Source organism: Diorhabda carinulata, chromosome 11 (genome assembly GCF_026250575.1).
Source record: "Diorhabda carinulata isolate Delta chromosome 11, icDioCari1.1, whole genome shotgun sequence".
Classification (NCBI taxonomy): Eukaryota; Metazoa; Arthropoda; class Insecta; order Coleoptera; family Chrysomelidae; genus Diorhabda; species Diorhabda carinulata.
Genome location: NC_079470.1, coordinates 7,138,446 through 8,169,237, shown reverse-complemented (window position 1 = coordinate 8,169,237; position 1,030,792 = coordinate 7,138,446). Strand labels below are relative to the sequence as shown.

The 1,030,792-nt window shown below is 31.4% G+C and overlaps 18 protein-coding genes across 42 annotated transcripts; 11 read left to right on the top strand and 7 right to left on the bottom strand.

Moving 5' to 3' along the window:
- The first annotated feature begins 60,953 nt into the window (after positions 1-60,953).
- On the top strand, positions 60,954-354,052 carry LOC130899640 (ecdysone-induced protein 74EF). Of its 3 annotated transcripts, XM_057809715.1 has the most exons (8): positions 60,954-61,405; positions 127,369-127,430; positions 128,113-128,328; positions 128,510-128,719; positions 129,478-129,703; positions 313,956-314,078; positions 325,730-325,954; positions 351,367-354,052. In XM_057809715.1, the coding sequence occupies exons 3-8, from the start codon at positions 128,239-128,241 to the stop codon at positions 351,936-351,938; spliced, it is 1,446 nt and encodes a 481-aa protein (XP_057665698.1). In that variant the 5' UTR covers positions 60,954-61,405; positions 127,369-127,430; positions 128,113-128,238; the 3' UTR covers positions 351,939-354,052. The 3 variants fall into 3 exon arrangements, with proteins under 3 accessions (XP_057665698.1, XP_057665699.1, XP_057665700.1); XM_057809716.1 differs by lacking the exon at positions 127,369-127,430; XM_057809717.1 differs by lacking the exons at positions 60,954-61,405; positions 127,369-127,430; positions 128,113-128,328; positions 128,510-128,719; positions 129,478-129,703 and adding an exon at positions 277,588-280,506.
- On the bottom strand, positions 94,590-122,942 carry LOC130899642 (U7 snRNA-associated Sm-like protein LSm11). Its single transcript, XM_057809718.1, has 4 exons — positions 122,600-122,942; positions 109,662-109,777; positions 95,247-95,385; positions 94,590-95,047 (listed from the first exon to the last, which is right to left on the bottom strand). Exons 1-4 carry the CDS (start codon positions 122,874-122,876, stop codon positions 94,767-94,769), a joined length of 813 nt encoding a protein of 270 aa, XP_057665701.1. The 5' UTR covers positions 122,877-122,942; the 3' UTR covers positions 94,590-94,766.
- Positions 354,053-358,668: 4,616 nt separating the features above from the next.
- Positions 358,669-370,519, bottom strand: LOC130899637 (splicing factor 3B subunit 3). 4 transcript variants are annotated; one of them, XM_057809709.1, is made up of 12 exons: positions 370,351-370,519; positions 368,633-369,704; positions 366,986-367,320; positions 366,081-366,232; positions 365,835-365,987; positions 364,416-364,822; positions 363,205-363,418; positions 361,252-361,608; positions 360,929-361,198; positions 360,570-360,713; positions 359,180-359,596; positions 358,669-358,891 (listed from the first exon to the last, which is right to left on the bottom strand). In XM_057809709.1, exons 2-12 carry the CDS (start codon positions 369,697-369,699, stop codon positions 358,751-358,753), a joined length of 3,657 nt encoding a protein of 1,218 aa, XP_057665692.1. In that variant the 5' UTR covers positions 369,700-369,704; positions 370,351-370,519; the 3' UTR covers positions 358,669-358,750. The 4 variants fall into 4 exon arrangements, 3 of the variants coding, with proteins under 3 accessions (XP_057665692.1, XP_057665693.1, XP_057665694.1); XM_057809710.1 differs by having other exon boundaries at positions 370,356-370,481; XR_009060047.1 differs by lacking the exons at positions 358,669-358,891; positions 359,180-359,596; positions 360,570-360,713; ... (2 more) ...; positions 363,205-363,418; positions 364,416-364,822 and adding an exon at positions 366,646-366,679 and having other exon boundaries at positions 365,899-365,987; positions 370,356-370,451.
- Positions 370,520-370,961: 442 nt separating this feature from the next.
- Positions 370,962-392,207, top strand: LOC130899635 (uncharacterized). Its single transcript, XM_057809705.1, has 7 exons — positions 370,962-371,208; positions 371,271-371,808; positions 371,863-372,401; positions 372,461-372,522; positions 373,058-373,117; positions 387,639-387,881; positions 387,935-392,207. Exons 1-7 carry the CDS (start codon positions 371,183-371,185, stop codon positions 388,852-388,854), a joined length of 2,388 nt encoding a protein of 795 aa, XP_057665688.1. The 5' UTR covers positions 370,962-371,182; the 3' UTR covers positions 388,855-392,207.
- Positions 392,208-394,519: 2,312 nt separating this feature from the next.
- LOC130899515 (probable helicase senataxin) lies at positions 394,520-406,234 on the top strand. 2 transcript variants are annotated; one of them, XM_057809506.1, is made up of 15 exons: positions 394,520-394,651; positions 395,516-395,734; positions 396,299-396,466; positions 396,684-397,004; positions 397,060-398,222; positions 399,417-399,484; positions 399,549-399,692; positions 400,246-400,460; positions 401,893-402,148; positions 402,222-402,525; positions 403,992-404,136; positions 404,556-404,818; positions 405,199-405,354; positions 405,408-405,597; positions 406,010-406,234. In XM_057809506.1, exons 2-15 carry the CDS (start codon positions 395,549-395,551, stop codon positions 406,151-406,153), a joined length of 3,723 nt encoding a protein of 1,240 aa, XP_057665489.1. In that variant the 5' UTR covers positions 394,520-394,651; positions 395,516-395,548; the 3' UTR covers positions 406,154-406,234. The 2 variants fall into 2 exon arrangements, with proteins under 2 accessions (XP_057665489.1, XP_057665488.1); XM_057809505.1 differs by having other exon boundaries at positions 394,520-394,797.
- An 11,601-nt stretch (positions 406,235-417,835) lies between these two features.
- On the top strand, positions 417,836-437,361 carry LOC130899535 (putative fatty acyl-CoA reductase CG5065). The gene is made up of 8 exons (XM_057809540.1): positions 417,836-417,922; positions 424,073-424,279; positions 426,647-426,955; positions 428,537-428,732; positions 428,793-428,991; positions 429,635-429,874; positions 431,040-431,294; positions 436,036-437,361. The coding sequence occupies exons 2-8, from the start codon at positions 424,079-424,081 to the stop codon at positions 436,190-436,192; spliced, it is 1,557 nt and encodes a 518-aa protein (XP_057665523.1). The 5' UTR covers positions 417,836-417,922; positions 424,073-424,078; the 3' UTR covers positions 436,193-437,361.
- Positions 437,362-439,707: 2,346 nt separating this feature from the next.
- Positions 439,708-477,893, top strand: LOC130899340 (protein furry). 4 transcript variants are annotated; one of them, XM_057809219.1, is made up of 41 exons: positions 439,708-439,880; positions 439,994-440,173; positions 440,257-440,459; positions 440,515-440,702; positions 442,054-442,263; positions 442,766-443,111; positions 443,167-443,401; positions 443,889-444,489; positions 444,571-444,896; positions 445,087-445,414; positions 446,337-446,579; positions 447,068-447,244; positions 447,907-448,080; positions 448,143-448,462; positions 450,154-450,419; positions 450,521-450,675; positions 450,756-450,913; positions 462,356-462,481; positions 462,733-462,863; positions 462,964-463,062; positions 463,131-463,265; positions 463,386-463,605; positions 463,669-463,829; positions 464,910-465,061; positions 465,141-465,430; positions 465,861-465,977; positions 466,036-466,476; positions 467,611-467,920; positions 468,017-468,308; positions 468,651-468,848; positions 469,702-470,173; positions 470,254-470,432; positions 470,748-470,822; positions 470,878-471,057; positions 471,111-471,269; positions 473,463-473,641; positions 473,699-473,894; positions 474,089-474,361; positions 475,649-475,837; positions 477,232-477,526; positions 477,584-477,893. In XM_057809219.1, the coding sequence occupies exons 1-41, from the start codon at positions 439,847-439,849 to the stop codon at positions 477,721-477,723; spliced, it is 9,153 nt and encodes a 3,050-aa protein (XP_057665202.1). In that variant the 5' UTR covers positions 439,708-439,846; the 3' UTR covers positions 477,724-477,893. The 4 variants fall into 4 exon arrangements, with proteins under 4 accessions (XP_057665202.1, XP_057665206.1, XP_057665205.1 ...); XM_057809223.1 differs by having other exon boundaries at positions 439,721-439,880; positions 468,044-468,308; positions 471,111-471,242; XM_057809222.1 differs by having other exon boundaries at positions 439,721-439,880; positions 468,044-468,308.
- LOC130899341 (uncharacterized) lies at positions 452,976-461,652 on the bottom strand. 3 transcript variants are annotated; one of them, XM_057809225.1, is made up of 7 exons: positions 461,557-461,652; positions 460,689-460,740; positions 459,775-460,051; positions 459,065-459,259; positions 458,216-458,621; positions 454,156-458,118; positions 452,976-453,057 (listed from the first exon to the last, which is right to left on the bottom strand). In XM_057809225.1, exons 2-6 carry the CDS (start codon positions 460,696-460,698, stop codon positions 454,156-454,158), a joined length of 4,851 nt encoding a protein of 1,616 aa, XP_057665208.1. In that variant the 5' UTR covers positions 460,699-460,740; positions 461,557-461,652; the 3' UTR covers positions 452,976-453,057. The 3 variants fall into 3 exon arrangements, with proteins under 3 accessions (XP_057665208.1, XP_057665209.1, XP_057665207.1); XM_057809226.1 differs by lacking the exon at positions 461,557-461,652 and having other exon boundaries at positions 452,976-453,371; positions 460,689-461,114; XM_057809224.1 differs by lacking the exon at positions 461,557-461,652 and having other exon boundaries at positions 460,689-461,076.
- An 8,432-nt stretch (positions 477,894-486,325) lies between the features above and the next one.
- On the top strand, positions 486,326-573,510 carry LOC130899420 (dual oxidase maturation factor 1-like). Of its 3 annotated transcripts, none has more exons than XM_057809346.1 (9): positions 486,326-487,118; positions 547,187-547,361; positions 556,027-556,084; positions 560,042-560,176; positions 563,070-563,283; positions 570,393-570,604; positions 571,157-571,358; positions 572,313-572,510; positions 573,309-573,500. In XM_057809346.1, exons 2-9 carry the CDS (start codon positions 547,197-547,199, stop codon positions 573,352-573,354), a joined length of 1,230 nt encoding a protein of 409 aa, XP_057665329.1. In that variant the 5' UTR covers positions 486,326-487,118; positions 547,187-547,196; the 3' UTR covers positions 573,355-573,500. The 3 variants fall into 3 exon arrangements, with proteins under 3 accessions (XP_057665329.1, XP_057665331.1, XP_057665330.1); XM_057809348.1 differs by lacking the exon at positions 486,326-487,118 and adding an exon at positions 530,672-530,973 and having other exon boundaries at positions 573,309-573,510; XM_057809347.1 differs by lacking the exon at positions 486,326-487,118 and adding an exon at positions 540,610-540,668.
- A 486-nt stretch (positions 573,511-573,996) lies between these two features.
- LOC130899419 (probable cationic amino acid transporter) lies at positions 573,997-593,839 on the bottom strand. Its single transcript, XM_057809345.1, has 12 exons — positions 593,682-593,839; positions 588,610-588,762; positions 587,248-587,531; positions 585,399-585,536; positions 585,189-585,343; positions 582,385-582,626; positions 581,703-581,849; positions 580,013-580,204; positions 576,919-577,094; positions 576,695-576,848; positions 576,379-576,564; positions 573,997-575,639 (listed from the first exon to the last, which is right to left on the bottom strand). The coding sequence occupies exons 2-12, from the start codon at positions 588,752-588,754 to the stop codon at positions 575,467-575,469; spliced, it is 1,992 nt and encodes a 663-aa protein (XP_057665328.1). The 5' UTR covers positions 588,755-588,762; positions 593,682-593,839; the 3' UTR covers positions 573,997-575,466.
- A 12,770-nt stretch (positions 593,840-606,609) lies between these two features.
- Positions 606,610-823,142, top strand: LOC130899455 (glutamate receptor ionotropic, NMDA 2B). Of its 4 annotated transcripts, none has more exons than XM_057809403.1 (17): positions 606,610-606,862; positions 616,154-616,461; positions 618,057-618,332; positions 733,469-733,733; positions 737,631-737,724; positions 754,289-754,529; positions 771,561-771,883; positions 774,092-774,321; positions 791,988-792,231; positions 797,238-797,450; positions 806,043-806,259; positions 808,611-808,947; positions 811,230-811,556; positions 811,672-811,803; positions 815,390-815,452; positions 817,750-817,833; positions 818,104-823,142. In XM_057809403.1, the coding sequence occupies exons 2-17, from the start codon at positions 616,320-616,322 to the stop codon at positions 818,141-818,143; spliced, it is 3,228 nt and encodes a 1,075-aa protein (XP_057665386.1). In that variant the 5' UTR covers positions 606,610-606,862; positions 616,154-616,319; the 3' UTR covers positions 818,144-823,142. The 4 variants fall into 4 exon arrangements, with proteins under 4 accessions (XP_057665386.1, XP_057665385.1, XP_057665388.1 ...); XM_057809402.1 differs by having other exon boundaries at positions 606,797-606,862; positions 618,042-618,332; XM_057809405.1 differs by lacking the exon at positions 815,390-815,452 and having other exon boundaries at positions 606,797-606,862; positions 618,042-618,332.
- Positions 823,143-825,859: 2,717 nt separating this feature from the next.
- LOC130899457 (UPF0389 protein CG9231) lies at positions 825,860-827,021 on the bottom strand. Its single transcript, XM_057809407.1, has 2 exons — positions 826,857-827,021; positions 825,860-826,561 (listed from the first exon to the last, which is right to left on the bottom strand). The coding sequence occupies exons 1-2, from the start codon at positions 826,875-826,877 to the stop codon at positions 826,190-826,192; spliced, it is 393 nt and encodes a 130-aa protein (XP_057665390.1). The 5' UTR covers positions 826,878-827,021; the 3' UTR covers positions 825,860-826,189.
- A 275-nt stretch (positions 827,022-827,296) lies between these two features.
- Positions 827,297-838,064, top strand: LOC130899454 (PHD finger protein 20-like). 8 transcript variants are annotated; one of them, XM_057809399.1, is made up of 11 exons: positions 827,297-828,954; positions 829,047-829,383; positions 831,446-831,613; positions 831,669-831,910; positions 831,968-832,177; positions 833,061-833,096; positions 833,818-834,207; positions 834,322-834,402; positions 834,619-835,015; positions 836,588-836,784; positions 837,584-838,064. In XM_057809399.1, exons 1-11 carry the CDS (start codon positions 828,090-828,092, stop codon positions 837,880-837,882), a joined length of 3,222 nt encoding a protein of 1,073 aa, XP_057665382.1. In that variant the 5' UTR covers positions 827,297-828,089; the 3' UTR covers positions 837,883-838,064. The 8 variants fall into 8 exon arrangements, with proteins under 8 accessions (XP_057665382.1, XP_057665381.1, XP_057665383.1 ...); XM_057809398.1 differs by having other exon boundaries at positions 834,313-834,402; XM_057809400.1 differs by lacking the exon at positions 833,061-833,096 and having other exon boundaries at positions 834,313-834,402.
- A 226-nt stretch (positions 838,065-838,290) lies between these two features.
- LOC130899453 (uncharacterized) lies at positions 838,291-844,852 on the bottom strand. Its single transcript, XM_057809393.1, has 4 exons — positions 844,681-844,852; positions 843,295-843,641; positions 840,391-840,582; positions 838,291-838,640 (listed from the first exon to the last, which is right to left on the bottom strand). The coding sequence occupies exons 1-4, from the start codon at positions 844,833-844,835 to the stop codon at positions 838,351-838,353; spliced, it is 984 nt and encodes a 327-aa protein (XP_057665376.1). The 5' UTR covers positions 844,836-844,852; the 3' UTR covers positions 838,291-838,350.
- Positions 844,853-862,561: 17,709 nt separating this feature from the next.
- On the top strand, positions 862,562-898,401 carry LOC130899621 (uncharacterized). The gene is made up of 14 exons (XM_057809689.1): positions 862,562-863,019; positions 873,449-873,689; positions 876,574-876,707; positions 877,241-877,390; positions 880,236-880,393; positions 885,161-885,387; positions 886,295-886,428; positions 886,979-887,128; positions 892,499-892,576; positions 894,940-895,032; positions 895,090-895,228; positions 895,285-895,418; positions 897,532-897,681; positions 898,177-898,401. The coding sequence occupies exons 1-14, from the start codon at positions 862,965-862,967 to the stop codon at positions 898,323-898,325; spliced, it is 1,992 nt and encodes a 663-aa protein (XP_057665672.1). The 5' UTR covers positions 862,562-862,964; the 3' UTR covers positions 898,326-898,401.
- On the top strand, positions 886,239-888,413 carry LOC130899452 (protein takeout). The gene is made up of 3 exons (XM_057809392.1): positions 886,239-886,428; positions 886,979-887,128; positions 888,196-888,413. Exons 1-3 carry the CDS (start codon positions 886,329-886,331, stop codon positions 888,342-888,344), a joined length of 399 nt encoding a protein of 132 aa, XP_057665375.1. The 5' UTR covers positions 886,239-886,328; the 3' UTR covers positions 888,345-888,413.
- Positions 898,398-962,711, bottom strand: LOC130899451 (protein Wnt-9a-like). Of its 2 annotated transcripts, none has more exons than XM_057809391.1 (5): positions 962,609-962,711; positions 902,156-902,371; positions 901,305-901,564; positions 900,497-900,595; positions 898,398-898,812 (listed from the first exon to the last, which is right to left on the bottom strand). In XM_057809391.1, the coding sequence occupies exons 2-5, from the start codon at positions 902,236-902,238 to the stop codon at positions 898,451-898,453; spliced, it is 804 nt and encodes a 267-aa protein (XP_057665374.1). In that variant the 5' UTR covers positions 902,239-902,371; positions 962,609-962,711; the 3' UTR covers positions 898,398-898,450. The 2 variants fall into 2 exon arrangements, with proteins under 2 accessions (XP_057665374.1, XP_057665373.1); XM_057809390.1 differs by lacking the exon at positions 962,609-962,711 and adding an exon at positions 903,010-903,091.
- A 5,060-nt stretch (positions 962,712-967,771) lies between these two features.
- LOC130899450 (protein Wnt-1) lies at positions 967,772-1,024,616 on the top strand. The gene is made up of 4 exons (XM_057809389.1): positions 967,772-967,881; positions 987,752-988,017; positions 1,010,576-1,010,883; positions 1,022,317-1,024,616. The coding sequence occupies exons 1-4, from the start codon at positions 967,772-967,774 to the stop codon at positions 1,022,899-1,022,901; spliced, it is 1,269 nt and encodes a 422-aa protein (XP_057665372.1). The 3' UTR covers positions 1,022,902-1,024,616.
- Positions 1,024,617-1,030,792: the final 6,176 nt, after the last annotated feature.

Sequence of the window (1,030,792 nt, the reverse complement as noted above, 5' to 3'; positions counted from 1 at the left end):
ATACATTGGTGCTAAGGGCATTTCTTTCTGTATCGGGACAACATTAATATGTCTAAGCGTGAAAAAGAAATAGCGTTTTGTGCATTTGTCGTGATGATTGCTACCAACTATATTTCGAATTTAATTCTGCAACAAAAATCAGAGTATATGCTTACTATTGATTAATTGACTGATGAGCCTAATTGAAAGATGTTTGATCAATTGTTATGAACTGTTGGATAATGTTTTCTTCGTCTTCAGGACATTATTTTTGGGGCTTTCATAATGATTGTAATTTCAATGAGGGTAACCAATTTCGGATCAAATTTCACAGACAAACCTTTAATAACCCCGAAAACAGTGAATTTCCCTTTTTAAAATGTTAAACATTTCCTAGTTCTATGCAATGCCACTGTACTGTTGACAACAATCCAAGAATATTTGTTTATTTTGTCGGTGAAAGGGAAAGTGTAGAGAGAACCACTTTGGGAGCAATAAGCTGCCAGCGTTTGTTGCACTTTCTTTACTTTCTATTTAATCATGCGGGAGACAGAGGGAACTCGATTTATCTATGAGCTTTTATTTTTTTTCTGTTAATGCCAACAACATTTTTGTTTGAAAAGAATTTTGTTCGGTTGTTATTAGATATAATTTCAATCAAATGAGATATGGACAATTTCTATTATAACTGTAACAGATTCATTTGAAACAATCACCCTAATTATAATTTAAATTCATCACTTGAGAACGGTAATTTGTCACAAAACTTAGAAAGTAACAATGAAGAAAATTTATTTATAACGAAAACAATTTGTTCAACTGCACGATTAGAAATTATTCTTCAAGAATGTATTGTTTCGTGAACTAAGATAATGAGGAAAACAGATATGATAAATTATGATAATGTTGAATAAAACAAACTTGTAATTATCTCATTTCAACCGTTATTCTAAATGAAAATAAATTTTGATATTGTCCTACGAATAATAGTTTCTTTTGAAAATATATTAATCATAAATAAATCTAAAAGGGTCAGTTTGGTATACCGATGGGTCAAAGTCGTAATTACGATCAGAGGAAGCTTTTTGTAGCGTTGTACCGAGAACGGAGTAGTCTCTTAAGCTTGGTTCCCTAGCCACAGATGGTCCCTAGACATTCTGGAATCGGAGAGAAGCTACCTCGTCAGAGGGCAGTTAAGTTACTGGGAATAGCCTTATCCAATCTGAAAGAATTCAACTGAATCTGATTCTGCAAATACGAATAACTTACTCAAAACATATTTGTATTTGTTATTAGTTAGTTGATGTCATCTGTTAGATATTAAATCGTCATAATTAAGTCGATTGTTGAAATTTGTTTACTAAGGTTGAATGAATTACTTCATTTCTATATGCTTTTCCCTGGTAGCTGCATTTGAAAATCTTGTAAATGATAGTGTCTCTAACACCTTTCGTATTGGTACATTTTAAAATAAAATGTGAATATTGTTTGAAATTTGTTGCAACGTATATTAAGTAAGTTTCCACACTATTGAATTTATTTATGCGTCCATTAAAGAATTTAATGAATTGCCAAAATTTAAAAATAACCGCCATGAGATAAATAAATGCTTTTGCCATAAGGCTCTGTATGCAGAATTATTTGCTTTGTGTAGTTATTTGGTAGTTTGAGACCTCATTGTTTCCACCTTTATTACGAAAGGCTTTCTTCAAGAATTGTTGTACTTAATGTCGGTGAGTGTTATAAAGAGTCTGAAAAAGCGAGTTTAAAACCTACATGATTTTAAATTTTCTGGATGATCACTACCGTAAAGCGGTAGTGAGAACTGGAAGAACTACCATATCTCTTAAAGATCACGCAAACTTTTAGTGATGATGAATTAATCCTTTGGGAATATTTATTCTGAGAAAAATATATTAAGCACTATACATTTCTAACGGAGAAAAATGTATTTATCTGACAGTGACTTTGGAAGTGATTACAAATTACAACTTGAGCTTTGGAATGCTTGAACTTGTGTCTGGGTGCGGAAACTAGTTTTTTATACCAAGTACGCGTCAATGTACATATTGGTAACTGATGGTAAATGAGCAGGATTCTATCCAAAGCTCTTTTCATCTCATGAAAAGGAGTCATCTTCTTCTTGTTCTTATATCTTTCAGCTGCCACTGGGTTATCACTCCAGCTCTGGATTTTTTTCTGTCTAAGATCTTCTTCCACAACTTCCCTTCGCCGTTTTTTTGGTCTACCTCTTTTCCTATTGCCCTCTGGTATCTGCCATGTAACTCATTTTAAGAGTCTGTCTTCGACCGTTCGTGCTAAGTGACCTTCTTGGTTATCACTTTAGGACCTTCATTATTCAGTAGTGTTTGATAAACCTATTGTCTAAACTTGAATACAATAGTGAAAAGTATTGTCCAATAAGTCATGTAACAATGATGTAACAAGTGCTGCAAATTTTGAAAACTTGCTTGTCGACTTACTAAAAAGTTTCACTATTAAGATCTATAAAGTATCTGTGGAGTCCCGTAGATCAGATGTTTCTGAGATTGACCAACATGTTCCGCTACTGGCCAAAGCCCTCTGCCGTTCCAATAAACTTTGGTGTGTGGATGACTCATTTTTTTTTGTTAAAGTTTAGAGTCAATACAAAAATAATTGTTCCTTTATTAAATGAGAGAGAGGGAAATCCTTTATTGTCAAAAAAATTGATACAATTTGTAGACAAAAGCTTGTAAAAACCAGAAAAAACAGACACAAGTAGAAGGCACTTTCCAGTAAATACGCCCTCAGATTATTGCGGAATGCGAGAAAAGATGATATCGATTTAATTTCAATTGGCAAGTGATTGTGCATTTTTTGCATTGTAAAATATTGAGCTTTTAACTATTTCTGAACGTGGAGTAGCTAGGTAAACGTTGTGCTCCGTGAAGTTTACTAATTCTTTATTGGACTTAATTGGACATTTAGACGTATTTTTATAAAAAATCTTGTTGATCTTGAGAGTTACCAAATATTTAGTTCTGAAATATATCTTAAAATCAAGATGTTACAGTATCGTCCACATTTCTATAGTTTCGTTATTGCCTTTGCCCTCGTCACAACTATCGAAATGTGCGTGGGTTCACACATGCGTTAGGAGCAATGAACTCGCGGTCGTATCATATAAATAATATATCTACTTCATATCCCAAAATTTCATAAAAATTTTTTATTAAAGCTTAGAATCAGATAAATGCATAAAATGTTTTATAAACGTAATCGATCTAGCAGTCTACCCACAAGAAGCAGAGAACAAGAACACACAATGAACTTATCTCATTTCTCGAATCTTTAAGAAAATTGTGTGTAGGCTGTTTCCACCAGTGGTAAGTCGGAGCTTGGTGTACTGGTATGTTGACGAGATATAACTTAAATAACACCATATAAAAATTAATTTTTCAAATATTCTTCTCTTTGAAGATGTCAGTTGAATAAATTAAATTCCTTTTTCACATTGTTAGACAATTTGTTGATGATTCAGTATAATTAAACAGAATAATTCTGGTCATGGTACAAAGAGAATTACTGTTTAAAGAATGATTCTGCTATTCACACTGGAATATTAGGTAATAAGTATGCAATTACATATAAATTATTTGCAGATTCTATATAAAAATTATCAACGCTCCCATTTTCGTCTTCAAAACAAAATTAATTAAATATAGTGGAGAAGAAAGATATCTAAGTAAAATTGATCCTTAACATGAAATGTCATATGTGAAAAGCTCAATATGAATCCTAAACATTATGTATTTATGCATTAAATATTAATTTTCAGGTGAAAATTGTGGCTTTTGTTTTAAACAATTGATGTGGCTCAATATATAATATTAGGTTCAAAGTCTATAAGTGTTTTAAATTTAGATGTTTGAGTAGTTTAAAATCCAATTAACAATATTGCGAATTCATACACAAAGAAATAACGAAGCAAAGTGAAGAGAATGCTATGAAAAGCTAGAAGAAATATTGACCGAATTCCAAAATAAACTTCAATAAAATATTTTCAATCATTACTTGACTTTTTATTTGTAGATATATATAGGAATTAGTAAATAAAAGTGGACATTTAAGTGCAAAATAACTAAACTTAATTTCGATAAAACTTACATAAATACAATCCTTTCATAAAGAATTGAAACCTGGGAGTCTTTGGGATATAAGAAAGCATAGCGTTTGTAGGACAAAAGCTATGAAAATGAGCATGTGCAAGTGGGACGTAGGACAAATTTTTGTTACCAGGGGGCCTCTGATGTACGAATTGTTGTTTACCAAATAAGATATTGATTTCAGGTAGAAACAAAAACGAAAAAGCAGAGCTTGTACACGATGGAACGCCAATCATAAAAGCTATAAAAAGTTGTACGTAGCACCTTTGTTTTTCAATGTTATGAAAACTTCAGTACCTTGATTGTCTAGTACCATGATTCCTAAAGTGGTCAAGGTGGATCACCATGGGTTCACGGGGGTCTACGTTGGGTGTGACAAAAAATGGGGGTCCACCATTGTAAGCGAGGGTCTTCCCCTATCAATATAGGCAGATAATATTTTGAGAAGCGACTGTTACTTGTGAAAAATTGCTGGTTTATAAAGATTTTATTTACTTTTTGACTCAGTTTTAGATTTTCCGGAAAGTAAACATTCTGATTTGTAAGAAAAACTGATCAATTTTAAAACAGATATCGCGTATTTGATAGATTTGTTCAAAAATTGTAGGACGTCAACTAACAATAAGAAGGGGACAGCCTTAGTTTAATAAAAATGAAGAGTGTAATTCAGCTTTTCTTAAATAAGTTGAAATTTATGATGGAAAATATTGGTCGGCGCGAATTTTCACTGTTTTTAAACTTGTCGCAGGTAGAATGCCTTGATGAAGATCTTCAGAGATACGTCCAACATTTGATTGATGATTTTAAACTCAGAATTGACGATATTCTGTCGATGGATCATGAATCCATTTGATGAAACGGAAGTGGTGAATGTGATATTACAAGAGGAGCTACTCGAGCTTAGCACCTAATGAGGAGGTCAAAGTGACATTTAAAATAGATTATCAACCACTGTGGTTGCAGGTAGAAATATCCAAAAGATATCCTAGACTATGGGGAACTGTGCAAAAGCTTCTGAGCTTCTGAAGCTTTTCATATCTTGTCGAAAAAAATTTTAGTGTCGTTAAAAACTTATTAACGAAAAAAGGAGAGAAAATTTGAGGTTATTCTTTACAAAAATCAAGGCAATTATTGATAATTTGCTGTCAATGTCATGTACATCATGTACTTGTACATTCAAATTATATATTTTTTTGTAATTACCATTGTAGAAGTTACATTACAAGTGTTTAATTTTAATTATACTACGACTGTTTTAAAAAAGTAAAGTTGAATGGAGTCACTTTTTCGATTGGCCAACTTTGCTTTTTTTATATGATCTTACAGCACAATCAATTGAGATTTAATTGAAAATTTCTTTAGTTGATTTTATTATCAAATAATTCACACTATCAAGCAATCAATTCTAACCTAAACTCAATCACAACGCAAGTTTCCATATATAAATGTAATCCTCGCTTTTTTCCGAGATTTGGGAATTGGTAGAAATGTAGCTGCAGGGGTCCACATGATCCAGTAAAATTTTGAAAGTGCGCTATGAAACAAAAAAGTTTGGGTCTACTACAACCTATGGCGTTGATAGAGACTATCTACATCTTATTAGTTTATAAATATTTATAAAAAATTTATAAAGAATCACCGCCCCCATTAGAAACTAACAATACTCGTTATTCACGATTCGAATTTTTGTCCTCATTTGACATACTTGTGCACAAAGACAATGCAAAACAAGTTTCAGATTTTTTGAAACTTGGCAATACAAAAAAAAACGTTCAAAAATGTTGTATTGTTAGAATTTATTAGATTAGAGAAGTGAAACATTGATATATATAGTTTTCAGGCTAGATTTCCATTTCTTGAGTTATTTTCATAGTTACAAGTATACAAGTACAAGAAACAAGAAATATAGGTACCTCAATAAGTGGAGTGGAATAGATTATAAGATATAAGCTCAAACCTTCGCGTCATCGAGAAAACCAGAAGAAATCGAATTAGGAACACACTAACGATATGAATTTGGCTCACGCACTTATTTTCGAATGAAAACTAGCAGTAAATAGAATACCTAGATGACCACCCAAAACACGGTAGGACAATTGGTAATTCACGTTTTTGCCTAACTTGCTTTTACTAGTTCTTTCATTTCTGGTCCTTTAATAAATTTTTGTTCACCTGCTAGTTTTAGATTGGGTGATTCTTACCAACAGAATCAACGTTCGTTTCTTTCTACCAGTTTAAGTTCCTTGAGGTGTCCATTGAGGCGACAATGTCCTTTTAGATCCTTAATCAAAGTCGTCAGTATATAATTTTCTAGTTGAAGCTCTTTTACGATATTTTCTAGTTATAATGTATCAGTCCTCAGCCATACTTTGTTGCCCCAGGACTTTTTTCGTTCCTTTTTTGTCCATTTCATTCAATATTGTACTTATTTCACAAAAAAGCTCTGGTTCTCTAAAACACGATATATTCCATTTTCACTAGATCATCTCTTATTTTCTTCTGCTCCAGTATGCCTTGGTGACTAAGTGAGGGCAAGGTAAATCCATCTCAAGATAGTTGTGTTTCAGTGCCAATTTTTCATTTTGTAATACCATAAAAGCAACTTTGGCTTCATGTGTTTTATCATTTTCATATTTAGTTCAAAGAAGGTCTATCCAGTGTAATACCGAAGTGCTTTCATCAATTTTAAAGGATTTTAACAATCAAGATACATTACTCCCCTCTGTGGATAAATGGATCTAAATACGATTAGAGGCGAACCTAATTTTCGAGACTTTTGATCTCGAATTTCTATGGACGCTCACTCGAGACCTAGTGAGACTCTTGAGAATACAAAGTCTTTCCATCTTTACGATATCTCATTTGATCTCATTGTTAAATAATTCATTTGGTAAATTCAGGAATTTTACAATGTTTCTAACCATCAATAATTGTTTTACCACCACGAAATTAATATAACAACGCTTTTAAATTGAAATATAATCTGAGATTGATAAGTTTGATATTGATAAAGATGCAAGAGTTTTTATTATTTAACATAAATTTGGTGAAGTATAAGAATGAACCCAAAAAACAAATTATTTACGCACTAGTCAACGCTAATCATCATTGTTTTAAATTTCAATCGATGTAGAAAAAGCAAGGTCGTTGATAAATAAGACCATCTTTTTTTAATTCACAATAATTCCTTTCTCCGTTTCTCTCGAGCATGGAAATTTCGTCTAAAATTCAGCAGCATCGACATTGACCCGCAATGGTGGTTTTTAGGCCAGTTAAATCTAATTATTATTTGGAATCACTGTTCTTAAAATAGAGTCAATATACCATCAAATTCAATTAATGAATCATTCATGAAGAAAAAACGAATAAGTGATAATCATCATAAAAATTAATTGTTTCTATTTTTTGATCATTAAGTCACCGAACAAATTTAGAATTTCAAAAACCTGAATTATAACGAAACTAAGCGGGAATTTTCAATCTAAATTAGGGTTATATTGGATAAAATTGAGTCTAAAGAATATTTAGGTTTTGAAAATTTGAAAATATATTATTTTAATTATATAATTAAATATTTGTAACTAAGAGCTCGAAGTTGAAACATAATAACTTTTAAATGTGTCTCCAACGACTATACCAAGAAGAATAAAATGGAGATATGGAGAAATTAGTTGTTCATTTATTTATTTAGAAAAATAATTTATAGAAAATCATATTAAAAATCAGAAAAATTAGAATAACCAGCAATATTTAAAATGCTTACATGTGAATGAATACAATAAAAAATACCAATAACAAGCATGCGTCCGTACTTACATACATTATAATATTTTACAATATTTTAAAAAAGCCTACTGCCGATAACAATTTTTCTTTTTTCTTTAATCAAGGCACTTTTATTTAGCTTTGGATAAGAAATAAATCAAATTATTGCACGCAATTAACAGTCTAAAACACGTGAAATGTTTATTTCTCTTTGGTATAAATCAAACCACACTAAAAGTACTTCAGAAAACACAAATTTATCCCAAATTTATCACAAAATAAAATCCCACAGGATTATACACAAACTGAATGTCAACAAACAATTCAGCACCGATGGTGACGTCAAATAACTTTTCAATGGTCCTCTATCCCCGGTTAAATAGAACTGAGCAATCCTTTGTGTCTATAATCATTGGATTTGAGAGAAATTTCTTTCGAATTCCTGCTATTACGTCGTTCAATCACAAACAGCATCTTAACCAGCTGTTCAAGGAACGTATAAATGATGGTTAGATGCTATAAAAAGTAGATTCAACTGAAGAAAAAGCTAGATATACTGAAGTGTGCTACAATCACTTTGTTTCAGGTACGTGAATATTATTGTTAAACTGTTAAGTACTTTACAGCAGCCTAAGAAAAGTACTCTCTCAAGTATGTTAGATACAACAGTCCAGCTTCCGTTCCTTTTATTTAATGGAAACCCGCACATCTGACGGATACATTTAACCCTGATTGGGTCCATAGTTTAAACATGGGACAAAGTGAAGCCTTCACATTTGCGAAAGAAAAGATTCGAAAGAGAAAAAAATATCAAAAAGGTACAAAACATGATGAACTTGAATGTAATTATTTTATATCACATTTGTAGTTTGTTGAGTAAGATACTTCATACAACAATTAATTCTGTCTTTGTGAAAAGTTACCGGGAAAAATGTTTCATGAAGCCTAATTATTTTCTGTCCATAGTCTCAACTCTAATTGGACAGAATTAAATTAAATATTATCTTTTTATAAAAGAATATCTTCAGGTTCTACCAGAAGATACTGAAATGCCAAGTATAGAAAATAGTCCAGAAGAATTTCCATATCGATATACTCAAGAAGTATAGACAGATTTATTATCAGAGGACATATTTGATGCTTTTACTTAGTTCGCTCGTATCATTACATTAATGAAACCAAACCTTTCTAGTGAAACTTTAAGAAGTTTTTGAAATTATTGTAGGTTTGTTGGAGTCATAGAGTACTGACAGGCAAAGAACAGATATTTATTAGGTTTAATAAAGTAATCTTTGAATCTGGATTACGAGGATTTGGGATATAGATTCGGAATATAACGTTATAACGAAACGATTAATTATGTCTTTTAAAAATAAATCTTAGGCAATGTAAGACAACGAAACGCACGATTACACCGAAAAAAGTAGCAAAGCCCAGTGGTCACAATAGCGTTCAACACGTTTTTTGTCGTCCAGCGGACATATTAGTGCGCAAGTCATGATTCTGGATTACCCTATAATATGTGAAAGACAGTAAAGAGAAATTAGATAAAAATTCTATCGTAACTTAAAACGGATTCGTTTTAAATAATTTCACTAGGATGGAATATTTTTTAATCAAATATCTTGAGAAAATATCTAGTTTAGCAAATCTATACGAATTTCACATACATTCTCACAGTTATTTCGAACTAAAATTGAGTATATTATCTAAGTTCAATAGCAATTACAATTAAAAATATCCACGATTACTAAGCAATATTTAAAAGTGTGTCTGTTTTCAAAAAATATTATTCCAATTTCAATCATATCTAATACGCAGGGCTTCATTTTTTTAAAATAAATCTGATACACGGATTGGCCTATCAGAGCAACCCGCTCAGTCGGTAAGTAGGTCACCTACATTCCAAGTATTTCATTGTCAAGAACTGAGAGAGATCGCAACGAACGTTGGTTGGCCATGGCCATAGCTACTTCATTCTTTTCTGTTAAAACTGCCTTAAATCTAGTTACTACATATACAACTTTGTTAAGGTGATATTGGCAGACAACACCTATGATATATATATATATTGTGTCCTTAAGTTTACACATTTATTCATCCACCTTCGGATTGATTGAATGTGACTTATGAGGTATATTCTAAAATTTAATAGACGGTTTTTGATGTAAAAGTTAATATTGAATGGTTGCCAGTGGCGTGCAAATATTAATTAATTTTCTATAATTATCGTTGAAGAACCGAAATACAATAAAATTCCGTAGTTTCTTAAATGGATTTATGTGAAACAATACATGATATTTTTATATGGATAATCATATGATATTACAGCGTTTCAAATTGAATTATTCACCTGACTGGTTCAGTACTTAGTTTTCAAGTAGTAGGTTGTGGCAAATCAACAAACTGCATTACAAAGAAACTGAAAATTTTCAAATATTTCTACTCTATATGAAGAACAATAAGAACAAAAAAGCTGAAGCTCCAAATCGTCAATCTGCAAATATAGAAAATACATCACGATATATGTATATATACAGAGTGTTCTGGGGTTTGAATCAAAAAATTTCTGAGTGAGTAAATGACGTGAAAATATTGCTATGGCATGAAAAAAATTTCTCATACGAGTCCTTATTTCTGATTTATAGGCATTTAAAGTTGCGAAATAAGAAGTTATACATGTAGTGGATAATAAATAAATAATTCTTCACTACTATCTAAATTTTACAATCGATTTGTTGCACTCTTTATTTAACTCGATAAAATTTATGGTTTAGGAGATTTATGTAGGTTTTTAGATCGTGGTACATGCCGAGGAAACAGTTCGCCATAAAAAGACATTCTTAAGAAAATTCTCATAAATTGTTATTATTTACTGAAAATATTTACAGGAGGTATACACAATTGAACATTTCTAATTGAACTACATACTGTCAGATATCGTATATCTTACATAAATAAAAAATTGAAATATCCTCCGTAGACTCCTGAAGTGTATAGAGTGCCCACTTCGACCATTTATTATATTTTTGTAGTTTTAATTTAATAAGTTGTTAGCTTCAACTAAATTTTTCTACATTTCAACCTTTTACTAATGTAAGGAACACGATGTTCGACTGTATCATAATCAGTTATCATACTTTTCTTCAGAATGTCTCTTTATAGCGAACGGTTCTCTTGGCAAAGATCTAAAAATCTACATATCTTCCAAACTATAAATTCTATCGTGTTAAGCAAAGAGTACCTTTTTGTTTGAAATTTGATTGAAAAATTCATTTTTGCTATCTTTAGATTGTACTGGTTGTCCCTTCAGATAGTAGTGTAGAATTATTTATTCCATGGACATACATAATCATCCATTAAAAATTCATAATGTTGGAGTGTATAATTTAGAAAATATACATAAGTATAAGTTAAGACCTACAACTCAAAAACGAGGGGTCGTATGAGTAAATTTTTATGTCATAGTATTATTTTCACGTCCTCTACTCACTCTCCTGCGTCAAGTCCCGGAACACTGACAATCACTGGTCATTATATAAGTTAAAAGAAAGATATAAAACTGCTGAACGCGTCCCACTGTATGGAATCTATGGGAATCTGTCCAGAAAAAAAGTTTACCAAAAAAGGCCTTGTTGTAAAACTGTTTATCAGTGACGAGCTTAATTCAAGATACGAAACTCATCTTATACACATGCTTTCGCAAGCTGAAGGTGATTATAAATTCCTCATGGTATATTAAGATTCCGTAACAAAATTCTTTCATCTGTGTTCTTTAGAAAGGGAGCAGAAGAGATAGCGTATCATTTACTAGACATTTATACTATTCGAAGCGCTTAGTATTTTGAACTCTTCTATAAAGAGAGTGCGATCCCAATGAGTGTCTAATAAATTAATGTGATTTCTTGCAGAAACCAAGCGTGCTCTACGATAATTTGTAATGAAGAAACGACGTCGGGCTGGAATGGGCGACGCTAAATTAGCGTCCAAGAGACATTGGTACAAATTACAAAAAAATCCGTCTTCTGAAATTGATTTATCATCAATATAGGTCTTAAATAGGAGATGGGACAGGATGTCTGCCTTACCCAAGAATTACTATCAGAATGAATATTATATGCGACATTTAATCTAGTGATTGTAATTATAACCGCTAAGACTTCGGATTAGTACAAATATCTGATTTCCATTCTAGTGCTCTGGACTGGTTTTGTAATGGGAAAAGAGATTCTGGGCCCCGAACTCTGTTTTCAGATTGACAATGGATGGAAATCGTAGAACAACTGGCACCTGTCCTCCACTAATGAAATAACTCTTTCGCGTGACCATTTAGGCATTCTCTGCGCTGTCTCTTCTCACCCTCGCCTGTATTTCATCGTGAGCTCATGGAAAATGCTTCTCCGATTGCACATAGTGTGTCATTAAAGGTATTTACTCACCACTCTTTGCATCATCGGCGCAAGAGTTATTCAACAAGATAGTCACTGAAATCTTTCTTCGGGATCCTTTCATCATCAATCTGAAAACTCTTTTTACAGTTCGGAGCCCAGAATCTCTTTTCCCATTACAAAACAAGTCCAGAGCACTATAATGGAAATCAGATATTTGTACTAATCGGAAGTCTTAGTGGTTATGAATACAATCACTAGATTAAATGTCGTATAATATTAAAGGTAAATCATTTTCAGAAGACGGTCACCTGTCGGTTTGGATTTGAGTCCCATATTTTTGTATCGATGAGGATCTCAACCGTTCTTTCCTTTTCGAGACAAACTTCGTTCCTCTCTTCAAGAGTACAAGGTGCCTTAATCTTCAAACCTTCCTATTGCAGTTAGACAAAGTTTCCGCAAGCTGAATTTTTTGTTGATTAGGTTCTTGGTAGTAGTCCGAAGATGATGATGATGATTTTTTTAAAACCGTCTTCGATTGCCAAACGACTGAATATAAGGAGAGAATAAAAACAAAAGTTTGGAATGTTGCAATATAAAAAAATATATAAAACTAGTTATTCAATATTTCAATTACAAAATTAATGAAACTAAAAAGTGAAACAAGGTAATATCATCCTAAAGATATGAACACAAAAAAACAACTGTCCACAGGTTAGGAATAATACATATTCCTACGAAAACAAAAAAAGGTTTTGTTAGATTAAACCTGAAATCAAAATCTTTTTAATAAAATGAAGGTCTAAGAATAAAAAAATTCAACAAACATATTTTATTTTCGGCGAACTTTTTGTCCAAGGTTCAGTTACCAAAGTCCAGCAGACTCCGTGGCGAATGTCGACTGAATTAATGTTTTCCGTCTGAATTCAATCAAACAATTTGTAATCAATTTATACTTAACGGTTTTTTTTAATAAACCGGTAATAAGTAATTTCAATTTAATTGTTATAATATTGCCATCGTCGTTTATTATATCAAACAGTATAATCTGCTTTATTTATCCCTTCGAATGAAATTGATTGGGATTTTTTTAGACTTGTAATTATCTTTGTATAAGGACAATTAAAGCACATATACCATTAGAAAGGTGATATTACAAACTGAGTGAGAAACATGAAAGAATAAAGTTTAAGATGGTGAAACTGGTAGCTAAAGTCATGGAATATTGTAACAGGTTAATAATTGTAGCTCTCTTATTCCAGAAATGCGCGATAGTCACTAATTCTCTATTCAAATATGGGGGTTTTTATAGCTCATTTTTGCTACAACTGCTGTCTATAGATCCACGGTACTTTGTACTATATTTAAACAAATATATGTTCTATCCTTCCTACGTAAAAAAGTTTAAATCATAGATATTTCAAGAAGAAACAAGTCTTAAGGACTACTGGAGATCAATTCATTTGCTTTTAAGGCCGGTAAAAAAATCAACAAGATACAATAAATTAGCTATATTATACAATACTTCTAGGTTAACAAAAATCTTTCTTCCTGTAATGCAAAAATAAGAGATAATGCAATTTCTTATTTGTAAAACCTACGTTATCAAAATTTAATTAATCAAGTTATTACAACTTCACGAACTTCACTTATTATAATCTAGTCAACAAGTTGAAAAACATGAGACATAGAAATAAAGTTCCTAAAAGTTTGAGCAATGGCTCAATCCAATGTAATTAAAGAATTTTACAATGTATAAAAGATCACTAAATAATTACTCAATAATCAAAATTATGAAAAAGAGATTATTATGGCAATCCTTCAAAGCCGTAGGCCTAGGCCCCTTTCACACCAAACGAATCCGAATCAATCTGGATCACTCCGAATCAAGTTGAATCTGATTCGTCATCTCCACTCTTTCATACCAGCTGAATCAACCTGAATAACTCTTACCTGGAATGTTTAATTCTTCGCCAATTTTCCCCCACACAGAAGACATGAGATTTCTGTTGCTGTGATTTTTATCACTGGCGTCATAAATCTCACTATTTTCTTTAACTTTTAAAATTAATAACTTCACGTCCATCTCGTATGGTTGTTGATTCAAGACTGACCGGACGAGGAATCTGACAGGTTGAATCAAGTGCGACCTCGAATCAAACCTGATTGAACCAGATTCGTCCGGTCTGAAGGCGGGAAAAGAGTCCCTTCACATTTAAACGGAGCGCTCGAAGCCGATTCTTGGTCAATCAGATTCAACTTGATTCGGAGTGATTCTGATTGATTCGGATTCGTTTGGTGTGAAAGGGCCCCTATGGGACCAGGTACCAAAGTTTTTAGATTTATTAAATATTGGTTCATTGTCACGCAGAGCTGATAAATTTGATTCCCCAATTATTTCGTCAGGTATTTCGATTTAGATGGCGAGAAAAGTATTTTGATTTCTTAGCATGTGCCTTGAGCTAACTGTCTGGTAAATGTAGGTTTGAAGGGATTTATGGCTATAGATATAGAGTCGACAAAAAAATTAAATGGATAAAGGCCAAGGGTAAAAACAAAAAGGACAAATGGATGGATATAGTGAGAATGGAAGCATGGAAAATCAGGACAATGCTGACAAAGGAAAAAATTGAGGAAAATGCAAAAGTAATGTTGCAATACAAAGTAGACATATTGGCAGTCCAAGAAATACGGCGTAAGGGAGAGGGACAATTAAATAAGGAAAAATATACTCTATTTTATGGCGGGAAAGACAAACAAGAAGAGGTTTTATGACCAGCAAAAGGATGATGAGATATGTGTCAGAATATGAAGTTATAAGTGGGAGAATATCAAAGCTAAGAAAAAAAAATAATTAATAATCACGCACCAACAGAAGTAGCATAATTTAATAACCGTATCTTTCAGGGTTTTGAACTTATTGACTAGACTATAAAAATCATAATAATCATTTAAATCCATAACACTCTTCAACTTCTTATTTTACCTATAGTTATTTGAAATGAATTATATTCTATTGAAATAAGTATAAAATATTTTTGAATGCATCAATTAGGTACAATCTGTTCTAAAAGACGTATAAGAAAAGAAGAATATGAATTAATAGCCCGTGTAGAATAAATACACACTCTGCATTCAGACACATACAATGTGCGTGTAAATGAACTATCAATTTCACATAAATATGTACTTTCTTTTAATCTGCATTCACAATATTATAAAGAAATTGACGTTTATTAAAAATGAAATTGTTTCCTATATAATTATAAAATGTATAATTCAAATATGACGTTGGGATTTTGTACCGAAGAATGCGTATTCGTTCCAAATCATTTACTTCGAATTTCTTTTTTTATTATTTGAAGTCAGTGAAAGTGTTTGTCATTTTTATGTATTTATATTATTATAATTTAAGTGAATATTTCTTTTGATAGATGTAGGTATTGGATGCCAGCTTGAAAAGATCTAATGTACGTCTTCCTGAGACAGTTTCATATTCTTACTACTATTTAACGATGATATGAACTCATCCATCTGTCTTAAAACAAAAATAACTCAAAATCAGTAGTGTACAAACATAAATTCATAATAAATAGAGAAAATAACTACAGAAATTACATGTTATTGTCTGATACCCTATAAAAATGCAGCAAAGCTTTAACTCCTGAGAGCGTAGGTGTTGATTTACTGGAGATGTAATCGAGAGAAAGTCAATTTCATTCAAAAGTGGATATTCATAAAAGTACTTCGTTATTCTGGAGCCTTCAGTATCACTGCAATAAAAGAATAAAGAACAAGTTGTAGATTAAATTCAGAGGCGGCTTTAGAAGAATACATAACTACTTATTACAGAAGAAATAGAAATTAATATTAATATTCCCAAACAGGTAAATATATATATATGAATATTTATGCTTGAAGAATTGGTACAATTCAGTTCGTTGCAATTTAATTAGAACATTAGAGGAAAAATTAAACATAGAGTAGACCATCAATTTTTGCACTTCTGAAATGTATACAACACATTGTATTCAATCAAATGTTGAAGAACATAAATTGGAAAATTATTTCTTAAAAATAATACCGTTCAAGAAACCAACATTTACCTATTGACATTCGTGTGTCCTGGCGCTTAAATTATCAAAAATTTGATGTGTGCGGGCCCTTTGAAACTATCACTTTAACAGAATGTAAACGTCTTTGGTGTTTTTTTCGGTTTTCTCCACTCAAAAATCTGCAATTTTGTTTGTTGCCTTGCATATTTAAGAAAAAGTGGGCTTTGTACGAGAAGAAAATTTTATTGAATATGTCAAAACGTTCGTACATCGTATCAATTAAGATTTTTCTCAAATAAAATTATTTCCTTTCTATTTTTGTACCAGATGCATCTTAAAGGGATGCAGTTTTATGTCCAACTTGAATACCCTCCGAAAAATTGTTCGGGGCGTCACCAAAGCATCTAAATATTGGCGCGTTGACAACCTTGAACCGTTATTATTAAATTTCTAGCCCATGATTTTATCACTTAAACCGTGACTAATCTTGAAATGAAATTTAAAAATACGATTGAAAAATATCATTGTTTTTGATGAATTATTCTACATAAAACGCGCTTTGTTCTCCCGTGGAGCGATCCGGTGAGACTAAATTTTCACGAAAAGCCGGGAGTTCATGGTGCTACATCTGATAAGTTAGATGAAGATAGACTGGACAAGTTTTAGCGTCAAAAAACAAATAATCTATCATAATGAAGAAGAAAACCATTAACCAGAATTGTTAATTCAATTGAAAAGGAACAAACAGGACGGTGGTATTGGGAATTATATTAATTGCGTATAAAATGTTTGGCTTCCGATGACAGAAAATATTTTAAAAACGAAATTGGGTAGGAAGCATAATTGAAAGGAAATACTTTTTTATCGATTGTGGTAAACAAATTATTCAAAGTAATTTTATCGAAAACAGTCACAAAATATTGGTACTAATCACAAATATTATTAATCTAAGTAGGTTATCATGTTATGATTTAATGTCGAATGTTTTTTACAAGTTTGAAATCAATAATTGGAATAATTCTTATAATAGAGACCGAATAGAAGATGTACGAGGATGTATTGATATCTAGTTAGCCTAGACCAGTTTCATGCATAAACAAAATATTGTGTTACCATAGCAACGAACAACTTATTAGAAGTGTCAGGGTAAAGTTTGACGACAAAAGAGTAAACCAGAGTTACGCAATTAATAAATAGAAAAAAGATGTCCACCGAAATTGTGAGATTCAGAAAATTGGACTGCCATCTTCAAAAGAGGTAAATTTTCCATTGAAGATGATGATCGATCGGGAAGGCCAGTTTCTGTGTCAGTCCCCGAAAATATCGATCCACTTCATGACATGATTTTATCAGACCGTCGAATTGGCTAAAACGGATATCTGAAGCACTAAATATTTCATACGAATGCGTTCATCATATAGTTCACGTCAATTTGGACACATTTGTTGGGTACATTTCTACGATCCAGAAACAAACATTTACGATATTTGGGGGACATTCAATAAACATTAAAGCAAATAATGCGAATCTAGCAGTAGCGTAGCTAGCCGTGGGAGAAGTACTCCCTAATTCACAGTCCCGCACTTAAAGTACCTCACAACGCCTCTTTAAATACGATTATGATTTCCGATTAGTCATTTAGGACAGAATATTGTGGGAGTTTACCTTCAGTCTCTGAAGACGATAACTTGGTTATCGAAACGCGCATCGGACAGTGCAATTGTGAGTGTTGGTGTAGTAGAAGTGTAAACAGTGTGTTGTTTAGTATGAATTTTGCCAACGGTTCTAGAAATTCCAACTTAATAAGTTAATATGGTCAAACAAAAGCGATTTCTTAAACACTCAATTTAAAGACCATTGGAGTGATCACTGAACATTAAACTGTGGGCACAAGACGCCCGAAAAAAGGGCTGAGAACAATAGAGCATATGCTCTGCTGGTTCCCAGCCTTGAAGGAGAAGAGACGTCAAATGTTTGGAAAAAATCGTAAAATTAGGAATGGAAAAAGTGAAATACTTTATGCTTTGTTGGAAATACAAAAAAGAGAAAGATAGGAAGGGGATAGGAAGGGGATTTTGTTTCCAAATCGTGGTAAATGAAGTGTAAAACAATTGACCTCAGGCATCCGAGTGAAATACAATCGATTTAGATCGAGGTTTATCGTACTAAGCTAACCTAACCTAGAATCCTTTTATTTTGGAAATCTGAAGCAAAACCTAAAATAAATTAGTAATGATATACTATATTATTGTTATAAAGGCAAAACAAAATTGAAAGTACAATCTTTCTGGAACATAGTTAATACAAAATATTACTTTTCGTACAAAGACACGATAGCCTCACAAATCCGCAGAACAAGTTAAAAAATTATAAAAAACTATATAAAAACACTGAAGCAGGACTTACTGCCTGCTTTAGCAAAACTCTACATCGAAGCAGATTACGTAGCAATAATTATTTTTAAAACCTTACTAGAAGAATTCAGTAAAGCTAAAAGCGAAAGAACATTTTGATAATTATAATTATTGGGTACATCTTTGAAGCGAAAAGAAAGTTCCATGCCTTTGTAAAAACTACAAACAAGGAGGGTGCAAGCTTCCAATATCTCCAAATGACATTTTTCGGAATCAGTGACTCGAAATTGGGAGAAAGAATTTGTGTAGGTCCGGAAATATGAGATTTATGAGGGGTGGAGCTTTTAATCCGACGTTAACCAAAGCAGAGGACGGTGTTTGGGCGTCCTCTATAGAACTGTGTAATTTTCTTTATGATATACAAGTTAAAAAATAATTATTTCTGCTTATATTACTTTAGAATAAATTATTTATTCATTCATATATTTTTTTTTCTTTCCTGATAGTCTCAATGCCGTACTAAATGAGCATGATAAAAGGTTCCAGCAGGACATTGAAAGTCATTGCCCCCTTTTTAGCAAGATTATCTGCTTCCTCATTGCCTGGATTAGTTTTACTTTGCTTCTGTTAGCTAATGCTTTTAGAGTTTATTTAGACTCTTACCCTAACTTGGACATGCACTTCAGGGCTTTCAAAGCCACTTGGCTTCTAGAGAGGTTTATATCGAAAGATTTTGGTCCGAAAAGGGCTCAGTCCAGCTCCGTGCTTTATCTATAGACAATATAACTTACAGATAAACATCGAGCTTATCGAAGATCTTTATTGAACTTTGACTAGCGGTCACTGATTATCATTGCAAATGTGTCCAACATGCTATGGTCCATTATATTGTCACTGCTTTCTAGCATTATCAATTCTAGAATCTTTAGGTAACTTGTCAAATTTCCTGACATTTTGGTCTGGATTGGATCGTAGGTGCCGCTAGACTCCCCTTCTATTATAATAATATTAAAGGAAGACAGGTTTAGCAACGCCTCTATGGCTGTAGTAGGACGTGTTTACACGGCCCCTGTGAGACCCAATTAATCCAGCCTCTATTTTTATCTAATTATGTCGATTTTCTATCAAATGAATATTATATTTATGTATTCATTTGCTCTTTTACTTACCGTGTTTTGCGTTCCAAATAAAATGTTATAATGTCGAATTCAATAAACAGAAACAAATTTGTTTGCTAACCATTATTCTGTTCCTATTTTTGTTTTATTTTATTATATACTGAAGTTTTTCTCCCATTTACAACTTGAACTTTATCAATCTCGGTGAAAATCATGTATAAAATGAAAGGAAAAATAACGAAACGTTTTTAGTTTGATTTATAACCATTCCATTAATGCATGGATGAATTTGAAAGAGCTTTTTTACGTCTAGTGTTTTTTTAAATAGACCTGTGTCTATATTCGTCTTTGTTTTCTTTATAGACACATCAACCCACAAACATTCCACTAGCAGCAACATCCAACGGCATCCAAGTCCAATCTATTTCGCTATTTAGTCAGTTAAATCTTTTTGTTTTTTTTTTCGTGGAGTCGTTAGGATTAGGATATATTATGAAATATTTTAAATGTACGTTTTAATTTGTTATTGTTTATTTATCTAGTTGACAAATTGGAGTCGCTTATAAATCCATCGGAATGCTGAAAATTTTTACTTTAGTTTAGGTCGCAAAAATAACTTATACATATAATTTTATTTCCGAGAAAATAACTAATGATTTGAAGACATTGATTTCTAATAACCTGACGATGACTATGTGGGAAAATTATTTGATTAATGTATTGTCATCGGTCCTTGAAAAGCATATAATATTGAATTCATCTGATCGTTTAAAATAAGTAAAATAGGTAGTAAAGTATCTGTAGCATACTATTCTAGTTATCCTGACAACGTTATGGTGCAAATTTATGAAATTATTGTATTTTCTTTAGTCCTCAATAAGTGAGCAAAATTTCAAATTGGTCGGACGTTTTAAAATGAAACAATCGAGTTCAAAGTGTATTAATAAAGATTCTATCTTCCTTTTCAATTCGAATAATTTTACATATTAACTAAAAAAATTAGTATTGAATTTACATTTCGTTATCTGATAGATGATAAATTTGTTTTTTAAAACGACGTAATGATTAAACTGAAAATATGTGTGCTTGAGACATATAAATCGAATTAATGAAACGAATTCTACTCCTCTTGTTTCGGATATAGATATATATCTCGCATTTCTCACTCGTTTAATGTTTGTTATTTTTGTTCTTACTTGATTTTCATTTGAAACTTCATAATGTTCAGTAAATATTGCATAGCCTAGGTATCAAATTTTTCCTTTTCCTTTTCGGCTTCGGCTTAAATGTTGAGGTTTTTCATTATTAAGGTCTCCTCATGTTTTAATCCAATTGGTTTGAATTATTAACTTTTATTTTCATGAATTTATGAATTTTTATGATAAAATGTATGTTTTTCCATTACATTCGAAAGCTGTTCTATTTTTTATTGTATTGATGGCTTTTTAATCTATTCCCCAAATATTACTATGTCTGTCCTATGTAACACACTTTTCTATAACAATAACATAATTCAGATAGACGTAAGGTTAAAGACGTTTATTCAAAAATTTATTTTATTATTTTCTAAACTGAAAAATCTCATCCTAAGATTCAAATACCAAAAATTAATAATAAATTCATTGATCATACAGTATGATAAGATTTAGGGGTGAAAAAGTGTTGTGAAGCAATCAAAATTGGCATACATTTTCATGAATGTTATTATTTGAAGAGAAAACATTTGTTTACTAAAAAAGAGGTAGTGGAAGGTAACAAAAAATTTGAGTTCAAAATAAGAAAATGCATTTTTTGATTAAACTCCAAATACTGAAACGACGATTCATGAAAAATTAGTCATGATTTGAAGCCAGGAGATTGATGACCTTATGCAGGATTGCTGCAGAAGGTAATCTTCATTCTCAAGACCTTCAGTTCATTCCCCAATCAAAGGTTTTTAGAAAATTTGATAATGGTTTCGGCGATGATTTTCAGCAAAGTTTATTTTCCCGTACGTACAGCAGCAATGGCAGTAAAATGAGAAAGTCATGTTAAAACCTGGCTCTTAATCACGTTTTAAGACTAATTATACGCAAAAATGGTAAGAGATCATTTTTGAAGGAAATTTAATAAGTTTATTTCTACTTTTTCAGTCTTCGAATTAAAAAATGCATTCTCTTATTCTGAATTCAAATTTTTTGCCTTTCGCCATCTGTTTTTCGGTAAACATTTTTCTTTCGGAATATATCAAAAAACTTTTTACACTGGTTATTTTTTGCCTTTGCTTCCTGTACTAACATCGTATTTTTTTATTTAAGTATGTACAATGATTTAATATTTTTTACCGGCATGTTTATTTGACGTTTTTATTGACGTTTCAAAATAGGTTTTTACATTTCAACCATGGTATCATTATTCTAAAGTGTATCCTCTTTAAAAGCTTCCAGTAAGCAGCGCCACTGTTGAAAACATTTTGAATTCTCAAACAATAACATTGCGTTCAGTGAACTTATTACTAGGAATACGAATCATAGTTCGAGTTTAAAAGCTTCGGTGCTTAAATTAACCGGTCTAGACTAGCTCCCGTGTGGTTTCTAGGATGTTTGGCCTACTTTTTGGCAGCTTGTTCGTAATCTATAGTGTATAACAGCTTGCTCTCTTGCAGATACTACAAACATATTATTGTCAAATCTATTGGATAAAAATATCAGTGGCGTTTATACAGGTGTTTAGAAATTTTAGAATGAGCTGTTTTGGAAAAGATTTATGTATTAAAAATACTTAATTTTTAAGCTCCTGTTATTTTCAAATCATGTTTCTAAAGACAGGAAGTTATAGATTGAATATAACTTGAAGATGAATAAATTAGTTAACGAAATCTTTGGGTGGAAAATACTATTATAGAAATTTCTTCAAAATATTTATTCTAGCTTACAAGTTCAAATTTGTTCATTTGACATACTGTTAAGCCGGTACCACACGATGCGCCCAATGTTTCCAACGTGTGCTTATCATTCGACGAATGTTTCGCTTCCAACGTTGGCAGTGGAAGGCTGGCATGGGAAGTCGGTTCATTTGATCCGCGTCAAAGTACTAACCAACATTGGACCGAAGTTGGATAAGAGTTTTTTAAATGAAAAACTGTTGTGAGTGAAATTCTCTGAAATAGGTTATTTCATTACTATAAGAGTTGAGCTACCTGAAGTAAAAATGTACTGCAAGTATTCAGTACTTTTTACTTTAAAAAGTTTACTACCAGTACTTTGTAGGTACTCAATACTTGTGCTCCCTGAACTTCACTTAAAATGTACTGTAAGTAATTTATTTACTCTAAATAATCGACCTACCTCCAGTACTTTCCATAAGTAGTAAGTAAAAGTTTATTGTAAGTAATTTGATATACTCCCAACACTTTAAATAGATAGTTAGCTGAATAATACACATTTAATCAAAAGTAATTCTTGTATACAATCACTACCCATTGATACCCACAGGTACAGGCTTATGAAGTTTTACTCGGTTGGTTTATTAATAACAGTTCACTGGTGTCTTCATTGAAATAGTTTAAAATATTCCGTGGTTTATGTTTTTTCATGTTTCAGCAAGTTATGGTAAGCGAACTCAATAATATTGCCAATACAGTATTGTCAGTACTGTCGTTTAATCTTGAGAGCCCACAAACAATATTATTAACAATTATATCAATAAATTATCTCAGTGCGTTCGTTTCCACCATTCAGATAAGGTCTTTCCCTTCGTGACATTCAGTTTTTGAACATGGACAATCGAAAGAAAGCTTGTGTAGCTCTGCAGTATTCGGTGAGTCAAAAAGGAATCGGTGGATGAAAAAATGGTTGATTAAGAGTGAACAATCAAATTGACACATGTGGAAGATTTTCACAAATATTCCAGAATTGAAAAGAGAACGTTAATAAAATTATTACAAATAGATGAGCCATTCTTGTGAAGGTAGACCACACCTATGAGAGAATGCATCCCTTTTAAAGAGATATTAGCCTCAACCCTAGGTACTTAGCTATAGGTAGAAATTTTAATAATTTGAAGTTCTCTCTCATCATGTCATATCGAATTATCAGGGTAGTTATAATTGAAATTGTAATTTCTGTAGGAAAGATAAAGCATAGAATGTCCAAACTGTAGTTTTGTACACCTCATCAAGGCTATTCCCAGAGCATTTCGACATGGCTATATTCTTCAATTGTTTCCTGACATTCGTTCGTAGGCTATGGTCTGAACAGTTCCAATGTTCTGGATACAATTCAAACTGCTCGTTTTTAATAAACTGTGCGTAGTCAATAAACCATAACACTTACTCAAAATTGACTAAGTAGTGGAGAAGATAGAAAAATCGCTAAAATTTGGCCAAACTAGATTATGGACCGTCGAATTAAATGTTCATATTATTATGGTTAGAATTCAGTGGACATTGTGCCCGCGCACGTACCCTTCGACCCTGTTGTTAAGGTAGATTAAGTTAGGTTGAGAATGTTGACCATGTTGTACAAGGGGTTTAAATTCAGTAGGTTAAGTTGTCTGTAAGGTAGGTTAGAAGTTAACAATATAAGTTAACAATTTATGAGTCTGTACTGATTTAAAAAAACGGGAAGCTCCGCTACCCCCTGCCGCCCTACATATATACAAATTTAAAGTTTCACCTTCACTTTTGGGTTTTAATGATGTTTAATTGAACCAATACAGGGAGGTAGGGCGGGTTGAAGCGGATACACTAAAATTTTCTTTTCTATCACCTTTCATTTATTTTTATTTTATTTATTATTAATAGATATAGTACTATTAGTACATCGGAATTGATAGGCCACGCTCAACGGAACAAAACCTGGAAGAAAAACAACAAATTATATGAAAAAGTAATTTAGAATGAATACGTGGATTGGTAACGGTTCTTTTAATAAATTTTCCTAGAGGTATTAAATAGTTTGTTTATCTTGCCCCACACAGTTTCAAATACTTTGGTGGTTACATGCTAGTGTAGCACAGTGCATCAAGCGTACTTGGTTAGATGTTAGATAATTTCATTCAGTTTTATTGTATGGTGGGGAACAGGTGATTATTGATCAAGCAGTAAGGGACAATGATAGATTCGTAGACAATCAATTTCCGAAAAATTGGAGTGCGAATTTATAGTTGTCCGGGTATGCTCTTTCGAAGATTAATCTCCTATGAACCGATAGTTGCCTTTCTCTGCCTAATCGCTCATTCCGTAGTCCATAAACGGTTTATTTCTAGTTGAATATACAGTAGAGCACATTCATTTCGAAGTAATTTATGTACTTAGTAGCTACAGAAAGTAGTTCTAAACGAAACACAGAGAAAAGTGGGAAATATTTATAAATTATGAACCGATCTTAGATTTTCATTTGGTTAAAAGAAGTAGCACTTTATTATTCCATGCAGTAAAAGCATGGAATTTATCATATTTTTTTTGAAGTCGGATCAGTGGGCAAAAATTCCTTTCTAGCTTTTCTTTAATATCCCAAGTTTCTTCAATGTGTGTACTTTCATTCATTTACTTCAAGTAATTTATGTACTGGAAGTAGTGTTACTTGAAGTACATTCATTTATTTTAAGTGACTAAAATGCTTAGAGTACCCAAACGAATAATTATTTTGTACTGTGTACTGGTATATTTAGTTTGAAATAAAATTACTTAATATTCCAAGTACTTATTACTTGGGGAGAATAATTTATAAGGCTACTTGTACTTGTTACTTGGAGTACTTTTTCTTAGTACTTAAAACAACTCTGACATGTGTACAATGAACAATCCAACAGTTTAATTTGCTTGTTTATCTATTTTTTTCATAACATTTTATGCGTTTTCTGGTATCAAGTAAAACGCACTAGGAAATCTAAAGCAGAATATATCTTATAAATAGACAAAGTTGACACAGTCTTTCATGAAGAAATAACGGATAGAAAAAGTACCAAATGTAGGGTCAAACACCCTGCGAACTCCTTCGATGCCGTTAGGTCGGTGTCCGTATGAATATTGAGAAAGGTCCGTCCCGTACACCCAGAAAGCAGAATGAAGAGGTATAGACAGAGAACAAGAGGGCATTAACCTTTCCGCTATTCCAACCCTTTAGTCTTGCCTTCACGGCCTTTCGGTTCGATCACTGATTATGGTCCATCTAATATTAGGCCGGTCTTTGGATATTAGAAACATAATAACTACATAAGAAAATGGTAGCTTAGAAATATTTTATTCTACATATTATATTGAAAGAGTAAACAATCTAACTGAGTGAAAAGTGATTAGTTTTCTGATTTCTAAATGTACAATATTATTAGCTAAATATCTAGTTTTAGATCATTATTTTGGGATGGATGAATCAAGGACAATAATTTTTACTTACTGGGCTTGTCATCTAAAAAATAGTGCACAAATTGGTGCAAGTATTTTATCACAGTTTATAAAATAGTTTAAAAAAATGTTCACTTATAATCTTCCTAGACATTTAATTATTTCCGAAAATTTTTTCGATGTGTGAATTTTTTCGTAAAATATTTACGATGTTTAATTCAAACTCTTGGGAGATTCTGTAAAATTGTATACTTTTATATAAATAATTACTGAAAAATACAATTTTTGACATATTAATAAGCGTTTATTTTGGTTTGATATTTGTTTACTTATTAAATTAAGATTGCTGTGACATGACCTTTTCTTTTAACGCTTGGCTCTTGAGAAGCGTCTTAAACTTTTATTTGTGAGAAAATGTTGCGTTTTAGGAAAGATAATTTTGAAGAAATAAAAATTGAGCAAATAAGTTAATAAAGTCCAATGCGAGGAAATAAAAATAAACAAAAAGGAAACAATTTTCGGGATTTTGTGGAGAAAGAAAGTGAAAAATTGAAGAAGGAACATCTGTAGTGGAGCTTGCTAAAATTTTAGAATATTGGGGATTAGATTGGATTTCAAAGTTATTATAAAATAAAAACACAATCTGTGTTGCTTTTGTACAGAAGTTGGACGTATTAAAATTTATAACAAAAATATTGAATATTTAACGCATTTGGTGAACTATTGTGGCATCAATCCCGAAAAAGGACATTTATTCAGAGGATATTCAGTATTGAAAGCAACAAAGTAAGATCGAAGTATTATTTTCATTTTATGAAGCACAGACATTTAGGTAAGTTAAGCTTGGAAAATTATCACTCATAAATTTTGCTGTTAGGTCACCCGACCGAAATATTCTTGAAAAAATTCAGTTTGTTGTTATAGCATTATGTTAGTCTTATTGGCTTAAATGACGAGTATAAAATTTTCAGTATAAGTTACTTTGAAGTCTCTGAGATAGATTTGTCAAGAATTTTGTGGAAGTATTCCACTGGTAAGGGTGAAAAAAATTCATAAAAATTGTTTCTACTGAATGTTGAAAAAAATGGTAAGACTTTCAATTGAAGTTCTGGATCTTCAAATTCACACAAAATAGTCCTACGAGTTTTTCTTTATACGTGGTTTCTAAACGAGTACGTGGAAAAAATTATGAATTCTTATTTCAGTATTTTTTTTAATTGCAAAATTGTAATTTAAAAATTTTATTTCCATCAACTGGCTCGAGCCACGTTAACTTTGTATAAATCACTTATAGAGAAAAACTTCAGAGGACCTTTTTTGTTTAAGTTCAAGATTTGTACAACTTTGATTTGAAATGTTTTATCTATCATTTATCGTTTGTCCAACATTCAGGTACTCACGAAGGATTCGTATTTGAGACCTATTTTTTTGAACTAAAAACACTAGACTATGAAAAATTATTTGGAAGCATGTTAAAGGGTATATATTCCTTTGATAAAGGTAGCTCTATTGTTAAAAATAAAAAAAATTAACTGACTTTTAATTAAGGAAACTATCAAAATTCAATTTTGACTGTAGTTTGGGAATATAATTATATAAAACAGTTTTAAAAATCGGATCTTTATCATAACAATTCACTGAAATCTTTTTGATTTAAACTTTTTGATCATAATAATAGTAAAAAAATAAATCTACTTCCCACAATGATCAAAATAACTTCTCTAATCTACAGGAGAATTACGTATTGACACAATTTGTTTCTTTTATATCCACAGTGACTGGTATACGATACACTTAATCGCAATACATTTCAAAGCACTGACCTATCGCAATAAAAATATCCACCCGGGATTACCTATCAATATTGAAGGTTTGTTTTTAGTAAAAATATAATAATTTTTTTTTTCGAGAGAAATACGAGGAACAGTAGTTATAGTTCTTATAATTTCATTGTCTTCATTCGCCAATTAATCTCACCGAGCCACGCCAATGCTTATCGCAAACTTTCTTGCAGGAATATTTCGAATAAATTGTTTACCATCGACTTCGGCCAATAGAAATGCATTTATATTTACAATTCGATGTTTTCATTGGTAAACAGTGGAGATGATGAGTCCACTGGGACTGACGGTTTGTTAGATATATACTGAATTTTATACGGGGAGTAAACATTATTTTTCATTTCTTAATTTGGTATGAGTGCGTGCGTAATTATGAAATATTGATTGATCCTCGCATAACTGTCTTCTGCAATTGATATTGGAAGAACTATACATACACATAAATTTTTAAACGAAAATTTTTATTTCTATCAAGGAAATATGCTGAGAGCATACAATCATCACTTTTAAAAGTTGCGTCACATGCGAAATTTTAAAAGCAAAACGATTTAATGAAATTTAGTTGCCCGTTTTCTTTTTTATGGAGATTACAAATTTTCAATTAGTGTTGAGTTGAGCCATAACTACACATGTAGTGAAGTTTTTCTGATATGCGCATTTGTCGAGAAATGGAACTTTTGAAATGTTCTAACAGTGATTTTGAAGCCTCTACAAAATGATTGCTCCAAAAGTCATTTGATTCCATGTTGTCCACACCGAGGTAAGATAAAAAAGTCAACTATTGGACGAATACTTTAGATGTCAACTATTTGTTTTCATCAGAATTTTTCTGTTTATAGAAATATCGCTGATTGTTGGGCCCTAAATTAAATAAGGACACAAATCTTTAACTATCATCTGATAAGCATAGAAGCGGTTGGAATGTGATCCATTTTGGCGTATTCTAAGTGGCCGCTCCACATTTATTCTCTGCTACTTTATCTATTCCTCTTTAAAAAACTGTGTAACAAGTTTTTTTTTGATTTCTACTTCTTTTATTACCATTATATCATCAATAGTTTACATTACTTGAATTCCATAGTATACATTGGGTAAAATATAAACCAATTAGGGTATAAATTAACGTAAAAAATGGCTAATTGATGTATATTAATAAACATCATAAATGAAAGAAAATATCTCGTTTATAAGCAAAAAATATACAGGTAATTACGAGAAATTAAATCATACAAGCATTTTTATTATCAGTTCGTTGAACTTTCTGTTTATTATGTTAACTTGAATTAGTCGAACTTAGTAATAAATAAATATTAAACTATATATATATAATCCCACGCAACATGACGTCAGGGAAATAAAAATTCAATATTTTCATAAATCCCCAAATTTTTTTTGTGTATACGTACCATGCGATAGACATGAATCAGAATATTTTTAGGAATGTTTTGTAATCTATAACCGTCCATATGTTTTTTTATGTCGTTGACCCCATTTTTATCTTTATTTTTATTTTTACTAAAACTTTTATTGTAGGTATCTACTGTATAATACACAAATATGCTTATTCTTAGATCCGTACGCATACTTATACAAAGTGGACGAGAAATGTTTGTATTTTTCAAAACCCAAACAATCATTAATGTTTTAAAGAGCTTTCTATTCTAGTCAATCAAATCAAGTAAAATTAGATCCGAAAATATATTATTTGATATAGCTTCTAAATGGATAGATGAATTGATAAAATGAATGTTACTTTCTCATTATAAAATATTAGAACCAGAAAAAGAGAAGTTTGAGCACCTAGAAAATGAGTTTTATGTCCTCAAAGCAAGATTTACGTTTGGAAAACTAATAATTCCATAAAAACGAGGATTTATTACAAGAACTAGTGGTGTTTTGGAGATTAGATACTAAACTGTAGGTAAAAATTGTAACTTGAAGAAACTCGTAAAGTTTGCATGATCTAAAGAAAGCTTATGACATAATTGATAGACGATAAAACTATTGGCAAAGAGAGAAGTATATACTGGGGACAACTGAATCCATCACAGCGCTCAAACTGATTAAATTATCGTCAAATCATACTCTAAATATAAATAAACACGTGAAAATTGAAAGAAATGGATATGTTGATATGGAATACCTAAAAGTGGGTAGCAAAATAAGAAAATAAAGGTGGTTAATATAAAATCAATAAAACAAAAATTCTCTATTTATAATTCTCTTATTTATTATTGAGAAAAAATAAGAACGAAATGGAAAGCAGTCGAACTGGACTTCCTTAGAAAAACTGCAATCGAAACTAAACAGATTTAGGAAAAAAACGAATTGAATCGGAATGGATATGAATCAAATGCATTGAAAAAGGTAACTGGCTACATTCAGATACGGCTTTAGAGAAAATTTTACTTGATAGCACTGGAACGAAGAGAAATGACTTTGGAGAGAGTGGGTAGACAATATAACCGAAATAATTCCTTTCAGAGACGGTGGAGAGGATACCTGATTCATTAAAAAATACGATAGTTCACCTGTTATACAGGCTGTTTTGTTACCATCAGTTGATGATGAGGTAATTGATACGTATCTCCATATGTCAGTGTTGAAGTATACAGGGTGTTTAAAACAACGACCCAGTCTCTAGGATAAGTAGAAAGCTGAAAAATAATTGTGGTTTGATCGGTAAAAAAATTTTCGTATCGCTATCCGTTTTCAAGATAGATACAGAGCGTTGAAGAAATTTAATACGATTATGTTTTAGAAGCCGATACATCCCATGAATATTTTTTTATATATGACTATAATAGAGGGCGGCAGTTATACGGCTCGTACCACATCAGTAACACTGTTCATATCGAATAGTATTGAACATAACTTTTTTTAGATTAGATTTTATCAAAAGTGAACTTGAACATTATTTAAAACAGATACATGTTTAAAAATTGGGATTGAGAGTTTTTTTTCTTGTGACGTTTCAGAAAAAATGATTAATCGATATATCTTAATTCTGTTTGCATCTATCACTTAGTGATAGTTACGACGACAACTTAACAATGATCAGATAATGTTAATCAAAATGTACTCAAATGTAGAATAAATACACCGATATGTTATTAACCTTAGGCGATTGTTCAGGAAACTCTAGTGCAGCGTTTACGCGCCATGCAATAAATTTTATAGAAAAAACTTACTCAGTAAAAATACATTTAGGGTCATCGAACGACATTGTCGAGAAGCTGGGGGTATGGGACCAAAAATACAATGAATTCTGAGAGGTCAAAAACAACAAGAACCATTAAACGACAATATTATTTGGAATTTAGTTGATCACGATCCAATAGGTAGTGTAAGGAATATGGCAAAACAAAAAAATGTGTACGTCTTCTTCAAGTGCTTGGAGATACTCAAAGAGCAGTTACATCCTAATCATTACAGATAATGCCAACAGTTAAGATCTCTATTTTTTTAAGCACGATGGAGCTCCACCGCACTTTGATAAAAGGTGTCATAATTGAGTAACGAATACAAAGGTTTGGTAGAGGTACAGGAGCTTCTATTCATATACCTCTGGGTCATACGATTCTAATCCTTTAACGAAATCATAGCTGATCCCCATCCATTTAGAAGATAAACAGATTCTTTATTGTATATTCGTCAAAACGGAGGACATTCTGAACTCTTTATAACAAAATTATCAAAAGAAGATATTTCGAAAATAGTACACGAGTAACTTTTTGGTGGGAAATTGATTGATGTTTAAGTTCACTTGAAATTTTGATTAATAAATCTAACATTAGAAAAGTTATAGTCAATACTAATTGGTATGAACCGTATTATTGACATCTTCTTTGAGAATCAGATATAGAAGCAAATTCAATGGATGCATCCTGTCCCAAAACATTATAATGTTGTTAGCAGTTTCTGCAAAATTCTAAAAAATAATTTTTTTTAACGGAATTTATCTTGAATACGAAGATATCAAGAAAATTCTCCACCAAGGAAACCCCAATTATTTATCAATTTACTGCTACCCTAAAGACAGTGTCATCTTTTTCGAAACACCCTGGGCTTCTGTATTATGCAGGTGACGGATGGTAGTGAGGATCGGTATGTAAGATGGGGATGGGGTCTCTTAATATGAAAGAAATATTGTGGTAGCAGCTGGGGGCGGAGCTATGCCAATGTGATTTTTTGATCATTGTGATGTACTCCGGGCTTAAAAAACCATCAAACCCAAACAAGAAAATACAATAATTTTTTATAAAGTTTATAAAGCCGAAAAATGTTTAAAAATTTTAATGAGCCTTTAACGCAATATCACTCAACACATACATAGATAAATTGTATCTGACATTGTGTAACCTAACGTTCTGGGTTCGAACCTAAAAAGATAAAAGAATTTTTTAAGTTAGGTTGGGTTGAGTTAGGTTAGGTTAAGCTGAGTCAGTTTAGACTCGTTCTAGGTGTCGCGAATTATTTCAAGCAATTTTTGTTTTAATTAAATGCAATTTTTGTCCAATTACAGCTGTAGAATTTTCATTACCCCGCTCTATTTTATTTCCACAATGAATGGTTGCATATTTTGAGTTCTCACCTCCAACGAAACCTATATACCAAACCCCATTAACTTCCGTCACAGACTTGTTATTCACACTGAATAAGGGCTGATTACCGATGAAGTTGCGTTTGTTTTTACGCAGATCCTCAAAAATATTATTGAGTTTCGAATAAAACAAAAAAATATAGTAGGAAATGGTTAGGAAAAGAAAGCATATATATATAAAAAATAGAAATTTCAGAAGAGTTGCCTAGAAGGAAAAATAAATTCACACAAACTTGTCCCAAATCACTTTCCAAGAGATTTTGTTTGTTCATAAAATACTATAAGAAGGCAAAGCAAACAAAACCACCTTAACCCGAAACAGACGCTTTTTTTTAAAAGTAATATTGGCTCTCCGTGTACTCGCGCAATTGGTGTAATCATGAGTTTGAAATGCCATTGACACTCGTAATACACAAAATACAAAAATAAAAATAGCAAACTACTGTCGACAATAACCCTGCCTAGGAAGACGAATGACTGCCAAAACAAAATTGATTTGTTAGGTCAATGAACTGCGAGTTCATTACGGTACATTCGGTTTCCTTATTTTTCAATGGAAAATTTTTTTTCTGCTACGATTTTCTCGCCTCGCTTAAGTAATCTAAGTTATTAAAAAAATCACCGTTCGAATGAAAAGGCTCGAAAAAGTGTCGAGGTATAATACTTAACAACCGTCAAAAGGTAAACTAAAATCGAGATGGTGAATATTTATTCCTGGTAATGGCAGGTGTATCTTAAAGTGTTATAATTCTCAATGAAGGTATATTGGCAGTGATACCAATATACATTCTGCCAAAAAGTGTCGCATCACTATGATTTCTGATCATTGCAATGAGAATAAATATACTCGTACTATTTATATAAATGTCTTCAGATAGACTTAACTGATTTCTGTATAAAAATTAATGCACGTCGCTTGACGTCTCTTGAACTGCATCACTAACAAAATATTTGATCGGCTTAAAAATGAAAATGCTTTTGGAGCCTGTTGGACAGGTTGGCAAAAGTAACTGGATTTTTCCTTAGAATTGCAGCTTGCACATAATAAAAATAGCACAAAATTAGTCATGTTGCAAGTGCCAGAAACAATCAGCTGAACTTCATCTGCGCATGATTTTTATTAAGAAATATTGTGTCTCGTATTGCATTGCACGTTGTATTGTTTCATGTCAAGCAGCCTCAATAGAAAGGGACATAAGGGCTCCGCGATCTTAGCACCCCATGTGTAGAATGTCGATTGACCAATTACACCATCTGAAAGGTCAGAAATTGGTCATAAAAGGTGAGTTTGTATTTTGAATTGGTCAGCGTTAAAAAATTTTTTATTAAGGGATAAAGTCTTTCAAGGTCATTAAGAAATTTTAGTACGTAATTCATGAAACAAAACAAAAATTCGTTTATGCGCGATCAAGAAAAGTCGTTGATAATTGGTCAGCTTATATAATTATTTGGTAAGTTTTATATATTACTTAAAAAAATACATAAGTTATCATTGTCGGAACGCGCAAGCTTTGGGTCTTTTAATTGTATCAGGGCAGTGAAGACGCACGGCTCTTTACTATGAGCCCGGCAAAGGAGGGTGGATATTCTTTAATAGAAAAGAATCTTAAGACATGTACTACTATCAAATATGTAACAGTGGACAGAAAAACGGGAAATGTTTTCAAAATACGTGAAGGTCAAAGTGCATGCATGGAATTTGGAGGATGATAGATAACTAGCTTATATAATAATTTTATATGAATACATTTTTTCAGATTAGGAATATTTTATATACCTCACAAACTACAATGAAAATTAATTTCTAAACTGACCAAATATTTATATAAGCTCACTCATTATCAGAGTTTCTTGATCGCGCATATGTGGAATCTTTTATTTTTTTCGTGAATTTCAGAATGACCTTAAAAACTTTAACACTTAATAATTTTCCAGCTCTGGCCAATTAATAAGACTAACTGACCTTTTATGACCAATTTCTGACCTTTCAGATAGTGCCATTGATCAATCGAAATTCCACACATGGTGGCTAAGATCGCGTCATTTAAAAGTAATGTATTGAATACATGTTGTTAAAGGGACTCAGATATAGAAAAATAATCAGTAAAAAATAATTCTTTCAAAAATAAATAAATTAAATTTAGTATGTTCCCTCCTCGAACTCTACTTATATCACGACAACGCCGTGGTATTCTTTTGATTAACTCCTCTAAGAAATTTTGGTCAAAATTTTCCCGCTCAGTCATACCTCTTGTAGTTTTTGAAGGTTAGCTGCTATCAAATCTGTAGATCTCTCCCTTTTGATAGTATTGTCCCACAATATATTCTCGCAAAACAACACTTTCTTGACATCTGAAAGCTTACCAAGGTCATATTGTCCCAAAAAAGGATCCCACATATAAACCATTGAACTGATTTAGTAAGTTTTTGGAAATATTAAATTAAAAGTACCCATGAAACCCAAACTGTATAGTCTCAAATTGTGTCAATTAAAAATTGAAGAAGAAGCCAAATCCAATTAACATTTCTTTTAGATTTTCTTCTGCAAATGTGCAAAAAATGTTGCCATTTTTATGGGCGGAATGTATTTGAATTGTTATATTCCAATAATTACGAACCTGAGTAAAGAAAACATAAAAAATTAGTTGAAAATACTTACGAACTGATTCAACAGAATATTTTGTTAGAAATGTAATAGCTTGTGAATTCACTTTCTAATGGTAAGCTTTTAATCGTGAATAAATTCTCTTTAGGATAAGAATTAACGTACCAGCAAGTACTAATAGTAATATTCCTCTAACAGAGATTCCAGAAATCGGCTCAAATAAGTCACCAAAAAACCTCTCATGTCTTCTATTGATTGGAAATGTGTATCCAGAGCTGGTAGAATTTTAGATAAAAATTGTCGACAATCATATATAGCCACATATCCAAACAATAAGCAACGAATATACTTTTCGATTTCTGACGACGAGTGCGAGCAGATTAAAATTAGGAAAGACCAGTTTTGCTGGATAGACATTAATGATGACTAGGTATCAAATAACAGCAGAGAACATTTTAAAACCAATATATTAAGACACATTAAACTTTTTTTCTATGTTGCTGCAGCCTTCTGCAGATCTTAATCTCCCTAAGTTTTCCCCACCAGTTAATTCTATTCAAAGCTGCCCTCTTCAATTGCGTTTCTTTAGTTTGATTGCGACTCTCCCTGTCACTTTTTTCAAGATCTTCAAATTGACTTACGCACTTTTTCTCCGTGTTTTCGTTTCCGTCCTTGCTATGTGAAATCTGTTACTCTTTCCAGATTATCATCTCCTATTGTAACGTTCTTGAGCATTCTGTTCGTACGGGCTTGTGTTAATAATTTCATTTTTTTCTATTTGAATTCCTAGTCCTACTTTCTTAGCATTATTGTGCAGTTTTAAACATAACTGTTAGTAGTGGTCTTTCCATTATATTGATGTCATCAGCTTAAGCTGCTATTTGCTATGACCGATAATTAATAATTTGGTGTATATTTACGCCATATGTCCAAGCCCTTTTCAAGGTTTCTTTGACTTTAAATATTTGGTTGATAGTCTGATGTATTTGGTCCGAATCCCGTTTGATACTCACCAATGATTTCTTCTGCATATGGAAGTAGTTTTTACTGTTTATGTATATGAAAACTTTATAAGCGGTGCATAAAAGAGATATACCGCGATAATGTGTGCATGTTAGCTTGTCCCATTTCGTGTAGGGACTACGATTCAGATATATAAAATACTGATTCTATTATTAGATTTAATACCAATATATTTGTCTTCGAATTAATTGACCTATCGATAGAGTATTTCCAGCTGTCTACATGAATATCGTTTATGGTTGTTCGAATTATGTTTACGACATTTTGTACTTCGGATATTAAATATATATTTGCAGCTATAATTTAAGAAATAACACGGTGTAGTACATATACAAAGTAAAACTAGGCTGCGCTTTCAATAAAATTGGTGTTCCAACATTAGAATGAGATGCAAAGAAAGTTGAGGTAGAGCTATCTCTTTCAAGTGTTCCTTTTTCTTTTCTTGTATCCTATTCCTTGATCTCGTTTCACCAATCACCAATCACAGTGGAACTGTGCTCTAGGTACCTTAAACCAGAGGCTGCTTTTTTCTAAAATTGGCACAATTCTTCAATATAGAAATTATATAATCAGTAACCTAGAATTACTTACTATCTCTATAGAGCACTAATGAGTAGATTGTCTATTCGTACACTCTTAGGTTAGAATTATACTTCACTTTTTAGTTTGATGAACTATAGTAGGCTTAAACTATAATTTGTTTCTTAAATAATATATAACTATCGGGTTAATTTATGAATTCTTCCAAAATCTAATTATTTCATATAATGTATCGCCCTTATATAAGGGCCTATCTAGTGATTTGTAGTATTCAAGGATTAAACGATGCTTAATTCTATTACATAAGTTTATCTTATCCAGCTGCAAACACTCAAAAACCTAGATATAGACAGTATAATCAACCGTTTTGCCTTGCATCTTGACGAATGTCCAACTCTAAATGATAATTTGCAATTAATAATCATTATATTAATTTGAGGCCACTGTTAAACCATATTAATAAGAAGTAAGGAATTAATGGTTTGAAATGGTTGAAAAGTGAGCAGAAATTTGTAATTTATTTGCTCTTGGCTCGGTTAATTGTACTCAATATGAAAGTTGGTACTAAAACCTTTAAAAAAAATATATATATATATATATATATATATATATATATATATATAAACATACAGTTTTTTCCAAATTTTTTAGGTTAATTCCTGCCTAATAAACCTAAGTAAATAGGTGACACTGCTGAACGTAACACCAAGAAATGTTTCATATCTTATATCATAGGATACTAGTGAAAGTTCAATTGGTTAAAAATCATAGTAATGATTCAGTTTGAGTTCATAGAAAACAGTGAAATATATTTATAATATTATATAATGTGAGATGTGCGTTAAAGTCAGGATCTAATATTTTTTAATCGTTTATGAGGTAATTTTGTTTCAATTCTGTTAATGCGTTGCCTGGTCTATAACATGATTTCTGTTAAAACCGTTTGATAGTCGTATTAGTAATGATATTAACTATTCGTAGAAAGTAAAAACAGTCGTCGATCTCGTTCAGTAACTTTCTCCCTGGGGTTAATGTCTTCTTCCACCATTAGCAATTATTTTAATGCTACATTATTCTACATACATTTACATTTTACAATCTAGTAAATTCTTACATATTTTAATGAATTTTTAAAAGAATGTTGTGTAATGTTTCAAATTATAATAGCAAATAAAAAAAATTACTTAGTGGATTTCCTCAGGATGGTTAGCCCGGGCTGTCCATGTGCCAAATTCTAAGTCTTTTTTAAAACTCTTCTTGAGATGATAAGCTCCAGCTATCACATGAATCTTTTTGTGGTCTATCTAATCAAGTCGTTGCGTTTAGTTTCTGGTTTGCTCATTTCGCTCAGCTGCTTTGTTACATTCAAACCTCATCTCTGTATCCCTGTTCACCCATCTCAACAAATTCTAATTTTCTTATATCCTAACTACTCATTATATCTCTGAATTCCACTTCCTTTATTGTTCGTATCGTTTTCATTTCAGTTTTAACTCCGTTGCATATGTGAGAACATGTATAAGACCCAATACATGTTTTGTAGATTCTCATTTCGTCATATTTTTTTCCAAATCGTTTTTCTCAAAGATAAGTTTATACTTGATGCTTTTATCGCTTGAGTTCATGTTTTCTCTCATTTGATAAGTCTACTTCAAGGTAGTTGGATTTATTGCTTATGGTATGTATTTGGTTTACATCTAATTGGGTCTCTGACTACGACCATTCATTGAGTCTTCTGCGTTAAAGTATATTTATCTGCCGTTGTCTGCATTCTGTATAGTTGGCCCTGTAGGCCATCTTTATTATCTGCCACTATTATTTCATCAATTATCGATCTCCCATTTTTGACTTTGTTGACTCTTTCTTTCACTCAGTCCATATTATGGAATAGTCACAAAACGTAGTGCGATCTATGAGTTCTTGGCCTTATATAGTAAATTAGACAAGTTTCAATAAGCTTTACACATAGTTTCAACTTGCCATTTCTATTCATTCTATAATTGTACAGCTTGAACGACCACTCAACGAAGTCGGTTTAAAAAATATCTTCAATAGAGTTTCGCCATGTTTCTGATTAAAGAAAGATTAACATCAACACACAAAACAGAATGGAAACTGTTCCCGGTGACTTCGGTGACTTGTGTCTATCATTTTCAACAATTAAAGTTGGTCGCTGGGGATAAGAATTATCAGAAGCTGACTCACATGCGGGGGGCCCTCTGACGTTGACTTCAACAGAAAACATTAAATGAATGCAAGAAATTGCTCTAAAAATCTTGGATCCTACATGATCATTCAAATTTACGAAAAAGCACAGTGCGAATATTGTGTATCAGTATAATATTGTGAGCGAGTTTTAGAGCGTTCCCGCGAGGACCAAGAAAGTATAATCCGATCAATTGTAACAGGTTATGAAACTGTTGTCTTTTACTATGTGACATCGGAAACGATAGCTCGTGCAAAAAAAGGTTACGTAAATCATCAAAAAAGTGATGGCTACAATATTTTGTCGCTTCAAGGACATCCGTTTGATTGACTTTTAGGAATAAAATACATGAACGCGGCACACTGACTAAAAATTTTAGAAAAAAACACAATGAATGTGGATTAGCAGAGATTAAATACCCACCATATAGCTCTGATCTAGCCCCTTATGAGTAAGGGGTAAAATATTTGATAGCGACGATGAAATGAAACTGTCGTATGAATATTTTGACTCTTATAGTGGCACAAAAGCTTTAGTCAGACATTTTGAAAAGTTTGTGGCATTAAAGGGAGAATATATTGAAAAATAATCACAGTTTCTTTTTCTTTATGATCTGCACTACATACGTATTTATTCAAACAGTATCGTTATGGATTGATGGCTTATATTTCCTGTGATTTTACTACTCGCCTTATAAGTTCAATTTAAAAGTACATCTACGTATATGATAGAATTGGGAACCATAACGGGATCCTAAAAAACTTCTTTTTAACGTAAATATCATATTTTCTTTCCAATAGTGGACGTAAGGTTTGATATGTGGATATATCAGTATAACTGAACATTTACCAACTACTTGAGTTTTTCTCGATTTCTGTTGACTCTCTAAATGAAGTAATTAGTCTAACCTGTTATGAGAAAGAAATTCGTTCCTTCTTAAAACAGTTGTAGAAAAATATCACTACTTCATGAGTTCATATGTTCAATAGTAATTGAATTCTCAATAAACTTATATCCAATTTAATACAAATTTTTCAGAATTTTTGAACACTATTTCAAGTCTATTTATTATTTCTACATCTTTGATAGTTCAGTTTTATTACTGTTAAATCTATTTTGCCAGTATTGGGTTGTTTACCCAATGTAAACAATATAATTATAATATTATTGATATTTTTCAGTATTTTGATTTTAGATTATTAAAATATTTTAATATTGTATTTTACTTTTACTGTATACAGTTCTTGAATTTTTTCTATATCAGTTTTGTGACAATTAAGCTCATGCTGTTTATCGATTCAAAAAAATTCCATACGACAAATGTAATAAATTATAATTGTAGCAAATTTGAAAATTGTGTGTATGATTCAAAAACTAATAATTATACACGTTAATATACATGAATAATAAAAGTCATTGGATTATTAAACTACTGAACAAAATATCGATTTAGTATGCAAATTCAACATTAATTTGAAGGTTCCGGAGCATTCTACAATTGCGAGGTCTCATAACACTATTTTAAATTTAAAGGCTGACGCTAGCTTTAAATTCGTTTTCAATTTCTATAACTACTACTTATATTATTTTGTATGATCTTTATTGTTTTGTTTTCGTTTAATAAATTACTCACAAACAGTATTTTAACGTTGAGTATTTCGCTGTCGTTAAGTATTTTCGTCTAACACGGTTAACATTATATTGTAGAAAAACAGGGACCTCAATATTTAAATAACACCAATAAATTCTGTTTGGTTCGTTTTTTTATATCCACAAGATTGTTAAAATATTCCACAACTCAAAATATTCACATTTTCTTGACTACTTATTAAATTAAAATAGAAAACTGTTATTTTTAGGAATTCAAATTACAAAATCACTTTCTGTGATTTCAATACTATTTTAAATTAAATTTTTTGAGACTTTGTATGGAGGTATTGAGAGTATTAAGAGATATTGTTAACACTTCTGGTATGTAAGAAACTGGGACCTTCTTAGGGACCTAGGATTGGAAATGGGGAACAAACGAAGCATTCACAACCATTTTGTAATAATATATCATATCATAATATAGTTAGCCGGTAATGAAGGACTATGCTCTAATTGTTATGTAATATTTAGACACACACAATGACATGCCTACATGTCATTTTTAGTTCGTTATTCATTAATTATGAACGGTCTGATCTTCATTGCATCGATTACACAGAGGATGTTTCATATGTGAAAATTCCTACGACTTAATTTCAAACATGTCGTAACATCAACATTGTTGAGACATTATTAAAAATAAACAGCCGTGGCGGGATGGACACTGTGTGGAATTAAAGGGAAAGACACAGTTAATGAGTAAACGGCACATAGTTGGTTTAATAATTTTAATAATGGACATTACACTCTTAAAGATCTATAAAAGTTGTGAAAGGACAGTGGCACACAAATAAATCGAGATTCAACCGAAAGCTGAGTAGCTTCTTACTCTGCTCAATGATGATCGTTTTATTAAATTAATTTATTTAAAAGGATTTATCTTAACAACCAGAATATGGAAAATGAGTGGTTAGGCAAAGGACAATTGCCAAAGCCTGTCGTAAAGAGAGGTCTATTCGAACGTCTTGTTGTGAGTCTGGTGCAGTGCGACAATTTTTTACATCTAAGTCCACAGAATAGTTTTCCCAAGGTCTCAAAGAGAATTATAACCATAGAATACGTACAAAAATTGTAGTATACGTCAGCGTTTTTTTTTCTCATTTTTTCAACGATGTACCTTGCTTAAGTTTATTTATGACCCAAGAGACATGTTTAAAACCTTACCATCAAATGACACAACTTGTTAAAAATTGCCTCCAAATTTTATCAGATTGCTTACAGCGCAGCGTAAGAGCGATTTTGTGTCCTTTTATTGAGTTTGCTAATACCAATGGGAGAATTTTTGTACCATATTCCAGTCTTCTTCCCATCGATTCATTTTGATATTCGGTTTTTAGTTGCTTTGAAAAGTTCTAGTAAGTAAGATTTCGTCAAAGTCTTCCTCAACCTTGATGATCTCTTCAGTTGTCAGAGCTGCAGAACTGAGCTTTATTTCCTCTGGGGCTTCTACTTCTTTTCTTTTGGCGTTATATTCATTTCTGGCTTCCCCAAGAGCTATGTCTTCGAATGTTTTTTCGATCCGTTAGAGTCTCCTCAAGAAATTCATGTTTTCGCTCTCCACAGAATGCCGAAAGCAACTTCGCTTATTTCTGAACTTGAAGCTATTCTGAAGCGATTCATTACGATTCTGAACTTCTCGCGAAACTTCATAATATGATTACACACATTGTTGGACCCACCGAAAATCGCTTATCTATTTATATTTATTCAATGGTTTTACCAACTCTCTGATGATTTTGCTATGCAATTCTTGCAATTTGTATCCCAACATTATCATGCATAAACATGAAATTTTTCCTAATAGATGGGTCAAATGAAGAGGCATGCTTTTCTAAAAGTCCGTAATCTACCTTTGTGCTGTAAGTGGACCAGTACCTATTCGATGGAACTCCAAATCAATCCCATTATTCACCATTACTGAACCGTCACTATACTACACAATTCCTATAGTTTCACTCTGTTGTTGGCGTTCTTCATGCCTTCTGTATACTCTGTTATATAATCAATCTTCATTAATCAAACCAAAATAAAATATTTGCCATCTTTCTTAATCAATACTCTATAATGGACCAGAGGATGCTCTACCATTTATAGCAAGTCTTTTCTTATCGCATTTTGGCTTATTACTAAGTTTTCATGGTACCAAAAATTTCTTTGTAAGCATACAAAGCTTTATATCATTATACGACTGGGTCAGGTCATTGGGTCAACCCTTCTACGTGAGTTATTTTTAGTAACAACAGAATGTGTGCAAAATCTTGAAATGGTTCACTGAGTGATTTTAAACCGTTCAGTGAGCTAAATTGATTTAAATGAAAAATTTTTTCAATCTTCATTGCAAAATATGATGAAAACTAATAGCATTTTTCAATTTTTAGCGATGTTTACAAACTTTTCAGTATACCAAGGACTATATATTTCACAAATTATGCATTAATTCTGCTGATGACTATATATTTGTTTCATATCTCGTTCATTTTTTCATAAAATTCAGTGATAGCCCAAAAACTACTTTCTCGTTTCTTTTTTACAAAACGTCGAAAGCAAAAAATCGCCACTTTTTGGATATATAGTGTCAAACACCTAAGAATTATAATATGATTTATAAATTTGTCTTAACTATAATTTTACGTAAGAATTTTTTAGAAAATGATCTCCTGCTTTCTTAAGAACTATATTCACCTGCGTTAAGTAATAAGTCAACATATTATTATCATTTTTTATTTTTATTCATCAACACTTTCATTTTGGTAGTCTGCCCTCAAATTTCTGCAAAAAACGTCATATCCAACAATACAAATAATATGTAAAGATCTGTATTTCAACGAAATTTATCCTTGTTATAACGTTGATGTTATGAATCAAAATTTTTATTAATAATTTACAAGATGAACTTTAATATAAAGGATAATTTTTCATAAAAAATATATCGCACACCAAATTAATGCATCGTATAAAACCTACTTATTGAAGACTCTAATCCCTTTACAAAAGATATTATTATTATTATTGAGAAAAATACTGGATACCTAACTGGGATAGTAACCAAATCTTAGTGAAATTAGTATTTTCACAGCCACACAATTTAAGTAAGAGCAATTCGGATATGTAGGCTGAAAGCAACCAATTATTAGAAAATATTTCCATACAATCGTAATAAAACAAGCATTATCCAAAAAATTTTTGTCTATAGATAAAAATACTAAATACACCACTGCCTTTGCGAATAAATTTATCGTGCAAGGTTATAAGTCAACATAATTTAAAAAAAAAGTTACACCGACTGAATTTCTCCATGGACAATCAATTATAGTTGAGAGGAGACAGCTGCATCAATGCATCAAAGCATTAGAAAAACATTACCATGCTATGGGTCGATTTTTTGACCTAATAATGGCTTGCTTTGCAATCGAGATAGTTAACATTGAAGATCATGATACTTTCTCCATTGGTTTCTTTCAACTCACGAAAATCGAATGAAGACGGGGGTCGAAAGTTCAAGCTCTCTTTAACTGCGTTTAGAATGTTATTGAAGACCGATGTCAAATCCAAAAAAAGCGTTTTACAATGAGAAAATAGTTTTCTCTAATTAAAAAGTACTTATTTGGATATGAGAACTTAAATTATCATTAAAATTAGTACCTGATGAAATAAACGTGGAAATCACAATTTTTCTTTGAAGGGTTACAAGGGATGTCTGAAAAGCTTCCGATCTACTAAAGAAACAAGATATTTTTTTCCATAATCATTTTTATTTTTCAATATCGTCTCCTTAAGTCTATATACTCAAAATAGATGTTTAAATATGCGATTACGTCATATATATCCTGCAAGTGAAACTCTAAAATTAGGAAACAGGTGAATGTGGTAGGTGGTTAACCAATTCGATATGCAGTTCGTGAATATTAGCCATGATGATCCCCGAATTGTGACAAGGTGCGCTGCCCTAATAGAAAAGCCCTTCTTTTTCTTTATATGTGGTCACTAATTTGCAGTTTCTTCCATTACCTTATCAAGCAATTATTCGTGATACTCTCCTGTTATTGGTTCACTTTTTTCAATTTAACTTGTAATCGATTATACCAAAAAACAGTCACTTTCCCGACCGATGAAATGGCTGGTGCGTTTTCGTTTCAGGAGTTTAGTGGTGGATCCAATATTTATTTACAGTTTTGAATCGACACAATTTTGCTTAAACCGCATCAATAAGGCCTAGGCTATGTTCATCCGAATGCGTTTTTGGTCACAAGTGAGCAAACGCGGCACCAAATGCATGGATAGTTTACTCCAGAATAATTCTCCGGTCAGTATATGGCAAATGCATTATTTTGATATGTCAATGGTCTCTTCTATCTTTCTAACCTTAATCTGATGATCTTTTTCGATGATGATATCACTAGTTGTCGCAGATTTCAACGACTCACTTATACGATTGTCAAACAGAAACTTTGTGCCCAATATCTGCTGACATCTTCAGGTGGAGGTAGGAAATTTTCCAGATAACCTTCGTATTTTCATTGAGGAATAATTATTATATTGATTGAATATTTTTGATGTGATTCCCATTCGATATTAAAAATTGGTAGTGATCCAAATATTTAAGAATATCGGCAAGGTGTTCCAATATTTAGGAGATATCAAAAATGTTAGTAAGAAAGTTAAATTAATTAGATAAATTTAAGATCGATATTTTGAAATTATTTCGAACTATACAGTATTTGATTAAATAATAATTTTGATCTTTACTATACAGAATTTATGGATACTGGACCTTTCTTCCTTATTTTGAATGGAATACCCAGTATTTTGGAAAAACACTATATTGAGTATGCAGAAAGGTACAAGGGCTCACCAGATGGAAAAAGAGGTGCAATTGGCGAAAGGACGTGACAATTTTGGTGTATATTTATTTCGTTTCGATTTAGGGGGAGCAAGAAATGAAGAATTTACGTGTGGAATGGTACGGACTGAGCTTTAAAGAACTATATGTGTGAATGAGAATGTTAAAGATGCAATATAAAAGTGCATGGGAATCAGGAGATAGGAGGGATTTCAATTTGAGAAAGTTAGGAAAATAGGGCTAAAAAAAGGTAAGGGAATTCAATGCCATTTCAGATATAATAGTTATTGATGATCAAAATTGGAAAAAATGCAGACCTTCAAGCATGACAATCACCAATCGAGCAAATACTTGATAGGGGAGTTAATAGGGCTTTCTATTGAAAGTGGCTCAACTGAATAAGGAGTTTCAAAATTTGCTAGAGCTTGAAAGATATAGAGGCAGGGCCTCAGGTCCAAATTTTAAATATTATTAATTTTAGTTATTTGTTTACAATACTTAATAATAAATTATCTTTTTTCTCTGATGGTTATAGATGAAATATAGTATTCAATTCGCTAGTAATGGCTATTATTCGCTCATTGAATAATATACTATTATTGCTTGATACGGAATAATTACGATTATTATCTTATTACTCACCGTCAGCTGATTTATTATCTGACGACTTTCTTGTTTCGTGAATGGAAATCAAAAATTTTTTTTTTCCTCCATAATCATACTTGATATTTTGATAAAATGGACCGACGATATTAATAACAATAATTATTTAATAGGCAAAAAATTCGTCATCGTAACACCCACTTTTTAAATTCAAATTTTACAATCGAGTGGTCGACCTCCAAAATGTTGTGAACAGTAGAGGCCGCTAATTCATTACGATCCCCAATCAACATTCGATAATCGTGACCGCCAAATCAGGGTCGATCGCCATGTACACATTATTCCGTCTAACAAATTAATAAGTTCAGTTTTATACGTAGTTCGATGGTTCTCGTTATATGTGCTAGAGGTAAACACAAAATTGGTTGGCTCACCGAATTTTTAATACACGTCAGATTACTACCAAATATTTAAAATGCTCTTTCTAAAGTCTATTTATCGAAGAAAAATAGTAAACTAAAACTGAGAATGTAACAGGACCGCACTCTACAATTAGCGGTTTCATACAATTATTATTATAAGAATATACAATATAAAAATCTTTTTAGAAACAAGCTTATCTATAGCCTTTGATCAAATAAGAAGAGAAGATATGATTACACACATACATATACAGATGGGTGACACTAAATAAAAGCTTGTAAAATAGTTTACCTACCTGATGGATTTTATAATCCGGTGAAAAGTCTATCCAAGAATGCTTGCCTTGAGTATTGTATGGAAGAGCTCAACCAAAACTTATCCTTAGTAGGCCTAGCGTTCACCCATGTTTGATCCTGGTAGTACATTTTTCTATTTTCTTCACGAAATTTCTTAATTTAGTATTCTCTCACTTCCACATAATTATATTTTATTTTTTCAACAATAAACTGTTCTTTCCTTGTTTTGTGTATTGAAAACCCATTTCTTTTAAAAAATTATAAAATGTTGATCTTGAAATCCGGCAAGTCCTTATCTTCGTTAACTACTCTCAGAGCTTTTAAAAGAAAAAATTGTACACGATTCTTCTGAGAGAGCTTCTGTCAAAATCATCAATTGAATCGTCAATTTTTTTATTGATGCATACTTTTTTGGGTCGGCCACTGTAATGGCGTAGTATTCAGTAGACACTTGAAGAAGATACTCCCGAAACATTTCCCGTGCTGAAAATAACGTCATCAACAGCCTTGTCGTTATTTTCTTGCATTCCATTTTTATAAATATTTAGCTCTCTTCTAAGACGGATTATAGCTAATGTCAACAACTTCATCAGCTGTTTCAGACATGTTTAAGAAATTTATGCAAAAGACAAATATAGACAATATTGCTGCAGTACGATAATACGATGCCGTCCTTGTACTACATCTGATCTAGCGGCTTCTGCATCGATGCTGCGTCGCCCCTCCCACGCGGCTTTTAGTTTATGGTGTATTATGGTGCCACTGATTTGAATCAATAACAACGCCGCGCTACGTTTCACCTGGGATGTTCACGTGCTAATCAATGTTTTGGTTTACTATTTTTCTTCATTATATAGCCTTTAAGCTAATATTTCGAAAATGTCAAATATATTCACGTGCATTAATGACGTAGTCACATAAAAAACAAAATATTTTTGTGCCTGATTGCTCCGTGTTTTGTATAAAAAATCAAAGTTGCTAGTACTGTCCAGTTTATTTTAGGAGAATTTATATCTATTGTATGTTGTTAATCACTTTTTGCCACGTTTTCATTTCTTTCGGTAAGTTTAGGTGAGGTTCCAGCCTTTGTCCAATGTTCAGTCAAAGTTTTGGAAGGTAAATGTTCGTACAAACGTTGGACGCGTTGTATAGTGTCAGTTTAACATAATATTTATGTAACAAATTAACTAAATATTCATTTGTCATCTATTTATATTTCGATTGCATCTCAAAAAATTTCGTGGCCGTGTATGTTCCTTGATCTCTAACAGAAGATTACATTTCGAGCCTTGTTGTCTAATAGCTACATTGAAGAGTCAAAAAGATACCGATTTGTGATTACACTTAATAAACAAATATCAAATTTCAATGATTTTTAAAAGTGCAATAGATCAAGGAAAGTTTTATTTGATGTACAGAATGGGACATTACTTGATTACATGGTACTGCAATCGTATTTCGAAGAACTTATTTTGAAATTTGATTGTTTTTTTTGTGTAGTCCCCATAACTGAACCCCATAGATCCATATATGTTTCAATATTTACTTATATTATAATAAATTATTATATACAGATAACTGTATGTAATAGAGAAGTCCATATTTTTTTTGTATTTAATATCTAGCCCCGTTCACTTTTTGTCCATGTGCAGTCGTCACGAGAACGCTGAGAAGGCCACGTCAGTCTGGTGAGGGAACTTCAGCAACCCTCTCTATCCGAACCCTACATTAGCCGTGTTCGGGTTGGATCCGACCCCACCTTACTGTTTAAGACACACTTATTAGTTTCTTTTGTGGGGAGGATTCAACCCCATTTTGATGTTTATATTACATCTGAGTTTTGTTTTCTTTTCTAATATCTAAAATGGCGCATCAACTCCTTAGAACTCCTGAGGAGGAGAAATACGAGTTTATCCGACAGGAGGCTGAGTCAGAGGATGGCGACAATATGGATTCAGAAGACTTTTCAGAAACCGAGGATGATGTATTAACTAATAATGATGACGAGGATGATGCATTTGATTGTACGGCAGGAGCCGCCGAGAGATGTTCTCATTTAGTTCCTACTTTTAGAATTTCTAAAGCACTCAAGTTCCTAGTTGATGACTGAATCTATTAATTTTTACTATGTTTTGTATAATTTTATAGAGAATATTTCTATTAAGGTATATATAACAAATATTATATGTGTTTAATTGATAATAAAACTTTTTCCCATTATTCATTTTTTATTTTACCACGAAAAATCGATATTTGAAAGATGGGGTCTGATTCAACCCCATCTTGCCGTTTATGTTAGGAAAATTCACATTACCGCTAGAGGATTAGGAGTTGATCGTTGTAGTTTTCCTATAATATTTTCAATATTAGTTCTCATCGCAATAATACCAATATCGTCTCAGAAAGTAGTTTTTTAATTCTCTACTTTTGGGATGTCGTAAAAATAGATCATGTACAGATCCCATCAAGCTACCTTTTTATATCTTTTAAGTCGAATATTCTACTGCCTGTTTTATACGAAACAGTCTCCCAGATAAGTAAGATTGCTTTGAAAATATCATTTGCATTTAACACGTTGAGCACCAACCAAAATTGATAAACTTTTCCCCGGGCCCGAAGACTTTTTTTGTGTTTACACGTTTTTTTATGCGGTTCATACGCCTGCTCTGGGCCCAAAGTAAAGTTTACCACTAAAGCTTTCTACAAAACATGCGGATAAGACAGTAAAGATTCACAGACGATCAGAAGTGGTTGTAAAGCTTCAAAACGTGGTCGACTATAACAAAGGCAAATCTTCTATATGTGAACAAATGGCAAATTATGTGAGGACGTTGATTTGGTATAGAAAAGTTGCTATTGAGCTGTTACTTAGTACAGCAATGGTAATTGACCATAGTCTTTATAAAAGAATACTATAAAAATTACTGATTTTTTAAATCAGTGTAGCAAAGAAGTTACTGAAGAAAGAAACTACGGATGCTGCTGATCAAGAGACGCCAAAACCAAAAAAACCCATTGCTTATTAAAAAAAGAAGGTTTAAGTCAAAAGATGAGAAGAGATGGCGTAGGGTACAATGGAAAAAATTATTGTAAAAAAGTGAAAAAGCGATTACTTATTGTGTTTGTTTTGGATAACCACATTATTGTATTCGGTGTTTTGCGGAAAACATAAATAATTAAGATTGTAACAACATTTTTTTAATATTTTATGTTTTTCATCTTGTTTCTTCTACCCTTAAAAACAAAATTAACAATAATAGGTACATGTAATGTAGAGGTAGTATAAGTTAACAGATTTAATCAAATATTATTTGAATTATTTCGAAGAAAACAAAAAAAAAATATAAAAATTAAAACAAAATCGAATGAACCAAGTGTAGGGTAATATTCCAAGGACCCAAGACGGTCCTTGGAATATTACCTAACCAAACTGTAAAATACATTTATACGCGGTCTCTTGGGCCTTGGAGGAAGTTTGTAATAAAATATGTCGCGCGGTATATAGGACCATTCTGGGTTGCGGGCCTATGATCCGTACCAGGGCTCAACGTGCTAGAGGATTAGTCCAATAGGTCTTTAACATAAGTGAAACTTTCAAATTATTAGAGTTGAAGGAAGAGTCGCTTTTGTCTATTATAAGAAGGAACTGCGGGGTACAATCTACATGCGACATTATAATACATACATAGAAATAAGGAAACCATGGACCAGGAACTAAATAAAGACTTCAATTGCATAACACGAATGAAGCTAAAAAATGTATTATATAATTTAAGGTGTACAATAGAGGAACAGAGGAATAGACCACAAGGTACCTAAGTGAAATCAATTAATTTACTTTTTGAGATGAGCCTAAATGTCCTTCTTAATCAGTCACCTGGTATACGGAATATATTTTTTGTATTCCAATCTTTATATTAGTTTATACTAAGTTGTTTTTTTGGGTTGGTGTTTTTAATTGAACGAAAATAATTAAATATCCAATCCAAGTGTAATAGACCTTGTCTAGTATTACGTAGATAACGACCTCAAATGACTAAACTGACCTTTAGTTTTCGAATCAATTCACCAAATGCTTGAAATTCACACACAAGATGAAGAATGCAATAATCTTTGTTTGGTCTTATCTAACGCGTTTATTAGTTATTTCAGATTAAAGATGAAGGTTTTGACCTATGATTTTTTTGTTAGTAGAATATAACAAAAAAATTTGATTCAATCATATAAATTTCATATATTTAAAGAGATATCTCACAATAATTATCAATAATTGTTACTAAAACTTCATATGTGAAAGAACACTTGTTATAAGTTATTTATTAATATAATTATATACAGTATGGTGTTGTAGAGATATTTAGATTTTTCATAAAAATTGGATGTTTGTGATCTTAAATGGTTTTTTCTTGATTCAACTGAAATATAAGAATCTCTTTTTATATTTATTTTTTTATTCTTTTCTTAACATTGCAATCCGCAATCTCGGGACACAGTTTTGAGATACTTGAATACCTCACAACCTATTCAAATTTAAAACACTTGCGTGTATTTTTTGTTATATATTGATTAAAAAAGTTCGTTAATAATAAACAATAATTAATCCAAATAGTTACTATAATTTCCACGTGAAAATGAAGTATTATGGTACAAATACATAGTTTTGAATGAAGTCTTTTTCTTCTAACTTCGAAAACGAAACTGATAATTTTTCCTATAGAGTGCGACAATTAATTTATATTTATCAATATATGGGAAAATTAATTCTTCACAACCTTCTCCAATTTACTTCAAAAAATTCTATTAGGAGAAAGTGGTGTGAAAATCTTTCGTCCCTCATGACAAAATACGGTAAATAGTACCACAGCGTATTTAAGCTACTGGAGGAGAAAGAAAATGAAAATAGATAAAGAACAATAAAAAACCGCCTTTATTATAAATTGTAGTGGAAATAGTAGCTATAGATTAGAAAAGGACAAACAAATCGAATATTTGAGAGTCACTCTCACAAATAAAGGAGAGGAAGAAAGAATAATAGAAAAAAGCAGTGAGGCAGAAAGAATGCTAAGCTGAAGACTTCGGCTAAATTGAAGAAGATAAAGTGTATAGAACAAACAAAAAATTATTAGATTCATAAGAACCCAAATATAACCCATATAAATAAAGCACAGAAAGCGAGATAGCTAGAAAATATACGAGGATGGTCCCAGAAGTACCTGTCATATCAAAGAAAACACTGAAAGTTTGCAAAAAAATATTTATATGTCATCGTAATCTTTTTTTAGCTCCATACACTTTTCCCAGCGATATTCAATATAGTAGATACCCTTTTCATAATAAGAATCGTCAAGCTCCTCAAAATAGCCATTAACTGCCGACTACTGAGTCATTCTTTCTAGTCTGGAAACAGAGAAAAATCCGAGGGGGCTAAATCTGTTGAATAGGGCACAATTCAAACTTCAATTCAATTATTTTGGCCATAGCAATAACGGATATTTGAGCTGGTGCATTGTCTTGATGAACACTTTGTTTTTAGCCAAATGCGGCCATTTTCTCTTGATTTCTTCACTCAAACGTAACAATAAGTTCGCATTATACTCGTCATTGCATAGTTTTTCCTTTTTCAAGATGCAAGATATAAAACCGACGCTATGACTTTGCCTCCTGATGAAACGGTCTTTGCCTGCTTTGGAGCCAGTTCCCTCTTTCGAGTCCATTGTTTTGATTGCTCTTTTGTTTCGAGTGTGAAGTCAAATGGTGCAAAAATTGGGTTCTATTTCTGTGAAACATTGTTAAACATCTTAACGACGCTATTTTTGTTCCATTTTGAACAAACGCGGCATCTATCGTATACACAGCTTTCTCATGTTTAAATATTCAGTTAATATGGGTTGTATTGCACTTTTTAAAATGCCTGCTAATTCGCGCACTTTTGCCGACCATCATCCAATACCGCTTTGTGGATTTTTATCAACATTTCTGAAGTCGTCACCTCATTTGGTCGACCACTGCGATGCTGGTCTTCGCCTCGTTTAAACTCTGCTACCCAATAGTTCACTGTTGATAACGAAGGAGTATTTTCACCCAGAGTAGTTTTTTTGGCTAGGCTAATTGACCAAATTTTTTTATGTTTACAAATTCTGAACTTACAAGTACTAAACAACGTGGCGTCTTCAAACTTGAAACATATGCTGAATATATTGTGTACTATCTAATACTGTGGTATTTTTCAAGCAACTGCATCTTAAGGACAATCCAGGTACTTCTGAGACCATCGTCGTAGATTGAGTCCCAGATTATAAAGGGGATTACACAAGATCTTAAAGGCTAATAGGGTGTGAGAAAAGAAAAGAAGACCAAGGTAAACAAGTAAAAATGAAACATAAAGAAAACATTTGAGAGCGAAGTTTGAGAGTACGTACTCTTAAAAAAACGGAAATAGAAAAATATACATTTTAAAATGGTGGTAGGGAACAATTTCCAATCTACTATTTTGTATAAAGGTCACCTCCGTACCTATCGATACACTGGTTGACTAAAGTACGTCATAATTATATGATGGGATGCAAGATTTATTATGTCATCCTGTAATTTATAAAATTCGAAGTAACCGAAGTAACCGCTGTACAGTTGTTAATTAATTAACAATAATTATTTATATTATCGAGAATTCAGTGTAGACAATAAATTATTAGTACTTATTCAATTATTCTAAAATTTGATTTTGAGAGTAATCGAAGCTATACGACAAGAAGAGACGAGAAATAGGTTAAGTACTGCAAAGTACTAGGATAAATAAACTCCTACATAAAATGGGTCATTAAATGATGACACTTTAGTCATTTTGACAAATATTAAGAAGAGTGCTCTATACCACTGACTAGAACGTCTGTTCGACTGACTACATCATTTGTCTACCCTATCAGTTATAACTATTTCCTGTTCATAATGACACATGCAATATGTTATGATGAACTTCCAACTTAAAATCAATAAAAAACTGTAGAAAAATAAATTTCTTCATCTACAATAATCAATAAATTTGATAAACTAGCTCAATATTCAAACTCACGGTTTTGTTAGTTTTTTCGTGAAAAATACTAATTTTGAAAAATAATCCGCTTCACAAAGAAATTATTTCCTATATTTAATATTGATCAAATATAAGTTATTATTATTATTATTATTATAAAAAATATATTTTTTGCTTAAATTGTTCAAAACATTTTATTGGAAGTTCTTGTTTTCATTCCATTATATTTTCAAGTATTTGCATACTGGATTCGACATTAATTATATTTCTCAATTAATTCTTTTGTAAATTGTTATTATTTATGTTGAACCTGGACAAATAATGAAACATATTGTTGTTAATAAAAAATAAGTGCTGCAAATAAACACCAAAGGTAGGGAAAAAATATGAAAAACAATCGAAAATATTTGTTACTACAACGATGCAAATAAAGATTAAAATTGACTATATGGGTTCGTTGTATTTTATATTTGATGTACTGTGAGAAATGAGTATAAAACACTTCAATTAATAAATATCAAAATATTATTAAAAAATTGGATACCGGAAATATAAATGCATTTTCTAAATTCTTATCAGAGGTTAAGCGGTTTATTAAACTTTACAATAACAGAAATCGATAGTTGCTATAATTGAAGACCTGGGACGGATTTAAGAATACCTTGCTGTGCCTGAACTTGATTTAGTGACGATTGATCTACATTTTAAATTTGCGAATTTTCGACTTGATTGTATCCTGTAGTGAACAGGATAACGATAGGTTTTACTTGTTTAGGCATGTATTATTAGATTTTATTGCTGGAGATATAAGCAAGATTTTCTTGGGTGCAGTATTTGCTCAAAAGCGTATTCGAATAAACATTTCCGTCTTATTGATGTTATTTCAGCAAAATAACATCGATTCATAACTATAGATGAAAACACTTCTATATGCTGAAACGAGAAAACAGTCAAGACAGTGGATTAAAAGGAAAAGTAAAAGGCGGTTCAAACGGAAAACAGCGACCGTTGTTTCAGATAGTCATGGAATTGTGTTCATTGGCTAAAAATGCTGGTTGAAAAAAATGTCCTGTTTTTTGTTGGGTCGGAACATTTTCAGACACCTCACGTATTGTCGTTAAGAGCGAGAAAATATGTGAAATTTCAAGTCAATAGGTTAATTCAAAGGTAGTGAAAATTCTATTGCAAAATTCCATCTAAAAAAACTAAAAAGTAGAAAGTGATTTGGTTAAATTATAAATTTAATATATATGTAATAGTTAAAAAATTAACGAGTGTGGTTACGTAACATCAACATCGAACACGGAGTGATCTATTAGAAATAACAAAGTTCGTTATGATTTTAGAAAATCTTAATATCTGACAATCTGAAATGTAGCCCTCACAATATTTAATTGAGAAAAATCACTGTGTATTGTATTATTCAAAAACTGATTAATATTTCAATTATTTTGTAGTTAAATTTTCAACATTACAATCAATATATTAGTATATTAGTGCCAAAAAAGATTTTTGAACGAAAACATTCTAATCAATTCTTATATAATTTCTGAATTTTGTAAAACTAACAAATGTGGTTACGTGACATCAAATACGGAGTGATCTATTTGAAATAACAAAGTTCGTTATGATTTTAGAAAATCTTAATATCTGACAATCTGAAATGTAGCCCTCACAATATTTAATTGAGAAAAATCACTGTGTATTGTATTATTCAAAAACTGATTAATATTTCAATTATTTTGTAGTTAAATTTTCAACATTACAATCAATATATTAGTATATTAGTGCCAAAAAAGATGTTTGAACGAAAACATTCTAATCAATTCTTATACAATTTCTGAATTTTGTAAAACTAACAAATGTGGTTACGTGACATCAAATACGGAGTGATCTATTTGAAATAACAAAGTTCGTTATGTTTTTAGAAAAACTTAATATCCGACAATCTCACTATAGCGAATGAAGCTAAGCCCTCACAATATTCAATTCATAAAAATCACTGTGTATTGTATTATTCAAAAACTGATTAATATTTCAATTATTTTGTAGTTGAATTTTCAACATTATAATCAATATATTAGTATGTTAGTACCAAAAAGGATTTTTGAACGAAAATATTCTAATCAATTCTTATATAATTTCTGAGTTTTGTGAAACACACTGGATAAACAAAAATTATATACCAGCCTAACAATGTATCTTTACAACTTTGTCAATCGTTTTACATAATAGAGACCACCTGCAGAAGTTACCCCTCAAATTATAATATGAATAAATAAATACATACATATTCTAAAATACTACTTGCTGAAAACTACAAATTACAATCAATCGAAGAATAAAAGAAGACTTTCTCTCCTTAAGAATATATTTATTGGCGAGCAACTATAATTTTCTTCATGCATTTCGCAGATGTCGACTATCTTTTGTAATGCCGACAAAATCAAAAGTAATTAATGACTAGTACACTTCAAACATAACAAATAATCGCAAAATACATCGTTTTATTCATAAAATATCTTTGATTATTTTGATATCAATCATTATTAGTTTAAAATGCGTTCAGCTAATTTGGAATTTCTGGAACCGTTGGTGATATTCATACTGAATCTTTACACTACCACAACTAACAATTACTTTGACGCCCATTTCGATAACCAAGTTATCGTCTTCAGAGACTGAGGATAAGTGAGTAACACTTCACCTTTAGTTGGTCAGGCGGTCCAAGTATTAAGATATTTGTTTTGTTACCAACCAATGACAATTTTTAAATCGCATATCTTTCAGGTCGATTCCAAAAATGTTCAATGTGTTATCTGGTTAACGTCCAACAACCTAGTTTTTATTCCTCTGTCTCTTTATTTACTTTACTTCCCACCTAAATATGAGAACATAGAAGAGTTGAAAAGGTAAGATTAAGACTGGAAAACACACAGAAGCAGTTTGGTATGAAAATAAATGTAGAAAAGACTGCAGTAATGACACTGGCGCAATAAATGATAAACATAGAAATAGAGAGACATAGGATTAAAACGGTGAGAACATTTAAATACAGGCAATGAAGACGAAGAGAATAAAAAATACCATAAACCCATATTGCAGCATAAACAACTGCCTAATAGATAACAGAGAAGTCTCAAGAAGTACAAAACTAAATGTTTATAAAGCAATTTACCTACCAATATTAACCTATGGCTGCGAAATATGGATTTTCACTAATAGACAAAAAAGTGCATTGCAAGCAGTAGAGATGAAACGTTTAAGGCTTGTGTGAGATGTAATAAAAAAGAATAGATTAATAATTGACACAATATTACAAGATCTGGGAGTTACGTCACTTATGGAATATATTAAGCCAAAACAGTTGAGTTGGTGGGGTATTTACAAAGAACGGAAGAGTCAAGACCAGTGAAGAGAGTATGGGAAGCGAAAGTAGACAAAAACAAAAAACAGGGTGACCTAAAGCGACATGTGACCAAGTAATACTTGAGAAAAGAGGCATAGCATGAAAAGAAGCGAAAATAAATTTAATATTTCGAAAATATATTCTGCCGTTCTTCAACGGAGAAAACAACTACTTTAATGGCTAATGCCTCGACGAACATTGAATGTGCTACGTGAACCAAACAGCGATACTCTTTGACGTTGTCATTGGGGATGTTAATATCTATAAAAAGGTCGATTGACATCATGCTCTTCAGAGGAGATGTAAATTCAATATTCGTCGATGCATTAGCCAGGAAAGTAGTTGTTTTCGGCAGAATATATTTTTGAAATATTAAATTTCGAAATTATTCCAGAGGTGATTAGTAAAAATCGTTTATTTTGATAGCCAAGTATACAACAGAGGAAGATATCAGTCGAAATAACCGGGGGAAGAACAAGATGAGGAATACTCTGCTATTTAATTTTATTACTTGCTGGGATTTCCTTTGCAATTGTTTACTGAAGTATTACAAAGCGACTGCGAAGTAAAAGAAATGTTCTTCTTAACAAGTAATAGAAAATGTATCACTATTTGAAATATATAATAATTTTGATAAACAAATAAACAAATATTGTTTGTGATTATTGTTTTTTGTAATTGCTATGCAAGAAAATAGTTAAAAAGGTGTTCAAAAGCTCAGTAATCAAACTCTATTTTCAGTAGTAAATACTTCGAAATATCTAATTCATTTCCTCATAAATTCTTTCCATGAAACCGAGTTGGTGAATCTTGAATTTCAATATTTCTCAAGAAGGTTTGTATATAATCTGTTTTGTTTTTTATATTTTAGGTACTTTCTAATAGTTATTTTTGCATTAAGTCGAAATGATTCATCAGCTGTCGCCTAAAGCATATTTCAACTCTGTAATTTGTTCGAATTTTATCAAAAACGATATTCATAAAAATAAATCACATCGTGACAATTATATATTTTTACGTTTCATAACAACAATAAATTAAGCGTTTTGTTAGTTCTACATTTTTCACGGCAAATATTTTACATATTTTTTGAAGTGTAGTTTGGTATATTTGTAGGTCAACCGGTAGCTGAATTTTATTACATATGTAAGAAATGAAATAATAATAAATGCTTAGATATTTACTAAATATTTGAATTAAAAATGAAGTTTCTTCGAAGACTATTTTTCAAATTAAAATTAGAAGATTTTCATTTTTGTTGTTATTTAAGAGTTTCTTGAATATTCATGCTCGATTTCTCTATGATGGTCCCATATTATATCACTAATTATTAAGTGAATTCAAATTGGCAAAAACATCTGCTCTTTCTAAAATTGAATTTTGAATGTTTATTCGTTAACGATTATTGACAATCATTCTGCCAATGATAATTTTTGGTAATTTTGAATTTTTCAATTACAAAACAATTTTTTTTCAAAATGATCGCACAAAATGAAATACGTGAATCATTCTTAACACACTTTATTCAACTTTGTTTGTTAGTTTATGTAGATAGAATTTTCACTTTTAATTTTTGGAACAAAAATTGAGTATAAAATTATTGATAATAAATCGCTAAATGAATGTCAAGGAACCAATCAAAATAGACGACGAACAAATACAAGATGATACTGATTATCTAGTTTGCGCCCCTTTTCAGTTTAACTGGTTAGAATATTCCAGGTAGTTAATTAGGGATTGGATCTGGATCGGAAATAGGAAATTTTTGGTGACACCACATGTCTAGACAGAACGGCACAAATCAAAATGCGAGAAGATGAACGATTCGAAAAAAATTCAAATACTAGTGAATCTCATTTAATAGCATCTTGACTTCTTATTCTATCCTTACATGCTAAGACTCGGATGCACTGAAATGCTCTACCACTTCACTTTCATTGTCTATATTTCAAACTTCCTGAACAACTTAAACAGTTTTAACAGTTCCAGTAACTTATCCATGTTGACTGTTCATTAAACTAAGGTTCGTTCTCGGAACTCTTATTCAGTCAAAAAATTTGTAAGTTCAAGTTCATGTTTTCATCATATCAGCCAAATCAAATGACCCATAGAACTTAATACAACTAATAATTTTTGCCAATATATCTTAGGCCTCTGAATATTTCACCAGTAAACTGAATCTAATTCAGCCAAAATATTGGTTGATCTTAATAACGCTCCATGCATATAAAGATAGATTTTGGAATTTTCATATCTCTTTTCTTCCATTAGAAAGTAAGCGGAGTAGACAACTTTCTTTTGGTTACAATTACAAATTCAATCATAAGTGCCATAAATATATTGAGTAATTTTTGTTATGTGAGTTTTTACTTTACGTACACGAGTTGGTTTCTATAATAATATTTGGCAATGACCTATTTTCTAAATACTAAGATAAGTACAGGCAGAACTACCAGATGGCATCAAAATCATGGAGAAGCCTTCAACAACATTAGACGACACAGTAATTATAGCAAATAACAATAGAGAGCTACATAATATTATGCAAAAAATATACGTAGCAAGTGAAGAATATGGACTTTTCTTGAATATATCAAATTCAAAACATATGATTATTAGCAAAAGTCAACATCCTCCAGTTAACGATAAACGGTGAAGACATAGATCAGGTGGAAACGTATACATATCTCGGAACCACAGTAATCGCGAAATGGGACCAAGGATCAGAAATACGATCACGGATAGATAGAGCTCGCGTTTAACAACATGAAGAAACTTTATATTAGTCAAGTGCTAAATATTTTCCGTTTTGTTCTATGGTATAGACTTGAATTACAACCGAGACTACTTTAAAAAAACTGGAGTCTTTCGAAATGTGGATATATCGGCGTATTTTAAAAACATCCTGGTCAGAGCATATTACCAACATGGAAGTTGGCTAAATACTAAGACAAATACCGTCTTTTGTAGTTGATTGTCCAAGGCCAAGTGGATAGTAAGAGGAGACCAGGGAGAAGACGGAATTCATGGTTGCACAATCTACGCGAATGGTTTGGAGTGTCATCTGTTGTTGATCTGTTTAGAAACGCAGTAAAAACAAGATAATAGCCGTCGTCCGCAACGGATAAGGTATTGAAAGAAGAAGAATGACCTATTATTTAAATTTTGTAATTATCATTGTTTTGCAGTTGTGCAGTACTGCAGCGCTTATGTACTAGCGACCCCTAAAAAAAGGGTACAGAAATGCTAATAACTAAGGCAAAGAACTTGATGTAACAACATTTTTCCTTTTTTTTAATACACTGCTAAAAAATTGTCGTCTAAGGCTTACCTATTTTATAGTGACATATTATTGGTAGTGGTTTTAACGGACGGTCATTACCTTGAATGATATTTACTTTGATTTTCCTTTTAGTGTATTTTTTATTAAAATCACACTAGACAATATTCGTTAAACTGCTTATTATTCAATGTTTTGCACTGTATTTTAAATTGTTGACGATCTTGTCCATAAAAACGAGTCAACGCATCCATTTCAGCTATCATGAATATTTTAATAAAGGTGTAATCAATTTATAATTTTCCAATAATAACCCGTAATCAATTATAGTGTAAGCCCATTAAATAAAATATATCAAGCAACTGAAGTCATGAACCTTCAATACGCGATCTATCAAATTTAACCTCCCGATGACTTGACAACATTGCGTACTACAGCAACCTTGCATTCGTCTCTGGTCGCGCGCTTTCGCGGAGTGTTTAGATCGACTTAGCTAAGCAAGCTTAGGAAACGCGAAACATAGCAACGCGCTCAGTTGTCTCACATCGCGTTTCATACACATACCCCGGTTGACCTGACTTACCGTTACTTCACATCCAAAACAAATGCAACTCGCGGTGCGTTAGGGCAACGAGATACCGGAACGCGTGTTCGAATGATGCGAATTTTTGACATTTTTGTAAACTTAAGAACATGAATTAAAGAATAATTTGTGTTATGACATGAAATTCACTTTTTCTTTGGTGATTGTTGAAATTCTCTTGGATATTTGTTACCAGTGAACAATAGAAATTATTTTCGTGACTAGTGTGGATAATTGGTGATTTTTTTGTGGTGTGAATTTTTTTGTGTGTTTTTCTATTTAATTTGGATTATTTTCATTGGATTTACTGTGTTTTTATTGGTTCCTGGGATGGAATTAGGGTTAGTACTTATACTTGTTTTAAAACGAATCGTTCAACATCAGCGATTTATAATTATATATACAAATTATAGTCACAATTAACCTATAGTAAGTAGAAGATCGACAATTATTTTTCAATTTAAATTCCAAAATTGGTGATTTTAAAATATATAAATCACGTATGAATTGAATCACATTGTTTTTAACGAGTTCTTAGATTTCAAGGCTCAAAAAATTTGTTATTAATATAGTGACGATCAAAAAAAGTCGTTAGAGAAAAAATATTTTTCTCCTGTTTAACATGTAGTAATGGCTCAAATTTGCGGCATTGTTGATAGATAGAGGATATATTAAAGGCATCTCCATAAATTGGAATCAGCTTGAAATTGAATTCAACTCAATAGCAAAAAAGTTTAAGAAAAGAAATTTCGAAAAACGTGAAGATCATGTAAAAATTTAGCAAACTTATATAAAAAAATTCAATGATATAGTTATTATGAATTGAGAAAAGCTATAATTAAACTATATAACACAGCAAAGTGTATGTAGTACATATTTTGTCAAAATTAGAGAAAAATTGTCAAATCAGTTCTAGTTTTAAAATGAGTCTTTAAAATTTGACGAATCAAATGAAAGTGAGAATCAAAAAAGCGGCATTTGATTATTTTAATTTCAAAAATAAGGTAATACAGAGTAATTTTGATGGTAATGCAAGTAAAATTGGATTATTTTTAGGATAATTAGGGTAGTTTCAATTAAATTTCATTGGTCATGAGAGCGATACGGTTTTTGTCATTAAAACTAGACCGATATGCTTCAAATCCCATGCTAGCCGAGCCAAGCAACAATGATATCACAAACTGAAATTTGAAAACTAACAAAAATGCGATATGTAGCTAAGTTAGCTTAAGGAATGTCTGTAAACAATGCTTAAAAGATCGTCTCTACAAGAGGTACTAACACAAACCCACACTAAACAGAATTACATTTAGTATCAATTTATATAGAATCAGAATGAGAATATTGTTTGGCCAAATATCAGTATAAGGGTGATTCCGTTCTAACTGTGATATTCAATGTCCTGTATTGTTTTTTTGTACTAGTCATTAATTAATAATCTTTTAATTGTTTAATATCTTAAGTTACCATGTCAGTACCGTGTCATGTCCATTCCTAGAATTTACCGATAAATTATTAATTTTTTTTGTCGTAACAAATGATTTAAACTAATTACCTTATAAATTCTAATGTTTATGATCAAACTGAGGAAAATTGATGCACTTGTTGTTTAATATCTTAAGTTACCATGTCAGTACCGTGGATAAATGAGTCAGTACCGTGGAACTCAAAATCCGACATTTGTGTCTTGCTCGTGATACTTTGAAGTTGTAGTAAATTCCTCTTAGAGTTTTATTTTTACAGTAAAATAGATGAATAATATGCATAAAAAAGTTAGAAAAGTTAAATTTTAAAATCTTGAAATTTTGAATACAAAAAATCACAGTTAGAACGGAATCACCCATAAACAAATCTCTGACAATTTAGAAAATAGTGTTCAAGTTTCATTTGAAATAGTAAAGGAAATATAGTTAGAAATGCAAATTAACACAATTTAGACTGTATACACTTTATTCAAAACAAGTTACATATGTTTGTTTTTTAGAAATTTATAATTTTTTCATGCATTTATAAAATCAATTTGGTTTTTTTCTATCAGAATTGTACACAGAGAATAATGTAAAGATGTCAATTACTTATTTCACTTAGCTTGGTACATTTGCCTGCCTGAACTCTACAAGTTATGTGTTGATAATTTATGAATTTTTCAATTTTTTTGTCAAAATTTGAAATATAAGAATTAACTTCGTTTATATAACAACTAATGAATTTTAATTATTTCTCGTCAGTCACTATTTTATTGCCAATCAATAGCAATGTTTGTCTACAATCAATAGTCCAAAAGTTTCTCAACTATATATCAGTTTTGAAACTTTTTAAATAATATTTTTTAAATACAATAAATTGGTTGTAGTTAATGTTCAAGGTGTTCGTTAAAAACTTCGAACTTTATTATATTTGTTCAAAAATCACAAGGCTCTTGTCGCCTATGAGTTATTTATAATAATGGAAAACAAAAATAAAACATACATTGGATTATTTTTGTATTTAAATTCGTAAACTATTCACCTTATCTATCAGGTGGTAATGAGAAAAAATACTATTAAAAATATGCGTGGATTTTATTATTTTTTAATGTTAATTTTGAGAAATATAATTACAAATTTAAAAGGACAGTTTGACAAAAGAATTAATTTTGAACCAAAAATTATTTGCCAAATAAGTTGAATATTTATTATTATATATTTGACCTAGTTCACTTTTCAAAATAATCATTATTATAAATAATTGAAAATAAAACATGGATATTTTCGAAGATTTATTAGACCTAGAACCTATTTAAAAAATACAGCAAATGCCAGAAGAACGAGCTCATTCGAATTGTTGTAAAATTTGATTTAAATCTTGAATATTTTGATTCTATAATGGCTCTTGTAAATTTTAAATTCAGTTATTACTAGTAGAATATACTTACATGTATATTTTCAAATATAATCCAAAAAAATGACAGCGACCCATAAAGGCTCCATTGAAATTAGTATTTCCTGCTGAATGTACATAATATACAAGGTGTTTCTAAATTCATGCAACCAAATTCAGAAAGTGGTTGCTCGTATGAACTTAAGATGGGTCTTTCCTATAGCAAAAGTTTCTCAACCTACCTCTGTCAGAAATATCACCCTTAAAAGGTGGTCACAAATTTATAATTTTTCTAATAAATTGAGTGGGGTATAGTAAAGATGTAAACGTAGTACGATTCATAATAAATGCTGGAAATAACCATCTCTAGCCAAAATACATGAACGTAGCCTACGTGTCATGGATTTCCGTACACGTTCAAATATTTGAGGTGTATTTCTTATGGTGTCACCGCTATTTCAATACGATTCTTCAAATCACAAGAATTCAACTCTGGAGATCAAGGAGGCCAATGTTAGGGACCTCCTCGGCCTGTCCAACGGTTGGGATATGCTGCATCTAATGTTGCCCAGCAGTCCGACTGAGGTGTACTGGAGCACCATCGTGAATGAACCTCGTGTTTTGTAAGATCTTAAGTGTCATGTCTTCAAGCAGTTCAGGCAGATCATTTTCGAAAAAACTGGTGTAAGAAATCCCATTAATTGGCTGAGGCAGAAAATTAGGTCCAATTAAGTTATCACCTACATTACCAAACCATTCGTTTACTGAAAAATCGTTTTGTAATTGTTACTCTATAATTTGATGGGGATTCTCATCTGCCCATCCGTGATTATTGTGAAAATATATGAATCTTGAATAATGTGTCTCGTCCGTAAATAATACATTATTTAAAAAGGAGGTAGCACCCGTTGGAATCGAATTACATTTTACATCTTTACTGTTCTCCACTTAATTTATTACAAAAAAATTATAAATCACGGTGTTTATTTTTCTTCTCTGCAGGTTTTATTTTACATAAAAAAAATTTATAAATAAAACAAGGATTTTAAGTTATAATTTTATTTTATGAAACTTCAACTTAATAAAAAGTTTTGATATGGAATAAACTAACTGTTGCTGATTTCACCCTCATATAATGTAACAGTAATATTGGGAAAAATACCCGTAATTAGTCGTTTGCGAGTGCACGAAATTACGAAATTTCAAGTTTTTTAGCATTGCTGAAATTTTAGAGAGAAAAAAAATTAAACTTAATTTTAGTCACCACTTTTTAAGGATGATATCTACGAAAGGGGTGGTCTGAGGAAAGTAATTTCATACGAACAATCACCTCCTCAATTTTGTGGCATGATTTTAGAAACACCTTGTATAACTCAATTTAAAGCACATATTATAGAAAAGCTGAATGCATCAATGTATTTGCTTCTACGTGAACAAGCTTCTGTTAAAAATTTCACTTTACAACAACTTTTCTCTTCTCCCAAAATAATAAAACTGTAGCTTCATTGTATATAATTTTAACCTAACCTACCCACTATATCCATAAGCATGTTAATTTCAAAGCGTTTGTTTTCTCTTTGTTATATGTGTTGTTGAAATTGAAAACAGTAATAAAGATGAAGCTGGATAATTTCAATATATATTATAAATTATAAACAAACTCAATTCTCGCGAGCTACGACTACTTTAACGTTACTTATAGAAGCACATGAAACACTAAAAAGAAATTATGCATATTTTTTATTCATCACATGGACAATAGCAATATAGACATATTCTATAATGTAGTCAATGGTAGACAAGTTAAGCATAAAATAATCTGTCTAATACTCATTGGTCTCTCCGGATTCAACTCAAATAGGGAGAAGAAACAGTGACCATTTTTTCTTCAATTAAAGGAATATTAGGAATTGAGGAAATCGGCTAGTTTCCAATTATCTCAAACCGTCCAATTTTTCCAATTTTCCTTTTCGCAAAATAACTTGTCATTTGTCTGTAATCGCTGTCCAACAAATTATTTTCAGATCGGGTGAATATGGTGAATGAGGGGAAAAATCTTAAAGCAGGTTTGCCGAATAAATATGACTCGAAATTATAATGATTTTAAAAAATATCGTCTATGAATAATTTCTCGTTAATAATATTTTATTTAATTTTAAAAATTATTTCAGACTAGTTTATGCAATATTTATTATGTAAAAAAATTTGTTGTCACTATTATTAGAATGTCTACATTCTTGAAAATACTGGAAATTACGGCACTAATCATATTTTCAATTTTTTTTATCATAAAATATTCCATGTGACAATATATTTCTGTATTTACCTATAGTTCGAAAACTAATACATGTCTTTACCTTCATATGTTAAAAATTTTCAGAATATCTGGATCGTAGTATTTATGGTTCTCTATTCGTGATTCAGACCAAATATCAATCACTTCTTTCCGCTTCTTCATTCCAATTATACGTCAATAATATTCACATTTAGCTTTGTAAATTAATTAAGACCCTTTATATTATTTTATTAAATCATTTATTCTCAAGATTTGTACTAATTTCTAATTATAAAATAGTTACAAATTATGTGAAAAATAAAATATAAACCAACAAGGTGTTATGGTGCAGGCGCAAACGAAATTAAATACGCAAGATGTGGTAACTATACTCAAACTCTTTACCTGAGATACCAGCAACAGAAAAACCCATATTTCCAGCAGCTTTGCTGGTAATTTGACCGTTTTTCTTTCCTCTCTTGGCTCTGCGCGTCGATGTTATGAATTTAGATTTCAGCAGTTTACTGCAGAAGAGTTTTACTGGAAATTTACCAACATCTTAACTCGTTCTTTGATTTGAAAAGAATTATAAGTATGATACGAATACACGACAGGATATTTTAAATTGATAATCTTCCAAAATTTATACTATTGATAGTATGGCACATAGATAGATAATTCAGAATTAAATACTTATCGAGGATTTGACGGTTCAAATTGAAAAGCTCTCAATTTGTTAAACTACCTACCTGACTTTGAATTCGAACCATTTAGAAACCTATTCAAGGATATTCAATGCAGGAACATTAAAACTTGTTGAGCTATGTAAACAAATATAAGAAATAATACCTACAGCAAGTGACAAACTTGATTCTTCCATATAAATGTGCTAGAAATTGTCAAATAAAAGTTTGTTTTGTTAGAAATTTACAACTAAATTCCTAGAAGCGGAATCAGCGGATAACTTTTTGTATGTCATTTGTCATAAGGCATACCAGTTACTTATTGTTTTGAAAAAGACACATTATATTTGTTACGAATCTTTAAAACATTGTGGAAATACATTAATATCGAGTCTTAGTATAAAAAAAATTGATTATTTTCGTTTACTTTATATGAATTATGTTGGAATTTGTTCTTTTCCACTAAATAACTTTTTATCAACAATTCCCGTTCTTATTTTTAACTTTTTTGATATTTTTTAATTGACTGCCTATAAGTATTTTTATTTATAAGATATGATAAAATTTTATCAATGAAATCATAATTTAGAATGGTTCCGTAGCCGTAGTCCATTTACTTTTACATAGAAGGACCAGTATACCTTTTGGCAATATACAGAATAAAAACTATATAAGTTTCTCATATTTTGAATACTCAGCTCCATCCAGCTTCTCGTTCATAACTGTTCATAACGAAAACAAAATAGTTAATGTACATGTTTTGAGCTTTTATTAACAGTAAATGATTACTTCACTTCATAAATTGCTGATGTGATTTGGACCTTTTTATAAATAAACGAAAAAATACATTACATTACAAATAAGTATAAAAAAACGATTCCATCATCCTTAAAATTTGATATTATTAGTCAGTAAATAATTAATGGTGATCACGTCTTAGAGTTATTATAATTATTCAACCTTCAAATATTGAAATATTCATTTTATTGATGGAATCTATACAATTAATAACATTTTATAGCTTCTTCGTCGAACAGATTTTACTAAAAACATTTCTAATTTACCTTCCAAATCAATGTTCTTTATAATAAAGATCATAAATTGATCGATAGATATAAAACTTTAGTTCAATAGATGCAGATCCAAAAGGTCACTCAGAAATCGAAGCGGCATTTCATTGAAACACATTTACAAAAAATTTAAGAAGCAAACAGCAAACTCTAATTTAAGTTACCTGAAACAAGCAGCGTCTGTACCGGAGATACGCTATTCTGTAGACACCCATTCACATAAAAACCAAAAATATTCAAAAATCCCTCATAATAACAGACTCTCTCAACTAAATCCATATATTTAGTCATCTTTATCCCACACACTAAATAGCATTCCAAATTAAATTCGAATTATCACAATTACAACAAATGAATAATTGTGTGGAAATTCTTTGGACTCCTTCTCATATTGACAATAACCTTAATAACACTATAGAACAAACATTTGACAAAAATTGTAATATCAAAAATCTTTTCAAATATTTAAACGATAATTCACTTCAATTCCTTTCGCTAACTACCCCTGTGGTAGATGCGATCTGCTTTCAAAAAAAAAAGAAATTATCGGTACAAAGTTCTAATTTATCACATTTTGGAAGAGGGTGTCGAAGCAAGGCGATTAATGTTTTCTTTAGGGAAGTTAATTTTACAAAATAGAATATTCATTTATTAATAATTTTTTCTGGCAAAACTATTTTTACCACAATAAGCAAGAAGGCAGTATATTTTATATATTCTACAAAAATTTGTTGACGAACTTCCTTTAAATATTAGATTCATATCTTTCAACATGACGGTTTCCCTGCTCTTTCTACTCAAAGGATTACTGATTGGATAAATAATTAATTTACAGAAAAGGTATTTTTTGATAAAAGGTACACTTGATTTTAAACAACTGCGTTAAGACAGCTTGAGAAGAAATTGCATGCAATTTTTTCCAAAGTCAAAATTCCATAAGTAAATTATACAAATTCCTAACGTCAAATTTCATTTAATTTCATTGTGACCCGCTTAGAAATAAACATAACAAAGTGGACATTAAGGTTGGAGCCTGATTAACATGTGGGTTGTTTCGCGAAAACTAACTTTTGCCTAGAAATGCAATTTGCACGTATTAAAAATGGCACCAAATCGATAATGCTGCAATTACCAGATTTTGAATGAAACAATTATCTGTGCATGCTTTTGATCAAGAAATATTGCGTCTTGCATTGTATTGCATCATGTCAAGCGGCCTTTAGAAATAATCTTTTACAAGCGGGTCTAATCCTCAAAAAATAAAAAAAGGAATCAAGAATTTGCCATCCCTTATATGAGTTATGTCACCTATTCGGTAACACATTGTAAATTTTCTGTCTATCTGTAAAATCAGATAAATTTCGAGAATTTATCAAAAAAAATCCAAAAAATTAATAAACCATTTATCAATCAATCAATCAACCCGTTTACAACCACATTTACTTCTTCTATACCACAATGCCTTTGAACTTTGAATTCATGTTGAGAAATGAATATTGGGATCATTGAGAGTTCGTTGTAATCATGTTCTTGGTTTTTAATAACCAAAGAAGTTTTGGGGTATCATGAATTCATACGAAAATATGATTAAAACTTTCCTTACTATCCTAGTTTCTCGCACGAATAATGGAATTAACTATGTACATTCCTATATATTCCTTTATTCCAGTCAATATAATTTTTGCCAATGGATGATAAAGATAGTAAATTATTTCAATCCATATTCTATTATGTTTCAGATACAATTGTCATTTATGTTTAATACTTCATATATTTTAAATCAGTTACATTTAAATTATTCATGTTTTGAAAACATCAAAATTCGTGTATGCAAACGATTACATAACTTAAAAAAAAGTTATCAACGCATATTACAAATATATTGATGATGATGATTGATGATTTTTGAATATTCTGGCAAATTAACGGTTTAATATTAATAAAATCAATTGTTCCCGCAATGATCATGTTTCTGCTCACTTTTTCACGCCTAGAAGCATCACATGATCTCCACTCTCAGATATCTAACCATGCAGAACAGCTGAGAAAGTTATTTGACAATATCGAAGTGCTTACACGTGAATCTGGGTAATTGTCATGTATTAATACTATGCTTCATTTACTAAATGTTCATTTTAATAATATATATTTATCTTGTCTTTCAAATTATAATTTCATCACTAAGAAAGTGTAAATGTGGTAAAAACAAAAAATATAATAGACCTTGTAAAGGAGACTTATGTTGAATATTTCGGTTTTTACTGTACAAGCTAGATAAACCTTGGGTGCCAAAGTTCTGTGTTACGTGACTTTGATATTCCTACAGAGCTCTAACTTACACTCTACAAAATGGCCTGTTTTAAAAAATAAAAACCTCTCTCGGCCTATTTACGTTTTAAAAGTATGTTATTCGTATGATGTGAGAAAAAATTATGTTGCCAAATTAACAAAAATCAGTACAATGCCAGTGTTCTAATAAAACTGGAATGTTTCATATGCATTCGACATTTTCCACTCTATTTAATTCGGCGAATCTAATTTTTCAAAAGAAAACCGACAAAAACATATCTCACAAAATCCTGGACAGTTTCATAAATTGTGGCCATATCCAAAATCAATCTTGAATCAAGATCAACACAACCACTTTTAACCAATGTTGTGTTTTGATAATTTTTCCTAATAAATACAAATTATCATTTCTCATATTGTCCAATAATTCTTCTAAATCGACCAACATATCAATTATTATCAAGATCCTATAATTTTCCACTTACTTCCAGCACATACTGACTAATATTGGAAACATATAAGAGAATATTTCGTATAATGTGAGGTTTGGTTCAAAATACCGATGCATATTTCTGTCTTTGCTAAGACATACATTGAAATGCTGCTCAGGTCGCTAATTATATATAATAATTGTGTGCATCTTCGTCCACGACAAGCTCTAAACAAATAATTGTTTCAAAAAATTATATACAAAATAAAAATTTTTCAATTGCTGTCTTTCTTTTTATTTCGATGTTCAATATGTAGTTTCGTCAACTTTTTATCTTACTTTTTCAATTGATTTGTTTGTGAGCAAGTATTGTACTATATTTGTTGCAGAAAATGATTTTGATTATCTATGATTTTCATTTTTCGATTGGAATAGATAATAGATCTCTTCGGTGATTTTAAAACAAGGTTGCTGAAATTAAACTGCATCAGTTGGTTTTTTTGTATTTTTTCTAGATGATCTTTTTTGTAGACAAAGTCAAAACAAGATATGATTATTTCTTATTCGATTGCACGAACAATAAGATAAAGAATTACTCTGAATAAATGCAAATATTTTGTTGTAATTATAGTAACATTTAATTGCAGTATAAATATAGATGCAAACCTATCTTTAATAAAAAATCTAAAAATAATACGCTTTTATTAATCGTTTACATAAATAAATTGTAAAAATGATATTCTATTTTAAAATTCTAATCCCCATTCAGTAATTCCGTAAATACGAAAAATTGTACAACTCTCGATGTTGTAATAAAGTTATGTTATAATTAAAAATTTATTTAATTTTTGCTTCGCCAATTAATACATGTTTTTATAAAATTAGAAAATTTTATAGCGCTCTCATTCAAATTTTGAAACGACCACGTATTTTAAGTTAATAAAAACTGGTAAAAACAAAAACCTATCAGGTAAAATCTGATGAAGTACAAAGACCGATGAGATTAAATGAAACGAGAAAATGCAAATAATGGGTACTTGCCTATCAATACTCGGGCGTAAATGAGAATTTATGGTCATTAACTGTGTCGACAGTTATTAGTTTATGTTAACAATATTTTCTTTCAACCATAACCAGCAAAACTTCTGAAACATTGTTGCATGTTGAAAATAAATCAATCAAAATGCAACTACAATTTCTATGCGTTAATTAAACGTCATGTATGTTATCCAACAAAATATTTTTAAGAAGCTAAGGACTAGACCTTCATCACAATAAATATTTTTCTCAAATATTTTCATATAGAGATATAGTTGGATGAGTATCGAACAAATCTTTGTATTATGTTTCAAACTTGTTTTATATGTTACGAAAATAAAACTTATTATCTATTACTCATAGATTTAACAAAAATTAATTAAATAATTAAAAGCCAAACTAGAGTATTTAGGTTATGAATCAACTTTGGGGAGGGATAAATGTTTATGAGAGAAAATGTGGACAAAAATGTTCTGTTAAATGGGAAATTTAAATAACCTTTAGAATACAAAAAATTAGTATCGATCGAAAACGAGAAATTTGTGAAAAAAATGCATCAAGGTCTCATGAAAAAAGTAGTATTCGTAAATTAAAACTTGATCCTTAATAAATAAGGACACAAAGTGTTTGTATTATTATGCAAATGAAAAAGGGGGATGTCAGTAGTATAATAAAATAATATTAATTCAGAACGAATATTCAAATTTATTGTATTATTAGAAAAAATATATAATTGCTTTTATTCATTCGTACGAGACAATTTCCAAAAAAATTCTGATTATTTCATCACGTTTGGGTTTGTTGCAGTTTTATTTTTTATAAAATTGATGTCTTTGTAATCAATTTTGATATGTTTGTCCTATAGAAACAGAATTTCAGTTATTAATAAAACCTATAGAATTAAATCTTCGATTTTTTGATATTTTAAATAGAAATGTATTCTTGTCAAAGTTTCTTTATTACCGGAAATTCTATAGCAATTTCATTTTCCTTTTCGATTTCTCATATAGAGTTTTTACTTAACTGCTTTACAAAATTTATAATTGTTTTACTTACATGCTTTGTTACGGACACAATGTCATATTCGTTAACACTAATCCGCATCCTACCTTTTCCAATTGAGTGGTTCCAGAGTGTGAGGTGCTATCGATGCAGGCTTTGATTTTATTCCATCTCCAATTTCCCTTTATTCCATTTAATCTCACTGGATAATACATTGTCTTCTTAGTTTACCTACCTCAATCGTTTTCATTTTATTTCAAATCGTTCACAATATAGTTCGAGACAAACAGACTGGAATTTATTATCTATTTCTAAAAATGTTCATAGCAAAAGGTTATGTGAAGAATATAGTGCCCGCTAGTGCATTCTAGAGATACAAGTTGTGTAGATGTCTATTGCTTCGTATATCATTGTAATGTCAGAATAATTGTTCATTGTCTCAGCTGTGTAATAATTTAACCGATATTAATTCTATTCAAACCAAGAAATTTCAAGAAAGAAATCGTCGTATAATCTTTTGTACGAATAGCTATGGTAAATAACTTATCCACTTCACATGATTCTCACTGTCATTAAAAGCTTATTCTTATTTCAACAATCTCCATTAATTTGGTAAAATTTACTATCCATAGTCAATTATAGTAATAAACTTGAAATTCTCTTGGCTGTACAGTTTTCAAATGATATTGCTGTTTGTTGCAATTTTTCGAACACTCGTCGTCAGTCAAGCTGATACACTACATTATATTTCAGCTGCCCAAAATTTTACGATCGTAAATGATGGTGCAGAATCTTCGTATAAAGTGTTTAACTTCTCTTTAATTTGCATAAGTGTATTGCCTTTGAAGAACAAATATTTAATGATACATTTAATCATACAATTGTCAAAACGGCTGAAATTTTGGTGAGAATCCCTCAACACATTCGTAGGTATATTTCCCAACTTATACTGAAAAAGGCTGACATCTCCAGGATGAGGTCGGAAACTTTTCAGATTATTTTTAACAAAACGTGCCTATATTTTGTACCGATCCATCAATATGTGTATCCACAGTTTATATGTTATGTATTAAAAATGATTAATTAATACTTAAAAGACATAACGTAGGTATTCTCAGAAAAAATTTAATAACGTGTTTGGGGATTTTCTGAATAAACTCCCGTACAACTTGACATTCTCCTCCACATCATATTCCACTCGTTTGATGTTCACTTGTACACGCCTTTTTGAATCATTAAAGTGATTTGTATCAAATCATCAACATAGTGGCGATCGACTACAATAAGCAATAGTCCTCTAAACCATTACACCAAAAGTCAACAGTAACTCAAGCTCTTAACTCCTACGATAGTAATGGGCATCTAAGTGATATATAACCTAGTATTGCCGTTCTTTGCAATAGCTGGTGACGTACACTGATACGTAGACAAAAGTGGTTGGTATGAAAAGAAAGAAAAAGCTCGAATGTTGCGATATAGTGTAAACAAAATAACAGATCTATCTGTTGACCAGTTAAGTCTTCTTAGTATTCCTCTACATTCTTCTTTCCCCACACACGCATGTCTGCCACTGCTGCTATTATAGTTAACATAGTGATAATTTTGAAGTCTTCAAATTCAGTTACTTTCAAAACAACTTGAAAAATAAGGTTGCATTTTATATACAACGTTACCTTATACGTCAATTTAAAAGAAAATGAAATTGATTGTATAAAATAATATATGTTGCCTTGAATGTCACTCCAAAGAGTACAATTCACAAAGTTCATAAAAATAAATTTCATCTTAATTGTCACTGCAACATTTAATGTGTAATGTGTCAGTATATCATCGTTGTTATTGAATTTTAATTGTCATTTTAAAAAGAATTTCATTAAAAAGATCTAGTTGACAAAAAAACTAGCTGGAAGACCTTATAGTGAAAGTCATTAATGATTAATACAACATTAAAACATTGTACGATTACGAAAGGAAGAATATATATGGAAAGATTGAAGAGAGTACGGTGGAATAATCATAGACAATGAGCAGATAGAAAGTTTTGGGTAAGGTAGAGTTTTGTGGAATACTCAGAAACCTACTCGATTAAAAAGAGATATGAATATCAGAAAGAGGAAGCGGAAATGTAGGAAAAAGAATAAAGAACAGCTTCTACGAGGTATCATATTTAAGTAATGAGATTGATTCTGTAAAAATAATAAAATTTTACAGTGACAACATGATTCCATTTGAAGTTATTCCTTTCCGCATTAAAACAGTCACCCTAAGGAGTTGTAATAATTCTGGAAATCTAACTCAAGCCTCAGGTACCAAAGTGGTAACAGTTGTCTGGATGTCTGGAATTGATTTAAAAACATTTCTCTCGCGACGTTTTTGATTTTGAAAAGAGGTCACAGGGCGATAGATCCGGCACTTTGACCCAAATCAATCTTATTATTCAATTGACAGACCTCTTCTCACAGACATTCTTTCATCCAGTTCTCTTCTTTTAACAAATAAATTTATTAAACTATATCCATTGTATTTATTATAAATCCTCATTGTGAGATTTAGACGTATATTTTTTTAAAGTGGAACACTCTCATTTATTAAGTTTTACTTTTTTATTTTATTAATTTTTCTTTTATTCATCGGTGCATGAAGCTGACTAACCTGAATTTTTGGTTATTTTTGACTTTCGCCTACTACGATTCGTTAGAGAAAGTACAATATGAGATGATTACGCGTCGAAGGAGTCGTTACTACTTTTGTTGATTCGACCATTTTTTTTTATTATACAAAAATTTCTTTTCAACAAAACAATTTTAATACATCAAAATATTCGTCCTAGATATGAAGATTTATTTAAAAAATTGTTTGCGTGGGTTGGAAAGTGATTATTTAAATCACAAGAATCAAGAGAAGATATTTATATTTAAAATAGAAAGGATTAAATTATAAGAACTGCGTTAATACTTTTAATCGTAGGTTCCCAAACTTTTTGTTTCATAGACCACTTTCAAAATTTTGCTGAATCCTGCAGCTACATTACTACAAATTTCCAAACCTCTAGTTCTATTTATAGAAACTTGTGTTGTGGATAAGTTTCAAGGAAGAATTTTCTAAAAAAAGGCTAGAATTGATTGCTTGCTATGGTTAATTATTTGATAATAGAATCAACTAAACAAATTTTCAATTAAACTTCAATTGATTGTGCTGTGAGTGGATATCAAAAAAGAAAAGTTGGTCAATCAAAAAAGTGACTACATTCAACTTTACTTTTTTGAAATCTACAGTGACTCACAGCACAAGAACCAATCAATTCTCAAAAATTTTGTTTAGAAAACGTCCCATTTGGAGTAGTAAAAAAGAAATATGATATATATTCTTGAATGTACTCATTCAAATATATAAATTATAACATTAATAATTATTATTGTTATAATGGTCGTAATATAATCAAAATTAAACACTTATAACGTAATGGCAATTACAAAGAAATATAATTCTAATAAAAGGGAAGTACTTGATGGATTGGAAGCAAATTATCAATATTTGACTGGAGCTTTGTAAGGAATAACCGCATATCTCCCAAGTTCTGTGATATTCAATCTGCTTTTTTGTTATTAAGTTTATAAGGGCATTAAAACTTTCTTCGACAAGATATGACGAAGCAACCGCGATCAGAAGCATTTGGACAATTCCCCACAGGATATTTTTCCGGTATTTCTACCTGCAGAAAAAATTTTTTATACTCTCCTTTAAATGTCACTTCCAGCTCCTCATTAGTGCTAATAGGCAGATAGGTATTTACTTTTCCGACACTGGCAATCACTAATATCGATTCACTTTACATTTCTTTTCGTAAGTCTGGAAACAAATAGCTTATTTGGTCGTAGAGGGATTGGAAGGAAACAAGCGTCTTGGTTGAAGAATATTAGAGAATGGACTGGGATAAGAGAAGCAGTTATTTAGACTAGCTCAAGTTAGAGAGGGTTTTTTGACATACTGATCGCCAGCGACAAGGAGACTTGATACGAAGAAAAAGGAAACAAATTCTGTCATTGGCTAACACTAATATCAATTTTATGAAATTACGTTTATGCTTGAAATTCGTATTGAGATATTGAGGTTCTATGAAGAAGTTCATGCTAGATTACAAACACATACACTAGAACTCGTATTCATTTGCACGTTGTGGACAGAACGACGGCCGGCGCGGCAACGGAAAGTCTCGACGCCTTATACTGAATATGAAATATGCAAGAAATGTATGTAAAAGAAAATTTACTATATATAAATATGTAGAATCTTGAATTGGGGAACAATTTTTTGTGAAAAGATTATGTACTTTATCAATTTTTACTTAGAAGATCACAATTAGTACCAAAGAGATTCCTTTAAATTTGTATGAAATCTAGAAAATATAAAACGAGGTGATATATTTTGCCACTTAAAAAAACACTCAATATATTTCATAGCCACTCATACATATAGGTGCTATACTTAGCTCTAAAAATTTCTTTACTACAATTCCCTTTTGAACAATTGTCATATTGTGATATCATTTTAGATCTAAATTAATTACTACTTTCTTCTTGAAATTTTAGTTTCCTTTTTTATTGTCATATATCGTCGAATATAATATGAAAATGATAAATAATACAAACCTGAAAACATGCTAATGTCTAAATTATACAAAGTAAAATGGACTTGTATCACTCATAAACAATGGAATTGGCCTTCAGATTTAACCTTGCGGTACCCATATCATGAACGAATTAAAAATGTCTAAGATATTGTCAAATAAAAAATTTACAGTGTTGTATACTTGGATATTTAATTAGGAAATAAAACTAGGAATCAATTTCAGAATAAGGCAATTTCAAAAGATAGGCAATTGATAATAAGTTGAGTGAATAAAAATTACGAATATTCTTGAGGATGAGATTAGAGCGCTCAAGATTTGCATTTCACTTAACGTTTACCTAGAATTTCCACGGCTTTTTGATCAGTTTACGATGCCTGTTTATTAGATTTGTCATTATCTAGGAAACTGAGATGTTTTAAAAACAGTTTTACAATTTTTGAAGATTCACTTTTAGTAATTAGTCTGTTTATTTCGTTGCTGTAGTTAAATTTGTATGTAATTCTTTAGAAACTAGTATTAGTTGCTTTGTTATTCTCAACTGATGAAATTCGGATTCAGTGATTGGCGAACGACTGGGAATATCGGCGTTAACGCGGAGTAGACCCAAGCAAAAAGAAGACCAAGATAACGCGAAATCGCGGCAGAAAATATCAGCTGTAACTCCAAGACCAAATACTTTCGCTCATCCCAGACCAACGACTGATATTCAAGGACCAGTAATGTGCTATTGGGTGTAATTTGACATATACCTTCAAAAGAACATTATCATGGAATGGAAGTCAGTAGTAACGGAAGTTAAAAACACGAATATGTGACTCAAATTCGTCAATAATAAATATCAAGTTTTGACAATATGAATTATTCGAATATCAACTAATATTTAATGAACGTTATGCTGAAAACTATTGAAAATTGAAAAAATGAAAGAATCACGCGAAGTACGTGCAGAATATACCATAAGGTTCCCATGGAACAAATTCACGCATCACTTCACATTCCACTACATAGATATCTATCAGTTTCAGAAGCTTCTCAGTTCTAAAGAATTTTACACATATTTGGAAAAGAGAAATAATATGCTTATATAGCACGCTATTACCCAAATCCATAGATACATTCATATCACCACCATTAATACCGATCTTGAAAACATTCTGAAATGGGATGAAAGCAATCTAATTGAGTTCAATGCAGCAAATATCACCGTCACCGTTAATTCGCTTGTTGGGTGTTGAAGTTGGAAGCTATAGGCCTGCAAGGCCCAGATTCGTCCATCTTTAGAATACTGCTCGTACATTTGGAGCTCGGCTTCTAAGCGTATCCTGAAGATGCTCAACTCAATACAGAAGAGAGCAGTTCGATAGACAGACGTGGCTCATACATACCGAATTCGCCAGCAGACGCCCAGAACTTGAATTTATTGGGATTCATTTCTTTGGAGAAGTCCAGACCTGAGGAATTAGCTACCAAGGCACGTATTTCCCGAGTACTACAACCTATAGAAAAAAAATGAGTAATAAATTTCACAATTTCATATGCTAACCGAGTGATAATGAATTGAAAAGGTCAAGCAAAGCAAACAAAATTGAAAGTAAAGTAATTACGAGACATAATGTATGGCAATTTACAACAATGGAATCATTCTAGCAAATTCCATATCATAATTAATAAAGAATCATGCTGTGTTAAAGCAACAACAATTCAAAAGGTAAGAGAAAATTGGTGTACCAGAAGAGATATAAAACAGAAGGAATAACTAATCATTTGAGCATCAATAAGTTAAATGCCTTCTATGGGATCGATTACGAACTCTTTGATTATTGTGAAAAGCAGGAGTCAGATGACCTACTAAAAAGAGCTTAAACGGTCCTAAAGATTCCGTTGAAATATTTGGTTAGTGTCGTTAGTCGTGTTAGTTGTGTTGGTTAGTCGTATAGTGATCTTCTAACTAATGTCATATTATTATTTCCTTTATTTCTTTTATATTTTTTGATTGCGATTTCTCTGTTTCTAGCAAAGTTTGTATTCATTGCTTCATAAATTGTCTATCCTATCTATTTTCTTAATCCTTTTTTCATTCTCCTCTCTCGTCTTACTATTCTCATTTATAACTACGTCAAAATTCATTTTCAGATCTTTATACAAATTCCCTTTGATCGTTTGTAAGTTTTCGTTAGCGATTAGAACGAAAATATACAAAAAAATTCAACGAAATTTGTATTAAGTAATCAATCTGAATGTTGACGTAATGATAAATGAGTAAGATGAGAAAAGAGAATATAAAAAGTCAGGTTAAAAAAATAAATTGTAGAGATATGGAATGTTGATTATCTAGAAGTAGAATAATTTTTGAATAAATGAATAACAAACTTTGTTAAACAGATAGGGAAATCACAATCATAGAATTATAAAAATAAAAAGAAAAAAATAATACGGAATAGAATGGTTGATCATTCTTTTCGCTGCAACAGAAAAAGCAATGAAGATACTTAATGAAAGTACTTACTGTTAATCATTTTTCCTAAATATATGAAGTTTTATACTTCATAAAATTCATAATCTATTTTCCTCTTATTGAATTTCTATCCATATATCATAATTTTGTTCCTATTTTTTATAATTAGGATTACACGCATACAAGGATTTGATCTCCGCTGTTCCATAAATTGCTTTTATTCACATTTTCTTTTTACCTGGTCCGGTAATAGAATAAATTCTTTTGCAGATTCGTCTCACTCGTTTATTAGTTGTGAATTTTTTAATTTCTCCTTTGACGCTTTATTCATAGCTATGGTGAATTATGTTTTCTATATTTCATTAGATATATTCATAAAAATGATGCCTTTGTAGTGTATATCCCCACATTTATTTTGGTAAATGAATATCCTCAATTTTTTTAAACCTGTCGATAAAAAATATGGGTAAGCCACTCTAATATCAACTTATACCGGTGAGTGTTTTTACCTTCTAAACTTAGGTAAACACGCGGAAGTTAACTCACAAAAGAAAAACGCAATTGGCACGTACTTTATGCCATTGACTGAATATCGTCCTTGTCTTGTTTATCAAAATCTCACACTCTAATGCAAATGTTTACTATAAATTTCAAGTTGAATCTACTCTAAATATTAACACTTACTAATAAATATGAAACCAATGACTTTTAACTGTATATTTTATTTGCGAAGGGTGATCCCATAAAATTTATTGCATTTTGAAATAGAATATGTGGACTTGTAATGTTTGTTTGACTAATTTTTACTAGTAGTTTGGCAATGAGTTGCGTTTTATGTAGAATGGTTATAAGAAGAAAGAATATTATTAGTAAAGAGAACAAGGATATACATATTTTTTATTTTCTTTTATATGTATAGTGTGATTCATATTTTCAATGTAGAACTTTGCGGGTCCAAGGGGAAAAGAAACAAGAAATCAACGACTCATAGGCGTGCAGCAATACGCCACTCCAAACCACTATTTATTCTTCAACATATAACACAGTTCCAGTGAAATGTGCTTGATGATAACGTTGTTTTCGATATCTACGCATTCTTTTCCTTCCATCACGAAATTCGCGCAAAAATAAATTATGACCCCGCTCATTTGTCCAATATCGGTAGTCCCGAGTGAATGCTAATCTTTCTACACGATAGCTACCTCGATTTTTGGTGCCTTCTTTGACCACGAAACGACAATCTAAGGTGTCCTAGTCCTAGGCTGCGCTCGTATGATTCAGTCTCCTTATAACGTCGGATGATACGGGTGGGTGTCCCTTCCTCATTATGTTTCAGAAAACTATTCAAATGTAAACAATAAAATCACTCTCAGTTTCCATTCTTGGGATCCACTAAAGTTCGTATCAGAATAAACAACAAACATCGAATAAGCAAATCTTGAGCAACCATTGTCAAAACAGGTATTAACACTTAAAAACAAAAACCACTTACCACAATATCAGAAATTGTGAAAAGTTGACATGAGAAGACTGATGTTTATGTTTGGAAAGTTTACGACTTCACCCTAAAGGTGTCAGTACTAATAAATGTTTGATTATCGTATAAGTGAGTCGTTGTCAATATTTTGCGGAAAATACAAAAAATTGAGTAACAAACCTATGCGAATGAAGTACGAGTTGAATACTGTGTAAGGAGTCTATATACCTTCATTTAGTTTGCCAAATAGTACTTTAGGACCATCGGATTAAGGTTAGAGATATATAAAAGGCTATAGGCATATCAAAAGTACGCATTCGCCACAAAATTACTGAAAAATAATGTATTAAGCTATTTGCTCATTAAGTATCATGTTTGCTCACTTTGGACCAAAAGTGCATTCGAATGAGGATTTCTCAGACCTTCTTGACACGGCTGAATTGAAAAAACAGTAAAGACAGTGAGTTGCTTGTTAGGTAAAAGAGGAAAATGTACAAACGCGACCGCATTTGAAGACAAATAAAGTTCTAGTACAGCACTACGTACCTTCCTGCATTTCGGTTATTGCTATAGCTAAAATTCAGGCATTGTACTTCGAATTGGTTGATCATCCACCGTATTCACCATATCTGGCCCCCAGAGAGAATTACTGTTTCAAGTAAAAAGGTAACAATATATAGACTTAAAAGAAAACTATGCAAATGATTTTGGAGAAAAATGTCTTGTTTTTTTACTATGACGGATGCTTTTGATACAATCCTCGTGGAGTCTTTATAGAATATCTAAGAATAATTGTTTCAAACTACCTGTAATCACTTAATTGAAATAACTGACAATTGTCTACGTTATAAGTCTATTATAATCAATTTCCTGCATTTGTCGATGAACCATAGAAACAAATTTTTTTCTCTTTCAAAACACGACATCTTTGAAGTCAATCTTCTTTCTGATTGTCAGTCAGAACTCTAGGAACAAACCTCGCAGCAAACCTTTTTGCTCCCAATTCTTGCGATAAATTCTCTTAATAGAGCTCCAAGATAACCAATTACTGACAGTTTATAATTTGTCATTCGACGATCTCGAATTTTTTCAATATTTTTGTCCATTCGGACACTTGAACGGCATCCGGAAAGAAGTTTGTGATCAATGGACAAGTTGTATTTTCAGTTAAGAAGCGAAAAATTTAAAATTTACCCGTTGTTATATTTTTTCTTTTTATAATTGCATCATAATATGTAATATTTTTGGGAATAAAAAATACTATAGTTTTAATGAGGCAAACAATAAAATATACCTACTTATAGATTGCAGTTAAATATTATTCGAGCATTAAACTCGCTTGTAAATATTCTATTTAAAAACTACAAAATAGCAAAAACTCAAGGTTACGCAAATTTGGCGCCGTTACAATCTATAATTTAGAATACTATTAAATAGTCGCTTCATTTCATATTCATGGTTATACTTGACTGGTTAGACATTTGAAGAAGGTCACTTAGTTGAATAAGATGTTTTTGGAGTGCCACTGTAATTTTTTCATAAATTTATACATTGTATCCGACTCGCTTATCAAATCAAACCGTTGGTGATATTAATTCTGAAGACACCGTTTACGTTACCACCACCAACACTCCGAATTATACTTTCTGACACGCGTTTCGATAACCAAATTTTCATCTTCAGAGATAAAAGGTAAACAACCTTGCCTTTATAATTGTGAGTGTTGGTGTAGTGGTATTGTAAACAGTGTGTTCAGTATAAATTTTATACTATTGGATACTTTTCGGTAACAATATTAAGCGGGATATCGACCAAGAGCTAAGGTATATCCCAGCTAATCTAAGCGAACCAAACTTAATTTACGGGAGCTAAGCTAGAAATAAGTTGGGTGTCTACCAATAATTGAGTCAATTACAATCAGTTGCTATGTATGTAGAGTTCAAAAAGGAAATATGAATGATGAAGAAAGGTCCGATGACGATTTCAATACTCAACACAGAAAAAGGTTGTTATTACTTATTATCCGAAATCCAAGTTTTTGACTGAATAAATAAATTCAAGGTAGACCAGAAAATGGAGAAATTTTTACCTTATTTGATAATTTCCAGTTATATTGTTCAAGATCACAGTATTATGAGCTGCTGTCAAAGGTCGCTTCTAATATTGCTAAACAAGACACTAATTGAAGCATCTAGCCGAATAGGGGTCACCCATACTCCAAGTGAATAAAAGGAGGCTAAAAAAATGCATTTCTATGTAAAAGTAAAAGTACGGCAAATTTATTTGAAAAAATGTTTGGTATACACAAAATGTATTAAATCCCTAATCAACAAACTATGTTTTCATAGGAAGCTTTGTATTCAACTGGAATGAACTCACACATATACATTAGATTTTCTTTTTTTTCTTTTGTTATGGGTAATGGAGCATGATATAATCTAGGGAGATCAGCAGCTGAAGGAAAGGGTAGAGATATGGAAACTGAAAACCAAAGAACTTTCAAATGCTTTCAAAATATTATGACTAGACCGACCTGAAATTGATCTAGAGTCCTTAATACTCTGCCTAATCCACATGACCTTGGTGATTTAAAAATTTGCCTTTCCTTTCTTGATTAGGTTCTCTTCGAATGTATGAAAATTTTTGAAGTCGCTCTGTTCCATCTCGAACATTTGAAATGGCTTATTTAGCCTTGAACCAGCTATTACTTCCTTCCATTGTGAAGGCACATATACGATTGCTGTTTTTTTACTTTTCTCAATAAGGGCGAAGTCTCGGTCACATGGTAACTGTGACCCACTTGATAGCAAATAATTATATAGACAAATATTAAGAAGGCAATACTGTAGAATATTTATTACATAAAATTCACCTACTACGGAAGGAATAGCCCTTGATGGTAGAACTATCTTTCGTTTTCTTGAATATTGTTGACCAGGATCTCGTTTTTTCACTCCGGACATTATTTAGAGAGAAAAAAGGGTAACTGCTACTATTTGAATTAAACTAAATAACCAAAACGAGCTAAAATGAGAAAAAGGAAACGCAGAAACCTAGAAAAGGTCAAATTTTGTTACCTTGTTTGTTATTGCTACATGTATCCTTATTCTCACACTTTGAACATCTGTTAGACTGTTAGAATCACATGTAATCCTATTCGAAATTATCTCCGGTCCCAGCTTTGCACTTACATACATTCTTGTTCCAACAAATATATTCCAGAATCAATCTATAAAATCACCTTTTTAGATATGAAGTATTAATTATTTTGGTTTGGCTAGTGGTAGGTTTATAATTATTCATATTCCAGAATAAAAAGAAATAGAAAAAATGTAACTAATCCACTTATTCGGCTAGAGGCTTCAATTATCGTAAAGCTGTAACTCGAAAGGAAACGTCGGCAATTTGTTTGAGGTAAGTAATAAAAAAATCGTTATTATTATTCTAATTATTTATTATAGTTATTCTGTTTAATATAATTACATTCTTTTTAATGACAAATTACAAGAATTGAATAAATAAACTTGATTAAAGGTGAGTAAAGTTCTCAGTTTGGTCCTGGGGCATCGAATGATAACTAACAAATTAGCTCAGTTAGAAACCGAAAGATTGCACAACTAGCCTATCTTGACATATTCACTTAGTTTAGCTCTTGGTCGACAACTTTCTTTATTTATAGATGTAAGCCTATTTGCTCTTCAGAACCTATTCTGGCTGATAAATTTGAGATTTTTATTTCAAACTGTAGACAATATTGTTTAAGTTATGTTTCCCTTTCTCGAGATTAAATAGAAGACAATTATATTTGAATAACGAGAACAATACGATGATTATAAACAGACGTCGGTTAGGTTTCCAAACATCTCTGTTTTTTCCAACTCGTCCGCTCTATTTATCACAAAATTACTGCAATTGGACTTCACCTTCTTCGCGACTCTATATTGTTATATACATAGACCGACCTTTCTCTACTAGGTACCATAACGTGGATAGACATCAAATACGTCAATATATATGGAGAGACATCAATAGACATCTCTCTGTTACTTTGATGTAATTTAGAAGTAAATAAATTTGATCGAATAAATTCTTTTCAAGTGTATGTGTTAAACAAATAAAAAAAGATTTGTTTTGCGAAAATCATAAATTAAAATTTTTATTTTACAAATGTCTATTTAATAACTTATGCAACCTTCAACGATTCAAGCGAGATAATAACCTTGCAATCGTCACATGATTTTAGAACGGATTTTTTAGGTGGTATTTATATTGATGGCCTTTAGTATAAAGTTGTAGGGTTTCTTTTAATCTATCAGAACAGTAAAACACTCTATTATATGTGGGTTTGAAGTAAGCGACATCGATTAAAAATAATTGATTTTAATTTATTTATTATTATATATTTGGAAATAGAACTTTGACTAAATGATGTTAATGATAACACATAATCACATAATGATAATTGAAGATTTGTAGTCTCATTACAAAATTTTGATGGCAATATAGTGACAGTATGCGATGACAAAAAATTTTAGGTGTTGAGAATAAAAAAACTTGCCTTGTGGAAATTTTTGTCAAATATCCATTGATTTCATCGGCTCCTTACTGAATTTATGTATTGTTATAACGGTTGCAAAACAAAAAAAAATATGAATAATCGAGCATTAGTGAAGTCTTTACCAAGGTTTATTAATTTTATTATATTTAAAGATAATTCGTAATGTTTCAATTCTTAAAAATGTCTTGAACAACTCATACCTGATCCAGACTAGGCTAGTAATTTAGTTATGTAGCAAGTGATTTAGTAGCCATTATCCACTAATCATTTTTCGTTCAAGCAAACAAATAGTAATATCAAAATGTACAGGTAGAGACGTCGTATGAAATTAAATAAAGCTATGGAAAATAGAATAAATATTATTTGAGAAGAGATTGGAGAAGATAGATCCGAGAAATCGAAACGCTTCTGGGTCAGAAAATGGATAAGTACAAGAGAATTTTTGGGCTTCAAATGGAATATTAGAAGAGAGATCTTTCAGAATACTTTAATGCACTCGAAATATGCAGCTTGCTTTGCATTTTAAACATTAACAAACTTAAATATTGTTTGCTCAATGCAGCGCGACATTTTTGTATTTTGTTGTTCAGAAAATGTCCACTAATTAAGGTATGATTCGTGACTCACTTATAGGAGCAATTATAAATCCCAGAAATATGCCTCGAGTATCCAAAGTATCACTTTAATCATGTCCGCGAGGAGTTCATCCAAATATTAATACAATTAATTTATTTGAGAGTTCTTCAGCACTGCAGCGCTTGTGAACCACCCTCCTCTGGCTACAAAGAACACAATGAGCATAAGTAGGGCTTTTCGGAAAATATGATCTGAGGTCAGGTAGATCAACTAACTAACCCAGATCGAGTTTTAGATCACAGTTTCCGAACGTGCCGTTAAATTTTCGGTAGATATTCCAAATTTAAAACCAGATCAACAAGAACTTTTGATTTTTATTACTTTTTTGTGCGGATTATCCAAAACAACTTTTATCTAGAAAATATGACATCGCTCTCATCGAATATAAAATGTAAAATAAAAAAATGAAACATTGAAAAATATTGTACATTCGCATATATTTAGATATATTTCTCAGAATTGGATATTTATTAACAAATTCATATTGTACGTGGTCAAATCGAACATTGGAAAATGAAGTAGACGAAGTTCATTAAAACCATAGGTCAGATCGTGACTTTAAATCGAATATCTACAATTATATATCACGCACTATTATTATTATTATTATTATTATATTTTTTTAATTCCTAAACTTTCCCCAAAATACTCGTATAACTTCAATACGTTAAGAAATTGTGGCCATACTTCAAACCTTTATACATTAACATCCGATGATTCATGTTTTAATTACAATACGCAGCCAATCAGAAACCAGTACGAGTTGCGATTGTATAATATTGGCAGTAAAATTAAATTTCAAGAACACTGGTCCAATCAATCACATTTTCAATTTTATTATTCTGTTTATTGTAATCGTACACCAATACACGAGGACGAAATCCGGGATCAGAAACGACCAACAATGAACAAAAATCAATTATTGATGTAGAATTTGTGTTATTACCAAACTTTATTCAACTTATTGTTAGTTTGTATGTTTTTATATAAGTTGCGAAATATATTTACGCGTGGGTCAATAAATTTCATCTATTTTGATAGCTTAGTTTCTGTTTACAATATGAGTCGTTGTGAATTGTGAATGAAATTTTTTTTAAATAGGCCTACGCAAATGCAAGAGAAGTTATATTTCTTCCAATATCAATTGCAGAAGACAGATATGCAAGGAACAATCAATATTTCATAAACACGCACGGAAAAAAATAATGCTTACTCCCCCTATAAAATTCGGTAAGCATCTAACAAACCGTCAGTTCACGTAGGCTCATCATCTCCATCGTTTCCCAATGAAAACATCGAATCGTAAACATAAATGCAAATGCACTATTGGCCGAAGCTGTCGGAAGGCTAGAGAGTCTGCGATAAGCAGTGACGTGGCTCGGTGAGATTTATTCAATTCAAAAATTTCTTTAAATAAATAGAATTATGGCGTTCTTTAGAACACAGCATGTTATTTTAAATATATTCAAATGTTTAAAAAAGGAGAATATTCAGCAATCTGATAATTCAATCATAATAAGAATTTTTGACTTAACTAGAGTAAATGAATTTTCCATTTATCGAGTAGTCACGAAAGGGGTTGCTGCTACTCAAGATTTTAAACGTAGGACAATTTATAGTTTATATGAGGAGAACAGGGTTGCGATATTAGAAGTAATGTAGGAATTGTTAGCAAATTATCCAGAAGACAATTATACCAGTTTAGAAACGTTGCGTTAAAATTTGTCAGCATGGGGTTTTAAAGACAAAAAAATGAATGAACGGAAGGCAATAACCGAATCGTTAAGGATAGTTCGATGGCGACAAGATTATTTGCGTCAGATAAAAGACTACCAAAGTTCTAATAAATGAATGGGGTACAACAAGGGCTCAGTTCCGGTCTAGTACCCTGTTTAAACCAAACTTCCTTACAGGCAGGTACATTTTACTCTTCTATTTACGTTTTATAATTTAATATTCAGTTGTAGCAAGTTAACAATGTCTAAAAATGATTTTTTTCTAAGTTCCAAGTAGGACTACAATTAAGTGCACCTGTCTTAATAACGTCATATAATGTCGTCCAATTAATAATGATTCGATTGCCTTTTAACGAATACTTTCTCGCATAAGATAATAAATTTATAAAATAAGGTATCTACGCTTATGGTAGATCAAACAAAATTGTCGGCAAGGGTTTTTATAATCTGCAATTGATATTGGAAGAATTATAAACACTACGTCCAAAGACTCTATACCAGTGGTACGCAAATACTTTTAAGCATGGGCCAAAATGAAATTTTCAAAATGTTTTAGTGAAATTTTTTCTCTACCCAACAAGTTTTTTGACAAAACCACTATAAGTATCATATTATCAACTATAATATATAATACTAATAAAAAATTATCTTACTTGGGTGTATATGGGAACAATGTCTGTCAAGTAAAATATGTCACGAAATCTCTCTATTGTTTGTAAATTTTATTATTCACTACGCACACTAATATTGTCGATTTCAACAGAATCGCATTAAAGATTAAAAAAATTGCATGCCGGATTTTTCTGATAAACTAAGTAAAACAAACAGATCCGGCCCACGGGTCGACTTTTGTCCACCCCTGATCTACATCATATTTTACGACCCTAAAATTTTGGGCAACTGAATTCATACGTGGCCCAGTTTGACTAACGATGGTCTTGGCGACAACCAGCGATATCTTAAAAAAAGATTATTAGAAGAGGCTATCGACATATCAAAAGACTATTAGATTATTATGAGACGAGGACGTTATTGCATATATATAAACATCTTCTTTGAGAAGAAAGAGCATCGCTAGTATATAGACTTGAATGTTTCTAAATCGTCTTGATTTTAGGTCTCTTCTGATTCGAAAGTAGTTTTTTTATTTTATAAAGACAGATAAAATTTGACGATTCGACCTTTGCGGTTCGTTACTACAGATTTATTTTTTCATCGTATTAATGACCTTTGAGTCTATTTTCTGAATGCTGAGATGTCTGCCCTATGTAGACAATGTCTCAATCATTAGAAGGTACTTGATATATAATATTAATTGTTTTTGATTTTAGTCTACCTAAATGTTTATTTCTCATATTATCGAATTAAAGAAAATATTTCTTATTCATTTGTCATAATATCTTGACAAATCTATTTTGATTATTCGATTAAAAATTTAGGAACTTGCTCAGAATTTTCATTTGAGGATCCATTTCCTTGTATTAAAAGTGACATGTTAAATTTCTATTTTAAATGCCACCACTGTGTTTTTGTTATTCAGTCAATTAATATAGGTATAAAAATAAAAAGGTATAAATAAATGATAACATAAATTATTTTCCATCGTAGATTAAAGTGTTGAATAGAGATTACGAACATTTAACAAATACCTTTTTGTTTGTTATGATAATAAACAAGTTCACAAGTTAAATAAAATTGTCATAACAAAATGAAAGTTTTATTTTTAAAAACACATAGGTAGAAAATGCAGTTACGAAAATGTCAGGGCATTCTCGAAAATATCTGTGATGCTTTTATTCTAGTTCATTAATGCACCAGACAGGGTCGGACTAACTGTAATGTTCAAAAGCAGCTCGTTTCTACTTGTTAAATGCCTGATCCAAAAAAAATTGTACTTTTTCTACCGTCTACAATTCGGCATAAAAATTCTCTATCTATTAGTAAAAGAGAGATATAAAATCATACAAAAAGAAAACTTCAATCTTTGAAGTTCGACGACCCATCGTACTCTATGGTTCAAACCCAACGTTCAGCAAGCTCTTTGAAACGTTGGCTTAGGTATATGCTAAAAATTGTCGCATTGCATTTTCAACATCTTCTTTGGATTATTCAATCTTATTCCGCGTAACTTTCGCATTATGTGGTTTAGGACTGTCTTATGTGTGTCCGATAAAACCTGATACATTCGCATCAATTATTCACTATATACCTCGACCGGGAGTTCGAAGTAGACTGCACCCTTATAATTACTTGCCACACAACAAGACTTTCCGCTCACATCCACCTCTCGTTGCAACGGGTTCTGGTAATTGTTCTTTCTTTGACCATCGATTTTTCATGTTACGGTTGTTTAGATGAATCAATTTTGCAATGCAAGTAATGATGCTTCTAATAATACGAGCTGCATACGCAGTTCTACTCGACGTTTTGCTTGAATATCGGTTCATTCTTGTAGCAATTTTCGACAACTTTTATAGATCTTACCTAATGATTCCAAATGGCGATATATACTATCTTTAGAATGTTCAAGGGAGTCCGATGATCGGCGAGTGCTGGTACCAGCTTATTTTGTTCTGCTTCCCTTGTAACCTCAATATCCCACACAGAGGGACGTCCTTAACGCAAACGATCTTTGAGCGGCAATTCTCCACTAATAAAACAGTATTACACACGCTGTTTCATTCGCTCATTTATCGTGTTTCCATCATTTTCGTAACAATACACGGATTCCCTATTTATCGCACTCCATACTATTTATCTTCAGTCTTATCTTCAATCAAGAATTGATGCGTGGGTATTTTCACTCATAAAAAACAACCTTACCTCTATATATTTTCCAATTACGCTGATTATTGTATGATTGTCAAATTTTTTTTTATATTGACTAGTCGTGTCACCTCCGGTGAGTGTTTTACTTTTTCTTCCTACAATCAGCTACAGTCGACCTTCATTAATTCTAAGCTCAAGGGACTTTGAGAATAGTACGAATTATCTAGAGTTTGAAATATCACATGTTCGAAATTTTCAAGAGGAATAATACTGAATACACTGTTTACACCACCACTCCCAAATACTGTCTGACGCGCGTTTCGATAACCAAGTTATCGTCTTCAAAGACTGAAGGTAAATTGAGTACCTATATTGCTAAAACTGATCAATAACATAGTGCCTGAAATGCCGTTTCTTCAGTTGTTGTGTAGACAGAAACATTGTAATGTGTCGAATGCGGTTCTCGCTACCTTCATTGACACCTTTACCAAGAAAGCAACATCTTCATCCACCTGAATAAAGACATAAAAACTCACACGCTGCATATCACCAATTGTGTTATTGCTTTTATTCATCTTCCGTATGTGATTTTCTCAATCTTCTTTAACAAAAACGTATTTTTTTAGCAGTTGAGAATCGTTGCTGATATCACAACTCTTCATACTTTGTCAACCAGTTATATAGCCACCAGGATCATATTATTTACAGTTAGATGAGTGTCCAGAGATTCTTAAACTAGCCAACAATTTATTTGTCATAGAACGCCTTAAAATTATGGAAGTATTATTCGGTAGGATTGTTGTGGTCAGTAAAATTGTCTAAGAATTTTCTGTTTTTGCCGTTTCATCTCCACGATAATCATTAAAAAGCTCCGTAGCTTTTTTATTAGCCCGATAATCAGTGGAAAACGATGTTAATCCTTTGAAATAGCACGGTTTAATTATGATGCAAATCAAAGTGCTAATCTCACTGCAATATGTTTTTCTCGCGACATTTTCCATTCGCATTCCTCAATTGACGCAAAGTTGTTGATGCTTTGAGTAAACGCGAATTCTCTTGCTTTTTCTTCCAACAAGTTTCTGTTAAGACACTTTTTGCCCTCTACACTGTCTTAGGCAGATAACCAGAGTTGCTTTAAGACTAGGATATTCACCTTTCCTAATTCTCTTCCTCACTCCAACCAACAGATTGAGTAGTGTCGTACATACGAACTTGATTTGTTTCAAAGTGTACGCATGGTATAAGGTATGCAATCTTTGAATTGTTGGAATTACCAAGTGCTGAAAAATTTGTACAGTTTTACCTAAATATGAAGGGATGTTTTAGGGAAATTATGTTATTTTCAAATTATAACTCCCATTATCTTTGGGTTATCTACGAAAGCATCAAGACAACGATTCATTTAAAACAATCTAGTTCAACAGCTCTTATTTTTTCCTCTACTGGTACTTAAAAATATAGATTCTTTTATTCTTTCATGTAATTATTTCGAATATATTGGTAAAATTGAAAAAGAACTATTAGATTCAACATCTTGAGAAAGTTTTTTCGATGTGTTCATAAAAACATTTTATAATGCATCTCTGCCTTATGTGATAAATTATTATTCATCAAACAAATATAACGATTTTGATGTGTCATAGTAGTAGTTTGGAGCCATTTATTTTATTTCTGTTTTAAATAATTGAAGCCTTGAATGTGATTTTGAGTTGAACTTTGGCTACAGCACAAAATTTTTCATATAAATTATTTAAATGCACATATTTTGATCATGTAGCTTTTTAAATTATTTTTATAGATATGTTTATACAAATTATTGATGAATTCACTATATATTTGAATTTAATTCTTTGATATTCATCTTTATACATCGTAACCTAAATTTCGTGCATATTCTAATAGGTCAACTTGAAATGCACCACCAATAATTGCACTGCAATGAGAGTATCAAAAATTCTTCAATGAATTACAGCGGAAATTATAATAAATAAGCATCGTGAAAAACTCTGCTACAATGTTGGGTAAGTAATTGGGAACAGTGTAGTGTCCAAACTTAATCAATAGTTTACAATCTCCAATAGAAGTTTTGACAGCAAATCTTGATTCACCGCTATAAACCTGATAAGTCAATGGTCAAACTTGAGAACTTCTTTATCTCTTTTATTCTGTTAGCTATGCTTTAGCTTGGAACTGTTCCAGAACCTATGCAAGCGCAGTTAATGTCAAGCTAGACGAAGATAACATCGATGTTGAGTTAGAGCTGGACCTTTAGATAAAAAGAGCAACAAAATAATTGATGATTGGTGAAAAATCAAAAGATGGAACTGACTCTCTATTCAACTATTCAACATCACAAAATTATACATTTTGATGTTTTAGACTGTGCGAGGATGAGAATCGAATAAAAATTTTGCGCAAACAAAGACTTTTACAAAGATTGCTTTTGGTTGGATGCCAAAAAGTTTGACTCTATCTTGAAACTCGGAACATTGCCAATAGAAACCCTCCACAATATTTCTAAACTGTCTAAAATGGAAAGAAATTAGTTGTTGATGGAGCTGCGACATTTTGCACAACAATACTGCAACTTCATAACAACAGAGTACACTGAGAACTACGGAGACAAATGCAGTGACGCAGAAGACTATTGAAACCCAACCAAATACTGACATGTACTGATCTGAAAATAGACAATGTTGCACAAGTGCTTTTTTCGGTTCTTATGAAGAGTTGCTTACAAAGAAGATATTAGGGATACGGAAGTGAAACGCCGAATCATCTCTGTTAATCCCTTCTTTTCTATTATAATATTAAAAACTATTCGTCGGTTAGTTATCATTTTTATTACACAAACAATTTTGAAAAATGTACTTTGAATAAAATATTGCATTTAAAATCCCTTTGTACTCATACGCAGTTCTGCTAATTTTTTTTATTGTTTGGTATCCTAAAAATACTGTGAATTCCTTATTTCAACAAGTTCTCAAAAATCGAAAACCATAATATGTATTCGTATATATACGTACCTCAAATTCTTCTTCTTTATAAGTTCCAAAAACGCGTTTTAACGCATTTAATTTTCAAAAAGTGTCTGGGGGAGGTACCTCACTTTTCTAGGAGTATTGCAACACCCCCAGACCCACGTTAGAGGTTTTATCTTAGGACTCCAAATGATTCTAGTCCGGACCTTATTTCACACTTTTATACTAAACTGAGAGCCACGAAGTCTCAGCGAGAGAGCTACGAAAGCGTATGGCATTGGCAAAATAACATCAGTCGATCTCTTTTTCTTCTGGGTATCAACTCAAGTCGTTTTTTGTGTGGAGAAATATTTTAAAGAGTTTCAAGAAGGATTCTCAAAAAATATAAGGTTCGAGGTTATTCAAAACAATAATTAAAATGATATCAAACGCTATCATATTTAAAGAGTCTCGTTGCAGATCTTTGTTAATATTATATAAATTATATTGGTGGCTATAGATGCCTCTACAGGAGCTGAAAAATGCCACACAACTAGACCGTTTGTTTGTTTACAAAGTCCATTTAGAAGCCATTGCACTAACGTTTTGATGAACTATAGTTTTTCCAAAAGTTGACTTGAATTGAATAAACAACAAGAAAATGTTGTTATTTATTAAAAAAATATAAGAGATATAACAGATTCAATAATTTATAATAACTTATATAAAATAACAACCATATATTACCAAAATCTTAGACGTGGTACAAAAAAATTATCATATAAAGTCACGTTGCGGCGCTGAATAGTTCACAATAAAGAATATCCTCCTACTTCTAGGGATCAATATCAAGTTTAGCTTGCATCTTTTTAAAAATATCAAAAAATTTCTCTTTCTTTGCACTAGGTTTATTTTCGACACCTTCCATTACCTTTTTTACATCATTTCTATCATCTATTATGTTTATTAATACTACATGTTCTCCTCGCATCATCAGTTGGCTGACGTACCTAGAGCAATTTTCTAATTTTTTGTCAGTTTCATGGGGAGTTACTTTTATTTCAGGAGGTCGGAATTGTCTTTGGAATTTCGTTTTTTTGATCGGTTCCACACTGTCTAAAATATATTGTAAATATTACTTTTCAAATTTTTATCACAATTTTCAATATAAATAAATAATAATAATAAAGATATTCACGGTAACAAAATGAGATATAATCAAAAATGTTTGGTTTGTGGTAATATTTGTTATTATTCCTATTTTGTTTCCCATATTATTTTTTCTCAAAACAGATGAATATTAAAATTTTCTTACCAAACGCTGGTGTTTTCTGCTTCTTTCGCCTAACCCATTTTTCTGTGACTTCTTTCAGTGCCATATTAAAATGTTTATCGAAAGCAATGACGTAAGCAATACAATATCCTCGAACTTCCCTATCATTTCTCGTATAAATCTACAAGAATTGTAAATCACATCGTTATTATAATACTTCTAACAGAGCAATATAAATAAATATAACAAATTATTATTCCAAAATTAAGAAAGAAATATTTTACATGTCGTGAATTATTTCTATTTTTAATTTAAACTCATCAACAAATTATAAACATAAAATGTGATCATGGATATGAAAAATGTTAAATCCTAGTGCCAATAGAATCTTTCTTTTAATTGAAAATTCGCATTTTAACTAACTTCTATTAATTACAAAGTATTCAATCTTAATGATCTTTTGAATGAAAGTGTCGCTACAAATTTAAAGATCTACGTCTACATAAAAAATAACTATGTTTCAATTCTATCGGAATATACTTTAATTTTTCCAAATGGCAGAAAATTCCAGATCTGCATACACATTTCTGGATTGAACAGATACAAAATATACGTCAATAAGACCTTATTCACTAGTCCATATTTCATCAGTGGTGTTGCAATTTAAACGTAGATTTCCGAGTCGTCCGACACTAATTGGTCAAATAGTACGACATTTAACAGATAGTCTAAATATGATATTAGGTCTCGATGACTCTGGAGCAGCTATTATAATAAAAATATTTTATCCGTGGCTAAAGAAGTATCGACCAATCAACGCGCCACGAAATTGTGCAACAATCTTTACAGAGAATTTATATCAGATCAGCTGCTAGCCGTTGACCACCGAAATCTAGTACTTTGGACCATGAGGAAAACAAGTTTTTATTGTAATGAACGATTAGGTTCTTTCCCACCTCTACCACTAGTTTATTTTTTTGACAAACGACTACTATGACGGCATGCGCTACAGAGAAGTGCTAAACGACTTTCTCATACCTGAAATTGGTAAATTGGGCATCGAGAGTATCGTTTTAACATGATTGAACACGAGCTACAACAGAAGTTTTGTGAATTGCATTTCTGGATCGGCTTATCTCTTAGCTCTGGACGGCAACATTGCCCGATTTAACCGTTCTAGACTTCTTTTTGTGGGATTTAATGAAGCATGAGACTCTCAAAAACAAAATACACTGGAAAACTGGAAGTTCTGGATAAGAGTTCTCTGGGTTCCTTATTGTTCTTAATTCTAGTGGTGGTCACTTATATAATATTTTATAATCAATGAAGACAATATTTTGATATAAAAAATCATTAATTTTTCATTTATGAATATGCGGATATATTACGAACTAAATAATGCATATCAGTAGATGTGAAAACAATAATAGAAAATTATGTTTTTCTCCTTTTTGCACATTTAAACTAGGTTTATTATATAAAATTATAATATACCTTTCAAGTTTGCATTCCGGAAATTTAATTAATATATTTGAATTATCAAAATTTTGTTTTGATGTTAAATTTATTAACAACCGCTCCCATATATATCTATATTGATATAGAATTTAACATATTAATTATCTATCGATAATTATCAGTTTATAAATTACCATTGAGGAAGTACTTGATTTAGAGAACTTTAGATACCGTGCTACAATTATTGGCCTCTGAAAATGAGTAGGTACTTTCTCGGTAACAACGATCGATCAATCGCTAAAGTGAGAGATAAATTATTGAAGAGATCCTTGAAAGAAGGTCCTGACGAGGCCGTTTGGAAAACAAGCAAGGTTACTACGCCTAAAGAACACTGCGGTCAACGGGTACTACCTTGTGTAATGTCGACGATAATATTATTCAAGACGATTATTCGATTTTAAGTATTCAAAATTTCATTTGCTAGGAATTAAATAGACACGTGGCTTATTAAACTTATATCAAATGAATATCTGGGTTTCAACGCTTTGTAATATTCATTACAATAAACTTACAGTTATAAATGATAACGTATGTCCCAATAATTTTGGTGCGGAATATTTGACCGTATATTTTTGTCATGAGTATATTAATTATTTCGTGTATTTTTCTAAAAATTTTACACCGTAATTGTTCCTCATTTGCCACCCTCCATCATACACGTTGCGACATAAAATGCCAAAAAATCTTAATTGCACGGGTCTGAGGTAAATTTTGATACAAAAGGTATATTATTTTTAAGTAGCCAATTATTAGCGAATTTTACTTTTTCTTCACATTTTACATTGTTAGGGTACTCTCCTATATTGTCCAAATAAAAAAACCATTTCTCCTTAGATTGCCGAATTGGTATTTTTCATTGTCCATAACATTGACTCTCTCATTCCCAAAATGTATTCACCTTCGTTGATGCCAACAACTTTGCATCTTTGCTAATTGATTTAGGATATATTTAGGGCACTTTCGATATATTTGACCATTTCTTGCTAAATTTCGCCTTACGGTTCTCTTTGAAGTATGGTATTCACGTGGAAAATTTCTTACAAAACTCCCGTCTCTGTCTTTTGCTCTATTTACTAGTCTTTCTGCTCTTTCTTGAGTTGAAATTCTTGGTTATACACTTCTTCAAATTCGGCTATAAGACGATAAATGTTTGTGTGGAAAATATTTTAGTTTTAAAAAATGCGAACTATATCAGGCTTAGGGATCTGTCCAACCAAATTTTAAATACTTTTATTACTTCCAATTTATAAGACATTTCAATGCAGCTGACATAGAAAAGAACTTGTATAACTAATGTCAAGAAAATAAAAAATTTTTAGTTACAAAGCCATTTTGATATTTTATTATTTTTAAATGCTCTTGTACCAAAACTATTACCCCATCCAGTGTGAGCACCATTAGTCACGCGGCACACATCAAACCGAGTTCTTCTCAAACTTTGACAAATTTTAGTAATCACGTGGCGTTAGATCTGGTGTAGGTCGTGCAAAGCAAACTCTGTCATTAGCACTTTTGCGACTAATCCAGCAATCGGCCAAAGATGTCGCCCATCATCTAACTGGAAAATCTAGTACCTAGGTGAGAAGTATCAGTAGCAGTTGCTTCATCCAAAAAGAAAAGCCCATAAACCTTCCATCGGTATGTGCTATGAAAACATTTTAGGAGATTCAGCTAGACCAACTCGTGAGGCGTTTCTTAGCCCCAATCCGCACATTTTAACTGTTGTCCACAAATGTAAAGAATCGATTCATAACTGACAACATGATCGATAAAATTTTTATCGTCTAACATTTCAGTAGAAAACTTGGCTGGTGTTACAGCTATTAACGGTAAGCACGTAGTTGTGAACATTTCGTCCAAATCATTCACACAGTCGATAGATTTGCGATTAGCTATCCAAGCCGATATGTATTCGAAGTGATACCACCTAAGGGTGTTATTATCTCTTAGAGAATCACAACCTACCGCACGTTGTACAGTAATTACAAATTAGATCTTTGCAACTGTTCACCAGTTGCCATCTTTGCTATTACTAGATACTAGCTCTGTAATTTATAAACAAACGTACTTCGGTAATATCGACAAGTTTTTTAAAAACTAGACCACTGTTAGAATTGGAGAGAGAATATAGGTAATACAAGGAGAAACGCGAAAGTAATGTCGCTTTCTTAAATTCCATACAGATGATGCTACACTCGTGGCAACAACATTTTGCATTCTAATGTGCAAATTTTCAATACCCAATCAATAAAAATCAATTGCTTTTTGAGTAAACTATCTCGAATGTGGACGAAAGTGTCCGCAGAGTTCCAAAAACTAATATGCTTTCAGCTTGATGGTGGAATTGAATACTCAATTCACACGAAATTACAACTTGAAGTACTATATTACTACTAGGTCCAAAAACTGTTTAAAATGTGTGATAATGTGCCAAAAACATACGAAAATCTACCTTAACCATTTATTTTATCTAATAAGGTCATTTCTGGTCACACCAAATACAATTGTTAGAGATATCACATTTTGAAACCAGTTCACTTTTTGGGTATGTACATAACAATCTTTTTTTTATCAAGGCGCTTTTCTATTTCAAAGTAGCATACCTTCGATGTGGATTTAAAAGTGATTACGATCAATTTCAGCAATCGAACTGTGACGTAATAATAACTTCTTGACATTTATCAGTTGGTCTGACCGTGAATGTCAGTTGGTCAGATACAATACTCGTCGATACGTGCGTTTATAACCTGTTTATTTTGTTTGCTTATCAACTACGTTAACAATTTTAATAACAAAATTACTAATTGATAAATATAGAAATAAAATACGAAACTCAATAGTGTATTCAATTAAATAATAATTACGTACTTATCAATGGAGAATACAAATGCATTTAGACAATATGGGTCGAATGTTGTATTGAATACGAATAATATAAGTTCTTTGTTGGACGGTATAAGTAAAACTATATTTCATTCATGAATGCAAAAAAGTGTTAAATATTTCTTGCAAATCCATATCCACACAAATCAACCAAGTTACCTATTAAAACATTTTTCCCTATATCCGTAAAGGACAAGTAGCTTTACTCCGTACCAAGACGAGTCTAGAATCTTTTTTATTGTCAAGAAATTGACTGCAACTAAAGTTACTCTGGTGACGAATACAATAAACGATTTGAATAATAATGATTATTATGATTTGAAAGTTATCGATTCCTTCTTCTTTAGCACAAAAAAATTTCATTTTCATATTTAAACTTTGTCCTCAGATAAACTGAAATGTAGAGGAATCACAAATTTTCAAATTGTAATAAGTAACAAAAAATTAACAACAGTCGCTTATGTCAGACTCGGTGAAAGAACAATTATTGACAGTAATTATAAATAGTTCATTATAAATATTACCAAACTTCCTCATAGTCTTTACTCAAGCTTTTCCATGTTTTCACACCGTTTTATAAGAGCAGATATATATATGAGTCAATTTTTGTTTTCGCTACGGCCATACTTCACAGTTTTGTGAACGGATTGATCGCGACTTGACTTGACTACTAGATAGCTATAAAAATCTTCTATACCTTGTTAGGAAAGAAAAGAGTCGTAGAAAATACAAAGGGTCGATACTCTTTATATCAAATCCTTGATTTGTTTGCATTCGTTCATATATATGCTTGACCTGATCATCAACTTCATTATCCACATCCTCTTCGTGCTTGCTCTTCATACCTTTCTCACTTTCTACTTTAGCTCGTAGAAACTTTTTTACCGCAGTGTTCAACCAACCTTCACGCCACTCCACGCCATGGTAATGAATAGAGTTTAAATGCAGTGTACTGATTTTAATAAATATAAATAGGAAGAGCAGAAGAAAAAGTCTTCAAGCATTAACTTAACCAACAAAGAAAAACTGATTAACACGTAAATCACCGCTGTTGTTTACACGGGGATTTACGAACGTCGAAAGCAACGTCTGTTATTTTCTTGTGGTCGAGCGGTAAAATATCACGTGTAAAGCACGCCATAAGCACAGAGTAAACTACAATTCAAAAGATCCTGAAACTTTTTTGGAATTACTACAATAATTCCACTTGGGATAATTTTATAGACCAGCTCCAGTAAAGATTTCATCATAGCGCCACTTTATCATCTCGCAAAGTTTTAATTCTACATGTGTGTGTCAAACAAGAAATTAATCTAAGATGTCGAGAAAACAACTTTATGAAAAATATTTAAATGATTTAAAAAAGAGCAGAAATGAGAGAACCATGCACACCAAAGTTGTATGAAGCAATGCAATACTTTGGAGTCCCAATGGAGATAATCAAATTAGTGCGCATGATTTTGAAGAAAACTACAAGAAAGGTAACAGTAGATTAAAAGCTTGTGCATAATATCATGAGCTTTCTATGTCACAGAGTGACCCACACAATACAGTTTTGAGGAGGTACCCCATTGATTATCTAGAGGTAACAATTACAATAAAAATATAGAAATTGAAGAGGTGGTGAAAAGATTTGAAACGGCAGCAGGAGATATAAAAGCATTGTTCCAAAAAATTATTAAAATCAGCGAAAAGCAGTGCTCTGCTGCTGCGAAATAGGATATTATTAAAAAAGCAAATAAACTAGAAGTCTTTCTTTGCATCTAATGAAGGGGTTTGAAGAAAAACAAATAAAGAAATAATGACCGTTTCTGATCTACCATTAACTACCAATGCAATAAGGGTACAATGGAGTTAGATGACTGGGGCACGTTTCACGAATGATTATTATAAAACCGACCAAAAAAGATCAAGAGAACGGAGGAAAAGTAGAATGAAATACCAAAGGAACAGATAGGAGTGAAGGCAGATATAATAAAGATTGGTATAGAAAGATGGGAAGAAGCGGCACAGAACAAAATCAAATGAATAAATTCAGTAAAGGAGATTTAGCTAACAATATGAAGAAAGCTCTATAGCCATGAGAGACGCGGATTGTTTGTATTATTATATGTATATTTTAAAATTAATTAAAGTCATTAAATTGATTTTCATATATTCCGGGGTATGTTAAGAAATTGAATGCGTTCTTTTCAGAATAAGTAATATGAATTCCCGTCTGGTCGAAAATTTGAAAAACAAAATCGTACTTTTTCACGATCCTTTTATATTTTCCGAATAATCGACAGCATTTCTTCTACTTTGAACCGCTCAAATTTTACCACCTTATAGTTCTAGTTTTCAATATCGAAATCTAATTAATAGTATCCACAAGTCGGCCATAATAAACGGTAAGTTCCAATCGGCTCGACCGCCAAACTGTAGCCATAGGAAGAATCATTAAAAGTCACATTTCTGTGTTTTAAGCCGCTTTAGTTCACTACAACGCGCAACGTAGCTTTATTCGTATATTTAACGTTCTCTTTTTACTTATATAATATTTAACTTGAATATATATTTTTGAATACGCCGTCGTAAAATTATACAGCAGAAAAAAGACTATTAAGAATTAGTAAATCAGATTTGAATTAGTAGATTAGATAAAAATAATTTTTGTTTAACAAACGTACTTTTAGAGTACACTCGGTAGTTAATATGTCGAATAAGAATCTGGTCGACTATTTGGTAAGAAATCCACTAACCTTCTGACTCTGTTTTCCTTGTTAAGCAATAACTATTTAAATTCTATCGACAAAGGTCATCCGAGATTTTTTCAATGCCCAGCACCGGTTGCCATTGACGAGGCTCTATTTGGTACTAGCGGGAATTTTTTTTATTATATTGATATTTTGTTTCTCTCTTGTTTGTTATGTATAAATATGTTAATAAGAGATGACTGATATATCTTTACGTTTTGAATCAGATGAGTAGTTTTATAACGGTAGTATTAAGATTTATATTTATTTGTTATGTCTAGTTTATTCACAGGTATTTCAATTTATGTGAAAACGTTTTATACAATGGGTTTTAAGAATTCGTCGCTTGTCGAAAAATATTTAATCGCTATTAAATACGTGGGCATCACTCTACGATTTAATTTTATAAGATCTAAAACTGTAATGAAATAAAATGAAACAAACAATGAGAATAACATAATCGGTATGAACTTCTTTTGGGCCTATATGGCATTTATAGTAGTTCATGATATGCACTGAGAATTTAGCTGTTTATACTTGGTATTTTTTTAATAATTATAACATATATTCCATCTTCTCCACAGCTTTTATCTTATACTCTATCAGGTGTTGGCTCACGATGATTTTAATCCCGCTCGTCTCCATTTCTTCTACTATTTTCTATTTTCTGCCACCTTTATAAATTCCTCCATTCTCTTTATTTCTTTCACCCATTCTCTCCCTTCGATACAATAACATATGGCCAAGGAGTAATGCAACGTTGGAAGTAGTACTCAACAATCAATACCACTCAAGAAGGTAGAGAATAAGGATATTTTGCAGAGCATAATGAGAGACTGGAAATAATAGAAGAGATTAAAGAATTGAAGAGAAGTGAAGATATAACCTGAAATGATAATATATCAAGGTAAAAATGGAGAAATGGAAATGGAGATTAAGAATACTTAATAAAACTGGAAAAACGGCCTTAATTGCATCAATTAAAGAGTCATTAATTAATCAAGCATTATATCAAAGTACACAAAAACATACTAGAAAAGAAGCACTGGTTGAAGATCAACATCAATCCATAATTGAATAATCAACAGAGAAAAGCAGTCTAAATGAAGTATACATTGCCTTCTTAGAAATTTGAAGGTTAATGTTGGAGAATACAATGCCCAAAAAACAGATGAACATAGCGATAGGAGAAGAAAAAATGGAAATGATTAGATATTTAGGGGAGACAGTACAGATTAAAGAAACCGATATAAATGAAACTATATCATAGACAAAATAGAAAATCCATCCAGCAGGAAAAACAAAATGATGATGTATGGGCCAAAATTAACATATGGAAAGCTGAGTACTAAAAAAACAGAATTAAAGAAGAATATAAACGATGGAATGAAGTAATTGAGGAGAGCGAAGACAGAATCAGAAACGAAGCAGAAGAAGAATTAATTATTGAATCAATAGATGGAATAAGAGAAAATAACAAGCTCAAATGATTTGGGCACATGGTTGGAATGACAAATAACAGACCAATTGGGGCTATATGAAAAGCACGATCAAAAAACAAAACGGAAGGGAAGTGGACCCAAAAAAACTTAGAATCAACAATAACAGAAATATTGGAAAAAAGAGAAAACATGGAACCAAGTAAGAACAATGACAAAAAATTAAAAAATGTGTTAAGTATATTCATGGCAAGAAAACATACGAGGATATATTGAAAAATTCTTAGCATACTATAGAACAAAATTTAAATGTCAAAATATTTTATTTATCAACATATTCTCCTCTTAATTGGACACATTTATTACAGTGAACCTGCAACGTCTCTAGACCTTTCAAAAAAAATGTTTCTTCTTGCTCTGCAAACCAGACCACCAGAGCTTTTATTATGTTCCTCGATGGAAGAAAATTTACGATCTTTTAAACTTTTTTTCAGTTGAGGAAAGAGATGATAGTCGGACGGAGCCAAATCTGGTGAATAAGGGGGGTGTTCTAGTAATTCAAACCCTAAATCACGAATTTTTTGAATAGCAACCTGAGATTTGTGTGCAGGGGCGTTCTCCTGCAAAAAAAAACAACTTTGGATAGCTTTTCGCGTCTTTTCTCTTTAATTTTTCCCGTAGAGTGGTCAGTAATGTCAAATAGTAATCTACAGTTATTTTTCTACCCTTATCCAAAAAATCAATCATTATTACTCCATGGCAATCTCAAAAAACTAAAACAAGAACTTTTCCAGAAGGTTTTTGGACACGAAACTTCTTAGGTCTTGGAGAACCAGAATGTCGCCCTTTCATCGATTGTTGCTTTGTTTTTGGATCGTAGAAATGTACCCAAGTCTCATCCATAGTAACAATTCGGTTTTGTTTTCAAATCGAGCACAGATCGAACGCGGTGCTTCTACCCTTGCACGCTTTTGGTCAACATTCAAACATTTGGGGACTGACACAGAAACTGGCCTTCCCGATCGGTCATCATCTTCAATCGAAAATTTACCTCTTTTGAAGCTTGCAGTCCAATTTTTCACGGTCGCATACGAATGAATTGATCACCAAGGGTATTAAACATATCTTCATAAATCTACTTACCTCTTAATCCTTTTAAATACAGGTACTTGATGATGTCTCGATACTCCAATTTTTCGATTTTGACAATTTCGGTGGACATTTTTTTTTCTTTTAATTTATTGCATAGCTCTGGTTTACTTTTTTGAAGTCAAACTTTACACTGACACTCCTAATAAGTTATTGTTCATTGCTATGTTAACGCAATATTTTGTTTATGCATGGAACTGGTCTAGGCTAACTAAATATCAATACATCCTCGTAAAAGGGACTCTATACCTTCGTTTAAAGGGGGCTTATGTTTATATGTATAAGTATTACAATACGTTTATACCAATTCAGTTATTTCTTGTTTATTTTTTCTATTATTGATTATTGCTTCATAACTTTCTCAAGCCTGCGTATCAATGATGAGCTACCTAATTGCATTCCAGTTCCATAACTTGTATTTTTATCCTTTGTTTCCGAATAGCGAGGTTATCTGCTACGAATGTTGGTTGGTACTGTCATTGCGTTTGAAAAATAATTATTGACTTAATGGACATGTGGAATGCATGGAAGGTATCTGCTACGATTGTGATGGTTGATATTGTTATTGCGTTTGAAAAATAAAACCCATGTAAACCCACGGAAGGTAGATTAGGAATTACTTGGGATATTGTGAACAGAAGCTGTAGAGAGAGCTAAAGTTTTTATTAATGTTACTTAGACTCTTTAACTTGATGTTATCGGGAATTCATTACTGACATTACATCATTGTATATGTGTAAAAAGTATATTATGAGCTATATTGGGTAATTCATTAGTATGGACGTGATAAATTTGAAATTATTTGAAAATAATTCATGTTATGCTTCTGCTCCAAAACATCCAACATATATCGAAATTTTTACTGAATGTTTTTGAATTTTATTTTCTTTTTAGTTCCATAGATTAAAAATAGTTTTAAACTAAAAATTTATTCTAGTTATACTGGGAAAAATTGACATTTGAAACCTTATTTTACCCTTTTTGTTTGTTTTCTATAGAGAATTGAAAGATTCATCTCTAGACAACTGATACAAAAAAAAACTTGAAATCGATTTATGTTTACAAATTTTCAAAAAAAAATATAAGTTTAGCGATATACAGGATGTTTCATCAAAAAGTAATTACGTCTGTAGGATAGATAGAAAACTGGAAAATAGTTGGGGTTCGCTCAGTAAAAAATATTCGTAAAGCCAAGGGTGTTGAAGAAAAAACATATATATACATATTTTACGATTTTGTCGTAACTACTGGTAATATTGGATTGAAATTTTATACGAATATGTTCTGGACGCTGATACATCCAATGAACTTGTTTTTATAACTCTCATAGAAGGCGCTAGTTACAAGGTTCGTACCAAGTAGTATTGAACATAAGTTTTCCAATATTAGATTTATTAAACAAATTTTCAAGTGAATTTGAACATCATTCAATTTTACACCAAAAAGGTACTCTTGATAAAACTGTTTACCGTTTTTAGAATATTTGAATTATGAAGTGATAACCAATGCTTCAGTAGCGCAAAATTGTGAAAAATATGTATATTTTTTTTCTTTAACTTCCTTTATCTTGAATACGCTTTACGAAAATTCTTTAATGAGCAAATCCCAAATATTATTTAGTTTTCTACCTATCCTAGAGACGTGTTCACCTTTTACGGTAGGCATGACTAGAAGAAAAATGGGGGGCACATCATTTTTCCCATGTTTTGAGACCTCCTGAACACGATTATGATGGTTTTTCGAATGTCTGTAGTTTATATATATATATATCTATATATCTGTTTAAGCTACAAATCTTATTTTCGTCTCTCGAGCAATTGCTATGGGTCCGATTTGGTTCAAAATTAGCATACATGGCTTTTTTGGCGGCGGATTGATGTTATTAGAGTTTGATTGAAAACAAATGAATATTTCGAGGGGTCGCAGTGCAAAAAAAGTGGTTTTTGGCCTTTGCTCACCTCTGCAGGTCAAACGAAAAGCGACTGAAAAATGAAATTTCACATGTAGGTTCAATTAGTTGCGAGATGATTCCATCTCCACCCCCCCTCTCCATTTTATGGTCATTTTTGTTATATTTTCTTATTTTTTGTCCAGAAAAAGTTTAACTAGAGGGTTCGAACTTCGCATGCAAGTAGGGGTGATGTTGAAGAATTGTCTTTCTCAAGTTCAAAGTTTTCTTCTTCAGTTCTTCTAGCACAAAACGCCCGAAATCATTTTGATCGTTGTAATTGTTGAACTGGACCGCCTCCTATTTAATGAATAATACGAGTATGATCGTTGCTAGGGTGATTTTTTTTACTTCCCATTTTCGAAATTTCTTGTCATTATGACAATTTTTTCTTTGTTGTCAATTGGAATTGTACAAGAGGGTTCGAGACCACCGGGTCTATTGAAATTATGAATTTTCATTCGAGAGAGAGGAGAATTAACTTGTGAAATGAAAAGTTATTGAGGAATAGCAAATTTTCCATATAAAGAAATAATATTGAGAATTGATATCATTTCCAAGAAATTCATTTTATGGAAGATGGAAAGCTCACGGCTTTTTTTTAAAACACGCTGTATAAAGAAGCACAGTTATTTGACTCTCCTGAATCATATATTCACACCCCAAAGATGAACTAAGAGAACAAGTTGAATACATCGTGACGAAATAATATTAAAAAAAGTATTAGAATAATTTGTCACAAATGGACCGAAATACACACCATCTACATAACACCTTTAAAATCAGTAAAAAGAAGATAGGAGGCAATTTTAAGAATGCTAATCCTTACCCAAAGTACATTTGCCATTTTGTTGTCATGTGTTGTAACGTCCTCATTAAAACCAACATATCTAATTGCATAAAAATATTAGAAACAACAAAAGTAACCTTTCGAATAATAATCATCGTCGACCTTGCCAATAACAAAGTTAAATGATGTTTGTTCTTATTCAAATATTCAGAAAAATATTGCATCTGATAGTTCGAACAAACACAATATTAAATGTCCTAGGTCACGTCTGATATTTTTTAAGTGGGTACTTTGAATATGAATAATCAGAAACAGCAGAAATTTTATTGGGAAATTTGGGAAAAGGTAGAAACAGAAAAAGCTACAATTATACATATACCAGGAACGTCTTCAATGAAAAAATCAATGAGGAAAGAAAACAATAAAGATGGCTACCAGAAATTAATATAAACCTAGGGTATATATACATGTATAAAGTAAAGTGTGTGAATAATGCTATTAAATTATCTTGTTCTTAGGTCTCTTTCAATCAAAATTGACTTTTGATATTGAAGTTTTGACCTACTTCGATCTTTATCAAAATATCTTGTTACACCAAATAAATTTTTATCAAAAGTCCCTGAATGGTCGTTTCGTTAATCTGTTTCGAAATGTCGTAATTATGATTTTAACAAACCCACGTTCTATTCGAAAACAGTACTATTAATAATATAAGTAGTACCACGGCCAATGTTAGTGGGTGATTGCCAAATTTTATAGCTGAAAACGAAACTGGGTGAATACCAAAAGGAAGCACAAACTTGACCTTTTTACGTTAACATATCCTAAAAGGTTGTTTCTCATGTTATTGATAACTTATATGATTGTTATACGATCGACAGAGTTTCGTAATACCTTAAATTGGTATTTCTATTGAGTATGACATTGTTGGTGTACCCACATTATGTAATAAAAAGAACTGGTTTTTATTTCGTGAATATACATACATGAATTTGTTTGTTTCAGAGTATAGATGTTGTCTAATAAATATCTATTTATAGTTAAGGGTCAAATATATTGTTTCATTATGATGGCTCACCAACAAGGGATTTGTAAACAATCCGAAAATACAACAGAAAGCCGGGCTACGTAGTAGCGATAGTTTTCTAGTTGAAAATATATGTATGTATGTATAATATTTACTAGTGATACCCAAACGTTCGTTGTTAATACCGAGATTTTTAACAGCATCAATAAATCGTGTCACCTACCTTGCACATAGCATATTCATACAAGGTGTGATCAAATTTGACTCCACTAGTGCATTAAAATTGCTCGCGGGAATCCTTAAAATTTTTTTTCTAAATTTGTATCTTCACGTGAAGTTTGACTGACATATCGCAATCTTTGTGTGTTTGTCATCTGATTTTTCACAATGAGAAATGTTTATCTGATAATGACAATGGAAAAAAATTTGAGCTAGGAGTGTACAATGGAATTAAAGCTACGGAATGGTAGTGAAGTCGTCGGGTCATCTTTTATGTATTTAATAACGTAGGTGAGGAGCCTCTTTGGTCGACCATCAAAACTTTCCAATAATCTAATGAATTGAATGCAGGTAATGCCCAGGGCATCCATGATTTGTATTAAAGTCCGATCCGGACTTTATTACAAGGTATGAAACCTTTCATGCAAAGTATTGCATACAATAAACTCACAAAATGTTTATATGGGTCAGTTAAGGACGAGTTGTGGTCGGGACGTCCCTCGACATTAAAAACAGATGAAAATGTACAAATAGTGGATAAAGTATGAACCATAAATCGTTGTAAAAAGAGCATAATCTTCCAGATATGCTTCTTGTTTTATATTTAACGTTAGGACAAGGGCAGTCTATTTTATCACAGAGTTAACACTAATTTAAACCCAAGAATAGCCTTAAACCCAAGAATTAATTTCTGGATCCATGTTTGATAAATTATCTATCTGTACAAAAATATACTAAATGAAACTTACCTTCACTTTAAATTCTTCATCCACGCACCTCTTTAACATTTCCAATGGTCCACATGCTTTTTCCATTTTGGTAAAAATATTTTTTACTTTTCTATTCTTAGTCGAAGGAATTGGTACTGCAACGAAAATTACGATTCATGTGAGGTCGTACTATGAGTTACTTGATGTATAGAATAAAGACTAGTACAGACCGGGATAAAAAATATTAACTAAGTTGGAATTCCTGGAACCGTTGGCGGTATTCATACTGAATACACTGTTTACACCACTACTACACCAACACTCACAATTACACTCTGTCGCGCGTTTCGATAACCAAGTTATCGTCTTCAGTGAATGAAGGTGAATTAAAATCTAATGATTTGACTTACCTATTTTATACTAAATTTTCCCATTAATAAAATTAATTCCAGCAGGAAAAAAATTTCTTTGCAGGAATTTCAATGCCTTCAAATGCAGCATTTGCTCTGATACCTTTCAATCCTATTTATACTAAAGGATTGGAAGGAATATTAAGCAGAGTGGGTTTAAAATTGGTTTATAAATCCAACAATACATTAAAACAATTGTTGGCCAATCCTAAGGATAAAATACCAAATTTGGAAAAGAGTGGTATATATGACATTATTGCCGATCATGCTTCCAGTCACAATCATGACATAAATATTAATAATGTAAAATTGTTAAAAAATGTATCCAATAATAAATTGTTGGATGCATTTGAGAGCATTGATATTGCTAGATGTAAGAGTAGCTTAAATAGGGACAAAGGGCCAATTCCTTTCAGCCCTCTCTTTAGTTTAGTAGTCAAGGAATGAATGTGAAGATTCCCACCAAGGAATTTTTTTCCCGCTGGAATTAATTTTCGTGGAAGGAGGTTTATTAGTAGGAAAATTTAGTATAAAACAGGTAAGTCGAGTCATTAGACTGTAGTTTACCTTCAGTCTCTGAAGACGATAACTTGGTTATCGAAACGCGCGTCAGGCAGGGTAATTGTGAGTGATGGTGTAGTGGTGATGTAAACAGTGTATTCAGTATAAAAAATATTGACAAATGTTGAAAACTAGCAAAAGTTGATGATCATTTAAATACTTTGAAATAGATATTTAAATTATTCTTGAAATTTTATTGAATGAAAAACAGTCCAATGACTTATCATTAATAAAAAAATGTCTGTTTAATGTACAGTTTGAAAAAAAAACCATTAATCTTTGTTACGTAAACCCATTTTACAATCAAAATAACAAAAGTCATGTAATTGTCGTAATTTTAGAAATTGTTAATAGAAAAATTTGCAAAAAATAAATTAGATAAAATGTTTCAGTAAAAAGCGACAAAAACAATAATATGTTGATAATAGCACCACTTTGAGTGTCTGTCCAAGGTTCCGGTAAGTGAGGTTATATAAGAATAATTATTTAATTTAAATGGGTATTATAGTGCTGTTAATGCATATGAGTTGGACGTAATATGCAGCATTTTAGCTAATTATATTTTTTTAATTATGTCTGGAAGTAGCATTAAAATGAGATTTTAAAAGTGTCAAAATACTTCCTACTTCCTTCATGTTTATTTTCGAGCGTAGAGGACTTCTAATATTCATTATAAATGTTTATGAATCATAAATTTATAATAATTTATTCATTCTGAACGATACGAAACCATTACAATTGATAATTTCATTGAAATATATTAGTAAATAACAAAATACCCGTAATTGGAATAGGTTACCATTTCTATCCCTGAGGTCTGCCAATTGCAATTTTATATCTGTCCTGGGAACTTGAATTTTGGGTTTGTCAGTCGAAATTTTCCCCATAAAATCGGGGAAAATACGAAAAACTGTCAAATTCTTTGTTTTCGCGTTTATCTCAAAAACGAAGAGAAATTTCGAAACTCTCTCAATTTTTGTTTCAGTTCGACGAAAACTCACATATTTCGATTTAGAAATTAACGATATACAACTTTTATTTTGGAACTTTGCTTGAAATTCCTCATCGCCTTCGAGATAAACGCAAAAGATAAAAAAATTTGATAGTTTTCACAATAGTCACGTCATTTCCGGAAAAATTTCACCTGGACAACCCGAAATTTGAGTTTGTGGATTCCATGTAAACAGTAATCCGCATAATTTATTAATATGGAAAGCTCATACTTTCTTAATAGACATCAGAAATTTTCAATCAACATGAAGTTACAATCGACCTCAATCGGCTTCAATAGATGTTAATCGACTATATCTGACAAAAGTAAACGCCAATACACCAAAATATATAAAAGTTGATATGATTAGACCTCAATTGGCGTCAATAGACATCAGAAATTATCAATCAACATGAAGTGACAATCGACCTCAATCGGCTTCGATGGATATTAATCAACAATATCTGACATTATTATACTTAAATTCACCCAAATATATAACAATAGACATCAGAAGTTATCAATTGAACTTGACTCAATAGAGGATTTTTCTACTAATTTAATTAAAAATTTTGTTAAAGAATAAAAAAAATGCAAACTAGAACAGTATTCATCAAAAGCGAGACAGTAGGCGGTCAATAGGTTGACTAAAGCTCAGTGAGAATTCAATCAAAAGAAACATTCAGACTAGGAGATTAGGTAAATAAATTGTGGAAATAACATAAACCAATTCTAATTAATAAGCATTATTAGAATCTGTTGAAAATGACTACTTTAAACAGTTTTGGTAGTCAAACGGTTTGGTTGACCACATCTCACAAGTAGAAGTTAACTTGATACCCACCGAGGAATTATAAAAATAAACACAAATTTATACACTAGAATGGTTTATTTTTGAAACATTAGTGCATGGAAAGCAATTACCACATATCATCCGTCGGTGACGAGACTCATATTTTAAACGTGTTTAAAATTGAAAAGTCTTCTCTATGAGGTGCTCTGTACTTAAAATTTAAACTCAAGTCCACTCAAAGTTGTTCAGTAATTTGTAATATTTATAAAGCTAGACAGTGACCTGTCAGAAGACTAACCAACACTTTAATGTCGTTTCTTTTTTGGCAAAGCTATCTGCTCACCGCTTCGAATTGGATATCTGAGTCTATCATGCTATGCATTTGGTCCATTGGTTTGTCACTGCATTCTTCCTTTATCAATTCTACAATTCTCACTTAACTTATCAGCACTGGCTCAACTTTTTCTCTCTGAAGGCGAGTTAGGTTTACCAGTGCCTCTAAGACTGTGGTGTGGCGTGTACCCCAATGATACTCAAGCATATCAGACTAGTGTTGTTTAACTGGGGTTATCTTCATCACCCCAGTTTTTCATGTTGTTTTTAGGACCAGATTATCAGTTTTGCCTAGAGAACCTAATGCTTGTCCCGTTGACGAAAGAGATGCTTTATTTGAAGAGAGCAAAAAACAAGAGATAAAGATTAAATCACTTTTGAACCAAGGTTTGAAGGTGACCGTCTTAGAAATACAGTACTGCACCAAGCATGAAGTTCAGAGACCCTAGATTTTCTGTCTGTAGAATCCTTATCAAGTTAAAATAAGTTCTATCTACCACCATTAATATCTAGAGTTCATTACAATATTTGAATTTTTTTTAAACTGTAATCAAATGAATACGGAATGATTTCTATACATTCAGTTTAATTTTATTATCACCTGTGAAACCTAACAGATAAATCGAAAAAGTTTCATTACATTTATTGTGCATTAATAAATGAAATCATATAAGGCGAAAGTGATAGAAAATAATGTTCATGAAGCAAGATTTGACTTGGAATTTCATATCGATTTTCCACAAATTGAATTAAGTTTTTATTTAAAATCTATTACGTTACATCCAAAGTTCTCACGTAATTTCCGATCCTTTTTATCTAGATTCGCAGTAATTTAATACTCCGAATGAACTTCAATTCAATCAATATTATTAGAAGATATTATACACCTTCTTCAATCAGAACATCAAACAATTGGTTTGTTGATTTGTGTACATATTTGGAATGTGTATGATTAAAACGCAATTTCATTATATTATAGAATTCCGCAGTAAAACAGGACATTGGAAAACTATCGACAGTTCATTTAAATTTAGATGTTTTAATAGCGATGTTAGTAGTGTTTGGTGTGGAGACGTCATCCGTGAGTGATAGAGAGCAACGCCCTGTGTTACTAGCAACCGTCTCATTGTCTACGGTCACTAATTTATGGGCAACGTTGCCAACAACTTAGCTCTATGTAACAGTTAGTGATTTATATATTTCAGGAAATTTATCTAATGTAAAGTACTTTTTAATTTATAAAAACTGGTAAAAATATCACCAAAAATCTTCTTTTCACTGTACAGTACACAATTTGGAGAATTATGAGTTCTTTTAAACGTATTATTAAAGAATTACATTAACCAGTCATCTTCTTGATTGATTAGCGTTTTGATTAATCTAAAAAATGACAAATTGACAAAAGTATGAATGTTCTAAGAGTCTTATTATCTCTACTGATTCAAAATAGGTGCTTTCATTTTATCTATTCTATCCTACACATAGTTATATACAAGGAGTTTCTAAATTCATGCGACGAAGTTCAGGAGTTGATTGCTTGTATGAAATTGTTATGGAATAAAAAATAAACTCAATTTTAGTCACACACAACTTTTAAAGAGTGATATCTTAGAAAGGGGTGGGCTGAGTAAATTTTGTTACAGGGAAGCAATCTTATGAGCAATCACCTCCTGAATATTGTTGCATGAATTTAGATACACCCTGTGTAAGAGGGGTATGGGGTATCAATACTGAATACACTGTTTGCACCACCAATTCACCAACCCTCACGATTACACTGTCTGACGCGCGTTTCGATAACCAAGTTATCGTCTTCAGTCTCTGTCAACTCGTTGCGTAAGATGTGTCCTATGTCAGATTTTAATAATTGTCAACAGCTTTCTTTGTACCTCGTCGTTGGTGATTCTGTCGGTTCAGGGTATCTTCAGGATGCGTCTATAAAGCCACATCTCAAATGCCTCAAGTTTTTTGGTCTTTTGACGTTTCAAGGTTCAAGTTTCCACTCTGGATAGCAGTACTGACCACACATAACATTCCATGAATCCTATTCTGACGTGGAGGTTTAGATTTCTGTTTGCAAACATAAAGGAATACTTGCACCCATTCTATTTGTTTTCCATTAAGTGGGATAATAGGTTGAGGGTGTTCAGCAAGGTGAAATTGTTGTACAGGAGATGAGACATGGTGTTTCATTACACCCCTGAAACAAAACAACAATCTTGTCTGTGGCATCACTTTGGTTCCCCGCCATCATAAAAAATTCAAACACGCGCAGTCGCAGAAGATGTTATGGCGACTGTGTTTTGGGAGGGGAAGGGGAGGGAATACTCGGTTTAATGTAATCTGGGACAACAACAACAACAACAACCTAACTCATGCAGATATTTTGAAACATCCATCAAACTCCAATGAGCAATTCAGAATCAATGAGGAGAACGATTGACGAGTGGAGTAGAGAAATTTGGGGAGCACTGTTATGCCCCATGCCCCGTTCACTCCGGATTCAACCCCCAGTGATTATCACCTCTTCCGCAAGCTAAAGGAACTCTTACGTGACAAACTCTTCTTAAACGATGATTTGGCTGAACACTTCTTCGACTAAAGCTAGAGCATCATCTTCAAAACCGATGAATAAGTTAATAAAAATAACCAATGTCTTTTTAAATATAGTATATTCTCAAAATAATAATTTGGACTTCTTGATATAAACTATTTTATTATAAAATTTGTTTTTATGTTAAAAGGCCTGGACTATTTTAAATATATTTCTGACTGAAGCCATTTAGATGAACGTCTCAACATCATACAACTTGGCACTCGATGAACTATTTCATTTTATAGCTTCGAGTCTTATGTAATTTCGGTATTTCTCTTTGGTCTTTTCTTCATAGTACTGTTCGGTGCATTATGTCATAATTTTAGAATTGTATTTAATTATTTTCACACGTTTTTGTTGATACTCGAAGCACCGATCAACTTACGAATCGCATAAATCTTTTCTTAGAAGTTGATTTTAATTTTATAAGTTTTTTAAATTTGGAATTCTGAAATAGACAATAATCTCAAAGGGATTCTGGCTACTAAAAAAGTTCATCCTGTTTTCCTAAATTCACATTTAGTAATTTGAGAATTATTTAAATAAATTAAATTACAAAAATGGTTCCATCCCTTTAGTATCAATTCGGCACCCAATATATAAAAACCAAGATTGGGAAAACAAAACCTAAAGTAAAGACTTGTCACCTTAATTTGAATTAACAAAACATTTTTTGAAACATGGATAGTACATAAACTAAGTCCGCTCAAGTTGTAGTACTGATCCAGACTGGTTCGAATCGGCGATCGTGGCTAGACGCCCTTATTTGAATCGATCAGCAGTAAGGTAGTAAAGTGAGTAAAGTAAAGTAAAGTAAAGGCTTTTTAGAACTGAGGAATGTATATGAGGAATGTATATGAATTTGGAAACAGCGATTCCGTAATACCAGTGAATCAGAAACTTGCAGTCCCTTAAAAACCCACCAAAGGTCCACAATTAACTCCAGCGCATCACCAAGCGCGACAATTTGCCTTAATTGAAATCGATGTAAACAAAAAAGTATACCGAATCAAAGAGATTTGTTCAGAATTTTTGAGCAGATTCGTGGACTTTGGCTTCTTTAGAAAGAAAAAATGATCCTCAATTCGTTCCGGAATATAAATGCATAACGATCCTTCCAGGTAGTGCCTGAATAACATCTGACACGCCATTATAAGAGACAACGTCCTACTACATACTTGTGGTAAACAAAGATCGAGTCGACCCGCAAAAAACTTTCCAGAAAATAACGGTGATTATTGAACAGGAGTGGGAAAGTTTATCACAACTATTCGTTAAAGATAGATGAAAAAAAAAAGAACAATTTACATCGACCAGTATTAACGAAAGAGTGACTTTTGGAGGGAATTTATTTAAAAGGAAAAACTGATCGTTAATTCGTATCGGGTCTCATCTAAACAATCCTAATTCACAACAATACGCCTCGGAAATGTTATAATAACACCCCAGGAACTAACGCTTGTTCTTAAAGAGGAATGAGAACATATATATCAATAGTTTGTGAAAACATTAACAAGATGGATGAAAAGGCAGATAGAATGATTTGCACAGGTCTATATAGAACAAATAGTGACTTTTGGAGAAAGTTCGTAAACGGTTTGAAGTGTTTTTCTCAAGTAAAAAATAATCTTCGATTCGTATCGGGTTTCATATGAATAATTTGATTTCATAATGATACGTCCAGAAGGTGCTAGAACAACTAGTTTTATAGGTAACAAAGTCCAACCACATATAGAAATGACTATTATGGAGTGGCCAACAATGTTCAAGATCAGAAGTCGAAGAAGTGGCTATTGAAGAGGAGTAGAAAGTTCAACAGTTCAACAAAGCAAAAAAGAATTAAACAAGAGCACGAGGTGGAGTAAATTCTTTTTAGAATCTTGTTGATTTTTTTCCAACTGACTTCATTTCAGTTTTCATAGTTTATACATAATTACACCGCCTCCACCCAGCAATAAATCCCAATACTCTGTGACCAAGGTCTGTTGGCTGTAAAAACTATTTACATTTATTCATAACGAGTGAGAGATGCTTAAGTGGTGTGGAGAGGAAAAAAACCTTTTCCACTTTTTCGGAAAATCACCCACTCGGCAATTCTCTATATAGTAAGTGAATCTATAACAAACTGATAAAAACTTGCTGCTCAAAAAGCGATGAAAAAAGTTATCAAGACTTAAGAATAAGTTTTAAGAATCTCATTTTCATTCACCAAGGCCCTTCTCACATTTGGTCACGAAACTTGGACAACAACAGAAAAATATACAAACTATAAAAAAAACTCAACTCCCCGTCTTACACCTCTAAGGTTGGAAAGACATAAGTAAAAAAGTGTAAATGAGTTATTCTATTATTTTCGATGGGTCTATAAAAACAAAATACTCCATTGTAAGGCTAGAATTCCATTTTAATAAAACGTATTTTACAAAATGGGAAAATGAAGAATAATATTCAACTGTAGACAAAAAGGGCCCCCAAATATGTAAATCCAACTCTGATCAGAAAACGAAACAAAATCCTAATAAATTCATTTCGTTTGTATTTAAAATTTGATTTGAAAATGAAAAAAATGACAATAGTAAAAAGAGATATTTTTTTTTTATACCTAATCAATTTTTATGTTTATTCTCTCATATTTTATAGATACCCATAGATAAAGGTCCTTATATATTATAAACATAATAAAACGTTTCTCTGTTGAAATATTACCGGCGAAACATCTAAAAATAGTCATTTTTCATTTGTTTAACGTTACGTCGTAAAATAAAATGCATAGTTGGGATGTCGGAGGTGAATTGTAACTTACTTAGTCTTCTAGGTAGACTACTAGCTTTTGGCTTTTGCTCTAGCCAAAGCCCCGACTAGATGAGAAAATCGAGAGAGACGGAGATATGTGCAAACTTAGCCTAGGAGGTTAACGACCTCCACGGCCAATGTTGCTAGCTTGCCCGATGTGTGTATGTGTTTGTTGTATATACACGTACCTACACAAATGAATAAACGATCATTTTACGGGGTGATTACGATAATTTGTAATTATATACTTATTTGCAATTTGAACAAATATTGGTCTAAGGAGATGTCAACAATATAAGTTGAGACATTTATTGAGAGATTTTTCACTAAACTTTCAGCAATTTTGGACGATTAATTTCTGTATGATAATCGTATAAGTTAGTCGTTCTGAAGATGTTTTTAAAAATTGAAAAAAGTTAAGTATCCGTCATTGAATATTTGTTTTTTGAAAGACAAGACGTCAAGGCAAATAAAGGAGAGTTAGATGCTGTGTACGGAGTCACTTCATAATCATTTACGACCATAAAATTTTGGGTAGCAGAGTTCAAACGTGACCGTATAAGCTTGACTGGTGAAGAGCGTTCGATACAACCAAAAAATCGATAAATCGTTGATCAAATGGTCTCGGACGCCCATCGGTTTAAGGTTAGTGAAATAGTAGAGGTTATCAGAATATAGAAAGAAGCCATTTGCCATAGAGTGACTGAAGAATTATCTATCCGCGCGTGGATTTGGATTTGTCGCGTCGATTCATAACTGTAATTGAAATCGACGACGACTAGACCCCTGAGATGTCTGGTACGAAAAACAAAATGAAGGTTTTATCTACTACTACACATCGTTGATTGCTAATGTCAAAGGATATATTGCAAAAAATCAGCCGCATTTGAATCAGAAGAAAATGCTTTTCCATCAGGACAACGCATCTTCTCACATTTCAGTGATCGCCTGTTTACCTTCAGCCTCTGAAGACGATAATATGGTTATCATAACACGCTTCAGATAGTGTTATTGTTAGTTTTGCTATAGTTGTAATTTAAAAATTTGTTTTTTCTTATTTTCAAACATCTTTGACTCAATATGAATTCAACAATCTATATTCTATATTAAAATTTCTTTATTTGCAATGGATAACTTCCAAATTATTATATAAAATTCGAATTGGTAATTCGAAACCATGAAAATGGTAATAGTATTTATTTCATTTTGAGCCTCTGACTCACGTATTAACCTCATTTCTTCATCTCGTAATGGTATAAAAGACCTCAAACTCGTTTTAATACAGGTTGCAACTTCCTGACGATCCTAGCCAGGATCTGAGTTAAAATTTACAAATTTATTGTATTGTCTACAACTACGCAAAGTTTCAAGGCTATCCAATATTTTTAAGTAGGTGATAATCGTTTCCGAACATTCCGTTACTTAGGAAAAGAGAGTGAAAACATTTTCTTTTTATTTCAGTTGCAAATATCGCATTTCTTGATTCAATTTTGTATAGTATATAAAACTGGTACAGAAAATGAATGTCTTGCTGTAACATAGAGCATACTAAAGTAGAAAAAACCTATCTAAGAACAACAATTGCACCAGTAATTACACAAATAGGTGTATTCCATCGCCCTTTGTACCGAATTTCCATTGTTTTCATACTTGACAACTCGCAAATTCTAAAGTCCTACTGAAATCATCACATATCTGCCACTTGTACTATTTGTTTATAGAAAAGGGGGCGCATATTTTCATAGTTTTCTTTCATTCTCACCAAATGAAACTGATAGATGATTTTAAATTTCTATTGTACGATAACACAACTTTTGAACTATATTTCTATGAGTCTATGGACAAGCGCCATTCATAAGTAAAATGCTTGATAATAGTTGACATCAAGTTGCTACATTAAACCACCGATATCAGTACAAACACACAACGAGTTGGCCATGAAAGAAAATGTAAAAAACACAGTATTTCTTTTCTAAAAGTTGTAATTTTCGGCAAGAAAGTTCCAGTCCTAAAGACGAGAAGTTCTATTTGTTGCTTCGACATCCTCAAATCACGTGCTAAATCGCTAACGATCCAATGTAGCTCACTAGACCTGGAACCAGGCATTAATATGGACTTAGAGAATATAAATCTAAAGACGCCGTCGGTACAAGGAAGTCAGCTTTGTGGTAGCAGTTCTTAGAACAGATTGCAGATTCGTGTATTCAATCTTACACTTTCTTCTTTGCAATAGCTTTCAGTCCTAGTTATATAAAAATATCAATTTTGTGGAATCTATTGGATAAAACTATTAGTTTCATATTTTTGTACGAGGCAAAAAGATTTGACGAGTTACTTTTCCAAAGAAGATGATTTCAAAGGTTGTAATGATGCTGCAGGGCTTCTTCAGGAACTTTCCAGAAGATTCTAGTGAATGGAGACTTTTTATTGTTACTTCAAAAATAAGATTGCACATGTTCGTAGCATGTGCAATGGGTAATAATAACTTGACCACTAAGAAAAAAAACTTTTGGGCTAAAAAATGTTTCTCAGAAATCTTTGGTGCCAAGTGAGAATATTTTTCTGCCACCCCTTCACATAAAGTTGAAACTCATAAAAAACTTTGTGAAAGTTATAAATAAACATGGTACAGGTTTTCAACATATAAAAGCAACATTTCTTCGAATCAATGACGTAAAATTGTAGAAAGGAATTTTTGTTGGTCTGCAGATACGTGAACTGATGAAAGACGAAGCTTTTGATTCGAATTTGGGCAAAGAAGAAAAAAGAACTTGTCCTTTCTGGAAGTTTATCATAATTTTCTTGGGAAAACAAAAGCTGAGAACTGCCGACAAATCATTAGGAACCTTATTTCTGCTAATAAAGCTTTAGGATGCAATATGCCGCTCAAGATTCATTTTTTGGACTCTCACATTTGGATTTCTTGCCTGAAAATCTGGGAACCGTATCAGATCAACATGGTAAAAGGTTTCATAAGAATATAATGCAAATTGAAAAACGCTACAGTAGGAAATTATCAACAGCAATGCTTGCTGATTTTTGTTGGTCAATTCGCCGAGAAATTCCAATAGAAACGATGAAAAGGAAAAAAAACCCACAAATTCACTTAAATTATCTCACCATATAATGAGATAATAAATATTATATTCGAAGTCTACGTGCGGTGCTTAATTGTATGTCAGATTCCGTGTTTAGAGAACAAAATTTGATGAAATCATGCATGAAAACAATAAGAATAAAAAAACAGTGTTATTCTGTTTATAAATATAGACGAATTTAATAACGCCTCAAAATTTACTACTTGCGAACAAAAAAAGATTTAAATAACATATACAAAATTAATAGGTATTAGGGCTTCATGAATATTTTTTGTTTTATTTAGAAGTTATTGACATATAATTGTTTTAATATTATAAGTTAGTGTAATTAAACTTATACATACAAAAGTTTTTTTATATACTAACTTTACCACACTTGATTGAAATATCTAAGTGATGATTTTATTTTATCCACCCGTAAAATGAATGCATGTGTGTTTTCATAATCTTAATGATCGTATTAGTGCACTCTGATTACAAGTCGACTGGCGTTGATGTTAATGAAAATAATAGCTGCCAACCCTACCCGCCAATAAATTAACTGAAAACATATGTAAAACTAGATTTCTATATATTATCAACTTCAGGAAGCGCTCAATTATAATATTTAAAAAAATTATTTTGGAAACTCTATTGTTTAAATGTTTTAAGTTGTTCTCAACATGATTAGACAAAATTTAGATATCGAAAAAAAGCACCAACACGTCACGAAAACATATTTGATAAATATAAAAAAAGAAGATGGTCGTTAGTCGAATAAAATTATCATGTAATATTATTAATCATCTTTAAAAAATATTATACATATTGATAAAGTGAAATATTGTTTCTCACAAGCGCATTCTCTCACAAAACTTACAATGGAAATACTATTAAATAGTTCAAAAGATTCTACAAACAATTATATTCTAAATATTTTCAACGCTTCACATTAAAAATGTTGATAACACACAATGTAATCTATACGTACGTACACAAAATTATTCTCCCCAAGTTACCGATCAACTTTTTGAACCACCCCTGTAGAGTAGAAAATTTAACTGCAGCTAAACACCTTCTATCTACTTACAATTCGCATCTCTATCGAAAATTTTTAATTGCGCCAAATACTAAGTTATCGCTTCAATTAATTCCATATAAAAATAAACAATATCACTAGCTGTTGATCAAACATTTTAAATGGTGTTAGCACATTCCTATGTACACTCGCAAAAAATCAAAGTCAATGACCCTAACTTTACTATTTTTCATTAAAACTTTTTCTTTGTAAATCGAATGTAACATTACAATAAAAATGAAACATTGGCAACGCCGACTGGATTGATTACATGAGTATTTGTGAGGTTACAATTTCTATTTACTTGCCAATAATTGGAAATTATATCAAATGAAGACTACTCACATTGATGCTCCTTCCATCGTCTCTCAATTATTACAGACTCTTGCTCAACGACTTTCTTTTTAGTGTAATTACCAGGATTTTTCTCTTTATCTATAGCAGATGTATATGCTGCTAAATTGTCGTATTTTTTAACTTTAAGTCCAGGTAATTTTATATTACGAGTTGATAAAGCTAGTAAAGGGTCAAATTTATTACTGAAGAAATCTAATTGAGGATTATATTCCCTATTTTCAGGTATTTCTTCACTATTATCACCACTGTTTACGCTGTTAGCCATTGCTTCACTAACCTAAAAATAAAACTAAAACCATACACTCATTTACAACGAAATGAATAAGTGGTGACAGCTAGTGGACGATTATAAAACTAATGAACCATATTACAGGTTTCTTTCTTTCCTTATGTTATATTATATATTTATGTGAACCATAGTTCATAATCATGAGCGTATTATTTTTAAAGGATACATATGGAAACTAAATTAAGTGATACAGTTAATACCCGATGGATTGAATAGAATTTGACGAAAGTACAAAAATTTCACTTTCCTTATTATTGTGTAATATTAAGAATGAATTTCAAATTAATTATTCAATAATGCAACGGATACTTCAAGCGAGAAAATGTGCATTATCGTGAAAGCCGTACTCGGAGAAATGATTCTGTTGATTACAACAATAATAAACTTTCTATTTCTAAATTGTTTAATAAAATACATCGTTTGTCTTCGCTCTGTGATTATTTATTTCGTGGAATTTTTTTCTTACATTATATTATACCTTGTTGCAGGAACCATATTTGACGTTAAATGTTTGTTATTATTCACAGCAAATGTGTTTTAGCATTTATATTGTAGTACAAAATTTCAAGAAAAACAGACGCGAGTAAGAGATGACGTACGTACAATGTTGCCAGAATTTAAATTAGTGTGGAGATTGAGGAAATTTTGAATATTGAACGGCCAACTGTAAACTTTTGACTTTGACTTTTGACGTTTTTTATAATCTCAATAATGTTCTAGTATGCATATTACATCACAAAAATGCGCCCAAGTTATTACGTTAATCGAAAAAGGACAGTCAGCGAACAGACAGAAGACGATTTACAATCGTTCAGTGACTATTAGTCAGTGGACAGTAATAGGGGGCAAGCACGCCTGTGTGCCGAAGACCAAGAGAGCGGTTTGTAGTTTGCTGCTTTGAAGAGCAAATTGCTTATGGAGTTGGTTCCTGCATGATTTGGGATAGATATATTGAGAAGATTTGAGCAATTCATATGGACTATTACGATTCTGTTATATAATAATAGAAAAGCTTAATTTGTTTAATGCATTAATGTCACTATGTTAAAAATAGTTTTCATAAATTTATACTCACATTAAACCATATTAAATTGTCTTCCAAACAGCATATTTTTTTTATCTGTTGAATAATTTAAAAAAGTATAGAGTTAAAGTTTAAAGTTTACAGATTACGAGCTGCTTTAGCTTTCTGTAAGCACAAAAATAGCACAATGAAGAATAAAAACATTATAAATAACAAAATATTATTACAAAAATGATAGTAATATGAACCTGATTTTCTCAAGATTCAAGCAGTATTTCATTAAATTAATCATGCCGATAAAGAATATGTTGCGTAGACGGAAGTGAATTTTTGTCAATTACTAAGATAAAAATGTTTAATAATTGTAAATTATTAGTCCATTAAAATAGAATCTTGACTCATTATCCTCGTTCCTTTGCATTTTGAATAACGTTATAAAATGATCCATTCATCCTCTAGATTACATCGCAGTATGTTGACCCAAGCCAATTACAATTGTTGTAATATTTATTTACGTAGTTTTCCATTTCGATGGATTTTCTCGGTTATGCGTTGTGCTTGACGGTAAAAACTTTCTCCGCTCTCGCGACCTCTATGAGAGAAATAAACTTTTAATTGGACTAATAGTGAAAGTGACATAACCAATGAATATTTTCAGTATACAGAATCGGAATTAGCCAAGAAGTCTAATACGTAATAATAACTATTACAAATAATAATGATAATATTAAATCGAAATAGATACGGGCAATTTAGACCAGGCAATCAAAACCTATACCACGCCTATTTCAACGTACCCTTTTCGAATTCTCAAATGGACAAAAACAGAGTTAGAAGATCGACCACTCGAAGTGATCCACTATCGAAACAACATAACTCCGAAAAGAGGGTGAAAAATATTTAATTAACATTGTCAACCTACAATTTCGATAGGTAATTAAACTACCTGAATTATTTAACTAAAAATCAAAAACCTTAGCATTACATCGGATTATATCCAAGGATTCTTTATCTAAAGCAATGGTTACAAAAGTCATTACACGGTAGGCATCATCACGACCTCAACCAGTCAAATATTGAGAACCAAACTTCAAACAGATGGCTTACGAATGAAAGACCCTTTCCAAATACTGAAGTCTTCATGGGGGATAAGTTGTCAGCACATATATAACATCTGCTTGTAGTACTAAGCATCGGCTTAATCAAGGGTGCAACATCATTTACCAGAAATTGGCCAACAAGTTCGATCTTCCCAATACCTATACACCATAGTACAAAATGACATCGTGGGGGTTCTAAGAAGAGTCAAGTCAGTCCTTCTCGTCGACATTCCATACTGAAAACTCTTAATATTCTTAACATCAGGAGAAACAGGCCAAGTACGCAAATCGTACAATTGAGATTAATTAAATGTGACCAAACTGGGATTATCAAAAAACATTTTCACTAAATCTTTACCACACAAGGCGCGTGTTTATCATGTGAACGGAGTTTAATCCTTTCAATATTTTGTATCTGATATAGGTAAATGATACTGGATCTAGGCTGACTAGGACATAAGTCTTTTGAATGTTGATAATAATCAGATAATGGCAAAGGAAGAGGATTCATAAGCAATGAACAATAATAAAAACTACATAACAGAGAGACAAAGGCAAAAACCTAATAAATGGAAAGAAATGCATCGATACTACGCCAAAGAAATCCACAAGGATGGTACTGAATACACTGTTTACACCACCACTAGACCAACATTCACAATTACATTGGGTTTCGATAACTAAGTTATCGTCTTCAGAGAAATTCCATCTTAGTCACAAGGATGATATAAAGAAAAAATAGACATTCAGTTTAATGACAACAGAAATTCATAAAAGTGAAACAATATGATTTATAATAGCGTCACAAGGCCAAGCCATTCAACCAAGTACAGAGAAGATTTTCAAAGACAAAGTAAACTCCAGTAGAATGAAACAATTGATCACTTATGGATGTCTATGATGAAATAAAGGATACTCAACTACAAATAGACAGTGGTGGCGAATAAACTGGATATGATAATCAAGGACTTCAAAAATACGACGTTTCTATTAATCGATATTGCCATCCTGTCAGAGGCTAAAGTGAAGTAGAAGTCCAGAGAATGTGTAAACTAAATAAAAAAACTGTCGGTCGAAATACGTTAAATAAGGGTGGCGCCACATTAGCATCAGGATAAATTTGTTTAATGTTATATGTACATTATTTTGTACAACTCAAGGCGATAAACTTCATAAAGAAATGATTGAGTTAAAAATAATATGAATGTCTATGACAGCATCATTCTGGAAGGTTTCTGAACTGTTATTTATAATCGTATACAGCTGGATACTTTTCTCCCATAACAGATATTCTTTTTTTTACTCTATCCTCCATGAAATCGAGTAATAAATACCATCTAGAAGTGACGTAAGTACATTGAAACCAATTGATTTAATAGAGAAAATACTTAATAACAGATTGTTGCTAACGAATATTCATTCATTCAGGATTGCTTCTATGACATCTCACATAAATTGTTTTATCCCGGACTATTTTTCCGAAGTTTAAAAGATCCCTATAAATGTCAGTTGTAGTGAGAAGTAAAAAAATAATAATAAATAAGAGCTCATAAGTAGCAAATCATTCATTTAATTAGTTGAAACTGAAAAGAAACACTAAGTCGCAACAGTGAAGAAATATAAATCAATAAAAACCGAATTTTATGGAGAAATTATCACTTCCATGGTATTATCTTGAAGCTGTTAGTGAAAGTCTTGAAATATATTAGATAATATTGAAGTTTATGTATTATTTATGATCCTTTATGGTAATGAATAAGTTCATTTACTTCCGTCTCACTACTATGGTGGTCAGATGTTATTACATTATCCTCGAGCCATTAGACAGTGTAATCAACTTAACACTATTATTCGACTTTTCGTGAGCGATAAGTCAAGTTTGGATACACGAGGTTTCGAAAGTATCGATTCTACCTCCATATCACCTCGTCAAAATGAACGAACAGGATCATAAAAGCACGTCAAAGTCGAATCAAAATGAATACAACTGTTACTGTTTTCTTTTACTCCTAGGAAAACAACGTTATAGTAGTGAAACGGATATAACTTTGGACAAGTGATTTATCACGACAATGCTTCAGCGTATTCATTGGTCTTTATTCTGCAGGATTTTTCTAAAAAAGCAAGTCGTATACTTTTTTCAACCTTCGTACAGCTTCTTGCGACTTTTGACGAGTTCCTAGGTTGATCAACTGAATTTAATGCGACGAATGCACTGAAGGCAAATGTTATCGAAATTTGGGAATTGTAGTTTGCAACTTTTATTTGGGTAGTTCCCAAACTATATTTGTTCTTAACTTTTTGTGGGAATCATTTGATTTAATTTACTATATTTTTGTTACAGATTAAAACAAAATCAAGGTTCATGTTTTGGAAAAGGTTCAAGATTCACAGGGACATTTCAAGGTATATGTATTGGTATTTTAAATGATTAGAATCGAAATTCTATTATAATTATAGATTTCCTACTTAAGAAATAATCTTCTTATAGGAAAATTACAAATTTCATTGTCTGTAAACTGAAGTGTGTTCATTATAACACATAACTTCTGCACTCGACTGTGCCCTTCATTATTAATTATATCTTTTGTTTTTGACCATACATGGTATGCTCCGCATTGAATTAATTGCCAGCGTCATCTCTTTCGAAATTATGGTCGTATAATGGCATGTGAGGTCCTTCAAACTAAGAAATACTCTTTCGATAGTTTATGTTTATGTCGCATTTGGGATATGTTTTTGTACTTAAAATGCTATTACAAATTTTTTAAATTGACGTCTCACAGATTTATCAGTCTTGAACACAAAATGTGAACCTCAATTATTCTTTATCACCCACCTGTGATTATGATCAGTTTTTTGGCACAATACAAATTTTCAATTAAGTTGATTTATTCCGTATTCCATCTATGTTGTGCCATTATTAACGATTCTGCCTATTTTTATAATTATTCTGGCAGCATCTTTTTAAGTGAAGTAGGCTTCTTTGGAATTGATTAAAAGCATATGTATATAACGTCTTTGTACTTTAACCATCATCTTCATTTAACTTTGTTTGATATTTTTAAGATATTTTCCAATTTTTCAGATCTCTTCTGATAATATATTGGGAGGCATCTAAGATAGGATAGACTGGAGACATTGTGAGTTTTTAATTGGGCAGGAGGTTAGCAACGTGGAGGGGGCGCAATCCCTCGGGGGCCACCAGTTGCCCATGTCGTTGGTGATGCCATTTATTGACAACGACTTACTATGGAGCTCCGATCATGACGGAAAGATGGTTGATATATCTTCCTGCCTCCAAGTAAGCAACCATATAATACATGTAGTTTATGATACTTCATTTTTAATATCGAATTTTGGAAATCTGATGATCACTTTATTACTCAAATTACAATAATTATTCGTTTAAACATTTCAATGAACTTCAGAATTCAATGTTTGAACAATTATAGCTCCTTATTTTCTTATCAATAATTTTTTAGGATGCCTCCGTTGCTGTTGGTCAACAAAACGTCGCCACTGGAGCCAATGGCTTGGGTGAATTATCTCAATCCGATCTCAACACCCTCGTTGAACCGCCCATGCAGGAACCTAATATAGCTGATGAAGATATATTTAAGCATTTGTCAGATACAACTGCCATTGAAATTGAAAGTATTTTAAGTGAATTTAGTCAAACGACTTATATTAAGGTAAGTATGAAATAATTTATAAATATTTTTTTAAAGCGTTTAGTAGTGCCACCTATGAATGAAGTAATAAAGCGATAACTTTAATATACGTTGAATAGAAGTGAGAGTGGTAAATGTTTATGCACGTCAGTTTCTTTTTGTTCGACTGCAACAGAAAGTTTCGACTTGAAAGAAGTTATTGAGACATAATGATTTAGTTGTCTTCTGTTTAGATACGATGTAATAAATTCACAATCGAGAGCTATTTTAATACCCAATTAATTTACTAAGTCCAGGTGAAGATGAGAATACTATATCTTGAATTCAATTTATTTGTTAACAAAAAATACTTTAATTATGTCGAAAATTCTGTAAAATTATAATTTTAACAAAAAGAGGACCAATAGATAAGAATAAATAAGAGTAGAATAACATATTAGCTTAATTTCTTCATATCTATTATTTCAAAAAAACGACCTCTAGCAGCAGTTATAAAAAAGAGACTAGTATCTATCAGCAAAATTACAGATTTCTTTCCTTTAGTTACTTTGGTTTTGAAGTAGGCAGGAACAAGTCAAAATATTATCTTTATTGATTTGAATTTGGATACTATAATTTATAGTTGACAGAAAAACAATCACTATTCTCACACTTTAGTGTAAATCAACAATATCAAACTGAGTTTTCAAAAGAAATATAATTCACATCATGTTAAAGTTGCTCTCGCCATCTATTGAAATAAGTTTGAATCCATACTAAAACGAAAGTTCTTATTTCAGCAAGAAGAAAACAATAATTCTCCTAATGATGACCCCGACAATAATTCTTCTTCCGACCAAAAGAGCGCGCAAGTGCTACTCGAAATGCGAAAATATACAATCGCGGCCGCGAATCCGATTCTCGCCGAGAAACTTTCTACACCAAGCGAACAGAATTTAACACAACTCGGACCAAGTTCGGGTAATAGATCACAGCTGGCGCCACTAATACCAAAAGTAGAAAAAGGTAAGTGAACATAAAAACATTGAGTTGCAGGAGGATGAGAATTTTGGAAAATACATTTTTAGAATGTCATTGAGAATTGTTGATTTATTACGTTATTTATGTGTTTGAGGATAAATAGTTGGACCTGTTCAGATATTAATTAGACGAAGGTGAACTTTATTTTAGATATTTGTGCATAATTGTAAAGGTTATGTAAATATTAAATGTTACAAAGTGTTTTATTATATTGGAACATTGTAGTCATGTAAACTGTAACTATTCATGACATAAATATATGTTGGTAATGTAATGTTGGTATGTGTTATGAGTAGAATTTTTTCCTTTTATTAATAATAAGTAGGAAACAAAAATACCAATAAAATTTTAATAAGGCAAAATTCTTTAATGAGAGTTGATGCGAATGCCATTTTTCGAAAATGAATAAGAAAAATGTAAAATCTTCATAAGAGATATACTCAATTAGGTAAAATAGATAATTTAGAGACTTGTAATTTCCGTAGTGGGAACCATAAGTGTGATAAAAAAGAGTTATCGTTGGTTATGATTTTAAGTAGGATCTATTTATTAACGGATTGAATTAGGAAATTTAAATTCATTTTGGCTCAAAAATGAAAAGTTTCGTATAGAAAATCTCATGCTGTAACTCTTTTTCTTCATTTTCCAATGTATTTGATATTAATAGGCTATTTTCGAACAAATATATTGTCATATATTGGTGCAGATTTTGCTATTAAACTAAGCGACACCAAGCTAATCATTTTAGTGAATCTTGTACTACAATTAATTAAACCAATTAGTATGAGGAATTACCTGGAATGTCTTTAACAAATTCTCAAATTCTTTTCAAACAAGACACTTTAATATTCTTTTGGATAGATTTCAATCCTAGTATCGAATATGACTTATAATTATATTTATACAGTTGTCTTTCCATACTTGAAATAGAAAAAAATATTGAATACAGAAAATTTATCGATTACAATAATATCAATGTAATTTGTTGAATCAATAAAAGTCTTACGCGCTGAACTTAATCTATTACTTTGTTTGTATGTAAATTGTTGGTTTCTTGAGTTCAACTTGCACCTATAATCATGAACATTTTTCCTTTCTAGCAACAGTATCTACGCCTGTTAGTTTTTGATACATCATCAGGTGTTTTCTGAAACAGCAAGGTAATCAGGAGGTGTAGCTTATTTTTGCTTTGATTATCAAAGTTCTGGAAGTACTTTTTGGAATGATACAGCTAAGGAAGGTACCTCTTTCCGTAACTCTTTCCTATAGGATCGTTTTCCTTCCCTACAAAAATCCAATTAAAGGTATGGCAACTCATTGGTAATAGTAGGTTTTTCCAATAAATAAACTGTATGAATCTCGCATACTCTTGGGTATTCTCACATTAGTTTTGAAGCGATGATATGAGAGCTCACTGTTCTGATAGATACATAACTATCAGAATTATTGATATAGGATTTTTCTCTAAAATTTTAAGTTGATCTTCATAGCAAGTATGTATGTGAGATTCTTGAACAGAATTCTAGTATTTGGTACTAACCCTAAACACTCCTGGAATGGTATTTATTTTATTAGGGTTATGTAATCCTCTTCCCAGTTCTCCTTCTTACATTCTTTCCGATATTTATTTTCTCGCTCTTAAGATGTACTTTGTTGAAGAGGATCAGATTAGCTAATTTTTTTATTGTTTCTCTGTTAGATTAGCTCTGAATGACACATGTATATAAACAGATGAATAGGTGTGAAAACTTTTAGTGTTTTTAGCTGGAAACTTTCTCGTAGCCCATTGAAAAAGGGTTTTCCTCGTACTGTTTGGTTTTCTGCTTTGGTATACCTGTTGTAAAATCTTTGAAATATTTCTCCATTTCTGAAATTCTGAACTTTTTGTATTTTTAAGGGACAAACCCTTCCTATTCTCAACATCAATTCTTAGCATTATTCCAGCAACTGTACAAAGAATTACTGGGAGGAATAATTCATTTTATAATGGTTAATACCTTCAATTTTGACATTGGCACAAGAGTACCAATAATTATGATCCGTATAACAAAAATATCTAGAAGAATATTCCAATTACACGTAGGCCAAGAGCCGGGTTTTTTTTTGTAAAAAACGTATGGGAACAGGTATTTTTTTTAATATGTTCAGGGGTGTCCCCAAAATTTAAATTCAAGTGGGCGTCATGGGGGGCTTCTTGAAAAACACGTTTCATTAAATATCTCGCGAACCGTGCATCATACGACAAAAATTGTAGAGATCATTATTGTAGATAATATTTTCCATATTTTTTATTTGAAACTTTTTTTTGTATAACGCATAGGTTTCCAATGAAATTTATCTTTGATCATTAACTAAATATATAGTAAAAACCATATTTAAAAAAGTTTGGAGCGCTGTTCATTTTTTTCAGAACCTAGTTTTTTGGTTGGGGCTCTTGGACTAACTCGTAAACTCAGGCAGTGCAATGTAAAGTTGTTGAAAATAAATACTAAACTTACTCACTCTGTAAACTGTAAAGATGAAACTCTTTATTAGTGTTCATCGTTTTTTATAGCCACATCAATTATTTATTTTATAACTATATACTAAATACAAACTGTGCTTCTGTGTGTGGTGTCTCGATCAGTCTCTTGAACGTTCAACATGTGTTTCTAGTTAAAACATCCTATAAACCCATAATTGTTAATGGTAAAGAGGGCAAAAGGGATGACCTTACTCGATTCAGATCACACGCTTTGAATATGTAAGAAGAGCAATAAAAAAACTGTAATTTACCGCTTTCTTTTAGGGTCTATAAATTTGTCGTCTACAAGGGGGTGAGTTAGGAAATTGGAAAATTAGAGGGTGTAAAAAGTGGGGTAGGTAAGAGAAGTGTATCTTCTACAGTTAATTTTATAATAATTTAATATCAGATTAAGAAACTGCCTTCACGTTTGATAAATGAAAATTATTTGATTCAAATTTGATATAATGAAATTTATTACGACCGTAATATTTCATGCTCGAGAAAAAGTTGAAAAAGTGACATGGAAACTTGAACATCCAGTAAAAATTGTATTTCGGTAGTACTTGGTATATATTGATAGTTTTAGAGCAAAGGGGCCTTAGCCACATCCCTCAAAACATCCAAAAAATGGAAAAAAACATTCTATGGTAGAAAAATTAGTAAGCTCTATAATTTATAGGTTACCTCTAAAAAGGAATAAAGTGTATTTGATGTTTCTATATTTTTTTCACGTGTATACATGTTAATTAAATGTTAAAAATAGTTAAGAAAATAAGGAAATGGGCTATCTACTATTATCGATAGAATGTCTACCACCCAAATAAGAATAAAACAGGAACTATTATCGTTTGGTTAGATTTTTTAATTATCATCATCGTTTCCTCGATTTGTAAATTGTCTGTAAATTTAGGTAAGTAGTAAGATCAACTGGTAGAACCGTAACTATTGGATTCTAATCCTACCTTTTCAACCATATATATATCATCATTCCAACCAATGAAATTTCTATTTTACATATCATTATAACCAATTACATCTTATCCTGTATTACTTATAACTTTCTAAATATTCTTACGACTTATCTACGCATGCTTCTTCAATAACTTCTTGCCATAAACCCTTACATACCTTTTCCCAACTCTCAATATTTGTATTACACTTGGGCTCTCTCTACGCAGCCTGCGCCTTAACAAATTAATCATTTAAACAATATTCATCCTAAGACAGATAGCATAGGAAAGCATCGAATTCGGCGGAACTAACGCAAGTTTTTGACTAGGTACGATTTGAAGACTTTCTGAAACACGACCAACGATTTATAAAATAAATTTAAAACCTGTACACCAACAACAATAAAAACAGTTAATAAAATATCAGAGGAAATACAAATAGAAGTGAAAACAGCTTTATGCCAATCCTCTTCTTGATCATGGACGCAATAACCTTTGAAATGGACAGTAGCATACGAGGATGCGAAAATTAACTGCTACATAAATGACGAGTAGTAAAGAGAATAAATCTAAATATATTTTTACAGAAGGAGTGAATATTACGAGTAGCAGAAATATAGTAAAAGAAGTGAAAAGTCAGTTGACAAAGACATCGACCATTTTAACAGAAATCCTCTGGAGAAATATGTATGCGTCAATTGAGTGTAAAGTGAGAATCTAAAAGTATTATGGAAGATCTTTTATGACAGATGCTGGAGAAGAAACAGCCGAAACTACTACTCCCATTATTAAATTAAGAATACTACGGGAAATATAGGGCTAAGACTACGACAAATTTGCGATGGGTCAGAGGTAGAAGAAGAGTTTGAAAAGATCAATTGGACCGAATATATGGGAAGAAAGCTGGTTTACGGCATTGCAGTAATGATGACGACGTAGCTCCCAGACAGGATTATCTCCTGAAATAATAAATGAGATAGAAATAAACATCTTTCACAATGAAGAAAATGTCAAGTAATATTGTTTGAGTAGACACTAGTTAGATGGATCAGAGGTAGGAGAAGAGACTAATAATATGATGCGGAAAAAAATAATTGATGATCGGATAGCCAAAATTAGTAAAGAATTTTTAGTTACTGAATGGCCAAAGATCACCGAAGACATGCTACACTTACGAAAATTGGTATCTGGCATACCAGGAATGAGGACGTAACTCCAAAACACGACTATGTATTGAAGAGAGAGGTAGAAGAAATCACTTAATACATATCATATGCTAAGGATTAATTTTAGTTATATACTTTCCTTTTCCTCTGAACTTTTTTTCAACATCAAAAAAATATTTCAAATAAACAATATTCCCTGATCGTTGTTGAAGGATTTTTCCTCAAAAGTTTAATTAATTATACTTAAACGTAAAAAAGAGAGGTAAATATCTGTGTTGATTAGTAAACATTTTAATAATACAGAATCATAAATCAATTTTCTAAAAGTATAAAGGACGAATTTAATGGATGAATGTTTAAAAACTCATGTTTATAATTCTGTTGATGTTAAGAACATTGATAAATATTGAATATTAAATATTCTTTATTAATATTTACTATCAATTGGTGGTTTTTAAATAATTTCACAAAGAAAAAAGCGAGACGTGATAAAAGAAAGTATTTTTTGATATTTAAGGAAAGTATAAAACGTGTCAATAGAATTTAGATTTCCTTTTCACTTCTGTGTGAATTCAAGTAGAATGCACCGGTGAAATGCACTTAATTATATATCAATAACAAAGAATTCTCACAATTTTCATGAACAAACTAAGTATGTGGTTTTGCTACACGACATCCTGCTGTAATTGCCAATCATAAATATAAATGATCGCGAAAAGAGAGAAAACTATAAATTACAGAAATATTTGAATAATGCACATCTCCAAAGCGCAGTCTATTTAATTTTTTGTTATATATTTTTAGTTCATTTAAAATAATTAGTTGTTAATTACAAAAGAGTGTCACATACCATAATCGAATCCTCTTTCCATTAACCTCCAGAGGATGAAGTGACATCATTTATATTTGATTCAGCTTTTGTTTCCATGCTTGCCTATCCTGTTCCAATTATCTAGTTGGGCGTTTGCCTTCTACTTTGCCTTCTATGATTAATAGTTCGATATTTCCTAATCTTATAGCTATATATCGCAAGAACTGCAGATACATGCGGTTTATTCTGGTTAGCAACCTTGTACTTGGACCAATTTCTTGTAATACGGATATGTTGGTTCGGTGTTCTGTCCATGATACTCGTAAGAGAAGTCTATAGACTCACATTTCGAAAGCCGCTATTCGGTTTTTATCTGCTTTGTTTAAAGTTCATGTTTCCGATGCGTACGTTGCAATGGGAAAGATAAGAGCATCAACTAAATGGAGTTTCATTATTTTCGTGATAGATTTGTCTTTCCATCTTTAGTATTAGTTATTAAGGAAGCAACTATCATTATATTCGTATTTACATTTCTGTCTAGCTCCTGCGGTCGTTCTGAATGTCCCCGAGTAAACACCGTCTATTCTAACTTTCGCGTTGTTTTTCTGATAGAGGTTGAGCACTAGATGAACTAGGTGTTTTTGCGTTCCCATTTCCTCCATTATGATCCAAAGATAAGCTCCAGTTAACTTTATCAAACGCGTGTTGATAATATAAAAACTAGATATACTGCGAGATACAGCGACTCTCTCCAATCTACAGGCCATTGTTCTGTTTTCCATATAAGGTTACAGATTTTGTGAAATATTTCTATTCCTTCCTTGCCCAGAGCCTTTAAGACCTCTGCCGTTATTTGATCCGAAGCTGGTGATTTTTTGTCTCGGAGAAGTTTCTAGGCATTTTCAACTTCCGATCTTAGTATATCAGACTATTGAGGGGTAGTTATTTCTTCTGGCAGTTGTTTATTTTATGAAATAAATTATCTTTATAAAGTTTTCCACAATATACTTTCCATTTAGTTTTGTATTTGGCTCATAGTAGTTTGTGGCGGGACTAACAGTATACCCCCGGCTTGGCTTTAATGTTTTAAGTTATACACGGTTCGAAATGTCAGAATCATTTATTTATAAATATAGAAATAATTTATAATTAATCTTTAGTTCAATTCATAAAGATAGTTAGCTTCGAGAGTGATATAATCTGTCCAACTTCTTCTCCATCAATTTCTATATTTTGTTCTTTTGCATTATAATTAGATTCTGTTCCAACAACGACTTCTCCTTCGATCAGAAGAATACACTAGATGCGAAAGCAATGATAATTACATGGTGCAATGCACTGGTGACACTAATGTTAAATGTTATTTAGATAATCTTCTCAATCCATTTTTGCATATTTTGATCTATTTTTTAAAGCTTTTGTAAAAATTAGGTAAAAAACTGTCGAAAATAATGCCAAATAAAAATTTCAAAATCGCCAAATTTTTGAATATTTAGCTTTAATATTGCTTCAGGTTAATATCAACTAGATGGTAAGAAATTTGTTTTCTATGTTTTTAATATCTAAAGTAATCAACAAAATTCTATAAACCTTGTTTAGAAATATTAAATAGATTTTTCGTAAAATCCCAAACAACCGAGAAGAGAAGAAAAAAATATTTTTTGCTCTTTTTTAAATAAGTATTTAAAAGTGCGAGATGAGGACGCGTTTTTATTTGGGCGAAATGGCAAGGATAAATTTTTTTTGGGAATGGATTTGTAGATAGAAATATAGAACATAAATTTAAGCAGTTGTTGGAATTTCATGATAAACATATTATTTATTACAGTTATTCAAACGTTTATTATAATTTAGGTTAATAATTTATTTCTATTATTGTATCTAATTTTATTTTCTAAAAATTATTCAAGTTGACCACCTCCGTATATTGATCACTTAGTCACAGTGTCTTAGGCCATCAACAGGTTCTACTGTATTTTTTTATATTTTCAAAATTTTCGAAATGGATATAAGAAATTGAAATATGGAAACTTTTCATAAAACTGTATAATTTTCTTACAAAACAACTATTTTGTATGACATTTTGACTTTCCTAGTATATTAACTTGAACACAAAATAAAGCGAATGATTTTCTTATGAACTATTGGCGTATCCTTTAAAAGGGTTGGTGGTAAATTGGGGTAAATAACATATTGCTGAGGATGAAATTACTCTAACGTTCTTTGATATTAGATACATGTATTCACCCGTACAATTTGTACATGTTTCAAACACGTTTGGTGATGAATCTAAATGTGATATCGTACCTTGGGAAATTTTATCTGAACTAAATAAAGATACTTAAATCTGTTTCTGAATCAACTGAAATATGCCACATGTTTTTTAATAATAAAGGTAATAACTTAACGAAATTAGGTTCACTTGATACAAAATTAAGTAAAATAATTAACTCATTCATTACTCATTCAAAAATTAACATTATTCTTATACATTCTATCTAGTTAAGAGTTTATTTTTGTTAAAAAATCTTTTGAAAATTTAATTTTTTAGCCCCGGAATCGTATAGTATTTATGGGAATTGAAAAACATTTTTTCACTCTATTTGTAAATAGAAGCAATGAAAATTTTAAAACGATGTCTTCTGATAACAGGCAAAAGTCACTGGGGTCAGATCTGGTGGATACGGAAATAATTTGTACCTCAATTCATGCAATTTTGCCATTGTTTTCATAAATTGATGACAAGGTGCATCTTGACGAATCAGTGCTTTTTCCTTTTCAAATGGAAACCTTTTTTTTTGTGACTTCGTCATTTGTACTCCGTTCATCACTGATCACAAAAGCTGATGTCACATGTTTAATACATATTTCTATCAATAGATTTGCAACAAGCAACATTTTATATACATAACGTCGAAGTAATTCATTTATATCTGGCGTTTGAATTTGAATGTTTTTATATGCCGATAATATAGCTGTTTAATTAAATTTTCAGTTTGTTATTCTGTAGTAAATACTCCTAAAATGAAGTCTTGAATTGCCATTTTCTAAGCGGTCAATCAACCAACCAAAAAAAGTTATGTCAATAGTTATTTTTCCAGTGTTCATCTTGTGTTTCCTTTTAATTTTCTTAAAAATTACTTTTTTTTATCTAGAAAGATAAACTGGAAAATTTTCACAATCACAGCGGTTTTTTGTTATTTCAAATTATCTTGTTATTTTTTATATCAGTGTAATTAACCTTATCCCAACTAGGATTTCCCTTTCTTCTTACCAACGTCTTAGTTGAGTCAAGTAGAGTCTTCCTTATGCAGAAAAGTGAAACTGACTCAACTAGGACTGAGAAAGATCCGAGTTAGCCATGACCTGCTTCTTCGGCGACTATATATACATACAAAACAATTATAGTCGGGGATCCCAGCCAGAAAAAAATATTTCTCGAATAAAAACTTTGAAAATTGTTGGAATAAGTTAGTCGAACGTTATTATAAAATTGGACTGGTGTAGTGAACCACCTGAATTTTTTCTTTTTGGCAAGAGGAATTTACGACCAAATTATATATATGAATAACAACAATAACTATATTCGTTGATACGACGACAGTTTAAATAAAGACGATAATGTGGATCAAAAGCTTTATTTAAAAATAATACGTAGAGGGTTGAACATTAATCTCCCACTATTTAACTAACCGAACTAACCATTGTTCATAGTTCATCAGTGGGAGGTCAAAGACTGTTGCGCACTCCTGATAGGCTCGTCGCCCCCCACTTAAAATAACCAAAGCTTGATTTTCTCTAAAAAGTTAATCAGGCTCCTTGGCATGAATCTTTCAACGTCACCAGGCGAATTGTAAGGCTTGTCCAAGTGTTTCAACTTCGCACGGGTGAGTACCAGGCATTCACCGATGGCTTGGTCTGCAATTTCTTCTTCTTTCATGCATCAGCGGTTTTCCCGATCGTCCGCTTCCGCAGAGTTTATTTTACGAGCAGATACTCCGGGATGTAATAGCTATACCAAGAATGCGCTCGTCGTCCCAGTGACCCCAATAAACTAGACCTTGCACTTGTCAGCCAGATTTTATGTGAATGTGAACAGAGCCACTGGTCGGTTCGTCATCATGGTAAAATTGCTTTCCTTTGAGATGTTTTTTTCTTTGCGATGCATATATAAGGAAATCACGGGACTGCAGAAATGCTAAAACAACTTCCACTTGATGTGCCAATACACTTTGTGTGACCGTGGACCTTGTGGGACTTGCTTATGCAGCGTCTGACGCTGCATGCCACTATACATTTTTTTCTGTGGTTGGCATTTGATGCGTATTGGGTAAAGTTGGTAAAGATGCCCCACATCTCTTTCCTAGCAATTTAACTTTGTTAATTTAAATAAAACAAAGACATGTATGAGGAAATCAAACTTTATATAGTAAGAACTAATATACATACAAATTTTCAGAAAAAAAACTATTCTTCGAAATATAAACAAAAAAAAATTCAGCTATCTGTACCTCTAGAGTTGGGTAAGATGCCTCTTACGTTGCAGTAGTGATGGCCTATATGTCATAATATGAAATTATTATTTCCTTTTTCTTACAAACCCTATGGAAAGTTCCAAATTTCTTCTATGGAAACATCGTAAGCAGTATTTTCCCGCAGCAACTTCTTTCGAGAGTTCTTGATGGTATTCCTTAAGAGTGCACTTCTACATTAGTACTTAGCTCGCCTTTTTCAAGTGCCTGGATGGCTGCCAATAAATTTTCCTCTGTCCAGATACCTCTTTGAGAACATATTCATATGACACCGAGGCATCTCTACCAAAAAGGTATAGCAGATGACCTATTGTGCAATGTGTATAAACCAATAGATAATTAATTTTTGAGGTTTGGATTGTACCTAGATGTACACCGATCAAATTGCAAATAAAACGATTAGAGATCAATACTGATACAAATTAGACATATTTGTAGTAAAAAAAGTTGCTTCTAGCTTAAAAAATATTATAAAGTTTTGTAAAAACAAAGGAATTTTCAAACATAACAACACACTTTGTGCTCAAATTATGGGTAACCAACTAACTCGGTTGGAACCGTCTGCACGATCGTACATATGTTTATTTTCCGATTTAAACTACTGGCTATCACTATCGCCAGGGCATCTCTATCAAGTTTACCTATTTGTAACTAGTAACATGGCAAAAATATTTTTATTTTTGATATATTTAAAAGACGGCATTGGGTTAGAGGTACCTAGTCCTACTGACCAATCAACTTTTACCAAAAATACATGTCAAAGTATTGAATAAATAAATTTATGAGGTATAGCCAAGATATTCAATCCTATATCGTGGAAGGTTTGGGATGTATACTATATCTTAGGAACGGATAGAGATTGGAGGTGATTTTTTATCAAACATTATCAGCTTTCTTTTTGTAAAGAATGAATATCGCTGGTCTAAAGTGGTTTTATTATCCTTGTTATAAGATTGATTTTGGATATATTAGTGATCTCAATTTATGAAACTATCAATGATTTTATAAGATTTGCCCTCGTTTCTTTTTTTAAATTTTTATTTACATTTTACTGCGCAAACATCGAAAAACATGAATTAAAATAACAAATTTGATTATGACAGTTTCGTTTTATACCAAGGAATTAAAGTTAGAAATTAAGTATGGAAGTATGTATAATTTTTTAAATTATTTGGATATCTATTTATATAATTACGAAAATACACATATTTGAAACTAGAATCTCAAAATTTATCAGCATATTTTGCACAATTTATACATCATCATCATCATCATCATCATCAGAAAAGATTAGCAAAACAAAACTTTTCCAAGCTTCAGTTTCCGAAACAGTTTTTGAACCCCCATCATTTTTAGCTTAGTGTCTAAGGTAGGAGACTCAGACTTAATATGCTCAGTTTGAAATTTTCCAAAGCTGAAAATATTTTCTCTAGATTTCTAGTTCAGGAATATCTGTGTACTGGACTATCGTAAAATTGAGAAGAACTAAATTATTAGATGATTAAAATAAACAATTTTTAGTTTTGATTGAGCGCGTCGACTATTTGAAGCAGGTACATCACGGTATGTTTTTCTGTTCTGTAGTAATTTCATGTATGATAAAAGAATGTTAAAGCTTCGAGTGAGTGTACCTCGATTATCGAGAGTGTCAATTCGTTATGGCATCGAGAATTCAGTTTTTGGGTACGAGGACTTCTGGTATTCGATGTTGAAGTCTGGCAGCATGTGGTTTTGCGCAATTCTTATCAAGAAGTCTTTATGGGTTTTCCGATTCCGAATACATATTTCTGTCAAGGACGTTTCATTTTTTTTATTTTGATTGTGATATATACCAAGTAGTTGAGGTTTTCACAGGACGTGTTTCGATTTGAATATTCAAATTAACAAAATTACGTTTCAGACAATCGTAATCATCTGTTTTGGTTTAAAAAGGTTTGTTTTTATAAAGTTGTAACATATGTTGTTGCTATAAATTTTATTTTTTATTCTATTTAACGTTTTTCTGACACATTTAAAAATTAATAATAATTCTGTTTAGTTACCTACCCATTTCGTGAACTGAATACTTTTAATTCAAACTTCTGTAGTAAAATAATTGCAGAACCTAATTCATCATTTCAAAAAACAGCAGAAGAAATAAATGATTTCATATTTGTTAAGTACTCTAGCAGATAATATAGCAGATTGCAAATTGAAAAATAAAAATTTTAAACATAGTAGATGGTATTTATGTGTCTGGGATAATAAAACTATTCTGGCATTGAAGTATACTGATTTGAAATACGTGAAAAGGAAGTTAGTGGCAGAATTAAGGAGATTAGGACTACTTAAACATAATTAAATATGAATTTGAGGAGATCAAAGGAAATGAAACTATTATTATTGTCATTAACGATGTTACATACCTTATCTTGCAGTGATTTGTACTACTCTCTTGTTGTTTTTTTTTATTTTTGAAGATAATTGATTAACACAATCCTATGATTATCCCAAACAACGAGCACTGTCACTTGAGACCGTCTTTCTATTTTTGGCAGTAGGTTTTTCATTTGCAATACACTTTCTTGGTACTTGATCCAGGTTTCATCTATAGTTATGAATCGACCCATCCAATAAGCGAATAGCATAATTTTTTGGTGAGTATACAGAAAATAGTCTCTTTTGATATTCCAATAGCCTTTTCTTTCTCTTTAATATTAATCCGATGGAAATCCCGTACCATTTGGTGAAATTTTTCGATGATACGCTGGTGGTCGCAGCTTTTAACCGTCGTCAGTCAACCTGCCACGTTTGCGGCTGCGTGACATTTTACGGCCGTAAGTGATGGTACGGAGTCTTGGAACAGAGTTTCTAGTTTCTCTTCCATTTACGAAGATGTATTGTATTCTAAAAACAGTCAATTTTTTCCATTTCCAGAAAAATATTTACAATGATTCACTTAGGCGAATGTTAAACAGATAGGAAGCGTCCAAAACGGCCGAAGCGCTTCCGTAGTGGGATTGTGGGGGGAATGATTAAAATAGAAGATGAAAATAATATGGTTACCATCAAGAACACTGTTAACATTAACACATTCACTGCTGGTCTTCAGCTAATTCAGAAGGTTTTCATTTCGGCGGTAAAATTCAAAGGAGTTGGCAGATTGAGTCCTTGGAATCAACCAAGCAACGGGGTGATAACATAACTTTTAGATATGTGTATGTTTCTAAATTGTCTTGACTTAAGGTCTCTTCTGTTATGAAATTGTTTTTTTTTCATAATTTTGACTCAGTCTTAATCAAAATATTTTGATATCAGATGATTATATAAAAACACTTGACTTTTGTGAACTACATATAATATGAACTACATTTACAATTTTTCTATTAATGCATTTGTCGAATTAAAAAAGATGCATAGTTAAGGAAAACAGGAGTAAAAAACATCTTGTATATTCAATATCTACGAGCTGTCTCCATAAACGATTGCCCATCATTAGAAAACAAAATAAAAAGCATCTTGAAGAGGCGTTCGGAATTTTTTCGACAGGAACTTGTAATTTTTAAAAAATTGTCGTTAATATGAACGGACGTATGAACACATTGTACAAATATAAAATAAGGTTCAGGGGCGAGTTGACTGGCAAAGGAAACAGGGTGATTTGTATGTTTTGGAATGTGATAGAAATAGGGGGAAACTTGAATGTAAAAAATTAGTTTGGATTCAGGGGTTATATTTTTTTCGTTATTTTTGTTGTAAATAAAAGTATACTTCAGAAGAAATGGATGTTTTACATTTTTACAGTTTTATATTTATTTCAACTTCCAATTTCAATATTTAATCGACTTTAATCCTTTCTTAGTTATTTAATGGCAACTGTGAGTATTTTAACAATATATTCAAACAATAGATAATGTTAATAAAATAGAAAAGAGATTCCGATGTATGGGGAAGAAAACCCGACAGAGTAAGAGAACGAACGATGTATTATTATCTTCTAAAATATTTACTTTCAATGATTCGAAACGAAATAGAAAGTGACTGTTAAGGGTTTGGGAAAGGTAAGAGATAGAGCGAATAACATCGATTTAGTCCACACAAAAATTTAATTAATAATTTTTGCTTAACGAACACACAGTTTTCTACCATTTCCATAAGTTGCCAGAGGCTGTTAAACAAATACTAAATAAGCGCAGCATGTTCAAATGTAGATAAAGGGCAATTAACAGAGGCTTATTGACAGGAAAAGGGTTGCTTTTTCAGATATGCGCCCGATGAAATTTATATAACTTTCTACGTGAGCTTTATCGTCTTTTTAATGAAACGAGGAAAGTTTAGGATGACAAGATGTCAAAATTTAATGATAGGATACGATTGAGGGATGTAACAACTCTACTTAAGACGGCCGGTATCAGACAAGGAAACAGCCTCAGCCCGATCTTGTTCAGCATCATAATGGATGAGATTATAAACGAGGTAAAGCAACCTGGAAGAGGATACCGGATGGGAAACAAAGAAATAAAAATAGTAATGCTGATGACGCAGTGATCATCTCAAAAGACGAAGATAACTTACAAAGGCTACTGTATAGGTTTGAACAAATATCGAAAGCTTTTAACATGCAAATATCCCTGAAAAAAAACCAAATCTTTTGCATTATCCAGAGAATAGCGACTTTTAAGAACTACTGAAACGCTGAGATCAATAGCGGGACACATATTATTTGACCGCAAGAGAAATGATGAATTGAGGGAGATATGTGATATCCAGGATGTAGTGAGATGGGCTAGAAATCAGCGAAGGGAATGGAGATACCACGTGGACAGAATGTCAGATGACAGATTGGCAAAGATTGCAAAGGAAGAAAAACCTAATACATCCCGACCACCTACAATATAGTATGAAAGCTGGTCTTCATCATCCCAGCTGCAGCTAGAAAGCAAAAGAAAAATCAAAATTGGAGACAAAATTTTTTTAAAAAAATGTGATTGTGTATTATTTTAAAAGAAAAATAAAGTTCTCACGGTTTGTTGACTTTACAAAAAGCGGTGAAATAAGTACCAGTACGGTGCTTATCTCACTGAATAAATTCTAATTGTTGATTACGAGGTTTCGATCTTTACGGATACAGTTTTTTTATTGGTACCTCTCTTCTTCGTTCTGTAAAGATCATATTGCCATACGAGGAGCCGTTAACGATTTGGCAAGAAGGACAACGTGAACTGCTTTAGTAAAAAGCTAATTGTCGGCTGTTTCTTAACACGTAAATGAGTTTCACATTACGACATTTCCAGTTGTAGATTCTGAGATTGCGAATCGTACATTTCAATAAATTGGTTTTTACTTGCGTGCAAGTCTATGTCTTTATTTAGTTATAAATAATTAATAACGTATAACTTAAATTATATCCAGATTAATTTTAAATAATATCAATACTTATTTATTCACATTGATTTCTCAATTGATATCTCTACAATATTCATTAAATGATTAATTTACATTGGAGAACTAATAGATTGTTAAGAAATATATAAGTAACGGTATATGCTTTAAGATACAAGAAAAATACAAGTCTATTAAGAAAAATTATTTTATTTGTATTCAAAATCACCAGTTACATCAATGAACTTGTGTAAACGAAGATCATAACTTAAAAGCTTGAATCTAATCATCTGTTGAAATTCACTCAAAAAATTTATGAAATCAATCACACTTGACAAAATTATATGATTAAATTGAACTTTTAATGACTTTTACATTATTTTCATGTAAAAATTCAAATGTCTATGTGACGATGCAGCATTAACCTGCAAAAATTGACTGACTCAACGACTGACGACTTGGATAAAATCATAAGAATCGCTATTCACTGGTTCTCCCGCAGGATCTAATTTCTGCCTCCCCTCTACTTGGATGCATCATTTCCCCAGCTCAGATTGAGATTATTTTACTCACTAATGAAGGTTTTGACTTGTTTACAACCATATGACTATTATAGCCAGGCCTGCTTACTTTTCTTCCTTTCGCACAGTTTAAGTTGTTCCATGAATAAGGAACCCCTTCTGCGGGCTCGGGTTCTGTCAGCGGTTCAGTAGCTCTATGCTCGACTAGGTCGATTTTGTTTCCTAAAATTATTTATAATACACCTCCGAACTCACTCAGTGTAACGATCGATCATTGTTTATTAATTGCCAACAAATATTAAATTATCATAAGTATGATTAATGATATAATGTTCTTTAATGACATGAAATCATCAACTGATATTTTTGAACTCTCTCCTCTCTCCATTATCCTCCTAAGGATGAAGTGATTCAGCAGTTGTTTCCATGATTGCCTATCCTGCGAAATTTTTTCGGCATGATGCAATCTTATATTTATTAAGGATTTTGTTTGGTCTACCCATCTAGCTGGAGATCTCCCTCTAGGGCGTTTGCCTTCTACTTTCCCTTCTATAATTAATCGTTCCGTTATTCCTGATCTTGTAGCAATATGGTAGGATCCTGCAGATACATGCGGTTTATTCTGGTTAGCAGTCTTGTACGTATACATATTTTATTTAACTTGGTAGTCGCTAACCTTGCCATAGTCAGACGACCGACGGTGTATTTCGCTTTCGCATTTCCCAGTGTTGGTAATTAAGGAACCAAGATAGTTAAAATTGTTTACCATTTCGTGTCCTGCAATTTCTGATGTTTTTGGAGAATTGTTGAATCTCTTGACCTCTAGGGATATTTCTTATAATGTGTCTGTGCGCTAGACTTTTTAGATTGGTCGAATATTAGAACTCCTCCTTAGGTATGGAAGGTAGTTCCATTCTCATAATTTGTTTTCGAAGTGCCATCGAGAAAAAGCAATAAAGCCACTTATTCAAGTTTAAAATATAAATCTTACATCTTTCCAAATTTCTCGTTAAAGTTTTTCTAGATTCATATACTATGAAATTAGAAAATTCTTTATTGTACACACTGAGGTTACCGACTATTTATTTCAGGGATCAAAATTTTACAGTTACATACTTGAATATTCAGTAACAGCCTAATGAGATACACAAAGGTCAGGTTCCAGGAAAAAGAAGAATAACCTTACTACCTTGTTTCAAAATTATCCACTAGGTTAATCCGTTTTGTGTTCGATCTAATTTAAAAAAATCAAATATATTTACAATTATATAGTCGATTATGCATTTTCTGTTGCGGCTACTTTTTCCCACAGATTCACTCCACAATGAAGATTTCGCCAGCAATCGTCAATTTCAACAAATTACTCGCAAGTAAACAATTTCCGCTGCTAGCTATCAACCTATCACATCATCCTTGACCGCCTGATCTCAATTTGCGATGTTGCAAATAATAAGCTTTAACTCCAATACGTTGTGTTGCCGATTGTTTGCTACTACTTAGGCCTCTGGGGTCTCGACAGAACCGGATTTAAAAAATAGTTGATTATATGAATCGTAATTAATTTATAAATAAGAATAATGTTATCTTCGATAATTGTTGTTAGCAGATATAATGAAAAAGTTTTCCTGGGAACCACCAAGTTCCAAATAAATTTTCTGAGGGAAATAAATAAAAATTACACGATATACAACTATCAGAAAGGTTTCTGGGAATTTATATGGCGATATAGAGAAAATGATGTAATAAAACGATTCATTTCAAATGGGAAATGACAAATTTTATATTGTTTCGTTAAGGTTTATGTTTTTTCTACAGTAATTGATGACTAGAGTATTTCCAAGCTCGTATTTATGATTGAAGAATAAAAGCACGCGATATAATAGTATATTAAAGTATAAGTGGATATTAAAGTCTTGAAAACTCGCGTGATTTTTCGAGCAACAACTATGTAAAATGATTACATTAGTAATCTGACAAGGAAAATTAATTCGCGTTTTGTCACTTACAAATGCAATTTGACTAAACAGAGATTTCTTAATGGGTGAGTTACTTTACTATAGAAAAAGATACATTTTTCAGCATAATAGTATTTTAACTCTAGTATTGACGTGATGAAACAGAACTTTTTTCTTGAATTCACTATTTAAACGTCTTAGCACCAACACACTTTTGGAACCAGAAAACGTTGTGCCTATAATCATAATGGTCGAAGAAATCGTTTTTACTTTTCTAAAAGCACATCCTATACCCAAGTTGCATCTTGTGACATATCAACGCAGGATTACGTTTGAAGATATCCATACATTCGTTTAAATTTTTAAAACGGAACATAACAGCTTTAGAAAGCGGCATCCACTGTTTTTTAACAATTTTTCTTTAGTATTCCTGGTATCAGTGGCCACTGAAGACTCAACACATATCTTCTTTGGCGTCATTAGAAGATTTGAGCTTTACCTTTACCAAATATTCGATAACTGCTTCATAAGTTTGACAAATATGAAATAGATAAAAAAATAACCTTACTAGCCTCATTTGAAACTTTGTAGTTATTCCATCAATTACTGTTATTGTCATTATAAATGAATACCTCTTCCTTTAACTTTGTCACAAATAGGGATGATTGAAATGTTCTATATAAACGTTGTACGAAAACATGTTACAAGGTGTTAAATGCGGACTATAAGATGGCCTTAAAATTGGTGTACCATAAGCAATTCGAAGACCAAATTGGCTATTCATACTTTTTGTGCAATTCCAACACTCATGGCTGAAAGAAAGGAAGAAAATATATCAAGAATAACAGAAAATAAAAATTTAAAGAATCATCTTAAATCAAAAGAAAATACACAAATATGGCAATAGTGAGGTAAACTTGATATAGTAAGTTGGAAGCTCAAGAAGAGATCGAAACGGAAACACAAATATGATAACAACAGAAAAAGAAAAAGATAATGGTACGTGCTCGAAAAACGTATTGTAAATAAACAAGCTGAACCTTAGACGGAAAACCAGCAAGAATGATGGATGTACACAGTTTACCCCGTGGTTAAAGAAATTATATTCCATAGCATCTCTGCAGCCCAGACCTATCCCCAGTTATTTCTTTTCCTGGGTTTTCCTTCAAACCAAGAAAACTAATTCAATTAAAATTCTTCAAGAAATGGGTAACACACTAAGTTTTCTAAGCTAGGCAGCTTCAGGGATTCAGCTTCAACATGGCTACAACTGGAACTTAATAATTTCTCTTTTTATATTATTTATTTAAAAGAAATTGTTTGAATGCATTTTTTCCATTGCAATTCCGAAAATGCAAAAAGTTTTGGCCCACCCGTTATTTGAATATTTGAATATCTTTAATATCTCTGAGTCACGAAATCATATCTTTTTACTAATAAAAAGTAAAAAAAAAAACATAAAACATATATTTTTGACTTTAGCCACAGCTCCGGTTCTGATTTGAAGACAACATTCCATTGAAAGTGAATTTTTTCACTCTTCTTTCTTAACATCACTTTTCGTGACAAGCTATATTTAAAATTTACATAAGTTTTATTATAGGTTTATTACAGTAATAATATCGATATTTACATAAATAAGAATATAAAAAATATCATATAATTATACATAAATGCAGTTTAAATAAATAAAAAACGGTATATTTTATACGTTGTTGATTTAAATTAACCTGCTAACACAACAGGCGGTGACAAATAATTACGAAACGTCTATCATGTCATTCCTTACCTAGTTAGACATGTATAAGTGTGGATGACAATGATTGAATCTAGAGTGCGTGTGCTTAGTATTTATATGTGTTGAAATGTCATCAACCTATTTCAAGGCTCAACTAGATCTGCTTCATTCAACTATAAGCTGTTTAGTTAATTGGAATTTGTCTAGGAAATAAATAAATCCACACGTGTTATACTCTGATTCGTATATTAATTAAATAATCATATGCGATCTATCTTGGAAATAGAGAAATAATTCACTTTTCCATATATTATACTGTTTTTTATAAAATCAATAAAAATTCATTATCAATAACTTTTCCATAAATTTTATTTACCTGTTATGATTAATACCTAGTGATCTTTCTTGAAATTGAAAAATGAAATTTCTGGAAACGTTGCGGTTATTCATACTGGTATAAGAAGATAAACGTCCCTCAGTCTCTGAAGACGTAAATTAGTTATCGAAACGTAAACTAGTGCGTAAAATGAGGAGTTAACCCAGGGAAGTGCCTCGTTTCACAACTAAGAAATATAGAACTAAAAATAATATCGAGACATTATTCATATGTTATAATACTTGGTTTGTAAATTGTTTTAAAGCTTTATTTCTAGTATTTGTGTCCAATTTTTATGATACAAATTGAAACTGACAAAATGAAACAATATTTTCACGTATTTACCAATTTTGTAATCGCTTATAAAATAGGCTTCTTTTGAGCCAATACGAGTATGCCAATGCTTAATCCAATTTTCCATATCTTGTTGTAAGCCTTGGCTAGGATGACCTCCAATACCTTAAGCCAATTATTTGAGAGAGCAAACTTTGTTTGACGGTTATCAAGGCACCACCAAACGGCCAAGTAAAACTCTATGGCATTAATTTATGATCCACCACACCACGGTAACCGAAGAAAACGATGAGCATCACCTTGATTTTCCAAACAATTTGACGTGGTGTTTTTATTTTTGGAGCGCCATTCACTAGGTTGTTTCGAAATTAAATTGATAAATCCACGTTTTGTCACCAGTACTGATACGATTCTTGAATGTAAGGCCCTCAACTACGTTGCTAAGCATCTCTTTCACGACCTCTACTCGACAAATCTTATGGTATGAGACTAGCATTGATATAAGTAAATTAACCAAAATAGTTGCGACGATCCATAAGAAATGCTGGAAGCCTCTACTATCTCTATTGTGATAAAGTAGGCTTCTTAAAACACTTCTACAACATTTTAATCGGTTTCATAGCCGTAATTTCATTGCAAGCACCAAATTTCAAGCAAACTCAATGATCAACACCAGTCCGGATCAAATTTGATTAGATTTTGTAATTAACAAAAATATTTTTGCCTGTATTTTTATTCAAATTAACTTTTCTTAGTAATTTAATAACGATTTTTTGTACAATAAATAATTCATATTAATAACTTAATTTTGTAATGCATCATAAAAATATTTTCACTTTACTTTTTTATTTTATTTTTATGTCCTGGACAAATTGTTCTCAACTGTTCATCGAATTTGACAAGTAGCCGAATAACTTCGCTTCAATCGAATTAGTTTACCCAACCTAAATAATTAATAGAATGTTATGTAAATACCAAAATTGTATTACCATTCTAGTAATTTTTATTTCGGTAACGAACCGGTACCGATTCATAACTTGTATGTATTCATACACACCTCTTTTGCCTCTTTCGTCTTGAGTGAATTGAGTTTATGGTATACCAGTTGAGTCACTATTATTGAAATACATAATTTGTATTAACTCGGTTCAGTTTAAGGATATAGATGATCGTAAATTCGACTAGTCTTTATGACTAGTCATATGAGAGAATAAGTAAAAACTGAATATTTCCTGATACGATCATAGATTTTAGTTTTTTTCACGAATAGCTCAAAATTAGATAAATTAGTCTTCCTCTCTTCCTGTTCTCTTGTAGGATCCAGATTCAGATTTTTGGCAATCTTTCCTCCCCATCCCCGTGCCCGAATCATATCAAATGCTTTCCCTCAATTGACATTTTACTTTCAAAATAGTAAATTTCACTTAATTTCATGGTTCCTTTGTGAGTGAATCTACACATCTCGCGACACATTTTTTATTTGATTCATGAGGTATTTAAACACCTCAAATCCTTTCCAAAATTAAAACACATCTTTATTTTTCACTAAATACAGTTATTTTTTTCTGACCACGAAAAAATATTTCGCTATAAATAATAATGACAATGAAGCTTTTTCCTGCATGTCCAATATGTTATCAGTTGTTACTTACTTATTTGAATATTCCGGGATTGTTACTTTTAAAAGTTTCTAGTAAACAACAGTCAAAATATTCTGGAATTCTTTCGTGTAAGCGTAATCAATCTGTAGGTAATTGCATACTTATCATCTAATATTTTGGTTTGGCAAGATTATTTTCTAAAACAGTTATTCTGTTTGTACTATGACCAGAATTATATTGTTCAACAATACAGTACTGAAAAAAAAATTATTTTTATATTGTGTTGTTTAACAATAAATAATTTTAGAAGTAAAATATTTATTTGAAATTTTAATTATGACCAATTATGGGGATACTTGCAGAAGTCAATCAGTTATCTAAAGTTTCGCAAGGGACTTGCCTTCATATTCTTTCAAAATTTAGAGAAATTTTTAGAATGAAAACCGAATGATTATGAAAGTGTATGTTCCATAAATTTTGTGTTCACGTCAAAAAAGGAAAGCTTCATCCATTTTAATTGGCTTTTGAGCAGGAGCTAACATATATAGACAATAGAATAGAATTCGGCAAAATATTGACGAATAGACCAAATTGAAATGGAATAGCTTCCGATACAATCCTATTTTCTTATAAATTATTATTCATGTTGAACGGGGAGGTAAAACTGTATGTATGTAAGTAAATGTTTGAACAAGCTTCACAGGTTATAATTAGTAATACATTTAAAGGTAAAAATCGGACATCTGAAAATTATTTAAGAATTATTAGAGAATGCTGAATGATGAAATGTCGAAGATGCAATATTAAGTGGACAGCTAGATTACTTTAATATTGCAAATCTCTAAATTTTACTGTAAAAAAGAGCTTGTTAAGCATTAAGAGTGGTGTGGTTCAATCACATGTTATCCCGTCATTATTTTATAGATCTTGTTTCAATATAGAGCCATGTAGTTTGTACGGTATGAATTATATGTATATATATGTATATTAGGCCAAAGTTTGAGCATCTAATAAAGTCTGCAAATGAATTGTTTCGAAATTGAGTTGAGGGCAAGAAAAGAAGTTTCCGATGTGAGATTCTTTTGGTATGTTGCGAACGAATCATAGTGATGATTTCTGCTTTGTTTATACAATGTATAAGGTATGATAATCCAAAAGAGAATCGGTCAATTTCATACCAATTTGCAATCAGCTATTCATTCTATCTCTCATAGGAGCGAAATACCAATGCCCAAAGCCCCTGCTACTTTGGAAGAGGTTCCAAGTTTTGCCATAAACCCGATAATAAGTCTAGTTTGGAAGATAACAGCATTCTGATATTTTGTTTCCACTACGAGCCAAATGATCTAAATCTTTCTAAAGACGCTAGTGACCTACTCGGAGCAAGGCTGCAAAACAGGAACTTACTTTTGCTAAGGGTGTCTTGTTTATTGTACTAATGTTTATAGTTATATTTAAGATTTACGATCCGTCACCATATGACGTATTTTCATAGATTTTACAGAAAAAGGATTCAAGCAATTCTCCCTTACAATGGTTCTTTTACGCTCCATTTATGTGGGTTATTCCGTACATCTCATGGCAACCTACAACATTTGCCAACCAACAAAGTATTTGCTTTCAAGGGATATCAAAGTTTGAGAAAAAAAGTAGTATAGTTGATTTTGGTGGCTCCTGCTTTTTTACCAGCGCTTCACACAAAGCTGGTATTGGTGAAGTAATTTGTCACTTCCGAGAGATGGAAATAGATTCAAATACTTAATATCAAAGATTACCTCTCGGAGGTAAAGATGAAGGAATGTGTTGTCGTTGGAACAAATATTAGACCGCATTTGGTTGAACTAAAATTTATCACAATTATGGAACAACCTCAAACAGAAAGGTGAATTGACTTTAAAGAGGTCATAGAAAATTTCTTAGCTAACTACCAATGCAACGTTGCAAGAATGTTTAAAGTATTTTAAGATTTAGGTTGACTAAAGAGTACATTCTCTTTACTCTCATCTGAACTACAGAAAATTTAGAAGAATCGAGTGATATGCAAGGTGACCGATTGCACCAGATCACTGATGGTCACTTCAGAAAGATGCTCCTCACAATCGAAAATGTACCAAAAGGAAAATCATTTGGAAAAAAGGTGTGTTAAGTGCTAACTAATGTAATTTAGATAGAACAAGTTTTTTCACACAATTACAATTTAAGAGAACTCTATTTGGGTTTTATCTATCTGATAAGATGATAACTTATTCAATACATACTTGCATTCTCAAAAATCGTGACGATTGACATTATATGACAAAACACATATAAAAACATGAGAATTACACAGAAAAACAAAACAGCTTTCGATTTTTTGTTGTTTTTATTCTGTTGTTTGATATGGGTGCTTCATGCAAAATTAATATTTAGAAAGCCCCAAAGGTAAATATAAATACAGAAAATTCATTTAATTAAGTCGAATTGACTACTAGTCTTATCCACGCACTGGGTCCACTAGGTCAAAGTGAAAGCCAGTCGGATATTAAAATGTATTGTACGTATGCAATATAATCAAAATACTCGATTACATAAGACCACAAACACCGACAATAGCGGGTACTATTTTAATATCCCACCAATTTCATTAATTTATTGTTTATTCACTGTCATACATCAATTTAAATTTTCACTTGAACAATCAATGATTGATACCTCAAACATATTTAACCTTTTTATTTTTTATTAAGGGTGATGAAATTTCTTGCAATTTGATTAATATTGCTTCTAAATACATCCATTTTGGAAATCATTCAATTGAGTTTATACCATATAGATATTTTTTGCACATTCTTTTCTTCCAATACGTCACTTAATTTATGGATGATTGTGTATTACTAAACAGAATAATTCTTGTCATAGTACAAACAGAATTGTAGTTCGAGTAACCAATTTCGTATTAAAACTAAAATATCAGGTGATAAGTATGAAAGACAATTTATTGCAACAGAAAAGAATAACAGAGCCAATATTGTAGGTTAGGTTAAGTTATATTAGGTTAGGTTAGATTAGGTTTGCATGCGATAAACATGGTCGTTGATGAATTGCGGCACGTTAAGATGTCTTATGATGAAGAAGACTGCTTTTTTTGATTGATTGATTATTGTCAGTACAGTGTCAGTGTTCAATCGCATTCTATACAAGAATTATAAGTTTGCTTCATTATTTACGTCTGCTGAGGCATCTAGCAAGAGTACCTTGAACATCAATCTAGCGATTTGTGTTCCAAAAATGAGTCGAAACCAAAGTTGATCCATAATCAATGTGTGGCCCATCATTTTTTTCGATTACCGCGATTTAGTTCACTATGAATTCATTCAATAGGATCAAACGTCCACATGAAGAAATTCGTAAATGAACAGATTTGAGTACAGACATTGAATGGATTTTTCACCACGGTAATGCGCCGTAACTCTTCAGCATTATTGTGACTGATTTTTTGACTAACCACGAAACAAGAGTCATCGCTCAGCCATCGTATTCGTCAGATGTAATATTTACCTTTTTTTGAAACTCAAAAATCTATTTTGGAAAACGCGCCACGAGTCTATTGAAGCTACAAGAATAACTAACTCAAGCTACTGAAAGTCATTCCAGCAGAGGCTTACAATAAGTGTGTGAAAAATTGCTTTAAGCGTTGGCATGCTTCTATTAGCTCGAAAGTTGTCTATTTTGAAAACTATAATGAAGATATGCAATAAAATACGTGAAAATTTTCTTAATCACTAAAATTAATAATAAAATTATGATATATAGTAAGTGTCAAATATGCAAGAAATTGTAGTGCTTATTTTAATAAATTATTGAGGTCAAATGCATTAATTTTAAATATGTATACTAAGAAAAACTATTTAGCTCAAGTTCCTCAAAATTCAAATCTGAATTGTGTCACAAGATTCCGGATTGAATCAATAACAAGCATAAATAAACAAACAAGAATGTAATTAACATATAGAAAGTTATTCCAAATCAATTTTTCCCTTTTTTTAATAATTTAATAACAATAATAATAATAATAACATAACTGGAATGTATTTAATGATTATAATACTTATTTTTAATATTTAAATCACAACATAAGCGATAATCACTTAATTCATTCATACTTTGAAACTGAGCAAGAATTTAATTTGACCTCAAGACTTTTAACCACATAAATTACATCTCGTATGAGTTCAAAACATAAATATATCGTATTCAAAGGTGAAGAATTGATCTTGACAATCATGCTCACTAGACGGTATAATTTGAACCCCGAAGTCGTTTGGGTGTCGACAATTTCCATTGGAACGTTGTGCTAATTTCTTCTTGTTTAGACCGTGTAGAGATAATTGTACAATATGCCGAGAATTTTCATGGTACGTTGAGCATAATATCAGACCTTCTATTCGAAAATAAAAATATTATGATATAAGTTTGAAACGTGTGCCATGGTGACCACATTCATTTTTCCAAATTTATCTATTTTCAGATATGTAGATAGATATTTGAGGAATTATTTTCTGCAATGGGATGGGAATATCTCTCAATATCAACCCTACACTATACACGCTTTGCTTCGCATAAATAGTAGTAGCATAGGATCATGACGCTTTAAGCTACATGACTCAAAATCTCATAGAAGTATACATAGGGTCTCGAAGTAAAAGCAAAAAAACTGGATGTATGTGTATCGGAGCAATAGCAGAAGAGATCGAAATAGAAAAGAAAACGGAATGATAATTATCGTTCATATCACCCAAGTAACACCAAAATTAAGTCAATTAAACACGTAAAAAATAGAGTTCTGAAAATTTCTTATTGAATATCTCATGAGAACCTAAAAACACCAACTTTTTTATGAAAACTAGTATCCTTCATATTTTTTTAAACGAATTTTATATAATACATCCGACACCTTTACTATATTATATAAAATCAGTTACTTCTAACCAGAGCTTACATAGTAACAATATAAGTGTGTATCTGCTTCTGCACATGCTATTTGCTGTTCGGATTCTCTAGAAACTTGGCAAATTTGTAATTGTTGTAGCTCATTAGGTCTATTGTAAACTGGAGCGAGTAGTACTTGGTAAATTGCTCTACTTCTCATTGTTCTAATCTTAGTTTATACTAAATTTGGGACTCTCCGTTCACTTAGTTTGTGATTCGAAAAGACCTGCCGCAACACCACAAAAAAACTATGGTGGATCCTTACAATTCTTCTTTGTCTAAGATGTTAGCCTCTTCATTTCCTACGTGGATGGTGTAATTAGATAATTTCACAAAACTTAATAAGTACAGTTATCATCTTCTCAAATCTATCCGCAAAAATATGAAAAAGCAGTTTCCAAGAACTATTTAAATCACTCAAGTTAATCTTGGTTTATGCAGCCAAAATTAAAACAACTTTCTTTATAGTAATTTTTTGGTTTATGTAGTGGATTGAGGATAATCATAAATTACTGGTAAACTAATAGAAGTTCGCTTTTTGTCATACAAATGTGGGAAGCTCCTGACACTATCTGTGTTCTATCATCTAAAGGACAGTGCTGACTTTCAGACAATGCGTTTTCCTATTTTTTATATCAGTTTCAAAAATAAAATCCACTGCGGAAATCGGCACAATAACGCGAATAATATAACCATAACCAAAGAACAAGGATGTGTTAACTGACCTAACGTATTCTGTGCTCATAACCTTACAAAATTGAGGAATTAAATTAAGAAGTTGAAAGTTAGCGAACTCTTAGTTTAAATTTAAATTTTCTGCATGAAGCACAAGTAGGATTTTAATGTCTTTCAACTAATAATTTAATTTGTTAGTTCAATGGTAACTTGGCTGCATAAACAAAGCTTTAAACTCTAAAATTTCCAGTAGGTATATTGAAATACAAATAAGAAATAATGTCATTAGAAAAAAAAGTTGCGGTAATCGTTAATTATTTATTCATAGTTAACCCAGATTAGGACAACATTGCCAATCTTGTCATTTACAAATTATCCTTTGCAAATTCTCGTACATATCACAGATATACGTGATCCGCTTAAAAAATATAGAAACAAATGACAGTATTGGCCGGATAAACAACACAACAATCCAGGACGAGGCTAACACCTCGACCAATCGATTGGGTAAGACTCATACACACATTGCATACACATAGATATATAAATACGTATGTATACCGCGTATTTTTTTATGCAGGTATTCTTAAATCAACCCACACGCGTTTTATATTGTTTATAAACAAAATAATATTATTGGCTCAATTTTATTTGGAAGTATACAGGGGCTATATTAATTTGTAGTTGGTTTTGACTAATGTGTTCAAATAACCCTGAGAGTGCTTAGAGTAATAAATCAGAATATTGTGAATCTTTTTTACTCAATCTTAAAATACTTAAATATTTCAAAAACTTAGGATTTCACAACCATAAGCGAAGTTTTTAGATATAAAAATGAAATTTTATAAAGAATTTAACTTAATTTGACAAGCTTCCCAGCTTAGATTTATTATAAATGTAAGGTTTAGATTCTTATTTAGGTATTGAACCATATTAAAACAGATTAAATTTATTTTTAGGAACATTTATTAATAAACAAAAATCGCTATCAATTGAATCATCCCACAATATTTTTTATAATATAGTTATCCCAAGTTTATTGTCCATGATCCCATCTAATTTTCTCATACTATTACATTCTTTTCATCTCTATTGCTTGTTTAGTGTTAATCTTCATAACATCTAGTATCATTTCTTGCCACAACACCCAGTATTTTAGTTCTATCAGGCTCAATTCACACTTTTAAGATGTAAGATATTCTTAATACTGTGAATTGTGTAAGTGAAGCCACTTCATCTACAACGTAGTTATTTCTCTACTGCCTCATTAGATTTAACTAAAATTAATAGTTCGGTTTTTGAAATTTCACATTGAATTATCCAAGTCAATGTAACCCATTTTATCCAACCAATCTTCAGAAACCTTCGCATTCATGTCGTGGTGGTAACCTCCAATCTGTTTTTATTCGAAGAGGAACAAAATCTTTGTTGGAATGATGTTTCAATCTAGTCGAAAGTCTTCTGAAATGGACTGCTATGGGAGTTGTAATGTACTTATCTACCCATACATCATTTATAGTTTAGCCTATCCTCATCTATTTAATAAATCTATGATTGCTCTGCCTTTTATTTCCAAGTTTACGTAAACATTTGGATCGCCAAGCTACGATATCATTTCTTTGTTTAGAAAACTGTTTCGATTTCTGCCTTCCAATCTAAATTATACAATAAGACTGGCAGTTTTTCAAGGATAACTATTTATTCACCTAAAATTTCATTCCTTCTCCAACAAGTATAAGGAGGTCTTTTTGGTATCTGTACCTTCTATTGTTGTTAATTTTCAATAGAATTTTGTATTTAATTCTTAACGTCGTAACAGAAACAGTTTTCACTTCTTCGGGAAAAATCTAAATATTTGCAACCAGCAATAATTTTTGGGGAATTCAGTAAGTAACACTTAGCTTCTGTAATAAATTTTACACATTTGGCTTTATCTTCTTTCTGTTGAAATTTAGAAAAATCCAAAAAAATCCCAATGAACGAAATAAATTTTCAAGAGATTTTCGTATAAAATTTTCTACAACTACAAATTTTTTCTTTTGTTAGTCCAGGTACTATAGAAATGTGTTCAATTTATAATCTATGTTTTAATTATTAAGTTACATATTCGTGCAAAATGTATGAACCAGATCAATTGGATAATGAATAATAATTGTGACGTGGTTGAAAATGTCTTCTAAATAAGGAAAGTTAATCCGTGTGTGTCCTCTTCTCTTGTTTTCTGCGGTATGGAGATACATTATTTAATCAATATTTTGTAGGAAATGATCAAGTTTCCAAATTCCGAATAGTACCTATGGGTACATTTATTAGAGAGAATTCATGATGAACTATTTTAGATAAGTTTTCACTCAATTTTTCTTTCAAGTATTTTGGTCCTATTTTTCTAGTGTCCAGACTTTTTTTGTCCAGTATGACTGACAAATTCTTTATAATTTTTTTATTTATTTCGCGAATAAGATGATCTAAACTATGAGTAACGATGGTAAGCACAAATTGACGTGGAACTAAGTCTACAGATGTTTTTGATTCTTCCACTTGTAATATGTAGTTTCTTAATTTCAGTAAACACTCTGACAAATCAGAATTTTTCGATTTTACATCTAGAAAATTCCATAAAAACTATCTAATTTTAAATCTCTGGTTCATGTTCACTTTTTTATTCTAATTTAAGTTTTCAATTTATGATCTAAAACTTGAAAGAATAAGCTTATATGTTGTGTTTAAAAAAATCATACCTTCATAATCAGTTTTTCGTAAGCAGTTTCATGATTTCCAAGTATGTGCATTAGCTCTTCAACAAACAATTTTGGTTCATCTCAATGGATGTTACTGCAATCATTAGGTTCTTTGCGATATTTGAACTTCTGTCAATAAGTTGATCAATATTTTTCAGTTTTGAAACTCCTTTTCCCAATAGCATATTCTGTAAACACAGGCCGTTAAAATTTGCGTGAGAAAAATTTCATTCAAATGATGTCGCCGTATCCACTGCAATGGACGCGGCGTCTGAAAGGATCATATAACAAGACATTCAAATATTACACAACTGGTACACCTAAGATATAACAAGTGTACCCAAAAGTAGCATATATAAGTTCCATTTTTGGTGCTAAATGTCACTGAAATGCTAATTTTCAATTATTACTTCTATCATTACCAATCAAAAATGTTAATTGTTCATATTACCAACAATAATGAAGATGAATACGATTATTTACAGTGATGATTGTGTAATAAAAGCAATCAATAGTTCTTAAATACTATAGAGGTATTTAGAAAATCGTTTGTAGACTTAATAAAGCTAGTACTATTAGGAAAAGAAAACAAATCATACGATTACATTGATTCAACACTATTACATAAATATACAGGGTGTTTATAAATGAATATTTGGGTTTTACATATAGTAGATATTATAGATAGAGAAAGCAAAGTATGAGAGCTTCATTCAAAAGAAGAACATCGGTACACTAGAATTTCTATATTAAAATATCAAAATCAATACATAATACACCAATCAGAAACTATTAGAAACAGATAAAGAGTGGTAAACCGATGATGCTCTTTTTGATGAATATTAACTCTATGGGCTTTATAATATTTATCACACTTAAATTACGCTTATAAATCAAAGTCAAATCAAAGAGCAACTCGGTTTTGTTAAAGTTCAACCAATCGCGTACATCATTATGCGAGTGAGAGATCGATCACCATCTTGTTAGAAAATGAAATTTTATAGTTATTGTTCTTTCAACTGGCGCGAGAGCTGTTGCTGTAGTATATAAGGTAAGAAGGACCAGTTGCTTCTCAAAGAAGAAAAGCTTTTCGGTAAGGACGTAGTTGTTAAAGTTTCTTTAAAAACATCCAAATAGTCCACATAGGAATTACTAATTGCCGCTAACCTTTCGAATTGATTTTTTAAGGCTACAAATAGATTAACTTCTCTTGTCTAACAGTCTCTTCACTAACTTTTGTCCTGTCCTGTGCTCTTTTCTTTACGAAGGCATCTGGTACTTTCAAACTGATGAATACCATCTATGTATGTTATAATCAGTTGGAGGATAACAATTTAATGTGGAACGCACGTTGCATAGTAGTTGGAGATTCAGTCTTGGCAAATTGTCGAACGCCTTATGTTCACCAGTCGCCATCTTTACTATTTTGGCCAGATCTTGGTAGACAAACGTTGCACGTGTGCCATGCTGCTTGCTTTAGGTTAGTCGTAGTAGGTCGAAAAGCCAGCGTCAGCTGGTTTGCTATTCGTCATCCAAGATTTGGACACAACCAAAAAAAAGTGGTTACCACACTGTTACAGCTGTTCGGAGATTGCAGCGGAAACATTGCGTGCACTCGTGACAACACATCAAACTCTTACTCTTTCATTTGACATATCACTTATAACTGTATGTTTTAAAAATCAAAAGCGTTAGCAAATTTATAAACATCCGGTATTTAAATGTTATTTTATGACAAAACCTGAATCTTCCTTTTAAGAAAAAATTAATTTGCTTGAAAGTAATGAAGAAATATAAATGCCACTTCTTCAATATATCTAGTCTTCTTCAATTTTGTTTTCTTTTCAGAATCTGTTCTTATCACAATCAAATATAGAAATTAATATTAAGTATATAACCTTATGAAAATCGATTTTACTCCTCCAATGTCTATTTTGAATGATAATTATTGCTGCCAAGGTGTTATTTTCACACGCCGACGGTCCCTTTGTTTTTAAACGGTCTGTTAAATGGATTTAATAGATACTACTTGAAAATGAAAGCAGGTGGTTACTACATGCCAAATCACTTATTTAGTATTAGTAGATTTTTGAAATTCCTCAAGGCACAAGTGGAAACATATTTAGTCACAACTTATGTTTTTTTTGTCGCTAGAAGCGTCAATACAGGCAGTTATTTATCATGATTCATACGAGTGGTATAATTGTTTAAGACACATTTCAGTCAAAGGACAACACTCATATTTTAAGAAATGTTACTTTTATTAACTAAACTGTCGGGATAAACTTCCTCCTAGTACTAATATTAAATAGTATTACTTCCCCTCATCCTGCTGTTTACTGTCGGGTTTTCAGATAATCTTTCATGCCTTAGTGTCCTTTATGCTGCTCTTCCGTTATATTTTGGAGGCTTTTTTTTTAAAAAATTGTCATAACGTAACGTATCTTTACAAAGTGCATATGCAAAATTGCATATCTCCAAGAATGTTTCATATCGGGCAGAGCTTCGTAAAACCCCTCGGGGTTGAAAGTTTTGTCTGTCACTCGCTCTCCATCGTACTGTACGAACAAACTTGCAAAATAGGCGGGCCCTGTCTAGCTTCAATGAAATTTTAAAATTCGGCGAATTCACGCAACGCCTTTAATCTGTTTTCTATAAATGGCAGACGCGCTTTTGATGAACTTTTTATTATAGAAGGCGGTTTATTACAGTATTTCTTTTAAATAATGTCTGGGAGAGTTTATTTATTCATTTCTTGTGTTTGTTTTTGTTGTAGAACTTTGTAGAATTCCATTTGTGGTGTATAAATAAGTTTAGATAGCACAGTAAGTTCAGTTTTAAATAAATAGTCGTAGTGAATAGAACGAATTGGTAAAGTATTCGCTGAAATTCTTTATAGTGATATTTATAAGTGAATTATTATAAGTTAAGTGTATTGTATAGTGTTTAAATAAATTAAGAACGTAGAACACAGATTGGATTGTTTTCCTCTGTACAATTCATTTATATCATTGTTTGATCTTCGTACCTATATCTCATTTTTTTTTCTTGACAGAGATTCTTCGCAGTATACCCGAAGTTTAGTTTCTTACTTGATATTCACACCCCAAGCTCTACAATATTGTATGTCTTAAAATTGTTTTGTGAATTCTCTCATTTCCTCGAGACTTCCGTTTTCAGTTCCAACTGTAACGATTGTATCAATTTTGCTTTTAAATTCATGTAGATATTGGCTTTTGTCTCAAAACCCATATTGAGTCTTGATGTTACTATTGGTTATTTTTCTACCCCATTTTAGTTCTTCAACCATTCTTTTTATTAACATTAACAGTAAACTATATCAGCTACCTGGATGTCTATGCACTACAATTTAGTTTGAAAATTATTTTTTTCTATGCCCCATCTTTAAAGTACCGTATTTAACACCGGTTTGAAGCACTTAATGCGTTTGTTTACGGTTAAAGAGAAAAAAAGTAAAAAAAGCGTTAAAAAAGAGCCATATTGTTAACTTTATTTCACGCTTTCCAAAAGCTAACACACTTGATTAGTGCAATTCATACACACCTTTATTGAAAAATATATCACCTTTGATTTTGACATGACAACTAATGAACTGATTGGACTTTATTCAGTAATTCGATTTGATTTAATTTAGTAATGGCGTTCTATCATTAATATTGTTAAGATGGAAGATGGAAAGTGAAGATTCCGAGTAGTCATAGAAAATCATAGAAAAGGCAAATGTGGCAACATAAAATTCGTTGCCGGAGAAATCCAAAGAAAACTTTTATGAGATTGCGGAACCAGAATCATATTCTTAGCTTAACAGAATGCGCGCTATTAATTTTCGTTTTCCAACCTTTTTCAGCCACGGATCCCTAGAAAATCAAGCACAGTTTTCACGGACCCCCTTAGTAAAATAAACAGCAAAAAAAATTCGGATCAGATATTTATTTTAGTTATTACAGATACAAAATAGGTACTTATAACTGTTGGTGTTGCATTTTTGCAACTAAATCAGTGATATTCGGGTTGATGTTTCTATTAAGTAGTAACCTCAAATCAGATTCTACTTGTAATCTGTTTCTGTATTTGTTTTTTGTATATACAAGAATAGAATACAAGAATGCCTTTTCACATAATATGTATGTGGTTGAAAAAAGCAGTATATGTTTCATTGCTTCGTCCGATATCTCCTTATAATCTGTTTTTAGATTCACCCAAAAACTTGATAATGAAGATTCTTTGAAATTGCATTTTAATGCTGAATCATAGAATAATTCTATTAATTGGTTTTCCTGTGCCACTGTCAAGCCAGTAATATCAGTAACATCCGTGTTGAAAGAGTCTGATATCCAATTTTTATTTTTGTCGGCTACTAGAAAATAATCCCAAAACGAAGATCTCAAAGCGCGGAGGTATGTAACCATTTCATCTTGTACATGTGCTGGCAATATTGCTTCACCAGAGGATTCAATTTTATCATCGACTTCGAAGATGTTGTCATCTCTCCCTTGTAAACACAAGGTTAGCTCGTTAAGGGCACTAAATATATCAACTAAATATGCTGCCATTCAAAGTGATCAACATGTTTGTTGACGCCGTGTACGGAATCCTTCAAAAAGAACATTTTGTTCTCATCTCTTAGCTCGAAAACACGCGACACAACTTTGCCACAAGACAATAAACGCACTTCTGCGTGCAATAACAACCGCTTGTGAATGCTTCCCTTTTCTTCGCAAATGATACCGAAAATACAGGAATTTAAAGGCGTAGCCTTAATAACATTCATCACTTGCACTATGTAATCTCACACTGTAAATTTTTCTGGTATATTTTTAGCTGCTAATGCCTCCCTATGAATGCAGCAATGATGCCAGATAATAGCTGGATTCACCTTGTTCACGCGCGCCCTATTCGTGTCCCGATTATAGCCCGAGCACCATCGGTGCTAACTGCCACAAATTGTTGAACACTTCAAATATTACTTCACCTGTAGTATGCAAAGGCAGAGGTAAACAAAATAAAAAATCATCACTTATGTTGTTGTTGTGTTCGTAACAAACATATGCAAGTTAGCATAATTGCTAATATCTGTGCTCTCATCTAATTGCAAAGCATAAAATCTGCTCACTTTAACGTTGAAAATCAGCTCCTCTTCATCATTTCCTGACATTTCATCAATTCTCTTCTTCACATTGTTTTTGATAACGATACAACGTCCAATTCTTTTGAAGTTTTATCGCCTAACATAGCGAAAAGCATAATTTTAGTGCACGGTAGAGCTTACCATTTTTTGCAACTAGCAAGGATACTTGCTTTTGGCTTTTGATTTCTAACGATATTAGGTCTGTCTTCCCCGTTTAAATTGGTACTTGTGAAACCGAAAGCTAAGTATTTCGTCGCAAAACTTGCGACGTTTAACCTATGAAGTCGAAGGTTTTTCATTTGCTTTTCATTTAGTCTCGCTCACCGCGCACGTTGGCGTACGTTTTCCGTGGTAAACAAGCGTAGCGATACGAGAAATTAGCATTTATGTATGGTTCAGAGATGACACCGCGGACCATAGGTTGTGAAACACTGCTCTACACTATAGTATAGCTATTCTAAACTAAAAGTAACTTTAATTATAAATGATAATGTAGATTTAAGTAAACATGCCAAATTAATAGCATTTCTACGACGAAAATCGATTGGGTACGAACTTAAAAAATCTAATATATTCTCAAGAGAGAAAATAAACAAGGTTTTATTGGATGCTCCAGACGATAAATATTTGATGTTTAAGGTGAAAATTTCAAATTTTCAATTAGTTTTTTGTTACTTTTTTTATTAATTCGTACGGTATATTAACACTGGAAATAGCTACAGCTACAGTTTGTCAAAGAGAAGAGGTGTATAAAATGAAAACTGATGACATTGAAAATACGAGGGAGTTTCTATTCATCACGATTCAAAAACGCATACAAGTCTGCGTTTAACAGTTATTGAAGAACGTAAATTTATTACATTTATATCAAAAATATTATATAATCTGAGACAGAAAAACACTACCAGCAACCACTTCTTCCTATCATATTGAAATGTTGAAATAAACACTTTTTCGAAAAGTTTACCGCATTCAGAAGAATAAACAGGTAATACGTTTCGACGAACTTGGCATCGCTTCTAGTTGATTCGGGTGGAGACATTCTTCAATTAAAACAACATGGAGGATGAAAATCCACTGCTGTTATCGAGGGTATCTGAGCAAGTCTCTCAATACAAAAATAAATTTTATAAGGAATTAATAACAGAAGTTTTTTAAACCACCTTCTACATCATATGAGAATCCAGAGACCGATTTGACTATTATAAATATTCCCTACTTAAATGAAGCTTTATCTGGTAAAAAAATATACACAAGCGTGACTCGATCGAAAATTCACGTGTCAACCCAACAATTGTATTTTCAATAATCACATTGCAAAGTGAAACCGAAATATATCATTTAGTTGTTAGTTTTTCTTAATATCGTTGTCTACAATCAACTTTCAATTCAATCATTATACATTCGTTATTCATTGTAATTTACCGAAGGAGTTTGGTTGAGATATCCCAAATTTCTATTTTTTTTTTTGTATAGGACTATAGAAAAAATAATTTATGCAAAATGTGTCTTTTTTCACTCATCGAATTGAATTCGTGAAATCGAAGGAATCGACTAGAAAACTTGAATGTTATAATAAAAAAATCAGACTATTGTGCCACAATACGTGATCAAAGAAATAAATATTTAAAGAAAAACGTCACTTTTTTCTTATTTATCGGAATTAAACTCGATTATATTATCGTTTATCACCTCTTACTGCATCTAATATCTAAAATCATTGTTCCTGATACTATAATTTTATTTTTATCATATTCTCATCTTATATAATAAAAAAATGGATGATTTCCATTCCGAGTCCATTCCGGCGTTCTACCCAACCGATTTGCTTAATTTTTTTTTTCAATGAAAGGTATTGATGCACAGATCAGCAATCAACCATCGGATTTCATCTAATTTTCACCATTCACAAGTGATACTCAAATGCGATTTCCCCCTGTACATTACTTATGGGAGTTTTTCACATACACACGTTTTATCCTCAATATCTCATGTTCTATTCAAGATAGAGACTTCGTTTTGATTTAAGAACACTCGCTGAAACACCTTCTTTCTTTTGAGTTTTTGAACACTTAAATCGGTTGAGTTGGAGAGGAGCTAGGCGCGGACATTCAATGTGGATTTTTGTAGGTTTTTGGCAATTTTTCTATATTCAAAGATCTATATCTCAGGTTCTAATTTTAAACAAACATAAAATTAATCTTTAACGTTTGACTCCTTTAGTCGTTGTTTTAGTTATCAGTTTTCAAACTAATGGGGTTTGTTGATTTGTCCATATTAACACTTCAATGCAGACAAAGGAACAGTTCTGCAGCATAAGTACTGTCTACAATAAGTGCAACGATAGTCAGTCTTCTATCATTAGAGACAAAGAACAGACAGGGAATACATCGTTTTCGTTTTTCTTGGGTAGTTCTTATTGACATAACGACCGAGAAAAGCTCAGGTTGTGTGTTCTTCTAACCAACTGGACCTGAATTAACTTCCCTTCAAGAGATAATCCTCGACTTTTAACCTAATTTTGCTTAGCGAAAAATATGATATGGAAATTAATTTCTTTAATGTAGAATATGACCATCGGCCATCTACTCATTTTGTCGGCACCGATCTTGTGCTCGTTGTTATAATTGATTATTTAGGGTTCATCCATGTCACCAGTAGTGTGGGTAGTGTGGTTGTTAGAGGTGGGAAGTCAGATAAATAGACGAGTGCTTACCCCAACTGTAAACTCCTTTCTTATGATGAGAAGTGTAACAGTTATTTTATGTTTATTTGATTTTCCGTTTCCGTGCTGCTAATGAGGGAAAAACAGACATTATTTAAATGAGGAATATGAGAACTTACAATATGTTATAATTATTTAAGTATCTATATTACAAGATAGTGATTTTAAAACGAATTATATGGTTAAATGGAGTTTTAAATAATTGGAACTACTGTTTCCTCGTTCTCACTTTGACACACTTTAGAGTAACATTTCAACAATGTTATTAGGTTTAGTAATAATTCATTAAAACAGATAGTTAATCGTAATTGACCCTGTAACATTTACTTTAGGGAATGCGAGATTTGGCGAGCAGCCAACGATGTCCCACTTTTACCGGAAATTGACACATCGATTAAACGTAGAATAATTGTAAACAGCTCACAAATCACAACATTGTGACACTAATATCTTGATTATATAAATAACGGATCTCTTTTTTACTACATTTGATGATCTTTAATGTGTAATTTAATACATATAGAAGACACTTCGTAGAGCGTCGTTACTGTCTATCATACTTAAATGATGGTCTCCTTTGCTATTATGTCGTCGACATTACTCAGAAAAAGGAGAGGAGAAGACATAGTAAGTACGTAAAAGCACAAATATTAAAATGGTTTGGACATATAAACAGGAAAAGATAACTGATGAAAGAAATCATAATGTGGAGACCACTAGAAAATAGACCAATGGGAAGACCAAATAAACTAAGAGCTAAAAGTGCGAATTGGAAGAAAATAGTGGGGAACAGAAGGTGGAGAAATATCGAACATAAAGTAAAAACCACGCCACTCCATAGAAGGAATAAGTAAGAAGAAAATGTGCATAAACTCATACTAAAAATCAGACTAGAAAAACTCTTTTAAAACTGATGATAATCCTTTTAAGGAGTTTGATGCCATACATATAATTTCATCTCTAGATCAATTGTGATTAAATTAAAATAAAAACAACTCTTTCTCTCTTTTTGTTTTTGGAGCTAATTTTATGTTTTGAGAGAACAACTCCAGAAATTTTAGTGGCTACATAGTTATATATGGCTAAGTTAAAGGAGAAACAAGAGTAACCGCAAAGGTCTTATGATATGGCCGGTATTATAGTGTTTTTCACATTGTTGTCATATCTTTCCTACTTCCCGAAAAATAATGAATGTTGTTATCTCAAATGGATCACCCTATATATTTTGTGTTTTTAGAAATCCTTAAGAAATACTGATTATTTGTCATGCAATATTCTCTATATCTAAATTCCATAATTTCGGAGTAAAAAGTAAAACTCACTCTGTATATAGTTCGTTATCGTTTGAAAATTGTACAGACGTTTCACCTGAAGTTTGCCGTTTATACAGTTGGAGCTAATACGTTTCACAGAGTATACAAATGCGTCGGATCGGTTCAAAATGATCTTTTTCAACTCATACGATCTGATTGATGAGAAAATTGATAGTAAATGGGGCCTCTTACTATCTTAGATGCGAGTTCAATATCGACTTACTATCAATTACGCAACAAGGCCATGTATAAACATTTTGTACTTGACATATGGAACAGTGAGATGTACATCAGCATACTTCCTCTTTTATTTAATTTCGAGCTAATGCTCTGCATTAGCCAGTATAATTAATTTCTTTAGCTAAAGTATAATTGACTATAATTTTTCATTTACTCTATTCATAAGAAATAAATGATTCATTCATTATCTCATTATTTGTCTGCGTAGTAGGTCACACTACTACATTCTACAGTGTAAATAGTAATTTTTTCTGGCAAATCGTATCTGATTTTATTTTTTGTGACCCAATTGTACGGATATCTCGCTTGCCAAGCCCACTTTTAATGCAGTTTTACTTTCATTGAATTCTTTTTTTAAGGTGTGATTTATGTAACTTTTAAATCAACGTATGTTGTGCGTTCGTAAATGGTTTAAAAAAAACTGCACGAGGGAAGTTTTATTGAACAGTAACTTATATAAGTTTCTTATATCATTTCTTAAAATTTTACATGAATCTGACACATAAATATGAAGAAAACTATGCTAATTAAACGTGCAGAAACCGAAGAAAAGTTATCTAAATGTTATATTGAATCTATCTCGTCTTATAGAATGATTTGTAAGTCGTCGTGTGGACTCAAAATATTCATGTGAACGCGGGTGTTGTTGAACATCCAGTACCGTCATTTACTGAAACTACTCCAGAAATTAATAACAAAAATTCGTGTACTTTTAATCAGTAATTTTCGAATGAAAGTGTGTGAGACAGTTGATGAAGTAAATATTTCAACTAAGATGCATGTATCGCATCTCGAAGTTCACGGTAAAAAATATTTTACATCAGAAGAAAAAGCTGCCGTTTTCCAAAATAATCTGTAAGCTCTCCTTACTCTAAACAACATTCCAAATTTCCTATGGGACTTTGCTATCGAAACTGATATTAATACCAGAAACTTAACCCGGAGCCTCCACAGAATCACCCATAAAAAATGAAAACAACCCACTTCATGCAACTTTCAGTATCAAAGTTTTCGTATAAAATAGAATATCTATTCAGGCACTAAAGACTTGGTGATTTTCTTAAACTCTGCAGCCTATCAAACGACCTATTATGGAATCGAAATTCCCAAGCCCGAGAAAGATGCTACAAAACTGAGTTTTACCACTCACATTTAAGAAATGGCTTGGTGGATCGCGGAAAAATGGAAAAGTTACGATAGATACAAACGTGTATTTTGTGTAATTTCCGAAAGACTAAGTGTATACTATTAAGAGGAGCTTATGTTGAAAAGATCTTTCTTGCTGTAACATAAAATGAATAATTAATGTTTCGTCAAACCATCCTCGTATATATAAATATATTTTGTTACTTGACCGTATCCTTTTTGAAAACACATTGAATATGTATTTTTTCATCTGTTATTTGCTCTCGCTGAAAATAATCATTCCATAATACTCAGATTATTCATTTAAAAGCAAGCACATGTGGGTTGAGAACTCCCTTTGAAACAAGTCATTCATTTCCTCTGCACGTAGTGTGTCGTTTTGTAAACATCTTTTTTCGGAAATATAAAAATTCTTCAGAAAAAAAACTCAACTGTTAAATACCCTTGTTCCGTGCGTGACTTTTGCATCAAGTCAATCGAAAGGGATGTTTAGGGATGTCTAGGGTGAAATTGAAAAAATATTGAGGACAGCAGGCGGCTTTTTTGTTTCATGCCAAAAAAACTAGGACACATGCCGAGAATTGGGGATATTTCACTAATGATATTATCTTGTATTACTTTTTTTTATCCTGTTTTGAAAACCGCGCAGAGATAGTTGTTTATTGCTTTTTGACACATTAGGATTGATTAGGATTGAGTACCGGCAAAACGTTTAAAGTGAAATTTATTGACCGATCGGGATAAATTATTGCGAATAGTAACAAACTTAATGGAAAATGAGAAAACTAGCTACGAGGCAATACAGGGACCGCTATTGTGAGCAGTAGCAGTAAAATGTTTCATAGGAATTTTCGTTGTACACTTAGAAAAAAGGTAATTCAAATGTATGATAGTAATGAGTTTGAATTGTACATTCAAGATAGACGAATAGGGAAGAATGATACTAGCTATGAAGCAATGAATAAAAAATTATTGATATTTCTGTTGATTGCTATATATTGCTACTTTGAATGTCTTACATATACGTTGGTCCGAAATAGTATATTATTTGCAGGGAGCGAGGTATATAATGGGGATAACTGAATCGATCACAACGCTTAACGTGGTAAAATAATCGTCACATCATGCTCTTAATACGAATAAACACGTGGGAAAATGGTTCATAATAGTTGTGATGTTGACTGTAAAAACCCATGTAGAAATAGTAATTGTGAATTACACTTGTGTCCAGAAGCTAAGTGGAAAGTGGTTAAAAGAAGTGAAAATACTATTATAGAAAGTGTCATGTAACTATTAAAATATTACTGTGTTTTATTAAAGTATATCGATGATATAAAATAATCAACATTCCACAATATCAATATCTTGATAAACTAATTTTAATAATATGAAGAACGTACCCATATTATTTCAAATTTAGTAAACTGAGTTAAAATCTGTTGCACTCTTCAGATTTGGAAACTTTCGTTTTACTCTAATAATTATTGCAAATTATTGATACTGTTGACTTGACATTAAATAATCGAATATGACTATTAGTTTTAATTTTTTCTTTGTTATAAACAGTATGAATTGCTGGTAAATAGTGATTGAAATAAAAATTTTCTCCACTTAGAATAACACCTAAGAATTCTCGCTGTTACACATTCCAGTTATGGTTGTTCCAATATCAATTGCAGACTGCGAGGAACAATCAATATTTCATAAATACGCACGGCACTCATACCAAATTAAGAAATGAAAAATAATGTTTACTCCCCGTATGAAATTCGGTAAACATCTAACAAACTGTCAGTCCACGTGGATTCATCATCTCCACTGTTTCCCAATGACAATATCGAACCGTAAACATAAATGCATTTCTATTGGCCGAAGCCATGATATATGTACAAAATTTCTTCGAAATATTCCTGTCAGATTTTAATTTAATTAATAAATTTCTTCAAATAAATAGAAATATAGCGTTCTTCAGACCATGGGTGAATGAAGAAAATGAAATTGCACAGTTTAGTTAGAATAAAGACGGGTATGAATTTACTAATAAAGATTTAGATATACAAACCTAAATAAACTAAGACTGGTTCAGTAGCTATCTCAAAGATCGATCTATATACTGGTTATTTTAATTAGCCACTACAATAAACTTGGCTAAAACTTAATCCATAGGTAACAACAAATCTCTAGGATCAATACCGATTTTAAAAAATATTTTGGAATGGAGTAGAAGAAAACTTAGATTAACGCAGTGAAGACGATTGTTTTCACAAAGAAGACCGGCGTTGCGGATTTGGTCCTGTTTGGATATAAAATATTAACATAATTGCAAATTCGCTGATTGGGTGTTGAGATTAAGAGTAAATCTGCTGGCGAAGTCATGTGGTAAAAGCAAATATAGAAGCTTTACAAAAACCTTGAGACTCCGAGCTGTCTGACATAATCCCACCCAGAGAAGTATTTGCCAGATCTATTCGATAGGCAGGTGTGCCTGCAGACGCCCAGAATTCTTTTAGAGAATGCAAACCTGTGGAATCAGCTATCAAGACAGATCTTTCCCGAACTCTAAATCCTACACGAGTTCAAGACTTCAAGTTTTTGCCTTCTTATGTTGTGAATGGTAGCGATTGAGGTTTCGTCATTTACCTAATTTTACGTTACCATCTTTATATTGTGTTGTATGATACTGCAGATTCCACATCTTCTTCGTGAGTTCGCATCGGGATTAATTGTTCTAAATGCAAGTAATTCGAGCTTCTATTGTAGGGCTTCAACAGTTTTAACCGTTTCTAGAGTAAGTCTATATAAAATGGTTTATTACAATGTGGTGATTTATAAATCGATGGTCGAATATTGATATCAAAAATTGAATTTGAATTTGTTTCTGCAACTAGAGTTATTATAAGATGATCCAATTTATAATCTTTCGCAACTGAGTTAAATAATAATTTTGTTGTTTGTGTCTGAATAAAAATAGTCGGGCATTTGGGTCAATTTTTCGCGATGTTCCTGTTTCGCGATGATAATTTTATAAATCTTACGCATTTCGTTGAAATTTTTGTTAATTTATATCCTCAGCCTTCTCTCATTTCTTATAAATAAAACGCTTAACGACTTAAACAATTACTGTTGATCGTAAATCTCATCAATGAACTCATTAAAAGAAAAAAACTAAACATATAAATTTTGTCAGAGCAATATCAATGACATGATTCTGGATCAACGTAAATTTACTTACTTTTGGCATTTAATTTGCGCAATATTTTTAAAAATAAACTGTATTTATCATTGTTATTGAATAATCTGTTCTTATTGATGGATATATTGTTAATTACAAAACAAAATGATCACCATAACAATCAATATATTGATTAATAAAGTTAATTATATCACTTTTTACATGAACCGTTCAATTTCACAATACGAGTGAGCTACATAAGCTAAAAATATTTTATTTTACATAATAACATAATTATCTTATTCCGATACTGATATTTATCAATGATGCATTTTTTTCCTAACATCACCTGCTATTTCCACGCTTACCTTCATTTTGAAGAAATTTCAAACTATAAATGTCGCTAAATCGGAAAAACTCGTTTTTTCCAAATTTTTCACTCTCTTTACTAAACCCACCACTCTAATACTCACAATTACGCTGCCTGACTAGCGATTGGATAAACAGTTCACATTCGGTCTCTGAAGACGATAACTTAGTTATCGAAACAGTGTATATGTGAGTGTTGATGAATTGGCAGTAAATTGAAACTTTATTGTTATCTATATCAATTATTTATTCGATTATTTTGATTATTTTGTCATACCACCCACATTTTCTAAATATACTTTTTTCGTAAAAGGTGTTATGTCTAGAATTTCAAATCAAATGACCTGGGATATCGCGTTACGAAAAAAGACACGTATACTCTCTCCCTTTATCTTGTAAAAACTAAAAAGGTTACTTTACATTTTAAAGGGAAACTGGTAGTGTCTGAGAGTACGCCTTTATGTTGCTTCGTTTCTGTTTGTTTGGTAAAAAATCATAAAATTACAGCCTATTGCAAACTAATAATTCAATATTCAATGTTTTTTACATTTAATTTAACGCAGCAAGTATTCAAATAAATGAATACAAATTTTTAATGTCGAAAGGTAGAAATTGGAAGGAGTATGTGTATATTCTGTCTGTCTGTTACTTTTGAATTTTACAAAAACATTATACTTTGTTCTGCAAACAAAAACATAGTAAACGAAAGAAAAAACATTAATTATATACAATGATGAGAATTTTGAAAAAAAATCAATGATTGCTGCATATTGTACGTATAAATCGGGAGCTTGATATCTTTTAGAGAGCAGTTTGGTTTTGATACATTCTATATAATAATCTTGGTCTTAACTAATGAATAGTTTAATTTATTCAATGTATATAACATCACTAAATATGTATCACACAGAACATTTTATATAAAAAATTGTAACCCATTAAGAGTGTAGTTTTGCTTCAAATATAATTTTCAGACACCCTGTATTATAATTTTTGTTTTAAACTACACAAATATATTTATATCATTAATGTATAAGCTGCGAAGTCACATAATAGATCATATAAAAATAGTTTACGCAGAATATTCTTTATAAAAAATTTTGAACCCATCTATCAGGGACACATATACTCGAACAAAGAAGTAACCACAAGTAGAAATGTTTGTTTTAGGGTATAAAATAACTGCAATTACAAAAGATCAAGTCATGGCCTTTGATTTGATCCATTTATACTTCTCAATGAACGTATAAATTTTAAATAGTCATTAACGAACTTGATCCTTGGTATTGCCCGTTTATTATGGTTTTCCTGCAACCAAATCACCAGCCAAATCGCCGACGATAGAGAATAACACAACTGGAGTTGTACTTTTACTCACAACCAGACATCTATCTCTAAAAGGCTGTTGGGTTCGTCTAGCCAGTTTTTTATATCCCTCACGGTTGTAAGCAGACGAACTAGCAATGAAGCGATATCACATCAAAAGAAAACCTTACTGGGAACAATCATAATCGCTGCCTTGCCTCTATATCAGTGCCATCCTAGAAATGAACCAACTCCCTCACAAAATGTATGCTGCTTCCCAAATAAAAACAGCCCAACGAGTCTCTCTAACGAACTGTAATAAAATACATTCCTTTTCAAGCTCATTATGTTGTACGTAATTTTTTATCAATACTTAATAAACATCAAATTTGAATATCAAATCAAAATACTTCTTTTCAAGTATAATATCAACTTCATACGAAAATTATAAATTATAACTGTTGATATAGTTTGTTCCGTTCATAAATTTATCTTTTAAAAAGTTGTACTCGTAGCCACTTCCTTGGTACTTATTTATTCATCCGTAGCGCCACCGTGTGAACCTGTTGCGTGTGCACATATGAGCTGGCCATTATACGAATCACTAAATCATAATGTCAACGTTGTATATGCTCGCCCTTTTCAAATTCCTTAAAGTGTCAAAGCTTCTAGTCAAACTTGACAGACCGGAACGGCAGAAAACAAGCCAAGAATCTGCGTAAAATTGGTCAATTATGGATTTCTTGATTGATATTTGCTATATATCACAGATATAGATGCCACGATAATTAAATGATTTATTTGGAATTGTGTGAGCTATAGAATTTGATTAATAGCTATTGATATTTTATAGTGTCAAGTTAACTTTGCTTCTTATTAAATTTGATCGTTTGCTTCCTCTGAAATTCTAAAATATTTTGGAGAATTTTATTAAAATCAGGTTATGAATAGTATAATTGGGTGATTCCATTATAACTGTGATATTCAATGTCCTGTATTGTTTTTTTGTACTAGTCATTAATTAATAATCAATTAATAAAAATTTTGTGTTAATTGAATAATTCTTAAGATATTTAAACATTATTTTTATACAATATAACTTGCCACTTAAAGAAAACTTATACTACATCACTTGAATGTCAGTACCGTGTCATGTCCATTCCTAGAATTTACCGATAAATTATTAATTTTTTTTGTCGTAACAAATGATTTAAACTAATTACCTTATAAATTCTAATGTTTATGATCAAACTGAGGAAAATTGATGCACTTGTTGTTTAATATCTTAAGTTACCATGTCAGTACCGTGGATAAATGAGTCAGTACCGTGGAACTCAAAATCCGACATTTGTGTCTTGCTCGTGATACTTTGAAGTTGTAGTAAATTCCTCTTAGAGTTTTATTTTTACAGTAAAATAGATGAATAATATGCATAAAAAAGTTAGAAAAGTTAAATTTTAAAATCTTGAAATTTTGAATACAAAAAATCACAGTTAGAACGGAATCACCCAATTATAGCTTTGGCATAAAAATCTTTAGTTTAGTTGATATATTTCAAACAGGAAACTCAATTTTATTTAGCTTATATTTATGTTCAATTTCATTATAAAGTAGTTCATATTACATTCAACCTAACTAGGTAATTAGAAAGAATTACGAAAAATTGTTAACTTTTCCGATTTTGCGTTTATCTTAAAATCGACGCGGAATTTAAAAAAAACTTTTTAAGTTCATCAGTTCCTTCAACCACCGTATACAAACTAATATTCAAAACACCCTTTGGTTTATTGTATTAAGAGAGAACTCGATTTTGCTAAGGAATGTATTAAAATTAGCCAATAAAATTATTTTACTGTCGTACTATTTTTGTAGCGTATACTTAGTTTTCGTTTAATAAAAACCAGTTGTAGAGACGACATTCAAGAAGACAGTAATTATTTTATACACATTATTATATGCTGCTATTTAAATTAATAAATATTATAAATTAACATCTAGTTTTTGTGAAAAGTTTTCGAAAAGTAAAAAGTCGTTGAAAGTTGACGTTACTACATTCGACCGGATATTTGACGGGACAGTGTGGAAATTTCAAGTTCAGGTAACACTATCTAGTCTAAAGGGGATTTTGATATTGCGGAAGGCATAGAACAAAGACCAATTCCTTTCAGTGAAATAAAGGAGTGGGAGGGTAAAGACATAAAGGCATAAAAAATCATCGTTCCAAGATTAGATGAGCAAGTTATTGAACTTGTAATGTCATACCAGACATCTTCTGAAATGTGGACTAAGTTAAAAATTATTTATGAACAGCAGTCGCAGGTTAGTGTTCATTTGTTGATTCAAAGATTTTTCAGTTTACAATTCAAAGATTGTTGTTGATTATTTGTCACAGTTAGAGATATTAGAGGCTCATTAAAGTCTTTGGGGGAAGGAATAAGTGACAAAATGGTTATGACAAAAGTGTTGATGTCTCTAGCAGAAAGTATGGATCATTTCGTGACAGCTGATATCGAGGTTATTGCTCGAGGAACATCGAACTGAGAATAGTGAGGAAGCAACAGCGATGTCAACTAATGATTTTGTAATGTTAGTTGTTAAAGTTTTATGAAAAGTGAGAATAATGAAAAGAACGGTATAAAATGGTTTGAGTGTGAAGGACCTCATTTAAGAAGAGACTGCTCACAAGTAGGAACAAATTTGAATATGAAGAAGTAAGAAAGTTTTTCTATAGAGATTGCTTTGCAAAAAAAAAGAGGAAACATCTCTAGATTTCAAGGAGGAAGAAACAATAAATGACAGTTCACCTGGTAGAGATAATAATAACGGATTTAATAATGAAAACCAATATTTAGATAATGCAACTGATTCAGATAGAGAGAAGAAAAAATTTGAGGTTGTTTGTTGACTATGAACTTAATTCAGACACTCAAGAAGATTCACCTTCTCTTAAAATGACTACGAGTTCGATACTGCCGAATGAAGAAATATGCAGACGTAGACGTTGTAGTAGGAGTAGGAGGAGACGTAGTAGACGGAAAGGAAGGAGGCAAAGTGATGCTTTGATTGATAATGAGATAACTGCTGAATTGATGGACCCAAGTAGACGGAGGCGCCGGAAGGTAGAACGTGAAAACCTCGCGCACGATGACGGGCATTGGATGATAAAGAAGGAAGCGCTGGGATTTCTCATTCTCGAAAAATTTCAAAGCGTGAGAGAGAGAGAGAGAGAGAGAGAAATGCTTTATTGTCAAAAAATTGTTACAATTTGTATACAAAAGCTTGTAAAAACTCAAAAATAAACATAAAAAATAACAAAAAAAAGATACAGATTAGAAGAGTGGAAATGATGGTAGAAATATCCTCCAGAAACGAGATATAGTTGCAGAACCTGAAGTAAATCGAGTCAACGAGAATGTAAAAGGCCATTGCGTTAACAGTTTTCTTCACAATTATTTTTAAAGATATTTTTGTAACGCATGTTTAGTTTTCGTATGGTAAAAAAGTCAGTTGATGTTCAAGAAGTTATCATTTTATACAGATTTTTGTACGCTGCTATTTAAATTAATATATTTTATAACCAAGGACTGTTTGTAAATCAATATACGAAATATATCGTTAAAATAATGAGATAATGATATCATCTTTCTATGGACCTCATCTCATATTAGTTTTGCTGTAAACAAAGAAGACAGAATTGCGTGTAATGCCATTACAGTTTAAAGTGTAGTGTTGTGTTGAAAAGTGATTAGTTAGGACTAAAAATGCGTTTTGAATAAAAATCAATGTAATTATGGCAGTCTCAATGAATAGGAAGTGAATGAAAACTACGTGAAATTGAACCTTTATATAAAAAGTGGTTCCCCTTTTCAAATAATTCACAACACTAATTCAACATTTTGAATGACAAATATGTTTTAATAGAAAAGAGTTTCCACGAAGAAGCCGTATTAGGAATTTCGGTTCACGGAGCCCTGTGCTCTTGGAATAATCATGATATTTCAAGAAATTGAACGTTCTATTAAGATTAGAGGAAAATACTTGTTATATATCAAACAATCTTGTAATGTCAACAATTTAACCTAAGCTTGAGTAATTACTTGCTATATAAACAATTTGAGAATTTATCACGAATATTGAGCACTCACCTCTTTATTTTTATAAAAAGTAGAGGAAGGTTAACAATAAGTTTTGATCATAATTTCAATTATATGCCTTTTGTTTCGACGATGCAAATAGTAGTAGGGGCATATATATTAAGGAAAATTTATTCAACATTGTTTGTCCACCTGACCTTATATGTACCAAACAACAACCTTCAATTATATAATTCAATTCAACTTTTTTTAAATATTCACAATAAACGACTTTTAATTTTTACAGAAAATAACTTAACAGAAAAATCACAAATCTACAAAACAAATAACAATGAACTCTAAAATTGCAATGAACTGAAATATTTGATCCATATTTTGGAATCCACTGACCATTGAATATTATTAATTATTCTTTGGAAACCGCTAAACGCGTGGCAGTGTCGTGGATCTTTCATATATCTATATAAATTGACGGTCTACAAGTTTAATTTCAAACTCTTTTTATATTGTTCGTCGTTTTCGAGATAAACGCGAAAAATGATTTTCCTGGCGCAAAAATACACTTAAAAGTACATGGGAGCCTTCGGGAAGATATACGTTTTAATAACTCAATCGACATTTCATGTCACTTGATTACATTTTGTATTTAATCTGCATCTTTTCACATTGATTCACAGCACGAGCCAACCAGTTCGGAAATCACTATTTTGTCCGGATACTTCTTGGAATTGAAATTACGGTAATATTCTTTCATAGATTTCGTCTGTATCCGGTTTTAAGAAGATTTCTTATGTACAATCTTACAATACTAACCATAAATGTGTAATTCTCGATAATTCTTTAAACTCTTTAACTAAGTGATAAGTAATTTTTGATTTCCGTTGATAAATCTTTTGTTTCATATCAGTTTAATCCATAATCACATCGCAAAAGCAGAAGCTAATACCTACCAACTATCTTTAGATCTGCTTTATATCACTAAATATTAATTCCAGATATTACACCCTTGCAATTTTTTAGTGCTACCCTAAAATAGATTATATATATAGTCCCTCAAATAAACGTAGCTTTTCTAATACCTATTATACATAAATCTATTAAATGGGAACTTTTACGTAGAGTTTTCATATCTCACTCTACTCCATCTCTCCTTCTCTCGACGCTTTTCAAGCTTTCCTCGTACGACCTTGGCGTTGCGATATTATCGAGCTACGGCCACATTGCCAGACCTTGAACTGCCAGCACTGGTAACGCGACAGTAGGGCCATCTATACCATTTCGTTGGAAGCGGCGTTGCCGTTTTTTGTTGACTTCTCAAAAATCTACTTAATGGAAAGTCTACTTATGAAGGAGTTCTTTTCTTATTTTACTTTTTAAATAGTCCTAAAATATGAAAATGATATTATATTAAATTTCATTGCGTGCAATGAAACTAATGGCTTTTTATCATTCTTCAATTCCCTCCCACATTGAGTTTATTAACGGTAATTCCAAAGAGCTTATTTGAACTTCATTGCTGTCTCAGATTTTACTACTTGGACATTCTTCTGCGTCTTTATTTGCATTTTTCACATTGTCCTACAGCACATAACATATTTGAGTTCAAACTTTCTTTCCGCTTTTTTTTTGATTGTATATTTTAGTGGACCTCACCACTGATCGTTTTAATCAGTTAATACATTTGTCTTTAGTACTAATAACAATTGTCATCGAATTATCATCATACCCGCGTCTTTCTTTTATATTCCATTCAATCATATGTTTTTATTTCTGTATACCTCAGAGAAGCTCCAACGCCCAATATTATATTTATTATCCATAGCACAGACAGTTGTATTAAGTCTTCAAGTCTTCATCATATGTATCCTTCAAAAAAAGTTTATAATATCCTATTAAATGGACTAATTTTCCTCTATTAACTCTTTAATATTTCTTTTACAACTTGTTTTTAATTATATTTGAAAAACATTTAATCAATATTCTCCTTCTAACAAAAGATCATAAACATAAAGGGTTTGTTAATGATTCGAATTTTATACGTATACTCGTCAAAAATAACATTGCACTAGCTTACGATATTGCGCCGTTTCTAGGGTGATAGAAAAGTGGGAGTGAAAGGAGAACCTTCCCCAACTTCTGGATGGGGTAGGTCGGGATAGAACGGCAGTCAAGGTCAAGGACGCCAGACATCGACTCTTTTAACCCAACCCTCTACCACCCCCCACCGACTTTCACTAGTCGCCGTCGAGACGACTAACATCGAACTTTAATGCTCGCCGTTTTCCATTTTCTAACACAATGACGGGATTTCTCTTTACATTGTAATTTATGGTTGGGTATTGAAACTTTGAGACAGAATTTGGAATGGGAAGGCTTTTCAGGTAGCAGACGATAGAAATCAGAACAAATTATGCAGATAGAACTGTGGCGTTCTATACAGTGTCGTATATTAGAGGGATTTTCTAAAATAAAAGCTGCAAATTGGAAAACAAAGTCCTCCGTAACGTGTATCTGTCTGTTAGGTATAAACTCAAAACTATGAAAGTGGTTTTCAAAAAGTTTTTATAAATAGATGGAGTTATTCATGAAAAAATCAACACGTTTAGTGATAAATTGTTATTATTATAAAGATATTTAGATGGATACAGTAATTATTATTATGAATTCAAACACATTCTTTAACTTAACCATTTCATGTGAATAATTATAATCTTTATACACTATACAGGGTATTCCGGGACTTTATGCAAAATTCGGAAGTGAGTAGATGATGTGAAAATAATACTGTGACAAAAATTACGACCCTTCGTTTCTCAGTTATACGCCGGAACTTACAATTAAATATATTAATGGATGATTACGTATGTACATGTTAGTGTATTTGACAGAATAAATAATTCCACACTACGATCTGAATGCCAGGGGCGGCTCAACAATCCGTAACTTTTACAGGGACAACCTGTACATTCTAAATAAAAATCGATTTTCTAAAAAAAAAGGTACTCTTTGTTTAACTCGATAAAAATTATGGTTTAGGAGATTTGTAGATTTTTGTATACGCCAAGAAATCATTCGTCATAAAGAGACATTCTGAAGAAAATGATCTCAAATTGTAATTATTTATTGAAAAAACTTACAGAATATCGTGATACTTTCATAAGGAAATAATTGAAATATAGAAAAATTTAGTGGGTTAGCCTAGAACTTATCAAATTAATCTTTGTTTGACTCGATAATCTTTATGGTTTACAAGATATGTGGATTTTTAGATCGTTTTATATGCCAAGGAAAGTGTTGGCCATAAAGAGACATTCTGAAGAAAATGATGATAAACTGTAATTATTTATTGAAAATCGGTCGGTGAGGTCCGTTTGTATGACCACCATGCTCCCCCTGAATTAAATACAATGGATTCTTTTTTAAGGGATATCCTAAAAATATCTGGGTATTCATAGAATGAACTTTCATTGTGACGTTATAAGGAAGAATTTTGGAATGCTCCAAATTCAAAGAAATATCCTCCGGAAGTCCACTTCGAACATTCATAGTTTTTTTTTGGTTTTATTTGATAAGTTTTAGTAAAGTATTTTAGTTAGTATTTTCAATGAATAATTACAATTTATGATAATTTTTATCAGAATATCTCTTTATAGCGAACAGTTTCCTTGGCATGTGCAACAATCTAAAAATCTACATATTTCCTAAACTATAAATCAACTCAAAGAATACCTTTTGGTTAAAAAATCGATTGAAAAATTCGTTTTTACTATCTTTGGATTGTACAGGTTGTCCCCATAAAAGTTAGGGATTATTTACCATTGGGCATGGTTGGTTTTCAGATAGTAATGTAGAATTATTTATGCCGTCAAACACTACATGGATATACGTAATCATCCAATAAAAATTCATAATTTTCAAATATACATAAATATAAGTTCTGATCTCGCAACTTATATATAATAATATAAAGCTCAGAAACGAGAGAATTTTTCTATGACTCATCATTATTTTCACGTCATCTACTCACTACCGAATTTTTTGCATCATGTCTCGGAACACACTGTATAATTTATATATAAATATCTTGAGTAATCGCAATAAGTTATTGCACGTGAATATAAATCGTATCCCTTGTACAGTGTATATTTAGATTGTGATTATATTTATAATATCAATATAAGTAATGAAATTCTCAAATTTAAATTCATAGATTCGATGCATTTAGCTGAGGCTTAACTACGACAAACAAAACTTGTAGATGTATTATTTTTCTACCCATACGAATCCATGGAGATGGAGATTGCTATTTTTAATGTAATATTATACAAAGATTAGTATGTATTGTATGGCGTCATTTCACCCACGAATGTACTTATTTTATCTGTAAAATGTATCGATAAAGGGAAAACATTTGAAATTTATAGGATTGTTAACAATTTCATTTCTGTGATACCAATGCTATGACCAGGAAATCTAACGAGTCTCACCGTGTGAACTCGGTATCGTTTATTCCTAAATGTCTCTAAATTATCGCACTATCCAGATTTACATATTTTATAGAACTTCATCAGAGTTATTCACAATCCGTTTTTCCATGTTTCCATTTCTTTATGAATTAGAAATAATCAAATTATTGGTATCTCTACCTACCGATCCAAACATATGACAAGAAAAGAAAAGATAAAACGTGATTTGCTAGAATAATCAAAAAGATATATATTATATATAACAAGCTTTCTGGGATCCTGAATTTATTTTAATCCAGGTGCAGAATCCTATATTATATCTTATAATGTAGGTGGCATTATCAACAAAATTTTATCTGAAACTAAAATTGCCGCTTTGAAACTTTTCAACCATGGTTATTGAATTTGTTTTTTTAACATTTATCAGCGTTAGATTTTTATTATAGAGGTGGTGATATGATATGGGTGATAGAAGGAACATGAATATTCGTTTCTACCACTGGATATACAAGCCCCTCTTAATCTTCACTACTCTCCATCTAACTTCACTGCAATTCAACATTCAGCTGAATGAAAGTCATTTTCACCCATTTTATTGCGTTTCACAGCATTGTATCAGGTAAATCTATACAGAATTGTCAGGATTCTTTCAAATTGCTCAAGCCTGATTAGAGACTACAGTTTCTTGCGAAGAAGAAGGTCCAGATCCAGTTTAATCCCTCAAATAGATCTGACCGGGATTAATTTTATTCTTTCCATAATTAAGTGTATTTAAATAACATGTTATACGCACAGTCCTGTGTTGGTGTACCACAAGTGAAAGTTTTTGGAACTTTGGGGTTGAATCTAAATTATTTATCAGTAATTTGAAATGGATTTCATCCTTTTATTGTTTAAAGGATTCGTGAATCTCCGATTGTGGTTAGTCCCAAAGTTTGGTTAATATTCATGAGATATGATAAATTATATCCCCTTATTTTGTATCTTTTGAATTATTTGTATATAATTAACTGTTATACCAGAGGTATTATAGTTCCTTTGAATTATATAATACAATATTGAAACTTAATGATGTTTAGTATAAAAAAGTACAAACAAATAACAAAAAGATGTAGGACTAAATAGGAACTAAACTAGAAAACCGTTTGTATAGCTTTTGAAATCGATGCTGAATTACGTGAAGATGACCACGACTAATCTAAATATATAAAAGAACTGAGAAAAGACTTTTTATTAATTGGACTCCTTAAGTGGCGAAAAAAGTACAAATTTATGAATGAAAAGTCCTTCGATTTCAATCCAAAAATCACCCAATTTATTTATAAGGCTCACAAGGTGATAACTATATGGTTAACCTTTTTTTCAAAAATAAATTTGTGTCATACGACAGTGATCAATAGCAGCTTTCTCATATTTAATTCAACCCTCTGTATATTAAGAGGAAAATTCCAGAAGTACCTGGACTGACCTAGAGATTGTGGTAGTTGCTTGAAAAATACCACTGTATTAGAAAGTACATAATCTATATACGTTGTTTAGTATTTGTTTGGCAGCAATCAGTAGTGAACGTTTTCATTGAATTTGTGAATTTGGAAAAAATTGGTCATAGTTATGTGATACGATATTCTGAGTGAGACTGATCCTTCGTTATCAATATTGGGTAGCAGAGGTTAAACAAGGCCATACGACCTGCGAAGACCAGCATCACAGTATTCGAATAAATGAGGTGACGAGTCCAGAAACGTTGATGAAAATCCACAAAGCGGTGGTCAAAAATTTGAGCTTGACGATTCTTATGATTAACAGGGTATCGAACATCACTAGGAAAAGTGTGTGGAGCTAAAACGAGATTGCGTTGAAAAATAAATATATTTTTTCCCAACATTTTTGTGTTCTCTTTGCTCGGCCAGATACTTCTGGAACCATCCTCATATTCATTTCTTCGATCCGATCGAAAACTCTAGACACAATTCATATACAATGTCATATCTTCACTGTTTCCAAAATATCAAGTGTTTTCAATTTTCAAATTCGCTACATACACCTAATTCATGTTCATGTTGATTTTAAAAACTTTTGCTTCTAATCTAGAATAGAAATGTCTTCTAACGTTTGTCAATATCTCAGTCGTGACTGATCTCATCGCTTTCGTGATTCGGTTTTTTAAGTCATCTAAGTGGAGGGTTTTAATTATGTATATAATACTTTTTTACTTTTGACATATCCCCACAAAAGGAGTCTAATGGCATCAGATCAGGACATCATGCCGTTCATTCTATCGATCGAGACTTAATCAAAGTTGGCACGACATTATTTTAGAGTAGTTCTAAATATTCATTTCCACTCAAATTGAATGAAAAAGAACCCACGATATGATTTCAAAAAATTCCTGCTCAAACAAAAAGCTTAAGTTATTCACTCATCCAGTGAGAATTCTCCTTAGACGTTAGACCAATTTTGACAATTAACATGACCGAGAAGTGTAAATGTCATCAGAAAACAAAACATCTTCTAATTTTATCACATTGTTATCTAACATCAGTTTCATTTTATTTTATTTCCGATAAGTTCGATAAATTGATGTGTGATTATCCTTGACTACTTTTCGATCCGAAAACTCAAGCATAATATCCAATTTCGTATCATAACTTACTGCATTGACAGTTTTTTTTTAATTGTTTTACATTACCAAGCTCGCGAACTGGTGTTAATTAGTTGGACGAAGATCAGTATAGTTCTTGCATATTTGGTGAAAACTATCAGTCACGATAAATTTCCAGTTTTTTGTTTTAATATTAGATATTGTAATTACTATTCAAGGTCTTGAATGCTTCTCGGAATGTCCTAAAAAAAATGTTTCAGTGTAACGCAACAAAATTCAACATAATATGATGAGTTTATTTATCATTTGTGAAGTAAATGTTTTGGATTTCTTCGGTTGATGGCCGTCTCCTTTTCTTCAAGAAAAAGACGCAGTTTTGAATATTGTATTATATTTATTTCATTATTCGGAAAATTTTGTAAAATAGACCAAGAGAACGTTATCAGAAACAAAACTTGATATTATATAAGTTCGATAGTAGTATTTTTTCGAGTAACAAATTGATATGTTCTTTTTGAAATTTCCACAATTTCCAGTGGCGTATTGATTTCATCATTATTATCACTTTACCTGCTATTTGAATTTATTAAAGACCCTGGATTATGAGGATATAAGTTTGTGATTTGCCGGAGAGAAGTAGACACAGAATTCATGGCGTATAGAATTAATATAATTCTTCAATTAAATATCTAATACGAATGTTTAAATCATTATATAGTCGTTGAGATATAATTATATAACCTACATTAACTCAGTTTCATATGTTTAAACTCGATTTTGCAATGAGACATTGTATAAACTGCGATTCAAATTTTCCTCTTTCCTTTATTTCCACTCGTCTTGTACCATCGATAGTTATAAATAGTAAAATTTTCAATTAAATATTGCGAAGACGGAAATAGAAAGTTAAATAAGGCGAGTTGGCGTAAAATCGGAAAGTAAGTGGATTTTTTTACCTACATTTCTATACTTATATTAATATATAATAGAAAATATCGAGGTGATTGTAATAAACATTGACTTAGAGGAAGCAACGTATTACATTCAAATGCTTATTTATTCATTACTTTCTATATAAATATAAATATAAATTTCCCAGCAATCGATTTAAACTTTATGAATTCATCAATTGGAAATCGGAAAAAAGAAATTACTCTATTTATTTAAATCTATTAAAAATGGCGAACGACGATTGAAGGTTGGAACAGGAATGTGATAAAGGTCGTTAATTTTTCATCCATATTAACTAAAAATATATAATAAAATAAATAAAAGAAGAAGAAAAACATCAGCAGAAACAATATATAATAAAGAAAGAAAAAAAACCGGATGGATCCGAAGAAAACGATATTGGAATAAACTGATCTGTTGTAATGGAAAATTTTCCTAAAAAACATTAAACGTGTTTAAAATTTTATTATTTATCTATGTTTTAATGAAATATTATTCACGTGTTTGCTAATATGATGACGACACTTACCAGGAAATAATCTAACTGACTGTAACACATCGAATGTGCTCAGCTTATTACATATCAAAAAAGATTGAACTTAATCTAATTTGATATTGAAATTAATCTGCAACCAAAAGCTGTGATCTATAAGCTTCATACTTTGTAATAACAAAAGTTTTCAAATTAGTAAGTAATTTAGGATCAAAAGGAAATTTTCGTAAAAGCAATTAACCATTTTCTTAACTTTACCTTTTACATTTTACGAAGAGTATTTTATCAAAACAGGTAACTTTCAATCATCCTTTTTCCCTTTACTTCTCTGAAAACCTAATCAGCTAGAAAAACAGTCGACAGCAAAGAAATAACTCTGAAGGATATAAACTTTGTTGGCGGTATTCGAAACACTAGATCCACTTCGATCTTTTTGTTTTCCACATTTTCTTTATTTCGTGCCCTGCAGGGTCTTAAACAATCTTATATAACTGTTTACTCTTCTTCAACTTATAACCAAAGCTTATAATTATTATTTCAAACAGAAATTTTGAGTCAGCCTTTCACGCTTTATAAATAAATAATCATTCAACTTCTCACATGGAAAAGGAACCTGAAAAATAAGGAAAAATATATCTAAAGAGAAGGAAAATTAATGTAAAACATGAAGTTAGGTGTTTTGGAATCTCTATGGAGAGCAAATACCTGTAAAATAAACATAGCATAAATATCTCAATTGAAGCTGCCAAGATTATCATGATAAAAAAAAAATAATAGGCAAAAGGTGGAGATGTAGTCTCCGCAAACAGCGACGGACATGATTTTGCTAACCTATTAAGCAATCGTCTGTCAGATAGAAATCAAGCAACTGTTGATGAGCCTTCAGATGGTCATAGAAAGAAATACGAATACGACTATGATCAAGATAGTCATAGGCGAAAGCCGAAAAGGGGGAATTAGAAATTGCAAATACGTCTTTCATTTAACTTCCAATAAAAAGTTTACAAAAAAGGTAACTTCGGGAAGAAGTATTCAATATTATTGATTGACAAAAAGAATTGGAACTCAATCCATAATAATACCATAGCAGGGTATACAGATGCCTAAAAATTCGGAACAAAGAGGGGTATAGGTGTATATGGATCAAAAACCAAATACTTCAAATCAATAAGAACCCATCCCTATTTTTCAAGAGAAATTTATAGAAGGGAAGGTGAGCACAATTCAATTTGATGAAGAAAAGAGATATAACCGTATTCTCTTACAGTCAGGCAGCTATAGAAGCGATTAATCAAATAAACAAATCTAAATTGATTAAGGATTGTCCAGAATTACTAAATGAACCAAGCAAATATGTACTAATTTGAGAGGTATGTCGGGAAGGAAACAGCAAATAATCTGGTGAAAAAGAGGACCCATCTCCCGGAGTTCTGTGATATTGACCTAATCATTTATTACCTACGCATTATAACTGGGTTGTTGTCGGATAGATGCTTTAATATTAATGAACACTGGCGACTGCAGGATTTTTCTAGAAGAGGGTGAAACACCAGAGCTCATAATTCATCAAAGCTCTGGCATCGTAGCAAAATAGATCTTTCAAGTCGCAGAGCACTACCAACCTACCTATTTTAGTCCAGTATAGTCTACAAGTTATAAAAAACTTTGAGACTTCATGTTAGTAAAAGCTTCGGGAAGAACAAGCGGTTGTTATGTGAATTTTTTTGAAACATTTGCGTTCTGTCTCTACTTTGAAAACTTTTTCTCCGCTTAATTTATCTAATTCATTCATAAAATTATGTATGACAAAAAGCTTCTTAATCCAAACCTCATTTGTTTGTGGAAGTTTGTGGAATCTGTGTTTAATCAAAAAGTTTTCCTTGAGTAACACAACTTCTAGTTCCCTTTAAAACCGAAAGAAAAAATGAATTTAAGTAGCAGTTAATTTTAATAAATGATACAAGAGAAATAGGTTGAAAGTTTAGTGAAACAAACAGCATACTTCAACAAACGGAACGGAAAGTCTGGGAAAACTGTAGGAAAATCGATACATCGTGTCTGCCTGCCGCCTGCCAACGGCTTTCACTTTCCAACCTCCAGGATTGGCTCGAACAGATATTTTTAATTCTATATTGATGGATTTTCTCTTCTAAATCATGAATATTTGCACTTGACTTTTAAAGCTAGTAGTAAATTTCATATTATTTGTATTTGATATTATTTGTATACATTATCAAAAATTGAGAACTATATTGAATTAAATATATGTTTCTTCTCAATAATTCACTCATTAGAATATCAAATGTTTTGTTTTCTTCTACAGGAAGCTCAAAATCTCTTCGGATACTTATCAACACCTTTAAACAATCAATCCCCAGTTTGTGTCTTATTCACTAGTAAGGCTGTAAACAAATATTCCTCCTTTAATGACATGATACGACAACTGCTATTATAATATGATATGAGTTGCCCAAAAAATCATTCAAAGCCATTACCGTAATGGTATGTTGGTGCCTTATCAGAAGCTACTCCATGTTGTTGAGCGCTCCATCTTATTTGTCAATATTATTTAAAATCGATACAAGCGACAACAATACGTCATAACATTTGACAATTAAACTATCAATCTAAGCAGTCTAGCTTTAATTTAACAAAATTTTCAATATCCGATTGATTTACCCCTTAGTGATAACCTGTATTATTCCATTTAAACAATCCGTCTCTTTTTGTCTCTTAGCTTTCTCTTTGTCAGTTGAACTTGTTAGCTCATGGCAGGTTAGTTCAAGGGAAAGCTTTTCCTTTCCCTTTTAGGTCATTTCGCAAGGGCAGGTCAAGTGTAGAGATTCTATTATGGCACTAAAAATCGAATTCTACGATTCCCTTTTTCTAGCCCTCCCGGAGTCGAATGAAAAACGAGGAAGTATTCCTCTCGATGTTCCCGCATTACGATATTTTCAATATCACCTGTTGAGATTTACCGAATAAGGGCGTGGTATACATATACATCAATCATTACAGATGGTTTTATAAAAAACAGACGTTTGTCTGTAGAGATGGTTTTTTAAACAACAGACATTTGTCTTTTAAAAAAAACAAACCGGCTATTTTCCTTAAAGACTCTCTTTTCAAAAACTAAAAATTTATGATTTGTTTTTGTGAAAGACAGGACTGAAAATAGTGCTACTTTTCGTAGAATAATTTTTCAAAATAGTAAAAGTGTGAAGTGAGAAGTATTTTACAAAATAAATATTTTTTTTTCAATTACTAAAACTAAGCAGCAATAATGTAATTGGAAACTCGTTCATCCAAGGTCTACGTTTCGACCCAAATAAATGTTGAGGAATCAGATATCTTGTACATTCATAATTTATTTAACAAGTATACACATGTATAAATAATGTTATACGGTATTTATTAACGTCGGTGAGGGATGAGCTGAGGGATTTCATTTTTTTTATTATAAATACCAGTTAAATAATGAATTGGAAAATATATATAAATACTTGAGGGTCGCACTTTAGTCATACCACTTTGGGATCGTAAATTATAAGAGGACTTTGATCGTTCATATGGGATCGACTGCATTTCGTCCATTAGAAACGATTTGTGGTTGATAAATCAGAAAAAAGTTAAATTTATTTTTTTGAGTATGTTTAAGTGGAGCTTTTGTGTTGAACTTTTCATTTTAATTGATACAAACAAACTGTAACTCACATTTTATTTGTTTCTCCACCGTCATACTGTCACGTTAATCGTTTATTTACGAATGGATTTCAGTTAGTGATTTCGTTCTGGACGGGTAATGTTATTCAAGTTGCTATACGATAGAAAATTAAATAAAAAGTTGGTGAATGTAATATTATAGTCGTGCAACATCTTAAAAGACGCTTCAACGTGTTGCAAGTTGGAGATAGAAGCTCACTTGTTAAATGTTAAATGTTAAGATCTATTTATGGTGGCATTTAGAAATGGTCTATAAACGGTCAGTACGTACTTCGACCACAAAACTGTTGTAAAAGTGCAAAAAATAGACAACTTTTTCCGTTTAAATAGGCAACTCACTATTCAAGCGAAATGATGTACGAAGAAATAGGCCTAAAGGGTTCAGGTTAAGTTAGTAGGAATTTTTGTTCGCTAAAAGTTTTCCTATTTATCCATTTAACGTTCATAGTTTGTATTTAACTAATTCCTTATAAATAGTTTCTAGTCATTTATATCTTATGCCAAATTTTCACTTCGGCCTTCTTTTTTAAGATTTTTTCTAGCGTGTTGTGTCATGCTGTTCGTGGTTCCCAAATTTTCTCAAGTGGCACTGTGCTATCCATCCTTTGTAGATGACCCCACGCTCTTAGTCACCTCTCACTAAGGTATTCCATCTTAGCTGCTTCAATTTTACTCTTGTCCCTTTCTGTCAATACCCTAAATTTACAGCTAGTGAAAATTAGCTTCTGATTAATTCATAAAACACAAAATATGCAAAAATGGAAACGTTTGGATACCCCTCCTAACAATGAGAGATCAGATGAAAGTCATTTTGAAAGAAGTGATCCAGAAATGTTTCACTTATATCCTAAACGTCCCGATGACTTCATAATAAATGACGATGTTCATTATCATCAGGTGTGATATTTTATGACACATTTATTACTAAACTATCACCGAACTTTTGAAATGAAATTTTTGTTAATTGGACAGGTCATATTTTCTTATATGATAATCAACTATTAACGCCAACAGTACACGCAATCAGAGAAACTGCATAAACTCTAAGAACATACAATAACTTTAATTTAATGGAAGAGTTGGCTGAAAAAATGAATCAATATTACAAAATACCATCTTATGATCGAGAAAAAGCTATTTTCTTTTTCTCTAACAAACATTGATATCTGTGTATATTTTCCTAACAAAAACACTAAAGATTTGTAGGTATTAATTTACAAATTATGATTTGATTTTTCTAAAAGCATTGTACACACTTTTTGTTTTCTTTTTGGAGTCATTAAATGTAGCCAAGACAATATAGATGCATAGTCATCATTTTGACGTTTTTTCTTTCATATTTTTGCTAGTTACTTGGCCAAAGTAGCAGTGCATGTAACTGATTATTCATTAATTTCATTTAGTGTACTATTGGTTGTAAATCATCACGATGATTTCGTCAAAAAGCTTCTTAAATTCTAATTAAACGAAGTTAAATTAGATAAAAAATAGTTTCAGGAGTTGTACATCTCGAAAATAGTGTACACCACCACGAGTTAAAAAATTATTGACGCCACTGGTAGACTTATTACTATCATGATATTATAGACATGGATGGGTGTATGAAACGTCATCGGCAAACTGTTGTGTTCCTTGACATCGATATTTTTTTCTCGTATTGATGTGGGTCCGGCTTCATATAATATACCAGGCGATTTAGAATTATTTTAGTGTGAATTATATAAGAACCTTTTAATTTGCACATTTCATTTTCGCCTAAGGAGCGTAATAAATTGATCAAAGGTAATTAAATTCTCTCAAATTATATGCTTAAGACATTGCCAGTTACAATATCCATAGAGATATTGGTTGATTAACGGTTCTGTTCATTTCAGAATTAAGAAAAGTTATGAAATCGGTAATAAAAATTTTTTGCGAAAACCTTATTTAATATATATATTTTCACACTATTTTAAGCATAGTAATAAATCTGATTAAAAATATTTTAATTTCACCTGTAGTTTGTTCGTAAATATATACCAAGTGTTGCTAAAAAGTTATCTGGCTTTATTTCGTTGCAGTATTTATCAATTCATATTGATTAACCATTTCTTCTAATAGAGATCCATATAATTTTTGTACCTATTTCCTTCTACCACCAAGACAAGTTTTTCTCAAACTTATTCTTTTCCTTATTATTATTATTTCCTGGTCTTCTAATTTCCAGTTTTCAAGAAATTAAGACAGAATTCTGTCATTAACTACTTCCATTTCTGTTATGATCCTTAAGATACGGTTCATGCTTTGCAGCTAGCTAATTAATTTTTAATTCTATAGCCTTTTTTACCTCTAAATAAAACCTCTAGGTAATTAGATATAACTAACTTTAGGCTATTAGTCTTCCGCGCCTCTTGATTTTAGTGGTGGATCAAGCACACCGTCCAATTTTCGCGTCAATTTCCTTTGAATCATGTTTATTTATTCTGAATACTTGTGTGAACTTTATCAAGTCACCATAAGATGATAGTTGACATTGAAAATGGAAGAAATGATGACGAAAAGCTAACCAGAAAAAAAAAATGATGATCTGTAGTAAAAATGAAGTAATGAAAAACAAAAAGGAAGTATGTTGATATGACTTTTAAATTCATCTTAGATAAATATCAACAGATTGAATTGATTATGATGCTTACAATTTGATGAAGCTCAACTTAAACCTACCTGATACCTTCAATTAAACTTCTAGGATTATTCATCAACATTTCTCTTCAAACTTTACAAACTTAAAATTGGATACTAGGTTTCGATATTCATTCTATCTGTCTAATCCTTATTCCCATTTCGAACGATGTAAAAACTTTCAACCTCCATCCCGACTAAGTCTCTTTTATGTCTACTATTATGTCTTATAAATGGAATTCGGATTCCGAGTTATTCGTAATTGTTACATTAAATTGCAAAAGTTGTGAAATTGTTGATATAAATCTTACGAGTAAAATTGCTCGTCTACAAACTTTTTTTATAGAACGTATAGTCTTCAAAATAATCAAATAAAATTGTAATAAAACACAGAATTAGATTAACTACCTGGTAACCACTCAATGTTTTCCCTTTTATCGCATTTCCAATCCAGAATGTTTATATTTCTAATTATGATATTTCTTCGAGACAATCTACTGTGTCTTCTTCAGTATCTGACGTCGTTTTCGACTCCTCATTTCTGGAGTCTGGTACCAAAAGTGTAACGGCGAGTGATCACTCCAATGATCTTGTGGATTGGGTGTTTCGTGAAACTCATTATCTCTTCTTTTTTGGATCATAGATCGTGGCCAAATGGCTCATGATATCGTACAATCACTTCTGTTTCACTATATATCCTGATTGATAATTTCATCAGTAGTAGCACTGTAACTGTTTCCTCAGAATCCTTTTTCTTCGTTCCATATTTTGCCTCATAGTGTCTAGACATGATTTTGTTGTTTTGTATGACATTTTTTTAAGGCTTCCTGGCTATCTGTATAGATTGTTGTGTTTCTGTTGTGTTTCCCCACTTTCTCTCAACAGTCTGGCAGCTTTCTATTGCGTCAATTTTGATTTGAAAGATATTTAATAAATATTGAAAGAAAGCTATCTGATTCAAAGTAAAACCATTTTTGCTACATTATAACAGCGTGTTTCCCAAATAGTCTTTCCAAATTATACTTCGGTTATTGTGTATATTGATTCTTAAAAGTCTGGTACTACGAAAACTCTGGGTCGAAATGTGTAATACAGTGAGTGTAGATCTGTATGATAATGGTTCTAGCAGGGCATCATTTTCCACACCGTCACTCATTATAGATAAAATAAGTATTGAACTTTTCATGAATATCGATTATTTGCTATTTAAATGTATTATGAAACAGTGGATGGGAAATTTCCATACTTTTCTTGATAGATGGATTATTCCTAAGAAAATAAATATAACAAGAAACTGAATAGTTTCTTCAATGAAATATTCTCTCTTTGTAAACGAACTGCTTTCAATTTGCATCAAAACTCACATTATAATTCAATGCACGTTTTTTTTTCTCACAATTATGTTTTTACCAGCAATATTTACAAGCTTGAGACCGTGTGCTTTAGTGAGTTTTGTGAGCTTGAGGTTGAGGACATCACGTTGTAAGATCTTGTCATCGAAATAAGCAAGGAAGTATACAATACTAAATGTGATTGATATAAATAAAATAATTTTAGTTATGTCGTTTACTTTCGCTGCGAGTAACAGTTGCTTGGATCACAAATGATAAACGTGAATTTTATGTGTTTATTGAAAATATGAACTCACATTGCGCGTTTCTTTTATTCTCTGAGCAGTGAGGTCTTTATCTGAGTATACTCACGTAACCGAGTGTCTTAATTCGCTTAAGTGTAAATGGAAAGCAACTATTATTACAGTTCTTCTATTAATATTATGCAGATTATCTTGTTTTGATTGATTATTTTGGCAAAAATGTACGTTCGCTACAAATCTAGATGTAAGATCCTTGGCAACTCTGCTTTGTTTTCATTGCCATCCCTGATGGAAAACTAAGATCTACGGCGCAAGCGTTCTCAGGCCTACCTCAACTATTAGACGCTTGTCGCCGGGGTGCTAGGCTCGCTGGGCCACGCTTTGGCGTCGGCGTCAGCTTTCCCTTTCCGGTAGCTCCGGCTATTCCGGAAAACTAGAATCGACTGAAATTTTCACTTTCATTGGAAAATTATCTGGAAATTTGCCAAGACAGAGAGACTTGGAATGCGTAAACTCTAACATAACGTTTAGATTGTTATTTGTTGAAAGAAATTAGATGGATTTTTACATCTGTTGGTAACAATTTTGCATTTGATGTGAAGTTCAATTTCCATTATATCATTGGATTACTTACTAATAATTTTAAATCAAGACCGTTCCAAATTCTAACTATTGTATAGAGTATATTTTTAGACAGACATATTTTATGATTTGGATGCACTTTTTATAAGAGTTTTAGACAATCGAAATAGTCGGTAAATTATATTTATATTCCAGCTTGAAAGCATTCCATTACGTATACCGCAATCTTTTATATACCTAATTTATGTCCTTTATTTTACTTATTTGGAATAAAACTCACAAAGAACTCTCTTTTATCGGATCCTCAATTAAGTTGTGTAACCACCATTCACTTGGAAAAAATTACTTTTGTGGCGATATTTTCACATATTTTTCCACAAAGTGGGTACAATTTGTACTTTTAGTTGTCGATATCATAATTATCATAAATTGTTTTTCGCAGTTTACAATTATTAACTTTTTTTACATTCTTTTTCTTTTCTGTTCTAGTATGTTTATAATACTAAACTACTTGCCTATGTCTATGATTGGAGCCGAGGGGTTCAAGCATATAATATCAATATAATTGAAAAATATAGTTTGAAAAAATAACAAAAAACATGCTAAATCTGAAAAGTTAAAAATCGTTTTTAAATAAGCTTCAAACAATAATGAATGGAAAATATGGAACAAAGTGCCCTGAGTTTTTTTCACAATAATATTAGTATTTTTTTATTCATTATTGCTTAGAGTTTATTTTAAAACTTAATTTTAACTTCAGTTTGATGTGCTTGAAAAGCGTGTTTTTTAGTTTTTTTTAAACTATATTTATTTTCCACATTCAAGGTGTTAAATTCTAAAGTAATAGCGAGGCAGGTAGTATAGTAAATCTCCAACAGAGGGCAGACAGTTGTAAACTTAGTTTCAATATACAGAGAAAATTTGCAGATTTAATTGATAAGATATTTTTTTTTACAACATGAATGGGATTTAAACCCACGACTGGCGAATCCGGAGGTTTGCGCCTTAGCCCGCTCAGCTAATGAACTCAATTAAAGTAGTGGGATATACTAAGAGTAAGCCACAAAGGACAGTTATAAACAGACAAGATTATATATAGGGGAAACTAATATAAGCTTGTTAAAAAAGAAATAAAATCGAATTCAATTTGATATTGAAAGAAGAAGTATAGTATGTACTATATGGAATAAGAGACCGCCAACTTCAACTATTAGTTAATACTCACAGGTAAAACCATATCACGGGACTCTCTTAAAAATTTTTGGGTATAGTAGAGACTCTATGTTCATCTTTTCCTTACTGTCCACCACATTTAAACTCACGACACCACATTTTCTCTAGGTCAAATGATTCTCCCAATTTTGTCCATCAAATCTCTGTGAATTTGCTTTGGGGTCAATTCTTCTACAAACTCCATGTTGATATATACATGAACTTTGTATTTGAATAAGTAGGTACTTTATATTATCCAATTCTATGGCAACATTTTACTTACTAAAAAATAAATTTAAATGAATGTATAGAAACTAGTGATTGAACTAGCCTCTTGTGAAAGGTTGCGCGTGAATCAATAATATGATTTATGGTTTAAGTGAAATTGGAGGGTATGGAAGGATTGAAATTGGGGTTGGAGTAGAAACGTTAGTCGCAAAGTAATTTATCAACACAAAATGAAATTTATTGTTAAGATGTCAGAGATAACTAAGAAATAATATATGATTAATTTTGTAATGTGTATAACGGAAAGTTTCATAAGAAATATTTTATGAATCCATAAAATTATTTTATCTGCTCTTATTGAATAATATATAAATTATTCATGGTATCTATAAACGAACATAATTTATAATAATTAACTACTATAACTCACTTATTCACAAATCGGATATCAAGCTAGGTAGTTCCTGAAATTTGTACAGAATAAACAAATATAAAAATTTAAATAAAAATTTTCAAGACTGGTGTAGTATTCAAATAAATTATAGAAAATGTACTTTTGGCCTCTGTGAACTTTCTACTCCATGCTATAAAGATCGTCTCATGTCAAATGTGGACAGCCCTTCATCTATTTAAGAGAAAGCTTAAAATGAGTATTACCGAAGTCATACTGGAGCACTCTGCTTATATGCAGTGCTTATCGCACCGTATCCGATCCAGCCGTTCAGACAATCGCCTGAACTGTCGCAATAGATCCTCTGGTAGAGCCACAAAAACAAAGATAAAATGCAAACTGCAATAGAGAAGAAAAAGGAAAGAGAACAAACATTTCGGAAGTGGCAGAATAGATGGAGAAGCGAAATCAGAGGAAGATCTATAACAAGATAATCAAGAGTTTAAAGGACTGGATAGAAACATAATTCCTAACAGGACACGGGTACTTTCGGTGCTTCCTAAAAAAGATTAAGAGGTGATCAATGTACGTCATGTTCAGAGAAGTAGATTCGGCCGAACACACCTTCTTTTGGTCTGCAGCTTCGGTTGATATCGCACAACAGATAGGGGATAATTGGAATAATGATTGGAAGAAAGCAGAAATTGGACCCTGGAAGCACCTTTGTACTGTTCGTACTCAAAGACAACGACACCAATAGGGAATGAGGAGGAGAAGACTAGAGAACACACAGGAAAAGGTGATGGTACTGAATATAATAGAGAAGCCTATCAAGAACCAAGGAAAGAGAAAATTCTTCAAGAAGGAAAGGAAAAGGGGCTATCCCAAAGTAATACTAAATGACTCACAATGAGTAAATGAGGTTATGGTGTTAGTTGATAAGTCCAGTATTGTAGCAATCACATATTCAACACTGTTTTGAGATACACCTCACAGTTTGTGTATTTGACCATTCACTGGTAATTAATTCATGATTTTATGTTCCTCTTTTCGTGGAAAAAACTGCAACCGTAATTCTACGCCAATACACGCATTTTATTATTTATTTTTTTTTTATTACAGGTATGTATCCCAACCGACCAGAAAAACATTCATGTTGGTGAGTAGTTTATCTCTACTGTATTCACTTCAAGTCTACTTATATTTTTAAACAAGACACGACATTCAGTAAGGTTGGAAATAAAGTTAAGCCATAAATGAAAGGACTATAATTATTATTCATTTATCTAATTAAATGCTAAAATTATGATACGGTATTTTACATTTCCAAATAGTACCGATTTTTGACATATTTACAACTTTTTTTTCATATTCCCAAGTTTCAGTAATATATAATTAATTATAAAAATGATTAATTTCTCAATTATTGATTATATTTAACAAAAAGTTAACAGTACCAATAATCAGCTCAGCAATAACTATGTTTTTAACGACAGAAATGACACGGATGTTTATATATTTGTGATAGTCTTTATACAACAATTCATAAATCCTTTCTCATCGAACTAGTTACAGTAGAAACTATTCTTGAACATTTTCACTTGAAATTGGAGAAGGAGAAGAAATATATACAACAACGATTCCCTACTTTACTAAACAGTATCTTTGAAAGTAATTTCCAAATTTCCAGTATGACCCACCCTATATGAAGATAATATAAACCTTAATTTACTGTTTTAGTCCAATAATAAAAATAATATATTAATATTATCAAAATGTAGGAGACAGTTCCACTAGTAAATCAAATCTCATAAAAATAACTGTCTAATCTTGTCAATTCAAACATATAATATAGACTTAACTATATATAAAAATTTTGAATGAAGGTAAACAATTTATTTCCATTGTTTCTTAATTTTTGACCTTGGTTGATACGTAAATTCATTTTAAGGTAGACCTATTTTAATTCTGGAAGTGAGCTAGACTTAAACTTACAGGAAATGAATAATTGCATCAAAGGAATTATTTTCCAGTTGGTGATTTCTTTCTCTTTAAGACATCCATTCGTCTGAAGACAGAGTAGGACTCATTGTATGTGAATAAAACAAAAACTGAATGGTGTAAATCTGAATTATTGAAAATAATATATTTGTTATCACGCAATAACCATACTTTTAATTAAAATAGTTAACTTTGAGTATCTACCACTACATCAGGTCTTCCATTTACATTAACCTTTGACAGTATGAGAAGTAGTTGAGGCAACCTCCAGATGGATCACACAACTACTAGCTAATGGAATAGTAAAAATAGAGTCATCACAACTAAGTTGAAATTTTTAAAACCATTGGAGATATTCACACTACCACTACACTGTTCACACATCAACGTAATTGTGATTGTTGGTAGAGTGGTAGTATAAACAGTATCTTCAGTAGAAATAATGGAAGATGGGAGAGACACATTTCTATTAATCCAAATAAGGGAATTACTATCAGAGCGAGTTGCATCTCTACCTTTGTGGATCCTGGTAGAAGACGAATTCCTATGCGGACTGATTGTCCTTGACGTACCTAGTTAGGGATACGTCGACGACATAGTACAAACAGAACTTTCCTATAAAGGTGGTATTTATCGGTAGGACTGAACGTCAATTCGAGCAAGACTTACGAGGTCTGGTTATTAAATAAAGAGACTGCGCACCTAGAGGGCGCCCTAGAGGTGCAGGGTAAAAAACGACTAGTGCGTTGGGTATCTAGATATCTTGTCTATGCACGTCCCAAAACACGTTTCCGTCACTATTATAGTATTTGTGCAGTAGCGGTTTGAAACGAACGTGTTTTTTTCTCGTGCCAAAAACCAGGAGCAGCGTATAAATATTAAATTTTTCGTTAAATTGAAAAAAACTCTGCATGGGTGCTATACATTGTTGCAAAATGCCTATGATGACAACTCTATATCTTGTGCGCGTGTTTTTGAGTGGTGCAAGCGCTTTAGTGAGAGCACTGAAATTGGCCGGCGCCCAGGTCGCCATGTAACTGTTTCAACTCCGGAAACACTGACCAAAATCAACCAGATGCAGTGCAGATCGTCGAATGAGCATCCAGATGATTGCCGATGCTGTATACGTCTATAAAGAAACGGTTTTACACAAGGAATTACAAATCACAAAAGTCTGTACGAAGTTGTTGCCAAAAATCTGACTTCTGAACAAAAGCTCTTGCTTCAACGGATCTGCTGAGATATCCTTGAAAGGTTAAAAGGTTATTAGAAAAAGATCTGCTTTGAAAGAGACCCGATTTGAGTCGATGGAAGCGGTAAAGCAAAAAACGGCAAAGCTCCTAAAGGCACTTACTATAGAAAACTTCCAGCACTGCATCGATCAATGGAAAAAACGTATGGAAAAGTGTGTAGCGAGGGGAGGGGAGTATATTGAAGGGGAGCATTCGAATGTAGAATAATTTTTATAATAAATCCCTTTTTCGTAACTAGTCTCGTTATTTAATAGCCAGACCTCGTATTTAACCCCTTTCACTATGAAGAAAAAGCTCTATATCAAGTCTATTAATTTGGAAACAGACAGGAATCTAATTTATCTAATAGAAACCATAATTGACTGTTAAAAATAAATGAAGTACGTCTCTGTATAACATGGTATGAAGAAATAGACAGGTTGATGCATATTATTTAACTGAAATCGTAAATTAATATTCTTCAAGACTATTTCCCATAACAATGGAAACTAACGACAATGAAGAACAAATAAATTATATTCAAATTTATTACACAAAAAACCCACAGAGCTCGGATTATACAGGGTGGTTTTTTGCAATATACACAATATGAGAAAGAATGTAGTGTTTTAAAATTAGTTTGTTTTATAATTTTTGGAAGAAAGATAAAATTTGACGGTTCGACTTTTCTTTAGGTCTTTATCAAAATATGATATTGACGCTAACAATTTGCGATTTTAATTTAATCAATAGATTCCCTACGAGACTTTTCTTAATTTGTTTGAATCCTGTCTCGACTTTTCAAGACTAATCGAAATGAGGCATTATTGAAAGCAGTTCTGACAATACCTATACTACATACTTGAAACCTGTGAGGTTCGTATTCGATCTCATTAACTTTTTAGTATTCGCACCAGAGAAATAAATTTGTAAGCGCTATTATAAGCACTTAGTTTTTCTTCATATAATTGCTTTTTATAAAATAATCAATCTGGTAATCATCTGCAATTATTTTCAACTTTTGATGATGATTGCAAAATGAAAGGGAAGTTTTACGGATCATAAAAAGTCATATTGTTATCTTCAAAAACTGATGTGTCGATTCATTAGGAAATAATATCATCATAATAGTTTATTATACAATTTTTAACCTTTCTGAATGAGCATCGGATGAGAACCTGGACAAATGAGTGTTTGTCTTGCCCTACGTTATTCAATGTACGAGTAAAGCCCTATTTAATCCCGATCTATATGGAATACCATTCAGTTCATATTATAATTTTGCTATTAAAAAATTTTACTTAACCAAATCTATTAGGCTTTCGAATGTATTCGTGACCTTTCAAACATATTCGTGTTTACAATCTTGTATTACTTGGTCTGACGACAGAATTAAAAACAAAATACAATTTTTTATATTTTCTTTCGAAGTAACTTCTTTCAAACGATAACTGTCAAATTTTGATTTCCTACTATAGTTTGTTGATTAGAACTGTGGAACAAGTTATTGGCTTGAGTGAGTACTGTTTGTAACCGAAAAAAATAACGTTAAGAGAAAGCCTTAAGTTGTAAAATATTATGGTGACTTTTCCGGCAAAATATACCAACATGGAACGTGGCTGTACAACCATCGATAAGTTCAACTTCCAAAAGATGCGGTTATACGAAAGAGTATAAAAGAATGCTGCAAATTGTAATGAAAAACCCGCAAAGTGTTTACACCTTCCACATGAAGATGTAAGTATACAAGAGCTTTCCAAATGGGTTCTAAGACTTTTTAAAATGGAACGAGTTGAATAATGAAGTGATTATTTTTTACATCTAAACGAGACCATATGTTTAATCTATATTTCACAACTATACTTATGAACAAGTATTTCAGGGGACTGGATTAAGCAAAAACCGTTTAAAGAGAGCAAAAACTCGACAAAAACTAACTTCTGAGGTTGTATCTTCTGTATAGTTAATATAAATTATTAACAGTGGTTTTAATGTAAAAAAGTATATTACTAATATCAATATTCGCTGCATATCCACATATTTGTTTTTGCATGAGAAATTGTTGTGGCATTTTGAATTGCATTGAACTTTACGTTTGACGCAGTTAGGTTAGGTTAGTTATATTAACTACTGACTATATGGATTCAAAACATATTATATAAAAAGGTTGTCTTTAACATTTATTCAAATAATGAGTGCTCTACTACTTTGTGACCAAATGATTATTAATTAGCAGCATTATGTTACGTGAGTTGAGGTCTTTCAAATATAAAATAATTTCATTCGGGTTCTGGCTATATCAGAACAACCACAACGCGTTCTGGCAAACGCAAGGCGCACACAACGCGTTGTGGCTGTTTTAAATGGCCACTGGCCGTCTTCGGTCTTTGAGCGTAACATATACACGGAATTTTAATCATCGACTATTTAGAAATGTTATAAAAACAATTAATATAATTATTAAAACAGAAACCTATTTAAGGTGAAAGAGAAATCGTTTTCTAAAAATTTCATGGAAAAGTTTAAAAAAACTTCAATCAAAAACATTCAAGAAGAAAGTGTCTGTAAAATACAAAATTTTGATAGAATATTAGATAGTTGAATTTTTGACCATAATTATATTGAATACTATTTGTAGTAATTTTAAATCTTTTCATCTAAATATTTCCTGTGTAGACACTTCCGTCTATAAAAAAATTATAATAATTTGACGATCAATGATATTAGCTACTGTAAATCCTTGAACGTTTTTATTTCCGGTGCATGTACAAAATAATAAAATGCATTTTATTTCTGCTCTATCGAGGTCAACATCACACCAAACGTTGTCTGTCTTATACGATGACCCATTTTGTTAAAATAGACCACTTGCTTGATTAGTCGAATCTCTGTTTTAATTTTACTTCCTTCAACACATCGTAACATACTAAGTGGCTCAAAATCAATAAGAAAAAATAGTGATTTGGTCAATTATCTAAAAAATTAAAAGTTATAACCGTGCCATTAGGTAGCAGACAGCGTTGTTTTTGATAAGTGCCAAAAACTTTTGTGAATGAAGAAAATGTAACATTGGAATTTATTTGGAAAGAAAACTACGATACACAGGAAAGTTCATGAATAAATTGGGGTGAAATTAGTTATAATTTATTTAGGAACAACTTTAGCGAAAAAATATAGGACAGAAACATCGAAAAACTCATGAGGAGTGCCATGAACGTGTAAATGAGAAAAACGGGGTCAACAAATTGGTTTAAATATAGAAACACAACACAATCAGGTAATTATAAAAAAGACACTACAGAAAAAGAAGGATGAAGTTATAAAAAATATAATCCAATTCATAAAACACTCCAAAGATTCAAGCATTTAAGTTATGATTATGTATTAAGTAAGCAACAATTATTGATTATTTTACTGTTTTTATGTGGTGTGTTAACAGAATAATTTTTACACTTTAATTAGTTTCAAGAATTATTTTTTTTATACTAAACCAAGATATCTTTCAAACAAACTGTTTCTGGACTTGGTTGTTTGCATAAAATAAACCAAACAATAAACAATCGATTACATTCAATTTATAGAAGTTAAATTGATACATCAATTTATGGTTTCTATAGTTATATCATCTTCAGTAATTAGCTTTTCACAACAATGATATGCTCTTCCTTACCAAACGTTGGTCAATGTTGTTATAGACAGGAGTATGATCGATTAAATAATTACGAAACAACTGGAACTGATTTTGATGAAAATGACATTAACAACTACTCAAAATCGGTTTTAATGAAATGAAAGAATCTGTGGAACGTAACAGATCATATACTGCCATAAAATAAAAATGTGCTCTAAACTGCACTTGTTATAAATTGAATATTTGGATAGGAATCAAGCGCTAAAGACTTTAAATAAGTATAAGAATATAAGCCAACAAAAACCGAAATGCATGAATAATTTCGTGATACAAAAATCAAGACAAATATTTTGCCAAGATTTCGTAATAAATTTTTCATTTGTCCAATACGTGAAAAAGCAACATTAAGTTGACCATGTGAAAAATGAGATGATCTATAACAATATTGTAAAACATTGAGTCAATGTTACAGATATTATCAATGTATCTATCGGATTCTACGAGGGTTATTCGAAATCCAAATATATAAGACATCGAAAATGAAAACTATTTTTCAACGTAATTTCCGTTTAAATCTATACAGTTTGTCCAACGAGCTGTAGACTTTTCAACACTTCCAAATAATAGTTGCCGTCTTTTCTCTCAAAAAAGTGATTTAAGACTGCGGGGAAATACTTGTCTGATAAAAATCTGTTTCCTGCAAATGAAACTTTGAGGTTGGCAAACAATAGATGTAGTTTCGGAGCAAGTTAATCCTTTGGAATCCATTATTTTGCCAGTTTATTTCATTTAAGGAGTGAAGTTGTGGATTTCGATTTCATCTACAGGTATGATTTGACGCAAAAACTCTGGTACAAAGTGAGGAAACGCGTACCCAATATGCGGATAGTGCATAATTCTTCAGTCAGTATATGGTATGCCTTCCTTTAATATGCCGATAGCCTCTCCTATATCTCTAACCTCAATTTGAAGGTCGTCGAATACCATTTTGTTTTTATTTATAACAGACTTTAATATCTGCTTATTGTTCAATATACTATTCTTTGCACGGGATATTACTTTGAATTCCTTCATTTCTAAGCTACATCATATGTTTCCATACTTAAATCTATGATTTATAAACGATATCTTCGTATTTTCCATTTACAACCATTATTAAGCACGATGGGATTCTTGGAGGTACCTGGAGGTACCACCGAATATAAACTTTATTCGTCTATGATGTACGAAGGTGACTTTTCTAAGGTTAACAATGCTTGAGATTGCTATAATACATTGTGTATATATTGTGTTGATTAAATATTATCTTAATAAAAGCGAATACATAAGCCGAGGAAAAGTATTGTAAACGCCTTGACCTATGGAATGATGTAAGTGGTTCTCTACCTTTAAAATTGGACATGCGAACACGTCAAGAACATCCAGAAATGGTTAATAAAATCAGTGCCCTTGTATTTAGCGATAAATAAAATTCCATTCCATACCTAATTATGTGTTTTTTTGGTTTTGCGAGTAATATTGCCCTTTTTTACCTTCAAACCGAGTCAATATTTTCTCATGAATATGTCGCAGTAGATAAAACTTCCATATAGTAAATACAGAACTCACTCGGAAGAAATTGCTGCCATTGTAGCTTGATTTGTCTTCCTCAGATTACTTTCTTAAAAAATGTCGTGAAAATCGATTTCCTACATAAGAAGAGGTGATTGCAGACACAGAGACAAACAAGTATTTTGCAGAATTACCGCAAGATTATTGTTTAGATGGTTTGAAAAACTTAAAAGTATGTTATGTAAAGCTTACTTACAGTAAAAAATCATTTTTCCTTCAAACCGCCTTCAAATGTCGTACTAACGTTAACTTGTCATCATACAAGAATAAATGATAGTGGACAATAGTGTTGTTAAATTATTTTAAATGAATTGCTTTACTTTGTCAAATTGTATTATGCCCACCACGTAAAAGACGTGAAAACATGCCAGAAAAACTGACAAATGAAAATTAGTTGCAGTTTACAGGATGTTAAGGTCAGTAAACATTATAATCTTGACACCAAATCATTTTTATTGGAGTTGGTAAGTGTGGAGTGGTAATTGATAAATGTTACAGGCCAAGGTGAGATAATACTTCACTTGTAACTTCTACGTACGAGGATAGTACCAGAAGTACCTGGCCCAGCAAAGAAAACACAAACATTTTGGGAAAAAATATATTTATTTTTCAGTTTAATCTCCTTTTAGCTCTATACACTTTTCACAGCGATATTCAATTAGTTCGATACCCTTTTCAAAATAAGAATCGTCAAGTTGTCAAGTTCCTCAAAATAGTCATGAACTACCAACATCATTGTTGGAAAATCTTTCATCACTTTCATTGTTGGAAACATGTTTTTATTCTATTGGGAGCAAATCTGGCACCCATCTTGCGCACAACTTTATTATGTACAATGTACAGTTAATATGCGATATACCGCAATATATATCTTGAAAACTATTTGATCTGTTGAAATTTGGTAGTTATAAAGTGTGGATAGTGTTGCACTTTTTGAGCAGGCTGTTATTAGCTATAAGAACCACACATTTCGGATCAGGTGGTAAATTTTTTATGAAAACACCTTATATATTGTTCTATTAATATTAATACTTCTTGTGCTGCTTGCATGGAAACAACAAACTAATGTTCATGAAGATTTTTTTATTTAGAAACAGAGATTTTAGAATAAAAACGAATTGAAATATGAAAACACTTTCACTAGTCAAAATCTCGTGGAATAGTTAATTTTAGGAAACGAAATATGTTGTAATTATTAATTCTCCTCATTACCATCAGTTATATAGATGCAAATAAACATTAAGATTGTTTTATAATTGTATATTCTGATTGAATATTTTTATAATTTCGCATATACGTATAATTGAAAAGATCGGTGAATCACTCACGTTCAAGAATCCTTACATACGTAAATGCGTCAAAGCGCCATATTGTAGACTGGAAGGCACTTCCTCGCAGGTCAATATACTGAAAAACATTCTTTCGGACGTTATGTGAATTCCATGACGTATAATTGTGACTAATAAATTGTTTAGTTATCAAAAACAAAACGTGTTCGGAAATAGTCATTTAGGTTTAAAGAAATACTTTCGATTGTTGATTATTTTGTGCACACTTTGTGTTAACGGAAAATAATATACGTCATAGTCAAAACATTTCGATATTCTGTGGCTGACATTTTCGAATGCACCATTATATACACTAGTGTTGTGTTAACCTCAAAAAGTTCATGAATTTTCTTCCAACAAATATGATCATTTCTGACGAATTGCTTCACGTAGTAGTACATTAGCCTATGTCACTCTGGAATGAATTCGTTGTAAATCATACCACGGTAATCGAGGAAAATGATCACCTTGATTTTTGACTGATTTTGATGTGTTTTTTTGCTTTGGCTCCTTTTGGGAACGCTCAAGAAGCGCTCAATGTTGTTGGAAAAGATTCAGATCTTTTTGGCGATAATCTAGCATTGGAACGCTTCATACCCAAAAATAAACCAAAATATGTTGAGTTGATCTATAATAGATTCAATTATTCATAAGAGATGACAATCTTAGTGTACTATTTTGTCATTTTTTTTTGTTGTAATCGTCGTTAACAGTGGATGGGGACTCGCCTGATACAATTTTTATAGAAGATTTGTATAATATACTGTATAAATACTGTTGGCGATAAAGTAGATTCTTCAAAATACTTTTGCAACACTTTCCATGGTTCCGTAGCCATAGAAAACACAACATTCGAAACAAACTGGTTGTTCAACCATTATTTGCATAGTGAATATTACTGAAATATAGCGTTCAAACTACAAAGAACGTCAATTGTACCAATTTTAATTCCACCACAAATTTGATCGACCATGTATATGCTAGCGATAAGTAATAAGTGTCTTATTGTAATTGTAAAATATTAATTTATTGTAAAACATGTATCGAGAGATATTATTTCTTCGAATTTATAATTGTGAAATTTAGCTTAGATTATTTTCTACTATTTTCATATATTCCAACATTTTCCTATCAAATGATGTCAGGTAATTTTGATTGAATGATTCATAATCAATAATATATGAAGTTCGGTAATTCCCACGCAATATCATATCAATAGTAGTCAATTCACGATAAAGTTATAATTATTATAAATACATTATTTTGTCAACAAATGTCATAAAAATCTTGAAAAACGTCAATTTTCAATTAAAAATGCCGATTTTTGAAATAATATGCGAATATGGTGACATCAATTTTGTAGTGGTTCCGTTGTTTGTTAATTTTTTAAACTTAAATATGTTATGTCATACTTGACCAATTATTATTTATATTTTATTTTATTATTTATATTTTATTTTTATTTTAATAATTTGCTACTATTCCCGTATTATTTGTATTCGATTTTCTCATTGTCAAGAGATTTTTGGATGGAATTTTGAGCATGCAATTTAATTGCGCTTTGATTGTACAATTCTCTAAATGAACCAAATTATTTTTATTATTAGTTTTATTTCCCCTATAAGAACACTTGTCAATGATGTATAAAAATGCTGAATACATTATTACAAGACATTTCAAATGAAGTTTTAGAAGACCCATATATTCATTTAATTTTTGAGAATACACGCCCGAATTCGTTCAGCTTTTTCATCAGAACTTGATGTCAACGAGTGTGCTAGGCGAGAGTCTCCTTTCACTTCTTCTCGGCCTTCTCGAAACCTTTTTAACCACTTGCTCACGGTTGGTACCTGAATCAGAGAATTGTCTCCGTAAACATGTTTCAAACACTAAAAAATATCACCGCTATTCTTACCTGGTTTACAAGAAACTTCGTGTCTATGCGCTATTCATCAATCAGAGGTAGGTAAAAAAGAATAACTTTCAACAAGCAGCCGCTTACTTCTACTTACACGCAGAATGCTTTGACTGGAACTCAATTGATTCCCTATTGTCTCCAAGATTCACCTCTAAAAGGATATTGGACAATAATTGCTAATTGTGTCCAATATTGTTCGTTGAATTCGCACTTAATACGTTGAAACGTTATAGTTGTGAAGTTATTTCGCACGATCCGAAATTTTGATACGCACTGTATGTTCGTAAACTTCCCCATGACTTGCGCGATTCCTATTGACTGCGCCAATTTTATTTTTCTTAAAAAAATTGAAAATATATTAATTGAATCAATTACAACTTTATCGTTACAGATCTGAACAGAGAATGATTGTATATATATTAATTTACCAGAATAATAAAAGTTATTTGCATTTCGAAGAATGTATAATATTTCTGCTGCGCTTTGATGTTTTCTTGATAAGCAGCGTACATAACTCCCCCCTCCTTAAGTCTCGAAAAGTATGTTTATAAAGTTTGCTTGACTTGTTCCTTTTGTGGGTTTTATTCATACCAAAATTTTTGTTTTGAATTTGAACAGACATATGCTATTAAAGTAATAAAATTTCGAATATTGAAGATCGCTTCCAAAATCAATTAGATGCTCGTATTTAATTCAACTGTATTACCGACCATGAATGCTGCTATACCTTCTAATTTCTGTTGAATACATTCTATAATGTGTGAATTTAATTCTATATCATAACATCTATATGACTCTATTAAATGACGCAATAAATTTACTCAAAATCCACTATCACCGTTAAAAGGTTTGATATTTGATAATTTGGATTTGAATTGGATCCCAATTCATTGCAGGAGGAGCTATTTTGTTAATACTAGTTTACTCTACGTTATTTACTCATCAATTAATAATTTCTTTTTACTAAATATTTTTTTTGTTTTGTCACTTAAAACTTATTAATTAATACTATTATCCCTAAATTCAGTGAAAGGTAGGAAAGGCGTGAGAGGACAATAAGGCACTCACGTTAATGAAAAACTGGCTTTTAAAATCTTCTTCCTTAGTTGATTCTCTGTTGTCTCCGATGTTCACCTCTAAAGGGCTATTGCTGAATAATTACTAGTCTAATACTGTTCGTTGAAATAGTTGAAACGTTAAAGTCGTGAAGTTACTAAGCTACACTACGATTCGAAGTTTTGCTACGCATTGTATGTTCGTAAACTTTTTAGTAATTTTAATTTCCCATGACTTGCGCGAATCCTACTGACTGCGCCAATTTTATTTAAAAAAAATTGTTTTTAAAAATACATTTATTAAATCAATTACAATTTTATTATTAGAGATTTGAACAGAAAATGAATGTATATAAATTAATTTAAAAGAATAATAAAATTTATTTGCATTTGTTGCGCTTTGATGTTTTCTTGATAAGCCGCGTATGTAACTTGCCTTGTGAGACTCTTCACAATGTAACTTTTTTTTTGGAATATCACGTGCGTTATGTTAGATAATGTTTTCGATCACTCAGTCGCTTGGATAGACGCAGTTACGATGGAATCGATCCGTTTATAATAACAAATGGTCGATGCAGCCCCAGGAAGCGAAAAGCAACGCAGTGGACAATATTGGTAGATGTTACTAAGAAGCTACTTCAACTAACAACCTTGTGTTTGATATAAAACGAATTAAAATGAATATTCAATGTTTTTATACATTTTGAAACACCCACTTGTTTCGCAATTTTCGTAAAATAACCACACTTTGTGGTTGTGAGTAGAGTAGGTAGTGTTTATTTGGGTATTTCTATTCTTACTGTTATTATGAAATTATTATATTGTATCATAATTTATTTTTAGTTTATTTTACATTATTATCGAAAATATCTGGCGTATTTTCTAAAACTAATTTAATTTGAAATAACCTACATTCAATGCGGTTTACCAATATCAGAATTAATATAATTATTAATATTATTACAAGGGCCATTTCGTCATTCTCGAGATAAGAATGTCACCTGATGTATTATTTGAGTAATCTGTGTTTTTATAAAAATGATAAAGAAAAAAAAATAACTTACTTCATGACAAAATAGTTATTCTGAATGAAAAACTAAAGTATGTCATTAGATAGGAAAATATAAGATATTAATAAGGAACTTCCAGCGAAATAAACGATTTATTGTAGTGAAACAGTTCACTGAAGGTGTAGAAAAGGCAACACAATATCATGCAACTAGGATGAGGCAAACCCGCTCTTTTATGACTGGATTCTCAATATACAAAGGGTGTCTCATAAATAATGTCGGTTTTCATATGTAAAAATTCCCAAGCCTCAATTTAAACATGTCTTAACTTATTAAAACTAGTCTCTAATTCTATGAAGAGTATAATTACTTCACTTTCTTTCAATCATTCTCTCTTTGTTTAATTGACGATGCACTACGATACTATAATGAAGTTGAGGACAGTGACGGATTAACAGATTTGCCGCCTACTTATATTTAGCCGCCTCTATTGACCTCTAAGACTAGATACCCTCAGTTCATAATTACTTTATAATTGTAAAACTTTGTCGCTGCTGTAAACAAAGCAATCCGAAGTGCTATAAAAAATTTTTGAGTAAAAGACCCCACTCAATTCTTTTGGACATTGGTTTTCGGTCTATTTCTCTGAGGCAGTGATAGTTCAAAGCCAGCTGATTGAAAGTCCCAATGGGCACGAAACCTCAATGCTCCTACAACCCCATCAAAACTACTCACTGAAAGGTACGAAGGTACCCTGGGAGGAAGGGAATTGATTTTGGCTCACAGTTCTGAACCTTGGCTCAATAGGCACAAAACCGCAAAACCCCCCAACCCCTTCCAAATTACCCCTGAGAAATGTCCCAAGAATGCCATAAGAGGAAGGTCTCCGCCAATGTTTCTCCCCTCCTTCCATAGTACCCTCGAGAAATGGGAGTGTTTGGGTTTCAAGGCAATAGAGACAATATATTAGTTTGCTTTGAACTATCAGTGTGCTAAGCTTCAGAACAAATAAGCGAATCCAATTACCTTCCTCCCAGGATATCTTCGGATACTTCAGGGGTAGTTTTGACAGGATTGGGGGGTTTTGGGGCTTCGTGCTCATCGATACTTTTATCATCTTGCTTCAAACTATAATTGTACCAAGTTTCAGCAATATAGGCCTCAAACGAATTTTCGTGAAGATTAAACGGGGTGTTAGGTTCTGAATTTTGATCTTGTAGGAACAACGATAAGCTTTTTAATGATCTAGAACTTGGTTGTAGCAAAATTTTTTCAGGTGAAATGTTTTAAAAGTATACGCTTTCCTGAACTAAGTCTGTTTCGATGATAACAACTCACTCATTTTTAAAATTTCTCGCTAAATATGTTATAGGCCTCTTGCCTTTTTGTTAACTCAGTACCTTTATAACAACGAGAAACGTGTTAACTCTGACGCTGTCACTCGCAGTAAATCCAATATCTTCATCAAATGTTTCATGAAATCATTTCTCTGGTATTTTCTTTCTATAAGCTTAGTTCCATTCTCAGAAATTCTCTTCTGTAAAAAACTTCATGATTGATTCAGTTCAGCAACAGTGATCAAATCTCATCAAAACTCATCTCCTCCATGTGAACAATAAATTATTTTTAATTTTGAATTAAAATAAAAAATTTTTGAAAAAAATTTGCCGCTTCTTAATTTGAGCGAACAGCACAGCGTTGGTTTTATCGTTTTAATAGTGACGGTTTGACGCTTGAGGATCGTTCGCACTCAGATCGTCCATTTTCGTTGGACCTTCTAAAGATACAATACGTCGCCATTTAAAATAATTAGGTAAGAGATGAAAGTTGTCGAATTCTGCCATAGGAATTAAAGCAAAACGTCGTAAAGAGAGGTTGATTCGAGCAGAAAGTCTTGTGTGTCTTGGGAGTTATGAACGTTTAGTACATTTCGAAATCATACCAGATGGTCGAGCTATCAATGCCGAGATATATATTGGAAAGTTAATGCGAATGTATCACTTTATAAGTTCGAACAACTTGGCGGTCCAAACCTTGCTCTGTCACTAACTAAAAGTTATTTCTAACTTCTCGAAAACAATATTTAAATTATAATTTTCAAACCTAACCATTTGAAGGTCTCCGCTGTTAGTTAGAAGCATGCATAATCAAACAATAGTTTACAGCTATTGCAATCTACTAAAAGTCCTATTTTATATTAAGCTTGAATCATGCTTTCCATTTTAATTAATATTTTGATATAAATAAGTATCGAATATTTATGTATATCTTTAATTTTCAATCTAACGTTTTAAATTAGTGTATACTTCGAGTCACCACGTTATTTCTGTAAAAACCGCAATTCATCTAGACTGTTCGATAACAGACGCAACCCTGACCCGGGCCACTGAGCTTCATATTGGAGCGTCGCGACGCATCTACGCACTTTTGTATTGCGATGTTGCCGGGGATACAGTCGAGGCTTGTCACAAAATACCGTCCCTTCCCCCCTGACAGGGAAAATATAGGCAAAACCCGCCAAATTTGTACCCTATGCCCCTCGTCTGGGTCATTTTTAGGTCGTTCACGGACGGAGGAAACGCTTGTGGGTAGGAGAAGGTCGTAGACGGTTAAAAACCTCGCCAATTTTTTTGGGAGGAGGAGATTATCTAGACAAATTTCAGCTGTATATGGATGTCTGGGGTTGTTGATAAATCGAATAGGGCTGTGATTTGAATTTTACCAACGGAAAAAGTCCTATACAAAATATTTCTCCAGAAACGATTAATCTCCAAATTACTATTGTTTTATAAAGTTGGTAAGAATAGAATTTTTCTGATAAAAACTTTTTCCACCTCAACCACAAAATGCGGTTGTTTTATGAATGATAGGAATCGTGAAGTGCGTGCCACTGATATTAGATAAGAAAATGGAAATCACGACTAAAATTGGATATTCATCATCAATTAATTTGTTATCAGATACAGAGCTTAGTTCGGAATGTGGTCTGAGATCGAAAAACCAAAATCACCTAACTTAATCACGATCTACATCAATGCATTTTTCTAACCTGAGCTTCCACAACTTTGAACAATTTTCTTCCGGAATGCTCTCAAAAAATTTAATTACTTTGATCTTTCATCGTGAGATGCCGACCATGTAAATGTTTCTGAAGTTAAGGAATAACTAGAAACTACACATGGTCAAATCAGGCGAACAGGACGGATGTTCAATCACTGTTACATTATTTTCACGTGAATACCCAACTGTCACTGTGTGTGACTATGCATTATCGTGATGCAACACTAACCCGCGAATATTGACTGCAGGTGAACATTTTGTGGTGTACCAGCTTGCTGTAACTAACTATACGCTATCTTTAAGACAATTGCTTTCACTATTCCTGTTCTACGAAAGAAAACTGATAACATAACTTTCTTGATATACTTTTCTTGTTCACAAAAATTTTTTTATACGACCCTGAATTAGAAGCCTTTAAAGTTGTGAAATCGGAGCTTATATTTAATATTTTCTAAATTATACATTCCAACATTATGAATTTTTAATGGGTGATTACATAAGTGCTGACGGAATTAATAATATCACACTACTATCTGAAGGCTAGGGGCGGCACATGCCCAATTCGTAACTTCTTCATGGACAACCTGTACATTCTAAAAATAGCAAAAATGACTTATTCAATCGATTTTTTAACAAAAAGGTATTCTTTTGTAGATTTTAAGATCATTGTACATGCCAAGAAACCATTAGCCATAAAGAGACATTCTGAATAAAATTATCATAAGTTGTAATTATTTATTGAAAATACTTACAGGATATATTGAAACAGAATCAAACATTTTCAATTAAACTGCATACTTTCGTACATTGTGCTACTTACATAAGGAAAGAATTGAATTGAAAAAAAATTACTTGGTTGGCCTAGAACTTATCAAAAAAAAAACTAAAACAAATGTTGTACCTTCCACTTTTAAGCCCAAAGTCTACGGAGGATCGTTCTTTGAAATTGGAAAAGCATTCCAAGATTCCGTCTTTTAGCGTCACAATGGAAGTTTATCATATCGATCATTTCGTTTACCGGTGTTGCATATAACAAGCTTAATGCTAAGGTTTCGTGGTTTTTTGTTGCAAGTCCATGAAGAACTTCCTCAGATCTTACGCTAATGTCTTTTTGTATGTACAATATAAATATACCAACAAGTCTTGTTTTTTTTTTATTGATTGTAACCAATCGCTGATATTGGTTGGACATGAACCGCACTTGGCCTTCAGATAGTAGTGCATAATTATTTATTCCATCAAATACACTATATATAAATCCATATATAAACGTAATAATCCATTAATTCAAAATTTATAATGTTCAAATGTAAAATTTAGAAAATATACTTAAATAATACAAGTTCTAGTTTCGCAACTTACAAGGCGTATAACTTTTGTGGTTGGATTTTTTATAGTAGCAAAATAATACAATAATTTTTTCGACGAATCTTTAGTATATCGAAATTATAATAAGTTCAGCGGAATGCAGGAGATTCCTTAGAATAGGCTTAGCCACATAATGATGATTTACATTATTCGTTATCGCGATAAAAAAATGAAATTCACGTTAAAAATTTCTTGTATTTAATGCTAATTGTACTATGATTATTAAATGATTATATTGTTGAAGTATTTACCATATTTTATTATATAAATGAAAATATCGTATCTTATATCCTCTCACTAGTTCTACGAACAAAGTTTGTAGACTTTCTATTCGTCACAACGCAGTTTTCTATCCCGACAGTTTTAGCCTATTAAGTTTAATACACTAGCCTGCCCGATTTTTGTAATACAATTCATACAATAATTTTTATAATGCTAATATCTTCCAAATAATAGTCCTAATACCACTTGTTAATACGTTTTATAAATCCTTTATTGTTCGCAATTAGTAAATTTTATTAGGTATTATTAAAATGGTTCGTATTTATGTACAGAAAGTGAGTTATTTATTATCTTATTAGTTTACATCTCAGTTTTGAAATTAATGGTTCTGGCAAGTTTTTGTTATATTTGTGGAGAGTTTATGATGCAGCCGTTTACAGAAAAACTGCAAAAAGCTTGTTTCAAATTTATTGTAATTTTTTCAGCTGTCTCAGTTGTAGCGTGGTTAAGAATATGTGAAAGTATGCCTTTTGCCATTATTTGGAACTTACTTGCTGAAGAAACTTAAATATCAACTTTCAGAAAACACAATCAGTAATAATAGAAGAAATTCACGAAAATAAACGCCTTGTTTTAGATAGAATAAACAACAATTGAAAGACGTGGCATATATGTATATGGTGTTTTGAAACCAATTTTAGTGGAATTTCAAGGAGGCCAGAAAAATCCGAATTTTAACCATCAACAGAGATCTCGAAATGATAAGCTTGTTTCTCTTGTAGAACCAAAAAAAAATCCTTATGCCTCCAATTCACATTGGATTTATGAAAACCTTTTGAAGGCACAAGTGCTGAATGATGTGAATACCTAAGTTAAGTCTTTCCCCAGATAAATGATACCAAGTTAAAGTTGATTTTTTCTGTATTTTTTCGTATTAGTGTTAGTTCTACTACAATATTTTGAATGAACAGAAATTTTTTGTCTCCCAGTGTTATATCTGTAGTAGTAAAGATTTTAAACAAGAAATTAATAGATAATTTAACTCTCATGCCCAATCGACCGTAGAAGACCTAGGCTCGTTATCCTAGATACGATTAGCGCAGTCATTTATCTTATAAAAAATAATTAGATCAAGTACAATACGTCAAGTTCAATAAATTTGTAATGATTTTTTACTGGTGTCGATACAAATTCAACAGTTGATTTTGTGGCCGAGAATAGTTGGAAATAAATCATTTGCATTTAATTTAATCGTCAATTGTTTTGTTTGTTGACATTGAACCTAAATGTGAATAATGAATAGGGAAATCAGTAGTGGTAGTTTTTATTGATCGTTTTTTACTGTCGTTGGTATAGCGTTAATTGAAAAGGACATGGTGAACAACATTTTCAAACAATTCTCTCTAAATAGTAGCTGGTAGAAAAACTATGCTATTCGTGAAAAAATAACCAATTTCTTCAATATAATTTTGGATAAATCTTAATATTCAGCATTTGATTGACTCGTTAACATCCTTCAAATAAATCCAATATTACGCAAATAGTAACATCACATTTTTTATTATTCCAAAAATATGTACTTTCACATTAAATTATTCATTTTTTGGTAATTCAACGATGAATTTCCTGTGGTAATCGTTATAATCGTATTACAAATAAATTATATCTATAGCAATTTTATTGAAGAAGAAACAGTTACGTTCCGAAACATTTGCTATAATTGGCAATCGAAAGAATAATCAAAATAATGGTTTTAAATTCATAGTACGGAATCAATACTCAACTATTCAATAAGCAGTTTGGTTTATTGCCATTTTAGTGATCATAAAGTATACCTAAATTGAAAACAACATTAATGTATTTCATAGGCTTGCCCAGTTATAGATAATAAAATATCTATTTTAACATATTTCATTTATAAAAGAAGATTTTGTTTATTAGGTTTCGATTTTATTATTTCCTATTTCCAGTACTCCCTCACCATGTGCATTTAATTATTTCTAAAACTTTCACTTACTTGTCTATTTCTAGTGATGCTATACAACCAAATAAAAAACTTGAAAGTTTATTTATTTCACAAGACAACTAGATATCTATCTGCAAAAATTCAGAAGAGGTTTACAAATTATCACAAAATAAAGTGTTGTCTTATAAATATGAGAATCTAGTCACAACTGGAGAAACTGTGTGTTGGTTGAGCGAAAATATGACAACGGAAAGGCTGCTAATTGTGGATTTTCTTAGTTATGATTATGATTAATCAATTTCTCAAATGATAATTCGCTATAGATCAGTTGAAAGAGGTTCAACTGATCTATAGTGAATTATCATTGAGGGGAGGTGCTTATAGGCGCGTGCAAATGAAGACTGTAGTGCAGTAAGGGGTATCAGCGACTCTCTACCATCCAAAACAGATATATATATATATATATATATATATATATATATATATATATATATATATATATATATATATATATATATATATATATATATATATATAAATAGTAATATTTTTATTGTGAATAAAAAAAATTTGATCGATCATTCGTTTTATTTTTATCGATAAATCCTAACATTTTTTATATTAGATTTGAAAAAATAAACTTGTCATACGAGTATTTCATTGTTCCTTATTCTATTATATTTTTGCTTATTTAAAAATGGAATCTAATATCTATATATATATACCCCTCAAAAATTATCACTGGTATTTTAGGATATTTTTAATACTTAATTTTAGTTTTTGGGACAATCTGTATATGTATCAACTTAATACATATTTCTTGTTTTTCTATCATAGGCAAAAAAATATCACAATTTCTTACAAATTTTTTTGGAAGCAAAAATGCTCGAGTAAATCATTTCTATCTTGGAGAATGCAGCATTGAAATCGAGAACTTTCTAAGCAAATTGTGTTATTGTATAGTGAAAATTTAAATTTATTTTGTTAATAATGGATGTGCCTCTACGTTTAACAAGACATGTGACTAATGAAGAAGCCGCTAGAATCATAGCGTTCATACAAGAAGGCCGAAGTCAAAGATACGTCGCCGGGGTAATTGGAGTTCAACAAAGCACCATATTCAGAGTTGTTATTCGCTTCCAAGAAACAGAGCAGCTAACCTGAAGAACCGGACAAGGCCGCGGAAGTGTAACTTCAGTAGTAGATGATCGTGATTTGACGTTAACGACGTTAAGAATTAGGCATACCACCGCTTGAAGGCTGCAAACAGATCTGTTGGCTGCTCGTAATGTCCGAATAAGCCTACAAACAGTTCGAAATAGGCTGAGAGAAGCAGGTTTACGAGCCAGAGTGCCAGCTAGAGGTCCACGTCTTACCAGAGAATATCGAGTAGTAAGATTGGAATTTGCTCACACACACGATCAGGTTAATTTTTGTCAAACTGAAAGCTTTGATGGTGGATCTATCTTGGTTTGGGGAGGAATTTCTTTCAAGGGTCGCACAGAGTTAGTACCAGTGAATGATGGAAGACTAAATGAAGACAAGTACATAACCAGTAGTGCCCTATATACCTCATATCGGTGACTCTGTGCTAATGCACGATAATGCTCGTCCACACGCTGCTAGAAGTGGTTCGGCAGTACTTAGAAGAGGTCGAGATACCCACCCTGAATTGGCCTGCACGTATCCCGCACCTTAACCCAATAGAGCATGTCTGGGACCATTTAAGATGGCAAATTCAGCAACATCCGGCACCAATAAGAGCACTAGATGATCTTCAAAATGTTTTTTTCAACTTCTGGAAAAACATCGCAAGGATACGTCCAGAACCTGTTTAGAAGCCTTCCAAGACGAATGGAAACTGTAATTAGAGCGAGGGGCGGCAACACACGCTATGAGAAATTCATTGGCTGGTTTTAGTTTAAGCACCGTTAATTTTTTTGTATAGATGTTTTGGAGTTGCGTACGCCGGGAGGACAACAAATTTTCTAACCTACCCTAATCTAACCTAACCTAACCTAACCTAGCCTAACCTAACCTAACCTAACCCACCCTAACCTCATATATAAAAATCTAATCTAAATATATTATATACTATATACATTTTGGCCAAATTCACTAGTTAATTTAATATGACCTTTTGTGAAACACTAGATCAGGGAATTAAGTTGGCCGAATTTACATTCTCCGATAAGTATACTGATGACATTATAAAAGTTTTCTGATGTATGTTACAAATTTAAATATATAAGTAACAATATTCTTGATAATATCACAACAATTATCTGGATTATTTTCAATATTTGTACTTTTATTTATTATTTGGATGGCGAATGAAAGGTGGAACAGATGAATCTTTTGAAATATTGAGTAAAAAAACTCTTCAAAGTAGGTAGAGCCTAATCCATTCTTTCTGTAGACTCATTCCACATATTTTTGAAATCGATAATTTTTCTCGAATAATATTTGGAATCAATAAACTAATTATAATTTTCTTGGTATATTTGCTAGGTATTCACCTACATTTTCTACATTGTAAACATACGTCAAATATACTTACCTGAGCTATCAATTTTTTTTAATCTAATGCTACAATTATTATTATATCAATTCTTGTAAGCATAACACAGTTTATTGAGCAAAAATTTTTGAAGTAAATTGTAAAAATTTCCCAGCTTCTATTCAGTAACTTTTCCGGGTTTTAAATTTAAACATACGAATAATTGAGCAATTTCTCAATAACTCACCTGTGAAATGATACATTGCACTATGAATAAAATACAATAAAATTGAAGAACAACGAACCATTTTTAGGTAGAAAACGGAATGATGAATGATGAACGATAGATGAGATCTAATACGTTCTTTTACACCTTATCATAAGTTAACCATACTTAGGCCTATCTCTAAGCTTCAAGTGCTTGTTACCTCCTCACATACTTCCATGGTTAAACTTTGGAGAAGACTCTCAAGCTGAAAGCCAGCTGTTGATTAATTGAAAATAGCTCTGACACGGCGATTTTGTTTATTTAGGTTTAATAAATGATTCATCAATTTTGCTAACATTCTCAACCTTTCTTGGAAAATATTATATCCAGTTTTAAGGTAACAAATTTCCAAGACAGCAATGATTAAAATCGATGTGTTCTTAATTGTCAATTGCAATATCTATAAGTGGTATATTGATAAATGATTTTCATTCATGTATCTACGTTCCAAATACAGAATTAGTTTTCTTGCTTTGTCATTGTTACTTTTAGAAACAATCTAAAACAAATTAGACATTATACAATAAATCTGTCTTAATAAGTTTTGATCGAAATTCTTGCAAATAAAATACTGATGTTACTACATTGAATTTCAGAATATTTTTGTTCCCAGTTCTCTTTTTTTTAATACTGACCGTATTAAATCGCTTCAATCGCAGTTCGATAACCACAAGATTTTTCAAAGATGATATATATAAAGAATATATGAGAAGTTTACGAGAAAAATATGCTCAATAAACAAATCAAACATATAATATGTTTCAAGTTTGAGGTTATTCTGTACTTTTTCGTTATATGTATCAACTAGATTTATTTTTTTCACAGTAGTACACATATAAACATAACAATGTTCATATACAAAATTAGACAAAGACACAGAAAGCATGAAAATCGAGGTAGATAGAACATTTACAAAAGTGATCTAATCCTAATTGTGATACGAATATCCTTGACAACAAATAAGGGATAAAAAAAATGATGAGGAAGGTAGGGTGGAAGGAATGGAATAAACAAAGAGAAACATAGAAAAAGTAAAACTAAATCGAGCCATTAGGCAGCTTATTGAATGTATCATGGAGCAAAAATATGTAAGAATTTATAAAAAATATTGCAGAAGCGAAAATGCTACTAAATTAACATTTCTGTCAGTGGTATAGTATAGTTAGTTTATAGTTCACAATGTGGAAGTGGGAGGTCATGAACGATTACGCAAATAAATCTGTCTCTCTACTAAAAACCACCAAAAGCCCTTGGAAAAGCCAATCAGAAATATAGATAGACTCGAACTCTGTGTCTATCTTCAGCAAGTATTATCGTCCTTGATGCATATAAGATGAAGAAGGCGTCCTAGATGATAGTGTCTGGTTACAAAACTAGTCACCACTCGTATTTTGCGCCTGTTTGAGTGGAGCAATTTGTTGCGAAGAGAAGGCTCATCTATGTGGTAATTAATAATTACTATGCCAGGTTTATACTGTCATGAGAGCAGACTTTACATTAAAAATGAGCGGATACTAGACCTTAACAGATAATAATGAAATTTCTGATACTTGGGAGAAAAATATACTTTTGTTTTAAACACACGAGCATAGGCAAATTTTATTTTTTATATCTGTATCTAAGAACAGAGTGAGATTTTGAGTGTTTTGAATAAAATTTTAGTCTTGGATGATTTCTTGGGTAGAATGGTCTAAGTATTTTGAAATTATTTTTTAAAAATTTTGTTAAATAAATGTCATCTCTTCCTTAGATCCTCCGTCTATGTTGGTATATATCAAACTTATAGCACACAAGGGTTAATTGAAAATTTATTGTCGAGACAAATAGTTCTTTTGAAGTAGGTAGCAATTTCATTAAAGAGAAGTATACCTTTCATTCTATAAACCTGTGCATTTATATCATAACAATAACAATACGATAGTTCTAAACGAATTAAACCAGTTAATAGAGTGCATAAAGCAGAAAGTTGAACAAAAAAGGAAAAGTGCTTTTAATAGTGTAGAAATTCCTATGAAAACTACTAAAAATTTATACAGTTATTTATATAAATATGCGGAGGGTATAATTTGAGACGCGACTATCGCTTCCAACTTTAAATGGTCTTAGTCCTATAGGACACACAAAAATGAGAATTATATATTATTTTAGATAGATACGAGACTAAACGAGGAAACGGGTATCTGACAAAAAGTTGTTCAAGTATTGAAAAAAAGAACCAAAATTATCATTATAAGAAATTAAGTGTTATTTATTGATATCCAATCAACAATGTGGTATATTTATGTATCTGTTTATAATTTCAATTTTTCGTTGTAATAGGAATGTGGATACTATTTAATTATATATAAGTTTGAATTTATACATATTAAAAACTATAGAATTGTGAATTGATATTGCTATGAAAGACTAATTTTAAATTTGTGGAACCGTTGATGATGTTCATACTGAAAACACTGTTAACATAACCACTACACCCTCAATTACACTGTCTGATGCGCGTTTCGACAAGTTATCGTCTTCAGAGACTGAAGGTTAACTCCTTCAGTGTTAGTGTAGTCGTAGTGTGAACAGTGTGCTCTGTATACTTCGAAAGAAATAGTTGTTTGTTACTCCTACAACAACCCCCCAATCGTAGTGAACAAGTTACGTTTTCTTATAAATCAGGTCCTACGTAATCTACAGCAAATTTCAGAATGTTTGTCTCTATTCCATTATACCTGCAATAGAGACTGGATTTTTCTATAATCAAATGAAACCCACGAATAATTATTTTGGGCCACAATTTTCTCGCTCTATTGAATGGCGATTTCAAAGTCGCTAACAATTTGAAATGGAGACATGTTTGACCTATATTATTAGAATAATCAATTAAGAGTATAAAGGCGGTAAAACATTTGCTTATTACGCAAAATCATAAAAACTAAAATAATAACTAACATCCCCTTCTTGCTTCGATGAATAGATTTCCTTATATTTTCCACATCTTTGGTGGTTGCATCTGAAGCACATTTTCCAACAAGTCCGCCATAATATATTTTTTTAGGTCTTGTAATGTTGTTCTTCTGTTTTAGTTCTTTTGAAGCTTCTGTGATAGTATAAATGATAATATGGACAAAATTTCAAAAAACCAGGCGCCAGATAGTCTACTATTAAAGTTGAGCATCTGTACATAATGCCACTAACTGTTGCTTCATGTTTGCAAAACGTTAGCTGTTATAAATTATGAACCTTTTTCTCATGGGTACAAAAACTAAATTCCATGATACCCGCACCAAAAATGTCTTCAACATATTACATCATTCAATAAGTCGTGTGACTGACACACTGATGGCGCTGCCATTGTTAAATCCCTATGACGTTTATGAAGTACCAACGTTTAAAAGAGAATATGTGAGATTTCATGGCATTTCGATTAGTCAGAAAAAAGTGACAGCCATTCAAATGAAGCTACTTTTGTTATTTTCGAAACAATTGATTCAAAACAATTTTTTCTGTAGATTTATCATTGCTTGTAATGAAAAAAAAATACAGTAGAAGATCAGCAATGGCTTCAAAAGTGTTATCCAGACTCTTCTCCATCGTAAAGAGCCATTTGTTATTGGTTTGCTGAATTTAAATGTAGTCGTACAGACACCTATGATGGAAGATTGTTTTGCAGAACAGATTCCATTTGTGTCTTTTTAATTTATTTCTCCAATATTACTGCCAATGGTGTAACAAACTTAAAGAACTTCCTTTTGCATATGGTTCACTGTCGCAAATATGCTATAAATACAAAATCCTTCTAAATGTTTCTCTAAGTTAATGAACAAACAGTTCACCTTTGACCAAATAAGATTTATAGGGTGGATGTTCAATGACTGATATCACGAAGAAATTATTTGCTGCGCAGTATGCGACGATGTATGATCGTGATACAACATTAACTCAATCCTCAAGAACTGCAGGTAAATATTTTGAGGTGTCCAGTTTAGTATAACTGTATGACCTATGAGTTCAGTTGCTTTCAGTTTTCCTGTAGTGCGTGCATAACTATCTTGATAGGCCTTTGCTGTTTTGCCATTGTTCGTATTGGGAAATCCCCATGAATCCACACACGGCTCTCCTGGAGGATAGAAATATTGTAATATGCATGTTTCATCACCTGTTAGAAATCTTATGTCATAGCCAACGAGTAACAATTTTTCACAATAATTGATCATGTACAACTGACTTTGACACTGACTCTGCAATAGCATCTACTCAAATGCAGTGAGAGCTTACTATTCAAACATGCTGGTATTTATGTAATTAGGTAGCGTGATCTAACTCCTCAAGTTTTACGGCATCTCATAACATGCCTCGTATAAGAAGATTTATTCAGTAAATTCCTTAAATTATTTTAATTGGATTCTGATTTCAGCATTTATATATATGTTTATATTTCTATTTTTAACTAGTATTATAGCTGTATCTCAAAAACTATTGAGAAAAATATATTTGTTGGAATTAAGGCATGATTTTGCTATAGAATCAATTAATCTTTTGTTTACACGATAATTACTATAATAATATTAAATTTACCACTGAAATTGAAAAAGGAAAAATACAAGTAATTAGAGTTAAACAGTCACAGATAACCTAAAAAAAAATAAGGCGAACGCTGTTTACTTATGTCATTTCCTTACAACTAAGCAGATTACGAATGAAATTACAACAAAAAATGTAAACATCATGGTATGTTTGTTGTATTCTGAATACCCTCTACACAATATCCCATTGTGTTAAGTTATGTGAATTCATCAGAGAAGATAAGAAAAATAGGTTGAGTTATTGCATGCGGAATTTAACCTTTCATTGACGATTATAGAAACATTAAGAAAATTTATTTGTTTTTTATATTTTGCAATTGAATTTAAATTAATAATGGAAGGAAGTTTTATTTATTTTTGTTCGAAATACTCATACAGGTAGAAAACAATTCGATGAGATCAGGGCCGGATTAAGCTAGAGGCTTGGGGGGCTATTGTCCTGGGACCCAGATCCAAGAGGGCCCCATCATTTGGAAATCATTCTGTATTTCGGGCCTTATAAATCTTAATCCAGCCCTGAATGAGATATAACGAGAGATAAAACTAATATGGTAATTTTAATATATCATACAAGGTGTCCAATACACGATGCGATGTTTCGGAATTCCAGCAGCTATGGAGTTAACAATGCAGTGTTTTTTTTGTGTGTTAGCAACATTCAATCGGCCACAGAGAACATAGAACATAGCAATTGACGTATATTTAATGATTGTTATAATGTTCACACGATTCAGAACTATGATCCCAGTTTCTAGAAGGTTCTGTGTTGAATAAACAATGACCAGGCAGACCAAAACTAAATTCCATGAATGAGATTAGGAACCGCTTTACTTCGTTTAACAACGTGTACCCTAAGACTAAAGTATATGAAAACTTGATGAACTGAAAGTGTCAAATATTACAAAGGTTACTTACCGCGCAATGATGAGAAACCTCAGTCTTCGTTTACATGCCAAGAACAACATGGAGCAATAGATATTAATTTAATCAAAAATACTATTATGTGTGTATATGAGTGCTAATAATGCAAAATTGAACTTTTTATGGTCAGATTTGAATACTTGATCATTGAAATATAATACGACAATGATAAAATTAATTATATTCATAAGATTGGCTTGATTCATTCTCTTAATAATCTTTTAGTGAAATTATGAATCCTATCTGCTTCTTGTAAGGCCATCTTTTAATTAATTTAATTTAACATTGTACCAGTTTACTAGAAAGTATGCAAAATCAATAGTCTGATTAAAAGTTGATGAAAAATTAGTAAAACAGACAAACAGATAGACGAAATGTGGTAACAATGTAAATTAATAATTATTATAATCTCCAATATTAATTCAACGCCAAAATAACATTCACACAAATATCTAATTTATAGATATAGTTATCAAAGTATGGGCGAATTTCATTTATGCTCATATGTCTACTGTATTGTAATTAATTCCATATATTAAATAATTAATCACGATATATGATCTGTTTCACCTTTAAGCTAATGCCTCTTAGCCGTTCACCTGCCCAACGAATAATTTTTAAATACAATTTTAAACATAACTCTACCTCACAAATATTCAAACAACTTGCGGAAAAAGCGAAGATACAAGCACTTGATAGTGGATTCTAACCCGTTCTTCTGGACAATTATCTACTAACGAAGATTTCTTCGTTTTTTCTTGTCTTCGGGCGACCAAAATCGAGCAATAGCGATTTTGCTTCGTGCGTCTCTTTTTACGAGAAAACAGGATATTTCATATAAGGAGAAACCAAACTGAAAGGTTGAATAGTAGAGGATAGATATTTATTAATACAGTGACGTCGATCGATAATTTAATAATAAAAACAATGCTACAACAAAAATTGAGTTTTGAAATATATTATTAACACTATGACAGTATATATTTATTTTACCAACCAATATATTTGCAGAGGATATTATTGTTGATGGAAACCAGTCTATGGAGTGAGCCCTGTTTAAATTAGTAGCTGTGCAATTAAAAGCAACGGGAAACAATTTAATCAAATAAAGCTTAGAGAAGCTAAATGGAATAGAAGTAATCTGTCGTTATCAAAATAACAAAGATGTTCATCTAAAATTATTATAAAATAGAATATATAGAATAGAATATAGGTTATGTGAAACATTCCAAAAAATAGAGCCCTGCGAAATTTTTCATTAAATTAATTTAATAATTCTGGAATAATTTTAGTCTTTGGAGCACACAGGTTTTTATAAAACTGAGCAATCAGCTTGATAATTGCGTCAATATTTCGTGTCATTTTTTGAAAGTTTTCTAGAATTCATACTAATGAGGTACAACAGTTTATTAACTGAAGACACTAGACTATTTCCTTTGAAAGTGTGCCTAAATGGTCAGTTCCAGAAGTTAGTTGTGTGGTTAATAACCAATCATTGAAGCATCATCATTGAAAATAATTTTACATATTATAAATCTAATTATAACCTGAAAACTATTCTGACTAATTAGCTCGATCCGGCCCTCATAATGACATATACAAACATATTTAACGAGCTACAATAAACACTAAAATAAAGCTTTGAACACCGTCCAACTCAATTAATAGTAATGAAGTGAATTAAAAGGTCTTTAATTTTAATGTTAAAATATAAAACGGTAGTTTTTCCATTCCAGTAACAAATATGAAAAATTATTTTCTCATAACTTTATTATTACCATTTAACATTCTTAGAAAAACAATGACATAGTAGAAACGCCATAATTTCAGAAACTAGCTGTTGATTAATACCTGATTCTAAGTTCATTTGGCATCTTGGGTATGGTTTGCCTTTCTGGAAGTCTTGTAGTTTGTACCTCTTCGATTCTATCTTCAAATTACAAAAAAGAGCTATTCGTAATATTTATGGTTTGAGTAGTAGAACAAATTGCGAATTCTATTTTAAAATTACAAAATTCTAACTCTCCCCGATCTCTTCACTTTAAAATCTGTTTGTTTGGTTCGCAAATTCTTCCACAACTCATCTGAGAGACCCATGCATACCATACCCTACTAGAAGAAAGAAGTTGGACATTTAGTTAACTATAACTACTTCTGATGTGGTGAAAAATTCCATTATCTTCAGTGCGAATCAAAATGGCAAAAAATTTTGATAAATTTCGAGGTTTGACAAAGGTATTTCTGCTTGAAAGACCTTAATATTCTGTGGCTGAATTCTACAATTTACCGTAGACTCTAGAAACTGTCATAATTCAATTTGTGATGTAAGATATTATATACATTATAATTGCTACTATTGAATTCAATCATTATTTTGTATTTTTATATTATCTAATATAACTTTTGACGCTTTGTCCATAAAATTGTAAAAATTTCCTAGTAACAATAAAGCTTATCTCTTAGCTTATCTTATCTTTTAGATCGCCTTAGGTTCGATTGGTATTCTGGCGCACAAGATTTCATTTTGTACATTCATTATGTACATGAAAACATTCTGCACTATTAACAAAAATAATTTAATAATATAGTTTACTTATAAAAGCAAGAAAAGTTGAATGAAATGAATTCTGCGATTTCCAACTAAGTTGGAAGAAATAATAGATGTTTGCAAATAATGTTACAACTTAGTAGATGCTAAAGAAATAAGTTATTTCAATATTAGGAAATTTGTAGATTATCGATCATTTGACTTGGATGTCATATTCGACTGATATACTCTCCCCTAGAATATTTACCAAGAATAAAAAATTTATATGTAAATGAGCACTGTCAACTTCTCGATTACTCGCGACATATACTGAAAATATCTACAGAATCTATAAATTGCCAATATTCATATACCTACATACTGTAATCGGGATGCTAATGGAAGATTTATGATATACCTATAGTAATAAGTCATGAAAATGGCAATCTTATTAAATCTTTTATAGAAGATCCATCTTTTATGAGAACTTTGTTCAGAAATGTTGTACTTGATTGCTCTAAAATGGTTAACAGGGAAACTACAATGTCACTGTCATAAAATTCATTCTACCTTTGTGGTTCCGCTCAATAATAGTTTAAATCTATATATTTTCCTATAGTATAAAATATTTTCTTTCGACTTTAACATATCACATAAAACTCCTGACCTGATATGGTATAATATTTTCTTTAGTTTTCCCCGAAGCACGTCATAGGAACGTTAAATGTCCGTATACGTTTCAGTGCAGCCTGTTTCCGCTATAAGCTGTAAGAAAACATGCAAGAAAAGAAGAGAAGAATGAAAAAAAAAGCAATCGGTAAAAGTGGTAGGGGTCGGACGACGGTCGATGATGGCGAATGGCAATAATAGCCAAGATTTTTCAAGGCCAGAGTTGACGACGTTGACCCCTAATGCGTCGTGGTGCGGGTCCAAAGGATACGGATCAACTACACTCATTGTTTGAATATCAAATCGATTTTTTAATATCTCGAGAATGTTCATTTACAAAATTAATTTTTATGAAAATTATTTGTAACGTATATTGAGAAAAAATCTTTGAAGTACAAATGTGACATATTATTTATAATCACTCTACTTTTATATTTTTTCTTTTCTTTCAGTTACATCCACATAAAATATTTTATATTAAATTTTTTATTTATTCGATTCATTTGATCTATCTAGTAAGTAAGTGAAAATATTTGGAAAAAAATTAAGGATGTCAAGGTTGGAAGGGGTCCAGAAACTGGGAGTGACCACTACCTACTCGTGATGAAAATTAAAAGCAATGCAAATAACAAACAGACAGAAAGACGCAAAAGAAAAATAAACTCAGAGAAACTGAAAATAAAATGAGATACCAAGAAATGATAAAAGATAAAATTAAACACATCAAGAGAGAAGACACGGTGGAAGAAATGTGGACAAAGCTTAGAAATAATAATATATGCAAGCGAAAAAATAGATGAAACGACAAAAATAGTCAGTGCGCAACACAAGAAAACAAAGTGGTGGTTGGAGACCATAAAAGATGCAATTAAAAGAAAAAACAAAGATGGAGGAAATACCTAACATACAGTGCACAAACATACTACGAAAAATACAAAATGAAAGGTAGAAACTAAGAGATTAGTTAAAGAACAAAAACCGAAATCAAGGCGAGAATTTGGAGAGAAGAAAAAGCCTACAAGGAAAATCAAAAACTTTTCTCTAGATCCATTAAAAACACCAAAAAAACAAGTAACATAAGAGAAACGTACTCATCAACATAAAAGATAATTAGGAGATATTATAACAAACGAAAATTATGTCACGGAAAGTTGGAGACAATATTTTAAAGATCTTTTAGAAGGAAAGAATATAAACAAAAGTAAAAAGACCACAGGACACGTAAGATTAACAGAAACCCAAACAATCAATGATGAAATAAGTTCAAAAGAAATACAACAGGCAATACAGAAACTGAAACTAAGGAAGGCACCAGAAATATACCAAATAACGACAAACAAGATAAAAGCGATAGCAAGAAAAATAACAGAGACACTAAAAGTCATTCTGACAAAATATATGACACAGGAGAAGCGCCAAAAGACTGGCAAGTGGGAATAATCATACCAATATACAAGAAAGGAGACACAAGAAACTGTAGTAACAATTATAGAAGAATCACTAAGTTCAGCAAGATATATAGGAGAATAATAGAAACAATCAAAGAAGCAACAGATGCAAACTTCGTAATTAGGCAAATGACAGAAAAAGCAAGAGAAGACAGAGATATACATCTATGTTTCATATATTTTGAAACAAAATTCGACAGTCAATAGGAATGACATTTAAATCCTAGAAAACGGAGGTCTAGAAGAGGTATAGAAGAAAAACTAATAAACGGAGTAAAGGCTTTATATAAATAGACGAAAAACCAAACCACCATAGTTTGGCAAGTTTAAATCATAATCTTGTTGCTAATTACCTCCAGTGCTAGATACCCAAATATAAAAAATCTCAATTGTATCGTGTACTGATTACTTGTAACAATATTCAACGGATTTTATGTAAATTTTATAAAATCGTTTATCAACAAAGAACCATATTGATTATATCCATAATATCAACAGTTATATTTAGTAACGTCAACGATATAATAAACTTCGATCCAATATTTACTCGTATGTTAAACATAAAGTGAACAAATATTTAAAACAATAACTTCTTCCGAGAAATCTTACCTGATACAGATATTATCGGAATGATTATTCGAGATACACATGGTGTAAATAAATTATGTAAATTCTTGCATTATATTCAAAAATCAAAGTTTTATTTCTGTTTAACTGTCTGTATAATTGTAAATACGAAAAAAGAGACAAAACGATTTGCATTACATGGCAACGGTACCGTTTTCTGTCCATTTAATATATATGTATAGAACACCGCAGCAGGCCTCATAAACCCCGGCTTAAAGTTTCTCTACTGCTTTTCTCCAATTCCTTTTGTTCACGGCTGCATTGCGCCAGATTGCTATCTCTAACTTCTGTAAGTCTTCCTTACATGCATCCAGCCATTTTCTACGTAGACGCTTTTCTTCGTATTGCGTCTCCTCCTCTAGTTAAATCTGCTTTTACCCTTCATTCTGGCTATATGTTCCAACCATTCTTTTTGCCCTTACTATATAACTGATCTCTCCCTGACCATATAACCTTTTAACCTATGCATTCGCTCTTCCTCTCCATTCATTTTGCTCCATTTAGCTTATTTTCCTCTTTCTTATTCATGACTCAGCATTCACTAACATATAACACCTTAGGTTGTATAACTGTCCTCTAAATTCTTAGCTTCGCTGTCCTTGAGGTATCTTTGGACCTTATTAGGTTATCTAGAGCTCCAAGTGTTTTATTCCCTATTGCCAATCTTTTGTCGAATTCTTCAATTTCGTCCCGTTAAGGGATCAAATAGGACAGTTCACATATTACAGGGCGCATCGGCGCTCGTAGTTTTCAGTACAACCACCGCGTTATCCGGGCGCGTCTAGCTAGTACGCATGATCATATATAAGCGTTCATTTTTCTTGACTGTCTATTTTACAAAAAAATTTCTATCAATTCTCTTTCAAAATGGAAGCCGAAGTTGAGTTATAGTTAAAATTGAAAAACGAAAAAAATGCATTTGGGATATAGAGAGTGCAGATTATGAAATTAGAGCATTGGAGAAGTGGCAGGATTAAAAATAATAGTTCATCAAAGTAGTTAAAAAATTTTGATGGGTACTCTCTCAGTTTTCGATACAACGTTTCAAATAAACCCATGGTTAGGTTAGTAATATATTAGGGGATGTACTCGCCACCTTCTCTGTCTTCTTCGCCTTTCTTTTTGTCTACGGTATAACAACCACACACAATAAATCTTCAAACACCATTGTTTGACTGATATTGATTGAGCAAAATCGATTTAAAACGTTCCAGGAGTTATTGCATGCGACTAACAAATACAAATACTTACGCTTGGTATAATTAGAAAATTATCGGAACGGCGATTTTAACAAAATCCACTTTATTTATGACATATCTGCCAAATAAACACGCACACGCGAATAAGGTGCCATTAACGAATTAAGTGTCGTCTTTTAATAAAGGAAGGCATTGGCTTCATTAAAATCGGCTTTATGGTCCTTTCTTTTTTAATCTTTCGCTAGTTGTCCATGTAATTCATGTGTTTCCAGAATTGAATATTAAAGAATATTGTTCAAAACCAAAAGATTTCGTTTTGCTATGAGGACACTCATAACTACAACAACTTTAAAAAAAAGACAAAATTGTTGGTTAAAACTAGCGGCCATGTATCTAATGCGACAATTCTCTGATAACTCCAATATTTTTAAATTCGACTTAATAAATTCTTTCAATAAGATTTTTTTATTTTTAATAATTCATGTAATATTTATATCACAAAATATTTTTTGCTAATTTAGTTTGAAGGGAAAAACAAATATTTAAATAACTGATAATATTATCTATTGAATCTAGCAAACTAATAATTGGGACATATTGTCCCAATAGTATTGGTGAATGGGTCGTACGTGTCCCAACAGTATTTTATGATAGTGAAATAGTGGAGCATATAAAATAAAAAAAAATAAAAGAAAAACATCATTGTAATTCAACATTTCGTTTTTATTGAGAGGTAATCAAGAATTATACTTAGCAAAACTATCATTGTAGTGCGCTACTTTACACATTTGGCAAGTGATCTTTGTCCTCTTTTCTTCTTTGGAACCAACACGTCCTACACATCGTTTTCCTTCCCAGAATAGGCAGATGATCCACAACATTATACATGAATTTGGTTCTATTTGAGGAGCGTCCTGACGACCTTTTTTCATTATTTTCTTCTTGCTCGGGGATTTGTTAAATTTTAAAACATTATTTCTAGTCTTTATGCACATTCCAACAGCAGCATATAATAGTGTATGTAAAAGATGGATTGAAGGGAAAAATCGGTCAAAATATAAAACTATGTTCGTATCTCGAATTGATCTGGTTAATTTCGTCACAACTCTTTCAGCAAGTGTGCCTTCCTTTCCGGAGAAAATAAATATACCCAGTTGTAAAATCACATCTTATCCATAGTTTTATACCACGTTTGATTGGGTTTCGAGGAACATATTGTTTCATTGATGATCTTCCTTTGAATTTTGTCATTGTTTCATCAATTGATTGATATATACTATTACTTCTGGCTGATAATAAAGCGTCTTTTCGTTTTTCGAGATTATTGAAGTACAGTTTTGATAGAAGTAACTTACATCAATCACTAAATAAAGCACAACCGAGCTCGATCATTATTTAAATATTTTTTTAGATGTTTTTTCTACAATTTCTAATCGTTGGTAATTCATACAAATAAGCTTTTAGGAAATAGTTTGAACCCAGCATCTACTTCTAAAGTTTGTTATGTTACACAGTACAATTGTTTGTTTTTCTTATGGAATATCATGTTTCGGTATAAAATATTCAGTTTTTCTAGTTCAGTGAAACGCAACTCCTTATTACTATTCGGAACTTAGTTTTCCTTTTCGCAGTTGAATTATTCATCTTCAGAAGTAAACGCATCATCCAAAATTTGTGTCATTGCAATATCATCAACTTCACTTGAACAATCATCGTCACTAGATGGTTGTATATAGTTTTTATCTATTAAATCAATCATCAAAATCAATGCTATCCACAATATCTTGGAGCTCTTTGTTTTACAAAGGTTTATCAATTCCAAAACGGAAATTTTAATATATAGGTAGTACTGATGGGACATAATATCCCAATAATTAACGCTATTGGGACATTTTTGAAAATAAACCATTGCTTCAAACTAAATAAGTAAAATAAGATTATAAATAGCTTACTTGGCAAATCCAAGCACAACTCATATAAAAACATTATTTTTTGTTTAATTTTTATTTTAGAAATTCTCTGGGACAATATGTTTCTACATTTTTGACAGGGTTTAAAGTAAAAGTAAGTCGGTTTTAATAAAATCGATAATATTCTGATAACTCCCTATTATCTTAAAATAAACATTTTTATTCGCGGGTTTGAATTGAAATAGACGGTCGAAAACTAGTGAAGTAAATTTTTTGGTGTATAATCACTACCTGCTTTTATTTTACATGCACTGCTAACTCCATGGCCGCTGTATTCATTTTCTCGGATGTTTTGTTCCATCTCGATAACTATTTGATGCATGCAATTTTCACATTTTAATTAAATTTACTTTAGAGGTTTGCGGAACTTACTCAGGTAAATGAGCTGACACTGTTAATATACAGTCGTTTACAAAATAAATATTCTTTTAAATAAAAAATTTATTATATTAGATCCTCAAATTTTAATAGCGTCACATTAAACTCATCTACGAAAACAATTTACACGACTGATAACTTATCCTTACATAAATCAAATCGAATATATATCGATCCATAATCATTATCCTGAATTTTTTAATAAATTCTATAGCACAGCTTAAAGCGCTAAAAATTTGAGTCTTTTATTCTGATATCCCTTTTATTTTTTCTCGTCCGAAAAACTGACAGGAAAATTGGAAGAAATTGTATGCCTTATATCTGTATTTCGAAAAAAAAGTTACAAAAACCCTAGTTTTTTTTTAAATATGAAAATTAGGCTGCAAGTATCGCTGTTTATTTCACGAATATTAACAATTTCTATTGCTTATATCGTTATTGAGGTCATCTACCTTTGGATATTAAATCTTATACATTACAAATAAATCAATGGGTCCTTCGTGATACATAGTATATACCCCGTTCGTAATTTATGTTCAAGAGAATTACTTAGATGAGAAAGAATGTGTAGAATAAAGGTCACTTCGACGATAAAATCTCGTGAACTAAACAAAAAATATATAATCCAATAGTTAAACCATATTTCACTGACACAATCATTCATTAATACATAGATTTTTCTGTTTGTATTAAATGTAGCAATGTACTAATTACTATCACTGTGATCAATTGTCACGATCAATGAACAATTTTGTTCTATCCTAAGTGCCTGTAAACTAATGGTCTTACTCAGAGTAACAGCTCATGTAATTATTATAACTACAATTATTATTGCCTACACTAATATGTAAAATTCGGAAATTTGCTATGCTTCTACACAAAGCCCTTAGATAACTAACTCAAAAGGCTTCGTCCTCGTCTGTCTTCTCTCTATGTTCGTGTTGTCGAGTAGTTGGATTGCCTCGATGCTCACATGATTCAAGAGCCGCTGTTCATGATTCTTTGCGAATTTAGTGGATACCTACCTTACTGTGTCTCTTTCCAGGTCCCGATGAAGATCGCTATTTCGAAAGTACCAAGGTGCATCAACGATACTCCTCAGCACTTTAAGTTGAAATCTTTGGATCATTTGGGTGTTGCTTTCACTGGCACATCCCCATAGTTGGATCCCGTAGGTCCATACCGGTTTCAGAATTTATTCATATACAAGTAGTCTATTTATAACTTGAGTGGATTATCTTCCCAGCAACCAATAAATTTTCTGATATCTTATACTTAGCTCTTCTTGTTTTTTTGTAGGCGTAACTCACATTTAGTGTTAGCTCCAGATAATTCGCTGTATTAGCAGATGGTACCTGTTCATCGTCTATTCGTATTGGGACACACGAGGTCTGGCTATTAAATAACGAGACTGCGCGCCTAGATGTTGGGATAAAAAAAGAGTAGTGCATTGGGTATCTAGATATCTTGTCTATGCACGTATCGTTTTCAAATTTCTCGTTAAATTGAAGAAAACTCCGACTGAGTGCTATAAATTGTTGCAAGAGGCCTACGATAACAACTCTCTATCTCGTGCGCGTGTTTTTGAGTGATGCAAGCGCTCTGGTGTGGGACGAGAGAGCATTGAAGATGACCAGCGCCCAGGTCGTCCTGTGGCTGTTTAAACTTCGGAAACAGTGACTAAAATCAACCAAATTGTGCGTGCAGATCGTGGAATGAGCATCCGGATGATTGCCGAGGCTATAAACGCCTGATATTTTCAATACTACACCAAAAGTTAGTTTTATTAGTGTCTTCCTTGGTATAAGTTCTTCAAAAGAGGTCACTCCCAGTTGTTTGTCTCCTTTCATATTTTGTCTTTATAACAAACATCTACTATAAGAAATAGGATGTCAAAAATAGTAATAATATACGAAATCACACTCTACTCTCGTCCAAAGTTTCTAAAAGCACGTTTATTATGCAATATGCGACTCAGACTTAAATTACTACTACTAATTGTTCAATAAATGTTTTGTTCGTCTTTACATATAGTAGTAACAAATATTTTGATCATATTAGGAACAAGTATCTTTTCATTACCTAATTATTCCTTGCCTAAATATCTTATTGGAAAATTATGAATGAAGCTCAAGCAACTGTATAAAACAGACATGAAATCCATGTGGATCATTCTTTACTGCTGCCGCATGTTGTGTATGCCAAATAAACTACAAGTACTTCCTTTGCCCCTTTTTTTATAAGACAAACAGGAAGGACGATTCCTTATCTGGAACGAATTAATTTTATATCTACAAGAATAATTGTTAAAAATAACGAATACAACAACTTTAATTTTCAGTCTTTTGCTCAACAAATAATTCCCATACCAGTAACACTGTGTAATTTTGTTGTTTAACAAAACGGAAAGACAACTATGTATAAAATTTTTGAGAACACTTTTTTCATGTAAATTAGAATAATTTCGTTATAATTTTAGAAAACGATTAATATGTTCTACAAGATATATGAATTTAAATGATTTAATACTGAAGAAGAACTATTTACTTTTTACGATATTTTTGAAAGTTGTAGAAAGCCGGTAACATTCCTTTGATAGTACTATGTTCAGTCCCTATATACTCACACATATTAAAACCATTTAGTGATAATTACATTGTACGTTGGCATCCATGATAATGAATGATGTCATCATCGGCACTATCATTCTTAAAGACCAATTGTACCAAAATTTTATACCAAAAATGACATGATTTTAAACAACTTTATTAATCAAACTCAGTTTAACAACTGAAGATAATTATTAGCTTTATTTTGTTTTAACTCAGTGGTGTCTATAATACAATAAATGATCCACTTCTCTAATAAAGAAATATTGTTTACTTTCTGTATACAATCGAAAGTTATCGACCCATATCAACTCGCATTATACGAGGTCTGGCTATTAAATAACGAGACTGTGCGCCTAGTGGGCGCCCTAGACGGGTAGGGTAAAAAACGAGTAGTGCGTTGGGTATCTCGATATCTTGTCTATGCACGTCCCAAAACACATTTGTTGCAAGATGCCTATGGCAATAATTATATATCTCGTACACGTGTTTTTGAGTGGGGTAAGCGCTTTAATGAGGGCCAAGAGAGCACTGAAGATGACTAGCGCTCAGGTCACCCTGTGACTAATTAAATTCCGGATACAGTGACGAAAATCTACCAAATTGTGTAAGCAGATCGTCGAATAAATATCCGGATGATAGCCGAGGCTGTAAACGCCGATAAAGAAACGGTTAGAAAAATTTTACACGAGAAATTACACATGACAAAAATCTGTGCGAAGTTGGTGACAAAAAATCTGACTGCTAACCAAAAGTATTAGGCCAGTAAGCGAACTTCAGTGCTCGAACACCCACCGTACTCACCAAATTTGACACCGTGTGACTTTTTTGTTTCCGAGGATAAATTATGCGTTTAGCCACCTCAAGGCCATTGAAAGGGGTCGTATGAGAAATATTTTTTATGTCACAGCATTATTTTTTCGACAAAGTTCTAACTAGGATGATTTTCGATGGGTATTCTAATCAAAGAATCAGTGACTTGGGTCTGGTGTGTGATGACTCGTTGGAATGAATCGCAGAAAACAAGTAAGTTTTGTGAACTTTCAGATATTGGGTTTGTAATTGGAACTGAGAGATTGATTGGAGTTTAGCAGGTTTTCAGAAGAACCGTATCCTGAATTTTGGACATCGTGTAAAAGAAAAAAGTAAATTATATTTCATAGTGTAATTCCGATTTTGTTATTACATAAATTCATTCGCAAATAAATCCAGTTTGTTTATCGAAAAAACTTGTCGGCAATCTAAAATATTTGACGTACAACTCACTATAAATCCAATTTCTTTTTCAAATTCCTGCCACGACGAACAAACATTGAAAAATTCATGATTCAATAACGGTAAAACGTACATGAAGTTGGGAAAGATCTTGTTTCTTCTTTAAGTACAGAAGATGTGGACGGGGAGCTTTTTAGATTTTTTAGATTTATCTACACGTTTTCTTTGACGAGGACAGACTTTGGTGTCTTCCGTTAGTCTTGCAATTGAATAAGGTTTTGGATCAACTGTACCAACGGGGTATGCTTTAATCGCTACAGAGAAATTTCGTTTATTCGGAAATAAATGAATGATAAAACATTTTAAAACTTATCTCGCAAAAATTTGTTCATCATTATTTATAAACAATAAGTATTATTCGAGATAAAATTATCTATTTGCACTTTTGTGACAAATATTTGATATAAGTATAATTACTTAAGATTATTGGTTACGTTATTGGAAAAATTGATAAAAAATATTTATTTTCAAACATAAACATATGCAGCACAATTAGGTACTCCTACAGATACATCGATACGATGAATGAGAAGTATTAAGTCAAAGGACAAAATTTGAAATATATGATAAGAACGAGGAAGATTATATTGTTTAATTGATTCTCTCACAAGTTAATTGAGTTTTTAAGATAAAAATTGTATAGTATAGGCTATTAAGGTTGGACGAAAAGGTATTGTGAGACTCGAATTAATTTTACAGGCTGTGTTATTGCCTTAAAATGGGCTCTGATATACCGTAAAACAGGGTTACCTAAAAAAATCGGGATTCCGTGGTAATCTGTGTCAAAACGAATGTATACGAATATTTCGCTGTGTCTTCGTATTAAATATTATTGGTAATGATAAAAATGTTATATTTAAAATAAAAAGCGGACAAAATATCATAATATGTAAGACATAATAACTCTAATGAGTCTAATAAATAAATGAAAATACAACGCTTAATAATTAAATCAATAATTGTTTTAAAATAGAATAAAATAAATAATATATAACTTACTATGAAGTTTCATTGTACCTATTCTGATACTGTTGACAACCGGTGTTTGGTTACAGAAAATTATCGGCAACTGTGCGTCTTTAAATTGCGACTTGAGTTTTAATTGAAAAACGTTGCAAATACAAGTACTGATACCTTTATTCCTGCCCTGGCAACACAATATTTTCCATTATTAAATAGTGAAAGAAAGATTGTTCAACTGCTGCACACCACTGATTCACCGTTCCCATCAGTTTATTATTCGAAGACAATGGTTTACCACGCAAGTCTTTTTAAGTTTTGGAAAGAGCCGGTAATCATTGGAGAATCTGGCGGATTGTGATAGTGATAGCCGTATTGATATAAAAAGAAGGTAAGAAGCAAGCTATCCCGAAATTACAGTGAAGATGCGCTAAATTACGTGAGGAACATAGTAAACCATAAAACATCTACTAAAAAAACTGGTAAATAAAACATACAAGCGTCGACATACAGTAAAAGCTCTTGTTCGTGTAATCTAATCTGAAGAAAACTAAATCAAAAATTTCTTGATTTGACCTAAGCAAAAACTGTTGAAAAGGTTTTCTTAATTTATAAAGACTGTGGCTTTTAAAAATTGTAGCAATGTTGAACTACCACAACAATTTTACAGATGAACCTGGGTATATCAAAAGTATAGAGAGTAATCAAAGAGTCGAAAAAATACCTCTACTACTAGATACTTCTACTTCTACATCTGCGACTGTAGTATCCCTATTTTCTATAATCCTATCCCTATAATCATTTTTGGATGGCCTGGACAGAGGATGGACCTACCATCACAACATATATTAGAAATCACTTGAGATGATTTTATTCCAATTAATTGAGGATTTAATATCAAAATTTCTTTTTAATCTTTATATTTACCTCCTGGTCGAACATTTTCAATAGGACATAACAGCCACATTTCCGTTGGACCTATTAACAAATGTAAAGAAAGCAATATTTGCTTTGTTTTACTCCCTCCTCATAGTACTTAAGCCAGTCTTTGTACAGACAAAATTAATAATAAATAGCGACAAATTCTGAAAATTTAAATAAAAATAATGAAGGATTTATAAGAAAAGGCCCTTTATGTAATGCCGGGAGAATGTAAATCAGGATTCGAAGTATAGTGCCTAATAACTTTCAAAAAGTCCTCAAAGTTATATCAGGATATTCAAAGGCCAGCACAAGTGGAAAACCTGTTAGGATAGACTAAAAAAGAAAATATTTGGACGGGCAGGAACCTCTATTTTGAGGCGAAATTTAAGGTAAAAGTAATGGAGTAGTCAAACTAAAAATAAAATTAGGATTTAAATCAAAGAGAAAGTAGCATTGATAAGTTCTGGAGATGTTTGTAAAAATGCAAAAATGTGGGAATCGGAAATGATTCTACTGATAATGAATGAAATATTTTCTAATCTAGCGTATCAAACTTTTACATGATGGAATCGTTGATGACGACTATGAGAATAACATACAGTGATTTGGTTTTTGCAGATTTGAAAACAGAAAATGGAACCTCCGAGAATTTGGAAGTTGAAATAATATTTACTAAAAAAATGAGTTACCAAATTATTGAGGCTTCTCAAGATAATAAAGTTTAACCATATCATTTTGATTCTGTTTTAGGAAAACATATCAAGTCCTACGATAGAATATTTCTCTCTGCGAGATGTGGATTGAGATGTATTTAGTTCCAATTTTGTACTAAAACGTGTGTCGATGTAGTTTTAAGTCTGAGAGAAGTGGGTGGTTTGGATGCATGCATCACATATAGAAATTCTGATTATTGACATAGTGATAAATTAGACAATAATAATGTGGCTGAACTCTTCGAAATACGATTAACTCCATAGTATCAATGCCCATCTTTATTTAGAAAGAGCTATAAACTACAAGACCTGGAAGCACAGGGCAAAGTCGTAAAGTTAGAAGAAACTGTGAGCTAAAGATCCAGATTGTTTCATATATAATCTCATTTTTCTGGTAAAAAGATTTTTTGTGGAAATTGTTATTATTTTTAAGTTATTCCGCGCATCTTAACGTTAAATTACCCACGACGAATGTTGTCAATTCATCGCCCTTCGTCTCTTGTTTTAACGCTTCTTCGTCCTGTATAAGAAGTGTGTCTACTTTATCACACTGATCGCAGTTAACGAAATGCTAATGTTACTTTTACTCCAGTAGAATTAATGCCATTGAATTCTCACTAAATTCTTCTTGACGTAAAAATAAAAATTTCATTAGCACTATCGTAACATAAAATAATAATAGAAGTAGAAAAGAAATCTAGATAATTAAGATAAATTGCACCGAAGCAAAGTAGAGCTTTATTATACATATGGTTAGACACTCCTTGTGTAGTTTAATCCCATAAGGTTTTCTATATCCTTTTTGCTGGATGGATCAATCCCTATTATATCTTTATTCCACTATAGTTTTTCTCCATGTTGTTCTGTCCTTGGTCTTTTCTTTCCAACGCTTGATTCCTATATTCTACTGTACATCTTTGATCTAGACCATTCCCTTCTTTTACTTAATGGATCTCATTAAAGCAATGAAGCTACTGTGTCTTTGTTCGGTTTCTACAGATTTCCTAGACATATTGTTCTTCGTATTTTTATTGTTTTAACTTGATGTTCCTCTTCACTTTTATTAATTATAATTGGTCCTAATATTATTCTTATTATTTGATCGTTACTGTTTTCTTCTATTATTTTCATTGCCATTGTTTCTGCGCCGAACATTAGTATCGATATTATCAAATTATCATGTTTTCCTATTCATTTCCGCCTTCTTATCTACTCCTTATTCGCACTGTTAATTGTTATTCCTAGTTATTTCAACTTATGCAATTATTCAAATTCTTCTTCTCTTCCTATTTTTATTAATTTCTTTTTGTACCGGTTGACACAACACATAATTTTTAGTTTATTATCTTTTATTCTCAAGCCCATTTCTTTTATTCTCTATCTGTTGTCAGTTTCTAACATTATGTTTCACGTTTTTGTAACTACGTCGTATTCGTATGCTATAATTTGACCTCTGCTCTTTCTTAAGTTTCGTTTATTTTTATTTCTTAGTACTTGCTATAGTGTAGATTAAATAGTGTTGCAAATAGTTAATCACCTGGAGTATTTTCTTTATTTACTGGCAATTCTTCACTTTCTACTTTGTTGCTCGGTACACTTGCTTTTGATTCCTCCAAAGTAATTGCGATAAGTCTTCCCAATATCGTTTCTATACCTTGATCTTTTAGAACCTTCATTATATTTTTTTATTGATTGAGTCAAATGCTTGTTGGAAATTTACAAGCATCTTTCCAATATCAATCTGGTCACAATGGTATTCTTCTGAAATATATTTTGTTTTAGTCGCCAGGCGCCTATTTGAATTATGTATTATGAATAACATTATTTTAGAAGCTACATTTAATAGATTGATTCCTTTTTTTGAGCTGTGTAGGTAGACTTACATTGGTAAATATTCTACAAGATGTGATTTTGTCAACAGTAGACTATTTACGAATTAAAAAGGTTTCTAATATTGGAAAATATTCAGTACAAACTTATTTTAAACTTAGTAAGCTTTATGAGTCGGTTAAAGAGGACTGTGATTGTAAAACTAAAATATAGAGCAGGAATTTACACGAAATGAATTAAAATTACAATGAGCATCAGATCATTATATAAACATTTAATTATTTGAGTGATTTAGTTGAGTATTACCTATTTAGTAAGATATGGGTACTAAAATAAGACATGTAACTTAATAAATCTATCCACATTATGTACTAGCAATAACATAATTCCAATCAATTAATCTTAGAAAGCTCTAGTTCCAAATAAAAGATTATTATTAGAATTAGAATTATCTAAACGAATTAGGAAATAATAGCAATTTGATATTCGATAAATGCCACCGCTGTGTCTTAGTGCTGTCCGTATCTGCATTGGACTAAAAGTTATTTTTCGCAGGCTAAGAAACGCTGAGGGGTGAGCGGGAGATGATTTGGGCTCGAGAGAGAGAATGATATGTCGTGGAGGGGAAAGGAGAAAAGGGAAGACAAATACAAGCGGGAAGTGCAAGTGCAGCGAACGGATTCAAGGCCAACTGCAAGCGAGAACCGCATACCACACGCCACCGCGCTCGCGATTCGCGACAAAAACGAAGAAAAGCTTTCGATTTTTATATGTTCGTCTCTCTTACTCTCGTCATGATTCCAGGTGATCTGATCTCTTGGTTGGCTGGTTACTTGGTTTCTGACGCGCTTTGTATGTTGCAGCTTTTAACCTAAAAACCCACTTGTAGTTTTCCTCGTCATTATAATATGTTTGATAAATTTAAATAACAAAAAACGCTATTCTACATACAAGAATATGAATTAAAAATACAATAAAAGTCATATTATTTTCGTTGTGAATGACGTGATGTTTTTAATGAAATAAATAGAAAAAATTAAAAGGACTTTTCTCCAGCGTGGTATTCTCGATAAATAACACTAGTTTATACATTTTGCCTTTTTTTTAAATCTTGAAATAAATTTTTATAAATGTGTCCATCTACCTACCATAAACCTATGGAGAGTAGAGAGAAGAAAAGTTTAGAAAGTGTCCAACCGTATACGATAAATAACTGTCCAAAAACCTTCCGTAATATCCCTGATGTAAGCAAAGGGTATTGTTTGAATGTAGCAATTGTATATGAATTGAAATAAACAGAGAAAAAAATAATAAACTTATAGAATTATTATGAGAAAATAAGCAACTAGAGCGAATAATATTTGGCGCTTTTTTTAACATTTACCCTATGCTAATGTGTTGCTACCCTTATTTAACACATAGATTGTGATTCTTCTCTCTACCCTCCATACATACACCTAAAAGTGTTGGCATACATATTATAGCACATCACATTCTTTTTCTCCAGCAACTCATTTTTTTCAATTATCCTACATGATAACGTAAGTTTAGTATTCGTCAATTCGTACTCAACGTCCAATATCTCGAGTGGAAAGTACAATTTTTGTACACAGTTTCTATTTTCTGAGAAGAGAAGACGCATCGTAGATTCTCTAAAAAGTGCATATCTTCATTTTGGTTTTCCTATAGCGAACTAAGATCAAAAGTGGGTACCATGTGTTTTGTGAAAGCTGTAGAATTGTGTTACTAAAATGGTCAGACGGAAATAACGTATTTTCTTTTTCATTTGATTTCCCAATGTTATTACTGTAATTTTTATATTACATTACATTAAGGCAAGTTTTGTATATGCCGATGTACCATTTGTTACTGAACCAATTTTACATTTCAAAATTCTCCCATATTAGATGCCAATGATGGTGATGTTGATTTCAAATCTATTTTTAGTGTTTCGAACTATTTATCCCTACAAGCAAATACTCCACATTTAATTAATTACCCTGAGTTTATTGATCTCATCAGAGATTTACATTTATCAAAATCTAAAGCACAACTTTTCGGGATTTCGCTTACAAAATAAAATTTGTTAACCCCAGATATGAAAATTGCCTTATCCTGGTTGGGTTGACTCAGAATTTTATAAAAGAGAAAGGGAATATTGTATTGCACTAATAGCCACGAACTTTTTGAGCAATAAAGTAAAACTTTAGTAAAACAGAATGGCGTTTACTCATTGATTCTACGAAATTCATTGCACAACAGGAATAAGAAACCATCTATAGGAATAGGATACGCAGTAAATTGTAAAGTATGAAACGAGTATATTATGGGCAAACGTAACATCAACTATAAGGCGCTGGAAGATACAAAAAAATAATGTTTTTGACCTTCAGTTCCGTAAAGTTATCAAAAATCCTTAGTTTGAAAGTCAGATTTTAAAAAAAGCTGCTGGAAAATTATTCAAAAGTTATCGGTTATCGAAGAGTTTTTGGGAAATTGGTAAAAATTATGACTATAAGGTGGCTGGATTGTTGGAAAAACCTAAATAAAAAAAGTGGACTCACATTTGATTATTTTCCCTAACAACTAAAGGAAGCGTTTCCATCAATATTCAAAAATTTTTGAAGAATGAAATAATGGATTATGGGATAAAAATATGTTAAAGAATCATTGTTAATATAAAATAAGAAAATGGCATGAAAAAACTAGAAAATTGTCATATTTGATTATTTTTCATATTATATTAATCAATTTTTATTAGTAATAACTCAAATATGAAGATGACGTATTTTATGATTTTCAGTCAAAATGTTTACATAAATACTTAATTAAATTAAAAAATGTTTCATCTTCTGCATCTACTTAGAATTTTTTGCAACACTGAAAGATTTTTTGATACATCATAAAATTTTAGTTAGCAAACCCTCTTAAAAAACATTTAATAACAGCTTGATACTTATTTTTTCCCAATTTCATAAAAATCTTTATAACGACCAATTATACAATGGTCGAACAGAAACCAAGCATCCAAAATGGCTGAAATTCTAGTGAGAATCTCTGAACGCATACGCAAATATTTTTCCCAATTAAAAAACAAACCAGAAACGAAACATCAAAACATAAAACATTTTTCCTTACCACATGTACAAGGACTTTTCCAACAATTAACAAATTATTTCAATAAATATGATATTAGTATAAGTTATAAAGGACATAATACATTACCCAAATATTTCACTAAATTGAAATTAAAAACGCCAAAAAACAAAGGAAGTAATATTATATATCAAGTGCCTTGTACTAATTGTGACGCTGTCTACATAGGGCAAACATCTCAGAATTTAGAAAATAGACTAAGAGGTCATCAATACGATAAAAAAATAGAACTGCATTAACGAACCTTGAAGTATAAAAAAAACATACAATTCAATTATAAAGATTCAAAAATTCTAGAAACGGAATCTAATACACGAAAAAGGGAATTTTTAGAAATTGTTCACATTCATAAGAACGAAAAAGCTATAAATAATAAAAAAGATCTAAATAATTTAAGTAAAATTTATTTGTAAATTCTAATAAAACTACAAATAATTTAATTGATTACTATTATATATTTGAGATGTAAGAACTAAGGAAAAATTAATTTTTATTATTAGAACAAAATTCTAGTTTGATTTAATTCTTATTTTGATATTCATGATGAAGGTGATCTATTGATCAATATAAATACGCACATTGTCAGTGTCAATATCATATTTTGATAAAGACTTAAAGAAAAGACGAAACGTCAATTTTTATCTATCTTTTTCAAATTATTAAAAAAAACTAATTTTGTAACAGAAGAAACCTAAAATAAAAAAAACATTTAGAAACATATCAAGAGGTCTAAGAAATAAGAAATGAAGAAGTTTTCCCAATATATCGAGAAGTCTTGTCAATTTCAAGTTGAGATCGATAACTTTCCATAAATCCCTCGTATTTTGAAATACTTTATATTCCATCCAAGTTTTCAAGGTGTACAATCCCAGTAACATAATTTGTTGTAATCAATAATATTTATTAACATGTAATAAATAACCTAAATAACAGAAAATGTTTACAAAGTGCTCCCATTTCTCTACAAGTTCAAGGAACACCTAACCTCTAATAACGAACGAAACCTGATTCGCCTTGTTCCCAGCACGATTCTTCGGAAATATTTGCGAGTTAAAGTTAATTTAAGACTGTTCTGGAATTGTAAGTTTCGCGTACACCAAAATAGATGTTCCATTAATAGCCCTTGTAACTCGTGTAATTTTTATTCGCGTTTCGAGTTGTGTAAAAATTACTTGCATTGCGCGTTTAAAATTGAAGTTCCTGTGTTCCTACTTGCATATTTTTGGATACGAACACGTTTATGACATTACCAACACAGTGGCGTGCTCAAAATTATAATAAAAACATTCAAGATTAGAAACCACAAGTTAATTTGGAACCGAAGTTTTTTTTTATTCAAGAACACGGTCAACTCTCATCTAGATATTACTAATCCACTTGAGAAAATCATATAGGAGTTTGTTTTTGTTCCTGTGGTAGCGAATACAGTAACAATTTGGCACAAATATTTCTGTAACACGAAACTTGGGCTAAAATATTGCTCACATTGCCTGATGAGATGTTTGAAGCACTTACTCTCCTCTGTTAATTTACGATACTACTTGCAAGAAGTATTATAAAACGAAGTCATCGGGGGACTCAGGGTATTATCGGTAAACTAAAGGTTTTATGTAAATTGTTTGAAATAGACTCCAGAGGTCCTACTCTCATCGGTTAATTGACGATCTTGATTAAAACTGTGTAGGTAAAGAATGAACAGGTGGTTTTGTTGACAATATCATACGACTTGTAGTGAAAGGGGGTTGTTTTAGTTAACTCTCTTTTTTGCCAGTTAATTGATTCACTTCAATATGGAAAAAGAAAAATTATTTTCTTTTTAACAGAGCTATTATTTTCTTATTTGTGAATCGTTTCTTCTACTATGGTCAAAAAATTTAATTGGGAAAAAAATTATGTTCAAATTTTGATGCAACTAAAAACTTTTTCCTATCTTACTATATCTTTACTATCTACAATAAGAATTCAATTTTACAATGAAAATATATGAAGAAAAATATGTTTTTAGATATATTGAGGAGATAACTTATTAAACTTGACTGAGTTCATATGGGAGGAATCGATTTGATCGACCAATTTATATCGAATCGGTTAGATCATTTAATTGTTATAAGATAAACTAAATATAAAGTATGTGTATCATGTAAAAATCTCAATTATGTAAGAAATACAATCTTTCACATCACCCGGAATGTTTTTGGGTAGCATCAACCATAAAATATAAATTGTTGACGTTTATAGAAACACTTTGAAAAATATATTAGTAGAAAAGAGCTTTGAATTCAAACTGTATATTAATAATTTTGTATTAATTTTTTTATTAACAAAAATAATTTCAAAACTATTTGATGTTATTATCCTAATTTAAATCCTGCATTATTTGGTAGAAATTACTCCTTAAAAGATCAGAAGTAACTTATTTCCTTGGGCTTAACTCTATTGATGATGATTTATTAATTATTGAGATTATCCTCAACATCAATTTAAAAACATTTGCAAATAAAGGTTTTGCGTATTAATGGATTATTTTCATTTTGTATTTTTGCTATGCTTTCTGGCGTTAGTGCACTTTTTCGACCACTTGTATGATCCTTTTAAGCTCAGCACCTCTGTGTTAATTGAAGGTTATGAGTCCTTTGAACCACTGAGGATATGCAAATGAGTTCTGTATTAAACATAAAGACGTATCACCACTTTAAGAAAACTAAGTCTACGAACCTTATAACGTCACCTCTTATTGAAGGGCCAGTTTTATAGAAGCTAATTTACCACATGATACTCATATGGAATCACTGAAACATTTTAATATGTTTGTCGAAGATAAAGATTTCGGGCATTAAACATTGTAGAAAAAATTTGTGTCCGTATTATCTCTACAAATATGTGAACGACAATATCCATCAATAAAATATAGTATATTTGATAAATTCATATCGAATAAAATAAAATAATGATGTCCTCTGCAATAGGGAAAAAGTTGTTTTCGTTAATAGCTCAAAGTGTAGAGAGCTGCTAGACCTTTCATATGGTGCCGTATTAAAAATGAAAGCAAGGTATTTGTAGCCCCCAATAACAAGTCGTAATTACTTGTGAACGCCAAGATGACCAAAAAAAAATATCATTTTCACATATAAAGAATCAGCTAATTAATCAATCCGAGAAAACTAGGGATCTTGAGAAGGATGATGACAAATAGCAGTATATGCAGACATCAATACACTGGGGAGATCACTACCAGCGGTTAATACATAATTCAGAGCTGTACGATAAAGCTGAGCAGGTAGAACTAGCAGTCAACATAGAAAAAACAAAAGTATTAACACAATCCTGTACAAACAGATGGCTCCAGAACGTTACAATCAGTAAGAGATTTCAGCTTATCAATCAATCATTCGGGCAAATAAGACAAATAAGTCAGAATATATAAGAGCCTAACAAGACCTATAATGAAGTACAGTTGTGAAACGTGGATCTTAAAATAAAAAAAAAGTATATTACATATACCTATGCTTTCGAAAGGATGATGCGAAGGAAATGTATAGCCCGAAATGGATCATGGGAATGCAGAAACAATCTTGAGTTACATCAAAAATACTAGGAATGTTCCATAGTATAGAGACTGCGATGAACAGGCGGTTGGATGAACAGAGAATGACGATTAGAGTACTTATATTTTGAAGAGCGTTGGACAATTGGAAGACCTCACAAAAGGTGGCAGGAAGAAGTCGCAATCAGTCTTTTAAAAATACGCAAATGAAAGAGAATACGGCAGATCTGGACTAGGGAATAATGTTGTGTGAGGTTAATGTCCAACACCGTAACACTATAGAAAAAGAACAACAACAAATCGTAGAAGAATCAAATTTGGACAGATTATGAAGCTTGAAGGCGGAGTTTCAAAATGGATGTACTCGTAACTATCTACAAAAGCAATGCTATAAATTTTACTTTAATATATAAATGGACAAGAAATAATTTTGATATGTCAGACGTACTTATTTTTCTCAAAAATATGATACAAAAACAAACAAACAAAAAATAAACATATGTTTCAACCGCTGATAAAATCTGTTCAAGGATATATTTAAACTTACAAGCGCACGTGCTTACATTGCCCCCCGGTAAGCACCACGACAGCTTTAAAAATGTTATTACTTGCCGTCAGAACCACATTTGCAGATATGTGGCGTGTTTTCGTTACCCCTATGGTGGCATAAAAATAATATGTCGATATTTTACATACAGGGAGTATCATGAAACAAAGTCCACGGGTGCCTCGAGTATTTCCGATGAACCAATAGTTTTGCGTGAATGGGTTGAAATGGGGGTTTTTTAGAGGTTCACGACAACACTGCTTTTTGTGTGATTCGGTTTGACATTTCATTATCGATAGACTCCAGAACAACGGTTGCAAATTTTTCTTCAAAATAATGATTATGTTCGTCAAATTTATAGTGCACTTTATATCGTACATTATCCTTCAAAGAAAGAGAAGTAGCAAATTCAAATAGTAATAGATCGGTTTTGGACCACGTTTACTCCTACTGATAATGTGTTTTCCTTAAGACACCGAACAAAGCGCAACGAAGAAGCTGTACAAGAAAACATCAAGAAGATCCAAATCAATCCACTCGTCGCTGTTCTCAGCAATTGGGATTGTGTCCTTCCAATTAATGGATAATTTCACGAAAGGATATTGGCTTCAAAGCTTTCAGGATTCAACTTTTACAGATATTAAAGGCAAATTACCATTATATTAGACTCATTTTGTATGGGGATAACCGATACGCTTTCCATCAACAAAACATTATAGTTCTATCGTTACTATTGATGGTGAACGATATAGGAATATGATTAAAAAAATTTCGCGCTTCAATAAGGTCGTATTAATCACTCCTGCTGATTGTACTTTCAATAGAACGGAGCCATAAGCCGTATATCCTACGCTATAATTGATTTAATGAAATATGAAAGAATAATTTAACGTTATGACTCAATTACTTGGTCACCAACATTTTGTGATTTAACCCCAATGGATTATTCTCTTTAGGGTTTGTACTGCTTGTTGATCAACCAAAGATAACTAAAAACCTAGTAATCAACATTCGAGAAGTCATTGGCAAAATACGGCAATATATACTGTTAAAATGGTGTGAAAATTGATTTATGTGGGATATATCATCCTATTAGAAATTTGTTCATTTTATTATAATATTAAAAAGATCTTTATCCGTTCACTTTCTTTGTCGATATCGATTCGAAGCTCCTTACATTCCAAATCCATCCTTCAATAGTATCGAGTAGTAAGCACCTTAGCCTCCCGTATATAGTTTTGACTCTCCTGAATCTCTTGGCTGGGTTACCCCTGACGAGTATCTGAACAACGGGGTTTCAGAAATCAGGAAGGAGTAAGTGAGTTTTCGAGAAGGCAAAGTAACTGCCATTGGTATTGTTTGATTTTAAAGATTTGATTTGAGTAGAATTTTACAATCCCGTCACACTCTCTTTCATGACAAACTTCTGCTTGGTTTGCGACTGAGTTATTCAAGAAAATCTTTTGCCAGGGCAAATAAATTCTCCATAGAAACTGAGCCCTTTTGTAGTATTAGCTTCAGAATTATAGAACAAAAACTGGGAAAGAAAGCCCATCGAGGTCAAATCAGTTTCTGGGGTGTATTCAGGCAAAGACACTCCTGGGAAACTATGACCAGAAAAAATCTGTCAAGAACAATCTACGAATACTAACAGGAATCCTAACGGGGCCTCATCCGCATGCTTTCAAAGTTTAAGAGACTACTGAACTCCAGAGTATTTTATCTGGGAGAGTATGGAATAGAAGATGAAGATTTCTTGCAGCTAGAGCCATTTCACACTATGAATTTCCTAAAAGGACTGGGATAATAGATCGGCTGTAAACACTGAGCATCTCATGTGCCACAGCAAGAAAAGTGGACATAAAAGATTCTTTGGACTGCAATGTGTCTTAGGTACTACTAAGACTAATCATTTACATTTATTTGTTGAAACAAAGCTGGCGATTTTTCTAAGTAACAAGTAGGTATTCTGTTTTAGACGCGTTTATAGTTAGTCAATTTTTAAACAAATATGGAAAGAGATTGTTGATCATGAATGAACGATTGCTGGAATGACCTGTTACGAGTGGTTTATACTGTTTCGTTTTGTAATCACATTATAGAAATTATAGAAAAATTCTTAAAAATATACATTAGGAAAATTACACCGTCGGTTGATAACACTGATTCATATTTGACTGTTGACTTTAGAAATATAAACTAAATTCAAAAGCTTCCTGCTATATGGACATTTTCTATATGTGGAAGTTTTTCCGACTTAGGAAGACAGAATAACAACGATTTCTCTATCCTCCGAGGTTTCGGCTCGTTTCTGCGCATTCTCAACCATGCGTACCGTAGAAAAAGTGTCTCGGATGAGAGAGAAAATGAATACTGTCACCACCGTAACGTAGAGACATTTTTTCCCATAAGAACTGTCCATATATAGCGGAATCTTAATATAGTGACATATAAGAATTTCAATATATTAAACCATTCATTCATTTTACGGTTAGGTCTATCCAAGACATTTCTTTACTTTGTCTAAAATCTCATTATAATTAATTCTAAATAATATCTTAAAATTGAAATAACTTCATTCATTCTCTCTCATGACCGAATAATGCATCGTCCAGTCCAGTTAAAAATCATTTAAGATTGGTGTCCATTCTTATACGAAAATATATACGAAAGTAACGTTATTCTAATACCGAAGCCGAGAAATTATATTTTAGCAATAGTTTGCGGGGAGTCAAATTCGACAACCTGGTATAGCATATTTAAGCTTCAGTAATAACAATTTTTCTTAAAATTTGTCACGAGTAGATAAATAATATTGAAGACGTGTCGTATCAGTTTTAAAAACAAATCAACAAAATTCTGTTTCCATTAACCTTTTAAAAATTTAAATCAATAACATATCGTAATTGTTAAATAATCTACTTGACATAAACTACTGATTCCGTGGAAAAATAATAATAGTAAATAAAAACAATTATCTTTAAAACGATTTCCTCATTTATTAAATTAACTACCTAGTTTCATATTTCAATGAAATTGTTTAACATTCAGGTTAAGGACGTTTAAAATATTAGTTTATATTATAAAATTATCATTTAATTCGTATTATCGTCTAAATATATAGTAATTTTTTTAATAATTTTACTATTAAACACAAATCCAGATAATGGTAAAAAGAGAAGTCTGTAATTTGTTATAAATAATGTGCGGGACAGTGTTCTGTTAAATTAAACTTCAACTTTTCTATTTGTAACTGCTCTCATATAACAAGAGGGCAGTAAGACGGAAGAGATTACACTACGGTGATTATGTTTTTAATTTGTACTATGTAGATTGCGCGATTCATATACTCGTAGTAATAGTAGTGTTTGGAATGGGTGGAATTAACATTTCATTATTCCATTAAAATAATTCCAAAAATTTCTAATATTTTAATAAGTTGCAAATATATTACTTACCATTTTTACCTGCGCAATGTTACATATTAAAATTTGGTTTCATTGATTTGTATGCGTCATATTTTTAGCCAGTTCTGAATCATGTTTAGGTTTGCTTGAAGATTTCTGGGAGCTGATAAAAGTCGATGTGGGATGACTGTATAGCAGTAACGCAACTACCTCTTGTTAGTAAGTCTACTATATTGCAATAGGAAGTGTCTATCAGATAGAATTTTAACATAAGAGAGTGGGGATCCGGCAGGTTACTTCTTTAGTTAGACTTGCAATTCTGTGTACCATACCTTGTCGAAACCTTGGGTAATATCGAGAAAAGCAGCTGAGCAATATCTCCTGACGTCTAAGTCTTTGTATATTTAGTTGACTAGTCTATGTATTTCCTCTATTGCTCGATGCTTGTTACGGAATTCGAACTCGCGATCTGGTGTTATTTTCTTCTCTTCTATTATTTTTTTCTCTCTCTTTTAACATACATTCCTCGTAAACTTCGTTGAGCATAGGCCGTAGACTTCTCAGCCAGCAGAAACCCACATTTTTTGGCTTTTTTTCAGGTCTGGGAATCATAATGATTTGAGCTACTTTCCAAGCACAGGGTGAGTAGTTCAGACGCCAAATTGCAAATATTAAGTCAAATTCAGGTGCTTTTCTGATATTAAGAGGCAGAGTCTATCAATTTGAAATTGTGTATTAAGACAGCCAGTTAGTTCTATATCTTTTCCTCGATAGTTCCGAAGGAAATAGCTTTATCATGTTGAAAAATGAAATATTTTTTTTACAGTAGAGTGATTTTTTTGACCTGTAGGAATTCGGAATCTTCTATCTAGTTATTTCTGAAAAACTTCCAAAATGAGAGGGGTTTCTTTCATATAAAACGCCAACAAGAGAATGATTGCAGTAAGTTACTTTTGAAAAACAGAGATTTCTATTTCGATAATCAACTTATTTTCTCCATAAACTGAGGGTAATTTTCGGAAGGTAACAAAGTTTACCCTCAGTCTCTTATGACGATAACTTATCAAAACGCGAAAGGGACACTGTATTCAGAATATGAAGACCATTAATGACGAACTCGGTCTAATAAAGTGCATATACCTTAAGAATTGCAACATTATATTAGTTGTTACACCTTGTATGTTAATCTTAATACTAAGCCTCAAGGCGGAATATTCATATTTTGTTGAACCACTAATTTTCTGTAATACGGGTAATATCGTTTATAATCGTTAATAAGGACAGTCTCGAGATGTACTTTTGCTTGTCTTACAGGATGTTCGCATTTTATTAGAAGTATAAATTAGCATTTTCCGGGAAACTGATTTTTTTTAAAATAAACTTGAACTAGTTAAACGTCTTTAATCTATAATCACCGACGTACTAAGCAGCCTAATAAATAATGCGGAATGTTTTTAATTAAATTTGATTGATGCACTATGCCAGAATATATATAAATGAAATTAAACTTACGTACTTTTTCAGAAATGATCTAATTATTAGATTGTAATGGTTACTCCAGGTGGGACAATTGGCCACTTGCTGGTTTATACTTACGAGGATGGTCCCAGAAGTAATTGGCCCAACAAAAGAATCACAAAAATTTTACGAAAAAATATATTCAACGTAATCTCATTTTAGCACCATACACTTTTCCAAATGATGTTCAATAAGCTCGATTCACTTTTTATAATATGAATGATCAAACTCAAAATAGCCATTAACTGCCAACATCACCTCTTCATTCTGGGAAAATATTTGACCACTGAGCCATTTTCTCAAATCTGAGAATAGAAATTAACCCGAGGGTAATAAACCTAGCGAATAGGCTGCATGAGGTAATAAATCAACCTTTAATTCGTTAATTTTAACCATTGCAATAATGTGTGAGCTGTTGCACTGTTTTTGTTTGATTTCTTCGCTCAAACGTTGCAAATAAGTTCGCATAATATTCGCCGTTGATAGTTTTCCCTTTTTCAATGTGAACAATGAAAATTATCACACGCGCATCCCAAAAAACTGGGGCCATGACCTTGCCTGTAGATGGAAAAAACCTTCTTTGGAGTCGGTTCTCCGTTTTCAATCCATTGTTTTGATTGTTGAAGTGATGGGCCAACGTTTCATCCATTGTTACGAAACGTCGGAAAAATTCGGCTTTATTTCTATGAAACATTGCTAAACACTGGATGGAAACATCTTCACGACGCTGTTTTTGTTCTATTGTGCGAAAACGCGGCACACATCTTGCGCATAATTTTCTTATGTCCAAATTTTCAATTAATATGCGATGTATAGCATTTTTTGAAATGCCTACTATGTCTGCTAGCTCGCACACTTTCAATCGATAATCATCAAGTATCGCTTTGTCTCATTTAAACTCATTTAAACTCTGCTACTCGATATTTTACTGTTGATAATGGTGCAGTATATTGGTTGAGCTACGGCGTTTCAAATAAAAGTTTTATATCACATAACGATGACCAACTTTTTCCAAGTGTACAAATTCATTAAAAACATTCACTATTGATAGCTGTCAAACAAATATTAAACAACGTGGCGTCTTCTAACTTATGCTGCCATCTCTAGGTCATACTTGGTAGGTCTGGGACCATCCTCGTACTGGCTACACGCTATTTCTTTGAAACAAAATAGATTCACTACCGAATATTAGAAACAAGTCTGCCCGATCTCTAGATTTAGAGTATTTCTTTTTATTATATGGCTTTTTTGTACAATCTCACGACATAAAGAAATTTGAAAATGAGATGAGATAACTTTTACAAAGCTAGCCAGTTGAATACATAATATTGAGAGATAGAAAACTCATCTGACACTACTTGATGAAGCTGGATGAAACTGATGGTTTCCAAATCATGTCAGTAATAACTTCAAATAGCTATAGTGAAGAACGAAGAGTAAACTATGGTGTTAAAGGGAGACAATGGTAGTATAAAAAACAAAAAGGTCTAAAATATACTAGAGGTATCAATGTCGTATGTCGTGGCCTGTGAGAAGTTTCGTTTTATATCATAAACTCACCTTTGAAAGTATGAAAATGTATGATTAATTGGACTATCGAATTATCTAAACGACTTTCAATAATCTACCAAACTGAAGTGACCACTGCTGGATATAGACCCACATTAAATACTCCATCTATTCTCGTGTAACAATTATTCCAGATCTTGTAGAAATGTGCTCAACCCAGTTTTTTGATAATAGTTTAGTTATGTTTAAAGTGTCAAGGTACTACTTCAGTATAAACCACGATCTTAAGAAGAAAGGTACTGAAACAAAAGGTTGTATTCCATGATTCTCCATAACATTATAAAATATTATTAATATCGTGATGTCAATGACCTTCTTGAATTATTTGACTTATTTGGAAAATAAAATGGGCAGTACTCTTTGTTATTATAAAACGAGTTTAGTTAATGGAAAATGTAAATGAACAAAGGGGAATGAATACATGAAGTTGGCGACTATATAATTTTTTTCTTATCATCTAAAGTTTAATGTAATTCTATATTTTATTGATCATTGTCCAAACTTCCACCCAGACAGACACTGACTCAAGTATTCTGAATAATAATTTACAATTTGCATAGTCTTTGTTAGCATTAAAATAATAAGTACATAAAATCATTAAACGCAAACATCTCATATTATACGAATAAATTGTTTGGAATAATGTAGATATTCGATAAAAAGATTTTGTGCATCGAGCTTACGTGAGGGATTCAGAGATAATCTATTTCAAAGTTCCTGAGAAAAACTAGTAGCACTAGACCTAAGGTACAAAATATTTTTGATTATCACACAGTAGATTAGATTAGATGAGCTACTGCGTTTACTGCCGAAAGTACTTTGGCCACAAATGGTGTTTCTTCTTCCCAAAACTGTCGATATTGGAGCGAAATACGTAATTAAAGCAAGAAGCAATCATGGATTTTTCTTTATTGAAGAAACATTGAATCAGCATATTTATTTACAAATTATGCTCAAATTTCTTGACGAACTTTCTCTTATAGACTCACAAACAATTACTGATTGGCTCATTTTGTTGTATGGGGAATGGTAGAATTAATAGTTTATCAAGAACATTTTCCGAATGATAGTAAAATATTGAAAAACAAAAAAGTTTTCTGCGGCATGTCTACTTGATTTTTGAAAACCTCAAAAAATAGAAATTGGAATCAACAATTTTTAATTTCTTACAAGTGTTGTTTCACCTATCCAGATATATGGGTGATTCCGTTCTAACTGTTATTTTTTGTATTCAAAATTTCAAGATTTTAAAATTTAACTTTTCTAACTTTTTTATGCATATTATTCATCTATTTTACTGTAAAAATAAAACTCTAAGAGGAATTTACTACAACTTCAAAGTATCACGAGCAAGACACAAATGTCGGATTTTGAGTTCCACGGTACTGACTCATTTATCCACGGTACTGACATGGTAACTTAAGATATTAAACAACAAGTGCATCAATTTTCCTCAGTTTGATCATAAACATTAGAATTTATAAGGTAATTAGTTTAAATCATTTGTTACGACAAAAAAAATTAATAATTTATCGGTAAATTCTAGGAATGGACATGACACGGTACTGACATTCAAGTGATGTAGTATAAGTTTTCTTTAAGTGGCAAGTTATATTGTATAAAAATAATGTTTAAATATCTTAAGAATTATTCAATTAACACAAAATTTTTATTAATTGATTATTAATTAATGACTAGTACAAAAAAACAATACAGGACATTGAATATCACAGTTATAATGGAATCACCCATATATAAAAGGAATGTATCAAATCTTTTCACTGAAACTATATTTCGATGGTTTAAAATAAGTCTCATTTTAGAAAATTTATCTATAACCATCGGCAATGACCTTTCTTGGGTCAACGTCGTTTATAATTGTACATAGATAAATATGGAAAATACCATTTTCTTACGTAAAATAAAATTTTCCTTGTAAATATATGTGCAAAACATATTTAATTTGATATACTTATTAAGAGATGGTGAAAATCAACCCATAGTTATTTCATTATTGTTCGTGTATGAAAATATTCTTTAACAAACTTGAAATACTTTGAATACGACACTGGACATTGCAGGTATTATAGTTTGTCTCCGAAAATCAATCAAATAAGTTAACTAAACAATTCGTTAGACTGCTCAATAAAAATGTGGATGCTGGTATTGTCCGATTTGGAGTTACCATTTATACTTCTCATTTTTGTTTTATGAGGTCAAGAAAATTGTTTTTTGTTTTTATTTATGGAGTCTAAAAGGCAAAAAGAGGTTCGACACCATATAACAATAAATGCTTGAACATTCTTATCTCATAGTTTTAGAATTAGTTATATAAAATTGTTAGGTTAGGTTAAGTTGAAAGATAAATATGTGGTACCAATATTTGCGGTTTCAATATTCCTCAATTTGTGTAAAACATTAATTTTAATTTGTCTTTGAGGAAAAAATATTTTTTCCAATTCTTTTATTTTGATACCATATGATGTCAGAAGAATTATTAGTATACTAAATAATAAATGAATACTTGATGTCACAATCTCGAAGTGCATTTATTTTATTTGACACCAGTTTCATTCCTAACTCTATGGACTCTACTGTAATGCCGACCAATCAGGGACAGTCATCGGACAGATGACAATTGTAAGTTTGTGATTTGATAGTTTTACTTCGATAGATTACAATCTACCGAAAAATAATGCATTCAATTGTAAGCAATATGTTACGATTCAGAATCTTTCGACAGTTCACAATCTCGCGAGATAGATTATAATCTAACGATATTTACAATTTTTCGGTGACATACCAGCCTACTATAGAACCAAATAAAATTTCAATGTCAAAATATTTTATTACTCAACATTGGATACATTTATTACAGCGAACCTGCAACGTTTCTAGACCTTTCAAAAAAAATGTTTCTTGTTGCTCTGCAAACCAAACCTCCACAGCTTTTATTACCCCCTCGTTGGAAGAAAATTTACGACCTTTTAAACTTTTTTTTCAATTGAGGAAAGAGATGATAGTCGGACGGAGCCAAATCTAGTGAATAAGGGGGGTGTTCTAGTAATTCAAACCCTGAATCAAGAATTTTTTGCATTGCAACATGAGATTTGCATGTAGGGGCGTTGTCCTACAAAAACAAAATACCTTTGCATAGCTCTCCGCGTCTTTTATCTTTAATTTTTTGCCGTAGAGTGGTCTGTAATGTCGAATAGTGATTATTGTTCTACCCTTATCCAAAAAATCAATCATGATTACTCCATGGCAATCCCAAAAAACTGAAGCAAGAACTTTTCCAGCAGAGTTTTGGACACGAAACTTCTTAGGTCTTGGAAAACCAGAGTGCCGCCATTCCATCGATTGTTGCTTTGTTTCTGGACCGTAGAAATGTACCCAAATCTTATCCATAGCAACAATTCGTTTTAAGAAGTCTACATCGTTTTCAAATAGACCACTGATCGAAGGCGAACCTTTCACCCTTACACGCTTTTGGTCCACATTCAATCATTTGGATATCCATTTTGCAGCAATTTTTCTCATGTCCAAATTGACGTGAACTATATGATGAACGCGTTAGTATGAAATATTCAGTGCTTCAGATATCCGTTTTAGCCCATATCGACGGTCTGATAAAATCATGTCATGAAGTGCATTGATATTTTCGGGGACTGACACAGAAACTGGCCTTTCCGATCGTTCATTACCTTCAATGGAAAATTTACCTCTTTTGAAGATGGCAGTTCAATTTTTCACGGTCGCATTCGAAGGACATTGATCACCAAGGGTATTAAGCATATCGTCGTAAATCTGCTTACCTCTTAACCCTTTTAAATACAGGAACTTGACGTTGGCCCGATACCCCAATTTTTCGATTTTCACAATTTCACAATCTTTTTTTTTAATTTATTGCGTAACTCTTAATGCTTAATGCTTTCTGTTGTACGACTACAATTTTAACAACTACATAGGTGGGTATTGGAAAAACCGCGCTACTTCTCTCTAGCGGAAACCACGTTAAAACTCCAGTATATGGTTTGGTAACATGGGATCCATAAATGAATAGCTACCTTTCTATAAATCGGATGTTCCGTTTTTAGACATCCCATATTTCATGTTGATAAATAATAATGAGATATTTGTGCTATAACTAATGGTAGATTTATCTCTGAGCTTGCCAAGTGGTTTTCAAAATTTTAAACTCTATAATTTTCTCAAAATAAGATACAGATCATCCATTTCCTGAAATAATTTTTAAAAAAATTGGTTTATTTTGGATGAGAAATTGTTTTGTAACTCTTATTAGGCAGAAAATATGGAGGTCTTTAGATGTCAATTTTCACGTCTAACTGTTCTGCATTTTACCTTCAATCTATTATCCTGAATTGACTTAATATAAAAATATAAGATATGCATAATAAACATAAGCCGGTACTGTCAATATTTATTTTGATATCATTGATAAATCTACACGTGTAATATTTTTACGAAAGTTTGTTTTTGAGGAAGAATTTTATCGCTTCCTGAACTATTTATCTTTTGTTTATTAAATTTTTTTGTAATACGTCAAAGGAATCTTAGTTGAGTCAGTATATCGTTTGCTTTTTTGCATATCTCAACAGTTCCTGCTTATATAACGGATTTTATTGCAATAGTTTATGTTTTCTGAAATAACTTTTATCCAAAATAAGATTGCTAACATTATTGCTCCAATAAATCAGTTAATGTAAATATTAGAGCTGGCAGTATAAACAAAAGAGTCGCGTAAAGCAGTCAGCAGACTAAACGGAGAGACGTTTTTGATCGGTTTTTAAATGCTTTTGGACTCAACGTCTATCTAACCCACGTTTGTAACATATTATTCAGTTTAACCAGATGAAAATAAGATCATTATAACAGTAATTAATAATGAAAATAATATAATAAAATAATAATAATAAAAGCTAAGAAACAATTATTTTAATTTGTATTTATATAGTTCAAAAACCAAACATATGACCTTTAAAAACATTTCCAAGAATTTTTATTGTCACTCACCCAAAAAATATGTCTTCAATTATTTTAGTTCTTCTTTATATGGAAAGGAAATGATTCAATAAGTATGATATTAATATAATTCATAGAAGAGACAAAATATATTATCGAAACATAATGACTAAACTAAAATTCATAATATCTAAAAGCAGTAATAAGTAAAATTATACATCAAGTAATGAGTGTGATGCTGTCTATTCAGGACATAGTACAGACATCTTAGTAGTTGGAAAATCGATTCAAAGGTCATAAATACGATAAAAAAATAAAACTGCATTCACGAACCATGCATTATATAAAAAGCACACATTCAATTATTTGAATTCAAAAATTCTTGAAACGAAAACAAATCCAAGGAAAAGAGAATTTTTAGAAATGATTCGCTTGCATAGAAAAAAGAAAGCTAATGATTAAAAAAGTAACTTAAAAAATTTAAGTAAAATTCATAGTAATATTTCATTTCAATACAACTACGAATAATTTGATTGATGGCTACAGCATATTTTTAAAACGTAACAACTATTGAAAAATTATTATTTGTGTAAACAGTTTTTTATTATTTTTTTTTTATAATCTTGTTGTAAGTGATCTATTGTTGCAAATTGTCCATGTCAAGCCGACTTTGACAGAGACCGAAATAGTTAATTTTCTACCAATTTTCCTAAACTAATATTCTTTCAAATCAGACCTAAAATCAAGTCAAATATGTCTTCACAGCCCTGTACACGTATAAATTTAGGCAAACAAAAGGAGGTGGTCGATATTTAAGGCACACATGGATTCTTCGCTACAATCCGTAGTCCAAATCTCTATATGTGCGATGAGATTTGAATGTCGCAATATGTAAATTATTGTCAGCTTTTTGAAAAAATATATAGTTCAAGGTAGGGAGTTGCAGGAAAGTAAAGCCCTTAGTCTCTACAAAATTTGGTTCCAACAAAATGCCATACAGCTCGTGAAAGCACGGCCTTACTGCGAGAGAAATTACATTACATATCACGCTTTGAACTAGTAAATTGGTTGGCTAGATCAAGTGGCAGCACACTTCTAGACTATTTTCTTTGAGACTATGTGAAGTCCAAAGTCTACATAGATTAGCCGGCTACATATGATGCATTGAAGGCTAATTACTCGACTCAAATACCACTCGAAATACCAGGTCTGGCTACTAAATAACGAGACTGATTACTAAAAAGGGTTTTATTATAGAAACTATTCTACATTCGAATGCTCCCCTTCAATATACTCCCCTCCCCTCGCCACACACCTTTCCATACGTTTTCTTATTCTTTGGTGAAGGCCTACCTAGCAGCTCTACCGTTTTTTGCTTTACCGCTTCCATCGACTCGTATCGGGTCCCTTTCAGCAGCAGATTTTTTTCTAACCTTTCAAGGAAATTTGAGCAGACCCGATGACGCAGTAACTTTTGATTTGGAGTCAGATTTTTTTGCACTTTCTTTCTTTCTGAACGTTTCTTTATCGGCGTTTACAGCCTCGGCAATCATCCGGATGCTCACTCGACGATCTGCACGCACAACTTTTAGTCACTGTTTCCGGAGTTGAAACAGCCATCACTAAAGCGCTTACACTGCCCAAAAATAAAAAATTTGAGATTGATACGTTGCTCCTGTTTTCCATCCCATATGATTTTCGGCACGAGAAAAATCCTGTTCGTTTTAAACCATTACTGCACAAATACTATAATAAAGACGGAAACGTGTTTTGGGACGTGCATAGACAAAATATCTAGATACCCAAAGCACTACTCGTTTTTCACCCCACCCGTCTAGGGCGCCCTCTAGGCGCGCAGTCTCGTTATTTAATAGCCTGACCTCGTACACGCATCATTGAAAATTAGAACTTTAGAATGGACCTTGTTAATAATAGTCGGTGACAACATTTGAAAAAAAATTATCTTTAAGAAATAATTATAACGAAAGGTTCTCTTGTACGATGATAAAGATTATAAAATAAAATTTTTTTCTTTCTCTAAATTCTGAAGAGAATAGGAGGAGTAGCAGTCCATATTATTGTATAGATTAAGGTTTCAACAGCAAACAGTGACTTTTTACCTTCCATAGCCGTTAGGTAAGCCTGAATGATGTCCTTATCTAAGCGAGCTTAAAGTTTGAAGACAGTTAAAGGAAACTTCTGAATTAATTTACAAAAAAAAAATAAATTGAGTGAATAAGAAAATTGTGATAACCACTGATAACTAAATAAGAATGCGAGTAAGTTACGTGTGAGTTATTATACTAGCCAATTGGCAATCAATATACATTGACAAACACTGATTTGCCAAAATCATTCACACATTGTTGCCGGGAGTGTTGTCTCAACAAAATACTCAATAGATGTAATTGAGCCTTAACGAATGTATTTCACTAATAATTATTAAGTATTAAACTCTTAAATGAACTACAATGAAACAAACTATTTTCTTTTTATAGCAAATATTTCAATTGAAATCATATAAAAGTCAAATAATACACATTTTTGGAATAGCAGTGAAATGTTAACAAACATTGAGTCAACTATTTATTTTATTATAATTTTTCTCGAGAACGTTAACCTACATATATACAGGTGCATATTCTATTCAAGCTAGATATCTGTGAGATGACGCATTTATTATTACCTACCTGTTCAGGTAAAAAAGATAAATTAATAAAAATATCAAGGAAATCTATGATCCAGTGCTATAGTATAATGTATAATGGCTCTGAAAATATCTGATAAGATAAATGATAAATTGAGTGTATGTTTTGATAAGAACTTCACACTACGATCAATTATAATACACATATAAAGAAATTTTTTTTAATTTTTATGGCATAATTTCTAAAGTTCAATAAAATTCACAAATTTCCTTAGATATACTCATTTATATGAAACACGGGTCTACAAAATTAGTTGATGATAGTTTTGTAAAGATTTCAAATTGTATCCAAAGTAAAGTATATTTCTGTCATCTTAAGTAACTAACCTCTATCTATAAATATCTCATTTATTGCTAAATATACATGGTCTGATCAAATTTGACTGATGAATTTAAATCGCGCGTAAATCAAAACTGTAATTTTTCCTCATAAATTGGTAGAACCTTTTGTTATCTTCATGTCTTCACACTATCTACTACGATAACATCAAAAAATCGGAGAACTTGTGTTTGAAAATCGTCGTGTGGCATCGCAGAAATAGTAGAGGTTCTCAACATCTTTTATGGATCGATTCAACATGTTTTTGGTATGAAGTGGGTCGATACTAGACTATTAACAAAGACCTGAATCTTTTGCGAAAACAACGTCGCAGCAGAGATATATAAGAACATAGATGAGGATTCTGAATTCATAAAACGCTTCCCTACTATGTGTTCTACGTTTTCTTTGATTACCGTGGTTTAGTACACTATGAATTCGTTCCAGAGGTTCAAAAGGTCATCACCTTGTCGTTTCAAGGCGTCTCCGTGAATAACAAGATTTGTAGGCAATTCATATTTTGTTCTACATGATAGATGCGCCATCACATTAGAGCATGATTGTGGTTGATTTTTTGTCAATCGTGACATGAATGCCATGGCTGAGACGCTGAACGGCTCCCTGTAATTTTTCGAAACTCAAAATCCGCGCCATGCATCCACTGAAGCCATAATAAGTAATTCGCATAAGGTCCTTCTGAAGATTATTCCAGACAAAACTCATACCAATCGTATGGATAAAGAAATTAAGTGTTGGTATGCTTATATTGGCTCAAAGGGACCCAATGTGGAGGCGATAATAAAGCTATTTTTTGTGCTTCCAGATTGATTCCTCTGTCTTTTGTAGTATTATATCTATCTTATTCACATATAAACAATATTATATGAGTTTTGGCCAAAATACGTCATATTTTACACACCCATACGGTATAATGACGTCCCAAAACATTGACGAAAAGCAATTTCTTGAATTCAACGAGAAAAACATTTTTTTAGAACGAATTTCATCAATAGATTGATAAATAAATTGATACTTTGTCACAAAGAATATTCTTGAATGTTTAGTTACTACAATTTATATAAAACAAACGCAATTTAACAACGATGCGTGAAATGAATGTGTACGCATATTTTCTTTCTTCATTAAAATTATCTTTATTTTGGTCCTAGATTTGAAGTTCATAATTTTGAATTCATTACCCAAACGAAGTATTTATTTTCTTATAAATGAATACGTTGTGAGTTTCAAATAATCCGTAGTCAATTAACCATGAATAAACACAATTCTAATTGAAATAGACTTCCGTTTAACATGTCTTTCGTGTACATAACTAATTATCTTCTCACTTTCTAATAAATCCTCAAACATATACAAGATGAAACTATCTAGATGTCTTCATAATTGTTCATAAGTTTACAAATGATGTACAGAGTGTTCCAGTTATATATTCTCGTCTCCACTACACAAAACAGAGGTTTATTGGAAATCACTCTGCAGCGATTGTTTTTGCTAGCGCTACTTTGTTCAAATTTGAGTTTCAGATTAAGTAAACAACGTGCAGTTGTGAAATTGTGTTTACTATTGGGTAAAAATACTATTTATCGGGACTACTTTTTTGGTGCAAGTGCAAGCCGGTGGAATCAGATACCAAGGTACGTGTTTCACTATCACCAGAACCTACAGAAGTTCAAGATCAACATCCACAGGCAAGCACCACTCGAGTTACTCGATTGTGCTTGATTTTTAAATAAAAAAAAATATTACGCTGCTCCACACCCATTACTCGCCTGGCGTGTGACTTTTCCTCATTTTCATGAGTCACGAACCGATTTCATAACATTGAAAAGTCAATAAAGAAATAAGGAATGGGCTAATCAGTCATTTCTACAAATAACGTATCAATCAGTAAAAGCACTGGTGGATATTTTGAAGAGGATGAAGTTATTTCAACTATATTCTTTATTATTCTTCAGATTATTCAACTGAAAATACTCTCACAGGTATAAAATGGTCTCGCAATCTTTTCTTCTTGATAAAACAAAGATCAAATAGAAAATGGGAGGTCTTCCTCTTGCTAGTTTTTATCAATTAAAACGAACCAAACTGTGTTCAAGTAAAACTTGTATTTACAATCAACTAGTTTTAGATTCGTTAAAAAAATGGACAGCACTGCGATCCGGAGCGACTAGTTACTATTTGAATACATCGTGCGTCGGTATCCATCTCATCGGTCTATTTACGGAAGTTAAAAAGAAAAGAAATGAAAACAAAACGTGAAACCGCTGCACCGGAACGGCAAGTAGCGGCCAATTGACGGCCAACTGCTCTCTACCACGGTATAATGCCACCGTTTGTAGTCGATGCTCGATATAATGTCGATATTGCTTGAACTTGACTCTCTTTTCTCTCATTCTATGCCCACTACTAGTCTGGTTCTAGTTTCTAATTATTAATCAGTGTATAATATCAACATGTTATGTATTATAGAGAAATAAGTTGTAACATTAGGTCTTCACTTAACTGCTAGTTAGTTCTCCCACAAATATAATAGTCATGATGACTTGTTTCATGAAAATGTTTATAAAATTATTTGCATTCACTATAAATAGTATATTTCCTTGACGATAAAAGACTTTTTTAGAAAAATACGCTTTTTGGTAACAATTACAATATTTAAAAATAGGAATAGAACCTCAAAACTTCGTGGCATTAATTTCCAAATTACGAGAAATTGTCAAGTTTGGTGTAAATGAGGAACATTAAATTTCAGAAACAATAGATTTATGACATAAAGACACATAATAGGAAATAAAATTGGGTATAACAAAACTGCTTGTGTTTAGTGGATTTCATGCAAGCTTTTGTCAGAGTTTGACTAAGAAACGTTCAGAATATAGTAAAGAAACGATATGCCTATCAGGAGCAAATGGTAAAAAGCAAGGAGACAGCTTTAGTCAAAACTGGCAAAAACGCCAACTAAAATATCTTAGCGTCGCAAATTGGCTGTATAAGATCAGCGTACCACTAGCAGAATCCAGAAGGATTGAAAACTCAGGTGGATAATATAAAGATATAAGCTCATGTCAATTATGAATAAAGTCAGAAACCAGAAAAACTATGTGATACCTTTCAGGCACTTGCTAGATAAACAAACAACAGTTACAAAAAAGGTGAGAGTAGCAAGCAATACCAAACCAAAATTTACGGGAAGAACCACGACATGAAACAACTCAGGAATTGGAAGATGTTGTCAAGATAGAAGAAGAAATAGAAGGTCTGTGAATGCACATCTAAAATTGTCAAAGAATTTTTATCAGTCAAAGGAAGACCTCTAGGAAGAGTACCGAAGATGTTATACGAAAACTGTATCCTATTTGATAACAAATTATCGAATATTCGTATTGGCTAAAAAAATATTAAATGATAAGAAAGGATAAAAAAATTTTATAAAAAAGTTATAAGCATTGATTTACGTGTGGAGTTGTTTTCAAGGAGTAACTAGAATGGCCAGCAAGAAAGCGAGTGACTTGTTTATGGCGCAGAAATTTGGGAAGGGAAGTTATAGACGTAATAATTAAGAAAATGGTGGTTACTACTTTAGATGGAATTTGAGGTGATAGGGTTTATACACTTCACAAGGATAACAGTATGTAGACTATATAATCAGCAGATAGTGAGGATGTTTTCAAGAAGAGCAGCAGGTACAAGAAGGACAATGGATGCATAAAGGACCGTGGAAGTGTTAATACTATATAGAGAATCGGAAACGGTAACATTATGGCCATTAGAGACGACCAGAGGCTTAGGAAGAACAACTATCACAATAGTTAAGAAACGACTTTCCTTTGGCGTGTTTATTATGCAGTTGAAAAGGTCTTCAGTTTAGATACCTGTGAAGATTTAGTTCATTAATAAGAAGAGGTTACCATGGACTTGCTGTTTTGTATAATAGAGAAGCGGCTAGTGATGGCTTTAGATTGGACACTTTTGTAGTTTGTGTTAAGTAGAGAGATGAGACAGAGGTGTCCGTGTGTATGTTAAATAGAAAGACGGGCATTAAGAATAGTTAAAAATATCATTTGACATTCAAAAGAATACATTACAACAAAACTTACTTGAACAGAACCAGGGTACAGATAAGAAGAATAAAACTCTTGATAGAAAGTGGAATCTATGTAATATTCCAATACAAGTAATTGTTTTGATTCCGTTATTGGTATTATTATTGGAGGTTAACAATCACATATCAAAATTATTATTTCTATGTTTTTAGCTTCAAATTGAGAATTCATATTGATGAAAATCTTTGCCACCATCTTATATCACACAAACTTAGTTTGTTCCAGTTTTTTCTTCACATATATTTAAAATCAACGGTAAATATAAATCAAAAACTTAGCTAAATTCAAAAACGATGCGTGTTACCTAACATTAAAGATTAAAAAAAAATTGAAAACAGTGAAATATTATTATCATCCAAATGATTTCCTTTTGTGCTTCTAAAAATTAGAGTGATTGTTTAAAAATCACAGCAATGTTAAACAATGTAAAGTAGGAGTTAAGATAACAGGAAAATTACTTGAAGTTAATCATCGTATTGATTGATCTTCTATAATTAGTTTTTATTTGGTGAATCACGATATTGACTGTAGGACGCTTAATTTAATTATGATTTCTTGGAGGTTTTCTTCTCTTATTCGACAGCTATGTTATTATTTTAATAATATTTGTCTTCGTATTTGAACATTAGGCATTTCTTACTATTTTGTCTGTTCCTACTGTATATCTAGCAGAATTTTGAGACGACATTATATTTACCAATTACATACTTCTTAATAATGTTTTGTCTATATATACTATTGTCTTCAACTAACAAATTTAGTTTCAATTCAATAATATACCTCAAAATTGTTGGGACCAGTTTTTAATTCGAAAACTTAGCCAATAAACCACAATTTGACTGTCTGAGTTTGTATACCGATTATATTTAGTTATTTTTTTCTACATTATATCTTATCAATAAGTATGAATTTCAAACAGACAACATTTTTGAGAATTGGAAATATTTAATATTTTAATTGTAAACAATCTTATAATCTGGCGTAAAAATGAATTTGTAAAGGCTGCTTATGCTGACGTATTTTAATAATGTAATATGGCCTTTATGACTTATATTGATTTTCAGGATTTGTTATTTAATTACAATAATAGTTCACCCTGCTTTTTAATATTTTATTGATAATTTTATTGCTTCATTGTTTGTCTGTGAGTGAATCACGCGACAGAATTTTGATTTAGATTTAGAAGCACTTGAATAACTCGAATATTTTCCAAAATTGCAACACTTACTTAAAATGGATTTATTTTTTGTAGTTAATATTCAATTTTGATTAAAGCTGTCTTAGACCAAAATAATTAATTAAAATGAATAAAAATTTTTTCACAAATACATATTTTTGAGACTTAATATTCGGCCTTTCTCACTTTACACCAAATCTATATCATATGTTTAGGATTAATTTTACTTAGCTACCTTTCTTTTCAACTAAATTTAATTTCTTCTAACTACTAAAACGAAACGAAGAAGACTGATTATTTTTAAAAAGTACGCACAATTGCATAATTATTACCTAATATTTTAGTTTGGAAAGGAGATCAATTCTTGGAACAGCAGGAATTCTATTGGGCGATTTTAATTTATTTAATAGACGTATTGAAAGAAAAGAATGTTCAAAAATTCATTTTTATATCTTTTTCCCACTTTATTTATTTCTTCTAGAAAATATAATCTGACTGGTTGACAAATTCATCATCACACAGCCGAAACTACTAAAGCAACAAGCAACTCACACTAGGAGAATTTTCCACTCCTAAGGGGAGATTTGAGAGGATGTGAATTTGAGTGAAATTTCCTCCAGTTAGGATCTTGCTATTAAAACAGATCCTAAACAACAAAGCCTATATACTACTCCTCTATTTAGTGTTTTATAAAATATAGTATACTTTTATTCAGAAACCTATATCGGGCATTTTCAACTTCAGTGAATACTGAAATTTTTGGAAAACATATTTTGATCGATAAGCAGCGATAAAACACATTTTAATGTGCTTGTATGTTGATATTAACTGATATTTGTTTTCCTCATTCAAATTTTACGATATTATTTTTTAATGTAGTATCGGCAACTTTCTTTTAGTATAGTATAAAGAACAAGAATAGGTTTTGGTAATTTTATACTTTCGCGGATCAAGAAAATGAAAAAATCATCTGATTTCGATGAATTTTTTTTAAAAATATTCATTTTTACGACGGATTTACAAAAAAATGAAAACTTTTTTTGGTTTCAGTGCTTTAAATGTTCATGAAAATGTACTCAATCACGTATAATTATTGATAACTTTTTTCCAAATAATCGAATGAAGTTTTTATAGTTTTTTTCATAATCTACACCAAAAAACAAACAAATTGAAAAAAATTTATACAAAAATGTTGATTCATCATGTTTTTGCAATCAAAAATAATAACAATTTCTCTTAAAATTGACCTTTTCTCACATATAAACGTTTGAACCTTTTTTATTGAGTAATCATTAAAGTTATATGAACAAAAACATTCTTAAAATTACTTATTGTATTCAATTGTACCGTATTAAAAGTTAACTTTGGAAAATTGAAAATTTTCACCATTAAAAAATGGCGTCTTACTAAGGTTGACTATTAAAGAGAATTTAAAATCATAAAACCATATAAAATCTTTAAGTGAGATATTTACTATATTTTTTTACATAAATTTAAAAAAAATAACGAAATCGGATAATTTTCTAGAGCGTTTATGATGATAACATTTAAAGTCAGAAAACCATATGAAATCTTCAAGTGAGTAAAAAAATAAATGAACAAACATTTTTTGATTTCCTTTCCAAAATGTTTGTTATTTTGTGTAAAATAACAAAAAAATATAAGAACTACGTTTGATGTTTTGTAAAAAAGTTATGAACGATTATATGCGATTATATTTTTTTCATAAATCCTCCGTAAAAACGAAGATTTAAGAAAAATTCATCGAAATTAAATGATTTTCTCATTTTCTAGAGCCAAAAAACGAGGAGACCGCGAAAGTATAAAATTACGAAAAACCAATTCTTGTTCTTTATACTATACTAAAAGAAAGTTGCCATAATACATTTAAAAATAATGTCGTAAAATTTGAATGAGGAAAACAAATATCAGTTAATACCAACATACAACCACATTAAAATTCATATTTATTTATATATCGCTGCTTATCGATCAAAATATTTAAAGTCATGAAATTTTCATTTTTTTATTCCCATAATTTTTTCGTAAATCCCCCGTTAAAACGAAGATTTTTAAAAAAATTCGTCGAAATCGGATGATTTTTCGATTTTCTAGAGCGAAGGGGATAAAATTACCATATTGTTATTATTTTTAATTGCAAAAACATGATGAATCAACATTTTTGTATAAATTTTTTTCAATTTGTTTGTTTTTTGGTGTAGATTATGAAAAAAACTATAAAAACTTCATTCGATTATTTGGAAAAAAGTTATCAACAATTATAATGATTGAGTACATTTTCATGAACATTTAAAGCACTGAAACCAAAAAAGTTTTCATTTTTTTGTAAATGCGTAAAAATGAATATTTTTAAAAAAAGTCATCGAAATCAGATGATTTTTTCATTTTCTAGAGCGAAGGGGATAAAATTACCATATCTTTTGTTCAATTGAATTCTCTTTATTTTTATTTACGTATCACACTTTGTGAGGTCTCATCATCATCCCACCATCCCATCCCAAAGGGTCTCTGCTGGCTCTGAGTACTTTTTTACCATAGAATAAGCGATTAGTATCGCCAGACTTATGCATTCATAATTTAAATATTCTAGGGTTTCCAGGTCACAACCTCATTGGTTGCTAAGGAATATGATTCGCTCTTTTTCTTTTTGATGTCTGGGAGATACTTTTTGATTGACTTCTATGATAAGCAATTCTTCTACTTGCTCCTTTCTATTTTTCAACGCCCTTTTTAATTTTTAGAATAGATACGATACTGCTGCCAGAATGCTGAACTTAGATTTTTGGTTTTCTAAATTATGTTTTCGAAACGGTTTTGAGCAACGCTCATTTATCATTTCAATCAACGTGTGACAATGTACTGACTTGTCAATGATATGTTTTCCATTATTATTAATTTAGGTTGCAGATATTCATAATTTTATCACCTTCCAACCATATTTCAATTTCATTCAGGACCGCCAATGCCAGTTTTCTTATCGTCTAATTTATGGTTTTTTAGACTTTTAAGATTTCTTTTATACAATTGTGAAATGAATTCCACCAATTTGGACAGGGGATTCACCAATTACTTCCAAGTTAATTTCAGAAAATTTCATTGATCTTCAAATAGCTTGACATTTAGCCATAGCCACATCGTGTAAATGAATGTATGGATTATTTTTAGGTCTGGCTTTATCAATGTCCCGTGCTGTGATCAAATGTAAGATATGAATTGCACATATCTCATGATTTGGCAGTTTGTATAATCATTTTAAAAATACAAAATATTTTTTATTGAAAATGTGAAATACACTTTTCCATTTCGAAGACAAGTATTCCATATAAATCGCACATCTCTTATTATACACATTAGAATATTTTTTTATTTCAATTGAAATTCCAATGAAAGTATGTTTTTCAGTTTTTACACATATTTAAATAATCGTTTTATATTTTAAAAATAAATTTTCATTTAAAATCTTGATAATTGTTTCAATATATAAACTACATATCAAATGATAATGCAATTCTGTTATTAAATCAGATAAGCTCTATCTAAAGATGATCTCGATAGATAAAGTTATAAATTAACGACGCCATTAAGTAAGGTGATTTTGCATTCAACTATGCAAAAGTATTGATTTTCGTAAAAATGACACTTTATAGACCTTTAAGACGTCAGTTATTAGCAAATTTATTGAGGATTTTGTATTATTAAACTGTATGATTCTATTCATAATACAAAGAGTGTCAGTGCTCAAAAAATGATCTTCTAAACTAAAATATCAATTACATAGAACTGAATTGCGCATTCTATATAAAAATTGTAGTTCTGTTTAGCTATTGACACCTGAAGAAGTACTAGCTGAAATACCTGGAATGAGAATCAGTATGTTAGTTGTACAAGCGCTCCACGCTTACACATTTAATATAAAAAATAATTTGATTATTGTTTCTTCTTCTCCTTTTTCTATGATTCTACAGCGTCTTAATTTATTGAATTTCCCCCTAGTAGTTCTTATCCACAGATGCCCTCTTCCAATTGCGTATCTTTAGACTGATTGCGACTTCTTCCTTCCACCTCTTCCGAGGTCTTCCATTTGGCCTACACCATTCAACATTGGATTCAAGTACTCTTCTCGGCTTTCTCTGTTTTTCCTTTCGATCTAAATACGTGCAATATGTGCATATTTGTAGACAAAGTATACATAGTATGCTTCATTTGCCTGGTTAATTCTTCTTTTGATCTCTTATTAATGATTTCCGCGTTATGTTGATGTTATCTACGTGTTTTGCTATGTGCTCTGATCTATGACTAAAGATGTTTAAGGAATTTATTGTCATCTTTCTTATAACGTATTCCATAGTTATATTCGATCGACGATCACCCTGTTTAAGGCCCTTAGTTATCTCGAAATGATTGCTCAGCTGTTTACGTATTTGATTGATGTCTGCTAGAAACTAAATTTAAATTCAATAATAACGACTTTATATTTTAATGTGAAATATTCATTTTCATGTGCCAATAAAATTGATAATTTCAATTAATTAAGATTAAGAGCTTTTTTAATCAAAATAGAGATATAGTAATAAAAATTCATCCGTCTTAAGTATGTATTTTAAGTTTGAAAAGGATTTGAGGTGTTTAAGAACCTCGAAATTCAAGTCAACATTGTGGATTCACTCACAAACAAACGACTAAGCAAAGTAAAGAAAAGAATGTAGTAAGTATGAAAATTTTTCTAACTGGAATCTGAATAGTTTTTGTTAACATGGTAATGTTTTCTATTTCGCATTTATTAGACCATTTAATAAAATATGAAACTGTAATTTTTTTATTTTTTACATGCACTATATTGTTGAATGGCACTGTTATTTTGAAAACTATTTTCTTAGTTTGTATAAAATTGTACATAACTGCTAAATATTAGAAAAATGATATTGGAAAATAAGATTTCACAAGTGGATAAAGAGATAGATAAGAACACAAACGGAAGTAAGCTTTGTATTAAGGGAAATTATTAGGCTATTAATAAATATACCAGAATGAATGTACTACCATCTATCAAGAGAATCCTAATATGTTGAATTGAACCAGTTATCAGTACGATGAACGTTTGAAGCATCCTTAAAATCCTCCAGGAATTACTGGAAGATGAGGCTGCTATAAAAGTTCAGTTTTGGGAATAAATTATGATTGAATTAGATACTACCATCGTTCTAATACAGAACGTTTTGGTTTTTGATTAATCTGGATCAAAGAAGGCCCCACCCAACGCTCTGAATTAGTAAATATTTGAACAAGAATTGAAGGAAATCGAGGACTAAATTTTCCCAACCACTCAATTGAGTAGGATGTTGCAAGAAGAATAAGTGCCGAAATTGGCAAATTTATTTTCTAGCCCAGTAATGATAATATCCCGTAAAGCGTAAAGTGCGTCTCATCGGTAACTCAATGCAGATTGATGATAGATAGAAAGTGACCAGTTAAATGGCTACTAAAGCACAGATCAAACCGACAAATATTTCTACACAAGTCGAGAGAAACATTTGAAACGATAGGATATTGTCAATTAGTCAATTACTTGATTTGAATAATTAAATTCAATTATTTTGTTACTAATGTTAATTACTATCATGGTGAATTTCCATTCCACTCTTTGAATACAATGAATTAATTAGAATCGATCAGTATTAAAATTAAATAATTTAAAATGGTAGACTGGAAGTTGGTTGAAGTATTAATATTTAAATTTGTAGGTTTAGCAAAATTGTTCAGTACTGTATATTCTTAAAGAATATTCTCAATTTTTGTTCTGTTATTGTTTGTTAGTCCAGAAATTTTCACAAAGCTGTTAAACTGTTGAAAATATACTTGAGTTTTTGAACCTACCCAAGAAAATACAGTGACATCTAGTAAAAATATAAGGAAATATTTTTTAAAACGTCAATAAAGTATTTTACCAGATTTAAAAGTATTTAGATCATTATTTTCCTACAAATCATCATAAACAAACTTTCGCAACTGATATTGGAACCGTTCATTTGAATGAAACCTCCTATTAAAGCCAAAATTTAACCAAATAAATGACTAGAATTTATAGGTAAATAATTATTATATCGTTATATATCTCTATAATCGTATACCACAGATAAGCGAATGAACAACGTTATGTCACGTACACATTTTAGAATACATATCAATTTAATCATTCATATTTTACAAATAGAAGGAAGTGAGTTGAGATCGTATCTGCTTTCTATTGGAAGAATATATTGTTACTTCTTTTTTAGACAATCATTATCAATTCAATATCAAGATGAACAATACCCAGAAACAATCTGCACTTTTGATATCTTCATTATTTTGTTGTTTATCTTCTCACACAGGCTGTCGTCAACTTATTAAATGTAGTATTGAGCAGGCCACCAGCTACAAAGCAACATACTGAACACACTATTCACACCACCATTACACCAACACTGATTGACTAACTGACTGACGCGCGTTCGATAACTAAGTCAGGAGTCTACCTTCAGTTTGTGAAGTTAAATTGTGAGTGTTGGTGTAGTGGTTGTGTAAATACTGTGTTCAGTATGAATATCACCAACGGTTCCAGAAATTCCAACTAGCAAAGCAACACAGAGCAAGTTTTTCGATTCTGTAGGCTACTTTTGATGACAAGATGTAGACCAGGAAGCAACATTTAAAAACAGTATCCTGCGTTGTAGATCATTGTAGAAAAATATGCCTTATAGCCTCAGCTAGCTAGCTAAAATCCACTTAAAGTTACGTCTTCATCTGAGACAAAACAGTCTCGAGAGTGGTTTCGAGACTGGGGTCACAGATGTATATGGGAGCGAGAGAAGTATCGGAGATAAGTCCGGACAAGTCTGCTAGAGCGCATCTATCACAGATGGACACGCATATCCCCACTCTCAAGGCTTAAGTATCCAGTCTTCCGTTCCTGTTGGCAAAGTTTCAGAAATCTCGGAGACTTGAGTGTTGTAATTTTAAAATTAAAACAAATTTGTTCTTAAAAATTAGTGATAGGGGATGGACGATGAAGTCATTGAGTTGATTCATCTTTATGAGGAGCATAAGTTTTAATGGTATGTATATGTATATATGTATATATAATGTATAAAAATCACGTTAAAAAATGCAAAATATTGACGAAAACGCAAAAAAATTCCAAAATTGTCAGGGAATGAAGAAATCGAAGTGTGAACATTAGTCTGTCTTGAGGAGGAATTGCTTTTAGAAATTTCGTGTGTTTATTAAATCCAGAAGGAGTTCAAATTGCACTGCAGACATCCGGATAAAATTTCTAAATATTTGTGGATCTTCTACCCTCAGCTCATTTACGAGTGTGGAACACGCTCCTAATTCATTTCTTCTATCCACACATTTCCTCACCCAACAATCCATTTTTTTAATCTCCGTTTTTGGGCAATTTTGTGTGCCACAAAAAAAGCAAACGCCTGACGTGAGACTTAGTCTCAGGTGGACATGAAATAATAGAGGTTTCGAGGCTGCAATGAATGTTGAGTCTCCGGAATCGGTTTCGAGAGCGAAAGTGATCGCAGATGGACAATAGCCTGTGACTAGTCTCAAGACTTAGTCTCAGGTGGACATGTACCTTTACTTCGGATTACAATAATCCCAGCACCTTCCTAACGGTATTTGTATACATTGGAATATATGCAACTACCGAAAAAGAGATATAGCAATCCTTTGGTAGTAAAACCGCTATAAAAGCGATACTCACAAATAATTAAGTCAAAGTTGGTCATGGAATATCTAGAAGCACTAAATTAAGTAAGCTAAGAAAACAATGTTGTTGTATCTGCGTGCTGGCACGCATAAATTAACAAGGGAACCAGAAAGCAAATAATCTGACAAAAAAAGGTGCAGACCAGCAAACCAGAGCTGATTTGTTTCTTGTTAAACTGAAGAAAATAGGAAACCGCAGCCGTGCACTCGAATGCGAGTCTATATCCGGTTTGAGACTGTTCCACGAAAGCTACAGCGCAGGAAGAACCTAAGCATTACCACAAGTCTGCTGACGGTCCACAGTAAATACCTTAAAAGAATAAAAAATATCGGTGAATGCAGATTTTGTGGAATTGAACGAAATACAGTAGCATATAATTTCTGAAAGCAGCGAGACGTATTGAATAAAATGCTTTAAAATTTATTCTCATATGATATTTTTTCTTTGTTACCACTCAAGAAAGTAGTATTCAAGCTAGAAGAAAATATTTACAATTTAAGTACAAAATTTAAGAACAATTTAAAAGGTCAATACCGTCGATATTAACCCTCTGTTTTTCGCTTTGTAGTTAACAGGCGATTTAGGAATCATTATATGACTGCATATTTATATTTCTTTTGCAGTTTATAATTCAAAGATTCTATCCACTTACTAATTTTATACGTTTAAATGACGATGTGTACCTACTGACTTTAAATGAAATTCCATTGAAGAATACAAACTATTATACAATTTATTTACATGCCCTTGTATTTAAAAAAAAATCTGACGCCCACCATATTTTTTATATTTAAATATAAACTCATACATAAGTAAAAATCAATCGTTTCAACAATCGAAAAGAGATAATTTAAATTAGATGTAATACCACCCACCCGGAAACCTGAGTCTAACATCTCCAGTCGCGTCAAGTTTTGTTTATACAATTTTCCAACATTATAAACGACACCGCAACGATTACAATTTTCTATTTAATCTAGCTACCGCCTATGCTCTAGCTGGAATTCATAACCTAACCCAACTTTTCTAACTCTGCGCATCATACACGGAATATCATTTCACTTTCAACCCGTAGCAAACGCGAGTCTAACCGAGATACTGACTTCGTATATTCGTGAGTCTCGTCGGACTTGCCTTGTTATATGAGTCAGTGGGCCAGTATTCACTACACTTCGTTCGTATGGTAAAGTCCATAACAGTGCGGCATATCAGTCACTTTCAAAAATACGCGCGGAGTGGTTTAATGAAAAAAACTTTGTGTCAAATGTTCTTATAATGACAATGATTCTTGTTAAACAACCAAAAATGCCGTTGGTCGGTGATTTATCTTTATTGAATTCTTTGGTGCAAGTTAAAGAAGAAAATATTAAGGAAGAGTGCGAGGACTATGTATGTAGCAGTAGTTCAAGTGTTGAGGATGAAGGTCCGCTGGACTTGAGGGTACATTGTGGCAGGGTCAGTCCTGCGAGAGATTCAGGAACTGAAAGTGACGATACCGAGGATAAGATGTTGGTCGAGGAAGGTGGTGATTATAAACCATTCAAAAAGAATTTAATTAAAAGATGTAAGTTAAGAATTATATCTGTATATTAAATAGAAAAAAAAATCTACATAAATTTTTTAAAAAATTTAAAATAATAATCAATTTATAGAATAATTATTTTTGTTATTTAAATACAGGATTTTAAATGAATTAATTTTTATATAATATATAAAGTTTTTATTCAAATAAAACATGTAATTGTTAGTTAATTATTTTAGGCGTACATAAAAAATAAGTCGAAATAAAAAAAAGACAATTTATTCATTGAGATTATATAAAAATATTTTATATCTTTAGACGAAACGAAATAATAAAACAAAAAAATAGAAAAATGAAAATAATATTCTACTTATTACTCAAGTAAAGTCTATTTAAAATATTTTATTTTTAATAACCTTTTTTTTATCGATAAACAATGCCTAAAAAAACATGTAACTACTATATTCACAGGCCCCTCTTCTCATCATGAGATAAAATTTTAATATTTTGATATGCCATGACCTTTAATGTGTTGTGTAAGGTCATAAATATGATAAAAAGGATATTGCAAAATTATCTAATATAAATATACGAAGATTAAGTTTTATTTTTTTTATCACAAAGTATTTTATAAATGTTTACTTAATTTTGAGCCAGTGCTAGAGGCTGCTATTATTAATACGGTGTAGCAAATATTTTCAACATATGCGAAAAATTTTTGGCAGCAAGTTGCAGACATATTTAATCTGAAGCATAATAAATTTATTTTATTACTATTTATCTGACCACGCCCTCTATATTTATACTTATAAATTTTTTTAGAAAGAAAGCACAAGCCCACTTTGTATAGAAAATAAATAGAAAAAATTCAAATTGGTTTTGCAAGAAAATATAGAATAAGTAAAAATAGTTTGGAAACGAAAATGTAATTTCATTTTACTAGTCATTAATTTAAAAATGTAGGACGGATCATAGGGTCGCACATTCATGTTTTATAGCCCTCTACACTATGAAAAATATTTTATTTAATTATTTCATTTTTAAAATAAAATTATATATAATTTTATTACAATCAATATTTTATAAAATAAAAACGTAATTTGTAGGACATATAAATATTTGTTTTATTTACTGACTATATTATAACATTGAATAATATTGTTTATTATTAGGTTACGTTATACAAAAACGATTTTTAATCCAAAGGAAGCACGCTTGATTGATTTTGTATAAAAACAAAATAAAAACTGCCGTCCTTAACAGAAATTTATAACAACTTCAATGTCATCACGATCTTTAGTAATTTAATGAAGAACTACTGTTATAGTCCATTCGTTTAGCGAGCGAAACAAATTACCTAATTGGAATAATTAACAACGCGCTACAAGTTAGCTCCCTCTAACATGTAATAATTGCGCCCAAAAAAGTTTTTTATTTATTTATTTTTCTAATCAACCAGTCCTCTACCGTTTATTTTAACATTAAATGCATTATCCAGAACTCTGACAGAATTTATAAGAATTAAATATAGAATTTAAGACACTCAATATAGAATTATTCTGTGTTAACTATTAAAAGCAATGGTTATGGTTTATGAAGATTAATCTGATGGATTTCAGTCAAGTAAAATTAGTTCGCAGCTAGTGCATAAACCCAGCAATCCTGCACAGCTCACAACAAATAAAAAAATAAAAAATATATAATGTCGTTAGTTAAATAATAATAATAATATAGACTAATCCATTTTCTATTATCTATTTAAACAGAAGAAGAATTTTAATAATTCACAGTCGCTTGGATAATACCTCAGTAATGCCATCCAATTGAATGATCCTCCTATCTCCGCTATTGTAATCTTATTATTCCGAAACATCAATGTGCTCCGCGCACCCTTTGCTTACCTACTTTATAATCCCGGTGTGTTTAATTGGAGAGTTTTGCTGCATTCAGTCCAGCGCAAGACGCAACACGGTGGCTAGATGCCGAGTAAACAGCTTTTGTCGCGACAATCAGAACTGTCTACCTCTTTAGGATGATTTGTATTGGATAACAATGTACTATAATAGAGAGATTTTGTACAGTGTGAAAGTTGTTTTTAACTTAATAAATAACGAGAGATTTTGTAAACATTCATACAAAGAATAGATGGAGGAAAATCGAAAAGTAGACCATTTGGGGTATTTGAGTTGGCTCTCCGCGGACAAGATGAAAACAATGCTTCTAATAATAGTAACATATTCCACGTACTTAGATATTTTTGGTCGCATTATCACGAGCCACCACTGCTTCGCAAGCTAAAAGGACTATAATGTTATTACTTGTTTGAAGGAACATGCAAAAATACACTTAATAATATCAATATGCTACTACTATTTACCAAATTTACTATATTCCATATCCCTATACCGGCATTTTCGATTAACCGGCTTTTCTTTACATAACCTTTAGAATTGCGAAGCTCCTTGAAAGGACGAAAGAGGGCAGGAACTTGAAAAGCGCTGTTTCCAGTCCTTCGGAAACCCTCGTTCTAGGTCACGGTCAAACCTGAATCGATACGAAAGGGAAACGAAGCGGTTCCTGAGTTCCAGCCAATTTCTTGCTCTGTATTCCCCGAAATTTGATGAATGTGTGGCGAAATTCTCGATAAATTCCCTGAAATTCTAATTCAGTCTATCATTAAAGTATGTTGATATAAATTAAGATATTCTATTGATGTTTGGGTCAAAATGGAATGAAATATTAATAATATCGTTTGACACGAACGTAACATTCAAGATTTGGTGTTTGGTTTTAATATCATTTCACCAAAATAATCTTTTTTACAACCAACGCGTTTTGCATTATCAATTACACGTGTATTTTCTATATATTTTTACGATTGAAAACTGGCCAAGTATTTTAAACCATGGCTATTACATTTCTAAAATCGTAGAATCTTTAAAAAATATATTTCTTTTGTATAACAAGCTAGAAAACTCACTAAAGGAATATTGTCTCAAGACTTATAGAAAAGAACATGAGATATTCGGACAGTCACCTTCACAGATTAGCTGTAAATAATGATAGCCGACAAGATTAACTTTCTTACTTCAAGAGAATTATAGAAATTGTTATTTTTATATTGGAAACAACTCATTGAAAATATTTGTATTTCATATAAATATGAGAATTCATTCAAGTAGAAAATATAGAAAATAGAAATACGAATTAGAGAGCTAAGTAAAGCTAATTATATCATTAACCACCCAATATTTATTATATGTTTTATATTAGAGTTGCCCAAACTTATTTTTCTCGTAAACCATTTTCTAAATATTGCTGGTTTCCTCCCTAAAACTCATTAAAAACTCCAACGATGGACATTTGCGTAGATCCTCATCGAGTCTTCCTTCATTACCGGAGGGTTCACTTGGACCACTTTGGAAATCACTGTCACTTGAGATATAAAATTATTAGGATTGTAAGAGCAAAATGGATACGATACGGCCCATTCTGTATCGGATTGATATACGCTGATGATGATACATTATAGTAGATTGAATTGAAAATCGGTTTACTTCAATGAAAATCGCTTTTGTGTACCTTCCAGTGGGAGATAATAAGAATTAAGTGCAATATCATTTCGTGGATGTAGATGCAGATATAATGTTAAGCAAGAACAAAGGGGCAGTATTCCTGAATAGGTATGAAATGAAACAACAAATAATGTTAAACACTCCTTTTAAATTATATATTAATTAATCAACTGCTTTTCAGCAATTAATAGTATTTATAATGAAACAACATGAGTTATAATAACTTAATATAATAAATCAGTATTCATTGCCCGAAAAATCTTGAAACAAACAAAAATCCTTATTTGTAAAAAAATCTTTGTGCCCCCCATTCAAAATCAATCTTGTAATAAGGGTTATTCTTAAAATTGTGTGAACTTCGATGTTTTGACATCAAATCACGTAATAATTGAAAAATTGATCCCCTTCCGTGGATTTAACCACTTGTGAGCTTTATAAGCTTTAAAGCTTTATAATATTTTTTTCCGATTACAATAAGATAACTCGGGGAATTTCGTGAATACTAGCAACATGTGTTTGAATGTTTATTTGTCTAAAAAATCTCATTCTTCTACTATCAGCGTTATGTTTTATGTTTTTTTCCTAGTTTCTTACCAAAATATTAATTATATAAAGCTGGAGTGGTCGCTTCCATAAATCCGACAAAAAAACTTGATTTTCTTGAAACCGGACAACATAACCTAACATTTTCTAACGGATAAATAAATATTGGTGGTAAAATATTCACTTCTGTTGGCATAATTTCGTGGACACAAAAAGTAATACAGGAATGGTTTAAAATTATTAAAATCTCTGAATTATTATGTTACATTAAATTGCTGATTTAAGGGCAAAGTGACAAAGAAAATCTAGATAAAGGCAAGAGCAAAAAAAGGATTGTTAATGGGTGCAAAAGCGAAAAGAAAGGAATTAAGCAAAACAGCGAAGAGTTATAGACAGAAAAATGAAAATAATCAGAATCTTTACTGTATGTTACAAATACATTTCCACCTTCGACTCTTAAACGAGTGATTTAATAATAGGGAAAATATTGTAGCTTTTAAAAAAAAAATCTGAACAAAGTGTCACTCTAATTGTGAGGAAAAAACTTTTGTTAGGTTATCAATAAACAAATTAAAGAAAATTTCAATGAGTGAATCTTTAGAAAGGAAACCAAAACTATATTTCAGAAAGTTTTGCAAGATGCTTTGATTAAAATGTTTCAATTGAATAAAATATTGCAAAATTAGTATCCTGTGGAATTTTAAGTCATAGAAGAGAAAAATTGGCCAACGGAAAAATTATTGCAGCAGAAAAAGCTGTAGTCGAATTTCTTGACGAACATTATAGCAGCAGAATTTCAGCTGGGGGAAAAGGGACAATTATTAGAAAAAAAAGTACAAAAACAAACAACTAACTGCCAATAGGCGACAGCATTACATTACTGGTTATAAAGAGTTACGTAATATTAAAAAATTTTTAATAAAACATTGTATCAATGGTTCGCTTTAGTGTTTATTTATATCTACGTACAATTATCTTTTAGTTTTGTCCATTCCATTGCCATTTATATCATTTCTATGGATTCTACCGTTTGATAATAAAAAACAACAAAATAAATAACTGCGCGTTTTTATTTTATCTTTCGAGGTATATATTCACTTCATACATTATATAGTAATTGAGACCTACATGTCCTCTAATGTTTTCAAATATATCACCGTAGATCTTTTCTGGAGACTATTTATTCAAGTTACAAAACCTTAAAATAATAAATCTCAGCCAAGCACAAAAGTCCTATTGAAAAAATTGATTAAAATAAAAAAGAAAATTTATTTTCCAGTTAATATATCCATATTTCACTAGTATCTTCTTGGTGTTTTGACTAGTTTTTTTGTATTTCATGTAAAGATGATATTTTATGAAATCATATGTAAAACAACATAATTATTTTCATTGAACGTTACCAAACAATAAATAATAATTACTATTGTTGAATTAAAAAACCACCTGACAATATATTATAGCACGACGATATTTATTAAATCATGCTTCACTATTTAGGTTAAGGCTACAGTTGTAGTGGAAAAATATTATTTATCTTATTAATAAATCGTTTATAATTGTGTTAATTTATTGAAAGTTGAATATAAATGAAACCATTACAGTTGTATTTAAAAAAAAAATGTAGGCATACAGTTCTGTGCGTACTATCACCATCAATGAATACGAGTTACATAAATTTCTTCATATATAACTGTTTTTAGTTATTATTAAATAAATTATAGTAGGTATTCATAGAAATTTTTCTAGTCGCTTTAAATTTGGACATCAATATACAGTATATATAAACTATAAATCAATCAGATTAAATCCGATGGAATTTTCTCCCTGAGCTTAAAAAATCGAAGCATCTAAGCGCTGTTGCCATATCTGATTTCAATATAAGAGGAAACATGATGGTCAACTATTGGAGATCATATAGTATATTATTTCTAATTACAGAAAGAATATCATCGCATTAATTTATCATTGACAATGTTGGACATTCAAATATAATAATCCTTTTCGATATATGTACTAATACTTTATGTTAATAAGAGGTAAAAAAGGATTTCTGATTTAATTCAGGCAATCTTCAATGGATTAGAACACCCTGTAAAAATTACCAGATTTCCATAATCTATTCTATTACTAATAAAACTGATTGTATAAATTAACATTTTATAGTTCTAAAATTACAGTTGTCTCAAATTAAAAAAATTTTATAGGATTTTTTATCACTCTATTTACTATAAGTTCACTTTTTGATAATACGTAAATACCAAAATTACAATTTTGAGTATAATTGGTTTATAAAATTTGATTATAACTAATCCAGAGATAAGATTAACAACCAATATTGTTATTAGAATTCTAAAAACTAAAGAGTTTTACCTAATTTGAGTAATTGTGGTTTTCTTAGTTTTGTACAACATGTACTGTACACTTCTATACCAATGGGCCTTAAGAATACTCCCCTAAGCCTTGGTTTGGAATCTTTGAATCATTTCAATATTGCTTCAACTGGCACAGTTTGCAGTATGATGAAATTTTTTGAAAAAGTAAGTCTTAAAATCACCCTAAAACTGATCGATCAAAAACCGTAATTAAAGATGAAATCCTAAGTTAGTGTGGGATCCGGCTGTAACATTATTGAGAAGAATAAGTTTATATCTATAAAGGTTCACTGAGTACAACAATCTTCTGCAGATGATAATGACCGTCGAATGGTGAAATAATAATACAAAAGATAATAGTGATATCACTCCTAAATGGGCTATTTTGGAGGAACGCTGCGGTCTGTATACTTCTAGTGTATCTATACAAATGACATGAATAGACATGCTTCATGGGAACCTATCTGTAATCGATACATCATCAAATTACGTTACTGTCAAAAATTCTCATATGAATTTTACACAATTTATTGTGTATATTAATAAATTATATATAATCTGGCAACGAGGCGTAACTTATACGTCAACTATCCGCGTCAGTGGATATTGTATCCATCTGAATTTTTTCCGTCATTATGTAAATTATTTTTCGGGGATTTTAGGAAGTATCTACTAAAAAGATTCAGACAGGGTACCAGACATTTTTTTATAGAAGTAGTACCGTAAGATCGTAGATTATAACAGGTAGGAACCCACAATAACCCTTTTGAGAAATTTGACCTACAAAATATCTTTCAACCCTTTAATGCGGTTGAGTACACTATTAGGATAGCGTTTTTACCAATATCCTTTTTGAAACATTTAAATATTTTCGTAATAAATTAAAAACTATAAGGCAGTGTCCGAAGAAAACTTGTTTACTGAAAGGGTATATTCCCTTTTTTTAATAGGTGAATAAAATGATAATCCATTATATTATAATGAGAATTGAAGTCAATAACACGAGGGACAATGTGCTTAAAGCGTCTAACCTTACTATTAACCTGAACAAGGGAAAAAATTCATATTTATTTAAATTACCAGGAAAGTGGTTTATCAACATCGAATGTTCAATAAAAATATGATACATATCGATTTCTTGTTCTGGGCATTACTAGATACTTTTATAATATGTAGGGGTTTTCGTTTACAAGTAGAGAAGCTTATATCATAATGAAAATATTTCAATATCAATAAAACGGATTTTATCAGTTTAAACATTTTATATTACGTTTAAATATGATTTCGACCCTGTTGCCTCCACGGCTGACACGTTCAAGTCATATCGTGTTTTGTCTGTTAAGATAAGCAGTGAATCCAAGTCATCTGAATGGTCCTGGGTTTAAACAAAAACGAAGAACTCTATTATTATCATATTTTATACTCTATCTAACTATCTTCATGACTATTTTTATTCCTTCTTGTTTTGTTCTATACTTTTTGCTTTCTTCCACGTTTTATTATTCTCTTCAGATTTTCGGATACTGTATTACCTCATTTTTTGTTTGGTCTCGCTTTTTTGGAATGAGCTCGCTTGCTATATCTCTTTTGTCTATCCTGCCATACCCTCTAATTGTTATCATTATCAGTTCTTCATCTATTACTTCGTTTCGTATTCTTACAAAACAACGGTACACAGTGATAAATACATTCTCCCTTTCAACAACGAACCAAATGAACGTTTTTTCAAAACTAACAACTTATGTAGTTCATTGACGTTTGCGTCCACATTTCCCCTAAATTTTTCTTTTCTATATTAGGTTTTTTAAACGACAAAAGCTTTTAGTTATTCCTCAAGTCGTATTACTCTAACTTATCCTTTCATAATTACCGATGCTAACAGCAACAGCAAGTAGATCCTATATTTTTTCTACAACTATCAGGCAAAAACACAATATTATTACTACCAAGTTTTTATTTTAATGGCGAGTAGAGTAGATATTATCCTTAAAGGGTTGTCGAAATAGGTGAAGAATTTTCTTAAGAAAGTGTAGTTTTTAATTATAAAAATTGACTACCGCATAATCATGTAGATACATAATTCTGATTCTCGCTGTATGAATAAATTCAACAATCAACTATTATTCCATTAAAATATACACAATATAGAAACTTTTTTGTAGTAATTGTGCCATAGAAAGGAAATTACTGACATTTCGACATACTTCCTTATTTGTCTTTGTTTAATTTTTTTTCCAATTTTTTTTTATAAATTTCGTTAGCAATAGTGGGTGCCTGACCTCATCCATGTTCTATCACAGTCATATCCGCTATAAAAAATATATATATACTTACTTTACGACCAAATACTTCCTCGAATTGAATCATTAAAATATTCCAACCATAGTTGGTGTATAAAACCACAAAATGCCTTACTACAAGTAAGCACAAAACTTTTTAAAATAATATACTCGTAAAGTTTAGAATTGTTGAGGCTATCAAATTGTAAGACTAATGAAATAAATTATCAAAAGAAGTCTGAAATAATGATAACTGATTTCCAAAATTATAACAGATATGACCTAAAGAAGATTAATAACATTATTACAGCGTATTTTTTCATATATCCACTGAAGAAGGTACAACATATACCTTTGCACTGTAAAGAGATTATTAAGAAGGTTGATGTTTTCAATGTAGATCAGAATTGTGTAGCCTAAAGGGAGAAGTTAAAATAAAAATTAAAATATTCTCCTGGTAAAAAACGTTGAGACTATATTAGACAAAGAACAAATTAATCTATTTTATTAGGATCGTCCCAGAAGTCCCTGATCCAACAAGAAAAAATTTTTAAAAAAATGTACTTATTTTTCAACGTAATCCATACACTTTTCTCAGCGATGTTCGATAAGTTCGATACCCTTTTTATAATAAGAATTAATTAACTGCCGACATCACCTTCTCATTGTTGGAAAATGTTTGGCTCCCAAGCCACTTTTTCAGAAAATAATCCGAGTGACCAAATCTAGCGAATATGGTGCATGAGGTAGCAATTCAAACTTTAATGCATTAATTTTGGACATCGCAATAACGGATATGTGAGCTGGGGAATTGCCTCGATGAAACAACACTTCTTAGCCATATGCGGCCGTTTTCGCTCGACTTCTTCGCTCAAACGTTGCAATAAGTTCTCCGATAATAGTTTTTTCTTTTTCAAGATAGACAATGGAAAATATCCCACGTGCATCCCAAAAAACCGACGCTATTGCCTTGCCTGCAGATGGAACGGTCTTTGCCTTCTTTGCAGCCAGTTGTTCCTTTCCTGTCCATTGTTTTGATCGTTCTTTTGTTTAGGGTGTGAAGTGATGGGCCCACGTTTCATCCATGGTTATGAAACGGCGTGAAAATTCGGCTTAATTTCTGTAAAACATTAACAAACACTCGATGGAAACATCTTCACGGCGCTGTTTTTGTTCCATCATGAGCAAACTCCGCACCCATCTTGCGCACAGCTTTCTTAAATCTAAATTTTGAGTTAATATGTGATGTACTGCACTTTTTACAAGGCCTAGCTCGCACATCTTCAATCGACAATCATCCTGTACCGCTTTGAGGATTTTCTTCAACATTTCTTGAATCGGCACCTCATTAGGTCGACCACTGCGATGCTGGTCTTCGCAAATCGTACGGCATCGTTTAAACTCTGCTACACAATATTTTACTGTTGATAACGAACGAGCAGTCTCACCCAGTGTAGAATCTGGTTCTGCTTTCATATAGTTTGCGCTAACGCCTTTCAAACAAAAGTATTGTATCACATAACAATGACCAATATTTTCCATGTTTACAAATTCACTGAAAACGTTCGCTATTGATGGCTGTTAAACAAATACTAAACATCGCGAAATTTTTTGATCATCTAGTAGAGGAAAAGAACTGGAAATAGAATGGAAGGAATATTGCCTTCAAGATACACAGGTATTAACCAATTTGGCTTTCCAAAGATCGGGAGACATCACGGAAATAACTTAGAAGATCAATACCTGTAACTAGTTATGACTGCTCAGTACACAGAAAGAAGTTTCGCATTTCGAGGTTTTGTTTTTGGCGTCATTTAATATGTCAATTGTATTTTGTTTAACTTTATAGTTTCCGATTGTTATTTACTTTGATGGTGTTTCCTGTACTTCTTACTTGTTTTTTCTATTTGGACCTGGGTTGGAACTTAATAATTTTTTCAAAATTTTCTGGTTTATTTAATGATTAAGTGTCGGTAAGTTTGTATCTTCGAATTCGTCATATGTATTGAGGAAAATATTTTAGCTAAATTGGTAATAATTTATAGAAATTTTCAAAGAAAAGTTATATATGACTATATGACAACTGATATAGGTTATATGAAAGTACCGAGCTCGCAAACAATCCCTACATTCAAGCCAATATAAACCCATTGTAGTACCTCAAGTAGTTCTCTATTGATCTAGTGTGTCGTCTTCAACTTAGGCCAGTATAGACCCATTGTGGTACCATTCTCTATTGAACTGGTGTAACTTCTTTCGTAAACCAACCAGAACATTCGATGAATTACTGATTCAATGTCTTTTTTTTACTTCAAAAGTCGTTTGAATGATTGCCTAAACGGGAAGCGTGTGCTGTCAATGGACAGTGTCCTGTGTTTAGATATATATTTTTTACCTATTGAAGTACGGAGGTACGTTTCATGTTGAAGAAAGGCCAAGTGACTTGTGTAGTCCTACAGGTAGCAGATGTTCCAAGTGTATTTTCCTTATTTATTAGTGTCATTTTGTGCACTTATGAACGATTAAAAATATCTGTCTTAATAGTAATAATAATAATAATAATAACAATTCAATATTCCAAATTAAAGGCAATAAGGAAAAAATTATAATCTCAAAAGCTTTTTCATAAATTTGAATCGAAAACTTTTTTAAAAGCGGAATTTAAATAAGCTAACTAGACTCTAATAGAACATAACCTAGAAATGTTAAACATTTTTACGTTAATTACTACTTATTATTATTATGTACATAGATAATTCTTAGTGATATCTATAAATAAATATTTTATTCCATTCATGTCGCCGTGTATTACTTTAAACATAACTAAAATGTAGTGACAAATCAAGAGAATTTGCAGGCAAAAATTAACCACAAATGTTGCCTTGTAAATATTTCGACCCATAAAAAATCTTTAAAAACAACTTCTATAAACATTCAACCCTTAGCTTAATATAACAGTCCCTTCTAAGAAATAATTCGCATTTTAGTACCCATTAAAATGTTTACAACTCATAACCCTGCCCTTGTATTGAAAAAGAAGAAGGTGGTAGTCTCTTCTCTCGACAATCCCGTTATTTTATAAGGGTTTATTATAAAAAGTTAGAATTACTGTAAAGTTGAAGACATTGTAAAGTTTATGGGGCTTTGATTTAGACGGTGAAAGATAAACAGATGTTCTAAAATATAAGAATAAGATGCATATATACATAAAATTAAATGGAAGTTTTAACGTTGAACATGATTTACTAGCGGAAAACGAACTGTATGTTCCATTGTTAACCTTTGTTTCCATATTTATTCTTCCTCTTAAAGTACCGTATATATTGCATCAAGTTAACCAGTTTACGTCTTTCGAAGAATCCTAATCCTTGGATAATGAGATGTTGTACGTAATAATTTCCTTCATGATTTTTTTCTTACATCATCAGAACTTAAAAAATGTATTTTACTTATTCTAAGTGCAGGTACTTACCTATAGTGTCTTAGCATTGAAATAATAAAATTGAGACTGTTTTTTCACGTGCCGCCGTGCGGGAACTACCTACCGCTGCATTAGAATAAAGTTGTTTTGCAAACCACATTTCCTTGGTTGCTTTCAACGATTCCAAAAGAATCGCAAAGCATTTTCTATAAGTTTATGGTTTGAAAATCTTTTACAAGGATCGAAAACAATTTTTCAATTTCTTTATCTACAAAAAGGAATCAGAGAGTAGTGTTTCTGTATTCTTCCGATAATTGAAATGCAAAAAGAATAGGATTGCATAAATTGAAATCGAATTTAAAAAATTATAAAGAAGCGAAACGAAAATCCTCACTAGTTATCGTTAGTTCTATTTGATGTTTTGCCACCACCTTCCTTTTACTTACTGGAAATATTAGGAGTAGCAGTTAATGTAACCGTATGATCTAAGCAGTAATTCCACAATTGTGTTACTCTAAATTTCTTCAATCAATATAATTGATTTTTGAAATTTGCCAATTTTTATTTTTATTTCGAAAGGTACTTCTAGAAATCCAGCGGTATTGCAAAGAGCTTGTTCAACAACCCCCTTTCCTGATTTCTAAAAAATGGCAATATAAAGAAGCGTTAATAACAGGTCTGAAAGGCATCGAATAACCCATATGGTCAACCTTTTATATCCCTTTTTTACACCCAACGGAACCTTTTGAGATATTCTAGGTAAGAATCTCCGATTTCTTATAAAATTTTAGCGAATGTACCGTTTTGTAATAAACCTTTTTTATATATCTGATGTGCAAAAAATGCTGGTGAACCTGCACCCAATAAAAATCTTAATACCACCCTCTGAAAAAAATTAAAATAACTATAGGGCAGGTATAGAAATATTCGATCGACAGACTACCTGTGGATCACAAAAAGAAAGGTGTAGTATGGTTGAGGGAGATTTATATAACGGTATTTAGCTCAGCAAATGGGTCAAATGTAACATATCTATTAAAAAAAAATAAAAAGAGGGTTGAAAATCGTATCACCTGGTGTATATTTTAGCGGGTGAATCATTTAATTTTATACCATAACTTATAAATGATATACATATGCACAATTCATTTTAAATCTAAATGAAAATCCAAATTTATTTCCTAAAAAATAGAACCATTCAACCATAAAACTGTTATCCAGACATAAATAATACCCGTTTATTTTTAAAATCCTAATATAATGGTCTACACACAGTAATATTTTTAAATTTGAATAGTCTTAAGATTCGACAGACATGGAATCGCCTAAAAGAAAGAGATCGGAAAACTCTCATTTTCTCAGTTGGCGTTGAATATGCGGACGTCACAGCGCGGCAGACATATTGATTTTTGACGTAACGGCTGTAAACGCTTCCGGCAGAGCTGAAAAATAACCTTCCCGTGATATGATTATAAAATTACAATATAAAATTAAAAACTGGAAATATCAAATGTGCTAAGTGCCGAAAATAAAAAATTTACAAAGAACAGATTACATTACAAAAAATTAAACGAATATTTCAACGTATTCTGATTACATAACTTGCGCCAAAAGTACACAAAATTAGTAATTCGAAAAACGAACAGAAAACGTGCCATAAGTTTAGCCAAAATATTAAGTACCTACCATGTAAAATTTAATAGATTTCTCTATCACTCCACATGGTTATTTTTTCTTATTGCTTGGATTTACATTACGTAAACATTACCGCCCCTTCCAGCTATACTATCATTTCATGAGCACATGTAAGAAACACCCATAGAAGCTATAAAGTTGCACATAGACAACTCAGTAGACTCATTTCTTACAAATCCGATTGTGTTAGAGAAGATAAAAGTAGTATTTGTTGCAGATCCACGCAGCTGAGGTATAGTAAAATTTTTGTATTTTTAGGCTTCAAATGATACAAATAAAGTTCTATTTTGTTCTCGGAACTTGTATTTCACATTGTAGTCCATCACACACCGACATGTAGTTACACGCGAACGCCTAAATGACAAATTAGAAAAATCAGATTAGAAAAATTGTATGATATTGATAATTTGTATGTAACCCGACTCTCTGGATATCCATTCAAAAAAGGCTCACGTATTCATCCGATAATTAAGTTACTGTTTATGTTATCTGCGTCATCTTTCCTCTATAAGAGTAGTTTGTACTTCGTCTTCGTAAGGGTGGAAACATCTCTTCCTGTCACATCTAAAGTTGCCATAAATTTTGATCTACACACATGGACAACATCTCCGGTACCATTGAGTATAGTCAATTGTAGCTGGCACTAGGATCCTCATGTTACCATGACTTCATCTTTTAACTCTACCAATATGCATGAGATTCATGAAATAAATCTCTGAGTTGGTTTGTCACTTGAATAAAATTGATCAGGTTTTTTCTTAATTCAATACATAAAAAACATACCTGGGTACAACGTTCTTATTTTGTTTCAATATTTTTTATTTCTATGATGAACAAAGCACCTGTTTTTGTTTGTAAAACAAACAAAACTTTAGAGTTTCTCTTTCACTTGTCTCAAAATAATTTAAGAGCATATTAGAGCAGTTGAATACTGGCATTTACTGCAAGTGCCATCTTTGAACGGGAGTGAACCGTTTGGGTTGAACTTGTACGGAAAAAAACGAATTTTTCTAAAATTGGCACATTAGACATTTTCTTTCATTATGAACCTGACTAGTAAGTATCACATCACAAATCAGTTTACAAGATGACAGTGAAAGAATGAATCTGCGATTTATATTAACAAAATGATATTCTCAATGATAAACTAGTTCATTGTTGTATACCACACGTAATTCGAAAATTTAAATCGACAGTGCCGACGTGAGTTGTTGAAGCACGGTCCGAATACCAATAAACACTTCAAGGAAAAAATATTATCGTATATAACATCGAAATTTTGTTAATGTTTCCGGGAAGACTTATAAGTGGTCTGGATAATGGTAGAATTACAAGTTTGGAATCCGTTATTACTAACCAGGAAGTCAATATGGATATGTCTGACTTAATTTTCACCGCAATTCCATTAATTTCTACATTTGAATGATATAAAAGTATTTACTGTCAGTGGCAGAACGTTCAATTCCTTTTATATACAACACCACAGCTGACTTTTGAAATAGATTTCAATTTATTTTTGCTAATTTTGTTTTGTGAGGATTTCACCCCTAATTTTAGGTACAAATAGGACTTTTGGAGTGCTTCAGCCCAGGAAAGCGATTTTTAGTAATACCTTGTGTTTTGAATTAAACTTCACGTCCAAGTGCTCTTCAATAACTGACTTCAAATACAGAAACAGTGAAGATAAAAACCTGAAATCAGGACCATCTGCATGTTTTTGCATCCGTTCAAACTTTGCCTATAGTGATCTACAGTTAATGAAGCACTGATAGAGGGTGGTATACAAACAAATTGTTTGATTGTGACGATCTAGTGTACGCCATTGGTCAGCCATTTGGTCTCAGAACTAATTTTCTGAAGCATACATCCTGACTCTCAGAGACCAATATTTTTATAACTTTCTGGACATAACACTTCTAATATCACACATTCTTTCGAAAATAACATATCGTATTGAAAATAGTATAGATTATAATGAATTTCTTTTTTTTATATATTTTAGATTGATACTTCGTTTAAAACAGATAAAATCTTGACGTTTCGACTTCATCGAAATATACTTAACTTTACCTAAATCAGAATGAGACCTAAAAATCAAGATAATTTATCAACAACATTATCATGAATATAACTATTAGTTTATTGTTCGTACCGAAAATTTATAATCGTTCAGATAATTTGCTTCTTTCCAACTAGTTCAACATTTTTTAATTGTGAATAATTAATAAACATCTAATTAAGGAAGAAATAGAATAATAGCGAACTAGATTCAAATTGTATGTAGTTTTCATTCGCGTGTATTACAACAAAACAGTAAGCATTAAACATGCTGCTCGAAAATTACCCAGCGTTGATCTGACTGATGTCAATCGCTCTCCATAAATGTGGAATCCTCCATAATTTGAAAAATTAATTATCTCCCTATTAATCGGAACCATTAAGTAATAAATTGTTTTTCTCCTAATTTCAAAATATTACTCTTAATGAAATTAATGTTACGTTTCATCGTTATCAATATTAATTTTATTTACAAACAAAAATTGCCATTTTTTTTTATAATTTTTGTCGATATATCGGCGTTCAATTAAAGATAACTGTTATGCAACAAAAATACATAGCTACAAAATTCATACTTTGTATACCACACGGATATTATTTAAAAAAATCGCCACGTGTTACTGGTATTTTTAATTGCAAATGTATTCGCTTCCAAAGATTCAAAAATAATCTTCCGGCTGTTGAAACTTGGCACCTTTTGCGTATTGTTTTTGTTCCGAAAATATATAGTTTGTCTCGGAAAAAAAATGATCTTTTAATCAGTATTTAAAGTTGATAGTCATTTCACTCGTTTGCTATTTCTTCCAGTAAATTGCCTTCATTTTACATTTTATAACTCCTGCCCTGCATAAGTTCTCTTCTACTTCTGCTAACCATTAAATCTGGGTATGCCAGTTGCCATTGTAACGTAGTCTGCTGGAACTTCTAGGCATTTCCTCCAGACATTTTGCAGCCATTTGATTCTTTGAGCTCACATTCGCTCTACTATCTCTTCCACATTTAGTTTTTTCTATTCTTTAACTAACTATTCATGATTAATTTATGCTATTTACAGTTATTACATAGTGACCGCTTCAATTTCCAAAGTTTTAATCTGCTACAGCATCTTTGATGATATCGAGGAGGTTAAATCGTCTTTTCTCATGTTATCTCTTGAGTATTCTAGGGATAGCGATGCATTTTAGAACTAGGTTATCCGAACCTGCTATACTTATTATCATTATTCACTTCCTGAGGCAACACCTATCTGCCAGGAAGCTAATGCGGTGATGTAACTTGTTGAGATGCAAATATTTTTCCGATCTAACGGTATTATATTTAGGCAAGAGCTATTTTATGTAATTACTACAAATTATATGAATCTAATCGTATCTATTAACTTTTAATTTATTTTCCCAAAATAAGTTTGAAAGTTGATTACAGATCTATTCCTATCCCACAAACCAAATAAAAAAAATGAATGTTGTTTGGCCTAAAAATTGTTTTAAAAATACTAATTGGTAAGAAAAAAGTCGTGTGTTTGACCTCAATTTGAGCAGATTGCAATTTTATTGCACAAAAAGATTTTTATTTAAAGTCGAGACACGTCCTTATAACACAGTGATTCTCATGACGAGTATTTCATCGAGCAAAAAATATTATTTTCTTAGATACATTAAGGTTGCGGTTACAGGTTTTTAGAGCGAAAAACGTTTTTCCTATATTTAGTTTTGCAATATCCTGAATTTGGGATCAAAACAAATCTGACAATAGGTCATAATATTCTTCATCAATAACGTATGCGATGTCAACTTTCGGTAGTTTCTCGTATATCCTGTATAATGTTTGTGCAATGGTACCAAATCACAAACATTCCAAGAAATGTGTATAATCGATTCACTTTTTTACATCCTGTATAACTAATCTTACTGTTTGTATCTTGGAAACGATTTCGACATGGTGGGTTGCACACTTCTCATTCTTGGCAACAACACGATTCGATTGTATCGTTCAACATCCTATTATTCAAAAGGGGAAGTTGTATAAGCATTTCCGGGTGAATAACAAAGAATTTTACTTAAATAAAATATACACAACCCTTTTGATACTTGACCTTTTAGGTTTTTTTATAGGCAAGGTCAACGACATTTAGTGTCTTATTAAATAAGTTTCTAGTTTTAGATTGAAAATAAAATTTTACGATATAATTGTGCTTAGGTCATTACCAGTGTACAGCATCTCAATTGAAATTAATCACAAACACCAATTGAGTCTTTTAATTCTCTAGTTCTAAACACGAAATTTTTTAGTACAGACGATTAGGCACCATTTTTCTTTTACTCCGACTGTAGCATAATATATTGAAACACATTGTTATTGGGTATTTGGTTAATACCTGGTATAATCTAAAAAGTAAAAAAGCAATTCATATACGTCTTTTGCCTAGGTGATGCACATACTTTATTCAAATCAGTCCGTTGTTTGTTTACAACGTTTTGGGATCTGTCGTTCGTTTCCACATTATACCTTTGCCTACCTTTTCTTTCACAACGAATATAATCATATTCATACTTCACAAATATAACCTTGCTGCATTCAAATTATCAAAAAAGAAGCAGAATCATTCGAAAATATAAAGAGTGTCTCATAAATAGTGTTTCTAATTAATTTATTCAAATTTCGTCGTGGATCTGAATAAATAGTAATTTTACGGTACAATGTCCGAACTAAATGCTGGATATGGTAGGTGTTCAAAAGTACCAAGCTCTTCGATCTTATTCGCAGTATGTGATTTAACATTGTCTTGTTGTAAGTGAACCCTTTTCGGTTAACTAAACCTGTATATTTCTCACATAAAACCTTATAGATTCTCATCAACTGTCCACTGTATACCTCGGCATTGATAGCTCGACTGGAACAATTCCGAAACACAATCAACTTTCATAATTCCACCAGACACACAACAAAACTTAATCGACCTCTCTTTGCGAATTGCGTAATTGTCCTTTGTCTAACCATCTTAATTGTAGTCGTTCCAAAGTCAGTTTGAATGGTTGATTACACCAGGAGCACGTAATATCTGAACTATTAGAGTTAATAGAAATGGTCAGATCCAAAAATCCAAATATCGGATAAAAATTTCCAGATTTTGGGATTTTAGGATGATTGTTGGGACAAATAAATACTCCAAATTGAAATATTATGTATTTGGTGTTCGATATCATGGCTACGTTCTCGAATCGTTCACCATCCACGTCGAGCGCGTTCAGTTTAATCAGTGTAATGAGTCAGTAAATTGATTTTGAAACCGCGCATTAATTTTGAATTTTACTATGGGCAAAAACTTTTCAAGAAACAGTTTTTCAGGTCATTTTGTATTTTGTGGGGAGTTTGATATCAAATGAAACAGCAATACAACGATACTGAAGAAGATATTGCTAATATAGTAAAAATACTAAATACATTGGAAACTTTTTTTCTTTATAAATCCTCTATTAATAGAAAATTAGTTTCAAAAAACAGGTAAAAATAGACATTTTGCGCTTATTAGACTGATATATGTATCCAACTATCAGATGCTTAGCTATTTAAAAGACAGAAACTGCAATAAAAGAAAATAATTATCCTGAATTATAGATAACATATATACAAGAAAAGGATAATATATAATCCATGACGGAACATAACAAAAACTGAAGATCAAAATATAAAACTTTTTTCCTTACCATATGTACAAAGACTTTCCCGACAACTATCAATTTATTTCAATAGATATTAGTGTAAGTCATAAAGGACATAATACATTATCCAAGTTTCATACTAAACTCAACTCTAAAACACCCAAAAACAAAAAAAGTAAAACTATACCTTGTGATGATTGTAACATAGGACATACATCTCATTCATTAGAAAAAAGATTAAAGGGTCAAGAATAAGTTAAAGAAATAAAACTGCATTAAAAATCATACATGCAATTATAAAAATTTGAAACGAAATCAAATACATACAAGGAAAAGAGAATTCTTAGAAATGGTTCACATACGTAGGAACGGGATAAAAAACACCTTAAACAATTTGAGTAAAATTTTTAGTTCCATTTTATATAATTCGATTGATGGCTGAAAAATTTTTGGAATGTAACAATCAAAAAAAAATATTTTTTTTGGTTAAACAACTCATTTTTATTTTGATATTCATGTTGTAGGTGATCAATTGATGCAAATTGTCAATGTCAAGTCATATTTTGATAAAGAATTAAAAAGGTCTAAGATGTTGAAAGCTGAAGAAATGTATACTGAAAACTTTGAAATTGGTAATTTTACACCTATAAATCGAATACTAAATTGAAGAAATATGTAAATTTGCGACGAATCGAAAATTTTCACAACATTAGCGAAAAAATTTTTGGATCTCATTGGGACCCCAAACAAGCTTTACATAGAAATACATGGCCGGTGTGTAAAAAATTTACCACCAAGTTATCGATTCATTGTTTTGGCGATTTTTTGGAAAAAGTTTTCTATTTTTTCTTAAATAAATGAAGAATTTTGAATATATTTTATTGCTTATGCTAAATTATGACTAATATATGAAACTACATATATATAGATATATATGTAAAAATATACATATTATGTCCCTCAAAATATATCCGACAAAAACTTTATAATATAATATCGAAAGGTTTTATTATATAAGATATTTTTTTTCGTATCCTACTTCGTCATAATGAAATGAATTTGGGTCAGCAACGGAGAGAACGAGAAGGAAAATAAATACACCTCCATGTCCTAGTCTACGCTTAGGTTACGACCTCCATATTATAAAACAATTGCCGGCTTGCCAAAATGCTCGTTTCAGTGAAAGTGACGAGCGGTCGTCGCTCCAAGGTTAACTCGATTAGGATTTCCGTAAAAAATAAGCGATCAATTGTTTCGTTACATCACTTAACGTATATTTCCTACACTTCCGGTTATTGTGCGTGCTGAATTACGCGTTATGAGTTGAGTTAAGATAAAGTGTGAATCATCCTTTAAGAATTGACGTCAAATGAAAACCAAAAACTATTTGGTTGATATAGTCTAGAGAGAAAAAAATTTGTTCGTTTATATCATATCTTTTATATCATACATAAATTCCTGGGTCGATACGGCTAGACTATCCTAGGTCAAAGTTTCCCTTTTTGAGGTTATGCACCTAATTTGCATGTTAGACTGCGTTTATTCAACCGCTGTGTTTTGTTTTTGTTCTGAGGCGTAAAACACACGAGACCGGTATTGCAATTTATCTTTTATCGTGGAAAAAGATATGGAATGAAATTTATTTTGATATTCCATGCATAAAATTATCTTGAAAACAAAGATTACGAAGAAGTGACTATATGTTAAATGCAAGAATACTGTTTTATTCGTAGATTGTAAGAAGAACTCCAATATTTTAGAATGTGTCAGTACAAGCCTATTTTTTATGCAATTAATATAAACGAACTACCAAATATCGCTAAGCTGTTAATTCGCGCGAAATAAATTAGTACCAATAAATTTTCCCCTGACGATTTCTATCCAAATATTAGTCTTTTAGGTGCGCTGGGTGTGTTTTGTCTGCATCCAGGAGTCCAGTAGTGATAATTAATTCGATTTACTATACCACTTGAAAAAATGTTGCGAAAATACTATACTATTAAGGATATTTGGAATTTCATTATAATGCTTCATGGAGATTTCGGTTTAACTTTGTATGGGTGAAGTTTTTCTTTCGATAAATACTTTACTACAAACGACTGACTTACATTTTATTGTAAGTCAATTTCTGTTGTAGTTGCGTGAGGATTGTCTCCTAATAACAGAAAAATATCTAAATTAGCATCATCATTGGTCTTCTCGATATTGGAGCATCCCTCGTGCTTCTAGGTTCACTAATTTCAACAATTCAGCTGTACTTGTTACAATTGAAGATCTTCTTCATGACTTCTACGTCTACATCTATCGCCATTACCTACCATCATTAGAAATTCTATCTTTTCCAGTGGCATGCCCAGAATTTTGCTCTGGGGAGGGTCAGGACATAAATCAACCTCCGGGGGTATGAAATAGAGTGTAGATCAGATTCTAGTTTTATCTTGCTAGATATAAATTATTTTATTTTTTTTTTATAGAACATTATTATATTTTTTGGCTCTGGGGGAATCGGTTCCGCTCGCCCCTTTTCTCCTTCAACACTCCACTAATCCTTTCTCACTCAGTTAAAGGAGCCATAAGGATAAAATTGGTATGAAGCTGATTGTGACAATGGCAAACAGTTGTTTTAATAAAACAATTGATAAAAATAGATGTTATCACTAGATAACTTTATTTTCTTTTCAGTTGTACGTTTTATAAATTTTGTGTATCATTTTATTATGAATCTGTTTTATAATTTTACTTATGAGCGAATTTCATTAATTTAACAAACGTATTGAAAAAGAAAATATTTTTTAACATGCTTATATGAGCTTGGTTTGTATGTATGTAACTGACACTTCAAACTGTCGGGTTTATTTGAAAGTTCGCACACTTATTGAGAACTGAAGGCACTACAAGAATTTCATGATTAAAGCTAGAGTGATTAATGAAAGGCTTTATTTTAATGTAAAGATGTGTAGAAGGCTAAACTATTAGTTATTATTTAGATTTATATATAAGTATTTCGTGTATAATAGATACTAATCTTAAAGTTAACGCTGGGAATTTTTTTATCTAGTAAAAATTTACTGAAACTATCTTTTTTGCGTAATTTTTATCTATTATTCTATTATTGTGGATATAAAGATGTTATTTACCCTTAGAATGTAGCAAACTTTATCATCATATTAATTACTTTTATAGCTATGTTTATTATTATCTAAGTGATATTCTTTGAGTTTTCCACCTTTTTTGAAAAAATATTTATATAAGAAAGTCAATGACTCTAGATTTTGTGAAATTGTAGCAAAACATTCAAGTATACGTCAATGCCAAATATTACGAAAAATTTTCAATCACAGTCTAATATCTATTGAATATGCTATTAAACTATCAGAACATAACGTTGTTCTTTATCTCTTATTAAAAATTCCTAGAATGTCTTTCTAGATATATTTTTAGTACATAAGCACGTGTTATTATTATTTTAATATTTTTAAAACATTAGTAGTTTAACTATATCAAAACGAAAACAACCGATTGATTCTAGACTAATTTATTAAAATAAATTATGTAATAATTTTAAATATTATTGTAGCAATAAATAAAAATGTTAAACAATGCTCATTGAATGTAAGATATTTACACGTGTCGATCGTTATTTTTGCACGAGTTTACAGTATAAACAAAAAATATTCAAATTGCATGCAACTCATTTTAGTTTCAAAATAGATATGTATTGATAATTGTCTGCCTCATTTTTTCTTCGGAAAAATCCTAATGCAAGCAAATGTAATCGAGGACACAAACTGAAAATAATAGGGTCCACACATTTAATCTCAGAACAGGCACTGATGGCGCTTCTAATGGCGCAGCACTTCAAAATAGAAATTTCACATTCGGTTGAATATGAATCGCAAAGGGTTAATTTAATTTGGTTTAATTTCGAAATGATACTGTAAAGCGATGCCTTTTGTATGAATGAAGGGAAGTAGAATGGGTAATTTCAATCGCCATCTGAAAGAAAGAGACGAAAATATTGCTTCTACTAACCACTTATTGGTGTTCGAGTAAAGTAGAAAAGATGGTTTCTAAAAACTACAAAGCCTTTTTCTGTACAATTAATAATAGAGCAGTATGGACTGATCTTTTCCGAAGAAATTGATAACAGAAAACATATTTAGTGATAATCGCCAATGTTTAGTGTTTGCTCGCAGACGACTTGAATCCAATTTTTTGCAAAGTTTGCAAAAAGAAGTTATTAACTTTGGACGAATCATTAAACAACTAGGACAAATAAAACAAATAAGAAACAGCAACATTACTAACTGTGATGTTAGATAATGATAAACATTCCTCCCCGTAATTATGTTTACCAAACGTCTGTTCGGATTATCTCCTGAGAGTTCGTGAACAAGTTAAACTTTGTATGGGTGCAGTTTTTTATTTATTGTAAGTAAAATTATATTGTAGTTGCGTGAAGATTGTTTCCTAATAACATTACTCCCCGTAATTATCCAAGAATTTTCACCTTTAGGAATAACATTAAACAAGAAAGGCTACGAAAAGCATATTAACCAAGATTGGATAAACAACGAAAAAATATTAATGAGACATGAAAATACCTACGCTCATAAAACATGAGTTCTGAGTCAAATATAGGAAGAGTAAATGAAAAGGAAAATACGAAGAAGTTAAAATAGAAGCAAGATGAAACAGAAGAACCAATAATGAAACGAAATATGTTTTGTGAGCCAGTCAGATATGGAACTTTAAGAAAAAGAGACTGTGCGGATAGAATAATTACCTCACTAAAATGACAGAAAAATATAGAATATTCTGCTTCATGATCATACTAAATATAATATAAGGTGATTATTTTTGCTTAACTAGAATTCGAATCGACGTGCTGAAAAATATTTATCCATATGTTTGAATATTTTTATTTATTTATTTGAGAAACAAAGGTGATTTTGAATGATGAAATTCTTAGTTGAGAAATAATGAAAAAACTTGAATCATTGAAAATATTTCTCAGTATGTAAAGTATCAAATGACGCTAAAAATTCAGTTCCTAAATTTTAATCATCTGTTTTGTAAATAGTTTTAACGGTAGGATCAAATTTATTTTTCTAAAGTGTTGTCCCAGTTATTTTGACATTTCCCACGATTTCGTAATTCGAAATCTCACACAAATTTCAAAATAATACGAGTCAACCTTGTAACACTCATCAAAGCTGCTTTTAAAAATCCATCAATTCACAACAACGTTGCCAAATTCATTAAAAGAATAAACATATGATACGGTTATTACGTGAAATTGATTCTTTGAAGATCTCAATTAAAAATATTAATTCTTGAAAATTAGTAGTCATCTTATTAATTTTAATTTAATAATAGTTTCTGCCTTTATACAGTCTGATTTGTTTTTATTAGTTTTATTTTATGTGGCAACATTGCATATCTACTAATTGTGTTATAATTTTTGTTAAACATAAAAATTTGTTATTTCAGCACGATTCAGCTTCCTACAATATATTCAAATATTAAAAATTAGAAAATGAGGTCGTGTAAAAATAGTAAATATGTAAATTAAATGTTTGTGTCTTTCCGAAAACATATTTCCATGAAAATTAAATAATTTTTACGCATCAATTTACAATTTTGATTGAATTGATCATTTGGACATTCTATACAATATGTAGTTTCTATATTATGAAAAAGAGACTATATTATAAAGTTAAATTTGTTTTCGAATGGATTCCTCTGAAATATTATTGTACGAGGTATATCCACAATGTAAGTTCCATTTCTATCAGTAGCAGTGCTGCGATTGCAGGTCCGCTCACGCGCGGTAGTTCTCTCATTCAAGCAGAAGAAATTAAGTCATTTTCAGATTACTGCCTCTGATGTGTTTCTTTTCTCGATGATATCAGCCTAAATGAATGCAAAGAAATTTAAATCAAGTGAAATTTATTGGCAAAGAGGAGATCAACCAAAACCGTGTGTTTACAATTAGTGCTCTTGCTATGGAATTTCTGCAAATCTCACGATCAATAATCCATGGAATTGTTACTGAAAAACTGAAATTTCGAAAACTTTGCTCTCATTTTGTACCCACATTCTCACTGTACAACACAAACAATAACGAATGGGCATTCCATTTCAACTTTTGACAGGCTACGGGTGATGAAGACGGTGTCGTTAAAAACTTTACTCACTCCAACAGGAATTTGGCTGGAAAGTGTTTGATCATCGTGTGTATAGCCCTGAACTCGTTCGTAGTGATTTTTATCGCTTTTTACAATAAAAATCTTTCCTTGGTGTTCAACAATTTAACAATGATGCCGAGTTGAAAGAACATGCTTGAAAACACAGGCGGTAACCCTCTATGAAGAAGGCATACGAAAACTTGTGCCACGCTATGACAAGTACCTTCATAGCTTCGATTCCGCAAGCTATGTAGAAAATTATTTCTAGATTTCTGTATAATATATCTGTATATGTTTTTTTATATAACTATACGGAACTTACTTTCTGGATATACCTCGTATTTGGCTTTGAGTTGATTATGTAAGATGTGAAATAATTTGTAATTCACAAAACAAAAGGTATACAGAATTTTTGTTTTCATAATGTGCCATTAACCTCAATTCACTTGTTATCTGTATTATTAGTAAATATAACAATAAGTTTTCCGTCGTTTTGAATATTTTTAATCGAGATGACATATTTTTGTGAAACAATTTTTGGTAATCGTCAAGGATCATAGAAATCGAATGTTATTCCAATTGATATATTAAAATGAAAGAAATATCAAGAATAAGTGGTCAACATCAACATGTTTTTGACGTTTGCATACGCATAAATTGTGTAAAATGAGGTTAAAAAATCTACCTTATAAAGGAAGTCGGTATTTCGTACTAGAATCGTATTATGTAAGTAAGACTTACTCAAAGTGGAATCGTATGTAGGTTAAGGCCAACAACTACTGAAAAAAAAACATAAAATACATACCTGTGTTGAACGCTATAGCAACAGCGGCGAACGTATGACGAATTTACACAACTAATGAATTATTTATTTACACAATTAACAAAAAAATCTATTTTTTAATTGTTAATAAAAGTTGCGCGAAAGTGATTTCTGCTTCATAAAATATTAGAAGAGAATTTCTCGAGCATCAAAATCTGACCGACAAAAAGCGGTAAACACACATATCTGTTGAACCAAGGTAACCAATTTTTGATGCTTCTTAATAAATATTTTCAGCTTCATTAGAAAAATTACGAGGAAAGCTAGATCAATAATAAATAATAAACTCGCGATGCCGTTTTATACATCTAGATTTGGCTACCTTCGTGAGAAAGCGCTGCTAAATTCTGCTGAGTATTCAACAGCCTACGACCAATCACAACCCAGATATGTTTAATTTGAAACCGATTGGACGATCTTGGTGGTTACAATAAACGGTTAATATGACGTTGATCCATGAAAGCTATATATTATCTATCCTTGGTTAATTTCACCCCAATACTTCCATAACATATTTGTAGTTTTGTTTTGATTATCGAAATTATTCCTAGTTTTCAATCTGCTCTGTTCTGCCTTGGTAAATAACCAACAGATGTATCCTTTTTATATTTCCATCAACTTTCCATTGCCATTGTACAAAAGGTAGTGCATATCATGCCATCTCAAATACCAACTGATTCCATTGCTGATCCTACTTTTTCTACCAGAGTAGACAGCTGTAAACGGTAACATTCAGTGTGGAAGATATATGATATATAACAATAATTCCATACTTGTGCCAAAAACCTCAGTGGACGATCTTGTCGTTCTGTAGTTTTCTCAGAGCTTGATCTTCTTGAACCCTTGTAATATAATGTATAAAGATCTTTGGTTCTATTGGAAACGTCTATTGACGATAGATCTCACTCAGATAGAAAACCTGACGAATTCTACGCAGCCTTTTGAAACATAATTCACTAATGTAAACATCCGATATTCGAATACTTTTTATCACAGAACCACATATTACGCAGTCACGAAAAATAACAGAAAATTTAATTATTTCCTATTCGTGGTCAAATAAGTGAAGTTGAAAAAAAATTGAATTTCTAAAGAACATATATGGGATTTTTGATGTTAGTCAGTATAGTTTGTTTAGGAACATTTTAAATTTAATTTTGATCTGACGTTTGAAGGATGTTGAACTTTCTACCATATACATATTAGCCTTAGGGAGAACGAAAATAGAATTTTCCGATAAGGAATATAACATTACCTCTAACTATCGATGATGGGAAATTCCGAAAAATATATAGAACGCATCCAAAGTTTTGAGTAATTTGATCGCATCCTTAATAAACATCTAGAAATTTATTGACAATTCTCAGTTACCTTCACATTTCACTTAGTACATTGCAAACCTTTTCGTCTATCAATACACCAAAACTTTCTTACGAATAGAAAATTTGGAGCTTCTAAGTACTACATCAAATGAGAATTTGTCTGTGATAAAAATTGTGGATAAATACGTAATTAATTATTATGAGATAAAAAGTTGCAAGTGTTATTATATAAACTAGGCTGTTGGCGTTATTCTCGACACGTGGTCGGTACGCTGCTGACTTTCAACAAATGCATTTTTTAATATATTATCATTGCTCAACTGTCACCACGATACCGCTGAACTAGCGTTTACATACGTTGTGTTTTATTGGCGATATTATTGATAATTTATTATTTGATTAACCCAATTAAATCGAACTTTTTCTGACAACTCACGCATGAAATTTTATAACAAAACCAGGTCAATATTACAGCGGCTAATAATTTTTTATTCAAATTAAAACGTGAAAAACTACCACCATTTTGCGTGTCTTCCAAGACATCCACTGGAGAGTAGAGTAATTACCATCTACTTACTCCAACAGGTTTATTTAAAAATTCATAAAGATAAAATAAAACATGTAATATATTTTTTTAAATATTAGATTCAAGCTTTCAAAAATGTTTTTTCTCATATATATTTTGTGTATTAGGATCAAATTGAGATTTCGGCAGTATTGGCGGTAAAGGCAGAAGCAAGAATCGAAGACTATGATTAAAAGGCCACTCTACAGGCTAAGTTCATCGATGACATGGCCACAGGATAAATGAAAGTAAACAGAGGGATATGCTAGAAGAATACAATGTCAGAAAACTATTAAAATATTTCTATGAGAAGCTGATCTGCAAGGTAGAGGCTTGCTAAAATCTGTGGAGTATACTGCAAATTTAATAGCCTGCGAATAATTATATACCACATATCAATTCAAGACTAATCGGAAGATCTTTATGATTAGAGTAAATAGTTAATGTGATATCAATCCAGGTTGTCTTGCTGAATGCCTTCTGTGATTTATGTACGACTTTCTCATAATAAGTGTTTCATGAAATTCTCTATAAACCTCTTTAAAACTAAAATGATGGTCGTAGCAGCTCAATGATATAGGTGATTGGCATAAAAATCCAGAACGTCTCGTAGCACGTATATCTGGGTCAAACTTGAAAAAAATAGACCGACCAGAAATAACAGTTGGTCGCTGTCAGAAAATTAGGATCAAGAATAAAAAAGAATTTATGAAACCGTGTCATATAAATGTTAGGAGAATATCTACAATGAAGTAACGTAACAAGAATCACCAACTCAAGATGGAAGATTCATATTCGGGTATCACCTGGCACCATAAATGTACTCGTCGGTGTACAGGTTTTCAGCGAAAACAATCCCAACCTAAAACCACGCACAGAAAAATTTTCTCACATCAGGTCATCTCCAATAAAGCCACTTCTTACAATAAATATCCCTTATCCAACCAAAAAACAAACCCAAGGATCTTACCTCTATTTTCTTCCGTTAAGATTCAAATTTAAAGTAATTCTTAATATTTATATAACATAGTATACCTTCGCATATAAATGGAAGAAGGGTTCCATTTACTTCCTTTATTATTTACGATAATATCTAGACGTTAAACAATTGAAAAAAAAGTTGCTGAAAGGAAGTAAAGTTTCCGTTTTTAAACTCAGTATGGGAAGATAGATCCTGATGTCTGATTTAATTCATAAAAGTTACTAAAATTTTTTCGTCTTAATCGTGTTTAAAATTTGTACAATAAAAAGTAAGTCTTATCTTTCAAACATTACACATTGTTTAATAGTAAATTTCTTAAATTATATACTATTTTTAAAAATATTTATGTTATTTGTATGTTTTTTATAACATTTATTTCCGTTGAAAACATATATTTTTTATTTTATTGGATACCTGCCACTATTACCTAGTTTGTTTTCAAATAATAATCAAGAAGTATTTATTGAAATTCAACCGGAAACTAACTAATTCCTTGACCTAAAAAAGTTTCCATTTCGTTCTAAGTCTATGGTCGGTACACGTTACCACATAATTTAAACAGAGGTGTACTAGACTATAAACCATTAAATAGTATATAGTTAAAAATTAATGTTTTATACATTAAAATCAGTTTTTAACAATTAGGTAAATATTAGTTAACTTTGACAGAATACGGGACGTGTTTATCGGTCTTTGACGTATATTATAATCACATGATAGTTTCAGGAAAACTTGAAAACTATTTTTCCATTGAAATTTTTTCATGAAATTATTATTTTCGCGTTTATGTCGAATGTATGAAATGATATCAATTTTTAAAATGAATCAACATCTTTCTTCTTAATTGAATACATTATTGATATATAATAAAAAAAACGATTCTACATGGTCAGGATATAAAAAAATGGGTCATTGGATTTAAAGAATATATTATTTAAATATTGTAACTTATTTTTATTCTATAAAGGCTATTACTCAATATTTATTTTTGTCTGTGGTTTCAAGGTACTTTGAGGTGTCAAAATAAAATTATTTACTCTGAGAAGTCAAACCTGCTGACACATTCATAATAATCTTCTAGTTAATTAAGCAATTAACTGATCAATTTGTTCCCATTTGATTAATTAAACTCACTGAAAATATATACATAAAGAGTAGACTACAAGGAAACTTATCAATAATAACTAAGGGCTCATTCAAGTTATGACGAACTTATTCAATATTTTTTGAGACGAAATAATAGCATATTACATGTACTTTACATAACCGTAAAAAATTGAAATAATAATTATAGTAGATATAACGAGAATCCTATTTCCAACAAGCAATAAGAGTACTGAGGGCCATGAAATATTTTTGAGTTAAATTATCATATGACTTTTGCATAGACGAGGGGTACTTGGAAACTATAGTTCATATTTTCAATCTTTTTGGGAATATATGATAACACAACGTTTCCTTATGTGGAATTTAGCCGCTCATTCAAGTTTTGTGTAGCCTTTTTGGGGAGGATCAGTCCCTATCTTCTTACACTTTCAGCTTGTTCAACAGCTCCATTTCTGTAAATCTTTGATAATAACTTTTCTTTTCTATGCGTATTGAATAATTGTACTTTTCATTGGCATACCTACATAATTTCTTCAGCAACAGACATAACTCTTCTGCACTACATTTTAATAATTTTACACTCATTTTATCAAATCCATCTTTCAGTTTTTGAACGCTTTTATGATCTCTTATATGGTAATTTATCATTTTCGAAACGTTCTTTCACTTTTAGTATTGTTTTGCGTTCTTATTCTTTTCTGCTTTGATTTTTGTTTTTGTTTATTCTTATTCATTCATTATTTCATCTGTCTGCTGTCGTATAACTCTTCTTATTTTTGTTTTGCATTCTTTTCTCACTTCTTTGCATTTCAGTATTACTTTTTTATTTGCTACTCTTTTCTATTGGACCTTTTTTTGACACTGCTCCTTCCACTATTCACTTATTTTTTGCTCTTCTCCTTTACCCAGCTTCTTATGTCCTGTTGCATTAACACACTCTTTTATTTTTGTACATCATTCTCCTTTATCTTTTATTGTCCTGCTTATTATCCAGATTTTTTAATAATTTAATTCTTATTGCTCCGTATACTTAAATATCATATACAAATTATTCTTGACGTTTTGATTTAGTTTCGGTCTTTATCAAAATTTTTTGTGAACTTGACTATTATGTATAAATCAATAGATTATCTACTACATGAAATACAAAAATTATCAAAATACAATACGATGGATTGAAATTTATGAAATAGAATTATAAATTTTACTCAAATTGCTTGGGTCTTTTTTATTTGAAGGTTTTTGTATTTCGTTGTATACGCATATTTTCCAAAAATACTCTTTTGTATATTTGACATTGTTTCGAATTTTTATTCGGAAATGTGTGTTTCTATTATTTTATGGTTTGCTAATGTATTTTTCTATTTTTTATCGTATTGATGATTCTTAAATCTATTCTCCAAATATTGATATGTATGCCCTACGTAAGCAGCATGTTTATTATTAAAAATAGTACAATAATTTACTGAATTATTGTACTAATTCTCATTCTAATTTAATATTTGTAATAAAGTTGATAACTGTTAGAAAAATCCGTGAACATTTGAAAAGGAAAAGTAATTTGATTATCCTTCCTTTGAATAAGTTATTTATCCTTTTTGTCAGGATAATTATTATCTGTTAATACAGTTTTGATTAGTTCAATATGAAACTAATAATCACTGATCTTTTTTGGTAGATGAATTGAAATATAAATATCTTGAGGATCAAGTTTTTTTTGTAGGCCATTCTGTTTCTATATTGAGTTTATATATTGTAGTGTCAAGAGAATTGATTGAAACAGTGTGTTTTTTGATATTTATATGGTAAGAATTAATTGTTATAGTTGTATATAATTATATTTAATAAATAATGAAATTAGCTCATAATAATTCTATAAAAAAATCATTATTTATTACATGCATCCAAAACACAATCAATAATATATATTATTCTACAAATAGACCTGATATTACTTATTCTGATACATAACACACTTAAAGATCTAGAAATGTCAAATAGAGACTTGAAATATCAGAAAAAACAACAAAACGTGGTACGAGGATAAAAAACAGTAAAGGAGATTGAAACAACCATTAATAGGACACTCAAAAAAGAAATGGAACGATGACATATTATAAAGAAAAAATAAGAGAAAAATATTGAGTCCGGTTCTGTATATATTCATCAACTAATTTAACATTAATGGATGATTATTTTCAAACTTTTGTGATAATTATACCACCTCTTTTTCATTAAATTTCCAAGCATTACGTGTAAAATTATAATCTCGAGACACAGTTGATTTGAATTTTTAGGTCTTAATCACCTCAAATCCTTTTCAAACTTGAAACACTTACTTGATATTGATGTATTTTCTGTTCTTAATATTTCATTGTGATTAAAAAAGCTACAATAATGAAAATAGCACTAAATTTCAACATGAAAATAGATATTTTTGCACAAATACATACTTTCCAGCTTTTTACATTTTACCCTCAATATATATTGTTTAAGTTCAATTTTACTCAGATACTTTTCTTTTGCACTAAATTGAAGAGAAATATCACTGCATATTTAGCTGTTGTTTTTATGAAAGAACTACAAAATATCCATTCATTATTTGGTTCTACAACAAATTTCCACCTGTGTTTAAGAAGTGAGTTCGAATTGGCGCGATTTTTACCAAAAGATGTAAAATTTCAACTCCGTTTATCTATTATTCATATAATCCAAAATAATATGTAGGATTTTGAATTAAGTGCTTAAAAGTCTATTAATGTTTTCAACGTACTAGTTTTATTTCATATGAGTAATTTCTAAACAAGGATTCAATCAACTACAATATTTTATAATTTTGTATTTTGACACGAACGCTGATTATTCAAGAAAAATTAATTATTGTTTTTTTTTTCAGTTGATAAAGAACAAAATAATTACAACCAACTTCATCAACTTCTTTCAAGACAAAGGACAGATCTACAACATCCAAGTTTATGTGAATATGGACGACGAAAATCTGTGTATCCAACAACCACTGGTACGTAAAATCTATAATAAATATTAATACTTAAAGTTTATAAAAACTAGCATGATGGTATTAGATAAAAATATTTTGATAAAGTCTACAAGAATTCGAAACGTTAATTTTTATCTGTCTTTCGAATATTATTAAAAAAACTAATTTTAAAACAGAAGAGACCTAAAATCAAGGACAATTAGAAACACAAACATATCTCAAGGTCTAAGAAATAAGAAATTAAATAAATTTAAAAATATTATCAGACCAGGCGTTGACAGAGTCATAAAATTCTTTATTCCCATAATATTTTTTAAAATGAATTTCTTATTATAACAATATAATTATCAAAATATTAAAGAACTGAACACCGCAAATATAATAAGGATCTAAACCGAAATGGGACTTTTCAAAGAAGGAAATGTTAAACCAAGATATAACTGGGAGCCCTACTCTATTTAATATTATAGACGGAACCATAGAAAGCGTTATGTGGATGATGGAGTACTACCTATAGCAAAAAATGAAGATGACCTACAGCGCTTACTACAAAGAATGAAGATAAAGGTAGATAAATATAGAGAGATTGAGATTCTTAACTAAGAAGACAACAACATAATACAACAAATAATGAAAGTCAACTATATTGCAATTTAAGTTTTAATTGAGGAAACACGAACTCAAGCGATAAATGCATCAAAGGTCAGCGAATATGTAATAATATAGAAAATACAATACGATGAGTACACAAATCCAGGTGATAATCTACGAAACATTCGTCTATCCTATATATAAATAATAAAAAGAATAATGACAACGACTGAAAGAACAATTAAAGGAGTTAGCTCAGATATACAAGGTAGACAAGATAATAGAGAAGAATCAGGAATGCAGTATGTGGTGAGATAGGCTAGAGAACGTGAACGAAGTCGGAATAACACCCAAAAAACAGAAATTAAACACCGGCGACCACTAGACAAACCACCAAAAAGATTATATCAGAACTAAAGCTTAGTGTGTGAAGAAAAGCACAGGACGAGGCTAAATATTCGGAATTGAACAGGACATAATGAAGAGGAATAATTACTTATAACATTTAATTTAGTGATGAAATGTGTCTAGAAATTTAATAACGTAATTTTTTGCTCGTATTTTCTGGCCATTGTCGAGGTTAAATTATATCCTGCAGCTTTACCAATTATTGATGTCACACGAAAAATATTAAGAAGACTTTACACGAAAAGGTACTTTCGGTCCAATTACAAGAAACAGTCCACAACGAGATATACTCTGTTGATAATTAAAAACACCTTAATATTTTAGACACGCCGATTTTTACAGACTAAAAGTTCAGATTTTTTACTAAAGAAAATATAAATTTTTTACGAGGCGTAGAATGAAAAATGTTTGCTATTGAAAATCTTAATGACAATACAAGGTCCGATTAAGAACTTTCTTCTCCTTTTTATTATATATTTCATTGTTATGAAGAGCCAGAAATCGCATAGTAAGAACTACATCTGGTGCTTAAGGCAGTTGTGGATAGACCTCAACAATTTTAGCAGTCGAAAGTCACGATTCGAAAGCAATTTGTAGTACGATGAGCTGTTGTGAAGATGAGAAAAGCTGTTTGCTTATTCTTCCATTCATCGATTAAGCTCTTCAATATTTTAAATGAACAATTTTTTTCATTTTTTGGACATTCTTATCTACTCTTATGTTGACGGACTTCCTTATCTAACTCATTTTCACTCAGATCATTTATAAATACGATTTATTTGACAGTAGGTAATGAAAATGCAAAAATATGTTTTGTATTCAATACTTGTACAAAATGATAGTGAAAAAGTTGAATGAACATATTTCCATTGGCCTAAATAATGCCCAAATATCTGGGTACCACTTTGACTACCGAACAAAGAAAAAAAATCATATTTAGATATGAAATGTAAAGAAATATATTAGCTATTCGGAATTATTCTGTGTCATATTCAATAAACCGCAGCAGATATCCTCCGTTGAGTCCTTATAATATTCCTTTTGGAGTATGTCATGACAATAGAAATAAGATTTATCAGAAATTCATTATGATATGTTGTAGTATTTCATTATGTAATAATTGTAAATGGAAATTATCATTTATAAGTAAAGGATGGAAAAGTTTGGCCTTTTAGTAAACTATCCAAAATGGTTAATCTCCTTAATTTATAAAGGTAGTTGTGTACATTGAAACCGTATATTTTGGTCATCGGGGTTTGAGAGTTGGCACAATACAGGGTAGTAGAATGTGTACAGCTGTCCTCAAAGCTTCAATTGAATCGAGACAACCCTTTTGAAGTTGCACAACAAAAATATTAAGTCGCACCTTTTTATTTGAATAAGGAAGAACGCCGCAAGATCAATATTGTTTCTTTGAATAATTTAACACCATCTTTCTGAAAGTGGGCCTCAAAAAAGTCTTTGAAATTTATAAAGTCGTTTGTGATGACTTTTACTACAGCTTATTTTGTATTTGTTGCCTCTTGAAATGAATAAAGAATTCTTTTTTCCTAATATTATTACGAATAGAGTTACTATTAACTAGTTGACAAACATATCTTTCGTAATTAAGTTTATACAAGGTTGTTCTGATAAGTACTCAAAAAAGAAAAGTTCGACACCCTAGATCCAGCGATTCTCCTACTTTGTCAAGGTCTGCCGCCAAGTAGATAACCTACTCAAATTGTCAAGTTTTGAAACAAATAGAAGTCGAACGAAGTCAAATTTGGAGAATATGCTAGATGGGGCATCAGTTCGTAGCACAATGCGACCGATCTGACCGTGGAGAGAGCGAACATGTGGGATGAGCGTTATTATGGAAAAAATGAACTTTTCCCTTCGCTAATATAGGAGTTTATTTCTCCTTCCATTCGTCGTATTGTCCTCCTCCAGTTAATCGATGGTCATAACTTGACAATCCCATAAAACGATGGCCATCACCTTTCTTTCGAGAACGTCGTAGCTGTTTTCGGGGCACCTGAACGTGGCTCATAAAAAATTGACTGACGAGCATACTGAATCACGTTAAATCAATTTTTAACGGTCTCCATCGCAGGAGAAGAGTTACGTCACAATATCCAGAATCCAAACGCTTTTTGATTTCACAGCGCAATTTCCCTTTCAAAAACAAGAATCGCGGTCAAAACAAAACTAATGTTCCAAACTGGCTGAAATTACGACAACGGCTGTCTACAAGAATGTACTACACGATAGGAAACGTTACTTGCGATACTAGCGCTATCGAGCTGTGAGCTAAGCACTCCTGTCATTCTTCTAGACACGTGTCGAGAGCCTCGCGAGAGTCTGGAGCGGTTATTATAAATAAACTTGCAAGCAAAAGGTGTGCTTAAAAAATGTTGTTATAGTAATTACAAGGATCCATGCCCACACTCACTCACAATCAATGGTTTAATTGAGAGATTTGAGGAATTTATACAAAAGCAAGACAAAACTGGAAAAAATTAAGAATCAATTTGCATTTGTCTTTTTCGAATTTGATTAACACTTTCTATTAATAATTTTACAAAATCAATCACAATCCTGTTAGGGGTTTACTTATTCTACAATAATCCCACAACGCAGGATATACAACCCGTTATTCGAAGTAATAATAATTAAAATGCCAATTTTTACCTGCAAAATCAAGTTTATCAAGTAATAACCGGTAACATATTGCAAATACATACCCATTTTTGTTGCTCGTCCCCCTATTCATAAAACACAATTCCAATAGCCGTTTTTAAACATTTTTAAGTGAAAAATTATACACAAAATGCACCCTTTGTACGCAGAGAAGGGATAGTCGTCTCCAAAAATTATAATACAAAGAAGCCCTATCGGAAAAATTACATCAAACCAAGACCAAAACTAGTTTTTAAATGACCGCTTATAAATTTCGAACAGGAACTTTTTTTAATATCCTAGTTGACCAGTGGTCAAGCTAAAGGGATGTCTGGTTTGATGATACAACCCTTAAAACTAGATAAATACCCTGTGGGAAAGTAGTTGAGTATCCGTTGTAAGAATTTTTGATAGACTTTGTGTAGAGTGAAATTTGATAATCCCTAAGAAACCGTTAAATTTATTATAAAACTAATTTCGTAATAAAATCCTGAAAAATTCCACTTTTTATGCGTTGAGGTAAACACAAATTGAATATTTAATGAAACACGTCAAATTTAACTCATAAATTGACATTTTTTTTCATGAATATATGCCTCTTCCGAACGACAGATAAAAGTATGGTGTGAAAGATCTCTTCTGTCTTTTACTAATCAAATTAATTGCTTATATTAACTACAGTATCCCCCAAAATTATCACAATATTCAGAAAATATCCCCTTTAAATCTTGTAGCACAAATCAGAACAATGTTTATTTATAAATGACAATAATGAAAATCCATTAAAACGTTTCCGTGGTTATATTAGTTTGTTTAATCTTAACTGACATTTTTTTAATGGAGAAATATGTAGAGTGTATGATTAGAATCAGTCGGATTAAGTCACAGAACCTATAAAATTTTTTCATCATTTTATTGCTACTAATGAATCATGAAAACTAAAACGATTTGCAACAGGGCTTCCATTATAGTTGCTATTAGTGAATAAAGTAAAAATTCTTTGGGAGCGGAACATCAAAGTTACTTGCTTTTTTATTCCTAAACTCTTCTTTAGCCCTTATGACAGGACTTCCACTATCACTAATGCACACTTCAAATTTTGCTTCATTACTCCAAGTAATGGTATCTCATTGTTGCGCAGGCCATTTTAGATTAGATGAGCTAAGGCGTGAAGGCTGTGAACACTTTAATGTATTAATCTATTTTTTGCCACAAGGTGTTCACTAATCGAGTAGTAACGACTTGACAAAATTTGGTTTCTATAGATTTACCGATTCTCGCTTTCAAGAATAGGGTACTGTAGCCTTAGTCTTTTCTTTGTTTCCTTGTAGAAATGAAAAGTGCTTCCAATAGTTTCTCCGTTTTTCTCTAGTGTCCAGTGAGGATATCAGTAACTCTTCTTAGCTGATCTTTTCCTAATGAAAGAACCTTTTGAATCTAGTTATTACAATAAGAAGGAAATCTTCTCGATTGTTTTAGACCCGGTGTCGTGATCATATTTCTGACATCCTCTTGCTTAAACAATCTATGAAAGGTTGTGGTCCTATAAAAGAAGTTGCCATTTCCATCACCTTGTTCATTCCTGAACACTCCGGTGTGGCAAACTCGGAGTAATTTTGTACTTGTTCCATAGTCCCATACTAGCTTCGACACAATTTTACAAAAATCATGGGATTGGAGGGCTGAATCAGCACTTAAAATAAATTAAAACTGTCAGCGATTAGGAAAGCAACATGAATGCACCGAAAATGTGGATATCGAGAACGTTAAATATTATTTGCTTTACAAACCCTACCTTAATTTTATCGCATCCGATAGACAGTCCATTCAAATTAAGTTGTCTCCCGCAAATATTTGGTAAAACACTAACCATTTTATAATGAAGATAATTTTAATATAATCTCTTTTCAAAAACAACCTCGATGATTTTGTTATTTTTCATCAAATATTTAAATTGCAATGATTTTAATTAATTAACCCCAGATTTCCTATTAGTTAAATTTGCTGTAGGGGTTAACACTGCACATGTAAAGTTCATTTAGATGCTGCTGATGCTTTTTGGTTATTAAAACAAAAAAGAAAATATATCCAAAATATTACTTTTGTACATTGGTTCAATGATCTTAATTTCTCCATGAAAGAGTCGATCTTTTTATAGAAGTTAACGCTGTATTATTTTCTTTGGAGACTTGCTTCACTTCATGTCTAACAAGTTTGTAAGCAAGATTACATTTGGCTTGGAAATGTCTTCTTTATGATCATCGTTTTTGAATAAAACACAATTACACCTCATGTCTTATCTGATACAATCTCTTAAGAACTGACATGGTTGTCTTATAATGTTGACTCAGTAATATTATTCGAATATATTCAAATATATTTTTCCACTTTCGTCTTATTTCGTATATTTCGTTGCACTGATTTAATATTAAACAGATTTTTAACTCCAAGATGTTTCCGCAGTAAACTGAGTAATAAAAATATCAATAACTATAGAATAGCAAATGAATATTCATCAACTTGATTTTATTATATTAATAAATAAAAGAAACCTTCCAATAGTAAATTTAGTAAAAACTTTCTGCATCCGTGTTATTTTACAGCTAGTTTTTGTTGATACATTCTCAACTGATTATTTATCACTTTCTAACAATAATTGCCAATTATCTCTTTAATTAATGACTGGAGTCTATAATAAACTAGTAAAGTAGAATTCTACTTCATGTAATAATTGAATTTAAAGTTCTAATTTCATGTATAGGGTTCCTATTGAAATGCAGAAGTCTTAGATCTGTCAAACTATAACTAGCTACTGAATATCTGGAAAATATGAAATAATATTGTCCAGAAACTCTACGAAATGTAAGCTTATATAATATACCGTATTTGAATTTGCTACGAAGTGGTTTTTCTGAAATAAGCTGGAAAAACTGACTCAACAGCATCATCTTAAAAGAAGAAACCCTTTTGGATATAAGTAATTTAGGCAAGCAGGACCTACAATCATATCTAGTTTACTTTTGGTAGAAGAGTTCATGAACACATTGTATATTTTATTTATAAATACGGGCTGTTACACATTTGCGGTTGCATCTATGTACACAATACCCCTAACAGATTATGCATTTTCGATGTTTTTCTGGAAAATAAACCCTTCGGACACGTGTTTGCCAAAGGGTTGCGCTGTTATTAGGCAAATCTGAAAGACCCTCGTAAACATCTGCTCAAGAAATACGTGTTATTGAAGAAAAATGTGCAATGTGTGAAAGTGTGGGTGCGTAATCACATTTTGTGAGGGTAAAAAGGGTGACATTTTTGATGAAATAATATAATATTTAGGAAGATCGACAGATGGTTTGATTTACATTGGAGAAAATAGACGTGAATATGTATTTTTCCACAATATTTCCAAATCTTTAGAATATTGAATAGTTATTATCAGTTAAAATATTGCAAATATTTTCCTGTTGTCTACCTTATTGGAGTCTTTTCGAGAAAATTTAATCTTTTAGTTTTCAATTTGAAATCAGTAGATATATTTGGAGAAAAAGTGATACCAACATATAAACAGGAATTAATTAGTTTTTGAAAAAGAAATATTTCTAATTAAACACGATTAAATTGATAGTTCTGAAACCGTTGGTCGGTATGCCTTTATACCGACATATACATTTAACACTGTTCGTCACGAGTTTCGACAAGCAAACGATCGTTTAAATTGTTTTATTCAAAGTAATTTCAACATTAGTTAGTGAACTTCTGCCCTTTTGCAATCAATTTCCTTAAAACTGACCTCAAAAGTAAAGTTTTTACTCATGGAATTGAATTTTTATCAGTCTGCAAACCTGAAAGCATTCCGAGTTTAATTAATGGAAAAACAACAAACCAATTGAGGTTACATGTGTTTTGACAGTCGGAGAAAAAAATATGTAAATCAAATTTGGGTATCTAAACTGACGCAAATTTTTTTCTTGAAACCCTGGGAAATCGCAATGATTCATTGAATAAATATTTCTATCACAGAAGTAATTGTAATATTTTTCATTTCATAATTATTACAGACTTAAGACTGAATTCAATTTATATTTATTTATAATTCAATATTTAAGTATGAGAATCACTTGGGTTACTGCCATAATATACTTCAAAAATTTTAATCGCTTTTAAATTGTCGGAATAGCCTACATTTCTTCAAATAGCTTTTTAATAATTCTTTGTATCTAAAAATAATTTACTGTCCAGTGTATTTCCTCAATTTTATTTATCCAACCAATAAAACTTAACAAAACTAATGTACCAATTCAATTTTCTGTTCCTAAAAATTTGTGGTACAAAATTATGACCAGTAATGTCCCCCTACTTAATATAAAAAACTAAATACCTCATTTTAATATTCTAAACCAATGAACCAAATCTTTTCACTACGATTTTATTCAAGGGATGTGACCAGAACAAGCACAAAAGGTATCTATTACATTATTTTGGTCAAAATGGACCAAGTATCATTGTTCCTTATCCTTATCAGGTGTTAGATCTTTTGTAAAGCTACTTGTAATTGCATTGTTGTGAAAATATTGCAGATCCTTATACCTGGAGTTGTGTCTCACACCTTTTTAATGCGATAAGCCATTTTACATACCTAAGAAGACTACCGTTCTTTGTATAATGTGATAAAAAAGTTAGATGAATAGTATTTCTACCTAGAGATCTTTCAGATTTTGACTTTCGATAAGGATAGAATTATTTCTATGAATATTTTAATACCAAAACATTATATGGATCTGTAGTCTGAACACGTTTATTTTATTTGGCAAAAATATAGGAATGTAACATACTCGGACCCCCTAGAATTTAAGATGACTTTTAAAATCGTAGTTATAAAACTTTTTTAATATTCCAGTTAAAGCGATGTTGACCGTTGAATTTATGTTTGCAATTAAATACATAGAAAATTAGTTAAACGGTTTCAGATAGTTCTAACAACAATATAAATAGCAGAATCTAATAATAGATATATCTATTATTGCTTTTTGAAATCGACGAATTTAATATTTTTTAAAAGAATCAACGAAATGAAAACGCGCCATTCAAAACTAATCGATTTCCAGACGATGAATACATAAGTTTTCCAAATCCCGGAATATATTAGAGTTAGTACACTTTGGTGTTTAATTTTGCCACAATCCTACTACGAAAACGCTTATATATACATTTAGTACTTGGAATGCGTGAACAGCTTATGAGCTTCAGTTATAAATCCTTGTGAATACAAGTTTTAGGTTGTAAAAATACACTTATAGAGCCATATAAAAACTTGGATAAATCCCTCTCTGTTTTGTGCAATTGAGTGAAATCTTTGTTGAGTTCAGCCTCTCACATTCTTCTGCCATGAATATTTTTTCCTGTCTTTGCCGCATCTATTTTGCGCTCCATTATTAGTTCTAAGCTCTAATACTTGAGGTATATTGATATTCATTGCCAGTAGTCTGTCTATGGACCAAGTATTTCATTATTTTTCTAAATTCCACACATATGACGGCAGCATCCAAAATAATCAAAATTTTTATTGTATGATCCCTTAATTGTATATAGTATTGTTTTTTCTGTTCTTTTAAAATATTGGTCAATATTTGGAGCCCTTATTCACTATTTAATATTATAGGTCTTTTCAATAACTTTTATAGATGACTACAATCTTGGTAATTGTGACCTGCCTTGACTTACTGTTCAATAATGCATTTTATACAGATTTGTCTTTCAAATCAAACCGCGCTACTCAAACGGTTCGGTTTAAAACTTACTAATCGATTGACTGTTAAAGTTATATGTAACTTATTTTATAACTTTTTTCTTAAAGTCGTTTTGACATAATTTTACAACTCACAAAATCAAAGCTTGTAAACTTAGAGGTTTTTCATTATTGTAATATGAAAGGACTGCATGTGTCCAATGCAAAGAATAGTTCACGTCAAGCAATTATTATTCATAACTTTCGACGTGTGCAGATTAATACTTTTGTATATATATGAAACTCCATCCTCTAGCACTGTGAAAGACTAGTGTAAGAATCCAAATGTAGCGGATGTTCATTCCAAAACAAAATCCACGAATACTGTCCAAAATATATGGTTGTGCCTGAAAACTTTGATGCTCTAATTGAACTGATTAATGATCATTATGTGACATTAAAAAAATGTCAGATTAGGATTATTTTATCGTAAAAAATATTTTCCTGGTGCATTGAGATTCATATCAAAGATTAGTTACATCTGCACTAATAATGGGTGTACGCAAATAAAGCAGCAATCAACTATATACATTTTTCAAGACGAGCCAAATCCGAAAGCAGTTCGCGATAGAAACGCATCCCTATTTCTTTGGTATTACAGATCATGTGGCAACAGTAGCTTCAGAGCAACATGAGATGCTCAATTGGAACACAAGCAGTTGTCTGGCAGAAGTCATTGGAGAAAATCTAAAAACTGCTACTGTTGAAACAATAAGATTCGGAATGCTCAAAGTATTTCGATTTAAGATGAGACAAAAAGTAATTTGCAGATGAAGCACATAGAAGCTGAGGCTGCTTTCTGTCGAAAAAAAAAGTATGTCGAAAATTGCTTCACACATAGAAAAGTGTATAGAGAATATTTTGTAAAATAATAAAATATTTTCGATTATAAATATAGTACGGTGGTAGTTTAGTATTTTAGGTAATGAACTAACTTTTTATTTAGAATTTCTTCACAATTTGTACTAATTTGTACTACTACTAAGTTTGGAGGCAGTTCACGTACACTTAACTAAAGCAATTAATGTGACGGTTACTCGGTGTTTTGACAACCACACCAAAAAATATGCAAATCAAATTTGGTGAAAAATCCGTTTGGCAATCAAAGTAACACGAATTTTTTATTTACTTATAACAAGAAATGGCGACGATCAAATAAATCAAAACACATTTCTTGGTGTTGAATTCGTATGCAAATTACGAAACAATTCTTGTGACACCCGAACTTCGAAAGGAGTAACTCGAAGTTCTCACGTAGGTTATATCTTTTTATCAAAAGCACTAACCAACGGTCAATGTAAGGTAACGACATAATCTGGATGCCTCCAATCGGTCAATTCATTCATCTAACAGTTTTAAAACGTTTAAAACGATGAAAACAGGTTTGGCCTACTAAAAAGAATGACCCTGTCTTGTATAATAGATATGATTAATGGGCAAAAAGGTCACGAAGGTCAGGCCGGACATAGAGGGATGGACCGGACATCTACGATGAATTTAAAACCTGTTCAATTGTAGGGTTTTTCCACATGCTATTGGGGTGTGTTGTTTATTTACTACCCTTGCTAACAAAGATTGCGTAACTAATGACAAGCGGCCTGGCGCTATACTTCTTATTCTTTCTACCCCTTCGTACACGTTCACCCTTACTCAATAAATAGGAATCCTTGAAGATATCTAGGAAATTAATTTGACCAACACAGTGACCCTCTGGGAACTGTAATTCTATTTAAAGGCAAAATAGAATCATTAATTTTGTTTTGGTTAAAAATCTAGTAATTAATTATCTTTTTATTACCATGAGAAATTTTGTTTAAGCATTCATAATTATTGTTGATAAGTTAAAAATAATTTTTGATTATATTCAATTATTTGTATTATTATTTTTTGTATTTATATCCATACTATTACTATTAACAGCATTAAACCGGGTAATCTCCACGTGAAGAAATAATTTTATTATTGAAATTAGTTTTAATACTCAACCTCACTTTTATTTTGAATAGCCAATCGTCTAAACCGTTTTCGTTTTTGATTTAAATTTCTACAAACATGAAACATCTATATCTGTTTGATCGATGTTTACATCTTATTTTAAATATTTAAGAAACAGAATTTCAAAAATTTGGATTTTATTTATTTATATGGATAATAACTTACAAATACCGAGTTCAGAATACATTGCGTTGCCTATTCGTACAGTTCTGTGCCGTTTTTTTTTCAGGTTCTCTCCCACCTAGTCCTGCAGATTCCGGTGTTTCCGATGTGGACAGTTCCTCCTCAGGTCACACATCAACCGATGAACTAAAAGCAAGGTTACAACCATCAATACACTCACCGGTAGGCACCCTGTTCCCAAGACACCCCTTTTCGTGGAATAACGCACCTCACCACGGACAAAGGCCGCCAAACCACATGTCCCAGCAATTCTATCAACCTTTTCCTACAAGTAAGTTGATTTTATTAATGGCAGTGTGGAAGTATAGGTCTTATACGTTTGCACATTGAGAAAATATAGAATAATTAGGTTATGTTCAATTCTAATTTTAGATATGCAAATATGTTTACACATATTCGGAATTATAAAGAATGCAAATTTGTCTTACAAGCGTATAGTCATAAAGAAATCGAACTGTAGAGAAAAATATTTCCTATATCAAAGTCATATTCCACTTGAAAATAAGTCCTCCAATAAAATAAAACAACGAGACTCTCTATCTCACACATACGTTTACAATATTGCCAACTCATAAATCTAGTAACTCCCAGCTGATGCATATAGAATTGAGATTGATACATATTAAAATTTGTATAATAAACTTATCCTTTGGCCTTAAAATTTCATTCTCCAGTCCTTCGAGTTTTGAACGTTAAAAACCCTGAAATGCATAGTTATTATTTCTAATTTTTAACCTAAAAAAACTAATTTCCATACAAACTTCACATCCTCTATTTAAAACCATTAGGGGTGGAAAATGCAAAACTCCTTTCTTAGTAGGATATAACGTTGTGATAGGCAACTACTGTCCAAATCCAATAATTGTAGATTTAATATTTTCGACTCTGCGATGATGGATTAGTCAGTCACCACACTGAGGACATCTTTGATACATTTAGACATAAAAAATTAAACTTATATTGAGCCGCAGGCAAACTGTAATGTGAACGAAATTATAATAAATAGTTTTGGAATTTGGATAAATTATTGATTTATTACTACGCTCCTGTCGACTTGAAATCACCGACTGTACAAATCTTATTTATCTGTCAATAGTCGTCATTGAATTTTTTAAAAATTGTTTAAAAAAAAATAAACTAATCTGTCTAATACTGAGAAAACACATGATTACCGAAATTGCGCACGACACTTTTTTTTTCTAAAAATGCACATTTGCAGATACACTTTAACATTCCGTAATACTTTATCAGCATTATTCAATAAACATACTTCAAGGATTTTCATTAATCCATCAAAAATATAAACGTCAAATTCATATAGATGGAACCTGAGAAGCGATAACGTTACAAGTGCAGTAAAATTGGCAACGCAGCATTTTATTATTTATACTTGACCTATCTTAACTCCTTACATGTTAATTAAACTTAACTACAGACTATATTTAAATTTATTCAAGCATTCACTGTATGTATATAAAATATTTGAGAATTATTCAAGGGTAAAAATGTCAGATTACAGAGAAAAACAAGTATTCAAATTATCTTTTAAATTGTATTAATTTAGTCGTGGATTTTAAGGATAACTACTTTGTCAAAACCCGTGGTACATCTAATTAATTTTTTAAATTATCTTCCATGAGAAATTTCGTTTATACTTTTTTATTTTTATAAGTAATTATAAATGCAAAATAATTAATATCGTATTCCTATTTAATTATTGATAGTATAAGTATGTAATTTGATTATATTTCAGATAAAAACTGAAAAATTGATATTTTCAATAGTTTTTTACTTCATTTTGTTCACTCTTTTAGCGCATATAAGATAAAAATGAGACCTAAGTTTAAATCCCAAAATTTCAAAATAAAAAAATCATATAATTAATCGTATTATTAATTTAATTAACAAAAAATAAATTTTTATACACTTATTACATCATTGTAAAATTCACGCAACGCAAATAAAGTATGGTAAGGGTATCGTATCCAAAATGAAAGTTTTTTAATAATTTGTTTAAATTATGATATTCAAAGAAATACCTATTGAAAATATTAATTGAATAAGATTAAGTACCTATTTTGGAAAAAATCAAGTGTGGCGTCTATTCATAACGTCGAACAATTGAATAAATTTCATATGTTGTTTTTGGGTTTCGTAAAACATCGCATTTCTCGTTCTATTCCGAATAATACAATAATATACAATAGACGTTCTAATTTGAATATTATTAGTAGCAGTAAGAAGTCTCTTCTAGTAATCAATCGTTCGAAAACAATATTAATATTTTGATCAAATAATCATCCATAATTATTTTGATCAACTAAATTACTTTCAAATGAAAAAACAACGTCTAAGTAGACAAATATTTAACCATCGGTATTCGTATTGCCGTTTCCTCGTAGAAACCGAAAGTCTAGGCAGCGGCGATCTATTTTTATACCGAGTAGTGACATTGACTAAGGTCAGTTTTACGTAATGTAAAAAAATTGCGCCGCGCTTTTGCTCGTCTGTTGTAATTTCATGGCATGGCTACTATAGGATACATGATTACTTATTAAATTCGTTAATAGCTGATACTGATATTCCGAATTTGTTGAAAAACACTTTAGTCTTTTAACAGTTAATATATACGATTGCTTGAAAGTTGTTTAATTATTTACCACATGAATATTGTTTATTATATTTATAAAAAAAAAGATTATGTATCCTACAGAACAGGTTAAACTAAAACAAACAACACGAATAAAAAGCGACTATTGTCAATCGCAGACATTAGGCAAACATTACATGTAAAAAAAAACTTATCAGTTACAAAAGATAAATAGCTTTTTCTTTTTTATTTATATAAAGAAAGCTGTATGAACATAACGGGCCACATGAAAGGAGATTTTTAAAACTGACCTGCCTTCTGTCATTTGTGATAACATCGTGATACGACAAAATTTAATATACGAATTGCGAATTGATTTTTCTAATAAACAACTCACATAGACGCGCGTTTATCAAATTGAATAATACATACTCTAAACAAGTATTATTGAACTTGAACTATATTACCGTAGTTATCACAAAAACGTCTCGTATATGATATTAAAAAAAATAAAAAAATATTAGAACTTTCATTAAATTGAAATTTAACTTTATTATATGTGGGTTTCTTGTATTTACACCAAGAAGACCAGATGGTCCACTTTTAACTACGTAGCAATTATATGGCAACTAGCTTTGCAGATCGTCTTCCTATTACTCTTAAAATTTCGAACCTTTGACTGTTGTCAACGTTTGATCGAGAGCTAAAATCAGCAACACTGAGATTCACAATGGCGCAGGAGCCGTTAGTACAAAACATCTACCATCTTCTTTTCCCGATACCTAGACGTGTGTAGTAGTGAATTCAACTAAACACTTTTTAATGTACATGTTATTAAAATTTCCTCTTACAAATAATTTCATTGTTGAGTGTACTTTCACGTAAACAGAAAAACCAATATCGATTCCTTTTGGGCGTGAAAATCTCAATAAGTATTTATTAATATTTCCGTCGAAGTGAACACAAAGCGAAGAAAATTTACTTGATAAAAAAAAGTTGAATTTGGTATTGAATTTAAACCAAAACCAATATAAATCATAATTTTTTCCCGTTGCCGATCCCCAAGGAGCCGCCACAGTATTTTAAGATTGCTTTAATAAATAGTATCATGCGAAAGATAAAAAAAATCAAAAACATTTTTTATCGAAGTTCAAACAGCGACTGCTAAATTTAGGTGTCACCTTCAAATTTTTCGAGAGACCACAGATTTACATTTACACATTAAGTAAGAAAAAAAATTATTCCTTATAAATAATGCATTGTACGACATATTTTTAATTTAAGCATGTAGTTTGATTTATTGTAAATTCTTTCTTTTATACTTTAGGTTTTATTTAATTTTTCCATTTTGATTTCAGTCTCCGTTTATTCCTCGTTCCTTCACAAATCTTACTAATTCCTCATTATTTCTACGATAATAAATTCCTTACGAAGTTCTAAGATCATATGTTATTCCGTATTTGGATTTGTTCAAATAAAAATTTTTATATAACTAGCAAAACTTGCTTCTTCTTCTTGTCCTATCTTTATGCCTTCTCAGGCGTTGTTGCAAAATTTACAATGTCTTACTTTTCTTTCCATTGCTAGAATACGGCTAGGATTCTCCCATTAAAGTTTTTACTTTCTTTTATAAGGAGATGTATACGTAGATATTTTTTTTTCATCATAGTTGTCTAATAAGTCTCTCGTTTTTAATAGGGGCGCCCAAGTGGGAATTACGAGATTTACTCAGGGCAATTCAATATATAAACTAAGTACTGGTTTTTTAACATTGTACTGGTTAGTTTTAAACGCATGAAACGTATTGATATGTATGTATAAATGTACGTTTTTCAATAATTAATCCTGGTTGTACTGGTTTAATATATAAAATAATATAAAAATGAAATAGTATAAATCAATTATTGGACAGTCATATCTTTGTATTAAGCGGTTAAACGTAGTTGTGAAGATTAGTATACTATTATTAGCCGGGAGCAGTGACTCGAGGCCCGATATACTGAATAATAGAGCCACCTAGTACACAGACGGCTCCAGAAGAAATGGCTTAGCCATAGCAGCTCCCTGCGAAGGACACCCCAAAATAAGCGAATCTTTTTCGTTTGGGGTACACGCTACTGTCTTCTAAGCCGAGATATTCGTTGTGTTTGAATGAGGACGCGCGATACTCAATTGACGCTAGACCTCAATCTGCTCATATAGCAGTGCTGCCATACAAGCCATAACGCCAAAAAAGTGTACTTTAGACTAGTGATAGAGTGCAAGATCACTCGGGCAGCAAAGTCAACGACGAAGCGGACTTACTCAGTGTTGCTATCGCGTCTCTTAACGGTCTACTTGCAAGGCGGACTCGGCAGAGATTAATAGAGACAGTTAGCATTAGAAAAGCAAAAGCACACATAGATGGACCTTGTGCGTCTAACACCAAGCATTTGCTTCAACTAAATAGGCGCGAAATCCGACTAGTAACCGCACTTTTAAACGGACACTGTCATCTAAGACCCCATCTTCATACCATAGCCATCATGGTCGATCTGTAGTGCCGCTGGTGCGTGGAGGAGGATAAAACCTCAGACCACGTCATCTGTATGTGCTCAGCACTCATACGAGCGCGGTTTAAACTCTTGGGCAAGCCTCAGAGCTTGCCTAATGACATCAAAGGCTTCTAGTGAAAGCACCTGATCGGCTTCTCAAAGGACATCGGCCTTTAGTATCGTCATGTGGGGCTCGACAGGCCTATCTGAAGGATTATGTGCTTAACGGCCCCTTGGGCGTCCATATTATTTGAAATACCTTAGAGATATACAATGATAGCTCTTATACATTTATAGTATCCCAAATAATTCGCAAATCAGCTTACATTAAATGTAAGCTAATTCGCGAATTATTTTTATGTATTATATCATATCATATAATTTATATGTGACGAATTTCTTTTTAATATAAGCATACATGTACATAGGAAAGTCCAAGTTTAAATTGCTGTTTAGTATTTACAGCATGTAAACGTCCTCTACAGAATAGTAGAAAAAAATATTCTAGTGCGTCTAATGTAAGCTATATTAAGTAGTTGTTGAAAAGTGTTTTATCTTATTGTTTAGATTTATTCAAATTGAAAATTTAATGATGATTCCGTGATAAAAATATGTCCTTACGGTAGGTCAAACGCAAGATTTATCAGTCTTAGTTTTTATATTACAATAACACTTACTGATTTCATGTTTAAGAATATTCCACGACCTGCATAATTAATTGAAAACTTGTTACATCATTTGTATATAATATCGATAGATTATATTAGGTTAGAGGTTTAAATAATAGATCGATTAACTCGTCTGTCGACAAAATATTTGTTTGGGTGAAGAAAAACGTTCTTAAATTGAGTAAATCTTTTCAGTTTTAAACCATGGACTATTTGTAATGAGAAAAATGTATAATTATCTATTATAAATACATAAGAAATACTCGTATAAACTTATCATTTCTATTATACAAAGTCTTGTTTGGAATACTAACGTTTTAATACATATTGGCTATACTCACTTTTGTCCTAGCGTCATATCTAACAAATACATGATATAAATCAAAAATTACTGCCACTTTGTTATGTACCGTATATTTTGTAGAATATGTGTTTTATTTCTTATTAATATCATCTCATCCTTGTGCCTTTTTGCATTCGTGTCTTCTTCCATCAATTTTCTGTCTCTGTCAAGTACTTCCATTTAGTTAATATTTTCATGCTCTCCTTCTTCACTTTTCTTGATCCCATGTCTTCAATTTGTATTATATTTTTTTGTTGGATCATTATAGTTCACTATATGATCGTCACTGATTCTGTTCCATTCCATTTCTCATCAATTACCTATTTGTCTCAAAGTACTGGGTCTAAATGATTCTAAATTTTCATACTCTACTAAAATATCTAGTTGTTCATCTTTCCAACTCTTTTCACTTTCGTACCTATGACTAAAATAAATAGCTCAAACTGTCTTGTTTTGTTTTCTCAGTTCCTCCAAGTTTTTATTCTATCTCCAGTGTTAAAAACTACCCCCATCTCTATATATATTAGATATATAACATTTTACTAATTTTTTATTTCATCTATCTTCTGAGTACCTTCCTCTTCTGTTTCTGTGAAAAGCTTCTTGCTCTCATTATAACCCGTTCTTTATTTATTGCGTCTTCGACTTTTATTATTTTATCATCATCTCTTCTCTTTGCTTTCCCTCTTTCTATGTAGTGATGTAGCTCTAGCATACTAATTTGCGATACAAAAAACGAATGTTATTAAGGCGTTCAAACGTACGGCTGAACATTGGACGAAAGCTGGCACCTCACTTAAATTTACCTAAAGAATTGAAAAAGTAGCAAAAAAGTGTCACGAACAGCATACAACAGATATAAATTCTTTTAAAATAAACTGGATGACACTGGCAACTTTGGTTTTTCATACAAAATACGCAGTATTCAGGCACTAGAGAACAAGAAGTGTATGTAGTTGCTTCCAATGTTGGGTACTCTGACGCGGGTCAAAAAAACCGACCTTCCATGGCCAACGTTGAAACCAAAACATTAGTCGAATGACTTGCGCGCTACGACGACCAATCATACCAGCGTCCAACTTTGGAAGCATCATGTGGTACCGCCATTACTTAACTTGTTTTTATGCGTCATCGTAACTACTAGTTTGATTGAGTTTTAAGAATTTTCAAATTACCCTGATAAGGATGAGAATTTTACATTTGGAATGTCTGAATGAGATATAAAAATAAACCATTTTATTTGTATTTAAATATTGGATTTTTTTTATTTGAGTATTATCATATTTAAAAAAAAACGCATTTGTTTTGACCAACATGCCAATTTTTTTTTTATTTTTAAATCGAGCTCACTACCCACGATGCATTTATATCTAGCCATTTCCTATTTTGTGGTTTTGGCATAGCAATACTTCTCAAGTTGAGATAGGTCACGTTCAAAAAATAAACATCTAGGAGCTACTTTTTTTTTTTAAATGTCAACTAAAAAATTTGTGAATGTTATAGATATGACTTTCAAACGTTCTTTGCATACATTTTTATATACAATATAAATTATACTAGTTTTGTGAATGGAGATACCGAATTCATCTTTTTTTCTATACTTACAAAATCAGCTACTATTTCTCAAAAAAGTTTGACTATTAGAACTGACTAATTATCAGATCCTGATTAAATGCACTATTAAAAAAAACCAAAAAATTGTTATCAAAGGAAATAATTATGTTCAAATTTCAGACAGACATCACAATATATGGAACATAGATTAAGACACAATATATGTTGAACAGAAGCATGCGCAAATAGAGCTCAAAACTGTAAAACTGGCCGTCTTCGTAGTTTTTGTTATTTAGAGGGTTAGTAGCAACGTAGAATTTGGAGTTAAATTTATGACTTTAGTCAACGTTTTTCGAACACCATTCACAAACTATTTAGGTTTGCAAAAATCTATTTCTAGTATGGAATGTTAAGCAGTTTAGCGACAAATTTAATAATACCATATCAAAATGAATTTTTAATGACTGTTTTCTTTCAATACCTCAATTGAATCAATTAAATTCGTCTTAAAGTAAAATTAACAAACTTACTATTTATATATTAAATGTCAAATGTGGAAGGTCAATACCAAACCTCAAAAGTATGTATTTGTGTAAAAAATATCCATTTTCACATAGAAATTGATTATTGTGATGATAGTGAAGTTTTTTAATCAAAATAGAATACTAGGAACAAAAACTATATCAGTTTTAAGTGAGTGGTTTAAGTTTGGAAAGAGTATTAAGTATCTGAAAATTCATATAAAAATTGTGTTGTGAAATTACGAATTCACTCACAAACAAGCGACGATGTAAAGCGAAGAAAAGTATTTAGAAATGATGTTTAAAATATTGATATATTTAAAATTACTTCCTGTGTATGGTCGCTCTTGTCGCCTTGATATTACCTAATAAAAACAGTTTGATATACTTCATTTTAATACAAAAAGGAGTGACATTTCCTCATTATGCTTTTAGAACATTCAAAAATCAAGCACATCCTGTTTGTTTACTGGAAAAATTTAAAGTTATTAACAAATATTACCATAACTGCAGATAATTATCCTGAAAATTAGCATTATGAAGTCAAAGTAGACGCCGTCGGGATCGTTTTTAACATCTAAACTTTTTTAAATGTACTATAAATAACTTATGACGCTAGAGTATTGAAAAAAATTGGGGCCTCCCAATAACCTACGACAACTTGTTGATTAACTATCAGAGTAGGTATAGAGTCCATTTAATAAAATCGTAGTTGGCGACAATGTTATAAAAAACTTGGCAAATTAACATATTTTTGTTCATCTCAACCTCTATTTTCAAAATTTAATAAAAAATCGTCACAGGAAATTGTAATTTTTTCAAATCATTTCGCAGAAACAAAAATTTTAAGTAATTATAGATTTTTTGTTCAAGCTTTTTATGAATCTATTTTTCTCAAATTATTTACGAAAAAAAGATTGGAAAATTGAAGAAAATTGATACTTAGTTTTGTGATTTTGAATGCCAAAAACCAACTTTCCATATAAATCCTTCATAACTGTTTTTGATGTCGTGAAATTGTGTTATTATTTTTTTTGGTAATCTACATGAAAGAATAAATAATTTGGATAAAATATAAATTCATAACAAATGTTTGAGGACTTTAACTAAGTTGGGAACTTTTGTAATATTCATACTGAACATAATGTTCACCACTAAGTACACCAATACTGTCTGATGCACGTTTCGATAATCAAGTTGAAGATGATAACTTGTTTATCGAAACGTGCATCAGACAGTGTAATCTTTTAGTGTAGTGGCTGTGTAAACAGTGTGTTTAGTATTACTGATTTTATTAAAAATTGTAAAAATTCCAAAAATCACGTTTTTTTTTGAAATTGTTTGTTATTTTATATGGAATACAAGAAAATATGAGAACTTCATTTGATAACGAGATAATTTTTGTAAAAGATTATTTCGAAAAAACGTTTTATCACTATTTAAAGCCACGAAACTATTATAAACCGTCAATTTAGCTATTTTTGAGTTTTTATTCATAAATGGAGACCAGAATCAAACATTCATCTATTTTTCTATTTTATTTGCTCAAAAAACTATAGTTGCGATATTAATTAGGGTACAAAATTTTTAAATACACAATAAAAACGATCTTGAAGTGTAATTAAGTGGTTCAGAATTATGTACATCAATTTCCGCAACTGCTAGTAGTAAAAAATAAGGTTATAGATAAGGATATATATTTTCTAAACTAAATATTAAGAAAAATAATCTCCATCCCATCTCATATGATTACAAGATATTTTTAAAGGGTGATCAAGACTTGTCACTTTTTGATATTATTCATATAAATTATAAAAGAATAGCGAAATCATGTTTAGAAAGAAATATTGAGCGTCTTTGCTTTTGTTGAATATATAATTTACTTTTTTATTTAGGCGATTACCCTCCATTTATGTGGAATAGGGCAGGTGGTAACGTGAAATTAATTATCTATCGTAAGTCTAACTAGGAACTTCGTAATCAAAATCGTTTGGCTGATATTCGAACAAATACAATATTTCGCAAAATATGTTTTAATTGATTCCTTTTACGCTTAGTCCATCATCTTATTCTTGCCAGGAAAATAAAAGTGGCTTAACGTGTATTAGAACTAACGTAGACTAGTGAGGATTTTCGATTCGCTTTCTTGGATCATTAGAAAAAATAGAAATCATTATTGTTTCCAATTCTCGTAAAAGAATCGAGAAAGTGGAGTCCATATGACATTTATCGATTTCGAAACAGCATTTGACTCAATAGACATCAAAATTATATCGAATAGTATGAGGAAAATAGATACTCGCGAAAAGTAATAGAGTTACCAAGGGGAATATATAAAAACTGATACCAGTACTCACTATATGAAAGTACCTGAGAATCGATCAAAAAAGCACAAAACAACTATAGAAAAGAGCAGGGAAAACGAAGATGAGCAAGATAAGAAATGAGTTCAAATAGGAAACAAAATAGCTGAAAGTTGTTTAAATTGGCACGGTATAAAATATCATAAAGCCTAAATAAAAGTGGTAGAAGCAAAAATAATCGAAATAAGACCTAGGAAAACTTGGATAGAATAAGTAGCAAAAGAAGAAGGGGAAAGCAAAGGACCGAAAAGAATGAGAGAAATGGATAAAAAGGAAGTGATATCTAAACTCTCAATACTTGAAAGGGTATAATGAGTTCTAGAGTTCTAAAATTTTTTTTCGAATCACAATAGCATTGAAAACACTTTTCGATTCTTTTGGAGCCATTAAAAAGAAGCTAAGGGATATAAATTCGTGCACAGTGCTTTCACGAATGCTTGTGTGTGTTGCGGATATGGCGTTAGCTTTTGTTATTTGCCACGTATTAATTTCAAATATAGGCTTTATTGGTTGTTTTTCTTGAATTCCATGGTCAAATCAATAACAGGTTAAATGTTTGTAGATAGTAAATATTTATAAATAGTTTATATCCATATTTCGTTATGTACTATCAGTTCATCATTATTCAAAACATGATTAGTTCATGGAAGCATAGATTATTTATTACTAAACAATGAGGATGCTTAATTCTCACTAAAAAATCAAAGATGAATCTGAAAATAAGTCAGAAATGTGTTTTTGATTGTTAGTGAACAATTTTGTACTTAGATTTTTCCATCTATTAAAAAACACAAACAATTTTTGCTTTCTTGCTAATTTGATTAACAAATTTTGATGAATTCTCTTAACGGACAACGTTCAATTACAATCAAAACGTTGGGACAGGTCAAAATTATCAATATGTCATTCGAAACTTGTTTTGAATCTTCAATAGATTTGCATAATTAATAGCCCCATATTTTTAATTTGAAACAAATTCAAATCTTTCACAATGGTTTTTGTCTTCAAATTATACGACAAGGTTAACACTGAATATATTTTGCATATAAATGTTTACAAGATTTCGCTTGACTGCTAAATTAATCGAATAAATTTTGGCAAGTAACAGTACAACAAACACTATTCATTTATGATACATTTTAACGATTACATCACATAATGTGATACAGAATATTGTAAATGCTTCAACATAGAACTGGATTTTTTTCTCTAAGAGTAATTTAATGCTTTACCGTGTTATAAATTTTACGAAAATAATCAAAATCGTTTATTTTATGCAAGTGAAACTACAAGTGATATATATATCGATAAAATTACCAAGGACAACCAGAGAGTAAGTTTGTTTCCCAATTTAGAAAAAAAAAATATAGAATTGTGAAACTTATATCATGGGATCAACTTTAATACCCTTCTGCAGCATGTGGATGGAATCAGCGACTGACAGACCTCTTCAGCTCTTCGTCGTTACGACAAGAATTTAACTCTAACTTTAACAAAGAACACAACAATTACAGTAAGCATTCCAAGCTTCTTGTTCTGAATGATACGCAATGTTTTGTATATTCAAAGCAAACATCAGAAAACTTACTTTTAGGATGTGTCTCATAGTTACATATCAGGGCCTGTGGCCTTTTTGTTATTTCGTACATTATTACTACTCATTAAATAATATGATGATGATGATATGAAGAGATTGTAAAAATTGAAAACTGGGATTTAAATGGAATCGAACTGAAGTGTGGGATTGACAAATGCATTTATTTCAGATTAGACTAACAGAAGTAACTATTCCACTACAATTAATGAATGAAATAGGACTAAATGACAAAAGGAGTCTTGTCATGAACTCGAATGAATAAAACTGTCAACCAAAAATTTGATTTCAATATTTTTGGAAACAAAAAAGTTTTTTCTCCTTTTTTCTTTCACGTTATTAATAATTTATCTCAATAAATCCCAAATATAATCTCCCATTATGTTTTCATTGTATTGGCCTCGATAATGTTGTTCAAACCGCATAATTTCCTGATGAAAACATTATAATTGCTCTTCTGAATACGCTATCGTGTATTCCATCTTTAATAAATGGACCACTTATATAATAAAATGTATCAGCATCATATTTAAAGTTCCGCAACGACATTAAAGTTTTTCTAGACTTGTACAAAACACCTGATTGTTGTTCATCACTTAAATGCCATCTAGTGGCACTATGTGAACGCGAAAATCCCACTCTGATCGAGCGGTATACAAATTTATGGACACTTTTTAAAATTTATGGGAAAAAAAGTTGAAAGAGTATTATTACTGGAACTATCACAAAAGCAAACTTTATACCAATCAAAGTAAGTATCGAAATGAAAATTGAATAATAAATATCATAAAAACTCTAGTACCGCCCTTAGAATGACAATAAGTTAAGAAAATGGTCGATGAAGTTTTAGAAAAAATTATAAAATGAAATATTTTTTATTTCTCTTGATAACCAAACACCCTATAATTCCATGAAAAAAAAAACGTTGAGACCTTTCATCCGGTAAGCATTTGAACCCTCAAAATTCTGTTGATATAATAACGATTTTCCGAAGAATGGTCACGACCACCGCTCAAGAAATCTTATAACGGCCGTCCGCTTTGACTTAACAAGTTGAGTTCGATACGCGTAAAATTCAATTAAAAACACACATCCTGAATTATTAGATCGTAACATGAATTTTAGCCACATCCTTGTTCGGCCGAAGGAAAACGGAAGTATAAATGTTATTGCGAATATAATATGTTTCAAGTGGTAAACACCAGAAATATATTTCTGTTTCTTGTCGAAAACCTTGAGACTATCATAAATTAGGCAATAACATTATTTGTAAACAATTTATCACGTGACATATTTGGTGATGTCAGTTGTTACGTGTCAAGAGAATAGCTGGAAAAAAGCGAGTAGTATGAACAAAAATTATCACTTACAGACGATTTTTAACGTATGTATCGTTACCAACATACGGTAGCTAATTATTTTTGTGTTATAAAATAACTATTTGCGATTAAAATTGTAACGCGAGTGACAATATTAAAAACAAGCGATAACTGCCCTGAATAAATTAAGGAAATAATAAATTAAATCGAAAATTGTAGATTTTGCAATTCTACAGAACTTTGCTCTGATATATTTTCCGACCTGAAATATTATCTTTGAGATTTTTGCATTTTTTAAGTATCCAATCCTAATTATTTTTTATTCTACTCCACCGTTAATTGTTTCCATGCGGTCCTGTCCTTGGTCTTTTTATATAATCTATTCAGATCCTCTTCTACTTCTTTTAACCATTTTGATCTGGGCCATATACGAGGTCAGGCTATTAAATAACAAGACTGGTTAGGAAAAACGGTTTTATTATAAAAATTATTCTACATTCGAATGCTCCCCTGCAATATACTTCTCTCCCCTCGCCACACACCTTTCCATACGTTTTTCCCATTGATCGAAGCAGTGCTGGAAAACTTCTTTGTTGAGGGCCTTTAAGAGCTCTGCCGTTTTTTGCTTTACCGCTTCCATCGACTCAAATAGGGTCCCTTTCAAAGCAGATCTTTTTCTAACCTTTCTTACTTTTTAAGGAAATCTGGGAGACCCGTTGACGCAAGAGCTTTTGGTCTGGAGTCAGATTTTTTGGCACCATCTTCGCACAGACTTTTGTCTGTATGTAATTCCTCGTTTAAAATTTTTCTAACCGTTTCTTCATCGGCGTTTACAGCCTCGGCAATCATCCGGATGCTTATTCGACGATCTGCACGCACAATTTGGTTCATTTTGGTCACTGTTTTCGGAGTTAAAACTGTCACAGGGCGGCCTGGGCGCTGGTCATCTTCAGTGCTCTCTCGGCCCTTACTAAAGCGCTTACACCACTCTTTCGAATCGTCGAAAGCGTCTGCATTCCTAGTTATTTTATTTTTTGTGTTTTTATCCTTTTAACTGAATCTGTCACTTGAATTTCATTATTCATACGCTGTCTGTATGTATTTTCATTAATCTTGAAGGGGCGTCATATTCTTATTATATTACTTTTTCCTTCAATTTCTGATTGTCTTTACTATATACTTGAAGATTTGTAAATCTTCAATTCATAAACTCCTATTTGTATTTTTTTCCTTTATGAATTGCTTTTTACCTCATAATTTTTGAATTATTTTTATTCTTTTAAAAGTTTTCTCTGTGTCAATACTCATTTCGTGTATTCCTGTTTATATTGAAGAGGTTGCAAACAGGGGCTCAGCACTATGATATTACTCATTCTAATTTTCTAAAAACGTTCAAAACAAACCTCGGTGAATCCGTTTTTTTTGGCATATTCAGAAGAAAAATAAAGAAAAGGAACTTGTCCTTTGTAGAAAAAGTTTTTTTTTTATTAGAAAAACTAAAGGTTATAGTTTAGTGAAGTTAAATTAGGCAATTGTTTGCGCAACGTTCCACGACTTGTAAGAAGTCAGAATTTTTTATTAAAAGAAAAAATGTGTCTGTGGTACATCGCCACAATGTTCTTTTTAACATATAAACCTACAAATATTGAACGATTACACTTTGTCATACTTTCACAGCGACTTATTGTTAGTTCTTCCGCTTGTGACAATGTCTTTCTCAAATATTTATAAATGTGACACACTGTCTCTTTGGATCTAAGTCCTAATTGTTTACGACCACATTTATATATATTTTTATCGTTTTGTGCTGGCTTGGGGTTCCATCTTTATTGGACAGATCCTGCGATATATTTGTATACTCTAACTATTACAATAATGTTGTTAATATAAGTATTTACTTTTTTCTAATATTTTTGATCTCATAAAGTCAGGTTTATATCTTATATATGAGTCTTATAGCTTATATATGAGAGTTATCTGATAAGATTCCTATATAAAAATGAAAATATAAGTTGGATAATATATTTAAGAATATACGTTAAAATATCAGCTATTTTGAATGCTTAGGATTGTTGGACAATCGTATAAGTGAGTCGTGAAGATTTTTGTGAAGATGTGGAAAATTGACCATCGATTTGTCATTTAATATTAGTTTTAAAAAGGCAGTAAGCCATGCAATTGAAATAGAGAATTAAAGCACTTTGTGCGAACCTGCTCCGAAAAAAACAAAGTCGGTTTCATCGACCGTAAAATGATAACGACCGTTTTTTGGTATGTTCATGGGACTGTGTTCATCCACTACTTTAAAATGGTGAAACAATGATAGAAAAGTATTACGCATCATTGCTTGATAAGGTAAAGGGAGATATTGCTAAAAAGAGACCGTATTTGAAGAAAAACAAAGTTCTTAACATCGGGACAATGTACCTTCTCACCCTTAAAAGATTCATAGCTAAAAATCACGAATTAAACTTCAAATTGATTAATTACTCTCCATATTCACCAGGTCCCACCTCTAGTGACTTTTAACTGTTTCCTAACCTTAAAGTTTCACTTGCGTGAGAAAGGTATTCATCAGAAAAAGACGTTATTACATACGTTTATGCTTATTTTAAGGAAAAAAACGGCAGTTAATATTGGGAAGGGAATACGCTAGGAAATAAAAATGATTATGGAAAAAAACTTTTTTTTCTTTAGTTTTTGTTGGAAACTTTTTAGGCAACCCTAATATGGTCTTTATTTTAGCCTTCTTTTAATATTTCTATGTGTAAATTTTTATTTTGCTGTTTAACTACGGTAAGTTCAGAAGGATTTTTTCTTTTTCGCGTATAAAACCTGAAATTCATTTACTCATACATTTTGTAGTTGAAATCATTCCCAAAAATGTTAACAAATCTGAAAATGTGTTACTTTTTTATTAAAAAATGTATTCATAAATTCAGTAATCTTTTGCATATTTTTCGTAAGTACAAACTATTTAATGATAGCTAAAATGAACTCATTCATATGGGAAATTATTTAAAGTACTCCAAAAACGTGTTCCAATAACGTCACAGCGAATATCTTATGTGGTAGTAGTTTATCTTACTTTAAAATATTTGTTCGATGTGGCAACATCGCTTAATATCCATAAAAAAATTATTAGTCGATTTCCTGACTAAAATAAAAATAGCTGGAGATGAACGCCTCTAGACGTGGCAATAAACTATTACCAGGGATTGCTAACCATGCAAAATCCTGCCATATTAAAAATTAAAAATATAATTTAAAGAATTATTTGTAATCTACATAGTATTTCTAATTTTTTAACCATCTCATATTTTTTCAATTATTTCAAAATAACGCTTACGGAACAACCACAAAAATTGTGGTTAAATTAGGTACAATCTCAAGTACAGAAATAAACGTTTTAATTATAACTATCATTAAACGAAAGTGCTACAAGTAAAACGGAAGCAACGAGAGTAGTAGGAACAAAATAACAAAACGAGAGTAAAATGCATCAAGCTAAGCGAGTGACCTTGAATTTGCGGAAAGTCGCTGTCGATGTCGATGAACTAGTGACCGTCCCAGCAAGCCATGCCAAAGCTAACACCAGCCAACTAGATATTGTTATTGCAGGTTTATGTTCTGCTAACTGCCGAGTTCCTTTTTTTATTTTTTTTTGTTGTAAATCGTCTATATCTATATACCAGTTATGATAAATCTTCCAGAATATTTCGAAAAACTAATAAAATATTCAGAAATATATTTGTATATTTTGAATAAGAAAATTCGCTATAACAATAAAAGTCCTCTTTTATGAAACTTTTACTTTTTTGATATCATGAGTGGTAGATTAGAGTTTTTTAAGAAAAATCATTTCTGGGAATGAAATCTTCGTAAGCAATTTTTCAAGAAAAAATAGAAACAAACAATATAGAAAAATATAAAAGTCGTAACATAAGATATGTTTCTTTGCATAACAAATTACCAAATTTACATAAATTATTATTTTTTGTCTCGTCTACGTAAACAACTTTTATAAACAAATAAATAGAATGTTTAAAATTTATTGTTAAATAAATAACAGTAGCTCATTATAGATGCCGATTAATTAATATTTTAACTAATATGGGTAGTGACACAATTTCACAAAATAGAAACAGAATCTTCGTATTTGTGCCGGATTCACGAGAGAATAGTAAATAATTTACAATCTCGTCTCGTTTATAACCATAATTTGCTCTTCTATTATGCCATTATTTATCAAATAATAAACGCAAATTATATTTAAAAAAAATGTTAGTATGACTAAGTCTTAAAAAAACCAGTTCCCGTTACAAAACTACAACTACTATTAGTTAAAAACTGACCTAACCTCTCTCTTTGTAAAGTGACGTCATAAATACTACGACTGTAACGTGGAATCTAGTCGACTGTGTCTTGCCTAGGCCACTAGATTACTGTTACGAGTCGTGCTCCGCCGTTACATGGTTTGTTTAATCGTTTAACAATAAACAATTACACGCTTATCATTGTTACACGGAGAAACAATTATTAATGAACAGGATGGAGATGTGTTTATCAAATTTTGAAAAAAAAATTCCAGACAATATTTTGATTAAATTCGATTTTATTTCATTCGTATTCTTGGTTTTGTAATAAATTTTAAAGTCCCCCTATTATTATTTGAAGATTAGAAAAAACCCTTAAAGGGGTCATGTAATATTAATTTGACAGTTAAAAAAAATTTCTTCTCGGTTATTTCTAATATTTGTGGTATCCAATAATAATAATAATTTTTACTGTCATTCAGTTTCCTCCTACAAGATGCAAATTAATATTTCATTCTAATGTTTTATTTACGTGGATCATACACATTTTCTTTAAATATATATTTTTAAGAGAAACATTAAAAAATAATCACTGTATGATGTTTCTATTAATTGGTCTTACAATTTTCATACTATTATGAAAAATAAACTTAACATTCCCAACATCTGCAGTGTTTTCGCAACAAATAAAAATGAATATTTCAGATATAGCAATTACACATAAAAACATGAATAAAAAGAATCAACTGACGAGGCAAGCGCCGTCATGATATAATTTATCCGGTAGGAGAGAAGATGGCGGGGAAAAACAAAACGCAATCGAGTCATTTCCGGTCGCCGTCACACGTAACGCTTTATAAGACAAAAAGAAAAGAAGAAAAATATGCGCGAAGATAGCAGCAATACAACGTTGCCAATTATAAATTTTATTGATACTTCCTTAAATAATTATTACATAGATTATCCAAAATATAACTGAGTTTATAAAATAATAGAATATTAATTAGTTATTTATCAACTTGTTGTTAAATTTTATACATATTTGCAATAAAAACATAATCTTAAAACAATCAAATTGACTACTAGAAAATAACAAACCCAGTTTCATAAGAAATAAGCTTTGATATTATTTAAATAAGCCAACAATTCAGTAAAGCGTCTAGACATAGAAGAATTGCATCTCGAACTATAAGATAAGAATCATATCCCGATTTTTTATCTAAAGTCTCTCTCTATCTGTCATTATTATAGGCTTCTTTTTTATCTAAAGTCTCTCTCTATCTGTCATTATTATAGGCTTCTTTTTTATCTATCTAATTTTTAAACGGCATTTTTTAATCAGATTGGAAAACACCATATTAAACAGAGAAAAATTTTTTCTGCAGATAAAACGAAAACATGTTTATATTAGTTACATAATAAATATTTTAAGAACTGTTTGACTTCATTAATAAAGAAATAAAAAGTGCGACATAATTTCTTTCAGTTTGCAATATTAGTGGATGAATAAATACTAAGTAACACTATTTTGTGATAACCTGGCAACTCAGTTTAACTAAGCGACTGAAGGACATCAAGTAGTGCGCATGCGAATTTCTATAATTATATCATTGCAAAAGTGCAAACGAGAAGCACGTCATTGGATGGGATGAGGGTACGAAAAGGGGGGAATAGGGGGATCCATCTGTTTGCCGGGGTGGACGGCCTATTCAAGGCCTACTATCTTCAATAATCGTTTTACTGCGAATCTCACAACGTAGTAACTCCTTATTATTTATTTTTTATTTCGATTCTTACTCTGGTAGGCATATGTAGGAAAAAAATAAATTCGTCAGTATATATGACATCTAATATATTTTTTTAATAATTTATAAAAGGCTAATATATTTTTTAACAAAGTTATAAATAAAAAATATGGCTTCTTACGTAATGAATTTTATTCGCGCTCAAAAATCTGACAACAACGCGTTTACATATATAAAATACCTAACCTTTAATTACATAAAAATATAACTTTCAATTTTATTTTAAGTGGAATTCTAATAAAATTTTCCTGTATTAGATTACAATAAAATATCAATATTATTATTCAATAATCTATTTAGTATATTCAAAACATCTATGCGGTACAAATAACATATAATTTTGTTGCTGACTAAGTTTACAACACATCGAGTTTTTATTTTTCAAATAAGATCCGAAAAGCTTATTACATTGGTCTTGGCTACTGCAAATATTTAACTATTCACACTTTTACAATCTTCTAAATTCTTTCATTTTGTACATTTTCTTTTTGCATTAATTGCTAAGGTTAAAGAAATTTTGAAATCAATAGAATTTATTGGATATTAGAATATAAAGTGGTTGGCTTTGAATCACGTTTTCGAATAATAAACAATACTAACCAATTAACTATGTAAATCCCAAGAGAAAAATATACCTCAAGTTTGATGAACCCATTGAAATAAATCTATTATTTAATAAACATTTATCATTGTTTGTAAGCCATTATGTACCAGACTTTCTTTTAAAAATATTCAAGGAATTTCCTCAAAATTGTAAACATCCGATAATAACATAACCCTGTGTGAGTGTGGCAATAATAAAACTACTTTTAGCGGTTCATGCTTTCGTCCATCGATGAGTGCTGCTAGTGTCTGGAGGTGTGGTAAAGGGTAAAGAGGGGCATCCAGTACCGAACATTGACCAGGAAACAACGTACATAACCTTCAAATCGCTGTATTGCTTTGCTTTGGTTCTCGGTGTGTCCTTGGTTTGAGAAATAGATGCAGTGGTGCGCAACGTTGAGGCCGAACTCGGCGTTAATCAATGTGTGTGAGCATCACGACGTTGTCGATAATATTTATAGGACTCTATCCAATATAAAAACAATAATAAAATGAATCATACTTAATAAAATAATTTAAATAATATAGAGAATTAATATAATTTAACAGAATACACTTCTTGAACTTGAAATAGAATCAACACCATTCATTTAATTAATGTTGTTTTTTATTTCTATTGGGAATATCTTACTTTTTATGATATTGGCAACAGTGTTTGTTAACTGAATGAAATAAAACAGTTCTACTGCACTCGTTTTTCCGATGATATGCGTTACGGATTGATGTACCTATTGACATCAAAATCAAGTATAAATCTTATAAATACTAAAATGAAATTGACAAAAAAGTTTTGTTTGCAGTTTGAATTTGTTCTATCATTTTTTAAATGCTATTTATTTATAATTGATAATTAATAATGGACACAACTTAACAGATTAATTACATAGTACGCCCCGTTTTTTCAATATTTAGTTTTTAAAATTTATTGGCTGACTTGTTGAAGGATTGACTCAAGATAATGTTATTTTTTGGCGAGTTATTTTATTTATTTTTGAGGTTGGGTTGAACGGACCGATGACTTTGTTTAACTTTACAGGTAACTTTTTTACGATTTCACAGGTACGAAAAATTAAGTGGTTCGGTAAATAATAAAAATTCCAAGTTCAAAAGACGTAAAGTGGAATTATTTAAAACTGCTTATCCAAACCATCGATGTATTAATTTGAAATTTTTTAAATTGCAAAACGATCCCAATTTGATAATTCAATCTAATAGTTGAATTAATTAGACGGAGATAAACTGTCATTAAACATTACAAAACTTGACGTCTCGGAAATTTGATTACAAGAAATGACATTTCCTACTTAAACTCATATTTACTTTAATGAAGATTAAACTTTTTTCACTGGTAACTACGCTCTCACTGTTGGGAGGTCAAAATACAGAAAGCATTGGCGTAATATATTTTTAAATTTAAATCCTTTCAACAGGTGGGCCTGAAAGTTTGTACGCTAGCATATAAGATGCATTATCTCGATAAAACAACACTTTCTTCTTCTTCTTAAAAAAGATCCGATAAATGTCAATGGACAAATTAATATTAGCGGTTCGACTTGGTCCTAACCTCAATGTTAAATCAATAACCTTGGATGGCAAGATGCAAAAACATCAATATGGTGGATGATTCTAGCACTTAAATAAGTCTTTAAGTTATATATGTATGTAGAAGTGATCAAAAACACATGCCAGAGACAAATAGAAGGAAGAAGATCAATGAATTTCTAATGATAAAGGAAATATCATATACACTGACGCAGTTAAATTGGTTGCTATTGATTTTGTTCATAGATTAGATAGTAAAAACACCAGCTAGACCTGGTATTCTGTCATGTACAGATGACATTGATTGCGATATAAAAAATACTTTTCTGAAATGAGTGGAATGTAGAGTTTGAAAATAAACATGAACGACTAATTCTTCCAATTAAAGGTCAAGAATATTATATTCAACTAACCGTTACTTAATAATTATGTATTTTGCGTAAAGGACCTATGCTAACTTAATATCATTATTATATTTTGTGTATCGATTTTTTTTGTGTTTATTGTTTGGGGACAAGACGTTGATGGCGTTGAGGAATTGGGCACAACGATAAGTATCAAGATGCCGATACGTTGTCTTTTGAGAACCGTACATTCAAGAAAGAACGAAAAAACCAAACATCATATAAAAACTACCAAAATTCGACAAAATGTTTCCAGCTTTCCGAGGCATATTCCGACCAACTACGAAATAAAATGTTTTGTTCTTGTTGATAATAAGATAGAATGAGTTACGTGAAATTCACAAATTAATCTTTCATTAGTAAACGACGATAACATCAAAAAAGTTGAGGAAATCGTATTGTCGGCATTCGAAAAACAGCAGAGACTCTCAACATCTCTTATGGATTAATTCATTCCAGAGGATCAAACGGTCAATAAGAAGTACTACTTGACTGTTTTAAAGCAATTCATGCGCAGATGATTCGCTTAAGAAATTGGAGACTATCCCAGCCGAGGTTCAAAAATGTATGGAAAATTGGATTAAGCATTGGAATGCTTGTGTTAGCTTGAAAAAAGCCTGTTTTGAATCTGATAATGAATATTCGTATTTAGACACGTTATAATGTTTTTTGGCTCATGCCGGTCAAATTTGATCACATGGTATATTACGGCAGAACTCGGCGCAACATAACGAAACAGTTTTAATTAAAGAGAGTTAAGAACAAAACTATTATATTTTCATATAAATTTAATGAAAAGCTTCTTGAAATTACAGAAACAATTTTATTTATCTGTACAGGTTATGTTGTTGTATTTTTTGTTTTGCGCACGCCTATGGTGAAGACCTCATCGTGTCGGACGTTATTATCTCAGTTTCTTTATTGTTTAAAAATATTCCGCTTTAAATAACAAATTTCTTTATACTTCCGGGAACGAGAATGAGATACAATTAAACATATCAGTAATAATGGAGTCATGGACATCACTATTTCAAATTGATAATACTTTTTTGATGTCATTCGAAAAATAGTATCAATTACAAAGGTTAACTTTCATTTATAAGAAACTTAGAGACGTAAAGAAGATAAATAGGATTTGTTACAGTCATGATCTTGGACCAAATAATTTCCAGGAATGTTTATAAAGACGTAGTGTGAATTTGATAGTGAGATTGATGTTTTTAATAGAATATTTGAATGTTTTCGAGCTAAACAAACAAATAGCACAGGCGAAGAAGAATAATATTTATTATTGTGTTTTAAATCCAGATCCTATCGATATTTTCATCGCCTTTTCGAGGTTTGTCTCCAATAGACTGTCTTACATGATGCATCTTTAGTCCAAATTTACACTCATTTTTAGAACGCAATAGAATTAACAGTTGTTATAGAAAATTAAATGATGTAAACAAAAACAAATTCAAAGTCTCAAATTTCCACATGTCACTCATCAAAGTCCGCGTCCTAAAGTTGGCAGTCCCAAAATGTGCCTTCAACCAACCAACATTCGAAGTAAAAAACTATGTGTTTTGTAAAGTACAATCTTTTATAAAAATATTTATAGCATCTGTCATCTATTAAATATCTAGACTCGATTGTATACAGTCTAATACTTATTTCTCTGTTTGTTGTGATAATTTTAATAAACTGAAAAACGTAAATTGAAATCAACTTTCTGACTAAGATTTAAACGTAATAAGAAGTAAATAGAGAAACTATCTAAAATGAAAGTGGATTTTCATATAGGAAACATTACGCGGTAACTAGCCCGTTTAAATAACAAATCTTACCCACATTTTCTTTGTGCTACATTCTCACAATAATCGTTCTTAGATATTTTATACGGTGTGTCGCATATTAGATGAAGACACGTCTATATTCACATCTTTTCTAAAGATTACACGATTGGTGATTCCTCGGTTTGTTTTGAATGGGATTAGGACTTTTTTTTGTACAGGATATGGTTAATTTCGGGAATGGCACTAATGTAAAAAAACTTTTCGTCTGCAGGGTGACAAGTTCACACTGTTTTTATATCCGTTTAGAAATACCCGTTGTTAGAAATACTTTATTACTCATAAAAGTTGATATGTTTAGTACGAATAATAGCAAAATAATTAAAAATTACAAATTTTCGTCTTTTCCTAAGTTGTCAGGGGGAAAATTTAAATGTCAGTCCCAGAAATAAATTTTTTAATGATATATTCACCGCTATCTGTTGAAAATTTGGTTATTTAATTCTAACCTTATTGTCCATTATAATACATTTTAATTTTTTTAATAATAAAACTGAAAGGCTGAAAGTGTCAGAATCCTTTCTTATTTTTCATTTTTACCATATTTGCTTTTTCTTAAAGTAAGAATAGAACTATTATAATAATAGATTGAAAAAAAAAGTATATATAATACTAACAGTTATCCCCAAATTTTGTAGTACTCAAATAAAAAAAAATATTAATTAATATGGTACTTTTCTCTTTTATTAATTAATGAAGGAATTCTAATATTCGTGAGAATACGATTAATTCAATCACCCTTTTGAGTTTTTATAGAGGGGACGATCCTATCACGAAAAGCCTATAATTTGATAAAATCCCAAGACAAATCACTCTACCGCTCAACTACCTGTTTACAACACCCTCTCTTTTAACATAATTGATTTCCGGATGTATTATTTCTATCTTTATTCCTCAAAATGGTTTCACATTTGAATCAGGGGTGTAGCAAGGACATATAATACTTAAATTTGAATAAATGAAATTATTAGAGAAATATTTCTTTTGCAATTTGTGATTTTCAAAAAATTTAAGCTCGATTACTAGGAAATGCACAAAACAATCATTTTATTCTTTTCCATTTTTGTTTAGCCTAGAGTTGCCAAGATGGCAATGTCTAGTACTAAGGAGGCGTATTAACACCGAACCCTATATATAACTTGTAAACTTTTTCCTGTTAATTGCAAGCAAAAACAATACAAAAACTGTCCAAACATTTAGCTATGCAAATATTTGTTATCCGTTTCTCAGAAATAGCCATTTCAAAATACTAGTGCTAGATATGTTCATAATTCAATTTAATGTCACTAACTCCAAAAAAAGATGCAGAAGAGAATATTAGACACTTATGTATAATTTACCTCACCGTTTCTAAAGAACAATTAAGTGACTCATTATATCATAATATATTTTATAACATTTTTCTGGTATTCTATTTTTACTAAATTTCTAATAATCGGAATAATCCATCTCTGCTTTTATAAACAGCCTGTTGATATCTACCTGTGCATGTGTTCTCATCAACCCCATATCTCGCCGCATTTATTTGACCTACTTTAGAAGTACCAACTACCTATAGCAGCCCTTCCTTCTTTGTCCTCATATATATATAAACAACCCATTTCCAATCCCACATACCTTTTTATATAATTTTAAAAATATGAATATTTAAATTTAAGAATATATTGACACTAATTATTATTTTTGTTTCAGATTTGGATCCCTACAATAGCTATATTTTACAGCAACACCAGGTTCAACAGAATCATCATATGCACCATCACAGTCAATCACCATTTACCACACCTTCTCCTCCTTCCCCACCTATAAGACACTCAATCCCGACATCTGTTATACAGGCAGCTACCAGCAGTATGTACGACGATCCTTACATGTTAGGATTTTCACCGAGGAAACTCAAAAAAGTAAAGAAACAAAAAATGGGCGAACCAGGCACCGTTAAGAGGAAATCAAGGGAAGGATCAACGACTTATTTATGGGAGTTTTTATTAAAATTGTTACAAGATAGGGAATACTGCCCAAGGTATATAAAGTGGACGAATAGAGAAAAGGGCGTCTTCAAATTGGTGGATTCGAAGGCTGTTTCGAGGTTATGGGGCATGCACAAAAACAAACCCGATATGAACTATGAAACTATGGGTAGAGCCCTAAGATATTATTACCAGAGAGGCATTTTAGCTAAAGTAGATGGACAGAGATTAGTCTATCAATTTGTAGAGGTACCTAAGGATATAGTCGAAATTGACTGCACAGGAGCTGCGTAAATTTCAATTATTTTTTCTCAAAACAGAGAAAAAAAACTGAACCAGCTGGTAGTGGAAACCGGCTGTGTCTCGAAAAGTACAACAAATCACAAATTATTTATTTAGAAATATTGAGTTTCTAGATTGTAAATATTAGCTATGACTCAAAAGTGTGGTAACAACGAATTTTTGCAGTTTGTAGCATTTCTGAAAGATCTCATAGTTGAAGTCATTTTGTAAAAATTGTCCAAGACAACCTAAAATAAAATACTATATGGTAGAACCATAATTATTGCTATTTATTCTTCAGATAGCGCATATCTCAAATGTAAAAAAAACCTAATTTAGTTAACCATTTTTGATTGTTTTTATTACCTGTTAATTGGATAAGAATGGAAACCTATTTATGTCCTATTATATATAAAGAAGTACCAATAGTGTACAAGTACAGGTCCTCCTCGAAAGAAATCATTCGATTATGACCACCATACCTTATCAAACATTGACTTCTCAATTTATCTCTGCACTTTTGTTTTTGTAAATCTACTACACTTTTCCTTAAAGATGTTATAGAATTTTCCACTTTTTTGCGTACAAAAGCGTATTCGACTATGCCTGACAAAGTTGAAATTGTCTGACGTGGATTTGCTTCAGCTTCTACCCTTAGCATGTCGTTTATTGTTCTTGGTTCTGAAATTAGAGAATCATCTTTAGATCATTGGCGACTGTTGAGTTCCTACCATTGAGAAACTCAAAAAGTATATGTTCTTATAATATTTGGCTGGCCATTTCACTCCAAATTTCTCTAATATGTATTTATTTAGAAGTGAACAAGTCATAATGACGTTAAATGTTTTTGACACGGCTTTGAAGCACCATAATGGACTGACAAATGACAAGCAAACATCTGGGCAGAGAAGTCGTTACTTATGGTTCACCTAAAAACATTATTAGACAATATATGGAAAAAATAGCTCTGGAAATATTCAAAAAAGCCACAGTGTTATTTCCAGATCAGTTTAAAGCCTGGATTTTCCAATCCGACTGCTGGGAATGGGAGTATATCATTTTGGTATATTTAGATAATTTATTAAGCTGTAAAAAGATGTGGTTTTAATTTCAAGACCACTGAAAAGCGTTGTCGTTGATTGGATAATTGATAATGCAAACCTGTTTTTTAAATTATTTCACATTATATAAAAGCATTAGTTTCGAAGAATAATCTTGTGGCTTAATTTTTTATTTTTAATTATTTGATAGTCATTAAATCGTTTCATTTGAAATAAAAAACACTGTAATATGGATATTTTATCAGTAATGGCTAATAAATAGCAACTATTTAGTGGTACTACTTATAAGTAATGAAATTTGTGAGCTAAACTCGTTTAATCTATATCCTTAGGTGACCTGAGATAATGGGAAAGGTTGTGATTTGAAAATAAACACTATAGTATGTTGTAAGATCCTAAAAAATATTGTATCCTACCCTCTACACTATTTCATACGATTGCAATGAAGCATTTATACGAACGTTTGAACTAATATTGAGAAAATTTAATATATTTATGGTCTGAAGAAAATGCCGTTTCCTTAAACATCCAGTGTTTCATAATAATCAAGTTCTTTCTTGTTTATTTCTTCAAAGATGGACCAAGTGTTCAAAAACTGCATTTATAAGTGCTTTTCAAAAAACAGTTGTACAAAAAAAATTGTTGGTGGGTCATTAAAGATTATTTTAAGCAGGTTGATCTGTACATACAAAGTTTAAAAAAAATATAAAATGTATCACTGTTGTTTACTGTATGGTATGGAATAGTGACAATTTTGTTATATAGGAAGATTTTTTATAAAAAATATATACCTAAAATGTTAAGAATATCAATTATAATAGTAATAAATGAAACATAGTTGTGGATGTGTGAGATTTGTGATACGGACGGGTTTCAGGGGGGGAACAGTTTTTTTCCAAATTTTTGTTGATAAAAGAGAACAAATCCGTTTTGTTTACGTAATCAATAATTTTGTTACGACATGCGGATCTGTTTCTCGTACATATTATTTAATTACAAAGGAAGGTGCTTTAAAATGGATTAGAAAAGACTGCGAGGTGCCTAGTGATTGACAGAAAAAATAAATTAATGTCAATGAATAGCTCTCTTTTTGTTTTTCTTTGAAGAGCGGAAAATCTTTTTGGATTTGATCTCAGTATGTACACAAAAATGATTTGTAGAAAAATATCGATTTGGATAGATAATAAAAACGATTGAATGTAATCAATACAAAAACTTTTTCGTTTTTATATTAAAAAATGAGTTTTTGATTTATCAGAACAAAAAATTTGTAAATATGGGAAAATTATTTCATAATTAAATTTCAAGAAGTTTCAATTATACAAAAAAAAAACAGTAAGTTTATAAGTGTACATTCTGTATAGTATTTATTTAATAACTTCGAAATATCACATTTAATTTTTTTTGTAAATTTTTTTGTAACTTTCTGTGATTTTTGTAATTTTAGTTGTTTTCTAAATTTATTGTTGAACATATGTACCTAATTGATATGTGTCTTGAAATATTATACAGCTCAGTGCAAATCAGGACAAGTTATATAACAAATACTTTAACAAATGTAGAAATTAGATAAAAAAAATTGAAACCTATCCCAGGATTTTTCTCAGCGAAAATTTGTACTATATTATAAGATTGTAGAAGAAAAAAAAACAGTTGTATGTGTAATTGTATAAATTTATGCACAAAAAAACCTGACAATCTGGCAAATAATTACAAATATATTTTAAACACAAAAATGAGAGAATATAAATAATGGTTGTGTGAAAATATATACTAAAATCATTTTTTCCATGCTTGGTAATATCGTTATTTTTTTTAAATTCAGGTTTTTGTTAATAAAATTACACTTTTTAAATAATAGAAGTCAAATTATAGCTTCATTTACTTGCTAACTTCTTCTTCTTCTTTAACCGGCGCTACTATCTTTTGAGAACCAGAGTCTTAACAATCGATTGCCAATTCTTTCTGTCCTGAGCCTCCAACGTCGCTGGATTGGATCTAGCCTCAATGTCCTCCAACCAGCAAAGGGGTGGTCTCTATACATGGCTCTGCGCGGGTATCGATCAGAAGGCATCCGCTCCCTGTGTTCCAGCCACCCCAAACGCGCTCCAGTATGAACGCCACTAAATCTGACTCGCCATACATCTGTCTCAGCTCAGCATTCTTCTGGATGCTCCATTTACTAACTTGTATTATTATATCATGAACAAGTTCCAGTGATTGAATTTGTCTTTTGCATCAATTTTAAAATTTTATTATATATGCTTGTTTAGGAAACTTGAATACAGTTTATAGTGTAATTGAAATAAGTATCTGACAAAGATGTACCACATTTTGGAAAAAATGTGTTTGTTAGTCAAAACTTTGGTGATTAACGAAATCGGAGGGGTGTAAACCAATCTAGATAATTACCAAATTCTCTACATTTGCTTGTTTCTTTAAGTTAAATATTCGCAGATCAAATTTTACGCATTTATTACAAAAATAAATAGAGAATGCCGCGGGTACTATCAATTTGAAAAGAACCTCGCCATTGTCAGATGTAGACTCGACGTAATCATCTTCGGTAGTATTTCATTTCTTCTGTTTTAATTGACACAACTGATTTCTCATTACTATTTGATGTAATTTTTATCGTGTATTTTTGGATATGCCCTATTTAAAAATATTTTTCTACACAATAAACCACTTACCTATATAAATAATGTTATGAAATAGAAACATCTAATAGTTTGCCAGATAGAGGGTACAAAATTTGTTGACTTTATCGTCCAGATACCATGTGATATGTTTGCATGATTGTTAATTGTCAACACGTTTAGCCAATATATATATTATATACACGTTATACATTTAAATGTTCTTAATTTTTTGTTTGTTACCTATTTAAACAATTCAATACTAAATGTGCAAAATCCTGTGTATTACTCATACTTGAACGTCATCAAAAATAATACTAGGGATGGAATTATTCTTATTTGTAAAAAACAATAATCTAAAAAAAGGTTTTTTTAATAAACCTTATCGATATAAAATTGGAGACGCTCATGTATTATTTATCTGATCTGCAGGTAATACATCACTAACAAATGTTTATATACATATAAATCTTATTTTTACAATAAATAACTGAAAAACTATGTAATTTTTTGGTGATATTGCAATAGAAATGTTACAGTTTTTGTATATATAGATAATTTTTATTCTATAACAGAAAGAAATTTACCTACCTTTAGATAATAAGGATTTTATTGATTTTAAAATAGAATATTGTATAGTTTTTATTTAGTTTAAGACAAGGTACTTCTTTATATATATATAGTTTATTGTAATATTTTCTCTTCGCAAAAATATAATATGATAAAAATATTTTAGTTTCAATTCCAATCCAATAAATCTTTCCTACGAATGTTTTGGATTTATCAACATATCCATTCAGTGTCAAGTTTAATACCCCACTATAAATAATATAGAAATATTCTTTTAAACTTTTTTGAAAATATTCTATTTAAAATAATGACATTAGTTTGTATAGAAATAAAAATTATGTAACAGTGTCGAGTACATTTTTATATGCTATTTGACAATGTTAAAAATATACTAAAAATTGTTACCATCCCAGTAGAGGCTAGTGCATAAGCGCGGTAGAGCTCTCAAAAAAAATTAAGAGCTAAAAAAATACATAATTTAATTGATAATAATCTTATCTAATACATTTTCTACTACTTATCCACAAGAAAATTTGCAATATTTCACAATACCTCCATAAACAATTCCATAAAGTCGACAGGTTGAATAATTCACATAACTTCCGATTCACGCTGTTGTAGTATTAATCTAGCGCAACTTTTTAACAAACTGGGTAGATGCCAATCATACAATTTTTTTCGCGAATTCTTTGGTTCCTTAGAACGATTTGACTGAATAACAATGTACTATAATAGAGTGTGTGGTATAGAAGTTGTTTTTAACCTAACAAATACAAAGAGATTTGAGAATTGAAAACGAAAGGCAGGTTATCAACAAATATAGAAAATCTGGTTTAAGAAGAGGAAAAAGCTACACAAAAAATGAACTGAAGATATTTGAGCCAAAAATTATTGGATTTGTGGTTGTAATAAAAAAAATAACACTAATTGTGCTAAATTTTATAGGCCATTCGAACTGGCTCCCCTAACAAGCGATACTTTCGATAATCGTGGCGTATTTCGTAAGTTACAATTTTTTAAGTGAATTACTCAAATTTTAGTCTAAGTGATTTCTGAATCATACCTTGGATTACTGAAAAATTTCTCAACATGGTTATGTAATTGAAGTATTTAATGCGTTGTTCATGACATTTTCATCATAAAATCAGTAGAAGTGTAGACCTTGATAAAGATGTAAAGCAGTGCTTGGAGATTTATATTTTTCTTATTGTGGAAATCGCTCCAACATGTCAGCATGGAAGCAGACAAAATCCGTTTTTGATGTAATTAATTTATTGTCCTCTTTCCACTCTATTCGAAAATTTCAATCAAATCCCTTTGTCGATTCTAAAACGTTCTCTACCTACATTCTATAACGTCTAATTATTTGAATTATCTTTAATAATTTCCTTTATTTCAAATAAATTTAGTAGGCTTATTTCTGTGTGAATTTTTTATTTAATTTTGGGAACAGAACAGATTCCTGTATAGATTTATGTTAAAAAATAAATAAAAAATTCAGTTTTTATTGATGTTAGAGCATAAGTTCCTTTTTATACAGATCTGTTCTACCAACTCGTTCATTCTTTAGTAATTTCCATCTGTTCTTGTTCCGTTTCCGATTTTATTTTTTACGTAGTTCTACAGCTGCAAAGTTGGAGTTAGTGACAACCAAGTAATCAGCCTATGCTGAATAGAACTACCTGAGGAAGTCTCCAACCAGGGAAGTAAGATTACACCCATACTGCTAATTTCATTAGTGTTTTCAAATCAAATACCAATCACACAGCTGATGGCAAGGTGAGTTTTTTTTAAAACATGCAGATCAGCTAATTTTTTTCATCTCAGCCGCTACTGAATTATCTTATAATAAAGAAAAAAACTTTTCTTAACAAAAACAAAAATATGAAATGTTACTTTAGAACCAATTAAACATCTTTCGGAGAATTTCGATCATCAAGACGTATTAGTATACTGTGTCACTACATTTTTTCATTTATCCAAAATAATTAAAAAATATAATAAACTCCTTTCAGTTGTCCTGATTTTCTTCTGGTTGTGTGATGAAAGTTCGTCTTACCATAAATATTTCTTGGTGCGGTTGTTACATTTACAAATGATACAGCAATATACTAGAATTACAATATAGTATTGTTACTAAGAAATGAAAAACCATTCCAACGTTACTGATACATTAGCCTAACCTAATAATTATCCTTTTCAGTTCAAATGAGATAACGGGACTTTATTACTCTCAAGTTCAAATATTTATGAACACAAATAGTACTCTTAAAGATCCTTTAAATAGCAAAAGCACTAGGACGATGGCTATTTTATTAAGTAAAACTCATATAAAACATATTTTTTATCAACACATCATTGCACTATTTAATGCTAATTTTAAAAACAAAGTTATCACCTGCAGACGGTCAACTGATTTTAGGTGTTACTTCGGCTTTCCTTAAGAACCTGCTTCTACGCAATAAAAATAAATTCAGATTTTACAATATATTTTTACAAAATTCTTATACTTATTGAAATTAAGGAAAATCCTAATACAAAATTTATTATAATCTTAGAAAGCGTAACGTGTTCTAATATCCTCGAGTTTCTTGGAAACTTCGGCGGGGGTTCTGTCTAATTCTGAAGCTATAAACTTCTGTTTAGATGGTTCTAAAGAGTTGTACTGTTCACACATATCTCCATCTATTACGTTCTGAAAAAAAGAGTTAATAAGAATAAATGCACAATAGTTGGCTAAAGTTTAATAGTCTACATAAAATATTAATCAGTTGATATAGTAAAATCATCGCTATCATAAGTCTAGCATGTGAATTAATGAATCATCATACTGTAAGGATAGAAGGAAAGTTTACAGATAAAATGTAGAAAAATCCATAAATTTATATTCTTTGCATAATACTTTCAAGTCATGTTTGAACTAAATACTTCCATGATTTTATAATCTCAAAACTGTCTCAATGAAAAACTGATATACAGTTACCTTTACAGGAAAATAGTAACTCCTAAATGAAAGATGATCTCTTCCACAAAGAGGTGGATTCTCGCTTCTCATGTGCATCTCTAAATGTTGAAAAAATTCATGATCTTCATGTGACGTAAATGGTACTAAAACTCCTACAGTTCCTGACAACGTTGTATAAATCAAAGATTCTGATCCTCCAGGAATAAGAGTAGCTTTCTGAAGCCACGTTACAGTCTCTCCAATGTGAAATGTTGCCACTGTGTCTGCTTTCTGTGATGCTCCATTCAAGAGCCCTCGATCCCACAATGCCTTGTGTCCAGTTGGATCTTCTTCAACATCATCGCTAACATTTGTCGGTAATCGCAAAATTGCGATATTACCGAATTTATCAGCAGTGGCAATAGTGTCATAATCCAAAACACTTGTACATGTAACCTACAACAATTATAAATATTTTTCTTAAGCTCAATGACTAATATATTCACCAGCAAAATTAACTCAAGTTGAAAAATATTGTAATTAATTGGAGTAAAAACTTATATGGAGGTAGAAATAAAACTTTAATTTCAATCACTATTTTAGGAGATGCAGACATAAAAGAAATTTGCAACATTATCTGGAATATAATGAAAGTTCCTATTTTAATAGCACTTAATAATTAATTATAAAATAATGAAATATGTATCGATCATTGTCAAATGTTCAAAATCTGTACTCGTCTGAGAATATTACCATTTCCCCACTGGTGGTCTTTCCAGACCAGATGATCTCTAGCAACCAACAATAATCATGCTCTTTAAATTAAACTAGGATTAACAGAAGACCAGTTGCAGATTGGCTGTTTCTCAAATCACCCTGTGAGCCTGTTTCTTATCGGATCATTGCTTATTTCTTTTTAATAGAGATATAAAAGTAACAAATCTTTGTCTTTGCTCAAAAATTGGTCATGTACTACAACGAGCACATTGCATATCTATACTCATTAAATTGATAACTATGCTATATGAAATCTTTGAATCACTTGTCAGTAGCCTTCTCTAATCAATATTATAACTACAGTACACATTTTGAACCTAAGATCACGATGTTGGCTACATTGGGGTTATTTTCATTATTAAAAAAACCATAACCATTTCATATTGGGCGACAATAAGTCAGCAAAAGAACATTTTCTTATAAAAAGTTTTAGCTAAATAACCTATTAAATTCGTTAGGGAACATTTTATCAACAAATGTTTCCTGTTTCAAAGCTAAAATACAAATTTGTGATAATTTGATTGCTGCCCGAAAACCATCAAGTGACATTGTATATTATTATACTGTATAATTTTTTATATTTTAGGAATAGTTAGCAGAATTGACTGTATTGGATTGACTTCCATTAATAATTGATTTATTGAATTCTTACCCATCTTGGATGCGTGTCGTCTGCAAAAATTATTAGTTGATTTTCAGCCCTCTTGTAACGGACCATAAATACAGATTCTTGCACATCTGAAACGAATATTCTTTTACCCATAGCTTGAATGTTTACTATTGTATTGGGTATATGCTGAAAATGAAATAAAATGTTAATTTCGTTAACATAGGTATAAAAGAATTATATATCAAGATGAATATCAGTACTGCAGGATTTCTACATAAACATTTAGAATTGTGAATTGTCATCATATATTCTCTGAATGGCAGGAGCAATAAATAAACATATATTATTATACTAATGACTTGAGAGATATGCATACATTTTTTCAAACTAGTGGTTCTTACCTTGTTTTCACATTTTCTCAACAATTTCTTCTTTCCTAAGTCATATAATCGTAACATTTTGCCAACTCCCGCTAATAATCTTCCATTATAACCACATAAAGCATTAGGAACTTCATCCACCACTGTTCTATGTACGAGTTCAATCTCTTTACCAGAAACATCAATTTTATATGTGTCCAAAAAACCTAGATTGCACTGTCTAGGAATAAGTTGGAAATCTTTGGCAATTCCTATAATAAGAAACAACTGATGCTCCGGCTGGCCATGAAACTAAAATACAACATGATTAAATTTCAAGTATATTACTATAGTTTCAATCTTACTTTAACTAGAGCTGCTGACATGGCAGCTTCATTTTGCTCTAATCTTAGCAATTTGTACGTGCTTCCCTGTACTGGATCCATCAATCTCATGGTGGATGCCCACATTCCATGGCCAGCTTTAGGCGCCGAAAATATATTTTCAGGCAAATCTTCATTAAGAAAAGCTTCCGCCATTTCTCTGGCGAGTTCTTGTTCATCTTCGCCAGCCGCTTCTCGCATTTCTTCAGCCATCTGAAAACGACGTTGTTTTTTTGTTTCCTCCGTATATGCATTGTGTTCTGTTTCTAATATTATCAAATTATTAGAATCCGGATGGATAATAAACTTTCTTGGTGTATATTCTAAAGGGAAAGAAACCTAAAATGAAATACAAAAACAGACATAACAACCACATAATTAAATAAAAATTTGAACAGACATGGAAGTATATATTTGTTTTGTGACTATGACATAGCCTAATAGTAATAGTAGCTTTCCAATTTATTAGGTACTTTGTGCACGAAATCCATGGGCTAGACGTTCATGAGCATGGCACACAAGAATCAATTGGATCAAACTTTGTTAAGTTTTAAAAAATGTCTCAAATCAATTGTTTATTTGTTGCCGTGTCAGAAATATAACAAGCACAATTTTATAGCTCATGGAACCCAATATTTATCCGGTATTTAAGGGGTATGGAGAAAACGAAACTGTGCTCGACGCCCAAATCTTAAAAACGACAATTTGGAGCGCGAGTTCAATGCATTGCGCACTCATGAGATCAATTGGTTGCTCACATTGAGTAATTGGGGAGCGACAAATACTTTAGATGTCACAAATAGAAAATAGTTTTAATAGAAGGCAATGTTAATAATAATTAGTTGAAAAAGGTCTGAACTGCTGAAGAGATCTTTTCCATGAGGCCAACAATAACTAATATTAATAACTCAACTCTATAAACTAATAAGCAGATAGTTTTTTGTGATGCATATAATAAATTACTGAACTCTCGACCTGAGTCAGGCTCTTAGATGGTTTCAGAAAGAGTTTTACCTAATTGTTACCTAAGTGGTAAATAGCCCAGGGTATACAATAGATCAAAGTGTAATCTAGGTATATTCAAGATCTTTACATCCTTGAACAAGGAGTTTAGAATTAAAGAAATTTTTATCTTAAGCAACTATCAAACCAGCCTTTTTACAGTTCTATTGTGACCTTTCTCGTTAAAACCTCCTTGTTTCTGTGATTAGTTTTTGAATTTGTTTGAAGTTAGCAAAATAGTGAATACAAACAACTTCAGACCAAATCATCCCACAAGTCAACTAGTGGTTTAAGGTTTTTTAAAATGCATACCCTGACACTGACACTAATTTACAGGTGGCTATAAAAACTTCTAGAACACTTATCCATTGGAAACATGAAAAGACCCTCAAACAGTAGCAAAAAACTTGAAGAATATCCCAACTCATATATTTTATATGCTTTCAGTAGCACTCAAAACAAGGTTCTGTGTATAAGAAAAAGATTATATTTCATTAACGGGTTTAGTATAGGGACATAACTAAAAATAATACCTTGTAAACTCGTGATTGTTGCCAATTGTTGTTTTATAAACCCTAATTAATAAGTAGAAGTGAACAAGTGATCCTGTCCCATATAAGAATAGGACATATTTGTATCACACATGATTACCTATTAGCAGGAAAGCAAAAACCAATGTGTGGAGTGTGTAATAGTGAGTTAACTGTGAAACACTTCTTAATGGACTGTTTAAAATATAGCAAGGAATAAAAAATGAATCAATTACCACATTCACTGGAAAAGCTAAGACCCAAAGAAACTCACGAACCACTTGACAGACTACAAACTACATAGTGAAATCAAATGTATTAAATCCTGAATTACTCGCTAATAATCCTGCATGGTGGATGCGTAAAAAATTAATAATTAAACACATATATCAATGATATGTACCTGGTTGAAAACTGCACCAAGCTTTTCCAGTGCCAAGATCCTCAAAGTATTAGTTGAAATGGCAACAATGCCTTCTGGACATTGTTCTGAACTAAATCCTGAAGCATATTCCAAACTTTCGTATGATAAAGGTGTTAAATAAAATCTGCTTTGATAGTAGTAGCTTAACCACGATCGACTGCTCATTGCTAATACTGCTTCTGATTGCTGCATTCTGAAACCATTTTCTATTTATTAATAATATAAAACATGAAATTTTAATTCAATTATATTAAAATCAGTTGTAAATAAATTAATCACTTGAATTCAGTTGAAACACGGATTACCAATAGCATCATTTTACCCAGAACATAGGAATTTCAATGTACAAGCCCCAACTTACTTGTAGTTTACTATTGCCAAGTTTCAATAGAAAGTCGAGATAAATTATGATGAACTGTTCCATTGGATTCTCCTCTTTTACTAAAATGTTGGGAGAATGTCTTTGCCTTCCGTTTGATTGTACTAATTTGTCATAAACTGAGATATATGTAATTCTAAAAACGTACATCAACAACAAAAAACTAAAGATATTGAAACTGTATTTTGGAAGGTCACTCAAATCAACAAATTACTTATTTATGTTTATGTAGATAGAGCCATTCCTATAAAATTCTTTATTAGTAGAATTATTAAACATCAAAGTTGTCTGAAATGCAAAAGTTGTTAGTGAAATTATGGAAAAAAGATCAAACATTTTTAAACTATTTTTCATAATCTTGATAACCCAATAAATCATTGTTTATTCATTTCAATGAAACCCCAAGTTTTTATTATGATAGTGATCGATTTCAATGCTAATGAAATTACAGAAAACCAAGGTGGGTATCTAACGGAACAGTTGAGATTTTAATTTTTTTTTCATGACATTATATTGAAACTTAAAACTACTAGATCGGAACAAAAGGGATATCAATTTTACATTCTTATGCTCTACAAAATTATTTTCCAATTTCCATTTTGATCAAAACCTCAAAAGGAACCTGTACATTTTATTTATATTTATACAAGAGTGTCAACAATATTAAATTTGATAAATAGACAATAAAACTACATTACTATGGATGATTTTTGAGAAATTTGCTTTGTAAAAAATAAAAATACTATTCTGCTACAGTTTTCAGTTGAAAGTTATTTATAATATTACAGTAAAATATTAATTCTCAACTCACCTTATTCTAAACAATTTAACCGGTCTTGATCCTAAGTACCTGGTTCTAGTATCAGTCAAATCCCCAGTAACAGGATCAAGAACTGTTCTTAACAACGCTCCATTTTGCAAACCTATATTTAAATACAAAGTGCTTGTAGTACTAGCAGCAGCAGCACTGTCGGGATCCCTTTCAGTACAACCCATTTCTACTATAGCAAGAGATTCGGCACAAACAGGTAAAGGTTGCATAGCTCTGGGTGCTAAACAATCGCTAGGATCTAAAGATATTATTCTTACAGTTCCATCTGCAAGTCCTACAGCTAAGAACCACGATCTTTGTTCGCCGGGTGGGACATTAGCTAACGCCATGCACAGAACGTCGGAATTCATCCGTTTTCTCTCTTTATATTCATGTAATTGGCCTGTCTACAACAAATAGAAAAGCCGTTATATAGAATTTAATAGATTAATTTTTATTAACCCTTTGCACTCCAGCCTAATAAGCAATAATAGGAGCTAGTAACTCCAGAGCTATATTAGTAAAAAGTGTATGCATTAATTTAATGCTTAAAATTCCTCCTCCTATCATATTTTTCAAAGCAATCACCCATATGCATTTGAGGTTTATAGGGAAAAGTATCGCAAAATTCCAGTTTTTTTCCCTGCCCTCGTTCTTGCCTGTTGGAACAAACTACACAATTCCTTTTTTTTCTATTATGCAAGATGTGAAGTCTTTGTCAAGCTTAGCTTCTTGATTTGAGGTGGATGGTTTTGATCGATCTTCTCGGAATTCCCAGAGTCGATAGACTAAGCGCTTGACAAACCTCAAATGGGACATGGGTTTTTCATTTTTGTTCTTTTTTATGCATTTACATAAAATATATGAATTTATTAAGGACATCTTCAAGTCCCAAAAAAACATTTTCCTCCACCATTTGAGGGATTTTATAAGAAAACAATAGGTTGATGCTTTTGTTGACCTGTAATCTTGCAAATTTGACAAAGCGATGGTATCCATATTCAAGATTCCTCCGATAAAGCCCAAAATTCCCCCATGTTAGGGTCGCGCCACGAATGCCAGATTGCATTTTGACTCAGTGTTCATTTGTAATTTGTTGGAGGTGTATATATTCATAACACTTACCATTGTATAAACATAAAATGCAGATCACACACATTGAAACGCAAAACAAGTGTGTTGCAAATGCGGCAGCATCAGATTTATTCCTAACATATAAAATGTCGCAAATGCGGCGACAACGGAGTGCAAAGGGTTAATAATGTTCAGTATTGATTCACTCCAGTATACCACAGAAATACACCGGAGGCGACAATACAGATTTACTCTAGCACAGTATACATACCACTAACAAATAATTATTATTAGCAGATATACAACTATGCAAAAACAATATAATATAGAAACAATTATACTTACGGGGTCCATTTCAAAATAAACCAATTCTCCACCAGATAGAGCTATCACTACTTGTCTTTGATTCACTGCACATTTTACAATACTCTTTTTACCAGCTTTCCATTCATTTACACGTTTATCTGCACAAATGTGTCTTATTCCATCTGGATAAACCTACAAGTTGATTTATTTTTAAAGCATGAGACAGTTCAATAAATCAATAAAAGTTCTTAGAAATAGTTGACAGAAACATTTCAATATTCTTACTTGTACTAAAGCATCGTCACTTAAAGCGGAACAACTTAAAGTTGGCGTTGTTCCCAAAAAACCACTATCAGTTACCTCTTCAACAGTCTCACCAATGGATAATACCAAAGTAGCATTAACGAACGAAACAATGATATATGCATCAAATTCATCTGCAACAACAAAAAATCGTTTGTTAGATTAAATTTACTAGGATTTAAGACACATTGCCTAACACTTGATATAATTTCAGTTTTAGAAGTTGTAATCACTAAGAATCAGGTGAAACACGGACTAAAAATTTCATCATGTTACCATATTTATCCAGATTGAAATTTTTCAAAATATTTAAATTTGAGTAAACAAAGTTTTATATGATTTTTTGAAAAATTTTTCATTAGCAAATCAAGAATTATTAATTAAAATCAACATATTACTATATATTAGTTTTTAACAGAAGAAATAACTGATAAATTTATAAAAGTTTCTACCAAGGTCAAGCTTTTCAATTATAGAAATCATCAAAATTCCATGTAATATTTATAATTGGTTATGATGAGAATCTATCACTCTCTTCACTACTTACCACTCTGGCCTAGTCCATTTTCTTAGAACAGGATCTGAAATAAAAAAGCACTGGTGTTGAAAATTGTTCAACAGCCAGGCATTATTAAAATAATGTTACAATTTTTTTTAATTAGATTTAATCAACACCCCATTTGTATAGGCGAATTTAAAATCAATTTCAATTTCAGCACTGGAGAAGTAAATATTGTGAATTACGTTAACTATTATTTTTGTATAAAAAATTGAATTTCAACAATTACCTTCCAAGTATGAAATGAATTACTCCAAATTTATTATTTAATAATTTGAACTTTTTTTATCTAATATGATACTTCACACTTAAAATAATAAAAACTCACCATCACTTCTCCTTTTTACAGTCCACACAGCATTTGGATTACCCGGCAACTCTGAAACAGCCATTTCAGAAACCTCTAAACCATGTCTCAATACTCTCAGTGATGACCTAGGTCCTCGGCCACATAACATATATAACTGAGGAGTATCTTCACCAGCTAAATCAGCTACACGACTAGACAAAATTGGTGATAAAGACTCCATTTCATCCACCAAAACAAGATTTCTTAAGGGACGAGGGGCGAAAAAGAAAGTATCACCTTCTTCTAAGGGCATCGCTGAACTGAATTCTAACTCATCATCATCATCTCCAAGGTGTGCAATTTGATATAGGTAGCTGAAAATATAAGTTCCGTTTAATCTAAATAACAATAGTGTAAGTAATTACAAAAAATAAGTACATTTTTGGAAAAATATTTTATGTAACAGTGTATATAATACTAGTCAAAAATATGATATAGAGTGGTGATGAGAAACATATGCAAGTAATTGTAAAATTCTATTCAAGGAAAATAGAAACTAAAATTTGTTACTAAATTGAATAAGTCAGTGATATAGTACTGGTAACAAGAGAAAAAAATCTTTTTTTTGTTGCATGTGACATGAAAATTTAAAGCCTGAGCGGTATGTGCAATTTTCTAAATAAACTGTGGAAAAAATAATAAATTACAAGAAAAATAATAAGTAGTGTATAAAAAATTTTATGGATTCATGAGAATATAATATGAAAATTAAATATAAACATTAATCCTATCCCTATAAAAATGAAATGACCAATTTTTACGAAAACTTAAACTTTGATACAGAAAGGACAAAAAGGCAAAGAAATTATATTTTTTTAAATCAAAAACATGAATGTTTCATTACTATTTAACACACTTTTACATAAAATGATTTTGGATTGGACGTTTTTTCACAAATTTTTTGTTCTTTTTATAGTTGTTCTTTATATTCAGAGGCAGGCTTTTGTGCCAATTAAAAATCTTGCCTTTTCATATTTTCTCCAGTGGTTTTGTTATATAAAATTCATGCATTTACATAAAAAATGTTGGAAAAACACTTGCAATAGCCACCGTCTACAGTTTGATATAACATAGTAACAAGTCTGTTACATTGTATAGACTAATTATCTTTTTTTTGTATTAATTTTCCAAATTTTTGGTTTTCCCTTTGACCCTCCTTTCTCAGAAAGCAAATCTTTGAAGTATTGACCAGACAGTAAATATAATCCTAATTTTAAGTAGATACTACTCATTGACAAGCTTAATTCTGATCTACCAGAGTGCGAGTTACAAACAGATTTAAATATATATAATATTATGCTTTTTTAGCCAAGTTAGAAATTTATCTTCAATCCCTATTGCCCTTAGGGTATCAATTACTTAAAAAGAATTGACTTATGTTTCCCTTGTTGACACCACTTAAGATTACGATTCAATTCCTGTTAAATGTTTTGTTTAAAAAATTGTCTCAAGATTGGAGGCCAACATACCATTAAAGAAATAAGTTGGTACTATGTACGAGAATTTGATTTAGGACAAATAGTATTCTTTTCATAATGAATTTTACATTGTGAAATGAATTGAATGTCCACCAAAACAGAACTAATTTCAAATGTAAATTTGAATGAAGCATATTTGTGTACTTACTGATTTCCAAATTCGGAGGCTACAAACAAGAATCCAGTCTTGAGAACACACATAGCAGTAGCTACTGGTACAGTATCAAAATACTTCAACTTAATTTCAGTCACCATATCTCCATTTGTTTCAAGAGTAATTTTAAAAATGTCTCCTTGTTCTGTCTGTGCCAAGAAAAAGAACATAGATTTGGTTTTGTGAGTGGCAGAACACACAAAAATCATTCCTCTTTCAGGATCATCAAGATCGTTTCTCCTTCTAGGTATGGGACATCGAATATCATGCTGTTCTCCTAAATTTTTATAAGTTAAGTAATTTTCAGAACAAATCAATACCCCAGAAGGACCATCATCTCCTCCAGGTACTGTTACCAAGAAATTGGCGTGTTCTTCTAAAGGTTCAGAATATTTTCTCACCACATGGTTTACAACTAAATCAATTTCATAAAAAGTTAAAGTTTGTTGTGTTTTCTGGGCAGCTTCCCCCGTTGGATCAGAGTCTGCTTCTTCATAATCTATCTCCAAACAGGCAAAGATTGGATTATCATATCCAACGTCCACTCCTACCATATGGTAAACTAAAGTATTACTCTTATGAGCTTCTAATGGAGAAGATATTGTTAATCTAGCTTGAGCATCCCTGTTCAAAATGTATGCTAATTTTTGCTTCTCTATGGCTCCAATCATAACAGCTCTTCCTCGAAGATCTGTAGCTAAATATTGACCAGGTACTATACGTCTACCACCCGATTTTCCAAATGTTTCTTGATGAACCTTTTCGAAAATATTCTTTTGAGATATGTACTCCAATATTACCAACCTTCCAGAATCTGATCCTACTACAATATAATCTTTAGTACCTCCTGTTAACCGAAATGGCATCAAGGATCTTATGATACCAAATATTTCTACAGTTAGAAGTGTATGTACTTTTCCTGTATTAGGATCAGGGCGGAGAAGCTCCAGAATCTTTCCTCTGGAGATGACAATTTCTTGGATCTTTGATCCTGAGAAATTTCCATGAATGGCATGGGTAATAGCTGTACCCCTTTGCAGGGTCAAATTATACAAAAACATTTTTACTGAAAAGAGAAAGTTGCAATTAGTTTTTGATAAATAGATATGGAAAAAATGAATATTAAAATGGATGTAAAACAATATTTAACAAATGAATAGTTGCTATGTAGATGACTTTTTATGGCCAATTCATAAACTTTACTTTTGGTTTGTCATTGAAGTTAGCTGTTAAAAAATTAAATACATAGAAATGCATGAGACCATTCTTAATTGCCTTTTGACGTCGCTGTTTGCGAATGGTCTGACTTTGGTTGAAAAAGAGTCAAACACATCCGTTTGCATTTGTCTCAATAAAAAACCTCTTCCTTAATTTCCATAATATCTTCCATAAATATCGTATTATAAACAAAAATATCATCAAAACGTAAAGTAGTACACACGTATTCGGCCATAATGCACAATACAACTAAAATTACATCTAAGATAACTGATTATTAAATTCTCAAACTTAATAATTTAAATATTCTACTATATTACAATACAAAGCAAAATTTTATTTTTCAAAAATAAAGATTTAAAAACTCATACTTTGTTAGGTATGGTATTACAAAATGGCGTGACGCCGTTACGTTACCTAACATAAAATCTCTTAATGAAAAAATATAACAATTTTCCGTAACTATTACTTATAAATAATAATATCAAACTTACTAAACTTTTCGATCAATTTAGCTCAGTCACATATTTGTAGATATAAATCTAAGCAACGCCGTCTAAACAGCTCATGACCGCATCCGTCATCTTCGAATGACAATACGCAAATGGAAATATTAAGAAAAAACGAGCATAACTGTGGCACACACAGATTAGGATATGTTCTGTGGTAGCACATCAGTCCCATAGAACGTGATTAGCGACGCAACTAGTGATGGTCGATATTTTAATATATGCATTTAACAAAAATCGAAGTACAAATAGTTTTTGAATATGAAAAATTAGTATTATTCTTACAATAAAAATATTTGTGATATATACGTAAAATAATAAGAGAAATCTGTAAATTATATATAATTATCAAATTTTTGAGGCAGCATTTATTCAAAAACATCACATCAAAACGTTTTTATTCGAATAGTTTTCAAGATTTTTGAAAATACTACTTTTGGAAATAATCTTCATAATAATATTGAAATTAATTTAGTATATACAATCTGATCTAAAGTTCAGATTCTGAACATAGCTCTATAAAATAATCACAGGGTTTACATATGAGACACGTCATGTATAAGAAACAAGCTTTCCGTGCTCTTAATGACAGGACTGACATGAAGATATTTGCTTAGCAAAATGGTGGTTAGTGTATTGTAATAAGTTCCTCAAAAGCTCTTTATTATACTACAATACATTGTAGGAAATAACCGGCTCCAATTGATTTATGTTTTTATAGAGAAACTGATAATTGTAGTTGCAGTTTTTATAACTGAATGTAAGTTTATTTTATTTAACAAGGACACACCTGAACCTTTAATCCATATTTCTAATAATGCGTGGAAGACCAGGAGGAAAAAGGTAAATAAGACTTGCTTATGAGCTATTATTAAGTTTGACTTATAATTGTTATTTGAATTAAGATCTCGAAGTAGGGATCGCCGCAGATCGCGTAGTCGTGACAGAGGCTATGGAGGAAGTGGTGGTGGCGGTGGCGGTGGTAGAAGAAATGCCGCTGGTTCAATGCTTCGTAAACCTAGATGGGATTTGAGCAGATTAGAACCCTTTAAAAAGGATTTTTATGTAGCTCAACCCTCTGTTCAGTATAGGCCTCAGTATGATTTAGATGAATGGAGAAGAAAACAAGAAATATCTCTTAAAGGAAAAAATATCCCCAACCCTGTTATGACATTTGAAGAAGCTGGCTTTCCAGAATACGTTTTAGAGGAACTAAAGAAGATGAATTTCAAAAATCCCACTGCTATTCAAGCGCAAGGCTGGCCAATAGCATTATCAGGAAGGGATATGGTTGGGATTGCTTCTACAGGATCTGGAAAAACTTTGAGTTACATTTTGCCTGCCATTGTACACATAAACCATCAATCTCGATTAATGAGAGGAGATGGTCCTATTGCATTGATCTTAGCTCCAACTAGAGAGCTTGCGCAACAAATACAACAGGTATGTTATTCTCTTTTATCTTATCATTAAATTTCATATTTATCATTTCTATAGGTGGCTGCTGATTTTGGTCAAACTTCACGAATTCGCAATACATGTGTTTTTGGTGGAGCCCCCAAAGGTCCTCAAGCTAATGATTTAATGGATGGAGTTGAAATAGTTATTGCAACTCCAGGTCGTCTCATTGACTTCCTAGAAAGCAATAGAACCAACTTGAAAAGATGCACTTATCTAGTTCTAGACGAAGCAGATAGAATGTTGGATATGGGATTTGAACCCCAAATTAGGAAAATTATTGAACAGATAAGACCTGATAGACAGACTTTAATGTGGTCTGCCACATGGCCAAAGGAAGTGCAGAATTTAGCACAGGAATTTCTAAAAGACTATATTCAAATTAACGTTGGATCCTTACAGTTATCTGCTAATCATAACATTCTACAAATTATTGATGTTTGCCAAGAACATGAAAAAGAGAGCAAGCTGAGTACCTTACTTAAAGAAATTATGGCAGAGAAGGAAAACAAGACTATTATTTTTATTGAAACTAAAAGAAAAGTAGATGATATTACAAGAAAGATGAAAAGAGACGGGTAATTATGAATTTTATAATGTGCTGATTAAGTTTAATATTCTTTTTGCTTTGTTTCAGTTGGCCAGCAGTATGCATACATGGAGATAAGTCTCAACAAGAGAGGGATTGGGTCTTACAAGGTGAATAGCTGACTAATTCATTTATTTAATGAAAAAATATAGTCCTAAAAACAATAAACAACTAAATGATTACATTACTAATTGTAACAACTACTTTACTCAAAATAACCACATACATATTATTAAGTTCTAAGATCAGGCCAACAATAAAGGAATCTTATAGTGATAACTGCCTACCATAATTTTTTGTAATCAAATTCCAACTACAGTTGTGAGCAAAAAAATCGACGGATCAAATCAAAGGATATCGGCTTTTGGTATATGTGGCATATGTGATCAACTGCCCATAGCCGCTTACAATTGATTATGAACTACATTGATAATATTTCTAAAAATGTATGAATCATATATTGTCACTCACTAACAATTATATATAACATTTTTAATTAAACATTTTGTCTCTGTATTGCTATGTCTCTACATAAAGTTATGTAATGATATTTAGAAATATTTACCCTGAATTTTTTTCTAATGACAAGATTGAATTACTTATTGTAAAGTTTAAAATTAATGATTTTTTTTTTCTATTTCAAAGATTTCCGAACTGGAAAAGCTCCAATATTAGTTGCCACTGATGTTGCAGCCAGAGGTTTAGGTAAGTCTTATAGCCAAATATTCATCCACATAAATTCATATATTATTGGCAGGCTAATAGTTATTTTTTTATTTTACTTGTTTATTTTGAACTGCTAGTAGATAGTTTAAAGATATATTGTATTATTAGCCTGTTTTGCCATCTTAAGGCAAAGCATCAGATTTGTTTCATGAGTAAAAATAATTAATTTAACTGAAACAGATGTTTGGTCTTAAGATGCTGCTAGCCAATTTGTAAAAATATCAGTTTTGTGAACAAAAAAGTAAAATTGTGACTACTCTCTTTTCCAGAGGCACTAGCGAGTTAATGACAGACAGAAAAGAAAGTTTTGTCATTGTGGCTGTGCCTCTCTCTTTTGGACGACCTTCGTTGTGTGGCTAATGCACAAAAAGTGGCCATGTTTGAGAAGTCATACTGTGGCCCTTCTGTGTTTAATGCTATCAACCGGGCCTGTTTTTGTAATTGGGCTGTGCTGTGCCCAAGCTGATGTGCACTGGCCTATCTACCACTTGCTCTGTCTAGTGTCATCGTGAGATGGTCGCTAAGTTACTGGACCAACTAAAGACGGCTGGCCAATGGCCCAGTACTGGTCGATTGTTAGTTGAATCCCGTTGGCCCGTCAAACACTTTTTTGGTATGCTTTATATTATTTTAACACCAGGTCAAAGGTCACAGTTAACAGTGAGCCTCTTTGGATGTAAATACGTTTTTCCATTCTCCCATTAAACTTTTTTTTATATATAACTACTTTATTCATTAAATTTTTCAGTATTCATGGATATTGGTATTATAAATTTAAATTAAAGTTGAAATCGATTTAGACGTTTACTTATGCAGAAATTCAACGATACTATAATTAGTGTCCATTTAAAATTGTGCTAAACTCAACTAGGATCTCATATAAAACTTTTATACTCTTTACTAAGTTGGAATTTCTTGAATCCTTGATGATAATCATACTAAACACACTGTTTACACTACCACTACACCAACACTCACAATTACAATGTCTGAGGCGCGTCTCAATAACCAAGTTATCGTCTTCAGAGACTGAATCTCAACAGTCCTGAAGACGATAACTTGGTTATCAAAACGCGCGTCAGACAGAGTAATTGTGAGTGTTGGTGTAGTGGTAGTAACAACAGTATGTTCAGTATTTACTCTTTATAACAAATGTAAGTAAACTATTTCTCAAGGTTTATTTTTTTTTAAATAAAAAGTACATTTGAAAATTTTATTTTCCCTATAATCCAATCACTTTGAGATTACAATTTTAGAATAGTTATATATATCAAAGATAATTTAAAATATGGATTGTAAAATCCCACTAAGACTTGCTTCTTCTATAATATAACTTTGCCTGTAACATTTGCACATGGTTAAAAATACCTAATAACTAATAATTTAATTATTGCATAACTATAGTCTAAACACTGAATCTTTTCTCATAGGTGATTTAGTTGACGATATTGTCCAACACATACTATGTTTGAACTGCCTTTTAATAACAGAATTTAAAAAACTCAATACAACCATTTGTCATTGCAACAATTGCAAGACATATGTAACAATTTCAAACTTTATAATTGACAGGTAGATACACAATAAGTTTGGCGTTGGATTATTTTGTGGATATGCGCATTTTTTTTATTATTGTACATTATTTAGTGAATGGTTTGGATTAAAGGCCTATTTATTATTAAAATTAGTTCTTTTTAGAGCTCTATTTTTTTACTTCATTTAATAATGGTAAGTATAGATTTAAGATATTCTCAACTTCTAACCATATGACCTATTATATGTATATATAGATTTGGAGTCTCATACACTGCGACCCAAAGGATCTATTGAGTCTCTCTCTCTTGCTGGGATACTGGAGAACCCAGTGTTTACAGCTGATCCATCAATCCTACTCAAACAAAACGAGCTTATGCTCTAATATATAAAAAAACTGAATTTATATTGTTTGACTACTGTGCCACAATAAGTGAACAAAAGAATATTCAAAATGTTTGAAGAAAAAACGTAACAAGCCGAATGGCATGTTACAATTTTTTGTATTTTATCGTAATTTACCAAAAAAAATTTGACAAAATTGAAAAGAAAAAGTAAAAGAACAAATGTTAATTTTACATATTTTTTAACAGTCACCATTTTTTTCCCAATTTTTCATTCAAAGGTAGTAAATTATGATATAAGGTACCTGCCTCTTTAAAAAGCTTTTTGAATTTGTGTTTCATATTTACTAAATTCGAGATTATCTCAGTGCAGTGGGTGGCTATCATTTTAAAAGTTTCAACTTTGGCGCCCTCCATAAAATGATGTTGAATAAAAAAAAATTTCATTATTAAAAAATTATAAACAAAAGGATTTATGTGGAATTATAATAAAGAAAACGTGAAAAAAATATTTAATTATTCGTCATTTTTTACCCTCATAATCGGTACTAGTCCCTTAAAATGCAAGATTAGCATTTTCATCGAAATTATTTTCCGCATATTATTATGGTAAAATGAATGGTGATTTATTTACAAAATGGACAAAGATAAATTTAAAAAATCTGGAATACTGAAAATTACAGAAATGAACCGAAAACAAAATCTTTATAACGATGAATTGTTTAAAAAACACAGACGCCCTACCATTGGACCAAAAATATATTACAATAAATATATTAGAAGAAACGGATATGGTATCATCATATTATAATTATATGGAAAGATGCATTAGAAAATTGCAGTGTACAGGTTTGGAATAATTAATGTGAGACATACAGAACAAATAATAGAAGACCAACATTTGGTCAATATAGATATTGAACCAATTATAATAAATACAATTGACTAAAGCAAAGATTAAAAAAGTGATTTGTGATTTTTTTGTAGTTTGTGTTTTAGTTATATAGTACTAATTGATGCTGTGTAATTTATTAATTATGTGTAAAGAATAATAAACATTTTTTGGAGATTTTACTCTGTTGTACTTTAGGAAATTATATAACAAAAGAATTCTTTTAAGATTCGGCACAAACGTCGCCTTTAGAAATATTAGTAATAACGTTTATTACTACTATTGTTTTGATTTTATGCAGATGCATATAGTTGTTGATGTATCAGTGTTGGAAAAGATCAGAGTTTAGACTATGACTTGGTGATTTATCATGGTTACATATGATGTTAGGTTCCAGAATACAGAATAATTTTTCATTATATTAAATAATAGGCCATTATCAAACAGTTAATAATGAATGTAAGTCTGGAAAAACGGAATTTGCAATATGGCGGGACGGTGTTGTTGATTAGATTATTTAACAACTCTTTATTCTCTGATAACAGAACTTTTTCTTATATTAGTTCCTGTAGATTTGAAAATCTTTAAGATACTTAACAAGCTTATTAGGTATTTTTGGTTTAGAATATAATACATTTTATAAAAGAAGTTTTTAGTTTACATTGCTTTGTTTGCATCCAAAGAGTCTTTCTGAAAATTAATATTCATTATCTTCTGGGGGAACCATCTCATAATTACAATTGGACTATATATTTAAACACAGAGTTCTCATTTTGAAATTCTGCTAGTATTAGGTGTGATTTTATTTTTACTAAAACGTAGTTCTTAAGTTTCTTGGTAAACAGGCATATTTTTTAGCATTTAAAATACAATTCGTTATTGAAATATTGAAAATATTTCCTTACGAAGAATTGATTTTGGTCAAGTGCAAAGAAATCCAAAAATACATATTTATTTTTTTATTTGAATACTACCGAAAATAATCTGAAAGCTTTTGATAATGTTCTACAAGAATTATTTTGATTTGATATGAAAAAATATTCCAATGATTTTGTGATACCACGAAATTTAATCAAAACAAAATTACAGTTTTTGAAAAAATGTTTGAGGCTACAAAAATATTCAACAATAAACTTCTTTGTTTTGATACGGTAATAAAAAATTTGAATTTAATAATTAATTAAAGCAAAGATCATTGAAATATTAATCTATGACTGCTTTGAAATTGAATTACTTGAATAATTTAGATACTTTTTATAATATTATAAATAATTAGCTACAAAACAAAATAATGAACTGCGATAAATCTTATTTTGAAATTCTTTCATATTTTTTACGGGTGTATCTTCTTTTTAACATCATTGTAGAATTTAACGACAAGAATATAAAAAATGAAAATAAAATATTTTTTTGATTCCTCAGAAATAACTGATTTTCAGATTTAAAATGATAAGTTATACCAGCTTTCTCTATCTCATGAAGCAGAGACAAATATTTATATGTGAATAAAAATTTTGCTTTAGAAATCGATTTAGTTGAAATTTTATCATATTTTCATCTTTCATTATAATTTGAATTTTTATTTTTGCCTTTGCATAATTCAATACTACTTGCTTTCTAATTCAAGAATATTTTTAGGTTGGAAATTTATTAATTTGTGTTCAAAATTTGACTGCATTTTATTTCACGGTATAAATATATACAGGGTGTTTTTAAATTCATGCGACAAAATTTAGAAAGTTGTTGCTCATATGAAATTAAGATGGGTCTTTCCTATAACATTATTTTCTCACGCTTCCCCTTTCCGAGATATCACTCTTAAAAGGTGGTAACTAATTTTTTTTTTCTAGATTTTCAGTAAGGCTAAAAAATTGAAATTCTGTAATTTTCATGCACTTGCGAAGGCCTAACTACGGGTATTTTTTCAATATTTTAGTTACATTATACGAGGGCGAAATTAGCAATTCTTACTTTATTTCATATGAAAACTATTTTTCAATATGAAGTGAAAGAAAGAAACTTTTTCAAGAGTGAGTGAGAAGCGAACAATGCGCGGAGGTCGTTTATTCTTATTCGAGTTCGATGGTTGTATCGGTTACATTATCTATCGACAGCGCAACATTGCGGAAGCTCCAAGCAATGCAACAATTTTAGCTCAGATCCAGACATCAGATCAATACTACTGGAAACACTATTGGCAAAATTCATCACGTCTCCAAGGACAGCAAGAACGGTTATAAATGGTTATAAAATTCAGATTGTGCAAGTTTTACATGAAAATGATTACGTTATAAGATTGAATTTTGTTAATGCAATGTTAGAGAGATTTAACAATTTCAACATGTTCTTCAGCGATAAGGCACATTTTCTTTTGGATGGATACATAAATCGCCAAAATTGTCGTTTTTGGGGAGAAAAGTATTCACAAACCTTACATAAACTCCCTTTGCATAGCTCAAAAGGCACCGTGTGTATCGCTATGTCGACGAACTACATTATTGGGCCCTGCTTTTATGAAGATAACAGAGGAAATGCAGTGACTCTAACTTCTGCATGCTATGTCGACGTAATACGCAATTTTTTCGGGACTGAACTGCAATAACGTGAGCATTATAACCGGCTGACATGGTTCCAACAGGATAGGGTCACATCGCACACCATTAACAACTCTTTAGCTGCGTTGCACGAGTTGTTCTGTTCCCAGAAAAGATGATTTCACGAGGAGATGATATTGAATAGCCACCTTGGAGCCTTGACTTGACCCCATCCGTTTTTTTCTTGTGGGGTTATCTTAAGAGCGTGGTCTACGAGAATATTCCACGAAATTTGACAGATTTAAGAAACGATATTGAAGAAATGACTTTTGTTTCTTATATTTTAATTCATACAAATGAATACATATAAAAATAAGTACAGGATGGCGCAAAAGAAAGTGAATTTATATAGTATAGTTTAGTATAGACTAAAGAAATAAATACATAAGGTATTGTTGAAATAAAAGCCATTTCCTGGCGGATATTTTTCTTTCGCTGACAGATGTCCCTCGAGAGAAGTCAAGTAAGGGCTACGTGGGGGCTAAGGAATATCACCTCTTTTGGAAATATCCTTCCAACATCGCTACATAGCGGTCGGTGTTAACGGTGATGTTTCGTCCTCGTGAATCTTCACAGAAGAAAGGGCCAATAATTCCTTTGCTTGAGATTACTGCCCATACCGTTAACTTTCGGACTATGTAGTGGTTTTTGATGTTTCATTTTTGGATTTTTTTTTTTCGATCTAATAACGACAATTTTGTCGGTTTACGAACCCATTTAAATGAAAATGAGCCTCATCTCAAAAAAAGATGTTGTCAAAAGTGGAAAATCGACTAAGCATTTCTACGTCGCGACAAGTTTAAAGCCGCCGATCGTTTCCAAGTAGACACATGCGGATTTTCTGACTCCTTCACCCTATCCATATTGCCTGTGGTCTTGGATTCTTGGACGACCTTTTGCTGGCGGTTTAAACGTGGAACCGGTCTCTTCAAAACGCTTAACCCATATTTCGATGAAATTTGCACTCAGAGCTTCATTAATGTGTCTTAATCCATATTCTGAACAATACAGGCGCCTTGGCAAGACGTATGAACGACCGTTCTCGTAAAACGTGCGAACACAAAAAGCGCCACGCTTTCCGTCGAAGTGACTCGTTACTTACTCGAACTGGCTACTAAAACTCCTGTATAAAGTATTTTGTTTTCAACTAAAGTAATTGGGTCGTTATGAGACATCCTGTAAAATTTAACTTAAAATCCTTGTTTTATTTGAAATTTTTTTTTATTTTCAATTCCCAAAACCAATAGCTGCAGAGAAAAAAAAATAAACACCATATTTTATAATTTTTTCATCAAATTGAGTGGAAAACAGTAAAGATGTAAAATATAATAAATACGATTTATAATAAATGCTGGAAGTAACCACCTCTAGCAAAAGTACATGAAAGTAGCCCATGTGTCATGCATTGCGGTACACGTTTAGAAAAAAAAACTTTTAGTCACCATCTTTTAAGCGTCATATCTCGGAAAGGGATGATTTTTGTCGCGTGGATTTAGAAACACCATTTATATAAAAAGGTCTTTATTATTTTGAACTTGTCGTTAAATTCTGGATTTTTTTAATTTTTTTTTTTTTGCTTTATTTTCAGTCAGTGTGTATTTTTGTTTGTTAGTTTTTGTTTAAATTTGTCAAAATCAGCATAATTTTTAAACAAAAGCCATCAACAATTTTTTATTTAACAATAGAATCAACATTTTAGCTTCTCTATTCCGTTTCTCACTTATTGTGTAAAACTATTATGCTCGATTTGAAACGACACTTTGGAGCCTTTGTGAACGAGAATATGGTATGCGAGAAATTTACAAGCCAAAGAATATGAATGGGTATAATAACATTATTTTTGAAAAGAAATTAGTGTTGATCTTTTAGTGTTTACTTGAAAAAAAATTAGGTTGGAAATTGCTATTTTTCAATATATGTTCAAACATGCTTATCAGAAACTCTACTAAAACTTCATGTTATTCATTCACGCCATATACATTTATAATATCTGGGATATATTTAACAACAATAAAGAAATAGAAACAAAGTGCATTATAATGATGATTTTTGAGAACTTTCTCAAAAAAAATGGCTTCGGCAACGAGAGGAATATACATTGTAATTGATAAAGGGTCGTCCATCTTACGCGATTTGATATCGAAAATAGGAAGTTCTGCAAAATATTCACTACCGACGGAAAGTTTCCGGACAAACTTTTTGATTACTTTTCAATTGAAATATGATACATAAACACGTTAACTTGATTTATAAAGGCCACTTGACATGAGGTAAAACAACGAGCAAGATATTACACGCTGATTAACATTACGCAATGCTCTTCCCATTGCATCATGATTACCACTAATCGAAATACCATAAAAAAGTAAACAATTTCTTAATCTCGAATTTTATTTGATATTTTGTAGTCAGTTTATAGGCTGCTGCTTACTTTTGGAGTCTGCTGGGCAGGTATGGTGGGCCAAGCCCTGGTCAGATAGAATAAAGAATAAATTCAGGAATAGAATTAGTGGAGAAAATTATATTTGAGGTTGGATGAAGAAACATTGAACAAATTCCCAAGAAAAATAAAACACAGATAACTAAGAAATCGTAGGCAAGAGTCGTAATATCAGCGGATCAGAAACTCATTTCTTCCTAGAATTGCAACATGAACGCAATAAAAATGGCACCAAACCGATAATTGCAAGCGCGAGATTTTGCATAAAACAATCAGCTGAACTTCATCTGCGTCTACTTGTCATCGAGAAATATTGCGTCTTGCATTGCATTGTGCGTTGTCTTACGTCATGTCTAGCGGCCTGAACGAAAATGCCATGTTAGTTTACGAAGTGTGTACGATCGTCTCTTCGACTTTCCTCCCTCTCCTCGCGCACTGTTTGTGAAAAACAAAATAAAATCCTCATCCGTACCTAGGGATATTCGTACGAAAAAAGTGTGTTATATCGATATTTTGCGATGTATCGATATTTTTGATATATCGTATGGGATTGTCAGACGATTCAACATTTTTTTGACATAGTTTACATAGGGTAGTTCTCGTTAATTTTTTCGTAATAATTCTAAACAATACTTTTTTTATTAGGCGTCATGTTGAAAACAATCGTAATTCCTAAAAAAAAAGAACAGTATGAGAAGTACAAATTGAAACAGACACAAAAAATAATGAAATAAATCCATCGAAATAATCTATATTAATCGACTATGTCCCATATCTAATACAAAATGGTAATTTACTACATAATAATTAAAACTACACATTGAAGAATTTCATTAGTCCATTTAAATGTTACAATGGACTAATGACCGGTTTTTCTGAGGGCGCAATTTTATTTTACTGATGTGTGGGGTCAAGGAAAGCTAGGCAACCCTGTATATCTCCAAAATTATCCTTATTTAGTTTCTGAAAAAATTCTGGTGCACAGTTGATCCCAAATGGCAATCTATTAAACTTATAAACGCCAAAAGTTGTACCAAATGCGCACAATTTGCTTGAATTCTCATCTAATTCAACCTTGTAAAAACCCTTCTTAAAATCTAAAACTGTAAATCAACTTTGACCTTGAAGCTTTGATCGTAATTCGTCTAATGTAGGAATAATACAAAATTCACGTTCTAGTCTCATTTAAATATTTTGGATCTAAACATAATCTTAAACTTTTGTCACTATTTTCTACTATTTTTAACTGTTTTACTTTGGTTCAGACTCTAAAAACACTTAAACACTAAAAATTTTGACTAAAACGTCTATACCTTAAACAACTAATACATTTTTTCCCATATGGCGAGCATTGGCGAGGTCCATGATCCTAACCACAACTTCTACACTAAAATTTTTCTGCTTTGTAACTTCCACTTTGTTATGATCCTTGTATTTCTGATGCTTGCTCTTAAAACTTCGTTGTTATCGTTTGACAGCATCCACTTTTGTTTTACTTGTACTTTTACGGTTATAAAATACAAATTTCTCGTTAGCTCCGTTCTTTTTAGGGTAAAATAAGTTTCTAGTTCCTCCATTGCATTTTAATACACTTTTCTCGTTGTGTCTGTTATCTTCAATGTATTAATTCTTCTCCAATTAAATTTAATAAAGTAAAAATCTTAATTTTATCATCCTCATCTTTGCCATTCGCAATCATATAAATCTCTAGGTGTTGTTTAATTAATGACATGGGAGGCCGCAGTCTGGCGTCTGACATTTTTACTGATTTTAATGTGGTCTCAAAATCTTTTTATTATCTATATTTAGCTTCCACACTACCGCGCCATGTCATGTTATAGTGAAATAAATAATAAATTTTCTTATACTAACTTGTATTTATTATAAGCAAGAGGAATTTACAAATTTTAAATCTCTTTATCGACAACTTCTAGTATCTTTGAAGCTGCTCCGTGTTGATATGCCATTAGTTCGGTGGGTTATATAACCAAACATAATTATTATTAGAACATACATATACAACTGAAAATTACCTTGAAATTTTAATCTAATCTATCTAAAGCCCGACTTACTGCCTAAAGTAACTTACTTGAAAAAATCAAGTTTTAGCAATTTTTGAATAAAATTAGTTTTGTTATTTTTTGTTTAATGGTAGAGGATTTTCCATGAATTTCATTATTCAACAATTCGGAATAATGGTGCATTCTACAAAAAGTATAAATAACTTCTCTAACAATTTCAATTTCATGTATTTCCTTTGCAAGAAATTAAATAAACGGATTTTGTCTGGAAAGTATTTTATAGCTCTATTACTAATATATTATTTACATTAATACCTTTTTTTAATATCTCTCCCCCATTTATCAATAATCTAAATTGTTTTTCTAACAAACTGATAATATTAAAAACAATGTTTGAAGCATGAAGCAAACCTCCCCGATTGATAAAACTTGTAAATTTTTCATGATTTTCAGCAGAAGAACTATAGTTATGATCCGTAAAATTTTTTTGATGTCTATGTAAAAAAATTAACGTTGCAATCAATAAATGGACCTTAGTAAAAATTGTTCAAAATATTACTCGTCCTGCTGGTTCCTTTCGAGATTCCGTGACGTGTTTGAAATTTTTTGGAAAATTAAACACACTCAGAATGGCATCAAGTTTTAAGACTTTTTGTTTGCTACCATGTATAACTTGGTAACCTGATGTTAGGAAATGTTCCCCACATAATCTACTTGTTCTCGACTGATTCCAATCTTCCCTGTGCATGGCTCTTATCCAAAGTTTTAAAATTTCTGTACATTTGAAAGGAAAACGACAAAAGCATTTTTAAGGTTAGAAAAATTTCGAATACAGACTTATATCATATCCAAAATGAATAGAAAGCTCACAGCACCGGAAATTCAAATAGGTTCAATTAAAGTCACAATAAACAGATATCAATAAGTGAAGTAAAGGAATGCTTACAAAAAACTGGCCTAAATGGCTTTTACAAAGAAACCACTCTTGCGACGTGTAAACAGAAAAAAAAAGACTAGATTGGGCCTTTGCACATAATGATTGGACAGTAGAAAACTGGAAACAAGTTCTGTAGACTGATTAGTCCAAATTCGAAATTTTTGGGCAAAAGCGAAGAATTTATGTTCGGATCTTCAGAAAAAATGCACCCCGATGTCATAACTCCAATTGTTGAATATGGAGGAGGCTCTATGATAGTATGGGGGTGTTTTTCATATGCTGATGTAGGGGTTTTCTACAGATTTAAAGGAACCCTAGACAAAAATGGTTACCATTAAATATTAAAAATGCATGCTAACTTTTCTGAGATACGCCTAATTGGTAGTGGATATGTGTTTCAGCAATATAATGACCTAAAGCGCACATCTAAGCCTCCTTTCAACTATTTAAAAAATGAAGAAGATAGTGGAGAGTTAGAAATGATGAAATAGCCCCCACAATCTCCGGATCTAAATCCAATAGAATTATTGTGGGATGAACCGGATCGTAAAGTTAGAAAATTGAATCCCACTTCTTTGGATGATCTTTAGAATTCTCTTCAAACGGCTTGAAATAATATACCACGAAGTATGTTGAAAAACCCTTAAAAATAATGTTACGTGTAGTTGAAAATTTATTGTAGCAGTATAAAAGAGACAATGTTCTCTTTTTATATTTTTAAAATAAAATTTCTTTTAACTTGATTTATTTTACTTGTAATAATTGTTTTAATTTTCATCTTGTTCGGAAACTTTCTATGGGCAGTATATATACTACCAAACAAAAGCCACTATTGTTGAAATATTCATCGTCATATAATGAAATTGTCAAGAAAATAGAATATATTGTTAAAAAGTAGGTTACTAGTTTGACATATATAGTCAGAAAAAATGCATATATAACTTCTTCATTTACTTAAGGGGGTATTCTGGTCTAGAAGCCTAAATGTTAGGCATTTTTGAAACTAACGTAAAAAAATGAAAAACATTTTTATTATCCATTTTATTACATGATATTTATCGACTTTTTAAGAATATAAAAAAAATAGAATTTGATTAAAATCAGGCCGGTAAAATGGGGGCTATAAAAAACGGAGCACTCTGGTTGACATTATTCCAGCACTTGTAGTGATTTATAACAAAAAAATTCGAAAAATCCTTAATCTTTCGCTATCGCATTGATCGCCAAAAAAAAATTCACAAATGGCGTCGACATGAAATATTAATTCTATTTTGACCTTTTCGAATTTTTAAAAAATTCTCCAAATTAAAATTTTTTTAAAATCTAAGGCAGACGCCTTAAATAAAAAAGATTTCCACAAACTTTCAAAGGAATCTGTCGGGTAGAACTTGAGATCCCAATAAACATTTTTTGTTATATAACAGTTGCCGTAAATATTATATCACCTCATTAAATAACTTAAATGTATATATGATAGTAACCGTGATATTTCTGTTACTCGTATAAACCCCTTAAAGAGCTTAAATGGGGTGTATATAAAGGTTACGGAAAACTTAGGTTAGTAACGCTATATAAACTTAGGTGTTTTAACCAAAAGTAACGGAAACATTTTGGCAACCACTATATAACTACTTAAAAATCCATGGTTGGAGCCTTTTAGTGGTCAAATGTAGCGTTATATATGTTACTGTTACCCTTATAAACATTGCCTATAATGGTTTTGATAATATTTCTGTTACCAATTTCTGTTACTGTTCTCCCTGTCAAATATATGTTTTCTCTCACTTGGACTTGTTAACTTTATTACATCGCTCTTTTTCTTATTGGGTTATTATCAGCAAAATAAAAATTTATAAGATGGCAGATAAATATATATTATATACACGTTACCTATAGGCGTTTTTAGCATTGCAGTGACTTAAATTTCATGAGGGAAACGGTTTTTACTACTAACATGGACAAGATGCCTTGAAAAAATGCACGGGCCTTTCAAATATCCAACAACAAATAATTTTATTTCATAAAAAAAAATTATTTTTTATTTTATTTTTAACATGGATGCTAAATAATGTGGCCAAAGATATTCGTATAACTACTATTTAACAGGGTGATATTAATTTTGGATTCCATGTCGTTCAAATAAGTTTCATTTTCGTTTTTTGAAGGCATAAATATCCTGTCAACCACTTCAAAAAATGTAGGCAATATTCTTAAGGGTCTAAGCTTTGGAAATATGCAAAAAAACCTAGACCAGAATACCACCCTAACTCGAATAATGGTAGATTTAAATTTTTTGCTTAATCTTATAGGGACTTTCTAGGTGATGAAATAAAAAATGTTGTATTTCGCGATATTGTATAAATGTCTTAGGTATCTCGCATACTATATCCCACAGAATTGCTCATTTTCTATCAATACTAATTATTATTATTGGATCAGGATTGATTTTGCTTATGTATTGCTTCTATTATGAGAGATTTGGTGGGTTTCCAAAATAAATATTCATGATTTTATAAAAGAAAAACATTTGTCGACAAGTATTTTTCGCCCTCAATTGTATATATATTTCGTAGTCATGTATATTTATTTAATACTGATTAGTAGCGCTTTTTCTTTCCAGTTATTAATATTGCTTAATTCATTGGCGTTAATATTGTATTTACTGTTTGGTAAAAACCAGAAGCTAACAAATGATAGTTAAATTTTTGTATACTGTTTCACAGCAAATCTATTTGTGGTACATTTTCATTACTCGATACCTAGCCAAGTCACTGTTAATTAATTTTTGTAAATCTTGAACATTCTAACATACAGTGGAGCATACAAAAATTTAAGGGTTTATACTTTAATCTATGGCTAGTCGATCCTGGTTATTAGTTACTTGTGAACGAGTATTTAGTAATATTGACCTTATCAAACCGCTTAGCGGTTGAATTATTAGGAATACATTTTATACTATTCTTCGTACATTTCCTTGTATTTGGGAACAATATATTTCATTGGAATTGTAGCATTTGTAAGTACTTAATTAGGTAGGAACACTTATCCAGAACTTCTATTCCCAGCTCTTGTAAACACTATGGGTATAAAGAAAACTCCTGGGTATATTGTAGATCTCTTTTATGATTTTTTTACAATGAATGAAGAGCAATCAGAATTTTGAATTCTGTAAGCTATTTTTTTACTCAAGACATTCTAGTCCCACTATCCGTTGAGATGGAGAAACCTCCTTACCTTATTTCATGTATGCCAGCCATTTTCAGTTTGCTACAGTGTGTTTTGTATCTCTTAATGCTCTTGGATATTCCTTTCTTCCTTAGATTTTAATTATTTGGAAGTGCACTAAGTATGGTTCTATACAACTGTAACTTTTGATGCCATAATAACCTTTAACTCGCTACAATACTGTTTTACAATTTTTTGTATGTATGTACTCACCTCAGTTATCAATTGTGAACACGTTTAAATCTTAGTGTTGATGAAAACATATTTTTAATATATTCTCAAGGATTAAGAAGAATTATTTAAGCCAACATATATTTTATTCCGAAACTTTGAAAGTGAAAAACTTTTGTAAACATATTCTAATTCAACTATTTTTAAAGCTTAACTCTTAATCATAAATTATCAAATTGGTGAAATATTTTTTGGTTTTATTTAATTCATGATAGTTTGGTTAATAAATTAATATTACACACATTTTTTTTTGTCAACATTGACACAAATATCAACCTTACAGATGTCGAAGATGTAAAATTCGTAATAAATTTCGATTATCCATCAAATTCTGAGGATTATGTTCATCGAATAGGAAGAACTGGAAGATCTCAAAAAACTGGTACAGCCTACACATTTTTCACTCCTAGCAATTACAACAAAGCTGCAGATCTCGTTGCTGTTCTAAAAGAAGCGAAACAAGTCATCAATCCCAAACTACAAGATATGGCCGAAAGAGCTTACAATTCGAACAATTCTGGTAGAGGTAAATTTATAAATTCTATTTCACAATATCATATGATCAAATATTGTTTGCAGGGCGAAGCAGATGGGGTCGAAATCCAAGAGTTCGCCGTTCTGTTTCACGATCAATATCTAGGTCCAGATCTAGGTCTAGATCCAGATCTAGATCTCGATCTCGTTCACCAAGACGCATGAGGCGTGACAGGAGTCGTTCACGAGATAGAATTAGAAGAAGAAGATCTGTAAGCAGAGAACGTTCACGAAGTCCGGTAAAATCTCGATCAAACGGATCTATATCTCCGAGATCTCTGTCACCTGATACCTCTAGGCCACCACCCACACATAACCGTCCCATGTCTCCACAAAATTTGCTTAAACCTCCGCCGCAAATGTTACAACACCCGCCACCTAGTGTAACGCAAAATCCTCCTAACGGCATGTCACAACCACAAATAACATTGCAAGAAACTCCTTATCAATCCTCACCACCGCCTCAAAATGCGTTTCAGAGTGTTTCATCGCAAAGATTACCGCCTCCACCTACTCCTTTAAGACAGCAAGCTCCATCCAACCCTACACTCCCTCAACAGAGACCACCTTCTAATCAAGCCCCTCCTCATATACAAGGAACAACTCTTCCACAAAGACCACCAGCTGTGCAACAAAGATCAATGCAGATTCCTCCTAATTTACATATACAAAATTTACAACAACCTCCCCCGCCTCCACCTCAACAACCGCCACTTCCTCAAGGACCACCGTTACACCAACCGCCCCCTCAAAGTCATTTAATGCAGCAAGCTCCTCCCCCGCAAAGACCTGTTTTGACATATCAAAATATAACTCATCAACCTCCTCCACAATCTAATCCTTTTGGTGGATACCACATTCCAAACGGTACATTATTTTTTAATACACCACCTCCTCCACCACCTGCGCAGCGTATGACTGGGATGTATTTCCAATATGCTCCTCCTCCTCCCGCGCCACGATGAAAGTCCAAGGATACTTGTAGTAAATTAATTACTTCGGTGTATACTAGTTAAGATTATTTGGTTCTTAATTTGTCACGAAAATTTGTTACTGGTTAGTAATAGATTGGAATTTATTTTAAATGCGCAATTCAATTACGGATTTACCGATTTCTTTAAATAACTTGTTTAAAACTAACATATATTATATCAAATCAAAATTATTCGAGTGGCCTAGGTATTTACTTAACGAATCTGTAAAATTAATGTATGTAAAAGGTTTATTGGTTCAGTTTCTTTTTCTTCCAAGTGCCATCTTCGTTGTCGAGGCTAGCAGTTGTAATCATATATTGGCGCAGATAGTTGTGATTCCTGTTCCCTGATTGGTGGCCTTAAAGGTACCAGCGCAAAATATACAACTTTCTGTACTACTTCGTAGAGAGTCGAAAGAAGCTTTAGTATAACGGGTTCTCACTTATAACAAAGTGACAGTATTACATCATATTGTAAAATTATATCCTACGCTAGTTCATAGAGCTATTAAGTATTCGAAATACTTAAGTCGTTGGAAAAATATAGTGTACAACACGTGTGGAAACTGAATAATTATACGATTAAGACTAGATTAACCACGAGCCACTCTACACAGTAACTGCCATTACGGTTTCAAATAGGAGATATTGCCACGCGCAGTATAAAAGCAGTTTGAAATAGGAGGTATTAGAATACAAAGATTATGTACATTTCTGAATTTTTTAGCATTTCGGTGCTATTTCTATTCGATCTGCAAGAAAATTTTACAGATTATGGTACATTAGTCTCATTTTCGCTTAAAATGCAGATAGGAGGTATTAGTAGCTCACCGACGACGTGTGATTCCAACAACTCTGAAAATACTTTTCACTTTCTCAAACTTTTCACAACACAGATTCACGAAAATAAAAAAACTGCGTAGAACTTGTATTACCACAATCCGTAGACTAAATGACCGTACCTATAACAAATCATTATCTGCGTTATCCGGGAATTCCCAACCCGAAATAATTCTTAGAAGATGGGACACAGCAGGCGTGTCGGTGGCACCTCATAGATAAGAGTACGGTCACGGCAGGCGTAAGCATTAATTTTTACGGAATAATTCCTCCTTTCAGATTTATTCAGAAAATAATAGGTATTTAATTTTTTTGTAAAAAATATTTATTCGTCCACCTCAATGTAGTCGCTTTCAAAATAAGCCTCATTGAACACTGAACGGTTTATTTTCTCTGCTTTTACGAATATAATATAGAATTTTGTCAACCTGGGTCACTAAACATGCGAACGTTTCTGAACGCTCAACGCGGAAAATAAGATACTCATTCGATTGTCACAAGTATGAAACGTACTAGTTTCTGCACATGTTATACACTAAACTTTTTCGGCGACCTACATGACGTAGTTATTAAATAATAATGTAGATCATCGAAAAAATGTTTTTCAATTTTTTTTTTGTTTGTTTAAAAAGAACAAAGTTATTTAACGAGTACAATATTGTTTACTCGGAACTATTTATATTTGAATTTATAATTTTATTTAATATCAAAATTACTATTTTTTTTTTTTGAAAAAAAACTTCAACAATTGAAATAACTTAGAGCATAACTCGTTGTATGAATCAAAACCTTTTTGTCTTGTATAATTTAGGTATATACCTAATTCTAGTTAGGTAGCTATGTATATTGAGTAAAACAATTTTTCATTTGTCGTAAATCTTACCGGTATATCAGGGTGTTATGTTGGCAATTTTTTCGTAGACGAAGTACTCTGAGAAGTACTGAACATACTGTTTCCTCTACCACTTTATCAACACTCACAATTACACTATCTGACGCGCGTTTTGACAACGTTATTGTCTTCAGAGATAAATCTTTGGCATGTCAGATAGTATAATTGTGAGTGTTGGTGTGGTGGTAACGTAAACAGTATGTTAAGTATGATTATCACAAACGGTTACAGAAATTCCAACCTAGTTCTGGGATGTGTTTCCTCAAAACAGCCATTGTTGCTCATGCAGTATGTGCCGTTAAATTATTGGAATTAATTGTCCTCCAAGCAAACTCATATAGTGGCGTAAAAAAATTTTCTGTAACATACTTGTTCGAATTTACTATCACTATGACTTCATTTTTAAACAAAACGAATTATTCGTCGTGAGAAAATTGTACACCACTCTGTGACTTTCAAATAATGTTAAGTACTTTGATGCAATTTTCAAAAGGGTTGATGTCGGCGTACAGTACATATTTTGTCGACGGTTACACACCAATGAAAATGAGTTCCATGACTGCTTGGCAACATCTCAACTGCAAATGGAACTAAACTGTGATGATTATTATGCTTCTACCCCCTTTACATAAACTTATTGACTATACTATATACTATATTCTAATTTTACAAAGTTTCAACAGATATGAGGCTTACACAAATAATTTTGACTAATCACATACATATATCAATGTCTTCATGTGTACGACTTGGGTATAATTAACTTATTATGGTATGTTTTCATTGAGGGCTACTGTGTTTGTACTTGCCACCAGATACACTGTAGAGTGAGGTCGCCGAAATATGTACAAAAGCGAACTAATCACAGCTTTAAGAAAGTTTTTTTTCAGCAACTTTTATCTAAACAGTTTTTAAATGATGGGCTGGGTTTTTACATTCGGTGTATCTTACTTGGAGAATTTATTTATTCAATAAACTATGCACTTATTACTTGACACTTATTTAATTTATGTAAATTTACCATTTGCTTACTACTTACTATCCTGATCTGTTCACTACGGTGCCTCTGGCAGCTTAACTATCGCTTATTTATATCTAATGGTTTTCTAGATAATTGGGATTTTAGAATGCCGTAAATAAACAAAAATGTCTTCTTAGAAATTGTTTATATAAAATTAATCACAACAGCTTATGAAAACCATACAAAGAATTGCCTTCGTGTGGGAAATATACCCGGCGCATCAGTTGAATTCTAGATGCTAATAATGTAATAGAATAGAACTGGTTTCACGATCTACATTAGTGAAAATTATTCATATTTTGGTAGCTATATTTCAAAACCTCACCGGCTGTTGGCGCTAAATGGTGAACGTTAAAACGGTAGCCTTCATTTTAAATGGTTTAAATATCAAATAGAAATTATGTTTAAAAATTATTTATTCTACATTTTGTATTTTTTATGTTGTATTGTTCTAAATACAAGAGAATGTTGCAATTAACTTTTGAAGAGTTGATCTTTTTATTTAAGGTTTACATAGAAGTTACATTTTGTAAATAAGTATTACCTATATAAGTTTATATGTTAACAGATCTGATTAAAAATATGACAAAAATTGACTTATTTCATTTATAGCATTGTTATACGACCCAGTTCGTTTCTGTAATCTTTTTATATATTTCCCTAATCTATCACAAGGGAGCAGAGTTTGGTGCGTTTCTGCTTTTTTTCACATTAAACTTGTTCCTAAATTTGCAGCAATACTCTTTCAAGGAATATATCAACACATTTATAGAGACTGTTCTATTTGTAATTCCATTATTTCAAATATATCAAAATCCTATTACATCAGTTCCAATTTTCCTAATATTAATTTTCTAATAAAAATTGATAATGAATTATTTCAAGAGTGCAGTGTGGCATGACGACGAAAGTATATTATGTCATATTACGGCATAAAGCTTACTTAATCAAAAAAATTCTTGGAGAATCAAACTTCCAAAAAATTGTTAATATTGACGGAAACTACGTGTCACTAGATGACGCAGAATTTTGCTTCTATAGCGGTTAACAACAATACATTATGAAAGGGTGTTTTTGGTAAGGTTTTCTCTATTTTTGTAATTTCCTAGACGTGTTTGTGTGCTTAGAAAAAAAATTGTGTTTAAACTGATTATTTTCGATTAATCGATTATTTTGAATTGATCGATTAATCGAATTGCTCGATAATTGCCCAGCCCCATTAATGGCCACTAAAATGGGATTTTAACAAGCACTTCATTTGTAACACTACAACTTTCACCACGTTTTCATTGTTTTTGAAGAGCAACTTATGGATGTGTGGTTGTCTTTATTTTAAAAAAGCACTTTTAAACAGGTATATTATTTTACTATTTAGACTAAAGTTTCAAATAACACTTTCTATTGATTATAAAACAACAAACCTAGTTCATATTCTCACTTTATTTCTATTGAAGTCTGCAAGAAAATAATTTTTTTTAAAAACAATAGTGAGTGTTACAAGTGCTTTTCTGAGATACTAACAACCACACATCTATAAGTTGCACTCAAAAACAATAAAAACGTGGTGAAAGTTGTAGTATTACAAATGTGATACTTGTTAAAATACTAGTGGTAAATAGAATTCTCTTGCACCTATTGGGTAGTTTCGTATAGGTATTCAAGTCTCTTCCTCCCGTACTTACATGAACAAATGTATTTTCAATCTCTAACTATATTATTCAGATTAATTGTTATCTCACGAGGCCGGGAAGTTAGACCTCACGTTTGTAGACATAAACTTTCATGGTTTTTGTTCCTTCTAGGCTATATAATACCGCTTTAAAAACGGCTTCGCATTCTTTTAGTGGTCTGCTTCTGACTAAATGATGTTGAAAGGAGTTACTTCAATTTTCGTAATTTTTAGACAAATACGGTGGTGCAAAATACTGTGGAAACACAAAAATATGCATATTTTGATGAGATAAATTAACCCGCAACATTAAAAGTAATTGTTTATTAAATAAAAACCTATAATCCAGAAAATTTATCAACAAAAAAATTTAGTTTCCCACATAAGAGCAGAGGCCTATAGAGAAGCTCATAATATGACGATAGGAGCAATTTACCTCTATACCAAGCTGCATCCCTAAGGATTTATAGGGCATCAAAGTAAAACTGAAGAATAATAAAGCTCAAATTATGGTTTTGAACTCTAGTTTAAACACAAGATTGCTTTATTTTAAAGGTCACAGTTTACCAAGACATTTTTCAGCCATTTGTCAGAGGCGTGGAATTATAAAATTTTTTTCCGATGTTTATTTTAAAGTAAGTTGTATAAACAAAGAACAAAAAAGATCTTGCAACTTCTATGAAGTAGAGATTTTATTTTACTTGAATATGAAGAAATATTCGAAAAAAAGTGATACAGTAAATTTGAAAGAAAAGGAAAAAGGTTGGGAGGAGTTGGCAAGGGAATGTAATTATGAAAATAACAAAAACGTTCATGTTTTCGATAGAACCACAGCAAATTGAAAAAATAAGTGGGACAATTTAAAGATTTGCTCTAAAACGAATAACTTTTTTGTTTTCCTGATTCGTCGATAAAAATCATTTCTTCATCGTCGAGTTTATTAAACTCAAAGTGCAAATCTTCAATCATTTTACCAAAACCCGTCATAACCCGTAAAAGTTAAGTTCGGATCCTCCGTTTCATGTTAACCTGAAGTTTAAACTACCCCCAGACCGTCGTTAACGTTTAAACCAAAGTGTCTTGATGAACTTTATCTTTAAAACGTAAAAAACTCGTAATCTGTGGCTTAAACTCACGTTTGAGTTTTTGTAAAATTGAGCCCAAAGTACCATTTATAAATTTCGATAAACAACCTTGATTTTGTTCTTTTTTGGATAATAAAAATATGATTGGACGCGAAAAATTACCTAACGTTTTAAACAGAGCACCAACCACACAAAATAAAAATGCACTCATCTGTCATTCTAATATGATAGGAAACTGTTTAAATTTAATATGTAGTTTGTTTTGAATGTAATATTTTTTCTGTGAGTATTTTCATGGAATTTATTTGTAATTTTGATTCAAACAATAAATGAAACGATTCAACTTATAGTATGATTTCTACTTAAAACAAGATATTTGTGTAGATATTCCAAGTTCTATTATTTCCAGTCGGTTTCCCGTGTTTTTAGTAAGTTTAACAAAGTTTTTTCAGAAAAATATATCCTAAAAGTGATGTATTGAAATCAGGACAGTAAGGTTGCTACTTTAAGATTTAATTACTATTACATTTAGTGAGGTTAGAAAGGTTACATTACCTAAAGCAAAAATAAATACATTCTTCATAAAATATGATAACAGCACATCATTTCATAATTTGTCATAAGCATCTGTAGATTTTAAACTTCTAATGTCCCTTATTTTTTTCAATACAAAAAATAAATATTAACTCACATCAAAATGAGATAAGATAAACAAACTATTTGAACTTTATTTAATTCAGAAATATAATTAATTAATTAGACTTTCAAAAATGTAATAGAAATGGAATTAATGATTCAATGCTACAAGGTATAAAATGAAGTAACAGCAATCATATCAAACCTTATAATAAAGTACTTTATACTTGAATACATTTTTAAAGCAATTAGTGATAAAATTAATATGAAAAGATAGCAAACTAGTTGAAACAATGAAAATCAAAAATGACTATAACATTCTATGAGAAACCAAGAATAAACTCATTAAATTTTATAATAAGACAATTTCTTACAATGAAAAATTGACAAACATTAAAACTTGAAGAATTAATTAACGAAAACTCAGATAAACTCAAAATAGATAAAATTCCAAGATTGAAATATGTATGAACAACTGACCATACTAAACTTTTGTTCTAAATTTTCTAGAATAATTTTTATAAAGTTAGTTAAACAAGAAATATGGCTGAAGGAATATGGAAATTACAAGGTTTATTGGATGATACTGAGTTTGTGATAAATAAAATGATCTTTAAAATTGGGAGACACTCTGCAGCTGATATAAAAACAGAAAGTACTCTAATTTCTAGAGAACACGCAGTTATTTCAACGTCAGCAAATGGAATGCTTCATTTGAAAGATTGCAAGGTAAGTGGTGATAATTGAGGAGTAATTAATATAATGCACATACCCTCCCAAACAAATTATTATTTGGCTAAAATTTTTAATGGAAGTATTTTTTGTTGGCTTCATAATGCTATCAGGTACATTTGTAATGGTTTAAATTCACAAACTATTCAGTTATACGAAAGCAAACTTATTTCTTAACACCATTACACTAACCTTATTTAATATGTTGATTCGGGTAATTCTTATGTTTAAGATAATCTTAAAAAATGTAAGCATATTTTTGAAAGCAATATCTAAGTACTGTAAACTAGTAGACAGAATTAGACATTATTAGAATCTAAGTAATGTGAAAAGGTCCTCATGTTTTTTTCGGTGATTCAGACATTACAAGTCTTTTCATATTAGATCCACAAGCTGTATCTTTCTCTCCCTTTGTAGGGGAAAATTTTCTCTTCATGGATGGCAGTACCTGTTTTAATTCCACCTTTGTGTAGTAATGTTATTACAATCATTTTTCAAAAAATTTGTTCTCAAATTGTTTTCAATTCTATTATATTTTCAAATACATTTTTACTTTTTCAGAGTTTAAATGGAACATTCATTAATAATGTAAGAATCACACCTTTTAATGAGCATCCTTTGAAAGAAGGCGATGTTATTGTTTTTGGTATTACTGAAACACTTTTAAATGATCCAGAATTCAATGGACCGAAGCTGAAATATAAGGTTGTTAAAATTGGGAAAGATGAAGTAAGTATAAAATTAAAAGACAAATCTATGAACAATATTGCATTTGGTTGTACAATTTTTATTTTATTGAAAATTATTTATTATATTATATATTTTACAGAAAATTCTATCAATTTTATTATGTAGATGAGTTACATAATTTATAATAATTATGTAAATTATTTTTGTATTGATAGAAATATTTGACTGGGACAAATTATATTACTTTGTATTCTAGGATCCTAAATCAGATAAAAAAGATGTGGACACAACTGATATTAGTACAAACCATATAAAACAAGAGAATAAATTATATACTACCATAGATGATTATGTAATAATATCTGATGAAGAAGAGGATAATTTCAATTGCAGCCAAATATTTCATATTTCTCAACAAATTAATAAAGTGTCTGAGGTACAAGATGAAGATCAAGATCCTTATAGAAATATTAAGGAAGAATTAAAGGAATTGGATTATTGTGATGTAATTCCTGCTGTGGATTTAACTGAAGAAAATGACCATTTTGATAGTACTAGTGAATTACTTAAAGTTTTGGTAAGTTTAAAAATTTTATTACCTCAATTGTTATAATTATAAATTCAATTTGTAGGAAAATGAAACTACTACAGCATGCACACAAAATTTAATTGATATTTTAGATGATACCCTTGTTCCTGAACATATTAATGAAAATTGTTCAAACTCTGAAAATGCTATAAAAAACTCAAGCTCCCCTTCTATTATGATTCTAGATGAAGTTAATCTAAATATATCTTCCTCTACTAAGACTCAAAAAGAAAACAGCAAAAACTCAGAAACTTTTCTTGCTACTGTCAATATAGGGGATAACAATTCTAGATCTTCATCTTCAAAAAAAGAGAGAAAAAGTAGAAACAAATCATCTAGTTTTGAAAAATCTCCTTTAAAAAAAGTAGATGTAGAATCTAATTTGAAAATCACGAAAAAATCTCCTAAGAAATCACATTCAGTGCAAAATCTTGAAGCAGTTCGAACATCAAAATCAAACTCTGTGACTCATGTAAAATCCCCCAGAACTGATGTACATTTAGAAGGAGAATCAATAAGTCATGGTAAACACTACAAACCGACCACAAAACGAAAAACTTTGGACAATAAGTCCCCAATGCCGCCAAAAAAATCAAGACGAGGCAGTTCAATGGAGACAATACATATTGATACAAATTTAAAGGTTAAAAACCAAGAAAAACAAAGAAAAAAATTGAAAGAAATTGCTAATAAATCAGTTCAGCCGAAGCCTCCAGTCAGTACTAAACTTCAGAAAGATCCAAGATTACAAAAATCAACAGAACAAAACTTAACTCGATCTAAAAATGAGAAAATTCAAGATGGCACTGTATCTAGTAATCTAAACAATGATAATGAAGTTCAGTGGATAGGCCCGTATAATGAACCAGCTCACTGTTCAAAATCTATTCCAGATTCTACTGTTAAAGAGGACAGATCCAGCTTGATCTGGAAAATATCAAATGTTCGTCGAGTACATGAAACTTATAAAAAACAGCAAGAATTAAATGAAGAAATTATTTTTAGAATACTCTCATGGAATGCTAACTGGTTGTTAGAACAGCAACAACTTGATATTAGTCCTCCTGTTTATGGCAATATACCCCTTGTGAAAATTCCTTCTAATTTTGATAATTATAAAACTTATTATTCAGTTATGTGTCCATTACTTATGTTAGAATTATGGCAGTTTGTGTTTCAGACTACTTTCAACAAAGAGGAGGAGAGGTTAGTACAAGTTTCCTTTTCTTTAAATATAGCAGATATTGGTAGTATTCCCTTAAAATGTTTTATACAGAGGAGAAATTGAAACAAACATAAGATTTCAATTGGGGCAGTATTGAACTCATCACAAAACTACAAATGTAAAGTTACAAAAACCTCTTTTGATTTAAATGAACCAAATGTAAAACCTTGTCAAGCATGGTACTAACGAAGTTTTACCTCTAGTCTCTGAAAAAGATAATTTAGTTATCAAAACGCGTAAAATTGTGAAGTAAACAGTATGCTCTGTATGAATATCACCAATGGTTCCGAAATTCCAATTTAGATGGGACTTATCGAATGATGCATGAATTTGAAACAAAATCTTAAATTTTTAATTGACAGTAGTTCTTCTGGCATCAATTACAGATTGGCATAGTGCAGGCAAAATTGAAATCCAATTTCTGAATTAATTTTGGTTGAGAGCATTCCATAATTTAATAAAGCTAAGATATAGTTTATTGAAATTGTGATATGATGCTTGGATTTTTTATGTATCAAGGTCCTTTCGACGATTATTGCGATCTGTGGACATGCATAAAGAGAAAACCCTGATTGGAATAGTATACATTTATTTCACAATGTAAATCAATAATGTATCCCTAATTTTTTTAGTATTATATCTCTGGAATTCTAATTCTAAAATGATATATTGAGTGGATCGTTTTTATACAAATCAAATAGTATCATAATAATTTGTGTCATATCTTATAAGTTTACCCCATTGAAGTGATTTATGCCATATTAACAAATTTTTATGATTTTCAATAATTGATAACTCAAAACATTTTCTAGGAAGTCAATAATCAATCAAATTTCCTAAAATTATAGCGCATTTTTGGACTTTTCAGCTATGATTTAAACTTTCTATATTTTCTTTTCTTGTGGGTTCTAAATGATTTTGTTACATTTTTATTTCTCTCCATTGCAGTTGTTAATGATAAATTATTCATAAATTCCAAAATTAGATAATCTCCATGAACTATATGTTTTAAGAATGCCCATTTAGAATATTTCTGATTATTTATTGAGAAGTTGAATATCAAAAATAGTATGTGATGCCCTGTGTTGTTAAAATTTTTGTTTCAATGTTAAATCTCCAAATCGAGTTTTCTTGAATAAGTTTCAAAAGAATGTAGTTTCATCTTTTACTTTTAGAGCTCCTGTGATTGTTGAGATGTTACATGAAAGAGTAATAGATTCCACAAGTAGTTTCGATTGTGTATGTGAGTATTAGATGAATTACAAATTACAAATATTTGAATATTTTCGACTCCAATTGTATTTTAGATAAAATACCCACCAAAAATGTAGGAGCAATGCCTATTAAGCAAGATGATCTCTGTTTATTAGAATTACGTTTAAAAGATGTCGACAACGTTTATGGGTTAACTTGTTTCGGATATATTAAATGTGCTACTAGATTACATTCTGGTAAGTCAAAATGTGGTATACATTGTAACAAAAACTTGAATGTATATCACAGATTACATAGTTCACTTGGATTTTTAAGGTTCAAGATGAATTTTTATACATTGATACAAAAGCATTCATTCAAATTATTTTTTAATAATAAAATCTCCAATTGTTGATAAATAAGGTTGAAATCTAAATAAAACTTCTTCAATTTTGTTTATGTAATGAGTTTACAGTCATGTAACCACATGTAAGACTTGGCAGTTACTGAGAATTTACATATAAAGTGCTCCATGGGAAAAAGCTACATTTTAGTACAAAAAATGTTATATATGGATAAAAAACAACAATTTAAAAAAAACGGTTAGTGGAGTGCCCAACTCCACTATCATGTCGTTTTACAAACCATATATGAGTTGTGAAGCATAGACTTTAATTTTTAAATAAGGGACATGTCAAAGCAAAATAAAAAATACCATTAAGACTGAGAACATGATAATATTTAAGAATTTAACTTATATCCTCAAAGTATATTAATACATATGCTCAATCTAGTTTCTTTCGTTTTCAGAAAACTCCATACACTTCACTGTAGTCGCCAAAAAATTGAACAAACCCATAAAACTGAGACAAATAGTTGTAAAAGTAGTAGCTAACATTTCGTGTTTCTTAAGACTCTTTAAAACGTTGAAAACTTTGAAGTACTCACCTTTGTGCCAATTTGTTCTGAATCCCATGCATTTATCATCTTTAATGCCAATACAAAGTCGCAGTGTGAGACATACAGTAAGTTTATATTGTTAGGGGTGGATAAGTAATGTGGAAAAAGGGAACACTTCCAGTTGGCCTATGTAAAATTTTCATATGGACCGAGGTGATCAGTTGTTGTTGGAAGTTGACCTCGTGACTTCTTGAAAAAAATAGAGTACAATTTTGTATATAATATATTGGAAATTAAACAAAATTTGTACGCCCTCCATGGGTGTATCGGATGGGCAACTAAGAATGGCCGTTAACCATATGTTAGGAACAGATTATATTACCTTTCAAGGGCAAAAAATTCTAACAAAAATGATCTTAGTTGTTCAGCCGGTTCGTGTATTAATAGTGAGTAGTAAAAAGGCATTTGCTAAATGTGGGAGCCTGTAACACATTTTCCTTATGAAATCACATTTTTACCCAAAAACTGTCATATATGGCAATTACTGATTTTCTATCGTACCTCATCTTTTTTGAGAATGTTTATCAAGTAATTTAAACAAAGCGTGATCCCAAACATCTAGTTATAAATTATGGAAAGTAACATGCTTCATGTGTTTTAAGAAATACTTTTTCTATTAACTACTTAATGCAAGGGTTTTTCTGTGGAATGAGGTCAAAAAAGCAGGTATCTCACGAATTGAAAGAAATTCATTTAACATAAAGAATCAACATTTGCGATATGCACCTTAAACGAAATGAAACCGACCTTTTCTTGAGAAGAATCATCACTGGTGATGAAAACTAGGTCCTGTACAGTAACACAGTTAGAAAACGATCATGGAGCAAACACGATGAACCAGCACAAACCACATCGAAAGCTGAAAAATAGCAAAAAAGTTCGTGTTGTCAGTTTTGTGGGATTACAAAGCTGCTTCCAAGGAACCAATTGATCAATTCTGATATTTACTGTCAACAATTAATGGAATAGGAGGAAGTATTCAAAGAAAAACGGCCAGAATTGTCAAATTGGAAAGGTTTAGTATTCCACCATAATTAAAAGGCCTTCCAGATCTCTGGCAACTCGTGGGAAATTATTGGAGCTTGGCTGGGAGGAAGTGATGCTGAATCTCCTATACAGCCCTAATCTGACACCACCTGATTACCATTTATTTTGAAGTTTGCAGAATTCTTTTAATGGACAAACTTCCACAAATGAGAATGACCTTCAATCGTACCTGGTTGTTTTTTGCCAATAAAGACCAGAAATTGATGAAAAACTATTCTTTGTTAAAATAAGTGTTTTATTTTATACTACAAAATTGAAATTACTTTGTCGGCAACATTTATTTTACTACCTTTAGAATGTTATTAGTAATTACCATCTTAAATGCAAAAATATTTTTATTTTAAATGCAAAAATTGTGTTATAAAACATTGAAATGTATTTCTATTGAAAATATTCATTAAATTATACCTAGAATCGTGAAAACTTATTCATATATTATATAATATTTAGCCTTTGTTAAATGCTATCCAAAAAAGAATCACTAGCGAAGCATCAGAAATGGCTTTGGAGAGGAAACCAGGATTTTACTTAATTAAAGGACCACCAGGTACTGGAAAATCGTCTGTGATAGTTAGCACGATTTTGGAGATACTGTACAAAGCTAAGAGCCAAGGCATATCTCCTCATTTATTAATAACAGCTCCTTCGAATGCAGCTATTGATGCCTTGATTTTAAAGTTAAATAAAGCCAGATGCGAGCTACCAGGTAAGAATAAATTTTAAATCATTTTATTCATTTCCACAATTGACCATAAAATTATTTTATTTAATAATTGCAGATTGTGAACGAAAAATGCTTAGAATTGTAAGAATAGGACCCGAATCTAGCATAAATGAGTTGGTAAATCGTTTCACTCTAAATTTCCAAACACAAAAAACAATGATAATAGAAAAGAACCTTAGAAAAGAGTATAGCAAAGTTGAAAAACATGAAGACATGACAACATTTTTAAAAAAAACATTGGGACACCAATTTTTTTACGAGCATAAAATTACAGAAGAAAGAATATTACTTGGTGCTAATTTGATATGTACTACTCTTAGCAGTTGTATGAGTTATATTTTGCAACAAACAAGTAAACGGTAAGTTCAATAGAATCTCTTTATGCTTATAAATAATTTATATAATTATTATTGTTTTTGTTCATCTGACCGTTCAACCCAATAGGCTATCTACTGAGGTTTCTTTTAAATATCATACTACAAAAATACATATTACATTGAAGAAAATAATTAAAATTTTAATACAGTATTTGAAGGGCCGCGACTTTTTCTATCAAAAATTACATTATACACATTTAAAAGGTCAAAAGTAAATTTTTGAATTGTTGCACTCTTGGTCTTTTGCAATAGGAACAAGGAGGAACAATTTCTCGAAGGTATAAAGGCAGCCTTGCATATGTGCAACAGGGGCCATGAGATCGTATCTAACAGCTGCACTAGAAGTGATTCTAAATCTTCTACCTCTCTATATAGTATTGGAAAGCGTTTCGAAAAAACGCCACTTTGACTATTCAGAGAAATTAACAAGGAAAAAATGTACTAAAAAAATTACCAAATCTGTGGCATGACTTAGGACAAAATACCAAAAACGTTTTGCTTTCAGATAAACATTACCTCAATACTAAGTTGTAGAAACAATTGAGATCACCATACAAGAAATAAACAGACATGTCATCAAATGCTCTACTACAAAACAGTAAACTGAATTGGAAGACGAATGTACGTGTCTAAAACCAAACACTCTGGAAGCCTGGACTCTGGCTTTAAGCCCCAATGTCATAAAATTGTAACTAGTTTGGAAATGCCTAGACAAGCTAAACAAAGAGAAAAAAAAGGTTATCCTGCAATGGATTCCAGGAGTAGAGGGAAAAAGAAGCTAGATAGAGTTAAACCAGTTACTGGGGCAATCCACAAGGGTCGAGACAGGGAAAGACACTCCTGGGAAGCAAGAATGAGGACACAATACACCTATTTCTACTGCCATGGTCCAATTTTTGCTATATCAGCTGTAATGACCATTTAATTTATTCTGGATCAGCCTATTGATCTTCTGCTAATATGTCTTTCAAAAAATACTGTTTTTGTGGTTTTCTGATTTTACTACTTGACCTTTCCAATTTATTTGTTCAACTGTTATATGTTTTCCTGTAGTTTAGCCTTCTTGGGATGGCTCTGTTTTAAATTGATGCCTTTTAAAATAATCTTCATAATTGTAATCCTGATAAATGTCTATGTTTGAGCTCGTTTATTCCCTCTCGGGATGGTTCTTATAAATAGTTCACTCAAATTGCAATTTAATTGAATTAATATGATCACCATTTTGATAGCTATAATTTTTAAAAATTGTAAACGCCGCTTGACATGATGCAATACAATGTGCAATGCAATGCAAGACGCAATTTTTTATTAAAAGCATGCCCAGATGAAGTTCGGCTGATTGTTCAATGCAAGATCTTGCGTTTGCCTTAAGGAGGTACCATATTTAATACATCAATTGAAAATTTAGTTTCAAAAGGTATTCTTTTTTAACAAAATGTTTCTTTTAGTAATCAACTTAAATTTACTGCTTGTATTGTGGATGAGGCAACACAATGTACTGAAATGGAATGTTTGTTACCCATTGAATTAAATGTTGAGAAATTTATTCTTGTCGGAGATCCACAACAACTGCCAGCTGTCATTTGTAATAAAGTAAGCAATAATATTTGTGTTTCATATATTTTTAAATTCATTTGGTTAGGTCATACAGCAGTACTTACATATTATTTTACAATGACAAATTTCTCCGATTATTTATATGCAGCATTTTATAGAACGGTAATAAATATTGTAAATTTGAAGAAGAAGCAAACTATCATTTCAAAAACAGACAGTTTTGGAAAAAAATTTCACAACCAAACCATCCTCTGTCTTTGTATACAGTTTTTTTTTTAAATCAGACCATCATTTGTCTTTGAAAACTCTTTTTCGCAAACAAAGCGCATTTAGAAAATACTCTTGTTCAAAACCAAACCGTCATTTCTCTCTCTAATAAAAAACTATCATTTGCTTCTAGAAACTGACTTTTCAGGTTAATTTTGTTAAAAATATGTTTTACTTTTATTTTTTAGGAAGCTTTACAACACGGTCTAGATCAATCATTATTTTCAAGAATGTTTCATAATTTTGAAGCAACAGATGGAAGTAATAGAGGGAGCTTTCCACTACAAATACTATGTGATCAATATCGTATGAAAAAGGAAATATGTGATTATCCTAATAGAACGTTTTACAATGGGAAATTGAATTCTTTTCCGAAATGCTTCAATCCCATACAACCGCAGATATTTCCTTATCTTGTATTTAATTTAAATTATTCCACTAGTGATGATAGGTAATACATATTTCTTGGTTTTTGTGCGAATATTAGTGAAAATAAAATTAGTCATTAACAGAACAAAAGAAAATAGATTCTGTATATTTATGTAAACCATATATTCAGTATGTCTAGAATTAGTCTTTGTATCTTTTTGACAACAATCTTAAATTGTCTGAGATTGCTGAGAAATATAAAAAATAGTGCAATAAATCAGTGCAATCAAGAGTAGTTGTTTTCCCATTTCTTTGTGTTTTGTTTCAAGTAACAGCAAAGCTATGAAAGATACATCTTCGAAATTGTAGAAATGCAATAGAATTTGCTAAATCTGCAGTGGTTTTTTTACCTAGGTCTTTAGAAATTAGAATATGTTCAAATATCTTTTGAATTATTTTTAGGTCAGATTATGTCAACTCCAACGAAGTTTACCTTATCTGTAACATACTAAAAACCTTGAATATAAACATCAAACCCAATTGTTCATATAGTATTGGAATTATCACACCATACAGAGCTCAGAAAGAAATGATAATGAAGGGAATAGCTGAAGCGATGTAAATGTCGTCTTTTATTTCTTTTATTAAAATTTGATAATATTTTATTTTAGGTTAAATTCGAAAGTTAGTATAACGGTGAACACAGTTGATAGTTTTCAAGGAATGGAAAATGACATAATCATTATATCTTGTGTAAGATACAGCTCTAATTGCTTTTTGGCAAATGAGCAAAGGTTAAACGTAGCCCTTACTAGAGCTAAACAGGCTCTTTACATTATTGGAAACTACAGTTTGTTTAAGGTAAGTTTTACATATTTGAATTATAGTGGAAGGCCGTAAGGCATGAAAATGATATATTCTCTGAACCCAGGGCCAGTCAATGAATCTGTATAGCAAGTATGTTACTGCATTATTAAAACTTCAAATAAAAGAAGAATTGGCCGATTTCAATTACAACAATTTACTGAAAAATGATAGGCGGAAGGTGGGAAAATGTTTAAAGAAAAAATTTTTTTATATAATAAATTATGTTTGCTGAATACTGATTCATTAACCTCATTTTTATTGTTTTATCGTCAAAAATATTGTCAATTGTTACAATACTTAATAATTTTTTGACATGACTATTTTACATCATCTACAAATTATATTTTGATGTTTTCAATAATTGAATATGGATGGGGTAATATTGTTCTGTTTTTATATTTTCTAGCAATGCCGGCCGCTTTACGACCTTAGAGAAGATGCCAAAAAGCGTAAACTTCTATTAGACATAAAGACCAATCCTCGACACATGCCATTACTGCATAAACAAATATTAATTAACGCAAATATTAGTACTCCATCGAATTCTTAAGCGTATTGTGATTATATTATATTTTTATGTGAATTTGTACAAATATCTAAATATAAAATAGTGCCATATTATGTACTACAACCATATAAGTCAATAAGTAGAAAGGAGAAACAAGTATACCACAATAAGCTGACTCAACATGTAATACAAAAACTACTTTTCTGAAAATTTATTTACGAGTTTCGCGAGAAGCTAGTACCAGTTGAAATATTTTCGGATTTCTGGATTCCAATTTTGTTTTCCTTACATTTTTAGAATGTACAATGGATTTCAATGTTTTAATGATTCAGCCTTCACTTATTAAAATACTTTTTATAACTATTTATAAAAAATTAAAGTTTGCCTAAATAACACCTAAATATTTATATATTTTTGAGAAGGTATTCAGACATATAGCTGAATTGGGATATCGAAAGTTATGTAGTAGATTCTACAATAAAATATAGGAATGTAGTTGATACTAATAGCCCTGTATCTAAATTTTACATTTGTGGATGATCTGCATAGTTTATTGACAATTCAGCATTTCCTTTTGTCCGTTTTTGCAAATAAGTCTGATGTCAATTTAAATATCTATCATAGTTTCCATAAAATCAGTTGAATTTTTTAACATAGCACCCATTGGCGTTGGGGTAAAAGAGGGTTGCAAATTTTGTTTATTGATAATTCAGCATTTTGTTTTGTCCATTTTTGCAAATAAGTCTAATGTTAATTCAAATATTTTATTATAGTTTTTTATAAGAACCGTTGAATTTTTCTAACATAGCACCCATCGGCATTGGGTTAAAAGAGGGCTGTCATTTGTAAAAAGAGAAATTTCGTGAAATTAAGAAAACTTCACGCATTATTTTGGCAAATTCTAATAATTTATAACCTCACAGTTTTTATTTCCAAAAAAATTCATTTTTTTGTGTTGGCTGAATAATTTGAAACTGGAATATACAAATAATCAATATTGAAATTCATTGTATATTCTAACAATGGAATGAATTACCCAAGCATTTTTTTAAAAAAATGTACAGAAAAATATTAAAAATAGTTTCCAATACACATGTCAACTTAGCTCATAGTGGAATACCCTGTACATAACGTATGTATGGTATATACATAACAGTAGATATATATTGTTTATCAACTAATGGTTTTTACATCACAAATTTATTTTTTAATAAACAAAATAATGAAAACCTATAGATATTTAATTCTATTTGAGTGAATTGTCATTTTTCTAACTTGTTATTGTCACTTATATATCCTTTTTTGTTCCTTTAAATAATCTCGAATGTTTGTATAATTTATCCTAAGTCAAGTAAAATTGGACATGAATACCGTTTATTTGTTATACTAAATTCAGTTAACTATAGTCTAGTCAACAAGTGCTTTTTAGGTCAAAACTTTTTTGCTGGCTCCCAAAAATATGGTTGAGGTATCATTCGTTTCGTTTAACTACTTTCTACATAATTTATTTTGTTTTTGGTAACTAAAAAAAATCGATTTTATTTAATCTCCTTTGTCAATTAAATAAACATTTGTTACACACTAATAATTTTTCAATCTATTTTTGTTTTTATATACAACAATAAAAACAACCACGTTTTTCTTTTTCATCAAAAAACTTTATTTCCTCTGTACTCTATCAGTCACTCTTGATTATTTATGTTTTAACTCATCATATCTTATAAATAAATTGAGATACAATGAAAGATGCTAAGAGAGTTTGTTGGGATTGGTCCATTGCAATTGTACCAAAGAATGTTCCAGTTTTTAGGAGCCGGCGAAAAAGTTTTGACCTAATAAGCACTTATTGATTAGACTACTACCACTGTATCAACATTCATAATAATAAATTGTCTGACACTTGTTTCAATAACCAACGACTGAAAGTAGACTATTTCTGGTAGTAAATGGTACGTTTAATATGAATTCTAACTGGTTTATCTGATTTTTTCAAATCCTCTCTAAACTAACTTTTAATTCACAGTATTATCTGGAAATGTAACATTTTCGAATTTTTTAATTTAATGAGAAAACTGGTAGTTTAAATCGATATGAGTTTCAAAATATTCGTTTTTTTTTTAAGTTGAAGAATTTTTTTTTAAAAATGATTCTTAAAGTATATATCGTCGGCTTGCGGGTACAAAGCATTAAGTAACAAAATCAAGTTTTTTCAGGAGAGAAAAAATAACGGTAATATGCTTATTAAAAACAAACAATTGATGCATCATAAGTTGGTGCTAGTGAAATAAAATATTATTTTCATAAATTATATATTTAATACATTTTCTAATTCGTTCATAGAAATAAGTATTTAAAAAATTAATAAACTATATCTTCCTCGCTCTAGTAACAGATAAGTATAGAATTAAAAAAAAAAGAAAAAATACAAAGAAATGAGAAACTTGGCACTCATAGGCAATCTGAAGGATAGGTCTTATTTCATGTCCCTCATAAATTGTAGGTTTTTGTACTATGTATTGAAATATGCAGTCGAGTTTTCATCGCGATAGAGCGTAAAATAACGCAACCACACGTAGGGATTGCGCCAATTATATATTTAACTTTCGAAAATTTATTAAAAAAACAGCTTTGAATTAACAAATGAATAAACTCAATTAGTTTCAACGATTTTGTAAAAATATGCTTTAATGATTAAGCCTTCAGTTACTAAAGTTCTTTTTATAATTCTTTACAAAAAAATTACCTCAAAGTTTGCCTGAATAACACCTAAATATTTAGATATTTAGACTTCTATTGTAACGATTTCTTTGGTACAAAGTTGAATCAAGTCTTTTTTGCTTTATTTAATTGTAATTGGGCACTATAGTTAGGGACGAGAGCTGAAAAGTAATTGTCATAACTTCGTGGTCTTTCACGAATCGATTAGCTATCTGTATACTTTAGCTCAGAGCTTTTTATTCATTTTCCTTTCTATAGTGGAATCAAATTCCATACAGGAGTTGCTGGATTCTAGAAATTTATATCAAAATAGCTTTAAATGGTTTGACTTTGTATAGCTATGAAGAAGAACAGTTGATATCCTGAGTAGGTGCCAGATAATATTTCTCTTATTCTAGGGAATATCATGGATAGAAATTTATAGCCTCTTCTTACATTTATTTCATTCCTTTTTGCTTTCTTTGTTGCTGCATTACTTTTCGCAAATCAAATGTAAAGATTTACAAGCTGCTATCAGATACTCTTCGCTGTTACTTTTGACTTGCTGGCAATCTGTTTTTCTTTTCATGAAATAACATAAAAAGGCTGATCGATGAAAATTCGTCAAATCTTCTAACCTATACAAATCATTAAGTGACTATGATAAACTTTACCTTTGATGAATTTTCTCAGATAGTTGAATGAATTTTCTAATTCTCTACCACTACTAATATACTAATATTCATTTGGTGATTTTTTATACTTATGGAAAATGATAATGACAACACACAATGACTTTTTTCTAGAATTTGGAAAAAATTATACTTAGTCACTTTTACCTTTAAGCTGACGATATAGAAGAGTTCTAAGTGAATATTAAAATATTTGGATATTTGAAGATCTTGAGAAATGTATATTAGTTGCTGCTTTTAAATAATTTTCTATAGTTTTCATATCTGATATATAGTAAATCCAATAAATACCTATAACAAATAGGTCTAAATTCAGTGTTCACAATTTATTATAGAATTTCATAGGTAAATTTATCGTTATTGTGAAATAATTTTTTTGTTTGAAATAATAAAAACTTTGAAATTTCTAGTTTTATATTTACCCATCCTCCTAATAAGCATCTGTAGACAAGTTACTTTCAAAGTAAAGACTATAGATTAGAAAATGATGAAGGGCCATTTTTTCCCATAAAGTTAGGCAAAGTTTGAATTGCATACACCTGGTAAAAACATTAGCATAACTGTTTTGAAGAAAAAAGATGAGAGTACACAGTTATAAGCATATAAAATAAAGATAAGCAGTGGATGAGGGTGCTAGATATAAGCTATAAGCAATCTGAAAAAAAAAGAATCCTTTGGTTGGATATAAGATGATGGCAAGAAAATTAGATAATTTGAGATTGGTATTGACTGTAAGTGTTTACGTCTCGAATGTTTAGAAAATTTACTGTAAGAACGAAAAGTGATTATTTTAAGATTCAAGGACATCTATTCATGATCAAAAATTTGTGTATCTGTGTAGCCTTATAAAGTATGAAAATGAAGCATATTTTCACGCTTATTTCTTATAAGATTGGAATAAAGACAAATGGTGGATTAAAAGAAGTTCCTGTGTGTTATGTAGCCTTTTTATCAGTACATGGAATTTCTACAAACTGCAAAATGCATCAAGAGATATGGGAGGAAGATATAACTTCGAGGCCTAATATACTTTCAGATGTAGTTATTAGTGTTATTCTTTCAAAAGAAGAAAATACTTACTAACCACCAATTTGGATTTTTAAGTAACACATGCATAAAATATTTTGTATTATCTCTCAGTCAGCTTGTAAGGGTTGATACAACAATGTCTTCTTGCAAGAATGTGGAGTGTCCTAAGGCTCAGTACTAGGCCCTATTTTGGTTCTTCTGTTTATAAACGACATCGTCTATCTTGACATCAGTGGTAATATATGTCTATTTGCAGTCGACACTAGTTTCTCTTGGAGCAACCTTGAATCACACTCCATAAGACCATATCTAGTGATCTAATCACCCTTAAATCATGGTGCGATTCGAATCTTCTCTGTCTCAACGTTTCTAAAACCAAAGTTTCATAATATAAAAATACATTGCAGCCTTTTTTATTGAATAGCACCACCATTGACGTCGTTGAATCTGTAAAATTATTAGGGCTTGTTGTGGACACTTCTTTGAAATGGGAGTTTCATATTGCAGCTTTATCTAAAAAATTAAATTTCTCCTGTTTTGCGCTGAGATCCACCTCCTTAATAGTATATTATGCCTTTATTGAGTCGCATCTCTGATATGTCCTTCCCTTCTGGGGTACGTGTGGTGCGACTCAATTTGAGCGAATCTTCAAACTACTAAAGAGAGCTGTTAGATATACTCGGACTAAACAGCAGGACTCATTGCAGGGATTTCTTTAAAAGATTAAATATTCTGACACTTCCTTTTTTATTCATGTTTGAATCCGTTTTTCCAATTTCAGAAAGGTCGTTGCTCGGCTATCCATTTAAGTACGCGGAACACTACCTGTACCTCCCTACTCCACGTTTAGAATTAGTTAAGGGCTCAATATTTTAAACTGCAAAAAATGCACAATCACTTGCCAATTGAAATCAAATCGATATCATCTTTTCCCGCATTCCGCAATAATTTGAGGGCGTATTTACTGGAAAGAGCCCTCTACTCTGTAAACGACTTCTATTCTAATAATAATATTTAATTCCGGGCAAGCTGCATACTGGGTTATTTTTTGTTATGGACTTATGTACTAATTAATACCTATTGCTATTACTTATACCTTCTTTATATTGACATTTTCTTTTAATTGTATCTTTATTTAGTTATTTTTATGTTTGTTTTTTAGTTTTTACAAGCTTTGTAACAATTTTTTGACAATAAAGCATTTCTCTCTCTCTCTCTTTAAAAAAAGGAAAAAATCTCATCACAGCCTCAAAAATTCCAAACAATTAGGCAAAACACTCTACTAAATAACCGTCGCAAATGAATTTAACAAGAAGGAAACGGTAATTTTATGATACATTTGATAAATATTGGTATAGGGTACTTGTATGGTTTGAGAAAAAAATATTTTGGATAGTTTATATACAATTTTTTTCAACTCTTTGATTAATATTTATAGAGAAAAATTTTTTTGAAAATTTTAAAATTTTGTAGGTAGTTTAAAGATTTCAGTAAGGTCGCCATATTGCGCGACGTCATAGGTATAAAATAAATCCTGAAAATATGATACAAAGTAAATACGATAGTTATTATCTCGATTATTCTAAAATAAGTGTTATTATTTAACTTTGATTAATCTGGAAAATGGTATATAAATCGTGTTTTGGGCCAGGATGTGAAAATACCACGACTAAAACAACTGATAAAGTTTTTTTATGACTCCAAGAAATTCGATTATACAACAAAAATGGTTTGAAAGTGTTTGAAAGTGGTTTTGACGATTCTACGAAATGTAATTATTTTTGTTTCCAGGATCATTTTAATGTAAGTAAGATTCAATATTTTATGGTAACTTAACCTAAAACCTATACCACTTCATTTTTATATATGGAAAAATGTTTTATTTAAACGTAAAATAATAAATACAAATTGTATTATAATAGCTCACGCTACGTTGCTGGCAACGATAACCTCGTGATCATCAAGCAGACAACTGCTCAATGTTTTTATTAAGCCTATGGCGTCACAACTGAAAACCAATGGAATCGTTTTCTTATATAGTTGAAAATTTGAAATTTTTGTGTGAGAGAGAGAGAGAGTGAGATATTTTACTTTCTGACATTCTTTTATATCAAAAACTTATAAAATCAATATCGTTTTTAAAAAATGCAAGTACCCAATTATACTCATTTCACATGTACTTAGGTGAATAGTGTTAATTACACGAGTGAAAAACGAGTATTATTCAACGATTTGATAATCTATTAGACTTATTTTATCAAAGTTAATAACTCTGATGTTTGACATTTCACTGTATATTTGTATGTATTGAGCAATTAGCTTCTAAGGTATTAAGTACCTGCAACCATAATTTGAAATTTGTGTCACCATTAGTTCAATGCATTTTTAATTAATATTTCTGCCTCTAAATTATACACTAACGTTGTACATCTAAGGTTATTATGTATATATTTAAAAACGATTGTATCTAATAAAATATTCATAAACAAGATTCCGTAACACGAATTTTTAATCCATCTAATAACAATTTGTTATTAATGAATGACCACCAGCTAATTTTCTAACTAAAAGTGATACAAAATATTCTTTAATAAAATTTATACGAAATCAACTAATTTTTTTTTTGGAATCGAAATATATACAGGATGAGCAACAATTAAAGACAACTTAATTTTGGCAAATTACACCTTTTGTATCATGGTATTTTTGGCTATACTTGAAGGACTTTATAGGCCAATCAAATTAGATGTTTACCCTCTATCAAAAAATATTCAGTATTAGCTAATAAACAAGAAAGTTTTCTTTTACTCACTCTCCAAAGACTATACGAGGATGGTCCCATAGTCTAAGATCCGACTGCAGGATTAAGGTCGATCCACATATATCCGTGCCGTGACGTACCATACTGTGACCTCCAGTGGAAAAAAATATCGGCTGATGAAATTCTTAGTAAACTAAAGGGTGAAATACGGTGCGTGTTCAAACATGAACGGCAACGTGACTCTTCGACACTTTCAGTGCCCTTCCGGAATCCACTGTAAAAATGAGAAATACGTCCTCGCTGATATTTTCTGGGATGTGAAAACAAGTTTAATCGATTCACTTTTCAATATTTTCTTTTCTGTGAGTACCTCGTTTTTGTAATATGAACGACGAGCTTCTCATCGAGTTGGTTCGGAAACGACCAGTTCTTTATAACATGAAGGACCCCATATATCTAAATGTCGATTGGAAAGGAAGAATTTAACAGGAAAGAACAACGCTTGGTGGATTTTCTTCAACATTTCTGGAGTCGTCACCTCATTTGGTGGACCACTGTGATGCTGGTCGTACGGCCTCGTTTAAACTCTGCTACCCAATATTTTATTAATGATAACGAAGGAGCAATTTCACCCAAAGTAGAATCTAGTTCAGCTTTTATATTTGTTGGGCTAAGGCTAATAGATAATATCATCAATGTTTTCGTAGATTAAAACGACGTGAGCAGGCGATTTGTATTTGAACGTTAACACTAAACAGTTTTATGGCAGGATAAGAATGACAGAGGGAAACAGATAATCAAAGCACTTAATGGAATTCTGTAGAGTACAGATCTAGGCAAAGAAAGAAAAATGAGAATATATGATACCCAATACACGTTAATATATGGATCAGAGAACAAATGAATAGGGAAATAGAAGCTACAGACATGTGTAGAAGAGACAGTTATAACATGTATAGAAGAGAAACAACTGCTATGGTACGGACATGTTCACAGAATAATAAAAGCAAAATTACCAAAGAAAGTAATGAGATGGATATCACCAGAATACCAAAAAAGAGGAAGACCAAGGAAAACATCTTCTTCCTTCTTCTTCTTATAGTGCCGAGTCCGTTATCGGACGTTGGCGTTCATGTTGGTCATGATAACTTTGTTCACTGCAGCTCGGAAGGGTGAACTAGTTGTCTGACCGAACCACTGAAGTAAATTTTTTAACCATGATGCTGTTCTTCTTCCAGGACTCCGTTTTCTCTCTATTTTCCCTGGATCATAAGATGCAATATACTATATGCTTCAGGATTGCGTATTACATGTGCGAAGTAAGATAATTTTCTTACAATCTCTCCCCTTTCTCATTTGCACCATAACGTCGTCATTACGCACTTTATCCTGCCAGCTGATTCGGAGCACATTTCAAAAGCTTGGAGATTTTTAAGAATTGCTTTCGTCAGTGTCCATGCTTCCACACCATACAAAATGAATAAAGACCTGAAAGCTGCAATACGGGAAGAAATCACAACTATTTCCAATGGAACATTGTCAAAAGTAAAGGAAAAATTCGAAGAAAGACTTTTGATGTGCATCGACGCGGAAGGACGCTATCTTCTAAAAGTGATCAGTTCACTGGAAATAGTGCATATCGATATTCCAATGGACAAATTCATAAATTGGTTAATCTAAACATTGTATTCATGTGAGTCCATTTTGTATGTAATCAAAATAAAGCAAATTATACTAGTTTGAATTTCTTGCGTTCTTTTTGCGCCATCTTGTATGATAGAAATAAGTGATTAATTGTATTTAATCATTTATTATTGTCACTATCATCTGAAAAGTCTATTACAGCTTTTAACAGGGATATACAAAAATATATTATACGTTTTAATATATCTAACTTAAAACTATGAACATATAAAACCAATTTAGTGATTTGAATTAATTTTTTTTCAAATCATATTAGAGGAAAAAAATTGAGATAACTAAAATTTGGTTTACTAGTTGGTAACGTCAATAACAAGAAGACCTAGCAATTATTACTGCCACAAGCCCATGTCTTCAATATTTCCTATCTACAATACTTTAAAAAAACATCTTGTAGGTTTGTCACCATTGTCAAGTTCCCATTGGTTTTATCCGCTTGCTTCACAAGAATAAGATCATTTTACATCAGTTTTTCCTATGATAATATTTGGTAATGACGTACCTTATTAAGTTGAAAACAACTTCCATATTGCATAAAATTGCTCTATTATATTATATTGTTATTAAGTCAAATCGTTCTATAGATTTAAACAGTTGGGAAAGAGTGTGCAGAACACGTTCGTGAATCTCAGATGAATGATAATACTGCAACAGCTTAGAAACGAAAAATAGATGGATTAGTCAACTGTTTGACTTACTGAGTGGTTTTGATAAGTAGTTTTTTTGAGAGCACCGCTGCGCTTATGCACTAGCCGCCCCTGTCACCCAATAAATAAGTTTCAAAGACTAATTTAATTGATTTTACAAATCAAACACAATTCTCAACATATTACGCGTTCAATATAGATTGCGGTACTTTGATTGTTTTGACATTGGTGTTTGTATATTTAAATCATCAACTTTCGTAATAATATGAATGTTATTGAAACTAATAATATAAGAAAATATAATTAAATATTCTTAGAAATGACTAACCACTTTTTTAATGTACATGTATACATCAGAGTAAAAAATAGTATATCATCGAAAATGAATTTTTAACATGAGTTGAGTTGTGAGAAAAATGCAAAAGACGCTGGCCGGGGCGGTAGGCCGTTTTTGGAGATATTATGATGTTAATTCCGCTCCTAACGTTTTGCTTATATAGTTTTGGTGAGGATTACGAGAAAGCCATCGATAATAAATTGAATTACGTGAAAGCCTATTGAAAGAAGAAGTATATAAAACAATAGGAAATTTTATTGTCCGAGCTATACTCCTGCGAGGTGCCTTCTTGAGGCTCTCCACACGAGTCTTGACGATCGGAGGTGGCAGAAGTGCTAATCATCGACACACTAGATTTATTCTATATTCACATCCCTTTCTTTCGTCCACAGTATAGATATTAAAGGAAACACCCGTTCCGTATGAGTGTTGTGGCCTAGAATTACGAAAAGATATTGGCACATTTTTTTTCTGTATTACTTTTTCAATCTATGTTTTGAATATTCTTCTAAATTTCTATCTTGTTAGATGTTGGACGAGGATTTCGGCTCATCCCGTACCTAAGTTTTCTGCTTTTCCCTATTTTCCTTCATTTGGGTTTTTTTTTCTATTTCTATTAACTTTCTCTTGGTGTACCTCTTCTGTACTTAATGTTATTTCCAGTTTCCTTAACTTTTCTTGAAGTTTGTCTGTTTTCATTTTGTAAATAATTCCGTATCAATTAACTGTCGTCCTTATGATTGTGTCGTTATTTGTCTCACCATTTCATTGCTACATTTGTCTTAGTTGGTTTTCCTACATATTCTTCTTTGGTGTTTCATTTCAATAGTTCATATAGGCTCAATCCGTTTTTCATTGTGCCCAAATTTTCAATTTCATTTTTTTTATGATTGTTGTTACTACAATGAGGATCTTGATGTTCATATCTCGTCAATATGTCGTATTCTCCTTAGTTATTATGTATGTCGATATAGTTCTAGTATATCGTCTTTGCCTTTGTACAAACTCAATTTTCGTCTCCATGAATTACTGACGAACATTTTTTTGTATGGTGCCGTGAACAATACTGAGCACTTGCTAAGATTAAGTTTGGTTAGGTTAGGTTTCCAATGAATCTTAACAATGGAAAACATGTTTATTGGCAGTGAATAATACATATTTGGAAAGATTAGACTTCCCCCTATTTTTCTACATAATTGCTGTTTAATCAATGCATTTTGAATGCAATGTACCATCTTCTTAATGCCGCAAATTCCAAAAATATCCAATATTTAATTATTTTCAAGAGAATAAGTTACAATAAGCTTCCCTTATAACCTCAATAATACGGGAAACTATTTTCAAGCGTCAAATTTCTACTATTAAAATTATTAAACTAACACTGTGTTCGCTTAAAGTTGAATCTTCCCCTTCAATTTCACATATTTTTCTTACTGCCACGGGTACTTTAAATTTTATTTCCAATAATGTTGAACAATATACAAATTTCATAATCGCAATCCACAGTATTTATGTTGAAACGTAATGCGTCGTCAATAAACAAAGAGAAAATGTCTTCAACAAGTTTCATATATGAAAACTTATGAAACATCCTCTGTATATTTATGCAATGCCTACTGTTTTTCTTCTCGAAATAATCCAAGTGTTAGTGTTATTGAATTGTGATAAATTGTAAATTGTGAATTTTATTCAAATAAACTTTTTATAATTATGCGGATCTAGTTATATGGAAAAGTGGTTAAATTTTAACTTATTTTGTGGAAAATAGAAGTTTAGACTTTATACTCGGCCCCTCTTCAATAAACTGCTTTCTCTTACTATAGAATAAGTGTAGTAATAAGCAGTAAAAGGTAAAGCAACAAATTCCGCAATTTAGATCGTAACTTAATTCATTCATTAAATCACTCGCGTCTTGAATAAACATAAACTGTTGTAGTTGCGAGGTTGGTAAGTACGCTCAAATTTATTTAGAAACTGAAAACAATTTCTAGCAGTATGAACGTGTTTTAAATATTTGCAGCAGACCATGAATAATTTTTTTATATCTTGTAATTATAGACATTTCTTAGATATTATTTAACACATTTTTTATTTTCGATATCAGAGAGTAATTTCTTTAATTTTAGTTTGTGCAATAAAAATCATTTATTTTGCCAGTCAGTTTATAAAAGATCGACAGTGACATAAAAAAGAGTGTAGTTATAAAAAAATATATATTAACACACAATATTAAAAATAAATAATTTTCAAACTTTAAAAAGATGCACCTATAGAGATTAAACATAATTTTCCATTAGTAAAATGAATTGTTTTTCTTTTATAAAATGACTAAAATACAAAACGTTTCAGTTATATACGATAATTAAAAATAAACTTGATTGTGCGTATATATTTTGGGTGTTTATTATTGACAGTTTTTTATTCCATTCGTCCCTAAGGCTTAGAATTACGGTTTCTCAATTTACTTTCTATGATGTATTCTATTCGGGCTAGTTATACTGAAATCAAATGAAAATCCAGATAAGGAGCCTATGTTATAAAAGAAATACAGGATTTAAGTTATTCGTATATTCTTATATTAATTCACGCATTACATCCAATAAATAAATCAGCTATAGATTATCACATCATTGCTATAAATCTACCTCACGGGCGTTCATTAAACGTTACTCACTACGCATTAGTTCCGTATGTACAATTTATTTTTTATAATTTAGAGGGTGTCGATAAGTAATGCCGGTTTTCAAATGTGACAACTTAAACATGTCGTTCTTTTGATCCTGACCTCTTTGTTTATTGACGTCTTAGTACGTTTTGCAAAAGTTCAAAGCAGCTGTGGCAGCAACGAAAATATGTGCAATTGAAGTGAAGGACACAGTTAATAAGCGAACAGCGCAGCGTTTTGATAGTAGAAATTTTACGCTTTAATATCGTTCGCTTACCTGAACGATACAATCTTATATATATATCGGGACCGAGACCAAATCCCGAATATACAAGGCTGTAATCCGGCCTATATTAAGCGGAAGCCACACCATAGACATCGAACACAAAGAGAATATTAGAAACCACCGAAATGAAAATAGCGCGCAGGATCGCTGGAAAAACACTTTTTGACAGGGAGAGAAGCGAGGACATTAGAAGAACATGTAATATTGATTGACGACAGAATAGTCAAAATAGCTAGAGACCAGTCGCCCCCCTACGGCGCCGAAGCGTTGGAAGACCGCTGGATCTAAACGGCAGAGGATATGAGGGAAAACAAGCATTTTGCTTACATTAAAGAAAAAAGAAGGATATTGTTCGCACTCAGGTCGCCCATCGTCACTAAAAATCATTAGGTGAGAGGGATTCGTATATGAAAGCGGTATAGTAAGATACTTATAATAAAATGGAAGAAAAAGTAGAGATATAGATAAAAACAATGCAAGACCTGAGAATGGAAAAAAAATTCCGACGTAACAAAGACACAAGACATTTTTATTTTTTAACCTCCTTTTAAGTCTATACATTTTCCCAGGATTGATTCAATATTTTTAAACTTTCCAAATAATAGTTGCTGTTTTCTGATTGAAAAATGACTTCTCTTTCTTCAAATTCTGTAACATTTTTTCAATTTTCCTTATTCCTTATCAATCAATGCTGTCTGATACTCTCATGTTATTATTTTACATTTTTGAAGATAATTGGTGAACATAATCATATCCCAAAAAACGGCCATCTACAGTTATGAATCGACGTTACAAATTCGACTCATTTTGCTTGAATCGCCTCAATAAAGCACGAGAAATGTCGAATGCGCTTTTGATCCAAAGTTGGCAATCGTGATACCTAAAGCGCTGATATTTTACACATGCATAATTCTTCAACAGTACGAGGCAAATGCGTTCTTTTCCTCCAGTACCATTTAATGAATTTTTTTGATGATTGTCGCAGTTTTTGATCGCCCCAAACACTCCTCGTCAGAAAAACTGATACAGCCACAGATGAATTAAGCTTTTACCCTTTAATATCGTGGGATACTGAAATTACAAGAAGAGCAGTTGAAAACCAACCTGGTACCAGCACAATGGAAGTAAATATCGAGGAATGAAAAAGGATAACTGTAAATCAAAAAAAGAGAACATGGGGAAGATTTAATAATGAAAGGTAAAAAGATTATATAGAGAGACCACTTTTGAATGCCTGGTAATCATTTTCACAGAAGACGGAAAAATAAAAATAGCGAACAAAAAAGAAAGCAAATAAAATATTCTATGCTCTTAATAAGACAATTTTTGAGAAAAAAGAAATATATTAAAACATAAAAATAAAAGTATTAAACTCGATAATTGTACCTATGTTAAAGTATGGAAGTGAAACGTGGGTGATGAATAAAAAAAATACAGAGTAGAATAGTAGCAGTGTGGATGAAGCAACTGAAGAAAATGGTAGGAAAAAAGGAGGTGGACAGGATAAGAAATGAGGTAATTCTAAAGAAGCTCAAACAAGAATCAATAGAAACAAAGTAGTTGAAAGAAGCTTAAGCAGAAAGCCTAATTAGAAAAATGACATAAGTAGAAAGACGTAAAAAAGAAGGAAAGTAAGAAGCAGGAAAATTTAGCTACAGCAAGTAGCACGGTAAGGAGAATTAAAACTAAAATCTCTGAGTAAGTATTATGGAAATGTCGACTAGTCGGACATAAATCAAACGAAACGTGTCGAGTAGAGGAGTGTAACCTTGTCCTACCGAAAGATATTTTATTAGACTCATTTTATTTGCGATGAAAAATGGATTTATTTAAATAATCCGAACATGGAAAACCCTACAGTACGTGTATAGAAATGACAGATTTATCAATGGCATTCATGCCCATAACGTAGCTTCGTCTATTATCTATCTTTGAAAGATATAAACTATAGCAACACCAGTATATTCAAATTGAATCATACACGCTGACGATGGTTCATTTTGCATCGAACCGTTTATCCTGCTCGAAAAGTAAAGACTAAAGATTTAAATTAGTAACAAAGGAAGAATCTGTGAATATAGCGATTTCCTCAACTTCTCTGAAACTACCTGAACATACCTATAGTCTTTATAGAGTGAATAAAAGATAAAGTTTTTTGTAAAGTAAAATATTAAACAGTTACTTTTTTATAAATCAATATTGAATCTTTCAATTTTTGTGGGTTTTCAAAAAAAAAAAAACAAAAATTTATAATATATATAATTTTATTGGCCTATGAAATCACTTTACGATTCAACTATAGTGAGTTATTATAATTTAATTCATCCATTTATAGATACCATTAATTGCTCAAATGCAATAAAATTTTGTATATCAAACAAAAATTGAACTGGTCTAATGATACCTAAAAAGAAATTTCCTCATTTTATCTTAGAAATCATTAGTATATCTGTTGCAAATAGGCATCGAGTTACATAACCTATGTCTATGGTAGAACTACTTTCTAAGCTGATGAGATATGTTTTTTTCGTTCAAATATTAATGAATAACTGGTGTGGGTAATATTATAGTTATGCAATTCTACTAAAATTTGGAAGAAATATTATCGAACGTTGACCTTTATTTAAGAGAACTCGTTTATGAAAACCATTTCATAGCGAAACTAATGATAGGCTATGTATAAAAAATAGCATTGTACATAAATAAGTGGCGTGAAAGTACTTGATGCATTTTTTGGGCGATTTCCTTCGACATTTAATAATCATTAAAACAATTTTTTTGTATTATTTTATTGTTAGCTCAAATTAGTTACTGAAGCTCTTCATTTGACAGTCTTTTAAAATTTATTTGATAATTAGCTTGTTCATAATCTCACCTCCAATTACGCGGTTACTTGATTATACCCAGTTAGCTGTTTTTAATGATATAGGTTTGCATGTTTTCCTATTATTTTCAAAATTCTGGTTACGTGCTTCTTAGAAATTTTACTTTCTGTTTTTTAAGTTCACAACAATTGTTGTTCTTGGAGTTGATATCAAGCAGTTCATCATAGGAAAGCTCGTCCTCTCAACTTCATTCTTTAGATGTAACAATATATTGAGATCAACAATTACAGACTGGACTTAGAGCTTTGGGCCACCCAGAACATCATTTGCTACAATTGGTGTGAAAAACCTAACGTCTAAAGAAGTTGAATTTTATATGACTGGCTTTCTACAATAACTCCGTTTTCTGTTGAGATACGATAATTTTGAATCATGCTCGATAATTTAGGTTCAAAATATTTTTACCTATTGTTCATTTCTAGTAACTTTTGTTAAAATTATGGGCAAGAATTTTCAAAATTATGGGACTTGAAAATTTTGAAATGCGAATAACTCGTAAACTATGAGGAATTCGAAAAAAAACAGCCCAAACAAAAAATGTAGAGTATAAAATTTTCTACAAAAAAGTATCGTAAGAATTTTTTCCTAACCTCAAAATTTTCACCGTAAAATGGGTTTAAACACTCAAAGATATTTTGAATCGTGAATAACTCGAATACTACAAGGAATTAGAAAAAACAGAACAAAAAATGTACAACAAAAAATTCTCTAAAGATTACATTTTTTCCTAACCTCAAAATTTCACCGTAAAATGAGTTCATATACTCAAAAACATTTTGAATTGCGGATAACTCGAAAACTATGAGGATTTCGACACAAACTGCCGACACAAAAAATGTGGAGCACAACATTCTGTACAAAAAAGGTTTCAATTTTTTCAATTTCCATTATATCATGGGTTTGAACGCTCAAAAATATTTTGAATCGCCAATAAACTCGTAGAATTAAAAATTTTAGCTGGAGCTAAAACTGTAAAACACAAAATTTGAGCGAAATCCTCTTAGTTTCCGAATTATTCGCGTTTCAAAATGTTTTTGAGTTACATAGAATTCGAAAAAAAGTGCCAGATCCAATACTGTATATGAGTATCCACATTTTTGTGAGAGAGAAACTATTAAGATGTCTATGAATATTGAAATAATAATCAACCGAGAACGAATCTAGTGGTCATGATCGCGTTTTTTTAAAGTTAGTTCATTTGAAACCAAGAAGTAGTTCATGTTTGTTATATACATAAAAATATTGATAATACCACGAACAAAAAATATCTCATTGGATTTGCTTGTTTATATGACGAGTGATGAAATATATGGATTTTGATTTTTTGAAAACGAAGTAGTTTTCCAAGAGTAAATTGGCTTGAATTCGCACTTTCGGAAATTCGCGAGTGGATGGATGCTCCGACTTTCGGCGTTGAGAGAGATTTACTCAGAAATAGTGGCTTTAACGAAAATATGACTCAAGACTTTTTCATAGAAAATTTTATGCTCTACATTTTTTGTTTGAACAGTTTTTTCGAATTTCTCTGAATATTCGAGTTATTCGCGTTTTTTTCAATTACAAGTTCCAAAATTTCTCCATTTGCGTAAGAGTATTGCTTTCAAAACAAAATATTTAATATCAACTTCAAACTCACTTTTTACTATTTTACAACAAATCTTCACAACAACCCACTAATACGATTGTCAAACAGAAACTGAGCATCCAAAATGGCTGAAATTCTAGTGAGGAACACATGCGAATTAATATACTATACCAATACACTTTTCATATAACCCTCGTAGCCTCTCACATGGTTGTATTCTGTTAAAACTGATAAAATATTTTTCGGAAATTAAACATGTGAAAATTATTGAAGCAATAATTTATTGCGTAACCAGAAATAATAATTGAGGACCATTTTGTATATATTTTAGTAATTTTGATGGTCCTGATTGAAAAAGTTGTTCCCTTGTTAACTCTTCGAGTTGTTCAGACTGTTTTTTAATGGTGATAAAAAATATGTTTATGATAAATATTGTATTAAAAGAATAACAACACCAAATAAAAAGTTTTACAAAAAGAAAAAGTATATTTTTCACATTTGTTAAACTTGGCTATGTCATAATCTGTTGTGTTAATAGAGATGCCTGAAAAGCTTAATAAAAACAAAACAAATAAAGATTTCCAATAAGATAAAACAACAAATATTGAGAACAAAAAATGTTATAAAGTTTAGTAGGGTATACGATCATATTTAAAAAAATTCAAATGATTTGCAGGTAATAATGCGGAAGGAGGACAGTCCAGTAACAGAATGGTACAAAAACAAAACCATTTTCATCACCGGAGGAAGTGGATTGATGGGAAAGGTCATGATTGAAAAACTGTTATATTCTTGTCCCGAAATCAAAAATATTTATATATTAATACGATCAAAGAGAGGCAAAACTCCAAAACAAAGAATAGACGATATGTGGAAATTACCGGTATGTTAAAGAGTACCAAAATAATAATATAATAATTAAAAATTTAAATTAGGTAGATTTGCAGGTATTCAAAAAGAAAAAAACTCCCAATCATTAGGGAGTTACAATTAAATGATTACTACGAAGCTTTCATTTGTTCTAAGCTTGCTTTACCTATATGACTTCTCCAAAATCTAATACTGATTTATAAAGCTCTGTTCACAATATTTCTCCCCTCTACCTTATTTCTTTTTATTATAGCTTCGTTGCCAGCTCCTATGTTGAAGCTAATAGCCATATACCTTTCTTGAAAACGTGCTCAAACCACTATATACATTAATATTTTTTAAAAACATTTAAGAGCATAAAAAAGATATGGCTACGTGGTTTTTATTACGCAGAGCCGGTTTTACTATTATTGAGAGAATGGTAGTAAAATACTGTAATCCTCTTATTTATTGAAACAGTTTTTAAGCAGTGGAATGAATTTATACACACTGTGTATTTTAGTTTCGCTTTTTATTTGTACATTAACACTAATTACTAAGTTATTCACTATTCTCAAAACGGTCTAAATTATCGACTAAAATTTTTACAAAATATTTATCTAAGTCTTAACATACTAATTTATATAAATACACAGTTCACTATTTACTATTTACTATACTACTATATTTCTATACAACGGATTTCTAGATAATTCGGGTCTAGAATGTAAACATACAAATGGCCTTTTCAGAAATTGACTCCTCAAAAACCCTCACAACACGATATAAATATTCTATAGAATGCCGTGTTTTAGGAATTTTACTCGGCGGGTCCACACAACATAGATTCTATTAACATAATCGAATAGGACCTGCTTCGTGGTCTAGGTCAGTTGACGAATTCGTAACAGTAAAAATGAGTTGTGGTTTTATGTCTTTAGTTTCTAGTTTTCGATTATAAAAATCTATGAGCAAATAAAACAATCAATGAATACAGTTCAATTAGAATGTCAGTGAACTATTTTCAAAGCAAAACGAGAATTTATTTTCTTTCCAATCCTCTTGACTTGAATATTCATACATTCTGTTTTGTACCTTTACCCAAAAATATAAACACTTCTCTCCACTATCACCTTATACTCTTCCATAGACCAAAACCATTCCTATAATCATGTACCTGACTATTTACAATAAACATACATTTCATAAAGGATTTGGAAAGAAAGTATTTCTAGAAATTCTACAAAAAAATCTATATTTTCTATTGGTGCATTCAAAACTGACTCTGAAGTTGATTTCCCAGTCAAATCAAACCTCATAGTTCTTTTCGGTCCTTCAACGTGTACACTGGTGAAGTTTTCGTGAGAAACAGCCTCGTTCGGCTGTTTCTATTTGGTAAATATTCAATTTGTGTGAGATATAGTTTATTTCTGGAATGGTCCTGATAGAGACAGGGCTGGGATTTTGTTGGTTTTTAGGAAGGGTTTCTTTTCGTTTCGTATAGCTTCAATGCGTGTCCGTCCGTCTACGATTGCGAGAGGGATTAGAAACTGTAAACAAAGTAGCCCGACGAACCAGTTTGCTTTTTGGAGAGTATCATAGATTTCTCATTGTAATAAAGTGCGGGTACAGCTGCTGCTGTATTGTTTCCTGTCGTCGGCGATTTGGCTGCTGATCGGGTTTACCCGGTTACAGGAAAACCGCAGTTACAGTATCCCTTAGGTTTTCAAATCTTCCACTTCATAAACATATTCATCCTTTTTCTACCATTCAATTTGTGAGCGACGGCGAAAAGAGGCAGGCTGTTGTTACATACGTTTTTCTTTATTGTTTGCGTTAGTGATTGAATATCTTCCACTTTTTCCAATTTCCAATTCCCAATTTTTCACCGTACATTAATTTTTACTTTGACGTTCTATTTAACTCGAACTCCAATTCTAGCTCGACATCAATGTCATTTTCATGTAAAGATTAACTGTACTTGCTTAGGTTTATTGCATACAACATTCCAAAATATGCGTCATTCGTATTGTTCTTAATTTGTTGGAGCAGTGTTTGTACTAAATACAAAGTTGAAGTCAAGCTAATGGTTTATCAAACAAAACAAACGACTCAAACCAGTTTTCAAATTTGAACCATACACTTATCAGATTTCTTACTGTGAATCTAGATCTACTGTCAAAACGTTATGTGCGGGGACTCCGCGATCGTTGACCTCGCGATCGGCCCTAGGTATTTATAGAGTTAAAACTTAGAATAATTGATGTCTTGGTAAATTGTGTTTTATTTATTCCTATGAGAATCATTCGTTTCAATTTGACTTTTGATAATAAATTTGAAATATTTGAATTTGAATATGCCAATATTATAATTATTTATCCAGAATTTCAATTAATTTCAGATGTTTGAGAGACTAAGAAAAGCTCAGCCGGACGCAATTAAAAAAATTATTCCTGTAACTGGCGACTTATATTCTGAAAATTTGGGATTAAGTTCGACAGACATCGAACTTTTAGTTAAAGAAGTTAATATTGTATTTCATATGGGAGCCACTTTAAAATTGGAAGCTAAACTAGATGACGCTGTTAAGCAGAATACGGCGGGAACTGCAAGAGTCCTAGATATTGCCAAACAAATGGAACACATCGAAGTTTTTATGCATTTTAGTACGGCGTTTTGTTCAGCGGATATTGAAGTTTTCGAAGAAAGAGTAAGTTGAATAAAAAATATAATAAAATGTTGATGTGATATATTGAAACACTTTTTTAAGACATTCGGAAGTAGCCTCCTTATATTTTTACAAAAATATCATAATGTTAAATTTATATTTTGAATTCCCTCCAAAATGCTTGCAGGTGTAACGGGGTCTTTTTGTGACGAAACGTTTTAATTGCGTATTAAATTATATAAAATTGTCTCTCAATGCATGTTACTACGAAAACATTAGGAAAATTGGTTTTGAAACACTGACATTATTTCACGCGAAGAATAACAAAATAATTAGAAAAAAATAATTTCTTATTTAAATTGTAAGACCATACATTGTTGATTGATTAGAATCCTTTTTCCGATTTTTATAATTTTACACCAAAATTTGGGTACCTCCTAGGCCAGCTATATTATGAGCGGTTTCGTAGTGCGATTGTGGCAAAATTAAGCACCAAAGTGTACTAACTAATAGAGAATCAATACGCTTAATATTACTATCAAGCGTCAATTTGAATATTCAATTTTGAAGTTAATGAATCTAATGGTTTTCAAAAGATATTACAAAATTTATCACATCGCATTTCTTGAATAATTAATTCCCAGCCGAGTATTCGAAAGCTCGGAATATATTAGAGTCAGTACACTTTGGTGCTCAATTTTGCTACAAATCCACTACGAAAACGCTTATATATATATATATATATATATATATATATATGTGTGTGTATATATATACATATATATACAAAAAAACATTAAACAAAATGTAAAACTAATTTAGCCTAGCCTCTAGTAGGAGCGTACATCCGCTGGAAGTGAAAGAAATCTGCTCGCTTCGCTATTCCGAGGAAGAGTGAGCTCTTGATTTAAGTTAAAAGGAGGGAGTATCATGAAATAGTGTAGAAGCTAGAACGAAGTTGGTTTTTCTTGAAACGTACTACCAGGTATATCAGAGAGAAGTTGTTTGGTTGAAGGGTGAAAAGAAAAGTGTACAATATATGAAACATCGACTGCAGGATAAAATTTCAATTTTTTCGAATTTTTAATATCGATTTGTTTTTGTTGAAATTTTTATTACTAACTATGATATTAATTTTTTTAACTTCGGATACTTCAAGTCATCTATTGCTACATACTATACCCTTTGTCTACACCAGCGCCATTCTTGAAGGCGTTTGAACTGTTATTTATCGTATTCAACTTTTCTCCCATATGAGATACTTTTACTCACCTTTACATACTAGTGAGGAACTTCACGAACCTTATACATTTTCCAAATTTGATCACATTATGTTTATTCCAAAGATAAAAGAAAATAAGGGATTTGAATAGCACTGGAGAATATTCATTTCCTCTTTAAAGAAATCCTTCTTTCGTTCTTTCGCCTTTCTTAACAAAGTTGGTATAATTGAACTCGTCATATAGGATTGATGGCGACGAACACGGGCCCAAGTAAAACGATGCAATTGGTGGTACAATCGTTGAAAAATATGTACCGATCGCTTTGCAAATATCTGACTACTTATGACATGTCATTATTTATAACATCAGATACCAATTTACGAAAATGAAAACATTTCAGGTTTACCCAAGTAAAGACTCGCCCAGAGACGTTATCGAAATAACAAAATGGCTCAATTCAGATGCACTAGAATCAGCAACTCCATCGATCATAGAACCACATCCAAATACTTACACATATAGTAAAAGATTAGCTGAAACTTTGGTGGCCGATGAAAAAGATCATTTGCCAGTTTGTATAGTTCGACCTGCAATCGGTAAATTGACAAATACTATATAATTAAGTAAAATTTTGTTATTTTTGTTTAATTTTTTAGTTATTCCTGCAGTAAACGAGCCGCTTCCTGGTTGGGTGGACAATTTAAATGGTCCGATAGGCCTTATGGTGGGAGCGGGAAAAGGCGTTATTCGATCTATGCATTGCAAAGGGGAAAATATAGGACAATTTATACCAGTCGATTATGCTATTAACGCTAGTATCTGTATCGCTTATTTCGTTGGAACTCAACAAACCGGGTGAGTAAAACAATTACTAATATATTTACAAATATCGAATATATTTACAAAATATATTCGATTTCAACTTTCTCTTTTTCTCATGTCCAAATTGACGTGAACTATATGATGATATAGGGCTTGAGATATCCGTTTTAGCTCAATTCGACGGTCTGATAAAATCATGTCATGAACTGCATTGATATTTTCGGGGACTGACACAGAAACTGGCCTTTCCGATCGGTTATTATCTTCAATGGAAAATTTACCTCTTTTGAAGTTTGCAGTCCAATTTTTCACGGTCGCATACGAAGGACATTGATCACCAAGGGTATTAAGCATATCTTCGTAAATCTGCTTACCTCTTAACCCTTTTAAATACAGGTACTTGATGATGGCTCGATACTCCAATTTTTCCATTTTCACAATTTCGGTTCTTTTTTCTTGCGTAACTCTGGTTTACTTTTTTGACGTCAACTTTACACTTACACTTCTAATAAGTTATTGTTTGTTGCTATGGTAACGTAATATTTTGTTTATGCATGGAACTGGTCTAGACTAACTTGATATCAATACATCCTCATAGGATAATGATCTATTATAAAATGGCCGATGAAGTGATAATGTACGTATTATAATAATCGTATAATTTTTTTGTTTTCAGATTAGATGATGTACCTGTATACAACTTAACTTCATCTTCAGTATTCAAATTAACTTACAGAGAAGTTCTGGATCAAGGTAGACATATAATATACGATTATCCATTTGAGATGCAAGTTTGGTATCCCGACGGCGATATAAGATCTTCAAAAATTGTCCATAATGCTTACAGTTTGTTCTTTCATTGGTTACCCGCTATACTAATTGATTTTTTGATGATAATTATCCGACAAAAACCATTGTGAGTTTTTTATTTTTTTTATTATTATTGTTATTTCAGATAACTTAAGCATGATTATAAAAAATGTGTAGACTTTACCAAACTTTTTCCTATTCACCACACGGCTGATGCGTAGGAGATCAAGATGGCCGTTTACATCTATTTGATCACAACGCGTTTCAGACACCACTTTTTTATCTACCATTCCTCTGCAAGTGTAACAAATGGCTTCTTCTGCAAGTGTAACAAATGGCACTTCTGCCCGGAACTTCTCATTAATGTGGGCTCTTATCTAGTGTGACAACGAGATATCTCTCTTCACTAGTAAAACTCAATTCTATCTTTAAGAAAAAGAGAACTCTTATAGAGATTTTTCTTCTTTGTAAATAGTATAATCTCAGTCTTAATGGGGTTAGATCTCAAGGATTTTAACGTGCACCACACCTCGATGATATTTACTTCTTATTATTTCAAAATTGTAGCCTTGGGCTAAAATTATAATGTAATCAGCGTAGCTTTCGGCATACACCCGTAACCTTTCCAACTCAACTTGTAGTAGCTTGTCAATAACCACCGCGAACGGCCACATACCCTGCTTTGTGGGCCAGCTTTCATCTAGTTTCAACTGTCCCGCTGTGTTTATAAATCTTGCAAGTTAAATTTGATTCACTTGCTGGTATCCGATTGAGCTGAAATTTTATATGATTGTTTAAATCGGATGACAACGTAATATTATTGACACCAATCTGATCTGAGGAAGGGGAAGATGAGCATAGAAACTTCGCAATTAAAAAATAACGCAATTTGATTCGATTTTATTTATAAAATTGGAACTATGATACAAACGGAAGAAATCAATAATAATGAGGGTAAAAAGTTTTAGTGTTAAAAATATATAATTATGAACTTACAAACTTTTTATTTCATTTTATTAACAAATAATAAAAGATTGCTTTTAAAAAAAGGTTTTTGCCCTAATTTTGTTTACGATAGCCTCTACATTACCACAAAGCTTAGAGGTTACCGTTCTATTTTCCACCTCTTGCTCTAAATGAAAAATGAACAAATAAAGTGACATTTAGTCGTCTACGTGAAAAGGTTGTTTTTGTGGTGGCGTCATCGTTTTTGTAAAATTCTGTAATTTTCCAGATATATATACAACTTGTCTTTTTTGTTTTTTTTTCAGTATGCTTAGAATTCAGAAAAAAATCTACGACGGTCTTGAGCTTCTACATTTTTTTTCAGTACGTCAATGGTTATTCAAATCCGAAAATTTCACTGGACTTGTTAATAAATTAACCGAAACGGATCGAAAAAAGTTTCCAATGTTAAATTTACCAATACTAGAAGAATATTTGAGAAACGCTATTCTCGGTACAAGACAGTATTGTGTAAAAGAAGATTTGTCTTCTTTACCAAGATGTAGAAGAAAACAAAAAGTGTAAGTTACGGAAAAAATATTATTATTTATTAATAGTTATACAATGTTTTGTTTCTCACTATAATCTATTTCTATGCGTGCGAGAGTATTTAAATATCAAAGTCTTCGTAATCCATGGGCTTATCGTTTTTTTTTTCAAGTTCTACCTTGAGTATATATCGGGTGTACACTTATAATATTACCTAATTAACCTGCTTTTAACTTCTAAAAAAGTGGAAATTGAAGTTTTGTTGAAATCGCAAAACGGAAAGCTATGGTAGTAGAAAATCGATGTTCTAAATAAGTTCGATTCTTTGGAAAAATTCTGTCTAATAAAGGTTGTCGTCAAGCGCGGTATTCCACAGTCGACTTTATGTGATTGTTATAACAAAGAATGTAATTTTCGAAGAAGTTTCCTCAAATGGAAATCTGAAGCTCAAACGTTAAAGAGATGTGAAAACGTAAGATGTAGAGGAAGTTCCTCTCAGAGGTTTTACCTTACAGGTGGGCTGAAAAGTTCGTAGGCTAGCATATAAAACCTTTTTTCAAGAAGTTGATTTTATTATTCAACTAGCTGACCCGACAGACTTCGTCCTGTCAAAAAGATTTGTAATGTGGCAGTTTTTGTGCCTACGTATTTTAAAAAATTCTCCTGAACAGAACCGTCACCCTGGTGATAGGGCGTTGTGAATAAAAAATAATTAAATAAAACATATATAAGGATTTAAAAGTAAGTACTCGCTTTATTGTTAATCATGTGAATCATAAATAATTATTATTATTATCATTGTAGTGCTTTGTGGTATACGATGTTTTTTGTTTGATTACCTGGCGCATAGATAAACAAATCTGATGGTTTTCCAACACGGGAACAGGCAACATACAATTGACCATGTGAGAAACATGGGTTTTCTAGATTAATACCACAAACACTTAATGATTGCCCCTGGGACTTGTTTATAGTCATAGCAAAAGCAAGCCGCACTGGAAACTGTAGTCGTTTAAACTCAAATGGCACATCAGTCGGAATCATTGGGATGCGCGGTATGAGAACATCTTCTCCTTTATACTTTCCTTTGAGTATAGTTGCTTCTATCACATTGTTTAGTAATTTTTTTATCGCTAACCGTGTACCGTTGCAAAGACGCGGTTGGTTGATATTTCGCAACATTATAACCACCGATCCGACCTTTAATTGAAGATTGTGAGGTGGCAATCCTGGCAAATCCAGGGAGTTTAAAAATTCCGGTGGATAGTTGACTACATCATCTTGATTAGTAGCCGAATCAACTGATTTATATATCCTCAATTCGCCTGTAATTTGTTCTTGAATTTTGAAATTTAATTCATTTACATCTATGTTTTTTGCAGCCAGTATAGCTCGTTCGCTCAACCAATCGTGGTTTCTGTAATTTTGAGAAACATCTGGAAACACCTTATGAATAAGTTCATCTTTTGATTGAGTTAACTGACAAAAACTTTGAGGAAAGTTAATGCAGCCAGTCAACATGTCTATAGGTAATTTGCCATTACCAATGTCAATGAGTTGTTTAGAGAATATGTTTCCAGATTGGTCATTTTGCAACTCGACACGCATATTCTTGCTTAAATGAAGTACTTTGACATGTTTCCACAAATTGGAGGACTTTAGACATGCATTGAGTTCATCAGCTGGCGTTGATCGTGGAATCACTGGCAATGTTTGACGAAAATCTCCTGCTAATAAAATCATTGCACCACCAAATCGGTTATTATTGCTCCGTAGATCTTTTAAGGTTCTGTCTAAAGCCTCCAAAGATTTTTTATGTGCCATCGTGCATTCATCCCAAACAATCAATTTACATTGCTGCAAAACCTTTGCCATTGCAGAGTTCTTCGAAACGTTGGAGTTTTATTGCTTTGCATATTTAATGGCAATTTTAGTGCTGAATGGGCTGTTCGACCACCTTCAAGCAAAGTTGCTGCGATTCCCGACGAAGCGAGTGCAAGTGCAATTTTATTTTGTGAGCGAATTGTTGCTAATATTAATGAAATCAAAAAAGTTTTTCCTGTACCACCAGGTGCATCTAAGAAGTAAATTCCTCCAGTTTCATCATTTGTTACTTTCATAAGAGTTTCAAATACATACTTCTGTTGTTCATTTAACAGTGGAAGATTTGTTTGAATTAATTCTTTCAAAGCGTTGAGATCATACAGTCTTTCTCGATGCAACTCTTGGTTAAAAGCGTCATGCATTGGACGATTGGGCGCGGTCAGGCCTAATTGAATTAATAGTTTGTTTGACATTATCAAGCACATGTCCTCAATTGAAATCAATGCTTCATTGTAAATTTCTTCACTGATTTGTATATTTGGATTTCCCATTCTATTCCGTATTTGATACAAAATATCATCACACATATAATCTTTGTACTTGATCCACAAATCAATTGGGTTTGATGGGAAGCATGTAGATATGATTATAGAAAACAATGTTCGTATTTGATGAGCGTGTGATGATATTACAGCATCATTGAGAGTTTGATCCCAATGAGCGTCATTTTCAAGTAAATACATACCTTGAAAGTTGGCATAAAATTTTCCCGAACTACATTTGTTGCCCCAAATGAAGTCATTTGAAAGCAATTGTTATATTGTTGGATATGTGTCAAAAAGTGTATAGAATCTGTTCCTATTCCTGAAACCAATGAGTACAATGGTTCTGGTGGTGGATCCAATGGTATCAATTTCACTTTACCATTTGCGCAACACAATCCATTGGCTTCGTTTTTGTATTTTAATGCCTTACAGTGTGAGCAAACCGAGTTCATAGAACCAATAACAACACATTGGTAGTTACTGTAGTCAATTGACACATCGTAACTGAAAGCAGCTCGATTCAAACTTGCGCGATTATTAGTTGAATGTCGCGCTCGCGCTTCACGCGTTTGTGATATCCGAATTCTTTCACGTTCATTTCCGTCGTCACGTTCTTGTGCAGTACGATTAGATCGGTAATTAGCTTGGTTTGTAGCATTTCTGGTTCTTCTACCTAAATTGCTTCGTCTTATAGGAGGCATATCAAATATACATTATTTTTTCACTAATCACGAACTAATCAAACACTAACTAACTAAACACTCTGCAAAAAACACGATATACGAATTTGTTTCGTGTATCAGTTGACAAAAGCAAACTCAGTAGATTAGGTAACAGACAACTTTTTTTTTTTTAATTTGATATGACTTGAAGTCAAAAAAATAATAAAACACTGTTGCTAACGCGATTTTTGTTTGACTGATGTAATGACGTGGAAACTGCTGCATTTTATCTCGCGTGCCGAAACTAATACAAAAGAAACGCGAGTTTCGGAACGCGACATTAAACTCCTCCAACTATGTATTCTGTGCTCCAACGCACACACACACATTGTTTTGATAGATATGATTTTTGACGTTAGGAACACACCTACATTGCTTAGACAACAGTGAGTGCTCAAATTGACTACGTTTTAGTTACAAATCATTTGTATGGGAAAAAGAAAAGAGCTATTTTTAGGTTTTTTCCAGCAATAATTCTAATTTTTCTCGCCGTAAAAATCATCCTTGAACTTTAACGAACATTTTAAAAAAAGATTTGGCCAAATTGGTCCAGGCGTTGTTGAGTTATGCGCTTACCAACACATTTTGCGATTCATTTTTATATTATAGAAGATATAGTTACCTTCGAGGGCGATACAACTATATAGCTGTCATACAATTTTTCGACATCATTTTGCAAGTACCATTTGTTTTTAGCGTCAAAATAGTTTTTTTCTTGATCATACTGAAGCAGTGGTTGGATCTTCTTTTTTTGAGTGCTAGTTTTATTTCTCCTATTTCTCTTCCTTGTTCTAATTTTTTAATATAGTCTAACAATGTAGTTTTGGCACATTGTAAACTTAAGGAAAATAGAGAAAATTTTTTTGACCTCAGATTACTACAATACGAGATCTGGCTATTGAATAACGAGACTGCTTACAAAAAATGGTTTTATTATAAAAATTATTATACATTCGAATGCTCCCCTTCAATATACTCCCCTCCCCTCGCCACTCACCTTTCCATACGTTTTTTCCATTGATCGAAACAGTCTTCTTTGGTGAATGCCTTTAGGAGCTCTGCCGTTTTTTGCTTTACAGCTTCCATCGACTCAAATCGGGTCCCTTTCAAAGCTGATTTTATCTACGGAAATAAAAAAGTCGCACGGTGCCAAATCTGATGAGTCCGTCGGGTGTTCGTAGCTCTGGAGTGCGCTTACTGGCCAAATACGGCTTCACAGATAGCGCGTCAAGGGCAGGTACGTTGTCCTGGTGCGAAATCCACGAGTTGCTCTTTCACAACTCGGGCCGTTTTTTACGAACTCGTTCTCGCAGTGTTGCCAAAACTGACAAATAATAAGTCTGGTTAACAGTCTGACCCTCTGGAGCTCATTCAGTCATCACGATACCGTTAGTGTCAAAAAAACGATCAACATTGCCTTGTATTTTGATTTGCTCTCTCGGCCCTCACACAACTCAAAAACACGCGCACGAGTTAGAGAATTGTCCCCATAGGCCTCTTGCAACAATTTATAGCAGTCAGTCGCAGCTTTTTTTCAATTTAACGAGGTCAGGTGTTAGGAGCTGTCCGGGCTTAAGGGACTTCCTCCAATACATGAATTAGTTTTTTTCAAGTAAATTTATTAATTAGAAGAAACAGTTAAATGTTTCAGGTATCATTTATAATTTAATGTCTATTTTCAGATTGTACGTAATTCACAAAACGGCCGTTTACGGATTTTACTATTACATCTTTTACCTCCTTAGCTGTTGGATACCGCCAGTTAAAATTTTGTTCAACGGAATGAAATCGATTCTCAGTTACATTCCAATAGTCGGTTACTATTTTGTGGAAAAATAGTTTTCTTCAAGGCTTATGCATAAATTTTTTTATGAAAACAAAAGTTTTGTTTACGAATATACTTACTAACAATAAAAAGTAAACGCCCATATTTGTTCATCGAATTTTAATCATTCGCGGTGGACGTACTTACTATGCACTCATTGAAGACTCTAAACTTGGTTCTTGGGGTATTCAATTCTAATATAGCTCAATTTTATGATATGTCGCTGCTAAAATCTGTGGAGGATGCTGTAAATTCAACACTCATATCCTATATTTATTCAATTGAAAATAGATATGGCGATATTAGTGATTAGTTAATGTGATGTTGATCTGTGAAGGCAATAAACTATTTGGTAGCATATAGACTTGTAGTATATCGCTGAAAATAGGGTCTTGCATCTTTGTAAGAAGGTTTTAAAAGACATATGATACAATTACTGTGCTGCTATTCAAATTCTAATTAAAACTAATGGTAATCTGCTACCATATCGAATAACACCATATGCTATAACGCCCACATTGTGGAGCACATAACGTTACTTAATTCTGGATCCCATCTTTCTCCACGTTGCATTCTCACTCTTACCCGACCATCATGTATAGACAAAAGCGAGATTCATCTCTAAAAATGATCTGATTCCATACCACTAAACCAAAGCAGATGGCTACGACCATATTTAGCTGCCGGGAGCAGTACCGAATACGGATAATAGGAAAGAAGACCTAAAAACGCGTACCAATGCTTTTCAAACCAGTGATATGATGTGAATGGGATGCTAAACCGGCTATATCGACGATCTTTTCAATTTGTGAATGTTTTCCAATGTTTGTTGGTCGAGAAAATTATCTTATTTTTTTACGTAACTTAACAATCGGACCTTTCAAAGTCACTTTACTGAGTCACCTGGTGAACTCTTTGCACTCTTGGTGTTTCGATTGGAGCTTTACATCAACATACATTAATTTTTAAGTTGAAGTATCGTCATAATTTCTTATAAATTGAATGCTACGAGTGAATAAACCACCAAATATTCAATCCTAAAAATTTTGTTATAATATAAAACATGATTAAGATCTGACGAACATTTATGGGCATCAGTCTGTAGGTAAATAGGTATACATAGTTATTTTGGTATCATTAAACCGTTGTAAATATAAAGACAATAAAATATTATATGCTCAAATGCTTTTTTTGACCGTTTTGCGTATTGCCTGGGCGTTACTTATTAAAAATTATTATACCACAAATGTTTCTGTTCACAATACCATCCCACAACCTACTAAAAGAATCTACATATAGAAGAAACAAATAATACATCAGAGTTCGCTCTCTCCCTGAGAAAAATACAAACAGGTGTCAAAATGGAAATGAACAAAACATCACCGCATTTCTTTAATATCAAATCCTGATATTAAAAGTAGGTTCGATTAATTTTTCAATTTGACCAGTAGGGACAGAAATGTATGGACCAGGAACCGAACTCGCTATCCTAATAGGCTCAGAACCGTCTATTTTAGGAAGCCATATCTTTGAACTCACTGGGAGCAACCAATAAAGTTACTCTAATATGGGTACTTGGCTACATCGGGGTGCATGGCAATGAACAAACTGATCACTTGGCGAAGAAAGTCGCGACAAATCTTTTCAAGGGTTTTTCAAAAAGCCATTTAAGTCAGGGGCATAAAAAAGTGGGAAATGAGAAGAAATTAGAAGCATGGGTTAAAACCCCATGTCTGAAGCAATCGAAGAGATTTGTTTCTTATTCTACTAACTGATTCCAAAAGGCCCTTCAATTAAGCAATGGTGTGCTCACTGAAAACTGTTCGGTGAACTACCATCTGAAGAACATCGGAGAAACTTCCGATAGCTCTTGTTGTTTCTGTAAAGAACCAAAGGAAACAACCGAACACAACCTCTGTGAGTGCGAGGCTGTTCAAGCTTTTTAATTCCAGAAAAGGTAAGCGGCTTAGCCACCAGACAGGTAGCTTACTTTACTACCTAACTGGTAAACAGTCCGGGGTACACAATAGCTCAAAGTGTTAAGGAGATAGAGTCACAGCCTTGAAATGAAGTACAAATAAAGAAAAAGCTTAAAATAACAGTTCTATGTTATATCTTTGACTTAATCTGTTAAATACTTCAATTTAAGAAGTCGATTCTATAAACATCAATATGTTTAAAATAACTCAAGGAGATTGGTAGAAGAATATAGTAAACAGTAAAGACTAGTTTGTTAAGCACTAACTAAATATTAAAAAATCTGTATGTACTCCTTTTACACAACATTGCCACAATTTAACTTATCAAATGTTGGCAACACAAATTCCCAAAACTGCCCATGTCCAATTATTCATCATAAACAATTGTCTATTCAACATCCGAAAATGGTATACTACGGGTGCGCATTCCACTAATCCAGTCATATCAAAGATAAGGCTCCCGTGCCGCTTTCGGCCCCTGGGCCGTATCAATAAGGCCCGCTATCGCAATGTGTCACAGAAAGAAGAATCATGCTTTTAGATTTCATTCGATTCCTCTACGGATGTTTTAAATACTCGTACTCGCACGTCTACGGCGTTGTAACTAAATTAAAACAGAAAACATCAGGGAATTTTGTGGGATTTCACTGTATAATTCATAGGAATCATTGGCATCCAAACATTTAAAAATGAACCATGTCATGCAACCTATAATTAAAATTGTAAATTTTATAAGGAGCAGAGGACTAAATCACCGACAGTTCAGTTCAGGCAAGATTTGGACAAAAAGTTTTCTGATGTCCCTTATTTCACCGAAGTTCGTTGGCTCAGTCGAGGAGTAGTTTTAGCAAGATTTTTGCCTTACGTGACACTATTCAAGCTTTCATGTTAAAAAAAGGCAAACCAATTGATTATGACAATGACTGTGCTTTTTGGTAGATATGAATAAACACTTGACTGCTCTGAATATACAGTTACAGGGTAAAAATCTGATCGTCACTCAAATGTACATAGTTATACAGCTACATAGTTTCCAACTTAAATTCCAATCAGTCCTTCTAGTTTAAAAACAGGGTATAAGATAGGAAAGTTTTACCACATTCCTATGGCCCCATCAGTTTTCGAACAACGTGATCCGGTTTATCTTCCAAACATTCAAATAATGAAAGTCAAGAGAACCTTTCAAATCATGAGAGTCCCAAAGTAATGATAATACATACCTCGTCCTTCCATAACAAAATTTGACAATTTTGAAATCTAGTGACATCTGAAAATTCACCCAAAACTATTTTTTGTAAATAGAAAGGTTCAGGCACTTACTCATCTATTATTATTTATGCTTAATTTAAATCGGTCGTAGGTTCTGGAATCTCAATCACTATTAGATAGGCAATATAGATTACAAGTACAAAACCAGATATTATAGAATTTATTACACAAGAAATTTTGAATATTTATATTAAATGACAAAACAAAACTATGAAATTCATTAGAAATATAATTATTAATCTGCAACCAGTATTTCAAAGTTGTCAAAGTTGTCTATACGGGTTAAATGACTTTATCTGATGTCAAACATACTGTTGACAATTTTTTGTAAACGCTGAAAAATAAATATTTTCAAATAAAATGAAAAATTCAATCGTAACTTAGACTATTAAATATGAATGTATAAGTTTAATTAAAAAAATGTCGGATTATCAAATCGACGTTCAAGAAACGGGTAAGTTTTGTCAAGAAGATTTTGAATTCATATTATATTTTTAAAATATAATTACTCTTATTAGATGATTCAACATTAAAGTTGTATATCTTTGCCATAATATTTTGTTCTAGATCTAATTTCCAATGACTCTGAAAATGAGTGTTCCCAAAGTGTATGCTCAGATACACATAGTGATACTACATCTGCCTCTGGATTTACAGATAAGAGCACATTATCAGAGTCAACAATTCATGCCCTTTCAGGAGGCAGTGAAGGTGAGAATTCGGCTAGTCACTCAGTTACTGCAATAGGTAAAGCATATTTTCATTGTACAAAAAATACTCATTATATTTACTTTATAAGTTGCAATTATTATTTAATGATACTTTTTTAGGTCTCGATGCTAAACCAAATTTTACAGTTGCGATAAATAGGGGTATAGTTTTACCATGGGGAGCTCAAAAAGAAAGAACTGTTTTATCTGGGCAACATTTGGAAATGGATTTGAGACCTGGAGAATTTGTAATGAGGAATCTCTTTGCAGATTTTACTGTTATTGCAGAGAAAAAAATTGAATTTGTAATGACTGAATCACATGTAAATAATTAAATAAATAAATTATGTGGAATACAATAATTTTTATGTATTTTAGGAAAAACCATTATCAAAGTCACTTCAACGGGGAGAAGATTCACAATTTGATCAACTTCTCAGTGCCTTTGGTTCAGTAGCTGAACACTGCTTGCCTTCTCTATTAAGAGCTCTATTTTCTTGGTATGAAAGGCAAATGTCAGAAGTATCTAATCCAGAACAAAAAAAATCAGATATTAAACAAAAAAGGTGAGCAAAAATGTTATCAATGATAATTTTTGATCTTTTATTTATTATTATATCGACTTTATAAACCATGTGGATTTATACTCGCCGGCCAGTAACTCGTTATTTTGCTAAAACTTCCCCTAAAAGAATAGTAGGCTTCTTTTACTATCTTTGTTTTTGCTGAATATGTATAAAGATTTTTTTGTTTATATTTCATTTATTAATACATCTAAATGTTCTTGATTTTAGGTGTATTCTGTTTCAAAATTAGTTTTTTTTGATAGTTTTTAAAAAAAAGATAAATTTTGACGTTTCGACTTTTCTTTAAGTCTTTATTAAAATATGATAAAATCAAGAACATTTAGATGCATTAATATATCATAAGGTCTAAGAAATAAAAAATTGAAGAAATTTATTTCATTTATTATATATTTTTCCATATGCCAATGAGTTGGCATAAGAGCTTTCAGCTCTGAGTAATTTGAACTTCTATTATGATAAGCTTCTTATAATGCATAGAGTACTGTATTTATATTATTCTCCAGTCTGCTGCTTTCTTCGATGACATTCTAAATAAATGTTTTTTTTTGGATCTTTGTGTATTATCTGGTTTGATATATTTCTAAAGTTTAATTTACTTACTTAAAACAGTGAACAACACGTTTGTGTAATTCAGCACACAATCAGGGTATGCATATGTGATCAGATCAGAATTTGACATGAAGTGACATCAAAATAAAGGGATATACCCTTATGGTGATTATTGAAATATGTATTATTGTGTGACGATTCTCAATTATTCCAAGAATTGTCTAAAATGGTCTAGAAGACATCGAAATCCAAATAAATTGTATAGCCAGCTAACAGCCTCTTTGGAATTTATTTGATAATTATTTGGATGTATTAAATTCGCCTCAAAATATACATTTGAGCAATTGCTTTAAATTCATTAGAGTGCTTATGACCAAAATGAAATCAGAATGCAGTTTCAAAGCATACCGAGATGCTGTCAAGCTGTAAATAATACTATAGCAATAAATATATGCTATTAAAATAGGCTATTTAATTTTTTTAAATTTTATTTAAAAATTTATTCTGAAATGATTTTTCCACTTTCTGCAAAAATGTTTGAAATAAAAAAATACACTAATTCAGAATTAGTTTTAATTCCACAATTTCAATATATTTTACAGTTAGAACATTGAAATCGTAGACCTTCGATGGGGATGTATAATAAACTATTTTGTTATGACCTTATTTTAGTGCCTTGGTACTAAATTAAACAGTGTCATTCAGAAAAATACCAAAAGTTTTAATTTTAATTATAGAACGTTTTTGTGATTTAGAATAATTTTCTGTTTTCCATTTATAGTATTATAAATATAGTGGCAGGCAATACAACAGAGACAGTGGAAAGATCAGAAGCTGATATACAAAAAGAAAAACGAGATCTTGCAGTGGAGTTTATTTTTTGTTTGGTATTGATAGAAGTACTAAAACAAATGGGTTTGCATCCTGGACATGAAGACTTGGTGCAATATATTGAAAATTTGGCTTTAAAACATTTCAAGCATCATGAAGGGTGAGTATTCATAGTGGTTTTACTTTATTTTGTATCACCTAATTGAATGGTTAGTGCACAATGTCGAAAAACACAAATTTGCTCAGAATCTCCCACATTATCTCTAAAAACTTCGCTTCAAGAGAATCATTCACAAAACTTCATTCATTACATTTATATCTAATGTGGAATTTTAAAAATGCTGTCCTGTCCTTTTGTGATTATACATAGGAAGAGGTAATATGTGAACTAATTGTCTATGACAAATACTTACATTGAAATAGTTTTTAATATTTGGACAAAATGTACTGTACTACTACACCAACAATCACAATTACATTGTCTGGCGCGTGTTTTGATAACCAAGTTATCATCTTCAGGTGTGTAGTGGTAGTAAATAGTATTTTAGTATGTACATGACGAGATCCCAATTTATTTTGAATTTATTATAATTATTATTATCCAAATTATTTTTAGATATAATAAGAATACAAATTCAACCTTCAAAATATTTATTTTTTAGGATACAAAATAACCCTAACAGTGCCAACATTCATATGATATCAGATTTATATGCTGAAGTTATTGGAGTTCTTGCTCAATCTCGTTTTATGTCTGTAAGAACTAGATTCATGGCAGAATTAAAAGAGCTTCGATCTAGAGAAACTAGTCCAAATACAACTCAAAGTATTATAAGCTTATTAATGGGAATGAAATTTTTTCGTGTAAAGATGGTTCCGATAGAAGAGTTTGAAGCTTCATTTCAGTTTATGCAAGAATGTGCCCAATATTTTTTAGAAGTCAAAGATAAGGACATCAAGCATGCACTTGCTGGGTTATTTGTAGAAATTTTGGTACCAGTAGCAGCAGTAAGTTCATTCTGATAGGAAAATTAATTTATTTTTCAATCATTACCATTTTCAGGCTGTTAAAAATGAAGTGAATGTTCCTTGCTTAAAAAACTTTGTTGAAATGCTGTATACACAAACTTTAGATGCCAGTACAAAATCGAAACATCGTTTGGCATTATTTCCCCTTGTCACATGTTTATTATGTGTGAGTCAGAAACAGTTCTTTTTACAAAATTGGCATTATTTCCTAGCTATGTGTTTGTCACATTTAAAGAATAGGGATCCTAAGATGTGCCGAGTAGCTTTAGGTAAGAATGAATAAGAATTATTTTGTACAACAGATTTTACTTCCATTTCATAACAATTAATAAATGTGAACCTCTTATGTGAAGATATAGTTTAAAAAGTTAACTGGCATCATCATTATCAAGTAAGTTCCCATAATTCCAATCATAAGCTTGAATTTCTTGAAACAATTATTATTTTTCTCATTGACTCAAATACAGTCAGTTTTTCCATTTAAATTAGAACTGAACATGATATTTAGTGCAATTTATTTAGATCTTTTAATTTATGACTTCTACTCTATTTTCAGATAAATTATTTGTTTCTTAATCATCCTTTCAATGAATTTCAGTGCTAGTGCCTTTTTAATATTTGTTTAAACATCCAGCTTTTATTTCCATATGTGTTATTGATCTGCTACTGTTTTTTCGTTCACTTGGTTTAATTTTCTATGTTGCAAAATTTAAAAACAAATTCTATTATGTTTAATAATTCGTATTTTATTTTTAGAATCACTTTATCGCCTTTTATGGGTATATATGATTAGAATAAAATGTGAAAGTAATTCGGCTACACAATCCCGTTTACAAAGCATAGTAAATTCCCTGTTTCCAAAAGGTTCAAAAGGCGTAGTGCCGAGAGAGACTCCGTTAAACATTTTTGTTAAAATCATACAATTCATAGCTCAAGAAAGATTGGATTTTGCTATGCGGGAAATAGTTTTTGACTTACTTTCAGTAGCCAGACCTTTTAAAGTGATTTTAACTCCAGAAAGGATGAGTATAGGTCTTAGAGCTTTTCTGGTGGTAGCTGATAGTCTTCAACAAAAAGAAGGAGATCCACCTATGCCTAGATCGGTAGGTGTATTACCCAGTGGTAATACTTTAAGAGTAAGGAAAACGTTTTTAAATAAAATGCTTACTGAAGATACGGCCAGAAGTATTGGAATGAATGCTTATTTTCCACATGTTAGAAGAGTTTTTGTTGATATTTTGAGGGCCTTAGATACTCAATATGGAAGACCCTTAATGATGACCAACACTCAAAATGTCAATAAAGAACCTGATGAAATGATTACTGGGGAAAGAAAACCTAGGATTGAATTATTCAGGTAATTAGAGTATATTTGTGTTATGTGATGGACACCTCTTATTCTTCACTATCCAAGATATAATTTGCCAAATGCTTCTAGGACTTGCGTAGCTGCTGTTCCAAGATTGATTCCTGATGGGATGACTAGTGGGGAGCTAGTTGATTTACTCAGTCGACTTACTGTTCACATGGACGAGGAATTAAGAGGACTATCCTACTGCAGTTTGCAAAGTTTGGTGGTAGATTTTCCTGATTGGAGACAAGACGTTTTATGGGGTTTAACACAATTTGTTGCCAAAGAAGTATTAGATACTTTTCCACAACTTATGGATCATGGATTAAAAATGATTTTGACTTTATTATGTGCTTGGAAGACTGCTGTTTCTGGTGCAAATATGAGTGCATTCAATTCCTCCACTTTGAGAGGTAATAATTTTATATTGTTTGTGTCAAAATAAATCAATAAAAACTTTTTGAATTCCCTCTTTGGGATGGTTATTTCTACATAAATATATGATGGAGCTGTACTAATCTTGTTTATCAAAAATATCAGTTTGGGTTGCAACTTATTTCATAATCACTTTAAATTGTTTAAAAACATGAACTGTATTTTTAGCTAAAGAATACAATGAATTGAAAGTAGGGCCACCAGATCCAAACCTCACAAAACGTACAGATACAAGCAAATCAGAACCTTTGGCATCAGTTCTTCATTATGTGGAAGCTCTTGCTCTTGTTATGCTTTGTACTTATCGTTTATCAACTCGAAGATTATCTGTAATGATTTTAAAAGAAGTTAAAAGTCTATTGAAGGTATTGAATTGTTCAGAAAATCCACCTGTTATTGATATTATGGATCAATATTGTCCTCAAGTAGTAGAGAAATGTTTGCCACTGTTACCACCAGCTGAGAAAACTGCTATTCAAGCCGTAGGATTAATAGGGTATGTCAATGAAATATTAAAAGACAATAGACTTTCAAATATATACCAATAATTTTTAGGAAAATTAATAAGTTTGATTTCTGTTGCCTAATAATAATATAAATTACTAGCATTATATCACCCATCAGTGTTTTATGAAATCCCGTTAAACTTATTTAAACATTCTATTTTCAAGGTATATTTCAGTACAGTAGTTCACTATCATTCAGTTTCATTTAAATTTTTCGAAATTGCGTCGATGAAATTCATGATATACAAAGTAGTACAAAAAACTACACACCTTGGTATGCCACGAAGATATTTTTCAAGTAATAAAATGGAACATGGCTAATTTATAATCATTATAAACTTCACTTAATAGAACAAAACTAATAATGTTTCACTGGAAAAATATGAACATATTTATTTTTGTTTGCTGTTAAATATACTGTAATTTTATTATTTAGTAGTAACAGTTTTTAGATGGTGGGTGAATTTATACACTTTTATACTTAAGTAATTTATTTACACACTGAACTATTCACTAACACTATCTAATTCTTAACACATTAATTTATTTAAAAACACCGTTTGTTTTACTTTTTATTATCCCAATGTGTTCACTAAAACATCAAATTATTTACTTATTCTAGATGCTAAAGTATCGCTCATTTATATCCAACGACTTTCTAGATAATTCAGATTTTTGAGCTCTCTAGAATGCCGTAAACAAATAAAAAGTCCACCTTAGGAATTTTCTTCATAAAAATAGTCACAATATAATGTAATCAGCTTATAAAAACAAGACGTAAAACCATGATTTAAATAGGAAAAATATAGGCGCATTTGCTTTATCATTAAATAACAGAACCCACTTCATGAGATCAAAACACAAAATTTTTTTTGTTGATCCTTATAATGAAATATTTATAACATATTTCAGCGCTGTAGACCTGCAGTGGCTTGCTGATAGGAGTTCCTCAGTTTGGACAGTTGGACTATTTGAGGATGGTTCAGTGAAGAATGCTGCTAATTACAATTTTTCTGTAACGGATCCATGGAGTATATGCTATTTTGGATTTTTAGAAACTGACAGGCTATTGAGTTCCTGCACTTTAATGGCAATGCATTCTTGGCCTATTGTTTTCACTAGATTGAATGCTCTATATTCTGTAGTTGATCCGACGTAAGTACTGAAAATATTTATGACTGTGATTTTTCAAAATTGTTATTGTATAATCCCCTAGATACTTTCATACTTAACACACTGTTTACACTACCACTATACCAACACTCACAATTACACTATCTGAAGCTAAACAGTTTTGCGTCAAATAGTGTAATTGTGAAAGTTGGTGTAGTGGTAGTGTAAACAGTGTGTTCACTATGAATATCACTATTGGTTCCAGAAATTCCAACTTAGTCCTAGGCACTTTATTAGAAAGGTGTAAATGTAGTCTAATAAAGTAGTATCATTAACCGATATTCTTCTTAGCTTCTATAATTTTTTTCATTTATCTCAATTTTTAAAAGAGATAAGAACTGTGAGACGTAGAGTCTCACAAAATTATTGTCTTGATTGTTAAAATATAAAATTTTGACCTACTTATATTAATTAGAAATCTGATGACCCTCAAGAACATTTTATACTTTAAATTTCTCTCTATATTTTAGACCATTAAACGATAATAGAGCGTCACTACTAAGAAGTGCAACAGCTGTGAAAAAACCTCCGACAGAAAGAGACGCTTATATGCATTTGTGGAAAAATTATATCACTTTTGCCTTCAGGGTGGTGCCATTAATTTCTAACCCTATTATTAGATGTGCCAGTCCAGATCTCAGTTTAAGGTAAATTATTCAATAAAATCACTTGTACAATATACAGGGTATGCCACGCTACGTTGACATGTTTCAGTTAAAATATTTTCAATTGTTTACTGAACATAGATACCAATACTATGTTCACTACATTTTTGGAATCTATGCTAAATTCAAATTTAAACGAAACATTATACGTATAAAGGGTTTCAGTTATTTCAATTTGAAAAAAAAAATAATTTTTTGCAAACAGGAAATATTGTACAATGCCATTTAATTAAGATAACTGCTCCCGCTTTGGAGCCATTATCAGGAGAAGGGAGGGGATGGTGTTTATTCGTTCATTGGTAAGAAGTGATCCGATTCTGTGATCTTAATCTGCCTACCCACGCAATGAATCACCCCTTTTCCTGGTTGATTCCCAGGCCTCAGTCTGCCTACTTCTAGAGAATACTGTTGACACTAACACAATTGCTGCTAGTCTTCAGCTAACTGGCGTGCGTGAGAAGTATATTATTGGCGGGAGGAGATCGGCTTCTTGGGGGTTTTAAAGGAATGGTTATTGTTGGCCAGAGTTGTATTGGAGCGAAGTGGTATACTTTTTGCTAATGGAGAAGTATATTGTTAAACTTGAGAACCATTCTAAAAGTTTTTTTATGTACATACTATAATACTAATAACTATCATTGCAGTTCCTCCCCAGATAGTTTGAATGCTGAAAAAAATGATAGCAGTAAATTGCCGGCTACAAATATTTCACCTTCATCTTTATACAAACTTGTTGTGCCACATCTACGGTGTGAAGTTGCCGATATAAGAGATGCAGCTGTTTTTGCTTTAGGAAATATTAACGGAACGGCTCTCAGGTAAATAAAAAATGTCAATTTTCAATTCGAATATATTTATAATGCATTTTTATCAATTTCAGAGATTTATTTGAAGAGCTGACTGTCTACATTCGCGAATCTATTGATAAAAAACAAGAAAACGTACGTCGCAGACGAAGAAGAGACGCGCTAAGGCTGCAACTAATGAGATTGCTAGAATACATTGGCGATAACGGAACGTTTGGAATAAGTAGTTGTGTTTTGGATAGGGATTCACAATCTCTTACTCCAATTCTAGTAGAATTCGTAGATGGCGTTAGGTATTATCTGGAAAACGAACCTGATAAAAATTCGAATGCTGTAAGAGATTTAACGCTGCATTTTTGCTATTTTATTAGGAAGCTGGTTAAGAATTTTACATGTGAGTATCTACAATCCTAGAATGATAAATATCAACGCATTTTCCGCATCTTTATCCAAAATAATTATATGTCCAGACATTTAATAGGTTTTTGTTTTCTTGTGGATTTTGCAAATGTAAAATATACCATGAATGGATAACAAAACCAACATACCCCGCCAATTATCCACCTTATATTACTTTTTTACTTTTCAAAACTCATTTTCATCTTGTCATACTCATTTTAAGTCAGAGGAAGGTTCCAGTGCTTTACTTTTGGATGTTGCTTATTTAATGTTGCTGATTCTTTCAATTTCCCGTTGCATTTTATGACAAAATTCCATTGAACATCTACTGGTTTCAACTTGATTGTTTCTCATTGATCATTTTCCTTCAGTGAGATCAACAACTGATCAAATCTTTACTATTCGCTGCTTAAGAACACAATATTTTCGTACACGAGCTCTTCATAGGTTACAAACAAGCTTAAGGCAGTGCTGATCGATCTTACCTCTACAGCACCCTGCATCTTTTTCGCATTCCTCCGAAATTTATTCGCCTGGAGCGGATGACGTTAGCTGAGACTAAGAGCTAAGTGAAGATAGCGGGGGAGACCTAACGAGAATTCCAAATAGGACGAGGTCTCAGGCAAAGACAGGCCCTCTCGTGTTCCCTCTTCTAGAATGAGTATTCAGAAATATAAAACTTAATAGAGGAGGCACTCTTGTTAACAGAATAGTGCAGTACCTGCCATGTGATGACATTGATCTTCTCAGTAGAAGGAAGCATAAATTAAAGGAAAGTTTTGAGCAGCTTGAGCTGGAGGAGGAATTCTGTATAGCGGGGCTCACCATTAACGATTCCAAAACAAAATACATGGTTATGTCAAGAAACAGAAAAACTCTCTCAGGGGCTTTCGAAGTAGGCCGGTATAAGTTTGAAAATGTGCCGTCATTTAAATACCTGGGATCACTAGTAACCGAAAATAAGAACTCGATGGAGATAAGAGAATTTATGAAATAGAGCATACTTCAGTCTCCAACGACTACTGAAGTCACGTTTACTGAATTGGAGAACAGAAAAACGGATCTATCGCACAATTCTCCACCCTGTTATCATGTACGCTAGTGAGACCGCGAGGAGTTGTACAAACACCGAACTCTACCGGCTCTACGAAAACCCCAGATAACTGGAGAAATGTGGTGGACGAGGCCAAGGCTCTTCGAGGGCCGTAATGCCAGTGGTAATAGTAGTATATTCGTTCATAAGGTATTTTTTTCTTTCAAAGTAACCTTTCATTTATTTTTTGTTTTCATCAGTTTGTTATATTGAACTGTATTTCTCTTATCCAGTTTTTAAAAGGTTTCACTATTTTCTTTTGTTTCTGGATGTTTTATTGCTCAAAGTTAACTTCATGGTGCCTTTTAATTGAGGTATTTTGCTTCTCTTTATCTTCTTACTTTCATCAAGTATACTTGATTTAAAACCTTATATTTTTCCCTTACTGTTAATATTATTGTTTTCTGTCCTCCTATTAATTTTGAGACTTGTATTTTCAGATTTCTCCTTTATTAGATTTTTATATACTTTTATCATTTACTTGTTGTTTCTCTATCCTCTTAATTTATTTCATTATTCTATAGTGTATGTATTGAATTTATATTACTAATCTTGACAAATTGATGATATATCTGCAATTAACTTTATTTCAGTGGACGCTTGTAGAAGTCTTCTGAAAAGAGATTTAAGATGTAGTTTATTCACTTTATTTGGAAATTGGGCTGGAAAATACGGTTTCCCTATTGGAAAGACTAACCTAGAAGGAGATGTAAATAATAAAAAACATCAAGAATTACAATTGATAGCATTACAAGCTATGAGTTCTTTACTTTGTTGTGGACCCTGTTTCGATTGCCTTACTGAAGAAAGTCCGTATTATTTATGGATTGATGGACTTCTTAATAGTCTAGATGAAAAAGTAAGAAATATTTTTTTTTCAAATTTCAATATTCGTGAAATCTTAATTTCAATATGTTCAATTATTTACCATATACTCAATTTTTTTTTCTTATGTTTCAGGTGTATAGCTTAGCACAAGAAACTGTTATCTTATTACTAGAATCCAATCCTGATGTATCTCCTTTATTGGATTGGGTGGTAGATAAATGTTATACAGGAACTTCTAAAGTAGCAGATAGCTGTTTCATAGCATTGGCAACTATATTCAGTGCAAGGTAAGTGTAGCATTTATTTAAATATATAAATATTTATTCAAACATGGGTAGTTTTTCTTAAATAATTTGTATAATTCTAGGGAATATCCATGTGATCATTATACAGCGATAATAAATGTTACTTTGATGAATACCGGGTGTCCCAGACAAGAAGTGCGAGATACTGCCTTGCAATTGCTCCAGTTATTAGACAAAAGATTTTTTGGTTGTATAGGGCCACTTGTCGAAAACGACTTAGGTGAGTTTATAGTTATTATTATCACTAAAAGATATGGTGTACAATTTTTTTTCATATTTTAATTGAAATATGGGGTATTTTTATTTTTAAATGAAACATTCATTTGTTAGAATTCATATTCATCAAATTATTGTTTTTCTTCTAATAAAAGTTAAGTTGTTTCAAAATTGAAATATCAATATATTTATTGTATTTGTTCTAATAAAAAAAGATTAGTTTCAAAAAATACAAATAATGTAAGCTGTGGATGAATCTGGTTACTCAAATATTTAGCAAAAATTAATCATGTATTTTAAAACAAATGAGCAACTAATTTTGCATGATAATAGGATATCTTTCTAAATTCCTGGACAAAATTAACGCACAACTTCAATTAATCTAAATATTTACAATATAAACACAAAATGAAACGAACTTACATTGAAATAATAATGAACACCTTCAAATTAGTCGAATATGAGCTTAACATAACTTTAATTTGCCTTATTTTTCCATAAAAGTTTGTTTTTGCTGGAAATGCATAGATAAGCTACCATACCTCCAAAATTCAACCCTAATACCACAACAAAAGCTTGCAGTATATTCTCCCATTCTTCAATAGAGACCTCTATGAGTTGGTTGTGATTAAAAGGGGGACTATGACACAGAATCCTCTTTTTGAGATAGTCCCATAGATTTTCTATAGGATTCATATCCGGATTGTTAGGTGGTCACTCTAATAAAGGGATATTGACATCATGTAAGTAGCCAATAACCTAATTATGCCTAAACGGAGAAAATGGCATTACATGTTTGACAATAATGTTGTCTTAGTAATATTGGACATTCATAGACCTCATACGTATAGGGACCAATTTCATACGAGCATTGAAGCAAATATTAACACAGTTTTAGTCTAAAACGAGGTTTAATACAAACTACTATGAAAATAAGATTATGTGATATTCTAGTTAACTTAAATAACAACTATCTCTGTCAAACAAGACCCATGTCCTACTTGTCGTACAATAAGTTATCAATAAATAAAGAATATCGAGAGAAATATGAGATGTGCGTTATTTTTGTCCAGGAGTTCATATTGTTACAAGGAACAACCTAGTTAATGATGTGTATTGAGTTATATGACTCATTGGAGTAAGAATCCTCCAATATTATATTAATGAAATCCAAATTAAAACACTAGAGCCTTTGAGGGATGTAATTGCTATGAAATATTCTTGGCCAAAAAGCCTAGAGGCTCTAAAGCGGTAATTTCATTATTGTGAAGTTCTAATTTTGCCTTAGTAAAGTAATTTTTTTCTCAAATTCATTGTAGTATTTTATATAAAATAATATAAATTATGCTATAATTTATAATGCTATCTAGAAGTACGAAACATATTTAATAGTTTGTGTTTGTGTTCTATTTCAAAAATATCATTAGCAACATGCTTTTTTATTTTTACTGTTTCAATTTTTTTTTCAATATCTGTCATGATAATTCATCATATTGTATCACTTGTGAAATTGTAAGGAAGTTGGTCGAGGATAAGATACTCAGATATTCCCATTAATTGTCTAATCTAAAATGAACAATTTTCGATTAGTTACTAATCTTTGGATTTCATAGTGAATTCTAAAACTCGGAATCCAATCACACCAAGAAAGGAGCCTCAAATTTAAAAATATCCTGTAAATTTTTAAATTTAAATTTCTGCTTTATTATTCTTTTATAAAAATACAAATGATGTTAAATGTTCTACATACAATCAAGCTTTATTAACAACAAAAACTGAGAATTCAAAATTTTGGTTATGCAATGTACTAGAAATTTGATATTGATCAATTAAGTATTGTCATAACATATATATATATATATATATATATATATATATATATATATATATATATATATATATATATATATATATATATATATATATATATATATATATTTCTCCATATATATATATATATATATATATATTTCTCCATATATATATATATATATATATATATATATATTTCTCCATATTGGAACTAAAAAAAGCATACAGAATCATCATACAGAATAAAACTCTTATTTGGTAACTTTTTAATTTATTAAAAAAAAAATAAATGAAATAAGTAAAATATCACAAACTCTTTCTTCATGCCTGAACTTCCTGAAACAAAAAGTATTTGTTCTAGTTATTATATTTGAATTGAATTGAGAAAATTAATAGTAATTGTAGCACATATTAATAACTGAGAAATGCACCTCGAAACAAAAAATACTTTCTAATCAAATCAAAGCTGATATGGGAGCCCCGAAGAAGAGATAGGCAAGAAGGAAAGAGTCTCTTCAATTTCGATTCCTATTCATATAGAAATCTAAAGAAATAAATAGGTCCGAAAAGGATTACAAATGCCTTTTATTGATACAACCTTTCTGGAAAGCTTTTCCGGGCTAGATCACCTTATAAAGTTTCTTTGGAACCTGGAAAGCAAAATAAGCTATTCTTCGTTACTGGCTTCTTTATAAGATGAGTTTAGGTCTAGCAAAAACTTAGTGTTGATTCTGTGGGGAGGAGGATGAAACTACAGTTTATCTAGTTTAAGAATGTGTAGCCATTCCAAGCAAACACAAAAAAATATTTGGATAAGAAACCCATAGTGGTGAAGATCTCGTCTCTTTGAAGCCAGAATTCCTGTATAATGTAACCCTCTCTATCCAAATCTATATCATAAACATTTTACATTATTTCAACATACTAAAAAGAATTGTTAAATTGGTTCGAATTTTGTTAATTAATTTGATTGTTTCAAACAAAGGATAAAAATTCATGTAGCATCAACTCTTGCAATAACCTAAATAATGATAAATATGTCACAATGGTGAGGTTACATAAAATAGATTTACTAGAAGCAAACTATGTTGATATTTAATCCATAAAATAAATTAATCATACCTTTATTAACGAAATACAAATGTTCAAGTAAAAGAGACTATTTCCAATAAATCTGCTATATGATCGCAATTTATATAAAAATAAACACAAAATACACTGAGGGGTAAGTGAGATAATAACTGAATCCTCCAATGTTATAAATGACTTTTAATATTCGACAAGCATGTATTACAAAGATGAAATAAATAACAAAATCAAATGTATCCAAATGTCTATAAATCACTGAAGCGTTTTTAACAATGGTAGAATATAAAGTTATGTGAATGTAAAATTTCAATCAATTTATCAAAACGTATGCATGAAAAGACTCACCTATTTATCCTTGAATTTGATCCCGATTTTCCTTAACCATTTTTTTATAGCTTCTCTGTCATATTGACTACCACATTTTTCTAATACTCGTAGATAAAAATCATCTAAAACGGGTGTCTTACGATTTTGATAAAATTCATGCTCCACATCTGTAAAAATGCTAACAACTAGGTCAGAATTGTTTACGTCTTTGCTCTTTGAGTATGACTGATTTGGTTTTCTAGGCGACTTGATTATTTTTTCGTGATCTATTGGATTTTCTACAAGTTTATTTATATCCACTACTTTAACTATTGGACGTTCTTTTTCTTGTTTTGTTTCTTTAGTTTTTTCAATATTTACATCCTGTTCAGACTTGCTATTATGTTTGCTAATTTCAATTGATTCATCAACCTCGTTAATGTTGATGACGTTGTTAAGATCTTCAGCGAGACTGTTTAAATTGTTTGCCGGAGTTGTTTTTAGTTGCTTTTTACCTTTATTTATATGCTTCGGATTTACTTTTGCTTTCTTCGGATTTAGAATGTCAATTTCGCCTTTACGTTTCTTATTTGTAGTTTCATTAGTGCCTGATATATCCATATCATTTATAGATTTATCTACAATTGATTCATTTTCTACAGTTGTCGTTTCAGTATTCAGTTCAACGTTTGTGTATTGTGATTTCCAGTTATCTTCTGGACGTTTAACTGAATATTCTTCTATTTCCTTTTTTACAGTAATGTTGCTCCTGCTATCAACGTTTGTCTTTTCATCAATGAATTTTATATCCATACTATTTAATAGTTTTTTAAGAGTCGATTCTCCAAAACATAAACCATTTTCTTTCAACACATATTGAATATATTCCAGAGATGGAGTTTTACCTTTGCTACTAAATTCGAGTTCGATGTTTCTGAAAAAGCTTTCATCTACGAAATTTGTTCGAGGTTTAAAAGACTCCTGAGTTTCAGGTAACGTTTCTTTGCTTGTACTTGCGATTATATTTTCAGAATTATTTTGAGATGTTACATTAAGAGGTACTGAATTGGGTTGTTCAATTATTGGCGAATTGCAACTCGAATTTAAAGATCTCACATCTGATATAACTATTTCTGGAAAGTTAGTTGTAGAGGGTAAGGTAATTTTTGGTAAATCAGACCATTTTACCAATAAAATATCTGGATTTTTAAAAACGTTTTCTTGTGGGGAATCCAACATTGAGGGTATTGTAATTTCTGTAGGTATTCCAGTAATTTTTGATGTAGTGTCTATAACTGTTTTTTCTTTATCATCATGATATTGGATTCCCATTTCCTGCAACCACTCCTTATAAACTTTTTTTCTTTTAATCGGACATTTAAACTGATCAAAAACATTGAATGACTCTATGATACGTACAAGGTGACTGTACTCAGGTTTTTGATTTTGTAACATAAATGACCATTCTATTCCTTTCAGCTGAAATTTAAGATTATTAAGTAGAATTTCTCGTTTTGCTCTTTTCAGTACATCAGCAATTTTTTCGGTTAGTTCTACGTAGGGCGTTGTTGCTTTCGACACATTTTGACTATTTGTTTTAAATTTTACACCAAGGGTATTAAGCCAAACTGCAATTTGATTTTCTTGACAAGTATTACCCGTTAATTCTGTGTATTTTTCATGAAATTCCTTCAATGTTGGAATGCTCGTATTACTTTGCTCTGCACATGTTGAGTTGTCATCACAAAATTCAATTTTAAGGACATTCAACCAGTGCCTAAGGACATCTTTTGAATAATATGAAGGATTTTCGTTAAAAAATAATCTGTAAGATTGTAGATAATTGTATATAAAATTCAATGTAGGAGTTTCACCCTTTTCAATAAATTTATTACTGATACATCTCAAGATGTTGGTTATACAAACACTAGATGACTGAATATAATCTCTATCGAGTTTTAACAAATAACTAGTCATCTGTGGTGTTAAATCCACTTCGTTTGTGACAAATTGCCCATCTTCAATAGTGCTAGGATAATATAAGATGCCTATTGAATCTAGCCATTTTTGGAGTTGTTTTCTTGAACAGGTAATATTCGTTGACGAAGTTATATTTACATAAAAGTAATCTAAATTAGGTATCCGACATTTATTTTTAATTGCAGTTGTTATATCACACACCAATGAAGAATACTGATAATTTTTCATAGTAAATCTTATATTGTTTGATGTTAAATAATCTTTTAAAGTTCCTTTTGTTATATATTTATTTTTTAGTTCTTCATATATATGTTGTAAAGATGGTGTCTGCACACCTGATTTTTCTACAATGCTGTTGATTATACCTATACTTTCATTGTCCAAACATGGTTGTTTGTTATTTGAATAAAATTCCCTATTAATTGTTTTCAATTTTGAAGCTACATAAGAAGGTAAAATCGCTGCATGATGTTCTATTGGTAGTAAAGTTGGCTCTTCTTTAAATTCAATTTTCAATAGATTCAACCAATACCTGATATTTTCTTTTGTATATTGTTTTGCAAATGTTCGACTCAACATTGTGAAAAAATAGTCTAAGGTTGGTTTATTATCCAATGGTTTCAAACAATTTTTGTCATTCCAAGAATATTCTATACCAAGTATGTTCAACCATTTGATAAGATTATTTTTTGAGCAAGTAATACCTGCATCACTAATAAGCCTTTGGTAATAATTGTCTACAGTTGCTGTCATATTTAAATTGTGGAAGCTACTTTCTATGTCTGTGAGTAATTGTACAATTGTAGAATCGACCCCTGACGTTGAACTTGCTTTATAAAATTCTTTATTTGATTGCACTAATAAATTTTGTAATTCGGCTGATAAATATTTAGGCTCTTCCAGCGTTTCTATAGAATCCTCTTCTTTAAAATGAATTTTTAAATGTTTCAACCAAGTAGAGAGCGTTTCTTTAGAGTAATGATGTTCTCTCAATATTAATTGACTTTCAAAGTATGCCAAAGAGGGCGGGGAAATTATCTCTTGGTTAATTTTGAATTTTAAAGAAAGTGATTGTAACCATCTCACTAAAGTTTCTTTTGAAAACTTAAGGCCATCCCTTCCTACCAATTTCTGTAAATTGTCATAGATACGTTCAAGAGAAGGTAGATTAGTTTGAACATTTTTTTTATAAAAAAAATTATATATAGTATGTATTGCCGATTTAGCTGCTAACGGCATTTCATTTGTTTGAACTTGTTCATCTTCATATTTGATATTCAATTGATCTAACCAAGTCTTCACGGTTTCTTTGTTAAAAACTTCTTTCGTTATTTCTGAGACTGTTGCATTATAATACTTGAGGGAAGGTATTTTGTCTTCAAATCTAAACGGTTCGTATATTTTTGGAAGTAGATGTAAGAGATTTACTTCTTTTATTGTGATAAACAATGGTAGCACATTTTTTTCTTGGTCTAATGTTTCCTGATCGACGATTAAGTTTTCAATTTCCATATTTTCATCTGTTTCAGGCTCCTTTTTAGGCTCAATCAAAGATTCAGATACATCTAATTCTATCTTCGGATGCTTCTCTATAGGTGTTTCTATTTCTTCTTTTAGTTTTGTTTCAACATTTTCATTTTCTTTATATTTTATGTCAAGCTGCTCTAACCAATGTTTCAATGTGTCTTTGCTAAAGAATTCATTTGTTTTTTCTAATACTTTTACGTAATAATAATCCAATGAAGGTATATTGCCTTCAATTTTGAAAGGTTCATATATTTCCGATAGTACATTTAATAGATTCGCTTCTTTTACAGTTACAAACAATGGTTGTACATTTTTCTCTTGTTCTAGTATGTCCTCATCAACAATTAATTTCTCAATTTCAGACTCTTCAATTTTCTCTGTGGCATTTACTTCAACTTCTCTTCCAATTGAAGGTTCAGTGCTGATCAAATCTAGGTTAGAATTTTCCACTGTTTCTACTTCATCATCTGACAGAATAATGATAGTATCTTTTTTCTGAAAATAGTAGTAAGAGTTTTATGTAAATTTAGTAGAATGATAAGAGAGGTGGAAATAATTTTCATTAAATTAAATAATGTTCAAATATTCTTACCCCTGAAACAGTTTCCGCCGCATTTTTCTTAAAAGTGACTCCAATCACCTTTAACCAATGCAGTAGTTCTTTTTTGGAACACCTTATACCTGGATAATTACTACGCAATTGTTTATAATAAAAATCTAAAGTAGGTACGACACGTCCACTTAGTTTTTCAATTTGTAAAATGGCAGTTACTAAAGATTTCTTTTTTGTTTTCCCTTCTTCTCGTGATTTTATTATTTTTTTCATGGTATGATATGAAATACCACATAGCAGCGCTGATTGCTGCAGTTTATTTTTGCCTGGAGGTATGTCAGTGGGTTCAAGTTTTTTATAAACAGTGAAACATACTCCTTGGGATTGTTCATCTAGTTCAAGTATGTCTTCAATTATTGAGATCTCATGTGGCGCTACTTTTACTCTGTAAACAATATCTAAGTTTTGACTTTTGAAATACAAACTTATCATTTAAAAATAGTTTAAGTTTTTAATGATTTAATTAATTTAAATGGTTCTAGGTTTTTCCCTATTGTGTAAAAATAGCAACAACTATATTTGTACAAAATTAGACATTACTGGAACTGTTTTATTTCAATTATTATTTTTTTCCCAAAACACATCACTAAACAATTTCTCAAAATTTTCAAAAAAGAATAAAACACGTAAAAATCCAAACCAGTGAGAATGAATTTCTAGTAATTGGTAACTCTTTGGAAAAGACAAAAGTTAATATAAGTTCAACTTGAAACTATCAAAAATATAAATTTAGTTCATAAACATGTTAAATGAAACTACTAAATCATAATGAGTTGTTTTACATTATATTAAAGAAACTTATACTAAAAAAGTGATAGAGTTACTTACATTGCAGCTTTACCAGGTATATTGAGTGAAGGAACAGCATCATCATTTATTTTTTGTAGCCTTCCTCTAAAATCACATTGTCGAAAATGTCTTTGACACACAAGATACTTGTATGGAATAGCAGGATCCAATTTGATTGTAGAAGGATCTTCTTCTAGAGCTTTTAGCCAAGAATCAAATCTCTGTTCTGTTAAACTATAAATAAAATATTATTATATTGAGTAACAAAAGATATGTCCATAATAATCATGAATCTAAATATATAATCCATCAATTTCTGGAAAAATAAGTTCTCTTGAAATATGCTGCTACTTATGTAATCTGTTTAGCTCATCAAGTTTTTAGGGCTGTGTAGCAAATTGTTCAAAGTGGTACAATCATTTTTTTGTTTTCTTATTAATCTGGAATACCTATTTATTTGGATAATCAAATTTAAGTATTATTCATAAAAGAAATAAAGAATGGGTGTTTGAAACCTTAAAAAATATGAAGCCATAACAAAATGCAAAACTATATTCATCATAAAATGTCAAATATAACTTTCAGATATCAGAATCAATATTAATCAGAAAATTTGTCTATGGTTTCATTAAGACAGAAAACAAGTGCACTGTTTCACTTGCACGACCCTGTCTATGGTCTTTTTTATATAATTTGAGCTCGAAAACATTTATTTACTGAATAGTTATTACTTTATGAAAATTGCTTACCAGAAATAATTTAAATCTGCACTTCTTCCTTTTGTCGGACATCCTTCTACCATACATTTAATTTCTGGTAAAGTTACTGATGGTTTTGGTTGTAAAATTTGTGGCTTTGTTTGTGAAATTATTGGTTTTTGTTTAAAGTTATTAAATGGCAAATTAACAGTGTTTGTTTGTTTAGGGTGTAAAACTGTAACTGGTTGATAATCCTCCTCAAAAACATCATCTATTTCAACATTATCTTCAAGAGATTCTTCCTTTATTTCTATAATTTCCTCTAAACCTGTAATATTTATCTCGCACATTATTTTATTTATATTACAAAAATCTTGTTATGAGAGGTATAAAAATAATACACTAAAATAGTGAGAGTGGATTGTTATACACCTATGAAACTTTTCATTAATCAAGAAATTTGAATAAAACAATCACAACCGAAATCTTATAGTGAACATTTTTCATTTGTATTACAATTTTATTTAAAATAAAACATTTTTTTATCGTACCTATTCCATGTCAAATTTATGAAAACTTATCTTTTCAAGAAAATCAGAATAATTATAATGCAATAATATCTTCAAATAATTTCAAATTTAATAAACATTTGATAACACAAAATATGTGGCAAATATTTTTATATCAATTGCTGATCATAAAATTTTTCTTTTTATAATTCTGAATGTTTACATTTTCTTTATACTCTTTATAGCTGTAAAAAACGAAATTTTCTCTCATTAATTTATTGTGCTTGGTATAGTTAACCTTGTTTATAGAGTAAAAGGGTTATTAATTTTATTTAATACATAAATCATTGATTAAATGTGAAATTTCAGTATAGTAAATAACATCTACCTTCATAACAATCAATGGCAAAGTGCGGTTAAGAAAACATTCTATACAAAATGCAGAAGTATACTCACAGTCGTCCATATCTATTTTATATGTCACCCAAGTAAAACATTACACCGAATACTGTAAAAAAATTGGTTTAGATGAGTGAATAAGATCTATAACCTAAATATTTTTATTAAATGCACCACAATAAACACATTCGGTAATGCCAATAGTCTAAATATTCCACACATTGGTTACTTTTCCATCATCGAATAACCGAAAATTCTCTCGACTACTCCTGGTTCTAAACTATCGTGTTTGTTCGCTTGTCGCCGTAACCACAGATGCCGTAACTATGTCTACTAAACCCATACTTATCTTTTCGTCAATAACAATGCTACATTGTCGGCATATGAAAAATTTATATAAAGAAAAAGGAGAGAATACTTTCTATTATGAAAAACTGTTTCTTGTAAATTTTGTCGAATCTGGAGAAAAATTAGGATCTTTACAACGTTGCCATTATTTATTTTTAGTAACCAAATACTCTGGGTTGTTTTCGATTATTGTCTAAGACTAATATAAGCTATAAAATTTCGTCTTAGAAAAAAATTTTTTTCGAATTTTTCACACTATTACTGGCGTTTTATCCGTCCGTCTGTTACGAAGGAAATTTTGGGAATTATTAGTTTTTTTTTAAAGACCAACAGACAGAGAAACGTCAAATTTTTATCTTTCTCTAAAAAAAAGTCTAAGAAATCATCCCATACATCTACATATATAAGATAAGGTTCTGCATTTTTTGTATTAGTTCACTGGAATCTGGAAAACTTAGTCTCTAAGTAAAAAATGCGACGAGAGGGCGACGACTTGTTTACTTGCTTAATCCAATAATTATATATCAATTTATAACTACCATATATAGTACTTGCAAATATATATTAGTCCACTTACATCAGTAAGTTTTTTACGAGATTTCGTCCTTTTTATGTCCAACATAAATATATTGTAAATATTACTCGTCTAAAAACATATTCGGCTCTTTATATTGGTTTTATGCAGTTTTCAGGAAATTTTATTTTAATCTCTATTAGCGTGTGTAGAGGTGGGTATAATATTTATGTCGTATCGTCGTATCGGTAACTTGAATAACGACATTTCCAAATAAGTATTAAATAAACATCTAATAAAATTATGTTGATAAAAATGATGTATGGGTCACAAAATATGAGGAAAATCATTTAATCAAAATCGAAATTTGCTTTGTGTGATATAAAACTTTATTATTAGCATTAGCAGAACTTCGAAGGTACAGACCCTCAAAAGTGGTCGAGATATGGAACATTTACCTTGCTCTGACAGACCATCGCGTATTCAAATTAACTTGATATTACTTATGTAAAACCGTAGTAACCGTGAATTTTTGTTTATTGAACCCATTCTTAAAATTTTAAATGATATAGTTAAACATTAATTTGACCTTAGTCATAATAATAAATGTCTCTGAGAACGTAAAGCTATCAATTTGTATATTTTTTCTGTTGAAAATATAAAGCATATTTATACTAGTTAACTATTTTGAAGCGTAACTGTTGATAGTGAAATTCACTATATATATAGTGAATCCCAACTCTACTTTTATTACTGCTTGTCCAGCGTTATACAACGTTGCCAGTTTGTTTTAAATATACCTGAGTTGTATACCATTACTTTGAATTTTGAACCTTTTGTGAACAATTTTAATTATTTTCAGCGGAAGGTGATAAGGGAAGGAGCACCTTGGATGTAATTTTAGCTACAACATATTGTAGATCACAAATTCATTTATCCCGACAATTAGCTTTACTCCATCCAGAATTAACCATGCCTATGTTTTCAGGTAATAGATGTAATTTCAAATTATAAATATTTTTTGTAGCTAAATTATGATATATGAACACGATTTTACAAAGGAATAAAGAAAACTTTGAATGAAAGATTAGAATAAAAAGTGATTATTTAAAAAAATCCATTCAATTAATTAACAAACGGACCAAAAATAGTTAAATTTAACATTTGTGAAGGGGTATCAAGGATTTTTATAATTATTAGTTTATAAAAGCGATTTTATTGCTACTTTGTTAATTTCAGAAATTACGTATAGATTTCAAACAGCTCGTCCTGAGGTGCGACAATTGTTATTACAATATTTATTGCCATGGCTACATAATATGGAATTGGTTGATCCAAATATACCTCCAACTAATACTCACATGTACCAGGTAAACTAAGCATGAAATATTTCGAGATAGGTGATGTGAATCTAAACTACAATGCTCTATAAATTAAAATATAATATTTTTTATTTTCCATGTTGTTCAGTTTTATACCGGAGAATTGAACGCTGAGAGAAAAGAGGGTTGGGGATCCGCAGAAGCTACCGAGATGGTCCTCAACAATATCTTTTACATCACAGCTAAGGTATTGCCAATAATAGATTAAAATTCAATATATTTAAATTACCTATTACTGTAATTGTATTATTCCAGTTTGGAGATAACCACCCAAAAGAAATAGAAGAAACTTGGGCGACACTTTGTACTTCATGGCCCAATAACATGAAAGTTATTATTCGTTACCTCATTATAGTCTCAGGAATGGCTCCTTGCGAACTCTTACCATATGTAAGTTTTCAATTGAACCTAAATGTTTTTTTTCTAGTATTATTCTATTAATCTATGATATTCATAGGCTGTTAAAACTTTATATGTCGATTGACTTTCATTTTTTATAATTTATTTTAGGCGAAAAGAGTAGTACTGTACTTGGCAAGAGTACAGTCTGCAAGATTGTTGGATGAGATGATGATAGAATTACAAACAGTCGAAACACTCAATTGTTTGATAGAACGAACGGAGACGCCCCCATTTTATAGACTGACTGTAATGAGGAAAGCCTCTAGTCATTCAGATGGAGCTAATGGGGTAGCAGGGCAGACCGATTCTAGCAGTAGAAATGATCTAAGTAAATCTTTCGTTTTGTTAACTTCCTCTTTTTAAAAAATAACAAGTATTAATTGTTTTTAAGGTATAGAGAAAGGCACTATACATACAAAACGACACAGTGGAGAAGATCCATCAAAAACATCAATAATGAAGTCTGATTCTGGATCGAATATATTCTCAGACTTTGCAATGACCCGTCCAGAGAAAAAGTGTCAGGAGGAAATGATAAGCTCCCTAGAAGAGGTTCGAACATAAAAAAGATTTTTATAACAATAATTTCGTGTACATTTAATAATGTATGCAATGGAAATTAACACGTTTACAGGCCTAAAGAGATTTTCCAGATCACTTTGACTCGATCTCCATTTAAAATCTTTCACCCCATATATAGTGTGTGAAATAAATTTTTGGAACTTTTGACAGTATTGCATAATTACCTAATTTTCTCCCCTACTACTCAGTAATAATTCGCAGACATGTAGATAATTCTGTATTATTTTTATTCGGTTATAATAACTCTATGTGCTAAAAAAACATTCATAGTTTTTCTAAAATGATGGTATTTTGAAAGCAGAGCAGTATCATCATAGTTGCTTGTCCAAAAAGGTACCCTCATTGGATATGGATATTGGATTGAAACTATAATTCCTTCTCGTTGGCTTTCCAAGCTGTGTTTGCCTAAATTATACAAAAATTATATGATGAACAACCCTTAACTACATGTTGAGCTCGGTTATTGCAATATAGAAGCATGTTAAAACAATTTTATAGATTTTAGATAAAATAGCATAACCGGCATGATGTTTATTACAATGTCCAAATGAAAATTTGTTATAAATAGACAAATGGAATAGATAAAACCGCTTGCTATAACATACTACAATATAGGAAAACTAATGATTTCTCTTGTCTAATATCTCTGGAAGTTTATTGATTGGTTCAAGAAACTCGTTGTGGGACATTCATCATCAAAACTAAAAAAAATTAAAGAGGTGTTATTGATGTGACATAAAACCAACAGTTACTTTAACATCAAAAGCATTCAAAAAAGGGTCAAGAAACTTGTTGATATGTGTTAATTCTCTGAGAATTTTGGACCCTCAAATAGTTTTTAAAATATATTTCTATTATTGACATATTGTTTCATAAAAATTATGATTCTTGATTGAAATTTTTTTACGTATTTCAAAGATGATTAGAAATAAAAAAAACTTTAATACAATTTAACTTTATACAATTATAATACATTGTATTTTTAAGTGCATAAGAAAGTATAAATAAAGAAATCAAACACAAGTAAAAACATTTAATAAACTTTTTTAGGTAGCTATAGAAGAAGATGTTTTACTTCGAGACAAAACCAATATGTCAGTTTCTCAGCCTCACCCTTTACCTATGCCAGAATTCGGTGGATACTTTGCACCTTTAACAGAATATTTACCTGATAGTTCACAACCAATTTCTGGATTTCATAGGTAATAACAAAATATGATGAAAAACATTTTTTTTTAACTAATATTTATATATAAGATGTATTAAAATGTATTATTATAGGTGCAACGTGGGAGTGATGCTGCTCTGCGACATAGTTGTAGATGGAATAGAGTTAGATTGGACTGTCCACGTACCATTGATGCTTCACATCTTATTCTTGGGTCTAGATCACACTCGCCCTTTGGTTCATCAACATTGCAAACAGCTGTTGTTGAATCTGTTAATCGTTTTGGCGGTTCATAATGACCATCTCACAGTTGCGCACATTTTACTAAATTGTAAGACGAAACAATTGGAGTTGGGATTAACAACGCCCACTTTGAATAATGTTGTTGAACATACTTTTACTGGTAAACCTGTACTAAAATTATTTTTAATGATTTATTGTTTATCAAAACAAATTATCTAGGAATTAAATTAAACCAGATACTCCAAGAAATGTCTAGTTCTATATCTAGCTTCATTTATTTATTATTCACCTTTTAGTTTTTCTTTTAGTCTTTCTAGAATAAGTCCAGCTTTGATTTCATTTGTAACATTCAAGTAATGAGATGATGTGTTCACCATTCTATAGTTTTTCTTTCATCTACTCAATCGTAATTGACAAAACTTGTCTATTGATAAACTTATATGTTTTTTTATTAATTCTACTGGAATATCTTTGATTTCATTTCTTGTTTGGTCGATAACTTGTGATATTTAATATTCCCTGCTAATTTTCTGCTTGCTTAAAAAGTTCATCTGCGTTGTTTATGGTTTATATATATTTTTTTGTTGTAGAGTCAAATCCAACCATTAACGAATTTTTATTACATCAAATTGGTCATGGTAATAACATTGAGGCTACTAATAAATCAATATCTCAAGCAGCTACCAACATAAAAACTGAAGAAATTCGTAAGTTTTTAGTACGCTTGATTATTCTTTTATCTTTTCAAATAATTCATATTTTTAGTTGAAGAAAAAGACATTTCAATACCGCAAGTGGTGGTAGTACCAGAAAATGTCGAACCGGTTCCTATGACAAAAGTAGAATTAACTGTGTCTGTGATAATAAAGTCTCTCATACAGTTTCTAGCGTCTCGTCAAAACTCTCCTCTCTGGAATTACGAAGATATAACAGCGAAAGTTTGGTCAATAAAAAGCGTCGAACAAATTGATATTTTCATGCAATATGTGCTCAAAGTTTTTAGAGAATCTTTACCGAACGCACATATTAACGAAAGATGGGCTCAAACAGCATTACAGTTAGGCTTAAGCTGTTCCTCGAGACATTATGCTGGAAGATCTCTACAAATTTTCAGGGCTTTGCGGGTTCCTATTACTTCAAGGATGTTATCTGACATATTAAGTCGTTTAGTCGAGACTGTAGCTGAGCAAGGTGAAGATATGCAAGGTAAGCTCATGTTCTAAGAGTAACAACTAATCAATTTAATGTGATCCAATGTATAATATAGTTATATAAAATAGTGAGGAATTGGAATTTTCTTTTTATGTTATCTGACATATTAAGTTGTTTAGTTGAAACTGTAGCTGAGCAAGGTAAGCGTACGTTCAAAGAATAGTTATATAATACAGTGAGGAATTGGAATTGTCTTCTTATATGTTATCTGACATATTAAGTCGTTTAATTGAGACCAATATTTTGATATTCAATATAAATAAGCAAATTGGTCAATATCATATTTTGATAAAGACTTAAAGAAAAGTCGAAACGTCAAAATTTATCTTTTTTTTAAAAACTATCAAAAAAAACTAATTTTAAAACATTTAGATGCATTAATATATCAGAAGGTCTAAGAAATAAGAAATTGTGAAAAAAATAGTGAAGCTTACCATAAATTAGAGACATTAAATCAAATTCAAGTAGACCGTATTAATGCAATGGAAATGAGATTTCTCAGGAAAATAGAAAATTAAGGAAAAACGATCGAATCCAAAATAGCAGGTAAAAATTATAGAGAAAAACCAAGAGAAAGATGAATTCAAAATGTGAAAGGAGGGCAAAGGGGATAAAATGGGAAGGAATAAAACAGCCAATGAAAGATAGAAAGGGATATGTCATGACCCCCGATCGAACCACACGATAATCTATCTTAGAATTTAATAAAAATAAAATATATATTCTTAGAAAATATAAAGTTGTCCATAAAATTGAGCATTTATCTTCACTTGGTAATGGTATAAATTAATCTCTAACTGTCTAAGCTAGTTTCAGTTAACCGTATTGTTGTTGGTGTAGAATTGACAGTTTTCCATCCAACAAGTAACTTCCAGTGTTTAGCTGGATGAATGTTAGTGGAATAAAGTACTTTTTGTAAACTCCACAACATTGCAATTATACAATTACAAACTAATCTGGTGTTCGAAGATAAATTTCAAACAACTATTCCTCAAGCACAATGAATTTTTAATTCTACTTCATAAAAAAGTGAAATTTCATAAAAAATAAAACCTCAAAAATTGTTACAAATTATTGTTTTCTACTATCAACTATATACATTCATGATTTAAATTTTATTTTTTATAGGTTATGTAACGGAACTTTTGCTTACACTTGAAGCGGCCGTCGAATCTCTGGAATCAGATTTTCGTCCCTTAGATTTTATGAAAGATTTCTTCAAATCGACCCCTAATTTAAACAACAAAGAAGCGATGCCCGTAAGGAGGAACGCAGAAGGTTCTCCAATTAATTTGGCTGCGACTCCTGTTTTCTATTCTCCGATTATAGGACATGCGAGGAGTACTAGTTATTCGGTCTCGTACGGTTTTAGGAAGAATACACAATCTACTACGGACGTTAAAGAGAGAAATCGACATAGCAACGATTTAGACCATAGGTGAGTTTGTTCCGATCTAATTAGTTTTATAGTCAATGTTCAGTTTTGAAACCCCTTTAAAAATTGTATAGTTAAGCCTTACACGTTAATTTTTAGGAAATTCTCTCCTAACAATCTTTCCAGATCTCGATCGGCTCAGAGTTTAAAGATGTTGGGAGATACAGCTACACAAGATGACAAACTTACAATACTGGCGCAACTTTTTTGGTTAGCAGTCTCTCTATTAGAGTCCGATTACGAACACGAGTTTCTTTTGGCCGTCCGACTGTTAGCTAGCGTTATGCATAGGTTACCATTAGATAGACCCGATGCAAGGGATAAAGTTGAAAAACTGCAATCACAGCTACGTTGGAATTCATTCCCAGGGGTACATGCTCTGCTATTAAAGGTTAGTACATCTTTCTATATTATGTATACCAACAGTTTCCTGTTTTATATTTTTTATCGTATTGATAATTTCTTAATCTATTTCTAACAGCATTACAGTTATTACAATAAATCTTATGTACAATATTACAACTTTTATTTTTGGATGTTTTAGATTGTAGTTTAGAGAGATAGTTTTTAACATTTTGATGATTTGATTACTTGTTTAAAATGATAATATGCTGTATTTAACATTAAATTACGATTTGTTTATCTTAGAACAGTTAAATAATTGATATATTATCCTTCTTTTCCCCCTCAATAAAACTGTTTAGTTTTTAATCGATTCTATTCCTTTTTTCAGGGCTGTACACATCAAAATATATATGAACCAGTGACTGCGCTTTTATCACATTTTACCCCTCTGTTAAACTTTGTCGTAGTGGATCCATCTCAAAGTATAGCTTTTCCTATGAATGTAATAGCTTTATTACCTTATATGCTTTTGAATTATGAAGATGCCAATGAATTGTGTATTAGAGCAGCAGAAAATATTGCACAGGTACATACTGGATTGATAAGTGCATTATTTATTATTATCACTTTTGTAACTGGGAATCGGTAATATGAGAATTATTAATTTGTACAATTAAGTTTATATATTTTCAGTAACTCCTATAGTGATGACTGTAATACTGGGGATTATAACATAATTTCTTTTAACCATCAGCTGTAGTACTCGAAAGGTTTGGTTGGTATATTGCGATAGTTTTATCCCACAGAAAATAGAAAGATACCTGCTCTATACTTTTTAAGAAAGTATTTTTTTTCTTTTTCATATTTATATGAACTCTTCTTTGAACTTGGATAACATTTATATATTTATAAACAGTTTAGTTGACATGATGAAACATTTTGATTTTGCATAAATCAGAAAGTTACTTGTTCAATAATTTTTGAGAAATTGTGAAAATGATCAAAAATTTGATTTTCTTACAAAATCATCACTTTTACCTTGACACAGGTTTATGATAAATTATTTATTATAATGCAAAATCTAGTTTATGGCGAGCAGGAATCACTAATTGAAAAGACCTGTAAATGACAACATTATTTAAATTTGTTTAAAAAGTTGTATTTTACCTTGTCAAAATCGACCAAATACTTTAAAATAAAATATAAATAATAGAAATAAATCAACAAAACTGCCATTTTATGTTTCGCTGCATTTACAATTTTGTTTAAAAAGAAATTAAAAAAAAAATATTTGAGATTATAAGATACAGTGAAGTAACTAGATACCAGTTAAAAAATGATAAATCACCTCCAATAAAATAGACATTCACCAAAATGGAAAACATAGCATAATTTGTTGAAAACTGTTATTTTTTTTTAACATTAAATTTATTATTTAGGTGAGCATTGAGAAAAGTAAGAAATTGGAAAATCTTGGTACTGTAATGAATCTCTACAGCAGAAGAACTTTCAGCAAAGAAAGTTTCCAATGGACCAAATGCGTAGTAAAATATCTCCATGACACTTACTCACACTTAAGTCTGAACATGCTTTCCTTCCTAATAGAAGTATTAGAAAAAGGACCTAATAACCTGCAGCTGCCCATTTTAAACATCATACATTGCATTTTGCACTACGTGGATTTAGCTTCAGCAGCTGCTCAACCAGTTAATGCCGATTTGTTAAAAATTATTGTAAAATATATTGAGGGAACCAATTGGAAAGAATCATTAAAAATTCTAAAATTAGTTGTGAGTAGATCGAGTTCTTTAGTAGCTCCACCAATTACAATCCATTCACATTGGGAAAGTTCACCAATGCCACACCCTTCTTTCAACGAAGATAGTATTTTCTCCAAAAAAGAGTTACCAGGTTAGCGTTTTATATTATTTTTTTAATTGTCCAATAATTTATACAAATAAAAAAAATTGTTAAAAAATTATTTTTTCTAGGAAGAACAATGGAGTTTACTTTCGACATGTCTCAAACTCCAGTTATTGGTAGAAGATTCTTAAGTAAATCCGAAGAACATTCTACTTCCAAAATCTCTTCAACCCCAAGAAGGTCATGTTCTATTAGTCCAGCTGATACTTCCCCTCCTTCAGGATGGAAGAGACCGTGGATGTCGCAGGTGAAACTATTTGAATATATCTACATAAATAGAGATATATTAAAATAACCTAAAACGAATCTTTATATATTAATTAACTCTGAAAACTGACACAAAAATAAAACTAAATTATTATATACCACCTAACAAATACTTAAAGAATCCTTTACCTTAGATGTTAGCTTTTTTTATCCAAACTATCAAAAGGGCTTAGTGAAGTACTGAAGTTGCAGTTGTTGCAGATACCTCAAGAACTCCATATATCATCGGATGCTGATACATAACCTAAAATGCTATTAAAGGAATCTATTAACAACAAATAATTCTTTTTTGCAGGGTAGAGTGAGAGAATGCTTGGTAAATCTTCTAACAACATGTGGACAACGGGTCGGATTACCAAAAAGTCCATCTGTAAGACAATTTATATTGATCAAAACGTTTTGATTAATTGATATTTGTGTTTTAGGTTATTTTCAGTCAAACTTCCGATATTATTGAAAGGCAATCGAGTATGGCATCGAGTACTGAAGAAGTTTCAGTCGGTAATAATGACATGAGCGGTGGTTCCCGAAGAGATGATGCTGCAACAGAATTTGGAGTTTTCAAAGATTTTGACTTTTTAGAATACGAAAGCGAAAGTATTGAGGTACTAATCGTACAGATTTTCGCTAATATTTTTCTGTAATGAATTGTTTTTAGGGTGAAAGTACAGATAACTTTAACTGGGGAGTGAGGAGAAGACCACTTAGCCAAGGTGAAGATGATCAAACTAATCTAAAGCAACTGGAAGACAGTGTTAGTGAAAAAACGCCAGTACTAACAGTAAGAAAGGTACACGTCTGTCCTTTTGACCATAATGTGAGTTGACGTTTTTATGTATAACTTGCAAATGTTGGTCAAACTTACAAATAGTTCATAAAAGAATAAGTAGATACTAACTGTTTGTCGTTTTAAGCTTTAAATGTGCTGCAACATCAATCAAAATTAGAACTTCGGTAATTGATAATTGGTATAGAGGAGCTACGTAGTAAAGTACTTTTTTATAAGGTTTTCAATTAGTGTTATTTCTATATCCAATACCAGTTTTATTATTGAAATATCATTTCTATTTTCCTCGATTTACTTGTAGAATTGAGAAGAAATCATATACCAAATAAAATGTTCGAATCATCTTTCTATATTTTCATTGTTGATTTAATAAATTACATTCAAATGCTGATATGATTCTAATTAAAGAGCTGTATGAAGTGCGTTGAAAAAGTATCTAGGTTATGTAATATAAACTGTTACTTTGAGTGTTTAGTTAGTCTTAGAAAAGAGGAATTGAATACAAGTCTTTAGTTAATAGTTAGACTAAACATACTTTGAAGTGACGTATTGTATAAACACATAAAAATATAGATGGAAATCGATGTAACGGAGTAGGAAAACAGATTTCAACAGTGTAAAAAATCAATTAGAAGGAAGTATCGATAGCGTAGGTGTTACAAGTTGTTTTTGATAACAGAGGTGTATCAATCGTTCAGTGTGTATAACTAAGAGGGTGACCATATACAACAGTAGTAAACATAAAAAAAATTATAATTCGAAAGCAGTACAGAATAATATGGGAGTAGGTAGTAAGGTAAAGTTACAACATTTACTTCTTTTTGAAAGTATTCAAGTTACTAATTACTTTTTTCAAAAAATGCTGTAATTTATTCGCTACCTCTCCTACTTTAGGTGTTGATGTAATCTTTCTTCTCCATTTGGTTCTATCCTTCGCTTCTTGTTTATCCTATTCCTAGTTCATTCATCTTTTCTGTTGTCTGATATTTCCGTATTCCATTTTCTTCTGGGTCTATTCTTTTTTTTTATTTTCCATATCATCTCAAGTCTTATGCACCACTTCATTCTCACTATGTGTTAAAACCATTTCAAATATTGTTCATTTAATACTGTCTCGTAAATTCTCAATTTTGTTAGTTTTGATACCCCCTTTTTTTTGACAAATACTCTGTGTAGCCGTTAATTCTTCTATATGGTTTTACAATTGTCCTTGGATACTTTAGCTTGTTAACACTTTTCTTCTTCTTCTGTTGTTATACTTGCACGTTCATCTCTTCTAGTATGTTTAATATTTTCATTATTTTTATCTTTTGTTTGTTTATCTCCCGACCGTATTGTTTCCTTTCATCACTCCACTTTTCTATTCTGTCTTGTAGCTTTTCCTTTGTGTTAATAAATATTTCTAGGTCGACCACATACATTAGTTCGTTTGTGTAAATTGGTCACAGTTTGTTGTATCCTATATGTGTTATCTTTTCTCTTTTTTCACTTGTTCATATATCTCATCTATGATTAATAGAAACTTTTCTATTTCCCATTATTCAATATTTTCTCTAAATCAACTAGTGCATCATAAATTCCATTGTCTTTCTGTTTTATTTGTGTCAAAGTTCCAATTTTGTGCTATCAGTTGAATCCAAAAGCTTCGTGTATATCGTTTAATGTGTTGTGTATCTTCTGTTTTCAATTCTACATTCATATAAATTGCTTGTACTATAATTTATGAAACAAAAAACATTATTGTCTAAATGAAACTTATATACTTTAACCTTACTAGGATATTGTGACAGCTCTAATAATGAAAATTGTCAATATTATAAATATATAATTTTTGCTTCCTATAAAAAAATTTGTTTTGACTTCTTTATATCATTTTCCAAGATTTTAACATTTGATTATTATAACTCCTAACTAGAATCTACTTTATTTGTTCAACTAGTTCATTATTGAACTTGATATTTATTATACTCTATCCTCTGCTTTATTTTTATTCATTGTCAGCATAAATTGGACCAGATAATATGGCAAAAATATATCATTTTTTTAAAGATTTGAAAAATGCTGCTTATAGGTCAATAAATCAATTATTTTAGATTTCTGGTAGAAATATAAAACATTTAAATGTGTAATAATCCTTCTCCTGTAGCTTAATAATATATGTTTGTTTCTATAAAATTCCTTCAGGTTAATTTATCATATTTTTTTTCATAAAATTATTTTTAGCGTTTATTGACAGAGGAATCATCAGACGAAGAAGTTGGCTCTGAGTCACCTTTAGATGAAATAGCAATCGCTCCAGAATTTGATAATAGTATCGAGAATGGCGCTATATTCCCTCCTTCTTCTCTAGCTTTGAGAGAGAATAACTCTCAGGTTCAGTCCAGTGCAAGATCAGATACAAGGTTTGTATATCTAATTACTATTTAAATTATTCCAAACTTAACTTTTATATGTTTTAGTGGTTCGAGTACTGGAGATTTGGGAGAGGTAACTCCTTGCAACGCATCACCGAATTTGTCATCTTTAATGAATTTGAGACCGATTATTTCGAAAAGTGATATTTTGGACAACTGGACTTCTTATATTCAGTTAAATATGCTACAAACACCTGCCAATGCTTTACAATTTTTTCATCAGTTCCAGAAGTTGCTTACAGTATGTATTAAATTGTTTCATTCTATTTCAAAATAAATAACCAAAGACGTAGCCATGCTTGTACAAGAATATTACATACACAAAGTGAAGCTCATTTAATTGTTTTTGGGTAGAGAAAGTCCATCTAATGTTTTTATTAGGATTGTTTTCTATTTAATGTTGGTTTCTTTAACCAATACAATTTTTTATTTTAGGATATTTGTTCATCTTCGATTGAAATAACGAAAGAATCTTGCTCGTATATGTCACAATCGGCTGTTAGCGGTCTTCCTACTATCAAATTGATTAGCTCGAGATTAATGTCTATGGTAGATATTGTCTCATATCGAGTAATGGTTACGAACTTAATATGGTTTAATACATCTGCTATAAGTAATTCTAGATTTATAGAAACTTTAAAATATGGGATGTTGGAGGTACAAGAACATCTCGAAACGTTCTGTGATAAAAGAGAACAAGCCAGTATGGTGAGTTTACTAGTTTTAATAATGATTAGGATTGTCCGTCAATAATACAGAAAATAAACACATTCTTGTACAAATGTTTCTCTTGGCAATAATATTTACGATTATTAAACAGTAAAATTGAATATTTTTAAAAGATGATGGATTATTTCTAAGCTTTGATTATGTTCTGAACACCTAAGAATAAGTTTTTCTAATATATTCCCCATTTCTGAATTGGTTAACTTCAACTTAAAATAATACAGAAACTCAATCTATACCACAAAATTTTTTTTATTAAAAAGAAAAAGGAAATCCCTTGTTTGACCTGTTTCAACAAGTATAAGTCAGCTTTTAGATGAAATTTCCTTTTTTATGAAACAATTCTTGTGGGTCTCAACCTAGTAATATGGTATATGATATGTGAATTAACTAAATAAACTGCAAATTCAACATTAAGCTCTCCCATGAAATTATATTGCATCATGAAATGTTTTTCTTGAAAAAAATCCCTTACAATTAGTGAGATTTTCTTGAGATCATACCATCTTTATTCAAATGAGCAAAATCTTGAGACTTAAGTCCACCAATTCTAAATTAAAACCTCAGACCATTATAAAATGAATGTACACTTCTTTGACAGTTGCCATTAGTTTCACGGGCTCATAAAAAGGCTCCTTTCAAAAAATCTAGAAAGTGGGATGGCTGTTATTACCAGATATCTGCGTCTTCTATTTTAAGCGCTCCCAGATAAAGTTCTCTGGTGTTCCTTAGTGTTTCACGCTTTGAGAGAATGTGGATAGAGGCTTCGTCCTCTGTGCAACAAAATCTGCACGCTGCTAAGTCTAGCGTCAGGTGTTTGTTGACGACAGTGCCTCGATAGGACTCCTGTTAGTATTCGTAGATTTTTCTTACTCAGGTTCATATATTCAGCAGATCTTCTGTGGTTATAGTTTCCCAGAAGAGTATTTGCCTTTCTCAGCCTCTTTAGGTTGTCCCAATAATTGGTTTTGTTATGGTGGTGGTGGTGGTTAAGTTGGAAACTTTTAACATATTTTCTGTAAAAAAGCATCGCTTTTATTATTTTTTTAAGTATACCTAAAATCAAGAACATATATTTATTTATTTCATCTATTTATTACCAGAGTTATATGACAATGAAATAGTTATCTTTTAAAATAACCAATTGTAACGCCGCAATTATCTAGAAGAAATTTAATTCCTATGCGCGGGTGTGGATTAACAAATATTTTCAACAAAAAATATTTTTTATTTATGTGAGTTATTAATTTGATCTAATTTATGTTTTAGTACTGCGATTCTGTTAAGACGACACTGAAATTAGAAAGACTGAGCGGTCAGCAATCCGACTTTCATCATGAACAATATTTATTAGATTTGGGAAAAGCTCTCTATAAATTATATTTTCAGCTTTTACTGTTAGTAGAAGCTGGAAATAAAATGATTTCAACTTTACACAATATTTTGAAGTCAGCAGACGTAAGTATATTAAGTTATTTAAAACGACGTCGGGAAGATAATATTGCGTTTTAAAATCAGAATTGTGTCGATAAAAAGTTGTGAAAAAACACTTTTTATAATTTATTACTATTTTGAGCTAATTATAATTCAAATTTTGTTAAATTTTTGTACTTATAAGCCAATAACAAAATATAATAGCTTCCTATGGATTTAATTTGAACAATTCTAGTTTATTGTAAACATCATTTGATAAATTACTGTTTAAAATATTAGTTTAAATAAATTACCATTTCTGGATCATTTCAATTTCTAATAATTGCAATCAAGATAGTACAGGTAAAATAGAATTACACTCGAAATTAAATTGGGCGCTTCTGATTTTCTAGATTCTGGAAGGTTTTGGGATATTGAATAAGTTTAGCTCTTAGCAAAATTACGGGCACGGGCTTTAGAAATTTTGGGACTTGAAACTCCAAAAAATTTTGAAACACAAATAACTCAAAAACTAAGAGAACTTCGAAAAACTACCAGAACAAAAATTGTAGAGCACAAACTTTTCTACAAAAAAGGTCTCAAGTCATTTTTTCGTCGTAGACACTATTTCTCTTTCACAAATGTGAGTACTCATTTTGTGCTCTACAGCTTTGGCTCCGGCACTTTATTTCGAATTCTACGTAGTTTTCGAGTTATTCGCGAACCAAAATATTTTTGAGCGTTCAAACCCATTTTATAATGGAAATTTTGAAGTTTTTTTTGTACAGAATGTACTCATAATTTTCGAGTTATCCGTAATTCAAAATGTTTTTGAGTACATGAACCCATTTTACGGTGAAAATTTTGAGGTTAGGAAAAAATGCTTGAAAACCAATATGTAGAGAATTTTCTGCTGTACATTTTTGCTCCAGCCCTTTCATGGACATGAAATTCAAATTTTTTTTGAGTTTCATGTCTCAAAATTTCGAAAATCCGTGCCCATTATTTTTGTTAAGAGCTGCTAGACTAGACAGTATCCCAAAACCTCCCAGAATTTAGAGCAACGGCTGTTCAACACGTGTGAGCGAGAGATCTTACGCAGAATATATGGATCAGTGTATGAGCAGAGCGTGTGACGCACCCGTACAGAGTTCTACCGGCTTTATGAGTGTCTATAAGAGCCTGGTGATAGAAGTCAAGAGGCTAAGTGGTAGACAAAATAAATGCGAGCATGACGCGCTCTAGATGTTAAAAAATGTCAAAGATAGTTCAAACTCAATGATCGTGCTTGTACATGCTCTTGACGTCGAAGTTAACCAACTTTCTACTTTTTACGCGCTGATCGTCATAAACATAACCTCACTTTTTTAGTGTAGTTTGTAATTACCAAAAATATTTTTTTACTATAAATAAACTGTATTTCCATGCTATTTTTTTAGTTTAAAGATGTAACACCTGATGTACTATCTATTAAACACGCCCTGACCCGTGCCTATGAAGACACTGATGCTGATGGTGGTATATCATCTGTAATAGTAGGTTGTGTTAGTTCTGAAAATTTGTTGTTGAACCTATGTAGACTGATAGAAAATGAAAAATGGACGTCAGTCATACTCTATTTTAAATGCAACAAAGAAGAGTTTGTCAAAGAGTTTTATGAATTGTGTGAAAAGGAAAATGACGTGATCTCCATTTTAAATATCTATTGTAGAAAGTTGGTACATGACAAACCTGGTGAGTTTTTAAATAAAATTGAATTTATAAAAATATTGTCTTATCAATTGTTTTTAGAATATTTTGTAATAAGTAATCAAGATTCTGACATGTCAGATGTATTCGGTAGACTGTTCCAAGTATCAGCAGCTGTTTCTGATCTTGAAGGAACTCTTAAGGAACAGCCTGGTAAATCAACTGATACAATTAGCAAATAAAGTAAAAATAAACGTAACAATTGATGTTTAGGTTAAGTAAAAAAGTCTGTGCCATCATTATTTGAATTTATAACAGTGTAACATGAAAAGTATTACCAAATACTGTGTATCTAGAAGTCAAACATATTTTGTAATTTCTGTTTGGGAATAAATCGATAAAACTTTGACAATAGTAGTTGATGTAATTTTTTTGAGATGGCAAATTCATACCAAAAATTCAATAAAAAATGTGTTATTTATGATTATTTAAGTTTATACCTTTTTTTAATTCCACTATATTTAGATGATAGTAAGAATCTAATATACATTAAAACGTATTATTGTTTGTTTTATTTAGATTGTTGATTTTGATTTATATATATATATATATATATATATATATATATATATATATATATATATATATATATATATATATGTATGTATGTATGTATGTATGTATGTATAAATACACAAACCACGATATATACTGTAATGTTTTTCTTATTTATTTATATAATTTCTATTCGTGGGGTAAATTAATAAACACTGTCTCTTACATTCTCAATTTATTCAAACACTATTCACAACACTAACTATTTAAATTCTTCGATTACTTTCTGTTTCAGTCTGTTCACTATGATTATTTATTATTAACCAATTAAACTGCGCTACACAAACTCCTTATATATCCCAAAAGGAATTCTAAAAAGTTCTAGAAACTAAAAAAACAAAAAAACGAAACAAATGAATAACAAGACCTTCCTAGGAATTAGTTTGAAGGAGGAAATGTAAATAAACCGCCTGCTATAATAAAAAGTTATATAAAAACGTTATGCATTAAGATAACCTCTGTATCACCCTAATTTTAATCCAGTTGTGCCAGCTAAAGTCGTATCTAGCACCAAAAAATATCACATTCAATAAAAATAATGCAAGAGAGTTATGTGAACATTTCTTTACAGCTTTCCCTCCTACTGAGGGAAGAAGAAAAAATAGAAAATAATACGAAAAACTTTGTTATCACTTTAAGAGACAGTAATTCCCAATGGAATGTTTCTGACGATGAACCTCTAGCCTCCCTTGGGCGAAAAAAGATCTTTTAAAGGAAAGTCTCTTAATTGTATTCTGATTATATCAGGTTAGGTTAGCCAATTTATTGAATTGACTATCAAGTGAATAAATAGTAGGAATTGTCATGTTATAGTGAAATAAATATTAAATTTTCTTATACTAACTTGTATTTATTATAAGCAGGAGGAATTTACCATAAGTCCAATCTCTTTGTTGACAACTTCTAATAATAATAATGCTTAATTATGTAACCATATATGTAATAATCATGTAATACTCCTTTATGGAAAGTTTCACTATAAGTGAAACAAATAGTGTATCGTTCTCTATCTTCTCCGGGCGCTTCAGTTAGTTCTGCGCATCTTTTGCGCGCATGAAGCATGCGTAGTATAAATAAAGTGTCTTGAACTAGAGAGAAAATGAATACTGCCGTCACCGTAACATAGAGACGTGTTTTCCCATAAGAACTGTCCATATAGGAGTACTGCATATATGGTAATACTCCTATATGGACAGTTGGTATGGGAAAAAACGTCCCTACGTTACGGTGCCGACAATATTCATTTTCTTTCTCGTTCGAGACACTTTACCTATACTGCGCATGCTTGAGAATGCGCAGAACCGAACTGGAAGTTCGGATGATAGAGAAATCGTTACCATTCTGTCTTACTTAGTCGGAACAGCTTCTACTTATAGAAACTGTCCAAATAGAATACATACATATATGTATGTAAAACAGTGAACGGAACAGTTTCAAAAATACTAGAAGTTATCAATAAAGAGATTGGACTTGAAGTTTGTAAATTCCTCCTGCTTATAATAAATACAAGTTAGTATCAGAAAATTTAATATTTATTTCACTATGACATGACATGGCCCAGTCGTGTGGAAACTAAATATAGATAATAAAAAGCTTTGTACAATATTTTGAGACTTCCCATGTCATTTGAGGGAAACCTTACGGAAAATTTTAAAAGATTTAAACAATACCTAGATATTTATATAATTGCGAATGAGAGTTAATGATAAAATTAAGATTGCTATTTTATCAAATTTAATTGGAGAAGAAGGAATTGAGGTGTATAATACATTGAAGTTAACGGACACAACGAGAAAAGTGTATTAAAATGTAATGGAAGAACTAGAAACTTATTTTACCCCAAAAAAGAATGTACTTTACGAGAGATTTTTATTTTTTAAGAGAAAATAGGAAGATGGTGAATATTTGGATCATTTTATAAGAAACTAATACGGAGTTGTGATTCAATGATAAGAGACAGAATTGTATTTGGTATTAACAATAAAGCTTCACAAGATACACTGTTACATTTAGATACCTTAGATTTAAAGAAGGCAACAGAACTATGTCGAGCAAACTAAAAAGCATCTGTTCAAGTAAAAAAGGTATGCAAGGTACAAGTGAAACAAAAGTGGATGCTGTTAAACCACAACAACAAAGTTTTAAGGGCAAGTATCAGAAATAAAAGGATAATAACAAGCAAAGTGTAAGTTACAAAGCAGAAAATTGAATGTAGAAGCTATGGTTACAATCATGGACCTCGCCAATGCCCGGCATATGGGAAAAATGTACTCGTTGTTTAAAGTATGGACAATTTAGTCAAGTGTGTCGAAACCAAAGTAAAACAGTTAAAAAACTACAAGAGAAGCATGGGGATGGTAGTCAAGATAATGATATTTCAGAAAAGAGCTGTTTGTATCAAGTATTACTGTAGATGAGATTAAAAACGGTAAGGAGTGCACTGAATAGCTACAAAAATATAAAGTAGTACCTGAAGCTAATGGAGGGTTTAAAATTTCACCCCTAGGTTCTATAGATACAGATTGTTTATTTAAAAAAAAACAAGCTTAATATCATTTTATTGTAGTTGAAGGAAGTTTGGCACCTATTTTAGGTCTTCCAAGTTGCATTAATCTAAATTTGATATCTGAAGTTGATTCGGTTTTGAGTTTAAACAAAGAATATTCTATTAAAGAAAATCAAGATGTATTTACGGGTCTAGGTAAATTTGGCAAAAATGTACATTATTATATATACGGTCAAAGCTTCAAGGTCAAAGTTGTTTTACAGTTTTATATTTTAAAGAGGGTTTTTACCAGGTTGAATTGAATGAGAATTGAAGCAAGTCTCAACTGCTCACCAGAATTTTTTCAGAAACTAAATAAAGATAATTTTGGAGATATACAAGGTAGCCTAGTTTATTTTGATGACCTGCTCATTTATGGAGATAGTCAGGAATCACATGATAGAGCTTTAAAGGATGTACTACAGCGAGATAGGGAACTGAAAGTAAAGTTTAATAGTAGTAAAATTCAATATAAAGTAAGTGATATAAAGCATCTTGGAAAATGTTATATAAATAGGTGTAATCGGTTCCGTATATACGTATTGATGTGTCATTAGTTCAGTGGGTTACATAACCAAACATTATTATTATTAGAAGTTGTCAACCAAGAGATTGGACTTGAATTTTAACAATTCCTTCTGCTTATAATAAATGAGTTTGATGAGTAGAACTTCTCTGCTGATAGAAAGGAAAAGAACATCTCTATATCAGCCTCTATATCTCTTTACTCTATTTTGTTTGGATCTTTGCATTAACACATAAAACACTCAGAAGCGAGTAGCGTCATGCAGAAACCTACAGATTTGTAATTTTAGATTTGAGCCATTACTTTTAATCAAAACTGTTCGCGCTACACCTTATATACATATTAAGAGTTTCATTCCAATTTCAAAAATTTTATAAAAAACTACCAGAAAAAGTTAGTTTCTTGAATCCAATTAGACCCTTAAAATCACGATTAAATTTGAAACGCTTTGCTATTGTTGTAACCTGAGATTCTCCTTTCGTAATGTGATGCTATCGTTTGCATTTTTTCTTGATTATTCAATCCATTCCTTTTTAATTTAATTTTGATTTTATCAAATATACCCACCTATAGATATAAATTAGTATCGTCTTCTGCTTTTTTCAAGAGAAAGTACTGATTAGAATAATGAGATTTTGCATTTAAAAATTATAAAAACTGAAATTATTTATAAAATGTATTAAAAAGTTTGAAAAATTATACATACATTTCCAAAAATTTATGACCCCCTTATGTTGTAGTAGAAAATACAATTAATTTGGTTATGTTTTTAATGCAAATTAAATTTTAACTCAATAGGAAAAAAGAATTGTGCATGGAAATAATAAAGGTGTCCATGAGGATGTTGTTCCATTCTTCTTGGGCAGCGAATGCAAGTTTCTGAAGGGTGAGTTGAGGATTAATTCTGTTTGAGACTGCTCGTCCCAGTGCCTCCTACATGTTCTCAAAAGGATTCATGTCAGGCAAATTTGTTGTCAGGATAGTATTTAATTATTCTGAATCTCTGTTCTATTCTTGTGGTGGGCATAGCATTGTTATCCATGACAATCAAATTTCATTTTGGAGAGAGTAAATAATAATAACTCAAACATATTTATCTCCAGTTCCTTCTTGGTATGGAACGACTTCTTGGCATAAGATAGGTATGGTCGCTCTGGCCAAACTCAGGGTCGCCGACTATCACTGACTAAACCAAATTTGGTTTTGTTCAAATAGAGAACACTGAATGAACTTAAAAGTTTTGTGCTCTTGTGCCCCGTGATGAGCGGCTATATCTAACAAGTAACACTGTAATGGTCTAGATCGTAAATTGGTTCCAGCAAGTCTCCGTCGTATCGTGGACGTGAAAATGAATTGACCATTTTTACGTCTTTCTCTTGCATTAGTTCTCATAGGAGACCCAGTTCCACGTCTCCATTCAACGATTTTAGTTTTCAGGTACAAACGCATTATTCGGATATCTGAAGCGGGAGGAATCAGTGATGGATTCACGACTAAGCCCGCAAGGACCATGTCTAAGACGGCGTGATTTGAGGGGCGGCAAAGTTTTGGAAATGCCAAAATTTCAGAGATGGAAAAATTAGAACCAATCAGATTAATTTTTGTAAAGAAGTTTCTATAATTATATCCATCCATCGTTTGGGAAATCTTGGTATAGAGTACAAATTTAAAAGTTGAGAGTGTTTCTCAAACTCGTTGGTTTGGTCGAGATGATGCCTTTGACGTGTTAGAAAAAGAATAGTCTGCGATAATTAATGCACTGGAATTTATTGCTGAAAGCAGAGATGAGAAACGGATTATACGATCTGAAGGTACGGAATTGAGGCGAAAGTTGCTGCATTTAGAAACAGCAATTCGAATCTTTGTTTGGAATGTCATTTTAGATCGATTTAATGATGCTAGTAAGAAGCTTCAAGAATCTCAAGTTGTTGTATCATGCGTTGTGCAGATCTCTAGTTCTCTGACTCTATTCATTGAGAACATGAGAGAAAGTTGCAGCATTTAGAAACAGCAATTCGAATCTTTGTTTGGAATGTCATTTTAGATCGATTTAATGATGTTGAAAAGAAGCTTCAAGAATCTCAAGCTGATTTATCATTCGTTAAGCAGATCTATAGTCGTCTTAGTTAATAGTGCTGAATTTATAATAATAAAGTTTGAGTCATAAAATATTTTAGTAGTACTTCTGCAGGAAAAATATTATATTTTATATGGGAAATAATTCTAAATATACTAATTTCCAAACCAATCCATAGATCATATCATTAGTAAGCAGAAAGCAGAAATTGAAATTAAAATCCCAATTAGTATTTTATAAAAAAAAAAAAATACAATTTTTATATAATTTTATGATAAAAGAGGAAATAAATTATTAGAAATAAGAGTTTATACTAAGCTTACATTTTTTACAATTTAATTTGATATTAAAAAAATAGTTTGATCTATTAGTATAAGTATAATTAGGGGGGAATGTAATGATTTCAAATTATTAATTCCATCAAAATTATAAAGAAAAGAAACAAATATTTTAATTACAATTAAAAAAAATATTTTAGTGTAGTATGATCAAAAGATCGGCATATGACTTACGGAGAGCTAAAGGCGTCTATTAGCATATCGCTGACTGCAATACAATCGATTTTGAAATCATCATCAGTCTCTATTACGACAATACCAGCTCACGTTCAGCATGTCAAACAAATGAATATTTGAAGGAGGAAATCATCGAATCAATGTCTTTTTCACGTGATTTATCAACTAATGACTTTTTCTTGTTCCCCATCGTCAAAACAAATGCCAATGATTATAAACCTATTCTCTAATCTATCCTGTTTAAAAACCTTGTTCACTTGCCATTTCTTCCGGTATGTTAATTCTAAACCTTCATTTAATACATTCTAAATCTTTTTTTTAAACAAATGTTTATAATTCGTTGCCGATTACCTTCATTCACGGCTATAAATTATGAATAAACCTCGTTTTATAAATTGTACTAATCCGTTATTTAAATGACTTTTTTTATCGTAATTTTATGTAGATCATGTGCGTATCAAATTTCATACATCAAGTGCTGAATTTAATTTTCGAAATTTAACTTGCTTATATCCACTTTTGAAATATCTTCATTAGGAAGATAAAATGAAGATAAAATAAAAATATTTGAAGAATATCCTTCATTATTTTATATAGGTACATACTCTGCAATTAATTTTATCTTTGACATACACTGTGTCGCAAATGCCTATTTAAATTATAATGTATTTCACTATACCCAGTAATATATTCTTTTAGAGGTGTTTTAACCTTGGATCTTTCGGTATAATTTAATATTTTCTCTAATACATGGTATTTATATACTTAAATTCTATTGGTTCATTGTACTACCTATACAGCTTCCTTATAAAACCTGCTTGTTGTACACTCGCCTACACTAAAGTGATCTCTTTATCTTAATAAAGTACTTCCTGGAGATCACACCTTAACATGAGCGTACGATTAATTTTGGAGATACGAAATTAAAATATTAAGTGATATAAATCATTATCAAGGTCTTAAAACATTCTGAATTAAATATTCTTTTGAATCTATAAATTAGAATTTAGTCCATGGCGCGGGCGTCCATATAAAAATAACTTTGCCCGTCGAATTAGAAAATATTCCTCAAGTTGTATGTCTTGATAGATATTCATTTATGAATACGTAAGAGGAAGAATGAATTTCTAATATTTTTAATTCGTTCGAATTTTTTTTTCCTCAGGTCTCCTCCTCCTTCTACAATTTTTCAATGGATAATCATCTTACTATTAGAAAATACGTCATAGAAGCAGGAAACATATTACATCACTCAATAAGTCGTGTGACTGACACACAGATGGCGCTGCCATTTCAAATCCATAAGACGTTTATGAAGTACCAGCTTTCCAGAAGACTATCCGTAAAATTTCGACATTTCGAATAGTGAGAAAAAAGTGATAGCCATTTAAATGAAGCTATTCTTGTTATTTCCAAAACATTTTCTAGTAAGCTGAACTTCTGGGAGCAGATTCGCTTTGCGGTGGACAAAGCCGCAAAAAGTCTGGCCGCACTAAGTTGATGGTAAATGTCGGTGGACCGGCGGCGAGGCGATTGTTGATGAACACAGTCCAGTCGATACTTTTGTATGGTACGTAAGTATGGGCCGATACAGAAGTATCAAAAAAGATATGTACAGGTGTAGAGAAGAGCGGTCTTGAGATTCGCCGCCATTATGGTGATTATGGTAATTATTCCGGTGGAAGTTCTTGCTTTGGAAAAAAGGGCAATATACCTGAGATACGCCGAGGTATTCGTACTTAGAATAGTTCAGGAAGATACGACTGGCATGTTAAAAGAATGGCGAAATACTTTGAAGCGACATGAAGGCAACATGGTAAAGTTGGTTGTTGTCTTCTACTTGCACACGACGGGCAAGAGGAGATTGGAGTCGCATATCGGCAACTTCTTAACATCTCGTGATAAAGATGTTAAGAGAAGGGAATAACCGGAATCTGATTTCTCAATCAATTGAAGTAGTTGTGTCCATAAAAAATGTTTTAATGTTAATGTTTTTAATCTAACACTCTACACTCTCCGCCGGAGAAAATGAACTAACTTACCTAAAACACCTAAATTGTCGAAAATACTAATGCAGATATCTGGTTTGCAGAGTAAGAAGAAACATTTTTTTTAAAGTCTAGAGACGTTGCAAGTTCGCTGTAATAAATGTATTACAATTAAGAGGAGAATATGTTGAGTAATAAAATATTTTGACTTTGAAATTTTGTTTGGTTCTATAGTAGACTAAGAATTTTTCAATATATCCTCGTACCTACGTGATAATAATTATTATAAAATGATGTTATATTATATACGTTATTATAAGTTTTCGTGATTTCTAATAATTTCATTTTTTATACGTATATACATCAAACAGATAATTAATTTAGTGTGTAAAGAAACAAAAATTGAAAATAACTTATTGTAAAAGAAATTGGTGTATCTTTGACTAATTTATGAGTACGTACATATTTTATTTTTAAATTCAATTAACATGGCAATTTCCTTTTGTGACGCTCATGCTCTATAAATAAATGCATAAATAATTTTTCAAGCATCACCTGTCACGCTTTAATTTTGATCTGATTCTTGAAAGTAACTTGCTTATCTCAATAAGTGTCTTCAACAGAGAGAATAGCAGCAACGATATACTGAAATTTCGTCTCGACTTTCGCCGAGCAGTTGAATCGTATTCAGTACCCTCTTGATTCCTGCTTCGTCAATCAACAATTTCACCTGCAACCGATAGCATAGGTTGCTTTCACTCTCTATTTATTTGGAGAAGTGTCAAACATATCGAGCTACTATGTTACCCAAACATTTCTAAATGAGAGTCGTTTACTGGTTTTTTATGAGTACTACTTATCATCGTCGCAAAATCTATACGCGACACAGTAGTAGCTAGCGGTACCTATAAGTGTCTTGCACGGATTATTACGTTTTTTTTTTGGAATTGCCGGATAGTCTACGTGCGGGTTAATAATACCTACGGGTAGTACTTGATGTGTCTTACAAGGTCCGGTAAGTGAGTGATCGATATCGTGATGGTGGGCACGTCCGGCAATTAGTATTCCATTCTATTCTCGGAAAAGTGATCTTGAACTACAAGGTCAAATCGTTATTATCATTTTTTAAAAATTCCTTTTTCCACGTTTTGAGTTCCTCGTTTATACCAGGTTCATCGTAAATATTTTAATCGATATTAGTGAAGTACTTTTGCTTTCGATAAAATAAACTTTATATATAAGTGTATGGATTTTGTTTCGGCAATATTAAGTGGGCCATTGTTGGTTGAAGAAAGCGAATATGTAAATAATTTCGTTTAAAGAAAGTTGGTGTACTAAGGATATTTCTTCAATGGATTAAAAGTAAACAAAGTAAGTGTGCTTTAAAACAATTATCATTTTTTTACCACACTTTATTCAACTCCTTTTGTTTGTATGCTACAAATTTTGTAATCATTATTACACTAACTTCAAGTTGATATTTCGCCTTGAAATTTTATATGTTCATTCACTCTTGATGACAATACGTGGATGAATTAAAAAATTTGCTAATTAATTTGTCGATAATAAGTAAATAATTTATTTAACTTAACATATTTCTAATCGTTCGTTTAATCTTCTGCCTGACTCATTTAAATGACCTTTCCCAATTACTTCATGTCAAGGCTGTTCATCTGGGTATTAAACATCCTTAAGAGGAAAATTTTATCTATATCAGGGCCGTTCCAAAAATATACCATATCCCACATGCAAATTCCCCTATACCACCTAATAAACAGGCCAACTAATCTCTCTCTTTCACTCTCGGCTGGGTATATATGCATTTTGAAGAGAAAGATATCTAATACTTTGGTCCCTTTTGGTCTAAAAGATATGTAAAGATTTAGAGTTCTTATATGATAACTGGTTCGAATTTTAATTTAAATGTCGCCATCAACAACATTCATTAGATAAGTATAATTTAAATTATTCGCATTAACATTTCAATTGACGCATTATATCTAATAAATAGAGAAATTATAAATTATCACTCCATTGCTTCAAATCTAGCTCGGAGGCTTTTATTAAACATCATATTGCGCATCAGTTTCGTTTGTATAATTCATTTTTTACAATTATATGAATCTCTATAAAATTATAAAAAGAAAAACTCACCAATGCCAATTGTTATTGGCGTTTTAATAAACGAAAAGCTAATAGATAGATAATAGATAAAAGATAATATGATATTAATTTTTTAACAAAATTTTTCCTCAAATTATTGTCAAATTCCCATAGAACTTGATGTATGTTTTCAATCAATATCCCACTTGAAGTAGGTAAACGATTACATTTGCGTAGTTTGTTTTTATTGTACTCCAAACCGCTTGTATAATATTGAGAAAAAAATAGTTATAACATCAGAAGAGCCCGCCATTAGATGTAAATTGGAACTAGAAAGTCAAATAGTACAACAGAACATGATATTCAGGTACCTTGGAATTGACATAACCAAGTTAGAAGACGATGAGGACGCGGTAAGAGGATAAGTAGCCTGAGCAAATAAGGTCGCGGATATTAGAAACAAGGCAAGAAACATCTAAAACGGAACAACTCTTAGACACTAAAGGAATGAAATGTCTCATGCAGACCTCTGGAAAAACATCACGAGACCGAGAAAAAAGCAAAAATATCAGACGATCCTGTGACGTACATAACATTAATAAATGCGTTTCACAGCGTAAGAAACAATGAAAACAAAACATAAGTCGAATGACAAATGATAGACTGTTTAAAAATAGAAGTGAATCTCCAATTAGAATAGAGTAGAGGTCTACCACAAAAGAGGAGGAGTGACAAACTAGAGCCAGGATGAAGAAAGATATAGAAGAAGGAGCAGGCGTTAGAATTATTATGGAGGGAAGAACAAGAAAAAAGAAAAAATTAAAAAGTGATGTTCACGAGTCTTGCAAATGCTGACAATAATTCACTCGTTTTTGAAAATACAACTTTCATTAATTTGATGAAATCTTTTCACGAAAATGTATGTTCTGAATTTTCATGAATATTAATATCTCATCTTGTTTTAAAACGGCGATTAGGATTTTTTTAATATTCAAGAATGATAAGATGCGTTATCTATAATAATGATTCAGAAGAAGCTTCTTCCAGATACACTATATTTCTGTTTAAGTCTCGTATTAATTGATGTTCTTATCTCAGACATATTTTATTAAGAAGGGTAGAGCTAGTTTTATTAGAAAAATATGTTTCTTTACATATACCATCGAACTTTCATATACCTTTCAGGTAATACTATACCACAATTATTTTCACCTTTAGTGAATAAAATCATCAATTTGCACATCTGACCACTCAAATTCTATTTTATTCTCCATATCCAAGACACAGAATTCACGCATGTAATTGTTCTATCATATTATAATTTTTTCCCACAAATAAAGGTGCTTTCCTCATATTTAATCGATATCAAGATTAATGCAATTTTTAGAAACAAATATTTTAATTGAATTTTATTTCATGTTCCAAATTGAAATATTTCGAAAACCGTACACAGTATCGAGTTTTACCAGGAGTATCTTTTTTGTGTAAAATTGAATGATGTTTAGGTTCACTTGAAATTTTGATTGAAAAATTAAACCATAAAAAAGTTATGTTATATACTGTTTAGTTCGAACATACCCAATTAGGTCAACTTGTATGTAAATTTTGGCAACACAAATTTAGTTCTGCTACTTACCAATCGTGCCGCTGGTGTAATAAAAATGTGTTATTACTGTCAGTTGTCAAGATACATAAATATTTTTTTTTTTAATTTTTTCAAACGCTTTCCTAATGTGTTTTCTAAAGGAAAGAATTTTGTAACATTCAAGGCTCAACATCAAATTATCGCTTGTGACCAAATCATTTTCTGTGATTTTACAAATTTTAATAGAAAACATTTGAAGTATAAAGCTATCCCATCTATTCCTACCTTCATTGTTTACTTCCATTTATGAAGATCACAGTTATACCAAAGCTCATGACTGTATAATAAACCAAGAACATTCTTATGCTGTAAATACAGCTATACTAGGGATTGATATGTTCGTATCGTATGTTTCTTATTGGGAACGTGGCTATAAAACACCAAAGTGGAGTAACTTTAATATATTTTCCGAGCTTTCGAATACTTATGTACTTATCGTGTGGGAAATAATTAATTAAGATTTTCGGTGGTTTTGAATTGTATTAATTCTTGTAAAAATTTTTCAAATTAAAAATTCAATATTCGAATTAATAATAATAGAAATATTGATCAATTGGAATATTGATTCTTGTTACTATTAATTAATATTTAATCAATATTTCTATCAACGTCAATACAATTAAAAACCCCCGAAAATCTTTATTTATTATTACAGAAGTATTCTAAAGCTCGGAAAATATATTAAAGTTAGTAGTTAGTCCAATTTGGTGTTTCATTGCCACGTTCCCAATAAGAAACCGCTCATAATATAGCTGGCAAAGACTTTGTTACAATTTGTAAATAAACGTGTCGCAGTTCTAAGATGTATTTTATCGTGAATTCAATATATTGCGAAATAAGAACCGGCTGGAAATGAATAACATAGAATACAGTAGATATTCTGTTTTGTGAACAAACCTCGAAAATAGATTAGTTCTGCCACGTACCATCGAGGGCACTGGCATCGAAAATCCGCCATGTTGTTTCCATTGAATAATACCTAAGTTGGCATTTCTTCTTAGGGAATGTTCTGTTATTCGTACCATGTAACTTCTACGAGTATGAGAGTCAGATATAAAAATAAATTATATAATTTGTATGCGTTTTTTCACTTTTCTATCTATTCTAGAAAGGGGTTTATCTCTTTTTTGAAACGCCATTCATTTGTAGCAAAAATTCGATTGTATTCCTTCCCTAGAAACAATATTTACCTACAGTATGTTCAATGTTTGATGCAATATGTGTAATAGTGGTCTAAGTTGTCCAGTGTTCTCTATAAAATAAATTTTTTCTATAAGAAAAAAATCAAAATTATACTTGGAAACTTATTTTTGACACACTTCTGGATGTATGTGAAGTAATTTACACCTTGTATCTGATCATTCTAGTGACATTTAGGATCAATTAGTTTGAAATGAAATGGAGCTGAACCCAAATGTTTAATGTTAAATATAAGTTTATCAACGATGTCCTTGAATAGTGATTTCTAATCGTCTCGTACAAACTCAGATGGTTTTTTATAGAGTCTTCTTGTTCAGTGTTTAATTGTAATTGTGAAATCGATCTTTTTCGCCTTAAGCAAATATTTTTACTCAACGGCAATTACCTGCACTCCCAAGATTCTATATAAATTTTTAATAATCACTATCCTTTTTTTGAATTCTCGTAGTAAAGTGAAAATCTATGTTAATTATACTGTTTTTAAAAATTCTTTTTGTATAGATCGACGTCCGATACAAATTTTGTAGAAATAGGATTTGACTTGTCTTTTGGTTACAATTTACATTTATAAAACGATTGATTCATAAACTTGATGTTGTCGATGCTGCATGTACTGCGCTCATCAGGGCTTTTGAGAAACTTTCATCATGGGTCAGACAGATTACCCATCAGCTAACTACGCATCCAAGTCCATAACGATATTTTTTGTGTTTATAGACATTTTCTCAATTATTCGGGGTAAAAGAGACTTTTATCCGCAATTAAACAAAATGCTATTATAGTGATAATATTCTAGAGGTGAACGCACGTAATTTTCAAGCTAATAAACATTTATTTACAGAGAAAAATAAATTTAAATTCGTATTTAAACGTTTGGAAATTATTCTATGTACTTTTTGCTATTTCATGAACAGAATTACAAATGTTCGAATTCGAATTAAAAACTGTGTAAACGAGAGAGCACAATTTAGATACTTCCATATTCAGTTTTTTGAGGGCTAAGAAATAAATCGGAACAAGAAAATTACCTGATTAAACAAAGGCAGGTATATGGCTATTTTGTTAGGGTGTATATTTCACTACAAATAAATCAATTTTGTAAATGTCGTATCTTAATAATTGGACAAATAAAATTTGTTTGAGGTTTAAAAATATCGATCAATAGCAATGTCAATTTAAAAAAAAATCGTTCAAATTTGCAACGAGGGCTGCTTGAAAACTTTCCACCTTCAACCTGAAGATGTCGGAACTTATCTCTATAAGTTGGGAAATGTATTTGCGTCTGCGTTGAGAGATGTTCTTTTAAAATTCCAGTCATTTTGGATGCTTCATTTTTGTTCAACAATAGTATAGAAGTTAGTCAATATTTATTTTTGGTAGACTATACATCTACGCAAATGAAAGTGGAATTAATCAATGTGTACGGGGACATTTACGACCGAAAACTGGGTAGCTAAATTCAAACTTGACTGTATCAGTTTGACTAAATGGCAGTAGACATCCATCGGATTGGGGTCAGTAAGACAGAAGAAGCTATCGGCATTCTAATGTACATTTCTCAGCAGGTCTTCTTGATGAAGTAGATTGAGTCGGATTTTTTGGGTCGATTCACAACTCTAGATGAAACCTGGATCTATGAGTATACTTCTGAAACGAAAAAAATAATCAAAACAGTGAAAAGTGGAAATCTTCGTCAAAAAAGCAAGGAAAGGCAGAAAAGGTGATTGCGGCCGTTTCTTAGGATAGCTATGAGATTATCTTTTAAAACGTAAAAAAACAACAGGAAATTATTTTGCATCATTGCTGGACGACGCAAAGAACTTGCAAAAAAGCGAATGCATTCGAAGAGAAAGTGTGGAGAGTGCTTCTCCACGAGGACAACGCACGCTCTCACACTTCCTTAGTGATTCCTTGGCTTAAAGTCACGAATCGCCCTTCTAATTAGTTGACCACCCACCGTAATTACTAGATCTGTCCTTTAGTGACATTTTCCTGTTTCTTAGCTTAGAAGTTGCGAGAAAGATTTTCCTCATGCAATGACGCTATTTCATAAGTAAATGTCTATTTTAAGGAGAAACACTGCAACTATTATTTCAAAGGAAAGGAGACTATTTTAATTATAATAAAAATGATTGTGGAAAAAATATCTTTAATCGGAAACTTTTCAGACAACCCTCGTAGAAGATAGAAATTTCACAATTTAATGGATATGGAATGAATATTTAGAGAAAAATATCAGAACCTGCTACCCTTATCATAAAGTGAAAACACAGTGACCGATTGTGTATTCAATCAATTCAAACCGTCATCTCTTAATTTGGTTATGTCTTTCATTTCAATGTAACGAATGAACAAAATTATATGCTGCTACTTTGTTAGTTGAAGCTTCACTTTTCGTATTTCTTTATTGTTTCCATAATTTCATTTGAATTTAAAGAAACCTTCAGTTATTCGCACTGCTCCAATACGGTTGCATATATGAAATTTATTATGAAGCAACTATATATTTTGTCTTTTTAAGTCTTTTAAAGAATGTGCTTGTATTTATGTTCACTTACATCAATGCACTTTTGTAACCAAAGCTTTGACATCTTAAAAAATTGAAGCCAGTCATATTTTGGAATGTTCTAAAAAATTTGATCTCTCTTACCCTCCATCTTGAAACATCGACCAGGTAATTGTCAGGTTAAAGAATAACAAGAAATTACAAAGGGCTAAATAGGTAGATAGAGTAGGTATTCGATGACTATTGCATTATTTTCACGTAAAAATTTATAACATGTCTGAGTTACATCTAGATGATACCACATACTCATCTTCTTCTTTGACACATGTTCAACACAGTTTTTCCAAAGGTCTGCTGCTCGAACTTTCTTTACCAATTCTTCAACCTCTTTACTCAGTTCTGGAGACTGATAATCAGCTGCACAGTTTTTAATTTTTTGAGCAGATATTAATAAAGTATTAGTCACGGAGCCGTCTTTGCTTCCAGAGTGTACTATTATAATGCGTTTTCCTGCCCATTCAAACAGCAATTTTCACTATTGTAAACCCAATCGTGACTGTCAAACCATGTTTCATCTAGATAAATTGTGTCTATTAGAACTTCGGTAGTTATTTATCTGATGCAAATAATCTTGTTGCCATCGAACGATCCTTGACGATTCGGTTATTGCCATCCGTTTATTTAGTTGTTGTATTTAAAACCACATGCTGAAAAAACTTGAAACAATGTTTGTAAACTCGTATAATTTTATTCTGGATAATCTCGTACCTTTTGCATGCCCATGGTCTAAAGAACGCCATATTTCTATTTATGTAAAGAAATATATTAATTAAATTTCGCCCAGCGACGCCATTTCTGCTAGGAATATTTCGAAGAAATTGTGTACATACAGCCTCGGCCAATAGAACTGCATTTATGTTTACGATTCGATGTTTTCATTGGTAAACAGTGGAGATGAGAGTCCACGTGGACTGACGGTTTTTTAGATATTTACTGAATTTTGTACGGGAAGTAAATATTATTTTCCAGTTCTTAATTTGTTATAAGTGCCGTGTAATTCATTCAATATTTGTGAATAAAGTTTTTAAATATACAATTTCAGGGGTGAAATCTAAAATTCTTGTCGCGTTTTTTTTTCAAATATTACCTATAATCCGGTGTTTAATTATTGTAGTTACTTCTGTTTTATTAATACGTCCAAGTTTTTTAACTAATTTATTGTTGACCTCCCAATCCATTCGAATAGTATAATAAAATCTCAATTCTAAAACGTCCTCTATCTACAACACCTAACAAATGTAAAACATCAAGTAAATTTAAAAAAGCATGTGACAATACTATATCATAGAAGATAGAAGAAACAATAAAAACATCCTTTTCGTTGTTTAAATTTTGTAAGCAAAGCTAAAAAGATATAAAAACTTACCTGTGAATATAAAGAATAGTGTCACCAAAAATTTACTCACATTTACTCTATGTCTTATCTTTGGTAGGCGTAGTAGATAGAGAACGTATCAGAATCAAAACTGGATTTTTTTTGAACAAAGTAATTTCTTTCAAAATTTGAAGTTGGTCAAAAAACAGGAATGATTGCTGAGCCAAAATAATTAAACAACAGATAGTATGTTACACACCGAGATGGGAAAAATTTCATTACTGTCGAGAGATTAGATATAGCTATGATCTCAAGACAAGAATGAAACTTCTTACCAAGGTTTGTATACTATTTTATTTAGAGCCATCATATTTCGATCAAATTTAATAAATCTTTGTTTCCTTCTGAACATACCTAAAATATTACATTTAACAAAAAACTACCAGGCATTTTCGCTGTATAATCAAGAAGGTACCTACATTGTTACTGTTACTATGTGGTGAACAACTGTCACCAATATAAATAAATGTTAGAAAAAGTAGGATGGATATTAAGTTATATAATAAATAATAAATTGAGAAAAATGTTCTCCGATGAAGAATTGAGGGATTCTACCCCTACAGAACACGACAGGCTGATAACGCAGCAGCACCACGCAATTATATAGGAAATGGGGCGAATAAAACAAGGTGAAGAATACCAGTTCCGAAAGTGTACTCTTAGCATATTTCGGAGAACAAACCAGACAAAAGAAGCCGACCACTTTGTGGGCAATGTACAGAATAATTCGAACGGTGCTACAAATTGAAGAAAAAACTGATATTTCGAAACATGGGCCTTCCTAAAACGACAGAATGTAGGCAATAAGTAGTTTGTTGTATTTTAGTTCATTAGTGGTTTTTATTGTTGCCATTAAAATAGGGATTATAATATTTGTAAATGTGTCATATTTCTAAATATAAAAAATATTCATCTAGAATAGATAAGAAAAATTTTAACGATCATAATATTACATGGCGGGAAGTGTAGGCGAGAAATGAGGGCGGTAAGTAGATGTGTGTAATATTACACTCTTTAACCTTCAATGATGTGAGTAATGACAGCATTGCATATATGGTGGTAAATAAATTGCTTTTACTAATTCGGTACTACGAAAGACAATTGTGATAACACACAGTTGAACTCTCACGAATGAATATCGTAAAATAGTAAGTTTTATCACCTGTTACTATTTTAAAAAGAATAGGGTAACATTTCTAACGTTGCCCGCGCGTTTATTACTCGCTCTGCCGTGGCACACACAATTGACAATGTTTTTCATATGAAGATGATTATGTGAAATTGAATGTACTATTTCGGATCCAACATCAAAGTTGCTTCAATCGCTTGATAGATTTATGTAATCTTATTCGATCGTACGTTTCACTCTAAGTGTAGAACAGGCTCTACCAGCACGTGTTTCATCTCCAAGTGATATCCGTCCTCTTTCAAATTCGCTATACTACCAAAACGCGATACAACCATTCAAGACTTCACTTGAACACCTTGAAATTATAGTGAAATAAAGCGTTAGAGTTTAGTACTAAAGGAAGGTGGTAGTTGAACAAGCAATGTTGCCAGTTTTACCTCCTTTAATTTCGTAGTATCTCAAAATATACAGAGTACCAGAAACAAACATGACTAGAAAATAAGCCTATAAAAATAAGCTTATAAGCGAATGCTTCAAATTATAATGTCAAATTTTGAATCGAACAAACAAACACGACTCGAAATTGAGCCTATAAAAATATGGTGAAAACCAGCTGTCATAGTTAATCAAACCAAAAAAGTAAAGGTAAATATTCTGTTACGTGCTATCTGATGCACCTGGGGAGGATAAAGTTACAAATTTATGAAATATATCGTAATAAAAATGCCAAATTTTAAATTCATCTTGTATAGTAAGGGAACATTGAACTCGAAGATTTCATGACACAGATAGATACTTAAAATACATAAGGCAAAACGTGTTAAAGAGTAAATTCAATTGACTTCATTGTGTAACACTCTGTTGTAGAGCATGAAAAATGAATTTTTCTATGCGACAATACAAAAAAAATATTAAATTCAACATTAAAAAGTCACGAAAACATTTAATCAGATATCAAATTGCACAAGAATTTACTAAAATGACGAAATTTGGAAACAAAAAGAACATTTCATTTTATACTTGCACGAATTGGTTAACGTTTGAATTGTTATCTCAAGGATTCAGGATTTGAAAAGATAATGACCACTTAGTGATTTTTAACAAATATATTAATTCAAATAGTTGGTGCATGAACTTCAGTTTCTATTATTAATCAACGTTATATTAAATCAGATAAAGTTGATTAGAATTGTTTTCAATTATGTGCATTTGGCCAGACATTTTTATCCTGCTTTCTAAATTGATGTGGGTGGGTTATAAATGAGGAACATATCTGAAATCATTTTGTAATTTTCAACTTTTGATTACCCAAATTGGTACAGAACTTAAAAGATTATCAGAGAGAAATAATGGGGTAAACATCAATAATCTATTAAATTTCAAACAAAAAGCAGTTGAATAAGTACAGGCATATGTACAACGGGACTCAATAACCGAAATAGAATTACAACTTTGTTCCTGGTTTTTTTATGATACTAACCTGTAGCTTCGAAATTTTGTTTCTTATGTGGAAAAAATAGAAAAGTCTTAATGTTGAAAACAACTTACAAAGCTGATGCTATGGGAAAAACTCAAGTGTACGAATGATTTGCAAATTTTGATATGTGTACTGATGACAAATCTCGACGCCTATCAAACTGGCTGAATTTACAAAAATGTTAAAAAAATTCGAGATTTTGTGCTCACAGGCTGACAACTGTCACAGAGTAGTGGATTGAGCTGGTTATTTGGAGTAAAAAAGGTAGCTGCAGACTATCACTGATAATTATAAAAAAGATCGATTGACACATGTCGTGCTTTGAAAGGGCACTTTGAAATTGGTCCAGATCTTTTACCAAAAGTCATTACTGGTTATTGAGTCATGGTGCTTCGGCTATGAACTAGGATCAAAACAACAAAATGTTGTCAAACCAAATCATTTTTTTATACGTAGTTTTGCTTCCCCTAGGTCAGAGCGTTAATAATTCTTTAATTTGGAAGTGTTAAGAATGTTGCGCAACAGTGTTAGTCAAAAGCTGATTTGTGGTAACCAGGAGATTACGTAAAATTATATAATCACGCTGCACCACGACCTTTATGCACCTAACCTCACCCAGTGTGACTTTTTTTATTTGCACGCGTTAAAAGAGGCTTAAAAGGACAATTTCATAGCATTGGATAGGTCAAAAAAAAAGAGAAAGCTCTTAGTCATTTCTACTGATGTACAAAACATGTTTCGAACAGTGGAAGCATTTGTGAGTGGAAAGTACTAGTTGCAATGGAGGGTATTTTGAATGGAATCACGATATTTAGTGAAAAATTTGAGATAAAAATTTATATACTTTCTTACTCGTTATGGAATAGAGCCAATAATATTGGTCATAGAAATAATGAAGGTAAGTGAATCAAGGAAAAAGCAAAAGAGAAGACCAAGAAGATAGTATGTTGACCTGATAGAGTAAATATGATAAAGTAGAAGGAAATAAAAGCACCTACCAGAGACAGAATTTCATGGGAGAGCAAAATGGAAGGGGAAACTAAGTCTCAACTCAATCCGACACCTATATAGACAAAGGTCACCAAAATACATGATACAACGATAAATAGACATAAAAAATGGCTGTTATTTTGTTACTATTACACACGTTAATGTCGTTTTTCCTTTTAGGTAAGCATTTTTAATTATTTTTAAAGGTACGCTAGGAAGTTTTGAGCGTTTTCCATTAAGTGACATTGTTTTTTTTTTAAATTGCGATTTTCCTCCTCCACGCTTATTTACTTTTGTGCAGTCAGTCCTACTACATAGACAACTAACAACCAAAAAGCGGCTTTGTGAAGCAAATTCAACAACTTGATACATAATACTTTTATTTATATCCAACTTGAGCTCATGGAATCTCTGTTTTTAATTCCATATTTTCATATTTTGCAACCTGATTCAAATAGTTGCGATATTTACTGGTAATACTTTCTGTTTGTGAATCCTCTACTTGCAAACTCAATACGTAATTCGTAATAAGGCTTCACCAATTTCAAAAACACCCCCTATATTCAAAACCCTAGAGAAAACTTTAATCCTCCACTTTCGTCTTCTAGTAACGGCCTACCAGAAGTTCGCTAACGATTCTCCATCGCCATAAGATGAAACCCATATTCCCAAGCCCCACCTCACCGATCGTCTCTGTTAAAGATTGTCTGTGGGTTCTATGTAACATGGTGGAATGGTGCATCAGCTAAATTGCCGACAAAAGGGAATGATACATCTGCCTCTTTGTCTATTCGCTAAACATAATTTGAACCAGTATGATATTTTATGCAGAAAGCAGACGTTTCCTATCTTCGCAGAGTCAGTTATAATAATCATAGTGATAATAAAGATGCTCGAAATGGTACAGTTTGAAGGTAATATTAACAATGAATATTTAAAAATTGAAGTTGAAGAAGACTGCCTACCAATGCTGTATATCAATAAGTGCTAACATAACAATAGGCATCAGAATTGTAAAATTCTACTTTTTGCCGACAAAAACTGTGAAAGTTTAACTTCTATATCCCCTTTATTAGAAAAAGAGGAATATAGAATTCAGCGGTAAGAAATGAAACTATAGATCAGACATTATACTGATTTGTGCTATTAGTAGCACGGAAACAGAATAAATAGTGTTACTTCGAAGTAACGTATTTAAACCATAATTTTCGAATTAATTCAAACCTGCTCCTTACATATATTATCTGATAAATATCGCTGCTTCTGCAAATTTATGTTTATCAGATTTTAATTTAATCGTTTTCTCGCAGCGTTAAATAAATTATGTGTCACAAATTAGCTTTCAGTTTTTGTGTAAGATTGAAGTATCTGTAATAATTTTAACCATAAAATTTGAAATTTTTCTTCAGAAAATATGTTACTTGTTCTATTCGACAAAATGTGATTTAAACTACAAAACGAATATACGGAAGTTTTGACACATCTAGAAATAATCGAGGAAAAAACCAAAAGAATTATTCTTTAATTAACGTATTATCGAAAAAATTTCGCACCTACATTCAGCAACTATTTACCTATTTGTTTGGTAACCTTGGAAAGCCAAAATATTTACATAAGTATTTATCCTTCGCGGTAATCAGTGTGGATCAACTACGAACACCGACGAATTGTACTTATTTTTGTAAATTGGATTTAAATTTTTTATAAAATGAAAAGTAATTTGTTTACACTGTCCATCATTGGTAGATATTTCAATAATATAAATGCAGTACTGCAGAACTGGTTCATTTTCTTTTCTTATTGGTTTTCAGCTTCTCTAACAACTACATGGTTTTTTTACCTCCTTTATTTTCTCCAATGGCCCTTTTAAGCGTAATAATTTTCCAGCATCCTTTTAATACACCGTAACTATCTCATTCTTTAAGCTGTTATGAAACTCCTGATGGGTATTAATAAAGATTCTTCAGTTTTTGGTTAGTTCTTCTTCTTTAAAGTCATTTGTTTTGTTTTTATTTTTCCAAAGATTTTTTTCACCACCTTTTTTTCCCATATAGCCAGTTTTGTTTCTTCTACCATTGCTAAAATTCATGTTTCTATTCCATGTTCCCTAAAGATGCAAATCGTCTGAAATCCATTTTGTACATGATCAAAGGCAAATATGATTTTTCGTTAACTTTGTAATATATTTTATTATATTTTTTATACTTTTCAATTAAAAATATGGTGTTTAGTGAACAAAATGTGTATCCATCAGCAATAACACCTTATAGAGTCAAGCTTTAAACTATATTTACTTTACTTTACAACAGTAATAATAGTTTATATAGATTTTTTTACTAAATATATTAACCTCAGATTAGTATTAGTGAGCAATTCGTCGCATAAAAGAAGAATTTTCCAAGTTTTTTACTTTTCTTGAAACTATAAGAATAGAACTGAGTTATTATAAATGTAAATCAAAGCCTTGAAAAGATGATGACTTGCAATTTAAAAAAATACAATCTTGTATTTAATTACATAAAAAAATTCTTACAAAAGAGTCTCACATTACATTTTAGCAAAATGTAAATTGTATAACCACGTAATGTCTTTGAAAATAATAGTTTTGTTATTGTATTTATCATGTTCGACTGCGTAAAGAACTGAGATCGCAGTAATTCCGACCCAGAATCATATGTAAAACAAGTTGCGAAACAGGACCACAAAAAAATTGAATATAATAGACGCTAGGGTAAAAAAAACTATTCGAAGAGCTGAGATACATCCAAACGGGAAATTAAGAGAGGTCATGAAATATTCCAAAGAGGACTTCCAAAGACAACTGGATCAAAGATTAAGTAAGGTTATTAAGAAATATCTAGAAATACAGAAAAAAATACAAATGCGTAGATCAAAAATTAATAGAAAATAAAAAAAACATACAGATTTACCGATAATTAAACAACCGTCATCACAAGGGTGTACAGCCACAGGAGCTAACCCTTGAGAAGAGAAGATTTCCCGGAATCATCAACAGAACTAGGAAAAGACTACACACGAAAAACGTGACGCGAAATACGATGAGGACTTGTCGAAATGATATGGCATGTTTATCATCTATTCGTGGACTTTGTCTAGGGGCTGCTACTTAATGAGACGGTTTTTCTCAAATGCGTTTGAGTATGAGTATCGAGGAGAAAGTTTACCGATCTCAATATTTGCATTACAGAAACGTCAAGGATAATATTAGAAAATATATTGGGAAATGTTATCCCGGTCAAGATTTATAATAATTTTGCTACATTCATCTTCATTTTATATTCGTTATATCGGATGTGTTTATAATTTCGAATCAGCTTATAATAGGTGAAGCTATATATTTTGACAACAAAGAAAAGAAAAGAAAAAAGGTCTTTTTTCTCTCGCCGGGATGAAAAGTTCGCTTTTCGTCTCTAGTATGCGCGACAAAAGTGGCCTATTCCTTTCCGGGAAGAACTTTCCTTTTGCTCCCGATATAGTAGCAACACTAGCAAACGACTTATTATCGAAATGCTTACTCTCGATGACAGTTACCTTAATACGACATTTAGTAATTATTATCGCGTGAAATACAGAATTGAAATTAAAAAAATGAATTTAGACGATTCTAGTGAAAGAAAAAATAGTATACGTACCCACAGGAGGAAAGTAGGGCATCCTCGCCCACGATTTTTGTTACCTTCGCCTTCGTGACAAAAATCGCGGGCGAAAATACCCTACTTTTACCAAGTTTAGTAAAAGCTTCTTTCCCGTAATTTTTTAATTGAGTGATGAGTTACTTCATCTACGTCAATCACATCGTTAGTTTATAGAATAACCAGAAATTACACATGGAACATCAGGCAAATAATATGAATTTGCCTCTTATATTATTTTCATGTAAAAATTTATCTGCCTGCTTCTTCAATGATTGTTATCAATTGAAAGCAAATGTTGAGGTATTAAAGCACAAGAGTGCTTATATGTACTGTAATTCCGTGAAAAAAAAATGATCCTTTGATTTTCCTTATTAAACAAGAACAATATTGGATACAGTAAGAAACTGTCGCTTGCAGATGCATAGGAGTGAAAAGTGATTCTCTCTAAAAGAGGTTTTTACACTCACATTCATAATGGTTTCTGCATCTAAAAAAGATAGAATAAGATTAGTTTTCGCTTATACAGGTTCTACTGTAGTAAATATGTCTACTGAAGAAATAGAAATAAACTATAACGATGTAAATTTCCTCTACTATTTGATTGTTAGATATATAAACTAATTGACATTTAAACCATAATATAAATACCGACTAATTGGTAAATTTAGTATCCTCTTGACAATGAATAGTTTCAAGAACTTTAGTACTTGCCCGTAAAAACTATTCATAAACATTGTTTGCTCTTTGATTATGTACTTTGCTTACTTACATATCTAATTAATAATAGCATTGAGTGTCATATGAATAATGAGTGTTTTTAATTTGATTATTCCTTCTTCAGGAAATCGTTCGAAATGTGACAAGGTTTACTGTTTGTTTATCATTAAGAATTAATACAGGTGACTTAATCATTGACCTATAATATCATATAAATAACTATATTAATATCATTGAATTATGTACGGTTTGAATAAGATAAATAACAATAATTATTAAAGTTGAAATACAGAACGAAAATAGTATATTTATTTCATTTTTTTAATAAATTTGTAGAAATTAATTTAACTATGACTTATTTAAGTCAACTTTAATTCTATTCCCTTATTTTCCACGTTTAGTAACATCAAAATACTAAAATGTGTCCTCATCTATTGTAGGAAAAAATATTTTATATATAACTATCACAGGATCTATAGATTACTGAAAGAATATTGAAAAGTAAGGACAGCTCTTACTTCTGTCAATTTGATGGAATATTATTCGTGTTAAAAGTTACGTCAAAATCAAATCGTAATGCCATATTTTGGCGCAAGTAAATTCAACAATATCTGTTTTCACAAAAATTAATTTTGCCATTTTATGCATTTTGTGAGTTCTATTTGTTTCTCGGTGAAAATAAATATTACGACTGGTGTGAGTACTTTTAATGCGTGTAGCAATTCTCGTCCTACTCGTCAGAAAATCTGCTACCTACAAAATCAAAGAGGAAGTATAATGCCGCATACAAAGATGTTATGTTTTGGCAGTCAACGCAAAAAACGATTTTTTGAGCATTGCAGCATATCTCACTTTTAATCCCAGGGCTTTGAAGGTTTGTACATGTTGAAATCCAACCAATAATTGTCATATAGCTCCCAGAAGATACCTGTCCCACAGCCTATCATTATGTTAAAACCATATTTATCTTGAAAGAGCATCCAATTGTAGTGTACTTCATTTGGATTCCCTTCGTTTATCTCTAGTATCTCTATTATAAAACCGGAGACAGATTTCTAAAAATCTGAAACATGTCTCCAAATGTTTGCCAAAATATTGGTGTATAACTGTCTCTATCAAATAGTTTTTTGATATATAATCCATTCATCTTCATTATTGGTATCTTTGGTATAGGAAGATCTACTCGACCTGAGCGCGAACGATCTTCGATGTCCACGGTTAAACCAACGGTATGCTGTGCGCTCATAAACAATACTTTATACTATTTATTATAAAAAACGTACTGCAAACTGCATTCAGTTAACGATACAAGGTAATCACACACAAAAAATCATCCAGATTCACATCCAAGCACTTCAATATTGTCAAATATCTGAGATATCAGCTGTTCTGGGGGATAAGTGAGCCGATAATTATTCAAAATATAAGATTTGCAAGAATCATAAAAATAGGAACACATGTAGCACTTTGATGGGCACATTTTTTTTACTGATTTGAGACATCTTTTTCTGCTACACAGTGGTGCACCTGTACCATAACTAGAAAAACGTATAGTCGTCACCAAGCTAACAGACGAACTAACGTGTCATTTGTCGTTCACTACCGCAACTCTATCTATTCGCTATTGGTGAGACATACAAAGAAGGCTGGAGAGCAAGTGTACCCCAAGTAGGATTTCAGAGTTAATGCTTGCTTTCAAATGTAATCAGTTATGACTTTTCGTGTTGATAATGTAAGAACTAAACTTGGAGAGTATAAGTGCGACAGTCCTAATAACAAAACAAGTCGTCGCAAGGTTAGAATGTATATTGTAAATATTTAGTGTAAATATATTTAACGTCAGCGTTAATGATTTGAAAAAATATCCTGATAAATTAAACCCGGACATTTGTTTACATCAGATCTATATATAAATGATGTATTCAGCGATTATGTGTAATTAGATGATTTTTTTTAAGATATCCATAGCTAAACTTTAATAAACCATTTCTCATTTATAATGATGTATTTGAACGTTCATATAAATAATTAAATTCCTTTTTTAGACTCCTAGCTGTGCCTATTTTTATTATTTAATTTATACCTATTATACATTACTCTCTCATAAGTAGTACCTGTCAATTCTGATTCGCCTACAATATATAATTTTCTATCGAGAAAGTCGATGGTTCAGAGGTGAGGATAACTGATGATCATTTCTTGATTATTTTACTTGAAATACACCGGCAATTTAAAGAATGTCTGCTTTATTATTACTGCTCGTACGATTTCTAAATACACAATAAGATTGTATCGTCTGTAATACAGCGTGACACAACCAAATTTAAGATAAAATAGTATTTAAGATTTGGATTCACCCCGTGAATCTTTTTTTATACTTACAGTACATCTATTTCAACTAGTATCTCTCATATCCACGAATAGTGATAAGGTTGAGATAAGGTAGAGTTTACAGTGTCTGATGTAAAACATGATCTTAAGCAACGTCTTGAAAAAAAAAATGAATAAGTCTAGGGTATGTCTGTCTATAGTGGTAATTTTATTGATGTTTACAAATAGTGTGACCAATTTGAAAGTGAATATTATTTAGTTGAGGAGAAGGAGCACTTCCTTGGATCTCAGAAACAAATAAAAATGTGTAAACTAAAAGTGAACAAACTTTAACATGCGATTAACTATTCGAGAGCTTTATGAAGAGCTCGTACAGGTCCGTGCAAATCATTCCAACATAATATATGCCAAAGTTATGAGCTAGTGCCAAATTTGTTCTATGGCTGATGATTGATCTTTTTCTGAAGGTAACAACTGTTAACTCTTAATTTGTACTAAAAAAACGCTCTTGATTTGCTAGGTTTTGGAAACTAAAAATCTTCTTGTCTGTTCACATCTATCTTTTAGCACCATGACATTTCCGTTATCAAATATTTACTAAAAGGAGAATTTTTTGATTCCAATAAACAATAAACTTTTCGAGTTACCATCGATCAGCTCTCACTTAACAAGAAATCGCCAAAAAATTGATTCATTTTTACGGATAACGCATCTAATCATACAAAATACCCAATACCAGTTTTAGACAAGACGAATTTTAGATTCGAAAAGTCTTAGTCTCCAGATTAGTTTGTTGCTAAGTTTTATTTTAATCTTTAGTGAAGATTTATATAATAAATTATATACAGTTGACACTCGAAATTCGGGGTTTTTTGTTTTTCAAGTTTTTTTTATGTGTGTTTCTGTATTCTAGCTGTAAATATAACAAATAATATTTTAACAAGAAATAATTCAGAGAAATGGAACGAAAATAGGCGACATATCGACGGCTGTTAGTCTGTTACACCTTTAATTTCTTGTTATGAATTTCCAATAGCTAACATTTGCGTTTATTTAGTTTTGAGAAGTGTTTCAGCTCGGTAGTTTCTTTTTAGTTTTTGTAATGTCGTGCAAAAGTGCTATCATAAAACGCAAAAAAAACTTAACTCTTCCTAAAAAATAGGAAATAATTGAGAGATATGATCGTAGCGAAGCTCCTAAAGCCATATTTGAAATTTATTACTACGATTTACGACATTTGAAAAATAAAGAAAAAATTGAAAATTTCAAGAAAACTGTTGAAAGTGATTCTAAAAGAAAAAATTTCAAAACAAGACAAAGTTCTCAAACTGAAGAAGCCCTTTATGCATGGCTCGAACAACATAGAAAGAGACAAGTTCCAATTTCCGGAGACATTCTAAAAGAAAAAGCTTCTTATCAACAAATTACGAAAAATGATGATTTTCGCGCTAGTGTTGGATGGTTTGAAAATTTTTAGAAGCGCCATGGTATTTGTTTCATACAGATAAGCGGTGAGAAATTATCTGCTGATGAGTCAGAAGTTTCCCGTTTTATTGAAAAAATGCAAAAATCAGTGAACTGGGCCACCTGAACAAGTGAACAACTGAACAACCATAATGTCATAAAGACATTGAAGATGCATTATAAAAAGCGTCTACTGATAGATATTGTGGGCCAGTTAGACGCAGACATCACGTCACATGTGAAGAAATTTAGCCTTAAATACGCGGTTATTAATGCAGGAATTGCATAGCACAAGTAAAACCGTCAATTCTAATTAAATCATCGAAAAATATTTGGTCAGAAAATCCAATACTCAAGCAAAATGATAAAGAAAAAGAGAATGCTCATGATAGAAACGAAGTTATAAAAGACACTTCACAAGAGATTGTGAAAGATATCAAATCTTATGAAGATGAAACATTAGAGGAGCTTCCGAACGCTCAACATTCTGGGTTATATTGTTTCTATTAGCTAATGCTTTTAAAATTTTTCACGCTAGCATGGAAGTGCACTCAATGGCTTGCAGTGTCTTCAAGACCCATGGTTATGGGAAAGATGATTAAGGTGCTTTCTATAGAGGTTCCTATCCAAATATTCCATAGCACATTTGATTATTGCTAGCAACTTTACCTGAAAGTAATGTGATATTTCCCCAATGCTATGAAAAACATGCATATGGCTCCAAGAATGCACAATTCAGCTGCTTGTGCCAGTTTCGAACCATCTATATACCGTGCATATACAGTTCGAGCTTGAGTAATATCATTATTGACCTCTGATTGGCGCTCTTTAATTACCACTTCGAATAGGATGTCTACATCCATTATGCTATACATTTATTGGTTGGTCACTACTTTCTAACTTCATCAATGGGATGTATGTATAAATTAACCAGATAGTGGTGTATATGCGTTAATTAAACAGTTGATTATGCTTATACAGAAACAGTATGATCTATCATGTTGACGGACCTTATACTTGAGCAACTTTTGGTAAATTCTAACGTCTTGAGTAACTTGACGATACTTATCTGAATATGTATAGCTATTATAGCGCGCTTTATTGCTGGTAACAATCTAATTGACACTTATTTATCGATAACATAAAGATAGTTGAGGACATGATAATGTCTTTGTCAAATACTTGTTAATAACATAGAGTATTTTAAATATAGAGAAAGCTTAATTAAGTGGGCCTGAGCTGCTGATAGATGAAGATAGAACATCGGTACACCAGTCTCTTCTTTCTCTACTCTAATCTGATTGGTTCGCAATGACAAAATAAGTTGAAATATGTATCTTTACCTCTCCGTCTTCTTCTATGGTTGAGAATTCTGCAATCAGATATGAGTAAAGAGAAACGTGTGGTAAACCGATGCTTTTTCTTTCTCTCCCACTTAAATGTCGCTATCTCTATCTTTTCAATATTAGCTCTATGGTTACTAAAAATTCAGATAATTATATTGGTACAAGAGTGTTTAGATTCCCATTAGAACATTAATTTAGACTCATCATTTCAGTTAAACATCTTTAAACAATACATTTGAAATACTAAAATTCATTGTCAGTTATCTAACAGCTTAATTATTAATGTGTAAAAATTTCACGAAGCTAACAAAACAAGATTTCTTTGTGTTAAAAATTTGAAATGGATGAAGTAATTTTTTGTAATATTTAATTATCATGAGTAATATCTTCAGTATTTATGTAGTAAAGCAAATAGAAAGTGAATTACAAATTCAATATCAGGTGAATTCTGCACAACCAACCGTTTGCTATTTATTGACGATTTAAATATACAGAGAGAGTAGGTGACGTGAAATAATGCTGTGACATAAAAAAATGTTCTCATATAGTTCAGGCCTTCAAAGTCGCGAACGCAGAACTTATATTTAAGTATATTTTCTAAATTGTACATTCGAACATTATCAATTTTTAATGGATGCTTACGTATTTTCATGTAGTGTGTTTGATGGAATAAAGAATTCTACACTACTATCTGAAGGCCAGGGGCGGCTCATGCCCAATGGTTCAAAATCCGTAACTTTACCGGGACAATCTGTACAATATAAAGATTTTTCAAACAATTTTACACCAAAAAGTATGCTATTTGTTTAATTCGATAAAATTTATGGCTTAGGAGATATATAGATTTTTAAATCGTTATACATGCCAAGGAAACCGTTCGCTATAAAGAGACATTCGGAAGAAAAATATCATAAATTGTAGTTATTTATAAAAAATACTCACAGGAGATATTAAAACACAATACATCTCTGGCTATAATTTCTTGGGAGGTCTTTGCCTATCCCAGTTACTAGCTTTACCCCTATCTACCTTCTTTTCCAATGCTCTCTGTATTGTTCTATAGCTGATACCACAAAAGAGTTCATGTCTTTTGAAGGGTTCGTCTACCCCCTATTCCTGGAATCCATTGCTCCTCTAGCTTGCCTGGGCATTCCCAAACTAGTTTAAATCGTTATATATGCCTAGGAAACCGTTCGCTATAAAGAGACATACTGAAGAAAAATATCATAAATTGTAGTTATTTATAGAAAATACTCGCAGGAAATATTAAAACACAATACATCTCTGGCTATAATTTCTTGGGAGGTCTTTGCCTATCCCAGTTACTAGCTTTACCCCTATCTACCTTCTTTTCCAATGCTCTCTCTATTGTTCTATAGCTGATACCACAAAAGAGTTCATGTCTTTTGAAGGGTTCGTCTACCCCCTATTCCTGGAATCCATTGCTCCTCTAGCTTGCCCGGGCATTCCCAAACTAGTTTAGATTTTATAACATTGGTGCTAATAGTTACTAGGCTATCGGACACGATCATGATCTCTCGTTTGCGATAATTCTTTCGTAGATTGAACCGGACACTTTTTCAATTGCTTATATTTCTGTTTGGAAAATGCTTCGTGTGTTTCCAAGGCTTTTAGAGTGTTTGGTTCTAGACCCGTACACTTCATTCCAGTTCTGCCTGCTGTTTTGGTATCATCTGTGTACCATTTGATGACATAATTTTTCTCAGCAACTAATTTATATATTTGATTGATATTTTTTTTTTAATTTGGGGTAGCCATGAAAATTATGGCGACCTATCACAATGATTTCTAACAAAAATAGTTTATGTATATCTAATTGGTTAATTAATTAATCTAAAACTGATATATAGGGAATGTCCGGAGGGATGTGTAGATATTAAAGAATAATATGAATTTCCAAACTTTTTTTCAAAATTAATAACTAATTAAACAGAATTGTATATAAATAAATAAATCAGTTGATAAGAACAGTTATAAAAGTTATTTTTCATTGTTTTAAACTAATAAAAGCGGAACAATTGAAGTACAACTCTTTAAAAAAAGGATAAGCTTCACCCCATGTCAATATGGCCTCCCATTCCTACATTTGCGTTAATGAAGAATGTAATTTCTGAATCGTTCAAAAAGCGTGAAAAAAAGTACCGTTGCGGCTCATTTTTTTCACGCTTTTGCGTTAAAAAAAGTGCCGTAACGTGTAATTTTTTAACGCAATTATAAAATTGTTTCATCAAAATGGTGGGATGTGAACGCTTTCTTTCTCATGTCAATTCGTTTCTCCGATAAACTGTCACACTTTTATTTCTTGATATTCGTTCAAGAAAACCGTTTTGTTTCTAATTATGAGGAGTGTAGTATTATTATTAGCCATGGAGAGTAATAGCTAAGAAAGTTTAAACTGCGCACCAGATGATGTTGTTGAATCGGTAACTGCAGCGACTATGAATCTTCTCCCTGAGAAATCCAGGGAACAGTATTTAGAGGAATATAATTTTTTTGTGGAGTGGCGTATTAGAAAAGGCATAAATAGCTTCACAGAAAGAGTGTTACTAGCTTACTTTCAAACTAAATCCAAAATATGGAAGTCTTCAACACTTTGGTCGACTTATTCAAAACCGAAAGGCACCCTAATGGTAAATAACGACGTAGACATTAATAACTACTCAAAACTCATTGTATATTTGAAAAATAAATCAGGTATGACATCAAAAAATTTTAATGTAAGCTTAGATATTACTTGTAACAACGTGGATTCACAGTTATTGGTCAAATATCTGACAATAGATTAAACTTGGTGAACATTTATAAAAAATGTAACAACCAAGGACCCACAAATGTCAAAACAGATCATTTCTTTTTGCAGTATAGAAATGGAAAATGCAAAACTCAAGCTGTAGGTATCGATACCTTTTCAAAAATTCCCTCGCTTATCGCAACATATTTGATTATACCTAATCCAAAAAACTATACTGGGTACTTATACAATTCGACGCTCTTCGGCGTCTCTATTAGTGGATTCCGGCGGTGATATAATTCAACTAAAGAAGCACGGTGGGTGGAAATTCAACACAGCTGCGGAGGGCTACGTAGACGACTCAATAAAAAACAAAATGGATTCCGCAGAGAAAATTTAAAGGGGACAACTAGTTCGACTTCAAGCACACATTGTAAATGTTCACTATCCTACCAACAATCCAATAAGTATTAATACAACTATAGACGATGTTATTTCTTTGAACTCGTTAAATGTTGCCAATTCAAGTACCAATAGTAATGTAACTTCTTCTTCACTTCAAATTAATAATGCTCACAGTTGTACTTTTAATATTACTATTACAAAATAGAAATTGTTAAAAGTTTTGTCGAATTTTTTTAAGTTTGTTTTAAGTGTATGGACGTAGAAAAAATTTTGTATGAAACTCGTAGGAATTGCCAAACCCTCCTATTCGTGAAAAAATATTACTTTACCCACTTGTTGCATAAATAACTTTTTTGTTGGGGTTTTTTAACATTTACAATTTCATCCATACATTGAAGCTCATCTGAGCTTTTGTTTTTTTGCAAAACAAGAAAAACCATATTGTGACTTCGTAAATAGTGATATAAACAATTCTTCCATTTTTCACAATAGTTATGTATTGGCCATGTATCCACATTATTAATCCACAAATATTAATATGTATCCACATATTAATATTTTCTCAGTGTTAGTCTAATTTGACTAGATTACTGGTATGAACATGTAATGTACGCCGAATGTTATTAGTACGTAGGGACGTAATATGAATATACCTAAAATATACGAGTAAAACCCAGGTCTAATATACAAGATGTATGTCTGCAATGTACACAATATTTATGTATGTACCTAAAGAAAATGGGGCAAGTTTAATAAAAATACTTTACACGTACATAGAAAATATATTTGGTACAAACATATTAGGTACTCGGGTATATGTATAGAAGGCCGTATACATAGGATGAATGGGGAAGATGGGATGTATATATCTATAATGTACTACGTATATTTGAATATATTCTAGGTACACGGTAAACTTACATCATGTATATTCCTAGAGTATAGCTGAAACCCAACGTTAAAAACATCATTAAAGTCATCTTTTACTTAAATATTACGTGTTACAACTTTATCTGGCCGTTTTTAGATAGAATCATTCTACTTTAGCATGCCAGTCTGCTTTATGTTGAGACAAAAAGAATTTTTGTCTACCAGTGTTGTCATACATCTGGAAACATTGTGCATGATGATTGTATGAAGATAGCGTGGACATAACAAGTAAGCAAAATGCATCTATCAGCATTTGTAGATTACATGTATTCGGTCAAAGTCTGCGCCCGTGGACAGTGTGCCGAAGATATTGACTCAAATAATTACAAAACTGGTAATTGAAGTAGTTGATGACTAGTGTCGTACATCAATTTTTATTATGTAAGAACGATAAAAGTTTGACATATTTTCTCTCTTGCTTTACTAAATGATTTCTTAAAAAAGTTATTAGCACACACAAATTCAGTACACAATTAAAATATTATATCATTTGAATTGTGTGATATATTCGCACGATTGTATTTTGATTAGGATTCAATAAAATGTTTGAAAGTGTACTGTTTACTTATTAATGTGGGAAAATTATTCTTACAAATTTAACAAAGCTGTTAATTGGTTATTTGTTTCGAGTTTATCCTCAAACGTGCTTAGGATGTTTCGTAATTAAACTGATTGTTTCTCATTATTCAAAATGAAACATGAATGACGAATGTGTTCAATAAACATTCATTCTCATGATATGGTGCAAGTTTTTGGTTTGTAGTCGAAAAATATTCAAAGAATAGAATATTTTTGATAAGATAAGATGGTAGATTCTACAAGCGTTATTTGAAAATGAATTTTAAACAGTAGAGAAAACAATTTCTCAAATCTAAAATTGGAATTTAACTCGTCGATTTGTTCATCGTCTAAATACTGGAGTACAAATAGTGATACTATTTCAGACTTAGAGGACTCAATGCCCATAAAATTTGAATCTATTAAAGAATCATAAAAGTAAGTTGGACTGATAGTTTTTAATCATGTTGTAATAGAAAAAATAACGAATTATAAACATGAGTAATTACTCAAAAACATTTCATAAGAAACTAGGATGCGTCTTAAACCAAGGAAACAATCAATACAACATATATTTTGAGAGAGAGCAAAACTATGAAACATCTACATCAATGCACTTTTAAAATCGAAGCTTCAACTTAGAATGTTGAAAACACCCATCTCAAAAAACTAATGAATTGCTCCTTTACTGTGAAACGTCGCTTATTGTTTCGTTAGGTTATTACCATGCAGCATTAAACCATAAATATTGATTGACTCAAGATCTGCAGGTGAACATTTTGTGGTGTACCAATTTGCGGTCATTATACGTTGTTCTTTAAGCTTATCGCTTTCACCAATTATATACTACGATAAAAAAATGCGTAGATAACTTTCTTGACAAATCCTCGCCTTTTTCTCATTGTCGATGTTGATGAATCTTCATGATTCATCCACACTTGGCTCTCTTGGTGAGTAGGAATATTAAATGTTTCGTCACCTGTTACTATTTCCGAAAGAAAACGATGTTCATCATTATATAACATTTCTCGTGCGATTTCTATCTGCTTTGCGTTTTGAAAATCGTTATGTGACACCCAACGAGTAACAATTTGTTCCACATTCCAGTCATGTAAGATTGAATTCACTATTTCAGATCCAATACCAAGAGTGCATCTTGCATTTTCTTTTAATTTGTCCCGGTAAAACCAGTCAAAATATATCAGAATATGACAATGAAAGTGATGATGGAGTTAAATCTATTTCTAGTGATTCGGACGATTTATTTCTTCAACAAAATACTCCATATTTATTTGATTAAGCTGAATTAAATGGATTCATTTGAGATTTATCAAGATGTAAAGCAGAATATCTTTTATATCGCTTATAACAGTGTAATTTATTAACTGATACAGAAGTTACCTTCTTCTGGCAGACGAGTAGGGTTTACTCGAATTTTTTGAAAAGAGAAAAGAAAAGAAAAACACCGTTATTGTTCTGATATCTTGATAGTTTCTGAAGTCATATATGAAAACTTGGATTCTTCAAAATAGATTCTGAAAGCTATTTTATTGCATAATAAGAATAAGAAACCGTCTATATACATAAGACACACAGTAAAATGTAAAGAGAGCTATGAATCAATATGTACATTGAAGATATTAATAAAGTATAAAGAATATCAATAGAAAGTGTGCAGCGACTTCAGAGTTTTGTTTGTTATTGTGTTTACACAGGTTGACTTACCAAATACTCTTGTTTCCTCTGTTTGTGGGACAGCAGGTGAGGAGAGTATCATTATGTAAGAAAAGAATAGCCTATTTGAAATGAATATACCCCGGACAAAATGAATACCAAATATAAGTCATTTGTAGATCCCAGAAACATTATTCTACCCCTTTTAAGCGTTAATCTATGACTTATGAAAAACTTTGTGCAGACGCTAACAAGAATAGTGATGCATTCTGGTATTTGCTAACAATGCTTCCAAATTTTAGAGAAGGGAAACTAGAAGAGGGAATATTTGTTGCTCAGCTGATCCGTAAAGTAACAAAAGATCGACAGTTTGAATGTTCCTTCTCTGGGAATGAAATAGCTGCTTGGAATTTTGGAACATTATGTTGTGGCAGACGTATCAAATGCTTTTCAACAGATAAGAGTGAATATGTCATCTCTTGTACTTTTTTCAATTTATTCCCTAACAACTTAGAAAAAATGCACGGTGAATATTAAGATTTAAAAATTTTGCAAGCACGTCTCCAGGGATCTTGAAATGAAAATATGTTAGGCGATTACTGTTATTCTACAATAAGCGAAACTGCCAGAAAAATTTGGAATAGAGGGCAATTTTTTATCATTTTGTTATTGTCGTTGTCATACAAAATTTAATCAAATATTACTGCATCGTATTACAACCATTAAGTATTTTAAGTTTTCTAATGTGACGACTCAAGAATAAATGTAAATATAAAATTGAATATGCGGATGTAAATATCGATATAAGAGCTATCAAGGAGAGACTCATTTATAAAATATGTAAGTAGGTTGCATGCTGTGCACCACCAGCCACGATTGTTGACTTCAGGAAATAAAATTAAAACAAAAATCATGATAGGGCCGGTATACGTACTTATTATTTATGGGACAACAATAATTATGCTTTGATAAAATCTACTAAGGAAAAGTAAGCACAGTGTTGTAATTTGTTTTATTCAATAATGTGGTAATAGTTATATTGACTACAAAAATTCACAATTATACTGATTTTATCGGATACAGAATTAGTTTAAGGATTGATAATAAACAATTAACAGTTATGCAGTTATAGTCTAGATTGAAATAAAATCGAAGTTACACATAGCTACTTAAGTACAATATGCAATGACTCAATTTTTATTTCTTTTTTACCTTTCAATGCTTATTTCATTGATCAGATGATGGCTCAAACTACTCGAAATATCTTTACTGAATATATTTAACTAGTGATAAGAAAGAGAGAGGTTCGTTGGACTCTTAGTTTGGATGAGGTAATTATTCATGTGGAAGAATGGATTTATTAGGTTTGACCCTGATACAGGTGAGATTTCTTTGCAGGGCTGGAGTTGTGGAAATGAGGAGTGAAAAAGAACCTTCACAGAGTCCGGGTAGGCGGGTGGCGGGTACAGCTGCGGTTGTAGTATTCTCTGTTATCGGCATTTGGCTGGTGATTCGATAAACCAAGTTTTTCAGGAAAACCGCAGAAAACCTGCAGCACAAACAATATATAAATATTTCAACAGTACGTTCTCCAATTATATGTCTATACAGTCTAGATTGAAACTAACTCGAGCTCATACGTAGCAATTTCAGTACAACAGAGAACGTGTAAACAGTGTGTATGGATTATTCAGGAAGACGTCGTCGAGGTACTTTCCTGACTCAATTTTTATAGTTTTTTACCTTGTGATGTTCATTTTATTGATCGAATGACTCAAACTACTCGAAGGTTCTTTACTGAATTTATTTAATTATTTGTTGTTTTTATGAGAAAATTATTCATGTGGGGGAGAATGGATTAATTAGGTTTGACCAGGTTTTAATAGGTAACAAACTGCAGAAAACCTTCAACACAAACAATATAGAAATATTTTAACAGTACGTTCCCAATTATATGAGGATAATAGCGCAATCATTGCTCTCTCAAAAAATTGGTGCCAGAGATGGAGGATGACACTCAATTCTTAGCACACCCAACGAGCTTCTCTCTCTCTCTTTCGCTTCCTCCATGGATAATTAAGTACATTGTAGTCGACAATCAAGATTGGACAATTTGTTGTTCCAAGTAATCAGTACTCAGAATAAATTATAATAATCGTATCGTTATGATATATCGTATCATGGAAACCGGCCTTTCCTTAACGAAATGATATACTGCAGTGTATATGTTTGTGTTGATACTCAATTAAATATCGATGTGTTCGCAAGGAAGACAACAGGTACTAAGAATTGGAATGAGTTACTTAAAGGTGCTAGCAGCAGAAATATATTCTGTCGTGACAATATGTAATGGCTCTTAGTCTACAATATCATTCATCTCATGTCTTAAGCAATTACTTGCGATATTATGGTGATAAAACAGCATGGATTATAGAGTGTGGAGCATCTTAATTGAATAAATTAAGAACCTACGTTAATACGCATTCTTTTAGAAAGTTATTATCGTGTTTCTCATCTGATGGGCTAGGAAAATCATTGCGTAACTTACAAAAAAATACTTTTGTTTTGATTGAATTTGCCTTTGAGGGCGATACAACGATTGTAGCGTTCATAAAAGTTTTCAATACCATGTTTATAGTAAGATTTGTCTCTAGCTTCAAAACAGGATTCATCAGCGTAAAATATCGGTCCAGTGGGCATTCCCTTGAGGTATAAGAATAGGAAAATGTCGCTGGGGTGTTATTTCGAGAATACGGTGGGGGCTGAAGAAATGGTACTTTCTTTTTTTTCAAATGGAGCCATTCTTCTGCGATTTCGTCCTTAAAATGCTCTAATAACGATACGTAATAGTTGCCGCTTATGCTTTTTCCCTTTTCAAGGTAGTCGATGAATATTATATCAAAAATACTGATGTCATAACATTGTCAGCCGACTTCTGCGTCTTTCCACGTTTGGAGTTGGTTCTTTGCGTAGTTGACTATCGATTGGACAAAATTGTGAAATGATAGAGTCATGTTTCATCTATCGATACATACCGATGCACAAATTCGAGTTTAACATGGTTCAACAGCTTCAAACTTTGCGCAGAATAATCGTTTTTTTTTTTATTGTCAATTATCGGCTCGCGCGGCACCCACTTTGAACAGTGCGTTCTCATACCGAAATAATCCTTCACGATATATCCAGCAGGTTTCTTTTATTTCTTAATAGTCTCTGCTATTTCCATTAGCTTCGCTTCACGATTATCCGATATTATTCTGTAGACTTTTTGATGAATTAGTCAATTAGGTGACAGACTCTATGGGGCGTTCTCAGTGTGCATCATTCTTTCAACATTTATCATGCCAAGCCCGAACTTCAATAGTATTTTTTGTCAAAAAGCAATACTTAATTAACAAACAAAATTTCTTTTATTCATCTTTCAAACGAACAAAAGCTGCTTCATCCAAATTACCATAAATCACAAAATAATAGTACAACAGCTGTTAATTTTATACATGTGTCTTTTGAATGTTGAGGCTAACTAAAAATATACGGCTTTGATTCTAGTAGCGCCATATATATGGCAGTATATGAACCTTTAAGCATCCTTTATATTGTTATGGGAAAGGTCTTCGCTATCTTTTTGAAGCTGGTTTGGTATTAAAAATTGAAAATAACTTTTAAACTTGTGTAATTTAGAGAAATTTAATTTTTTTTTTCAAAATGAACCTACTCTCCTCCAGATCGAAAATTCTATTTTCTATCTATAAGTACTATGTATTTAGTTCTATATAGACCCAATATAGTTTTAAATTAATTGAAAAACGTCTTCCCTTAAGGGGAAGGGTCACGCAGCTCGTTACGGGAGGGAGGAGGCACCGCTCGCAGTTCATTCCAGTGGTGCAGAGAATTCCTTAATATGTTTACAATTTATATTGGTCAGTACTGATTCACACTTGACATAACCTCAACAATGGCAAAAAAATGATTAAGATAGCAAAAATTCTTTCAAATCCTTTTACATATATTTGAGTGTATGTACGAAATTGCAGGTGATTTTGAGGGTTCCCGTTTTCGGAACTCAACCCAAAAACTTGAAACAGAACTTATTTGGGACCAACTTTTTTCTTAACATCAACTATTGGTATATGATGACCAATTTCTCAAATAACGGCACTAGTGCTTAAATTAAAAGTTTCAGTTTACCACAAATGATCAGGGTATCGTACTAAAGATTCATATTTTACATTAAAAGACAAAGAGTGTATGTGTTCCTTGTTAACAGTCATAATGTACCCTAAAATAAGAATGGACTAATTCAACTATACTCACAGTGACGGAATCAGGTTCGCAGCCGCCCTAGGCCCCGTTCGATGCGCCGTCCTTTTTTATAAATTGGTTTTTGTTTCAAAATAACTTTATATTATTGAATTATAACTTTAAATATGAAAGATAGATAAATTATAAACCTTAGAAAGATAAATAATATTTTCTATTAAAATTAATCAATTTAATTAATTTTCCTGGCTTTTGTCGGCGCAAAACGTTGATTATTTCGTTAAAATTAATTTCTTGGACTAATTGAACTTCAGTATACAGTAATCCAAGAGCATTCAGGGTATCTTGGTCCATGCTTGCGTGTAAATATGTTTATACTCTTTTTAGAGAGGGAAAAGATCTTCTCCCTAAAAAAATTGTAGCCGGAATGCACAACAAATTCGGTTAAATATCGCGAGGACTCCTTGAATGCAATAATATATTGCATATTTTTTGTACAAGCGTACATCTTCCGTTTTTGCTAGTGAATCTTTCTGTTGATAATGGAAATGAATATCTTTATTACCTAACGTCTCTTCAAAATCATTAGGATTCTTAATGACTTAATCTTGGCAAGATTTTTGAACTATTTCAGATAGATCTTCAAAAGAAATCAAGATTTTAATATGCACTTTTGCCCCCAGCTAATTGTACACTTGAGTATATAGAATAGGGTGAGAAAAATTTGTTCGAAAATACTCCTGTGAAGAAAAAGGATTCGTGAATCTCTGTATTATCATAACGATCATAATCATAATCATAAACACCAGATAGACTTCAAAGTCAGTTGTCTGTCTCTCATGTCTTGAAGAAATAAAGCTAGAGAATTATAGATCTGTACTACGGATGATAAATCAGATTGAGATTCTTGAAAATTCTTACTAGCAGCATTAAAATGATTCAAAATTACATTCCAAACAATGACTAGCATAACTAAATGTAATTTTCGCTGCAATCCCGAAGCTTCAGATCGCGTGGTCAGCTTTTCGTCTCTGCTTTCGGCAATAAATTCCAATGCATCAATTTATTACAGACCATTATTTTTCTAATGCCTAGTATGCATTATGTCGAGCAGATCATCGAGCTAGACAAAGATGTTGCACTGAGATCTCCCAATGATGTGTAGATATAGTAAAGAAATTTAATAGTTCTTGAAAAGCAGAAAACAAGTCGACTGCTTCTGTTACCGATTCAAGTGCACATAATTCTACTAATTTGCTAAAGGATTAATTGTTTTGATTCTTGTCTAAATATATATCTGACACAGTTCATCATATCCAAACCAAATTGTTCTAGAAATTTTAACTAAGCATCCTCAATTTGTTATTGTTAGTAAAATTTAGTAATTTCGAAACGCTTTGCCCAAGAACTTTATTCGATAAAGGCTATAATTGATTTATTAAAAAATCAACACCAGGAAAAATTCACACCAACCAAGAAACGTTTCTTGGTGCAAAATTTTTTCATCTAAGTCGAGTTAACTGTTTTTCAGTGTATATTCTATAAAAAATTTTCGATACAAACTAATTTGGAATGGATTGTCATTACTTTTTTTGTCTCTAGAATTCTGGTATTAAAAAATTTTACTGCCCTCCAAATTATGCCGCCCTAGGCTTTGGTCTCACTGGCTTAGGTGTAAATCCATCACTGCATACTCATCCAATTGAATAATTTATAAAATAAAAAAAGTAAAAGTACTATTCTTCTTAAACCATTTCGATACTCGAATTCAACGATGCGTTGTGAATTATTTAAATAATTCCTGATTTGTATTTGGCAACACAGCCTCGCTTAAGTGTAGCAAGAGAAAAGTTCGATAATAGCACGAGAGGCAAAGTATTGTAGAGAAGGGAGTGTACAAGAAGTAAGAAGAGCCCATGGCAAGGTCGAATCTTTGTTTTCTGTTACTTTTCCGTAAGATATGACCTTCTTGTATTTCTGTAATAAGCCACGGAATCTCCCAATGGCGAATTTGTTGTTTGTTTGATTAAATTTCATCATAATGGAATGAATTGAAAAGGTATCAAAGACAAAAACAAATTTACCAATAGAGATCGAATGAAACCTTGTTTTTTGTAATCAGGTAATATTGAGGATAAGAAGTCATCGAAATTAATGAAACTACCGAAAAATCATTATAAAACAAGGGTAGTATAATGGACAAATAAAAAACCGTATAGTCGAAAAAAGAGGAATTTCCTGGATCCACTATTCTTTCCACATCATTTATACTCACTCTAAACAATTCTTAATAAGACAAATTTTCTGCGAAAAAGTTTACAGTAACTTCCAATGAACGAAGAATATTTCTAGAACAAAAATGTGTAGAAAAATGCAACTGTTTCCTTGTGGGATTCAAAGAATTCCCTCAGTGAGCCAGGTATGATATATAAACATCTCGAAGATAATATTCTTCTTCTTCTGTTGCTTGCGAGAGATCAATGCGCATGTTCGAAAAGCGAGGAATCTCTTCTTTAATCTCGACATAGTCAATGACTTCACCAGATCATACAAGGCTATAAATGATATTTATCGGTATTTACTCTCTTCTTTGACAGCACCACAGACCACTAAGACGTTTCTAAAGAGCTGAGGAAGATTTTTGTTTTTGTTGATGAAGGTTTTATGTTATGTTGTGAGCGCTGAACAGCATACGGCTCAAAACAAAAAGATTGATAACAAATAAGAATTGACTGATAGTACTAATAAGAGCACGTGTTTTGAGTGCTCAGTAAATTCATTTTCTTCTCCTATTGTTAGGATAATATTCAGTTATGGAAAAACCCATAGACTAACACCGGTACAATTTCTTAAAGAAGTTATTTTGCTTACATCTGACAAACACAAGTCTCAAGTGTGTGAAGAACAGTAATTTTTTTTGGTTATAGCTTCTACTCCTCTAAATTGCCCAACTATCGTATCTAGGTCAAGTCGTAAAGTTAACAAAGTTTATAATATCGTCTTAGCCAAACCCGCCCTTGTAACGTCATAATCAGGGACAAATGCTAGAAAATCTCATCTGAATCTGAAAGTTTGGTTCTCAATAGGGAGTTTCAATTTAATAATTTGGAATGCCTTATTTTCTAGCAATATTTCTAGGAGATTAATGGTTTTATTGAATCAAGATTTGAACTACTAACGCGAAACATCAGATTCTGGACAGAAGAAGTTATTTTAGCTCCACAATGATAAAATAAACATAGCCTATACAAAATAGGAAAGTTCAGAATTCAATATTTATTAAAAATAACAAGCTATGAACTTCTATGAAATAGCATATTTATTTATTTCTTAACAAAATTTTACCTGATATAAGAATTCAAAACTGCAGCAACACTTTACAGCAGTTTTCTTGAAATCAGCTGGATTTCTGGGGTAAAAAATTTGGCAGGTCACAGGAAAAACCGCAATAATGTTATTCAATAACAAAAACTGGAATAATCTTTTGCTTATTAGAAATTATCAAAAAAGATTTGTAGAATAACTATGTACTTTCCTATTACTATAGCAATTTACCCTCTATAACTTCATAGTCGCCAACAACAAAATTACTATATGAATGTGAATCACTTAGTAATTAATTCAGATCTCTCTGACCATCAAGCTGCTTTCGCCGAATTTGTAATACCTTGTAGATTTCTTAAGAAACACGCTCAGTTGGTGAGGATCTTCTCTAAACAAACAAAACTTCACTAAATTTCATAACTTATGTATAGCTAATGATTGGATTGATTTTTCTGACGATATTCACTCTAAATTTTCAGACTTTCTCGATAAAATGATGAAAAACCGTGTACTACCTTTTCTCTTAAAACATAAAATCTTGATAGCTCAATAATTTGGTTTCCTACCTAATAAATGCACTAATGACGCTATTTTTTCTGTTCTCAATGAAAGTGAAGTATATCATTTTATACGGCTTCAGTTTTTTGTTCTTTCGCTAAGGCCTAGAATATTATGGCATCCGTATCTTACCTTGAACGTCGGAAACAATTGGTAAGAGCTAATGGCAAAGTTTCAAGTAAATTACCAGCTAGCAGTGGTGTACCTCAGAGCTCATTTTTGGGTCCAGTTCTTAGTTTGCTATTCATTAATGATGTCACAGACTTACGAATTAATGGTAAAGTCACTTTATTCGCAGATGACATCAGTGTAACCTGGAGTGGTCCAGATATACAAGCTTTACATTCTACCATAGGCAAAAATCTCAATACTTATAAGTCCTAGTCTGACGCGAACGGTCTCTATTTAACGATGTACAAGTAGAAAAATTGGCAAAAATATTATCTTCTGCTGGTTTTGCGATTAAATTTGTGTCGAAACTCGATTCTCGTACTGTTTTAACAACTTACTACTCGTTGTTCGAATCGCATCTTCGGTTTGGTTTGCTTTCTGGGGGTCTTGTAGTCAGCATATGTTCGAATCTATCTTTAAATTCGTTATATTCGTTATAATTTTGTTTGAGTAGTAGAATGCATTGCGTATTTAAAAAAAAAACACAAAACTCAAACTCTCCCCGCTCTTTTCATTTTAGAATCTGTTTGTTTGGTTCGCAAACACTTTCACAACTCAACTACCATACCATACCTACCATACTAGAAGAAAGAATTTGGACATACACTTAACTATACCCACTTCTGATCTGGTAAAACATTCCATCATATTAAGCGCCAAAAAATTATTCAATCAACTATCTTCAGAATTAAAAATGGCAAATACATTTAATAATTTCCGTAGATTGACAAAGACATTTCTGCTCGAAAGACCATAGACCATAGACTTAATAGAATCGTATAATTCAATTTAGTGTGAAGTAAGATATAATATATGTTATAATTACTATATTGAGTAAAATTGTTTTTTTATATTTTTATATTATCTAATATAAAATTGTGTTGCTTTATCTATAAAATTGTAAAATTTTCTAATTACAATAAAGTCTCTATCTCTACCTCTATTATCGAAGATTTATAAAACAAATCTATATTTTTATATCAGTAACACAATATTAACAAAGTGAAATGGTTAAGTAAATTAAAAGTTATAAACTAAATTAGTTAGTTGGAATGTATCTAGCTTAAGTCTTGTTATATTTTTATATGTACTACACATTAATCAACAAATAAGCTTCATCACAGTTTTTGATTAACCTGTTAACATTTTTCTTCGATAATATATTTCTGTATATAGCGTAGCAACATTTTAGCCTTCAGAAATAACAATGAAATCACTTCCTAAAAAGTTTTCCTTTTCTATTACTAATTGGAAGTTTTGCCGACATTAAAACCATTTGTGTTCAACATTAAAAGGGGGAAGAATAAAGAATATCGTTCTTAATTTGCACAATAATTCAGATTAACTTGGACTGTTGTAACGAACAAGGTTAAAAACCAAATTTCAATGTCATTAATAATATTTAACCAAGATATAATTTATATTTTCAAAATATCTTCCAAAACACCTTTGTTTAGTAATAAAAATGCGCATTTTTTAATAAAAAATAATCTAATCATATATCGTCCTTAACCTGTGTGGAGGTCGAAAAAAATCTCGGTACTTATAAGCAGAAGTATGTAATTTGTTTAAACATTTTCCTTATAAGAATAAAATTATTACATTATTCAAATGAGCGGCAACCTTGCCGATAGTCATTCAGGGCCGAACAATACACATTCGAGACCCCTTTTGACAAAACATTTAAGACTAGATATTGAAAGTCATAAAACATCTGCACTGTTGTCGATTCCGTATAAACACTTAACATAAATATCTGGAATTTTAAAAATATATTGTATTTGTTTTTAGTAATGTCAGTATTCTGCGCACGTATTTGGTTTTCTGTTCTATTTGCAAAAAAAGTCATTTATTTGTGATTTGGAGAGAAAGTATAAAATGAGTAATTTTAATTCATCCCAAGATTCTAAACCGTCTCGCTATTTGATTTTGATGATGTGAAAGAAACTGTTGGACCAAAAATTCAATATTTACTTGAACAATTACAATCCTATTCAATGGAATTGAATTTATTGATCATTCTAGAATGAAGTCAGTCGGGACAAATGAAATTATTGTAGAGAAGCCAATCAAAATTAGATTAGGTAACAGAAAAATTAATACCTAGGCAAAAGTTTAACAACCTAATATTAAAAGCAAAAAGGGAGAGGCTATATGAAATTACTCAAGACAAAATTACAAAGAACCTGAGTATGTTTGTTAATGTTTCATATCATTCATCTGTTTACTCAAATAGTTTAAAAATTGACAGTAATTGTTTATCATAATCTTATATAATAAAAAAATTGATGATTTCCATTCCGAGTCCGTTCAGGCGTTCTACCCAACCGATTTGCTTAATTTTTTTTTAATGAAAGGTATTGATGCACAGATCAGCCATCAATCATCGGATTTCATCTAATTTTCACCATTCTCAAGTTATACTCAAATGCGATTTCCCCCTGTACATTACTTATGGCAGTTTTTCACATTCACACGTTCTATACGCAATATCTCAGGTTGTATTCAAGATAAAGACTTTGTTTTGATTTAAGAACATTCGCTGAAACACCTTCTTTCTTTTGAGTTTTTGAACACTTAAATCGGTTGAGTTGGAGAGGAGTTAGGCGCGGACATTCAATGTGGAGTTATGGATTTTTGTAGGTTTTTGGCAATTTTTCTACATTCAAAGATCTATATCTCAGGTTCTAATATGGCTACAGAGTTCTTTTTGGTTTAAGAACACTCGCTGAAACACCCTCTTTCTTTTGAGTTTTTGAACACTTAAATCGGTTGAGTTGAAGAGGAGTTAGGCGCGGACATTCAATGTGGAGTTATGGATTTTTGTAGGTTTTTGGCAATTTTTCTACATTCAAAGATCTATATCTCAGGTTCTAATATAGCGAAGCCGCGGGTAAAAGCTAGTTCCTATGAAAACAAACGTTACCTATCTCACAAATCGTTAAGATACCAAGCAATATAATCAAAAATAGGAATATCAGCGTATAGAAAATGTGTTGCTAAGAATTTGAACACGAGTTATATGTTTGAGAGTAAATTTTGTTTCCTATGACCAAGTTGACCAAGCGATTAAAAGATCCTAAATAGAGAGACTATTACTGTTATAGTACTGTTGCCGAGAATTTTTTGAAATTCTGTGTGACAGGTGGTGAGACGTAGGCTGAATAAATTACGCTCAAAATGAAAGAACAATCCCGGAAGAGATCCACAAAATTCAACAAACTTAAGGTTACGGCAACTGGTTTTTGATACCAAAAAAGTGTGTTGTTTGCAGAGTTTATACAACCTGGAATAATAATTAATGTAGAAGCATGTTTTGAAAGTATACGATGTATACAGAGAGGTGTTCATAACAACCGAAAGTGTGAGGTCCCAAGACCGAGTTGAACAACTATTTACCAAGATATACCTCGTACATTTATCACCTTTCTGTATTGTAATGGTACATTTTGTTGGTCTTTCAATATACTTGACGATAAAGTTTTCGATAATACTTTCCCAAAAAATTCTTTATGTTATGTTACAATTTATGTCACTCCACTATTTTGAATTTTGAAGTAGAACATACTATTCGCGACGAAACGAATTGTTGTGCATTATCTGGATGTTGGGAGTTTATATGGATTTACAGACAGTAAGATAACTTTTGAACTCCATCGTAAAAAGATAAATATGGCATAATGAGAATCAGCAGCTACTACTTCTTAATTATTTACTCCTATCTTATTTATGATTGAAAAGGTGGATGTTTCTGCATAAGTTTGTATAACATTTTTTCTTCTTTCCGCTGTTTCAGTTTTTCTCTGTTTTATTTACTGAATCGTGGGCACTTTATCTATTACTACTGAAAGGATTAGTTTTAAAGAACTCTTTGTAATATCCATTCGTACGACAAAAGTTAATTTTACTAGTATTCTTAGTAATCGCAACAAGTGTCGCCAAAGAGCACGTGCTGCTGGAATTGTTCAGATAAAAAATTGGCTGATTATTTTAAAGAAACCGCCACATTATTTGCATTGAATAAAATATTTACTTTGGTTTCGACTGTTGACAGTAGTGGCTCGCAGTGTTTATTCGAATATTAAGCATGATCATGATTAGAACATGTGATTTTTGTATTCAATTTTAGTGATTTTATTGTTACTAACTGTTCAAATTCTATTAGAGGTAAACGATACAGTTATGAATAGCAAAAGAAGTCAGTCGAGAGTTTGGACATAAAGATTCACATATCCAATGACAAAATGTTATTTTAAAAATGATTGAGTATCTAATACGAGACCATGGTGATCAGTCGGAAAATACTTATATCGAAAAGATTGAACAATTAACTTTAAGTTCATATTCTACCATCTATCACGTTGTAGATGTGGAAGATATTACAGATCATTATCTAAAATGAAAGAAAGTTAACCGGAAACTGGTTGTAAAAATTGTGAATAATTTCATCTCTTTACAACCAAAACGCGTTGTGGGCGAGCTACATTTGTCATAAATTTGTATATATTTGTTTAGAAGCGTTAATAATTTATATATAATAACAATATAAACATTTTATTTTAACATTATTGTCTATCATAATACAACTCATCTATTTTAAGAATGCGGCGCCGCAGAAAGTGACAGAATCCTTAATTGTTTTTTACTTTCACCATATTTTTTTCTCCTTAAAGTAAGAATAGAATCACTTCACAATTATAACTATAAATAATAAATGTTTGGATACAAGTTCCAGCATGATTAGAAGAAATTGATCTACCGATGTTTATATTAACAACAAATAGAAATGAAATTTTTGTACTACTTGCTATTAGCTGATTCTCCATACAGTTATATCAATCTTTATTATTCGAATAATCACTTCAGTAAGCAAAAACTTCAAATTAAATAATAAGTGATTCCAAAATATTATGTGAAATGAAAAATTAGTAATAGTACTTTTTTTTCAACAATAAATCCTTGAAATGCGTTTAGTAAGATTTGTGAATTTTACTTATCAAATATACACGGCCTTAGTAGATACATAAATACACACTCTAATTATAAAAATCAACTTATTGTTGAATCACTTTATTATGATTTTGCTTTCTTCGCAATCGTGAGAAGGCATCGAAATTCCATTAAGCTAATTTTAGTCGCCGTTATAGATGTTTCACATTAAAATTTGAACCCTAAATTGATTAGTGAAGTTCAACGCCACTGGATGTAAAGAAATATCTATGATTTCTCGTCTTTTCCTAGTTATAGCGTTTTTTAAACAACCTGTAAAATTAACTTGTAGGAAAATTACTCAGTGACAATTTTTTTACTTTATTGTTTGATTTATGGATAAGAAGAAAACTTAAGTACTATGACACTAGGAACGCAATAGCGAAAGATGTCGTTGGGATGATTTTCAATGCGGTAAGCATACTTCGGGGAGAAGTGAGATATTTCTTCTTCAACTTTTTATTTGAGCTTATATAAGTTCAACTTACAGTGTTGAAGTACAATTACGCTTCATTCTCGCACCATTCTATCTATATAATTATAACATCATGCTAATTTTAGTGAATCGATTATATTGAATTTGATATTTCATATGACAAGTTAATCTGCAAACTAGGTTTGTCTTCATTAAGTGGTTTATAGGTGTCGCCAGTTGCCGCATGGAACGTTATCTATAATAATAAGAGATTCTCGTTCGATTTTCCTCCATTTTCTCATGATGCTCACCTTTTAAAACCTCATTCTTCGAATTCTACATCACTACTAATATTAGTAATAATGGGACGTTTTACCTTTCCAGATGTAGTTCTAAGCTTGTCGATAAACGATAAATCTGGCCAAAATTTTGTCAGGTTTTATCTGTATGTTTCTACTCTATCTTCCCTACTTTCATGTTTCTTTCAAATATTTTCTGGGTCATGAAACGATTTCCTCTTTTTCAATAAAGGTACTATTTTCCTTTCTCTTTAAAAACCTGAAATTCATCAAGAAGAGTATGTAACCAGACACATCTAGATTCTTTTAAAAGATTTTCATAAGAATGAAGAGAGAAAAGAATCTACTTTACAGTTGGTAATTCCTTTTTAATAAAAAATTAATGTACAACACTACGAAGACCTGTTTGATTGGATAGTCCAATTTAATTAGTTTTCTTCATCTAGTCTTTGCTTCCGGCTTCCGAAGTACTCATTGTTTCAGACCTTGTTTCAATTAATTTATACATACTAGCTTCGGAAGGAACATTTTGTTAAAATACTATATATAATGCAATCATCTCACTTTCATATTTTGTTCTCTGGCTCGAAGTTCTTCGGGTGTTAAATTGTGATTGCACCCAAAAATATACAAACGAAACTAAACGTAAGCACGCCTTCCCCTAATAATACATAAAAATCTACTTTACGGTACCCTACAGTACTTGTATGACACTAACAGAAAATCAACTGGTAAATAACGCTGTTGCCAATAATGTGGCTTTAAATTGCGACATCACTGTTTATTTCGTCTATTATCTACTAGCTTTGTCTCGAAAGATATCCTGAGCATGTTCTGTCACCAGAATCATGCGCAGTTTGTAATTGTGCATTCGCGGTGCTAATAGAACATGTTCAGGATTTAGAATCCGGTGACAATTCTTGTGTAAGGATTTTCAATGCGGTGTATGTGCATTGATCTTGGTTTTCTATGTACTTCATGGTAGTTGATTATATTCTTACAAATATCAAGAACAAATCTTCATCCAGTTAATTATATATTTTATTCTTCTAGCTAGTTTTGAATTTAAATTATAATTTTAGAGGTTCATAAATCGTTCGTGGAGAAATGTATATTCAAAACATATTCTGAACAAAGCAGGTGCATTTGACACGTCCAGAAGATATTCAGAAAACATTAGGAATGTGTCCAAATTTTCTACTGCGAACAAAGCTATTGTTATAGTATATTTTTTATTTGGGAGAGTAATAAAATGACGCACTATTCGTAATTAATAGGCGTATCATTTCTTTTAGTACATAATTAAAATATTTTTTTTAATTATACCTCGAGTATTTTGGTATGAAATAACATTTGTATAAATATAATGAATATGTCTTGTATTTTCACCGAATTAACCCGCTGTGTTCTTTTCCTGTTGGTGGATTTAAATCAGTAGATAAATTATTTAAAAAAGCTTGTCTTCGACTTGAAAAAGTTTCATCTTGTCAAAATTTATTTGATGTATGTCCATCATTGATCCATGCTTCACCTAAATAGAATATATCTCTTCTTTGGTTTCTCATTTCTTTTATAATCCTTAGGTAATTTCTCCTCCATACTACAATAAAGTTTCTTTTTATTAAAATAAAATTTCTGAAATGCTTCTATCCGGAATTAGGTACTTATCAATCTCATGGTACGACTGCATTATCTTTTAACCAGTCGTAACCTTTTTCAATTGTTCTGTGCAGCTTATGACCAATAAAAGTCCAAAAAGTTGTACTAGCTCAGATACTTTTATGATAATTTATAGAAATATTTAGATTAATCCGTAATAATATTTGAATTGACCATACTAAGTTTTGGATTAGTATGTAGGTTTGGTAACTCTCTCGTACATAAAAAGAGATTATTCAATTAATTTAATAGTTTAAAGAGAAACCAGTGAAATTAACGAGAACGAGTAAATAATAAATAAATAATTAGTTATACAATGAAATATACAAAGATATCGATTTTCTCAATTTTGAATGAAATTACTTTGTACATTTGCAAAATATTACACAAGTTTTGTTAAAATCCGCTTACTTTTCTATTTTGACTAATAGCTAATCTTTATTTTTTTATGTATTGAAAACAAACTTTTGTTGAAGGGTAAACGGCTAATTTTATTGGCCTACGAGTATAATATCGCTCTCCAATATGATTTACTATATACAATTGTGAAATTTAATTGTATTAGTAGATATTTAGAAGCATAAACTCCAAATTATTCTTTAATTTAGACTATTGTTAAAGAATCCTTTCAACTAAGTAAATAACAACGTAATACATTATGTTAAAATCAAATGCGGGTGATTTTTTAATGCGGGTCGGTTTCACAATAATTTAATACACCACTTGAAAACGTGCAGTGATTGAAAATTAATAAAATATTGAAAATACTTATTGAACTACGTTTCTTTTTGTTTAAAATTCCTATCAGATATTTCTCAAGGGTGGACTCATTAAAGTTATACCTGCTATGAGGCAAGAAAGACTTGGCAATGTTGTATACATTCATGACCTTCTCCACGTAGATTCTTGTGGTAAAAACCGGCAAGTGTTCAGTGATCATTTTGTTTAATCACTTCCATCTAGTTTAACGTAGTTTTGAGTTCCGTGACTGTATTAAACACGTTGTTCCGTATTATACGTATTACGGGATTGTGGAAGCGCACGTATGACCAGAGAATGTGAAATATCTTATTGTTTACAATTATTGTGAGCTTGGCCCTAATCTGCAACATTCTTTTTGTATAATTTTGATGAACAATTTGGAACTTTAAATTTCGCTTTTTGAGATTTAATAGTGTGTGACTTTTTTAAATGTTTTCGTTAATGTTTGTTTTTTTGTTGGCTTGTTATTAGGTGAGTTTTGTTTTATTTAACGCATTAAAAGTTCGTCTTTTCTACATTAGGCAAAGAGGGTCTGGGAGATTGATTTTTTAAAAATATATTTAAGAATATTTAAATTCAATCGGTAATATTGGGGTACTGCGTGAAAAATAATTGCTTTTCTTAATTCTTAATACGAAAATAATTGAAAATATAATAGGTTATAAATAAATAAACATTTTTTTGGAAATTACTGGATTTGATATTTATTTTTTGTTTTTAATCGTAGTTACTTTTTTCTTATATTATCAATAAGATTTTTTTACGAATTTCCTTGAATATATTTTTTTTTCACACAAAATTAGTCATTCCTCGATAGTTAAGTACTTTTTAAATTATTTCGTCTTAAGTTACTATCGACAATAATGTGTGAGCTAGAAATTTCGATTAATAAACAATAAACAGATCCTACCTCCAAAATGTATTTATTTCCTCGTTGTGTAGTATGAAAATATTTGTACATGTTTCAAAAACTGATTTTAAATTAAATTAAAATTATTAGTTATTTTTTATAATTGAAAAAAAAACATGGTATATTCTCCCAAAATTCTGTAGCGTTGAAATGTTATGAAATTGAAACTATTTACTTACTTATCAATGTGATAGCTCTTATTTTTTTAATTTTTATTTCAGGACAAATGGTACGTAAAAATAATATGAACAATTATTTGTTTTTCAACAAATGAGAAAAGACATTAAATATTTTGAGAAATTTATATGCGTCAATTTTTAGAATTTAATTTCTTTCAAAAAATAATATTTAATTCTTTAATTTTGATTTTTGTCACTTTTGGTAATAAATTCAATAGCTAAAAAATATAGAAAAAATAATAAATAGAAAAGGCACATGGAATATTTTTTAAAATATGCATGTGTCAATTTTTAGAATTTTTTTTTTTCCAAAATAAACCTAATTATTAAAAAAAAATTATTTTGAATTTTCGGAGATCAATTTTAATTTCGCGGGCAATTTTATTTCCTCATTCCATTAGCTCATAATGTGCATATTGGTGGCTCGTTTTACAGTGAATCAATTTAATAATTTCAATAAAACAACGCTTATTACAACTTTATGCTAATAACCTTTCGTACACTCTACTCATCGAATATTACAGCCAATCAAATTTGTGAATTTATTTTCACTAAGAATATGAATTTATTATTTAATAGGGAATTTTTTTATTTTCGTTGTAGTTTTTTTGAAAAAAAAATTCTAAATTCTATATTTTTAAAATTAAATTTTGAAAATTGGCAAATGTAGAATTATGAGAAAGTTTAATGTGTTTTTGTTTACTTATTGGAAAAAATAAATTTTTCAGATTATTTTCAGGTAGCATTTGTCCTGAAACATTTTAAACATTGGAAAGTAAGTAAATATGTAAATTGCACATGTAGAGATATAAATAATGAACAACTTTCCAAGTTTAAATTCTAGGAACTTTTATTTTTCACTGAGATTTCCGTAACCTAAATTTTATTTTGTCTGCTGTTTGCTACTTTTTGGTTCATAAATAAAGATGATTCACCATCAGAAACATAAAAAAGGTATAAGAAATAAGAATGCAAATAAAATAACAAGTACCCTAAATACTAAATACAATTTTTAAAATTACAGAGCAGATGAAATATGCTAAAAAATGCAAATTTAGTTGTTATTCTAATAAAACTCAAAAAATCTTCTTTTATAATTTATAACAAGGTGTTTTTCCATGTTATCTATCCAGAAATTTTGCCTTCTTAGTGACTATATATTTTCATAATACGAAAAACTCCTTCTACCGAGGTAACCGGAGCATATTTAAAGCGACATAAATATGAAAATTCTATAATTACATCACTTTCATGGCCTTACTCAAAATTTCGTAAAATTTACAACATAACGCCCACAAGAATCGGTGGTGTCATTGACAATAAAATAAATGTATTGATTTTCTACGATCTTCTCGACTTCTTTTAGGTTATCCCTGTAAATGTGAGACACATAGTTTTTTCTTAATGTACTTTTATCGGGAATACTTTTCTTGAAATATTTTTATAAAATATCTGAAAATAGAATTTTGTAATTTTTCTAAAGATATATTTGTATAAATCATCGTCTCGCATAAACCACCATTAAATTCTTATTGTTCATTAAATGAAGTCATAAACGACGGTCTCCCAACTGAGGGTAATTTAATGGGTTCTTCGTCACTTTTATCATTTAAAAGCAGACGACGCATGAGTTGTTTTCGGTACAGTTTCGATAACGCTCTGCCCCAGAGCGTCTGGGGCATGGCATGGGGCAAAAACTTCACCTCAAACTAATGAACGAAAAGAGTTTCACAGAATCAAATGCTATGAACAAATCAGGCATTCAGTTCTAAGTAAATTAATACTTATCAAACGACTAATATCATTGAACAGAAACAGAATTATGAACCAGATACAAATATATAACGAAAGAGGTCTGAAAACTCGCGCCGGTATATGAGTTTTGATACTTTTCATAATCTCATAATTAAGAATAAATTAGGTATAACTACTCCAGGAATGGTTACTGAAATCCGTGGCCTTGTACTTATTAAAAATTCGTGAGAAATGTATTTAAGTAAATATTTCAACCTCATGTATGTGCAATATTTTGCATGAAAATTTATATATGAGAAAGCTAAATGCAAGATAGGTGAACAGATTATTTAATACTGATCAAAAGCGAGGCCGCATCAAAATTTCAAAGGAATATTTTTAAATCTTTAAATATGATTCAAGTGACACCTTGAATTGTATTGATAAATAATAAAAACAATTTTTTCAATGTGTAACTGTGTGTGTGGTCACAATAAACGTATTATTAAAGTGCATTTCAAAGAGACCGCTTTTTATTATATCGATGATAGAAAGTCTATAATGTAGTATCATCTGCCGTTGCATCAAACGCATTGGAAAGGTGAGCTTGGAGGGGTCAGAGGAGATTATTTATACACAATTGCTCGCCTAGAAGAAACGTCCAATATTTCCTTTATTAGAAAATCCACTCTCACACAAGTTTTACTTTTGCGGCGATATGCATTGTGCATCAACGAGATTATGAATGACCTGGTTTGTTTACAAAACTAGTCAATTTGATTGTATACAACCATATATTTAAAATCAATATAGAATTGGATGAAATTTTGGCGAAAATATTGATCCCTCCATCTTTGATATACTGAATAAAATATATTTGCTAATATTCACAATTATTTGATTTGAAAAAACTTTATCCTTTTTACCACACAAAATGCCATATTGCATGAGACTGTAGTTGCTTCAATTTTCGAGTTATTATTCGAGTTATTACTCTTCTAAAATAGATTTGGAAAGAGTCACAGAGCTAACTATCCAAACAAAAGGTGTATATAAAATTTCAGCTCAATTGGTTGAAGAAATCTGCTTCAAAATTGAGTTACAAGATTTGACCCGACAAAAATGATGTCTATTGTCATTTTGGGGTTGTTTTTGTATTCCCCGATGATTTTTACATTATACTTCGACCATATTTTCAGTTCCCGATGATGAATACATAAATAATCGAAAGCTTGGAGTATATATAAAAGAGTACACTTTGGTATTTAATTTACACAACTCCACAACAATTATCACAAGTTGTCAAAGTTGTTGATTATTCTACCATGTTGCGACTGTCAATTATAAACTCTAGACTGTTTGCTGTTAACTTCGTCTGCAATAATTCGCTTGTCTCAATGCCGTATCAGTTATAAAATTAATTCCATAACAAAACATTTATTCCAATCATTTCTTTCTGCAAATATACAGTCAGTACATTTATCAACTACTAATCTGACATTTGTTGTAAATAGTGACTTAATAGAAAGTAACAAGTCAGATTATAATGAAAGGTAACGTGAGTTGTGCACTATTCAAATGTATATATGTTTTCGAAAATAAAGCAGAATATAAACCAGATTATAGCTCTTAAACAACTTTCGCGGGAAGCCGTAAAAATTTGACGCTTTATGTATATAAGTTGTGAAAATAATCCACAAATTTTCATCTCACTGAACAATCTCATTTCCTACATAGATAAAAATACTAAATAAATTAATAAAATATGATACCTAGTGTTTGGATTAAGTGACATATTATACATTACATGTAATAAATACAAATTATCAATTTCTCGTGGTGGAATGGACAAGTTAGGGGTCGAAATCTCAGTGGCGGCGTGCCAGTGGTTCGCTAGCAGAATGTAGCTTTGAACATTTTATGAAAATGCATAAAATGAAAAAATGTGAATTTAATTTTTTAGCGAATTGAAGTATTAAAAACGTATGTGTTCATTGTTTGGATGTAAACAAATCTGTCGCAAAACTCGATTCATGAGCCTCGCGAATCGTGCTGGAATTGATAAGTTTTATGGTCGACTTCTAACAAGTCCAGTATATAGAATTAGAATCGTTGGCAGGTTGTATAATTAAGCTAAGCACTATAGTAAATTTTGACAACAGTTTTCCTAGTTGAAAACGAATGATGCCATAATATACGAGTATACGTAGTATAATATTGACATATCGTTGTTACGCAAATAGTTTTCAGTAATTATAAACATTGGAATAAAAAAATCTTCCTTTTATTAGTTTTTTTCATATCAAAATTTGGAACAACCAAATGTTTATTGATTTTCTTTTAAATATGTTTATTCCTCGTCTTTTAATTGTAACAGCGGAAATTTCTTAAGAAGAAAATTGGTTATTTTTATTGCCATTTCAATTGTAATTTTTTGATGCGATCATTTGCAACGTATTCAAAGTAATTACCATCTACTTCAATGTACTGTATAACCGAAGCTTTTATAGCTTATATGCTTGAAGCACAGATACTCTGTGATAGCAGCGACCCAACTGTAGTCGTCAGAGTTTGTAATTAAGGAAGGTGGTATTCATAGATGCAGCGTCTGCAGCTATCTTATCTAGCTTCGTAACATCTCAAAATATATAGAAGTGGTACTCGTCTGAGATAGAACCCAGAATTTTCTTGCCATCTTGTTTTTTGATTAGTTTTCTTCACAAGTTGCATCAAGAATACAAAGCAGTTCTCCATTCTAATGGATTCTAATAACAAGTCGCGTTTCTTATATTGGTATAGAGATTCTAAATCCCAAATCTGGTCATTATTGTGTTTTGTTCAGTTTTCTAGAGAATAAACAATTTGTCCATTGCAATTTCATCTTCTATAGGATGAGATGAGATAGAGATGATCAGTTTTCTTCACGCTGCTTTGTTGCTTTGAGAATCCAATACAATTCTCAATTCAACTGGATCTTAATACCCAGAGATACTTCTTATAATGATATAGAGACGATTAATTCCAAACTTGTCTTTTTGTGTTTTGTTCTACACAATACGTGATGAAAATCTATCCAATGCAATTTTATTTTCTATAGGCTTCTCAGTGTCCTTGCTATCATTTCACATCTAAAGATGAGATAGAATCCAGCAGTTTCCACAATTTACTTTGAGAATCTTTTCAATTATAACCTTGCTACGAATTACTGACTCACTTGTAGAGTTGAGTTTAGATCTCATAATTTTCTTGGTTTCTGAAATTATTATAATTATCACAGTACTCATTAGATATATATAAAAAGGCCACTGCTTTTATATTTTAATTGAAGACAGTTAAACTGTTACGAAATTCAAATTATATAATATTTGTATCTATGTACCATTTCCCGTATAAAATTCTATACAATCTCTTTTGTATCAATCCGATTTGATTGTTTTTGTTCGCCTATATTTGCAATATAATTTTAGTAGTTCATTGGTCAAGAAATCTCATGTAAATATACATATTTCCAATAATTAATCAACAATTAAAGAATTGACAACCAAACTTGAGAATAATTTAGTGTTTCGATATAATTTTATCACCAGAATATTATTAAGGTAATTAGGTTATGTGAAAAAATTGCGCAACATTCTGTCGCCACGGATTTAAATGATATATCTTATAAATTTTTTCGTCTCGACACTTATTATTATCTCTCAATTGCTCTATTTCCAGTATAATATCGAAATAACAAGTTGTTATGTACTGGGGCAGCTAATCGTTGTTATTAGTGGTTAATCTACTGGGACACGGCCGCACTCAAATTATTAGATAGATTTCCCTTGATAGGAAAAGGTGGAGCTTTTATTTTGTTTATTTTCAATTTCCAATTAATATATTTCAGTCGTAATTTTTACCTAGTATATTTTTTTACTACGAAAATGGGAGCAAAATGCTGAAAGTTTTTGGAGATTTTCAAGGTATATTTCAAAATTTGAAAAGGGGATCGAATCCCATATGTCATCTATTCTCTTTTTAACTTAATTAGTTGTTTTTACTTAATTAATTAAAATAAACCAATTTTTCGGCCACATTTTCAACTTTTTCTATGCAAATTGTAGTCTAAAAGAAAGAGATTGTTAAACTTGATGGCGCTACGAAGCCTTTTTTTATTTTCTTTCACATTTGTTGTTAATTAGTCTGTATAATTTGTAGCGCGTCCAAATTCGCTTCTTTGGCACTAGCGAAAATCTGACCCCAATTCTCCTGAACCGTCAGTGTTTAGCGCTTGCTAACTTCAGAAAAAACTGGTTTCATAATAGAATATAGAATAGATGATTTACGTCGCTGAAGTAAAAATGCTTATTCAAATAATGTCAAATATTGTCATAAAAAATGTGGAAATCGTAAACTTCACTTTGAAAAATGTCTGCATTTGCTTGATCCTTGGCCATCCTCAGATTGGAACTATAAAATTGTTCTTCTTTCTTAGAATTATTTTGTTCTTTTAAACGTTTCATAGTTACAAAGAGTTCAGTAGTGCTTGTTTTCTGAAAAAGTCTTTTTGGTTGTTCTATAGTGGCGTTTATATTAGCAAGAAACTGAAGGTATACAGCAGTTTCAAGTGATCAAATGATTCTGGTTGATGTGGTCCAAATCTTCTAAGCCCAGTAGATGTTTCAACACATTTGGGCAATCGTTTCTCAAAGAGAGCAGGATAAAATGTTGAAATCTTCTAAAGGGCTGGTACATGTCTGAAAGCTCTTGCTATGGTATCTCAGCTCCCTCGACGAACTCTTTGAAACATTCCTTCCCGAGAGCCAATTACTGAAAGTGATTTCAATTCAGTAGAAAAGCATCAAATTTCCTGTTACATTTAACTGCTCAACTTTCAAACCCGGGACAATTCCTGTCTCAGGAGCAGACAAGGCGGGACACGGGTGGGTACATTTATTTCGCCTTACAAAGTTTCGTAATATGATGCAATATCACCGTAATCGACTAAGTTGTAATTATTTCTTTGGTATACAGCGTTAACGGAACTTTTTATCTTATCTTTCAAATGAAACACCCTGTGTTTCATAACACAAATGGAATATTCAGTATCCTTTGGTATGGCTTCCCTATACCGAAAGTTTATATAAACAAAGTTATTTTGTAATATTTATTTATAAACCATAATCAAACGTAATTTATTGCATTTTTTCATGTCAGATGTTTAGCGCTCATTATTATTAAGAGAAAAAAATATAATGCTAGAATAGGAATTGTTCCATAAAACCTATTTAATATTAAGTTATTTGTCGAATCAATTAGGTCATTTACTTCATCAAATGATGCTTTGTTTGGTATTCAAGAAATTCTTTCTATACAAATGAATACAATGATAAAAAAACCAGTTAATTTTCTTCTATCCATATTGGAGGTCTACAAGATTTTTAAAATATTCCATTGCAAAATACCCGTGACAAAATATTTCGATTCATGTATAAATCATTCATAGAAATTTCAATTTGTTTCTAAAGAATATGATTCATTATGTAGTAGCGATTACAATATTTTTTTTCCTTGAAATATCATTGAATTTTCTAAAAAAAAATGACTTTTATTAATATTATTCTTGACAATTCTTGTTTTCATTGATACAAATTAAATTTTATTTCTCTTAATTTTATATTATGAATTATACTACACTTCTTTATTATATTATTTTTTAAGGTTAGAAAGGTTAAGAAAAATATATATCTATATAATATATATGTATCGTATCGATATATACGGGATAGAAACTACTGATACATCGCTACGTAAAGGGATTTTCATTATAATTATTTGCGTTCACATGATTCAGTCAATCAAGGTAATCAAAAAGGTTTCAACGTTTTGTTTAGTTTAAGACTCTTAATTGAATCTCTCATTGAAAGTCTATTAAACGGAATATATATTGTTATTTCACCGTATCTTTGTCCCAGTTATTATTTGGAAATGATAAAAATTCCATTGTTAAAATAAAATAGAGCTGACACAATATTATTGTATAAATAAAATAGATATGTAGTACATAATAACTGAGTCGAATGATTCTAATAAATAAATATTTAACGATAAATAGGTTGATAAATATTTTAATTGAATAAAATATATAAGAGGTATTGAAAATATAACGGCGATAAAAGATTATAAAAGTCCACTTGCACTCCACACATTTTTTATAATGAAAAATCTATATTTAAGTATTTGAAAAAAGTTAAAAATTCAAACAGTAGATGGTTACTTCTTTAGCATTTAGCATTTTTAGCATTTTCAAGGTCGTAGAATCTATTTGTCGAGGTTCCAGTTTTCGGAACTTAGTACCAATCGTTGAATTAATTAGTTTCAAGTTCTTTTGGAACTAGATACCAACACCAACAAATAAAAATTCACAACACTTTATACGTACTTTTCTTTTGTGGTAAAGGATTAGGGAAAGCAATTAAAGTTGAACATTAACGTACAGTTAAAATTAACAAGTACACCACAAAATATTTACCAGCACCACACGATACTGCATCGTCCTATAAGGAGACAATTGAATTTTTACGTGAAAATAAAGTTATTGAGCAACCACCTTATTCGTCTGATTTGGCCATGTGTGATATATGGTTATTATTCAGCTTTCATCAAAGTGCATTGATTTCACATTATATAGCGACATTTATGTATTGAAAATAAATTATATATATTCAATCATGATTTATTTTTTTCTTAATGTCTATTTTGATATTACTGCTGATTATTTTAACAAATTGAACAGTTTTCTTTAATAGCGATTACTCGAAGTTTTCTGGTGAAAAAAAAATTAAATAAAATTTACAAAATTGCTCTCTATATTGTCGTTTCATCGAGCTCTTTTAGTTGCAAATCACTTCTAAAAGTTTACGAAATGGCAGGTAATTATCTTAACCATAACTTTTGGAAATAAATTAAACTTTTTTCTCCATTTTTTGCTCCTTCAAGTAGGAAAACTAATAATTAGTTTTCTCTTTAAATGCACTAGATTCTGTTCATCAGTCATTCACTATACATACGTATATAGCTACATAAAATTAACTACGGCATCAAACTTTAGTAGTGCGAGCGAAAAATTTAGTAGTAAGTAATAAATGAATTCTTCGCAGTAATAATTGACGATATAAAAAGAGGAATAAGTATTAAATGACGTAAGATCTTCATTTAAGTATCCAGCAATTACCTGTATGTTTATTAATAAAATCATTTGCGTTAGCAGAAATTGAAAGCGGATAAACGTTTCTTATTAGGTTCAGTCTTGTGAGAAATATTGTACAGTGTAGTAGTTTATTTTCAATTATAACTCAAGTCAGGTAAAGGGAAACATCGCAACGCGTTTATGTTTCTATTTCACTGATAACAGGTCTAGTGATAAGCTAAACATAGAAAATTATATGACAGTCAATTTTTTTCGATAAACTATATTGATGAAAAATTTAGTCTCAACTAAATAGATACTGGATATTTATCACACAAAAAAGATTGTAAGAGAATGCAGAAAGTTTGCGATAAGTTTTAGTTTGTTAGCTATAGGCAACTTCAAACAGAGTAACACTGATTGAAATTGGTTGAAGATATGATAGACCAAAATCATCATTTTCATATTTATAATTATATATGTTTATAGTCGAATCATTACAATTATTAAAACTAAATGAAGAGAGAGAGACATTAGAACTTGTATGGTTTTGTATGTATAAGTTTATTTCGCTAGATTGGATATTTGTCATAGAATTTATTTCTGCGTCTATAAAACGAGTGGTATGACAAGCCTGCGTTGCAGTTTCGAAAAGAATATTATTAGCTGTATTAACTTTATTTTGTAACGAATTCTTAATATGCCCCAGCAATCGAATTTTTGCGTCGTTTCATATCTATGGACGAAACGTGGTTACATCATTTCACACCCGAAACAAATGAACCATCAAAACAATGAATTGAAAAGGAAAACCGGTCCAAAAGAAGGCAAAGACCGTTCCATCTGCAGGCAAAATCAACGTGTCTATTTTTTGGGATGCGTGTAGAATAATTTTCATTGAATATCTTGAAAAAGCAAAAACTATCAACGGCAAGTAATATGTGAGCTTATTCCAACATTTGGGCAAACAAATCAAGGAAAAATTGCCACATTCGGCTAAGACAAAAGTGTTGTTTCATCAAGATAATGCATCAGCTCACACATCCGTTATTGCAATGGCCAAAATTGATGAAATAACGTTTAAATTGCTACCTCATGCACTCTATTCGCCACATTTAGCCCCCTTGAATTATTTTCTATTTCCATAGTTGACAAAATGCCTCTGTGGTCAAAGATTTTCCAACAATGGAGAGGTGATGTCGTCAGTTAATGGCTATTTTAAGGAGCTTGACGATTCTTATTATAAAAAGGGTATCGAACTTATTAAACATCGCTGGGAAAAGTTATGAGCGAAAAGGAGATTACGTTGAAAAAGAAATATATTATTTCCAAAATTTTTTGTTTTTTTTGTTGGGTCAGTAACTTCTGGGACCATCCTCGTAAACAACACAATTTCGTCAATCACGATATATCTTGGCGATTTTAAAATAAGTTCTAAAATAATTCTAAATCAGAGGCGACTTTGTCTTTTTCCACTTCTAGCTGTAAATTGACTACATAAAATACTCTAGACAAATTAAGAAACACGCGGAATTTTTATGATTTGTAAGTAATCTAAATATTTTAATGACTTTTGTGCAAATCAATAAATAATTTTACAGATACCCTCAAAGTAACACGGAAAGTAAATAAAGTAAAGTTTTCGTTATTTATGCTTACTAAGTATACTTAGTATGAATCACACGTCGAGATATCGAGGATTTTTCCGATGTGCATAGTGTAGCTATTTAACCAATGTGAAAGGCTTAATAACAATCTTCAGAAGTATGTATTTTTACAAAAATTTATTTATTTTCGTGTCGAAGTTATAGTTCTTATTTCAATTAATTATGTTGGTCGAAGTGAAAGTTTTGAGTTTGAAAAGGATTTGAGGTTTATTAGTACCTCAAAATCTATATCAAAATTGTGTCGCGAGAATGCGGATTCACTCACAAATAAATGCATCAAATTGAAGAAAAGAATGTAATAAAGATGAATTTGGTGTTATGTAATGACGAATTTACTCAAAGAGCCACTTTCTCGATACATCTCAATTTCACACGAAATAAAATTAATTAAAATGTTATCTACCGATGACCAGCTGTTGCTTGTAAAGAAAAATCAAACCATCGTTGCCAAACGTTGATTGTTTGCTAGCATACTCAAGTACTTATTGAAAATAAACTTGACATATTTTCGAAATTTAAGAAAGTACCATGGCAAAAAAGTTCTCGATATATGCTGAAGATTACAAATTGCAAATAATAATATTTTTTACAATATTTGAACGTTTCACTAACATTTTATAGTTATCTAAAAGTTCAAATAATATGCATTTCTGTTGGATGTTCTATGGAGTTGAAAAGCTATAATCCTTGAACTTATAGCTATAATTCAATACGGTAAATATCGTTGGGCGATTAACTTGGACTCAAAAAAAGTTCCATTGTTCACATTATAGTGAACAAAGTAGCAATGAATTATTTCAATTAAGCAACCAAAATTTCTATAAAGTAAATATACAGTTCCTTGTAGACTCAACAAATACTTGAACTTGTGTGACAAGAAGTAACTTCAAAAGTCAGAATATCCTGAAACATCACTCCTTTAACTAGACAAGGACAGTGTCCATACTGTAATAAATATCAAATCTCCATAAATGAGTCATTCCAAAAACAAAATACGACCTGCAACTCGTCAGAATATCATGGACCATTAATAACAATATTTTAATATTAAGGACTGCTAAATTGTGATCTTCGATATCAAAATTGGTACAAAATGATTACTACTTAGATTTTCAAATCCAACTGCCCCCTTAGAACGTTACACAGAAACTACTATCCTAAAAGTTTATTCATTATAAACATTCTAGTCGTTACTTATATTGGAATCAATTTTAAAACATTACAGTGATGATTTTCATATTCGGATGCATGATACAAATGATATCTAGAAATTACATGAATAAGTAATACCTTAATTTTCCGAAAAAAGCTGATTATCATTGTGATTATTCCAAATTATATACATATACGAAATTTTTATGGATTTAAAATTGTGGATACCAAAACTGGAAGGGTCGCAAGATAGTAGGTAAGAAAATTTTGATTGAGGTTGAAAATAAAGTAGAGAACCCGAACAATCGACTAGAAGATGCGGAAATCTATTGGCGAGAGTTTTGGTGAAAGACTTGAATATGTGTTGCTAATAGTTGGCAGACAAGCGTATAAAGCTTGAATATGAACACGAGGAAAATCTCATGAGCGATGAGACCAAATTTCATCCCCGTGGATGCGCAGAAATAAAGTTTCGAATTGATTACACCCGCTCAAATTTACGTGGTGCAGTATTCACGCCGGTGGTATCATTACTTCGGTAGTCAAATAACTATTTTAAACGGGAAGCATTACAACGAATTTCTCCTACCTCGACCCAACGAACTGGGATTGCCCGAACTATAACCGATATTCTGTGGACGGCATATGATTTGACCGTTCTCGACTTCTTTTTCTCTCAAAACAATGGATTTAAAATAATATCGTGTGATAATTTATCATTGCTACTTAATGAAAAAAAAAAATACTATACAAGCTCAGTAATGGCTTCAAAAGTGTTAAACGGACTGTGCTCCATCGAAAAGAACCATTTGTTATTGGTCTGCTGAATATAAAGTGGTCGCACGGACATCGATGATGATGAACTTTCTGGTCGTCCAATTGAGGTGGTTACTCCAGAAAACATCAAAAAGTCCACAAACTGGTAATATCTAATCGTTAATTGAAATTGTGTGCGAAAGCTGAAACCGTAACGATATCAGAAGTGTGTTCACAATTATGCATGAACATTTGATTATGAGAAAGCTTTCTTCAAAATACGTGCCGCGTTTACTCTCAGTCGATCACAAATAATAACGTGTTGATGATTCAGAGCAGTATGTGGCTCATCGATATGTGACAATGTTTAAAACATGGATCCATCACTTCATTCCGGAATCAAAACAATCATCATCTGAGTGGACTGCAACCGGTGAACCACGTCGGAAGCATCCAAAATTGTAATAATTGTTCATCGACTATCACTAAAAGGGATAGACAATCAATAGCGAATACTACATACAGTTGTTATATCGTTTGAATAAAAAACACTGTTTCATCAAGACAATGCACTGATTCATAAGTCGATGGCAACATGGTTAAATGGTTAAATTGAACGTATTACACTTCGAATTGCTTCCTTATCAACCGTTGTTATGGCCTCAAGTGACTACTGACTATTCGGAGATCTCAAAATGGCAGAATACTCGCTGGTAAGAAATTTGGCTCAAATGAAGAAGCAATTACTGAAATTGAAGAGAAAGACAAATACTTCTACAATGAGATTATATTGATAAATATGTTCAATTTTTGGCAACATAAATGTGTTTTTCTTACATAAGTCACACGACTTATTGAGTGAAGTGTTATATTATTGGAAAATAATGTTGGCTAATTCTAATAAATGCTTAAACAGAAAAATTCCTATCTTTGACCAAGAAATATCGTTTTGATAGAATCCTTTAACATATTTAGTGAATGTATGTATTCAGTTTGGTTACTATATGTCCTATAGAGTGTTTATATTAGCGTAAAATTGAAGAATCATATTTATCATTGATTATAATTGAAATTCTAAATTGCTTAACCACCCTTCAGATATATTTACATATGTTGAAGCACATATTATGAGTTTTTATATTTTAAGGACCCAAGAACCTGATGTTTTAAAACGCATATAAATAGAATGTGTCGAAAGTAACCTTTAGTTGTAGAGAATTACCCAGGCGGAACAGAAATATGTGGTAAGGTTAACGTGGATTAGTACCAATATTCATTCTACTCATTTAAGAGTATCACGTTCGTGAAACCTTCATTTAAGAGAAATAGAAAGGAGTTAATAAAATGATTTCATATGAAATAAATGATCATCAATAATGACACTACACCAACAATTTGTAATAGAAGCAATAATTACATTGAACATGGAAACAATATATGAAAGGTGGCTAGTGTATAAGCACCGCAAATAATATATACATAATTTTAAGTATTTGAAGTAATTCAACATTTCCTATTACCTATCCAAATATTTCTAAGTCATCTTTTAATTCAGATTATTTATTTTATAATTCCCTGCTTAATTTTTGGTGGCGATAAAGCTTGGAGACAGGAGTCATCGATCTAGAGCATTTAAGTTTAAAGATAAAAAGAAATGACAACTCCAAAAGCCATATTTATGATTGTATGGAATATGTGTTATTAGGATCAATCATATACTGCTCATTGATTGAATATATAAAAAAGAAATGAAAATGTCGAATGCTAGGTATATATTGTATGTATTAGTTGTATCGAATTTTGTGGTGCCTTTGAATTGGCTCTCCGCGAACATGATGAAACTCTGAATCCCAAAGCATACCTTAGTTTAGGGAACAATTCCTCACTATTGTTAAGTTGCTGATAAAAGTATTACAATATTGAGGTTGTAAATCTGTTCAAGCTGTTCAGGACATTTCTAGAGATTGAAACATAGGAAACTGCAAAGACCTCGTGAAAGAGTTAGATTCATTTTGTGGTAATTGTTCCAATAATCCATCATTCCAGCATTAAAGTCGATAAAATCAATAGAAATTTGACGCAGATGACAAGTTTTATTGGAAAAATTGCAGCGAGCCGCCACTGCAATAAATAATCAACTTTGAAGAACCCCTAGTTTCACGCTGGACATTATGAATACCAGAAATTCACTGAGCTTGTTTGTTATCTAACTGCATTTCTGTTGGCATAATATCTTTAAATAATTTTGTAATGACCTGCAAATGAAGTGAAATAACAGAGTAAACAGAGCATTACGAATTAAAAAGTGGATTTATAAAAATATTCTACATATTTGTATGTTTTTATATTAATATTGAACAATATTTATAATTTGATATATTATGACTCAAAGTTCTAATAAAACTAATATATTATATTTTTATTTTACGAAAATTCTTCTTTTTCTTCTTTAGAATCATATGTACATGGACTTCTACAACTATCGAATTATTCCAATAAATTTCAATGGATTACTATAACTCTTAAAGAAAATAATACATTTAATTTTACTTCAAATTAAAATCTAAAAAACCCAAGAACAAGAAAAGTAATATTATATATAAAATACCTAGACACCATTTACGTAGGACAGACATCTTACTATTTAGAAGATAGGTCAAAGGTCATCATCATGAAAAAAAAATAAAACTGTATCAACAAACCAAGAAATATTAAAAAACAAGTAAAAGAGAGTTTTTAGAAATGGTTCAAATACATAGGAACTAAAAAGCTGTCAATGATAAATATACCTGTACAATTTGAGAACATTACAGTTCTATTTTGTAAACTTTAATGCAACTACGAAATTTAATTGGTAGATGCTACATATATTATTTTTTAAATGTAACAACGTAGGAAAAGCTACTTTTTATAATTAAAACACATTTTCATATTTATATAGAAGGTGATCTATTAATGGATTAGTTATACAAATTGAGTTTTTTAAAACAAATTTTCTATCAAAAGAGACCTAAAATAAAAACGATTTATCAAGAAAAACATAAAGTTAATGAAATTAGTATAAATTCATATGTAGCTTAGATCTGTAGTAAAAAATAAGAACAATTTTTTGTTTTAGTTGATTGGCCATGAAGGGGTGGTTCGATGCGTTTCGATACGATGGTGGACCTACCCTGTATAATTTTCACAACAGGACATCGGTGACTGGTGATGTTACTTTTATAACATTCTTAGCAACATTTACTACGCTTTATGTGGCATTTTTAATTATTTATTTTGGAATTCGAAAAGAGGTGAGATACATTAATTTTTATATATTTTGAAATATTTCTATTTCCATGTGCATTTTATAAATTCTATCAAAACTTTTGAGACAACAAAAGGTACAATCAGCTAATATAAATTATATTGAATAAATAATCCTATCTATTCGAAAGAGGGACCGGAAAGTTGCTTTTTTTTAATAAATAATGTTTTTATTTTTAACCAGTAATGTTATTAGTAGAAATAGAAGAACCTTCAGACACATAGATAAAACTAGAAGGCGTAAGAACAGACATAAGGTTTGATATATCACCAGAAGCAACAAATTTTAGTATATGCAAATGATATTGTACTACCAGATAGATCCCGGGGGAATAGGAAAAAGTGTATAGCTTATCGGAAAAGTTGGCATCCGGGTTTAATAGCAAAAACACCTGGAAATGCAACAGCAAAGGAAAAATCAGAAGAAAAACAGAACTTTAAGGACGGAAAACGAGGAATATCATTTTGAAAAAGTTGAGACCTTCGACTATCTAGATGTGCTGATTACGAATACGGATGATAAGACGAAAGAGCTAGAAAATGGGGTAGCAGGATAGTAGAAATATATAACGAACCTAATATTACGCATATAGTCAGAGTCCAAATAGCCAGGTGGTTGAGACATGTATGCAGAATGAATGCAAAGGGAATTGCCTAAAGAGCCCAAATGGAGGAAGAGAGAATTAGAAGAAAAAGAAGAAGAAGAGGTATGTAGAAAAAGAAATAGGTAGGAGAAATAACATCGGATTTAAGAAGAGTGGGAATTAGTGAGTGGAGAGAAAGAACAGAAGATAGAAACGGATTGAGAGTTATAGTAAAAAGAGTAGAGGGATAAAATATTTATTTTGTGAATTATTTCATTGAAAAATTGTTAAGGCGGCACCGATAAAAATGGTTGGAATTCAGTATTGAGTTGGCATTCATAGGTTATTTTTTGATTATAGAATGGCTAACAATAATGACCTGCATTCACAGTTTAACCAAATTTCAGCACTTCAAAATTCAATTTCACCAAACAGACAGTAGCATTTTTTTGGGAGCCATTGTTTGTTGCGTATTAAATAATTATATATAACTCATTTTCCGTCTTCAGGGATCAAGTGAGTGAGTGAGATATGACGCGAATATTCTTAAATAGTCGACCAAGGTTGGTTAAGGGTGTTGAAGAGTTCCTAGATTTTCTGACATGTATGTAATCCTAATTCTGTACTGAGTAAGACGTTGTCATACGTTACGAGTTTTTCTGATCGATAGGAGGCAAGGAGATCAGAATTACCGGGTATGAATTTGGAGATACCAACAACATCTAATGTAATGGTTTATGCTCACAATTGTTGTGTTAATACTCTACGAATTCGAAAATCATACAATGCCGGATATGGTTTATAACTAGCTATTTTACTGCAAATTGCAAAAAAGTTTAATACTCAATTATTTGGAAGTAAATATATCTTTGACAAGACTTCGAAGTACACACTGAACAGAAAAATCACATTAAAATATCTACATGCGAAGAAACGACATTAGTTTTTGGTCCTCCAATAGAATGTCTCACTCGAAGCGTCCAATATACTACTCGCAAAGTTTTTCGAGTTTAACCGAATAAGATAGTGTAGAAACAAAATTCACTCATATTGAGTGGGATTACATTACTCAGCTCACTTCAGTTTGCTTCTCTTAAATGTGTATGTTAATAAAAAATTTAGGGTTTTGATTTTGAATAAACGGATGAGAGATAATGACTCAGAAAGTACATCATATATGATGAAATAAGATAAACTGATTTGGCGTTCAATTGTTATGGTAGGTAAAGTGCATAGTTAAACTTATAGATAGTTATATATTTCTACATCCCCTTAAAATTGAAGGACTGCACAAATGCCATTAAATTCTGAATAATTAAAAAAGTAATTTCAAGTTTTCGAATATAATTTAAAGTTATTGCTGTACTCGGATGACAAATGGTTAGCTTCTTACTGAAGACCGATAAAAAACTCGTAAAAATATAATTAATTTTAAGGGTTACATAAGTCTTCTGGTAAAGTAATTAAATAACAATAAAAAGTTTCACGTTTTTTCAAATTAAAAGTGGTAGCGTAAATGAAAAGGATCCACGTTTAATTGTAACAGAAACGTAAAAAAGCTATAAAATTCTTTTATTTTATATTTGCTTCAATGCAAGTCAACATGATATGTTTTATTGAGGCTCAGATTTATATGTAAAGAAATTACTTGAAATATGCGCATATATATGCATACATTCTCGAAATATGGAAAATATGCAACATAAATGAAAGAAAAAACTCATATTTACTTATCTATATAGTATTTTTACCTATTTATAAAGATTCACCTGTTATTGAGTACTGATTAATACAATACTTACAACTACATGTTTTTCTGAATTCTTTCTCATAAATTGTTTTCTACGTCGACCGATATATAGAACTTCCCCAATTAATACTGGTGATATATTGTTCAAAGTAATTACGCCTTCGTTTTTAGATAGCACTCCAATTTTTTTGAAATTGATTGAGCAATAGCTTCCTAGTCTTTATAAACAATTAAATTTAAATTTTCGATAGGTTGTATTGACTTAAAGAAACGTACCGGTCTTTTCACTAGTTTTGAAATTGTTTCATTGATTATTTTGTAATTATTGTTAATAAAATGACGAAGCTGAATTTCCATGAAACTTCGTCATAATTTTTTTTATCTGATTAAAATATGTGAAATACATATAAAAAACTAATAAACTTGAATTGAACGTTCCATATACTTCCGACTCTTCCACTCCAAAAATTTCAGTCTCGGTGCAATTTTCCCAAGTATCTGGTGTTGGTTCTGATGTATGAAATGATACATACATACTTGACCTTGAGACACCGGAAGATTTGTCCGAAGCTTTGACGGCATGTATCAAATTCCTTCGTAATTACTCAAACTAGGAGATAATTGATAGTCGGAAGCAGCTCATGGAGATCTGGTTCTTTTATGATTAATTCGATAAGATTGTGTCGATAATAATTACCCAACAGACCTTGGAATATTAGAAAACGTTTTCTATTGTTGTTTCATTTTGTAATTGATGCGGATGTAGTTTTACGATATTTTGAACAAGATGTAGGTGGACAGCTCAAGTTACATTTAATGACTAATGGAAAATATAAGACCTTATTATACTCGTATTCATTGAAATCTTATAATTCTATTCAGCCGTTATTCTATTATATCGTATAAAATTAAATTTATGTAGGAGGTTTCTCACAAGTTACGATAGGTCATAAATGAAGTACGTATCGAGATTATTTCTTAATTATATTAATTTCTCTACAAAGTCACCATGGAATTTGTTTCATCTGTCATAATTGGAGGTTAGCTTCTCTGTGCTCTCTGCTAAGACCTTTATAGCGCCTTGAAGCTTTTTGTTAATAACGACGTGTTTTGTTCAAATCAACATCTGTACATTTGGTTTTCAATGCATGATGTTTCCTTGCAGTTGATTTAATATCGTCTCTTTTATATCTATCGAATACCAGATACGTTTTGTTATTATAATTATTTTTTAAATATCTTAAATAATAGTAATATATATATATATATATTTTATATATTTGATATTTGCAATGATGTATAGTTTATCTATTCTTGAGACCGAATCAAAAACTATCCGTTTACCGTTTGCTGTTACAAAATTAAAAACATATTTAAATGCATGAGACCATTTATAGTTGCCGTTTGAGTTTTAATATTTGTGGGCCGTCCGTAGCAAAAGAGAAAAGCCAATAAAAAACACAAAAATATCACAACAAAAAGCAGAACACACGTCAATAGAAAAAAAACAAAATTTGTAGATTTACAGCAGCAACGTTACCCGCAAACGGCAGCGGTAAACGGAAAGTCAAGTTTATGAATCGGCATTTACTTGAAAGACTATAAAAAGTTTCAGAAAGTTTCAATCGCAAAAATTTAGTAACCCTAGGAAAAAATAAGGGTTTCTTCTGGAAGCGTTCAAATCAAACCGATTATTTCTATTTAAATTTACTGTGGGTACGATACAGTGTCGAATACTGAATAAAGTATCAGTAGAGAGTTTTGACATAAAGATTCACATATCCAATATCCAAAGGTTATTTTAAATATTTTGGGGTACCTCGATCGAGAACAACTGTCGATGTAAAACAACAGAAAGGTAACCGAAAACTGACAAAAATTGACTATGCAACCAAAGATGTTATTCGACGAATAGTGTGTGATTTTTATGGAGGAAACGACAAAAATGGTTTATCGGGGATCACATCGACATTTTGTTGATGATTAATCTTCTTGATATTTGTTAACAACGCAAAGGCATTCGATACTATAAATAAAAAGGAAATGATGCAAGACCACAGATATATATATATATATATATATATATATATATATATATATATATATATATATATATATATATATATATATAGAAATTTAAAACATATTTAGCAAGGTAACAGCACGTGTAAGAATATATGAAAACACGCAAGATATTCGCATCGAATGAGGATAACAACAGGGATATGTTCTGTCACCAAAGTTATTCACGGCGCTCTTGGAATATATGGTTGGAAGAGTGGTAGCGAGGAAATACATAAACATAATCAGCGAAAAATTAAATCACCTGCGATTCGCCGACGGCATCTTTATAATCACAGATCGTATCGATGAAGCTAAAGAGAATGCATCAGAAACAGTTCGACACCAACAAAATTGAATTTATGACTCATCTCATTATTAAAGAAGGCAAATCGCTAAGCCAGACCTATGAGATAAAACTTAGAATGGCATTGATGTGGAACGCATATTCTGTAAACAAAATACGCATCGCACAGAGAAAAATGGGAAGATCGATTGTCTTTCTAGAGATAAAGTTCCGAGTAGTAGTTGATAATCTTAAAAGCGTCTTCATCTTATGTGTAACACACTGTATAAATACTAATAAAAACTATAAATGAAATTTTGCAAGAATAGTACTGAAATGATATTATTTAAAAAAACAAAAATTACATCTTTCATCAAATAAGTATATCGCTTGAAAAAAAAAAGAAATTAAATGAGTTTAGATTGTTGCTGCCTTGAATTCTCACATTCAGAATATAATAATCAGATAAATTGATGTGAAATTGCTTACAATATAAACTTAATAATTGTAATTTACACAGAATAATTTTTATTGAATGTTATAAGAAACTGCATTTACTTATTACAAAAGATGGAAGGATCCTTGCACAATTTTTTTCTTGTATAATTATCGTAAAAAATAATAATTGTTAATTTTAATTTATTTTTAATCTACATGACTGGTGTTACATCCGACAAAGATAAATGGTAAAAACAGGATTTACGAAATTGGTTCTAAACCTTAACATAATAATAAATATCATTGAAAGTTTCAACTTCATTTGAAGGGCATCTCACAGACTCAATTTACGCTTCCCATTATTGAAATTTACCAAAAAAAATTCAGAGAATCTTTGTACAAACACTGTGTCATACTTTTATTTATTAAGTTAGCAAAAATCTAGAAGTTCAAGGCTTTCTTAACATCAAATTTACTATAGAAATAAGACAATCTCATGAAACGAAAAGATATATTTTATTTCGAAAAAATAGCTTTCCCTAATCGAGATCTTTCCGATCCTTGGATTGGCAGAATTTCTAATAGGTGATCCCCATTTGTTGGTATAACTGTTTTCTCAATATTAAATACCTGTTATAATTTTTCTCCCTTCATGTTATATAATATATTATTTTGGTAGTTCGGTAGATCTATTGATCGTCATGTACCAAGGTACGCTTACTGCTTGCTCAGGCTGATATTCTGCTGCTTTTGGTGACTTACGGCAGTGTATCTTCAAGTATGGATTGATTTGATTGTCTTATGCTGAAACATGTTAATCGTCCTATTGCCTTTCTCGTCTTGTCTTATCTACCATCTAATTCGCGTAGTCCTTGGTCCAAAATGACACCTAGATATTTGGCCTTGGTGATTAAATGATTTCTTCTCCCGCGATGTTAACGCTTTTCTTACACCTTTGATGTCGATATTCACCGTGGTGCGCAAATCGTCGAGTCGGTCTATGGTTTTTTAAACTTGATTTTTATAAGAAATATTTATAATAAAATAAAATAACAATCATATCTTAAGGAGAAACTTCCTGTATCCGATTACGTTATATATATATATAGCGATATACACATACTGTTACTTTCATACTGGTTTTAATGCGTAACATCGTTGAAATATAATGTTTTACAAAAGAAATACAAATAATTGAAATTAAATGGTGATATAATGGCCTTATCAGTACATTCTATTGTCAAAAATAATGAGTTAATTTCGAAATAGATAGTTCAACAAGTATTGTCGAAATATCATTCTACTCCAAGATGTTTACTCGTGAAAATAATAAATTACGAGGGAGGTTTATAACTTCAATGTGGAAAATATATGAAAGTGAAAGCCACAAAAGTGTATGTGATTGTAGATGGAATTTCTTCGTCAAAGTCTGATTGTATCAGATCAATATAAGTTGGGAAATAAATTACCGTATGCGGGAACTCACCACTACACACTTGGATCAACCACTACAATCCTGGAATGAAAAAACAGTCATGATAGTTGGTTGCAAAGGACGAACCTAAAATTGTTTCATCGGTGGCAAAAGTGATGGCAATGATTTTATGGGATAGTCATGGGACTGTATCATCGACAATAATAGAAAAGTATTACGCATGATTGCTTGATAAGGTAAAGGGAGAGATTGCAAAATAGCGACCGCATTTGAATAAAATGAAAGTACTTTTCAATCAGGACAACGTACCTCCTCATACTTCAGTGATTTCCATGGCTAAAATTCAATAAATTACATTATGAATTGGTTGACTGCCCACCGTATTTAACAGATCTGGCCCTCATCGACAATTTCCTATTCCCTTAGTTGAAAGTTTCTCTTATAGGAGATAAATTTTTACCAGACCCTTCCCCATATGTGAACGTCTATTTTGAGGAGAAAAATGGAAACTACTATTTGGAAGTTGGATGTTTGGAGCATCGCCAGACTATGGAAAAATTTGTCTCTTTTCTTTATTATGCCGAAAAGTTTTCAGACAATTCTCGTGGACAGATCAGAACATGAGGCAATCCTTGGGATATCTAGAGACGATAAAGGCAATAATAATTTAGAACATTAGGTCGTATGGCCCTTCCTAACAAAGTAGCGAATCTTTAGAAATAACTTTACCGCAATGCAGAGTAAGAAGGAAGACTGGAGATAGGAATAAATCACAAAAATCGACAAAAAGTAAAGAAAGTGGAGTCATATAGATCATACACTAAACCGACAGAAAGATAAGCGGAAAATTACAAAACTTGACTATGTAACCAAAGAAAGTTATTCGACGATGTGTGATTTTTATGAAGGAAACGACAAAAATGGTTTATCAGGGATCACATCGTCATTTTTTTGGATTTTGTTGATGATTTATCTTCTTGATATTTGTTGACAACGCAAAGGCATTCGATACTATAAAAAGGAAATGATGCAAGACCACAAACATATTTAGCAAGGTAACAGTAAATGAAATTTTGCAAGAATAGTACTGAAATGATATTATTAAAAAAAAAGATGTACATCTTTCGTCAAATGAGTATAGCCTGAAAAAAAAGAAATTAAATGAGTTTAGATTGTTGCTGCCTTGAATTCTTACATTCAGAATATAATAATCAGATAAATTGATGTGAATTTCAAATACAATTATAAGAGCTGACGCTGGACAAAAACATCATCCGTATCTATGATAACTATCAGAAATGTAAAATAATATTTCATTATTTAATTCAAGCAACTGAAGCACTGGGTCAACTTAGACTAGGTTCCTGAGTTTTCGGGAATTAAAGAGACCAATATTGTCGTACGGGAAAGAAAAATAGTGTTAAGAAAGAGTTTCGGAAGAAATGGGAAACCGAGAAGAAACACGGTGATGTTTTATAAATAAATAACGACTGTTGTGTTATCGAAAGCTTACAATTAGGATGTTACCGTAAGGCGCAGCACATTGATTATAGCAACAATAATCGCAATAAAGCATTCAAACTAGTTTTAATAGCCATTGTAACAATATAAATTAAAAATATTAAAAACATTTTAAGCCACCGTACAAGTATTTGTAATGTAATTATACAAAGAAACTGACTAATTTACAAACAAAATAAACCTTGACCAGAATTATTGTTGTTTATTTATTTACATTTTCACAGAGCTACATACTTACGGTTGCCGTTTGTTCAAAAAAAATATGGAAATATATGATTATGTCAACTTATGTTTATGTCATCGTTGTGAACTAGTTCTTATTATGCGGATGGAGAAGTTCCATTATTAGGAAATGAATGCGATTAAGACTCAACGTCAGTGGCGGTGCGTATACTTACGAGAAGGTGGTGACAAAATTTTCAAAAGATTCAAAACGTGTCTATTGTTTTTGTCACCGCTTATAGTACTATGCAGACAATTATTGACAAACCGCCACGTCTCAACATTAATTATTGTTTTGATGTAGATAAATATTCGATATTTGTTTTTCATATTCTTATAATAATTTTTTTTTCAGAGATGTTCAACTTTCTGTGCTGTGACGTTAAGTTTGTTTATAGGAGCAACAATTTTGAGTAAGTTACCTAAATTATATATCTACTATGTGTACTCATCTTTAATGGTCAGATGACCAGACATAGATGATGTAAATGGAACAAAAATTGATTACGCATAATACAGACACGTTAGTAAGCAGAAAATTAGAAATCACATACACTTTGTGTAATTTCATTTTGTCTCTCGGCTTTGAATGCGCGTACGCGCACCATTCGTAAACAGAACGCTCTAAAGTCGTTTTTAAAAGCAGTGAAACAATTCATGGAACAATTTTTGGTACGGAATTAGTCGTGAAATAATGCATAATGCTTTTAAACTTGGGAGCTTATTACACTTTACTTAGCGAGATGATACTAGTTATACCACACGAACTTTAGAAGCTATTATTGTTTTTTCCACCTACACTCATTCAAACCAACAGTTTTATTTCGATTGGTTTGAGATTTATTGTGATGTGATAAACAGTCGCGAATAAACAGTCGTTAAATTAATTCTCTTCGTATTAGTTTAATTTTAGTGATTCCTAAGTAATGGCTGTCATTATATCAATACGACGAGAAAGAGTAATAACGATTCTGACTCTTTTTGTTATATTTCTGTTCAAAAAACCAAGACGAAATGCAGTAATATTGATAGAGAGCTATCATCAGACCACATATTTGTTACTTAATTCATGTGAAGAATTTGATTGATAAGAAGAAAAAATCCCGTCCTAAGCCGTGATTTGACCCGAACCAATGGATGTAAAAGGTATTGATTATAAAAAAAACATACGTTAATCCAATTTATAGTGAGCTAAAAGACCAGTACTTCATAGTGACAATTTACATATAAATACCAGTTACATCCGTCTCCATCATAATTAACGATTCACAGCCATCGTTTCCAAGCGAATAAAGAGCAGTTGATGACGATGAATTTGAGAATGAAGATATCTCAAATAAGCCACACTTGATAACTGAAGAAAATCAAAACTATTTTTCAAAAAAGCAGATCAAAACTCTTAGAATACCGTGACGAACTCTTCAAACCATACTCTTCTCAAGATAAAGACTTGTAATAATATAAATGAAGTGGTGTTTATTCATCGATACTTGTAAAATTAGCTTAAAGGCAATAGAAATGTATTTTCTTCTATGATAACATGAAGTTATTACTGGAAAATTCTCTAAAATAAGTAGAAGAGGATTAGTAGTTAATGAAAGATTCATTATTTGAAGAAAAATTGGAAGATCCAGAAAAACAAGCTTTAGTATCTTTTGACAGTGTCAATTTTCTATGTAGGTTTCATTTCTCTCATCTGGATTTTTTCTTGAAAATTTGGGAGCTGTGAACGTTGAGGCCATCAGGTCAAATTGAAAACAAGGATTACTGTTGGACGTTGAATGGAGCTAGATTTGTTCAAATAGTGAAATAACATTAATTACTAAAATTTTTAGCCAATAATTTTTTCAACTACTTATGTTTAATAACAACCATAGATTGAAATAAAAAATATAAGTGTAGTTCGTGTGGCAGAACAAATTTTTGTTCCCCAGTGTTCTTTGACAATATCGTACGATACATTTGAAAAATTATTGGACTTGATTTTGCTCATTAGTAACAGATTACCGAACAAATCGGGTATTTTTGATTATGGTAGATCTCGTCCTTTTCTCGTACGTTCGAACCTAATCGGTCGTATACATAAGACATGCAATATACGTACACTTATGTCTTTCTACATACACGGTGTTTCAAAATTATACGCATTTTTTACTATGTTGCCGCAACTACTGGCAACATTCTATTGAAATTTTGTACCAATAGGTTTTGGAAGCTGATACATCCAAGGAATTTGTTTTTATGTCTGCCTCTCATAGAGGACGCTAGTTACACGGTTCGTACCAAGTAATATTGAACATAATTTTTTCAATATTAGATTTATTAAGCAAAATTTTAAATTGAACTTAAGCATCATTCAATTTTACACTAAAAGGTACTCTTGATAAAATTCGATACTGCGTACCAATTTCGGAATGTTTTGATTTGAAAATCATCAAGTAATAACCAATGCTGGTATGAAGTATTGATAAAGTTATTAATTATTATTATTATTATAGTAGGCATTATGTAAATTGAAAATTTTTCGTCGCATGAACGAGACCCCATCGATAAAATGGATACATTCAAAAATTAAAAAAAAAATGGGTCTGAGGGCTTTCACACGTTTCACAAAAATCCAGTCTAATCAGTATCATCTTTCAAAGTTGGATAAGTATGGGCATTGATCATCATGTATTATGCTTCTGGTACTTATTTGTTTCATACTAAGGCCCCCAATAGCTGGGTGACCATAATTATTTAATATTGAATTTTGCACGGCAATAGTATTTTCTCTGAGTGTGCCATGGAAAACTGTCATTAATTGATAGTTATGACGTTGAGTCCATAATAATTACACTTCTTGAACCTTGTTATTTCTTAAATTAGAAATTGTTAATCAAAATGTACTCAAATTTGGAATACACTGACATGTTAATGAACTTAGGCAAAATTTTAGAAAACTCTAGTGCAGCTGTTAGGTGTTAAGCAGAAAAGTTTCCTCGAAGAAATTTACCAAGTAAAAATACACTTCGAGCCATTAAACGAAGTTGTCGAAAAACTGGGGATGTGAGACCTAAACAAATAAATTCTGGTAGGCCAAGAAAAACAAGAACCATTGATAAAGAAAATATGTTTTTAAATTTAGTAGATCAGAATCCAACAGTTAGCGTACAGAATATGGTAAGACAAACAAATACGTCTTTTTCAAGTACTTGGAGGATACTTAAAGAGCAACAGCTACATCCTTATAATTACAGACAAGTCGAAGAGCTTTTGCCAGACTATCTACCGGTTAGAGTGGATTTTTGTGCAACATTAAAAGAAAGGATAGCCCTCAATCTAAATTTTTTAAAATGTTTTCTTTTTACGGACGAGGCCACTTTTACGCGACAAGGTATGTTTAACTCCCATAACAAAAAATACTGGTGTCATGAGAATCCACAATTCAAAAGGGTATCACATTACACAACATTTAAAGTTAATGTTTGGGCAGCAACTTTAGGAAACAAATTAATAGGTTATCACATTCTACCTGAGAAATATAAATGGTCATATGGACCTGGATGTTTCAAGCAATCACTTATTCGAGATATAAGATTTAACGAAGATCTCTATTTTTTATGTACGATGGAGCTCCACTGCACTTTGATAGACGGTGTTGTAATTGGTTAAGTGACCATTTTCTGAACTAATGGAATGGTAGAGTTGCAGAAGGTTCGATTCATTAGCCTCCTCGGTCATGCGATTTCAATCTCTTGGATTTTACAATTTGGTCGTATCTTAAACAAAAAGTTTATGCTAGGGAGGAAAATTCACCTCAAGAAGAAATAATTCAACGTCCCTTTATGGCTGACACCCAAACATTTAGAAGGTTAATGGACTCTTTAGAAAAAAGGATAGACTTATGTCTTCGTGAAAACGGAGGACATTTTAAAAACCTACTCTAATTGAATTCTAATTTATGTTATTAGCCTTTTTTTAAATTTTCATCATGTGATTTTTTATTCGTTGATTGATACACCTATCATTACTTTATACCAGTTCATTCATAATTTTCAAATCATAATATTCCGAAAACGGTATACAACATATCGACTTCTATTAAGAGTACCTTTTTGGTGTAAAATTATATGATGTTGTTAATTTCACTTGAAATTTTGCTTAATAAATCTAAAATTGGTACGATCTGTGTAACTTGCGCCCTCTATGAGAGTCAGACATAAAAAAAATTCATTGGACTTTCAAACACCTTGTACATCTTATTTGTCAATTTCCTAATGTTACATCAAAAGAATCTTTCTTCGACCCTCTCACGTTTGGATTTATGTTACATATAACATTTTCCAAGGTAAATAAACTTTCAAATGTATTCTTTTTATTCGCTTCAGTAACATTGTATGGATCAGCGTGGCATATATCAAAGTCATCAATAGTCAGCACTTATCAGGCGTTTTCAAAAGAACAATTGACAGCTGACATTGGTGTATACGTAGGATTAAATCATGTAAATATTACATTACAAGGTAAGATTTTTGATTTTATCACTTATCAGATTAACTTTATTATTGACCGTCTAACTGTTTTTGGGTCGGTGATAATGATTTATAAATGTAAATTATATTCATAAATATTTAGTTACCTTGGAAGAGCTGAAGAGTTTAGATGGTATTGAAAAGTTCAAAAACCCTGAAATTAAGATTCATCGTATAAAACAAATGATTACCATTCTTGCCATCCAAATTCTTTTTATTTAAATTTTCTTTTACAATAAAAAATTTGAAAACATGGAATGAACCCGATGGCTTTAATGTTTCGTTTTTCTGTAGTGAATTTGATAGTTTTTTCCTCGGTATTTTTATTGCCTCATTAGTAACGACATCATACCAGATCAAACATAACATAATATCGTAACTATAGCGAATTTCCATTGGGGTAACATGAGGTAATACCTTGCATATTACACATTTTCTAAACTTTTCCATAATACCTTAATTGTGAAAAGTGACATTGTAAAGAAATTTTGTAGACCAATCAAACGGGAGTTAATAGTTATTGATTATTATAGAACTAAAGGAGAAGTATTCAGTATCTATTAAATAATTAGTAGGTTACTGCAAACTCTATTCAATCTCTTATAAATACTTATACAATATGTGTTGGAAGTTGAAGTTGAGATTAAAGCAACGTTATCGGTAACAAAGCATTTGATCAGGTGACTTATTTTTTACATCTTATTGTGAATTGTACTTTTTGAACGACTTTGAAGCCGAGAACAAAATATCAATTTTGATGTTGTAGTTACATTATGTAGAACTATGTAGACAAAATACTTACAGAAAGGGATGAAACAAATGATATTGATATTCCGAAGGGCGAGACTAGAAAAAGAAATTTCCAAGATATGATCTCCCAAAAAATGAAAATATGTTCTGTTATGTACAGTGTTTGAAATTTATCAGTACAAAGAATGAAAATTGAAAATTTTATGCCAGAGAGTATATAAGAAAACAGTAGAGTTATAAATCCGTTATATTCAATAAAACAACTCTGAAAATATACAAGAAAAAACGTGAAATAAGTCGTGTGACAAACACACAGATGGCACTGCCATTGTCATATCCATATGACGTTGATGATTACCAACTTTTAAAAGACTATGTGTAAAGTTTCATGAAATTTCGATTAGTTAGAAAAAGTGACTTAGTGAATTGAATTTATCATTGCTTTTCGACGAAAAAAATATACAAGCTCAGTAATGGTTTCAAAAGTGTTATCCGGACTCTGCTACATCGACAAGAACCATTTGTTGTTGGTTTGCTGAATTTAAACGTGGCCGTACAGACACCGAAAATGGTGAACGTGCTGGTCGTCCATTTAAAGTGATTACTGCAGAAAATATCAAAAAAGTCCACAAATTGGTTATATCTAATCGTTAATTGAAATTGCATGAGATAGCTGAGGACGTAACGATATCAGAAGGCAGTGTGTTTACAATGATGCATAAACATTTGACCACGAGAAAGCTTTTTTCAAAGTGGGTGCCACGTTTACTCACAGTCGGTCAAAAACAACGTGATGATGATTCAGAGCAGTGTTTGTTCATTTATTACAGGTAATAAATCAGATTTTTTGCGTCGGTATGTAACAGTGGACTAAACATGGATCCATTACTTCACTCCGGAATTAAAATGTCATCTGCAGCCAGTGAACCACGTCCTAAAAGTGTTCAAAGGCATAACAGACTTGTTTCTCATTATATTGAAACAAATTGGCTTCAATATGTCAAGTCAGTCTTGTTGACTAATTTGGATGAAACTTAATCTCTCCCTAGTAGGAAATAATAGATACTTCCACTAGAATAGATTTTTGAAATTATTAATATGGCTTTCGGCCGTTGATTCCATAAAAGTCATACTCATTGTAATTCAGGAACGCATACTGTTAGCACGAATCATAATGCTTTCAAACAGAAAATAAATAAATAAAATAAATAAATAAAAAGTTTTGGGGGACAACATATAGGATTATATACAAACAACAAGCATGAATAAATTCCCTTAAAATTAGGAAACGTATGTTTAAATGAATGAAAATATGTTCCCTTCATTTCCTTAACGAATACCACTTCCGTTCTAGTAAGTTGCAACAAATTGATTTTTTTTTGTTATTAACCATTCATGGTTTCTAAAGATTTTTGTAATAAATTTTTGTAAACCATATCTCCACTTCAATATCCAATTCGACCAATATTTTGTTTTTCTATCTGATCTTCTATACAAAATATTTCTTTCATTCAAATATTTTACCATTTTGTCGCCTAAATCTAATTCTCAATTTTGAGTCTACCTTATTTTTGTTGATCTATAGAGCCTAATATCTGCTTTCATTTAGTATAATTGTTTTCATCAATTGTTGTTTTTTGATTTTAAAAATAAATTCCTGGTACCTATAAAACATTTTATTATACAATGTTACTTATTTAGTTATACAATTTTAGTTTTAAGGTCTGTGGTTCATGCAGTTATTAACTTTCTATTATTTTTTATTTTCTCATTTATTACCATGACTTTTCGAATTAGACTTCGTGTGTTTCACTTTTATTTTGCAAGATTTTCTTAGGTCATTGGATTAACATTCTTTCTTACAATCGATCACCCATCATATATTCTGCATTGGAAACATTTTCTTCTTTTTAGAACCATATCATTCCAATGGGATAAATTAGTTTGATAAAGTGAATGGTGGAAAATATTTTCTTGTCATTTTCTCTTTCAAATTCTTCTATCTTACCAGATTAAACGTTTTGGGTATCAAATCCTTTCTTCAAACTTTTGACTCTTTATAACTAGATTCATTAGAACATTCAATTTTCATACATTTATTCCTTATATTATTATGTAATTTTTTGTTTTATAGCAAATTCTAGTAATATTTGGAGTGATATAGATTTTAATGAACAGTTTGTTTGGAAGGACGCTCATCAGATGCATACGAGTTTTAGAGAAGCCATAATAAAGGGTTTGCCTTTTCCAATTTTGACTGTAGCAGAATATTTTACTACAGGACAAGAAGGACTAGCATGGGGCAGACAGTACAGAACTGCAGGGTATTTTGCCATAATTATGCTTTGGTGAGTATTTTTATTAAAAAAAGAATGAAATCCTGTAGATCTTTGAAGATGAATATATTTTTTTACGTTATTACTAATATTTGTGTTTGCACTAGATTAAAAATATTAATAATGCGATACTTCATTTGAACAACATTTGCAATAAAATTCTTTGCATCTTTAGGAAACACTTTAATCCGTGTATGGAAATCTTTCCACAAATATGTTGAAAAGTTTGGACTTGTGGATATTCACCTTGCAAAATCATTGCATAATCTAAATCCTTAATTATGAAAAAATGAAAATTTCCAAGAATAATGACAGCATGACATTGATTTTTTTGTTTGAAAAATTCCCGAAAACCTAATAGAATAAACTAAACAGGAAGAAGTATTTCCAAGCTATGTCACCTAGTGTCCCAATTGTATTATTTTAATCACTTTAACTTCCTTTTTTATTTTGTAGATTTTTTGTGCCATTTGCTATATTATTTTGTAGCTACACAGATATTTTCGAAATTTCTGCTTTTTAATAAGACAAGTTTGTGTCTTCTAAACCGTCCTGTTTCTTGATTAAAGTATGCAGTTTTATATATGTACATATATAAGAGAAAGTGACGTATTGAGAAAGTGGCAAAATTAAAACCAAAGTGTACTAACTTTAATATATTCCGAGCTTCCGAATACTCATGTTTTCATTGTCTGGCGAATAATTAGTTAAGATTTTGCGGTTTTAAATTGTGTTATTTCTTGTAAAAACATAAAATTAATTGATCTCAACTAATTATTTCGCAGACGATGAATATTTAAGTATTCGACAGCTGAGAATATATATTAAAGTTAGTCTACTTTGGTGTTTCATTTCTATGTTCCCAATAAGAAAACGCTATATATCTTTCTTATTTTTTCATTCTACAAATGTTTTGTATCGATTTGTCAACTTTCCTATTAATAAACCAAGAATATAAAATTTAAAAAAATTTGCCGAGGTTAAAAATGTTAAGGTTTCAAAATCCAAAGTAATCAGAGAAAGTGAAAAATGAACGTACAAAGCCTTTTTAACGATTCCCTATGAAAACGTTGGAAAAAACGAACTATTTGCTTCCAAAAATCCAAAACAAAAAAATGTTTAAATAAGTTATAATAAATAAAACAAACTGTGTAAGTATGTAATGTCCTATTTCACGCTGGATGTTCATTTTGGTATATAGACAGATATTAATTCATTTTGTTCTTAATGAAAGGTTAATATTTACAATTTAATTGAAAGTAACTTTCTTGCATTCGTGTATTATTCCAGTGGTTCAGTGCTTCACTACATTTACACTCTTGATGTAATATACTGTTTTATACTTTTAAGATATCATTTATCGAGAAATTCAAAATAAATACTTATTTCTATAGTATCCAATTTATTTGCACACAATATGAGAAATCGGCACTTCATAGATACGTTGAAAAATTCAGAAGAGCACGATTTGAATTAACCATATTAAACAAAACTAACTAAAAGACAGAACCATTAATTCTCTCACACCATAAAATTTATTTGACACGATATCAAACATTTATCGGCAATTTATTGTTCTTTCATTGGTTTTTGCCTACACAATACCGTTTTGGTCATTAAATTGACCATATAATTTATAATAATGGTTTTATTAGTCTTTTGTTTTCGAATTCACAGCTGTTTATTGTCGTAAAATAATTTGCGAGACATGGGTAACATACCTTTTACTAATAAAGCCTTGTGCAATATTTTGTGAGGAAAGCAATAAATTATATTGTATAACTTAAAATTAATTCACTCAAAATAATTATTCAAACTGGAATATTAATAGAGGAGGGAAGATATATCATGAGAACATCAGTGTCATAGCAATTAACATAAGAACTGAAAAATAAAATTATTAATTGGTGATTAATTGCACTAATCTGCGACTTGAATGAAGATAACTAAGATAAAGTATATGACCTGAAATGTCGACAGCAAAAATGAATATGGGTATTAAAAGAACCAATAAATTACACAGAAGATTGGATGATTATAAAAAAAAAATAAGAAAGGTATTTGGAAAAGTTGAGAGACAGAAAAAGATTTTGGGGATGTGATGAGCATGTTAAAAGTTACTACATACAATATGTCTGAAAAAATTGGCAATTTTTTTATTTGTAATGTTACGAAAAAAAGTGATTCTTCATAAAAATTTCCTCATGACCCATAAAGTAGAATGCAAATGTCAAATGTCAATTTTTTAAATGGTATACGAGATTTGTCAAGAAAAATGAATTTGACACAAGACTAAAGTACCTTTATGTTTTACAATATCGAAAACTTTAATTAAGAAAAGTTTTTCGAAATAGGCAACTATGATTCAATATGCAATTATCTCAAATTAACAAATACGTAATTGGAATTATTTATTTCGGAAATATAACATCAAACTTTATGTGCACGAACAAGAAAAATCCGTTTTAACTTTTTCATAACTAAATATGCATCTCAACTTGTCCACCGTTTCTTTCTAAGTATTCAATTGTTCTTTTAGAAAATGCTTTTATTATATTATTTAATAACAGCTGGAGTAATATCGTCACATGCTTCCTGAATTGTTCTCTCCAAATGATCAATATTGTCGAATGGTCTGTTGGAGTACAATTTTTGCTATAGGTATGGATTTAGGTCTGGAAATCTTGCAGGTCAAGCAAATTCCACAAATATTCTTAATACTCGTCCATTAAAAGTTTGCAGTAGATATTCTCGAACATTTCCGGTGCTATGTGTCCCACCATGTTGGTACCATATGCGTTATCTTTTTATTATTAGTGGTTTATCAATAAAATCGGAAATTTTATCATTCAAAAATTTTAAGTAACGTTTAGAATTCATAGTATTTCTGAAAAAAGGGTCGTTACATATTCTACACCATAAAAAAATATTGGTCGCGACATTCGACAGTAGAATGCGGTTTAGGTCATTCCACCAGCGGCAATGTAGTGAGCTAACTGTCCCATTAGAAGTAAACGTTGCTTCGTCCGATTTGTTTTTGAATATCTTCGGTCGCGATCCATGGGAAAGGTTTTTTTCTTAATTTATTATTGATATTTCCATCTCTCCTGAATTTTTTCATTATTTTACTTATTTTGTTGCAAAATTTACATTTTTATCGGGATGTCTGTAATTGAATATTACTGCAGCTTATCTATAGATTTTCTGGTTATCTCCGACAATTAGTACAATTTCAATTTTTTCGTCAAGAATCAATTTCAAGGGCATTTTTGCTACTTCTTGAAGAACAATTAATACACAGTGACGTTTTCAATTTTGTTTCCATTAGTTAAAATTACATTTCAATTTGATTAACTAGATGGAAAGTATTATTTCCTAGATTTTAAATTATTTCGTTTATTTTTGTGTATTACAGTAGAAAATACATTATTCTGTTGGGTATTACTTATTTTATTATTACTGACTTAAATTCATTGCTAAAATATTTCAAATCAACTAAAATTGCAAAATTTAAGTTAAAATTAGCGTGGTCAAAATATTCCTATTAATCTTTTGCAATTTGTGGACATTTAATGCCAAATACCTGAATATTATTATTTTCAAAACTTCTTTCGTGAAACTTTTCCCATATGCTGCCAACTTTTTCAGACATATTGTATGAGGGAAATGTGAGAACATACATAATTTTAGGTTTTGAGATGTTGGGACTCCTAATTAAAATTAATAAATAAATTTCAATAATTTATTTTAATTATCTACAATTATCTAAATTATACTACGCTTTCCAATTAATAATTCTTTACAAACCAGTTATTCTATAACCAATATTCTGTAAACTTTCACTCCTGGTTCCTGAATATTTTTTAAATTTCATTTCATTTCATTTCAATTTTCTTGATTATAGAATTTTATAATTTTTTACTAAATTTCAAAAATCCTACTTCTGACTACCGTACCCAAAATATTGCAGCGGCGGATTCACCGTGCGGATTTGACCACCGACTGGCGCGTGAACGTCTAGACGTCAATTTCCCAGAATAATTTATTCTTTTAATATTTTCGCCAACTGCCGATCGACTTCCTAGTTATGATTCTTCCAATATCAATTGCAGATTATAAAAACCCTTGTCGACCATTTGGTTTGATCCATCATAGGTGAAGATACCTCACTATATAAATTTCTTATTTTTATAAATACTTTTAAAACTATGTAGTTTATATTATTCCAAAAAGTATTCGTTAAAAGGCTATCGAATTATTATGAATTGGACGGCATTATACGCCGTTATTTAGATAGATACACTTGAATTGTAGTCCTACTTGGAACTTGGAAAAAAATCATTATTATACCTCATTAATTTATTACAACTGAATATTAAATTATAAAACGTAAATAGACGAGTAGAATGTACCTGCCTGTAAGGGAGTTTGGTTTAAACAGGGTACCAGATGATAACTGAGCCCTTTTTGTACCCCGTTCGTATATTAGAACTTCGACAAATAATGTTTTCACCATCGAACTATCTTTGATGATTCGGTTATTGTCATCCGTTTATTCATTTTTTTTTAAAAACACATGCTGACAGAACTTAGCGCAATGTTTCTAAATTTTTTACATGTTTTTCGGATCTGTGAATGATCCACAGCAACCCCTTTCGTGACTACTCGATAAATGGAAAATTTATTTAATCTAATTAATTCAGCAATTTTTATTATGCTTGCATTATCAGAATGCTGAATATTTTCGTTATCTAAACATTCGAATATATTTAAATTAACTTGCTGTGTTTGTATATTTAAATCTTTTTTATTACATTCATTCCTGTCTTTATTCTCACTACACTGTGCAATTTCATTGTCTTCATTCGCCTACGTTCGAAAGAACGCAATATTTCTATTTATTTAAAGAAATTTATGATTGAAATAAATCTCACCAAGGCACGTCACTGTTTAGCAGAAATATTTCAAAGAAATTGTCTACATACGCTTTCCGACAGCTTCGGCCAATAGAAATGCATTTATGTTCACGATTCAAGGTTTTCATTTGTAAACAATGGAGATGATGAGTCCAAATGGACTGACGGTTTGTTAGATGTTTACCGAATTTTACACGAAGAGTAAACATCATTTTTCATTTCTTAATTTGGTATGAGTGCCGTGGGTATTTATAAAATATTGATTGCTCCTCGCATAAATGTCTTCTGCAATGGATATTGGAAGAATTGAACGCGAACGGACTCACAAAATGCTGCGTGTTGGTGCTAATGAAAAGCGTAAACGAAACGCTCTAACTATTGACATTTTAATAATAATGTAGGTGTTACTGTGTGTACCTTTCGAGAGATTTATGCTATAACTAAGTGGTTCTTTCAGAAAATATCGGAAGGGATACCAATATCAAGATATATGTGAACTAGACAAACCTAGAAGTTTCACAAGCAGTTGAAAATTAAAGTAATTTCGCGTCATCTCGTTGGCTATATAGGACTAATAAACCTCAATGACTATGCCAAATAGCTGTTTGATATGAGAAATTGTATACAAAATTTTTGTAATATATAAGAAGTGGGGATTGTATATCCCACCTTTAGTGTAAGACCACCTTTTTGTAAGACCTAAAATCTGAGCAAGTATATTATAATGTAGACGAATCAGAACAGTATTGGAAAACAATACCGAAAAAAGAATCAGTTAATGCATTCAGAACCCATAAGCTGAAGTTATTCGTCATTGGAAAAAAATCCAAAAATCCGAGGGCCTTTAAAAATGTTAAACCGTTAAGGGTTTCATTGAATCGAGTTATTTGAAAAAAAATAGTATTTTTGGAAACGTTAGGACGTAGCTGCAAGATAAAAATATTCCACCCAAGGCTGTACTGCTATTGAATAATTCTCCTCGCATCCTGATGTAAAGCAACTGAAGTCTGTAGATGTCAACATATTCGTATCATATTTGCATCCGAATATAACATCTATTGCCCTGCCAAAGTGTTATAAAGACCATGAAGAGGCTTTATACGAAATACCTTATTCTTCAACTGTTTGAAGAATTTGACCTTATGTGGTTTTGGAGTCGGCTAACTTCGTAAAAAGCTATTTTAACTCTACCTCGCGCTTGGAGGGAAAGCAACAACATTGAAAAAGCATTTTATAAAATAATGTCCTTAGAATATACATCAGATGGAGAAGATAACAACTATCACCACGCAAGTCGAAGGTTTTCGAATAGAGAAAATAGAGGAATGCAGGGCCGGATTAAGATTTATAACGTTAGATTTGTGGTATCAACACATCAAAAAATACAGAATAATTTCCAAATGATAGGGCCCTCTTGGACCTGGGGCCCGGGGTTATAGCCCTCCCAAGCCCCTAGCTTAATCCGGCCCTGCAGGAATGTGATAACTAAGAAAAATGGTATCAGATTATGGATGACAATTATCTAAACAACAAGAACTCTGCAGAAAGTTCTGACAAAAGTAGTGATGATGATTAACATAAATCATCCAGAAGCAGAGAATACACTATATGTATTAATCCAATATTTTGAAGAACAGCCTTAAACTGATGCTTTTTATACGCTACAAATTAGAAAAATGAAGTGTAGAAAGTACGGATCTCAAAAACAAATATAAGTTAGTGAGTGATTTCTTTCATGTAGAATGTAGGTGAATATATACAATATTGTTCACTGTACAGTCATATATTACGTATAAATATCAAAACTGTTATTTTCTGTTCATTGTACCTAGTATCACGTTCCTTCTCTTCGCTTGACATTCGTTTATTTCGATTATCCAGCTACGGCTTATAGCTGAGGTTATAATTTTTACAATACCATTATATCAATATATCAATATAATTTTTTGAAATATTACAGTAGGTCTCTATAAATTTTTTTCAAAAGTTAAAATGATTTCCGACCATGAAAATTGAAGATATATAGTTTTTATATTTATTAGTTTATTTTGAAATTCAATCATTATTTAATAAATTATTGGTTACTGAATATATATATATATATATATATATATATATATATATATATATATATAAAAACTTTTGTGTCAAGTATTTATAAGATCTCCCGTATATTCTAAGCACATCAAGGTTATTTTGTTCTAGGACTTCGTTTGTGACATGGGTGTTGATGAACCTAATGTTAATAGTGGTACCTCGATACGGAGCACTGCTAATGACCTTGTGCGGGATCCTTCTTTTATCGACGGTATGTGGGTACTTCGGTATGCTACCAGAACCTCCATTGGTAATTTACGTGGAAGGAACCAAAATTAACTTCTCCTTTGGATGGTGTTACTGGTTGGTGCTTACTGCAGGTTAAGTTTGAAATATAATATAGAATTTTAATTGTTTCTATTCACAGTCCCTTTATAAAATAAATGAGTAGGACTTATCCGTTTGTTTTCTAATATTTCTATAATATTACAATTTCCAAGAATACTTACAAATTGTTTCTTATTTTCAACTTATTCTGTTGAGAAACTTTTTCATTATTTTCCTTCTTATTTATAATACGTTTGATTTCCTACTTTGCATAAATATTTTACTAATTTGAAATATTTTTTCAGTTGATAATATTATCTTAATTGCAATTCCTTATTTATGAATATTATTCCTATATTTTGTATCACTTCTTTACAAGAATACTTGTGTGTCTTCCCTGTACCTAATATTTTTATATTATGTGCATATATCACGATTTATAATGTTTATAAATCTTCTTCATTCCACCCCAAATATTTGTAATTTCTTGAAAATGTGATTACACTACAATTTTTTTATTCAGAATTATATAAAATACTTTTAAAACTTAATTATTTGAAAAATATACTTCATTTAATTGTTTATTTATTGTTATTTGCTTCTAGGTGGTATTTGTTTGTTAGCTGGAGTCATAATAACAACTGTAGAAATAATCAATCCTCATAGTTTCTCAACAATTCTAGAAGTAGATTACGATACCCCATTTGACAGACATATAATAATAGAAGACAGTAGGGGCAAGAGATTTGAGAAAAAGAAAACTGATACTAATCTTGAATCACCTAATTCACTGGGCAAAATTCTAAGGTGAATATATTTGGAGTTATGATAAAATTATGCATAAGATTTATAAAACGTACAATGTTCATTTTTGAAAAAAAAAACAAATGCAAAAACATTTTACATAAAAAAATGAGAGAATAAATAGAACATTCTGATAAATTTGATTTTTATGATGTAAATTATATATTTTTCTGTTGTTGGAAGACAACCCTCCTGCAACTACAATAGAAATTGCCTTGTTGAAGAAAGAAAAACTGCACCCATAAAAAGTTCAACTCGTTCACAAACTCTTCGTATGCTAATGCTTTCTGAACCAATAGTGGCATTTCCCGATCCAGTTGTAAGGAAAAACTTATGATCTCAATGTACGAAAGTTTCTAAATAACTAGTTCGGAGGAAGGTGGATTCCAAGAAGATCAATGAAATGACCAACTAAGTCGCCTGATCTTACCCCTTCGATACGTTTCTGTGAGGAATTTTAAAATGTCGGTTCACGTTAACCGACAAGATATTTTAGAAGACTTGATGGAACGAATTAAACATGAAAAGATCCGCATAACACCGTAGATGATTGAAAACTCTGTAAATCACATCTACTTCATTTTTGTCAGATTGTGAACGAGACTCAATTTGAATAATTCCTGTAAGAAATAGTTTTTATTTGATGATTTGTTTAGTTAACTCAAAAATTGAGTTTTTTTCGATTTTTATTAATTTTCTCGTTTTTTCTTTTCTTCTTTGTGACTCTTACTTAAAAAACCATTTTTTCTACAAAGCAAAAAACGATCTATATCAAATAGTGTGAAAAATCTATTTTTATATTGGAAAAAAATTTTATGTGACGTTTTATTTTTTTACCTTTGTCAAAAATGGACATTGTGCGTTTTATGCATTTCTCGCATTCCTTCATAATAAACTTATATAAATCATCTTGGTGTTACCTAGTATTTTAAGGATAATAAATATTGTGTCTTACAGGAGACTGAATTCTAAAAATCGAGACGAAGACAACGAAAATATACATAACGTATCAAAATCGAATCAAGAATTTCGGTTGGAACCAAGTCCGTGGAAATATCCCTATAAAAAAGACCCTTCTCCTTCAATTTCTATAATTTCTTCTACCGTATCCATTCCAGCTTCAACAGAGTCTCCAGTATACAAAAACGATTTGAGGTAAATAACTTAACAGTTTAAATTCTAGTTACTATAGTAGATTGTTGCTGAAGAAAATTATTATTTTACCATAATTTTTGTTCATTTATGTTGATAAATAACAGCAACCAACATAATATACGAAAGTCGGCTCTTTATCAACTGAAAATATAAATACATATCCCCCAATGGGATGTCCTATAGATCCATTAATTATGGAGGATCAGTCCCTTATAGCACTTATGACGGTTTGAATTTTTACTTTCTTACTCGCTTCCTTAATGCTCATACTCTTTTAAACCATTTAGTTTTCCTATCTTGTTTAGTTTAGTCTTCCCTTTTTTCTACAGCTAGTTTCCATTCTGTTATTTTCCTTAGAGGATTCTCTTCACATCTTCTGTAACTGATCCAGTACCATCCTGGTCTACGTGCTTTTATTAATTTCTCCATTATTTTTCCTTGTAGTTTCGTGATTCTACTCGATTAACCCTTTCAAGTTTTAATTGGACAGTAAGTGTTTTTTTAAAATATTTCTCTCAAACATTTTTTTGAGTGCGATTCGTTATTCCAACATCATAGAATTTGTGCCTGCTTTGTTATTACGGTTCCTTTCAAAGCATCTAAAGGGACTAAAAAGGTTATCCAATTTTTGGGTCCTTCTTCTGTTATTACTTTTACTGTTAATTTCTCCATGTTTATCAGCCTTCTCAATACTTTTAAATATTCTTCAAGTTTTTGTTAATACTTTAGAAAATTTATTAATAATATGTTTGCAAATAGTACACTTCAAATAAGAATTAATTCAACATAATGTTCCAGGTACGTTCATCGTCCAAATAAAATCGATTCAGTGTCAATGTGGTGATATTTTTTCAACTTTGAGTGCAATCATTCGACTATATTTGAAGTGATTTTATTGTGATACGTCATTGAAATGGCCATATTTATTGCGTACTAGTTTTTAAAATAATTGTAATTTAATTTTAATTTATTTGAACGAATGAAAATGAATATTCCTTAATTTGTTTTATTTCTAACCCAACCTAGGATACCTATGGATCCCTATCCTTTATGGCACACCAGATAACTGAATTGAACATAAGCTTAAAAGGCTTTACAATTTTTTTTATATTCACCATCAAAGGATTTAAGTCCTACAAATGTCACAAAAAGTGCAAGTATTGATGGCTCAAATAAAATTTTTTAAATTGAAATTAATTACTTAAATTAGTGCAAAATAACTTCACAAGACTGTTAAGTAGATTCTTATTGAAAGTAAAAGGCTCTATGAAAGAGTCATGCTCTAATACTTAATAATAATTAATATAAAGGGATTTCATTGAAAAATAGAACAGTTGATACAGTAAAAATCACAGAAATAATTTTGCTATATTTGAATGAGAATTTAATTTAATTTAATATTTAACAGAACCAATATTCTCAAATATTTATTACTTAATCTTTAAAGACACTAAATCGAAGATTTGGGTTAGATAAATGAGGCAAAAAAAATAAAGCAAACTTTATTTCACAAAGATAAATGTAATCAATAATTATTCATCACTATCAACAATTTTATATTTATTATTGAATGTGAAACTAAGTATATAAAACAAATCCCATTTTCAACTCCAACAATTGCATTGATAGGCGATTCAAATCAAGTCTCGCTGATTCTACTTTAACGTAGCAAAAAACCAAAATATGAGACGTTTAATCCACAATCTATACATTTCATAAGTAAACTTCGTATGGAAAAAATAATATTTCAAATATTCATAATATATTTCTGAAATGATTAGTTATAAAAACATAAAGAATATAGTGCACCAATAACATATATTTAGATAATATTATTTGCTATTACTAAGTTAACCCCAAATGAACATCAACTACCAAAATAATAATTTAATTTTTATATAAAATTTTTAAATAGGCCACAACGTAACATATTTTTAAGAAATATAACAAAAAATAATTGGAAGATCACCATTAATTATCTAGTATTTTTGATAATTACTTCCACAATAAGTAATATATCTAATTGCAGTTACCAAAATATTTGCTAAACATCTTGCAATGTCTCGAACTATATATAGAGAGAAATGCTTTATTGTCAAAAAATTGTTACAATTTGTAGACAAAAGCCTGTAAAAACTAAAAAACACACATAAAAATAGCTAAATAAATATACAAATAAAATAAAATTTCAATATACAGAACAAAACCACAATGAGGAACAAAGTTATAGGTAATAATTAGTTTATAAGTCCATAGCAAAAATTAAACCAATATGTAGCATGCCCGTATTTAAAGAATATTATTAAGAGTAGAAGTGAATGCGGGAAAATATGATATCGATTTGATTTCAATTAGCAAGTGATTGTTCAGTTTTTTTTGCATTGTAAAATATTGAGCCCTCAACTAATTTTGAACGTGGAGTAGGTAGGTAAAGGTAATGCTCCGCGTTCCTAAGTGGATAGCAATGCAACGGTCTTTCTGAAATTGAATAACCGTACTCACGAATTAGGCAAACGGATTCAAGGATGAATAAGGAAGGAAGAGTTAGAATTTTTAATCTTTTAAAGAAGAAGAATTTTACAGATTCAACGACGTCAATAGTAGTATATTTATCAAGAGATGTCACTTGAATTTAATAAGGAAATAAAGTTTATCATAGTTAAGAAATTACTGTTATAAAGTATAAAAAAATAAATATTAATGAGAACCTAGTAATTTGTTAATGAGTAATTTTATAACTTGATATAATGGATATAAAGTAATTTGATGAAATTGTTTATAGAGTGACTTGTTTTTTGCTAAGTTACAGTGATAATGTACAGTTATTTAGCCGAAAAAAATATTTTACTACTTGCCCACGAATCGCCTACAACTTTACATTCTAATATATATTTTTCTTTTAAATATCTTCTTCAGAATCAGAGATAATAAGTTCATCATCCAAATAATCGTCGTGTCATCTAGTGATGTAAATAGTATCTGTTACAGGTACGGGCATCATGCGCTCCTTAAAATTGCATTCAGCAGTCATCGAAGTGTTTGGTGTTATGTTAACTTGATTATGTATTTTCGGACTTCGAAATAGTCCTTCACAGGTGCAGCAATCGCAGCGCCAAAAAAGTAGTAAACCTGAAAGACAAAAAAATGTAGCGCTCTTATAAATGAAGTATCTAAATATTTTTGAAATTGTACTCGATTTAATATACCTGAATTTCAAAATGAACATGGTTCCATTATAGTTACAACAACTTTTATATTTAACATTAAAAGCAACTCGCTAGTACCAGCTCAACAAGGTTGTGTTTTGGAGTGTTGAAAAATTGTATAAAATATTTGTGAATAACTGCAAGACTTGATGTCTGATTTTCAACTCAATGAAAAAGCAACCCTAATAGCAATTTCAAAAGAGAGAAGAAGATTCGATAAAAAAATAAATAGGGAGACAAGTAAGAAGAAGAACTGTGTACACAGGTTCTATTTAAAAAGTGGGTACAACAAGAAAAAGAGAATTAAATCGATAATGTGACGATTTTAAATTTTCAAGTTTCAACAAAATAAGTGGAAATTTGATTATTTCAAAATGATTGGAAAACAGAGGAATTTTTTCAGGGAAATAAATATATACATAGCGAAAGCTTAGTTGGTCATGATAATAAATATAAATGATTTTACAAATTTTCCACTAGGGTTTTTCCAAGTTTGGTCAGTGGATAAAGCCTGTATTATAGACCAAAAGAGATCGAATTAAAATAATTACCTGAGAATACATCACACTAAAATCTGTTAAGGAAATCTCTTTTGAATTTTCTGAGAAAACTGTATACATCAGAAGATTAGCTATAACTGATTAATTAATTTAAAAACTAACCTGCTAGAGACCAAAAAACTATTCCCTGCCAAATATCAATAAATATTGTAGATGCTAGACTAATACTAAGTGCGACAGTAGATACATTACATAAAGGAAATATAATGGACGGCAAAATTGCTTCTTTTGATTTGTCTGCGCTATTTTGAGGCATCGCTGTTATAATTATAATTGATATGGATAGACCTAAAAGATTAAATTACATACATTAATATGCTCAAATGTTATTACAGCATTACGTAAAACTTACAGTTTCATAAGATCTTTGTTTTATCAGAAATTTGAAACAAAAGAACATTTAAATAAATTATCATACCTAAAATGCTTGGCCAATATATGTTTAAAATTCTTTGGCAGTATAGAGCCAAGCAAATCGACGATATTATTATTACAATTATACAAATCACCACGATCAATGAGGTTATTCTTGTAGATCGTCTATTTTCGTTAAATTTTCCAACAGTTGCAACCTCAAATAGATAAAAATAAGAAAATGTTTTATAAAATCATGATTTTTAAAAATAATATGATAATAATTACTTTTAAACCTTCTTTATATTCTTCCACTACAATATCAATGTCAGTAGAGCTACCAGAATTTTCATCATCAGTACCAGCCACTGATTCATCACCAGCTTCTGAAGCAGTATCTTCAGCAGGATCTACTGTTAACGTATTAATGCTATAATCGTCTAGAAGAAGACATTCTCGTTCTTCTAGAAGTAATAAACAATGATATGTTGTTATCAGATGTTTTATATTTGAACCCTGTATCATAACTACTATTTTTCGACACAAAATACATTTTTTTTACTATTTAAAACTTTTGTTGATATTTAATAAATGGATATCAGATTTATTGACTGCTAACAGAATATTTTAAATATTAAGTAACGTTTGTTTGGTGCTAAAAAAGGTCTATAAGAAAATTGGTCTTTCAAATCCTTCTATCAGTGTATACACAAAAATATCCGCCAGAAATATTTAATAATTCTATTAAATTCACTATAAAAATTGAACTAAAGTCACTTAGAACCTGTTTCTTTTATTTATAAACAGTTCTTGGTTTTTTCCACGTTGACCAGTCAATTTAACTCACTACCTGTAACGTTATCCTCTAGCACAAGTTAATGAGAACACTCACACGAATACACAGACCTTAACTCACAAATAACACAAAATACTTGCAAGTTAGAATGTAAATGCTGATTCCAGCTATGGGCGCCGTACTAGGTCAGATTACTAGGTACCTACCGAACTTAGCCTAATGTAGGTTAATAGGTTAGGTTACCTTAGAGCACACCATTATCGTAAAAAACGCTGGCTGCGGAGTCGCATTATGATCTGATGATGACGGAGCCCTTGCCTAATCTATATTTCAAATTTGAAACTAAAGATACGGTCTATCTAAAACGATCGAGTTGACTCCTAGGATGGTTAGATTGAGTGGTGTATTTACATACAATTTTGTGAAAAAATACGACAGGGTGAAGGATGCTACGTTTTTCTATAGAAGAAGTCCAAAAGCCTTCGGCATAATATGATGCGGGCAATTAAATTATATGAAAATTAAAATTTTACGGATGATGATTTTGGCAAACTTAATAATACGCCTCATTTTAATCTTCTTCTTCTCATACGACACCTTCTGGTATAGCTAGTATTTTCATGAACTGCCATTGTTCTATAAGGAACACACAAGTTAATTTCCAAAGCGACTAATCAACACAAGATTAATCGCTATAGATATACTGTAACTTAATACTAAAAGCACAATATGAGATCCGGAATCCCTGGTAATCTATCTGTTCCAGGATGTTAGTTTCCTTAACGCCCATACAGGGATCATAATTATGGATGGATAAAGTAGAATGTCATAATAGGTATTTAAATAACGAAGTAATTGAAATTATCATTGAATGTTAATTACAAATACACAATATTAAATAATGTACTAACACATACTTTTAAATACTGTCACCAGATATGAATCTTATTTACGTATTGAAGAAAGTTAATTTATAATTTAAATTTACATTTTTCATAATTATTGTACGAAGATGGCTCCAGAAGTACCTGGACAAACCTAGAGATGGCAGTAGTTTTGCTTGAAAAAGTTGTCACATTGTTTAGTATTTGTGTGGAAGCTATTAATAGTGAACGTTTTCAGTGAATTTTTAAACATGGAAAAAAAGGTCATCCTCATGTGCTGCAATACTTTTATTCTAAAGGGGTTATTCCAACCAATATAAAAGCTGAACTATATTCTACCCTGGGTGAGACTGCTTCTTTGTTATCAACAGTAAAATATTGGGTAGCAGAGCTTAAACGAAGCCGTACGACCTGCGAAGATCAAGTGATAAGGAGGCATTTCAAAAAGTGAGATATATCGTATATTGGCTCAAAATTCTATGAGAAAGATGAGTGCCGCGTTTGCTTACAATGGAAGAAAAGCAGCGTTGTGAAGATGTTTCCATCGGGTGTTTGCGACGTTTCATAATCATGAACGAAACGTGGGTCAATCACTTCACACCCGAAACAAAAGAACTGTATAAACAATGGACTGAAAAGGGAGAACAGGCTCCAAAGAAGGGAATGACCGTTCCCTATGTAGTCGAGGTCATGGCATCGGTATTTTGAGATGCGCGTGAGCTAATTTTCATTGACTATCTTGAAAATGGAAAAACTATCAACGGCAAGTAATATTTGAGCTTATTACTACCACGTTTGAGCGAAGGAGTCAAGCAAAAATGGCCGCATTAGGCTAAGAAGAAAGTGTTGTTTCATCAAAACAATGCACCAGCTCACACATCCGTTATTTAAATGACCAAAATTAATAAATTAAAGTTTGAATTGCAGCCCCATGCACCCTATTTACTAGACTTAGCCTCCTCGGATTATTTTCTGTTTCCAGACTTGAAGAAATGATAACGGCAGTTAATTACTATTTTGAGGAGTTTGATGATTCTTATTATAAAAAAGGTATCGAACTTATTGATTAATAATGAGAAAAGTGAATGAAGAAAAATAATTATATTTTATTCAAAATTTGTGTTTTCTTTGTTGGGCAAGTTTCTTCTGGGACCATTCTCGTAGATTGACTGAAATAATAAATCAATTCCATTCAGTTTTCCCATACTGTATGATTTCTAATATTAAGAAAATAAAGTTTGCTATGAAAATGTTTTTGTTTTTTTTAAGAGACAATCATGATAGATGATATAATTTATTTTCGTAAGAAAGTAAGACATAAAGGTGAGTTATTCTCCTAGAAAGTAATAGATAAATATTAATTCAAAGAGTTTTTAATTTTTCTATGTCTACGAACGTTAAAAATTTTGCATAGATGGCGGTAGCTACGCCGTTTGCAGTAATACTTGCGTCAACACCACTTATTTTCAAACAAACATATGTAACATTTTGATATTAGGAAGATTTTAATTTTTTTATTCAAAAATTAAAACTGAAATATAAATCTTAACACACATCATTCTTGTATCCTCAAACTAAAAACATATCTTGTGAAAGAATGACAGCGTATTATTAAACGAGAGTAACAGATGTGAGAAAAGAATGCTGTTAAAAGAAGCACGTATTCAACTGTAGTGTAAGTCATGTGACATTTTTTACTTACCAATTCTTCTTCTTCTAGTGGTTAATTTTTGTGTGATGTTTTTTGGAGAGCCAAGCTTATGAATATAATATGGTTTTTTCTTGAACCAATTTCTCAATTTCTCCTTGATATTCAACAAGTTAAAATTACTTCTTATTAAAGGTGTCCCACCGTTTCCATGAAGTTTACTGTACTGGACGTTGGTGTTATGAACTGAAATTTTTAGATTTTTGTTGACAAATACATCCGACTCAAAAGAGCTCATTCGAACTATACAAGAAAATTTCAGCTTTTTTCTAAGAAAGCAACAATTTTTTTGTTGCTAGGAACGAAATTCTAATGAACTAGGTTGTTCATTAGTACCACTTCACTCACATTCATAATATAAATTGGTCATCGTTATGTGATACGACACTTTTATTTGAAAGGCATTAGACCAAACAATATAAAAGCTAAACTAGATTCTACTCTGGGTTAGATTGCTCCATCGTTATCAACAGTAAAATATTGGGTAGCAGAGTTCAAACAAGGCCGTACGAACCGCGAAGACCAGCATCACAGTGGTCGATCAAATGAGGTGACGACTCCAGAATGGCGAAGAAAATTCACAAATCGGTACTGGATGATTGTCGACTGTATGTGCGTGAGCTAACAGACATAATAGGCATTTCAAAAGGTGTGGTACATCGCTTATTAATTGAATATTTGGACATGAGAAAGCTGTGTGCAAGATGGGTGCAGATTTGCTCACAATGGAACGAAAACAGCGTCGTGAAAATGTTTCCATCGAGTGTTTGGCAATCTTTCACAGAAATAAAGCCTGATTTTCGCGCCGTTTCATAACCATGGATGAAACGTGGGTCTATCAATTTGCACTGGAAACAGAAGAACAATTCAAACAATGAGGTGAAAAGGGAGAGCCGGCTCCAAAAGAGACAAATACAATTCCACACTTATTGCAACGTTAGAGCGATGAAATGAAGTAAAACCGCCCGCATTTGGCTAAGAAGAAAATTTTGTTTTATTAAGACAATGCATCGAGTCACACATTCGTTATTGCAATGGTCAAAATTAATGAATTAGTTCGAATTGCTAGCTCATGCAACCCTATTCGCCAGATTTTTGTGTTTTCTTTGTTGTGCCAGGTACTTCTGGTACAATACTAATAATTAAGTAACCCTCAGAGATCGAAGAGAAGAGAAAATTTTGTGTATCTATGTGTATCTCTTAAGATAATTATCAAAACAGGCTTGGTAGTAGTGTGACAAGTGGTAATAGTGTGTAATAGTACGAATATTACCAGCCCCAGATGTAGGTAATTAGCTTTCACATTCGACTGTATTTATTATCTATTATCCTGTTGAGCTTTTCCCTATCACAACAGCAAAACCTCATTGATGAAGAGGACACATTGATTTAACATCAAGGTCTAGTACAGACGCTGTAGAAAAAAGGGAAATAAATCGATTCATATTATTAAGAATCTCGATAGGTTATTAATTCCTGAAAAATGAATCAAAAAGTAATGTTTCTTTTCACTCCTGATAATTAAAATTCAAAAAGATTAGGAATGCATGAGCTGAATTCTATTTTTGACAAATGGAATTCCCATTTTTAAGAATTCAAGTCAATTTCCTTTTGTTCGGGGGAAATAGGGGTAACAGTTCATATAATTGTATATTCAAAGAGGAATTTTTATATTTTTACTCACCTAAACAATCATAATTAATCTCAGGTTTATATCTATTATAAACTAACTGGCAGGATACCAAAGCACATTTAAGAAGTGCTGCTGTGTTTAAGAGTTTGATTAAATGTGCTAGTGGACAAGCGAAGGCTAATATGGCAGACAGACTTCCTAAAATCAAGAAAAACATATATGTATATTATAAAGAATGTATGGATATTATTTTGTATAGGTACTAAACATGTCTATTCCTACGACTTAGAAGATGATTCCATTGGGATGTAATAATTGATGGTGTTCTATTCTGCTTCGATATAAATAGAGCTCGTGGACTGGAGCTCGAAACACGCTTCCCCCAAAGGAAACATCTCATGAATTAAATCACAATTTCTTGTTTTAGTAGTCCACGTTTCTAGCCCAGATTGTATTTAAGACTAGACGTACCTAAGGGGCTGCTCAACGAAATGTTTGTATATTTATAGTGAAGTAATTTCCCAGAAGCAGCCAATAGCAGTTCTATCACCTTTAGATATATTTAATACCTCATTGATAACTCTTTCTATTGTTTATTGTCTCTCCAACATAAATTAATATACTATAGGAAGGTTGTGAAAAGTCAGAGAAATAAAATAGGATGAGTTGAAAAATTTTTAAAAATAAAAGAAATTTTATAAAAGGTTAAAAAAACAAAATTCTTAGATCTTACCTGCTGCAAATATAGCGAGAATGGGAGCTCCCGTCATTACAGTTCTGTATTGAATAGACGGTACGAAAATCCTCCATTCTTTACTGCCAAGTTTAACAAAAGCATTGTAAACCATTGGTAAAATTTGTATTAATAACAGACATACCACAAAAATAGTACAAGCAGATATAATTGGTCGTGCCCAATCAACGTCACGACTTTCGAAAATTTGTACAAGTGGAATTGCTGTTCCAACAAGTTCTCTAAAAAATCAAAATCACTATCAGTGAAAAGACTTTTTGGAGTAGTTGTACGCTTCAGTAGGCAAGATTTTTACTTTTCAACTTTTTCATAATCAAATAAATGAAAGCTTCAGTTGAAGTACTTGATTAATATCAAATTAATTGAATCGGTTTTGTATGACAAAATATGATTACGTAGCTTAAGAATAATAGACTTGCCAAATCAGTTTGTTTGGATTTGTAGGAGCTTTGTGGAATTGCTCTAGATTTGGATCTTCTCTAAACTACCTAATTAATTTTGTAGATAACTTGGTACTGTTATGTTTATTCAGTAGTAGTAGTAGTAAATTTATGCGATTTTCTCTTCACTTAAATCGATATATATTAGGTTAAAAATCTGTTGTAATATACAGAAGGATTTCTGATTGATTGTGAGAGACGTCACTACTTTGTATGTATTTAAGGTTTTGATCATTTTTTATCGGCGATTAGAAGAACAGAATACCGTCTTCTTCCTTCTTCCATAATAGGTCTAACGCCTGATTCTTCTTCGATAGCTTTCTTCATCTAAATTGTCACTCCACCTCTTTCAGGGTCGACCTCTAATCCATGATCCAAGATAACATTTATCTCTTGATATTTTTACTAGTATCGTCTGTCAGTCGACTTATATGTTGATTTGCATTGTTGTTACGCTGTGGTTAATGTTTCACTCTTTTTCGAGTTCCGCTTGAGAATTTTCATTTTTGTGATCTCCAAGAGTGGTTTCGTTTTTAATGTTTTAGGTCTTGTTTTTGATGTAAGGGTTTATTCCGCCTTACCACGTTCTGAAGACATCCAGCGACCTTGTTTGCTATAGCTACTTGTCCTATTACCTCGTTTTCTACGACTCCATAACTGGTTATGTCAATTCTATGGTACTTGTATCTCTATTGTATTATTTGACCTTCTAGTTCTAATTTGCATTTAATGGGCTCTTTGGATGTTGTCCTGTATATAGTTTTTTCAGTCGAAATGGTTATATTATTCTGTTTTCCTATGAGATTAAAGATATTTAATAACTTTGAAGATCATCTTCATCTTCAGCACATATCATGGCGTCATCGGCATAGCACAGGATTTTGATTTACCTATCACCCTTTCCGTAACTTTTGTCTAGCCGCACCTATTTCATGGTTTTATCCACTATTATGTTGAATAAAATGCGACTAAGCGGGTCTCCTTGTCTGATACATCTATTGACTAGTAGGGGTTTTGTTTGTTTACCGTTAATGCGAGCCTAAATTTGATTGTCTGAGTATGTGTTTTCGATAATCTGGATCATATTGATAGGTATGTTTCTATGTAAAATAGGTGAATATCATATTCCACTTTGAACGTGCAAATGCTTTTAGAAGGTTACAAGAATAGAATACCGTTAAATGAAATAAGGGAAAGACAGTTTAGATAAGGACAAACATTAAAATTAATTTGCTTCAAGAAAATTTCTCGAGCTCGTGTCTAGACTATTGAAGTGTGTAGGAAGGGTAAAGTTACGCTTCAACTTCCAATTCTAATACCAGAATTGTTTTCAAAGAAATCAAAGAATTTTCTTGTGTTGAAATTCTGTAGCTAGCTTATCCGAAGCTACTTTTTCTTTCTCGAAATCTGTTCTGTACAGATAGCGATATTTCTTAGATGTCAAAGCATAAAAGTTCCGAAGGATCTTTTTGTGACGATCCAGTCCGAGAAGAATCCGTCAGTAATTCTCTTCCAGATTTTTCTATCTCTTGGAAATCTTGATTGTAGGTGAATACCTCAAAAAGGTTCCGTTCCAGTGAATGGCTTTTGCCATTGGTACGCTTGCACGAGTACGTAATGACTCAAACCAGATATGAATCGATAAATGGTAATACAAGCTCTTATAGCAGCCTGACTATCGGAATTGATCGCTATATACATTTCAATCAATTTTTCCCCACACCTTTCAAAGGCATGTATTTCTGTAGATTCCTCTCCCAATATCCACTTAAGATGTACTTTCTCCAAGAGAATCACGTTGCTTGTTCTTTAATTATCTCATTATCTTGGATAAAAGCTTCTTGGGGTGATCTATCTATCACCATAATTACTCCAAACACAAGCGAAATTTCTTGGATAATGAATAATATTTAAAGCAATATTTCAAGGTTACAGCTCCAGTTTATACCCGAGAAGTTTTTCCACGATATCACAGCGTAGACTTTTTATTAGATTTTAGAAATTTCATTTTATTTCTACACCAATGAATGAATTTTAGTAGTTACTGATCTTAATCACGTATCTCTCCTGAGAGATACTGAATACACTGTTCACACCACCAGTACACCAACACTCACAATTACACTGTCTGACGGGCGTCTGGATAACCCAGTTATCGTCTTCAGAGACTGAAGGTTTATCTTCGAAACGCGCATCAGATAGTGTAATTGTGAGTATTGGTGTAGTGGTTGTGTAAACAGTGTATTCAGTATGAATATCGCTAACGGTTCCAGCAATTCTAACTTATTTCTATTTGTTTTCAAGGAACTGAACTCTATTTTTTATTGAATATCTAAAACTTACTTATGATGTGTCATCATAGAAAATATTATTGCAGTTGTTGTATAAATGATCAGAGGTGTAAAAATTATTGCAAACATTTTTGCACTTCCGTTTCTATTTACTCTTGGAAAAATATGTACAAATCCATAAAAACATTTCGACGCAGCTTTCAAAACCTAGAAATGACAAATACTTTTTCTAGAGGATGCAATTACGACACAAGTTACTTACTCTTCTGAATGTATGTACTTTAAAACTTTCGCACCATTTTTTGAAATTTATCACAGTGTAGAGGCTTCCAGTAATTGTAAAAAATACAAAACCACATAATAACGTTACTATAACCAGTACGGATATAGTGTGAGATCCCTAAAATAATAGGAATCCTTAAAATTGCTTGAAGCTATTTATAGTATACCTATATAAAATAACACTAAAAACGTTGGCTTTAAATTAATGTTAGTGAAAGATTTTAAGAATTATAAATTATAAGATATATTAAATATTTCTCAAACTATTCTGTTTCTCTTTTAAAAGATGCTTTGTGACATGAGACATAACTCTAGAGATATAAAGAAGCATTTTCATCTTAGTAGCACATATTCTTCCCAAGGTAAAGTATATTGGCTTACAGATATCAAGCACAAAGTTTATGAAAAATATCGCTAGTTTTACTAAATATCATCATTTGCAGTTCTGAAAATTGTTAGTGACCAAACAAAGCTCTTCTCTGTGCTCTGTTGTCTGTATGACCGAATAGATATTTCGATTTTTCCAGTATCTGTTGTTCATACAATTGGATTGCTTTTTTCTATTGACGATTTTGCGATCTACAAATTCTTGGAGTTACATTCTGATTCAAATTATCTTCCAAATTATTTGGTCAGAATCGGAATGAGGACGATCTATAGATAAAGCTAGACAAATTCAAAGGAGGGACGTAAATATATTCACAGAAAACTAAATAAGAACCAAGAAGTTTCAAATTCGTTGTATATGCTTAAACAGCGAATAAGATTATTAGTTTCATGTACCTCGACGTCAACATTACAAGTAGCAGAAATATAACAAAAGTAGTGGCCTTTTAAGGACATTATATGGGGAAATATGAATATACCAATTATGAGAAAAGGAAGAATTTACTGGAAAACGTTGTGAGATTTGTCATGACATATACTGGATGTTGGAAAAACATTAACTGACCCAGTAGTTAAAATCATCAACAAACAGCTGAAATAACAGTGCATATTTTACTAGAAGAGCAACGGCATAAGACAAATTAGCAGGGTACAAGATGGCTTAGAATCTGGTAGCAAAGTTGTAAAAGACCACTGATTCGTTCGATATGATTACCGAGGTGTAGACGTACGTAGAACCACGTCATGAGAAAAGGGATAGAAGAAGAAGTTTTTATACAAGACAAATTATTCTCATCTTTATTGCCTGGCATAAATTGCGCCCTAAAATATATATGCATTTATTATAGACTCCTTTATCTAATTATTGACGTAAATCGAAGGAACCGCTTCTTTGTTCTCCGCCCTCTATATAGAGTTCGGTTCCAGTATGTTGACAAATAGTTTACTTTCTGGACCTCTCTACATTATTTTTAATAGTTAAGTGAATGTTATTTCTTCAAGTGTTTGCCCAAAATATATCATTTCTCATCTTTCTCACCAGCTCTTTCGATTTATAGAACCACCAGAGAAAAGGTCTCTGAAGATAATGAGTCAGATAATATACTTGTGATTATTGGTTCACTATAGATACGAAAGAGTTCCTGACTCAAACTTAGTACGTTTCAATTTTTAATAAATTCCTTATTCCGTAATATCGATGCAAATATACTGTATACTTTAGTTCAATATCAATTGGTTTTAATGATAATTGAATATTATTTTTGGAAATAATAATATCTATCAATAAATCAAAATTATTACTTTATGTAATACAACTATATAACAAGATATTATCGATTGAGTGTTCTATCTTACTATGCAAACACGCAGCGAATAAATTTCTTTGTAATTTTTTAACAAAACCTCAGAAACTTTTGATCTATAATGTGAAACTTATTTACCTCAAGGCCCAACATGAACAGAATCGTAACCACAACAATGATGGTTACTCCTAAAACATCCGGCCACGGTTCTCCTAGGGAATGTTGTTCCATTCCGAAAAGGAACTCTCGAAAGTGCCCTTTGCTAATATAATCCACAGTGGCACTAGCCAGGCGAGCACACGTAGCGGCTGCTACTAAATTTGTTAAAATATCTAACCACAGTATCAGAAATTCTAGTACATCCGTAAACTTTTTTTTTCTGTATTGTTCCTGCGGTATCGAAGTAGTATAAGAACATAGTCCTAAAAATATGAATTAAGTTTGAAAACAACATTATATAAATATTAATTTTTCAACGTCATTTTGTTAATGCGTCTGTTATTTATACTAAATTCGCCTTTTATATTGTTAGAAAATTTATTGATGATTCTGTATTATTGTAGATGCACAGATTTTTATTAATTTTCACCAATCTACACTGATATTTAACTCTACTCGTTGATTAACCTATAAACTGAATGTTCATGATACACACAATGTTTTCCAATGTTCACTTTTTTTATTTAATAGACATATTAAAATAAAACTTTAATATTCGAAGTATAATCCTTCGTATTCTATAGTTTATATCATTTTTTGGCAGAGCAAGGAGCTGTTAACACAACTCTACTCGATGTTTCGCTTGGATCTCGCTTAATTCTTTCATAGATTTTACTTAACGATTTCATATCCGATCTTCAAGTACCTATAATTTCGCACTCCATACTAATAATCATTAAAAAAACGTATATTATTTCGATATATTATTATGAATAAGGTGAGCTTTATCAGTCAAAATAGAATAGTAGTTACAAAAAACTTCAGGAGAATGTGAGGTGTTCATGTTCATGGCCCTTTTTTGATCAAATTAGAGGAGTTTTTTGGAGTTGGAGGAGTTTTTACTGTTGTACTCAAGTTTAAATATTAAGTTTATCAAACAAGAGTAAGGACTCATATCTTTAGATAGTGTTGACCCCTTTCCTTTAAATGAAAAAAGCTTTATCAGAATCCAGTTGATTTTCCACTATTTTCCACTATTGGTATTATCGCATACTTGGTAATAACAACTAGGCACAAATAAAAACATTCTAAAATTCCTCTGAAATACTTTCAAGATGGATTTGTAACCGATTGCTGTTTATAGTCTTGTGTATAATATGACTAAAATTATTCGGGAATTTTACAACTACACGTGTTTTAGACCACATGTATTTGAGTAATACCGGGCATTAATTTCAAGAAGTAATAGAAGCAGCTGTGACCGCTTTGCACCTGATCATTGATAAAATTCAAAATCGTGTGTTAAAACGAGTAATGGTGTAGCTAATAAAAAAATCTTACCCGAAAGGATCGATACTATAGCAGCGACAAAAATACATATTACCGTTTCCGCACCAGTGTATTCTGAGGCTACCAAACTTATTAAAACGAAGAGCCCAAATGACCAATGAGTTAAACAATATACAAAATCTTGTAAAATACCCATTTAATGATCTGAAACAAAAAAAATTTATTCAGTTCCCTGCATATGCATAGAATTCATAAGAAATAAATAAATCTTACACGTCAAAATTGTATCGTACAAAGAATGATATTTGCTTTATTTGTTACATGTAAGAACGAAATAATAATAATCAGAGGTAGTTATGGATACATAACAGATTTCTGATAATTAGATATTGAAATGATAAGTACAGACATTTGATTATATACAATAAACTATAAGAAATGCTAGCTGTGTTTGTAATGACATTTCTCCAAAAGTTTAACTAGATTCACCAGCTGCAGTTTACCACAATACCGGTAATGTGAAAGTGTTACTTATTTATTTGTCTATTTCCAATATCAATTGCAGATTATAAAAACCCTTGCCGACAATTCAGTTTGATCCATCTACCATAGGCGTTGATACCTCATTTTACAAATTTATTATTTTTAGAAATACTTTTAAAAATATGTATATCTACTGCGAGAAAGAATTCGTTATATCGAATCATTATTAATTGGAAGGCTTTATACGCCGTTATTTAGTCAGATGCACTTAATTATAGTCCTACTTGGAACTTAGAAAAAAATCATTTTCATACCTCGCTAGCTTGCTACAACTGATTATTAAATTATAGAACGCAAATAGACGAGTTCTGGAGACGATTATATTTTCGTAATTCTAATTTTACGTTTTCCCATATTAAATCTATAGGGTTAAATATGCAATAGTAAGGAGGTAATCTGAGAAGTGTATGTTCATTGCACAGCTTATCAATATAATAAATTGCCTCTAACTTTGGACCTTTAACAACAGTAAGCAATTCTTTGCTTTTTGGGCCTTTTTTACGATCGCTGACAGGAATATTTTCTTCAGACTTAAATGCTACAATTTGAGCTTTGTTTCTTGGTATCTTCAGGAGTTGATGCGTTCTTCATAACGATTACTGTTCATTAAACCACTTTTTTAATTCTGCTGTCATATCTTCACAATAATCAGTTGCACAGTTTTAAATTTTCTGAGCAGATATTAATAAAGTATTAGGGATGAAATATAATGCGTTTTCCTGTCCATTCAAATATCAATTTTTACTATTGTGAACCCAAACGAAATTTACTACATTGTGACTGTCAAACCATGTTTCATCTAGATAATTTATTTGTATATTAGAACTTCGGTAGTCTCTTATCTGACGCAAATAACCTTGTTACCATCAAACGATCCTTACCATCCGTTTATTTAGTTTTTTGTGTTTAAAACCACATGCTGATAAAACTTGACGCAGTATTTCTAAACTGATATAATTGAATTCTGGATAATCTGCTACCAATTGCTATATTACTTCTAATGTCGCAACCCTGTTCTCCTTATTTAAACTATAAATTGTGCTACGTATGAAATATTTAGTAGCTTTGTCAACTGATTCGTGACTACTCGATAAAAGTAAAATTTATTTACTCCAATTAATTCAGCAATTCTTCTTATGATTGCATTATCAGATTGATGTGTTTGTATATCTAAATCTTTTTTATTAAATTCATATCTGTCTTTATTCTCACCACAATGTGTAATTTCATTGTCTTCATTCGCCCATGGTCTAAAGAACGCCCTTATTTCTATTTATTTAAAGAAAGTTATCAATTAAATTAATCTCGCCAAGCAACGCCAATGTCTGCTATCAATATTTCGAAGAAATTGTGTACATACAGCTTCGGCCAATAGAAATGCATGTATGTTTACGATTCGATGTTATGATTGGTAAACAGTGGAGATGAGAGTCTACGTGGACTGACTATTTGTTAGATGTTTCCCGAATTTTATACGGGAAGTAAACATTATTTTTCATTTCTTAATTTGGTATGAGTGCCGTGCGCGTATTTATGAAATATTGATTGATCCTGGCATTACTGTAGGTGTTTGTAAGACCGCCCTGCCTAGTAAGTAATTGCGTGTCCTAATTATTTTGTGTTACCTCACAGGTGCACAAAACACACAAATAATTAGTGAAAAATCCCTTCCTGCAACGGTAGACTACCCCATAGATTCTGGGTAGAAGCAAAGAACCAGCAACAAAAAAAACACCTGCTTTCTTCGGTCTGATATGGGATGAAGATATAAGAGGAAGCAGGAATAAACATACCGGAACAAACATCCAGGAGACCCGCAAAGAGGAAAAAATAGCACGACATAGTGCAACAAGTTATTTGAAAAATATATTTGAGCAACAAAGAAGTAAGTCTAGTAGGAAAACTTATAACCTAAAAAAAAATCGCATTTACTTTAATGTCGGAACTAGAGGATCGTTATTAAAAGAAAGAAAGCAATTCCGGAGGTTTTGTAATAATAAAGAAGTTGGACGCAATAATCACACTAGGTAGAGCTAGAAGATAAAATAGAATAAAATACGAAAAGAGAATTAAGAGAAATAATAGCAGAATTAAAGATTGAGATACTTAATAGGAATTCTATGAAGGGATGGCGATGATACGATTATGAGAAGTTACTAAATCCAAAAATACCAGAAAGTTATCAAGAATGGAACGACTAAGATAATCTCGAATGGGATGAGGAACACCACTTGATACAGCAGACCTAATAACCAAAGTGATCTTTGTAAGTCCAGTTGACCCAAACATGATAAAAGGTATACAAAACCAATTTAGAGAAACGTAACACCAATTAATGGAAATACAAGAAGCATTTGGAATATAGGAAAATACAAACACGATCAAAACGGCCAAAAGAAGGGAAGAAACAACGAAAAAAATTATAAAAATTTCCCACAATGGGAACGGAAAATACATATATGAAAATAACTTTTCTATACCCAAAAACGGTGCACATGAGTTTTCTAGGAGTCAAGATATGCTTAGGTTTCACTTTCGTTGGGGATGAAATGTGCCTTTATTCCATTGACTCTCGTTTCTAAGGTGTCGTAATGTACCAAGGTTTCATCCCCATGACTAACCGAGAAAGAGAATCATCACCGCATCATTGTTGCGTTTCAAAAACTGGAGTTAGCTACCCATCATAAAGAGTTTGAAATTTCAGTTGTTCAGTTTTCAACCTAGGTTTCTCTCCACTTGCGTAAACCAGTTCATCAGTAACCAAAGACAGTCCACATCGTTCTTCCTCATGCATTTGATCACGTCTTTCATTGAACTGTATCTCTCATCTAATCATTGAATCACTCATAGCATTTTGTCCGTAAGCCTCGCATATTTGCCAATTAACTTTCTTTGAATTTAGAAAACGAATGACAAATCTGATTTCACGAGCGGCGGCATTTTCAATTGATACTGCGATTATAAAGAATACGTCGGCAGCAGCGATCTGGAAATGGCATATATTTCTTTTGCTTGAAGAGTAATTGCCGCGTTTGCTCGGAACTGCGATCGCAGCCTCGGATAGCAATAGAAATGGGCTTACTGTAATATTTTTATTATTTATTTGAACTATTTCTAACGGTGGGGTGAATTTATACACACTCTCTCTTACTTATTCCCCCACTTACACTAGACACTATGATAATGAAATTATCACTACTCATATAGTTGAGTATTCACTACTTTTAAAATTTATTAAAATTCAAATGTTACTTCTTACGGTTTCGTTCCGTTCACTATGACACCATGAATTAGAAACTGACTTCTCGATGCTAAACAAGCACGTATTTATTTCAGAAAAGAATTTCTAGAATTCTAGAAAGTACACAAACAAATAAATAAATAAAAATGCCTTCCTAGAAATTTGTTCCGTATAAACAAATGTCCATTGTATTAAAAAACATGTGAACAAACAATTCCGAGAATTTTTTTGTATCCAACGCGTTCACCAAATTGTTTCCTCTTCCATCATGACCGAACAGGACCGGCTTCACGATCAATGTCTTAAACCAGTTCATAACATTACCTCATAGCTTTATACTTGAGTACTTTACATCGATGGCAATTATTTTATCGCCTCTAAATAGAGGAAACAATATAAGCATTTCCTGAGTACAACCACAAACCCCAGCGTTTTTGCCATAAATACATTTAGTAAATTTTTTGGTGTAGCTTTTCCCCCTATTTACAGTTTTTTCTATAATCATTTTTGGTAATGGTCCACCTATGGTTTTTAATTCTATATTGTCTTCCTTTAGTTGGTAGTTTATCAAGGGATGATATAATAAAGGAATTATGTAATAATAATTTTTGAAGGTTCTGCGGCATTGTACCGTTTATGCACTCCTGTTTAATGTATTTCAATTATAGTTAATAATTATGAAAGTTGATAATATCTCAAGCAATTCAATTGAAATTTCACGAATTTGTAAACATAGTACTAATTTCAAGTATTTCAAAATATTTTGATTCCTCTAATTTTCTAAATAAATTAAATAAAGGTCTTCAAATTAATTTATTAACTAGTAACTGGTTAACAGGAATTTGTAGGTAATATTTTTTTATTCTAATTTTTGAACAATTCATAGGGCAGGGTTAACTAAATGTATTTGAGTGCGTATTAGAGAAATTCTTATATGACAATCTCACTTTTTGTTAGTTTCAAGTAAAACTAATGGAGTTGGGAGCGTTTATTGAAGCAATGACCTATTTTTGTCTGTCCGTATTCATACTTATACATTAATTAGTAAATTTGAGATTCTATTTATAATATACAATTAAAGAAGCCATGGAAGTTGATAACTTATTATTACAATACTTTATTACCAGAAAAATGTGTCAAAAGAATTGGTGATTTTTGAACAGTAATTTTATTGATAGTGAATATTATTACTCAGAATAATTTTAAAATGACTCTATGTAATTGCTACATATATCCTTTCATCTAAATCGAATGACACACAAGGCAGTATCGATCTGTTTATGATTATACTTAATATTTATGAAGGATAAAAAATCACCAATCATTTCTGAAAACTTACCGTTTACTGCAATATCAAAAACACAATTGAAACACATTCTATCTTAAAAAACAGTTTTCGTACGAATTTTACTGACTTTTTTTTGAGAACTTGGTGTCATTTCAACGACGCGGTACCTGCTCTCCTGCAATCTTTCTGCATTACTAAATCAATAATTTCGTTAACGCAGTCGCCACTGAGGGCACATGGCACATTTTGTCTATTGGAAAGAAAACGGGATCATGCACGTGGTTGTCGTCGAATACTACGTGATGATAGGATTAACCGGAAAACATTGTCTTCGCTATAAAAATTTCGAATTGGGAATTTACACTGTGAAAAAGTTCTTCGAACGATTAGTCGAAATGAACTTTTCGTCTGTATTGATTAATATGAAACTGTCTCTAAAACACTAAAGCAAGAATAAAAGAAAGCGAAATATATTGATGATGAATATAAAAGACAAGGGAAGAAATTTGAAAAATATTAAAAGAATACTTCGAAGAGCTTGTGAGCACCAGTCGGTAAACATAGGCATTAATAGAGATTTCAAGAAGATAAGAACAGAAGGAGTGGTAGAAGCTATTAAAACATTAAAACAAGAAACAGCGAAAGGAGTAGAAAAAATAACAAATAATGAAATATATGGATGAAGAAGGAATAAATAAACCACCAGTATTACCAAACGTTATAATACATCAGAAAAAAATATTGCACACTATATTTATATATAATAGTAGAGACAAATAGAGTCACAGAAGCACAAAAATATTTACAATTAGATAATTAAGTGAGTAATTGATAAGTAGATATGAGAAAATTCTTTCATGCACTATATTTTTGGAGAAACTGTTTAACAATATAAGGAAGTTCATTGAAAATAATTAGAAACAGTAAAAGATGAAAATGATGACAAAGATAATGAAAATATTTACAAACAAACCACGAAGAATCGAGTGAGTTTACTACAAAAATAAGCGTAAAACAAGAATGTGTACTAAGCTGTTCTCACTAGCTATATATAAAAAAAACAATATGGAGGGTTGGAATTTTGGATCAACTCATATAAGAATTGATATCCGTAGATGATTTGTTAGTTTTGCGAGATCGCAGGAAAGTTTGGTAATATTGAGTACAGAAATTAAATATATATAAAAAAACGAAGATGATAATTTCAAAAATAGATTTAGTTACTAATATTCAAATATAGGAAAATCTTGAACATATATAAAGCCATAATTATTTAGGTGCAAATATAGAACAAATTGCAGGCAGGAGCAGGAAATGGAAAAAACTAGGATTAAATGGTTAATCATTCATTATAAAGAAAGAATAATACTTTGGAAAATAAGAACTACTAAGAAAAATATTTTGAAAAAAGTACTGATGCCCATACAGGTGTAAGACATGCATTGATTCAAAATCGACTAGACCAGCCCGTATAAATGCAATGGAAAAGAGTTTCCTTAGGAAAAGCGAAAATAGAATGAAAAAGATATGAGAATTAGAACATATAATCAAAGTGAAGCACAATTGAGATAGTGTGGATACAAGGGAAATGCATAAAAAGGTGAAAATTTAGAACTTGTGTATACGTTAGTATGAAAAGTTTTCGGCCAATTGTTTAAAAAATTCACAGTTATTCTCATTATAGTATTGGGCTGTTTACGATCCTGAATTTGGTATATTGTTATTATTAAAATATTTTTTTTGGCTAACAATCATTCTTATCTTCTCTTTGACTTCTGCGAATGATTCAGTTTTCCTTTTTTTTATTATTTCAATTCATATAGAGAAGAGACATATTATAGAAGTTAATGCCAATCATGTTTTATTTCAGATGAAAATTGCAGACAAGTTCAATAAGTTATTATTGTATTGTAGGTACTACAAAATAATTCATGAAAATCATTGAGAAAAAGCAACGAATTTCACACATTCGGTTTTATTCTCTTTGGGACTATTGTATTTATAATGCCCCGAAAGCATTAAATAACATACTATATTTGTGCATTTTTTCCAAAACTCACATGAATTTGTATTCGGGTTCACTTTTTCTGTCTTTATTCATCTACTCATCCATCCTTTGCATTGAAATCATTTTATCCTCTTCCCATGCCTTTTTTTAAAATTACTATCACTAAATTCTCCGCTTTTTGGTTCCATATTACGTAACAATTTTGAATATCACTTATAAATAACTCTGTATCAGTATCCGAATCTCAGTCAGTATCAATGATGCCATGATAATACGAGTTAACACCTACGTTTTCCCACATTCGGGTCTAGTTATGGACTAAAATGAGGCCGCGCGTAAGGCTTGGCGTTTGTAGGCGACAGTACAAAATAGCGTCCACGCGAATACGCAACGAATTCGCCGCGCGTGCGCGGCGCGATCGTTCCGCTCGCAATCCACTAGTATGATAAGGCCCTTAGTGTTTCTACAAACGCACATCTTTGATTGGACAATGGAATAATAGAAAACGTTATGCTCAAACTGTTCCTAAATTCCTTATGTTATTACTGCAATTACTTTAAGAATAGAATGTAGCATTTAATGTGAGAGTCCAGCATAAAACTAATAATAATTAGATATCTAATTGAAGAAGTGTGTGACTGTTTATTTAAAATAATATTTTCTAGAACTATACAAGAATCTTCTTCATTTAGATTCGATCTCAATAGTAATTTTATTGTATTCCGGTTTAATATATATACCTACTTTAATAAATAATAATTGGATTGTCTTATTTGTTTTTCAAAATATCAAAGTCTAAAAGCATATAGACAATAAACAAACTGATTCTTCTACCATATTTCTTTTTTCTGAAAATACAAATACGAGAGAAAATTATAATACTGGAAAACGATTTTATTATTCAGTGAAGTAGAGCAGAATACAGGTTAATATTAGCGAGAAGTTTGCCAAAGAAAAACTTTTTCATATTATATACAAGATATTGAGTTGAAATAAGATGTCTGGAAATTCCATGTTATATTTCAGAAAAGGCGAATGATTTGACGATTGTAGTGATTATTTTATCAATATTAAACTACCTATGTTACTGTACTATATTGAGCTTTTACACAGAACGATGCACATTTATAAGAAAAAAATTATGAAAAACCAAATTTGATCAATTGATTCAGATTACTGCATAGTTGAAAATTTATCATTCTACATATACCTACTATTATTCTTAATTGAAGAAGTGTGAAAAGTATCAAAGAATCTCGACCATAAAACTGATATATGAGTCTGGCTATTAAACGAGACTGCGTGCCTAGAGGGCGCCCTAGACGGGTGGGGTAAAAAACGAGTAGTGCGTTGGGTATCTCGATATCCGTTTCCGTCAAGAACTTGTTTTTTTCTCGTGCCGAAAACCATGTGTGACGAAAAACAGGAGCCAACGTATCAATTTCAAATTTCTTACTAAACTCCGACTTAATGCTATAAATGGTTGAGTCCTATGGAGACAATTCTCTATGTCGTTTGCACATTTTTGAGTGATCTAAGCGGTTTAGTGAGGGCCGAGACAGCACTGAAGATTACCAGCAACCAGGTTGCCCTGTGACGGTTTCAACTCCGGAAACATTCACCAAACTGTGCGTGCAGATCGTCGAATGTGCATGATTGCTGAGGCTATGAACGCCGATAAAGTAAAGGTTAGAAAAATTTTACACGAAGAATTACACATGACAAAAGTTTGTGCGAAGTTGGTGCCAAAAAATCTGACTCCTGACCAAAAGCTCTTGCGTGAACGGGTCTGCTCAGATTTCCTTGAAACGTTAGGAAAAGGGACCCCTGATTTGAAAGGGACCCGATTTGAGTCGTTGGAAGCGGTAAAGCAAAAAACGGCAGAGCTCCTAAAGGTCCTTACTAAAGAAGACTTACTTCGATAATGGAAAAAATATAAAAACCTTTATAAAACCCTTTTTTGTATCCAGTCTCGTATTTAAAAGCCAGAGCTCGTACGCGAGTTGTGAAGAAACACGATAAAAGTAATGTATTTTATATACATTAAATGAAATATTTCATTTGGTATCGTTTCTTGACAGTGGCGTTTCATAATGTTGTATTTAATGCATGTTATGAATATATTAATTTATTTTTGGAAGTCAGTTTGCACATGTCCAATGTCCAATACGAACATTTTATCATCTATTCATTTATAATAGAACCTAAAAATATTGATAATGGGTCTCCGCTGAGTGTGGCAGAATCATTATTTTCTACTTTCACTGTATTTTTTGCTTTCTTAAGGGGAAATAGAACAACTGTAATGTATTTTATTTTTTCCCAAATACTGCATCGATCCATAAATTTGAACTTTTTATGGAAACTCATATCTTCCATAACATTTAAAACATATTTTGTATAACAAATTTGACATTGACTTAAACATCGAATCATCATTTTCAAATGTCATTTCTAACATTTCTATTCCATATTTTATACACCTTTACCATATGGAATCTTAAACAACACAATATTGAAATAGCGTATAGTCAACCCCTTAATATTCAATATCTTTTTACTAAAGTAAAAGATAAAACACCAATAAATAAATTGAACTGCTTGGATATTTTCCTTAATTAACTGTTTGATGAAGTTATCGATATCACTTCATATATTTTCAATACTACAAGACTTCAAGGCCCATGACTTACATTTCTTTTCTCATCGTTTTCAACTGATTTCACAATTCTTCTCCACAAGCTGCGATTCTGTACTTTTGTGCTCCAATTCGGTTCTACCTCCTTCAAAACTGCAACCATTTTTATGTTTCCTCCCTTCTTCTAGTATGCCCCAACCATCTTACTCTTTGAACTTTTATGTACTCTTGTTATTGATGGGTATTTTCACAAATCTTTCAGTTCTGCGTTAGTTTTTCTTCTCCATAGCAATTCACTTGTTGTTATTCCCCCAAAAATTGTCCTCAATACCTTCTTTTTCCTTGTTTCTTCAGCATTTGTGACTTCAGTAAAGCAAAAAAGGTTGCGAAAAAATGTATTTACTCGGCATCTACCCACCGTATCATGCGTAGCGCTAGAATGAATGCAGTGAGCTTCTCCATTTGAGCACTCTATTATTTTAGCTCACCGGAACTATAACTTTGGTAAGAAATAACGGTCGAATTTAATTTTATGAGAAGGTGTCTACAAGTCACAAGAACCGATAAAATAAGAATTGAGACATCGAATGGTAGAATGATCAATAACAAGGAAACTAAAAAATTGTACTGTATGGTCACGTCCAAGGAATGCCAGAACACATATGGCCAAAACAAATAGTAAAATGAAAGCCTCCAGGGAGAAGAAGTAGAGGACGACCAAGTTTAAAATGGGAAACATGTCCTGAACAAGATAATCAGGCTTACGAGTTCCTTCTAGAGACGAAGTCTACTATACTAGTTTTGTAAATAAATCGGTACTGGACAAACTTATGTATTAGAACTTACGGTTCTCAGATGGTATTCTCATATTATAGTAAATAATTCACAAGAGGAACTGAAATGTTAGTAATACATAATTTAAGAAATAAATTTTAGTTCCGAGCGCGAGAACTAGTCTTACATAGTTGATCGAAATTAAAAATGAAGTTTGAAAAAAGGATAGGAATAATTGAATAATTCAACTGAAACTGGTTTCGTAGCTCCCATTTTTTATGGAGCATGTGATTACGGAAAATAGTAAATAGTATCGATTCTTAACATCAGCACTAAAATATGTTTATTAAAGTCCAAGACATTCTCTGTTCTCACTTAAATAATTGAATAATTAATGATTTCTGCAACTGAGTTCCAATTACAAGATATAATTCGCTGCTTCTTTTCTTTTGTCAATTATAGTGATTTAATTAGAAGGGAGGAGAAATAATGAGTATAATCATCTCAAGTACTTTAGATCCTTCGGTATTAAAAACGAAAGATATTTTATCGATTCTAAATGTCAATCCACTTCAGTTAATTATTGGTAATATTACTGATTGGTTGTCTGTTCCACATAATCTCAAAACAAGAAAACTACAATGATTTTTAAGAAGATAATGTTATTTATGTTTAAAGTTATCACCACCTACATCAATGTACTCTTCTAACCGAAGTTTCCACAACTTAGAAGCTTAAAGCCTTTTGCAATGATAAATTACTTAGTCGTGAAACGTTGACCAACGAAACGTTTCTGTTACATTAAACAGAAATCACACATGCTCTATCTCGCCTAGTTTCGTAAAATTTCAAAATATATAGAGTGGTTTTCGTATATCGATTTATAAGACCTTCATTCCAATGTATTAGAAATTCAAAAGTATCACATGCCATTAAGAAAACGTCATTAATTTGGTTCTATCACATTGCGATTTTTATTATTTGACATACTGAAAAATGAAAAATCAAAAATATTTGTATTTATAAGCATTGATTCACAGTGTTGCAAAATATACAGACCAATATATTGATATACACCACAGGGTAGGTAGACAAAAAATAATTGAGATTTGCGTAGTAAAAATTTTTCTTAACACAATCCGTATTCAACATAAAGGACGTCGAGTATAAACTTTTATCACGTTTTGTCCAAAACTATTGACCACATTGTGAAGGACTTTTATGCGAATATGTTTTGGAAGATGATAAACCTCAAAAACTTTAATGTCAGAACTATTAATCAGAATTTCAAGTGAGCTTGACCATCATCCAACTTTACACCAAAAAGGTACTTCTGTTAAAACTCGATACTGTGTATCGTTTTCAGAATATCTTGGATTAATTAACGGTAATTGTTGGTAATTTGATACCCTTTCGACTTGTGGATTCTAATCACTCCAGTAGTGTGCAAGAGGGGAGTTAAACATACCATGTCGCGTAAACGAGGACTTTCTTGTAATGATTTGTCTGTAATGATAAGGATGTATCTCTTTGAGTAGAAAGTTCTATTTATTTGGCTTGCTATATTCCCTACGCTAATTGTTAGATTTTGATCAACGACATTTAAAATAATAGTTTCTTTATGAATTATTCTTGTTGTTCTTGTCCTACCAGAATCCATTTTTTTAGGTTTCACATACCCAGTTTCCCGACAACGCTTTTCAATGGCTTTATATGTATTTTTACTTGGTAAGTTTCCTTCAGGAAACTTTTCTGCATAACGCGTAAAAGCTGCAATAGAGTTTTCTAAGCACTCGAACTAAGGTTAATAACATGTCGATGTATTCAACATTTGAATACATTTTGGTTAACAATATCCAATTTCATAAATAACAAGATTTCACAGATTACACTGGCCGACAAGATTTTCGTAACACAGGCGAGACCTTTATCTTAAAATGGAAATACCCGTCCAATAATAGAAAAAATATTTATTTAGCCCTAACATGAACCACTTTTCAATAGCTTAATTATTCCTGTTTACATTAACAGGTAGGTAATTTTATAAAGGGGCGGTTAAATCGATACATTTTATGGCCTAAAAAATATCTGAACTGTATTATTCAGAATAATAAACATAAAAAAAAACATTGAAAATTAGTATTTTGTTGAGTTTCATTGTAAGTGGTTCTCTGTTTCTAGTGCAAAAAGTGATTATAAAGACGAAAATGTTGCGTCAAACTCCCCGCAGCTGCAAAACTACTCCTGACAAATTTTGCTATATTTGTGGAGAATTTATGGTGAAATCGCAAACCAGACCATTTTCCGAAAAAGTGGAAAGAGCCTATTTCAAATATTTTAATACTTTAATTGGAGACCAAGACAAGCAGTGGGCCCCCCAAGCGTGCTGTGTTAGTTGTAGCGTGTTATTGGTGCAGTGGATGAATCTGAAGATAAAAAGCACGCCTTTTGTAATTCCAATGGTATAGCGGGAACCTGCTGACCATTTTCACGACTGCTATTTTTGTCTAACAAAAACTGAAGGTTATTTTAAGAAAGGAGAGCACAAGATCGAATATCCAAATTTGCCGTCTGCTATACGACCTGTTCTCCATAACGAAGACTTACCAGTTTCGATTGTGCCTTTAGATCCGAAAAATATTGTTTTAGAAGATACTGGAGACAACGTATCATCAGGAAGCTCCGAAAAACAATGCACCGACCCTATTTTTACTCCAAGTACTAGTTCCGGCGAGCCACATTTGATTGTTCAAAGTGAGTTGAATGATTTAGTACGTGATTTGGAGTTATTAAAGCAACAGTCGGAACTTCTTGCTTCCTGCTTTAAGGAATGGAACTTATTTGCCAGAGAGATAAAAATTACGACCTTTAGAAAAAGAAATACTACAACTTCTGCATTCTACAGTATGGAAAATTCGTTGTGTGCGTGTACGGATATTGATGATCTAATGAAGAAACTTGATATTGAGCAAATAGTAGAGTGAAGCGAAATTAAAGGAGGGTATTTTTATTGGGTCTCAAATAATAAACTCGCTGGACGATGACAATTTTGCAAAGAAGCTCACCAGACAGTATGGAAGGCATTTGTTACTGTAGTTAGGGGATTTTTGGACAAAAATATGGATCCAAACTACCAACAGTTAGTTGATGACCTTCTAGACGCCTACAAATCCCTTGGTGCTCGAATGTCATTGAAAATTCATTTCCTCCATTCCCATCTGGCATTTTTTCCCGAAAATTTGGGAGCTGTCAGTGATGAGCAGTTCGAAAGGTTCCACCAAGATATTGGAACAAGGAAAATTCGGTATCAAGGACGATGGGATTCGGCCATGATGGGTGCTTACTGTTAGTTTTTAAAAAGAGAAAGTGCAAGCCCTCATAAAATAAAAAAGTAGAGAAAATTGATATTTAAAGTGATTTCTTTTGAAGTTTTTATTTTTATTATATTCGATTTAAAAAACGTGGAATTATTTTTTTAACAAAGATTAAATATTTTACCAATAAATATGGTTATATGAATGTAACTTAAAAACCCTACATGTTACAATTTTTTTTTTAAATTTTCGGATTTGTGTAGGTCCATTTTATCACAATTTGCTATTCATTCTTATGTTACTACAAATTTTTTTTGTCGACCAGTAATATTGTTGAATTGTCATCTATTAACGAATGCAAGTTCTCCATGGCAAAGAAGAAAATCAAGATATATCGTTTAATGGAAAGGTGGAATGTCACAAGAATGGAAGTCCGGGAAGTATCCGTCATCTAAGCAATAATAAAATTGTTAATTCATATAATGCATACTATTTAATAATTCTAAAATCAAAATATTTCGAAAACGGTACATACTATCGATTTTTATCAATAGTACATTTTTTAAGGTGAAATGTTAAGGTTCTCTTGAAATTGTTTTAATAAATCTTGAAAAAGTTATGTTAAGTACTACTTGGTTCGAATTGTGTAACAAATGTCGTGAGATGTATCAACTCCCAAAACACATTTCATCACGTTGATGCTAGTAGCTTCGGTAAAATCGTGAGAAATACTTGAATATGGATGGCTTTACGAAAATTTCTTACTTAGCAAACCTCAATTATTTTTGAAACACCCTGTATATCTTCGAAAGAAATTTAGGATAATATGCTGGAGTTTCATTCAAATAGAAATAAGTTGTAGTTACTTAGGGGATGTCTTTTAACACTTCCCACACTAGATAACTTAATTATAATACACTGCTTGTACTTAGCATCCCATTTTCTTAATGAAAAGTGTATTTTAACAATAGAAATAATGAGTCATACTTAAGGTATTAAACTGTTCACTATCTTATGTATGATTGAAAAACTTCAAAAATCTGTGTAAGATACTCGAGATAACTATTTATTGAACATATAGATCCCAACGTTCCATTTACCACACATAATTGATAGGGCAATTGACCTACAAACTCACAAAATATTTGGAGATATCTGGTAGATGCTTACATTGATGTGAATATACAGAGTTTATGGTTGAGTACGTCTGTGAGGGTCTAGCAATATTGCTTTCGGCCTCCTAAAACGTTTTATGTGAGAAGAGCACCAAGGGAGCATACTCGTATATCCTAAGACACTCAGCTACTGATATTTGAAATGATATACAGTGGGTGAACCAATTATCAGGGACAGTACTTGCTTTTTGTATTTTACGATTTAAATCATTTTTTTAGTGCAGAAAAATCGACATTACTAACTTAATTTTCTTAGTATAGACGTGGTAACGTTATTACTGTTTTTGATAAGGAGCCTCACTAAAAGTCTACGTCAGTACTCAAAACAGTGCCTATACATTGTGAAAGGGACCATGAGGCAGAACCTGTACAAACGAATACTAGAAATTCGACTACTATCACAACTCGAACATCTTTATGGACAACTTGCCACTGTATTACAAGGCAAAAAATATTTACAAATTGAAAAAACACCACTGTTTAATCCTGACCGGGGAATTTCATTTATATGAACTCTATAGTGAACTTATGAGAGCTTAGTCTGTCTTAGGAATTAATCACCACTAAGTGACAGTTAATTGGGTTAATTGAGATTCTTATCAAAGAATGGCATCACAACAAGGAACCCCAACACCATGCAAGAGTTTGCATAGAGAGCTTGCCCTTAGAAACTGTGATTGTAACAAAAGGTGACAGCAATAGATATCAACAATGATTTTATTAGATTTGTGTTAATCTATATTTTAATTTTTTTCACAAATAAACCTCTTTCTTACCCATTATGTTTTTCTTAATAATACACTAGGTGTTATTAATAAAAATACTTACAATTATTCCTTTTACTAAAATTGAGAAAAGAAATATTTGGGTACTGTCCCTGATAATTTGGCCACCTACCTTAAACCAACAGTTCAACAGTTGACTGTTACATGTAAGTTACAACGCCACACAGTGATAATATTTTTAATTTGAAGCTTGAATTAGGATGTTTTCATTTATTGATAATATAGCTGATTAATTTCATGTTTTGCTTTTTGAACTATAATTTATGACTTGTGAACGTCAAGTTTTATTAATATGATGTTATAAAGGTTTACTACACACAAATAGACTGTAAATCTAAGAAAAATAAATCGAAACACGATCATTTTCATACATACATAGAATAACGTTGTTTTATATAAATTGACTGTGAATCTAAAAAACGATGAAATGATACCGTAAACCGACAGAAAAATAATTTTGTTTGTATATTTTTAGAAAATTTTACAATTTTATTTATTTTAGATACAAAAATAGTAAAAAAATTATCATTTTATATATATCTGAAAGAGACGAATCGAAAAATGTTCTTGTATATTAAATATATATGTTTATTATTTATGTAACTTAAATTTGAATGGACGTACTTGACTTTTTCCTTTCTGCATTTCCCCTCCCTAACTCCGAATCCAGTGCCTCCTATCTCGAAATCCTCTATAACTCGAAAACTCTCTAACTCGATTTTTTTTGCGTTTCCGCTAGAGTTCGACTTAAAGAGGTTCTACTGTATCTGAAAAAAGGCTATATATTTGAAAAGACGATGATAAAATCAAAAAATTGTCATTTGTATGTAGGCACGAATAAATATTTTTTAGGGATATCCAAAAATATTGGAAATTTAAGAAAAATAAGAAATGATCGAAATACTTTCATTTGTACGTACGTCCAGAACAAGCTTTTCTTGTACCTACATTGACATAAATTTTAAAAAATGATTGAATAATCATAATTTTATTCTAATTACATTGGCTGTAAACCAGCAGGTAAATAATTTTATACATATACATCTGAAGAAAAGCATGAAATAATCGAAAAATTTGTTTGTACATTTAGAAAAGTACTTTTTTTATGCAGATCTAAAAATTAACGAAATAATAAAAAAATGATCATTTGTATGTACACTTGGAAAAATGCTTTTTGATATACATCTACAGTAAATCGGAAAAGAAACGAGACAATAATATTATTTGTATGTACATACAGAAGTGTGATGTTTTATACACATCTGAAAAAAACCATAAAACGATAGAAATAATTCGTTCGTATGTACACTCAGAACAATCAGAAAGATTATCATTTGTGCCAACTTTCTTTTTCTTTTTTATACGTATTTGAGAAAACAACTAAATAAACGAAAACTTCTTATTTGTATGCAGACCCAGAGAAATGTTTTCCATGAATATCATAGTATATCGACAGTAAGATTGAGGAATAACCACGATATAATCGAAAAATTGTTAAATTTTTCTCAAAAAAGGGTTTTTGTTCTTAATCTTTGCTACTGTCACTTAGTGCTCTCAATAATTAACGACGTTTTTGCTCATTTCGAGTTGTTTAAATACTTCATGACAATTATTAAACAAAGGAAGGTACTCTTAATACCTATGTGGTTTTATTTTTGTGAGATTTATCGATAATCAAGTAAACAAGCTGGTTTTTTGTAATCCCTACTTAGCTAGTTCAGTTTATTTTAAATAAAAGAAGAAGAAATGTGTTCAAAACGTACACTTTTCTGCACAAGTGTTCCTTAATTTGTAGGTTAGGTTTTCATTTAAAATTTTCATAAATAGACTAAATATTTTTTTGTTTTCTGTCCTAAATACTAATTGAAAAAGTTTCGAAGTTTTTTTTTCCTATATAAATACCTTGCAGGTTTACACTCTAAAGCGACGATATTATATTTTCACTCATTAGAGAAACTGCAAGATTCGGTATATAGCAAGTTATTGAAAATATGACCGAAATTAAATAAAGTTACTATTTGGACTACATGCCGAAGGCGTTCAATTCTTTTACACGAAATCACCTTTGCCGTCTAATTTTACGAAGCAAAATAAAGCAGCACGCCTTCTTTATTGAATGTACCCTACTGCTGAACTTGAATTTGTGGCGTCATAATCTAAAATGATACAATTAAACTGAAAAAATAAAATAAAATTCATAAACCAAAAACAAAAACATTATCTGCGCGCAAGACTTTTCAGGGCGGGGGATGCTGTGCATTCCGCATTGTGAACACTTCGTTTTCAGTCTGTTTGAACCGTCTCATCGGTGTTCCACTAAACGTAACGGACGTTATTTGGATCAGCAAACTGAGAAACCGACACTCCCTCTTTTCGTAACAACTTTTGGGAAAAATGATACGCTTTCGGAACGGGTTTCTGATCCACGCGATAATACACTTCGAAATTAATAAATAATTCATATTAATGAGGGTGAGTTTGGGAAAGTGTCGATAGCTCGTTCAAAATAAAAACAAATCAAAACAAATTTAACTAGAGGTATGATTGTATTATGAATTATTAAGTCATATTAAAAATAGATGCTACTTAAATTTAGTATATTATTCTAAATAAATTGGAAAATAATGAGAAATTGTTGCATTCACATTAATATTTCTACAATGATCAGATAGTTGAAAGAAAGTTTTTTCGTTTTAGATGCGGCATTTTTGTCATAAATTATGTTGAAAACTGTTTTCGTTGGCGTTCAAATTAAATAATTGTTTATAATTCCTATTCAGCATACGTATGTGATTCGTTATACGATGTGAAACCTTTTTTGTTTCGATTAAACTGACTTTTTCTAGGTTAAAGTTATTAATTTCTGTTTTTTCTATCAATTCTGGCTTAAAAAATATTTTAATTTATAAAAGAAAATCAAATTGTGACCTTCTTTCTATGGTTTTTCGGATCATTTTTTGTAATTATGAACCAACAGTAATCCACTAACATATTTTCTTCTTCAAATCCCTTATAATGTTTTTCAAAAATTAGGAAATCTTGATGAAAACGCTAAGCACTCATACTTTTTAAGTTATTAGGAGAAATATTCGAATGTGGATTCAGTAAATTAATCTTTAATGATAGTTGACAATTTTTTATAAGTCAGCCATATAATCTTCATAATTTTTATTCTTTTTTTTTCGAAAACCGTTCGACAACATTTTGAGATTCCCAGCTGTTTTATTTACATATAAAGACTTTCAAACTAATGATCTCTTATAACTTTAGTTTGTCCTAACAAATATTCCCTCTTTTAGTTTCATATTTGGAAGTATTGTTCTCAAATATCGTAATACATCACCATTTTTGTTTAGCACCTTCACATAGTCCCAGTTTAATATGTAAACGGGGTATAATAATGATTTTTGCATCTACCAACGACTTTAATTCGGAGTATACTCTTTTCGAAAGAGCCATTCTATTCTGCTCTCTGGCCCTGCTGTCGGACAGACAAAGGAAACAAGAGTATTTGATAAATTTGCCTGGTAAACTCAATAAAAAACTGCTGTATCTGAGGCTGTTATCAACTTTTCATTGAACTGAGTTATAAAAATCTTAAAACAATCTCTTTTATTTTCTTCCACTGACCGAGTGAAGAATTACCATTTTCAAATCAAAACAAATCAATCATTGATGATCCCAATAATACTTTGTTCTTCCAAAATCCGATCCTTGTTTTAATAAATTGAGATCACGTGTTGAATCACTGGGTTCATTTTAAGAAAAAACTTTGGAGTAGATGTATCATCTTCATATTCACTTTTACTAGTAGAGTGTACTGATATCTGTGAATTTAACATCATTATTGTTTCTGAGGGTATTAGAATAACTTTTAAATTGTAAATAAGCCGAGGGCGCTTTTCATTGTGTAGAACAATACATGAATATTTTGATTGAAGCCTTCAGCATCTACTAAGCAGGCTCCATCCTGATCGTGTACACCACAAATGTAACAAAATAAATAAGAAAACATTAACATATGGCAACTTATCGATGTTTACGTGTATTTTAATTTTGTCAAATAACTGAAATTTCAGCTTTCAGCATAAATCATAAAAAGGCATATTATTGAAAAATTGAAAATAAACAAAGCAGGAGGATTAGACGAGATCGTCAATGAGATGGTATAATTCGGTGGAATAGACTACTTAATAGACTCCGTCAACTAATTGAGCTAATTTGGAAAAATGAACAAATGTTAGACGGATGAAATAGTGAAACCATATGGCCCATATTCAAAGAAGGAAATCCAAAAATGTGCGCTAATTACAGACCTGTCACCATACTAATTACGGTCAACAAGATTTTCACTTCCATCGTTAATACGAGATTATACGGAATCTCATCTTAGAGAATGTCAATATGGATATTGGCCCGAGAGACCAAAAAATAGATGCTATTTACATTTTAAAGGTCGTCACTGGTAATGAAATGTCTTATCTACCTACTTTTTACCTTTTTTTAAAAATCTAGTTACCTTATCAACATCAACATTACCAATTGGACATAATTAATTTTCTGTCAAATGATTGATAGTGTTATTGTATCAGACGAATTCAAAAAGTCTTTGTATCTATCAACATGAAGCTGACTGAACCGCAAAGAATTGAAATTCTAATAAAGATTGGTTGTGGAGATAAAGCACGTACGCAAAAAGAAGTAAGTACGTTATTTGATAATAAATACCCCAATCAAGAACCAATTTCACAATCCACTATAAGCAAAATTGAGAAGAAATTCAGAGAAACTTTTCATGTCAAAGACCAATATCAGAAAACAAACAACTAGATGTTCTGTTAGCCTTTCAAGATAACCCAGTTCACGGCAAATAGCATTAGATAATCACATGGACCATTCAACAGATCTTAGAAAGCTAAAGAAGAGAAAGTGGCATCCCTACAAAGTAAGTTTAGTACAAGAGCTTATGGAAGATGATTTTGATAGACGAGTTTTGTGAAACTTTGATGGAACAAAATAACAGAGATGCGATGTTTTTAAAAAAAGTTCTGTTCTCGGATGACGGTACATTTCTACTAAGCGGCCATGTCAATCGTCAAACTTATCGGTACTGGGCTACAGAAAATTCAGACTGGATGCAAGAGTACCGTACTCAATACCCAGAGAAAGTTAATGTTTGGGCGGGAATAATAGATAATAGGAATATTGGAGATATTTTTTCGAAGAAACCTTAACAGGTCCTCGATATTTCTTCAAAACTTCTTGCTTCCTGAATTGAACCGGCTGTTTCCAAACAGAAATGGTTTATGGCTGCAGCAAGATGGTGCGCCTCCACACTATGCTGTATTGGTGCGCAAGAATTTCTGTAAAGGTGTGTAATGTCACGTAGTGATATATAATTGTTTTGAGTTATAAACGAGTGATGGGTGGAGCAAAAGAATCTGCTATCTTATTTAAAGATGAACACGAGTCATCAGAATCTTCTCCAATTTTTATTAATTTCTATGTACCGCGGCCCAAGTGTAGTGAGGGAAAACATTTCCTACAATATACTATCATCCAAAATATAGTTTTGAAATTAATACAAGACAGGGTGAGAACATTATTTTCAATGTACTAATTTCTATCTCCAATAATTGCTCTAAAAAAGTGAATATACATTTGATTATCTTAAAAAATATTTGCAAATTAAATAGAATATTGATTCATACCATCTGGTCATAGAAAAAATATAGTATTGTACTATAATTACAACATTTTCGAAAATGTACTGTTCTAACGAGTACTAGGGCTGCTAGTTAAGTTATGGGATAGACAATTAAAAAAAATCTTTATAATTGGATATGGCTTGAATTGTTTTTCAAAACATTCTCCGTTAAGTTAACTTTTGTATGCACTTTTTCTATTCCGATTCAGGTTCAAAACCGTTTTTGTTTGAGTTGATGTGTGAGAGCTTGCATTCTCGTGGTGGAGGATGATTCATCTTCTGCGATTGGTTTCCCTGATTTTTTCGAACAATTCTGGCAAACAATTGCTGGTGTACCATTCAGTATTGACTGTTTTACGTTGTTGTAATGGAACGGTGGAGACAAGTCCAGTTATTTCGATAAAACAGTCGACCATTTGCTTTGAAGTGCTTCATGCTACTTTTGTCGGATTTGATTCGGGTTGAAAGACCAATACAGTCTTTTGTTTAGTTGCGGGCTCATATGCATAGATCCATGATTCGTCGCCTGACGTTTTTTGAAGCACTACAACTGAATTATTTCAGCATTCAGCTCAAATCTACACGAGCTTTATTTTGAGCAATTGTCAAATTATGCGGTATCCAACGTGAAAAAAATTTTTGTGTGGAACAAATGTCTAAGTATGCCTCAAACTCACAGTATGTCACGATATTGCTGTATCAGTTTACGCTCAGCATCGTTTGTTTGGCACAGTAGGCGATTATGGACGACCTTCATGAAATTCATCCTGTAGCGAAGTGCGACCACGATTGAATTCGGAAAACCTGCGAAACACAGTGGTTCGAGATGGTGCGATTTGATGAAGTCGATGCGATTTGATCGACGCACTGCTGTTGGTTTAATCAACATTGAAAGTCGTAGAAAACCATCGTAAGAAAATATTCTCGATTTAATTCCATTTTTTGACTAGGAAGAATATTTCAAGAATCTGTAAACAACCCATATAGTGATATTATGACAACACGATTTGATTACGTTCACCATTAAAAATGTCAAACTTTATGATGGAATCTCAGATTTGATATATTCACATCATTTTTGCCATATCTCAAAACTTAATTAACAACCCTTGTGGGTATTCATTTATTCATTTCCGTCGACGGTTAGTTTTTTTGAGAGATATAAATAATAAATTACACTTTTAGCTCAAGAAGATATTTTTTGCAGTAAATCTCGATTTAATTTTCTTTGTTTTATTAATTTCTATGTTTATGCCTCTTTTCAAGAAAAACCGACTCTTGTAAAAAACGCTTTAATAAGTTATATCTAAAGGGCGTCGGGCTACGAAGAAAGCAGCATAGGTAGTTCAACTTCTGATGTATAAGAAAAGAAAATAAGTCATGTTTTTCGTATATACTCGTAAATAATGCATAATACACAAAATAGCAATTTGTTTATAATGGGGTGTATAATGTGTCTTCTTACTATGATTTATTAACCTTTTCACGAGCTCTTTCCATAGAATAAGTAAACTTCAAAAATTATGACTTCTGGTAATGGAAGCTGTGGTATATTTTGAATTCCATTCTAGAGTATATTTGAAAAAGAATGAGTGCAGTTTTTATTGATACCTCTTATAGGGTATTGACCTGTCTGGTGCAATTTTTAACATGGTTTCACATGAAAGTTGGGGAAAATTTTAAATTTCGAATTTTGTATTATTTCTCACGACATAGTTCTTCATTTGAACACAGATTAATTCAATGGGGTTACATTCACAGCGATAAAATGGTAACCGCAACACTTTAACTATCTGTTTCGCTATTTGATTTACACTACATTTCTTAGATTTTGATGAAGTTTGTTTCTTTCTTTCTTCTTTTGAAGGATGACTGAACTATTTTGGAAACTAGGAAATTAGACAGTAGACTGTATTTCATGCATTTTATATCTAAAGTGAAATGTTCTATACATAAATCTATCTCGATTATAATTATGATTTGATGTATATTAAATTTGTATGAACGAAGTCAATATTTCATTAGTTTCAGCTGACCATCGTCAAGCCTCGGTTAATATAAGAAATACAGAGAGTTGCTTCCGAGTAGTTTTTGTGATGCTTTCAATTTTTTTGAAGTCCGTACAATAATTGAAATAGCTCTTCTGTAAGAAATCGCTCTTATGCCACTCCTTTTTTGTTTATTAGCGTAAGGTTCCTCCAATCCCGAATGCTAAGTGGTATTGACCATAATTACGTATTATAGGATTGGTTGGCGAAAGATTTATCTGTAATATCAATAAACAACAATAATTTGTTCATTGGGTAATATTTGGAAGAAATTCGAACCAATTTATACAAATGAAGCTGTCACCTCCTCCAAAATGAGAGGTAATTGAACGGAGACTTTATTATTTGAAAATATTAGTCAATAGACAAACATTCTATAAAAGGTTGATGAGCATTTGTAATATTGCGAAACTTCCTTTACAGAATGGCCTTTATCTATATCTGCTTCATTCAAATAGAAGTTTTTGTTGTCCTTTTTTCTCAATTATCTGATATATTGCTTCCTTTCACAAATAATTCCACCTTTCTCTAATAGCTTAGCTTTCTTTTCTAAACGAAATCTTATACTAGTGCAGCTAGGATTATATAATCTTAATCTTAAATACAACTCTCAATATATCCATTAAGGGACAAGTTTCTACCAAACACTATCGAGATATAAAGTATCATAAGGTTCTCTCCCGAGTCCAACGCTCTTCAAGTAACCCTCCTAATAAGTTCTCTACATACTCATATGATCTAACCATCTTTTGTGAAAATAATTCAACCATACGTAATTCAAATATTCATAAGAACGTCTTAATTTGGCTTCACTTTCACAAAGGTTTGATTAGATGTTTGTGCTTTAAATAGTAAATATCGCTTCTTAATATCTGTGTATCACGATCACAAGACTACACAAACAGAAATGTAAATCCTAACTAAAATAATCTGCCGATTAAAAGTTAAGTTAAAAGCTTTAATCCTTTGTAAGCTACTTAAATCATTAATTTTAAATATTTTCTCCTCATAAAGATCATACCTTATTTTTGGTGATTGACTCATTGGAAAATTCGAGATAAGAATTGAAAATTTCATTCCTATTAGGATAAAAATCAACTATTTCATTTGAAAAATTATAAAGCTAAACATTTGATAAATTCTCCAACACAGATTTATGAAATTTGATAAATTGTCTATCACAGATTCATGAAATTAAATTGGTATTTCCCCACTGGACCAGGAAGCTTGTACCATCATTTTATTTCAAATAATTCTCAATTTATACGTCAATATGATTTATATTTCATCAAATTATCAAAATGCTACAATTTTATAAAGTTAGAAAATGTGTTCCTAAACGATTGAGGATCGATTTGAAAACTCTAACGCTTAGTACTATCGCTTAGCAAATAGTATATGCTACAAAATCCACCGACACACATTCACACATTTTGAATTTGAATGTTTTACGTTGCTAGAGTTAAATATTTATCCTTTGAAATCCTTCGAATATTTTAGACTCCAGGCGGACGTGTGTGAAAAGACTCAAGCGGGACGGACATATCAACCTAATTATATTATTCTAGCATGTATTGCAAAGTATGTCAACTTAAAAAGGAAAAAAACTGAGGAACCGGCATCGAGTTTGAAATGTTGGGAAACAGACTATTCATTAACAACAACAAAAATAAGCTTTAGTGAATTTTTTGTATTCAAGTACTTTCCCAAAATAATAAAAAAAATACATTACACTCCGTTGCACGACAGCCAAAGATGTGATAAACGAAGAAATTGTATATACAGGACTTTAGAAACAAAGCATCAACATACATTTTATTATTCACAAAGAGATCCTTAATGGAATATTCTTACGTTACATGGACATCACGAATGTGGTGTTTGAAGTAACTAATGTTATAGGGAGGAGGACAATCGTGCTCAGGCTTACAAAAAGTTATCTAAGTTTTTTCTCTACGCGAGGATATTCTTATTTCGCTTAATGATGAAGCCAAAACTGCGGAATTAAAGATGAGAAATATTTCTGTTTCGGTTTAGAATCACAATAAAAATACTAATACCCGTTTTAATAGAGAAGATATTCCTAAAGAAAACTCAACGTTTACTGTACAAATCTTAAACGAAGTTGAAGGCCAGAAAAGTCATATGCTCGCAAGTATGTCAACAAAATTATAAAAATTTGGGAAAAAAGCAAAATACCAAATAGTATCACACATATTGAATAAAGTATACATAGTGAGTTTTATGTATGGAGCGCCTCAATTACCTCGAAAACGGCTTGTACTATTTTTATAAATTTTTGTGAGCCAGGGTCTTGTGAGACGGCCGGTATTATGACGGTATCTACATTGTTATCAGATCTTTCCTAAAAATAATGAACTTTGTTATCTCAAATGGATCACCCTATAATTTTTTTAAAAATCCTTAAAAAATACTGATTAATTTTCTTGTAATATACTCTATACCTAAATGCCATAATTTCGTTATAGTTACAATAAATATTGTACGTTTAGATGGCTACGATTGAATAAACTCGTTTAATTTAAATATTCCTCAATAATTTATGTACTAATACAAATCTCGTAACAAGGTCTAGTGTCAGTAAGTTAGTAAAAAGTTTAACGAAACTGGTGCAGTAAAATATTTATCCAAATCATGGCACAGAAAACCTACAACTGGAGACAAATACATATTTAAATGTTTGTGTCATGTTAGAAGTAGATCCACATTTGTGGAGTAAAAAAATTACGAATTTTAGAAAACATTCACTAATATTGTCCATTTACTTCAGTACAACAAGCCATGCGATTTTTTACACTTTGCAATACCTTTTGCAGCATCCCTAATTGCTCAAGTCTTCATCTCTGTGGTGATCCTATCTTTTAAATTCTAAATATTGGCAGGTTTTCTTTTATAAAAGATGGTTTTTAAGTGGCCCTATAGGACAATAGTCTAATGGATTTATGTCGGGTGATCATAGAGGCTATTCTATAAAACCACAGCTTCCAATCTATCTTCTGGGAAACACATTAAGTATTAAGGAGTTACCAGCCGGTGAGTCTTTAGCGTGTTAATAACATCAAAAGACAGCTCCCAATTCGAATGTAAGGAAAATTTGAATAAATCCAAACGTGAACAACAATTTCCTCTCTTCAGATGAGCCCCCATCTCCTACAAATAGGCCTTTCAAATTAAAACCTTTCGTTTAGAACTCAAATTCAGTTGAAAAAGCCAATTGTTATTGGTAAAGTCCTGATTTCTGACGTCGTAAAATGGATTTGACTTACTCAAAAACCCTAAGCTGAGCTGATCATATACCGTGTGGATACAATGCATTTTAAATCGATTTGATATCTTTTACAATTTTAGTTAAAAATATTCGCAGACCTTCAATTTGAATTGCATACAATCAAATATTCTTCACCAATGAATGACTGGAACCAGAAAGAATTTTTTTCAAGTTGTTACAAGAAGAATTAAATCTGAACTGGTGAATTTGATTCTTTTCCAAACATGATATTTAAAAAATCAGAATGTGACCAACCACGTACTTTTATGGATCACAAATATTAAAGTTATTATTGATGCATTAGTAGCAACTAACATCCTCAGATTTTCCCATAATATCATTTGAAATTTCTTTAATGGATTAAAACAATAACACGAACATCTTTTTTTATATACTATATAAATATCAAGTATTCTTCCTAATCCACATTATTTTAAACATCTTTAGGAGCACATGAAGTTGGTCAGCCCTCTGAAATATCCTCTGAAAGATTGTACGATGAATTTGAAGAATATTTGATGATTTTCTGATAAAATTGATATCTCTAACTCCATTAAGTTTTTGTGTCACTGAAAGATATTGGTTTTCACTGTTCATCAAACAACCTAATTCGATTTTAGACATTTCTTTCAAATATTGAATCAGCTGGGAATATTGTTATTCTTGCTTCCATGGATCATAGAAATTCAATCAAAATATCTGCAATATAATTATGCAAATTTATTTAGAAAAAAATTCAGTTTTTTATTTGAACGATCTATCGATGGAACCTTTAAAACTTCAAGCAATAAAATGTAGACATTAAAAATGAACAATTAAAACTTTACATACCTTTACGTGGGAAAATAAAAATCGTAAAACCATAATTGACTAAATATACAATTGAACTAATTTTCTAATAATATAATAAAATAATATTTTATCGAAAATTGTTTTGAAGAATCTTAAAAGATGCGGAAAGTAGTGTTTCTACAAACCATCTTGATTGTTTCGGTCGTGAGTGGCGGTCCAGCGTGGAAAGAAGTACAAAGAGGCAGTGGATTGAAAATAGGTACAACAGGCAACAAAAATTCCTCAGCTGTCAGAGGAAACGGTATGGAATTTACTTATATTTTATTGGAGATCTTTTAATAGGAAAAGAAGATATAGAAATTGCAATTAAAATTTAACATTATCAGATACAAACTATTACATTGTACCCCAATCCAAATCTATCTATTGGGATCGCAATTTTACCTGAGAATCTAACCTATTGAATGAGCAACCATTATTCCTTTCTACTATCTACATGACGTTCAGCCCCCAGAAATAACTCACTATCTACTTTTACACGTTTATACATTCAATGACTATCAAATCTTTTATGCCCTTCCAATAACCTCTGATTCTTGTTTAGATTCAGTGATCGAAACAATGGTAATGAAATAATGTGAGTAAATGAGTGAATCTAAGATTACATTAACCTCACTCTAACCAGAAAATCCCTTTATCAAGAGAAAAACTCAAAGTGCTAAAAACAAGCACAAATCTAATTGTTCCTAATCTTTAACTACCTGTGGCGTACGATCTAAATGTTATGAGAGATACCAGCTATCTATTTTCAAGTTAATCTAAAGAGCTTACTTTAATTTTGTCAGTATCTGTATCACTAGGATTTTAATGTTCAAATAAGCAGTAGACGCGGCAGAAGACACATTATATTGATTTGTCAAATAATTATCTGTATACTTTGTTTGCTCGAACACAATTCATGTTATTGATTACTCTATAGACTAGAATCATTCTCGAATCCTAACCAGAGACTTCCTTTCATACTAAATATGGATAAGTTTTGGAAGCTAAAGAAATACAAGCTGCGTTATAACAAATACCTATAAAAACTACAAGATTCAAATTAATTGGGACAATTTATATATTAGTATGAATTTTTTACTCCAATAGTTTATCGCACATGTTCTTGATTTAACCTCACTTGTATAGAAATTGTTATTATCTTAGCTAAAGTACTATGAATTAGCAGGCCAAACAGGAACTTTTGATTTAATTTTCCGAATGAAAGTCTGGACCAATTTCGAATTGTTAAAAGAGGCCATGTCATATCGAAGTATTTTGTTTCAAACGGTGTTTAATAGTCATTTGGTTATAATTTGATCACTAACATCACTTGATTGAGACCTTTGTACAAATAATTGTATTTCATCACTCTAAACCACCAGTCGTTAACAGTCCATGATCGGTATTTTTTTTAGGCTTACCATGATTTTTTGAGATGAAAATTGCTTCCAAAACCTTTTTCAGTACTGTTGAAATAATTACAACAATACAATAATTCAGAAAATCTCTTAGGAGGGCTGTATTTGTTTTTCTCGGATTTCTTATCAAAATTTACCACATGTTACATGAAACACTACTAGTGTCACTCTCAAACAAGTACTTGTAGTATGAGTTTTTCGTATCAGGGTTTATTCTGCCCACTGTTGTTAGGCAAATAAAACTGGTTTGAAGTTGGTTGGACCATCACCAGCAACTGCTACCAAAAAAATATGTTAGTCCCAATTAATTCGAATAGTTTATAATATTCTCCATATATGTATTATAATCAAAAAATATACTTCAAAATTTTTTATCTTCTTTTCCTATACAATATCGATCTTCAATAAGAAATTTATACAGGAAGCAACTCTTCAGGTATCAAGTTAGGAGGCAGTACCAGAGGAATGCGATCAACAACCACGTCTATCCCCGAAGAAGATCACATTTTTGCTCCCACCGCACCCAGTATAAAAACTGGAATTACACATCTTCATGTTGGAATTATGGTGCCGTATAAATCGTTTGGAGCTCGGGAGTATAATAAAGCCGCTAGTAGTGCTACCAGTTATGTTCAACGGAAGCTCAAGTTTTTTAAGAACCACGATATACAGGTGCATTTGGAAATGAAAGAAATGACGCCCAGCCCCACAGGTGAGTTGTATTGTATACTAATTGCGTGGAAGAGAGGCAGACGTAAGCTGTATTCTGTATTTATTTTGAAATATTAAATTAACTAGGTTACGAATAGGCCATACTTAGCTCTTCCACAGTTATTTAATTACCAAAAGTAAACCCCCACAATGTGAACTATGCAAGACACAACCCATTGTGAAACAGCTAATAACCGAATGCCCAAAATTTTAGTAAGTCTTAGTAAGACAAGACAATAACCTCAATAACACTATAGAACAAACATTTGGTAAAGATTGTAATATCCAAAATCTTTTTAAATAATCAAACGACATTAACATATTAAAATATAACCCACTCAGTGGTAGATGCGAACTGCTTAAAAAAAGTATTCTAAAAATTTTATTGGCCAAAAACAGAAACAACCTTTTATTATTTCTATTATTTTATTGTCTTCTTTCCATTCACTTAATCTTTTCATATTTTTGTCACCAATATCGCTTTAGATTTGAACGCTCTTTATTTTTATGTAAGCATTCGCTGCAATTTTTAATGGGAGCGAGCTTTCCAGCAGCATCAAACAATCGCATCACCCTCCTTGTAGATAGGTATTGCATACCTGCTCGTTCGAATTATTCACTCCATTAGCAATCTTATGTACTTCGATTCGATTTACTAAGTGTAAGGGTATGAGTTCTATTAAAAATTTCTAGAATAGTTACAGTGAATAATTTGGTGGAGAAGCGTCTCTTACGTCAAACCAGCCTCGTATAATTGTCAACGTATAATTATGTATCACTGAAAATTTCATTCAGTGAAAAGTAGAATGAAAGGTCCGTTCTTAAAATGGAGCAAAGATGTTAGGTGTTAATTTATTTAAAAGGAGACAAGACAAGAAATTTTAATGGATTCCCTTTACAACGAAAGTAAAAAATATGTTCTCTCCTTAATAGAATGGCGATGAATTTTCCATTATTTGAATTTTTGTGAAATAGGATAATGGAAGTTAATTGATAAATTAAATCACACTTTTGAATTTCAACCAACTTAGTGTTAATCATTAGGGAGAACCAAATTAACTTGACATTTTTACTAGGTAGGTACACACAGAAAAAAAATTTTTTATTACCAAAGACAAGATCGTTGGGTTTATAATGTGATAGATATTAGACATGGCATATTGTCTCGCTTTGGATGATCCTAAAATAGGTATACATATTGCTTTCTGCAGTGAAAGGAACGGGATTTTTTTGTACTATATTCACCTCGTGTATGCGCTCGCTGTCTGTCGCTTTATTGTCACTAGAAAATTTTCATGGACAAAGCTACATAATTTTATATTACATAACATAAAAATACAAAATAATGATTGAATTCAATAGTAGTAATTATAATGTATATAATATCTTACATCACTAAATGAATTATACCAGTCGGTAGAGTCTATGGTAAATAATAAGATCTTTCAAGCAGAAATACCTTGGTCAAACCTCGAAACTTATCGAAAGTTTTTGCCATTTTTATTTCAGAAGGTAACTGATGGAATAATTTTTTTATGATTAACACAATCGAATGCTTTAGCAAAATCACAAAAAACCGAAGTCGTATAAAATTTATTGTTAAGTGAAGTATATATTTCGTTGAGAACAGAAAACATAGTGCATTTATTAGGTAGGAAACCAAATTGTTGAATTGTCAGAATTTTATGTTTTAAAAGAAAGAGTAATGGACTTTTAAAAATCATCAATAGGATTGGTAATATTGCGATAGGACGATAAATCTTAGTGTTATTTTTCTCGTCGCCCTTGTATAGAGGAACTATTATAGCTGTTTTTAGATAACTCGGGAAAAGCCCCTTTTCAAAGGATTCGTTTATTAGCGAATATAAAACGTCAATCATTTCTTTCGGAAAACTCAAAAATAACTTAGATGATAATTCATCGATGCCGCAGGATGTCTTGTTTTGGATCCTGAATATGGTTTGCTTTAGCTCAAATCTATTTACAGGTCTGAAGAAGAGACTGTCAATGATTCGATTAAAAGGAACGGGAACAGAGAGAGGATCTCGACATGTGGATATTTTAGAGCTAATATTCTTACTAACGTTCACGAAATAATTGTTAAGTTTGTCTGGGTGGAGATCGATATTGTTTGTTGAACGCGATTTGTTTCTCAAATCATTGATAACAGACCAAGTTTCTTACGACGAATTTTTAGTTCTCGAGATGCGATTGATATAATAAGTTTTGATGGTTTTCCTATACAATGATTTATAGTTATTGAAATAATTGAGTATGTCAGGATTATCTGTGAACTTTTTTATATATAAGAGTGATCTCATATTCTGGAATGAAGTATGTGTTCCTTTCGTAGTCCACGATTTATGATGATAAGTTTTATGAGGCCGAAGAGGAAATGCTGTTTTTAGCACCTGATAATTTTGTCGAAAAAGTTCGAGAATGTAGAGTCAATATGGTCAGAAAGATCTATCCAATCATTTTTTAGACATAAGATGTGAAATTTTATGTTTTGTTTAGAGTGAATCCTCACCAATTGAGTGTGTTTCTTAAGGGATTTATTAGGTATTACAAATTCCGCGGATACAGCTTCATAGTCAGAGAGACCTGAACTAATTACAAAGTTATTCACATCATGGGGTGGGAAGTCGATTACTGTGTAATCTAGTAATGTGGAAGTTGTTTTAGTAATTCTAGTGGGTGAATCCACGTGCATATTTAAATGATATGAATCAAAAACATTTATAAGAAACTCTCGAGTGCCACAATCATCAAGATCAAGATCCGCTTGCAAATAGAGATGAGTTAAATAAATATCTGTTACTTTCTATGCAACATCCAAGTAAGTTGCATCATAACAATTAGATGTTGTTGTTAGATAATTATTGTAAAATTTGATTTATCAATAGAAATGTCATATTCTTTCTTGGATTTTATAGCTGCCAAGCTAAGGCCTTTTTCCAAGGAAGTGATTACTACCATTATGGTGTCATACGAGCCAGAAATTACCGGAACTTTCTCTATTGAGGAGAACGTTAAATCAGCAAAAATTTACTGCTAACGACTAACTTACCTTAAATATTTGTTAGACGACTTATTTTTTTTTATGACTTCTGCCCTGTTCGTTTTACTCAAATAATTACTGTTTGGTTTAGTAATCAGTTTGGTGGACGGTGGTTTAGAAAAATAAGTGTGGTATGTTGCGCTATCGTATTCCTTGACCTTACAATAATAATAAATAGGTCTCACAGTACACCACAGTAGATTTAATCTGAGATTATTTTTATTAATGTTCTTAGCGGAATCGAAAGTATTTTTATCGTCGCTGCCACTAGCAAAGAAACGTCTTCTTTTTTGGATGTACAAATGGGTTCAAAATGTCATGTGCTACAGACAAAATCACTTGAGTGTTATTTTGCTGAAAACACTGGCAATTAGTTGTATAGAAATGTTTAACTTAAAATTACTGAGAAATAGACTGGAATTTCGAGGCATCGCAGCGTTTTAAAAATGGATTTCTAAAATGGTATTTGATTATTTTCTGTATACGTTAGAGTTTCCACGATAAGCGTGCTTTTTCCAAAAATTACGGTGGTAATTGCACTACAAAAATCGACAAAACGTCAATGTCAAGATTTTCTGGTCACTATGTCAAAGAAATTTTTCCAATTTCCTCTCTTTTAGTTAATAATTGTTAATTACTTCTTCTATTCATAGAGATAAATCGTGACAACGTATAGTTTTGGTTATTATTGTTAACAACTCTTTCGTAGATGCAATTTTACTAGAAACATGTCCATTCTAGGGAATAAACTGTCCTTAAAATTAAGCAGAAGATTGAAAACCAGTTTAAAATAATTGTACATTATATATAACTATGTTTGGTAATATTTCTTGTCTTTTGGCAACACATATATGTGAAAGCAAAATGGTAAGACTTCAACGAACATACTGTCAGAATTAGATGGAAGATATCATTTATTTTTATTTTATTCTGTTATTTTATGGTGAATGGAATATTTAAATTACTAAATTCGGAAATAATTAAATTCCATATGTACTTCAAAATATTCAAAGTGTTTTTTGAAAATTGGATTCGTTTGATTCCATATTCTCGCATTCCATTAAAAAATTATTAGAAATATTGATGCATTTATGTAATTATTACAAATATTTTGTAATCGTCTGATTTTAATACAACGATATATTAAAACGGAATTCTGCCACTATCAAAACCATTTTTTCCACACAGGTTTCTTCTAAATCCTCCTACAAATATATTCGTATACGATGATTACTTTATCTACTTTAGTCCCATCACAGAACATATATATATATATATATATACGAACATAAAATTTAACATGAAAAATGCTATTCGTGAGGCGAATACGAACAGTTGTATTTCCGCATACTTCCAATATGGCGTATATCTCATTTTATATATTTTCCATATTTATATCATATATAACAAACAAAATTTTGTCTCTATTTGCTCAGCTATACCAGCGAATATCATTTGAATCTATTATTTATTTATATAATGCAGTTACGAGATTTCTATCCAAGAATGTATAATTTCAGATTTTAAAGAACGATTTGTATTTATCTAATAGTACTTGCAGCACTATGAAAAGTATCAAAGAGTCCCGACCTCAAAATTGATGTACCGGAGCAAGTTTAAAAGAAGCGATTATCATTCATATTCGCACGACAAAAATAATGAATTTTATCAGTTCACGCATTCTTCAGATCAAAAGGTAGCAAAACCCACCCATTATTTATTCTGGTCTCGACTGTTGGTACCGACAGGTTGAGGTGATGTATTCAATACATGTTATGATTATTTTATCATACAACAAATGTATAAACGAGCTAAACCGACCTCAGATGCTGAAAATAACAATAATAATTCCAGTGTTTGAATGGCCCATAGCTATTATACCTGTATCACTAAATTATTTAGCATATTGATAAAAAACTGAACTAAGAGGGCATCCATTAATTACGTGAGCTTAAAATGGGGGGGAGGGTGTTTAATGGAATCTCACCAAATCTCATTGAAACGTAGGAGGGATAATGTCACGTCAAAGAATATCATTGATATTAAAGAAAAATTATTGTTAAAATTCAGTCCGGATTCCGAGGTAGAGAACTGAAGCTGTTTGAATCTTATTTAGAAACTTGACAGCTGTACTTAAGCTACGACAGCTGTGCATCTAGTCTGATAGTGGTGAGCGATAGAGTCCCCCAGGGTTCAGTGTTGTGACCACTAGTGTTTCCACTATATATGAACAATTTTCCGGTGCTTCTTAAATTTCGATCAGTTCTATCGAAGATAATGAGATAATGATACATTCCTTACATCGTAACAAAAAGGGATAAAAACGTCAGAATCGAGAATCTAAATCTTGGTTTGATTCAAATAATTTGATATTAAACGAAGCATGAATTTAAAAACTACAAAACAAGGTACCAGAGAAAAATCTATGACATTATTGGGGATCACATTAGATCCCGGTATCAATTGTAGAGAACATATAGACTCACTATAATCTAAAATTTCATTAGAGCTTGCAAGAAGCCAATCGCGCTCCACTATGAACTCTAGCAGATGTTTTTAACTCTTCAGAAGACTGCTTTGCATATTCACAATACAAGAAGTCGAGTTCATTGTCGCGAACTTTTCACGGAATATGAGATTTTACCATTGCCTTAAATGTACATAAATGAAACAGTGTATTCATAGGGGTATAAGAAATAAGATAACAGGATAAGATTACATCAAACACAATATAAGTTAGACTATAACAAGTTTCCAGATTTGCAGAAGATCAAATACAAAAATCAACCACAGTCGGTTTTATGAACTTTCAAAGTAATTTTTATTGCAAAAATTTTTTTATGCCGTTGGAAACTATAAGTCTTTTAGTTTTTAACTTTACTATTTCATTTTTACATACATATTTTGTTAGAAATAATAATAACCGCTTGGGTCTACACAAATGCTATTATATTTATGCTAGTCAATAAATCGTATTTTAATTTGTTTTTCGAATCTTGTTAGAGTTTTCATTTATCATCAAGTGTTTAAATTTATTGAGATAGACAATGTCGAACAATGAAAATAGTTTCATTGCGGAAGTCAGTTGAGACATTAAACAGTGCTTTTCATGTCCAATATCAAAGGGTTATTTTATAAATGTCAGTCAATAAATGCTATTATCAAATGAATGGAACAAATAACTGTAGCTCCATATTCTATCATTTATCGCGTTGTACAAGTGGAAGATGTGTCGTACACTAAAACGACAGATAGTTAACCGAAAACTGATAAAACTTGACGATCCACACCAAAGATGTTAATCGACGAATAGTATGTGACTTTTATGAAGTCAATTTAGTGCGGTCTTAAACATAGAAAACTTGAAAACAGAATATTTATTATGTCGTATAGTTAAACTTCGACAAGAATATTCACGAAATATTTGGAAATTATCGGAACGGCGATTTTGATAGAAATCGACTTTCGCAAGGCACAAGGTACCAATAATAAAGTTAGTGAAGCCTTTTATTAAAATCAATTTCGTGGCTCTTCTTTTTTTTAATCTATTTCTAGTTGTTTATATGACTCATGTATTTCCAGAAATGAAGACAAAAAACATTGACTTCAATACATCACAAAATTTACGGTGTTTGTTGTATAGTTTAGTTTTTTTTTCATACTTGGTTTGTGTACGATATCCAAATCCAAAAGATTTCGTTATCGCTATGAAGGCGATATTCTATTTTTAAGGAAAATCGTGTCTAATATACCTGTAATTAACTTTATAGTTGATCCTCATAACTACTACTACTTTATAAAAAAGACAAAATTTAAGCAGTTGTGTCAAACGCGACCATGTTTCGATAAATCTATTTTTAAAGTCGACTTTATTAACTCTTTCAATACCGAAGGGACCTATTTTCCCAGAAAATTGCTAATAATTACTAAAATAATTCAAATGCTTACAAATGTATTTGGAACCAAGATTTTAGTACTGTATGGTCATAGGCTCGTAAACGTAAAGTCCAAACCTGTATTCTTTGTTGCTGTTTGTTGCTTGCTTTTTTCATTTCTATAATTTTTTTTCAGTCTAGATGCTGGTAGCGAACAGTAGAAACGTTTCACGCTTATTACTAACTGTAGTTTTATATGAACTGTGCTCGGAATTGCCAAGTAAACTATTTATAATTTTATTTTATTTATTTAGTTTGCAGCATTAGTTTTTATGAGTTTTTTTTCCAAAAATAAAAGGGACCCAATAGTGTCAATTATTAGGATATTATGTCCCATTAGTATTGAATAATCTATAAACATTTGTCAGACAAAGAACTATAAGATATTATGGATAACATTGATTTTGAAGAAGAATTAGACCCATTTCAAGACAGTGATGATAGTGATATGGATAAAAACTATATACAACCATCTAGTGACGATGATTCTTCGAATAAAATTGAAAATACTGCATTGACAAAAATTTTGGATTTTTTTCTGAGGATTACACGTTTAATAATATTACCAAGAATAGGTAGTAAACATCAATTTTTAAATCAATTATTACGGCCCGTTAAATCTTTGTATACAAAATTGGATTTGAAAGAATCTCACCTTATTTGGCTTTCCTAATTAATTCAACCGGCTCTTTTGTTTTTCGATATTATCAAATATGTACTGGGTACTCAATTTATATTCCATTAGTATCGACCCTATCCTATCCGAGTATATGAACATAGGGCGTATATTCAATAATTCTAGCATGAATGCTTTTAATCACGCTAGTCATAGACCAATACCTATAAGAGAAAGGCGGCTTTATTTCGATTAGCCATACATCGGCAACTATGAAAATCCCTCACCCTTCATTGCTGGAAATTAAAAAAAGTTTGTAATATACACATTACTAATTATGACATTCGTGTTGTTGAGAATTCTTGTTTTAAGAGTCGTTCGGGAGATTCTTGTAATTTCTCTTAAAAGTAGCGGGATGTGTGAATTTGATGGCTTCTGTTATACTAATAAAGACAATAGGTTCTGTTTAGAAAACAGAAAACTCAAAAAAAGAAGTCCGATAGTATTAGGTAAAATAACTAGAAACCGATTACTGATGGCCAATTGATCTCCTATACTCTCTCAAAATACTTTAGTTCTGTACCCTCCTAATAAATTTTTGGAGAAGCCTGCCGCATAAACGAGTTACATTCCATGAAAGTTAAAGAGAACCAACCCAGTGGTCCAGAGAAATTGGGAAACATCTTTTCCCCACTAGTAATATTATGTCTTTTATCGAAAAAAAATCGTCCTATATTTTTTAAATTCGTCTGGAGCTTACGACGCACTTGCAAATATAGTTTAGCGTACTCAACAGTGTTTTATATTGATAAATCATCCTTTTTTGCTCGCCAAAAAAATGTATATCTCAAAATTATAGAAAATCTTATGATCCATAACATTCGATAATATTCTAGGTAAAGTTATGCACTTATCTTTTCATGGTTAGAGTTAACTAAAAATCACATGGATTAAAATACTAGTAGCACCGTCTATGTGTCAGTCTACAAATTGCAAATACGATTACGGTTTGACGAAACTTCTCAAACCTTCCCAAAAATAATTTTTCAGCAGTTCCGCAAAATATACGTTTCACTCTTCCTCCATTTGTCTGGAAATGCTTCACTCAAACAACTTTACAAGAAAGTAATCGAAAGGTACTACCGATTGTCAGCTACTCTACTGTTTTCGTAAATAGAATCTCAAAACAAGATACATTTAACACAAGCAAACTGGAGTGAGTCGAATAATTATTCTCACTTCGATTCCTTTGACTCGGGCGCAAAAACCGACAACGATGAGCGGGGCAAAGCAAGGTTGCTCAAAAATGAATTCGATTAACTACAATCAACTTTGCAAGTACTATAGTTGACACGAGTATATATACGAGTATTGAAACTCATATATCTCACAAGTTCATAAAGAATTTTTATTCATGACATCAGAAACATGGCGAAAACTGACTATATAGTCTTCATATCGAAAATATAGTCAATCACTAAAAAATAACTCTTTGGTCAAGCCGCCTTCCAATTCGAATATATATTCATCCTAATTTAAATAATCTTTCTTCGCGATTTATAAATATCATAGTAAAAAAGTTGAGTGTTCATTTATATCATTGTACGTAGATCATTAATCACTTATAAATATAAAAATTTTTATTGAAATATAACTTTGCCATAACGTTCTATATCAATATTTTACACATTTCTTACTACTATCCGGATTTATATAAGTTTCAGTACAAAAAAACTTATCGAAACCGTCTAGACAGTCACTTATTTTCGTACGAGACAAGGTTTTGTTTTAAAATTCCCGGTATCTAAACCTCGTGTACGATGGAATGAATACTCAAGTTATTATATCACAGCAATTTTGTTATATGACTACTAAAACTAATATAGTTGTCTAAATATAAATCAGGAGTATCTTGTTCACTATGTAAACAATCAAAGTTTAAATTACATCGTTATATTACTTGGAAAATGGCTAAGCGGCTAATATCCTTTATTATAATAACCAGTAACCTTTCTAAGGGTTATCGTACCACTACTAACTCACGCTTAAGCTTCTCAAATCCTTCTGAGCTTCATAAAGTGCGTGTTGAAATTGCTTCTTCTAGCTCTGTCGTTGTTTCCAATTTAAGTGGATGTAACTTTAAAGCGGTATATTCATTTGAAAATATTCCACGTGGTTTTGTATTCTAACTATATATGCTATTCCAATTATATAATTATACAATCATTGATTATTCCAATTATGTCCATACATCATAAAATACTCAACACACATATTTAGTAACTGTATTCATCGACAAATATCTCGAACCATACCTAAAATTTCTAGACATAATGATTATTATCACTTACGAAGCATCACTCTTCTATCATAAATTTTAGAGAAAATTCTATAAAGACAAATAAGAGGTCATGTTTATCATGAAAAAGTCCTTCCTTCAAATCAGTCTGGATTTCGATCTGGGTACAGTTGCTAAACAGAGTTGGCGCTTATCACTGGAGATATATTATGTGTATATATATATATATATATATATATATATATATATATATATATATATATATATATATTAATCGGGTTAAAACGTTCTTCGCCGTCTTCCGATTCCCAGTTTCCATTTTTCTCGATCTTCCCAAAGATCTTCTTCCAATCCTCTCTCTCGAATATCCTTCTCGATACCTTCTCTCCAGCTTAATCTTGGTCTTCCTCTCTTTCTTCTTCCTTGTGGTGCCCAATTTAAAATTTGTTTGGGTATGCGGTCTTCAGGCATTCTTTGGACATGTCCGTACCATCTTAACTGATTCACCCTAATGTCTTCCGTAATCGTATGTTGCACTTTCATGATCTCCCTGATTCTGTCGTTTCTTATTTTTTCCAGTCTTGATATTTCTGCCGCGCGTCTCCAATAATCCATTTCTGTGGCTTCAAGCATTTTGACTGTTTTTTCTTTTAGAGGCCAGATTTCGCTACTATATGTTGTTATACTTTTTATTATGCTATTGTATATTATGTTCATTGGATAAAAGCGAAGTGAATGTACTTGTATCCATTGATTATTCCAGAGAATTTGATATTTTAAATAAAAAAATATTAATAGCAATTCTTCATTTTATTGGTTTTAATCATTCGGATATTGCCCTTCTTAAGTGATACCTTTCAAGTAACACTTACACAAGTTTTGTAAGATGTCATGTCTAATAAACTGACGATACAACAAGGAGTCACTCAAGGGAGCCTTTTAGGCATTATACACTTCTAACTCTCATACTGACCTTACACATTGTAAATATTACATGTTTGTCGACGGCACCCACATTTATCATTCAAACTTTACTTTAGACATTGAACAAAATAAATCAAAATTTCTCTGAAATTACTTTTATCTCTAAGAAACATTTATTAAAAATCAAGTCTAGTGCATTGATTTTTGGCCATGAAGCACAAATAGCAGAAGGTACTCAATCGTATGCAATTGCGACTTTAGAATAATATACTTACTTTTAGTGAATACGGTGAATATTTGAGTTTAATAATCGACATCAAATTACGATATAAAAAACATATAACTGAAAAACTGAAGTAGAACTTAGTCTTCCATAAAATTAACCTATAAACAAAGAATGTATTTAAATATTGACATAAAGAAAATGCTGTGTGATTCTTTGGTTCTTTCACATTTTAATCACTGTACAATCACTGTGGTATATGGTCCATGCAAAAAAAACTCAGAACTCTTGTTTAAGACTAATCTACGGCATCAGGTCAAACGAAATAATCTCGTATAAACTGAAAGATGCGTAGTACAATAGAAGAAAGCTGCACAGTCTAAACTTTCCTTTTCATATCAAGAGTCCCTCTTTAGTAATTATTTGGATATTGCCAATTATCTGTTATCTTACAATGCAGTTAAAAATAAAAATAAACGACGAACAGAGAAGGGAAAAAAGAATAGTGCTTTATGTTCGGTATCTACTGAATTTTGTATTTTATGTTGTAATAGTATTTTTATATGAATAACTTGATGTGGTTAGTATGGAAGAATTGGTCAATCGACCCAACACAAACCTTGTATTTACATTCCTATTTAAAATATTAATATTGTGTTATTCATGGTGAATTATATATGATTTATCATTATTATTGTATCTATCAATTGTGAAATGCTTATATTTCAAACTTTAGTTTTTAATACATAATACAATACTATCTATACTATTTATATTAAACATGTTGCTTAATGACACATTCCATTTCTCCAATTTTACTGAATCTCAAAATTAATTCCCCGTCTATCGAAAGTACTGGCCTTTTACAATACTGTTCTAAACTTTAACTACTTTCTTCCAAGGCGTTTTTGACGTCCTCTCCATAGCAGACATTTTTCTGGAAATAAAATTTTACAAGGAATAGAAACAAACTATAATCGGAGAAGCAATTTCTGAAGAAAATAGAGCTAGTTGTTTTTTTCAAAGCTTGATCTCACCTTTTCTTATACACTTCACTTCTAATGGTTCAGTTGGTTAGTAAGAATGAATTCCTTTGAAAGACAAACAACACCAACCTTTGGTCTGGATCTAGCTTCAGAAATAACGAAGAACAAAAAGAAGCGTCGAGAAAACTTTGATATCATTCTAGATATTGGAATTTTTCAAACACCCGACACCTACAAATTAAGACCACTTGATTCACTGTGTTTTGCCTATCAGAGCGCCGGGAATTTTATTTTCCTATGATTCTCTGACGAATTCACTCATTTGTACCTAAATTATGATTTGTTTTATGTATTTTATGTATATATAAGTTCTGATTTCGCAACTTTGAAGGCCTATAACTATATAAGAACATTATTTTTATGTCAGCGTTATTTTCACTACTCCTGGAACACCCTGTATAACATTTTTCCTAAATTTTTTAAAAAGCGATTTATCCCATATAAAATCCGTTGCACTCATACTAAAATACTTATCCAATGAAGGAATTGATATTATTATTTCATCATAAAAGTTTTTTCACATTAAAGGAAAGAGAAACGAATTATTGAGTGCTCAAATTATTAACTAATGACGCGTAGGTAGATTCAGTAGCGTCAGAACAAATCTATGAAACCAGCGAGAAACTTTTTCCCAAATTCAAACGGTACAACATAGATAGAGATAGCACTATTATCTTGGCTAGAAATAGAGAAATAAGTAACATTTTAATACACTTAAGAATAAAAGTGTAATGAAAACAATTTTTTCTACGACCGTGCTTTTTAACCCACTTTCCCGCACGCATTTTAGTTTTGAAAGTGTCACTTTCCCGCACTAGTGCGGGAAAGTGACATTCTTCAAAGGAGAAACAAATATCAAAACTGGTTTGATATCAGTTGCTATGACAACCCAAGCGTGTAATTGTTACTAAAACGTCAAAATTGTTCAAAACGTCTTGGAAGTGACCGAATAAGAACAATCTTCTTTTAAATTAACCCACATTAAATCGAATCCGATACAATAATATTAATGGATTCATCCGACGAATAACTTCCCGAAGCCGTTTTGAAGGCTGCAAATGAAGCTAATTCCGAGCTGTTACCTGCCAAATCCAGACTAAAGTATGAGAAGCAATACTACCATTTTGTTACATGGTGTAAGGAGAAAGGGGCCAAAACTTATAAGGAAGAGGTATTTCTGGCGTATTTCATTATGGTCCCGCTATTCGATGGTAAAAAGTTTCTCTGTACTACAAATGACTTAAAACCGTTGCCGTCACCGTCATCGTCATCTTTATGCGACCTGCAACCGATGCCATCCTCACCGACGTCATCTACCTTCCAGTTGAAACCAAATAACTCCACTGGGCCGGCAATTCTTACTAGTCTACAGAATACAACAAATTGTGTTTTCAATATTAATATTTATAATAATTAATAGTTTTTAGTTAAAATTTTGTATATTATTATGTTTGTTGGAATAAAATAATTTTTGAAAAATGGGTTGGTATACTTTTATGTATATACGGTCGTAGAAAAAATAATGTTCCTAACTCATGCGTAAAGTGTCTTTCCCGCACTTAACCGCTTGCCCGAACTCCGCTCCGCGTCGTTCGGGACAACTGCAGTCGCGTGCGGGAAAGTATCACTTTCCGCACTTGTTAGGAAAATAACTATTTGAATATTACTTTACGTTATTTGAGTTACATCAAACACTTGGAAACTTATAAAGAAAGTTTTCAATGTAAAACTCTGAGATTCCTTTCATTTCTTGTATCTATTCTATGAATAGTTGAGAAAATGTTTTCGTAATAAAAACTGGTAGTAAATTGTATCTAATAATAGAAACGGGACCTCAATTATATGGGCTATTGATGTAAGAACAATATATGGATATTTAAATGATAAAACCACTCTGAAATAATGATATCCTCAAATTATTATATCCTGTACTATCTACTCCATTGATATGTCTAACCTGTAGAATGTACATATTGATATACTTTGAAAAAATGCTTTTAAATTTCCGCCGGATTTAGGCATGATAACCAGTCTAGCCAGGATGAATTCGAGAGATTAATGTACTGAGTTTCGGTCCTTTATGCTAAAAGCTTTCTTTGTCTCTTCAAAATTTACCATACAAATAAGCACTTTGTACATAAATTATACGCTTTTAATCTATTTTAGGCCGCAACAAGCAGTAAAAGAGAAATTGGGACGAAAGTTGAAAAATAAATGAAAGTTTACACTCGGTACACGACAATTTGCTTCACAAGAATTTGATGATGAAAAATTTGGGAACAAATTGTAAAATAAATTTATGTTGTTATGAGTTGATGTAGGAGCGCCGCAGTGCTGCGGAGCTTTTCAAAAATTGAGAATATTTTCTATACCTTTGTCGAAAGAAACTGTCGCGATGTGATACATTTATAAACTAGTAAAGAGGACCAGTTGAATAATTCACTAACTTTCCGATTCACGGGGCTAATCTAGTCTAGCTATATCAAATTGGAAATGCATGTGAACTGAACAATTGAAATTTTTAGTATGACATAGGGGGCACAAAAAAGCTTAACCTCTAAATTTTTCACCTATCCTTCATCGTTTTTAATATATCGATAAAAAAAATCATAAATTTGGGCAGTGAAACTTTTTTTTCGCTATTTTCTTCTAGGAAAACTGCCATCAAACTTGTGGAGCGTGTTTAGATCTACAAATCTGTTTTTTTTTCTTTTCTACAAAAAGTACGACGTCTAGCGCCCCGTTAAGTCGGTAATTCTGTTCCCATTTTTAATTTAGCATCTTGGACAATTATTTATAGACCATAAGATCCTCCACATTCCTAATTTCCTTGTGGATTTTTATCTAAATTGAGAAAAACGGTTAATTTAGTTTTGTCATAACAACACGATTATCCGTCGAGATATGAATGTCCTTTTTTGTTGCATTCTGTACGATCTATATTTAACGTCATCTGAATTTTTTTACCTATCCTTCATCGTAACTAAGATAACGATCAGATAATCATAAATTTGGGCAGTGAAACTTGTTTTTTGCTACTTTATTTTCGGAAAAATATCTACCATCAATTTTGTAGAGCGTGTTTAGAACTACCAATTTGCTTTTTTTATTTTCGACAGAAAGTACGACTTCCAGCTTTCCGCCAAGTCGATAAATCTGTTCCCAGCTTCGATTTAGCCGTTCGGACAGTTGTATTTACACACAAGTTCCTCCACATTCCTCATTCGAGTTATGAAGACTCTGAACTTGACTGAACTGGAGAAAATGATGCTGTTATCTGCCTGCATGAAAGTAGTGATCAGTATCCGTGCTATAGTCGTTTGAATTTAGTTAACTTTAAAACCGTAAAAATATCAGAGAAATGAGTCATTTAATAAGAATGCACAAAATAACTTCATTCTTCTATCCTCTATCCCATAGACTCTTTAGCAAAATTGAAAAGCAGTTCCTCAAGCTTAGTCATGTAATATAAAAAAAGTAGCTGCCAATGCAGTACAAGTGATGATAATAAATTGGATATTACGCCTGGGTTGAGAGAAAACCGTTGTAATTCTGGTCAATACGCAGCCCCACTGTTCAACCTTAACGACACATCCATTTTTGCACTTCACTGTCATGTTAATCGTCAAAATTGCCGCTATTGAGAAACCTAAATTGATGAGAGAACATCTTAAAAAAATTTGTTTGGACAGGAGTTGTTGCAAATCATATCGTAAATTCTTTTTTTATAGATGGCAACCAACTAATATTCTGATCCAGCAAACCCAAAAGTTGCTGCGAATATAATGAGGTGTCAGCAAGATGAACCACCGCCCTATTACAAAATCAATGTCCGCCAGTATCATAACCAAATTTTTTGCCAGCACGATCTCCTGATCTGTCGCACTTAGACTTTTTTTCTGGGAATATGTCAAAAGTATTGTATACAAAACTATACCCATTAACTTAGATGACATAAGGCAGTAACGCCTGAGATGTTTGTTTTTTTTACATTATTTAGAAATTATTATCAAATTATTACTTATTAGGTTTATAGTGTACTGCAGCTGATTTGTGAAAGTGAAATAATTTTCTTTTTCTAATGTTAATTCTTGTTATAAATCTGGAAATACTTAATATTTCCGAAACAGCTGAAGAAAGTAAGTATTGGCCACTGTATATACACCGTATTTAATAGTACGAATCAACGTGTCCAAGCGTTTTTTCCAACATGTCCTCATTCATTCAATACCGAATTTATTCCATTTGGCTGTTAACATATAACTGTTCCAGAAAATAAAAGTTTATTAGACAATAATACAAATACATATTTTGTCGAATGGAAATGGACATCGATAAGTTAAACAGACAAAACTTTCCAATTGTACTGAATCAATTGAAAGAATGATTTAAACATATATTCAATACTGGTAGAAGTATTCTCTCAAATCTAGATTATAGATATAATTCTCATATTCATTTATACATTTTTCCATGCTTTCCACTGTTCCTTATCTAGAAATAATTACTATTTATTCTTTTATTCTTGATTATGAATTCAAATCCGAGTATTTTCCTCACAATTTATAATTCAGCGCGTGCATATCTCGTTGAAAAATTTAGACAAAGAATAATTTTTGAGGTTAGATTCACATGGTTAACAATCATTAAATCCATTGTTCTCGTATTCAAAAGCAGTATTTTCAATGCTCATTAGGGCGAGCTTGTTTGCATTCCAGCTTTCAAGGAAAGTCAATTGAAAAGAAGTTCAGTAGACAGAATTATTATAGAAATAGAGCATTCAAACAAAACAGTAAAAATTGAAAAGGATGTCACCATATATATAACAGTTTTCTCAAATGATTCAGGTAGATTAGAAAATAACTTTTTAGAATACTTTGCAGTACTCTTTGTATATACTGTAGATATAACTGTTCTGGCCATATAATTCTTCATTCAATAGTTCCAAACATACAGCCATAAAATGAAAATTATTAAAAATTTATGAATTGCTTAGGAAGTATGTAGTAGATTTTTCTATCATTTCTCCAGAAATTAGATCTAATTATTCTTCTCTGTCTTTTATTGTTAGTATAATGGGTTTATTGGTTATATTAGATAATATAAAATAACAATTTGGCCCTATAATAATAATCATAATACATATAATATCTTATTTCATTCTAAATTGAATTATGCCAGTCAATCGAGTCTATGGTAAATTATAGAAGGGGATAGTGGAGATGCTTCCAAGAAACAGAGCTAGCATATAAGATGCATAGTGAAATGGAACATCCAGAAGACCAAAAACTGAATGTTATTTTCTTTGATAAGAAAATTACGCAATTGAGTAGAATGTCAGACTATTTAGGCAACCAGACTTCCTTAAAAACATTACCATTAAAAATCACAAGATCAAAAGTGTTAATGAACTCTCGCGGGGCACTCTCCTGGATTCATGATTCTAAAGTTAGCCTCTGATAGACATGTGGTGGTTATTAACCCCTAAGGTCATAAAAAACCAAAATGAAATAAGTTGATCCGACGCGAGGACAAGATTAATAGAATAATAAGAATTAATCATATTAAGTATAGTTGTATATAGAAGTAATCCAGTTGATAGTCAACGAAACCATACACCACAGGCACCTGGACACTGAAGAATTAGGATACATGGTCAAAAAAAATGTTGCTCGATATTGAGAGTGATTTGACCAAGGATCAATAAAGAGAAGACAAAAGAGATAATAAGATTCAAGAAAAACTCGATCTAAAAGGTCATTGAAGTAATAACTGGACGTCAAATGGCGGAAAATGATGCAGATTGTATCTAAGAGATAACAAAATTAGAAATAGAAAAAATGGATATTTCGTTCTAGGTTAATTATGGATGTGCAATTAAAGAGAGAAATCAGCTAGCTAACTAAGGGTCCAAATTGTAGAATATTAGGTTACACAATGGGCCTCAGTCCTCTGAGTTTTATCGTGTTACCAATTTCTGTTTCGCAGCTTATAACATGAAATTGAAAGAAAATAATTAATCGGAACATAGCAGTGATTTGTTCGTATACATTTTGTCGATTCATTTATTCCCTTCAATTGAAATAAATACGGTGATGATTCACTTCAATTGAACAAAATGTTTCCAAACATTATCGTATGTGTAATGAATTTTCTGTGTTTGGCATGTACAAAATTCAAATACACTAAATGGAATACGCTAGAGTTGAAGGACAATGACATATTGTGGATATCATTTTGCATATGGCTCTTTTCAATCAGTTAAGAACTTTTATATTCAAGCTTATTGTTCAGAATTACAGTCACAATTGAAAAATCATGTTAAATTCCACATTTCTAGTGAAATAATAATTTCAATGGTTATTAATGCCTTTTTTATATCCATTCAAATTGCCAAGAGCTGAATAAATCAACAATAAATGTCAATTTCATCGGACGAATTATTAGAGAAAGAATTTGATTCCGTTTTGGAAAAGTAGCGGTTCATTTTCCAATGTAGTCTCCTTTTACCTCCATTTTACCATATAATTCTGAGATTGAAAACAAATAAAGTCGCACGTGGATAATTTTGGAGAATACATAGATGGTGTAGCAGCTCCTAGCTTAATTCAATTAATTTGGCTGTGATTACAGCGACGGTGCAAAGAAGAGCATTTTTTTTCGCCAACTTATTCTGATAAAATTAGACCAATATTAGTTTTTTTTGACAGTCGTATAATAAAATCCTTTTCTTTCACTGTTTACGTAACTCGGCACCATAAGTTAAGACCGTAAAATTTTGGGCAGCGTTCGTAACGGTCAAAAACTGCGACGACCGCAATATTATCGGAAAAGTGCACTAAGGCTTAAACAGACGGAGCGTTTTGTGCCGAGTCGGCTGCCGACACGGTGGCCGAGGTGGCCTTCGGGCGTACCCTGTTGAGTACCATGCGACGAAAGCGTTTTAACGACTCTAGTCGGCACATCAGTACGTGTTCGGCGAACATAAGTGCATTCAAAATAAGTTTGTTTACTTTAAGTCTAGTTTTTAGATTGAATAATTGTTTACGTAGAAGAATGATGATAATAATTGTATGCATGGACGGTTCTATGGGGGGGGTTTAAACCCCCTAAACCCCCCTCTTATATACGTCGTTGGTGTTCGCGTATGTGGCGAAACAGACGACGAGCGTTTTTGTTGCGTTTTTTAATTTTTGAGAGCCTCAGGGTTGCCAGATTACAAAAACAATGGAAAATTTGGACATTGACCGATTTAATAATGAGGTTCATATAAGACATGCGATTTGGGATATACGTTCAGATGAGTATTCCAACAAAATAATAAAAAAACGTTGTTGGGAAGAGGTAATGGAAACTTTTGTTGGCGAGAATGCTACCCAGGAGGAAAAAAGAAATATAGGTAATTATATGAATTCAAATGAATGTTTTGAGCCGCTTTTCCGCCGAGTCGGCAGCCGACTCGGCACAAATCGCTTCGTCTGTTTTAAGCCTAAATTGTATTGATCGGCGAGACTAGATATAGAAGAGGCTATCAAAAGAACGTATTTGCCACATACTGCCTACAAAATCATGTACTACACTCATGAAATACAGTCAAAAAAGTGGATTATAAAAGGATAACATGATTCGAAAAAAGCAAAGACGTTTTAATTGGACCGAAAAGTGATTGCGTCATGGGATTGTATTTATCGAATGTCTTCATGGAGGTAGAATATCAACATCAACTATTATTTAGAAGATTGAAGATTGATTTTTAGATAATATGAAAATATAAGAAAATATTGTGTTTGGATTACCTACAATTCAATTATTTAGTCTGGTATTTAAATAGTTTTTTTTTAGCAAATATACGTTCAAAATTTATTTTCCTTCAACTTTGAATATAAATTTCTGGACCCAATCTAACACGATTGGAACGGAATTTCATAGTTGACAAATAAATAAATCATTTCCAACGTTTATTTTCAATGGTTGTCTGAATATTTTCTTAATATAAAGTCTACAGATTTCTTGAGAGTCAAATTTATAACCGATTGAATCAATGCAAAGGGAAAAAACTAATTTGCAGAATCCGGTCACTAGTACAAGGCGTATCTCAGGAAAAGTCCCCTACGATTCATTACATTTTAGGAAAAAGGTTGATTTTTATCGGCGGCACTTTGTTAGAAAGAAATTTTAGTCATCTGTTCAGCAATATAAAGTTTTTTAAATTGCAATCATAAATGAGAGAATTACTTTTTACGATGTAAAATTTTGATAATGTATTACAAAACTTTGCGTAGAATGAAGATCATAATGTCGCATAATATTTAGAATGTATTTTTTAGTGTACTTTACAATTGAATTAAATGTTGAAAATGACTACCATTCACTTCTTAATTTCTTCCTTTATCCTAACTTTTAAATCAGCAATATTGTCTGGTCTATTAAAATATACTTTAGATTTTGAATAACTACATAAGAACTAATCGAGAGGAGTAAAATCGGGGGATCTAGTCGGCCATTCGATCGTTCACGTCTTCCAATCCTAAATAATTTCTAGCTGTACATGCAGGTGGAGCACCGTCTTGTTGGTAGTAAATATATCGATTTATCTCATTTAACATCAGGAAAAAGTCTTTGTAATCTAGGCATTAAGAAGTTGATTAAAAAATATAGATAAACCTCACCATTAACTCTGCCCTCAAAAAATGAGGGCCAATAATTTTATTATTAATGATACCAGCCTAAACGTTCACTTTATTGAGCGTGAGCGCCACATATCCAGTGAGGAAGATTTTTTTCTGCTCCAATATATACAATTCTGTTTGTTAACCGTTCCGTTTAAATGAAACATCACTTCATCAGACAAAACTATATTTTGTATACGAACTGCAAATCTGCGTTTATTCTGTCCATTATCAATTCACAGAATTCTTGTCTTCTATCTATTTTTCTTTATGCAAAACTCTCGAAATAGATGATTTACTTACATCATTGTCGGAGGCAAGTTCCCTAGATGTCTCTTGTAGATTTTCGTCCAACAATAGAAGTACATCTAACTTTTTTCATCAGTAAATTTACTAAGTTTATCTACCTAGTTATTCAGTATTTTTTACATTCCAGTTCCACGATACTTTTGTCCAGGGTATTTCTTTTATAAAATTTCACAAACCTCCTTTTGACTTCTTGTTTTATTACCACAACCAATCATAATTAAAATGTCTGTATACGCGCACAAATTTTATACTGATGTCTTTTAGTAAATTTAAATACCTAAAATGACAGCAGTCTACTAGATTCAAATCAATTCTTTATTTGGCTTTTTGACTATTATTTTAGTATCTTCAAATATTTTTTCCTGATGTTTTGCAGAACAGATACGAAATAACTTGATTATTCCGAAAGTATATTTTAATAAACCAGATAATATTGATGGTTTAAAAGTTAGGATAACGGAAGATATTGACAAAATAACCCCTAAGGACATACAAAACGTTGTACGAGAATTCCAACATCGCTTCGGTTATTGTCAACAAGTGAAGGTGGTTATTTTGAACATTTAATTTATTAGCAAAGTACATTGAAAAATACATTCTAAATATTATGCTATATTATTATCCTCTACGTAAATTTTTTTGTGGTAGAGGCATCTTAAAAATGAATTTTCTCAGTTGTAATTGCACCAAATTTGAAAAACAAATTATATTGTTGAACAGAGGACTGAAATCCTTTTCCAACAAGGTGCCACATGACCCTCTTTCTTATTTTATTATTTTCGAGAGGGTGTTTATAGTTTAAAGGGGGTGCTAGAGGTTGGATAATATTTTCATACTGTAAATTGTTAGTTTAAGAATAAAAATTTTTTTCTTTTTCATCATCGTACGTTAAGACTTTGCCTTGTGTTTGTATCGATGGTTGTCTAGCTGCAGCTGGGATGATGAAGACCAGCTTTCATACCATCTTGTAGGTGGTCGTCCTGGTGGTCGGGAAGTATTCGGTTTTTCTTCTTTTGCAATCTTTACCAACCTGTCATCTGATATTCTGCCACGTAGTCTCTTCATTCCCTTCGCTGATTTCTAGCCCATCTCACTACATCCTGGATGTCACATATCTCCCTTATTTAATTATTTCTCTTGTGATCAAATAATGTCCTGCAATTGATCTCAGCGTTCACATTTCAGTAGTTAATAAAAGCCGCTTAGTTATGGTGTTCTTTGCTCTGGTCTCTATCGCGTATGTCATTACTGGTCTCAGACAGGTCTTGTATATATACTGACTTTGCTCCTGGTAGACATATATTTATTCCGCCAAATTACATCTCTCAGGTACACTGATATTAATAAAGTCTTTGTTGTTGTTTGAGCTTCCACTTCATTCTTTAGATCATACACTCTGATCGTATATTTACATCTTCTCGGTTCTCTGGATACTGTAAAAGATTTGATTTTATTCAGGGATATTCGCATGTTAAAAGCTTCCGCTATTTGTTAAAACCTATACAGTACCCTTTGTAAGTTATCTTCGTCTTCTGAGATGATCACTGCGTCATCAGCATAACTATTTTTATTTCTTTGTTTGCTATCCGGTATTCTTTTCCAGCTTACTTTACCTTGATTATAATCTCATCCTTTATGATGCTGAACAAGATCGGGCTGAGGCTGTCTCCTTGTCTGATACCGGCCGCCACAGGTATTCTATTGCTAAGTTTAGTTTCCACTCTGATATATGTATAATTATCGGTGTTCAGGTCTTCGATTACTTCTTCGTTCTCTTCAACAGAGTTATTACATCCCTCAATCCTACCCTAACAATCCTTTTCGTATAGAACATAATAACGCTAAAATTGGATTTATTCTGTACATATGGATCGCATTGTATGCCAAATATCCTACCGACCGCCAACGTCAACGTGACCATTATAGTTGTAAATAGGTATACTGGGCCTGTTTTATGTGTGTTTTGAATTCTGATATAATATCATAAAATCTTGATTGAAACAAGAATTTAAGTAATCCCAGATTAATGTCGTTTCAGTTGGATAAACAAGCAAAATTGCTTCCATTAGAACCCTCTTGAAATGTTCTTATATTAATGGAATTCCGCGAATATCCCGTTTCTTGTAGAATGCTCACGTTCATGATCTCGATTTAAATTCAATTGAATTTATAGTAGGATATCCATATTGGGATATTGTGTCGGATAGAGTAGGAGTTATGTATGGATTGTACAAATTTTTCGATAATGTATGCGGCATCGTATATCGATTAATTTTTAAAAAGTTAACAATCGAAAACCAACGTGATATTAAAAATTAAAAATCAAAATCGAATGCTTTTTTTCTTTCAATCCATAATAATATGGTTCAAATCAAAAACCAATAAAAGTTTGAAATAACAGTAGGACGAAATAGATATTTTAGTATATATGAAAATTGAAACTAGTGAAGATGAAACAAAGAAAATAAAATTGTGTACTGGATATTACTTAGAATAAGTAAGCAGTTCAAAGCATAAGAATCAAGGGAGGAAGAGTTCCTCATTGCTATGATTATTTGCATCGTACGTTAAAATTTCCGTCCAAATACATTGTATATTAGCTTGTGGTTTAATATCACTCTAAAGGCAACAATTCTGCTCATTTACCCAATTATCTGAAAATGTTTTGATCAAAGGAACAAAATTGGAATATCAATATAATTTTGTGGTTTAAGCCTATTTACAAAATTGATAACGCATACGGTGGTTGTTTGGCTCTTATTACTGAAGAAGCTGAATCTTGAAAGCTTTTAAGTCCATACCTTTTTCCGTAATCTTTCATAAAGTTGAAGGACATTTGCTGAGAACAATGACGATTGATTGATTGGGATCTTCTTGAATAGCGGCTACAACTTCTTCAGTGCGTACTGTTCGATGTCAGAAACCGTGGTTCGGAAATGATCCATTCTTATTTGGAATAGTAACTATGAACGACGATTATATACGCGATAAATTGGACAAAGTGAACGATCATTTTGGTGGACAAAATATAACTCTCATAATCAAATGTTTAACCAAACTAAACAAAAAGGAATTATTAGCTGTTAAAAGGGTTGTCAAATAAAGCAGTGTTGCCAAATTAAATTCATAAATAGATACTCAAAGATACTTTTTCAAATAACATTTGACAAGAACAAGAAATATAAAAATTTACGTTTCGATTTATCTTAAGACTTCATCGATAAAATTATATTTAACTTTGTCTATAACTATGATACTTTAGATGCAATAAATTAATTTTTATTTCAAGATTTTAAGAAAGTTCCACTGAGGGTTTCTTTTGAAGTCATTCAGCGTATCGAACTACACGTTCAGCAAATCAAATTTCTCACGACCTTATCCAAACGTCAATAAAAAGAAACTAACTCTTCAGCATGTCCTACTTTTACGAAGATACTAACAAGAATAAATGGGATAAGGCTATTTAGGTCGAGAAAACATTAGCTTAAGTATGCAAACGTATATAGGGAATATCTCTTTACTGAAAATTGAAAAGAAAGTGGAGATAAAGCAGGTGAATCTACTACTAAAATAAAATATAAAACGATAAGATGCGTGAAGTGTTATATATACTATAGTGATTTACAATTTATATTGACACGAAAAGCACTTTCAAACATAATTTAAAAAACAATTGTATCTTTAGAAGAAAATGGTAATGCAGAGGAATAAGAAAGCTCGGAAAGCTTTCAACAGCTTTCCATACATGTTAATAAACTCGCTTCGAACAAATTTTTTTTTATTAGAAATAGACATAACAGATGGGAAAATATAATCTGTTAACATACCAGAAAGCGGAATAATTATCTCTTTTTTTTGTGAAACAATTCGTTGGTTATGTTGGCACACCGTGAATCCCGCAGATTTCCTGACACTAACTGGATAAACACTGCGGCTTAGGCCACTCACTAGAGACTAGGACAACATGTGATCTTCCCAAGACTACCCGGCTCTGGAGCAGCCATTCTGCGGAGACTATCACTGTTGCCCAAGATGTAGAAGAGAAGCCTGGATAATCAAACAGACAACATGTCACGCAATAGGGAATTATCCCGCTGGTTTTACGCAGACTTTTGGTAAAAGATGTTTCCTTAAAAAGTTCAGACAGTGCCTCAGTTGTTAGCTGTTGACTGCCATACGTGAATAAACACATCAATCATTTCTGGAGCACCGAAAATCCGTGTATCACCACGAAGAACCATTACACTCCATTAGATGAATTTAGACTGCGAAATATGTGCTTTCTACAGGACGGTGCAACGGCGCACACAGCTGAAGCCACAAGCAAGGTTCTGAAGGAAACATTCGGGATCGCTTAATCTCTCGTTTTGATGATTTGCACTGGTCAGCTAGATCTATTCTAGGCCTCTTATGAAGATCTTTAAAGTTTCGAATTTACGTCAATAAGCGCCAAACTCTTTGAGCTCTTTAGAAGAATATTCACCTAGAATACGAGAACCTTTACGAGAAGCTTTAACGAGCTCATAAGATCATTATCGATAGCCACTTGGCCGATGTCATTCTCTCAATTTGATATAAATTTATGAATAAATGCCACAAGCAGAACCATAGTTTTTAGTAAAGAAAATTACAACAAATGAACATTGGATGATTACTTCAGCATTACCTTGTATAAGAGATCGTTTGAATATGATTAAAATACAGTAAATTTATGTATAAAGTAAGGAAATTGATACGAATATATGCAAATAGAATGAATTGTGCTTTGAAAATTACGTACTGGAGTGCAGCTCAAGGAAAACCTGCCTTGAAATCCAATTTTCATTTATTATTATTATTTGTAAATTCATATTAAAATTTATATAATCTCACATGCTGAGTTATACAATGAACGCCTTATTGTAATCTGTGATGATCTAGGTTTATCAACAGTAAAGCAGAATATTATTATAAAAATTATTTCAACTCAATCGCAAGTTTATCATAGTCCTTTATAATGGTTTTCATTAAACTCTAAACAAATATAACAACGTTGTTTCCATATTTCAAAATATCTTTGGTAATTTTTAAACGTTAACTAGTTTCGAACCACAACTTTGACCTCCATTATGTTACCCTCAGGAATTTTGTTTGTTGTTTGGTGGTGGCTAGTTTGATTTATATATGTTAAGAAATGAACAGCACTGCTTAGTGAATGCATGTGTAGGACCTAAGTATTGGAAATTAGGTTGATTCAATAAAAGTTACTATGTAATTCTTATACTGAGAAAGTTGGACAACAAATATGAGGTTGGAATAGGAATATGTCAAAAACAGAATATCTGCCGATAAAAAGCAAATAAATAGGGTTAGACGATGCAGAAAATTCAAACATAATTTCGGAAGATGGAACAACAAAAAACGATATAAGAGATAGACTACAACAATGGAAAAAAGCTACACAAATTCTGCATTCATTGCTGTGGTCAGAATAAATTAATCTACACACAAAAATGACAATATACAAAGTCATAGTGGAATCTATTTTAACGTATGGATATGAGTGCTCGCAACTAACAGGATAGACAGGAGAAAAATACAGAGGCTGTGGAAATGGGCTACTTAAGAAGATCGTGCAGGATATCCACAACAGAGCATATACAAAACGAAGATATACGACAAAGAACAGGTCTAGTATATACGACTTCAGAGAAAATACCGACTAATCATCTGCTCTGTTACGGACATGTGATGTGGATGAAGCAGAACAAATGGCCTAAGAAAGCATTGATGTATCAACCGTAGAATAGAAGGAGACGAGGAAGACCCTCAAGGACCTGGAAGCAAGGATTTGAACAAAATATGGAAGACAGAGCTATCCAGGAAAACGAGTGGATAGATAGACAAGCTATAAGATCACAGATTCATAGGTCACTATAAAGTGAAAAGATCCCGTACATGCTGTTAATCACATTAGCCGTTTTGAACATATGGAAACTACAATTGTAAGACTTTATAATCTCATTTATTTGCTTTATGTTGCTTTGATATTCCTTAAGGTTATATAGTAGATTTTGCGAATCAGTTACGTCACTTACTTTTTTGCCTAATATTGATTCAGAGGTATATACCTCCTGAGAGTTTGATTAAGTTTCCAGAGTTTCTATAAACTGTTTCATCAAGGGTTGTTAGGTTTTTGTAGTAATTTTGAATCTTCATCAACCAAGGTTTTATGTTATACGTAGGGTTGCCAACCGTACTATAATATATAGTATTGTACTATATATCGTGTTTGCCTACTACATACTCTTGAAGAAATATGCAAAAATACTATATTCTCAACAATGTACGAAATCTAACAAACTAAAAAAATGATTAACAAGCCTTATGATTTAGGCGATTTCCTAAAATCGAATTCCGGACTCCGAACTCATCCACAATCTTTTGTCTTTGGCTAGCACTGATCTTTAGTAACTGGAAGGGCTGGCACCAAGTCAAAGTTGTCAACATGAAATTGAAACCATGTGAAGAATTTTGTTTTATTTTTGTTCAGGATTTGGTATTTTCTATTAGATATTAATCTTTAATTTGAGAATTTATGGTTCTAAATATGAATAAACAATAGTTATGGAAAGTGGTAGCGATGATACTTTATAATTTAATAGGCATAAAATGTATATTTGGTTATTTTCTATAAAATACTATATTTTTTAGGAGTAATATTTTTTATAGTATCTTTTGGAAAATACTGTTTTCCGCTAGAAAAAAATTTAGGACTCTTTTCCAGGAAAATCAGTTTTAAACAACATGTAAAATTTGACGTTCCGACCTACTTTAGTCTTTATTAAAATATGACTTGACACTGACAATTTAAGTGATTATATTACTCAATATATATATTGAGGTATTTTTTTTTATTTATTATTTCTAGCTTTTTCGTTCTTATGATTGTGAACTATTTCCAAAAATTCTCTTTTTCGTGCATTAGATTCCGTTCCAAGAATTTTCGAATCTTTTTAATTGAATTTATGTATTTTGATATTTCATGATTCGTTAACACAGTTTTATTTTTTTATTGTATTGATGACCTTTTAGTATATTTTCTAAATATTGAGATGTCTGTCCTATGTAGACAGCGTCCCAATTAGTACAAGGCACTTGATATATAATATTACTTCTATGTTTTTTGGTGATTTAGATTTCAATTTAATGAAATATTTGTATAACGTATTATGTCCTTTATGGCTTTGATAGTTGCTAGGAAAGTCCTTGTACATATGGTAAGGAAAAATGTTTATTGTAGTCTCTGTTTATCATTTCTTGAATATTTTGTTTGTCATGTTTTCCGTACAAATATTTTCTTTCAATGCAGTTTTTGGTTTTTGAATAGCTAAGCATCTAAATTATTATTGATCACTGATCTTTTTTGTGACACAGGATGACATGAATTGAAGTTTAAATCTTTTGAGAACCAAGTTGATTTCGTATACCATTTTGTTATTATGTTATTGTTAATTTTTTTATAATGATGTCACATTATAAATGAAAATAGAAATCGGTTTTAACAAGAAAAATTCATTTGTCCTTATTAATTATTTTATATGTTCAACTATTTTTGTAATACCTCGTTTAACTGATTTGTAGATGGTAGTTATAATCGATTTTCATATATTTATGAGAAAAATATTCTGAGAAATATAACCTTGTAGTTAGGGTTAGTAAGTATTGGGCATAAGAACCTATTAAACTAAAACTAAAGCTTAACCTAACAAATTATTTGTAAATTTTGTTGAGGAATTCATTTTTCTCATGTCGAATATATCAAGGTAGGAATTTCAAAGCTGCTTTGTTTTGTGAGTCGAAAGTTATGTCGTGTAGTACGAGTTATGAATGGATATCTACTCTCTTTGAGATATATATTCAAAAAATTCTCTTTGATACGGCTCCCTTTTGCTTGAATCGTAAAGTGTTTCAAGCATCTCATTCCGTCTCTTGACATATCTGAAAGGTGTTTGATATGATAATTAAAATTGTTATAGTAATTTGTTTCATTGGAATCTAAAGTCTTCTTTAAGTTCGACATAACGTTATACATAAATTAGATATAAGATATTACGATTTATGTAATATTTAATTCCTGTAAAGAAAACATTTTTTTATTCTCAAACGGTAGACAAGTTTCCTTGTCGTGTTTGTTTTCATGTAATCATTTCTATTGGAAACCCTTCTTAAATTATTCTTTGATATATTATGACAAGTAATAATATGTTCTAACCATCACACACTGTTAAGAACAATGGAAGAAAATACGAGAATCAACTTTTAGAAATCAATCTAGGGGTGATTTCTGCATTATGATAGAGTTAAATGCAGAAAAAGAAAAGGTAGGTATCATATTGATAAATACAGTGTTGGTATCTTTAAAATCCATCTAAAGGGTATTATTGTCTGCCATTTTGTATCCATCCGCGAGAAGAAAAGGAGCAAAAGTCAATATAACAACCTGACTCCAAAGCATCATATATATGTCCTCAAAAACCGTACCTAAGTTCTTTGGTAATTTTTCAATGTATTACTAAAAAATATTAGATTTTCAACTTGTTTACAAATTGTAACAATTTTTTGACAATAAAGGATTTCTCTCTCTCTCTCTAACTGTTTCATTGTAATTTTTAACAGATGAAGAGTTGTCGGTACAAAGAGAAGTAAAAAATCTAAGGAGAAAATATTATTAAAAAACTGTTAAAACTGAAAATTTGATGAGTGGGCAATGAAAAAAGAAATAAGAGAAATCAAACCCATGAAGAGAGGATCATTAGCTGCGAAAAGTGTCCCAGTGAAGTTGAAGTATTATGAATTTTGAAAATTCTGAAAAATAATATAGATTGATGAATAAAGTTTGAGATTTAATGAATTTTCAATACACACAGAATTCAGTAAACTGAAAGTTGTGTAGATGGTCCAAATTGTCCTCGTTTCGAAATAAAAAAGAATATAAAAAATTTTATATTAGATCTAATAATTCCATTTTTTGTATCTACATGCAAACGAAAAGATTTTTCCCTTCACAAATAAAATATCTACCTTTGTATTTATGATACGGTTTCAAAAAATGAAATTACATTCCTCACTTCATAGTCGCGAACCCATAAAATTTTGTGGAATATTTACAATTTTCATAACAATAATAAGAACGTATATTAAACGTTTTCAAATCATATCATAAAAATACGACGATTATGCTAGTGTCTACTCTGTCAGCTAAGCGAGGAATAAAAATGGCGGGTGAAAATATCTACTTTTTTAACAAGTCATAAACACAATCTTTTCATTTCATTTATTTAGTGTTTCGAGTTTCGTAGAAAGTGAGATTGTTATTGACGTTTTACCATATCACTAACCGCGAATATTAATAACAAATCCCCATCATTTAGGTGTTTAGAAAACATCCCGACTTTATAATACCGGATCTTTCTAAATTTATGCGATAAAATAAAGGAGGTGATCGCCCGTCTTTCCTATAATAAAATTCCCTCAGCCCATCCCTTTCCGAGACATCACCCTTAAAAGGTAATGACTGAAATTGAGTTGTCATTTATTTTTCAAAACGTGTACGTTCATGTATTTTGGCTAGAGGTGGTAATTTCCAGCATTTGTTATGAATCGTATTTCATTTTACATACATGCTACATTTCGCATACTGTTTTTCACTCAATTAATTAAAAAATTATAAATTATGGTATTTACTTTTTTTCCTGCAGCTATTGGTTTTGAAAAAAATTGAGGATAAGAAATATTTTTAAAGAAAACAAGGATTTAAAGTTATAATTTTATTTAATCAAACTTCATCTTGAAGAAAAATTTTGATATGAAATAAAGTAAGAGTTGCTACTTTGTGCAGGAAGATTAGAGCATTTCAAGTTTCTAGCATTATGCAATTTTAGAAACAAATAATGAACTCAATTTGTGTCATCACCGTTTAAGGGCGATATGTCGAAAAAGGGTGGGCTGAGGAAATTTTGTTACAGGAAAGAACTATCTTAATTTTATTCGAGCAATCAATTCCTGAATTTTTACGCATGAATTTAGAAGCACCTTGTATTTCTTACTCTTTAGCTCTGATTCCCTAATTTCCAGTACGAGGGAGACGAAATCTAAAATATAGCCCCGGATAGGGCTGATGACGAGGTCATAGTAAAATATATTGCCAGATAATAACGAAAGAAGACGACCACGGCGAAGAAATAATAAACTTCTTAAAAACATTTCGTGTTTGTCCACTATTTGCAAATAAACGTGACATTGCAGCAATTGAAATAGACGTTACAGAAACAAGGATAGAATTATGAAACAATTAGGATCTGAAGCTAAATTTCTGTAAAATCTCTCTCGTGTTGTGAACTCCCGCCAACAACGGCTATTATCGTACTTCACATTTTTTGCAAATAGTTTTAAATCAAAACAGAAACGTTTACGTGTTTTTTAAATATACGTGTTTTATTATTGTGAAAGGTAAGTCAAATAATAAGCAAATGAATACAATATTGAGTCACTGTTTCTCACAAATAAGTATTTTAATTTGATTTATTTACAGGTTATAGGAGAACGCACGAGATGAACGAAATCAACAGAGACAATTAGAACAAAGATAAACGCATAGATTCATAGAAAACAGATGTAGAGGGATTGACCAACAGTTCCAACAAGTTCTTGGAGCATTTACATCAGATTTATTTCTTCGACTACCATTCCGGTATGAGCCTGATGTATAATATTAGGCTCATTTCAAAGTGGTTATTGGACAACTATGTGTGGCATATTCTCGCACTATATAAAATGAAATATTAAAACAGTTAGAAATCGAAATACACAATGATGTTGAGCATTTTGAGTCAAATTAAATTTACTTTGGATCAAAAGCTAATTCAATTTATAAATTGTTTCAAAAACCATGGTGCTTCAAGAAACAGATATACGATACAGTCAGCTGACAGCTCCGTTAATGCCCCGTGCCTTAGAACTGGAGGTTCCCGGTTCGTATCTAGTATAAAAAAATTATCTAAATTGAAAATATACAAGAATTTTTTACATGAAAAAATTGTAAAAACCGATTTTTGTAAGAAAACAATGTAATATAGTTAAATCAAGAAGCAGCTGACAGTAGTGATTAAGGGATCCATTAATCAATGCCATGATTAATGGGTTTTATTGAGGTCGAACAAGCAGACATATAATGGGTACATTATATAACAGTCGTTTTGCTAAGTAAGTTATCAACAACAATAGAGTAACAAGTGCATTTTGATAGATTGTGATTCGTATACATCAAATTAATTAGTGAAATTATAAAAAAAAATATTTTATATGTAGAATAATGTATTATTTCGAACAGCGCTATATACCGTTGTTACATAATGTATTAGTTAGTACATCGCTATAAACTATGGAGTTTAAGACTTATTATGGTGTGAAGTTAATGGTCCAATTAATATCAATTGAATCTTTTTTGCTCCGATTTCTTGGAAAACATATCATGAATTTATAATTTAGATCTATTTAGTTTGAGTTAAGAAGATTATGTAAAAGGGTTCTACCAAAATTAATGTTCCCAATGAGCTACAGCCCTACGGAAATAATCTAGACTAAATCAGAAATGCAGTGCACAATATACACAATTACTCCCAAATCTCCGCAACTGAGGTTTATGTTGGTGCACGGCTCTACTGAGGGTAAAATTGAAGTTAACGATAAAGAACGAAGTGAAAGACCGCCTGTTTACGATGCTTTTGTGAAGAAGATTGAACTACTCAAAGATCGGATAATTATTATCCGTGATCTGGTTGAACGCATTCCTGAAGCTCCCCATGGTACAATTTAAAGAACTTTAACAGAAAAGTGAATGTTTTTTGGGTCTTCGAATGCTCTCTGACGGACTCAAGAAGCTAACTGTGCTCACAAATTTCTTTAACAATGTGAGGGGATAGGCAATGTGGGTATTTCATTAAGCCCCCGAAAGAAAATAACAATCTCGACAGTGACGCAGTCAGCAGAAAAGGTAATGGCGATTCATCGAAAGGAAGTGCTCTTCATCGATTTCATGCATTATATTGTGAAAAATAGATGAAAATTTGGCGAGAAATCCAGAAGTGCGTCCTCATATCGCGTGTCAAATATAGGAGCTTTCGAAGAAATTTGGGTGACCAACACTTCTAGAATAACAATGAAGTCCACATAGAGGTCACCCTAACCAAAATCTGGAGAGCTGTGTGTAAAAAAGTGAAGAAACCATGTTGAAAAATAGACAACACTGCGAGCTTTTCAATGATGTATGAAGTAATAACAAAAAAAATGTTTTCTTTTAGTGAAAAATTTAGGAACCTTACATTTGGTACAATTTTTACAATTGAGATATCAACACAAAATACTTCAAATTCAAGTTTTCTAAACTATGCTCTCAAGCTTCAGCGGAATTTATTAGAGAATAGAGGAAATTTATTAGGGGTCGATATTTTCATCATTTAGGACAATAATATTCCTTTTGAGGTTCATTGTTCGACCTTAGAGATCCGTACTATTGTATCAAAAATTGTGGAAATACTAATGAGAGAAACGCACACTGCACTAACTAATAGCTTTGTTGTTAACTAATCGTTGTGGTCGATATTAACTCTTAGGGATCCTGTTTCTAAAAATTTTGTATTTAATTCAGTTATACACTAGAGAGCATAAACATAGAATTTTACGGATTCTTTATTCTTGTGAATATCATTAATTTGTTGGAAGAAAAAAACAGGATTATCTCATCTTATCGGATTTAGTTGGTTTAGTTATAAAAAAATCAAATAGACGCCTCCGTTTTTGTCGTATTTTTTCAATCAAATCGGCGCTTTGTTTTCATTTTTCTTGACAATGATAAATTAGACATTAGCTATAGTCCTGAGTATAAATATCTAAATATTCCATTTCGCTTTCCAAATAGTATATAATCAAAATGTTTCTGATGTGACAAATTTATTATATTCATATTTTTGCGATTTATTTTTATTGATTTGATTGATTTCACTTTGGAACAAAATTTGTTATCGCCTACCCTACCTACCTGTCTGTTCGCTAGATTGATTTTGTGTATAGGCACATTCACATACGTTCGATATGCAACCTCTGGATACTAGTTAAAAAAAGTAAATACAGGTTCGAGTTTCATTACATTCAATGCTGGATAGGAACGCCGAAAGTTTTTAAATTTAATTTGTAAAACTTATTTATACAAGTTTCACTATACTTGCCAGTAGGGTTTAAAGTGTTGTACGAAAAAATCCTTTGGACAAGAATAATTCAATAGTACAGAAATGTACAATTATAATATCAAAAATAATGCTATACGATGCTTTTTCAACCACTTCTCTTGCCTATCTTAATAACTTTAGCATATCTAACTTGTTAAAAGAGATGAAAAATGATAAAAATTTCGTACAGAGCTCAAATGAGACTATATTGAAAATTTCTTTCTGAAGGTCTCGGCTTTTTTGTCCAGCCCTTGTGCTTATGAAAATTGTGCTTATATAAAACCGAGAATTTATTAGCAGATGTAATATTTTTCTTAAATTTAATAGCATCTTCAATTTTACAGTTTATTAATATAATTCAAAAGTCAAGTTTGTGAATTAGCTGCAATTATCTTCTCCTAATGTTATCATAACTTCGAAAACCTTATAATAGTTCAAAAACTTCCCAAAGTGTCATAGGAACTAAATAGTTACACTATTAAACTGCAAAGTTTATTAATGGAAGCATGTCAAAATAGGTATCACTAAGATCTCCAGCTCCAACGAAAGCTGAGCATCTTAATGGTTTCCATTAAAATGGAATTGACAGAAACCACAGAGAAAATATTATATTGAAGGTAATTATACCCATTAAAGCAACATATTGTTATGAACCATGAAAATGAAAGGCATTATAAATCTCAGTTAATATAAGAAATTTGAGTGATCTTAAAGGAGGAAAGATCTTTATTACAAATCTATAAAACTATACTGGCCGTAAGGTGGAAACTATATTATAAATTCTAAATCTAGAGTTGAAAGTGTTAAAATAATATTGAAATAATATCAAAATACTGAAGGGTATTCTAAATTTCAATTATTATGAATGTTTTGATAGTTTAGGTGCAATACCTTGGATCTCCGTAATCTCTCCTACTGCGAAAGAATCTAGATAGAAGTTTTTTCTTCTACGTAGGTTGATACCTTCAATAGATCTTCTTTCCCTCCCACTTTGTTTTATTTTTTCTATAGCCGATTTCATGAAGAGGTTCAGATCCTACGCAGAGTTTTGATCTACCTATTTTAATAAGGAGCATTCTGTACCCGAACCTACTGGAGGGTAACTTCATTCTTTTTCTAGCTAATTTAACTTTTCCAGACATTTATAAACAAAATTTGGATTTCATAATACAATTCGAGCTCTAGTTACTTCTTGGCTATCAAACAAGGTAATAATCTATCTGGGATAATGGTATTTAAGATACAAATCACCTGGGACTGGAATTGGTATTATCGAAGGAATCCAGCAGCTGCACTAACGTGAAGTAAATCCTTTTGGGGTTAGTTTAGTTGTTAAAGCAGATTATAGTGAGAGAGAAACGATGTACACCTAAGGAATTAAAAAACACTAGTATTTCAAACTCCGCTAAAGTTTTAAGATTTTAAAAGAACGGTATCGTTCGTTTATCTAGTTCTAGATTAGCTTTGATTAAATGTTTGTATAGTTTAGGTGTGGTGCTCTATAGCTCCATAATCTATCTTACTGCGAGAGAATCTAGTCAGAGGTTTTGTGTTCTACGTAGCAGAATCTGTATACCGCATTATTTGCTAAACTTAGCATCCTCTGGTGTCTACTGAGGCGGCCATACACGACAAAACTCCTTCTGATATTCATAAATAGTTCTTACTTATGTTGATACTTATGTTGATACATTCAAAACATCTTTTCTCCCTCTTCTTGCTTTTTGACTATCAAACAAAGTTATAATCTTCTATCTGCCATAATGGAATTTAGAGATCTCCTGGGGCTGGAATTTGTATCATCGAAGTAATCCAGCTGCTGCACTAACGTGAAGTAAAACCTTTTGGGTTAGTTCAGTTGTTAAAGCAGATTATAGTGAGTGTTATGTGGTACTAAGGAATTAGAAAACACTGGTATATCAAACTCAATAAAACATTTGAGTTTCAAGATTTTAGTAGAATGATATTGTTCTTTTATCTAGATCTAGATTATTTTTGTTAATTAACGTAGTACTTATACTATAAATCAAATATATGATACTTATATCGTCGTGATGTTTTGTTTTCATAGAAAATTTAGTTACAAATTATTGTTCATCTATTAGCAGTTTATCGATCTGTTATTACGACATGAACTGGAAGTCTAGATAAGTTTTCCCAATTGGTTGCTCCGTATACGGAGAATCAACAAAATTAACCGTTCTCAATGCTCTAGTTCAAATATCTATAATGGGAAGAAAAAACAAATACATTCTACTCAATATTTGGGGAAAAAAATGAGTATAACTGATAACCAATCTTAACATTAAAATTCCTCTCAGCATGTATGACAAGTCATTTTGTTACATGTGGAAGAATGTTCTCCGCCAATAAAACTTTGGTGGTTAACTGATTTGAAGCTGAAATTTTCGAGAACTTGTTGTTGTTAGGTAATTTGTTGAGTTAGGAGGAGAATCAAAAACACAAAACGAGGTAAGATCATAAAATCAAAAACATAGTAGAAATAGAAACGAACTTTGAATCTTCTTCCATTTTATTTGTTGACTGTTGACATATATGTGAGGTACATTTCGGAATTATCAAGATCAAGTACTTCACTGCGCTTCTCCAGTAATTTTTCTCAATTTGAAATAAAAACTGGCATTGAACAGGATTAATATTTTTAGCAGAAACTTTAAATTTTTAATCACACCGCGTATGTTCCAGTATGTTCTAAAAAGCCCTTATCAACTCAGACGTATCATTATTAATAATAATATTGTTGTTTTATTATATAAAAAACAGTACACCATATTACTTCAGACATGGCATATTGTTCTAAATAATATCATTTACATATCCATTTTTCCCTTTTTGTAGAATCGTGCAAGATAATAATAGAGTAAATCGAATGTCAGAACAACTTTTAGGTATATAACCTCATTCTAGTATGCACTTCCATCTATTTCTCGTAAGGCGAATTTAGCAGCTACCTAGTGTTTTTCTTTCCATCTACATTCTATGTTTACAAATATTGAATAAAATATCAGTCGCGGAGCATTTGAAAAAAAACCTATTTATGGCCACTTGAACTCTAAAGTTAACAATGGTTTAAATTTTAACACTGGCTTAATTCTGTTTTTTAAATTGTGTGTTAAACCAAGTTTAACCAAGTCTTCAAACTATCATTAAATTAAACCTCTGAAATCGCAGGCTTAAATCGATTTAATTTTTAGTAAAACAGTTTTAGTTTCTAACCTATAAAGCAGGTAATTTTATGTAGAGAAATAGCAGAAGCAATAATTATTTGTATGACATAATATTATTATCTATGCTCTCATAAGTAACAAGACATTCTTTTGGTTTACTGTGTTGGAAGAATTCAAAAAACGACAGAAGTAAAAGACATAGACATATATGAAGGTGATCTTGATTTTTTGGATATTGTAGATATGGGACTTCCCAGAAGAGCGAACCATTTCACAAATATGTATAATTTTACCTTTTGGAGCAAATTGAGAATAGTCTCATATCCATTTCACTTCTTCTTTCAGTAGCCATAGATTAACTTCCTTAATATATTTCAATACATGTTGCTTTCGCTTTAATATCCTTTGATCCTTGGTAGAGTTCAAATTGACGTTGACAAGGAAATGTATTGTGAATAATGGGATTTTATCGATTTTTCATTATTTTTGAGGTCTATTGTTCTTTGATCCAAAGTTCCCATATCCTTTACAATGAGGTAATAGGAAATTGACTAGGTTTAAATCATTACCATGATGATATGTATATTTTGAATCAGTTTGTTTTTAAATGATTCATTCCAGACTAGAAGTTAAAACAAAACTCTTCTATATCTCATGATTTTCACTTTTTGTCAAGGAACTGTCATTGCATTGTTCTTTACCATAATTTTGCATAATAATTTTCATAATTTTCTATAGAAATTATCCCTGAATTTTGTTTTATTTTGCTGTTTTTGCTGATGTAACGATATACAACGACAAGACAGTGAAAAATCAGAAAAAAATCATAAGGAATTGTTATATAAAATAATCATTGAAAAGAGTATAAGTACTTCTTCAATTTTCAAGCAAATCAAATAATCGATCGTTAAGTAGCAATAATTTTCTTTTAATCTATATATAATTTATTAAATAATCTACTCTTCGTTACTGGTTACTTGACTGTATGATTGAAGGATTTCCTAACTTTGTATTGGATATATGTATCGTCAAAAACATGTATTAGGGAGTTAAGTTAAATAGGAATTTTTGGAACCATTGGTGATATTCATACTGAACACACTGTACACAACACCACTAGACCACTACACCACTACTTAAGAATTTAGGGTTATAAAAACAGTTCTCATTCGAAGTGTACTTAAAAATCATATATCTTAGATTGAGATATCTTCAATAGAAATGCTAAAAATTTAACAAACATTATTCTGACATAGTTTGACTGACACAAAAGATGAAGGGCTACCGCTGAAAAATTGAATGTACAAATGCATAATATCCAAATATCTAAGCATTATTAAAGATATGACTAAATACTCAGCAATGCAAAAGATACAATAATAATTTTTACCAGAGCAGCAGGAAGCAGGAAGACGGACGACGACAACACCTGATGTTACGAAAAGAAACCTAGGGAGATTTGTCGGAAATCTCTTCAGACAAAATCTTCGACGCTTCGACGGAAATATTTCGAAGGAATATTCAAGAAAGGTGACCCTAATCGCATTGAGAACTAAATAAAGACTGTAACGTGTGCCCCAATACTTTTGGCACAAAATACTTAAACAATAATTTTTGTAATAAGTATCGTTAATGAAATTTTTTATATTTGCCATAATTAACGGCTTAGTATTGAACACACTGTTTATACCACCACTACACCAACATTCACAATTATATCGTCTGATGTTATTATCTTCAGAGACTGAAAGTAAACTCAGTTTAAGTTTAGTTCACCTTCAGTCTCTGAAGACGATAACTTGGTTATCGAAACGCGCTTCAGACAGTGTAATTGTGAGTGTTGGTGTAGTGGTGGTGTAAACAGTGTGTTCAGTATATATTAGGAAGGCTTATTCTGGGTTTATGCAGCAAAAATAGAATAACATAACAGAAATTACAATTAACTAATCATAATTATATTTTCTAATCAGCTGGTGTTCCTTCTATACAATCTCTAATAATTTGATGCTGCCTACATTGTGTGGGTTTTTAGTTTTTCCTTTTATGTTGGAAGAGCTACTTCTGCCATAAATGTAGATTTCAAATGTTTAAAAAGTGAAGTCGCCCATTCCAAGTTTTTTTCCTGATTTGTATATTTGTGATAGTCTGTTATGTTCAACAGTTGATTACAGTTATGAGTATATATTTGATTTTTCATTGTATTAGTGGATTTGGATATAATATATATTTTTTTTATTAAGAGCTTTGAAAAGGTTTTTTCATAAATTCAGTATAAACATGCTTCTGAAAACAACATACTGTATTGAATTACATTCTATTTTTATTGTTGTATCCAACAATAATTTATAAGAGACATTGTAAAGTATTGAATAACCGTTTGTTCAGTAATGATGTGTTGATTTGATTTAGACGTAAAATTTTTTATTCCGTATACAAAGAACAAAAAATGCTCTGCAGCCTTTCAAACTGACGTCAAACAACGTTAACATAATCAAGTTATTGAAGTGAATTTCACCACGAAAATCTCCACGGATACCTCTACATATCTAAATTCAACAAACCCTGAATTATACACTGATCACTACTTCAGGCGAACAACTGGTACTCTCTGAAGTATTTCAGGCGCCAATTTGGCCCAATTGCAACGATACGGAGGCTGAAGAAGCTGAAGTGTCAGAGAAGGATATATTAGACGACATTGGTGACATAATTGACATAGCCCCATTATTTATTATAGTTTTATAGTTTTTTTTATATTTAATAGAGAAATTGAACAAAATATGATGAATAAATTCTTATATAAACTATTTCAATCCTTAGCTTTGTTTCAGGTCATCGTAAATTTAGTAAGAAGAAAATAAATAATGCTTCTCTATTCCGGAATCATATCGAGTGAAAGTAAATGATGAGAATGTGATTGAAAACGAGAGACTAGATTTTTCAATATTCAATGATCTTCACGTAAACCGCTTATAAAGTATATTGAAGTGGATGGTGTGCATTCTGAACACAACTTGGGAAATGTTCATTGTTGATAAGTTATTGACAAATATACAAGATGAGTCACCTTTATTTATACGACCTCTAGTGAAAATTGCAAAAACGGCACCATCTTAAATTACTTCCATCCGTACAGGATGTCTCAAAAGTAATAAGCAAAGCAAACATATACTTCCAAATGAATCGCCCCATATTTGATTACATTTTCTACATGGAAAATTAGGTCAAATTGGGATAGGTTTCATTTACCCAGGTTTTGCCATTCATGAGATATAACATTTTTTTGGAGTCGATTCACAAGGTTAATCCCAATGAATAATTTAATTTAGGCAAGTGAAGTTTACACAGTGATTTAGAAAACTTTGAACTATCATCATATCATAATGTTTGTTGTTCCAATATTTTATAATAGGCCGAAGTTACCAATCAATTACTTTATTACTTCCTATTGAACATCGTTTATATTTTCAATGCATTGAATAGCCTCAGGGTTCCATATACTTTGGGTCTTTCATTGCCGGTCAACTCCAGTTTGGGAGCTGTAAAACTGCGGAAAATAATAAAACGAGAAAGGGAATTATAACCTTAGAGAACTCTGTTTTATTCTATTCATTCTGTTCCCTAAATGAATAGAAAATACGAATTTACATGAAAAAAAAGCAAATTTGTTTAAAATAATTTTCAAAGAAATAATAAAGGATGAGAGAGATTTTTTAAGCACTATATATAAAAAGCAAAGTTAAAAAAATATTAGAAAATCTTATCAGCGAATAGAAGGAAAAATGTCACCATAAATTTACTAACTTTTACTTTATATTTCACCTTTAGAAGTGCGCTGAATGTGATAATGAAATAGAAGTAACTACTGTGTAACAATAAGTAAATAACAGAATGAGACCTCATCCAAAGTTAATCTAATTTTTCATGTAGAACTCGAAAATATATTCAAATATAGAGCGCTCTATTTAAAAAAATCGTTTTTCAGATTTGTGTAACTACAATTGGGACATCTTTCATGGCTGGAAATGGTTTTCAATAGTAGTCATAATTAATGTTCATATAACTATGAGAAAAAAATTGCGAAACGTCACCGGTTGCTCATAAGAGATTGTATAAATACAATTGACTCATCATATAAAAAGTACTTCTAAAAAATAATCAAATTCATTATTTTGCGAACAATTTATTTCAGTTGAACATGAACATCGCTCTATTACAAGATATTTGTAAAATTGTAAGATGTTTAAGATAAAGAATTGCTTTCATTTTATCAAGAAACAAGATGTAACTCTATTCTAATTAGAGAAAGATATTCCAAATGATTGAAAATTTTATCCAATGAAGTGCTTTCCATAAAAATCTGGGGATAATTCAGTACAAATCCTGTATTCCACAATTTACTTCCACATACTCTTGAAAATACATAGAGGTCCAAATTGCAACCAAATTTTAACTCAATGGTGAACCTCCAATTTTAGGATCTTCAAAATTGAGGTCTTCTTGTAGATTTTGAAACCACTTTTTCAAGTTAAATCCAATTTCTCTGCAAAAACTTCTTACAACTCCATAGATAACTCCCACTTCGCATAACTCATCATAATCAAATTTTTTTGATATGAACCAAAGCTCTCGTCATAAACACAATATGATAAGTCATATAAAAAGAATTACTAAACGTTAATACCAGATATATTATTGCTAAGTCAACTTTCCAAAATGAGTGTAGGAAATAAATGTGTGTCTTCATATTTACCTACTATTTATAAAAACAAATAGTTCATATTGCATTTTAAAAATCTGTACAAGTCAAAACATTTCAGGCATTTGGCAACATCCTCAACAATCACGAGCCACCGCCCCTGTAGATTCGTCAGTTAAACGAAGATAAACGAAATAGAGAGAAAATGGTGTGGAAAGAGACAAAATGCCTACACTTAATAGCGACGCAGACTCCTGTAATGTGGAGCGTTGTCAGGGCGACCGACTGTCGACTCACATTCTGCTGTTCTGATCTTGAGTATGATTCTGAGATGTATAGAGTACAGGGGATGATAGTAAAATGAGCGGATACGAAGATATAAAATACCACATGTTAAAAGGAATTTTATTGGAATTATAAGATCAACTCGTAAATAAATATTTGGCAGTTAATGTATAGGAATACACATATTGACGACAATATAAACTTGATGAAGTTACATTGAAACGAATTTATTCTGATACAACAAATAAAGTGAGAAATTATTATATGAAGTAAAAATTCTTATCTCAGCTTCCTTGATTAATTTTTCGATTCAGTGTATCGCATTTATGATGAAAATACCTTTCGATATTTGAGATAATTCAAATTTTAATTCCAAGATAATCAAATGAATTTAAAATGCAGTTAACTTAAGTAGGTCCATTTTTCTATATTTTCACGTGAGAAAAATACAATAATAGTATATTTTTCAATACTTTTCTCATTCTGTTTAGCTATACCTATGTATATATGCAAAAATTTTGGTAGCGATGGTTCGTAGAATGAAAGAAAGTATGGGTCCAAGATGTTGAATGAGATGGTGTGTCATGTGGCTTTGGGGGTTCTGGATTTTGTGCAGACATAGCTTTATATATATGTTATTGTAGTCTATAACTTAATTCATGTGGTTGTTTTTCAAAATTTTATCGTTTATTTAAGAAAAACATGTACAATAGTATTATTCAAAGTATTGCCTATCTGAAGCGATGACCTTTTCCCATCTTCCTGGTGATTTGTGGATCCCATCTTAAGAGAACTGCGTCGGCTTGGCAGTCAAGAATGAATCAAGCCAATTTTTGATATCTTGTTCTGATGTGAACCGTATTCTAGTGTGGGCGTTCTGCATCGACCGAAACAAATGGTAGTCAGAAGGGACAAGGCATGGGCTATAAGGCGGGTGAGGTAAAACTTCCCATCCACTGTTTTCCAAATAGTTCTTAATCGGGATAGCAAGAATAGAAAAGGGCATACAATCACACCTTTCTGATCCACGAAGTGATACTCTCTACTAATTATTGTTCTTAACGCTTCAAATAAATGACATATACTGAAAAGATGTGCAATAACAGTAGCTCTCCAGCGCAGGCTAGGAATATTAGTACGATGTAATATTATACAAGTTACGCCATCTCTTATCAAACCGCACCAATTAAGTTATGGACCAATATATACGGTGTTATTTTTCACATTGAACGCCTTTTTTTGCTCACTGGACCAGTGGAATGTCCTTCTAAAAAGTTACAGACTTTCTTCGTATCCTGGGTAGAATTTCTCAAACCCTGTATCTTCGTTTTCAGAAAGAGAATTGAGTAAATGTAGTTGACGTATTTTTTTTCAAATGTCTTTAAAAAAATAGCATTAGCACCATTACTTGGGGTGAACTATTATTGTACCGATAAACTTATAGCTCGAATTTATATATGAAAGATCAAGTCTACTAGAGCGTTAATAGAATAATTAGACTATAACTAGTAGCTACTAGAATAGCAGAAATACTAGTGTGTATGGTAAGTCATCATTTCTATTTATTTAAATAGAGGTTGTCCATATCAGGTTGCATCCCCACTTTCTTAGAGCCTAGCAGTAAATGAACTGTTAGACTGCCATACGCCAAAAAGCTAGACATTTATGCAAGAGGGGGTTTTGAGAAAACTCAATTATACAAGGAGATAGTGTAGATCGATGAAATTGAATATCAACCCTAGTCACTTTCATTAGGAGATGGAAACTCTAGCTCAAACTTATCAATTTGATCTGGAAAGCCATTGAATAGAAAGAAGATACCTTTGCTTCACTCTATATAGAAAAGTCCTCTAGAATAGAAACTTCGCAGGGAAATATTCTGGTTGTAACCTGAAGAACTTGTAGTGGATGTAAACGATGATAATGAAACATCATCACGTAGTGACATAAACTGGGTTTCATTATTTTGGGGAGATCTGAAGCTACTCACAACTTTTTGAAAGGAGTAGAATTAATATATCAGCTTCAAACACTGGGCATACTTGTTGCCACAGCAAGGAAAGGGGCACAATGGATTCTTCAGTTCACGGTGTATATGAAACGTTGAAAAATATATTACACCACGACAAACAAATACTCAACTTTTATGGAACTTTTGCTCATTCCAATTTCGACAATGAGCATAAAAATAATGTGGAAAACAAAACAGATGAAATGATTGGTCGGTGTGTGATACAATTTACGAATAGTTTCGAGTAGCATTATATGATATTGGATTAATGGATTGAAAATCTTTTAGCTTAAAATCATGGAAAATATCGTGATTGAGCCCATATCTATTATAATTTGAAGTAAATCCTCTATTACGTGAAAGAAGTTTCAAAAATTATTCGATTTGATAGGTTTATTTGGATTTGAAATTTCTTTAATATAATAGAGTAACAAATAAAGTTTATCTATATGACATTTACACGTAACTTCTATAGATGCTCTTCATTTGTGTATCCGATACTAAAATTCGATCCACACCTTAGAGATATTCCATGTCACATTCACGCGAAGCTGGTAGTAATTGAAATCTGTAAGGTTTTATATGTAAACCTTGGCGCAAAACACATCAGACAAATTTAGGAGGAATATTAAGTTCCCTATTAGTACGTCCGAGTGGATTTTTGCGTGCTACGGGCAAAACTTTAGAACACGAGAAACACTTGTCCTAACGAAGATTCTATATAACTAAGTTGCTTCTACTATATTCTTATCCTCCAGGCTCTAGAGGATCAATACTATATATTATACGGAATCACAGACTCTCACCTTGCAAAATATATTACACAAATTTTTTTTCAAAACTCTTGGCGTTGATAGGAGTGCCCTACTGCAAACTAGCGGTAACAATCTAAAACTTCAGAGGTTCTTCTCTTCATCAATATAGTTTTGCCACATCGGATTCATAGATAAATAGCTACGATTTTTCTAGATCAAATGATTCTTTTTTAATACTGCGTATTTGTTATCAACAAATCCCCTTTCACTGATTCAGCACCTCTTAATTGACCTCGACAATTCAGTTGGTTATTCCTTTTTCCAATTTTCTGGGTACACCCATGATATAACATTCTCGCTATAAATACGCTTGTTCAGTTATATTTTAATAAATATTAATATTTCGAATTTTTTTGTAATAGTTATAGTTATAGGTAAATCTCACAATTACAAACTTGAAAACAAATTGACTGTATTTTGCATTGAAAAAGATAATGGATACTCTGGAATGAACAAATATAATAAAACAATATTTTGAATCTATGAGAGCAAGCAAAGAAAAAGACTGATAAATCCTTCCTTGAATGCATAGTTCTTCTAACTTACCTTCGGCCTCTGAAGATGATAATTTTGTTATCGAAACGCGCGTGATACAGTGTAGTTGTGAGTATTGGTGTAAACTACGATATTTAGTTTAAAATAAATCCTCTTTGTATATTAGAGGGATTTTGATAATCAACAGAAGATCCCGTGGTATAAAAATCTTTGAAGGATTCTTGATCTGTTTATGGAGATGGAGGGCTCCACGTGATCCAGTTGTTTCTATACAATTACGTGCAGAAATCAATACATTTATAAGGATTCATGATTAAGATTCTGATTAGGAATTTCCAGTGAATTATTTATATTTTACATGCATCATTTTTTCTACATGGGTCGTTCGTAACTTTCACAATATGACCATATTAAAACTAGTTGTCAAGAATTCACATACATGGACATGGACACATACTTCAGTGACGGATTTACAAATTTGCCGTCTGTAGGCTATTTATCTTTTGTCGCCTCTACTGAACTCTGAAATTAGCTCAAAACAATAAAAATTACATTTTCCATCAATAGAACATTATTATTTCAGAACTAAGGTTTCGTATAAGATCTGATTATTTTCATGAATAGAATGGTTAAAAAATATTATTTTGAGCAAAAAAATTTCAATGATGCATTACTTTTGACGTAAGAAAGATTTGTTTTGAAACTATTCAATACTTATATGAATAAAGCTTATACAATGAGTAACGTCAATAAATTTCTCTCATTACACTCAGAGATATGAGAGACAATTTATGCCCACAACTATGAAAATGTTTAAATTGATTTATTTGTATGAATTAATGAGATGACCGCTTGGGCACTCGTGCAAATAAAGATAACATAATGATATTTTTATTCAATTCCATGTAATGTAATGTAATTCTAGAAATCAAAACATTTGACGTGTAATGGAACTAGGCAACAACGTTTTAGTGGTTTAATTCTCACATAGGGAGCATCTTGATCATCGACTAATTATCCAGTGGGATTCTTTTGAAGTACAATAGACAGAAACCTTTTTTTTAGGTTCATGAATCTACTCCCATATTTCTTTAGGACATAATGTGAAATATATAATGAAAATTGTTGGTACCTTAACCTTTTTTCCATTTTTTTTTAATCAACTAGTTTCTGTTCTCACTAATTATTCCTGTTGTTCCGAAATTTCATACATCAACTTCGCCGATGTAAGAAAATTATAATAATAATAATTTGTGAAAAATGTCAGCAATTTTTAGCAAAACTCATTCCTCAAAAGGTTAAGTTTCTATAAATATAGAATATATTGATTTCTTATTTCTTAGACCTTTTGATATATTAATCAAAATATTTTGATAAAGACTTAAAGAAAAGTCGAAACGTCAAATTTTATCTTTCAAAAATTATTAAAAAAACTAATTTTAGAACGCAGAAGAGACCTAAAATCAAGAACATAGTTCGATAGATTTGGAAGATCACGGACCTATTTTAGTGGTCGGTGTACCCAATGCAAAAAAAATTGTCAGAGGTTTGGGAAATGTTTATAATATAGTACAAAAATATTTAACTTTGGATTTATTTTTTTCTCATATTTTGTAAATGTTGATTACTACTATTCGTTCCATACAAATATCCTAAGAGCTTGTCCTATTAGTTATTTCCATGCAAATAATGCTGCTCCTTTAATAAAAAAAGACAACGTAATGACATAGCTTTTAATCACTTCATATGTACGGTAGAGTGAAGTATAAATGAGAGGAAACAAAAAGTCTTGAGCACAACTTGAAACAAGAGGAAGGTGAATGTGAATAGAGTGAAATTCTAAACTGAAACGTGCTAAAACGGCATAGTTTTAGCTACGTAATTTTTCCTGTAAAAAGAATAAAGTTGAATTGCCACTATTTGTATTCGATTTTTTCCATATATGATTATCGGTTGAACCAATTAGTTATGTAATATTCTAATGCCACATATTAATCACAGATAATACTAATAATAAAAAATCGTTTATTATTTATCATTGGCAAAAAGCATTAATATTTTACTTAGGAAAGTAAATTAAAGGTTTGTGTTAGGTTCTTCCACACTAACCACTAATTGGGAATATCCAAATATTTACTAAAGAGGGACACCTGATATGAAAAGGAAAGTTTATATATTTTTTTATGATGTGTAGGTATATTTATTACATTTCTCTGTCTCAAATTTAAGTTATGGATGTCTATTCTATAGGTAACTCTTGTGTACAAATATTATGCTATTTTTTTTTAAATTTTGTAGTAACAATTTAGACTGAGCAGCTTTCTCTTAATGTACGTACTAAGCCATCCCGTATCTTTTAGATTATACGAAATATTTTCGTTACGCTTGATGCCGTAGATTAGTCTTAAACAAAGTTGTTTTTCTAATTCTGAGTATCACTTTAGTCTAAGCATGGCTCATGTACCAGATCACAGTGATTGAAATATGAAAGCACCAAGGAATCACAAAGCATTTTTTTATGTCAATATTTATATACATTCTTTTTTGATAGATCAATTTTAGTAGAGCGTAAGGTTTGTTTAGCTTTTCAGTTACATGTTTTTTAAATCGTAATTTGGTGTCTACCTAAAGTAAATATCTACCGTATTTACTAAAATTATTTGGTGCTTCATGGACAAAAATCAATGCTTAAGATTTACTTGGTTTGACTTTCAATAAATGTTTTTTAGATATTAAAAGAAATCTTGGTAATTATACACTTTCACGGTCACCTGGTTTTTTGGCTCTAGAAAATCGAAAAATGGATGAATTTTAATGATCTTGGTCTCAAAATGTTCCATTTTACGGCGGATTTATTAGTAGAAATAGCTGGAATGAAAATTTCTCATAGTGTTACTGTTTTAAATCGTAAAAAAAACGGTTTTGCAAAATAATCCTTTACAAAAAATTATCTCATTATCAGATAAAGTTCTTATTTTTTTGTATTCTACATAAATTAATAAACAATTTGAAAAAAAAATTCAAAAAGAATGATTTTTTCAGTTTTTATAGCTTAAAATGAAATCGATGAAAAACAATCAATTTTCGTGAATAGTTTCGTACTATATTCTATATTCTATATAATCCGCCATAAAATGGAACATTTTGAGACCAAGATCATTAAAATCCATCCATTTTTCCATTTTCTAGAGCCAACCTAACCTAACCTAACCTAACCTAACCAAAAAACCAGGTGACCGCGAAAGTGTGTAATTACCTATAGGTTAGGTTAGGTTAGGTTAGGTTGGCTCTAGAAAATCGAAAAATGTGTATAATTACCATAATTTTTTGTAAAGGATTATTTTGCAAAACTGTTTTTTTTACGATTTAAAACAGTAAAACGATGAGAAATTTTCATTCCAGCTATTTCTACTAATTTTTTTTATAAATCCGCCGTAAAATGGCACATTTTGAGACCAAGATCATTAAAATCCATCCATTTTTCGATTTTTTAGAGCCAAAAAACCAGGTGACCGTGAAAGTGTATAATTACCGAAATCTTGATTTAGTCTGTATGAAGTCCTCTGTACATTAAAAAGTTTGAATGAATGATAAACCCGGGTATCGTCGCCACACATGTGTGCAAATACCTTTCTATTATTGAATTATTATTAAATTATTGAAGTAAGGTAATTTTGAGATTTATTTCGATAATTACGTGAAAATAATAAACTGATGCTTGATATACCCACGAAAAACATGTGTAAAAAGTTTCATAAAAATGAATAATCAGCTACAAAACTTCTTTCGACCGGAAAGATTTAATTATTGTTTTATTAATAACAAAGTGAACTATAAGGAATATGTCTTCATTAAGTTATTCTTATATCTATCAAGCTGAATTTATTCAAATATTGAGGTCATATTCGTCATTGGTCATAATCTAAGAACTTTTTTGTACTTCCCTGTAACTTTTCTAACGAATATCTCTTTGTGAAATATTTGAAAAGAAAACGGAACTAATATTATTATTCTTCGTCTAATATCAATCGAAACGGAAATATTTGCTATTCAAAAAGCCCATTCATACATTAATGAATCGACTCCCTTTTTTAAATTATCTTCAATACTGGTATGTAACTCCTTTGGAACCATCAAAGAAATGACGAATAATAAAAAAAAAGAGAGATTGGCCAATTGTAGATGTTTTTTGAACATTTTATAATGGTGATTTGCTTATTGAAGAATTTTTTATACAAATCCTTCTATTGAAATATATTTTTGCAATGAATTGATGAGAAGGATGGTGATATTTTGAGAGAATTTTTATAAAATTCGAGAAACCCTATTTTTTCTCTAGAGAATTGCAATTATAATAAACAAACAAATTCCCACATAGAAACAAATTTTTGAACATTATATTATTTTAATACGTCAGTTGAATAAATTATTCAATGAACTAATTTGCTATCATTTCCCATTAAAATTAAAATATTAGGTAATAAGTTTACATACAACTTAATTATGTATTTATTAGAATTATCAGTATACGTCATTATTAACGCCTACCGGAACATCTAACCAAAGTACGTCAATTGGATAATTACTTTGAGTGTCATGCAAGAAAAGCTTCATTTTAATCCATGTCTCTTGTTTATTTTGAAGTGAAGTTAATCCTAAACATATGATATATTGAAGAGGAAGTAAAAAGATAATAAATGATAGAAATAAAGATTGGAAATGCTGTTACATAATTCATTTACCCCTTACCACTAGTGTTGTCAACATGATGAGTCTGTGATAAGATGAGATTCAGATGGGATTGACTTTTAATATTTTGTTTTTCTCATTTTTTCCATTAGGTGGTATTTTTCTTTATTTAACATCTAATATTTCTTACCGTGGTACTTCTTTAGTGGGAGTAATTGGTCTCTCTTCTCTCACTTTTTTACTATTTTGCCTTAAGCTTCTTCAGCAAACTTCCTCTTGGCTTAAGGGTGCTTTCGATTGTCGATTTGACTTTTAGTTATTTTGCTCCATTTATTCTGTTAATTTCTTCTTTAACTTTCAATTTCAATTTCTCAGTGGTTAACTTTTGACTGAAGGCTCATGTATATGATTCATTTCAAAACATATCGTTATGAAATTTGATAAATAATGCTAATTCAATTGAAATATTATCATATGATGACAAAAACGCTAGATAAAATATTTTTTTGTTTCAAATGAAAACTTCATGGATCACTCGAGAAAGTATGCGAAATTTTAAGTCATTGGGTTGATTGAAAGTGAAAATCCATCTAAACCACCAGAGTAAGTTTAATAAAATGTGGTATAAATTGAATATTTGGGGTCAATTGATTATATATACGCAATTTGTTTAATTATTTAATAGTATTTAATAGTATAATTCTCATTTATTTAATCGCCCGAAAGTACAAATTATTCTATGATCATTATCATTCAACAATCTTCAAGTTGTCTTCCTATTAAATTTCACCCCATTTCCTTTCTTGATAATTTCGGAGTAAATGATTTCCTCTATTCAATCGAAACAAATTATTTTTCACTTCTTGATATCCGACTTATTCATAATCTAATAAAAACACGTCCAAGAACTGATAATTCATCATTGAATTGAGAAAGAAAGAAATTCCAAATGATACAAGCTGAATTAAAAAAAAAAGAAAAAGAGAAACGGAAAACTCATCTATATTTACTTTATTTTACATCAAAAGATCCCGTGATCTTTTAAGATAACAAAATTACCTACGAGGTAATTAAATCAAATATTAAAAAAGGAAACTAAATCAATACATTTTTTTCTTATAATGAACCTTCTGGAAATATTTGTAAGTTCCTCCAGGGCGTTTGTCGCTTTTCACTTTACAGATTCAACGGACTTGTTCATTTCCATGTAGATCTCATGTTAACAAAAATAAATTGTACTGAGAAAAGATGGTGAATAGTTTAATATTAGGATGCGAACAATCACGCTGAAATAAATAGCGGAATGCCTTGATAGAGAAACTATCTAACCAATATTTTAGCAGTTTTTTTCTTCTTATTCCTAAAGGAAGAATATGAAGCAAGTAATAATGATTGATGGATTGACCTAAATGAACCCAAAGAAAGTACACAATAGCATGAATATTTGCGATTTTCTCTAGCTCTTAGTGATGATGGGCTCACTTGCTTGAATTAGCGATTTGTTTCCGAATCATGAGTAAAAAACAGCGATAATTTTTTATTCGTTGCAATAATTTTTGATCAAGTATTAGTATCAGTAAACGAACTTCTTGTTGTTCAAAAACTAGAATTTTAGACACCAATTTGGTACATACATTTGACGTACGGATTCCTATGGGTTCAAAAAATACTTAACCGAGGGTCAGATCGAATCTGATTGCTGATTTTCACGATACTGTACGAAGTTTTAAAAAAGTGAGCTGATCTAAGACAGAAATTTGGTGGTTGTTAAGTCAAAATTAGTAATTAGATTTCTCTCTATAATTACAGCTTGCACGCGGGATCTTACATGAAACAATCAGCTGAACTTCATCTGCGCATGCTTTTTTCCGGTTTCCGGTTTCTATAAAGGTTATAGAAAAATGGAAAAAAACATTTCAATACAATCCAGTAATGTATGATGTTAGTTTAAGTTGTTATAAATAGTTTATATTTATAGCTAGTATATTCACTACTTTTTATTGATAGAGAATATACAAAACAACGGATGGACCCAATTCAGTTACAAACATAATTACAATGAACAAATGTCCGTCTATCGAAAATAGAAAATCTAATAGAGAATATTTCCAATGTGACCTCCTGGAAACCAATGTCTCTGTGGAGTCATTATATCCCTATAATCGAATTCGCCGAACTCGGTTAGAAAGATCTATCTGGCCTGACTTGCAATAGCTGATTATCTGAATTTTTTTTTAAATTTATTTAACGGTCTCGTATCATGAAATTACGAGTATATGGCAATAGTTACTGAAGCGAAGAAATTGGAAAGAACCTAATCGACGAGATATACTAGATTAAATAACGATTTTCTATAAATTTTTACTTTTTACACCTTTTTAAATGTTTTCCACTGAATTAAAATTTAAATCACCCAAAAAACAAAAGGAGTTAAATTATATATCGAGTACATTGTAATGATTGTGACGCTGTTCACATAGGACGATCATGTCGATGTTTAGAAATTAGATTGAACGATAATCAAATAATTTCCAGAAATGATTCACATACATAGGAACGAAAAATCTGTCAATGATAAATAGATGAGGATATAAGCGCACTTTTCGACCCACAAAAATTCAAAATTGAGTATATCACAAAATTGATCGTTAAATAGATAGATACAAATTGCAAAATGGATAAACTGACTTTACGTAATTTCTCATGTTTCTGATGAAGGATACGATAGTCTGCTTAAACATAAATCGCTAAAAATGAACTAAAATTATTCATAGAGAAGTTTTTCTCATATGAATCACATCACTGTGGAGAGAAATGTACTTACAGAAGATAGATCTTGTCAGATTCAATCCTCATTAAAATTTCAGTTATACACAGTAGATACAAAGGATTTCCTGTTTTAATTCATGTTCCAAAAAATTTTTAATAAATAATATAATTTATACTTCTTCCGATCACACACTGCTGTGAACAATATGACGTATTCTTTATCCAAATCGCAACGGTTTATGGAGCTAGAAAAAATGAGCTACATTGTGAGAAGAGACTACATCAAAGAATGCGCAATGTGCTTGAAATGGTCTAGAATATGATACTGCAATGTTCGAAAACTGTAACTCCATTGATATGTTTAGACTTGAGGAAGATTATCTATAAATACCCTCTTATTGAGCACGGCCATGTTTATCTTCTTCTTCTTTGGGTGCCTTCTTCTAACGAAGATTGGCAATAAATCCAGCAAAGTCATTTCTGTCTCTGGCCCCTCATTATTATCCTTCAGCCATGAAGCCTGTTGTCTGCCAGGACCACGTTTTCCCTCGATTTTCCCTTCGATCAGAAGTTGCAATGAGAAAAAAATTTTATCTCTGAGGTGGCTACAGAATTCCAATTCTTACTTAAACGGAAATATCAGTGAAGCTAAGAAACCTTTTACTGTCAATGAACTTCATTTTTTCTGTAAGTGAATTTCGTAAAAATATTCGATCTTTACTACTGGTTTAGTTGATATGGAAATTTTTTTGAAAAATCAGGAAAATTGCTACACATATTGATTTTTTGTTCTAATATTATCTTATGTTTGTACTCAATGTTCAATACACTTTCATAACGAAATAACATAGTACCAATACTAGGAATTTAAATGATTTAGAACAAGTAATTTTTAAACTCATTTTCTTATACGACTCCTCTTTCTGAGTTATAAGTTGTGAAAGCAGAACTTATATTTAAGTATATTACATATATAACAAAATGGATTTTTAGTAGATGATTACGTATGTCCATGTATAGTGTGCTAATCTACGCTACAAGGCTAAGGGCAAATCATGTCTAGTGGTTAACAATACGTAACTTTTACAGGGACAATCTGTACAAGATACCAAAATTTTGCAATGAATTTCTTAAAACAAAGGTACTCTTTGTTTAACTAGTTAAAATTTATGGTTTAAGAGATATGTATATTTTTAGATCGTTGTACATGCCAAAGAAGCCGTCAGCCATAAAGAGACATTCTGAAGGAAATATCGTAAATTGTAAATATTTGCATAGGTTGTCCCCAGGTTGTCCCTGTAAAAGTTACGGATTGTAAACCATTGGGTATGAGCTGCCTCTAGCCTTCAGATAGAAGTGTAGAATTATTAATTCCGCCAAACACACATGGACATACGAAATGCATAATGTTCGAACGTATAATTTGGAAATTATACTTAAATATGAGCTCTGACGTCGCAAGTTGAAAGGCCTATAACTCGCCGTATGGATTGGTTTTCCTGTTACAGCATTATTTTCACGTCATATACTAACTCCCGAATTCCTGGCATGCAGTCACAGAACGCCCTGTATATTGGGCTTAGTCCGTTATTCCACTCACCGCTTTAAATATATTAAATTTCGTTGCTCTGAATGTCATAAATGTTCATTTACGTTTGACAAATCGTTTAATCACGAACGTGTTTTTACTGTATAATATTAGTATAATAATAAACGATGTACTCTAACTTAATGAGTTTCTCTGTCCTTGAAACCCTCCTAAAACTCTATATATAACCATCTGCAAGTGTCTTCTGTTCCATTCCATTACATAATCATCGAACGTGTCTATTTCATCTTTCTGCCGCCGTTTCCTCCCAGCATCCGTACAGGAGCGTTCAGCAGGAGTATTGTAGTTTGATATGGCAACGTCGCGATCCTGCCGCCAAACCGCGGTTCAGGGTATCGCGTGTATAGTGCATCATTTCCCTCAACCTCACTTTTTCTCTCTTTAAAAACTGTCTGTGATGTGCCAAGAAAACAAGTGTCTTTTATTCTACTAACATTAATATGTGTTGTCACACTTGTTCATTAAATAAGCTGTTTGAGGTTGGAAATGTCTCCGGTTACTTTCGCTTTTCTCTTGGGTACTTTATCGGGCGTTGCGACGTTTTATATCCATTCTTCATCTAACCACAATGATACTCTAAACATCGGGCTTATCTTACCTCATACTAACTTCGGAGTGCGAGACTACATTAGAGCTATTAATAATGCCGTTTCTAATTTACATAGATCGCGGGGAATAACGAAGGGATTGAGTTTTTTGAAAAGATTTAATTTCAGTAATAAAAACGTGCACTATGTACTTATGAAACTTACTCCAAGTCCAACAGGTAATATTTATGTTACTGCATTATGTCAATCAATTAAATGTAACGTTTGTTTATGTGAATTAGCTTCATTAAGATGTACATCAGAATAATCCGATGAATGACCATCTATTATTTCTTTTGAAAGAAAAATCAAATAGCTATATTTGCGCTAATTGTTTTATAATTATTGATGTTTTTAGAAAAACTTGAGGTGTATTTGATATATAAATGTTTATTTCATTCATTTCTCATTGTGTTGATTAATTTAATTAATGACAAATAAAGTAAGTGGGTACGGGTATAGGGTACGAAACGAGTCGCAGATCATTAGTTTAAAATTGTATTCATTATTTTTTATACACCTGTTGATACATATTGTTTAGTTGGTGTTATAATTAGTATTTTTGAGAAAAAAACTACGATCTTTGAGGAGAACTTCAACAAATGAATTAGACCTATTTATTTTGCGAGCTCATTCTATTTGGATGTTTAACAGCAGGACATTTTAATGTTGATTTTATTGGTTTTACTATTACGGTAATTTGATTACTATAGCGGGTAAATACTGAGTTAAAATACAGAGAAAAATCTATTTTCACAAGTAAACTGGAAATGTAGGATTGAATTATACCTACAACTTGTTGCATATAAGTGTTATAGAACTGTATATTTTAGTAACAAAATTTACCTTCTATACCTCGATAGAAGTAGTTGATCGACATTCGCCTTAGCAATGCAGTTGTCACCCTTCCACCATATATTAATAAAGTTACATACGAATTTTCGAAAACAATGCCCTATATACAGAGTGTTTCTATATTCGACCGTCAACGCTCTACCACAGAGAGATCTCAATAAATGATTCATTTTGATAAAGGATTACGAACCCTTACTGGGCCTAGTTGCTGTGATATAGGGTTATATCAAAATAAAAAATTTGTCATAAATGAAGAACGCCCTAAATTTTTTTTCTAAATTTAGTGACCAATTGGCTCCTTAATAAAGTAATATTTATTTTGACATAAACAACCTTTAGAAAAATTTAAGTAGTGTCGCGCTGTCAGGGTTATTTGTCACTTTTATCCCCCTATTTTTTACGCCACTGGAGCGAATTCTTCTTTTAATTTTGTTTTAATTGCCTGATTATTTTTAGTTAAAAAACTAATAACGCTTTACGGAGTTAAAATGAACGGTGTTGTAGAAATTTGCTTTTGAACGAAAGTCTGCAAGCACATATGTAATTTACAAATTAATTAATTAATCATTTAATTTCGAATAATGATTAAGCGTAAGTAGTTCAAAACAAATAAAAATTATTCATAATCGCAATTTCAAACAAAAATTTATTACAATAATAACAAAATTGGCAATGAAAATAAAAATAATAATAGAAACATTTCAACGAATAATATTGTTTGTGATAGAGATTTAAATATTTTTTCCTTCCTAAACAAAACATTTTGACTTAATCAACAATTATCAAAAAGGTATCGATTACCCTTGTTGGAAGTCAACTTACCACCCTTGGGAAGTACTGATTTATGCCAAGTAAAACGTGTATTTACTGATAGTAATAAACATCATTCCTAAAATATTTTTTTTTATTTTCCTTTTGCAGTGATAGTTTTTGTTTGGCACCATTTCTTGAAGAATTAATACGTTGTTCCACACCCTTTCTTCGATTTTACTGGCAGCAGCAACAGAAAAGCAATATTTGCTGATTTTTCTGTATCCATTTAGCTGTTATACAAATCAATAATTTAAAATTTTCTCAATTTTAGTTTCCTGCCCTCGCTATCGCTAATTATAAACTTGCTCTGGCCTTTTTACCTGCATGTTTCTCTAATCTAATACCTTACTTTGATAATACTTTATATCGATTATAACATATCAATCGGCCTATAATTAATTATTTTATCGCATTAGTCGCTTATATGATATGACCACGTTCTAGCTCTTGAATAAATTTATTTGTTGTCGACCTCCCAGTTTATTAAAATCTCAGTCTCCATTTTAAAACGACTTCTTCATCTACAATGCCTACCAGAAGCAGAATTTCCATTAAATTCACTAAATTCCATAACCTATCGCCAACATGAAATTAAAATTCCGTTTTGCATTGTTTCTTATCCATTTTTCAATCTATTTCAAACTTGCGCAAATTGTTTAGAAAGGTCTGAATATCAATAATCAATTAGTCACCAGAGATATTCGCATTTTCACACATTTTCTCATCCCGGAAAGTTTCGAGAAAAATATGGAAAAGCTGGAGCTTAAAATCTTTGAGAGGTAAGAATTTATTTTATCATTGGCAATCAATTTCTAATTTGCTTGAAGATGATGTTGATGTGAAAACAAATAGTGATGGCGAAGACTAGTCTTTGTCTTACAGTCTTGGTCTTGGTCCAGCAGATGAAGTAAAACCAAGACCAGCTTTACGTCTACAAGACCAAGACAATGACTAAGTATTGCAGGTATTATGCAAAGCCAAGACCAAACATATTATAGAATAGACTCTTGTATTCATACGGATTTTCCTTTCAACGTTTGTCACAAATTGAGCAATGAAATAATAACAAATTTATAATTTGTAACAATAAATTATATAATAATATATCGACTATAAAGAAATCAACAAAAAAAATATTTGTAAAACGAATTTACGTGAAACTTGACAAATAATCCTACAAAGATGTTAACGCCACTCAAATTATAAATTTTGACTACTATCTTAGTTAAATAATTGTCACAATATATGAAAATTGGCCGATAATATTTTTACATATGTAAAAAGTGAAAATTTTCAAAATCATCCTATATAAGACAGTTGATTTGTATCTGCTTCGTTTTTGGTTACTTTATATTTCTAGAAATTTTCCATGATATTTATACCAACAACATTCCATTCCTCATTTCTTAATCGTTTACATACTTTGATGTCTCCAACAAAAATTAATCAAAAAAGTGCAAGAATCTTTGAGCAAAATCAATACTAAGAACAAGACTGAACATTATTACACTGCAAGGTCAAGACTACATATTAAACTGCAAAAAGAAGATCACGTATATTATATGAATTCAAGACCAAAACTAACCTGGTCTTGGTCTGGCATTTACTTTTCACTAGAAAACAGTGTTATTGGCAATTGAAAAAATTTGTAAATTCGTCGAATACCAGAAAGAAAACTTTTAGTGAACCAATCAGTAATAACAAAAAATATTTGTGTTATATTTATCAGATTCTGATTAACGATAAGGACCTATTAAATCAGCAGAAATCCATTAATAGCGATGAACAAACATCTAAATTCAAATTAATAGTAAGATTCAGAGAAACTACATATAGTTTTAGATATGCCCAAATGAGTACTTTATTTATTGTCATGAAATTGCTTCAAAAGGTTTATCAATTCTGTTTACGGGAGGAACAATTTTCAGATCACAAAAATGGGATTTTACGAGAAAATTATATAATCAAAACATAATCGTCAACTATAAATGAATGGTACGGATTAGGATTGTGTCAGACTTTTTCAATCATTGAAATATTGCAAGCAACTGGTTCAAAAATGTAATATATTACAGGATTCCATTATTCATGTTGAGTACACAGAGACAATGCTTCATATTTAGCATTTAGTACAAATTACTAAAACGTTAAAAATAATTATTTCAAAACAATAATTTTATTAATATATTCTTGTTTCCTAAATTTTTACACAGCTGAAAGTAAATATAATTTTTTTATTATAATCAAAAAAATTTTATATTAATTCACTGCAGTGCTTTGGAGTTTGAATATTTTCAAAAGAAACTTCATATGAATACAAAGAACATATTTCAGTATAAGTAGTATTAGTAGTCAAGTTCAATATTCCTTCTCAGATTCTTAAATGAATTCAGTGTTTTCCAACAGATAATCGCGCCGCATCGACGACTACTCCACCCCATTACTTGTGAAAGTGGCTTGTCAGTGAATCAAATAATTTCAAATTAACGGGGCGTCATTCCCCTCTAAAAAGCCATTTCCATTTGATAACCTTCGCAATCTAATTATAGAAGTTTTGACACATAAAGACGTAAAATAGCAACTCCTTAACTATTCTCATTCAAACAAAATACGGTAAATCAGAAGCCGCTATATTCCTGTTGGTGCCGATGTGTACGTGAGTCGAGATAATCACGTTATGAACAATATTATCAATTCATATTTCATCAATTTCATTCGTCTATTTTATGTGAACAATTCTAACTTCTGCAAAATGTTAACTTCATAATTTCCATTCCAAACACCGTCAATCTAACCTAATAGGAGGTAGAGATTGTGTTGGTTGTTTTTCAAAATAGTAAAGGATTAATCATAGAAATATATAGGTAACAAAAAATATTACATGCCATATTCTTTCTCGAGATATGAAATATATAAAAGCCAAATGTACATATTTATGAGATATTCCAAACGAGAAAATGCAATCCCTATCTTCAACCCCCTAGAATGACACAGGTACAACTCACATTTTGGAACTTGAGATACATTGATTGAAAGGTCGCTCCATTCTCGCTTCAAAAATGTTATCGTTTTCAAGTTTATCGCAACAATGGTGAAAGAATAATATAATAGTTGAAAAATTTAGAGCAAAAACTCAAACAATATACCAAAGGTAACAATGATTTCATAATCAGAGAGGTTTGTGGAATGCACATCGTCCGAATGAAACTGGTTCGGTACACTTTCTAATTATTAATCTTAAAAAAAAAGAGAAATAGAAATGCTAGTATAAATGTTAATTTCCATTCGAGGATATCTCAAAAACCTTTTGAATTCACAATTTTATGACAAAAAGATTGGTATATTTTTTTCTTTTAATATGTCAAGCGAATAAATTAAATTCTCCTCAAAGTAAACTTATTGCTTGTTCTATAATAAATATTGAGTTTCAACTGTGAAAGGTTTGACATGAAGCCTCAAAAGTAGATATTTGTGCAAAAAATATTCATTTTCGCGTGGAAATTATAGTCAATTCAATTAGTATGACTGAAGAGAGTTTTTTCATGATAGAATATTTTTTTAAGTGAGCATTTCATGTTTGAAAAAATAGAAACCAAAATTGTGGCGCGAAATTCCGGATTCACTTAGAAACGAACTACGAGGCATAGTGGAGAAAAAAAAATGGACAAATGGAAATTTTCTAATAAATGTAATGTTAATTAACAAAGCCACTTCCACAATAAATGATTGTCAAATAATCATTTTCGCTATCGGTAAACAATAACTCAATAAGAAACCGAAAAAGCCAGTATTTCCGAAAATGAACTATTTTTCACTGTTGATGATGGCTGTTCCATTCATCATCTAAGTATATGGTAGTCCGGGAGACTATGCCTATTTTTTATGTTATTAATAAGAGACTAAATCTTCGAGAACAGGTTCGAGACGCCCAACTTTTCCGGTGTGAAACTTCTCGGTCATTGATTAACTCTTACCCTTGACGTGTAGCTAACACGAAGGCTGTCATCTTCTGAAGCTGAGATCTTGAGATAAAATCAAAAGAATAATTGTCCTACAAAATGCATAGTATGATTTGAGCGTCCTTCATTCTTAATAGGTCCAAATAAGAGGGCGATATAAATTATTGATAACGAGATAATATTTTTTTACACTTAAATATTTATATAACAAAATGGCCATATATGAAGCTTCAATAATGAACTACATTTGAGTGAATACAGCGGAGACTCTTGGTGAAAACATGAACGTAGACAATATAATTGATTATATTCAACGGCTCATTTATATATATTTTTTAAAGGGTATCGAACTATATATTGAAATAAAACTAAGATATAAATTAGGATAAAAGAAAATTATTCTATTTCATTAAAATTTTCTATTCATTTTTATTATTATTGAATTCTATCAGCCCAAAATATATTTAATATTGACATTACTCTACTCTGCCTTTTATCTTAGTGCCGTACATAACATCAGAGATATACTACATTGAAAGAATTTAGTGAAAATGTACGTTTTCTTTTAGTTTATCCTTTCAATCAAAAATCCTCTTTTCATCTAATTTTGCTGGCATACCGATTACTCGGAAAAGAAAAAAATCGTCACCTCATCATGGAAAAGTAATCTCTTTAAAGCTCATTCATCGGAAATGATCATTAACTGACGTTCAGTTTTGAAATTGGATCATTCTACTTATAACCATTCATTTGAAGATTCTTTCCCTTTCTGCTCTCCACATAAATTTGAAAACAATTTACGATTTTGTAGTCATTGGCTTGTGATGATATTCTAGTATAATATGCGTTAAATCAAGTACAAAATTGATTTTTTTATAGAGGGTGTGTCTTGAAATACAGAACTAATAGACTATAAACTAAACTTATAAATTTATGGATTCTACAAAGAACTAGGTAGTTCCTCTGAAAATTTGTCAAAAAATATTTATGGGATGCTTCTTAAAACCTTAAAATTATTGAATATCTAGTATCTGTGTGTAATAAGTAATCAAAAGAGTTTGGAAAAAATACCTAAAAATTTGAAATTCACATTACATTGGGACAATAATTCCAATAGGTATCCATAATTCAAATATAGCTTATATGTGTATTTTATTAATAAATACAGAAAGGATAATAGAAAATAAACAAAGGTGAAAGTACACATGGATAAAAACATTAGAATATATGAGATTGAAACTAATAACGAGAAAATAAAAAAATAGATGATAAACAACTCTACTACAGAGCATGAACAAAAATACACAAAGAAATAAAAGCAGCAGAAATAGAACAACCAAGGAAAATTGCAGAGAAACGAGTATGGACGTGATAGGAAATGAAGTTGAATGGAACCAATAGGAATCGAAATAGTTGGAATATGTTTCAATTGGCACGGGCTCAGAAAGAGAAGACCACTGCTTTGACAAAATGATTTCCCATTTAAAATTATTTGAATTTAAATACATTGCATAAATGTAACTCCGACAGAGATAAAATCTCTTGTGTGTGATTTCACTCACCTCCGGTGCAAACTATTGGGATCTATTAGTCCTTATTTTACCCTCCATTAACGTATCATCTCGAATTACCAAATTTCTGTCTTATAATAATGTGACTTTGAAGAATCATGAATTTAGCTACTTAAATTCAAGGTTCATTGTATTCATTAAGATTAGTATTACACGATCTCTTAATGGGGACCAACTTCATAGATGATTGATTCTGGGCGTCACTTGGACACTTGAGTTCCAATAAGGTATCAAATCACGTACTTTATTTTGTATAGTTGTGACTCTACCGACCATACTTATAGATAATTATAACCTTTCATACAATAGGATTTTTGAGTATTTAAGAGTGGGCTGTGAACAAATAGTCGTCTTAATATTCTAGCGGTGGTTTGTGTATGGTCTCCGTATTATTGGAACCACGTTTAAGTATTTATTTTATTTTTTAATAAATAGTTTATTTCAAAGTAGTTCTGATGATTTTTAATACAATGAATATGGTCAACCATCATTGGTTAGCCCGAAGATACCATTATAATCACAACAAAGTCTGATAATAAAAGTGGCAATAAAAAAAGGAGTCAAAGTCTCAAAAAACTTTGCTGGAACAAGCAGCACAGGAATAGGGAAAGAATGTAAAAACAATACGACATAAGATTGAAGTAACAAAGGATATGTAAGAATGGAAAATGGATAAAAGGAGGGTGAAAAATCAAACTCCAATTAAGTTTCTTTAATGGCATGAGGAGTTCTAAAGGAAAGGAAGTTACATGAACATGTACTTGGGCCTTAAAAATGGATTTATGTTTTTAAGAAAGCGAATAGAAAATTTCTATCAGTTGAAGTTAGTCCTAATAGATGCCTCACCACTTTCCTTTTGCTAGTGGCAATAGGATATGCTAGAAAAAGTCAATTTTTGTTGATATTTTCATGATAGTGACATCTGTCGTTTTTATACATGTTGATAAAATATTAGTAATTACAGACTTGTTTCAGCATTAACTTAAAATCTAATGAATACTGCCAAGTATTGTTATGAACAGTGTGAACTTTGTATATTTTCGATATTGTGTAATGAATTGTTGCCATATAGGTTGCATTGTTTGAATCTATTATTCAGGTCTCTTGAACAAAACAAGAGAAAATCAATAAATATTACAAGGGAGTAGACGAAACCACTTTAAAAATGATTACCAAGGCTTTTAACGAATTACCCTATCCATGAAATTCCTATAAAATATCCGTTATACAACTTTCACGGTTCTTGTTCTGTCATTGTTCATTTTTAAAATTATGACATCTATAGTTTCCCGGTTTTTTTATACGTTGAACATTACGGTTATGAAAAGCGTAATTCAAAGTATGAATGTTCTATAAAAACTCATGTCTACATGGAAATTAATGTGTATTAACATACAATGTGTACCAGATTTTTCCTGACGAGACAACTTTGATATTTCATGCTACATAAATGTACTTTTCACTTTTATTTAAATGTTTTTCACTACATAATCCAATAAATTTTGACATCTTATATTAACTTTGTAGGTATATACATGCATTATAAACTCAAATTCACTTTGTTCTGTCATCTTTCTAAATTAAATTTCAGTTTATAGAAATATTCATTATTATGTTCATATATAAAAATTACATTTTAGACAGATAAATAAATTGATAAATTTTATAACGATCAGTGACATTCATTCAAGGTTATGTACTTTAATCAAAGAGAATACAATTATAAATAATTTTGAATGATAATATGTTCTGTTAGTAGATATATTGCAGAAAATGATACAAAGGAAATGATTAGTGAAACGGTCGAAAGAGAAGATTATGGGGGAAAGAAATAGGAGAATAAGCTATATCATGTATATTAATATTTTCATGTGTATTAAGATTTTTTCGAAAAATTGAGGAGGTTTCTCATTTTTTGATTCACAGAGTTGTAAGTTATCTATTGCAAGTATAAAATATAGTTCTTCCAATATCAATTGCAGATTCTAAAAACCCTTGCCAACAATTTTTTTTGATCTTCCGTAGGCGTAGATAACTAATTTAAAAAATTTATTATTTTTATTAAAAATATGTATATCTTTTCTAGATGATGTCTGTTTTCGAATAACGTTATTTTTATATCATAAAAAAATACTTATATCTGATCAGGAACCCAGAGTCTTTATAGAGTCGTTTTATTTGAAGAATATATTATTTCTCATATGTAATTTTCAATAATAGCTAGTTTTTTAGTAAACTGTTAACCACATCTCCCTACCTTAATATTCTATATCTTAAATTACTTCTAGATATTAGTCCTTATCATAATTTTGTTTCTTTGTTTTCGTTTTAAAATTGGACGTTAAATCTAGCACGTCAATATTTTGGATTAGATTTTAAACGCTTTGTGAAATGTTACTCACCTGAACACATTTTGTGAAGCATTTCCTGTAAATCCAACTCTCTATGACGGCCTTATGGTCCTTACTCAAACGAAAAAAGGCAAGTCTTTTAAACTCATTCTCTAAAAATTATATCCAGTATTCCCTAAGGTGACATAATCTTCTGCTATTTTGTTTTTCAGCAGTTCCGCATTTTTTTATTTTTATTGTCGTCTTTTCTGAAGCGTATAATGTGAAAATCTCTCGATATTTTGTTTTTGAACTTGCGAAACTTCATGAAATTACACGAACAGTGACATGTTTTTCAAAAGATAGGATTTTTATCTTTAATTCCCATATTAGTCTGGCTCATAGTCTTTTTATAAATAATTTTGGTTTTTGGATAAATAACTGTTCAATATTTAATCACGACAATGTTATGTTGGATCCACGCGGTACAGAATTTTATTGGTAGAGATAGCATTCATTCCCAAGGTCTACCCAATGAATCTGTCTTATTAAATATTCTTTGGCACGACGTACGCATGATTTGAATAGGTTCTATATTGTAACTTTTAATTGATGATTAAGTTCTTTACAAAAGGGATGTTCTTTGACTTTTTGCTTTATTGCACTAATGAAGATTTCTAAGTAATATTTGGTGCTAAATATTCTTTTAATGATAGTATGGGTGAACCAGACAATTTAGTCTTACTTAAGTAGCTTTTGATAATTCTTAACGTGTTTTTGGAAATTGTACTCACAGACACAGTTGCCATAGTTTTAATAGTCCTGGAAATATTAATATTATTTAGTTATTATAAATAAATATAGATAGATTAAAAACAAGTAAGTTACATCTTTTTAAATTACTTTCAAGCGATTCTTATAGTTAATAAAATTTTAACACAAGTAGTATGTGGTCTTAATAGCACATAAAATGGAAAGACGGAATTATAATGGATCTGAGCCACTCAAAAGAAGATCGGGAAATGCCATGCCTTTCACTCAAGTCACACACGCCAATATCTTTCAGATTTTCATTTAATTTTAAAATAAACTGAGACTTTTACTCTAAATTCCAGGCCATAGGCGAGGGCCCACTTCGCCCTCAGTTATCTGTCTTGGATTGCACCGTCAATTGGATGTACTGTCTAGTTTGCACAGACAGAATTCTGTAGATGATTATGGAAGTCTGTATCATGTTGACTGACTATTCGTAACGAGTGTTTATATTTTACAACCATTTAAAAATTCCATTCCTAATCCTAATAGATCGTGGTTTGTTTGACATTATTGCCAAGAAAATCCCAAAGAAAAGTTTTCAAGACAAAATGATATTTGGCAATATTGAATTGGAGAAAGTCAGTTGAGAGTCAAGAAGGGTGATTGTATGTGATTGAGCACTTGTAGTCGTTAGTTCGGGATACTTAGAGTGTCATATTATTTGGCTTGTCTACAGTTTAAGTAACCATTACGAAGAGTGAGAGATATGAGCCCTTCTCTATTGAGCAACGCGTAATTATGAAGCTCATCCTCTGTGATAAGGTGAATGCCCAAAATTATAGCAGAGTTCTTACACCCATTCTATAATAAAAGTGAAAGTTTGGTGCAGCCGTGTAACTAATGTAACTAATAAAAACATTACACGTTTCGAAAAAACTTGGTGTCGGCTATTAAAGTATCCAATAAATCATCAGAAAAAAGTGGAACTCCAGAAAAAGTTCCGTAAGTTGGTCTCCAGCTATGACAATGAATAAATGTATCATTATACCTCGCTATCAAGCCAGAAAATATGGAAACAAAAAAGAAAAACTGAGAAAGCCAGAAATCGATTTCTTGCGGAGATACTGTTGGCCACGTTTTTGTTTTTAGAATTGGAGGGAAGAGTTCTTACATAGACGTCAAACCATCAACGCAAGTTACTACTGATTCAAATTAAGCTCCAGTACTTACCCAAAAGATGAAACTTCATCTGTTAAGATTTGTTCTTAAACGGCAATACAAAGCCCCACACAGCAGTTTAAAAGCAGCAGAAATTGATATAAATGATTTGGAAAATACTTTATCATTTACCTTACAGATCAGACTTATCGCTATGATAATTTGAGAAATATTGAAGAAGTACTTGGAGACAAGTGATTTGAGACCAACCATCGAGTGAAAATATTCGCGCCCAATTTACAATCTTATGTTTGATAAGCGAACGTAAAAAATATCGATAGAATAGAGAAAACAAACAAGGAAAGATAAATATTAAACATCAAACTGGCAGAGAGAAAAAGTGCGGAGGATGTTTCTATGCAGGTTGTAGAAATTAATTAGAAATTTGCAGGTTATACATCAAGAGGAAAAGACTACTAATGTAATGAGATATTAAAACTCTGGAGTCCGTGGATTTATAAGAGGGGAAGAAGAAGACCGTAAAAGCTTGCTGGACGAAAATGGACACAGAACGGTGTTGCTCTTTTCAATCAAGCAGGCAATATATCGGGAACCACTATGCTCAGACACGAGTTGAAAACGAAATTCAAATTGATTGGTGGTTTAATTGAAAATTCTCGATTGATCCCTTTTATAGCCCAGATGTGATGCCCTGTTACTTATGAAAAATGTACCAAAGAATCGGTCCTCTTTATACAGTGATACGTAAACGTAAACGTCAACAAGTTAGTTGTGTGTTCTCATACATGCATTAATAAATTTAGTGAATATTTCGAAATTTTATTCATCGGACTTGTAATTTCATATTTCTATCATAAATATCTATCCAATTATTTATAATGTATAGATGAGCATGGACATAAATACGCGCGAAAAATTCATTTACTCTCAAAATAAATTAAATTAACTCTCGAAGTTCATCCAATTGGTTGGAGTCCAGGTTCAATGATAATGAAACAAAAAGTAAATAGTGAGAATAAAACGCAAGTTGGAAAGTCCGTATCAGCAAAAATTCGACCTACTTCTCTATATAAAACCAAACAAAAATGAAATAAAATAAAAAATAACCATCAACTCTCGTATATATATATATATATATATATATATATATATATATATATATATATATATCTACATCCTCAACAACATAAAATATCATTAATCTAGATTATAAAGCAAAAGTTTTTCGCCCCGCACCAGCGAGCGTGACTGCCTTTGGCTTGTGGTTTCTTCTGATAAGAAAAATCAACAAAAACTCCTCTGGCTCATAAAACCCGAAGAGAAAGATAAATTGATGAAATTCTCTTTTGATTAACAATTACGACGGCCTTATGTTTTCCTCATAGTAACAATTTCGCAATTTGGATAAGAAAATATTTTGAACAAATAAAATGTTCGAATGTGAAGTTTTTCCCATGTACGACGCAAATACTTCGTTATCTGAGTGTACCAGCGGTATTACAAGCGGACGGAGAAATAACTGTAATCGATGAATATTACTTCAATAAGGGTTGTTCTATTGATTTGGTTTTATATACAAGAAGCAATGAAAAATTAGGGGCAATATTGCACATTAAAAACAATTGCTTGAATTAGGAAGTGGGATTTTAAATTCAAAAAGTATTAGAAATTAATATAATAACTCCTGTCACTTGGTCTCGATTTTTCAGTCTCAATAATATTGTGATAATATGTGAGTCTGAAAAAGGCACGTTATTCAATAAGCCAAAAATGATGGCTATTACACACGAGGAGGATTTTGAACTATTTAACTATTTTGGAGATTTTTAAACAAGGGCTTACATTAAAAAATATTTCCTATACATTTTTATCCACTCAATACAATCATTTTTAGCATAAATATCTTGAGTAACATTTCTTGTACAGAATTTTCCTAAAATAATATTTTAGGAAAATTAATTTTAGTTCTATGTTTTCTTCGTGTTTAGGAAATCACTTCGTTAGTTTAAAAATAACTTGAGTACTCAACAAGATAACCTTCAATCTATTGTAGTATATTGTAACTCAGTTTAAATCATTCTAAAAGACTAGATAGTTCGGAAATTCGCTATTTACTCGGCACCTAACCAAAATATTACACATTGGCTGGATTGAATACAGCGAATACGCCAAGATTATAACGAAAAGTCAACAATAGAGTGCGCACAACACGTTCGTGTATCTTCAATTAATTATAATACTGCGTGAATTGTAAGGGAATTATTTGACCCACCGCATCATTTCAAAATTTGAACTATTTACATTTATGCAACTAACTCATAGAGGGAGAGGAAGGGAGTGGTTCTGAATTGTTCAAAGCACTTGTTGATACTTGGGTTAATTATAGAAGTGGACATTGCCGTTAGATGTTTGCAAGACGAGACGTTTTGTGTTTTCAGATGGATGTAGAATGAATGGAAAACTTCAAAAATTCAAATTGTTCAGAATAACGTGAAGCTTCATATTTCATTTCTATATTTGTTTCAAAAAATGGATCGCAAAACTTTTCACGAAAAAAAAAAGATTCTGAACCAATTAATTAATCAACTTCATGAAGCAAACTTTGATTCTTATATATAAATTTACTGCTATGAAGCATGTTATGTATATACACCCTGAGAAGACTGACGGATTTTCGCCGAAAACATTGCATGCACCAGCTGAAGCTACTCGTGTAATATATGGCACTATAAACCATTATGAATCAACCACCGATGATGACGATAATAAAATACGTAGAAAAAAGTAATAAGATGAAGCTAACTTCATCAACAAGAAAAATGGTATAGTACTTGCCGTTAGATAGTGGGAATCCAAGGTAGTTTTTTTTATAATGTGACTCGTATGAAGTCAAGTTTCCCCTACGGATCTGCTAAATTTTAAAAATGATTTTTTTTAGTATGTTCACTTAAGTAACAAAGCTTATAATAAAAATAAGTTGAAAAAATAATTTTCAAAGCTTGAATTTAATTTAATCACTTTATGCTTACAGTAAATATTTCGAGACCTATTACAGCTTATAATCCTTTGTGTGATAACGCTTTTCCGTATGCCACTATATCATCAATGTTGTAGAAGTATCTCCCTTAGGATTGGTAAAGGGACTTTTGTGAAGTTCGAATGACAAAAGAAAGGAAGCAATAAAAAGTCAACAGATGTATCTACGGTATAAGGGGTTTCAATTTATCTAAAAAAAGACGAGCAACATACTTGGAGATGTATTGTACGATGCTGCTTTTTCAGATGTCAGTCGTTCCGTGAATTGAAGAAATTTCTGGAAAGTTATTAATTCAAACTTTACTCTTCTAAGGCGATCCTATCGATATTTTATTATTCAGACAATTCTCTGTTGATTTACTGTTTTTCAGAATTTGATAAATTTTGAACCACGTATTTTGAGTAACAGCAAAAAAAAGTAAAATGATTGGCATACCTTGTAGAGGAATAGGAAAATTCAAATACTAAAATTTTCCATCATATATTTGATTCCCAATTTCAAGAAAATTATTGAGCTCCAGCTTCAATTGAAAAGTTGTTGGTTTTTCCCAACAACATGTAATATTACATATTACGAAATATTTCACTGTGAAACAATTTCATAGAAATTACTAATTATTATATTTATTTATACCATTTTTATTATTGTCATATTTAGTATGAAAAATACACGATTTTCATTCACAAAATACAAAATGAACTGCCAGTTTCTCCAGTGACTAGAACCATCATTATTTTAAAATGAAGAATAATGATCTATGTTGGTTCTTAAGAAGAAATTGGTATCTGTCCTCTGTACATTATTACTATATTATTGCCTAACTGTTATTTCACATGATCTTTTGATAGGTCTCTTGAAAAAACTGTCCACACACATTTTCGTAGAATATTTCGTGTTACAATAAATTGGTTGGGATGAAAATCACATTTTTTATATCGAAAGGATTTCATAGAACAATGGACTACGAAAAATGCTGGAACAAAATGGCAAATTTCCAATTTTAATCGGCCTCTCAAATGTATCATTACAAGAATCTATGAATATTACATTTGATTCTAAATCGTTTATTTCGGTGCCTCATACACATATGTATTGATAAACACAGAATTTCGCCTCTTGAAATGAGATTTTCATATTAGGCTTTTTGTTATTTCTTCTCAAAACTTAAAGAATAAATGTGACTACTCTAAAATACAATTTTGATTATATACAACGTTTTCAGCTTTTATGGAAATTTCTCATCCTGAAAGTGGATCCGTATTCCTAGATTGTTTCAGAATATATTTAAATCTCTAAGAATGGAAACCGAACTATTTTTATGTCGATATCCTCCGACTACCTCTGTGACTTAATCACTGAATTTATCATATCTCTTATCCTATCTTTTGTTTATTACGAGCTATGATCAGATGAAAGATTACAAGCCACAGTATTTCCAAACTACATATTGTGTTTTCCTACAGTGGAGATAGTGCTATTAACCATGCCACTGGTGTGGAGGGGTGGCCATTCATTTTTATGGTCAAAAACCGTTTCCATATCTGACATTAACTATCCAATCCAGAAAATATATGATGAAAAAGCAATGGGTAGGTAATATGCTGGGTTCCACGAGCCTTATCCAATGAGTACTATGTTATAGTAATGATATATTGTCTAAAATTCCTTATTCTGATGGCATTACATCAATATAGGATAATAAATTTGGCAAAAATGAAACACCATGGATCACAGACTAGAAAGCAACTTAAGATTACATTTTCTACATTTTTGGCAACCGGTATTCGTATGGAGCTGATCATTTACCTGGAACTTGGTCGTACCAAGAATATAGATTGTGTAGTATCGAAAAAAATTGAAGGGTATCCATACTGCTAAAACAACGCATAATTTGTTGCGAACGTTGAGATGGGAGTCTTGAGACCTTGTGGTAATGTCGAAAAGTCACAGACATACATGTCTTTCAACTCACTTATGTGTTTTATATTTATTATTAATAAATATTTGTTCATTATATCACTCCTATATTAAACCACATCGGGTCCTAACCTGTAATAGTCCGGGAGATGGCGCTGCAAATGCAAAAGTCACAGTAAGCCAACTGATATTAACATCGATAGTTGATCTTATATGACTAATAAGTGAACCGACCGTCAGTTGCTCAAGTAGCGGTGGGTGCAAGTGTGGGAGGCTGCGAAAGAGGTAAAAAAAAATAAGTAATAGTACGCTGGCTGAAACTTTTTAGTTAAGGTCATGAGCAAAAAAAATCGTCAGCTGCAGCGTGGAGGGGGGATTTTGCGTGAGCTGCCCGCATGAACATGGTAAAAAAAAACGTAAAATAAAGTTATAATATACCGAATGAAATTCAACTACGTGATTCTTCAAATAATTTCCAGTACGAAAACAACAATCAGCTGATTGTGTAGAGGTAGAAAGATCGTCAGCTGACCCAGTTAAGATTAAAAATTTTGGAGTATTGCTGTGAGGCTGTTTGCTTTCAAACACATATTTTGCGATACATTCTGGCCTTGCTTGAACCCATAACACGACCTTCGAGCTACCTAAGCCTCTTCCCTTAAAATTTCAAAGCAGCATCTGCCTGTCCCTGTGGATCTTTGTCGTACACAATCAGTTTCAGTTCTCCTCGTCGAACGAACGGACGCAAGTTTAAATAAATCGACGATTCAACCGTTTTGTGTATTCTGTGGCAAAAAAAAAGAAAAATTGTTATTTTTTTCTGAAAAAACTTCAGAAAAATGTATTCCGATATTGGAGATTCGACAGAAAAACAATCTGTCTTTAAAAAGTGTTAAAATGCCGTTAGAATTGAACGATTTTCAAAAATATATGTGACGTTCTTATTTATTATGGTTTTTTCATGTTCCATGCATTGTAAGACGTTCCATCGACATTTGGGAGTATTTCAAAGAAACTGATACAAATGGTCACGAAAAATAATGCGCGCATTATTCTAGTTGCATTCGATCCTTATTTTTCGCCATCGATTAAAGATATCGAGCATTTGTTAAAAGGCAGGGTGAAAGGTCAACAGTACCGCATAAATGGGCCCGATCAAGTACGCCCAGCTAATTTTGCGAACGAATTGAAAAATGTGTATTTCAAAGCAGCCTTAGTGGAATTTCTTTGTTACGACTGGGGAAATGATTATATGGCTAGCTACATAGGCAATAAGACGGTTTATATTAACTACGAGTTTTGTTATAAATATGAAGTACAAAATAATGAAGTTCTACGAACCGTCGATCACAATTTATTTTGTCCAGCTCACGAAGAAGCCGATACAAAAATTGTATTTCGATGTTCACGTTACGATAAGATGCTCAGACACGGATATTTTCATAATAATGCTCGGCAATATGAATACAATTCACAACGATATGAAAATAACTATGCACATTGGTTCCGGAAATTCCTAAAGATTCGTTAATGTCACGAAATTATATGAAAAATTGGGAACCGATAAGTGCTCTGCTTTGCCGGGATTCTATGCCCTCACAGGCTGCGATTTCAATCCCGCATTTTACAGGAAAGGAAAAAAAGCCTTTACAATTGTTGTGAAAATTACAGGCATATATGCAAGCGTTGGGGGATATCACAAATATTCCGAAGTCTTCATAACGATTGAAGGATTTGTTTGTCGCTTGTACGGGTTTAAAGCGATAAACGATGTCAACGCTACACGAGTTGCTACCTTCACGAAAAATTATCAAATTAATGATAAAAATACGATGTACGTGAGTGGAGAAACCGTATCGATGGGGCGATCTTCCCACCATGTAAATCCGAGCTACGCCAGCATTTACTGCTCACTTCATACATAGCGCACCTTTGGAGCCATGCTCACCTCCAAGACCCTCGTCAATTATCTCCCACGGACTGGGGATGGGAAGAAAAAGACGACAAATATGTCTTTAAATAGTTCGAAGGAGATCAAGTACCCCTATCAGTTACCAGTATAACGGATAGCGGCGGAAATATTGGCGGTATGGAATTTTTGTCGCTGACACTTTCTTTGACCTATTTTTGATCATTCACATGCTCATTTACAGATGATGGCGAAGAGAATCGAGGTCAAGAGCTTGATCAGAACGATTTCCTGCAGGATAGTTCGGCCGATGATTCGTCAGAGAACGATGACGATAGCGATACCATCGACAACGAATAAATTTTGCGATCTTCTTATTTCTATATTTCGATTTTATATTACCCTTCATTTTATTTTGGGTTCATTTCATTTTACACTCGATTTTATTTCATATCGTGCATTTTGTTACAAATAAAACGATACAAAAATATACCGAGAAAGATTCTGTGCATTGCTAGAATAATTTTTACCTTTACTGCGTCAGCTGACGGTCTTTCCACCGCTATACACACAGCTGATTGTTATTTTCGTACTTTTAATTATTTAAACAATCACGTAGCTTAATTTCATCCGGCGTACTATGACTTTATTTCACGTGTTTTTATTACAAGATCATGCGAGCAGCTGATGCATATTCTTCCCTCCACGATGCAGCTGACGATTTTTTTTTCAGCTCAGTATAATGTCAACTATTCGTGGAAAAAGTTTCAGCTGGCGTATTATTACTTAATTTTTTTTTCACCACTTTCGCAATCTGTCAATTCCACACTCACCGCTGACGCTTGGCAGGGCAAGCAATCGGCGTAAAATCACTGCCGAAAATGCAACGCTACCTCCCGGACTATAAGGATAATGAACTGAAAGGGGAATTACGAGATATAAAATGTACGGCTGTCCAATAAGAAACATTATATTGACGTATACGTCCTTGCCATATATAACAAAAAATACATGAGGAGTTTCGTCGTCGACAAATCCCAATTTCTATGCTTGTCACTTATATTCGGAATAAACAACATTGAATGTGTCTCAGCGTGACTATTAAGTTAGTTGGTTAAAAAAGTTCACAAAATAAAGTTCAATATTAAAAAAAATCTTTGATAAGAACTTCTTATTACATATCTATATTTTTGATAAATGGACGATTATGCATATGATCCAAAATTCCCTTTTATATAAAGGTGATATTGATATTCTTTCGCTAAAAATACAATGGTTTTAAAAAAAGAGGTTACAATTAATTGACCGTTTATAGTTATAATCCTAGTAAAATAACTGTTTTCATAGATTATTTGATATAAATTTGGCTGGCAAAGCCGTTAATATTGCTTATAAATGAACCCAAATATGTATCAAAGCAAAAATGAAGCTATTAAAATAACTTGTTAATTGAACAATGTAGTGCAGGCGCTAACAGGTGTTGATTATGCCCAGATCTTTACCCAAAACACCGAATAACAAAAAAATCTATGTGCCAGTAGATGTGTTGGTTACAGCTCATTCTATTTGATTCTACTGCTGGATATTGTGCCGCATATTTTATGCAGTGAAATGTTAATACGCCTGCAACATAATCTTCTTCGTAATAAGCTAGCACGTCTAGAATTTTTAGATTTATGGTTCGAAGGTTCTTATTCAGCCAAATGAGTTGGAGAAAATTCTGTGAAAGCTACATCTTTGGATTTTATGTAAAAAATCTTATACATGTATGAAATCAATATCTTAGAGTAGTATAAATTAATTTCCCAGAATATATGCTTCGGTTGAAATGTACTAAAAATAATTTGCACTCAAGATTCTTTACATTTACATTCGGCTGTCCAAATATTACTATAGCATATTGCTTAAAAATTTTTGGTTATAAACACAATGATGGAAAATTATATACACGACAATTCAATGTTCTATTGAAGGTTTACACGGGCCTACATATGTTTCTTGAATGAACGTACCTGACTTCCCTCACATTCTTTTGTTATTACATTTTAAAATCCAGGTCTTTTAAAGTATCTGATGTATCAAATCATTTCATAGGTTTCTATTTGGAAATAAGTAGTTCATGTTCCTTGGATGGATGATTATGAATTTATTCTGTAGCATTATTATGCTATGTACTATTTTGTTTGACTAAAACAAATGTTTTAGGATTTCTATAACAATCTAACTATTATTGCAATATTGGTTTTTTGAAAAATATCCTGTCGATGTTAATCAGTTTATAGAAATAAAAAGTTCTGTTTTCTGTTTGTTAAAAATTATTATTATAGTTGAGGTTGATAGAATGTCACAGCATAACGATTTTCCCAGCAATTAGATTCGTCCAATACAATTTGCATTCGATGTACCAAAATGAGCATAGAAAGTAAAATAAAGTGACAAATGTTCTCCATTAACAATAATTTTTGGTGGATGTCTATTATTATTTCCGAAAGCTTTCAATTAAATGGGTACTTCATGTACAGAAGTACATGAATATAACGTATTAAGCTTTAGGCATAAATTGATATAACATTCATGTTTGAAGAGCAATATTTGATAATCTCCAAACTTATAATCACATAATAATCAGTTGGTTATCCAGTTTCGTTTTGTTAATAGATTATTTCAATTACAGATGAAGTAAAAACTGACTGGACTCTATCTTAAGAATCAGAAACAAAATATTGAATGATTGTATTATGTTGATTCATTTGCTAGAGAAAGAAGAGCGAGTTATAACATGTTGTGCTTTGAAAACCAGCTTGAATCTAATCCAAGTTTTCTGTCATAGGTCATTATTGGTGAAGAGTAATGTTATTTTTAAAACCAATAATCAAAACAACAATCAAGTCAATTAAAAGACATTGTCTAAAAAACTGTCGTTAAGTTAAATGGGCTATTGGCCTAATAATCGATCCTCACAAAAGTGAAGGAGTTTTATTACAAATATTATGATTCTATTTTAAAAATATTGTTAGTGCATCCATTCATAACTATTGCTTCAGTCAAAGTACAAAAAAATATTATAAATAGTGAAATGAACAAAAAAACTGTTTTGACATACATGTTTAGTACCATTCTCGACTCACAATTACACAAAACAAACAATTTTATACCAAAGCTATGTCTTTCAAAAGGAATGTATTGTTAAAAATGGAACCTTACTTTTAAAAATACTAGTGATTGTTCAATTACAAGTTTGTGAAATATTCGAAAGCATTAAAAATTTTCCAGATTAACATCTCGGCAGGGTGGCTATTATCGGTGCAATATAGTAATTTTGCAAATGTCCCGCGCAATATGTATGTTCTAGGAGAATAACAATGGATTATCTCATCCAATAATCCGCAACTATATATTTTCTAACATGTGACAGGGATAGAAAGCAGTACATTCTATGTAAGATAATTAAGTTGATCTTCTTATGAATCAAATGCTTGTGATATGTCAAAAGGTGGCAAATCCACATAATAAATAAATTAAATAAAGTTAAAGAGTAGTGTGCCAATCTACTTTCTCTCTATATCAGCAGTTCGGCCTTAAAGTCGTAGATATAAAGTAAGAAGTCTCCACAATACTCTTTACATTCCAAGAAATATGCTTCTTCGTTATGGAGGGTATCTGCTGGTTTCACCTGGTACCTTGTTGTTTATACGATTTCAAACGTTTTCGTCGATTGAATTTATGAAAAAATGTATATTGTTTTCGCGAACCTTGTTGTAGAAACGCTAAAAGCCAACAACTAAGCGAATTTAGAAAAATCAAATTGAAACAAAAACAATCCAATACGATGACACGCAAAGTAAACTATTTATTAGAAAAAAAATTACTACATCAAAGTACGCATACATAATATCCAAACTACGAGAGTCTCTGAAAAGTTTTCGACTTCAAGCTTAAGATGCAAACTGGCAATTTATAATGAAAGTGTAGAACAGGTTATGTCTTTTAAATATTTAGGGGTTAACATCACGAGCAATAGGAACTTGAAACAAGAAGTCAAAACGCAAACAACAGCAGCATCTAGGATATCAGGATTCTTTCAAACCGTGATATGGAGGAATAAATTTTTAAGTATCGAAAGCAAAACACGGATATATAAAACTTGTGTCAGACCAGTAATGACACACGCCATAGAAACGAGGGCGGAGACTGCAACTACTAAGCGGAATCTTAGAACGACCGAGATGAAGACATTACGCTCAATAACAGGGAAAACACTAAGAGACAGAATAAGGAGCAATGAAATTAGAAGAATGTGTGACGTTCCGGATATAGTGAGATGGGCCAGAACTAGAAGAAGAGCATGGAGAGATCATGTCAATAGAATGAACAACGATCGACTGGCGAAAATCGCAAAGGAAGAGAGACCCAATACAAGTAGACCGCCTGGAAGACCACCAAAGCGCTGGTATGAGAGCTGGTCCTCGCAGTCACAACTTAGGCTGCCTCTTTGAAAACACAAGACATAGTCTTAAAATAAGAAGAAGAAGAAGAAGCTTAAGATATCAGCACTTCGGATTGAACTTAACTTAAAAGAACGTATTTGCCATATACTGAGTGAATAATTATTCATGCGTATGCTATCCGCGCGTTATGTGCTGCGATTGCTCACTTTAAACTAAGAGCGCGTTTGAATGAACATTTCCCAGGCCTTCATGACATAGTATGAGCAAAATGAGCTGAATTTTTTCCGATAATTCTTATATGTAGATGAAACCTGGATCTAAAACTACAGCCCTGAAATTAAAAAATAGGCGAAAGACAGTGAATTGCAAGCACAACATGTTTTGAAAAAGGATAAGACAGTTTTATTGGCCAGGATGGCGACTGTTTACTAAATCATCATTACTAAATAAAGTAAAAGGAAAATTGCATAGAACCAATCTTATGTAATGAAAAAGGTCAAAAAACCTTTTCATACTTCGGTTATTGTTTTGGATGAATAACGAATTGTTGGCCACCTACAAGTTTCATTAGACCTGGTCCTCATAATCTTCCTTCAGTTTGTAGGATAGAAATTTTCATTAGACGTTATCGCATACTCGAAAAAATGCCTATATTGAGCAACAAGATGTTAAGACGTGAAAGGTTCAAAAAAGCTAGAGCATTGCTTGATCTTGAAAAAAATATCTTTTTCTAAATAACCCTCGTATTTTACAGACCAATACAAGTAAAGTTTTCCATCTAAGAAGGAAATTGTTGTCCATTTCATAACTATATTTAATCACGTCTGTCAACGTAAAGTTATGTCAGATGCAGTGTAAATGGTTTCAGCTAAGCTCTCATTTTAGAATATATCGTTTAGGTCGTTCTATTCAAATTTGCTAAATTATAAAATTTCCGCAACTGCCTGTCCATCCGTTACGCGGACTGGTTGGAATAACCGAGAATTTGAATGGCGTAAAATATATCTGCGCTTCTATTTGGAAAATATAGAATTCGTTGAGAGCGTGGAAGGACATTTTTAGCTGCACGTCCAAACATATTTATTGGATCTATGCAATTGAGAACATTAAATAGTTTGTGGTGCAAATGGAGCTAGTAAACATAGTCACATCAGAGAATTGGAATAGTTTTATGAAACAATTTGTTATTTTGTCAATTTCAAACACTAATAACACAGAAAATACTAACTATTTTAATTAAAATTGAAGTGAATATTTTATTGAGCTTTCGGTTAATAACAATAAACATGTTGGTTAATTGGATAGATTATTGATCTGTACCTTTAGAGCCGTTAAAAGTAATAGAATGTGATATGAGTTAATGTAATTTAGTTCAGTGTTTTTCGGTATTCAAATTCTGAACTTCGGTACAAACACTGAATCTGGGAGTTTTTTAATTCATTTTCTATATCAATATCGATACAGATATAAATTTTCGATGAAACTTTGATTGACTTTCACAACTCAATCAGAAACTAATAAGTAGTTTTCACCAAACAGATGAATCGTTGACTAAAGATATTTAAGACCGAAACGGAGCTCAACAACAAACTAAATCTTAAGCAACGAATGGACTAATATTTCAAAGCAAAAATAAGCGTTCTTCGACAGAAAGAAGTTCCTTTGGGAAGTATAATATAAGCGAAAAATGGAATCTTTTCTTACAGGACCTCCAATAATACTGAGGTACAAAATTTGAACTTTTTCGCGTCATTTTTGATTTTGATCGATGAATATTAGTAGAAATGGGAGAGTAAAAAATAATAGGGCTGAGAATCTTATCTATAATTTTAATTTGAATATTTCAATAAATAATGACCGTCTGAACAAAAAGTTCTATTATTAATTCACAATTTGGCATTTGAAGAAAAATTTAGCTTCTGGATGATTGCATTCCAATGTCCAACAGTAATCGGGGCCAACATCCTTGGTTTCCATTTGTCCTGATAGCGCTTTTTCGTGCGTGGTCTGATGAAACTTCTCTTAGCTCACAGCTCCCTAATTCTCAGGAAAAAAATCCAGATGAGAGTCTAAGAAATGGATCTTTAATGACATATTGCAACCCTTTGCTTGATAAGATAAGTCGCTAACAAAGTCTTTGTACTTTTCACTCTTCAAGTTAACTAATAAATTTGTAACAAAGTTTTGAAGATATCCAGATCGTTTAATTTAATGTGCAATGGTCGAAGAAAAGCATAAGACAACTTTTCAAGAGGTTAATATATCACAAAGTTAAAAGATATTTGCCGAGGCCGACTATACCATTCACAAAAAAAAACAGCAGCCAAAGCAAACTTTGAAACCGCAACAGATTTTTTAAAAAAATTTTCCAGATTCGATTTTTTCCAATAAAATTTTCACGTTTCCATAGCTTTCGTTCATATAAGCGGCATAGCACAGATTATTTTAGAAGCGTTGTTGGAAAAATGCCAATAAAAGATATTGAATTCGATTCACAAATTCATTATCACTTCATTCATAAGATTACAATATAAATATTAAGAATAGTACGAAGTGAAAAATTCGTCACTTACGTTATAGGCTTTTTTAGTTTCATAATGTTGCAAGTTCTAGTTTTTAAGCGGGATTTTAAGAACTCTAGTTGCTTTTTTGAAAAATTCGAGGAAAAAGTCGAGGAACTAGTCTTGAGTTACCAAGTGTGATTTGTTTGTGATTCCTTCGAACTCGTATTCATCGTCATCAACAGCACGTAATTTTCTCCAAATGGATGATAATCACTCAAATTTTTAAGACAGTCTTGATGGGGTAAAAGGAAATCAAAATAATGACTATAATTTTCCATAACAAGCTAAGTGATATTTCGTCTGTTTTTTAAGTGGTAATCCTCCACGATATATAATAAATAATAAGAGTCACCATAGTTATTATAATTGCTATTGCTGTTTATTAATGAATGTAGGTGCCAAAAACAATATAAGCAACAGAATTCTTGGGTTGATCTTTGAAACTCGGAAAAAAGACTAGTATTCTCAATTGTATTACTTTCCATATCAATGGTACTGATAACAAACGAAATTGTAAAAATTTGAATCAAACTACTGTCGCAAAATACGATGCTTCTCATTGAAATTTCACATATTCCATTCAAACAAACATTTTGTGGGCAAGTTTTCTATTAATAGACCAGAACTAGGTACAAATCCCAGATTTTATCTCTACGAATCAACTAGAAGATTTATATCGTATCTTGATGTTTCTTAGAGGATTTAACAGCCTACCACAGAAAGTTCGTGGCACCAACAAACTCATCAACAACTGTATCACCTTCCTACGCATTTTTGAAGTTTATTGAAAGTCACAATGGATTATTTTATCTGAAAAAGAACGAATTGATATTTTAATGATATGATGGATATGGTAATAGGCGTAGGAGTCAACAAGAAATGTGTAATATCTTTAATAATTTATATCCTAACCAAAATCTCATAACAAGATCTACTGTCAGTAAATTACTAAAAAAGTTTGACGAAACTGGTTCAGTGAAAGATTTATCGAAATCAGGGTGCAGAAAAACTGCATCAAATGAAAAAAATTTTTATGTGTTTGTGTTCTGCTAAAAGACGATCCACACTTGAGTACTAGGAAATATCCAAGAAACTTGATATTTGTAATTTTATGCTTTGCGATGAGGCCAGTTTTTTTATTAAGGGAAACGTAAATCGGCAAAATAGTAGATACTGGTCACGTAACAATCTTGGTTGGATGCGAAAATGTATTGCAAAGTTTTAAAAATCGCATGGCTTGTTGTAGTGAAGTAAATGGACAACATTTTGAGCATCATATAATGTTTTTTAAAATTCGTAATTTTATACTTCACAAATGTGGGTCTACTTCTAACATGTCACAAATATTTAAATATTTGTCTCCAGTTGTTGTAGGTTTCTTGCGTCATGATTTGGATAAATATTTTACTGCACCAGTTTTCGTTAAACTTTTTACTAACTTACTAAAACTAGACTTGTTATTTGAACAATATTCAAATTAAACGAGGTCATTCAATCATAGCCATCGAAATGTACAATATTTATTGTAAATGTAACTATAACAGTATTTCTTAAGGATTTCTAAAAATACAAAATATATAGGGTAATCCTTTTGAAATAACGAAGTTCATTATTTTTCCAGAAAAAGGAAAGATCTGACAACAATTTAGATACCACCATAATTCCGGCCGATCACAAGACCATTGCGCACAAAAATTTATAAAAATTGTATAATATAATTGAAGCGTTTCATACATAAAACTCACTCTGTATACTATATATACTACTTCAAAAATAAAAAATAGTACATGTTGGAGGATTTTTAGAACAATAATAACTTAATTAAATCTATTAATTATAAGGATAGCGACGTGCCTGTATTATTACTCTCAAGCTTCAGATACCCCATCCAACTATCAAATAAACTAGAATAATTCGTTATCCAAACTCTCTGAAATGAAAACATCAATAAAAAGAAATATTCCAACGAATAGTAGATGTCAAGTAATTTAACTATATTCTCACACCATGATAAGATCAAACTTATATGTGAACTGTGTCTAAATCATATGTAAAACATTTTTTTGTAGAGTGGTGACTATTCAACCCTGCGAGAATACATTAATCAATAGCCTAAAATCTGTAATAGGGAGCAGGATTGCAAACTTGTGCGCATATCTTTAAACCATTAGGAATGCAAATTATGGATAAAACCATTGTATAAAGAATAGGATAGAAGAATAGTGACAATGTTAAAACCATTTGAGGCAATTTTGCCAGCCATCTAGTTACTTTTACGCACGTTATTCATAAAAAAGACTCGTAGATCAGTTCCATCTGAAATAAACAGAACTATTTTCAACAACTAAATTTTTTTGGAAAGATCCAAACTAAAAGTGAAGTTTTCTTTATCTTCGAATTTCAAACCGACAGTACATTGTTGCCGATTTTACTTTTTATTACGAAAATTACCTATTCGATAGGAATCTTTACAATAGATAGATAGGGCCTATTTTGAAATATCGTATTTCTAATAATGTTATAACATGTTTTCATCTCGAACCGAAAATAAACTTAATCTCAGTACTAATTATTTGTCACCAATTTCAATGTATAAAAAAAAGATTTTTGTAATGAGTTCGTGTAGCACTAGCAAATGAAACAAATAATTTTTTATTAATCTGTTAATCACTTAAATTTGGGATAGAAAGAAGGATCCTTGCTCAAAGTATATAAAATATATATACTTTCCTTTGGTGACTGAAATAATATGAATTTGCGATTTCAGAACCTCGCTCATGAATGTATTTTTGGAAGCTTCATATTTTGATGATATTTTGAAGAGGTGAAAAAATAAGTCCTGGCTATTTTGTATGTTTTTTTAACTTTCAGTTGATTTATGTGATTTATCCATTTTCCCCTTTCTGCCTGGGAAAAATGTTTTTGATTTTGTTCCGCTTTCGTACAGTATTAATATATCTGATAAAATCAGAAACAATAACTTGTAGAAAGTTCTAAACACTAATATTTTAAACGCAACGAGATGAAATATACTGAATGTATCATAATACAATATCGTACTAATAATTCAATTACTGACATTGTAGAATTCTTCAATTATGCAATATGTTCTTTCTTGAAGAAATGCCGTCGTCGATATTCGGAACTTACCAAATCTATTTGTTGCTTATAATTCTAAAGATACCTAGATGATAATTTTTTAGCATGAAGGTTCTAACAGGTCAAAGGTCGGTAGGGTAATAAGCATCTTATGGCATTACCTAATATTTGGACTTTCAGTTAAATTGTAAACATATAAATAGAGCAGGATGAGTTAAAATTTTGTATTTTCAATACAATGTGAAGTTATGAAGTACATTATGGATTAATTGAAATAAATGAATGTAAATAAAAAAAATGCTAGATTTTGGCATAAACGTCAGGAATCACGGATTTTTGCTCTGAGGTAATTGCATCCTTCATATTAGATAACTAAATAAAACACTCAAAGTTTTAGTAAGTGAATTTATTGGAAAATATCGAACAGAAATATTAAATAAAGTAACAATAATAACTATACTTTTTATGAAATTGTTGATATAAAATTATAATAATTATGGACTGAGCGCTTGGAAAAATTATCAGAAACTACAAGTAGTACGGTCCTGTATATATTCCTTGTGCATTTTACAGCTACAACATTGTTAGTGGGAAATTCGAATGGCCAACAAATTGAGTGAATTTATTGTAATTTTAAAACTTTTTCATATTCTCAAAATGTTCATTAAAAAGTATGCTACTGTTGCTTCGGAACATTATTCACATTCTAATATTTTTGTTTTCTGGAATTTATTTTTTTTATAACCAGTACCCGATCCATTTGGTATGTGTTATCAAGAAAATATCTACAAAGTATCTCTTAATTTTGACCACAGAAAGAAATGGACAAAATCCACAACCTGAATCTCTGTTAAGAAAACTGTAAAACCCCAAAAATGTAGTACATGTAGAATCTACTCGCGATGACCGAGATATTCTTGGGTCAAGTAATCACATTTACTATTGAAACACCTACTATAAATAAAAACGTTGATTATTATTGGTTATTCATTATTCTTTTTGTTGTTGAATATTGGAAATCCACACAAATATTTCAATATTCATCTTTTATGGAAAATATAAACTACTGGAGGTTTTTAGTTTTTAGAAGTTTTTAATGAACTGTTTGAAATGAAATAATGAAGAAGTTTTACAATATTTGAAAATCTGAGTTCGCGTTAATAAATTGAAAATGTATTGCCTATGACTACAACCACAGATTGCATTTGTTGCATACCACTCGAGAAGAATTTTTTCTATTTTTCCAACAATTTTCTTTTTCAAATTTAATATTAATTTATTATCTGAAATTTTCCCTATATTTTTGTCGAAGCTATTAAGTACTATGAAATTGAAATTTTTCAATAATGTTGTTGGAGTTTTCAATGCACACTTATCATTTAAATAATAGTTCTTATAGAATATAAGAAGCTCTTGTTCACTGTTTATGTCATCAGAAGCTTCTAAACTGACTTTCCAGTCTTTGCAATTGAAGCAATCTAAATATTCTTTAATTAAATTACCCCCAAAATATACTATACAACAATTTTCTAACGTCGCAATATCATTTGAATGTACCTCGGAAGAAATTGAATTGGTGAATGAATCCGTTTATTCGGATGATGATTCTTCTTCAACATTTAATAAAGCGAGTGCTTCATTGTCATCTGTTGGTAAAAGCAGTATATTATCATCATCCAGTTGACTGACTGCATTAGCACTTCTAGGTGGCCTCATTAAATTGGCGACAATATTTATTTTATATGCAGCTCGAAATGATTTCATTGTTGGGTTTCTCTGTAAAGATATTTATACAATGGCCTCATCCTTACCGATAAGTGTACCAACTAACCCAGGACCGGTTTTGATTTCACATTGGAGAGCCCAAAGTTATAATAATCGAAAATATTATTTATTGTATTATCTATTTATACTTTTTGGATTGATCACAAAATAATATAGAAATGTTAAAACTGAGCTCATTGTTGAGTTAAATATATTTATATTACTACTTGTACTAATTTAACAAAATGATTTTATTCACAAATCTGTTATAGGTAAATCAAGCATGAGTCATATATTTTTGAAATTATAACCCATTAAAATGCAATACAGAAAATATAGGTATCCAAGGCGTCATATTTAATATAGTTATAACATTACAAAAATGATACCAACTACTACAGTTGAAAATATAAATTGCTCTTCTCCAGGATTTTTTATACGTAACATATTTTAAAAATAATTAATTTGTTCTATAGTTTTAAATAGGCTATTTCTATTATCACTGTAGGAAGTTATGGATAGGTAAATCGTGAAATAAATAACTAACATCAATATTTGTTGGGATGATAAATTCATTCATAATGTGCGACTGGAAAAATGTACTTGAGGAGCTTGTTGCTACCTTAAACTTTCAGAAATTATATTTTACAATGAGACAATAAATGTTTAGTATTGAACATTTGTAAACAGTCATTTATTCACATTCACTATTTTTATTCCTTTATGAAAAATAATTGTCTTAAGAATAACTCACCCGAGTGTATGATCCATTTTTGACATCTGGTAGTGTCATTCACAGGAAATCGGTACATTTTTATTGTAGGATCTGATCTCTAAGAAAATACGTAATTCAAGCTACGACGTTCAGTAAGAAAAGACGTGCCGTAGACGCAAACTCTCAACTACCATCTATTGGTGGCGTCCACCTCGTCAAATGATATCCTCATAAGGTTAACCTACTATCCTATTCTTTATACAATGATAATAGTATTATATTATGCAAATGATAGATACAGGAGTTCTATGTCACTAACACGCACGAATATTTCATGATATATTTCAACATTGAAACCAATTCCTTTATATTCCAACATTGAAATTAACTTCAACTTCCATTTTCTCTAGATCACTTGCCTTTTCAATATGTTTCGGGAAGACCTAATTATCTAAATGATTTTATTGGACATTCAACGACATGTGACAATATTTACTAATTTATCAACCGGATATTAGTTATTTGCTGCAGGATGTTGGATGTGTATATGTGCAGGAAGTTAAAATGGAATTTACATGCAACAATTTGAGGAAAGGAAAGTTTTTTCGAAGGCTCGGTCGATGCTCGTAGTCAAAAATTTTAGGTATACCTACTGCTACAGTTCCAAAAACAAATCGAACATGAATACAACAAAGTTCTAAACCGTCAGTACTATAACCTGGGTCATAGTAGGTCATGAAAAGAGCGTGGAGAGCACATTTTTGTGTTCCAGATGAAAAATCATATTGCAAAAGCGTGAATAGGGAGGATTATTCTATTGATTGCCCTTATTGAGTTGTTATACAAGGTGTTACAAGGCGACTACGAAGTATTAAATATATTCTTTTGTGTTGCATTAGTTTAGATTGTTATTATTTAAATTAAGTTATCATCATTCTTTATAGCTCTGCAGCGTATATGCACTAATCCTTGGCTAACATTGCATTATTTCCAACGATGAAAGAAGGAGAAATGCACTCTCCTTAGCAAAATACGGACAGATATTTATTTATTCCTTAATATAGCTTCATTTTGTGTGCTCATGCAAATTGAAATAGTATATACTTATATAGTGAGCAAATTGTTTCCAATTTCCACCTATATTGTTCCGGGATTTAATTAAACCGGCGTAAAAAGAAGTTATTAACATCTATTAAATAGTAATGAGTGTCATGAAACTGTTATGTTCCATAACTTTTAATAATTGTTTAATGACGGTTTTTATTATTGTGTTGAGTCATTTACGTGGTGACAGTGATATTTTTGTTAATTTGTATCCTCTTTCATCACAATTCTGACCAATACTTTACAATTGAAATATGGAAGAATTTTGAATTGTTAATCGAAAGAGATAAAACTAAATTCTGTATAGTGATAGCAAATTTTCTAATATTTTAAAATCAAATAACCCTTGTTTATGAGAGAGGTGATCTAACACGTCTTGATTAGTTTAGGTCTTTCTATTGAATCTTTCATTGGAACTCTGTCAAATCGAATAAATATTATTAAATCGCTGTGTATTAGTCCCAGTTATCATTTGGGAGTGATAATAATTTCTTTGTTAGAACAAAACAAACCAGAAAGACCTTCCAATTCTTGACAAAGTCATTGGGTCTTCTACAACAACAGTGAGCACTGAAAGCTCTATGTTTTAAAATCAGCCTAACTGTTGAAATTAATCTTTAGTTTAATTTACACACTTTGTATGTATATTGCATATTGTAATTTACGGTTTCATCTACGCTTGCGACCCAAATGAACTATTCTGTCCCCTTTTTATGCTATGGCACTGGAAATACTCTGGAAATGTTTACTGCTGATCTATGAATCCCACTCCTCTTAGAAAGTTCAGGATGTAGGATGGCTCTAGCTGGCAAAGATCTTCATTTTTGTAGTCTCTCACACTTCGAGAGAATATGGATTATTTTGTGTTCTATGTAACAAAATCCGCACGTTTCACTCTACTAAACCTAGCGTCCTCAATTATCCATTGAGACGGCAATGTCTCAACGACACTCCTGTTCATTATTACTATATTGTTACGAAAAAGATCGCGAAATGGGTCCTTGGGCCGGCCCTGTCCAGCTACAATGGAATTTTAAAATTCGGCAAATTCGCGTGGCGCCTTTAATCTGTTTTTTTTTTATTTTTTATATGGCGGACCCGCCATTGACGAACTTTTTATTATAAAAGGCGGTTTATTACAGTACTCCTTTTAAACAATTTATAGGAAATTCTATTTATTTATTTCTTGTATTTCTTTTTCTTCTAGAAATTTGTAGAATTCTATTTGTGGTATATAAATATGTTTACGTTGCCCAGTAAGGTAGTTTTAAATAAATAGTAGTAGTGAAAAGAAAGAATTAGTAAAAGTAATCGCAGAATTGTTTAAGTGATATTTATAAGTAAATTATTAGAAGTTAAGTGTATAGTATAGTGTGTAGATAAATTAAGAACGCTAGAGACAGTGCTTATTAATTCACCCCACGAATACGAAGAGTGTAAGTAAATACGAAAAACGTAACAATATTATGGTATTCGTAGATTTCCTTATCTATATTGATGAATTCAATAGATCTTCCTTGGTTATAGTTTTCCAAGAGTATCTTATTGTTCCGTAGCCGATTCCACAAAATAGTTCAGGTCCTATGAAGGGTTTATTCGCCTCTTCTTCAACAATTGTTTCATTTGCTTCCACTCAAGTGTGTCTCGGAGCCCACTAGCTATTTGGGTTAATCCCAAGACACCTTCCAATTAAAAGTATTTTTGTCTGAAAGACGTAGACTACATTGCCCAATCGTTTTTTTCACATAACATCATGATAAAAGCTTTTTTATGCTTATCTTCTTCATACGAGTAGGAACATTCACCGATTAGATGTACTTGCTCAGAGAGAACAAATGAAATTGAGGTTTTCAAGTTATGAGAGTATCAAAGATTCACTCCTCATGCTTTGAAATTGAGCTCAGTGCAGTTTTCATATTCGGTGATCTTTGGATTTTTAATTACGTACATATTATACATAAATATTTTTTCCTGTTTATTAAAGTATTTTAACCTATCTGTAGTAATGAAAATGTAGGCAGGAAGGCTAACTACATTTTGTTTTCATATTTATTTCATCCGTTGAATCGATGGCCAATGGTGTATCTTCGGGACTCATTGTGAATCCTTTCTTAGATAATCTGTCCATACTTACCACAACGTTGGTGAATTTTCTTTGTTTATTCTCATTATTATCTTTCCTGGATATACTCAATCGCGTTCCTATTATTGTCGTTAGTTTCTTATATCCTTTGTGTGATAAATTACATTTCAAAGGAATTAAGTAGCTCTCAATGCAATTAAGTTTTACCAAATTATAATGAGGTTTCTGAAAAAATATTTTACTTTCAACTTTCGCTTAACCCCGGCAGCAAAAACAATTTGTTCGTAGAAACTTTGAAATGAAGAAACAAAATTTGTTCTAAATTCTTTCATGAAACGTCTAATTTTTCAACTGTCTTTTGCTATAAATGAGTTTGGAAAAATTTATTTGTTTTAATTATATTTGGAAATTTCCAGATGATATTTTCAACAATTTCATATATCTTATATATATACAATATTATACAATTTACCATGTCGTGTGGTATCAAATTGGTTCAAATATTATATGATGGGTACTCAAATTTTAGTACATATAGATTTGCACACGAAAAAAACATATTAAGTCATCTCCTCTCAACTGAAAATCTGTAATCTCTAATACCTCGAAGAGAAAAAAAAACATCCAATTATAGCATGTTGACAGCTTGTCACTTAAAGATGAAAAGGAAATGTTTATACCAATAATTCTTAAAAAAGTTTCTTCTAAATTCTAAAATTTACCTAATGATAACTTGTAGGCAACTGAGTACATTTGTAATCTGTCTATATCTCGGTTTAAAGACCATCAGCTGATCTATAAAAGAAAATAAATTTATCGTTTGTTTTTATTCAACTTCTTCATAAATAACATTTTCATTATAAATAATCGTTTATAAATAGCCATTGGACTCTCACTCTCCTCTCTCTCTCTCACTTTCACTTTCTCTATCTATCTATCTATCTATCTATCTTTCTATCTAACCTTCTATCAATCTTTCTCTTTATCTATTTTTCTTTCTTTCTATCTTTCTCTCTATCTATATATCTTTCTATCTATCTATATATCTTTTTATCTATCTTCCTATCTATCTTTCTATATATCTTTCTATCTATCTTTCTATATATCTTTCTATCTATCTTTTTATCTATCTTTCTATCTATCTTTCTATCTATCTTTCTATCTATCTGTCTATCTATCTTTCTATCCATCTTTCTATGTATCTATATATCTTTTTATCTATCTTCCTATCTATCTTTCAAATTATATCTCTTCAATTCACTGTCAGAGTTGTTTCTACCATAATTTCTTCGTGATCTGTAAAAAAGTCTTGAAAAATATTAGATGTAATATAAACAAAATGATCTGATGGCTGAATTGTTATTTGGTCAGTTTAGGGTATCCGTGTTCTACTAAACTTATTTTTCTTCAATACATAGTAAAAAAAGCATTTTACGGCACCTACAGGCAATTCTAGATAAAAATATCAATGCCAGAAAATATGCTGGGTCACCCGAGGATTTTAGAAATCAATGGAGGATTTGAAGTAGTAATTATTTACTGTTAATCATGGGTAAACGAAGATATTTTACAAGCTCGAAATGCATTTCTGTGGTATAAAGACAGTAAGACGCTAGTGTATTTTGTATTTTTGGACCAAAATGCTATTCAACCAAAAAAAAATTCTTCATTATTGATCAGGTAAAGCTGCGAGCATACGAGCGTAGTAGTATCAAAAACCTGGCTAGATAACACATTTTTTTCTCTCCAATAGTCGAAGGGCCTTGATAACACCCCGAAACAGAGGGACTTCTGTCAACTATCACCTTAACTAGTACTAACACCTTGGGTCGTGGAACAATAAACATCCGATAGAATATACTCTTTTGGGATGAATCTCATATTGTCGAGGCAGAAGAATAAAATGCAGAGTCACGCACAAAATATCTTTTAATTTATGGGTGTAGAGTTAAAAATCTAAAACGTTTCCCTAATCAATATACAATCACGTTCCAGAATACCAGATGATTATAATGGTTACCGATTCCTTCCAAGTCATAAATCTACTGACGTTCATGCTGTTATCTAAAACTTTATCTACATTTACAAATTCACATTGTCAATTAACAGCTACTTACTAAAAATATTGTATTAAAAAATCGCCTGTAGGGACAGAGCAACAGATATATTATACATTGAAAATCAAAACCTTGAATGTTGAATCACACTCACGTCGACCCTTCCCTGCAATATAGCAATTAAAAAATGTTGAAAAATTGATCTCAAGAGAGAATTATTGGGCTAATATTTATCATTGAGGCTGGAAGTGCTTTCTATTTCATAGAAAAAGTCAATACGCACAATATCTCTTTGCAAAGTTGAAGAAAAAAATCCTGATATAATAAATTCTATCATACTGATATTTCGTTGAATGTATCACAAGCCGTAATAGTACGGTCCTGATTTACGGTTATTCCTCATTTCAAATCAAAATTTATGGAAATAATGGAATTTTAAATTTTCATGAACTTGGTAACAGTTTTTATACGTTTCAGTTAGTGTGAAATGCCATTGAAATACCTTTCTAAGAACTTGGTTAGCGATGCGAGAATCTTTCACTAATCCAGCCACATTTTAAATTGAATTCGAGTTAGTTATAAATGAAAGTTTTTCTTCGCATTTCTCAATAGTATTTTTTTCGTCTTAAGGGCTTACGAACGTTTCGTGATGACAATTCGCGCAGGGTCATTAATAAATATTCCAATAACATTATGTGAAAATTACTATTTTCTCAGGTTTGGTTACAAAAAATAGTCACTCAACGATGATACTGGAGGATTGGATATAGGAAGAGATTTGTTTATTTTCGCATTGTCACGATGCAACAGATGTTCTCCGGCAAAATTTAGGCGCTTACTTCCAAATCCTCATAAAATTGATACAAATATTTTTCATAATACTAAATGTATTTACACTTTTTAGAGTTAATCAATGTAACTTGTATAGCGTGTATCCTAAAAACTTGGCTTCCTGAACAGGAATTTGAAAATAAATTGCAAACTGCAAAGTGATAAGTGCAAAGTATTATTGTGGAATAGGTCCCAGGTGACTGTGCCTCAAATACTACCTTAAGACAATAAGCATGGTAGAGGATGAAAGCTGCTTATTCCATGATTAAGTCAGCAAGAGTCAACAGATCTACTCTGCGAATTCCCTGACCATTTCTTCAAAAGGTTTAAATACCCCAAATAAGTAGTACTAACAACTTGGAAATTAGAATATGAAAATATGCAATATTCTTAAATTTTAACACTATAAGAGAAACTAACGCTCCCTTAAAGTTTTTCATTGTATTGCCTTTGGTAACGTTGATGGAAGCTCACAACGTTCAGATGAAAACATACTCCTCACTTCTTTTAATATGTTCCCATTTTGTTTATTCAAAGGAGCATGCAGCATATGTATTTTCAATAATATTTCGCATGGTATATCCTCTTCTAACATTTCGTATTTTCCAGCTATGTTATTTCTCGAAAATCATCGAGTATCATACAGCAATGTTTTTGTTTCGGTGACAATCTGTATAATATCTTATAGTGTTTATTATTCGCTCTGCTATCCCGATCAGTTGCTTGTTATACTTGCGATACTGTCATCCATGTCATTGCACAAATATCATAAAGCAAATTCCACTGTTTCAAGCGAGAGTTTAAAAGTTCTGCTTCATTTGGTGGCGAATTAAAATTTAAAAAGTATTCGTTAAAATCAACTGTAGTAATAAGAATATTGTTTTGTTCGTTTTGGTGTGGGTGAAAGGTCCTTGCCGAAATTAATTTGATTAAAACTAAGAGATGAACTACTTTTCTGCCATAAGTTTGTCGATAGCTCAGATACTGGTCGTCTCCAGTTGCGTGCAATTGGAGCAGAAGCGAATTCAAAATCAGGATAGTGGGATCATCCCACATTTTTATTTACAAGATTACTAAATCGATGGTATTGCGAATTTCACAGACCACCACCACTTGTGTAAAAATTGTTCACCTTTCAAGTATATCTTATAATAACTACAAGGAACATGAGAAGCCCTGGCTTGTCTTGATGAAGAAAATACTAGTCAAAATATGCTTCGAGGGTTTTATAGAGAACGTAAGAAGACTTCAGTTCGTATGTTACCTCTCGAACTTGAATAAATTGACAACACTCGAAAGTCATTCTCAAATAAAAATAGAAAACTTAGAGGTGTGAAACAATTACAATTGAAACGTTGGATCATTCAATAAATTTCGTTGCATAAAAAATAGTGAGTGGGGAAGCTGTTAAAAATTACAGAAGACTCTATTCTTCTAATTTCATCACTACTTCAACGTTGAGTAGAAAGAATTCAAAGTCATAGTTTCCAAAAGAATTTCAGTTTGTCAATAAGTTTTCATTCCGCAAGTCGAAAAAGCAATAATACTGTTACTATTTTCGATCTTGGTATCAAATAAGTTGGAGAAGAAGGAATAGTTGATCCGGAAGTAGACGAAAACTAAATCCTTTCTAGAAGGCTTTGCATGTAGGCAATAGGAACTTTATCACTGATAAGTATTTAGAACAAAATGAAGCTTGATAAGAAATATAAATGAAGTCATAACCAAATATTCAAAAACCTAATCTAACCTAACTTTGTCGACTCTAAAACTGAAAAACAAGTATTTCGAGTTGATGAATCCGGATCTGATTACTAATCTGATGAACTCGAGGTCCTAATTAACTTCCCTTTGAACATAAGTTGACTAATCGCCAGATGACAATGAAGAAACCAAGATATATATTCACAATGGATTACATCGAACAATATTTAATATGACGAAGCCAACTTCTGAGTTCATTATAACGTTCACTTGCTCTTCATCCTGTGAGAAGCTTTGAAGTTTTAGCATAGACAATTATTGCTGGTGGCTTCATGTATAAACCATAAGACTTTGATATAAATAATTGCAATTTTGATGTATTTGTACGAATTTATTACTTAACAAGGTATCACGCACCACTCTTTACATTTCGGCCCGTATTCAAATCTAGGTCATAATTCTATTTGAAGGGGAAAGTTCGAAGGCAGTTTTGCGATGACGATTCCGACAGAAGAACTGCACAATATTTGCTTTACTAATGAGCATACGTTATTTAATCATATTAACGAGTAAAATTTTCGCTACGGGAGCGAAGAAAATCCGTGACTTTTTAAAGAAAATCATAAACAATATCCAATGAAGAGGAATATTAGAGTTGGTAGTCATCCAAATAATATATTCTCATCTGTTTTCAATTTCTTTACTTATATTTCAAGTAAAATTTCTCTTTATAAATAAGTGATGTCTTTCAAGTACATATGTGCCATTGCTATGCTTGAATTTTTGCTGTTTTTCGGATAGTTTCATAATTCATAATTCGATGTAGAGTTTCCATGGTTTAGTAAAAGAAACTTGTTTGAAAAGTCTCCGACCTAACAAAGGAAAACATTTTTTTCAATAATCTTTTATATATTTAAACGTTTCAAGTCCAGACTAGGGATTCTCTTTTTCATTCCTTACAAATAATAGTTGCCGCCTTTTCCATCAAAATAGGCATTTACGTATGATATGAAATTTAAAGGTGAGGAAACAGACAAAAGTCGCTGGTGGGTAGATCTGGTAAATATGGCGACTGACCAACTGATTAATGATTTTATCCATATCCGAGAGTGCGTTATCATGATGGAAAAGGACTTTCTCCTTCTCCAAATCAGGTCACTTTATTGCAATTTATCCCTTCACTTTATCAAGCCATGATACTCACCTGTTATTGTTTCACCTTTTTGAAGATAATCTGTGAACACAATCCCATGACCATCCCAAAAAACTAAGCTTTCCGGCTAATGAAACCATCTTTGCCTAGTTCGGAACAGTTTTATTCTTCGCGATTCACAGTCTTGACTGTTTTTCAACTACAATTGTAACTGATTGAGCCTAGTTTCCGTAAACGTTGTCTAACTTCTCTTTCATTTGGGTATTCGTATTGCCATTCAAAAACATACATCGGTTCTCAATTTTTTTCCATTTACATACAAAATTATTGGCTAATTAATTTTAATCAAGGAAATTGTCATCAAAGATTTCTCGTGACATTGTATTGATGCAATATTATGACAAACTCTAGACACTTCAGTCGAAGATTCAATATTCAATTTGTTTCCAGTCCCACAGTATCCAAAGTACATCATGTTTTTTTTTGTTTCCATATCGTTTTTATTTGGTTTCCAACGATTTGATGGTTTATTTCCATTGAATTAGCGATATCTAAATATATTACATATTTATCGGTTGCAAAATGTTATTGGCTTTTCAGTGAGAAGTCCGCAGGAGTGGGGCAAATCGCAATCAAATCTCCACCAGAGAAATGATCAAGCCAAGTCCGCATGGTATCAGTTACAGAGTATTCACTATAAACAGCAAATAGCTCCCTGAATACTTTTAATACACTATAGTCTTTTCGAACGTTTTTAAGCTTTAACGAAAACCACAACTAACTTCAATTGCCACCTATCAAACATTCATCTACCATCACTATCTAACTAGTGAGCTCTATTTTTTTTATCAAGAAATATCACTTAATTACAACTGATTACATGATTTTGTATAATATCTTCCTGTACAATATCTTATCAAGACCGAGCTTTACTACTCTACATTCTCTCAGTTTAATAGTTGCTTATAGATTGATAGCCGCTTTTAAAAAAACTTTAGGTAAAAATTTCTTGAATTAGGATCTAGGATTTTTATACTGTTTACAGTATTTCAGAAATTTTCATGGAATAAGTTAGTTTTATACCAAATCACTTTCCTTTTTTTTTAGATTTGTTTGGTCCCTACTTAAGAACTGATTTATTTTAATTGGAAACCACCATACGAACTGTTCTCAAAAATAGTGACGTGGCTTTCATATTTGAATATGGAATTAAGTTATAGATAGTGATAAATCTCCAAATTGATACCTTGTATAACCAAATGCATAATTATTTCCTTTTTTACTATTCTAGAATAATATAAATACGATAAAAACTTTTACTTCATTGTAATTTTTTGATGTGATCTCATTTTATGGATATATAATATCAAATTGCTGGGAATATTCTAGACACATAACTCAATTCTCTTGTTATCCATTTCACCACAGAATTGAAAGCAAACTTAATGGCGAATTTGAGTGGTTCATCTATGTCTATTGATGCAATCGAATCTATACTGGACTCGAGGACAGACCCAATAAAACCACATACAACCACTTAACACGTCAATTATACTCCAGAAAGTTGGGAGTTATCTAACCATTTCAACAAGTACTCGTGAAATAATTCAATAAACCATTGTGTGAATAACTTTTCTCAACTTTTATTCGTTAATCTTTACTCTAAAGTACACATCGATAGAACAAAAATATTAATATCTACAAATATTCAAGAATTGTTAAGAGAAATCGGTTTTTCTTCAATCAAAAAGACGGAGTAAATCCACGTTGACAAGGAGAGATTGACAAGGAAAATATTGGAATTAAATATAATGATAAACTCAGTACAGGGATTTTATCGGATTCTCCAAATTCCTTGAAATGCCATTCGAATTCTGTACCTCAACTTGTCAGTTTATCCCAAGAGTTCAATGAGAAATAAAATTTTCCCACTGCTCCAGAATTCACTGTATACATCAAACGCATATAAACAAACATATTGAATAACATATCTTCTGGACATTACTCGAATACAAAGTCGGTTAAAAACAGTTAAAATCACTTTTTGAACATCTTTTCATAAATGTTACCGACTCTTTTCAACTGTTCGGCCTGTCTCTGTGCAAGGCTTAGGCTGTGGTTGATCATGAAGCCACGGTCGCCACTTTATTGTTCACAAAACTTTTATTTAAGAATAATTTGATCTTTAATACATCGCACACTTTCACAGCTCACAACTAACTACTGAATGTGAACCGCAAACCCTAATAAAAGTAATTACCTCAGGATTATAGAAAAATAATTTGAATTATGTATAATACGCTTTTTAAATTTATTATTTTATTAAAATTATTCGATTTAGTAGTCGATTTTATGTAGGGATTCCAAGGGATTAATTTTCTATGTATTATTGTTGTTTAACTATAGTTTTGAATAATGCACTGATTCTGAAACTTAAATGTTGTAATGCAGACTTGCATAAGTTGTTTACTATTCAGTTTGCAGTAGGGCGTCTCTTATAATTTTTGTATAAAAAAGATTTTCTCTATTTGATTACCGGAATTATAAATTTAAGTTTATTTACTTTGAAATACTATTTACAAAAATGCGAAACTGTTCATTTCCCAGTCAGACTTGAACCAGAAACCATCTATTGGTGAAATTTTAAAATTTGATTTAAAAGTTCGATGATATTCTATTTAATATACAAAACTAATCAATTTACATGAAAAAATATTGGACTAATTAATTTATTGAGTATGAGAAATTTCAAATCAATGCATTGATTAAAAGTTAGGAGAAAGTTGAATGGAGAACTCCATCTAAACAGATCAATACAATAAGTTACTAAAGCTTGGTAAATATATGCATATAACAAAAACACTATATGAAGTATCTATCACGATGTGGAGAAATCATACTAAAATGCGTTCTCATCAGTCTTTAATGAGAAGATTATCTGATTAAGTTGCAGTGCTTGGAATAATCTGAAAATCAATATCTTTCACAAATATGAGCAATACGTGTTATAATTAGAAGGCTCTTCATGGCTGATAGAGTAATATAATTGTACTGAAATAAGTATAGGAATTAAGTGTGTAAACTTGCGTCTAGATGATCCACAATGTTAGATTGATCTACTACTTAACGCGTAAATAAATGGTACCATTAAGTTCGATATCATTATTATATAACATTATTACATTACATTTTCCATAATTATTAAAAACGAGAAATTGTCTGAAATTATCTCATGAACTTTTTAAACAGTCATACGAAGTTATGGGTCACATTTTTCTTTTTAATTTCGAGTTTAGTGTGTTTTAAAAAGTAATATTCTGTTAGAAGGGCTGAAGCTTAGTAATTTTCAAAGTTTTTAGCAATTTGAAATAGTACTTTATGAGGAGAAAATCATAACAACCCGATTTTTTGAAATTGTGTTGTCCAACGTGCCATTGTGGAAAAACAGCTGCTGTGAATGTTTCTTTTTAATGATACTCATAGTGTCGATGTTGATTATATTATGAGCCTTCACAAATTAGTATTTTTCGAATGATAAATATTTCCTACACACTGAGGTCTTCGGACAATATATCAGAATTTGTTCAATAAGAATGATATTCTATTGAATTTACTCTAGTTTTGAATATAGACAATCATCTACATATACTATATGGGAAAGAATAATGTAAATTTGAGAAAAACCAATAGAATTGACTCAAATATAAGGAAAAAAGAATCCTAAAATTATATAAATAGTATGAATTCGATAAACAAGTAACAATATGCAGTAAAAACTAAAAAATAAAGTCGAATAATCAGACTTCCTCATTTTTCAGGACCTGGCAACTCTATATGGTGTTAATTCTACGACTTATATGGCAATAGTCACACATTTCGCTGTTTTATATTCAACCAACTTATCAGAAAAGTAAACAGTGTGTAAAAGTCGAATAGAATGAATTCATATTTCTATTACTGTACATATATATATATATATATATATATATATATATATATATATATGTCAAATTCCGAAATACCCAAAATTTAAATTATAAATTGACATTTTTTAACGTGTAAATGAGATCATATGATTATAGAAAATCGCTAAAATATGATCAAAAACTATAATATAACATAAAGGGTAATGTATGTGTTCCTCTCTTATTCGATGGATTTTCCTTAGGCACAAGAATCACATCCGAATCACATCCAGTTTCAATTCATCACTCAATGCTTTGGCAACTGTATTTTTCTTCTCCCTTACATGATCGAACTGGTAAAACTGTTTGTCTATTTTTCTAATAGTTCCTTGGACAATAGGTGGCAGATCAGGAAATTATTTATGTTACGCCAGTTACTTCTTAGTGTATTCAAGGTTTTTTTTTTCTTATCATTGTGTGGGAGTCGAACTGAGATGCATAAATGTATAACAATAAAAAATTATTTTACTTACAAAAATTAATGAAGATTTCCTGTGATTTTTGATATTATTAAAGCTTGTAAAAATTTTTAAACTCATTTACTGTTTCCCTCATAGCATGTGGATTAAAATTTATTGAACTTTTTAGAAGCAAATAACTCGATAACCGATTGAGTTACTCGAGTCAAAGAGTAACTTTTTTTGTAGAATTTAACGCTTTTTAATATTTTTTTTATTATTTTAGTTGTAAGCTTAGCCCAAAAAAAGTTTACTTTGATTTAATTAACACAAACAAGTGTAAATTGTGCCCTCTATTAGCAATGTTAAATTAGAGTGCAAATTATGATTCCTCATGCCAAAAAACGTAAAATTGCCAATTTTCCAAGAGAAATTGTGAAAACATAAAAAATTATTGCGAAAAACAAAATTCAAATTTAAACTTTGAACATCTCGGAAACTAGCAATATTTGCATAAGGCATGTTGAGCAGAATTTATAATCATTTATAAAAATATTGTTTTATGCATTTTCTCTAATCCAACCATTCTTTATAATTGAAGTTAAAACAATTCAAACTTTATTCATAAAATTGACAGGTTATAATTACAAAAGAATTTTAAACAAACTTATCATCTATAAAACTATTTTTTTATGCATTCCTTTAAATATAACCATTTTTAAGAATTGATGATAACAATTTTCAAACTTAATTATGATACTAACAACATAATTACAAAACAATGTACGGAGGTGTTTACATTTCAGATCATATGATTTCATCTCATTCTATCTTACTTGCTGTAATGAACTTGGAAACGAAAACATTTTTTAATGAATAATGAAGAAACTTTTCAAATAATATTTATAAAATTTGTACCGCATATTTACGTTGAAGAATATAGATTTAAGATTTAAAATGTCATGTGTTTCCGAATTTCTCATAAATATGTAGGTATAGTTACCGAAATAATGGATGCATTTCATTTGGCTTTTACAGACTACATACACAAAATAGAAAGTATAATTGAAATTGTAATAATCTTTGTATGATGAGGCAAACAGAAGAATATGTTCACATTACGGTTCAGATATCAAACAATCTTGTTTTGTTGAAACAATTCACATAATCTTGTAACAATGTTTTGGTAACAATTGCATTGTTATATTAGAGGATTCGGCGACAACAGAGTTACCTGCACAGGAATTACCTTCTACTCAAACCTTAATTAGACCTTGGCGAATAGAATAAACTCTGTAAATTTACTTTAGACTGTAATTTATAGCAATCGTTTTTTTTCAGCTTTGTTTTAGTTTGTATTATATTATAACGATACCGTTTTTGTTTCAAGTGTTTGCTTAATCAATAGTCGACGGTCTACTCGATATTGTGTAAATAGCAATTAACGTAGTTTGTGACTACGTATTGCGTCACTAAGGCTCTCACCGTTTTCAATAGATAAAATCGGAATATCAAGTAAATTATTACTCGATATTATATTACGTAGTACGGCGAACTTAACTTGCTTAACTTAGTTTGTCTATTTATATGAAATATTCTAATCCAATTTTCAACAACTTTTAACCAACCTGTTAGTTTAAAATGTCACATACTTTCTCGTTTTTGACGAGAATACATAATTCAAAGAAAAAAATTGTGATTATGTGAATATTTAATAATTGAATTATTTGTATATGGGAGAGAATTTTATGGAAGTTCAGATTCACACTTAAAAATTTTACAAATATATGGGGCTAAAAAAGCCAACCTTCGTAAGTCAACTTTTTGGATCCTTTGAGGAAGTTGACAAATCTGTACTATTTTCTCCATTTGTCTTCAAAATGGAACATACCATTCTCATTATAATTTTAAGAATATATTCTGTACAAAATATAACATAAATAGAAATATTTAAGGTAAAATTTTAGATTTAAAAGTGGTACTCCATCCCAAACTTAATCCAAAACTTTCTTGCTGCACTTCAGATCCTTTTAGGGGGTAAAAGCGTTATGTTAAGATGGGGAAAACATTGTTTCAAGTGATCGGGAAACATTTTTCCATTTTTAACATAATTCTAGTTCACTGTTCCGTAATTTCTTTACACATCAATATCACACAAAACAATATTTTATTTCGCGAATCGCTGTAGCCAACGCATGTTAGCGATCAGTGTGATCAGCATAACAATGTCTAAATTCTGCTATGTACCTATCGATGTAATAATTAAGGCGGCTATATTTTGTCATATTATGACGTGCATCACGCCACACTCGCTCAACGTTTTGGGTCTAGGCACCGGAATCAGGATCCATAAAATTATAAGTATGAGTAACCTAACCTAACCGAACCTAACCTAACCTAACCTATCCTAATCTAACCGTACCTTACCAAACCTAACCAAATCTAACCTAGCCTAATCATATTAACTATCAATGCTTGAAACATAATATTAAATAAACGAATACATAGATTTTTCACGATAAATTTCCAACGATTGATATAATAAACGGATGAATGAAGATTTCGTAGGAGAGAAAAGTTATTTAGACTGGGGCTGTGCAATCAGACTCTATCTGGAGCTAGGCCCTTTGGAATCCGCCCCGTTTCTTTTTCGATAGTGAAAAATCGCCGAAAAATTCTCAGAAGAGCTACTAGTTCAATATTTAACATAATAGAAGAGGTGGAGGGAAAAGGAGGTTATTTCAATATGATAATTATTGACATTATGCATACTGTAATGAGATTGTGATATATATGTATTTCCCCCACCTTTAAAGTACTTTTGGAGCACTAAGAAACTACCCTATATGCGCGAAAAAATTTTTGTATTAAGTTTGAGGTGGAATATCACTTCTAAATATTTACCATAGTCAAAAGCAATATTCATTTTATATATAACACCTCCTCACACGTGAAACCAGTTGAAAAGGTTATCCATTGCTTTTTTCCAGTTCAAAATATTTCAGAAATTTATAACCAATTCTTGCACTTCAGAATTAAATGTTTCCCAGGTGTTTTGTACAAAGATTTTATGAGCCACATAATGTATTTTTTAAATGTAGATAATTTTAAAAAGTTCCACAAAAATTTGAGATATATACATTGAAAGTATCAATTTTCTAGTACAACTGTCAAGTGGTTTCGTTTTAGAAATAGAAAAAAAAATAGAAAAAAAAGAAGACAGTACTAACACACTAACACAGTACGTGTTGCATAATATCGTCCACTGAATCATGTGTTATAAAATTTTAGTGTTTAGAATCTATAATATCCATTAAAACAACGTCTCGTGATAAAGTATCCTTTAGGATGCATCAATTTTAAAAATTAACTCTGCATTGACGGTACACTGTGTATTAAATGGAAATAAATGATCGTATATGAACCCATAAATCAAAATATTCGTTTCACCGTGTATCGAAGCTTTATAATGGATTTGAAACATCAATCTCTCGTAAATAAAAATCCGTCACGTTTTTCAAACAGCTTTGGCAAATCGATTCTGGACACAGAACATGTACTAAAGATATTTAAGTAGTTTTCAGAAGTAAATGCCCTTGAATTCCATGTAATACATTTGAAACAATTTATATTGCTTCAAAAGACAATTTATATTAAATTTAGCCCATCAGAATCCGGACAAGAAGAAAACAAATAGACTGTACGAGCTTCTATATTGGATTATTTGTTGTCCAGAACTACCCACATAAAATTAGTAGTAATAGAAATAAGATAAACTCAATATTTAGAATATTTCAACAACTAATGATCTAACAAGAAGCAATACAAGAATAGATTTTATTAATCAATGTAACTTCCTTTAAGAGTAATACAATAATTCCAACGGTTCTTTTATTTTTCGATGCCGTGCTTGTAGAAGAATTTGTCTTTTGCCTCAAAATAGGTTTCGGTTTCAGCAATTGCTTCTTCACTTGGACTGAATATTTTACCTGTGAGCATTTTTTTAAGAACAGCAAATAGCCAGTAGTCACTGGAGGCCAGATTTGGACTATACAGAAGATAAAGAAGCAATTCGAAGTGAGATTCGTTCAATTTAACCATCGTTGCCATGGCGTGATAGCTTAGCGGTGTCTTCATGACATATGAAGCCGATGAACAATATTTCATGCGCATACCAAAACACCGAAGCCATCACCATCCCAGCTGACTATTGTGCTTTTGGATGCTTCGAACATGGTTCACCGGATGCAGTCCACTCAAATCGTTTTTATTCCATAATGATGTGATGGATTCATGTTTCATCCATTGTCACATATCTGATTTATTACGTGTACCTAAGCATAGCCAAACATTGCTCTGAATTAACTTTATTGATTTTTTCTGGAGTAACTACCTCAATTGGAAGACCAGAAAGTTCAACATCATCGGTGTCTGAACAACCACGTTTAAATTCAGTAAACCAATAACAAATGGCTCTCTTCGATGGAGCAGAGTTACACTTTTGAAGCTATTGCTGAGCTTATACAGTATTTTTTTTTATAAAGAAGGAAAAATAGGTTAACAGACAACATTGTTTTGTATACATTGTTTTGAAAATAACAAAAATAGCTCCAATTAAATGATTGTCACTTTTTTCTGACCAATTGAAATGTCATGTTGGTAATAAACGTCATATAGATTTGACAATGGCAGTTCCATCTATGTGTCAGTCACACAATTTATTGAGATCTGAGTAATATCGTAACTGAGTAACTTATTCTTTGAAATATGAATTCTGTTTCATTTCATTTTACACGGATTATTAGTTTACGTAGTGAGTCAATAATAATTGTATTTCCTATGGTGAGCTTAATCATATTTGTAGATACTTAATTAAAATGATTTCCAAGCTAAAGGAAACTAAAACTAGCAAATAATGGTGAAAATTCGTCACTTTTCGCTCTCCTCTCCGTCATAAAAGTCAGCCACGTGAATGTTTCTATAGGTTGAAAAATAACTAAAAATCACACATGGCTAAATCAGTCGAATATGGTAGTTGTTCAATCATTATTTCCACGCGAAAATACAACTATATGCTGTGCAATATATTGTGTTGTATATAAGTATATTTTTTTGACGCTTTTTTACTTTTTCGCCATTGTAGGAGTTTGTGAAACTACAGAATATCATAAAATGGTATGCATGTTCTTTACCTGTTACGTATGTATTCTTAGATGTCAGTAACTCAACTGCAGTCTGAGTTAACTAATTAAGTATTATAGTATTTGAAAATTCCTTGTTGCCAGATTTAATTCCTATAATATAGTGGCATCTCAAAATGTACTTCGTATATTAAAAAATATGTGATATCAATAAATTAACTTGTATCCTCATTATATTGAGATCCATTTCCAAAATGGATTGAAGCTATCGAAAATAACCATTATCATTTGAATTTCATCAACTTCGATTACACTTACAGAAAATGAGGTATTTTTTTAGAATCACAACATAACTACCAATATTTAAAGAGAAACTTTTCTTGCATATTGAGTAATGGAACTTACAGGTCACATACTACAGCTCTGCCTCCTAACCTTATCGTCACATATTGGACACTAGCAAAAATTAGATCACAAATGAGAGTTTAACATGTATCAAGGTAGATTATATTTTCTCCACTAGGCTGGAAACAGTTTACATATTATGTAGCTTACTAATTAAACCAATGGTTTCTGTTTATGTTTTGAATAGCAGATGAATATTTCCATTTTAACTTTTGATTTCAATATAAGATCAAAACTCTAATCATAATCTTTTGCCAAAATCCCCCATTAAACAATGAATAATTCTATTCTTAAAATATTTTCCGTTCTTTATTGTAGATTTCATGGATAATACATCGACATAAAACTTCGTTTTTTGAAAATGTTGATGGAAACAAGGTTTTGGTTGTCAGCAACATATTGAAACCAACCGAAAAGTCTAAGTAGTCACCTATCCCCAAAGGATCTTCTTGAAATGTTGAGAGTCGGTCCATAACTGTGTTTTTTAAGCTTTATACTGTGTCGCGAAAGCCTGAAATGGCGCCAGTGGCAATATTTCTTCTATCAGAATTTCGACGGCATTTATCAATATTGAAATTGAAACCTACTCTAAGTTACACTATTCAAGTAATCTTACCCGATACATACAAAAACATTTGGGAGGCAAATCTCCTATTTCGCACAACAAAAGAGAAGAGACAAATATTAGGACTAATGTCAAGCAATTGGAATCTACGATTCGTTTTTCGAACTACGGGAATTCAATCATTCAAGAATCTTTGCAATTCATGCATTCATATTCTTTTTCCACTTTTATTGTCAAAAAGAATAGAAACATTCTGTTTTTTTTTCAGGAATTAATAATCAATCTTGATTCTTTGAAATGAGTAGAAATTATTTCTGAGTGTTCTTGAACAATCGAATTGTTTTTAATTCTTGTGAAAACCAATGAAAATGCTTTTCTTGTGGACTTTTTGAAAGTTACCAACTGGAAAATAGTGTCGTGCAAGATAGTTGACTCTCGGCTTCTCGGTTGAAGTATGGTTGAGTGGAATAAATTCCATCCATGTTAGAAATTTCTCACTTAAGTGCCGAAAAGAGGAAGTCACTAGCGTCATTGCACGACTTAATTTCCATAAAATTCGAAATAATTGTGGGGTTGTAATAAGCGAAAAAAATGTTGTTTGTAATCATTTTGTAATAAGCTCGACATTACCCTGACTGTTCCTTTTATTTGCAATCCTCGGGGATAGTCACGGATCATCAAGTTTATTCACTTGAAATGAACCTTAATGTCATCAGTGTCTCTGCACATAATATATTTATTAATGGTTGCTTTAAATTTTGAAATGTGAATATACAAAATTTTCTTCAAAGTTTTTTTGCTTAGATCTCGGGATAGCCCGCTTGAATGTTGAAAAATTCTAAAGAAAGTCTAATATTGAGCACAACCTTTGTCAACTCACCTCTTTTAAAGACGATTTAATAGGCATCGAAGTGTGAAATAGTTTCAGTGTTCGCGTGAAGTTTCGATAAAAAAATACGGGTATATCAGCAAAGCGAATATATACTTCATTGAATAAAACACCAGTTATTTCACACGAACTGTGATTTCATATTTCACCACCTTTTCGTCACAGAATTAACGTAAAAATATATATTTTGGAAAAAATCCAATTAATGCCATTACTTACAAGCAGCTGTTTTAATTCCATGTCGCTATCCATTCTTCCATATGCCTTTTATATTTTTTTCCGTTGAATTAAGTCCGTAGAAGTGTCGACTCTTATATACATTTTGGGGAATTTATGTAAGAAATTTTCGCAAGAAAAGTAGAGAATCATTAAAAAAAAAATATATATATATATATATATATATTTCTCATTCATAAATTCAAAAGTGCAAAAGTGTTAGTATTTATGAATCCGTAAACTATCCAAAACCATTCATTTCCAGATCACAGGCTATCCTATAACTTCTACCATCCGCCTCTCTCTTACATTATTTTCCGCTGTTACGATAAATCATTAGGAGCTTGGGATTCATTATAAATTTATGAAGCATTTATGAAGAATGTTTAGATTTATAGGTAACGTTCGACTTCCATTTTTATATATTTTACAACATCCAGAATTAGATGTTGGCTGGTAAAAATTTGAAATGGGGATAAGAAAATTGCCTACAGCGCTTATTTTATCATTCAGTCGAAGACGAATTTCCTATATCAATCTAAACGCTTTAAACATCCTATAATCGATAAAAATGAGGAATTAATCAGTTTAATGTGTAATATAGTTATAATATCACAAAACTTTGAAAATAATCGATTATTTCATTTCCAAAACATCACAAATCTCTAATAATTTTTTCTTTCATTTTTTCAACGATGTTTAGATATTTTCCTTTTTTATGTAAACGGGAATACCTCGAGCTCCTAGACGTGTCCATTTAACGAGTTGATTAATATCTATTAGACGATTTTTATACAAAATACTCTCCAATCCAAATTTGGAGTGAGGAAGAATGGATTCGTTTCGATTTGCCCTATGCAGTTTTGGAGATTCAGATGTTGAATTCAATACTGCCTTTGACATTACCACAAATATCAACTTCGTACTTGAAAAATCATTTTAGTTATGAGGCTTTTTCATTGCTACTTCAAGGGATCTTGATAGCAGATATCTGACAGAACTTTTTTGTAAGCTCTCCGATGACTTTTCAGTTTTGTACAATCTTGCTGATAATTTCATTTTCAAAGCGCTCGAACTAAATTTTCTTTTCTTTGGACCCTATCCTTTTGTTATACGTGCCTTTTTATGGTAGTCTCAAAAACTATGTTTTTAGATGAGTCTATTTTTCGATTGAAATCTTGAACATATTTCAGAAGCTTGGTGGAATCGCTTTCACTACTACTCCCTTATAATTTGTGCTATTATATTGCTCTATATCGAGAGCCCAGTCTTTCTGCTGAGGTCTCCTCAGGATATTCTTTTTTTACTTTTGACATATCGAAAACTACTTACAAACCCACTACAGTGTTTTCGATATGTTTAGATATGTTAAAGGTTTATTTCTAATTATGGAGCAATTCAGAAACGATTCATTGATCTGTACTACGAATGAAAATCGCTTTCTTGATATCTGCATGTTTTCAACCGAACAGAACCTATTAATACATGCCTGTGCCTGATCACCAAACGAAGTTTGTCTTCTTTAAATTCGCCACACCAACACAATTGCCAGTGAAGGACAGTGCAGCTGTTTGACACTTTCTTCTTTATTGTTAGCTTAAACTGGCCTTAAAATAGATTATAATTCGCACATGTCTCTTAGCAATGTTAATGGCAAACCGTGTACCATTAAAACCCTGTGATAGCAGTGACTCAACTGCAATCAGAGTTTACTACTTAAGGATGGTAGCATTTAAAAATGCAGTGTTGTCTGCTCTAGCCCATCGAGTTCTATAGCATGTCAAAGTATACAAAATAACCCACGTATGTTATACTTTAAAGCACTAAACTCTATTGAAGAGTGTATGTCGCAAAATATCATGTAACTTTTGATACATAATGTTGAAATATATACTAATAATATTAATATTTGCTGAGTGTACACAAAAATTGGTGTAATATGATTACGATATGCAGCTCTTAATATTACTCAGCTGTTTCATAAGAAAAAAAAACGTTTGAATCAATCAATGCTTCAAAAAGACTTTCCAAAACCATTTTTATTGCATCCTCACATCAGACCATAGAGGTTAAAATTGAAAAATTATTGTTGGAAGTAGCGCATAATAATTTTGTGGAACACTATTAGACACTAAACAATTTTAGTCAAACAACCCTACCAACAAAAATTTTCATCCTAGGAAAGATATCGATCTTCATAATGCAATTCTATCATTGAAACTCCTTTCGGATGGGTATCTCGATAAAAAAGCCAGACCAGCTTCTTTGCCTTGAAAGATACGTGGTAAGAAGTAATTGGATTTCCAAAACTTCTTTGGTTTGGACGAAAAAAATATCCCGTGAGTGTAACTGTTTTTATTGGAGACTCTTTATTTCAAGAAATATATTTGAAAAAAAGAAAGGGCAGCTGAAATAGAAAACCGTTGTTAATATATCACTATAAGAAATGAATTGATTTCTATGAAATAAATTGCTGCATACTCGAAAATTGTATTTCAAGAAATAAAAATCCTTCCTAGCAGAACCAATTTGATTTGTTAACGGTATCTGAACCAGAAATAAACGGGTAGGAAGTTTACTTAAATAGGATTAGGGCATTATGAAGCAATTTACTTTTTCATTACATTCTCTTTTCGATTTATTTTAGCTGGAGATTATGTGCCCTATGCTACTAGTCTTAGTTCGTCCTCTACAAAGTGGATAAAACATTTGATTGATTTATTTTCAATTGAAATGAAAATGTTACTGGAACTTCCCTCTCTTACTTATAAAGCAAGTTTATTGATAGGACTATTATACAAAAAATCAATTCATCTGGAAATGACAGTGATTGAAAATTATTTGTATTTGGTAACAATGTAGTACGCATTACATTGAATCAAATATTGTTAAATAAACGTGTTTTTTTGGTAGTAGTGACCATACATATCTTTTAAAATTCCAATATCATTTTGTAACTCGAGAAATAAGTCTAGTAACGTTTCAATGTTTGTTAATTTTTTAGATACTCATAAGTTGGTGATATCAATATTTGATAAATTGTTAACAACATTTGGAAAGAAAGTTAAATAACAATAACTCCCCCTTGAAACTGCTGCGTTTACTTACTAGAATTCTTAACTCCTGTTCGTCCGTTGTAGTTCAGTAACATAAAAAAATAACTTACTTTTGAATGTGGACGATAGGAATTGTGTGGATAGAAAGGATATATAAGCTGCACCTTCTATTACAATGACTTATTCGAAAGATTTGGCTCTGCTGACTTCTGACTGAATGCTGATTGCTTTCGGTTCTCGTTGTCTCAATTAACCTTGTTGCTGCTTGACACTGGCTAACAATTATCGGTTATTTTAGATGATTTGTGTTTTTTCAAACTGCACAAAAGTATCCGGCTTGGAAGACCAATGTATTCCGGAACAATGTAGCACCCATTAATCTGCGTATGTATTGCACGTTACTTTAAATCAAAATAGTATTGAACAAACGTTTATTTTGACATCAGTGACCATAAATATCAATATTCGTAATTTTGTGTACGGTCCACCTATATGAGACATGATATAAAAAAGCTATTTTTTATTATTTATTACTTACATTTAAGGCGCGAACATTAGCTTAATTGTTTAAGAAACAAATGTACCAAATTGTAATGATAATAAGTGACTTGATACAAAAAAAAATCTAATCAAATTTTCAATGAAATATAAAAAGCGGCAATAAATTGAGGATTCAGATATGCTGTTCAAAATGAGTTTTTATTCTTATTCCCTCAAAAAGTAATAATTCCATTCGAATAGAAGGATTTCAAAGAGTATCTCAATATTTCATTTTCTTACTTTATTAAAAATATGAAAATGTTTCATACAAAATTAATCAATTTTATTCAATATGATTTGATGAAATCTTTTATATATGAATTTAGGGTCTCGAATATACTGAGACTCAAAGAATCTATCGCCTTTTAATGCTGCGATACTGAAGAACCCAGCGTCTTCAGGTGTTTGTTGAAATGACAATGCTCCGTTAGAACTCATGTTAGTATTCGTAGATTGTTCTTACTTAGGTTAATACATTCAGCAGACCTAGTATAGTTATAGTTACCCAGAAGAGTCTTTAACTGTACGTTGCTCCAATAATTGATTTTACTCCTATCTACCTTCTTTTCTAGTGCTTTTTCCCAAAAGGGTTCGGGTCCCTTGAAGGGCTTGTCTGCCCCCGCTTTAGCGAGCTTATCGGCTATGTCATTTCCCTTCGCTCCGGTGTGTCCCGGAATCCATTGTAGGGTAATTTGATGAAATTGAATGTACACAAAATAAAAATATCTGCAACAGATCAATTCTTACTTGAATTTGCGAAAATATGGTGAACCTTCACTAAATATATATTAAAACATAAAACATTAAAGCAATCTTAATTGAAGAAGTTATCAGTGATAAAATGAAATATTAATTTTCTTTCTTTATTAGGTACGTGCGCAATATAACTTGAAATATGTAATAATACGGGGATAGTCTTAATAATGTGTGACCATGAGTCTTGCAAATGATATCAATAACATACTCGTAAGAATAATTACTTACCTAACCTCTTTTTTTGTGATAATTTCTCTTGATTTAAGGTCTCTTTTGTGTGAACATCAGCTCGAAGCAACTTGTCAATTTTTCAACTACTTCGGTCGTTCTCAAAAATGACTTAATACTGACCATTTGCAAAATTCTCGCACGCGGATGATAAATTAGGATCTTATAAATTCACAAAAAAATTAATAACAGAGTCATCACCCATGGACGCGAGCATATATTGAATTCTGAGCCGCCCAAACCTTAGTTCCAATGTTCGCGTCTCCATGATAGAGAAAATGAATTGAAAAGTATCAAAATGTTGTCACCCAATGCAATAATATAACTATATATCAATACTATATAGATAGATGGTTTGCATAGGCTCAATTCATTTCAATACTTGCTCCAGGTAACTTCCAACATTGCAGATATTATTTTTACCAATTTTGTTATGTTTTTTGATTCATTTTGAGTCAACTTTAGGATCATAAAAAGAATATTTCACCATGTTTCAAATATATAGGAACAACAGATTTGAAGTTGAAAATTTCTTTAGTTCTTAACCCCCCGCTCTATGTGGATATGATTTTTTAAAATTCATTTTTAGTTAATTATTATTATACCAAAAAAATATCCTAACCAAGTCTCGGACCTATAAGAGCGACAGACGTAAGCTCCCCCGTAATTTGCCGAGTAGGCGGAATTTGGTAAAATTCGGTTTTAGTCGACCTTAGGATCATAAAAACAATATTTGTTTCAATTTCATAGGAGCAATAGTTTGAAGTAAAAAATTTCTTGTATTCTTAACATCCCAGCGCTACTCTGCGTGGGTGTCATTTCGAAAATTCGTTTCTGGAAAATTTTATTATGCCAGAAAGAATATATTAACAAAGTCTTGGATCTCTAAGAGCGATAAATTAAAAACGTGAATTTTTTTAATTCAACTCACCCGCAACCCCCTTGTGAGTGGGGTTCAAGTCAAGGCATCGTACTTAGTACAAAAATGGGGTTTTCTGTAAATATGTAAACATAGATGATAAACGACTTATAAATATAAATAAAATCTAAATAGGAAACTGTTTTTACATTGATATAATTACGCCAATTGCAGTCTGAAGTCCCATTTTGGTAAAGACCAATGTAGGTTGAAAATTTAATTTTTGATTACATTATTTTGACGGATTTTCATAAGAGAGAGAACTAAAATGGAGACAAATAATGACGAAAACCATATGGAACGGTCTAAGAAGTGAAAAGTTAAAGAAAATTATCTCATCTCTTTTAAAATTCGTATTGAGTCTTTGTTTTGATATTCGGCAAGAATAAAATTTGTTATATATAACAATTAGTGAATTTATCATAATATTTATGAGCTTATCGATGAACTGTTTTTAAATAATGGTAAACACCATAGAGAAATGTGTTTAGTGAATGAAAGCAATGTATTTGGTACAAAACCATTTTTATGAAGAATAATTACTCATTTTTCTCTCAGGTAAAGATTATCAGACATTTCACAATTCAACTATATTTAAGTTTCTCCGAAAACACTAAATTTCTGTTGAGTCTTGGTATGTCTCAATACGTGAATATTCTAGTCGAAGTTCAATGTTAGCACTGAATTAGCTTCATTAAAGCCATATACTATTCGTGGAACAACATCTTTGATGACATTTTCATTTCTTACCAGGGTTACTAAGAATATGTGAACTAGTAAAATGCACTACTTTTGTTTTTCGGTGTAAGTTCTTTGATGCTTTTCATCATTCTTTAGACAAGAATTTATAAGAATATTATCATTATAGCACTAAGAAATAGACGCTGTTATCATTATGGTAAATTTTTCTTTCAAAAGAGACAAAAAATAAAGTACCGAACGATGTTAATTTCATAATATTTGACGGTCGTGAACTTAATTTATTATACCTTATATTATTATTATACCTTATCCAAGGATATTTTGCCTTGATATCAAATCATTTGTGACAAATTTGCAGCATAAGACATTTGCATATTTTTTCTAACTATGCTTATTGTTTTACTGTAAAGGCTCCACAATTTCATTATAAACCATGCTACACCATTTATTTTTCAGAATTTTAAATTTGAATTAATTTTCTTCTTTTCTTGTTCATGTTTATAGTATTTATATGTATTATTGTCATTATAATTAGTAAGTTGATTTGAGTAAAAACAGAATTTTGAGTAGTTAGCTTGTGGTTTTGTATGAGAAATTGTGTTGGTAGTAATTTGTTTGACCTATAATGATTTGTTTTCCATACTCTATACATCAACTCATTTCAAGTTCGCCTAATGGTTTCAGTTTTTTTCAATCAAGTTTCGTGAGGCTGCCTTCAAATGAGATAATGTTTCTCAACATCTATTAACATTTAAGTAAGAGTACATATTACCCCTAAAATATGTAAAGTTCTCGATATTCTCGATTTTCTTCTAAAGGCTCTCACTGTAAATATTGATTCAAGACTTAACTTTTGCAAACACAAGAAATATAATTTCTCCAACTAAAATAATGGAGATATATCCATGCATAAATATTTCCACACAATTTTAGTGAAGCTATGGATAACTTATTGAAATGCAGTTTATAATTAGTAAATAAATTATGGTCCGGAATTTCCGAAATTAAAATTATTCAGTACATTAATTTAGTGTTATTTCACTCAACAAGTCGGCACTGCCATTGTCAAATCCATATGATGTTTATGAAGTACCAACTTTCAAAAGTTTCATAAAATTTTGATTAATCAGAAAAAAGTGGAGTGGAGTTATTTATAAAAACAATGGATTCAAAACAATTTAGTTTGTTAATTTGTTTGGACCTGGGTCCATTGAAAAGAATCATTTGTTATTGGTTTGATGAATTTGAACGTGATCGTACAGGCACCGATGATGTTGAACGTTCTGGTTACTCCAGAAAACATCAAAAAAGTCCACAAATTGGTTATATCTAAGCCAGAATTCAAATTACTTGGGATAACTGAGGCAGTGAAGATATCAGATAGTAATTTGTTTACAATTATGCCTGAACAACTCACAGTCGATCAAAAACAACAACGTGTTGATTATTCAGAGCAGTGTTTGGCCATGTTTACACGTAATAAATCTGATTTTTGGATGGATTCCTCACTTGAAGCTACAATAGTCAGCTGGGAAGGTTATTGGTTCAGTATTTGAAAAGTGCATTGTCTTTCCCGAAAGGGAAAGACAATGGTTAAATTGAACGAATTACACTTCGAATTGCTTCCTCATCCACCGTATAGTCCAGATCTGGCCGCTAGTGACTACTGTATATTCGCTGATCTGAAAAAAATGTTTGCCGGTAAGAAATTGCATTGCTCTTGAAGGAGATTACATTGATGAATAAAATTAATTTTTGTATGTCCTTCTTAATTAGTTACACACGACTTATTGAGTGATTGTATACCAACATATTTGCTCTACCATTCAAAATGATATTTTTTCATATGATTAAATCTCTAGAACCATGCCAAACAGTTTCATTGGTGAGTGTGGATCGTTCATTGCGATTATTAAATGAATTTTCTGATAACTGTATATTTATCGATAATTCGAATAATTTCAAAGCAGAAATAAATTGTAGTACAAAAAATAAAACAAATACTTCTTTTTTAGCCATTCTCAAATCTCTCTGCAAAGAATTCCTCTCCTACAACGTCTCCGCTATCCTTTACTTGATGAACTATGAGCAGTATGGAAGGAGTACTGCTTCAGCTCAATACTTTTTGCAATTAGCCGGTTATCTTGGAATACCAGTGATCGCTTGGAATGCTGATAACTCTGGTTTAGAACGTAGAGCGTCTCAACAGTCTTCTTTGATGTTACAATTGGCACCATCGTTGGAACATCAAACAGCTGCTATGCTGAGTATTCTAGAAAGGTCAGTACTTAATTGAATTTCTCCAGAGCTATTCCATTATAGAAAAAAATTTAAAGCAAATTACTCTCTATATTTCGGTTTTCATAGACAATGGGAGTAAAATATGAGTACTATTGGGTATGGAGCAGATAATCATTAGCAACTCAATAGCCAAGCGCTCAGTTCAGATAGTAGTGGAGACATATGTCATTCCACATTTTCACACCATCATGCAAGACTAGTGTTTAGCATTCATTAGTCTTTTACTCTCGCCACAAGGATCACCCTATTTGTCTTTATCATTACTAGTCACCGGCTTTTTAATTTTCAGCAACACGCTAGAGCAGAGTATTTTTTGATCTGACGTTGTTACGAACAAATAGATATGTAATATAATGCAATATAATCAAATTTGACTTAAAAAGTCCATAACTAGGTATATTTTGAATATATATACTTACTATAAATTAATGTCAAGTTTGAGTTCAGTAAACCACTTTTAAATATATATATATTGAATATATCTATCGCCATTCGCATTATTAGACTTTTCATTCCATATTTCAAATATGTTAAAAATTTAAAAATAATTGTGTTGTAATGATTTTTCAAATATTGCCAATTAGTAGCCATTTCTTTTCATACTTCAAGTTAAAAATCACAGTAATACATCGTTACTAGCCCATTTCACATTTTATAAGGTATTATTTTTTATGGGTTTTGAAATTTTATGTTGATAATTCTAGTATAAGTACAACGATTTTATTGACCACGCAATAAAAATATATTGAGTTTCCAATATTTTTTATAAATGAACTATACTAGAAACAATTATTGAGTTGGATTAAAAAATTGTTTTCGGAGACGTTTTATGAAATATATTATAAAAAATTTCAGATACTTATTATTGAAAACTCAATTTCAACTTTCGTGTTGAATTATAGAAAAGTAGGCTTCGAAAAACCACAAAGTCCACCAGGTAGTAATAGAATAATAAGGGATTTTGAATTGTTTTTGTTGTTAATTCGAATCTGTTAATTAATTCATTTTTCAACTTCATTGCTCCACGGAATATGTATGGAAATAGGAAAAAGGCAATTGTTCTTAGCAGGCACAACAAAATTACCTACACAGCAGTAGGCGTCATGGTAGGGGCAACACCGCAACAGATTGTAATTATTCATGAAATGATCAGCGATTGAAAACAATATGAAATGTATTACGTTACCGCCATTCTGAATATTCAAAATTTTGTTAGATTTGTTATTTTTACTGCACTTGCCTCATAAATAAACCATTTTTTTTTTATTAGATTTTGAAATTGAAATATTTAATTTTTTGGAAATCTAGTTTGTTGGGCATAAAAAATTTTCTAGAATTCTCATGCTAACAATTTGTTTGTATGAGTAGAAATAAAAAAGACATGAGTGTAGAAGACTAAATTTCAAACGCCCTAAGCTCTGATTGCAACATGCATCGGAAATTTAAGCGAAATTAAAAAATTTAGGAATTGAGGATGTATATATTTCCGATTAGGGACTTCATATTTCGTATTTGGAATAATTCATGTGGTTTTCTCAATTTCACCGGGCTAATAGTATACCTGGATCCATAAATAGATCAGATAGATTGGTTTTGGAAGTATCCTTCCCCCTCCTCTGCCTTTTGCTGGGCAAGATATTAGCAGATTAGTTGCAAGAATAATACTGTTTCTGGATAACTTGATTGATTCCTTAGACTTCGTTGCAGACCTAGTTTTGTTACTTTTGGACTGTCTTGCGTTTGGAGTGTTTCTCCAGAAGTCTCTGATCATTTAGCCATCCATTTAGGTTATTGTTGATGTGACGTTTCATGAGGCCACAATAGGACTCTAACCAAAATATGGATTCATTGCTCCTTTTTGGCAAAACTGTCTGCTTTCTCATTGTCAGGTTCATCATGGTGGCCTTGTATCCAGATTAGTGTCACCCGTTACTGGCCGTCTTCAATTACTATTTCGAATGAAATCTTTTTGTCTATCAATGTATACATTTGGTTTATTGTTTTGTTACTGCTCTTTAGATTTATCGATTCTAGAATCCTCAGGATTCAGTCGGATTTCCTAGCTCCAATTCTTTATCTGAATTAGCTTGTCGCCGTTGAATGTCTATATAATGGAGAGGAGTCGGGTTTAGCAGCGGCTCTGTTGTTGAAGTGGGGCATGTTAACATGACTCCTTCCCAAACAGATCAGACTTTCCTTTATTTTTCTGGGATGTTTTTTCAATTTTTGGCCACAAAACAATGTCTCGCAAACGCTCTTGAGAATATTTTTTTACATGATTGTTTCAAACATATATCTAAGCCAGCATGACTCCCAGCTACTGTATTTTATTGGAAAGTATTAGGAAGAACGTGTGTAGTTGCATTTATTCTGCTCATAAATAGGACAATATTTTACTAGGGTTGATTGAAAAATTAGTTCCATTTGTATCCTAGCAAAAATTTGGCTCCTAATTGGATCCATACTTAATTTTGTTTTTTTGTGCACTACTATTAGATGGGTTTAAGTAGCAGTTCTCAATTAAGTAAATTAATGAACATGGATCAAAATTAATAAACGTCCTTTTAATTTTATTAGCAAAGCATTTGGCGTTTAACATCATAAGCGACCATCAATACGGTTTCCGTGAACATAGATCAACCGGAGACCTACTGACCTATGTCATTATCGTATGGATTGGAGCTATAGAGAAATATAGGGAATCCAAATGAACTACACTTGACATATAGAAGGCTTTTGACTGGTTTTGGCATAACAACAATCTAACTAAATCAGGATCGTACTGTTTGTCGTCCTCACTTATCGGCTAGCTCAGTAACTTTTTCAAAGACCAATCCATTTAAGTCGCTATCAATTGTCACACCTCAGAAAAGTTTGAGGTCAACGTTAGTGTTCTTCAGAGATGCATCTTGTCATCTACTCTCTTTTTCCTGTACATCAACGATCTACTAGACAAAACTGCAAACCCGATCTATAGCTTCGCCGACCATAGCACACTGATGTCGTCGTTCAAATCAACCGCTCCAATGAACTCGGCTACTGTCCAAATCCGTAATTACCAAAAATTACCACCATCAATACCGATTTTGAAAGAATTTGGAATGGGGTGGAAGCAATCTGATTGAGTTTAATGCAGCAAAGACCCAGTCTGCTATTTTTACAAAGAAGGCAGGCGCAGCAGCTCAGGATTTGGTCAGAAGAGAGCAGTTCGACTTATATAGAGTCAACTAGAAATTTGGTCTGCTTAGAACATAGAAAAAAGGTCGCCGACCTGAATCTGTTTTACCGATACTACCACGGCACATGCTCTTTCGAGCTGTCTAACATAATTCCGTCTAGAGCAGTTTTTGCAAAATCTATTCGACAGGCAGACGTGACTCATGAACAAGTTTACCTGCAGACGTTCAGAACTTCAATCATCGGGACTCATTTCTTCGGAGAAGTGCAAGCCTGTGGAATCAGCGACTAAGACACGTCTTTTTCGAGCACTACAACCTACAGAAATTCAAGATGAATATCCACAGGCATCTCCACCACTCTACTGTTAAAACGTTCACCCTCTTGTGCTTGCTTTTTGTATAAAAATATTTTTTATACACTCTACGCAGCTCAAAATTTTTTTTTCAAATATTTGGTAGATCTATAAACTTGAATGTATTTGTGTATTAACCTGACAAGCTCATACAAACTGTGTTTACATTCTATGAGTGTATTAAAAATCAAGTAGATGTTCATGTCCTAAAAAATACATTATTTTTCGAGTACAACAGCGTAGCCAAAGCTATAGAAACTAAAAAATTATCATTTTATTTAAGTTATACCTGCGCGAGAGGCGTTGTACACATTGTATATGGTTTTATTTTCATATTTTTACAGGTACAAATGGCACCAATTTTCAGTCGTAACAAGTTTAATAGCTGGACATGACGATTTTATCCAAGCCGTAAGAGAAAGAGTTTCTGCAATGCAAGTAAGTATATATGCCCTGTAATATATTTCAAAGTCTTTCTCTCTCTTTGAAAAAACAACTGAATTTTTGGCTACATGCACGAACATTAATAGTTTTTCCTTTAAAAACGTGAGTTTGATGAAAAATTTTCTCGATATTTCACGAGAAGAGAAGCAGAGTTTATCGACAATAATAATATTTGTTAATTACATCCCATTTTCTTAACATGAAATATAACCTTCTGTTATTAAGTGTTTAATATCCCTTTATTTTTTTCATACTGTTTTTCCATTACATCAGAAAGTGAAGAAATATGGAAAACTGTTATATTACGATTTTCAGATTTTTGGACGTATTTTATTTATCAAACGACCATTTTAGGATTATTAATTGCTATTTTTCATGATTCTCTTTCATTAAAAGTAATGGGGTAAAACGTGAAACGTTTAAAATATCGATCGCTTTAAATTCAAAAAATTCCATCTCAAAATTATATATATTTCACTTTGAACAATAGGATTTACTTTCAAACTTGGATTCCTTTCTAAAGAGTTTAAACCTCTTCCCGCATTTTAAGTATATAACTTAGAACCGGGAAATTACATACCTCAAGATTATTCCTCATTTCGTGATACATTTTTCTTGGGATTTCAGCTATCTTCTTTAGCATACTTCAATCATTTTTGTATTCATATTTTGCTTACGAGATTAACGACATGTACAAGGGAGTGTATCATAATATATCGGGTGACTTGAGTAAATTTTGCATCCACAAATATTTCGAGCTTTAATAAAATTTTAGAGTAATGCTTCGTTTTTATCTACATATATACCGCCCAGCAACACCGATTAAGAATATAAAATTATAAGTAATGCATCATTTTGAAGATGCTTTAGTTATCAATACAATCCTGTTTTTTTATCAAACTATTTTGAAACTGAAACAAGTTTTTCACAATACTCATTCATAATTGTTGAATTAGTGAAACTGTGTTATTAAAATGAATCTGCTATTAGTTGAGCTAAAAAGTTCGTAGGCTGACACATGGATGGCGCTAATAGTATTATCTCTAACCTTCAAAAGATATGAAATTTCAAATATCAGTTCGTGAGTTATCCATTTTCCGTGAAACAAGTTTGGTTGGTTTGAAAAAATGAATAAAGCATTGCTTCTTGACAGAACAAAATACTATTGAAGCCAAGGCTGGACAAGGATAAACATTACTCAGATTTTAGCCCACTTGAGAAGTGGCTTGCCAAGGCGAAATGAGCACCCAGGATTATTCACGCAGTGGACGCACTAAAGAGGCTATCACCGAAGAGAACAACAAAAAAATCGACAATATAATATAGGTTAACCGTGAAGTGAAGCTGGATGTAACATATCGTGAATAAATATTTGGGTATGCGAAAACTTTATTCAAAACGGGCGTGCCCACAATCGATCAAAAATAATCGCAATAAACCCGATTTATACTATTCATCGACTATCTTGGAAATGAAAATCCATGACTATCACATAGCGTTATTGGCATTTGAATGACGGAATCCTGGAAAAACGGCCACCTTCGAAGATACAGAAATTGCCGTTTCACTTAGACAATGCACCGTGTCGCAAATCAATATCAGCGATCGTAAAAATAAATGAATTTAACTTCGAATTGCTTACGCTTCCACTCTATAATTCAGATCTTGTCTCCAGCGATTTTTTTCTGTTCTCTGTCTCCAAGAGAATACTCGCTGGAGAGATATATTACGCCGATGCAGAGGTACTTGAAATCTATTTTGAGGCTCAATTTAAATCGTACTATAAAAATTGTATAACCCCTTCGTTGGAAACAAGACTAAATGATAAAATCAAATGCAAGGGAAAAAATGTTTCTATGACAGCCTACAAACTTTTAAGTTTACTGTGCTGCCAATAAATTAGTTGATTATTGATTTTTAATAAATTTTTAAATTTTAATCTAATGTATTTACTGAACTTTGATTTTTAATTAAGTAATGCATGAAAGTTATAAAGCATGTTTCAAACTCCCTGACAACTGATTTGCATATCCATATGGGTCAACAAATTACCGTGCAACATCAGTAGAATACGTAGAACTAAATACTCTAGGCCATGCCTCAAAAACTAATTCATTCATTGAAAGTATAACTGTAAGACCAGCTTTTCTAGCTCAAAAATTGATCAAAGAATTTTTGCACATAATTTTGTTTTAAATGGTGGTGACGTTGCATGAAAATATATATTCCTTATGACAACTATTCATCATAAATACTAAGAAGTTTTCTCCAAGAAAAGAAAATTATGAAACTTCTCATTGTATAATTTATCATAAAAGAATTCCTATTGTAATTGACAGCAATATATATTCAGAAGAAACTTTTAAACACCGATATCGATGTTCTGAAAACAATCAAGTCATTGTTAACAGGCACTTGGAGAAGAAATACCAAATATATTCACCAATATCTGTTCAAGAAAGCACTTCGATATGTTAAGAATTTCATGTACAGTGCCTGTGAAACATAAGTGATATCAATTCTTCTAAAACTATTTTGAAATATCAGAATTCGATTGAATTTCCAATTTTACTCAAAGATAAAAAGATCGTACAACTAGGAAAAAGCCAGGTAGGTTTATTTTGAGTGGCGTTACAGACGTATAGTCTAAGAAAATGGGTCCTAAAAGGCCAATTTGGGGCGAGCTCCTGGAATTTCAATATAAGCTACTTTGAAGTGTGCCAAATATATATGTTAAGAATTTGTCGTTAATTTTGTAGAAACGGTAGAAGTTAGGAGAAAAAACGTTGAATAAAAATTGCAGATTATTTGTTTTACAGTAAAGTGGTCCTTTAATATCTTTTTTGTTATTACTGCAACTAAGAAAGTTAGGGTGGCTAGAGGTTAAGGGATGATAAAAACAATTTTATAAAGTCATAATTTAGCGATTTGTCTAAAAAAATTTCATTTTTACGAGCACTCATCACGAATATTTTAAAATTTCAATTTGTATTGGAAGGATTGGAAAAAATTTTATTAAATTAGAATTCATAATATTTTAGGCATATATATTTTTGTTGAAATCGCAATTGCTTAAGAATTATGATTATTCAAGCTTATAATTATCATACCTCAGATACCCTATATTTGTAAATATCGACAAAAAACTTCAAAAGACCATATTTGTGTAAAACTAGAAGAATTTCAAACGAATGACTAGAAATGACCGCGGTTATAGTAGGTATTATCACTGGTTTTAGTAATTTGGAAGTAACACAGTGATAACCAACTTTTGCTTGAATACACTAGGGTTATATGCCACTATTTTCCTTAGTGTAGATGCAATATGTGTCATAGTATGTTGGGCTTTTTACTTAAGGACCTGATTCACGACAACAGCTGAATATGAAGACTTTAATGTCTATTGCTTTGAGGAACTAAACAAACAAATTGTAGTATCCCTTCAAAATGAGAATTATCACCTACTCAACTATCTGTAAGATTTCAGACATTTGTTCAATAAATATAAAGATCTATGGGAAGAAAAGGTTACTATAGATAAGAATGATAGACAAACAAATTATCTAGAAGTCTAGCAAGGTGGTAGGATCAAGAGAGATCTAATAGCGGACAATTTTTAATGTGAACCTTTACGATTTTTTATTATTTATTTCCAAATAAGTGCTTCTTTATTTTTATGGTGTATTTTGGATCCCTAACACTAGATATCATTCAATGAATCTGAAACACACTTCTTATATGAATAATGAACAGCTGAAGTAACTTTTAAAATGGATACAAAAATGAATATTACAAAAAAAAATATCTGTGAATAAACATACTATATCTTTGAAAAGTTTCTAGTCATGGAAAACTTATCAAATCTGTCTAATTATCTTATAACATAATACTTATAAAAACAATGACTAACTGAAGAAAGAAACAAAAAATGATACGAATAACTTTATTAAAATAACAAAAATAACTATATGAAATACTAATTATTCAGAGTCTGGATCTGATTGTCATTTCCTTTTTCTAGACAAAAAAGATTAGAAAACATTGATCAACCTATCTCTCTGCTGTTCCGTTTTCTTCATATGTTCAACTTAAAATCTCAAACTGTTTTCTTTGCTCCAAACGTTGGTCCTTTAAGTCTTGTAAAATTTGATAAAGATTATTAGTTTTTGGGGACACATCCTTTAGACCTGTTACTTATAATCTGAGTTGTTACAGTCTCTTCTGGTCAAGTCTCACTTGTGACCATCCCTTTTAATGAGCTCGGATTTGGATTACTATCTATAAAATCTGAAGAATTCACTAAATGTCTTGTGTTTTTACCTAAATTCCATGCAAAACAAAATTCGTAATCAGAATGAGCGCAATTAAATGATTAATACTAACTTAAAATTGAGATTCTATTAGATTCCACAGTGAACCTAATAGGACAGAATTCATAAAATAAAAAACCTATTTTTCTAACTTTTTACTTTTATGAACAAAGTTGATAAGGATACTTTACTTGTTACTCTTATAGTGTACTTTTTCAACAAGGCGTCTCAAGCATCCAAGTATGACTCATTTTGTCTTAATAGACATCTAAAGACACTAGATTTAGCAGTTGGTAAGGCATGCAGATTTTGTTGCACAGAGGACGAAATCTCTATCCACACTCTCTCGAAGTGTGAAAAACTACGGAATTCCAGAACACTAAAACTGTCAGCGTATGAAATAGGAAACGAAGATCTATTGCAGCCACAGCCATCTTACATTTCGAACGTAGAGGGGTTAACAGATCAGCTGTGAACTTTGGGCTCTCCAGTAGCGCAGCAAAAAAGGGGGACCCAACATCTACATACATAATTTTAGTTGTGAACGAATTTCAAGTGTCTTATATAGATTTATCAGACTCGAAGAGTTTATGGCTGGTTATTGTTTTCAATAAATTAATGCCGTTTTGGCAGACTATCTCGAGGTGTTTAATGTGTTGTTTCCATATAAGTTTTTTATGAAGATAATACCAATAAACTTAATACTTTCCACAAATTCTAAATCTAAGGTCAGTGTGGGCATTTCTTTATGCATTTTCTGGAGAAGTTAAAACTCCGTTTCAATCCGCTAACAAACAACAATTATAAAAACATAAAAATCGAAGAAAACATAATAATAAAAGTTAATAATATATTTAAATACACAAAATGTTTCTACATAACTTTATTGGAAAACCATAACCTTCTTTTATTAAAAAAAAATTGATAAAACTGTGAGACTTGGAAATATATTGATTTGATTATATTTGAAAGACATTTTTTACATAACACGCCTATGGTAAAGCATCCCCGAAATGCAACAGCCATTTTGTCAATCAATATAGTGTCTATTGCTTTCTTATGATACTTTTAATTCAATGATTCGTATCTTAGACAAGAAAAGAAGTCTTTCAATGTTTAAAATTTGTAAAAAGTTAATTAAGGAACACAATAAACAAGTAAACGAGAGTCTGAACTATCCAATACAGATTACAAAATAAACATATCAACTGTAAGTAGCAGTGTCTGCTAATATGGTGTGAATTATGTACGTAAAATTATGTATTCTATTACAAATTCAATCTATCCTCAGCAACACGCTTCTTTCAGCTCCCATCGTTTATTAACCATAATAAGGAATAGAAGCTCTTCTTCGTATGTCTTGGTTATATAGACAGGATTGTATTACATAATCCATTATCATTTATGCTTCTAGGCTCAAAATTTTTGTAAATATCAAATTATGTATACTTACAACTTGAAAATAAATTGATCAATATTCTAAACAGGAGGGAAACAAACTTAAAATAACTTTCGTAAATTTTTTAATCTTTTCTTTGTATCAAAGTGAGGTTTTATTTGGTTCGTGAATGTTTTAAACACCTAATAAAAAGAGGAAAAGAAAATTGCCAATTGGGCTTTAGAAGATAATCGTGGTCTTTCAGGCAAAATAATCATAAACTTCCATATTACAGAAAAGTGATCTCCTTCAAAGCGCAACTTTGAAGTCATCCCAAAAAAAAACTGCCAAAAAATGGGCGGTCATGGAAATATATTCATAAAATTGGGTATCGTTGGTGTAAAATGAAAAATAAACGTCCAATCGTAATGGAACAGCAAATCATTTAAAAATACATTTTTATGACGCAGTTATAAACGCAGTTATATAGATAAGGAAAGTTTCCTATTGTTTACATAGATGAAACTTGAAACTTACATTGATCATTGTTCTAGAGATTTCAAAGACTATAATTCAATCAACGGGCGACATACGATTTCTAAAGACATTCATCTTACAATAGCTAAAGCTGGAGGTGAAACAAGTTTCGTTTCGTACCTAATTCATATTTCAAACAGTAGAAGTGACGCTAATCACAATAATATTAATTATGGTAAATTCAAAAAATTGATAGCTGAAAAATTAAAACCTAATTTACGAACGGTAAGTGTAGTTATTCAATTGAAAGAGACATTACCAGTGTCTGCAACAAGAAAAATCATTTTGCAGGAATGGTTGTGGCTCGAAATCATTTCATTTGACAAAAAAATAAACAAACCAGAGTCATATGCCCTCTTAAAAGTTCATAGATAGATACAAGACTACAAGATTCATGAAATTCATAATCTTTTTACCTCTAAGCTCTAAGCGTCTCAGCATATTAACATTCCCTCTCCCATATTGATTTAAATCCAATGAAAATTGATATGAGCTTTAAATCAAACCAATGATTGATAATATTGTTGAAGAGTTGATAATAAGTGCGAATGGTGATTCTGGTAAATATTCAGATACCGATAGCAGCGAACATAATTAGTATTCCGATTTAGCGGATATTGGAGAACTTTCCTACGAAAATGAGTTCCATGGAGTTTGTTTCATTATATTTGTAAACAATTCCAATTAAATTTTATTATCAATTCCTTCAATAACTCTATTTTTAATAAATTGCTTGAAAACTAATTGAAATTAAATATTAAATAAAAAGAAAATATTGAAATCAGTTTTGGTTCTAGGTCCTACTGATGCTTTTTTGTTGATTTCCTATTACAGAACAATAGTAAACATAATATAACATTATATCAACAAAAATTGACATTACATTGATATTTATAAACTTTCCCCTGGAGACAATTTTTTTGTTTTTACACTCCATTTGTTTGAAATAAGAAATGCGAAAAAATTATGTTTTCTGTGCGGTCCATAGGCTAAAACTTTCCCTAAGGCCCAGAGTGGTTAGGTTAGGTCAGAGACACCAAACCAAAAAAAATTCATTGCCTAGTGAAGAAATAAGATCCAAGTCACAAAGTCAGAAGATATTGTGTAAAGTTTTGTGAGAAAAAATAATAAAAAATAGTAAAAAGTAAAAAGTGATTACTTGTTGAAGTGTTTGTTTTGGAAAATCACATTTTTGTATTCTGTGTTTTGCGGAAAAACGTCAATACTTGTGGTTGTAACAACAATTTATTGTTATTTCATGTACAGTTAATGTAAAGATAGCACAAATTAACAATTTTAATGAGTCTTATTTGAATAATGCTAAAAAAAAACGAAAAAAAAATGAAATGTGAGGTTTTATGTTTTATAATGGATCATGAAAAAAAATCAAATGGACCAAGTGTGACGTAATGTTTCTAGAACTCAGGACGGTCCAACCAAATTGTAAAACATGTGGAGGAGGTTTGAAATAAAATACGTCGTGCGGTCCATAGGACCGATCTGGGTTGTGGGGAAAGTTCTGTTGCGGGCATACGGACCGCACCGGGGCTCAACGTGTTAAAACAGCAACATTTCCAGATAACCGCAATTATTCTTAATTTGTTTCATCAACTGTACTTTCCTAAAATATTGAGTTATTGTTATAGTTTACACAGCTGAATCTGTATATCTTCTCTAAATTCTTGTTTCGTTTGCCAATTTCCGACTCAATTAGATTATAAAATAAGTAAAAAACAAATCATAAGGTAAGATGAAACAGACAAGTGAAGAATTTTATAAAAAAAAATCAGCAAATGAACACCGGATCTGAATACAAACTAAAAATATTTCTAATCCCAAGAATAAAAACATTAATGAGGCGCAGATAATAAGCGTGTCATCTGTCCGTATATAGTTTGAGAAGATGCGGAATCCTTTGATTACGATTCCTTATAAATACTTCCTACTTATGAACTCTTCATTTCAATGCCTCTGGGAAAAGGAAATCCATTCAACGGATTAGGCTCAAGCTGTTAGCGTATGATGAACATTTGAGAATTGTTCCCACCGCACCGTGAGAATCAGATTCTCTGATTAATTAATGTTGATACAGAATTAGACAAATTAGAGAAGGCCGTATACATACATCCTAAAATAGAGTTATCTTCTTCTCCCGATGCTGAAAATTGAATCTAATGCTTAGAATACAGACGGGGTTTATTGTTGCACAATTCTATTCATTAACACTGAATTAATTACTCACAAATTGTGTTCAATGATAGAGTAGGTTAATAAAAAGTTAATTTATTCGGCGAGCATTCACTCACAGTGAATTAATTACTGCTATTGAGAATTTGATTGCTGTAAATCAATTGCTATCATTTATCAGTCTTTATGTGAATGACTGTATGCAGAAAATAGATCAGTGAACCCTCTATAGCTGTGATAACATTTTTATTTTATTTCGCAATTGATGTCCATTCTTTTTATTTACAAAATGGGCCATAATCTTCAAAATTCATCCACTGATGAATTTTTGGTTGTTTTCTTATTCTTATACAACTTTATCCTTCACATATATTTTCCTTATGCACATTTTTTATAAATGTTGTTACTTATGACTATTAAGACGGGAACAGAGTGAGCTCATCGCACGTGCTATACGTTTTAGTCAAAAAATGTGGAGCGCTGTTTAACATATTACGAGAATTGCTTGGAAAATTTATGAGTCAACATAAAAACAATACAACTTTTTTCCTTATTATCTTCATGTTATAGAGTCTTCTTACACAGTATATTCTTTTCCTTTGCGTATCGTACTGAATATGTTATAGGTCCATAATTGAAAATTGAATCATGTACGAGGATGTATTGATATCTAGTTAGTCTAGACCAGTTCCATGCATAAACAAAATATTACATCACCATAGCAACGAACAATAAATTATTAGAAGTGTAAGTGTAAAGTTGACGTCAAAAAAGTAAACCACAGTTACGCAAGTACATACCTGTATTTAAAAGGGTTAAGAGATAAGCAGATTTAAGACGATATGCTCAATACCCTTGATGATCAATGTCCTTCGTATACTACCGTGAGAAATTTGACTGCAAGTTTCAAAAGAGATAAACTTTCCATTGAAGATACTGACCGATCGGGAAGGCCAGTTTTTATGTCAGTCATCATATAGTACACGTTAATTTGGACATAAGAAAAATTGCTGCAAAATGGATCCCCAAATTTTTGAATATTGACCAAAAGCGTGCAAGGGTAGAAGCATCTCGTTCGATCTGTGCTCAATTTGAAAGCGATGTAGACTTCTTAAACCGAATTGTTACTGGATGAGACTTGGGTACATTTCTACGATCCAGAAACAAAGCAACAATCGATGGAATGGCAACACTCTGGTTTTCCAAGAACTAAGAAGTTCCAAAAATCTGCTGGAAAAGTTCTTGCTTCAGTTTTTTGGGATTGCCATGGAGTAATCATGATTAATTTTTTGGATAAGAGTAGAACAATAACTGTAGATTACTAATCGACATTACTGACCACTCTACGGGAAAAAATTCAAGTGAAAAGACGCGAAAAGCTATCCAAAGTTTTGATTTTGCAGGACAACGCTCCTGTACACAAATCTCATGATGTCAAGCACAAAATTCGTAATTTAGGGTTTATCCACCTTATCCACCAGATTTGGCTCCATCCGACTATCATCTCTTTCCTCAACTGAAAAAAAGTTTAAAAGGTCGTAAACTTTCTTCCAACGAAAAGGTAATACAAGCTGTGGAGGTCTGGTTTGCAGAGCAAGAAGAAAAATTTTTTTTTGAAAGGTCTAGAGACGTTGCAGGTTCGCTGTAATAAAATGTATCCAATTAAGAGGAGAAGAGTAATAAAATATTTTGACATTGAAATTTTGTTTGGTTCTATAGTAGGCTAAGAATTTTTCAATATATCCTCGTAATCCTAATGAATAGTTACAAAATATTTTGATGTTTATTATGTTAAAAATGCAAAAAAGCTATTTATTCGATATCCGAACTCTTTCATTTGATGCATGCCATTATTTTAGGCCACAGATACGTGATTCACCTTAGATTATGGAAGGAGCGAGCAGGTTCATGTATCCCATATGAATAATAATATTAATATAAAATGTTGTATGGGCTTGTACAAAAGAACAAAGTAATCTAGGTAGTCTGCTCGTAAATAATTCCAATTTTCCGATTTATCATAATGAATTATTAACTCGGTTAACTTATTTTTGTTTATAGTTACTATTAAATGCTCAAATGTATTTGAATAATTAATATATAAATTCCTAGGAGAAGATAAAATCAAATATGTGTTCACCAAGAGTTTGTCGTTTTAAATTCCACCAATTGTCTGGCTATAAGGAATTTCTAACTCAAAACAAAATTGCTGTCCTATAATAACTTGGAAGTATTTTAACGTTCACGAATTTCGGATAGTATTCACTTTGGAGTTTCAAAACATACCGTCGTTTCACACGAAAAAAGCTACTGTCTAGACAAGTTTTTTATTGAATTTCAGATCAATACAAAGGGATATTTGCACATTTATTAGTCATGAGGCCAATATTATTTAGATTTGGATGTAATTATTGCCCTTATAATGATAAACGAGGGTGGTTTGACACAGAGCTTTCTTCTAAGTTAAAAGCACTTTTGATTTGGTACTACTTTTTTAGGTCTCACTTTATTTAATTCTGCCCAACTATTTTCAAGGTCACAGCTCAAGACATTTTCCATTACCTCTTCAAACACATCTGTGAATATATAAAAAGTAGTTTATTGATAAACTCAAATAATAATTATTGAGATAACGGCAAGATGGCGTTGTTTCTCTCACGAGTTAAGTAACTCAATTCACAACTTTGTTAAAAACAATTAATTGAGCAAATTCAGAATAAATAAGGTTACAGTTGGTTTCTATGATCTGACTAGCGTAAGAACCCAGTATCGGTGTAAAAACTGCCTTAAATACTAAATCTTATCGTATACAATAATAACTATATAAAGAATTATAAAATCAGTAGATAAGGATATTTATGGTCGTTTATAATCACATTTATTTAAGATAACAATAAATGATTGAAGATGGAGTTGAAGTTGATAATCTACAAAACTAACATAAATACGGACTGTGAACAATTCTTTGGTAAAGACAAAACAGATTTTGAGAAATGAGGTTGGTTCCCATAAGTAGTGGCTCCCTTCAAAAATTCAGCTTCGAAGTCTAATAAACAAGTTAATCACTAGTTGGGTCGATAGAGTGGCCTTGTGTCGATTGCATCCACCGGAATTGAAGATTCTTGCCAACTACGGTTCCTCCAATTAGAATAAGAAGACAATAAATAATTATTGTCCCTACACTGGGCCTTGAGTAGATATCTTGGAAATATAATCCAGTATTGTTGTCGTTGATATAGGATTTTAATTTGGCTTGATTTCAAATAATTTCTATAACTTCTTCTTGGCAGTTTTATGTGATTGTTTCTCAGAAAAAATGTAAATCCAATGTTTATTATCTCTAATCGCTCGATGATTGAGGACGGTTCGTGTTTCATGTTTTTTATATTTATTAGTTCGACTTCGATCGATGATAATTATAATATGTTAATAATATTGCATAGACCGAAGTAGTTTTGATAAACAGTGGCAAAAAAGGTGCATTAGCCGTTAAGGTGGATTTATAAAATCTGACGTTCGCGTCCGAGCTGACGCTCTCATTGTCATTACGTTCGACTTTACGTTCGCTAGGCGTTGGAAACCGAGTGTGGGCGTTTGTGTTCATAAATCACATTTTGTAATCTGTTAAATTAATGTTGAACGCAGGCGCGAGCGTAAAAGTTTGTAAATTTACCTTTAACCTCAAAGATTATTATTTTGTTAGGTATATCGCTAATCAACCTCTCACTAAACTTACTTTATACGGATACTAATATATTTTGTTTCCAAAATACTACAAACATTGTCTGCTTCCTGTTTTGTATATACTGATTATTGACTATAATTCGTATTTTCAAAGTTTTTTTTTTGATTTTTAACTATAGCAAGAGTACCTTCAACACAAAATTACTAAGCACTCCCCTTGTACTAATAGAATATCGTACAGTAAAATACTTCGTTGTTTTTCCCTTTCATGAACGTTTGTATTGTTAGAAAATAATTCTATTCCCATCATGTTGGACAAACGAAACCTGACACACATAGCAAAGTTTTTTAATCACATATTGTTACATCAACCGTCATATAACAATGTACGTTTTTTCGTAATTCATCAAGTTTATTAAGCTTTTTGAAAATTAATCACGATAATTACGAGCTGTTGTTAAATTTTAGAGTTGTGTTGAGCTGGTTAACCAAGCTCCAGGGTTTTTCCGATCCTCGCCAGCTTTTATGTTCATTGGTGGGAACTTTTGTTAATTTAATTTTGAAAAATTGTGTATTAATTTTGGTATGAAGTGATTCTGATTTATGAAGCATCAATTTGTGATGGTTCAAAAATAATAAATCATTACATTATTCGTTGTTAAACAAAAAGACAGCAGCACGTGTTAATTTTTCGAATTTGTAACATCCAAAATCACATTCTTTGTTTCTTTCTCCTCACCTTCTTACAACTACTCTTAGATGTATGCAAAGACGCAAAATAAAAACATTCTTATTTAGTCAGAGTATGGCTGGCAACCTAGTAAGCATATTGTTCATATAATCGCCATAGGTGTAGAATTGGAAACTGAGCGGTGGTTCTATGCTTAATTGTGAGAATAAGAAATACAGTACATTCTATTCTCAATAAATCCAACAAATTTAGCAACTGTAGATCATAACTTTATTGCTCAAAATCCACCTCACGAGCTCTAATTGATACAGAAGTTGTCTTCAACGACGACATTTTATTCCCTCATGAGGATTATTAAGAATTGGTGAACTATTACCATATACCACATTTGTAATGAGGACGTATATAAGGATTTTTGATAATGTTACCCCCTATGGAGTAAAGAGCGATAAAGTTGTGTATAAAAATTATTATACTTCCCTGAGAATCACACAAAACTGCACGAGGAAACTAGTTTTATATAATAATATAAATATTTTGAGGAAGATAGCTCCGAGAAACTATAAAAATCTCTTGATCTCAGTGGGGTTTCTTTATCGTTAAACTCAGTGATGGTGTCGTAGTAGCATAGCTATGACACACAGGATTTCTTCCTGAGGATATTAGATGAACGTGCTTATATTTGATGAAGTTACTACGAAGTTTTCTGATTATCGTAGTCCTTTCTCTAATTAGGAAGTCCAAGTAGTAATGTAGGATGTTATGAGTGCGTTTATAATATTAGCACAAAATTTTATAGCGACGTGTTGATGGAGATTTGGCTTCTCCATTTCAGTGATAAGCACCATTAACTTATAAAATACACAGCTGAGGGAAAACCAGTGATCTGGAAGTAATATATTTGTCTTTTTACTTATTTGTCGGACCTCGTAAAAGATGGCTATCTGAATATGCGACCTTTCAATTTCAGTATATTCTCCTGTTAAGTCTATTCATTTGATCCAGTTTTCAAACTGTTTGTTTTCAAACGCGGTTGTTTTTTCGCAATTTCTTCCTTTTCCATATCAAGCAATAATATGTAATACTCTGTTGTTATTGCTATCGTTTTGAAAATACTCAATGAACACATCCCATGACTATCCTCACTTTTCCGGTCAATGAAACAATCACTCCCTTTTCGGAACAGGTTTCATTTTTGAAATCCACTATCTTGACTGTTTTTTCATTTGAGAAATGTAGTGCTGGATCCAGGAATTATATACCCAAAGAATCCCACTCATTTTAGCGCAAAAATAAAACCCCCTGGAAAATGTTGATCCGGTCTCCGATACAAAGTGAACAAATGCAGTGAACACGCGGATAGCTTTCCAACGGTCATCCAATTCCAATTGATGAACTTTTTTGATTACATCGCTGGTTATAGCTCTGTTTTGTCATTTGTATAGGCTTATTGCCTTTTAAAAACAGATATTTAATGACACTCTTAACAACGAATTACTTATGCGATTGTCAAACATTTGGCAGGAATTTCCGCGGGACCGTGAACTTTTCAGACAGCCCTCACACAAATTAATTTGTAATTTTGATAAATTAAGCTTCATGAGTATGCTAGACAGAAGTCGTATTACTCAGAAAATATAATTGTCAATATTTTAAAGTATTTTATATTATAGGGCGTATCGTAGCACTAAAATTTTGGAAAATAACAGGATCTATTCATACAAGGGACAAAGATCAATAATTGGGTTCAAATTCGACCGGTTGTTATAACATCAAAACGAGAACCGTTATTTACCAAATTTGCATCTCTTATAATCATATTGTATAAGTTGCCCTGAGCTAGATGAATTATTATCGTATAAATTATTCATGAAAATCGGATATGTGTGAAACACTACAGAAGAAAATGCGTGAAACTTAATTAAAATGAAATCAAAAGAGAATTAAACATTAAAAACAAAAGAATATACATATGTGATTCAATAAAACAATAAAACGTAAACAATGACCAAAGCCAGTATTATTTAGAATGTTAAGCAGCCTTAAAGGGGTTTAATTACCTTTCAGTCGTTATTCTGATTCCTAGGGCTAACTGGGATACTTCAATTAATCTTTTCTTAATTATAATCATTAGTTAGACATGGTCTCTAAGTTGAAATGATTCACAAATTATGTGTTGGTGCCTAGCTTAGACCGAAAAAACTATTTTCAAAACAATAAATAATGGAGCAAAAAAGTTAGAGAAACAGTCGCAATAATGAAATAACTTTATATTTTCGTTATACAGAAGATAAAATATTTTCAATTCCAAAATGATATGGAATTCTTTACAGCTCACTTGTGTGTCGCATTCACGTGTTTAATCATCGAAAATATGTGCTTAGCACAGCCGATCCGTGAGATCAGTTCAGTTCAGATAAACGTATGACGCGACATTTTTATAAGAAATTCTAGTAAAAGAAATTTCGAAATACCTTAAACGGTTTACGTGTTTAGCTGTTGAAATATATGCAAACGTTGGTCGAGATTATCAATTTATGATATTTTCTGCTAGTTAAACGTGAGGCACACAAACAGTGGTGGATCCTTATTTGATAGGATCTGTTTTTGGTAACAATAACTGTTGAAAATTATATCCACATGAGCCATAGTTTTGTTAACAATTTTCCACCAAAAAAAATCATTTAATCCAAGTTCATAGAAGCGAGCCTTCGATTGTATATGTAAAGAGAATTAAATAAAGACCTAGCTTCACCTCATCATTCGTATCCCTATTGAGCATCTACAATCACCAAGACAAGCTCCAAGCTCAGCGAAATATCGGCCTAAGACAAGCTCCTTGGTACATCTGAACCCATTAGATTTACCGAGAAGTTCACAAAAAAAATATCATGGAGGAACTGACAGAAAAATATTTCTATAGATTAAAACCCACTCAAATCCTGTTGAGTGAGCCGAAAAAACAGCTGAACCACGACGTAAAGAAAACTTAAAAAAGAGGAACCACCTATTTTGTCAAACCGAGGATCGGAAGCCTATCAAGTATGCATAACGTTTTTAGCCTTAATAAGTCGGCTAGGAATTTGATCGTCCTACAGGTTCTAGTCTTTTATCTAAGAAATTTATTTTTTTCACTAAAATCGGAATTTGATCCATGAGGGATATAAAACAATATAACGTCACAGCTCCCAATTAAACACTCGCTCCAAAAATTATCAATCGACATGCGAATGTAATTCTTCTAATGTTCTGAGCCAACATCTAACTTGCAAGGCTCTGCACATACCGAAGCTATCACAAAATTCCTCCATAAACTCGCTCTAATTCATGCCAACCACGAACACACTCGAACGCAATTTATTTTCACTCTCCATAGCAGTATAGATAATATTTAAAAGAATATAGAGTTAGATAGAAATTTGGAAAATCGAGCTGATTTGATCCGAAATACTGTAATAGAAAAACAAACATGGAAATTTGCAAAATTTCCATAGTGAGACTTGAACTCGTTACCAATTTACTGCAAGGCGGCGACCTAACCCCTCTACCTTAAAAGTATCTTCATGTTATAACTCTCAATTATAGAAAAAAGAAACCTTATCTCTTTAAAAACTGGCTGACTGAAATTTTCCTGCAAAAGAAAGAAATGTTAAACAAGAATTGAGGTTATTTCCCTTTTCCATTTGATTCCTTAAAACAGTTACTTAACCAAATTCATGCAATTAGGAATATAAATCTTCCAAACAATTATTTTTTCTAATTTCTTTTCAGGATCGTTTCAAGTTTACAATTCTTAACGCGGTGCTGGTAGCGAACCGAGGTGATTTAGCAGCTCTTGTAGATTCCGAAGCGCGTGTTATGCTATTGTACTGTACAAGGGAAGAAGCCATCGATATTCTAACGGCTGCCCGTGATTTGCATCTTACAGGAGAGAATTATGTCTGGGTGGTTACACAAAGTGTCGTGGAAAATCCCTTACAGACGCCATATCAGTTTCCAGTTGGAATGTTAGGTAAGTTATGAAATATTCATATATTCTATTAATTTCATTAATAACGAAAAATTCTCACATTCATTTTATTCAAAAACAATATAAGAAGGAGATTCTATGGCGAAAACTGGAATTTTTTATTTCATACTATTTAGTTCACTCAACTGATATAAGTTTGGTATCTGTTGTTCGTTTTTAACAATGAATCAACTTTATTCATCAACTCTAAGTCCTCTTTAACCCGTTTACTGCCACGGTCTACAACTCATTTTGGTTTCTATATAACCAGAGGCTCTACTACCTCTGACGATTTTTTTATAGCAAAACACGCACCTCCATCTTTTTTCCTTCTGTACTGTGCTGTACTGCTTAGTGAGTGATAGAATTTATTAGAATCCACTGTTAATTAAATTAAACTCATCACCAGCTCCTCTTGGCAAATATAACTACTTGGCAGCTTCTGCCGATGAGCCAAAATCGAGCAGAGTGTTTCTACCAAAAAACTCTGTTTTCCACATTTTTCATTTTGGAGTCGTCTAACTCTTAAAATAACGACCATAAACTCCCCTTAACAATATATCACAAACGCATCTCCCTAAAAGATCTCAAAAGTGGAATTTGTGATTCCAAAGAATGTTAAAATTCCCCAATTCCATCTGTTTTATCGTCAAAGTAACCAAAAGTTTGGCGATCAAAAAATAACTTTTAATCATTTTTCTACTCCAAGAATTTTTTGGGAGGAGCCCCCGTGATATATTATTCAGGGGGGCCTATACTATATAAAGATCACTATGGGAGACGGTCAGAGTCGATATTATCAGAGTTACATTATTTGAAAATGAAAAGTGCCAAACACGTTGTGTTTCGGCAAATAAACTCGGCTCTAGACATACGGAATAAGCTGCCATGTAGATTTTTGTCTTTCACTTGTCAAAAAGTAACGGAAAAACCTAATTTTGCCTGGTTATGGGATGAGTTTTGACCGCTCAGGACGGCCAGCGACAAGAAATGCCATCTGCGTGAGAAAGACTGGAGCACTTTGTTTCAGCTACTTTTACACATTTAGGCATTAATAGATGAAGGATCCATGCGCGGCGTACTAATTGTCCTGGCTGACCTAGTTATGCGGGTGGCAGCAGATGCAGCCCTGACAAGACCCTTAATCCGGTTAGCTCTTTTTTTTATGATGAGGAACGGCTCTTACTCTAAAGCGTTGCGACTCTCATGTTAGAACAGAAATTTGGACGTTCGAATTCTAATAATAATACAGTAGCGGCGTATCAACGGTTTATAAGCAAAACATTATTTCGAAAATTTAATGGAAAGGTACTAAATCGAATGAAAAAATCTCATTAAACAAAAAATAACATTTAATAGCAAATCTGGACCATTAATCTCAAGCATCGCTGTAAGATTGGGGATTGAATTCATATAATTCATAATTAAAAAATAATTGATCTTATCTCTTTCGCATATTATAATAATATGGTCCTATTGGAACTTATATTAATTTTATTATTTTCATTCTGATCACTATTCTGTGTTATTGAATACAACAAATTATAAGAATTGTCTAAAACTAACTATTATCATAAACAAGAAAAAACCAAACTTTTTCCGTTCCAGTATCATATAGCGGGAAAATCTAACAAAAATAGATAACGTGAAATCACGGAATGACCCTAATTTCATTCGCAGCGATGTAGTTTTAGAACAAAATCAAGATAAATACGTTGAAGGAGATGAAACTTTTGTACTTTTGATTGAAAATAAAAAATTAATATTGAATAGCCACTCCAAAAAGTTCTCTTGCTGCGATAAGTTTTTCTATTCACTTTTCGAATAAACTTTGTGAAGTGGTATTACGAAATTGAAATGCCTGGAAGTGATTTTTTCACATTTTCAAAGACCAGATGAATCCGACAACTAAAACAAAAGATAAAATCAAATAGGGCCTGCTTGAAGCACGTTAAAATAATTAATATACTTGATAATGCAATCGACATTTAATAAAATTTGCTCTTAGATAAAATATTTTCTCAAGTAAAACACAAATGAAGCCTCTGATTGAAGTGGAGGTTACAAAAACGAGATATACTCAACTAGAGGTGATATAAATTTAATTATGTTCGTATAAAAAAATTCTTTCTGTCGTTTATGTCGTCATATAACTCTTGGATTTCCTCACAAAAAGGAGAGAGAGGATAATTGACAGGTTTTCGAAAGCTCGGCTCAATTTATTACGTAGACCTTACTTAACGACAAATAGGGTATTTTCACCTTTTTTGCGAAACTCACCTTTATATCATTATTTATAACATTTTTCACGACAAAACAATATATCACGTCAAATTAACGTCCTTACAAGATGTGTTTTGATGATAATTTGAGTGGAAAGTGTCATACTCAAGTATCAGTGATAATGTTGTTCAGATAATGTAAAGCGAGATGAAATTATTAAGTACACTACTAAATAATTTCATGTAATCAAGCAATGAAAGAATTAAAGTTAAATTTAATAAAGAGGATATTCAATTTGAATCCCACTTCCTTTCCAAAATGGTGGTGTACCTAACCGAGGACTATGTGGAATCTCACGAAGCCTTTTTAAATGCGATGCCAGACGTTTTAATTGCATTTTTCTTTTCAGTTTGTTTCATTGTTGGTTTGTGAGTGAATCCCCAGTCTCGCAACACAATTTTGATTTGGATTTTAAAGTACTTAAATTCTCTCTCAACTTGAAGAACTGTAAACTGTATTTTTTGTTCCAACATTATCAAAATATCACTTTAGGCACCATAATTAATTGAAGTAAGCACTATAATTTCCATGTAAAAATAACAACAAATACATACTTTCGAGACTTGATATTATACCTTTTTGTTTAACACTTCATAGATACCCTATATTTCTTATTAATTTCACTTTATAGTGAGTTTAATTCATTCAATTGACGCATTGGGAAAAAAGTATGTCAAAACTTGCGTCATACTCTGCTACAATTTTACTTCTTTAAAGGCCGCTTGACATAATGCAATACAACGTGCAAGAAATTGCAAGTCTCTGTAAATAGTAAAAGTAAACAAAATCCCAACCTCAAATTTTATCTAATATTTTGTACCTAGTTTAACAATGAAAATAACAAACCTAAGTTTTACGAAAGCCAAAAGTAACTAGATTGCAACTTGTACGCAATAAAAATGGCACGAAACCGATAATATCAAAATCTTGCATGAAACAATCGGATGAACTTCATCTGCGCATGTTTTGGATTAAAAAATATTGCGTCTTGCTTTGCATTGCACGTTGTATTGCATCATGTCAAGCGGCCTTTAACGAAATTTATCTCTCAAAGTTGAAGTTCAGTTGATACACTTCGGTACTCAAGTTGTATCTAATTCAGCCGGGGTTCAAAAAATATGCTATGATTATCGGAAGTACCGCTTTCATCATATCCGTGGAGAGCCAATTCAATAGCTCAAAGAACTTTTGACAAAATATCTGTATATTTAACCAAAAGCAGAATGTAGTTGAACCATAATATCGGTTGATCTACATTTCGCACATTCCCTACAATTATAAAGATGATTTTTTAGAGTTTCAGTGTCTTTTTATCTTCAAGTTTAAGTGCCCTATATCACTGACACCTATTCCCGTCCAAACTTTATCTCCATCAAAAACTAAACAGCTATAATAATCTTGATTAAATTTTTTCGTATATCTTTTTTCTTCATTTCATTTCACTTCACAAACTAATACTAATATTCGGTTATAGCCCGTTTCGTATCGTTTTCAATTTTATTTTCAGCTCAAATCGTCCAAAAGAATTAGATAGTTCAAAAAATCTCGGAAAAAAAACCATTTACTCATAACCTAACCCACCGTGTATTACGCGTTGCAGCGTTACAGCGAACTTCTTTTATTAAATACAATTAACAAACTTTTTAACAGCATAGTATTGTCTTCGTTTGAAGTTTTTTTATTTAAATGAAACTGAATCTGATGTAAGTAAGTAGTTTTAATTTGATTCGTGCAATTATTTGAAAACAATTCAAAGCTTTTAACAAGTACTTATTCAAAAAATCACAATTGATAATGCTGTAAATCTCTAACAGTTTCATTCCTTTGGGAACAAAAATGATTGCTCTGAAAGATATAAAAGAAAAAAATAGTCCAAATCCAATAGACCTCTTCAGAATGAAATCTCATTACCGAAATATCTCAATTCATTGCGAAAGAGTAGGCTTCAGGAAAAAAGCCCTTATTACCACATAAAAGTGTACATTAGTCAGCAATACTCAATAAAGCCCCCAAACAATGTTATTTAGAAACCCCAATGACCGTCCTTATGGCCATTACCAGGAAAAAAGTTCGTTTTCAGTTACTTTTTGGAACCTACAAAGGTCCAGGCGAGTTTTTACAAATACTGTATACAAGAATGAAGTGATAATGTCTTTTAATTATAATTTCATATTTCTGTTAAAAGTAAACATAAGAGTAGAATATTTACAATCCTTTTTTCATACAAAAGCGAGCTGAGGCTAATAGTATATATTTATTTTATTATGAGACTCAAATAAAAAATTTAGTTTGAAAAACCGACTTACAACATTTGAAGAAAACTCTCGAAAATTTACTCTCTAATCAATGCGCATATAAATCATATGTTACCATTGAAATTGGCTGGTTACATACAAATAACCATTTCAAAACCTCAGCCCTTGATGCCAAATTCTATCTCAGACCCTGCCAAGTTTCATGCCAGTCGAATAAATTCACATCGATAATACTAATAAAGTCAAGGTATTAGGTGAAAAATATTTGGATTAGTTGATGGAAATATCTTTTATAAAAAATATTCTATTACGATTTATTATCAGTCGTTCTTTATTTATGCTACGAGATATACGAGAGAGCTATAAGAGAGTGACTCTGTAATTTATCCAATGTTCAACTATTCAGATGATAATTGTTATTATCATTACGAGGTTTGATCAAGAAATGTGATGAATAAATTTGTTGTAGCTGTCGTAAAATATAGATCTTCAGCCAGTTACGGCTCATAGTAGAAAATTTTTGGTGATCTGCAATGTTTCAAAAAAAACTCGCACGTCTTCTCAAAACAATTAATTAGTGAAAATGATTCAGATGAGTCATGGTAATGGCTCAACGAGACCTGAAAATGCACCAACATCTCTTCATGACAATGCGCCTTGTCATAAAACGTTTCTGGGTTTCTTGTCCCCAAAACTGTTCCACTCTAGTACTATCAACTTTATTAACCAGACAGTACCATGCGACTTTCAGCTCTTAACGAAAGAGAAAAAACGTACTTGATGTACCATTCCGGACATGATATTCTGAAAAATTTAGGCTTAAAGAAGATGTTGGAAAGTAACTTTGAAAAGCGTCACATGTATGATAATAGATTGTATATGTGATGTTACTGAATATAATAGATAAATACCCTCAACAAAAAAGAATATACCGGTTGCTGAGCGTATTTTATTTGATTAAATGTGGAATAAACCTTGAAAAAGCTGTCTGGTAGTTAACGCACCTTGTATTTAAACGAGTCTTTTGACCTTAATAAATGTAGAAATATCCAAAAGCGAAAAAACAATTTCACACTTGTTTTTCTAAGGGCTATGTGATCAACGACCCCTTGACCGCCCTCAATGTAACTGTGAACTATGAGGTAGCAAGAGAAAAGTGTGAGCATGTAGTTGCATCATTAATCTATTGTTCTCCTCAAGTTTTATATTTATGTCCTCAATACGATATACAAGTGTCGTACAAGTGAATATAGTTCATACTACACGGGATGTTGAACACTGTTTTGCTTCCGAGCGAAAGCGAGAGCTGGTAATAAAGTAAATATACTTGCATCCTGTGAAGTATATAAAATTTTTTCCCTCCCGTAGAATTTATACTTCGATTTTTATTATACTTTTCGCATAAAATAATGAATACCATCATAGGAATTATTATTTTATCAACCACGTCAAGTTGAAAGATCAAAAATTGATAGAAATTGAAATTATCGATTTATATACCATCCAAATAGATATAGAAGTAACAGCCAATATTGTTTGTTTGTCACATACATACATACACAGCTACATATGAAAAATGTCAATTAAAAATTATAGAGACCAAAATCTTATGACAATATGACGCAACAAAAATATTTTTTCTAAATTGTACTCAAAATTTTTGCCCACAGTTTCATTTCAACAATTTTTTAAATATACAGAATGATTAGCTGGTTTTAACTTTTTATTTGATTCTTTGCTTTCACAAAATACACAAATCTTAACAGAAGCTGAATAATCCTGTGGGAGTGAGAAATATCTCATGTTTCGAGATAATACCCGATTTAATAGAGATAAATATAGTTTATTCAAAGTTTCAAGTTGTTCTTTATAAATAAATGCAGTTCACGGATATTTGATGTAAAAGAATATGAATAAAGCAAAGTTTGAAATCTGTTCATTCAAATGAATCCAAACAATTTTCATTATTTTCAATCCCTGTGGAAGTTACGGATTAACAACTATTGGCCATGAACCGCCTCTGACCTTCAGATAATAGTGTAGAATTATTTATTCCGTCAAGCACTCTACATGGACATAGGTAAACATCCATTAAAAAACCATGATGTTCGAGTGTATAATTTAGAAAATATACTTAATATGAGGTCTATTTTCGCAACTGTAGAGGCCTATAACTCAGAAACGAGAGGTCGTATCAGAAACTTTCTTATGTCATAGCATTGTTTTCATGACATCTACCCACTCTCGAATTTTTTGCATCAAGTACCGGGCTATCCTGTATATGTAATTTTATCTTTTTCATTTTATAAGAATCTCGGTACAAAACAAAATATATCTTGAAAACAATAATGTCGCCATGATTTTTGCAATAGTTGTAGTAATAATAATAATATTATTGTGATTATGATTTGATTACTAAATATAAGAATTTATGGGAAATCATAATTTCATTGTATTCTCACTTAGAATACCCTACTTTTTTGTAATTTGATTAGCATCGATATCGATCAGGATCAAAACAAGGGTGGAAAGGTGTAAGTTGAGAATTGTTAAATTTGGTATTATTTCAAAGAACAAACAACTTTTCGATAACAAAACCAAACACACGAATTTTTATTAAATTACGATAACGTATCGTTTACAACTGAACCTACATTTTCGATTTATGGTAAGTCTCCGCAAAGTAAACACCTGAGAATTCTTATACCGACTCAATATTCTCATATAATTATCGGTTGAAAGGAAATTCAGGGGACTATATGGTAGGCTGGGAAATTTCGAAAGTTCTACAAAAGCAAATTATTTCTTAAAGTTCTATGACTACCTTTCAGCATTGAAATTTGAAACACTTAAGGTTCAAAAGAAAATATAATTCAACTTTGTAGTAGAATTATAGCTAAATAGGTGAACCGAGTAGTAAAGCGGGGGGATTGAAACTAAGTTGGTTGAAGTAAAAATCTCAGGTTACGACATTGAACTGTCTTGAAATTCTATATTCTAGAAAATGCGTTTTTCCGATGTAGTCGTACAATAATAGAAATCGATATTTTCAATGGTTAGGTAAAACTTGTTGTTTTTACAGAAAAAATCAAATACATAACCATTATATGTCTCAACTTTCACATCTGTTTGCTGACAAAAAAGTCTGTCAACTTGTTATTTTCAATTCCATGTTGAAAAAAGGAATTTTATCGGTAGCGTCTCTTTTTTCACCTTTCTTATACCTTATATTTTTAAGCGTAAGTCTCTATAATTTCAGAATATTGTCGTGAAGATGTTTTTACCTCTTGTAAAAAATATTTATGATAAATTGTATGAACAATAGAATGAAAATTACTTGATTGCCCTACATTCAGTTCTCTTTCACAATTTTACACCCACCTCATTTAGAATTTTTCACTGTATAACAATTCGTAATAAAACGCATTAGCTTGGTTAAAAATTAAAAGTGCTTCTTATTCGCTATAACTTTCATATTGCACGATGATTTTTTCATTTTTTTATTTTAAATGTAAAGAATCTCGTTTAAAAAATCAAAAGAACTATAAACAATGTTCAAAATTTCCAATATAATCACACAAAATCAGAATGTAACCAGAACCAATGAATTTATAGAGCAAAATAACCATGGAGTGTAGGGAGAACACTCCAGGGTATCAAAATTGCTTGAGCTGGTGCTTTAGAAGCAAGTGAAAAGACTTTAAAAACATCGCCAGAAATTATTAGAGTGGTAAATTAAATTCCTATTCGATTATTTATTTTAACAAACTATTTATACTCAAATCAATTCAAAAATTGAACATAAAATTAATAATATATGGCTGGTAATAAACAATAACGTGTACACTAACATGTTTTTTAATTTAGGTAATATATTATTTGAATTCAGACAAGATTTTTTAATAGAAATGCACTGTCAATACCACTAACGTTGCTCAACATCTCAGGGGTTACTGAGCTAATCACAAGCGTGATTCGTGTTTCTAAGTTAGCTATTGAGGGTTTTTGTATGTATACAATACTTTTGAAATATCCCTACAGAAAGAAGTCCAATTGCGTCAGATCCTGAGATCGTGTTGGTCATTTTATCGATCCGCGCTACTCTATCTACCAATTTGAAAACATTGGTTCAGGTACTGCTGGACATTGATTTGGTAAGGAGGCGGTATTGCATCTTGCTGAAACCATATTATATTCGTAGAACTTTTGGGTTTCCTGGATCAGAATATAAGTTTGTCAAAGTTGGCACGACATTATTATGGGACAGTTCTAAATATTCATCTCCATTCAAGTTACTATCAAATGAAAAAGGGACCTACGATATGATTTCTAGCAATTCTTTTCCAAACATTAACTTATTGGATGTGTTCTATTCTCATACAGTAAGGTTTCTCATTGGACCAATAGAGATAATTTCGAAGATTAACATAACCGTAATATCTTCTAATTGGGTCACATTGGTATCTAACATTGCCATAATTTCTTCACAAAACACTTTTTCCCATCGAAATCGTTTTCCATTAGTTCTTGAGCTGGTCACGTTTTATAGGGATATATCTTATTTTACTTAAATATTCGAAAAATTGATTTGTGGTTAATACTGAACTTTTCGACCAGAATTGTGTGTGGGTTTTTATGAAAATCAAGTATAATGTCTAATTTCGTATCATCACTTACTGCATTAGTAGTAACTTTTTTTAACTGTCGATAAAAAAAACAGCAACTTACATTTGTGGGTTAAATGCATAACCAATCATTTGTAAAATGGTTATTTTGTGCATTTCTGTTAAATGAATCATTTTTCTAATATTATTACGCACAACTGATACTGATCAATACTGTCATACAGGCTGATAACAAATTACTAACACTATGAGTTTTGAACGGAAATAAACAAAACATTTTTTGCATTTTTCAAAATTCATATGAAATTCATTATTTGCTAAAAATATAATTGCTGAAAAATAACAATTGTTGAAATACAAGAAAAAAATAGAAATAGAATTCCTGATTTTAAGAACTTAATCTGAAACCCCCACTGGTTGACGTTGATCTTAATAAATGTTTTCTTTTTCCTTGGAAAAATAGGAAAAGTAGCAGTTCATGTAACTGTATGATAGAGTTAATATTAAAGTAAGAGAGAGCGGCATGTGCGTTGAATTGTACACTTGGATGAGAGAAAAAAAGCATCGCGTTACCAATCTCCATTTCTCTCTATTCGCTTCTGTTTTTTTTGCCGTTTCCACCACTAGAAGCTTTGACATCATGACGATGCAATCAGAATAGAGTAGAGAAATAGAGAATAGTATACCTATAGCAGCAGTTCGGGCACATATCACCCATATTTAGATGGATTACGACAATGTTATTTATTCTAACCAAATTGACTGAGGGTCTGAACATGATCCACTAATATGTCCTTAATAAAATACTGGCAAATGAATTTTTTAATGGAGCATGATTCAAATTATTGGAGATAGTTCATACTGCTACTTTACAACTAATAGACTTTAAAATTTATGTTTTTGTTTATAATATTTCTCAAAATAGCGCATGTTCAAAATACTGTATCACAAAAGATGAAATTTGGAAAACTATTATGAAAAAAATAATAAATTTGGAAATCTATTAGTTGTAATTTTCTCAGGGAACAAATATTGTAAGTTCTTGTAAGAGCACTATTCTCCTTACTTAAGTGAAATGTAAATAAATCGGGTTTGGGAAGTAATGATAATCATTTAATTATAATAATCTATACAAAGCGTGTTATTATTTATTAATAAGATAAAAATAAAATTGTAGAAAATATATATTTTCAAATAAAATATTACATACAAAAATTATCAATTAAAATATAACATATTAAGTAATTGAACCTAATTCTGATCAATTTTATCACTTGACTTTCATAACAAATCCCTTGCAATTCATTTAGTATTGGCAGCCATCTATTAAAACGTTCGTAATCCTTATTAGGATTTGGAAACAAATTGATGTTGAAAAATTATCCAACACTATACATAATCAAAAAGATATACGAGTAAAAACACGAACACAACACAACGATAATAAATCATTAAGACAAACTGTTCAATGTGTACCAACATCAAATTATCCAGTTTTGTGTCAAATTCGCCACTTGATATATAGATTCATCTAGGGCTCTGAACTTACATTACAAAAATGATTCAATCTTGGACCATCTATGTGAAACGTCTATAAAATAGATGGTTTGTGGTTCACTTGAATAAGCTTCCACAGCTTGGTCTCACTATCTTCGTAATATTTTTATGAACAAGCTGGCGAAATGGGTTCTTAGGCCAGCGCCCTGTTCCGCTACAATTGAATTTTAAATTTCGGCGAATTCGCGCGGCGTCTTCAACATTTCTCATAAATGGCGGAAGGGCCTTTGATGTATCCTTTTAGAACTTTTTATTATAGCGAGCGGGTTACTTACAGTATTTCTTCTAAATAATTTATAGGAAAGTCTATTTATTTATTTCCAGGAAAGTCTAATTGTTTATTTCTTTTTGTTCTAAAACTTTGTAGAATTCTATTATTTATGCACAGTAAGTAAATTATAGGCGTAGTGAAAACAACGAATTAGTGAAAGTGATCACAGTAATTGTTTAAGTGATATTTATAAGTAAATTATTATAAGTTAAGTGTATTGTATAGTGTGTAAATAAATTAAGATCGTAAAAGACAGTGTTGATTAAATCACCTCACGAACAGAAAGAGTATGAATAAATACGAAAAACATTACAATATTAACTCTATGATCTGTGTAGTCTAAAATTTTAATGCAACTATGAACTATGAACTAATCGATAATCGCTTTTTGGAAATCTTCATAATATGTTTGATATAGTTTGAATGCGCTAGGGGTCGATTATTCTATGGGTAATTTATTTAATAGAAAAAATACATATTAACAAAGCTATGAAAGATTTGGCACAATTTTCAATTCATAACTCCACTTACATTTAAGACTATTATGTGTACATAAAAATAAATTGTTTTTTGGAGTCAAATTTAATCTTGTTACAGCTTTTAGTAATTTGAATTATTATTTCATATATAAATATATTTACGGGGTAAACACAATTAATTTTTGTTATCGCTCAATTTTTTCACACATTCTTAATCTTGTATCTTCGTGACCATTATTAAATGCTTACTGTCACGCCGATTGCTCTTACGAACAGAAAGTTGCGAAGTAGTGTTAATGTTTCAAATGGAAAAGTTCGGGATATAACTCAGAATTAAGAATTTCTAGAAAACATTCTCCGCTTAGTTTATATTACACTCATAAATATTCGGTTTATTTCTCTACATACATATAACAAGATGGTAGTTTTTTGAACTCAATACTGAGACGTTTCTTCTGATTGAAATGTTTTCCAATTATCTTGTTAAAATATCTTGAACTTTACGATTTTAAACTACAGATTCAATTATTTTAATGTAATAGCTACAATCTACAAATTAGGTTATTCACTTGGCAATAAAATTTCCCATAGAACAAAATCACAGTGCCAAAACCTAATTTGAAAAGTAGTTAAACCAAATCTCTTCAAAGGGACAGCTTTAGACGTTCAGCAGAAGCGAAAATTTCAACGGTGACTTAAAAAAGGGGCGAGGAAATGAGAAAAGTATAATAATTGTTCGGTAAATTAATTGTGAAGTCGAGTATTTCAAAGTTGGGTGTTTGCCAATCTTAATTTTAACATTTTGAAAGAGTTTTTCAAAGTCATTATGAAGCATATAATATTGCACTAGAAAAAAAATTTGGATGAGTAAAATGAAAAATGGCTGAGTCATTTTTTCACTCTCTATTATATATCATTTTGATAGATTGTCTTTTATCATATAATTGTTCATGTAATTTGAAAAATTATAGGATAATAATTTCATACAAAAAAATTTAATATAAAGAGCTGAGGCCAGGATTCGACGCAATCTAAAGAAGCAACATGTGGAAGATATTAAACAAATTATAAATACCAAAAAATGATAACACTTATCAGAAGAAGATTATATAAAAGGGAAAGTACAACTGAATGCACAAAAATCAGAAGGCTGAAAAAGGATATAAAAGGATATAACAAGGAAACAGTCCAAACCCAGTATTGTTCATACTAATAATGGATAAAGGAGACACCTACAAACGCAGATGATTCGAATAAACTAACTACGAGGTCTGGCTATTAAACGAGTTTAATTGTCTATGCACGTCCCAAAATACGTTACCGTCATTATAGTATTTGAAACGAACGTGTATTTTTCTCGTGCCGAAAAACAGGAGCGACGTATCAATCTCAAATTTTTCGTTAAATTGAACAATACTCCGAATGGGTGCTATAAATTGTTGCAAGAGGTCTATGGAGACAATTCTATATCTCGTGCGCGTGTTTTTGAGTGGTGTAAGCGCTTTAGTGAGGGCCGAGAGAGCCTTAAAGATGACCGGGGCCCAGGTCGCCCTGTAACTCTTTTAACTCCGGAAATAGTGACCAAAATCAACCAAATTATACGTGCACATCGTCAAATGAGTATCCGAATGATTGCCGAGGCTGTAAACGTCGATAAAGAATCGGTTGGAAAAATTTTACACGAGGAATTACACATGACAAAAGTCTGTACGAAGCTGGTGCCAAAAAATCTGACCCCTGACCAAAAGCTCTTGCGTCAATGAGTCTGCTCAGATTTTCTTGAAAGGTGAGAAGGGTTAGAAAAAGATCTGCTTTGAAAGGGACACGATTTGAGTCGATGGAAGCGGTAAAGCAAAAGACAGCAGAGTTCCTAAGGGCACTCACCGAAGAAGACTTCCGGCACTGCTTCGATCAATGGAAATAACGTATGGAAATGTGTGTGGCGAGGAGAGGGGAGTATATTGAATGGGAGCATTTGAATGTAGAATCATTTTTATAATAAAACTCTTTTTCGTAACCAGTCTCGTTATGTAATAGCCAGACCTCATATATACAGACGACATCGTAATTATGGCATAAAATCACAGAAAGATGGAGGCACTAACAAAAATTGGAATAGAAAAGATAGAAAAACTAACATAGGGTGAAGACTATGTGGAAGAGGAGTTAATAAACGAACGGCACAGCGTTGGTTTAACATTTTAATACTTGATATTTGCCGTTTGAAGATCGTTTATGCTCAGGTCGTCAGCCAAGGTGAGATATTGAGGTTACAAGGCAAGCAGTAGAAAACCAACCTAGCCCCAGCACTCGGACTCCCACTCATTTAAAATCTTCAAATATATATATATATATATATATATATATATAAAAGTTAGGGAATAGTGCTACACGAATTAACCGAGATTCAAGCAAAACGTCGCGTGTTGGAATATGTAAACAGCTCCTTTTCCTGTCGAAAGATGATCATTTTATTAACTGCATTGTGAATTGCAATGAAAAATGGAAAATGGGTCGCTGAACTGAAGCTTCCGTGAGAATCCAAGCAAAAATAATGGTTTTATTAGGGTCTCTAAGAGGACTTCCAAATATTAATACATTAATACAGTTCAAAAAGTTAATTTAAATCACAAAGTGATGACCTACAGTGAAGTTGAAATTGATATATTAGTTAAAAATAGTTTCCTTCCTGAATTGTCGGAATTGGAAATTAATTCAAATAGGCAGTTGAGACAGTTAATTATTTGTATTGGAATTTCTCTTATACTTTCTAATACTGCGATTAGCGTTGAATTATAATTTTGAAAATCGTTTTAAAGAAAATGTATTTCGATATCCTCAATTCCAGCAGTATTTCAATAATTAGCTCGAGTATTACAGTATTATATATTATTATATATTATTTGCGTTAAGAGAAAAGAATACATTGTCAAAATGAATTTATAAGAAAATATTAAAGATTCTAAAAAGGCTTACTGTAAGTGTTCAAGTTGATGCCCATCTTCGTCAATGCATTTACGGCAACGTTTCTCAAGAGGCAGGTCCAGAGAAGCATGTCAAGCTGTCCGCGAAGAGTTTAAAATTTTTCTTAATTGAAATTCGAAGGTAGGGAAAGGTGCGTGGTCCTCTTGGAAAAACGCAACCCTTGACACGACAATACAAGAAAGGTGCTTCCCGATAGCCGCACATCAGATTGGTTCCGCTGCTCAACTAACGCCAGCGATACTGTTTCCATATTTTCGTTAGTTATTACAGATACCGGTCGTTCAGAATGCAGCGCGTCGTCAACAGAGCCTGCTTTTAAGAATTTCTGGTACGTTTTCCACACTCTTGAACGATTTAATAGCGGCGAGTTCGGAAATTGTTAATTCGGTAAACATAGTCTATTCGACATCGTTTTAATCTTTTTCGGCAACGTTGCTAGACTTATAAGCATTGCTGGAATTTTGACGATTTTTCCATAACGTTGCCTGACTTATGCCGACCTCAGTATTTCAGTTAATTATATTCAAAAGTGAGATCTATTACACTGTATAACTGTGTGAACATTCAAATCTAAATTCCTTAACATAACAAAAATATAGAGATGTTTTTATCGCAATTATGAGACACTGTATACTAAATTGGAGACACTGTATACTAACTACTAATCAAATTGAAAACAAGAATTATCAGTTAGAATTATATGTTCTCTGTATTTGTACATGATCGCATATATTAAATAGTTCCCATTAATTAACTAACTAATTAGTTATCAAATCTGGATAATAAGCTGGGCAGCTATAAAGAATTCTCGTTTTACATTATAGGGACAGTGAAAAACCGCTTGCAATGTACAATCTGAGCTTTATAATTAGTATCAACTTTGAGCAAACCATGATAGCAGAAACATGAGTCTGGATCTTTAGTTACGTTTAAGTCTGATTATTGTTACAGCTCACTGATTTAACGGAAATGGAAATCGGTTTAATAAGGTTGTAACGAATCAAATAAAATTGACATAATTCTGAATACTGACAATATGTTAATTACTAAATGATCGAAAATATTCAACTTGTTGTCTGTGACACGACAAAGTAACCAACTCACTTTTAAATAATTGCCATTAAATGAAATAATATTGTGGGAACTGACCAAAGGCACTTACATCTTTGTTGCTACCTATAATTGAAGGAAATTAATAGTCGCAATGGAATAACTGATAAAACTGATACTGAAAAGACAAACTATTGTTACTAGACATTGTAAATTCATTTAAAACTTGGTAGCCAAACTACTAAGTTTCCTTCCAACCTTTCCCTCAGATAATTATTATTGTTTTGTATCGCTTTTGTTTGACCTTAAAAATTATCGTTTTTTTCTTTCCGATTTCCATCGATCAAAAAGCATTAATGTTTCACTCCACTGCCGATTTCGAAAAAAAAAAATATTCATTGTATAAAAATTTACGACTGACACAAGCTTTTTTTATGTCTTCTTCTGTGTTTTTGACTATGTGGTAACATTTAGCTCGTCATCATCTTTGAAGTGTTCACCACCAAGAAGAGATTTTAGCTGTAAGAAGAGATAAAAGTCACTAGCAGTGAAGTGCGGAGTAAGGAGCATGATCCAGCAAGTCCTAGCCAGATTGCCGTAGGAGTATAAGCTTGTATTGTATTGTTTGGCCTCCTACAAAATGCCTTTTCTGTCTAGTGACGTTTTTGAGATGTCGTAAGATACTAAAATTACATCCCTCATAACTATTCGAGAAATAAAATCATCACAGTCTTCATTGTATCGTATCAAAAACTGAGATGCACTGCCCATTCCTTGTTTTCGTATTATCCAGTAACGTGATCTTTGAAAATTTCAGTTTTTCATAAATTAGCGATCGTAATATTTGCGGATTTGTCATAGCAAGAGCTCTATTATTTCTAAACTCACGATTTTGCTTAAGCTTCCCTTCAATTGCGTGAACCAGTTCATACTAGTAACTAAAGACGGCTGTCCGCATCGTTCTTAATCGTGCACATGATCACGTCGTTCATTTAACTGTCTGATTCATCTTCTAATCATTGAATCACTATAGCATTTCACTTGTAATGCAGAAACGTGGCAAATCTTAATGAAAGTTTTGATTTGGTTTATCCAGATTTTCATCAAGTACTGAGAAACATATTGCTGCGATGGCTAAGCCTTTTTCGAACTCGTGATCATTTGCTATTGAATTGGATTGCCATAAAAAATTCAAAGGAAACTAGCAAGACTAACTAACAGAACTAATAAAGGCAGCAAAATCAAATACAAAATATCATTTTAATTTTTAGGGAACAATTGGTTTCCAGTGTAGATTCAGATCAAATAGCTATGGCATGTTTTGTGTTAATTTTTTTTTTTTTCAATAAATATTTACTGTCGGACTAATTGTGTCTTTTTGGTGCTGGATCCGAAAGCTGGAGGTGTATGGATGATGTACGTTTCTGTATAAATATAAAATTATAAGAATTCAATCTTATAATAATACGTGGTACCTACACAAATTCATGGATTTCACTAATTCAATTCTGTGATTTAATAATTTCCAGGTGTTCACTTCGATACTTCCAGCGCTTCTTTGGTAAATGAAATAATGACTGCCGTTAAGGTATATGCCTACGGGGTAGAGGATTTCACTTCAGACTCTGAAAACGACGGAAGATCTTTAAACACGCAACTCTCTTGTGACGGCGCTGGAGCTGCCAGGTGGGATACAGGCGACCGCTTCTTCAGGTATTTAAAAAACGTCAGTGTTGAAGGTGAACAAGGAAAACCAAATTTGGAGTTCACGCAAGATGGTGTTTTGAGATCTGCCGAGTTGAAAATAATGAATTTACGTCCAGGAATTAGCAAGCAGTTAGTTTGGGAAGAAGTAAGTTGATCTTATACTTTGAGTATCATTAATATAGAAGCACAAGTAGATTTTCTCATCATTTATTCCAAGCTCTTTAGACTTTAAATTGACAAAATGTATATTTAATAACAAGACGGGACCTAGTTTCTTTAACAATATTGGATATACTTCAAGAAATATGTAAATAATGCACTTTAATAATGAAAGTAAAAAGTCGCAAATAAATAAAAATGAAGTCGAATAAACAATAATTTTGAATAAAAAATAAATTTGCGATCAATATAGAGAAAGATTGTGTTATTTCATTTTAAGTTTGAGAAATGCTAGACCTGATTTGCAGAAACATTTTATCACTGTCACGTTGTCATTTAAGTTTATAAAACCGAAATTTGAACTCAATGACCCTCACTAGGATAGATTGAGCTTGATACAAAGTAATTTCTAAACAGTACTAGATAAAGATTGGCCCTCGAATGTATTTATTTATACTAATTGATGGAGTGACGTGAGTTTTTTGTAAAGTCTCAACAGATTTAAAAAATAAACTGTGAATGTAGTAAGTATGGTTTCATTCTTGAATAAATAATATACTTAATAAGCTTACCGTTCATGATATTATTACAATTTTCCATTAACGTCATTGAAACTATAAAACGTTTTTTGATTAGGTCACTTTTATTGTAACGGCCGGTGATATATCGTGCTTATTGGCTTTAAGTAACAAAGGCCAATATCTAAATTGGTCATTTCCATCCACTGTAATTGTGAAACCACAAGGCCTATGTCAATTTTGGCATTGATAAAGAGTAGCATTCATCTTAGAGGGGAGTTAGAAATTGGTTTAATCTAGATATTTTGTAGCAACATTCGACAGTGATACTTTTAGAACCAGGCGACAAACCAAGCTAGTTTATCAATCAATGAAAAATATTTCAAATCTTGTAGACGTTGATTGGTTGGCAACTAAGTACTTTCGCTTTTTACTGAGAGAAAGCCTTGCTTTTTTTTTGAACTAACCAAATAAGTGGTGCGTGATTTTTATCAAAGCTATTAGTTGTGGATTAATTTCAAATGGAGTGCAGAAACGAACTTTTTCGGCATATTTTACTTTTTTATCACCGTGACGGAGAAAAAGCTGCTGCGGCTCACAAATGAATATGTTAAGTTTTCCGTTCAGGAGATTTTTTCCTCAAAGTTGAGCATATTTCTGATCCGCCTACTGAAGTTGATGATGACCAAATCAAAGTCATAATTTAAGATAATCGTCATATAACTGTTCGAGAGGTTGCGCAGAGGCTTCATGTATCGCACACAAAAATTGAAAAAGACTTAAAATGTTTTGGGCTAGTTTGGAGGCTTGACATTTGGATACCTCACGAATTGAAAGAAATTCATTTAACACAAAGAATCAGCAATTGAGATATGCACCTTAAACGAAATGAAACCGACCCTTTTTTGAAAAGAATCATCACTGGTTCAACGCATGGGTATTTTACAGTAACATAGTTACAAAACGATCATTGAGCAAACACGATGTACCAGCAAAAACCACATTGAAAGCTGAAAAATAACAAAAAAACTCAAATTGTCAGTTTGGTGAGATTACAAAAGTGTTGTGTTATTTGAGTTGTTTTCAAGCAACCAAAGGATAAATTCTGATGTTTACTGTCAACAATTAGTGAAACTGGATGGAGCAATCGAAGAAAAATTCAGAATTCAAAGTCTCCCTTAGCTTTGGCAACTCGTGGAAAACTATTGGAGCTTGGCTTCGAGGTGATGGCACATCCCCCATATAGCCCCGATCTGGTACCATCTAATACCATTTATTTCGAAGCTTGAGGGAATTCTTTAAATGGTCAAACTTTCACAAATGACGATTACCTTTAATCACACCTGATTCAGTTTTGCTAATAAGAACCAGAAATTTTATGAGCGCGGAATCATGGAGCTGAAAGGAATATGAAAGAATTTATCGAAAACTATTCTCTGTTAAAAAAAAGTGTTTTATTTTAAATTACAAAACCGAAATTACTTTTTCGCCAACCCTAATAATAATATATAATACAGTGTAATGTAAATACGATTCAAATAAATTTTTTATTGCTCATATTCTTATCATCAATAAGTAAGAACTCAATTCAAAACTTCCATTAGAGTCGGCAAAAATTAGAAATAAGTCTCTCGTTTCTACTAGTTAACCCAAAACTTTCGGATTTACATTTGCAGATTGGTGTATGGAAATCGTGGCAGAAACAAGGGCTCGATATAAAGGACATCGTTTGGCCTGGAAACAGCCATACACCACCCCAGGGAGTACCCGAGAAGTTCCATTTGAAAATAACTTTTTTAGAGGAACCGCCATATATTAACTTGGCCCCGCCGGACCCCATCACCGGTAAATGTTTGATGGACAGAGGTGTTCATTGTAGAGTAGCCACAGACTCGGATATTTCAGAGTGAGTTTTCGATTTATGTTAATTTAAGTTCACTGTAATCCTCATTTTTTGTATTGAATTGTATTGAATTCTAAATAATTGCATTATATATTCTAATATAGAAAATTATTAAATTGTTGAGCACATTTCCTGAGGAATTCTATTTAATGTTAATGTCGAAAAGTATATACCATGGACAGTTAAAATAAAAATGTACCAAACATGATAAGGCCCACTGTTATTTCTGCGTGTGAAACAAACTTGGTCAATGAACAAACAGGAGCTGAAAAAACTAGGAATAGGAGAGAACTCTAACTGCTCGGAAAGATATCTTCTTCTTAGTGTGCCGTATCAAGTTCCCTTGACGTTAGCGATCAGCATGGCAAAACTCTCTATCTAAATAGATAGTCTAAATAACTTATCCCAGTCCATTCTCAAATATTATTCAACTAAGAGGTTTACTTAAGCTATTTTCCTGCATTTCATATTATCCATTAATTCACGAACCGCATTTGCTCTGTTGAGGATGGCTGTCCACGGTATCTTGAGCATGCGTCTATACAACCACATTTTAAAAGCCTTTGTTCGTTTAATGGTAGATATTTTCAATGTCCATACCATATAAGAGAACTGACCATATATAACATTTGATAATCCGTTTCCGGAGTTGAAATTTCAAATTATCATTAGAGAAGAGCGATCTCATTTTAAAAAATGTTATACGTGCTACCTCAATATTTTGTTTTAGAATAGTTCATGTCTAGACCCATCTTTCTTCCCATTCGGTCAATGGCGTTTAAAAGGCGATGCAGTCCATTTAAGTCGTCACACAGTACAACTGTATCGTCTGCGTATCTGATTATATTTATATGTTTTCCGTTAATTTTTACTCCATATGATCAGTTCTATCGATTTCCTGTTGATTCGAACGCCCGCTCTTTGGCGCCAATATAAAGAGCTATTAGAATTATATAAGCATCCCAGTATAACTTAAGATGAGAGATGGTTGAGACATTTAGGTAGAACGATAAAATATGGATGGGTGAAACGAGTACTAAAAGGTGAAGAATGTGGGAAAAAAGAAGGGGACGACCAAGGAAAAATTGTTGCAGGACATTTTGAGACAAACAACAGAAAAAAGTGGACAACAATTGGGAGAGATAGGCATGTAAGGCTGATATGTGTATGCTGGAAACAAATTATTGTGCTAGTCCAATCAAAATTGAAATATATCACAAAAAATATATGAAAATTGAAAATTAAATTTCTCATTCATTTCTAAATCGATAAATTAGAGGATAGGGATTCAATTTTTCAATGTAAACGTCAGAGAATTAGTATTAAGATGCGTATGACGATTCCTCATGAAAATTGTATCGCTGTGATTCACACTTTTAGAACACAAAATTCTGCAAATACTATAATAAGATTTTTCATCAAAAAGTTTGTGCTGATTGGTTTTTGTGCTAGAAATTCTTACCCTGAAGGATATTATAGACTTTCCGCCTCCTTTTCCTCATCTTCTTAAATAAACTTTACGGTTTTCCTAAAGAATATCCACAAGAAAAGTTCTCCAACGAACGTGTCATAAAATCCGCTAAGATGAAAAAAATCAAACACGACTTTTATAAGTTTTGAATTACCTAGACAGGACCAAAGCTCTGATATATTGTGTTGGTATTTTTTGTCGTCCTTCAAATGTGAATTCTTCTTAAAGAATTTTCGATATATTTGAAAGTTAGAGTATAATGCATTTATTGTACAGTCTGGCGTTTATTGAAATATTAGAATGGGAACTATTCTACATATTCTGTATAAATTCCATTTGATGTTGTAGTTTGAATTAAACAACTATTTCTTGAGAAAAATACTGTAATAAAAATAGACGATGAAAAATGATGAGATTGGAACCTTTTCAAAAACGTCGGAAGACATATCGAAATAAAGAGTGTTTTCGGTATACAGAAACATTTGTGTTTAGCACAGCGGTCAATTTTCTACCTGTTTTAGTTTATGCATAAACTATTTCAGCAAATTATTATTTGAAGTAGGCTTCTCCAACCAGAATATATAATAAGATCGCAAATATCATCTGTGAATAAATTAACTGAATTATATAACAAAGGAAGGAATCAGGATTGAATGGAAATAGAGTGTGAACTCTATATGATAACACTGGATGAGTTGTTTATTTAATGGCGTTATAGAGAATTTTCGTCGTAATGTAGATGAGAAAATTCATAATTAGAAAAAGAAAAACATTATTTCAGATTAGTGTTAGTAGCACATAAACAAAATTTATTTGAACTTTATCTCGTATAGTCCGTAATTGTCGTCTGAGGTACTTTATTACACTTATTCAATTCTATTCAAATCTTTCTATATTTGAGCAAATATAAGTAGGTTTTACAATAATTTAACTGCTTCCTGAGCTCCTTCAATGATTTGCGTAGGCTCCAGCTCATCCGTCTCATCTTCTTTATCTTCTTATTCTCTTCTTTTCTCACTAAATCCAGAATTTCTTTGAGCCGTTGTGAGCAGACAATCATCTACTTCGATGTAGGTTTGAAGATGATCCGCGAGCTGTTGAATTCACTCAGTTAATGAGAGGTCGTCGTCGCTTCAAACTCAGGTTCTGCTTCCCTTCATCAATCATCGAATTGGTGCAAATTCCAGCATGTCGAAAAAAGTTATGGCTGTCAATTCGTCCTAGATTTGACATAAATAATCTACTGCTCGCAGCGTATTAACAGAAGAATAATTTCCTTTTGTAGCGACCTTTGAAGCTCTGGTCCATTGACGGTAAAATATAAGTTGAATGTTTGATATAAATTAGTAGGCATGGAAGTTGTCAACCAGAAGTGAAATTTATCATCCAAGCTGATTTATTAGATTCATAGTTAGTAGCAATTTTTCAATGTTTTAAAACAGCACGGATTTTTCGATTTTCCTTGTAGCATCAGTTTTTTTGTGACTTACATATTAACAGCAACAAGCACCGTAATACGTTCATTAGAAAGTTTTCCTCCCACATACTTTTTCCTTTAAAATTTCAGTGTTTAATTTGGAGACAATCTATAGCAAATACCGGCTTCATCAGTATGGAAATATCACTCAAGGAGTTTTTGACCACACTGTATTAATCCAAACATGAGTAATTTTCGTATCAACATTTGTTTCTCCACTTATTTTACCATACTTAATATTATGGGTTTACGATCGGTCCCGAGATACGCATTTTCTTTTGGCAATGTCGGTGAAACCATGAAACCATGATGGTTAAGCTTCACCTGAATCTTCGTATTTAGGTTTCTTTAGTTATTTTATAAGATTCTCTAGTCGGAGAATTTTTTCCAAATCATCACTTCTCTCCCGTTTTTATTGTACGTATCCGTGAAACTTTTTCTTCTACATTTGTTTTACTAGACATTTTCTCAGTTTGAAAGTTTGTGAGCAACTCAGAATATGACAATGTATAGATAATACGTATTGTACATAGTAAGTTTTATGTTTGGAATACCTCAATTATCTGGGAAACGGCTAGTACGATAATCATAAATATTTGTATGCAAGGGTCTTTTGATACGGCCGGTATTATAATGATATTTACATTGTTGTCAGATCTTTCCGTTTTCTGGAAAAATATGAACTGTTATTTCAAATGGATCACCCTGTATATTTTTCGCTTTTCAAAATTTTTAAGAAATACTAATTATTTTTCATCTAATGTTTCCTATACCTAAATGCCATAATTTCGGAATTATGACTGCTATTAGAATATGGTAATAGGCGTAGAAGTCAACAACGTAAGTCAGTAAATTAGTAAAAGTTCTAACGAAATTAGTTCAGTAAAAGATTTATCTAAATCAGGACGCAAAAAAACTGCATCAACTGAAAACAAATCTTTAGATGTTTGTGTCGTGTTAGAGGACGATCCATACTTAAGTACTAGACGAATATCCAAGGAACTTGACATTTCGCAAACATCCATAATAAAAATTTTACGTGATAATAAAAGATGGGAAAATGTTACAAACAAAACGATCCAAATTTTTTAAGAAATTTTTACGATAAGGTCACTTTTTGTATTAATGGAAACGTAAATCGGCATAATTATAAATACTGGTCACGTAACAATCCTCGTTAGATGTGTGAATCCCAATATTCTGAAAAACTAAATTTTTGGGTTCGAATAGTAGGCGACAAAATAATAGGTTCCTTTTTTATTAAGGCTAACTCAAATAGTCCTGAGTATTTGGATTTATTGGAAAATAGTATTATATCTGAGTTGGCTCGGATATTTCCAAATTCATATAAGTATTTTTATTCCAGATTTAAAGCAAACTTCATTATTAGAAATTTTCTATTATTAGAATTTTTTTATTTTAGAATTATTAGAAATTTTTTACTAACTTACTGACACTAGACCTTGTTACGAGATTTGTATTAACACATAAATTGTTAAAGAATATTTAAATTAAAGGAGTCTATTCAATCAGTCATTAAAATATACATACAATATTTATGGTAACTTTGGTGGAGATACTGTAAATATAGCTATAACATACATAAAACTCATGTCTACACTTGCAAATAATCCAAATTTGTGAGGAAGAGAATGAATTTCTTAGAAAGTTCGGTATCCAACATGCCCAACATTCGCGTTTATTAGAGGCCAGGATAATAGATCGATAAAAAAAATAAAGCAACGGAAGAACATATACTCGTACAACACAAACTGCGCAGTTTTTATTAATATTAGGAACTTGCAGAAACTCTTTATTACTTAATTCGAGTCGTTATTAAGTATAGATGTAATTCTATAGAGTTTATACTGCATGGAAGGCTAGCTAAACCGACCAAAGCCAAGTGATTTAGACGCTTTAAGGTTTGGTTAAATTGACTGACTACATGGAGTTTTCCCTATATTTGAGAATTATAAACCAACGGAAAAGGGAAAAGTTCGGAAATATAACACATAGGACTTGAGGGAACAGAAACTGAATCAGATTAAGATGATAACAACTTAAAAATATGCCTGTATTCACAATGTTCAAATTTTGGTAAGCGTCCTGAATTTTTCTCGAAGTAAAACCTTCCATAAAAATATATATATAATTCATTTTTATTAAACTATCACTTATGGTTAATCTTTTTTGTAAATACTGAACACAGAGGATGTTTTAGGTATTTTTACAGTTAAAAGTCATGAAAATTTGGAAATCAATCAATTGATGTCTTCCTTAGTAGATAAATTACCATATAAATTTGTAAATAAAGATTTATTACAAAAGGAGAGATTTCTATCAGGAGCTTCTGTTAACCGCACCCAACATTGTGGAAGCACAAATGTTTCTTCCGAAGTTAGATAATTCAAATTGATATTGGATTTAGCTTAGAGTTATCTTTTAGTGAATTGGTGCTATCACAGAATAATGACTCCAAAGTAACTCACTAGGATTAATCGAATGTTAGTTCTCGGCAGATGTGAAGTTAGATTATAAACCTCAATTAGTCCTGAGAAATATATTTTAAATACTCAATAAAATGACAAAAATCATTAATTGGATTCAAAATTTTAGAGGAAAGTGTATTTTCTCTAATAAAAAAATATAGATATGCATTATCGTGTAGAAACAGATTCCGAAAAAAAATGGGTTGACATTTCAGTAATAACTTGATTTTCCAAGTTGTTCAGTAAATATTTACAGCTAAACTTTTCGATCGATGTCAACTGTTACTTCACTTAAACTTTGCTATATACTCTAAGAAATATTAATCTCATTAGAATCATTCAAACTTTTCAGGTCATCAACATTTTTGGATGTAGTTGAGTGAGCTATTCAAATAGTGAAAACAAACAGCAAATTTATTAATCATCTATATATTAACATCAAAATATGTAATTGATATCTATAGCGGAGTACATATACGATTTCCATGAGAAATGCCATGAGATTGACCACACTGTGGGCAATCTGACATTATTATAGAACAGGGTAGAAGCCTTTAAAAATAATAAAAAGTGAAACAAAATAATAATAGAATGAAAACTAGTGAAGGGAAATTTAAAAAAAATAGGAGGAAAAATAATTTTCGTGAGATCTGAGGTCTGGAAGGGAAAGAAGGTGTTTTTAATGGTAAAAAACGGCAAAACTATAAGTCTTATGTAAAAATGTCTGTGAGCAAAGTTGTAGGTATTAAAATGATCTACAACTCTTGTATTCATACGTTTTCCTCTCAACGAAAATACAAAAAACTAAGTTTTTGGTTTTTTATTTTTATCTATACCAGAACATTTTTTTTTTCAAAATATGATGAAAACTCACCTTTTGTGTCTCAATCACACAGTAAAGTATTTGATTTGAAATATTCATTTTTTCACATAATTTTGATTTAATATCGATTGAGTACTCTAATTTTTAAACTCGCTTCGGAATATTTTCTTTAATAATTAAGTACAATTTTTAGACGTTCCAGTTTCTTATTATTACTTACGTTTATCAATGTATCGTGGAATCACACGTTTTTTCGTGTAATGAGATATTAAAATTTTAATGAATAACTAAAAAAGTTTTTGGACGCCCCTTTTTTTCGTTTGTGAGAAAAATTACCATCGTGATGGTAATATGGTTCTACACTATCAGAAAGTAGATATTACGTCGAACAAAAATCTCTTCGATTTTTTAGAAGAAACTGATATTGTGACGGAAGAATTTTCGTTTGAAAATCAGGGAGATTTTTCAAGTCAAAATAAGGTTAAAAACAAATAATTTGAAACAAATTAATTACACTGTATTTGGGACATAAAAAAGTACGTTTCCACCAAATATTGTAAGAAAAAAATTGTAAAAGATAAAAACTAAAAACTTGGTTTTTTGAATTTTCCACTTAAATTTTGAAGTTACTTTAATAACGAATGATTAACAAAAGTTGTAGATCTCCTTATTACCTAAAAGTTTGCTTTTTAAAATTTTCCATAAGACTTGTATATTTTCTGAAAATCGAGGTTAACCATTTTTTACCCTCAAAAACTCACCCTATTCCCCTTCCCAACATCAGATCTCCCGTAAATTATTTTTCTTTTCATTTATTTTATTCTCTATATCTTTTCTAATGCGTTTCATCCATTTTTTTCTATCGACTTCAAAAATTATCAACCCTGGTCTATTATGTCTGTATATGTTTTCATTCCACCCGCTCAGTTCTAGTTTTAACATTATTTTTAAAAGTATCATCAGCGAAGTTGAATTTCTGTCGTGTTAACAGCCTATAAAACGCTTATCAATACGTTTTCCGTTGGCAGAAGTCATTTTTGAAAGGAGTCAAAGAATTTGATCAATCTTGCTTTAATGGAGACTGAAGATTAGTTAAAGTACAACAAATGATAAAAAATACCTAGCAATTTGAGTCCATCAAATTTTGACAAACGATTTGGATATGCGAAAAATTTGTGTTAAAATCGTGCAAACAAAACTCACAATTTAATAGGGTGAGAAACGAAGCGACAAAGATGGAAGAGTACCAAAAAAATATGGGTAATCAAATATCAAGAGAGTCTTCTAGAAGCGATCGGGATAAAACACGACCATTTGCATCAATGAAATTTCGACCTCAAAACGAATCTTTAGATATAAGTTCTGATTTCGCAACTTAAATGCCTATAACTCAGAAATGAGGGGCTGTATGAGAAATTTTTTAATAGCACTTCATTATTTTCATGTTATCTACTCATGTCTATGTTGATATGTATAATTTTAGGTCTCATTTGGTTTTGTTGAATTAAATCTACATTCGCAATATGTCGGATCCCTTCTTAAACACGTCAATCATTAAAAATGTTTACACTTTTAAATGTTGATTTCGAACTTCACAAAAACAATCATAAACCCTATATTGCATCCATTAATACTGAATGCACCATAGTAGTTTTATACTTTCATATTTCATTTCAATAAAGTCTACTACTATCATATTTCACTTGCATCCAATATTTTTAGATTATCAGGAATCTCGTCAGTTATGAAATGGGGATTTTATTGAAGAAAAGAATGCTTCTGAGTCGAACCGGTGATTTCAATTTTCCGATTGATTCAGAATTCTTAAAGTGCTCGTACTTCGACTTTCAAACTCAATTAAACTCGATATATTCGTTCGAATGGAATTTCCATTGTAAAAAGGGGATATGAAATAAAAATGAAACATGACCCGCATATACTTTCTCCGATTTGTCGAAGAGCACTTCAGAATAATAAAGATAATTTGAGTCATGCTAAGCAGACGAGATTTACAAAAATATTTATGAAAATTATTCACGCTTTGCTTTTATAATAAGTTTATTATCAAATATTCTTGAACTCGGAAAATTCTAACGCATCCAGATAAAGCTGGCTGGCGAGTATATGTCTTATTTCTTAATCATTAACTTATGCCTCAACTGTAGTAGTTGATCCCCAACAGCCATTGCAGTTATATATCGTTTAATTAATTGATACCAACAATTATTGAGTTATTTTTTTTTCCTCTTGAAATTGAAAGAATAACATCATTTGCGATTTATCGGTAGAATTTTTGTTTTGATACAAGACCCCATATTGCTCACTATTAGACAGCCAAAAGAAAATTTGTAATCGACTAAATGATACAAACTATAGAAGGGTACAGAGTTCATATAGTTGAGGCTTCGTATTTAGCGCCAAGTTTTAAGTATGCCGAAACTATATGTTTTTAATGATGATGTTTTTACAGGTATACAAATCTTCAGTACACATATTTATATTTGTTTTAAAATCGCAATTCAAACTACATTTACATTCTCTCCAATAGACAAGCGGGCTAGCAGAATATACCAGGCAAGAGGTAGCAGACAGACTCAATATTTTGGACCACAACCCCACTGTCTCAGTGGAGAAAACACCATATCAGCTAAGAAGTCTGAGAAACTTCCACTTTAAAATGATAGACATGGAAGAGAACGACAACTGCTGATTCTGGGAGCAAGCCATAGAGACAGAAGGTTATCTACTCTGCAAATGTCCTACCCATATCAGCAAGAGGCTTAGGTACGGCAAAAGATGTGCTAAAATCTTGAGAAGTCGAACAAAAAAAACAGGAAAATAGCCTCTTCGAAGAGAAGACTAGTAGAGGCAGAACAATTAGATGCAGTATCATGCACAAAATATTTTCCAAAACGACTCCTCAAACAATCTACAATCTATCAAAAGAGAATATTTCCATAGTGAACTTTCTTTACTGCGAGCCATAAAAAATACCGTCAAGCTAGTTGAATTTGTGTAATATACGCTATAGTTTTAGGAGGAAATAATGTCAAGAAATTGAAATTTTGATCCTAGTAACTACCTACAACAAAAACACATTATAATATATCAAAAAGTTTTGTGAATACAAATCGGAAGTACCAAATTTGTGCTCCTACGGATTAGTTTGTCTAAATTTGTCTAAATAAATATTTGATGCAGCAAAAAGAGCCACTGTTGCTGATCTCTTGCTTGACAAAAAACAAATGAAAAAAATGTGCACTATCCTCAAAGAAGTTTCTGATGAATGTAAAGGTGAAGAGGATTGTACTGACCATCCAACCTGTATATCTATTTTAATATATTTTCCCTTGCAAGAATTGTTTTATAAAATACAACTTACCGTGAATGTATTTTGCATACATAATTTGAAGTATGACAGATCGTAATTCTATATCTATCACAAGGATCAATGCAATAAAGACATGAACGAAGTTCATAACTTAGAGTGCGGCTTTATAGATACATTTATGATTTCAGCAGGTAGCTCTCTATTGATAATTGCTCAATCATCCAATGATACACGGGCTTTTTATGATAGTGAGTGGTTTTATAAAAACAAACACTTCTTCCCCACTAGAGGTCATTAAATTCTATCAAATGATAGGATATTTGGAATATTTGAAAGAGCCTCAATAATATGGTAGAATTTTTTGTGAAATCTACTACAAACACTGTATTAATCAAGGTCTACATGTCATACAATTTTTCATGTAAATCTGTAACTTATTTCAATTTTTATTTTACGTATCTTTATATGAAGTTTGTAATAAATTCACTTGTTGCTTTGGGGAGCGCTGCTGTGTAAATATAACTATAATTTGCAATAATCGCTTTTTTATATTTTCATACTTTATGATTAATAACACTAACATTTCCCGTATTATATTAAGCTGAGAAATTTAACAATCTAGCCATTTAATCAAGCGTTGAAATATTAAAACCATTTTTAACGTGTTCGTTTTTATTTCACGAAACCCAACTAACCGTACGTTTTATTAAGCCCTCTATAATACATAAAAAGGAAAATCCGGTGAAAATCCTACCTAGACCTGGATATTACGTGTGAAACTGACAACCATTCAAATGTGATGACAAATATCTTGTGGAAGCCGAACCGTAAAACAGACACCGTCACTCTCGACAACTGGTATTATTCAAAAATAACAACGGTACGGGATCTGACATAACAAATTTTGAAAGGTTATTATTGAAATTGGACTAGATATCATAGTTGTAAATGGAAAAATTTTCAATTCTATTTTATAAAAATGGAAATATCTAGAGTTCACTATATTTATTTTTTGTTCATAAGAGCCGCAAACTCCAAACAAAAACATGCTACTTTTTCTTTCAATAATAATACGAATGTTTTCAAATTTCAAAAGTCAAGATGTATATATTAGAAATATTGATAATTTGGCAAATTGAATCAATAACAATTTAATATCACATATAATTATTCTGTTCTCCTCCTAATATTATAAACAATGAATTTTGAGACTGAATTGTATTGAAGTACAATTACGAATATGGTATCTGCTGCTATTATCAAAAGCTACTATATATTCATTAGCTCTACACTCTTTCTAAACATACTCAAAGTTTAGGATACCTGGAAATATCTATCTAATTTCAGCATGGAATATTCATATTATAAGCTCAATGGCGGGTTACATATTTGCATAAAGAGAACTATGTAACATGTAAATAATATGAATGAAGCTTACACAATACGTATCGTTGATACCCCATTTTTATTTCACTGATAGTGTAATAACAATCACGGAAAATCTTTAATTATATCCTCATATTAATGACATCTTGTTCATTAGTTCTGACTGCATAAAAGGGCTAAAGCGTTCAGCTTTTCTTGAATTGTAAATAGTTCTTCACTTTTTTGAAACAATCGAAACTTGCCTGAACAATTTGTCGTTGGTGAACACATACGAAGTGCTGTAACTTTGGATAAATGTTTTCTAACTTCTAACTCGCAGCAACAAAGACAGACTTTTTAATGATTTTAATTCTTTCAAATAGAAGGTAGCTTTAAATGTGTACGCATTTTGAAACTCATTGATGATAACAACGTAACAATTTAATTTTTTAACAAAATTTGCCGCCCCACGCTAGATCCTACTCAATATGTTGGTAAATCCACTGCATAAGCTTAACTAAGTTGGAATTTCTGGAACCGTTGGCGATATTCATACTGAATACACGTTTACGCCAACACTACACCAACACTCAAAATTACACTGTCTGACGCGCGCTTCGATAACCAAGTTATGGTCTTCAGATTCTGAAGGTAAGCCTAGGTAAAATCTAATAACTTGACTCACTTGTTTTATACTAAATTTTCCCAGCAATAAACCTTCTCCCGCGAAAATTAATTCTAGCGGGAAAAAACTCGTTGGCGGGAATATTCATGTTCATTCTTTGACTACTAAACTAAAGAGTGGGCTGTAAGGAATTGGCCCTTTGTCCCTATTCAAGCTACTCTTACATCTAGCAATATCAATGCTCTCAAATGCATTCAACAATTTATTATTGGATACATTTCTTAACAATTTTACATTATTAATATTTATGTCATGATTGTGACTGGCAGCGTGATCGGCAATACCTGATTTTCCGGTTAATCCATATTTCAAATGAGCTATGTGCTCTTTAAACCGGACAATAACAAATCTCTTAGTCTGCCCAATATACTTTCGGTTACAATCATCACAACTTATTTCATATATACCACTCTTTTCCAAATTTGGTATTTTATCCTTAGGATTACCCAACAATTGTTTTAATGTGTTTATAAATTGTTTAATTGATTTATAAACCAATTTTAAACCCACTCTGCTAAATACTCCTTCCAATCCTCTCGTATAAAGAGGATTGAAAGGTATCAGAGCAATTTTTTTTTGTTTTTCACTTTGAGTTTGGAAAAAAGTGGTTTTTTTCATAACCTAAATGGTGAGTGGAAAGTGTATTAACCGATGTACCAGAAAATTGGTACTGACCATCTTATGTTGGATACAATGAAAAGAATCGGCACGTAGCGGTGGTTTTCCTAAATACATCAAATTCCAATCTATTACTATTCCTAATCACTAAAGTATCTAAAAATGGTAACTGTCCATTATTCTCCATTTCATTGGTGAACTTTATAGATGGATATTTTGTTACCTACCTACTCTATGTTCAGAATTAGTTAAGTGCTCAATATTTCACAAAAAAATGCACAATCACTTGCCAATTGAAATCAAATTGATATAATCTTTTCCCGCATTCCGCAATAATTTGATGGCATATTTACTGGAAAGTGCCTTCTCATTTGTAAACGACTTCTATTCTAATAATAATATTTAATTTCGGGTATGCTAAATACTGGTTTATTTTTTGCTATGGACTTGATACTAATTATTACCATTACTATTACCTATAATTTTGTTAATCATTTTGGTTTTCTCCTGTACATTGAAATTTTATTTTATTTGTATCTTCATAGTTATTTTTATGTTTGTTTTTTAGCTTTTATATGTTTTTGTAACATTTTTTTGATAATAAAGCATTTCTTTCTCTTTACTGGATTTTGCTGGGTAATCAATTTTTGCTGATTCTTCCTGATCAATTTTGCTATTTCACACATCAATAATTTCAATATCCTTCAATTTATGACAATATACGGTCAATTTGACGTTGTAGATATTAATAATTATACTTTAAAATAACTAATAATCATTGTAACTATTATTAAAGTATGAAGTGCTTTGTATGACATTTTTTCGCTAAAGACCCCTTGATGTGATGCAATAAAACGTGTAATGCAATGCAAGACGCAATACTTCTTGATCAAAAGCATGCGCAGATGAAGTTCAGCTGACTGTTTTATGCGAGATCTCGTATTTGGAACATTAGCAAATTGATGTTATTTTTATTGCGCGCAAGCTTAAATTCTTGAGAAAAGTCTAGTTTACTTTAGCGTAAAAACCTGCCTTAACACTGAGTTGAACATAGCATAGAAAGCACCCCAAACACTTAATCTGAATTTATGAAATAAAATATCAGATTTGGAGTTAGATTATACACTCATTGAGGTAATAGAATTAACAGAAAATAATTTACCAAAGAGGGTTTGTTTTAGATGGATCAGAAATTATTTCTATTCTTTTTAAGGAATAGAGATCGATAACACTAGTTTACAAACTTTGACTTCTTATCTGTTCCCGCTAATTTTGTTGTTTGTAGTGTTCACTTATGACTTCTTATTATCGAACCTACTCTCGAAATCATTTGAACTTTTAAGCGTATATATCAATTGATAACAGTCATATTTCACTCTGTTAAGTTTAGTTTCATCTGATTTTGTAGAAAATAACTAGTTGTATGTTTAGATGGATAAAAATGAGAAGTCTTGGGCTCCCGATTGTACATGTACATGTACGATATCATCTATTATTTAAAAAAAAATATGGTAAAAACGATTAAAATTTGTCTAAATATTATTGCTGTCAATGAGTTTTCCAATTTTCGTACGCCTCCAGGTGTAGACCAGAATACTGTTCAGCTCCTGCGTCACGACCTGTTGAAGCACCTCTATCAAGCCGTGGTGCTTCTTCTGAAGCGTCGATGTTATTTTTGGGAATAGAAATGTCTAGTGGGCCAAGAAGATCCTGGCAGATCGCTTTTCGGTTGGCTTTCGACTCCTCCTTCGGTTTTGTGGAATGCGTAGTTTTCCAGAAATCCTTCTGATATTCATCCTACAATTACTGTTCAATAATTTTTACAATTGCAATATATTTTCGTTGGTTTTTCTACGGGCGCCTAGAACGGTCGTCGTCTTCCACTCTTTCCGTACCTTCTCAGAACAGCTTGCGCCACTATAGATCTTCTGCATCACGTCGTGATTCTATTTGTCCGTTTAACCAAGCTGTACAACAAATTTTTATGGCGTATCGCTACTCCAGTAAAGTTTCATCATTCTCCGTGACGAGGCGTTTCGACGGGGGACCACAATACAAGCGATCTGCTTTATTCCACGACCGGGAACTAAATGCCGATGTTTTTTCACGTTCCCAATATCTCTCTCCTCCAATGGTGCGCGCTCAGACTGCGACTCGTCCGCACGTTCGCTCAAGAAAAAACCAGTACTTTCAGAACAGACCCTGTTATATAGTTATGTCAAAAATGAAGTCTGACCTATCATTTTGGTGCGAGTAGGTGGTGTAAGGCTGCTCTATAGCGATGATATTTGTATTAAAAACATTAATTGTAACATTTTGTTAAATTCATTTGTGAGTTCTCTTTGTAAAAGATTAATACTACGAGTTGTTTTGATGAAGTTGAAATGAGTAACAGCAACAATTTGAATGAGTAGGACTGGTGTCATAACTAACAAAAATTAGAATAGAAATCAACCGCAGTTGACGAAATAATGAGATTAGATAATGAGATATCAATATAATAAGCTAACAAGGTAATAAAATACAGATATAATAAGAAGAAAAAACACTGTTGAAGTGATTAACAAGTTTAACTGTACCATACAAAGTGTTAAAAGTACAAGTATCACAGAAAGTACTACTTATAATATGACGAGTGAAGAAAATCTCTATAACTTCCAATAACTAGCAATATTACTATTAATTATTATTATCATGTTGACAAATGTCAATTTTCGTATGAGAACTAATTGCTTGCAATTTGAATAATATATAAACACTATTATCACTTTATTATGTTGATAATACTCAAACAATTTTATTTCATATATTCATCACGTCTTACATCAATCGTTTCATATAAATTTTCTGAACTCGTTTATTTGGAAAAAAGGCATTTATTTATCTCTGAAGGTCTTTTGAGTAACGTCTCATGCTGTCGTTATAAACATATATAATCGCATTAATTTCGTTTTTTCATATAAGTTTTAATGGAAGTAGGAAACTTCCATTTGGATCTTTATGGTCAAGATCAGAGGTGTCAAACTCAATTTTGCAGAGGGCCATATATTAAATTTTGAATTTATAGGAGGGCCAGATTGATAATAAAAAAAATTAACTGCATTATTATAAATATGTTGAGCTCGAAGATCCAAATACCTGACTTCTCTTGTTTTTAACAAGCTTATTGATGTCCGGTATCTTATTCGTTGTAGTTATTTTAAGAATTACCAATGTTACCAAACAACCAAACATGTAGAGAATGCGCGCTGCATGCTTTTTTAATTTTGGGTAAATATACAAACTCTTGAAATATTGTGTATAAAATATAGGAGCGTTAATCTCATTAAATTTATCTTTCAAAATACTGTCCTACTGAAGATCTATCAACTCCATTTGCAAATGAAATGGTCTCTGAGAAGCTTCAAAATTGAATGGATTTTTGAAAATCGGGAATTCCATTTTATTCATTTTGTGAAAGTTGAATTCCGTAATCAAATTTTGCAGAATTTGAGAATATTCATCCAATTTTTTTGGTTCACTGTGCCAAATGATTTTAAATGAGGAAAAAGGTCCAAAGTTTGTTTTTTTTACCTGATTTTCTCACAGCCAATCAGATTTTTACCCTGTAACTTCATATTCAGATCAATCAAGTGTTTATTCATATCTACAAAAAAGGCACAATCAATTCACCAGGCATTGTCATAATCAATCGGATTGTCTTTCTCTAGCATAAAAGCTTTAATAGGGTCCCGTAATGCAAAAAATATTTCTATTTCTAAAACTACTTCTCGACTGAGCCAACGAACTTCGGTGAAATAAGGGACATCAGAAAACTTTTCGTCCAAATCTTGTAAAAATTGCCTGAACTCCTCTCCTTGTAAAATTTACAATTTTAATCATAGGTACATTTTTAAATGTTTGTATACCAACGATTCCTGATGAATTATACAGTGAAATCCCACAAAGTTCCCTGATGTTTTCTGTTTTAATTTAGTTACAACGCCCGAAAGTTTGCCAGCCATGGCAGGAGCGCCATCCGTAGTTGTGTTGCTAAGTATATTCCAGTCGAGTTCATATTCTGCTGTATAATGCTCAATTGCAGCAAGTATCATTTGCTGTTGTAGTGCCTGTCAATAGAAAGCACTTAATAAATGTATAAAATCAGCAAGTTGAGTATCAACAGTATTAGTGCTCCCGTCAACAGCCAGTGAAAAGTTTGTAAATTCCTTAGTTTTCTCCTTTAGCTGAAGAACCAAATTTTGACTTGAGTCATTTATTCTTGAAGCAACAGTGTTTCATGACAGCGAAATATTTTGAATTATTGACTTTTGAAATGGAAATGAAACATCGCAGCTTTCAACATACAGTCTTTAATAAAATCACCATCAGTGAAAGGTTTTGATCTTTTCGCGATTTCTAATACTAAAAATTGATTTCAGGGCATCTTCGCTCTCTGTATTAGCTTTAGTAAACATCGATTATTGACCTTGAAGTTTGGATTTTAAAGATGACAATGTGTCGATTCTTACTTTTTCAGTGTAACAATCGAATTTTGACTTATGATTCGTACCATAGTTTCTTCAAATTTAACTTCTTACGAACAGCAGCTATTCGATTAGAAATCAAACACAGTGGTTTGCCTTTCCATTCTATTAAAAATTATGCAATTTCCTATTTCGACTGAAAAACTCTGCACTCACTATCAACTTAACGTTTTTGTGACATTATGCCAAAATCGTAACAATTATGGAACTCGACACAACAATTATGGATATCGCACGCGCACGACACAAATAAATGCACAATACCTTCACAATAACTACTTCGCAGTACAATTAAAATCCTTCTGCAACCGTATCGCTTCGATTACTCGACTCGACTGACTCACGTCGCGACGACGCACTCGTTTTATATGGTTACGGAAGGTTCTAGTCTAGACTCGAAGCGCATGGAAGATTCTATCGTTGTCGACAAAAATAATAGGATATTAGTAGTACGTGTATTTATAACATCCGTAGAGGAATCGAATGAAGTCTAAAAGCTCTTAAAAATATGATTCTTCTTTCTGTCACATTGCGATCGAGGACCTTATTGATACGGCCCAGAGGCCGGAAGCAGCTTGCGGGCCATATCTTTGACATGATTGGTCAATATAGTAAAAAATACGACTTTTAGCAAGTTTCTCCGTATACAGGAAAAAACTATTTTATAGGAAATACTTACATAATACGCTATAAAAAAGTGTCGGTACAAAAAATGTGTAGTTATAGTTCAGACATTGAGAACGTATACTCGAAATTATTCTTCTTTCAAATACAACAAAAGTGCCTTCACCCGACTAACCAAATTGAATAAAACAAACAGAATTTCTTGCCAAAGCAATCTCGTCCATACCTTATTGTATAACATAAATTCTTTTCTATTTCAGGCTAGATATGACTCAGGCTCACAAAAACGGTAGCTATTATCAATGTTGTTCGGGATTCTGCATCGATTTATTGCAAAAATTCAGCGAAGAACTTGGTTTTACTTACGAATTGGTTAGAGTAGAAGATGGGAAATGGGGTACAAATGATAATGGGAAATGGAACGGTCTGATAGCTGATCTTGTCAATCGAAAAACCGATATGGTTTTGACATCATTGATGATTAATGCGGAAAGAGAAGCAGTGGTATGTATCTAATTTGTTATAATCCCATCTTATTCCATAAATTATATTGTTAATAGCAAAAGCGTCGAAAGCAGAGTTAATCATTATTTAGTTTATTTTTTATTTCGTATTTCATTTATTCCTAGAGAATTAATCGTGGAAATCAATACTCTTTGTAATTCCCTTATGCCCCATTATTTATATCCGGTATAAAATGTAGGATTTCTCTAGATGATTCAATCGGCGAATTTGAAAGTTAGTGTAGGTTAGTGTATGGGTTCCGAAGAAATCAATGTTAATAACAAATATACAATAAAAAAATAGATCTTTGCATCTTTTTTTCAAAATATGTCCTGACATTGACAATTTGCGTATTTATATTAATCAATAGATCACCTACATCATTAATATCGAAATAAAAATGAAAATAAAAAATAAAAATCTGTTTTAACATAACAAATTAATTTTTTTTAGTTGTTAAATCTCAAAAATATGTAGCAGCTATCAGTCAAATTATTCGTTGTATTAAAATTTACAAGATAGCTATTTCCTAGGCGAATACCATCTCTAGATATGTTTTTGAATTCTTACACAAATGAATTTAAAAACATTTCAAAGTTTAATGATTTGATTTTACCTTGGAAAATACCAACAGCGATCGGATTTATTTCTGGATGGTTATGAATGTTAAATAATATTGGCCAAAATTCATCCTTGCTTCTTTTGTAGATCCGAATCCCATCCATATTTATATTGATCCAAATGGTTCTCTCATTATTGTTTCTAAAATTATGGTAGGTATTAATACAATACTCAAGGCCTTGATGCCAGTAGAATTGTCCATCTGCTATCTTCACAATATTTGTTTGATTTGGAGGTTCTAACAGTGCTCTAGGATCTTTTGGAAGAGTGTCTGGCCAATATTTATTTACAATATAAAAAATGGCCTTCAATGAATTTAGGCTTATATTGAGGAAACAGACCATTGCCTAAAATCCGCAAGTAACATGTTTTTTCTCTCAATTGGCAATTCGTTATTGTTATGCTTAGTTATTACCTCATTAAAACTTTGGTCATCGAATAACTCATTTAGTTAATTTTCCCTTATGTCAATACATTCTACAGTCCTTTATTGGTATCTTCATCAGTGGTAGTTATATTAGAAGTATTTGCCTATATGATATTATCTTGATGAAAGTTTAAATTTTGATCTATTTCTTTTGGATTTTCTGCAGTTTTTGAAGATTTGTCTACAATTCACAAAATATTACCTCGGGTTTTAGCACACTTTCTAGAAAAACTACAACTGTATCCAATTTTGGCCTAATTTTCTTAGCTTGTGACTGGGTCTATGAGGGTTATACTCGTAGAATTCTTTAGGTTTTTTAGTAGCTGTAGAATATGCATTACGACCTCAAGATTTATAAAGGTTTTACCAAAGTAAGTTATAATACTCCAAGAGTAAAAGTTTCATAATAAAGTTTTTAAGAACGCTATAAAATCTCTTTAAAAACCTGAAGGTTTCATATATAAAGTATCCAAAACGATTTGGACGCAATATTATAAAACTTGAAGTTTTTTGGTATTTATTGGTTTTCTTATAAAACTCGTATCAACAATGGTTTTCTTATAAAACTATAAACACTATTATAAAAGTTAGGGTTTCTTATAAACCCATTATAAATATCTGTTACCTTGTAATAAAACCTGCGAAAAATGTTAGTTGAGAGAGCTGTAAAACTTGAATTATTTAAGTCTTTTGAATTTCTTTCTCGTTCTTAAGAAAGTGAACAATTTCTAAAAATTCTATTTTTCATGGGTATACCATTCCTATTTCAATAGGTAAATTAAAATTTACATTTATTTTGGGATAAAGTTGAAATTTAACCATATTTTGATGCTTGAGCGTTAATGCCACCGTTAATGCCACTAGTAAATATATTAACGGTACTGAATTATTAAACAAAATAAATCTGGTCATAGTACATGTCTTGAAATGAATTATTGTTCATAAAATTAATCTCCTATAAAAACTGAAAAATCGGGTAAAGAGTGTGCAATTACATACAACTTATTTACATATAGCCGGTTTCCCGTGGAATTTTGATAATCAAGGTCGATTTTCTAGAAGATACAAATTTATTTTCATCAAAATAATCTCGTTGGTCGATAGATTGACTAATTCTAAGCAACTTTTACTCTACAAAGTTTTTTTCTAAAGTTGGTACTTTTGAGTTATTAACGATTGAAGCTGCTCATTTTTCATTGAAAAAACGCATTTTTTTACCGTTTCTCATAAATAACTTGAAAAGATGCCATTTTATCAGTTAAATCATTAAAAAAAAAGTTCAATAATAACTGAGTTATTGCTCGTGAAAGATGACTATTTTTGGGGAACCCCGAAATTGAAACCCTTTAGCCTCATAACTTGAAATTGATGAAATTTTTGGAAAAATGTAAGGAAATCTTTTTCAAAACACAAAGAAAAACCTTTGAAATGAGCATTGTTGAAAGTCTTTTACATAAGAGTTGACTGATTTATAATAAAAATAAGGATTCTTCTTTTTTCATTTTTGAAAAAAATGTAATAATCAAACGCTCGTCATTACACTCGTCATTACACTTGAAACTAATCATAATCCAGTTGCAATTAACTTTATTTATGTATTTTTGATACGATCCATGTGATTTGACCGGGTTTGAATGCTTATTTTAGAAAAAAGAATTGATTGAATTGAGCACAATATTTCCTTAATCGTAAAAAAAATGAATTTTGAAATGCAGCTTTTCCGATATCGGAGGTTGAAAAAAAATTTGAATTAATGTGACGTTGAAGTACTTGAAATATTAGATTGGTAGAAATATTTCTATCAACATCAATTTGAATGCTGAATTTTGAATTCTATGAGTTTGAAAATTTATACAAGCATTAATACTATCTAAAAATACCGAAAATCTCAATTAATTATTTTGATAATTTTTAAAAGAAAGATAAATTTTGACGTTTCAACTTTTATTTAAGTCTTTATCTAAGAAAGTGTATATGTGTGTGTATCAAACTAAAGGATTTCTACTATTCACCTCTGAAATAATTTCGAAATTCAATATTTCGAAAATGTATTCTACCAATCTTCAAAGGAGAAAACTACTTTCCTGGCTAATGCCTCGACGAGTATTGAATCACAACCCCTCTGAAGAGCGTGATGCCAATCGATATTTTTGTCGATATTCCAATCCCCAATGTCTCGCAATTGCCAGAGTTTGTAACTAATGACTAGTTTCGACGTGATCACGTCTCATCAGAGCAGTTTAACAGCCCCTGGTTCGGGCTTGAGACCCGAACTGAGGACAATGTCGAAGAACGTCGCTATTGGGTACATGTAGTTAAACATTCCCCATAGATTCCGATGGTAAATAAGGTGTGTAAAATGTATCAAAATTCTATTCACCTCTGAAATCATATCGAAATTCAAAATTCGAAAATGTATTCTACCGTTCCTCAGAGGATTTCGTAGAAGAGCTTGAATTGAAATTCAACGATGGTTAACAAAATTCCTCAGTTTTAACGTTTTTTACTGCTGGTTCCTGACCTACTACCCAAAATCTATATGATGGTTGTACAAACGCTCCGTCCTTGAACGATAAAAATCGGGGATGATTTGATTGTTACTCACTAGAAACTGAATTTAAATTCAAGAACGGCGCTACATTTGAGTTGCAGCAAAAAGTAGCAGCATTTTTGACAATCAAGAAGATAAAGCAAGCTACAGTTTATATTATTGTTCTTTGTAATTAGTTTGTTGTTGACAAATAAAATTCAATAAAGTATACGTTTTTTTTTCAAAATAATGATGCAAGTAACAAATCAACTTGAAAAACACCCCCTTATCATTCATAATATTTTCCAAAAATGTAGACATGAATAAAATATTGTAGCGAATATATTTCATGAATTTTTGTTATATTTTCACTACGTTTTATCTTCTATTCCTATTGTTTCGATTACCGATCCACGAAACGAAACTATAAAATACAAGATGAATCGGTTAAATTTATATTTCCTATTTCTTCAAGAAATTGTTTAGAACTTTTGTCGACGTTACAGATTGCTGATGCGATCGGTACAATTGCGTTTAGAATTGAAGCATAAATCTTCTAGCTAGAAGAATAAAAGTTTTAAGAAAATCGGTGTGCTTCTTCGTATTAACGGTTATAAATCAAAATGTGAACTTAATATTATTAGACATTTAGTTTATTAAATGAGAAAGATTGGTGATAAAACTAATTTAAGGTTTTTTACAGTTTTTGATATTGAACCCATTCGGTTCTGCGCCCAAGAAATAAATAAATAACTTAAAAAAACCATTTTAGATCATATCACATTTTGTTGGCAGACATGGATCTTTCACCACGATAATGCACCGTCACATCGGTCAAACACAACACTAGAGTCATTGCTCAGCCAATGTATTCGCCAGATTTGGCTCCCTGTGACTTTTTCTTATTTTTTAAACTCAAAAGTCCTCTAAATGTGAAATTGAATTGAGCGTTGGTATTGGCTCGAAATGAGCCTGTTTTGAAATATTCGAAAATGTTTTTCCAGATGAGTCCCAGTTAAATTTGATCACATGAATTATGAAGGTGCATTTTGAAAACGTGCTGATCGAAATCGATGTTTGAGATGAGATACCTCACCGATTCAAAATCTTGCTTCTGATAACAAAATTTCGTATATGACACGTTACTTCATTGAATAAAATTAACTCGTCGATAATCAATGCAGCTCAATACATAGCTTTGCAATATATTGGTGATTGAATTTTTATTTTCTTTGTAGACAATATGCAAATAAACTAATAAATGGTTTGTATCCGTTCATAAAATACTAAATTACGTTCAGCAAAAAGATAATACGACATGTTTCAACTTTTATACAAGATAATAATTCTGTGACAATTGAAAATATTTAATAAAATTCAATGACAATATTTTTATATTCACCATATGTATATTGTGGTATTTCATAGGTGGATTTTAGCGTTCCCTTTATGGAAACCGGCATTGCAATCATCGTCGCTAAACGTACTGGAATTATTTCGCCCACGGCATTCCTGGAGCCGTTTGACACAGCGTCCTGGATGTTGGTTGGAATCGTTGCCATACAAGCAGCGACGTTTACAATATTTCTCTTTGAGTGGTTGTCGCCAAGCGGTTTCAACATGAAAATTTCCTTTAACCAGGTAATTTGTTAGTATTCATAAAGTTCGTGGGACTTAATACGACTGACTTGAACATATAACAAAAATAATTTGTATTTTCAAAAACTATTGTTACCATACGAGTATGTACACTTATTTAAAGTTAAGGATATTGCCGAATCATCTCTCTTTACTAAAATCGATCTATTCAAAATTATTCTTCGCTATTTGATATAATTAGAGAAAAAATTCATGTTTCATTTGAGGACCACTTTTTGGAAATATTTTTATTTTAATTTCTGGATTTGTGATAAGCAAGCTGAATTCAGAATTGTTTCTTTTCATTTGTATAAAAATATTACATATATTACAAATATAACGGGTGTACAGAATTTTCAAAGAGATTGGAACATTTTAGCGAAAAATATAGAACTGGAAACCGTTCGCCATAAAGTGTCATTCCGAAAAAAATTATCATAAATTGTCGAATTGTCGTACATTGTGTTACTTATATATCCATAAGGAAAAAATTGGAATATAGTAAGATTTCGTTGGTTAACCTACAACTTCAACCTAATCAAATAAATACAAAAAAAAATATAATAATTGTTCGAAGTAGGCATCTTGCACTTCTACATACTTCCGGAGACAACGGAGGATATTTCTTTGAACTTGGAAGAGCATTCCAAGATTCTGACTTATAGCGTCGCAATGGAAGTTCATTCTATCGATCATACTGACTTTCAAGATATCCCAAAAAAATGAATCCATTGTATTCACTCCAGGGGAACGGGATGGCTATGCAAATGGACCTCCTCTACCAATCCACCCATTTGGAAAAATGTTATTTTTTATATGATTTTCTTCATCATTTACGAATGTATTATCAACCTCATGTAAGTATTTCCAAAGAATAATTAGAATGTATGATAATTTTCTTCAGAATGTCTCTTTCCTTGGTTTACTTGGCGTTTATAACAATCTAAAAATCTATATATCTCCTAAACCATAAATTTTATCGAGTTAAGTAAACAGTGCCTTTCCGTTGAAAAATCCATTGAAAAATACATTTTCGCCATCTTTAGATTGTACAGATTGTCCCTGTAAAAGTTACGGATTGTTAACCAATGGGCATTAGCCGCCCCTGGCGTCCAGATAGTAGTGTAGAATTATTTATTCCGTCAAACACACTATAGTACATTCATAATGCTCGAATGTATAATTTAGAACATATATTGAAATATAAGTTCTGATTTCGCAACTTTGAAGGCATTTAACTCAGAAACGAGGGATCGTATGAGAAATTTTTTATATCACATTATTATTTTCAAGTTATCTACTCACTTTCTAATTTTTTGTATCAAGTTTCGGAATACCCTGTATAACCTTAAGAGAAATACGATCACATTTTTTTGTTCTAGCTTCTAAAGTAGAATTTTTATCACTACATTATAGTAAATGAAGTGTCTGTTCAATATATTTATTTGAAAATAAATAAAATTTATTTAAGTATTTAAGGTTACTTTTATGAACGACTAGCTGACCCGACAGACGTTGTCCTATCTTAACGATGAATATTGAATTCGAGTTGGTCTAGGAATCGATCAGTAAAGTAGTTTAAGAGTTATTCCAAAAAAACCACATTAAACAAAAATTTTGTTCGGTCCGAATCGGTCAGTTTCAATGTCGGCAAGAGACGCCGACATTTGACTGTCCTCATTTTCGCTAACCATCAGTCTGTGTCAATAGTAATTCACTGAACTAACTTTTTTGTTAGTTTCGGTACCTGTAACTGGATTTATTATCTTCAATTAAAAATAATATCCATCTTCACCTTGCCAAAATAAGATAGGATATTGTAGCAATGTGTTTAGGACACACGCTGCAGTTGATTGCTACGCCGATGTAAAACAATATCTCGGTTTTCATTTCACCCTCGACGACAATAGCGTCTTCGTCAATTGTTGGCGCATTAAAACGTCTCGCGTGTTCTCCTGCTGGCGTCTTATCAGCTTTGATGACAATTTTGTGATTATAAGACGGCATGCGGTCCAAAGCGGTCGTGAATAATGGCATAAAATTTTCTTGAATAACTTTTGTTACACCAAATGATGTTAGTTGAAAACAATTATTGTATTGCTGAATATGAGTCAAAAACGTTTGGAATCTGACCCATATCCGGAAAATAATGAATTTAATGGTTTTCGTGGCGGTACCAACGGCGTCAATTTGACTTTTGACCGCTCTCTCAATACAATCCATTTCTACGTTATAATTGATTGATTGATTGATTGATTTCTGTGTTGTTGATTTCGATTCCATCGTTTCCGTTCGATTTCATTCCGCGCTTCGCGGTGCTCGACACTTTGACTTGTTTTGACTCGCAGCATTGCGAGTTCTGCGACTTAAGTTTGTACGTCTAATTGCTGGCATTTTCAAAAACGAAAATTGAACTGTAAATTAAAGAAAACTATTCTATTCTTCTTTGTAACCGAGTATATCTCGAGTATATCCCGAGTATTGTTATAATATTTGCAGCACGCATTCTGTTACTTCTATGTCAAACGTCATAATGTTACAATAAAAATTTTTAATATTGTTCAAATCGCTAAGGTTAGACTAGAAGTTAGTATTATTAAAAAAGCATTCTCAAATTTTCTAATTTTCCGCCCCATTTTTTAAATTCTTTCATAAGAACCTTCTCCTGACAATAACCAACACAACAACAAAAAAATAGTGAAATCGGTCCAGCCGTTCTCGCGTGGTGGTGTGACCAAGGAAAATAGGGATTCATTATATATATATCCATTATTGACTGTTGAACATGGTACAAAATAAATGATTTTAATAATAATTAATTCACCCAAATGAAATATGAATGCCATTTGAACGTGCCCGTATATAAATTACAAATCAATCATTTCATCCAAGTAATTCAATTCAACCACGAGATCGATTATCTAACGTGTTGTGAATTGAATCATGCTGATTAATTTCTGATTCAAGTATAACTAATATTTCCTAATCGGAATAACACCATTTCCAGTCCATATATTCTGGAAAATATTCCTTTGCGTATGTAGAATGCTTAATTTGAAGTTGGGAAATTTCTATAAGTAATCCAGACAATTTTACAATAAAAGAATATCAATAATAACTGTATACAAAGTTCTTTTAATATTTAAAATAACGATGTTAGTTTTTCTTCTTCTTCATCGATGCTGTGTACCTCTTTCGGAATATTTTTATATATTTTATATTAGTAAGTAATAACCGAAGCTGATATGAAGTAATGATAAATGTATTAATTAAACAAAAAATCACACTATGAAAATTTGAAAAAAGAATAATAACATAAAATAGAATTCAATTAGAGTAGGTGTTCAAAATTTCCTACGTTTTCACGAATACATAAGTCTGTTCTCTCTGAAGAATCCATTAATCTTCTAAACGGTTGGTAGTCAGCTATAAGATCATTAAAGTGACATTGAATTCTTGAGATGAATTTACCTCTGTAGCATAAAGTTTGTTTTAAAATACGACCAAACTGTGTAATCCAAGGGATTAAAATCGCATGACCGAGAAGACCATCGGAGCTTCTACACCTCTACCATCCATCGATTAGGAAAATAGTAACTCAACCCATTACGACACCTTCTATCAAAGTGCCGTGGAACTCAATCGTGCATAAAAAATAGAGATCTCCCCTCGTTCTGCGTTACACTTTCTAATATGTCGAATAAGTGATTGCTAAAAAAATTCTATTCCAAAAACAGTACACAGTATCGCATTTTATCAAGAGTACCTTTTTGGTGTAAAATTAAATGTTGTTTGAGTTCACTTGAAATTTTGCATAATAAATCTTTTATTGAAAAAGTTCAATACTACTTGGTACGAACCATGTAACTAGCGCCCCCTATGAGAGTCTTCAACGCCCTTTATCTTAAATACGGATGGCGGTACACAAATTTTTTACTGAGCAAACCCCAAATATTTTTCAGTTTTCTATTTATGCTAGAGACGGGATCACGTTTTTTTTAAACACTTTGTATGATTTGTAATGATCGCAGTCGTAAAATAGTGCATAATGTATTCAACAGTTGTATAATCAGTTGGTATTACGCAGGGCACAGTGAAAAACAAGGCAAAAATATAAATTGAGGTGCAGCATTTATCTTAGTCTTAGACGCTGACACCAAAAGGTCAAGGCAAGCTTCGGTTTCGACGGTGGTAAAAATAGTAAAATCATATGAAATACCGGTTTTCGATGGAGCAAAATTGAATGCCCGAAATCTTCATTAGCGACAAGTCTCAACAAGCTTTACAAAAAGTTTCAACTTGCTGCTTTCATCCATTTTATTGAAGTAGACCTCGAACGACTACTCAGTCGTTTTAAATAGAATGGAGGTTATTTACAGCTTTATCGCCAAATTAAAATTGATCCAAGTTTTTACGTTTGGGACGAGAATCAGTCAAAGATGACCCACGTGTCAATAAAGTGATCGGCGTCTAAAAACAAAAGAAATTGCAACACAGACCGGCATTTCCAAAACAAGTGTTCTGGAAATTCTATATGAGCATTTAAATATGACAAGAATTAGTGCGAGGTGGGTGCCTTGAATTCGCAGCAGAAGCAGACGCGACTAGAATGTTCTTCTTCTTCTATCTTTTCTTTAGGCAATTCTGCCTGTTTATTTCTTTTGTTGAGCTTTTAAGTTATATTATCGCTCCATCTTTTCCGGGGTCGATCGTCACTTTTCCGGCTGGCGATTTGTCTCTTGCGATCTTAATACCCTATCATCTGTCATTCTACTTATATGGTTGTTCCATTCTATTTTCTATTCAATAACCACTCGTTAATCTTCTCCACGTTACATATTGGTTCCCCGTAATTCTCCTCAGTATTCTCATATCAGCTGTTTCCAGCATTCTGTGACTTTTGGACGTGTCCTGTTGCGTTTCTGCTGTGTATTTCATTATTGGTCTTATAACAACTTTGTAGATTCTAGTCTTAGTTTCCGTTCGAATATGTTTGTTTCTCCATATTGTATTATTGAGGCATCCTGCTGCTCTAATGGCTTTCTGTATTTATTCATTTACTTCTGATTCTACGTCTCCATAGCTTGATAGTGTGATGCCTAAGTAGTTTGTTTCCATAATCTGTTCATTGCTGGTACCGTCAATTTCTATCTTACATCTAATCGGTGCTTTGCTAATGAACAGTGTTTTTGTTATTTGGGATGAAATTACCATGTTTAGATTCTTTGCTACTTTGTTAAACTTGTGGACCAATCTTTGTAGGTCGTCTTCACTTTCTGCTATAAAGATAGCATCATTTGCATAGCAGAGAATTTTTATTTCTCTATTTCCCATCTTATAACCTTTCCTCTTTCTCACTGCCTCTATTATTTCATCCATTATGAGATTAAAAAGTAGGGAACTTAAGGAATCTCCCTGTCTTATACCCGTGCTTATGTTTATTTCTTCTGTTGTGGGTCTATTCTAGCCTGTATTTTGTTGTCCTTATATATGTCTTCGATTGTTTTGATGATGTCTAACGGTATTTATCTCTTGTATAAAAGGTGAACCACGTCTTTTAATCTAACTCTGTCAAAGGCTTTTGTCAAGTCAATTAAGCAAATGAACGCCGGTCGAGCTTTGTGATTTGTCTAGTTACAAATACTGCGTCTGTACATGATCTCCACTACTAAAATCTTGTTGTTCGTCCTCAAAAGATATTCTCTGATTTATTAGTTGGATTAAAATTTTGGTTGTCATTTTTAAAGTAGTGTTTAGAAGATTGATACCTCTATGGTTTTCCGGTTCTTTTCTATCACCTTTTTTAAACAGTGGAATTAGTATACTTGTTTCCATTCTTCAGGTACTTTTTTTTGTTTTAATATTCTGTTAATGAACAGTGCCAACTGCACAGTCATTGCTTTCCCAAAATTTTTTAAAAGTTCATTTGCTATTCCATCACTGCCTGTAGCCGTTCGGTTTTTTAGTTTTCTCTGAGCTTCCTCAGAGGTACATATTTTTAGGTAGTCTATCCAGGTTTTTATTCCTATATGTTTTACTTCTACTATTTCTTTCATTTCTTGCCTCTGTCCTCTTATAAATCTCCACATTTCCTTTTGCAATCCGTAGAAGTCATGATCTAGGTCTTTTGAGAAGCGTTTCCAGTGGTTATTTTTAATCATTCTGACGAGTCTATGCGTCTCCTTGCGAATCCTGTTATAGTTCTCATATGAGGGTAAAGAAAGGGTAATCATATCAATTGTAACGGATGATGAAACTATGATTTTCTTATTATGATCCGACATCCAAAAGATATTTCAAGGAGTAGTATCGGAGAGGAGAGCCCGTGCACGAGAATTACCAGAAAAGTGAGGGCTTCAATGTTTTAGAACTGCGACGGTATCCTTTAGATTGACTAAAAAATAAAATACAAGAGTTAATGCGGCATATTCCTATAACTTACTATGACAATTGCATCAAAAAATTATCGGAAAAAGGTGTGGCAAAGTCAACCGAGGTAAGCGCTTGCTTCATGCCAAGACAACGATTGTGACTTCACAGATATTGAACACCCACCATATAACACTGATCTTGATCTGAATATATCTGAATAACATTTTGACTGTAAAGATGCATCCTATTTATAGTGACATAGAAACTTAAGTCAGACCCTCTGAAAAATGTATGAAAATAAAGAGAAAATATATTGAAAAATAATCACCTTCTTTATTTATATCTTTCCTTTCTATGTTAGGCTATAGACCGCACTACGTACATCCATTCGTCTCACACTTTGATAATGGGAATATGGATTCATATTAGATGCTTTGCTCATTTTCAAGTAAAAGAGCAAGTTGATTTATTCTCATAACAATCTGAACTGGCTGCCAACATGCTCTCTAGCAATATATCTAATTATGTATTATTAATCATAGTTAACATGACATTCCCGATGATATCATGTCGACTCATGATAATGAATTTTAGAAATCAAATTTACGGTGGTTGTACATGGTAATTGTGAGACCAATCATCATATATGGGGCAGTGGTTTGGGGTACTAGAACTAGTCTGAATACCACGAGGACAATTTCTCAACGGTACAAAGACTGGCTTGCTTATGTGCAACTGGGGTCATAAAATCTTGTCCAACAGCTGCTCTAAAAGTGATCCACCTTTCCACATAGTTCTGGAAAACGTGACAGAGAAAACAACACGAGAATGTTGCGAGACGGAATCATCAAAGAATGATCCGAACCCTTCTGTGGTATTAGCTTCAGAACAATGGAAAAAGCAACTATAAAATAAGGTAGATAGAAGCAAAACCAATTATTGGGACAACCTACAAAGGCTGAGATAGGCAAAGACTCTTCTGGGAAACTATAACCAGATTAGATCCGCTGAATGTATCAACCTAGGTAAGAACAATCTAGGAATTTTTACAGGAGCTCTATCGGAGCACTGTCTTTTCAACAAACATCCGAAAATTCTAGAAGTAAAGAGTGAAAAAAAGGAAGTTGCAAAAAAATCGCTCAATTCTCATGCTACAGACTTTTTTTATTTTAAAGCTGTAATTATATACTTCTATGAATTTTCCTCGATTAATGCAAAGTTTTCCCGTTATTTGGCTCTATCGGGGCACTGTCGCCTCAACAAACAACTGAAGACACTAGAACTAGCAGAAAATGCGGCATGCAGATTTTGTTGCACAGAGGACGAAACCTCTGTATGTAGTATGAAACACTTAGGAACTCCAGATCACTACACCTGGAACTGTATGAAATAGAATACGAAGGCAATTAAAGCCATCCCACATTCTTTTTAAAAGAAGTTTGATGGATGGATTAGCTATAAACACAGGCCACTCCAGTATCGCAGCAGCAAAGGGGGACCTATCAGATCCTTTGGGTCGCAGTATATATGAGACCCCAAAGCCATACATATATAGTCCATGTTGACATTATTTCTAAGAAATCATATCCCATTAATTAATTGCAGGATTGTCTTATGATTATTGTAGTTGAGGCAAACAAACAAGTCGTGATTTAAGTCTCTCAATCGAATTAATTACTAATGTATGTCAGTCAGGATGTCGAAATTGGTAATAATAGCAATACTATTGTTATAATAAAATAGAGATGACACAACATTACAGCATGAATCAAAGGTAAATACTAGGTAAACAGATTATTTTGATGATCGAAAATATAAAAGCTCATTTGTGCAGAGGTATCATAATAAATTTTTAAGATCAAAATTATAGTAGTTGTAACTTATTATAAAATTAATAAAAGACTCGGAGAGTCGTTAGTTGATGGTATTCCATTGATTATTCTTTAAATTTGAAAATGTGAATTGTTATATTGGTAAGTATAATTTAATCTTGGGCTTAAACGTTTCACAATTTCCGTTTCATTCGAATAGAAATAAAATAGTGAAAATAGTATGAAGAAATATATATATACACAGTAGAATTACTATTTTTTTACGTATGTATGACTTTGTCTCTAAGGACAGAGCTTTGAATTGTGAACCAAATAAAAATATTTCTGAAGCTGTTTGTATTTACTTATAGATCAACTATTTTCCATCATTTCAAATATATACCTGTTGCAGAGTCCCTCCGCGTCACATCGCTTCTCTCTCTTCAGAACTTACTGGTTAGTTTGGGCCGTTTTGTTTCAAGCTGCCGTGCATGTCGACTCGCCTCGGGGATTCACCGCCAGATTTATGACTAATGTTTGGGCGATGTTCGCCGTTGTATTCCTCGCAATATACACTGCCAATCTTGCCGCCTTCATGATAACCAGAGAGGAATATTATGATTTCACAGGTGAGCAAACAAAAATTCAAATAAAATATGGTATTAAGTACAGGGGCAAAAAGTAAAATGTCATGTTCTTCAAATCTTGTGTTTTCAAGTTTGACCTATAAAACTTCAAATCTTTCAAAAGAAACCCATGAAAGCTTCATTTACTTATGGTTGTTTATAACTAACATCCAAATTGAAGGTATGTTTGAAATGAGCTTGGTCAATATTCTCCATTGTGATCCACTTGATTATTCAAAGGTAGGTTTATTTTAAGACATTCAAAAAATGCATCTGTCTTTAGCATGCAATAACTCTTTTACCTCTCTTAATAGCTAGTTTCTTTGTTAATTCTTCTCTGCTTCCTTAATACGCTTCATACAATTATCGGCATGTGAAGTTCAATATTTCACTAATAATCCAGTTGACATTCCCGAATTCGATTGACTCCATTAGAATTGCCAAAACTGAATATTTTAGTTTAGAAAAATGATAAGAATTATTTAATCAGTCGCTTAAATAATGAATAACAGTTGTTGAAATATCTAGAAAAATGGTATGATCACGAAAGCTCTCTTAAAATTGGAACAAGTCTAACAATCAAGTGATGAAACTAATTTTTATGCAGCTCTTCTGTAAACTCTGGAGCCCAGAAACTTCTGCCGCATAATGTGGTAACCTTGCTCTATCCAACTATATTTATTCCAGCTACGTCACAGTTCTCCAGAAAGATTCTAGTACTACCACAGCCGCTCTATTCACCAGATCTATTGCCTCACAACTTCTTTCTCATCCCCAAAATCTTAGCAGAAGGAGCACATTTCAAATATACTAAGGACATTCAAGCAACTGAGACTGTGGTGTTTCCAGAGGCTCCAGCCAAAGACTTCCAGAATTGTTACACCTAGAAATAACTGTCGGTGTACTAATGCGGAAGGGAATTACTTAGGAAAAGATCATGTTGTCATCTAACATTTTATAATAAATAATTTAGCTCCTAATTCCTATATTTGTTATTGATTTGGGTGTATAGAAGTAGCTCAATCTGTATATCACGGCCTGTAATAAAGATCCTTTATGATACTGAAATTAATGATTTGGAAACAAAAGTTAAGCTATGAGATTTTATTATCCTATCTTCTCTATCATTTGGAGCGGAAATCTGGAGACTCTATAGTACACAAAATTGATTGAGCGTATTTCAGTGAATTCCTTTGAGTTTTATTTGTGTATTAGAAAAAGAGTGCGGAAAATGAAACATTTTTGTCCGGCGGCTGTTATACTACTCTTCTAAACACAACTTTATTTTTACAGAAAAATTTATCAAGTATATTTGTGACTAAAGATAAATTGAAAACTTTTGAAGGAATTTGAATTTCTGGATTGCCTTTGTGGGAAAAGACAACAATGGATGTTTTTTATTTGTGTAAAGCTTTCTACAAAAAACTCGTTGAAATTACCAAATCCCCAAATCAAATTAAAATCATTATCACTGAATATTTGGTAAATCTCGTGAAATCTTTCCACGCCACATATTTGATATAGAATTCCACAAAACCAAAGATATTTGGTTGGTGTTCTGTTATCTTCAGTTTAGGAACCCCTGCAATAAACTATTACTTGAGTGCTTCAATTCCTCCACCGATATTCTAATGTGTAAGACTGAAACACATTTGTTATTTATTTGTTCAGGTTCTTTAAGTTTTTCTTGGTCCCCTTGTAGCTCATCGAAGCATTTGACTCATTTTTTCAATGAAATAGGGGATATTATATTTATTTTTGTATTTTCAAAATATGAATTACACTTTTCGATGCATTTGAATCAGTTTTTCAAGCACTTTATCCACTCCGAGTAGTCGTTTTGAACGTGAAAACAGCTTCTATCAGTGTTGAAACTTATTACTAAGCATAAGAAGTCATTAGGTGTCAAATTACGGCCGCATAGTGAATCACCTATTAACTCGACTCCAAGCAAATGCACCATAAATCATTCTCATCGATGAATGATGCATTTCTTTCGTCAATCTTTCATATATACGGCATATAATGAATGAATAAACATTGTAGTTTGTAATCTAAATTTCAATATCAACAAATCACTTAAACATATGACAATTAGGAGAAAAAAATAGGGAAAAAAATAACAATTGATTAATTTTTTGCTTAAATTAATCCTTTCAACAGTTGACTATAAAGTGGTTTGTTCATTATTTTCAATGTTTCGTACAGAAGACATTAACAAGATCATAAAATAAAACGTAATGAGGAATTTGTTTTAATGTTTACTCAGAAAAAGTCTTGTTTCAATTGTTGGTCATTTAAAATATGTAATCATAAATTGAAGTCTATTCATACTGTAATATCTGTAATATCAGGTATCGACGACAACCGCTTGAAGAGACCTACCTCTCACAAACCAATGATAAAGTTTGGTACCATTCCCTGGTCACATTCGGATTCTACCATATCAAAATACTTCAAAGAAATGCATGCATACATCCAGCCTTATCAGAGATCGAATGTTATTCAGGGAGTTGCCGATGTACTTACTAGCGAAGTAGATGCTTTTATATATGACGGCACTGTTCTGGATTATTTGGCGGCGCAAGACGAAGACTGTAGATTGTTAACTGTTGGATCGTGGTACGCTATGACTGGTTATGGATTAGCCTTTCCTAGGAATTCTAAATATTTGAAAATGTTCAACAAAAGGTAAGAATTTCTCTCGTTACATATAATGAATCGATTTTAGGAAATACTAAATTTGCTCTGAAAATTTTTTACTTATTATTCTGGTTGTGACATGATAAGTATGATAAGTAAATATATTCAGAATTTCCCTCATATTTTTCAGTTGAAAGCTTGGTTGTACAAAAAATACTATTAAGATGTTAAAAGAAAGTTTTTGTAGAAAACTTTGTATTAATCGTTGGTCGCTGTTTAGAAAAACACCTTGGCCAGCCATCCAAGAACATTTTCAGCGCATTGAAAAAATAGGTATAGCGGGTGTTTGGTTCTCCCATAATCTGACCGAAGAAAACAAAACCAACTGATCCATCACTTACAACATATTGCTTCAACGTTTTTTTATAGTTCAATTAATTAAAAATCGTCCATATGACTTGTTTGAGGTACTAAGCCTTGAAGAACACTTTTAAATTGGACACCAAGATGCACAGAAATACAACCAATTCAAGCAGGCGTCCCTCAAAGAAGTGTGTTAGTACCTATCCTTTATTTGTTATATACAGCTGATACGCCTAATATACGTTTAACCACGCTTAGCAACGTGTGCCGATGATACCACCATATTATCATCACACGTAGATCCAACAAGAGCATATCACAACTTAGAGACTGCACCGGACAGAATGCAAAATTGGCAAAAAATATGGAAAATGAAAACAAATGAGAGTAAATCAGTTCTTGTAACCTTCACAGAACAGAAATCTTTTACGGCCTACAATTGGCAGAAGATCCCAGTTATCTATATCAAACAAAGTGTTTTTAAACAAAGTAATGCTTAAGCCCTTTTGGACATACAGTATCCAGTCATGGAATAATACAAGGAACTCAAATATAGACATTTTGAAACGAAATGCTTCGAATGATTATGAACGCCCAGTGGTATGTTCCAAATGACATATTTGCGAATGATCTAAGTATTTCGCCAGAAGAAGATTCAGAAGTGTAGTGAAAATGTAGTGAACGTGTCAAAGTGCATCTTAATGTGCTCGCCAAACAACTAATGGAAGATACCCCTGAGACAAGAATATTGAAGCGCTGTAGGCAAACGGACCTGCGAAACAGGTTCAAATACTAGTTATAAACAGTTATTAAAATGGGGTGAACAATTAGTTTCAGTCTTAACTAACCAAAAAATTCAAATTATATAAGGGTATGTTGATTGGAACAATAAGTTTTATATTTCTTTTAACATACCAAATACTTATAGACCTTCACAAGGACAGATTGTATAATACATCGGGTTATAAGAAAAAAATGATAATCCAAAATAGTAAAGGTACTAACTCCTTCAAAAAGAAACTGCAAAATGAATCTGTACTGTAAAATCGGATTCAAATCTCAAGAGGACGCTTCATTGTATTTGGTGAAGTATTCATACAGATCTTTATTGCAAATAATTGGATCGTATTGTGATCAATTGGATTAAGTGAACCAATCTTTGAACAAAAAAATCCAGCGATTGTCCAGAGAAAAGGTGTTATTTTGCAACAGAACTGAACAAGACCTCACGGCGCAGGATACACCTTGCAAAACATTATGAATTCAGGTGGAAAGTAGTGCCTTGCTCACAATCATTTATTTCGATCGCCACAACATTTTGTTGTTAGTAAAAAATTTGCAAGATGTTCAAAATGATATCCTGAGATACTAAAAGTCGTTTTTATCGGCCCGGCATTGAAAAATTGCGCTCTAGATGTATTGTTAACGAAAATGATTACATTATTGTAAAACAAACTCATTTCAATTCAATTCCTTTTTGAAGTTATTGCCGACCATACATGAAAAAATTTGTACCAGTGGTCTTACGAATGTTAACAGATCAAGCAAAATCGAAAAGACGTTTGCGGTTGGCTTTTGACGCAGTTTAGAAAAGATAATGATTTTTTTAACAATGTTTGTGGCAACCGATAAAATATAGTAAAAATATAGAGGTTTATAGCGGCCGACAAAATTAAATAGACAACCTTCAATAGCGAAAGTCATGCCAAAAGCCATAACAACTCGAGCAGGCCTCGAATTAGTTGAGCATTCTCTAAGATTTCGACAATTAAAAAAACATGGTAAACGATTTTCTTCAGATAATGTGCGGTAAATCAGTTATTAAACAATTTTTTTGCTAATGCTAGAATAATGGAAAAAGTTTATGAATGAGGAATAAAGCAGATGAACACGAAACATTCCGAAAATTTAATTTCACCCCACGCATTTATATCTCTTACACATTTCAGAATCCGAATCTTTTTCAGATTACTGGACTTTCGGGAAAACGGCGATTTGGAACGCTTACGTCGTTATTGGATGACTGGAGCGTGTAAACCTGGAAAACAAGAACATAAAAGTTCCGATCCCTTAGCTATGGAACAGTTTTTATCAGCTTTTCTATTATTGATGGCTGGAATATTATTAGCAGCCTTATTACTTCTATTGGAGCATCTTTATTTCAAATACGTAAGGAAACACTTGGCGAAAACTGATCGTGGGGGATGCTGCGCGTTAATTAGTCTTTCAATGGGAAAAAGCCTTACGTTTAGAGGTGCCGTTTATGAAGCTCAAGATATTCTCAGGAATCATAAGTCAGTATACTATGTAGATTATTATATAAAAACTATAAAATTCCAATATATATTATTCCATCGATAAATTGATTTCCTGTACTTATTTTTGTATGTTATTTACGATTACTTTTAGATGTAAAGATCCGATATGTGATACGCACTTATGGAAGGTTAAAAGAGAGCTAGATGTGGCTCAATTAAGAATTAAGCAATTGGAAAAAGAAATGGAAACACATGGTATCAAGCCTCCTCCACCTTGTAGGCGGTGAGCGATTATCTTTTTGTATATTACCAACATCTTTTTTTATTTTGCCGACAATGTTAATTACTTCTTAAGCATGCAGCATGAATACTCCATTCAAATATACAAAGAGAATTTCAGTTAATATCAAATATAAATTTTTAATGATTCACCTAATCATCGTTGCAATTAAAAGTGAAAGCGGAATTAATTTTATAACTAAACAAATTTAGTTATAAAATTATCAATTCGCTAGCCTTTTTGTTATAACTTGAATTATTCTATTTTTGGGGTACAAAAATCAAAAATCTGCTTTTTAAGATTTGTATTCATTTGATAAATGACGTCTGATCAATTTATAGCACGCTTCAACTAGGACGAGGATAAACCGTGCATTTATGACTATATTAAATACGCCTTTCAACCGATTAATAGCGTTAACTTAATAAAGAACTAAAATTTCATAAATACGTTATTTCTCATTTTTCCAAAAATGAACGTTGTGTTCCAAGTCAGGAAAGTATCTTATTGAGATTATTTAAAGGGCCGGCCGTTTGGTTGCATCAACAAAGTATGGATAAACGTTATTATGGAATAGCACTATTCCAGAAATCATAATTCCTCTTCATATCTTTTGAATGGCTACCCGCAAATGTCGTAAAGTTTCACAATAAACAGTTGCATGATTAATAGTTTTATGTTTCATAAACTCTACTAACAAAGTACTTATTTGATCCGAAAAGACGGTAGCCAATTATTTTTTTGTTGCTCATGATTAGTTTGGTTTGTGAATATGAATCCATTGTTGTGATTGATATTTTGTTTTCGACGTATCATATTGAATCCACATGTCATACAAAAATTAACTTCGAACAGTTCTCTACTACAGCGTGATAACGATAGCGATAACGATAAGGAATGTCAAAGCTTACATCATTCGATGAATTTTGTTAATGTATATCAAAACTTGTGAGACGCAGTGAGACGCAGTGAGTTTTTTGTAGCTTTATAAATCTAATAAACTACAAAACATCTGGAAATTCTACAGAAGAGGCAGTTATAATTAACCCTCGAATTTCTCTAACTATCATTCAACTCCTAGAACAAGATCTTTGCTACCTCGGTCTCCTTAATCATGTAAATTATTTCGGTTTCTATAAAATTTCGACACCATTAACGCCCAACACCATCACTTATGTAGCTTTCTCCATACATTTTGTTCAATAGTCAACAAATTACCCACGTACTACTCCCTTTTGCTTGTATAAAACGAATCTTACTTGGCGGGTTATATCAAGAATCACATATTTTAGTATAATTAAAATATTAAAATCAAAAGATGTCAAATATAAGAGATTACTGAAATACTCTTTGTTAATAATTACTACTGTAGTCTGAATCGTGAAAAAAATTGTGATTCCTTCACAAATCTATTCAATTCTGTGTATATTAACCCTGAACTATTGATATTGATAGTGAAATTTTATGAAAAGGATGAATGATAGTTGAAATTTTTTTAAAAAGTCATAAATGGTTCTGTCAGTAGTAATAGGTCTGTCTCAAGCGCAAGCCAATAAAAAACACCGAGATAAACATCTATTTGAATGATTGTAGAGGACGATCGACGTATTAACAAACCATCTTCCAAATATCTGTGTTGCCAGATGTCCATGGTAGGTTTTGCGCCCACTGTGGCTGCAACCGCTAATGGTTCTATTCCGAAGAGGAGGACTGAGAAAGGGCTACTACATCCAAAGATAACATTTTTCTAGGATATTGAATTTTCAAGACGAGCAAGCTGTTGATCAGCATGGGTCATTTGCTATTTTTAGTATTTTTATAAGAAAACGACAGTGAAATTATAACTCTGTATTAATCATCTCTGGATCTACAGTAAACAACGGTTCACCATTTTCATTATTCAATGACCACTTTCAAAAGCGGAGAATTTTAATAACAATGTTTATGAAACTTTTCCTTGGTTTCTTTGTTTTCCTACCTAAAAATTGTTTAATTAAGGCTAGTAATTTTTTCCCTAGTAGGTATATCTGACAGATTCTTGCGAAATTTTAACAGATGATATTAGAAACATTGCGGTTCACCGTAAAGAAAATATATCAACTTTGGAAAGTCACTCTTTCATCGTAGGTAACTATTATTTACTTTCTGGATTTTATAAGGACAAATATGTCAATTTGAAATATAATATTTCAAACTTATTCACCACCCTATTTTATGATAGTCTATAGCATGTGATTACTCGCGTAAATTTCTAAAAAGTTGGAGAAGTAGTTTAACATAGCTACAAACGAAATTCTAACTCAAATGTGGGCGAAGTGGTATAGCTGGTGCCTAGGAACTAACATAAATTTCTTTAATGACTGCCAGTGGCGTAGATAAGGATGGACAAAGTGGACCTTGTAATCAAATGAGCCCCGCGAGTCCTCTTTAAACGAGAAACTCGCAGGATTTAATCACTTTTACTTTCTAAAAATAACGTTACAAATTTGAAAGGATGTTTATATACAGACCCTCGAGTGCTATTGTGATGCCGTTGTAACTATCTTCAAGACCGTGACCGATAGATTGGTACAAACAAATAACTAATTTTATGATTAAGCGCTCTCCGCATACTTTTTACATTTTTTTATATTTATGAAATTGGTAATGATTAGATTGCTGATTTGTTTTTTGGTTGCAAGAATCATAAATAGAAAACAGACTTTTTTCTACGAACGTTACATCAATGTAATAAACAACAAACAACTCTATTAAGTACGTAAATTGAGAATATATTCTATCCAAGTTTGTTAAGACAACAATCATCAATTTAAGATTTATTTCTGTTTATCTGTAGTATGTGGCAAATAGCGAGAAATGATACAAGACCAATACACCTACGCTTCTGCTGACCGCTATCTATCTTGCTTGAATTCACCAGTTAAAACTTCAGTCAAATGTTTCATCCAATTTATAGGTTGATGGGAAAAACTACCCATTATATATCGAACATAATTGTATTTATACGAGGATAACGTTTATGTCCTAGAAAGCAGTTTTTTGTTGAAAAGCAAACTTAATTAATGAAATTAATTTGTAAGATATCGAGTCTCTGGTTCCTGTCAGCGACTCATTCTTTGCCAAAGTTTCCTGTTAAGAGAGTGGTTATCATAAGTTTTTTTTTGGTTACTGAACTGGTCTACTAAATGTAATCACAATGTTACTTTCCTAAAGTATGTCAAACTACCGTTAATAAATAAATAAAGAGACTGTAGTGGTATTTGATTTTAGTTTCTTATCACACTATCAAGCTTAGCATGTTTTTGAGGTTATCTGCAGAATAATTTATTATAAAACAGTATAACTTGACAAGTTATCTTAGTAATTATTTTTTACAAATATTAGATTGTTTATTACAATATTCAGGGCATACTATTACACTTTTTTTAATTTAAATGAGGCAAATATATTATTGGCATATAACCTCTTATTTTATACAATTATTTCAAACGTGTACATTGAGTATTTATTATTAATCCGTTGAGTAAAGTATACCTCACTTTTTTTATTCTATATATATATATATATATCTGTGATTTTGTAATGGTAGCCGTCAACGTCCTAGCACCTGCAACTGTTTCACATCCTGTCTGGAATCTTCCGAGTCACTCGAGTAAGTCACAGACTTACGTGTTGTTATTGACCGAAAGCCTTTTATGATTTTTTTCTTGTGTGCGCTTTTTTAGAAATTAGCAAAAGCTTTTCAACTAATGATTTATTTGTAGTCATAGTAGAAAAGTGAGAAACTTAAAAATATACTATTGAAAAGTTTCTACTTTGTTTCGACAATAAAAATGGGGGGATAGCTCTGTCGATAAAGCACTGAACTTTGAAACGAGTGTTGTTCTTAATTTGCTACAAAAAACAGTAATCAACCCTATTATGAGTTTAGATCACAAGCCATCTATTTTCTCGGCGATTTACGCAGATGAGACAATTATGCCAAATTACTTTTGTATTTTGGGTTAGCATAGCATAGAATTATTACTAAAGATAGATAGAATGGCATAGTATAGGTATTGTACTATTTTAGGAGAGACAAAGAACATTGACTTACCACTCTCTATTTCCCTCTACTAAAAGCAAAACTTTGCTTTTCCCACTACTCGTCACTGCTAAAAAGAGATAGAGAGTAATATACCAATATTCTTTCTCTCTCTATCAGCAGTTTGAGCCCAAACAACAAACGTCCACAACTCACTATCTCTATCTCTAATATCAACTCTATGATGAACAGATATTGAGTGGGAAAAAATGCAATGATTATGTCAGTTCTAATTGTTATTTCAGGCATATAAACGTTAATTATGCATTGTGCTATATTTGTGTATTTTCGATAATCTTACCGATAACCGATTATAGTGATAATTTGGGTAGTATTACAAAAACTATTCACATTTTACTATAAGAGTTTCTTAATGTTATATATTTATCATATCCCTATGAAGATTTTTTTAAAATAGCTGCTGGATATAGACTGAATTGAGACTTTTAATATTAAAATCAACCATTTTTGTATACAATCTCAAATCTATTGTTTTATTTCTACCTTTTTACCTAATCACTAGTCGAAATCGAATTTTGTCAAAATTTATAAGTCCTTAAAATCCATTCTTTACTGATGGTATAACTTAAATCAAAAAGTAGCCTTAATATTTAAGTAAAGCCCATCGTATTTTATTGTTTTAAATCAACGTTCAGCAAGCTCTTTGAGACCATGGTGAAACCATTTTTTGGGCTTAGATGCATGGATCTGAATGAATAGTAATCTGTGTGCAAGGTCCGGACTAAATGCTAGATATGATAGGAATTCAATACCATCAAGTTCTTATTTCGTATAAGTTTCGCAGTATGTGGTTTAGCATTGTCTTGTTGTAAGAGAACTCGCTTTTGGTTAACTATATATATTCAGTTGTCCACTATATACCTCGGCATTGATAGCTCGACCATCTAGATTCTAGAATAATTTCGGAGTACCCTAAACCTTCATAATTCCACCAGCCACACAGCAAGATTTTTCGTTCGAATCGACTTCTCTTTGCGACGAGTTGGTAATAATCTTTTCTATGCGTCTAATAAAACGATCACGATTAATATTGATATTTAAATTTCAGAGACGACTCTAAATACATGTGATTTATTATTAATTTAACCTAAACAGTCAATGTCGGTTCTATTGTGATTGAGTCAAACTTAGTACTCCAGAACAGAGTTACTAATTCATTCATAAACTTTCATCCTCCATTAACACGGAATATGTGTAATATATGAAATATAATCAAATACAAAAATTGATTACATAATAATTAATTTGAGGTATTTAGAAATCCAATAAAATCATGTTTTTATAGCATATACGGTATAATCTGCTATGAACACAATTCAATCATTGGTAAAGATTTCACAATGAGATAATCCAAGTGCTTACTTGGAAATTCCATTATAAAAATCCTGCGGGCAAAAGTAGTTCAGGTCCACGTGAGGAAGGTTTTGAAGTGAGACACGGTTAAAAAAATAATAGTGAAAGCTTTTTACGTTTATTGCTTGAGCAAGCAGAGTGAACCAGCATGTTTCAATAGACGTCTACTCAAAGCATTAGTTATTTATGTTGTTTCATAGAAAATTTGTGTTATATCGATGTGACCATTGTATTACAGATAAATGAACAAAGATAAAAAAATTTTAGCGCGAAAATATTATACTAAATTATCAAAAATATGTGTCTGTGCTTTCTATCTGTTTGTTCCAACCTCATAAGTCCTTACTGAATTTTGACATTCAATTATTGTGTGTAGATTCTGAAAAAGCTCTTAATATAGTTTCAGAATAATTCTCCAAACTCAACAAGTAGAAGATATATTCTTAGTATTTTAAATGTGATGGAATATTTTAACATAATCAATTTTTCAGTGTCATTGTTTCCGGTGAACAAGCAAGGGCTAGATTGAGAAATATAAATCCAATGGCTCGAGGCAGTGATACAGACTTATTTGGGTAAGAACAAATTATTTTTGTGTGTAAAAATTCATCTATAAGACCTATTTTTAAATAACTTGACGTTGCCGTACTCTCCCAATTAAATCGTTTAAATAAATATGTATGAGATAATAGCTTTGTTCACGGTCCAATTGCGGGCGGAAAAAAGAACAATTTGGTGTCTAAAAATGTAAGGTAGGACAAATTATGGACTTCCCATTCATATGATTGTTTCTTATCCTGACTTATACATTATTTCTAATAACTTCTTTAACATCCTTATTTCAGCCCAAGAACGGAAATAGCTGAAATGGAAACTGTGCTGTGATCGAAAGAATCTTTACAAGAATTACCAACACCAAGAATCAGCGAATTGGTTGAGAACCGTTTTTCCTTCGATATAAGAAAATAAAGAAAATTATGCTCATGAAAGACATTATTACTTAATGTCCAATCGATATTGCTCATTTCACTGAAAATCTAATGTTGAGATAAATTTAGTAGATGTTTACCATTTAAACATATCCTTATATGCAACCCAATCAAACTAAAATTGCTCTTGATTTTCTACCTTTGGGAATACTTGGAATATTCGAGGTGTTTTGAAATTATAGTTACAAAATATTGCTATTGGACTGCAAACTGATTACACTTTAAGCAAGATTTATTTTTTTTAAGCAGCTATACTTCAATCTCAAATGGATAGAGATAATTTACTTACAGTTACAGTGCAATTCATTCCTGTCCTGTCAAATAAACAAATATATCAAAATTATCCGAAAAGGTGTTTCTATAAAGTATTCAAAATCTTGAGAATTTATGAACTAACGTCCTCTCAATTTTAGTAGTTTATCCAGGGATTTGTGTTGAGCTTAAAATCAAAAACACCTTGTTATATGAGGATTTTTGAATGAAATTTTCAGTCCGTTTCCTAAATTTTCTGGACTGTTTAACTCTTTTGAAACTTTGTACAGAGCTACTGCAACAAAAGGCAACTACAAGAGTGCCAAAAATCCCTGCACATCTTTGTAAAATATATTTCCATTGGTCCATGTCAATTAAAGAAATATATTTATATAAAGGATGTAATGTGAGGCACTTCCATTTTCAACAAGATTATGTCACAGCTCAAAGCTTAGATTATAATAGTAGTCTTTGTGAAAAGGAAGTGTCTTTTGATGTGTTGTAAAGTAATATTTTTTAACATTCCATGAATTAAGACGAAATCTGATACAGAATAAAGCAATACACTTATATTGACAGAGATTCTTCTCGAAAAAAAAGTGGGGACAATAGATTTTCAGGAAATAATTTTAAATAAAAAGAATGAGAACTAATAAGGTGTATTTTTTATTGCCTGAGGATAAAATAAACTCTTATGATTACGGTGCATTGTTAATTAGTTTACAGTGATTACTGATAAATTTTTGTGTCTCTCAATTATATGTTTTTAAACTTCTATACAGGGTAGATCAACAGCAATATTATCACCCTCATGATAAACTATTTCAAAGTCTATGTGTTAAAGATAATAAGTTTGACCTAAAGACAAACTATTATATGTTTTAATAAATCTTTCATACAATCAAACCGTTTTGTCTTAAGAAACTGTTTTATTCAAAAAAACTGCTCTTTAGGAACTCTTTTTCTCAAAAACAAACCGACATTTATCTTTAAAAACTTCATCTTTCAAAAACAAATCATCATTTGTCAACAGAAACTGTTTCTTTCAAAAACAAACCGATAGTTGTTTTTGAATATTGTCTTTTACAGGGTCAAACAGACATTTGTCTTAAGTAAATGTCTTTGAAATTAATTCACAATTCACAATTTTTCAGCCATATAGGATTCCAGAGATGGCCCTTGTTTAAATTTACTAACTTTCTATTTCAAAGTTGTTGAATTTGAAAATAAAACTACAATAAATTATATTATTATTTTTCTTATAGCTCAAAAAAGATTTTAATTCTATTTTGAAAAGAGTTGAATAGGATTTTTACATCCAGTTCTCTTGTGTTTCTTTAAAAACAAATTCGAGAAGTTTTTATGACTCTGCTGAAATCGTACGCTGCAAATAGTCGATACAGATGCGATAAAACTGATACCACACTAATTACAATTAACGTTAAATGTGGAAAGGGTTGATTTGGTGGATCCTATATGGACCTAAGGCCACTTTACATGAGACAAGATTGAAATATTACTCGTTGTTATACAAGGCTCTTTCCATTGCCTTACAGCTGCCACTAACCAAAATCCTCCTAAACAATAAGAAAAATTTACGCCAAATGTATTCAATGGATCAGCTGATCTGACTAATATTTGTTTGGTTGTTAATCCTATTTCTTCATAGAATTCTAACTTTTATGCAATAAAAATGACATGAAATCAATAAAGATGCAAGTGCAAGATCTTGCCAAAATCAATCAGCAAAGCTCCATTTTTTTGCCACCTGCATTGTCTTTTACATTGTCTTGCTCCATGTAAAACTCAATAAAAACAGCTGTTGTAGATCAATGAACTTGACCTTTATTATTAACAGTCATTTTGAAAATAGGAAGAAACTATTTAGATTTTACAGTTGATGATTATGTTAATTTTAATTTATAATAACAACGAATACTTTATTCTATCTTGTAATAAATATTTACTGGAAAAATGGTGTATCAAATTTGACAACACTAAAACTGCCAAAAATAAATATTATTTGTATGATTTTGATTCTGTTGTTAAATTGTTGATCATCCCTGTATATTTTCCAGCCGAAAAGCAATAAACTATTTTTATTATCATATAAGAAGAATATTTGTGGCGATATATTAAGCAATGGGTGTCAATCGATTGTTTGATGTTGATTAAATTCATATTATCCTGTAGAATCAATTTCCTATCAATTTCCAAAATTGTCAGTGAACGTAGTTATATGTATTTCAAATACATAACTTCAAATATTTTACCTAAACAATACGGCATTTTAATGAAAACGTACAATTGAGAATAAATAAATTAGCCTCAATCCAACATAATTAATTTCCATGAATTTCAAGCTACGTTTTTGACAAATCTAGCTGCTACAACGCTGGTTTCGGTATTGTAAAAATGATATGATACGTCTGCATCGTTGTACAGCTACCATGTTTCGATAAAAGTATTTTTAATACCATTAGGTAATATTATAAGGTCGAAGTTTCATCGAGGCGATCGCGAAAAGTGATGATGATGCTCACGATAAACAGGTGTAATATACCCTCGGTGTAATGTGTAATACATCAGCTTTATTCATGGATCTAATTCAAAATCGATTCCGCATCAGTTGGTGACCATATCAGGATCGCTGTAATGCGTGTCCTTGATTACGAACCTATTCAGTACGTCGATTTACCCTGAAAGATGCGCCATCGAACCTTTAGCTCCCCAGCAAAAACTTTGGAACCGTTATAACTGATTCATCAATTATAATGGATGATGTGACCCATAAACAAAGAATTGTTACTAAAAATTCAGAACTGAGCTAACTACGATAATTTTGTAAGTGCACAAACGATCGACCCTTAAACTTGTAACGGACAAAACTATCAGCTGGTGAATCGTCAAGGATTCTTCCATGGGTGAATTTCACTAAGCACTCAAAATATTCACGTTCACGACCACGGTCTTTCCTTTTTCGTTTAGTCCATAGCGTTATAGTCGTAAACTTAAGGTGAACAGATTATGAAGCGTTTAGATCGTCAAGGTACATAATAACAAAAGCAAAACAAAAAAATAAAGCAAAAGCTTTAAGGGGTTTCTTGTCATCGAAATTTTTAGTGGAGGATTTAACTAATTTACATTATAGTTTCATCTGGCTTCTGCGGAGATAGTAAGATATTTGGTGGTGTGGTACGTCACAACAAAGTACTACCTAACAATATCCCTTACCGCAGTGAATAATGAGATTCTCATGGTTGCCATTTTTGTCGCATGGGATTTGAAAATTGTTTTCAAGCTCACTTCGACCCATTTCTTGACATGGGTCGTCGTGAGCATTAGTCTTGAGGTCATTAGTGACGTTCTTACCTCGACCACAATGATCGGTAATACCATGTACCATGCCCAAAAGTATTTCAGAAGCTGTGAACGTTTAGGGTAATGCACCACACAAAGAATTCTATGTGAATCATAATACTTTTCATTAAAAGTTCTAAATCTTTAGCCGATCGATGCATTCCAAAATGGTTGACTATAATCACTGTTACATTGATTGAACAGATAAGTTGTTTTCTTTTTCCTCCCATTTGTACTTGTAATGGCATTATTCGTTTAATCAAAATGTTATTCGACTGGAAATGGACTATTTTATTTCGATTTAGTCCAACTTGAATCAAATGTAGATAAGTGAAAAAATTATATACGTAAAGCTCGAAAGTTAAACAGACCGTCACTTGTATATAATATTATATGTTAAAAATAAAATAAAATCTAATTGTCAAAAAACGGTAATCATAAACTAAGATAATGTTTAAAACATAATCATATAAAATATGTGTCTGAGTAACTTTCACATGATTTACATTGTTGTTGCTGAAATGTTGTTGCTGTTATTGTTGATGTTTTAAAGACACCGCTCTTCATATTGTATTTTTAGTCGCAGAAAATGGCTTATTTTTAATAGAAATGTTGCCAATATAGTAGTGCACATTTCACTAATCACATTTTCAAAATGAATTAATGAATATGAAATATTCATGTATAATAAATTGAAATTAAGCCATTTTTAGGATTAATTATTATTAATAAACTTACGTTAAAAGGCACGCACATCATAATAAACAATTGATTTTTACTACTAGGTATGTAAATAAATAACGTATCTAATACATATTTATAAATAATTTAAGAGAACATACAAAATGTATAAGTTAAATAGAGACTAATTTAAATATGTGTTTGAATGGTCCGTAAAAAATGGCTGTAATAGGCCAGCATTAAAATAAACTTTTTTCCTAATAATTGAATTAATTATTAACAACGACTGTATTCACTAATTTATAAGTTATTTCTAATATATGTAATAATAATAACAAGTTATTAGGAAAATAGTTGATTAAATTGTAAAATTTCCAAGGTGTAACAAAAATAAAACAAATTTTTTAAGTGTTATTGTTTTTGTTTCATGTATCTCCCAAAAACTCTTACGCCGTAACATTTAAGGCCATTTCGAAGTACTGTTTATTTTTTTGAATTAACACCATCTAAATTATGACCCTCTCTACGACGGCACTCTTCTAACCGCGAACGGAAATTATTGAAAACTTTCTTCAGTAATGCAGACGTAATTGTAGCCAAATCACCACTGATATTCTTGAGCTGGTCGATATTTCTCGTATTATTACTGTAGACTTTATGTTTGAGGTATCCCCACATAAACGTCAAGAGGGCCATAAAATATCACCACTTTTCGAAATGATTCTACCTAGGAACATCGCAAAGTAGCGTTCGTTATTCCTTTACTCAAGATTGCTGCCCATAATGTCACTTTAGGACTAAGCAGTGGTTTCTGGTACTTAAGTTTGGATTTAATTTGTTTCTAAAACCACTGATATGGAAATTGGTCTCATTAGAGAAAAGAATATAGTCAAAATTGGGAAATCGATTAAGTATTTTATTAAAAAATTCTAGACACTCTCTGAAATCACATTTTTTCCATCCTTGTGTGAATTGTATGAAATCAGTTTGAAAGTTTTTGCGAACTTAATCACGATAACTGTAAGACAAATGATCTATTGTGAGTAGACAATCTTTGATCTACTCGTACAGACTGCATAATACTCTCAACATTGTCATCAGTCCTAGTACGACCTTTTTCTTGTGGAATGAACGTTGAACCAATATCTTGAAAAGGCTTTACCCATATTTTAATTAAATTAGCACTAATTCGCTGAAGCCCAGATTCATAATATTTGTAAACTATGTAAGAACTATATTTATCGTAAAGTGATCGTGCGCAAAGCTTTCTACCCCGCAAAAATGATGCAATATGCACGTTCTGTTGCGTCACCACGTATGTGGAAAAGAGGATGTATGAAAAATCATTTCTGGCACTAATTGAAACGAATCTCCATACCTTGAAGTACAAAAGCTTGCCATAGGTTAACATGAGTACAAAATTAACGAATAAGCAGATCAAATGTGAAAATGTATGTTAAAAAATGGTATACAAAACCTAAAGTAAGATACACTGCATTGAAATCATGGAAGTACCTATGAGAGGAGCGAACAAGCACTTAAAAAGAAAAAGAAACCTGAATTATGATTAACTAATGAGAGTCTTGATAAAAGGTTAGTACAGATAACATTTTGAAAAATGAATTTACTGTTCAGTTTTCAACTTGAACATGAATCACTTTTAGTTTTAGATTGTTTAATAATGGTTATTAAAAAATGACTCAATTATTCGTATGTTTAAATTCGAAGCTTGAAAAAGTTACTAAATAGTATGGGGCAAAAGAAATTTTTAATTATTTTATGCAATATACTTAAAATTTGGGCTTAAGAACTTCTAATAGGCTTACAAGAATTGTAGTAGGTATCTATTACATTAATTAAAAAAAGTTATCTCATAGACTTCAATTTTCCTAAGTTATGGTAAGTATATTTGACATACTTATATTACAAATCTATAAAATGCAGCTGAATACCTTGCAAATACACTATAAAACTTATAATTATGTATATCTTAGTCTTAAACATTGTTCTGTACAAAACCAAGTGCGACTCCCCGATTTCTATGTCCTGGAAACGGCATAAAAAAACTATAATAATGCAAAATGCCTTATAAAATATATATGAACATGTCAAAGTCTTCTAGATACTAATGTTTCCAAAAATTATCGATTTCAAGAGTATTTGGATTGAGGTTACAGAAAGAGTTATTTGGACTCCACCTAAAGATCCATCCAACGAATAAATAGAAGTAAAAATAATATTGAAAATAATTCAGCTGATCGTTTTGAGTTTAGAATTAACATGAGATTTGCCAATTTATCTGAGGTTACCACTAATATTGTTATTTATGAAGCGAAATTTTTATAAAATACCATTTTAAACTTTTACATCATTATCAATACACTGATAGCTTGGTTTCTAATGAAATCAAATCAACTCAACTTAATTTCTGAATATGGATTAACGTACAGAGTAATTAAATATCGCTTAAATTTATGTTGAGAAAAACTACAAAATCGAATGATTCAAATAACAAAAAATAATGTAACAGACTCCAACAAATAAACAAATTTGACAAGTTTAATCATTTAATATACCGCTCACATTGTATTTGTCGATCTCGAAAAGGTTTACGACACAGTGCCGCTGAAGAGCTGTTTGATATATTAACAAAATCTGATACCAACAAAGCTTATGTTCGAGCTATTCATAACATATACAGAAAGTCAAAATGTGTAGTCAAGTTGGTAAATACCATATCGAAACCATTTTCGCATTCGAAAAGTTTGAGACAAAGGTGCTGTTTATCACCAACATTATTTAAAATATACATTCTACAAGCTAGTTGATGGAGAACTAAAACTGCAAGAATGGAAATTGAGATAAAGGATACATGCATAACAACTCTAATTTTCGCTTACGACGAGGAAGATGCAGATTATATGATGAGAAAATTGGACGACTAAGATGCAAAATGGAGTTTCACTATGAATATGTCAAAAACAGAATATCTGCAAGTAGGAAGCACACAAGGAGACCCCGAGATGCAAATAAATAGGGTTGGACGATGTAGACAATTCAAATACATAGGAAGCATTATGTCGGAAGATGGAACAATAAAAGAAGATACAAAAAATAGTGTAATAAGGGAAAAAAGCTATACAAAGTCTGAGCTCATTCCACTTAGTCCAAAGCGTTATAATAGTTAACTCAAGTGGAATAGCTTACGAGGTGTTTTTAATGTTGAGATAAATATTAACGAATGGAGAAACAGAAAAAAATTTAGTTAGTTCAATTATAGAAATATTTAGTATTCTATGTATGTAATTAACAAAATAAATTTCCTGTTCCATGGCTGTAAATATATAATTCCCAAAAAAAAAGTTTGGATTGCACATCAATTTAAAAATAAATAATCAGTTAATACACAGACAATAATAAACACTATTATATCAAAATAAACCTTTAAACAACCACAAAAATTCATTATGTATTAAATTTATTGCCATTATAAACTGTAAATTGCATCTAGACTTCCTAAAAATTTTCAATTTTTGATAAACAAAAAGTCATATAATAAGTTTTCGTTTATAATTCAAAGTGATAATAATTAGTAACTTTCTTTAAAATTCTAGTTAACTTCTATACAAAAAATATGTAATAAAATCTATCATTTAGATGCCGTCTTTTCAGCCTCTTCTTTTATTTGAGCATGCCATTCTCTATTTTGCTGACTTAAAGTAATTCCTTTCTTGGCATCTTTTTTTCCCATATAAACCATTAAAATACACCCAATTGCTGTAGCAAGCATCATGTAATTAGCTATTTTTATTCTCATTCGGTTTCTACATCTTTCCATGGTACTTTGACTAACAAAAGCGGGCACCTCTTGAACATTTTTATACTTGCCAGTCCATACTAAAAATTTTCTTTCCAGATTGTTCACTTTGTGCGATGATTCAAGATTTTGCTGAAATCGAACAAAAACGTTTGGTACTTTTGATATAGATTTCTTTAGAAAAAAGTTTCCAGCACTGCTTATCTGAAAAAAAAAATAATAAATTACCATTATTCACGAGACTTTGTAAGTAGTTATTGATATATTTCACAATATTTAGGTATTATATAAATGTCAAGTATAAAAACATACACCTTGGAGGATTGCCAATTAATATATTCACAAGGGCAATCTTAATAAAATTACACATTTACATACATTCCCTACAGATTATTTCAGCAAAACTGTATAATGTTCGTTAATGCCTAAAGTGTCTAGGCACTAACATGAAGGTTATATGTACATATTCAACTGAAAGAAATAAATCGTCAACACTTACAGCTCTAATATTACTATTCATTTTAGCTATATATGAGAAATAATTATTAAATTATTTCATCGACTCAAATCATATCAGTTATAGAACAAAATATATACTACGGTTTTTCAAAAACTATGATCGAGTTAGCCCAATCATGAACTGAATGTTCGGGAATTAATCCAGATCACGTTCATTATCGTTCAGAAGCTAATAGGATCATAGAGTTATAACAAGCTATAAGTTGACGAGATGGAATTTTCACATGAAAATAATTATCAAAACACTTAAAACCTATTACACAACTGAATTAGGGTCTAAATGAGCAGAAAAACTACAAAGTTATAAATGCGTTATCAATTTTACACTTAAATAGTAGTCTATAAACACCGAAAAATAGAAAGATACTAATTTGAAGAATCATAGAAATATTAACACACCAAACTAAAATTGAAAAGCTTTTCAAACAAATTATAAATTCGAAACTTCGAAACGAAAAGATAAATATTTTCTCTATGGCTAGGATTAAAAATAGCTGATGAATGATTTATTTGATCAAGGATCATGTTTCCTAAAAGCACTAATCGCTTAGCATTTCACTGACATATCGTAGATAATTATAATAGGCAGGATCACTATTTCCATAAACAAAGTAATACTAGGCTGCGTTTTCAATAAAATTCGTATTCCCATATTAGAATGATACAAAGAAGATTACTCTATTAAACGTTCCTTTTTATTTCTTGTATCGTAGTCCTTCCACCGTTATATTTCTCTATTCCCTTATCTTGCTTCACACTAATCATCGCACAGTTCGTTAAACTAGCTATTTCTTTCTAACATTGGGACAACTTGAATAGACTCAGCAGTCTTTATCTATGATTGCCATCAAAACTTATTATAAATACAATGACAAGAAAAAATCACATTGTTGTTGGAGACTAATGATATTTATGTATTGATTCTATTCTTCTTCTATTCTTGATATAATTGAGAATGGAGTTTTAAAAAATTGCATTAGTTGTTTCTTATACGCTTTGTCTAATCCGGAACCTCTATCTTCCCCATGTAACAACTCTACCACAGACCTGGTCTGTGAACTCTACTTAAACAAAGACAAGTGGCAGTGACAAGTGTTTAGTGACATACTTAATTTGAATTTCAATAATAATTTGTTAATCAGTGGACTATACTATATTTACCTAACAAATTCAAGAAATCAAAATAAAGTTGGAATTAATAAATAATATAAAAATGGGACGCAAATGCAATGTGGAAAGTTGTCAATCTGATTCTAATCGCCCCCAAGATGTTGGAGTAACATTTCATAAAGTTCCTCCACATTTGGATATAAGACCCAAATGGTTATCGTTATGCAGAATTCCTGAAGATAAGAAATTTGTAAAAGTTCTTTATGTATGCTCCAGACATTTTTTACGAGCCGATTTCTGTAACTTTAAAGGTAAAAAATATATGCTGAAACAGGGTGTGCTACCAAGTGTGTTTCCATGGGACAAATCAAAATTGGAAGCTATTAAAGCTGAGGCAAAGAAAGAAAAACCGGTGCATATAAAGGAAGAACCTGTAGATGATAATACAGCTACACCAGATACTAAGCAAGAATTACCAACTGACTCAATTAAACAAGAAGTTCTTGATAGTGAGAAAATAAATTCGAGTAGTAATGAGAAAAATGAACTGAAAGAAGACCCTGTAACAAGTACCAAATTAGTTCCATCAAATTCTACATCAATAAGCTTCTCAATAAATTCCAGAGTAGAAGCATTGGACTTTAACAATGAATGGTTTCCAGCTAAGATAATTGAAATTGATTACGACGAAAATGAAGTGCTGATACATTTTGAGAATTATTCAAGTAAATATGATGAATGGATATCTATGGACAGCTCAAGGCTACGGCCCTTACAAAATGCAGATCCAAAAACTGAAACCAGTAAAATTGATGATGCTATTGCTAATATTGATCCAAATCCAATAATACACAACGTGGATAAGAAACCAGCTGTAATGGAAACTTATGTTGTTGGGGAGAGATGTCTAGCCACATGGAGTAATTCTAGAAAATTTCCTGCGACAGTTACAAAGGTTTTGGAAAACAGTAGGTATCCATACTAAAACATAGATAACTATAATAATATAAATATAATATAATATATGTTGTATGTTGTTGCTATTTGTTTCATTTTTAAGATTCGTATGAAGTATTATTTGATGATGGGTTTGTTAAAACTGCTAAAGCTAAATCCATGAGTAAAACTCAAGGCAAACCAATTCAATCCAGTCCTCTTTTTGATCCGATCAAAAGTAGTAAACAGGATAGAAGAGAGAAAAAAAGAAAACTGAATGTAGCTGCTTTATTTAGAAAAAGACCTAAACTAGAAACTTCACCAGATAAGGTTAAGAAAATACCAAGTAATACGGTAGCTAATGTACAATCTCCACTTCCAGCTCAAACAGAATCACCAATAGAGCAAGACATGCCAATAGTACAGCCCTCTCCAATTGATATTGAAAACTGGAAGCCAAGGTAATTATTGACATTTATATACGTTATTCAAATATGTGTGTGAAAGTAGCTTAACCAGATTTCTTAATCCACACTAGTTTTTTAAAAAATCAGACATTGCTTGAAGGATTGTCATCAATTGATTCTTATACAGTTTTTTAATGTAACTAATAGATGTCATACTTAATGATTATTCAATATCCACCTGCCTTATTGTTGACCTTTTTCTCTTTTTTTTCCTCTATAACAGGTTCTGTTTTGGCAGTATATCCTCACTGTTTGGGCCTTTATTATTCTAACTAAACTTGAAACCTTCTATAACAATATGTTTTAGAACAAATACTAGTTATATTGACCAAAACAAAAGCTTCGGCTGAATGCTATATGATCAACTTATTGAAACATCGCAAACTATGCATTTACATTTACCTAACATGTTTGGAGAAATCTATTAGAATAATTAGCATAGCAGTATTATCAACAGTTTGAATAGGTAACGGTATACATAATAGGACAGTATAATAGCCAATGTGTCTTTTGTAATTTTTAGAAACAAAATACATTCACATGCAGTAAATTAAAGTTCTCTTCTTCATTTATCTTTAGTTACTTTAACACTTACCTGTAGAGAATACACATTTATTTAACTACAAACGTCATGAAAATGAAAATTGCTTATTATGTCAAAGATTACAGTGTATCACACTTGATAATTTCAACCATTCATTAAGAAATAAAAAATTCAAACAATTAATGAAAATGAAATAAACCAGAACAACATAGCATATATAAAGATTCAGCAAGCATTGTTAAAGTGGATTAAATAACATTGGCCACATAATGTGTCTGTGTGATGGCCCTGTAAAAAGAAAGTAAAAACAAGATGCGACTGGACAGAGTTTAGTGCCTCACGTGTCTCAGTATCCCAGGGTTGATACATACAGCCCCAACTGGGTCTCCCACCCTTGTATTTAATGATCTGGTTGCATGACAAGTGTGAATATCCAATCATTTTAATGGGCAGTGACCTAATGGCGCTTGTAACCGTTAATAATAAGGTCTTGGAGGGGGGTAGTGGGTCAGTGACTCTAAGCCCACTATACTAGAAAATGGAGCCACCTGGTACACAGACGACTCCAGGATGAATGAATGACCACGGTACCATCTTCCAAGCCGAGGCATTCCCTGTGATGGAATGCGAACATGTGATATTCAATAGATACCACAGGAACACAGTCATTTCAATTGGCTAAGATAGCAGGGTGGCCATATAAACCATAATGGCTGGAATGGTGTGTTATAGATAGGTGCTAGAGTGCAAGAAAGTTCTACAAAATCTGGTGAGTGATGGCTGCAAGATCCAATTCACTAGACTGGGATCAATGAACTTACCCATAGACCCAGAACCCTTTCTTGGTGTAACTTCTCTAACCTAACCAAATAACTGTTTCAATTAATTAGGCGCGAAATCCGACTAGTGACTGGACTTTTCACCAGACATGGTCATCTAAGAAGCCATCTCCATACCATGGGCATCACGAATGATCCAGAGTGCCGTTGGTGCATGGAGGAGGATGAAACTGTAAACCACTTTATCTGTGAGTGCCCAGCACTCACACGAGGGCGGTTTAAACACAGGCCAGCCTCACAGCTTGCCTAATGATATCACAAGGTTCAAGCCAAAGCGCTTGATCAGCTTTACAAAGGACGTTGGCTCGTAGTAATATCAAATGGGACACGACGGGCCTATCAAATGGCCTAAATGTCCTTGGCCGTCCACTACCCTACTATAAACTATGAAGACAATGTTACAATAAATGAAATAACGAAAGAAAATTATTTTGATGAGTATAACCAGTATATCATATTTTCCATTACAGTTTCTGTTGGGCTATTTTTGCACAACTATTGCTAACTATTGTGGCTTTTAGGCATTTTGGTTTTTTCCCTCCACTATTTCCAATCTCAAAATGTATATATTTCCAAACCACCTTTTTGCTCAGCTAGACGAGTATACTATGTGTATTTAATAAATTTATCAAATTTCTTTTGTGAAAAATTTGACTAATATGATTGTACTCAGTTGGTACAAAGGGAAACCAGTTGGAATAGAATCCACACTTCATACTCAAGATGGTCCAAAAGTGTCTTATATTGTCCCAGATCCACGGATTCCGCCAGGTTGGAATAAACACATATTAAGGAGAACAAAGGGTTGTGATGCTGGTAAATGGGATACAATTATTGTCAGGTATTTTATTGATATGAACCTTCTTATTATTTACTAATAGCTTTATTTCTTCTAGTCCAGAAAACAAAAGATTTAGATCAAAGACAGAAATTCTTAGATATATAGAGGAGCATCCAAATGAGAATTTGAATGAAAAAATGTTCGATTTTTCATTTGTTATGAGGAGGAAACGGAAAAATCCAGCTCTAACAACTCCAACAAAATCTCCTGAAAAGGAAAAACCCCCACCTTTGATTACACCTGAAGAACCAGTTGAACAACCTGAAGTAAAAACTGATAAAGAAGAGAAAGATGATGGTACAATCCCAACTCTCTAGTGATTGATTACTTGTTATCTATTATATTTCTTTTTAGAAGATTCGAATGGACTGAAAATACTCTTTGAAGATGATGCTTACAAATGTCCAATAGAGGGATGCGGAAAAAATTTCAGGAGAGAAAATTTAGCTCAAATGCATGTGAAACACTACCATCCAGAATATACCAAATTCCTGGATTCAACTCCAAACGTTGCTGATTTGGCATATGCACGAACAGTTGGGGAAAATCTTGACAGATCCCCAGGTAATATTCATGTGGTCAACTTCTTAACTATATTGTATAATATAAAATGGTTTTTTCTTAGAAAATGTGGGAACGGTTATTGTGGTTCCATATATATGAACTTTTAAATATATATCTGCTAGAATTGTATTCTAAAAAATATCCCATGTAAGACAATTCTTTCTTTTTTATATACTGGAATGTTTTGATGGTTCACATTAACCTGTTAGATCTCCATACTTTATCCAGTTTTGCTTTGTTGAGGCGTCCATTGCATCAATTCTCATATATAAAAATATTGTGGAGGAAATTCCAATCAAAAATTGTAATATATGCACTCGACAGACGGCCAATAAAATATCCAAGCCAATTATGCAATAATAGTGAAATGTTTCTGTAATTTCTATTCTCGTTTTTGTGTGCAGCTTTTATGTCGTCTCAGCCTCAACTCCTATACTATTGTTACTCCCGATGAGTTTAAAAACTTTGCAACTATTATGGATATTACTTTGATTTCATTATTAATTGTAATAATACTTTCACAGGAAATATGTAGCTTCTTGTTGTATATATATTTCCTTATAAAACACCATTAATTTAATAATTCCCAATAGGTTCTTCTTTAACTTCTGCAATTTGTAATTTTTCGGTGACTTGTAAATGTTGTGACATTGTCAAAATTTAAAATAACTTTCTCAGTTGTCATTCAATTGTTAGATTAAAACTAGCTTACTGTATTGAGTTTATTGTGAAGTATACAATTTTTGGTCTAACTGAATCTAGTATAACCAGTTGAAACCACAGATAATTACAACAAAAAAATATCACAATTTCTAGTTGTAAAACCTATTCGATATAGTTCATTATTCATGATACCAACTATTCTGTTTCATTGCTTACACAGAGGAATATGACTGCAAGCCGGAAAATAATTTCTTGAGTAAATATCTCATTTTTATTATATTATTATTTGTGATTTATTTCGTAATAAGTTTTTTAGTCCACTTTGTCTGTTTTTTCTATAAATTAATATAACACACTGTATGTGTGAGCATATGTATATAACTCATAATTGATAATGTGAGCATACTAAATGATATATAGGACAGTTATACTAGCTAAGCGACAAAAATAATTTCAAGAACAATTTGTAACCAAAAGATCAATTATATTAATTTTTGGACCATATCAACATAAACTAACACATTATAATATTCAATAGTCTAGGTTCACTTATAGACTTTTGAATATGGTTTTATTTAGTGCTTGGGGCACCTAATTTTAGCCACAAAAATTGAGTAAAATATAATCTTTTAACAACAGGCTTCTATTAGCTTCACATTTGAAAAGAAATTTTCCAATAATTTAATGATGTGTAATATTTTTTAAAACATTTTTTATAAAGAATCTATTACAAAACACTTTTCAAATTTTGTTTAAAATACAGGCTCTTTAATAATGTTTCACAATTCTTTATTTTTCACAATAATGTAAAAACCTTAATCATATTTATTAATAATCTACATTTTGTTAATAACCATCAGTTTTTTTCAATTCCATTTTAGTATATTTTTACATCACATCATTTCATTCTAATATAACCCTGTTTTTAATTTTTTCACTGCAAGAATATTTCCTTTCATCAAACATGTATTATTTAGGACCTCAGAAACCTCCTTTTAAAACAGCACCAAAGTCTCTAACTCCCAAAACTTCCAAGCACTCAGCTTCAGATTTAGAAGATATGCCTGAATTGAAACCTGAAATAAAACCAAAATCGATTCCGGTTTCTAAGTCCAAAGATCAGGAAATTATAAAACTGTTAAATGCCAAACCCTATAATAAGCAAGAAGAAAGTAATACGCAACAACAAAATTTGGGAAATGCTAGTCTTCTAAACACTGACATAAAACACAAAGATTCATCAACAAAGAGCGATAGTGTCCCAAAGAGGGAAGTACCAACATTAAAAACTTTATTGAAGAACAGGACTTTTACTGGCATCAAGACTTTGCTACCTGTTCATCGCACCAAAACAGATAATTCTCCAGGTAAGATTTTGTTACGTAAATTTGATTTCCACGCTTTGTTATTATTCTATCAATCATATTTGTGCAATAAAACCGTCTATTTTCTCAAGTTTTATATGAATTAAGTTGTTGTAGCTGAAAAATCAATTGAGGAACACTACAAACCACCATCAAAGCGAAAGTCGGCGTTTGCAGATACTATAGAGATAATAAAAGGTACAGAAAAAACTGAAACACCACCTTTACTTCATCCTATTTCCACACCTACACCTACAAAAATTAAAATTCCATCATCACCACCGACACACCAACAACCGCTACAACAAACACTATCATCCTCTTTAACATTAGATCCTCCTATTCTCACTCCTCAAATAGAATCATCACCTTCTTCCAATCCTAATCCTCCCTTTAATAATATAATAATTGAAGGCGGAGAAGTTATCAAGATTGTCAGGATGAAACAAGAAGAAATCATCAACTGTACATGTGGATTTACAGAAGAAGATGGTCTGATGATACAATGTGAACTATGTCTTTGTTGGCAACATGCATATTGTAACAACATTGAAAGAGAAAGTCAAGTTCCTGAAAAGTATGTTTGTTATATTTGTCAAAATCCATTTAGAGAAAGATTATCCAGGAAGTATTATCACGATCAAGATTGGTTGACAAAAGGAGTATTGCCTGTAGGAAGTTACCATACTAGAGATGATGATGCATTACAGAAGAGGTTCGATAGATTGAAAAAATGTCACGATTTATCAGGAGGTTTGGTGGAACTTGGACATTATCAACATAGTTTGAAAATAAAAATGAAGATAGCTGAGTAAGTTTTTTCTTTTTGTATATATTTAAGATATATATTCTCTTATTCTATCCATTCTTATTCTTTGTTTTGATTAGTTTTGATTCCTATTCACTACTTATTCTATTTTTGATACTGCTTTCCTCAAAAAAATTATGAGCTGTTATGCATTTGTTACTAGCTTTTTTAGAAGTTAGCAAAATTTTTTTCAATTACTTGATTTTTTAATTCTTTTCTTTGAGATACTTCGCAACACATATGTTGAAACTACCTACTTTGTACTTGGTCAAACACAAATAAACAAAAATGGATTTACCATTTGAATATTGATTTCATGGAAACCTTACCATGGTGTTATATTACTTTTTAATTTGAATTTAACTCAAGAACATATTGTAGTATATTAGTAGTTTTTTTAATTTTTTTTTATTTACAGAAATCAATGTTCTGAATTCTCATCTGTCATCTTCTTTCCCTTTTGCCATTTACTACTTTCATAGTCAATCCAATTCTTTCTTGAATATTCTCGTAGGCTCCTCAAACAAAGTCAGAACACTATATAGTACTTAAAATCTTCCAGGTTATTTGATAATTCTCTAATCCTATAGGCAAAGGCCAATTACAGAGGAAGTAATAATATATAATATTGATAATCAATTACGGATATTCTTAGAAATTTCATTATAGCCCGAAAACATTCGAAGTTACTAGAACTTCTTAAATAAACAACCCACTTTATGGATTGTAAGGATAAACTCCTATTTTTTTGGCCTTTGATAGTCAGGGCTGGATTTACATATGTTCTATAACCCAGATCAGGGGGCGGCAAATTTTGGTTAGCGGTTAGGCAGATGATACAATTTTTGATGTGGTATTTGGTTGGAAAATTACGTACACGCCTTTTTCATTTATTAGACTGATATTTGTGTGTTTTTATTTACACTAACTACATCACATTCGTAGTTCATTTCAAATTATAAAAATTACAGCTCAATTTGTTATTTATATTTATTATATATACTTAAAAAAAGAATAATGCAAAGTTTTCCTGTTATTTGGCTTTCAATCTTTTAAATGCATTTAGCGAAAAAAACTAACCATTAACATGCCGTATCTAGATTCATGTTGGTCATAGAAAAATTATAAAAAAAGGATTTTGTTTATTTTTTTTTTAAATTTACAATCCTGCTCTGTACAGTTTATTTGATGAAAAGCAAATTTTTCGAGTTATTCGCAAAAAAAACTTTTAAAAATGTCAATTTTTTAGTTGAAAAACTGTTACTTTAACCGCAAATGTAAAATATTACTTGTACGAAAAATATGTAAAGAACATTTTTTTTCTTAGAATTACTTCTTCTATCGATTCCTGTAGTCAGTCAGTCAAGGTTTTAGTGTACAGTGGCATAATATAGAAAATGATCCTTGTGCTACTCCCTATCTTTTGTGCAAATTTCAAGTAAATCCAGGCAGGACGAAAAAATTGCGAGCCAAAATGCTTAATTTCCTGGACTATGTATATTACAAATAAATGTTAAATAATAGTTGATTGTTGTTATAAAATAATTATGAATCGATATTTCTGCAAAATTTTAGAGCAAAGAACCATCCAAAATTGTATTTATGGTCGAAACCTTGGTCTAAAAAATGTTTACCTGAGAAAGCAAAACCAGAACTTGAAGATGCTAAACCAAAAGTTGAAAATGAAGTAACAGAATTTCTTAAGAATGACTTTGATGTTGATAAGGAATCCCAAAATGAGAATTCAATGTTGATGATGTTATTGAAAGACGGTAAGAATCTATTCTATCAATTTTCATAGTTGTGATGAAATAGATGCTGTAGAAATAATATTAAATCCACATTTCTAATATAAACTTCTACATTTCTATTTTCTATTATGTTTGAGTGTATTCTCTACATGTTAATAGATTACTCCACGTTAGCAATTATCTTTATTGTTCTATTGGATTTCAATTCCACTTTCGCAGACTATAGAGGAATGTGAGAATAACGTTTTGTCTTTAGCTCGTGTTTGCATTTGGCTTTTAAACCCAAGAGAGTCCAAATGTTTTGTTTTTTCGCTTTTTGTCAACCTTAACTAACATGTTACTAAATTTATATAAAAAGTACTTTTTGTTTTATATGTACATATATTTTTTGAAAAAAACCCATGCTGCCAAATGGAAACGTTAGGCAGAAATAAGTAGAGAATTCCAAAACTTTTATCAACAATAAAACTTATTCAAAAATCGATTTTTATTGATATGGTTCTTAAAGAATTAATGGAAAAAATAAACTTGAAAGAATTACAAATGAGAAGTATGAAAGTAACTTTGTATTAGAAATTTGGATATTGTTTAATTGAAAGAAGTGGATTAGTTTAGGCTTTATTATTTTATTTTATATTTTTTGAGTCGAATACTTTGTAACAACTAAAAATTAAATTCAATAAGTTATCATTCTAATTTTTGTGTATTCGACGTACACTAAATAGAAAAGTGAGTCTACATCCATAATCCTATGTTGTGCAAAACGTTCTGATATATTTTTATAATCTTATCTCATTACTATTACCATTTTCGTTTTTAGGTAAAAATGTAATGTCAAAACTTGATTTGAATACATTAATGGACAATAGTCCAATAATACCTCAACCGGAAGCTATTGTAGATTCTGCAGACTGTCGATTGAATTTACTTGAACACCTGGTTCACGAATATTCTCTGGTAGAAGAAAGATTGGACAGTTTCGAGAGACAGCTCAGTATGTTAGAAGAAACAGTTAATGTAGAAAGAGATATTGAATATCCAAAAACAAGAAATACAATGCAGATGCTGATGAGGGATTTAGAAACATTGAAAGAATTTAGTCACAGTTCTGTGTTATGAATGATCAAATTGATCGTATTGGTTCTGTTTTTGTGATAGTTTCAATTGATGGAATTATCTTGTTGATATCATCTACTGAATAGTAATTATCAATTCGAAATTTAAAATTTTATTTAAACAAATAGTTTCATAGATGTTTTTTATAACTCAGAGCTTAATTGTATATAAAAATGTATTGTGAACTACAATGAATTTTATTGACCTAGGCGATTCCTATTATTATACTATACATTGAACTTTATGATTATTTAAAGTTTCATATAACTTCCGATTATCACCCCGCAAATTAATATGCAATTTAGTTGTTCATGGGAATCTCAATAAAACAAGTTACAATAATCATAAATAATTTGTAAAAATATAATGAGAAATATTTTAAATATAATAAATAAATAACCTAAATAAATATAATAACGGAAAGAGCTCTGCTAAATATGCTTTAGTCATGTCAATATATTTCTAATTCGACTAATCACTCAAAATATTTTTGCTTCTTCCTAGTCTTTTAATTTCGTTGCTGGAAGTATTTTCTGGTGATTGACAGATCATATTGTACCTTATAGAGCAGTCAGTGCCTTTGTAATTGTAAGATCGTAGCGCAGAATTATAAGCAAGTCTTAAACATCTTCCTTCGCCTTGAATGGCAGCTGATGGATTTTCTTTGTTATTTTGTGAACCAGGAGCGGCAACTGGTCGTGCACTGTTACTCCATATCCAGAGAAGTCCTGGGTTTAAACCACCAACCCAGAAGTCTCTCCCTTAAAACAAAAGTTAAAAGTGAGTTTATGAAGTTCTACTCGGGTATAAGATTAAAGTAATAGAAATAGTATCTTAGTATTGGTAATAATATCATGTTACTATGGTTATACGAGAATTATTATTTATATTTTTGTTTTATAGATCTATCCAATTACTCTATTAACGATATATATCAATTATAAATTAGTCTTTGTATTATCTAAATTGCTAGTCGGGTTATGTGCATATAATTAATCACTTAAATATAGACCTGTGTCGTACCAAATGTTTCTAAATATATTAAAATTAAAATGTATCAACGGGTTCCTAAACTATTTGAGTACCGGTTTTGGTAAAAGCAAAATCTGTTTAAAATGCGTACAAATTAGTAGTATACGATGCAGTAATTACAGTAATCCCTCGGAGTCATTGAAAAAATGTAGAGGAATATGATGAAGTAAATTTATGTTTACGTGAGAAGGATAATTTTATATGTTTATTCAGATGATGGTTTCAATTACACACTACATGACACTTTAGTTATATTAAGGGCTTGATCTGTTCAACAATTGGCAATTATTCTTAGATACAACTTGCAATATTTACTTATTTCATCATCATGCTGTTTAATCTTTTGTATTATGGCTAACGCTACATATCCCTTTATTGGGATGGATTACTCCTCTTGTTCTTTTGTTGTCGTTTTTTGTAAGTCCTAGATTCGTTTGTCAGCTTTCTCTATTCTTCTCTGTTTTTGCATTTGGCTTTCCAGTAAACTATTTCTAGGATTTTGGTATCTTCTACAATTTGGTTTCTCTAGGTATTTCTTGGTCTGCATAGAGGTATCCTCCTCACCATTTCTGAAGGTTTTCTTCTCATGATGTGTCCTGCCCAATTTAGTCTTTGTACTTTTACATACTTTACTATATTTTCTTCTCACAGTTCTTATATTTCTTCAATCTTCTCTTCTGTAATGTGTGGTCCGAGTTCTAAGTATTTTTCTCGCGATTATCTTCAGGTCTTCTTTTTTCTTTTTATTTATGATAGTTTTTTCCATGACGTAAGCAATCACTGGTCTTATTAATGTTTTATATATTTTTATTTTTATTTTGCTTTTGAGTAACTTTTCATTTTTTTCCAACTGTTCGATATAAACCAAAGTCCTTCCACCTCATCTGTGTGTATAATCGCTCCTAACTTATAAACTACTCAACAGATTTTTATGTGTTTGGTAACAATAAATAAATTGATTCATGAGGAACATACGGGTATATAGTTTGTCAAGATTACGCTAAAATTAATTGATATAAAACAGTTATTGTTGGACAGAGTCTTTATGTTTTATCGCGATTTACTTAATACATTTTTCGGAGGATTGCTACTTAATTTTTAAGATATGGCAACACTAATGTGAATATGTCAAATTTGACATTGCCATTACAAAGTTTGGCATTTTTAATGCTGAACATATTCAGAACGTGTTGTCATACGAGTAATATTTTTTGATTTGTTTACAGATACTTGAAACAATCATCTTGGGAAAAAAATTAAATTAAATCAAGAACATTTTCGTGAGATGATTTTTTAAGATTTCGGCGTGGATTACACCACCAGCATTTTGCGGATCAACTCTTTAAACTTTGGTGATGAAGCATCATCTCGAATCGCAGTATTTTCGCTTGTTTTTCATTCAATAGAGGTCGCGCTTCGCTGAATGATGAATTTCGTGAATGTGGGGGCCATGACTCTAATTTTAAAATAAGTGATTACCTCTTAACTGTTGTGTTGCCTGTATAAATGTTACAAGATCCTGATTATCTTCTATAGTTTCCATTTCTGCCAAGAATCCTCCAATCTTTTTACAGAATTTATTGGCCGCTTTCCAATCGAGTTCTCGCCCTGTTGCAATATTGAAATGGTAACAGTCATGAGCAACTCTGGTGAAGTTTGTGGGACAAGGTTCTAAAAACATTATTACTTAAAAATTGATTAAGCAACGTTGAGATAGTAATCGATAAAGAGCGAAATTTAGTTCTTGTTTGATTAAGTATAACTAACGCAAACCACTTATTTTATGGGGTATGGGTATTTTTTACTCAGGCGAGGGTAATTGCAGCTAGATTTGTCATAATTAATAAATAACAATTATTCTTGTAAAAAAAATAAAAACCATTCCTTAACCATCAAAGCATTGAGGATGCTTTTTGATTCTTTTAGAGTCACTAAAATAATCCAAAGAGATATACTCATCGAATCGGCTATAATCGTACAAAGTCGTTTTTGCGTTAACCCTTTTCGATGTTTTTCCACTTTCTCAGCCAAGTTATCTATATAAGTCTATGATATGGAGGGTAGAGAGGAAAAAAACACGACATTATTTTGTGCAACGCAAGTCGTTGAAATTTTAAATAATGAATTGCTTTGGTCGAAAAGGATATTAAATTTTTTGACACATACGACGACGATCTTTCTCATTTCACTTAGTCTCGAGCGTTGCATTCATAAATTAATTATGAAGCGGTTTGAGCGTTGAGGTGAATAATAACAAATGGCGAGACAGAAAACATAAAGTAAATGCTTTAAGAGGTTATATTAAAATCTATAAGTAAATTTTAATAATTTTTGGTTAAATTGCCTAAACATCTGCTTCTAATAGAAGGTCTCATACCGCATCAAGTAAAGGAAGGATAACTGCTATGGCTCACAAAGTAATTTGCGAAGTTTATGCTGCTGATTGCTTAACAGGGCACACGTGTCAGATTTGGTATAGAAAATTCCATTCTGGATATTTTCCCCTCAGTAATAAATCAAATCAAAGTCATAATTGAAGGGGATCGTTATATAACGAGAGGTTGTGAACAATTGATAAAAAACTTAAAATGTCATGGGTTAGTGAAAATGCTTGATATTTGGGTACCTCACAAATCGAAAGAAATTCATTTAACATAAAGAATCAGCAATTGCGTTATGCACCTTAAACGAAATGAAACCGACCCTTTCTTGAAAGGAATCATCACTGATTGGTGGTGAAGAATGGGTTATATACGGTAGCATAGTTCGAAAACGATGAACCAGCACAAACCACATCGAAAGCTGAAAAACAACAAAAAAGCTCATGCTGTCAGTTTGGTTATTTGTGTGATTACAAAAATATTGTGTTTTTTAAGCTACTTTCAAGGGACTAAACGATCAATTATCATGTTTACTGTCAACCTGGTGAAGTAATCAAAGAAAAACGGTCAGAATTGTCAAATGGGAAAGGTTTAGGGTTCCTCCATTATAATGCAGGGCTTTACAAATCTTTTGCAACTTGTGGGAAATTATTGGAGCTTGGATGGGAAGTGATGTCGCATACTCCATACAGCCCTGATCTGGCACCATTTGATTAACATTTATTTCGAAATTTGCAGATCGCAAGATGGCTAAAGGTCATGAGCAAAATGGAAAATATATAATTGTTAAAAAAACTGTTTTATTTTATACTACAAAACCGCAGTTGCTTTGTTGCCAATTCATACAAAATGTTGTTTCTTTCATGTAAAACTCAATTATCAAATTTTGAGTAGATTCTTGAATTTAAACGAATTTATAAGTCCAATATGAGAATTGAACCCAAAAAATAAATCGGAGCAATATTTCAACTCAAAAGATTGAAGAAATATTAACTGGACTTAATCTGACTATTATTTTTATTAATGTTACCAAAATGAAAGCTTGCATGGGATGCCTCATGCTTGATGTAGGTAATTTGTGAGGTGACAAAATTGGATTGTGTAGGGTTAATGAGTAGATCGTCTTATTATTTGTGGAAAAGTCTCTATGGGTGCATTCTACTAAGCACTCACGACAATTACGTCCATGACCACGATCTTTTTCGTTCAAAAGTACTTATAATATCTCATAGTGCATTAAATAATGAGATTTATTCTTATGACTACAATCTGCGTTACTTCAATTTCTTTCAAGGCTCACTTCGACTCAACTCATCACGAGGGTCTCGTGAATGTAACTCATGACGCCCAAAAGAATATGTGAGGTGCCGTCAACACTTAATGAAATGTATTTTATGTATATTTGTATGAGACTATGCGTCTATGCGTCGTCTATTGACATTTGACAGATTATCAAGCCAAAGCTACGTGAAAAGGCCTGTCTTATAAAAGAAGTGTGTTTTTCTACATTGAGTTTAGTGAAGTAAATACCCCCTGAAGTAACTTAATTGTTAACATATGATCTCATCAAATTGCTTGGCAATCATAACTTGTAAAGTGTGACACAGTTTCGATATTTATTCACAGAACCTTCGATTGTGCCTATGAATCGACCCTAAATATTACATAAACATACGTTTAGAAAGATCAATAAAGCAAATTTCGGATCTAGGAATGTATAGTTCCACTCATACCTTTTCATTAAAATTGACATCAACATTTTGTCCAATATGAAAGAAGTGAAAAATAGATGCATACGACACCAGCTTAATAATGTCGAAGATAGTCAAACGATGAGAAAGATAAAAAATATAACAATGTGAACGGTTCTGGTTTTATGTGCTTACGAAGTTGGTCAGAATCAATTAAAAATGTGTTACCGTTTGTTACATGTTGATGTAATCACTAATTCATCAGAAAGAAATCTTATCATAACTAACCTACTAATTCTAAAGCATGTTACCTGCATCAATCCGGTTACCAGCCATACTATAATAAAGCATTTCTTCAACCCTCCTTAACCTCTTCTCCATAAAATCAACTTTGTATACCAATTTTTCAATTGCTCCTAGCAGGTAAAGATCAGTTTCGGAAATTTGTCTACCTCCCGTTGGAGGTTTAACTTTCGGTGGAAGATTTGTTCCTATATTATTATTTACAATTTTTAGAGGTTTTGGTGGGATATTTGGAGTAGTTGATATAACTTTGCCTGGTATAACTTTACTCTCCATTGGAATCGTTATATTGCTCATTTTATCATCTGCTACAAACGTATTTGGGGATATGGGAATCAACATTACACGACTTTGCCTAAAAATAGTAAATATTAGATACATATTGCTAAAATTGAAGCTTTTGGTTATTTGTAGGTTTCTCTTATTCTACAGCTCAAGTTCTTATAATCATTTAACCAATTTGAATGATAAAAACGTTCAACATTCATTTGATAGGTTTGAATTAGTCAAAAAAGAATGCAACATGTTATGAGGCCACCTTATTATGAAGACCACAGTAATAGAGAACTCATTCTGAGAAATATAGTCTAATGTTAATATTTTTTATATATATTCTTTAAAATCCATTGTATCTTGTCTTAGCTTTTGTCTGCAAAGTAAGAGTTGAGGGATTACAGAAAAATAGTTCCATCATGCTATGGTTTGAGCTTAAAAAGAAGTACTTTATACTTTTCAAGTAGAGTACTGGTCTAAGGGCTCGATTTCGAGGTCTCTGTATGGGAAGTGAAAACCGTTTTATAGTGAAGGTGCGGGATTGAGCTCTGACGACTGTGCGGGGTAGAATTTGACCTAAATGTCGAAGTCCTAGGGATAGATGTATAGAGTTATCAACGCTGATGTGATGTAGAGTGTTGCCATAGACGTATGGCTTATTTCGAGAACTGGAAGTTCTGGGATTCATTTCTGGTGTGCTACAGAGTGCTGTTAGAGTACTTAACGTCAATTTCCTGAGCCTCTAAACTCTTGAACTCAATATTCAAGTATATTTCTCGACTTTAAGTTAGGTTAGGCGATAGAGTGAGACTGGTGGCATTATTTTTATGAGTCAGAAGTATACGCGTGAGTCTTTGAAAAAGAAGTGTTTCAGTTAACGGATTTTCTTTCAACTTTGTGATTTTAATACTTGAGATAAAATTCCAAGACCGATATTTAGTATTGAATGACACATTCTTGAAATATCGAACCAAACAAAATATATTTTTTTTCCACTTTGATTCTACGTAATAAATTTATTTAATACTAAGTATACAGTTATTACCATTCGTATTTTCGGAATATATTCTCAATTTTAAAGAAAATATACTTATTTCTATATTTAATTTCTCTTTACTTACCGATTATTATGAGTTGAACTTTTAGCAGTAGCCCATTCAATCAACAAAGGGCCCCAAATACCTTCATCTTCTTTTATAAAATTTTCATCGTTTTTTGCAATAATTATTGTAAAAAAACAACTGAGAAAAACTATAATAACTATGTAGACTTTCATGGCACACTTTAATTTCGTCTGAGTCACAAATGAAACGAAGAAAGTGGAGAATATACTGTTAATAAAAATTTAAAATGAAGAAACGTAGATACTCTCTCTTTCCTAGATACCGGGGTAGGTCAACGTTTTGACCCAAGGTTTTGGGTTTCCCGTTTCGATGCCGGATCTCTTTTGACCGATTTGCAATATTTTTATGTTTTGAAAAACATTAAAATATTATATTTAATTATTACATAGAATCCTGCATATTATGTAATACGAATTTGTGTTATGATACTATTAAAACTATAAAATATAAATGATGTTTCATTCAAAATAACCTCATTTTATCCCAACTGTTTTTGTAACGTCATTATATTTGTGATAATTACAATAGAAGAGAGACTACGAACAAAGTTGGGATTTAAATAAAATAACTCTTAGCTCTCAACATTATTAACATTAAATGTAGTGACAGTATCACTATCTTTTACATTTTTTGGAGCCTCTTGCAAGGTTGCAAATATTTAAAATACATAGTGGAGAAGCAGCCCTCTGCTTAGGTTAGGTTAAGTTCATTACAGAAAGTAAAAGTCTTAAAAACTTTTCAGTTTGTGTAATCTATGGTTGGTAAATGATTTTATCGGAACTCAAACGTAGATCATCAAATGCAGTGTCTTCATATATCACAGCCCTACTCATAAAACATACCTAATACGAAGGTAAACTTGCATGTAAATTTCGGCAACACTAATTTAGTTCTGCCACTCACCAATTGTGGAGCTAGTGTGATGAAAATGTGTTGATTACTATCAAATTCATGATAAGTAATCATTTTTTTCAATTTCGTGACGTGTGTTGTGAAAATGGGAAGTGTATTGTAAAATTCAATGCTCATCATCAAATTATCTCTTGTGTGAAAATCATTTTCTGGAAAGTGATTTTACAAATTTCAATAGAAAACCATTGAGATATGAAGCTATTCCATCTATTCCTACCTCTCATCTGCCTTCATTGTCTATTTTATAACTAGAAGAAGAAGAATCTATAGTACCAATAGAAAATATATTTTACATAAATTTGTACAAAATATAAGGCGGTTTAATGGCTGCTGTCAATATTAATGCAAATATGAGGCTCTAAATAGATTCCAAACCAACTCAATTTTTGAAACTTTGTTTGAATAATTGTTGAATAATATCGCTGTATCCCCTACAATCTCAAATATATTTGCTTATTATTTGAAAATTTGGTTGAACGGGAATCTTTGGAAGTTTTTATTGAATATTTCTGTAAAAGCTGTCCCTACTAATTCATTGATAATGGGACCAAATACTACAAATCCTGGTTGCCAAGCTGTGTTTATGATTCGATCCACCATATTCTCTGAAACAACGACATATGTTACTATTTTGATAATTTTCTTAAATATCTATGATAATATAGAATAATATAGAATCATGTATAGTCGTGCAAGATCGTTTTGACTATAGTATTTTTAGATGTTTTGCTACTTTACAACTAAAGTAGCACTGCATGATCTAAGGGTAACACTCAAATACTCCACTCATAGAGTTAGTTCACCAGTCTGCAGTTGACTAAATGGCTCTAAATAATTGTGCAAATTTCGCAATATTAGAGAGTAGCCACTTGTTTGTTTATCCAGCATTGTTGGTATTCAATGGTATATTGTATTTTGTGATCCCATAGGTTGGTGAGTAGACGATTGTGATAGTCTTAGTATTATTCCACCTAAGGTCTATGGTCGTCATTGGGCTCAGTTGATGTAATGGATTATATCAATATTTATGGGCCATAGAGGGCTTTATGAAAAACTTTGGTAAAAATTCAGTACAATTCAGTACAAGTTTTCCCAGTTTGGAAATTGAAATGTGAGGAGAAAACTACATTGAATGAAAGCTTCAAATGTAAAATATGTTAACAGCTTCCGAAGTGCAGTAGTGCAGTAGTGAGAAGATAAAACGATTGAAGTAGTTCGTAAACGTGGCCATGGAACAGTCTTAGAAAAGGTCGATTTGGATATTGATAGCTGCGTATTTCTGTTAGTAATAAAAGTGAAAAATGTTTAAGAAGCATGAAAGTAAATTTCAAAAGCATACATAAGGTCTGTGATATTCCAATTCAAAGTCTTAAGTATAACATTTTTTTACACTAATTACTCCTGTGTTTTGTTGTGTGCCTGCCAATTCATGGGGTATACGAGGTCTGTCTATTAAATAACGAAACTGGTTTCGAAAAAGGGTTTTATTAAAAATTGCTTCCCTTCAATATACTCCCCTCTCCTCGCCACACACCTTTCCATACGTTTTTTCCATTGATCGAAGCAGTGCTGAAAGCCTTCTCTAGTGAGTGCCTAAAGGAGCTCTGCCGTTTTTGCTTTACCGGTTCCATAGACTGAAATCGGGTCCCGTTTAAAGCAAATTTTATCTTCGGAAACAAAGAGGTGCCAAAACTGGTGAGTACGGCAGGTTCCGAGCACTGGAGTGCGCTTACTGGCCAAATACTGCTTCACAATCATCACGATACCGTTAAACGAAAAAAATTATCAGCATTGCTTGGATTTTGATTTACTCTTTCAGCACTCACTAAAGCGCTTACACCACTCAAAAACACGCGCACGAGATAGAGAATTGTCCCCTTAGGCCTCTTGCAATAAATTATAGCACTTAGTCGGAGTTTTTCCAATTTAACGTGAAATTTGAGATTGATGTGTTGCTCCTGTTTTTCGTCACATATGGTTTTCGGCACGTTCGTTTTAAACCGCTACTGCACAAATACTATAATAGTGATGGAAACGTGTTTTGGGACGTGCATAGACAAGATATCTAGATACCCACTGCACTACTCGCTTTTTACCCCACCCGTCTAGGGCGCTCTCTAGGTGCGCAGCCACGTTATTTAATAGCCAGACCTCGTATATACAAAGTTTAATATTTCTGACAAGTGCTTCTTCGGCTATTTTTAAGTATAGTTTTTCCAAAAATTCCAATGTTTTGTCATTTAAAACTTCTGTCGTCTTCTTAACGAAATAGCCCACGCTTAAAATGGGAAAACGTACGGACAATCCCCACCATTTAATATGGTACGATCAAATAATTACCTCCCGAAGTATTTCTTCTGTTAAAACTCTCTTACCTACAATAGTTCTTCCTCCTACTAGATTACTGATATGCAATTCCAAGTTTTTGCATGTTTCCAAATTACATTTGACCATTATAGGAGAATATTCCAAAGGCGCTGAGGCACCCGCAGGCTTTCTCGAGACTGTTAGAGTCTGAACGTAATCGAACAATGTCAAATTCCAGAAACCAGCATTTTTTATTTTCCTTCCTAAAATATCTCCTTCGAACTCATACCAACCATTCAGTCGCTTATCAGGGAATGTTTGAGTAATCGCAATTTCATTTTTTGGCATATTTGTTCTAAAAATGGAATATATGGATTGAATATTATATTATTAATTTATAATGGGAAATGTGGAAAGGTATATCCTATGATAGTATTCAGTCAGGTCATCGGACTCTAATTGATGGAGTAATCAACGTTTTTATTTCCCAACAAAAGAGCATTTAAATAGTTGTTGTGTAGGTGATAATCATTATGTAATGACAGCTATAATAGGATGAAATAGAGGTCAACGAATTATGACTTTGTTGAATTTTTTCTCTCTTTTGAGCAAGTGTGGGATTGAAAGTTCAAATATTCATATATGTAAATATTCAAAATGGACTTAAGGAAAACTGTTGATGTCTTAAGATTGATGAATTTATATCATGATAAGTATTCTAAAAGGAAGGGAAGGAATAACAATAAATATTTCTAGTGGTTACAGTACATCAAGCTTTGAAAATAATATTTACTTCAAAAGATCAAACGTTTCGTGAATTACGAGGGTTGCTTTGTAGGTTTTTGCAATCGGACACTAGGTGGCATTGATGAGTTGTAGCACCACTAAATTTGTGAACACTGACGTTTATTATTACGCGGTGGCAATTTAGAAGTTGACTGAGTACCTTAAGTTTGTGTAATAATGAAAACCACCCTTGAAGGCTTACATTGGATCATTTCTTATGAGTTAAAAAAATGCCTAATTTCGTCACGGTAGTACGAAAAACATCGATGTTGTGCTCAACACGATTAAAGAAGATCGGCATGTGATTTTCATATAGATAAAGGCCCGCAGACTGCAATATAATCGATTTTCGATGAACATGAACAAATAACTTGACATCATTTTTCAACACGATAACGCCAGCAAGTATTATTTGGATGTATTGAAATGCTAAGAGCATCACTGGATTAAGTGTATAGACTATGTTTTACACCAAAAATAATTATGAAAAAAGTATCTTGTTCCTTTGTTAGGTCAGAAATAATCCTCGTATTTGATTTAACATTAAAAATTTTACTTTATTTTTATAACTTCTGATATTGACCATCCACTTTCCGTCACATTTTTAAGTATTAATTTAATGTTCATTAAAGGATTTCTTGTTTTGTAAGGGACTTCTGCTATAAAAAATGGATCGAAAGAATCAATTCCATATTCCGGCAAACCTAGAAAAAACAATATTATAACAAAAAATTTCAGAGTGAAAAATCTTATATTTCTTATATATATTTCTAAACTAATAATGCTAAAATAAGTAATCACGTCAAATTAGCTTGAAAATTTTTGAACATTAAAACAGGCTTTGGTGTTAGAAATCAATAACCAAGTTGGAAAATTCATTGGGTACCAAATCAGGGCTCGACCGTCTAGCTGGTTACAAATTTTCTGAGCAGTAGTACTGTTATGATGAAGCACAATTTTCCTCTCCTGTGACGATTTTCGAAATAATTCATTTATATGTACCATTCAAAGTACATATCACCTCATTACCCTCGGAAAAGTTGATGGAACCAACCTTGCGGACATATTTCTCATCTCATAACCTTGTATATGTCTACGTTGCAAATATTTTTGGTCTCTAACTATGGTCGAGGTTATATTTTGTTTCATCATCGTCATTCTCATCCTCGTTTCCGTGTTCGTTTTCAATCCTTGTCCCGTTAATGCTTTAGTCACAAAGTAATGTAGTTTGCGGTGCAACATGACTGGTTATGCTAACCAAGCAGGCCATCAATTGCTTTCAAATCCTTCCACGAAAGTTGATTGGATTCCCCTCTTTTTAAGAAATTTTTAAAGCTGAGTACATATTGTCTTGTTTCGGAGTCATATGCGTAGATTCGTGATTCCACATTATGTGCGGATGTTTTAACGCGGCCTGTGATGTATTTTTATCAAATTGTATAAACATTGGAATTCACAAGTCGACGCAACACCAGCCTTTTTAAGCTTCGGTTAAGTGATGCACATATGCAAATCATCATGGAACCTAAATGGAAGATCAAATCACTATCCAATGTACCGATCACAATACCCCACATCGCAAGTTATGTGAAGTAATTGAATGTAGAGTAATTGGATGTAGATGTATACATTTTTCACTAGAACATGCACTTTTCAATTAATTATAAACAGAACTAATTACTCCAAAATGGAAAAATTTTGTAGTTGAAATTAATATATCAGGACAAGATTTTCTTAATATGAGGCAATATTGAGAAAACTGTAATTAGATATTCAGTTTTTAGAGATTCCAATAAAATAGATTTGTACTGGAAGGCTAGATCTTCAATCACGCCTTGGGTGATTTGTCTTGGAAATTTATTATATACACCCCACAAAAACTATGGCATCACTCATTATTTTTTAGATATGTTAAATATGTTGCCTGTTTTTCGAATTGTATTATTATTACGACTTAAAACACCAATAGATACGCCTTTTGAAACATTTATTTTATATCAGTTTAATCTACAGAGGACAAAAAGTTTGATTTACCAAAACATAGAAAATATCAAAAAAATTGTACAAAACATCTATACAAAAAAATGAACGGTGCTTAAACTAAAACCAGCCAATGAATTTCTAATAGCGTGTGTTGCCGCCCCTCGCTTTAATTACATCTTCCATTCGTCTTGGAAGGCTTCTAAACAGGTTCTGGAAGTATCCTTGCGGCATGTTTTCCCAGAAGTTAAGAAGAACATTTTGAAGATCATCTAGTGTTCTTATTAGTGCCGGATGTTGCTGAATTTGCCATCCTATGTCCCAGACATGCTCTATTGGTTTAAGGTCCGGGCTACGCGCAGGCCAATTCAGGGTGGGTATCTCAACCTCTTCTAAGTACTGCCGAACCACTCTAGCAGCGTGTGGACGAGCATTATCATGCATTAGCACAGAGTTGTCACCGATATGAGGCATATAGGGCACTACTGGTTATGTACCTGTCTTCATTAAGTCTTCCATCATTCACTGGTACTAACTCCGTGCGACCCTCGAAAATAATTCCTCTCCAAACCATGATATAGCCACCACCAAAGCTTTCAGTTTGACAAAAATTAACCTAATCGGCGTCTATATACCGATACACGATTATCTGAAGAATACAGACAAAATCTTGATTCATCCGTGAATAAAATATTGGACCAATCTTGAATATTCCAATTTGCGTGTTCTCGAGCAAATTCCAATCTTGCTACTCGATGTTCTCTGGTAAGACGTGGACCTCTAGCTGGCAGTCTGTTTGTAGGCTTATTCGAACATTAGGAGCAGCCCACAGATCTGTTTGCATATTTGCAACCTCAAATAACGATCATCTACTACCGAGATTAACCTTCCGCGGCCTTGTCCGGGTCTTTTGGTTAGCCGCCCTGTTTCTTGGTAGCGAATAACAACTCTGGATATTGTGCTTTGTTAAACTCCAATTACCCCGGCGACTTATCTTTGATTGCGGCCATCTTGTATGAGCTCGATGATTCTAGCAGCTTCTTCATTCGTCACATGTCTTGTTAGACGTTGAGGCAATCCATTATTAAGAAAATAAATCAAAATTTTCACTATACAATAACACAATTTACTCAGAAAGTTCTCGATCTGAATGCATTCACCAAGACAGAAATGATTTACTCGAGCATTTTTGTTTCCAAAGAAATTGTGATATTTTTTTGTCCATTATAAGAAACCAGAAATATCTATTAAGTTGATATATGTACAGATTGTCCAAAAAAACTAAAATTAAGTATTAAAAAATATCCTAAAATACCAGTGATGCGATAATTTTTGCTATCTTTAAAATGGTTCAATCGCAAGAATTGTGATAAGTAAGACTGAAAGTTATCCCTGCAAAAAAAATGACTGATTGCGTGAAGTGATATATAAATATATGAATTTTTTGAACAATTTTGAATCAGTTTAGAATGATGCTTACAGAAATATCTGTGAATAATATACACATATCTGTAGAAGACAAATTTCAAATCACCTTGCCACATAATTTATCACGCACTCTCTTTCATGACCAGAATATCTTGTTCATATAAAATTATTTAAAGCTTTCACTCGTATCAGGAATTGATGGAACACAATGCATTGTAAATTTTATATTAAGCGTGTGTTCATTTGTATTAACTCACCTTTTTTGAAATATGGTCTTAGATCATTGATTTTATTCTTCAAACAACTATCAAAATCCTTTTTCCCCTTATGGCATTTTTGGAAAATTTCTTCTGTAATAAAAATTCATTTTTCAATGATATCTTTGATTATTAAAATTATTTTGCTGGATATCTATCTATAACTATTACATAATCCATGGATTACCGATACAATAAGTAATGACAATTCTTTCTCTTGCCAATTGAATTATATTGTGAATTAGATGGTTTAATATTATTTATGTAAAAAATTAAGAGTAAATCATAATGCATTATCTTTGATAGTAAGTGCAAAGTCCAAGGAAACTCCTAACTTGATGTTTATCGATTGGTTGCGGCCATCGTAACCACTGCTACTCCTTCATTGCTCACTATATAGCCTAGATACTTGACTTGGATTTGGAATAACTGGCACTTCTTTGGATTTAGCATGAGCTGGGCAGCTTGAAGTCGCTTTAATAAGTCTTATAAATTCTTAATGTGTTCCTCAAATGTTCAGTGTCTCATCAATTCGGGATGAAACATTTTGAACTTTACAGGGGCTATTGTTTCATTTATCATCGCCAACAATATGACATCGACGACAACATAAATCAGGAATTTTGTCATTCAACACTACAACCTAGACGCCCTGTTCATAGCGGCTAATGCTCCTGACCGAAGAACATACAACGCTTGTCAGGCATCATCCTACAGCATGAACATTTTTCAAACTCCAAGCAGGCTCGTGGTACCTAGTCAGCTAGACAAAGGATCAGGAAAGTTCACCACTTCTTGCGAGGTTGTCCGTTGATCTGTCACTTCTTCTAGAATAGTGTAAACAAATACCTTACTATTTTTATTGTCCATCAGTACACTCGAAAATCTTGAAAAATTGCGTTACGTAATACTTGAACGCTCTCTAAGCACAAGAATTATGCTTTGAATGAAACTGTACACTAAAGAAGGCCAATGATTAAAGCAAATGCTGAAACATCAAAATATAGTTCACTCATACTATATTTCAATTCGATATTTCAGAAAAATTTTTAACCAAAAATATTCGCAAACAGAATTAAAATCTCAATTAAACTATTTGTTGTATACAATACAAAAAATTATTTCTATAAAATAAATTATTTTTCGTTTGTCGCAGCCATATCGTAAGTTACCCTAACAAGGACGTTAGAAGGATACCTGATATTGTCTTCGTATCTGGCCTAGCCGAGATACTGTTCTCTTTTAATGATTTACACGTCCAGTATTTAACATTTATTGGTTATTCGTCATTATTTTCGTCATCGTATTAGATTAAAATGGTATGCTTGTAGACCTTTGTACTTGAGAAACAAACTCTTTGTCAGATTTCTGAGTATTGTGTGTAGCCTAGACCCAATCATACTTGATACGTCCGCAAAATCTTGGGCCGTAGGTAATTCTGGCAAGTCGTGGTGATGCATATGATGAAATGCTATTTGTCCATTTCCAAGCAATAGATGTTGATTCTCACTTGAAGCCGAATCACGTTTTTCCTTTTGTATTCCTAGCGTTCGTTGAGCTAGTATTTAGTCTGGTGTAAACTCATTTTCCGTTCCTTTAGTGTAGTTTTGTTTCACATATATTTTTTACGACACCCTGTATTATAATTTTATCCAGAGCCTCTTCACTGAAATGATAGACAGCAAGTATTCAGACCTTCAATAATTATGTGTTTTTCACTTTATATTTATATCACAAAAAAATTTGTCAGAATTTAAACAACTGTTATTCATAAATTGGTATCATTCAATGAAACTTTGTTCATAGGATTCTCAGTAACTATATTTTACGGTAATTGTTATACATTTTTAATATATTAACGTATTCTCCTCAAAATGTTTATTACGCATATCTTCAACATCTACTGACCTACATAACATTGCCCAATTCACTACATTACATAATTCAGTGATGTTGTCACCCAAATTCACTGCGGCAGTAGGTTTATTTTTATCAGCCACTTGTATAACAAGATTTTTCGGTTTTTGAATACGTAATTAGATTAAACAATTAATTATTTTGCTTAATTAGTTTATCAAAGAAAGTTTTATATTCTGTTGCTAAAAAGGATTTTTTGTAACATATAAATATAATTTAAATAAATAGAAATTATTAGATTGCTTGAAGGGTCAGATTATCACAGAAGTGAAACTTTTCGGATAAAAAAAATAAAAGATAATTATTTTTTGAATAGATACATGATAAGATGGTATTTGAATTCGTATTTCATCGAAATCTTGGGGTACAACAAGAAACAAAATGAGAAATATACATGGAACAATTTGAATAGTTCCATGTAAGTATGTATGAATTACAGCTACCATATGTATGAATGTATAGATTTGGAGTCTCGTATACACTGCGACCCAAAGGATCTATTGTATCCCATTTTCTTGCTGCGATACTGGAGGACCTAGTGTTTACAGCTGATCAATTAAAACCAATCCTTTCAAAAAGTCTAGAATGTGGGATGGCTTTAATTTCTAGAGATCTTCGTCTTCTATTTCATACGCTCCCAGGTGTAGTGCTCTGGAGTTCCTTAGTGTTTCACACTTCTAGGTCAAGCTTCTTCAGGTGTTTGTTGAGGCGACAGGGCCCCAATAGAACTATTAGTATTCATAGATTGTTCTTACTTAGGTTGATATATTCTGTAGATCTACTCTGGTTATAGTTTCTCAGAAGAGTCTTTGCCTCTCTCAGCCCTTCTGCTCCTATCTACCTTCTTTTCCAGTGCTTTTTTCATTGCTCTGTAATTTTTCTAAGCAATCCCAAAAGAGTTTGGATTTTATGATATTGGAGCTTAGAGCTCTAATGGATGCTTCACTATCGCACAGAATGATGATCTCCTGTTTGTGATAGTTCCTCTTTAGATTGAACCGAACATAGATTTTCAGAGTGTTTGGATCTGGGCCCTTATAATCCTATTCCAGTACCATCCACTGTTTTTGATCTATCCGTCTGTTTAATGGCATTTCTGTTCATTTCTTGTATAGTGTTTTTGTCCCACTTGCTTTTACAGTTTGTTATTGAGATGGAATTTTTCTCAAAGCTAAACTTTTTCGATGTGACCTAAGGCATGTCCCAGGGTTGATCATTACTTTGGGTTTTCTTTGATGATTCCGGCTCTGAACATTGTAAGTGATGTTCTTGAGATTTTTGCGGAAATAAGAGTCGGCGTAGAAGTTTAATCCCGATAAATCCATTTAATTTAGACAATTCAAGTTTACAATTATATGGATGGTAATTGTGCTTTCTATGATTCCTAGAGAAACCCATTCCTGTCTGGCAATTTCTCTGCTGCTTGTATTCGGATTTTCAATTACCGATCCTAACACCAATAATTCATTGTCTTCGTTAATGTTAATTGATATTGTGTTTTTTTTAGTGCATGAAATCTTGTTAATATCATTCCAAAACTTATGTTTTGATGATCCCGTTCAGGATATTGTTGTGCGTATAGGGTTATTCTCATGTCATTCTTTTGTTGTTGGGTAATGTCAGTTTCTCCTTAAAGAAAACAATGTTTCATCTTTTGAAATATCGCGACAAAGTATTATCTTAGTAGAAACAATAAGAAAAATGAAATTATCTAATTGAACTAAACAATGTTGTAACTAAATTGGCAAGTTCAGATATAAATAACAGTTTGTTTGTTGATTACATTTAGCAAATATGTGAGGAATTGATGAAACAATACTAATGAGGAAAATACATTATGTTTAATGAGGTATTGATAACTTCATAACGGTTAGAGATAGGAAAAAAGAACTCTTATGCACTGTGATAGATATGCTGTACCAAGAATTGAAAGTATACATGATATTCCATTTGAAGTAATAAAGTAATTGATGTTTGGATTTGGTCAAAGTGATCTTCAATTATATTTCTATAATACAATAAAGAAACTACAAAAATCACGATTGTTAGTTCTGGGTATCCAAAATCACTGTTGACTCATTTAGATAAAATGAGTTTAGGAATCCACTTCTTTAAATTATTTATTACTATCATAGCAGCCACTTCGTTTTCATTTGGGTTGTTAATGTGAGGAACATTAGTTGTGTCAACATTTTTTTCATTCATCCATACAGCATCATCGTCATCATCCACACCAAGAAGTTTTCTGGTACGTCTAGCAGCAATTCTTTGAGGACGAAACTTCGCGATAGGTTAAAATTCTTGTTGCCTCTTATGTAATTGCTTGTGTTTATTAGTGGCTTTGTGTGATGCAAAATATATTAAATACGGTAAAGATTACCTAAATTACTTTTTTTGGTTTATTGTACAGGTCATTCACTGTTTTAACTTGAATAGAGTAACATTACAAAAAATTAAGTTAACTGATACGCTCATCTTATTTTTTTGCACCATATTAAGTATTTATAGTGTTGTTTTATTATTTTTCTTATCTATAATCTATAATACACGTAAAAATGTAAATAAACCATTAGCTGTGGTTAAAATAATTGAATCTTTTCATGCTTATATATCACAAAACGTGAAAATTTCATATTTTTCTATCTAAAACTTTTTGTAAACAAAATGTAAACAAATTAATTATGTCCCCACGTAACGTCTTCTAGATATACTAATTTTTTTAACAGCGAATGATCAATTACTCTTTGTTGCTTTATTATCTTTGGATGAAATTAATAAAAAAAAAATAATTAGAATATGATTAGCTTTAGTAATCGATAAATCTCATTAAGAATTGAAATATCTGTATGGACCATTACTGATATTGATGTTTCATTGCAAAGCGAGGAGCTCCATATATAATCCAGAACTAATTTTTCTTTCCAACTGCTAGGTTTGTTTGTATTTGGCAAAGCAGCTTAAGCTACAAAGCTCAAATAAATATAAGTTTTATTTATAATTCAATACGAATTTTGTACTTTCATTAAAATGTGTTTGTTTCTATTTAAATGTCCTAATGGAGTGATAAGTATTATTTTATCTAATTTTCAACCTTTACTTATGTTAACTTGGCCAACTGATACATCTCAATTCGTATTAATATACATGCAAGACATATATATTAATAATTGTTTGTATATAGATGACATAAAAAACGTTTTATATTGATCTAATATTTGAAAAATATATTCCATACCTAAATTGATTTGACATTTCACGACTACTAATGAAAACAGAAGAATCACCAAAATAGTTCTAAAAATCATTGCCACTTTTCACTTTACTCAATCTAAAGATATAGGTAACAGTCGTCTATTTTTTTCTGTTTAATATAACATTTAACAATTGGATAAACATATGAAAGTTCTATAGTGAACAAATAGCTTAAGAAATCCCCACTTTAGGCAAAGAAAGTAAAAGTGAAGAGCATAGTTGGAGATACAAGGGAGCTTCAAAAGCTACAGTGATGTTGAATATATTTTGAAAATTTTATATACTCTAAAAATCGTATTACATTGACTATGGTCCTATTTGACCTATTTCATAGTAGAAATCTCAATGAAAGTGTTGGAGGAAGTCAAAAGTTCTTTACAGTGTACAGTCACAGCATCTTCAAGACCACAAAATTTTATTACTACATCACAAAATCTGAGGTCAAAGGTACAACAAAAGTAGTAGTTAAGAGGATTAGTTACTGAATAATTATAGTAGAAAAGATACCGATTTTTCGAATGAGTCACTTTGTTCTGATTTACTGCGAATTACGGTTTATAATAATTATTGAATATTACTATAGTCTAACAAAATAAAAATAAAATTACTGAGCTACAGTATGAGTGGATCAAAACATTCGATTCGATACAACTATGGCGAAAAGATCGGAATTATTTCTAATTTGATTTGATTAAAGAATATGGCGAATATTTCTTCCGAAATGCAAAATATCTAAAGTTGCGTCCCAGAAGAACCTGGCCTGACCTAGGGATAGGGTAGTTGCTTGAAAAATACCACTGGATTAGAAAGTACACAAGCTATACAGCATTTGATTCAGTTCAGTATTTGTTTGATAGGCATCAATAGTGAACGTTTTTAGTGGATTTGTAAACATGGAAAAAGTCATCGTTATGTGACACAATACTTTTGTTTGAAAGTGCAACCGATATAAAAGCTGAATTAAATTTTAGTCTGGGTGAGACTTCACATTCGTTATCAACAGTAAACAGTAAAATATTGGGTAGCAGAGTTTCAACTAGGCCGTACGACCTGCGAAGATCAGCATCAGAATGTCGACGAAATGAGGTAACGACTCCAGAAAATCTACAAAGTGGTACTGGATGATCGTTGACTGAAGCAGTCATAATAGGCATTTCAGAAAGTGCGGTACATCGTAAATTAACTGAAAATTTGGACATGATAAAGCCGCGTTTGCTTACAATGGAACAAAAACAGCGTGGTGAAGATGCTTGGAAATGAAAAATCCATCACTATACAACCGTAGCAATAGAAAAAATGAACTAAAAATTGAAAACCGGCTTTCATTGAAAAAGGAAAAACTATCAACGGCGGGTATTATGCGAACTTATTGCAACGTTTGAGCGAATGAATCAAGTAATAACGGCTGCATTTGGCTAAAAAGAAAGTGTTTCATCAAGACAATGCACCAGCTTATATATCAGTTATTGCAATGGCTAAAATTAATTGATTAAAATTTGAATTTCTACCTCATGCAACCTATTCGCCAGATTTTGTACCCTCAGATTATTTTCTGTTCCATAGAGAAAAATGGCTCGGTGTTCAAAGATTTTCCAACAATGAAGAGATGATGTCGGCAGTCATTGCCTATTTTGAAGAGCTTGACGATTCTTATTGTGAAGAGGGTATCGACCTTATTGAACATCGCATCGCAGGGAAAAGTATAGAGCTAAGGGTCAGGTACTTCTGGGACCATCCTCGTACAATATTTCCAACATTTCCAAATTAAAAATTTGATCGTCGCTTTGCCCTGGAGGAACAGACTGTGTATGAGGTATTCTCTTTACATAAAAAACAAATAAATATGATTTTATTGTTTGATTTTAGAACATTTTTTTGGACAGGGCATCATTCATTGACTTTGCCGCTATGCCCTTTGTCAGAAAATCTGGATCAGTTTCAAACTGTTGTATATGAAATTCTCTGAATAGAGTTGCAAAATGATTCACCGAAGGCGACCACAACGAGGTTTGCTATCAATCGACATGTGGCCGTTTTAGTCCGTACAAACCACTCGTACAATTGAATTTTCCATCATAGTTGTAAGTTGTTTTCAAAGTTGAAATAATTTCAGTTTTAACGAGTAGAAAAAATTAAACTTAAACTAAATTTCTTCAGACCAACAAAACAGCTACATCGATATAACAGATAACTCTGAACTGGAAAAGACGTCTGCCTATTGCTACTTTATGTCGGTTATTATTGGGTCCCTGTAGTATAATGGACGTGATTTCATTTCTTGTTTATTATACTCAAGTAATCGGTACCACCCATACCATATCTATTATTTTGAACTTAAATATGCTACACGATTGTAAATATTTCGAAAAGTCATTGATACTGGAACATTTAATTATACTGACAAAGTTATCACAATAAGCAACACTTTCTATCATTCCTTATCGCTTTCAATTGTTGTTACTTTCATATAGATATCTGTTTATCTCGAATAAAAATTGTAACTGTGTAAAAAACTTTCTAACTTGACGGAAATGAATTGATCTGTTACTAAAAACAGACTATTTCTGATAAATTTACAGAAAAAACGTCTGTAGAACGTACAAGTTTTCCTAAACTTCGTTGTACTACTTTTTAAAGCAAATTTATATAATTCCAATAAATTACGCAATGTCGTTTTGAATTTTGAAGATTTCTAGATGCTTAAATTTACATATTAACAAGATATAGTTACATAATTAAATATTGTCTTAGGTTAAATTGCGAATATAAGCAGCATATGAGAACATAATGCGACACTGACCGATTTTTCTGATACCTTATTTTTTTTATCTGTAGATGAAAGAAGAGATTGCTTAAAACAATTTTTAAGCAATCGTCATGAATTTCTTTATAAATCATATAGTATAACAAGAGGAAATTTGACAAAATCGAAAATACACTGCTGCTATTTCCTAAAATTATAACTTGAATTTTTTTTTAAATAATATAAAAGTTTTTTCAATGATGGAAACGTCTTATGATTAGCGGAAATTTTGGTGATTTTGTATCCAATTAAAGATCGTTTTTGTCGCTTTATTTTACGTTATCTACCAAAATTTTTTAGATATCTTGTTTAGGATATACAGTCATATCATTATAGGAATTGTGTTGGAAAAGTTCAGCACCGCCGCAATATTTATAGTAGATAACAAGTTTGAGAAAATAATATGATGAGTTCTGTCCAAAAAACTAGTTGCTATACTTTCTTAAGCTTTGACTATGTTGTTTATTAAGGAACCGTTTTGTTTCTAATTTTCTACTGCAAAATTTATGAGATGATCCACAATTTTCTACTCACAAGATATTGTTTGTCTTACGAAGTTGCAGCGAAGTTTGCAATGAATTTTTGAGCAGTAATTATTTCAAGAGTTGGAAGAATATGACCTCATAGAATGGCTCGCATTTGTTAATGAAATTCTTAGTCGATTTTCCTATTTTGGCAATATCCTTTCCTCTAATTAATCCCATTTTCATATCAAGGGGCTTGAAAATCATCATAATTGTCGTTACTGGAACAATGAGAATCTCAAACTCAAGCACCAGCAACTTCTGCAGAGTCCTGAGGCCACAATTTTGTGCACAGGAATAATTGGTCCCTTTTTTCATTGAAAATGTGTTGAAAGTTTTTTGACCCCAGAACTCTAAACTTCATATGTCAACCTTCTGCATTTATTCATATTTTTTATTATTTTTAATATGTTCGGTTTATTGTGTCACTCTGTATTGTATGTATGTATGGATGTTGAGGTATCGTATACACTACAATCCTCAGGATCTATTGTGTCTCCCTTTCTTGCTGCGATACTGGCAAACCCAGTGTTTACAGCTGATCTGTTGTGGTTGCCAGAGATCTTTGTCTTCTATTTTATACGCTCCTAGATGGGGGAGGGGTTCCGTAGTGTTTCAAACTCCTTGAGAATATGGATAGAGGTTTTGTCTTCTTTGCAACAAAATCTGCTCGCCGCATTATCTGCTAAGTATAGCGTCTTCAGGTGTTTGTTGAGTTGACAGTGCCGCTAAAAGGCTTCTGTTAATATTCGCAGATTGTTATTACATTCACGAGATCTTGTCTAGTTATAATTTCCCAGAAGAGTCATTGCCTGTCCAAACTCCTGTGGGTTGTCTCAATAATTGGTTTTTCTCCCATGAAGGGCTTGTCTCCACCGATTTAGCGAGCTCATCAGCTATTTCATTCCCGTTCACTCCGGTGTGTCCCGGAATCCATTGTAGGGAAACTTTATTATTCTTGCCCAACTCGTAGAATTTTTCTAGGCAATCCCAAATGAGTTTGTATTTTATGATATTGGAACTTAGAGCTCTAATGACTGCTTGGCTATCGGATAAGATGATGATCTCCTGTTTGCGATAGTTCCTCTCTAGATTAAACTGGACACATTTTTCAATTCCATAAGTTTCTGCCCAGGCTTTTGAAGTATTTAATTCTGGTGCCGTACACTCCTATTCCAGTTCTGTCTGTTGCATTAGATCCATCCGTATACCATTTAATGGAATTACTATTCATTTCTTGTGTTATGATCCTACTTATTTTCACAGCTTAGTATTGAGGTAAATTTGTTTTCAAACTTTTTCGATATATTATCGTGAGGCATGTCCCAGGTTTGGTCATAATTTTGGGATTGTTTTTCTTTGGTCTCTAAACATTCCAAGTGGCGTTTTCTCTTCCACGCTTTCCAGTATTAAATGGAGAGGTGGGAGATTTAGAATCCATTAAAGTGCAGCTGTTTGACATGATTTCATGGCACATTACAGTGTATTAGAAGAAAACACAAAATATCAAACAAAATTTGCAATTCTGCAAAAATACGAATATTTCGTAGCGTGTCCTATTGATTACTTTCGATATTCACGGTATATATTTTACTGTTGTGATTCCTTCGAGCGACATACTATTTAATGTTTTTGCTAGTTATTGTTGTGAAGCAACAAATTTCAAACTACTTTTTCATCAAATGTATCGAAATTTGATTGAATTTTATTTATTTCATTTAAATAGTCGAAAGTTTGCCTCTTTTGAACTTGAAAGCAACCATTGTTCTGTGGACACATTATTTTAATAATTAACTTGCATACTGCATCAGTTTTTAATAGTGTACTAAATCGCTGTATATTTGCTTATTGTTATATTCTAATGAACCTGCAAATATATACGGGTATAAGTATTTCCATGGACAATATTCCAAATCCACTTTTTTCTTGAACAAGGCTCATTCTAATTATTCACTAGAAGGATACAGTCGAGCTTAACACACTGTATTATTTACTAAGGATCGTACAAGAGAAAGTGAATTACACGAGACGAAATCATTCTCAAATACGAGAACGACAAATAGTCAACAGCACATTACAATAACGTCATTTTTCAGTGGTAGAATTGAACAAAAAATGTGGAAGTTTTATTTGATTTTTGTTTTTGTGCCCGTAATGGGATCAGACGTCCGTAAGTATTGAAGCTCATATAATTAAGTAAACTAGTATCGATTTATTATTTATATCATTCAATTACTTTTTAAGTCATTTTTTGTAAATAAAAATTAACGTTATCAATATATTGCAAAAATCATTCCCATGACTTCAATTCCATTTCGGACATTAACAATAACTGGGAAAAATTTTTTCTAACGTTTCTAACCTTTATTATCTCATAATTTTGTTATTTTTATACTTATTCAGTAAAATATATATTTTGGAAAAATATTTTATTCAGAAACCGTTTCAATACATTTCATTCAAAAATATTGTCTACTTAGTTAGATTTTAATGGAAAATTAGTGAAGTATATGTGTGGATTTTTGGCTTTCAAAAGTTGAAAAACATATAAGACAAAGAGGAGATCTTAGTTTGAACCTAACCTAATTACATGAGATGAATCTGATGGGGTTCACTCTATTTTTGGTAATGAAAATCGGAAAATTAATATTTTTAGGTAAGGCTATATTTCTAATTTGTTCGTTTTTGTATAGGTATACTTCCCAAAAAAAAAAATACGACATAATCAGTACAGTACAGTTTCGGAGCAAATTATGGTTTTTGAATGTTTTACTTTCAAAAAGTGTTGAAATTTTGCTTTTAAAACCTAGATATAAATCAAATACGACAAAAAAATAAACAAAATCAAGAAATATATGTCGAAAATATTAATTTTTTTTATGATCAAAAATAGGGTGGGCCCAGTGAAAAATTAAAAATAGTGAAATCGAACTTGAAAATTTCACTAATAAATGGCGCTACAAAAGATTATTTACAATCTCTCCAAAAGACGGCGTTTCTCTTTGATATTATTAATCAAACTAACTGATTTCTTACATGTTATTGGTTTCTCAACTACTAACTAAATTGCAATGACGATCTTGTTCTTAGGTCGTCGCCTTGCAGTTGAATGGTCAGGGGTGCAAATTTGAATGGGCATTTTCAATTCTTGTCATTATATAATATTATTAACATACCTTATTTCTATATTATATATATATATATATATATATATATATATATATATATATATATATGCAATGATTTAATTTAGTTACTTAACTTGTTTTTGTTAAAATTTGCCAACTGTTTCTAAAAGTATTTCCTTCAAATGTCTATTCAATTCAACTAATTATCTCATAATATAACTTTATATAAGCTAAAAATATAAAAAAGTTCGATCAGGATGGACTACCGGTAATTATAGCTAGAGAATCTTGAAACCTGGAATAACTGCCACTTTTTCACTAGTCACAATTTTAAAGTGAAATTATTTCTATTATAACATTCATTTAGACGACGTTCCTTTACGGAAATAAAAAATTACCGTCGAGATATTGCCTTATTTAGTATGCATATTACATAATTATTATTACTTGAAAGCAATTTTTGAATTGCTTCAATACTCTGTCGTATTTCCACGCAGCTATTGTATTTTGAAAGCGCGGTCATTCACATATATTGTAAAAATTGTAATATTTCACAGGGACGAACAAATAGATTTAATCTTATGTTTTTTTATACTAATATCTCTTTATAGAAGGCCAAACATGTCGTTTCGTTACCAATTTACAACCAAGGTAAATAATAGTCAACGACGATTATGGTATTGAATAATATTTTCTAGAATTTTAATTTTCGGTCTCGAGAAAAGCTAGTCTAGTATTAGTTGTTTGATCATTTATTTTGTACAAACAAATCCATTCACATAGAGAATAAACAAAACTTGGAATGAGTATAGATTAATCATAATATGTATTTAAGAGGATCCGTCAAAGTTACAGAACAACGTTTACGATAATCATTCATACAAGTGGCGGAGATTTTTCTTTTCCCATCACAGATTACCATCACAGATAAGAAAAGAATCAGCGCTTTTTATTTCAAAAAATTATCTTTATTACAATACAAACTTGGCTAGGAAGAGGAATTGATACAGAACAGTGGGAGTTAAAAAATAATACAGCTAATAACGACTGTATTACCACCAGCACCCGATGATTTACTTAGCACCATCTTTTATAATTGTACGAAAGGTGTTGTTGGTGGCCCTTTAAACAGCTGCCTTATCTTCTTTGACTGCTATGGTGGCCGTCTGGCAACCTTCCTGCTTTCTCTCATCTTTCTTACTCCTAATGCTCCTTCCTCCGAACCCGTCCACTCGCATTTCGCCGTTTTCAGCGCTTGCGAGCTTACGGACGGGTCTACCTCCATGACGGTAAAGACTGCCTCTTTCCTCTTCACCGTCATAGTCATACCCTCCCCAAACTTGTTCCTTTCCAGCACCTTTTAATTTAACGAGGAGGTCGCCCCCACTCGTCTTCCGCACTGCTTCTACCTTGATTCCAATTCCTCAACTTTTACTTGTGTTTTCATGTTTTTCAGTACTTCCGTCTACGATTGGGAGCCGAAATGATTCTCCTTCCGTTTTCCACTCTATATTTCCCTTTTCCTCCCCTTTGTTATTATTTTCCATTCAATCTCTCCCTTCCTCCTTATGAACTCAATTATCTTTCTCATCATTTATTTTTTTATCCCTTCGCCTATGACTAACTTACCTCCCCTCTCTATCCTTTTTCTTCTGCTATTTTTACCAACTTCCAACATGTATGGTATATTTCTTCCTATTTCTACTCTCCATTTACCTTAGCCACATAATTGTACCATGTTTTTTTCATTATTTTTTTGTTTTTAATCTATTTTCTACGTAATCACAGATCCCTACTTCTAATTCTTCTAATGTTGCCCATATCTCTTCCTTGGCTCTTTTTAATATTCCTTTGGTCGCCCCCGTTTTCACTTTTTTCAATTATGCTTAAATGCGGGGTCAACAAATGATGGAAATGATGAAGATGTACATGTAGAATTAAATCCGCTCGACGTTATGTTAGCAACTATTAGTGATAGAGAAAAAAGAAAAATTATATATCGCGCCTTACATTTTACTTCGTAAGTGGTGAAGAAACGAGTACATCGACATGATACAATTACTATCTCAGTGCTCTACTCCAAAGATGAATAATTTCACATAAAAATGCAGGAAGCATTTTTTGTAGATAATTTCACTAGGAGAAATTTTTAAACTAACCGCTATTGACCTCTGAGCAATGTCTATTTTTGACATTTTCATTACAACACCATTATGAAGATGTATACAAAAATTCAGCTCACTAGGAACTTCTTCGCAGATAAACCCGAAATGACTGGACTAAAAAAGATACATACATCAAAGAGATTTACAGAAAAATGTTCTGACTGGTGCGCTGTCCATCCTAATATCTTACTAATATGTTACATGTACACAAAGCTATAATAATTGGTCATATGGAATACTATTTGGGATTCAGCTAGTAATATATAAGCTTCGTTGCGTATTCAATCCATAGTATCTAAGTAGATTGCTGTCTAATGCTGTCTAAATGTTATCGACGAATACCCTAAATTACCGTAGAATTATAAGAACTATTTGCAAATCTTACCCATTAGCCAATGAAGACACAAAGGTATGACCCACACAACGTTGTTATTTAGAAGCAGTATTAGAGGCTATCTATTCTCTATGTTATTCATCGTAAGACATACCAAATTCTGATAGTCTCGAAAAAAACATATTGAAATTATCAGGAATAAATAAATAATAGAAATTATAATAATAAAATTTGAAGATTTCACTTCCAATCCAATTGGCAACTAGAGTTTAGGAAAGGCATCCATGTGAGACTGTATACAAATGCTGCTAAAACCGAAAAGGCGGCCAATGGAACAGTTTAAAAATAAGATACTTGACGACACTAGGACCAAATTGAAATGAAAAAATGCTATAAATATAGCTAAAGACTATTGGTATAGTGGGGATTTTCCTTAACTGAAAACTACGGTACTCAAGCAATTTGACTTTGAAATACTTTGAAATTTATGAATCAAAGATTTGTCATAATAAGTTTTATATACCATTAATATTTTATATAGTAGGTATAAGAGTAATTATGTTTCTATTTGACTCAAGAACAAGAAACTAATATACATTCCTGGAAAGGAACGTTTTTTTTATTATTTCGTTTGTGTATGCCAATAAATTTGGCAATTTCAAATAAAAAAATTGTTTAAACGCTTCTACACTTAATTCTTTTTGCTTATATATGAACTAAAAAATCATGTCTTCCCGGATTTTATTTATTTCACTGTTTTCCAATAGCTTATGATCACTTTTTTCTATATTTAAACAACACCCAGAAATTGTGGATACAAACGAAAATTTATATGGAACACATTTAAGTATTATAATCACAAAAAAAGACAAACACTAGAAAAATGGGCACTTTATCAATTGGAACGGAATAAGAAACAGTCAAATAATACCTATGTATGTATCAACAATACAGGGCGACATATACAATGTGACTTAAAGGATGTCTTCAACCCCCTTTGCTCGCTGGGCACTGGGAATGATCAGAGTTTATAGCTGATCTATTATTTCAACTAATTACATAAATTTAAAAATGGAAAATGACTCTAGATGACAAATATCTTCATTTTCCGTTTCATACTCACCCAGATATGCTCTTGAGCTGCATAGTCTCTCACACTTCTTGAGAATATGGTTAGAGGTTTTGTCCTTTGCACCCTCTGCTAAATTTAGCTTCGTGAGGTGTTCCAAAAAGACCTTGTTAATGTTCGTAAATTGTTCTTAGTAAGGTTGATACATTCAATTAAATTAAATTAAAAACGCTACTTTTAAGTCTAGGACTAAAAGTAATTGTATTTGAGCTCTCTAATTGAAATTTGAAGAAAAAAACATTGTCTCTTACAAACTTAGTAAAACAAACTAATTGGGCAACTATATGTAGGTATTTATTTGTTATTTATAGTGATATTGAATGTACAATTGGAACAATTATTGCCAAAATTCACAGCACCACTGAAATTATCACAATTTTCGAACTATTCAAAAGATTTTCATTAATGTTAGAACAACTCAAAATATTCTCCGTAACTGTTGATGAAACATTCGAGGAAATATCTGAACAGGTACTTGTACCTTCTTTGTCAGGTTGCGATATTTTTCTGGCAGTATTCTCTTTATTGATACCGTACTCGATTTCCAGCCTTCATGTCTTTTAAGACAAGTAAGGTCACCGCCCCCATAAATAAGAAATGTAGCAGATGTTCTTCTTAGCGAATGTCCAACTTCAAAAATTTTGCAATTTCTTGTAGCACGGCACTAATTTTGTGAATACCAACAACCATTCTTTGACACTTCCCATTAACATACTTCAAAAATAAACGACGTTCCTGTCGTCCCTATTTTATGGCCGTAGTGCATATTTTCGAAATATGGTAAACAAACGAGGTGTCTTGTTTTTTGTCTGCAATATTTTTGCGACAAGGACCGAGTCCATATCCTCAAGGTCATCAATTTTCAAATGAACTAGTTTGTCACAACGCATAGCTCCTCCAATTCCTAATACTAGAACAACCTTTATCATCAAATATAAATTATCAGGTGCCATATCCAGGAACCGATCCACTTCCTCATTTGTAAAAACTCTAGACTTTTTAGGTATATATCCATCACTTTGCCTTTTTAACAATGCTCGTAATTTTTGAATATTTACTAATATCCACACCATTTTTGATATCCAGTGTGGATCGCAACATTGAATACTGTAACCAAAGAGTGGATGGCTTGACGGTCTCCATTAAATTTTAGAAATACACCATAAGAACACTCTCCGTATAGTTTTGCACATTTTTTTCTTTACAGCAATCCATGAATCGCTGATATGTAAGTTGATAAACTTGGCGAGATTTGGGTGGCGAAAGATTTAGATATACTGCTTCGGCGTTTCCAATATATCCGCAGGTATATTTTCATCGTGTTCGGGATTCATTTTGAAAGCAACGTAAAAACTACTACAAAAATTGTATGATTAGTACGTCTACTGACGTCTACTTGACAATCGATATTTACCAACAATACCAGATATCCATGACTCCCGACTTGCTATCGCTGTTATAATTAATAGGTGTTCAAATTTATTACCAAATTATTAACGATTTTTGAATAAAGTTAACTTTATTTTAATTTTGACTTGGTTGGAGAAAAAATTGTATATATCATAAGGAACGCAAATATTGCTCGTAAAAAAATATGCACTTTTAATCCTTATAATATAATATACTATTATTCATTGAATCAATATTATGATTGTGTCATAAACTTATACGTACTTCTCATATGGTGCGGTGGTCTACTTCACATTGATGTCTGTCTTATTTTTTACCAAAATTATAATGGTATTAAATAACTTCATTATTTACCTTCATCACCATCGAATTTTCGGTTGATTTGATATGAAGTCACTCCATCAAGAAAATATTAGGAATAATTATTATGTTGGGATTGAATAATGTTACTTTCACTATAATTTAATTCATATCTTTCGCTTGTATAAGAAAAGTGAAACTAAAAGCGAATTTCTTCATACCGCATGACTCCCATTAACTATTAAATACTTTAAGGTACTTTCTGTATCATTAAACTTTTTATTGACTCTTGATCTATTTCAACTAATGCACCAAATTAAGTAAATATTTGATTATAGATCTGAAGAAAAGTGCATCGTTAATTAAATAACAAAACGAAATTTGTACTGGAGTTTGTCTTCACAGTGCTCTTGAAATCCATACAAATATTACGCATTTATACAGGATGGAATTATATAAGATTAGTATATGAGAGAATATAACCCCGCTTATCGCTAATATGTTATGTTAGTGAGGCTGTCTTCTATACAAAGAACGTTTAGATTGCTAATAAATTCAACTTAAATGATAATTGGGTTTTCAAAAATCCAAAAAAGTATCGTTAATTGTTCGAAAGCTAAGGTGAAAAAGTAAAAACTGAAGGGAACAATCACAGAAGGTCGTCTCACCCGATTTGTGAGGGTCGGATGACTCTTACACTTTGGATAAGATGATTCCAGATTAGTAATTCCCAGCGATTCAGGTGAATACTTACAAATCCATAGAAGACTCGACAGGACTCTACACAACAACTACCCAAACCTAATATTTATACTCTATTATACACTTTTTCTCATAAATGGACAAATTTAGAGCAATTTTCAAAGTGCGCTGTACAATGTGCACACCTGATCTAATAATTTTGTTTTTTGATGAAATATTAAAAACTTCACATCTAATATAATCAGTATTACTATTTTTAGTGACCGGATAAAAAAATACAAGGGTCAGAATCGACAAACAATGAGGCAGATCCATCAACTTTAATAATATTTTTTTTTTATTCTATACATATTTCTCAATAAGTTTTGTTTCTTTACGTTCCATATCACGTTGTTTACCTGATATTACTGAAGGTATAGGTGTTCAAATAGCGCTATAACAGGAGCTTTTTCATCAAAAAATCGATCGAGATGGTAACAAAACATCATTACGGTGCTATTCATCCTATGTGATTTGTTATTGCTGAATATAATTAATCATTTTGGTTTAAATGCATACTTTGATATCGCATTAAATTTCAATGAAACACCTTTTCATATCCGACTCCGTCTATGCATCATTAAGTAATTGTCATAGGATTATTTTGGCGCATAGCTTTCCCGAAAATATCTTGTGTGATATGGAAAACAAAACAAGTGTTATGTTGTTTGCATCTTTCTAATATCTTAAAACATATTGGAGTCAATGAACGCTGATTTCTTACCTTCTACATTGAAGAAAATTTGAGTCAGTAACTGCTACAGTTTCCATCCCTATTGAATATCTATACAGGAAAACTTATAACGTTTTTATTAACCGAAGATTTTCAATGGAATAATTTTTGTTCGGAGACATTTGTTCAGACTATCATACATTTATATTTCTTTTGATAGGGCAGGTGTTTAGAGAACACGTATCGGAAAGTGTAATTGTGGTATTTGTGTAGCAACATCAACGGATCAAGAAATTCCAGTTTAGTAATAATTATTCAAACAAACATAATTTGAAACCACTAATTATTATTGTAACATACTGATTGGGTATCTGAAAAGTATTCAATATTCATTTTGATATATTATTCAAAACGAATATATAACATTCCAATTAAATTTGAAGGATATATTGCAGTAACTGTCACCAGTTCACTTAATTTCACACGTGACTAAATTGAAAAGTGTTCACAATGAGTTAAAACAATAGGCTTATGAGTAATTGTTTCAAAGGATAATGTCGAAGAATTGTAGGTTATTAACTAAAGATATCAAATAATATATCTGAATTCTAGGGTATTGAAAAATTGGTTTAATTTGATACCAAATATACCCTAGATAATTCAGTTCACTTGTTTTCTCAATTCAATTCAAGTGGTAACTATTTTACTTTGTTTTGTTAGAGTCTACGGGTTGTTGCTGTGTGTTATTATCAACTTCTTGTACCCCAAAAATTTGGACCTCGGGTATTACAAAGAGTCCCATCCTATGTGTTATCTCTTTCTTAATCTTCCCCTATTCTTTCATGAATATACTCAGAGAATCGTATTTTTATAGCTGTTCTAGTCCTTGGTTTTAGGAAACAGAAGAACAGAAGTGTGATTGAAGAACTTCCGATGATTAGTTAGTTTCAGCATGTACTAGACATGTGCGCGGATGTTTTTTTGAACCTCGGTGATGTTATAGGCACTATTAGCGTGCTTAAGTCATATGAGAATGATTTCAATTAAATTCGAATATTTGAAAATATACTGATTGTGTTACAAGGTCAAATGAATAATCACTTCAATCAATTATAACATTTAAATCCAACGACGATAGACTCAAGTCAAATTATTGAACAAAAAGAAATTTCTTAAATAAAATGAAGAGCTAACATTGAAATTAAATCTTCTTTTTTATATACATTGAAATAACCACCGTAAAGAACAAAAATAATCAAATACTGTGTACCTTCTTATTACCAACACTAGAGTTTTGATGAACGAAAATTATTTTCTAGCGCAGTAAGTTGTACGTTGTAAAAGAAACTATTCAAATTTTAGAGCTTTCTTTTAGTCTTACATAAGAAGATGTCTTTATTGCCCCAGATACGGAAGACAGCTAAAAAGGCGGCCGAGAGGACAATATTTTGAGCCATTTAAAGGTAAATATTAGTGGACCACGGCCCGAGAAACGAAAGCTGCTGATGGCGTCGACTCACTCAATTCTTCTGTATGGGGCGGAGGTCTGGTCATATGGTCTGAGAATAGAGAAATACTGCAAAGCTAAGACGATGGTACATAGACAAGGTACACTTAGTGGTTGCGGATGTTAACCCTTGGATCTTCTGGCTTTAGAGCGTTAGAGTATATTCAGAAGCAGCTCAGATAATCATCGAACGCATTGGTACAATACAGACAACAACGGTGGACAGAAGAAAAATTAGGTGAATGGACGTGACGACTAATAACAGACCTTAGACTGTGGACCGAAACAAAGTTTGGAGAGGGGAAATTCTACATAACCCAGCTTTTGACCTCCACAAAAATAAAAAAGTACAAACACCTGAATGTAAGTACTCTGAACACGACTCAGATAAAGCCCTATACACACACGGTATTCGTGTATAACCACTGGAGGGGTTTGAAAGAGTAAGTAGAGAAGACTGCCATCAACATAAACCATGAATAAAGACGGCTTCTTGGTATGACAATATCATAGAAACGTAACAAACAACATACACGGACAGATCCACAAACCTTTTTACGTAATATCACAAGAGTTTCTGATTAGACGGAGATGACAGAAAATGGCGACTAAGTGGGTAGGCTACGGGAGTCCCACACATCCATCATCTCTCTTGGTGAAATCCGCTACTTGGATTCTGTATCCTCTTGAAAAAAAGTTGTACGAATTCAATGCACAAATTGTAGCTTTAGTTAGTCATTTTGGTGTGATTATAAATCAGCCAATATTAATTCATATATTTAGATATTAAAAGTTTTTGGTATTGTAAGAATAGTACAGAAGGAAGGAGAAGGTATAAAAAGAAGAAGAAGGCATCCAAATGGCTACGACGTCACGCGGGATATGGATCGTCTTCATCCAGTTTTGCGATGTGGTTTCTTTATCGCTTTATTGTAATTCTACAGTTTAGGCGTGTAAATACTGTCTGTTTCTATCCTCAGTATCTGATTCAACAGATGCATACAATACACTAGTCATACTCACTAAAAAAGCACAAATTGCACATTGACAATGGCCTCAAGGCCATACAGGAAAACAACAAACAAATAGTCTCCGTTTTGCAGGATTTGCATATTTTTTTTGAATCTATTTCATATTTCCATTTCCAAAATGTTCTCTACTTTCTGTATAGCTCTCGAATTATGAAATGTTTTTAATCATCATCATTTTTAGCACCATACATAAAACAGTGTTACGAAGGAGATCCAGAAGTAATACAGTGCTTCAAAAAAGCTATCCATCATCTGCGACCTTATTTACAAAAGGGAATTGCAGAAATTGAGTTGCCGTCGGTGGAACCGTTCAAAATGGATGAACTAACGTTGTCCTTAACTACAGGACCTCAAGGCTACAAAGTTTCTCTGAAAAACATTGATGTCTTTGGTGCCAGTCAATTTACAGTTGAAAATTTGAAGTAAGAATTTACAATTATTAATGTTCATTACTTAATAGTTGATATAAATATGACAAAAACTAATGAGCTCATGTCTAAAAAATTCTACTAGTTTCATGCTTAACGAGGTTAATTTGGGGGTATCCCAAGTTAAGCTCTACAGCTACTTTCTTCATGCTACTGGCACCGTTTCCAAATAGTCATTTCCTGTATAGAGCAAAATAATCGGTGACGATTTTTAATCCGTTGAGATAAGGTTGCGCCAACTCGGGACGGGTATATTTCAGGTAAACAAAAGGTCCGAGTACATATTACTCGTGACGGATTCATTAAGATTATTACCTAGAATTTGGTACTTAATCAAACATTTTACATGGATGGCACTTGGAAATGTTATCCAACGTACTTTTTGTTATGTGTTTAGAATGTAAAAAATATTTTTTTACTGAAATACTCTGTAATACTCTTCATGACAACCACGATAATGAGCTGGCACAATTTATGGGGCACGGGTTGGCGCACGCCCGATACTTTTAGTAATATTCTGAATAACTTTTAATAAGTAATAATTCTTCATCTTTAACGGAAAGTAAAATATCAAGATAATATTTGATAAATCGCAGTAGTTTTAAATCTAAAGTGCTTTGATGCGAAACATCGATTAGAACATAGAAAAAAGACAATAAACAAATACTAGCCCATTGTTTACGAATATTTACCGTAATAATACGTTAAAGCTCAATAGCATTATACTTTGTATGACGATTGTTGTTTTAAAATGTATCAGAAAATGGTTCAAGGATCACTTCAATATAATCTTGTCTTGTAGAACGTAACCCACATTTGTGAACGTAAATTGCCATGTTTTTTTTTTTTAATATTTACAGATAAAGTTAATTGCACACACATTGGCGACTCATACACACTTGCCACTAATTACATTTATATACTCTTTTGTTATTATTTGTCCTAATACACTCAACATTAGAAACCTTGTTCCTATTCTTATTGTAAATTATTAACAAGTAATATCGGTAAACTTAGCAAGTAAGTCATATTCGTTACACATGTTTCTCGCTATCATTTGCTTAAAATATGCTTAGAATATTTTTTTTGTTTAGCAATTAATTGTTCACGACTTGTACCATGAAGTTACCTGAACTACTACTTCTTCTATTATCCACAGCAATTTTCATTGTAAATTACCAAGAAATATTGCAAATTAAACGATTCCAAAAATAGTGTTTGGTATTTCTCTTATAACTAAGTATAAATATTTTTTAACTTCTATTAAAAGATGCTTAAAAAGAAGGAAATTTGCTTAGAAAAATGTTTGATTCCTGGAATTGTACCTCCATTATTAATAATTTGAGTTCAACCCTAAAAAGGACTCCGCGCGCCAGTGTCAAGTTGCGCGCACCGCACGAATTCGCCAATAAACTAAATATTTGAGGGGTACTTAAAGTAAATTGAAAAATATAAAAAAAATATATTTCAATCTGAACTTTTTAGAAAATTAATTGCTATTGTGATTTTTGATTTCAGTCAATTTTTCAATAAAATAGACGATTGCTACTTAATAAAATTTTCTCAAGCTTTCTTCGACGTTCTAAACTAAAATGATGTTTAAATTCTCGTAAATTTCTTTCTCTGCAACCCTTTTTATACACGTACAAAACAATATTGCGACATAAAAGTATAACTAATAAAAAATACAAATACTTTGTTTATATTAATTTTTCTAAGCTTTCTAAATTCATGCGACTAAATTCAGGAGGTGATTGCTCGTATGAAATCAAGATGAGTCTTTCCTATAACAAAATTTCCTCAGCCCTTCCCTTTCTGAGATATCACTCTCAAAACGTGGTGACTTGAGTTTTTATTCTATTCTCTCTTTTATCTATTATATAAAGCTGGAAAGTGTTAAGTTTATACCATATTTGTTTTAAATTTTCCAATTTACTTCATCTTAATATCATAAACAACAGTTTCTGGAATCAAAACTTTCTTTAAAGTTAAAGGTTCTTTTTTTGAAAATTCAAAAATACTGTTAGGATTATGGATTAGGTAACGGTGTATTTGTTAATTAATTAGAGCATTTAATTATTGGAAGATTATCTTCTATTTTAAATAGAGGTTTGGAAGTACGTGTTAACAATGTCAAAGATCGGATAGGACTAACTGCTTATAAAGATTTAATTATGGTTATCCCTCAACATAATATTTTGAGTCTGTATGGTCACTATTTTTAAATTATATGACGAATTTATGACTAGTAGCTAGAAAACTTTTATATTTTATTATTATTATACTATTAAGTTATAACAAACTTTAAATATGAAAACTATAATATCTTAAAAAGGAAGAATTTTTAGTAAAAAACCAAACAACATTTTTGTTATAATGTTTGAACTTTTTACGCTTAATGATCTAGATATAATTCTGGTTCGAAGATCTTATCTATATAATTTTAATAATTAACACTGATTTGAACTTCTTCTATTTTCTCCAGCAATAGGAAGTAGCAAAGGATCTATTACGATATTACGACTAAATATAACTAGTTGGGATCTTCAATTAGTTTTCTTAAAAACGAAAATTCATTTTTGCATTTCATTTATCAAAACATTAGTTTTAGTTTCTAATTTTTGTTTAACGATAAATAATAGATCTGGCTTTTTTCAAACGATTAAAATCATTTTCCTTTCCATTAAAAGAATCGCACCCAATCACAAAACTATTGAAAACGATTTTAGATTTTTTGTAACCAGGGAAATCTAAAATCGTGTTGGACCATTTGGTATTAGATTTTCTAGATGTATTGCGACCTTCTCGTTGGTGTAGTAGTCTATGTACGGTGTAAGGTACATAGCTTCATAATAACAATGAAATAATCGATTTTCAGATTAAGTAGCAATAATGAACCTTTCGAAGCTAAAATACAAATACCTCAACTAACCATCGATTCAAGTTATGAAAGTAGTGGCGTGCTCATTATTTTACCAGCGAGTGGGAATGGAACATTCAATGGAAAATTAGGTATGAGATTCAACAATCACCTTATTTTGGGTTAGGTTAGCATATGAATTTTGTTAGTTATTATGTGACTGATTACTTTTTCTATCAGAGCGAGATATCTCTTCAAAAATTGTGTAAAGAATTTTCGACGTTTCACCAATTTTGTTTATAGAGGACAGAATACTATTATCAAAAAATTTAGCATATCCAAAGGGATAGATGCATACTAGTAACCACCGGATTGTAGCAGAATACTAACTATAGATTTTTTCTCTCAAATAAGTGAAAACTACTACTGCTGCTAATAAACTCTTGAGTGCAATCAGCAAATTCATTATTTTCTATACCAACTCTCATTAAAATTCTTGTGTTGAATTGAGAGTTGTGGCCGGGTAACATTTTCAACAGCGAGACAATTTTAACCTGGCTAGGGATAGTTACCCTAAAAGCAGAACTGTCGCGTCCATAACGGCATGTATGATCACATTACATATAACCTTCTACTTATTCAATTTAACTTTTATTAAAATATCTCGAAATACTTTTATTTTCAGATGACATTTCGGCTATGATACGAGGAACAGCAAGTGTCCAAGAAAAAAATGGTTTGAAGTATTTACATGTCGATACATTGAAAATGGAGCTAGATGTTAAAGATCTTAACCTACAAGTTAAAAATTTATATAGAAACAATATGATATTGAGTAAGTATAAAATTATATAATGGTAAACGTCTATGAGACATTATTAATTGTTTACTTATTACAATATATTGTTGACTAGTAAGACTCTTAGAATGTTTCTTGCAGAGGTCACATATGTTTAAAATGCTTCACTCCAATCCAACCATAATCTTTCATGATGTATCTTGCATATGTAGTCCGACTATATAAAACATCCATGAACTGGTTGTCCATTCCATTCATGGAGATAGCTTGTGCCAGATTCTATTATCAATTACATACGTTTGCAAAAAGATATAAAAGTTATTCCATCCCAAAAGTTCACTATTTTTATCCGCATTAGCTGCAATTGTGAGAAAATATATTTTTAGATGTTCATATGATATGAAGCTGAATCATAATAAAAATACTAGGTTATATTATTAAAGTCTTCAAGCAATCTTGGTATGTACAAAGCAGATCCATAAAATTTATTTCCCAATTAAAAGAAAGCAGTTCACACTTACAGGAATATGTTTATTGGCAACGAATACACAGTTGAGGCCAGGCATGTGTGAGCAGTGCGACGGCACAGTACACCACGCTTTCCAGGCTATCAATCTGTCAGTATTTTCAAGAAAGCTGTGGAGGTTTTATCTAATATTTTATATTATAAGTTTGGAAACATGAAATCAAACTTTTAAAATCATAAAACTGCTATGCTACTTCTCCTCGACAGACACATCACATCCTGAAGTAATTTGGGGCCTCTCAAGTAATTTATACGTTCATATTTCGAGCATTTCTATTATTATCTAAGTATTTGATCACAACACCAGTCTTCTTGCGTGACATATATGCTCATAAAAAATCCAATCTCGCAGCAAATATGCAACAAACCAAATTTTTCTATATAATGAAGAAACATTTTAATTCTGTTAAATTAATGTTATTTAAAAGGAGTTTAAATAGCAGATGTATTAGTGATTTTATTGGTAAGCTTCTACTCCTCTTTTCTCCAAATTGGGGTTCAGGCGAAAGAAACATAGACACTCGGGAAACTAGTGTTCATGGAACCATGTATACTTTCGAGCATTAGCAGAATATGAAGAGTTTGTACGTAATGCTCTGAAAAATCATATAGAGATATGGTAGTATAAAGTGTAGAATTTCAATTGATCATCCAAATTTTCAAAATTTTCCGGAGAAGGGCCCCTCTAATATCATCTCTCACAGGTTTCGGCGGTGGTTAGCGCCGCCACTGCGAGTACAGCAATGTTCCAGCTGTTTTTAACATAGCCGCCATAGAATTGCGATACTTGTCATATCGTTGGATCAACTTTTGTATCCCTCATCACGTGCTGCCGTACAAGCTGGTCATCATGGATACCTTCACAACATGCCTGTACATCCAAGAGCTCAACCAGTAACCGAACCTCGCGGGCGACGAGAGAAGCAGTTGTAGATAGAGATATAACACTGACAAAAGTACTCTAGATAGGCTTGAAGTGCATAATTTTAATAATAAGTTTTCCGAAGAATGGCCCACCTAATATTACCTCGCACAGCGCTCCGCGGTGGTTATCGCCTCCACAGCGAGTTCATCAATGTTTCAGCTGCTTTTATCATAGTCACCATTAGAAATTCGACACTTGTCGTATCGTGGGATCAACTCTTGTATCTCTCATCACGCGCTGCTATACAAGCTCTTCATCATGAATACTTTGAGAACATACTTGTACATGCAAGAGCTTAATCGCCAACGAAGCTTGCAGGCGACGGGAGAAAGAATAAGAACTTCCATTTTTAACCGTTTCTATCACGATATTAGCACGATTCAGGACCTATCCGGCTGAGTTATCATTGATACATCATATATCTGTTACGTTACTCAAATACTTTATGAATTACATAGATTTATTTTACATAGATTCATACTGTACTATTTATCAAAAAGTAATCTTTTGTCGACTATAGAAACTTCTCTACAAAACAGAAATTAATAACGAGTATGTTTCTCTCTAGCATCAATTACAAGCAAAAAACTCCTCAGCAGTAGAGTTATTAAAATTGATGAATCGATTGATTTTCAAACATTGAGTAAAAGCTATTGAAGTTATTGGAGTATTTATCGGGGTACTTAATAGGAATTTGACATACTTCATATTGGCTCTAAGTGTGGTCTAAGTATGGATACCAAAGCATCTTCCACTGTTCTTGCACGTAGATAGTCGAGTTTTATCGTCTAAAAAGAGGAAAGTTTGTCTAATTATAGCACAAACCAAACTTCTCACCAACTTCTTTGACATAATTTTGTGCAGTTTTCATTAAGCGCTAACAGTTCTGTATGACTATCAAAACAATTTCCTCCCCAAATAATAAATGTTCAACCTTTGAACGTATGCATTTTCTGCAATGGTGTTCGAGGGCATTCAAGTAAGAATCCATACAGAAACACGCAAAGCCATCCAAACTCGAATTATCTCACAGAAGTACTGTGATTGCATCTCAAACCGAAATACTATAAGTATTCAGAAGGACGACGTGGCTATACTTACGCAAATAGATACAGTCAGAAAACGATCTTTGTACCGGGGTGGTAATTCTTAGTCATTTCCGTTTCCAGTTGCTATATATACTTACGAAGCAGCCATAAAATGATAATTGGAACACATTTGAAAGATTATTCGAACCAATCAATGCAACAGTCTTATTAGATCCAACGAATAGACTCACTAGAAACAGAATATAATCAAAAATATAAATTTTAAGTCATAGCCAATTGAAAAAAGTGGTAACAATAATGTGAAATTCTTGAAATCACTTTGTTAGAACAGAACTAGTCTATTCACCTCATTTTAAGTAATTTTATCAATTTTCATTGTAGCTCAAGCCATCAACCTATTCCTCCGCCAAAACGGAAAGGAAGTATTCAATGTAATGTTGCCACAGCTAAAACAGAAGCTTTCGGTATTGTTCCTGAATATAGCCAACACGTTATTGTCGAACGTTCCTCTAACAACTTTCTATGTACCAAAGAAGGAGGCATAAGTATTTTTTAAAAATGGATAAATTTGCTTTTATCAAGCAACTATATTGTAAATAAGTAGGGTGTATTATTTTTTAAATTAAATTAGTATCAAGCTTTGTAATTTTTACCAGATCCAAAATGAATTATAATAAATATTCCTAATATTAACTTAAATCACTTGGATGGTGATATTGAGGATGTTATTTGCAATAAAGAGCTTAAGATATACACAACATTGTATATTTATTTGCAGTCGTGTTGTCGAGCCGGGACGCTCCGGAACGTCGTTCCGGTACTTCCTTTTTGGACAGCAACGCGTTCCGGAACTAAAGATAATTTCTGATAACGAGAATTCGCTGACGTATTAAAAAAAATTAAAAAGAATTGCTGATTTTTTTTTTATAATTTTTGACGAATTTTTATATGTATTATTATAAACAAGGGTTTGAACCGAACCTGAATCGGAACAAAAACCGGAATGAACCGACTTGTTTTTCCGAGCCGTGAACCGGAGTCCGGAACGTTTTTTTTCTGCTGAACCGGAACTCGAACCGAACCGAAACAAATACGTGAAACGGTTTTTGGACCGGTTCAACGGGAATTAAACTCTATTTATAATAAACATTAGAAGAAAAAAATAAGAAACTTTAAAAAAATTAAGATTTCATACATAAATTTTAATGCAAGCGGCTCACGGACCGTACGTTACTCATCTCTGGTATAGTTTATTGCCATACCGAAATGGACAAAAAAAAACGTCGCCGCCAGGATTATCACGTTAAATTTGGGATGCGAGACCGCCTACCTAGGATCGGCCCTGTCTATATAATTATATATACGCGTTCCTGTAAAAAAAAATAGCACAACACCACTGTTTATTTGACCCATCGCTCCACACATTCCAAAATCATAATTATTACTTGCTATTAAATTACGAAAGGACGTTCAATGTTTTGTCAAAACAAACATGACTGGTAACTTCCTGTCAGCAATGGGCTTATTCATGACGATAAATTTTTAAACGGCTTCTTTCAGAATTGCTTATATCTACTCTGGCATGGCTTTATCAGTATGAAAAATGATGTTTCACTTTCAGCCCATTTTTAATTTTCAGGAAAAACCGGTTGCATGATATTAAATTAATGAATAAAGCGGTGGGGAACAAAAGAAGACTTTATCGATCAAAAATAATCTTTAGTGAACTTCTTTGGCACTTTTTTTCAACTTTAAACATATCTATAGTTTATTCATTATTCAAGAATCATGTTTCACGATTGGCACTGCCCGATCTCACTACATCAGCCTAAGCTGTACCTTTCCAAGACGGAAAATATTCAAATTCTAAATTATTAGAGAGTTTCATTTTAAGTAATATACGAATTATGTTTCAGTTAGTTTCATCTCTACATAGATATTGATTCATTATTAACTGTGAATGTTTTATGCAGAAAGTCCTAAAATATGAAAATTGAAATGAAAACTTCTTGCCAAACCTTTGCTTTTTCGTAATTGTTGATGTTAGTGAATCTTCGTAAATCCATTCACGGGTCTCTTGGAGTGTAGGAATATCATATTTTATGTATGTTTCATCATCTGTTACTGGAAGAATACGATGCTCACCATTATTGAACGTTTCTAGCGTTTAACGCACGATTCTTACTCGCTGTGCCATCTGGAAACTGCATTTACTGTTGCAACACAACACTACGAGCTGCCACAATCGCTTGATTTTGGATTTTTTAATCACTTCTCTCCCTCTCTCAATATTTCCAACAATAACTGCAAAGCAAGTCTCATTACCAAGCGATATCCGTCCTTTTTCAAATTTGATACAACAGCGAAACAGTTTCTTGGGAAGGACTCAACATCGAATGCGTGCTGCAAACGTTTTAGACTTTATTGTTCTAAAACCCTCTTGTGGTAGGAGGCAGATACTACATTTTCATTACTTTCATTTATATTTTTCAATATATTGCCAACGACGTGAGAGAGAATGATGGTAATAAAAAATATAATAGTTCTATTGTACTTAGGTATTATGGTTTAAATCTTCAGTTTTGTTATCCACGACAGTCTGTTTACAATATTTTATCTTATCGTTAGAGGCCCCATATATAAATAGGAGCACATATTCATTTTTATCGATCATAATTATAATGGAAACAATTCATAATATATTGAGTTACCCGGTAGGTAACAAAAAAATGAAATTCTTCATAATTGTTGGACTGAGAACTAATTCAGAACTTTTAATTATTTGATACACCATTTCTCCCACTTCTCTTCGATTGATGATCTACTTAAATCCCTCCATCAAGAATTTTCCTTCTTCAAGAGTGAGGGTCACGGCCACATTACCTGAAGGAGGTCAGTCGCTGTCTTCACTAACTGTTTCTCGATATCTTGACAAATTTGTGAACATTCGTGTTGTAGTTATGAATTATTGGTCATTTTTTTTGGCAATTTTTGCTTTAATTTGTTGTGTGACAACAAACGATTGTAAGTATATGTTATTTTAAGTAATTTATTTTTTTATAAAGTAAAATATATTCTGAAACTTCCAACGTCTGCAGTATAAACAAATGAATCAGATAATAATCTATTGTTTCATGTACAAATTGAAACACATGAAAATAATAACCGTTTTGTGAACTAACTTCAAATTAACAACGTCGACATACACCAAATATATGTTATCCTATGATATTAATTTCGAATTTTATTGCTTTTCTTGTTCTTTTTAAACGCTTTGTAAATAAATCAAATTCAGAGATATACCTATGTAAGAATATATTCTAAAAATGTACTCTTCGAAGGTATGCCGATTGATTTTGGACATTGAAAACACAAATTATAACAACAATCGAAAATTCCAAGTTGAATGTATTCATAATTATGTGTCTTTATATTCAGTTATTAAAAATACTGGCAGAAAGACCCGTTAAAATAAAGGTAAAATTTGTAGTTCATTAAAAGTCTAACAGTAAAATCAGTAACTGCTATAAATAATCGTTGATTCATAATGGGTTAACCGAAAACTCATTTCAGAGGTAATTGATTTTTGTACCGGCTATGACCCAAGTGCAATTTAAGTCTACACTGTCTTGTATTAATAATTTTATTCATTTCGGCATTCGATTTGTACGAGCGTAGGATGAACATCGACTTCCATATGAATTTAATTTATACTAAAGTCAAACAATGTTGTAATTTCAAGGTGTTTATTTAATTTAATCTAAATTTTATTATGAATACGTTATTTAATTAAGTAGCCAATTGGAGAAATGATCTGAAAACTATTTTAGAGACATTAAAAAAGTTTTTGTATTTTACAGGTACTTACTAAAAAAGTATAATCAAATTCAATATATAATAAGGGTCCAAAAAATACATTTTCAATATATGATGAGAGAAACTATATATTTCTTTAGTTTTGTTTCGTATCTATCTATGTATAATTCAGAGTGTCATCTATACTGCAACCTAAAGAATTTGTTGGGTTCCCTTTTCTTGCTTTGGCACTGAGAGCGTAGCATAGCACTTGTTGCCAAAGGTCTATTTCATACGATCAGGTTCAATGATCTACAAATACGTAATCTAAGATTTCGTTTTATTTGAATTGGCACGTTACATCCTCTTGACGTGTCCAATGTCTGTCACGTGCCTCGACAAGACTCCTGCCAATAATTGTACTTACTTGAGTTGAAGTATGAAATAGATCTTTTTGGTTATAGATTCCCAGCAGTATATTTGCCTTTTTCAGCCCCCGTAGATTATCTCAGTATCTGATTACTTATATTTTCTTATCATTTGCTATATTGTCCGGTAGCCGATTCCACAGAAGGGTTCTGGTCCCATAAAAGGTATATTCACTGTACTTTAGCATACCTATCTGCTATTTCATTTCCCTTTACCGTAGCATGACGTGTAACCCATTAGAGGGTAATTTTATTCTTGTAACCCAGCTGATTCAACTTATCCAGACATTTCCATGTTTGGAAATCATAAAATTGTGATTTGGAGCACTAATAGCTCCTCAGCTATCGGCAATATGATAATTTCTTCCAATTGCATGTTTATATTTCTGCTCTAAAATATTTGGTGAGTTGCGCAAGCTCTCAAAGAGTTCAGTTGTGAACCCGTATTCCTATTCCATTTTTATTCATTTCTAATATTCTCAAAGCTAAACTTTGTCGGTATTTCATCTTGAGCATGCCCTAGACTTGACCATAGCTGGGTTTCGGCTCATCTCTGGTTAATCCTTCCCTTAACATTGTGAGTGAAGGTACCCCCTGAGAGATGTGGAAGATTTAAAATCCCGTATTCTGCAGCCGTTAGGCATATTCTCGTGATCCCGGCTGTACATATACAGTCAGCCCTTACACATTCAAAAGTATGATTCCAGTATTGTCTACACCAGTTCTACTTCCCTAGACCACTACACTGTACGTGATGAATCCTCTTACTATCACCGTGTATATCCACATCCACAAGCAGCATCTTTAAATTACAACCCTTCCTGCGAAGTTTCTTCCTACATCGGAGCAACACTAGCTTCTGACACACAGACGTTTAAAAATATGGAACAAGTGTGTGAGGAAGCGAAAATATTGCTGGAAACGTGTTCGTTACTCACCGAATGATGAAAAGTATAGCACCAATGCGTGACAAACCTCGTATGACCATAAAAATTTACTTAATGTCTCTTTTTTTACAAAACTGTTGTAACAAATAGGAGCTAATCACAAACTTTCCATTCTGTTACAGTTTATTTTATAAAGCAATGTTATAAAGACGATGTTAATGTAAACACTTGCTTGAAGCAATCAACCAATTTTCTTATAGCCAATCTTAGGAACGGAATTCCAGAATTGGATATTTATGATCCTGAACCAATAATTATTGATCAAATACAATTAGCACTTGGAACAGGACCAGATGGTTACAGAGCTATATTTAGGGATATCGAAGCCTTTGGTGTTAGTAATATAAGTGTTGCCGCTGTAAGGTATGGTCTTTGTTTTTCAGTTTTCCTACACCCTAAGCATTCGTTTACAAAGATTCGGCAAACAAGCACACTTAGATAGTTTTTAACCAAGTTTTAGTCATTAAGCATGTGTTGTTGTCCTAGAACCACCAATCTAAGCTTAGGTACTTTTCAACGAAGTTATAATAGTTAAGTATGCGGTGTAGATTGAAACCACAATTCTAAATTCAAGTACCTTAATTCAATTTGAAATTTTTTGAGATTCTCGTTCGTTCTCTCCTTAAATTGCCACTAATTATGGAAATAGTTGCTTCCCAAATTTGATGTGTAATCTATTGAATAAATTTTTGTAGTCTCATTGTTTCTTAGAGTTCCTGACAACTTATCAGAACATTTCATATTCAAGTAGAAGTCTTTTTTTCTAATAAGAGTAACTTTTGTCGCATATTATCGGGACATGAGTTTAGATATATTTTTTCTAAACCCAATACTAGCAAATCGTTTTGATGTTTTCAATTTCTCTTTCCAGTTTTTTATAGGTGAATTAAATCCGCATTTTATGAACTATGTTTGAATCTGAATCTATTTTTTTCAGGTCCCAGTACCTACTGCTCAACTATCAGCTTCTAAAGCATTTTCGTCATCAATTTCCTAAATAACTTTATTATTTATCACAATATCTAGTAATTATGAATATTGCTACGTTACCATTGGGCATTTTAATAATAAAGCTACAGTAAATGAAATGGGGATTTCAAATGCTCATTATTTATGTTTAGTTTTGCATTGAAAGAGAATACGCACGGATGCGGACAGGATTTATTTTCGTATTACCATCAATATCATAATTCCTCGACATTAAATGTAATCACCCACGTTTCCTTTTGGTTTATGACATATATAAAACTTATCATATTCATATTTTCAGATCCGATTTAAATACGCATCAATACCAATTCACGATGTTTATACCAAGAATAACAGCAAAAGCAAAATATGAATCAAGTGGAATTCTTATATTAATTCAAGCATCAGGTGGAGGAAATTACTGGGGCGAATACGGTTAGTATCATTGTAGTTAAGCAGTAAATATAGAAAGTCAAAATCTCTCTTGGATTAAGTGTCTAACAAACTAACAATAAAATTAAGGAGCTCAGTCTTTTGGAATCCGCAGACTTGGTAACATGGACGTTCAAGTGGTAACTGCTGCTACAAAATGCGCTCCCGCTTATTATAACCACGATCTGGAGAACTTCACTTCCACAAGATTTACTTTTAAGAAAACCAAAATTAAGTAAACCGTGTAGTGTAGGCACATCTTGGTGTTTGAACGTCGTATCACTTTGAGTCCTTGCAAGCTAAAATTAACAATGACCGGAGGTTGAACGAAGTCTAACTTTCTCATTCGGATAAGCGAAAAACCGAGGAAATATCACAAGTTAAAATAACGACTACATTTTTTTAAGGAAATAGCTTCATTCTATGACGACAATGTAACAGTTATGAGTTTTCATATTTTATTTTTTATTATTGGTTATCATGTATATATTCATTGAGAATATTTATTTTGATTAATAGATCCTGTGATGTACAGTATAAAAAATATTTTTAGAGGGGGTTAAAATCAAAGTGTACTTAAGAGGATCTCCTCGAGATATTAACGGAAGAACATACTTAATTGTTCAACAAATGAAGATGGACTTCAATGTGAAGGAGATTAAAATGGGAGTTGATGGTATACATAATGGCAACACTGTTCTACGTAAGTTTCAGCAATACTATTACGATTTCAAGAAAATATAAATTAGAAACTGATTTTGGAATTTCTGGTGATATTCATACTGAACCAACTGTTTTCACTACCACTACACTCACAATTACACTGTCTGACGGGCGTTTCCATAACTAAGTTATCATCTTCAGGGACTAAAGGTAAACTAAAGCCTAATGACTTGACTTACCTGTTTTATACTAAATTTTCCTACTAATAAACCTCCTTCCACGAAAATTAATTCCAGCGGGAAAACCTCCTCGGCAGAATTCTTCACATTTACTCCGTGACTACTAAACTATAGAGTGGGATGTAAGGAATTGGTCCTTTGTCTCTATTTAAGCTACTCTTACCTTTAGTGATTTCAATGGTTTCAATCAGAATCACCACAACAAATTTCCTATATAGCACTCTTTTCCAAATACCAAATTTAGTAAATATGAAATTATCTGTGGGAAATATATTGGGCAAACTAAGAGATACGTTTTTTTCCGGCTTAAAGAGCACATAGCACATTTAAAATATGGACGCACCGGAAAATCGAGTATTGCCGATCACGCTGTCATTCATAATCATGACATAAATATTAATAATGTAAAATTGTGAAAAAATGTATCGAATAATAAATTATTGGATACATTTGAGAGCATTGAAATTGCTACATGTAAGAGTAGCTTAAATAGGGATAAGGGGCCAATCCCTTACAGTCCACTCTATAGTTTAGTAGTCAAGGAATGAATGTGAAGATTCCCGCCAAGGAGGTTCTCCTGCTGGAATTAATTTTCGCGGGTGGAGGTTCATTGGGGGGGAAATTTAGTATAAAACAGGTAAGTCAAGTTAATAGGTTTTAGTTTACCTTCAGTATCTGGAGAAGATAACTTGGTTATCGAAGCGCGACAGTGTAATTGTGTGTGTTGGTGTGGAGTGTTCAGTATGTAAATCGATTACTTTAGCTTTATCAGACAAATATTACAATGCATATAGATATTGATAGTTATTGAAAACTGCATTATCAATTAATGATTTTATAATTCAATGATTGTGTTTGTCGATTTTAGAGGCAGCACTTAATTTATTTATAAATAGCAATTCACAAGAATTACTGAAAGAAATGAAACCACATCTGAAGAAGAAGCTCTTAATTCTTATGCGAAATTTCGCTGATAAGATATTTTCTCAGGTACCTTATGATGCGTTTTTGGTATAATTTATTCTAATTTAGTGATATGTTATTATTTATATTGTATATTTCTGTAATAAATAGTTGATTCGAGTAGACATTAGTTTTATTTCATTATTAAAAGTTATGGTTTATATAGTCAGTTTTTCAACATATAATATTCTAGTATATTATGGCTCTTGCAGTGTAGTGGAAAGGTGTCTACAAAAAAAGTCAGATCAAGACAAAATCGAAAATAGAAACTCGTAGGCGTTGCGTCTGCTTCCAAAACTTAAAGAACACTCGCGTGTTATTATAGTTATAAACTTACTTGAGGAAAAAATGAAGTAAAAGTAAATAAAACACCTTCAGCGGCCTCCCAATGTTAAATAGCTGAGTTGTAGTATAATAGACACAAATGTTATAATAGAATTTCTATATGGTAATTCTACGTAGATCATTGAAGCTCTTAAAAAATTAGTTTGAATCATAGATTGAATGATTTAAAGTTTTTATGGGATATATCTCTCGAATTTTAATTAAAATTATTTATTTTCGCTAAAACCAGCCTTTGCTAGAAAGAACTTCAAACAGAAAAACACATAATCTCACAAAAACTGCTATAAAATGTGTAGAATGAAATTTCAGCTTCTGCCTTCTTTGCCTTCAGTTATAAAATCAAAAAAATATAGAAATCAGAGGCAAGAAGTGAAACTATGTCTGTGAAACTACTCCTAAATAGAATCCTGCGTTCTTCTGAAATGCTTTCTACTTTGTACTAATTATAATTTCATGAGATGACTAGCTGTTACAAAATAAATTAATTTTTTCGAAAGCTTTTAAAAAATTTCAAGCCGTATCATTAATCTTTTCATTTTGATAAATATAGTGCGGGATGACAAATTACAACTAATTACCTGTTCGAAAGGAAATTCGTAATTTTGAAGTTAATTGGAGAATTTTAGCCTTCAATTTTTTCAACAAACACGCGTTATTTTGTGATTAATTCATATGACTAATTGTTAAATCAGGAAAGATAATACCTCTGTGTTTTCACATATTATTAATTACGAAGTATGATTTAAAAATACGGTGAATGAATTTTTATTACTGATTCTGGATCTGTTGAAGGTTGTCGATCTGCTACTATAGTCATCAAGTCAGATGATGTGCGCAGTATATTTCATAAAACATCGATCTTAAATAATACCTTAACATTAGGTTTAGTTCCTCTTCGTGATGATGAAGTAGCTTTGTAGAAACCACAGAGGGAAAAGGATGAAGTTCCAAAGACACAACTTTTAAAAAGTAGTGAATTAAACTCTTTTAATAGAGTAGATAAGGAAAACAAAGTTTTCTATAAACAATTTTGCTATGATCAAAGTCAATAATAAAAAAAACATTAAAGATGTAAACACTCACGGCTAGCACAAATCTTATAAGTACATAATAATAATTTCTTGCCAACATACGGCATTCGACTAGAAAATTTCCTTCTTTTATAGTGCTTAAATTGACTGAAACAGCCATTAAATTCATTGTCCATGTAAAAAAATGACACTAAAGAAATATACCACACAAACAAGATTTACACTACACTACAGGAATAATCATAACCAGAATAGTCATCTGTTGCAACCAGAACAACAGGAAATGGACAGCTGCAGCCAATAATAGTTTGAGAAACCTCATTTATTTAGCTTTCATCCATAACACCCTCATCCCTCTTTTCCTGCATAGATATATTTAAAATGCCTCTAATCTCGTCTTTTTTCCTGGAAACAGTTACGCTGATGTTTTTTGCCAAATGTTCACAATCCAAAATAACTTTAACCACAATTTGAGTAAAAATGGACCCTCATCCTCTTTCGTCGGTGGTTTCAAATATTATGAGTGATTAGAAAGTGGAAAATCAAAATCAAAAATAAATGTGCAAGAAGTTTTTGGTCGCTTAAAATATTCAATATTATCGTTTCAACTTCAAATAATTATCAAGAAGAAAGGTTAGAATGGTTTCTCGTCTCTTAATCTAGGAATCGATCGTTTCCGAGATCTAAATTCACTTACTTCAGGCACAGAATTACACTAATGAATAGAATAAAAATAGAAGAAAATGCGTTTACCACCGAAAATACTATAGACACTAACACTCACTACTAGCTTTAATCCAACTGAGTTGTTTTTTTCGGGCTTGGATGTGGATGATGACAAAGACTAATACAATTAATTTGTTGAAACCGATTTTGCAAAAAAATGTCTTTTTGTGTATTATACAACAATTGGGGAAATGGAATTCACCCAAAGTAGTATTTGGTATAAAACATGGCCAAAAGAAAGTTTAAAGTAATATTAACAGTAGATTATGATTAAATTTCACATATTTAGTCCAAAATATAACAAACAATGTTAACTATGAAAAGAAAACCAGAAGTTGGAAGATAATGATATCACAAACATGAAAAGTTAAGAGTCGTAGACGGTATGAACCCTAAAAAAGTTGGAAATGTAAATTTGGATACATGTTCATGTACGAGGAGTATCCAGGAGCGGAAAAACGTTTCTGTCTGATAATCGCGAGCTGATCACAAAAATTTTGGTGTCATTGTTCACGGCATCTCTGTCGCGTTTTTTCAGTTTTAAAATGTACGCTGTCATTGAAAAGCTATTTACAAGGTACGTATTATAGTTTTTGTTTGCAAAAAACCTCTCAAACTCTACTCAAGAATTCTTCAATTTATGTGTGGTTTTGCCACATCTGCGAAATAATACCTTGCGCTTTTTACTTATTTTCAATTCCAATGCTGGTTCATTTATGATAAGTTCTTCAATTTGTTTGGTTAGACTGTAGAAAATTTGGAATGATGGCGAGAAGGAACAGGCAATTTGCTTAGACTAGAGAATGAAGACGGAGTGTGGCGAATTACAATTTTAGTCACTATTTTAGATGAAGATAATATATTTTGCTTTTTGTATTCAGTTTTTTAATTCCAAAACTAACAAATATTGAATTGCGAATAACTCGAAAACTACGAGGGATTCGATAAAAAGTGCTGAAGCAAAAAATGTACAGCTTGAAATACTCTACAGATTGGTCTTCTCAGGAATTTTTTCCTAACCTCAAAATTTTCACCGTAATATGCGTTCAAGTACTCAAAAATATTTTGAATCGCGAATAACTCGAAATCCATGAGGATTTTGAAAATACTGCCGGGACTAAAAATTTAGAATAAAATAACTAAATGCTTTCATGTACACGTAAAATTGACCTACATTCAATTCAATAACTAGATATTCGAGGAACAATTGAATTTTTTCAAGAATTCACAAATTAGTATGCACTTGCTCACAACTGAATGATTCTAACTAAAACTGTACAAGGCCACATAACATCATTTTACTGCTACTAACTATTTTCTATATTGTTACATAATCTTCACCTCATTTAGATTCTTTCCTTCACAGTCTCGGCATTGGTTTCAATCAAAATCCTATTTATTTATGTAAAAAAACACTGTTCAGATACTATAGTAATGCAGGACGGACTCGGCATATGACTGATGAAATATAGCTCTTCATCTCGCAAGATTTTCGAAAATTATGCTAGCTTACCTGAGTAGAAAATAGAGATCTCATCCATCATGATAGATTTTAATTTTTTGAAAACGAAGAGCAGCAATTGATGGAGATTTACTCAGAAAAAGTGGCTCCAACGAAAACATAACCTCAGACTCTTTTTATAGAAAATTTTTTGTTCTACTTTTTTGCTCCATCAGTTTTTTTCGAATTCCTCTGGGTTTTGACTTATTCGCGTATCAAAATTTTTTTCGAATTAAATTTAAAATGAATGATGTAATTAAATAAAGAGTTTCTCATTTTTATCTTTGTGTAGTTCCTTTAAATTGAAAAAAAAAATGGAAATATAACTTTTCACGTGGGGTTTACGTACATTATAACATATAATTGTAATGCGGTATGCTCGCTCAACTCGTTTTCCTAATAAAATCTCTTACTGTGACCATAATAATTGTTCATAAACTGTATCAAGCGCTAAACAATAATTTCGTAAAATATATACTACGATATCGGAGAACAAACAGCAATTTTCCTCAAAAATGATACATCATTTGGTAATTATGGTTTGTATAGGAACTAATTATATTTGATTTTGCTATTTAAACAAAGTAGCTGTTTTTATTTTGTTTAAATCTCTTCGAAAATGTTTCTGATAGTTTTCTTAATTGGTGCAGTTCATATTTTAAGGGTATCATCTGGTGAACTCCGTGAGTATTTTCATTTACTTCGCAAATTAAACCTATTCTCATTATAATTAGAAACGTCTACTTAAGCCATGAAGATGTTGTGCAGTATTTTATATAGGGACATCTCTCATGATGTCAATCGAACATAGTCAATATATATTAAGGATATTGAGTTCCTCTTATGAGTCCAAGGGACATCAAAGACATCAAATGCTCCATATTAACTAATTCAAAAACTTGTACGAGATTATGTATTTGGAAGCATTACAAGAGCTGAGTAGATAAAGAGATAATTATTGTGAAATAGATGCGATCCAATACTTTCAAAAACATTTTTAATGTTGTGGAAAAATTTTTTTACCGACGATGGCTAATACAGGTGCGGATAACAAATTTGTTTCTACCGTTTGAAGCATGCAATTTGTATGAATGTAAGGTGAAAATCGACGTCTATATGAATTTAGTTTATAGTGCAGACAAATTAATTTTGAGTTCTTTTTATTTTTATTGTTGTATCATTTATAATTTGAGGAGGTAGGTTTTTATATACAAGTTTTCCAATTTGAGTAATGTTATTCATTATTTTAACTATTACGAAAATGATAACAAGATAATACCTAGCTAAAGTTTGTGGGATTGGAATTTGTCCATCACTTACAGGTACACTAACCTGTCTTTCATTTCGAGGAAGTATTTCCGTATCTGCCTGGTTAAAAATTACAATATAAACACGCTAATTTGATATTTTCGCGGTCACAGAATCCATTTATCGAAGTATTAGATGTCGGATATCAGTACTTTTATTACTTTTAACAATAATTCGATTGGTCGACTTCCAGTTCAGCGTTTTAAAATGGGTTTATGAATTAAACGTAACAGCAGTTCCTTTCGATCATAAAAACATATTACATTCACAGATAAATATCTTTTTCCCGAGTTAACCTGTTGATATAACCTCACCTAAGCTAAAGTAAACCTAGCCTAACCTAACTAAAAGCCGTTCCTCGGTCTGCTGAACAACATTAAGAAACGAATGTGAATAAAAGTTGAGGAAATAAAAACGTGATCTACAATTTTTACCGTAAATCTTTTCTCTCTGCAGCTAATCCTTCATCTCCTAAAATAGTCCCCCCAAAAATAAAATCTTTCGTTTAATTCATAAGTTCAAAAAACCGAAGTCAACCAACCCAATTATTGGTAAAACCGTAAATACTAGGTTCCGATATTTAGACCGCAATTAATAGATTCATTATGCTTCTAATGTTCTTGATTTCTCTTCTTTTTTAATATTAGCTTTTTTTAATAATTTTTGAAAGACAGATAAAATTCATAAACAATTAGAAGCATAAACATATCAAAAAGTCTAAGAAATAAGAAATGTAAATAGATTCTTCGAACTCTAAAATGATAAACTTACGTGTTTTTATTATGATTCCAAGCTGGACAGTATTTTTTTTTCTACGATGTATGCTTCAATTATTTTGGGCATTATTAACGCACATGTATATTCAAGTTCATTTAAACTTACTGAGGAGTTCACAACAAAACATATATTATCATAATAGAATTTTATACCGTTGAGAAAAGTTAATTCCATAACGGAATTTTTATTTAAATACGAGATTTCCTAATATCCTAATATCCTAATATGGTTTTCGGAATTGGTTCCTGCGTAGCAAATTAATATGAGGGGGAATAAATACTTTGTATCCTGTTGTGTAACAGTTATATACCAATCGGCATGTTACGTTTTACTAAAATACTTTTCACATTTCTACAATTAATTATTGTGGCTTGGAAGTCACTTCTTTCGTATAATTATTTCCAAAACTAAGCAAAACTAATTTGTCGATTCTATATTTCAATCCGAGTCGATCTACGAGGTGAAATTTCTAGACATAAGTCCTCATCAGATCAAGTGCTATACTACTACTGCTAAGGTGCTAATTGTTAAAGATCACACATCAGAATAGCATCATCCTAGCTATTTATAAATAAGTTATTATATCTGTAACCTATATTAATATGAAGAAAGGTGTTTTTGCTATATAACTTTGTAATAAAATCATTAATAATATGAACTGTCTGGTTCATAATAAGTTGGGGCTTTTTACAATTCTGCGTCACTCCCGAATCGGAAGCCTTCTGAATAACTAAATATCTGTGGCGTTCGAATATTTTTTTTATTTCTATTCTCTTCATGTTGAAGCACCTAAGCTGTCAATATCTGAGGCAAATCTGTAGATGCTCTCCTCATGTTTTAAACAGGATACAGAATCATCATTCTTCCTACCATCTAAGCTTTTAAACCAAGTAGTTCCCGTTGGCATACCAGTAAATACTCTCTTGAGATCCCTATTATAACTTTAAATTTTTCTATGCAGCTTCCTTCATTCATGTTTGTCAAAGAGACGATCCCAATTTGATACCATGTTTGATAGCATCAGTAGAAGATTTGAGGCCATATCTAGTAGAAGGTAATACATGAATTGATAACAAATATATCACTTATTTCGTATCATATTATGTAATAGGTGTACCAGAATACAATATTCCGAAATTGGAGCCATTGGTGATGACGGACTTTTTTTCCGAAGAAGCTGCTGGTATGAAAATTACTGTTTCTAATGTCAGTGCATGGGGTTGTTCGGACTATTTCGTGAGAGGATTAGAGTAAGTGACGTAATTATTTTCCTTTTATGGTTAACAAATTTCAATTTCAATTACAGGGTCAATTTGGAGAACCATAATTTTGTGATAAACATCGATCTTCCTAAATTAAGAATAGAGGCACATTATAACGTAGATGGAAAACTTCTTGTCATGCCTATCAAAGGGGATGGCAACTTGGAAGCCAATATAAGTAAATATAGATATCTTAACTTAAAAATTAACATTCTTTGAAAAATATACGAGGTGGGATGAAAAAATACGATGAATGAATATTTTTATAACAGCAATTTGATATATTTCAATATTATCCTTATGTGTTGAAGCAAGTAGTGACAAGTTTAAACGCATTACGGTTTGTTAAACAACTATATTTGCTTTACAAGGATGTATTGATATCTAGTTAGCCTAGACCAGTTCCATTGCGTTACCATAGTAACGAACAATATCTTATTAGAAGTGTCAGTGTAAAGTTTGACGTCAAAAAAGTAAACCAGAGTTACGCAATAAATTGAAAGAAAAAAGATGTTCACTGAAATTGTGAAAATCGAAAAATTGGAGTATCGAGCCTTCATCAAGTACCTGTATTTAAAAGGGTTAAGACGTAAGCAGATTTACGAAGATATGCTTAATACCCTTGGTGATCAATGTCCTTCGTAAGCGACCGTGAAAAATTGGACTGCAAGCTTCAAAGGAAGTAAATTTTCCATGAATATTTCATACGAAAGCGTTCATCATATAGTTCACGTCAATGCATGAGAAAAATTGCTGCAAAATTGATCCCCAAATGTTTGCATGTTGACCAAAAGCGTGCAAGCATCGTGTTCAATCTGTGCTCGATTTAAAATAGATATAGACTTCTTAATCCTAATTTTACTATGGATGAGACTTGGGTACATTTCTATGATTCAGAAACAAAGTAACAATAGATGGAATGGCGACACTCTGGTTCTCCATTACCTAAGAAATTTCGTGTCCAAAAATCTGCTGGAAAAGTTCTTGCTTCAGTTTTTTGAGATTGCCACGGAGTAATCACGATTGATTTTTTGGATACATACATACATTTTTTGGAACAATAACTGGAGATTACTATCCGACATTACTGACAATTCTACAGGAAAAAATTAAAGAGAAATGAAGCTGAAAGCTATCCAAAGGTGTTTTGTTTGCAGGACAACGCCCCTGCACACAAATCTCATATTACCATGTAAAAAATTCATAATTTAGAGTTGGAATTACTAAAACACCCTCCTTATTCACCAGATTTGGCTCTGTCCTCATCATCTCTTTCCTCAACTGAAAAAAAGTTTAAAAGGTGGTAAATTTTCCTCCAACTAGGAGGTAATAAAAGCTGTAGAGGTCTGGTTTGCAGAGCAAGAAGAAAAATTTTTTTTAAAGTTCTAGACAAGTTGCAGGTTTATTGTAATAAGATGTATCCAATTAAGAGGAGAATATGTTGAGTAATAAAATATTTTGACATTGAAATTTTGTTTGGTTCTATAGTAGGCTAAGAATTTTTCAATATATCCTTGTATTGCAGTGTATGTCATGAAACATCGAACAACAAAATTCTTTCCAAATTGGGAAAAAAAGTGGTGAAGCAGCTTACAAACCATTAAAAACTTTCTCTAGATCATTGAAAAATGATTAGAAAGTAGAAATGAGTTAGTTAAGGATGAGGAGCGGTCGACCTCAGAACTTCCAAATAAGATGGACTAGAGTCAAATTTGTTGAGAGATGTTTAGCGAAAAACGAAAATAAAATTGTCTTGCAACTTGGATGGAATTTCCTTACAAATCTATATTTTATTTCCTGAAATAAAAATCCAAAGTTCTAATCTCGCTCTGGATAGTAGAAAATTACGGTTATGTTTGTGGTTTTCATAGCATTCTTCCTCGTTTGTCTTACCATATTTTGGACTGGATTTTTCGAAGAAAGAAGCACTATTCTTCACATTAAGAATGTCTCAACAAAACTTCGAAAGCAGTTGGTAAAGCCTTGGGATTTGAAGGAGATTAATTCAAATTTTAGGTTATATTTTTACTTTGTTATCAAGATTTTGCAGCCATATTTTTAATTGGTAATGTGTAGTTATAATCACTCTATTGTGAGCTTCGAGGTTCTTCCTTCATAAACATTAGTTATATATCCCCAGGTAGGGAACAAACGTATATCCTTTACAAGCTCGTACATTACTGTTCACTAACATTTTTCTAAGATCGAGAAGTTTGGTCTCCTTCAATTGATTATTGATAGATGGAAATATTATTGTAACATGTATTTTAAATAAAATATTCTATATTTAGCTGATACAACAGCTAGGGCTGAACTTACTGGAGAATTGTATGAAAAAAATGGAGAATCTTATCTCAGATACCACACTTTCGACTTAAAAGTTCATGTTGGGGGAGGAACTTCACGTCTTGCAAATTTATTTAACGGAGATAAAGTATTATGTAAGTATAATTATTCCTATCAGGAGTATATCTCACACGCCGACAAAAATATTATATAAAACAATTTTGTCAACAATTCAGTTTGCTATGAAATTTAATTGACACGCGAAGCACATATAGACGTCTTAATATACTAATTCAAACTGAAATTATTGAATATTTCAATATATTTTCAACAGATACTCATTATATTTAATAACTACATCGATATTCAATAATTTTGCTCAAAAATCTGATTCAATATGCTGAAAATGATAGAATACTCAAAAGTATATAAAAATTATTGTCAATTAATAACCAAAAAATGACCCAAGATGCCTTTCCCGAACCAATTTGTTTTTTGAGATTCTTAAACTGCATTTTCGCGAGAAATAATCTGTTTTTCAAGACTAGTCACATTTATTTAGAATAATTATCAGTTTCTGTATTTGTACGTCGAGATATATAAACGTTGAAATTATTTTTTTTTAATATAAATAACTATTAATGTTTCAGTGGGAATGATAAACGATGTTGTTAATAAAAATTTCGATATGTTCATGAAGGAACTCATGCCAATAATACAGAAATCTTTGGCGGCGGTTTTCAAAGAGACTGCAAATGCTATAGTTGAAAACTTCACCTATGAACAATTATTTCCATAATATTTGTGATAGGTATAACAATATTTCGAATCCAGTTTTCGTACTTGTAAGAAATTTAAAATAAATATATGCTTCAAATAAATTTTTGTTTAATTTAAAAACAGTTAGTACAAAAATCACAAAAGTTATTGGCAAATAAAAATCAGTTGTTCTTTCTCACATTGCTGACAAGTTAATTGGTAAGAACTATCGTTGCGCCATCTACATTTACAATTTTCTTTCACTTTATTAGTTAAAGTAGAAAATCCTCTACCGCAACATAACGTATCGCAGTTACCTGCATCCTCGCATCGTCTTCCTACTGTCGAAGGGCAAAAGTTCGGACTATTTTCTTGATACAACAAATTTTTCCTGTTTCCTTTCTTGTGTAGTTGATAGTTATTACTTGATTCTACCTTGATGGCATTATGGTAGTGGTTTCTTAGTTCTTTCACAATATTTTCGAAAGGACGAATTTTTTTGAAACAAGTTTTGTAAGTGCAGGAACCTAAAAAAATAATAATCGAAAAATATGAATTTGATTATTTTTCAGGAGAATGACAGAAAATAAGTTAATAAAATATTTTATTTCATTAAAACTTTAGAAAACTTTGGAAAGTGTAAATAGGAATATCCATAGAAAGTGGAGAAATAGATAAAAGTTTATTACTAAATCTTCCCAGCAATATACTAACCATTTGACGAAATTTCATAAGCGTTCTTGATAAAACCTTATGTTTAAATAATTCCGATTCAAAATTTGGATTATCTAGGCATTTTTTATTATTTTGTAAGGAAATTTCAAAGTGGTTGTTTTACTCAAATAAATATTAAATATAAAACATCATATTAACCCGATCATAGTTTCCGAAAAGTCCTAGATATACCAAAAGTATTTACAAACTTAATAAATCAATATTTGGACACATATTTGTACACAGAAATAGAATAAAATATGAGGCAAAAATAAATGTATTGAAAAGCTAAGTGAGTTAAGCTGAATTACGAAAACATTAGAAAGGTATTGAAGATGGATAACATTAAGAAAAACAGCCGAATTATATATGGAGACATTCTAAGAATGGATTCTGATAGATAGAGAATGTCGCAGGTATTATATAAAATTTAGGCACATAAAGAAACTGAGGGAGACGTGGGGAAGTTTTCAAGAAAATTAATAGAATCGGCATATTCAGAGGTCGGCATAAGTCAGGCAACGCTTTCAAAAGATCGGCAGGTGTCCATACGGGAGGTCTCGTACTTCGTAAGTTATCTGGAACTTCTCGACGATTGGCATCGGCAACTGGACAACACTCGCGAACATCCGTCATGTCATGAAAGATTGAGCTTTGCCACATTACGCGTTATGTGTGCGGGATTACCTTAATGTTCATTGTGGATAATGGATAAACAGACAAGGATTCGTGGCCCGTACGGTCATGTGACTTGACACCCTGTGATTTATTTCTGTAGTGCCTTCTCAAGGACCGCGTTTTTGCAAAATGATCACGCACCTTTTTGTTTATTGGATTGAGAATTTTAAGGATAAACTCTAGCATAGATATAGATCTGATTAGTTGAATATTATTTTTGGAAAAGATAGTAACTAAACATTATCAACTCCTCAAATGGATGTCAAATTGCAATCCTAGTTCTGTAATGAACATAGAACTATAAGATATCGATTGAAAATAAAATATATAATAATAATATACAATAATTAATTATTCGAAAGAACTTATAGATCACCAAGAACATTTTTTTAACACGATAGAAAATCAGTTTTGCATAGTTGGTTATTTGCTTAATCAATCTAGTTGACAACTTGGCCTACATAATCGAAAGTATCAATATGAAGAACTTTTACAAGTTCTATAAATTGTTATATTCTCCATTTATCTTTTGATGCAGGATATCTCAGAAAAAGAAGAAATTTCTTTAATTTGAATATAATTGTTCACTGCTTGCAGAAAATAAAAATAAACCAATATGGTTTTTCGTAGCAAACAGTAATAAGAACCAATATTTTTTTCTCGACTACTTTCATGATACTAATCATATGTTTTCATTTTCATTCGCCATATTCGATTGCTTCATTATTTTTTGCAACTCGTGGTGATGGATCTGACTCTGGATGGCGAACGGAAAGTCAAGTTTATAAATCGACTTTAAAAATTAATTTCTACACTTACCGGATAATCCATGACATTTGCAAACTATCTCTTCATTTTTCATGACAACTCTTATCCCAATTTCACTATTATGTCTGAAAAGACTTTGATTCATGTCACCTAATAAAAAATACCTATATGAGTAACAGTATAAAAAATTCAGAGATTAGTGAGAGTTATTTGAAGTCGTAAAGAAGACATGACGGAAATGTTTATCAGTTGAAACAATACACCGGGAAAACGAAAATATTGTCAACCAATATCATAGAAAAAAACCACAGCATCATGAAAAGATGAATAAATTTCCAAATAACAGTTAGAAAAACTTATGAATTCGCCAACATCAGATATTTTTGTTGCAAATGACTTTACTGTTGTTCGGAATCGCATTAAATTCAAAATTCTGATAAATTAGAACAAAGAGGCAATTCACATATTGCATATTTTAATTAAGTCAATCTAACATTTGAAGAATAATAAGTTTTTTCAGCATTTTCCTAATCAAACTGCGTTGATATTATTAAATACCTATTTAAACTTGACTACAAATAGAAATTGGATGAATTATAAAGCTGCTTGCTCTACAGAGAATGAATATTAGTTGTTTCAATCAGTTTCGATTACATCTCTGAAACCAAAAGCAAAGTAGCTTTCTTTATACTTAGGTCTGATCTGTTTGTTCCAATACTGTATTAAATTATTGAAGGTAATGCAGACTTATTTTTTATACTGTTGACAAGATGTATTAATTAGGAAAATGACCAGTCTCTAGCCTTTTACACTAAACAATGTATTGGAGTTCTAGAAAAGATATGCAATTAAAATTTACCTTTCTTCCTTAGTTGAAAAAATCTGTAGGTTAAATTCCTCGCGAATTTTGTATTATCTCCGCAACCACCCCATTGCCAATTAGAAGAATTATCAGACTTTCCATGACTAGCACACTTGCAGTTTTCTAATTTACCAGCTGCACAAGCTTTTGCCACCAAGTACATGTAAGCTGACGTCGACAATGAATACATCAAAGCCGTTTCTCTATAAATTTTCCTGAAAAATTTTCTCTGGCGAAGACAAGCCCATTGTTCAAATCTAAAGAAAGAGAAAAAAATAGTATTCGCTTTTATCCAAAATAGCCTTCAACATGGATTGCAAATTTGGCCGAGGAAGTTGTAAAACATGTGAAGGACTAATATCAAAACGATCTTGCATCACTTTGCACGATTGTACATTGGCTGCCCTTAATAATATGAGAAAATCGAAAAGCATTTCCATTGTTTTAATAGTTCTAACAGGGTTGTTGATTCTTTTACAAATCAGAAGAATATATTCTTTATTTAAATGCAAAAGAATATAAATGAATTGATTGCAATCGACTTTTGGAAAACTAAATTCTAGCTTTTGAAAAAGAAACTTGCAAATCCCCATTGTTTGACATTAGTCTTAATACATGTTTTCCCACTTTCCATTTGCTGGAAAGAATAGGAGATATAGCATTAAATGTAACTGTAAAGATTAAGGTGGAAGATGACAAAGTATGAAATATAGAATTGAAAAAAAATATAAATGAACTATATTTTACGAACTTTTACAGCATAAAGGAAGGAAGAGAAATCTCAGAAGAAAGAAGAGAGAGGTAAAAAGAAAGAGGCTATTCGATATATCATTATAAACTTAACTTACTGAAACTGGTGTATACATGATTGTACGGTCAATTTTATATAATCTTGCAGCAATTCAGCTAAACCTTTCTTATTCAAACACATCAATTTCTGGTGCCTGAATCCCCTGAGCCACCTACACAATCCTCTTCTATTTGTTGTTTTGTTGTAATCGGCAATATTTCTCAAGTATATTGCAGATATAAAAGAATTTCCCCTAGCAGATTTTGATCTATTTCTGGAAACAATTTTTAAAAATATTTTATAAAGCTGAAACAAAAAAGAACAGAGACAAAATGTTTTGATAGGGTCTGTAGTTTGATACTGTCGATATATCGAGAGATAAAACCCGCTTTTTTAAAAGATAGAAGAGACAAAAAATAGTATATTTAAGAAGTACCATAAAATAAGAGAAACTATAGATGTTTTGCCCTTTATTAAAGTGCTTTCCTATCCCGGTATAATCAAGTGGCGAAAATTATACACAAAGAATTAGCAACAAAACACATCTCACAACCTAATTAAGACAGTTAACGTATCGGTAAATTTGAAAAGGTAGAAACTATAGTTTAAATGATTTCTCATTGTGAATTTTTGACAAAATAACGAAAGCTAAATATTAGTCGATTTTACCAAACTGATACAAAAAGTTGAAATTTCTCAATTATTTAGAATCCCCTAGCAAATATATTGAAAAACCGTGAAACTAAAATATAATAATAATAGTAAAAATAACCGAGAAAGAAGATATATGAACTATTTATTGTAAAGAACAGGAATTGTTTTTGATAAATGGAAAAATGCTGACTACCCATGGCTGAATAGAGTTACATTTTATACGTATAATACTAATAATAATAATAATAATAATAATACTTAATTTTCAGTTAATATGTAGCACAAACATGACGAATAACTTGTTCATACACACACATTAAAGTGCCAACTTCTTTATGCGATTCAGAGTAAAATCAAATAAGAATGTTTTAATCTCTGTAATGATTGATAAACGTTTCAAAATAGTTTATTGGAGTCGATCATATTGTAGCATACAAAGGTAAGTGCACATATACTAGTAAATGCCACATTTAACGATATCAGGATAAATGCCAATAAAATAATCTTTTATAACTACCATAAATAGTAATTGAAATTGTAAGATTTTGTTTCCATTGAATCAAGGTGACCTGAAAATTTTAGAAAAAATAAAATATATTCATTAATATAGATTAACAAAATGATGAACTAAATAAAATGGAATACACTCGTAATCGCAACTAATTAACCAATGATATATAGTGTCGGAAACTTTCGCTTAAAGAAAGAGTCTCATTCAGTTACTCGTAATTAGATAGATTATTTTTTAAAGATTACTGTTCGTATCTGTGGCATTCTTAGATTAAACATAATAGAACCGCTCCTTTTGTTATTTTTCCAAACAGAACCCCACCTAAGCTTGATAAAATATAATTTACCTGTTGTTAGGGGTGCCACTATCACTATCTATCAAACAATAAACTAAAAATATCACTATGAGACATGTCAGGTGTTTTCCCGACAAAAGTTTCATCATTGGTAGGTGCTACATGTCGAACTTCACATAACTGAAGTAACAATAAACCTTAAATATTTAAATGTCATTATTACTCAAAACAAATAAGTAATATATTTCATATAGGTGTGGATACCAAAGCTTTCAAAGCTGGCTGTTATTACACGGAGAAAAAGCTTGCATTTAAGATCTTTATAATCTGGTATAAAGGTCAATTTTATAATAAAAAATACAGAGTGTCTAACCAAACTTAATTACGAAAATATTACGTACTGTCGATATGAGGTAGCATTGGAATCATTTTATTCTTTAGCGACTTTTCATAAATAGACAGAAACTGTTTGATATTCTTACAAAATTTTGCATCTGTATTTGGATACAAACTTACTTCTCAATTTTTGTTTGTTTTGTTTATTTTTATGTTGCAAGTTTTTTGGTAATCTTTCCATCTTATCTAAAGTACCCTAAAGTAGATGCTTTGGCTGTTCAAGCTGTTATTCCATATTAGAATTTGTGAATGTTTGTTTTTAATAATGTCGTCTTCGTCCTCATGCAACTGCAGTTGACTATCACAAATAATTGATATTGGTAGTACATAACATTCATATACGATGGTTGTGTGGAAAGTTTCCGGTCAAACAAAGAAACAAGACATTCTTTTCATAATAATTTTCAACATAGCATCCTTTTATGTTCATACACTTAGTCCAACAATGCTCTAACCTTTTCAACCCTTCCAAATAATATTTGCCATCTTTCTCTTCAAGTTGTGAATCCAGATTTCATCCATAGGTACAAATCTACTCAAAAAAACCTTAACCATTTTGCTGAACCGTGTCCATAACATTTGAGAAAAGCTTTTGATCCAAAGTGAGTTAACGCGGCACACTACATGCAGATAGCTTACGCATGCATAATTCAACGGATACATTTTTTTGTTAAGCCAATAGCCCCTTCCATCTATCTAACCAATCAGACAGTCGTCCAATACTGTTACCAAATCGTCCACTTCATGGACCGTAAAGTCTGTCCTGTTCGGTTTGTTTTTATATATGTTTTTATCATGGTGGCGATTTGTTTCTATTTTTTCATATGATTTCTAGGAGAGTCTTCTATTTATTTGTTTATTTATTATCTTTCTATAAATTCCTTTCTGATATCTATTCGAGCTTGTTAGCAGCGAAAGTCAGCTTAATAATTAAAAGTCGGTGAAAAGAAAAGTAGTTATAAAGTAGCGATTATTTAATTATATAAGTAGTGATCAACAGTCAATTATTTTTATAAGTGAGTAAAAAAGAGTGTATAAATTTACCCTACAGTTAAAAAATGGTTCAATAAATTAGGAAATAAGAAAAACATTACAGTAACATGTGGTTAATAGGGTCACGTTTGAATTCAGCTGTCCTAAATTTTAAGGTCGTAAATTATGGTGCAGAGGCTTAGAAACAAATATTCAATGACAGCTTGATACTTAATTTTAGTGAAAATTTATCAAGGCATGCGCAAATTTCTTAGCTTACATTGATAAGTACTGACATATTCAAGTTGATATCTAAAACTTTTCAGAAAACCCTCGTATATCGTAATTAATTATAACACAATGTCAGAATGTTCACATTTTATTCTCAATGTAAATGAATTGTAATACATGGTATATAATCAGTACATAGAGATTCAAAAGCTTTGTATATTACACTGAATCTTATGGATACTTTTCATTACTTTTCGGTCCTAGATCTAGTCCTAGATTTTTTTTATTCTTAAATCTCAATCTCAGAACATGTAAATTTTGTATTCGAGACTAGAAAATCTTCAATAATAATAAAAATAAGTGTTACCAGTATCTACATAATTATGATTTTAGTATGATATTAAATTCAGTCTATGTATACTAGTGATCATATTGCTATAAAATCAAAAAAGAATTCTTCAAACCATGGGAATCCTAGATAAATGTAAAAGTAGATGCTATTCCATTCAGGGTAATGAAGGAGCAGACCAACAGCCAAAAAATGCAGCAGGTATTGATATGCGAAGATAATAAACGTAAGACACTTGGTGTTTTTAAATTTACTACGAAAAAACGTGATAATGGGTGATATTGATTTGATTAGAAATCAAAATTACGTGGAACCCAGAGTAAAACACTAAATAAGTGAGCAAATTCATTGATTAATAAACATTTACTTGCACAGATTGTTATATATGTTTCAATTGTATCTCAGATTTGGAAAAACTCAGTAATGAGAAATGAGACTTGTTTAAAACAGATTTTGTTCACTGTACACTCATATTCGTCATATTCGTTGAAAATAACTCTGTAGACGAATTCGAATGTGGTCTAAAAGTTTCTCATTTTTTGTGGTGGATTTGTCGAATCGGTAAGTATATTATAGCAGGGTGGTATTCTTCTTTGTGATGTAAGACAGATATTTTAATTGTCGAAATCTTTCCTGTATCTCTTTGATGTGCTGGAATTGATAGAGAGAGAGAGAAAGAAATGCTTTATTGGCAAAAAATTGTTACAGTTTGTACACAAAAGCTTGTAAAAGCTAAAAAACAAACATAAAAAAAATAAAATTACAACATACAGAAGAAAACCATAATGAGTAGCATTGTTTCATATGAAATATCTGTGGTTGATAACAAGCCTTCTACTGTTTTAAAACCTCAAAATTAGGATTCTCTTTGCGAACCATTCCACTCTAAGAAACCCCAATGCTATTGGCGACGAATCCTCTCATTGGTCTCTTAAATGAAAGCCTGTATTCTTTCACGAACATTATATCACTTGTCGAAATTTTTGGATATCTGTTTATCCATTATATCGAATCGAAAGTGATATTAGAGGAAGGTAGAATGTTGCCGGATATTATCATCTCAAAAACTTTTATTTATCACAAATGTAGATATAGATTAATGTCTGTACTTTTCCAAATAAAAATCTGATATAATTTATTTGATGTATTTGTTATATATGTGTATATGAATTAAACGGTTTTCTCAAATTCCCAGTGAATCATATTTGCAAAAAATCGAACGGCCTCGATGACCACCCAAGGTCTTCTTTAGTCATTAACTTATACATAGACGTATCTAGAGCATTTTTATAACCAATGCACAGGCTAATATAAAAAATGTTCCAAAAAATAGAATCATCTTGATATTTACATTTTAATTCAGTCAATAAACAAAAAATACATATCAGAAATATAAACCTACACCTTCCTGGGATTTAAACAAAAATATGGTTCCTTATTAGGGCTACTACACACTGTTTTTATGTTAGGAATAAAGTTTCATTTCATCACTTATTGTTCGCAATCGGAAATGAGAAGCGTTAGGTACTTAATGCTAGAGAGCTTCCCAAAGAGGGAATATTGACAAACTCTGAAGATATCTAAAAAGATCGAAACCGGTTAGCGAATTATACTTCTCTCTCCAAATTGCGAACCATTAGAGATGTTGTCGTGACGAGCCTGAGTATTTTGCTCCTTTTAGTAACGGTAGATCACGCTTTCCAATTATTAAAATTCTAAACATTATACGTAGTAATTATATACATTAATATATTAGACGCACCTCAAACAGAATTTGATTTGATATATAGTATGTACATTGAGGTATGTATGTTCAGGTAGAAATATAAACAATATGAGATATTACGTAAGCTGAATGAGTTCTCTTGTGATTTTCGAATGTTGTCAACTAATACTTGCTGTGAAATAAACAAGACTTTTCATTGTCAACGTTGCTGTGAAAACCGGCGTTGTTCACAAAGACAGAAAACAGAGAGAACAAATCATCTCAGTACAATTTTAGTCTATTTAAAGGATTAAACAAGCGGAACCTACCTCTAAGAGAACCAAATTTGACAATATGTTTATTAGATTCAGTTTGTAATACATAAGACGATAGGAGTAGTCTTGGGATACAAAATGACTCTGCTACTGATAATGAACTGAAGGAAGGGTCACTTTTCAACCTGGTTCTCAAAATGGCGTTCTAGGGCTCCGAACTTCGACAAATATAATATTAGCGAATGGTGTAGTTAGGCTTTATTGATGACACGTCGGACACACTCAGGCAGCAGTTGATGAAGCTCTCACCAATCTTAAAGCTCAAGCAGCAAAAATAAATAATGATTATAAGATCATGCACATAAAAACCTCTAGCAATTGATAGTTCTCAATAAATAGGTCTTCTTCTTCTTGTATACGAATTGATTTGTGTGCTAGCGTTGGCTAACTTATTTACCAAACACTAATCCGCCCAGTATTGACTTGGTTAGGTATGGTTGCAAGCTCTGGACGTTTGAGAAAAGTGATAAAACTTTCTGATCATACTTAGACCCAAAATATAATCTTAAGCTGGCGAGAGGTTCTGACGAACAGAATATTGTAGCGGTGGTAAAAGCGCAAACCTTGAACGCCCCTCACTATTATCCCAAAACGGGCTTGGAGGCAGACGAGGGATTGTCCGATCCTGGTCGCTGTAATATTGGGACACAAAACGCTCGGTTTATGGAAGTGGCCAACGATAAAAATCGACACAGGAGATATTGGAATGTCATCGTTGAACAAGATTATTATTTCAAGAGTTTATTCCATTTGTATAGGGTAGAAACCTAGATAAAACATGACCATTGTGTCCGAGTGCTGGTCTATTGTTTATTCAAACTGATTTCAATGTTTGTGTAGATATACATATATTGTTTGGATACAATAGTACATTTTTTATTATGACTTATTCCTGTCTGCTTTCATATATCAATTTTCTAAGAAACTTGATGATAATGTTTATATGCCGATGGTTATAGTATATTTGCATACTAAGTCTTTCGAAAGTAATTTCAAGGTGAATAAAAGCTAGCAAATACTTCGGACATATGTCTAGAGCTCCTCAATTCACTAAACAAACTATAACTTTGCTTTATATTCATTAGAAGATATGAATCCGCACTTTCGAGTGGTGTGTCAACTTAGATTTATTGGTCCTAAACAGGACTAGAATTCATTATATTTGAGTAAAATAATAGAGAATTGATCACTCTGGAGAGCTTTACGAGTTTATTTTGAGAAAAATATTCCTATTAATAACGCTTTATTTATTTTTTATCATATACTTTTTTTATTTCTCACATTAATTTTTTATAATATTATTTACCTTGCGTTCGTTACGTCTATGGCCTCATTCCTTAGACGTGGTTCCTATAATGACCATGACAGGTATACGGGTGTGATATTCCTCACTTAATATAGTTAATTATATAGTATGCCCTTTCATTTGGTTTTTCTCCTCCTCAATTATTTTTTCCTGAATCACTTATTTTTTCGATAATGCTTTTAGTCAGATATTGTATTAAATTATTATTTTAATACAGATACAGAGATTTATCGTTCTTCTTTTGTGGGATCATGGGAAATGGTGAAGTATACAAGTTGAAAGTCATTTTGGGAAACCGGTCACTTTTGATTGAAGGACCATACCTAAATATTTTGAAGCTAAATTGATTTTTTCACGGATGTCATAATTTCTTTTTCTCCGCTTTGTTAACATTATAATTAAGTAATTGCCGAAACCATTGCAATACTCCAACAGATTTCTAACACAATGGCAGTAGTAGTACATTATAACATAATCTAGGGACACCTAAGAGCATATTGACAGTTTGTACTCATGTTTATTGAATAATATTGATAATTCGATGGAGCAATATTATCGAATCATTAAAAATGATTTCAAAATTGAATCATAATGCGTTATTTTGGGGCAAGTACATGGTGTGAGGCTACTACAGCGATGACATTTGTTGTGCCATGTTGTGATTTTCTATTTTGAGTTCTTTTTTTCGCATACAACAGTAGTTAAATTTGAAGTTGTCCTCAGTATGGGCATTTCACTCTATGACAGAAGTACTTTGAATTTTCATCATGACATCCATTTGAAAAATTATTTGAAGCTAAAAGCATTTTTAAAACATAATTCTCAAGGCGATAGTCCAAAACGTTTACCCTGGAGAAACTAAATAAAGTAATAAAGTAATTTATCAAAAATGAAATTTCAAAATAATTCAACAGCGTTTTGTGTAGGTTGCATTCATGGGTTCCATGAAAATACATGGTGTATCGGGACTTGATCCGAAAAATTCGGGAGTGTGTAGATGACGTGAAAATAATGCTGTCACATGGAAAAATTTCTCATACGACACTTCGTTTCTGAGCTATAGACTTCTGAAGCTGTGAAGTCAGAACTTATATATTTTCTAAACTATACATTCGAACATTATGAATTGTTAATGGATGATTACGTATGTCCGTGTAGAGTATTTATAATTCTACATTACTCTCTGGAGGCCAGGGGTTAACAATCCATACTTTTCAGGGACAACCTGTACAATATAGAGATAGCAAAAATGAAGTTTTCAATCGATTCTTCAACAAAAAGGTACTCGTTGTTTAACTCGATAAAATGTATGAAACTGGAGATATGTAGATTTTTAGATCGTTGTACATGTCAAGGAAACCGTTCGCCATAAAGAGACATTCTAAGAAAATTATCATAATTCGTAATTATTTATTGAAAACACTTACAGGAGGTATTAAAACACCTAGAAAGCGTTCAATATACCACATTCTGGCTTCGAAAAAGTTACCAGAAGCCAAACCATACATCAAATGCATGTCGGAATATTCACAATAGGTAAATTTTACTATATTGCAACTTTAAATACGATGTGATAATTATTGATAACATGTTTTTAAAATATTGACAGCAAACCGACATTATCAAATTAATTAAATCGCTTGCAATTTTCAAATGAATATCACGTAGTAGCTTATTTGACAATAGCCTACTAGATGAGGAATAATTATTAACTATTTTTAAGTTTTTCCTTTTCCTTTATTTATTCATTAGCTTTCCAAGAAATGTTTGATTGTATTTTAATACCTCCTGTAAGTATTTTCAATGAATAATTACAATTTCTTCAAAATCTGTCTTTCTGGCGGTTTCCTTGGCATACATAACGATCTAGAAATCTACATATCTAACCTAACCTAACCATGAATTTTATCGAGTTAAACAATAAGGACCTTTTTGTTAAAAAATCGATTGAAAAATCCATTTTTTGCTATATTTAGTTTGTACAAGTTGTCCATGTAAAAGTTACGGATTGTTAACCATTGGGCACGAGCCGCCCATAGCCTTCAGACAGTAGTGTAGAATTATTTATTCCGTCAAACATACTACATGGAGATAAATAATCATCCAATTATAATTAAGCAAGTTTAGAGTCTTATAATTCGGAAATTTTTCCTATACAAAGCATTATTTTGACGTCATCTACTCACTCCCAAATTTTTTGCATCAACTCCCGGAACACTCTGTAGAAGATTGCAAAAGAGCTGTAATCTAACACAGCTGACAAAAACGATGAGGGTGGAAATCAACAGAGTAATACCCACAAGTTAAGCTTTTCGCTTTTGAATTTAATCAAATTATTATAAACATATAAGGAAATGCAAATCTTTCAATAAATAACTAGCTCTATAAATGGTAACTGAAAACATCACATTTTTGTCAATAATTTTATCTACGCACCCTTTCAAAGAATTCTAGTGTTCAAACGATGAATTCATATTTCAATTTGTAGAAATAGTGTGTGGTTATCAAAGTTTAATTTATTTAAAATTACATCGTACTCTTTGGAGCTCTTCTAGAATTGGAGTCCATTTGTTTTGCCAAAGACCCATGCAGCAAGATTTTTGGTAAAACATCATATCCAAGTTATAGAAGAAGCGTTAAAAAATTTATACCTGTCGAATAAAAATAGTTATTTATGCAACAAGTGAGTAAAGTAATATTTTTTTCACGAGTAAGATGAGCCAAAGGCGAGTACGAGTTTACTCAAGAGTTTCATACAAAATATTTTCTACGTTCGTAGACTTAAATTTTTTTTTTTAATAATAATAACAATTTGAAGTGAAGAAGAAGTTACATTACTATTGGTACTTGAATTGGCAACATTTAACGAGTTCAAAGAAATAACATCGTCTATAGTTGTATTAATACTTATTGGATTGTTGGTAGAATCGTCAAAATTTACAATGTTGCTTGAAGGCAAACTATTTGTTCCCGTTAAAATTTTCACTGCGGAATCCATTTTGTTTTTTATTGAGTCGTCTACGTAACCCTACGCAACTGTATTGGATTTCCACCGGAATCCACTAATAGAAACGCCGAAGAGCGTCGAAATGTATGCCCAGTGTAGTTTTTGGAATTAGGTAAATTGAAATATGTTGCGATAAGCGCGGGAATTTTTGAAAAGATATCGATACCTACAACTTGGGTTTTGCATTTTCTATTTCTATACTTCAAAAAGAAAATATGTGGTTTAACATTTGTGGGTCGTTGGTTTTCATATTTTTTATGAATGTTTACCAAGTTTAATCTATTGTCATATATTTCACCAATAACAATAAATCGAGGTTGAACATGAGTTTTTGTATCAGGTACTGTGATAATTAAAACATTTCCGGTATTATTAATATCGTTACAATTCATTTTATATAATATCTAAGCAAACATTCTGCTGTCATACCTTATGCATGAGATAATGATCGTCTGGAGCTTGCAACAGAAACTTCTTTCTTCACGGTCAAATGTTTTAGATTTTTTGGGTCTATAACCAACTGATTTATTTTTCAATATGCAATGAGTTTCGAGTGTTTACTCACGTCTACGTCGTTAATTACCTTTAGGCTTTTTAGTTTTGAGGTTTTCTCAGGGAGAAGATTCATAGTCGCTGAAGTTGCCGATTCAACAAAATCCTTTGGTGCGCAGTTTAAACTTTCTTCACATTCTCCATCACTAATAATAATACTACACTCAAAACGGATTTTTTTGAACGAATATCAATCTAATAATCTACTGTGAGCTCAGTATCTATTCAATTAGAAGATTGATTACTCACTACCGTGAGTGACAAGGATCTCGAAATATCGGGAAAGTTAGGGAACGGTTTGCCTCTTTCAAGACAACTGAAAACATATTAGATTAGCTTATTTGCTACTGGATCTACAGAATCGTACCAGATTTTATGGATATAAAGTTCAGGTATCTGGCAAAAGGTTAGATCCCACAAGTTGAAAAATAGGAGAGAAAAACTAAGAAGACAAGAGACGTATCCAATACAATAGAAGATTTGTTAACGTACTTGTATGCAGATGAGGACGAAATTCCACTTCTCGAATACTGTTTTGTAGAGTTTAAGTTAAATTTGGAATATTTTATGCGATAGAGTGTTTTATCTAAACAAACAATTACCTCCACACCCAATCAGATAAGTATTTACTACTTTTCCTATTGTTGACTACGTCTGGCAGTATCAAAACAAATAATCCTCAAGCAAATTTAGTAGAATATTTATACCTTCTCAAGATTCCAAATATTGTGCAATCAACCCAATTTCCATCACTCCCAAATTAGTAACTCATCAGTATATATGCCTGTTTATTAACTTACAATCATTAAGTAAATATAATCATTTATACGAGTTTACAAACTTTTAATTTGCTTCGAAAAATGTAAAATAAATTTAAAACAATATTTAACACAAATTAAACATCCTTTTAAATGGTCAACCAAGGTCTAAAGTTATTGAAGTGCATACATTTTATTGTTATTTTTATCTAAAATAACAGAAAACTCTCTCTTAAACGTCTAGTGCTTGGGATTTACTGGAAGACAAGTTGTCACGCTTCCAATATACCTGAATGCGCGTTTTGGTGTTAACTTAGTATACAGAGACGTGCAACGGATTTTCAATACCACGTTAACGACGAACTAATTGTCATTCTTCCACACTTTTTATCAAGAGGACAAGAAAGTTTACGTGTTTTGGAATGGAGACACTAACTAAGCTGAAGCAGATAAAACACATCGAGGCCGATCCAGAGTAGTATTTGCATTAATTAGTTTTTGTTGTAAACTGATAATATTTGTCAAAATCTAAAATAACGAAAAATGAATTTTAAAATTTGTTATTTTTGGCGGAAAAATGCATTTTTCTGACACAGTATTCATCTATCTCCCATATTTAGATCCAAAAATATTATAAACTTGACTTGTATATTATATCTGTGTACGTCTACGTATTTACTTATCTGTGTGTATAGGAATTGATGTATCTATATATTTGTTATGGAGGGTTAAAGTAAGAAGAAGAATCTCATATGGAATAAATAACAAAGGGCATGGTATGAATGTAGTAGCTTTTGTAGAGGAATTGAAATACGCCTGTTTAAGAAATTCAAACAAATTGCGTTTCACAAAATTGTGAGATGTTATCCAGACCGTAAATAATCTTTGCCACTTTCTTTAAAATTCTGAAACCTTCTCTGGGCTCTGGAGTAGCGGAATCCCCTCTCGCAATTGCTGTGTGGTTCTATCCTTCCAACTTTTATTTCTCATTTCTTATTTCTAATTTTACCTCTACTCAATCTGTACGCATTTTCCCATCCTTATTTATTTTTGACAAGGATACCATTCATGTTTGTTAGTTAAAAGGCTTCTCCTATCACATATACCAGCATTTGCTAACCTTGGACACTTCGTCACAGTATGTAAACCCCCCTACACCTGGGATTTCTTAAGACGATAGGGCTTCAGTCAGGTGGTAATCGACTGAACATTGTTGTGTTCTTCTCAATCAGGTTTCTATAATTGGTATAAGTTGCTAGATCCGTCTCCTATACTTTCCAGTTTGAAACTTTTCCTTCCATCTTTACTCTTGTTGCTTCTGTATGTTCTTCAGGGGTTTTTCTTTGTGGAATTCTTCCATTCTTCAGCCAGAAGTCCTAGCTATAACTCCAATATCTTCTGTATGCGGTTCTTCACAGTATGTACACGACTATTTACATCGCATCTCAAATAGGTATTTCTTGAAACATACCTAAACCGATGGTAGCCAAGTAGTAATCCATATTTCCGTATGTTTTCTTCCATCAGACTCATATAGTATGAGTGACTAGGTCCATTTCCAATACTTCCCAGTTTTCTTTCCGTCATTGCTTTACTTTTTCCTGTATGACCTCCTTTAACTACGTATCTATGTGTCCACGTAACACAATCTTTGAATTAACTTTCGAGAAATTTGAAATTTTAACACACTTATTGAGGACCATTGAAAATGAAAAATTTCCAGATCTCCAGAATGGTATGTAGGGTAGTTTTTGGAGTCGATTTTTTACATATGATTAGTTAACTTCCGAATTTCTATACTTATCGAGGATCATTAAAGTTTACTAATTTAACGACTATAACCTATTGTCCTAATCAGGTAAACCAGGTTTACGATGTCCTTGAAGCTAAATTCGAAAGCTTATTTCCTCTTCTAGAATCAGTTCATTTTATCTTTATATTAGAACCAAATTTGTATTCACTAGAGAATAATTATAGTTAACCCTGAGGTAGACTTTCCAATAATTAATTTCTAGCAAACTGTAATCGTACTTTGTGGTGTTATGTTTAACTTTGGCCCAGTTACAAGAGCTCTAAGTTTCGAATTGATTCCCTAGCTCGTCTCCTTAATGTTTTATTGCGTATTCCTTATTTATAGAGATACTGAAGTAAAAGTTGAAAACCTCAATCTGGAAGTCGCAAAGATCGGTACTCATTTGTAACAACTACACATTCACAGCCGTAACCTATTTTTTGATTGTTCGATCTTAATGCCATTTGTACTTGTGAAAAGTTTTGTCCAATAGCTACAGCACGCTGATGAGTTAAGGTTAATTATGACAAATATTAGAATTAATTCAGAAGCAACGTCGTCTGATCATGCAAAAAGATTTTAATATGTACCAATTTTTACATTTTAGCGATTTTTCGTGTTTTACATTTGAGAATTCCTGGAATCGTTGATGATATTTTAAATAAACAGACTGGGGACTGACTATCGAAACTTAATAAAACATGTAAAAGAAAGATTTTGTAGAAAACCTCCTAATTCTTCTGAGCAGTGTATTTGTCCAAATATTGAATATATCATATTGGAAGTAAATCAGTTTCGTTATATGCTTGTATCCTCCAAAAAATTTATAATTGAACAACCATGACTATATAAACAATACCATTGACAACTAACCTAACAATGGTGAATATCCTTAACAAATATGTGTTTTACGGATTATTGTGTTTTATTTTATTTACTGAATGTCACCACAGCCGGTTAAAAGAACAAACAATATTAATTGACATTTCTGAATTTTCTGGTCCTCGACAGTTTCTTTAATTTTTATTTGTGCGTATCGAATATCATATCCCACGGGAATATACGGCTTCCTCTTGGTTCTCTAATGTTTCTATCTGTATGTCTAGCTATTAGAACATATACTCTCATAACTTCAATTACCTTACAATTATATAAAGAATGAGATTGAAATTTATAACAAATTTCATATTTAGAACTTTATTGAAATCATCAAGTCGTAGATTCCTTGTGATTAAGCCTCAGTGATAAAAAACAAAACAGTAATTCTGGAAATGAACTCAAACTTCAATTAAATACCTATAAAACTACAGAGTGGATAATAATCAACCAATTCTATGATTCTAGAACCATTACCTTATCTACCAAGACAATAACCCTATAATTTTTAGAGAAACCTGTTTAAGTTCTGTAACTATTGCATTTAACTGCTACGTCTTGTTGACTGGTGTCTAAGCTAAGATGTTGTCGATTTGTGTTTGGTTGTTGAGACTTAGTTCACTGGTATAGATGTGGTTCAGGCATTAATCTAAAATTCCAAAAATTACGCTACCTCGAACTGAAATTTCTAACTAAAATACTCCTCAATATTATAAAGTAGCCATGTAACAATTTAGGTTGTATACGACGCCCAGATCCAAGATAGAAACTACAATATTAATAAATTTCCGACATAAATAAGAAAAGATGATCCTGATTTTGATATAGATGAAGATGAGGGTTATACCAAGGTTATTATAAGTAATGAGATTCGACAGTTAGCTTAAACTAGTATAAAGAGAAAATATACTAATTTTTCTGCTAGAATAGGTAGAAAAAAATATGGTGGCATTTAAAATTAGTTGCTACACCTTCGACACAATATGTTTTCTCATTTTGTTCTCTTGTGTAATTAGCAGCAATCCACCATAATCCTGTTCTGTTACAATTATTATGAGTATGCAGTATAGGTCGTGAAAGCAAGAATAAAAATTTAACTAAACCTTTTATTTTCTGTACATTATGTTTTTAAATTATATTCTAATAACAGTTCTTCCTGTCCAATTCTGAGTGTTATTATTTATTGGTTACCCATAACTCACATTTGATCTCTTTATAGTCTCCAGTCTAAATTTCTTATGTATATTCTAGATTCTTCTTAGTATTTTTCTTCTACATTTATCTGACATGTCTTCATCTCTGTCTTCTCTAATATTTCTGACTTGTATGCATATGTTGTAGTAATTCTTAGTGCAGATTCTTATACAATCTTATAGAAATAAGTCCTCTTATATCCTGGGTGACTCTTCTTTGTACCCAGTCGATCAGGTAGGTATATACATTCTACATAATTTATATAATAATTTGTGTAATTTCGTGATGTGCAGCGTTCAAGATAGTTAAATACGATCTCCAGAAATTGGATCACGTACATTTTCTAAAGATAAATGATAGTCCGGTGATATTTGATTTTAAATTAAAATGAGAATATCTTCATTACTTCAAGTAGAAATTAAACGAAGGAATAATTTCGTAGTCTTATCCAGTGTGTCAATAAAAATTGGATTTTATAATTATCTTAATTCTCTCATCGCAAATATGTATTGAAGCTCCAATTACACGGGCCAATAGAATAGTTTTTTGTGTGGTCTAAGGATTTATATTCAATTTGAATACATATACTATTGAGTTTCAATATCAATAAATAATTTTTTGTCGAGATTTATGTGAAAAATATGGAGGGAGCACTATATAATCTGCAATGACTAACGATAGTGCTATAAATCTTCGATTAATTAATACAAAATACGTTGTCAGGTAACTAGGTAAATGTAAATGATACTGATTCTTTGGAAATTTAGCATTTAGACATATCTGTTGAATTGATGAACAAAAGCAAGACCAAAACGAAGTCCGGCTTAATCTTGGTTTTGTTCTTGGTCTTGCATGCGTTGTATTGGCCTTGATCTTGCAGCCTCATGTGTGATCGTGGTCGTGGACTTGCATAGTCGGGTCTGGTCTTGGTGTTGCTGCAAGAGTCTTGCAGGTCTTTCATAAAAGATTGAAATATAACAAAATCAAAGAACGAGAATATATTATCTGCACCAATGGCACCCTTACAAGGTGTGGAATGTGTTTTTTTGGAATAGTAGGTAACTGATTTTTCTTAAGGCCGCTTGACCTGTAAAACAACATGCAATGCAATACAAGACGCGATATTTCTTGATCAAAAGCATGCTCAGATGAAGTTCATCCGATTGTTTCATGCATGATCTTGATATTATCGGTTTTGTGCCGTTTTTATTGCATGCAAGTTGCAATCTAGTTACTTTTGACTCAATAGATCAGCTGAATTTCGTAAAAATTAGCTTCGTTATTTTCGTTGTTAAACTATGTACAAAATATTAGATAACATTTGTGGTTAGGAATTTATTTATTTTAACTGTGTATAGAGTCTTGCTTGCAATTTCTGGAAGGTAGTATCTAATTTTAAAAGAAAATTTCTGTTTATTATTAAAAATAATAGGAATTAAGAATTTTTCAAAAAATTGAGGTGAAGTTCTACTGCTAAGCTATTTTGTTGTAAATCTGTAATCTACTTTAATATAATTATTTACCATGCTTTTATACATACTCAATTAATTACCAGAAAACCCTATTATAGACATAAGTAGGTAATATTTAAAAAAATCGTAACAATTATGAAGCTTGTTTATTAATCAAAAACCATATACTTGAAAATAGAAATATGAAAAATATTCACATATTGGAAAGGAACACGTAAACAGATTATTTCAATTCCGATGCCCAAATATAAACAAATAATAAAATTAGAATGGGTTTACATGATCCTCGTTTTAGCACGGTACCCTTATTTTATTAGTAATTATATGATATCACAGGTGATATTGTGAGTGGAATAATTTGTATAAAAAACATATTTTTATTTAAATTAGTTATACTTGTTCAAAATTCGAATTGTTTTCATAATATTTTGAGATAGAAATGCACATTTTGTAAGAATTAATTCGGAATAAATGAAAAAAAGCAAGAATACAAGAGTGGCCTTGGTTTTGCATAAATCTTGCACAACTCGGTCTTGGTCCGCTAGACCAAGACCACTCTCGCTCATCACTACTTTGATGTTTTCCAGAAAATTCTTAAGTATTGATGTAAAGATTGTTCATGTCTTAAATCCCAATTGATATGTTATAGTATATCGAAAATATCTACACTGAGACCAGAAATCAAATAACAAATATATTCGAAACAATCGCCATTCGTTTCTAAATATTGTACGAACTTATAATAAGTGTAATATTGAGTATTTTTGTCCGACTTATCAAAGGAACATGAACGATGTTTCTTGACTTATTGGATGTCCTTCATTTTTATTCCAGTATTCGTGAAAAAAAAGAAAGTGGGGATATTTAGTGAGTGATCAATTAGGATTGAAGTCAATTTATTTTCATGATATGCATTTTAAACATCTCCATTATTTGAAATTAAAATAATTTCAACACGATCATTTACTATGATTTAAAGGCGAAGTGGAAGTTTCCGACCGAACAAAGGCATTTTATCCCATAATCACTATTTCTCAGCAAAGTATCATTTTAAAAATAAACATTTAATTTTGCTATGCTTCAACCTTTTCAATTCTACCAAATAACAGCTTTTTGTGAAATCGATTTGTAAAATTTAAGTGAGGTTTGGTCATTGGTCATTGGTTTGTGAACGTAGCGTAACGAATTGGTACATCGAATCTCATTAGAGACGTGAATATAAAAGTCAAGTTTCCCTAAAAAGCATATAAATTTTTGCTAAAAGTGAAGAAATGTTTTCGAAAGCTACACTTTATTTGAATTATACTGAAAAATAAAGTTTTTTTCGTAAATTTTAAACCTGATGATGATATGGAATATTTTGTGTACATGGCAAATATAAAGGCAAGTTGGTCATATCGAAACTATTGCTCTATAATAATTATTTGAAAAATTTAGCGAAGTTCATTCATATGATAAATGTAAAATTATTGAATAATGATAGTAATGTGTGACAACAGTTGTAAATGTAAATGAACAAAGTAATACAATAAATGGTAGTTGATGACTAAATTGAGTTCGGCAGCAGTTTTGTTTACATCCACTGAAAATAAATTAATTTGGTGAGCTTTGGTGTACTTTGGTCATCTCTACACTTTGTTTTTGCCCTAGTCCATTGCAAGGCCGGATTAAGATTTACAAGGCCCGGGGCTAAAACAATGACGGGACCCACTTTTTTATGAAAAAATTGAAAAAAATAATATCAATACGTTAGATTTGTGGTATCAACACATCAAAAAATACAGAATGATTTCCAAATGATGGGGCCCTCTTGGACTTGGGGGCAGGATCTATAGCCACCCCAAGCCTCTAGCTTAATCCGACCTGGTCTATTGTAGTCCCGATTACCAAGCTGCGACATCTACTTTCAATTCTCGCTTCAAGTTCCTTTTGCTTGTGATAATAGAGAGAGAGATATATGCTTTATTGTTAAAAAATTGTAACGATTAGTTAAGAAAAACTTGTAAAAACTAAAAAACAAAAAAACTAAATGATGATACAAATGAAATAAAATTTCAATATTCAGAATAAAAGGACAAAATTGTAGGAAATAATTATTATATAAGTCGCATATGAGTCCAAGGCAAAATTTAAACCAGTACGCATTATGTCCGAAATTAAATATTATTATTAGAATAGAGGCCTTTAAATTATTGCGGAATGCGTTTGCATTGTAAAATATTGAACCCTTAACTAATTCTGAACAAGAAGATGAATAAAGAAGCAAGTGTCAGAATTTTTTAAAGAAGTCCCTGTAGTAAGTCCTGCTGTTTAGTTTGAGTAGCCAGAAATAAGCCAAAAAGGCTTATTTCCTAGATCATTCACAATAAACCTTAGATAGTAGAAATGTATAGCCTGCTGTACGCCTCTGTTTCAAAACAACAATTTGCATCGTCTAATTTATCTATATTTATATTTTTTGTTCCAATGGATGAATATTAGCCTCAATTAAGGACTCATTTTTAAGAATATGAGAAATTTCACTGGACTATTAAGCTCATGCCGACCATTCTCTTGACCGACTACAGCCGCAGCATGAAAAAGTATATTAGTATTAATAACGGCATACCTTTATTAATGTGTTGGTGTGTAAAGGCAGTGCGTGTGGTCTGGAGAGGAGGAGCACTCACCTGATGATACAGATGTTGCTACACAATCTTATAATGATACAACGGCAATTTTCACACCCCTCGCAACACCACCATCCCCATTATATTTACTAGATGTTATTGTGTTAAGCAATTCTTTGACTACCACGGCGGGATATGGTTTGTAGATAATGATGCCTATTAACTGTAATAGAATAAGTTGTATCGTATAGAAATTTCAATGGATGAATAAGAATCAACTTCACGTGAGATAAATATATCAATAAATTGATGATTGATTATATTTTTGAATATAATTATATAAAAATAAGATTGCTGAGTAATTTAGTAATTATGGCATAATTGGTAATTATCACCAAATCACCGATATCAACACAAATGATAAAACTGTTTTTCACATGTTATTTGGTATCAATGAATTTTCTATTATAATCATCGGAATGTGGTTTGATCCTTTCTTCTCTACTATTTTCATTCAATTTTTTTAATCATGGATACAGCGGCGGCGCGTGTTTCATTACTTTAAGGTTACACAACATATGGTAAAAAAATTGGATACTTTAGGACCACGCCTAAAAATATTCTTATAGCGTTATCAAACCAATAATTGTTAACTTCAACAATAACTAAATCATTAAAATGCGAGATAACATTGCGAGGTCAATTAACCTATTTTCAGGTATTTTGAGAAAAGTTTTTAATTATTCTAAATCTCTTGACGCCACATTTTGTCCATTCTGATGCCTCGTCGCTTTTATATAATAAACGTGGAAAGCAGTAAAGATTATTATTCGCGTCACACCATCAAAACCATTCCATTTTTTTATAAGGTTCCGTTTGAAAGAAATACATATTCACAACTTTTGGATTTAGCTACATTTGTAAGCTAAAGTCCAGTACTCCACATCGCGAGCACTAAGTGCACTAATTTCATGTGCACACGGACCAGCATAATTTCGAGCATTACTCTAAACTGCTGGGGCCAAGGTGCTTGGGATTAACCAGGTCTAATATATCTGATGTACAGTGAATGAGGAAAATCGTAAAAGTCTGGACTTCTCACGGTACCTATAATCAGCTTCTTGCAATCTAAAGCTTCATCGTTTGTTGTATAAAAAAAGTTATCAAAATAATGACAAGAAAGAATTTAGTTTTTTTCAGAGAAGGCTTTGATTTTGAATGTGGACATGTAAACTTATTGTGAAGTCTTAGAGGCTTTATCTCTATACATATTTCCACGTTATCAAGCCTGCTGCACTTAATATTCCTTTCACTCATCTTCATATTTCTATAAAAAAATCTACCCTTGTTTTAACGGTTATGAGAAGCTTATGATCGAAAGTGAAATATCATAGTGCAGATAGTTTGTTACGGATAGCTTGCTGGCTTTCTTCCAATCGTGATCAGTGTAGTCTCTTTAGGGGTTGAAAATTGTTTCACTATCAGCTAAAATACTTTCATGAGCTGCAGGATCAATGAATGTATCTAGTCTTTTCAATCTCTGAAGAGATGAATGGTGTCATGAAATGGAAAACCTATTTACTTTCAGATAGCTATATTGGTGAGATTTAGATTAATGCCCACATTGAGGTTTATTCGGGCTACTAGTAGGGTGATATCCGTCTCAACAAATGTGAAATCATGAGAAATGTCATACGAACACGATCTTCCAAGAATACATTATATACTTTCTACTCTATCAAGAAATTAGATGATAGAAACCTAGCAAAGCCCAAATGGAGATTAAGAAGTCAGAACGAGTTAAAAATAGTTTTATGCCTTGAACCTTCTCAAGGTTTCTTCTACTTGCAATTAGATTCCTCTGCCTCTTCTTTGCTTGATTTGTAGGTACTATATAAAAAAATTTGCCTATTTCTTAGAGATAAAATCATCATACGCACGTCTATTATACACAACTTTCCTTCAACAAAAGATGTAATTAACTTTATCAAGACGTAATATGATAAGCGGAAATACTAGCGATCCCTGGTGGGTTTGGAGGTGATCGATTTTAAAAAGCACTCAAGCACTCAAAATTTAGTTAATGTAGCCACAAAGTTTATAAGAGTTTTCAAATCGTCTGATTTCTAATTGATTTTACAATGATTATCATGTGAATTATCACACAATAAAAAAAAAGGAATCGGAGATACACGAGACAACAATTATTTCAATCTCGCCGCTTTTCAAAATTATTGTCAAACGATTGAAACTGGCACAAATCAAGTGGTTTCTGTACAAAAATCCTGCTGCAACGATCCCAGAAATGTTTAATGTACTTCAAACTTTGTGAGGAAAATTTCTATTTATGAAATAATACAAGATACAAACAAATTTTAAGCAAAACAACTACTTATATATGAATACACATAAAAAACGACTGTGTACAATAATTTCTGCATTCATATCATTTAATAGTTGACTAAGTAGGCTGGGTTCATGAGCTTTACATTTCTATATATAATTTTTTAACACGTTCGGCAATAAAATTGAATATATACCTTTCCATATTTACTGATTTGTTTCTGTGTTTTTACCATATTCTGTGTAAACACACTGAAGAACGAAAGACAAGCCTTCATATATATATTTGTCTTATGTATATTTTCGCCTGGTACATAATATATATTTCACGGTATTACTGATCTCTGTGTTTGCCGCTGCTGGTTTAAAATATTCATACGGTTGAATAAAACTTGAACACGGGATTAAAACCGATTTCTTTCTCCTTAGTTAGCACAACAAAAAGGTTGTCTAAAATTAAGTGAAGTTTTTACAGAAGATAAAGATACACTTATTGTTAAATAGTTGAAAAGATCGAGTATGTATAATTGAGAGAACACAATAAGCAATGTTTCACATAAGAAGATAGTTTACACGCTACAATGAATTCAAGTCACTAATACCTGTTCGGCAAATACAATTATCAAAGTGAAGATACAGTTGCCGCATTTTTAGTACTTGAAATGTGACTATAAAAGATGTACATGACAAGTATTTATAATATTTAGGTGTTTCATTGGACTGGAAATAACGATATCTTTATCATTAAATTACTTCCTTTCTTATTTTGGTGAATAATTTCTACCGGGTTTGTCAACTATAAATTGATCTTCTCTTTACTTTTGTTTATAAAAAAGATGAATAAGCTTGTATCCATATCTCTGTGCGGGGGCAAAGTGCTTTTCAAATTATTTGCGGCAACTCTTCAACAGAAAACAGGTGTGAGCTGAGTACCTTTGGCAGTATCAAAATATGTTTGTTTATGTATAGTCAAAAAATTTAGACATTTAGAAATTTCCATATCTTCCATTTTATTTTCCCTTTTTTGCATTGGCGACGTCCAAAATTGAAAAATCAAAGTCCTGTCCAGTTTTTTCATCGTACGTTGATAGAATTCCAATCGTTTTCGCACTGGGTATTCTTTAAGATGTTAAGGTAGTAAGTTATGTAGCATATCCTGGATCTTTTTTATTACTGTATGAATAGTTTTCAAGAACTATATTAAATAACATTTAATTATACTTAGTAACATTACATCAAAACGAATAATTATGTAGATTTTTTTTCTTTTAATTCCTCAAGACTCTAGGCTTCTGTCTCTAAAAACTTTTTACATGGTTTTCAATATTTGTATTCTATCTGGATACAATGCTATATATTTCCTCGTTTATTTCTTATTTTCATTATTCGGCACAACTGTGAATATTTCGTATTTTGATGTTTAATATTTGTTTAATGATAGTTATTTACACTATAAATAATCTGCTATATTAAAGTTTATATTAGGTTTATGGTATGAATATTTCAAGCTTTTCATAGAGGAGACATATTGCCAAGTATACTTGAGCTGAAGCATTTTTAAAAGAAAGAATATAACCTACATTTGGACCTGAAATTTTATGATTGAAAAGTGTTTTTTACTGAAGTAGATACTCGTTTTATTTAGGTTAAATTATTACCACCAAAGAGTGGTAAGTTGACTTACAACCCGTTGTCAAGTGGACTTACAATTGTTATTTACGTCTTTCAGTACCTATCTAAATGCGTTGTTTACAATATAGAGAGGAGAAAAATAATTTTAACTAACCAATGCAGTTTGTTGTGGGAGGAAATAAATTCAAGTATATTTCAAACGACACAAAAAGTTCAACTCAAGGTTAGTTGGCGATATCTTTTCGTGGTTGTTCTTCAGCATACATTTGTCTTAAAAAAAATTTTGTGTGCAACTACTCATTATACTACTCATTATGCATAAGATATGCATTATTCCTTTTATTTAGAAATCTGGGAATGTTCCTAATGTACCTCAACTGACGCTAATTCAACGTCTTTGGCGAAATTTGAAACGTAACGTATATTCTGAAGGTTGGGAAGTAACAACGAAAGAGTTGAAAAAATAAAATCTAGCAAACTTCGACAAATGCCAGATTCAGTATTCAACAATTTAATTCAGCTTCCAAAAACAAAAATTAGAAAAGAGCTGACTGTGTGCTGATTCAGTTATACAAAATGTATGTAACCATAGTGGAGTAACCCTTGTTTCATGGAGTAAAGTCCTTCAGTCTCTGAACACAATAGCATGCATCTGACAGTGTAATTGTGAGTGTTGGTGTAGTGGTAGTATAAATAATGAGTTCAGTATCTTTGGAAGACGTTATTTTGTTCCATTAACTTCACTCATGGCGCAACCTATCTTACTTTATTTTCTCATAACGGATATGTTAATTTTTTCTTTTTTTTTAATTGTATCGAATATGTTTCTAACATTAATAATCCTCTTCAAAATGACAACTACCTCTTCAAAATCTCTACTAATAGTTATATAAACTGTTTAGGATTACAGATCACCCAAATAGTACATCACATAGACATGTATCATAACGTGTGAGGTATCCTGTCTCGCTATCTAGAAATAATGATCTAATATCTTGTCAAACAACAAAACGAATATAAACATGAACGACAATCGATTTTTTACGGGTGCTCTCCGAACCGTTTTACGACCGCAAGAAAAATGAATTAGATAAAAATTAATCAAAATTCGATAGGAACAATGACGTGACTGAAGTTTTTTTAATGGGTTTATTATCAAACGAAATATCATTAGGAATTTAGTTATTAGTATCAACTCAATGTTTGAAGTTACTAAATATTTTTTTATGAAAATTTTAAATTCAGTCATCTATAAAACAAGAACAACAAGAAGGATATAAGATATTTGACAGAATTTGTGCTTTTCGTTATTGATAAAAAAGATTTAATTAGATTTGAGTACAGGGCTTATTGCATTGCATAAATCGTTGACTTAAGGACAAAGTTTTCATAGTACCCAAACGAGTCACAATAGATAAAAAAGTCAATATCAAGTTTTCAGTTCATTATATGAAATTTTTTTTCAATTTTGTCTCATTCTACTACCCCAACTGTTAAATATTGTTGATTATTATTTCTATACATTGAAAAGTCCGTGACAACATATATTATTTCATATTTTTTAAACAACATCATTGAGCTTGTCTCTAGATGAAATTTTACTATAAAAATGTCTTCTTCTGGGGAATATAGCAGAGAATAACAGGAGCCACTCCACGTAATAATATTAGTCTGCAGTTCTCGTCTTTGGGCAAGGAAAGGAGGTACGTTCTTAATGAAAGCAAAACGGTTAAGACCATAAAGAGGCAGCATTATTCATATAATTTTTAACTTACATATTTATTCTTCATTTGGGCCCATTGTTATCCACTGTGGGCTGTTCGGCCCCTTCAAGATCATTTTCTAATATCACGATCCCATCTTAAGTAGATGTTTTTCTGGATATCTTTATATTTCGTGGTCTTCGTGTTATTTGTGTGGAAGATCTATTTTTCGTTTTTCTTTTGTCTTGCCCGTTGTTACCGCATAAGTGATTTTATTTTGTGGATAACGCCCGCTGCCTGGGTCTTCTGTTTTATCCACTCGATTCCTTTACCGCCCCATTTTGTATCGCTAGAATGCTACGCTCCATAAATATCTGCCCTATCTGGAGATCAGTATCAGTACACACTGGTCCAACGCTTTTTTCTCGATGTCGAGTAATATTCTTGATTTAAATATAATCCTGTTCTTTTGTTACACTAATTTACGTAGTTCCGGATAGTTTTTATACCGTTGAGTATCGTCTGGTGTTGATCAGTGATGTTTTTTAATTTGTTAATATTTATTCCGGTTGTCCTAGGTTTCTCACAAGTTTTAATCTTCTCTTAATCTCTTAAAAACAATTTTTACTCTCATCATTCTACGGTCACTACATGAATGCTAAGATCTTTCATTTTGTTTAATTTATTAGTTATGTCGGAGTCAGTTCCATTGAGAATAGTTTTGTTTGAGGATTGCCATATCCATTTTTTGTTCTGGTTTTTCGTGGAAAAATAAATGTAACAAATATAATTATATTATATTCATCTCTTTTAGTTATATTCAGTTCATATCATCTCATGATTCCAAGAGTGCTAACGGGAAAGAACTACAGCAGGAAAATGAAAAAGATATTTTCGAAATCAAGACGAGTTTAACAAAAGAATAGACCCTAATTGTGTATGAGATACGGAAATTTCATAATGATATAAAACAAATAAAACGCGTAGTAACTATTTTATAATTTTACATATGAAAAGTTTACTCTCTTAAGCACATTAACTTAGATCAAGATCGTATATTATTTGAAATGCAGATTCAATCAGTTATTTTAAATAGAGTACATCAGTAAATATTTTTGTTTAGTAACCATTCAAATTGCTGAATCCTCAATAACAAATCTGGACTTTTCAACATATTTTGATAAATATTGGTGAATGCGCTGGGCTTGGTTAAAATTAGGTCTTTTATTCAATTATAAGACAGTGGTTATAAAATGAATATATTTCTAAATACATTCAAAATTTTCAAGTTACAATAAATTCAGTGTGATAATGATCTCTTATATACTATGATAAATCTATCTATCTATCTATTTATGGTTGTTTGAAATTTTTAGAGACCAATTAAAAATTGCGAAGGAGAATAATAAACTGCTTTCCAGTATTCTACAACATTAGATTACCACATTAAATTTAATCTATTATCTACTAAAACTCAAGACTCCTCAAATGATCCCAATTGAATTTTTATACAGAAATTGATGAGCTTGAAAAATATTCATTATTGATACAAATGTAAGTTATTTCCAATATTCTATTTCTAAAATCGGTGAACGAAAATACGTGGAATTAATATTGTTGATCAAGAACTTATGATTGTTTGCATTCAATTTTGTAGTATTCAATTATATTTAAACAAAAGATTACTTGAATCATTGCTTCATTATTATCAAAAATAATAATGACAATGCTTTTAACAAATATTCTTGGATTTATCCACACAAGCATTCACATTGTGGAAGTCCTTCCAAGTTAACACCAAAACGATCAAAACTTTTAATATACAAAGCAATCTCGAGTCAATTTAATTTCGAGTTCTATTATAAGTAACCTGGATTAGCTAGAAATTGTCAGCAGTATGATAACAAGTAAACAAGTAGAAAAGTCGTCGCACTCTCGACGCGATAGACTAAAGAGGTGCTCAGAATGGACGCGAACATGACGCTGGTTCGTTAGTTAACATAAAAGTGCATGTATATAGAAAGAAAATATAAGAAATTTGAACGATGATCAAATTTGAATTATTTATAATATATTATATACTTACTTCACTAGATAAAATGTGTGGAGAAATTGATACAAAGCGTCATTTGACACGGCGTTCGTGGTGAGATCCCTCAATTTGAATAAAAATATCTGCAGTTACTTTACTACGACATATTTTATAATAAACGGAGTAGATCCACGCGAATTTTTCGAACCTAAATGAATCGGGATTATATGATCAACTTTTGAACTTATTGAGTAACACTATCAAGTTATACTCGTATTCATTCTGTGTATCGTTTTAAGCGCATTTTTTAACGAAATTTCGATGAAAAATAAAACAAGGAAATATTCAATAATTTCATTTATTTAATATTTTTGTTCTCATTATTTCTTCACAATTTATTGAATGAAAAATTACCTCAAATGATATAAATTGACATCCATCAAAGCCAATTCACGTCAGTGTTGATCGATACCTTATAATGTCAATTCATCTCACTTCAGGTCAATTGACTATTGAATAGGATAACATTTTGGTTAATTTAAATAATTTTTTCCTATTAATTACTAAAATTTCTTCCACTTTGGCCATCTACAGCTATATAAAGAACCCGAGCTCGCTATATTCTTAACGCTGCTATATACAGTCGGACGGACGGACAAAACGCTAGTAACAGCACAATACAAATGCCCTAAAAATCGGTATAGAAAAGTGAACTTAAACTATTAAATATTCTCTGACAGTAAAACTCGTGGAAATAGTTTGAATATCGAACAAACTAGCTCAATCCAATAATGGAATATAGAGTTCATTCCAGTGCAGTGGTTTCAGAACCTGCTTTCCAAGAATTCAGAAGTTTCTTCTTGCCTAGAGTTCGTGAACATCCAAATTATTATCACAAGCTAATTCACTCGAGGACGTTGATTTAGTCTTCGGAAAGCAAGGTTGTTATAATTTTATAATAAACAGGAGTTAGGTTGCTCTTGTTATTTGTTATCAAGCTTGGTTTCAAGAAGACCTAACTCTAGGAACTGTAAGCATTTGACAAACACTATCGTCTGAAGTTATTTGTTGTAAGACATCGTTTTCTCATAGACTAGAGCAATAGCTCATTGGTTTTCAAAACACGAAAAGTCTTTGTGTTACGTAAGTGTTATTTTTAACTAGAGAAGAAATCGACTACTGTGGTGTCAAGAACGATTAGAGCTGAAAGAAGAATAGTACAATATTGTCTTTAGGCGTCTAGATATGCATTAGCAGTCTAGCAATGATGAGAAAGAGACGAGGCAAACGTGAAATGCATGTACATCGCACTACTGGAGTAATGGTATGGGATGTTATTGCTTACAACTCAAGATCGCTTTTAATTTAATATTCAAAAAATATTGGAACCGCTTACATGAAAAATCTCTAAAATCCATATCTTCGGCAGAATACTGCTCGGCCACATATACTCAAACTACTGTTACAGGCCACAAATCCATTTCCTACACTTGGTCTTTAGATTTGTATCTAAGTTGTCGAAAGCTGAGATATTTACACTATCCTGGTCAAATTATGAAAAATGCGTTAAAAGTTACCTGGATTCAGATACTCCAGGACAATGTTGGTTCCTTGATTTATTGAGGAATAGATGAGAAATCTTGGAGTTTTAATTATTATTCGGCGAATAGATTATCTTCTGTTGCAAGGGAGAGAGCGAAATTTCAATCGTTCACATCACATGAGATTTCTGGGTCACTGAGTATCACATTTTTGGCCACGATATCGCTTTGATTTTAGCAACTACTTATTTTGTGTAGACATAGAACGATATTTTTTGATATGTCAATAACTAAATCAGGAAATCTGAATCAGTTCTGTAAAAAATGCGCTATAAAAAGTGTGTTTATTCCTTGCTTCACAAGCGTACAATATTTTTTCGTTGTCAATAGCTCATCATTATTAAACAACTATTCACATTCTCCTCTATAACTGAGATAAAAAATACTCTAAAATAGACAACTAAAATATAGTTAATAATAGTCAAAATAGTTCGAAATAGTCTGCAAAATAGGAACGTGCAAAAAGCAGACTGAAAGTGTATAAGATAATGATGTATAATTTATTATATATGTCTATATTTAATTATTATTATATTCCTCAATATTCGTTGGATACGTCCCTGAGAGGATCGATCCAGATGATAAACGTTTCTACCCTTTTCAAACGTCAAAGTGCGGGAATTGTTTCTTATATTATCAATAATTAAATTAATACGCGCAGTGGTCGCCACACAGCAAGCCATGGAGAATCAGGAATTTGAAGAGGAGAACCAGAGGTGGCGTGGCCATTTTTACAAGGACGGAAGAATTTATGATATGTTCCATGTAAATATATACGTCGATAGGATGTTGTTATTATATTATCCAATTAAATTGGATTTGTATGTACATAACCAATAATTATTTAATTTTTTCTACGGATGCTATAAAATGTTTTAATTTTCTCATCGCTTTCTTACGTTCAGAACGGATAATATCTCACATAGTGAAGAAAATGCGCCATTACAGTAAAAAATAATTTCTATCAATATGATGATTATCTGAAAAGTTTTCGACCTATTTTCGTAAATTTTAGCCATGGCGATCACCGACATGTGGTCCTGGTGGAAAAGCACTTTTCTTTTTCTTCATATTCGGTTGCTTCTTTGCAATTTCTACATTTCCTTATAAGAAGCGATGAGTGATCGAATGTTTTACCTTTTTTAAAACAGTCGATGAACACAATCCCATGACTATTCCAGAAATCACCCTTTCGCGTCTCTTAACGAGCGGATAGCTTTCGCATGCTGAATTATTCAGTTAGAACATAGCAAATGCGTCTTTTCGATATGATTGGAGCCTCTTCTATCTCTCTAATCTCAATCCGACGGGCATCAAGCACAAATTGGTGAATATATTGATGAAATCGATGGTTGTTGTAATATTAAGTCGACCCGAACACTCGTCATCAGTCAAGCTGATACAGCTTCATTTGAATTCAGCTGCCAAAAATTTCACGATCGTAAAAGATGATGCATAGTCTTCATTCACAACGTCTAACTTCTCTCTCATTCACGTATGCCAGCTCGATGCGCAATTTTTTCCATTTTTGGAAACATATTCACATCGACTTACGTACAAGGTTTTCAAACAGAAGCTGTAAGTTTAGTGAGAAGCTCTTAACGCATGTGCAAAGATATTTCTCAGATTGAAAGCTAATCAGACAATCCTCGTATTAAAACCCAAGTCGACCATAAATTATCACATGTCAAATTGACATGGACAATTTGCACCTAAAAACTGCACAATTATTATTGCTGTAAACTGTTCTAATTTAGAATATTTTTATTGTTGTTTTTTATATTAAACGATCAAATTTTTTTGAATATTGAATATAATGGAATACGAAGTATTTGATAAAAATATGACATCGCTTGCAGTTAATTTATGGATATAAGAAAGCAATTAGAGATGAATTAATATTCTTAAAACTAACAATTATTCTGAAGAGTTATCAGAAAAATATTCAATTTTTATCACTTGTTATACAATAGAATGGTACCATCACTATTGGCATTTCTATTTTTCATCATCACCACCCATATACTTAACTCTTTTCTTCGACATTTACTATTTATTCTTTTTTTTTAATAAGGTACAACTGTTATCTACAATTTTTTTAATGGCAGATTACGTGTCATTTGTAAATTGTTCAATACCGTTGTTCCGAATAAAATATTTTTTTCAAAAACGGTGTATAGTTAGTAATACTAAATATTATGAACTTGTCTTGAAGTGAAAAAACTCACGAGGATGCTGGTAAAGCATGGGAAAGAAGAAGAAATGTAGGCGTTCTACTCTCAGACTCATTATTCATACAGCAACTGCTCTGCAGGCATCAACTATATAGTATAGATCACAGCGATTGATATAATTAAGTAACGATTGGCGTTTCACCGTATAATAACCTCCAACATTGAAGAGGCATTTGTTTTACAAAGGGTAATAGTTACAACGACTTAGTTTTTACGGTTCATTTTTGAAAATTACATTCAAATAACAGGAATCTAATTCAAATAAAACATTTTGCAATCACGTTTATTTCAATTAATTGTAATAAATGAATTGAGAATGTTAATTGCATTTGTGTGGTGATCAACCTTCCATCCATTTCATCCCTATGAAGGTATAAAGGGTGTTCCGAGACTTGATGCAAAAAATTCGGGAGTTTCTTACATATAGTTATAGGCTTTTAAAGTTCCGAAATCGTAATTTATATTTAAGTATATTTTCTAAATTTTACATTCGAACATTATGAATTTTTATGGATGATAAAGTATGTTCATGAAGTGTCTTTGACGGAATGAATAGCTGAAGGCCAGGGGCGGCTTATGCCCAATGATCAACAATATGTGACTTTTACAATGTACAATCTAAAGATAACAATTTTTCTCTTTTTATTTTGTTTAACTCGACAAAATTTAAGGCTTAGGAGATATGTAGATTTTTAAATCGTTGTACATGCCAAGGAAACCGTTCGACATAAAGAGACATTCTGAAGAAAATTATCAGAAATTGTGATTATGTATTGAAAATATTTACAGAAGGTATTAAAACACAATTAAATTGAGCTGTCGAACATCGTCTTATTACATAAGGAAAAAATGAATGTAGAAATTTTTCTTGGGTTGCCTACAACTTGAGAAATAAACAACAAAAAGACCATAATAAATGTTCGAAGTGGGCAACTTGCACTTCTACACACTTCCGGAGTCTATGGAGGATATTTGTGGGCAGATGAAATTCCTAACGGTAAAATGCAAACAAAGAATCAACAACGATTTTGTGTTAGTGTGTGGGAAGAAATTGTGTATAATAATTTAGTAGGTCCATATATTTTTTTTTAATTAACCTGAATGATCAGCGATACTTCGAATTTCTCCAAAATGATCTCCCACCCATGTTATGTGCTATTCCTCCAAACATTCGCAGAGATATGCGGTTCATGCACGTTGAAGCTTCTCCCAACTTCGTAAATAATGTAAAAAATATTCTTAAAATAATTTTTCCTAAAAGCTGGATTAGTCGGGACCGATGATATAACATAATGTACAAAATTACCGATAGAATAAACTCCCATTGTCACGATAAGAGGCAGAATCTTGGTATGCTCTAAATTTTTCTACATTTCAATTTTTTTCTTATATTATAAGTAACACGATGTTCGACAGAATACAGTTCATTAAGAAATGTTTGTGTTTTAATACTTGTGTGTAAGTATTTTCAATAAATAATCACAATTATGACAGTTTTTTTCTTTGTGGCGAACGGTTTCTTTGGCATCTACAACGAGCTAGAAATCTACATAGCTCCTAAACCTTCTAAATTTCATCGAGTTTAACAAGAGTACTTTTTTCTGAAAAATCGATTGAAAAATTCATTTTTGCTATCTTTAGATTGTACAGATTGTCACGGATTGATAACCATTGAGCGTGACCCGCCCCTCACCTTCGTCAAGTAGTGTAGAATCATTTATTCCGTTAAACACAACACAAGGACATACGTAATCATCCATTAAAATGTTCGAATGTATAATTTGGAAAATATACTTAAATATAAGTGTCTCAATTTCAAATGCCTATAATGTCATATGTCACAGCGTTATTCTCAAGTTATCGACTCACTCCAAAATTTTTCGCATCAAGCCCTCGAGCACCCTGTATATCAGGGAGGACTGGAAAGTAATGTCGTTTCTGTCGATAACGTATGTTATAAAAGTTCTCTGAAAAAATTTGTAGTGCAATATTGAAACAACGAAATAATTCCAAAAATTCATTTACCCAGCACAATTATCTTACCAGTTAACAAAAAACATGATTTAAATTATACTATTAAAGGGAAATTTTCTTCAATTGCGTGTAATTTTTGTTTAACGCTTTGTATCATATGCTGGATTATGTAATTCTCAGTATTGGTGTGTAAACAGTTTATTCATTATTCACAAAGTAGTCTAGAAGAAAATTCATACGGGCAGAAATGGAAATAGTGATAATAATTTTGGACAATGTCGCAGATTACAAAAGAGACGAACCTCAAATAACTAGATTACAAATTTTTATTCTTTAATTAAATTTTACAATATCCGTATTTGATCAACATTCATGAATAATATACAATGAGTTTACGTGATTCCTAGCAAAAGTTCACCATTGTTTTTTTTTGGTAAAATTGGTGATCACTAATGACTACGTATACTTTTTCTTCAGATTTTATGTCCTCAAAAAAAAAAAAGGAATTCTCATCTACTTGTGGGGTATTATTGCATCTAAAATCAACATTTTGTAATTTTACGGACTATTTTCACTAAGAACAATTTGTAATCAGCTACAACAATGAGGTTATGCTGTCATTTAACCAGATATTTGTCAAATTTCTCCCTTAAAATGTCTGTTAACAATGAATAACATTATTCAAGGTATCAATTAATCTTAAGTACAAAAGTGTTAACATCTGAAATAGGTACCTAATAATTCCCTATAGAAATAAAATAAAAAAGACCCACAAATCGGTGTAGTTCCTTCACATCTTTTATGTCATGTTTTTGTGTAAAAGTTTTAGTCAACAAAAGGTGACAATATACCTATTTGATAAAAGGCCACCTTGGAGAGGCACAGGAAGGCATTTTTCATGACATTTCATGAAGTACTTGAAGTCAAATTTGGAATTAACAGATGTTACAATTTCAGTTGATGGAGCTCTTGAAATATGGGTGTGCTGTAATCTATTCAACTAAAAAAATTAAGTAGAACATTATTTTTCATAAAAACATACTTTATTTAGAACGCTCTAAAAATTTATTTTTTTTTATTACAATTGCTCTTCAAGAATTATTCAAATAGTACATACCGATGACGACAAAGATGAAACAGTATATTTCAAAAATACAGGATCAGAAACGTAGAGGAAAGTTGGTCATGTAGAAACTATTACTTTATTATAATTAGCAGTGAAATTCCACAATGAGTAAAATTGAGATTTATTTTATGGATCCTAACGTATAATGTAATGAATTGTTGGAAAATGATTGTAATACACTATAAGATTATAAGCCTCACATAGATAGATTACATATATTATATATATATAAACAGCTCAATAGGCCTTATAAGCACAAGGCTCGAAGTCGCTCTACTGCTTTCCTCCATCTATTCTTGTTCGTGGCTGCTTCACACCAGTTATCTATTCCTATTCTTTCTAAATTTTCTCTACATGCTTCTATCCATATTTTCCGTGGACGCCCTCTTTTCCTTTTCGCTCCTTCTTCCCTTAACAAGGATCTTCCTTTATGTTTATTTTGTTTACTTCCATACAGCACAACTGTCTTGTAAATGCGTAACTCGTCCAGTCCAGTTCAGTACAGTTCCAGTACAGCTACCAATACTAAACCTTATATATCATGAAATATCAGCAGATTATTGAACAAAGTATTTTTTTATTCTCATTAATATTCAATTCGAATTGTATATTAAAACTGCTCGAATTGAATGTTACTAATTGCAATCTGGGAAATTTTCCGTATAAAGTACAATAATCTTCTTTACAAATTAATGATGAATTAGAAATGCTCATTCTTTCGATATACAGTTTTATACTTTATTATTATTAATTTGCCTCAACAGATTCGGTTGTAACTTTACTATTGAATTTTCAAAAAATCTGACGCAGTTGTGAAACTTCCAAACTCGATTCTGAAGTGTAATATGTGATTCAGGTTGTCATATGCCACCCAAAGCATGTATTGTGTCTCTGGGAATGCTCAGGGTTCAGAACCGATCTATTAATCCCACTACTTTCAGGAAGTTCTTAGATTTCATACGGTCCCAGAGGTAAAGAGTTTCGTAGTCTCGAACACGTCGAGAGAATATGGATAGAGGTTTCGACTTCTACATAGCAGAATTTGTATAATGCATCATCTGCTAAATCTAGTGACTTGCGGTGTCCACGGAGGCACCAATAATCTGATACATTCAATAGATCTTTGATTATAGGTTTCTAACTAGTGGCGCCTGTGTTTTTATAGAAAGTTTGTCGAATGAATCAGTATTCCAACGTTGTTAATATTAAATATAGATATTAGTATGTATTAGATAGTGCCCCTATATGTTCAGGGTATTTTGTCTGTGTTCAGTTGCTGTGCAATTTTGAAAATAAATTAAAAAAAATATAAAGTTGACGTCTTTGAGTTGTCAGAAAACAGCCAGCGTTTTATTTTTTTATTTAAATTTATTGTAGTTCTTCTACTGCAAGAACTAAGATAACAAATAGTTAATATGTGCTTTATAAATGGATTTGAAAATTAGAATATTCATAAAATTTAATTTTATCTATTTATAGGAACCGTCTCGATTATTTATCTTTATGTATTTAAGGAACGTTCGGTCTTAATTATAAGAAAAAAATATAATCTAGAACACTAATAAAAATAGAGAAACAACCAATATCTTAGAAATATCTAAACTTCTGTCTATTTACCTTCAGTCTGTCATCGTCCTTTCGTTAATTGGAAAGCTGATAACAAAACATACAAAGGGCAAGTTTCTTTAAATTAGGAAGATTATACCTAAGACCACCCCTAATACTCTAAGCTTCTTAAGTAGCTATTGCCATCCAATGCTATTTATTAGTTGATAAAAGAAATTGTTATTGCCTACAGGGTGATACAATCATGAAAATCCAAACAAAGTTTCAAATTTTTATTCAACATTGGAAACTAATATTGGGGACCACAAACATACTTTGACGAAATTCACTAAAAAATGTAACTAAATAAAACCATCTTATAGGCATAAGTACTACACTCGTCTAGAGATCTTTTCAATTAGAGCATTGTAATGGATCTTTTTGAAGAGAAGACAAAGCAGATTCCGAAAGTGTAGTGTTGATACATCTCAAAGGGAACAGGAGCGCATTTTTTTAAATAATTATAATATTTTAACAACAAAAATTCGGCAAACTATACTAAAACACTTCTCATGAGTAAGTCCAACAATTGATGAAATTTGTATGAAAAACTATTTAGTACTTTTTGAGTTGACTCATAACTATTCATAACAATATTATAATGAATAATTTCTGCAACGCAAATGACCGTGGAACCACATTATATGTGAAATTATAGAAAATATCACGGTGAAAATGAGAAGGAACTAGAAAATATGTCATACATGTATGAGAGCATAAACGAGGAAAAAATCTGCATTAAGTTAGATAACCTGTCAGCTCATCGTAGATCCTAGCCCAGAACGAAATATAAATCCACATTCTTCGAACGACGTGTTCTGTTTTTGGTGAAAATTAATATTAAATATAAAACATAATCTAGAAGTTTGAAAAACCATAGACAAATAAAACTATCCATCAGCTAATCTCATGTATCCGCTGGTCTAACAGGGTATAAAGGGTGATATGACGACGACCCGATTAACTCGATCAGTTTTTATAAAAATTCAGTTTTAAACATTATTGATATTTACAAATTATACTCGCCTCTTATGTTTCTAGAAAATTTATTCTGTGTTGCATAACTTTCACAAATTTTCATCAATTTTCACTAATCTAGACTAATATTTACTCCTTGATCAAACTATAACCTGAACGTTTAAAGAAGATAGCTAACTTAGAAGCTTTCACTTTAAAAGTAAATAATTGAGCTTTTGAGAAAAAAATCGGAATGTTTTAATTGTTATTTACTACAAACTGAAATCAATAACGACCAAAGAATATTCGAATTGACACCAAAGTTAAAGCATTTTTAACATATAAGCATGAAAAGATCCTTTGTTTTCACTCGATTGTAAAATATTTTTCTCATTGTCAAAAGAAAATTAATAAATTTTAGTGGAAGAAGAAAGTATCAAATCAAAAGTGTGTTGCGATTCACTTACAAACAAACAACGAAGCAAAGTAAAGGAAAAAATCTAAAAAACCTTCATACAACGGTAATTTCTTTAAAAACCCCATTTATTTCAAGCTCATAACTCAAAAACGTTTTGAAAATAAAGAGGATAAGTTTGTATTTAAGAAGATATTAGTGCAGTTATTATATACGGATGAGAAGAAAATAATAACTCGTTTCAAAATGACAAGACTTAGAAGTTTTAGAAGTGATACTTCTTTGTATTTATTTGTGTATACCTCTTTTTTCTATGAGAAGTACTTAAGCAACTTAAAATAATATGATTGACATCTCACTTCTAAGTTGGGTATTTCAATCATTCGTGATAATCGTTTTCTGTTCGAATATTTTTTCATTCTATAATTAATATTACATTCATTCCAATGGACAAATAAAGATAAACAGCCTTAAATGTTATCAGTATTCAAACGATTAACTTACCGTGAATTTGTGTAGATTCATATTTCAAAAGCATTCAGATTCCAAAAATTTGCAGATTTTGTAGATTTCGGAATTAGTTCATGTAAAATGCCTAAAGGACCTAGATTTCACCAGGTGTCCCAGCTAAATGACTTTAGAGGTCGGATTTGAGGCAGGTCTACAGATAAGAGATGTTGTTAATGGGTCCAACAGATCTCTATGTTGTACGAGGTCTGCCTATTGAATAACGAGACTGGTTACGAAAAAGAGTTTTATTGAAAAAATTATTTTACATTCGAATGCTCCCCTTCAATATAATCTCTTCCCCTCGCCACACACCTTTCCATACGTTTTTTTCATTGATCGAAGCAGTGCTAGAAGTCTTCTTTGGTGAGGGACCTTGAGAGCTCCGCCGTTTTTTGCATTACCGCTTCCAACGACACAAATCGGGTCCCTATCAAAGCAGATCTTTTTCTAACCTTACAAAGAAATCTGAGCAGACCCGTTCACGCAAGAGCTTTTGGTCAGGAGTCAGATTTTTTGGCATCAACTTCTCACAGACTTTTGTCATATGTAATTGCTCGTGTGAAATTTTTCTAACCGTTTCTCTATCGGCGTTTACAGCCTCGGCAATCATCCGGATGCTTAGTCGACGATCTGCACGCACAATTTGGTTTATTTTGGTCGCTGTGTCCGGATTTGAAACAGTCATAGGGCGACCTGGGAGCAGGTGATCTTCAGTGCTCTCTTGGTCCTCACTAAAGCTCTTACTCCACTCAAAAACACGCGCACGAGATAGAGAATTGTCACCATAGGCCTTACAACAATTTATAGCACTTAGTGGGAGTTTTTTTTCAATGAAACGAAAAATTTGAAATTTATACGTTACTACTGTTTTTCATCACACATGGTTTTAGCCACGAGAAAAAAACACGTTCGTTTCAAATACTATAAAAGTGACCGAAACGTGTTTTGGGACTTGATAGTCCGCGCACGGCGCACTCTAGGGCATTCTCTAGTCTCGTTATTTAATAGGTAGTCCTCGTATTTTATACGGGCGTAGTCTCAAGAGTTCTTAATACAGATACAACATTTTGTAATGTTATGTGTGGAGTGCTGCTACTAGATTAAAGATTGAGTAGTTCATCAAACTAGGGTACAATTAAGCTATAGAAAATCCTGCCTTTCGATGTACTTATTTGTCCTATTTTTTTAGTGCATCACTTAAAGTAAATTAATCCAGTTCAATTTTCACTGTTGTTCAATTTTTGTATCTGTATCTGAAGAGAACCGCACTACCTGGTAGAAGGATATTTGAGCTGTTATTGTAGAGTTCATAGAATTATTCTAAAAAACTATCAACACAAATATGATTCTAACTTCTTTAGTAAGCATTCGCAAGAATATTGAGGGTTCAATTGATTAGATTTAGGAGATTACGCTTCTGATACGAGGATGTTGGAAAGTATAATCTGTAAAAACTTAAGGGATCTTTAACAGTCATCGCCTCATCTGTGCCATCAGCATGCATTTAGTTTGTTCAATAAAAAATTGCACTTCCTTTTGCAAAAGAAGGCACGAAATGATCGTGAGCAGAATGAGAAAGGTCCAAAATGATTTCGGTGTTTCATATACTCTTAAGGATTTATATTTTTTCAATCTCACTGAATTTGGTAAGTTTAGTGCTCTTTTGATAGTTTTAGAACTCTTTTTGATCACTGATATGTTAATTTTACCTCGAGTACTCTTTTTCGTAATGTAGCAACTGAATCACTTAAATATCTCTTTGAAGTACTAGGATTGATATGACGGTACGTCTTCGTATAGATTGTCTTATATAGCGATGTTGCTGTTAGCTTTTACCAATCCTAAGCAATAAAGAATTGGCCTCATGACAACGCTTCCATGAGTGAAAGCATTGTTGAATCAATTGAAGTCACTAATTCAAATTCCGAAGCTTGACTGGAACGAAAAATTAAAGTAAATTGGAATAAAAAATCTCTGAAATTTCATTCAACTTGCCAGCCATAAATTTATGTAGTAGATAATAAAATATATTCATTAGCTATTTGAATTGGAAGTCCATTAGAATAGGAATGAAAAATATATAGCTACAACTGAATTATGTCACTTAGACGATTTAGACACAAACGATCGTTTTTTTTTTAATTTAGATTGCCCCAATTTGAGAATGTCTTACCTGTCTAGAAAAGTGGTACTTATTAGAATAACAGATGCCGTCACCTTCGTATTTTTTGTTATAGTTTGTTTCAATCCACAAATTATAAAAGGTTATTAAAAACCTTGAGTATTCGATTTGCCTTTTATACGACACCGTAAATAATTTAAAATAAGAGTGATATATTTAAAAACGACTGCTTAAACCAAACGAAACCTGTCTAAGCATGATTTATTTCTTCGAATAGTAAAAGTTTCTACCAAAATTGATATTTTACGAAGGTATGTGTTGGTAACCATCAATTTGGAGGAACTGTTTTGGGGTGTCTTACACTTTTTAAAGTTATGGACCCAAATAAAAATATCAATTATGAACAGTGGCGTACCTAATACCATATACGAGTAAATTTAATGTTAATAAACGAAAGAAAAAAAATCAAAAAGAAATTAAATAACTAATATATTATAGACTTTCTTGAGTAATAATTTTTTGAAGACAAATATTATGTATGCTTCCATATGTATAAATCTTTGATAATTATTCTCATATTTAGTATAAAATATGAACATTTTAAAGTATTTTGTGAGAATGGTAAAATTATTATTTCTTACAAATTCTTATATGATTTGGAAAACTTGAAATTTAAATTTGAGAGAAATATCTTTGAATTTGTAAAATTGGAAGCTTCTAACTTTGAAGTAAATCACTATTCAGTTTTAATAATAGGAATTTCTCCACGTCACTATTGAAAGATGAAAAAATAGGTAGTTGTATCCACTTTATAATAAAGACTATTAACTCCATTCAATATTTAATACCTAGATATTGTAATGATTGTAGTTCAGAAGGCTGAGCTACATTCATTGAAAATTTGGAATGTGTTGAAAGGAGTTAATATAATAAATAATAAATAGGGCCACAGTTTGATCTTCTTTCTTAGTTCGTATGAAACGGACAATGAATATAATAGTAATATCTTGAAATCAGCAGTGACATATTTCTGCCTATTCCAGTTTTGCATATTAGGTGATTAAGTGCGATCATACTTAACAATGTTTGTCGCAAAACTGTCTTGCACGAAGTAGGGACTAAATTAATTTAACAATCTCATGAAATATTTAATTTTCAAGAACTTACTTACTTTGAAGATTGACATAAGAGCTATAAGCGATTGAAAAGTGGAAATGAATCAATTACGGACGATGAACATCAGAATATCTAAAATTCAAACAGGCGATTGTTGATACCAGATTTCAGAGAAGAAATTGAAACATTGTTGTGACACATATATTCAAAGTGATCAATGGAAAACCAGTGACTCATTTCTTTCAGAAACAGCCCGTTAATCAAAGTCGAACATCAAGACCAATGTCATGACTTAGTTCTATTGTGAAGAAGTGATAGATGTGTTGAAAAAGAATGCTGGAAAACGAGCCTAGGATTTTCTTCTTTATTATCACAATCTACCATGCGATGAGCTGCTTTTGACGCTGAAAATATTCTTATTTGTCTACGTCCTCTTTACTTACCTCACACCATGAAACTTATCTCAGGGATTATACATGTTAGAAAACATTTTGAAAAAAATTAACTTGAAACGACAGTTTCTGCTTTTGTTCAAGATAGTCTCTTAAAACGTATAATAGTTAGTTACTGATTATAATGTTTTCACTTTGTTTTTATCGCTATATTTTTATTCGCACATCGTATATCACATTAAAACAAATATATAAAAAATAGGTTTCCAATGAATGCTATTACTCGAACTCAACCACTGTGTTTTTTATGCTAATAATAACTAATAATAATTTCAAGGATTAAAAAAAAGAAGTTAAAATACACTTTATAATTTGTTGATTAAGACAACCTGTTAAATTACATTTTATTGCTCCTAGAATGCTCCCCATGTATCCGCCAGTGGCTCGGACAATTAGGAGTTGTGGATCGGCTCGGCGTGTCTTTGAAGTGCAATAATGAAATCTGACCTCCTATGTTGAATCACGAGTTCCGGCGAGTTCTCACCTTTGCCAGGCAACCGCTAATAGAGTCATAACTTCATTTCAGTCTGGGGACCCACCGAAAAATCAGCGTTGCCACTGGCTAGTCTATACAGAACGGCTCTTGATTACATTGAAATTTACTCATGAAATATTATAAGGATATTTTTATACAAATCCAAGAATGTACGTGGAATATTAATATAAAAAATAATAAATCCAGATCAATAGATTGTTCATTACTTTCATTTATATTAGGTGTTTTGTATAAAAAATATTGAATTATTTTATAACTATTTCTTCTGGTCACTACATTGATCCGTCATAATTCTCTTAGTCCTCTTATATCACTCAGTATTAATAACCATAATTGAAGAATTTCCTGGTTTTACTTTATTCAATATTCGATAATTCGACGAATATGTTTCTGCAATGCTAGTTTTTGATACAATAAAAACTTATATCATAAATTAAATATCCTGCATATTATTAAAAGCAAAATACTTATGTTTACTAGGATTGTATTATTCAATTTATAATTATGTTATTTAACAATCTTTTCTGCCAGGTGATAAGGCTTATATATCATGGTAAAAAAATTATATCCTACTTTTTGAAATTATAAATAATGTTATCTATATATCATTGGCGCTGAAATTATTTATAAGGAAATTTCAAACAAACGGCAACATCCCAAAAATATTATCTGCAAACGAGTCTCCAGTAAGAGCCCCATAAACATACCTTTTGTCAACACCTGAGTTCACAACGGGTTCCTTGACAATCCTTAGATCATAAAACGTTATTTTTATTGTATTTGTACAATTTATTGTCTTCGACTACGGTGGCTGCATTTTTCTCTATTATTTCTTAGAAATTTTTTCATTATTCACATTTTACTGATAGTTATCAATTGAGATCGTGATAGAAATGACCTGAAATGCTAAGACGAATAACCTAGGTAGTTGGAGTATAAATTTCTATGAAAGTACCAATTACAACTAGAAAGTAAACAAAAAATGTTTTTTTCCTAGTATGAGAACAAGTTATGATTGAAACTTAATGATAATCCCTTGAAGATTTACTTGAATTCAAAATCTCTCCCTAATCAGAGATAGAATTCCTCCATTTATTTAACACACATATTGGTTTCAATTAGGTACGGTAAATTTATGGTTTTCTTCTAATTTCCTTTAGTCTTTTGTTAATTGTTGAAGCGGCTATCGTGTAACTTCTTAGCTCTTGTACATTTCAACACCTGTCGAAGAAACATTCATCAGTTTGTATAATGAACGAATACGAATTTTTGCCTATTCTTTTTATATCCTGTGCATTCGGCAGTCATCTTTTTGAATAAAATCGTCCATCTTTCTTATTCTGTACTAGCGACGAATTCCAAATTAGAATATAGATCTGGCTCGTTCCTCTAAATTTCCGTGATTTTCCATTATAATAATAATGAATAAATCTACTTTTGTCACTTGTGGACTAACTTCTACTACATTTTTTCAGCGTCTATTCAAGTAATTTCGGGATTTACGTTTTTCTTTTTATCTAATTTATATATTATATAGCTTCTTATGGTTTTGTTTTCTTTTATCTTCTTGTCTAGCTTGCTAAATATCTGTAGCTAGTGTATTGAAATCCAGTCTACAAACTAACTTAACTTTTTTAATATAGAATTTATATTTAAGTCTTGTCTTTTATTTTCATTCAACATAACTTCACATGTTATGCAGAGAATAAGAATTTGACCCTTATTGAAAATCCTTTTTTTTCCAGAAAATTTGTTACAAAATTTCTGATATACACTTCAACATCTTAGTTGATTATTTCTTAAGCCTTCGTTTAGGATTACTATTGTTTTGTCCATGTTTGCTAAATATTTGAAACAATTCACTCATTCCAACTGTGTTTCATCTATTTTGACTCTTTGGTTTTCTCCTCCTCATCCCACTTCCATTATTTCCGTTCTCTATTGTTTCATATGCATCTTTGTCAGTTTAAATGCGTCTGCTTCCATCTTATTGAATTATGTATCACTCAAATTTGTTTTCTAGCGAATAATAAATAAATAAAAATAATAACTTGTTGGAAAAAACACATTCAAAATTGCAATACCTAAATTTCTATATTTCTTTAATTTCTTATTTCTTAGACCTTTTGATGTGTTTATGTTTCTAAATCTTCTTGATTTTAGGTCTGCTCTGTTTCAAAATTAATTTTTTTTGACTGATTTTAAGTCTTTATCAAAATATGATATTGACTCCGTTCTAACTGTGATATTCAATGTCCTGTATTGTTTTTTTGTACTAGTCATTAATTAATAATCAATTAATAAAAATTTTGTGTTAATTGAATAATTCTTAAGATATTTAAACATTATTTTTATACAATATAACTTGCCACTTAAAGAAAACTTATACTACATCACTTGAATGTCAGTACCGTGTCATGTCCATTCCTAGAATTTACCGATAAATTATTAATTTTTTTTGTCGTAACAAATGATTTAAACTAATTACCTTATAAATTCTAATGTTTATGATCAAACTGAGGAAAATTGATGCACTTGTTGTTTAATATCTTAAGTTACCATGTCAGTACCGTGGATAAATGAGTCAGTACCGTGGAACTCAAAATCCGACATTTGTGTCTTGCTCGTGATACTTTGAAGTTGTAGTAAATTCCTCTTAGAGTTTTATTTTTACAGTAAAATAGATGAATAATATGCATAAAAAAGTTAGAAAAGTTAAATTTTAAAATCTTGAAATTTTGAATACAAAAAATCACAGTTAGAACGGAATCACCCATATGCGTAATTATATTAATCAATAGATCACCTTCATCATGAATATCAAAATAACAATAAAATCAAAATAGAAAATGTTCTAATGAGAAAAGTTAATTTTTCTTAATCCCTACATCTCAAATATGTAGCAGAAATCATTTAAATTATTTGTAGTTTTATTAGAATTTACAAAATAGAGCTATAAACTTTACTTTACTTAAATTATTTTGGTCTTTTTCATTCTAATAAAAGTGAATTCTCTTTTTCGTGTATTAGATTCCGTTTCAAGAAGTTTTGAATCTTTATAATTGAATTTATGACTTTTTGATATTTCATGGTTGATTAATACAGTTTTATTTTTTATTTTTCTATATTCTATTTGCATTTGTTTTCAATGCAACACATAATTCATTATCGCCAAATACATTAATTTTCCGGGTTTCATTAATTTTTTATCTGTCTTTGAAGTGGCTATTATTTTTCCTTACAAATGACAGGTCACCTTCAGTGTGTGAAGACGATAGCTTGGTTATCGAAACACGTGCCTAGTGTAATTGTGTGTTGGTATAGTGGTAGTGTAAACAGTGTGTTCAGTAAGCTTAATAACCAGTTTTTGAAAACTAAACCCCCAAGGTAGATTCTTCCATTTGTTACTAATGTTTTACCGTACTAAGTACTAAAATCGTACTGGTTACAATTCTAAATTCACTTAGTATCTAATATACTTTGTACTGATATGCCTCTATAACTGTACAATACATTTCGGCACCTGCGTTAAAATGTGATAAAATGAATTTACTTTCTAGAATCTTTTGAAATATTGTTTGATATAATTCATTAACCCTTTTTCCCCCACTAAAGTAGCATTTTTAAAATAATACTCTCATAACCCGTTGCTTCACCTTTTTTTAGATTTTGTACTGCTTGTATCAGTTGTCCGGTTTTCCGTTCTATATGTCTTTTAATCCGTTCTATCCGTTAATTTCTCTTTCTTGACATATTCAACTTCTTATTTGTATTAGATTACGTAATTGCCTTGTGATTTTATCACCTCATTTTCTCCAATTTCCTTGACCCGACTTGAATTCCTTCCCATTCTCTTTTTTTTGCTAGCATAGTCCCTTGAATTGCAAATTTTCCGTAAGCTTCAATCGTTTTGTTTTGTAGATATTCTCTCAATTTTTACTCCTTTGTTTGACTTGCTTTTGTATATCTTTACTCCACCATCTCGTTAGTATTCTTTTACCACCACCTCCGGTAGTGCTACGTATTTCCATCGCTGTCTTTTGTATTTTAGATTTAAATTGGTTCCATTTTTTTTTTCATTGATATAAATTTATACATTCCATTGATACTCATAAAGATCTCTACTGTGACAGAAGAAATCAAGAGAGTAGCAGAAAGGCATGAGGTGAAGCTGCATGAATATGCCTACCCCGACGCCCTTCAACGCTTGATCATTTTAAAAATCAACGCACAAGAATGAAGAAAACAAAACCACCTGATCTGGTTTAACCGTAACGAAATAAAATGCAGTGCAGTTCGTTTGTTTCACGTTATAAAGGTGAATAGTGTCAAATAAAGATTGACAAGAAAAAACCATAGGTTGGTGGGGTCCTAGTTTTGGTATAAATTTGAAATAAAGAAAATTTTTACCTTTTTGTTGTCGTAAATAGAGTTAAAGAAACAAAAGAAGTGGTTCACAATTTCCAAAAACCCCTCAACACAGAAGTGTTATGTTCAAAAATCATTTTCGAGATTTTATCGTTGGCATTAATTATCAACCTGAGGAGACGGGTATTGATCTATTGAAACTCAAAAGAGTAGAAAAGTGCTTTTGTAATCATAATTAATGAATTTTGTGATAGAAATCAATTCAGATGGTCAACAGCCAACAACTAATGACAATCTGGCACTCAGAGATGACAAAAATTTGAAATGCTTGAGATTATCCGAACTGATTTAATGCTAATCTATCACTTATTCAACTATATGAAGTAGAATATAATTAACTATTTTACTTTCTTCCTCAAGAAAGGTAAAAATTTATGACGATCTGTCCGATATACATAAGAGAGAAAATGTAATTTCGCTTCTTTATTCATGTTCTTGAAGTAAATTTATTAACATAATTTTGAATCACTTATCACTAATATACATATGCTTTTCTCAAGGATGGTCTCTTGCTCATTTTGTTGGTTAAATCATTAAAAAAGGTTATTGATCCAGGTGATTTTAACAAGACTTTTTCGAATCAATCTTTGAATCGTTATGCACTAATACCGCAATAAAAGTTCGACAGGGCAAGGTCATGACAATGCGGTCAATACATGAAACTTCCTCAATTTTCAATGAGGCATTAAATAAATGTGCGGCTTGGCGTTGTCGTGATGTGAGCAAACGCCCAATTTTTTTAAATCCCTACATCAGTTGTTTCACTCAGTATCGGTGAATTAATAGTTTGACCAGGTTCGTAACTGTTTGTAAAGCTGCTTCTTAGGACTCCAGCCAAGATCGATTTCGCGCATTATCATATCACGAAATCTACTTCTCATCGCTCATTCATAAATGGTGCAATTTCATTCTGATTAAACAGAGATTTAGGAATAAGAACGTTTAGCTCGATATTCATATCGTCGGTCCAATCAGTGTGAGCTTCAAAAACGGAGTGTCCGGAGCAAAATCGTGCAAACCAAGTTTGACACTGACATTCATTTAAGCACCATACATACAAAAAATGTGACATAGTCCTTTGGAAAAGTTACTTTCAAAATAGAGTATACGAATTACTTCATTTTGTTTCTCAGAATACCAGTACCTTAAGTATAAATGAATATCAAGAAAACCTTTTAAATATGTCAGTATATAATTAGTTGAAGTCTAAATGTATTCAGGATAAATAAGACATAGGAATGCTCTATACTAAACCCATTGTTTATTAATCAATATAAGACATTAATCGAGATTAATGTCTCATATTAATTATTTCATGGTATAAATACAATAAATGTCTTCATTATTTATCGCACAAACTTCTGATTAAGATGACAATAACAAAATCACCTTTCATCGACTATTTATCATCCTTGAAATCATCTATATGATTCCACCCTGTTATTGTCGTCAAGAAATTGAATAATAAACATAACAATAAAAATAATGTTTATGACAATAATGCCCTAATTATGTACATTCGTGACCTCAATAACAATAAAGAATAAGAAAACAATAAAGAAAAAAAGGCAAATTCAAGGGGAAACCGTGTATAATTGACGACATATGTAATAGATATTTTGATGGATCATTCTCAATATTCTTTGAAAATTATAGTACCTTAAAGCAGTGTTGTCTTTTTATATTAGGGAATGTATCGGTTGATTTCTTAATTGGTTTTGTATGGGTGAGAATCTCGTGTTAATGCTTTGTTCATTTCGAAAAGCGTGCCTAAAACAAAAGTCATCAACTTCGAGTCATCATCTCCGAGTACCAGTTATTTAAAGAATTTACGTCTTCGCTTGATCAGCAAGTGAAACAGTTGAGTACCGTGGGAGCAGGCTCCAAATATTTCATATCTTTTGTTTCGAATTGAAGCCTTCTAGATGATCAGAAGATAGCGTCTTTCTTTTTCATATTACTTTCGTCGCAAATTTCCCACATCATCCTGAAAACAGTGGCGGCGGCACACACACAAAAATACAATAATCGAAAACAAAATTTTCATAACAATGAATGTATTCGATTTTTGATTGTGTGTGAAAATAAGAAGCAAAGAGAATTAGCTATTTTTGGTTTGCATGTGATTTTAACAAGATTTGTAATAATTTGCTCAAGATCCCATAATTCTTTTCACGATTTCAAACGCCTTTTCTCCGGATAATCAATACTATTAATTGGAAAGACTGCTCTTGGTCTTGATCTCACAAATCATCAAGATCAAAACCAGCTAAAGGCTTGCAAGATCAAGACTAAAAATAATTGTTGAAAAAACAAGACTAAGGGACACAAAACTCACGCTAACCAAGATTCTTGTTCAATTTGAGATATGCACTAGTTGTGGATAAAGATATAATTCAATCGTTATTTGAAAAGTTAAAGTGGAAGTGAGGATGGCGCCAGTTAGCATTCGCTGGAGAATGTTTAACTACATGAACCAAATAGCGACGCTCGTTGGCGTTGTCTTCAGTTCTGGACTCAAGCCCGAATTAGGGTTGTTAAACTGCTCTGATGAGACATAATAACGTCGAAACTAGTTAGTAATTACCTCTATTTGTAATTGCGAGCCAATGGAGATGTTAATATCAACAAAAAGGTCGATTGACATCATGCTTTTCAGAGGAGTTGTAATTCAATATTCGTCGAGGCATTAGCCAGGAAAGTAGTTGTTTTCCCCTTTGAAGAATGGTAGAATACATTTTAGAATATTGAATTCCGAAATTATTTCACAGGTGAATAGTAGAAATCTTTTATTTTGATATATATACATATATTTACTTTTTTATAGCACATCTCGATAAATTTTTTCGACACATATATCGAGTCAAATAAGATATTACTTTGTTTTTATTTCCCTCTCAATTCTTTTATCTTAAAATAATGTAAATACTCGTACATTGAATAAATAATAGCTTTTTTAATAGAAAGTATTTTTGACGTACCGATTTGATTTCGGTCTCTATTTAGAAATAATCTAATATGATAGACCAGTAGAAGCGTTTATCTCATAAAAAGCTTTCGATTGTATGCAGATATTCTTCTTTACAGTAAGAAAATCTCACATAACCCCATTAAAGTCATAGAAAATTTATATGAAGTAAATCAGATTCATGAATATATAAATGTAATCCCGATTGAACCAATAGCAGTGAAATTCTTCTTTCCAAACGCCTTTTGATTAGATTAATAAGTATCCATCAACGTTAATGATACATTGACGACGCAGTATAGGTGATTGAGATTGAAGACGATTTACAGCAACTACAACATCAGTCAAACTGCACTGCAAAATACTTTGATATAACGGTTTTACCACAAAAAAAGATGTAAGTTGCAGGATAAGTTATTCAGCAGAAGGTGAAATTCGAGTATTTAACAATAGAAATATCAGGCTATTTTACAAATAACAAAGGCAACAAGAATAGTTGTACAAATGACACAAGAAGGAGAAATGAAGATATTCATACCAAGCAATATAAGAGCAAGTATGACGTACATCGCAGATACAGCTGAAGCAGAACAGTTACTAGAAAACACCTAAATGAGACTACCCTGTTAAGTAACTGGAAAAACTCTTCTAGACCGAGAGATATGAGAAAAAAACCATGCATGATTTGAAACGTTGACGACTGAAACCATTAAAATACATAAATAACTTAAAAAACTGTCGAACTTCATGATGAAAGATCCACACTCAGCTGTGGAAGACAATAAATGATACAGCTAGAACAAGATCATGTATGCAAGAACAAAATCCAGATCAGCGCCTTTTTCAACTTGTTTTGTTTATCTCTACTCAGTGCATAACTCCACGTGGATGACTATATCAATAGCTTGAAGTTATTTAGTCTCATACCTCACTTCTAATAAGACCATTGCTTTGACTGACCATTGAACAACAAATAAAGAGTATTGGCCAGGACGTACTATGTTCACATAACCTTTTGAGGATAGCATCTTCATACGTTGGAATACCATGAGATAACAAACTACACACCGTAGTGGTCCGAAAATACAAAATGTATCATGAAAGTTTTTTTATCACTTTCATGATTCTATACTCTTGTATCTGCGCCACTGTTTTCGTGACGACCTTAATTGATTCTTGAACAACTTACTTAAAACTTTAGATTTTATCTTCACAATTGTAATTGATAGCAACTATATTTATCTTGTCTATTAGCCCCGCTTTTTCTTTCAAGATAATTTCCTTTATTGTTATCCTCTCATCTTTTAATTCTTTATTATACGACCCTGTCGAATAGAGATTGATCATAATTGATATTTTTCACCGACAAAATTGTTTTAGAAAATAAAAAAAATTGGTTTAATATGATAGATTATTAAACAAAGAAGTCCAGTGAAATTGTTTCAATACTGGCGAAGAAAAACTGTTTAATACCAAATAAAATATTCACAAAAAACGTTACAAGCTTAGATCAGGCAAACAAAAAGACAAGCTATAGATACCTACGTACCAGGCCATTCCTTGGAACGACTTGATCGATATAATTTCCAACAATACATTCTTATTGGGATATCGTCCTGCTGTTTGATGGAATGAACTATTTTTGAGCATATAACTCGGTGAATTTTGAATTTCAAATATAATGCCATCGTTTCAAAATACTAAAATAATGAGTCATTCTTTCAATCCTGCATTACACATTCCAATGAAATCGTCCTTCTTCAAGAACTGAGTTTTCCAAAAGATTCTAGAGAATGTAGAATTTTTATTGAACCCCCAAAAATAAGCTCAAAAACTGTTCTACTCCATAATGGTAATAAATACCCATCTGTGCCCGTTGCACATGCTACGAACATGAAGAAAAATTATGCAAACCTAGAGGTATCACTCGAAAAAATTGGATATTCTCAATACTTATTACTAGAAAGATACACAAAGTTTTGCTGTTTTCTTGGTGAGTACGAAAGTCGCGCAAGAAAAAGACATAAATAAAAACTTGGTCACTAAGAAAAAGTTCAAGTCCGGGACTTAAAAATATATCTCAGAAATCTTGGAGCCAAGTGAGAAAATCGTGGAAATACGTGAGCTAATGCAAAGTTTTCTTGGGAATACAAAAGCTGTTAACTACTGACAAATAATTCAGGAGCTTTTTTCTGCTTATAAAGCTTTAGGTTGCAATATGTCACTCAAGATTCATTTTTTGGACTCGCATTAAGATTTCTTTCCTGATAATCTTGGTGCCGTATCAGATGAACATGGTGAAAAGTTTCATTAGGATATAATACATATTGAAAAACGCTACAGTGAGAAATGGTCAGCAGCAAAGCATGCTGATTTTTGTTGGTCAATTCGCCGAGAAACTCCAATAGAAACGATGAAAATTCATGCATGAAAAGAAGAAAGAGGAAAAAATTTCTATCTTACAGACTAAATTTTTTTAAGTAAGAAATTATTCCAAAGATTTTTTCTATTTTTTTGAATAACTACTTCATTGTTGACAACAGTATAATTAGAAAGGGGATTTCTATGGAAATTCGTTATTAAATATTATCAGATTTGAGTATTCATTTTGTTTTGTACACCACTGGAAGTAGTTCATTGGTACATTAATACCAAAATAATTATTGTACTAAAATATAAATCGAGCGCTTGTAGACTTAGTTGGTGCAGGTCATAATTTTCCTTAATGGTTCAGTTTAATACTGTGCTCTTGATGTACATTTTGCTCTTGAAAATATATTTATTATTACTTACCAACTGAAGTGAATAATTTTACTCGATCTAGGTTTATTTTATAGATTCTTCGGCTTCTTCCTGTTTGAGAGAATAGTATTAAAATGTAACAGCTATTAGATTTTAACATACTTAACTGTTAGAATTTATGTCTCCGCTGCAGACGATGCGAAATATCACTTTAAAATCAAAACTGAGTACAACTAACTCTTAGATCAATGGTGGGTATTGCTTCTCGTCAGTAAGAATTTAGATCTCTCATATTTTCTCATTTTATTTGCGATAAGAGCCTTATTAATGTACTTGCCTATACATCACTCTTGCAATCATCTTGCAATAATCAAGATCATGACCAAGAACAGCTGAATGCTTGCGGGATAAAGAGATAGCAGGATCAGAAATATGAAAAACAATATAATTATTCGTTTCAATAACCTAGGTATTCGATATATGACAAATCTTATTTAAACTAATAGTACGTTTTGCATCGTTTGTTTGTGGATGAGATTGTGAACTGTTATAATTTATACGTAATTTGAAAGCGAAATTACAAAATTGGAAATACTACAGTAATATGAGACTACATATATGAATATAATTCGTTTCATCACGTTGTATCTCAACTGATTTTTGTCCACTACTAATTTCATTTCTGTTCAAGTATAAAGTAAGCTTTTTATTAACCCTATCCTTATATGTCTTCCAAATATCTCGAAATGTTCATTATCTTGTAACAGACTCTGGCGATCACCCCAATATGCAATAATCAGTCAGTTATATTTCCTTGAAATAATTTTCTGGTATGGATAATTACATGCACTGTTCCAGCTTGTTTATATTATGCCATGCAATATATTCATTTAAACATAAAGTACTTTTAACTATAATATTTATGAGGTTGAATAATTGCTAGGCTTTCTCCAAGTAATATCTTTTTTGTCTATCAACAGCTGTCGTTTTCACTGTTTTCTTCTTCAAATGTGTTGTGGTTACCTCCAACCTTTATTCCGATCTCTTTTTTAGCTTTTTATCTCCAGAGTCTTTAATTGACATGTCTTCTCAACCCTCTAGGATTTTTACTTGAAAACATTATTTTATTCTATATTTGAAGTCTCAACATTTTGTATGAGAACGGCATCCGTAAACCACTGCATATAGTTTTTCGAATTGGTTTGTTTTCAATAATTTAGAGCTACTAATCTCCTTGTTTTGAAAAGCCTCTTATTCATTTCAATTCTTTCGTTTGGACCTCTTCCATCTGTTTGTTTTTTTTTTTTCATGTTTTGTATGGAGCATATATCTTCGCCATGATTTGTAGCTCCCTTCTTGATCACTACTCATGATTCTCTCAAAATTATCATCTAGCATCAATTTCTTTATTCTAGTTCTTGCCTTTTAATAAAGCTTTTCTTATACTACAGCTTTCGATAATGCCCTTTTGTAACCTTTCTATCCGGTTTATTGATTTTGTTTCATTTTTTAGGGAGCAATATATCAGCTATAATAACAAATTGGTTAAGTGCTATTTCCCGCTTCTTTTTGAATCTGTCCTTAAATATTAAGTCATATTCTCTCATAACATCTCCTAGCACCACTTTACATAAATATGTTGGTAAGGGATATCTTCATCTTAGTCCTTGTCTGGGAATAAAGTTTTTCTTATGATAGTGCTGCCGATAATGTCCTCTCATGATTTTGTGAAGCTCCCAGATTACCCTTTGCAATTTCGATCTTAAAATAGAATTGTATGACTGTTTAAACTTTAAACAGTTTACTTTAAAGTAAACAATACTAAGTGTAATCGGTCATCTAATTTTCTCCTTTGATATACAGCTAATGAATATAATAATATATTTTATTTTAAATCACTTATTTGTATGTTTCTTATTTCTGTTCTCGTAGCTTTCTACTTGTTTATTCCTTATCTTTTCCGATACCAAGTTTTTATTTCATTATATGTCGAGTTCTATACTATTTTTGTTGTCTATTCTTTGTTCTACGTTTTCATTAAATAGCATTAGCATGTTATAGAAGGAATTAAATATGATGTTCATTTTTGTTTGAACGTGCACGAATACATCTGCCTATTGTATTACCAATAAATCATTTTAAAATTATAGTTCTAATTTTCATTAAATAGTCAAAATTAGTCATTTATGAAAAAATGAAAATTTTCTTCCTGTGCTACATTCTACTTCCGAAAAACCAGTTTGTCTACCTCTTGGCATGTGTGTCAGTCGATCCGATTTGGAACTGCTTTAAGTAGTATAACGTGTAAGCAATTGATGTTTAAAGTGAATTCAAGTGTTCAAATAAACACTTGATGGTTGCAGTCATCACAAAATTTGTTTAAGTGTTTTAAATGTTTCTTCCAAGTTATTTCGTTTTGTTGTCATTGGGGGCTATAGTCGGGTTTTTCATAATAAATAAAACGTAATAGATACTTTCCGAAATAATTAAATAACAGTTATTTAGACCGAATATTTTATAATTGCTGGTAAATCATTCGGGGAGAATCTGTGGTAATTCAAATGTCAACTGTTTTAATGATAATTTGTTAGCAATTTTATCTACCTATGTAAAGTTGCCCATTTTGCAATTTTTTTCTGGACCAATCACAAGACAATAAAAGATAATCATTCAATCATTACATTCCAAAGAAAGCAATAGGCCTGACCTATTAATGGCGGTATATACCATACTATACACTATATAATACACAATCTATACAGCACAAGATTCAAGGTTAAAGACGCCACGTTGTTTGGAATTTGTTTAGCTTCCATAGTAAAACTTGAAAGGCCTTAGATCAACCAATATAAAAGCGCAACTAGATTCTACTCTCGGTGAGACTGCTTCTTCGTTATCAACTGTAAAATAATGGGTAGCAGACTTTAGAAGATGCCGTACTACCTGCGAAAACCTGCGTTGCAGTGGTCGACCAAATGAGGTGACGACTCCAGTTGGTGTTGAAGAAAATCCACAAAGCAGTATTGACTGAAAGTTGCGAGCCAGCAGACATAGTAGGCATTTCAAAAAGTGCGGTACATTAAAAATTAACTGAAATTTTGGACAAGAGCAAGATGTGCGCAAGATGGGTGCCGCTTTTTTCTCACAATGGAACAAAAACAATGCCGTGGAGATGTTTCCATCGAGGGTTTGGGAATGTTTTACAGAAGTAAAGCTGAATTTTCTCGCCGTTCCAAAACCACGGATAAAACGTGGGTCCATCACTTCACACCAGAAACAAAAGAACAATTAAAAGAAAGGATAGAATAGGGAGAGGCAGGCTCTAAAAAGACCGTTCTATCTGCTGGCAAGATTATTGCGTTGGTTCTTTGGGATGCATGTGATATAATATTCATTGGCTCTTGGAAAAGAAAATATAATGCGAACTTATTGCAACGTTGAACACTGAACTGCTCTCAGAATTCGTGCTACTTTGATTGTATCATTTCAACATAATGTGTTTTAATAATCTGGCAACTCAAGTTATCCTTTACTATGGTTTGAATTTGTTTTAACAATAATGTCTATATTTTTCTCTTAAATATATGTTATTTTGTCGTATTTAACTCTCAGATTCAAAAACTTTTCCTTGTCCGCATCTCCAAAATAATAAAATTAAGTATTTTAATGTTCAACAATAACGTCACTATCAGCGAATGTTGTTTTAGTGGCATTCCTTTCTTTATTCGTGTGCCTTTCATTTGTTTTTAACCCTAATTTCCACCTATTTGATATTTTTAAGAGGTGTTCCTTCGCAAATACAGGGCTAAAGATTTATTTGGTAAATATAATAAATAATCAAGAAATGCAAGAAAAGGTTTAACATTTCTCCGACATGCAAACAAAAATAAAATCTTCTCTAAATTCTTTTGAATTGCTTGTTCAGTATTGTCAACATCTTTATCAGTTGTTTATTCAGGAGTTTTGGATGGTTGGTGTTAGATGTTTGACATATTTACAGCAAAAATAAATAAGAAAGTTCTTTGGTTGCTGAAAAATTGTAATAACGGAGAAAATGAGCAAATTTTTATATTGATTATATGACTATCATCTGAATCAAACAATTATACCAATTTAAAACTAGGGAGTGATAGATCAAACACTGTAGGCAGCTTCTTTATAAATGAAATTTCATTTGGAAAAGCCTTCTTTGACCAGAGTAAGCTATACAAAGAGTGAAAAGGCATTTTTTATAAAATCAAAGCCAGGAATTCCAAATTTTTTTTACTTTAATTTGGAAAAAGTTTTATTTTTTTACTACACTAAAGTGTTTTTTAGAAACTTAAGCTCGGAAGAAACAATTTTTGATTGGAGTATACTAGGAAAAGTCATTTTTGATAGAATTAAACTCAAAGAAACAACTTTTGTTCCACATTAGATATGGAACAGACATTTTTCACAAAATTAAAGTCAGAGATTACATTGATCTTACTTGAGTTTAGGAGAAAGCATTTGTGACTAAAGTAAATCACTTTTTAGGAAAAATTAATCTTTAAAAAGGATCAAAAGAGGCAAGTCATTTTTTTATATAATTCAATCTTTTTTTTGACAAAAAAAGCTTGTAAAAGCAATTTTTTGACTAGAGCACACAATTTTTTGCTAAAATTGAACTCTAAGAAGTTTTCTTAAATTCTATGGATTGGAAAATTCTTTTTCACGATATTAAAAGAAAGAAAAGCCATTTGTTTTCACTTTCATTTAGGAAAAAGGCTTTTTTGAGTGAAGCAAATCAAGAAAATCTTTCATTTTGGGAAAATTGAACTTGAATAATCCATTTTTGACAAGATTGTGCTAGTAGTCATTTTTTGATAGAATTAATCTCGGAGTAGTACCTTTTTATCCACACTACTTAAATAAAAGGCATTTTTCACTAAAAGAAATAATTAATTTCCCCTTTCAATTATAAAAAGAAACTTTTAACACTTTTATGGGAAAAATTGGCCTGAAATAGCCATTTTTCATCAAAAGTAACCAAGTTCTTATAACTAAACACCGAGAATATCTTTTCGTCCACATTTACCGAAGAAACATTCTTTCAAAAAAAAAAAGAAAAGATTTTTTCACCATAGTGAATCAAGAACATCATTTTTTTGTATAAAAATTAAAATTGGGAAAGCCAATTTCAACCAGAGTGAACTAAGCATTTTTTGGTACTATCGAATTTGGAGATACAACAAAGAGCAAAAAACAGATTTTTAATGGAACTGTTAGTAAATCCATTTGATCCCCCTTTAAGTTGGAGAAGGCTTTTTCCATTGAAGTATATCGAGAGAATCACTTTTTTCATATATAAGTAACAAAGGATTTAATTTTAAAATATTTATTACATAATTTAAATCAGAGAATATATTTGGTTCTATTTCAAATCAGAAAAGAGTTTTTAGAGTACTGTAAATCGAGAAAATCTGTTTCTTGAGAATATTAAACAAGTAAATTTGGCCATATTTTGGCCAAATTGATTTCACAAAACAATTATATGACAAAGCTAAAGTCGTCGAAATAAATGATTTTACTTTGTTTCCATCATCATTGTTACCTAGTACACCAAAATTGACATTTCAAAGAAATCTTTTTGTACGACCAGAGTGTTGTATTACAAATATCTGCAGTTTCTGTAAAGATTCCAATGATAGATATAGATTATTTTCCATTCAATGGAAGCATGTTATTCTGTAATTTTGACATATCTTTCTAAATTCACTATTTAATTGCATATTTTCCAGAATATCTTAAATCACCTATATCCATGGAATGTTCTAGAAAATTCCTTGACTTTTTTCCATAAATCAAACAGATTTTCGTGATATGAATTTACCGAGTGGACAAAAAGAACAATTTATGGGTAGAAAATGGTGTTTATTGAGTATTTCACAATTTTAAAATTTCACTAGTATACCATTGATAAAATTTGGACCACCATGAATGAAATCGTAGATCTAAGAAAAAGTTTTTATGAATAACTTTTAAAGCCCCCACTAAAAATAATTATAGTTGACCATTTCATGTAAAAATTCATTCCACAAACTATATCTAACTTTCTTAACAAGTAGTTTGTTGTCGTAAAGTAATATCCTGTAAAGGTAATAAATAGCTATCTTAAATACTGCTCTAGGTACCAAAGGTAACTATTATTAATTTTTATTTGGAGGTACCAATAAACACGGCAATTCGCAGGTGAAGAAGCTTTTGGGAATTTCCTACTATAAAGATAAAAACCGGTCTAATAGAAAATAACATTGTCGTGCTTATACAAGAGACATAGGGAAAATTTGGTTTGAAATGAATTATTTCGAACTTGAGTTTTCTGGAATCGTTAGTAATATTCATACAGATACATAATTACACTGGCTAACGCGTATTTCGATAACGAAGTTATCGTCTTCAAGAATCGAAAGCAAGCTGAGTATTTTAGCGCGTTTTTATAATTTAACTGTACTAGTTGTTTGGATTTACAACAACAACTTAGGGCTGATTGCAGGTAAGCACCCGATGCTCACCGGAGAACGAAAATTCCTATTTTTCGCTTCTTTAAATATTCTGTATCGCCGGCACTGGTATTGTCGATCGGGTGCGAATGTCGGATGTTGAAAAAGAAGCGGTACGGCTAATATGTATGGCGCCGAAAAGGGCCATTCACGCTTTTGATTGAGGTGTCCCGAGTACTGCTTGGGTGGCGCCCTAAGGCCCTTTCTCCAACATTTTTGAACACCTTGAACCGAACACCTTTACCATGATCGCCTTCTCTTTCTCTTTTTTTGTTAAATAGTATAATTGAACGGGATAATTTTCGAACAAATTATTTGTACCCCACTTTAAAATTTATGAGAAATTTCGATCAAATTTTGCAACAATAAATTATGTTTTGATAAAAAATTTATTTTTTCAAAGATTTTCGAATAGCAAAATTGAAATAAGTGTTACTCATTGTAGTCTTTGAACAGCTTCTAAATATTTTTTCAGATCTCTAATAAATTATGTAAATGGAAGAGTACACAAAATATTATTAAAGATTTCAAAGAAATACTAGCAATGGAAATACTTTTTTTTAGAAATAGAAATAAAATAATTCGAAAACTTGTACCAAATTTTGAATGTACTGTAACCACCAAACAATAACATCAATAGGAAAAAGTTGACATATCAGTTTTCTTTGTAACATCAAGACATATATTTTTATGAAAAGGACAAAAATCAACAATATTCCTTAATGTACAATGAATAGCTATGATTTTCGTGAATGTTTGGCTTCTGGTAGGTCCTTTTTAAGTTTCCAGTAGTATTCTGTTAACATTCCTGTATTTTTTCCCTCGGTAGCGCTTTTCTATTGAGGACATGTCCTGATGAAATTTTTCGCTTGTTCGTCACTCACAGCTCCCAAATTCTCGGGGATGAAATGCAGATGAGAGTGCAGGATATGTACTCGTATTTTTAAATATTTATAACATCACAAAGCTCTGTATGAAATTATTATTTGTGGCCAATAAATATTCTCTCTTCAATTTTTGCCTCGCTTTAACAAAAATTTCATCAGGCCAAGCTTTATATGTAACGATGGTAAAAGTATGTCGTGAGGGTTAATTAAAGGATCATTTCACATTCTTCTGCCCTGGAGTAAGTCATCCACGCTTGGGCCTTACTTTCTACGTGTAGTGACTTTCTCTAACCAAGCTGTAGCCCAAGCAAAAGACCCATGACTTTAAAATCTCCACAAATTTTCCAAACATGTTCGCTGTATTTAATTTTTCAAGATTTCAAGAAGGAACTTCATGTTCTCGTAAATCTCTTTCATATCAAAACCTTGGGCAACTGGCACTTCAAGACATTTGTTCCCTTCGTATAACAACATTGCTTTCGAGTTACTTTATGAGGAGTTTATGAACAATCGCGAGTGATCATATTAAAAATTGAAAAAATTCATCTCTACAGGAATGTTATTGAAATAGATTAAAACATCTATTTTATAAAAGTAAGGTTTCATTTTAATGTCAGGATAAGAAATTTTCGCACCAGAATAAAGTAAATTTCAGTCGTTTAATCTAGACCCCAATAGCTCAGATTATTTTTTAGACAGATTCAAATCACGTACTAAATCGTTTGAATCACTTTGAATCAATAAAGGCGGTTTTTTTGACGTTGACGGTTCATAACTTGGGCCAATCTGTCGAGATCCCTTATTGGTTTGACTAAGAACAAATTCCGTACTAGAAACAGCATCCTGACACTCTGCTTGATTTGGAAGCTTAGGCACAGGCAGTTCGGCGCTATGTAGGATTGGTCTGTTGACGATAACAGTTTGGGTATTTAGTTGTGCCTTTTATGTGAATCCAACAAAAATAACAATCGCTTACATGATCTTTTGGTTCTGTCCAAATCATTGGTATACCAAATGGCCTAGATTCTTGTTTAGTCTAACCTAATAAGAGACTCATACACGTTACACAACATATATACAAACTTAGGATTTATCTTGGTGGTGGAAAATGAAAATAGTCTAAATAGCATTTTTCAATTATTGGCATAAATTGTCTACGCTGAGATGTAAAAGTTAGTTCAGTGTTTACCAGTAGATATATTTAGATGAAAATAATTAAATATTTAGTTTGGAAAAATCTAATACTTTTATTACTAATTTTCTTCCTATATGCTGCCATTTTCTTCTATTTTAAATATTTTGTCATACATTTCCTTTTTTCTGAAGGCTTGTTTACGTGATGTGATCAACAAATAAGATGTGACTTATAAATTTCGAGTTTCGAAATTTATTTTTAAAAAAACTTTATTTTGAATAAATCCCAATTTAGGGTTTTTGGACTTGACGTTGCCATTTTTATATATTCTGGATTATCTTTTATGTTTAACTCACTGAATGTATTTAATAATTTATCAAAATCGTTCATAAAATAATATATTTAAAATTATTAAATTATCTCTTCCTTATTCAACGTTTTGATAAGGATGGATAATAAAAAGGAATAAAAATAATAAGGAGACTTGGCACTTACAGCTTGTCTGAAGTCCTGTCCCTCGTTGAATATGTAGGTCTAGTGCTGAGGTACTGAAGTACTTAGCCGGAACTTCTTTATCGCCCTTTGCGTAAAAAATCGCGACCGCACTAATCCGAATGACTGCGCCACTTATAAATTTCGAGTTTCGAAATTTATTTTTAAAAACTTTATTTTTGAATATTTATATGAATAAAATTAATCTCAAGATCGAACTAATTATAAACATTAAATATCATCGAATTGTTTACAAACATCTTATTTATAATAAAATAGTGCTGATACATGTTTACGTTATTTGATACAAAAATAGAATAAATGCTGATACATGTTTATGATATTTGATACAATGGTATTGTTTTAAAAATGTCCTTCAGGAATTCTTCGCATGTAACTTGTGTACTTTTTTTACCATCAGTTGCTTCATCCATTTCAACTATTATTATCAATACTCTCATATGTTGAGATAAGCAATGACGAGTTTAAGCACGTTAGGACTTGTCAGTTTACTACTATGGCGAATTTAGAACGATAATTTTGCAGTGTCTGTTGTGTCGTGAATTCATTCAAGTAGGTACAAAAGATGATCAGGAAAAGTTATATGCCTATGGTTTTATTAAAGTAAGACACCATTTTTAAGTGATATGAGCCATCTAAATATGAAAATGAACCAATTATGGACGGACGACAATGATTTGTTATAGTTGAACTTATACCCGACATTGACAATTTTTTTATTTTGAGTAAGCTGATACTAAATCTCTTCTTGAAATAGTTGACGGATTCTAAATCGGATCAAGTATTCATCCATGTCAGTTAATTAGTTCGAAATAAATCTATCGATTTCTATTTCGATTACTATTTCAATTGTTTTCTTGACTTTACCTGCTTCAAATGTTTTTGACTACACTGTTAAAAATTTCTTCGGTAATTTCACTAAAAATGTGTACGAAGTTTTACGCAAAGCAATTTGGTAAATTTACTGATCAAAATAATTCAATTCAGTTTGAGAAAGTGACTATACATTTCATAATAGTTACTAATCGGTAAAAAAAAATTCGATTAGTAATTTTACTATATAATTTCGTAATGTTTCTAAATGTTCTTGATTTTAGGTCTCTTCTATTTCAAACTTAGTTTTTTTAATAATTTCTGAAAGATAGATAAAATTTGATGTTTCGACTTTTTATCGAAATATATTTTGAGACCTAAAATCAAGAGCATTTAGAAACATTAACATATCAAAAGGTCTAAGAAATAAGAAAAGAAAGAAATTTAATTTCGTAATTTTATTCAAAAATTTATCATAGGGATTCTGAGTAAATTTATTATGCAGTGTTATATCACTCAATTATCTTACACTCAGTTCGAGAAGCTTACAAGATATTCTTATTTAATTACTTTACAATGAAAAAACTATTATATTCGGAAAAGCTATTATATTAAGATATGATGATATCGTTGTGAATTATTTTAGTCTCATTTTTATTCAAAATATTCCTTCCACTCTAAATTCAAAACTTACTAAAGACGCTTAAGTAATCTAGACTCAAGCATAAATTCAAGCGGCTTGGCTATTGCCATCTATGCAATGTTTCTATAGTGTTAAATCAAAGTACTTTCTTGTAATTTCTCAAAAAACAAGGAATTTTTGAAAATATTCAAAGATTGTCATTGAAAATGAAAACAGTTTAGTATAACTACTATCCGTGTAAGATTTATACTCAAATATTGTGAAATTATACCTCGTATCAGTGAATTTTCTCAATTGTCTAAGAAAATTACTCAAATTCCATTATAATTTGAATTCGAATACACTGATTAGTAATTTAGCCATTATTATGTCAATAGGAATTAGATTTACATGTAGTCAATTGAATAATGGAATTTTTGAATTATATTTCTATATATTAGACGTCCAAAAAAGTCACGAAGCGATTCAACCACACACCAACAAAAAAATTCAGAAAAGCGTATCAATGAAGATTCCTGGTATTATCTTAAATATGGCCTGAGACGATTCAAACATAAAAATCGATCTTAAAAAAATGTCGAAATTTATTTCATACATTCTTTTCCACGGAGTATTCAAAATAAGATAAAAAAAGACATACATAAGAAATTTAAAGAAACGTGAGCGTGAGAAAATAGTGACATTGACTTTTGGAATTTTACCTTCGAAACGAAGCACAACCGTTGATTGTAAATAAAACTATTCATTCACTATTCTTTTGCACTATACCTTATCAATATCGCGTAGTAAAAGTTCTATTTTTGTAAATGTGTTGCACAATAATTTATTGATTGGCGACAAAGTGATTTCAGTTTTGTGGTATAAAATAAAACACTTAACAAAGAATAATTTTTAATCAATTTTAAACTCATAATTCTCATTTTGCTAAATGCCCTCTTGCCATCTTTCTTTCAGCTCACAAAATTTCTGGTCTTTATCAGCAAAAAACTGAACCAGGTGCGATGGTCCTCGTCATTTGTGAAAGAGAGAATTCTGCAAACTTCGAAATAAATGGTAATCTGATGGAGCCAGATCATGGCTTTATGGTTGATATTGCATCATTTCTCAGCCAAGGTCCAATAGTTTCCCACGAATTGCGAAAGATATGTGAGGCGTTGCATTATCATGATGGAACACTAAACCTCTCCGATTTGAGGATTCTGGCTGTTCTTCTATGATCGTTTGGTTTATTGGAAGCAGCTCAAAAAACACAACACCATTATAATCCCCCCCAAACTGACAGCATGAGCTTTTTGTTGTTTGTCAGCTTTCTATGTGGATTTTAATGATTCCTGGTGTTTGCTTCACGATCGCTTTCGTAATATATTACTGTACAGGACCCATTTTTCATCGCCAGTGACGATTTGTTTCAAGAAAGGATCGGTTTCATTTCGTTTAAAGTGCAAATCGCAAATGTTTCTTTGTGTTTAATCAATTTCTTTCAATTCGTGCTAATGCAATTCCAGATACCGTACTTTTGGCAAACTTTTGCGAAAGAATTGCTGTATTGAAGTCTCTATCAAGCTTATGGTGTGAATATTGCTGATGCTTCACAATCTTTCAAGAAACAATTTTTAGGTTAATTCAACTTTGTTGATGAAATGAAACATTAAAGGTATTTTCTATGTTAGTAGCTGGAACAATAGCACAGTAGAACAATCCTTTTTAACTAGAGAGATGTTCGTCGATTTTTTTAATGGTTTGAGGAAAATTTTAAGGTTTAGGAACGGGGTTTGGTCTATCGACTACGACCTGTCTCGAATCTGAAAGATCGTTCGATGAGCGCACAAGATCTGCCGAAGTGAGTCCTAAAAATGGGCAAATGACAAAATGAAAAACCATCAGCCACATCTAAGATTTTCAAAAATGAGGAAATGCTCAATATTATATAAAATATTGTACAAAATTTTTTTTATTCGGTTCAAAATAATTAAAAAATGCGTTATTTTGAATTTTCTACAAAAAAGCCTTTTAATTTAAGAATGGTTAGGTTAGGTTAGGTTAGGAAAATATCAACTGTTTGTTATTCTGTTGTTAACTCTTTTATTTACGGTAATAAACATTTCAAGCTAAATACAGGGATTAAAGATATCGTCTATATACCTGCAAATGTGCGCTCGATGCACCCTCCTATATAAGAAAGAAAGAGAAAGAAAAAGTGTGTAAAAAAAAGAAAGAAGCGCCCGATACAAGTTGTGGGAATGTATTTTTTTGTTATTCGTTTTTTTTATCACTGCTTTTTTGTGTTTTTATTATTATTTTTTGTTTATTTTGATAAGCTGGTAGTTAGGTCGGCGAGTATAGGTGCCACTGCATCTTTTCCTATCGTCTTTCATTTGGCTGGTTAATCAGTTTTTTCAAATAAATAAGATAAACGTTTTTTATGGCATGAATTAGTCCACACAACGGTGGTTAGTTGACTCTTTTTGGTAATTCCTACTTATGTCTTTTAAAACAGTGCCGCCAAAATCCTTTGTCTGAAATATAGGAAAGAAAAAAAAAGAAATTAAACTAAGTCCAAAGTTAGCTGTCTTAATTGACTTATATTAGTTTATGTTCACGACTAAATCAATGTAGGTAATCCAATATTATTTCTCTAATGAGTTTTTAAAGACGTCAAAAATAGCAAATATTTGAATCCATTAAAACGATTAACGAGCTGATAATATATTCAACGACGTGAGTGAAAAGAGTATTTACGTGAGTAAATAAAAATCGTTTATACTGCAATGGTTTACTGTCAGCTCAAGGATCATTTCACACCTTCCTTCCAAAACAAAATGTCAGCATAAATTTTCGACTTTTGAGAGAAATGTTGTTGTTCTCTTATTTAAAGTTTAAGAAAGTTCAAATACGTAAAGTCTTGTGTCCATGATTTTTGTTATTAGTACTTCCATTTTCAAAAAACCGCTGGTATCAATATACTTATTATATATATACTGGGTTCAATGCGATTTTGTCGTTAATCAATTTATAATAAAAGAAGAATAATTGAAATGCCGGTACCTCCAAAACTTGAATGAACAAAGAATCCCACATTCCGTTCCCAAACCGAAGAAAGTAGAAAAAAAACAAAACAAAAGGAAATGCCAAATACATATCATACCTTCTCATAAAGATCGTTGGAATTCCAGTTTAAAATTACAAAAACTCTCACAGTCTCATGTTAGAAATATAAAGATAAAGAAATATAGTCGACGTTAGAATATTTTGAGTTTATGTTACATCCGCCGAAAGCTTCTGAAATTTTCCGAAAAGGTATGTACAATTTCTGCTTACATTTTTACCGAGCAATGGCGGTAAATTGTACGCAGTAGGCACGACCTTAGGCGTGGTGAAGCCACGTTATTGGATAGAATATTGCAAAGAGGAGGGGCAAGGATGCACGTGTTAAGGACCACACGTGCAGGTATCTCAGTACGTCAAAGGACTCGTCAGTGGGTGGTCAGGACATATGACTCCTCCTCAAACTACTCGGTGAATATCGGCCGATTTCGACCCCCTACCCCCACATCATCTCAAACCCCTCGAGTAAGTAAATATACTAAACAGTGTCTTTCAGGTGATATTGTTTATTTTTTGTGACTGGTGTGTTCGATTGTCGTGGTTTTATCGGAACGAAAGGTGACATGCGGGTGCACATTGACAGAATGAAGGTGACAGTGACAGTTATTGTGATGTTACTCTCCGTTTCCGATAGCAGTAACATTGGAAATATATCAGCTAGGAGCAAAAACAGGGGGAAGGGATCCATGTGGTGGTATGCGAATTTTTTTTCCTTTTTTTTTGTCGCACATCATTGCTAATTACAGTGTAAATATTCCGAAACAATACATTATGTTTACTCATGTTCATTAAAATATTATTTATATACCAAAATTTGCCTTTAATGAGAGTAAAATTATTTATTAGAAAAATTTAAGACGATTAAGTTAGACAAAATTTGAAAGAATGATTGAATTAGACGAAATTTATAGCTAGATAAAAAATAATTTGTGATCATTGACACCAAAGTTACGGCATTAAAATGATATTGAAGACGTTTGAAATATCCGAAACATTTTTTTTTGAAAGAAAGCGTTCTTTTAAATTAATATCTTTGTGTAAATTATATTTCTATATAAAAATAATTTTATATCTCATTAACAATATTTCGTAACCAAACTCCAGAATTTTCATCCATTATAACATGTTTCAAATTTTGAAAATCTCTATACCAAGAGAAATAATTAATCTTTTGGTGGATTGGAACCCTTACTACCCTCCAAAATACACTGTATTCGGTAATAATATTATTATATTAACAAAGTACAAATGCAATCTATTGGTGCGGAGTTCATTTCAAAAAGATTTTCTAAAAATAAATGAAATTTCGTCTAATATTTTTGGAAAACTTCTTCAACTAGAACTCGACATTCCAAATTCCAAATTATAGAATATTATGGATTCAATTTAACAATACATAGTAGTTCGTAAGAACATTGGAAACCAAAAAAAAGAAACTAGTGAAAACAAGAAAAAAATAATTAGTCCATGAGGTCAGTTCCATTTTTTTTCCAAGAGAATCGAAGAATATCGAAAACAAGCTCAAATTGCTATTTTCAACCTGTGTTTTCCAAATAAACAATAATTGCAATAATCAAAATAACAAGTACTTAAAGTTTAAAAATAATAATGTATATTGTTTCTTTGAAATTTATCGAAAAGGTAGAGTAAAAGATTTGTTTTATTATATTGTCTAACTAAAATATAGTTTTCAAAAAATATCTTCATAAGTTATTTTAAGTTTAAACAAGGCACTATTTTATACACGCAGTATAAAATTGTGCCATCGCAAAATGTGAATAATACCTTCAAGTAATAAAATAAAAAAATAACTTGAATAATAAAGAAAAACATTGTTTTTTTGTGATGTCTTTTCCACTGGAATATCTTTCTTACTTTCCTTTTCTCTTTCTTATTTTTTATTGGTTACAAATAACTGGTGTAAAATTTTTAAGAGTAATTTCCTGATTCCAATAATAGTACAGTAAGTTTCAAAGTATTTTCTCATTTTTTGGAGAAAATCTTGTATCAATCTCATTAATTTCATTCTCTGTTCACCAATGTATTGTATTGAGCAATTTTACATATTTTTCCTCTACGATACACTGTTTTCAATATACCATGCTTATCATGCTATTCCGACTTTCATCTTAAATAATTTGGATTTGAAACTTGACCCATTATCTTGGTAATTATATGATAGAGTCCTAGAATTATAAATGTAGTAACGAAAAATCAGAACAAAATTGAAAATCTAATCATTATCATTGGTTACTTCACCGCCAATATAACTTATTGGAATGTAACATCATTTCAATATACGATTATATACTGAAGCTGGTGTGGCTCTAAAAAATCCAACTGTGGGAAGTACGATATAACGAGCATTCAAACTTATCAAAGTATCACGCGATATTGTAAATGCCCCTTAGAAAATATACGTAACAAAGATTTTAACATAAATTCAGGTATCCCAACAGGTAAAGACGAAATAAAAAAAAGCATAAATCTAGTCTACATCTAAGTGACAATCTTGAAGCCCTGCAATTGCTAGACTATCACCAAGCAATACGAAGATTGAAAATACGTAGTTGTTAAAGTAAACTAGAAGACACAAGTCTTCAGAGTACCCACATAGTTTATAATAATTATTTAGATTTAACTTGATAGTTGGTTTGTAACGGCAAGTTTAAATTCCAAAATATCATCATTTGATTTAATTGTAATGTTGCTATTAGCATTATCTGATTTACGTTAATGACCGTTACAAAATGCGATATCCAAGCATGTTCCATATTGCGATTCTCCATTAAATCAAATTGTGATAAATAAATTAATGATAACATCTCTTAGGAAACTACCTAAATGTTGTGTGAATTATCCTATTTTTTTAAAATTAAGTTTACAAAGTCCTAATAAACATCGATATAAAAAAGTGAAAAAAAACTGATTACCTAGATAAATATCTTTATTAATAAAATGAAAAATGAATGAGATTCTGAGCATCTTCAAGTTTATATCTCGTGTTTTAATTAATACATATCGTAGATCATAAAAATAGTATGTCCTTACGCACATCCTCATGAATATATTCATGAGATGTTAATCAAAAGTTATTCGCATCAATTCCTGAAAGAGTTTAATAGCTGCGCTTAAAAGCAGTAAATTATTTTATTGGTACGCAGGGTTTGAAGAAGCTAATGCTTAGTGAAGTGCATATATAAAGGGAATTCTTGAACCTACGTCGGAACTTTATAGTTAATTAGTTTAATATATTTCCTTTGTGGATACAAAGCGATTCATATTTTAACCGAAAGAACGTTATACACCGAGAAGAATCTCTCACAGCTCCTAAAAAAAGTTTACTGCCAAGTAAATTTACTATCTGTAAAATTACTTTGTCGTCATAAAACGATTTTATGGATATTTAAATGTTTTCAGTGGAGTAAAGACTATTTTGACATTGACTTGATTCTGTACACGCTCCCAGTCTGATCTTCATATTAATTGTTTTTTGTGTAATTTCTGCGAACGAAAAATATCTATACTAGAACAATTACAATGCTTTTTGTTAAAGTTTTGACTTACAATTGAATATAAGAATTGCATGTTTTCATGATATTTCAAGTTATATAATACCGAAAAAGTTGATTTATTTCATGCAAATCAAAAAATTGTCATTTTTGAATCTTATAATTATTTGTGTCGTATTCATTTTTGTCTTTTATTCTCTTTCCACGACAGAAGAGGTAATCTGTTAAGCTATCAATTTTCCATTCAATGATAATCTTCTTCCATATTGTACTCGTTTTATACTTTTTGTTCCTCCTACTGAACTGCTTAATACTTAGGAACCCAGCAGATCTTGAATTTGAAAATTCTGATGAATCTTCACTTGACAGTTATTCATTTGAAATATTTAGAGACAAGGAAAACCCCTCTTGGAATGGATTTTTTCTTAATTCTGACTTGAAGAGAAGCAGCGATCATAAAAGAGTAGTCCAAATTCTTTGAATATTAGAGAATCAAATTTTAGAAATAACTTAGAATCTCTAGAAACTTTGAGGCTCTCGTGGAGATTTTAACTTTGATCAATGATGACCAGAATAGGTTTGATTCTTGTTCAATCTTTTACTGATATTTGATACAAATTGAATATGTTGTGCTTGACATTATAGTTAATGACGTTTTTTTGCATTATATCTGAAATTACGAAGATTGTTATAATTTCTATGTCAGATGATAGTTGCTACTTGAAATAGACAAATAGTTATAATTGGATATGCTTTATTTTTTTCCAAAATATTTTCCATAACCCTCAAAACATGTGATTTGAACGCATCCAGCGCTTCTTCAGGTGTAGGAAAACGTTGATTTCGTAATTTATTTGATGATCTGCGGAAATAAGAAGGAATCATTGAGCACCAAACAAGAAATGTATGGCGGATGACCAATCGATTCGATGTTTCGACGGTTTTTGTTTGAACTGATGTGTGAGAGCATTCTTGTGGTGGAAATTGATTCGTCTTTTGTGATTGCTTTCCCTAATTTTTTCAAAACTTCTGGCAAACAATTGCTGGTGTACTATTCAGAATTGACTGCTATACGTTGTTCTAATGGAACGATGGCGACATGTCCGGTTATTCCAAAAAAAACAGATGACCATTTGCTTCAAAGTGCTTCGTGCGGGAACAATTTTTGTTGGATATCGGGTTCATATGCCTAATCCATAATTACTTATCTGTCACGATCTTTTGACATCTTTAGAAGCATCGCGATTGATTTTTTCCAGCATTTCTTTGCACCGATTGATTTGATTGTCAAATTATGCAGTAAACATTTTTTTGAGAACCAAATGTTCATGCAATATTGAATGTATGCGCATCGATGTTTTCTGGCACAGCAGCAGATTTTGAAAGATCTTTACGAAATTCATACTGTAGCGATTGAACTTGGAAAACCCGCAAAACACGGTGTCTCGAGATGGTGCTTTATCATCAAAAGTCGAAGCGCATGCACATTGCTGTTGGTTCAATCCAAGCTATAGCAAATCATCGCACGAAAATACATTTTTTGACAAGAATGCTTGAAGTATCTGTAAACGACTCAAATATCAATCATATGACAACACCTTCTGAGTACGTTCACAATAAAAATGTCAATCTATATGATGACAATGTCAAACTTGACATATTGACATAAGTGTTGTCATATCTCAAAACTCAAGTAGCAGCCCTTGTAACTTAAATCTGCTCCTTTCAAAAAACAAATTTTACGAAGAAAACCTTCGACGAATTGGGTATCTTATTTCAGAGAATCATAAAAGGAATATTCGTAATAAATGATAGTTCGACTGTATGAAAGATATCGAATTTTTGTGCATGCAAATATCACAAAGACAATTCCATTTATTTTCTGTTTAAATGTTTCAACTGTAGTATGACTGAATATCTACGAAAACATCTGGTTCTGGTTATAAAAGGAAACCAAGAATGTTATGAAAGTGTTAATTACAACAAAGAGTTTAATTACCCACAGGCTTATGTGGTTTCAACTACAAAGTTGTTATAAACAACTTAACTGTACCTAAATAAATATTTCTAATTTACTTCTATAAATTGGCGAATGCGCTAGTCTGTTTGATAGAACTGAAAGTGGTTTTCTCATAATATTAGAAGAAATCTGAATCTATACATACAGGCGTTGTAATAAATAATCCGAAAGCCTTTTCCAGTTATAGATAACAGAAGAGATGATAGATATGATTGAAAATATGGCAGAAAGATAAAGATATTTTGGCATTACTCAACAAATTCCAGCTATAAGATTAATGTAATCCTTTACTTCAAATATATTATATAAAAATCCACAGTAATTCCCAATGCCTGAAAAGTAGCCTAAAATATAAACGTTACATATTATAATATTTCCAAATTGTGTCTTCTGAATCTTTGATATTTGTTTATATGAAAAATGTTATGCATATACTACACACTTCAGAAATCCTAGTTCAGCTTGATACTGATCTCATGACTTAACTTAAAAACCTTCACTCAAGATTTATGGCACTAGACAGAGTCCATCCATCTACTTCTCACCTCTGCATTTAAATTTTTTGAGTAGGAGAGAAGTTTTGACAATAAGAAGATGTATTAACCACACCAAACTCACTCAAAAAATTGTCACGTTTCTATGTCTGTCAAGCACATTCTCACCGACTACAGACAATACTCTAACAGGTACCAGCAATATAATTTGAAATCTAAAGTCAAGGAAATATCCAACTGCTCCACAGAAATTAAGAAAGCATTGTAGCTCTTCAAAGTTAAAAAAGCTAAGCAAGAAAATATAAGTCCATAGGTATGAAAATAAATTAACACTAGATTGATAAAACGACTCCCTGAGCCATCATCTAAAAATTTTGCAGAACAAAAGTGCAAATTTGTTAGTTTAATGAGCGTATGGTTAATCTTTGACCGATTAAAGACATAAAAATATTTCCAGTGACTTCAAGCAATGATTCTTCTTGAAGAAAATCTTGATAATCCTCTAAGTCTAATATCTCTAACGGCGTTTCTTAATATTCAATCAATTTGCACCATAAGAATATCTCGAACTCGAGGTGTTTACAGAAAATTTGCAATATCAATTTTTAAAAACTAAAAACATATTCAACATTTCCAGTAACTCAATCACACTGATAACTTAATCACTAGACTAAGGTATGCTTCAGGATATCTTCAAAAGACTGAAAGTTCTGACTCCCCCTTCCTTATTCATCTTTGCATCCGTTTGTCTAATTCGTAAGCACACTCTAATTCCAGAAAGATCGTTGCATGGCTATCCACGCGGAGCACGACCTTTACCTACCCACTCCACGTTCAGAATTAGTTAAGTGCTCAATATTTTACAATACAAAAGAATGTACAATCACTTGCCAATTGAAATCAAATCGATATCATCCTTTTCCAAATTTCGCTTCTATTCTAGTAATAATATTCAATTCCGAGCATGCTGCATACTGATTTAAGTTTTGCCATGGACTTATATTTAGTTTTTAACATATAATATCTATTATTCGCATTATTCTCTGTATATTTAATCGATCAGTACAAATCAATCAAGAATTTTAATGTTTGATATCAATACGCATTATTCCATGGAATTATAAAGTTGGCTTTTGGAATTTTCCTGTCTTTCTATCTTTAAACTTAAGTGCTCTAGATCGATGACTCCGTGCAAACTTTCTTGCTACGAAAAATAAGGAAAAAAATGATTACAATAAATTTTTCTGTTACAAATTCTGATCTAAAACAAAATATCGTTTTGTTGTTTTCTCTCCTACTTATACCAGTTTTTCCTAAAATAATGTTTTATAATGGCATACCTTTCATTTTTAATTAAATCTTTTCTCCATATGGATATTCAAATATATGTCAATAAGTTAAAAGCAATTTTCATACTGCACTACACACTATTATAGTATATTGTTAATCAGTAGCAAAGCTATTTAATCGGCATCTAATAATCGTATCACTAGTTGCACTGGATTGAATGCAACGAACACAGGTACTGGACCGTAATCATGGTGAGAGTGGACCGAGCACCTTCGCGTATCCCAGATGAACACTGCAATATCGTGAATCGGAGGTAGTTGTTTATCAGGTATTCAAAGACAATTTCGAAGTATTATAATTTTTTTTTGTAATAAATAATAGAAAATGTGGTATTAGTTTAGTTATTGATTATTTAAATTTGTTAAAGCTTATGCAATAATCGCCCTTGCAGTAGGACACCTGACTAAAAAGAATTTAAAATTTTTAAACACGATCGTATTTTCAACCATCATCTCAATCTGAAGTGAATAATTAGCAAAGTATTAACGGTATTTACTGGAGTTGACATTAGCGAGAAAAATCTGAACTCGAATTATATGTCTATTTTTTTATAAGGAAGCTCATATCAGTCCGCGTCATCTATTTTATTATAAACATAAATAAGAAGAAGGAGAAAAAGCCGTTTCTATCAGCTTGATTTATTTATTCTATATAAAATCGATTGATAGTGACAAATTACTGTATTCAATGCAAACTCCGAGTATGTATCAGGTACATATTTTACCTGTTACGGGTAAATATTTTAATTTTATCATTACGGAATTTTCTCATGATTATTGTTTGCTGGTACACCTTCTTCTTATAAAATTCCGAGATTTTTCAGAGATAAATCACGACGCAGTAACCTGTTGATATAAAGTACAAATAAATCTTCTATTTATCACATCCGTTCTTACCGGCTTAACAGATTTAACATATGAATCACACCTTCAATTGTAAATAATACTGGAAAGTTAATATGAGGGTCAATCAAACACTTAAAATAATTTTGATACTAAATTATATATTATTCAATTAAGCTGGGATTTGTGGAACCACTACTACCACTACGTAAACACTGTCTGATACGCATTTCGACTACAAAATGATCGTCTCCAGAAGCCAAAGTTTTAAGAACATTCCACTCAAATTTGTTTCACTATTTTTCCAATTTTTTTTGACAACCTTTGGCAACTTCCTTATTTACTTCCACTTCATCGTCCCGTGCTTATTTAAGTCTTCTTATATTCTCTTTTTTCCTAGATCCAGCTCCAGTTTCCAGTTCTCTCTGATCCATCTGAACTTAAATCGTATGTATGAAATAGACATCGTCGACAAAACTTGCGTCGTTTGTACTTCTACCATAAATTCCAGTGGGGCCAATAGTTTGCAAAATAGTCAACATGCATTCTATTGCTTTCATAACTTATGTAAGGTTACATACGAGTTGCGTCCCGGATTACAATAAGAGTCGTATACGAATTGCGTCCCTAAGACCCTCCAAGAAATGTGATACTAAATACTTCTGTAAATTAATTATACTTGCCAGGATTATCGATATATCAATATATAAATATTGAATTCTGGTTAACCATTTTTTACCTGGAGCTTAAGTAAAATACGTATTACCAACTTAATCATAGCACCCCCTCTTATATTGGGATAACTACCACGGTTGAATTTAAAGTAATTGGTTGAAATTTTATGACTAAAAACGTAACCTATTTTAACTGGATTAAAATCTAGAAGTAGCTGTAATTTTTAGTAATGTGTTCTTAGCCTATAGATAAGAAAATGGTCATCCCGGACGCATCTAATGTAGACCTTAACAGGTCCGGTTAACCGCTGAAGGAAACTATTGAGCAGCGGTCTGTAATAAACATGTCTTTTTAAATGGTTCCATATCGAATACTGACCAAAAGAAATTGACCATACAGTACGAGTTGTTCAGTAGTTCAGTTGTAGTGAAAAAAATTCATGTGAAACGTACTCATCAGATGTACCTGAAACTAAGTCAAATCTAAATAACTTTTTGTTATCAATGGAAACTTAAGAAATGGCCTGCTGAAACGTGCTTTTGATTGATTATTCTCAAAGGTTTTATACCCAAGGATTGACAATTTCATTTAAGTACAGGTTCGTTTATAATTTTGTAGCTTGTATCTTTTCTTTATTTCTTATTCAACTCTGTTTTAATTTTCTCAGGTATTTTTGTCTGTCCATCATTATTTTCTCCTACTTCCTAATATCATTGAACTGGCTCGAAAAGTCAAGTTTATTTCAATCTATACAGGAGGTTTTAATAATAATTGGGAATTCTGAAGGTAGAATATTGAGCTCAGAATAAAATATTCAACCTAAAGTTTTATTCTTCTTATTTATCTTTGAATTGTCCAGTTTATTGTATTGTTTTATATTGACTCGGAACCATTATAATCTGTTTTAAATGTTTTTCATAACTGTTATCATTTATTTAATATGCTCATCAACTACATGTTTTTTTGTTTCCACCTTATCTTGCCTTCATTACGTTGTTAGTGTGTGCATCTTTAACTCCAAGTACTACATTGTGTTTGCAATACTCGGTTTGCTCTTTATTTCTGGCTTCTTCAACTTTTACTAACAGTATGTACCTCCCATCAGTAACCATGTTATAATAATGTTTTTGACACATCATATACTGACATATTATTTCAAATGAATTTTATATTTAAATTACATCTATTTATTCTTTCCAATTTTTCATCGTACAGCAAATAATTTTTTTAGTTGTGGTCCTTTCACTCGAGCAATTTCTCCCAAACGGTTCGAAATCAATCTTTCGTTCTTGAGATTATATCTGTGAACTTCCAAATCGTCGCACGTATCTTGGCTGCCCAAATTTTCTAAAATGTTTCATTAAAAGTTCGGTCACATCGTTCCGGACTGACAGCGAAGATTTACAGGATTACGTTCGTGCCCGTGTACAGCCCGACTTGGCGCGTATACATCAAAAGTTGTCAGCTACCGTCGCTTTTGATAGACAGGATACTTATCAAGACCATCGCCATTGAAATTCGTAAGATTTTTGGATTTTTATTCAGTCATTCCACATTTGATCGTCCTATTTCACATACAGATTATAAAGATTAATTAAATGATGCATAACAGTGATTAATTGAATTTGTAATCCGTGAGTTAAGTTTCCAAGTTGAAATGATTACTAATTTACAGCACTAGGAGAATAGCTTCGATGGAATACTAAAAAAATATTTATTATAATTCGAATAGAAGAAAATTTCAAATATTTATTGAAAACATTTGTTTCTAAATATACAATGTGTCCCAGGTATACTCCAGTAAAATATAACAAATTGTCGATTCCAATTTTTATTTCTAAGTTGTGAAAAAATCAAATATGTCTCGGAATTTTTTCAAATAACGTATTTTCCTGTGAAGTGAAGTGGCAAGTACATAAAAGAGTTATTAGAAACAATTGTTTAAAGTCAACAAAACTCCGATATCAGTTGTTAACTTCGATAATCAATTTTTATTATATAGAAAAATTCACACTTGGTACAATACTCTTGGATTGAAACAACTAATTACAGGTAATTGAATAAAAGTGAGCTAGATTGAATGTTGAGTTTTGAATACGTTTTCGGGATTGTCCAAAAGATGCCTGTACGAGTATAGTCACAGAAGTAACTGTACTGACCTAGAGATGGCGGTAGCTGCTTAAAAAATACCGCTGTATTAGAAAGAGCACAATCTATACAGCGTAGACGTTTCAAGTTTGAAGAAACCACGTTGTTTAGTATTTGTTTGGCAGCCATCAATATTGAATTTGTAAATATGGAAAAAATTGGTCATAGTTATGTGAAACAATACTTTTATTTGGAAGACCTTAGCCCAACCAATATAAAAACTGAACTAGATTCTACTCTAGATGAGACTTCGTTATCAACAGTAAAATATTGGGTAGCAGAGTTAAAACGATGCCATTCAACCTGCGAAGACTAGCATCGAAGTGGTCGACCAAATGAGGTGACGACTCCACAAATATTGAAGAAAATTCACAAACCGGTACTGTATTATCATTGACCCAAATTGCGCGACCTAACAGACATAGTAAGCATTTCGAAAAGTGCGGTACATCCCATATTAACTGAAAATTTGGACTTGACAAAGATTTTCCAACAATGATGAAGTGATTTGGGCAGTTAGTGGCTATTTTGAGGAGCTTGAAGGTATCGAACTTATTGAACATCTCTGGAAAAAGTTTACGCAGCTAAAATGAGATTACGATGAAAAATAAAAAGATATTTCTCCTAAATTATTGTTTTCTTTGCTGGACCCCGTACTTCTGGCACCATGTTCGTATATATTCTCTAAAAACTGATCGAACTGCACGAGTTATTAGAATAATTATTCGCTAAACTCTTTGTTTTAGCCTACCCCGTACAAAAAAGCTATAATTGTAATCTATTAGATCACTATGGCATACTCATACCCCGTAAGATCTTTTACGAAACTGACTGTTCGGCCGATGAGCAATATTTTGTGTAGCTGCTATGTTGAACTTTGCCTATATAATTTTATGGAATTTTAAGTATGCTGATTCAACGCTCCTTCAATAAATAAAAGTGCAATGATTCTTAGCTCGTATGACACGGCACACCAAACAATCACTTTTTTGAATTACTGCCTTCTCACATTATTTATTAATGGATATTTCGTTCACTCCAATATCGAGAGTTTTGGGAAGACGGAGTCCCATTTCTGGTAAAAGTTTAAGACAAACTTAACTGCAATCGCCTTGCTTCGTCACCTTCACCGTTCAATAGTCAGAAATTTTGAGGATAAATTCTGCTTACTTGATAAATTCTTCTTAAATGTATTTCACTTATATTAATTTGTGGTAACGCTTCGATTTCTGAGTGACACTATTTGATTTGTTTATATTGAATTCAAATCAATTTCGTCAGTTTCTGTTGTGAAAACTTGCCAAGCATTGAATTTGAAAACAGTCTTATAATACTCTGAAAAAAGTAATCAAATTTGATTTTTACTTTGCGCTTTTTACGGAATTTTGAAACTTGTTTGGCTCTATAGAATTCTTATTTATGGAGCAATATATGAGAGCTCTCAGGTGACATTCTGTACGTTAAAGTTCGGAAAATTTTTCATTTTAGTTTTCTTTTTGCTTTCTTTTCCTTCAAAATGACGCCTGTAGCAGTACATCCTAGTCAAAGATAATAGATAATAGACTACATCTATTTCAAGTAAGTAATGTATTGAAATAATAAAATTTGTTTCGTTTTGGTAGTTTGCTACTACTGCTGCTGTGTTAATAAAATCATATGTGTCTGCCGTGAAACATAGATTTCGAACGTCTATTTAAGTTAGGGAAAGTGTCAAAGAACGCCAAAGAAATATTATAATCTGTCTATTTTGATGACATAGTCATTTTAAAAAGTATGAAGCTTTAAAAGTAAAAATTGGTCAGCTGGAACGGGAACGTCCTTCGACTTCAAACACAGATGAAAATGTTGAGATGATAAGCTGAAACAAGCATGTTCTGACGGGTTTCTTCTCCATCACCTCAAAACGGCATGCCAGAGGAGCTTCTTTTATACATATTCACATTGTTCACCACATTTAACACCATGTGGCTTCTGGCTGTGTTTCAAAAATAAAAAATGTGCTAAATCCATTTTTTCCTGAGACCACGGCAATGAATAAAGCCATCCAAAAATGCTCTCAGTCATGGAACAACATTGAGATGAGTGCATTTCTAACCAAGGCAGTACTTTATCATTTCGAAATTCATGTTATCTTTACTTAGGTCTCGATAAAATAGTTTATCATTTCAGAATAATAGAATTTAAATTCATATCGCAAGCTCTCATAAAAATTATGTTTTGTACTCATTACAACAATATTTCCAGAACAAAAACAAGTTGTGACTAATCAAAAGTTTATATATAATAATAATAATTCACGATGTTGCCGATTTTTTTCTTTATTATGTATACTCTATTATTCTTTTACAGGTAAAAATTTAGTTTGAATTTTAAGATTATTCCATGAAACAGTGAATTCAAACAAAAGAATAAAACATTTTAATTCTAGAAATTCAGTATATTCCCGTTAAACGCGGAACCGAGTTTGTAGTCTGTGTGTCTATTGAATTCTTTTGCACATCAATGAATATTATAATGGCTTTTAGCAGGTATTCAAACAATTAGTAATATCAACAATCTTTTATTCGATTTGTGTTTGCCTACATTTGCATTCTATGGAGATTTAAACATTTTTTTAAAGATCTAACGGTAAATATCTGACTCAAGAATTCCATTACTTGCATACTACATCAAGTTTACTACTTGAATTGTAACTGGTAAGTTTTGTTTTCGTGATATTAGTAGAATTCTACGAAAATGTTTATCATTTTGTAGAAACACTTTTAGATTGAGTATCGCCAAAGGCAGTACCGAAAATATGCTTTATAGAATGAAATCTTTTCCATAACTAAAAAACCAGATTCAGTTTAATAATAGCAGAGGTACACACATTTGAACATCGTGAATTGTAATCAGGGAAGTAGAGAATATTTTAAATCACTTGTGGCAATCACGTCATGTGCTTTCTTATTTAAAAACACTTGATACGGGTATACAATTCCCCAAATAATTTCCTTAATAAAACAATAATCCTTCGACCCCGAGAATTACAAACTACCTTCTTCTGGCACTTCCAAATCAAATTTCTTTAATAATCTGAACGCCTACATCTCTGCGGAGTTACGATTTTCGTTCTATATATAATTTTGTGTACATTTTTTTGTTTGGTAAAATGTATATTGTAAGTTTGAGTAGATATCCAATTTTGTTTATTGTGCTACCTACTCATACCTTAACAACTCTTAATAAATCTCTACTTAGTGTGTAGAAAAACTCTAGTACCTAAATAATTACCACAACGCTAAATCATATTAACACTCTTCTCAACTCAAATCTGTAGTAGATATATTGAAATTCTACTTCTAATGTTTAAACAATCTCTTTTTTAAAACATCTACACATACAACCACATCGCTAGAAACAACTTCACAAGATAATGCAACATCCACACAACAAAAAATCTGAAACTGTCTTTTGGAACAATCTTTTGAGTTTACACAGCAAGATGAATATGTAGATTAAGGTCTCAATAAACCAACAATTGTTTAAAAAAAAGGAGCCCAGCTCTAAAACATTTATTATTGCTGTTCACCAGTTATGCCATATAACAACAAAATAATCGCTTCAGTGCAAAACTCATTTGAGGCCTATGTACTGCTATCTATAAGATATCTTGATTAAAATGATATGAACGAAATCCAAGAGATCATGCTTTTACCAAAAACCTCTGAAAAACTAGAATTGTATTAGCTGACTTCATACTTAACTCGGAACTATTACCAGGTATATTTTTGATTAGAGAAATATTATTCATTTCTGTACACTTTGTAAAATTGAAATGAAATATATACACAAAACACATTCTATTACAAGTTTTGGCTTATATTGAAATAATTACAACTACCACGGAAACTGAGATACTAAGTCGGAAAAAGTATTGAATGGTACTATAGTAGAAGAAGAACGGAAATCTAACTGTTTAAATTGTTGACATTTTAACCATAGTGCTGTTGTTTAAGCTAGAGTCAACGGCATTATGATGAAAATGTCGTCATTTTGAACAAACTAGCAACTGAAGAGAAGGATAATGAAGAATTTGGTTCTGGTTCAGATTGCATATTGAAATATCTCGCTCAGAACAATATAATAAATTTTGTTTATTGCTGAGATGATCGAATATACTAACATTCATTTCATGGAAGAGGATTACACTGGTTAAGTTAAAATATCCACTTCGATTAATGTTTCATAATTTATCACTTTCTTATGTATATACCCAGAAATTGATCTGTACCTCCTCAAGAAGACGTATCGTCGTATAACAATTATTAACTCTATTTAAGCAATTCTTATCATTTTTTATTCACCAATACTCAAATTGGCAGACTAAGATAGTCACGTTATAATTTTTCATCTAACGATGTTTTCAAGTTTTAACAAGAATTTTAAACTCTAAACAAAAATTTTCACTAGATTTATTGATACATATTTTTATATGTAACTTACATATTTAACTTTGTTATATTTATGCTCATGTTTCATTCAACTTGACATTAATTATCTTTCCGAAATGCATGTTACTTCAGGTAATTTTTTACGTATTACCACAAATGTCTGAAGGTATTCAGTTTTACGTGATACAAATAAAAAATTTAGCACAACCTCTTAGTTAATAGTTGGGTTGTGGGCAGTCAGAGACCGTTGCATACATAAGCTTCTGATAGTCCCGTCGTATGCCACTTGAAACTAAGAGTGATGTCCTTAGGAAAGTTAATTATGTACTTTGAATCGGACTGTTTAACGACACTAGGCAAACTGTAGAGTTTCTCCAAGTGTTCAAGCCTCGCACATCAATGACGTGATCTATAGTTTCTTCCTCCTCCATGGAGCAGCGTAATTCCGGATTAGTCGTGATGCCTAAAGTGTGAAAATGGCGACTTAGATAATCGTGTTGGGTTAAAAGACCAGTAACCGGTCGAATTTCACGCCTGTACAAAAGGAGCTGTAGATTGACACCAAGAATGGATTCTGGGCCCATTGGTAGGGTTTCTGATCCCAAATGAGTTGGATCTTGCAGCCATCGCTGACTATCTCTTGTAGGACTTTTTTGCATCATAAAAAAGCCCAAAGCACACAATTGCAGCCATTATGTCTTATACGACATCTCAGATGTCTGAGTAGATTCTATGGCGTCGATTAAGTATCCCACGTCCACATTCCATCATAGAGAATACTTAGGTTTAAAAGATAACAGCGTATGTACTGATTTTATCAGATCAATGTCAAATATTACATTACATCACATTTAAAAAATAATGGACTTGTATTTCATACTTTTTCATGATACGTACCTCAAATCTCAAATTTGTCACTTGTTCGTCTGGTTTTTGATATTTTCGTATCAAGCATATCAAACTGAAATAAATCACTATCGTAGATAACATGAACGAGTGAAATGAGAACTTTTACGGAATGGAATGCTCAAGATTTAACACTATCTCAATCTTAATTGCGAAAAAGACACAATTCCAAAAATGACGAACTAGGAATAAAAGTTGAGTTAAAGAAGAGAGCGTGAGAACGGCGATCATCTCCATCGGTGTTATCTATACTTGTTGTCTTGGCTATACGTTAACCCCTTATCTCAAAATTCCACAGTTGAAGGTATGTCACCCGGGACACCGACAAAAAACTAGCCACTACTGCATGGAGAGGACTATATACAAAGATTCTTTGAGTTTGTGTTAAGCTTCTCGTCAGGACCGTGCTGGCGTAATTAGGACAATAAACAGCTAATCATTGAAAATGTTGTTTGTTAAATGAAGATCGCCATAATTTAATTAGTTATAATATAATTGTAATATCACATTTTTTTAAATAAATATTTGAAAAAACTCTAAGCAAATATTTGGTTGTGTAAGATAAGATCATGTAGAATTTTATTTCTAGTTTAAAATTTGTTTCTAAGGTTAAGAAGTACATACTTCATATTGTATTGAAAATTTACCGATTTTAATTATAAATGCGATTATTGGATATGGTAGACTCATTTTATTTTTTGCTCCATCTCTGCTCCATGATGTTTTATAATGAAGGGTCGAGTACGAGGGGCAGTACTATCAGATATCTAAATTATTACTTTCGCATTTTTTTGTATAAAGGACTGGTGTTGAATAATATGAATAAAAATTCGATAAGTGTTTTATATTGGCAATTATATCGGGAGTTTAATAATAACTGGAGAACTAGCAACATGTAGCACTTCAGCTACATCTGCCTAGAGCCTCGAGCTTTATTCCAAACCTGGAGTCGATAGCAAATTGGTATGCTGTGAGAATGACGACTTATTTTCCATTTTTAGTAAAATCTGGCAAAATCTCTCCGAAATCCTTCGCAAAGTTGGTGTTAAGAAAAGTGTATGTCAAAAACAAGTATGTTTAAATTGGGCGATGCAATACAAAAGAGGCATAAATTAACGATCCACGTGAAGGAGCACTCGTTCTTATTCATACTGAGGCGAATGTAAGCGTTTGTGCAGACTAATCATGTCTGACTAACGCCTTAACATTCGTGTCTTGACTGATAAGTTAAATATGAGCAAAGAAACTATCATCAAGGTGATGCAAGATGATTTGAACACTTGGAAATCTGACAAACATCCCTTCGAAATCCTTCACAAATTAAAGTTGGTGTCAAGAAAAAGTGTTTGTCAAAAACGGGTATGTTTAAATTGGGTGATGCATTATAAAAGGGGCATAAATTAACGATCCACGTGAAGGAGCACTCGTTATCATTCATACCGAGGCGAATGTGACCGTTTGTGCAGGCTAATTATATCTGACTGGCCTTATCAATCGTGTGTTGACTCATAAGTTAAATGTCAATGAACAAACTATCCTCGTAATGTTCTTTTATATGCTTTTAAAATTTCAGTATATTGTAAGCAAACGAGCTGCAAGTCAAAAATTAACACGATATTGGACCCCCATTCAAATGAAAATAGACGTTTGATCTCATATCTTAACCTTAAATATGTATGTAGTAGTAAATTTAGCATATTAGTTGAAAGATGCAGATAAAATAGGCGAAAGAAGACGGAACAAAACAGATTTTGGTATTTGTTCATTAAATTTTAGATTTCTCCTTCACTGGCGACATTTAATGAATGTATTTTTCCAACTGTCTTGCGGTAAAAACACTATTTTTTATAAATTGAACGGAGAAATCGGATCTGAATAAATTCCTGCGTTTTTACAAAATCTACCCGACTGACAGATGGTCCTTAATTCACAATTGAAAACTAAAACATTTATATAGGCTGTACGATTTCATTTTCTATGTATCGATCAGGAGCTTTAATCATGGAAGTTATAAATGGAGCTAGCATGTAGAATTTAAGCCAAAATATCCATTATGGCCCCCCGGGAATATGATAATTTCGTACAAAAAGTCACCTTCTGATATTTGGAATGATTCAAGAGGATATAATTTCACTTTCACAGCTTGTTCACAGTTTTGTATTCCGAAAGACTACAACACGGTAGAAAAATAAACTGAGTTGAAATGTAATAGATCAGGTATAAAAAAACCTTCTTCTTGTTGAGAAGACTAGTGTTGAGCCAGTCGATAATAAATTGACACTGAATTAGACATATTCAATTGTTCTGACTAATAAAATATTTGCTAACTATCTAACAATTATTCTAAATGAGATATTTACATAAAAGTTGTCACCACATAACGAGTACGTATCAAGCATCTCAATGTCATCCCTAAAACGACTCTACCTTTTTACATGGATTGTGATTTATGTCAACAATAATTGAAAAATAGATCGAACCGCAGACACAAATAGTTTCGAATGAAACAGATTTGTGTGATGTGTACTAGATGTCTTCACCTTAATTTTCAACAGAGAATATTTTTCTCGCTCGCTGTGATATGATCTAACATTCGTTATATTAGACAGCCCAAAAAAAAGAAGATCGCATGGGGTTCTTATGAGTTACCTAACGAGAAATATTGTTCTTACCATGTGATAATAATCCATATGACTGGAATAATATTGTGAAAACTTTTCCAGTTTTCATTTCTTTGTCAGTATATAATTTTAAGCTAGAAGCAATTCATGTCAATTACATATGGAAATATATAGTTTTTTACTAGTCGCCAGGGAAGCATCATTGGAATCATTGTACTAAAATTGATAGGACTAGTAAATTTTTTTGTTTGAAATTCACTTGTACTATCACGTCTTGCAGACGTATTATTCGTGGGAGCGTGGGACGTAAAAAGCAATGCAAGTTATGACATATCTTGATATAAAAGTTATTATTGTTGGAAAAAATTACATCTGGTTGTATGGTGGTTAATTGAAACGCTCATTCAGACCAGTCTTGTAGTCTTCTGTGATGATTTTATAAAAATATAAAAGAATTTCTAAGGATGGATATAACTTTCTTATTGATTTATAATTTTTTCGGTATTTATATCAAACTTTTGAGTGGTTTGCAGCCACATAAAATAGATGAGGGCTACTAGTAGTCAAAGGGAATGATGCTGCAGTGGCAAGGGCATGTCAGCATATCAAACAAAGATAATTCACAATATTTTGCCTTGCAACATATTCAAAATTGAATTACCTAATAATTATGGTGATCTTGAGAAAAAATTTAAATATGTATTGAACAGATTACAGAGATAGAAGGCACTTAATGAGCAGGTTGTCTTAGATTCCTGGACGTAGAATCAATGCAATCGTGGGCAACCTGGTCAAGCTTGCAGTTTATCGTTGACGTTACATAAACCTGTGGTCGTTCATACCTTCATAGTGGGTGGCGGAAATACTGAAGCTAATTAAAGCGAAGGCAAAGAACAGTAGACTTACAAAATAGTAGAAAACCGGTTATAACAGATGTAGCACAGACAAAATTTACAATTTATAGGTTAGGCGTAAGGGCCATGTGTCAGAACCGAAAGGAGTCTACAATTATGCAGAAGGCTATATTGTTACTTGTATTATCTACAAAAATATTTTCGGGGTGTAATTCAAAAACTCTTTGATGACGTTCCAGCTTTTCCGTAATTATTGTGCAGTGAGTTTTTCAATGATTTCAAATAAGTAAAAAATTTCTTCGGACGCCAATGCAATTTTATAAAAGGATATTCTTGTATAGTGATTACTACACTGATTCATTTTCATTTTATAATTGATTTATATTTTCGAATTTCCTACAACATATAATTAAAAAGCTCGAAAAAGGGGATATAATAAATAATATATTACTGTTAGATTTGAAATTATAATTTTCAGACACTCCTAATCATAACTTTTATTCTATTAAATTGATATACATTAGTAGATAATTATATATAATCATACCCTAGTATTTGATAATTAAATTCAGAACTACGAATTAACATAAATAACGTTACACAAAAGCTTTCTACTATTGAACATGACGTATTTTATATAAAACAAATGTACATTACAAATATCGTACACATTTTACTACGTATTTTCTTCAATAAAATTTTGTTTCAGGGGTATCGCGAAAGCTGGGGAACCAAATAACCTCTCACCCCTTTCCCCAGGAAAATCGCACTTAGATTCCTCAGCTTATTATGGAACTCTACGAAGGAAACAACGAAGGTTAGCCAGAGAAAATCCTGGTTTACTCGACGCTATAGCAAAAGGAGCTAAGATGGCAATCAACGAATGCCAATACCAGTTTAGGAATCAAAGATGGAACTGTTCGACAAGAAACTTTCTTCGAGGGAAAAACTTGTTTGGAAAAATTGTGGATAAAGGTGAGTTTAAACATAAAAATTGATACAACAATGGATGTATTTATTCGAAAATATTTTTTTTCTATTAATTATCAAAATACGTTGTGGTTGTTATTGTTCATTCAAATTTTTCCCAATCATCTACACAAAAAAATAAACAAAACTCAGCATCAGAGAGTCATTATCCAGATAATCGGTTTTTTCTATTATTTATCCAGCTAATATTTTTTACGGTACCATAATTTCCAGTTTGAATAGTAATTCAACAAGAAAATTGAAACCTACTTGTAGGATGTAAGGTGGCAAACGAAATAATGTGTCTTCTGTAAGTGCAGCAATTATATCTATAATATTTTTCTCCAATATTCTATTAGATTGAGCTGAAATTAATAGCTTTACTTCAAAATCAACTTCTATATCATTTAAAGAAAACTTGTCGTCATTGAGAATTTATTCAATCGCCTATTCCAGTGGAATGCATTGTACATCACGATGCAAGCTTTTCTATCCAACCTTCTTAATATTTCTTTACAAAAATTTTTAAAAACCTTGGCATTTATGTCACCAACCTGTTATTCTTTGAAGAGCAACAAATCAACAACCAGAAAACCGCCTTCTGATCCGATGTTTAGGATAATGAATCGTCCACCTTTTCCAGAAGGATTTCTTAGACCAATAGAAAGTTCTTCTAATTGGGCTGTTCTAAATTTTCTATTGTTATTTCTTTTGTACCTATTTTCACGCAAACTCGTCAAGCCACGGTATCATTCATTTTATTCCTTAAAAACTGTTTAATTTTCTGTCTTCAAATATAGTAAATATATATCATAAGTTTATGTTAGCTTTTTAACAATAATTCTTTTTATATTTAAAATTTGATTCCTTGAGAAAAAAGGACTAGATCCTTTGGATATTTCGCAAATCTCCATCGTTGTTGGCTTTTAAACGATTTTATGAAGTGTGAGTTTTATCTTCTGTATAATCTTCCTTCCAGTAGTTTTCCAGTAGTTCATACTACTTAGAAAAATCTAATTTGTGACTAGAAATAATTTTTAGAGAACTAAGTGGCCTATATGCTCAACGGTCACTCAGCCGTCCACAATTTAACTATGAACACACCGCTAATTGATGATAACTTACTAGAAACTGTAGCAACCGATTTCATACTTCGGTTTAATTTTTTTTTTGATTATCGATCCTCATATTTTTCACGGAAATAGTATCACAATTTTTTATCTACTTCATAGCTGTATTTCGAGGTTTTTATTTTCATGTGCCACTACCATTATTTTGGAGTCCTCTGCATTTCAAATTTCTACTTAAAAGGGTCCAAATCCAGGCTATTTTCGACGATTATTTAAGAAACTAACACGTTAACAATTATTTTAAATGAAAACTCTTTCTTTGATATTTTAAAATATATTCAGACATAACTAGTACAAAAAATGTGTTGAGGTACTTAAAATGCTGAAAAGTTGCTCTATCTATTCTATTTTTTAACCAAAATCACTGCATTTGAAATGTTCATAATCCAAATAATATAAAATAATATTCGTTATCAACATAATATCATTTGCAAGCCCGCTCATACACAATTAGTCTCTTGATTACAAAACAACTATTATGTAATAACTTTAAAAAAATGTTCTGCTAATCTGTTTTAATTACATATAATTTTCAAGCAATTTCACCGTTCATTTTACAAGAATTATCAGTAATTACGTTAATCAAGATTTAAATAAGAACAGAAATATTGAGAACGTCAGTTTACTTCAAAATCATCCATAACGTCTTAAATATCAGCTTGAGAACATGTTATTCTAATTTCTTTAATGGCCTATTAATACTACAATCTGGTTTGTCGAGAGCGATCAATTTGTCAGTCACTAATTAAAATAATTTTCGGGACAGTAACGAAATCGAAGCGATTTAACATTAAAAAGAAGAAGAATGTGTTGCAAAGGCGTCGTTATATGAAAAAAAAGGCTATAAAACTGATATTTCAACTCAAATTCAAATTTCAGATCACATATCTTGGATTTACATAATCATTCTTTTTTCTGTTTACTCTCAATTCACCATGATCCGCCACCAAATCAAATGTAAGTCTAGTTCATAAACTATTATGATTAAGTAGATTCTTTATACACAAGTGTGAATTATTTATCAAATTTGGGTGTTTCTAAGCAATTGAAGTGGTTCTTATTAACACATATGTTGTACCACAGATTGTAATATAATATCGAGTTCGTACTTTCATTAATCTCCAAGTAGTTAATTGGTAATCCCAATCATCTACAACTGGTGAGTACTTATCAAAATAATATAAGAATTTATAATTCAAAAAATGATGATACTACCATCAATTCTTCTTTTGTACTACTTGGATTTCAGAGTGTGTCATTTGTCATCAGTGAAAGATTAAAGTTTGCACTATTTTTGAAACTTTGATAAAGTAGGGGCGGATAAATCCTCCATAGTACCCCAAAAAAATGGTGGATATGGGTAGAGCCAGTTAGTGGAATTATCTAGAGGGGTTGATGCAGGGAAAATATAACCAGGAAAGATTTGTTAGAAAGAGCAATCTACGAATACCAACAGGAAAACTTGTCATGACATTATTACCTCAATGGACACCTGAATAAGTGGATTTGAGTAAATGGAATCCCAATTAATAACATAAGATATGCTCACAACACTCTCTTATTAGCGGAGGAGAATATAGAAAACCTTCTAACAATTATTACAGAAAAGGTAAGAAGAGCCAGCGAGCAGTATGGGCTAAACATGAATTTGAATAAAACCAATAACATGCACTTCTCGAAAATGCAAGATCAGATTGCACAGTTACAAATTTGAAGTAACCACATTGAACAAGTACAGAAATACGAATGTCGCGAAATAACAGCACTGAAGAAAAAATTGAAATTGCTAGCAGTGCATTTTATAAAATGAAAAACTTCTTTCGATGTAAAAACTTGAATAACGAATTGAAAAAGAGAATGATAAATTGTTACATATATTCGATTCTTCTGCTAAATTAAAAAAAAAAAGAAATAATGAAAAAACTTTGTAATGTGGATATTGAGAAGAATACTACGAATATCATGGACACGGATAGAATCACACGTTTTACGGAAAATGGCATCACAAATAATTATTGACTATAATAAAAGCCTGCAAATTAGAGTACTTCGGTCATGTAATGAGGGGACAGCCCTCCAGAGATTGATTATGCAAGGAAAGATAGAGGGAAAGAGAGGTATAGAACGACGAAGAATATCATGGCTGCAAAACTTAAGGGAGTGATTTAACTGCACATCAAATCAATTATTTAGAGTAGCTGTGAATAAGATACAAATAGCCATGGTGGTCGCCAGCCTCCGTCCGAAGATGGCACATTCATAAGAAGAAGGACACCTGAAGACGCTAGGTTTAACAGCGATATTCTTTCTAAATGTTATCATCTACGGAACTCCAAAACCTTATACCTGGGCACGTATGAAATAGAAGACGAGGATCTCTTGAGCCATCCCAAATCCTGAACAGCCAAAAAATGGGACACAATAGATCCTTTAAGTCGTAGTGTACATTACTTATACCCTCATCACATACATACATGCTGATTATTATTTAGAATTTCTAGATTTACGGAGATTATTCTCGGTTTGCTGGTAGTAAGCGAAGAGGAAAAATCTCGAAACGAGCTGAATTGCTACTTATTTCATGAAAATTATTGCCAACGAAGATGGATTTGAAAGTATTTTTGGCGTAACTTTTATAAGAATTGATATTTTCCTTTATCCTTATTGAATGTTCCGCCTTTGGAATCAGGTATATTGGAATGGAAAAAAAGTAAAGTGATATTTCGGGTAGTCTTTTATCGCCAGATCTTGAGAACTAAAGGAGCTATTTGTTATTTTTACCTGATAGGGGATCTATAAGCTAAAACTATTAGTGGGAATTGATCGGTAATTTGAGTCCTTAATCAATGATCGTCGGCAGGTCACAGTCTGAGTGCAGGGTATGCCGACGATTGCCGATTGGTAGCTGTCGATTTCTATACAAAAGGACGGTGTCACTTTCAGTTTTTTAAGTTGAGATAAATCGAGCGTGAACAGTTAGGTGGCAAATATAATTTTCGTCACTTTGATGTGGGACATTTATTTTACGGATAATACCAAAATAGATCTTATCAAAGTTGAAGTCAATTTATATTATATGTTTAAGTTTGATACAATTTCTAATGCTCTGATTTACACAATTACCCAACAACTGGTATTTTTATCAGATAAACATCATGTCCGTAGTTGCTTGTGTATCTCAAAAATAACATTGCCGCTTGATATCATGCAATACAACGTGCAATGCAAGGCGCGATATTTCTTAATAAGAAGCATTCGCAGATAAAGTTCAGTTGGTTCTTTCTTGCAAGATGTCGCACTTAGAACATTATCTGCTTACTTTTAGCTTAACAACCAACCATATGACAGTGATCCATTGACCACTTTTCCAGTTAATACTTGGTTTTGTTATTCTCATTTTTAAACCTGTCACAAAATTTGAGGTTAGAGGTTCGTTCACTTTTATTGATGGAATTTTTGTTAGTGATGCCATTGTATGCACTTTCTTGCACGTTGTCTTATACCATGTCAAGCCGCCTTCAGACAAATATGAATTGCATCAGAATAATCCTCATCTTGCTATTGCTTCTCACTTTTTAATTAATTCAAATAATTCACGTTGTTTGCCGATGCGTTTCAGAATTTCTTCGTTTTTCAATCTAGCCGTCCAAGGGACCTTAAGCATTCTGAGGTGCAGCTACATCTAGAAAGCCTCCAGCTTGTTAATCACAGTCGTCTTCAATGTCCAGTCTTCCATGCCGTAGCTGTAGCAATATACTGTGTCGCTTTGATTGGCTTGCTTCAAAATGGAAGCCTAAACGCAGTGTATTGATAGAGTGGTGTATCATCAGTTATCAATCTTTTTATCGTAGGATAAACTCACATTAGTGTGTGTGTGTGTGTCTCATATTTTCTGTGCGACAAATGTTTTGTTTAACTGTATCTTTTCGATCATGTAAAATAGGAAAACTGATTCTTGAATTAGCGTTGCAAGGCAACATTTAGCGTAAAAAAAATATACGAAGAGTAAATTTTATTTCTCGTAATCATCAAAATGCCAGGATGATCCAAATTATCGTGAAATTTTATTTAAATGCGGTCCAACGGACCTGCTTTGAGGTATTAGGAAAGTTCAAGTGCAGGACATGTTTCAGTAGCTTCGATTATTTTCTCATTTGTGTTAAGCTTTGACTCAAGTAGGGATAATAAGTAAAGAATTTGTTTGATAGTATGTTGGAGTTACATTGAGTATTATCACTTTTAAAACATCTTCCAAATAAAAATTTTGGAAATCCTGATTGACAACAATATAGTTCTAAATGTTTAAATCAATTATAATGTCAAATATACTTGTTATTGTGGACCTACTTCATTAGAATAAATTCAACGTACCAAACTGAACCTTACATTAATCCATTTATCCGATGTTCATGATTCTAATGATGTCACACTCTCATCTGAAATTGAATATGGAAATGCGAAATATGGTTTCACTTCATTATGAAAGAAACAACCGTACAAATTCTCATTTATCTGTATGCACTATATCAAATTACACATCATAATCCCAAGAATATAAAAGATTTCAGCTTTCATCCCCATTATTCGCCTCTCAATATATTTACTTAATCTTTAATTAAGTATTTGTTTGACATTCCCCTTTTGTTGAGTTGGCGAGGCGTACAAAGCAATAATCGAGTCCACTTGTATTTTACATGTCCACTAAAAGATTTGTCAAACAAAGAAAAGGGCTAACATCTGGACATACGTGCAAGTCTTTTGTATTCCAGCCCTTTGACAAATGACAAATATATTTACAGACCTAAAAAAACACTCGAGGCTTATTATTAGCTGGATATTAGGGCACTTTCATATTCAAATTTTTGTTTGCAGAGAGGAGACTGGTTGTTAATTCGTATTGGGAAATGTTTATTTCATCGCAATTACATTTTCTACATCAATAATACCACATTATATAAATTCATAATTTATTAACATGTTCCATCACTATTCACAAAAGTATAAGATTTTCATATATAATAAAAAACAACCATAACTTTTATGTTATTTTCTTTTTATATAGTTTATTCCAAAAAGCATTGATTAAAAACTCTCTGATCTTACACCTGTATACATGTTATTAACGGTTACCCGCGCAGTTTTTAATTGCGTTTAAATTTTATAATTAAATTATTCGCTGATAGATGCACTTTAATATTTTTTTTGTTGGCGGATTCCTTCACCGCAATAACCATTTTAAAAATGATGATGATAAAGCGATATTTCAATGAAAGAATAAAAAACTTGACCGTACAACCGCTAATTTAGACACATTATAGTTGTTTGTCTGCCTAAATTAATATTTATTCTCCATAATTATAAACTACAGCGACAAAAGTAGTAAGCAATAACAGGCATTTAAAAAGAGTGTTAAAACCTTAAACATTTTTCAAAAAGTTATCTTTGTATAATCTTAACTCACCTTCCAGACTCGGAACGGCCCCTTTATATAATTAATAGTTATATTTCTCGCCAATCAAATTAAAAGTATTGTAGAGTACGTAACTTCTGCTTTCAATTTGAATAAAAAGTTCTATGGATTACTGATAAAACGAAGTTTGCCAAATCATTGCATTGGCAAGATAGATTCATTTCTGCTGTGACAATGTGTACTATTCATGAAATTTGGTCACTATTATACTTAGAATTAGCCAAATTATCTTTGGAAGAAGCTGAATCATAAATCGCAGCTGAATAATGAGACCATTAAGAAAATTTCCAGCTGAGCTTCTTCAAGTTATTCACTATCTTCTCTCTACGAATTCTCAACATAAATACTACGTTGGAAAAATTGTATACTGTCACAGGGACCTTTCACACAACATTATGAAAATTCTTATCACATTCTTTATGTCTTTAATTCCAATAGGAACAACAAATAATAAAATAAACTCCAAGCGTTAACTTCAGTCTGGTCCGCGCGGCTTATTTAAGGACCAATCAATTATAGAAACTTTTGGTACTAATTCTAGTAATTTATTTGGCAAGTTCGTAAAATAATTCTCGATTCAATAAGTTCCACAAATAAATGCTTCAATGATCACTTTTTGGTGTTTATTGAATAATTTTTAACATGTGTATGTCAATTTATGTTATATCAATGTTTAATTTTAGCTCTTCTGGTACAAATATATGAAATACAAGAGGAGGCTTAGCATTTTTGAGAATAAAGTGTAATATTATGGCGTAAATTGATTTGGTTTTAAATCTGGTTGCCGGTATGTCAGCAAATTCCTTTCAGTTTCTGTCTTTTTTTGCTGAAACTGCAAAATTATTAAATTTGCTTTATATTTGTTGCTGAATTGAAGCTTCATACAATATTTTTGTTCTGTACTATCCTCTGTGAGGTTAGATAGATTTCTGATTTGGTTATTTCTTCCGAATGCACTACAGATATTCTTGCATGATAAAGATTGCGGTTTGTCAATTTTTTGTATTATTTATATATCTGCTTTTAATAGTAACGGCATAAATACAGGAGATGTTAAAATGATGTTGTGGTTCTCTCCAGACTGTAGATATACCAAATATTTTTATAATTGTCAGCTGTCGCAACATTCCATACATGTTAAGGTACATACATACGAGCTGTGGTGCCCAATATCTTACCACTATTCTATTAAATGATAATTCATATCAATTGTCTATGTTTGTTCAATTAGATACTCATTTTAACGGAGAAATACCAAATTTTTATAAATTTTTTGCTGAAAAATATGAATTGAATCGTTGGAGATAAATTATTGTTTACACCTAAAACATGTGACTGAAGTTACCATACAAAATTTATTGCCCGAAGAATCCAAAAACTAATATAAAAGTTTATACGAAAATTATAAGTGTGGTATTTCAGTGTTTCTCAGATGTCATTCAGAGAAAATTCAGCTAAAAGAGCAGAAGCTTTTAACCGATAACAATTAAAAATTTTCACAATATACATAAATCGTTTAATGATTGTTAATAATTTTATCTATGAACAAGATGACAAATTTTCATACCAATTTTATAGTTAATTATGATAATTTGTAAATAAATCTTTCTTGTATCTTACAGTTCATTATTATAGTTAGTATTATTAAATTGTGCTGATTGAAGGATAACCAGTATTGTGAAAGGGCGGAGGCATTGGTCTATTTTCAACTTACACATTTAATAACGCTTACACTATATTATCTTTACTGACCTCTGACAATACGTTGGTCAGTGAGTACATTGATAGCAATGTCACTGTCGACAACTACATATGTATTCTCATATATATATATATATATATATTTCTATCAATACTAATGTTATTATTTATAAGGTGAACGTTATATAGATACAAGCATTATTATATTCTTATATTCTAATAGTACGTGTGTTTTGATTGAGTCAAAATGCACGTTTAGTGATTTAGTGTGGCCTACAGTTAATCATACTGTTTTCAACGACCTTTTCGTTTATCAACCATCAGTGGTTGGATTTCCAACACCAATATTTTTTTGACTTTCGTAATTTTATCATCAACTCTCACTAAAATATTTCAGTGTTTTATTATTTCTAAATATTTCCTTTTTAAATACCTTTTCATTTTTTTCAGATTCAATTTTTGTTTCGAACGTAACAACAAAAATTAACGAAGTTATCTACTTTTTATTTATTTTGCCTTATACGAATTCATCAGTACACACTATTTTTTATTCGTTAAGACATTTATTTTTGCTCTTCAAATTGCGTCTATCATAATAGTATCATTCGTTTATTTCTGTTAATTTCACATTTTTATGATACTACTTTTTGTATCAATTTTACAAATACATAAAGTCAATTCAATAATTATCGTTCCGTTTATTAATAATTTCTCTTTCAAATTTTGAAGTTATATTTTTTAATGCTATAAATTAACAACAATAATACAATTTTCGAATAAATGTGATGAAATTACTGCCTATTATAAAAAGAAATCAAGATACGTTAGTCCGCACCTGTTCCGATATGAGTTATCGTTGTATGATAATCTGCGCCCCCTGTGGCCCGAGCTGGGTAATTACGTCATCACTGGAATACCCGCAGAGAAGGATTTGATGTATAGCCGTTGGGTTTACATGCATTCGTGTATTGTTACAAACACTGTTCTCTATTACTATACCTGGTCCTAATCGCATATTAAAAATCATTTAGATCATTCATAACTTTCAATAATTATTTGTTTGTAATTGGTCTTCGTTTTTGTGAGGAGATTTATGTTTTTGGATTATATTATAATTTATCTTTACATGTTTTAATTGGTAGACTTTCTATAGGGTCAGACTGATCTGGATTGTAAGTAATTCTAAATATAATGTAGATTCTTTGGTTTAAATACTTAATTCAATTATGTTGCTATCTATATATATATATATATATATATATATATATATATATATATATATATATATATATATATATATATATATATAAATGAATTGTTGTTCATTAGACTCATTAGACTCATTGGAAGTCCAGTGAAGGTTTAAAAGATGAAGAAATATGAAAATGTTCGGAATTAAACAAAATCTACAATTTTTCTTCCTTGATGTTTTGTCACATATTGAATTTCTGAACGCAACGATAATATTTGATATTTGACAACCAACTAATATGTCAATCCATTTTCTATGTCGATCGATACCATAGCCAAAGAGTCGTTCCTTCTAACATGCGAGTATTTTTGCAACAAGATGAAACTGCAAATGTGTTGACGAAGCAGTTTTTAGACATTGGAAATAGTGAAGTCGCAGTGGACACCTCGACAGGATTCATCATATTACCCGCAGAGTGCTGTCACATCACAGGAGATAATTCAGCGTGTTTTCCCAAATATAGCGCAACAGTTCAATAAACATAATTGACTGGTTGAACAAGCAATATTGGCGGATAAAAAAATTGACAGTCTTGCAATCATTCAGTTTTTTTTTTCAGGGACAGTTGGTTTCCTTTAAATCAGTCGACACCGTTATGAATCAAAATTACGTAGTCAACTAACCCACGAAGTTATTAGGCTCATCGGAATTGCCTAGATTATCACCTCCACTGTGTAATTGAACAAGACTGGCTGTGGAAAAAGTGATGAATAACGTTATGGAGGTAACAATCATAAAGGGAAAATACAAACGATGTCTTGATCCCTCGTATACCAATGATTCCAACGGATTTATCATTCGATTTTGAACGTTTACAATTTCCGTTATGTATGGCTTTGCGATAACCATAAATAAATCGCATTGCGCGTAGAAAAAACGTCATCGTTGTATTTACGCACCACAAAACAAAACAAAAAAAATATAGTTCATCAGGAAAGATTAAATTTATTAACCGACTGTATCATAACTGTGTATATCAGTCAATATAAAATAGAAACCTTATAAATAGCCAGTATTTCATGAAAACTCTGTTTTGTAAGTAATCATATGTAATTATTCGAAAATAATAATAAAACTTCATTCATTATATTTGTTTTAATAAAAAACGGATTCATTTTGGTCTTTTATTAATCGATTGAGGGAGTACGAGGTCTACCGGGTCAGCTAGTACAGTATAAATTAGTAAATCAAATTTATTCTAGCAGCTCTCAAAATAATTTATCAAAACCTGAACTATAATTTATTTGATTTGAACACAGAGAAAGGAGATAATATATAATAATTTTACCAGGTTATTCAACTCAAAAAGATACATAACAATTGGTTTTATTTCCCAAAATGAAATATACATAGGGTGGACATCGAATACATCGAAGACAATTTAAATTTTTGTTTATTTTGCCGCTGTTTTATTTCTGATGTCGAATATATATAAGCATACGTTGGTTTTATTTTAAGAAATACAGAATTTTTAAATTTCGTGAAACTAATGGATATAAAAATTATGGGAAATCATTCTTGAAAACAATATTTTTTCTATAAAAACCCTTCAAGAATGAATGCTATAAATAACTTCCACCATCTTTATAATTACAGAGTCCTTATCTTTTCCTAAAATTGGTATCTATTAAAGCTTGAATTTGGTTTCAATAATCACATCAGGCTACAAAACGCGCTTATCGGAATTAAATTTGGTTTATTGAATGGACGTAAAATGGATGCTTTATAACCATTCTAAACATCAAATCATCCACTTTTTGTTTTAAAAATTCCCAATATCAATGCGGCACGCTGCTATTGTAAATGTGCGGTCTAAAAATATAGGTCCAACAATTTAATCATAAACAATGCCACATCAAATTTGAACATATTTTATTTTTTGTTTCCTTTAAACATAACAAACATTCGAAATATACGAGGTGTCATAAAAATTGTTATCTTTTATCATAGCCCACTTAGTGACTTAGTTTTAGTAGTATCCTTTTTAATTTGTTCAAAGTTATGATGTGTTGTAATATTATTTACGAGCTATTTAAAAGTAGAAATGAATGAGTTACGACAACAACATTTATCTATAAATCTTATTATCTCTTATTCCTTCCAATTTCATCCACCTTGACTCAGATGCTTCTTTTACATTTTCAATCTATGCACTCCTTGGTCTTCATACGTTCTATTTGGTATACATTTTATCTCCAAGTTCTTATACTTTATTTTCCTTAATAAGTTTGATGTCTTAATCCATTTCCTTTTTTTTATTTGCATGGAGAAGCTCACTTTCCCTAGATGGAAATTCATTTTGTTTCAATGTCCATGTCCCAGCGCTGTACAGTATAATAATTCGTCAAATTTTAGCACAATTTCTGGTCCTCCAGGGAGTTTTATATTTCTAATTATTTATTTAAAAGAAAAACATATTCTTAATGGTTCATTTTCACCTTTTTTCGTTTCCAAACTTATCATTTATTTTTCAACCTATTCCATGGCCCTCAAGCATACTTTGTGGTTATTTCTGTGTCATATAAATATTCATCTTTTAAATATTTATTTATTTTTAAGAAGATCTTATTGACTAGACATTTATTAGTGTTATGCAGGTAGACTTCCTAAATATTTTTCTTTAGTATTAAGCTATAAATTCAAGAACTGGATTTATTTTTATCTGTAAAATTTGTCTCATATAATTTATGTTTCCTTGACACATTGTTTAATAATTTAAACGCTTTTCATCTTACCTTTTAATTTCAAAAGTAAATGTCATGAATGGGTTATTTTATGATGTTGAGTCTGCCATTATTGGTATCGAATTGATTTCATTTTGGAAATGAAATACCAAAATAACATTCGAAGAATAGTTAATCTATATTATCTTAAGGCCCAATAACAACCAAGCCTTCACCATAATTTCGACTGAATCTTCAAACAAATCAAGTTACATGGTTTCAAACTGATATTTCAATTACATTTTTAAGACAAAGGGAATATTTTCTAGTCTTTTTATAAGTTTCAAATACACTTTTCTTTTTCACTGTTTCTTTTTCTGGTTTTATCATAGTTGATGTTCATTTTTGAAGAAAAGATTTCAATAATTTTTTCTACACTTTTGAAGCAACTATATGAACTTAGTCTAGTATGTCTATCAATCATTATCAGAAAAGGTTCCGAAGAAAAAGACAATGACCCTTAGTAAAGTGAAAGAAGTAAATCTGTACCTGAATTCTTCAATGGATTAATACTCACTTAATTAGTTGTTATGGCAATATAAAATCTCGGCAGACCATTAAATCATAGGAATGAAGATGTATTTTGTATGGTAACATCTACCTGCCACCCTGAATATAACTCTGCGGGACACCTGTAGAGTTTTGGCCCACGCGAACCATAGAGTGTCAGTTGTAAATATAGCTTATTAAGTTGGTATTTTTCATTCTTCTTCTTATTGGCAGATGAATGCCTCTTGATAAATTCATATTGATGATAAAGTAGTGACGAATTTTTGCTTGAAAAAATATATTACTAAAACGGACTACTTATCGATTTGTCAATTTTTATAAATATTTATAATAATTTTGATTCAAAATTAAAAGTAATTGATATTGATTCACCAACTGGATTTATGAGAAAGCTTCATGTTTAGGTTAATGTTTAAGCTAAAAAATATTTACACATTATCATGAACACGAAGTATCAAACAATCTTAAAAAAAGGAAAAACTATCAACGCCGAGTATTATATGAACTTTTTGCAACGTTTAAATGTAGAAATCAAGCAAAAACGGCAGCATTTGGCTGAGAAGAGAGTGTTGTTTCATCAAGACCATGCTCCAGCTCACACACCTGTTATTGCAATGGCCTCGCCAGATTCAGCCCCCTCGGACTTTTTTCTGTTCCTGGACTTGAAAAAATGGCTTGGTGGTCAAACATAATGAAGAGATGATGTCGGTAGTTAATGGCTATTTTGAGAAGCTTGACGATTCTTATTATACATTCTTATTGAACACCACTGGGAAAATTGTATGGTGCTAAAAGTAGATTACGTTTATAAATGAATAAATTTTTCCAAAATTTTCGTGTTACAGTTACAGACTACAAATTAACCTTTAATTAATCAATTGTTTTACAATACATACCCACAAGTAAAATATGCGTTTTTCTTCTGCTTACTTCTAGAAGTTATATGTAGAATATTTCTTCTTCTCTAGTCAAGTTCCTGCATTATTTTTTGAATTTAGCTGAAAATAATTTGACTTTACTGTATATATATTCAATTTTTGGCAATTTAACAGATAGAAGAATGAAATAACATGAAAAACACAAGATCATTATTTGAAAATGTAGCAACTTTAGATGTGTAAAAAGTATGATATACCTATTCAGTAGATTACCTGTATACTATAATCACTCAAAGGTATATTAACCACGGAAAAAGCAATTAAAAATAAGAATTACCAAAATATTGGTGACGGAAAAATAATGAATGGAGTTGAATAGCGGAGGTATCGGAAATTTGTAGCATTATAACTTATTGTTCTGAAACACAAAATTTATTTTTTTGAACATCGTTCACTCAAAGCTTCAAAGGCTGAAGTATGTTACATCGTTGCAGCTTGATCTCACCTTTTCGATGTAATTTTAAAAATATAGTTGAGTGCTTCGAATCAAATCGATTTATTTGCTGATTTTTTTTATATGAATAAAATTTTTCGTTCACTCAAATGGAGATAGATGGAAAGAGGTGATAGTTGCGAGCTTTGTTGATAAATACCAAGACGTTGAATATAGTTCCAATTGAATTTCAAGTATTCTAATAAAAAGAGTACTGGGTGAATCAAATTAAATTCGAGCAAATGAATATTTTTGTCTACCTCAATTCAAAACTAGTGTAGAACCAAGATGTGTCAGTTAAATTGTATGAACTGACGATATCGAAAAATAATGAGTATTAGAAATACTTTCTTCGTGAGGAGCTTATGAATCAGATACTTTTTCATTTTAGTTGGACATGTTTGAAAAAAATAGAAATGGAAATATGGATAGACAAAAAGTACAGAAAAAAGGGAACGTATAGAAGTTAATGGAAATAATCCTGGAAATGTTGCCTATTTCCACATTTGAATTACAAATATATTGAAAATGATTAACTATATGTTTAATAGTGATTTTAATCAAAATAAAAAATTAAAAGATATTCATAGAATCTCATTAGATTAAGGACCTGGGGCTCTGGGCTATAGCCCCCCCAAGCCCCTGGCTTAATCCGGCACTGTAGATTACTATTCAATAATATCAAATTAGAGCTACTCAAATTACTTAATGCTGAAGCTTTTTTACCTTTCCAGGTGTAAGGCATGTTGAAGCTGAGTCATTACGTGGGCTTCCGTCTACACAGCAATTTCCATTCACTTCTATCTTGTGTCTTTTGTCTAATTTCCTGCCATTTTATGCATCGTTTTTCCTTGTTCTTAATTTCTTCTATTAAGCTCTTCCTCGATCTTTCTTTCTTTTTTTTTGGTCATGCTTCATATATTTTCCATACCGTTCTTCTTCCATTCTCATAACATGGCCAAACCATCTTAATTTTTTTTCAATTGGTTTTAAATTCAATTTTTCTCCTAAAGCGTAATTTCTTATTTTGTCATATTTTCAATTATTATCTATTTTTCGAATCAGAAGTATTTTTCCCTAATTTTCATTATCTTCAGCATCAAAACAATAAATAAATAGAAGATGAGTATACGTGTTAATTAAGTCTTTTCATTTGTTCATAAAAGTTAAAACAAAAAAACATAGCACGAATCGTGGCACGCAGTTAAAAAAATTACAAATTGAAATGAAATGAAGATGGCAATAATATTTTATGATTTACTGTTCCATCGACAGTCTGATATTAAAAAAAATGGATATATGATCAATACTTGGAATACTTCAATGTGAGACATCCAGTACTGTTTTTCAACATGGCCATAAACAACGGGTATCATAGTAGAGCTGTCATCTTCGAAGTTAAAAGTCATTATATGTTTATTATTACCTTCAGTGTACGATATATGATATGGAGTGTTGTGTACAAGCATCATGCACTTCAGCTGCATCGATGCATCGGCTTTCTTCTCACACACGAGTTTATTTGCTCACGTATGAAAACCAGAAAAGATGTTTTTGCTCTCTCAGGAATTAAAATGTTTTGGATGCTTTCGTTCTTTGTCTTCAAGGTCGGATTTAATCGCAACGAAATTGAGATCACTTCACTACACAATAAGATTACTATTCGAAATTAATTAAATCAATCGAAAATCAGCTGAAGCTAGTTATTTAAATGAGCTAAAAATCACATGAACTCATTATTTTCATCAAATAAAGTTGTTACGAAATGTCTTCCAGTAATTTTTGTGTTTATTAAGGAGTTAGTGTCTTGAAATTCGATGAAATTATAAGTATTTGTCATACCATGAATATATTGAACAAAGAAATACATAACTTTTGATTTGCATGAGCTAATCGATGAAAACAACAACAGTTTTATCATCGATATTTCTCTTCCTACGAAAAAAATAGATGATTAATTGTTATCATTGATTCTAATCATTTGTAATAAAATAGTGGAAAACGCAAATAAACAATAATATATCTAAGAATATCAATCAAATTAACTGTGAAAGTACATGTCTTCTCAAATGAGGAGTGAGAAATACAATTCTAAAGAACCACATTTCTATCAATTTGAAAATCAGTAGAAGCGCTCCGGATTTATTAAATTATGTAAGACAATTGGTTATAGGTTATTTCACCCATATTGGGCAAACCATGATTTTGTAGAGTGAACTGGATGAATACTTTCCACAATTGATAGAGTTGTTGCCTGCTAATTTCGTTATTGTCATACTATTCCAAGCTCAAATTAGCATTAGATTACAACTCTGCTTCAAGACGATAACAGAATAATAGTAGAATGCATAATTATCTATTGTGAGACAACAAATTAAATCCAATTAGATCAGTTGCTTTCCTAATAGATGATCACTCACATCTATCTTTTTATTCTTCTTGGTGTCCTCATTGCTGGTCGTGGTTCAGCTGATATCTTGGATCTGACCCGAGCTCTCCAAATTTTCTCCGGGTGGTATCATCTATGATATCTTGAATCTTCTCGTTCAATTCTTTCTAAATCTGCTGAATGGGCTATTCAGCTTGCCTCAGGTTGATTTTCTGCTAGAGCTGGACCTTTTTAAACACGCTGTTATTAGCTTCAATTGTATGTGGGTTTGTTTGTTTGTTTGTTTGTTTGTGTGCCTTATTACTATTAGTATATCAAACCACTTCAATTAAGTTCGTTCGTTGCAAATTTTCTCTTTACATAGAAAAAAATGTTACAACTGCACTCTGTTGAAGATTTACTATATTATCTGCATCAATATTACTTCAGAATTTAACACCTTAAATTTGGTTTTGTTGTTCGAGAGAAATTTTACATCCGTGCACCCTCTTCTGGAGATTTACAATGACTAGAGCTTTTTACCTTTTTAGTTTGATGTGTTTTAAAAGCGTGCTTTCTAGTTTCTGTTTCACACCAATCGATTCCTCTAGTCTTTCTGGTTTTATCGCTAGCAGATTGATTACTGTGGCAGAATCATCCAGATAGAGAGCTGTCATAGTGTTTGTTTCGTAGTTATGGAACCAGGGAAATAGTCTTTTTGCTATTCCTCCTTCAATTTATCCTATTTTTTGATAATGGGAACAAGTCAGCATGGTTCTTAGAAAGTAGAGTGATTTTTTAAAAAGTCCAATAGACATAAGTTGTCTATAAAAATCACTCTCTCATTGCTGCTTTCGCAAAATTGCGCAAGATTGCTTTCACAGTTGACATAATTCCACTGGAATTTTTATGCTCAAGGGAACGATAATATTTTCAAATCTGAATGTTAGTATTCAATTTAGACTTCTAATTCAGTATCGCCAAAATAGAAACGGATTTTATTGCGCTTGTCATGAGTGATTACCATTCTTATGAAAAAGTAATATATACACTATTATTACCTGAACCGTATCCGATCATATGGCTAAAGCTAAAAGCTACCGTACACGAAATACCAAGCCGTAAATCTATAATGGTGAATTTACTATACAGTGAATCTATTGTAACACCTATTTTTCAGAAGTTACCTAATAAAATAGTATTAAACCGTGAAGCTGTTAGGAAGGTATTGTTGAGTTCATCTTGCAGACATTACACAACTATTCAGAAAGATTTGAAACTACATACTGTATGTATAATGATATACAGAGGTGTGCTAGCTTACTGCACTCTAGAATTTCTTTGATATATTCGAATAGAACAGAAATTTAAACTATTTAGTACTATTTAAATATATTTGGCATATATCAATAACAGTGTATTAAATTTTTTGCTACAATATGTTGACTATGTTAGAAAATTTATTGATGGATCTGTATTATTAAACAGAATAATTTTGGTTATAGTACAAACAGAATTAGTGCTCAAAGAATCAATCTCCAATCGAAGCAATAACATCTACATATACGAGGATGATCCTAGAAGTACCTTGCCTGACCTGTATTAGAAAGTACACAATCTATACATCATATGTTTCAAGTTTGAAGACGCCACTTTGTTAATCATTTTTCATCAATAGTGAACGAAAAAATTGTTCACCGTTATGTGATACAATACATCTATTTGAAAGGTTTTATCCCAACTAATATAAAAGCTGAACTAGATTCTACTGTAGGTGAGACTGCTACTTTGTTATCAATAGTAAAATATTGGGTAGCAGGCTTTAAACGAAGCCGTACGACCTGCGAAGACCAGCATCGCATTGGTCGACCAAATGAGGTGAGAACTCCAGAAATATTGAAGAAAAACCACAAATACTTACTAGATGATCGTCGACTGAAAGTGCGCAAGCTTTCAAAAAACTGTGTGCAAGATGGTTGCCGCATTTGCTCACAATGGAACAAAAACAGCCTCATGAAGATGTTTCCATCGAGTGTTTGGTAAAGTTTCAAAGAAATAAAGTCGAATCTTTGAGCCGTTTCATAACCATGGATAAAACGTGGGTCAATCATTTCACACCATCACAACCAAAACAAAACGATGGACTGAAAAGGAAGAACCGGCTCCATATGACGTCATGGCGGTAGGTGTTTTTTGGGATACGCGTGATATAATTCTCATTAACTATCTTGAAAGAGGAGAAACAATCAACGGCGAGCATTATGCGAACCTATTGCAACGTTGGAGCGAAGAAATCAAGCGAAAACGGCCGCATTTCTTTTAATTAGGTAATTAAATTTAGATCATTGTCTGTTCTCAGTTTTGAAAAAATGGCTTGGTGGTCAAAGATTTTCCAGCACTAAAGAGATGATGTCGGCAGTTAATAGTTATTTTGAGGAGCTTGACTTAATGAACATCGCCTGGGAAAGTTTACGGAGCTAAAATGAGATTACGTTAAAAAATAAATATATTTTTCTTCAAAATTCTTGTGTTTTTTTTTTGTTGGGCCAGGTACTTCTGGGACCATATTCGTATTATATTTTTATGTTAAGTGTCAAATGTAAACAACGTAATATTAAGCCTCAAAAGTATATATTTGTGTAAAAAATACGGATTTTTTGTGATAATTATAGTGCCTATTTCAATTGATTGTTTAAACTATTCTGGTCCATTTTACGTAGGTTTTGAGGATTTGAGGTATTTAAGTACGGATTCATTGACAAACATTGACAATAATGACAAGTGAAGAAACGAAAGTTATAGAGGAGATTGGGAATACTGCTCGAAAAAAAAAAAAAAGAAAATCGTCTTCCATATAGTAGTTCAATTGTATTAATAATAATTAAATCAATAAAGTTCAACCCTACCACTATTCTTAGTTCAAAATGTGATTACGTACAAATAATGAGGTTGTTGTTCAAGGATTTATCACTTTTAGTTTATATTCATTACATAATCTCATACTGTCAGCAATAATAATAAAAGTATTAGCCAACAAATGCTAGAATATTTTTTTTCAATAAAATTAAAAAACACCATCAATGATTAATATCTTTACCTATGTATATGAAGGAGACGCTAACATGATTATATATTTAATCATATTATTTTTATACTGTGATGTTATAACAAACTTCATATTATGTAATTAAGGTAGTAATAGGTGTGAAATTGGTAATTATTAGTTTCCATTTATATGAAATAATGATTCAGATTCTCGTACTTTCCATCAATAATATTACAAAAAAAGATATTATGGTGGAGGAAGTACGTTATACAGGATCGTATTTGATGGTATATTAAGCTGGAAGTTATTTTTCATTAATTTACGGTAATTTTTTGGTGATTTCAACATCTGAAACATTTTAATATGAATTGAATAAATAATTTTAACACAAAATTTTTGAATGAATCAATTCTGTACATTGTGGGTCTATATCTTCATTGGTATTATTCAGGTATCATTTCAAATATATCAATGTCAGTAAATATCATCAAATTACTTTTCGTCGTGAATAACATGGTTCCCTAAACTCGTACGATTGAAGTAAACTTACTATCAAATCATCACTGGTTCACTTTTTATTAGCATAAAAGCAAATATTTTTGAAAAAAATTGTACTATGTTAACTGAAACATTTTAATATTTAAGATGGAGAGAGGAAATTGGAAAGTGGCATTTTCCCATCCCCATTAAAAATATTTTCACTCAATTGTTCAAATGATTGTAATACAAACTATTTGAATGCTTGCATTTCATTTCTGTTTCTATGTCTCTATTGATCTTTTTTCAGGTATCATTTCAAATTATTCTTTGTTGCCGTCTTCTCAGTTCTCTCTGAACAAAGTAACTAGTTGAAAGTTTAGCATAGAAACAACTATTTTTTCAAAAGTATGAAATTACATTAATATTTTAAGAATCCTCGTATAAAAATATTGGAATAAATATATAAATATCTAACAAAGTGCGTTCAGGTGAACAGGATACGAATTGTACACCCTTCAACCTCACCTGCAAATCTAAATAGCCTTGCAATTGTTGAAGCAACTTACTCATTGTGTCTATAAAATAAGAGCTATGGACTACCCCGTTATTATACCTAAACAGAAGTAAAGGTAATCTTCTATACGATAAAGTGATCGTTAGGTCTTTAAAGTATATAAAGGATGACTCCCCGGGGATAAATTACTACCTAGACTTTCCGGTATATTCCTAATCAGTATGTGAGACGAATTGGAGATGATTGAATGTACCATCTGGTAGGAGTGCGATCTTTTTGATTTTTTTTCCTGAGCAGTAATTACGAAACATGCGAAATATTAATCTTAATATTTCAAAGAGATTTGAGATTAATTGAAATCTATCTTTATTTTGTTATGTTCGAGGAATTAAAGCAAGATTCCATTCAATAACAACAATAATAAAAATATTTTAAAATCATTTCACGTGAAAATCAATAGTATCGACTTCGTGAACTAGCGGTCTAGTTATTATTATGGAATTGAGAGTAACATGTCGAAGATTGATACACGGAGTATTATATCATATGATAGAATCGACCCAAATGATGCTTCAAGCCAAAAATAGTTAAGAAAGAAGCAACAAACCCATATCTCTCATCGCTCTCTCCCTTAATTTGTTCTTTTGATTTTGCCAATGCGATTGTACTACTTTATAAGCAGTTCTTTCGGTTTTCTATTTCCTATTCTTACTTTTTTCATGTTATTTCCACCAATTCCTACTAACCTCAAGCTTTGATTAAGGATATTATTTTTCTTTTTCTTAAAGTTATTCCCAATATTGCTATTTCTATTTTAATTTGGGTATAATACATATCATTGTTTCTTTTGTATCATATTTTCATCAGCATAGTTTCATCATTCGTCTATTGATCTGCTTATTGCAAGCCATATTCAATTCTTATTGATTGATAGCTATCAAGTTATACAGATTGTATCTACTGCTTCAGATTAATATTGTAGATCTTGTCAAATCTTTCAATGCTCTTATGGATTCACTATAAACAATAAAGTTGTAGATCCTCTTCATCCTCCGAACCATTAAAGGTCACTATTTTGAATAACCTTAATTAATTTTCTAAATATATAACATGTCCTCTATATTGCGTTACATTTTGTTTTAATTAACCTCAAAGTATGACTATCATTAGCATATGATTAATGATTAAATTGTCGGAACTGGATGTACCAACAGGCTATTAGAAATTTCAAGCAACAATTAGTTTTATCAAGTGACGGCCATACAGCATTTCCACATCTACTGACACGACGATCTGTCGTTGAGCAGCAGTCTTCTCACTGGTGTTTTCGTGGTCATTTATCAGTAGTGCCGAGTTACTAGTAAGCTAATCCTACTCCAACAATTCAAAAATAGTTATTTATGTAACAAGTATGTGAAATAGCCTTTTCTCGACGAATGTGAATATTGTCACAATCACATGGGTCGAAAAAAGGCCTTTACATACGAATTGATTTCAATATTTCTTTTACTGGCGGAAATTATATATATTTTATAATTTTCCTTATGAAATATATCAAATATTTAATAATATTTCATACCTTTTAATGAAGATTAGAACAAATTATAAAAATAACAATCGAATTTGTGTTATTGAATTCCTTTCAGCGTTTATAAATGCCACATAAAAAATAAAAAATACCATCAGCCTCAGCCTCGTACTCTAGCCACTACACTACAGAGACCTTAATAATACGTTTTTACGCACTATTGCTTAAAGTAAAGTTTTACGCACTCAAAAGTGTGTACTTTACGTACGGTAGTAGAAAAATGATATTTTAGTCACTGTGTCTCTTAACATATCTTTTTAGAGACACGGAAATAATTTTTAAAAAAAGTTGGCACGCTAACTAATTGCTATTTGTGCTATATGTGCAATATACTGACGATACAGCGGAGTCATGCCGTATCGGTTGGTGTAAGAACGCCAATAGGATTTTAATAGAAAATTTTTGTTACAGGTTGTAGAGAAACTGCTTTCATATATGCTATTACATCGGCAGCAGTGACGCATTCAATAGCACGAGCTTGCAGTGAAGGTACCATTGATACCTGTAATTGTGATACTCATTACAAAGGTAGACCTCAAGTATTTGCGAATGGCAACAATGCAGCTGCTGTAGCTAACGTTCGAGATTTTGAATGGGGCGGTTGTTCAGACAATATCGGCTTCGGATTCGACGTAAGTCGGGAGTTTGTCGATACAGGCGAAAGGGGCAAGTCTTTACGAGAGAAGATAAATCTGCATAATAATGAAGCGGGGCGATGGGTAAGTATATTTCTGAATATTCAATCCTAATACTCCAAACTGTATCCAATTGCTGGAGACAAAACTTAATCCCTAATGATACAAAAGAAAAGTGTTGGCTGGAAGTGGAAAATTTGAGATTATTTACATTTGGAATAGACTCTAAAGTGATGTTAGATAGATATAGGAATAAGATTCTTTTGAAAGACTTCGCTGCTCTGGTTGTAAACAATGTAGCCTCGAGATAAACCATATAAAATCAAGTCTTCTAAGCGAACGAAAGTTAATTTCTGTTTAATCAAGAGAACATAGTGTCTTTATACAGAGTGGTATACAGATCGACCAGTTTAAAATGAAATAATGAAACACGTTCAAGATGGACAATCTAGAAATCTGTCTATTCCCGAGCACCTACTAACATTTCTTCAACATATTCTCTTCAATTGGGGGACATACCATTGAAGACAAAAAGTAATCGAGACTGGAAAATTTGAAAGAAGAGGGCTGGCGATTGACTGATATCTGTATTTTGGAAAGACATATCTACTAGAAGCAAAATTGACTTTGTTCAGTATTGCCTCACAATATAATGAATACTGCTAAATAGGAATTGAAATGAACTGTTATCTTTCTTTTCCCTCTCCGTTCAAATTATTATCATATCTAGCAGGATTTCAATTTACATGCCCTTGACATTATATTATATGCCAATTTTATATACTCAAATTCAATTATATTTAAATTGGAAATACTTTATTTTCCCAATTTTATTAACCAACCTGTAGCTTAAGAACATTTTATGGAAGAGCTATGGGAGTAAAATATAATATCAAAAAAGCTATTAATAAGAATGTGTTGAAAAAACAACAAATTCAAGCTCGTGATGATCATAATTCTGTCACGAATATAATCTGATGAAATAATGTAAATATTTCTTCGGTATATTAAAAATCTATGAAATATTAAAAGGTTTTTAATGTTGTCTAGTGCAAGAAAAAGGAATGATTTATGCGTAAACCAGTGATTACTACCGGGTGGTCTTATTAAGATGTATTAATATGTATTATACCTTGACTACTAAGACCACACATTACAAATAAAGTAACATTTTGCTCAAGGCAACTAAAATTTATTTTCATATTTTTATTAAGCCACTCATTCGATCGTAATGCGGACTTTATTGTGTATGTTTTTTAATTAGGACAACATTTTGATAGCTTACTATATATAAGTATACCAGGACAGTGGAAATTTTTTGAAAAATCAACAAAAAATAATTTTCACATTTCAAAATGTGATGAATAAAAGTTCTCGTCTTTAAAAATTAATGAAATATTGGAAGTTGATGATAACACAAATGAAATACTATATGGTGAACATATAATTACAAAAATATAAAGGAACCTTGATCACATACGAACTGAGTCTTCAATAATTAGCTGAGGAATCCGCTATTAAGTAAAGTAAAAATGCATCTTATGGTTAGATATATACAATGTGCAAAACTGGATGAAATTGTTGTAGTGTGTGAAAAAATAGAAAAAGAATGGATGAATACAGTGAACTGAACTTCACCATATCAGAATTATTTTTTTTTAAATTTCAACTTTATCAGATTGTATTTTCCATCCATAGCAATAGAATTTTACTCTACTCAATAGAGGATTTTTCCGCTAATTATTACCAACTTTCGTTTACATATCTGTACTTACAACTGTTGGACTAATTATTAGACGCCTTAGCCAAATTTTTATATTATCAGGTTCAGTTGAAGAAATAATTATTTCAGGACCTTGTAACCTTTTTTTATTTAGAAGAATTAACTTATCATCATAAAAATCTTGCGTGAGAGAAACGGTGCATTTGTGAAAAAAATTAGAATAGAAAATCGCACAAATCTAATAAAATTATTGTTAATATTTACAATCACAGCTACTAGGTGTCGGGTAAGACTTCAACATGTTGCGATGCCATTCTCTTACGCTTGATGGTGACCAATTTCTTCAGTTCAGTAAGCTCTCGTAGGTTCTCTATGGGGATCACATGAGGGGAGTATCCAAGTTATAGGTGAAATAGTGGAGATTCTTTCAGTCAGGAGAGGCATAGTACTAAATCGTGCATTAATATATATCCATGTATGCATCACCAAGCTTCTAGTTGTGGAAGTAGATGAGTTTCTAGTACTTATTAATGTTGGTCCCTGTCCCGTAGCATTTAGCTAGCATGAGAACAACATACTTACTGAACTCCAATCGACGATAGTTAAATGCTGTTTGCATATTGCAGTGACTGTTTCCATTATTTTTATAAGGCATGGTTTTTTAATAGACGGTAGACAAATCACACACTAAAAATGTGTAGTAGGCGGAAGTAATGTTTGATCATCTAATATTGTAACCAAAAAGTACCCTACTTAAACTTATATTGTAAAATGTGTCGGGTGATACCTCTTTCAAAAGATCTTTGCTGTAAACTCTGTTTGTTTCATGTTCGCAGAATATCTTAATATTAATAATTTATTGATTGACAACCAAACGACAATAATTTACTAATACCTCAAAACCACAAGAATTTCATGTTTTCATTTTCAAAATCTCCCTTAGAACAGTTATTTTCACAAACCTATTCATAAATTTCATAAAATATTACAAACGATTGTGAAAAGCAGAATCTTATAAAAGAGTCGATTTTCAATGCAAGTAATTTTCAATGGGGTAATTAAGTAGGGTAGCGAGTTCAAGTAAACGTATACATATACTATGATGAAATGTATCCCTCTTGAAATCAAGATCGATGTATGTCACTATTTTATAGAAAGTTATTTAGAATATATAGTTTTCATCGTCTAAGAAAAATTATCTGCATTAGGTTCTTTATTCAATTTATAGTCTGTTATGTTTATACTACCTGAAACTTTCTTTTTTGATTTTAAATTTGAGTCAAACATCAACAATTTTCTAATTCCCGCAAAGTCGAGTAGAACTGTTGTCAACCACATCCTTATATTTTACTTGCAAAACACGCTTTAAATTGACGACTGTTAAGGTAAAAGAATAAGAAAAAGAAGTCGGTTGAGCCGTTATAAAGTACCATTTATTTTCCGTGATTTCCAAAGGCGTAGAGTACGCATAAAAGAAAGGTTTCTTTGGAGAATCAACAGAAATTGTTCATTATTTTGCAATAACTAAAACTGATAAATACAGTTGATAGTAGATCTCTGATAATGATAATGTTAAAATATGTATCCACTTTTCACTTAAATGAGTCTATTTATATCTACCATACATTTCTTATAATGATTCTATAAGAAGTGAGAGGACTAGTGAACTTGGAGTTCGTAAATTAATCTAGCCGTCTTGGAGACTGGCCAAGAATGTTGATGTAACTCATAACGAAGCAGGAAATTAATAGTTATGATAGATACTTGGAGGTAATTGATAGACCAGAGAACAAAATTAAGACAAGTACTTATACATTGCAATATGCAGCAGGTTTCCTTAAACTCAAAGCTACACAAGAATACAAAAATATACTTTCATATTTTTAGGATTCTTTGTAAACTTATAAATATTTCTTACTTTCTGGAAATATAGTAAAAATTAGATTTTTCAAAAGAATTGTTTTATTAAATATATCTCTAAACTTTCTTCAATATTCTTGTCAATTTTTTTTAATAACAACATGAAAATTCATTTTAATTTATTGATTCATCCATAAAGGCGATCTACCATAATTTTTACCCAAGATAATCAGAAATAGATCTACCGAGTGTTGAATTTAGGCGAAAAAATTGAATGATTGACTATAATGAAAGTTATTCACTTTTTCTTCAAGTAAATCAAATGTTTATTCGGTTTTAAAACTTTAAGTGTATGAATATTACGTTTCACATGCTAAACACGATTCAACTTCAACTTCAACAGAGTTTCTGTTATTTTAATTTGAAAAAAATTCCGATATATTTGAACTGGAGCCGAAATATGCGCTAGATCCGTATGAGAGAATTGAAATTTGAAGTACATTAACCACTTTCATTCCACATGAAACATGTTTTTTTTTCTTTTCTAAATACATATAAATTTTCAAAAATTTCATTTCATTAATTTTACCACTAAAATTGGTACGTGAGAAGTAAGTAAAACTATTAACAATTGGATATTATTGTGGTATATTTATTTAAAATTTCCATGTATGAATTAGAATTTTAAATTACAATTAAGCTGGAATTTCTATTCATACCGAACATACCACACAACACTCATAACTACCCAATCATAGAACGAAGTTAAACTGTTCATTTTTAAAAAATCTAATTGATTTATTGTTGCCGTATGTTGATGAATCTCTACAAAATAAGCAATATACCTAGAAGCTGCTACTTTTCTATAACATGAAAATGGGCATACTTAATAAGATTCTGATTTTATTTTTTTTTTGTCTATAAAGTATAGAATCATGGGATTTAGCAGTAACGTTGAAAGTTATATTGGGGTCTCAATCAATCACAAATTTTTTTTATTAATAGCTTGTGTAATAGAAAAAACAAATTATTTTTTATCCATGTTTATTATACTCACATATAAATCAATATGTTAAAGAAAAAATTACTTTTTTGCAAAATCCAGAAATGATGATAATTTCCTCGTTTTATAGAATCCTTTGAATCATTTTGTGCTGCATTTATATATCCGTATTTAGTATTTTTGGAAAAAATATGTTGCTGCCACTGGCCCCTTCACTTACACGGCTAAATAGCCAAGAAACATATGTTTTGTGGAGCATTAGCCCGTGTAACACGGTGTCTCACAACGGGGAGTCAGCTAGTCTCTTTACATCTAAGAGACACATCTGTGCCCCATAGGGCGCCCCATTACATCTTATAAGATAGCACTCGAATAGAGATGAGGACAAATTACATACATGAACAAATGAGTCTAACAGTTTTTTTTATTGGCGACTACAGTAAAATTCTTTGAATATTTCAACTGGAATTAGCTTAGATCATGAATGTTAAGTGAAATAATTGTTAAATAGACCTTCCAACACTGTCATTTTGATGGCTATTTTAATAGCGTATCTAAAGTTGTACATAACTGAAAAATATAAAATTTTCTTTTCTTACAAATCAAAAATTATGAACAACTATGAACGACTATATATTCACTGCTTTTTCAAAAGTAGAATTCGAAATTAACAATTTCATAGAAAATTCCACATAACTTAGTAGTATTTATTGTTGTATCAAGTTTTGATTTTGTTATTTATAAGAATTTATATGAATAAATAATAATATTAGCCGCAAAAGTATTAAAAATAGAACGAGTTTCAGTTAAGATAACACCAGACGAACAGGATTAAGAAACAGAAGAAATTATGACGAGCTTGTAATCGACGGCACTTAAAAATAACTTAATTTTTATCAGTAGCATAACATATTCCTGTCAGAATGAACGAAATTAGCTTGAACCAGCTGTATTTCACCCTCGAACTACTCTGCTATCGGTAAAATTAATTGAGGAAGATAAATAGAAGAAAATATCTGCTCTCATTAGTGGTATCGACTTCAAAGAAAATATATATCGACCAGAATTCGTGCAATCACAACTGCCAACATAAATATTGGTACGTGAAGCGAGTGCTGTCACATTGAGAAATGAAAGCATCGCCACGATTTGTTCTTCGCGTACATTCTCCAATTCCAAGCTAAATAGAGGAAAACTACATTGTAATTAATGAATCGGTGTATCATGTGAATATTAAGTAGATTTGTTGCTGGTTTGTCTAATTCTCGGCTTTCGACAATATAAACAATCCTACGAAATAAAAGTGCAGATGGAGGACGAGATTCTGCAGCTTATCATAAGACTGACACATTATTACTATCATTTTCCAAGTAGCACAACTAGTTTTATTAACGAAAAATAACCGATTACATAACTATTTTCGTAAACTAAATGGTATTCAAAATAGTTAGAAACATGTCCTTTATTTGAATAGCACTTGTTTATCTGCATAGGACAATTTAAATTGACCATCCTATTGAGGTAGTGAAAACACAAAATATCAAATATATAGAGATAGAGCAGCACCACAAGAGAACTCTTTTCTATCTATTTTATTATACTCTTAAGCCACTACTCAGTAATTATATTTTATCAGTAAAGAATCATATTTTACCACTTTTCACTTATCATTTGAGAGATTTACTTTTTTCTCGATCATAACCTCTCTAGAATAAATATTATTGATCATGAAACGTTGAAGATAATTATTTCACCAAAATTTATCAAGAAAATCCACTTTACAGTGAAACATGTCTAAGATAATTCGAAAAACGACAACCCTTCATTGAATGTGATCAAATTCAACTATTCATATAATTCTTCCCTATTGTTATATATTGTTTTAAATAACCCTTAGACAAAGTGAATGACCTAATGCGAGCTCATTATTATGTAATTCTTAGTAATTTTTCAGTTAACAGTTTGGTAGGGAGACTCAAATGACCCAATCATTAACTTCTTTTTGAGATACGGCTGTTCTCTAATCAATATGAGTGCCAATATCACAATGACATCACATTCTAATCATTTTATTTATTTTTATTTATTGTCGTACATATTACGAATAGATCAACTGATTTGGAAAGACACTAGAAAATGTTGAATGAAGTTGTCACACTACAGATATATCTGTAGTGTGAAAGCTGAAATAATATATCAACAAAGTTCAATAACTAAGTTAATTCATCTGTTCCCGCGAATATTTTGAAGCTTATTAGAATAGTTAAATAGGGGATATAAAACTTCTTTTAGATCTCTTGGACCGAAAGCAGCTTCTGTGTGTAAACGATGCGAACAACGGTACTTGTGTACCAATTAAATAACTTTAACGTTTCTCTTGAAGCTCATAAAAAACAACAATAACGCTGTTTTATGAAAGCTTGGAAAGGAAGTAGAATAAACGTTTATAAAAAATAAATCTTTCACCGAAAGGTATAATAAGCTAAATTACCCTTATAAACCCTTGATATTTGTAACATTGCAGTTATATGATGTTTATAGAAGTAAATGAGTGTGTTATTTGGGCTATTCCAATTCCATGTCACTGCAATTGAGTGATTCCAACCCCGTGTCACGTCTCATGTGTCACTTAAAATGTGTGATATCACTTTCAACTTTACCAATGACAAACAAAAAAGACTTCTGATAAAAGGATTGTAATAAAAAATATTAAAAGCAGACAATATCACGAAAAACGTAAAGATCCAGAGATTAAAGGGTGTGTATTGTTTTAAAAAGGTTATTTACTAGTTATGTGCTATCGAAAATGTGAATTTATCAAATCCTTGAAGCAGTTACTGCTTTATTCCTTGGGGAAAAACAACGAAATTTATTGTTTTTTATGCTCCTTCCTTTGAACTGGATCAAATATCTCAAGATAATTCGTTTTTCTCTCAAAATTGCTTTGGTATTAATCGAGAACAAGGAAAATCACTATAGCAAGATCCATTGAGCTAGCGACATAAGTCTGTGCACGCTAGAAGCGCTTTCATATTGTAGTTTATATTTTGTAATGACCAGCAATGGTTGACCGTTGTACCAATGGGAATTAGTGACAGCGGCATATCATTATGTTAAGCTATTTAAAATTTTATCAATAACAATGACTGTATGAAACAATTCAAGATATCATTAACTAATGTTTTAATGTTATCAGGAAAGAATATTTGGAGTAAGCTTTACTCATTTCAACTCCCCCATTATGAAAATACACTCATTGTACATATTATCAAAACAATGAATTATTTCAGAATCATCAATAATATTTCCATTATTTTTGTTAATGTTGTGGTATATAATCTCAAGTGATATTTCGAGTCGCAAAAAAGGAATGTACGACTTGTTTGGTTTTCCAACTACAAGTTCTAGGCTTCGAGCCAATCATAAATTTGTATAATTACTCTGGTATAAACCACTTAAGCAATAAAATACTGAAGCGTGAAAAGATTTAGTACGAAACAGTTTCTGCGCTCGAGAGAAAAAGTATAAATCGCACTCCACACTACTTCGAGTCTAAGAAAATATGCAAATTAAACTTAATTCGTCATGAAACGTGCAATTTCAATAGAAATTCCAGTGCTGTAATCATGGATATGGAATAAGGATTATATCTAGATATTTAATAGTATAACAAAATTTGTTTCATACACGTAAATAATTTTGAGATTTTGTAGCCCTCTGTATGAAACGAGATTCTGGGAATAATACTACAAGTTAGATTATATTGGGTTAGGTAAGGTAATGAAGGAAGTCTATAATATTAGACTATTGAAAACGATCATTTATTCAATCATTTACAGAATGGTTTTTATGTTATGGTCTGTTCTCACAAAAAGGTGTATAGCCCATAATTATATATTCTATAATTATTTTTTCTAAAACTAAAAAGATGATACAACTGGAACTGAAGATATAAATCAAACGGATAACCCCGCTACCAGATCATCATCTTAATATTTTGGTTCTGCAAGACAGCACAAGGTCAATTGCAGTTCAAAGATTTGAGATATTTAGTGATCGTGACTCTTTTGACAACTAATGTATTCAAAATTAAGTAGTGAGAACAATTATGATGATTTGTTGTTTTGGGAAGAAGATTAAATCGTTTACCCTGTCCTCCACAAACTCTAGGGATACTTCCACTCAAGAACATTTTATTTGGAGTGTTTTGAGTGCATAATACAACGTGCTCTATCCAATATTTCACTTAGAACGAATATTTGTTTTTTTTTAAATTTCATGGTTCAGTATATATCTATACGATTTTCTTCAATTCGTCAATTCTCTAATATTTTGATTTATATTTTCTAAATAATGATAATAAACAACTGTATCGGCCTAATTTCAGTCTTAAATCTAACCTTGATAAATATTTATTAATATATCATTTGTAGGAACCACATATTCTCTATTCTAAGTTGTCTAATATTCTGTTTTTCATATATTTGATTCTGTTTCAAGACTTTTTATTATCAAATATATGTGGCTCAATATTTCTTGGTTCAATTAATATACTTACTTATTGATAACTTTTTGATCTATTCTATAAATATTGGGCTATCTGTCCTATGTGCACAGCATCACAATTTTATTACTTATATTTTTTGGTTTTGTATTTCATCTTGTTCTCAATATTAATATTGATTTACTATTTGTAGATTCAAAGGGTCAATAAATTAATTAATATTATTATGAAAGTTGTGAAAATCATATTATATTTTGATATAGAACAAAATTAGGTCAAATCACTAAATGATCACTGTTATGATAGAAGACTATTCGAATAGTAATGATTAATTAACACAACTTTCCTCGACTATTACTTACGCCTTCTTCAGGAGTACCTAATTTAAAAACTACGACGATAAAACTACGAAGAAGTTGCTGTATTTGATTTACAATGTTCTGAACGTAGTCTTTCACTTCATGAAGAAGCTATTGAATAAATCGTTTTTATTCTCGAATTCGATGTGGTTACAATATATCTAATTATTTAGGAACCCATAAAAATCGAATTTAGAAGCGCTCCTTCTATAAATCACTTTCAAACGTAATTATTCCAACTCGTTCAATATAATTTAATTTAAATCGTTTTATGCAATTGCACAATTAGAAGATTGTTAGTTGATCAGATTGTCCGTAAAATTGTAAGCAGTCATGATTTAATGATATGCTATTGGTTACTTAATAGCGGTTAATACCTTTCATCGGAAGAGTTGACTAGTGGAAAATGGGTTAGTTGTTTCAATCAATTATTATTGGTAATAACGCCTTAACAAATTGAAATTATCATCGATTTAGTAAGAAAAAAGTGTGATGTAAGTTTATGATAATGCGATTTGTGGAAGCTTTAGATATTCCACTACACTATTTTTTTAAGTGATTTGACAGCAATGGCCATTGGCCATATACATTATATATTATTACCGCTTATGAAAGAATATTAATGTCTTTATGATATTGTGAAGCTAGTATTTACACTTGAGGACGTTGGCTCTTATTTTAATGTTAGCTCCATATTATGTTATGCAGGACTATTTTCGGAGGCATTGAGTGGACGTTAAGTTAATTTTGTGCAGTTAATACACAGTCCTCTATGATTAATAAAATTAGCTAAATTGGATGGTAGTCGTATCTTCTTTGGCATGTTAGTCAGTAGTTTTAATGACATCAAGGTAGAAACCAAATAAGTAATACTTCTAAATTTCAGCATGAAAGATTTCTTATATGTCATAAATTTTTTGCGATAGTGGTTCATAAGTCAGTTTAGATTTCAACAGTAGATTTCATATCTAGTACAAGTTCAAACTCTTCTAAGATTCTTGAGCTAAACTTCAAACTTAAAATACTGGGATGGTCCTAGAAGTATCTGGCCCGACGTAGAGATGTAGATATTAAAAAGTACAAAATCGAAATATACGTTTCAAGTATTCGTTTGACAGCTATCAACAAAAACAGCATCGTGAAGATGATTCCATCGAGTATTTGTCAATTTTTCTCAGAATTAAAGCTAAATTTTGGCACTCTTTCATGACCATGGGTGAAACGTGGGTCAATCATTTCACACTCGAAACAAAACAGTAATCAAAACAATGGACTAAAAAGGAAAAACTAGCTCCAAGGTAGGCAAAGACCGTTCCATCTGTGCGTGGGATAATTTTCATTGACTAGCTTGAAAAATGAAAAACTATCAACGGCGACTATTATGCGAACTTATGGCAATGTTTGAACGAAAAATCTAGCAAAAACGGCCGCATTTTACAGAGAAGAAAAAAAATGCACCAGCTCGCACATCGGTTAGTGCAATGCTCATAATTAATAAATTAAAGTTTGAGTTGCTACCTTATACACCCTATTCGCCAGATTATTTCCTAGTTTCTAGACTTAAAAGAATAGCTCGGTGGTCAAAGATTTTCTAACAATGAAGAGGTGATGTCGGCAGTTAGCGACTAGTTTGAGGACCTTGACGATTCTTATTAGAAAAATGGTATCGAACTTATTGAACATCGCTAGGAAAATTTTAACGAGCTGAAAAGAGATTACGTTGAGAAATTAATATATATTTGTTTCCAAAATTTCTTTGTTGGGCGAGGTACTTCTGGGACAATCCTCGTAGTGGCAAATGATATTAGATGATATCTAGCTACAAAGGTCACTACGTATATTTTTAGATGGCACAAAAAAGAGGAGTAGAGCTGGCAATATAGTATAAGTAGTAAACTATGACTGCAATTGAGTCGCTATTATCACATTGTAAATAGTGGAACAAATGATTTCCAATTTCCAGAAAAGACTTTCTCATTTTTTAAAATATATATCGTCATCTTCATAATAATATTATATTCTATGTTTCTATTTTCAATTATAATAATATTTTGTTCTTTGGTTTCAGCATGTTCAATCTCAAATGAGACAAGAATGCAAATGTCACGGGATGTCCGGTTCATGTACAGTAAAAACCTGCTGGATGCGTCTTCCTACTTTTCGTGTGATCGGTGACTTATTAAAAGATCGCTTCGATGGAGCGTCCCATATAACCACCTCGAATGGAGGTAATGGCAGAAACAATAACAAAGGACATAGTAATCGGCTGCCAAAACATCCCAAGACGAACTCTATAATGTCCAACAGCATCCACGCTAAACGGGAAAATAGAAGAAGACAACACAAATATAACTTTCAATTGAGACCTTTCAATAAAGATCACAAACCTCCCGGTATTAAAGATCTCGTATACTACGAAATATCTCCAGGATTTTGTGAAAAAAATCCTAAACTGGGTATACAAGGTACCCATGGAAGATTATGTAATGATACTTCCATGGGTGTGGAGGGTTGTGATATTATGTGTTGTGGAAGAGGATATCGTACACAAGAAATTATGGTAGTTGAAAGATGTAATTGTACGTTCCATTGGTGCTGTGAAGTCAAGTGCGATATTTGTAAAGCTAGAAAAACTATACATACTTGTGTTTGAAAATACGTCGAAATATGCATATTTTGTCAATTTAATGTAGTCTAATTTATACTATCGAATTTAAAAAGCCTATTCAAATATACATTGTCAAAATCTTTCACTACGACAAGATATTGGTGACAACTAGAACAATATTTCACCTCTCATCTAATTTTTTATTTGTTAGCAAAATAGTTGATACTTCGTTGACTATTGATGTATAAATGGTGCCAAGAATAGAAAATAAAACATTTCGATTTATCAGTATTATATTATGTAAAATAGAAAGACTGAAACTTTAGATATAGAAATTACTGATATGTATATAGTAAAAAACTGACTTTTCATTTTATTAATGAGATGATATGCGTTTCTCAGCGAAAACTTAAAAGTGCTTAAAGAAGAATTTGATTTTTTATTAACTCATGAAAATAAAATATAAATGTAATCATAAAATATTTGTCATTTCATATTATTAAATGTGGATTCAATTACCCAAATTTACAAAGTGGTATACAATAGTCACACATTTTCCGAAAATTTTTTTATATCAATCATCTTTGCACGGCATTGCGTAAACATTAAAATAAGATCTAAAAATCAAACAGTAACTAGCTTAGTTACTACTAACTTACTCAACACGATCGTCATATTTCTAACACAACTTGTTTACGTTTAAAGTACATTTCAACACGTGCATTACTGTGCTTTTGAAACCTTACTTCACTCACTCAAAGGGTATAATTTTCTCACTCTTCCTGCATTATCAATGAACTGGATTACCTCCATGACGATGTCATCGTAGATCATAACTCGTAGTAAATTCAGTCAACAGTATGCATATTCCGATCTTATGGAGGCTACTATTTCGAATGTACTACGATGTTTTTAGTACCTCGATTATAAAATATTTGATACCATAGCATCATAGCTGAATATTATATAGATAGAATGAAGTTTTATCAAATCAGCAAATAGATTTCTTTATATTTAACTTGAGGTTATTCCCTTTTTCCTGAGTTTATAATTCATTTTTATAGGTATTGAGTTATATTGGTAAAATTTACGTGTATGGATTTGAACTCATTTATTTTAATCCTCCACATTTTTGTCGATTTATGTACATTATTGATTGATACCCGTAACTTTTCTATCGTTTACTGTCTTCCCGCTAATATGACAGTATCGTTCATAAATGTTGAAAAAATATAATTTCATAATTTTGCGATGCCATTCGTGAACAAGAGGTATAGATGTTTCAACACACTGCCCTGTGGCACGACTGCATTAATTTTCTCAAGTTCACAACAGTAAACTAATTTTTTATAATAATTTTAGTTAAACATCCATCGTCACGTCGATAATAACGTTACTAGCAATTCTAAAAAAGTATGTATATAGAACAAATTGTTATGTATTTGAATTGGAATATTCTTTCATAGCTGCATGAATAATAATTTATATTTGTATTATTTTATCTTTGAAATTTAGTGTTAATATAATTTATTCGTACTGTATATAAAAATATCAGCGTAGTATCTCATAATTGTAATATACATATGTTTTATTTATTATTTTATCATATCAATCTATTAATTTATTATTTAGCAATGTAAATTGATATTATTGTGTATATAGATGATTTTTTTGTAAATATGTTTAATCTTTTTTCATTCTAATAAAAGAGTATAACTGTACACATACATGTGATGATTTTTAATAAAATTAGAAAAAATGAACTATTGTATCATTTGTCCCTCCATCATGAAACCAAGTTTCTTTTTTTTAGATTATTTTATTCGTTGTTTGTTGGTGAGTGAATCCACAATCTCAAGTTATAATTTTGATTTGAATTTTGAGATGCTTAAACATCTTACATCCGTTTTAAACTTGAGGCACTTACTTCAAATGGATGATCTTTCCTATATTTCGATTAATAATTTCTTGGAAAAATTTCAACTATTTTTAAGTATCAGTCTTACAATCAGCGTCATAACAATCTTAGTGTAGAAAGGATAGAAATTCTGATGATGATTGGTTTCGGTAATCAAATTAGATATCTTAAGAAAGGATATGCTCTATTAGACGAAGCGCATTATGTGATTCCTCCAAGAGCTAGATGCACAGTACGCAGCATTGCTGTAAAATTTAATGAAACGGGAAGCGTGAGATATTTTTCTGTCATTAGAAGACAACCATCACGTAACTACAATAGAAATTGCCTTACAACAAAAAGTTAATCAGTCGTTTGAAGTGAAGTTTTTTAAAAAAGAAAAATTGCACCCATACAAAGTTCAACTTGTTTACGAACTCTCAGGAGATGATCCGGATAGATGTTTGGAATCTTGTGCAATCTTCATGAGACATTGTGATAAAAATTCTAATTTTTTGATAGTGTTGTATTCTCTGACGAGGTAACGTTTTATTTGAGTCGTACAATAATGGGCTTTGGGGCAAATCTTCACTGGATTCAGACAAAACACACCTAGCGTCTCCAAAAATTAATGTTTAATTCGATAGCTGACCACAACCACTTTACAAAACTTCGCAGATGATCGAAAATTCTTAAGATCGGGTCTACTATAGTTTTGTTTTAATTGTAGTTAATTTTTTATTACTAAGCAGTTCATATCGACTTCTATTAATTGACCTTTTATAATGCATAAAAAGTAGACCTTATCAAAAAAAATTTAGCTGAATAAAATAGACTGTTTGAAATGTTTTACGTTTTATGAATTTTGCGCATTACTTCGTCATATCATGTTTTTCTAAATTTATTTAAATTTCTGTTTACTACTGTATAAAGCAGACTGATAATTTCCACATTATTCCTTAAATAGTAATTGTTAATTGTTGGTACTATAAATATCTAACTGTATAAATGGTGTTTGAATTTATTCAACTGACCTACGGAATAGAATGTTTAAGAAAATTAATTTTTAAATATTGTCATTTTGTAAATAAAATACATTTTTCTTTGGATAATTTGTTTTATTTGAATGGATTTTTTTCAGTTGCCTTTGTTTATGTGTCGTTGTTACACTTGCTTTGCTTCAAAAGTTATTAAATTGTAGCTTCTACAATAAATGTGTCATCATGGTAAGTACTTAAATTTCCTTAATTTTTATGTTTAGATGTTTGCTGGTGAAATTGTACTGGCCGTATTTGCCCACTTTGGGATCATAAATAAAGGATTGGTACTTCGGCCTTCTTCAATAACTGGCTAGGTTGACTTCTGACTGATCTTTTTAAACTGGATTTCTGGATTAAACTAAATCTTTTACTTTTGAACTGCCTATTTTCAGCAAATAGTAACTTAGCTGAAGAGGGAAAAGAGTTACAGTAAAAAACAAACTAGAAATAATAATTGTGCACATTTTTATTTCTCTAATATTTATTTACAATCGAATTGAGAGCTGTATTTCATATTGTCAAGCAGACCGGATACGCTTTTTAGTAATGCTAGGTTAGTGATTAGGTTAGGTTTACTTCATCTCAGCTTATTCGGTAAATATCCAGTAGAAAAAGTCACAAATTAGCATGTATTTAATATGATACCATACCAGAAACTTCGGGCAGATAGGTAAGTATTTTGGTTTTTGTTTGAGTACAACTTTGGCTTGTCCACATGAACTTCTGACACTGTTTATGCATGCTTTATGAAAGTATGATTCGACAAGAGTCGAAACGCGATACAATAGAGAATAAAGAAGCATAAGTGGGTAGAGATCCTCCTGTTTTATTTTTTTCAATTTCTACTTTGCTTGTTCAAAAGAAAGGATTATGAATGGCAACACAACTGTATTCGATAATTTGCCTTAACTTTTATTTGAATTCTAATGAATTGTTTTTTTTTTCAAGAATAATTTATATTCGGGACACTCTGTAGCGACAACTACCAAATAAAAGCCATATATTTAAAGAGGCATCGACTTGAGTTGACTATTCAATAAAAAATGTTCCCGAGACTGGTGGCACCAGCAAAACTGCAACAAGATGTAAATATAATAATTTCCATTCATAAATATTTTGACCGTATTTTAGTAAAATTTATGTAAGCAGGTACAGAAATGACGAACCTGTTTTACTACAAAAGGCCATGCTACTTGTTGTCATACATATCAAACGTATACCTGTCAATCAAGGAAAAGTTCCCGTATATACATCGTTCTTCTTTGACTGATCGACCAGTAAATTTAAAATCACAAAAACTCTACATATTTGTTTTACTAATTTTTCCATGTTTTTATTGTTTTAATTGAAATAAGCTTCAAGTTTTTTGCAAAACATATGTCGATGTTTCGGAATAAATATTTTTAATATTTCATTTTATTGAAATGTTTAACAAGTCTCTGATGAGTTATCTTTTAAAATTTTTTCAGCTAACTTTTTTCTATAAATAATGTGTTACTGTATAGAAATAGTATCAATAGAAAAATCAGGTTGAGATAATAGAAAACGTCCAATAACGACGGTAAGAATAACCTTGAACTTCAACTCATATAATAGAGTAGAATTTTACCAAGATAAAATTCAGTTTACTAAATATTCCTATCAATTTAGTTGTTGTGAGCTTCAAGTTAGCTGTCGATGTTTCAGAATACAATTTTTGAATAATTTTTTTTTTTAATATTTTGAGCAATAGGTTATACTTTCCAGTGGTGTAAATCCAAATAATCCTGAACTGAAACTGGAGTATAACAATTGTATACTTACTTAATTGATGCTAAGTCGCTCGTGAGTGTAAGTATAAGATACTTGTAGTATCACCTGTCCAAACTCCAAACTCACCCCCAATCTTCTCTATCCATTACTTTTTGTCTTATTCAATTCTATTCAATATCCCTTTTCTCATTCTTTTCTGCCTCTATTTCAACATTATTATTTCACATTGTTTCTTGTTCATTTCTCCTGTACAATCTCATTTTACCTACCTTCCTATCTAATCTAATCTCCATACTCCTACTCCTTCAATTCATCCCTAATTCTTCCATCTTTCTTTCTTCTCTATTGCAGTATATAACAGATGGATGGCGACTGAGATTTTAAATGTTTCTCTTTATCTCCTAGCGCCACAAATCCTTGCAACACGTAAATAACCTCATATCATCAGGATATGTTGAGATCGTTGATTTCCCGAACATTGATGAAGATTTTTCAACCACAATGTTGTGTTTCTTCTTCTACTCATTATTTCGCGTCTCATAACCAAATGAAGGATTACAGAGTTGTACATCGCATAATCAAAATTTCTAATTTACGTTTCTTTTTGTTCGTAACTCTAGAGACCCGACTTATTTTCAAATTTAATTGCAAATTTACAACCTACACATTAAATACAGCGAAATAAGTAAATGATGTGGTTTCTTGCTAAATGACTCAAGGCGGTCACATCCACTGATGGGCCTCCGTAGATCACACTATGAGATCTTCTGGCCAGCGTCTTTTCAATCTCTGTTCCATTAGATCAGTGTTAAGCTTGGATATGTCTGAATAACTTCATTGATGGTTGGAATACCGAGGTCAGTGTGTAATGTGTGAATATCGCAATTATAAGTTGGTATTCGTAAAACTGTAAAATGAATTATAATAAACGTTTCATCAACATCAGATTGAATATAATTTGAGTGTTGATAGTTGCCATTAACTTTAATACTTCATTCGTAATATTTGGACTGCTTGAATTTGAATTGGAATTTCATTTTTCATTTGATAGATATAATCAGTTAGAGGAAGAATAAAAAATCATATTAGAATAAAGTAGTTGAATCTTTTTGGAATCCATTAAAAAAAACAAAGGTCTCCATTGTTGGAAAATTTTTGACGACCGAGCCATTTTTTCAAGTCTGGAAACAGAAAATGATTCGAGGGGGCTAAATCCGGCAAAAAGGATGCATAAAATAACAACTAAAATTTTAATTCATTAATTTTTGTCATTGCAATAACGGATGTGTGAACTGGTGTTTGGCCTTGATAAAACAACACTTTTTCCTTAGCCAAATGCAGCTGTTTTTGCTCAATTTTTTTCTCTTTTTTTAAGATAGTTAATGAAAATTAATCTACATGCATTGCAAAAAACATTGCCTTCAGATGAAACAGTCAGCGGGTTCTCCCTTTTCAGTCCATTGTCTGCTGGTGAAATTGTACTGGCCGTATTTGCACATTTGGGATCATAAATAAAGGATTGGTACTTTGGCCTTCTTCAATAACTGGCTAGGTTGACTTCTGACTGATCTTTTTAAACTGGATTTATGGATTAAACTAAATCTTTTACTTTTGAACTGCCTATTTTCAGCAAATAGTAACTTAGCTGAAGAAGAAAAGAGTTACAGTAAAAAACAAACTAGAAATAATAATTGTGCACATTTTTATTTCTCTAATATTTGTTTACAATCAAATTGAGAGCTGTATTTCATATTGTCAAGCAGACCGGATACGCTTTTTAGTAATGCTAGGTTAGTGATTAGGTTAGGTTTACTTCAGCTCAGCTTATTCGGTAAATATCCAGTAGAAAAAGTCGAACTGGAAGTCAACTAATGCATACCAAATATTTGTAAAACCGGAAGTATTAATTGGTACCTTAATAAATTTTGGGACCTCCAAAAAAACAAATTAGCATGTATTTAATATGATACCATACCAGAAACTTCGGGCAGATAGGTAAGTATTTTGGTTTTTGTTTGAGTACAACTTTGGCTTGTCCACATGATCTTCTGACACTGTTTCCATTGTTGGAAAATTTTTGACGACCGAGCCATTTTTTCAAGTCTGGAAACAGAAAATGATTCGAGGGGGCTAAATCCGACAAAAAGGATGCATAAAATAACAACTAAAATTTTAATTCATTAATTTTTGTCATTGCAATAACGGATGTGTGAACTGGTGTTTGGCCTTGATAAAACAACACTTTTTCCTTAGCCAAATGCAGCTGTTTTTGCTCAATTTTTTTCTCTTTTTTTAAGATAGTTAATGAAAATTAATCTACATGCATTGCAAAAAACATTGCCTTCAGATGAAACAGTCAGCGGGTTCTCCCTTTTCAGTCCATTGTTTGCTGGTTCAGGTGTGAAGTAATGGACCCTCGATCCATAGTTATGCAAAGGCTCAAAAAATGGGCTTTATTTCTGTGAAACATTGCTAAACACTCGATGGAATCATTTTCACGATGCTGTTTTAGTTCGATTGTAAGCAAACGCCGCACCTATTATCCGCACAGCTTGATAACGAAGGAACAGTCTCATCCAATGTAATGTATAGTGAGCTTTTATATTGGTTAGGCTAACGCCTTTCGAATAAAAGTATTGTATCATATAACGATGATCAATTCTTTCCATGTTAACAAATAAATACTAACTAACGTACCGTCTTCAAACTTGAAACATATGCTGTATATATTGAGTAGTCTTCAATACAGTGATATTTTTCAATCAACTACCGTCATCTCTTGGTCAGACAAGGTACTTCTGGGACCACTTTCGTATATCTAGATATTAAAAAGAAAAGAGTTCGCGAAATATTTTGAAATTACTCTTTAAAGTGAAAAATAAATTAGAAAAAAATTAGTATTGGCTTACAATAAGTCTTTTCTCATTACAATGAGCGCAGTTACATTAAAGTTATTTTAATTAAGTCATGTTTGATCTTTCTATTAACTCTTTGTTTTATCAAACCTATCGAGCATGACTGTTAGAAATAGTTTTTTTCCGCTCGATGAAAAGGCAAATTTTCACAACAATGGATCACTTGACCACCAATAGTGCATTCGAAAAGTCAACCACAAAAAGAATCTAGATCTTAATAAGCAAATAATAGGTACAGAATTAGTCAAGGGGCTGTCCGTCTACCGATAATGGTCGTTGTCGGAAACCATATTTATAGATAATTGTTAATCACAAATTATAACAGGAAATTC

Bases quoted from the DNA above. Each gene is read 5' to 3' on its own strand.
- LOC130899642 (XM_057809718.1), bottom strand. From the start codon at position 122,876: ATGGCTAACAGCGTAAACAGTGGTGATAATAGTGAAGAAATACCTGAA. The intron at 109,778-122,599 runs GTGAGTAGTCTT...TTTTCGTTGCAG, and splicing joins ACGATGGAAGGAGCATCAAT to TACCAATTCCTTCGACTAAG. The intron at 95,386-109,661 runs GTAAGTTTCATT...CAATTCTTGTAG, and splicing joins ATGAAGAATTTAAAGTGAAG to ATTTATACGAGAAATGATAG.
- LOC130899340 (XM_057809219.1), top strand. From the start codon at position 439,847: ATGTCGGATTATCAAATCGACGTTCAAGAAACGG. The intron at 448,463-450,153 runs GTGAGTATCTAC...ACTTTATTTCAG, and splicing joins GCTGGTTAAGAATTTTACAT to TGGACGCTTGTAGAAGTCTT. The intron at 470,174-470,253 runs GTTAGCGTTTTA...TATTTTTTCTAG, and splicing joins CTCCAAAAAAGAGTTACCAG to GAAGAACAATGGAGTTTACT.
- LOC130899450 (XM_057809389.1), top strand. From the start codon at position 967,772: ATGAAGGTGACAGTGACAGTTATTGTGATGTTACTCTCCGTTTCCGAT. The intron at 967,882-987,751 runs GTATGCGAATTT...ATTTTGTTTCAG, and splicing joins GGGAAGGGATCCATGTGGTG to GGGTATCGCGAAAGCTGGGG. The intron at 988,018-1,010,575 runs GTGAGTTTAAAC...TTTTTGTTACAG, and splicing joins TGGAAAAATTGTGGATAAAG to GTTGTAGAGAAACTGCTTTC.
- LOC130899621 (XM_057809689.1), top strand. From the start codon at position 862,965: ATGTGGAAGTTTTATTTGATTTTTGTTTTTGTGCCCGTAATGGGATCA. The intron at 863,020-873,448 runs GTAAGTATTGAA...CATCATTTTTAG, and splicing joins CGTAATGGGATCAGACGTCC to CACCATACATAAAACAGTGT. The intron at 880,394-885,160 runs GCATAAGTATTT...TATTTTATAAAG, and splicing joins TCTATGTACCAAAGAAGGAG to CAATGTTATAAAGACGATGT.
- LOC130899451 (XM_057809391.1), bottom strand. From the start codon at position 902,238: ATGTGTTTGAATAAGAAAGGTTTAGCTGAATTGCTGCAAGATTATATA. The intron at 900,596-901,304 runs GTAAATTTTAAT...ATTTTTTATTAG, and splicing joins TTTTCAACTAAGGAAGAAAG to GTGACATGAATCAAAGTCTT. The intron at 898,813-900,496 runs GTAAGTGTAGAA...TTATTTTTTTAG, and splicing joins CAAATGTCATGGATTATCCG to GTTCCTGCACTTACAAAACT.
- LOC130899640 (XM_057809716.1), top strand. From the start codon at position 128,239: ATGTCGTTGGTGATGCCATTTATTGACAACGACTTACTATGGAGCTCC. The intron at 129,704-313,955 runs GTAAGTGAACAT...TTTTTTTTTCAG, and splicing joins AATACCAAAAGTAGAAAAAG to TTGATAAAGAACAAAATAAT. The intron at 314,079-325,729 runs GTACGTAAAATC...TTTTTTTTTCAG, and splicing joins TGTGTATCCAACAACCACTG to GTTCTCTCCCACCTAGTCCT.
- LOC130899457 (XM_057809407.1), bottom strand. From the start codon at position 826,877: ATGAATAGTAATATTAGAGCT. The intron at 826,562-826,856 runs GTAAGTGTTGAC...TTTTTTTTTCAG, and splicing joins TGAATAGTAATATTAGAGCT to ATAAGCAGTGCTGGAAACTT.
- LOC130899419 (XM_057809345.1), bottom strand. From the start codon at position 588,754: ATGGGTATTTTACAAGATTTTGTATATTGTTTAACTCATTGGTCATTT. The intron at 587,532-588,609 runs GTAAGATTTTTT...TCATATTTTTAG, and splicing joins TATAGTATCGATCCTTTCGG to GACTATGTTCTTATACTACT. The intron at 582,627-585,188 runs GTAAGTTTTAGA...TTGATTTTTTAG, and splicing joins TCTATGATGACACATCATAA to AGAACTTGTTGGAACAGCAA.
- LOC130899453 (XM_057809393.1), bottom strand. From the start codon at position 844,835: ATGAAAGTCTACATAGTTATTATAGTTTTTCTCAGTTGTTTTTTTACA. The intron at 840,583-843,294 runs GTAACATGCTTT...TAATGTTTTTAG, and splicing joins TGGTAACCGGATTGATGCAG to AACCTTGTCCCACAAACTTC. The intron at 838,641-840,390 runs GTAATCACTTAT...TTTTGTTTTAAG, and splicing joins GGCAACACAACAGTTAAGAG to GGAGAGACTTCTGGGTTGGT.
- LOC130899420 (XM_057809348.1), top strand. From the start codon at position 547,197: ATGAAGGGGTGGTTCGATGCGTTTCGATACGATGGTGGACCTACCCTG. The intron at 556,085-560,041 runs GTAAGTTACCTA...TATTCGCTTCAG, and splicing joins TATAGGAGCAACAATTTTGA to TAACATTGTATGGATCAGCG. The intron at 571,359-572,312 runs GTGAATATATTT...TGTGTCTTACAG, and splicing joins TCACTGGGCAAAATTCTAAG to GAGACTGAATTCTAAAAATC.
- LOC130899637 (XM_057809709.1), bottom strand. From the start codon at position 369,699: ATGTTTTTGTATAATTTGACCCTGCAAAGGGGTACAGCTATTACCCAT. The intron at 363,419-364,415 runs GTGAGTTGAGAA...AAATGGTTTCAG, and splicing joins GTTAAATTGTTTAGAATAAG to AATGCAGCAATCAGAAGCAG. The intron at 360,714-360,928 runs GTAAGAACCACT...TTTCATTTTCAG, and splicing joins TGAGAAAATGTGAAAACAAG to CATATACCCAATACAATAGT.
- LOC130899535 (XM_057809540.1), top strand. From the start codon at position 424,079: ATGCGGAAGGAGGACAGTCCAGTAACAGAATGGTACAAAAACAAAACC. The intron at 424,280-426,646 runs GTATGTTAAAGA...AATTAATTTCAG, and splicing joins ACGATATGTGGAAATTACCG to ATGTTTGAGAGACTAAGAAA. The intron at 426,956-428,536 runs GTAAGTTGAATA...AAAACATTTCAG, and splicing joins TTGAAGTTTTCGAAGAAAGA to GTTTACCCAAGTAAAGACTC.
- LOC130899515 (XM_057809506.1), top strand. From the start codon at position 395,549: ATGGCTGAAGGAATATGGAAATTACAAGGTTTATTGGATGATACTGAG. The intron at 397,005-397,059 runs GTAAGTTTAAAA...TTCAATTTGTAG, and splicing joins GTGAATTACTTAAAGTTTTG to GAAAATGAAACTACTACAGC. The intron at 404,819-405,198 runs GTAATACATATT...AATTATTTTTAG, and splicing joins TATTCCACTAGTGATGATAG to GTCAGATTATGTCAACTCCA.
- LOC130899454 (XM_057809394.1), top strand. From the start codon at position 828,090: ATGGGACGCAAATGCAATGTGGAAAGTTGTCAATCTGATTCTAATCGC. The intron at 829,384-831,445 runs GTAATTATTGAC...GATTGTACTCAG, and splicing joins ATTGAAAACTGGAAGCCAAG to TTGGTACAAAGGGAAACCAG. The intron at 836,785-837,583 runs GTAAGAATCTAT...TTTCGTTTTTAG, and splicing joins GATGATGTTATTGAAAGACG to GTAAAAATGTAATGTCAAAA.
- LOC130899635 (XM_057809705.1), top strand. From the start codon at position 371,183: ATGCGTGGAAGACCAGGAGGAAAAAG. The intron at 372,402-372,460 runs GTAATTATGAAT...GCTTTGTTTCAG, and splicing joins AGAAAGATGAAAAGAGACGG to TTGGCCAGCAGTATGCATAC. The intron at 372,523-373,057 runs GTGAATAGCTGA...TCTATTTCAAAG, and splicing joins GAGGGATTGGGTCTTACAAG to ATTTCCGAACTGGAAAAGCT.
- LOC130899452 (XM_057809392.1), top strand. From the start codon at position 886,329: ATGTTTATACCAAGAATAACAGCAAAAGCAAAATATGAATCAAGTGGA. The intron at 886,429-886,978 runs GTTAGTATCATT...AAATATTTTTAG, and splicing joins AAATTACTGGGGCGAATACG to AGGGGGTTAAAATCAAAGTG. The intron at 887,129-888,195 runs GTAAGTTTCAGC...TGTCGATTTTAG, and splicing joins TAATGGCAACACTGTTCTAC to AGGCAGCACTTAATTTATTT.
- LOC130899341 (XM_057809225.1), bottom strand. The intron at 459,260-459,774 runs GTAAGCAATTTT...TTTTATTTATAG, and splicing joins GCAGATTTAAATTATTTCTG to TTTAACAGAACAGAGATTTG. The intron at 458,119-458,215 runs GTAAGAATATTT...TACTATTTTCAG, and splicing joins CGGCGGAAACTGTTTCAGGG to AAAAAAGATACTATCATTAT.
- LOC130899455 (XM_057809402.1), top strand. From the start codon at position 616,320: ATGCGGAAAGTAGTGTTTCTACAAACCATCTTGATTGTTTCGGTCGTG. The intron at 618,333-733,468 runs GTGAGTTGTATT...CTTCTTTTTTAG, and splicing joins AATGACGCCCAGCCCCACAG to CCATTCTCAAATCTCTCTGC. The intron at 797,451-806,042 runs GTAATTTGTTAG...TACCTGTTGCAG, and splicing joins TGAAAATTTCCTTTAACCAG to AGTCCCTCCGCGTCACATCG.